The 1,153,433-nt window shown below is 44.4% G+C and overlaps 1 protein-coding gene and 1 pseudogene across 5 annotated transcripts; both read left to right on the top strand.

Annotated features, from left to right (window-relative positions):
- Positions 1-214,798: 214,798 nt before the first annotated feature.
- LOC146785765 (phospholipid scramblase 1-like) lies at positions 214,799-1,150,163 on the top strand. Of its 5 annotated transcripts, none has more exons than XM_085633613.1 (10): positions 214,799-214,838; positions 214,988-215,110; positions 277,989-278,033; positions 333,144-333,176; positions 420,023-420,165; positions 515,231-515,261; positions 665,726-665,886; positions 986,765-986,929; positions 1,092,756-1,092,899; positions 1,149,434-1,150,163. In XM_085633613.1, the coding sequence occupies exons 4-10, from the start codon at positions 333,164-333,166 to the stop codon at positions 1,149,488-1,149,490; spliced, it is 714 nt and encodes a 237-aa protein (XP_085489739.1). In that variant the 5' UTR covers positions 214,799-214,838; positions 214,988-215,110; positions 277,989-278,033; positions 333,144-333,163; the 3' UTR covers positions 1,149,491-1,150,163. The 5 variants fall into 5 exon arrangements, with proteins under 5 accessions (XP_085489739.1, XP_085489740.1, XP_085489741.1 ...); XM_085633614.1 differs by adding an exon at positions 331,299-331,354 and having other exon boundaries at positions 214,807-215,110; XM_085633615.1 differs by lacking the exon at positions 277,989-278,033 and adding an exon at positions 331,299-331,354 and having other exon boundaries at positions 214,807-215,110.
- Positions 842,020-842,887, top strand: LOC146785766 (sorcin pseudogene; annotated as a pseudogene).
- Positions 1,150,164-1,153,433: the final 3,270 nt, after the last annotated feature.

The following is a 1,153,433-nucleotide window of genomic DNA, read 5'->3' as shown; positions in this document are numbered from 1 at the left end:
GCCAAAACATTATCAGCTTGTAGTCCAACATACCTGCCAGTTGTTTTTGACACAAATCCAAAAACATCGGAACCAGGGGGGTGCTAATGGGAAGGTTTAGAATTGATCTTAAAAAGCAGTTTTCTATGGTAGTGAGAGAATTTGAATTCCCACTACCCCACAATTCAGCCCCATAAAGAGCCCCCCAAGGCTTTAATATTATAGATTTTCAATGCTGGAGCCACTTTCATGGGCACTGTGTTTTTATGAATTTTACTTATATGGGTGGTCTGCTGGATTAGTGACAGTTAAACTTTTCCGATATGGGGAGCCCAATATAGATTAGATGTTAAGCGGATGCCCAAAGTGTCAAAGGCAAATACTTGCTCTAGGGAGCTACTTCCTGCATACATAGATATTTTAGGTGATTTACTATTCCCTTTAAAAAAGATCACGTATTTAATTGTGTTCTTGTTTAATACCAGGCCAGGCTCCTTACAGAACCTAATAAAATCATTCAACAGTTGTAGGATGCCTTGGGGGATTTGGAGATTAATAGGGTGTCATCAGCAAAGAGTAGTCCTGGTACTCTTCTGTCACCTACTTACGGGACGTCACACCCATCCCTATCTAGATAGAAAATAGGGTGGGTGCTGGGAGGAATATCTGTCTCACTTCACGTTGGATAAGAAATTGCTCAGTGAGTTGGTTGTTTTCTCCCACCTAACTTGGGCAGTGTTTAGTGAATGCAATCGAATTAAAATTTCTATAAGATTACGAGGTAGGACCAACTCTGCCACCACTCTCCATAACTTAGCTCGTGGTACTAGGTCAAATGCAGTGCATAAGTCCACAAAGGCGACATATGGCTTACCCCCTTTAATACTAACCTCTTTCCAATAGATGCACAGAAAGTGAAAAACCAAGTCCAATGTGCTAATATTTGCACAAAAGCCTGCTTGAAAATCGCTCAGGATTTGGTACTCTGAGATCCAATCCTGAATCCTAGACAATATCTGCTTGCAAGTCAATTAGACTTATAGGTTAAAGCTGGCAGGGTTAGCTCTATTACCCTTCTTATAGCTAGGGATTATTTCCGCTATATTCCACAAAGGAGGAATGTTGATGCCTGATAAAATGGTGTTGGTTATCATATTGATATTTGGAGTACAGACAAATGAGTCCTCTATGTGCAGGTCATTTGGAATTCAGACAGGGCCGTGGGCTCTGGCCGAGATACTGGAGAGAAATGCTTCCAGAGTTTCTTCTAAAGAGAACACCAAGTCCTCCATAGCACCACACGAAACTTCCCCCCATGGTTCAGTAGAGCCCTTAACCTCTGTACTACTTAGTGCATAGAGACGCCCAAAGTAGGTCACCCACTCTTCTGGCTGGACAGTGAACTCTAATTTATTCTTTGTACCATTAAGCCAGTAGGCAGCTTGTTTCCAAAAATACTTTGAATCCTTAACTGTTAATGCCTGTCCTGATTATACCAAACTGCCTGGATTCTTGCTTTAGCTGTGTCTTTTCTGACTCAGGTTTCTGCTCCCTACATGGTTTACCCAACAGATCCCTAATCTCGTTTAAAAGGATTTCTTGCTGGGTGGTCAATTTCTCCACTACTTTGTCTTTGGGGAATTTGGACAACTCTTCCACCACCAAGCGAATTTTACCGTTAGCAGCTTCCCATAAATTATTTTACAAGAAATAAAAAAATACAAAAGAATCTAAAACAAATTGTAATTAAATAAAAAAGTATGTGAAAACATTATAAAAAAAAAATATATATATATATAATTGCTGATGTACTAGGGGAATAACATGAGAAACCCATTGGTATTTGGGAGGGAAGGAGTGGTGCAGGTGAACAATGCAAAACAAATGTATAATAAGATAAAACACTGTTCACACAGTACGTTTAGGATGAGAATTGAGCTACTAGGCCTCAAGCATATTATTAAACTGATATCAGGGATAAGGATAAAAAAAACACCATCTCCTCAGGGCAAACATAAGTAAATAGATGTGGAAGGCTGCATACTCCCCCGCAGCACCGAGGACCGCCACCTCCCTGGGGCTATTTACTAAAATTAGAAAAAGGGAAGCACTTTTGGCCTTCACCACCGCCTCACAGATGACCACCTCCCTGGGGCTAATGCAATGGGGGTTTTCACAGATGCCCCTGCCCTTGTTACCACCACCTTCCCAGGCTTTTCACTTTTGACAAGGGGGCACATCACAGACCCCATGGGCACCAGTGACCAACACATCCCTGGGGCCAAACTTCTTTTTTATTTTAGAAATAGAAGGGGCAGTGTGGCCCCCCTCCTGGGCCCTTCTTAGCCCTTGGGATCACCACCTCCCCAGGGAAAGCCTTTAATCAAGAAAATAGGGGGGCCATGCAGCCCACCTCCTGGATTCTTACATAGGCCTAGGGACCCCCACCCTTCAGGGCAGGCTCCTGCTATGACCCTGGGTACCCACCCTGGGACATAGCTGTTTTCAATGGCTTGGCAAAAACTTTACCACTCCCGCCAAAATATAGCAAACTGTGTTTCACTTTCAGCATTTTGCTCTCACTTGCTCAAAGAAGAGCACAATTGCTTTTATAGAGAGGGAGCTGCGTGTTAGTGGCTCCCTCTTTGTAAAAGCAATCCCTGCTCTTGCAGGTTTCAGGGAGCTGGCAGGGATTGCCAGGGCTTTGAGGCTCCCTCTGCGGTCCCCAAACATCCTAAGTGGGTGCCTTGAGTAGGGCAAGGGGACCCACACTAGAGGCCTATGCCCGAGAAGATGGGGTACTGGGACAGAAAATGGCAGAAGAGAGGGCTGCGTGGCCCCCCTTCCCCATTGTCTTAAAAAAAAAAGCTAAGTCTAGGCTCCGGGTGATGGTGTCCCTGGGACAAATTGGCCTGGGAGGGGACGTCCCTCTCCCTTTAATGTATTAGTATTTAATTTCTTTTAAAATACTGGGCCCAGGTGATGTAGTCCCCGTGGCTGAAATCCCCTATATAAAAAGGCCTGCCCAGGGTATGGGGTCCATGCGGCAAAAATTGGCCCAGGGAAGGAAGGCCACATGGCCCCCTTCCTGATAAAAATCAAAAATATAAAGTAAGTAGCCCAAGTCCCCGCTCCCTTTCTTCTTCACTTTGCAAACCTGCCTCTTGGTGCACTGGTGGTTGGAGCATGAAGACCCCTTAGAGCCAACAAGCCCCCTCAGTTTCTCCAGTAAGTCCAAAACAGTGAGATTGCTGAGAGGTCTTCGGAGGCCAGATCCCCTTTCTCCACCATTTTGCAAACGCGACTCCTGGCATAGTGCTGGCTGGGGGATGAAGTCCCCTTGAATCCTGAAGGTCCTTGGGACAACAAGCCCTTCTGTTACCTCCAGTAAGTCACACACAGCCTGATTGCTATGAGGACTTCAAAGGCCATGCCGACTTTCTCCACCACTCTGCAACAGCACATTCTGGTGCACTGCTGGTTGGGGGATGACATCCTCTTGGCTCCAAAGGGGCCTTGGGGCCAACAAGCCCTCTTCTTACCTCCAGTAAGTCCCACATTGTGGGATTGCTGAGAGGTTTTGAAGCCACTTCCCCTTTCTGCAGCACTCTACAAACATACCTCCTGGTGCACTGGTGATGAGGGGATGAAGTCCCTGTGGTCGGGAACCCTCGGCCGTTCGGTACTCCCTCCCCTCCTTGTTTTAAAGTAGTCCCAGACGGTGTAAGTTTTGCGTTCTTGTTTATTTACGGGTTCAAGAAATTAGTCAGTAGGTAGGCAATAGTGCATGACAACAACACAGGTGTGGGGTCCTCCACGTCAGAATCCTTGTCTCTCTCTTGCTCTGCTCCCAGCTCCGTTTCGTGGTAGGTGAGCGTGGACCCAAAATAAAACAAAGAGAACAATACTGGGTTTAGGCTTCTATAATTCGTAAGCAAATTATACAGGGGGGTGCAAGTGTACCGTCACCAGTCCCTAGTGTTTGTGCCTAACGTGTGGGGGAGAAACAAGTGGTGACCTTTAGTGCCGTCCCCTTAGTCGGGCCCACAGTCCCTGAACAAGCCCCGATTGCGCTGTTGGTACTTGCCTCCTTCCATGATCCTCCGGGGCCGTGGTGTTGGGAGACCAAGCCTCCTCCTCGTCGGGGAGTGCAGGGGTCCCGGGCGCAGTGCTCCTGGAGCTGTTTTCCCTCGTTGTCTCCCTGGTGCTTGGCTCTTGGCTGGCTCCTCCAGCGCTCAGCTCCTCTGCTTCTCCCTCCTTTCTCCTCGTGTTCGGGCTCCTCCGTTCCTCCTGTCCTGCTCCGGTCGCGTCCTCCTCCTGCTCCGATTCTCCTGGACACCCTTTTACCCGCGTCTCGAGACTTTTAACAGTCCCGTTCGCGCAGTCTCGTCCAGACGCTAGAGCGTCTACTCCGCTTCCGGTTTGCACTTCGGCGGCGGCCATCTTGCAATGGTCGGCGCCGCTTCCGGTTTGCGCTTCGGCGGCGGCCATCTTGGAATGGTCGGCTCCGCTTTAGAGGACCTCGTCACATTGCCCTCCCCTACGGAGTGGGCGTTCGGGCCACTCCACGACCGGGAACCTGGAAAGGTAGTCCACGTTGGTTTGAAGTTTTCCTGGAACGTGTATGGCCTCAAAGGTGAAGGGCTGCAATGCAAGGAACCATCGTAAGATTTTAGGATTAGTGTCTTTATGTAAAGAGAGCCAGGTAAGGGGGGCATGATCAGTAAGAACAAGAAAGGAACGTCCCAAGAGATAGTACTGCAGTGCCTCCATGGCCCCCTTGAGCGCTAGGCACTCTTTTTCTATTGTCGCATATCGAGTTTCTCTGGGAAATAGTTTCCTACTGAGATAGAGGACGGGGTATAGGTCTCCAAAGTAATCTGGCTGTGAAAGCACGGCCCGAGACCTTTTCCTGAGGCATCTGTTTGAAGGACAAAGGTTTTCTTGAAATCAGGACAGGCAAGGACTGTGGACGTGCATAAAATGCTTTTTAGTTTCTGGAAGCTATCTTCCTGGGGGCTAGCCAAAGCAGGTGTTTCCCTTTGTGCGTTTTTGTGAGCAGATCGGTGAGGGGACTGGCTATTTCTGAGAAACCTGGGATAAACCTTCTATAATACCCCACTAACCCAAGGAATAAACAAACGTCTTTCTTGCAAGAGGGTCTGGGTATTCTAGTAATAGCCTCTATCTTGCTGACTTGTGGTCTTATCTGTCCTTTACTGATGGTGTACCCTAGATATTCTATGCAGTTGGTTCCAAACGTGGTTTTTTTGGGATTGAGAGTGAGACCAGCTTGTTGTAAGGATTGTAGCACCGCTTCTAAATGTCTTAGGTGGGTATTCCAGTCTGGACTGTATACGATGATGTCGTCCAGATAGGCGACTGCAAATTGGAGATGTGGGGCCAGTATGGTGTCCATTAGTCGCTGAAAAGTAGCGGGGGCCCCATGCAGGCCGAAAGGCAGGACTTTAAAGTGATATAGGGCCATGGGTGTTGAGAAGGCTGTTTTTTCCTTGGCGGAAGAGGTGAGGGGAATCTGCCAGTAGCCTTTGGTTAAGTCTATAGTCGTCATTATTCTAGCGTCGCCCAGCCGTTCGATTAACTCGTCCACCCTGGGCATTGGGTAGGCATCAAATTTGTACACTGCGTTCACCTGACGAAAGTCTATTAAAAATCTGATGCTCCCATCAGGTTTTGGGACGAGAACGACCGGAGAAGACCGGGCGCTGTGGGAAGGTTCAATTATATCGGCTTCCAGCATCGCCTGTACCTCCTGATCGACCGCTATTCTTCTAGCTTCCGGGATGCGATACGGTTTTAACTTGATTGGTTGGGTGGTTTTTGTGATGATGTCGTGTTCTACCAGAGTGGTTCTCCCAGGATCCCCTGACAGGACTGTGGCATATTTTGCACATAATTCAAACATCTGTTGTTTTTGTTTGGGAGTTACGTGTGGTCCTACTCGAATTGGGGTATCTTCCTGCCCTCCCTGGGGAACGTAGGATACCTCTATGGGTTTGTTTACGGTAATGTGGCATATTGATGCGTCGGCATTTGGCACATCGTGAAGGGGTCCCTCCCAGGCTTTAAGCAGATTGACGTGGTATATCTGTCCTTCGTTCTTTTTATGTGGGACGTCTACTTGGTACGTAACAGGAATTACTTTTCTCAATATCTTGTAGGGTCCCTGCCAGGTGGCCAAGAGTTTCTTTTCAGAGCTGGGTAGAAGAATGAGTACCATGAATTCCCTAAGCTTTGATTGACGGCCGTATTGTCGTTTTTGCTTATTTTGAGCCTTCTCCATGTTTGCATGCACCTCCTCCCACAGGGAAGACAACGTGTCTTTTAGACTAGCTGAACACTGAAGTAGAGGTCTAACCTCGTCTTCCTCTTCTGTCCACTTTTCTATAGCCATGTCTAGGAGCGTTCGGGGTTGTCGCCCGAACAGGAGTTCAAAGGGCGAAAAACCTGTTGATGTTTGTTCGTGCGTCCTGATGGCGAATAGGACCAGGGGGAGTCGCCTGTCCCAATCCCTCCCTGCTTTGTCTATACTCTTTTTTAGGATGGTCTTAATCGTGCGGTTGTATCTTTCAACCAACCCATCTGTTTGTGGGTGGTAGACTGAGGTGCGTATTTGTTTTACCTTGAGGATGTCACATATTTGTCTCATTAACCGGGACATAATTGGGGTACCCTGGTCTGTTAGTAATTCCTGAGGGAATCCTACTCGCGAAAAAAACTTGACCATGGCATGTGCTATGGCTGAGGTGGTTGCTGAGGAAAGGGATATTGCTTCTGGGTATCTGGTAGCGTAGTCTACCAGAACAAGGATGTACTGGTGGCCCCGAGCAGAGGGGATTAAAGGGCCCACCAAGTCCATCCCTACTCTTTTGAAGGGGATGTCTATGATGTGGAGAGGTTGAAGAGGCGCTTTGGGAAGTTCTGGTGTGTTGACCAATTGACACCGGGGACAATGGGTGCAATACCTGGCTACTTCCTGATATATCCCTGGCCAATAGAATTTAGGCAACAAATACTTCAGGGTGTGCTCCTTACCATAATGTCGGCCTCAAGTCTGGCTATGGGCCAATGATAGTACCTGTTCCCTATAAGATCTTGGAACCAACAACTGTTCTTTTCTTTTGTCTCCCTCACTTGAAACCTTGTATAAAAGAACCTTTTTCACACAGAAAAAGGGGCCTACCTGTTCCGGTTGGTCTTCTTGCACCTGGTTCCAAGCATTGAGTAGCGTGGTATCATCCCTTTGGGCAGCCCAGAAGCTTAGTCCTGACTCCTGTGATGTGTCTGGGGAGGTAAAAATAGTCGTTGGTATGAGGGGTTCTGACCGTAAATACATAGCTCTTTCCCTTCTTTTTTCCTTGCGGGTTTTTGGTGTTTTTGGGAACGTTTCTTCTATCTCTTCGGTATAAAAAGCGGCACTATCTAACCAAAGGGCGGGGGGGTGACGTGGCATGGCCTGCAGATAGTCATGAAACCTAGGAAGGTCTGTTCCCAGCAGGACCGTCTCAGGGAGATGTGGCACAACCCCTACCTTCCATAGTTGGGACTCTCCTTCTATATCCAATAACACTTCTGCCAAGGGATACAGTTTTTTGTCCCCGTGGACACATGTTACCTGTACACATTCATCCTCTAGCAATTGGGAATCCCGTATCAGGGACCTATCCACTACTGTGTGATGGCACCCTGTGTCCAGAAAGGCTAAAACCGGCTTCCCGTTCACATAGATCTGCTTTCTATATCTTTCAGGGGTTTTTCCGGTCACCAACACCCTCCCTCCGGAATACCCCACTTCCATGGGCTCTTGTGGGGGAAGACGCAAGGGGCAGTTACGGGCTATGAGTCCCCATCTTGCACAGTGGAAACACTGTGGTCCCGTTAAGGGGGAATGTGGAAGGGGTGGTGGAGGTTGGGGTCAAGGAAAGGGGTGTGGTTTGTGTTCGACAGGGAGGGGCCTAGGCCTAGTGGGTGTTCGTGGGAATCCTTCCGGGGTTTTGTGAGATGAAGCTTTGAACTCTGGGGAGCGGTGGAATGCACAGGCTAGGTCTACTGCAAGGGTCACAGTCAAGTTAGGGTGTTGCCGGATCCATGCTCTGGTACTGAATGGTAAGGCCTCCAAGTACTGTTCGAGGTAGACTTTTTCAGTCAGTTCATCCACGGACGAGAGGGTAGGTTGTAACCAGTGGTTACCTAAGTCCCTTATCCTATAATATAATGCCCTGGGATTATCTCCCGCTATCCATTTTTCTTTTTGAAAGTGTGACCTATAATATTCCTGGTCGCACCCTAAGCATTGCAGGATGGCCTTTTTTATGTCTGTATAGCTCGTAACCCCTGCCGGATTGGCGACCTGATACGCTGCCTGTAATTCGCCTGATAGAAGGGACGCGATATATTGACCCCATCTTTCCAGGGGCCAGGTGGCTGTGGAGGCTACTCTTTCAAAATTAACGAAAAAATAATCCGGGTCGTCCCCTCGTTGAAATTTCTGAAGGACCGACCCAGGTACATTCGGGTGGACACGTGTACTAGATATAGCATCAGTCAGGCGAAGAACTGCAGTGTCCTGGACTGTTTGGTTGGACGTGAGGAGAGCCGCTTGATCCCTTAAGGCTGCCTGCAAAGCCTCCCTCTCTTTTTGAGCCTGCTTGGTTTGTTCCTCAAATACCAACTGTAAATGGCATTGCCCTTCAGCTAGCTGAGTGATAATAGCTTCCATGACGGGGCTCTGTCTCTTTCCAGACTCCTATCCCACTTCTGACACCACTGTGGTCGGAAACCCTCGGCCGTTCAGTACTCCCTCCCCTCCTTGTTGAAATTAGTCAGTAGGTTGTCAATAGTGCATGACAACAACACAGGTGTGGGGTCCTCCACGTCAGAATCCTTGTCTCTCTCTTGCTCTGTTCCCAGCTCCGTTTCGTGGTAGGTGAGTGTGGACCCAAAATAAAAGAAAGAGAACAGTATTGGGTTTAGGCTTCTATAATTCGGAAGCAAATTATACAGGCGGGGGCAAGTGTACCGTCACCAGTCCCTAGTGTTTGTGCCTAACGTGTGGGGGAGAAACAAGTGGTGACCTTTAGTGCTGTCCCCTTAGTCGGGCCCACAGTCCCTGAACAAGCCCCGATTGCGCTGTTGGTGCTTGCCTCCTTCCATGACTCTCCGGGGCCGTGGTGTTGGGAGACCAAGCCTCCTCCTCGTCGGGGAGTGCATGGGTCCCGGGGGCAGTGCTCCTGGAGCTGTTTTCCCTCGTTGTCTCCCTGGTGCTTGGCTCTTGGTTGGCTCCTCCAGCGCTCAGCTCCTCTGCTTCTCCCTCCTTTCTCCTCGTGTTCGGGCTCCTCCGTTCCTCCTGTCCTGCTCCGGTCGCTTTCTCCTCCTGCTCCGATTCTCCTGGACACCCTTTAACCCGCGTCTCGAGACTTTTAACAGTCCCGTTTGCGCGGTCTCGTCCAGACGCTAGAGCGTCTACTCCGCTTACGGTTTGCGCTTCGGCGGAGGCCATCTTGGAATGGTCGGCGCCACTTCCGGTTTGCGCTTCGGCGGCGGCCATCTTGGAATGGTCGGCGCCGCTTTCGAGGACCTCGTCACAGTCCCCTTGGCTGCTGAGGGTCCTTGGGGGCCATCTACCAGTCCTGTTACCTCCAGTAAGTTCCTGAGATTATGATTGGTGAGAGGACTTGGAGAGGCCATGCCTCCTTTCTCCACCACTCTGCAAACGTGCCTCCTAATGCAATACTGGTTGGGGGTAAAGTCTTCTTGGATGCCGAGGGACCTTGGGGGGTCAAGAAGCCCTCCAGTTACCTCCAGTAAGTCCCTTACAGCAGGATTCCTGAGATCTGTTCAGAGGACCCACTCCCTTTCTCCACTACTCTGCAAATGCGACTACCAGTTAAAGAAACCTATAAATCTACCTAAAAAAACGAAGACTGCAGGGACATTATAGTAAGCAAATAGAACTAAAAAAACCTTTGAAATTTATTGAAATAAACCAAGGTTACAGAGACATTATAGTTAATATATAGAATTAAAAAAATTCTTACACATTCACAGAAAAAAACCTAGGTTACAGGGACATTATAGTTAGGTTCAGATGTACCTTGTGCAAAACCAGTAAAAATCAGCATTTATAGTTACCTGAGTTAACTATAACGTATGCTCCCGAAAAGTACTGCTTATGACCTCACATAATACATCACTCATGCGCATGGTCAGTGACATCACTGATGACACCACTAATGACATCTCAAATGACATCACCGTGATCAAGGCAATGGCTGAAATGCATTGGTAAAGACTTACTTACTTTTTTTGGATTAAATTGCATTGACACTTCAAGTGTGTCCATGACATCCTTTACTAATGAGGATTTTTTTTGGGCTACATTGTGGCTTCTGGAGCCTGACGCAGACATCTGCGTACAGTGCCCCTGGACTTTCTTGGTTGGATATATAGATATATATGGGTTTGCTAAGAACTTTGGCCCCATTTGACATCTCTTCCCAAAACTTTCCAAAAAACTTTCATCTACCTCATCTTGTTCCTAGAAAGATTTGGGGTGATCCATCAAGAGGGGCTGAGAAAAAATGAAAGCTGCAAAATACAAAATCTCCATGCATTTTTTATAACTTCCTTAGACAAAGCTACAGCAAAAACTGCTGTATGGCATGCCACAAATTCGGCTGGAAGCTAGATCTTGTTTCACATATTGGGCTTTTTGTGATTTGAAATAAATCCGTTCAGTAGTTGTGGAGATATGAATTGTAAAAAGTATAAATATTTAGATGGTTGGGTTGCAAGAGTCTGACAAGTATCACGCGTGAGCACAAATTAAACAAATTCAGTCTTGCGAGAGTGAGAGCTCTGGTTTGCTGGCCGTTAGAATTTTAGAAAAGATAGAACTGCCATTACTGTTTTCTGAGAAAAATTTAGGTGTTGTGGAAATGTAAAAAAAACTGCTTAAGGGGCACCAAAAAAGCCTCCTGTACCCCTAGATTTTGAAAGGAGCCGAAAAGGTATAAGTACTGTGTTAAAGGAAAATCTATATTGTTTTAAAGATCAAATTTACGATCTTGCGGGATTATTGTGGGATCGTGATTAGTAAAAAGGAGTAGATAAGTTGTGAATAAGCTCCACTAGGAGGAATGGACATTGCGCACCTTATTACTAAGAGGAAGTGTATTACATATAAGTACTGTGATGAATAGAATGTTAATTCTTTTTTAAAAATGGTTACGTTCTGGCAAGAGGTTTGATTGATCTTAAAAAATGGGAAGGAATAGGTGATCCTTTAATACACTCAGTTATACACACTGTAGGAAGGAGTGCTATTGGAGATGGTGTTTATCCAAACCTTGTATTCACACCCATCAGGTTGGGAAGAGATCTGAGCAGAGAGTTAAGTCTCTCTCCACACCCTACTATTCACACCGATCATACAATAGAGGGTCCTCAGTGGAGAGGGCAGTCACTCTCCACACCCTGCCATGCACATCCATTGCCTGAGAAAAAGAGTCCTGAAAGTGGGCTAGTTGGACCCCAGGGACCCTCAGGATTCAAGGGGACTTAATCTCCCAATTTAAAATGCACCACGGGGCGCGTTTGCACAGTGGTGAAGGGTGGGGGCGGGGCCTGTGGTGACATGTGTGCAAACATACCCTGTGGCGCATTTAAGATTGGGGAATTAATTCCCTTTCAATCCTGAGGGCCCCTGGGGGCCAATTAGCCCACCAGGTGCTTCCAGTAAGTGCCACTGCACTGCGTTGCAGAGAGGTGGTCCAGGCCATGCCCCTTTTTATACTTCTCTGCAACGCAGCTCTGTGGCACTTACTGGAGGTACCTGGTGGGCTAGTTGGACCCTAGGGACCCTCAGGACTCAAGGACTTAATACCCCAACTTACAACACACCCGGGGCACGTTTGTAGAGTGGTGGAGAAAGGGGGCATGGCCTTTGTCTACCTCTCACGAATCCCATTGCGTGGGGCTTACTGGAGGTAGAAGGTGGGCTAGTTGGCCCCTAAAGGACCCCCAGCAGTGAAGGGGACTTCAATCCCGATCCAAGAGCGTGCCAGGGAGCGCGTTTGTAGAGTGGTGGGCAAAGTGGGCGTGGCCTGGTACGAGTACTTACCAGTGCTGCTGTGTGGGACTGACTGGAGGTAATAGTTTGGGAAGTTGGCCCCCAAGGATGTCCTTGCGGGCCAACTACCCCTCTTGTTACCTCCAGTAAGTCCCAAACAGTGGGATTACTAAAACGTGTTCGGAGGCCAGGCCCCCTTTCTCTACCACTCTGCAAATATGCCTTGTGGCAGACTACGGGATGGGGGATGAAGTCCAATTTAGTCCTGAGGGAGTTTGGGGGCCAAGAATCCCTCCTGGTACCTCCTGTAAGTCCTACACAGTGGAATTCCTCAGCATTGGTTGGACGATCAGCACCCTTTCTCCACCACTCTGCAAACATGACTACTAGTTAACGCCTTAACCACTTCAGCAATTCCGCTGTGGTGTGGGGCGTTCCATTGAGTGGGCGGGGCCGCGTCGGACAATGGACGTGCACAGCACTACGGACGTAGTGCTCGCGACGGCCATTGGCCAACAGAAGCAGCAAAGGTGTTAAAGTAGCATATTTCTGCACCTGTGACTTAGAGGTAGTTTTAATCCCCTTGCCCTAATTTGTACTAGGGCCTTACAGAGAAGGTCATGCTAATCACAGGGGTAACCCAACATAGTGTTCCGTAGTGTATGTAGGTGTTTTCACTGTATTCTAAGTGTCTTTTAGCATAGCACTGGCTCTAGGCCTGGTTAGTCAGAGTCAGTTACCACCAGTACCCATCTGAAAAAGTTGTGGGCACAGGATGATTTTGCAACAAGGCCTCTTTCTGCTCCTCTGTTGGTTCTGTCTGCACATCTAGCTTCTTCCTGCACGTTTCTTCTTCTTTGTGGACTTCTGTTGCTTCTTTCTGCATTTCTTTTGCTTCTTTCTGTGTGTTATTTCTTCTTTCTTCACATGTCCTACCTCTGTAGGCAAAATTAGAAACTAGCGTTTAAAAAAACCTTTGAAATTCACTTAAAAAACCATAGGTTTCAGGCACATTATAGCTAGAAATTAGCATTTAAAAAACCTTTGAAATTCACTGAAAACACCATAGGTTTCAGGCATGTTATAGTTAGAAATTAGCATTTAAAAAACCTTTGAAATTCACTGAAAAAACCATTGGTTTTAGGGAAAGTTATATTTAGTTGGACATTTCACTCGTACAAAATTAAAGAAATTCCCCCGTTATAGTTAGTTCAGCTAACTGTAACTCGTGCCCCCGCAATGCACTGCTGATGACGTCACATATTACATCACTCATGACATGGTCAGTGACATCACTGATGACATCACTGATGACATCTCAAATGACATCAATGATGACATCACTGATGACATCATCCATATGACAATTTGATGCATCTTCTCACACCCTAATATAACCTTTCATACACCCACTCTAAATTACAGACTGCTATTCTCAAAACCATAGATACTCCAACACCAATAACTACATACCCACTAACTGATTCTTAGGTTTACACATACATCCAGTCACTCACTCACTCACTCACCCGTACAGACACTCATACTTAGGGTCACTCAGTACAGGACTATCATAGGCACTCATACACCTATATAGACACTCACACACCACCACTCATCCATAGAGGTACTCACACACCTAGTCAGCCATGCAAATAATTAAACACACTGCCATATACTCACCTATACAGTTATACACACACCAGCTCAATTACTCATACAAATACTAGCACATTATTACGCTCTTATACAATCATTGATACAAGTACACACTCAACCATACAGCCACTCTCACAATCACACACTCACTTATAGCCATTTATATACTCTAACACACATATATACTACCTTTTACATATGTAGTTAATCACATATGTACCACTGAGATATACATTCACTTACTAACACACCCATACACACACTCACCCACCCATACAGTCCATCACAGATGCACTCTTCAAACCATGCACCCAGTGAATCACCCACTCACACATCTATGCACAGATTCACACACACCCCACCCACCCACCCAAACACTCAGGCACCCATACAGATACTCAGACAACCAATCAATAACTCATATAGACACTCATGTAGCTATTCACAAACCCATGCAGCCGCTTCCACACCAACATACAGACGGATACAGACATTCACACAGTTTAGTCACTAACCCATGCATTCAGTAAGATACGTTTAATCAGTGATGTCATTTGAGATGTCATCAGTGATGTCATCAGTGATGTCACTGACCATGTCATCAGTGGTGTAATATGTGATGTCATCAGCAGTTCATTGCGGGGGCGTGAGTTATAGTTAGCTGAACTAACTATAACAGGGGAATTTCTCTGGTTTTGTACGAGTGAAATGTCCAACTAACTATAACTGTCCCTAAAACCTATGGTTTTTTCAATGAATTTCTAAGGTTTTTTAAATGCTAATTTTCTAACTATAACATGCCTGACACCTATGGTTTTTTCAGTGAATCCATATATATATATGTATCTATATGATCCAGCGGTTCACCAACAAATACTCCACTACCATATACTCACCTGGGCCCATAAACTCACAGTGCGTAAAACCGCTGGTGTCAAGTTTGTACTTTTCACAATATTTAGGATTAGTTGTTTAATACCTATGTTCATCTCTAACTAACCCTTCACCGATCAAAAAAGTTATTTCCTCTGGTCAATGGACCATTAGTTGATAGTGATAAAAGCACAAAACTAACTTACTTATACTTTAAATGTGATAAAATAAACCACAGACTCAGGAAAGTTTTAGATCTTTAGCTAAATTAAGCACATGTGAACAATCTCAAAATTACAGTGCAGTCACCAACATTCATAGGAGAGAAAATTCAATTGATGAACACAGTGCAATTTGCCTCGGACTCACACAATAATAAATGCTCAGAAACGGAGAGGACAGAGAGAAAAGATCATTTGCAAATAACAAGAAATTATAATTACAAAGGATGATGTGGAAGACCAACCCCCATGGCCAAAGGGCTGGTAAGGGTCCCCTGGAATAGGACAGGAGACAAAGACTTCAGGACAGGAATCAGGATAGTTGACCTCTCTAGAATACCAATGGTTGTGCCGCACCCCTCTCTGACACACTCTTCCTCCTCGAGATTCTTCCACAATCTTCTGATCTAACCCAATTAAATTAGGATAGAAAGTTCTGCTTCAGGCTCTGCAATCATCTCCCTCCACCCAGCTCTGCGATTCTTCAGCTCTCCATCAGCATCACCAGCATCTCGGCTTCTCATCTACTCTCTCATTGTCTGACTAACTCACTAAAGCTATCTAAATTATACCTTTCATTCTGTATGTTCCACCCATTAATGTTTCATTATCGAGAAAGTACGAAATTTGATTGGTCAGACAAAGGGGGGTCTTCATCACACCATGCATACATGTCACAAGAATAAACCATTGTTCTTAACCCTACCCCTTACTTATTATTCATAAACTTTATTCCCATGTGTTAGATGTAACGATGTTGATACAATTATAACTTTAATTATGAAAAGATTTATTCATGGTTGAACTCTACATCATTCTGTTCCCACATTGTAGCACTCGATCTTGGCTTCCTTTCAACTGCTTTATCATGGCCTTCATGGTTCACCTCAGTGGGCATGCGCAGACTTCGTGTCACTCCGTTCATTCTGTTTAGCGCGAAAGGCCCAAATACACACTAATGATAAAGTCAGAAAAACAAATATTAATTTCTCAAATAAAGTGTTTGCACTGTATACCACCCACCTCTCCTCTATCCCATTTCATTTATTAATACTTTTCCCCGCATTCGCATTAGTAAATAGCGTGATTTTAATTCAGCTATGCAGGTGCCATGCATGTGAGCCTTCAAGACTCCATTTTTAAAGCTTCTGCTCATGCGCCAGAATTTCCCTCCAAGCATTAGTTCGTCATCCTACGTAGATGTAGTTGAAGCATGCGCATAACAGATCTCCCGTTTAAAGCGATATTAGTCCTTTTCAATGTTATCTGCGTTAGTACATGCATAGGCAAGCCTCACTAACCCGCGTGTTCATGTAATGCATAGTAATTTTCCCGAACCTTTATTAATAACTTGTTAATGAGTTAAACGAGTGGATTGCTTCCTAGCAAGTTTCTTTTCTACGACACCTTGCTCAATCAATCCCCTCTCTGATGGCGTTTTGAGCCATCACAAAATTACCCATCCCTTCCCAGATGCCACCCTCAGCAATTCTCAGTTTCCTCACCTCTGAATTTCACCAGTTACTTCTTTTCTTTCTAAGTCTTTCAACTTTTTGTATAACTTTCCTTTCATTTCTTCTAATTGAATTTCTTCATATTCCCTCTTTTGTTTCTTTCCTTTACCTTTCCTTTCTGCATGTATTCTTCCTTTTCCCTTGCTCCTGCAACACTTGCATTTGATCATTATTATCAATACTATTGTCATTATCACAACTACTGGTAATATTATTTGTCGTATAAAACTTTTCCCAAAATTAACAAACCATTTCCCTATTGATGTTATGCTCTTTGTTAGTCTCTCCCATACACTGTCAACCTCCAGTTTGGTCAAATCTTCAAGCAGTCTCATAATATTTTCAATATACCCTTTGATTTCCTTACTTTTGTCAGGTATGTAAGTGCAACAATGTTGAATTTTCAACATTCCACAGACTCCGCCCTCTTTTGCCAATAAGATATCAAGAGCAAGACGATTTTGTAAAACCATAGACCTGATTGCAACCATTTCTGTATTAATCATTAAGAATCCTCCAGGAGTATCATTCGAAAGACGATCAACAACTGTTGACAATTTGCAATTTGCAAATTTTGCGTGAATTTTTAATGACTCCAACTGAGGGTATCAATGCACCAAATATATCACCTACTATTTCAGTAAAACTAGCTCTTCTTCTCCGTGTTAGTCCATTAGATATTTCATTGATTCCATTGATTCTGTTCACAGGGTAGATCTTTGGAAATACTATTCTAAAATAACAACTACCATACCATTCTGCAGGTAACTGATAATAGGCGTTATTCCCGCACACATAGTACACTCCTGGAAATACAGGATCAGTTCTTCCTTTTAGTCCCCATCCCCCTATAATTAGAAAGTTGTGTTCACACTCACTGGAACCAATACATTTTTTATTATAATCAGTCTTCAACCTATGGAGGCAGTATTTTCCCTTCTTCACAAAGTCCAGGGACATTGCAGCATGAGTGTTGCCTTTTGCGTAAAATCCCTGTTTCTCATCCCATGGAGGTACATGGGATTTCTGTTCAGCTGCTTTCTTTGTTAAATCCTGTCTCCTTTCTTTTACTAAATTTAAAAACTCTTTTTCTTCTTCACGTAATACACATGTTAGATTATCCTTGTGTGCTTGTGCTATATCTATTGTGCTCATTGTTAAGAAAAATTCGCCCATGAACTGTGCATCTTTACTGCTAAGTGCTGGATTCATATTCTTTCGAATAGGTAGTTCTGAAAATACTACATCTAAGTTTGAGTAAAAATTCTGGAGCTTCTCGGTTACATAAAATAAACTTGATAGAATACTACATGATACACCATATGTTAAAGGTATAAGGTGGTAAGTTACCCCTTCTGATACTGATGAAGTTAATTTCATACAGACATAACACTCACTAATTTCCATTGTATTAACATACTGAAACAACAATTTAGTGAACACATTTAGAGATGAATCATTTTCTGATTGATTATGATGATAGTTTGTCTCATCTACATTTCCTAATTCTACTTTAGTTCCTCTAACTCTATCTATTTTCTCATTAGTAACTGTTTTATTTCTGTTACTTGTTACCATTAACAAAGGCACCACCACTGTTAAAAACAACCGCACTAATATTAATAGTAGAATACTACATAAGCAAAAACTTTAACATACTTGTTTTAAACTTCGTTTCTTTTGTTCAGTGACTTCAACTTCTGCCATTTTAATCTGAGAACATTTATTTTCTTTTTCGCTTTTCTTTATTCAATTTCTCTTTAAATACAGTCTTTTGTTTTAGGGTGGTCTTAATTTGTTTTAATCAATCTGTGCAATCTGAACTATCTCGGGTTCTTCCCGCAAATCTAAATTTTCAAACTCTTCTAGAATAACATAGATCCACTCAGGGGCCTTGTATTTCCTGTTTAGAATCCTCAGTCTTGGACTTCTTTGTGTGAGTTTTACTATTGGCTGTTTAGATTTAGTTTGACTTGAAACTTCATTTACTTGTTCTGGTTTCTTTTCTGACTTCCTTAAGTAGTAGCTTAATCTTTTCACTCCACCTGGCCAATTATCACCTTTTCTAACTCTTTTGACCTGAACTGTACTTTCACCTTCTTTGTCTTTTTCTAAAGTTCTTTTATTTTCATTTTGTCTAGGCACAATCTTTTCTTGTTCTTCTTCCCTTTTTAATTGTCTTTGCTCTTGATTTTCTGTATTTAGACCCTCTTCTATCTGCACCTGTTCAGGTCTTATTATAATTTGTTCTTCTTCTGCCTGAACTTGTTCTTCTACTTCTATCTGGTCCTGTTCAGGTCTCATTATGATCCGTTCTTCTTTTGACTGAACTTGTTCTTCTTCTTCTATCTGACCCTGCTCAGGTTTCCGAGTAGCTTTGTTCACTTCTACCTGAGTATGTTCTTCTTTCCCTTTCTTTTCCTTTCTATCTTCCTGTCTCTCAAATTTATTTCTTCTTCTTGTTTTGTTAACAACTTCAGGTATTTCAATCACTGGTATCCACCCTTCCTGACTTGTACTTGGCTGTTCATCATCTATATTTCTTTCAGAATCTATCACTCTACATTCCTCGACTTCACGACCTTCAGCTTCTGACATTTCAGCTTGTCGGTCAGTGGCTGCTCTTGTTGTTCAGGTGGGCTTGGAACTCTCCTGGTATGACTAGCATGAATCCAATTGGGTAAACCTGCACACTTCACTGCATTGGTAGTGACCAGTCTGACTTGACGTGGTTTATCCCACCTGGGTGCTAGGCACGATTTCCTTGCGTGTTTCTTCACTAACACCCAGTCTCCAGGATTCAAATCATGTGCCTGGTCTGGCTGCCTTGCAACTGCGTCTTCTCCAACCTGATGAGAGACAGAATGCACCAGATCAGCCAGTCCTTTGCAATAGTCCAATACCAGATCATCAGTTATATTCATCAATTTATTTCCAGGAATAAATGCTTGTCTCTTTCCCCTTACCATGAGTACTTCATGAGGACTCAATCCTGTTCTTCTGTCAGGAATGCTTCTGAGACCCATTAGTACAATAGGCAATGCATCTGCCCATTTTAGCATTGTGGATGCACACACCTTCCCTAATCTTGACTTGATTGTGCCGTTAAGCTGTTCAACTACCCCAGAAGCCTCTGGGTGATAAGCACAGTGCAGTTTTTGTTCAATGTTAAATGCAGCACAGATTAACCAAATTATCTCATTAGTAAAATGAGGTCCTCTATCTGATTCCAAAGTAACTGGAAAACCGAAACGTGGTATCAATTCTCTCAACGGTAATTTAGCAACTGTGAGACTGTCATTTCTTCTAGTGGGGTATGCCTCTATCCATCTTGAGAACAGGCACACTATGACAAGTACATAGTTCAATCCATTGCACGGAGGCAACTCAATGAAGACTAACTGCAGCCTGGTGAATGGTCCTTCTGCCTTTCCAATTTTTCCCCAACTAACCACTGTCTTTCTACCTGGATTTTGCTGCTGACAGATTAAGCATCTTTGGCAAAGGCTCTCTGCAACTACCCTAAACTTTGGATGATACCAATTTTGTCTGAGTAGTCTGATCATTGAGTCCCTGCCAATATATGTTGTCCCATGATATACTCTAAGGGTGGGCGTAGTTCGCGAAGTAGCACCTCGCAAAGCTACGCAAAGTGAAGTTCGCACTACGCAAGCTACGCGTAACACTTCGCGAACTGCGTAGTAACATGTTCGCACTGTGCAAGATGTTGTTTTCAATGATTGCACAGTGCGGACAAGCAACCGGCACTGTGCAATCATTGAAAATGGCATCTTGCACAGTGCGAGCTGTAGTTTTCTGCTGCTCGAGTAGATTTTTACTCGAGCGGCAGCTTTCTCAATGCGAACTGGTAGTTTCTCATCGCGAGCGGTCGCGAGCATACGCGACCCCTCGCAATGAGAAACCTGACCTCCTCGTGTTGGGAATCTCGCCGGGAGGTTTATTTTCCATGCTCGCGATCGCCAACTTGATGTTGCTGATCGCGAACAAGGAAAAAGTCTCGCCGGGATGTCATTTTGCTTGCTCGCGGTCGCCAACTTGACGTTGAGGACCACGAGCAAGCAAAAAATGACCGCAGCACTACGCAACACTACGCTACGCGTGTTCGCACTGTGCTACGTGCAGTTCGCGTAGTGCGAAGTAGCACGAACTTCGCAAACTACGCGAGCGTAGCGTAGTGCTTCGCCCAGGCTTAATATACTCTTGCCATTTGAGAGAGCAAGCAATCTGGCATGACAGGTCTGCCATCTGAGTACACACACACTTCATCTTCTGTCCTTTTTGTACAACCTGACTTTATCCATATTTACTTTTCCTTCTCCTCCACTTCTTCCTGCAACTGTCTTACCTCATCACATGTTTCTAGAACTGAGAAAAACATAAGTTGGCAGCTGGATGCATTTGTTTCCATTTTTCTGTTAATTGCCATTGTATTTCTTGCACAATATTGAGCTATTTGGTCTGCATACCAATTACCTACCGTTACACAGTCATTTCCTGACTGATGTGCAGCACATTTGACAACTGCTACTTCTTTTGGAATTTGTAATGCTTCCAACAACTCCTTTACATTTTTGCTGTTTTTAATAGGAGATCCTGAAGAAGTCAGAAATCCCCTCTGCATCCAGAGTTGGCCAAAATCATGCACAACCCCAAAACCATATTGACTATCCGTGAATATGATTATTCTCCAATTCCTCCCAATTTTTGCATGCCTTTGTCAAGGCCACCAATTTGGCTACTTGTGCAGATTTGACTCCCAGTAAACAGGATGATTCAATGACTCCTGATATTTTACATACAGCGTATGCAGCACTTAGCCCTCCTCCTTCTGTTCTTAGACATGATCCATCCACAAACAATACATGATCAGATTCCGTTAAGGGTGCTTTCTTTATGTCTGGGCGGGGCTTAGTGCACAATGTAGTCACATGCAAACAATCATGATCAATCTCGTCTTTCACTTCTTCACAACATGGATCTGGCAATAATGTGGCAGGATTCAATATTTTACACCTTATCACTGTTACGTTCTCTGCTCCCAAAATGATTCTCTCATAATTAGTCATCCAACTAGGAGTGAGGTGTTGTGTTCGCGTCCTAGTTAAAAGAATCTCAACTGAGTGTGGAACATATACTTTTACAGGATGTCCCATCAAAATTGAGTCACTTTGCTCCAGACTCATGCAGGTAGCAGCTACTGCTATTAAGAAGCCAGGTAAGGCTGAAGCCACTGGATCCAAGGTGGCAGAGAAATATGCCACTGGACGTCAGCTCAATCCATGTCTCTGTGTTAAAACTGAAAGTGCACAAATTTCTCTCTCACAACAAAACAGTGCAAATTCTTGTGAAATATCAGCCATGCCCAAGGCAGAGGCCTCACACAAACAATTTCGCAAATTACAAATACTTCCAAACATTTATCATTCCAATCAATTGGATCTTTTGCTCTTTTCCGAGTCAATTGCATCAATGGTTTCGCTAGCAGGGAGAAGCTATTATCCACTGCCTACAATAGCCAACCACTCCCAAAAACATTCTCATCTCCTTCTGTGTCTGAGGTAATTGCATTTGTTTGATTATTTTGATGCTTTCCGGGGTAACTTTTCTAACGCCTCTTTCTATTTTATGCCCTAAATATCTAACTTCTTGTTGACAAAACTGCATTTTCTCTGGTGACACCTTGTGTCCTCCTTCGGCCAAATGGTTCAGTAATGCAATTGTGTCAGTGACAGAATCTTCTTGAGTCTTTGATACCACCAATAGGTCATCAATGTACTGAACCAAAACGAATTTCCAGGGCATAATTAATGACTCTAGACACTTTTTCAAAATTTGATTGAAAATTGAGGGACTCTCTGTGTACCATTGAGGAACTCGGCACCACGCCAAAACACGATCTTCAAACCGGAAGGCGAAAAGATTCTGGCTGTCTGGATGTAAAGGAATGGAAAAGAATGCTTGGCACAAATCAATCACTTTATACCAACTTGCATTCCAGGGTATTTGATAGAGAATCACTGCTGGGTTTGGCACCACTAGGCAACAAGGCACAACAATTTTGTAAATTTCTGTAAATCCTGCACTATCCTGTACTTACCACTAGGCTTTTTGAGTCCCATAATTGGTGAATTACAAGGACTACCCATTATTTCTTTCAGAATTCCTTGTTTAATCATTTGGTCAATTACTGGAGCAACTCCTGCGTTTACTTCTGGACTCATTTTGTACTGCCGTGTGTTTGGATAAACTGCACCTTCTCTTACCACTATTTTTACTGGAACTGCATCTGCCATTAACCCTATATCTTTTCCTGAAAAATTGTTCTCAATTCTTCTGGTAATTCACTTTCAGTCAATAATGAAAACTTCTTATCCACTTCTGTACCTTCCTTAGCTAACATCATCTTGTAAACAACATCCTGATCAGGTGTTTGGAAAGCAACACCATCAGGCGTACAGTAGATTGTGCAATTCATTTTGCACAATAGATCCCTTCCTAACAGATTTACCGGACTTGAACCACAAACCGATGCATGTCTTTGAAATTTCCAATATGCACTTCTATTGGTTTTGTAACTGGGGTTCTAATTTGTTTGTTTGACACTCCTACAACTTGGATAGTTTCTCCTGAGAGCGGTAGGTTTGGGATGTCTGCTGTTCTCACAGTAGACCGGGTAGCACCAGTGCCCAATATCACTACCTTCCACTTTCCCGTCAATAAATGGACCTGTCCCTAACTACCGACAAGGATGCGCCCTCAGGCATTGTACACAGTCCGAATTATCTTCATCATTCTGCCAAAAATATTGTGAAACCACAGAGTTCTTATCACTTTCTCGGTGAAATCCGGTGTTCACACTGTACTTTTCAAGGTGCACATGATTTGGCATAGGAGCTTGTGGCAACTGATACTGTGGAGTAACTACCTGCTGCTGTTGTTGCAAATTCACAATCACTTCATTCTGCATCTGCGGATTTAAATTTTGATTTGCCCCATTATTATTCTGGACATTTTTACACTCGTTCTTCCAATGTCCATGCTTTCCGCACGCATGACAAGGACATTTCTTCCTTGCTTCCTCTCTACTCATTCGTCGTTTTCCTTTACCACCATTCAACAGCTGCTCACTCTGACTCTGTTCCTTTAGCTGATTATCAGATTGGGTAATTCATTTTGTTTCCTGTTGCTCTGCCAATTTCACCTGGGCTCACATCATTTTCTCTTTTAGCTTTCTATGTTTTGCCTCAATGTCGTTGTCACAATACTTCGCATATTTCAATATTTCGTCTATTGTCTTGCTCTGCCAGCACAACATGTGCTGTTGAATCATCTGACTAATCTCTGGTTTTAGACCATACACAAACTGATATACAAAATATCCCATATCCTTATCTCCAATGTTCTCAAATCCACTATACTGCTTAAACACCTGTAACAATCTTTCATAGTATGCATGTATAGATTCTTTTGGTTCCTGAGTTGTTCTATCTCTCTTTACCCAATCAGTCTCTTTAGGAGGGATTTTCCCTTTTAAGAAAGTAATCACCTGGTGATACTTCTTCATCACCTCCTCTGATGGCGCTCCTGTTTTGGAATCTCTCGCATATTCCTCACTTAGCCAATCAACTGTAATTTGACACTCCGTCCATAAGTCATTTGGTACCACAATATTAAATAAACCATCCAAATCCTTCAACAGAACCTTTGAAACTTTCACAAATCTTTCCACCTGTTTGTACCATTCAACGGGCTTTTCTCTTAACCTAGGGAAATCATTCGTAAATGAACAAAATATCCTGTCTGCTCCAAGGAACATGAAAATATCCACCACCAGGAACTTCTCTCATTGGACATATTCTCTCAACCTTATCTGATTCCCTCACCGGAAATGCGGATGACGCTTCTCTCACTTGTACTTCCTATTCTTTCTTGTCCACCTGACCCTCCATTTGTCAATGTCTCCCCATTTTCTCAAAATGTTCATCAACTCTTTTATCTGTAATCTTTTACCAGAAGCATTTACACTTTCTAAGTCCTTCTCAGTAAATTCCACTCAATATGGTTTTTGAAATAGTTTCGATCTCCTTATATCTATTCAATCTCTGAGGCAACGTCTGTTAATTTCTCATGAAATACTTTTGCTCTTCTGGTTATGCTCTTACATAAAAATAAAATCTCCACATAATTGTAAATGTTCAATCTTTCTGTGCTCTCATTTCCAGCTATAATTTTTCCAAATCTACTTTTAATCTGCTGATATCCAGAATCTTTGGTTGTGAGTTTAGTTTTTCTATTCCCTGTGCCCATCTCTCTAAATCCTCAGGAGTAACTGTTGTTGAACCTCCTGTTCTTGTAGGGACCATAGACCCCTTTTCTCTAAAAATTTTGGGTGAAACTCTCTTTGGAGTTTCGGCTAAAGGTTCCATCATTGGGAGATCCATTAATGAAATGACTGAATCACTCTCACTGGCCTGATCATCAGACATCACTACTTCTTTTCTGGAGTTATTCAAAGGAATTGTCACAGCTTGAGGTTTTGGGCAAATCTTTTTATCTCCATATAATGGGATTACAGGACCAATAGTCACTAGTACTGTCAAAGCTTCGGCATGTAAATTCAATTGGCTTATTTTCTGAACTAATTCTTCCCTAGTTCTATTTAAAGCTTCTTTCATATTATCTTGCAACACCCTATTAATTGACATATCATGTAAAATCTGTGGAACTAAGGGCGCTCCTATCACTGGTGCACTTGGGGTGACCCTACTAGGTTCTCCTTGGTACGGTAGAGGGTTTTTAATTAAAATATCCTCCAACAATTCATCATCTGATTCACCATATCCTGTTGTATTCATGTGTTTCGTTTTTTCCTTACACTTGCTCCCTGACTGCTCTTCAGCAATTAGCACTGGATATAAACCCTCTGTTACTACAGCTCTTCTCTAACACTTCAATTGATCTCCACGTGATTCATACAGATGTCTAGGCAAAAATGCTCTAAATCTCCGACCACTTCTGAATTTTTCTTGTTCATATGCCTCAATCTCCCATTCTTCTAAAGCTTCATACTGTGTCAATCTAGGATTTGGTTCAAACATTTTCATTCTATCTCTCAAATTCTGAAGTATCTTTACATTAAAAAAGTACTATGATTTGGAAAAGCTAAAACACCATCACTTTTTGTATACTCTACCCAATTCTCCAACCATACACAAGTGTGATATCCTCTTTCCATCATCATAAATGAAGCAGGCGTTTTAGGTGTTGGAATAGATATTCCCTCTCTAGTCATTAAAGGCTTGCTTTCTTAATTTTTAAATTTTCTTTATTACCATCATTTTTTTTCTTTCTCCAAACATTTCCGTCGGACGATATAATAAAAGAGTCTTCCGTATACCTTCAAACTCTATGACCTACGTCCCATCTGTTGTCAGCACGACTAAAATTGGTAATTTTGACAATTATGCATTGACGGTTGGCTATCAATTTAAAAAGTATTTTATTTAGGTTGAACAACAAAATTAGCTGTTAAGTAAACCGCCCACGGTGGCACAATTAGTCTACAGTGCGCACCAGGCCATTGATGCACGGTTGAATAATTATATTGTTAGCCCACTGAGGCAGAATTGTGAAATGTAACTAGAGGGTTTTCAGTTACACAGTACATTTTGAGATCAAAAATGCATGTTTACAAAATACACATTTTTGTTTTAAATGATCGTGCATGTAGACAGAAATTCTGTTTTGATTAACCTCGCCGATTTAATTTTGACAAAACCGTCACTGTGATCAATAACCAAGTATTTTCTAAGTCAGTGTGCTCAGCTATTTTTTTATGTTTATGTTTTTTTATGTTTATGATCACATGTACTGCACTACTATGTGTGTACCATTAAAACTGAAAGTGATGATGTCAAAACCTTACCCGTGAGAAAGGAGTGCTGTTAACTCTGAAATGCGTCGGGTTGCTGGTGTTGTCTTAATAAATACGCTTCATCATGATCATGACCGCGGTACTGGTGTTTTTCCGCTGCGCATTGGATGTTCACCGGAGGAATGTGGAACTTATATGTATGTGTATATCTCACACGAGAACTTCTGTCTGCCACTCGATCTGACAGAAACACCAGGCACGGACCGCAGGTACCTGCAAAGAATTTGCGATATACAACGCAATGTTGGTGGATAGAGCAGTGAATTTATTTAATAAATAGTCCACAAAAATAAAACAGGCGTCATGCCTGCCATGACGCGTTTCACTCGACACAGCGAGCTTCGTCACATGATGCGTCTCCTTTCCGGGAACTCATTTAAAAATCCAAAATGTGCACAATTGCCTGTAGATACAGGCTCACCCAGTTCATAAATATAAACAACAGACTGCGATGTACATCAGTAAGTTTTCTTTCTCTATAAATATTGTGCATATTCAAATGTGCTGATTATTTGATTGAAACCTTATTTTGTGCAAAATGTAGCATCAAAAAAATAAAATACAACACATCGACATATAACTAAACTCGTACTTGGGTCATTGCTATAATAAACAATGTATCTAACGTGACCCAGGGAGCAAGTGCATCCACTAGTTGAAACAGCAGTTAACAACTAAATGCTACAATTTTAGCAAAGGCACAATGAATATGAAGCTTACTGTGCAAAGTAGGCAAAATGTGATAACCTCTTAATAGATTTCTCATTACATCAAAGCACAGAATTGACAGAATTAGAACTTAAAATCAGTTCATAAAAGCATCATAAGCAAATATAATTAAACAATAAAATGTATTCATCGGTTGTTGAAGGCCGAAAGTAACTCACATCCACATGATGTACAAACAGTGAGACATAAATAGAGTAGTTAATCAAACATGAAATGCAAGTGCAAAAGTAATTACGACTCATCAAATCACCATCAACAATCACGGCTGCTTCACTCCATTCTGAGTTAAAAACAAATATCAACAACAATGCCTAAAAAAACAACATGTCAGTCTGTATTAGAAACATACTACGTAAAGTGCAAAGTGTAAACCTGAAAGTGCAAAATAGTGCCGTGCAACTTACAAATTCAATAGCAGCTTGAAAATAATATCTTTTAGGCCTAAAAGATCGTAAACAATTCACTGACTAAATATTAACTATATTAGCAAATAAATAAAATATTACAAAATTTAAAAACCAAAAAAACCACATTTTAAAAAGTACAAACATTAACAAATAATTTCAAATGTACAAAATAAACAATAATAAAAAATAGATTTAACCAATGTTAGGGAAAGTTTTGAAGGCTTTGAATATCAGCTATAATATTCCTTCTCCAGTCTGCGAAACATTAGAGAATGTGTTAAACATCGAAGGGGTTACATTTATCATTCCCACTCCAGTCTAAGCAACAGTAGGGAAAGCTTTCAACTTTGAAGGGGTTACATTTGCTATTCTAACTCCAATAAGCTCACATGTAGGGAAATGGTTGGGCTCTGGAAATGTAAAATGTACTATTCCAACTCCAAACAGTGCAAGAGTAGAGTGAATGTTGGACTTTGGGGTGTGGTTTTATTGACTATTCCTACTCCAAACCATGCAATAGTAGGAAAAGTGCTACACCTTAGAGGAGTTACAATTATTCCTAATCTAACAACGCAATAGTAGGGAAAACATAAGACTTTGGGCAGGTTAGATTTACTATTCAAACTCTAGTCAGTGCAACAGTAGGGAACCTGTTGGACTTTAAAGGAGTTACATTTATTATATACACTACAAACAGTACAATATCAGGGAAAATATTGAACCAGAAGGATTTTATTTACTATTCCCACTCCAAACAGCTCACCAGTAGGGAGAGTGTGGGACTTCAAATACAATAGATGTACTATTCCTACTCAAGTCTTTGCAATAACCGGAAAAGAGCTGGACAACAGCAGAGAGAGTATTAGATTTTGGTGGGGTTACATGTACTATTCCCACTCCATTCGACACAACAGTAGAGAATGTTTTGGACTTCTGAGGGTTTCCAATGTACTATTCCCACTTCAAAGAGCACAGTAGTAGGGAAAGTGTTGGACTTCGGAAGGGTTAGATTTACTTCTCCCACTCCACTCTGTGTAACAGTAGGGAAAGCGTAGGACTTTGGAGGGGTTACATTTACTATTCCCACTCCACTCTCAGCAACAGCAGGGAAAGCACTTCACTTCAAACACATTACGTATATGAATAACCCTATTGGCAAAAAAACAGAAACTGTGATCGTTCAAGGCCAAGTTCTCCAGAAACAAACATGTAAGACTCCTTTTACTAAGAATCTCAATACACACATACACCTTTATTCTGGTCACCCTCTATGCCACCAACAACCACCTAGAGAGATTCATCCTTTTTTTTTGGAACTCTTTTTATTTAGACAAAACAACAAAAGCACAGTGATACAATTAGTCAGTTGACAGCATTTAAGTACAATGGAGTTACATTACCTTTGTCGAATGGTACTGCTAATCTTTCTCCTTCTATTTCACTAACCCTCTTTACATAGTAGATCTTGTATCCCGTTCACCCATCTGCGAAGCTCTATTGTAGGTGACAGGCATCTGTGCGCATTCCATGCCACTCATTTTTTATCCCATTTTTAGGGACAACCTCTGTTTTTAAAAACATCCTTCTCTGCTATCATGGCCTATCCATGTCTCCCACCCACCCTTTTAATAGTGGTGGTTCCCCAACTCCCCATTTTTGTGTGATATTACGCTTCACCAGAGCCCACCCCGATGAGGCCCATGATTGTTCAGTTTGGGTTAAGTCAGTTGCCTCCCATAAATTTAGGAGGCAAAGTTTTGGGGTGTGATTCAACCTTTTCCCTCCTACGTTCTCCATTCATGCCGTGACTGCGTCCCAGTACTTTTGGATAATTGGGCATTCCCATATTGTGTGGAAGAAGGTACCCTTCCAAGCGCATCCTCGGTGGCACTGGGTAGCAGCTCACCTTCTCATCTTCACCAAACATTAGTGGAAAGATAAACTCGGTGTAGGGTCTTAAGTTGGACCAGTCTCAGTCTCATAGGAATGGCGATTTCTCTGGGGGAGGCCAGAGCATCCCACCAGTCATTGTCTTCCAGCACACCTACGTCCATCTCCCACTGTTGTCTAAGTCGTGTCAGTGGATCTGGTCGGTTCTTGATACATTTTTGGTATGTTAGGGAAATTACATTTTGGGCATGGGGTCTAATAGAAGTATGTCTTCGAGGGGGGATGCTTCAGGAATTGGGCCTTCCTCGGGTATCACTGCTTTGAGGGCATGGCTGATCTGTAGGTATCTAAAGGTTTCAGACTGTGCAAGTTGGTATTCTTTCTGGAGGTCAGTGAATGTGACCAGCCCTCTTTTATTCCACATATCCCTTATTATCATTATTATTATTATGGATTTTTATATAACATGAACTTGACCCTCTATCGGGTATCAGAGCGCTTTACATAGCACCAGTTGCGTTACATGAGGACACATTCATTTTTGTTAGGCATAGGGAGATTAAGTGATTTGCCCAGAATCACAGGATGTTCAGCATCCTTGCCAAGACTCGAACCCAGTTCCCCAGATTGGAGGTCGACCACCCGAGTCGTTAGGCCAACACTTCTCCCTTACAGGTGCAATGTCTATCAGGTCCCATTTGTCGAACCCGGGGCAGGTACTCAAACGGCCCAGCCACTCGGGCTCCCAGAGTGGGGTTGCTAGTGTAATTTTTTTGCCCCAGCCAAGTCTTCTATTGACTGCATGCCGGATTTCTACTGTTCGGGCCATGGGTTCCGTTAGACCTATTTTTTTGGGGTTGGTGTATAAAGCTCTCTGGTATCCTCACTGTCCCATCAGTCACAAATCCATACAGTTGCTTGGTTCGACCTGGGAACCATGTACCCAGCGGTTAATCACTATTAGCTGTGCTGCCCAGTAATAAAGCTTGTGGTCAGGCAGTGAGATCCCGCCATCGTACCATCCTGCCGTTAACTTCTGCATCGCAATACACGGTGCCCGTCCTTCCCATAGTAGAGTACGTATCGCACTGTCAATGTTTGAGAAATAGGAATCCGGTACCTTGAAAGGGGTATTTTGCAGCACATATAGGAAGCGGGGCAGCGCCAACATTTTAAAAAGTGCAGCCTGTCCCAACAAAGTCAGCGGGAGGCCCGCCAATGTTTGACATCTGTTCGCAGGCGTGTTAAAGGACCATGTAAGTTGGTTTCATAAAACTTTATAGGGTCTGTAGTTATGAATATCCCTAGGTAGCGGAATCATTCTGTTGCTACAGGAATATCGTAGCCTTTATTGAGTTTGGGTCTAGGGCCACGCACTGGGAATAATTGAGATTTAGACCAATTTATTATGTAGCCCGAGTGGTTACCGCAGAAGCGCAAAATATGAAGTATGCAGTGGATTTAGGATGTTGGGGATGCCATGTACAATAAAATGTCATCTGTATAGAGGAGCATCCTGTCCTCGTGATGGCATGTCCAATTTAATCCCTGTATTAAAGGGCCCCCTCTTACCCAAATCGCCTGGGGTTCCAACACCAGTGCAAAGATCAACGGTGAGAGTGGGAACCCTTGCCTGGTACCTTTACACAATTGAATCTGTCGTGATGTGTGACCGTTTATTCATACGATTTGTGCTATTGGGTCTGTGTATAAAAGCTTGATCCATTTTATGAATTTGGGTCCGAAACCCATTCGTTCTAACATGGCAAAAAAGTATGGCCACTCGATAGTGTCAAATGCCATTTTGGCATCTAATGACAACAGGGCTGCATCTTCTCTTAGTGTGGCTTTCCGTCCCAGGACACCATGTAAACGACACAGATTTAAAGCAGTGTCTCGGCTGGGCATGAAGCCCGATTGATATGGGTGCACCAATTTAGTGATCAATGGGATAAGCCTATTTTCTAATACTTTCGCAAGTATTGTGGCCTCAGCCGTGAAGAGGGAGATGGGCCTGCATGCCCCACAGTCGTTTATTGGACTGCCCTTCCTCTGAATTACCACTATTGTAGCTAAACAGATCTCAGCTGGCAATAGACCTTTTTCATAGCTCTCCAGGTACATTTGGTGGAGGGGGGGTATCACTTTGGTGTTAGCCAACTTAAGAAACTCAATTGGGAGCCTGTTTGGTCCCAGTGCTTTGCCTGACCTTATGTCCCGTATCGTTAGTTGTACCTCCTCTAGTTTGGGATATCCCTCCAGGGAATCACGCTCCTCGGGTGGGAGGCCAGTGACCTGAAGAGTGGCTAGAAGGTTTGGACTATCTGTGGATGTTGATGCTGTTACAGAGGTATAGATTGTTTCAAAGTGGGTAGCAAATGCCTCTGCTATTCCTTGCGGATTAAGAATGTCCTCCCCTATGGAACCCCTGAGCTTTTATACGCATCTACTCGCTTGCGCCCTTCTCCCAAGCCATGTCAGTAGTTGGCCTGTTCTTTCACCAGGTTCATATATCCTATGGTATATAGTCTTTTGTCTGGCTCTAGCTGTCTCTGTAAGTAGTAGTCTGTAATCAAGTCTCTTAGCTGCTATTGCTTGTTGGGCTGCATTATCAATTTAGCCTTATCTACTAAGATTCCCTCTCTAACTGCTCAATTCGCTTTGTTAGTTCTTTTTTTTGTGTCCCACCATTAGTGCCAATGCACGTCCTTTTATAATGGCACTGAATGCACCTCATAAGATCAAGGATGGCGCCACTGAGCCCACGTTTTCCTGAAAGTATAAATCTATGTTGTGTAACAATTCTGTATTGATATGTGGGATTTGTAATGTCCGTGGATTAATTGTGAGGGTAGTGCATCTGGCTTGAAGACCAACAGTCCTTCTAGTCATTGTTAGAGAGTGGTCCGAGATGCCTCTAGCCAAACATCGGGCTTCAGTGAAGTCAGGACCAGCATGTAGTAGATATGGGATTGGGTATTGTGGGCCCCAGAATGAAAGATAAATTGGCTAGTCGCAGGGTTAAGTTGTAGCCATTTATCGACCAGACCAAGGGCAGGGAAGAAGTCTGCTAGTTTGGACCTGGTGCCCGGGTCTCTGCGTGGGGGTCGCCTGTCTTGCATTCCATCTAGTGCCATGTTGAAGTCGCCCCCTATCACCAAATTGCTGATTGGAAGGTCTAGGATAAACGTACTAAGGTCCTGCAGTGTGGTTTGCTGCAATGCTGGGGGGCCATACACTGATATTACTGTTAAAGGTTTACCTTCCCAAGTTCCAGTAGCTGCAGCGAACCAGCCTTGGTCATCAGTCCATGTTTTACTGATCATGTAGGGGCAGCTCCTACAAAGAAGTATACCGCCCCCCTGGGAACTAGGAATAAACCCGGTATGTGTTACAAGTTGATAGCCCCATCTGTTTAATGCTTTACATGTGTTGCCAATTAGATGCATTTCTTGCACTAGGGCTACATCTGCTGCATGTCTTTTTATGTATTGAAGGACTATTCCTCTCTTTAGTTTATCTCCTAGTCAGTTTATGTTCCATGTAAGGAACTTCAGGTTCCTACCTACATTTCTCGCCATTGTTTCGGGTGTGTATTGTTGTTGGTGCATAGTGTGGTATGTGCCTGAGATTTCCTGTCTCCATTATATGGTGGATTTGTTTTAGTTTATATGACTTTCTTCCTTCTCTGCGTTCTGGCGCTTTGCGGGATTGCTGGTGGGTGCTCGATCCCAATTGTGCTTCGTATGACATGTTTCGCTGCTGTGCTAACATAAAACAATTATCTATACTACTTGCCCCTGTCAAACTCCATCCACCCCCCACCGTGCCTCCCTGCTTAACGGAGTCCAATTAAGGTGTGAATAGTTCCGGCTGTGCGTTTCTTGACTTTAATTTCCCCCTTACCCCTTTTTTTCTAGTTTCTTTTGGTCTCATGTATCGCACTTCAAGTGTACTTGTCAACATTTTCCCTCATTGGGGGAATCATAGTTTCAGCTGTACCACCGAACCTTTGGGGCGAATTCAGGATCCACCCGTGACTTGCTGATCCCCATCCACTTGTGTTGGATCTTGTCTTTTCTGTTGCATCACTCCTTGTCGGTCCTGACGGTCCGAGTTTCCTCTGGTTCCTACTCTCCACCATCCTTCCAGCCAGTCCAGTGCATCTTCTGGCTCCACAAAGAACCAGCTTCTACCCTCCGCCTCCACTCGCAATTTCACTGGAAACAGCATGGCATATTTAATAACCTGTGCCCTGAGAGCTTTTTTGGCCTCCTGGAAGGAGTGTCTGTGTTTCTGCACTTTGACGGTTAAATCTGGGAAAAACAAAATTGTGCTGTTCTCGTATTTGATAATTTTGACAACAACAAGGGAACCCAAGAGAAGTCGACCAGGGACCTTGGGAGACAATTGTTTCATTGTGTAACAAACCGGAAAAGCTTTGGCTGAGCACCCCGTTGTTCGTTTTCCCCCTTGTTTATGTACTCTACTGGCTAAGTAGGGCACAGGATTGTGTCCCATTTTATGTATTGTTTTGTATGATTATATCCTAAAACTACAAGTAAATATCAGACCTCTGTCCGGCTGGACAAGTCCACTAAATATAGCTACGATTGAGTCTATGTTCATTCCTTTGGTTTCCATTTCACTTTCTGGGGACCACTGTTGTTGAAAACAGTTCTCGTATTTGAAGCGGGTCGCACTTCGGCAGTTTGTAGGATAACGTCCCGGTCTCGAAAGTTGAACACCCTTGCCAGGATGGGTCGGGGCAGTGCCCCAGGCTTGGGTCTTCCCCCTGGTATGCAGTGAGCTAGTTTGATAGAGAAATAATTAGAGAGGTTCTTGGGTTTCAGGTGTTTAATCAATACCTCCTCGACAAACAGATCTGTTGCTGGTCCCTCCGCTCTCTCCGGTACCCCGTGAATACAGACGTTATTAAGTCGGGATCATCCCTCATAATCATCAAGTTGCATCGTTATTAGTTTGCTTTGACTTTGCAGCTCCAAAACTTGTTTCTTCAGTGTTGAAATGTCAGTGAGAAGTCCTTGTGTGCTGTCTTCCACCTCCTTCATTCTAGAGTCCATTTTCCTGAGATCAACCCTAAGCAGGGATATGTTGGTGGAGACGGAGTCTATGCACCCTTCTAGCAAGGTACAAATGCCGTTAATCGCCGCCATGACATCTTGGAGCATGAGGGAATCTTGCCCCTGTGGTTTCTGTTGGTTTTCTTGGTTTATACCACACTTGCTGACCCTTCCTCCTGCGACTTATGCCAGGAAAATGTATCTATTTATGGTTGCTGCGAGCCACGACCCCCTTTGATTGACGCCATTATTGAATTGGACCTCTAACTTGCTATGGCGTTACTCTCTGCCACCTACCGTGTAATGACCCACGTGGCCTGTCGGTTTTCCCCCCTGCCAAGTCCCGGTATTGGTCTGTAGGCATTGATAACTGTAGTACGGAGCCTGCCCTCCTATGGCTTGCTACCAGTTTATATGGAACTACTTCCGGGCTATGTAATATTAATGCAGTGAGCCATGACTATTAACTATTATTCTGATTGAATTCAATGTTTATTTAGCGTCTCAATTTGTCCCTGATCGGGTGCAGCTCGATTCGGTGTTCGTTCTTCCCCTTTATTTTGTCTGCGCTGTCCGAACCAAATCTTATCCTCTATCAGTTTTGTGCCATTGTTTAGAGGTTGGCAATATGCAGAGTGGTTGATATGTTAAGGTCCTGTTTGGCAACCATGCGAATGGGTTGTGGATGGTTACATGGGGTCATGCAGAATTGATACTCCTTTGATGTAGTTCTGGGCCTTAGGAAATGTGCCTCCCCTCGCGCAGTACTGGGGGCCAGCTTATTCACAGGCACCGAGTTGCAGTGCGAGTTTGTGCGTAGGGTTAAAGAACGGGATAGTCCTGTGTCCTCCACCACCGACCACTGGGTGGTCAGATATAGCAATTAAACGCAGTCCCGCTCTTCCAGGGGGTATTCACTGTGCCGTTTCACCTTTGGCTGTGGATGGCTATACAATTAGCTTGTGGGGATATTGCTCAAGTTGTATTCCTTTGTTTATTGATATGCCCCCCCACGGGTACATACAGGGGCTATTTAATACTGGCCTGTCACAGGATGGCTCCGATATGAAATCTGGGGCTATCTGATGTGTCTCACTGCAAATAACTTGGTGCGTCACGGTGCAGGCCTACTGCTGGCACTTTTGATCTTGAATGTGCACCTCCTCGGCGTTCTGTCTGCTGCCACCTAGCATCCCCGTGTAACCTCGGGTGGTCAGGAGGACGTTCTCTCCAGGTTGTCGTGTGCACGAGCACTTCTTCGCTGCCAACCTGGTCTCTGCCTCTCATGGACGGGGTGCCTGCTCACTCGATTCCACTGCCGCTCGTTGCGATAAGGCCGCAATCTTTCAAATCTTTGTTTTTGTTCCAGGGCTGCGCTTGGGCTAGAGGATCAGGTCTCCGGGCTCCTCTCACCTTCCCTTCATGTTATATGACTTTGTTAGCCAGATCTAGTACAGGATAGATATCGGGCGAAGACGATCAGGCCAGAGCTAGGCTACTGTGTGGCCATTGCTCCCGGCTTTTGGCCACGTCCCCGAGATTCATCCCTAATGCTCTCTGGCAGGTGGTAGCCACTCTTGTTGCCAACATACTGATAGGAGGTGACTTCAACCTAGTCCCAGACACACTAATAAATGGATCAGCACAAAGAGCAGGGCAAATTGGACCTTTTACAACAGTAGGCCTGTGCTGGGTACAGGAAATGAACCTGGCGGGTGTGTGGTGATTTTGTAACCTGGATTATACATTCTTCTCTGTCAAACATCAAACCTATGCCTGGACAAAATATTTCTTGACATCCTATTGTCTTTCAGTAGTCATTAACCTGGTAGAAATAGGCGCCAAACAACTTTCCCATCACTCCCGCATTTTGATCTCCTTGAGCACTCCAAGATTACTCGTATCCCACTGGACGTGGCACCTCAACCCCAAGCTTCTAAAGTATGAATATCTCTAAAAGAAGGTCAAAGAAGTGGTCCACAATTTCTTCTGCATGAATGACACACTCAATATGCCTGCTATTCGACCACCTGAAATTGTGTCCTTTGGGGCACTCTAGTAGGTATCTCTGCGAGAATAAATAATAGAAGGAAAGATACATGCATTACCATGGAAAGCTAAATAAAAGACTTAGAGGAGGCCCACAAGCAGTCAGGCTCCCATAAAAAGAGGAGACTATTAAAACTGACCACAAAACAGCTCAAGGCACTAAATATGGATAAAGCGGAGAACTCTCTACTCCCCACCAAGCAGAAGTACTATGCCCGAGTCCGCAAAGCTAGGAGACTACTCACCAATCAGCTGCATACCCAAACACACATAAGTAGAATAATAAAGTCCCAAAGGCCATTGGGACAGAACTCACATAAAGATCTAGAATTTCTTCTATGCTGACCTATATTCTGTAGAAACGTTAATCTCCACTGAAGCTACGGCCTAAAGTGCCTACCATATTTCTGCATGCAATGGATGTATTCATACTGAAGAAAGACCTCCAGGAGGGTGATTTACTCTCAACCATAGGTAGACTCCAGACAGGCAAGGCTCCAGGAAAAGACAGACTCTCTCCCAACTTTTACAAGCAATTCACTGCCCAACTAGCACCTATCCTTGTCTGCAACTCCTTTGAAGACGCAGGCACACTCTTTACTACTAGCTGAGTTGAATAAGGATAGTTCGACTTGCCAAAACCCTTAGGTGGCATATCAAGACTAATTAATAAAGCATTAGGAATTCCAGAAGAAACATGAACGCAGAAAAATTATCCTAGTCAGGTTTAAGGCTAAAAGAAAGGGTGTTATATGCTACAGATTCCATGTGACAGAAAGTAATCTTTGGAAGTGTGTAAGCAAATCAGTAATTTGCTATTGCCTCTAAACGTAACCATGTAATTCAGTAACACTTGATGATTCCACTAGCACCAAAGATGAGGCACAAAAAATAAGGTTTAGACTATTACATCTGAGAATTTCCAAATGTCGGTTTAGTTTGGAAAGCCTTATGTGCTCTTGGGTCTGTAGAACTGCCCTGGAAACCATTCTTCACTAGTTTTGCACATGCCTGTCCTAATGGCTGAATGATGAATTTTGGTCCTGTCCTTTTTTGCAAGTGGAGTACGTGCAACCAAAGAGGCAGTTGAACTGTATTCCATACCTCCTGAAATCCAGATGTATGTATGTATGTATGTATAACACACTTATAAAGCACTCCTGTCACCCAACGGGCATCCTGGCGCTGTGATCTAACAGATCCTGAAACACAGTCAATACTATATCAGCAAGCTACACTATCCTAGGGAACAGGTGAGTTTTTAGTTCTTTTTTAAAGGAGAGAAGGTCTCCTTAGCATCTGAGCGGCAATGGCAAATCATTCCACAAATTGGATGCCGTAAAGCCAAAGGAACGGCCACCCATACACTTTCTCCGGATCTTGGGGACAACTACCAAGTAGGCTGAAGCAGAGCGGAGAGATCTAGTAGGGATGCACCAAGAGAACGTCTCCTGTAGGGGCAATGGTCCCAAGCCATGAAGGGCCCGGAAGACCAAGCATAAAGCTTTAAACTCAACCCGCTGAGCAATGGGCAGCCAGTGCAAGTCTTTAAGTGCTGCGGATGACGAGTCAAGACGTCGGCGGGAAAGTGCTAATTTGGCAGCGAAGTTCTGTACCCGTTGTAGTTTGCCAAATGCAGTGACAGGTGCCCCCAGAAGCAGTGCATTGCAGTAATCGAGTCTGCTTAAGATGATACTGCGCACTACTTCTGGTCTGGCATGGGCGGGAAGCAAAGGGAGAATCTTCCGCAGGGTACGCATCAGCCCCATGCAGGTAGACACTGTTTTATCAATGAAACCATCCAGTTGAAGATTAGGTTCCATTGTCACACCCAGGTTTCAGACCGAGTCTGCCGCTGCTACCGTGCCCTGAAAGGAGGGGGGCCAGAAGTCCTGCGGTAGAGGGCGCGAGACACGGTCCGCTGAGCAATGCAACACCTCCGTCTTGGAGCTGTTGAATTGCAGCGAGTTGTTACTCAGCCATGTTGCCGTGGTGACCATACAATGGCGAAAGGTCTCCTGTGACACCGCATTCTCCCCCTCAAAAGAGAAGATGAGTTGGGTGTCATCAGCATAGTTGGTGACTGCAATGCCAAAAGATTTAATTAGCTTGACCAGGGGGCGGAGGTAGAGATTAAAAAGAATGGGGCTAATGGCCGATCCCTGGGGTACGCCCTGACCAACCCTTCTGATGGTAGACTTGAAGGGAGGCAGGGCAACCACCTGATGTCTATTGGCCAGGTATGAGACAAGCCAGTCCCGGGCCAGACCCATCACACCAGCCTCCTCCAATCTCCTGGTCAAGATGGCATGACTGACCGTATCGAAAGCTGCCGACATGTCAAGCAGCACTAAAAAGGCTGCTCATCCATAGTCGGCACGCGAACGAAGGTCACTCAAAACAGTCACCAAAGCTGATTCGGTTCCATGCGCTGGCCTGAACCCAAACTGCGCCGCATCCAGACAGTCATTGACTTCCAAAAAACTGGACAGGTGTTTCGTGACCAGTTTCTCCAAGATCTTAATCGGGAAAGGGAGTAATGAAATGGGTCTGTAATTAGCGGGGCATAAAGGGTCCAGTGATTCTTTCTTCAGCAGCGGAGAAACTACCGCAAGCTTCCAGCTGTCCGGGACCTGGGCGGAGCCAAGAGACTGGCAGCAGATTGCATGGAGAGGAGGGAACAGCTCTTCCCTAAACACTTTCCAGAGTTTGTGCGGAAGTACATCAAGGGGGGAGCCTGAAGACACACTATCCGCTAAAGTGCCAAATTCTGTAAAGGAGGGAAGATGAAAACTATCCAACCTTGCTTTCCCCACCTCCATCTCTGATGTAGATGAGAGAGCAGCCCCTGGTGTCATGGGACTCAAGTTACTCAAGATGGTCGCGATCTTATCTTCGAAGGCCTTGGCCAGCGAGTCGCATAGTAACTGAGAGGCTGGGATAGCTGTAGTAGCACAGGCCGGTTGTGACAACTCGTTGACGATTTTAAACTAAGCCTGAGCTTTATTTGAGGCTGACAATAAAGTCTCCTCTAGGAACCTCGCTTTTGCACACTTAATCTGTGACTTATAAACTGCCAGGTCCTGCTTAAAAAGGACTTTATCCGATGCCAGATAGTGTTTCCTCCATCTCCGCTCTGCACGTTTACACTGATGTTTAAGTTGGAGGAGCTCCCTCGAAAACCATGGCATGGCAGTTTTTGTTCTGTCTCGCGTTTTTCTTAGCGGGGCCAGATTGTCCAGAGAGGCCGTAATTCGCTGGATAAGGGAATTATAACTTTCATCCGCATTGTCTCCCAGCTGAAAAGCTTCAGAGAGCAGATTTGGTAGGGTTGCGCCTCTCAAGAGCCTTGACCATTGTCTCCCAGTCTTAGCAGTTCCCGTGCTACTGTTCTTAGAGTAGCCTACCGGGAGAGCTGCGGAGAAAAGAACTAGGGCGTGACCCGTCCAGCATTGCGGTAGGATGTTTCCAACCCTCACCTGACTAGAGTCCGCAAAGATCAAATCCAAAACATGTCCCCTCTGGTGAGTCTTAGAAAGAACCAACTGCTCCAGATTAATGTTACAACATGCCTGGGTAAGGTATGTGAAGGCTGAGTCTGTTGGCCCATCTGGCCACAGATTAAAGTCCCCCAGTACCATCAGCCTGGCATGCGAGTTTGATAGATCGTAGATCAAGTCAGTAAGGTCGGACACGGCAAACGTAACGCCAGCCGGGGGTCTATAACACAGGAGACCAGTGAATAGCACCCACCCTGTCCCTTCAGAGAAAAACCCATCAGTTCATACTCCGTGATTCTCTTAATTTCTAGCTGGGAAAATTCCAGCGATTCCCTATAAATCAACCCTACACCTCCTCCTCTAGCCCCAACACGAGGATTATGTCTAATCTTATATCCTGGGGGGCAGGCTTGCCCCAATTCTACTCCACTATCTGTCCTTGTCCATGTTTCCGTCATGAATAAGGCGTCTAACTCATGTTGTTCTATGAGTAGCGGTATCTCTGTGTGATGCCTGCACAAGGATCTCACATTTAGCAGACCACAGGCCAAGAAATTGTGGCTTTTAACAATAGTAGAGGGCTGGTGTTCTACGGAAACATCAGGTTTCAGGACAAGAAGATCTTCTTTCGTGTAGGTTAAGCGCATAAGGGAGACGGGGGCAGCAGTTCCAGCCGCCAGCGCGTCCTGTGCGTGAACGGGCGCAAACGGGCTTACCTCTGGCACACCTCCGGCGCGCCCGCTGCGCGCCAACGCTGCGCGCTGGGCCCTCCATTACTATTTATCACCGTAGAGCGCGGGTGACCGCCTATGCGATCGTCTAGCCCGCCAACCAAGATGGCGCCTAGTCACCGGCCCGTTTTCCCAACCACTCACCCAAGATGGCGGCTAACGCCGCGATGTAAGCCTCCCAGGTAGCCCTACTCACTAAATCCCACAAATGCGGGTGAGTTTCCAATTATTATAGCGCAGGTAAGACTCACTATTCACACCCCCCCCAAAATGCAGGCGCAACTGCGCAGGTTACAGCACGAGCGCAAACAGGAGCGAGAGCCGAGCTATGGCGAAATAAAATTAGGAATCAATTTAAAAAGCTGGCAAAAGCAGTGACACGCGTGCAGGTTCAAAAGATCTACCTGCCGGTGCAAAAGGATCGCCTTAAATGCAGGATGCGAGGGCAGAGCGCGGGAGACCGCCTATGCGATCGTCTAGCCTGCCAACCAAGATGGCGCCTAGTCACCGGCCCGTTTTCCCAACCACTCACCAAAGATGGCGGCTAACGCCGCGATGTAAGCCTCCCAGGTAGCCCTACTCACTAAATTCCACAAATGCTGGTGAGTTTCCAATTATTATAGTGCAGGTAAGACTCACTATTCACACCCCCCCAAAATGCAGGCGCAACTGCGCAGTTTACAGCACGAGCACAAACAGGAGCGAGAGCCAAGCTATGGCGAAATAAAATTAGGAATCAATTTAAAAAGCTGGCAAAAGCAGTGACACACGTGCAGGTTCAAAAGATGTGTGAAAGAAGAGACAAAAACACATTTGTGTAATAGTTAATTCTAAATTGGAGTTGAACAGAATAAGTAAATGAATATACACCCATTCTGAAATTGGCACTCACTGTATGAATAATAATATTCTATTATCAGTGCTACTGAGACCAGACTTCCTTATACAGATAATTTATTGATTAATTGTTTTAATTAGTTAACAAAATGTAACTGCATACTAATTGATGTTTAAAATTAGTGCTGACTTTTTCAAAATTTAAGTTTTACCTTTTAAACTGGTTAGATCAATGCGTAGCCTATGAGTAAATGTAAAATGACAAACTTTCTGTTAGGATTACTAGTTAAAATAGTTGAACTTATTTTATCCAGTGTTTGTAATAAGCTTTTATGTACACAAAGAAGAAATAACTTAACAATAGCAAGATGTTTTAGGCCAAAATGAAAGATGGAACATTATAATATTAAATAATAAAGTGTAAGGTATATTGAAGAGCGTTATAGATTTGCGAGATTTGCATGAATTGTAATTAGTTACTTTTAATAGCAAGTAAGTGCAGACCATTCCTGTGAGAAATCGGACATTAGTTGAGAGGAGTGGGTACCCACCTCAAATCATAACCTCAATTTTTACCAAGGTGAGCCTCTAAAGTCTCAGGTAGCTTTCACAGAGCCCTCAGGCTCACTTTAGAGGCAATGTGTAAAATATTTATGCACTAATCGAACACTATTAAAGTGAACACAGAACACACACAAAATCGGAAACCAATTTTGAAAATAGAGTGCATTTTAATCATTAAAATGTCCTACAACAACAAACATCCAATCAGTAGAACAGTTTAAGGTCAAAAATAGCACCTGAAAGTTTTAAGTTACGTGTAAACCAAAGTCAAATAGTTGTATGAGACTAGGACAAGTTTTAAGGTCGACCACAATGATTTGAACAGATTTCTCTTGGTCAACAAAGTTAACTTTGCACTTAGAAACATTTAAGTGAAGTCAAGACAAGTCAAGTCAAAAGTCTTCAGCGAGGCCAGGCAGTAGGTTGTAGTTGAGGAGGGTTTGATATCATCAAGTTGCCGGAGCATGGAGTGTCAATGAAACAATTGGTTTAGGTGGGAAAAACTCTTAGAAGGAAAAGTTCAAATTGACACCTCAGAAGCCCTCAATGTTAATTGGGTCCCCTTTGTCATTGGCTCTGGGGAAGCCTTCTATGATTGGACTTTGAAACAGTTCTGGATGTCAAATTCCTAAGCAAAGAAGGCTAGGCATCGTTAGATTTCATTTGATGGCAATTCCACTGAATCAGATTTGCTGCTGTGGAGAATAACATAGTAGGGTCTGTGGCAAACTCAATCTTAGTGGTGAGTACACCCTCTGCAGATTGGCTGGCAGGTTGGTCTTGGTCCCATGACTGTTCCCAAAACAGGAGTTGGAAACACATTTCTAAGTCCCAGGTTTTATGGTTAGGCAGGGGGAAGTACACTTTGACCACAGCAAAGTGTCAAATACCTTGGAGACAGCAGTAGGAGGGTCATGATTCATTACAGTAGAGACCAGCAGCCGGGTCCAGGGAAGGCCCAAAACCACACAAAATAGAACCGTTGTGAGGAAAATACTGTCCCTTAATTAATTCAAGTTCCAGATGGAATCATAATTCAAGTTCCAAAACACAAATCCAAATCTATCAAGTAGCGTGCTTAAAAACTTAAGACAATATTTATTTAATTCTTTTGACATCGAATATTTATAGTGGAATTTTGTTTTGCAACTGGTCTACTGGAAATACAGGAAAGAGGCCTCTTTAAGAGTGGTATGTCCCTGAGGTTTAAACAGGCAGTCGGCTTTATGAGCCTTGGAGTCACTGCTGGGGGTCCTGTGCAAAAGGGAAGGCGGTCCTGTCTTCTCAGGTATTCAGACAACAGGGCTGTCGTCTTCTGAATCTTCTAACCCAAAAAGGCAACAGTGGTACAGTAATCACACATCCCTATCTTTGAATATGGCTCATTACATCGCAATGTATTACATCGCGTGCTTTTACAACACGATCATTACAATGACCGCGTCGTTAGTACGTGATGCATTTACATTGCAAGTCATTACAGCAACTTGCACTAGGGGGCGCAGAATAGTATTAATTATTATTCCTACTCAGTTTGCGCAACAGTAGTGAAGGTGTTAGAGTTAATTTCCAACACCTCAGTGCCCCCTAGTGCAAGTTGTTGTAATGTAAATGCATTGCGCACTAACAACGCCGTCGTTGTAATGACCGCTTTGTAATAGTAGCTTGATGTATTGACAGCATTGTAAATGCTGTTTCCCATATCGTTAGAGCAGTGTAAGGTACATAAAAACAACAGCAGTGTTCTCTACGCTAAAACACACCTCTTGCCATGATGTGTGTATCTGGCCCAGAGAGACAAGTTCCCAGCCAATGCATGAACAAAACAAGGAATAGCAGAGCACCTCTCATTTTTATCTCATATTTAAATTCTGGCGGTCTGGGTTAATTGGTGCAAATTTTTATGTTAATTTTTAACATATATTTATATTGTGAAAGGAATGAAATACATGTAGACAAGCGCCATGGGATAGAAATAGTGAATATGCACTATTGTGTTCAGTTGCTTCATTTCCACAAAATGTCTCAAACTTTTTGTAATGCATTTGATCCTGCTGGCTTATATGAAGACTTGGAATCGTGCGTTTATGGCTTTACTTTCTCATACTGTACCTTTGGATTTGGCCTTGAAAAAGTCCCAAGCAGGGACGAAACACATGTCTGCTGAAACCATCTATGAAGCATCTATACCAACATCTCTGCAGTCACTGTTAAAAAATTGTAATTGCAGTTACAACACTGTGCCTCTTTGCAATATCAGAATCAAGTAAAACTATCATTCATCTCAACATTTGAAGCATTTCTGAAAAATATTTTGAGTTATTTTTTCATTCTATGCTCAGTGAAATTTGTTTTGTGCATTTGAAATATATGAATAATTTCACCAATTGACCTAGACCAACACAACTAATATAGGATATAAGTGACGAGTGCTCCATTATTCCTTGTTTTGTTGCCTTCTGAATCTTCCTCAGGTCCAGCTGTGTTCTAAAGACAGTACTGGGAATGTAACATTTATGGGCAGTGCCAGCCTGAGGGTGGGAGAAACTCCTGGCCACTTCCTAACCAATGAGGTAAATGTTCCAAGGTGTGACCCACCCACCTTTGCAGCACTTCCTGTAGGTTTTATTGTAAACTTATCTCAAGTTACTTTTTCTCCTTTTATCTGACATGGCAGAACCTTTCTACCCCTGATGAGAGCTCCCTGTGCCCAATCAAAAGCGTAGGTATGGACATGGGCAACCCTCTCTCTTCTGGTCATTCTAAAGCATTTCTGTGGCAGCTTCCGCTCCCACTGGGATTGACTAGGAGGACAATAAAGGGGGCAGACCCAGGTGTGAGATACTTCTGGCTTTGAAAGAAGAGGCTTCTATGAGTTAATCAAGGGGCTGAGTATATCCCCCAGGTCATCCGGCCAATGGAGGAACAATTCCTACCCACATCCAAGGCCGTTGTCCCTGTCCCAGGAGCAGTCACCACATCCCCATAAGGGAGCCATCAGGTGACAGGTGAAAGTTTAAATACTTACACAAAGGCCTTAGCGGTTGTAGGCTGAACAGTGCCTTTTGCCCAATAGTTAGACAGCATTGAACTTTACAATTCATTGTGATTTTGTCTATTAAAAAGTGCCTTTAATTATATGTTCTAGCTGATACCAGTCTGAATTTAGCTTTATAGCATGTTTTAACTTAATACAGCGTTTCCCTATGAAAGCAGCCAGCTTCGCCACATTGCAAGTGGCTTTTATGCGTTTTCATTCTGAGAACATGGGTGGCAGTAAACGTTTACATGTCATACTTTAAAATGTCAGGCACCCTGTTTGAGCATTAAGACCTACCTTATGGGTGACTTCAGTTAATGACTCAATTATATCTATATTCAGAAACAAAAGTATCCATAAAAGCACATTTTAAAATCACAGAAGATATTAAAACTGACATTTCATAGAAATCACAATAAAATTAGGAAAAATGTATGTCATTAGACTATGATATCACTATAAGACACTTCTAATGAGTGTCCATTGACAAGCATGTCTGGACGGCAATTTTAAGGTATGTACCCACATAAAAAATACTCTCATCGTCAGTGAGTTGGAGCAACTTACCATGTACTATTCTAAGATTCCTGATAGCAAGCTTCTTGATTAGGGCAAAGAAAATACCCTTAGTGTACTTAGAGTAAAAGCCACAGAAAAATAGGAAATGTAACAGAGATTGGCCTCAACTTCCATTAAACGGGCAGGGGGAAATATCCAGATTTATCTGAAATCCAAAGGGGAAACATAACAAATATTTAACGGGGCCTGCCCTAAAATCAAACAGTAAACCTCTCTCCCAGTGCCCTGTGGATTTTGTTAAATACCCTGTGATAGATTTGTTAATTCAAATATTCATGTAAGTCGCCACACTCACCTTTGAAGTATCAGCAGCTAATCTATCGGTCTCTAGGGATTTATCAATAACTGATTGTGAAATCTGAGCCAAACTATAACTTCCCTGTAACCTTTGTTTTATTTTCACTGAATTTGTAAGGTTTTTTAAAATCTATTTCTTAACTATAACTTCACTGTATATATATACATATATATATATATATATATATATATATATATATATATATATATATATATATATATATATATATATATATCCGAACCAAAACCTCCGTTCAAGGAGCCTCCGACCCTTCAGGGTGGCCTCTCAACAACGGGCACGGAGAGGCCCGCCAAATCACTTCATGTGGACAAAAAATAGAGGCCCGTTTCCAAAGTCAGCAACCTTTTAATCAAGGACACAGCAGCAACAATGCTTCCCATAGCCCTACATGTTTCGGCGCTCAGCCTTGTTCACGGGAGGAAGCAGTATGCAAAGTGCGTACGTGTAGGCAGTTTTTAAAAGGTTATTGGTCACATGACTGAAAAGCATATATCTCCCAAAATGCATCAGAAAAAATCGGGTGAGTACCAATGTCATTAAAAGTTCTCATTTTTTTTGGCATAGAATAAAGTGAATGCTTACTTCCACTTTCTGATGCATTTGATAATAATAACATCCAGATGGAACACAGTCACGGAGATTTACAATTACCAGCGTGATGCTCAGGTGAAATAACATCCCTGTTAAAAGTCCTTTCTCCGGAACGATCGGTGCAAGGAATCACCTCCACCAAATCCCTTCCATCACTGCAGTTTCATTTTTGCTCCATTAGCATTACCTCAGTAGGAGAAACGGCAATGCGTGGGTCATGCTCCTAATTTAAATCCGAACCAAAACCTCCGTTCAAGGAGCCTCCGACCCTTCAGGGTGGCCTCTCAACAACGGGCACGGAGAGGCCCGCCAAATCACTTCATGTGGACAAAAAATAGAGGCCCGTTTCCAGAGTCAGCAACCTTTTAATCAAGGACACAGCAGCAACAATGCTTCCCATAGCCCTACATGTTTCGGCGCTCAGCCTTGTTCACGGGAGGAAGCAGTATGCAAAGTGCGTACGTGTAGGCAGTTTTTAAAAGGTTATTGGTCACATGACTGAAAAGCATATATCTCCCAAAATGCATCAGAAAAAATCGGGTGAGTACCAATGTCATTAAAAGTTCTCATTTTTTTTGGCATAGAATAAAGTGAATGCTTACTTCCACTTTCTGATGCATTTGATAATAATAACATCCAGATGGAACACAGTCACGGAGATTTACAATTACCAGCGTGATGCTCAGGTGAAATAACATCCCTGTTAAAAGTCCTTTCTCCGGAACGATCGGTGCAAGGAATCACCTCCACCAAATCCCTTCCATCACTGCAGTTTCATTTTTGCTCCATTAGCATTACCTCAGTAGGAGAAACGGCAATGCGTGGGTCATGCTCCTAATTTAAATCCGAACCAAAACCTCCGTTCAAGGAGCCTCCGACCCTTCAGGGTGGCCTCTCAACAACGGGCACGGAGAGGCCCGCCAAATCACTTCATGTGGACAAAAAAAAAAAATATATATATATATATACATTACCTACTGGCGGTTGCCAGTAGGTAGTTATAGTTGGGACCAAGTTTCCATAGGAAGAGCATTTTTTGTTTTGCTTGTAACTTTGGCATTGTTTGATGAATCTTCATGAAATTTTTCAAACTAATTCTTTATTCATATCAGCTCCTATGTTAAATGTTTGGGGGTGATTCGTCAAGGGGGTCCGAGAGAAAAGGGGGGTCCCAAAACGTGTTTCCTCCATGTTAATTTCGATAGGAAACTTTATACAAGGCTACAGGTCGAACGGGTGATCTGAATTACCCCAATGTTGGCAGGGAGAAGGGTCTTGGTCTAGAGAGCACGCTGTTGTTTATTTGGTGTAAATCCGTTCAGTAGTTTTTGAGAAATATCTGATTTGCTGAGGCATTACGAGCACAAGCTTGCTGCTTATTGGTTGGGAGCGCTGCGAGCGGTTGCAACTAGGAAGTGTTGGCCACCATTTTGTGATTCTGTCGAAGCGAGTAAGGGGAAAAAAGGGCGAAAAAAGTAGAAAAGAGGAGGGTAGGAGCACTGTAACCTCTGTGGGGTGTTTAGGGTGTGCTATAGAGGGGGTGCAAAGCAAACTACTCATACCTACCAGTCTGAAAGTGCTGGGTACGGAAATTAAGTGAGGTATTGCGTAGAGTCTGAAGTTGCTAAGGTGAATGCTGCGGGAGTCGTGGATGAAAGTGTGAGCCTAAACTGTGTGTCTTATGGTGTGAAGTCATGTGCCCTGGCAGCTGCAGCAAACCTGTGGAAGTAGTGTCAGCATGTGTTTATACCTACTAGGACAAACTACTGACTCCTACTTGTTTGAAAGTCCTGGGGTACGGAAAATATGTGAGGTATTGTCTAGAATCTCATGGTGCTAAGCTGAGTTGCTGCCGGAGTCGGGGTTGAAAGTGTGAGTCCAAACTATGTGTCATATGCTGTGAAGTTATTTGCTCTGGTCGCTGTGCCACATCTGTCAAGTAGTGTCAGCATGTAGTTATACCTACTCGGAGGAACTTTTGTTTCGAACATTGGTAACTTGTGTATTGTGCTTAGGGGGTGTTATACAGGGAGTGCGAAGGTAAATTTGCACGTATCACATCAATACGGTATTTGCAAAGCGCAAACTACTCACCCCTATGGGTCTGAAGGCCCTCGAGGCCGGCGTGGAAATTATGTGAGCTATTAAGTGAGCTATTGCCCAGAGTCACATGGTGCTGAGCTGAGGTGTCCAAAGGTGTCCTTCATAAGCATTTCCAAACCTACCCCAGTCAATGTGCCTCGGTAATTTCCAGCACAATGCACAATCATGAGATCAGGGTGTGGAAGATGCTAAGAGGTTTTAACCAAAGTTAGCAATTGGTGCCACTTCAATCTTCTCTGTGCAAACCATTTAATGTCCACATTTTGTAAACATAGGTCTAAGTCAATACGTCTGTGTTCTGCATACCTCTTGCACCAGAAAATATAGCTATGTCCTACGATCCACACTAGCATTTTGAAGGTATGGCTAGAAGGTATGGAAAGATGTCTGTAGCTCATGCAGTTCCTTGGTAGAATAAGAGAAATGTTTAAAGATGGGGAACTACTTTTTTCTGCCATCCAAAATGATACGTGATTGGGAGATGAAAAGCATTATTTTTTAAAAGTAGGGTTTACATTCGTTTTGTGGAAAAGCATCTTTGTGATTAGTTAAGAAAAAGCAGTTTCAACGTGGAGTACATATCATAGGATAAAATTTGCTCAACTCAACCACACCTGCTACTTGCATTTGGAAGGCACTGTTCGAACTTAAAACAATTGTGAACTTTTAACCTGCACGTGCCGTTAAATGTTCGAGCAAATGTTGCAAAAAAATATTGTTAAGTTTAAAAAAATTGATGAACTTTTAACCTGCACGTGTTGTAGAATGTTCTAGAAAATGTGTTGATGGAATACGTTGCACTTCTGACTTCTATGTGTCGTTGAATATTAAAAAAACGGTTTATATGGAAAATTAAAAAGAAACCAATAGAGAGAAGTTTTGAAACCTAAAAGAATCAAGGAACTATTCTAATTTGTTCTTTACATGTATTTATCTGTGGAGCAACAAAATTATAGACACAACAGCACCAGGAAGAGGAAAGAAAAAAGAATTAAGAAGAGAAAAATGTAGTCTACGTAAAAAATTTGACCAGGCAAGGGCTGAAAATCTCGCCAAAATTAAGAAAGAATATACTTTATTAATCCGAAATGCAAAAAGGGCCCATAAAGAATCATGCTGGGGAAAATTATTGGAGGCAATGGAATCTAAGAATATTCATCACTTTTGGTTGTTAATAAAATCCGCTACAGAATCTTCTGTTGCCCCAATGAGTTGCATAGTGGAAGAGGGGATATGGGAAGATTATTTACAGGAATTATACCCCCAGGGGAGTGAAATCGAGGAGGAGAGACCAAGGGTTTGGAGTGGCCTAGCAGAGAACTTAAAATCGGATTGCTCAATAGTAAATGTTCTTAGTACAATAAGGATGTTGAATTTAACAAGAGCAGCAGGCCCAGACAGCCTCCCAGCTATGATAATAAATTCAAATCAGTCCTGGTGGGCAGAATTCTTCTCTAAGATATTTTTAGTAATCTTGGAATCAGGGAACATCCCCACAAATTGGAAGGGTGCAATAATCAGGCCAATTCATAAGAAAGGGGATGTATACGCACCTCAGAACTACAGACTTATTAGCCTGTTAGATATAGGACAAAAGATCATTGCAAAAATAATTTTAAGCAGATTAATAGATTGGGTTGAAGAGGGATCTATTGTGCCAGTTGAACAAGGAGGGTTTAAAGAAGGTCATTCCACAATAGATCACTGCTTTGCCCTGTGGGCAATGGCCAGGAAGTCGATTGAACAAAATGGTAAATTGTTCTGTTGCTTTGTTGATTTTCGGGCAGCTTTTGATTCTGTGGATCGTAATAGTCTCTGGGGAGTTCTGGAAAACTATGGCATTTCAGTTGGCATTTTGAATATTTTAAAGGAGTTACACATTTACAACTGGGCCCAGGTAATTAGAGATTCAAATGGGTCATTAACTCATAAAATACCTGTAAAGAATGGTCTTAGACAGGGGTGCGTTTTGGCACCCCTGCTTTTTTCTATTTTTCTGGCAGATCTCCCTGCAACGCTGGAAATAGAAAAAAGTGCGAGTCCGCGTATGAATAGAAATAAAGTGTCCTGTCTTTTTTACGCCGACGATCTCGTGATCCTTGACCAAACTGAAATGGGACTCCAAAGAAAATTAAATGTGTTTAAAAATGACTGTGATAAAAAGTTTTTAATTGTAAATATGGATAAAACAAAGGTCTTACAGTTTGGGAAAAGAGCTAAAGTAGGCCTTTGGTTTGACAGTACATTGAAGTGGGATACCCATTTGGAGGCACAAGTTGCAAAAGCCTCCTCGTCAGTGTGTGGCCTGAAAAAATGTAATTAAGAATATGGCGACATGTCTCATAGACCCTTGTAAAATGCATTTGAAGCCATGATCCCTCCGCAAGTTCTGTATGGAGCAGAAGTGCTCTATTTGAGTGGAAAAAGGAGTTGCAATCGTGTAGAAGGAAAGACTATAAAAATGCTGCTGTCTTTACCAAGTAGTGCTATGATCCAAGCAATTAGAATGGAGGTAGGGCTAATAGCCTGGAATGTAAAGAACCAAATGTCCTTATTAAGATTCTGGAATCGCCAGGAGTTAGGGGGTATGCAAAAGATCTCAACATGGTGTAGAGAGGAAATTATAACTAGTAGCCTAGGTTGGGCACGAGATGTAAGGAAAACCCTTCAGTCCGTAGCGGCACATTTAAAGTTGAGTCTCTCGCAGCCATCCATGGACACACTCTTCACAAAGAAAATACTTAGGGTTCAAGGCCTACAATTCTCTAGATCACAAGACCTTGATTATCTGAGGGTGAAAAAATCAGTTAATTGGGTAAGGAGTGCATGGGAAAGGGAGGACCGGTTCCCATATTTGGACTTTTTGCCCAATAAATGGTTAAGTCATGAAATTTCACGGGTTCGAGTGGGTATTAACCCTTGGAAGTCGGATGGAAAAACAAAAGCAGCATTGATCCAACTGGATGGTATTTGTAAATGTAGACTAGGGGTAAGAAATGATATTTTGCATATATTGCTTGATTGCACATTGATTTTAGCGATACGAAAAGTATTTTTACGACCAATATTTTTAAAATATAAGGTGAACTCACGTGCGCAAGCGGCTCATCGTTTTATGGATATGTCATCCCTAGATACTACAATTGCTTTAGGGAAGTTCCTGAAAGCAACACATGACTTTATAGAGGAGAAATTAAAAGAGGGATGATGATTTATAATTTTTTTTTAATGTCCTCCCAAAAGTGAGAATTTTATGGACGAGAATTTTAGGGATCTATATATTTTTTGTAAATTGTGATAAAATATATTGTGGTTTTTCTTTTTTAATGTTTTACTATGAGGATCTTAAGCTGTGTATGGTTTTAAAGACTATGGTCTAAATAAACATTGTTTATCTCTCTCTCTCAAGAGGAAGAAGCAGGGAGTGGGGGGACGGGGGAGATGTGCAGAATGGCACACATTCACAATTAAGTACAGCACAAGTATAGACAAACAATGGCCAAAATGAAACACACCAACAAGGAGCACAAGTCACACAACCCGCCAACATCACACCACTGAACGAGCATAGAAGTGAAAACCATGCTGCATTCATACAGTATGTGTAAAAAAGCCAATTGTTGGTGTTGAAAGATGTCTACGACCGCGGTCATCATGGATGAGAAGCCCAGCACGTGGCACATGGGAGAGTTCACTGTGTGTTATGTTGCCAAACAGCTGCTCCTCCCTCCCACGAGCCCCCACACTTTTGTATGGTGCGCTGTTGTATCTTGTGCACTCGTACAGCACACCATTGTAATGCCTATTCACGCATGTCCTGTTACATTCCAACTACACCATCACAGTGCCGTTTGGAGGTGGTGCATGCCACTTTACAACATCGACTGCTGCGCCCCTTATGGCAGGCCACACCAGAACACAGAGACACACTTACCGCACTTCCTGTACATGGACATGTCTTATACACCCCGTTACCCTTACCGGATAGGCACACCCCTGCGCTGACCTGTGTACCCCGGACCAGCACACGCCGGTTGTCAATGCAGGAGGATGTGTGAGTAGCTACATGTCCAGGCTCACTGTCAATGCTGAGGTGACAGCACACTGTGATGTTGCAGGGCTCATGCCTGTCATGCTAAGACAATGACCACAGGGACATACTTGCTCTGATGCGGGTTTGGGGGGCGTTGGCGGTCCTGCAGTTGTTGCGATGAGTCTTGTGGCCCTCATGGGTATCCCTGTATCATGCTCATTGACTCTATGGCACCTGTGGGTGTTCTGGTGTGGCTCTTGGCTGTGTTCCCTTTTTAACACCAGCAGAAAGCAGGTGTAAAATCCCTGGTGCTAACGTGGCTTATAACCGGAATTTGTTTCGCATTGCAGTTGGTGTGAAAGTTGTGATGTGATTTTTTTCGTGTGCAGAACAATATATGAACCGAGCAGTGTATCTCCTCAAGATCCAGCACCTGATGCACTATTCCCATTCAATATAAATACAATGAGATTTCTTAATTGATTTTGTGTGTACACTGTAAGTGCAGCCACTACCTCAGTGCAATTCAATACAGGATTTTAGTATTTAGAATAAATCGCAAAGGTGCACCTCGTGTCTTTTTGCACGGGAACGGCTAGTCTGCATTTCATTATCAGCACTTTAATGGAAGTAAAGTTGAGATAAATCTAACACACTATTAAGAAGTTGGTGCAAACTGCAGACATCTCCAGTATTCCCACGATAAGTGTCCCGAAATTTAACACCATGGTGGACTCCATCAAATAACAGTAATAAGAACAAGAAAGAGTCACACAGCAGTTAAGAGAACAACCAAAAACGTTATAATTTTTCTTCAAACTTTATTTTTTATAAACATATATATGTAAAGGATAAACTATTTTCAAACTCTATTTTTTAATTAACATATATATATGAACGATAAACTAATAAACAAAATTTATCAAAAAAAATACAAAACAACAAGGCGGAACACTCCTGTGGGGACCATGGATGTCGACGACAGCCTGGAAAATAAAGCACGAAAAAAAGAACGTGTATAATGGGCATATCAAAGGAGAGAGACACAGAGAAACAGAGAAGGAAAAAAAAGCCAGAGAGAAAAAGAGAGGGAAGGAAAGAAAGGGAGTGAGAAAGGGAGAAGGAAGAGAGAGAGTTAGAGGGATTGAAGGAAAAGAAGGAAGAGAGAGAGAGAGAGAGAGAGAGAGAGAGACAGACACTGCCGCCCCTGCGCATTCATGAGCAAATAATTACATGGTGCCACCAGATCTCAAAGATGTCGCAGAGTCCTGAGTCATCAATGGCAGAGACCACATCAGCTGCTGGGGCTGCTAAGCCTGTGGAACTCAAGTACGTGCCACGTGGTGGGAGGTGCCTGATGGCCATATGAGCTTCGGATGGCTCTAACACTGTGCATCTGAAGTCCGCACCAAGGGGGTGGTAGGCCCCTGATGGCTATACAGATCAGGGTGCGACTAACCTTCTGCACAACTTTTCAAAGACTCTTTATGGTTGAGACACATGGAGCGTCCACCATCTAGTCAGCACCGGCAATAAAGGATGTGACGTTGTCGATCTATTATATTTGCGTGGTCACATGGCCTGTGACGCATGTGCCGGATGGGTGTGGTGTGTTTGCAAACCTGTACTCAGGGAGTGGCCATGAGATATTGAGAACTAGACCACGGACCTGCACACCAACTGCGAGTACGCCTGCAACAGGTAGCTATGTGGGGCCAATGTCGGAACGTAATCGAAGTGGCGTGGCGTGGCATACGACGGAACAGGGCAGGGATAGCTACAACGAAGCGAACGGCTCGTAGTACTGCATCTGTGATTCAAGCGTACGGGCCGCAGCTGTCCCTCTGCGAGCCTGGGTGCGAACTGTTCATAACGCACACTACATAAGCATTGAAAAACCATTTTGTGATTCAGTCTGTCAGCTGGCATTTGTGCGAGGCATTTGTGAAAACATATCGGAGGTCTTTCTGTGATAGATACCCCTTTGACGCTGCCTCTGCCCACATCAGCAGGTAACGCACCCTCTTCCCACATTACCATCATACCCCTAACAACCTTCTTGGGCCTGGAGTTGTCCCTGTGCGGTTGTACAGAATCTTAGCCATGTATAGATTTACATATAAAAAAATTATTTATTTAAAAGAACAACAAATAAGACAGAAGGGAGTCTGGTGCTGTGGTCGCTGCCACAAAGTTGGGGTCACTGCCATTCAGGACTCAGGACACAGTTACAGCTGTGGGATCGGCTTGTGTTAAAGAGGGTTAGTGGGACTACGTGTTGCCGGCCTTGCATATCAAAATACGCCTCACTGATCGAAGGGAGTGTGGTGCTGTGCTTGGTGCCACGGACTTGGGGCCACTGCCATTCAGGACTAAGCTTGTGTTGGACAGTGTTAGTTGGCACCACATGTCCAAAATTCAAATTGCGAGGTCTGCTGCCCGCAGTGTAGCCTGCTGAGTGTTCGTTTGTACTTGAAAATGAATTTGGTGATTGTACTAAAGCTATAACTGCTATAAAAAATGTTCAAGAAGAAAGGCTACTAAAAGGATATTATGTAGATTTGAGGCCTGTAATAGTTACTTGCCTAGTGGACTCTGTCGTTAATGAATGAAGAAATAATTTTCATTGTGAGCCCTAGTGAGTGCAGTGTAGGCGTATGATGAAAAGATGAAATAAGTATAGAATACACTGACGAAGTGTTGTATTTTCTGAGTACAATCTTATTGTTAGAAATTAGCATTTAAAATTGGAATTGCGAGCTGTACTGCCTGCAGTGTAGACCGCTATTCCATGTTAGTTTGCATTTGAAGATTAATTTGGTCATTGTAGTAAAGCTATAACTGATATAAAAAAAAGGTTCTTGAAGCGAGGATACTAAAAGGATAATATGTAGGGTGTAGGACTGTCATAGTTACTTGCCTACTGGAGTCTGTAGTTGCATATGGGAATACCCCTCACTGATCAAAGGGAGTGTGTGGTGCTGTGGTCACTGCCACAGAATTGGAGTGACTGCTATTCAGGACTCAGGACACAGTTACACATGTGGGATCGGCTTGTGTTAACCCCTTCGCCACGGCAAGAATTCCGCCGCGGCGCTGGGGGGGTTTGGGGGCAGTTGCGGTGGCGCTGTGCTCGTGACGGAACCACTCCGTCATGAGCCACGGTTGAGCTGTGCTCATGACGGAGTGGTTTCGTCACGACTCCGCCCACTGCGCTAATCGCCTGCACAGGCGGGGAATTAGCGCCACGTGGGCGGAGCGGCCGCCAACGGCCGCAGCATGACGGAACCACTCCGTCATGAGCACAGCGCAACAATGGCTCATGACGGAGTGGTTCCGTCATGAGCGGGGAAGGGGTTAAAGAGGGTTAGTGGGACTACGTGTTGCCGGCCTTGCATATCAAAATATGCCTCACTGATCGAAGGGAGTGTGGTGCTGTGTTCGCTGTTACGACTTGGGGTGACTGCCATTCAGGACTCAGGACACAGTTACACATGTGGGATCGGCTTGTGTTGAACCGGGTTAGTTGGTACCACGTGTCGCCGGTCTTCCACAGTGTAGGCCGGAGGCAGCGGTGAGCAAAGGACCACAGGCAGGTGACATTGACTTGAGCTGCACAGATTGGGAGCATTTGGTCTTCTTAACCCATTATAGTCGCTTACACAATTTGCGTCACTACTAATCTTGAATTGTGAACCATGTAACCCCAGTGTAGGGTGGAGGCAGCGGTCAGGATGGGCGCACAGCCACGTGACGTTGAGTTGAGCTGCACAGTTAGTGGCACCTGGAGTACACAGCGTATGCGCACCCTGCGATTATACGTGGTCCCGGCAGGCCGCACTGAGAGCAATGTGTTTTGTCTAATGAATTCTGCCTTGAAGAGGCACGTGGCGATGACTTATGGTGCAGTGAGTTAGTAGCACCTGAAGCACACAGCGTGTGTACAGCCTGCAATCATGCGTGGTCCATGGTGGCCGCTGTGGGAGCAACGTGTCTTGCGAACTGGACTGCGACATCTGCAATCGTCACTGGATCTGAAAAGTGAGCCCTGCTGTCCGCAGTGCAGATCGAAGGCAGTAGTCGGTACAGACATAAGTCTGCGGTGCTGTGTCGCTGGGTTCACAGGGGGCCTGTGTCGAGGAGGCCCGTGGTTATGGCGGCAGGCACGTGCCAGGGTGAGGGCTGCCTCTTTGACAGACTTGTTGGTCTCCCCACAAGTGAACCACACCTAGGGCCTGGCCTATTTATTCATACTCCTACGCTGGAGTGGCGTACGTTGGAGCCGCCCACTCCGCTTCCAGGGGGGGACAACACAGCTACATATCTGAGATCTTCCCCACTGCCTGAGGTAACATGGTTGCATCCACTGTGCACTAGACTACAAGTATCAATAGTATATCTCCACATGGAGAGGTTTGTGCTTTGCATAGTGAGGGCAGTGCAGCGCATCAGCGTTACACTTGGCATTGTGTGCTTTATTGTTGATGGGTGACTTGCCTCCTTCATATATAGTTGCTTGCCACACCTCCCAACATTCAGCTATTGTGTGGCTGAGGGGCGTGACATTTTGGGAAGGTCCGTTGTCCTGTTTTGCGGTGCCTCAGTGGTTGTAGGGGTGGTGGTGCGGGGGGAGGTTCTGGTGGTGGTGGCGCTGGGTGTTGTGGCCTTGTTGTGTGTCGGAGCTGCATGAGCAGTAGCTCTATCACGTGTTGGTCTTTAGATGTGGCTGTGAGTTGGGTCCAATTCACGGAGTAGATAGTCAACCTCCTTACACCAGTTAAAGGTTGATGTTACTTTTGTTACTTCTAATTCTGCTTATCGCCTGCTTTCTGGATCGCATTGCAGATTTGGCTGGCCGTTGAAAATATGGGGAAGTAGTGTTTTCATGTTTTTTTTGCACGGGAACGCCCACTTGCATTTCATTAGCGTTAGTTGTGGCTCTAATTTGTGGCGATTTTGTTGGCGTAAGGTATCGATGGAAGAGTGGTGAGATTTGCAGTTTTCACCAAGTAGAGAATGGTTTGATAATTAAAAAAACACAGAAAAAAAGATAGGTTTAATGAACAGTATAATTAGAAATTAGCAGTTAAAAAACCTTAGAAATTCACAGAAAAAAACATAGGTTTTAGGCACGCTATAGTTAGAAATTAGCATTTAAAGAACTTTTGAAATTCACTGAAAAAACCATAGGTTTCAGGGATGTTATAGTTAGTTGGATATTTCACTCATAGAAAACCATAGAAATTCCCCTGTTATAGTTAGTTGAGCTAACCATAACTCGCTCCCCTGCAATGCACTGCTGATGACATCACATATTACCCCGAAACCGGTCCTAGGATGCTTGTTTCCAGTCCAGGGAGGACCTGTCCTGGCAGTTCAGGCTGGACTGTTCCCATGGTGGGGCACAGGTCAAGACAGATTTGCATATGGCTGGGTCCAAACTGGAATGGTAAGGTGAGCAAAAAAACGATGGATTTAGGCCCAGATCTCTGTACTGGGGTGAATGTATGACATTTATCTGCATTCTGTCCATCAATAGTTCTCTTTCCATTTGTCACCCCGAGTGGGACGGGTATGCTCAGACGTGAGTCCCGTGATATCCATTCCACTGGAATCAAGTTATCCTGGCTGAAGAGGGGTGAAACCCCGAAACCGGTCCTAGGATGCTTGTTTCCAGTCCAGGGAGGACCTGGCCCAGCAGTTCGGGCTGGACTGTTCCCATGGGGCACAGGGTCAAGACTGATTTGCATATGGCTGGTTCCAAACTGCAATGGCATGGTGAGCAAAAAAACTATGGCTTTAGTCCCAGATCTCTGTACTGCGGTAAATGTATGACATTGTTCTGCATTCTGTCAATCAATAGTTCTTTTTGCAGATGTCACCCCGAGTGGGACGGGTATGCTCAGACGTGAGTTCCGTGCTTTCCATGCCACTGAAATCAAGCTATCCTGGCTGAAGAGGGGTGAAACCCCAAAACCAGTCCTAGGATGCTTGTTTCCAGTCCAGGGAGGACCTGGACTGGCATTTCGGGCTGGACTGTTCCCATGGGGCACAGGGTCAAGACTGATTTGCATATGGCTGGGTCCAAACTGGAATGGCATGGCGAGCAAAAAAACAATGGATTTAGGCCCAGATCTCTGTACTGGGGTGAATGTCTGACATTGTTCTGCATTCTGTCCATCAATAGTTCTTTTTTGCATTTGTCACATATTACATCATTCATGACATGGTCAGTAACATCACTGATGACATCACTGTTGACATCTCAAATGACATCACTGATGCACCTCATCAGACCCTAATATAACACTTGATACACCCACTCTAAAATACAGACTATAATTTTCGAAACCATGAACACACCAATATCAGTTAGTACATATCCACTCACTAATTTGTAGGTCTACACACACATCCATTCATTCACCCATACACTCACTCACACATACAGTCAGCCATCAATACAGCATTATCATATCCAGTCACATATCTATACAGGCACTCACACACCGCTTCTCATTCATAGAGTTATTCACACACCTAGTCAGTAATGGAAATAATCAATCACACTTTAATTTACTCACCTGTACAGTTATACACATACCACGTCACTTATTTAAACATATACTAACACATACTTACACTCTAATACAAGCACACACTGATCCATACAGGCACTATCAGAATCACTCACTCTCACATATAGTCATTTATACAGTCCAACACTCATATATACTCCCTTTCACATATGGAGTTACTCACACATGTACCACTGAAGCATCCATTCACTCACCAAGACACTCATACACACACTCACCCAGCCATACAGACCTTCACAGATACAGACTTGAATACATATACCCAGTGAATTATCTACTCACACATCTATGCACAGAGTCATACCCCCCACCCACCCACACAGACACTCAGGCACCCATACAGGTACTCAGACAAGCAATCAATAGCTCATATAGATCCTCATTTAGTTGCTAACCAAACCATGGAACTGCTTACACACCAACTGACAACCTAAGCTGTGTGAATGTCTTTATCAGTCGCTAACACATGCATTAAGCTAGACACAATTAATCACTCACTTATACAGTCAGTCACACACCTACTTAATAATCTATCCTGACTCTTATACACTCATTCATTCTTCAATACACCTTGGCATATATATAATATAAAACATATTTACAATTTATCGAAACACACATTCACTGGATGATGTCATCAGTGATGCCATTTGAGATGTCGTCAGTGATGTCATCAGTGATGTCACTGACCATGTCATGAATGATGTAATATGTGATGTCATCAGCAGTGCATTGCGGGGGCGCGAGTTAAAATTAGCTCAACTAACTATAACAGGGGAATTTCTATGGTTTTCTATGAGTGAAATGTCCAACTAACTATAACATCCCTGAAACCTATGGTTTTTTCACTGAAAATATATATATGTATGTACGTATATATATATTTATGTATATATATATATATATAGAGAGAGAGAGAGAGAGAAAGAGAGAGAGAGAGAGAGAGAGAGAGAGAGATATTCACTGAAAAAAACATAGGTTACAGGGACGTTATAGTTAGTTGGATGTTTCACTCGAACAAAACCAGAGAAATTCGGCCGTTAGAGTTAGTTGAGGAATTAATTTCTCTTCAATCTTGAGGGGTCCCTGGGGGCCAACTAGCCCACCAGGTACCTCCAGTATGCGCCAGGGAGCAGCGTTGCAGACAGGTGTTCAGAGGCCACGCCCATTTTTACACCTCTCTGCAACACAGCTCTGTGGGGCTTACTGGAGGTACCTAGTGGGCTAGTTTGACCCTAGGGACCCTTAGGATTGAAGGGGACTTAATCTCTCAACTTAGAATGGTGACAGGGCGCGTTTACACAGTGGTGAAGCAAGGGGACGGGGCCTTACGTGATGTGTGCAAACACGCCCTGCGGCGTATTTTAAGTTAGGGAAAAATACCACTTCAAACCTGAGGGACCATGGGGGTCAAGTAGCCCACCAGGTGCTTCCAGGAAGTGCCACTGAGCTGCATTGCAGAGAGGTGGTGCAGGCCGTGCCCCTTTTGACATCTCTCTGCTACGCAGCTTTGTGGCGCTTACTGGATGTACTACGAATTCCGATTTACTCGACTGTTATCAGGAGAGACCTCAGTGCTGCATCTTTGAGCCCAGTACTGATCCTGAAAAGTAATTCTAACCATACTTACCAGTAACTTGAATTTCCTTCCATAGACTAACATTGACTGGTTTCACTTGGAAATTCTTCTAAGTGTGGAGTTTTGGAACTTTAAATATATTCACCTAAAATCATCAGAAGAACGAATTCCGATTTACTCACCTGTTATCAGGAGAGAACCCAGTGCTGCATCTTTTAGCCCAGCACTGACCCTGAAAAGTAATTCTAACCATACTTACCAGTAACTTGTATTTCCTTCCATATGAATCCATTGTCTGGTTTTCAGCAGAAAAGTTTCTAAGTGTCTATTTTCACAAACTAAAGATATTCCTTAAAAATCGCCTGTATAACTTAAACGCATTCTTTTAACTGTTTACAGGAGATGCACCAGTGCTGGATCAAGGATCCACCACTGAGTAAGAAAAAGTGACGATCACACTACTTACCTGCTAAGTGAATTTCCTTCCATAGGGTAACATTGATTGGTTTCACTTGAAAATTCTTCTAAGTGTGGAGTTTTGGAACTTTAAAATATTCCTATAAAATCAGCAGAACTACGAATTTTGATTTACTCACCTGTTATCAGGAGAGACCTCAGTGCTGCATCTTTTAGCCCAGCACTGACCCTGAAAAGTAATTCTAACCGTACTTACCAGTAACTTGCATTTCCTTCCATAGGAATCCATTGTCTGGTTTTCAGCAGAAAAGTTTCTAAGTGTCTATTTTCACAAACTAAAAATATTCCTTAAAAATTGCCTGTATGACTTAAACGCATTCTTTCAACTGTTTACAGGAGATGCACCAGTGCTGGATCCAGGATCCACCACTGAGTAAGAAAAAGTGACGATAACACTACTTACCTGCTAAGTGAATTTCCTGCCATAAGATAACATTGGTGTTCTATGTGAAAAAATTTCCGTGTCAACTTTTAAAATACAATAGTATTCCTTAAAAATCACTACTGTAACCAAAAAGCTTTTACTCAACTGTTTACAGGAGATGTCCAAGGACTGAATCTAGGATCCAGTCCTGTGGTTAGAAAAGTAATCCATAAAGTAACTAATTGCATTTAACTAGAAATTCACATTGAGCTCAATGGTGCATTGTGTTTGAAATTGTGTTGCCCATTGCAACAACTGTAACTACTGTACTTAAAAGTCAATTACCTTTTTGCAAAGTATTTAAACTAAAGTAATTCAGTCTGAGAAAGTATATTTTGTAATGTAATGTATAATGTAATTATAATGTAATTTAAAAAATAAAATATCTAAAAATAAATAGTTTAAAAAATGTAGTTAATCAGTATTAAAAAAATAACAATTAATACTTTTAAAAATTGTCATTTACAAAACCTTTGAAATTCACTGAATAAAACATAGGTTTGAGACATGTTATAGTTAGGAATTAGCATTTAAAAAACCTTTGAAATTCACTGAAAAAACCATAGGTTTCATGCCTAATATAGTTAGGAATTAGCATTTAAAAAACCTTAGAAATTCACCAAAAAAAACGTAGGTTTTAGAGGTGTTATAGTTAGCTGGACATTTAACTCGTACAAAACCATTGAAATTCCTCCGATATAGTTAGTTGTACTAACTACATCTCGCGCACCCGCAATCCACTGCTGGTGATGTCACATAATACATCATTCATGACATGGTCAGTGACATCAGAGATGACATCTCAAATGACATCACTGATGACATCACTGTATTTGCAGAGGGCTGCAGGGAGGGGGCGTGGCCTACAGCACGATGCCGGTCTTTTTTTTAATTATGTTTTTTTAGAAGGGGGCTGTGTTGCCTCCCTTCTTTTTCCTTTTTTTGGGCCCTGGGGACCCCATAAAAAAATCTAAATGGGAAGGGGGCTGCGTGGGCCCCCCTTCCATGGCCAATTCCGGCCCCAGGGACCCAATCCTCCGGGGCATGGCCACATATATTTTTTTCTTAAGCGGGGGGGTGCAGCGTGGCCTTCCTCCTGAGGCCTCTATTGGTCCCGGGGACCCCATCCCCCAGGGCCGGCCTTTATTTATTTTATTTTTACTTTTTTGGGGAGAGGGGCCTCCCGGGCCACTTTTAGCCCCGGGGACCAAATTTCCCGGGCCAGCCCTAACCGTTGGGGACCGTGGGGGAGCCCCAATGCCCCCACGGTCCCGCCGGCTCTCCGCCTCCTGCCGGAGCTGTCATTGCTTTTCCACACCGGGAGCTGCTGACATGCAGCTCCCCATATGAAAAAGCAATCTGCTTTGGATTTTGGAAGCGAGAGCAGTAAATCTGCTCTCGCTTCCAAAATCCAAACCAGAGTTTGCAATATCAGGGCGGGAGACACACCGCTCTCGCCCTGTCATTGCAAACCGCAGTGTCCTGGGGGTGGGCACCCCGGGACACTGCAGGAGCTGGCCCTGGGGAGTGGCGGTTCCCAGGGCCATCGAGGGCTCCAGGAGGGAGGCCATGCGACCCCCGAATTTACATGATTAGTGCCCCAGGGAGGTGGCGGTCCCCGGGAGGTGTGGGTGGGCTCGAGCCCATACTGGTCTGAAGACTCGGGGATTAAACCGTGAGCTCATTGCTGTAAAGTGATGTGCTCTGTGTACCATTTCAATGTAAGTCATAGTACCATGTTAGTATGTAATGATACTATAATGTAAGTATGTAATGTTAGAATGTAGGGCTGTCATGAGGGGAATCTTGGGGAGTTTGTACACAGTGCTGGAGAAGACGGTTGCCTTGCTGTCTGGTCCTGTTGGTGGCTGTTTAAGCTGTCTTCTTTTCCTGCAATAAATCTACTCATCGGATCCACTGCTGTCTTCCTCTTCACTACATAAATTTGGCGACGAGCAGGAGAAGGTAAAAAGAAGGCAGCACTCACCAAGATTTCGAGCTTGCTTGCGTTCTGTTGAAGACCCGTTTTCTTGGTGAAGCTGTTTCGACTCATCCCAGGGTCGTCGGCTGATCGAACTATGTGATCCTACCTCTAGTAGGATTTATATTTTTTTATTTTGGGCTTCCTCTGCCTCTTCACTACACTCTGGTTGCTGTACCACACATATGCAAGTAGTGTTAGTATGCGTTTAAACTAATTCTGTAGTTATGCATTAAACAAAGCATCATGGTCCCTTGGAGCGCCACCTCCCAGGCGCAGGTCATAAAATGTCCCAGGATGTGCAGCGCGGGACATTTATGTTTGCTATTAAAGGGCGGGAGCATTGCTTGTACCCTGTTATAGTAAATTCTTGTTTGCCTCGTTGAAGCGAGAGGAGGAAAACCTCATATCATTTCAATAAAGCAGAACCGGATGGTAAAAATTGAGAAAAAAAAAATGAAGCGGGGTTTCACCCATTCATTTAAATGACCCCACTGGTGGGTAATGTTCTGGGGCCAATCCTATTATTATATTGTGGGGTCTCTGCAGCACTGGGGATCTTAATCTCACAATGTAAATTAGGCTTGGGAGGGCACAGAAATGTTTCGCAGACTAGGGGATCGACACCTCCCCAGGTGTTGTTTACGAATTGTTCAGGGGGCTTCGAGGCCAACTCAAGACCGGGGATCGGCAACCTCCGGGGTTTTATTTAAATATGCAGGGTGGGCCTCGCCAGTCCTTGAAGCCTCGGTGGCTCTAGGCAGTGCCTTATTGGTTCTGAAATCACACGGGCAGTACTCATGGTGTTATAAAGTGATACACTCATAGAACTCTTGCCGTTGTACAATTACCCAGGCTTCATTTATGTAATAGTCTGTTGGTTTATATTTGGTAGGTGCACCGGAAAATTAAACAAAATTTCCCTTATAACCTACTATCAACCGCCGATTTTCACAATAAATAACAGACAAGTGTTGTCAGAAAAAGAAGACCCATACACTCAGTATGGTAAAAAAAAAACTTTTATTAACACAACACAAATAAATAGAAATGTGTAATGAAGTATGAATGAATGTAGGACATCAAGCAGAGATACTTCATGAAGAGTGTTTATTATCCACAGCTGCTGCAGAGCAACAGTCACCTCTGGAACCTCTGAGCTACAGGCTCACAGAATACATTCCACATTCCACAGACATGTCATCTTGATGGAATGAAAGCAAGATCAGAACACTATCTCTCTTGTTTACAATGAATGAATAAAATAAACAACAATAAAATGACACAGCTTCAATGCAATAAATCATAAACTTACAGTAGACACGTTAATACAAAATGCAAATGAAACAACATGACATTAATGCATCAAATCATGAACATACAATAAATGACTTAATGATGATACACATCAATTGCGATATCTTAAAGGTTTGACAATATTTCGTCTCTCACTCCTACGTACAGGTTCAGGATTAAAAGAACCCCTTGATTCTAACACATCAATATCAGAATGAGAAGATGGAGGAGAAACACAGGAGTGCAAGACCGGTTTGGATGGAAGGGGAGAATCATTAGGAACAACAACATGATTGTGCACCTTCACCACTCTTCCCTTATTCCACCATTCATTCTTGCTGGTCCTCACTGCATTCCTAGACACAACCTCAATCCTGACAGGAGGCCTGAATTTCGACATTCCCTTGGGAACGTGACTGGGATCCTTGATACGAATCCAGTCTCCAACCTGCAATTTGTCTTCTACAGGTTTAACTCTGTGTGTAAGGTCATAATGACCTTTCATTTTACTCTGAGAATTTTCAACCTTTGGCCTCACGACCTGGTCCATTTTTAACATATGATCATTCTTATGTTGACACTCTCTCAACCATGCAGGACATAGTCTAGAAGCAGGTGGTCGTCCTCTTAACATTTCAAATGGTGTAAAGCCTGAAACAGCATTTGGACAACATCTATGTGACCACAGCATTTACAAGTATCAAACTTATTCTGTATGGCCCATTGAATACACTCAACTAATTCTGCGATTCATTTTTTCCACAAGACCATTTGCCTGTGGGTGGTATAGCGCAACACACCTGTGTTTGATGGCATTGCAAGCAAGAAAACACTCCATTTCTTTTGACACAAATTGGACGCCATTGTCCGATACAATTTCTTTGGGAAACCCTTCTCTTAACCCCTTCGATGCTCATGACGGAGCGGTTCCGTCATGAGCATCGGTTGAGCTGTGCTCATGACAGAACCGCTCCATCATGAGCACAGCCCCTGGGGGAAGCGCTGGCGCTCCCCCCCTGGGGCATCGATCGTGCCCCCACAGAGGGGATGGCAGCGGAAGAGTTTCCGCTGCCACCCCCGAGCCCCCCCCCCATGCTTCCTGATGACGTCAGCGCGCACAGCGCGCGCCGGCGTCATCAGGAAGCGTTGGACGCGCTGGAATTCATTTCTTCCAGCGCGTCCAATGGGAAGGGTGAGTGTTTTGTTGCGGTGTGGCGGGGGGGGGCAGAATTCCAAGGCCTTGAGGCATCGGGGGAGAGGAAAGAGTGTTTCCTCTCCCCTGATGTCTCAATGCTGGGCATTCCTGTCCCACGATCGCGCACAGCGTCGCGATCGTGGAGCAGGGATGCCCCACTAGACCCCAGGGATGTCTATTTAGCCATTTGGGAAGCGACCCCTTGGGCAAGGGTCGCTTCCCTGGGGGATAATTCTTGCACAGACTTTTCTGCCCCCCCTGGGGGCAGATCGGTCCACTTTCGGTCCGTTTCTGCCCCCAGGGGGGGCAGAAAAGCCCACTAGACACCAGGGATGTCGTTATAGTGATATGGAAAGCGACCCCTTGGGCAAGGGTCGCTTCCCTTGGGGAATAATTTTTGCACAGACTTTTCTGCCCCCCCTGGGGGCAGATCGGTCCACTTTCGGTCCGTTTCTGCCCCCCACTAGACACCAGGGATGTCGTTTTTTTGATCTGGGAAGCGACCCCTTGGGCAAGGGTCGCTTCCCAGGGGGAAACATTTATGCTCAGACTTTTCTGCCCCCCCTGGGTGCAGATCGGTCCACTTTCAGTCCCTTTCTTCCCCCGGGGGGGGCAGAAAAGCCCACAAGACACCAGGGATGTAGTTTTATTGATTTGGAAAGCGACCCCTTGGGCAAGGGTCGCTTCCCTTGGGGAATCATTTATGCTCAGACTTTTCTGCCCCCCCTGGGGGCAGATCGGTCCACTTTCGGTCCCTTTCTGCCCCGGGGGGCAGAAAAGCCCACTAGACACCAGGGATGTCGTTTTGTTCATTTGGGAAACGACCCCTTGGGCAAGGGTCGCTTCCTTGGGGGCATAATTTTCTGGAAGACTTTTCTGCCCCCCCTGGGGGCAGATCGGTCGACTTTCGGTCCGTTTCTGGCCCCAGGAGGGGGCAGAAAAGCCCACTAGACACCAGGGAATTAGTGTAAATAAAAATGGAAGTGACCCCTTTGGCAAGTGTCGCTTCCAGGGGGCAATTTTTATAATATGTATTTGGCCCACCCGCCCCGGGACAGAGTAGCCTTTTTTTTCCTGCTGTTTTCTGCCCCACCTGGCACATAACCCGATTGACCATTTGGGTAGTAACATAGCATGTTGTAATGTTTATTGTTTTATTTTTTGTGAATTGCAATAGTAATGTTTTTTTTTTTCTTTTTTGTTCTAGGTGAAGGCTTTTGCTCTTTTCAGTTTGCCGTGTTGTTACTGGTGGTTCTGCTGTTTGTGTAGTTTGGTAAGAGACTCTTTTTTGTACAATGTAAATGTGTTTGATTTCTCTGCATGAATTTTTTTTGCAAATGGTGTAATAATAGCAGTATGTTTGTTTTTGGAGTGTCAAAAACTTTTTGCATTGGTGCTCGATGTGTATTTTGTTGTCTTGTGAGTAATTTGTTATTTTTTCTTCTTTCTAGTTTGATATCGTTGGTTTTTGCTGTGTCACTGCAGAGTTGGTTTCTGGTGAGTGCAGCTGTCTCTTGCAATTGGATTGTATAGTTTTTGAGTACATTGATCTTTGTGATAAAGGTACACATTTCTTTACTTACTTGGTTTGCACATTGTTGGTTGTTGTTGACTTGTTTGTGCAGTCTTCTATCTTAGTAAGTATAATGGCTAGCCGCAGGATTACTGCTCAGCAGATTGTTGGTTTGCTGTTTGAATATTCCTCTGACCATGGTTCAGAGACTGACTCTGCATCTGAGGGAGAGGAGGCAGGGGACGATTCTGGCAGTGAGTTGTCTCTCCATATGGAGTCATCGGATGATGAAGATACTCTTAGTGCGGATGAAGTGCCTGTGTTAGAGGAGGAGACTGATGTGCCGATAGTGCGGCAAGAGGCATCTGGGCTGCGGCCTGGGGCTGCACGGCTTCCCATTGGTGTAGTGCGGCAAGAGGCATCTGGGCTGCAGGCTGGGGCTGCAAGGCTTCCCTTTGAAAGTGATGACCTCTGGGTTGCCCCTGGCATGGTGCAGCCGGCATTGCCAGAGTTTACTGGTGTTCCAGGGTCAAGAGTGAATACTGAAAACTTTTTGCCGGTAAATTTTTTTCAGTTGTTTATGGACGATGTGTTTTTGGCAGAGATTGTTGAGCAGACTAATTTGTATGCCGAACAGTTTTTGAGGGACAACAGTGCCAGTCTTAAGCCACACTCTAGAGCTACCCGGTGGACTCCCACAAATGTTGAAGAGATGAAGAAGTTCTTGGGTTTAACTTTTTTGATGCGCTTGCTAAGGAAGCCATCAATGTCTTCATATTGGTCTAGCAGTCCCTTGATGGCAACGTCTAGTTTTTCCAGCAGTCATGAGTCGTGACAGGTATTTGCTTCTGCTTCGGATGATGCATTTTGTTGATAATGGTTTAGCGTTGCCACGAGATCACCCTGACTGTGACCGTCTTTTTAAGATTAGGCCTGTCCTTGATCACTTTGTTGATCGATTTTCTGAGATTTATGCCCCTGGGAAAGAAATTGCAGTGGATGAGTCTTTGGTGTTGTTCAAGGGCCGCTTGTTTTTTAGGCAATACATTCCTAGTAAGAGGGCACGCTATGGAATAAAGCTGTATATGCTGTGTGACAGTAGGACTGGATATGTCTCTAATTTCAGGGTGTACACCGGTAAGGAATCTAGGATTAACCTCCCTGGTTGTCCGTCCACTTTTGGGGTGACTGAGAAAATTGTTTGGGAACTTGGTAGAGGATTTTTTAACAAAGGCCACCATTTATATGTAGATAACTTCTACACTGGTGTGCGGTTGTTCAGGGAATTGGCCAAAGTGGACACTCTTGCTTGTGGCACAATCCGCTCTAACCGTAAAGGTTTCCCGAAAGAACTTGTTTGTCAAAAGCTTGTGCGGGGACAGTGCAGTGCGTTGCGTTGCCAGGAGCTTCTTGCTGTGAAGTTTTCAGACAGGAGAGATGTCTACATGCTGACTACCATCCATGATGAAAGCACTGCACCTGTGACTGTTTGGGGTCAGGTCGCTGAAGCGCGCAAACCTGTGTGCATTTTAGACTATAATAGGCACATGGGTGGTGTTGACAGAGTAGATCAGAGGTTGGAACCTTACACTGCTCTTCGTAAGGCTTACATTTGGTACAAGAAGTTGGCTATCCATCTTTTCCACTTGGCAAAGTTTAATGCTTTTGTTGTGTTCCAGGATTCTTGCCCTGAGTCAAAGATGACTTTTGCTAAGTTTCAGGAGTCTGTATTAGGCAGCCTTGTTGTAGTGGAACAGGCAAGTGTTCCTAGAGTTGGAGTGGTGGAGGATTTTGCTAGATTGAAAGAACGCCACTTTCCAGATCACATTCCTCCCACACCCGCAAAAGATTTTCCCAGTAGGAGATGTAGAGTCTGTTGGCGAAGAGGTTCGCGGAAGGAGAGTCGTATGTACTGCCCCGACTGTCCTTCTCATCCTGCACTGTGTCTCCCTGCTTGTTTTAGAGCATACCACACGCGAAAGAATTTTTGGGAGCATTCATGAGTCGTAAAGTGAACTGCCTGGTCTGTATTCTTTGGATAATTTGATTCTGTTTCAAGGTTGGTGTTAGTGCAATGTATTTGGTTGCTGATTTTCTGTTAGAAGATTTGTATCTATTTGCGATTTGTTTGTGTTTTTATTTTTTTCTAAAAAAATCCTAAATGTGATGGCGGTGTGTGTAGTCTTGCGCTTGGCTGTTGGTGTGTGTGGACTGGCACTTGGTTGGTGGTGTGCGTGGAATGGTGCTTGGCAGGCGGTGTGCGTGGTCTGGCGGTGTGCATGGACTGGCGGTGTGCGAGGACTGGTGCGTGGCTGGTGGTGTGCGTGGACTGGAGCTTGGCTGGCGGTGTGCGTGGACTGGAGCTTGGCTGGCGGTGTGCGTGGACTGGTGGTGTGTGGACTGGTGCTTGGCTGGTGGTGTGCGTGGACTGGAGCTTGGCTGGCAGTGTGCGTGGAATGGTGCTTGGCTGGCGGTGTGCGTGGACTGGTACTTGGCTGGCGGTGTGTGTGGACTGGTGGTGTGTGCGGACTGGTGCTTGGCTGGTGGTGTCCGTGGACTGGAGCTTGGCTGGCGGTGTGCGTGGATTGGCGATTGGCTGCCGGTGTGCCTGGACTGGCGATTGGCTGGCGGTGTGCCTGGACTGGCGATTGGCTGGTGGTGTGCCTGGACTGGCGCTTGGCTAGCGGTGTGCGTGGACTGGTGTTTGGCTAGTGGTGTGTGTGGACTGGTGCTCGGCTGGCTGTGTGTGAGTAGTGACTTTCTGCTGGTCACTACACACACTGCTAGCTGAGTGCCACTCCACGCAATCCATCAGCCTGTGTAGTTGCTGTGTCTGGATTGTGGGCATGTGAAAGTGATGGGCCCTTGAATGGCGCTGTGTGCTGGTGTGAGTTTTGTTATGTGATGGGCCCGCGGCTGGCGGTGTGAATGGTTTTGTATGTCTCACACGTATGAAAGGTGTATGAATGGCCTGTAAAGAGGTTGGTGCCTTGTCGTGGCTTTACAGCTCACGAGCTGTGAGTCAATGGTTCAGTTTCTCGCCCTTTCAATTATTACCAGTGCATTTCATTTCTGTGAAATCACTTGCTAATACAATTGTATCTACTGAACCATCACTCACCCTCGTGCCAAATCCAACCAGTATGTGTGTGTGCTTGCGGATTAGATGGCTGTGCAGTACTATTTGTCTTTCTGAAGCAGGGTGTAACTTGTCCCTTTTTGGTGAATTTTGTAATGTGTTGCTTTTGTGCCTGGTGGTGCGAATGGTCTTGTTTGTATCACATATGAAAGGTGTGTGAATGGCCTGTAAAGTGGTTGGTGCCTTGACGTGGCTTTACAGCTCACGAGCTGCGAGTCATTGGTTTGGTTTTTTGTGAATTTAATTATTGACAGTGCATTTCATTTTTGTGAAATCTCTTGTTAATAAAATTTAATACACTGAACCATGACTCACCCTCGTGCCAAATCCAACCAGTATGTGTGTGTGTTTGAGGAATAGATGGTTGTGCAGGAATCTTTGTCTTTAGTTTCTCTGCCAAGGTACACTTTCCATGCAAGAATAACCCACCAACTGTAGATATTGTCGAAAACCCATGGGAGTTCATGGTGATGTCTCTCTTGTGAATTCAAAAAGTTTTTTTATCCCCAATGTCCTGCAAACCTCAAAATGTCTGCCACATTTTCTTTGCAATATTATTCCAAAATTCTCCCGCTGTAGGAACAATAGTTAATCTGGTTTTGCAAGGGGGGTCACTTTGGTTTTTGGCCCGGTGCTCGGCGGCCATCTAGGGAAACCTACCAAACCCATACATTTCTGAAAACTAGACACCAGGCGGCTTCCAAGGAAGTATGGCTTGCGTGGATCCCCCAACGTTTCCTTACCCAGAATCCCCTGCAAACCTCAATTTTAGCTGAAAAAATCACTTTTTTCACACATTTTGGGGTGGGAAAGTTGTGGTATCACCGGGCTCACACAAATTTACCACCACCCAGCGTTCCCCCAGGTCTCCCAGTACAAATGGTGCCTCACTTGTGTGGGAGGCCCAAGTACCCGCGGCAGGCAAGGGCCCAAAACGTAGTGAGGCGACATCAAAATGGCCTATCGCAAAACCACCTGGTTTTGCAAGGGGGTCACTTTGGTTTTTGGCCCGGTGCTCGGTGGCCATCTAGGGAAACCTACCAAACCCACACATTTCTGAAAACTAGACACCCGGCGGCTTCCAGGGAGGTATGGCTTGCGTGGATCCCCCAATGTTTCCTTACCCAGAATCCCCTGCAAACCTCAATTTTAGCTGAAAAAATCACTTTTTTCACACATTTTGGGGTGGGAAAGTTGTGGCATCACCGGGCTCACACAAATTTACCACCACCCAGCATTCCCCCAGGTCTCCCGGTAAAAATGGTGCCTCACTTGTGTGGGAGGCCCAAGTACCCGCGGCAGGCAAGGGCCCAAAACGTAGTGAGGCGACAACAAAATGGCCTATCGCAAAACCACCTGGTTTTGCAAGGGGGGTCACTTAGGTTTTTGGCCCGGTGTTCAGCGGCCATCTAGGGAAACCTACCAAACCCACACATTTCTGAAAACTAGACACCCGGCGGCTTCCAGGGAGGTATGGCTTGCGTGGATCCCCCAACGTTTCCTTACCCAGAATCCCCTGCAAACCTCAATTTTTGCTGAAAAAATCACTTTTTTCACACATTTTGGGGTGGGAAAGTTGTGGCATCACCGAGCTCACACAAATTTACCACCACCCAGCATTCCCCCAGGTCTCCCGGTAAAAATGGTGCCTCACTTGTGTGGGAGGCCCAAGTACCCGCGGCAGGCAAGGGCCCAAAACGTAGTGAGGCGACATCAAAATGGCCTATCGCAAAACCACCTGGTTTTGCAAGGGGGGTCACTTTGGTTTTTGGCCCGGTGCTCGGCGGCCATCTAGGGAAACCTACCAAACCCACACATTTCTGAAAACTAGACACCCGGCGGCTTCCAGGGAGGAATGGCTTGCGTGGATCCCCCAACGTTTCCTTACCCAGAATCCCCTGCAAACCTCAATTTTAGCTGAAAAAATCCCTTTTTTCACACATTTTGGGGTGAGAAAGTTGTGGCATCACCGGGCTCACACAAATTTACCACCACCCAGTGTTCCCCCAGGTCTCCCGGTAAAAATGGTGCCTCACTTGTGTGGGAGGCCCAAGTACCCGCGGCAGGCAAGGGCCCAAAACGTAGTGAGGCGACATCAAAATGGCCTATCGCAAAACCACCTGGTTTTGCAAGGGGGGTCACTTAGGTTTTTGGCCCGGTGCTCGGCGGCCATCTAGGGAAACCTACCAAACCCACACATTTCTGAAAACTAAACACACGGCGGCTTCCAGGGAGGTATGGCTTGCGTGGATCCCCCAACGTTTCCTTACCCAGAATCCCCTGCAAACCTCAATTTTTGCTGACAAAATCACTTTTTTCACACATTTTGGGGTGGGAAAGTTGTGGCATCACCGGGCTCACACAAATTTACCACCACCCAGCGTTCCCCCAGGTCTCCCGGTAAAAATGGTGCCTCACTTGTGTGGGAGGCCCAAGTACCCGCGGCAGTCAAGGGCCCAAAACGTAGTGAGGCGACATCAAAATGGCCTAATGCAAAACCACCTAGTTTTGCACGGGGGTTCACTTTGGTTTTTGGCCCGGTGCTCGGCGGCCATCTAGGGAAACCTACCAAACCCATGCATTTCTGAAAACTAGACACCCGGCGGCTTCCAGGGAGGTATGGCTTGCGTGGATCCCCCAACGTTTCCTTACCTAGAATCCCCTGCAAACCTCAATTTTTGCTGAAATAATCACTTTTTTCACACATTTTGGGGTGGGAAAGTTGTGGCATCACCGGGCTCACACAAATTTACCACCAACCAGCGTTCCCCCAGGTCTCCCGGTAAAAATGGTGCCTCACTTGTGTGGGAGGCCCAAGTACCCGCGGCAGGCAAGGACCCAAAACGTAGTGATGCGACATTTGGGATAGGCAATGTTGATGTCGCCTCAGTAGGTTTTGGGCCCTTGCCTGCCGCGGGTACTTGGGCCTCCCACACAAGTGAGGTACCATTTTTACCGGGAGACCTGGGGGAACGCTGGGTGGTGGTAAATTTGTGTGAGCCCGGTGATGCCACTACTTTCCCACCCCAAATTGTGTGGAAAAAGTGATTTTCTCAGCAAAAATTGAGGTTTGCAGGGGATTCTGGGTAAGGAAACGTTGGGGGATCCACGTAAGCCATACCTCCTGGAAGCCGCCTGGTGTCTAGTTTTCAGAAATGCGTGGGTTTGGTAGGTTTCCCTAGATGGCCGCCGAGCACCGGGTCAAAAACCAAAGTGACCCCCCTTGCAAAACCAGGTGGTTTTGCGATAGGCCATTTTGATGTCGCCTCACTACGTTTTGGGCCCTTGGCAGCCGCGGGTACTTGGGCCTCCCACACAAGTGAGGCACCATTTTTACCGGGAGACCTGGGGCAACGCTGGGTGGTGGTAAATTTGTGTGAGCCCTGTGATGCCACAACTTTCCCACCCCAAAATGTGTGAAAAAAGTGATTTTTTCAGCAAAAATTGAGGTTTGCAGGGGATTCTTGGTAAGGAAACGTTGGGGGATCCACGCAAGCCATACCTCCCTGGAAGCCGCCGGGTGTCTAGTTTTCAGAAATGTCTGGGTTTGCTAGGTTTCCCTAGGTGCCGGCAGGGCTAGGGTTAAAAAACTACAGCTAGTCACTTTGCCAAAAAAGGGTCATTTTTCACTGCAAAATTGAGGTGTGACCACGTTGCGTTTTGCGCCGTTTCCTGTCTCGGGCACTAGGCCGACCCGCACAAGTGAGGTACCATTTTTCTCGTAGGACTTTGGTGAACGTGGGGTGGGTGGAAATTTGTGGATCCACACAGATTCCAGAACTTTCCATCCCAGAAATGTGGGGAAAATGTGTTTTCTTTGTCATTTTTTTACGTTTGCAAGGGATTCTGTGTAACAGACCATGGTGGGAGGCAGTCAAGTCACCCCATCCTGGATTCCCCTAGATGTCTAGTTTTCAAAAATGTATAGGTTTGCTAGGTTTCCCTAGGTGCCGGCAGGGCTAGGGATCAAAAACTACAGCTAGTCACTTTGCCAAAAAGGGGTCATTTTTCACTGCAAAATTGAGGTGTGACCACGTTGCGTTTTGCGCCGTTTCCTGTCATGGGCACTAGGCCGACCCACACAAGTGAGGTACCATTTTTCTCGTAGGACTTTGGGGAACGCGGGGTGGGTGGAAATTTGTGGATCCACGCAGATTCCAGAACTTTCCATCCCAGAAATGTGGGGAAAATGTGTTTTTTTTGTCATTTGTTTACGTTTGCAAGGGATTCTGGGTAACAGACCATGGTTGGAGGCAGTCAAGTCACCCCATCCTGGATTCCCCTGGGTGTCTAGTTTTCAAAAATGTATAGGTTTGCTAGGTTTCTCTAGGTGCCGGCAGGGCTAGGGTTCAAAAACTACAGCTAGTCACTTTGCCAAAAAAGGGTCATTTTTCACTGCAAAATTGAGGTGTGACCACGTTGCGTTTTGTGCCGTTTCCTGTCGCGGGCACTAGGCTGACCCGCACAAGTGAGGTACCATTTTTCTCGTAGGACTTTGGGGAACGCGGGGTGGGTGGAAATTTGTGGATCCACGCAGATTCCAGAACTTTCCATCACAGAAATGTGGGGAAAATGTGTTTTTTTGTCAATTTTTTACGTTTGCAAGGGATTCTGGATAACAGACCATGGTGGGAGGCAGTCAAGTCACCCCATCCTGGATTCCCCTGGGTGTCTAATTTTCAAAAATGTATAGATTTGCTAGGTTTCCCTAGGTGCCGGCAGGGCTAGGGTTCAAAAACTACAGCTAGTCACTTTGCCAAAAAGGGGTCATTTTTCACTGCAAAATTGAGGTGTGACCACGTTGCGTTTTGCGCCGTTTCCTGTCGCGGGCACTAGGCCGCCCCGCACAAGTGAGGTACCATTTTTCTCGTAGGACTTTGGGGAATGCAGACTGGGTGGAAATTTGTGGATCCACGCAGATTCCAGAACTTTCCATCCCAGAAATGTGGGGAAAATGTGTTTTTTTTGTCATTTTTTTACGTTTGCAAGGGATTCTGGGTAACAGACCATGGTGGGAGGCAGTCAAGTCACCCCATCCTGGATTCCCCTTGGTGTCTAGTTTTCAAAAATGTATAGGTTTGCTAGGTTTCCTTAGGTGCCGGCAGGGCTAGGGTTAAAAAACTACAGCTAGTCACTTTGCCAAAAAAGGGTCATTTTTCACTGCAAAATTGAGGTGTGACCACGATGCGTTTTGCGCCGTTTCCTGTCTCGGGCACAAGGCCGACCCGCACAAGTGAGGTACCATTTTTCTCGTAGGACTTTGGGGAACGTGGGGTGGGTGGAAATTTGTGGATCCACACAGTTTCCAGAACTTTCCATCCCAGAAATGTGGGGAAAATGTGTTTTTTTTGTCATTTTTTTACGTTTGCAAGGGATTCTGGGTAACAGACCATGGTGGGAGGCAGTCAAGTCACCACTTTCTGGATTCCCCTGGGTGTCTAGTTTTCAAAAATGTATAGGTTTGCTAGGTTTCCCTAGGTGCCGGCAGGGCTAGGGTTCAAAAACTAGAGCTAGTCGCTTTGCCAAACAAGAGTCATTTTTCACTGCAAAATTGAGGTGTGACCACGTTGCGTTTTGCGCCGTTTCCTGTCGCGGACGCTAGGCCGACCCGCACAAGTGAGGTACCATTTTTCTCGTAGGAATTTGGGGAACGCGGGGTGGGTGGAAATTTGTGGATCCACGCAGATTCCAGAACTTTCCATTCCAGAAATGTGGGGAAAATGTGGTTTTTTTGTCATTTTTTTACGTTTGCAAGGGATTCTGGGTAACAGACCATGGTGGGAGGCAGTCAAGTCACCCCATCCTGGATTCCCCTGGGTGTCTAGTTTTCAAAAATGTATAGGTTTGCTAGGTTTCCCTAGGTGCCGGCAGGGCTAGGGTTCAAAAACTACAGCTAGTCACTTTGCCAAAAAAGGGTCATTTTTTACTGCAAAATTGAGGTGTGACCACGTTGCATTTTTGCGCCGTTTCCTGTCGCGGGAACTAGGCCGACCCGCACAAGTGAGGTACCATTTTTCTCGTAGGACATTGGGGAACGCGGGGTGGGTGGAAATTAGTGGATCCACGCAGATTCCAGAACTTTCCATCACAGAAATGTGGGGAAAATGTGTTTTCTTTGTCATTTTTTTACGTTTGCAAGGGATTCTGTGTAACAGACCATGGTGGGAGGCAGTCAAGTCACCCCATCCTGGATTCCCCTAGATGTCTAGTTTTCAAAAATGTATAGGTTTGCTAGGTTTCCCTAGGTGCCGGCAGGGCTAGGGATCAAAAACTACAGCTAGTCACTTTGCCAAAAATGGGTCATTTTTCACTGCAAAATTGAGGTGTGACCACGTTGCGTTTTGCGCCGTTTCCTGTCATGGGCACTAGGCCGACCCACACAAGTGAGGTACCATTTTTCTCGTAGGACTTTGGGGAACGCGGGGTGGGTGGAAATTTGTGGATCCACGCAGATTCCAGAACTATCCATCCCAGAAATGTGGGGAAAATGTGTTTTTTTTGTCGTTTGTTTACGTTTGCAAGGGATTCTGGGTAACAGACCATGGTGGGAGGCAGTCAAGTCACCCCATCCTGGATTCCCCTGGGTGTCTAGTTTTCAAAAATGTATAGGTTTGCTAGGTTTCTCTAGGTGCCGGCAGGGCTAGGGTTCAAAAACTACAGCTAGTCACTTTGCCAAAAAAGGGTCATTTTTCACTGCAAAATTGAGGTGTGGCCACGTTGCGTTTTGCGCCGTTTCCTGTCGCGGGCACTAGGCTGACCCGCACAAGTGAGGTACCATTTTTCTCGTAGGACTTTGGGGAACGCGGGGTGGGTGGAAATTTGTTGATCCACGCAGATTCCAGAACTTTCCATCACAGAAATGTGGGGAAAATGTGTTTTTTTTGTCATTTTTTTACGTTTGCAAGGGATTCTGGGTAACAGACCATGGTGGGAGGCAGTCAAGTCACCCCATCCTGGATTCCCCTGGGTGTCTAATTTTCAAAAATGTATAGGTTTGCTAGGTTTCCCTAGGTGCCGGCAGGGCTAGGGTTCAAAAACTACTGCTAGTCACTTTGCCAAAAAGGGGTCATTTTTCACTGCAAAATTGAGGTGTGACCACGTTGCGTTTTGCGCCGTTTCCTGTCGCGGGCACTAGGCCGCCCCGCACAAGTGAGGTACCATTTTTCTCGTAGGACTTTGGGGAATGCAGGGTGGGTGGAAATTTGTGGATCCACGCAGATTCCAGAACTTTCCATCCCAGAAATGTGGGGAAAATGTGTTTTTTTTGTCATTTTTTTACGTTTGCAAGGGATTCTGGGTAACAGACCATGGTGGGAGGCAGTCAAGTCACCCCATCCTGGATTCCCCTGGGTGTCTAGTTTTCAAAAATGTATAGGTTTGCTAGGTTTCCTTAGGTGCCGGCAGGGCTAGGGTGAAAAAACTACAGCTAGTCACTTTGCCAAAAAAGGGTCCTTTTTCACTGCAAAATTGAGGTGTGACCACGTTGCGTTTTGCGCCGTTTCCTGTCTCGGGCACTAGGCCGACCCGCACAAGTGAGGTACCATTTTTCTCGTAGGACTTTGGGGAACGTGGGGTGGGTGGAAATTTGTGGATCCACACAGTTTCCAGAACTTTCCATCCCAGAAATGTGGGGAAAATGTGTTTTTTTTGTCATTTTTTTACGTTTGCAAGGGATTCTGTGTAACAGACCATGGTGGGAGGCAGTCAAGTCACCCCATCCTGGATTCCCCTGGGTGTCTAGTTTTCAAAAATGTATAGGTTTGCTAGGTTTCTCTAGGTGCCGGCAGGGCTAGGGTTAAAAAACTACAGCTAGTCACTTTGCCAAAAAAGGGTCCTTTTTCACTGCAAAATTGAGGTGTGACCACGTTGCGTTTTGCGCCGTTTCCTGTCTCGGGCACTAGGCCGACCCGCACAAGTGAGGTACCATTTTTCTCGTAGGACTTTGGGGAACGTGGGGTGGGTGGAAATTTGTGGATCCACACAGTTTCCAGAACTTTCCATCCCAGAAATGTGGGGAAAATGTGTTTTTTTTGTCATTTTTTTACGTTTGCAAGGGATTCTGTGTAACAGACCATGGTGGGAGGCAGTCAAGTCACCCCATCCTGGATTCCCCTAGATGTCTAGTTTTCAAAAATGTATAGGTTTGCTAGGTTTCCCTAGGTGCCGGCAGGGCTAGGGATCAAAAACTACAGCTAGTCACTTTGCCAAAAAGGGGTCATTTTTCACTGCAAAATTGAGGTGTGACCACGTTGCGTTTTGCGCCGTTTCCTGTCATGGGCACTAGGCCGACCCACACAAGTGAGGTACCATTTTTCTCGTAGGACTTTGGGGAACGTGGGGTGGGTGGAAATTTGTGGATCCACGCAGATTCCAGAACTTTCCATCCCAGAAATGTGGGGAAAATGTGTTTTTTTTGTCATTTGTTTACGTTTGCAAGGGATTCTGGGTAACAGACCATGGTGGGAGGCAGTCAAGTCACCCCATCCTGGATTCCCCTGGGTGTCTAGTTTTCAAAAATGTATAGGTTTGCTAGGTTTCTCTAGGTGCCGGCAGGGCTAGGGTTAAAAAACTACAGCTAGTCACTTTGCCAAAAAAGGGTCATTTTTCACTGCAAAATTGAGGTGTGACCACGTTGCGTTTTGCGCCGTTTCCTGTCGCGGGCACTAGGCTGACCCGCACAAGTGAGGTACCATTTTTCTCGTAGGACTTTGGGGAACGCGGGGTGGGTGGAAATTTGTGGATTCACGCAGATTCCAGAACTTTCCATCACAGAAATGTGGGGAAAATGTGTTTTTTTGTCATTTTTTTACGTTTGCAAGGGATTCTGGGTAACAGACCATGGTGGGAGGCAGTCAAGTCACCCCATCCTGGATTCCCCTGGGTGTCTAATTTTCAAAAATGTATAGGTTTGCTAGGTTTCCCTAGGTGCCGGCAGGGCTAGGGTTCAAAAACTACAGCTAGTCACTTTGCCAAAAAGGGGTCATTTTTCACTGCAAAATTGAGGTGTGACCACGTTGCGTTTTGCGCCGTTTCCTGTCGCGGGCACTAGGCCGCCCCGCACAAGTGAGGTACCATTTTTCTCGTAGGACTTTGGGGAATGCAGGGTGGGTGGAAATTTGTGGATCCACGCAGATTCCAGAACTTTCCATCCCAGAAATGTGGGGAAAATGTGTTTTTTTTGTCATTTTTTTACGTTTGCAAGGGATTCTGGGTAACAGACCATGGTGGGAGGCAGTCAAGTCACCCCATCCTGGATTCCCCTGGGTGTCTAGTTTTCAAAAATGTATAGGTTTGCTAGGTTTCCTTAGGTGCCGGCAGGGCTAGGGTTCAAAAACTACAGCTAGTCACTTTGCCAAAAAAGGGTCATTTTTCACTGCAAAATTGAGGTGTGACCACGTTGCGTTTTGCGCCGTTTCCTGTCGCGGGAACTAGGCCGACCCGCACAAGTGAGGTACCATTTTTCTCGTAGGACATTGGGGAACGCGGGGTGGGTGGAAATTAGTGGATCCACGCAGATTCCAGAACTTTCCATCACAGAAATGTGGGGAAAATGTGTTTTCTTTGTCATTTTTTTACGTTTGCAAGGGATTCTGTGTAACAGACCATGGTGGGAGGCAGTCAAGTCACCCCATCCTGGATTCCCCTAGATGTCTAGTTTTCAAAAATGTATAGGTTTGCTAGGTTTCCCTAGGTGCCGGCAGGGCTAGGGATCAAAAACTACAGCTAGTCACTTTGCCAAAAATGGGTCATTTTTCACTGCAAAATTGAGGTGTGACCACGTTGCGTTTTGCGCCGTTTCCTGTCATGGGCACTAGGCCGACCCACACAAGTGAGGTACCATTTTTCTCGTAGGACTTTGGGGAACGCGGGGTGGGTGGAAATTTGTGGATCCACGCAGATTCCAGAACTATCCATCCCAGAAATGTGGGGAAAATGTGTTTTTTTTGTCGTTTGTTTACGTTTGCAAGGGATTCTGGGTAACAGACCATGGTGGGAGGCAGTCAAGTCACCCCATCCTGGATTCCCCTGGGTGTCTAGTTTTCAAAAATGTATAGGTTTGCTAGGTTTCTCTAGGTGCCGGCAGGGCTAGGGTTCAAAAACTACAGCTAGTCACTTTGCCAAAAAAGGGTCATTTTTCACTGCAAAATTGAGGTGTGGCCACGTTGCGTTTTGCGCCGTTTCCTGTCGCGGGCACTAGGCTGACCCGCACAAGTGAGGTACCATTTTTCTCGTAGGACTTTGGGGAACGCGGGGTGGGTGGAAATTTGTTGATCCACGCAGATTCCAGAACTTTCCATCACAGAAATGTGGGGAAAATGTGTTTTTTTTGTCATTTTTTTACGTTTGCAAGGGATTCTGGGTAACAGACCATGGTGGGAGGCAGTCAAGTCACCCCATCCTGGATTCCCCTGGGTGTCTAATTTTCAAAAATGTATAGGTTTGCTAGGTTTCCCTAGGTGCCGGCAGGGCTAGGGTTCAAAAACTACTGCTAGTCACTTTGCCAAAAAGGGGTCATTTTTCACTGCAAAATTGAGGTGTGACCACGTTGCGTTTTGCGCCGTTTCCTGTCGCGGGCACTAGGCCGCCCCGCACAAGTGAGGTACCATTTTTCTCGTAGGACTTTGGGGAATGCAGGGTGGGTGGAAATTTATGGATCCACGCAGATTCCAGAACTTTCCATCCCAGAAATGTGGGGAAAATGTGTTTTTTTTGTCATTTTTTTACGTTTGCAAGGGATTCTGGGTAACAGACCATGGTGGGAGGCAGTCAAGTCACCCCATCCTGGATTCCCCTGGGTGTCTAGTTTTCAAAAATGTATAGGTTTGCTAGGTTTCCTTAGGTGCCGGCAGGGCTAGGGTGAAAAAACTACAGCTAGTCACTTTGCCAAAAAAGGGTCCTTTTTCACTGCAAAATTGAGGTGTGACCACGTTGCGTTTTGCGCCGTTTCCTGTCTCGGGCACTAGGCCGACCCGCACAAGTGAGGTACCATTTTTCTCGTAGGACTTTGGGGAACGTGGGGTGGGTGGAAATTTGTGGATCCACACAGTTTCCAGAACTTTCCATCCCAGAAATGTGGGGAAAATGTGTTTTTTTTGTCATTTTTTTACGTTTGCAAGGGATTCTGTGTAACAGACCATGGTGGGAGGCAGTCAAGTCACCCCATCCTGGATTCCCCTAGATGTCTAGTTTTCAAAAATGTATAGGTTTGCTAGGTTTCCCTAGGTGCCGGCAGGGCTAGGGATCAAAAACTACAGCTAGTCACTTTGCCAAAAAGGGGTCATTTTTCACTGCAAAATTGAGGTGTGACCACGTTGCGTTTTGCGCCGTTTCCTGTCATGGGCACTAGGCCGACCCACACAAGTGAGGTACCATTTTTCTCGTAGGACTTTGGGGAACGCGGGGTGGGTGGAAATTTGTGGATCCACGCAGATTCCAGAACTTTCCATCCCAGAAATGTGGGGAAAATGTGTTTTTTTTGTCATTTGTTTACGTTTGCAAGGGATTCTGGGTAACAGACCATGGTGGGAGGCAGTCAAGTCACCCCATCCTGGATTCCCCTGGGTGTCTAGTTTTCAAAAATGTATAGGTTTGCTAGGTTTCTCTAGGTGCCGGCAGGGCTAGGGTTAAAAAACTACAGCTAGTCACTTTGCCAAAAAAGGGTCATTTTTCACTGCAAAATTGAGGTGTGACCACGTTGCGTTTTGCGCCGTTTCCTGTCACGGGCACTAGGCTGACCCGCACAAGTGAGGTACCATTTTTCTCGTAGGACGTTGGGGAACGCGGGGTGGGTGGAAATTTGTGGATCCACGCAGATTCCAGAACTTTCCATCACAGAAATGTGGGGAAAATGTGTTTTTTTGTCATTTTTTTACGTTTGCAAGGGATTCTGGGTAACAGACCATGGTGGGAGGCAGTCAAGTCACCCCATCCTGGATTCCCCTGGGTGTCTAATTTTCAAAAATGTATAGGTTTGCTAGGTTTCCCTAGGTGCCGGCAGGGCTAGGGTTCAAAAACTACAGCTAGTCACTTTGCCAAAAAGGGGTCATTTTTCACTGCAAAATTGAGGTGTGACCACGTTGCGTTTTGCGCCGTTTCCTGTCGCGGGCACTAGGCCGCCCCGCACAAGTGAGGTACCATTTTTCTCGTAGGACTTTGGGGAATGCAGGGTGGGTGGAAATTTGTGGATCCACGCAGATTCCAGAACTTTCCATCCCAGAAATGTGGGGAAAATGTGTTTTTTTTGTCATTTTTTTACGTTTGCAAGGGATTCTGGGTAACAGACCATGGTGGGAGGCAGTCAAGTCACCCCATCCTGGATTCCCCTGGGTGTCTAGTTTTCAAAAATGTATAGGTTTGCTAGGTTTCCTTAGGTGCCGGCAGGGCTAGGGTTAAAAAACTACAGCTAGTCACTTTGCCAAAAAAGGGTCATTTTTCACTGCAAAATTGAGGTGTGACCACGTTGCGTTTTGCGCCGTTTCCTGTCTCGGGCACTAGGCCGACCCGCACAAGTGAGGTACCATTTTTCTCGTAGGACTTTGGGGAACGTGGGGTGGGTGGAAATTTGTGGATCCACACAGTTTCCAGAACTTTCCATCCCAGAAATGTGGGGAAAATGTGTTTTTTTTGTCATTTTTTTACGTTTGCAAGGGATTCTGGGTAACAGACCATGGTGGGAGGCAGTCAAGTCACCACTTTCTGGATTCCCCTGGGTGTCTAGTTTTCAAAAATGTATAGGTTTGCTAGGTTTCCCTAGGTGCCGGCAGGGCTAGGGTTCAAAAACTAGAGCTAGTCGCTTTGCCAAACAAGAGTCATTTTTCACTGCAAAATTGAGGTGTGACCACGTTGCGTTTTGCGCCGTTTCCTGTCGCGGGCGCTAGGCCGACCCGCACAAGTGAGGTACCATTTTTTTCGTAGGAATTTGGGGAACGCGGGGTGGGTGGAAATTTGTGGATCCACGCAGATTCCAGAACTTTCCATTCCAGAAATGTGGGGAAAATGTGTTTTTTTTGTCATTTTTTTACGTTTGCAAGGGATTATGGGTAACAGACCATGGTGGGAGGCAGTCAAGTCACCCCATCCTGGATTCCCCTGGGTGTCTAGTTTTCAAAAATGTATAGGTTTGCTAGGTTTCCCTAGGTGCCGGCAGGGCTAGGGTTCAAAAACTACAGCTAGTCACTTTGCCAAAAAAGGGTCATTATTCACTGCAAAATTGAGGTGTGACCACGTTGCGTTTTGCGCCGTTTCCTGTCGCGGGAATTAGGCCGACCCGCACAAGTGAGGTACCATTTTTCTCGTAGGACATTGGGGAACGCGGGGTGGGTGGAAATTAGTGGATCCACGCAGATTCCAGAACTTTCCATCACAGAAATGTGGGGAAAATGTGTTTTCTTTGTCATTTTTTACGTTTGCAAGGGATTCTGTGTAACAGACCATGGTGGGAGGCAGTCAAGTCACCCCATCCTGGATTCCCCTAGATGTCTAGTTTTCAAAAATGTATAGGTTTGCTAGGTTTCCCTAGGTGCCGGCAGGGCTAGGGATCAAAAACTACAGCTAGTCACTTTGCCAAAAATGGGTCATTTTTCACTGCAAAATTGAGGTGTGACCACGTTGCGTTTTGCGCCGTTTCCTGTCATGGGCACTAGGCCGACCCACACAAGTGAGGTACCATTTTTCTCGTAGGACTTTGGGGAACGCGGGGTGGGTGGAAATTTGTGGATCCACGCAGATTCCAGAACTTTCCATCCCAGAAATGTGGGGAAAATGTGTTTTTTTTGTCATTTGTTTACGTTTGCAAGGGATTCTGGGTAACAGACCATGGTGGGAGGCAGTCAAGTCACCCCATCCTGGATTCCCCTGGGTGTCTAGTTTTCAAAAATGTATAGGTTTGCTAGGTTTCTCTAGGTGCCGGCAGGGCTAGGGTTCAAAAACTACAGCTAGTCACTTTGCCAAAAAAGGGTCATTTTTCACTGCAAAATTGAGGTGTGGCCACGTTGCGTTTTGCGCCGTTTCCTGTCGCGGGCACTAGGCTGACCCGCACAAGTGAGGTACCATTTTTCTCGTAGGACTTTGGGGAACGCGGGGTGGGTGGAAATTTGTGGATCCACACAGATTCCAGAACTTTCCATCACAGAAATGTGGGGAAAATGTGTTTTTTTTGTCATTTTTTTACGTTTGCAAGGGATTCTGGGTAACAGACCATGGTGGGAGGCAGTCAAGTCACCCCATCCTGGATTCCCCTGGGTGTCTAATTTTCAAAAATGTATAGGTTTGCTAGGTTTCCCTAGGTGCCGGCAGGGCTAGGGTTCAAAAACTACAGCTAGTCACTTTGCCAAAAAGGGGTCATTTTTCACTGCAAAATTGAGGTGTGACCACGTTGCGTTTTGCGCCGTTTCCTGTCGCGGGCACTAGGCCGCCCCGCACAAGTGAGGTACCATTTTTCTCGTAGGACTTTGGAGAATGCAGGGTGGGTGGAAATTTGTGGATCCACGCAGATTCCAGAACTTTCCATCCCAGAAATGTGGGGAAAATGTGTTTTTTTGTCATTTTTTTACGTTTGCAAGGGATTCTGGGTAACAGACCATGGTGGGAGGCAGTCAAGTCACCCCATCCTGGATTCCCCTGGGTGTCTAGTTTTCAAAAATGTATAGGTTTGCTAGGTTTCCTTAGGTGCCGGCAGGGCTAGGATTAAAAAACTACAGCTAGTCACTTTGCCAAAAAAGGGTCCTTTTTCACTGCAAAATTGAGGTGTGACCACGTTGCGTTTTGCGCCGTTTCCTGTTGCGAGCACTAGGCCGACCCACACAAGTGAGGTACCATTTTTCTCGTAGAACTTTGGGGAACGCAGGGTGGGTGGATATTTGTGGATCCACGCAAATTCCAGAACTTTCCATCCCAGAAATGTGGGGAAAATGTGTTTTTTTTGTCATTTTTTTACGTTTGCAAGGGATTCTGGGTAACAGACCATGGTGGGAGGCAGTCAAGTCACCACTTTCTGGATTCCCCTGGGTGTCTAGTTTTCAAAAATGTATAGGTTTGCTAGGTTTCCCTAGGTGCCGGCAGGGCTAGGGTTCAAAAACTAGAGCTAGTCGCTTTGCCAAAAAAGAGTCATTTTTCACTGCAAAATTGAGGTGTGACCACGTTGCGTTTTGCGCCGTTTCCTGTCGCGGGCGCTAGGCCGACCCGCACAAGTGAGGTACCATTTTTCTCGTAGGAATTTGGGGAACGCGGGGTGGGTGGAAATTTGTGGATCCACGCAGATTCCAGAACTTTCCATTCCAGAAATGTGGGGAAAATGTGTTTTTTTTGTCATTTTTTTACGTTTGCAAGGGATTCTGGGTCACAGACCATGGTGGGAGGCAGTCAAGTCACCCCATCCTGGATTCCCCTGGGTGTCTAGTTTTCAAAAATGTATAGGTTTGCTAGGTTTCCCTAGGTGCCGGCAGGGCTAGGGTTCAAAAACTACAGCTAGTCACTTTGCCAAAAAAGGGTAATTTTTCACTGCAAAATTGAGGTGTGACCACGTTGCGTTTTGCGCCGTTTCCTGTCGCGGGAACTAGGCCGACCCGCACAAGTGAGGTACCATTTTTCTCGTAGGTCATTGGGGAACGCGGGGTGGGTGGAAATTAGTGGATCCACGCAGATTCCAGAACTTTCCATCACAGAAATGTGGGGAAAATGTGGTTTTTTTTTCATTTTTTTAAGTTTGCAAGGGATTCTGCGTAACAGACCATGGTGGGAGGCAGTCAAGTCATCCCATCCTGGATTCCCCTGGCTGTCTAGTTTTCAAAAATGTATAGGTTTGATAGGTTTCCCTAGGTGCCGGCAGGGCTAGGGTTAAAAAACTACAGCTAGTCACTTTGCCAAAAAGGGGTCATTTTTCACTGCAAAATTGAGGTGTGACCACGTTGCGTTTTGCGCCGTTTCCTGTCGCGGGCACTAGGCCGACCCACACAAGTGAGGTACCATTTTTCTCGTAGGACTTTGGGGAACGTGGGGTGGGTGGAAATTTGTGGATCCACACAGATTCCAGAACTTTCCATCCCAGAAATGTGGGGAAAATGTGTTTTTTTTGTCATTTTTTTACGTTTGCAAGGGATTCTGGGTAACAGACCATGGTGGGAGCAGTCAAGTCACCCCATCCTGGATTCCCCTGGGTATCTAGTTTTCAAAAATGTATAGGTTTGCTAGGTTTCCCTAGGTGCCGGCAGGGCTAGGGTTCAAAAACTACAGCTAGTCACTTTGCCAAAAAAGGCTCATTTTTCACTGCAAAATTGAGGTGTGACCACGTTGCGTTTTGCGCCGTTTACTGTCGCGGGCACTAGGCCGACCCGCACAAGTGAGGTACCATTTTTCTCGTAGGACTTTGGGGAACGCGGGGTGGGTGGAAATTTGTGGATCCACACAGATTCCAGAACATTCCATCCCAGAAATGTGGGGAAAATGTGTTTTTTTTGTCATTTTTTTACGTTTGCAAGGGATTCTGGGTGACAGACCATGGTGGGAGGCAGTCAAGTCACCCCATCCTGGATTCCCCTGGGTGTCTAGTTTTCACAAATGTATAGGTTTGCTAGGTTTCCCTAGGTGCCGGCAGGGCTAGGGTTCAAAAACTACAGCTAGTCACTTTGCCAAAAAGGGGTCATTTTTCACTGTAAAATTGAGGTGTGACCCCGTTGCGTTTTGTGCCGTTTCCTGTCGCGGGCACTAGGCCGACCCGCACAAGTGAGGTACCATTTTTCTCGTAGGACTTTGGGGAACGCGGGGTGGGTGGAAATTTGTGGATCCACGCAGATTCCAGAACTTTCCATCCCAGAAATGTGGGGAAAATGTGTTTTTTTGTCATTTTTTTACGTTTGCAACGGATTCTGGGTAACAGACCATGGTGGGAGGCAGTCAAGTCACCCCATCCTGGATTCCCCTGGGTGTCTAGTTTTTAAAAATGTATAGGTTTGCTAGGTTTCCCTAGGTGCCGGCAGGGCTAGGGTTCAAAAACTACAGCTAGTCACTTTGCCAAAAAGGGGTAATTTTTCACTGCAAAATTGAGGTGTGACCATGTTGCGTTTTGCACCGTTTCCTGTCGCGGGCACTAGGCCGACCCACACAAGTGAGGTACCATTTTTCTCGTAGGACTTTGGGGAACGTGGGGTGGGTGGAAATTTGTGGATCTATGCAGATTCCAGAACTTTCCATCACAGAAATGTGGGGAAAATGTGTTTCTTTTGTCATTTTTTTACGTTTGCAAGGGATTCTGGGTAACAGACCATGGTGGGAGCCAGTCAAGTCACCCCATCCTGGATTCCCCTGGGTGTCTAGTTTTCAAAAATGTATAGGTTTGCTAGGTTTCCCTAGGTCCTTGCAGGGCTAGGGTTCAAAAACTACAGCTAGTCACTTTGCCAAAAAGGGGTCATTTTTCACTGCAAAATTGAGGTGTGACCACGTTGCGTTTTGCGCCGTTTCCTGTCGCGGGCACTAGGCCGACCCGCACAAGTGAGGTACCATTTTTCTTGTAGGACTTTGGGGAACGCGAGGTGGGTGGAAATTTGTGGATCCACGCAGATTCCAGAACTTTCCATCCCAGAAATGTGGGGAAAATGTGTTTTTTTGTCATTTTTTTACGCTTGCAACGGATTCTGGGTAACAGACCATGGTGGGAGGCAGTCAAGTCACCCCATCCTGGATTCCCCTGGGTGTCTAGTTTTTAAAAATGTATAGGTTTGCTAGGTTTCCTGTTAGAAATGGGATTTCTGGTTGGCTGAGGCTTGCGCCAAAGCCAGGCAGAAACCACCACTCTAGTCAGGGCTGGGGAGTTACACGCCAAAGATAACCCCTGCTCACCCCCTTGGTAGCTTGGCACGAGCAGACAGGCTTATCTCTGAGGCGATGTGTAAAGCGTTTGCGCGCGCACCCAGCAACAACACCCAAGGCCCACCACAAAGGAAACTCCACACAAGGTATTCTATAAAAATAGCCTTTGTATTATACACAACACATTAGATAAAAACACACACTCTACAATGTGCCAACAGGCACGGGCAGAATTTACAAGGGATTATATATACAGGGGACAGGGCCACATGGACCACTGTCAGGAATTAGCACTCTTAGAACATAACACAAATTACCAAGTGTACATGTAGAACATAACCAGTATCTACTGGCGCAATAATGACCTCAGCGTCATCACACTAGCATCAGGTATAAAACCTATCCTGCATCCATCACAGGGGCATAAATCACATTATGCAATTCTCATTGGTCTAACTCATTAGACCTAACCACCTAGGTATAACTATACTAGGGGCGCACATCGCACAGGGAAGTACATTCTCCCTATCATCAACCTAAGCAGGTAAACCAACCTTCTAGGCAGAAATAACCACATTTAGAGGTATAAGACACAGGGTGCGCCAAACATACTATACACAGCACATTTCCTAGCACCAAAAGCATGAACACAGGGTGCGCAAAACATACTACACCGTACATTTCCTAGCACCACAATCACATCAGAGTCCAGGTTGCGCCAGAACCTAAACGTAGCAGCTGCCCACTACTTGCTGGGCAGCTGGGGACAAAGCAGGGCCTAAACGCTGCAGCTGGCACTAAGTGCTGCGCAGCTGGGGAAGGCAAATAGGAGGCATAAGGAAATGGAGCAAAAAGCTCCCAGCAAAGAGGTCTTCCAGGTATCCATGGCATCCAGGGGCTGGGCAGGGCCCAGGGAGGCAAGCCTTCCCCTGGGCCCCAGCAGCAGCACGCCCCTGGCAGATTCAAGTCAGAACAAGAACATTTTGTAAGGGGACACAGCCCCTTTTTATACACCAAATCCCTTTGTTCTGGGTTCAGGGTGAGGGGGAAAACCAGTCGCAGCTGGTTGGGGAGCACCCTTGATGTGCTCAGCCCCTCACTCTATTCACTGGCAGGGCTAGGGTCGTCAGTCGCACCACAGGGGGCGGAGCCAGCAGTGTGTGGGGAAAACCCTGCCCTATTCAGGTCCAAGGTGCACTCCTCCCCAGCCATCAGCATGCTAATCTCACACTCACCACTGGGGCAGACCCAACCAGACTCCTGGAGCCAGGCTCACCAGCCAGCTCCAGCCAATCACACGCCAGACGCACTGCACACAGAAGTGCCCACTTCTAGAAGTGGCACTTCCACACTAGGTACATGCACGCCGCACACATCATCGCGCAGCATTCACTCACACGAGTCCGCACATACCAAACTTGGGCCTGCACACCCCACGCATCAGGAACTACTAGGGACACATACATTCCCCATGCATTCCTATGGGAGGGCAGGCCTATCTCACCACATGCACTCAGAGCACGCACGCACTTTACCCTGGGACACAGGGAAAGTGCGCAGAAACCAAGAATCACCACACCAAGTCACCAATAAAAAGCAAAACGTTCAGGGGTGAACCTGCCAGAAGGGCCAAGTCCAACACAACCCCCTTCCAGCCAAAACGCAGGGCAGACGGATGTATGACGTTACAACGCATGCTATTACAACGCATACCTTTACATCGCATTTTTTACAACGCTAGTACTACTACAACGCATTACTTTACAACGAATTCTGTTACAACGCAAAACCTATTACAATACAGAAAAGAGCTGTTACAACGAAGTATATTACAACGCATACCATTACAACGCGATTTTTTTTTTTTTTTAAATTAAAAGTACAATAAAATCTGGCACGGGATGCAGGGAAATTAGGGGTTTTAGGGTGGGGAAGTGTATTAAAACGTGGAGAAGAACTGTACGTAAATCGACTAAAATGCAGTACCAAATTAATACTCGGGTATTAAAATTAATACTCGAGTATTAATATTAATACTCAAAATTCCCCATAAAAATCAGTTTTAAGACATTTGTAAGTTTTTAAATAATAAGGAAAAAATAAATTACAGTGCATACACATTTTTAACATGAATAGATCGCCAAGTAAGTAAACTAACGAAAACATAACACACATACACGTAGGCGCCATTTTACCCATCTCACTTGTAAAACTTGTCCTACCACAGTTTCTATGTAAACAATACCAAAAGACATGTTCCAAAATGGATGCCAAAACGGATCAAATGATTAAAAACAATATTTCTTTAAAAGCATTTTTAAATTATCATTTTCCACAGTAAAACAAAGCATTAAAAAAAACACAACGAACGCAGTTTTTAAAAAAATTAATAGTGACACAGAGTAAAACTTATAAATACAAGTGAGACACCATTTTGCACTCAGTTGATTATCAACTAGCAGAGAGAGCAGACGTAATAAGCTGACCCTCTGTCACCTGCACTGCGACCTCCTCAGAGAGAGCACGGAATTCACTCGAGAAAGCCTAACAACAGAGCAATTACTAGTAAGTTATTAATATATATCTAAACGTTATTTTTTTGAAAAATATATTTTCTAAAGCCACAAAAAATATTTTTTCAATTAAGAATAAAAACTGAAGAAATGAACTGTTTCCAATATATTATCAATAAAATAAAACACAAAATTAAAACAAGTAATTTATTTCCCTCAACCAGAAAATCGGAAGATTTTTACATTCCACAGCAGCTGAACCTATTTGGGCATCCCCACCACGTAAACGACTGACAAACTCAATTGTTAAGGTAAATGTTATTTATGTGTCATGGTTTTACTTGTAAAATTTATTTTTAAAAATTTCATAAAGACATGTATGCCAATGGTTTTTTTTTAATATACTCAATCTCACCGCATAATAATCTAAATATTACCATGATGCTGGAGTAACAATTTGTAATAAGACTTCAGTTAGTTAGCACATCAGCAAAAGCGTTACATATTACTTAGAGAAATATTTCTAATCTAAGTCCAAGAATGTACAGTATTTTACTAGTTTAGTAATAGTTTGAAAATTACCTCTAATATTTTTGTTGAAAAAAGCATTAAATATGTAGTATATTTTCCCTCACCAATTGTTACTCATACTCCTTTTTCTTATTCCAAATCGTTTTTTTTTTTTTTTTTTTTTTAACAACGTTGACAAAGGATCAATTATTTATCATTTTTTTTTCTCAAACAGTGACCATCTTTTCCCCAAAACCTTTTAACCTCCCGCAAGCATCAGGATAAAGGCACGATAACAAAAAACCTACTAGAAAAGGTATGTTATTTTTTCCATTTTTTTTAAACGATACATTACTCATTCTTCCTTTTGCAATAAATCCTCCAGTATCGTACCTAATTTGAAAACTAATTGATAGTTTTGAGAAACAATATTCAATTTCTTCTCTAGGACAAAGCACCATCAGTGATATTTTTGTGTAGGGTAGGGGTACATATCTCTATTTCTACTGCAGTAAGGTGCATTGATTAGGACAGTATCATGTAGTACTAGTTATATTGTATGTCTGTTTAATTTTAAAGATACTCAGGTACTACATTTCGAATCACCGTTAATTATCTTTTTATCCCCTTTTTTCCCCCACAGAAAAGAATTTTTTTCACAAAACTAAAATTTTGAGCCTACAAAGAAAAACATCTTCAGCGACCTCATCCACAAAAGCGAATTCTCCAAAACAAGGTATATTTTTACAGCACAGATTCTTTACCTCCTAAATATTTGACTAACTATCACATAGCTAATTTTCAAATAAATAATCAATGTAATTATGATTAAAATGTCCCTTTTTAGATTTATATTTCATGTCTAAAGGATGGTTTATCATTACGGAAATAATTATGTCCAGCAACTTCTATCACATGTGCAATTTTTGTGGAATAATTGTACAAAACACATTTCTCAACATCGTACTGTTTTCTAATTTTTTTCTTTTTCCACATTTCCAGACATTTATTTATCCATTCCCCAACAAATCACCTCAAAAGTGTCTACACAAGCCTACTTACCAATACCACTGAACAAGAGTCTGCCAGAAAACCAATTCGGAAAAAAAGGTAATTTAGACCAACATTGTAAGTTGCAACAATTTTTAAAATGTACGATGCTGTAGAGGTAACAATTTACTTTTCCAAAATCTGAAAGGTGCAGCAGTAGAATAATTGTTGAATAGTGTAGGGGTATTAATTTTCTATTCTAACTCCAGGAAGGTGCATCAGTAGGGAAAGTGTTGGATAGTGTAGGGGTATCAATTTACTATTCTAACTCCAGGAAGGTGCATCAGTAGGGAAAGTCTTGGATAGTGTAGGGGTATCAATTAACTATTCTAACTCCAGGAAGGTGCAGCATTATTGAAAGTGTTGGATAGTGTAGGGGTAACAATTTACTATTCTAACTCCAGAAAGGTGCATCAGTAGGGAAAGTGTTGGATAGTGTAGGGGTATCAATTTACTATTCTAACTCCAGGAAGGTACTGCAGTAGGGAAAGTGTTGGATAGTGTAGGGGTATCAATTTACTATTCTAACTCCTGGAAGGTGCTTCAGTAGGGAAAATATTGGATAGTGTAGGGGTATCAATTTACTATTCTCACTCCAGGAAGGTGCATCAGTAGAGAAAGTGTTGGATAGTGTAGGGGTATCAATTTACTATTCTAACTCCAGGAAGGTGCATCAGTAGGGAAAGTGTTGGATAGTGTAGGGGTATTAATTTTCTATTCTAACTCCAGGAAGGTGCAGCAGTAGAGAAAGTGTGGGATAGTGTAGGGGTATCAATTTACTATTCTAACTCCAGGAAGGTGCTTCAGTAGGGAAAGTGTTGGATAGTGTAGGGGTCTTAATTTTCTATTCTAACTCCAGGAAGGTGCAGCAGTAGAGAAAGTGTGGGATAGTGTAGGGGTATCAATTTTCTATTCTAACTCCAGGAAGGTGCAGCAGTAGAGAAAGTGTGGGATAGTGTAGGGGTATCAATTTACTATTCTAACTCCAGGAAGGTGCTTCAGTAGGAAAAGTGTTGGATAGTGTAGGGGTATCAATTTACTATTCTAACTCCAGGAAGGTGCATCAGTCGGGTAAGTATTGGATAGTGTAGGGGTAACAATTTACTATTCTAACTCCAGGAAGGTGCATCAGTAGGGTAAGTGTTGGATAGTGTAGGGGTATTAATTTACTATTCTTACTCCAGGAAGGTGCATCAGTAGGGAAAGTGTTGGATAGTGTAGGGGTATCAATTTACTATTCTAACTCCAGGAAGGTGCATCAGTAGGGTAAGTGTTGGATAGTGTAGGGGTATTAATTTACTATTCTTACTCCTGGAAGGTGCATCAGTAGGGAAAGTGTTGGATAGTGTAGGGGTATCAATTTACTATTCTTACTCCAGGAAGGTGCAGCAGCAGGGAAAGTGTTGGATAGTGTAGGGGTCTTAATTTTCTATTCTAACTCCAGGAAGGTGCAGCAGTAGAGAAAGTGTGGGATAGTGTAGGGGTATCAATTTACTATTCTTACTCCAGGAAGGTGCATCAGTAGGGAAAGTGTTGGATAGTGTAGGGGTCTTAATTTTCTAATCTAACTCCAGGAAGGTGCAGAAGTAGAGAAAGTGTGGGATAGTGTAGGGGTATCAATTTTCTATTCTAACTCCAGGAAGGTGCAGCAGTAGAGAAAGTGTGGGATAGTGTAGGGGTATCAATTTACTATTCTAACTCCAGGAAGGTGCTTCAGTAGGGAAAGTGTTGGATAGTGTAGGGGTATCAATTTACTATTCTAACTCCAGGAAGGTGCATCAGTCGGGTAAGTATTGGATAGTGTAGGGGTAACAATTTACTATTCTAACTCCAGGAAGGTGCATCAGTAGGGTAAGTGTTGGATAGTGTAGGGGTATTAATTTACTATTCTTACTCCAGGAAGGTGCATCAGTAGGGAAAGTGTTGGATAGTGTAGGGGTATCAATTTACTATTCTAACTCCAGGAAGGTGCATCAGTAGGGTAAGTGTTGGATAGTGTAGGGGTATTAATTTACTATTCTTACTCCTGGAAGGTGCATCAGTAGGGAAAGTGTTGGATAGTGTAGGGGTATCAATTTACTATTCTTACTCCAGGAAGGTGCATCAGTAGGGAAAGTGTTGGATAGTGTAGGGGTCTTAATTTTCTATTCTAACTCCAGGAAGGTGCAGCAGTAGAGAAAGTGTGGGATAGTGTAGGGGTATCAATTTACTATTCTTACTCCAGGAAGGTGCATCAGTAGGGAAAGTGTTGGATAGTGTAGGGGTCTTAATTTTCTATTCTAACTCCAGGAAGGTGCAGCAGTAGAGAAAGTGTGGGATAGTGTAGGGGTATCAATTTACTATTCTAACTCCAGGAAGGTGCTTCAGTAGGGAAAGTGTTGGATAGTGTAGGGGTATCAATTTACTATTCTAACTCCAGGAAGGTGCATCAGTCGGGTAAGTATTGGATAGTGTAGGGGTAACAATTTACTATTCTAACTCCAGGAAGGTGCATCAGTAGGGTAAGTGTTGGATAGTGTAGGGGTATTAATTTACTATTCTTACTCCAGGAAGGTGCAGCAGCAGGGAAAGTGTTGGATAGTGTAGGGGTATCAATTTGCTATTCTTACTCCATGTAGATGCATCAGTAGGCAAAAGAAAGGATTGAGTACATGTTATGTTTTGTATACATATATTTTAAAATATCAGGCTAAATTTTTTAACTTTTCTCCTTTTTCAGATAATGTCTAGCCTTGGAGCAGCAAACTTCATTAAATCCAGGAAGGGCAAAAATTTGTTAAACCATGGTGGATACATATATAGTAAGGAAAGAATAAGTTTAACTAGAAATCATTGGAGGTGCGTGCAATACTACACTACCCATTGCAGTGGCAGAGCGGTTACTGTTGATAATTTGGTTGTGAAAACCACAGAACATAACCACTCTGCCTCTGCAATGGATGTAGAAATCAGAGAGACAATAAATGAGATGAAAGCTATTGCAAGCACCTCCAATGATTCTACAGGATCCATTTTAAGGGAGGTTGCACAGCATGTCCCCAGTCATGTTGCTAGCAACATGCCTATAATACCCAATTTGAGAAGAATTATTCAGAGACAAAAGCAGGCAAGTAATATTCAATTGTCTACACCACATACATTTTCTGACATTAGAATTCCTCATGATCTTTCTATTTCTTTTTCTGATGAACCTTTCCTTCTGCATGACAATGAAAACCCTCAGAAACGAATTTTAATTTTTAGTACCCCCCGTAACCTTGCTAAGTTAGAAAGTAGTGAAATTTGGATGATGGATGGGACGTTTAAAAGTACACCCCATCCTTTCACTCAAATTTACACTATACATGCGAAAATTAACAATAGTGTAATTCCCTTAGTGTATAGTTTGCTACCTGATAAGACTTCTGCAACATACACTGAACTTTTATCAGTGATTAAAAGCAAAACATCTGCAAGTCCTCGAAAAATAATTATTGATTTCGAATTGAGCATGATCAATGTGATCACTAAAACGTACACGGATACCCAAATTCAGGGATGTTTCTTCCATTTTTCGCAGGCATTTTGGCGTAAACTACAGAAAACATCCCTAGTTGCAGAATATTCTAGGGATAGCAAATTACAGTTTGAACTAAAAAAATTAACTGCACTTTGTTTTGTTCCTCCCGATAGTGTGGACGAGTACTACACTGCAATTATAGAATCTGTTTATTATACGAGTAACGAGGAAAAATTGGCACCCATTCTAAATTATTTTGAGGACACATGGATTGGACACCTAAGCAGATCGGGTCGCAGGAGGAAGCCACGATTCCATGTGGAGTGGTGGAACTGCTACACGAGTTGTTTAGAGGGAGAGGCCAAAACAAACAATGCCATTGAGGGGTGGCATAACTCCTTCAATCATACAATTGGAAAACCACATCCTAACTTCTACTCATTTTTGGAAACTTTGAAGAAGGAGCAAAGTTTCCAAGAAATGAGATTAGCACAAACACTCGCAGGTAGTCTAAACCCACGAGTAACAGTCAAAACAAGGGAAATGTCTGAGAGACTATTGGCAATTCTACAACAGTTTTCGTTGTGTGTGGCTATAGACTACCTGGAAAATCTTTCTAACATTCTTTCTTTTTAAAACAATGAATTTGCTTACTTTCCTGCTTTGCCAAAAATTATACTAATTACAATAATTCAATTTGCATATAAAGTTTTTTTTAAAAAATTTTTTTACAAATTAACAAGTCGGGTTTTTTCCATTTTTTAAAACAAATCTTCATTTCATCCAAAATAAAAAGTGATGACAAATTTACTGTTCCATAGTATTTGAACCATTTATCATTATCGGTACGCCATTTTTCAAATTACCGAAAAAATCCAAATTAAATTCCGTCAAAACCAATCACCAAAACTCAATCCGATGTATAAAATACAAATAAAACCATATTCCTTAATGCACATTGCAGCTGAATCATCATTTGTATTTCAACGTTAGATATTCAAAATATAAAAGTACGCACAATTTTTGAACAAAGAAATGAAGATCGACAGTACATTTTTTTCTTCGAAAACAAACAATTCAACTGTCTGAACCGTAACTTTTAATTTAGAAAGAGTTACATACTTTTTTAAAATAACTAACTTACTTTTAATGACCCGACATAGGCCTGTATTAATGACATTAATGTGGACATGTTTTCCAACTTTTAAAACATCTATTAGTTTTCCAGCAACCTCCCCTTATTCTTTCCTTACTATATATCTATCCCTTTAAAAGGTTTAATCTATAATATCAACTGAAAATATTTCCTACCTGGACGCAGATCAGCTTCCTGCTGCTTCCTCCTCCGATGCTCTGCAAAATGGCGCATTACGTCGACGCACACGTCCTTACGTCATCGCGTGCTTCTCTATTTATGGCGGACTACTTTTTTACATTCAACTGTAAATAAATGTTAATATATGTTATTAAAATATTTTTATTTTGTTATAAAAATGAAACTTACTTTGAAAAATTAATGAAAAAATATGTTTATTTTTTTCATGTTTTTTAAATCAAATAAAATTGTGAAATAAATAATTGTTTGCTGTCATTATTTTTAATTAAGTTTTATAAACTCCAATATTGTAATTAAATAAAAGTAAAATTACTAAATATGTTCCTTACCTTGGCTCTATTGTCTTTTCCTTTCAAAACTTCCTCTTACTTCACTTTCTGTACCTTCTTTTCTTGTTCCGCGGGTTGCATATACTGAGGCTGCCAAAATAAATGAAGGACAAACACGCTCATAGACTTAAATGGAAAACCGTGGGAAATAAATTTAAACAGTAAGTTATAATTGTTATTTCTTATTTTAAAATTTTAATAATGTTAAATTGTTATATTTATTACTGTAAATATTTTTAAATGTTTGTGTTAATATTTGTAATATATTATTATTTTATTTATATATTAAATAATTCAAAAATTCAATTCCATTTCTATATAAAAGGACACTTTCGTATCAACATATAAATACTCTTGTCTTTTCATATGTGTTAAAAATACTCTAGTATTTAAAATTAGGTACTCAAACATTTTTCTTAAAATTTTAATATTATATACTCTTTAATGTTTTTTAAAACTTATTTTTTAGTAGATAAAACCAAACTAAAAATTCTAAAGTATTAATTTATCAGCAAACAAACCAAACTTTTCTACTAGTCACAATACTCAAGTATTAATTTTTTAATAAACTACTCACTTATTTCAAATCAATATTGCATTTTTTAAAATTATTTTAATACTCAAGTATTTAATTAACTGCTAACCAACCAAACATTTCTACCAGACAAAATACTCAAGTATTAATATTTTTATTAACTACTCACCTTTTTTAAATTAGAATTGCTATATTAAAAAAATAATAATACTCTAGTATTAATTTTACTGCTACCCAAGTAATAAACAAGATAAATATTTTGCAAAAAAAATGCGTTGTAATAGTATATGCGTTGTAAAAGTACTTACCATATAACATCTTGCGTTGTAAATGCATGCGTTGTAAATGCATGCGTTGTAAATGCATTTTCAAATAATGCGTTGTAAAGGTATATGCGTTGTAACAGTACTTACCATATAATGGAACGCGTTGTAAAAGCATGCGTTGTAAAAGATTTTGCGTTGTAAAAAATGCGTTGTAATAGCACAGCGTTGTAAAAGTTGCGTTGTAAAGGTATTTCCCCAGGGCAGACCAATCACCACCGTGATGGACTTCCCTGCTTGGGGCGATAGAACACGGACGCAGGCCCGCACTGCAGGGACACTCTCCGGTTCTACGCCCTTCTCAATCAACATGGTTCCATCTGAAAAAAACACAACCGAAAAGAACTCAGGCCCAACTAGGCTACCCCACTGGTACTACCTAGTTGTCCACGGCCAGGACCAGGCCCTAGGCCACCCAGATACCACTGGTCCTTGCCAAACCCAGAGTGGGGGGTAGTAACCCCTGGCATACAAGCCATTCTCCACTCTCCCTCTCAGTGTAGTTCCCAACTACCACTGATCCTTCAACCTAGGGTCCGCACCCTCAGGCTGACCAGAGGTCACGGGCAAGAATGCCCCACCCTACCTCTACTTCTGGGGTTCCGCACCCTCCCAGGGAAGCACCCACCAGAACACAACTCTCCCACCAGCTGGTCTACCACCTGGGATCCAAGGGGTCAGAGGCAAGGACTCCCTCCCTCTGCACCCCCTTCCACTGTAGAGCAGGGTCTCTTCACTTAAGATGAGCCCCACCTGCCCTCAGGACTACAGCCGCCCTTACGTCCAGATCCGGAAACACCGACTACTGGCTCCCCAACCGAGGGACGTACCCTTTGGTCAGATGCCTGGCGAACCAGGACTTAACGAGGGTGACCCATAACTAATGGGTCGTGTGACAGTCTTCCTGGCGCTGATCTCACGACCTCCTGTCCATCTGACAGTGCGTGCAGACCCCCCAGGACAGAAGTGGCGACACCACGGTCACTCAGTGGCGACACAGCCCTCCCGGCTGGTCCCTGACCTACTGGTTCCCACTGGGGAATCCCTCCCCCTCTCACCCCTCCCTCTGGACTTCTGCACCCTCCCAACTGGAGCGGTACCGCCAGACACCAGGACTACTGGAGCTCTGATTACAGACGCTCCACATCCTCTAGACACTGGGAGATCCTCCTCAAATGACCTATTGGTACAGCCTAGGCCCCCGACCTGATGTTCCCTAAAGAAACCATCCAGGCCCTGACACTGGGTTTCGGGCACCTGGAGACACGCAGTCCCACCCACTCCTTCTCCGCAGAGACAGGCCGTGAGCCCCTACACCGAGACCTAGCTGGGCTACTCTGAACCTCTTCCACCACGCTGGGCTGGAAGACACCTCAGCCACTACTTTTGGAATCACTCCCCAATGCAAGTTCCCTATCCCAGAGAACTCACACCCAATCAACCAGCAAGCTCCTTATTTCAGAGAACTCACACCAAAGTATTCAGCAAGCTCCTTCTTTCAGAGAACTCACACCATTCATCCACACTCACACACCCCCCAGACTAGTAAGACAGTTTCTACCGCCCCTGATTTCTCAACCTGACCACCACGTGACACAGGTACTATTACTCTGGGAACTGGGAATGGGACATTCACATTCATCCAGCGCATTACACATTCATCCCCAAACCCCTCCCAAGACTGGTAAGACAGTTTCTACCGCCCCTGATTTCTCAACCTGACCACCACGTGACACAGGTACCACTACCCCTGGAACTGGGAATGGGAATACATGCACTGGACACACATCTGCTGCCACCACTGGATCCCACCCTCTGGTGAATCCAGAAAACACAATGCACTAAGGGGGATGATCTACCCTCCCGAGCTAGGGACACCTAACTCACAGTGCACAAGAACACATTTCCAAAGAAATGACATTTAAAAGCAAACTTTAAAACAATAATCCCTATACCATGTGATTTATCTAAATGCAGAGTTTTGTAGTGCGGCCAGTTGCTGCTGCGGTACAGCGCAAACGCAAGTCCAAATCCCACCGCTGATCACCAATGTTAGAAATGGGATTTCTGGTTGGCTGAGGCTTGCGCCAAAGCCAGGCAGAAACCACCACTCTAGTCAGGGCTGGGGAGTTACACGCCAAAGATAACCCCTGCTCACCCCCTTGGTAGCTTGGCACGAGCAGACAGGCTTATCCCTGAGGCGATGTGTAAAGCGTTTGCGCGCGCACCCAGCAACAACACCCAAGGCCCACCACAAAGGAAACTCCACACAAGGTATTCTATAAAAATAGCCTTTGTATTATACACAACACATTAGATAAAAACACACACTCTACAATGTGCCAACAGGCACGGGCAGAATTTACAAGGGATTATATATACAGGGGACAGGGCCACATGGACCACTGTCAGGAATTAGCACTCTTAGAACATAACACAAATTACCAAGTGTACATGTAGAACATAACCAGTATCTACTGGCGCAATAATGACCTCAGCGTCATCACACTAGCATCAGGTATAAAACCTATCCTGCATCCATCACAGGGGCATAAATCACATTATGCAATTCTCATTGGTCTAACTCATTAGACCTAACCACCTAGGTATAACTATACTAGGGGCGCACATCGCACAGGGAAGTACATTCTCCCTACCATCAACCTAAGCAGGTAAAACAACCTTCTAGGCAGAAATAACCACATTTAGAGGTATAAGACACAGGGTGCGCCAAACATACTATACACAGCACATTTCCTAGCACCAAAAGCATGAACACAGGGTGCGCAAAACATACTACACCGTACATTTCCTAGCACCACAATCACATCAGAGTCCAGGTTGCACCAGAACCTAAACGTAGCAGCTGCCCACTACTTGCTGGGCAGCTGGGGACAAAGCAGGGCCTAAACGCTGCAGCTGGCACTAAGTGCTGCGCAGCTGGGGAAGGCAAATAGGAGGCATAAGGAAATGGAGCAAAAAGCTCCCAGCAAAGAGGTCTTCCAGGTATCCATGGCATCCAGGGGCTGGGCAGGGCCCAGGGAGGCAAGCCTTCCCCTGGGCCCCAGCAGCAGCACGCCCCTGGCAGATTCAAGTCAGAACAAGAACATTTTGTAAGGGGACACAGCCCCTTTTTATACACCAAATCCCTTTGTTCTGGGTTCAGGGTGAGGGGGAAAACCAGTCGCAGCTGGTTGGGGAGCACCCTTGATGTGCTCAGCCCCTCACTCTATTCACTGGCAGGGCTAGGGTCGTCAGTCGCACCACAGGGGGCGGAGCCAGCAGTGTGTGGGGAAAACCCTGCCCTATTCAGGTCCAAGGTGCACTCCTCCCCAGCCATCAGCATGCTAATCTCACACTCACCACTGGGGCAGACCCAACCAGACTCCTGGAGCCAGGCTCACCAGCCAGCTCCAGCCAATCACACGCCAGACGCACTGCACACAGAAGTGCCCACTTCTAGAAGTGGCACTTCCACACTAGGTACATGCACGCCGCACACATCATCGCGCAGCATTCACTCACACGAGTCCGCACATACCAAACTCGGGCCTGCACACCCCACGCATCAGGAACTACTAGGGACACATACATTCCCCATGCATTCCTATGGGAGGGCAGGCCTATCTCACCACATGCACTCAGAGCACGCACGCACTTTACCCTGGGACACAGGGAAAGTGCGCAGAAACCAAGAATCACCACACCAAGTCACCAATAAAAAGCAAAACGTTCAGGGGTGAACCTGCCAGAAGGGCCAAGTCCAACATTTCCCTAGGTGCCGGCAGGGCTAGGGTTCAAAAACTACAGCTAGTCACTTTGCCAAAAAGGGGTAATTTTTCACTGCAAAATTGAGGTGTGACCATGTTGCGTTTTGCACCGTTTCCTGTCGCGGGCACTAGGCCGACCCACACAAGTGAGGTACCATTTTTCTCGTAGGACTTTGGGGAACGTGGGGTGGGTGGAAATTTGTGGATCTATGCAGATTCCAGAACTTTCCATCACAGAAATGTGGGTAAAATGTGTTTCTTTTGTCATTTCTTTACGTTTGCAAGGGATTCTGGGTAACAGACCATGGTGGGAGCCAGTCAAGTCACCCCATCCTGGATTCCCCTGGGTGTCTAGTTTTCAAAAATGTATAGGTTTGCTAGGTTTCCCTAGGTTCTGGCAGGGCTAGGGTTCAAAAACTACAGCTAGTCACTTTGCCAAAAAGGGGTCATTTTTCACTGCAAAATTGAGGTGTGACCACGTTGCGTTTTGCGCCGTTTCCTGTCGCGGGCACTAGGCCGACCCGCACAAGTGAGGTACCATTTTTCTTGTAGGACTTTGGGGAACGCGAGGTGGGTGGAAATTTGTGGATCCACGCAGATTCCAGAACTTTCCATCCCAGAAATGTGGGGAAAATGTGGTTTTTTTGTCATTTTTTTACGTTTGCAAGGGATTCTGGGTAACAGACCATGGTGGGAGGCAGTCAAGTCACCCCATCCTGGATTCCCCTGGGTGTCTAGTTTTCAAAAATGTATAGGTTTTCTAGGTTTCCCTAGGTGCCGGCAAGGCTAGAGTTCAAAAACTACAGCTAGACTCTTCGCAAAAAAAGTGTACATTTTCAGTGTGAAAATGTGGTGTGTTCACCTTAGGTTTTGAGCCACTTCCTGTTGTGGGCACTATGCCTACCCACACAAGTGAGGTACCATGTTTATCGGGAGACTTAGGGTAGTTCAGGTTTGTAAAGCAACTGTTATTACCTATTGATTTTGGATGCATTTCTCCCTTCTAAATGAAAGACATTGTGTAAAAAAAAAATCATTTTGAAAAATGAACAATAATTGTCATGCAAGTATGAGTATTCCCAATTTCGAAAATGTGCAAATATGCACTGTTTCTAAACTCTGTAATTTGTTCCCATTTCAGAAATACATAGGTGTCTTTCATACCGATTTTTCCATGTATACATTTTTCCACAATAATTGCTATATACCCGGAACAAAAAAAAAAAACATTACAAAATGATGCTCAGTTTTTTACTCTGGGTTCGTTGGGCTCTTGGTGAACCTACAAGTCCTATATATCCCCGCAACCAGGAAGGTCCAGTGGATGTAACGGTACATTGCTTTCTAAGAGAAGTGATAATTAGAAGAAGTTACAGGTGAAAACGTTGACTCAAAAGGCTGCTTTTTTCAACTAATTTTTAATTTTTCCTATATTTAACTGGTAGTTTCTATAAAGAAACCTTGATGGATCTACACAAATGACCTCTTGCTGAATTCAGAATTTTATCTTCTTTTTAAAAATGTATAGCTTTCCAGGATCCATTATTGTTTTTGTACCCATTTCTACCATTAACTGGAAGGAGGTTGAAAGCACAAAAAATAGCAAAAATAGCGCATGTCCCAGAAAAATGCCAAAACTGTGTAAAAAATGTTGGTTTTCTGACAAAATTCTGTCATTCCCTAAAAGCTGGAGAAATTGTGATTTCAGCCCCATAAACCCTTTTTTGATACCATTTGCAGAGAAAAACCCAGAAGCTTTCATTTGCAGCCCGTTTTTCCCATTTTTCACAAAAAAAACAAAATTTTGCTGTATTTTGACTAATTTCTGGGAACCCTCTAGGAGAATCCACAAACCCTGGGTACCTTTAGAATCCCCAAGATGTTGGAAGAAAAGGACGCAAATTTGGCGTGGATACCTAATGTGGTCAAAACGTTACAGGGGCCTAAGCGCGCACTACCCCAAATAGCCCAAAAAAGGCTTAGCACAGGAGGGGAAAAGGCCTAGCAGCGAAGGGGTTAAAAACAGATTCTTCAAAAACCTGATTACACTGACAGTATTTGGGTCTTCTACGAACTCCACCTCCCACCACTTGCTGTAGTAATCTACAACCACAATGGCAAACCTTAATTTCCGTGGAAGAATGCTAAATGGACCAATAAAATCTATGGCAAGCTTGGACCAAACTGTATTTGCCTGTAAAGGGACTGCCTCCGTTTTCAGACTTTTGTCACTAGAGGCACATACAACACATCCCCGCACAATGGCCACAATGACAGAATCCATGCCGGGCCACCAGTAGCTATCCCTAATTTTCCTTTTTGTTATCGTTTGTCCCAGATGTCCCGCATGACCATAAAGGATAATGCTTTCCCTCAAGGAAACGGGCGGAACAAATTTATCTCCCCGTACAAGCATACCCTTTTCTTCAATCGACAACTCATCTGCAATTTTAAAGTATGGTTACAAGTTTTGTGGCAGATTTTTTTCTTTAGGCCATCCTCTCATGACATTCTCTCTGACACTATCCAATTCCAGATCCTTATAAGATTCATTCAACCATTCTTTTTCATTAAATGTGGTGTCATGACAAATATCTACACTAGCAATTAAACATTCTTCATCATTCTCCTCATAGTTTTCATTGTAATCTGTGAAACTTAACGGTGAATGAGAGAGATAATCTTCTCTTATGTTCTTACCACCTGGGATGTATTCAATGCTGAAATTATATTGCAAAAGTTTCGAGCTTAATCTTGCTATTCTGGGGGTGTGATCTTTTATATTGTTTCCACTTAGAATGCTAACTAAAGGCTTGTGATCAGTCTTAAGTACAAATTTTCTTCCCCAAATAAAACACTTAAACCTTTCAACAGCCCAGCAGCAACTCAACAGCTCATTTTCAATCACCGAGAAAATTTTCTCATTAGACCTTAAAGATCTTGAAGCAAACCCAACTGTTGCCTCATTTCTCCCTTTCATCTGAGAGATGGTAGCACCCAGACCATCATTGCTTACGTCAACAGTAATGATACACTCATGTGACGGGTCAAAAGGTGCAAGAACACCAGCTGAAACAATTTCTTCTTTCAACCCATTCCAGAGTAGAACTTTAACATAAGATAAAAGGCATGAGACCATAACAATCAGCCTCTTTTAAATGCAATGTAGAGCAGGATAAGATGCGAAGAGTCACAGTCCAAAACAGCAGAGAGTTCCATGAGATTATGAACAAACGAAGAGAAGGAGGACAATGGAAGAGCCAGAGTTCAAATCACCTGAGGTAAAGATTAGGATTGATTATCTGAAAAGGAAAGAGAAGTACAGTCCACATTCCACAGACATGTCATCTTGATGGAATGAAAGCAAGATCCCAACAAAATGTAACTTTATTCGAACAACAGTAAAAAATGAAATAAGTGGTTGGGACTTCTCCGGAAGCAGCGTACAAAACCTGCAAGACAAAAAAGAAACATAACTATGTGTGCCATGTCTAAGAGAAAAAGAAAGGTAGTGAGAATGAACGGAGGAAAGTGAGAATGGGACAGAGAGCGAGTGGGTGGAAGGGAGAAGGGGTGGGAGAGTGAAAAGAACAGAGGGAGGAGGAGACAGAGCGCCGGCCTACTGCACGCAGCCCTCACTGTTCACCTCCCGTCACCTGTGTGTCTGGGATGCTGGGGTTCGCGAGAAAGAGTGCGGTCCAGCAAGTCCTTAAAATGAAACAGATATGAATGAGGCCAGAGATTACATTATTATCTATGGCAACATTGCTTGCTGGCACCTGTGGACCCAGGCTGCTGCACCCCGGCCCCTTTCTCTGCTCTGTGCTCAATTGCAGCTCCTGCGCACTGAGGCTTGACTGCTCACCTGCCACAACCGGTGTGTCCAAGGACGTGCCAGTGCGAGCTCCAACTCACGGGGTGAGCACCCGCTCCGCCCATTTTGGCTCCACTGAACCAGTGTCTGAAAAGGGAGAAAAAATATGTTGGAAACGTCTTGAGGTAAATGAAGGTTTCTTTCAACGTTAATAGAGAGCACCAGTTGAGTGCATCCTTCCTTCTTGAAGTACGATCTTCGAACTGTTAGTGGTAATCATGGTTCAAAGAGGAGTTGGAGTGCACGAGAATACACAAGGTTAAATAATAATATGATATGCCAACTTTCACATACAAAGGAACAGAGCGCATGGTAGAAGCATAACGTGTGCATGTACACTTAGGAATCAGCTCACTACAGTGCCCCAAAAGCCAACGCCAAGTGTCTGTAGGGCAGCACTGCCTGCTGGCTCAGGCCTACAGTACGGTCCAGCAGGTTCTTAAAATGAGACAGAGATGTGACTGAATGAGGTAAGAGATCACATCGGTACGCAGGGTAAGATCGGTTGTTCGCACCCCACCCCTCCCGCAGCACTGCGCTCAACATGTGTCTGTAGGGCAGCGCTGCCCGCTGGCTCAGGCCTACAGTACGGTCCAGCAGGTCCTTAAAATGAGACAGACATGTGACTGAATGAGGTCAGAGAACACATGATTAAGCAGGGCAATATCGCTTGTTTGTATCTGCGCACCCAGGCTGATGCACCCCACCCCTCCTGCAGCATCGCACTCAATTGCAACCCCTGTGCACCCAGGCCCCACTGCTCACCTGCTGTCATTGTTGTGTGTCCAAACACGACAGGCAGCAGTGTTCACAATTCAGGTGCAGTGTTGATTGCGACGATGGTGTACGCCTTATGGATCCCGTTTTTTATTGCGCATTGTGATATGTGAGGTGGATGTGGCCATATCACCTGAGGCAGTGTAGAAGAACTGGGACATGTGGCGTTGTCGTTATCCTATATATACGTACACAAAGTGGGCTGGGCTTGCATACGCCAGGCGAGCTTAGGGGTGTGAATAATAGTTCCGGGGACCTGGGCGTTGTTCAGTTCCTGCCTGGCCAGGAAGTGTACTTATGTGTGTTTCTGTTGCAGTTTTGACGTCGCAGAATGCACAATTTACATTAATGTAGCATGTACCGGGAGGGCGGCAACTATCGCTAATGAGATGCTGTTCGAAAACATTGAATGTCCAACACCACATGTCGTTGTCAAGGTTGTGGATATGCGCAGACACTCATGTCAATGGTGTGCGGTATTATTGTGTTGCTATCGCACACATATGAATGTGCTCGGATGGAGGGAGGATCAGCAGTGAGGCTACGTCATAAATAATGGTAACGTTCATTATAGTTAAGCAATGCATGCCAAACGTGAATCTGAAAGTCTCCCATATGACATACTACTATACTGGTAAAGCCTGACAACAGAGAATACAGCAATACAAATGTACACATTACTATTTACTGTTTGTCACATGTGATCTAGGATGTGCACTCTGCCCGTGGCTGATGATACCCGTTTGGGCCAGCAATACCCGGACTGAAAGGCAGCACAATAATGTGCACACACACACCAGGGGCATCGTGTAACACACATTTGATTTTTGATGTAACGTTTGAGATGCATGGCCATCACACGTGGAAGGCTAATGTACAGACCATGAATATTGATCAAGATGATCGTTGCATGTTGTGTGTAGTAGAAGATATGTGTGCACAGCAAAAAAACTTTTCAAATAAGCTCTCTAAGCAGAAGGGGTGTGTCTCATCAAACGCTGTAGAGAGAATGACTAAAATGGGTGGGGTCCTCCAACTGTTACAATGGGAAATCTCATGAACTAATCAAATGCTTTTTTTTAAGGTCACATGGCAATCACGCATCGAGGGCGCAGGGAGGCCGCACCCAACAAGATTTTTAGAAAATATATTTATCTTAATTTTGTTACAGTTAGAAATATATAAATGTTTAAAATATTTTAGATTATCGCTTGCTCTCATATACAGTTTAAAGTTATTTAGATATAGTTTTGAGACATGAAAAAAAATGAGGTAATGGCGTACCCGGCGTGACACCATACGTCTATGACGTAACACAGAGCCTGGCATTGTGCACTCGTCGCATACGCAACGCGCAGCGCGCGCAACCCCATACGCACATGACATAATGCGTGGCTTGGTACTGCGTACCCTTCGGATACCTATGCAGCAGCTGGAGTGAACTCATACATATATGATGTTATGCGGGACGCAGTGCCACAAATCCGCCGGATAAGAAATGCGCATACTTTACGAGTTTAGCAATAGGGTGGATAGGATTTGTGTGGTGATGGAGCTTGGTACACTACCGGTATGGGAGTGCAGTTTTCTCAACAACAAAAAAAGATATACATATTTTTAGGGAAGATGTAAAACATTACTTAATTTTTAAAGTTAAAAAAATGAAGTATAATGTAGTTCCAAAATATTACAAAAAAATAGAAAAAATATAGGTTTTATAAACATTAAAATATGAAATTAACATTTAAAAAACCTTTGAAATGCACTGAAAAAGCCATAGGTTTTATAGACATTATAGTTAGGAATTAGCATTTAAAATACCTTTGAAATTCACTAAAAAACATAGGTTTCAGGGACGTTATAGTTAGTTGGACATTTGACTCATATAAAACCAGAGAAATTCGCCTGTTATAGTTAGTTGAGCTACCTATAACTCGTGCGCCCGCAATGCACTGCTGATGATGTCACATATTACATCACTCATGACATGGTCAGTGACATCACTGATGACATCACTGATGACATCTCAAATGACATCACTTATGACATCATCCACGTGATAATCTGATGCACATACTGATGCCCTAATATAAACTTTGATACATCCATTCCAAAATGCAGACTACAATTTTTGAAACTATACACACAACAATGCCATATACTACATACCACTCACTGTTTCGTAGGTCTACACACACATCCAGACACTTATACATGTAGTTACTCATCAATACAATAGTATAATATGCACTCATATATCTATACATGCAGTCACACTCCGCCGCTCATCCATAGAGTTAATCACACACCTAGTCAGTAATGCAAAGAATCAATCACATATCCATTTACTCATGTATACAGTTATACACACCAAGAATGTTATTTATAGACACACCATATCACTTATTTATAGAGATACTAATACATATTTACTGTCTTATACAATTACTGATACAAGCAGACACTCATTTATACACAAACTCTTCAAATAACTTACTCTCATGTATAGTCATTTTATATACTCCAACACTCACATATAGTGCCTTAAAACATATGTAGTTAGTCACACATATACCACTGAAACATTCATTCACTCACCAACACAGCCATACACATAGTAACTCATCCATACAGCCCTTCCCAGATGCGCTTTTGAATCCATACAACCAGTGAATCACCCACTCAGACATCTTGGCACAGAGTCATACACCCTCCCACCCACCCATACAGACACTCAGGGACACATACAGATACTCAGACAACAAATCAATAACCCATATAGATACTCATGTAGCTGTTCAGCAACCCATGCAGTTGCTTACACACCAACTGAGAGACTAATACGGACTTTCACACAGTGTAGTCACTAACCCATGCATTCAGTAAGACACGTTCAATCACTCACTTATACAGTCAGTCACGCACCTACTAAATAATCCCTTCAGGCACTTGTAAATGCATTCATTCTTCAATACACCTTGGCATAGATAAATATGAAAAATATTTAAACTTTACAGAAACACACATTCACTGGATGATGTCATCAGTGATGTCATTTGAGATGTCATCAGTGATGTCACTGACCATGTCATGAGTGATGTAATATGTGACATCATCAGCAGTGCATTGCGTGCGCACGTGTTATAGATAGCTCAACTAACTATAACAGGCGAATTTCTCTGGTTTTAAATGAGTCAACTGTCCAAATAACTATAACGTCCCTGAAACCTATGTTTTTTTAGTGAATTTCAAAGGTTTTTTAAATGCTAATTCCTAACTATAACATCTGTAAAACCTATGTTTTTTTCAGTGAATATATATATATATATATATCATGGTCCAGTTGAAGGCATTCGCCGAAACGCGTCGACCGTCCCTGTTGTTGTGCACTTGGTGAAACAGATGAAATAAACTACATTAACTGACCTTGGTGCCATGGATACTTTGGTGGGGGATGCTGCCGAGTTTTTTCTTCAAATATATATATATATATATATATATATATATATATATATATATATATATATATATATATATATATATGTTTTCAAAAAGTTACCCCGTAAGGTGGAGGCACACCCAGGATAGCACAGGTCCCCAAATGACAGCCTCTACAATCTGTTGCTGCTACGCGTTTCAAGCCATGAGCCCTTCCTTAGGCAGCTGTGTTGAGGATAAAATGGCAAAACGACCACCAGCTATACCCATCATTTATGTTTATTGCTCCTTGATTGCCATCACGGAATTCTGGGACTGGTAGTCCAAACAAACAATCATCCCGAAATCGGGTGCCATAATAGTTCCTTTTCAACAAAACAATCACCCTTTGAGGAATCAAAGTCGCATGGGGAACATACAATTTCAGCCAGGCACTCCCGTCTCGCAATGCCGCTCGGTGCTCCGGCGGCGGCGAGCCCACATTCAATCTGTGGTGGTGCCGTCCGTGACCAGGGGTCGGTCACTGGTATGTTTTCAAAAAGTTACCCCGTAAGGTGGAGGCACACCCAGGATAGCACAGGTCCCCAAATGACAGCCTCTACAATCTGTTGCTGCTACGCGTTTCAAGCCATGAGCCCTTCCTTAGGCAGCTGTGTTGAGGATAAAATGGCAAAACGACCACCAGCTATACCCATCATTTATGTTTATTGCTTGAAACGCGTAGCAGCAACAGATTGTAGAGGCTGTCATTTGGGGACCTGTGCTATCCTGGGTGTGCCTCCACCTTACGGGGTAACTTTTTGAAAACATATATATATATCACCAAGCACTCTTCTTTTCCGCGCTTCTGCTCAGCCACGACAAAAAGAGCACGGACCACAGGGTTCTTTTTGAAATACCGGTTGGTTTATTTCAGGATGGCTCACACCAACAAAACGTCAGCCCTTACGCGTTTCATCCCTTCATGGGGACTTGATCACATAACGTTGATCTACCAGTGGTATCTCGTTTTAAAGGGTTACACACTTTTTTTCTCAATTTTGTATAATTCATTGTGATTGGGCCGTATTGTTTCTCTCATGAATATTGTAAATATAATACTGCATACTTGCTGCAATAAACTGTGTTTTATACAATATATTTTATAACCATGAATTGGAAATTCTGTGATTTATATCATTCTGGAGAGATTTCAGCAGCACATAAAAATCGCATTCTGCTTGCTGATTATTAGTACACATTTTGCTGTATAAATACATTGGGTTGCATATTGGTAAGAGCAATGTTTTTGACCAATTATTGCTTCATGAATGATATTTGATGTGGGCATATATTGAATAAATAAATAAATAAATAGATCCATATATACACATATTTAGATAAATATATAAATATATACATATAGCCATAAATACAGACATAAATAGATAAATAAAGTCAGTATAAAACCCATATTCATATAATCATAAAATCACCATCAGTATACAAAAGAATAAAAATAACTGTACATTCCAGTATAAAGTATAGTGTTGTGTTGGGTAAAATTACCATCAACATATCAATATGAACACATCAACACATTACTAGGTATAAACCCTCATTGCTTTAATTAAAGAATGACAGGATAAATCCCTTCTTTATAGCTTGTCAATTAATTCCAGCTATCAACTCTTCTTATTTGTACCTCTCGGGTTACTTTATTATCCTTATTTTATTCTATTCATTATGTGCCCATTCATTGTTAAATCAATTGCTCTTTTGTTTCCTGTTCAACCCAATTAGTATCTATGTTGCCTTAAATCTTGGCCAATATGAGATAACTCCTCCAATGATGTTTATGTATAAAAAAAAGTGCTGGTGTAAAAACCTTAAAACCCATATACGAAAAAATATATATATCTATATGTCTATATGTGCAAATTGTGCTAAATTAAAATGATAGTTAAAAAAAGAGAGAATATATAGAGGGAATTAATTATAAACTGTATGTTTATTTCTGTTATCAGCGGTTTTTTAGATGCACTCATTTTTGTGTTTTTAACTTATGTCTAGCATATTATAGCTTTAATTAGATTGATTCAAAGGATCTGGTTGTCAGTAGGGGGAGATCATACAGACCCATTATAAGCCGTCGTACACTTCCTAACTCTTAGAGACTTGCATGGAGTTCCTCTGAACTATTCAGTCCATTGGGGTGCTTACTATCTAGATTTAGGATGTAATACATCTCCAACATTCTAAGGGATTTTTCCCTATCACCTCCTCTTTTATTTTTTGGGACCGAATCAATGAGGAAATAACTGAGATCTTTAGGGTTACCCTCATGCTTCTCCTGAAAGTGGCGTGCTACCGGGTATGCTTGGTCATCGTTCTTAATGGCACGTATGTGTTGGATCACCCGTTTATGCCCTGGTAAGATGGTAGTTCCAATGTATCTTAATTTACACGGGCACTCCAACACATATACCACATGATCCGTCTTGCAGTTCAAAACTTTGGTAATCTCATTGTTTGGTCCTCCAAACGGTGTAGAATAATTGGTAGTAGAGACCCCGTGTTGACAGGCTTTACACACCTTGCATTTGAAAAATCCCTGTCTTTGCGCCAGCCAAGATCCCTTGGTCGACATACCACATGGATCATTGTCTACTAACACATCCTTCATCGATACACCTCTCCTATTTGTTATAGCTGGGTGTTTGGGGACCATTTTTCCTATTATGGGATCCTTTTTGATGAGGTACCAGTTTTTATTGATAATTTTTCTCATTGCTCCCTCCAAACGATTATATTAAAAAATGAATCTAAAATTACCTGAAGTTTCGTCAGCAGCGACTTGTTTGGGTTTTTTGTCTATCAACATTCCCCTGTCAACCAGATTACATTTAGTCAAGGCTTTTTGTAGACATTTGTTACTGTAACCTCGTTCCTTAAATCTGCTAATACATTCCTGATGTGCTGTCTTTAGGGTTTCGCTATTGCTACAAATTCGTTTTATACGCAGTAGCTCACCATAAGGAATGCTTTGTATTAGGTGATTAGGGTGGGCACTACTGGCATGTAAAATTGAGTTCCCTGCCGTAGGTTTCCTATGTAGTTTAGTTTCCACATTTCCCTGATCTATATACACCTCAACATCCAAAAACACTACCTTAGTACTACTTATACTGGCAGTAAATTTTAGGTTTAGATCATTAACGTTGAGCGCATCAATGAATTCCCCTGCTTCCTTTTCCGTACCTCGCCACACCAGAAACAGGTCGTCAAAGAACCTCCACCAACATTTAACATTATTTTCAAATGTTTCCGTGTATTTGGTCATGAGAACAAGCTCCTCCCACCAGCCCATGTGTAAACATGCGTAGCTGGGAGAGAAGCTTACCCCCATCGCCACCCCACGCAGTTGTTGATACAACACATCCTGAAACATAAATATGTTGTTTGTTAGGCACAGTTCAACCATGTTAATTATCATCTTGTTATGCTCTGCATATGGGGGTCCTCTTCTTGCCAGGTAGTATTTCAAGGCACGTAGCCCGTCGTTGTGTTTGATTGATGTATAGAGTGAGGTTACATCTAAAGCAATTAAAAGATAATCGTCATGCCATTGGAGATTTTTTATTTTGGTTAAAAAGTCACCTGTATCCTTGATATACGAGGCCAGTTTCTGAACGTGATCTTGTAAAAAGAAATCCACATATTTGGAGGTTTTTTCAAATATGCTATTTTTGGCTGATATGATCGGCCTACCCGTGAATTTATTTTGTCCTTATGTACCTTTGGTATAAAGTATTGTATAGGGTTTGAAGTGTTTTGTGTCCACAGATATTTATACTTGTCCGTTGTTATTAGGCCCATTTCTCGCCAGGCCATTAGTTTGACTCGATATGTTGAATGTACTGTATTCCAAGTCATTTTGTTGTTTTTCCCATAACAAGATTTATCATCCAGCTGGTTCATTGCTTCCTTCAAATAATTTTCTCTTTTCCACAAGACATACATATATATATATATATATACCCTACCAAGCGATTTAACTATTCGAACACTCGTGTAGACCTGTATAAGCTTATTAGAAAACTTAAATTTAAAAAGTGGTATGCTCTTAAAAAAACCACCATAAGTACAGACCCTACGGTACTTACCAACGTGAACACACAACCTAATCTCACTGTGGGAGATGTAGAAGCTCTTCTTGTCATGCATGATCTCCATCAAGTCTCTGATTTATCCACTCTACCAGCTATGGAAGCATTCAATATTGATTTTCCTACAGATCTAGCAGCTTCCACAAGTTTTAAACCTCATTCCATTTTCTTTCCTGCTTTACCACATGACAACATTGACACTTTCATTAACATGGTTACCAAAGATCTATTGAAATTAAAACATGAGAGTTGGAAATGAGTATCATGTAACCAAAAACTCACAACAAAAGAAAAAGAAATTATCTATTCATTGGCGGAAGATAAACGTATTGTCATCTGTCCTGCCGATAAGGGTGGCAATATTGTTCTCCTCAGCAAGGAACTATATATCAGCGAAACCCTAAGACAATTGGAGGATCCAAAATTCTACCAAAAAATCAATAGTGACATTTATAATGAAAGTGTCCTAGAGATTTGGAACAGATTAAAGGAGTGGGAACACGATGGTATCATCTCATGGGAAGAATATTGTTATCTAAAAAGAGACTTCCCGAAGCTTCCTAGTTTTTTATCTTCGTCCTAAAGTCCACAAAGATCCCATCAGACCACCTGGGAGACCGATAGTCTCAACTATCGGTAGTGCATTAGAAAATGTATAAAAATATGTGGACCATTTTTTATGTGATTATGTCTCGTCATTACCATCACATGTTCGTGACACTAAAGATTTTCTGTCCAAAATTGAAGGCATACATTGGGAGGAGGACTATGTGTTGGTCACTCTTGACATCAATTCCCTTTATACAATAATAGATCACAATCAAGGTATAAAGGCATGTTTTCATTACTTTAAGAATAGACCTATAGGGTACTTAGAAATACCAACATGGTCATCGATATGATGAAACAATGTCTTACCATTTATTTATTTATTTATTTTTAGAGTTTTATATAGCGCGAACCAGACCTAGAGTAGGGTAACAGAGCGCTTTACATGGTGATCAGGGTACAGGTAACGCAATTAGTATCAACATAGCATACATAAAAATAAGATCAACAAATACAAAATAACAGCATATTATAACAGAGATCGTCAAGATCATTATAGTTACGTTAGAGAAAACAAGCTGGCATGGTGTTGTGCAGACTTTAGGGGAGGATTTTGCTCATCAAGAATGATTTTGCTTCCTTTTTGAAGAGGAGTCTCGAAGTGATTTTTCTGATGGATGGCGGAAGTGAGTTCTTGGCGCTGCACCTGAAAAGGCTCTGTTGGAGGTTTTAGTCTTGTTGAAGCGTGCGGGTTTCAGGAGAAGATTAACTGTACTCCTAGAGTGTCTGTTTCCTCCCGATAGAGTGAGTTTTTGGGCTAGGTATTGGGGGGTGTTGTGGTGTAACGCCTTGTGTGTGATGCAAGCCATCTTTAGTTGAATACGAGCATCATAGGGTAGCCAGTTGAGTGCCTTTAGGTGTGGTGATATGTGGTCAAATTTCCTAGATCCAGTTATGAGTCTAGCTGCGGTGTTAAGACAGGCTTTTAGCGAGGCGGTAGAGATTTTGGGAGGCCCTGAGAGGGTAGTGCAACCATATTCCAGCCTCGATATGACTAATGATTGAACTGCCGTTTTGAGGTCTGGATTATCGATGAATGGCTTCATTTTTCTGAGGTAGCTGAGGTGAAAGCGGGCATTTTTAGCCATCGAGTTGATGTGAGCTTGCATGTTAAGGTTCTTATCCAGTGTGATTCCAAGTGATATTGTGGAGTCCACCAACGTTGGTGTGCAGTTCAAAGCAGTGATCATTTTGGTCCACTCCTTTATTTCCTGGGAGTTATTGGGGGGAGAGATTTGTGAGTTTAGCTTAAGGAAGTTGGTTGTTAACCATTGGACGGTTTTTTCGAGAGCAAGATTCATTGTCATTATCTCTTCCATGGAGGTGATCTTAATGTAAAGTTGGGTGTCGTCCGCGTACATATGGTGGGAGATATTTGCCTGCTGAAGTAGGTCGGTAAGTGGTTCGACATATAAGTTGAATAGTGTGGGGGATAGGGTAGAGCATATTTAAATTTCAAACTAATCCACATTAACTGGATGATGTCATCAGTGATGTCATTTGAGATATCATCAGATATGTCACTGACCATGTCATGAATGATGCAATATGTGACATCATCAGCAGTGCATTGCGGGGGCGCGAGTTATAGTTAGCAGAACTAACTATAACGGAGGAATTTCTATGGTTTTGTACGAGTGAAATGGCCAGCTAACTATAACACCCCTGAAACCTATGGTTTTTTCTGTGAATTTCTAAGGTATTTTAAATGCTAATTTCTATCTATAAAGTCTCTGAAACCTATGGTTTTTTCAGTGAATTTCAAAGCATTTTTAAATGCTGATTTCTAACTTTAATGTCTCTGAAACCTATGTTTTTTTTCAGTGAATTTCAAAGGTTTTTTAAATGCTAATTTGTAAGTGTGATAGTAGTTATACCTATTTTTTTGTACTGATTTTCTACAGTTTTTAACTGTTTATTTATAAATACTTTATTCATTAAATAACATTATATATTTTTCTGAAAATTGCAACAACATTTTTTTTTTAAATTCAAACTGAAATATTGAATAATTTTCTTGTTTTCATTTTTTATTTTAATATATTTATATTATTTTCTTTTTTGAAAAAAATTTCAATTTTTTTCGGAGTCGCGCATTCAAAGCGTACACATCGCGGTGGGTGCGCGCATTCTAGCTGCCATTTTAGAAAAGTCGTGAAGGATCCGCGTATGGTGTGCGATGGCTGCGTGTTTTTCAGCAGTTACATCATATACATTTAATATTACGTGATGTGCGCGATTGGTATGCGACCAGTCCGCGACTCATGCTCCCGCGCATTCGAGACACATGCGCATTACGGTACGAGAAGCTTGCGCGGTTGCGTGTCCTGCGTGACGTCATATACGTGCTGGAGCGCGCTGGGTGCGCGATCCCAGCAAAAAAAAAGGAAGGTTCCAAAATGATATGTATGGGTTTTTAATATACATATTAGGGCAAGAGATTATCTAAGATATTCATAAAAATAATATATTTGTACTTATAATAAACGTATATTATTTTTAAATATATAGTTCGCGAAATCGGGTGCGTGCATCGTGAGTGCAGAGCTGCTGTAGAGCCAGAGAAACCAGGTCAGCAGAGCCGTTGTAGAGCCAGAGAACCAGGTCAGCAGAGCTGCTCTAGAGCCTAAGAAGCAGGTCAGCAGAGTTGCTCTAGAACCAGAGACCCAGGTCAGCAGAGCTGCTCTAGAGCCAGAGACCCAGGTCAGCAGGGCTGCTCTAGAGGCCGAGAACCAGGTCAGCAGAGCTGCTGTAGAGCCAGAGAAACCAGGTCAGCAGAGCTGCTTTAGAGGGAGAGACCCAGGGTAGCAGAACTGCTTTAGAACCAGAGAACCAGGTCAGCAGAGCTGCTTTAGAGCCAGAGAACCAGGTCAGCAGAGCTGCTTTAGAGTTAGAGAACCAGGTCAGCAGAGCTGCTTTAGAGCCAGAGAACCAGGTCAGCAGAGCTGCTCTAGAGCCAGAGAACCAGGTCAGCAGAGCTGCTTTGGAGCCATATAACCAGGTCAGCAGAGCTGCTCTAGAGACAGAGAACCAGGTCAGTAGAGCTGATTTAAAGGGAGAGAACCAGGTCAGCAGAGCTGCTTTAGAGCCAGAGAACCAGGTCATCAGAGCTGCTCTAGACCCAGAGAACCAGGTCAGCAGAGCTGCTTCAGAGCCATCGAACCGGGTCAGCAGAGCTGCTTTAGAGCCAGAGAACCAGGTCAGCAGAGCTGCTCTAGAGCCTAAGAAGCGGGTCCGCAGAGCTGCTCTAGAGTCAGAGAACCAGGTCAGCAGAGCTGCTGTAGAGCCAGAGAAACCAGGTCAGTAGAGCTGCTTTAGAGCCAGAGAACCAGGTCAGCAGAGCTGCTTTAGAGGGAGAGAACCAGGTCAGCAGAGCTGCTTTAGAGGAAGAGAACCAGGTCAGCAGAGCTGCTTTAGAGTTAGAGAACCAGGTCAGCAGGGCTGCTTTAGAGACAGAGAACCAGGTCAGCAGAGCTGCTCTAGAGCCAGAGAACCAGGTCAGCAGAGCTGCTTTGGAGCCATATAACCAGGTCAGCAGAGCTGCTCTAAAGGCAGAGAACCAGGTCAGTAGAGCTGATTTAAATGGAGAGAACCAGGTCAGCAGAGCTGCTTTAGAGCCAGAGAACCAGGTCAGCAGAGCCGCTCTAGACCCAGAGAACCAGGTCAGCAGAGCTGCTTTAGAGCCATAGAACCAGGTCAGCAGAGCTGCTTTAGAGCCAGAGAACCAGGTCAGCAGAGCTGCTCTAGAGCCTAAGAACCGGGCCAGCAGAGCTGCTCTAGAGCCAGAGAACCAGGTCAGCAGAGCTGCTGTAGAGCCAGAGAAACCAGGTCAGTAGAGCTGCTTTAGAGCGATAGAACCAGGTCAGCAGAGCTGCTTTAGAGGGTGAGAACCAGGTCAGCAGAGCTGCTCTAGAGTAGGCCTGGGCAAAAATTTCGTTCCGTTCGCGGAAATTGCGATATTTTGACATTTTTGCGTTCCGCGGAGAGCGCGAAAATGTCAAAAATTCCGGTTTCCGCAGCTTGGCGATAATTTGTTTCTTGCTCGCGCTGTAAAATGATACATTCTCGCGCGCGCGCGATCGCCTTACCTGAATCCCTGCGTTCGCCGACAAGTTTTCTTGATCCGGTCGCGTTCTCCATGAGATGTTGTATTGTTTTTAGCCATTTGCGCTGTCTCGCGACAGTTCGCGCCCGCAGTGACGTCATGCGTCGCGCGATCACGTCTTTCTTCTCGCGATCATGCACCGCGAGAACAACTCAAAACAAGATGGCCGCGCCCGCAAGCAGCCACATGGGTAAGTTGGCGACCCGCAACCATGCAGAAAATCGCGCGAACATGCCGGAAAAAAACTTCCGCATCTTCGCGATATTTCTGCTTGTTTGCGATAATTTTAAACATTCTCGCGATAATTTGCGAAGGTTAATTCCGCAAATTCCGCCCACCCCTACTCTAGAGCCTAAGAGCTAGGTCAGCAGAGCTGCTCTAGAGCCAGAGAACCAGGTCAGCAGAGCTGCTGTAGAGCCAGAGAAACCAGGTCAGCAGAGCTGCTTTAGAGGGAGAGAACCAGGTCAGCAGAGTTGCTTTAGAGCCAGAGAACCAGGCCAGCAGAGCTGCTTTAGAGCCGTATAACCAGGTCAGCAGAGCTGCTTAAAAGCCAGAGAACCAGGTCAGCAGAGCTGCTATAGAGCCGTAGACCCAAGTCAGCAGAGCTGCTTTAGAGCCAAAGAACCAGGTCAGCAATTCTGCTTTAGAGCCAGAGACCCAGGCCAGCAGACCTGCTCTAGAGCCTAAGAACCAGGTCAGCAGAGCTGCTCTAGAGCCATACAACCAGGTCAGCAGAGCTGCTTAAAAGCCAGAGAACCAGGTCAGCAGAGCTGCTATAGAGCCGTAGACCCAAGTCAGCAGAGCTGCTTTAGAGCCAAAGAACCAGGTCAGCAATTCTGCTTTAGAGCCAGAGAACCAGGCCAGCAGACCTGCTCTAGAGCCTAAGAACCAGGTCAGCAGAGCTGCTCTAGAGCCAGAGAACCAGGTCGGTAGAGCTGCTGTAGAGCCAGAGAAACCAGGTCAGTAGAGCTGCTTTAGAGGGAGAGAACCAGGTCAGCAGAGCTGCTCTAGAGGGAGAGAACCAGGTCAGCAGATCTGCTCTAGAGCCAGAGAACCATGTCAGCAGAACTGCATTAGAGCCATAGAACCGGGACAGCAGAGTTGCTTTAGAGCCAGAGAACCAGGTCAGCAGAGCTGTTGTAGAGCCATAGAACCAGATCAGCAGAGCTGCTTTGTAGCCTAAGAACTAGGTCAGCAGAGCTGCTCTAGAGCCAGAGAAACCAGGTCAGCAGAACTGCTTTAGAGGGAGAGAAACAGGTCAGCAGAGCTGCTTTAGAGCCAGAGAACCAGGTCAGCAGAGCTGCTCTAGCTTACACTGACTGACTGACGCTGACTGACTGACACTGACTGATTGACACTGACTGACACTGGTTGACCGACACTGACACTGACTGACACTGATTGACTGAAACTGACTGACTGACACTGACTGACACTGATTGACTGACACTGATTGATTGACACTGACTGACACTGATTGATTGACACTGACTGACACTGATTGACTGACACTGACTGACTACTCTCTACTACTCTACTACTCATTCTCTACTACTCACTCTCTACTACTCACTCTCTACTACTCTACTACTCTCTACTACTCACTCTGTACTACTCACTCTGTACTACTCTCTACTACTCACTCTCTACTACTCTCTCTCTACTACTCACTCTCTACTACTCTCTACTATTCACTCTCTACTACTCACTCTCTACAACTCTCTACTACTCACTCTATTACTCTCTACTACTCTCTACCACTCACTCTCTACTACTCCACTACTCACTCTCTACTACTCTCTCTCTCTACTACTCACTCTCTTCTACTCTCTACTATTCTCTCTCTGCTACTCTCTACTATTCACTCTCTACTACTCACTCTCTACTACTCTATACTACTCACTCTACTACTCTCTACTACTCTCTACCACTCACTCTCTACTACTCTACTACTCACTCTCTACTACTCTCTACTACTCTCTCTCTACTACTCACTCTACTACTCTCTACTACTCACTCTCTACTACTCAGTCTCTACTACTCACTCTCTACTACTCTACTACTACTTTCTCTACTACTTCCTCCTACTATTCTCTACTACTCACTTTACTACTCTCTACTACTCTCTACCGCTCACTCTCTACTACTCTACTACTCACTCTCTACTACTCTCTCTACTACTCACTCTACTACTCTCTACTACTCACTCTCTACTACTCTCTCTCTACTACTCTCTCTCCACTACTCACTCTCTACTACTCTCTACTGCTTACTCTCCACTACTCACTCTCTACTACTCACTCTCAACTACTCTCTACTACTCACTCTCCCTTACTCTATTACTCTCTCTTACTCTCTCTACTTCTTACTCTCTACTACTCTCTCTACTACTCACTCTCTACTACTCACTCTCTACTACTCGCTCTCTACTACTCTCTACTACTCACTCTCCACTACTCACTCTCTACTACTTGCTCTCTACTACTCTCTACTACTCACTCTCTTCTACTCACTCTCTACTACTCTATACTACTCACTCTACTACTCTCTACTACTCTCTACCACTCACTCTCTACTACTCTACTACTCACTCTCTACTACTCTCTACTACTCTCTCTCTACTACTCACTCTACTACTCTCTACTACTCACTCTCTACTACTCACTCTCTACTACTCGCTCTCTACTACTCTCTACTACTCACTCTCCACTACTCACTCTCTACTACTCGCTCTCTACTACTCTCTACTACTCACTCTCTACTACTCACTCTCTACTACTCTACTACTCTCTGCTACTCTCTCTACTACTCAGTCTCTACTACTCACTCTCTACTACTCTACTACTCTCTACTACTTTCTCTACTACTTCCTCCTACTATTCTCTACTACTCACTTTACTACTCTCTACTACTCTCTACCGCTCACTCTCTACTACTCTACTACTCACTCTCTACTACTCTCTCTACTACTCACTCTACTACTCTCTACTACTCACTCTCTACTACTCTCTCTCTACTACTCTCTCTCCACTACTCACTCTCTACTACTCTCTACTGCTTACTCTCCACTACTCACTCTCTACTACTCACTCTCAACTACTCTCTACTACTCACTCTCCCTTGCTCTATTACTCTCTCTTACTCTCTCTACTTCTTACTCTCTACTACTCTCTCTACTACTCACTCTCTACTACTCACTCTCTACTACTCGCTCTCTACTACTCTCTACTACTCACTCTCCACTACTCACTCTCTACTACTCGCTCTCTACTACTCTCTACTACTCACTCTCTACTACTCACTCTCTACTACTCTACTACTCTCTGCTACTCTCTCTACTACTCACTCTCTACTACTCAGTCTCTACTGCTCACTCTCTACTACTCTACTACTCTCTACTACTTTCTCTACTACTTCCTCCCTACTATTCTCTACTACTCACTTTACTACTCTCTACTTCTCTCTACCGCTCACTCTCTACTACTCTACTACTCTCTCTAATACTCACTCTCTACTACTCTCTCTCTACTACTCTCTCTCCACTACTCATTCTCTACTACTCTCTACTGCTCACTCTCCACTACTCACTCTCTACTACTCACTCTCAACTACTCTCTACTGCTCACTCTCTACTACTCACTACTACTCACTCTCTACTATTCTCTACTACTCTCTCTACTATTCTCTACTACTCACTCTCTACTACTCACTCTACTACTCACTCTACTACTCACTCTCTACTACTCACTCTCTACTACTCTCTACTACTCACTCTCTACTACTCTCTCTCTACTACTCTACTACTTACTCTCTATTCCTCTCTCTAATACTCTCTCACTGCAACTCACTCTCTACTACTCTCTACTACTCACTCTCTACTACTCACTCTCTACTACTCACTCTCTACTACTTTCTACTACTCACTCTCTACTACTCACCCTACTACTCACTATCTACTACTCTCTACTACTCACTCTCTAATACTCACTCTCTAATACTCTCTACCACTCTCTATCACTCACTCTACTACTCACTCTATACTAATCACTCTACTACACTCTACTACTCACTCTCTGCTACTCTCTCTACTACTTTCTACTACTCTCTACTACTCACTCTCTACTCTCTATTACTCACTCTCTACTCTCTATTACTCACTCTCTACCTCTCTACCTCTCTCTACCTCTCTCTCTACTACTCTCTATATCTCTACCTCTCTACCTCTCTACCTCTACCTCTACCTCTCTACCTCTACCTCTCTACCTCTACACCTCTACCTCTACACCTCTACCTCTCTACCTCTCTCTATCTCTCCCTACACACACACACATATGCACACACACATATATGCATATATATGCCTTTATATATATGTATGTGTGTATATATTTATACATTCATATATAAACATATATACAATCTGCATATCTATATAAATACAAATATAAATGCATGCATACATATACATATACATATATGCATACATATGCATGTTATGTACATGACAGTTTGAAAAACACTAATACAAGCAAAGCTAAAATGCCACCTAATTACAAACAGAATTGCTTTAACTTAAAGAAGGGCGAGGCCTATTGCATTTTCAATGCTTGTTTACTTTGGTTCCCTCAAGAAGGCATTCAGATGTGTCACACATTTGCCATAAATTCTGAATGGTAGCACTCTAGTTGCTCATTAGATCACTGTAGTAAAACTACTGCTCACCAGGGAAGTTATGAAAGAGAAGAGGATTTGAGAAGTCAAAATGTGCCCTAATTTTTCTTTCTGCAGCACTGATCATAATTTCTATGGCAAAATGAACCCCCTCATTTTGTTCCTTTGCAAATTAAATGTTTTAAGTGTTACCACTTTATTCCAATCAAGATGGCTTCAGATGTGCCATACTTTTGTCATAAGTAAGACTGTTAGCGCTCTAGTTGTTCTTTAGAACACTCTGGGACTTTCTGTCATTGGGCTATACTTGGGCTACATCTGGGTGATTTTTGTGCTACATTTGGGCTCTTTTGTCTCTGGTGGCCATCTTGGGAGACTTATTTGTTATGAAGTTTCCTATTTTCCTCATTTACTACAGTCTTCTCAGTAGGAAACACTTTCAGGTTTTTTACTTCGATTCCACCAAGAAGGCATTTTGATGTGTCACACATGTGCCATAAATTCGGAATGATAGCACTCTAGTTGCTTATTAGATCACTGTAGTAAAGCTACTGCTCACAAGGGAAGTCTGCTGCTGGTATTGAAAGTGCATGTTTCAGTCTGCATGTCAGTTTTTTTTTATGAAATAGAAGAGGATTTGAGAAGTCACTCAAAATGTGCCCTAATTTTTCTTTTTTCAGCACTAATCATAATTTCTATGGAAAAATGGACCCCTCATTGTGTTCCTTTTAAATTAAACTACTCACTCTCTACTACTCACTCGCGACTACTCTCTACTACTCACTCTCTACTACTCACTCTCTACTACTCTACTACTCTCTACTACTACTCTCTACTACTCACTCTCTACTACTCTCTACTACTCTCTACCACTCTCTCTCTACTACTCTTCTAGTCATTCTCTACTACTCTCTACTACTCTCTCTCTACTAGTCACTCTACTACTCTCCACTACTCACTCTCTACTACTCTCTGTCTACTACTCACTCTCTACTACTCAGTCTCTACTACTCACTCTCTACTACTCTACTACTCTCTACTACTCTACTACTCACTCTTTACTAATCTCTACTACTCATTCTACTACTCTCTACTACTCTCTACCACTCACTCTCTACTACTCTTCTACTCACTCTCTACTACTCTCTCTCTACTACTCACTCTCTACTACTCACTCTCTACTACTCACTCTACTACTCGCTCTCTGCTACTCTACTACTCGCTCTACTACTCACTCTCTACTACTCTCTACTACTCACTCGCTACTACACACTCTCTACTACTTGCTCTCTACTACTCGCTCTCTTCTACTCTCTACTACTCACTCCACTACTCACTCTCTACTACTCCCTACTACTCACTCTACTACTCACTCTCTGCTACTCTCTACTACTCACTCTCTACTACTCCACTACTCTCTACTACTCACTCTCTACTACTCACTCTCTACTACTCCCTACTACTCTCTCTCTACTACTCACTCTCTACTACTCACTCTCTACTACTCTCTACTACTCACTCTCTACTACTCTCTCTCTACTACTCTCTACTATTCACTCTCTACTACTCGCTCTACTACTCCCTACTACTCTCTACTACTCACTCTACTACTCACTCTCTACTACTCACCCTCTACTACTCTCTACTACTCACTCTCTACTACTCTCTCTCTACTACTCTCTACTACTCTCTCTACTACTCACTCTATACTACTCTCTACTACTCTCTCTCTGCTACTCACTCTCTACTACTCACTCTCTACTATTCTACTATTCTCCTACTCACACTCTACTTCTCTTTACTACTCTCTCTCTACTACTCACTCTCTACTACTCACTCTACTACTCTCTACTACTCACTCTCTGCTACTCTCTCTACTGCTCTCTACTACTCTCTACTACTCTCTACTACTCACTCTCTACTACTCTTCTACTCATTCTCTACTACTCTCTCTCTACTACTCGCTCTCTGCTACTCTACTACTCGCTCTACTACTCACTCTCTACTACTCTCTACTACTCACTCGCTACTACACACTCTCTACTACTTGCTCTCTACTACTCGCTCTCTTCTACTCTCTACTACTCACTCCACTACTCACTCTCTACTACTCCCTACTACTCACTCTACTACTCACTCTCTGCTACTCTCTACTACTCACTCTCTACTACTCCACTACTCTCTACTACTCACTCTCTACTACTCACTCTCTACTACTCCCTACTACTCTCTCTCTACTACTCACTCTCTACTACTCACTCTCTACTACTCTCTACTACTCACTCTCTACTACTCTCTCTCTACTACTCTCTACTACTCACTCTCTACTACTCGCTCTACTACTCCCTACTACTCTCTACTACTCACTCTACTACTCACTCTCTACTACTCACCCTCTACTACTCTCTACTACTCACTCTCTACTACTCTCTCTCTACTACTCTCTACTACTCTCTCTACTACTCACTCTATACTACTCTCTACTACTCTCTCTCTGCTACTCACTCTCTACTACTCACTCTCTACTATTCTACTATTCTCCTACTCACACTCTACTTCTCTCTACTACTCTCTCTCTACTACTCACTCTCTACTACTCACTCTACTACTCTCTACTACTCACTCTCTGCTACTCTCTCTACTACTCTCTACTACTCTCTACTACTCACTGTCTAATCTCTATTACTCATCCTCCACTCTCTACCTCTCTACCTCTCACTACCTCTCTATCTACTACTCTCTACCTCTCTACCTCTACCTCTCTACCTCTACACCTCTACCTCTCTACCTCTCTCTACCTCTCTCTACACGCTTACAAATGCACATATATATGCATATATATGCATATGCATTTATATATATTCACTGAAAAAAACATAGGTTTTAGGGGCGTTATAGTTAGCTGGACATTTCCCTCGTACAAAACCCTAGAAATTCCCCTGTTATAGTTAGTTCAGCAAACTATAACTCGCGCCCCCGCAATGCACTGCTGATGACGTCACATATTACATCACTCATGACATGGTCAGTGACATCACTGATGACATCACTGATGACATCTCAAATGACATCATTGATGACATCACTGATGACATCATCCATTGAGTATGTGTTTCTGAACAGTTTTATTATGTTTAATAAATATAGGGAAAGGCCTGTTGAAGAATAAGTGGGTGTACAAGTGTGTGAATGGATGATTTTCTAGGTGCGTAACTGACTCTATAAGTGAGTCATTAAATGTATCTTACTGCAGACTAGTGACTAAACTGTGTGAATGTCTGTATGTGTCTGTGTGTTGGTGTATAAGTGGCTGCATGGTTTTGTGAATAGCTATATGAGTGTCCATATGGGTTATTGATTGGTTGTCTGAGTATCTGTATGGGTGCCTGAGTGTTTGTGTGGGTAGGGTGTGTGTGACTCTGTGACTAGATGTGTGAGTGGGTGATTCAGTGGGTGCATGGTTTTAAGAGTGTATCTGTGATGGACTGTATGGTTGGGTAAGTGTATGTATTGGTGTTTTAGTGATTGAATGTATATCTCAGTTGTACATGTGTCAGTAACTACATATGTGAAACGCAGTGTATATGTGTGTAAGAGTATATAACTATTTATATGTGAGAGTGTGTGATTTTGGGAGTGGCTGTATGCGCCATAGTGCAAGGATATCTGTGTCATGTGCTGTTTGTTTTTTCTGCAGGAAGACACAGAATTTGTCAGTATTTTTATGAGTAAGTGAACTTGAGTGTGTTTAACTGTATAGGTGAGTAAATTGGACTGTGATTAATTATTTGCATGACTGACTAGATGTGTCAGTACCTCAATGGATGATTGGCGGTGTGTGAGGGTCTATATAGATGTATAAATGCACAGAGTGACTGTAAGTATGAGTGACTGTAGAGGTGAGTGAGTGGACATGACATGTATGTAGACCTAAAAGTCAATGAGTGGGTGAGCAGTTATTGCTATTGGAGTATCTATGGTTGTCAAAATGGCTGTCTGAAATTTTGAGTCGGTGTATCAAAGGTTATATTAGGGTGTGAGAAGATGAACTAATTTATCACATGGATGACGTCATCAGTGATGTCATCATTGATGTCATTTGAGATGTCATCAGTGATGTCATCAGTGATGTCACTAACCATGTCATGAGTGATGTAATATGTGACGTCATCAGCAGTGCATTGCGGGGGCGCGAGTTATAGTTAGCTGAACTAACTATAACAGGGGAATTTCTAGGGTTTTGTACGAGGGAAATGTCCAGCTAACTATAAAATGCCCCTGAAACCTATGGTTTTTTCAGTGAAATTCTAAGGTTTTTTAAATGCCAATTCCTAACTATAACGCCCCTGAAACCTTTGGTTTTTTCAGTGAATTTCAAAGGTTTTTTAAATGCCAATTCCTAAATCTAACGTGCATGAAACCTATGGTTTTTTCAGTGAATTTCAAAGGTTTTTTAAACGCTAATTCCTATCTATAACTTATCTCTGAAGATATCATGTTTAATGATTTTGATTGGATTTCTATATTTTTCAAATTCAGTGTGTCAATTTAACTAATTACATTTTTTTTAAAAACTTTTTTATCACAATTTTTAAAACTTTTTTTTCAATTAATTCTTCTAAAAATTAAATATTATTTGAACTTAATAGGTTTTTCAAACATATTTTTTTCAAAATATTTTTTTACCTATATGTGCAAAACTTTATTTTATATATTTGTTTTAATGTTTTTGGATCCACGCACCCTAAGCGCACCGTTCCCGATCCCTACGCGGTAGCATCCGCGCATGGTACGGGTTGGGTACGTGTTTAGTGCGCGATCGCAATGCGACAGGTACGCGCCTCCCAGCCTATACGCGACACGTTCGATGTACGTAACGCGACGTTTACGCGCTTCCGCGAAGCGTCATCTGCGTCTATGACACGGTAGGTGCGCGGATCCCACGAAATATTTAACATTTAAAAAAACACATATATATGTATTTCATGTGAATATTAATTGAAGACAAACTCTAAACTAGTCTTAAAACTAATATATTTTTACATCTAATCCTATAATGTTTTTTAATTCAATTTTCGCGGATGCGCGCTGGGTGCGTGCTGCGTAAGCGCACGGTGCGCGGAACCCATGTGACCTGCAAAAAAAGAGATTTGATTGGTTCATTACACTTCCTGTTCTAACTACTGAAAGACCCCAACCATTTCAATCATTCTTCTTTGAGCTTCTTTGGAGAACTATCTCTTTGGAGAGAAGAAGATTTTTTAGACTAAGTTTACTTTTAGCTCTAACTTTTTTCAACCAAAAATGGCTTCAGGGCAGCAGGCATCACCTGCATCACCTCATAGTTCTGAGGATGAATTTTTGGCGGAGGCACCACTGAAAAAAAGTTTTTCTTCAGTGGTGTGGAAATTTTTTACTTTTCCCGAGTGGCAGAATAAGACCAATGCCACCTTGGTCACGTGCAAGATTTGCAAAAGAGTCCTATCAAGAGGGGATCCTAACAAGAAATACTCTTGCGGCACAGCAAGTATGATGAAGCACATGAGGACCCTTCATCCAAATAATCTTGCACGAGAAGAGTGCCGACGGATGTGAAACACTCCTGCGCCATCCACCTCATCGCAGCCGAGCACATCAGGAGTGCATCCATCAGCCCAAACCTTGGACATCCGTCCTCAATTTCAGTTTTTAAAAGTGCCCTGCACTAAGTGCAATGCGACTTTGTGCTATGGTGAGCAGTCGATCGATCTGATCTGCCGCCGCCAAGAAAGTCACATTTACTAGTTTTTTTTTTGTTTTTTTTTATTGTTCCCTGAAGTTCATTGTTTGGTTTCGTCTTTTTTTTTTTTGCAGAGAAACCAAACAATTTTTAAAATTGTTTACAAAACCCCAAAAAAAATTTAAAAGAAGAAAGAAGAGAAAAAAAAGTTCTTGTAAGAACTAACTTTCCTGGTTTCTTTGTTAGTGTGTGAAAGTTTAGATGAATGTATGTGTAGTACGTAATTGACTGAATGAATGCATTAGTTGCGTATGGTGAATGTATTGGTGCAGAACTATGAGGAAGTGCTGCAGCATCACACAGTAACCTCTTTAACTGCAGTGTTCTGTAGTACTTCCGAAGCACAGGGATGCAACATATGTACATAAATATGTTGCTAATCTATGCTTCTCTCTGCACGGCTGCTTAAACTGCAGCCATGTGGTGACACAGGCACCCTTGCACCATAGTGCAAGGATATCTGTGTCATGTGCTGTTTGTTTTTCTGCAGGAAGATACACCTTCCTGCACAAAAACAATGTGAAAATGCATTTTTCTCCTTCAATGTATGCTGAACATTTCAGCATGCATTGAAGATATAAAAATGTGGCGAAATGAAAACAATTCTCCTTGTTGTGCTTTCCCACACCAATTTTAGAATGGTACAGCATTCACACACATATCGAGATTTATGATTTCTGATAAATCTAGACATGTGTCTTGTTCTATGAGTATTCAGTGCAATCATGCACATCAACACTTATAGAACAGCCTATCAACGCAAAGGGGTCTGCATGATGAGGTTGTATTTACATGGAGTATAAAAAGTGCACAGAGTGCCTTTTCCTCTCTTTCTAAATATGAAACAGTATCTTACACAATAACTCTCTTCCTGTCCATATCCATGCTATTGATGAACTTCTGGTCTTTAGGAAGGCCGTTAAAACCTTTGTTTTTCCCCTTGATTCCTAGAGCTATCATGGTCGTGTCCTTTGGTACTGCTTGTGTCCGGTTTCTTGTCCATTATTGCGCCGGGACGCCCCTTTGCTGGGGCAGCTGTGCGCTCTACAAATCCGGTTAACATAACATAACATAACTATGTTACAAAAAGTGACATATTTCAGTTTTTAAAATTCCTTGCGAATGATAAAAGTAAGCACAGAGTTTTGTCTGCAAAGATGTTCAAAGAAGAATGATTGAAATGATTGCAGTGCTTCAACAGCTAAAAAGGTGAAATATTATGAACCCCTCAAATCTCTTTTTTTGCAGGTCACATGATATCTGATTATGGTCAGATTTCAAAAATACATAAACAGAGTGTTTTTAGAAATGTGTTTCAACTTTGTAGCTTCTTGCAGGCCTCTTCATTCTGCATATTGAGACTTAGTTAAACTTACCTTCACAGTAATAGGAATAAAAAATGGTATTCATTTTTTGCTGTTTTTCATTCAAATATAAATTCTTAAAAATTGCTTATTTTAAAATTTGGATCTGTGAAAGAAAAGAAAAAAAAATTATAACATATAATAATACATTTTTTAGGTCAGGTGTGGGAGAGAAGGTAACCTGTCATCTAGCTTCCCTGTTAACAGGGGGGTCCGGCAGGATTGCGTCCTGGCACCAACCCTATTTTGTCTTTATGTAAACGGTGTCATCTCCCATTCGAACGCGGTCCCTAATAGAGACGCTCCAAAGCTCGCTGGTACAGGGATTTTGGCGATTATGTTCGCTGATGATACCCTGTTACTTGCTAAGTCCCCAATGGGTATCCAACGAGTTTTGGATGGTTTTGTCTCTTTTTGTCATGATCGGGGGTTGGAAATAAATACGGCTAAAACAAAGTTTATGATTTTTAATCCCCCGAAAACATCGCTTCCTAATCCGACAATTGACGGTGTTAGTTTGGAGAGAGTTCAGATGTTTGAGTATTTGGGACTGACCGTGAACGAGAATTTCGTTTGGACTCAACATCAGATTAAATCCCAACTAAAGTTAATGCAAAAAACCGGGGGGATCATTAAACTTTGGAATAAATCTCACATAAAACCTATTGTCCGCCACTTGAGATTTATAAAATGCAGGCCAGAGGGGCAGTAACTTATGGCGCTGAGTTGTGGGGACATAATTGTGCCCAAGAAATCGTGGCCATCGAAAATAAATTTCTTCGGCATTTACTATCCCTTCCTAGTAGTACTCCCCTTCTCCCTCTTAGGTTAGATCTAGGATCCATAAAGGAGGAATTAGGTTTAAAGCCCCTAACATTTTGGAGGCGTTTATGGGTAACACCTGAACTCATTGTTTACAGACAAGAACTTTTGGAATTATTAAAATATCCAATTATTCCAAAACTCCCTTGGTTAAAATACATTAAAGAAGAGTTTAATAGGTTGGGCTGCTCCCTTTTGTGGACAAAACCAGAGGAGGCTTGCAGAATTATATCTCGCAAAGACCTGGTCAGTAGGTATTACGAAAGGTATCAGTCTGTGTGGTTAATGACTGATAAACTGGGCTCAATGACAAGTTCATTTTTACTAATGAAAGATTATTATAAGCTTGAGACAGTGCTGAATGTTATTAATCCAACTGGTCTCAGGAAATTATTTCTCCAATGGAGATACAACTCCCTTCCAATCAGAGCTCTTACGAGCAGATGGCACCCTCCATCTATTGCAAATTGTCATGTCTGTACTGAGAAGCCAGAAAATGATGTACATGTAATGTTTTTCTGTCCTTTGTACATGAAGTCTAGGAAGAAGTGGATTCTTCCTCTATGTAAAAAATGGGGCTTTAGGAAACATTTGGATGCTTATCGAATACTAAAATCTGATTTATCTCCACTAACTGTTTTTGCATGTTAGTAAATTTTTAGCTGCAATGTGGATTATCAGAAGAAGATCTTTGGTATAATGAGATTATTCCCGATGTATACGATCCGCCTAATGTCAGATGACTTTCCTAGAGGACATTTTTTCAGGCAACATCGACAATATTTAATTTTATGGTTAATATCGCATTGATGATGCATTATTTTTGTATAATGGAAACTGTTAATGTTTTGTCTTATTATTATATGTTTTCTTTTGTGACTCTTTGAAATCAAAATAAAGAACAAAGAAAGAATACATTTTTTACAACACAACATAATTTCCACAAAGTGATTTGTTTGCCTTTTTTGCTGTGCTCAGAATATATTGAATTTCACTAGAAATAGTGATTTCAATGGTACTCATAACTTAACAGCGGGCAAAAAAAAAACAATCAGAAAGATTGTTAAAAAAAAAACAACATACTATTCTCAGTAAAATACCAGAAAATACAAATCATACATATATGAAATGCTTACAGATTACAAAATTTTATAACTTTAACTTATAAAAACCTTTCCTTGAGGCCAAATTGTATTCTTGCACTTCTTCTTTATGTAAATTGTCCAATGGTAGTCCTATTAAATTATAATAATAAATTCCTCAGAGAGTGAATTATCTTCCTAAAACTTTGGCTTTAAAAATATTAGGTAGGAATTTTGTAATTCCCTAGGCAAACGTTGTTTGAAAACCAACTGGGCATCATTACAAAGTGTCCAGCCTTTGTCACATTTTAGATAGGCAGTGTAATGTCCAGATGTGGTGGAAGGACCATCATGGAAAATTATTGCAATTGCTACAAAAGTCCTTCCTGATATTGATAGTTGTGCTGCTACAAATTGTTTTATTAAAGTATCCAATTTTCTTCCGTCAGCTGTACAACGTTGCATCATTAAAATGATGTATTTTCCATATTTTGTTAAGAATAATGTGGATAACATTTCTAATTTACATTGGCTACACTCCATGTTTTGAATTGCACCTTTCACTAATTTATTGAAAGACACTGATTTACAGTCTGGTAATGTCAAATACAGAAATCTCTCAGTGTGTACATTGGTGCTACATGTATACATGCAATGTTCACAATAATGTTCCCATTTGTAAGAAAGGCCAACAATATTTCATATTTCTACACCTTCATTTTCAAAAATTGTAAGCATAGACATTAAAAATTCCTGAGCATCTTGTTGGATATTTTGTGTAAATTATGTAGAACCAGAACACACATCCAAAAGATTACGAACATCTGAAACAGATTGTATTTTACTTCTATCTGTTATCAATTTTTCATAAACAGAATGCAACAGAGAACAAAATCTTTTTTCCTGATTCTGCATAATTTGTGCTTGCAAACCTTCCAGATAAAAAACAACATTGACCACTACATTAGCATAGCAGTTGACACCAGAACTATTTTCAAACTGTTAACCAACAATCTCTTCAACAGTGTCCAATTTCTTTTTACCTGCAATCACAACATTATCTTCTTTTCTTTTCTTGATACCTTCAGAACAGATATTCTCTAACCTTCTTTTTCGACCAACCATACGCTTTTCAAATACAGGATATTGACCTAAATTTGGAGCATACACCCTTCTTAACCTATTATACTCTTTTACACAGTTTGCATCTGCAGTAACCTTTGTCTCCTCAAAATCAATTAAAAACAAACCAGATAATGTTCTGACTCGTGACAAGATCCAATGTTCACCAATGCACTGTCTACACTTAATCCTTGAGATTTATGAATAGTCACTGCATATGCCAGAAAAAATGGAAATTGTTTCCTACGGACATATACATCTTTAACAAGCAAAAAATGAACTGAACAATGACTAATTTCTTTAACTTCATCAATCTGATCAAATTTAATTTTTAAAAATTCAATTCCTCCTTTTTTCTGATAATTCACAAAATCCACCACTTTGCTCATTGCACCATTAACTGAACCTTTCTCTACATCCAAATTACTCCTTAAAATTACCCGACAGTTTACACACACATAGTGTCTTTTCCAAACCAGCAGTTTTAGATATATTTTTTTCTAAACAATCTAGTTTTGCTCTCAATTTACCCGTCAAAATAATAGTGATTCCTTCATGTAGTATTTTATCGATGGCTTCCATTTTTACAATTTCTTCATTTTCCAATTTTAATAATTCTTCGTTGAATATTGAACACTCACGCAGTGTCGGCATTAAGCAAATCACTGACTTATTTTTAGCAATTTACAAGTACACTTTTGCAGCAACTGCATTTTCATTTGGAAAGACATTGCAAAGTAATCGACTCTCCAAAGCTTCTTTCCCTTTTTTTGAAAGAATTCCAATTCTTATATCTTGAAGAACACTTCTATATTCAGCATCATTTGCCTGTCGCATATTTGTTGTCAGTTCTTTGTATTCAAAATTACTCCAAATGTTCACATTACCAACACTGCCAAGAGACTTTCTGGTATCTTCATGGGCAAGTGTTTTAAATACCGGTTGTCCTTTTACCGGTGTCAGTTGCAGTAGATCTCCAAAAACTATGACGTGTTTTCCTCCAAATAACACGTCATACTCTGTTTTAAGAATTTGCTGCATTCTTAAATGCACAAAGGCAAGCATCACGTTTGAAACCATGCTCACCTCATCAATAATGAGAAGTTTCATTTTCTTCAGCACTCTTGAAACTTCACAACAAGCTTCTCCAGATAGCTTGTGGTATTCCAATTTGTTATCATGCTCTACTGGCAGCATTAGTAAATGATGTAAAGTAATTCTTTTAATGTTATGTGCTGCCAACCCAGTTGGAGCAGTGACAACACAAGACAAATGCGACTCAGTTGTTTTTTGCAGATAACTTGTAATTACTTTAATTAAGAAACTCTTTCCTGTTCCTGCTTGACCACTCACATACATTCGGATAGGTTGAAATGATGTACATGAGCACACTCTCTTTTCATGAAGTAATCCATGGTCAATCTGCTCTGTCACTTGCTGATATATTTGGTTCAGTTCAACATGTAGTTGCTCTTCCAAGTTTCCTAACTGTATTGCATCTTCTTGTGCTTGATACATTGCTGTTTCCACCTCATTCATTGCAATCGCTTCTTCATTTTCAACAATTGGTTGTCCTAGTGGATCTTGACTAGGCCTGGGCGAAAATTTCGTTCCGTTCGCGGAAATTGCAATAATTTGACATTTTCGCGTTCCACGGAGAGCGCGAAAATGTCAAAAATTCCGGTTTCCGCAGCTTGGCGATAATTTGTTTCTTGCTCGCGCTGTAAAATAATACATTCTCGCGCGCGCGCGATCGCCTTACCTGAATCCCTGCGTTCGCCGACAAGTTTTCTTGATCCGGTCGCGTTCTCCATGAGATGTTGTATTGTTTTTAGCCATTTGCGCTGTCTCGCGACAGTTCGCGCCCGCAGTGACGTCATGCGTCGCGCGATCACGTCTTTCTTCTCGCGATCATGCACCGCGAGACAACTCAAAACAAGATGGCCGCGCCCGCAAGCAACCACATGGGTAAGTTGGCGACCCGCAACCATGCAGAAAATCTCGCGAACATGCCGGAAAAAAAATTCCGCATCTTCGCGATATTTCCGCTTGTTTGCGATAATTTTAAACATTTTCGCGATAATTTGCGAAAGTTAATTTCGCAAATTCCGCCCACCCCTAATCTTGACTCAGTGCAGCAGAACTTTGACTGTCTTGAGAACTGTCTCTAGCAATCTCAGCTGCAATTGTAGCTTCTTGATCAATTTCATCATTCAACATTTACACATAATTTGCGAAAGCACTGCATTGTATGCTATCTTCACAAGCATTAAATGAATCTTCATAGCTGGGAAAATCTCCAAGTAATTCCAGTTCAGAACACCATGGTTTGAACATTTGCAAAAGGGCTAAATAGTAAAATTCCCTTTTATCAGCAATGGCGCAACTCAGTTTTCTGTGATTAATTAAATTTCCTTTCCTTTGTTTCACCAGACATCCTTCAGAACCAATCACTCCATATTTTCCATCGTTGATGTTCTCTGTAATATTCCGTTTAAAAGTGTAGTTTTGCAGCACTTCATAGAGACACATGTTCTCAAGATGATGACTTCTCTTTGGATAGTATGTGTCCAACATATTGGTTTTCAAAATATCTGTACTTTCAGGGTCATTTTCTGCTAAATATTCAATTTCTTGAACAGATTTCAGTACCCGATTTCGCATTCCTGCAAGACCTAGACTCACCCAAATGATTCTTCTACTTTTGGAATATAGACTTGCAGATGATAACCGATCTGAACATTCATATGCTCCAATTTCACGATGCGATAACATCTTCAAACTGAAACTGTATAATTTCTTACTTAGAGTCTTCTCGTGTGAAATCTCTTCCCACATTTCTTTCAATTCAGTCTTTTCTGATTTAGTAATGTAAGACGTTACATATCGAGCAACAGCAATGGAATTGTCCGCAACATACTGAATATCCATGTTAGCGTTCCACATGGATAAAATAACTGGATTGTAGTCATTTATGTATTTTGATTCTTCGCTTCTTATTAAGTTGTAGGTGTTTTTCGGAGACTTCCTTGTGATGGTATGTCGTACAGCTGACATAAAACTGTTCACTCTTCCTTTGCCTAATACAGGACGTGGAAATCCAAAACGACATTTGGTGTAGAACTTATCCTTTGACTTTTACTTTCGTCGACAGTATTTTCCACACCTATGGCTTTGAAATCGTAAGACTTGTTGTTTTAAGTTTTTCTCTTCTCTCAAAACAGTTTCATCTGAATCTATTCCAAATTTGGGGGCGTCCTTGACCCATAACAACATATGTATGTGAGGAGCACCTCTTGCTTGATACTCCTTTCTTCAAAAGAAATCCACAACTTCTCCAAGAGGAGGATTCTTTTTATTGCAGATGAAAGACATCATAGCTTCAAATCTATGATTGAAATATCTGCATACATTGACAGGATCCAAAGAGCACAATTCTCCAGGTGTCTTGTATTCAATATTTTTTATATTGGAATTTGCCTCTCGAAGAAATTCAAGTAAATCATCCCAAGCATACTCAGCACAGTTTAGTGTAACAAACCATGTAGGAGTTCCCAAGTTCCGTAGCATGCATTTCAGTTCTCCATGTCGACGGTACCAATATTCATTAGTCCCACGCTGACATGCCAACAGATTAATCAACTGAGATTCTAAATGATCATCTCTCTGATGCACTTTATCCATAAAATCCTTTGCAGTTACATTTTGAAGATGCATTCCAGTTTTTAAAATGTGATTTACTGCATATGAAAGTCCAGACAAGTCACTTTCAAACAGAAGATGAAACATATAAGGGATACATTGTCGAAATCTTGGATCTTTTGCATATAATCTTGTTGTCCGATATTCAGATGCAGGAATCTGCACAGGACGTTCATCATATCGTCCACCTTTTCCTGTTGGAAAAACTGCGGGACACAACGAGCTTCCAAGCTCTCTTCCCATACACTCATGGGACTTCCTGTTGCACTATGAACACTGTAATGTTCATAGATCTCTTCACATCTGGACATGTCAACTTTTTCAATTTGTCCACTTAATGTTTCACTATCTTCTGCTAAATCTATTTCTTCTTCTCCAACAAACACATTTCTATAGTACTCATTATTTTTTAACAGATACAATGATGCCTTTTGCACTTTTCTAACATCCACTTACTCTTGCCAGATTTTCTTATTCTCAGTAGGAACACCATTAACTAGAATGACTAGTGGCTCATTTTCTGCATGATCTACACCAATAGTTTCAACATTTTTCCTTAAATCTAATGGTAAATACACAACTCTTCCTTTCAATCCTCTTTGCAACTCTGATGGAGGTAATTTACTTGTTTTGGGCTCCATACGAACAATAGCCTGAAACGGATGAACACATTGTATCAGAATAGACTCATACGTATTTAAATCTATCAGCTCTGGAGGAATAGCAACCAACTCTAGATTATTATGAACAGCTCTAGCAGGCATTTTATTCTCATCTAATTTATTATAACAACATTTGCAAATACGCTGCTCACATCCCAAATCAAAACAATCCTCTACCAACAAATAAGTTGCAAATTCCATCCACTTATCATTATCTTCAATTTCACTTTTTAAATACAGATTGACACCCCTAGTCTGATTTTTATAGTGACTTCGCCGACAACAAATACAAGAAACATTTGGTCTTTCACCTGAAATTACCTTAAACCTTGTGATTTCATCCTCAGATTTTTCTGTAATTACAGGTTCTACATTGTCTTCAACATTTTGTTCTACTAATGTATCAGTTTCTTCACTCTCTTGCTGAGGCCCAAAGTAACAAAACTAAATATCCTCACAGACCTGCTTCACATCTGAAACTGACCCACGTAAAAGAGCACTGTTCAACTCACTTAACTTTAGTGCTGGACTTTTTGCATAATACAACCTTCTCACTAACTTCCGCATTTGAGTATGATGTACTGCCAGCATTCTGAAATGGTGAAAAACACTTTCACAAACTTTCCTAGAAAGACAAGCCAGAGAATGACCTTGCAAACCAGTATGTTTTCTCACTCTGCAAGGGTCTAGTCCTTGCAACAGCTTAATCTTTTGTTTTACACTTTTTTTAGTATAGACTCGTAAAAAACTACATAATTTTTCAATAGATTCCTGTCGTACACTACAAACACTACTGAAATCCCAAGTGTACACAGGGTTTTTAGCACGTCTCCCTAAAACTTCATCAGCTATCACTTCTTCTGCATTTCTTTCAACCATTTTCTCTTTCTCCATTGGACAACCATCACTAACCTCATAACCTCTACCACTGGTGTCAACTGCATACAATAATTTTTCACTTAGTGAATAACTCTCTTCATTAAAAAAAGGCTCTGAACTAGAACTGTGTTTCCATTCTCCCAAAAAAACATCACAACATTTTTTTTTATTAATAACTCTTTTCCTCCTACTTTTGGCCTTCATTACATATATTGGTTTATCTAGTGATCGAATTCTGTTTAACAGTAAAATAAACAGTTTCCTTTTTACTTCAAAAGCCTTTTCCACAATGCTTTCAATATGCTTCTTCTTTTTATAAAAAAAAGCTCTCTTTTTATATTTCTTCACATCTTTCAGTAAATTATGCACTACTCTCTTGTAAAAAATGTTTTTGCGTAATTCCTTATACTGATTTTGTCTTCTTTTACCATACTTTATCTGCTTTGACTGAACATTTGCTTTTTTACTTTTCCTCGTATTTTGATTTTTTTTCTTACTTAAAAAATTCTCTGAAGTTGCAGCATTCTCTACATTCTGTTTGCTCCTACAAACATTTTTAATAAATTGCTTCGTGATCTTACCAGAAGATTTTTTCCTTTTAGCCACATTATCTTGTTCATTAAATACTTGTGGTTGATGTTTCTTCAAATAATCCTCCTGTCTCTGTTCTTTTTCTTTTTTTTCTGGCATAATTTCTCGATTTTAACATTGAAAAACAGTATCTGCAAAAAAGAATCACAAATAAATGTATATTAATAACTTTCAAATTTACAGTATTCCATTACTGTACAAAAACACATTTTATATAAAAACTGACTAAGAAACTATAGCCCTGAACCACAAGTGTGACGATGATTAAAACACTACTTACATAGTGCATACTACTTTGAAGCAGTTCATGCCCTAAAGCCTACCTCACTAAAAGACTACATGCTAACTGACTGAATGATTACAGTACTAAAAGGAGACACACTGGGTGAGTAACAGGGTGTTTGCTAGAAGTGTATGAATACTAACTGGGGAATTGAAGGTACGAAAGACAACTGTGCAGCTGATTAGAGGACTGAATGCATACTGGATAGGCATTTAAAGCAGTCCATGTGCTAAGGCCTGGCTCACTGCATGAGTACTTGGGTACTGACTGAATGATTAGACTACAGCAAGGAGACTGCCTGGATGAATTTATAAGTGGTAGGCTTTTCGCACAGGGAATGGATTAGTACTTGGTACTGAATGGGTCACTAGAACAGTGCAAAGGGAGTGACAGGATGTTTGCTGGACTATATGGATACTGACTAGGGAATTGAAAGTGTAAAAGACAAGTGTCTAGGTGGTTAGAAGACTGCATGCATAGTGCATAGGGGTTTGAAGCAGTCCATGTGCTAAGGCCTGTCTCAGTGCATGAATACTTTAGACACTGACTGAATCATTAGAGTACTGGAAAGAGAGTGTCTTGGTAAATTTATAATTGTTTGGGTTTTGGCACAGTGAATGGATTACTAGATGGTGCTGAATGGGTCACTAGAAGACTGCAAAGGGAGTGACAGGGTGTTTCCTGGAAGTGTATGGATACTGACTAGGGAATTGAAGGTGTGAAAAACAACTGTGTAGGTGGTTAGAGAACTACATGCATACTGCATAGACATTTGAAGCAGTCTATTTGGTAATGAATGGTTCACAACATAAGTACTTAGAAACTGACTAAGTCATCAGACTACTTCTAGGACAGTGCCTGGGTAAAAATTTTAAATTTTCAGTTCTGGTGCAGTGAAGACAATACTACATGGTACTGCACTTTACTGTCAAAGCATGACTCATTTTATCAATGCATAAGCAAACACTGGCTTCTAATGCTACTAAAACTTGACAACATGACAGGTTATTAAAACACTTATCTGCCACCAAATACACAATGTTACCAAATGCTTCTCTCACAGTGGTTCCCAAATGCACACAAACTCACAGTGTGATTCTAGACAACAACCACTATCCCTAGGATTTTATCAAACCTCATTCACTACAGTGCAAGTGGTAAGGGAACTGCACACAATCTGCATATTTCAAGACTACACTTTACTGTCAATACCTGACTCATTTAATGAAAGCATAAGCCATAACTGTCTTCCAATGCTACTAAAACTTGAGAACATGACATGTTTTAAAACAGTTATCTGTCAGCAAATACATGATGTTTTCAAACGCCTCTCTCACAGTGGTTCCCAAATGCACACAGACTCACAGTGTGATTCTAGACAAGCACCACTATCCCTAGGAGTTTACCAAAACTCATTCACTACAGGGGAAGTGGTAAGGGAACTACACACAATCTACATATTTCACAACTCCACTTTACTGTCAATGCCTGACTCATTTACTGAAAGCATAAGCCATAACTGTCTTCTAATGCTACTAAAACTTGACAACATGACATGTTTTAAAACAGTTATCTGTCAGCAAATATACGATGTTACCAAATGCTTCTCTCACAGTGGTTTCCAAATGCATACAGACTCACAGTGTGATTCTAGACAAGCACCACTATCCCTAGGAGTTTACCAAAACTCATTCACCACAGTGGAAGTGGTAAGGGAACTGCACACAATCTACATATTTCACGACTGCACTTTAGTGTCAATGCCTGACTCATTTAATCAACGCATAAGCAAAGACTGGCTTCGAATGCTACTAAAACTTGACAACATGACAGGTTTTAAAACAGTTATCTGTCAGCAAATACACGATGTTACCAAACGCTTCTCTCACAGTGGTTCCCAAATGCACACAGACTCACAGTGTGATTCTAGACAAGCACCACTAGCCCTAGGAGTTTACCAAAACTCATTCATTACAGTGGAAGTGGTAAAGGAACTGCACACAATCTACACATTTCACGACTACACTTTACTGTCAATACCCAACTCATTTAATGAAAGCATAAGCCATAACTGTCTTCTAATGCTACTAAAACTTCACAACATGACATGTTTTAAAACAGTTATCTGTCAGGAAATACACGATGTTACCAAACGCTTCTCTCACAGTGGTTCCCAAATGTACACAGACTCACAGTGTGATTCTAGACAAGCACCACTATCCCTAGGAGTTTACCAAAACTCATTCACTACAGTGGAAGAGGTAAGGGAACTGCACACATTCTACATATTTCACGACTGCACTTTAATGTCAATGCCTGACTAATTTAATCAACGCATAAGCAAAGACTGGCTTCTAATGCTACTAAAACTAGACAACATGACAGGTTTTAAAACAGTTATCTGTCAGCAAATACACGATGTTACCAAACTCTTCGCTCACAGTGGTTCCCAAATGCACACAGACTCACAGTGTGATTCTAGACAAGCACCACTATCCCTAGGAGTTTAACAAAACTCATTCACTACAGTGGAAGTGGTAAGGGAACTGCACACAATCTACATATTTCACGACTGCACTTTAGTGTCAATGCCTGACTCATTTAATCAACGCATAAGCAATGACTGGCTTCTAATGCTACTAAAACTTGACAACATGACAGGATTTAAAATAGTTATCTGTCAGCAAATACACAATGTTACCATATGCTTCTCTCACATTGGTTCCCAAATGCACACAGACTCACAGTGTGATTCTAGACAACAACCACTATCCTTACAAGTTCACCAAACCTTATTTACTACTATGGAAGTGGTAAGGGAACTGCACACAATGTGCATATTTCAAAAGTGCACTTTTGTATCAAAGCCTGACTCATTTAATCAACGCATAAGCAAAGACTGGCTTCTAATGCTACTAAAACTTGACAACATGACAGGTTTTAAAAGAGTTATCTGTCAGAAAATACAAGATATTACTAAATGCTTCTCTCACAGTGGTTCCCAAATGCACACAGGCTCTCTGTGTGATTCTAGACAAACAACACTATCCCTTGCACTATACCAAAACACATTTCTTCATCTACAAGGAGTACTACATTTTACTGCAGAAACATAACTCATTTCACAAATTCATAAACAATGACTGGTTTCTAATTCTACCAAAATATAAAAACTGCATAGTTATCTGTCTACAAAAACACATGAAAAAAACAAATCCTTATCACAAAATGGTTTCTACATGCACACACACTGTCAATAAGATTGTAGAGAAAAAAAAGTACTCCCTACACTTTAGCAGAAGAAATACATTAGTCTGATTAAAATAAAAATAGTCTACATACATCCCCTCAAAATCAAATAACTCACCTTTCAAGATGTTTTGTAGATTAAGAAGTATAAAAGTCACACACCAGATATCATTCACACACCAGATTTTCTTATACATAATCTCTGCACTGTGCACCTGTCAGCAGAACCAAAGAATGGCAAAGTTTCCCTCTCATTTTCCACACATATACATGTAAACATCAAATCACATTCCTTACCGCATAGATTCAAAAGCAAACACACATTTCTATTGGTTAAACATTTCAACCCTTTCCAAATGACATAAACTTCAACCCTTCCCCCAATCTGCCTTCTGCCCGTTACCATTAGGCCTGGGCGAAAATTTCGTTCCGTTCGTGGAAATTGCAATAATTTGACATTTTTGCGTTCCGCGGAGAGCACGAAAATGTCAAAATTTCCGCTTTCCGCAGCTTGGCGATAATTTGTTTCTTGCTCGCGCTGTAATATAATACATTCTCGCGTGCGCGCGATCGTCTTACCTGAATCCCTGCCTTCGTCGACAAGTTTTCTTGATCCGGTCACGTTCTCCATGAGATGTTGGATTGTTTTTAGCCATTTGCGCTGTCTCGCGACAGTTCGCGCCCGCAGTGACATCATGCGTCGCGCGATCACGTCTTTCTTCTCGCGATCATGCACCGCGAGACAACTCAAAACAAGATGGCCGCGCCCGCGAGCAACCACATGGGTAAGTTGTCGACCCGCAACCATGCAGAAAATCTCGCGAACATGCGGGAAAAAAAATTCCGCATCTTTGCGATATTTCCGCTTGTTTGCGATAATTTTAAACATTTTCGCGATAATTTGCGAAAGTGGATTTTGCAAATTCCGCCCACCCCTAGTTACCATAGAAACAGGTCATGGAAGACTGTACTGAGCACACAGGTCACAAGTTCAGCACACACAATGTTGCTAATCAAAACAGCAAGTGTGCTTGACTACTCAACATATCAGCTTATCATATATAATGTTCCTTACAATCAGTTTTTGTTAACCAATAAGAATCATGCGTTTAAAAAACAGAAATATGCACCCTACCTTTCAGTGTAGAAGGTTGTTAAACAACCAATGATTTCTTGTCTTTTTTCAAAATTGCATCTTAGCCACCATTTTAGAAACATCTTACTCTCCAAACTGCCATTTCATTTACAGAGACCATCTGAGTGCATCCAGACCTCCTTACAAGATGCTTACAGTGTGGATTGTGGGACACAGCTACATTTTCTTTAGCCAAAGGTATGCAGTAAACAAAGGCATTCACAAAGACGTAGGTTTGCCAAATGTAGACATTAAATGGATTGGACAGAGAGGGTTAAAGTGGCACCAATTGATGCCATTGGTGAAATCCTTCATGCAAATCCCACACCCTGACCTCATAATAGTGCACTGTGGTGGCAATGACCTAGGCACTTTGACTGGGGTAGGTCTGGAAATGCTTATGAAGGACACCTTTGCAGAACTGATTTCACTTTTCCCCAAAACTGCCTTTGTGTATTCTAACATATGCCAAAGGCAGAAGTGGAACTGGTCCGATCATTTTTGTCCACAAATTGAGAAAGCTAGGAAACATGTGAATACATTTATTTCTGCTTTTCTCCGAGACTACAGAATGGGGTCCATTTACAATAACAACCTGCACTTTCACATGCAAGAGATGTATAGGAGAGATGGAGTACACTTTTCTGATGAAGGAAACAGAGTCTTCCTCAGCAACTTTAGACTCTGTATAGGTACTTACTTATAAGTACCAAAAACTCTCAATGAACACAACGGCTCTTTTTAGAGCCACTCAAGAACAAAACACTTAAGCTTAATCTTTATCTCCCAACAATTTCATTTTTTTCCCTTGGATCCGCGAACCCACTGCGAGAGGATCCCTGCATGCAACGCGATAGGATGCGCGCACCGTGTGCGCATTTTGGCTTTTTGTTTTTTTAAAAGGGGGGCCCCAGGGGGTCCTTCTGGGACCCCCTAAGCAACTCTAGAGGGTCAGAGTATTTCCACTCTGCCCCTTTATATGTTTTACACACTTATTCCCCTTGCTTCTTCAGCCTCGCTTCTACCGAGGCAGAAAATGGCCGCCAACAGCTCCTGGTTTAGAATGTAGAGAGACACTCGACAGCCAATTAGCATTCAGCGCGCGATTGGGAGGGTGCGCGCTCGGTTCGGGGAGGGTGAGCTTACGGTGCAGGTAGGGTCCGCGGATCCTCCCCGGCCATAGATAACACTAACTTTGTTACCCTAATTTTCTCAGGAACTACTGAACAGATTCACACCATTTATGCAAAAGGCACAAGTCTGAACTGAGGACTACCTCTTTGCCAAATTTGGTGTCATTCCGTTCAGCGGTTCGGGCTGTAGCTGTGACAACAGATCCTATGGGAAATTGCATGGGGAAAACGCGTTTTGGGACCCCCCTTTTTTCTCGGCCCCTGCTTGACGAATCACCACAAAACTTTCAGGGTAGGAGCGGAGCAGAGCTGGCCAACAGTTTGGAAAATTTCGCGAAGATTCGTCAATCGGCGCCAGACTTATTGGGAATAGAATTTTGCGGATTTCCTATGGAAAATAGGTCCTAACTATAACTATCTACTGGCGACCGCCAGTAGATAATGTATGTTTATATATATATAAATACATATATAAACATATATATAATCTGCATATCTATATAAATACAAATATAAATGCATGCATACATATACATATACATATATGCATGCACATGCATGTTATGTACACGAAAGTTTGAAAAACACTAATAAAAGCAAAGCTAAAAAGCTACCTAATTACAAACAGAATTGCTTTAACTTAAACGAGGGCGAGACCTATTGCATTTTCAATGCTTGTTTACTTTGTTTACATCAAGAAGGCGTTCAGATGTGTCACACATTTGCCATCAATTCTGAATGGTAGCACTCTAGTTGCTCATTCGATCACTGTAGCAAAGCTACTGCTCATCAGGGAAGTCAGCTGCTGGTATTCAAAGTGCATGTGTTAGTCTGCATGTAAGAATGTTTTTATGAAATAGAAGAGGATTTGAGAAGTCAAAATGTGCCCTACTTTTTCTTTCTAGAGCACTAATCATAATTTCTATGGCAAAATTAACCCCCTCGTTTTGTTCCTTTGCAATTTAAATGTTTTAAGTGTTACCACTTTATTCCAATCAAGATGGCTTCAGGTGTGCCATACTTTTGTCATAAGTAAGACTGTTAGCGCTCTAGTTGTTCTTTAGAACACTCTGGGACATTCTGTCACTGGGATATACTTGGGCTACATCTGGGTGATATTATGCTACATTTGGGCTCTTTTGTCTCTGGTGGCCATCTTGGGAGACTTATTTGTTATGAAGTTTCCTAATTTGCTCATTTACTACAGTCTCCTCAGTAGGCATACTTTCAGTTTTTTACTTTGATTCCATCAAAAAGGCATTCAGATGTGTCACACATTTGCCATAAATTCAGAATGTTAGCACTCGAGGTGCTCATTGGATCACTGTAGTAAAGCTACTGGTGCAGCGCCAAACATCACTCCAAACCTTTGCTTAAAAAAGCGAAAAGATGGTGCATTTCCAAACATACAGCACCACATGAATGTTCTTAACGCAGGTTTTCACTTTAGATACACATGCCATGACATGAATTGGTTACACAGGCAAGTACACTTCAGCTTCAGAAAAGCACAAGACTCCAATGGTAGTACCGTAATAGGATTTTACTAAAGATCCTCAACTCGAGCACTGTTCATAGGGTGGGGAAATGTTAGGAGCCTATACAAGATCACATATATACACAATTACATCACATATTTACAATTAGATGTACAAGCTACAGAGTAATGTCTGGATATCCCGTCAGAGATAGTTTGTGAAATATGTGACATCCAGGCAAACATGGAGTGTGGGAGAGGGCCGTTCACACAAGTCAAGTGCCATCACTGTTAATAGGAGCATGGCTGCAGGACAGATTGTGAGCCTTTTTGAAAGTATTTATGCTAATCGCTGCACCAGTTATGCATGTACAAGGCGCTGCACATTAATTATTTAGCAAAGACACACAATGAGCCCTGCAGCTGCGTACTATTAACAAAAGAACTGCAGAGTCTCAAACACGACGTGTGCTTTTAGAATCCTGAGTTGTTAAACAACCAAAAGGCTGAAGACCTTTTCCTTGCAGATTTTTTATGGTGCCTAAGATTACCCTAATATGACCCTTGTACATGTTTTAATATTGTTGTAAAAGATGATTGTAGTGTACTTTCATGGTTTTTATAAACTGAATAAAGTGAATATGACTGACTGAGAATCCTGAGTTTGCGCTTCTCGATACAAAGCACTCTAAAAACATACAGTCTGCTAGCATGAATGACATGGTATTCCTACACCTTGTAATCCCCATAGTTTTATGTAACATTTCCTGTACACTGATTTACACACGTATAAGCCTTCATCTCTGTGTAATATATGTGTGATGTAAAATGCTCTGACATCCTACACTGGTATGAGAAGCACTATAAAATAAATTAAATATATATGAGAGAGGGTCAATGGAGAGATGCGGGGCCCTCTTGGTGAGTGGCAGTGGATGAACTTGTGGAAAAGAGAGCTATGAGAGGAGGGCACCAAAAAAAGAATGTTGCACCGGGTGCCACCTGTAAAGCTGGTCATGTGCAGCTGTGTCAACCTCTCAAAGTTAATTTTTGTGAAAAGATAGAATCTTCTTGCTATAGACTAAAGCGTTTATCTTCAATTAGCAACTTCAACTATTGACAAATATTGCGGGAAACAGGGCTTAATTTGTAAACAATAAGTGTCTGGGTTCAAAACTCAGAAGATGTGCATTGTTTTCTGTCTGTGGCCCTGGATAAAAGTTTATTGAGGAAAAATATGTAATGGTCCCCAGAAATTAGTGTTGCTGAACATGGGTTTACTGGATTCCCTTGAATCACTAACAGGAGAGCAAAAATACACTCAAATTCAGAGCTTCCCTCGACAATGATCCTCGTTGTAGGAAAGATGACTAGTACAAAGCAATTGTGCCAGGGTGTGGTTCAATTTATAGCAGGACCTCACCCAAAGTCATAGCCGTCACACTGAGCCTTCTGCGGCGCCATTGTTTGGTCAGTAAAGAAAATTTCATTTATAAAGACTAGCCTTATATCAATTAGCTAGCCTCGTTCTTCCATGGGCAATCTACTCATTTGGGCTGTTTCTCAGTACAGCCACAAACCTTATCTTTTTATTTCTCCACTTTCTTCCTTCTTGTATCTCCACTTTCTTCCCATTTGCATCAAGCTTCTGAACTCCAGTGCCTTAATACATTTGCTGCAGAACCATTATTTTATTCTTTGTAGTTATAAGAGTATGCAAGTGTTACAGATTGACCCACTTTAAGCCCCAAATCTTGTTTTTCACTTCAACCCCCTTATCTCTCCATACTGCTCTGAATACTCCAATCATCATTGTGCACACTCATTTTATCAATTGTTTTTAGTGTTTCCAACACCTGCCACAATTGTCTAATTCTTTTTCAACTGGTTTTCATTGCTTTTCCTTTTTGAAAGATTTTGTTCTTGTTAATTGCCTCTCAATTTATCAATTCCATTGAACGCTACCATACAGTAGTTTAGTTTCACGGTGTGCAAAGATTGCCAATTACTTATAAAAGGTGAATTGTGTGAAATAATATTTTTAATGTATTTGCTTTTTTTTTGCTTGGGTATTTGGGCTGGATTTGCAAATACATTCTGAAATTTAAGGTAATAAGGATGCCTAAACCTGTCATGCATTCTCACTTTTCTGAGTATTCAAGAAAGTAAAAGAGGGTGGACCTGGGCAACCACATTCTTTGTAGTTTTCAAGGCGTAAGTGTCTCCTTTCTACAATAACATTTTTCACTAAAGCTAACATTTTCCACTAAATGAAAATCCAGTTTACGGTTAGTGAAAAGGATGATCCCCACTCTATTTTTGCACTACAGGGAGCATGTCCTTTTATGTGGTGAAACCCTTTCATCTGAATTTCAATATTGTTTTAGATGTTTGCATAAACATACAAGTGTTTTGTGTATATATTTTTGCATCTGTTTTGTGGTAGCATGGAAGTGCCTACATTATGAGGATGTCTAAAGCCATCACTAAGTGGCATATGTATCAAAAAAACGATTTTCGATTCCCAAAAAGTGATTTTTAGCGAATCGCATTTTGAGAATCGCAAATCGCGATGTAAATAAAAAGTCGCAAACATTTTGCGATTTCTAAAAAAATCGCAGAATTTACTGTGACTTCCGTTTTCGCGTTTTCTTAGTTGAGAAATTTGCAAATAAAAAAACGCAAATTTAGGGAATCTGCTATTCAGGTGCAGCTTGATGACATCACACCCAGGAAGTGGGAGTGATATGTTGCACCTGATTGCCTGAGGCAGAGTCAGAGGCTATGAGGAGAGGCAGAGGAGTGAGCACAGCATTACGGAGCAGCTACAATGGAGTCACAAGACAAACAGAAGGACAAGGAGGGTGCAGGGAGAAAGAGAAAACACAAGTTTAGCGAAAGGGAGCAGGAGGTGCTGATTGAGGAGATTATGTGCAGCAATGAACTTCTATTTGGCAAAAAGGCACTCCGTGTACCTGAGTCCAGAAAGAGGAAGATCTGGCTGGATATACAGGAGAAGGTCAATGCTGTCGGTGTGACCCAGCGCACGATCGAGGAGTTAAGGAAGCGATGGTATGATATGCGCCAAAGGTCCAAGGAGAAGGTGGCAGCCAGGCTGGCGGAGGCCAATAAGACTGGGGTGGAACATCAACTGCAACCGACTCAACACCCCATGAAGAGATGGTGGAGTCCACCCTCCTGCCCGAGAGCGTCAGTGGTGTGGCTGACAGAGACAGCTCCGAACCTGCAAACACCAGCCAAGGTAAGATTTATGGCAAATGCAGATGCACACATCACCATCCCATTCCCTAGTCAGGAATGCACCAAACACAAACTACACATGTCACTCCGTTCCACTTTTTCCAGCACACACAGCAATGCATCATGGGAGACGTAGTCAGATGCATAGCAGTGGGGCAATGAGACACAGCAATGTTAACGCAGTATGTGAATTCATGTAAAGGGAAAAAGCGATAGATAGCAGTTAGGCAATACAAATTGAGAAAACTTTATTGAGTGAGACATGCAGAAAATGTCACAAAATCAAAATTTCCCTTTCCATCCACAGCACAAGCTAGGACACAGGAAGACAGCGCAGGAGCCGAGGAGGCAGAACATATGGATGAGCAGGCAGGGCAGGGGGACTCCGACGATACCACAGAGACCACACCTGTCACGGAGGAGGCGCACCATTGTGCCACCACTGCCACCACTGGAGGTTGACACACAGGCCACAGGGGAGGATGATGCACAGGCATAGACAGGGCAGCATGTGACACAGGTGCCGGAACATATATAATGCACTACAGTGGCTCTGTCGGGGAGCGAAAATTACTTTGTTGGACAGACTCAATCAAGACAGGATAAAGGAAACTTATTTTGACTTAAAGAATCCAGTACTGATTTAAATAAACAATATCAATGTGCGCAACAAAAGTGAGAACAATTATCAGAAACGCACAGAGAGTTAAGAACTCAAAAAATGGTTGTACATGGGTTATTATTATTAAATTGACATGAATATGCATATGTTACTATGTTTAGGCTGTCCAAATACACCAAAATGCAATGGTGACAAGTGTTTTAAAGTGACATAAGTGCTCAGTGCAAGTGGAAAGGTGTATATATATATGAGAATATGTACAAATATAACTGGACCAAAATTAAATGTCGATGTTTTGACCCTACCAACGCATAACTGATGTGTCGTGGTTGGTCTTCTTCAGGACAGGAGGATAATAATCCATGTCTTGATTGAGTCCGTCCAACAAAGTAATTTTCGCTCCCCGACAGAGCCACTGTAGTGCATTATATATTTACCCAGGCTCTGAGGGACACTGGGTTACCCCATTGTGTTTACCTTAACAGGTGCCGGAAAAGCACACACCCCAACATAGGGAGCAAGAAGCAGTGAGATGCAGGCCAAGGACCAATACCAGCTTTTCCACAGATGAAGAGGCCACGGTGTTTGCTGGACTGGAGGGCAGCATGCTGCAGATAAAGCGCCTGCAACAGAAATCAATGAGATCCATTAACCGGCAGCTGTGCATAGTCAACAAAAGCCTACGCTACATGGAGGAGGGCATCATGGACATCGTAGGTGCCATTCGTGAACTGTGTGCAACATTAAAGAGGGACCAGGCAGCTAGGCGCAGGTTGAGCCAATGTTCCGACAGCCATCTGAACAGCTACACCAAGGCGGTGAACCGCCTGTGCACTGCCACTAACCAGCTGACACGTCGCACCATCAGCATACAAGTGGAGATGTCCCACTGCTGCAACGATGTTGCGAAAGGCCTGGTGCAGGTCACCACTGCTGTGGAGCAACTGCAGACAGCGAACACAGGTGGCACAGCACTCTGGGCTCAGGGGAGAGTGAGGAGGCATCCAGCAGGAGCAGCATCACCCCACCAGTGCCTGATCCAAGAAGGCGCAGTGGGAGACAGGGTGCAACACCTGTGGACTCAAGGGAGGGCAGTCAGCACCCAGAGCAGGCAGCAGCAGTCCATCCCAGGAGGAGATGAACTGGCAACACTGAGTCACGCAAATGGGTGAGGCAACCCATTCCTACAGGACTCCTGACTTGCATGAATACCTGCACTGTGAACTGAACATGTGCTACATACAGCGACACTTATTGAGTCAATCAGGCTGTGTGACAATATTTCATCCTGCTGTTAAGGGTTTGAATAAAAACAGACCTGCTACAAAATATCTTTTGAATCATGTCATTATTATTCACCTAGAAGTAGTTCTCTGTGATCTCAGCCCGTCTCTGCCGTCTGGCAGCTGCCCCAACTCCAACAGCTGGTCTGCCAGAGGGACCTGGGCCATCATCGTCCGAAGTATCAGTATCAGTCAGTTCTATTGAGATGCCTTTTTTCATAGCTATGTTGTGGAGCATTGCACAGGTAGTCACAATCTTGCAGCAGGTCTCAGGGCTGTATTGGAGTGCTCTGCCACTTTTATGCAGGCAGTGGAACCGGCTCTTCAGGATTTCAAAAGTCCGCTCAATTACACAGCGCGTAGATTTGTGTGCATGGTTGTATCTCCTCTCCCTTGCATTGCCAGGATTTAGGTACGGTGTCAGGATGAAGTCCTGCACTGCATATGCACTGTCACCTGCAGGAATGGAGACAAGAGGTGAGTCAATGTCCCACCCCACAAAGATGTACTGTATGTAGGGATGTTTGCCATGCATTTACCTAGCAGGTAGCCCTCACCAAACTCACCAGCATTGCGATGTCTGTATATCCCACTGTGTCTAAAGATGAAAGAGTCGTGAGTACTGCCTGGGTATTTAGCTACAATGTCATTGATGATATGTTTGGCATTGCAGATGACCTGTATTTTCAGGGAATGGTATGATTTACGGTTTCTGAATACATATTCATTGGTTGATGGGGGTGTGAGGGCCAAATGGGTCCCATCTATGCAGCCAATTACGTGGAGGAATCATGCAATCTGGTAGAAGTCCAGTTTTGTTTGCTGTAATGCCTGCTGTGTGCTGGGGAATTGTATGTGATGTTGTAGCCTCTGTACCATTGCATCTAGGAATGCATGGAAAAAGCGCGACAGGCCACTCTGGGAGACCCCACCTGCCACTGCTATCACCCCTTGAAAACTCCCTGAGGCCAGTAGGTGCAGTGAGCACAGGACCTGCACATGGGTAGGAATGGTTTGGGTCCTGCGTGTTGGGTGTTCCAGATAGGGTTTCAGCTCCTCTATCAGGTCTAAAATGGTCTTTGGGTCCAGCCTGTACTTCTCATGGATCTCCTCCTCAATCTGCTGGAACAGAGTGATGCGCACTCTGAAGATCCCTTCCTGTCGCCTCCTCCTCTGTGCTGCTGCCCGAATTCACAGCCTCCTGGCTATCACAGATAGCGCTGCCATTGTGGAAATCCCTGTTGCATTGTGGGCCTGTATATATAGCTTGCACCTGGTTACCACCTGCATTGACTTGGTGGTAAAATTGATGTGCAAAATTATGATTTTTCAGAATTTGCAATTTGCGACTTTTTCATACATTGCTTTGCGAATTCTCAAAGTGCGATTTCTCTATTTGCGATTTTTGCAGCCTGCGTATCGCAGACTACGAATTCACAGAGAAATTTGCAGACTTCGGGCCTCGCAAAATAAGAAATCGCAAAAGTTGCGATTTTTTATTTTACAATGTGAAAATGTGTTTTACATCGCGTTTGTCTATTTCGCGATCGCAAACACTGTTTTTTTGCAATTCGCAGTGTTTGCTATCGTGAAATAGTTTCATACATATACCCCTACATCTCACAAGTATAAAAACTCCTTTTCTCCCCATTTTCTTCATCATGCATCGTATGTGCATTTTCTGTTAATAATTCCTAATTAATCTAAATTCAGTAAACCAAGAAAAGACATTTATTAATGTTAATTCATTTTCCTAGGTACGTAATGCCACTTGTGATTAATGTTCCTGCTAGAGAGAGAGAGAGATCGAAGTTTTATCTAGTGGCAGTTTTGACTTACCATAAAGTAGCACAGAGGGCTAATATGCCTGCTCCAAAGAACAGATCTGTCTTTTATGTGAATAGCTGAGTGGATGAGTAAAGCCAGCCTTTACCAGCGCTTTAAAACAAATGAAATATAAGTGAGAAAGGGCCTATGAAAAGATATGGGGCACTTGTGCAGGGTGGTAGTGAGGGAATCCGTGAAGAAGGTCATAGGGGGAATTGATAATGGGAGGGAAGTGAAGATTGTCGCACCAGGCGCCAGCAGCGCTAAAGACAGCCCTGAATAAAGAGCATGGAAAATTGACACGTTTTGGATAACTTGTGGCAAAATCATGAGGTTAAGGTGGTATTCTTGAAGGTTTCATGTTCAAAAAAATATTACTTTCAATAAACATCACTCAGTTCTATGAAATAATCGTTTACACGTCATTGAAACACTTTAAAAATGATGAAAAATCCATGTTTTTCTATTTTCCAGTCTACCATTTTCCTGACATTTGTTACCCGAGTTACATCTTTTATGGCTTGGCTGGTGGTCTGGCTCTTAGAGCCAGCCCAGACCCAGGTTCAGCTCTCCCCTAAGAAATGTAGTCTCTTCTATGCCCTTGGATGCTGAGGCACCTGCCGCACCCCAACTTCCAACGCAAGTCGGATGTGAGGAACACACCCCGAAGACAAGGTTACCTCACTCCAAAACACGAAAGCTAGTGCTGTGAAGCAGATTCAACATATCACAGCTCACCTTCCTTGGAACCATTTCACTCGCCTAACAAACAAACATCTTCATTAGACTACGTGCATTTTACACAACATGATTCAGCATCATTAACTACTGGCAGTCCTGCCAAGTACCACACATCAGGTGTCAGGCTAATGCATTTCAGTATGGTGGTCCGCATCACCGCACTGAAAGGCATTAGTCACGCTTACAGAGCTCCCCGACGCTGTGGTGATGATCATAAGGAGCTCCAAGCAGCCTGGCACCTGGCACTTAATCTGCGTGCACTGCAGAGCTCTGCCTTGGGAACTTGTTGCTATAGCGACCACAGGCCATGGCAGTAGTGATAGTGGACTCATTTTAAATAGTCAACAAAAAAATGCCAGTACTGCACTTCAATTCAATAGTTTCTGCTAATTGAGTAACAATCCTCAATTCGGAAAGACCAATCTTTTAGTCTGGTTTCTTATGAACATTTCTTTTTTTATTTTGGATTTTATTCCTAAAGTTTTTTTCTATTTTTTGTTGGACCTTTTTTTAAAACAAAAATTATTTAACGACAAATAGAGACTTGAAAGGTATATACAAAAAACATCCAATATATACAAAGACATCAAAAAATGTCACAACTCACATATAATGTATATCACTTTACAAAATATTTAGTGGACACATTAAACATTCAAAGGACAACATTAAGTGCACTTAGAGACATGAACATACAAGACTAAACAAATTGACGACACATTAACAAATACAGCCTGTTCAGAAACAAGTGTAAACGCCCTGTGTTAAATAAAGTTTTTTGAGAACAGGTGCGGATACTAGTGATTATTACAAAATTTGTTTGTTCATATTTTCATATAATAGACCATCAGATAATTCAATTTTTAAGTTGTAATCCTGGGGAGATTGGTCTATTTGAGAGAACGGAGGTAAAGAGAACAGGGGTCGACGCGTTTCGAATCCCTTATGTAGCAGGGATTCTCATCAGGACCGTGAAGATTCAATCTACAGAAAAAATAATAAAAACATCCTGTCAGTCATACTCACAACACTCGACTTCAATCAATCACGCACACTCTCAGATCATACCTGTATTTATGATTCAGTGGTCGGTCTCCCAACAAAGTGTCTAATCGTGTAGCTGTAATGTTAAGAATTCAATGGGCATAATTAGTGTTGGTTAGCCAGTAAAAGGGAAACAATGATGACGTTCGTTAATCTGGGTACTTACATAGAGATGCGGTATGACCGCGTGGTCAGTTACTTATTGTCAGTTTCTTCAAACAATTGAGAAATGCAAGGATTTGTTGCGGTCAGTCTCTTTTCTGAAGAGGGTGGTCACCAACTGTCCATCTGTGCAATAAACTTCCACATCTAGAAAGGAAAGTCTTGTGGGTGATGACTGGATACTGAATTTGATGTCCATTGTGCGACTGTTGAGCCATCCATGAAAGTCAGTTAATTGTTCCATTGTGCCGGACCATGTGAAAAAAATGTCGTCAATGAAACGGACCCAGCCCCCTATCCATTGTAAGAAGGGGTTGTTATTGTGTACGTATCTGTCCTCATATACACTCATAAAGAGTATAGCCAGCTCCGGGGCAAAGGGACAGCCCATGGCTACTCCCTTTATTTGGAGAAAGAAGTCCTCATGGAATTTAAAGTAGTTTTTAGTTAAAGCCATTCTAGCCAATTCCAAAATAAAGTCCGTAGGAATTCTTGCTGGACGATCTCTTTTATCCAAGAAGATTTCCACCACTTCCAAGGCCTGATCTTGGGGAATTTGGGTATATAGTGAAACTATATCCATGCTTACTAGTAAATCCTGTCCTTCGGTAAATGGTAATTGTTGTAATTTACACAGAAAATCTGAGGTGTCTCTCAAGAAAGATTGTACTGTCAATGTGAAAGGTTTAAGGAAGAAGTCAATAAACTTGGAGATGGGTTCAAAAAGTGAATCGCACCCAGATATTATGGGGCGGCCTGGTGGTGTTTTGGCATTCTTATGTACCTTCGGAAGTACATAGAACAATGGTGTTCTGGAGGAGACTTGAGAAACTAATACCGGTAAGATTTCCTTAGCGCGCAGCCGAAAAGCTTCAACCCATCCGTGCACTTGGAATGCCGCCTGACGAAATCTGTCATTTAACACGAGCATAGACACACCATCGAATTACAGAACGCAGAAGTGCCTAAGTGAATTCTACATTCTTCCTAAATGAACGCTACCGAACGCCAAACCACTCCATTTATTGGCACACCCTCACCTAGAAATCAGGCTTGCTGCGTGCTAACAAACTTAAGAGCTCGATTACACCCGCCCCACTAAGCCGGTCATTTTAAATATGAGCATCTGCGTGCCCCCTTTTTTCGCCAAAGTAAATAGGACATTTCTTCTTTTCTTCATTACAGAATTGTTTGAAGAAACTGACAATAAGTAACTGACCACGCGGTCATACCGCATCTCTATGTAAGTACCCAGATTAACGAACGTCATCATTGTTTCCCTTTTACTGGCTAACCAACACTAATTATGCCCATTGAATTCTTAACATTACAGCTACACGATTAGACACTTTGTTGGGAGACCGACCACTGAATCATAAATACAGGTATGATCTGAGAGTGTGCGTGATTGATTGAAGTCGAGTGTTGTGAGTATGACTGACAGAATGTTTTTATTATTTTTTCTGTAGATTGAATCTTCACGGTCCTGATGAGAATCCCTGCTACATAAGGGATTCGAAACGCGTCGACCCCTGTTCTCTTTACCTCCGTTCTCTCAAATAGACCAATCTCCCCAGGATTACAACTTAAAAATTGAATTATCTGATGGTCTATTATATGAAAATATGAACAAACAAATTTTGTAATAATCACTAGTATCCGCACCTGTTCTCAAAAAACTTTATTTAACACAGGGCGTTTACACTTGTTTCTGAACAGGCTGTATTTGTTAATGTGTCGTCAATTTGTTTAGTCTTGTATGTTCATGTCTCTAAGTGCACTTAATGTTGTCCTTTGAATGTTTAATGTGTCCACTAAATATTTTGTAAAGTGATATACATTATATGAGAGTTGTGACATTTTTTGATGTCTTTGTATATATTGGATGTTTTTTGTATATACCTTTCAAGTCTCTATTTGTTGTTAAATAAGTTTTGTTTTAAAAAAAGGTCCAACAAAAAATAGAAAAAAACTTTAGGAATAAAATCCAAAATAAAAAAAGAAATGTTCATAAGAAACCAGACTAAAAGATTGGTCTTTCCGAATTGAGGATTGTTACTCAATTAGCAGAAACTATTGAATTGAAGTGCAGTACTGGCATTTTTTTGTTGACTCTTGTATTGGCGCAGCCTTACTGCGTTGGAGCCAGAACCCCTATTGTTGCCACTCATTTTAAATAGGGCACACTTTCCCACTCTCTTTCAGGCTGCCACGCCTGACCTCGCCTATCTAAGACACAGGTCACGGGGGCAGCATGTGGCGGGTCTGGCAGACATGTAGAGCCAACATAAGGGATTGTGTTGCTTTTGGGTATGCTGACATCATGATTAGGCCAGGGCGTGGCACCGGGGCTGTATAACCTGATTGTTTTAAATGTTCTGTGCCGCACCTGCTGCCCAAACAGGAGCCATGCAACACGCACAAGATGATGTGGCTGTCCTTAATAACTCAGCACAGCCAGGGGTTGATTGGTGGTTCAGTGCACAGTTTCTTCCTGTTGGCTGGTGGCGGTCGTTTGGCCAGGCAAAGTGCACTACTTCATGGAATTGCCAGTAACGCCGATCACCCTGAAAAAAGAGAGCTTGGGCTAACTTTAGCCACAGCTGCTGCCGGTCTGCTGCAGGCCTTCTGCCAAGCCCAGCCGGATGCACAACGTGGAGAGACGAGCAACGGAGTGGATTGATGCATTTCTAAGCAGAAGCACAGTGGCACGCACTCTGCAGAGTTGTCACAGCCAGCTCAATCACGCCTTGGCACAGTTCACTATTAATCTGATCTCTGCTGCATGTGCTTTAACCTGGAGGATGTATGACATTACAACGCATACATTTACATCGCGGTACACTACATCGCGGTTTTGACAACGCAAGTCGTTACAACGACTTGCGCTAGATGGCGCTCTAGGACAAGGAATAGGACTTAGGAGTAGTATAATTTACTATTCCAACTCCAGTCTACGTACAGTAGGGAAGGTGTTGGATAGTAAATTATACTATTCCTTGTCCTAGAGCGCCATCTAGTGCAAGTCGTTGTAACGACTTGCGTTGTAAAAACCGCGATGTAATGGCATCGCGATGTAATCCCCGCGTTGTAAACGATGTTTCCCAATCAATATCATTTTAAAATACTTATGTTGTAACCTGGTTCAGTTTAGCAAGGGTGATGGACCAGATGTTGCTTTCATGAAAGTGGCACCGGGGTTTTGAGTTTTTTTGGTGGTGGCTCGCTGAGATTACCACACATTGTCATTGATTAACTATTGTGGCTTAACAAACCATTTGTTTTATCTGTAAAGTGCACTCGGCTTAAACTTTATTAAACTATAGGCATGCTCCCAAAACAAGTATTTTGTTGGTTATGAAGATGCCAAATATATCTGCCAGCTGACCCTGTTAACAAAAGAAAGTATGTCAGTGATCTTCTGCAGGCACCTTAGGAACACTGGCCAATTTTCAGACCGTTTTCATACCACAACATGGGCTAGTTTATTAAATCTATCTTACTACATAGACATAACTGTTGTTCTCTATTCAGTTCTAGGTTCTCTAATATGCATCACTAAAAGTGCCACACATAAGACATTTATATGTCACACATAGGAAGACTGAGTATATGCTATGGCACACATAAGCAGTCTCAAACTTTGGCAGCTATGCATTAGGTCACTTCAATTTCCCCAGTTTATCTACACAAGAGGCATATTATGTTTCCGAAATGCCAGGGGTTAACTTGTTTCACTGTTAGAATGAATATTATGTATGTGTGTGAATGATGTGTGGTGATTTCCAGCTGCTTCAGAGTCCAAAGGCCAAGCTGTCAGTATACCATGAAATATGATACGGTGCTACTCAATATTAATGCAATTGCTGCAAATGTTTTGCGTCGTACCAGAGAGGAACATCATTCAGTACTGCTTGGCGCAGTGGTGAACAGTGGCATCTGTATTATAGCACAATGAGGTCCCAACCTGCTACAGAAAGCACTGTGAATATGCTATTCTAATAAATTTGCTTTGTTCTGGGGGTGCAATATTTATACCCATTGCCAGCCTTTGAAGTGTGGGAATTTCCTATGCTACACCCACATCTGTTTCTGGATAGTTCTTGCCCTAACCTACCAAGGCTCCAAGAAGTCTGGGGTGAAAAAACGTCAGTGCCAGCTTCCTTAGTTTGTGTGCTGGAGGCATCCCTTTCAAATGTAGGTGGGCAGTGAACAGCTTAGCTGTTCGTAGTCAGGTGACTCAGGACACTGGCAGCAGGCACGTAAGGGCATATTGCCAACAACCGGCGATAATTATCACTAAGCGCACTTAGCGCTAGGATAATTATCGTCGGCTAACGTGGATTTTTATCGCTGAGATAGCGTGCTATTAGCAAAGCTTATCTCAAAAGCGATAAAAATCCTAGTGCTAACTGCCTAACGTGAGATTATCACTGGAAACCCAGCGATAATCTCACGAAGTGTGGCGTTAGCTTGTTGATAGGACCTCACAAACTTAGCCATGATATCCACCTTCCATAGGATATCATGGCTAAGTCAGTCCGGAAGCAGGCGTAAGGAAAGTAGCGATAACAGGGGTTATCGCTATTTTTCCTGCCGCTATGCTTCATAGCGTGGGGCTTGATGATAGGAGAAATGTCGCTTAGCGACATTTCTCCAGTCATGTCAGGTCAGGAACACTCACTTTGCATCTCATTAGAGATGCAAAGCTGGGCGTTAAGAATTAGTGCGCTAATGCAAGGTTTCACGCGTTAGAGTGACCTTGCTAATTAGGCGATAAAAGTATCGCCACTTTTCAGCTGAAAACGGCCGCAAAAGCGGCAATAATTTTCTATCGCCGCCTTGTAGATATGCCCCCAAATTCTCTACCCTTCTGCTCTGCTCTAACGCTCTGACATTTACTGCCAGAGATGTCGGCTTTGGAACTGGGTAACCAGGTTCAAGTCTCAACATTGGCTCAACATTCTGTGATTCTGGGCAAATCACTTAACCTCCCCATGCCCACAAAAATGTGACCTTGTTTTTTTTATAACAGATTTTATTGAGATGTTATTGGTAGTACAGCATGGCCTGAATGGCCCATATAGAACATATCAACCGTAGCACAGTTTTGAGCAATAACAGTGTTTCAGAACTTCTAAAACACACAGGCACAGCCCGGATTCTACATCCCATACCTCTCAGAATATCAGTCAACTGCAGTGAAAGTGAAGACTACGAGCTTTTGTTGAGTCCATGACTATATTTCTGAATTTCCTACTCTGTGAGGGATACTAGGGGATGTGCATAAGGCAGGTCAATACCCCTATACTCTGCCCACCACTTCCAGATTTTATTGTGTTTCTTAGGGATACCCCATGCCTGAAATACTTCCAGTTCCATCCCAATACATCTGCCCATGGCTCACTACCACCCACCCACCGAGGGTGGGGAGACCCCCTTTCAGTGTTAAGCAATATCTCTCTTGGCATGAGTTGGACCCAAAAGCAAGAGGTTTTGTTTATGCTTGTTACCTCTGATCCCATTTGTGCTATGTCGGAGAACTAGTTTGGGTTCAAGGGGGAGCTTCCAGAAAACACTTGAGCTAGCCAAGAGATTATCCTATGCCAAAAAGGTAGGAGTGTGGTGCAACACCATACCGTGTGGAGGGAAAGTCCCCTCCTCCATGATGCCTCGGCGATATGTGGGGGAAGATATTACTCCCATGCGCCAGAGGCGGGGTCTTGTGGCGTATCCTTCGTGTAGGTATTTGAACTGGATTAAACGATACTGTGTTGCAATGGCAGCGCCTCTGGGACCTGCCAAGGCTACTGTCCAGCCATCGTCGTTTAGGTCTGTAAAATCACTCTCCCACGTCACCCCCAACACACCCAACGTGCTGTGACTAACCCTGGGTGTAGTGGGGCTATGTGGAGCATCACGTAGTGTGGCCAAATCTACGCACACTCGCACACTCCGCGTAGCCCCACTACGCGCCGCCCGCCTCCCTCCCGCCCTCTTTTAAAATCACTTAAAATGTTTAAAAGTAAGGAAAATGTCTTACCTGAGCTGCGGCGTCCCGGGGCTCCCTCTTCCTGCTTCATTGGCAACTTCTTCCTTACAAATGCGCATGCACATGACTATGTGTGACTAAAGTTTGGTATAGTTGTCTGATCTTGTGGACACCCATATCACCCGTTAACTCTGGTAAATCTGTCAGATCCTTAATATACGGCATCAGTGCATGTCTAAGTTGTAGGTACATATAGAACTAGCCACGGTGGAGCTGATATTCATCCCGAAGCTTTTTAAAGGATTTTAAAAGATTTGAGCTCCGCCCCCTTCATAATGTCTCCTAGTGTGGATAGTCCAATAAGGTCCCAAGCGCTGAATCCAGGCAGAACAGCAACCTGGCACACATAGATTCCATTCCACAGTGGGATCGCCTGAGTCAAACGAATGGGACCTTGTTTAATGTAAATATTGCTGATATAAAGCACTCCAATGCCTTAGGGTTGAGTTTTCCTTATAATAAAATTGCCTAAAAATGCACAAAGAGGTCAAAACAATTAAGGAGAAACTGTCACACGCATTTAGTGTCTGATTTTTACAAATTGAAACCAGAAAGCCTGAAAAAATCACGGCTTCCCTCCTTACATTTCGTGATCTTAGGCATATATTTTATTTCACAAGCACTTTCAGAAAAACAGTTGTACACAGTCCTACTGTGTTTGATTCAATTGAACGCAAAGTTGCTTGCTAGTGATATGGAATCAGACAGGGTTCACATAACAACAGTCTTGCTTCTTATTTTACTAAAGGCACGGTCACCAATGTAGGGTCGGGGCAGGAATGGTTCTAAAGCCATGGTTTTTAAACTCACTTTTAATAAGTACTTCTCAGTGCAGCGCTATCATGTGACCTATTAATGTCAAAACTTCCAAATATTAATGCAATCGTTTGCAAGGTCCAGCTCCTGCAGGGGCTCTAAGAGCCAAGGCAGACCCTTGGTTTGGCTGTCCATGTTAATTTGTTGTATAATCACGTCTGAGTTGAATAGGGAGGCAGAGAGGTGTCATGTGAAATATCACCACCAGGCACATGTCTACATTCAAATAAGGAAGGTTTTTGCATTATTTCCTTGTTTTTTCAATTGCTGTGATGCTTTCCTCTCCCTTTAAATTCTGTTTAACTCATGTTCATTTCACTCTATTTCCTTAAACTAATCTTTTAGTTTTCTTTAGCATTGTATTGTGTTGTACTGTAATTGCATTTATATAGCGCTTACTATCTCTAACGAGGTGTTGAAGAGATTTTTTGCTGAGTAGTACGCTACTCCGGAACCCATATAGGATTAGTGGTGAATTAGTATAGTGAAATATGAAATTAATTTGAGCTGTGGCTATGTTAGTCTGTTATTTGGTTTGTGAAGGATAGTAGAGTGATAGAAGAGGGAAAAGTTTTGCATTTATATAGCGCTTGCCACTATGATGAGGTGTTGAAGTGCTTTTAGGCGAGAAGCACACTACTCCGGAACCAAAACAGGATTACTAGTGAATTAGTCTGGGGAAATATGAAATTATTGTGAGCGGTGGACATGTTAGTTTGTTTTTTGTATTGAAAAGGATAGTAGAGGTACAGAAGAGGGAAGGATTTGCATTTATATTGTGCTTGCTACCCCTGATGAGGTGTTGAAGTGCTTTTTTGTAGGAAGCATGCTACACTGGAACCCAAACAGGATTAGTGTGCAATTAGTATAGGGAAAAATGAAATTAATTTGAGTGGTGGACATGTTAGTCTGTTATTTGGATTGAAAAGGAAGAGTGGAGATATAAAAGAGGGAAGGGTCTTCAAAGTTTTCGTTTTTTGGGGGGAGTTTATGGCAGCAGGAGGGGGGTTAGGATGAGTAATGGGGAGGTGGAGGGGGAAGAGTCAGAGGGAAGGGTTAATAAAGGCTTGTTTGGGAGATCTGAATAGTAAAAGAGGTATAAGATGATGCAAGGAGGGGGATAGAGAAGGGAAGAGTCTAGAAATGGTTATTTTGGGGATCATAGTGGTATGGGGATTGGGATGAATGACATATGTAGAGGATATATTGATAGAGGTATAGGGAGAGAAATAGGGTAGTGCATTGGAAAGAGTGGTAGAATGAGGTTTGAAATTAGTTAGAGAGTTGAGGTAGATGATATATTGAGAGCGGTATAGGATGAGAAATAGGGCAGTACATTGGAGTGAGTAGTAGAATGAGCATTAAGATGAGTCAGAGTGGAGGTAGAGGATATACTGCGAGAGATATAGGCTGAGATGTAGAGTAGTGCATTGGATATGCTGAATTAGAAGCAAAGTAATAAATAGAAAGATGCAGAAGTACATGGAGGGTATATATATGCATAAGGAAGGTAACATATGTATATTAAACTTGCATTTAATAAACTCAGACTTTCAAGTGTTGCTGTACTTTAATTTGATTTATTTGTTTTATTCTTTTGTAATTCCATAGTGAAGCAATTGTAGATAAATTGTTATGATAAAAAGATTTACTTATTTATGTAGTCACTTATATACATGTTAAACATTGTATAATGTAACTGTAAGAAATATGTAAATTTTTAAGCAGAACTAACAAATATCTATATCTTTAAAAACAAAATTATTATGCACACTTTTAGACCCGGGCTCCCTGGTTGGCTGAGGTAGGTACCTTAGGCCAAGTAGGGACCCGCATTCCAACGTCAGGGAAAGGAAGGTCATCTTCTTAGATAGCCCCGCTCACCCCCTCGGTAGCTTGGCACGAGCAGTCAGGCTTATCTTTAAGGCAAATGTGTAAAGTATTCGCAACCACGCTCACAATAACCCAATGATGACACCACAAATAGACTCCACATGAGTTGAATAAAAACGAATATAAACTTTATGTAAAAAGATATACGATAAGACCACAAGATATAAAAACCAACATATGAGGTTGTGTAATATTTCTAATGGCCGGTTGTTAGGTCAGCCAACCCTTGTAAGTTCTGTCAATGTCAATGAGCACTTCTAAACATTCTCCTGAACTCCTAATATCATGTCATACAGTTCGAAATGCTAGAATCAGGCACTTTTGCAATGTAAAAAATACTGCAATGTGTAACGTAGCAATCAGACACTCTGCAATGAAAAGAATGCCATGCGTAACGCAACAATCAGGCATTTTGCAAGGTAAAATATTGCAATGTGTAATACAAGCACCAGATATGTCGTTCTGCAAAAATGAGGCAATGCGTATACATTATTCAGGTAATTCGTTTTGCAGGAATAATGCAATGCGTAATACTCTAATCAGGTACTCCGTTATGCAGAAATAATGCAATGAGTAATACGTCAGTCAGGTACTCCTTTCTGCAGAAATGGAATACTACGTAGTACACTCAGGCCCCATTCACTGGGCCTTAGGCGGTCTCTCCGCCTCTCCTACTGACTTGCAGTCAGCCTCTCACAGTTGCCCCAACACAGTATGATGTAATCCCAAAGTGCAGCTTCACACTCTGACCCCTGTACCGCCACTCCCTTGGCAATATGGGCCGCGATGCGAGCCAAAGCAGAGGCTCGCGCTGCCAACACGATAGAGAGGCCGAGAGCGTCTCTCTCAGAGCCCACGCCCCGCCCCACCCCAGGAGTCGACACACGTTACCTGGGGGGGAGTGCAAACTCACTCTCCTCTTTTCGTCCAGCGGCTGGGCCTCCATTGCAGCGTTGTGAAACGGCAACGGCGGCTTAGGCCGGCAACTCAGCTCCTTCGGGACTGCCGGTCCTGGCTGCTTCAGTTACGAAGATCTCAGGCTGCCACAAAGCACACGCACACAGCGTTGCTGAGTCTTCCTTCACTCCTGGTGCACGATCACTGGGCACTCCACACACAGGTCTCAGGCTGCACAAAGATCACGTGCACAGCATAGCTGAGACTCACTTTACTCTGGTGCACACGATAACAAGGCAAATCCTCACAAAGGTCTCCTGAGGCACAACGCACCCGCACACAGCGATGATGAGACTCACTTGGATTCCGGTGCACACAATAACAAGGCAAATCCTCACGAAGGTCTCACGGTGTATAATGCACACGCACACAGCGTCGATGAGAGGCTGCACAAAGCACATACTCACCATGTCGCTGAGACTCACTTGGACTCCAGGCACCTACGATCACAGGGCAGTTCTTCCGAGGGACACAGCACACAGCAAAGTCCTTCAAGCAGGGGGACACAACACTCAGCAAAGTCCCTTAAGCCTTTCCTTCATTGAAACAGCAAACTGCAGGCCAGCCCCAGATCACACAGCAAGGGTCAGTCCTATCCTTCAGTCTCTTCAGTTGTTTCTTCCTTGGCAAAGGTCCTCATGACCACGAAGTAGCTCCAGTCTTCTTAACACTTGATCAAGCCATTCTCCAAAGTTCAGGGGCTTCAGCTCTCATAGTTATACCCCTCAATGGCTTTGAAGTTTTTGTGGTTCACGGGACACTGACCCCTGTTCAAACCAGTTCTGGGTGCCTCCCTGCCAGTGACACCTCTCTTCCTTTGATTAGTTGGGGTCTGATTTCTCAATCACTCAACTGGAGATAAGCCAATTACTTTATAGCAGCAACCCAGGCCTCTTCACCTCCCCCTACACTCCAGATGCAGGTCAGCCTGTTGCTGTCTCACCTCCTCCCCTGGGTCCAGATATTCCCCAGATCCTATCGCTTTCAAATCCAGACAGTCAATCCACAGCCAGACAGAGACACACAGAAATGTCAGAGCACAAAAACGCAGCAACTTCTAGAAGAGTGGCTTCTGAACACATAATGCAAAAACCACCTACATAAAAAGATGTGTTATTACATTGTGAGATCAGGCATACTAAACCTCACCTTTCAATCTTAAGCCTTGGGGAAGATAGGCTGGAAAACATATTATACAGCCTTCCAATACTGTCCAATGGGCAAGATGGCCTTTCAACAGTGAAAAGCGAAAATGGAGATTATTTCACTGCCAGGAGATGACACACACCTTAGTACATGTCCTACCTTTCACATGCACTGCACCCTGTCCAGGGGGTACCCTTCACCTACCATTGGGGTGGCTGGTGTGCATAGAAAGGTAAGGGTAAGGTCTGGCAAGTGAGTGCACTTGACAGAACAACATGGCACTTTAAAAAACTGCGTGCAGGCCCTGCAATGGCAGGCCTGAGTTCCCTTTTTAAGGCTACTTGTGTGGGTGGCACAAATAGTGCTGCAGGCCCACTAGTAGCATTTGCATTACCAGCCCTGGCACACATAGTGCCCTGTACTGGAGACTTTACTAGTAAGGCAAACATACCAATCATGGAAAACCAATTACTATTACTTTATACTAGGAACACTTGCACTTTGACACTAATCAGCAGTGGCAAAGTGTCCAAAGCATCTAAGTCAGTGAAAAAATAGCCGAGGTAGAGGCAAAAAGTCAGAGGTAATCATGCCAAGAAGTGCCAGGTCTAACACACACTTATACAAAGCAATACACATCTGTAGGTACACATCTATAGTCCAAATAAATGCTTACATACAGAGGGATTTGCTGTATATTTGTTTGAGTAAGGTGGCTGTATCTGGAAGAGCCAGTTCTTCAGTAGTATTCTAAAGATAGGGTGGTTATCCATGGATCTTATGTTCGGGGGTAAAGAGTTCTATTGTTTGGCTGAAGGATGTGCAACTCGTGTTTTTTTCCTTGTACTGTAGGATTTTGAGGCAAGGTGCCACTCTAGAGCGGAGGATCCTTTGTTCAATGTATTTTGTGATGTTATTCCTTATGAAGAGTGATCCTATCCCATGTATCGCTTTGTGGGAGACACATAGCAGCCTGAATGTGGGTCTTCTGGCAACCGGTAACCAATGTAGGGCTTTCAAGGCAGGGGAGATGTGGGCTTGCATCTTTAGATGTAAGAGCAGTGTGGCAGCAAAGTTCGGAATCAGTTGTAGTCTTTAAATCATTATTAAAGGTGATAGGGGGGCATGGCCTAACCGAGCACCAAGATGGTGGCTTGATTCAGAAGCTCCCGGGCGGCCGCTCTGATTTAGCTGCCCCATGATGCTGTTTTGCAGTAATCTTGTCCCCTGAAAGCTGCTGCCGCCATGGGATACATCAGAGCAGGGATTGAGCAAAGCAGAGCTCGTGAGGGTGCTCCTGATCCCCAAGTGCGCTGCCCCCATAGTGGCGACCTGACGCAGCCCTCGGGGGCCCCGCGACAATAGGAGTGCCGGGTGGGCCTGAGGGCGGGGCCACCGCTTTGGCAGTAACAGAGACCGCAGCTTTTTGGCCTATGAAGGAGGAGCGGCGGTGATGGTTGCGCCATGAAGAGCTTATTAGAACTGGAAGGGGTGAGTCTTGCTCATAATCCTGGGCTCCCCTAATGAAGTGAAATCCGCATACTGCACAAATGCGACAACAGCATAATGCCAGTGCAACTTAAATGGCCAGAGCTGCAAGGGGTAGCACCCGAACCATAAAGGCATGGCTTTCTTGCACTATACACTGCACGGCAAGGAGGATATTGGTGGGTGATGCTCCCACTAACTCTATGCACCCTGATATTCCTGCCCCAGAGTGAACTGAACTTGAAGCCAATCCTGGCTCCATTTGCCATTCGGATCGGATCACTGGTAATGCGACCATGTGGTGGGAGACCCGGGATTCCTAGTATCCCCCCCTGGGCATCATATTAAACGTATTGTGCTGCTGCAGCATCCTGCAACTGGGCAGTCATTGTTGGCCCTGCAACCATCCGTACATGCGCATTTTGGCCGCCTGCCTGTTCGTCATGGGGCATGGTGCCCCCAAGCAGCAACAGCTCTCCTTTGACACAACTAAGATCCCCTAGACAGGAAGAAGGAGATGACACCACATGGGGAGAATTGAACAAGAGCCAGGATCCCCCAGACCCCGAGCAGCCCGCACTGGAGGGCGCCGCCATAATGGCAGAGCTGCGGGCAGGCTTTAAGGCCTTTGACGCGCGTTTTTATGACCTGAGTGCACGCATTGACACCATTCATAACCGAGTGGAATAACACGAAACCCTAATAGATGCGGCAGAAAAGCGCATCTCAGAGGTGGAGGACACGCAAGCAGCAATGGCTAAACGCCTCGACCGCACGGAGCACTTCCCCAAAATGACGGTGGCGAAAGCAGAAGAGGTGAGGTTGCGCCGTAACAACCTCCTGATAGCAGGAGTGGCTGAGACGACCAACACAGGCCCTATGGAGCTCTGTGTTGAGAATTTACTAACCAAACTGTTTGGCAGAGACTGCTTTTCCACTACATTTGCTGTGGAAAGAGCTCACAGATACCTCGCTTCTAGATTGTCTCCCGGAGCTCCCCCATGCCTCATTATAGTGCAACTGCTTAACTACCGCAACCATGATGCCTCCTTGCGTAGAGCCTGAGGTGGGAGATCTACTATTTCAGGGTATGTCACTGTCCATTTACCCTGACTTCACCCTAGTTGTGCAATAGGCTAGGCGCAAGTTTCAGGACTTCAAACATTGTTTTGAGAAATGCCAATGTCCGCTATGCAATGCTGTAACCGCCACGCCTTCGCATAGAGGTTGACGGCAAAATCTCAATCTTTTACACTCCTGCAGAGGTGTCTGGATTCTGTAAGTGCCACAAATCAAATAGAGGTTCCTCTCCTGGAAAGTTACATACAATTATCCATAATGGTTTATGCGCATATTATGAACGCAATGTATGCCAGCTCTTCAAACATTTCAAAGACAATGTAGCAGTATCTCCCTTTCTATTTTCTAGCTGACTATTGTTTCAAACCCCCTTTGTGAGCAGTTATATGCATATTTGCAACCTATACCATTCATGTTCAGCAGTTCGCTCGGGACATTGCTGCCCCCCCAGGAGATCTCCTAATTCTTGTAATTCTTTGTTGTCTTTTCTTTTTTTTTGTAGAGATGGGTTGGGATTCACCGGATCCAAGTTGGGTGGTTATCCAATGTGGGAGGAGGGTTGTGGGGAGGGTAATTAAGTTGTGTAAGGTTCAATTTTTTTATATGTCACAGGTTGCTCGTATATTCACTGGCGTGCTATTCATATTTGTTCATTAAGACACATCGATCCTTACGCGTCTGCTTTTAACATGAGGGGCAATGTACAGGGGGTGGAGAGACTCGAACTTAAATGCATTACATGGAATGTGAGAGGCCTCTCAAATCCCCGTAAGGCCGACAGATACTGGCCTATCGAACATGACACAACATACATACTGCTCTGCCTTCAAGAGGTCCATTATGCCCCAAAGTCGAATAATCGATTTGCTGCTTCCTGGGGCAATAATAGATTCTTCTCAAATTACAGAACTTATTCCCATGGTGTGTTTGTGCTCATACACAAGACACTTCCCTTTGTATTCCAGTCTGTCATTACTGATCCTGAGGGGCAATATCTGTTGGAGACTGGAAGTATTGGTGCAAAACAAATACTTATTTTTAAGGTATATGCCCCCAATGTGGATACCCGAGGCTTTTTTAATCCTATATCCGCACACATTACTGCCTTACCAAGAGATTCTATAATAGTTGGCGGGGATTTCAACCTCACACTGCAACCGAATGCAGACACCACCGGTATAGGTCACGTCACAAAACCGTGTTCCACTTCGGCACTTGAAGCATTACTACGTGCACATTTATTAGCGGATGAATGGCACCACTTACATCCAGTAGACAGGGGATTCTCGTTTTATTTGGCACCACATGGCACCTGGCATTGCACCTTGTCTTGTATATATAAATGGTACATGACACCGGACCTTTTGGTTTCATTATAAGAGGCTGATCACCTACCTCGTACCCTGTCGGACCACTCGCCCTTATTGTTGTTGGTGCTCCTGCCAACTATTGCACGCCCTTTACAGGCCCTGGTGTTTTCCAACTGATGCCTTTTTGGATACTGTTTTTAGAAGAGAAATTCAGGATGCAATTGTAGAATATTTTCATACCAATACGGGTTCTGTATTCTGCTACGCCACCCTATGGGAGGCCTTCAAATTGTATATTAGGGGCTTTTGCATAACTAATCAAGCTGGGGTATTGCGCACACTTAGACGAGAACTCAATAAAACTGAGCCAGCATTGTGGGACCTAGATGCCTGGACCTTGGCTGGGGGGATCCCTTCCATTACATCAACAGGCGAGTCTCTTGAGTGATTTCCAGGATCTTGCATTGCACGAGACCGCCTATTTGAGGAAGTATGCGCGTGCTCGAGATTATGGGGAGGGTGAGAGGCCAGGGCGCACGTTGGCCTGTCTACTAACCCCTCAACACCATAATACATTAATTACCCGACTCCTGTCTGCGGACGACTTCTGGGCCACACACAATGCAGATATCCTCTCCACCTTCATATTATATTATACTCAATGATATGCCTCATGCTCTCAGCCGACTGGTACAGCCCTGACTATCTGAATGAAATAGTGATGGTTTGGCTGAAAAAGGGGCAACAGCCCTTCAAAGCTTCACCTATCGGTGCGGATGAAATTGAGAATGCCATTGACAAGCTGGACTGCTCCCGAGACCCTGGCGCGGATGGCCTTACTGGGATGTTTTATAAAACTTATAAAGCATTATTGATGCCACACCAGATGGAGGTCTATGCGGAGGCACTAGAGTTGAGTGAACTACCTACTACTATGAGAGAGGCAATAGTCACATTGCTTCTTCAACCGGGCAAACCACATGATAGGTATGCTTCCTACAGGCTGCTATCTTTATTGAATCAAGATTATAAAATATTGCAAAGGTCCTTGCAATATGGATATCACTCATAGTTGATCAGATAGTTTCTCCCCCCTAACGGGATTTATTCCAGGCCGCTGTACATCTGTAAATCTATGCACGCTGTTTGCCATCATAAACCAGATTAATCCCACTCTTCCCGCAGCTGTGGTACTAATTGAGCTGAAAAAGCGTTTGATTCTCTATAGTGGGAATTTCTCCAGGAAGCGCTCACCAAACTTGGCTTTCCACAGAGTTTGTTAGAAATGGGATTTCTGGTTGGCTGAGGCTTGCGCCAAAGCCAGGCAGAAACCAACACTCTAGTCAGGGCAAGGAAGTTACACGCCAAAGATAACCCCTGCTCACCCCCTTGGTAGCTTGGCACGAGCAGACAGGCTTATCCCTGAGGCGATGTGTAAAGCATTTGTGCGCGCACCCAGCAACAACACCCAAGGCCCACCACAAAGGAAACTCCACACAAGGTATTCTATAAAAATAGCCTTTGTATTATACACAACACATTAGATAAAAACACACACTCTACAATGTGCCAACAGGCACGGGCAGAATTTACAAGGGATTATATATACAGGGGACAGGGCCACATGGACCACTGTCAGGAATTAGCACTTAGAACATAGCACAAATCACCAATAGTAAACGTAGAACATAACACAAAGTAACTGTAGAGCACAACCAGTCTCTACTGGCGCAATAATGACCTCAGCGTCATCACACTAGCATCAGGTATAAAACCTATCCTGCATCTATCACAGGGGCATAAATCACATTATGCAATTCTCATTGGTCTAACTCATTAGACCTAACCACCTAGGTATAACTATACTAGGGGCGCACATCGCACAGGGAAGTACATTCTCCCTACCATCAACCTAAGCAGGTAAAACAACCTTCTAGGCAGAAATAACCACATTTAGAGGTATAAGACACAGGGTGCGCCAAACATACTATACACAGCACATTTCCTAGCACCAAAAGCATGAACACAGGGTGCGCAAAACATACTACACCGTACATTTCCTAGCACCAAAATCACATCAGAGTCCAGGTTGCGCCAGAACCTAAACGTAGCAGCTGCCCACTACTTGCTGGGCAGCTGGGGACAAGCACAGGGCCTAAACGCTGCAGCTGGCACTAAGTGCTGCGCAGCTGGGGAAGGCAAATAGCGGCAGGGGGCTCTCATTAGCCCTTCAAAACAAACTGCGCCAATCCTTGGAGCCCTCTAGGCTCTAGAACAAACTGTGCCAAACGTGGGAGCCATCTGGCTCTGGGAATCATGGCCCCTTGTGGTAAATATTTCGTTACCGGTACTATTTTTTATGCGGTAAAGTCTATCAAGAATAACTCAGTAAATATAAGAGGCAGAATCCGTGGTATTAGAGGTTTAAAAATGCTTTATTCCTATAAAAAGGAAGACAATTCGAATTTTGGGCCTTCTATTCCATCACCACGAAAGTTCAGGAAGGAAGGGAACATATATTATTGACAGATAGGCAGTTTTATAGAAAATACATTACAGTGAAACAGATGCAAGAGGCGTAACAGCTGATAAAAGGTGCATACGTAGCTAATAGGGGGCGTAATTCAAGAAACGTCATTAATCATGATGTCACAAGTGGGTGGATCCATAAAAGAATCCTGCAATGTCAGCAGAAATGTTTGGCAAAGATGCGCACGCAGCCGCATGACGTGTGATTGACGTGCAACTAGAGGGTGAAAGGGACTTGACATTTAGCTCTACATGTGGAGACAGAAGTCTGGGGTTATGTCAACCTAATTCCAAATCATATCTAATATCCTATGTTTAAAGAACTGTGTTATCCAAAAGGAAAGGTCTCTTAGGATAGAATCTTATTCTATACTGACTATACTGACTGTTAGTGCGTGTACAAGCGTCTAAGTGTCTACACTAGATGCGAGGGGGTAGGAATATTCCATGGTAACGGGGCTATGAATTACTTGCATGAGGACAGCGAGGCCTGGCCCCTTTGCATGGTAGCTGGAGGAATGTTTACCTAAACTACTAGACAGGAATGCATCGGATGGGGAGCGAAGGAGATAATCTCGAAGGTGAAATACAGTTTTTGGCAGGCGACAGGCTGGATCAGGCACCGTTAGCCGCGCAAAGAGTAAGACAAAGTTCATGGTCACAGATGCAGGCTCAGACTGGAGCTTTCAGAGGCAGAAGGCAGGAAAAGGCTTGATGACAGAATTCGGGCCTACTCGCCTGAATCTGTGAAATGTGGAAAGTGAACCACATAAAGTCGGTGGCCTTTCATACTTAGGAATGGAATATCTGACCCATTCATGGCGGATCTGAAAGAGGACATGTTGACGGTGGACGCACATATGTTTGCGTCTTCAGAACTGGAGCAGGAGGGAACATACATGTACTTATAGCATGCACATGGAGCCGTTGGGGTCTACGATAGGGGACATAACTGATCACAAAATTCATATTTCCTCATTCCCTCCTTGTCCCCTTCGGACCCTTAGGAGATATCGATCTTCATCAATCCATCGATCTGTTCATATAGCATCATTTGTTCTTCTTTCTTCTTCCGGGATCTCGAATGAAAACTTGGAGGTGGGATACACGAGGTGGCACACAGACCACAAATCGCTGGCCCACATTGTAGACATAAGCAGCAACTGAATAGTATGAGAAAGCCAATACCTAGGAAGGATAGGATTCTCCATCCCCAGGCTGACAACACGCCCCAGAACCAACCGGACCAAGTCCAGGTGCCTGGACTCTGGTGTATCTGGCTTATAATCTTATGAAGGCGGGTTATGGCTTTATATACAGACGGTGAATTTTCTGGTATGAAAATGCAACAACTTGATCCGATGACCCTACAAGCTCCGCCCCTATCGGCCAGGATGACGTCAAGGACAAGACGATTTTGAAGCACAACAATCCGCATAGCAGACTGCTCTTCTGTTAAATTGCCTAAGGCGGAAATAGTCTCATTCACTACTGCTTCAAGGGTTCTTGTTAATCTACGTATCAGCTTACTATTAGTGACTGTACCTATATAGGGAAAGAAACCTTTATTGAAATCTGTGTATTTTTCCCATGCTGTTTCAGTGTAATCGACAATTGGGAGATCTCTCTGCTGTCTATTGTGTACTAAATGGGTATTTCTATGATAATCAGGAGGAGCTAGGAAAACAGGTGGCAGAAGGAATGCTATGTAACAGGTACCATCCCAATCTAAAGGTAGACATATATATGCGGTCTGGCCACATATGAAGTAGGAATGATGGGAAGCTCTAAATGTAGACTTGCCTTGATCACTGAATTTTATTACAGTGGTGCATTTACTATGGCCCATGTGTATGGAACCATTCTTTCTTATACATAATTCCCCTTTTACTGGGAATACTGACATGGCGGGCAAGATTGGTGTAGCTTCAGATTCAACGTTCAGGATCATGAGGTTAAGTGTAAAGTTACCTAATCCATATACTTCATTTTCTAGATCAGTTCCTGTTCTTTTGGGAAGTCCCTCCTTGTTAGGGTAGCAGACTTTAAGTAAAACTAGGTTCAGGTTTCCCCATACCCTGTTGTCTTGATAAACTGCGGAATTTGAATCTAGGGTATTAATCAAACTAAACCATGCTCCACAGGAGCCATTGTGTGTGAACGGATAGGGAAAGAGGGGCAAAACTCCCTTATAGTTCTGATAGGGAGGGAGTCGGCCACATATCCAACAATTTGTGGCATTGCTCGTTTGATGGGAATGATGTAACATACTAATGAATGTGTTGTTGCGCAGCGCAAATCTATATGACAACTCATGCGGAGGAAATTCGCTAAAAGAATGTTCTGCAGTTATATTATAAGCACGTTTAAGAATAGGGTAATACATGTGCAATAGTATGCTAAAAATAATAATCAGAAGACTTAGAAAAAATAAAATTAATAAAGTTACTGTACAGTGACTACGAAGTGATTTACAATACGCATGCTTTTTCAGCTGCTTTCGCTGATTTCTTTCTCTATTCCGGTCTAGAGGATACATGTCAGAGACAAATTCAACCGATTCACCTTGGAGAGGACTTAAACAATCAAATTGTCTGACTTACTAGACCTCAACTTTAGTTTATAAATTTCAGAGTTCGATTGCTCAACCAAGGGGAGCTTTGAGTCTGTCTGTGAGGGAATACAGGGTTGAGTATCTACACCGGGTGGTAGTCCATAAAATTTCTTGATATGACTCGAGTGCAACCACCCTTTTCTTCCCTCGATTTTCACGGCTGTCCTTGTGGTGAGTAAAACCAACTTCGGTGACTTCCACCTAGGATCCAGTTGGGTCTTCCAGTCAAAATTCCTGACCAGCACCAGGTCACCAGGAACCACGTCATGGGGCTTCACCTCAGTATTGTCGGGAAAAGCTGCGGATACCTGTGAACGACAAGATTGTAGTGCAGACATCAAGGAAGCCAGGTAATCTGTCAGCATATTACAGTCAACGTCAGTGATTTTACGAGGTATAGGCGTCCCCCACATATTTGGTGGTCTACCGAAGATCACCTCATACGGGGATAGCCCTGTTCGAGAATGTGCTACCATTCTCATGTAAAAGAGCGCAACTGGTAAGGCTACTATCCAATCGACTCCTTTTTCTCTACATATTTTGGACAATCTAATTTTCAAAGTTTGATTATGGCGTTCTACGAGACCTGCTGCCTCGGGATGTCGGACACAGTGAAATTTCCATTGATAGCCTAATAGAAGGGAAACGTGTTTCATTAGTTCGGATGAGAACGGCTGGCCGTTATCTGAGTAGACAACACGTGGTAAACCGTACCGTGGGAAGAATTCTCGAACTAACTGTTTGGCAGTAGTCGGGGCAGTGTAATCTGAAACCGGGTATGCTTCTGTCCAACGGGAAAGAGCACAGACAACTACGAGAACATATTTGAATCCTCGACATCGTTCCATTTGGATATAATCCATCTGGAGGACTTCAAAAGCATGATTAGGAGGTTGAAATCCACCCTGCTCTACGGGGATGCTTTTACCTGGATTAAACTGACAACATATCATACAGGTACGAACCTTTTGTTTAGCTGCGGCTCGCAAGTGTTTGTTGAACCAAATGTGTTGAATGCTGTCTAGCATAGCTTTCTCTCCTAGGTGTGCTGGACTATGTATTGTGTTAATAATAACTTGGACCATAGAGTCGGGAAGAAACCATATAGATTTTTCCTTCGTCATCCATCCTTGATCTGTTTGGATCCCTCCTAATTCAGTCCATTTCTTTATTTCTTCTGGTGTAGCATGTGTCTGTATGTCAATTACATCAAGGGCGGGATCCTTAACTGTCATGCAATGTGTTAGTGTCGGAACTATTGTCTTTGTCGCGTCAATTGTGAGAGTCTGATTCTGAGCAGTCTGTTTAGCTGTTCTGTCAGCTAGGTCATTACCCTGAGAAATGATATCGGTAACTTTTGTATGGGCTTTGCATTTCATAATCGATATTGCAGTAGGTAGATGAATCGCATCTAATAGGGCTTGAATAAGGGGTCCGTGCTGGATGTGGGCACCGTGAGAAGTTAAATAACCTCTCTCCCGCCACAGTACGCCGAAGTCATGGACGACTCCGAAGGCATAACGTGAATCTGTGTATATGTTGACCTTTTTGTTTGTGGCTTGAATACAGGCTTGTGTCAGAGCGGTGAGCTCTGCTGCTTGAGCTGACAAAGTGTTAATACAATGTGTTTCAATGACTTCAGTGTCTGTTGTGACTGCGTAAGCGGCCACTAGCTCTCCTGTACTTGTTCTCATACATGACCCATCTACATACAATGTCAAGTCTGGATCTGACAAAGGGATGTCTGTCAAGTCTTGTCTGGGTTTCGTCGTGATAGTAATAACTTCAACACAATCATGTGCCAATGGATCTGTTCCGCTCACTGGTAACAGTGTGGCAGGATTTAACGTATTACAACGTCTGATTTCTATATGTGGCTGAAACAATGTTAATTCGTAACCGGTGAGTCTCGCTATAGTCAAGTGTTGTGTTTGTGTGCGGTTCAAGAGAACCTCTACTGCGTGGGGTACTTGTACTGTCAATTGATGTCCTAACACTATGGCATCGCTTTGTCTGATTGCTAAAGCTGTTGCTGCCACTGATTTCAGGCACGCAGGAAGAGCCTGAGCTACTGGATCTAATGTACTAGAGAAATAAGCACATGGTTTATGTGATCCTGCTTGTTCCTGAGTGAGTACTGACAAAGCAGTACCTTCGCGTTCTGTAACGAAGAGTGTAAACTGTTTACTGTAACATGGTGTTGCTAGGACAGGTGCTTGGCATAAAGCTTTCTTTAAGCTTTCAAAGGCGTGTGTATGTTCTCGAGTCCAAGGGAGGACAGTCGATGTGGCTGCCTCCTGTGTTGTCAACTGGATGAGTGGTTTTGCTAGAAATGCATATTGAGGGATCCACTGCCTACAGTATGAAGTGAGGCCTATAAAAGCCCGCACCTCCTTTTGTGTCTTGGGTGGTGGCATGTTAGCGATTAACTGGATGCGGTCGGGTGTAAGCTGCCTTCCCTCCTTGGACAGCGAGTGCCCAAGGTAAACAACTCGCTGGACACAGAATTGCAGCTTAGAAGGGGACACCTTGTGCCCCTTGTCAGCCAGAAATTTTAAAACCGTCAGTGACGCTTTTTCACATTCAAGTTCGCTTCGGGCGGTGATCAGCAGATCATCGACATATTGAAGCAAGGCAGTGTTAACTGGCATGTGGATACTGTCAAGTTCTCGTTTCAGTGCTTGGCTATAGATGCTGGGGCTTTCTGTAAATCCTTGAGGTGCGCGTGTGAATTTAAAACTTCGTCCATTTAAACTAAATCCGAATAAATATTGACTTTCCGGATCGATTGGGACACTAAAGAAAGCATTCTTGAGATCAATTACAGTGAAGAACGTTGCTTCTGAGTCAATAGCTGTGAGTAATGAAGAGATATCGGGAACCACAGGGTATTGTGGTACAATACATTTATTTAATTCGCGCAGATCAATAACTAATCGATATACTGGTGGAGCTTTTGGATCCGTTCTTTTAAGAATCGGAATAATCGGAGAATTACATACATTGGAGTCAGTTTCGACAACCACTCCTTGTGTAATGAGCTCGTCAATGATTTGCAGCAAAGCCACAACAGCATCGGGGGGTAACTTGTATTGTCGCATTCGTGGTAGTACTATTCCTGTTTTCAGTGTAACTCGATATGGTGTAATGTTCATGCAACCCACATCAGTGGGGCCTTGTGCCCATAAATGTGTAGGTAAATTCTGCAGTCGGTGATCCATGTCTCTGGACACGTAGTGACCTTTAAAGTCACGTAGAAATAGTCGTACTCCTTCCGGAGAACAACATATTATAGCTCCTAGAGCTTTCAATGTTTTTATGCCTAACAAGTTTTCTGGACATGATTTAGTAAGCAATAAATCTGTAGTACGTGTCAATGGACCAATCGTAAGTGGAAGAGGTTGTGTCACATCATTAATTATAGGTTTTCCTGAGAATCCAAGGGAAATATTCTGTGAGCCTGAGAGGGGTGCCCCTGGAACTTCACTACGTCTTATAGTTGTTCTGCTTGCCCCTGTATCAAGTAAAAACTTTCTGTCTTCCCCTAATAATTTGCTATGTACATAAGGTCCCTCTTGGTCTACAGGAACCTCAATAAGGGGTAAGCCAACTTCCCTCTCTAGGCTATCTCATGAGTATCGCTGATAATCGGGATAATCTGCTTGTGCATACTGATACATCTGTTGTGTCGTTGCTTGTGTTGCAGCAATAGGCTGCGCTTGTGGTGGTGCTATAGTCTGTTGTGGAGCTCCCTGTTGCGGAGCTAATTGTTGCGGAGCTAACCTAGGTTGTGCATGCTGAGGTATTTGTTGTTGATTCTGATCCTGTCTAGGTGGACGTGGTCTCTCATGTGTTCTACCTGTAGCAATATTATGTTTCAGGACTGGACAATCGTGTATATAATGACCTGGTTGTTTACAATAGTTGCATGTCCCTTTCGCAGGGCCTGCGGAATCACCCTTTTGATGACTATCGGCTGGAACTGACTGTGCAACAAGCATTTTCATTTTTGTATCTTTCATACGTCTTTGTTCGTGGTCTTGTTCTTCTCTAATTCTATTGTGATGATATTGTAACATCTGTAACATCTGTGATGGGGTATTACCTTGCCAGGTACTTTCGAATTTTAATACTCTATTCTTAACTTGTATCAGAGAATTTTCAACTAATTTTGTCACAAACAGATGTGGGTATGACTCACTACTGGCTTTTATGCCACTATTTATACCAAAACATTTTTCAAATCGGGAGTAGAAATCACTAGTATCTTCGTCTGGCTTTTGTTTACAGGCTGATATTGCACCCCAGTCTTCCTTTTTCGTAGTTAATAAACGTGGCAATACCTGTATTAGTAATCCTGCTAGTGCTGTAGTCTTTTCCCCAAGCCCTGCTCCTGCAGCTCGGGCCTTTTCTTCGTTTTCTAATGCTGTCCAATCTATCTTTTGGTCTCCCACCTCCCATTCCTTTTCTTTGAGTTTCTCAGAGGTAGTAGGACTTTTAATATTTTCATAATGTCGGGGTAGGTATACTCTCCCATGAGTAACATGTCTTTTATCTCACGGTGGAAACCTGCTGGGTCTTTGTCATGGCTGGGTACTACTTTCTTCATTTCTAATAATTCTAATTTAGTTATAGGTGTGTACACAAATACGCGTGTAAAATTATCACCGGCACCTCTAATTGGGTGTACTTCGCGTAACGGGTTCTGTCTATCTATGTGATACATTTTTCTTCCCATTATGGGAACTGGAACGTGTTCTGGGCATACGAAATTTAAATATTGGTTTCGGGATTCTAGTATTTCTTTAATCAAATCAGTACCTGACCCTTTCCATATGTTCGTGAGTAGTTCTGTCAATATGTCAGGTAAGGGTCCTGGATCGGAGTGTTGGCTTTTATATAATATAAGGAGGTGTTGAATCATGTATATACTAGCTAAACGTTGTTCATATGGATCTAGATTCAGAAACGTGTGTGCAAGTACATCGTCATTGTATTCGCTGGGACTGTCAGCCCATTGTACTGCTGACCTGGCTAATTCTTGTTCGTCCATGGAATCGAGCATGTGGTACCCCCTTCGATCTCGGAGTAATTTATCAGCGGCTTGGAATAAGTGTTCGGGGGATTTTGTATTTAACATAGGGTTTGGAAAATGTCTATTATATTCTGGACGTATTGGACGTACCGGATCATTAAAACCTCTGGTATTATTATGGGGTCTTCCTCTACCTACATAAGCTATCGTTTCTACTTGCTCTGACTCTTGCTCCTCCTCTTCTCTGTTTAGGTTAGCGTCGTCTACCTCTAATCTTTCTTCGTGTATTCGTTCTACTTCTTTGCGGATCTTTCGGTACATAGCGACTATACATAACTGTTTATCATGTCTCCCTTCTGATATATTCCGACCCCAAGTGACAAGTTTTTGCATTTCTTCCGGATTTACCCCAGGCCGGTCTTGATTTCTGATTACACAGTTTATGAGGAAACGTAACAGTTGTCCCTGTACCTCCGCTTTCTGGTACTCCATGGCTCTGCTAATACTTTCAGGACTTCGCCCTGACTGGACAAAGTGATACATATTTTCTAAATGTGTAGTCATTCCTGGTAGCTTCGTTAAATATATTGCAGCTCGTCGAATACGTAATGATGACAGCAGCATTTCGTCCCGTTTACCGGGCACAGGATCATATCTACAATCTACTAGAAGTTCCTTAAGCATGTCGGGAGTTGCTAGTTTGGGCGTACGTTGGAGGGCTAAATCTCTAAGAGTCTGTTTATTTCGCGGCGGAGTGGCAAACATGTCTGTCGTACCTCCTGTAGCACCGTCTGAGGTGCTAGGCACGAAAGGATTCGTTGGGCGTAGGATAGAGATTGTAGATGCGGGAAAAACTGTAGAAACGGACGGGTCTGTTGAAACTTGTGTAGGAGTTTGTAATTGCGGGGATACAGACGGATGCTCTTGGTGTTGAACACCATCGGCAAGCGGTGTGGGTGGTATGGCATTAGCATACTCGGGAGCTGCGTCATCTAAATAGGACGAAAGAAAAACGTCCTTTGCTGTTTTGGGATGTGATTTGGGATGTGCTTTTATCGGAAACAATGGAGGTGGCAAGTCTTTTGGTATTTCCGGAGTAGCCTTAGGTAACCCTTCGGCCAGAAGTGGATACTTACCATTCATAAGGGCGTTTCTTTGTCTATCTACTTGTTCTGATTTTACTCGGGTACCTTCCTCAAGTAATAGATTTTCTCGTGTTTTATTTGAATTCTCTCTACCTTTCTCTTCCTGTCTGTGTGCTTTTTCTGTACGTCTATATGATTCTTTACGCCATAATTCAATGGCATCTTTCTGTGACTGTCTGGCTTTCTTTTTCCATAATTCTTCTTCTACTCTCATGATGCAATCTGCATCCCAGGTCCCCGCTGCGGGCCATCTCTGACTCTCTGGTAATTCTTTGGTGTAGTCCACCCATAAATCAAGAAATAATACGGCATCTAGACCATGCTTATGATACATAAAGTATCCTGGAGTATCCCTAGGTGGAATGGGAACAGCTTCTTCGAGTACACCTTTTCTAGTTTTGATCTGTCTTAGTTTCGAAAAGAGCGGCATTTTTAGATCTTGTTTCTAGAACACACTTTATACAAGAAAACACAATAATGAACAGTCATTCACACCACAATATATAGAACGCATTAAAACATTTAACGCTTAACAGTTTTAACGAACAATGATAACTAATAGAAAACTAGTTACTGACATTATACTGACACTAGATAATACTTATTTATATGCGAAACATACTATATTACTATATATACTGCTAAACAGTACAGATACACTGCTGAAACAGTGCAGACCGGATTTGTGTACCCAAACCCGTCTTGACCGGCACAGACTATGTGCACGTAAAATGCCTCCCCGGTAATGGTACTCACCGGGTAGCTCGGAACGGAAGGCCTCGGAACAGAACTGAAACTGGACCGGACTGGACTCGACTCGACTGGACTCGACTGGACTCGGAACTTCGGAACCTGACGGGACTCTGTATACCTTGGATCTTGCTCTCTCAGCTAGGCTCTGGTCGGGATACTTCGCACTTCTCACCGCCTCGTCTGGGTGTTGATCGCAGCCTCAGTCGTCCCCGCTTGGCCGGAGGGAGATACAGGAAATCCTGCAGGTACGCGTTTTTGTCCGTTCAGCTGTGGCAGGAGACCGGGCCTGCAACGCACCGCCGGCGCGAGAGATGAGAAAGTGTCCCTGTTCGGGCGCCAATTTATGTGGTAAATATTTCGTTACCGGTACTATTTTTTATGCGGTAAAGTCTATCAAGAATAACTCAGTAAATATAAGAGGCAGAATCCGTGGTATTAGAGGTTTAAAAATGCTTTATTCCTATAAAAAGGAAGACAATTCGAATTGTGGGCCTTCTATTCCATCACCACGAAAGTTCAGGAAGGAAGGGAACATATATTATTGACAGATAGGCAGTTTTATAGAAAATACATTACAGTGAAACAGATGCAAGAGGCGTAACAGCTGATAAAAGGTGCATACGTAGCTAATAGGGGGCGTAATTCAAGAAACGTCATTAATCATGATGTCACAAGTGGGTGGATCCATAAAAGAATCCTGCAATGTCAGCAGAAATGTTTGGCAAAGATGCGCACGCAGCCGCATGACGTGTGATTGACGTGCAACTAGAGGGTGAAAGGGACTTGACATTTAGCTCTACATGTGGAGACAGAAGTCTGGGGTTATGTCAACCTAATTCCAAATCATATCTAATATCCTATGTTTAAAGAACTGTGTTATCCAAAAGGAAAGGTCTCTTAGGATAGAATCTTATTCTATACTGACTATACTGACTGTTAGTGCGTGTACAAGCGTCTAAGTGTCTACACTAGATGCGAGGGGGTAGGAATATTCCATGGTAACGGGGCTATGAATTACTTGCATGAGGACAGCGAGGCCTGGCCCCTTTGCATGGTAGCTGGAGGAATGTTTACCTAAACTACTAGACAGGAATGCATCGGATGGGGAGCGAAGGAGATAATCTCGAAGGTGAAATACAGTTTTTGGCAGGCGACAGGCTGGATCAGGCACCGTTAGCCGCGCAAAGAGTAAGACAAAGTTCATGGTCACAGATGCAGGCTCAGACTGGAGCTTTCAGAGGCAGAAGGCAGGAAAAGGCTTGATGACAGAATTCGGGCCTACTCGCCTGAATCTGTGAAATGTGGAAAGTGAACCACATAAAGTCGGTGGCCTTTCATACTTAGGAATGGAATATCTGACCCATTCATGGCGGATCTGAAAGAGGACATGTTGACGGTGGACGCACATATGTTTGCGTCTTCAGAACTGGAGCAGGAGGGAACATACATGTACTTATAGCATGCACATGGAGCCGTTGGGGTCTACGATAGGGGACATAACTGATCACAAAATTCATATTTCCTCACCCTGGAGCACACTGGCTCCTGAAAACAATAGGCCCCCATAGCGTTGGAGCGCAGGGGCGCCCTAAAACAAATATGTCCCCAACGTTGGAGTCCTCCTCGGGGACTCGAGAAACAAAATACCCCCGTTCGTTGGAGCCTTCACGGCTCTAAATACTCATGCCCCCTTTTCACCTGGGAGCCTCACGGGGCTCGGGAAACGACTTGCACCGGGGTGGGTCTTGGAAATACTTATGCCCCCATTGGGAGCGGCCCGCTATCAGATGGGGCCGCCCCAGAACTCTACAACCCGTGCCTTCACCGGCACTCCCAACACCGGCGGAGTCCCGCCCCAGCCCTGCTTCACTTACCGGGATTCAGGCAGGACTCCTCTTCGGGAGGCGGCGGCAGCACTTCTCATGCGGCGCGGGGCTTCCCTCGCAGATGGGAGCCCCGCGCTGTGCTCACAGTAAACCCGGGTCTCGGGCTTCCTCTCTTCGCCCGGTCCCTCTTCCGGGACAGGGACTTCTCTGGTGGAGCCTGCGAGGCTCCGGGGACAATGGTGGCACTTCCGCTTCCGTCCCGCGGCCCCGCCCACAACCAGGCGGGCCACGGACGGCAGCGGCGATTTTCAAAGGCGGCTCGGGCCGCGGCGGTGACTCCATCACGGCTCAGATGCGGGGTGGGCACCCGCAGATAAAGATGAAGCAAGGTGGGCTCTCGCTAGGAGCACAATCGCGGGGTGGGCACCCGCAATTTAGAAACAGGATGAAGCGGGGTGGGCTCTGTAAAGTCCTGGAGGCACAAAGAGATGGAGCAAAAAGCTCCCAGCAAAGAGGCCTTTAGAAAGTATGGGGCAATGGCAAAGAATGGTCCCAGAAGTCCTCCAGCGTCCAGGGCGTCCAGGGCATCCAAGGGCTGGGCAGGGCCCAGGGAGGCAAGCCTTCCCCTGAGCCCCAGCAGCAGCACGCCCCTGGCAGATTCAAGTACAGAACGAGAACATTTTGTAAGGGGACACAGCCCCTTTTTATACACCAAATCCCTTTGTTCTGGGTTCAGGGTGAGGGGGAAAACCAGTCGTAGCTGGATGGGGAGCACCCTTGATGTGCTCTGCCCCTCACTCTATTCACTGGCAGGGCTAGGGTCGTCAGTCGCACCACAGGGGGCGGAGCCAGCATTGTGTGGGGAAAACCCTGCCCTATTCAGGTCCAAGGTGCACTCCACCCCAGCCATCAGCATGCTAATCTCACACTCACCACTGGGGCAGACCCAACCAGACTCCTGGAGCCAGGCTCACCAGCCAGCTCCAGCCAATCACACGCCAGACACACTGCACACAGAAGTGCCCACTTCTAGAAGTGGCACTTCCACACTAGGTACATGCACGCCGCACACATCATCGCGCAGCATTCAATCACATGAGTCCGCACATACCAAACTCGGGCCTGCACACCCCACGCATCAGGAACTACTGGGGACACATTCATTCCCCATGCATTCCTATGGGAGGGCAGGCCTATCTCACCACATGCACTCAGAGCGCGCACGCACTTTACCCTGGGACACAGGGAAAGTGCGCAGAAACCAAAAATCACCACACCAAGTCACCAATAAAAAGCAAAAAGTTCAGGGGTGAACCTGCCAGAAGGGCCAAGTCCAACACAACCCCCTTCCAGCCAAAACGCAGGGCAGACCAATCACCACCGTGATGGTCTTCCCTGCTTGGGGCGATAGAACACGGACGCAGGCCCGCACTGCAGGGACACTCTCCGGTTCTACGCCATTCTCAATCAATATTGTTCCATCTGAAAAAAAAAACAACCGAAAAGAACTCAGGCCCAACTAGGCTACCCCACTGGTACTACCTAGTTGTCCACGGCCAGGACCAGGCCCTAGGCCACCCAGATACCACTGGTCCTTGCCAAACCCAGAGTGGGGGGTAGTAACCCCTGGCATACAAGCCATTCTCCACTCTCCCTCTCAGTGTAGTTCCCAACTACCACTGATCCTTCAACCTAGGGTCCGCACCCTCAGGCTGACCAGAGGTCACGGGCAAGAATGCCCCACCCTACCTCTACTTCTGGGGTTCCGCACCCTCCCAGGGAAGCACCCACCAGAACACAACTCTCCCACCAGTTCAGGACCTCTCTCCACCAACTGGTCTACCACCTGGGATCCAAGGGGTCAGAGGCGAGGACTCCCTCCCTCTGCACCCCCTTCCACTGTAGAGCAGGGTCTCTTCACTTAAGATGAGCCCCACCTGCCCTCAGGACTACAGCTGCCCTTACGTCCAGATCCGGAAACACCGACTACTGGCTCCCCAACCGAGGGACGTACCCTTTGGTCAGATGCCTGGCGAACCAGGACTTAACGAGGGTGACACATACCTAATGGGTCGTGTGACAGTCTGCCTGGCGCTGATCTCACGACCTCCTGTCCATCTGACAGTGCGTGCAGACCCCCCCGGACAGAAGTGGCGACACCACGGTCACTCAGTGGCGACACAGCCCTCCCGGCTGGTCCCTGACCTACTGGTTCCCACTGGGGAATCCCTCCCCCTCTCACCCCTCCCTCTGGACTTCCGCACCCTCCCAACTGGAGCGGTACCGCCAGACACCAGGACCACTGGAGCTCTGATTACAGACGCTCCACGTCCTCTAGACACTGGGAGATCCTCCTCAAATGACCTATTGGTACAGCCTAGGCCCCCGACCTGATGTTCCCTAAAGAAACCATCCAGGCCCTGACACTGGGTTTCGGGCACCTGGAGACACGCAGTCCCACCCACTCCTTCTCCGCAGAGACAGGACGTGAGCCCCTACACCGAGACCTAGCTGGGCTACTCTGAACCTCTTCCACCACGCTGGGCTGGAAGACACCTCAGCCACTACTTTTGGAATCACTCCCCAATGCAAGTTCCCTATCCCAGAGAACTCACACCCAATCAACCAGCAAGCTCCTTATTTCAGAGAACTCACACCATTCATCCACACTCACACCCCCCAGACTAGTAAGACAGTTTCTACCGCCCCTGATTTCTCAACCTGACCACCACGTGACACAGGTACTATTACTCTGGGAACTGGGAATGGGACATTCACATTCATCCAGCGCATTACACATTCATCCCCAAACCCCTCCCAAGACTGGTAAGACAGTTTCTACCGCCCCTGATTTCTCAACCTGACCACCATGTGACACAGGTACCACTACCCCTGGAACTGGGAATGGGAATACATGCACTGGACACACATCTGCTGCCACCACTGGATCCCACCCTCTGGTGAATCCAGAAAACACAATGCACTAAGGGGGGATGATCTACCCTCCCGAGCTAGGGACACCTAACTCACAGTGCACAAGAAACACATTTCCAAAGAAATGACAATTAAAAACAAACTTAAAACAATAATCCCTATACCATGTGATTTATCTAAATGCAGAGTTTTGTAGTGCGGCCAGTTGCCGCTGCGGTACAGCGCAAACGCAAGTCCAAATCCCACCGCTGATCACCAATGTTAGAAATGGGATTTCTGGTTGGCTGAGGCTTGCGCCAAAGCCAGGCAGAAACCACCACTCTAGTCAGGGCAAGGAAGTTACACGCCAAAGATAACCCCTGCTCACCCCCTTGGTAGCTTGGCACGAGCAGATAGGCTTATCCCTGAGGCGATGTGTAAAGCATTTGCGCGCGCACCCAGCAACAACACCCAAGGCCCACCACAAAGGAAACTCCACACAAGGTATTCTATAAAAATAGCCTTTGTATTATACACAACACATTAGATAAAAACACACACTCTACAATGTGCCAACAGGCACGGGCAGAATTTACAAGGGATTATATATACAGGGGACAGGGCCACATGGACCACTGTCAGGAATTAGCACTTAGAACATAGCACAAATCACCAATAGTAAACGTAGAACATAACACAAAGTAACTGTAGAGCACAACCAGTCTCTACTGGCGCAATAATGACCTCAGCGTCATCACACTAGCATCAGGTATAAAACCTATCCTGCATCTATCACAGGGGCATAAATCACATTATGCAATTCTCATTGGTCTAACTCATTAGACCTAACCACCTAGGTATAACTATACTAGGGGCGCACATCGCACAGGGAAGTACATTCTCCCTACCATCAACCTAAGCAGGTAAAACAACCTTCTAGGCAGAAATAACCACATTTAGAGGTATAAGACACAGGGTGCGCCAAACATACTATACACAGCACATTTCCTAGCACCAAAAGTATGAACACAGGGTGCGCAAAACATACTACACCGTACATTTCCTAGCACCAAAATCACATCAGAGTCCAGGTTGCGCCAGAACCTAAACGTAGCAGCTGCCCACTACTTGCTGGGCAGCTGGGGACAAGCACAGGGCCTAAACGCTGCAGCTGGCACTAAGTGCTGCGCAGCTGGGGAAGGCAAATAGCGGCAGGGGGCTCTCATTAGCCCTTCAAAACAAACTGCGCCAATCCTTGGAGCCCTCTAGGCTCTAGAACAAACTGTGCCAAACGTGGGAGCCATCTGGCTCTGGGAATCATGTCCCCTGGAGCACACTGGCTCCTGAAAACAATAGGCCCCCATAGCGTTGGAGCGCAGGGGCGCCCTAAAACAAATATGTCCCCAACGTTGGAGTCCTCCTCGGGGACTCGAGAAACAAAATACCCCCGTTCGTTGGAGCCTTCATGGCTCTAAATACTCATGCCCCCTTTTCACCTGGGAGCCTCACGGGGCTCGGGAAACGACTTGCACCGGGGTGGGTCTTGGAAATACTTATGCCCCCATTGGGAGCGGCCCGCTATCAGATGGGGCCGCCCCAGAACTCTACAACCCGTGCCTTCACCAGCACTCCCAACACTGGCGGAGTCCCGCCCCAGCCCTGCTTCACTTACCGGGCTTCAGGCAGGACTCCTCTTCGGGAGGCGGCGGCAGCACTTCTCATGCGGCGCGGGGCTTCCCTCGCAGATGGGAGCCCCGCGCTGTGCTCACAGTAAACCCGGGTCTCGGGCTTCCTCTCTTCGCCCGGTCCCTCTTCCGGGACCGGGACTTCTCTGGTGGAGCCTGCGAGGCTCCGGGGACAATGGTGGCACTTCCGCTTCCGTCCCGCGGCCCCGCCCACAACCAGGCGGGCCGCGGACGGCAGCGGCGATTTTCAAAGGCGGCTCGGGCCGCGGCGGTGACTCCATCACGGCTCAGATGCGGGGTGGGCACCCGCAGATAAAGATGAAGCGAGGTGGGCTCTCGCTAGGAGCACAATCGCGGGGTGGGCACCCGCAATTTAGAAACAGGATGAAGCGGGGTGGGCTCCCGCTCGACCAGGCAAATGCGGGGGAATCCCTACGCTGGGGATTCCCTCCCTCTACGGTGAGGTGCAGCCCGGTGTTGCGACGATCCAGCGCTTCCTCAAAGAAATAAAGCACCACAGCGCTCCCAGGGTGCTAAAAACGGCTGCCTGAAGTCTTTGTAAAGTCCTGGAGGCACAAAGAGATGGAGCAAAAAGCTCCCAGCAAAGAGGCCTTTAGAAAGTATGGGGCAATGGCAAAGAATGGTCCCAGAAGTCCTCCAGCGTCCAGGGCATCCAGGGGCTGGGCAGGGCCCAGGGAGGCAAGCCTTCCCCTGAGCCCCAGCAGCAGCACGCCCCTGGCAGATTCAAGTACAGAACGAGAACATTTTGTAAGGGGACACAGCCCCTTTTTATACACCAAATCCCTTTGTTCTGGGTTCAGGGTGAGGGGGAAAACCAGTCGCAGCTGGTTGGGGAGCACCCTTGATGTGCTCTGCCCCTCACTCTATTCACTGGCAGGGCTAGGGTCGTCAGTCGCACCACAGGGGGCGGAGCCAGCATTGTGTGGGGAAAACCCTGCCCTATTCAGGTCCAAGGTGCACTCCTCCCCAGCCATCAGCATGCTAATCTCACACTCACCACTGGGGCAGACCCAACCAGACTCCTGGTGCCAGGCTCACCAGCCAGCTCCAGCCAATCACACGCCAGACACACTGCACACAGAAGTGCCCACTTCTAGAAGTGGCACTTCCACACTAGGTACATGCACGCCGCACACATCATCGCGCAGCATTCAATCACACGAGTCCGCACATACCAAACTCGGGCCTGCACACCCCACGCATCAGGAACTACTGGGGACACATTCATTCCCCATGCATTCCTATGGGAGGGCAGGCCTATCTCACCACATGCACTCAGAGCGCGCACGCACTTTACCCTGGGACACAGGGAAAGTGCGCAGAAACCAAAAATCACCACACCAAGTCACCAATAAAAAGCAAAAAGTTCAGGGGTGAACCTGCCAGAAGGGCCAAGTCCAACAGAGTTTCTGCTCCTTAGACCCATTTATAGTACACGAACCCGGTTGCACAGCTTCAGGTCAATGGGGTATTATCGGATGAATTTTCCCTATCGTGCGGCACCAGGCAAGGATGTCCGCTCTCATTGATGTACCATAAAAATAAACTATAGGACTATACCTACCAATAGTCCCAATACCATTACCAAATAATCAGTCAGTTGGCAGTGAAGAAGGTTCAATCGTTTATTAAACAAAATACTCTATAGAGGAGCCTCTCCGAACCTCACCCATCAGGTGCGCCGAGAAGACTGTTGGCTCGTATTCAAACATGAGGTTATATACTTTTCGGTTCAACACATACAATCACTGTAAATTGAAAAACACCAGTTGGTCCTCGAACTCCAGGAAAGGACCATATATGGCACACATCAGACCAGTACAAAGGCTTGACTATCTATTACTGATGAGGTCAGGAGGGGCGACTCCCTTTCGTCTTGGTGCCTGGGAGTGTAGATACGGCACCTCCAGGAATGCGCTTATCGCCCCCCAAAGACAGATGCGACCTTGAGTCTTAGAACAGTCGAGTAACAGCCTACCTTCAGCTGCTACCAGTAACTCAGATAAACTGGGGCTTGACAACTGCACGTGATCAACACGTGATCACGGCCCGTGCTCGAGCATATTGTCAGAAAATGGCGACTGTATGGTTCTCGGCCTACTCTTTTAGCAATAGATATACAGGGAGGAAATAAACGAGTTTCCTTCAAGTAAAAGCATATATATCAAACAGGGAGTGTGTGTATAGATGCATCATGCTAACATAATATAGGCCGATACTCCTTATATACGGGAAATCGACTTTTTTATCCCTCAGAACGGCCCTTTTAGCATGACGTAGCTAAGTAAAACAGTTCAATCTTCAAATATTCCCTCATCAATCTGCATTAGGTCCTTGAGCTCCTGCTGAACTAGCTGAGCTTTTACCGCTTTTGGTGATGGACCAGACACAGAGGAAGTGAGTTTTGTTGCGCAATAAGAGCAACATGCAGGTCCACATTGTACACAAACACAACACGTGAATATGATACCGGCTATACATGCCAGTACCATCAAAATTTTCCATCACCAAGTGGACAGCAAACCCCAGAACCAACCAGAGAGAGACCACGTACCAGTTTCTACATGTATCTTGGAAGCTAAACAATGTAGCTTCTGTATAGCCAAATGAACGGAGGAGGTGGAGTCAGGAATATAAACAGCAAGAGCTGCCGATCACACTGCATGCTTCTCCTTGATCTGCCAAGATAACGTCCAAAACCATATGGTTTTGAAGCGAAACAAGTCTGGTCGCCTGTAGCTCTACTGTTATATTGGTCAGTATTCCTGCAGTAGTGTTAATTACCCCTTCAACTACTCTAGACATACGTCGTACTTCTTGGCTAGTAATTATAGGCCCCCAAAAGGGTAACACTCCCTTCATAATGTCAGTGAAATACTGCAGTGGAGTATCGGTCTAATCTATATCTGTGGTATCTATATCCCTTTTACTTCTCCTAATACGCATGATACGTTTATCTAGTTGGTGATCCTTTTGATAATTAGAAGGGGCAATATAGACTGGAGGGTACAGGAAGGACAGGAAGCAACGTCCAGTCCAACCTCGTGGCAGCCAAGTATAGGCACTTTCTCCACAGACAAAATATACATTAGGAGGGGTTAACAACGGAGGGCTGCTAAGGGTACGCAACTGATAAGTGTAATTACATCAGCTTTCTCCTACTGATATGTATCCTGCTCCTTGAACACAAAACGTAGAGGTGCTGTTTAATACAGGTACTGGAATAGCCCTATCTTCAGTAACATTACGGTCCTGAAAGTGTCGATAATATTGAGTGAAATTGAATTCAACAAAGTCCAAAATTTCATTTTTCAACCAAGTGGTATTTTCGTACGTTATATACATATTCATACAGGCATTCGGATCTAAGGTTCCCTCTCCATTATTCCCATCGGGGTTGAATCCTTGATGAACCTCAATATATGCTAAAATCATTTCATAATCTCTCTCTGAAAACCTTTGAGCGTCCACAGTGTAATACATATACATCATAGAAAGCAATTTGAACCAAGCCTCGCAACTTCTCATATGAGACAAAGGTAGGGATATAAATAAGTCGTGCTTGTGCATAACAGAGGGTAAAAGACCACAAACCCAACAATTTGTAGTATTGGTGGCACTGTGTGATTGATGAAGCATTTCAATGAATGCATTTTTCACATAGGTCTGACGATGCCTTTCATTATGAGGGGCTAAAGTATGAAACATGTGTTCCAGAGGAGGGGGAGTTGTTCCTAAAACAGTATGCATAGGGTGGCGAAATTCTAAATATATGAATACTCTCAGTAATATAATTAGCAATATTGCTATAGTAGCTATAAATGCAATTTTAACACGATTGGTCCAACTAGAAAAAACTAGGCCTGGGCAAAAATTTCGTTCCGTTCGCGGAAATTGCGATAATTTGACATTTTTGCGTTCCGCGGAGAGCGCGAAAATGTCAAAAATTCCGGTTTCCGCAGCTTGGCGATAATTTGTTTCTTGCTCGCGCTGTAAAATGATACATTCTCGCGCGCGCGCGATCGCCTTACCTGAATCCCTGCGTTCGCCGACAAGTTTTCTTGATCCGGTCGCGTTCTCCATGAGATGTTGTATTGTTTTTAGCCATTTGCGCTGTCTCGCGACAGTTCGCGCCCGCAGTGACGTCATGCGTCGCGCGATCACGTCTTTCTTCTCGCGATCATGCACCGCGAGAACAACTCAAAACAAGATGGCCGCGCCCGCAAGCAACCACATGGGTAAGTTGGCGACCCGCAACCATGCAGAAAATCTCGCGAACATGCCGGAAAAAAACTTCCGCATCTTTGCGATATTTCTGCTTGTTTGCGATAATTTTAAACATTCTCGCGATAATTTGCGAAGGTTAATTCCGCAAATTCCGCCCACCCCTAGAAAAAACAGGCATATATGTAGAAAAATAGCGTGGTACAAAAGGACGTTCCTCTTCAGGAACAAAACGAGCAAAGGGATACATGCTTACTAAAAGTCCAACAATGAACTAGGGCAATGCAGTCCAACCTGCCAGAGGGTGCTTCTTTCCTGTGTCCGTTTAGAGCCTCACAGGCAGGCTCCTATCGTTCATCACAGATAATACCAAAACAAACTTCTCACCTTGGAGTTATGTTCTCACACAACCCTTGAAGAAAACACAACCTGGGTCCCTTTTAACATGAAATTCAGTCTTTCTTTCTGCACAGAGCAAACAAATGTTCAAGTCTCTCAGCGCGTTCAGTCCAGTGTCTCGCTCAGTACACCAGAAGCGTATCTAACAGACATACATAGCACAGGTCTGTACCCTATCACTCAAGTCTCTCCCTATCTCCTACCATGTTCACCTGGTGTACTGTGCTGTTTTCTGGGCCACAGGTTGTATCAAGTATGGCCAGGCACTTCCTGATCAGAGAACAAAACAGAGGATGACGAATCCGGTGAAACAGAGTCCCTTCCGAGCCCGGTGCACCTTCTCCTTGACCTTCTCCAATTACCTGGGCATGGGAAAAAGGGATGAATCGAGGAACTCGCTCACTTTCCTGAGTCAGAACCCCGTCCTGGATTCGCTGATCATACGGAAGCGGGAGGGGTAGTTTTTTCAGATGTGACACATGAATCCAGTGTCGCTTGCCGTTCACTTTTACCGCCATCCGCGTGGCCAACAAGACTTGAAATGGTTCAGACCAACGAGGATCCAAACTGGATTTTCGCTGATAGTTACGGACCAGAACCCACTGTCCTGGTTCCAAGCAATGTCCAGGACCCTCCGGCAGGGGCTGTAAAACTACTGAGACCTGTTGATGAATGGAACGAAGATCTTTAGTCAAAGCATACAAATAGTCTGTCAGCATAGGATACTCTATATCACGAAACGTTCTGGGTCTCGGGACGCCCCAAACATTAGCAGGGTGCCCAAAAATTATCTCATACGGAGACGAACCAGAACGAGAATGTGGGGTAACTCGTATTGACCTTAATGCCAGCGGCAGAGCATCTGGCCACCTCAATCCAGTACTTTCTTGAATTTTGGCTAATTTGAGCTTTAATATCCCATTATACTTCTCGACCAACCCAGCGGACTGGGGGTGTCGAGCCGCATGGAACTTCTGTTTAATCTGTAGTCCATTACAAATATGTGTGATGAGTTCTGCATTAAAATGTCTTCCGTTGTCACTCCAGATCACACGAGGCAATCCGTAGCGAGGGAAATACTCCTTTACCAACGCTTTTGCTGTTGCCAAAGCAGTATTTTCTTTTGTCGGGTAGGCTTCCACCGATTTACTGAAAGCGCATACCATGACCAGGACATACTTCAGATTGTTAACGCGCTCCAGCTGGATATAATCCATTTGAAGCACCTCAAAAGGCAAAGATGGTGGTGCAAAGTTTCCACTCACAACAGGCTCCCTGCCCCCTGGATTATGTCGTAAGCAAACCATGCAATATTGTACCAAATGAGCAGCGGTCCTAGAAATATTGGGATTGTACCATACAGGATCTAATAATGCACAAATACCTTTCACCCCAATATGAGCTGAACCATGTGCCATTGTCACCACCGCATTCACTAATGCATTATTCAACTGCCACCGCTGCTTTTCTGTCAGATCAATCCAACATCCATCTGCATCTAATCTCCCAATTCGCTCTTTCCAGTGAGCCAGTTCAACAGGGGTAGCTTCTTTCTGTATTTCTCGTACACTCTCCATGGTATTATCAAAAATCTCTGTTTCAGCCACCCACCTAGCAGAGCTAGTCACAAACATTGAGGTTAATTTGGATTTCGCAGTTTCCTTAGCTACTTGATCGGCAAAGGCATTACCCTCCCCCACTGCATCAACCACTGCCTTGTGTGCACTACATTTGACTACAGCCACTATTTCTGGTAACGTCAATGCTGTCAGTAATCACAAAATCAGAGGACCATGCTGTATTCGCTGACCATGAGAAGTAAGAAAACCTCTTTCTGCCCAATGTCGGCCAAGTCTATGAGCCACGCCAAAGGCGTACTGGCTGTCGGTATAAACATTTACTCTCAGTCCTTCACTTAACTCACAGGCCCGAAACAATGATACTAATTCAGCCACCGGTGCTGACTGATAGGGTACTCGAGAAGCCTCAACTATAGTGTGAAGGGTAGTTATCGCATATGCAGCAGTTGTCATGCCATCTGGTAACTTGAAACAAGAGCCATCGATGTACAACTCCCCTTGAGGGTCAAATAGAGGAGTGTCAGTCAGGTCTACTCGTCCCTTCGTTTCTTCCTCAGTCCGAAATATACAATCATGAACATCATTGTTATTTTCATTCAAAGGGAGGGTTAGTAACATGGCAGGGTTCAGAGTGGCACATCGTTTAATCGTAATGTGTGGAGGAAACAAAGTCAATTTGTATCCGGTAAGACGCGCACTCGTATGGTGCTGGGTCTTTGTCTTGTTCAATAATGTATCCACAGCGTGCGGTACCATCACTGTGAGGTCAGTGTTCAGAACGAGCCCTTCCGACTGTCGAATAGCCACTACAACCGCAGCAGTAGCTCTTAAACAGCTAGGGAGTGCTCTGGCGACGTTATCCAACACCGCCGAGAAATAGGCACAAGGTCTCTGCCTACCACCAAATCCTTGAGTTAACACAGAAAGCGAGCAACCGTCCACCTCGTGTACGTAAAACACAAAAGGTTTTCGGTAGTCAGGAGTACCAAGAACAGGTGCAGAACAAAGCGCAGATTTCAAAGAGTAAAAGCATCTTGACAAGCATCAGTCCAGGGTAAAGGTTCATGCACATCTTTAGTGGTTAAGTACAGAAGAGGTTTAGTAAGAAGGGAAAAATTAGGGATCCATTGGCGACAGTAAGAAGTTATGCCGAGAAATGCACGAACATCACGCTGAGTATGAGGTACAGACATATTAAAAATGGTAGTCACATGCTCAGGGGTTAGTCTCCTCCTCTCCTTCGACAGTAGGTGACTGAGATAGGTCACCTCCTGTCGACAATATTGAAATTTAAGAAAGGGATACTTTATTGCCATTAGCAGCCAAATGAGACAATAATTGTACAGTGGCCTTCTTACAACCTTCCTCAGTATCAGAGGCCACTAGCAAATCGACGTATTGCAAAAGCACATTACCAGGGGGAAAGACCAAATCATCCAACAATGTTTTCAAAGCTTGACTATAAATACTAGGACTCTCTGTGTACCCCTGGGGAGCGCGGCAGAACCGGACGCTGCGACCAGACAATGAGAAGCCAAAAATATGGTGGCTATCAGTATGAATCCGTATGCTAAAGAAAGCATTTTTTAAATCAATCACAGAGAAATATTTAGCAGTAGGAGGAATCATAGTGAGAATAGTAGTGATGTCTGAAACCATAGGGAATTGGGGCACCACTATTTTATTAATTTCTCACAAATCAATCACAAAACGATAGGTATCAGCATAGTCAGGATCGCTTCCAACAGGGGCTATCTTTAAGATAGGCAAAATGGGGCTGTTGCACACATTAGCAGCTGTCTCTTCCACCACTCCCCTTTTTACCAAAATCTTGTATGATGGAGAGCAAAGCCTTCTCACCTGCTGGAGAAATTTTATACTGAGGTATACGAGGAAGCCGAGCATTTTGCTTCAAAGTAATAGAAACGGGCGGAATCTTTAATAATCCTACATCTGTGTCACCAGTGGCCCACAATGTTGCTGGATTAGCAGCAAACTCAGGAGTTAGGGGCTCATTTTTAGTGAAACACTGCAAAGTATGCTTCCCAAGGGAATTATTTGTCAAGTAAACACCATCAGGTGAACAATGAATCTTAGCATGTAATTTTTTTAACAAATCCAAGCCCAACACATTTTTGCCACAATGGGAAGTTAAAAGGAATGGGGAGTCTATCGTAACAGGACCAATTGTAAAAGGAATAGGTTTGGAGATGGGGCTCACCACTGGAATTCCCGAACATCCTACCGAAACATTATTGTGCCCGGACAGAGCAGCCCCTGGGACCAGGGAATGAGAAATAGAACTATTCATTGCACCCGTATCAACTAAAAACTTCTCAGATGTCCCCATCAAATGCGCCTCTACATAAGGTCCTTGCTGTTCAACGGGTACTGACACCTGGCCCTCACTCTGTCATGGCTATCCTATGTATAAGTATACCCTTCAGTTGCGTCCATTGCACACTCCTCATTATAATACTGCCTACCTCTTGGATTATCAAAATAATTATTTTCTTGTCCAACTTGCGTCGCCTCTTCTTGTCGCATGTCACTGCGATCCACACCTCCCCGACCTCTTCCTCTACTTCTCATAGCCCCGTTCTGGGCCAGCAACAACGGACACTGAGATCACCAATGCCCTTCCTCCTTACAAAAGGCACACTGATTTATTCCCAAAACGGCAGCCGGCCCTCTGCGTCGTCCAGTTCCCGCCCCCCTCGGGACGAACCCTCTACCGCCTCTCTCTCTGCCTCGTCCTTGAGCAACTTGTTGCATCAACACCCGTGTTTTAAGAGCCTTCGTTCTCTTTCCGTCTTATCCTTATTCTCATTTTCTCTATGTTCGTAATATTGGGCCATACTCAATATTACTGAGGGCGTGGAAGTGGTTCAGGTACTTTCAGCGGCTTGTAGCCGTGCAGAGACTTCTGGTAACAAATTGGTCACAAAACGATTAACAAATAATTGTATACCGCCTTCCAACGATAAATCCTGTCCACTAAAATCAATGAACATGCCCTCAAATCTAGTGAAAAAATCAGAAACACTTTCATCTTTCTTCTGTTTACATGCGGTCAATTTGTCCCAATCCACCTTACGAGGCGGAATTAAGGAATACATGTAAGTGATAATACGGCCAGGTAATGCCAATAATTCAGGTTTCGTCTTATTTCCAGGCTTACGATCCTTGTCCCAATTTTTTATCTGCTCCCATGTTCCGCCTAATTCTTGAGCATGGTCCTGATCATGTACCTGTCGCCATACGTCAACGGGAACTAACAATGCAAAAAATAGCTCTATGTCAGCTAAGGTCATGACAGCCGAAGAGGCCGCTTCTGTGAGTTCTTTATAATAAGCCGTGGGATTCTTACGGGGGTCGGGTAATTGTGATTTTAGCGAGAGGACTTCACTCCTCTTCCAGGGGGTGTAAACCCATTGCTCCTGCCCTCGGGCCTCTACACAAGGTCTAGTCACCACGCCCTGGTCATTCTTTAATTCCGGTATTTCAGGATGAAAGATAGGATGAACTTCTCGCATAGGATGCTGAGTGTCCCACGAGGGACACTTTTGATGCATCCGTTCTCGATAATTTAATAAAACCTCCACATTTCTATACACTTCATCTGGGCTAAGTTCAGACTTATGAGCCCTGTCCCGGATGTCATACATCACTTGGGGGGTCATCCCTCCTGGAAAATACTGTTCCCAGAGAGTAATAATACATGCAGCCATGTGTTTCAAGGCATGTTGCTGAATAACAGGCTCATAGTCTCGAAGCGTGTTCCATGTATCAGTTATAGTGTAAATAGGCTGTCGCATCCACTGGGATGACTGATTCTCAATCATCGGTTTCTCATTCTGTCCTACAGCCGAACGGGTAAACAACTTCCGTGCGTCGACATCCCCCAGAGCACGAAATGGAGTCAAAACAGCTGGAGATGGGATTGTGCTCGTAGAAAGGGAAGCCCACACAGGGGTGGGGGGGGAGACAAAACAGCTGTGGACATAACGGAAGACGGCAGTGTAACAGGCCATAAAGTAGCCGTCTCAGACACTGAGGGAGACAAAACAGAGGACGTTCCCGGAGAGGCATGGGAAGAGGAAACAACAGGGGCGGAAGCCGAAGGGGCCTGTACTAGAGTCGGGGGAACAACGGGATTTAAACACTGCGGAGCATAAGGTGGAGGTGGACGAGTATCCATAAAACCTCTATCTCACCTTCCGCTTCAGTCCTAGCCACATAGGTTTTATCCACTTGCATTCTAAATTGTTTGTCTGCACAATCAATCCCTTGTTCAGTGTGTGCTTTATCATAAGCTATAGCTTTCTGCGTAATCGTCTGATTTCCTTTCATCCTACATACTTTCTCCTCCCGCATACGTCTACGCTTTGCTTCCTTCTGCCACAGGCTTAGGGAGTCAAACATTGACTGTCGACTACGTTTAGAAAATAATCGATCCTGCAGAAAATTTATCTTTTTTTCATCAAAAGACCCGGTTAAGGGCCTTTGCAATTCCACATTAACTTTAGTATATTTATGCCATAGTGTATTAAACAAGAGAGGTGTAATACCATGCTTTACATACATATCATAACTTGGGCTGCCTTCAGGCGGGGCAGGTTGACTTTCAGCCAAACGCGTATCATTAGGGCGGCAACAACATCCAAAACAACTCAATTTGCTAAAACACGGCATGGTTATTGTCGTCACACGTTCCTCATTCGATCATAAAAATAAAGGTCCAAACATGGCCATGTTCAAACATTCGCAAAACATACAACCTCACACTCATTCAAACATAAACAAGACAATAATATATATATACATACAAAGATATTCAAAAGGACGCCTTTTCAAACAAAGAACAGAGCCCGTCGACTTCTGTTTGTGGAGAATCAATCAAATTCTGATTCCAAGACCGACAGATACCAAAACCAAGCAGTTCAAAGACTACCAAGAGACTGTTAGACAGGTATAACTACAGACCGACCTACAGACCATCCCGTAGCCTTCCTGGTTCACTCTTGGGACTATTCTGACTAAGACCGCTTCATTAGCACCGCTTCAGATGTGTTCCCAAGGCTACCCAGGTACAGCCACAGGCTTTTCTGAGAGCAGTCCGGCACCACACGTGCCACACCGGGCGTCCGATCGGCTTATCTATTATTCACAAAAGGTCCGTGGAGCATCTATACGTGCAGCCACCACAATGCTGCCCCGTCAGACCCCCAAGATTCTCCGTGGTACACTGACCATCAAATACTTACACAGTTAACTGCTTCAAAAGCACTGCTCGACACTGCATGCCAAGAACATCAAAACAATTCCACTCACCTGGTGCACACAGGTACAATTGCGTGTTCTCCACTGCCAACTCCTGAAGACCAACACGGTCAGCTCCTGGGTTACGCCTGTAGGACTCCGGTTAAGGGTCACTAGCAGCTGGGGATACTCTGATCGTGAGAGCGGAGTAAGTTCATACCAAAGATGGCTAATTTCAAAGGATCCTTTTTCCGTCCACCCGCTCGACCAGAATTACCCCTAGTCCTTACCACCCATTTACGGGGAGGACGACCCAGTCACGGAGTCCCGGCGGAGTCGCTAACTGATGTACCATAAAAATAAACTATAGGACTATACCTACCAATAGTCCCAATATCATTACCAAATAATCAGTCAGTTGGCAGTGAAGAAGGTTCAATTGTTTATTAAACAAAATACTCTATAGAGGAGCCTCTCCGAACCTCACCCATCAGGTGCGCCGAGAAGACTGTTGGCTCATAGTCAAACTTGAGGTTATATACTTTTCGGTTCAACACATACAATCACTGTAAATGGAAAAACACCAGTTGGTCCTCGAACTCCAGGAAAGGACCATATATGGCACACATCAGACCAGTACAAAGGCTTGACTATCTATTACTGATGAGGTCAGGAGGGGCGACTCCCTTTCGTCTTGGTGCCTGGGAGTGGAGACACGGGGCCTCCAGGAATGCGCTTATCACCCCCCAAAGCCAGATGCGACCTTGAGTCTTAGAACAGTCGAGTAACAGCCTACCTTCAGCTGCTACCAGTAACTCAGATAAACTGGGGCCTGACAACTGCACGTAATCAACACGTGATCACGGCCCGTACTCGAGCATATGGTCAGAAAATGGCGTCTGTATGGTTCTCGGCCTACTCTTTTAGCAATAGATATACAGGGAGGAAATAAACAAGTTTCCTTCAAGTAAAAACATATATATCAAACAGGGAGTGTGTGTATAGATGCATCATGCTAACATAATATAGGTCCGATACTCCTTATATACGGGAAATCTACTTTTTTATTCCTCACTCATTCCTATTTTTCTTAACAGCGATGGACCCGTTGGTGCCGCATCTACAAGAGCGTCACCTCCAACGCGGGATTGGTTACACCGGGGCCCCCTTCTGTCCTTATTATATGCGGACGACATTCTCTTATTTGTTAGTGAACCCTCCACAAACCTCTCCCCGATTATCCGCGAGGTGGTGCGGTTTGGGGTCTTCTCGGAGATGGTCATAAACTGGTCCAAGTCTGTCGTCTTTCCACTGATGGAGATCACCCTCCCCTTTGCACTGGATTTCCCTTTGTGCTGTTGCGATGATCCTCCCAGATATCTTGGGGTAGTCTTACACCAACCCAGCTGTCTTAATTACGGCATGGCCATAGTCCGGCTGGCGGGATAAATAGACCGCCGGATAGCGCTTGCATTATCTATCGCTGGTCGCATAGCGATCATAAAATAGTAGTACTGCCCCGTTTTCTGTATATGTTCCTGAATATCCCGATCCCACTCACGGTTACTTTGTTCAACACCCTCCATGGCATGTTGACGAGAATGATCTGGGCAGGGGGTCAGGCACAGGTGAAATGGCAAACACTCACTCAGCCGTTTGAGCGGGGTGGGTTCGGAGTTACCGATTTTTATTTATACTATCTAGTGGGGCAGACACACTATGCATATTTTTGGTATTGCAGTTTCTTAAACTGGAGTTTACCCAGGCTCGCCCTTCTCCCCTCTCCTCCATTCTCCTGCTTGGGCTCACTAGGACGCCTGCTGAAATCCACACTTTGCAAACGACTAGCTGGGCTTGGGGAAGCCTTTGTAAATATTTAGGGACTGAACATGTGTACTCTCCGCATTTGCCACTACTGGACAAGCCATGGCTGCCTCCTACTACCTAAAAACTGACACAGCGGGCTATTGCCTGCAACCACCTTCAGACTATGGGCGATATGTTTGATAACGGTCAAACACGCTCCATAGCATATTTGACGAGGGATCGAAATGTGAGTGTATTGGACCACTTCCTGATACACAGAACGAGCACCTCGTTGGCCACAGCATTACGTCCCCTGGCAGCAGAACCCCAAGAATTCATTCCCCTCACCAAAATAATTACAACACACGACAAGGCACACCTGGTCTCTAGATTGTACCATCTCGCGCAGACACTCAGACCGACGGTGGGCGGGTGGGCAAGGACAGCCTGGGAGGGAGATTTGCCACAGCCTTTGACAGAAAAAATGTGGACCTATTGTTACGAACAGACCCGATACGTATCAAATAATTATAAACATAAACTTCTGCATTATAAGTATTTACATAGAATGTATGTTACTACCATGTTGGTTGCCAAGATGAATCGCGCTAAGCCAGACAATTGCCAGAGGTGTGCGATGGATCATGCCGATTTAATCCATTTGGCGTGGAATTGCCCAGCTGTCTTGGCTTTCTGGGAGTCAGTCTTTGAACATCTCGGTTTAATGGTTGAGACCAACCTTACTTCCTCACCTTTACGGGCGCTGCTGGAATATGTTCTTCGTCTGTGGGTTTGCATAAGGCATTTTACTGCAATTGCGCTCCTGTTGGCTAAGCGACGGATCTCTTTGGAATGGGGTGGAATTTGCCCACCATTAGTGAATGCCTGGCTAAAGGATTTGATGTACTGTGACACTACCAGCGATGTCTACTCATCCTTGCTTCCTCTTATCGCCCGGCCCAAAAATATCTGGATACCGCTTCACTCCTGCTTGCTGCTCCATTCCGAACTCACTGATTGATGTGTCCTTCCACTATCAAACAATTGCGATGATGGCTGGCCAATTGTGATGTAATGTGTTCTACAATCCACTGTTATACGAACCTGCACTGTGATGTTTATTGGTTATTTTGCTCTCTTTGTTATTATTTCTTTGCTTCTTTTTTGTTTATATTCCATATTTGTCAGTGTAATCTGCAATGCTCATCTATATGTCGATTTGTAGATCAGTATTATTCTTTTTCTTTAAAAAGAAAAGGTTATCTGTGGTAGAGGCTATCAGCATAATCGAGTTTGAACAGAACAGGCAGGACCTTGTGTGGAAATCCCAGGTGGGAAAAGATCCATCGCAGAGTTTTGATATTAACAAAGCAGGATCTTGCTAGTTTGTCCACTTGGGTATTCATTGATAGCTTGAAATCCATGGTCATTCGGAGGTTTCTTACTTTGATACTTGATAGTTTGGTAGCAAACTTATCAGAACATTAAACCCACACTGATGCCAGTGTGGGATTTAATGAAAAATGCACACAGAGGACATCTTAGAGATCTTAGAGATGCCTCCTGAAAATCGACCGGCCCTTGTGTGGTTCCTTAATGGCTACCCACCATTTTCCACCACCAGATACGTTTCTGGACCCCTGGGTACAGAGCCTTCACTCTCTGGTACTGAAACAAAGGCCATCATGGGCAGAGGTGTCATGCCTCCTCTCCCAGGATGAGCTGGATCGACAAGAGAGGAAGCTTCAAAGCCTGCTGCCTTTGGACATTGTCCCTGCCTTTTGCTGCCCCCAGCAACTGTCTCCCACCAGTTCCGGCCCCCATTTTGGGTAGGAAATTCAAGCTAGAAAGAGAGAAGCGCCCACCTATGCCAACCCTGCCCCTCATGTGGGGGAGGCGAGGTGAAGCACACATCCCATCCCAGTGGAGGGTGGTATGATAGGGGGTGTACCTACCCAAGGAAGGGACCTATTGGTCCAGACCTGCACATTCCTTTAATGCCACTAAATCTAGTATTTAGGGGCAACCCTGGACCTTGCCTCCTCAGATTTGAGGAAGAAAGAAGAAGGACCGTAGAGCTGTGCTGATTCAGGAAGGAGAAGAGGACACCAACTGCCTTGGCCCCAGCCCTACCAGCCTGTCCCGTCTGCAACCTGTCAACAGCAAGAATCCTGGCTAGTCCAGCAGCCAGCAACCCCCACAGCCCAGAAGATCTGCCCTGCGACCTTCCCACAGACTCTGTCTTCCGTGAGCACAGGATTTGCTCAATCAAAGACTCACCTCCAGAATCCAGATTCCATTGCACCACTCTGCATCGGATGCCCATGACCCGAGTTCGAGTGTCCCGTCACCCCAAGGAGGGCTCCCCAGTGACCCTGACCTGGAATCTGGCAATCCTCAACCTCCCACAAGACTCTAGATGACGCCTGAAGGGTCTCCCAGCCGCGACAAGAGCTGGTAAGAAAAACCAATGCCAGAAGACACCCCTCCACCCAAATCCCCACGGCCTTGGGTGGCCCAACCTACTGTCTCCGGGTATCCCCCAAGATCCCATCTTACCTCTCCAGCCAGTGGTTGTCTTCAAACAGCTTCCCTGCCCGAGCCTGCATCACCTTTCAGTTAACCGATGTTCTCCATTGGAAAGCACAGAGTCCCTAATGTCCATTTTGCACCCTGCACCTGGCCGCCCGAGTGCCGCTGGTGGTGCAGCTGGGCTGGACATTGACTCCTGCAGTGCTGATCTTAACCCCAAGAGCTTGTCTCCCACAACCGAATGGCCTGCTTGTCAGCAGTCCCTAACCGAAGGTCGCCTTAGGCCCATTGGCTAACATTGGGCACCTGCACTCTACACCCGGCCGCCAGAGTGCCGTTGGTGGCACAAATTGAGTGCCAATCTAGACCTTGGTCCTAACCCCCAAAACTCACCTTTGTAGGTCATGTACTTATCTCCAAAACCACCAACACTTTTCCCATATAGGAACCCATGTAATGAGATATTGGGCCTAAAAAATATCTAAGTGTTGAACTGTGTTGTATGAAGAAAAGGAATTCCTGCAAAGTATATAAAGTCATACTTACCTTTTATGTAGGGATCTTAAGGTGTACACACTGTAATCCTGAAGTAACTAAAAAGTTATCTGAAAGTCCTAACTGTATGATACACACTGCATTTAAAAGTGATACAAACCTATAATAACTGTGATTTCTAGTACAACTGCATTTCCTTGAACATTATTGCATTTTAAGGTATATTTTACTCACCTGTGCCAAGTTCTGCTTGGTTCTAAAATAAAACATAAGTATATATTTTGTATATATACCTCATTCGTCTGGAATCTGTCTCTTAGTGTGTGCATTAGTCCTTGATTTAGTGAATACAATAAATGCTTAACACACTCTCTGGATAAGCATAACTGCTCACCCACACTACCACAAAGAGAGCTGTGGGTACCTACCTAATTCAGCCTCCTATACCTTTGGGGACTCCCTGGACTCTGTGCACACTATACCTTACTTTAGTATAGTATATACAGAGCCAGCTTCTTACACGCTTCCTGGATGGAATCCCATTTGGAGATCTGAAAGTATGGCATTATCTTCACTGAACTGGGACATCTGGGCAGATGCTGCTCTTTATATCAGTTTGTCCAGGAAAGGTCCATTTGTAATCAGTCTGTGGTTGTCAGGGTTCAGCGGGTTCAGGTTTATTTTTGGGCGTACAAATGACTTTTTTAGCTCTCCTGTAAATGTTCCTATAGTTAAGGAATTGTTGATGATTTTTCTTACTGGTGTGGCAGCAGAGATTGTTAGAAGAATACTCTTGAAGGTTTGTGGTGGACACAGGTCAGAAGCGCTGCCGGCAGGCCTACTTGCTTTGACCAGGTTGATAAATTAATCGGGTGAAATTTGCTGGAAGAAATGGAGAGGCTGGGTTAGAGTATTCTTGGGTTGTTTGTTTTGGAAAAGGTTCAGTGATGGTGCTTTTTTTGTTTTATATTAACCCTGGGCGTAGTTCGCGAAGTAGCACTTCGCGAAGCTACGCAAAGTGCAGTTCGCACTACGCGAGCTACGCGTAGCACTTCGCGAACTGCGTAGTACCTTGTTTGCACTGTGCCAGATTTAGTTTTCAATGATTGCACAGTGCGGACAAGCAACCGGCACTGTGCAATCATTGAAAATGGCATCTTGCACAGTGCGAGCTGTAGTTTTCTGCTGCTCGAGTAGATTTTTACTCGAGCGGCAGCTTTCTCAACGCGAACTGGTAGTTTTTCATCGCGAGCGGTCGCGAGCATACGCGACCACTCGCAATGAGAAACCTGACCTCCTCGCATTGGGAATCTCACCGGGAGGTTTATTTTCCATGCTCGCGATCGCCAACTTGATGTTGCTGATCGTGAACAAGGAAAAAGTCTCGCTGGGATGTCATTTTGCTTGCTCGCGGTCGCCAACTTGACGTTGAGGACCACGAGCAAGCAAAAAATTACCGAAGCACTACGCAACACTACGCTACGCGTGTTCGCACTGTGCTACGTGCAGTTCGCGTAGTGCGAAGTAGCGCGATCTTCGCAAACTACGCGAGCGTAGCGTAGTGCTTTGCCCAGGCTTATTTTATATATGATCAATGGTTCTGCTGTGGCAGTATAATGATTCAACAGTTTGTCTTTGAAATCTTGAGTAAGGGGATGAGCTCCTTCTCTGCAATTTGGTTTACGAAATTCAGTGAGACTTTTATAGAATTCTTTATTTAAACATTTAGCATTTTGAATTCAGTCTGAATAGTACCTTTTCTTAAATTTTTTGATAGCTGACTTGTATAATCTGTTAAATTTCTGTAGGCACAGTTTGTCTTGATTGGTGTTTGTTTTGAGCCAGGCATGTTGCAGCTTTCTAATTTGTTATTTTATCTCTTTTATCTCTGTATTTCTCCAAGGTGCTTGTTTTCTTTTGTTCTGTTGTTTAGATTTTAGTGGTATTAGGATATCAAAAGCTTCCTGTAGCCACTCATATCGTTTGTAACTGAATTTGCTGTATCTAGATCTGTACTGGATGTTAGCTGCGTTTCTAAGTGTTCCAAACTGAGTTTGTTCCACGGTCAGTAGGTGGATGCAAGTAAAGTGGTTTTAGGTGTGTTGCTTTGCGTTGTTTTATGTTGGAAATCAAGCAAATGTTGGTCTGATGATGTGAGTCAAAATTAACATTTAGGATGTGTCCGATAAGGTGTGTGGGTTTGTTGAAGATCTGATGCAGGTTTACTGCATCTAGGCCAATAAGGATCGTTTTTGGATGGGGGCATATTGAGTTTGTCAAACCAAATGTTGAGGTCACCCAGAATGCATAGGTTGGATACAGTGTTATCGTGTTTGAAACTGTGCCAGAAGTGTGTCAAGGAATGTTGCATTGCTAGGTAGAAGTCTGTAAAGAAGCTGGAAGCACCAGAAGGAAGATAGTGCAGGGTTGCATCTGGTGAAGAGGGCCTCAAAACATTGTATTGAGATGATTTTTACTGATATTTAATGTTTGCTTGAACACAACAGTTAGGCCACCTCCTCTTTTGCCTATATGATTTTGCGTGATAGTTTGATAGCCTATCATTATTATTATTATATATGTATTAAGGGCTTAAATGTTCAGTGGATGAGAGGCGTTTAAAAGAGAGTTGCTGGGTTGCTGTATATGTTTTAGGTGCTGGGGAAGAGCGAAAGCTTGTCATTGAAGTTTGTTCATGGTGTTTATCAATTGTGTAATCTGGAAGATGGGAGTGGGTGTATATTTGTAGTTTGTGAAGGAAAGTATTATGCGGTTGTGAGAAGTTGGCTTAGTATATGGTGCACACTTATGTAAGTGGGCACCCTGCACCAATCTAGACAACCCTTATGGGGATTTTAGTGGTCTTCGACAACCTTAGAAAGCTAAGTGGTAGCTGTGGAGAGCAGCCTTCAGGCTTAGTCCAGAAGGAGTGTAAAGCAGCTTGTTTTACCAGGGCATAATCTCATTGGCATAGATTAAGGGGAAAAGAACCACACAGTGTATTCATATAAATATGTATTTGTTATAAGAAATTCACTAACAAATACAGTTATCTCCTAGCCGGAGATATACACAATGCACACTATACTTTGCAATAGAAATAGGTAAGTAGCACCAATACACAGTGGTCACCAGGGTGAAACCAAATCATATACTAAAATAGTGATATGCGGACCACAACTCAAGTCAAGACTATACCCAGAAGACGTAGAAGTGCTGGGGACCCAAGGAACCACCCAAGGTAAGTAATGAGGAATCCCACAGTGGCCATGTCTATAGTGGGAACACGACCGCGGGCTCAATACATGTCAATGTGCCACTCATGGTTGCTGTTTTGAAGAAGTAGCCCTTCCCTGTGGACCCTGGAGAAACCATGTGGAAGACAGAAGGTTGGAGAGCCACCCCACCATGGATACCCAAGGAACCAGGTTACCTTCACCAGGGAAGCTGGGTGCATTGGTGTGAATTGGCGTCGGAAACCGCCGTCGAACTCAGTGGAGGACTTCAGGAAGATGCCGCTGCAGGAGAAGGTGAAAGTGTCTGGTGGAACCCAAAACTGGATTCAGGATGAGAAGTACCTGCAAGCAGAGAGGACAGAGTCTATGCCACATGGAAGCAACCAGGAGACCCGGAAGACGAATGCCCACCGAAGTTGAGTGCTGCAGGAAAACTGACGATGACTTAGAGCTGCAGCTGTGCTGACAATGCGATACAGTGGAAGGCCAGTAGCTGCGCATGAGCTGTCCCATGTCAGATGTCAAGACTTGAGGGGTCGGTGTTCATCTGGCGCACCAACAAGCCTTGGCACCTGCCAGCAACGTGGAGGGCAAAGAAGGTGCAGTGTCAGGACAACCAAGTTCTAGTTGACTCACCACAAGCAGGGGAGTCAGAGCAGGCCCCAAGCAATCAGAAGAGCCCACTGAAATCATAGAAGACCCTTATTAAGAAGCCCCACAGGCCGTAGGCACTGGAGTCGCAAGAGGACCTCAGACAGCTCACCATAGATGCAGGCCCACAGTGGAAGTGAGGTGATGAGGATGAAGTTCTTGGTCACAGGAGAGGCTTGAGGTGGGGGCTACTTTTAGCCCAAAGATCTTGATGAAAGGAAGCCCACAAGCCTTTGCAACAGCAAGTTGATGCAGTACACAGGGATTCAGTTCCTGCTGCTACGACGAGGGATACTGGCCTCAAACTTGGTGACAGGACAGGGAAGGCCTCAAGGGATGTGAAGAAATTTCACCTGTGTTGCTGAACCTTTCAGAGTCTGTGGGAGCCCAGGATTAGCAGACCGGTCAGCTTAGTTGCAGTGCCTGCAGATGCAGGGAAGTGACTCGTTCACTTCAAGGGAGATTCCTTCAGGTGTCTTGGATGCCCACAGGCCTTGGAAGGTTCCAGTATGGAGCACAGCCATGGATGCTGCAGCAGACGAGCAGGGCGACTTGATCAGGAGCAGCAGGAGTCTTCCCAGTTGCAGCCTTGCTGCCCAGAGCAAAGTCCAGCGAAGTTCAGAGTGCCCAGACGGTCGAAGAAGAAGTGGTGTCTTGAAATGAATCTTGTCCCATGACTAATCTATAGATCCACCCTCAGGTAAGCCCTTAAGTACCCTAAGGAAAGGGTTGGTGTGATTCAGGGTTCCCTCCCAGGGGAGAAGTCGGACAGTGGAGAGGATACACCCATGTCCTTTATCCAGTTTCGCATCAGAGCGGGAACCAATGGCTCCCTGAGCTGGTTTGAACTGGACTATGCAAGGAGGGCACCAAGTGTGCCCTTCAAGCAGACTGAGTGGCGCTGGCAAGTACTCCCACCCTACCCCAATACACTAAACCCTGTCTGGGAGGTGGTCACACCTCCAGTCTCAGTATGTAGATCTGCAAAAAGGTGGAGAAATGAGGAAATTGCTAGCATTCAAGCCCTACTATGGTATTTGAACTGGTATAATAAGAGAGGCCATTATCAGAGCTCCTATGGAATGAGATTGCTGCCATAATTTGTGTCCTTACTACATGGCACCAAAGGGACAAGTAGATGTTTTTACAGGACAAGTAGATTTATGAAGCAACCTGTCCCATCACCAGGTAGATATATTTTTAATTCCCACACCCGACAGCATCTACTGCATTAAAACCCTATCCTTGCAACCTAACATTATCTAATCTTCCCCAGCCTCTCTCACCAACCATTCACCTAAAACTACATAGCCGCTGTTAATGATGACACCTAACTGGTATCCACAAAATAATACAAAATGCACAGAACAATTTCAATATAGTGGAAGACATAAAACATCAATATCTTCAGGGAAGCCATAAATAATTATAAAGTCATAAGAGGCGTAAGAGACATTACCATCTTAAAACTTAGTTTGTGCTAAAAGAACAATATATGATTAAGAAACTTATTAAAAAGCAAAAAATTTGACAGCCGAACATTTCATTGGAGGGGTGGGGGGTTTAAACATTAATTGAAAAAGCTCCGAGGAAGATCACAAAAACAATTTCAGAAATAAAGGTCTTAGCGTTTTACAGTGGTGCAATCACACATGACCAATCGCCATAACACACATTTAACCACTGGATTAACCACTAACCTTGGGTTCCAGAGTAGGGTACGACTCACAGTAAAGTGCTTTAATGCCCCATCAGGGGTAATAAGCGCTAGATAAATGCAATTACAATACTTGTGTTTAATGAGACTATATAGACCTTACAAATAATTTGTATTCCATCACTTAAGTGACTGCCTTTCCAAAAGCTACCTCTGAAAGTTTGATTAACCTGTGGTGCAATCATTTATATATCAGGTCAATGCCCTCGTGCCAAGTGCTAAACCTGCAGCAATATCTGGCTTATCAGCAAACAGCGCTTTGCATCCTTAGCCAGGAAATCCCATGTTTATTAAGGAGAGAAGGAAAACTACAATTCCCAGAAGGCATGGTGTGGCTGGCCCAAAAGCATGGACTATCTGAAAGTGTCACACATAACATAAGTCAACTTTGCAGCACTGCAGAAACAAGTCAAGATCATCTCTGACAGGCAAGCAGACCTGGTGCAGAGTGCAATACATGTAATCATACTACTGCCCAGACTGAGGGATTATATGCCAGAATCGCTTGTAAAATACTAGTATGGGTGGTCAAGGGAATGGGTGTAGAATTCTTATCTCCCAACATACGTTCTCCCAACATACATGAGTACTCACTAACAAGGAGCATTACATATAGACTAAGCACACACAGACAATAAAAGTACACTCAATATACATTCTTGCTCCCAAAAATTTACTAACACAAACACTCTTTCTAAAAATAAAAACATGGAAAACATGTTTTCACTTTGTACCACTCATATACCAAACATTTCCACAGATTGTTTAAGTCTTTCACTAACAGTACCTCATCTAAATTCAGAGCGCTCACAAAACTGGTATAGTCTGGGTGCCAGGCTTTATTAGGTCGAGCTTCGATCGACCTGTTATGTCTCTTTTGTGGGGTCTGGGGAACCCACTGATTGCCATGGGTTACTATCTGTGGCATTCAGAAATGCTGGCTTCTTATTGGTGCATTTCTGTAAAAGTCCCTCCTTTTTGTGTTTAGCTCCCTTTCCGGCGAGTTCACTCAGAGAGCATTTTGGTCGGCCATCACAGAGTACAGCGTGTGACGGCCTCTCTTCCTTCCTCCCATCTGCATGTGATGGCCCCTCCTCCTTTTTCAGACAAAGGGGCAAAACAAGGAATTGTAAGGTTGTGCGAGTGCCGCAGACAGCTTCTTCTCCTGGGACACGTGAAACATTGGCGAGCGAGTCTTTCGCCTTCATCTCCTTAAGCAGCAACCCACTCCCAAAAAAAGGCTGGAATGCTGCTTGCATAGCTCGGACATGCCTGCAAGTTAGCCCCCAAACTGCCCAGACAAGCCTGCAGCTCCTGCTGCTTCCATCCGTTTTGTAGTCTCTGCCGCTTTACCTAGATTGTTTAAAATCTACATACACACAGAAACATAGACAGACAGTCACACACACAGATAACCTCACACATGCACGCGGACACACATGCAGACACAAACATGCAGTAGATCAAACCGTGCCCACTGTAACCATAGGGAAGCCGTTTGGAGGGGTGGCACTGCTGCCATGATGAGGACGGACATTGGACACTAGTGAGGTTCTCTGCACCCATTGTGCCCTTGTAGGGGCATCTGGTATCACTGCAGAGCCCAGGCAGGAGCGTTAGGGGTTGTTTTTTAAACACTGCTGGCCCTGTGTCCAGCGGCCAGTCAGTGCCAAGGTGCATATGCTGCAAGTGTCTGGCAAAATGCAGCCTCAGATAAACCACATTCTCCCCCTCCAGGACTGATTCCATATATTGCTCTTTGTTGCTGCTCCTTCACAACCTCTCCCAGTACCCAATTTAGAATTTGTTCTATGGAAAAATTCTCACATGTGGGATGAGGAAACTACAGTGCCAGCATACTGCACTTTGACACTGTTTATCCATTGTTTCCTACTACCTAAAAACAAGTAAGAGCTTTTAAATAAACCAACCATGTGCATTACGTGTAGCAAATCGCTATTTATGTTTTTACCTCTTCTCTTTCCCCAATACGTAGCCGTAAGTGCTCCCTTCACACCTCGCCTTAGCCTTCTGCCACATACCACTTTTATTGATCACATGTCCAAACTGTGTGACCCTGGCCAAATCGCCTATCATCCCTTTGTCCCCATCGTCTGACAAACATTGGACCCCGTGAGTGCTTGGATTAATCTCTATACCCGTGTTAAGCGGTACAATATGGAACTGGACTGTTACAGTGGCAGTTGCTGCTCGCATCACAAGCTACTGTTATTACTCTTGTAATAGTCAGTATATCAGACAAGTTTACATTAGTGGCCTTTTTATCCCCCAACAGTGGACCACCTCAGTGTCACAAACAAGGTTGGCATTAGTAAAGTAAAAAAGGATTTATCAATTTCTATTGCCTCTACATTGCTAATACAAAAGTCATAACTGTTAAAAACGTTTCCATTTCAATGCCACTAGCTCTAACTAAAAAAACGTTAGACCTATTGCATTGCAAATGCTTGTTTTAAACATCTGCCTTCTGAAGCACAAGACCACGCACACGGAACCTTAACATGGCCTGCACATGAAGCTAACGCACAGGGGTTGGACATTTCATCCGAGCTTGCTTTTAAGTGTAACTTCTCACACCTCTCGAGTGGAAGATTAGTATAGTAATTCGAAGGAAGAAAATGTCCACAATACAGAGAAAGCCTGTCCCCTAACCTGACCCCCTTTGTTCACGAGGTTATAAATAATAAATGTAAAATTATTTGCAAACCAATTTTTCAAACTTCTGAAACAGCTGAGTCCATAAACACTATTGAAAATAAAAAGATCGTGAACTATAGTCCTACCAAATATGAACACGTACACTAATATGTATAAGTAAATGATAATTTGAGAAGTAACAATATATGTTAAGAAATGATGTTCAAGCATTCGAGATCTCCGTGTATTTTTGTCCTTTGTTTCACATTTAGTTAACATCTAGAGGCTGTCCGCTCAACTAGTCAGAGGTCACGGCAGAATAAACAAAAGAAACAGTTAATTTCTTTACTGAAACCGTTTCTGAGAGTCTGTAAGCAGAGCAAGGGTTGTGTGCATTCCTTCAGCTGCTCGGCTCCGTGCGCTGCTGTGTCTGCCTACTACAGCCGAAGCTCGCTTCTCCTGAGGTGGGCGGGCCTTTCCTCGGGGCCGTCCCAGCTGTCCAATAGGCAAGACCTCCGGAGTCTGCCGAAGGCCAGGGGATATACGATCCCGAGGGTATACCAGATATTACACAACACCATCCTTGCGCCAAGGATCCCCTATGAAGGGTGTAATTGAGAGAATACTTGCTTAGCAGGATTGTTTAATTCATGTTTTTTTAATTTGAAAATACTATTATGTTCTAAACTTAGTTTCACTGCTAGGAGGAAGTGAAGCACGGTGGAATGTGACCAATCCGGATGCAGCAAAGATTCTTCTATGCTAACAACGTGAAACCTCTAAGGTGAACTTCAGCCATCAGATCGGACAAGAAAACCTCACACACAGTAAGTGTAATTTCCTTTCTTCACTCTTTTCATTTAATGTACAGTAATGTGGATAGCAGGAAAGAAATGCTATTTATTGTAACAAAAAAAAGTCCATCTTCTGTAGGAATCGCGTTGCTTGAGGCTCTGCTGGGGCCAAGAGGCTTCTTTCTTTGTAGAAGAGTGTCTGGGTCTCTTTTGAGAGTGCTGTTACAGTTCACATTTCAATATGAAAGTTTCTAAAACTCTTTACCTCCTCTTCAAGCTAATTTTGTGTAAACAAAATATACAAAGTGGATACACAAGCCAATCTCGGGGAAATGGAGGGACTTATAGAGACAATTGTAAGGAACTAGAAACAGTGGGGAAGATTTATCAACATTTTGCAGTCACAAAAAGTGGCGCAAACCCACGCTGTGTTGATAAACTATTTACTTTGCAGCACAAAATTGTTTTTTACCTGGAAATTAGACTTTAAAATAACACAAATAGTGCTTTGCATTGCTGTGTGTTGCTTTGCACTAAGGGGGCTTCCCATGGGTAGTATTCCCATGCTAACACCCAATATTTTTGACACAAAGCCCTGTCTACTAAACATGATACACACAACTGTGCACCAATACATACCCCCTCTTTGAGTCAGGTGCTAACAAAGAGGAATGTTTTAATTTCTTCATAACAGTTACAAATTTGTATGAATGCTGCTCGGTACAGCACAAGGTGGGAAAAAAAGTTTTAAAGTTTGTCTTGGAAAACTATTTTGTACTGGAAGGGTACCTTTTCACTAAAACAAAACCTATGCTAGACACCATGGAACCATATTTGCATTATGGTTCAAAGGTGTGTGTATGGCCGTAAACAGCATGTTTGTGAGCCAGCGTTTGGGGCGAGAGCAGCAGCGCCATATCTTTCTCCCTGTTATGCAAAGGTGATTTTTTTTTGTAAATGCACCTAAACGTCTTTGTGAGCATTTAAGGAGTTCTAAGCCACTTTAAACACACACTTTAACAGCTACATGAAAATAGTAAAAAATGTTTCTGATGTTTACTAAAAGTGTTTACCACACTGTAAATGTCTGATGCTCGTTTTTCTGTATTTACAGCTAATTTTTATTGTAACAGTATATTTGAGATCGATAGTGGTACCCAAACGTTGTAATAAATTGTGGGAGGAATCTCAGAATTTTCCATGGTGTTACGTATTTGTTTTTATTTACTAGATCATTAACTTGGTTTTACTGATAGTCAATACACCTTATAGAGTAGTGGAGAACAATATGTTGTTTCCAAAAATATACTTGCACAGACGTTAGGCTTTGCACCTTTTGATTTTAGGTGTAGTTTAAAATACTGATGTGCTTCCATTTGATCATGCGTCCACTTTTTACTTCTGAACTGCCTGAATGTAAAAGGGCTTCATCGACTCGTTATTTAACCCCTACAGAGGCAGGTTCAGACTTTCATGCACATATAATGACGATGTACCAGTAGCGGTCCGTGGAGGGAGTTCGGTGACACAGTGAGGCGGGGCAGGGGAGGGGCAGGGTGGCGAAATGTAAACACCGGAATATGGATGAACGGAGGTAAGTACACATTTAAATAAATAAAACCAATTCCTTTGCGCGTGCTGCATTGCAAAATGCGATGCAGCGCGCGCAACGAAATTCGTTTTATTTATTTAAATGTGTACTTACCTCCGTTCATCCATATTCCGGTGTTTACATTTCCGGACCCTGCCCCTCCCCCGCCCCGCTTCACTGCCCCACCGAACTCCCTCCACGACCGTTACTGCGATGTACTATTATTCTGGAAAGGAGATGTAAAATCAGCTGCCATTTTAGTAGAATGGGTAAACTCGAGGAACCCCTTTCTGAGGTTTACAGCATCCATGTTCAATAGTGCTTTATCTTTCCTGAATCTTAACATCAATGAGAAAAACGGACACCCCACAACCAGTGTGTTCAGTAAACCTATGGATAAAAATAGCCTGTTATCCTTCAAAAGCTTTTACCCTAAGACAATAAGACAGAACCTCCATTGTGGGCAATTTTTTGTTCATCTCCACAAAAACTGCTCATCAATACATAACTTCGATTCAGAGGCTGACATTTTGAATACATTTCTTAGGAACTGTGACTACCCCAACAGGGTGGTAAGACAAGCCCTCAAAGGAGCGAGAAATAATAATCACAATGCACTTTTGGACACCAACACAAGACCGCAAGAAGAGAAACGCATATGTGTCACAATATTTTGTACAGCATCCAACACCATCAAAAAAATCATAAACAAAAATTGGCAAATACTAAACTGAATACCAAAACTGTTTTTTTGTCCTAATAACTGGCAATATCAGGAATGTTTAGGTACATACAAGGCCACAGAATACAGACACTTCACTGGAACCTACATGTGGGAAATGCCCCCACTGATAGGCCATTTTGCATGTGCAACATGCAGTGTCTGCCATCTCAGTGGTACTACAAAATCTATAGACATGGGCTTGCAATATTCCTGGATTTTGAACACACAACATGCAATTCAGAAAATCTAATGTATATAATCACATGCCCATTACATCTTTTTTGATATGGGATTGACCACTAGGAAGGTCAAAATAAGCATAATTGGGGGCGTGGCCAAGCGAGCTGCAATGGCGGACATGTGCTAGAGAGCTCCGTCCGGCCCGACACCTATCCGCCGATTATCCTGGCTCCCTCGGACCACTGACGAGTCCTGGAGGGAGCGTAGCAGCACCAGAGCCTTGCGGTAGGCGCTGGGTGAACTACGCCAGCGCCCGGAGGGCAGAGGACCGGACGCTGACGGGTGCGAGTGAAGCGGCCTAGCGAGAGGCAGTGCAACCGGGGCCTCGAGTTTGGTGATCCCAGGGGCGGACGCGAGATGCGCGTCGGCCCCGGCGCCCTCAGAGCGGCGGACGTGACAGCGGGAGGTCTGGTGGCGGCGGCGATCCTCGGGGGGCAGATCGGCCTCTGGAGCGACCTAGAGCTTGGTTCGGCATACCGGTGAGGAGGCGAGGGGAAGGAGGGGCGCCCCGGCCTGCACGGAGCAGGGATCACAATCGGCCAGTGGGAGTTGGTCTGGCCTCGGCGGACCCGGGTGCCGGGGGCCCCCTTCCGGGACGGGAGTTCGCAGCTGCGGGGCTGAAGTCTCTGGAGGTACGAGTGCCCCCCATACGGCGTCCCCCCCTCTTTTCCCCCCCCATTGCGGGCCTAATTCTTCATCTGGGGGTTCGGCGGCTAGGTCGGGCCGCGGGTGCGGGGGCTGGGGTGTCCCTGTGAGAGCGGTCCGCAGGCTCTGGACGGCTGGAGTTGGGGCGGTGGGGCCGGCCGTCGGGCCTGGTGGTGCCTCGGCATCCGGGGTGAACGGGGCCGCAGAGGAGCCTAGCGGTGGCAGGTGACGACCCATAGGGGGAGCTTCGCGGCGGGCACGAGGTGGTGTATGGGCCGGGAGGAGCGACGGGCCCATAGCGGCAGGGCGGTGCGCCCGACAGCCTTGTGGCAGTTGCGGGCAGGGACATCTTAAGGATTTTGGGGGCCCTGGGCCAAACATATTTTGGGGGCCCGTGTTCAGAACAGCTTTGAATTTATGATCCAATTTGAGCCCCTGGTTCCCACACAGTTTCCGCTTCCTCAGCGAAGTTAGCGATCCTGTTTGCATCATAGGCATTAGCCTATATATTCCCGATCTAAATGGATGCGTGCAGCTGACAGCGGTAGGAATTAGTGTTTCCTGCCCTGCTCGCAGTTTTTTAAAATACTTTTTAAAATGTATATGTGTGGCTGAATTACTCTGTGCTTTTTAACAATTTCTCCTACCTACGAGCACTTGCACTTTACTTGATTCTGCTTGCCTACACCTCCTTAGCTACTACAATTCGCATCTAGTTTTTCCTCCAGTCCTGGTCCGCCGCGGCTGATTCGCCGATTGTGCGGAGGGCTGGGGCTACTATCTGGCTCCTCACTTCCGCCCACGCAGTTTCCGCTTCCTCAGCTCCGTTAGCGATGCAGTTTACATCATAGGCATTAGCCTATATATTCCTGATGCAAACGGATGCACGCAGCTGACAGCGGTAGGCTTTAGTGTTTTCTGCCCTGCTACTAGGTTTTTAATACTTTTTAAATTGTATATGTGTGGCTGAATTACTCTGTGCTTTTTAACAATTTTTCCTACCTATGCGCACTTGCACTTTACTTGATTCTACTTGCCTACACCTCCTCAGCTGCTTCGATTCACATCTCGCTTATCCTCCAGTCCTGGTCCGCCGCGGCTGAAATGCCGATTGTGCGGAGGGCTGTGGCTATTATAAGGCTCCTCACTTCCACCCACGTAGTTTCCACTTCCTCAGCTGCGTTAGCGATCCAGTTTGCATCATAGGCATTAGTCTATATATTCCTGGTGCAAAAGGATGCTCGCAGTGGGCGCGCCGCCGGCGCGTCGAAGGCGCACCAAAGGCAAGCCCGTCTGCGCCTGGAGGTGTCTGGCGCCGGCCATGCTGCCCAGTTCCCCTCCGGTGAGTTTCTTCCACTATATTACAATAGGGAAACACTGCTTAGCCTTAGGCGGCAAACATTATGTCAGTGTACAGCGGCTGATCCGAGCTTGGAGGTAGACTTTCGATGCAATAAGTGCAACTGGTCTCTCCTCCATCCCAGGAAACCCACACCCAAGATCCTCCCATGCAACAATAAGTGTAAAAACAATAAGAAAACAAAGGACTTAAAGGCCACCCTTTTAAATTGTCGCTCTATGCAAAAGCATGAACCACAAATTTATGGTCTACTTTTAGACGAACAGCCTGATCTTTTATTTCTCACTGAGACCTGGCTGTCTGAAGCCTCCAACCCTACTATCACCTCGGCCATCCCTACGGGTTATAAAAACCTTCAGGAGGGACTGACCGAGTGGGAAGAGGGCGGTGTCGCCATAATTTTAATCAATTACTAGACTGCTCTCCCATCCCAATGGAAAACATTGAGGGCGCAGAGTCCTTAGACTTCGACTGTACCTTCTTCCCCCATCATAGCATAGCTGGTTTTCTAATTTACAGACCACCCAGTGAAATTGGAAATGTTATTACTACGCTTAATACAGCCACCACCTCCCTGGCCTTAAAATACAACAACTGCCTTATTCTGGGAGATTTCAATATACATATGGACAATGGAAAAGACCCTCAACCAATTTCCTTGTTGGAGACGCTGCAGGCCTGCAACACGTTTCCATCTATTTCTTCGGCCACCCATGAGAAGGGCCATACCCTAGCCAAATCTTTCACAACTTTGACATATCAGTAAACCTACCTCTTCCCATTATCTGGTCTGACCACCTCCTATTAAAATTCGTCATTCCCAACTCTGCCACAGCCCCACGGGCTAAAGCAGGGAAGAGGGTCCCTAATTACAGGAAGTTCCATAAAATATCCATCCCGATGTTAGCAGACGCCCTCGGTCGTTCCTCACTGGAGCTGTCTGGCTGCCCCGACTCGGACGCCCTCTCAATAGATTCATGGCTCCGAACTAACATTGATGCACCTGTACCGGTTGTTTCCTGCTCCTTAAGGAGTTTGCCCCCACCAGCTCCATGGTTTAACGATTCCCTCAGATCTAGCAAAAGAAATTGTAGAAAAATGGAACGTAAATGACGTAAATCCTATCTACCTGTGGACAGGAAGGTGTATAAAGACAACTTAAAAGCTCATTAGATTCTCGTGAAGGCAGCCAAGAAAAACTTCTTTCAAACCAAGATAGAAAATGCCCAAAATAAGAGTAAGGTAATCTTTAGCATAGTTAATTCCTTTAACGCCCCGAAAGCTGGCACAAAGGAAGGGCCATGCACGCAAAAATGGTCTAAGCAAATAGCTTAATTCTTCCACAAAAAGATCCCGTGATCGAACAAGCCTTCACTAACATCTCAGAGGAAGAACTGACCTTCTACCTTAGTTCTAATAGCAAATTTCACCTCTTGGATCCTCCATCTTTACTAGCTTTCCCTGAGTTTCAGCTTGAAGAGTCACTGACCCTTCTCCAAAGCATTAAGTCTGGCTCTCCTACCGACCCATGTCCAGCGAATATCCCGAACCTATTAGCTTCCACCATAAACCCCACTGTAAACCAGCTCTTTAATGCTACCCTCTCCTCAGGCAACATGCCGAAATTATGGAAGAATGCTAAGATTCTTCCACTGATAAAAAAGGCTAACGCCAAACCGACGGACCCTGCCAACTACAGGCCAATCTCCCTTCTTCTGGCCCTCTCCAAAGTATTAGAGAAGCATGTAAACAAGGCCCTCCAAAAACACATTGAAGATGGAAAGCTCCTTCATGTGTCCCATTCCGGTTTTAGGGCTAACTACAGTACGGAGTCCGCTCTGCTGGAATTGACTCAATATCTCAAGGGTAAGCTAGACCAGGGAGGAAAGGCTGTTCAGATACTGTTCGATCTGTCGGCGGCTTTCAATACGGTCCCAATTGAGAGGCTCCTGGAGAGACTTGCTAACATCCAGGAGCCTTAACATGGATGTCATCCTTCTTGGCAAATGGATCTCAGGACATCTGGCTCCCCCTTTCTCATCCATGGTTCCAGCCATGAATGTAGGTGTCCCTCAGGGCTCCATTCTTTGTCTTACCCTTTTTAATCTATATCGATCCCCCCTTTGCATTTCTATTAGAGGAGGAGGGAGCTCCAAAATTGTTTCCTATGCTGATGACACTCAGCTGATTTTTACGTGTGAAAAAGGAACCAACTTTGATGGGGCAATGATTAGATCTTGCCTCACAAAAGGTTTTTAACTGGCTTAAGATCAATCAGCTAAAGTGCAATCCTGACAAAAGTTGTTTTCTTTGGTAATCCAGAAACTTCTGACTGAAGCTCTTGGTGGCCAAAAGATCTGCCATCCCCACCCGCGGAAATGGAGAAAGTCAAAAACTTAGGAATTGTCATAGAAAAGACAATCTCCATGCGCTTTCAAATCCAAAATCTAACTGGCGCTTGCTTTGGCATACTCCGGATGCTAAAAATATTCCTGCCACTGTTGCTGCTTAAGAGCAGAAAGATCGTGATGCAGGCTCTGGTGACATCATCAAAGCTTGACTATGTCAACAGCTTGTACCTTGGTCTTCCCAAATCCCTTATTCAGCGCCTACAAGTGGTACAAAACACGGCGGCCAGAGCCATCCTGAGACCTAAACCCAGATCTAGTATGACCCCTATTCTCAATTGGCTCCACATAAAAGAACGGATCAACTTCAAAGCGAGGACCATCTTCTTTAAAGCTTTCCACGGCTTAGGAGCTGTCTACCTAAATAAGCGCGTTAATCGCTATACAAGATCTTCCAATGCCAACCTAGCCCTCGTGCCTAAAAAATGCTGTGCCTGCACTGGGGGCAGATCCCTAAGCTTTCTAGGCGCAAAATTGTGGAATATAGCCTCCCTGAGTCTCTGAGACTAACCACAGACCTACTCTCTTTCAGGAAGAACTTAAAAACCTGGATTTTACTAACTGATGGGTCTTTTACGCATGTTTTCCTCCCGCTGTCACGCGCCAGGTCACACTAGTCTGAGTAGTTGCGCACTTTATTAAATACACTATTTCATTTCATTGGGTCCCTGACAGTGCAAAGGAACACTTGTTCAAATTCTAAGGGCCTTATTTATGAGGCCTTGCTTCACTTTTATGCCGCAAGTGCGTCACTTTTTGTGACGCACCGGCAGCGTAAAAAATGTGCCATGTTGCTCCATATTTGCAAAGTGACGCATCTAGGCTGATGCATCACTTTGAAACTCCTGCACCACATTACACCTGCACCAGGTATAATGTATGCAGGGTGGATGTTGCCCCGCAAAAATCTATGAGAACTCAGTGCGCCACTTCTAGGACGCCATTGCCTCAATATCTTACACCTGCCTCTCAGCAGGCGTAAGACTGACGCAGGCCCTTTCACATGGGGCTTGCCCCATGTGAAAGGACACATTGCTGGAGTTGCGTCTATTTTCAGACACACCCCAGCAATGCATCACTTTTGCGCCTACAGATACGTCAGAAATACTAACATATCTGTAACATGATGCGACATGATGCGTCATACAGTAAATATGACGCATCCATCATGTCGCAAGGAGGGTGCACTAAGAAGTGACGCATCCCTGTTTTCACACAGCCATGCATCACTTCTCATAAATAAGGCCCTAAATGTGATTACATCAAATATTCAGGGATAGTTATATGTGTTTTCAATATTGTAACACAGCAGCAGCTCAGCAATATTACTGCAAATAATCTTTGTAACGCCCTCCCATTTCTTATATGTAAGGCCTTGTTTTGATCTAAAAGAAACTTTATGTATATTGCATGAAACATAAACACAACATTTCTCTGCAAAATGGCTATACTAGACTCACAAATAAGGTACATAAAAAAAAAAATTAAAGGAAAAGAGTATTTAAAACAATCTGTTTAAGAAATATTTAAGGTCATTAGGGCAAAACTCTGGAGAATGGAGCTGACTCTGTCAGGGGGCCCCCTTAAAGGCTGGGGCCCTGGGCCAGACCCCACTGTGCCCATGCATTAAAACGTCTCTGGTTGCGGGGGCCCGGGTTTCAACAGTCATTGGGCTGGCCAGTGTGACGCCGTGGGCTTTGGCTTGGATCGCGCCTTTGGGGTCTGGTATCGGCGGCTGTGTCGAGTCGCGCCCCCCCTGTGGACCCGGGGCCCCGTCCGGCTCTGGTGCGGTTCCGAGGGTGTGCCGCGTGGGCTGGGCAGTGCTTTGGCCAACGGTGGGCCGGCTCCGGGAGATCTTTGGTGCGGGCGCCCCGGCCACATACCTCGATAGGCGCAGAAGGTCCACGGCAGTGCACCATGACGAGGGACAAGGGCGGTGGTGGCTCCATGAAACAGGGGCCGATCGATAAGTTCACAGGCCCGGGGGTGACGAGCGGGGCTGCCGGGGCCTCCCAGGGGGTGGTGCCGGACAATGTTGCACTGATGGTGGCGATTACCCAATCCCGGGACATGCTTGATGCTACAATCGGTGCAGTGGGCACGGATGTCATGCTACTGCGACAGGACCTCCGCAATGCAGTTTCTCGTATAACGGAGGCAGAAACCCGCATATCCGGGGTGGAAGACGATGTCGGGGTCCTCAAACAGAAGGTAGCAGGCTTGGAGAGTATTCAGAAAGGCCTGGCGCTCCGGGTCGGGGATGCGGAGGGACGGGCCCGGAGGAACAATCTGCGCTTTGTGGGCTTTCCGGAGGGGTGTGAGGATGGAGGGATGAAGCGATTCCTTACACAGTGGCTGGAGAGTTAGATCCTTGCTGAGGCGCTCTCTCGTTGCTTTGTCGTGGAGCGGGCCCATAGAGCGCTCCTGCAGAAGCCCCCGGTGGGTGCTCGTCCACGCCCAGTGATTGCTAGACTCTTGAACTATCTTGACCGCGACACGGTGCTGAAGCTGGCCCGCGCCAAGGAACCTTTGCTATATAACAATCACCGTATCATGGTATTTCCAGACTACACCCGACTGATTCAGCAACAACGCCAGTCGTTCATGGCTGCTAAGGCCAGGCTGAGAGAACTGAATCTTCCGTATGCTCTGCTTTTTCCTGCCCGCTTGCGAGTGGTTTTTAAGTCCCGCACGCACTTTTTTGATTCCCCGGAGAAGGTATTTAAGTGGACAGACGAAACTGTGAGGGTGCGGGTCCACTCCCCGCCTGGGCTGCATTCAGACTTGTCCCTAAGCGAGGGACCATCTAAGAACGCTAACGGCCGGCGCCCGAGTGGACATGGTCATTCGCGCTCCCGGAGGCGCTCCGCATCGTGGGGGGGCCTGGCTCGGGGAGAGGCGGCGGCCCGGTCTCCTCCTTTGGTCCCATGATGCGCGTCAGGAGTGGGTCACTGCGCCATCTCCTCCATCAGACTCTGTGACTATTGACTACAATGGGTCATGAGGGAGCTATTATTATGGGCTGTGTCCCTACCTGTTTAGGGTGGTGGGGGGTGGGTCTGGGTGACATGGGATGTTTATTGGGGATCCATTGGTGTGTGCGGTCCGCGCCTCCCTGTTGGGGGCCGGGTGCCGCACATGCAGCAACAGGTACTTCAGTGTTTTTGAGGTATGGGGTTGGGGGTTTGGGTTGGGGAAGGGGGTTTGTTGAGGGAATGAGTTGCGCTCACACGTTGTGCTCCTGTTGTCGTGTACACCCGCAACTGGGTCCAGGTATTTGTGTCCTATTTCAGCTGAGGGTCCCTTGGCGGTGGGGAACGTAGGGACTGGAGGGCCCGCGGGCTATCTCCGCATCGTGAGTTGGAATGTTCGGGGTGTGCTGGACAAAATTAAATGGGGGGCAGTGCTGCGCCAGGCCAAGAGGATGGGGGCAGACATTCTCCTCCTGCAGGAGACGCATTTGATGGGTTCCAAGGCCCTGTGTTTGCAGCGTTATGGTTTCCACCAGGTCTTCCATGCAGGGTTTACGCAGGGTTCCAGGGGGGTGGCGGTATTAATACATCGTCGAGTCCCTTATGTACATGTGAAACAGTGGTTAGATCCGAAGGGACGATACATACTTCTTCAGGGTAAGATTGGGGACGAACCTATTTTACTTGGCTGCGTCTACGCTCCCCCCCCACTTCAATGGTCCTTGGTGGAACGGTTGCTCTCTCTGTGGGCAGAGATGCCTGATGTGGCTGCGGTGGTGGGGGGCGACTGGAATGATGTCATGGATTTGGGGAAGGACAGGGATAGGGCTGGGGGTGGTGTGGGGGGTGCTCAATCCACCAAATTGTCTTCCATGGTACGGTGCCTTGATTGGGTGGACACGTGGCGACATGTTCATGGCGATCAGAGGGAATATACATACCTCTCTGCGGTCCATAAATCCTTTTCGCGTTTAGATTATGTCTTTGTACCCCGGGTAATGGCAACAAGGGTGACCTCTGCGGAGATCCTCCCTAGAGGGTTGTCGGATCACTCTCCGGTTTCTGTGGGGTTGCAGTTGGGCAGGGGGCGGCAGCCGTTTTGTTGGCGGTTGGCGGTGTGGAACTTGCAAAACCCGGAATATGAGCGCTGCATGAGGGAGGCTATTGCGGACTATCTTGTCGCTAATGCGGGGTCGGCTCCTAGTGCGGTCATTCTTTGGGAGGCCTTGAAGCCCACCCTCCGTGGGGTCGACATTGCCTGGTGTGCGGCGGCCCGTAGAAAGCGCCGGGAGGCATTGGTCCGGGCGGAGGCGGAGGTGGAGGGACTTGAGCGTCGGAGTAGGGGGATGGGGGCTGGCCCGGTGGTGCGACAGCTGCTGCTAGCGCGGCAGTCTTACGCCTCCCTATTGATGGATGAGGCCCGCCAGGTGTGGCTAGCGACGCGTAGTCGAATATATCAGTGGGGCGATAAGTCAAGCAAGATGCTGCATTGGCTCTGCCAGGGCGCATATGCTCCACAGGTCCTGCCGGGGTTGCTAGACGAGGAGGGGGTATCGATAATAGACCCATTGACAATCGCGGAGAGCTTCGCCACCTACTACGCTGCCCTATATGCCCCTAAGGAATGCCTCGACGAGGCAACGGTGGTCAGGTTCCTTGAGGACCTCCCGCCCAGGGCGGTGTCGGACGAGGCACGTCGGCAGCTGGATCTCCCACTCTCAGAGGAGGAATTGGGTAAAGCGCTGGGGGAACTTAACTCCGGGAAAGTGCCGGGTCCTAATGGGTTCCCCAGCGAGTTTCTTCGTCGCTATAATCTACAATTGGCATCGTACTATCGAGCTGCGGTGGAAGAGGCCAGGGAGACCGGTCGACTCCCACGGGACTGGCGTCATGCAGAGGTAGTGGTGTTCCAAAAGCCTGGTCGGCCTCTGGAGCGTCACGAGTCTTATCGCCCCATCTCGCTTCTGAACGTTGAGGCCAAGGTCCTGGCCAAGGCCCTGGCTAATCGCCTCCTGCCCTATATCTCGACCGTGGTTCATCCGGACCAGGCGGGATTCATGCCTCACAGGGCTACGCGGCATAACATACGGAGGGCGCATGTGGCTTTGGCGACGGTTCGGGGGGCGGGGGTGCCGGCGGCGCTGTTGCTAGCAGACATGGACAGGGCGTTTGATTCCTTAAGCTGGACCTACTTGTTTGCCCTACTTCGTCGGCTCAATCTTGGCCCTCGTTTCCTGTCCTATGTGACGCTCCTATACACTGATCTGACAGCGTCGGTCTGCGTGGCGGGGGCACTCTCCCCCAGCTTCCCTATTGGTCGTGGCACTAGACAGGGGTGCCCCCTGTCGCCCTATTTATTCGCCATCGCCATGGAGCCTTTGGCGGCGTGGGTACGTATAGATGCGCAGATGCAGGGATTTGAATGGGCCCCTGGATTATCTGACAGGATAGCCCTATATGCCGATGACGTCTTATTCTTCCTGACGGCGTTGGACAGGACGGGGCCACGTATACTGGAGATAATGCGGATCTTTGGGGAAACGTCCGGGCTGTACATGAACCCCCGTAAGTCTACCTTGTGTGTTCTGGGTGACCGGGGGGGGGGTGGGAGAGTGGGCGTCTGCGCCGCAAATAGCGGAAAGTAGATTTAAGTATCTGGGTGTCTTTCTATCAGAGGCACCGGAGACGTCGTGGGCACGGAATGTGGTGCCGGTCTGGGCGCGCGTTCGAGAGGATATTACGACTTGGTCCCCATGCCGCTGACAATCTACGGTAGATCGGCGATCTTTAAGATGGTGGCACTTCCTCGGCTATTGTACCAACTTCCGAACCACCCATATACGATCGCGCCCAGCTGGTTCTGTACGGTGAATTCGGTGCTCGGCCAGTTTCTGTGGGGACAGGGGGCGGTGCGTGTGGCGTTGTGTAAGTGCTTTCTATCCACTTACTTTGGTGGGCTGGCGACCTCCGACATGCTCTCGTATTATAAGGCATCACACCTACTGGTCCTTAATGAGTGGTGGTATGGCGACCGAGGGGACCTGGCATACGCTCTTGAGCGACACTTGATGGGGCGGCATTCTCTCCATACGATCCTTTATTCGCCGGCGCTGCGGGGCTCGCTGCCGCCGGTTTCCAGAGTAGTCTTTCAGATCTGGCGGCAGTCCTTAAAGAGAATAGGGTGGTGGAACACGTTAACGGGGGAAACGCCGCTATGGCATAATGGGCGGCTACCGGAGTTGGCGGCGCTACAGGGGTTTGGCGGCTGGGACGACATTGGTATCTCTACTTTGGGTGACGTGACGAGGAATAGATCCCTTAAATCGTTTCGGGACTTGCAGGAGGAATTTGATATGTCCCGGACGCAGTTCTTTCGATTCCTCCAGCTTCGCCATGCACTTGCTCCTAGCCTGGAGGGCCTGACAGACATTCCCGAATTTAGTCCGGTGGAGGCGAAAGTCTTCATGGGCGATCTCGCAACCAAAAAGATCTCGCGGATATATCAGTCTTTGGTCATCCATAGTGCGCCCTCCCTGGATAGGTTACGGACGGCGTGGGAAGACGATGTAGGCTCGTTGGAGGAAGAGGATTGGAGGGAGGCCCTAGCCGCCCCGCGGGGCGCGGCCATTGCGATGCGCCTCCGTCTTGTCCAGTTCAAATATCTACACCGGGTATATTTCACTCGGGTGCGCCTGTATAGAGCGGGCTTGATCGCCTCACCCGTGTGCCTCAGGTGTGGTGGGGCGGAGGGTTCCTTCCTGCATACGGTTTGGCACTGTTGGTCGTTGGATCGATTCTGGAGGGGTTTTTTTTTGTGTATGTCTGAGGTCCTGGGGTGGCAGCTCCAGCGTACGCCGCAGCTGGCGTTGCTTCACGTCATGGATGGCATTGGGGGTAATATCTATAAACGGCACCTCATGTTGCTTGGTCTTACCTTGGCGAAGCGAGACATTGCCAGGCAGTGGAAGGATGAGCGGGCCCCCTCGGTGTCCGCCTGGAAAAATGGTCTGGACTTCTGTATGGGCCTGGAACAACCTATTTTTGTGGCTCGGGCTGCCCACGCAAGCATTACAAGTTTTGGAAGCGGTAGGCGGATTATCGGGGCCTGTGGCTGGAGCCCCCTGCTGTGACTGACGATATTCCAGTGGGAGTAGGGTGGGACTAGAGTGATGGGGGCTGTTCTTTGGGGAGTCGGCTGCCATAGGGGTGCGGGGGCGGCCTGGGTGAGTAGGGTCACTACCAGGGTGGATAGGCCGTGGTCCTTACTCTCTTTCTGTGGTTACCGGGCACGGGTGGGTGAGCGATTGTCAGTGAGCGAAGCGCAACTTGGGTCGGGTGGTGGGAGAGGGGTGGAGATCCGAGACTATACTATAGATCAAAGAATGTAATTGCTTGGTTTGTTTTCGGTGTTCTGTTTTTCTTTCCCAAAAAAACACAAAATGAACATTGTCCTTTGCGTTGTATCTCCATGTAACTCTGTGCGGTAGTGGCTTCTGGGGTTACAGAGCCCTGCCTCTTATATGCAAATGACAAATAAAATCTGTTGTTAAAAAAAAAAAAAAGCATAATTGAGCACAAGAGCAATGTCAGGTGCAAGAAAACACTGACAAAACTGACAACCCATTTCTTGAACCAAAATCATACAATTTCCGATGGGATGTGCTGGATAAACCGGTTATACCTACTACCCGGAAAGACATTAAGAATTTTCTATTGAAGCAAGAATAGCGTCAAATATATAGACTAAGCAGTCATTTAAAGGGTCTCAGTAATGACAACCCATGGCCCCACTTAAACAATATCTAACTATATTGTGAATGATTCCCTGCATGCCAGTTACAATCTAGGCAATTGTGTGTTGACTGAGTCTCCATTTTCTCCACATACAAATTGAACAACTGCACAACAGAGGTTCATATAACTCAGGAAATCATGACATTCCACATATTACTATAAGAGTTGGTACTTTTTACCAATCTCTAGAGAGATTAATATATCTAAACACATTTTACATTGATATCTGCTGACACGGAGTAATGTCATATCAGGTTTTATGAACACATCTCCTGATACTTCACGAGGGTTTGATCATTGGAGAAAGATTGTGTCAAAAAGCAATTTACGCTGAGCTATCGTTTGTTATTATAATATTTTGTATTTAGGAGCTAGGTATTCAGTTCCAAATAATGATATGGTTAATGTTTTCGAGGTCATATCCTTATGAATTAGATCTTGGTTTTTTGAATGCTTTAATACTCAGCTGTGGGAGGAAGGGACCAATATAGTTAAAGTCTAGTCTCTCAATGCAGGACAACACTGAAAGATGAAGCAATGTTATGACCCCCGCCATCTTCTATGTGTCACTTCCGGATTTGCAAAATAAATAATAAACAAAATGTGGCTTTATCTCAAAGACCTAAATGCTCCAAAACAATGCCACTCACTAGCCAGAAACAGCTAGACTTACCTCCACCTACTCTGCACAGATACAGCAAGGACCAACAATATCCCACTAAAAAGGAAAAAGAAAAGAAAAGTACACATACGACAACGCAATACACATTGTTCACAAATCCAAGAGCACTCTAGAGAGATGAGTTTTTATCCATTATTTAAAGTATTTTGCAGACAGGATAACTCTTTCTTGCTAGTGAAAGAGTACTGACCCTTGTCCAAGGGGCCACTCCCCAACAACATTTAAAAAACCCTGGTTTCTTGTGGCTTCTGCCCCACTTGGGGACAGATGGGCCTAAAAACATATGGCCGATCTGTCCCCAAAGGGGGTAGAAATGGCCAAAATAATTGACCCCATGAAGGGGAGCGACCCTTGCCCTAGGGGCCGCTCCTCAGCAGCATTTAAAAACCCTGGTGTCTAGGGCTTCTGCCCCCTTGGGGACAGATGGGCTTAAAAACATATGGCTGATCTGCCCCCCAAAAGGGGCAGAAATGGCAACAATAATCACCCAATAGAGGGAAGCCACCCTTGCCCAATGGCCCACTTTAAAACAAACATCATAAATAAAATCCCTGGTGTCTAATGGCTTCTTCCCCTCTTGAGGGCAGATGGCCCTAAAAACATAAGGCCGATCTATCTGCGAGGGGGGCAGAACCGGCCAAAATAATGACCCCCCTAAAGGGGAGCAACGCTTGCCCAAGGGGCAGCTCCATAGCAACAACATTTAAAAACCCTGTTGTCTAGTGGCTTCTGCACCCTTGGGCCTAAAAACATAGCGACCCTTGCCCAAGCGGCCACTCCCCAACAACAACATAAACAACATAAATAAAATCCCTGGTGTCTAATGGCATCTGCCCCTCTTGGGGGCAGATGGCCCTAAAAACATAAGGCCAATCTTCCCACAAGGAGGGCAGAAATGGCCAAAATAATCAGCCCATAAAGGGAACCATCACTTGCCCATGGGACCACTCCCCAGTACCAACATTTTAAAAACCCTGCTGCCTAGTGGCTTCTGCCCCCTTGGGGACAGATGGGCCTAAAACCATATTGTTGATCTGCCCCCAAAGGAGGCAGAAATGGAAAAAATAATCACCCCATAAAGAAAAGCGACCCTTTTCCAAGGAGCCACTCCCCACCATCACAAAAAACCCTTGTGGCCTAGTGGCCCACACAAAATTCAAAATAATCAGCTGTTCTGCCCCCCAGCGGACAGAAACATCCAAAATAATTGCTCCCCAAAGGGGAGCGACCCTTGCTCAATGGACAGCTACCCACAAACATGAAACTGATAAAAAAAAAATCCCTGGTGGCCTAGTGGGGCAAACAAAATTTAAAATAATCAGCCGAACCACCCCGCAGGGGGACAGAAACGGCCAAAATAATTGTACCCCAAAGGGGAGAGATCCTTGCCCAAGGGGCCATTCCCCGCAAATATGAAACTGATTTTTAAAAAAAATCCCTGGTGTCTAATGGGCATTCCTGCGGCACGAGCGTGCAGCAGGAAAGATCCAAAGAGACATCGGAGGAAAGGAAAACCCTTTCCTTTCGTCTGATGCCTCTTTGTTAAACCCCCCACCCTTCTCAGGGAGAAACTTACCTTCTCCCTCCGATGCGCTGGAAGCATCTGGCTTGCAGCGCGTCCGCTTGCATCTAATGATGTCGGCGCCTGGTGAATGCTGACGTCATTAGATGACATGAACGGGAGTTCTGGGAGGTAGCGAAGAGCTTCTGCTGCCTTCCCTGGTGGGGGCCCATAGATGTGCGGCTGACGGGGGGAGCGCCAATGCTTCCCCCGTGGGTGGGTGCTAGGACATCCAGGAGCCGTCAGACACACATGCCCATGTGATGTTGGACGGCTCACGGGCATTTGACTCATGGAATTGGTTAAATTAAAAACTTATACAGCTCCTGGTTGTGTTTCTCAAAGGTACTGTAGAAAAAACACATTATATACACAGCTGATATTAAGGCCTATGAAGGTTTTTAAAAAAAGATACAATTTATAAAAAAAACACTTTTAAATCTTGTTTTTGAAATTGTTGAGACAAACAAACTATGATTTTTTTAGAAATAAATGCAAACAAATGTGCGTAGACTTTGCTTACATATATAATATTTCTTTAGATAACAAAGCTGACTGGAACCCAGAAACAGCATTGAAATACTGCTTCTTGTCACAGCAGGGCTGTCTCCATTTGGTGGCACCTCCGAAAACTTACAAAGAAGTGTAAACACTCTATAGTAAACTGTGTTTAACATCCTAAGGGGCTGGCTGCCATAAAATGCTTGACTGGAATAGTGGTGTAGCTAGAGTTTTGCCGCCCAGGGCGATCCCGGAGTTTGCCGCCCAGTGTGTGCAAGTAAGAGCAGGGGAGAGGGGGTGACAGACGACAACAAGGGACAATAAAACAAAATGTAAAGATACTCCAACCCTAGTGGACCATTAGCAATTTGAAAAATTTGGTTTGGCAAGAACAGTCCTGCCAAGTATCACGCATCAGGCGTTAGACTAACACATTTCCAGTGTGGTGGTCCGCATCACCGCACTGAAATATGAAGTCACGCATTATAGGGATAGCGCCTGGCCTGTCTGTTAACGGCAGGACTGCTATTCATTTCAAATTCCTAGTGATACTGGGCCGCAAAGCTGGTGGTGTGGCAACGTACCATAGCATGCGCGCTGCTTCTAGAAGGTGGCTTATGGGGGCTGACTGAGCAGCAGCTAACATTGTAACCATTCCCGACACCGGCCGCGGGAAGACTGACAGGCCGGATCGGGTGTTCTGCTGCCTCCGCGGTTTGCGAGCGGTGGCTACAATTCTTTGGAGGGAGGGCAGGGCATGCGGCAATAGTTTTAAAATTAATGTTGTGAAGCCCAGCAACACCACTGATGGACCCTGACGGTCCCAACTCCTGGCACGGACCGCGGCCAGTGTCCGCTGTTGTGTCCAGCACACCACTGTGCTCCAGCTGCTTGGTGAGAGGTCACTGTGTCTGAGAAGAGTGCGCAGGCTGGCACAGGACCGAAGGCCATGGAGCGCTTGCAGCAGGAGTTGTTGTTGCGACCACGAGGCGGCCCGTAACCGAATTGCTGCAGTGAGCCTCGCAAAGTAAGTGTGTGTCACAGTGCCCCCTGAAATGTGCATAATTTCTCTGCTATTTGGTTGGCAATGGTATTGGTTTTAAATTAGCAGTTGTGTAGCGCGGTCATGACCACCTGCCTACCTGTGCTCTGTAGCAGAAGTTCACACACAGTATGTGACAGAAGCCTGCCCGCAGCGTCTTTCAGCAGAGCAGCATTAGATAGCTCTCTGCTGTGGTGTGATCTGTGCGTCTGAGGTAAAGGGGAGGCGGCGGACCAGGGTATAATTATTATTGGGTGTCTGTGAGTCGAGGAGTAATGTTGAATTAATGCTGCTTGCTGTGAGTGACCTGCGTGCCTCAGCTGCCTAGTGCTCAGCTACTTATCCACGAGTCAGCTGTGTTGACTCTCACAATTTTAAAATTAGGAACCTTATATGTACTGCTTGTTGCAGGGCTTGGCAGGTAGCAGGGGCCACTTTCAGGGTAATCATGATTTTTACTAGTGTTGACGAGACTCATTTTAATAGACTACAGTGCCATGGCTGCTGGCTCACGTTGACTGCCTGTGAGGCTGAGGCTTGCCCAGTGCCTGTCTGCCTGTGGCGGTGTCCACGAGTCAGCTGACTATGTTACTTAATTTTTGGGGCAGCTGACAAGGTGTGTTGTTGAGGAGCATCAGCTATGGCTACAAGTGAAGGTAGTAGGAAGAAATGAGCGTAGAATTGTGCCTGTTACAGATTAAAAATTGGAGTCAATTGCTATGTTTTAGGTTGTTTATGTGCGATACTCCTTTTGTGCAGTGTTCCTATGACAGTGTGACATTTCAATACTTGAGTTGTGGCACTTTCACAGTTAATAGAATAATGCAGTTATGTACATGCAATGTAGTTTATTTAAGTAACAACTCACCTATATACAATGTTCTGCTCTAGAATGGATGTTGGAACACCTGTAATGTTTATGCAAGATTTACAATGAATAATGCATATGAACAGTGTCATCCAATCCTCACAATCACTACGTAAAGCCTGTGTCTGCCTTTTAACCTGCTTCATACATACATGAGCGTGCTAAGATGTAAAAGTTTTGGTGATCTAACACTACAGGCCCAGAGACCAAAATAGCTTGCAATAGGGGTGGAATACACTGCCTGTAACCAGTTCTATGCGTGCCCCTGCGCTCATCTCTGCTACCTCTGACTGGCTGTGTGGGAAAGAGAACAATTGGAGCACAGGGAGATAGTGCTTGACAGTCTGACTTCTGGTACCATGGTCAAACAAAGCATAACCTGATGCTTAGAGCCTGTCATCATGTTTAATTTCGCACGCAAGAAAGAATCACTCATAGTCGTTGAATGTCACTCATAATTGCATTGAAATTATGAAAATGCCACACATAAGCAATCTGAAACCTTGGCAGCTATGCAAGAACATTTTAGATCAACTGTGAGGAAATGGTGGGGACTGTTTGTATTTGCAAACATAGGAAAAAAGCAGTGTGCATTGAGGCATAATTAAACAGAAAAATGAAAGAAAAACAAAAGAAAAGGTTTATAGAAACCAACGCAAAATGTTTGTTGTTATGTATGCCTTCAAGTAGCTGGCTAAAGAGGTCTGGGGGATGAAACTTGAACTCCTTTGCAGACTGCGGCATATCAGGTGATTTGAAAGGTTAAATGGACTGAGGAGAGGTCACCTTGACTTAGATGTCTGCATTAGAAAGGACGCTTAAGGGAGTCGCGCGCACCGCGATCTAAAATGGCCACCTAGCAGCGGAGCGCCGTATTGTGCTGGACTTTAAGCGCAATTTCGTAGCGGTTCCACTGCTCGTTTTTATGCCACAATGCCAGAATATTGAATCGGAATTCTGCCGCTTTCCAGGAATGCCTTTTTCTGAGAGGGTTGATATTTTGCTGAAATTACTTTATTCAGGTAATGGTTTTTGAATTACTGACTGACGGCCGCCATTTTGTCTCCCCTCTATACTGGATTTCTTCTTGCATTTCTTGACATGACGTCCTCCATGCACTATTCTAGTTATCCCCTACAAATTTTTGCATTATCTCCCCGTGACTGTTGTTATTTGGAGGAAGTCTTTTATTTTCACAGTTTGGGGCATCTTTTTTGAGGTACTTTGTTGTATCTCCTGTTTGACGCCTCCATTTGTTCACACTTTCCTTACCACACTTCATGGGTAGGAGTAGACGCCTTTTGAATCATGCCAAAGCAGTGGAAGTGCATGACCCTAACCCTTTTAGAGCCAACGTCCCTACTTTCAACAGATTTTCTTGTTTATCTGGATTTTCGCCACAAGAGAACTCCTCCACCCTCACAGAAAGTCCCACCAACATGGCATCCAAAACGCCATTATAACCAACCACCGGCAAGAGACTTAAGCATGACCCTCCTTTGCCACCTAAGTCTTCTTCTCTGGTCTCATTGGACATGGTCTGGGAGGAGCTTTGCACACTTTGTCCTTTTATTGAGGAAACAAACTGTCGTTTACAATCGTTAGACGATAAATGGTCTTCCGTGGAGTCCTGTATCACTGTGGTGGAACATCATCTTACTGATGTACAAGCCTCATCTTCTAAAATATCCTCGTTGGAAAAGGAAATCTTACATCTGAGGAAAGCGACTGAAGATTTGGAAAATAGGAATCGCGGCAATAACCTGCGCATTTATGGCCTTCGTGAAGGCCTTGAAGGTGACAATCCTGTCAAGTATTTTGCATCTTTTCTAGCCCAGTTTCTGGGTCTCCCCACCACAACTAAACTCAACATACAACGAGCTCATAGACTGGGTCCTCGTCTTTCTTCCTCATCTGCACCTTCCAGCCCTCGTGGGATAATTATCTTATTTTTACAATTCACTGATCTTTTGTTGGTACTCAATGCCGCTAAAGCTAAAAAGAATCTTTCCTGGCACGGTACCAAAGTATTCATTTCCCAAGATGTTTCTTCAATGACTGCCAAACGACGAAAGGAGTTTTTGGATCTTAGGCGCAAGATACGGCCTGTTTCATCCCTGTCTCTTTAAAGTTACTTTTCTCAACAAAACGTACACCTTTGAGGATCCTGCTGACCTCCGTAGATTCATCCAGTCCCATTTGTCTTCATCAATGGAAACTTCCCCTTCCTCGTCTGGATCTTGACTTTTATACTGTTCTTTCTGCATTATTGTATTGCAGTTGTTAATCTAATTTTGCCTTTTAGCCCTCCTCCCTTCTCCTATTGTTACTACACATAATCTCATGTTTCCTTTACAGGTATATTGTTGACTTTATCATGTTCTTTTTTATTTTCTCCACTTCTATTTTTCCTATCTTCTTAGACACTTTGCTCTAACATTTGCTCCCCTTTTTGTTTCCCTTCTCTTATATCCTTCTTTATTTAAATTTACAGGTTCACCGTAGTGACTATTTTATTCATGTTCCATATCCCCGCTCCTGATCGAGTTCAGTATGTAGATGTTCCGGTGCGATGTGTTGCCCCACTCTTGGGTGTGCTGTTTCCGTTGTCCCTTGCCGCCTCTCATTTTTGTCTCTTGTTCCTTAAGGGACGTATTACCGTTGTTATTTTTACATTTACTGTCTTCTCTTATTCTTATTCTCTTTTCCCTTCCTTGCTATTCTTCCTATTGTTTCTACTCCTCTATATCCCTCATTGGTTGCACATTCTCCCTTTTTCTATTGGATTTTCAATTGGTTTTCCTATTTCTTTCCCCCTCTTCTTCTTTGTGTTTTTGGTGATGCATATTTGGTACTTTATGTTTCTTTAATGTCTTTAAATTCAGAGTTATCTGCTGGAATGTGAAAGGTTTTGTTAACCCGATTAAAAGACAGAAACTACTTTCTCATCTGGCCTCTTATAACCCAGATTTAGTTATTTTACAGGAAACCCATTTTACAGATGCTGAGTCGTTAAAATTAAAAAGAGGATGGGTGGGCTCAGTTTTATTCTCTCCTACCACTAATAAGAAGAATGGTGTTATAATATTATGCCATAAGAAATTGAATTGTAAGGTTACATCACAAGAAATTGATACAGAGGGTAGATGGATATTGGCTAAATTGTTAATCAATAATGTTTCTTTAACTGTTTTTAATATATATGGCCCTACACAGCCTGACTGTACTTTTTGGCCTTTAATTACATAGAAATGTGTACAGTTCAGAGATGATTTCTTTATACTAGGAGGTGATTGCAACCAAATAGTCGACCCCTTTCATGACCGCCAATCTCAAGTCCGTTTCATCTCCCACAAAACTCACAAACACTTTCTTAATACTATCTCTCAGACACACCTTGCTGATTCATGGAGGCTCTCCCATCCTGATACTTTAGACTTTTCTTTCTTTTCTCCTCCTCATAATTCTCTCTCCGATTTAGACTATATTTTCTTTCCCAAACTCTCTCTCAAAATCTGATATCCTCCACTATTGAACCTATTGTCATCTCTGATCATGCTCCAATTGTGACAGATCTCTACTTGCTCCCTCCACATCCTAAGTCCTCCCATTGGCGTTTTAATAATTCCCTTTTTCTGATCCTTATTTTTCTTCCTCTTTTAATTCGTTTTTGCCAAATAATTTTTTGATCTTAACTGTAACCCAGATACCTTCCCCCATATATTATGGGACTCCTTTAAAGCTACAGCGGGACGTTTTATTATAGATTTTGTATCAAAAAAGAAGAAACGTTTCCTTCAACAGCAAAAAACCTCCTTAGCACTTATTAAGAAGTTAGAATATAAATTTCACACTTCTTCCATGGTCACAATACCAAACGGACTTGATACAAGCTAAATTAGCATTTAATAAATCTACGACCGATCAAGCATCCTCAATACTTCTTTGTAATAGCGCTCGCTAATATGGTGTTCGTAATAAAGCAGGTAAACTTCTTGCGTACTCTAATTGAATCTATTTATTCTTCAGATGGCTCCCTCATTCACAAAGATCAGGATATTCTTAATGAATTTAAACTCTTCTATAAAGATCTTTATACTCCAGAATCTCCTCCCTCCCTACCCCGTATCCAAGCATACCTTAATAAGCTTCCAACTCCGTCTAACTCTCACCTTAATCTCTCTAACCTTGAATAAGATCTATCCCTAAATGAATTATCCACTGCCTTACATACTTTGAAGAAAGGTAAGACTCCTGGTCCAGCTGGATTCTCTGTTGCATTTTACCTCCACTTCTCCAACTTATTAGTCCCTAAACTCTGTAATCTTTTCCATTCATTTTTTCTAGGTAGTAAGACGGAAGGCACTTTTCAAGAAGCCACAATTTGCCTTATACATAAAGAAGGTCGAGACCCTATGTTTTGTAAAAACTACCACCCTATTTCGTTGGTTAATGGTTTTGTTAGAGTTAGATTAACTTCAGATAATTCTCATCTTTTCCTTAATGTCTTAAACAAAATTCTCTCCCTTTCTGATTCCCTAGTGGCCATTTCTGTCGAAGCCAAAAAAGCTTTTGACAGAGTGGATTGGTCCTTTTTATTTGAATCTTTGAAGTGGCATGGTTTTGGTCCCAAAATAATTGCTCTTATCTCGTTATTATACTCTGCCCCTAAAGCCTCAGTATTAGTTAATGGTCATATCTCATCTTATTTTCCTCTTCAGCATGGTGTCCGCCAAGGATGTCCCCTTTCTCCTATCCTCTTTGTCTTGGCTCTCAAACCCTTCCTTTCCTCAATTCGAAATAATGATTCCATCTCAGGTTTCTGTTATGGAGACCATCACTTGAAACTTTCCGCCTATGCAGATGATATTCTACTTTTTATCTCCGCACCTGACACTTCACTTCCCCCTTTATTACATGAATTCTCTTCCTTCTCCCTTGTATCTGGTTCTAAAATTAATTCAGACAAAACTGAAATTCTCCCCCTCACTAAATTCTGTCTACCCCACTCTTTTTCTTCCACTGGTTTCTCATGGAATAGCTCCAAAATCAAATATTTAGGCCTGTGGTTCTCCAGTTCTATTGCGACTTCCGTTAAACTAAATTTGTCTGCCATTATATCTCGAATTGACAAATTACTCTCCTCTTGGAACCCTCTTTTCCTCTCTTGGGGGGGGGGTCGGTTAGATTCAATTAAAATGATGATCACCCCTATTTTGATTTATGCTCTCTCCATGCTCCCCGTCCATATTCCCGCTTATTATTTTAAGCAAATTGATTCTTGTCTTTCTAAGTTTTTCTAGAAGAATAAAAAAGCTAGGATTTCTTTATCTTCTCTTCGTGCACCAAAATCTAATGGTGCTGTAAACTTCCCTGATTTTCGTCTATATCATAAGTCATTCTCCCTGCGACAGGCATCGAAGTGGCTCCTTCCCGAACTCTCCCCCTTCACTCCTCTCTGGTTGTCTATTGAACAGACTTTATCATGACCCTTCTCCCTCAAGGAAGTTATTTTTTTTTCGGCCAAAACTCCATTTACTTCTCTTCCCTTATTTAAACACACTTGCTCCCTTTTGAAACCCTTGATACACTCTAATCCCATATCTAGAGAATCTTTTTTAGAATCTCCAATATGGCATAATTCCCTTATTCTCATTAACAACAGAACCATTTTTTGGAAGACTTGGAGATTAAAGGGTATAATTTGGATTAAAGATCTATTTGACGGCTTATCTCCATGTTCTTTTCCCCAACTTCAAAACTTATTTCAATGCCCTCGATCCTTCTTACAGAAATTCACTACACTTATGGCAGCTTTTCTAGATGTTTATTATTCTCTCCCCTCTTCATCTCCTCCTGTAATTCAAAATTCTCTTCTTAAAATACTCCTTTCTTTATCCAAAGCTTCTCTTATCGATAAATATTTCTCCACTCCCAATTTAAAACGTGCAAAAAGCAAATTGGAACTTTCTTGGGAATCTGATTTGGGATGCGAATGGACCATTTCCTTTTGGGACAAACTCTCTCAAAATCTCTCGATCTGCTTCTCTTACTCAATCTATGTTTTTTCTTTATCATAAACTTTATCTCTCCCCTGTCTCTATTGCTAAATTTTCCCACTCCGTTGTCTCTAACTGTTGGACCTGTGGTTCTTCTAATGCTGATCTCATTCATCTTTTCTTTCTTTGCGTCTCGGTTTCTACTTTTTGGGAGAAAATCTGGTCCTACATCTCTCGCTTATTTCACCTCTCTATACCTTATTCTATTCCTCTTCTCTTCTCTGGAAGTCTCTCTGACTCCTTAGTTCTCCCCACTCACAACTATGGTCTCTTTGACCTTATGATTGCCCTGGCCTTCCAACACATTTCTTCCAACTGGAAACCCCTTACAAAAGTATCTGTCCAACACTGGTGGAATAGTCTTTGCTATTTTCATTGACTTGACACAGCTCACGCCTCCTCCTGTAAACCAATGCGTAATAGAGATCTGTTTTGGTTACCACTTACGACTTATCTAGAACATCTAGTTTTAACTGATAAATTCCATTTAAATTCTGAACATTTTAAACCTCCTTGAAATGTTTATCTTCTCTGTTTCTGCTTTTTTTAACTTTAGCTAGCTAATTGTTTTTATTAATTAAGATTTTCTTTACATTCCTGTGTAAATATGCATTATCTAATTATAACATTGTATAAGATTTTTCTCCCTTTATTTTTCCTCTCTTTTCCCCTCACCCCTTCCCTTCGTCCCCCCTTTTTTTTTAAACAGCTCTCCTTTTTACTCATATACTAGCCAATTCTTCTGTTACATTTCTATTTTATTATAGTTAATCTGTTGCTGGTCTTTGTATTTCTTGCCACTTTTCAAACACAAAAAAAAAGAAAGGACGCTTGAGGTGTGCGCCTTTAACGATTTGTTGGAGAAGGTGATGGAAGGAATCTTGCAGTACAATAGGATTGTTGGCATTCCAGGCATTAAATATATTAGATGATTTGTAGAGAGGTCACCCTGCAGATTAGTAATCTGCAGTGGAATTAACAGTAACCCTTGGCATTATTTTGTGAAATATTTACATCCACACCATAAAATGCTGTTCTGTTCCTAAGTACAGACACCAAAAATCTCCCAGCTTTCCACATTCCAAACTGCAAAGGATTAAATTGTAAAGTTTGAAAGTGCACAATAGGGGTTTGAGATCTGTAGTTAGCTCGGCAGGATACCGAAGGGCAGCCTGAAATAAATAAAACATGTGAGGTGGGCTGGGGAGAGGTCACTATAAATAAAACATCCTCTTTTCAAATTGTAAGAGTGGTGTCCAGGACAGGAAGCAATGACTCCGTTAATAACATTAAACAGAAAACCACTCACAAATGTGCACGCTGTTAGTGCAGAAAGCAGTGCTGCTTATTATAATTAAAATAACCTCGGAGTACAAATAAAACCTGGAGTGCTCTTAAGTGCCCATGTTATTTATTTTTTATTACAAAAGGGAGTGATTTAGGGCTTATTTTGAAATTTTGACTTTTAAATAAAACACGTATACTGGGCTTGGGAAAGGTCACCTTGTAGCTGTGCAGTAACCCTGTAACAACGCGTATTGTGAATGTTTGTAATTTGCTGGGGGGGGGCCAGGGAAAGAAGTATTACCTCCTCGTAAGTCTTCCTCGCCACATTAATAACGAATTGAGCTTCAGCTCCACACCAGAACCCTCCAAAGCAAAAGTTAGCCTCCCATGTCTCTCCTCCCTTCCCAACCTGACCGACCCCTATCACCCCTGACCTCTATAAAAGGAGGGCCGGCCTAACCCTTCAGCCTTTTTTTGGTTCTGCGTATGTTGACTCTCCAGTTGCGCTGTCAGGTAAGTGGTTCCTGCTGTGGCGGGAACATGGGTCCATGGTTGGTGGTCCTGCTCTAGCAGGCCCCGGGGATCTGCGACCTCTCCCCTTCCTTCCCCGGTGTCCTTCGATGCTGGTTAGGCTCCACTTTAGTGAGCCATGGATTTACAGGGGGGGCGGCCGGGGTGGTCTGGGGCTCTCCCTAACGGCCCTTTCTGACCCCCTACTGAGTAGACAATGGTTTTGGGGCTTCCAGGTGTTCTAGACATTGTCTGTGCCCAGACCTCCCGTCGGTACTCCTTGGATCTGGGATTTGTTTTTCTCTCAGCATGGGCACGCGGGCGGCTTTCCCCAAGTCTCCATTTCCTTCAGGCTGGGGGGGGGCGTCCCTGCGAGAGATGGGCAGTTGGCATGGGTTTGGGTGAGGGGGCCCGGCGGACCGTCCGAGGGTCCTCAGCTTTGCCCCCATTTTTCATGATTGCAGGCTGTTTTTCGGCACAGGCTGCTGCTGGACTCCTCATCCCTTTGGGTTCTCCGAGCTCCTAGGAGCTCAAGGGCTTACCTGCTTGATGCCGGGTCGTGTGCAGTTGCGGGCGCAGGTTTGTTCCTTCCCCAATATTCTCCCTGGCGGTTCTCAGCCCTCTCCTGTGGATATTTCATGTGTATCTTCTGCAGGAAGGGGTGCCGCTTGCGACCGCGTTGTTGGCCCTGCCTCCAAGGCTGAAGGGTTGGTGGGCTGGGCTCATCCGGCTTCCTGCGTGGCTGTTTCCCTTGGGTGCACCCGGTCCTGCAGGTTACTGGCGGGGTCCGGGTTTGTGGTTCAGTTGGTCTGTGGCTGGCTGTGACATACCCTGTTTCAGTATTGGGGGGCTGGGGGCCGGCGCAAGCCACTGCGGGGCTCTGCTTTTTTAATTCCGGCTCCTTGAATCTCGCCTGCTTTCTTGGTTTACAGCTGACATTGAAAGTGGGCGAGTACTGTTTGGGGCCCTCGTTTCGGCTCTTCTGCTGCTGTCGCATTTTGGTCTCTTACATGTCGTTGTTTTTGGGTTGTAGTGGCCCTTGGCTGTAAGGTCGGAACAACGTGGGTGAGTGTTTTTTCTTGTGTATATTTGCATATGGTTTACTTTATCTGGGGGGTTTTCTGTCACCTGTTGCTGCGGTAGGTCTGTGTTGGCCTCGCAGCTTTCATTGGTTGTTTCTTGCGATTATTTTTCTCCAATTTGGTGCAGTTTTCTCATTGATTCCCCCCATTATGGACTGGTGTTATCTGACCTGCTTCTTGGCACAGGGGCAGGTGGCAATATGCATTTTATGCTTTGTGTTTGTTGGACTTCTACGTCCTTCTTTTGTTGTTTCTGGTGGCTCAGTGGACTGGTGCTACCACTGCAAGGGCCCATCTTCGACCTCTTGGTCTCAAGTTCAATCCCGGCTGGGCATATCTGCCTTTTCTTCCACCTGAGGTCGATACACTGAGTACCATTACGTTGGGTGCCTATATCCATCTGTTATTCAACGCCGAGATGCCCTGGACGGGGCGTTTGACCTATTGATGGTACTCGCCTGGGTGCTTCTCCTTGGGTTTTTTCTGCTGCGAGTGTTGGACCATGGAGCTTTGGCTCATTGGTCGGTATTGTGCTTCTGGGGGCACATTCTTGCACGGGCCAAGGGTTTGTTTCCTGCCACTGCTTTCGAATTTTCCCAAGGTGGTTTGTGTTCATACGGTACGTTTCATTGTCCAGGGCTGCTGGGTTTTCCCGGTTCTCCTTCCCTGGGCGGGGCCCTGTGCTTCCTGTGTGGAATTTGCTTCTTCTTCCTCTTTGTCCCTGGTTTTGGGGTGCTGGGGCCTGCTGGCTCGGGTTTGCTCCCTGGAGGTGTTGACGTTGCTCAGGCTCGTTTCAACCTGCTCTTCTGTCCTTCTCACCTTTGGTCATGTTTCGGCCTGTGGCTTTTCCTCCATTATTGATCCTGTTCCCGTCGGGTCTTTATTGTTCAGCTGGGTCGGGCTTGGTTATTGGCTGTGTGGCCACCTGAGTGCTCGCTTTGGTGGCTCGCTTCCTCTTTGTGGTACATTACTGGGACAGTTTGCTTGGTCCCTGTGGGGGGCGGTCTCATTTCTCTGTGCTGCGTTCCCGTCCCTGATGGGTTCTCTGTACTTTCTTCTGCATGGTGGCCTATGGTGGGCATTTGCTTCCTTTCTGGTGGCTTGGCCTTGGGCCTGGTCCCTTTCGCTCTTCGGGCTCCATGGGCAGTCTTTTTGCTGTTGGCCAGTTGGGGTCCCTTGGTGGACGGGTCCCTTCGGGGTCGTTTCCTGCGACTTCCTGTGTCTGTTTTGCCTTGTGTCTGCCTGGGTTCTCCTTGGTGTCGCGCTCCGGGGGGTCCTTAGTGTGACTGGGGTCTGTGTTCAGCCTGTTTATATCCTTGCGGGTAGGGTTGTGGTGACCTTCGTTTTTTTGGTTGTTCGGTTGGCGTGCTGGGTTCCTTCTGCACCTCTTTCCATTCTTGCGGCTCCTGCCAGTCTTTTTTGATTGCGTCTGGTTCTGCTGCTCTGGTCCTCTGGTGGTTTCGGCTCTCTCGCGGTTGGTGGTCCACCATGCAGTGTTGCTGTTTTCAGTCGGACTGCGTCTCTTTTCTGCTGTGGCTTTTTGTTGGGTCGCTGTGGTGGGGATGCCCTCTGTTCCGCTGTCTGGGCTTTTGCTACCCTCTCGCTTTTGGCTGTCCGTTGGGCTGTCTTGGTGTGTTTGGACCGGCTTGCTGCTTTCTGTTCTGGGGCCTGTTTGTTGTTGCTTTGGCTCCGTGCGGTCTGGTTCTGTGCCGTCTCTGTCCTCCTTCAGACGTGGGTTCGGGCGGATTTTCTGGTGGCCCTACGTGTCTCCGGGCTCCCGGTTTCAGCCCTCCCGGTGTCTCTCTGTCCCAGGCTGGTTCTTCCTGCTCGTGGTTGCCTCTCTCTTTGGTCGTCCTTCCACTCGTCTGGTCTTTTGGGTTTGCCTGCTTCGTTGGCTTCCCCTCCAGGTCCGTTGGTCTCTTGTGAGTTTCCATGAATCCGCTTGGCTTTGGTATGTGCTCACTTTGTTATTCATGTGGCGAGGAAGACTTACGAGGAGGTAATGCCCTGGTTACTTACCGGTAATCTTCATTACTCCGAGTATAATCTTCCTTGCCACATGAGTTCCCATCCCTCCCTCCCTGTCTGGCTATCGCCTTCATGTTTCTGCTTGGTATTTTCAGGCTGAAGGGTTGGGCCGGCCCTCTTCTTATAGAGGTCAGGGGTGATAGGGGTCGGCCATGTTGGGAAGTGATGGGAGGCATGGGAGGCTAATTTTTGCTTTGGAGGGTTCTGGTGTGGAGCTGAAGCTCAATTTGTTATTCATGTGGCGAGGAAGACTATACCCGGTGTAATGAAGATTACTGCTAAGTAACCGGGGCATGAACTGGCAGTGGCGGCTCGCATAGGGCGTGCTGCGGGCAGTGAGGTGGGATGGGAGAGGGGCAGGGTGGGGGGGTAGTAACCTCGGACATACAATGGAATGGGGGTAAGTAATATTTGCGTTCCTCCGTTCCATCGTATGTCTGAGTTTACTACCCCAAACCTGCCCCTCCCCCACCCCACTGCCCGCAGCATGCCCTATGCGAGCTGTCACTGTGAACTGCCCTGCAGATTGCTGCTTATTAAGGCTTCAAATAGGTTAGATGGGCTGGGAAGAGGTAACCTTGCAGTTGCGCTTGAACTCTTTATCACTTCTTGGAATGTTTGCATAAAATATTTGAAACAACACAATAAAGGGTTTTTTGTTAGTAAGCATGGAGCAGGAAAAGCTCCTAACATTCCAAACTCTAACGTTGAAAGTAAAATCTAAAGTTTGAAAATGATGAATGCAGACCCGTGCTGTGTAGGTATCTTAGATGGACACTGAAGCGCTCTCAAAAAGAAATGTAACCTGTGAGGTCAACGGTGTGAGGTCACTTCGAATTGATTAAATTGGGCCCACCTCTGCAGCTATCTTGGATGGACACTGAAGTGCTCCTAAAAGATATTTAACATAATTTTGAGCATATTTCCAAATTTTTCCTTTTGAAAAAATGAAACACGTAAGATTCGCTTGGGAAAGGTCACCCTGTAGCCGTGCTCTGACCCTCTAAACAACACATATAGAGTATGCCTGTAACTTGCTGGGGGAGAGGGCCAGGGGTGCGGAGTTTCTGACAGGAAAGCGATGCCTCCTTTCACAAGCCATCAGCAAAAGAATAACGAGTGCGCACAATAACACATTAATGAAAGAACGTATAAAACCACATGTGGCAGGGTCAGCCCGCAGGGATGATCGAAACCAGTGGTCGAAGTGGGGGAAAAAAAGTAGGGGAACTGTGGGCGGAGAATCAGAGGGCGGGAATAACCCAAGGATTGGCTCAGTGGGCGGAGTCAGAGGTGTGGCCAGAATGCTGCATCATCCGCCGCAAAGTAAAAAAAAAAGGAACATGTTAAATATATTGGTGCCTGCCACATGGTGCAGTGATATGTTGTGGGGCATCATAGATGCCCCCCAGGACCCATGTCTGGGGGCCAGGGGTAAAGGGGCCTGCTACGGGCCCCCAATGTCCCTTTCGCCAGCATTTCCATGGCAGGTGAACCGCCATTGATAAGCTGGCGGGTAAGGGACATCGTAATCCCTGCTGCGGTGCATGGTAGGCACCACCAGCATTGTAGGAACCACGAGCCCCTCCACCACACCGGCGGGCTCAAGAAGCCCGTCGGGTGCATGGTGGTTGGTCTTTCCGAACACCAGGTAACCACCCGCCATTGTAATATGGCGTGCTGTGATGCAGTCACCAATGGCGGTGGGACCGCCACCGACGGGGTGACGTGGCGGTCCCACTGCCATTATAATCACTCTCTAAGTTTGGTGTGCATGCAAATCCTACATTGCCAACCCCTGGCAAGTTGCACTGCTAGTGATGGAAAAAGGCCAATGGAGGTACCAATGGGTGAGGTGGACTGGCCTCAAGGGTCTTGTGACCTCAGTGACAGATTCACTGTCGATCTAGGATGTGCTTCTTCATATGCCTGCCCGTAAGACTGGAAGTGAACTGCAGTATGGATTGTGGTGGACAGGTCCACCTGCGGGTGCTAAGACACCTGGGCTTCTAAGGTCTATCGGGCATTCTAAGGTGTAGCATTGGAATAAGTTCCGTCAGGAGTGTGGTATGGTGAACTGGTCATGAAGGTCTGAACATGGTTCTCCAGTTCCAAATTCAGCAGCTCTGGCCAGAGTGCCACATTCTCTCCCACGCTGAACACCATACTGCCCCACTGAGAGAAACTCGCACTGCCTTCAGCAAAACTCAATTGTGCTGCGACTAAATTCAAATTATGCACTAGACAACAGTAAAATGCTGCCTGAAAAAAAATGAATAACACCCTGGAAAAAGAAAACACTCATAGGGAATGCAAGAATAAGCAAAACATGTGAACTGTAATCAGAGAAAAACATGGTTACCTTAACGGTTTTAAACTCATTATTCAGATATCAGTAAGTGATTTTGCCTGAAAAGTTCAAGACATGGCTACAGGACCAGGAAGGGACCCCTTTCAATGTCCATTGCTTATATCCTTTCAAAATGTATGCAGTTTGGTTTAAAAAGACCACATCCCCAAACACAGAGCCGCATTTTATAAGCTAAAATAATTAAAAAGTTGAAAACGATCATATTAAACGTTTCCACTCTACCCATCAACCAGGTATTGCAGTCCCTTTAGGAATGGCGCACTTACCCAACCTGGGAAAACAATGTTGTTCAAAGAATGAAGATAAAAAGAAAGTAGCGCTTTCACTGGCAAACTCTGTAAAGTGCCGCTAATGTGTGTGGGTGTAAATAACAGTCTGGCCTGTCTGCTGTCCACTCTGTATTGCTTTATTTAGGTATTTAACTATTTTTTCTCTCCATTCCGAGGTTTTTCTTTTCAATAGAAAACGGTCAGAAAATGAGGACATTACAGCCAAATTGTTCAGCCTTTTTTGGATCAATTTCACAGGGGAACAAATAAAGAAAAGGAGAGGCAAGAGAGAGTACCTTAAGAGCTGCCTCTTGAAATCAGCACGTAAGCAGGAGCGAGACAGAGACAGAAAGAGATGGAGGGATAAAGAGAGGAGGGCAGCCGCCAGAGGCAGATCAGGAGTAGTGGACACGGTCCTTGGAATGAAGGAAAAGAGACAGCGTTTATTTTTTCTCCGCTCTCTCCCCTTCCCAGAACGGCTGAGCCTTCCTGCAGCATAACAAAAGGCAGAGGGCGGGTGGCCTCTGACTCCAGGCAGGTCAAGTGCAGGGCCATTAGGTAGCGCTTTCGAGTGCTAATGGCCCTGCGATAACAGAAGGGAGAGGGGAAATTCCTTTGTCCCCTCGTCCCCCCAACCCTTGTCCCCCGCGTTCCTACGCCCATGCTCGAACGCCGAGCTTTATAGGCGATGGTGATTCCTTGCGTCCCGGGACGCATTTTCAAAATAAAAAAGTAGGGGAATGGAATCGCTGGAATTGAAGAAGTAGGGGCACGCCGTGCCCTGCCGTTCCCCCTCACTTCGACCACTGATCGAAACCAATAAAAGGTGGGATTAGACATGCTGACTAAATTGAAGCATGCTTTGGTAAAAGGCATGAACAGGAACCAATGAAAATAAGAGGAGAGGCTTCAAGCCAGTGTACGTTAACCGGGAGTGTTCGGGGAGTGATGAGCAGTCACGCCTCTCAGGCTGCATGATGACAAAACAAGCAGGAATGTTTCACCCAGCTCACGCTCAGTCCAACCAGCATTTAGATCGACATGGTACCAGCAAGCAGAAAAACTGGGAACATATGTCCATATTCTATCTTTAGTGCAGTAGGGGCAGTGACACAGGGCTCGATATTCCAATTATGGCTATTTTTAATAACAAACTGAGGTAAGAGTGTCCCCTTTTCCTTTCTTGCATCAGGGTCAATGGCACCCATGCTTCAGTACAGAGAGTGAAGCCCCTTGCCACTTTTATCAACTAATATCTAGCACCAATCAGTAGTACGGACAATAATAATTCAGAGGACATGTCAGTGGAGTAACACATGCTTTGCAGTCTCTGCTGCACAGAGGAGGGGGAGTCCCTTCGGGGGAACCCACATTTACCCCATGAACAAGGAATATCTGTGAGATATGGGCAGTGGTTAATTTGTAAACAAATAAGTGCTGGGGCTCTCGTCAGGATGCAGCTTGCACCAGCCAGTTTCTCCTGTAATACTGCCTAAAACATATCCAACTACTAACCAGAATCTGCAGAGAGGATGTGGCCTAATAGCCAGCGCTGCCGACTTCAGAGCTGGGGAACCAGGCAATAGCGGCTCGTGGAGAGAGTGCCTGCAGGGCGGTGGGCGGGGGAGGGGGAGAGGCAGGGTGGAGGGGTAGTAAACTCCGGCTCACGGCCGACCGGAGTAATGTAGAGAACTACATAAATAAAACAAATGTCATTGCACGCACTAAAATGCATTGGCATTTCAGTGCGCGCAATGAAATTTGTTTTATTTATTTATTTACATTACTCCGGTCGGCCATGAGCCGGAGATTTCTACCCCCCACCCTGTCCCTCCACCGCCCCGCGGCACTCCCTCCACGAGCCGTTACTGGACCCAGGTTCCAGTCTCGGCATTGGCTAAACATGCTGTGATTCAGGGAAATAATTTAATCCCTGTGCCTACCAAAAATGAGTGTGAAACTACAGCTTCGGTGTTGGTGATTGAGTGCTGTGCTGAGCACCAGAAACCACCGGCTTAAAATAAGCAATGGATGGTAGGACTCAGGGGCCCGTCACCATATCCTGCAAAGGGGGAAGGGGTGAGCATCATTTTGCATTATGACCGTGGGACATATCTGCTGCAAATAGAGTGGTTAGGATTTTTTCTACTTGCTATTATTTAACAATGAACAGCGGTAATAATTTATAATAGCAATAGACCGAAGAGAAACCAGCTCAGTGTTCCTAGTTAAGAAATTCAAGTTCTTATATACCAATGCACTTCTCCATTGACACAAAAATGGGACAATCGTTTTATACACCAGGGGGCAGATTTACAATCCCCTTGCGCCTCATTTACGCCGCCGTTGCGTCACTTTTGTGACGCAGCGGCAGCGCAAATCCTGCGCCATGGTGCGGGGTACTTACAACGTGACGCATCTGGGAGATGCGTCACGTTGTAAAGCCTTGCGCCACATGTAGGCGTTCCTGCGCGGGGGGGGTGTTCCGGCGCAGAAACGCCTCCTAAAAGTGGCGGAGTGAAATCTATAAGATTTCACTCAGTCACTTTTAGGCTCATGCTCCGTCAAAACCCTGCACATGCCTGAAGCAGGCGTAAGGATTGACGCAGCATTAACTAGATAGGGCCCACCAGAGCTTTGCTGGAGCTGCGTCTTGCTTGCGACGCAACTCCAGCAATACGCCACTTTTACGGCACAGATGCGTCACGCATCTATGCCGTTTTTTGCCCCATGGTGCGCCGCATTCTAAATGAAGCGCATCCATGGTGGCGGAGCTGTGGCGCACAATAACTGGCGCATGATATGCAGGGATGCGCCAGTTATTGTAAATATGCCCCCAGACCTTTAAATACGTGCCACTGCCACAACAGACGGTTAAGACTGAATGTCACCTTTCTGTGTGTAATAACATACAGACTATTTTTAAAACTGCCTTAATGTTTAAATCACAGGGGATAATTATGATGGAATAGCTAAATAAAATATAAACGATTTTACGTTGTAACAAATTCTGTTGCAATTTGTTGCCTATACTGTAAGCAGTAGAAAAAGTGCTCACCAATCTCGTTCACTTTGTTACCGTAAAACAGTTCTAGGATACAGGCTGCGGGTGGCATGTCAAAAACACATGACCAATCCTGTTTTGCAACATTTTTTCACAACGAGTTAAACGTTCCGTACGGGAAAGAGTAACAGCAGCAGTCTAAAATTAATTTTTGCGTAATCTTTTTTACTACCCTATTACATTTTTGGAAGAATGCCAGGTAGCACTGCACTGCTTAAATTGTACAAGAATTACTGCCCGAAGCTCTGCTTGGAAACACCCCAGCTGCCGGCGGTATTACGTCAGCTCAAGAATACCAAGGCTACTTAGTCCGGAATCCACCTCATGCCTCCTATGATTAACTACCAGACAGGCCCTGCCACTTTTTCTCACTCTCAGGTTACTGGTTTCTCACTTTGTGACGGTTTCCATCTTTCTACTTCTTTCCCTTTGTTTTTTCCTCTCTTACTTTCAAGAAATGCCTGATGAGGAACAAAGAGGGGTGTTCCCCAAAAATGAGGGCCCCACTGTAAACCAGCGTCTCAAATTGAGCACTCACCCACCTTGGGGCAGGAGGAGGCTCATCCCACATAACCTGCCACTCATGCTCCAATATGGACGCCGGCATGCACTGTTAGGCACCGCGTCTTATCTGCTTATGTACTTATGTCCATTGCCGTCGGAAGAAAAGTATGGCAAACAAGGACGAGGCATGTTACCTGACATTTGCTGAAGGTTGCTACGGGCACTGGCACCACTCCTTGCTGTTTTTTTTTTCTCTAAAAGTGCTGTGCAAAAACCATGTTGGATCTGCTTTCTGACAATTCTATCTGTATGCAGTGCTTTAAATGGCCCGGCACTCACGGAGTACCAGCACTTTAAAATGTTCTCTCCTTGAGAATCAGATGTATAATAAGGGCAGCTGGGCAGGCTAAGAGGAAGAGAAACGAGTCTTTGCATGTGCATTACAAGCAGTGCTTGGAATGGGAAAATAGAAGTACAGGTACTCTGTACCAGAGTACCTGCTCATTTATGAGAAGTGCCGATACTCTCCAATAACAAGTATTACGTTTCTCCTGAGAAGTGCAGGTACTCTCCAATTAAAAGTATTACGTTTCTCTTGAGAAGTGCAGGTACTCTCCAATTAAAAGTATTACGTTTCTCTTGAGAAGTGCAGGTACTCTCCTCCTCAAAATAAAATAAAAAAGTGCTGGCACTCCGTACCGGACTGTACCGGCCCATTTAATGCACTGATTGCAAGTGCTGCCATCAATGAGGTTTTCAGAATGGGGTGTGTCTGTGCACCACTAAACAACAGCCCAGTAGTGCAGGTGTAGCCCGGTGCCGGTTCATCACAGTGCTTCTGCACTGAAGGAGCGCGGAAAACATGAGACCTGAAGCCGTTTCGCAGGGATGAAGGCCTGGAGAAAGACTCTAGTATGTTTTATAGTTTTTGTGTGTGAGTGACACCGTCTACATGTATGCTCAAGTGTGCACATATCATGAGATGGTCCCTTTCCAATTACAGTAAAGAGAAAAAGAACCACATAACACGAGGGCACATTTTGCAGAAAAGTACATGGGAGTATGTCCTTGTGGGAAGAAGAGAGAGAGGCACACAGGTCCGGATCTGGCGGGCGGGTTGAGGGGGCCAGGTCCACCCAAACATGAGCCCGGCCCACCCAAACATGAACCTTGGCCCTCGCAGCGACGCCAAGAAGGCCAACATAAAATGGGCACTGTAATTTAAAATGTTCCTCTGAACGTTATTTTTCTGCTTCTTCTAGAAGTTGAGTGTTTGGGCCTGGGCTCTTTCTCACAGGCACCCCCAATCACGCATCTCCTTTTAGAGAGGTGAGCTGCGTCTCCGCCCACACGTGCAGGTAGAATAGGGGCATGGGGAAGGGGACAAATCCATTCTTTGGCACCCGGTAACCTTTGCCTGCTGCATGGATATTTTCTTCTCTATTCAGCCCAGGAGAAAAGGTGTTTGTTTATCCTGATTTACCTTTCTTGAACCCTCCAGCGGCTTATCAGATCGGACTGTGAGACTGAGTTCCAATGGAGCAGGTAAGAGAATGTGTGGCTATTCCGTTTTTCCCCCCAAAAACCTGCAAAGGCCCAGCAAGATACATACTTCATGTATGCTTGGAGGATGTGTGGCTATTTGTTCATATTTTTAAAATCTGTGCGTGCCCAGCAAAACACATACTTGGTGTATGCCGTGCATATTTCATTGAAATCGTTTGTATCATTTTCAAGACTGGCTCTGCCACATAGTGCCAATATCGGCAACTGTTGTCACATAACACATAGTAAATACATAAATAAACCACACAACACTTTTTGTAAGTGGAGAAATATTGCTGCAGGTTTATTAGCATAACCAATATGCAAACATGGTGGGTTATCTTACGGGCGATCCGATCCCAGGGCAGGCCAACCCCTAGCAGCCTGCCCGTCTGATAAGCCTAAATTACACCATGGCAGTCGCCGATTGGTGCATACCAAACCTTGGGAGGGGCCACCCCTCCCATCCGTGGACCACCAGTCCACGTGCTTACTCACGCCCCCCCCCGAAAGCGGTGGGCGGAGCGTATGCTGGCAGCCCCCGGTTGCTCAGACCCACAACCGCCCGTAGGACTAAACGGGGCGCCGTAGTTCTTCCAGGGGACACTCTAGACATCCCTGGGTATCCTGGCTTAGCACCACGCTGTGCTGCTGCATGAAGTACCCCTTGGTATCTGCAGACTCTGGATCGCCCTGTAACTCCTCCTGCAACACAAAATAACATGTTAGAGAGCCTAACCCCCCTCCTTGTACCTCCGTCTACTGGGTAAGCGGAGGGGCGGGCAAGGCGAGACGAGAGGGACAAGAGGGCGAGGAAGGGGCGGGCACAGCCTAAATACCCTTGCCCCCTCCCCCACCGCCGGAAGTAACCATTCGCCTGACGTCTTCCCTGGCTGAGCCCAGGGACTAGACCGGCTGCCCCCAGTGCCTTCATGCAGCACTAAGGCGGCTGCACTGTTAGGGGGGCTGCTGCGCAACCCCCCCGGGGCAGACTTGCATAGTGCCAATATCGGCAACTGTTGTCACATAACACATAGTAAATACATAAATAAACCACACAACACTTTTTGTAAGTGGAGAAATATTGCTGCAGGTTTATTAGCATAACCAATATGCAAACATGGTGGGTTATCTTACGGGCGATCCGATCCCAGGGCAGGCCAACCCCTAGCAGCCTGCCCGTCTGATAAGCCTAAATTACACCATGGCAGTCGCCGATTGGTGCATACCAAACCTTGGGAGGGGCCACCCCTCCCATCCGTGGAACATCAGTCCACGTACTTACTCACGCCCCCCCCGAAAGAGGTGGGCGGAGCGTATGCTGGCAGCCCCCCGGTTGCTCAGACCCACAACCACCCGTAGGACTAAACGGGGTGCCGTAGTTCTTCCAGGGGACACTCTAGACATACCTGGGTATCCTGGCTTAGCACCACACTGTGCTGCTGCATGAAGTACCCCTTGGTATCTGCAGACTCTGGATCGCCCTGTAACTCCTCCACAGCCTTGGGAGTGGCCACTGTCACTACCAGGGCCCCCCACCAAGGTAGCCTTATTGCCTTACAACCTGCTGCAGCCAAAGCTTCCCCTCGGTCCAGAGGAAAGGATTCATGCCTAAACTAGAGAGGTGCACCCCATCTCCCTCCAGGCACCCTGTGGACTCGGCGTGTATAAGACCATGCCTGATGAAGCCAAAACCACTTATTGCCGGGCTTCTCCCAGGTCCAGCCAAAACAAGTCTTAACCAATACCGGACCAGAGGCCATCATGCCCCATCAGGACAGGTGCCCCCATCCATTCTAAACTCCCCATGGATTTATGACTGAATTAACCTGCCTAAAATTAGGCGATGGTCCAATGATACATTTGCCTGACTGAAGAACAAAACCTATTCCAAGCCACTCCTGCCAGGAAGTGCCAATACGAGTGTAGTTAAGAGTTGACAAGCCCGCTCTACCTCCTCTTTCGTCAGATAGCTGAGTCTAGCACTAGTCGGAGTATAACCATCACCTTCCGACAGTCACCACCCTAAGTGAAGCCTAGCCCTCCCAAACTTCTGCTAGCATACCAGGGAGCAGACAGGACAGCGTGACCCAGGGGGGGAACCAAAGCGTAAATACCTCTCTCTGTTGAATACTGGGAATGCCAATAGTTCTCCTGCTACTTAGTAGCCCAAAATGTTTCCCAGGAGTTTCCCCCAATCATATGGACCAAATCGCCCTTGTTGGAAGGCCACTTCCACAACCTGCATAGCTGCCAGCCAGTGCTGGAGGGCTGGAGAAGTTGCCCTTTACCGTTACTCCCATCAATGGTACCTGTTTCGTCTAACTCAAGGACGGGCTACTAAGTGGGCTTACCAGGCTCCGCCCTTGAACCAGAGGTCAGACCCAAGCCCCTCTAAGTTCTGCTGCTTCACCTGCCCGTTAACACGAATAACTGGAGCAACTGAACCACTTATCGCCGTGCTACATGTCCTTTTGGACAGGTGCACGGGCACCTGTCTAAGCATCCAAACGCAACCAGAAAGTCGGACCATACCCAGAACGGTAACCCCCAACTTGCCTCGAAGCGAAACAGACAATGCTACTGCCTCGACAAGGTATGTCCTGTGCCTATTCCGTGTCTGGCTGTAAGGGTTAGACATTGCCAGTCCCAGTCCCGGGTGAAAATAGGAGCTATACAGCTGCAGGTGCTAAAGATGGAACACGTGGCCTGGTGAAGCAGACTGTAATTCCCTTGCTACTGTTGTGCACAAACCCACAACCATTGGCTCTCCATGGTACAATACCTTCATGCTAATCATGGTTTCCTAGGAGGATGTTGAAAAGTCTATGTTCAAGAAGTCTAACCGTATCCTGAACAGTAACCCCCAACTGGCCCTAAAGCGAGACAAACCATGCCAAGGCACATAGGAGATTTTAATAACTAATAGCAGGTCTAACAGCGTCAACAGGCATCCTAAGCTTACAATAGGAGTGTTGGAGTAAGGGTATCCAGTGAAAATAAAGACGACCCTCCCATCTGACCAACCGAGGTGGGAACCACTCCTATACATTCTAGTACATATGGTCCCTGTTGACCTGTCACTGCCTGATGTACGTGACCTAGTTACATGGTCCCTTTGCATGGCGGCATGCCATTGAGACAAACATCCATTCCCCGATAAGTACCACTACCTGCCTACGCTACAATCTTGCCTGGCAATCCTCCATGCCCAGATATACCATGCGATGATTGCTCTACTCCGTCACTTGACCCGACCATACTTCGAAGTGTAATGCAGGACATGTGTCCTAGAGTACCTATTGTTTGGGTGCAAATATCAGTACCACAAATACCTGGTGTGTTCAATACTAATGACAGTACTAACAACTCAATCATCGTCTTAAAACCGCGTGTGACAAACAGGGAGATTAAAGGCAGGCTAACCCCAGTGTGACACAGAAAGACCCACCACGCGGCTGTGCTCCAAAAACCACCATCCCGCATATAACAGACCCGATGGAAAGACAACAAGAGCCTAACGCTCTACACCCGCGGATAACCCAGGAAACAACCAATAAGACTTGCGTAAATAACAACGGACATCCTTTCAGCGTCTGAAGGCCTAGCCCTTTCAGAAGTGACCTGGGGACCCAGGGCTAGGCACAGTGCAGGCCTCAGCACCTGTGGTGTGTGTGAATGTTGCCCACTTCAGTGTGAGCCAGGCCCCGCGATGCATACTGTCTTCATGATCGCTAAAGCACACGTAAACCCACCTAGCTGTTCCTTGCCGCTAGGTCATCCTACCCTAAGGAGCCCCAATGACGACCCGGGAACAACAAAACTCCTTCAACACTAAGCTTAACACATTGATTAGCATAGGTGCTGATGGCGGTGAGTACACCTTCCCCTTGATCCCGGACACAGCGGTGAAGAGACCCCAGAGAACCCGGCCAGTCTAAAAGACACCCAGAGCCAAGGGAGCCCTGCGCAAGCTTCAAGTGTTGTTTAAGAGTTAAAACTAATCTGCAGTGCTCCCCAGCTAGCTCAGGCAATGACTATGGCATGCAGACCGGCCACTGGCCCACCGCACATTTACTAGGTGTCCCGCTCACTGAAAACCTGACTGATCACCATTCATGGCGTAGATCTATGCACATTGAGAAAACAATTCATTCTAAGAGTATGTGAACGCAAAGGTGTTGGAACGTTAAACATGAGCTCCAGTTACATGACATACTGAGCACGTCATCGCATCCCTATATTTACCACACACGGGGCACTACCTATAACAAGCCCCTCTAATTGCTAATCAGTGCTGCTAATTGCATATAGTGAAATAATTCCCCATTATAGCTCAGTTGCATGGCCCAAGAGCTATTCAACCTCAGATTAAACTGCCTGCGAATACGAAAGCTGGGCTGGCCTCCCCACACCTGCAAACAGCCAATTCTGCCAACTCCAGGGAGAGCCCTTAATAAAAGGCGAGGATGGAGGAATTGCACAAGATACACAGCGGCCTCCTCAGAAGGAAGGTCCCCCCCAGCTCTTCCCTTTCCGTTAAGGAAGAGATCTACCTAAACAGAATCAATGGAAATAGAACCTATAACCTTGAAGTAAGAGTCTGACCTAACCATTAGGCCACAGTGACTCTGCCGAACTACCAGCACCGCCGAATCCTCACTCTCAACACCAATAACGATGCGATTCCAAGTCAACGTAACCTGTTGCGCTTTTACCTTATCATCCTATTCTTAACAACATAACCCATCTGGTGGAGCGGCACCTGGGGGAGGTAATGAAGCATGAGAAATGAGTGGCTGGAGGGGTAAGGAGCGCGCGAGAAATGGGCGGCAGGTTTGCTGAAGGTGACTGGAGGATGTACGAATATTGTATGTCTCCCACTATGTCATGCCTTCCCAATTGGCAATAAGTTCAAGAACTGCATCAACCAGGAGCTCTGCCCATGTGACTGCGCCCATACTCGAGACCCGGGCAGGAAGGACTGAGACCGCCCCAATCTCCTTGCCCTAACACCTACCCAGCTGTGTCCTAAAGACCTCACCATTCAGCACGAAAAGTGCTTAACTCGTATAAAACTCTGTCAGGACTGACACTAGGCGGCCCCTTATATTGCGCCATACATACTCCTGCCGTGCTGCCAAATCTGCACACCCTAACTACTGACCTTTACACTTGCGCAACTAAGTGCCCGGACTGGCGACAGTCGTGTGACAGTAAAGACTATTCCATACTTCCACCGCTAATAGAACGGCCTGGGCAGCAGGCAATAGCAATCTTAATGAGAATGAATTACTCAATGCATGCTGTAGTGGTACTCTCTAAAATTAGACCGACAGTGCTAACTGGTAGCCTGTCACAAGCGCCGGAGCTGAACAATAAGAGGCGGTGCCACGCACCAAGAACCACCCGCTCACGCTTAGCTTAGTGTGTCGAAGCCCTCCCTGACACACCCGTCTCCAACTTTGATCCAGTAATAACCAAGCTCGCTACCCCCGCACATTTCTGCCAGCACAGAAAGTCACCGAAAATACAATACTGCCGCCAAACGCCTATGGTGTCAAACCGAACTATTTTACGAAATTTTGGAGACACAGGCGGCTGCTGTAGAGATCTAGCTGTGTCAGTCCAGGCTAGGGCTATCAACTAACCGGCTGGCACAGGGGGGGTGCTCATACTGAAAAATGTGCGAGTAATTTCTTGTTACGGACCCCAAATATCAGAAAATAGGTATAGCGCATGCTGCAGATTTCGAATGACCAAGCCAGATCACTGGCGTCCACACTATGTAAAACAGTTTATCTTGTTAAAAAAGTAACTAGTGAGCTGGCGATTACCCTAATATGTCTGCAACACACCCTCATGCTAGACTATTTGGTACCGTTTATATTTTCCAATCACAATCCTCAGCAAGCGCAAAGGGCCCAAAGAGCAACACTAACAAGCCTTGCAGATTCCCCCGAGCGGATAGCGTAACATCGTGCCCCTCCAATGATCGATGAGGGGTAATCACATTGGAAATTGAAGGAGGGTACTATAAATAGAAGCTTGTGTCATTTGAGGAATATAAGCGGGCCCCTGCTGACACTTTCCATCGGTCTATTTTATCTGAATACTACAGCCCGACACTGCCTCAGATATACTTCACTGAGGATGCAACTTCAAGGGAGCTCATGTTTCAGGCTTGTATAGCGCAAACGCAGAGCGCTTTACATGGGCACCCGATACATTACACAGGATATATTCCTTTGAATAAACGAACGTCAAGCTCAAACATGTCATCTCAGGTTGAAAGGTCGGCTGCTCTAGCCTTACGCCGCCCTCGCCCACTAAACAAGCTACTGGTTAATTTGCCTGCTGCAAAGAACGTGTCCCAAGCAGACTACCGAGTGCGCCTGATGTAAATAGGTCAGCAGGTCACTGTTCCCCACAAGAGGCATCCCTTTGTTACTCCCCATTTGTAACTAAAGTCCTAATATTCAACAGTGAGCTATAAACGTTCATCCTAGACTGCATACACACCGCAAAGCATACACCATTAGAACATAGATTAATGTTGCAAAAAGGGTTAACGTGGCCAGAAATCGACTCCGAGCTTGTGCATCTCCACACCAAGCAACCCTAAACTATACTGCCCACCAGTAGGGACGACACGAGACTCCCACACTTCGAGTCCTCCGGCCCAGGCAACACCTCCTATACACTGATTCACATGCGCACTCAACACAATCATTTGCAAGGGCTCAAAGAAACCAACAATAGCGCCACACAATAGCCACAGAAAGGAGGTATACCACAAACCTCCTCCGCTGCCCCACCAAGCAGGCGTGCATACGGGGGCCATCAACAGCGCCTTTGGGAGAGGACGCGCCGGCATCCCTGCGATGGGCAACGCCGCCAGACCTGTGGGAAGGCACCACCAGCGCCGGGCCCGATGGCGCCACAGGCCCAACCACCGAAACACAATCCCACCGGCAGGGAACGTACCATTGCTGGGCGAACATCAAGCAGACCGGCGCGTGGATAGATACCCTACCTAGGTGAGAAAGTGGAATACAGGGCGCAAATGAAAAACATGACCAGGCAGCCAATGTCTCCACTCGCGGCCAACCCGCTGGCCGGAACACATCGAATCCCTCCCACCAGGGCCACCCCCCCCCCCAGTGCCACCTGCGGGTCCGAAAGCAGGGCCGAAACCCCATCGAGTGAGGGAGGCATACCCCTCAGCGCAGCTGGCCCGGCGGGTCTCTCTACTAACTTCAGCAAAGTCAAAACCTCAACTGTACAAAATGCTGATCTCTCTCCAAGGAAGTTTATCAGCGCTCTACATGCGCCCCGTGAAAATGGACCGGAGCAATGACGAATAATAATTTGCCCAGGACCACACTGGCTGTGAAGTGGCGAAGTCAGGGTAAGACTCGAGTCTCCTAGTTCCCCAGTCAACTATTATCAACGGGCCACATCTCCTGTCAGGATCCCCCCATTTCCTAATAGGCAAGTCCCCGTGAGCACCCGTGAAACGTTGCACAGGAATGGGCAATCTACTTCAGCACCGCATAGTTAATAATGCACAAGATCTGAACGCTGCACCTGCGCCCGTGAAAGCGTTACACAAGGTTGGAGCGCTAAACGAGGACATCGGGAAACATGGCACAGAATGAGAGCACACAACAAAAACACCGAATCTAGAAAATTAATGCAAGAACATATTCAAAGTAATTTCAGTGTCGCGCCTACACTGAGACTCGAACACGGGTCCCGCGAACCCGATGCGACCACCCTACTAGGTGACCACAAATCCATTCCGGACAGTCTGGCACGGGGGGTGCGTGCTTAAGCCCCGTCTCAAAAAATGTGGACACGCAAGTTGAGCCGCCGGCCCACATCCAGGCCCATCCCCCTTAGAGCGGGCCGGGCGGGACGAAGTGCTCGCCCAGGCCATAACTAGCTGGTCGGAACCCCGCACCCGAGGCAGATTGAAAGCATGACCGGGCTCCGGGTTCCCCATGAAACAGCTGGCAGGGAGGGAAGTGGTAATCTCCAACTCCCCGGGTATGGACTTGCCCTCAAGGCTCGAGAGATTATACGGCGGTGTGCCGAGCAGCTGTTGCCACGCGCCGCCTCTTACGCCAAGGGGACCCTAAATACCCACCTCGGAGTCGGCCGGTTAAGCTGACGCACCACCCGAGGTGTGCAGCTTGGCCCTTCAGTAGCGGCGTAGCTGATGACCGAGTGCTCGCCGCGAGTTAACAATTTCGCTGCACTGTCTGCCCCGACCCCCCCCGCACATGAAAGCGGGTGGACTCGGCCCATGCTGCGATAGGATCACCGCAGCCTTGGAGATGGGGGTGCAAACTAACCTCGATGTCCGCGACGTAGCAAACAGCGCGGGACTCCGGCGACCACAGGCGAGGCGGCGAGGACAAGGCGAGACGAGAGAGACAAGAGGGTGAGGAAGGGGCGGGCACAGCCTAAATACCCTTGCCCCCTCCCCCACCGCCGGAAGTAACCATTCGCCGGACGTCTTCCCTGGCTGAGCCCAGGGACTAGACCGGCTGCCCCCAGTGCCTTCATGCGGCACTAAGGCGGCCGCCCTGTTAGGGGGGCTGCTGCGCAACCCCCCCCAGGCAGCCTTACAAATGCAAGACAACAGTAAAAATGTGCAGATAACTCTGGTAATTAATTATTCTGCTGGAGAGCAATCTTTTGTCTGTTTGTAGTTTTGAAATGCAGATAAACTGTGGTTTATATGGATAGCTCAGTGGATTACTGCCTTTGTTACAGACATCCTTTTGTTACTTGCAGATCAGAGGTTACAGTCCTAACATAGGGCAGTGACCTATGAACTGTCATCAAAGAGCTGCATACAAACCTGAATGGTATAATTAGAACTTCCTTTTATGTGTGTTGCCATATAGTTAAGTTTGTTTGGGTAGATCTACATTTTAATCAGTAAAGTGAACCTCCCAACCACTGGGGTTACTTTAAATCCTGTGTCTGTTCTCCAGACCTAACCCTCTTAAAACTTCTGCCCACCAGTATGGATGACATGTGATTCCTGCACCTGGTAATCCTCATTGGCTTATGTGACATTCCCTATAGGCTGATTTACATACTTGTATGATTCATTATCTCTGCATAATGTGAGAAACCCTACACTAAGAGTAGCGCTATACAACAAAGGAAATGCATACGAGAGAAGGGCTATGGAGAGAGGAGGGGCACTGTTGCAGGTTGGCAGTGAGGGAATCTGAGGAGGAGGTCATGGGGGGGCTATGGAGAGATGAAGGGCACTGTTGGAGGGTGGCAGTGGGGGAATTTGAGGAGGGGGTCATGGGGTAGGGGCTATGGAGTGATGTGGGGCACTGTCGGAGGTTGTCAATGATGTAACCCGAGGAGGTGGTCATGGGGTGTAGGGGGGCTACGGAAAGATGAGGGTCACTGGTGGAGGGTGGTAGTGAGGGAGTCTGAGGAGGAGGTCGTGAGGAGGGGGGCTTTGGATAGATGAGGGGCACAGGTGGAGGGTGGCAGTGAGAGAGACTAAGGAGGAGGTCATGAGGGGAGAGGCTACGGAGAAATGAGGGGTGCTGTTGGAGGGTGGCAGTGAGGGCATCCGAGGAGGAGGTCATGGGGAAGGGGTTATGAAGGGATGAGGGGCACTGGTGGAAGGATGCAATGAGGAAATTCGAGGAGGTGGTCATGGGGTGTAAGAGGGGCTACCGAGAGATGAGGGGCACTGGTGAAGGGTGGGAGTCTGAGGAGGAGGTAATGGGGGAAAGGCTTTTGAGAGATGAGGGGCACTTGAGGAGGGTGGTAGTGTGGGAGTCTGAGGAGGAGGTCATGAGGGGGAAAGGCTACAGAGAAATGAAGGGCACTGTTGAAGGGTGGTAGTAAATGTATTTGCGGAGAAAGAGGTTAGTGGTGGGGCACCAATAAGGACTTTCGCACCAGCGCTAAAGCCGGCCCTGTCTTGGCCTTTCTATTTTTGTTTATTTAATTAGCAGTCGGGTCATTAGGGCCACTGTGGAACATATTTTAAAGTGTGTAAATTATATTTACCGTTATCTTCAATGTTTTAAGTTTCAAGGTGATTTTACTAATGTTTTTTACCGGGAATAATGAAAAAAAAGCCGGATGGTGGCTGATATGTGGCTGGGGCCCAAGGTCAGCTGTGAGATAAGGTGCACGAGAGATGAAAGGTAGAAAATGGATAATCAGGACAGGAAGGGAGTGTGCTGCAGAGTCTGGTGTCAGGTGGAGGTAGTAATGAAGAGAGATTTTCTCTGAAGGCTGACAACGAGGGAGGCTGAGTAGTGTTACTTGCCTGACAATCCCATCTCAGAAACCTCCTTTTCCCATCAAAGGGACCTTACATGGGATGCATTTAAAAAGAAAAATGAAATGTTTCTGTTCCATTTTTTAAGAGTAGGCAGTGGTCCGTGGCCCTCGCTGGGCAGCGTCCTAACCAATCACAGTGCTGCTTGCATTGGTGTAATTGGCTCAGGGGAGGGAGCCTGGCTGCCTGCTTCCTGTTGCTGTTTCAACTTAATGAATATTATTAAATTACCACCCCCCTTGACCTCCCTGCGTGACACCCACCCAACCCACCACTCCCTCCACCCCCCGCGAGTCATGCCAGCCGCGACTGCAGCCGTGGCTCACCCGAATGCACCCTTGGCTCACCCACATAAAAATTCCTGGAGCCGGGCCTGGAGGCACACTCTGCTTGCTCAAGTGTGTGTGTAATGTGGTGCTCTCCCTTCGTTGTCATTTTAGGAACATTTTCACTCCCCACGTGTTAAGATGTTCGGCAAATTTCTCTTATTGGTCGTTCCTTATTTTTTATTACTTCAGTAGTTCCAATACCCAGGATTACTGCTGGGAAGAAAACTCAGAGGTTTAGTGCACTGCTGTAGAAATCTGTGTTCAACCGGTAGTTGGTAGGTTAGAATCAGATTCATTATTGCCATTGAAATGCTTGTTGTAAGACAAAATGACAATAACAGCACTGCAAAGCTTAGGCAGTTGCAAAAAGGGCTATAATGAAAATGTATGAATGATTGATGTTTTAATACACTGTGGAGTAGTTTACAGCTAAGGAAACATTTTTCTCTGAATAAGAGAAACTTCGATCTATAAAATGCAAAACCAATGATTGTGAGAAAGTACAAAATGTCTCTCAGCCTTCCACTGCAGTCTGGAAGAGCAGTTTTCAACTGCGAGTTCGACTTTACAATTTAAACGAATGGCAAAGCCCCCACTTCCCTTAACAAAATATATATCTTCCCTAAGGGAGGCCCATTGAGCCCTAACGCAGGATTTTGTATTTTATTAACTGGGACACATACTTTAATATGTCCTAACAGTAAAATGTCGAAAATGCCATTTACTGTGAGAAAGCTAGTAGCCCAATTGGCTAATAGAGTGTTACAGACTGTTATCACCGTCCTGCTAACTTTTAAATGGGACTACTAAAATGAGTCATTCAGGGTATCAAATCATTCAATGCATCAAACCCAACTTGATGCCCAAGTCAAATTTAATGTCACTTTTAAGGTAAAGCAACTGTTAGAAAGTTGTCACTCTGTTGCCCAGTAAATCCTGTGACCTTTCGCAGTTGTGGCTACCTGACAGCCTTCTGTCTCCCTGGGGAGCAGAGTGAACCACTCCCCAGCCCTAGAAAAATAAAGGCCTGCTGCAGAGGGAGGTGTTACCTCCCCCTTGCAGGAAGTCACACAGGGTGTTCACCCACAAGGCAAGTTTCAAAGAAAAAGCTGCCTTTGATGGGCAAAAAGGAACCGCACTCAAAGAGGACTGTCCCTTTGTTCAGGTATATGGTCTGGCGGCGGTAACAGAGAGGATAAACCAGTTGCAAAACCATTGTTATTGTAAGCATGTAGCCCAATGGTAGCCACACCTCTAGACTTGGCTACCAAGCTCCTAACATCCAAAGAAGGGTTCAGACATCTTGAGAGGGAGCAGAATAGGGCAAACTGGTACTGGTAGATGCCACTCATTGCTGGAAACAACAAACACGGTATCCAGGGAAGTTATTCAATTTTAAGTCGCAATTAACCTTAGACCCATAATTCTAAAGTTTATAAGCTTTATTCAGCTTCATTCAATATTTTCAAAAGGACATTCAAAATCAATTAAACATGTCTTTTGAAAGGAATAACACATTAATAAATCATACAATACAACGTGACTTGAAGACATAATTTAACATAAATACATCTGCCAAAAGACATTTTTTTGTAAGAAAAAATGCAACATATAAATAATGACAAACAATAACTCCTATGTACAAACCTGATATTCGACCAGTCCTAAGTTTAAAGTGATACACTAGGCGGACACTAACTTCATTTTGAGCATGTGTGAACTGTCCTGCCTGTGAGAGAATGGGGATACAGATACCACTAAGGGGTGTTGTCAACACTACAGAGGGAGATGTTATTTATCCAATTCCCTCGTGGCACACCCTATCGATGCTCCCCCATGCTCAAAGTCAACGCGTTTCGAATCCCTTATGTGTTCAGGATAGGTTAAAGGATTCGACTAGGGAGAGCAATATCCTGACCCCATCTCAGTATGGTTCTAAAAAGGCAAGAGGACCACAAATCAGTGCCTCAATCTGAGCTTGACTATGGCCAAATACAAGATGGCGAAGTCTGAGCAGATCTACATGGCTTTTATGGATCTGTCGTCCGCCTTCGATTGTGTCACTCACTCCAAGTTATGGAAAATTATATAATACATGGGTTTTGAGGTGGCCATAATTCATTTTATTCGACAGATGTCTGCACAAGCGACCACCTGCATTCGATATGGCAGAGCTGGGGAGTGCTCAAGGCCTTTTTTTAATTAAATGGGGCATAAGACAGGGCTGCGTTCTCAACCCATTCCTATTTTCAATCTACACCAAAGATGTGTCCATTTTTACTGCAGTCCCCCTCCCAATACTGCTTTACGCAGATGATGCAGTGTTAATAGCAAGAACTGGGGTGGCACCGCAGAAACGTATTGAGGCTTACTCAAAAGTTTAGACAAGTCTGGAGCTTCATGTTAGCGAAGCAAAAAGCTTAATATTTTAGTGGCAGGGGCACCCCTTAGTAAACTGCCAGCATTTTACATGGAGACATGCAGGCTGGAAGTGGTGGATTCCTTTTTTTACCCGGGGGTTCTTTTCGATAGAAAGCACTCCTGGTTGGATATCGTGGATAACAGATTTCTTGTGGAAAAAATGTAATGGCCATTTTCAGTTTTATCAAGAAGCTCGGGTCGAAGCCTATTGATGCAATAAAAAGGGTATACTCTGCCAAAACCATTTCTACTGCGACTTATGAAGGAGAAATATGGGGGTTGGTAACAATAGATCCGTTTTAAAGAGTGGAGGTTGGTTTTTATAAAAGGCTGCTCACTGTTTCACACAGTTGTTCAAATTATAATTGCCATACTGAACTTTGTGCCCCATATCTTTCTTATGTTGTCCCGTTAGCACCCAAATTGATATGGCACTCGATCTGGAGGAGAGATACCTCATGTCCCCTCCACATCACACAGGTCGATGCATCGTACTTAGCATTTGTGACAAACCCCCAACACCGTTTCCTTTTAGTGATGTATCATATGAATTTGATTTCCCTGTTGATGGGCTTTCCAAACAAAATGCACTCATTAAATGATTTGCCAGCCTTCCCTCTAATGGAAGCTGGGCTCAGTCAGATTTACATATATTGTTCTTTTGCAGTTTTTATGATGTACAAAGGAAGATGTTCATTCACCCTCTTTTGTTCACTGCAATTTTAGGCAATGTCTCCCAGCCCATTATTTGATGAAAAAAAATGGAGTGCTCCATTTGAATGTTATACAACCGCCTTATTTCTCTGGTCCTCCCTGAATAGTGGGAGAGCTAATATAGAATGGGAAACCTGAGGATAGCAGTGGTGTGTTTTTATCAATTAATCCTGATGGCACTGTGCACTTTACACATCTTATGATGATGTCCTTTCCTATCACTTTTTTAATCCTTCTTAACCTAGGATTTTAAACATGGATTTTTATTCTTGTTTTTTATTAAGTAGTACATATCATATGTATACTTTTAATGCTTTTATTATCTTGTGTACTGTATATGCTTTGGAAACATTGCAAAATAAATAATTTTGACAGACTTAGTAAACCTTCAACACTTTGGGAAGGAAAGAATTTGCTTAGCACACCATTAAGTACTAGAATATTTCTCAAATGCCCTTTCAGAAACTTTTGCCTTTTTGCGAATGTAGGTGAATATTGGGCTGTATATTGTACCATTTGGCCCAAAGATCACTAGCTCGTAGCCATAAACCAAGCCCTGCCCCTATCTACCAGTCTCTTCCCACCATATTCAATTTAATGAGTACCTTCGTTCTTTCTTTCCATTTGCAGCATTGTATGTATAGCAGATACCTTCACAAAATGCAGGTATTGACCCTAGGTGAACTGCTTGCTACTAAATTCTCACTCTGTAATAAAACATCAACTCCAAATCAAAGATTCCATCATTCGGAATATCCCAGATATACTCTTCTTATCAGAGTCCGAGATCATTGCCCACAATGGTTTGGCAATTGATAACATGGTCACTTCTGGCTATTTGGTTATACACCCAGATAAAATCCAGGGTAGAGGAGTAGAAATTGGCAGTGATTTATAAACACTCATGTGTTATCAGCATGCATATGGTAACAAGGTTAACCCAGGGTGATACTGTATGTTCACAATTTAAGTAATGATTTCTTACTTTCTTCTAATTATACTTTGACCTGACTGTTGCGTTATTGCTGTCCCGACAGGCTTTAGTACTCCTCTTTGGGCTTTCAGTCTTTCATTACCAATAGTGTATGGAGGGTTAGAGGCATGATTTAAATTTCAGCAGAAGGCCCGTTTCTCCACCAGGGTGACAGAGTAAATTGCTCTGTTGCCCTGATGGTGATGCCATTGGTTAGATTTTTTAAATGACTGCCAAGCTAGTGGTACTTTCTAAAGCATTGCCAGGAACCATTGTCACGTATTGCAGGAAACAGTGGTCCCTGAAACCAAACGATAGAGCAAAAAATGAATATAGTCAAAATTGGAACTATATTATAGCCAATGTCCAGCCGGGCATGGCAACTTTAATAAGTAGAAATTCTTGACAGTAAACAAGGAAATGTAAGTAGAAATTCGGTGGGACACAAGCCTGTATCCTCTGACTTACATACCAAGTAGACAGAAAATGACAAAACACATTCAGGCAATTACAGTGATGTTTCTTTGAGAAATAATGAATAGCGAAACATCTGATATTCAGATTGCCACCTTCACACTATATTACATACAGCAATATTTAAGGTGTAGGGTGGGCAAAAGAGTCGACGGCGTTTCGATCCTTACGAGAAAGATACAGGATCATCATCAGGACTAATTTAGTTAAATTGCCCTTATTTTGAATGCCTGAGTAAACATTGGACATAAGGCAAACGTACAACCAACATAAATATGGAAAAAAAATGAAAATAATAAAGGGGAGGGAAGGGAAAAATGGAAAATAATAATCAATCAATTTGTAATTACGTAAAAACATTACATTTCGCATCAACAAGGTACTGCGTCAGATCAAGTGCTCGTTCAAGTGTGCATTGTTATGCAGAAGTGACATCGCAAGTAGTTGTTAGATGGCAACTAATGTCTAAACAGAAATACGGAAATAGACGATTTTAAGTTTACGTTAAAAAAGACATTATGACAACCGTGGTATACTAGTCACTACATGCGCGGTACGATGTGGACCCGTGAGACGCACGAGGACGTTAAGTGAAGAAGCGTGTGGAATCCGAAGAGTCAAAGGAGGGGTGGCGGGGAACGAGGGTGAAGAGGGGGTAAGTGGATGGGGGATTACCTCATGTAGCCATGGAGGCAACGGAAAAGATGCCGATTCACGAAAAGGTAACGTTGAGTTAAGGTTTACGGTAGGACAATGCCTGTGAAATAAATGAAAACCATAAGAAGGGCGAAGTATAGTAGTGAGAGCGTTGGGCGTGCCGTGAATGAAGGGCTTACCTACGCACAATTCTTCCGGGAGGAAGGACACGGATAGGTCTAAATGAAAGAGAGTGAAAGAAATTTGCGTTTACTATTCACTTTCTCACTGATTTCCTCTTCCTTTCCACTCGTCCTGCTATCCGCTGGCCACTTTCCTCTTTATTTAATTACCCTTCCAACATGGCGCCTTGGTTCCGCCGTCCTTTGCCTTTACATTCGCACGGCGCTGCTCCCTGGTCACATGATACACCATGTGACCGCCCACATGACCTGCTACACCATGTGATCACCCACATGACCTGAGACAGCTACATTAGGTAGCTTCACCTATCTGCCCCCACAGTTGATCCGGCATCGTCCGTACACACTGCATGGCCACGGAACCCATTTCTGCAAGTTGATTGAGGTAAGCCCTTCCACCTCGCACTCACGATCCAGATGTCCCGCTCCTCACACTTGGACCCTTATTTATTTCTTTCACTCTCTTTCATTTAGACCTATCCGTGTCCTTCCTCCCGGAAGAATTGTGCGTAGGTAAGCCCTTCATTCACGGCACGCCCAACGCTCTCACTACTATACTTCGCCCTTCTTATGGTTTTCATTTATTTCACAGGCATTGTCCTACCGTAAACCTTAACTCAACGTTACCTTTTCGTGAATCGGCATCTTTTCCGTTGCCTCCATGGCTACATGAGGTAATCCCCCATCCACTTACCCCCTCTTCACCCTCGTTCCCCGCCACCCCTCCTTTGACTCTTCGGATTCCACACGCTTCTTCACTTAACGTCCTCGTGCGTCTCACGGGTCCACATCGTACCGCGCATGTAGTGACTAGTATACCACGGTTGTCATAATGTCTTTTTTAACGTAAACTTAAAATCGTCTATTTCCGTATTTCTGTTTAGACATTAGTTGCCATCTAACAACTACTTGCGATGTCACTTCTGCATAACAATGCACACTTGAACGAGCACTTGATCTGACGCAGTACCTTGTTGATGCGAAATGTAATGTTTTTACGTAATTACAAATTGATTGATTATTATTTTCCATTTTTCCCTTCCCTCCCCTTTATTATTTTCATTTTTTTTCCATATTTATGTTGGTTGTACGTTTGCCTTATGTCCAATGTTTACTCAGGCATTCAAAATAAGGGCAATTTAACTAAATTAGTCCTGATGATGATCCTGTATCTTTCTCGTAAGGATCGAAACGCCGTCGACTCTTTTGCCCACCCTACACCTTAAATATTGCTGTATGTAATATAGTGTGAAGGTGGCAATCTGAATATCAGATGTTTCGCTATTCATTATTTCTCAAAGAAACATCACTGTAATTGCCTGAATGTGTTTTGTCATTTTCTGTCTACTTGGTATGTAAGTCAGAGGATACAGGCTTGTGTCCCACCGAATTTCTACTTACATTTCCTTGTTTACTGTCAAGAATTTCTACTTATTAAAGTTGCCATGCCCGGCTGGACATTGGCTATAATATAGTTCCAATTTTGACTATATTCATTTTTTGCTCTATCGTTTGGTTTCAGGGACCACTGTTTCCTGCAATACGTATCTACCCAAGGTCCCTGTCTAATTCCTTTGGGTGCCCTTGTTCCTCCTTTGATATAGTAAGCGCAATCGCTGGATTGCAAGGGCTTATGGTCCTATTCCCCTTCTTGTTTAGATAGTGGGTCACTTTCCTTCCCTACCGACTACCATATCCTTAACTGTCTCCCCTTTTTCCCTCGCATCACTTCGTGTCATGTCAGATCACGCACCTTTATACACCGATGAATACATTAAAAAGATTTTAGAAGGTCCTTCCCTCTTTTCTGACTCCGCCAATGCTCCTCAAGAAACAGGCTCCACATTACCAGAACAATTAGAGAAAACGAAAAAGAAAACAGTCAGGCTACAACTTATGATACGAATGCTCACTGAGTATTTAAAAGCTGATATTATCCCCGCAGGCCTCCAAGTCAGGAACATACCTGGAATTTTCACCGACATTCCCAAATATATCACAAATTTTAGCTACATTAGCACAACGTGCTCTAGGCACTGGATGGTCCTAGGTATCGACATAGCCACAGAGGAACTTAAAAAACTACTTGAAGAGATAACAGATATTGAACGACAAATAACAAGCAACGACACGATTCCTGACAGTAAGCAGCTGTTGGAACAAGTTCAAAAAACAGTGGAAGAATTCTATAGAATAGAACAGAATAAGAAATCTACCAAAGTAAAGAAAGATATTAAGAGCTATTCTACTGAACGTACTTATCCCTATCTCACCAAAGATTTCTACGTTAATCGATCCTATAATAACCAACGCAACAACCGCCCCTGGGGACGTTTCAACAGAGGACAAACTTTAGTTGGATTCTCTGACACTTCTGTAGAATCCTCTGATAGCTCAGACCCAGGCGAAGGGACTAGTAGTGCAAATAGAACACCAGTTAATCCACAACCTTCAACCTCTTTTTTAGGACGTGGCCAGCACGAGCCACCAAGGAGAGGGGGTCTGAAACGTGCCCATTGGCAAAACCAACCAGGCGAACGGCAAACCCGACGCAATTACTACCGCTGGTAGACCAATCTGAGCACACGGACACCACCTCCTCCCTCACCAATCTCTCACTCCCTATATTCAATCTCACTGAACACCACTTGGATGACTCAGAATTATCGATACTTAGCAAGGGTTTGTCATTCGTACCCATCACAAAAACTAATTTTCTCGACCTACAAACAGAAGTCTTGAGATTTTTTCGCAAACTGAGATTGCACAGCTATTTCTTGCTAAATCCTTTTTTACCAAAGGCACCCAATACTCCTTTGAGGCCTCCTTCCACTTTCTCCCCGTCGGCCAATATGGTCCCACCGGAGATTTCCACCTTTGAAAAATTGGTGTTAAATGACCTGACACAACTGGCCAAAGAACACCACTACATACCTTACAATATCTCATTGGCAGAAAAATCAGCACTTCAGACTCTTAAGAATAACAACACGATAGTCATCAAACCTGCTGATAAAGGGGGAGGGAGAGTACTCCAGGACACCATTACCTACAAAAACGAAATATTAAGACAGCTAGGGAATACAGATCACTACTGTAGACTACCCACTAACCCCACTAATGAACTCAAACAAATGATCCAACAAACCACCAAATCTGGCCTAGACGAAGGGTTCCTTTCTAAACTCGAATACCAGTTTTTGAATGCTAAGGCCCCTCGGATACCAGTTATTTACACCCTACCTAAAATCCACAAGGACACTGAACACCCCCCTGGACGCCCTATCGTCTCCGGTTGCGGCTCCATTCTAGAGCCATTAGGCTTGTATGTAGATTTTTTCATAAAGGAGTTCGTCCCATCTACACCATATTATGTCAGAGACAGCATGCAGATGATTACATTGGTAGAAAACCAGAGTTTTGATCCCTCTACAGATACACTCTGCACTCTTGATGTGGAGTCTCTTTACACTAACATCCCCCAACGAGAGGCTTTGCTCGTTATTGAAGAAACTTTAGAGACACGCATCAGACCACACGCAGTTCCAACGATTTTTATTTTACAACTTCTTGAGATCTGCCTGACCAGGAATTTCTTTTTGTTTGACGGGCATTACTATCAGCAGACTAAAGGAACATCGATGGGGGCAGTTTTTGCCCCGAATCTGGCGATCCTTTACATGAATGCTCTGGAGACGAACTGTATACTGGTCCCACTTAATCCTTTTTTCTCTGCCCTGTCACACTGGAAACGATACATAGACGATATTTTCCTTATTTGGCATGACACCCAGGCAATGCTCGAAAATTTCCTCCATTGGTTGAACAACAACTGTGGTGGTTTGAAATTTACACTCACACATAACAAAGTTTCCATTCCTTTTCTTGACCTTAATATAATTCACAGAGACGGGATTCTGGTGACTAGCCTGTTCAGAAAACCAACTGAGCGCAATACTCTGTTGAAATACAGCAGCAATCATCCCAGAGCCCTTAGAGACTCTCTTCCCTATTCTCAGTATCTCCGCATCAGACGCAATTGCACTCTTAAGGAAGATTATTTCAGGGAAGCCAAAGTACTAAGCAACAAACTGACCTCCAGAGGCTATCCCAAAAGACTGATCCGAAACTCCCTCAAAAGAGCCTGGTACTGTCCCAGGGACACTCTCTTGGAACCCAAAAACAGGAAATCAGAGAATCGCATAGTATGCGTTACAACTTTTTCCCTCTCCTCACACAAACTACGGAAAAGCATTCTAAAACATTGGAGTGTAGTCAATGCTGGAATACTGAACCTAGAGAAACCTCTCTTTGCCTTTAAGAAAAACAAAAACATCAAGGACCACTTGGTCAGAGCAGCTCTCCCCAGCACCACAAACACTGGTACCCTTCATGACCATTGGTCGTTACCCTCTTTGACTGGTCATAATAAATGTGGCAATTGCTCAGTATGTGGTTTTACCAATGACTGCAAGGAATTTGTATATGGTAATATACGTAAACCACTCACACAATTCAGTAATTGTAACACCTGTAATGTGATTTATGCTATCTTATGTCCCTGCGATATGATCTACATAGGTCAGACCACACAAAAAATTCGGGTACGAATCTGCCAACACAGAAGCAGATTAAGATGCAAAACTCCGAACGCTCCATTGGTTGAACATTTTGAGGCCAAGGGCCACTCTGAGAATGAAATACGCTGGACAGTAATCTCTGTAGTGAAGATCCCACCCAGGGGCGCCGATCTCGCCCAACTGCTAAACAAAGAGGAATTGAAATGGATTCTCAAAACAGGAAGCATACACAGTGGGCTGAATCGCCTTGAGGACTGGACCTCTTTACTATGAACTTTTTTGGATTCATTTTCACAAAATTTCTGAACAATGACTAATACCTACTCCAGGTCACAACCCCGTGGGTTCTACACCAGGCTCCGTGACTAACGGCAATCGTTACCCATCACTGGATGTCTGATGGTTATTGTACCACATGTTTCATTTATATGTATGTACATACTGTAAATTCTTTATAAATATACGATTTGCGTTTACTATTCACTTTCTCACTGATTTCCTCTTCCTTTCCACTCGTCCCGCTATCCGCTGGCCACTTTCCTCTTTATTTAATTACCCTTCCAACATGGCGCCTTGGTTCCGCCGTCCTTTGCCTTTACATTCGCACGGCGCTGCTCCCTGGTCACATGATACACCATGTGACCGCCCACATGACCTGCTACACCATGTGATCACCCACATGACCTGAGACAGCTACATTAGGTAGCTTCACCTATCTGCCCCCACAGTTGATCCGGCATCGTCCGTACACACTGCATGGCCACGGAACCCATTTCTGCAAGTTGATTGAGGTAAGCCCTTCCACCTCGCACTCACGATCCAGATGTCCCGCTCCTCACACTTGGACCCTTATTTATTTCTTTCACTCTCTTTCATTTAGACCTATCCGTGTCCTTCCTCCCGGAAGAATTGTGCGTAGGTAAGCCCTTCATTCACGGCACGCCCAACGCTCTCACTACTATACTTCGCCCTTCTTATGGTTTTCATTTATTTCACAGGCATTGTCCTACCGTAAACCTTAACTCAACGTTACCTTTTCGTGAATCGGCATCTTTTCCGTTGCCTCCATGGCTACATGAGGTAATCCCCCATCCACTTACCCCCTCTTCACCCTCGTTCCCCGCCACCCCTCCTTTGACTCTTCGGATTCCACACGCTTCTTCACTTAACGTCCTCGTGCGTCTCACGGGTCCACATCGTACCGCGCATGTAGTGACTAGTATACCACGGTTGTCATAATGTCTTTTTTAACGTAAACTTAAAATCGTCTATTTCCGTATTTCTGTTTAGACATTAGTTGCCATCTAACAACTACTTGCGATGTCACTTCTGCATAACAATGCACACTTGAACGAGCACTTGATCTGACGCAGTACCTTGTTGATGCGAAATGTAATGTTTTTACGTAATTACAAATTGATTGATTATTATTTTCCATTTTTCCCTTCCCTCCCCTTTATTATTTTCATTTTTTTTCCATATTTATGTTGGTTGTACGTTTGCCTTATGTCCAATGTTTACTCAGGCATTCAAAATAAGGGCAATTTAACTAAATTAGTCCTGATGATGATCCTGTATCTTTCTCGTAAGGATCGAAACGCCGTCGACTCTTTTGCCCACCCTACACCTTAAATATTGCTGTATGTAATATAGTGTGAAGGTGGCAATCTGAATATCAGATGTTTCGCTATTCATTATTTCTCAAAGAAACATCACTGTAATTGCCTGAATGTGTTTTGTCATTTTCTGTCTACTTGGTATGTAAGTCAGAGGATACAGGCTTGTGTCCCACCGAATTTCTACTTACATTTCCTTGTTTACTGTCAAGAATTTCTACTTATTAAAGTTGCCATGCCCGGCTGGACATTGGCTATAATATAGTTCCAATTTTGACTATATTCATTTTTTGCTCTATCGTTTGGTTTCAGGGACCACTGTTTCCTGCAATACGTATCTACCCAAGGTCCCTGTCTAATTCCTTTGGGTGCCCTTGTTCCTCCTTTGATATAGGAACCATTGTCACAGCCATCCCGGGCCTGGAATGCCCTCCCACTGTCCTTAAGAAAGAGTGAGAGCTTACTGTCGTTCAGAAAGGAGCTCAAAAAGTGGCTGTTCGGCCAATAAGTCTCCTCTATTTCGCCGGGGCTCTGCCGTAATGGGTCTGATAGCGCCGGGGCACTCTGCTTGAGTAGCTGAGCGCTCAAAAAAACACCAGCTAACATGACATAACATCCCTCTAAATGCCTTTCTCTGTTTGATGCACAGCTCCATCAACGTGACAGAGACTTACACCAAGGTGGTTTCTTTTTCATTTTAAAAAAGAAAATCTCAAAACAGGATTTTCTTTTTGAAAATAAAGATAATGCCCGTCACCATCGGAGTCATCGCCATGGGGGGGGGGGGGGGGGGTTGGTTCTTTACTGCATCCTACTGCCAGTTTTCCTGGCAGTGACCCACAGGAAAAAACTGCCATATATCTGTCCATTATAATTGGGTGGATGAACAGATAGACAATACTCTTACGGCACTTACTCCATCAGGCCATCAGTGAAGTTAGACTACAACAATGATGGAGCATTCCTCACTGTAGTCAAACATGTAGCTTACCCGCATTTTAATCGAGCGGATGAACCACTGTGATGGCGGGGAGTGAACTCCATCATCATTGCTACACAGCTCCCTCTCCACCAACAATTAAATTTGCCCCTTAGATCTTTTAAAGCAACACTGTTACCAGCAGAACATGATATTTTGAAGAATGTTTTTTTTACATTCATTAAAAATTGTGATATACATAACAATTAAAAGTTTTCTTCCGACATAACAGCTGTTTGCCTAACATTTTGCTTGCTACACTATATCTAAAGAACAAAGGGAGAATACTTTTTTGATGTCAAGACAGAAATAGAGAACTATGCATTAACAAATTGAAATGTTCACATTTTACATTCATACATGAAAAAAGTTCTTGCTATCCTAGTTTCACCTCCAATTCAGTGCTACCAATCAGGATGATGCCCAATTCTGAATTTGCAGACCTCCAAACAGAATTTCCTTTCTGGTATTTATCCATGCAAGGAAACAGTTGATTTTCTTCAAAATAGAGGAAGGTTAGAACATTTAACATTTCATTTTTTAGGTATTGGTCATCAATCATTTTACATCTTTCGTGGGCACACTTGTGTAGGTCCTTTTTATAAGAGCAATATTTCTGAAATACATTTGATTCATTTTGAACACTAAGTCAGATAACATCCTAATCCTTTCCATAAAATTCATAGAAAATCATGCTCTCCTTTTAACATAGCTTCTGAGCAAATATTCTATCAGAGGAGGGGAATGTAAGAGCATCTTAGAATCACAAGCAAGGACTTCCAGCAGAAATAATGAATGCAAACTAAACTCCATCTGCATTGCCTAAACCATGGATGAAAGAGAGGGGCTTAATAACTTTATTTCAAAGTGCACTTTCAAAAGACAGCCAAACTATATCTAATGACAAGATTTCAGACTCATGAAGAACTAGGGTTAACAGCTTGCTCTGAAGGAAGATGAACGAAGACAAAAATGAAGGAGAACGCAATATAGCGCAGTCATGGGGAGCCGCTGCGCCACCGACATTGAAGAAATGGCAAGAGGACATGGATTGGTGTATGGTGAGAGAGAAAACAGTCTATGTAGTGCGGGGGTGTCCTAAGAAATGGATAGCAATTTGGACTAAATGGAATGTTTATCGGGGGGGACTGTGTGCACCCCCATCTATCTCATCCCCTGATGACCACTGTATGGTGTAAACCTCACTGCATGTACTGTAAATGTAAAATCGATGACGAAAGTAATATACCGATGCCTATAAAGAACCGCTACTATGGTAATGCACGAAACACATATCTGTACCGCATGACCACTGTTTTAAGTTCAATAAACAGAATTATAAATAAATAAAAAAAAATGAAGGGGCAGCGAACACAATAACATCTTTGTAAGACAGCAATGCTCCAAAAGCATTGTTATTCACAAAATGTAGGGAGTGTGTCCACGACATTTGAGAGTGAAAATATAGACACCGATATCTTTAGGTGGCCACCATTTCAATGCGGAACCTAAATAGATGCTATCTTGTTTTTTTCTTTTGCAGATTTGATTGTATCAAAATAACTAACGTGCTGCAATTACATTTAAGGTGAGAAGCAATAATTCATTTTTTTTACAATTCATGTAATAAATATGTTCAGAAAGATTAACTAGTACTTGGGCAACTGAATTCACACAGTAAGAAACTGGGATCAAACAATGCTTTCTGTAAATAGATATAGATGTAAAGCCAAGGCGGTAAGCTTTTTCTTTTGGGGGACCAATTTCTGAAATTCTCTTCTAAGAATATTAGAGTAAAAGCCATTTCTTCAAATGTGAGGAAGCATCAAAGTCTTTCTATACTGCCTAGATGACCAGCACCACAAGACTTGTCTAGATATGTGCATCACATATAAATGTTCTCCTTCATTCAATTATTTTGTACAGTAAGAAGGAGAAAGAATGCACAGTAATTTTGTCCACTTTCTAAATGTAAAACAATTATGAGTATGGACTTCTGCATCTTAAAAAACATGACGCTAATATTTTTAAAATATGACATTGGTATTTTTACCATTTGGTTTTCCAACTTTTTTATCAAGATGCAAATATACAGTGGTGGCTGGCATGACTGCGGGTGGTGGGGTGGGGGTGGGCATGGGGATTGAAGGGGGCACGAGGTAGCACAATGTAAAACAACACTTAAAAAAAAAAATTACACACTTACCTTGCCGCCGGGTCCTGCCGCCATGTCGCTGCTCCTTGCTCCTGCTCTCTTTTTGGGACAGGAAGCCAGCAAGAACAGACAGGTTCCCCTGACCAATCACAACACTGCATTGCAGTGTTGTGATTGGTAAGCACCCAGGCTCCCGTGACCAATCACGATGCTGCAATGCAGCATTGTGATTGGTTTCGAGCATCCTGGTTCGACGCTTAACCAGGGAATGGGGCCTGTGCTTGTTCTCCACACAGGCTGTAAGGCAACCTGAATTGGGAATGGGGAAGGTGCGTATGACTGGTTTCGGTGGCCTGAGAGGGCCGACCAAACAGTCATTGTGCAATTAAGAGTGGGAAAACCACTCCTTCCCTGCTCTGTGAGCAGAGCAGCCCTGCCCACCCGCCCGCCTGCTAAGGAAGGAAACATAAAATGCTAATAACTCAAGTTATTATGATTTTATATTTCCTTTTCTTTACTCTGTTCAAATCAGTGAGGTGACGCTCCTCCACCATAGTGGAGGAGCCGCCACTGCAAATATTCTGTATGGAGATTACAAATAGCAGCTCTGTAAGGTTCATTCATTGAATAGTTTTAGAGTTGGAAGAAGATGGATTTAAAAAATGTCTATCATATTCGTCAATCATTCAACCAGTCTGTTTCCTTAGCAGAAGCCACTGTTGTATCGACTTAAGCTTCTGTCCACACTTTTTTCTAACCTGGCTTTGAAACTGCACTTTGAGCGGTGCACATTTTGGTGCAAATGAAAGAACAGGGGGCACTCACCTGGGTGGATCTTTAGTGCTGACTGAGGCTGATACAATAAATAATACATTTCAATAGTGTGAAGCAAATTAGGCCTCTCATAGGTGCCATCGAGTATTACATTTTCAAACTATGAAGGGTTATTTTTGGATTTGCAAGGCTATAAATTCAAATCATCAAATTATTTGCAATACAATGGCCAACACAACGATGCATTAGTCAAAGTATTTCAAAGCAGTTCAAAATCAACAATACAGAGACAAACTGTGATAAACTTGTCTCAAATAACTCAAAGCAGACTTAACTTCCTATGAAGGGAGGCTCTCCTTGGCTAAGGCCTTATGAGTCTGACGGTCCATGGACTGCCATTCTCACGGTGGCTGTCTCACAGCTGCCTTATCATGACTAGGGAAGTTGGGCCACCCCAGAACTACGCATCCGTTGCAACTACCAGGGAACTGCCATTCTCTGGCCATTGCGTGGCTGTCCTGAGGCCGCAATATGCTTAGCCAGACAGCCACAGTCCCAAAAAATCATATTACGAGTTTCCTCACGCCACAATTTTCATGGCGGTTCGACCCCCTAGTGCCTCACGCTATGTATATGCACACAGAGGGCACAGTATGTGCACCCCTGTGTGCATGCACAGCAGCACCTGCATGGCAGAGACTGCAGCAGTCCATACCATGCAGGTACTGCCTTTGACATTCTCATTGCAGTGCCTATTTCATAGGCACCACCCTAGACACGCCAAAGAATCTCCCGCCTGACCAGGAGAAAACTCCTGATCTGACGGGCAACTCCTACATGGGGTTGGCAGGCGGGAGGGGGACGGCCCCGCACGGCCAAACTCATAATAAGGCCCTAAGCTAGGAAAAGTCATAAAACTGGGGAGAAATCAAGATAATAGCGTCAGCATGGAAAGCCTTTGAAAGGCAGTAGGTATGAATTAAGCAGAGCTTCTTCTAGCAAGTGGGTAAGGCAGATTGCTACCAAGTAAGCACTGCATTAGTTTAAATCATTATTTTCCCACATTTCACTACACCTACACATGGTTCCAATGGAGGAGACCAGTCAGGTGAAGGCACATATTGATAAGACAAATGAATTGTTTTCTCAAGCTAAAACACAAATAAATCTCTCTTAGCTTCCTTCAAACTTCAGTTATCTGCAATATAAGAAGATGGATTGTTCCAAGATGTTCTCTCGCAGGTGCTTGGTACTGCATGCTTGAAGGATTGCTTAAAGTTAAACACTCATATGAGAAAAGAAATATGTGTTACATTATCCAAAGTCGTTGCACAGCTTTTCTCTTGAAAAAAAAAGAAGTTAAATGGCAAGAATAAAATATAGTAGACTACCCTCGGTTATTTTAAAATCCAGCCTCTGTAAACTACAGTCAAACACGGAAAATGCAGAGTAAATACATTTGCGTGTTACGTGTCAATATTGTTATTTGTGCAAAACATATAATTATGTCAAATTTCTTTCAATGTCCTCAGGTGAGGGAGAGAGTGATCCTTGGACTCCAAGGTTTGTTCAGGACATAAATAATACTATTTCAGGTTGTAAAACCAAAGCTCCTTTGTCTTCCGGGCACTTTGCCTCACTATTAAGGAGAGGAATGAGTAAGATGCACATACACACGTTGCCAAGATTACTTACAAGTATACCCCAAAGCCTTCTTGGGTTATACTTCCTTTTCACATTCCTTACAACCAACCCCTACCACCATTTGCAGGACAGTTCTTCTGGTTGTGGCTCAGACATATCTGGGAACAGGGCAATACCTTCAAAACCCCCAGGCGAGGCAACTGGGACTAGGACTTAATAATATTCAAAGGAAAGCTCCTGGCTCAAAGGGAAGCAGTTACCAATTAAAACAACCTCATTAGTAATGGTTGTGATCACTGTTCAGGAAAAACATAAGAGGTGACATAGTTTTTTTGCATTAAAATCTATATGATTGTTGAATTGGAGGCAAATAGTATAGGAACCCTGCTGCACAATATTTTCTTAATATTCAGTATGCAGGCAGAACTGTGATCAATCTGGTTATTTGGATTGATGACATTCCATTCATGTGTAGTTGACTTTGCCACCATCCCTAAAACATATGTCAATAATGTATATACATTTATTATCAGTTGAATTGGATGATTAGGCTCAAAGTCATATTGTAAACAAGGGAGGTTATTGGCTGTATCCCTTGTACAATTTTACAGAAGACAGTCACTAAGGCTTGAGTCTCACTAAAGAGCAATTAGTTTCCACTACACCCTAGAAAAATTGACGATGGCACAAAGTTGCCTTATTTAGACACACAGATGTGACAGACCATGCTCCATTAGGCTATGCCTTCTTTAAAAAATAAACTTTGAAAGGGCTTTCTTGTGAACCAGGTTCTTCAAAGTACGGGCTGATTTAGAAATTGGCAGATAGACAACTCTTGCCACAAATGCAATGGAACAGCCTGTTCACCAAATTGATAGTCTTCCCAACCTTATTTAAAGTTGGGCTGACAATCACTATTCCGGCAATGGGTACCCCATTGCATCCGTTGATGGAAGACTTCCTCCAATGGCCTGATGGAGTAGGCCCCATCGGAGCAAAGTCTTGAAAACATCGACCTCTGGTAGTAAGGAACAGGAGAAAAATAATAATGACCCCTGGAAGAAGTCTCCAAGGGTATGAGGGCTATTAGTGTTTTTATTTTTTTCAAAAACAAACTCCAATTTTGACAGTTTGTTTCTGAAAAACAAAATACGTTTGAAAAGTTTTACAGCCCGTTCTCATCCTTTAACTATGCTTTCTCTCAACTCTTTTATTCATTCACAGGAACTGCTGTAATAGTGGTTCCTGTCAATGTAGAGAGCTGTACAGAAGGCCGGCGAACAACACCAACTTTGATGGACGGGATGTGCTTCAGGACAACTTAACAAAGTACTCTGTCTCTCTGACGGACAAAAGTCCAACTGCCAAACTTTAAATCAACCCCTTAAGTGATGATTCTTAATGTTAAGCTGTTTCACCTCATTATTGCCTGAGTTGATTTTTTACTCTGTACATGTAATCACCTAGTCAAACAAGTCACATGCATATGACATTAACCTTGCACATTTTCATTCACTCAGGCACTACCCATGCACATATCCAATCACCCAGGCATTACCCTTGCTTTCCTCCATTCACTCAGGCACTACGCATGCGCTCAATTATTCACTCAGTCACTACCCTTGCAGTCATCCATTCACTGAGGCACTACCCATTTCCTCATCCAATCACCCAGGCACTACCCATGCACTCATCCATTCTCTCAGGCGTTATCCATACATTCATCCATTCACCAAGGCACTACCCATGCACACATTCAATCACTTAGGCACTACCCATACACTCATCCAGTGATGCAGGTACTACTCTTGCCCTCATCCATTCACTCGCACATGACGCATGCACTCATCCTTTCATCCAGGCACTACTCTTGCACTCATCCATTCACTCAGCCACTACCCATGCATTATGCAATCACCCACACAGCAACCATGCATATTTCCAATCACTCAGGCACTTCCCGTGCACTCATCCAATCACTCAGGGACTACCCTTGTACTCATCCAATCACCCAGGCACTATGCATGCACTCTCCCATTTACCAAAGCACTACCTACTCACACCCAATCGCCCAGGCAGCGCCCTTGCACTCATCTAATTTCCCAGGACCTACCCATGGGGCCATCCAATTAGTCAGGCACTAATTATGTGCTCATAGATTCACTCAGGCTGCACTGCTTCACTCATTGTAATATCCATGTACCAGTTACGCACTCATTCAATCATCCATACACCAGTCATACACTCAATCCAACATATATACATACTTTATCTTCTTTTGAAGTGTAAAAGGCTGTTCCAACAGGAACCTTTATTTAGTGCAATTGTAAAGTTTTAAATGTTTTTCCTATTTTTTATAATAACAAAAATGGCAACTGGGACAGGAGGAATTAAAAAAACATGCACAGAAAAATATGCAAAACATATAAAAGGGGAAATAAATCAGCATGTATGCTGTTTTGCAGCATTGCCAATTGCAGTAAGACACTGCTCACCAGCACTTATAACAAAACTACAGTCCTTGCAGTATGTGGCCATTCTTTAAAACTCTGGAGCCATATCTGTTGCAGTAGTCTGCACCTCTAAAGGGACTTTCTGGATGTGAATTGTTGCAGCTGCCCCTGATGTAGATGGTCTCCAGCTTCCCTCTGCTTGAATGCAGTTAGAGATGTTTTTTATGATAGATTTTTAGATGATATAACATGGACGCTGTTCCACATAAATATTTCTTTTTTGTCGATCTAGTGAGGGTCTTGTCGCAGATTGTGCATTGCACAAGTCTGGCACCAGTTTTTGATTCCCCTGATGGGATATTGAAAACATCCCATGCCACACTGGCTCTCTTTTGTGGAGGTTCCTCTTCTTCCCAGTCTTCAGTCCCCACCTCCTCCACATCCTGGTCCAGCAATTGTTCCTGCTGACCCCCATCTCCTTCCTCTGGTGCCATTTTGGATACAAAAAAGCATGGGATATTCGCTGTGACCATTATTTTTGCGGTTGCTGCGGTGAAGCAGTAATTCAAAATGCAAGTTTAAAGTAGTTTTCTTTAAAAATGGAAAGAAAGCAGAACTTTCAATACTATAATAGTGAACAGCTATACTGAAACTGGTTCACAGTACCTCTACATATCTGTTTCTGAGTTGGTGAAAAACACGCGGTATCCGCGATTACCGATGTCATCGACATTTGCACTGTCTTCGCCGAAACGGAAAATAGTGTTTCAAGATGATTATTCTTGAAACTCAGTAAAACAATATTAGCTTGAAAAGTGCACTAGTAAAGCTCTACTGTTTAACATACTGTAGAATATGTCTATATATATATATATGTTTTACACTTTGTACAAAACACGCACTCTTCACGACTACCGACGTCACCGGTAGTCGCAAATATACATTTATTTTGTAAATGTGGTTTTCTCCTAAATTGCTCACAGAAAAAAAAGTTAAAACAGTCAAATTAGCTTTATTCGACAATTAAGTAATCGCAGCCTGAATACAAAAAACCATACATGACCCATAAGTATTAATCATAAAAAAATCCCAGTTAAAATAATAAAATCATATTTAAAATGATTAAAAGCAGCTTAATTTCTATCATCAAACAGTTCTAAAACCATATAATAATCCTTCGTGGGTACTGGCCATTTTCAAGAAATTTCAATGCTATCAGACCTGGGCCTAGCTTTTACATTCTTATCTATTAGGAACATTTTTTAAATTCAATTGCAGCATAATAACAACAGTGATCAAGATGTACATTCATAAAACAGGTATATAATACTATGTTGCCGTAATTGCCTGAGATCTAATAGACCGTGCCCATCCTAGACATTTTGCTAAGGCTATAACAATAGATGCCTTAGTATCTGAACGCAATAATCTTAATGCTGTGGAATTTTGTCTGGTACCCAAAGAACGACAATTTGGGGACAGCCATATGCGACGTGGGGCTCTATATGCTGGACATACGAATAACATGTGGACCAAGGATTCGGAGTATACAAGACAAGTGGGACACAGAGTGTCATTTGACTTGTTCCATTTGGCCGAAAAAGTCCTTATTGGTAGGGAGCCAATTCTAAATTGCAAAAATAGAGTTTTCTCTTGTGAGGCTTAGTTATTATGTCCCAGTATGGTTCTAGCTTTTGTAGTGGCTTTACGTCCAGGAACTGCCCTCTTAGTGTTGAGGGGACGCTACTCCTAACAATGTTGTCACTCACCCAGCCCTATTATCTTTCCTTCAATAACATTTTTGAAGTAAATGGAATGCTTTCCGGGTTCTCCCATAGTGTTGCCATACCTATACTTAACAGAATCAATGTAACTACCTGCAGCCATTTGATTTTTTTTAATGATCTGACCTCATTAGATCTTTAAGGTCAGCAGCGTAAGAAGATAATTCCGGTGTAGACCAGATTCTCCATCAGTAAAGCAAAGGGCACAATCAGGCTATATCGGCCAGTGCCTTCCTACCTAGGTCATGAAGCAGTGGACGAACAGGGGTACTTTGCGGAAGATTGATTATCTTCCGAAAGAACCAATTTTCCGCTGTGGTTAGATTTTTGAGAGTGTTGAAGCCCCAAAGCTCCGCCCCATACAACACAGAATTAACAACTTTTGTGTTGTATATTTCCAAGACTGGGCTAACTGGTTTAGGTAAAGAAGCAGTAAACTCTGTTTGTAGAGTGCCTGACAGTTGTCGGAGATTCAGCTTGGCCATGTCTAACTGCTTATTCCATCCCATATCTCCCTGCATTATAACTCCCTGGTATGTGAAATCCTTAACCTGCTCTAGGGGACGTTTATTCAGGACCACGCTACCTCTAAATGTTTTATGTGGGTTGAAAGTCATGATCTTAGTTTTAGATACGTTGATTTCCAAGCCCCGTAGACGACAAAACTCTTCAAAGAGAGACAGGGCCTGTTGCAAACCGCTTGGTGTTTTAGCGATTAACAACGTATCATCTGCAAACATTAGGATGGGAATTTTCTCACCCGCTAGGACTGGGGCATCAGTGGGAGTGGGTGCCATAAATTTCGCAATCCCATTTATTATCAGTGAGAATAGGGTGGGAGCCATTACACAACCTTGTCTCACTCCTTTCATACTGGGAATGAATTTGTCACCTGGCCTTGTGTGCCCCACCTTATTCTAGCATAATTTCCCTCATGGAGTTTAATAATAAGAGATAATAACTCATTTGGCATCCCCAGATCTTTCAGTACTATCCATAACTCACTGCGGGAGACAAGGTCAAAGGCTGACCTAAGGTCAACAAAGGCAGCATATAGGCTGCCTTTGTCCAAGACCACTGTCTTCCACTAAAATAGTGTAATACGAAATATCTGGTTGATAGTACTTGTACGTGCCCTAAACCCAGCCTGGAGTGGTGACAATATACTCTGCTCCTCAAGCCGGACCTGAACCTTATTTAAAACAAGTCGCACCATGATCTTCTGAAGAGAGTCCATTAGACTAATCGGTCTATAATTTCCAGGCTGGGATTTGTCTCCTTTTTTAAAAACAGGGATTATCTCAGCCCCTTTCCATGATTTCGGAACTGGAGCACCCTTTGCAATCTCGTTTGTTAAAATCATTATATAGTGACTCCATTTACGTTTATCAAAGAGAAAAATATCGTCTGGGACCCCATCCGGCCTAGGAGCTTTACCTCTCAGAACAGCTTCCAGAGCAAGCCTTACATCAGTGTCATCAAAAGCCGAACCTTGATAATAAGATTAAGAGGGGACAGCCCTATCAAGGTCCACTACACCACAAGCATATTGGCATTCAAAGTGGCTAACCCACTGGTCCTGCCGTACATGGATTACTGGTTCTGGTGGCCGACCACCACTGCCCCATTTCACAGTATCCCAAAATAGTTTGGGATTTTTTGCTTTCACAGGCACTTTTAAGATCCAGCCATCTCTTCTCAACCCATAATTTTTGGCCTTCGCCTGTGTACCCTTATAGACTAACCTGGCCAAACGCACTTTATTAGGATCCCCTTCTTTTATTGCAGCCCCAAGGGAACTACGAGCCTTCTTACATTGTTCATTAAACCATTTACAAGTATCATTATTCGTATTACCAGGGTAATTACCCCTAGTCTTACATTGCTTGTAAAAGTAATTACAGAGCTGTGAAAAAAATTCTTCATGGTATCCTGTTACAGACTCAGATGTTGAGGAGTTGGCCAGGAGCGCTTCTAAAGTTATAATTGCATTATCAGTGTCAAAGGATATATTTTCTAGTACCTCCGGACACTCAAGTAGTTTTGCCATTTTAACCGCCTCATGTCATTTGAGGGGATCAAATCCAGAGTGATTAAATCACTATTTAGGGGATTAGCTACATTTTTGGACAATTGGGCAAAGACTGAACATAGTGGATTATGGTCGCTCTCTAGCCGCTCTCTTACCGCCATATCCCTTAGAGCAGACCATAACTGAAAATTATTCAGTAAATAATCTATACGATTTGCACTAAAACCATTATTAAATGTACAAGCGCCCTGTCTGTCAGATATGGATCTGCCATTTATCACCCTCAAACCTTTCCCCATACATAATGAATTTATTTGGATCGCCACATCCGTCCATTTTTAATAGGGGCTAGATCTAGTTTGGGAATTCCCCACTAGGCATCTTCTTCCTCAGCGAACTTAAATATCTCCTTTGTGAGTGGTTCAAATGTCACGTTAAAATCACCCGCAATTATTACATTCCTGCCCCTGGTATTCCCATCTACTACATTTTCGAGAGCCGCAATGACTTACGATTTTTTCCCATTCGTCCCCCTTGCATAAAAGTTATAAATGTCAACTGGCTCCTGTTTACCCCATTTCAACCTAATCGCTAAAATATCCTTGCTATGGGACTCTGGTTCCTCTTTGACAAAACCTATATCTTGTCGAACCCAAATTGTCAGACCTCCTGAAGGCCGACCTTTCCCCCAACTGTCTGCTGGTAGATAGAAATTTAAGTAACCTATGCGGTAGACGGGGTCTACCGTCAAGGTTTCCTAGAGTATGCTTACATCAAATTCATTCATAAATGTTTGCCAGTCGGGAGATGGAATCTTAGATTTTAACCCGGCTATGTTCCAGCATAACGAGGTTAGATCAGTTGGAGACTTATCACCTACCCTCTAGTCAATAGTAATATTCTGTATGCCCCCTCTAGGGATATCCTTATCTTCCGGCATATTTATATTTACCATTGTATTACCTATAGAAGAAACACTAATATTACATGGTGTCTTGCCATTAATAAAAGAGCAGGGGGGAATCGCTACTGGATGAGAGATCTACCTGGGCATCCAATATTTGATGAGGCTTATTTAGAAGTCAATCATTGACTTTCAGAGTGGAGGACCCAACTGGGAAAGAATTTTGATGCACAGATAATCCTCCAAGACTATCACTCGGTGGAGACCGTCTGAACTGAATGGAGGAGGGGTCTGGGGAAGAGGTGCGAAATTCCAAGGCAAGCATATTTTCAACAAGGTCTTATCCTTTTAATGTCAGCTCAATGCAATCTAGGGATGGTGCTCTAGAAGTGAGTCTATGTGCTCTAATTATATCCTCTCGGATGACAATCCGACACCCTCTAACATGGCGAATCCAATGTAATACCTTGTTAGGAAGGGAATCTGTACTTTCAAAACCTTTACTTTTGTTACATTTGGGCACATTAACCATATAGATTATGGAAGCCTGGGGCAGGTTAGGTCTAGATCTATTAGAACTTGACTGTAAAAGGTTCAATTGGGGATCTCCTGAACCTGACAAGGAGGGTTGCACATTATATGTTTATACGGTGTTCATATTTGAGCTGGTTGCTTTTAAACAATTTGACCGTACAAGGAAGGTTACTTCCTTTTCTAATGAGGTGTGACGATGGGGCTGACTAAAAGCCTTGCTATGGGCAATCTTAGTTACAGTGCTTACATTTTGATTTGATGGTTTGCCTGACTAGGCTGAGCTTGTTACCATGTCTTACATTTTTTACATTCCGGTTCAGTAGGGGCCTTATGTACTAGTTGCTTAACTATAGATGTTAATTCCATGATCACTGTTCACATGGTATTTATTTCTACCCTTAGTTCTAGGACAAGAGCGTGCGTTCCCTGTGAATCAGAAGTCAGGCTAGTACTTAAGTCTGTGGTGGCTTTAGGGGAGAAACTACGAAGCATGGAATGGCTAGTATGCAACAAAATGTCCTCCCCTTCTTCATTCAATGGGACAGCTAGTGAATCAGCTAGAGGGGAGAATCTATTTGTACATATTACATAGGCTTCCAACATTCAATAGTTTTTATTTAGGGTCTTATCGGGAGCAAGTCTACCATCCTTCTCCTCTGTTAGTCCACCTGCTTGAGTTAGTTGGGTTAAAGGACTTCCTCCAGCAGCCGGCTTGTGAAACATAGCAGGGATAGTTAACTGACGCCCTGGACTAGGATTAGCCAATTGTACGGGGCAATTTGGGGGTTCAGTAGTAGCTACCTGAGCCGTTGTATCACCCTCTAAAATACCCTTGCACTCGCTAATAAGTATGTCTATTCTATTCATAATGCAGTTGCTTCCTTGATGTTTCTGCTTGTGTGACTTTCAAGGCTTTTTTTTAATCTATTTTCCTTCCCAGCACTTCCCCCACCACCACCACCTCCTCCATTACCCTCCATTGTTTTCCTTTTCCCCATACACAAAACTATATTGGCAAGGACCTAAAATATACAGTCAATAATGATACGTTGAGTTCATAGGCCTACTTCCAAACACCTAAACAATCACAATGTTTTAACTTAGAGTACACTATTGGCCATGCAATTGAACTGACCTGTCGATGGGTAACCGATATGGAGTTATTCCAGGCCACAGTATGTCCACAAAATGTCAAACATTAGAGGGGTGGCCCTGCACTGCCTCTTTCTGGCGATGACGGGCAAGGACGGGCCTGCCCTTGGCCCGGCCACGCCCGCCCCGCGAAGTGGGAGTCGGGAATGCCTTTATGCGCCTCCAGGCATGCTGGAAAGTGATGGAGCCTCCAGGCGCAATGATCAGCAGGGCGGTCTGGGGGCTGAAGTCCCCCCTGCGGCGATGGTGTGAGCCAATAAAATATTGTTAAAACAATGTTTTACTAGATATTTAGACTTAAACTTTATTTAAAAACATTTTTTAAATGTCTTATTCAGTGCATGAAATATATGTACTGACCACAGATTCTCCACAGTAAATGCAACAATGTTGTACCTTACTCACAAAATTGTTAAAAATAAAACCAATTATCGATGCACTTCCTGATAAAGACATACAAAATCAAAACATGAGTGGTATATCATATAAAAATAATATACAATATCCAATTACAGAAAGAAAATACAAAAATCTTAGAAGTTCACTTAAAAAGATGGACGTTACAACTAAGAAATATTATTTTAAAAAGTTAGAAACTGAAGAAACAAAGGTTACAGGGACATTGTATGTAAGAATTAGAATTGACAAAACCTTAGAAATTCACTGAAATAACAAAGGTTACAGGTACGTCATAGTTAGAATGACATCTCACTCGCACAAAACCAGAGAAATTCAACAGTTATAGTTAGCTGAGCTAACTATAACTCACGCCCCCACAATGCACTGCTTTTGACCTCACAGATCACTCATAACATGGTCATATATATTACCTACTGGCGGTTGCCAGCAGATAGTTATAGATAGGACCAAAGTTTCCATAGTAAAATAGTTTTTTGTTTGCCAATACCTTTGACACCGCTTGATGAATCTCTACAAAATTTTCAGGTAAACGACCCCTTTTTGGTTCAGCTGCTGTGTTGAATGTTTAAGGGTGATCCGTCAAGCGGAGAAAAAAGAGGGGGTCTCAAAACACGTTTTCACCATGTTATGTCTATGGGGATTTTTTATTTTTTTAACACAAACTACAGCCCAAACTGCTGAACAGAATTACACCAAATTTGGCAGAACCACAGCTCCCCCTCTGCTTCACGGCCCGCCTTCTCACAGGAGCAGAAATATTAAATTTGTGGGGGAGCCACACAGCTGCCACAGAGACCACCACCTCCCCGGGGCACATACACAATAATCAAGGGGGTCCGCTGCAGACCCCCACCACTGGGCTCACCACCAAGGCTACAAGAAAGAAAGGAGAGAGGCTGGGCAGCCCCCCTCATGGAGCTGTAGATGGCCCTGGGGACCCACACCTCCCAGGGCTAGCTCCAGCATTATTCTGAGGTACCCACTCCCAGGACATTGCAATTTGATATGGCTTGGCGGGAGCACCACTCCTGCCAAGTCATAGCAAACGCTGATCTGCTTATAGTAAGCTTATAGTAAGCAAGAGCAGAAAATGATCTCTCTTACCAGTAGCGGAGCAGCATTGCTTTTGTACATAGGGTTCATTTATTTATTCAGTGAATTTCTAAGGTTTTTTAATTCTATTTCCTAAATATAACATCCCTGTAACGTTTGTTTTTTCTGTGAATATATATGTATATGTGAATATATATGTATATATGTATACATTTATATATATACACAGACACACACGCACACACACACACACATATATGCATATAGAAACAAAAGTACTTGGAAGAAAACGAGTCTCGCATACTCAGGAGGGAGTGAATAAAGAGTTTATTCACAGTGCTCTAGCCCATGGAACTCATTTCAGCCAACAACCTTGATCATACAAGGGGATCGCTGTGATACACACATATTTAATACCTGAAGAAGAACTCCATGTATTTGAAATACGTAAAAATAAATTACCTGCTGGAATTCAGTAAGGCACCAAAACATAGCCGGTGCCAGCCATCTTGGAATGTACGTAATATATATATATATATATATATTTATACTTATATACAAATACATACATTACCTAGGTAGATATAGTTAGGGCCTATTTTCCATAAAAAAATCATTTTTTGATTTGCCAATATCTTTGGCGCCGCTTGACAAATCTTTGCTAAATTTTCAAAACTAATGGCCCGCTCCAGTCAGCTCATGTCTTGAAAGTTTTCGAGGTGATTTGTCAGGCAGGGGCAAAGAAAAAAGGGGGGTCCCAAAACGCATTTTCCCCATGTTAATTTCCATAGGAAATATTGGAACAGACTACAGCCCGAACTGCTGAACAGAATTACACCAAATTTGGCAAAAAGGTAGGTCTTGGTCCAGAAAGCGACCTTTTTTTAAATGGTGTAAATCCGTTCAGTAATTACTGAGACATTCAAGAAATAAAAATATCGATATCTGAGCACCGAGGAGGGTTTGCTACCCTCCCGGGCACGAGCATCACTCTGATTGGCTGCCATCACTCCAAACCAGGAAGTGTTGGCAGCCATCTTGTGACTATAGTCACAAGAAAAAGGGTGAAAAAGATGAAAAACAAGAAAAGGGGGCAGGATAGAAACACCCTGACCCCCTAGGTCTGCTCACGAGGTCCAACAGGGACCCCAAGACTAAAAAAATGTTTTATTTTTTTTAAATCGGCAAAATTCGCACTGGGTGCACGAATCCTGCCGAGAAAATAAGAAAAAATGAAGCGCCGGCTCCCGTGCTTCATTTTAATGAGCCCCCGGGTGGGCCAGGTCCTGGGGGCAATGCCAATTAAATAGAGGTGGCCTGCAGGGGCCCCTGCAGCCCTGGGGACCTGCACCTCTCCAGGGCTATGCTACCTATATGTGGGGGCATGCAGCCACCCCACAGCCCTGGGAACCGCCACCTCCCCAGGGCTTCTTTAATTGGATGTGGGGGGGGGGCTCCCAGGCCCCACCAAGCCCTGGGGACTGCCAATTCCCCGGGGCTTTATTTGATTATGCGTGGGGGGCATGTGACCCCTGCAGCCCCGGGGACTGCCACCTACCCGGGGCTTAAATTAATGTCAATTATGGACCCCCTGCCTAGGGGCCCACCACCTCCCCGGGCCTTACAAATTGAGGGAGGTGACCCCCTCCTGGAGCCCTTGGTGGCCCTGGGGACTGCCATCCCCCGGGGCCGGCTCCTGCAATGGCAGGGTGGCTCTATGACTAGCCCACCGGGTACCTCCAGGAAGCGCCACACAGCTGGATTGCAGAGGTGGTCCGAGGCCACGCCCCTTTTTACACCACTCTGCAAACGCGCCTCATGGCGTATTGCTGGTGGGGAGATGAGGTCCTCTTGTGTCCTGAGAACCTCAGGACACAAGTGGACTTAATCCACAAGCAACAGTGTGCCAAGAGGCGCGTTTGCAGAGTGGTGTAAAAAGGGGCATGGCCTCAGACCACCTCCCTGCAATCCAGCTGTGTGGGGCATACTGAAGGTACCTGGTGGGCTAGTTGGCCCCCAGGAACCCTCAGTATTCAAGGGAACTTAATCCTCCAACTTAGAACATGCCAGGAGGCACGTTTGCTAAATGGTGGAGAATGGGGGCATGGCCTGTGTCCACCTCTCAGCAATTCCACTGTGTGGGGCTTACTGGAGGTAAGAGGTAGGCAGGTTGGCCCCTAAATGAGCCCCAGCATTGAAGGGGACTTCAATCCCCATCCAAGAGCGCACCAGGGAGTGCGTTTGCAGAGTGGTGGGCAAAGGGGGCATGGCCTGTTATGAGAACTTAGCAATCCTGCTGTGGGGTACTTACTGGAGGTAATAGAAGGGGTAGTTGGCCTGCAAGGATGTCCTTGGGGGCCAAGTACCCCGCTTGTTACCTCTGGTAAGTCTCACACAGTGGGATTGCTCAGAAGTGTTTGGAGGCCATGCCGCCCTTTCTCCACCACTCTGCAAACGCGCCTCCTGGTAGACTATGGGATGGGCGATGAAGTCCACTTTACTCCTGAGGGGGAGGGGAGTTGGCCTAATGGCTAGGGTGGTCGACCTTGAATCCAGAGAACTGGGCGTGAGTCTCGGCAATGACACTGAACATCCTGTGATTCTAGGCAAATCACTTAATCTCCCCGTGCCTAACAAACAAAAATTAATGTGTCCTCATGTAATGCAACTGGTGCTATGTAAAGCACTCTGATACCCAATTTGGCTCAAGTTCACACTATATAAAACTCTGTAAAAAAACAAAAAGCCCTCCTGGTACCTCCTGTAAGTCCTACACAGCGAAATTCCTGAGCGCTGGTCAGAGGCCCAGCACCCTTTCTCTACCACTCTGCAAACGTGACTACTACTTAAAGAAGTATCTTTCGGCACCTTTGACTTGAGTTTTAATCCCCCTGCCCTATTGTGTACCAGGACCTTACAGATGAGGCCATGTCAAATCACAGGGGTACCCCAATGTAAAGTGTTCCCTAGTGTATGTAGGTGTTTTTACTGTATTCTAAGTTTCTTTTAGCATAGCACTGGCTCAAGGCCTGGTTAAGCAGAGTCCGTCAACAGTACCAGTCAGTAAAATGTTGGGAGCACAGGATGACTTTGAAGCAAGGCCTCTTTCTGCACCTCTGTTGGTTCTTTCTGCATATCTCTTACTTTTTTCTGTACTTTTCTTCGTCTTTCTGGAATTCTGTTGCCTCTTTCTGCATTTCTCTTGCTTCTTTCTGCACGTTTCTTCCTCTTTCTTCACATGTCCGACCTCTGTATGCATAGTTAGAAATAAGCATTTAAAAAACCTTTGAAATTCACTGAAAAAACCATAGGTTTCAGGGACGTTACAGTTAGAAATTATCATTTAAAAAACCTTTGAAATTATTGAAAAAGTTGCTGCTAGCCCAGACCTTTTGCCACGCTTCTTGACTAAACTGCATATCAGACGGTGTGTACTGGATTCAGTAAACTCCATAGTTCATGCTTGGCACGTGCTGCTCAAGATGCAGGCTGGGGCTCAATTAAACTCGCCTCTTTTAAGGGTGGAGTGGTGCCGATGGTTCCCTCTAAGCTCCGAGCGGGGGCCTCTTAGCTCATTGCACAGCCTTAGTATACACAATCTGGGAGATCTGTTTAGAAATGGTAGGATGGGATCCTGGGAGGAGATGATAGCTGGTGTAACAAGTCCCTTTGCCCTGACACACTTTGATTTATTTAGGGCTCACCCTGCTCTGTGTGTGGTACTGGGCGATGAGCTCCTAGAGCCCCCAGAGCTCCTGGCCCTATCCATACTATTGTGCTCAAAGTCACCTGTTAAGCTAGTTTCTCACCTATATGCCTCGCCACAACTTACTAGGACCACGTCATACACCAAGGCATGGCTGGCATGCTAAAATGACATCGGGGTTCCGCTCCCAGATGCTATTTGATATTATTGCTGTGTGGCCACTCAGAAGGTTTCCCTGAATGGCCGCCACAAGTTGGCCCATTTTAAGTTATTACACAGGGTTCATTACACCCCACAATGACTATGTCGATATGGGCTAGGGACACTGACTGCTATGAGATGTGACATGCCAGGGGCCGGTTTTTTTCATGTAGCCTGCAGTGCCCCCCGGTGGAGGTATTCTGGAGAAATATTTTTCAGGCACTAAATTATATTGCTGGATTGTCTCTTGTCCCTGACCCCCTACTGGCGTTGTTGGGTTACACAAAACCTCTCCGGAAAAATGTTTGTAAATTGGTCACCATGGGGATGCTCCTAGCGAAACGTACACTTGCAATGCATTGGATGCGTGGCCGTGTACCAACAATTGCAGAGTGGGAAAAAGATATGATGTATTGTAATACCCAATTGGATGTTTATCACGAATTGCTTCCTCCCTGCAGTAGGCCGAAACGTTTTTGGGGTTTATTTGCACAATACCAGATGTCACGTCACGATACCAGTGAGGATCAAGGCTGAAGACTAAATGTCCTGGTCATATATCGGGTGGGAGGGGGGAAGAGTGTGCTGGTGGTTCAGTGGTTGGGCCACTCCTACCGTTAATAATGCTCACCAAATTGAGGCACTGTTAAATGCCGATAATGCCTCCCATCTATGTGGATTTTACTTTTTGTACATTTATCTACCACTGCCTGGCAGAATGTAATGTTGCCGCATATTGGGTCAGTCCTTTTTTGCCAGCGCTACAGTAGCTACCAATGTTTACAGCCAAATGTGATACTTGATTGTGTGATCTGTCTTATTTTATTTCTCTTTTTATGTATTTGTTTTTTGACTTAAAACTCAATAAAAACATTAAAAAAAAAAACTTTGATATTCACAGAAAAACCATAGGTTTCAGGGATGTTATAGTTAAGAAATTAGCATTTAAAAAAAACATAGAAATTCGGCAGTTATAGTTAGTTGAGCTAACTATAACTAGTGCCCCCGCAATGCACTGCTGATGATGCCACATATTACATCATTCATGACATGGTCAGTGACATCACCATGGGGCGCGTTTACACACTGGTGAAGGGAGGGGACGGGGCTTGAGGTGATGTGTGCAAACACGCCATGTGGTGCGTTCTAAGTTCAATCCTGAGGGACCCTGGTGGACCCTGGGGGCCAAGTAGCCCGCCAGGTGATTCCAGAAAGTGCCACTGCACTGCATTGCAGAGAGGTGGTGCAGGCCGTGCGCCTTTTTACATCTCTCTGCTACGAAGCTCTGTGGCGTTTACTGGATGTACCTAGTGGGCTAGTTGGACTCTACGGACCCTCAAGATTGAAGGGGAATTTTTTCCCCAACTTAAAATGTGCCACAGGGCGTGTTTGCACAGTGGTGAAGGGAGGGGATGGTGTATTAAAGTGGCTCTATATATACTGGACCAAAGTAAAATCAGCCGAACTACGAATTCCGATTTACTCACCTGTTATCAGGAGAGACCACAGTGCTGCATGTTTGAGCCCAGTACTGATCCTTAAAAGTAATTCTAACCGTACTTACCAGTAACTTCAATTTCCTTCCATAGGATATCATTGCCTGCTTTTTGCTGAAAAAGTTTCAAAGTGTCGATTTTTGAAACTTACAAATATTCCTCTAAAATCAGCCAAACTACGAATTCCAATTTACTCACCTGTTATCAGGAGAGACCTCAGTGCAGAATCTTTAATGCCAGTACTGATCCTGAAAAGTAATTCTAAGCGTACTTACCAGTAACTTGAATTTCCTTCCATAGGCTAACATTGACTGGTTTCACTTGGAAATTCTTCTAAGTGTGGAGTATTGGAACTTTAAAATATTCCTCTAAAATCAGACGAACTACGAACTCTGATTTACTCACATGTTTACGTTACGTTATCTTTATTCGGATATACATTATCCATAAAAGCACAAACATTACTCATAATCACATGCACAGTCCATCATCATTAAAAAATAGAGAGACTCCACATTAAAACTAATCAATTAAAAGTTACTAGGTTATCCATGACTTGATATCATCAGCAATGTTAAAGTGACAGTGTGCAAGTGCAAATATTTCACAAAAAAGCAGCTAAAAACGGGCAGATCCTTAAATCACAGAGAGGTTACAGTTAGCAGCAATAAGTGAAGGTGCAAGCGTGCATAGTACAAAATATAAATACAAACAGTACAAAATCCAGAAATGTGTATTGTTCAGCCTAATCCAGCAGTCATTAATTCATAGAAAGACGTGAACGGATGGCCATTTTCAAGAAAGTGCACACTCGGTATGTTATATCATCATCTTTAAGCTGGAGAATAATTTTGTACGCAGCCTTAAAATCCGTTGTGCCCTTAGCCCTGAAAAACTGTATCAATAACTGCATACTATATTTTTGGTAAAAAGAACAGAAGAACAAAAAGTGTAGCGTAGACTGTTTCCCTAAGTTATCACATGGGCAGACCAAGTTCTCAATATTAGGTTGGTAACCCATGGGGAAGCACAACAGATACTTTATTGAGCCCGATCTGAGACGAAAAAGAAGGCTTCGCTCCCAATGAGTAATATCTCTTAAGAGATAACTAATAGGAGAGCATAATGGGGGTCCACCCTCGCCTGTCATTAAAATATATTGTTTCACAGATACTTTGGCGGATTCCAGGGCATATCTCACATCCCCATAATGTTGATATAAAACTTTACGAATAATCTTTCCATCAATACCATCTAATTGTTCAGGGTTCTTAAATATATGCTCTAGATTGACCGCAGTCAAATTTGCCCGTACTTTAGCCAGCCAAGGAATGTCACCGCCCTTATCACATTTTAGACAATCTGCTAAAATCTCCCTTGTTAATAGGGCTGCTGGGTTTTTCCAAACCTTTAGCCAGAATAAAACAGGGCGTGACCTAATGTAATCTTCCAAGTATGGCATTCTTAACTCGTTATGGCATACAAGGGTGGACGATGAAATTGGTTTGCCCAAAAGCCTCCTACAGAATCTATTTTCTTCGGCCTGGACGCTTTTCAAGTTTGTGTGGCCCCAAATTTCAGCCCCATAGGTCATGATTGGTATACATTTTGTCCTATTGATTTTAAGTAGGGACAGTACCACCTCAAATCTTTTCGGTTGGGGGAGATTTATTACTGAATTTATGGCTCTTGAAAATTTAGACAATCCATAGGCCAAATGTGGTGTCCAGGACCCATTGTCAGAAAATGTTATACCCAAATAAGGGAAAGTGCGAGTGCATGTCAAAGAATCGGGACCCAGAGTAATAGTATTAATAAAACGTTTCTTAGGGCCACAACACATAAAAAAAGATTTTTTAAAATCTGTGCAAAGATCCAAATTATTCATAAAAGCTGCAAATCCCCTAACTAAAATTCTCAAGGCATTGGGTGTTCTGCCCATTAAAACAGCGTCATCTGCATATAGTAAGGCGGGCAGTTTGTTACCATTAATTATAGGGACATCAGTGGTTTGGTTAGATAGGGCGTTATGAAGTTCATTAATATATAAAATAAATAAAAGTGGGGCGGGAACGCACCCTTGTCTAACGCCTCTCCCAACCACTATGTCTCCAGACACTGCCCCGTCCATGGTTATCCTTACCTGGGCCCTTAGGTCCCTATGGAGATAAGATAAAAAGTGCACCAGATCTTTGTCTAACCCATAATCTAAAAGGCATTGCCAGAGCCTAGATCTATTAACAAAATCAAAAGCGGCCGAAAGGTCCATAAATGCCAGATAAAGAGGGCTCTGTCGGGCGATGGTGTATTTCCCTATGATTAAGTTAAGATTCAGACACTGTTCCACAGTGCCAAGATGACTACGGAACCCCAACTGACATTTATTTATTATATTTTCATCCTCTGCCCAAATTCTGATCTTGTTAAATAGAACTCTCCCCAATATTTTAAGGGTGTTATCAATTCGGCAAATAGGTCTACAGCAGCTTGGGTTTGAGCTATCTCCTTTTTTTAATGTGGACCATGTGTTTGGGATTTTTGCTATGGTTAAATTGTTAAAAATGTTGAGTAACAGAGGAGCCCAGAACTCTGGCCTTGATTTTATAAGATCAATAGGCAGCCCATCCGGGCCTGGGGCTTTATTTCCCGCACTTTGGAATATTGTCTCCTCGACCTCAATCAAGGAAATTTGAATTTGGGTAGGCATAAGATTTTCCAAAGTATTTTCGCATTGGGGCGGGGGGGCATATATTTTCGAGAAGTGAGCAACCCACACCTCACTAATTATATTACAGCTTAGGGGGGTAGATATATTCCCAAAAGCTCTCAGGGACTTAGTGGCAGACCAAAAATTATTTGTTTTGTTAAGTTTAGCAGCACCGGCCAAGTTTTTCCAGTACCCTTTTAAGACCACATCTCGCCTTAATTTTGTTACACTTTTATAATTGTGCCTTAAGGTTCTGATAGGAGTGGGATCTCTAGGGGAAACTGATAAGGCTGCTCTGAGATCCCTATTAGCCCTAGAGCAGGTATTATCAAACCACCTCGGATCAGATTTATGTGGGACTGTGGGTCTGGAAATCAATTCCTTAATACCTGCACATAATAAAATAAAAGCAGAAACTGCCTGGGTTAGGGTCGGCCAAGGTAAGACAAGTATCACAGAGAGATGGATAAGTTATTACCATCTTCTGGAAGACCTCCCTGCAGTCCATACCCTTCCATTTAACTCTTAAGTTATCGGTTGCGGGTTCTAGGTTTCCCGCTCCCAGTTCTCTTCTAATATTTGGTCGCGGGGCTACTCTTAGCGAGACCATAATAGGGTTATGATCTCCAAAGGTGGATGCTCTAACCTCTGCCTCAACTAAGTAGTCTTCTAAAGATGGAGATATGAAGACATAGTCTATAGTTGAGGCGCTTCCTAAGCCTCTGTAAGTAGGTAACGGATTATCATTAGTGGTTGCAGCTGCGATGTCCATCACATTTAAAAGACTGCTACTCGATAAATGGTCTAATAGCTCATAACCTCTCTTACATGGGTTAGATAGAATAGATTGGGAAGACCGCCCAATAGCTCCTTCTCCTATCTTTGCATTAAAATCGCCCCCCAGACATATCCCAGCCAATTTGTACTTTCCCAATAAATTGTCCAAGTCCTGGATAAAGTTAAAAAGATGAACAAAGTTAGCATTAGGTGTGCTTACGAAGTCATTATTATAAAAATTGATAAAGCAGATGGAAGCCCCTCGTGTATAGATCAGTACTTGGAAGTTAGCATTCTCGGTTGGAATTAGTTTTACTCTACCACCTGAGGCAATGCTAACCCATATTGATAGACCCCCTGAAGGTCTGCCATATTTAGGGTTAGGGGAAATAGTATTAAAACACTCATACCCTTCGAAATAAAGCTCTTTGGTTGCCCAAGTTTCTTGGAACATAAGGATGTCGAATGTGTTTATCATATTTGCGCAGTCTTCTATATTTAATTTTGAGGCCAGACCTGCCACATTCCAACTCAGCACCTTCAACATTGAGTCAGGGCAATCAATTAATTGAATCGTTTCCACCCCAGGACTGGTATTAGAAGTCTTCTTGGCTACCACATGGACCAGACCGATTTGACTTTTGGGTGGGAGTCAATCAAGATTGTCTAAATCGGAAATAGCTAAAAATCTATTAGCCGAGTGGTGGGACGGGCTGAGGAGTGGACACTGTATAGGTGACGGTTTATAAAAGAAACCAAGTGGTAATGCACAGATGTTTGTAGAAAAAGGGCATTTGGTCTCTTTTACTGCTAGTATAGATCCGACAGTCCTAGGCCGAGAAAAAGTTAATAACAATGAAATCACCCCTGATAGTTTTTGCTGCAGGTCCCACCCACCCTACCGTTTGTACCATTAAAATTTCATGTATATCAGACCTCCTATATCCTTTGTGTTTAGCCAACCAGTCCACACATTTATTCCGCAGTTGTTCCCAGGACTCTGATTTATTTTTCTCTACTGGTGGTACCCCTGCAAGGGTTATCACATATGGGCAGGATGCAGGGGGTAAATTTGAGACATCCTAATTAGATACTACATGCCCCCTCAAGCCAGTATCAGCTATACTCGTACTGACTATCGGACCCTCTTGGGAATCAACAGGGTTAACATTTTGAGTATTAGCAAATCGAGTATATGGCTTAGAGGCTAGGGGGTTTCTCGTTTTATTATTAGAATCAAGGGGGACAGGCAGCAACTTTACAATTTGTGGCACTTGACGAGCCGGTTGCGCATTCTGGGAAGGATTTTCCAAGGTGCTAACCTGTCGAGCTAGCTCATTGCATTCCCTACAAGATGATATTTCCTTAGTAGTTAGGGATTCCAGACGATCTAAACGCTTCCATAACTTATCAAAACTTTTGTCCACAAGCCCTTTAATACGATCAAACAATGTATCAACTATGATGTCGATAGCAGTATCCCCAAGTGTAAAGTTAGAAAAAGCAGTCTGCGTGGACTTCATCTGAATGGGATTATCTTGGATGTCCACGTCAACTAGATCAATAGAGTCACTACTGGGAGTTGAGTCTGCGGGGACCATGGGGCCCTTAATCCACGTATTTAACGTTGTACGTTGTGAGTTCAGGTGTGGGGGCTGTTTCTGTTTAGAACAGGCTGGTCTCACCACCTTCCTCTTCTTTCTCGCTCCACTTACTTCTGGGTTAGGGGTTGTGGCCAGATTGACTGTGGTTAGTGTCGATGAAATAGTTGGACTACACCCAGATTCAAAATTTACAGTCGATCCTATGGAGCCCAGTCCTTCCAACCCTAATGTATTCTCTCCAGTAGGGATGTGAAGGTTTGTTCAGTAATTCTGTGTATCAGTACCTCTGGGTTACTTATATAATTTTGTGCTTCACATTGGGGTTTAATGGGGCCCAAGGACAATCTTCTCTCCGTCAGCTCGATCTCAGTGCTGACCATATTCGCCACCCGCTCCAACATTGTGTCAATGGATGTAATTTTGTGTGCAGGGGTGGTAGCGTTACGTTTGCCCATGATGACAAAACCCCTACACATCCATAAAATACCAAATGAAAAACCTGCCACTCACCACTACAAAATACAGTTGAAGTTCTGGATCTGTCTTCGGTTGTTGGAGGGGTAGCCCAGCCCGGCCTCCCTCGGCCCCTGACGGCCACAGATGGCCCGCCCTTTGCCCGGGCTTCGCACGGCACGCGCGCTTCCCGCGAAGCGGGAGTCGTGCTGTTATTTATGCACCTCCGGGCACGACAGGCAGCAGAGCAGTATGGGAGGCGTAGTCCTCTCCCTCCATGTGCGGTGGCGGTAGTAGTGGCAGTTCCTCGGCGTTCCCGTGAAGCGGGAGCCGCGCTGTTACTTATGCGCCTCCGGGCACGACAGGCAAAAGAGCAGTATGGGAGGCGTAGTCCTCTCCCTCCGTGTGCAGTGGCGGCGGCGGCAGTAGCGTCAGTTCCTCGGCGGTTCCAGCGAAGCGGGAGCCGCGCTGGTATTTATGCACCTCCGGTCACGACAGGCAGCAGAGCAGTATGGGAGGCGTAGTCCTCTCCCTCCGTGTGCAGTGGCGGTGGCGGCAGTAGCGGCAGTTCCTCGGCGGTTCCCGTGAAGCGGGAGCCGCGCTGTTATTTATGCGCCTCCGGCACGACAGGCAGCAGAGCAGTATGGGAGGCGTAGTCCTCTCCCTCCATGTGCAGTGGCGGTGGCGGCAGTAGCGGCAGTTCCTTGGCGGTTCCCGCAAAGCGGGAGCCGCGCTGTTATTTATGCGCCTCCGGGCACGACAGGCAGCAGAGCAGTATGGGAGGTGTAGTCCTCTCCCTCCGTGTGCAGTGGCGGTGGCGGCAGTAGCGGCAGTTCCTCGGAGAACTCAGTGCTGCATCTTTTAGCCCAGCACTGACCCTGAAAAGTAATTCTAAGCGTACTTGCCAGTAACTTGTATTTCCTTCCATAGGAATCCATTGTGTGGTTTTCAGCAGAAAAGTTTCTAAGTGTGGAGTTTTGGAACTTACAAATATTCCTCTAAAATCAGCCGAACTACGAATTTCGATTTACTCACCCGTTATCAGGAGAGAACCCAGTGCTGCATCTTTTAGCCCAGCACTGACCCTGAATAGTAATTCTAAGCGTGCTTACCAGTAACTTGTATTTCCTTCCATAGGAATCCATTGTGTGGTTTTCAGCAGAAAAGTTTCTAAGTGTGGAGTTTGCGAACGTACAAATATTCCTCTAAAATCAGCCTAACTACGAATTCCGATTTACTCACCTGTTATCAGGAGAGACCTCAGTGCTGCATGTTTAAGCCCAGTACTGATCCTGAAAAGTAATTCTAACCGTACTTACCAGTAACTTGAATTTCCTTCCATAGGCTAACATTGACTGGTTTCACTTGGAAATTCTTCTAAGTGTGGAGTTTCGGAACTTACAAATATTCCTCTAAAATCTGCCGAACTACGAATTCCAATTTACTCACATGTTATCAGGACAGACCTCAGTGCTGCATCTTTGAGCCCAGTACTGATCTTGAAAAGTAATTCTAACCGCACTTACCAGTAACTTGAATTTCCTTCCATAGGATATCATTGCCTCCCACCCCTGCTCCTGTTTAATAGTACCCCCGTGAGTCATTGAGCTGGCGAGCTCGTAGATGAAGCAACCGCATGCCTGTGAGAGGTACCTGACCTGAGAAAGATGTTGGCAGCCTCCTCAGCAAACCCCAAATTTCAAAGACTGTAATCTCTACTGATGATGGTTAAAGAACCAGAAACACATGTCTAGAGATCTTCACTATCTGCGCCAACTGTGGCGGAACACTCGAACACTCTTGAAGCAAGCAAGTAACCAAAACTGGATTTACCACAATGCCAGGGGCGAACCTTGCTGGGAGGTGAAGCGGTGTGCTCCCACCCCTGTTCCTGTTTCATAGTACTCCTGTGAGTCATTGAGCTGACGAGCTCGTGGATGAAGCACCCGCATGCCTGTGAGAGGTACCTGACCTGAGAAAGATGTTGGCAGCCTAATCAGCAAACCCCAAATTTCAAAGACTGTAATCTCTACTAATGACGGATAAAGAACCAGAAACACGTGTCTAGAGATCAGCCTATCTGCGCCAACTGTGGCGAAACACTCGAACACTCTTGAAGCAAGCAAGTAACCGAAACTGCACTTACTACAATGCAGATGTCATGGTTATCTATAAAGCCTCCCCAGTCTGAGCAGGATAATTTATTTTTAAGTCCTGCCAGATTCCAAGATAAGATCTTCAGACTATCCCCTACTTTTCTGGACATTTCCTGCAAGTTAGTTGTGGGGGCGCGTGAGACTCCAAGGGGGTTGTTGCCCATCTGACCGACATCATGAGTCTTTGTCCAGAGATCTGGGGATGAAACTATCAGATCAGTTGATTGCTGCATCCCCAGGCACAGTGAGTGGGCCTTTAATATCATACCCTTCCTCGTACCATGTGCTCCAGTGTTCCTAAATGCATGTAGAGTCCGGCCCCTACTATCCTCCAATGGAACCTTAGCTGGATTATCTTTAAGCAAATCCCCCTGCCTTAATGGTAGGGTAGTATAGAAAATCTCATTGTTCCCTTTGTCAGAACATGTTAGTATTTGCGGTGGTTTGGTTTCTGCCTATCAGTGGGTGGTGATTCCTAAACCTATAACCACCACTCTCGTCGACTATTACATGTGGATCGCCCGCACAATCCCCATTGCCATTTATGGGAGTTAGTCAATCTACCAGATCAAGGGGGCTATATCTATTGCTTACAGGGATATTGAAGCATGATATGGTACCACTATCCCAGCCGCCTTGCTGTGGTTTCCCTGGGTGGGCCCTTTTTTCCCATTTTTTGTGTATCAGGCCCATCCTCTCTTCAAAGGTGCCCTGTGGATAGAAATGGTAAAGTGGTAGTGAATTTTATTACTTGTCATCAAAGTGGACCATCCTAGGATATGGTGGACCGTTTGTCTGTCCCTAAAGTTGATCAAAATGCAGTCCCCCTGGATGTCTTTCTGCCTCTGGCCTACCCAGCTGACCCTGCGCACATGGATAATTTCGCTGAGCACCCAGGGTGGAAGGGGTCTGTTGTTATTTAACCAATATGATACTTTGTTTCTTAATTCTGTGTATGTCTCCACCCGACTAGTCTGTAGGCTAGGAACTCCAGCTAACACCACCACAAACAGAGAGGAAGCTGGTGGCAGATCTATACATGGGAGACGGGATTCAATTGGGCAGGGAGAATGACCGTGTATGTTTTTGGCTCCCTCATTTGGGTGCTAGTTTCTTTTATTTTCTCCATAGCTTTTTTTAGTACCCATTCCGGGTAACCTCGCTCTCTAAATCTAGCTAGCATGGTTTCTTGCTCTTGAATGTATGCCTCATCCGTACTACAGTTCCTTCGTGCCCTCAGTAACTCCCCAAATGGAATACTCCACTTGAGTGTCTCCAGGTGAGCACTGAGGGCATGAAGCAAACTGTTTCCTGCAGTTTCCTTCCGATGTAAGCTTGATACCATAATACCATCTTGTATTGTGATAAGGGTATCGAGAAATTCAATTCTGACTTTGCTCATGTTGGATGTTAGCTATATATTTTAAATATTGTTATTCAATTTGCTGATAAAATTAGTTGCTTCACTTTCGTTCCCCTTCCATATAATGAAAAGGTCATTGATGTACCTCATCCACACTCTGACTTTGTCAAAGTCAGAGTCAAGAGCTTTCTCTTTGCGAAGTTCCTCCTCCCACTTCCCTGAAAAGAGGTTCGCAAAGCTAGGTGCGAAGCACGTACCCATCGCTCACCATTAAACATAAAGATATTATTGGTGAGGCATATCCTGATCATGTTTGCCAGTATATTTGTGTGTTCCAAATAACATATGTTTCTTTCCTTAAGAAAGTACATACAAGCTTCTATACCCTGGCTTTGATCAATGATGGTATACAATGAATTCACGTCCAGGGTAATCAAAATGAATTTGTCTTCCCATATGATATTTGCTGTTTTATTGAGGAAATCCTTGGTGTCTTTTATATGAGATGGTAATCGGACAACATATTCTCTAAGAAAATAGTCAACATATTTTGATAGGTTTTCATTGACATTCCCTAGTAATGAAACTATGGGATCTCCCTGGAGGTTTCTCAGAGTCTTTATGTATTTTAGGGAGTAAATACAATATAGGTAATTTCCGAAAATCCCTTTTAAAGAAACAGTATTCCTGCCAAGTGATAAGCCCTGCTTCCTGCCAGTTGGATAGTCTCTCCCATGTTGTAGTTATGCTACAATTATATTCAGTGGTAGTACATTTGCAATAAAAATTAGCATCATTCAGTTGTTTATGAGCTTCTTCAATGTACATTTGTTTATCCCACAGGACAATATTGCCTCCTTTATCAGAAGGTCTTATTACAATAACTTTGTCCTGTGCTAACGATAGGATAAATTCTCTTTGTTTTTTTGACAAATTCAATTTAGCATTGTTTTGAGTACATGTCATATGCTTATGTTTGATCAGTTCCTTTGTAACCACTTCATGGAATGTGTCGATTGAATCATGAGGGAGAGCTGGATAGAAGATGGACTTTGGTTTAAATCTAGTACATGCAGCTCTATTAGTAGTGATATAGCTTTGATCTTCCAACGGCATGTTTCCATCATTTTCCGAGACGGAGTCCCCTAGTACATACATAGCTTGTAATGTATTTGCATCACTTACAGTTAGATCTGGTTGAGATATATTTTCTGCATACAAAGTATTACTTTCTGGGGGTCTGTCATTCTTCAAAGTATAAATAACAGTACGAAACCCTGAGGTCTATCCGACGCTAAGAAAGTGTGGAAACCACTACATCAAATTAAAAAAAAAATTCAAAGAAAAAATTCAAAGAACAAATGCGGCACACAATCAATGTCTAAGCCCAATAGATGTATATTTGGGCATATCCCTTTATAGGACGAAATCCCTCACTCACCAAAGGTTACATGCTTCATCCTTTGGGATTCTCCTCCAGAGGAAAAACCTAGTTCCTCTGGGGGCCACAACCCCCTCTCTGAGAGGGAGGAGCTCAGGGATGTTTTATAATGTGATATCGGATGTTCTAAATCTACAAATGTAGAGCTCAAAGTATGAGTGAGGGCGCAGCGCAAAACAAGAAAAAATGTGAGGGAAAGTGAAATATAAAGCTAGCTCAGGAGCGTGAAAAAAGCTTTAATGGAGAACGTTCTTGGCCAGGATTAAAAATATGTACACCAACAGTCAACAGATAATTAGACCTTGGTGATGAAACAATTGGTCAACATGTTTTCTGCCATATAGCCTGTAAGTAAGCTCGGCATTCATCAGGACCTATACTACCTCCAGCATCAGGCTCAAAACGGCGCCGGCGTACCGACGGACAGAGCGGTGCTCCCCTCCTGAGCGGTTGCCAGGTTGAGGTGTGGTCATTTACCCAGTGTGTACGGGTTATTTGCATCAACCTATGGACACACGGCAAGAGTGTGTCCTCTATATCCGTTTTTGTGTTATCAATTAAACATTTCTGTAGGACAGAATGTCAACCCTAAGCATAGTGTAGTTTTTTCCATTTCAGTTAGAGATCTTTAGGAAAGGTAATGATGGTTCTATTTACCATTGTGATATCCATGGTTAATACATTTTCTTGTGACCTCCTCTTCTGGTTCCCACTGGCTCTTTGTTTTTTTCTCCTTTGTCTGTATTTGAGTCGTTTCTGTTTATAGCGCCCCTGCCTCTTCCTCTTCAGCGTCCCTATCCGCGGCCCCGACCTCTCTGGGGTGTGGTCAATGGTGCTTCTGTTTTTTGTCATCGTGTTCTCATTACCCGGAATTCATCTAAAAAAGACTCGGGTTTGGTTGTTATTTCTACCTCAGAGGAAGTACTGGCTGTGTGAACTGAGATATCTGTATCAGAATCACTGGTAGGTATTATTTCTGGCAGCTTTTCTGTGAGTCCAGATTTTTCTGGTCCTCCATCTTGGGTGCTTTGTTGTTTGTACAGGTGATCATATTTTTGACTGTAAGTTAAAATGCGACCACTCTCATAATCCGTACAGTCCCTATGTAATTTTCTTTGTTTGCGTAATTTATTATCTTCTTCATACTTCTTGAGTCTGCCTCTAAGATCATCCTTAATCTCTTGATGTTCTCCTGTTCGGTACTGCTCCTAAATTCTTCTTCAATTTCCTCTAGTTCTTTCATTATTCCTTCTCTATCCTCCCATGCATACTTAATAAGTATGCCCAGCATGTTCTTGGAACTTGATGCCGAGTTGGCTGCCCATTCTTCTAGCATGCGTGGATTGAGTGACTCATGCGATGAAGTAATATATATTCTTAATCCTTGCAGTACCATGCCTTTATCAACATAATCTTGAAGGGAGATCGCCTCCCACCATTTGGATGATTCTTGTTTTTTAAGTTTTTCATATCTCCTCATTTTGATGTTGAGGATATTTTGTTCAGGCTTGCTAGATACTATTCCCACAGGCGCCCCTTTCCCTGGAGCTCAAGCAAAAAGTGCCTGCGCCTCCCTTCGTCTTTTACTTTCATTCTCCATAATGTTCTCTCAGTTATTGAGTAGTAAATGCGTTGTGTGCACTTTCTAATATGCGCGTCTCAGTAAAGAACAAAGGGAATATATGCAGCGTTTTTTTCCGCTTTCCCTTGAAGATGTTAATAGTAGCGAGCGACCTCCCTGCCTAAGTGTAGGCAGATCCTGATGCCAGTTGTTAGATTGCATGCGTGTTGGAACTCGCGTGGAGTATAGACCAGTACACTTTCGATTATATGCGGCAATTGTCGCTATCAAGTAAGGTACTTCAGTGTTGGTCTTCCCGCTTCCCGCTTCAGCCTATTCACGGAAGAGTAAGTACCGAACTCCCCGGCATTGCCGCCCAGAGGGTGTCCGCCCAAGCACCGAGTGCGCGCACGCCCCCCTCCCAAGCAACGCCGTCAGGGGCCCGGCTCACCTCCGTCTACACAGGCTTGCGTCCTCCACGAGATTCACCTTCCAGGATCAGTTCCGCATTGATCTGTGGCCGGCATGCGATCCCTCCATCATGTAAACAAACAAAGTCAGGTCCTTCCGGGATCAGTCCCTTAGTCAGGTGGTGCGTTCACCGGCAAAACCCAAAGCCGCTTTTTACACCTCTCTGCAACACAGCTCTGTGGCGCTTACTGGAGGTACCTAGTCGGCTAGTTTGACCCTAGGGACCCTTAGGATTGAAGGGGACTTAATCTCTCAAATTAGAACGGTGACAGGGCATGTTTACACAGTGGTGAGGAGAGGGCAAGGGGCCTCACGTGATGTGTGCAAACACGCCCTGTGGCACGTTTTAAGTTAGGGAAAAAATTCCACTTCAAACCTGAGGGACCATGGGGGCCAAGTAGCCCACCAGGTGCTTCCAGGAAGCGCCACTGCGCTGTGTTGCAGAGAGGTGGTGCAGGCCGTGCCCCTTTTAACATCTCTCTACTACGCAGCTCTGTGGCGCTTACTGGATGTACTACGAATTCCGATTTACCCACCTGTTATCAGGAGAGACCTCAGTGCTGCATCTTTCAGCCCAGTACTGATCCTGAAAAGTAATTCTAACCATACTTACCAGTAACTTGAATTTCCTTCCATAGGCTAACATTGACAGGTTTCACTTGGAAATTCTTCTAAGTGTGGAGTTTTGGAACTTTAAAAAATTCCTATAAAATCAGCAGAACTACGAATTCCGATTTACTCACCTGTTATCAGGAGAGACCTCAGTGCTGCATCTTTTAGCCCAGCACTGACCTTGAAAAGTAATTCTAACCGTACTTACCAGTAACTTGTATTTCCTTCCATAGGAATCCAATGTCTGGTTTTCAGCAGAAAAGTTTCTAAGTGTCTATTTTCACAAACTAAAAATATTCCTTAAAAATCGCCTGTATGACTTAAATGCATTCTTATAACTGTTTACAGGTGATGCACCAGTGCTGGATCGAGGATCCACCACTGAGTAAGAAAAAGTGACGATCACACTACTTACCTGTTAAGTGAATTTCCTTCCATAGGGTAACATTGACTGGTTTTACTTGAAAATTCTTCTGAGTGTGGAGTTTTGGAACTTTAAAATAGTCCTATAAAATCAGCAGAACTACGAATTCCAATTTACTCACCTGTTATCAGGAGAGACCTCAGTGCTGCATCTTTTAGCCCAGCACTGACCCTGAAAAGTAATTCTAACCGTACTTCCCAGTAACTTGTATTTCCTTATATAAGAATCCATTGTCTGGTTTTCAGCAGAAAAGTTTCTAAGTGTCTATTTCACAAATTAAAAATATTCCTCAAAAATCGCCTGTATGCCTTAAATGCATTCTTTCAACTGTTTACAGGAGATGCATCAGTGCTGGATCCAGGATCCACCACTGAGTAAGAAAAAGTGACGATAACACTACTTACCTGCTAAGTGAATTTCCTGCCATAGGATAACATTGGTAATTTTATGTGAAAAAAGTTCTGTGTCATCTTTTAAAATACAATAATATTCCTTAAAAATCACTACTGTAACCAAAATGCTTTTACTCAACTGTTTACAGAAGATGTCCAAGGACTGAATCTAGGATCCAGTCCTGTGGTTAGAAAACTAATGAAGAAAGTAATTAATTGCATTTAACTAGAAATTCACATTGAGCTCAATGGTACATTGTGTTTGAAATTGTGTTGCCCATTGCAACAACTGTAACTACTGTACATAAAAGTCTATTGCCTATTTGCAAAGTATTTAAACTAAAGTAATTCATTCTGAGAAAGTATATTTTGTAATGTAATGTATAATGTAATTATAATGTAATTTAAAAAATAAAATATCTAAAACTAAATAGTTTAAAAAATGTAGTTAATCAGTATAAAAAAAAATATAACAATTAATACATTTAAAAATTGTAATTTACAAAACCTTTGGAATTCACTGAATAAAACATAGGTTTGAGACATGTTATAGTTAGGAATTAGCATTTAAAAAACCTTTGAAATTCACTGAAAAAAACAAAGGTTTCTGGCCTGATATAGTTAGGAATTAGCATTTAAAAAACCTTTGAAATTCATATATATATATGTATATATATATATATATATTCACTGAAAAAACCAAAGGTTTCAGGGGCGTTATAGTTAGGAATTGGCATTTAAAAACCTTAGAAATTCACTAAAAAAACCATAGGTATCAGGGGAGTTATAGTTAGCTGGACATTTCCCTTGTACAAAACCCTAGAAATTCCCCTGTTATGGTTAGTTCAGCTAACTATAACTCGCGCCCCCGCAATGCACTGCTGATGATGTCACATATTACATCACTCATGACATGGTCAGTGACATCACTGATGACATCACTGATGACATCTCAAATGACATCACTAATGACATTATCAACATTTTTTAATTTATTTATTTAATTAATTCTTTTAAAAATTAAAACATATTATTTGTTTTTATTGGGTTTTTCAAACATATTTTTTTATATTTTAAAAAATATTTCTTTAACTATATGTTCAAAACTTTATTTTATATATTTTATTTCAATGTTTTTGGATCCGCGCACGCTATGCGCACCGTTCTCAATCCCTACGTGTTAGCATCCACGCATGGTATGCGTTGGGTACGTGTTTAGTGCTCGATCGCAATGCGACCGTACGCGATTCCCAGCCTATACGCGACACGTCCAATGTACGTAACGCGACGTTTACGTGCTTCCGCGATGCGTCATCTGTGTCTATGATGCGGTAGGTGCGCAGATCCCGCGAAATATTTAACATTTAAAAAAACATATACATATGTATTTCATGTGAATATTAGTTGAAGACAAACTCTAAACTAGTCTTAAAACTAATATATTTTTACATCTAATCCTATATTTTTTTTTTATTCAATTTCGCGGATGCGCGCTGGGTGCGTGCTGCCTATGCGCAGGGTGCGTGGACCCCATGTGACCTGCAAAAAAAGAGAGATTTGATTGGTTCATTACACTTCCTCTTCTAACTATTGAAAGACCCCACCCAATTAAATTATTCTACTTTGACCTTCTTTGGAGGAGCATCTCTTTGCAGAGAAGAAGATTTTTTTAGACTAAGTTGACACTTAGCTCTAACTTTTTTCAACTAAAAATGGCTTCAGGGAAGCAGGCATCACCTGCATCTCCTCATACATCTGAGGATGAATTTTTGGAGGAGGCACCACGCAAAGAACGTTTTTCTTCAGTGGTGTGGAAATTTTTTATTTTTCCCGAGGGGCAGAATAAGACCAATGCCACCTTGGTCACATGCAAGATTTGCAAAAGAGTGCGGTTGCGAGGGGATCCTAACAAGAAATACTCGTGCGGCACGGCTAGTATGATGAAGCACATAAGGACCCTTCATCCAAAAAATCTTGCACGAGAAGAGTGCAAACAGATGAGAAACACTCCTGCTCCTGCGCCTTCCACCTCATCGCAGCTGAGCATTTCAAGAGTGCATCCATCAGCCCAAAATTTGGACATCCGTCCTCAATTTCACTATTTAAAAGTGCTCTGCACTAAGTGCAATGCGACTTTGTGCTATGGTGAGCAGTCGATCGATCTGATCTGCCGCCGGCAAGAAAGTCACATTTGCTAGTTTTTTTTTTTTATTGTTCCCTGAAGTTCATTGTTTGGTTCCTCCTGTTTTGTTTTTTGGGTTTTTTTTGCATAAAAAACAAAAAGAAATCAAAATTGTTCAGAAAACCCCCAAAAAAATATAAAAGAGAAAAAAGTTCTTGTAAGAACTAACTTTCCTGGTTTAAAAAAAGAGCTAAATTTCCTTGTTAGTGTGTGAAAGTTTAGATGAATGTATGTGTAGTTCATAATTGACTGAATGAATGCATTAGTAGCGTATGGTGAATGTATAAGTGCAGAACTATGAGGAAGTGCTGCAGCATCACACAGTAACCTCTTTAACTACAGTGTGCTGTAGTACTTCCAAAGCACAGGGATGCAACATATGTACATAAATATGTTGCAAATCTATGCTTCTCTTTGCACGGCTGCTTAAACTGCAGCCATGTGGTGACACAGGCACCCTTACAAGATAGTGCAAGGATATCTGTGTCATGTGCTGTTTGTTTTTGTGCAGGAAGACACACCTTCCTGCACAAAAACAATCAGTAAAGGCATTTTTCTCCTTCAATGTATGTTGAACATTGTAGCATGCATTGAAGATATAAAAATGTGGAGAAATGAAAACAATTCTCCTTGCTGTGCTTACCTACACCAATTTTAGTATGGTGCAGCATTCACACACATATCGAGATGTATGATTTCTGACAAGTCTAGACATGTGTCTTGATCTATGAGTATTCAGTGCAATCATGCACAACAACACTTATAGAACACCCTTTCAACGCAAAGTGGTGTGCATAATGAGATTGTATTTACATGGAGTATAAAAAGTGCACAGAGTGCCTTTTCCTCTCTTTGTAAATATGAAAGAGTGTCTTGCGCAATAAATATGTTACAAAAAGTGACATATTTCCAGTTTTAAAATTCTTTGCGAATGATAGAAGGTAAGCACAGAGTTTTGTCTGCAAAGATGTTCAAAGAAGAATGATTGAAATGATTGCGGTCCTTCAATAGCTACAATGGGAAATATTATGAACCCCTCAAATCTCTTTTTTTGCAGGTCACATGATATCGGATTATGGTCAGATTTTGAAACTACATAGGTATAAACAGAGTGCTTTTACAAAGGTCTTTCAACTTTGTAGCTTCTTGCAGACCTCCTCATTCTGCATATTGAGACTTAGTTAAACTTACCTTCACAGTAATAGCAATAAAAAATGGTATACATTTTTTTCAGATTCATATAAATTGCTTATTTTTAAATTTGGATCTGTGAAAGAAAAGAAAAAAAAATTATAACATGTAAATACACATTTTTAACAACACAGCATAATATCCACAAAGTAATTTGTTTGCCTTTTTTGCTGTTCTCAGAATATATTGAATTTCACTGAAAATAGTGATTTCAAGCGTATTCATCACTTAACGGCGGGCAAAAAAAAAACAATCAGAAAGATTGAAAAAAAAAAACAACATGCTATTCTCAGCAAAATACCTCAAGATACAAATCACAGATATATAAAATGCTTACGGCTAACAAAATTTTATAAGTTTAACTTACAAAAACTGTAAATGTTGTCGCTTTAAAATATTCACCAAATCTAAGGATGAATTTTTGGAGGAGCCACCACGCCCACAACGTTTTTCTTCAGTGCTGTGGAAATTTTTTACTTTTCCCAAGGGGCAAACAAAGATCAATGCCACCTTGGTCACGTGCAAGATTTGCAAAAGAGTTCTGTTGCAAGGGGATCCTAACAAGAAATACTCGTACGGCACGGCAAGTATGATGAAACACCTAAGGACCCTTCATCCAAACAATCTTGTACGATAAGAGTGCAAACGGATGAGAAACACTCCTGTTCTGTATCTGTAAAAAAGAATCACAAATAAATGTATATTAATAACTTTCAAATTTATACTATTCCATTACTGTACAAACACATTTTATGTAAAAACTGACTAAGAAACTATAGCCCTGAACCACAAGTGTGACAATGGTTAAAACACTACATGCATAGTGCATACTACTTTGAAGTAGTTCATGCCCTAAAGCTTATCTCACTAAAAGACTACATGCTAACTGACTGAATGATTACAGTACTATAAGGAGACACACCAGGTGAGTAACAGGGTGTTTGCTAGAAGTGTATGAATACTGACTGGGGAATTGAAGGTGTGAAAGACAACTGTGTAGGTGGTTAGAGGCCTGCATGCATAGTGAATAGGCATTTGAAGCAGTCTCTGTGCTAAGGCCTGACTCACTGCATGAGTACTTGGGAACTGATGGAATGATTAGAGTACAGAAAAGAGAGTACCTGGGTGAATTTATAAGTGGTTGGCTTTTGACACAGTGAATGGATTAGTACTTGGTACTGAATGGGTCACTAGAGGAGCGCAAAGGGAGTGACAGGATGTTTGCTGGACTGTATGGATACTGACTAGGGAATTGAGGATGTGAAAGACAAGTGTATAGTATGTTAGAAGACTGCATGTATACTGCATAGACATTTGAAGCAGTCTATGTGGTAATATATGGTTCACAACATGAGTACTTGGAAACTGACTAAATCATCAGACTACTGCTAGGACAGTGCCTGGATAAAACTTTTACATTTTCAGTTCTGGCACAGTGAAGAGAATAGTACATGGTACTGCACTTTAGTGTCAAACCCTGACTCATTTTACCAATGCATAAGCAAAGAATAGCTTCTAAAGCTACTAAAACTTGACAACATGACCGGTTTTAAAACAGTTATCTGTCAGCAAATACACGATGTTACCAAATGCTTCTATTACAATCCTTACCCAAATGTACACAGACTCACAGTGTGATTTTAGACAAGCAACACTGTCCTAGGAGTTTACCAAAACTCATTCACTAGTCTAGAAGAAATAAGGGTACTGCACACAATCTACATATTTAAGTACAGCACATTAGTGTCAAAGCATGACTCATTTTATTAATGCATAAGCAAAGACTGGCTTCTAAAGCTACTAAAACTTGACAACATGACCGGTTTTAAAACAGTTATCTGTCAGCAAATACACGATGTTACCAAATGCTTCTCTCACAGTGGTTCCCAAATGCACACAGACTCACAGTGTGATTCTAGACAACAACCACTATACCTAGGAGTTTACCAAAAATCATTCACTACTGTGGAAGTGGTAAGGGAACTGCACACAATCTACATATTTCAGGAATGCACTTTTGTGTCAAAGCCTAACTCATTTAATCAATGCATAAGCAAAGACTGGCTTCTAATGCTACTAAAACTTGACAACATGACAGGTTTTAAAAGAGTTATCTGTCAGAAAATACATGATGTTACCAAATGCTTCTCTCACCGTGGTTCCCAAATGCACACAGACTCACAGTGTGATTCTAGACAAGCACCACTATCCCTAGGAGTTTACCAAAACTCATTCACTACAGTGGAAGTGGTAAGGGAACTGCACACAATCTACATATTTCAGGACTGCACTTTTGTGTCAAAGCCTGACTCATTTAATCAAAGCATAAGCAAAAACTGCCTTCCAATGCTACTAAAACTTGACAACAAGACATGTTTTAAAACAGTTATCTGTCAGCAAATACACGATGTTAACAAATGCTTCTCTCACAGTGGTTCCCAAATGCACACATACTCACTGTGTGATTCTAGACAAACAACACTATCCCTTGCACTATACCAAAGCACATTTCTTCATCTAGAAGGAGTACTACATTTTAGTATAGAAACATAACTCATTTCACAGATTCATAAACAATGACTGGTTTCTAATTCTACCAAAATATAAAAATAGCACAGTTATCTGTCTGCAAACACATGAAAAACACAAATGCTTATCACATAATGGTTTCTACATGCACACACACTGTGAATAAGATTGTAGAGAAAAAAAGTACTCCCTACACTTTAGCAGGAGAAATACATTAGTCTGGTTAAAATCAAAATAGTCTACATACATCCCCTCACAATTAAATAACTCACCTTTCAAGTTATTTTGTAGATTAACAAGTATATCAGTCACACACCAGATTTTCTTTTACAGAATCTGCACTGTGCACCTCTCAGCAAAAACAAAGAATGGAAAAGTTTCTCTTTCATTTTCCACACATATACATATAATCATCAAATCACAATCCTTCACACATAAATTCAAAAGCAAGCACACATTTCTATTGGTTAAACATTTCAACCCTTTCCGAATGAAATACATTTCAACCCTTCCCCCAATCTGCCTTCTGCCTGTTACCATAGAAACAGGTCATGGAACACTGCACTGAGCACACAGGTCACAAATTCAGCACACAATGTTGCTAAACAAGACAGCAAGTGTGCTTGACTTTTCAACATATCAGCTTATCATATATAATGTTCCTTACAATCAGTTTTTGTTAACCAATAAGAATCATGCCTTTAAAAAACAGAAATATACACCCTACCTTTCAGTGTAGAAAGTTGTCATACAACCAATGATTTCTTGTCTTTTTTCAGTTTTTTTTTCCTTGGATCCGCGCATCCAACGCACCCTGCGCGCTTTTCGCCGTTTAAAAAAAAAAAAAAAAGAGGGCCCCAGGGGGTCCTTCCGGGACCCCCTAAGCACCTCTAGATGGTCAGAGTATTTCCACTCTGCCCCCTTTATATGTTTTACACACTTATTCCCCTTGCTTCTTCAGCCTCACTTCTACCGAGGCAGAAAATGGCCACCAACAGTTCCTGGTTTCGAATGTAGACAGACACTCAACAGCCCATTAGCATTCAGCGCGCGATCAGGAGGGTGCGCGCTCGGTTCGGGAAGGGTGCGCTTACGGTGCGGGTAGGGTCCGCGGATCCTCCCCGGCCATAGATATCACTAACTTTTCTACCCTAATTTTCTCAGGAACTACTGAACAGATTCACACCATTTATGCAAAAGGAACGAGTCTGAACTGAGGACTACCTCTTTGCCAAATTTGGTGTCATTCCGTTCAGCGGTTCGGGCTGTAGCTGAGACAACAGATCCTATGGGAAATTGCATGGGGAAAATGTGTTTTGGGTCCCCCCTTTTTTCTCGGCCCCCGCTTGACGGATCACCGCGAAACTTTCAGGGTAGGAGCAGAGCTGGCCAAAAGTTTGGAAAATTTCACGAGGATTCATCTACCGACGCCAACGTTATTCCAAATAGAATGTTGCGGATTTCCTATGGAAAATAGGTCCTAACTATCTACTGGCGACCGCCAGTAGATAATATATATATATATATATATATATTCACTGAAAAAACCATAGGTTTCATGCCTGATATGGTTAGGAATTAGCATTTAAAAAACCTTAGAAATTCATAGAAAAAAACATAGGTTTTAGGGGTGTTATAGTTAGCTGGACATTACACTCGTACAAAACCATTGAAATTCCTCCGATATAGTTAGTTGTACTAACTACATCTCGTGCGCCCGCAATCCACTGCTGATGATGTCACATGTTACATCATTCATGACATGGTCACCCCTAGAACCTATGTTTTTTTTTGTAAATGTATCAAAAGACCAGGCACACCTTTACGTGAATCACACGGAAAGCACACTCGGAAAGTAATTGAAGCTAAGTGCTTTATTGGTGCAGACCCCCTGCACTGACTAACGCGTTTCACCTTTCTGCTTTATCAATGTCAGTTTTTTGTGCTAAAACAAAAGTATTTAAAGTAGCAATACGTCACGTTATTACAAAACATCAAAGATGGACTTCTGCCACATTGTAAAACCATTTCATGGCGGCCATCTTTGAACGTGCTATTTACAATAAGTAATGTTCCCAAAGTGTAAAGTGCTAATGTGCAAGATTAAAAACTTTATAACAGTCGATTCACAATTGAAAGGGGAAAATAATTCATGTATATATATACACACACTCACCTGTAAGTGATATTGTTATTATAAAAACATTCTTGAATGTAGAACGTACAATAAAAACATAATTGTTTTTCATTGATATTTACACGCAGATTGCCATCACCTTAGAAGTCACATTGAAAATATACCATTTGGGAAACTTTTGCGCCTTAAGCGCAATTGTTCAACAACTCAAGACTTCTGGCAAGCTAAAGAGCAGGCACTGCAAAGATTTAAAGAAAGAGGATATACCAACACCGATCTAACTCAGGCAGAAGCCAAATTAGAGGAAATCAATAGAACAGACCTGCTAGTAGCTAAGGGACCGATTAAAACCACAAAGAATGGCCCCGTTAGGATGATAACCACCTATAATGAGAAATCTAGTAGCATTCTGCAGATCTTCAAAAAGAACTGGCACATCCTTCAAACTGATAACATCCTCAAAAATAGTCTTCCCACTCACCGATTAGTTACATATAAACTATGTCCATCGGTGGGAGATCATTTAATTCATAGCCATTACGACTCCACACCCAGGGTCAAAAACTGAATGAATATTGCGGGTTTTTTCCCTGTAAATGTTGCAAGGCCTGCAAACATAGCGATAAGGTAACAACTTTCCAAGGTAGACCAGAGGATCCTGCTCCAGGGGAAAAGGGCAAATTTACATATCCTCCCTATGTCACAGACTCGTCATCACACTTACTAATTCATACATACATTCATTGGGGGGGCCCTAACACCAACACTCATACGTCTCACCCGAGTCTGCACACAGGAGGAAAAGAAACTCTGGACATGTGGGGGTATCTTGTTACCTATCGGAAGTAATTCTTTTACATCATATACATTATATACATCAGTACTTATAGAATCCTAACTTTAACATCAAGGCACTCCACCACTTGGTTGATGGACCAATTAGTTGGACTGGTTGATGGTGATTTAGAACCAGCTAAAACACATTTAAAGCTTCGGAACCTTTCGCTTAACTTTCAATACCTTATTAAAGAATCACAAACTCGTTTCTTATTTATCAAAGTTTAGTTTATCTAATTAGGTCACTCTGTGTTGGCATATTCAGGATTACAGTTCAAATAATTTCTCTATTGAGCAATTTCCAATCTTTGATCTTTAACATAAATTGACATAACATTTATATTTACCTAAGTTTGGAAATTGCGACCACCTCCAGAAGAACCCGTCAACCCACAGCAATAATCAAAATCCCTTCAGATGGAATCATCCTTTTATAATCAAAGAAACCCAGGTAAATCCAGGAAATCTCGTTCAGCTCGACGCAGTCCCCACGATTCAGCCAATGGATCGGGCGATTGCACCAACGAACCTGCAACCCAGTAAAATCAACCCTCCACACCAACAACAACAGCAGCAGCAATAACAATCCCCTCTTCTAAATCCCTTCCTTTTATACTCTTTTTCTCCTTACTTTTAGGACAATGTACAACAATTTAGGGGTAGAAAGTGTTCTGATTGGCTAAACCCTCTGAAATTTGTAAGTCTCTTGAATGTTCCCAGGTTTGCCTGTTTCCATTAGACCGGGCATGACATTTCTCAATTGTATTCTTTTTGGTAATTTCACAGGCAAAATTTCCGAAGTAAAAACATGTAAGCTTTCTTGTACAGGTCTTTCATTGTCTCCACCATCGTTCACACTAGTCTTCATCTTGGCAGTCCTCCATGTTCCTATCCTTGACAAGGAACATTTCGGTTCTCGTCGAAGGTCACTTGGAGATCTCCAGAGCCATCCGAGTCTGCGCAGTAGACATCACGCTCACATGACGGTGGCCACTTCCGAACTCCATTTTAAGTACTGTGGCCTAGTAGGCCCGAATGCCAACTTAAGCAAAAACAAACATAACAGTAATTAATACATAGAAATGAAGATTCTAATATTTAAACCCGCAGTAATCCCAATATATATTAGTATTTTCCTAGCTTGTAGCAACATTTAAAGCAATAATAGTCACCATTCTGCAGCACTGGAAGCACAAATCATCACAAAAGCAACATGAATCATGCAATTCTCTATTTCAACACATCCTAAAGTTAGTTTGTGTTCCACAGTTAATCATTTATTAATTGCCATGCAATTAGCATTTTAGTCCCTCGTGTATCTCGTGTTTATTAAGGTGCAAATGTTGGTTAGTCATGCCATTTTACACAAAGGTTAATATTTAGAATGATTACGTAATTAAATTTCATGCAAAATAGAGGAGGTATACAAAATTTTGCTTTACCTGCTCCATCAATCTGAAACCTAGTAACAATAGTGGAGGGTTTCGCTGGAGTTGAGGAAGAAATGGCACTCAGGTGTGTGCGTCGTGGGTATCACTAGAAACTGGGTAAGTACGGTGCTAACAGGTCAGGGGAAACAAACCCAAAGAAACAGCCCCTGCAAATGTGTGGGTCGAGACCCGCACCAACAACTAGAAGTGAGGTTCTGTGCACACGTGTTAGGATAATGGTTTGGGTGTGCCCGATAAGAAATGGAACAGATATCAAATATTCCTTGTTTTCGAAATTATGAAGGTCGACATCAGGTGTATTATAAGCAAGGATTTCTTTATATGTGTAAATTCAGACCAATACAGAGTGAAAACAAACCAGCCGACACGTGTTTCGTCACAACGTGCTAAACTTGTGACTCTTCAGGGCTGTATGTTATGCGTGGCGATTCAGTAGGCGAAGAGCCAGTACTAAATCGGACCGGGTCACAGCACAGGTATTAGCAAAGGGGCAGAAGTCCCTTACACTGGAGAACACGCCGATCCCGTATACGAGATCCTTTTCACACAGACCATTTGAAGCCAAGACGTACCCGTCTGGTATTGGTTCCCCGCCCACTTGTTGGGACATTGGGAGGATGCCCCCATCCTTCCGCCCCTTTGCTAATACCCGTGCCGCGACCCGGTCCTTACTTTATGATAAACATCTTAGATACTATGAATAAATATTATGGACCAACAAGACAATAAATTCTTTTTATCTTAAATATTCTTTCTGCATTTAAGCAAATATTAAATTGACCTAATTTATATATTAGCAATGAGAACAAAGAACTGCTAAAAAACGGTGGTCAAGTGGGATAAAATCAACATTAGGCACTTTCAGCATGTTATTATAACTTTTATTGAAATTTGTGCAAAGTAAAATTGTTTATGCTGGCCAATATATTTTATAAATGTTTTGGTATCAAAGCTTTTTGTTCAAAACAACAAATATGCATTTAAGCTAAATATTATTGTTCAAAAGAATTTCAGTCATGTATTTTTTCTATGTCTATAATCATCTGCAAACCATTTACCTATCACTGAGCACTATGTCACTTTAAATAATGCAAATGATGATGACAATGTTACCATGTGATCAAGACTTTCAGGAGTTGAAACGCGTAATGGCGGTGGCATTGAGAAAATAAATATTTAAATCTTGCACCAACTTTGTGGTCCATGTCCGTGTGTGGTGAGAGGAAGCCGAGGACGCTGCGGATATCGTTATATAAAACAAAACAAACAAAAAAAAACATATATATATATATATTCACTTAAAAAAAACATAGGTTTCACACATGTTATAGTTAGGTGGATATTTCACTCGCAAAAAACCAATGAAATTCCCCTGTTATAGTTAGTTCAGATAACTATAACTCGCGCGACCGCAATCCACTGCTGATGACGTCACATATTACATCACTCATGACATGGTCAGTGGCATCACTCATAACATCACTGATGACATCATCCTTGTGATAGAGTGGCGGCCGCGCGAGTTATAGTTATCTGAACTAACTATAACGGGGAAATTTCATTGGTTTTTTGCGAGTGAAATATCCACCTAACTATAACATGTGTGAAACCTATGGTTTTTTAAGTGAATTTGCAAGGTTTTTTAAATGCTAATTCCTAACTAAAACGTGTGTGAAACCTATGGTTTTTTCAGTGAATTTGTACGTTTTTTGGGGGGGGGTTTTACCGTGCGCGCACGGTGCGGGCACCCCCGTGATTTAAAAAATAAAAATATAAAATGTTTTTTTCTGCCTTCGGGGTCCTTCAGGGACCCCCTGACAAAGGCTAGGGGGTCAGGAACTCTCTACCCTGCCCCCTTTTCACGTTCGCCACCTTCCTTTTTCACTCTCGCACTGAAAACAAACAAAATGGCGGCCGAAACTTCCTGATTTCGACCGATTCGAAAGTTGACTGACATGTAACAACCAATCAGAATTACGCTCGCGCACGTTAGGGTGCTCGCACGGTGCGCGCACGGTGCACAGCTATAGATATGTATGTGCTTTTAACTGCAATTTTCTCAGGAATTACTGAACAGATTGACTCCATATATGCAAAAGGCACATCCCTGAGCTGAGGACTACCTCTCTGCCAAATTTCAAGTAATTCTGTTCAGCCGTTCGGGCTGTACCTTGGACTAAAGGTCCTACGGAAAATTGCATGGGAAAACACATTTTGGGACCCCCCTTTTTTCTCAGCCCCCGCTTGACGAATCCCCCCGATACTTTCAGGGTAGGAGCGGAGCGGAGCGCCCCACCTATTTTGAAAATTTCGCGAGGATTCGTGAACCGGCGCCAAAGTTATTCCAAATAGAATGTTGCGGATTTCCTATGGAAACACGGTCCTAACTATAACTATCTTCTGGCGACCGCCAGAAGATAATATATTCATGAAAAAAACATAGGTTTCAGGGATGTTATAGTTGGAAATTAGCATTTCAAAAACCTTTGAAATTCACTGAAAAAAACATAGGTTTCAGGCACGTTATAGTTAGAAATTAGCATTTAAAAAACCTTAGAAATTCACTGAAAAAACCATAGATTTCAGGGATGTTATAGTTAGTTGGACATGTCACTTGTACAAAACCAGAGAAATTCCCCTGTTATAGTTAGTTCAGCTAATTATAACTCGCGCCCCCGCAATGCACTGCTGATGACGTCACATATTACATCACTCATGACATCATCCGTGTGACAATCTGATGCACATACTGATGCTCTAATATAAATTTTGATACACCCATTCTAAAATGCTGTCTACTATTTTTGAAACCATACACAGAAGAATGCCATATACTACATAGCACTCACTCTTTCCTAGGTCTACACACACATCCAGTCACTTATACATTTAGTTACTCATCAATAGAGGACTATAATATACACTCATACATCTATACATGCAGTCACACGCTGCCACTCATCCATAGAGTAACTCACACGCCTAGTCAGTAATGCAAAGAATGAATCACATACCCATTTAATCATGTATACAGTTATACACACCAACTTCATTATTTTTAGACATACCACATCACTTATTTATACAGATACTAACACATATTTACTGTCTTATCCAATCACTGATAGAAGCAAACACTTATTTATACATCCACTCTTGAAATAACTTAGTCTCACGTACACTCATTTATATACTCACACATAGTGGCTTAAAACATATGTAGTTAGTCACAGATATACCACTGAGACATTTATTCACTCACCAACACACCCATAGACACTCTAACTCACCCATACAGCCCTTTCCAGATGCACTTTTTAATCCATACAACCACGGAATTACCCACTCAGACATCTATGCACAGACTCATACACCCACCCACTCACACAGACACTCAGGGACCCATACATATACTCAGACAACAAATTAATAACCTATATAGACACTCATGTAGGTGTTCAGCAACCCATGCAGTTGCTTACACACCAATGGAGAGACTAATACAGACTTTTACACAGTTTAGTCACTAACCCATGCATTCCGTAAGACACGTTCAATCACTCACTTATACAGTCAGTCACACACATACAAAATAATTCCTTTAGGCACTTGTAAATGCATTCATTCTTCAGTACACCTTGGTATTTTATAGAAACATACATTCACTGGATGATGTCATGATTGATGTCATCAGTGATGTCATTTGAGATGTCATCAGTGATGTCATCAGTGATGTCACTGACCATGTCATGAGTGATGTAATATGTGACATCATCAGCAGTGCATTGCGGGACATCGAGTTATAGTTAGCTCAACTGACTCTAACAGGCAAATTTCTCTGGTTTTATATGAGTCAAATATTCAACTAACTATAACATCCCTGAAACCTATGGTTTTTTTAGTGAATTTCAATGGTTTTTAAAATGCTAGTTCCTATAACGTCAGTAAAACCTATGTTTTTTCAGTGAATATATATCCCAGGGGGGATGGAAGAGCAGATAGAAATCAATACGCAGAATTTATTCACAGCGCCTAAGGCTAAAACTGTCATTAATCTTGCAGACACAAATTTAACACAGGCCGAGAAGCAATTATTATCTTTAGGACTCTCATACTGTCCCGAGTCGAACTTTGATTATCCCACGACTCGGGCAGATATTTACAAATTTATCCACAAACTAAAATTGAAAAAGTTTCACGAGCTAAGGTCCCGATCATCTAAGGAAGAAATAGGTGGGACGATCAGTAGCAAAGAGGACACTCAGGAACTTTTGGTGGCAGACTTAGAGGCCCTACAAAGTTTGCAAGAATTGGCATATGAGGTGGATGCACACATAAGGGAGCCCGGCCTGAGCCCTATTTCAAGTGTTGTTATTAGTGGACAGCCGACAGGACCAGACATCAGCGCTAAACCAACTACTCCATTCAAGACAAAATCTAAATTCACTCCTATTATGCCACGAGATTCTATTGATGTTTTTAACGAACAGGTCGTGGCACAAATAAAAAAATTGAATTTAACTAATAATAAAGAAAAAAGGAAAATGACAAATCACGAAAGGAAGTACAATCAGCTACTAATGAAAAAGGAGAACAATGTAGTGATTAGAAACTCTGATAAGGGGGTAACATCGTGTTGTGGCCGCTAAAAGAGTATTTAGAGGAAGCTTACTCTCAATTAAACGATGCCCAATGTTATCGTAGGAGTTCCTTATTGAACTATAAAGCCGTGCAGAATCAATTCTTTTAAAAAATATTGGCCTGGAAGAGTATGGGCCTACTTAATATGGAGGAATATAAATACTTAAATACCGAACATCCTGTAACACCATCTATGTATTTTATTCCTAAGGTCCACAAAAACATTGAAAAACCTCCGGGCAGACCAATAATAGTGGCCAACAATGGGCTATTTGAGAACATGTCACGCTATGTTGATATTTTTTTCCTTCAAGAGCACGTTCAAAAACCTAATTCATTTGTACAGGACACCGGGGATTTTATTAGGAATATTGCTGACATACAGTGGCAGGAAGGGTGTCACTTATTGGCCCTGGATGTGTCCGCCCTTTATACGTGCATAAAAATCAGGATGGATTGAAAGCTGTTGAGTACTTTTTAGCAAATAGGCCACTCAAATACGCACAACATAACAAGATGTTGATTGACATGTTAATATTTTGATTAGAGAATAATATGTTTATGTTCAAAAACCAAATGTTCCAACAAATCCAGGGAGTTGCAATGGGGGCCAGCTTCTCCCCCAGCTATGCCTGTCTATTCATGGGCTGGTGGGAGGAGCTGGTCCTCAAAAGGAAATTTGAACAGACATATAAGAACAACGTTGTATGTTGGCTAAGATATATAGATGATTTGTTCATTGTATGACATGGAACGCAAAATGAGGCCCATGATTTTGTTGCACTGTTGAACAACAATGATGTGAACCTTCATTTCACTTTTAATATCAGTGACAACAGTATAGCCTTTTTAGATGTACAGGTTAACATAATTAATAACAAAATGACCACTTCTTTACATTGCAAAGAAACGGCAGGTAACACATTGCTGCATGCGTCGAGCGCACACCCTCCGCACCTAATACAAAGAAACCCCTACGACGAGATGCTTCATTTTCCTAGGATATGCAGTGAGGAACAGGATTTGAATATGAAACAGGAGGAGTGCAAACAGTGTTTTTTTAATAGGGGTTATACCAGTACCGCTATTGAAACCGCAATAGTTAAATCTAGACAGCGACCGAGACAGGAAATTCTACAGGATGACAAAAAATCCCATAAGACAGATGTGGTCAGGAGGGATAGAGTTGTAAAGCCTACTAGACTCATCCTCACTTATTCTAGACAGGAACAACAACTGAGAGCCATTATAAGAAGAAATTGGCCAATAGTACAGGATGATCCAGTGATCGGCGCTCTCCTACCTAAACAACCAGCTATAACCTATAGAAGAGCAGCCTCCATGGCCAATGCCTTAGTTAAGAAAAACCCTGAAGAACATGAAAAAATGGGATGGCTGGTAGCTAGAAAGGGATCTTTTAAATGCTCCAATTGCAAGGCATGTAAGTATGCCTCAAATTGAACTACATACCAGACCGCTTTTAGCGACAGGACCTTTGACATAAAACAACATCTGACATGTCGGACAGATTATGCTGTATATGTTTTACAATGCACCTGCACTTTGTTATACATAGGCAGCACCAAACTATCTGTCCACAAGCGCATATTACAGCATATTAGGGCCATCATTAACAATGATTCTAGTTATCCTGTGGCAAGACACTTTAAAACATATCATGATAACAGTCTGCAACATCTACAATACTTTGTAATTGATGCTGTACCCCTGCAAAGAAGAGGCGGGGATCGCAAACTAAAATTGAGGCCTCTTGAAACGCGTTATATTCTTGAGCTTGACACCAAACAACCAGGTGGTCTTAACACGAGTGAGGATTTATATACTTATCTTGAGTAGGTAGATGTTAGACCGCCCAGAGCTCAGTAATATATGCACTCCCACATATCTTCTTAGCTGCTAATTTTGTCACCATCTAATTTCATCTGCAATACATCTTAAAGATACAGTGTTTTAAACCTCATGTATTTGAGATGTTTAATGAATTTATATATGATTTATTTTAATGAAAATTTCATATTTAGATTGTTTTATGGTGAATTATAGGAATGAAACTGTATTTATTGATAATGTTGTATATTTATATATTTAATATTTATATACCAATCTTATTGATTTTATCGATATAATAGTGGGAAATATTCACCCCAAACAGTTAAACCTTCCCAAACAATCAATCTATGTTCAGATATTTTCCAATAGTCTTGCTGAGTATATACATGATAATATTGTTTTGACTTGTCTATGGAGACCAATCTAATACAACCAATGGTTATTATAATTAGGTCCGAGGCAAGAGAAATAGTTTTTTAAAAAACAGTTTAAAAAATATTTTTTCATATACTTTTTTTTATATATAAAAATCTTATCGCACATGCACTTTACACTTTAGCACCTGTTCTTTACTTCATTATTGTTCTTTGGTATATTTATTGAGATTTCTTTTTTATATATAGTGTCAAAATCCACACAATAGACATTGGTCCAATGTAGGATCTTTTCGCATTAATGCTGATATTTTGATAGGATCAAGCCTGGTGAAATCATATGTAAAAGGGTATATTGGTGTCTTATAGGACTACAAACAACTGGATTGTAATGTGCATTTAAGCAATTGATACACAGTTGGCAGATAGAAGGTTTTTGCTTATGTGATTAATATGCAATTAGGCAATTGATGTTTAGCTATAACCTTTTATTTTGAAAAGCAAATATTCATTTGTCTTTTTTATATATACCCATTTAATATATATTTATATATTAAATGTAAAGGCTTCTTGCACGATGTATATATACATTTATTTTTTCTATGTCTATTTTAACATGTGATCTGGCACTAGCACTTTAAAAATGGTGAGTCACTGGGTTAACGCTGTCATGTGATCAAGGAAGAAGAGCTGCTAAAACGCGTCATGGCGGAGTGTTTTCACTTGCAATAAAACAAGATAGGCACTCATTTGGGTCCACTCTCATTTTGTTTTCCGTAAAAATAAATGCAGAAGAGCGAGGATTCTTCATATATATATATATATATATATATATATATATATATATATATATATATATATATCATCGCACAAGGTTGCCCCCCTAGAAGATGCCACACAGGTCGGGGTTACTGCACAAAACATCCCAGGCAGCCTGAATTGCAGCATGTGGTAGGTATCCCATGAGCCATACGCGTTTCGAGCATCCTACCTGCTCTTGATCACTGGCAATACTGACACAAGACGGGCTGATTTAGGAACAATGCTTTATTGCTGTTTGGAGTCCCGCCCTGATGGGCGCAGGCATTATGGTCCTTGTAGTCTACAAATTAATGCCCCCAGACTCAGCGTTCCTCTCCCCCAGTGGAAACTCGCCAAGGTCAGTGAAAATGTCATACCCGGTTGGGTGAGAGTCCCGTTCACAGAGCTGCATTCACGCCAATATCTTCCTACGACTGAGGCCCCCTGCCTTCCAACGAGCGTCAGTGTATCCCGGCACTCAGGATCCGCTTTGCGAGCGGCGGGGCATCTTCGCGACCGGGCCGGCCGCATTAAATCATCGCACAAGGTTGCCCCCCTAGAAGATGCCACACAGGTCGGGGTTACTGCACAAAACATCCCAGGCAGCCTGAATTGCAGCATGTGGTAGGTATCCCATGAGCCATACGCGTTTCGAGCATCCTACCTGCTCTTGATCACTGGCAATACTGACACAAGACGGGCTGATTTAGGAACAATGCTTTATTGCTGTTTGGAGTCCCGCCCTGATGGGCGCAGGCATTATGGTCCTTGTAGTCTACAAATTAATGCCCCCAGACTCAGCGTTCCTCTCCCCCAGTGGAAACTCGCCAAGGTCAGTGAAAATGTCATACCCGGTTGGGTGAGAGTCCCGTTCACAGAGCTGCATTCACGCCAATATCTTCCTACGACTGAGGCCCCCTGCCTTCCAACGAGCGTCAGTGTATCCCGGCACTCAGGATCCGCTTTGCGAGCGGCGGGGCATCTTCGCGACTGGGCCGGCCACATTAAACCATCGCACAAGGTTGCCCCCCTAGAAGATGCAACACAGGTCGGGGTTACTGCACAAAACATCCCAGGCAGCCTGAATTGCAGCATGTGGTAGGTATCCCATCAGCCATACGCGTTTCGAGCATCCTACCTGCTCTTGATCACTGGCAATACTGACACAAGACGGGCTGATTTAGGAACAATGCTTTATTGCTGTTTGGAGTCCCGCCCTGATGGGCGCAGGCATTATGGTCCTTGTAGTCTACAAATTAATGCCCCCAGACTCAGCGTTCCTCTCCCCCAGTGGAAACTCGCCAAGGTCAGTGAAAATGTCATACCCGGTTGGGTGAGAGTCCCGTTCACAGAGCTGCATTCACGCCAATATCTTCCTACGACTGAGGCCCCCTGCCTTCCAACGAGCGTCAGTGTATCCCGGCACTCAGGATCCGCTTTGCGAGCGGCGGGGCATCTTCGCGACCGGGCCGGCCGCATTAAACCATCGCACAAGGTTGCCCCCCTAGAAGATGCCACACAGGTCGGGGTTACTGCACAAAACATCCCAGGCAGCCTGAATTGCAGCATGTGGTAGGTATCCCATGAGCCATACGCGTTTCGAGCATCCTACCTGCTCTTGATCACTGGCAATACTGACACAAGACGGGCTGATTTAGGAACAATGCTTTATTGCTGTTTGGAGTCCCGCCCTGATGGGCGCAGGCATTATGGTCCTTGTAGTCTACAAATGAATGCCCCCAGACTCAGCGTTCCTCTCCCCCAGTGGAAACTCGCCAAGGTCAGTGAAAATGTCATACCCGGTTGGGTGAGAGTCCCGTTCACAGAGCTGCATTCACGCCAATATCTTCCTACGACTGAGGCCCCCTGCCTTCCAACGAGCGTCAGTGTATCCCGGCACTCAGGATCCGCTTTGCGAGCGGCGGGGCATCTTCGCGACCGGGCCGGCCGCATTAAATCATCGCACAAGGTTGCCCCCCTAGAAGATGCCACACAGGTCGGGGTTACTGCACAAAACATCCCAGGCAGCCTGAATTGCAGCATGTGGTAGGTATCCCATGAGCCATACGCGTTTTGAGCATCCTACCTGCTCTTGATCACTGGCAATACTGGCACAAGACGGGCTGATTTAGGAACAATGCTTTTTTGCTGTTTGGAGTCCCGCCCTGATGGGCGCAGGCATTATGGTCCTTGTAGTCTACAAATGAATGCCCCCAGACTCAGCGTTCCTCTCCCCCAGTGGAAACTCGCCAAGGTCAGTGAAAATGTCATACCCGGTTGGGTGAGAGTCCCGTTCACAGAGCGTATATATGTTTGTGTGTGTGTGTGTGCATGTGTGTGTGTTGAGCCATTAGTTTACATTTGTAACCCATGAGCTCATTAGCTGTCGCTGTCACGGTTTAAGTGGTGGCCTAGCAGTGCAAATATTTTAAAGTATTTACTATAGCATTATCTGACAAGCAAATAATTATGTTTCTGTCTACAGTTTTGCACGGTGCTTGATTCTTCTATATGTTCCTAATATCCTGCATTCAATTTTTCACCTTGATTTAAAACATCCAATTGTCACCTCTCCTTTTTTCTTTCAAAGACCCTCTCCTGACTTTCTGTCCACTACATGCCTCCTCTCTTGGAGTACAGCCTACTGTAAGTAGTGCATGTTTGCCTTCATTTCTAGTATTGTATTTTTGCAAATTGCTCCCACCTCATCTCAAAAATCACAATCTGTCCTTTAAAAGGTTCATCCTGCAACCTAACAATGCATATTAACACCTACAATTTGCATGAGCTCACAGAAGCCGCCCCTTTCACAGATGACCCCATCCGACTCCTACTATTTTATTCTACTACAAAGTCGTTGAAGTAAATGCATAGAGTGGTCACTTTTGGAGCACAAAACTAATCCCAACAACACACTATAACAAATGGATTAACCACTAACCTTGGATTCTTGGAGTAGCGCCTAGTGTACAGCACTTCAGTGCTTCATTAGGAGTAGGAGGTGCTAGATAAAAAGTATATTGTAATATAACGGCTATTTCAGAATCTTTAATTTATCATCAGAGGCTCAAAAAATGCGCTTCAACTACATTGACTGTCCCACATCATATAGTTTATTTTGTAAAAAGGTCTAGATGAGGAAGAACCCTGCAGCACCACCAGCATCACAACATACATTATAAAATAAGAGGGGGAAAAAAGAGAGATTGAAGAAATGGACATAGCCAGCTTGGGTGCTGAATATGTGGTGCCTTAATGTAGTTGCTATACTTTTTTCAGGTGACGTGCAAGAGAAATTTGCTTTTAAAATTCTGGTTAGGTACACTTCTGTTATTGAAGCTTCCTGCTAGATGGTTTCCACTCAAGTTCAAATTGTGTTTATGCAACTGTGTTTTCTTTCCAGAAATGAGATGTGTTTTATTTTCCTCTGTCCCGTATAAAATAATTTAAGGGAATACTGTTGAGATACTTCTATTTACTATTGAATGTGTGAGCTCTGGAGTAGATACTTGATCTCCGTATGCAGGCTGAATTTCATGATGTACATTATTGTACTGCCAATTTTATTGTTACACTGTGGGCATAGAGAAATAGGAGACAGTGCATCTGGGTGCCTATATCATGAATTGTTAGGATTGTATGTGGAAAATTTGAAATTGCACTGGGAATTGATTCCCCCGCAATGTATCTACTGTTAGTCACAGTAAAGCCTTTCCATCTACCTTTTATGTTAAGTGTATGTATTTTTGATTTCCTTTTGCAATCCCACAAAGATATCAGCCCAGTTGCACATCTGTTTTCTCACATGGACACCCTGCAAATGAACAGAGACAGACACACTGGTCACCTCTGGGCTTTCTGCCACGGAGCAAAGGTTCTCAAAGTTCAGATGCTTTGCTTACTTGGGTTGTCTTGATGATCCCACACTGGACTTCAGGGATTGTGCTCAGTAGGTTACTTGTGTATAAACACTGTACGCATGGCATTACACTCACCATCTGACTAACCAAATATAAAACTAACATTGTTTCCCCTAAACCATATATTACTAATTGATTATATCTTCAAATTTCTCACTGTTGTATGCACTCCACAGTTTTTTCAACATGATATTTTAATGTAATTTGTTTTTAGAGCATAACGCAATCAAGTGGGTGCTTCATGGCACATGCCAGGCAGCAGAGTCTGCAGGCTAATAAATGATCGAAAATGACATACATAATTGTATGCTGCTCTTGTCAAACATCGTCTTCCAGACACTGCCTTGCTCAGTCTCTTCAAAAGCTTAATGGTTCTTTATTAATGAATTATATCCTTTCAATCTCTGACACTACAATGTATCCCTTCTAGAGCAGATTCTGAGGGTTAATTGTTTGAATTGCTTTTATGTATGTTATTAGCAAATCTATATATTGAGATGCTTTTAATTTTTCAGAGATAATACTGAACACATCAATGGATGCCCAAGGTATGTTGAATATTATTTGTACTGATTATTCTGCTCATGTCTAATTACAACTTCTAATGGACCATAAACACTATGGCCACATGTATCACAGTATTTTGCATTCACAAATGGTGCTAATCGCTAAATTCGCCCGTTTGCAAATGCAAAATGTTTTTTCTGAATGTATGAAAGGCTTTGGCATGCGCAATATAGGTGATCACAATTTAAATTGCGAATACAAATAGGGAACCGCTAATGCACAAGTAAGGAGCCTTTCCTGAATGCAAACTCTCCATTTAGGAAATGCTATTATCATGAACTTCAAGTTTATGGTACCCATGTGCAAAACTTGAAAAATGCACAAAGCTGCCTTTTTCAAAGCGCCATGGAGTGTACACATGCTATCTAGGGCATGTGTGTGCCTAACATGTGCACTTTTTGTTAGGGGTGCTTCAGGGGGCCTTAGGCACCTGGGCATCCTTTCCTTTGCATTACCTAATTTGCAATTACTCGCAATTTACCTAATTTTCACGTACTTGCAATTTAGGTTTTATGAAATTGCAATTAGGGAATCGCTGTTTCATGTCTGTTCTGTTACATCGCATTTTGTGATTACATGTGCCAAGCTCATGAAAAAATGTATTACAGGCCAGATGTTCGACCATTCCATTTTGCAGGTCGCGAATTGCGATGTTTTGTGACTCGCAATTTGTGACTTGCAAAACGGAATGTACAAATGTGTTTCAGACACAGTTAGGAACTTCCAACTGGGTTGCAAATGACCTACCTCATTAATATTCATAAGGCAGGTCGCAATTTGTGACCCATTGGGAATGGGCTACAATCCCAGGGATGGTGGTCTGTTGGAGGTAGCAGACCACCATCTCTGTGTTTGTTTTTTAAATAAAGCAATATTTCTTTTCAAATGCAGCCTGTTTTTCTTAAAGAAAAACAGGATGCTTTTAAAAGGAAAAAATGAAATGTATTTTTTAATTTTTTAAGGCCAGGCAGTGGTCCATGGGGGGCTGTATGGGTGGGTGAGTGTGTGTATGGCTGTGTTGGTGATTAAATGGATGTCTCATTACTACATGTGTGAGTAACTACATATGTGAAAGACAGTATATGTGAGTGTTGTAGTATGTAAATGACTATATGTGAGAGTGAGTGATTGTGAGAGTGGCTGTTTGGATGAGTGTGTACTTGTGTCAGTGATTGAATAAGAAAGTAAGTATGCGTTAGTATCTGTGTGAATAAGTGAGGTGGTGTGGGTATAACTGTATAGGTGAGTAAATGGCAGTGTGATTGATTCTTTGCATGACTGACTAGCTGTGTAACTCTATGGGTGAGTGGTGGAGTGTGAGTGTCTGTAAAGGTGTATGAGTGCATATGATAATGGCTGTATTGATGAGTGACTGTATGGGTGAGTGAGTGGATGTGTGTGTAGACCTAGGAATCAGTGAGTGGGTATGTAGTAATTGGTATTGGTGTGTCGATGGTTTCTAGAATGGTAGTCTGTATTTTAGAGTGGGGGTATCAAAGGTTATATTAGGGTGTGAGGAGGTGCATCAGATTATCACATGGATGATGTCACCAGTGATGTCATTTGAGATATCATCAGTGATGTCATCAATGATGTCACTGACCATGTCATGAGTAATATAATATGTGATGTCATATGTGATGTCATCAGCAGTGCATAGCTCAACTGACTATAACAGCTGAATTTCTCTGGTTTTGTACGAGTGAAATGTTCAACTACCTATAACGTCCCTGAAACCTGTGGTTTTTTCAGTGAATTTCTATGGTTTTTTAAGTGCTAATTTCTAACTATAACTTCCCTCAAACCTATGTTTTTTTCAGTGAATTTCTATGGTTTTTTAAATGCTAATTGCTAACTATAACGTTCCTGAAACCCATGTTTTTTTCAGTGAATTTCTAAGGTTTTTTAAATGCTAATTTCTAACTATGCCTACAGAGGTAGCACATGTGCAGAAAGAGGAAGACATGCACAGAAAGAAGCAAGAGAAATGTAGATAGAGGCAACAGACATCCAGAAAGAGGAAGAAAGGTGCAGAAAGAAGCAAGAGATATGCAGAAAGAACCAACAGAGTTGCAGCAAAGAGGCCTTGTTGCAAAGTCAACCTGTGCCCTGGACACCCCCTAGCTTTTTGTTGACTGGTGCTTGTGGTAACTGACTCTGACTGACCCTGGGCTCTGCCTGACCAGGCCCAGAGCCAGTGCTATGCTGAAAGACACTGTAAAAACACCTACATACACTAGGGTAAACTATGGGTTGGGGTACCCCTGTGATTGGAATGACTCCCCTGTAAGTCCCAAGTACATAAAAGGCAGGGGGGTTAAAAACTACCTCTAAGTCCCTAGCATATTATAGGCCATGGCAGTTTAGAGGCCAGCACTTGCATGTGTGCACTGCTGAGCCTGAGGTCAGTTTAAAAGTAACCCTGTGTGTGCAGAAAGAGGCAAGAGAGGTGTAGAAAGAGACAAGAGCAGTGCAGAAAGAACCACATGATGTGCAGAAAGAGGCAAGAGAGGTGCAGAAAGAGGCAGGAAAGGTACAGAAAGAGGGAACAGGGGTGTAGAAAGATGCAAGAGAGGTACAGAGAGGAAAGAGGGGTACAGAAAGAAGCAGGAGAAGTGCAGAAAGAGGCAAAAGAATTGCTGAAAGAAGCAACAGATATTAAAAAAGGGGAACAAAGGTGGAGAAAGTGGCGAGAGAAGTGCAGTAAGAACCAAACGTTGTGTAGAAAGAGGCAAAAGAGGTGCAGAAAGAGGGAACAGGTGTGTCGGAAGAGGGGTACAGAAAGTGGCAAGAGGGATGCAGAAATGTGCAACAGAGGTACAAAAAGAAGCAAGAGCAGTGTGGAAAGAACCAACAGGGGTGCAGAAAGAGGCAAGAGGGGTACAGAAATAGGCAAGAAAAGTGCAGAAAGAAACCATAGAGGTACAGAAAGAGGTAGGAGACGTACAGAAAGAGGCAGGAGGGGTGCAAAAAGAAGCAAGAGAAGTACAGAAAGAAGCAACAGAGGTGCTGAAAGAGGCAAGAAGGGTACAAAAAGAGGCAAGAGAAGTACAGAAAGAAGCAACAGAGGTACAGAAAGAGGCAAGAGAGGTGCAAAAACAGACAGGAAAGGTGCAGAAAGAGGGAACATGGGTACATAAAGATGCAAGAGAGGTACAGAAAGAGGAAAGAAGGGTGCAGAAAGAAGCAGGAGAAGTACAGAAAAAGGCAAACGAATTGCTGAAAGAAGCAACAGATGTTTAAAAAGGGGAACAGAGGTGGAGAAAGTGGAGAGAGTGATGCAGAATAAGCAAGAGAGGTACAGAAAGAAACAAAAGAAGAGCAGAAAGAAGAAACTGGGGTGCAGAAAGAAGCAAAAGGGGTGCAGAAAGACGGAAGAGGGGTGCAGAAAGAAGCACTAGAAAGAAGCAAGAGGGTTGCATAAAGAAACAAGAATAGTGCAGTAAGATGCAACAGAGGTACAGAAAGAGGGAAGAGGGGTGCAAAAAGATGGAAGAGGGGTGCAGAAAGAGACACAAGGGGTATACAAAGAAGCAAGAGAGGTGCAGAAAGAAGAAACAGAGGTGTAGAAAGAGGGTAGAGGGTGGAGAAAGAGACAAGAGAGGTGCAGAAAGAAGCAACAGAGGTGTAGAAAGAGGGTAGAGGGTGGAGAATGAGACAAGAGAGGTGCAGAAAGTAGCATCAGAGGTACAGAAAGAGGGAAGAGGGATGGAGAAAGAGGCAAGAGAAGTGCAGAAAGAAGCAACAGAGATGCAAAAAGGGAGAACAGAGGTGGATAAAGTGGCGAGAGGGGTGCAGAAAGAAGCAAGAGAGGTGCAGAAAGAAACAAAAGAAGAGCAGAAAGAAGGAACAGGGGTGCAGAAAGAGGCAAGAGGGGTGCAAAAAGACGGAAGAGGTGTGCTGAAAGAAGGACAAGTGGTGCAGAAAGAAGCAAGAGGCTTGCATAAATAAGCAAGAGTAGTGCATAAAGATGCAACAGAGGTGCAGAAAGAGGCACAAGTGGTACACAAAGAAGCAAGAGATGCACAAAGAAGCAACAGAGGTGTAGAAAGAGGGAAGAGGGGTGGAGAAAGACAAAACAGAGGTGCAGAATGAGGGAAGAGGGATGGAGAAAGAGGCAATAGGGGTGCAGAAAAAAGCAAGAGAAATACAGAAAGTAACAGAAGAAGTGTATAAAGAAGGAACAGAGGTGCAGAAAGAGGCAAGAGGATTGCAGAAAGAGAAGAGGGGTACAGAAAGAGGCACCAGGCGTACATAAATAAGTAAGAAAGGTACAGAAAGATGCAAGATACGTGCAGAAAGAAGCAACAGAGATGCAGAAAGAGGGAAGAAGGGTGGAGAAAGAGACAAGAGAAGTACAGAAAGAAACAACAGACATGCAGAAAGGGGGAAGAGGTATGGAATAAGAGGCAAGGGTGTGCAGAAAGAAGCAAGAGAGGTACAGAAGGAAACAAAAGAAGTGCAGAACAAAGGTGCAGAAAGAGGCAAAAGGGGTCCACAAAGAAGAAAGTGAGGTGTAAAAAGAGGCAACAGAGGTGCAGAAAGAGGCAAAAGAGGTACAGAAAGTAGAAGAGATGTGCAGAAAGAGGCCAGAGAAGTGCAGAAAGAGAAAGAAAGGTGCAGAAAGAAGTAACAGAAATGCAGAAAGAGGCAAGCGAGGCGCAGAAAGAAGCAAGAGTGGCTTGCACACCATTAGTACCAATTTAACGCCCACATTTAGCAATAAGTAATAGGTGACCATTTTAGGTTGACAAAGGATCTTCCACCACACTGTAACAATTGTTGCTGCATTTTTTGTACCATTTCTGACATTTGAGCTAGAAACAAGGCTTTTTTGTTCAAATCTGCAGATTAGGCAGCAGATGATGGATGATGTGGCTAATGTGGTAAATGTATAATTGTGTGAAAGTTGGTGCTGCCAAACAGTCGCATAATTCCAGTGGCCCTGCTCATACCTCTGATTAGGTCCGGAAGGGCTCCTCGGTGATTCTTTCTTTTTTTGTCTCATTGATTTCATAGTTTAGTTTCTATGGAGACTAAACCTGAGGTTACCACTCCGCAATACAGAGTACCATACCACATAATTTCTCTCCATAATACATAATCCCACTTTACATAATTCCTATGCACTTAATACCACATACTTTCTATCCACATAATTTCAGTGCACAACCTACCACATCATTACTAGGCCTGGGCGAAAATTTCGTTTCGTTCGCGGAAATTGCGATAATTTGACATTTTCGCGTTCCGCGGAAAGCGCGAAAATGTCAGAATTTCCGCATTTTGCAGCTTAGCGATAATTTGGTTCTTGCTCGCGCTGTAAAATAATACATTCTCGCGCGCGCGCGATCGCCTTACCTGAATCCCTGCGTTCGCCAACAAGTTTTCTTGATCCGGTCGCGTTCTCCATGAGATGTTGTATTGTTTTTAGCCATTTGCGCTGTCTCGCGAATAAATTACAAATGCTTCTTTAACTGATAGTCACATTTCCAGAGTGGTCGAAAAAGGAGGCTGGGCTCCAACCAGCTCAGGAATTCCGCTGTGTAGAACTTACAGAAGGTACCAGGAGGGCTTTTTGGCCCTCAAAGTCCCTCAGGAGTAAAGTGAACTTCATCCCCCAACCAGTACTGTGCCAGGAGGCATGTTTGCAGAGTGTTGGAGAAAGGGAGTGGTCTCCAAAGAACTCTTAGCAATCCCACTGTGTGGGACTTAGTGGAGGTAACAGATGGGGTAGATGGCCCCCAAGGATAACCTTGGGGGCCAACTACCCCTCATATGAACTCCAGTAAGTCCTACATAGCATGTAGGAAAGTAGTATCTGCTTCTCATGGTTACCCCCACTGTTTGCTGATCTCACACTGTTTTTGGCCTAGTCTGACTGAGATCCTGCTATCCATGACTCCAGTCTATCTGCTTTCTCCTGTAAATTGATATGCATGTACTTTAGGTACACTCCAGATTGGATTCTGGGGTACCCTTATAAGTCCCTAGTATATGGTACACCATGTACCCAGGATATCGGTACCCCAGAGGCCTCCCATGGCCTGCAGCATGTATTATGCAACCCCTGAGAGGCCATCCAAATTGAAATGACCATCCTGCTATAGCAGGCTGTGTAAGCTGGTGCTTGCACCACTTACGTAAGATATAGGTTCACTATATCTATTTAAATCACTACACTTAAATACCTATCAGTCAACCCTATGGCAGGCCTTAAAAATCCTGAAGGCAGGGTGCTGGGTTTTACATGAGAGGGTGCTCCTGTGTGAGCAGAGCCCCTCTGCAGCCTTCGGAGACCATTCTCCAGGGTTGTCTGTGATGCAGCCAGACATATATGTTTAAGTCCATTATAACCTCGCAGTAAATACTAACTTGAAAACGGCTGCTCAGAAACACGTCGTGTTTGATGTCAAACACCTTGGAATCATACCTCCATGCCAGTAACTGGCATGGGAGGTATGATTCCACCCTTCCAAAGGGACATATATGGGTCACCGGTCTTCCCGGTACCTACTTTCTCGACCTGGGCAGCACAAAATGGATGCTGACAGCCACAGACACAATTCTGCCCTCCTGCTGCTGAGCCAAGTTCGCGCAGTGGAAGGCATGACATTAGGCATCCTGTCGCAGGGAGGTGTAACCACCTCCCAGACAGGATTTAGTGTATTGGGGCTGGGTGGGTGCACTCTTAGAGTGCCAGAAAGTCTGCACTGGGGGCACATTTGGTGTCCCTGTGCATAGTCCAGCTCAAACCAGTTCTGGGAGCTATTTGCTCCTGCTCTGGTGCAAAACTGGACAAAGGACATGGGTGTAGCCACCCCTCTGTCCTGCCCCTCCCCTAGGAGGGTCCACAGAATCTTGCCAACCCCTTTCCATGGGTATAAAGGGGGTTACCTGGCTACAGGACTTTAAATTGTACGTGGACAAGATTCTGCAAAGAAGAACCCAAGTACTTTAACTGCCTGCACAATGCTGGACGACTGAAGAATCCCCCTTGGAGTAAAGGAGTTACTCCCCTGCAAAAGCAGGCACCTAAACGCATGTGACTGGTTTGCTTCTCCCAAGCTCCTGAAGACTCCAAAGATTTCAGCAACACAGGAAGTGGGTTTCTGAAGGTCCCTGAGGTTGATCTGTCCTCTCAGTGATTCTGAGACCAGTATCCCTTGTGGGTACCATGCAACCTGAACCCCTAAGCACCGGCTACATTTGCAGTTGGATATGCTTAGTAAAAATTCCTGAGCCTGTGCTTTGGACTCCGTGTAGTCCTGACCCCGAGCAGTATTTGTACTGAATATTTCTGGCCTCCACTCCACGAGTGTCCTGTGGGCTGGTACTTTGCTAACTTGCTTGAGGTTTCCTTGCGATCCCTGGTCCGTTGGCCTGTGGGTCCTGGTGAGGGTCACCTTGTTAATTCTTGGGCTTACCTGGTTGCTCTAGATGTGCCCTGACTCTCCATTGCTTGGAGAGTCCACTGGACCTCGCTGGTTCTCACTGTAACATGTTTCCTCTGACCTCATTGGTTGCAGTTGCCAAGGCTTGTTGGTTCTCCAGCCAGACATCCACCCCTCAGCTCTTGACATCCTTTGTGGGACAGCTCACCTTCAGACTTTGGTTGTCCTCGACGCCTCCTGGTCCCACGTGGCTACGGAGTCAAGCAACCCTTCTTCACTCTTGAAGCACTCGACATCATGGGCATTCGAATACTGAGCCTCTGGTCACCTGAAGTGACCCAGACTCTTCCCCCTCTGCTTTCAGATCTTTCTCACCTTGAATCCAGGCTTGGATTCCACCGGATGTTCTTCACCGTCCTGGCAGCAGGACTTCTTTGCAGCTCTCCATTGAAAATAATGAAGGTTTCCGACACCACTTGACCCCTATGCACCCGGCTCCTCTGGGATAGGTAACACAGATACTTCGGTGGCCACTGGTGAGTTGGCCTTAGAAACTCCAAAGTTCCAAAGGGTTTGTTCGAAGTCCTCTTAGAAGTGTCCTTAACTTGCAAATTTCCAACCGCGACTTTCCCATAGAGTTGTACGGAGCACGTGTCTGTGTTTCCTCACTGCACCCGTCCTCCGTGGGCTCCCTGTGTCACTCCTCTGGGTGGTTCCTTGGGGTCCCAACGATTCTACATGCTCTAGGCACTGTGTCTAGTTAAGTTGTTGTTTTTATACCATTTTTTTGGTATATGGTTCGGTCTCCCCCCGGAGCCTGCTGTGTATTTTGCTATTTATGAATGTTCTCTTGATTTAGTATTGGTTGCTTTGTGCCCTTGTGTTATATTAATAAATACATATTTTTATACTGTGTGGTTCTCCCTTCATTTAGTCATTTAGGCGGTGATATTCTGGTAAAACAAGCTGCTTTACATTCCTTCATGATTAAGTCTGAAGGCTGCTCTCCATATCTACCACTAGGATAGCTTTCAATAAGGTTATCTGTGACCTCAGACATCATAAGGGTCATGTGGCCTGGTACAAGGTGCCCACTTTAGTGGACAGCATATACCAACCCACCTTCTCACACAGCAGCATTGCTAAGTTCTGATAGCAGGCCACACCCTCTTTCCCCACCACCCTGCAAACGTGCTCCCTGGTGCGCTCTTGGATGGGGATTAAACTCCACTTCACTCCTGGGGGTCCTTAGGGGCCAACTAGCATACCTGATACCTCCAGTATGCCTCAGATAGTGGGATTGCTGCTAGGTGGACACAGGCCATTCCCCCTTTGTCCACCACTCTGCAAACGCGCCTCCTTGCATGCTCTTGGTTGGGGGATGAAGTCGTCTTGCCTCCTGAGGGTCCCTGGGAACCAACTAGCCCACCAGGTACCTCCAGTAAGCCCCACACAGCTGGATTGCTGAAAGTGGTCCGAGGCCATGCCCCCATTCTACACCACTCTGCACACAAGCTTCCTGGCACACTGCTGCTCGGGGATAAATTCCACTTGTGTCCTGAGGTCCTCAGGACACAAGAGGACCTCATCACCCCACCAGCAGTGCGCCAAGAGGTGCGTTCGCAGAGTGATGTAAAAAGGGGCATGGCCTCGGACCACCTCTCGGCAATCCTACTGAGTGGGGATTACTGGAGGTACCTGGTGGTCTAGTGGGCTCCTAAGGACCCTTAGGATTGAAGGGGCCTAAATCCCCCAATTGAGAACGTGCCAGGAGGTGCGTTTGCACAGTGGTGGAGGGAGGGGGTGGGGCCTCCGGCGAGATGCCGGCTTTTTTTTTATATTTGCTTTTTGGAAGGGGGTCTGTTTGCCCCCCCCTTCCTTAATTATTTTTGGTCCCCGGGGACCCCATCCCCCAGAGCCTGTGCATTTTATTTATTTTTAAACAGGAAGGGGGCCGAGTGGCCCCTTTCCCGAAACAGGAAGGGGGCCGAGTGGCCCATTTCCCGGGCTAATTCTGGCCTCAGAGACCCCATCCCCCGGGGACAGCCCTCAAGTTGGGGACCGCTGGGGGTGCCCCAATGCCCCCACGGTCCCAGATGGCTCCCCGTCTCTTGGGGGAGCTGGCACTGTTTTTGGAAAAGGGGAGCTGCTGACATGCAGATCCCCTTGTCCAAAAGCAATCTGCATTTCAAGAAGAAAAGCAGTGTTTGCTATGGGAGGGCGGAAGCACGCCATAGCATACGTTAATGTTCCTGGGGTGGGCACCCTTGGACATTGCAAGAGCTGGCCCTGGAGGGTGGCGGTCCCCAGGGCCATCGAGTGCTACCCTCCCATCATTTGCACAGCCATGGGGAGGTGGTGGTCCCCAGGGCCGGGGGTCCGCAACGGACCCTATATTTAAATAATTAGTGCCCCGGGGAGGTGGTGGTCCCTGGGGCAGTGTGGGGGGTCTCAAGCCCACCCACATCTTGTTTTTGGAAATACCCCTAGGAGGTGGCGGTCCCCGGAGCTGCAGGAGGAGTTATGTTATGTTATTTACATTTTTAAAGAGCAACGGTTACCCCAGGGTTTCCTGGTGCTGGTAGCTAACTCTTCTGAGATCAGGATTACGGGGAAATTGTCCGTGGGGGATTCTATAGGTTAAAAAGCCAGGTTGTCAGTTCTTTCCTGAATACAAGGAGGTTGGTGGAGTTCCTCAGATTCCAAGGGAGGTCCTCCCAGCCCTTGGCCGCGCATGTGATGAAACTTCTTCCCCCATGTAGCTTTCTTAGTGGGTGGTCCGCTCACTAGTTTGGCTCCTAGTGAGCGCAAAGTTCTTTTGGGAGTGTACTATTGAAGTCGGCATTTCAAATATTGCAGGACCAATGCCAGAGGTGGTGGTCTCTGGGGCTTGGGGGTTGCTGCCAGGCCCCCCTCCAAAAATAATTTAAAGCCCTGGGGAGGTGGCGGGCCCCGGGGCAGCGTGGTGGTGTAGGAGCCCCCCATGCATTTTTTTTAAAAAGCCCCGGGGAGGTAATGGTCCTGGGGTCTGCGTGCCCCCGTATATGTTTATGTAAGCCCCGGGGAGGTGGAGGTCACCGGGGCTGCAGGGGCCCCCACGGGGCCCCCAACAGAATTAGGTATCTCTCCCTGGACCTGACCCCCTGGGGGCTTATAGAGAATAAAGCGCGGGAGTCCGCGCTTCGTTTTAAAAAAATTTCAGCTGGATACGCGCACCCACCACAAATTTGGTCGATTTTTTAAAGAAAAATGCTTTTTTGGGCCCTGAGGGTCCTTGTGGGACCTCTGAGCTGGCCTAGAGGTGAGGGTGTTTCTAAGCTGCCACCTTTTCTTCATTTTTAACCTTTTTTTTGCCTTTTTCTTGTGACTCTACTGAGTCACAAGATGGCTGCCAACACTTCCTGGTTTGGAGTGTTGACAGCCAATCAGAATGAAGCTCGTGCTCGGGAGGGTTTGCGAATCCTCTTCGGTGCTCTGATATCAATATATTTTTTAATTTCTCAGCAACTACTGAACGGATTTACACATTTTAAAAAAAACATGCTTACTGACCAAGACCTACAGTTTTCCCAAATTTGGTGTATTTCCGTTCAGCAGTTCCGGCTGTAGCTTTGTCCAAAGTTCCCTTGGAAATTAACATGGGGAAAAAATGTTTCGGGGACCCCCCTTTTTTCTTGGCCAATGCTTGACGAATCCCCCTGAAACCTTAAAGACAGGAGCGAGCTGCCCTGAGTGAACTATTAGCTTGGAAAATTTTGAAAAGATTCGTCAAACAGCGCCACTGATACTCGCAAAAGAAAAAACGCTTTTTGAATCGAAACAAGGTCCTAACTATAAGTACCTGCTGGCAACCGCCAATAGGTAATATATATATATATATTACCTACTGGCGGTCGCCAGTAGGTAGTTATAGTTAGGACCCTGTTTCCATAGGAAAAGCGCAACATTCTATTTTGAATAACTTTAGCGCTGGACGACGAATCCTCGCGAAATTTTCAAAATAGGTGGGGCGCTACGCTCCGCTCCTACCCTGAAAGTCTCGGGGGGATTCGTCAAGTGGGGGCTGAGATAAAAGGGGGGTCCCAAAACGCGTTTTTCCCATGCATTTTTCCATAGGACCTTTAGACACAGCTACAGCCCGAACGGCTGAACAGAGTTCCTTGAAATTTGGCAGAGAGGTAGTCCTCAGGTCAAGGAAGTGCCTTTTGTAGGTCTGGTGTAAATCTGTTCAGTAGTTTCTGAGAAAATAGCCTTTAAATCAATATATATATCTGAGCCAGCTTACGGTGCGCTTACGGTGCGCTTACCGTACGCGTACGGTGACGTGCGCGAGCGCGATTCTGATTGGCTGATAGATCTTAGTAAACATTCGAATCGGTCGAAACCAGGAAGCGGCGGCCGCCATTTCGTGTGTTTCAGTCAGAAAAAAAAGGGAGATAACTTGAAAAGGGGGCAAGGAAGAGAGTTACAGACCCCCTAACATTTGAAAGGGGGTCAAAGAAGGACAGAAAAGTACAAAAAAAACATTTATTAATTTTTTTAAAAATCGCGGGGTACGCGTACGGTAAGCTCACGGTGAGCTTACCGTACGCGTACGGTGACGTGCGCGAGCGCGATTCTGATTGGTTGTCACATGACTGTAAACATTCGAATCGGACGAAATCAGGAAGTGTCGGCCGCCATTTTGTGTGTTTCACACAGAAATAAAAAGGGAGATATCTTGAAAAGGGGGCAAGGAAGAGAGTTACAGACCCCCTAACATTTGAAAGGGGGTCAAAGAAGGACAGAAAAGTACAAAAAAAACATTTATTAATTTTCGAAAAAATCGCGGGGTACGCGTACGGTAAGCTCACCGTACGCGTACGGTAGAAAAAAAAAATAAAAAATGAAATGAAATGCAGATTTAAGTGTTTAGATATTAGGGGGCTCTAAAAAGAGCCGTTGTGTTTATTAAGTGATTTTTTAGTGGTACCTACAAGTAAGTACCGATGCAGAGTCTAAGGTTCAAGAGGAAGACTCTGTTCCCTTCATCATTGAAGTGTACACCATCTCCTCTATAAATGTCTTGCATGTCGTAACGCAAGTTGTTGTGGTAAATGGAACCCATACCATAGTCACGGAGGAAAGCAGAAACAGATTTGTTGACGTGCTTCCTTGCTTTGTCAATCTGCGGACAAAAATGATTGGACCAGTTCCATTTTTGCCTTTGGCATATGTTAGAATACACAAAGGCAGTTTTAGGGAAAAGTGAAAACAGTTGTGCAAAGGTCTCCTTCATAAGCATTTCCAGACCTACCCCAGTCAAAGTGCCTAGGTCATTGCCGCCACAGTGCACTATTATGAGGTCAGGGTGTTGGATTTGCATGAAGGATTTCACCAATGGCATCAATTGGTGCCAATTTAACCCTCTCTGACCAATCCATTTAATGTCTACATTTGGCAAAGCAAGGTCTCTCACCATACCTGTTTTCTCTGCATACTTTTCACTCCAGAAGACATAGCTGTGTCCTACAATCCACACTGTGAACATCTTCAAAGGAGATCTGGATGCACTCAGGAGGTGTATTTCAGTAGAATGGGAAAAAGAAATGAAAGACAGTTTGGAAATGGAGGCATACATATTTTTTAAAAATAAAATGAACTCATTGGCTGTTTCATACCATTCTACACTAAAAACTAGCCTGTATGTGTAAATTTATAGAAGCATGTTTTGTATTGGTACAGAAAAATGTGTTACCAAAGAACAGTACTATGGATTTGCTGTTAGGTTTGAAAAGTCAAGCACTCCTGCTCTTTGGAAATGAAACATTGTTTGGTGAACTTTTGACCTAACTCTACACAGCAGTGTTTCAAGAGCTGTTGCTATGGTAGCAGGCAGAAGTCAAGTTGGGGGAAGGGTACTAGGCAGAAGTCAAGTTGGGGGAAGGGTACTTTTGGAAAAGGGTTGGTTTTCAACCAATAGAAATGTGTGATTACATTTGAAAAAAAGGGGGAAGCACTGAGATTTGAAACTTACATGTATATGTGTGGAAAAATAGAGGGAAACTTTGCCATTATCTGGTTCTGCTGAGAGGAGAGAGGTGTACAGAACAGAGATCCTGGCTCTGATAATCTGCTGTTTGAGTGCCACATTTCTTTCACAACTAACTAATTTTAAAGGTGAGTTAAGAGTTTGAGAGGGGATGTATATGGTAAATTAAGAAATGAATAATAGAATTGGAATTCCTTTTTTGGAAGTTGTGTTTATTATTTTGTGTTTTGGGAGAAATTTAAATGTGAGGAACATGTAAAATAATATGGACTATGTTTTTACGATAAATTAAGGTGTACTGGTATAAGGAATACTTTTAGGGTTTGAGGTTCCAATCAGTAATGCAAATACATTCAGCATCACTAAGGCTGGTTGCCCTTGCTGGAGTGTAGTCAGTCACCCAGGTTACACATATTGCTGGTCTCAGAAAGCTTTTTGGTATTGCTCTGGTGATTTTACATTTGCATTAGATGGAAAGGGGGAGCTATTTTTTTATGCAGAAGCAGACTCTTAGCACACAGCCAGCTGCTTATCCTGTGGAATCATGCACAGTATTCACAACCGAGTGGGGTTTGAGGTTGCAGTCAGTAATGCAAATACATTTAGCATCACTAAGGCTGGTTGCCCTTGCTGGAGTGTAGTCAGTCACCCAGGTTACACATGTTGGTGGTCTCAGAAAGCAGTTTGGACATGTGCTTTTTTAAGAATCTGAGAAGTGGATTCAAAATGTGTCAGACTGTAAAAGTACTTATCACTTGCCAAAAAAAAAGAGTAGTAAGTGTGCTTTTAAATTGGCAAAGAAATTTCGTATTCTGACTAATATGAAAACATGACTCTGTGTGGAAAGAGGAATTACAGGCAGAGATTTATTGCGTATTGCTCTGGTGATTTTACATTTGCATTAGATGGAAAGGGGGAGCTATTTTTTTATGCAGAAGCAGACTCTTAGCACACAGCCAGCTGCTTATCCTGTGGAATCATGCCAGTATTCACAACCGAGTGGGGTTTGAGGTTGCAGTCAGTAATGCAAATACATTTAGCATCACTAAGGCTGGTTGCCCTTGCTGGAGTGTAGTCAGTCACCCAGGTTACACATGTTGCTGGTCTCAGAAAGCTGTTTGGACATGTGCTTTTTTAAGAATCTGAAAAGTGGATTCAAAATGTGACAGACTGTAAAAGTACTTATCACTTGCCAAAAAAAAAGAGTAGTAAGTGTGCTTTTAAATTGGCAAAGAAATTTCGTTTTCTGACTAATATGAAAACATGACTCTGTGTGGAAAGAGGAATTACAGGCAGAGATTTATTGCGTATTGCTCTGGTGATTTTACATTTGCATTAGATGGAAAGGGGGAGCTATTTTTTTCTGCAGAAGCAGACTCTTAGCACACAGCCAGCTGCTTATCCTGTTGAATTATGCACAGTATTCACAACCGAGTGGGGTTTGAGGTTGCAGTCAGTAATGCAAATACATTTAGCATCACTAAGGCTGGTTGCCCTTGCTGGAGTGTAGTCAGTCACCCAGGTTACACATGTTGCTGGTCTCAGAAAGCTGTTTGGACATGTGCTTTTTTAAGAATCTGAAAAGTGGATTCAAAATGTGACAGACTGTAAAAGTACTTATCACTTGCCAAAAAAAAGAGTAGTAAGTGTGCTTTTAAATTGGCAAAGAAATTTCGTTTTCTGACTAATATGAAAACATGACTCTGTGTGGAAAGAGGAATTACAGGCAGAGATTTATTGCGTATTGCTCTGGTGATTTTACATTTGCATTAGATGGAAAGGGGGAGCTATTTTTTTCTGCAGAAGCAGACTCTTAGCACACAGCCAGCTGCTTATCCTGTGGAATTATGCACAGTATTCACAACCGAGTGGGGTTGGAGGTTGCAGTCAGTAATGCAAATACATTTAGCATCACTAAGGCTGGTTGCCCTTGCTGGAGTGTAGTCAGTCACCCAGGTTACACATGTTGCTGGTCTCAGAAAGCTGTTTGGACATGTGCTTTTTTAAGAATCTGAAAAGTGGATTCAAAATGTGACAGACTGTAAAAGTACTTATCACTTGCCAAAAAAAAGAGTAGTAAGTGTGCTTTTAAATTGGCAAAGAAATTTCGTTTTCTGACTAATATGAAAACATGACTCTGTGTGGAAAGAGGAATTACAGGCAGAGATTTATTGCGTATTGCTCTGGTGATTTTACATTTGCATTAGATGGAAAGGGGGAGCTATTTTTTTCTGCAGAAGCAGACTCTTAGCACTAGGGGTGGGCGGAATTTGCGGAATTAACCTTCGCAAATTATCGCGAGAATGTTTAAAATTATCGCAAACAAGCAGAAATATCGCGAAGATGCGGAAGTTTTTTTCCGGCATGTTCGCGCGATTTTCTGCATGGTTGCGGGTCGCCAACTTACCCATGTGGCTGCTTGCGGGCGCGGCCATCTTGTTTTGAGTTGTTCTCGCGGTGCATGATCGCGAGAAGAAAGACGTGATCGCGCGACGCATGACGTCACTGCGGGCGCGAACTGTCGCGAGACAGCGCAAATGGCTAAAAACAATACAACATCTCATGGAGAACGCGACCGGATCAAGAAAACTTGTCGGCGAACGCAGGGATTCAGGTAAGGCGATCGCGCGCGCGCGAGAATGTATCATTTTACAGCGCGAGCAAGAAACAAATTATCGCCAAGCTGCGGAAACCGGAATTTTTGACATTTTCGCGCTCTCCGCGGAACGCAAAAATGTCAAATTATCGCAATTTCCGCGAACGGAACGAAATTTTTGCCCAGGCCTACTTAGCACACAGCCAGCTGCTTATCCTGTGGAATTATGCACAGTATTCACAACCGAGTGGGGTTTGAGGTTGCAGTCAGTAATGCAACTACATTTAGCATCACTAAGGCTGGTTGCCCTTGCTGGAGTGTAGTCAGTCACCCAGGTTACACATGTTGCTGGTCTCAGAAAGCTGTTTGGACATGTGCTTTTTTAAGAATCTGAAAAGTGGATTCAAAATGTGACAGACTGTAAAAGTACTTATCACTTGCCAAAAAAAAGAGTAGTAAGTGTGCTTTCAAATTGGCAAAGAAATTTCGTTTTCTGCCTAATTTCAATCCATGACTCTGTGTGCACACAGGAATTGTTTTTAGATATTTAATTTGTGAAGGTGTTATTGTGATTTTTACTTGTAGGAAAGGGGTACTTAGTATTTTAAGATTTGAAAAGATCATAAAAAATGTAGTAATATATTTAAATAAAATTAAGGAATTTTTTTTTAGTTTTTTTCAGGTATTGCTGAAGAGCAGTGAACAAAATTTAAGATGCCTACAAAATCCAGACTAAGGAAAAACCACAAAAAAAAACTATATTTGAAGACAACTGGAGGATCTAAGTTAGTTGGAGATGCTCATGTTGGGAAAAAGAGAAAGTCTTCTGGTAAGCAGACAAAAGATTTTTTAAAGAACATCTTCAAAAAAAGGAAAAATGTACAAAATGTCTGTACTGGAAAGAATGTTTTAAATAGAAAAGAACAGGAAAAAATTGAGCATTTAGTTAATGCAAATGTACCTTCAGAAACAATAAAAATTAACTTAAACAGAAAAACAGCGTTTAAAGAGATACGTAGAAAAATGTTTCAGAGAAGAGTTATGTCCAATTTGATAAAGGATGTGAAGAAATATAAGTAAAAGGCTAAATTTTATGAGAGAAAAAAAGAAATTGAAGCCATTGCAGCTAAGGGATTAGAATTAAAAAGGAAACTATTCATTTTAATTTTGAATAGGATGCGTACATTAGATAAAATGGTCAATGTACTGAAATCACAAAGCAAAAGGAAAAGAGTAGTGAAAAGAACAAACTCTTGTAAAGTGTTTTTAGGAGAATGGATGCATAGGTCAAGTAGTGAACCTTTTTTTAATGAAGAGAGTTATTTTCAAAGTAATAGTTTGCTGCATGCAGTTGACACCAGAGGTCGTGCTTACGAAGTGAAAAATGGTTGCATGATGGAGAAGGAGAAAATGGTTCCAAGAGATGAAGTACAAGTGATGGCGGATGAGGCTATGGGGAGACGTCCTAAAGCCCCAGTGTACACTTGGAATTGTAGTAGTATTTGCACTGTGCGTCAGGAATCTATTGATAAATTTCGTGAGTTTCTAAGAGAATATAGTAAAAAAAGTGTGAAACAGAAGATTAAGGTGCTTCAAAGTCTAGATCCATGCAGAGTGAGAGAGAATACTGGTTTGCAGGGTCATTCTCTGGCTTGTCTATCTAGAAAAGTGTGTAAAAGTGTTTTTCATCATTTTAGGATGCTGGCTGTTCATCATACTGAAATGAGAAAGTTTGTGAGACGGTTGTATTTTGCTAAAAGTCCAGCAATAAAGTTAGATGAATTGAATAGGGCTCTGTTCCGTGGAACGGTATCAGATGTAGAGAAGGTTATTGATGAAATTCAGTTTTGTTATTTTGGTCCTGAACAAGACAGTGCAGAAAAGGACACAGTAAATGAGGAAGAAGTGGAAGAGAATGTAGAACCCTCTGTAAGTAAGACATTTAATGATCACATAACAAAATTTGCAATAATCTCTAATGAAAGACCAAATGTTACTTGTATTTGTTGCCGCAGAACTCATTATAGAAAACAAACCAGGTATGTTGATCTCTGCAGAAAAAGTGAAAATGAAGATAATTATAAGTGGAAGGATTTTGCCACATATATATTTCTTGAAAATTGTTTTGAATTGGGTGAAGATCAGCGTATTTGTAAATACTGTTACAACAAGTTAGAGGAAAATAGAATGCCGACCAGAGCTGTACATAATAATTTAGAATTGGATGTTATTCCTGCCGAACTTTCTGAATTAAATACATATGAGTCTATACTTATTCAATGTGTTCATCCATTCCAGACCATAGTACGTATGGAGCCCAAAACTGGTAAATTACCTCCTTCAGATTTACTGAGAGGTTTAAAAGGTAGAGTGGTGTATTTGCCCTTGGATTTGAAAAAAATATGGAAACTATTGATGCAGATACTTTGGAAACTGAACCATTAGTTATTCTGGTTAATGGTGTACCTACAAAGAATAAGAAGTTTTGGCAGGAGCTGGTAGATGTACGGAAAGTACAAAGAGCAAATTTGTATTTGAAAAGGAATAACAAATGGTATGAATCAATTTATATAGAAGAAGAAGAAGATTTACAAGAAGACACAGAAACACCAACTGGACAAATTGAAAAAGTGGACAAGTCAAAGGAAGAAGAAATTTATGAACATTTTAGCATACATCCTCTTCATTCAAAAGAAGTTATGGGAGACAATATTGATCTCTTTCAGATGAAGAAAGCAAAAGGAACTCCCGTGAGTGTATGGGAGGAGAGCTTGGAAGCTCGATGTTTTCCCCAGCTGTTTCCTACAGGAAAAGGAGGACGATACGATGAACGTCCAGAACAGATTCCAGCTTCTGAGTATCGGACTACAAGACTATATGCAGAAGATCCAAGATTTCGACAAAGTATTCCTTATTTATTCCATCTTTTATTTGAAAGCGACTTGTCTGCATTATCATATGCAGTAAATCACATTTTAAAAAGTGGAGTACATTTACAAAATGTGTCTGCTAAGGATTTTATGGAGAAAGTACAGCACCGAGATGATCATTTGGAAACACAACTGATCAATCTGATGGCTTGTCAGCGTGGGACAAATGAATATTGGTACCGACGCCATGGTGAATTAAAATGCATGTTACGAAATTTAGGAACACCAACATGGTTCCTTACCCTAAGCTGTGCTGAGTACGCTTGGGATGATTTACTGGATTTTCTACGAGAGGCAAACTCAAACATTAAAAACATCGAATACAAGACAGCTGGAGAACTGTGCTCATTGGATCCGGTTAATGTTTGCAGATATTTCAATCATAGATTTGAGGCTATGATGTCCTTCATCTGCAATAAAAAAAATCCACCTCTTGGAGAAGTAGAGGATTTCTTTTGGAGAAAAGAGTACCAGGCAAGAGGTGCTCCTCATATTCATATGCTGTTGTGGATCAAGGATGCCCCAAAGTTTGGAACAGATACTGATGAAGCAGTGTTATCTTTCATTGAAGAATATGCAACATGTGCTATACCAAAAAGCACAGAAGAGAAAAAGTTAAAGGAGCAAGTTTTACGTTTCCAAAGTCATCGGTGTGGAAAATACTGTCGACGGAAATACAAGAGCAAAGATAAATACTACATTAAATGTCGATTTGGATTTCCTAGACCTGTTCTTTCAAATGGAAGAGTAAACAGTTTTATGTCTTCTGTGAGACATAGTATTACAAGAAAATCACCTAAGAATACCTACAACCTTAAAAGAAAAGAAGAATCAAAAAATATAAATGACTACAACCCAGTCATTTTATCCATGTGGAATGCTAACATGGATATACAGTATGTAGCTGACAATTCCATTGCTGTTGCTCGATATGTAACGTCTTACATTACTAAATCAGAAAAAACTGAATTGAAAGAAATGTGGGAAGAGATTTCTCACGAGAAGACTGTCAGTAAGAAGCTGTACAGTTTCAGTTTAAAGATGTTATCGCATCGAGAAATTGGATCCTACGAATGTTCAGTTAGGTTATCTTCTGCAAGTCTCTACTCGAAATCAAGAAGAATAATTTGGGCAAGTTTAGGCCTTGCAGCAATGAGAAATCGGGTACTGAAATCTGTTGGAGAAATTGAATATTTGGCCGAGAATGACCCAGAAAGTACAGATATTTTGAAATCAAACATGTTGGACACATATTATCCCAAGAGAAGTCATCATCTGGAGAACATGTGTCTCTATGAAGTGCTGCAGAACTACATTTATTCATGGAAAGCTGCAGAAGACATCAACAATGGAAAATATAAAGTCATTGGTGAGGAAGGATGTTTGGTGAAGCAAACAAAAGGAAGTTTGATAAATCACAGGAAGCTGAGTTGCGACACTACTGACAAAAAGGAATTTTACTACTTGGCTCTTTTACAGCTATTTAAACCATGGCGTACAGAGGATGAACTACTGGGAGAATTTCAAAGCTATGAAGATTCATTTAATGCTTGCAAAGACAGCATACAATGCAGTACATTCACAACTTATGTGCAAATGTTAAATGAAGAAATTGAACAGGAAACTACAATTGCAGCTGAAGTAGCTAGAGACAGTTCTCAAGACAGCCAAAGTTCAGGAACACTCAGTCAAGATCCCCTAGGACAACCAATCGTTGAAAATGAAGCTGCAATAGCCATGAATGAAGTGGAAACGGCTATGAATCAAGCTCAAGAAGAATTTATAGACTTACCAAATTTGGAAAGAGAACTGAATGAAGAGCAGCAACAAATTTATGAAGAAATCAGAAACAAAATTGATCACGGATTACTACATGAAAAAAAAGAGTGCTCATGCACATCATTTCATCCAATCAGGATGTATGTAAGCGGACAAGCTGGAACTGGAAAAAGTTTCCTAATAAAAGTCATCAGAAGCTACCGACAGCAAAAAACGGATTCTACTTTGTCTTGTGTGGTTACTGCTCCAACTGGGTTAGCAGCATATAACATAAAAGGAATCACCTTACATCGTTTGCTAATGTTACCAGTGGAGAATGAGAACAAAATACAATACCACAAGCTAACTGGAGAAGCATGCTTGGAAGTTTCAAGAGTATTGAAGAAGATGCAAGTTCTCATTATTGATGAGGTGAGCATGGTATCAAACTTAATGCTTGCCTTTGTGCATTTAAGAATGCAGCAAACTCTAAGGACAGACTATGACGTGTTATTTGGTGGAAAACATGTCATAGTTTTTGGGGATCTTCTACAGCTTACTCCAGTTAAAGGACAACCAGTGTTTAATACTGTGACACATGAAGACACAAAGAAGTCATTGGGAAGCATCGGTAATGCAAATATTTGGTCCTTCTTTGAGTACAAGGAACTTACTACTAATATGAGACAAGCAAACGATGAAGAATATGGAAGTATTCTGAAAGATATCAGAATTGGACTACTCACTGAAGCTGGCACAAAAGCATTACAGAGTCGGTTGCTACATAATTTATTTCCAAAGGAAGAAATAGTTGCAGAGAAGATATACAAGAACATTGCAGAAAAGAAAAGTGTCATCTGCTTAATGCCAACTCTACGTGAATGCTCAATATTCAATGAGGAGCTTTTGAAATTGGAAAAGGAAGATATCAGGAAATTGGAAGCAGTGGACAAAATTCAGGATGGAAGAATTACTATCACATTAACAGGCAAACTGAAAAATAAATTGGATTCACTAGAGAAGAACATTTCCAAAACTGCTGGATTAGAAAAAAATCTATATGTTTGCATGAACTGTAGAGTATTTTTAAGGAGAAATTTGGATGTTGAAAAAGGCTTAGTAAATGGAGCTATGGGTAGAGTTGTGGGTTTTATTAATTTCCAGAAAAAAGATGGAATTGAATGTTTAAAAATAAAATTTGATCAGATAGAAGAAGTTATAGACATTTGTCGTTGTACAGTTCGTTTTATGCTTGTGAAAGACTTATATGTACAAAGGAAACAGTTTCTGTTTTCACTAGCATATGCTGTAACTATTCACAAGTCTCAAGGATTGACTGTAGATTGTGCATTTGTAAACATTGGTTCAACTGTGTTCAAAGAAGGTATGGCTTATGTAGCTTTGTCACGAGTGAAAACATTATCTGGTTTATTCATGATAGACTTTGATGATTCAAAAGTTAGTGTTGATGCAAATTGTGTAAAGGAGTACAATAGATTAAGAAGAACCTATGCTCCTCATTTAGGTCAGTATCCTGTGTTAGAGAAACGTGTAGTTTCTCGTAAATGGAGAAATGAGAGTATCTGTAATGAGGATGTAGAGAGGAGGAAAAAAAAGAGGAGTGATGTAATTGCAAGCAAAAAGAAAAAGGAAAATGAAGAAGAGGTTGTAGGATGTCATTTTGAAAATAGCTCTGGTGTCAACTGCTATGCTAATGTAGTGCTGAATGTTGCATTTTATCTGGAAAGTTTGCAAGAGCAGATAATAGTAAATCAGAGAAAAAGATTCTGTTCTGAGTTGAGTCTCCTTTTTCAAAAGCTGAGTAATGATAAAACTCAAATAGAAAGTGCTACTGAAATTAGAAAACTTTTAGATGTATGTTCAGGATGTACACAGTTTTCTCAAAATGTACAGCAAGACGCACAGGAATTCTTGTTGTATTTTCTTCAGGTACTGGAAGAAGAAGGTGTACACATTGAAAATTTGTTTGGTCTCTCTTATAAATGGGAACATAGTTGTGTAAACTGTTACAATACATGTGGCTCTAATGTTGATTCTGAAAGGTTTATTTATTTAACATTGCCAGAGAGTAAAACAGTCACTTTTGCTAAATTAGTTAAAGATGCTAATCATAGCATACAATGCAGTGAGTGTAAATCTGACATGTTTTCAACGTTAATTTTAAAGGAATACGGACAGTATGTAATTTTAATGATGCAACGATGTAGAGCTGATGGTTCAAAATTGGATACTTTAATAAAGAAATTTACAGGACAGCAATTATCAATTTCAGGAAAAACTTTTGTAACAGTTGCAATAATTTTCCATGATGGACCTACTGTAACTTCTGGTCATTACACAGTTTATCTAAAATGTAAAAAAGGCTGGACAATGTGTAATGATTGTCAATTGGTTTTTAAGCAACGTTTGCCGTTTGATTTAGCAAATTCCTATCTAATCTTCCTGAAACCTAAATTTTAGAGAGAATTGGCAACATCTGTACAAAACAATTTTACCATTTTATTGGATTACCATTGGAATTTACAATTTAAAAGATTTTTAAAATTACCATTTGGCCTAAAGGAAAGGTAACCAATTGTATTGTGGACTTATATAATTCTTAATTAATGTTTCGGAAATCAACATTTTAGAGAGAATCGGTAACATCTGTACAATTTAAATTTTTGTATTTTATTGGATTACCGTTGGAAATTTAATCAAAAAAGATTATTAAAATTACCATTTGGCCTAAAGGAAAGGTATCCAATTGTATTGTGGACTTTATTAAATCCTAATTAATTTTCCGGAAACCAAACTTTTAGAGAGAATCGGTAACATCTGTACAATTTAAATTTTGGAATTTTATTGGATTATCGTTGGAAATTTAATCAAAAAATAATTTCAAAAATTAACATTTGGCCTAAAGGAAAGGAAACTAGATGTATTGTGGATTTATTTGAGATATATTTTTTTTGATATTATGCTTCTGAAAGAAAATTGTCAGACGGTATTTTTTAGAAATAGTTTTTGTTATTAGATGATATTTTAAATGAATAATATTTTGCATTTCTATAATGTTATGTTTAACTGAGAATTGATTCTGGGCTTTTTTTAAACAATCTTTGAGATTGTTATTTTTTTTTGCCCGCTGTTAAGTGATGAATGCAATTGCTTTCACGATTTATAGTGAAATGCAATATATTCTGAAAACAGCAAAAAAAAGGCAAAAAATTGTTTTTGGAAAATATGTAAATATGTGTACTGTATTATAAAATGTTTTATTAAAAATTAATACTTTTTTCTTTTTTTTCAGATTGAGAAAGAAAATTTACGAAAACTTGAACCATTTTTATAGCAATTATAAATACATTTTAATTAATAAATAATTTTTTGAGTGGGTATGGTAAGTCAGAAATTTTATGGTCCCTTTTTTCCACTTCTCCACAATCACATTTTCAGTTTTTCATTGTAATCTTTCAAGGACCTTGTAATGTGATAATTGATTTTTAGTGTTTTTTAAAAAAAGAAAAAAAAAAAAATTACGCGTACGGTAAAAAAAAAATCAAAAAAAAGTTTAAAAAAATATAGAAAAAAAAGTTGAAAGGTAAGGTTGGCTCTTAAAAGAGCCGTTGTGTTCGTACAGGGACAGAGGAAAGAAAGAATGGGAATATTAGTCGGTAGGACAAATGTGCTGGTCTATTTTATTGTTAACTAGGGCAACACTGGTCTCCCTATGAACGATTAGACCATAACAAGTGGCGCACCGCATAGTAACCCTCGCAAACCGATGGTTAGTTTCCTGAGGACCAGAAAAAGGAGATGCTCCCCCCACAGATGAAGGGCTCAGCTGACCTGCCGAAGATGGACTCGGCCCTGCAGATGATGGACCAGGCTGAGCTGCTGTGGATGTGCTTGGTTGACTTACTGAAGGGTTACCACCAGTATGTCGAGCATATGTCCTACCGTGTACATCATGAAGGTGTCTCAACATAGTGTGATTCCCGAAGGAATACTTCTTGTTAGGATTCCCTCTTGAAAGTACACGGTCACACAGCTTACAAGTCACCAAAGCAGCATTTACCTTTTTCTTGCCCTCAGGAAAAGAAAAATACTCCCATATGAAAGAGCTCTTTTGTTTCCTCCTTCTCTGCCTCAAGGTAGTGCTGCTAGCCTCACTCTCTGAAGAGGTCTGCTGTTCTGCCATCGTATCACAAAGACAACTCAGCTACTTCTCCAAAGGGATCACAAGCAGAAATGAGGGGAATGGGTGTGCTGTAGGAGAGTTCTAGAACTGAAAGTAGTAAAAACCAATCAAAAGTTTTGTTTCTTGATCACATGACCCAACGTGCACGTACGTTACGCTTACGGTGCGCTTACGGAGCGCTTACGGTAAAAGTACGCATGCGCGTAAAAAAGACACGCGCACGCGCGCATGCGCAAAACAGGCACGCCCCTTCACTTCCGCGTAACATGCGCGTGCAGCGTACGCGTTACGCGCCGCGTGCGCGTGACGCACATCTACGCAAATTGCGTAACTGAACGCAAACAGCGTAGAAATCTAACGTACTAAAAGCAAGACGTACCCTTACCGTACGCGCACGTTAAAAAAATACTAATAAAAAAAAAAAAAGGGAAAAAAAGATTCACTATGTTATACTACTAAATCTTACCTGTTTAGTTTAAAAAAAGGTAAAAAAAATATATATTGTAGAATTTTTTAAATTTAACCATAGTCTTTAAAGAGGATATACATTTTTCAAAAAAATATGTAAAAAACATTGCAAAAAAAAAAAAAAAAAAAAAGGTAAAAAAAAGAATTAGCATTTAAAAAACCTTGCAAATTCACTGAAAAAACCATGGGTTTCACACATGTTATAGTTAGGAATTAGCATTTAAAAAACCTTAGAAATTCAATGAAAAAACCAAAGGTTTCACACATGTTATAGTTAGCTGGACATTTCACTTGTAAAAAACCAATGAAATTCCCCTGTTATAGTTAGTTCAGCTAACTATAACTCGCGCGCCCGCAATGCACTACTGATGACGTCACATATTACATCCCTCATGACATGGTCAGTGACATCACTCATGACATCACTGATGACATCTCAAATGACATCACTGATGACATCACTGATGACATCATCCAGTGAATGTGTGTTTTCCTGAAAATTAAATATGTTTTATATATGTATATCTCAAGGTCGATGGAAGAATAAATGGTTATAGAAGTGTCTAAATGGATGATTTGTTTTTGGAAAATTGATTGTGTAACTGACTGATTAAGTGTATCTTAGTGAATACATGGCTTAGTGAGTAATGTTTAAATATGTAAATATCTGTATCAGTTTCTCACTTTGTGTATAAGTGGCTGCATGGGTTGGTGAGTAGCTACATGGGTGTCTGTAAAGGTGTTAGTTGGTTTTTTGAGTATCAGTCTGAGTGTCTGCATGGTTCGGTGGGGGGTATTACGTAGTGCATAGGTGCATGAATGAGTGACTCACTGTTTGTATGTGTTGAAGACAGCATGTGTGCAGGACTCTATGGGTGGATGAGTGTGTGTACGGGTGTGTTAGTGAGTGAATGACTGTCTCAATAGTGTCTTTATGAGTAACTACATATGTTTTAAACTAGTATATGTGACTATTGGTGTATATAAGTGAGTATATGTGAGAGAGAGAGATTGAAAGAGTTCCTGTATGAATAAGTATGTGGTTCTATAAGTGATTGTTTAATAGTCTAAGTATGTGTAAGTTTCCGTAGAAGTAAGTGTGGTGGTGTGTGTATAACTGTATATGCAAGTAAATGTATGTTTGATTCTTTATTAGCATGAGTGACTATGTGTGTGAGTAACTCTATGGATGAGTGGCATTGTGTAACAGAATGTATAGGTGCATGAGTACATATGATGAGTGAGTACATGTATGAATGACTGTATAGGACTGTTGGTGAAGGAGTGGATGTGTATGTGGATCTTAGAATTACTGAAGAGGTTGTTGTAACTGGTATTGGTATGTCCATTGTTTTGAACATTTTAGTCTCTGTTTATGAATGTGTGTATCTAAGGATATATTAGGGTGAGAGGAGGTCTGCCACTCTATCACAAGGATGATGTCATCAGTGATGTCATTTGAGATGTCATCAGTGATGTCATGAGTGATGTCACTGACCATGTCATGAGTGATGTAATATGTGACGTCATCAGCAGTGCATTGCGGCCGCGCGAGTTATAGTTAGCTGAACTAACTATAACAGGGGAATTTCATTGGTTTTTTACGAGTGAAATGTCCAGCTAACTATAACATGTGTGAAACCTTTGGTTTTTTCATTGAATATATATATATATATATTTTTTTTTTCCACTGAAAAAACCAAAGGTTTCAGGGGCATTATAGTTAGGAATTGGCATTTAAAAAACCTTAGAAATTCACTAAAAAAAACATAGGTATCAGGGGCGTTATAGTTAGCTGGAAATTTCCCTCGTACAAAACCCTAGAAATTCCCCTGTTATAGTTAGTTCAGCTAACTATAACTCGCGCCCGGGGCGCTAGAGAGCGCGCACGCAGAATGGCCGCACTGCTGTGAGGCTCCTGCAGCCTGGAACTCAAATCCGTAATTTATCCTGTTTAAGCCGCTGCTCCCGCGACCGAAACTACCCGTAACTGTTGAGGGTGTTCTGCTGCTGCTTTGGTGAAAGTTTTGGCCCTGTACAACCAGCATCGGCGGAGTAGGCGGCGGCGGTAGCCGGAAGGGGAGCGTGGCGGTCGTGGGGCGGAGCGAGCCGCCCGGCGTGTGATCCACGCAAGTCCGAGGCTCACCACGAGGCAAGCAGGCCGTGCTGGGGACCCGCGCTGGCGGCACCTTGACGACTGTGCGGATGGCGGAGAGGTCGCTGAGAGAGGGAGAGGCGCGGCCGGACACTGCCTCCCTGCAGTGAGCCACGTTGCTGCGCGAGGATTATCGGGCTGGCTCGCACATCGGAGATCTGATACGTGCTCCCCCCCCTCCCCCTGCTGCCGGAGGAGGACGAGACGGGGACCGAGACTGCGCCCACCCGACGGCAGCTGTGTGGTGCCCGGGCCTGTGAGGGGGGCTCGGGGACTCACCGCCTCGGGGCCATCTGCTTAGACTCGACGAGAGCTGGGCTCCTCTCTTGTATGCCGGTGCCTGGCTGGCCTCTCTCCCGTGTGCCGGCCCGCTGTTTGGAGGTCCGAGGAGGGCGCCGCGCTACGGACGCCACGCTACGGACGCCGCGGCCCTGCACCCTGCGACCTGTGGGGCATCTCGCTTCATTTGCCTGCCACGGCATCTGTGGCTATCGGGGTTCCGGCGGCCGGTCTTCATCTGGGGGCTGTGGCGGTGGATGCCTCTTACCTGCCTTTTGCTCCCTGGTCGGAGGTGGCTGGTTCGGACCCGCCGGTGGCCTGGTACTCACCACTGAGGCCGCGCTGTGTGCTGTCCGGGACTTTTGGGCCCACCTGTGCCCTTGAGGATAGCAGAAGCCGGCGTACTGAGACTTGTGTCAGCACCCACGATGGGCAAGCAGGACAGCCGGCAGCCTAAGCTCACGTTTGACCCCCCGGCGACCAAGAAAGGGGTGCGGGGTGCGCAGGACACGGGAGGCACCCAGGGCTCGCCCGCGCCCGAGGCGGGTTCCTCTGCTCCGGCCTCGGACTTACAACACTTGATGCAAGAGATGAAGCAAGGTTTTGCTACAATTGTGGATAAAGTGGACCGGCTATCGTCCAGAATGGACGCCATCGCGCAGAAAATAGATATCCATGAAGAGCGGATTGCGGAAACTGAGCGGAGGATCTCCGATAACGATGATACCACAGCCTCCCACACCACGCAGCTTTCAAGAATGGACAATGTCTTGAGACTTATAGCAGCAAAGAATGAGGAGTTGGAGGCCCGTAGCCGCCGCAATAACATCCGCGTGGTAGGGATTCCGGAGTCCACCAATACGGGGCGCATGGAAGACTACGTGGAAAAGATCCTCCTGGCCGCCGTTGGCTCCGACGCTTTTTCCAAGCACTTTATCGTCGAGAGGGCACACCGCTCTCTGGGGCCGCGGCCGCAACCGGGAGCTCCTCCAAGACCCATCATTGCACGGCTATTAAATTATAGAGACCGGGACACAGCGCTGCGAGCGGCTCGCACGGCTCAGACACTCTCGTGTGACGGGGTCAACTTTACCGTGTACCCTGATTTCACGCCTATCGTGCAAGAACAGAGGCGTAAATTTCTCGATGTTAAAAAGAAACTGCGGGCCCGACAAATTGATTATGCACTACTCTACCCGGCGAAACTGAGAATTACCCACCAAGCACGGCAGCACTTCTTTACAAACCCGCAGCAGGTAGAGGAGTTTCTTAAGGCTCTGAAGAATGGGCGTACAGAGAGGTCTACTGTTGGCGAGGAAGATCGTGACGATGAACACTAGCTATGTGGATGTGTTTTGTTTTTATTTTTGCTAGATGGATCTGCGAACTCAGGACCTATTGTCATATTGCTTAATACAGATGCAAGCCTACGGGACATGCAAGCATGAAGACGATGTGACTGTTTGGAATTACATTGGTCGGATGTGGGACAGCGGCTGGTAACGTATTCCAGGCGCCACCTCCCCGCGCCTTCCCCCTGTTGTGAGAGGGGGTGGGCCTTTGGGGGTGGATATGGGCGCACTCTGGACGGACCCCATGGGGTGTACCCCATTGCTTACATTGACTGTGTTGCTCCTGTTGAGCTTTCGGTGGGGAGTTATGGGTGGGGGGAGGGGAGAGGATTCTGGCAAGTTGGGGCTGCTTCAGTGGGTTGGGGGTGGGGTAGGGATACGATTGGCGGCCCTGGTCTCTCCCGCTGCCCTCGCTTCTACTGGGGCAACTCTGCCCGGGCGGAGGGATTGGCACTGGCGGGGACCCCGGCTGCACACGCTGTTTGCGACTATGGCCTGCGGCAACGATCAGGTAGGGACGCTCATTGATGGGTCAGGGGTCGTGGGGTGTACGGGGCTATCTGTCCTATATTCAGGGGGTGAATGGGAGGGGGTTGGAGCGAGGCCCCCGGAGCTTACTAGCCCGGGCCGCCCTGATCTGCCCGCGACTGAGGTCTGTGGTAGGAGTTGGCATGCGCGGAATAATGAGGAATCTCTTATAGATAGCTGCTTGATGACTGGGACAGAACGATTGTGTGTGATGACCCTGGCCCGAACTTTAGGTCAACATGCTTGGGTATGGTGGTTATGCAGGGCGGCTGGCGCCGGGTGGAGCAGGGAGGTGCGCCTTCCAGTGCAGTGTGAGATTGACTTAGATACGTTGCCGGTGGGCCATGTTCTTCAGAAGATTACGGGAATTCTGTTGGAAATGTTCAAGATGTGGGGTGGGGGGATGGGAATGTTTGAATATGTTATTGCACTGTTGTACGCGACCAACATCAATGTGAGGTTTTTTTTGAAGATTATGGGTGTACTTGTTGGTGGCGGGATGGGGGACCCCCTCCTGGTGCCGGCCCCTCCCACACTTATTCACGTATGGCCTGGCGGAGGTAACTGCAGACATATGAGGCGCGGGTGGTGGCGCTGCTCTGATGCTGGGGTGACACTGCGGTCAAACATGTATATTTATGGCTGCGTGGGGGGCCCTCCCCTATCGCAGCACTATCTTACTCTTTTACTGTCCCCATGACACGAGTAGATTCGGCCTTAAATATCCTGACGTGGAATGTTAGGGGTCTGGGAGACCCGCGAAAGCGGAGGCAGATACTCTCCTATCTAGACCGCCGATGTCATACATATTGCCTTTCTCCAAGAGACCCACTTCAAAGTGCAAGCCAACCACCCCTTTGCTGGCAGATGGGCGGCATTTGCTGCCTTCTCCTCCTACTCTTCGTACTCTAGGGGTGTGGCGATATTGATAAAGAAGGGAACGCCCTTCAGTATGGAGGGCACTAAAAGTGACGCTCAGGGGCGATACTGTCTAATGTGGGGTAGGCTGGGACATGTGGCGGTTACCCTGGTCTGTTGTTACGGCCCCAACATAGATGACCCGCATTTCTTTACAGACCTCAATGCGGCAATTGTGGGCGTGGGCCCGAGACAGCTGATTTGGGGGGGGGACTTCAACACTACACTAGATCCGTCTAGGGACAGATCCCACCCGGCCCCGCACCATTACACTAAGGCGCGTGCGAACCTGTTGGATGTACTGGCTGATCATAACTTAATAGACACGTGGCGACACCTGCATGCGGACGCGCGTGAAGGTACACACTTCACGGCGCAAGCAAAACCATGGGCACGACTTGACTATGTTTTTATCTCACCTCATTTTCATGCAGCGCTTGAACATGCACACCATCTCCCACGCACGTTCTCTGATCATTCGCCGACCCGCGTCACATTGCGGGCGGAGGACCTAGGCCCCCCTGTGGCCTCTTGGCGCTTGCAGCCCATGATGCTGCTGGATACTGTATTTCAGGAGGAGCTACGGGAGGAATGTTTGGAGTTCTTTGAGCGCAATAAAGATTCCGTGTCCGAGGTCGGTACCATATGGGACGCTTTTAAAGTTACCACACGGATAGGGGTCAGGCGTTCTCAAAACCATATTAGCTCGCCTGCGTACTCTGGAGGGTGAACTTGGGGCGCTTGAGGTGTCGCTGGCCGACAACCCTGAGGATGCCACGCTCGCTCGTATCCGTGAAAAGATAGCGGAATATATGACTGAAGCCGATCGTGAAGTGAAATTTAGGGGTAAACACTGGGTAGCTCGCCGCTATGGCGAAGGCGAACGGCCAGGGAAAGCCCTGGCAGCGACGATGCGACTGACGCGCCCGCCAAATACTATAATGGAAATTGAAGGCAGGAACGGTGCAGTGTACAGAGACACCACGCTCATTCTTAACGCATTTGTTGAGCATTATCACCACTTATATACGTCGACCAGGGCTGGGGATCTGCACCTACAGGACTATTTGGGGGATGTCTCCTTGGGGTGGCTTAGTGATACACAAAGGGCGTTTTTAAGCTCCCCTTTTGAATTGGATGAGGTACGGGAGGCTATTATGCACATGCAATCGGGCAAGGCCACTGGCCTTGATGGGATCCCAATCGAATTTTACAAGACCTACATCGATTTTATGGCGCCGGTCCTCCGCGAAGTGTATGAAGATGCTCTGGAGGTGGGCCGTCTGCCCCCCTCGATGCGTATGGCCCTCATTACATCTCTCCTCAAGCCTGGTAAAGCAGCTGACCAATGTGATTCATATCGGCCCCTCTCACTGCTCAATTGCGACGTAAAAATACTTGCTAAACTGATTGCCACCCGCATTAACTTACTCCTCCCTAACTTAATCCTCCCCGACCAAGCGGGGTTCGTGCCCGGAAGAGCAACATCCCATAACCTACGTACTTTTTTCTCGATTCTGAATGCCGTGCATGACGATCTCCCGATGGCTGCCGTCTTCCTTGATGCCTCGAAAGCTTTCGACTCGCTTGAATGGGATTATGTATTTCGGGTTCTGGAATTGATGGGGTTTCCCCTCATCTTTATTTCTTGGATTAGGCTCTTGTACATATCCCCTAGGGCCCGAGTGCTGGTGAACGGGAAACTGTCTGAGGCGTTTCATATCACCAGGGGCACTAGGCAGGGTTGCCCCCTGTCGCCCCTGTTGTTCGCTATCGCCATGGAGCCGCTCGCGGCGCGGCTCAGACAGCATCATAAGGATAAGGCGATGCGGTGTTTCCAAAGACAGATATTGATCTCTATGTATGCGGACGACATCACTCTGTATATTCGCGATCCCTGTGTTAACCTTCATCCGATTCTTAGGGAGTTCATCAGGTTTGGCAGGCTCTCGGGAATTCAGATCAATTGGAGCAAGTCTCGGGTTTTCCCGCTTACGGCGTCTACTAGACGATTTACGCTGGAATACCCTCTAGCCTGGTGCGAGGGGGACTTCACCTATTTAGGTATACACATTGAGAAAAACAGGGAGGAACTGATGAGGGCCAATTATGGCACGAAGATGACCCGTATTACCGACTGCATCACTCGATGGATTACGCTCCCCCTTTCTATGGCAGGTCGGGTGTCGTTGGTTAAAATGGTAATCCTGCCGCAGCTGCTGTATCTCTTCCTGAACATCCCCTTTTACCCGGGCAGTTTCTTTTTCCGGACCCTTCGCTCGGAGCTTATTCGCTTAGTTTGGGGCGGGAAGTCTCCTCGACTCAAATGGGAAGTCCTCACTAGGCCGTTTGTGCAGGGCGGGTTTGGCGTCCCGGACTTTGAGCTGTACTTTCAAGCGGCGCAGGCGCATTACGCCTATTTCTGGATACAGCAGCCCCGATATATGCCCCAGCTTGCGGCCGAACACTGGTTGGCGCATCCGATCCCCATAGAAGGCGCATTGTACGCTCCAGTAACGGGGGCAGATGCACCCCCCACGACAGTGGCAAGTACAGTGACGGCCTGGAAGCGAATAACAGCTAAGCTGGGACTAAATATGGTATACGCGCCGCTCTTGCCGCTTGTCTACCACCCTGCCATGCCCCTGCTGCAGGAGACAGGGTTTCAGAAATTGGCCCATGCTATCCACGTTAAGACATGGGGAGACCTGTACCATGATGGCACGTTCCGTTCTATGGAGCACCTCTATGGAGGCATCCAGCCTTCTCCCCTTGAGGTCTTTCTGTATCTTCGGCTCCGGCAGGGGCTTAAGGCACTCACGCCCGATTTCCCGCGAGAGCCACCAGAGGTGACACCGTTACAGCGTGCCCTTCGTGACGAGACCCCTGCCAAGTTGGTCTCCAAGATTTATGGGTCGGTGCGATCATTGGTGGACGCGCCGCCTCTTGCTGCTCGGGAGAAGTGGGATCTGGAACTGCAGATCCCACTGACGGACAAACAGTGGGAGTTCTGCCTTCAACAAACGGAGCGTATTTCTTCTAGTAGCAGATTCAGAATGATACATTATAAATATATTCACAGGCTGTATTACACACCTGTCAAGTTGCACAAATACCAACTCCGGGAGGATGATAGGTGCGACCGGTGTCATGCTCCTGGGGCAGACTTCCTCCACTTGGCGTGGGCATGTGAGGCGGTGCAGCGTTATTGGCGTCAGATCTTTACAGCGGTATCCAAAATGATCAATTCGGAGATAGAGCCTTCCCCTGTCCTTGCACTCTTAGGGTATGTGGAGCCCATACAAGCCGCGCACCGCAAATTCATTGCACTGGCCTTCTTACTGGCTAAAAGACGAGTTGCATGTAAATGGGGCAGAGGCAGGGCCCCCAAATTTAAGGATTGGATGCGGGATATTGTTAATTGCCAAGAACAAATTAACACGTACTCTGAACTCTTACCACTCGCTTCAAGACCAACTGACATTTGGGCTCCACTGACTTGCTACTTGTTAGAAGGGGAGAATGCTGGGGGGGATGAGGCGATCCCATAGCAACATATAGGACTATCCCTTATGACATGCAGAGAGCCTGTGGTGAATGGTGTGCTCCAATGCTGACGCGAATGGCTGGTCGTTAAGTGCAGAGGCCCCTGGGCTCGCGGAGAGTGTCTTCCATTTGGCCGGTGCTGAGGCGTGAGGGATTAGAACTGCGGCTCCGCCAGGGGGGAGTCTGAGTTGCAGCGCAATGTACAATTATTATGGACTTAAAATGCGATACTGATTTATTGATATCTTCTGTTATTGATGATTGCTGTGCTGCTCCTTGTCACTTTTGTACTGCTTCCCGCTGCCATATGACCCCATTGATGTAACTTGCTTATGATGTATGGTCGCTCAAATTTCATAAATAAAGTTTAAAAAAAAAAAAAAAAAAAAAAAAAAAAACTATAACTCGCGCCCCCGCAATGCACTGCTGATGACGTCACATATTACATCACTCATGACATGGTCAGTGACATCACTGATTACATCACTCATGACATCTCAAATGACATCACTGATGACATCACTGATGACATCATCTAGTGAATGTGTGTTTTTCTGAAAAGTTTAAATATGTTTTATATATTTATAGTGAAAGGCCTATGGAAGAATGAGTGGGTGTATAACTGTGTGAATGGGTGATTTTCTATTTGCGCAACTGACTCTATAAGTGAGTCATTAAATGTATCTTACTGCAGACTAGTGACTAAACTGTGAATGTCTGTAAGTGTCTTAGTGTTGGTTTATAAGTGGCTGCATGGTTTTGTGAATAGCTATATGAGTGTCTATATGGGTTATTGATTGGTTGTCTGAGTATCTGTATGGGTGCCTGAGTGTTTGTGTGGGTAGGGTGTGTGATTCTGTGCATAGATGTCTGAGTGGGTGATTCAGTGGGTGCATGGTTTTAAGAGTGCATGTGTGATGGACTGTATGGTTGGGTGACTGTTTGTAAGGGTGTGTTAGTGATTGAATGTATATCTCAGTTGTACATGTGTCAGTAACTACATATGTGAAACACAGTGTATATGTGTGTAAGAGTATATAACTATTTATATGTGAGAGTGTGTGATTTTGGGAGTGGCTGTATGGATGAGTGTGTGCTTTTATCAGTAATTTTATAAGAGCGTCAGAATTTGTTAGTATTTTTATGAGTAAGTGAATTTGAGTGTATTTAACTGCACAGGTGAGTAAATTGGACTGTAATTAATTATTTGCATGACTGACTAGGTGTATCAGTACCTCAATGGATGATTGGCGGTGTGTGAGTGTCTATATAGGTGTATAAATGCATATGATTGTCCTGTACTGAGTGACTGTAAGTATGAGTGACTGTACAGGTGAGTGAGTGGAGGTGTATGTAGACCTAAGAGTCAATGAGTGGGTATGTAGTTATTGGTATTGGAGTATCTATGGTTTTCAAAATGGGCGTGTGAAATTTTGAGTCGGTGTATCAAAGGTTATATTAGGGTGTGGCAAGATGCACTAATTTATCACATGGATGCCGTCATCAGTGATGTCATCAGTGATGTCATTTGAGATGTCATCAGTGAGTGATGTCACTGACCATGTCATGAGTGATGTAATATGTGACGTCATCAGCAGTGCATTGCGGGGTCGCAAGTTATAGTTAGCTGAACTAACTATAACAGGGGAATTTCTAGTGTTTTGCACGAGGGAAATGTCCAGCTAACTATAACGCCCCTGATACCTATGTTTTTTTTAGTGAATTTCTAAGGTTTTTTAAATGCCAATTCCTAACTATAACGCCCATGAAACCTTTGATGTTTTTTAAGTGAATTTCAAAGGTTTTTTAAATGCCAATTCCTAACTATAACGTGCATGAAACCTATGGTTTTCTCAGTGAATTTCAAAGGTTTTTTAAATGCTAATTCCTATCTATAACTTATCTCTAAAGATATCATGTTTAATGATTTTCATTGGATTTCTATATTTTTTCAAATTCAGTGTGTCAATTTCATTACTTATGTTTTTTTAAAATTCTTTTTAATACCATTTTTTACATTTACTTATTTAATTAATTCTTTTAAAAATTAAAAAAATATTATTTGTTTTTATTGGGTTTTTCAAACATATTTTTCTTATATTTTTAAAAATATTTCTTTAACTATATGTTCAAAACTTTATTTTATATATATTTTTTCAATGTTTTTGGATCCGCGCACCCTATGCGCACCGTTCTCGATCCCTACGCGTTAGCATCCACACATGGTATGCATTGGGTACGTGTTTAGTGCGCGATCGCAATGCAACCGGTACACGGTTCCCAGCCTATACGCTACACGTTCGATGTACGTAACGCGACGTTTATGCGCTTCCGCGATGTGTCATCTGCATCTATGACGCGGTAGGTGCGCGGATCCCGCCAAATATTTAACATTTAAAAAAACATATATATATATGTATTTCATGTGAATATTAATTGAAGACAAACTCTAAACTAGTCTTAAAACTAATATATTTTTACATCTAATCCTATAATTTTTTTTAATTCAATTTCGCGGATGCACGCTGGGTGCGTGCTGCCTATGCGCAGGGTGCACGGATCCCATGTGACCTGCAAAAAAAGAGATTTGATTGGTTCATTACACTTCCTCTTCTAACTATTGAAAGACCCCACCCCATTCAATCATTCGTCTTTGACCTTCTTCGGAGGAGCATCTCTTTGCAGAGAAGAAGATTTTTTTAGACTAAGTTTACACATAGCTCTAACTTTTTTCAACTAAAAATGGCTTCAGGGCAGCAGGCATCACCTGCATCTCCTCATACATCTGAGGATGAATTTTTGGACGAGGCACCACACAAATAACGTTTTTCTTCAGTGGTGTGGAAATTTTTTACTTTTCCCGAGGGGCAGAATAAGACCAATGCCACCTTGGTCACATTCAAGATTTGCAAAAGAGTGCTGTCGCGAGGGGATCCTAACAAGAAATACTCGTGCGGCACGGCTAGTATGATGAAGCACCTGAGGACCCTTCAAACAAACAATCTTGCACGAGAAGAGTGCAAATGGATGAGAAACACTCCTGCTCCTGCGCCTTCCACCTCATCGCAGCCGAGCACTTTACGAGTGCATCCATCAGCCCAAAATTTGGACATCCGTCCTCAATTTCACTATTTAAAAGTGCTCTGCACTAAGTGCCTGATTTTTCCTATGGAGAGTGCGTCCTGAAGCTTTGGCATTGTGAAACTGTATAATATACACGGCAGCCATGCCGGGAGGACTGCACCACCGCAGAGAGTAATTGCGGGCCGGAGGCTCTGGATGTCAAGAGCTGTTCTCGGTCCATGAGGATGGCTTATTATCTTAACAACGTTTTTCTGCTTCTACTGGTAAGCCCACTAATGGCGAAATTATAAATATATTGAGAGTGGACATTGGCTGTTTATTACGAACTACGAGGCTGATGTAAGAACTGCTGTTCCCAGAATGCAATTTTTTGAAACTACAAGGCCTCACCTGAAGGCAATTAAAGGTATTTGTAATACTCAGCAGCAGTCTTTGCCTTTCATTTGATGTCGCTCTGCCTGTGACAAAGGACAGCTTATGTTTTAAACATGTAAGGCAATGTTATGAACCAGGAAGTTGCAGACTACGTTGTTGCCTGATTTTTCCTATGGAGAGTGCGTCCTGAAGCTTTGGCATTGTGAAATTGTATAATATACACGGCAGCCATGCCGTAATGACTGCACCACCGCAGAGAGTAATTGCGAGCCGGTGGCTCTGGATGTCAAGAGCTGTTCTCGGTCCATGAGGATGGCTTATTATTTTAACAACGTTTTTCTGCTTCTACTGGTAAGCCCACTAATGGCGAAATTATAAATATATTGAGAGTGGACATTGGCTGTTTATTACGAACTACGAGGCTGATGTAAGAACTGCTGTTCCCAGAATGCAATTTTTTGAAACTACAAGGCCTCACCTGAAGGCAATTAAAGGTATTTGTAATACTCAGCAGCAGTCTTTGCCTTTCATTTGATGTCGCTCTGCCTGTGACAAAGGACAGCTTATGTTTGAAACGCGTAAGGCAATGTTATGAACCAGGGAGTTGCAGACTACGTTGTTGCCTGATTTTTCCTATGGAGAGTGCGTCCTGCAGCTTTGGCATTGTGAAATTGTATAGTATATTGTTCCCTGAAGTTCATTGTTCGGTTCCTCCTGTTTTGTTTTTTTGGGGGTTTTTTGCGGAAAAAACAAAAAAAATTAAAATTGTTCAGAAAACCCCCCAAAAAATATAAAAGAAGAAAGAAGAAAAAAAAAGTTCTTGTAAGAACTAACTTTCCTGGTTTAAAAAAAGAGCTACATTTCTTTGTTAGTGTGTGAAAGTTTAGATGAATGTATGTTTAGTACGTAATTGACTGAATGAATGCATTAGTAGCGTTTGGTGAATGTATAAGTGCAGAACTATGAGGAAGTGCTGCAGCATCACACAGTAACCTCTTTAACTACAGTGTGCTGTAGTACTTCCGAAGCACAGGGATGCAACATATGTACATAAATATGTTGCAAATCTATGCTTCTCTCTGCATGGCTGCTTAAACTGCAGCCATGTGGTGACACAGGCACCCTTGCACCATGCACACAACACCAAAGAGCTCTTCAGCATCGTGAAAGAACTCTCCAACCCCAGCTCCAACACCAACGACATCCCGCCATCTCAAGACCTGTGCGACTCCCTGACCACCTTCTACCTCCTCAAGATCACCAACATCCACGACAGCTTCAACTCCGACCCCCACGCACCCACCACCAAATCCACCACCCCTGCGACTACCACTCGCACCAGTCGCCTGACCGTCTGGTCCAGCGTCAGCGACAAAGACACCATCAAAACCATGAACTCCATCCACTCTGGATCCCCATCGGACCCCTGCCCTCACCACGTCTTCAACAAAGCCAGCGCAACCATCGCGCCCCACCTCCGGAAAACAATCAACTGTTCCTTCGAGACAGCAACCTTCCCAGAAAGCTGGAAGCACGCCAAGATCAACGCCCTTTTGAAGAAGCCCAAGGCGGACCCCAAGGACCTCAAGAACTTCTGGCCCATCTCCCTGCTCCCTTTCCCGGCAAAAGTGACCGAGAAGATTGTCAACAAACAGCTGACCCGCTACCTCGAAGTTAACAACATCCTGGACCCTTCCCAATCCGGTTTTCGCAGCAACCACAGCACCGAGACCGCCCTCATCGCCACCACTGACGACATCCGGACCCTGATGGACAAAGGAGAAACAGCCGCCCTCATCCTCCCGGACCTATCAGCAGCCTTTGACACGGTCTGCCACCGCACCCTATCAGCACGCCTCCATGACGCCGGTATCCAAGAGAAGGCCCTGGCCTGGACCACATCCTTCCTCTCCGGCAGAACCCAGAGCGTCCGCCTCCCACCCTTCCGCTCCAAAACCACCGAGATCATCTGCAGCGACCCACAGAGATCCTCCCTCAGCCCGACGCTGTTCAATATCTACATGGCCCCCCTCACCCACGTCGCACGACAACACAACCTCAACATCATCTCCTACGCCGCCGACACCCAGCTGATCATATCCCTCACCGAAGATCCCTACACCGCCAAAGCTAACCTCCACTGAGGAATGAAGGCCGTAGCCGACTGGATGAAGGACAGTAGACTGAAGCTGAACTCAGACAAGACAGAGGTCCTCATTCTCGGACCCACCCCATCAGCCTGGGATGACTCTTGGTGGCCCACGTCACGAGGCACAGCCCCGGAACCCACGGACCACGCACGCAACCTGGGGGTCATCCTCGACTCCACTCTCTCTCTCCATGACCAGGCAAGTCAACGTTGTCTCCGCGTCCTGCTTCAACACCCTCCGTATGCTCCGCAGGATCTTCATATGGATCCCCCTCGACACGAGAAAAACCGTTACCCAGGCCCTCATCACCAACAGACTCGACTACGGGAACGCCCTCTACTCAGGAACTACAAACAAGCTCCTGAGACGACTCCAACGCATCCAGAACGCCTCGGCCCGACTCATCCTCGACGTCCCCCCCCGCAGCCACATCACACTCCACCTGAGAGGCCTGCACTGGCTCCCCGTCAACAAAAGGATCACCTTCAAGCTCCTGATCCACGCACACAAAGCACTGCACAACACCGGACCCACCTACCTCAACAACCGACTCAGCTTCCACACCCCCACCCGAAGCCTCCGCTCAGCCAACCTCGCCCTCGCCACAGTCCTTCGCATCCGAAAAACCACCGCCGGCGGCAGATCCTTCTCCTACCTCGCCGCCAAGACCTGGAACACTCTCCCCACCATCCTACGACAGACCCAGGACCTGCTGGCCTTCAGAAGACTCCTCAAGACCTGGCTCTACGACCAGTGGCATCCCCCCTCCCCAGCGCCTTGAGACCCTCTCGGGTATGTAGCGCGCTTTACAAATGCAGTGATTGATTGATTGATAGTGCAAGGATATCTGTGTCATGTGCTGTTTCTTTCTGTGCAGGAAGACACACCTTCCTGCACAAAAACAATCAGTAAAGGCATTTTTCTCCTTCAATGTATGCTGAGCATTGTAGCATGCATTGAAGATATAAAAATGTGGAGAAATGAAAACAATTCTCCTTGTTGTGCTTTCCTACACCAATTTTAGAATGGTGCAGCATTCACACACATATTGAGATTTATGATTTCTTACAAATCTAGACATGTGTCTTGTTCTATGAGTATTCAGTGCAATCATGCACAACAACACTTATAGAATACCCTTTCAACGCAAAGTGGTGTGCATAATGAGGTTGTATTTACATGGAGTATAAAAAGTGCACAGAGTGCCTTTTCCTCTCTTTGTAAATATGAAAGAGTGTCTTGCGCAATAACTATGTTACAAAAAGTGACATATTTCCAGTTTTAAAATTCCTTGCGAATGATAGAAGGTAAGCACAGATTTTTGTCTGCAAAGATGTTCAAAGAAGAATGATTGAAATGATTGCGGTCCTTCAATAGCTACAATGGGAAATATTATGAACCCCTCAAATCTCTTTTTTTGCAGGTCACATGATATCTGATTATGGTCAGATTTTGAAACTACATAGGTATAAACAGAGTGTTTTTACAAACGTGTTTCAACTTTGTAGCTTCTTGCAGACCTCCTTATTCTGCATATTGAGACTTAGTTAAACGTACCTTCACAGTAATAGCAATAAAAAATGGTATACATTTTTTTCAGATTTTCATTGCAATCTAAATTCATATAAATTGCTTATTTTTAAATTTGGATCTGTGAAAGAAAAGAAAAAAAAATTATAACATGTAATAATACATTTTTAACAACACAGCATAATTTCCACAAAGTAATTTGTTTGCCTTTTTTGCTGGTCTCAGAATATTTTGAATTTCACTAAAATTAGTGATTTCAATCGTACTCATCACTTAACAGCGGGCAAAAAACAAACAATCAGAAAGATTGTTAAAAAAAATAACAACATGCTATTCTCAGCAAAATACCACAAGATACAAATCACAGATATATAAAATGCTTACAGCTAACAAAATTTTATAAGTTTAACTTACAAAAACTGTAATGTAAATGTTGTCGCTTTAAAATATTCAACGAATCTAAGGATGAATTTTTGGAGGAGGCACCACGGCCACAACGTTTTTCTTCAGTGCTGTGGAAATGTTTTACTTTTCCCGAGGGGCAAACAAAGATCAATGCCACCTTGGTCATATGCAAGATTTGCAAAAGAGTTCTGTTGCGAGGGAATCCTAACAAGAAATACTCGTACGGCACGGCAAGTATGACGAAACACCTAAGGACCCTTAATCCAAACAATCTTGCACGAGAAGAGTGCAAACGGATGAGAAACACTCCTGTTCTGTATCTGTAAAAAAGAATCACAGATAAATGTATATTAAAACTTTCAAAATTTATACTATTCCATTACTGTACAAACACATTTTATATAAAAACTGACTAAGAAACTATAGCCCTGAACCACAAGTGTGACAATGGTTAAAACACTACATGCATAGTGCATGCTACTTTGAAGCAGTTCATGCCCTAAAGCCTACCTCACTAAAAGACTACATGCTAACTGACTGAATGATTACAGTACTATAAGGAGACACACTGGGTGAGTAACATGGTGTTTGTTAGAAGTGTATGAGCACTGACTGGGGAATTGAAGGTGTGAAAGACAACTGTGTAGGTGGTTAGAGGCCTGCATGCATAGTGAATAGGCATTTGAAGCAGTCTATGTGCTAAGGCCTGGCTCACCGCATGAGTACTTGGGAACTGACGGAATGATTAGAGTACAGCAAAGAGAGTGCCTGGGTGAATTTATAAGTGGTTGGCTTTTGACACAGTGAATGGATTAGTACTTGGTACTGAATGGGTCACTAGAGGAGTGCAAAGGGAGTGACAGGATGATTGCTGGACTGTATGGATACTGACTAGGGAATTGAAGATGTGAAAGACAAGTATATAGTATGTTGGAAGACTGCATGCATACTGCATAGACATTTGAAGCAGCCTATGTGGAAATGTATGGTTCACAAATTGAGTACTTGGAAACTGACTAAATCATCAGACTACTGCTAGGACAGTGCCTGGGTAAAACTTTTACATTTTCAGTTCTGGCACAGTGAAGAGAATAGAACATGGTACTGCACTTTAGTGTCAAACCCTGACTCATTTTATCAATGCATAAGCAAAGAATAGCTTCTAAAGCTACTAAAACTTGACAACATGTCCAGTTTTAAAACAGTTATCTGTCAGCAAATACACAATGTTACCAAATGCTTCTATCACAATCCTTACCCAAATGTACACAGACGCACAGTGTGATTTTAGACAAGCAACACTATCCTAGGAGTTTACCAAAACTCATTTACTAGTCTAGAAGAGATAAGGGTACTGCACACAATGTACATATTTAAGTACAGCACATTAGTGTCAAAGCATGACTCATTTTATTAATGCATAAGCAAAGACTGGCTTCTAGAGCTACTAAAACTTGACAACATGACCAGTTTTAAAACAGTTATCTGTCAGCAAATACACGATGTTACCAAATGCTTCTATCACAATCCTTACCCAAATGCACACAGACTCGCAGTGTGATTTTAGACAATCAACACTGTTAGACGGACCGGGAGGGTCGGCCGAGGACAATGGGAGAGGTCTCCGGGGAGAGCCGTCTCCAGCGATCGTACAGATAAATAACTTCCCCCCCCACAGACAGACACCACACAAGGAGAAGATTCAGCGTTCTTTATAGGCAATTTCTTACGGTACGGTGAAATGGTACAAGGAGGTCTGGACTCAGGGGTCCCCTCGATTCAAGTCTCTCAAGGTGGGGAAAGGGGGTAGCGGGACAGTCTGGTTACCAGTCTGGTAGTTGAGGTGGTATGGTGGTTAGCTCACAATCCTCGAGCTCGGTGTTCTAGCTGGGACGGGCCGCGGCAGCGCCAGCAGGTCCCGGTGAAGATGGTCGATACACGGTCCGCGGCAGCGCCAGCAGGTCCCGGTGAAGATGGTCGGTACACGGTCCGCGGCAGCGCCAGCAGGTCCCGGTGAAGATGGTCGGTACACGGTCCGCGGCAGCGCCAGCAGGTCCCGGTGAAGATGGTCGTTACAACGGGCCGCGGCAGCGCCAGCAGGTCCCGACGAGGATGGATGTTGCAGAAGGCCGCGGCAGCGCCAGCAGGCAGGACGATAGTTCACAAGGTAGGGCTACGGCAGCGCCAGTAGTCCGTCAAGGCTGAGTTCTCTCGGTGTCTCTCGACTCCAGGATACAACTGTCGTCCTGCTCTGGAGCTGCCCTAGTTATAGGTCTGGCGCCCTTTGATGTCCGGACCCTCACACTTGGAGGTCGGAGGGCCCGGGATGAAGGTGTCCAGACACCCAGCAGGGGGTGGAGCCAGTGCCTGGGGGAGCTGGAGGCGATCGGCACCTGGCGGGGGAGAGCCCTTGACGCTTCGTTCTCCCATTGACCTGCCAAGTGGTCCGCTCACCTCCTGGATGGATGGTGGTGCCGGGATGTCGGGGCCGGCCAGGCCCAGGGTTAGGGTCGGGTGGAGGCCACGCGGCCTCGTGGTGCAGGGCCCAAGATGGCGGCTTGAGCCGGCCGGGGGAGCCGGTGGTGGCTCGGTCCCGTGATACATGGAGGTCCGGGGGCAGGAGTTCCGTCGGGGGACGGGGTGCGGGTGATTCTTGTGGGTCACGCCTGGCGGGCCGGGGCTTGGGCCCTGTCGTGCGGGGAGGGAGCAAGCCCTTCGTGTGGCCTGTCCAACATGCGTCCCCCCCAGCTGAAGGCGGGGAGAGTCACCCATCTTCCTGGGGACTCTCCTCGTCGAGGCGGAAAAAGCGTGACAGGCCATCTGCGTTGGCGTGGTCTTGGCCCGGTCGATGTTCCACGGTGAAGTCCATTCCCTGCAGGGAGATGGACCAGCGCAAAAGTTTTGGGTTCTCCCCCCGCATCTGCATCAGCCACTGCAGGGGTCGATGGTCAGTTTGTACCCGGAAGTGGGTACCGAAGAGATAGGGCCGGAGCTTTTTAAGGGCCCACACCACTGCGAAGGCCTCCCTCTCGATTGTGCTCCAGCGCTGTTCTCGGGCCAGGAGACGTCTGCTGATGAAGGCCACCGGCTGGTCATGACCCTCGGGGTTCAGCTGGGAAAGAACCACTCCGATGCCGTGGTCGGAGGCGTCTGTCTGTACAATGAATTCCCGACTGTAATCGGGGGCCTGGAGCACAGGGGCAGTGCACAGGGCGGCCTTCAGCTTTTCGAAGGCCGCTTGACAGTCGGGGGTCCAGTTAATCCGCTTCGGCTGGTTTTTGGACGTGAGACCCGTGAGGGGCCCCACAATGCTGCCGTAGTCCCTCACGAACCGCCGGTAGTAGCCGGTGAGCCCCAAGAAGGCTCGGACCTCGGTCTGGGTGACGGTGGGCTGCCAGGACTGGATGGCAGTAATTTTAAGTTGCAGCGGGGCCACCAGCCCGCTTCCCACCTGGTGCCCGAGGTAGGTCACGGACCCTTGACCAATTTGGCATTTGCCGGCCTTAATCGTGAGGCCGGCCCGCTGGAGGGCCTGCAGGACCTCTTGGAGGTGGAGGAGGTGGTCGGACCAGTGGCGGCTGTACACAGCGATATCGTCCAGGTAGGCGGTGCTGAACTCTTCGAGCCCCGCCAAGACCTGGTTCACTAGACGTTGAAAAGTAGCGGGGGCATTCTTCATGCCAAAGGGCATGACCTTGAAGTGGTAGTGGCCATCGGGGGTAGAGAAGGCGGACCGTTCCTGAGCCCGGGGTGTGAGACCGATCTGCCAGTAGACCGCTGTTAGGTCGAAGATGCTGAGGTAGCGGGCGGCCCCAAACCGGTCGATCAATTCATCCGCTCGGGGGATAGGATGAGCGTCGGTCCGGGTGACAGCGTTCAAGCCCCGGTAGTCGACGCAGAATCTCAGTTCAGGTGTGGTGCCGGGGGCAGCGGCTTTGGGGACCAGTACAACCGGGCTGGCCCAGGGGCTGTCCGAGGGCTCGATGACCCCGATCGTGAGCATTTTGGCCACTTCCTCTTGGATGCAGGCCCGTACCCGATCTGGCACGCGGTAGGCCCGGTGTCGGATAGGGGGACTGTCCCCGGTGTCCACGTCGTGCAAGCACCAAGGGGTGATCCCGGGGGTGAGGGAGAACAGTGTAGTGAACCGCAGCAGGAGGTCCCGGCAGCCCTGGCGTTGCTCTGGGGTGAGGGCATCGGAGAGCCGGACCCCGTTCACGGAGCCGTCGTTCTCCTGAGTCTTCAGGAGATCCGGGAGGGGTTCGGAGTCTTCTTCCGCCCCACTGTCCGTAGCCATCAGGAGGCTGAGTTCTGAGCGCACAAAGTGTGGTTTGAGCCTGTTGGTGTGGAGGACCCGGAGGGGGTTCCGGGGGGTCCCCATGTCGATGAGGTAAGTGACGGGGCTTTTGCGCTCGACCACTTTGAAGGGCCCCGTCCACTTATCTTGTAAGGCACATGGTTCGGTGGGGGACATCACCCACACTTGTTGACCAGGTTCGAACTCGACGGAGGAGGCATTGTGATCGTACCATTTTTTCATGTCCTCCTGACTGGCCTCGAGGTTCGCCTTGGCCATCTCCCTGAAACGCCGGGTCTGATTGCGTAGGGCCAGGAGGTACTTGAAGACGTCTGGAGGGGTCTTTAGGGGGGCCATCTCCCAACCTTCTTTGACCAGGCTGAGGGGCCCTCGCACAGGGTGCCCGTACAGGAGTTCGAAAGGGCTAAAGCCGAGGGACTTCTGGGGAACTTCTCGATAGGCGAAGAGGAGGCACGGGAGTAGTACATCCCACTGGCGACGGAGGGGCTCTTCCAATCCCCCAATCATCCCCTTGAGGGTGCGGTTGAATCGCTCCACTAGTCCGTTCCCTTGGGGGTGATAGGGGGTCGTGAATCGGTAGGTGACCCCGCACTGTTGCCAGAGGGACTTCATATATTTGGAGATAAAGTTCGTGCCTCGGTCGCTGACGACTTCTCGGGGGAAGCCCACCCGGGAGAAGATCCCCATTAGGGCCCGGCCAACCACCGGAGCTGTTACAGTTCGCAGGGGCACCGCCTCGGGGTAGCGGGTGGCATGGTCCACCAGTACCAGGATGAACCTATGTCCTTGTGCCGTGCGGGGGTCCAGGGGCCCCACAATGTCTATTCCTACCCTCTCGAGCGGGGTGGTGACCACTGGGAAGGGTTGCAGAGGGGCTTTCAGCTTACGGCCGCTCTTCCCACTGGCCTGGCACGTGGGGCAGGACCGGCAGTGGTTAAGGACGTCGTTCCGCATCTTCGGCCAGAAAAAGTGAGTCACTAGGCGACTGTAGGTTTTGTCCTGGCCCAGGTGTCCCGCCAGGGGGACATCGTGGGCCAGAGTTAGTAGGAAGTCTCTGAAGCGGAGAGGTACCACCAGCACTCGACTGGCCCCTAGCTCTGCGATTCTTTGTTCGCTGTATAGCAGGTCGTTATCCCAATAGACCCAATGAGTTCCGGTGGAGTCCCCTGCGCTCTGGGCGCTGGCTTGCCGGCGGAGTCCCTCGAGAGAGGGGCAGGTCTTTTGCTCCTGGCGGAACTGTTCTTGGGTGGGCCCCCCTTCTTGATGCCACTGAGCCAGGCCGGGAAGGTCCGGGGGTTGCGCGACCCCTTCGGCCGTTGGTTCTGGGGGGTTGGCCTCGTCGTTGTCCTCTACTGGGGCAACCGGGGGCGGAGGTGCTGGCCATTCTGGTTCTTCTGATCGGGGGACGGCCCGGGCGGCCATGGACCGGGTGGTTACGCAGGCCCAGTCCGGGAGGCCCAGCAGCCCCAGGTGCTCTCTTCTTTCGACGGTGGCCCACAGGGAACTCTCAAGGTCATTCCCCAGGAGGCAGTCCACGGGGGCATCATCCCGGACCGTCACCTTCAACAGGCCGGAGACCCCTCCCCATTCGAAGGGGATGCAGGCCATCTGACACAGACTTTCGGCATTGTCGGCGGAGCGGACGGGGCAGAGAATGTTCGGAATGATCTGCTCGGGCTTCACCAGGTGACAGCGGACGGCCGTCACACTGGCGCCTGTGTCACGTAAGGCCTCGGCCCGACGTCCATTAATGGTCACCCACTGGCCATATTTCCGGGTGTTGGCGGGTAGGGGAGCCCGCGGGACCATGTCTTTTCCCCCCAGGCACGCTAGAACCATGGCGGCCGGTTCCCACTCCTGCTGGGCCGGCTCATATTCTTCCTGTTCCTCTGATAGTCGTTCTCCCCCCAGGGCGGTGGCAGCTACCTGGCGGGGCTTTGGTGTTTGGTTCTGCGGGCAGCTCGGGTCATTGGCGTAGTGGCCGACTCGCTGGCATCGGTGGCACGTGACGTTGGCTCGGAACCCCGGGCGCATCGGGGGGTTGCCCCGGCCGGCCGGGGGCGTGGTGCTGGCCACGGGTGTTGCCGGGATGGTGTCTCTCCCTCGCCCCTGGCCTCCTCCTCCTCCCCGGGGACGGTGCTGGCCTGGGTTGTTTCGGTTTTGCTCGTGTGGTCCTCTCCGGCCCACTCGGGTGCTTTCCCATCGGTCAGCTTCGGCGGCGAGTTGCCGGGGGTCAGTCAATTTACTGTCGAGGAGGTGCTGCCTGAGCTCGACGAAACAGTTGTTCGACAGGTGCTCCCATACCATAAGGTTAAAGAGTTGCTCGTAGGTCGTTACATGGCTCCCCTTGATCCAACCCTCGAAGGCTCGGCTGAAATAGTTGACGTACTCCACCCAAGTTGTACCCGGGATCCGGGTGCAGTCTCTGAACCTCTGGCGGTACATCTCGGGCGTGAGGCCGTAGCGGGTGAGGAGGGCAGCCTTCATGTGGTCGTAGGACGACATCTGGTGATCTGGGAGCTGCAATAGGGCATCGCGGCCTTCGTTGACGAACCTCCCCCATAGTCCGGCTCCCCAATCACTCCGGTCGATCCGGTGGGAGGTCATGGCGATCTCGTAGGCTTTGAACCACTGTTGTATGTCGTCTTCTCGAACATATTCTCGGACAACATCCTTGGGGATGTGGACTTTTTTCTCGGTTGCTCCCGGGGTGTGCGGTCGCTCAGGCACCCCCGGTTCTTTATTCTGTTTCCGAAGTTCTATTTCCGCCAGTTTGCGCTCGTGTTCGAGTGTTATTCTTTTTTCCTCGAGCTCTCTCTGTCTCTGTTTTTCTTCTCGTTCTTCTCGGAGCCGCAGATGTTCTAGATTTAGTTTCTGCTCGGCTAACTTTAGTTCCCCGTCCATCTTGAGTCGTGCCATTTCCAACTCATGTAATCTGGTTCTTTCTCTTTCTTGGATCTCCTCCTGCGAGAGGCCCGTTCCCCGCTCCTCGGGAGCCGTGGCGTTCCCCTCTGGTGCGACACTGTTTTGGTCGGGTGATCCGGTGACCCCAGTTTCTGCCCACGACTCAAGGGCGCGCTTCAAATCGTCTTTGGTACTTAGGCCGGTGGTAGCAATGCCTAGTTCCATGCAGAATTGTTTAAGTTCGCGGTGGCTATATTCTTCCAACTTATCCATTTGGAACTTGTCAGTGGAACCGCTATCTTTGGCTGACATCGTGGTTTTGTCGTGGGGTGAGCTACTCTCTGTACGATTACGCGTTGATTCGGATCGCGCCGCTGCCACCAATGTTAGACGGACCGGGAGGGTCGGCCGAGGACAATGGGAGAGGTCTCCGGGGAGAGCCGTCTCCAGCGATCGTACAGATAAATAACTTCCCCCCCCACAGACAGACACCACACAAGGAGAAGATTCAGCGTTCTTTATAGGCAATTTCTTACGGTACGGTGAAATGGTACAAGGAGGTCTGGACTCAGGGGTCCCCTCGATTCAAGTCTCTCAAGGTGGGGAAAGGGGGTAGCGGGACAGTCTGGTTACCAGTCTGGTAGTTGAGGTGGTATGGTGGTTAGCTCACAATCCTCGAGCTCGGTGTTCTAGCTGGGACGGGCTGCGGAAGCGCCAGCAGGTCCCGGTGAAGATGGTCGATACACGGTCCGCGGCAGCGCCAGCAGGTCCCGGTGAAGATGGTCGGTACACGGTCCGCGGCAGCGCCAGCAGGTCCCGGTGAAGATGGTCGGTACACGGTCCGCGGCAGCGCCAGCAGGTCCCGGTGAAGATGGTCGTTACAACGGGCCGCGGCAGCGCCAGCAGGTCCCGACGAGGATGGATGTTGCAGAAGGCCGCGGCAGCGCCAGCAGGCAGGACGATAGTTCACAAGGTAGGGCTACGGCAGCGCCAGTAGTCCGTCAAGGCTGAGTTCTCTCGGTGTCTCTCGACTCCAGGATACAACTGTCGTCCTGCTCTGGAGCTGCCCTAGTTATAGGTCTGGCGCCCTTTGATGTCCGGACCCTCGCACTTGGAGGTCGGAGGGCCCGGGATGAAGGTGTCCAGACACCCAGCAGGGGGTGGAGCCAGTGCCTGGGGGAGCTGGAGGCGATCGGCACCTGGCGGGGGAGAGCCCTTGACGCTTCGTTCTCCCATTGACCTGCCAAGTGGTCCGCTCACCTCCTGGATGGATGGTGGTGCCGGGATGTCGGGGCCGGCCAGGCCCAGGGTTAGGGTCGGGTGGAGGCCACGCGGCCTCGTGGTGCAGGGCCCAAGATGGCGGCTTGAGCCGGCCGGGGGAGCCGGTGGTGGCTCGGTCCCGTGATACATGGAGGTCCGGGGGCAGGAGTTCCGTCGGGGGACGGGGTGCGGGTGATTCTTGTGGGTCACGCCTGGCGGGCCGGGGCTTGGGCCCTGTCGTGCGGGGAGGGAGCAAGCCCTTCGTGTGGCCTGTCCAACAAACACTATCCTAGGAGTTTACCAAAACTCATTCACTAGTCTAGAAGAGGTAAGCGTACTGCACACAATCTACATACTTAAGTACAGCACATTAGTGTCAAAGCATGACTAATTTTATTAATGCATAAGCAAAGACTGGCTTCTAAAGCTACTAAAACTTGACAACATGACCGGTTTTAAAACAGTTATCTGTCAGCAAATACACAATGTTACCAAATGCTTCTCTCACAGTGGTTCCCAAATGCACACAGACTCACAGTATGATTCTAGACAACAACCACTATACCTAGGATTTCACCAAAAATCATTCACTACTGTGGAACTGATAAGGGAACTGCACACAATCTACATATTTCAGGACTGCACTTTTGTGTCAAAGCCTTACTCATTTAATTAAAGCATATGCAAAAACTGGCTTCTAATGCTACTAAAACTTGACAACAAGACAGGTTTTAAAACAGTTATCTGTCAGCAAATACACAATGTTACCAAATGCTTCTCTCACAGTGGTTCCCAAATGCACACAGACTCACAGTGTGATTCTAGACAACAACCACTATACCTAGGAGTTTACCAAAAATCATTGACTACTGTGGAAGTGGTAAGGGAACTGCACACAATCTACATATTTCAGGACTGCACTTTTGTGTCAAAGCCTAACTCATTTAGTCAACGCATAAGCAAAGACTGGCTTCTAATGCTGCTAAAACTTGACAACATGACAGGTTTTAAAAGAGTTATCTGTCAGAAAATACACGATGTTACCAAATGCTTCTCTCGCAGTGGTTCCCAAATGCACACAGACTCACAGTGTGATTCTAGACAAGAACCACTATCCCTAGGAGTTTACCAAAACTCATTCTCTACAGTGGAAGTGGTAAGGGAACTGCACACAATCTACATATTTCAGGACTGTACTTTTGTTTCAAAGCCTGACTCATTTAATCAAAGCATAAGCAAAAACTGCCTTCCAATGCTACTAAAACTTGACAACAAGACAGGTTTTAAAACAGTTATCTGTCAGCAAATACACGATGTTACCAAATACTTCTCTCACAGTGGTTCCCAAATGCACACAGACTCACAGTGTGATTCTAGACAAGCAACACTATCCCAAGCAGCTTACAAAAACTCATTCACTACTGTGCAAGGGGTAAGGAGACTACACACAATCTACATATTAAAGTACAGCACATTAGTGTCAAAGCATGACTCATTTGATCAATGCATAAGCAAAGACTGGCTTCTAATGCTACTAAAACTTGACAACATGACAGGTTTTAAAACAGTTATCTGTCAGCAAATACACGATGTTACCAAATGCTTCTCTCTCAGTGGTTCCCAAATGCACGCATACTCAGTGTGCGATTCTAGTACTACATTTTAGTATAGAAACATAACTCATTTCACAAATTCATAAACAATGACTGGTTTCTAATTCTACCAAAATATAAAAACAGCACAGTTATCTGCCTGCAAACACATGAAAAACACAAATGCTTATCACAGAATGGTTTCTACATGCACACACACTGTCAATAAGATTGTAGAGAAAAAAAGTACTCCCTACACTTTAGCAGGAGAAATACATTAGTCTGATTAAAATCAAAATAGTCTACATACATCCCCTCACAATTAAATAACTCACCTTTCAAGTTGTTTTGTAGATTAAGAAGTATATCAGTCACACACCAGATTTTCTTTTACAGAATCTCTGCACTGTGCACCTCTCAGCAAAAACAAAGAATGGAAAAGTTTCCCTTTCATTTTCCACACATATACATGTAAACATCAAATCACAATCCTTCGCACATAAGTTCAAAAGCAAACACACATTTCTATTGGTTAAACATTTCAACCCTTCCCCCAATCTGCCTTCTGCCTGTTACCATAGAAACAGGTCATGGAACACTGCACTGAGCACACAGGTCACAAGTTCAGCACACAATGTTGCTAAACAAGACAACAAGTGTGCTTGACTTTTCAACATATCAGCTTATCATATATAATGTTCCTTACAATCAGTTTTTGTTAACCAATAAGAATCATGCCTTTAAAAAACAGAAATATACATCCTACCTTTCAGTGTAGAAAGTTGTCATACAACCAATGATTTCTTGTCTTTTTAAAAAAAAAAATCCTTGGATCCACGCACCCAACGCGAGAGGATCTGTGCACCAAACGCGATAGGATGCGTACACCCTGCGCTCATTTCGCTGTAAAAGGGGGCCCCAGGGGGTCCTTCTGGGACCCCCTAAGTACCTCTAGAGGGTCAGAGTATTTCCACTCTGCCCCTTTTATATGTTTTACACACTTATTCCCCTTGCTTCTTCAGTCTCGCTTATACCAAGGCAGAAAATGGCCGCCAACAGTTCGTGGTTTCGAATGTAGGCAGACACTCGACAGCCAATTAGCATTCAGCGCACGATCGGGAGGGTGTGCGCTCAGTTTGGGGAGGGTGGGCTTACAGTGTGGGTAGGGTCCGCGGATCCTCCCCAGGCCATAGATATCACTAACTTTTTTACCCTAATTTTCTCAAGAACTACTGAACAGATTCACACCATTTATGCAAAAGGCACAAGTCTGAACTGAGGACTACCTCTTTGGCAAATTTGGTGTCATTCCATTCAGCGGTTCGGGCTGTAGCTGCAACAAAAGATGGGAAATTGCATGGGGAAAACGCGTTTTGGGACCCCCCTCTTTTCTCGGCCCCCACTTGACGGATCACTGCAAAACTTTCAGGGTAGGAGCGGAGCTGAGCTGGCCAAAAGTTTGGAAAATTTCGCGAGTATTAATCAACCAGCGCCAACGTTATTCCAAATAGAATGTTGCGGATTTCCTATGGAAAATATGTCCTAACTATAACTATCTACTGGTGACCGCCAGTAGATAATATATACATATATATATATATATATATATATATATATATATATATATATATATATATATATATATATATATAATTCAGTCTGGCCCAAGTTCGGAGGCTCCCGGGTGCTCTAAGGCGGTGCACGCGAGGCGCAGCAGGACCCGCTGCGAATAGAAGAATTCAGCTTTTCCCGTGGGGAAGTTTTTTCCTCATGCACTCCCGTGTAGCGAAATCAAAAAACCAACACCGGGTTTTGGATCGAATTACCGTTTGTTTATTTCAGCATCCAGCAAAACCTAACGCGTTTCGGTCTCTACGGAGACCTTGCTCACAGGTAATACGTTTGGCAAAATTTGTGCTTTTTAATTCAAAAGAAAAGGGGAAAAACCAATTGGGTTACATCACTTCCTGTAAGTTATACAGGCCTTATGGGACATGTAGTTTGTTAATTCAACGAATGGCGAAAACGTTGATTTTTATCTTTTTACACAGAAAAGAATACTTTCAAACTATGCAGTTTTTGCATTTAACTCAAGCATTTGTTGTCATCCTAGTTAACATAAAAAGTTAAATTCACAGACCCACAAAATTATATCAAAGCCCTCCAGTGGGCAAACCTATTTTGCATTGAAATTTTTTATCGTCAATTTAAATGCTAGTGCAAGAGTTCACCAGTATTTTTTTGAAATTGTTATCATACATTTCCATTGGTGTGTTATTTAAACGACTTAAATAAATATAATCAGGCCCTCTAGTGGGCGAACCATTCCACATCAAAATACCTATTTCAACGTTTCACTGTGCCCAATAAATGATTGTTCCAACATGTCCCAAATGAAGAAAATTGTGTGAGAAAAGTTGTAAGAATTTGTAAAGAGTGAGCAACAGTCACTATCTGATAGATATGTAAGTGCATCTTTAAAGGTGGCAGTGTAGTTCTTCATCTTGATTATGCCCGAACGGGCTCAAGGTCCGGAAATTCATAATATGTTTGGACTCTTTTTGTCTCATCACCAGTTCGCGATCTCCGCCTCTTCTGTTTGGTCCAATACTTTCAATTCCATAAAATTTTAGGGATTTCCAATCACCTTTGTGTTCCTTCTCCATGTGTCTAGCCATGGCATTGCTGCGATCAGAATTGATTGTCGCACGAACATGCTCCAAAATCCGTAGTTTGAGTTCTTTTTTGGTGCTTCCAATATATTTCTTTAGGCATGGGCATTCAAGGGCATACACAACAAACTGAGTTTTGCAATTAATTAATTGTTCAATTTTCCATGTTTTGTTGTTTGCCATCTGTAACTCCTTCGTTGTCTTCGCAATGCAACAAACTTTGCATCCTGAACATTTGTAGAATCCTTTAGGTCTACGCCATGCCTCGGGTTTTTTTGGTTCCTGAAAATGACTATGGATCAATTTATCCTTCAGGTTTTTTGCCCTTCGATAAGTCACATTTGGGTGGTCTCCTACAATTTGAGACACTGTAGGGTCCATGTGGAGAATGTGCCAGTTTTTTTTAAGAATCCTCGTGATTGCGTGGTTGGCCGTTGAATGAGTGGTAATGAAGCGTATTTTGTCTGATTCGTCCTTTGTTGATTGTTGTTTATTGAAGAAGAGCAAAGAGAAGCCAGAGCAAGGAATTCTTTTTTAGGCGATCTGAAACTGGCTTTCAACCAAAAGACTTGGGAAAAAACAATGGGTCCCCCCAGGTACACAAATCCAAGAGGAAGAGGGAGGGGAAGAGGACGGGGAAACACACCCCAAAACAAACAAGGAGAGGCAAGCGAAAATACGGCACAAGCTTCTGGCCCAGACCGCGTAGGTACCATGACACGCAACATGAGAAAAAAATGGAACGCATAAGCCCAGATGATGAAATTTCAGAAAGAAATCAAAACATGGCAAACATCGTAATAAATCAACATGACACATCTAATGATCAAGAATTACAAGTCATCAATTTATCTTCGAAACAATTAAGTGAATTGGAACTACAGGTTCTCAAACGGGGCATGAATTTCTGCCCCACCAGTGGCATCAATCTAGCTGAAACCAGAATTGACCTTTACAAGTTTATAAGAAAGATCAAACTTGCCAAACTATTTATTGACAAACCGGACATGGCTATTTACAGAAAAAACACCATCCTACCGACCCTCCAAACTCCCATAGAGGATGCGGAACACTTTGTAAATTTGATGGAACTAAGCCAAACGCCCCAAGAAGGAGGTGGACAAGTACAAACATATTGTGTACAGTTAGGAGCTGGAATTTCCAACATAAAACCAAAGTCCAGATTTTACCCACAACTCCCTCCTGGGAACAAAATTGATTTCTTTCAGGAATGTGTTGTAAAAGATCTTTACCAATTAAACATACCATTTACTAAGGATAATTTATCCAGACAAGAACGCCAGGCTCTTAACTCACTGCAAAAAGATGATACCATCGAAATCAAAATTGCTGATAAGGGTGGCAATGTTGTTGTTCTAGACAAGGAGGCATATATGCGGGAAGCTCATTCACAACTAGAAAACAAGGAATACTATGAAAAATTAAAAACCAACCCTCTACCAAAATTAAAAGAAGATTTAGATACAAAATTGGATTGGTGGTTCTCACAAAAACTATTGGACATTGATGAACACAAATATCTTCAAACAAAACACCCCAAAATGGCAACAATCTACTTTTTGCCGAAGATCCACAAACACGCCACTAGACCGCCAGGAAGACCAATAATTTCCGCCAAAGGGGCATTATTAGAACCTATTGCCAATTATATTGATGTGTTTCTATTACCCTATGTAAAGGGCCTAACATCTTACATAAAAGACACGGGTGACATGCTAAGAAGATTACAGGATACTCCATGGCAACCAACGTATAAACTGATCACAATGGATGTAATATCCCTATACTCCAACATTGAAAACAAAATTGGCATTGAAGCAGTGAAATCCTTTCTCAAGGACAGAAGCATACAGCTGACTGATCACAACAACATGCTGTTGGAGATGATCTCGATGTGCCTGGAGCAAAACATCTTCTTATTTGGAAATGAAATCTACCGGCAAGCAAAAGGTACCGCAATGGGCTTTTCTTTTAGCCCGTCGTACGCCTGCCTGACAATGGGACAATGGGAAAAAACATGGGCATGGAGATCGGAAAACGATCAAGCGGTCCAAAAAACCATAGCATGGCTAAGGTATATAGACGATTTATTGCTAATTTGGGAAGGAACAAATGAGGAATTTGAAAGGTATTTTGAAATTTTGAACAACTCCAATTTTGGTTTAAACTTTACCTATACAATCAGTGACTCTAGGGTTGTGTTTCTGGATACGGAGATTTTCGTTAAAGACAATGTATTGCATACTACACTACATCGCAAAAGCACCGCGACAAATGCGGTCCTACATGCTCAGAGTTTTCATCAACCCAGTCTTCTACAAAACATCCCGTATGGAGAATTTCTCCGTATCAAAAGAATTTGTTCAAACGAGAACGACTGGCAAGAACAAAAAGAACTATCCAAAAATAGATTTTTAAAACGAAAATACAACCCAGCTTGGATTCAAATTGCCTCTAATCGCTCTACAATGATTAACAGAACTGATTTATTGATGGATAAACAACAATCAACAAAGGACGAATCAGACAAAATACGCTTCATTACCACTCATTCAACGGCCAACCACGCAATCACGAGGATTCTTAAAAAAAACTGGCACATTCTCCACATGGACCCTACAGTGTCTCAAATTGTAGGAGACCACCCAAATGTGACTTATCGAAGGGCAAAAAACCTGAAGGATAAATTGATCCATAGTCATTTTCAGGAACCAAAAAAACCAGAGGCATGGCGTAGACCTAAAGGATTCTACAAATGTTCAGGATGCAAAGTTTGTTGCATTGCGAAGACAACGAAGGAGTTACAGATGGCAAACAACAAAACATGGAAAATTGAACAATTAATTAATTGCAAAACTCAGTTTGTTGTGTATGCCCTTGAATGCCCATGCCTAAAGAAATATATTGGAAGCACCAAAAAAGAACTCAAACTACGGATTTTGGAGCATGTTCGTGCGACAATCAATTCTGATCGCAGCAATGCCATGGCTAGACACATGGAGAAGGAACACAAAGGTGATTGGAAATCCCTAAAATTTTATGGAATTGAAAGTATTGGACCAAACAGAAGAGGCGGAGATCGCGAACTGGTGATGAGACAAAAAGAGTCCAAACATATTATGAATTTCCGGACCTTGAGCCCGTTCGGGCATAATCAAGATGAAGAACTACACTGCCACCTTTAAAGATGCACTTACATATCTATCAGATAGTGACTGTTGCTCACTCTTTACAAATTCTTGCAACTTTTCTCACACAATTTTCTTCATTTGGGACATGTTGGAACAATCATTTATTGGGCACAGTGAAACGTTGAAATAGGTATTTTGATGTGGAATGGTTCGCCCACTAGAGGGCCTGATTATATTTATTTAAGTCGTTTAAATAACACACCAATGGAAATGTATGATAACAATTTCAAAAAAATACTGGTGAACTCTTGCACTAGCATTTAAATTGACGATAAAAAATTTCAATGCAAAATAGGTTTGCCCACTGGAGGGCTTTGATATAATTTTGTGGGTCTGTGAATTTAACTTTTTATGTTAACTAGGATGACAACAAATGCTTGAGTTAAATGCAAAAACTGCATAGTTTGAAAGTATTCTTTTCTGTGTAAAAAGATAAAAATCAACGTTTTCGCCATTCGTTGAATTAACAAACTACATGTCCCATAAGGCCTGTATAACTTACAGGAAGTGATGTAACCCAATTGGTTTTTCCCCTTTTCTTTTGAATTAAAAAGCACAAATTTTGCCAAACGTATTACCTGTGAGCAAGGTCTTCGTAGAGACCGAAACGCGTTAGGTTTTGCTGGATGCTGAAATAAACAAACGGTAATTCGATCCAAAACCCGGTGTTGGTTTTTTGATTTCGCTACACGGGAGTGCATGAGGAAAAAACTTCCCCACGGGAAAAGCTGAATTCATATATATATATATATATATATATATATCCAAAAGAAAGCTGCACCACAATTGAGGCACCACACACGTGCGCGTTCAAACCTTGTTTATTCGGCAAGTTGTAGGGAAACCAGACTCGCCTCCACACAGCGCAGGTAACCAAACATGTTTCGGGCTCATTCGCCCTTGTTCACTGGTATCACAAGAGAGCCACAGCAGCAGCAAACTACAGAGACCAGAATGCCTTTGCAAGGTGCGCCCAATGGGCGGGACTATATTTAAATCGCCGCACAAACGGCGCGAGACTCGGCTGCTGTGAAAATGGGTCGGGCCTGGGGATCACCAACCCCCGGGGCAACTTGTCCGTGTGGGAGGGGGGCCACGCGGCCCCCCTCCTGGAGCCTTGAATAGACCCTGGGGACCGCCACCCCCTAGCAGTGTCCCGGGGTGCCCACCCCCGGGACACTGTAGTTTGCAATGACAGGGCGGGAGCCTTGCGGCTCCCGCCCTGTTATTGCAAACTGCTTTGCTTCATTGAAGCGAGAGCAGGGAAACCTGCTCTCGCTTCAATGAAGCAAAGCTGATTACTTTTCCACATGGGGAGCAGCATGTTAGCTGCTCCCCATGTGGAAAAGAAATGCCGGCTCCCACAGGACGCGGGGAGCCGGCTGGGACCGTGGGGGGATTGGGGACGCCCCCAAGGCCCCCAACAGAGGCCAGGCCAGAAGTGGCCAGAGGAGGAGGGCTACGCAGCCCCCCTCCATAAAAAAAAGGGCCATGCCCCGGGGGATGGGGTCCCCGGAGCAAATTATGGCCTCGGAAGGAGGGCCACACGGCCCCCTTCCCGATTTTATTTTTTTATAAACAAAAATTTGGGGCAGGGCCTGGGGGATGGGGTCCCAGGGACAAAAAATGGAAAAAGAAGGGGGGCTACACAGCCCCCTTCTAAAAAAAAATAAAAAAAAAAATAAGGCTGGGATCGGGCCGGAGGCCAAGCCCCCTCCTTACACCACTCTACAAACGCGCCCCCTGGCGCGTTTGCATAGGGGGAACTAATTCTTCTTGAGTACTGGGGGACCCTGGGGGCCAACTAGCCCACCAGGAACCTCCAGTATGCCCCAGAGGGCTGCGTTGCAGAGATGTGTAATGAGGCCACACCCCTTTTTACACATTAAGTCCCCTTGAATCCTGAGGTCCCCTAGGGGCCAACTAGCCCACCAGGTACCTCCAGGAAGCACCACGGAGCTGCATTGCAGAGTGTTGTAAAAAGGGGCGTGGCCTCTGAACACCGCTCTGCAACGCAGCTCCCTGGCGCATACTGGAGGTACCTGGTGGGCTAGCTGGCCCCCAGGGGAACGCAGGATTGAAAAGCAATTAATTCCCCAACTTAAATCGCGCCACAGGGCATGTATGCACACGTCATCTCAGGCCCCGCCCCCTTCCTTTACCATTGTACAAATATTCCTCTAAAATCAGCCCAACTACGAATTCCGATTTACTCACCTATTATCAGGAGAGAACCCAGGGCTGCATTTTTTAGACCAGCACTGACCCTGAAAAGTAATTCTAAGCATACTTACCAGTAACTTGTATTTCCTTCCATAGGAATCCATTGGGTGGTTTTCAGCAGAAAAGTTTCTAAGTGTCCATTTTTGAAACGTACAAATATTCCTCTAAATTCAGCCGAACTACGAATTCCAATTTACTCAACTGTTATCAGGAGAGAACCCAGGGCTGCATCTTTTAGCCCAGCACTGACCCTGAAAAATAATTCTAAGCGTACATACCAGTAACTTGTATTTCCTTCCATAGGAATCCATTGTGTGGTTTTTAACAGAAAAGTTTCAGTTTAGCCATTGACTGCAATGAGAACCAATGTGGGTGGCTATCATGCGTACGCATAGCACAGTTCATGACCGAGCCGTGAGTACGCTTAGCCGTTGACTGCAATGAGAACCGATGTGGGTGACTATCATGCGCACGCATTGCACAGTTCAGGACCGAGCCGTGCGTACACTTAGCCATTGACTGCAATGAGAACAGATGCAGGTGACTATCATGCATACGCATCGTGCAGGCATGGACTGAGCTTGTGTAGGAGAGTAGGATCTGCTTCACATGGGAACCCCCACTTTTTGCTGGTGCTTCAATGTTTTTCAACCTTAGTCTGGCTGTGGCCCTGCTAATCAGGACTACAGTCTAGCTGCTTCCTTTCTAAAATGGTTTCCATGTACCTTAGGTACATATCTAATTGGATTCTGGAGTGCCTTATAAACCCCTACCATATGGTATACTATGTACCTAGGGCATAGGTACCTCAGAGGCCTACCAGGGGCTGCAGCATGTATTATGCCACCCCTGGGAAGCACTCCAAAAAGGCACAACAGGTCTGCTACTGCAGCCTTGGTAAGGGTGTGCTTGCACCCCTTACTGTGGTATAGGCTACCTATATCCACACATATATACAGACACATAAAAACCTATAAGCCAGTCCTATGGCAGGCCTTGACAATCCTGAATGCAGAGTGCTTGGTTTTATGTGAGAGGGTGCCCAAGCATGAGCTGAGCCCCACTGCAGCTTTCGGAAATACTTCCTTATGGCTGTTCTGCCATACCATATACTCTTAAGTGCATTATAACCTCGCGGTAAATGCTAACTTTGGGATGGCTGCATCAAAACATGTTGTGTTTGATGTCAAACGCTTTGGAATACTACCCCCTCCCCCCACCAGTTCTGGCGGCAGGGGTATCATTCCACCCTTCTAGAGAGATAGACATGCTCACACTGGCTAAACCCGGTAGGACTTTCCTGGGCCCTGGCATCACAAAATGGATGCCTCTGCCACAGACAAGGGTCTGGCCTCCTGCTGCTGACCGAAACTCTGGCAGGGGAGTCCTGGACAATAGGTTTCCTGTCGAAGGGAGTTGTGACCACCTCCCCAGACAGGCAAATGTGTATTGGGGCTGGGCGGGAGCACTCTCTGGTTCTTTGAAGTCCTGCAGTGGGGGCAAGTTTCCTGTCCCTGTGCATAGCCCAGTTCAAACCGGTTGCAGGAGCTACCTGCCCCTGCTCTCGGGCGAAACTGGACAAAGGAAATGGGTGTAACCACCCTTCTTTCCAGGCCCACCCATAGGTGGGGCCTTAGAGTTAGTCCATCCCCTAAACTTACTATAAGTATAGGAATCCAGCCCCTAGGACTTTAGATTACCCTGGACGAAACTCTGCAACATATATCCTGGACCTTCGACATTCTATTTCAACTAGAAGACTGAAGAAATCTCCCTTGGGGTCAAGGAGTGACTCCCCTGCTTGTCAGGCACCAAAGAAGCAACTGACCAGTCAGCATCGCTGAAGCTCCCGCCGGACGCCGAAGTCTTTGCAACACCAGAGGTGGATTTCCAGACTTCCCTGAGGCTACCCTGAGTCCCCACCAAAGCTGAGGCCCATGGCTATCGTGGGTGACGTGAAACCGTGACCCCTGGACATCGAGAACTTTTGCAGCAACGCTAATTTCCTGGTCCCCCTCGAAGTTGTGATTTGGGCTGCGAGTAGCCCCAGCCTTGAGCACATCCTGCACCAAAGACTGTTGGCTTCCACTCCACGAGTGACCCGTGGGCCAGCTTCAAGTGCGACCGCTTGAGGCTCCTTCGCGATCACTAGCCCATTGGCTAGCAGGTCCCCATGCAGGCAACTCCTTTTCTGCTTGGGCTTTCTTGGTTGCGCCAGACGTGCCCTGGCTTACCTTCACTGGGTGAGTCCCTCAGACCTTGCTGATCTGCACCACAGTCCTTTCTCTGAATTCCAGTGACTTGCCGTTGACAAAGGTTGTTGGGTCCAATCTGGTCGCCGACACCGCAGCACTCAACAGACTTTGTGGGACAGCTCGAATCCAGCTCATGGACTTCGTCGACACCTCCTGGACCTCATGGCTGAAGAGTCAAGACACCCGTCAACTCACCTGAAGCACCCAACATCTGTGGGCATTGGTCCATCCTGCCCTTGGTCACTGGCTAGTGACCCAGACTCTGTCCCCTCTGCTTTCAGGTTCCTTACATCCTAGATCCAGGCTTGGATCTCTCCGGACACTTCTCTTCTTCACAGCAGCAGCAGTTCTTTGCAGGCTCCCATTGAAATCGACGACGCGACCCGACACCAAAAGACACCTATGCACCCGGCATCCCTGGGTGAGATAACTCGAGTACTCCGGTGCTCCCATGGGTACTAGCCCCAGAACTTCTTTAAGTCCAAAAGGGTTTGGTACTGACTCGATTAGAAGTGTCCCTAATCTTTACATTTCCAACCGCGACATTGCCCATAGAAGATAACGGGAACCCGCGGTTGTGTTTACACACTGCATACAGTCCCCGTGGGTCCCCTGTGTCACTTCCCTGGGTGGTTCCTTGGGGTCCCAGTGATTCTACAGGCTATAGGCCTAGTGTCTATTCCAGTCGTGGTTCTTATAGCAATTTTTTGGTATATGGTTTGGTACGCCCCTAGGGCCCAAACGTGTATTTGTGCTATTACTGATAATTGCTGACTTGTAAACTAAGTACTTCGAACTCCAGTCTCATAAAGAGACTAGAGGGATGTGTTTTATACTAAATACATATATTTTAAATATATACCTGGTGTGGTTGTCTTTTCATTTGATCATTCAAGAGATTATAGACTGGTAAATCAAGCTGCTTTACATTTCTTCAAGACTTAGCCTGAAGGCTGCTCTCCATAGCTACCACTAGGATAGCTTTCAATAAAGGTTGTCTTTCACCTATCAACATAAGGGGTTGTTTGGACTGATACAAGGTGCCCACTAGAACTAGTGGACAGCATATATCAGGCCACCTTCTGACATTGCTGTGCAGTGTGTGGGATTCCAGATTGCTATTGTTTTACCAGATAATCTCAATTGAATTGATCAACTGAAAACCACTAAAGGTACCTAAGGTACATATAATATCAAGTTTAGCTACAGTAAGTTCTACTGAACTTAGAGTTGTGTGTTAAGGGATAGCACACCCTTTCTACAACTCAAGAGAGTTTAGAAGGCCACACTAGTGTAGGTAGTGCAATACACCACACCACATTAGTAATGTCTAACCAGCCAGGAACTAGGCCTGGGCGAAAATTTCGTTCCGTTCGCGGAAATTGCGATAATTTGACATTTTCGCGTTCCGCGGAGGGCGCGAAAATGTCAAAAATTCCGGTTTCCGCAGCTTGGCGATAATTTGTTTCTTGCTCGCGCTATAAAATAATACATTCTCGCGCGCGCGCGATCGCCTTACCTGAATCCCTGCGTTCGCCGACAAGTTTTCTTGATCTGGTCGCGTTCTCCATGAGATGTTGTATTGTTTTTAGCCATTTGCGCTGTCTCGCGACAGTTCGCGCCCGCAGTGACGTCATGCGTCGCGCGATCACATCTTTCTTCTCGCGATCATGCACCGCGAGAAAACTCAAAACAAGATGGCCGCGCCCGCAAGCAACCACATGGGTAAGTTGGCGACCCGCAACCTTGCAGAAAATCTCGCGAACATGCCGGAAAAAAACTTCTGCATCTTCTCGATATTTCCGCTTGTTTGCGATAATTTTAAACATTTTCGCGATAATTTGCGAAAGTTAATTTCGCAAATTCCGCCCACCCCTACCAGGAACCAGTGGGTCCCTACCAGGAACCAGTGAGCTCCTTCCCTTAAATATGAGGATTTCTCCTTTGCTCAGCTTAGGGTCTTATGTTCCATTAGGAAGCTGAAGACAGGCAAAAGTCCATCCACCCAGCATCTCATAAAGATACTGAAACTGGATGATATCACAGGGCCTAGTGGGCCTGATGATGTAGACAGTGTGGGTGGGGCAGCACCTGTGGGTGGATCTAGGGGTGGAAACTCCCCTGACCCTACCTCTAACGCTGACCAGACTGGTGACAATGACCAGACTCTGGTGAACACAGACCTCCAGGATGAGGAGGATGACAATAATGCCACTTCCTTTATTCCTCCAGGTAGGCCTGACAACAGTGCTAGAAGGGATAGATCTCTGTCAAGGGGATCTATCCAGTCTAACTCCTCTATAAGAACCTCTGTTTCTTCTCAGAGAGGGAGGGAAACCTCCCAGGAGAGGAGAGAGAGACTGCTGAAGTATGAGCAAGACAGATTCAATCTCAGAAAGCAGCAGATGGCCTTAGATAGGGAAGCCCTGGATCTCTACAGAGCTAGTAAAAAGGAGGGACTAGAGTCCCTTGGTGGCAGCAATTTCCCTAGAGATAGGGATAAGTCTTATGACCATAGAAACCTAAGTAAGATAGTCCCTCCCTACCAGAGTGAGGATGACATCCACAAATGGATAACTGCCTTGGAGAGGGCCTGTAAAGTACAGAAGGTCCCTCAAGGTCAGTGGGCAGCAATCTTATGGCTCTCCTTTGAAGACAAAGGTAGAGACAAGCTCCTCACTGTAAGAGAAGAGGATGCTGATGACTACAAAGTCTTGAAAGGTGCACTGATAGATGGGTTTGGCCTAACCACTGAACAATACAGGTTGAAGTTCAGAGACACCCAAAAGGCACAAAATCAGAACTGGGTTGACTTTGTTGACCGTGCTGTTAATGCTCTGGAAGGTTGGTTATTGGGCATTAAAGTGTGTGACTTCAAAGGATTGTACAATCTGATAATGAGGGAGCGGATTCTTAATAACTGTCAAAATCAGCTGTTGCACCAGTACCTGGTAGACTCTGATCTGACCTCTACCCAAGATTTGGGAAAGAAGGCAGACAAATGGGTCACGACCAGGGTGAGGCAGAAGGTACAGAACCAAGGTGGTGACCCAAAGAAGCAAGATTCCAAAAACTCTGACAAGGGTGGGGACAAGGGTAAAGACCAGAAGTCTTCTCAAGGACCCCAAAAATCTTCTTCGGGTGGGGATTCATAGTCAGGAAAGGGTAAAGGCCAAAAGAAACCTTGGTGCAAAATCTGTAAACAGAAAACTCACTGGAATAGTGACAGCACCAAGGCCAAAGAAAATAATCCAGCTCCCACCAATGCCCCTAAGGCACCTGCTCCCCCTAGTGCAGTTACAATTGGTGGTGGGAATACACAGAATAAGGGTGTAGTAGGGTTGACCCTGGTTTCTGAGATGGACTCTGGCCTAGTCAGACTACCAACTCAGGCTGTGCTTTTCAGTGATTGGGTCATGGATATGTCCCCCTTTGTGAGTCCCAGTAACTTAGACAAATACAGAGAGCAGCCTTTAATTAATGGAGTAGAAGCTTGGGCATTCAGGGACACAGGAGCAAGTGTCACAATGGTGACAAAAGATCTTTTGGATCCTGGGCAGATTATACTTGGTGAAATGTACCAAGTGACCAATGTTGTTAACTCTCCTGGGGAGGGGTAACTGGCCTTAAGAAGGTTGTGGTAAGTGCAGACCTACCAGTACAGTGCTTGCTTGGCAATGGTCTAGAGACTTCAGCTTGGGCTGAAGTGGAGCTCAGGACTCATGCAGAAATGTTAGGGATCCCTGCACATGTCTTTGCTGTACCAGGTCACAGGCTAAAATGTCTAACACTGGACAGGCCCTGGATTCTGGAATAATGGACCAGGTGCATCACAAGAGAAGGAGCAGAAGGGTCAAGGCAGAGCCTTTCCATGTGTCTCAGGAAGCTGATCAGTCTCCTCAGGGAGATGATCATAAGCCTGAAGAAGGAACTGTTCCAGAGGAGCTTGAACCTGACCAGGTTGAGTTATTGGGGACAGGTGGCCCTTCCAGTTCTGATCTGAGCCAGGAGCAGAAAACCTGCCCCTCTCTTGAAATCCTCAGACAGCAAGCTGCTGATGAGGTTGCTGGGAATGCTAGTGGCACCCATAAAGTTTATTAGGATGATGGACTCCTTTACTCAGAGAGTAGAGACCCCAAGCCTGGTGCATCCAGGAGGATGGTTATACCTTTGGAGTTTAGGGGTTTCCTATTGACACTAGCTCATGATATTCCCCTAACAGGACGCTTACGCCAGAACAAGACTTGGGACAGAATTGTTCCTCACTTTCACTGGCCCCCACATGTCTGAAGACACAAAGGAGTTGTGTCACTCCTGTGTAACCTGCCAAGCCAGTGGCAAAGCAGGTGGCACTACAAAGGCCCCCCTGATACCACTACCTGTGGTGGGGGTGCCCTTTGAAAGGGTAGAGATTGACATTGTTGGTCCCATGGATCCCCAAACAGCATCTGGGCACAGATTTATACTGGTGGTAGTGGATCATGCCACCAGGTATCCAGAAGCAATTCCCTTAAGGACCACTACAGCACCTGTAGTGGCAAGAGCTCTCTTGAGTGTGTTCTCAAAAGTAGGCTTTCCTAAGGAGGTAGTATCTGACAGGGGTGCAAACTTCATGTCTAGTTACTTGACTGCTATGTGGAAGGAGTGTGGAGTGAACTACAAGTTCACCACACCCTATCACCCACAATGCAATGGTTTAGTTGAGAGATTCAACAAAACCTTAAAGGGCATGATCAAATGACTCCCAGAGAAGCTTAGGCGAAAATGGGACCTGCTCTTGCCCTGCCTTTTATTTGCATACAGGGAGGTGCCTTAAAAGGGGGTTGGCTACAGCCCATTTGAACTTTTGTTTGGTCACCCTATCAGGGGTCCATTGTGTTTGGTGAAGAAAGGATGGGAGTTACCTCTCAAGCCCCCAAAGTAAGACAAAGTGGACCATGTACTTGGTCTCCGCTCCAGGATGGCTGAGTAAATGAAAAAGGCAAACAAAAACGTTGAGGCTAGCCAGGAACTGCAAAAAGCCTGGCATGACCAAAAGGCCGTACTGACTGTTTATCAGCCAGGACAGAAAGTGTGGGTGTTGGAGCCTGTGGCCCCAGCAGCTCTCCAGGACAAGAGGAGTGGACCCCACACTATTGTTGAACAGAAGGGAGAGGTTACTTATTTAGTAGACCTAGGAACTCCCAGGAGTCCCCACAGGGTTCTCCATGTCAACAGGCTAAAGCCATATGTGGACAGGGCTGACATGGGCTTGCTCATGGCAACTGATGAGGGACAGAAGGAAGAGAGTGACCCACTCCCTGACCTCCTCTCACAGAACCCTGATGATGGGTCAGTTGATGGTGTAGCCTTGGCAGGCAGCCTCACTGCCCAGCAACAAGCTGATTGCAGACAGGTACCTAATCAGTTCAGACACATGTTCTCACTGACTCCAAGTCAGTCTACCTGGTGCACTCATGAAGTGGACACTGGGGACAGTCTGCCTATTAAAATAAGATTTATAGGCAACCTGACCATGTCAGGGACTGTATCAGGACAGAAGTCCAGAAAATGTTGGATTTAGGTGTTATTGAACCCTCAGATAGCCCTTGGGCTAGTCCAGTGGTCCTTGTGCCAAAACCTCACACCAGTGGTGGAAAAAGAGAGATGAGGTTTTGTGTGGACTACAGGGGTCTCAATGCAGTCACTAGGACTGATGCCCATCCAATACCAAGGGCAGAGGAGGTTATAGATACTTTGGCCTCAGCCAAGTACCTTAGCACATTTGACTTGACAGCTGGCTACTGGCAGATCAGACTAGCTGATGATGCAAAGCCAAAGACAGCATTTTCTACCTCTAGTAGGCACTATCAATTTGTGGTAATGCCCTTTGGTTTGAAGAATGCACCTGCCACGTTCCAAAGGTTTGTGAATACAGTTCTCACAGGTCTGGAAGCCTTTAGTGCAGCATATCTAGATGATATTGCTGTCTTTAGCTCCACCTGGGAGGATCACCTGGTCCATCTAAGGAATGTTTTGGAGGCCCTGCAAATAGCAGGCCTAACTATCAAGGCTACTAAGTGCCAGATAGGGCAGAGTCAGGTTGTGTACCTGGGCCATCTTGTAGGTGGAGGCCAGGTTCAACCATTGCAGAGCAAAATCCAGACCATAATGGACTCGGTTGCTCCAACTACCCAGCCTCAGGTGAGAGCCTTCTTAGGCCTGACTGGGTACTATAAGAGATTTGTCAAATGGTATGGATCAATAGTGACACCCTTGAATGACTTAACTTCTAAGAAAATGCCCAAAAAGGTTCAGTGGACAGCTAGCTGTCGAAAGGCATTTGATGACCTGAAGCAGGCCATGTGCTCTGCTCCCATTCTGCAGAGTCCTGACTACTCCAAGAAGTTCAGTGTTCGAACAGATGCATCTGAATTGGGGGTAGGGGCTGTACTGTCACAATTGAATGAAGAAGGTCAGGATCAGCCAGTAGCTTTCATAAGCAGAAGGCTGACCCCTAGAGAGAAACGTTGGGCAGCCATTGAGAGGGAGGCCTTTGCTGTGGTTTGGGTTCTGAAGAAGTTGAGGCCATACTTGTTCAGACAGACCATAAGCCCCTCTTATGGCTAAAACTAATGAAGGGTGAAAGCCCCAAACTGCTTAGGTGATCCATTTCCCTACAGGGGATATATGTATCCTATTCTGGTCGGTATCCATGTCATCCTTTGCAGATCACTGAGTGTGTCATGATTAACAATTTGTGAACATCTCTGTAAACATTTCATTTGCATGGTCACATCTGGCACACATGCACATATGATGTGTTTCCCATTGTCCAATTTTTCTATTTCCCTGACTGTGGGCGCATCTCCACTGGACCTGCAGGTGTGGGCATCATTGTTGTAGGAACAACAGGGTCCTCTGTGCAACTTGCTGGATATATGTATTGAGTATGTGCAGATGACTTAAGGGACACTCCCGTACCCAGGCTGTTGTGACCAGAGCCTTCATTGGGTGGTAACTGATGGCTGACTGACCAAGTGTTCTGCTGACATGACTGAGACCTGCTGGGTCTATGTTTAGCACAGCTGAGCTTCCACAGAAGTTGAGTCCCCTCAAGTAAGTGTGTTGTTCCGTGACATTGCCTGGGCCCATAGTGTTTGCTGTGTGAGCATGTGAGTGTGTGTCCACATCCCTTTTCCTACACAGGCAGTGTTCCCTTGATATGTTCCTGTTGTTGATGCTTGCTGAGTTGTACTGTGTTCATCCCACATCTTTGTCCTGGGCTACCAGATGTGTGGGTGCATGACACACTACTGTTAATTGGTGTTTCATCATTGGGATTTGTCAGTTCTGAGTGGTGATGATGTGGTCAGATGCAGATGGGACACAGTCAGGGGTCCCCAAGGCATTTCCTTGTTCACAATATCATGTAGTTGTCCCTAGGCGGTACCTTTCAGTGATTGAGACATGTGTATGTGTATGCGACTGCTCCCACTCGTCCGGTTCGGGCTGCAATGTCGGCAGGTGCCTTGTGGTTCTCCTTGGCTTCTGCATTGTCCTGGGACTGTGGCAGGGATTCCGAAGGTTATGGGAGCTTTGACGTCATGGCCATGTGCCGCATACTGTGCAGTATGTCTGTCATTCACCAGGGTTGTAGACTGTCCTTGTGTGATGAGTCTGTGTACCTTAGTTCCTCCCAACATTACTGTGTTTGTCATGGGTGCATGTGCAATGTCACCTGTCCATGTGGGCTTCACAGATGCACATTGGTGCAGTTCAGAGTGTGTGATGTTGAGGGTGGACAGATGTGAATGTTTGCATGGATGGGCCCCTAGCTCCTGTTTGTCCATGGATGACGGGCCATGCTGTGTGATTTGTGTTTGTGTAGGTGTGATGTACGTTTGTGGCACAGGACACATGTCTGGGTTTCACAGTTTGTACGACATCTACCTTTGTCATCACAGTGGACGTATCATGCATGCTTGTGTCATCCTCATGTATGGTCCTTGGGGTTAGTGCTGTTGTGTGTCAGTCTCTTGCTGTGTTAGTTGCTGTTCATTCCAGCTTGTGTCACATGTGTCTGTTGTGCTCCCTCTCATCTCACAATGCCTGATTGCCCACCAAAGGGGATCCAAGGATAGGTTACTTTTGTATGGCACTGTGTCCACATCTGTCTCACTGTGGTTCAGCCCCCCTCATGTGTTGTGTAGTTGCCTGGGGATAATGAGACACACACACACATGTTGTGTCAGATGTGCAGTGTGACGTTGCCTGTTTGTCTTTGTGCATCTGCACCAGTGCATTGGTATTGCTGTTGTGGGCCATTGTCTGGATGTTGTTTTTGTGATTTTCACTGCTGTCCCTGTGAGTCATATCACATTATTCTGCACATTCATCCTGATTGTTAGGTCCCATTGCTGCTATAGAATGGGAGTTTGTGACCTGACACCTACAGTCTACACAGGATGTTGTGATTTGTGTGTCTATTTTGGAGATGTGTGTATGCTTTGTGATGGTCACTTCAGCTTTTGTGTCATTGTACACTGTATGCAATGTCAGCCCCCATGGGTGGTGCTTGTCTGCACATGGCCAAGAGTATGTTAGGTTTTAACAGCACTGTTACCTCACCACATCTCTGTGGGTATGGGACACAACCACTACTTTGCCACAAAAGGGTTTCATGTGTTGGGACCAGGAATCATACACGCTGTTTGGCATTTGCAGCTTTGACCATGATGACACTTACCTTTTGGTCACTGTAATGAGGGGGCTTTTAGACCCCATCACCACAATGATCAACATTTGCTGCAGTTTGGAACCGCACACTTAACTTTTGTTCTACACAGTGAGAGGGTGTTAGTTTTACATTGACACAGTACTATTGTGATGCTTGCCTTGTGTAGGCCACACTCAGTTTTTGGTCGCACATGTGATGGTAGTTACATTGTATGTTCTAAGTCATATTCAATGTTTTGGACATTTGTCACAGAATACACACTGTTGTCATGATGTTAGGGGGATGTATTTTGCTGACATACCTAATGTTGGTGCATGATAGATGTGTGGCGCATCACCCATCCTATGGGTGGGGGTTGGCAGGAGTGCTGGGCAACATAGTCCCCATGGGTGGGGGTGGCAGTAGCGATCGGCAACATAAGCCCTTTGGGTAGGGGTGGCAGTAGTAATGGGCAACATAAGCCCTATGGGTGGGGGTGGCAGTAGTGATGGGCAACAGGTCCCCTATGGGTGGGGGTGGCAGTAGTGATGGGCAACATAGTCCCTATGGGTGGGGGTGGCAGGAGTGATGGGCAACATAGTCCCTATGGGTGGGGGTGGCAGTAGTGATGGGCAACAGGTCCCCTATGGGTGGGGGTGGCAGTAGTGATGGGCAACAGGTCCCCTATGGGTGGGGGTGGCAGGAGTGATAGGCAACATAGTCCCCATGGGTGGGCGTGGCATGAGTGATGGGCAACATAAGCCCTATAAGTGGGGGTGGAAGGAGTGATGGGCAACAGGTCCCCTATGGGTGGGGGTGGCAGTAGTGATAGGCAACAGGTCCCCTATGAGTGGGGGTGGAAGGAGTGATGGGCAACATAAGCCCTATGCTATGGGCGGGGGTGGAAGTAGTGATGGGAAACATGAGCCCTATGGGTGGGGGTGGCAGTAGTGATGGGCAACATGAGCCCTATGGGTGGGGGTGGCAGTAGCGATGGGCAACAGGTCCCCTATGGGTGGGGGTGGCAGGAGTGATGGGCAACATAAGCCCTATGCTATGGGTGGGGGTGGCAGTAGTGATGGGCAACATGAGCCCTATGGGTGGGGGTGGCCGTAGTGATGGGCAACATGAGCCCTATGGGTGGGGGTGGCAGTAGTGATGGGCAACAGGTCCCCTATGGGTGAGGGTGGCAGGAGTGATGGGCAACATAAGCCCTATGCTATGGGTGGGGGTGGCAGTAGTGATGGGCAACACGAGCCCTATGGGTGGGGGTGGCAGTAGTGATGGGCAACAGGTCCCCTATGGGTGGGGGTGGCAGGAGTGATGGGCAACATAGTCCCTATGGGTGGGGGTGGCAGTAGTGATGGGCAACAGGTCCCCTATGGGTGGGGGTGGCAGTAGTGATGGGCAACAGGTCCCCTATGGGTGGGGGTTCCAGGAGTGATGGGCAACATAGTCCCTATGGGTGGGAGTGGCAGGAGTGATGGGCAACAAAGTCCCTATCGGTGGGGGTGGCAGTAGTGATGGGCAACATACCCCCTATGAGTGGGGGTGATAGTGGTGATGGCCATGCAACCCCTATGGTGGCCTCTTGCTAGTGGCCAGGATATGGATCCCCTGGGTGTGTGTGACATTTGGCAGGTACGTGTTGTTTGTTTGTGTGGTGGGTGTCTGACTTACCGTCTGCGCCGTCCGTGTCTGTTCCTGATCCAGTCATAGATGTAAAGTACTGGTATGACCTGCGCGATGGGATTCATGATGTGCTCATCTCGTACACGCTGCTTATTGCTCTGTCTCGTACCCATTGCTAGCTGGTCCGTCTCGTAGCCGTGGATTGTGTTCTGGCACAAATCGTACCTGATATGCTTCTTTTCCAGATGCTGTGACGTGCTGTACGTAGAGACCTGTCCGGCGCGTATAATTTGTGCATCGTACTTGTCCGGCCGGAAACTGCTGTGGGTACTGCTTCCGGGCGACTCGGTTCGGCGTTCGGAGGTACGGTTCGGACGGAAAATGAAGCTTGAATCACAGCCTATGTGTCGGTCGGATTTGTGTCAGGTATGTGCATCGTACTTCATCGCCCGGACGGACCGACTCCGGGTACGAGTCGGTCGCAAGGTAAGGCTACGAACAGCTTTTGGAGAGCTGTCCGACCCGGATCGGAAAGTACCCCATAGTGGGTGTTTCACTAGACACTGGTGTCGGTTTTGCGACTTTAGCACACCCACATCTCAATTAAAAATGTCTTTATTTGATGTGGAGCCTTTGTTAATCCATTCTATCAACTATATAAGCTTCCCTTAAAATCAAGATTATTAACTCTGTGTACCTAATAAATACCCAACTGGAATTCTCTTATCTCAAAGCCTATACATTTTCTGTTTTGGTTGAGCAGTCTGTGACTGCTCAACCAAAATACACAGGAGAGTCAAGCATGGTTGGAGGCCCACCTTTGCGTCTCAGATCAATCAGAGTCTCTACCCAGACCCCTGATGAAAAGAGAACACATTAATTCTCACTCTGCTCAGTCTATTGAGACTGCGTTCTTCAGAATCTGTGTTTCATCAGATAACAATATTTTAGATGCATTGAAATATAGCAACCTAGTTAATAGAGGCACTAGGGGCCATATGTACAAATCATTTCTGGTTCTCAAACAACAATTGGACTATTTATAACAGCAAAAAAGCATTTTGTAATGTTCAAATGCCAAATTGCGATTTGGTAATGTGTTACCAAATCACAATATGGTTTACCAATTTGCTATTTGAAAGGGCCATGTTTAGGGCGTCCCTTCGAAATACCGAATCACAGTGGTATGCATTAATGATATGCGACCAAATTCCTGTCACAAAACATTAATATTTGAACACCTCCTCGAAGGAGATCGTAACCCATTTGCAAATTGTAAGGGACCCCTAAGGAACCCCTTCCCCTCTGGGAATGTATGAAAAATATTTTTAGGATCATGCAGTGGTCCTAAAGACTGCATTTAAAAAAACGTTTATTTAAAAGCAGTCACAGACATGGTGGTCTGCTGATCCCTGCAGGCCACCATCCCTGTGATCATAGCGTTTCCTACTGGGTCTCAAACTGCTATCTACATCATTAATATTCATGAGGTAGGTTGACTTGTGACCTCAATAGGATTCCATATTTTTAAATATATTTTTGGTGCCCTGACTGTTGGTAACTGCTGCCTCCACGCCTCCACGCTCAGTGTTTCCAGAGGAGGGCGGGACTGCGAGGACCAGCTTCCCAAGCGGCCGGAGCAACATCGCCGCAGCTGGGTCCTCTTCCCAGCCACTCCTCCTGATTGACGCAGCGACTCGCGGCCCCCGCTTTGCGGGAGCCGCTCGGAGTTAAAAACTCCCATTCCAGCAGTATCCTGTGTGCCCTGACTGTTGGTAACTACTGCCTCCACGCCTCCACGCTCAGTGTTTCCAGAGGAGGGCGGGACTGCGAGGACCAGCTTCCCAAGCGGCCGGAGCAACATCGCCGCAGCTGGGTCCTCTTCCCAGCCACTCCTCCTGATTGACGCAGCGACTCGCGGCCCCCGCTTCGCGGGTGCCGCTCAGAGTTAAAAACTCCCATTCCAGCAGTATCCTGTGTGCCCTGACTGTTGGTAACTGCTGCCTCCACGCCTCCATGCTCAGTGTTTCCAGAGGAGGGCGGGACTGCGAGGACCAGCTTCCCAAGCGGCCGGAGCAACATCGCCGCAGCTGGGTCCTCTTCCCAGCCACTCCTCCTGATTGACGCAGCGACTCGCGGCCCCCGCTTCGCGGGCGCCGCTCGGAGTTAAAAACTCCCATTCCAGCAGTATCCTGTGTGCCCTGACTGTTGGTAACTGCTGCCTCCACGCCTCCACGCTCAGTGTTTCCAGAGGAGGGCGGGACTGCGAGGACCAGCTTCCCAAGTGGCCGGAGCAACATCGCCGCAGCTGGGTCCTCTTCCCAGCCACTCCTCCTGATTGACGCAGCGACTCGCGGCCCCCGCTTTGCGGGCGCCGCTCGGAGTTAAAAACTCCCATTCCAGCAGTATCCTGTGTGCCCTGACTGTTGGTAACTACTGCCTCCACGCCTCCACGCTCAGTGTTTCCAGAGGAGGGCGGGACTGCGAGGACCAGCTTCCCAAGCGGCCGGAGCAACATCGCCGCAGCTGGGTCCTCTTCCCAGCCACTCCCCTTCGAGCTCTTCCCTGCATATTTACCGGCCACACCTACCGCGCTAGCGGAACGCGCGCGGAACAAAGCCCGGGGCGAAGACCGGGCAAAGAGCGGGCCGTTTGAGGCCGTTCGAGGACGGTCGAGAGCGGTTCTGGTTCCGGTCTGCAATCCTGTTACATCGTCCTTTCGCGTCACCTGACTTTCGTCCGAGGACAGTCCCGGGATAATGGCCATGAGAGAGACACGAAGCAAGACTTTGATGGCTGCTGGGAACTCTCAATGCACCCTGGACACTTATTTTTCCAAAGCTGGTTCACTTTTAATTGAGGACATTACTACACTGGAACGACGCATCGCCCAAGAAATCGAATGGGTAAGGAGATCATCGTTGGGCTCTCTAGCCGTAGTAACAACTCCGGACCAGAGACTTGATGACAGTCAACAAATTGCTGGGAGAGAGGGCTTATATGAAATGTCGGAATTAGGTAGACTGTCATGTCCCATTCTACCAGGCACTCCCAATATTGAATGCACTACTGTATCTCAGGCAGATTCCAGTATACTGTCCCTCCCTCCACTAAAGCCCCGTCAACCTAAGTCTGGCTCCAGCACTACTGCACATGGCAGGGAGGGAAATAGTTTAGGGCCCACGCTCTTAGATTCTAATGTGGTAGGGGCAAGGGAAGGAGCCATTCCTAAAAATAGCAAGAAGCCTCAGACGCCATGGGGGAAAAAACGTAAAAACACCAAACTACTAACTGCACCACAGATCGAGAAACTTGGGACAACTAACAAACGCCAAATCCCATCACAACCCAAAGGGTCCTTGCCACCTATCGTGTCATCACAGAAATCTGATAACACTGGCCAAATGTCTGGGGAGGAGGATATCACACTTTCTGACATTCACAATTTGATGAGGCGGTTGCTCAAACCATTGGAAGCACGCCTGGGGAAAATCGAAATCTCCTTAAATTGTATTGTAAAAGAATTGGCTAATTTAACATCTGCCTGTGTAAAAGATACCACAGCCCCAGTTATTGTCTCGAGTGGTGCAACGAACAAAATACCACCCCTGCTATAAACCTGAACCCCCCCACTATTCCCACTAAACCTTACATCTCCCCTCCCCAACTGAAATCACCTGCTACTGACCAGGCACCAAATAGAAGTCCAAAGGAGAATTTGCCTGTGTTTGGTATCAAGGGCCTGAAAAATACTAACAGCGGGAAACAAACGATCATTAATTTACCGCCTGAGGCCAGTCCATTCACAGTGATTCTAGCAGGCATCCCTGCCTTAAAAGAACCAACGTAAGAGTCAGTTGAATCGCTTAAAAACAAGGTTATCAATTGGCTGACAATCAATAGACCACTACCTGTTGGAATAAGTAGTCAGGTTCTGATGGTTAGAAGAGTTTCATGGCTCGGTGGCTTAAAGAAATCTATACAGGGAGATTGTGTCTTGGTCAATTTTAGGGACCCTAGGACAGTCTCCCATATATCCAATTGGCCCTTTCGTGACAGGGGAACTACAATTCAAGCTCTACCGTTATCCTTTTTCTACCCACCCCTAATCCAAGCACAGGGGGAGGGCGATTGGGAACTTGTACGCAGCAGAGGCTGCAGGCGGAGCTACGAGAAAAGGAGTATCCCCTATATGAATGATCTATCACACCTTGACTACTTCCCCACGCAGAATAGATTTGGGACTCTCGATTGGGTGGATTGACTGCCTTGGATAAGCAGTAAAGAGGAATTTGTTTCATTTCCTCCAAATAAGGAACCTAACCCTGCGAAGGATGAGACCAGGAATCTGGTAGATTATAACTCTGTACATTTGGATATCCCGTCACTCGAGCTGGTGATTCCCGTAGCCCCTGTTCTTGCTACGAGTACATCTCCAATGCACGAGTTGTGCAGCACTCCAGCTGTAGCTGAAACTAATGATAACATCAACCCCCCCGTCCTAAAAGTGCTATCGTGGAATGTAGCGGGCCTCACTAACAAGTTGCATTGCCCAGAATGGAATGCATTTGTCAGGAGTAAGGACATCTGTATGTTCCAGGAAACCTGGGCTTGCGATGAGCTGGTGTATTCAGGATACGCGTCCTTTTCCATGCAAGCGAGATGGGGAGGGAAAGGACGACCATCAGGCGGACTAGCAATATGGCTAGCAGCAGACTTGGGCTGCAGTGCTGTTGTACATCCACTCTCCATGGAGGATATCCTTGTGGTATTATTGGAATGGCCTAACTCTAATAGACTTATGCTGGTAAATGTCTATTCCCGTCCAGTAACTAACGGGCTGGAATCCCGTACTATAGAGGAACTCGCTCTAGTTTTAAGCAAAATCCCTGTAGATATTCCCTACTTAATTGGCGGTGACTTTAACTGTCAATATGAGCCCCTCTGTGGTCTACTAGACGGATTGGCCGAAGAGGAGGACGCGCTCTGGTCCATACCTCCTCTGGAGGCGTTTAAACCAAAAGCATGGACACCTCTTGCGGTCCAAATTACAACATTAACTTTAAAATTCGGCTTACGGGCCTGCAATGGCCGGAAAAAATCCGACATCCCATCAAAATATATATACAGTAGGGGTGGGAGGGAATCCAAAATGGATTATATTCTTGTTCCCTTAGTATCTTGGCATTCCATTAAAGACTTTAGGGTTTTGCCAGGTGTGGATAGCGATCAACGTGCTCTTGAAGCAGAATATATTCTTCCTGATTGCGCGGCCAGGAGGGATCAGACCTCGTCCCCTCGGACAGGTCTAACACTAGCTAATAATAGACGGAGAGTGAGATGGGAAAGACTACTTTTAAAACCAGACAAGCTTCCCAGCCTTTATGCCCGGGCGATTCCCATACTGATAAAGGCCCTGGAAATTATTGATCGAGATGATCACTTTGATAATCGGTTTGAGTGGGGAATACTTCATACAGACCTAACTCTGACACTATCTGACATCCTTTTCTCAAAACAGGATGGACCTATTAAACGCTCACTCAGTCCCAGATGGTATAATTCTGCATGCCGGAAGGCCAAATTGAACCTCCTGACTGCACTGAAAGAGGGCCTAGGGATTGAGGTCATCAGGGCTAGGCGTTCAGCCTACAAACGCATGATTGGCTTTGCACAAAAGGAATGGGAGCATAATAGGTGGGAGAAACTCAGAACCACATTAGCACGGGGAGACTCCCGCTTATTTTGGCGCCTTGTAAATTCAGGGATAGAAACATTACCTGACGCAATTGAGCCAAATATTTCACCTATTGTATGGCGAAATCATTTTAAATCTTTATATAGCACACCAAATATACTGGAATCGATCAATTTTAATATTGATGAAATCAAAGGGCACCCATTCACTTTAAAGGAGGTACATATGGCGATAGATAGACTAGCTCTCGGCAAGGCACCTGGCTTAGATGGCCTGCCTGGCGACTTATTTAAACATGAACCAGTCGTCTGGGCTCCATACCTGCTGAGCTTATTCAATTCCATTCTGGGCGGTATGGAGGTTCCAAAAACTTGGTTGGGAGCAGAGATTGTCCCAATATTTAAAAAGGGATCTCCTCTGCTCCCTTCCAATTACAGACCAATAAGTCTAATAGACGTCCCACAAAAGTTGTTTGGTAGATTGCTATTGAACCGTCTCCAAGCCTGGATTGAAGAGAGGGACATATTGAGCCCATATCAGGCCGGGTTTAGAGAGGGCGTCTCCACAATAGACCAGATTTTCCGATTTAATTATTTATATTGGAAAACTGTGACTATGGGCAGAGGCACGTTGTATACGGTCTTTGTCGACCTGCGAGCTGCATTCGACTTGGTGCCGCGCGCCAAACTATGGACAGTACTTAAAGACCTAGACGTTCCGGGTGACATCTTATCTATGCTAATGAGGCTTCACCAGGGCAATTACGCCAAAGTGAGATGTGGTAAGGGAGGTGCTCTGTCAGAGGCCTTTCCCGTTGACACGGGGGTCAGACAGGGCTGTGTGCTTGCGCCGACCCTGTTCTGTCTCTTTGTGAACGGTGTCATAGACTTCTTGACAGGGCTAAGTTATATTGATGCCCTGGTGTTGAATGGCAGGAGGGTACCCGCAATTATGTTTGCGGATGATACTCTCCTGCTTTCAAAATCACCGATGGGCCTCCAGAGAATCTTGGATGGATTTATTAATTTTTGCGAGCTTCGCGGTCTAGAAGTGAACGCATCCAAAACCAAGTTCATGACCTTTAACCCACCCCCTTCAACCCGCCCAAATCCCACGATTGGACATGAAAGACTAGATCGGGTTTCCACATTTGAATATCTAGGTGTCACCCTGAATCAATCTTTGACCTGGGACACGCACATTACTAGAGCAAATCTGAAACTTGCTAAACTTGCAGGTGGTATAACTAGGATGATATCTAGGTCCTCCTATAAGTAGGGGTGGGCGGAATTTGCGGAATTAACCTTCGCAAATTATCGCGAGAATGTTTAAAATTATCGCAAACAAGCAGAAATATCGCGAAGATGCGGAAGTTTTTTTCCGGCATGTTTGCGAGATTTTCTGCATGGTTGCGGGTCGCCAACTTACCCATGTGGTTGCTTGCGGGCGCGGCCATCTTGTTTTGAGTTGTTCTCGCGGTGCATGATCGCGAGAAGAAAGACGTGATCGCGCGACGCATGACGTCACTGCGGGCGCGAACTGTCGCGAGACAGCGCAAATGGCTAAAAACAATACAACATCTCATGGAGAACGCGACCGGATCAAGAAAACTTGTCGGCGAATGCAGGGATTCAGGTAAGGCGATCGCGCGCGCGCGAGAATGTATCATTTTACAGCGCGAGCAAGAAACAAATTATCGCCAAGCTGCGGAAACCGGAATTTTTGACATTTTCGCGCTCTCCGCGGAACGCAAAAATGTCAAATTATCGCAATTTCCGCGAACGGAACGACATTTTTGCCCAGGCCTACCTATAAGCCACTTGGCCCATCTCTTCATATCTATACAACTCAGGCTAGAGGGGCAGTAACTTATGGGGGTGAGATTTGGGGACATGTAGCATGTCAAAAGTTGCAGATAACCGAGAACAACTTCATTAGACAATTCACTGCTCTACCGTCAAGTACCCCGCTCCTCCCTCTGAGATTGGACCTCGGCCTGAGACCAATTACTGAAGAACTGGGACTCAAGCCCCTGATGTATTGGCGCAGAGTGTGGAGCTCTCCAGAGCTATCTAGTTACAGAGCAGAACTAGAAGAAATTTTGCGCCTCCCTAAGGTGCTGCAAATACCCTGGTTCAAATATATTAATAACACCTTTGGATTGATGGGGAAATCGGAGTTGTGGCTTGACCCGCGGAGTGCCTGCACAGCGATCTCTCGTAGATCGCTGGCTGAGGCATACCGCGAGTATAAGTTACAGGCAACAATCGAATCGCTTTGCCAAGACTCGTTGTCTGGACGCTTCATTGCTGTTAAAGACCATTACCATTTGGAACTGGTCCTTGACGATGTTGGCCCACCATTAACACGAAAATTGTATTTGCAGTGGCGCTATGGAACACTCCCTTTGAGGGCTTACACAGAGCACTGGCTTAAAACGCAGACTACATCTAATTGCCAGGTATGCCCTCTTATGCGAGAAGACGACTTACATATGACCTTTTTTTGTCCTGCATACAATAATCCACGAAAATATTGGCTTGTCCCACTTCTTAGGAATCTAGGCTTTAGGGAATATCGTCCCGCGTTTAGAATTTTAAAATCTGACCTGTCTGCCCCTATTGTATGTGCTGTAGCCAAATTTTTAACTGCAGCATGGTTTATTCGTAATCGCCTCATCTCTAGATAATAATACATTTTTAAATGTTTTAAGATTGTTTCATGAGCTTATTATTGTTCATGTTTTATTGTTTAATTGATTGTATTTCTTTGTATCTTTTATGGTCCATAGTGACCGAAATAAAGATTTGATGATGATGATGATGATTTTTAAAGATATTATTTTATACCTTAGGAATTTCGGTTTCCTACTTACAATTTGTTAAGAATCACAATTTGTAAATTGCAATTCCTCATTGGTGTACAGGATGCTCTTCGAATGAAAGACTCAAAATGGAAAAAAATATGGAGGAGAAACAAAGGGTCCATGGCTGATTACTTGAGAAGCAGATGTTAGAGGTTGATAAGGCAGCCGAACAATTAAAGATTCAGCACAGGAGACTATTCCAATGCCTCTTTCACAACCTTGTCACCCTCACATTCCCAAAGTTGGAACAGAGAACTATAAATGGATTTGCTGGTATGCCAGGCATCTCTTGAATTGGCATGTGAAATCCTAAGTTGAATGTTGAGAAGTTAGTATGTGCGGCAGGCAGAATGCTTCTCATTGGCAGTAAGGTGATAATGAATGTGATGTAATTATTCATTAAAAGATGTGATTATGAGTTAGGATCTTGCAAGAAAAGTTTGGAAAATCCTCTACCTAGCACCAATAGAAATTTCAAGACAACATAAAGAAACAGATTTGTAAAACCTGAATATAAGTGGAAGGTGAAGAGGAAAAACTCAACACAACAAACAATGAACTGGTAAATCTACGTCAAGTGTTGTTGGGTCAAAAGCTTGCAGATTTTATAACACAGGTTCAAGGCAGAGGGGTTAGCTACTGTTTGGTGAGAAGCAAATAGAATGAAGCAGGCACTACGTTTGTTACAATCGGGGCATCCACACTTTAACTTTAAACATCTTAAGCTAAACCGGGGGTGCCGCAATTGCTTCAAAAGTAAAGAAAGAGAAAAAAATGTTTTTGTCTATTGCTTTACTTTTGAAGCACTGGCATTACTGAAAGTTTGAGCTATTGGTGATGCATTATTATTAGCAACACCAATAGCTCAAACTTTCACTAATGCGAGACCTTTGCATTGCAAATGCTTGTTATAAATGCAGAAACATTTTTGTAGAAATTCTTTCAGTTATACATTCAAGAGATGTAATCAGCGCATGTGTTCACTGTACTAGGGCCTGATTTGGAGTTTGTTGGGCAGGATACTCCTTTGGAAATGTGACAGAGTACCCTATCTACCAAATACGAACCTTTAGATTTCTATTGATGTAGACACCTTTGGTTCTCTTAAGTGAAAGCTTACTCCAACAGGCAGATGGAGTTGGGGCCATCAGAGAAAGGTCATTACACTGCCCGCCAATGTAATGTATTTTTTCTATTTTCACCATAAGAAAAAAATGGGTGGTGAGGGACAGAAAAAAAAAGTAATGACCCCCACACCCTGGGAGAAAACTTCCATGGTGTGGTGTTTATTAGTTATTTGTTTTCCAGAAACAAACTCCTGCTTTGGAGGAAAGAAACCAGTGTCATGGTGTTTCCTTCCAATGTACAGAGACGACCACTGGGCGGCCATCTCTAATTTGGCCAATGATAGTTCATCAGGGTGTTTGAGATAATGTGCTCCACCACCATGATGAAAGGAGTAGCATCTGCCACACCATAAACCAGTCCCTTAGTGTAGGGTCAGAGTTATTGGTGAGGCTAGTGGTAAGTGTTAGGGATTTTAGACTGTTAAAGAGCAAGAGCAATGGAAGGACATCACAGGCAGACACTATTTCACAAGCTTTATCAATATGGTTGCCTTTTAGACCTTGTATATATAAACAAACAAATGCAATATTTCATTTTTATGTCTTAACTAGACAGTGCCTGCGCGGTCACTTCTAGACCTTTTGTTTTCTATCAGTGGGCTTAAAGACCGCCCATTGCTTACCAATGGTTGGCTTCATTGTCTCTCTCATTTGCTTGTGCCTTATTGGTCCGCTACCATAGGCTCCCTTCTTCTTCATGTGTGTGTCCCTCACCTGGGGCATGGAAGTATTACTTGTGTCAATCCACCACTCATTTTTTGAGGTGCTAATTTTTTCTTTGGGGTTAGGCACTATAGCATAGTGTGTCTTTTCCAAATGTCTCCCTATATACTTGTCCCTCCTCCCTCTCTGTCTGTTTGTCCCCAGCTACCATTCTACCTTTTTCTGTCTGTGTTGGCTTGCCTCTACCTGCCCTCTATCTCACCCTTCCTCTGATCATTGGCTGTGTTTGCTGGCCCCAACTCTCCCTTCCTCCCTTGTCCATGTTAGCTTGTCCCCTCCATCCTCCCTTGATTCTTTGGCTGTGTCGGCTTGCCCCTACCCTCCCTCCCTTCGCTCCTTTTCTGTCTTGGCCTGCCCCCACATTCCCTCCCTCTCACCGTTCACTGTCTATGTTGGCTTGGCCCCACTCTCCCACTCTGCGTTTGTGGTCTGTATTAGTTTGTCCCCAACTTCCCTCCTGCCATTTTTTGTCCTTGTTAGCTTGCCCCCCACTCCATTGCTTGTCCGTGTTGGTTTATCCCACCATCCCTTCCTTCCTTCCACAAATAATTACCCATTTTGGATTGTCCCCACCCACCGTCCATCCATCTGTTTGTTGTCAATATTGGCTTGCCACCAATCTCCCTCACTCCCTCTGTTTAGTGTTCTTGTTGGCTTGCCCACCCCTGGTGACCCTCCCTCTTTCCATTGTTCATGTTGCCAAGACCCTTCCCTCCCTCTGTTGCCCATGTTGACCTCCTCCCACCATTATGAAAAAAGTGCTATGATGCAGACATCACTGGCCTCATCATAGTTTTTTTCCCACATTCACTGCCCATTCTTCTGTTGCCTTATCTCCTCCCTCTGTGTTGCCTGCCATAGACAGCAATAAAAAGAAAAGTAAAATTACGCGTCCAGTGCTAGCTGCATAATAGTGCTTTTTTTATTACTTTCATCATGCTACCCAGTAGACGTGCTGCTCTACAACATGGCTTAAAACATTGACAAAGCCAATACCTCAAGTGGACAAGACCTACAGGTTTCTACAAAAACGTTTCTGCATTTATAACAAGCATTTGCAATGCAAAGGTCTCGCATTAGTGAAAGTTTGAGCTATTGGCGTTGCTAATAATAATGCATCACCAATAGCTTAAACTTTCAGTAATGCCAGTGCTTCAAAAGTAAATCAATAGACAAAAACATTTTTTTCTCTTTCTTTACTTTTGAAGCAATTGCGGCACCCGCGGTTTAGCTTAAGATGTTTAAAGTTAAAGTGCGGATGCCCCGATTGTAAGAAACGTAAAGAAACAGCTTCATGCCAATATCCTGAATACAACAAGTACTGCTATTAGGGTGCTTTAACCGGGACCCATCAACCCTCGTCATTGCACAAATTGATTGTTTGCTCTCCATAGACATTGGAAATTAGTTATAAAAACGCTATTCACCAACAATCATTCACTAGAGGGAGTTGAGGCCCTGCACAATCAATCTAGACAATTATGGAGCACCTCCTGGTTTGAGTTAGTGACCCCGTGTTAATGAAACACACTTCACACATGAGTGGCCTCCTGTCCCATGGGCCGTGACAGCATTACCAACCTCAAATTAAAGAACGCTTTATAAAACAAAAAAAGTGGTGCAAACTACAAGTTATCATTTGTCATTGCTATGACACCCTTCAGGGTGAACATATGCTTTACAAATATACGTTATGCTGTGTTACTTTTCCTTATGCTCACATGGATGCTGGATTCAGCAGTTATTTGGCATGGGGGTGTGGCAAAAAGTAATTGAAAACTAATCTGAATTAGGCTGAAGTAAATCTAAGCCTCATATTCGATATTTATTTGGAAATGGTGGCCACCTATGCTTGCTAGATCAGAGCAGAGTAATATAGAAGGGAATGACACGTTATAGCTGTTTGACGGGGGTGGGTCAACAGACCATATATAAGCAACACCTGTAGCTAGCCAGGAAATATATTCTGTATTGTGAGGCTTGTTGTTTGGCTCTTACCACGTGTAAAAGTCTATACATGACAGCTTGCGACCTGTGAGAGCTCAAAAGCTCGAAGTGTTTGAAGATGCCCCAAATGGTATGATGCGCCACAGGTGCACATGGCCAGTTTAAGGGAGCAGGGCGGGGACTCTTATCAGTGAGAAGGCACATTAACTGGTGCAATCATTAGGGTTGGCACATGACTAGTAGTTACCGATCTGTCTGATATTTTTATAACAAGAAAGGTCAAATAAAAATAAAAACGTGAAGATCATTAATATTGGGATTCCCCCCCTTTGAAATATAAGATAATAGCGACACATACAAAATGGAAATAAGCTAAAAGTATTTTAGAGCTATCTTAATTATTAATAATTGATGGTTATGATAGAGGGTATATTCCCATGTTAATAATGAATAGTGAAGAAACGCACAAGCTATTATTTATGTATTATTTTGTGGTTCTACCAGAAATGCCGGTATGTTTTTTTTTCTGAGGAAAGGGCCACCCCAAAGTCGGTTTCTCACCCGGTGTTGTGATATGCAAGATTGTGCTGGTGTGTCACCTGCCTGCAACTTCCTCTGAAATGTCTGGACATGACACAATCCGAACTCCACTCAATATACGACTGACTGCAGGGATGGCAGAGTTCACGTTCAGTAGCCATTTGCGCGGGCTGCCATCTCAATAAAAGTAGATATTAAAAAAAGCTTTTATGTCCTACTGACGGTGAAAGTGGCTGTCACAGAGCTACTACAAACATCAGGCTCTTAACTAAATAGCACCGCTGCTGACCGTGCTGAAAGTTCGACCAGTGTGGTCATTGGCGATAGAGTTATAATTAAGCATTTTTTTACATGAACCCGAGCACTTACTCAATTGTTTTTATGCAACGACAGCTCCCATGGAACAGCGGCCTGGGCATGCTTTTTTCTGCGCCTAACATTTTTGCTTACCTTTCACGCTATGCAGCACAAGCACGTTTGTTTATGTATAGCACAGCATTTTTTATTAGGCTCGTATGTTGTTGCCTTTAACATTATGCAGTGCTGCATGCTACTCCCCTGCCTATAGGATGAGCTGAGACGGGGAGATGAGCGAAGTGCGGGACAGATGGACTTCCTCTCAGTCGCATTCCCGACCCGTAGCATCGCCAACCTGATCATTTTCATGAGAAGAAACTTGGTTTTCAGTAAAATTTAAAAAAAAAACAGGAAATTAACACTGCTGTAGAGGGCCTCCAGCCAAACAGATTGAAGAGCCATATAACCTAGTAGTCAGGCACTTCAACAAACTGTGGTAAATAAACAAGCATTGTTAGTGCAGTGCTGCCCATATAAAGTGAGGGAAAGCAAAACAAGCGGCAGCGTCGGTGAAGCGCAGCAAATGCCCGATCCTAATTAACTTACGGGTGAGCCAGGGAATCCACGACAGGGAGGACTTTTGGCGCATGCATACCATACAAGGCAGCGCGCACATGTTAATGCGCACTATATTAAAAAGAAACATTTCCAATGCAATAGAACTCGCTTTTACGCTAGTTCTATTGCATTTTAAACAGGAGTGCAGGCGGGCAAAAGGCAGAAACGGGAGTGAGAGGGATGATGGCTTTGCGAAAAAAAATCACGGACTGTGTAAAGGGGTGGGGGGGACACAGGGAAAAAAATAATATTAAGTAAAGGGGCCAATAGCCTCGGATGGGTACATATTACGCCATGGACGTTAGGAGGAGGGACTAACAAGGTAAAACCCAATGAGAAGGCAGCATTTACGATGGAAGCCAAACAAAAAGATGGGCAGAGAGTGGGCGGAGCTTACGCGAAGCTTCCCCACTAAAGTATATACCATATGCCTCGCAAAGCGAATAGCGTGTTGCGCTGCAACGCTATGCGAGACCTAATAAAAAGGAATTATATCAACATTATTTTCATGTTTCATAACTATGTTCTCCTTCCCACACCAGGTCTTCCTGAGTTTATTGGATACAGTGTTGGGATTAATGCAGCAAACCCAATTCAAAATCAACCTGTCAGGCAGGAACCTCTCCGAAGCTATGGAGGTGAAAATGCCACCATAATGTACCCATTACTGGAAGAACTCAGCCAGGTAAAATTCAAATACCAAAGTCCTAGTTTAATTGTGACTTAACCATGCCTTATGTGTTACTCCCTCCTGAATTTCCAGAGTTCATGAAAAGCAGTTTCGGATTTGGACCCTTTGTCAAATATGTTGAATTGTCCGAGTTTGAAGGGGAATGTAAATAGAGCTTTGCTGCTCAACACAACAGAAAATTACATTTAATGCAGATTATCACAGAACGACCAACAATAGTATTAATGATCCCGACTGATATCTATCACATGTATTTTCCCCTCCTACACTTAATTGTATTGTGCAATTTTGGTGTCAGAGAAGGGTCCATTTGCAACTTCCTGAGTTTTCAACAGCACTAAAAAAATAGTGACTGAATGGTTACACTTTTATTTTGTTTGAATTTTTTGAATTTGGATGTTGTGTAGCAAGTGGAAACACAGAACAAAGATAAAATGAACAAATCAGCTTGACCCTTTTAGATGTTAAGCCATTTCTTTTGCACACTCATGAATGCAACATATATACAGGATGACCAATATTGTTTTTAAAGTGCCCTCCTTTAAATTGTCGAGTCTAAACTTACTGGTGAAGTGCATAATGCTCTGTGCACAGTCAAAATGATATGCAACAAAGATAGTGCTGCCTTTTGGAGAGTTGTTAGCTCCCCTCTTTTTAGCTATGATAATCTTTCTAACCAGGCTTTCACTATTACAGCACAAGCCTGGGTTGATCACTTTAAGGCCATCTATAGCTTTGAAGTTGAGGATGGGGAATTGAATGACACGAGGAGTAATCAACAAATTGTTTTTCAATTACCTGAGGTTATGGCAGCCCTTTCAAGACTACCATCAAACAAAGCACCCGGCCCGATGGGGTGCCTGGGAATCTTTTTAAAGCTGATATGGACTTGTGGGCCCCCTTGCTTATGTTGCATTTAAACTCACCATTCAGTGGACATATCCCTTTTAACGTGGTCTCAATCAATAATAGTCACTGTTTTTAAAAAGGGCAATAGGTCAGACCCCGCTTGTTTCAGGCCCATCTCTCTGATTGATTCAGAGGTGAAAATTATTGGTCATGATTTTACTGGATCTTCTCTTACATTGGGCCGAGGAAAGAGGCTTTTTATCCAACCAACAGTACAGGTTTAAGCCAGGTCAGGGTACCATTGAGCAATACCTGAACCTTTACTTACTGATTTGTACATTATTGACCAGATTCAACTTTCCCCCTTAAAACTTTGGCTATCAATTTGGACAAAGAAGGAGCTTGGTTTTAACAGATTAATATTGCAGGATTGTTTAAAACTGGATAAGCCCCTCCTGATTCCGTGGTTGTCCTACATCTCCCATAATATGACGTCTATAGGGAAGCCCTTATACTCTCATCCCAGCTGCTTACTAAGGTCTGATCATAAATGGGTCGAAGCAACATTCACGGAAAAGATTGAAGCGGTCCGGGAGGACTCTGCAATATTGAAACGTTCAGTCAGACATGATATTCCAGTAACAACTGTTAGTAATTTTGAACCTTATTTGACTTGGAACATGACTCCTCATCAGCAACGCTTATTGACTTATTTTAGACTGAATCTATTTCCGTGCTTAGCTTTTTTTAAAATCATTGCTGTTTTGAGGACTCAGAGCAGCCCCTTTGTGATTGTGACAACGTCTCGGTCAATGACATTCTACACATTGTTATGATTTGTTCAAACTATAATACCCAAAGATACAAGTTTTTGCGACCAATTTTAAAATCTATGAATTTTATGCAAGTTAGACTGGCCCTACTGTACTTTCAGTTAAATTTTATTTTTCTCTTGTATGTTATCTCTCGGGGTTTTTAAAGCTGTGATTATGTAAATGTCAATCTCTTGTTTTTAACTCACTTGTCTTTCATGATTTTAGACTTAATATCAAATAAGGATTATATGATGATGATATGCAGTGACTTTTGTATGTTACAAAAACCCCTTCAATTAGGACGCGATACGTGGGGTTTAAATTCAATATGATTCTCCACACAATTCTTAAAGGATACTTTTGTTTTAATATTTTGAAAGGGAGCACCCTAAGTTTTTCAGGTCCAGACACTCACCTGTAATTTGGTCTGGGTCTTCTACAGTCCAATATATTGCTTGTGTCCGAAAGCAACTGTGTCACAAAATATTGGATTATGGTTCAGGCAAGTGCCCTCCAAAAACTGTCACAATCGAAGGAGGAAAAATACAGAGATGTAAAAAACCTCCTTGCTGGATGAAAGGTTCAGGGGACTGAAGAAAATCAGGAACCATTCAAGAGAGGAATTCTTTGGGAGCGAGCAGTCAGGATCAGCAAGTGGAGGGAGCGAGGAAACAAATAAATAAAAATGGCTTTATTAGGACACACCCTTCAACCAGACGGAGGCATTTAAATAGGAAAAATAAATTATATCAAACACAACATACCAAGAAACATTATGGATTGAGAATTTCTGTGGTAACCAAGGGATGAATATCCATAATGGAAAGGGAAAAGAAAAGAGAATGTTAACCTGAAGTGGACGAAGTGCACAGTTGCTTTAAAAGACAGTGGCAAACCCTCATGCAGGTGATTGCAATTTTGCAGGTAAAAAGCAAAGCAGCAACAGCCAGGAGCCCAGGAGCACAAGGGTACAAAGGCCCAGGTGCCAGACTCTCCCAGCCCGCAGCTTTGGGCTATGTGCCATGTCCTCTGAGGCCAGGGAACCGAGTACTCTGCAAAGTACCTCAATTCTGAGGCTCTCAGACCACTGAGAAGCTGCATATGGAATAGAAGAAATGTTTGAGATGCCCTCAAATAGCAGTGAAAGGTAAGATAATTTCAAGAAGAATCCACCAAAAAAATAGAGGAACATGTGGGCCAAAACAAAGGAAGAGTTAAACACAACAGAAGCCCAACATAAAATTAGGCAGTAGCAAAATATATTGGGGAACATTTTTGACTTAAAGGGTAGCTAAGGATGCCAGACTTGAATTAAGCTGAGTGAGCCATGGCAAGATTAGGGTAAAATATTATGAAGAAAAAAAATGCCTGAAAAAAATCAGCAGCCAAGGGAAAGGCCCAAAAGTACCTATCAAAATTTATATGATGACACTGCCAAAGTGAATAGATTTTTGAAAATTCTAGCAACAGTTCTGCACATCATCCCTGTCAGAGTTTCAACCAATAAAATAATATAGAAGCCTACCACAAAAGAAAAAAATATAGCAGCAGCTAAAGCCTTGAAGCCCTTTCCTTAGACCTGTGGGTTTCCCTCTCTATTTTAAAGAACCTTGTGACCAAACCTGTTGGGCACTCTGGAATACCTATATCACTATTCTGCTGATAGGGTTGTAATATAAGAGACAATGATTAAGGCTACAATTATAGCAATCTCCAATCGGGATGGATAGAGAAAAGCTTGGATCTTATAGAATATTCTCCCCACTTAATGTAGAGCTAAAGATCTCTACGAAGATCCTCGCAAACAGATTGAACGCAGTCCTTCCTCAGCTAGTGCACCTGAGCTAATAAAGATTTATAGCAGGGCAAAAGTTAAGTGATACCACCAACAAGGTAGTGCATAGATAGACACAGCCCATAGTCTAAAAAGCGAGGTGATACTCTCGCTCGATGCCAAACAGGCTTATGATTTGGTGTCTTGGGGTTCCAGTAAGACCATGAAAGCCTTTTCAGTGGTAAAGAGAAATTATTCAAAAACGTTTTTACAAATATAACATCAAAGGAGATTGCCTGCCTAATTTAGATTATTTTAAGAATTATCTCACCTGATAGCGTAACCAAATGGTGATAGCTGTATAACGGAAAATGGGTCAAGTAATGAAGTAGTTCCCCTAGTACTTAGCAAAAGGAAAAGTCAGAAATAAGAAGCAGTCAAAACATTACAATATGAATTATTAAAGGAAGTTTTCCCTAACTTTCAAACAAAAAAACTAAAGAAGCTCTGTTATAACACAAAATAAAAAGAAATGTAAGAAAAATTCTAGGAAAGGTAAATGTCAAGGTACTTATAGAGCGCACTGTCACCAGACAGCCACCTTGTGGTGTCACCTTTGCGGTTTCCTGTCACTGATACTAATACCGCTGTGGAACCCCTCCTAGCTTTCCCTGTGAAGTGTCCACTCCTGGGCACCCCCAGGGTGAAGCCAGGCATCCTTAGCACTGTTGGGGCCAGTGTGGAGGCTAAGCAAGCTATTGCCCAGAGTTGCAGCGTGGGGCCCGTGATTAGAGTAGGCACCGAGGCGAGAATAGACAGGTCTGAGGAAATTGAGCCCGAGCCCCGCCGATGCAGGAATCAAACCCTGGTCCCTGGCCAGAACTCTGCTTCAGGGTCTGCCGCTCTAACCATTGAGCCACACTCCTCCACAGGTAGAAGAGTGGTAAGGTTTGGCCCATCATGTATAGCTTATGCTGAGGATCTTGTTTCTCTTGGCCAATAGAAAGTATAAGTAAACCAGGAAAAATACTCTAATTAAATAAAAGAGACATTGGATCCAACTGTTGTTGAATTCTCTTTAATTCATACTGGGATAAAAGAGACATTAGTAAAAAATTCCTGAGATAAATTCACAAGTGTTTAACCATTCATTAGATGTTTTCTAGTCATGCAAGAACAGACCAGTGAACAAATAGGGAAAACACATCTCCTGAGCATTCCATCAGAAGCATCCCCAATTAAACCGTGACAGCGACAGCTGATGAACTCATGGGTTGGAAATGTAAACTAATGGCTCAACATATATAAATATAAACAGTTTCCACAAGATGTTGAAACATTTCATTCTATTCACTGTCTTAATGCTCGTTATGACTTTTATCTGCTTCTGTCTATTGATCATTGCAGAACATATATTCTATACAAGGATCACGCTGGTTCAATAAACATTGAAAACGTCCCTCGGTGTATTCTTTGCATATTTTTCTGAGCAAGAGAGAGCACGAGTGTATGAGCAAAAGGTTTTAGATATGTTACCATGATTCCTAAGAGGTCAGGGTTATCACCTTTAGCAGTTGCCAAAACTCTTCACTCCCTGTCTAGGTTTAGGAGAGCTTCCTGTGGCACTGTGAGCTAGCTGGTCTAAGGGACAACATATCCTGCTGGGCTGCACATCATTAGTCTGATATCCCAAAATGTATGCCATCCACAACAGTTTTGCTCTCTCTGCGCACTGCCCAGAGTTCTGCAAAACTCCGTGAAGCAACGCAGAGTGGAGTTTTTTCTCTCGCAAGGCTCACTAATGTTAAGTTGGCAAGTGCAAGTGAGAAAAATAGTGCGCTAGATTTCCTATCGGTGAGATTTCTCAACGACGGCGGTCGCAGCAGGTCGCTACCGCTCGCATTGAGAAATCTGCCGCTCGTTTTGAGGAAGCTGCTGCTCAAGTAGAATATCTACTCGAGTGGGAGAGAAAGAAGCAGTGCCCTCTGGTGCAACACATAGTGATGCCAGCGCTGATTTGTCAGTGCGGGACAAGATCCCGGTGCTAAAAATCAGGGCATGCAGCGTGACGTACTCCACTCTGCCGCTCGCAGGAATCAGTGTTGCCCGGCTGACTTTTTTGGTCACCTCTCAGAGTTCGTAATACCAGAAGTCCCCAAACTCCGCCCATGCCTACAAAATATATGCAAAGCATCTGTTTCAATCCTTATATGTATTGGTTAGAAAAGAAGTGATATTACTGATGACCCAGCTGGGTTTCATGAAAGACTATTCTATTGTAGATGGGTGTTTTACCGTAAAATAATTGTTGAGGATTATATTCTTAAGAAACGGGTACCAATTTATGCAGTGCATATTGATTTATATATGGCATTCGACACCCTAAATCGTCACTGCCTATAGGAAAAAATGCTAAAACAACACATCTCACCAGCCTTATTGAAACATACGATGCAACTATATGATGGTGCATGGATGAGAATGTTAGTTTGGATTAATGGACCTCTGACTCAAAACATTTACACACCAAATTGGCTATAACAAGATTGTTGTTGACACCTCTCCCCTTTTCTATATATATTGCAAATACTGCTGAAGCATTAAGTCAAACCCATTTAACCCTTCAAAAACTGGTGGGGCGAACTCATCTCACCAATTTTTTATACATTTCCCGGGATTAAATAATCCCCTATGGGAGGTCAGTCCTTTGCGGCCCAAAACTATTGAACTCCCTATCGGGACATCTGATATTCTGCCTTTTATAGACCATCTTTTGCAGACAATTAAAGACCTGGACAATCTGAGTGAGCTGGTCCGGGATCACACTTGCCTGCTGGGAAACAGCAAGTGTATAGCTGTAGCGCTATATAAGCTTCCTATTCTAATCTGATGACAGAGTTTTATTGGACCTCACCCCAGTTGGCCTGCAATGGCAACTACATGCCACCACACACAATACTGTGAAAGAAATGGTTTAATTATTAATGTCTCAAAAAATAAATAGTGATGTCTTCAACCATACAGATCGGAAATCTAAGATGCACTGGTGGTTTAGGGGTGAGCAATTGCAAATTGTGACTGAATATGGGAAACGGCCACCACAACTCAGCCGTTTCCACTAATAACCGTAACCACGCATGCATTACAACGCATGCGTGGTTACCACGAATAGCCTTTACCATACATACCTTTACTACAAGATACGTAGTAAAGGCATGTGTGCTAAACTTAAAAGAAAAAAAAGGGGGGCTTGGGGGGTCTCCCCCCCCAAAAAAGCATGGGATGAAAAAACGGAAGAGGAAATAGATGGACAAAAAAAGGGGGTTTGGGGGGTCTTCCCCCCAACAACGTAAAGGCATGTGTGCTAAAGTTAAAAGGAAAAAAAGCATGGGATTAAAAACGGGTGCTTGGGGGGCCACCCCCAAAATAAAATTAAAAAAACTCACCTGTTTCAGTCGTTTAAAGAAAAAGATGTGGAGGCAATCGGCGTCATTAGAGGAAACGGAAGGACACTTCCGCTTCCTCTTAACGACGTGCAACGTCACCTCGGAAGATCAGGGAGAAGAGAGGTAAGGGGGAATGAGGGGGTGGTGTCGCGCAGGGGTAAATTTAAAGGGTACATTTTTAGGGTGATATCCTTTAACATGAAAATGCCATTAACATGCATATTTTAACAACGAAAATCGATGTGAAAGTATGCGTGTAAAAGGCATTTTCGTGGTAAAGGATCTGCGTGGTGATGGCATTCGCGTTGTAACACATGCATGGTAAAGGCATGCGTTGCAACATAATGCGTTGTAAAGTCATACAACCACTGAGTACATGTATTTAGGTCTGGTTTTTAGTGCAATTTAAATTTCAACTCACACATTGATCAACAGGAAGAGAGAGTAAATTCAGTCACTAGGACATTAGAGAAGATGGACTCTGCACTAGGTCACAGGTCAATTTAGTTTGTCCGGGAGGCCTGTAATGCAAAAATAACTAGTTTATACTTGTATGAATGTGAAATTCTTGCTTAACAATGCATAACATGAATGGAAAGAATAGAAACTAATATTTGGAAACAATTGCATGATTTACTGAGAGGTTCTGTTAATGCTAAGAGCTCGACTTAATGAATATCATTTTCAGATATCAACAGAGAGTATTGCATTTCTGGCATGGTACCTTGAAAGCGGCTGAGGGTTCACTGTGACAATTGATTAAACAGCATCTACAATTCAAAAAACAAACTTCATGGATGGATAACAAAAATAATATTGGCAGACCTGGATGATTATACAGTAGCAAAGGTGGATGAAGATTCTGCACAAAGCAGGAAGCAAGCAATAACAAATGGTGTAGATCAGAAGCCAAGATAAAGGATGTAGAAGATTGTGGTGAAATACCTCCACTTTCTTACTTTTTGTCATTAGAGTATACAGTTGCTCTACCAACGCACTTGAAAAATATAAAAGTGTGTACTGTAATAAGATGGATGCTGAAGCTTAGATTGGGCCAAGTTCCAGCTTTTATTAAGTGGAAGTTGTTGGTTGAAAATTACGTAATTATGAACGGAACACTAAATACATATCCCTTCTGCCAACTGAATACTCTATCACGTTCACATTTGATTATATTTTGCAAAATGTTTGGTCCAGTAAGGAAAAATATATTGCTTCCAGTTTATAAAAAACTGCAGATTGGCCAAGTAAAGGAACAGATGATCCTAGTGCAAAGATGCAACAACATAGAATTGGCATATTTTTTGATATTGTAATGGATTAATTGGCTGATTTAAAATAGTATGTTTATATTTATAGCCCTTTAGACTATAAAGTACAAAAGCTATGTAAAGGTCAGGGAAATTGATGCCTAAATTGAATATAAGGAATTGGCACTTGGCACTTTGCAAATTATCATAAATATGTATTTTACTATTATGCAATATTTTTAACTTTTTAATTAGTTAATATTGAGGGTTATATGCTTGAAAAATGATTGGAGGAGCTGACGTGCCAAAGAGTATGGAAAAGTTACAATATAATCATGTTTTTCAAAATTTCGTGGTGAACTTTATTTGACATTCTCTTTCTATTACTATTACATTAAATTCTGTTACTGTTGCTTTATATTTAAAATCATTTATAAACAATAGCATCTTGCACTTTACTCAAAATTAATATGATATAATTAGAGAATTCTAGCGGCATTCACAAGGAGCTATCGCCGAACCAACGTCACTTTATCGCAGCCAATTCATGATAAAAATACCTCCCCATTCACAAGCCAGTGTAAACAACCCACAGCACAAGTTTACCCACGATAGCAGCCGCAAAAAACATCGCCACAGTGCACCCCCGAAACTATCGCTAATGAAATGCAGAGTGGGCGTTCCCGTGCCAAAAACCGAGACAATATCACACCTCAACATTCTTAACGACCATACAGAACTGCGATAAAAACACAAAACAGGCGATAAGGCGCGTTAGCACCAGGAAATCTACACCTGCTCTGTCCTGGTGTAAAGTCGGACGGCAGCCTGCACCACAAAGAGAGACCAGCCCAGGGCCACATCGGAAAGGCAACAGATGCCATGGAGCCAACCATCATGCGGCCGGGACACCCAAGAGGGCCACAACACCCTCTGACACCACCCCAGGACCACAACACACACCCGGAACAACCCCCCAGAACAACCCCCGGACCACCACAGCGCAGACAAAGACAGCGGACCCCCAGGAAGCGTACCAGCTGCACAGACCCAACCTCTGACAATGTCACCGTCCACCTCAGGCTGAAAGGGACAACCACCCCACGCATCCCGACCATCATCGCCCAACAGGCCTACGGCATCAACATAGCGGACAACCAACATCCAACCCCACACCAAGCTGCTGGCTAGGTTGCACCTGTTGGCTCCTGGCACCCCCAACCAACACCCGCCAGAGTCAGATGAGTCTCACTGCCAGCCACATCCAAGTCCCTCACACCTTTCCTTGACATCACCATCACCCTGGTACCCCAGTCTCCATACGTCCAACACAATGCGCAGGTCACGCTGGAGACTAAGCAAGGATCATACGCTATAGCAGGATGCACGCATGTGTTGGGGGCAATCCACAGCACACATGTCCCACCTGTGCCCCCTGGTGACACAGCACACAATCACCGCAACAGAAAGCACACATCCCACCCCAATGTGCAGGCAACAACAGAACACCGTGGAACATCCAACAATGTCGCCTTGAAATACACAGCCAGTGTGCATGATTCCTCCATCCTCCGACAGTCCATCAGCAACCAGCGTTCCCAGGATGGCACCAAGGGAAATGCACAGCCCCTTGGCAAGTTCCAAATGAACACCCCACTCACCTCAACTCCACAATCATGCAAATCACAACTCTGGCAATGCACACATCACAAAATTACAATCAACATGCACAACAACATGCCCACCCACCAGACACGACAGAACAACTCACAATGGTTACCTGGCCAAGCCGTGACCATGAGCCATCAACGGCATGGCACCTCAGCCGCACAACAGCTGAATATGGGGAGAGGTGGTAAACAGACATGTGTGAAGGATGCAGTAGTACCATGATTGGAAAAGTACCCAATGCCAAGAGTGGGGGAGATGTGCTGGACAGACTGCAGTATGCAGCACACACCCATATCCATGGCAACATACACCTCTGGTATATGGAGTGTAGTGGACAGTAGACACAACCATGTCTCAACACAAAACTCTTTCAAGAACGGAGGGTCCAAGGGATATATTTAATGACCATTAACAGTATGAAATCCCCAAATCAACATATAATATACATAAATACTGTAGGTCTGTAGTTCTATATGACTCCAAACACTGCTGCATCAGAACAAGTAAAGAAAACCAAAGTGAATGAGTGTAACCTCAAGGTAAATTTATTCCGAAAGTGGTTGAGTTCCCATCACCCACCAAAGGTGGCTTGTTTCATCATCTGGGAACCCTGGACACTACCATGAGTACCAACCACTTAAGTGATTGTGGTGGTTACACAGTTGTCCCAGACGTGAGTATACTAACAATCTCTGTAATGATAGATACAGGTAAGTTGATGGTTGCAGTGCAAAAAATGATAAGTGAAGTGCTAATAAAAATGGTTAACAAGACACTAATAATTTTATTCTGGCGCTGCCTTGGTGCCACTTTAAAAACCAGTGCATAGACAGCTTTCACAAATAACTGTCAGATTGTTCGGTCAATCTGACAGTTATTTGTGAAAGCTTATCATTTTTGCACTGCAACCATCACCTTACCTGTATCTATCATTACAGAGATTGTTAGTATACTCACGTCTGGGACAACTGTGTAACCACCACAATCACTTAAGTGGTTGGTACTCATGGTACTGTCCAGGGTTCCCAGATGATGAAACAAGCCACCTTTGGTGGGTGATGGGAACACAACCTCTTTCTGAAGAATTTTACCTTGAGGTTACACTCATTCACTTTGGTTTTCTTTACTTGTTCTGATGCATCAGTGTTTGGAGTCATATAGAACTACAGACCTACAGTATTTATGTATATTATATGTTGACACAACCATGTCACCACAGCCAGTTGGGGACCTCATGGAAATCTTGCCTGTTACACCCCCCTAAGCGTGACCGGAGTGGGATGGCCCAGCATACGCCACGCCAGCGTAGGGGTGTGAATAAGTAGCATGTAGCCCTGGGTGTGGTCCTCTTCCGGAAAGCCCAATGTCTCTTCCAGGGCGGCGCCCCTCACCCCGCCATGAGGCTGACGTTGTCCTCTAGAGCAGAGTTGCCTTTGACGCTGTGCGCCTGCCGGACCACGAACCGGTCAGGCCCGCCCCTGCGCAGCCAGACCTCACTGATCATCTGCCGACACTGGCGTGTGTCAAGGAGGGCCCACCACGTTCCGGTTCAAGCTCCAGGTCCGAGTCCTGCGACCTTGGCAGCCTCCTCAGACCATCACGGCCTCCATGACACGGGCCGGCTTTAGTCCTTTATCGTGGATTTATTCTACTGCCGCCTCAGGCCTACTTCTCGACTCAGTAGGTCCCAAGTGTGAAACTGTGTCCTGAGTCATGAATGGCAGTGACCCCAAATCCGGGCCACCATCAAAAGCACCAGACTCCCTTCGATCAGTGAGGCATAGTTCCATATGGGCTTCCTGTGACACGTGGTGCCACAAACCCTGTTCAACGTCAGCCTGTGACACGTGGTGCCACTAACCCTGTTCAACGCCTGCCTGCGACACGAGGTGCCACTAACCCTGCTCAACGCCAGCCAGCGATACATGAATGAGGGACCAGGACTACCCTGCGGACCAGTAGGTCCCACATCCAGCACCTAGGTGCAAATCACGAATGGCAGAGTCCACACCACTGGTCGCACGAAGAGGAGTAAGAGATAGATGAGGCTCAGTCTGGATGAAACCGGGGTCACATACACGGAGGTGTCCCAACACATGGTGTCACTGCACTACGCAGGCTTGTTGTGAGGCCATCCAACCTATGCCAGCGACACTCGGTGAATGGGCCCTGCAGACCGCGGCCTACACCACAGTCAGGTAGGTCACACATTTGGAACTGAATCTTGATTACACCATCGCAGTGAACAAGTCACTATACTCACTTCGATGTGGTGCCATCAAGTCTGTGCATGGCATCACAACCACGCATGTCTGTGGCCCTACGCGGAATACTGCCCTCGGCCTATTCGGTGCACGAGTGGGTCACAGATTTGGAACTGAACATTGGTTATTCAAAAGGCAGAATACATGTCATCACACGCACGGAGAGGCATAAATGGATGACGCGTTGCAGTCCGGAGGGAACAAGATCATCGTTATGGAGGTGATCGAAGACTACTGACAACTGCCCTTGTGTCACTAACTCTGTGCCTCGCCAGCCAACAACACGTGACTGTGGGCCACTGCTGACCGCTGCCTCCGGCCTACACAGTGGTCCAGTAGGTCACAGACTCTTCATTTTGCAATGGCTGAATTCATATCAGCGTACCGGCATCATCGCAGACAGCATCCCTTCTCAGCCCCAGTGCCACTAAGTCTGTTCCCCAACAATCATGGACACTCTCTGGTCGAACTTTGGTGGCGTCTGAGTCTATGGACTAGGGGGCGGTTTTCATCCTCATATAGCTGATACCTAATTGGTGGTGGCAACGAGGCTGTCGCATTCCACTCCTCCATTTGCTGCTTCCGGATAAAATCAAACCTTTCAAAGTCATGCCCTGGAGGACACCTTCCATTGTACTTCGATACCCTCCGCAACATACACCTCGGATATTGATGGTGACCCGCTCAGGTCGCATGGCCCATCTGACTGCACTGCAAGTCACCGTCCCGTGGCTGGGTGCCTGTGATGGCCGCTGTGCATCCGGGGCCACTAAATCTGTGCTGGTAAGGTCCAGGACCCCTTCTTCTGAGATAATGGATGGCCCCTGAAGCGTTGGCCTTTGGGTCATCAACACCATTTCTCTGTGGCCCTGCGCTGTACGCAGCCTCTGGGCCCAACAGCATCCCACCAAGGCTCACACACCAAATCAAGTCCTGACCGGCCCGGACGTGGCATCACCGCAGGAGGCACACACCATCACCACAAGGACAACCTCCAACAGCCATCTGTCACAGTCGACACGGTGGTCCTGACAGACTTATGGAGTTGCTCATACCTGTTGTGGATGCCATCATCGGCCTGATACCCTGCTCAGCACTCCAGGTGCCAGTGACTTAGTGCACCACAAGCTGTTGTCCGTTACTGATTGAGTTTTGAGCTGTGGAGAGGTTGTGCAGCTATGTCACCTCAAACAGTGTGGGGGCCCTGAGATGTTGATGGGGAAGATGATGCAGGTATGATACACCCCACCGTATCTGCATCAGGTGTCTGTTGGAGAGACACAATTCGAGACTTTTTCTTCACATGGGCGTGCTCATCTCTAGAGTCCCATCCCCAGTGCACTGCAACTCACGAACACTTCTGTTTGCATGTTGGCTGTCCTCTTTCTCCGGCTCCCAACATGTTGCTCAGCAGTTGACTCTTTTATGCATGTGTTTTCCGTTTCCGTTGCACTGGTGTCTAATGTTCAAGTGGTTGCCAGCACCAGACATTCCGTGCAGAATGGCTTACACTCACCCCACACACATCCAGCACAGGCGTCACTGTACATGTGGCCCTGCCAGTAAAGGGGCCAGGCTCATGTGCCCGTAGCCAGTTTAACATGATATCTGTGTGTGTCCCTGTGGCCTTGTTGCATGCATGAGGGCCCTGGGCCCGACACCATTACATTGTGCTGTGTACATCGGATGCACACACGTCACCCCAGGCAGTGGGTTGGAGCTTGGACGTGTAGCTTTGTCGTCACCCACTCAATTCATAAGGGGAGTGGCCAGGGCCATCGTACGCAGAGCCAACATGGGTGTGTGACTGAAGTTTGAGCGCCCCTGCCCGTGGTTCTGTACTATGAATGTGCAACTGCATGTCTCTCTATGGCAGTGTGGGTCTCCTTAGTGGGGTGTTGGTGGCCCCTGAAGGGTGATGGACACCTACGTATGTGTCCTGGTTCGCATTCCATGGGTTCGGCCACCACCCACACCTGTTGGGCCACCTCCTTTTGGCATGTAGGAGCATGGCATTGGGGTGCGATGTGTGGGTGGGTGAAGTGTTGTGAGCCATCTGTGGTTGCGGGGGCTTCCTGCTGTGTGGTCTGTTGCAGGTTGGGTGTTCTCCCCTGAGAAGCTTGGCTGTCCGGGTCCTGATGGGGCGTTGTGTGGGATATCCATGTGCTGTCGATGGTGTGGTGGTCCTCTCCGGCATCTTCTGTGCTCTGCTGAGGGTGTTGTGTGCCCCTCTGTGATGTGAGGTTCGTATTGACTTTGCGTTGACATATATGTTGGCGCATTGTGCAGGTTTGCATGCAGACTGTATGGCAATGTACATTGTGACTGTTTGGGGGGTGCTGGATTCTTCTGCGGGACAGTGTACATTTGGTCTACATGACGGATGTGATGCTGTACGCGTTCATTTCCATTTCACAGTTTCCGGCTCCGTCAGATTAGTGTTTCTGTGTATGTGCGGAGCCAGTTGTGCAGTGTAGGCTATGCGCGTTGTTCCTCATTGTTGTCAATGTGGGTGCGCTGTTCGTGCTATGTGCGTGTGCTGCAGTGTGCTGCAGTGTGCGCTGGGGATCGGGCCCATGGTACCTGGGTGATTGTGGGTGTGCAGTGTGCTACACCTTGTTGTGCATGTATGTCATTGTGCCCTCTCCCCCCGTCCCGCCAGTCCCTGGTCGTTGCACTCCCTGTTGATGTTGTGTCAGGTCCTTTCGAGCTGTGTCCGTACTCCCTACTCCTTGCACCGTCTCCACAGTGATGACTGTGGCCTGGGTTTCCTTCAGCTCCTCTGGTGGCGCTGGATAGCCACCTCCTGTCGCCGTTGCTGGCTTCCTGTTGGCAGCGGGTTTGTGCCTGGTTTAGGTAGTCACGTCATGCCAGCACCTATTGGCCTCCTGTATTGGCCTCCTGGGCAATCCGACTGCAATCCGGGTGGTCTGCTTGTGGGTCAGTTGCTGGTAGTGTTCTGTCACCTCCATCACGCTGGTCTTGTTTTCCTGTGGTCTGCACCCTGTCTTTCTCTCCCTCTTCTCCTTGGCCTTCCCCGACCCCGTTGTTCCTTGCTGGGAGTCTGTGGGGATTGTGGGGTTCGAGTTGGCCCCTGCGCTGTGTCAGGGTGCATCCATGTTGCTACGCGCTTTGGATTGTTTTTGGTGTAGTTTTTTCTGTGGTTTTTATGGTGCATTGTTCCGCCAGACGCGTGGGATTTGCAGGCCTGTGGCTGGTTTTTGCTACTTTTTGTACCGCGGTTGACCTCATCGCATTTTTTTTGCGTTCGCGTTTCGCATTTATGCGGCATGGCGTTGATTTTCACGTGGAGATTTGGCGGGTTATCTGGTGACTATCGCATGCTACTGCCTTGTTGTGAATTCCACGTTGGCACGGGGTTATTTTCCCGCGATAGGCTGCGATATTGAAAGTTGCGTTATGCTACTCTTGTGGTAGTTATCACACGTTCTTGTGAATATACCCCCTAGTTTTACTGGTTCTTGTGTTGATTAGAAATATGGTAAATGTAAGATTGTAGAGGGATTTCAATGAGAAATTAATACGGTGTCTTGAAGCAACTTTATCACAGAGTCCTTTTGCTTATAAATGATAGATTATATATCATAAAGTATGTAGTGGGTGGGAAAATATTTTGAGGCCTATTATTAACACAATTTTAAAAATGGAATGGGTTAGTTTGCTTTTTTTATTTATCGTTTCAACACAATTTCGTTAATCTGAAATCAAATCATTTTGTAATGTTGTAATCTGTGTCCACATCTTTTTTAGATGAATAGCGTTGTTGATTCTCTTTTTTAACATTTATAATATTTTAATTGTGTGTGATGATTCTAATGTTTGTTTTGCCTATCCAGCAATACATCAAACAAATAAACCTGAACTAATTTGATCTGAACTCACCAGACAGCTGACCCTGCAAGTACCTAGCATGGCCACATAGATGCACTAAAAATGACACTGCTACACAAAGCTCTATTTTAATTCCAAGTCCCTCTAGAGAAGGTTTGCATGGGAGATGCAGAGAGCATTTACTTCCTTTACAGAAGGGGTAAGAATCAGAATTTTGGCTAGGGTAAGAGGAATAAAAAAGTGGTCTGACCATGGAACTGGCAAAGGAGTCCCTACCTTTATTTTAGGATCGTTGGAGAAAATTGCATTTAAGATGTGACCTTTTTCATGAGTGCCAGATCTCACGAGGGATCACTGACAAAATATCGAGAAGAAGAATATCGAATTGCCAAAATATCGAAGGAAAAATATAGAATGCCAAAATATCGAAGCCCTATCTCCAAACAGGTAATTACAAAAATATAGAATCCTAAATATCGTTGTAAAAAATATAGTTAGTCACAATATCGATTTATTTTTTAAATGTCTTCAAATTAATGTAAAATTAATGAAATAAAACATATAATTAACTGAAACATACTTAAAGATACTTAAATTACTTTAAAATTAATAAATAATTAATGTAAGTAAAAAAAATAATATTAATATATATATATTAACGTAATATTTATTAACAAAATGCAATATTTTTTGCGTAGGATAGCGGGCGGGTAAAATTTACTATTACCACTCCAGTAAGTGCAATAGTAGGGAAAACGTTGGATAGCGGGAGGGTAAAAACTAATATTCCCACTCCAGAGAGTGCAACAGTAGGGAAAGCGTTGGATAGCGGGAGGGTAAAAATTTGTATTCCCACTCCAGACAGTGTAATAATAGGGAAAGCATTGGATAGCGTAGGGGTAAAAATTAATATTCCCACTCCAAAGAGTGCAACAGTAGGGAAAGCGTTGGATAGAGTAGGGCTAAAAATTACTATTCCCACACCAGAGAGTGCAACAGTAGGGAAAGCGTTGGATAGCGTAGGGGTAAAAATTACTATTCCCACTTCAGAGAGTGCAACAGTAGAGAAAGCGTTGTATAGCGGGAGGGCAAAATGTACTATTCCCACTCCAGTGAGTGCAACAGTAGGAAAAACGTCAGATGGTGTAGGGGTAAAAATTACTATTCCCACTCCAAAGAGTGCAACAGTAGGGAAAGCGTTGGATAGCGTAGGGGTAAAAATTACTATTCCCACTCCAGAGAGTGCAACAGTAGGGAAAGCGTTGGATAGCGTAGGGGTAAAAATTACTATTCCCTCTCCAAAGAGTGCAACAGTAGGGAAAGCGTTGGGTAACGTAGGTGTAAAAATTACTATTCCCACTCCAGTGAGTGCAACTGTAGGGTAAGCGTTGGATAGCGTAGGGGTAAAAATTACTTTTCCCACTCCAGAGAGTGCAACAGTAGGGAAAGCGTTGGATAGCGGGAGGGTAAAAATTACTATTCCCACTCCAAAGAGTGCAACAGTAGGGAAAGCGTTGGATAGCGTAGGGGTAAAAATTACTATTCCCACTCCAAAGAGTGCAACAGTAGGGAAAGCGTTGGATAGCGTAGGGGTAAAAATTACTATTCCACTCCAGAGAGTGCAACAGTAGGGAAAGCGTTGGATAGCAGGAGGGTAAAATTTACTATTCCCACTCCAGTGAGTGCAACTCTAGGGTAAGCGTTGGATACCGTAGGGGTATAAATTATTATTCCCACTCCAGTAAGTGCAATAGTAGGGAAAGCGTTGGATAGCGTAGGGGTAAAAATTACTATTCCCACTCCAGTGAGTGCAATAGTAGGGAAAATAATAATTTAATATTTTATTAAAAATAAATAAATTATTAATACCAAATAAAAATATTAAAACTAATTACCAATCACACAATATTTAATAATGTATTTATTATAAATACCAATGTTTTTTATTATTAATAACCTATTGATAATTAATTACCAAACCAATTAATTTTCAATACCAAAAATTAATAAATAAAATTAATACCAATTAATAATTAGTTAAGAATAAATTAATTAGCAATATACAAAAATTATTTCTATAATTAATTATTTACAATTAAATTAATTCCCACCATATTCCCCTATAAACCCACAACCCGCTACAAATAATAAATTAATTCAGTTAACATAATTATCAATTAAACAATTAATACTAATTAATTACCAATTAAAACTAATTATTTACCAATTAATAATTAATCAACAACCAATTAATTTTCAATACCAATTAATAATTACCTAATAACAATTAAATTACTTCCCACCCTATTCCCCTATAAACCCACAACCCGCTACAGAAGAAAAACGCAAAATTAAATTAAAAATAATTAATCATTCCTAAAAATTATTATTTAATGTACTATAATTAAATTACTTCCCACCCTCATCCCCTATAAACCCACAACCCGCTACGGAATTAAATTACACAAAAATTAAATAACATAAAATTCATTACTTTAAAAATATTCAAACATACATTCCAAAATTTATATATACTTTTAACACATATACTAACACTTAAAACACTATAAAAAAATTCGATATTTTTAACAACTATACTATGACTGTCGATATTACTTACTTCTATATTATTTAAATCGATATTTTATTTCTTACCTGATTTTCGATATTCTTCACCACTATATTTTGGCAATTCGATATTCTGTCCATTCTATATTAAAAACTCGATATTCTGTCCTGTCAATATTTTGAATTCGATATTTTGGTGCCGATTACGATCCGGTAAAAAATATTCCCGTCCAACTCGTATTCGGTCTTTTTACCGTACGAATCGTACAAGTGCCGTACAAACTGGCAATCACAATTCGCATGGTAAAAAGCCCATACGAGTCGCATTGGGAATAATTCCCCACACGTCCTCGGGTCGGAAAAAGTGTCCGACACGTCCTCGGACGATTTACCGTACAAACGTGAAAAGCGAAGTCCGACCGTGCAAGTACGATCCGCCCCGGGCGTCCGATTGTACAACCGTATGGTTAAAAGACCGTCCGCACCGAACTCCTATAGCAAACAATGGAGACGTCCAAACAGGTGCCCGGTACGCGCCGAACCCCCCCCAGCCCCCGTATGTACGCACCGAACCCCCCACCCAGCCCCCATACGTTCGAGTCGACCCCCCAGCCCCCGTACGTTCGAGTCGACCCCCCCAGCCCCTGTACGTTCAAGTCGACCCCCCCAGCCCCCGTACGTTCGAGTCGACCCCCCCAGCCCCCGTACGTTCACGTCGACCCCCTGTGTATGTACACCCGAGTACGTGTCGAACTGTACGTGTCGTGCCCCCGTGTATGTACACCCGAGTACGTGTCAAACTGTACGTGTCGAACCCCCCGTGTATGTACACCCGAGTACGTGTCGAACTGTACGTGTCGAAGCCCCCCGTGTATGTACACCCGAGTACGTGTCGAACTGTATGTGTCGAACCCCCCCCGTGTATGTACACCCGTGTACGTTCGAGTCGTACCCCCACCCGTGTATGTACGGTGCGTACCCCAGTACGCACCGTACATACACGGGTGGGGGTACGACTCGAACGTACAAGGGTGTACATACACGGGGGGTTCGACACGTACAGTTCGACACGTACTCGGGTGTACATACACGGGGGGTACGACACATACAGTTCGACACGTACTCGGGTGTACATACACGGGGGGTCGACGCGAACGTACGGGGGCTGGGGGGGTAGACTCAAACGTACGGGGGCTGGGAGGGTCGACTCGAACGTACGGGGCTGGGGGGGGTCGACTCAAACGTACAGGGGCTGGGGGGGTCGACTCGAACATACGGGGGCTGGGGGGGTTCGGCGCATACATACGGGGCTGGGGGGGGTACGGCGCTTACCGGGCCACCTACTCTGGTCGTTTCGCGCCGTACTTCGCTTTCCGGCACTTTTTGGGTGCCGTGAAAATATTGCCGTCCGGACTGCTGTCGGTTCGAATCGTACTTCTTGGGTCGTGAAACGCTGCCTGGAAGCGTCCCGACGTCACGTCGCAGCATTCCCGGATCATATTCGTATGCATGTTTTCGTCGGTCGGTGTTTTTTACGATTCGTACGGAAATGGTGTTTCCGTGCGAATCGTAATTCCATGTTTGTAATGTTTTACAACCGGGTACGAGTCGGACGGAGAATACGCTCCGACCGACGGTTCGTACCCGTTTTTTACCGGATCGTAATCGACGCCTATGTCTGTTTACCCTCATGAGCTGTCTAAGTTGCATAGCTTCCATATCTTGAGTGAATCGATTGGTTGAAGCGTTACCAAGTTCATCTAGGTGGACAAGGGTGAGCCCATACAGTTGTATTAATCTTTATAAATGATGGCCACCCCCGTCCTATCTTTCCCACCCTATCTTGTGTTCTAATTGCATATCGCGGTGGGAGAGCTAGGCCTAGGTCAGGTGTGGAGCAGTCTTTCAACCAGGTCTCTGTTAAGAAGAGTATGTCTAGATCCTCCTCCTCAATTAGAAGCCTGATTTCTATCTTGTGTCCAAGGCGATATCTACTGTTTATAAGCCCCATTTTCCACTGAGCATTCTCTTCTGGTCTAGGTGAGTGTGCGTTTTTGTCTGTGGTGCCCTTACTTACAGTGGCGTTACAATGGCTGCAGATGGTCGTCTTGCCAAGTACTGCACTATATACATTTTTTACCGTCATGCGTACTTATGATTGCACCGTTTCACGTTTCACTGTTATGGGACACGCGGTAAATATCGCAATGTTACAACACTATTATTCAACCGCCCCACCAGCATGAACCTGTTTGTTAACGAACCGGTCACATTCACTTCAGCGACGTGCTATACATCAAGTCAATACTTATAAATTGTATTGGATGCTTTAAGGCCTTGAATCTTTGGTTATTTTTTTTCAGAGAAAGAAACCCCTGGCGTAGGGTTCCCACCCGAAATGCACTAGGATCATGGAAATGCCATGTACAATAAAGTTTCCATTATGAAATTGTTTTGATGAACTACAAGATGATAATCACATGTGATTTACAACATCCTGATTTAACATTGTGAAAGAATTGCTTTGAACTTCTTTGAACTCTATAGTTAGAGTCGTTGAACCCCTCAGAGTGTAAGGCGGCACACTTGGTAGGACTTACCTAGTGCTGCCTAATTACAATTGTCTTTCAGTTATCTAATCTACTGTCAGCAGATGACTTAGTCCTTATAAGTAGAACTTAAAGCCACAGTGCTTCTTAAGTGAAACCTATGACAACAGGGTTAAAGTGCTCTCCCTCAAGTCCAGGCTGGGTCTTTTACCACTACTAAAGCACTTCCCCTGTGGAGGAAAAAGCCTGGGCAAGATGTCTATTGATTATGCACGCAAGCTCCAGAGAACATTGTTCATGTCCTATGCCTTTGCCCTCCTGGTATGGGGGACCAATGAGAGCTTCTACACCAGAAGTGAAAAACCCATGGCATTAGGTCCTTTAGGGCGGAGATAATTGCCTGGTTTGATCCTACTGATATTAATCTGAACTGTGCTATGATCAAATTCTTACAGAGGTTTAAAATGATGACCAGGAGCAAGGCCCTTGCTGCTGTCTAAGAAACAGGGACTGCTGAAGAAGCTACTACAAGAGAAATCAGCAATAGCCCGCAACCATGCCTAAATAAAAAACCTTGTCTAATCACCAGTGGAAGGACAAAATTGTGCTTTACCTTCACCTTGACCGCGCTAATATATAATCAGTCGATGTGTTCAAGGTTTCTGTGCCTAATATTCAGTACTTGTTTTAAAGATCAATTTTTATAAATGGACACGTAGCAATTCAGTGCTCTTGCTACTTATTAAATGCTTGCATTTTTTAAAATTTCACATTAATAATGTACAGTAATGCAAATATTTTAAGTGAGTCTTAAGCGTTTTTAGAGGTACCATATTTATTCATGCAATAAAGGTTTGCTTACTTACTTTCAAGAAGAGGGGAGGGGAATGGCCCTCAGTTTCCCCGAACTGATATACATAAACAAAAAGTAGAGTGTCTCCCAAAAGAAGCAGTAACTATGCCCTGCTCCTTAATGTTCAAAAGTCACAGTACATGCATTTGTATACAACCCTCACCCATATGCTAATCATGTGGCATGCTTCATTATTGGATCCCCACCTAGTGAGGTACCAGGTGGACTCAACCTCGCAATGGGAGGGAGCACTTTGGCATTCTCAATAATGAGATCTTAGACAGAAAATATTAAAAATAACTCTGGGAAAATCTAACCCAATTCTCTATCTAGAGGGGCCCTCTGAACATTCTAAAACAAAAGATGACACAAAGAAGAATCTACTGAGCCTGCATGTCTATTTAAGGTCAATGTTTCATCTGTTTCACAAGTTGTACAGATTTCATCAGAACTTCTAAGACCCTTGTACTCCTAACCTATACTGAGCAGGACTTAAGCATCCAGATGCATTCCACTCATTTCATGCAAGATCAAGAGACAGTTTCCCAACCTTTCGATACAGGGTGAGTTGATTGAGAACTGGAGATTATCCAGTTTAAGGATTCTAAAAAAAAGAGTTCTGTCATCGCACTCCCCCTACCTCAATTATCATTCATAGGGCACACAAGCAACTTGGACCATGAGTGATGTAGTCTCAGTACGGACTTTGAGACACCCCAATTGGAGCCATGAAACTCTTTTTTCAGTAGCAGGTAATATACATTTGAATAAGAATTACGGACAAGGGTAGTAAGCTCAAAGCTTTATATAAGTAAGTATATGCAGGTTAAAAAATACATCACTAAGGCACTTTAGCCACAAAGCATATAAACCATAACTACAAGAAACTCAGTATAATTCTAAAAGTTATCCAGCATAGATTTGCCTTCTACCAGTGAGGAAAGGGGTTCTCATTTCTCATCAAAATCTATGCCCTTTTATAGGATTTTAAACAAAGACAGTCGTACATTCCACATGAGCGCAGGTTTCTCAGGGCATGCACCAATAGGAAACGGGCAACAAGAAACATTATACAACAGAATGCATTCAAGGGTCTTCTCATGAGAGCATTAGATTGAATGTGTAGACATTCTCACTGTTTTTTCTGTAGTCCAATAGATACATTGCATGCACATAGCTTGGGACAGTTGGAACATTCTTGGAACATTGCAAAGAGATCCCTAGAACATTTTTTCAGTTTGTTAGTGCGAGACTTACAATTCTGTACATCTGACAGGGTAAACAACAATAAATGCCATGTGATCTAGATTATATTAAAATAAGATGGAAGACATGGCAAATGTAACTCAAGTTATCATAAGCCAAAAACTGTGATGCATTTAAAAGAAAGAAAACCAGCTCTCACACCAGGAACACAGAAAAAAAAATACTTCAGTATTAGAATATGGGTAGTTTAAACAATGAAACCTGTGCAGTCTCCTACGCACTTTAAAATGACGAAGTCACTAACTTAAGAGATACCATCATCTTAAAGCCAGGGTAAGTGAGCTGGTGTGACTTAAAGTGCTTGTAATAGCTAGTGTTGAAAACATCATGCAGCCGTTCATTATCCAAGCGTATTCACACTGTGCACCACATATCCACACATAAAGAGGATAGTAAATGTATGAAAGTAAGCCGTTAGGCTCCTAGTGTTTTAGGTTGGGGATGTAAATGTAGTGCATTTATATATCGCTCCGCACACCCCCGAAAGGGTCTCTCAGGCGCTGTGCACATACCACTGTGGAACCCTTCCTGGCCTTTCCCTGTGAAGTGCCCACTCCTGGGCACCCCCAAGGTGAAGCCAGGCATCCTAGTGCTGTTAGGGCCGTTGTGGAGATTAAGCAAGCAATTGCCCAGAGTTGCAGAGTGGGACACATGATTAGAATAGGCACCGAGAAGAGAATTATCGGGTCCAGGGAAATTGAGCCCAAGACCCGCCGAGGCGGGAATTGAACCCTGGTCCGGGCCAGACCTCTGCATCAGGGTCTGCCGCTCTAACCATTGAGCCACACTTCTCCACCGTACATGGCACCAGGAATTATCCTGTCCTCATGGACCAAATGAGGGGGCCTGCTGGGATCAAAGGTCTCACACTGTCAAAACATGGGAGAGATAACCGTACATTACTACGAAAGAAGAATAAATATAACAACAAAGGATAAAGGGGTTAGGGGCATTACGTACTGCACCCATGCTCAGAGGGGACTTACCAACCTAGCTCTGTGGATCGCATCTCCTGAATCTGGTGAAGAGGCAACTCAAACTAGTCCTCAAATAGTGCAGTGTGTGCTCTGATTATCAATAAAATTGGAGTATTTTGAGAAAAATGGCTCCCTGCTGGCATAGATAACGGTGGCCCTCTTATAATAAGGTTAACTGCTAAATGTACTCATGTTTCTCTCCCTATTCCTTTGTCCAGGCATGGCATTAATTGCCACTGACCGATAAAATCCATTGCCCGATCCTTACAATCTTTATCCTAGGAGATGAAATCACTGATATGGACACAGAGAATGCAGAGGAGAAAGCCACAATTATACATGTAAACAAGAAGGTGCTTGTTGAGGCTAAACTGCTGTTTTCGCTGGAACGCCTTAATGAGTGGCGATGCAGTGGCCATCTTGAAATTCTCGGCGGACCTGCATAGGCACATGTCGGACTGGACCACAGTTGTAACTAATATGCCCTGAAATGTGGGAGCATAATGGCCATCTTGAAATTCTCAGGGGTTTGTCAAATACTGCTCAGTACAATATCGTTCATTTGTGGAAGTAACATGGAAGTCATTTAGAAGATTATCAATACATTCCTGCCATTTAAAATAGATGTAAATAGGCTAATGTGGGGAATTGGTCTCCAATATGTCCTCCTAGCAATCTGCATGTGTACACTGTGAATCATTACCTATCAGTATGTCATAATGTGAAATTTGGGTGGTTGATATAGTGACTCCTTACATAGACATGCAAACTTGGGTCCACGGATTGTCGTTGTTCAGCCCATGGATAGGTGTGACCAACCTGTATAACCACCATTGCTCTTCTGCTAGAAATAGTCTGTTTAAGTCAGTATTGTCTTGGTGAGGCTGTATGTGTTCTATAACAGTCCAATGAAAATCATTGGCAATGTGGTTTCCTAGGGGCCTGAAGGATCGCATCCCAATCTTAATATTGAAGATGCGGGTATTGATGGGTCTTTCGGTGAGCCCTGGTCTGGGTGGGGAAATCAGTGCTGATGCTCCCTCTCCACCAAGATAAAATTGGACAGTCTCTTGGGCTGGAAGGACTTGACAATCCACTTTTCTTAAAATAGTTTAATACTTGGGGAAGCTCTCTGCTCACTCTGGCTCCCCCACTCTACGGCTATGCAGATGTCATTTTTCCAGGCTCTCCCTTCAGCCTCCTCCATTTAGGCTTGTGTCGCTATATTGTCAGTGTCAACTTTTTCCATAATATTCCCAAGGACCTTCACTTCTCCATATAGGGTGGTAATGGACATCTCATTCTGAACCACCTTTTCACCCATTTTGTGCATGTTTTTGGTAGGCAAATTGACTTCCACATTGATAGTGTCAATCTTATTTTCCAGTGTGGGCTTTGTGTTGCAGACGTACAGGATAATGTTTTTAAGGGTGTATTCCAGGCCTCCTTATGACTGGATTACTCTAGCTTGTTCAAGTTCCCTGTCTGGACTCACCTCCTCCATGGCTCCCCATTGTCGTAGAAAGGCATACCTCTCCATCTTGCTCTGCTGCACAGTGTTGGCAGCCCTGTTACACCCCATGTTGTATGGCAAAGCACCTTGTGTGCATCCAAATTCCATATCAGGCCTTTTGTTGCTGAGTTGATATCAAGACCTGAAGTGGTTTGCATGTGTTGTGGCTTTTGGCTCCTCTGGAAGTACCAATCCCAAGCAGTCTTGTGTACCACCCCCACTAGCTCAGGGCCATTGCCGTGGATGGAGTGCAAACTGCAGACTGGCAGTGGTTATCCCTCCACTCCTGCCCTGCTAGACTAGATGAGATTGGAGTGACTAACCTTGCCTACTCTGCCATGTGTAAGTGGCAGCTTGAATTGTTCCCAAGGCAATGATCTCCCCTTGCTAAGCATACCTCACGGCTCAGGATAGCACATTATTAGGGCCACAGCTGAAAACCTCCTTCAATTCCAATGTGTTTTACAAGTGAAGGAGCACAGAAGGCAGTAAAGAATACTTTGAGTTACTTGTAGCAGATATGTAGGCAGCATGTCAGAGGAATTGAGTTATCAGAGTCAAAGCTCTTTCACATGACAGCCATCTTTTCTCCTCAAAAACAAATATCCAAAAACAATAAAGACATGAATTTATGTAAGCAAAAAAGGAAAGAGAGAAAAGAAAAAGAAAAGAGACCATAATAGAAAAACATACAAAATGTATTCAATAAAACGGCTCAGTGTGTTAAGCTGGTACATATAACATAAGAACATATACATAACCAGACAGGTGGCAGACAAGGAGATGATTACATGACAAAGGAGTTTACAAAATTTACATAAAACTCCAGTAGACAAAAAGTGTGTCCTCCAATAGTTGCGGCCACAATAGCGTCGACGGCGTTTCGACCTTTGGTGTTAATCCATGGTCATCTTCAGGACGTAAAATATACTGAGCATCCTAAATGGACAGTTTCTATCTTAAACAAATTAGATACCGCTGTCAGTTCACTTCAGCAACCACAGCTTCAAAAGCCAATTAAACTAATGGCGATTTCAAGACGTCACTTCAACAACAGCAGTTTGAAGAGCCAGTCAAAATGATAACAATTTCAAGGGGTCACAGAGCGATTAAATCTTCCTCAGCTTTTCCCCGTACTTCAATCAAAACTGCTGCTACGTGTCATTTGATTTGCCGTGTGGTGTTTGAGTCCCGCTTGGATTAAGTACGGGTTGGAGGACGATGGCTGCGGCGTATCCGCTGCCCCGTAGCCACAGGTGACCTGAGCCCCTCCCCCTGTTTTGGAGGCAGTCGTTTGTTCGGCGTCGGTGATGGCGGCCGCGTTCCTGTGTTTGCATCATTAGAGCTCGTCTGTTGCTCCTGTTGCTCCTGCTTCCTTCTTGCCGACTAAGGAGGACTAAGGAGGAAGGCGTTTTCAAGCGCAGCCGAGAATCAGAGTTTCCCCCCTACAGAAGCACTCAAGATAATCCGGGACTGTATCGGCACGAGAGCTGGATATGCGAGTAGCTGCTGAGGCACCGTGGGGGCTTTGTGCAGGCGGCTCTTTGTCAAAGTAAAGACCAAGTCGGTAAAATCACTGATAAAAAGCAACTGAATTCCTTCTTCCAATTTTCTAGATAGAAGATGAACTGGTCTGAATGCGAGGCTCAACCATTTACTACCTGAAAGGCCTGCCTAGGAACCTTGTCATTCATGTCACTATAAAATAAAATGAAATATTTTGGGGTTTACATTAATCACGGGCTCCACGACATGGTAGATGATAATATTACTCAGATGGTTGAAAGGAGGACACAAGATTTTCAAAGGTGTGAGCATTTTTACCTGTGTCTCTGGGTCAGAGTTGTAATCATTAAGATGATTAAAATACTTAAATGTAATTATTTCAGTTGCATGGGGCCACTTTCACTCCCCATAAACAGACTATGAGATATTGAGAAATAAATAATTTCCTTTGTTTGGGGCAGTGACAAACCCAAAATAAAAAGTTCCAAACTCTATGCTGCTACCTCAAAGGGAGGTCTATGCCTGTCCTGTGTGGAAAGCTACAGGTTGGCATAACAGCTTGCCCACTTCACTTAAATGATGAAAACACACATAGAGACACCACTGTAGGTTAGTATTGAGCTCCATACGCTACCAACAGGAGGCAGACTTGCACTTTATTATAGAAGTAGTCCTCACATAGCATAGCTCATCAACCGCTTCATTCTCACCTCCCAAATTGCACAACAGAGAGCTCATAAGTAGTTGAGAATCGCAGAGTAACTTATTTAGAAGGCACCTATGGTGCAATGCCGAAAGTATGAGGTATCAAATATGGGAGTTTGAATGTGTGGGAGAATGACCGCCATGTCGCCACCAGCTGCCAAACCCATGTGTACACCACCCACCGGATTATGACTTTTTTTGTCACTGCTTTGGCGTTTCCACAGCTGCACCACAATGGGAGTGTCAAGGGCAGTACCTGTACGGCTCAGACTGGTGCAGTCCATGCTGTGCAGATACTAGGGGCCATGCACACAGGGCCCTGCATGCACCTCGTGGCCCTGAGGCACCAAGGGGTCCTGTAGGGCCCCCTTTGTTTCCTCTCCACCATGGTTTTCATGGACTTGGAACCGCCATAAAAACCGTGGTGAAGAGGAAACTCGTAATATGCTTGACGGGACCACGGAGGTCCTGCCAAGCATCTTGCAGCCTCAAGACCGCTGCACCACCACCATGAGGCACTGCAATGAGGGCCTGACCATTCCAGTTGAAATAGGGCGGTTGGAAGACTCCCATGCCAAGAAGAGTTGGGCGGTCTGTGTACAGCCAGACTCATAATCAGGCCCATAGACATGCCTCCCTCCTTGATGGCACAAATGGCACTGCTGCATGACCTTTCAGCAGAAATTCTGGATCTCTCCTCCTAGTTGACAACAGCACTAGGCAAGGCTAAAATTGGTGTATTACCCCAGTGGAAAACAGACATAGTTCCAAAGTTCTGCATCTGGTTGAACATCTGTAATAAATGGAAACTTATAAAAAGCTGATTTATAAACTCACCAATAAAGTGACACTGTTTAAAGAAATATGGGTAAAATTCCTCAACAACAAGACTAAGGCCCAATTAATGGGCAGATTTTTGCCTTCACAAAGGGTCTTTAAGTTCTATCTCTACCCTCACACTCTCTGCTATTCGGGCATCTTTCCCTATGAAGGAAATAGCTATAGAGGGGTACAACTACTAAAAATACCTTGAGTACCAAAAATCTTGGGATGACAGATGATCAAGTAGGCTTGCTGGCATGTGCTCGTTAGGAAAACTATTATGCTAGATGTTATATATTTTTGTTTGTTGACAGTCCAACCTTCTATCATATAGACTATGATATGCCTACTGCGTTATGAGAAAAAATATTTGGTACAACATTGTACCTTATGTTGCATTGCAAAACTAATAAAGAATTTAAATTTAAAAAAAAGAGAAACATTCACAGGATTGTATTGAACTTTTTTGCCAAATAAATACACCTAATTCAGATGTGTTTCCCCTTTCTCCACATCTCCATGGAAGGAATGATTGCTGTTTCTGTGTGTGGTTATTCACAACATTTTTCTTGGCCCACTCCATCCCTGGTAAAGAGACTTACACCTATAATGTGCAGCAGCATATACATTTATATGAGGAGAATGCGAAAATATGACCATCATTAGTGGGATGTAGGGCAATGGGGTTTCTAAACAGGAAAAAATATCTTCCTTGCGGAAAGAAAAATACAAAGTGCAATTGCCCTTTTGTGAGAATATTTGCCTTCTCAAGTGAATAAATGGGAAATGTTTGTCAGATGCAGGTTTCCAGATATATTCCTGGGAACCTTTGTCTGTCTGCATAGTACCTTAAATGCATGGTTTACAGTAAAGTTTGATTTATAAGTAAGCATTTATAGAGGGTGCCTTTTGGCTAGAAGTGCAAACAAATTTGATCACTGACTTGTTAGATTACTAAAAGCCATTAGAAAATACATTCTGGGCTAAGAATCATCATTCTCTTAGTCAATCCTCTCCCTATAATGCAGGTTTTCATGTAATAATGCACAGCAAATCATAACAATGGTTATAAAAACAATGTAAAGTGCTAAACAGTGGTGCATCTGAAAGACCGGCTTAAAATTCTCAAAAAAGCTATATTATGTGCTGTACAGTTATAGCTTGACAAAAGATTCCATCTCAGTAGAACGCATATGTTGCAGTATTTGACAGATCATTGATGCTATGTTTACTAAATAAAGTATTAAGTAGTAGAATAGCTAAAGACATCATAAAATACTAACATATGGAGGTCATGAATGACAATCTTAAAAATAAATTAAAGAGTTTATTGAGAAGTAACACTAATAACTAAGAAATAAAAAACTCTTTCTTGACTGTACCCACATCACCAACTGCTAAAACAGTCTTAAAAAGGTTATCTTACATCAAAAGGTGCTGAACAATAAAAGTTATTTGTTGATTATAGAATCTTCAAAGGAAGCAGAGCAATGAACCATGTGATAAGCAAACTTGCAATTTTTTGAAGTCCTGTCATTACTTCATAAAAAGAAGAGAAATTAAAGAATTAAAAATCAAACTTTCAATTCTTTAAAGTACCTGATTTACTATTATAGGCAATTTACAGTATGCTGTGCATTTTAATCTTTATATAATTCTTTTACTGAAAGTTTAATAAGTTTCACTAGTCTACAAACCAGTTGTGTATTGTTGCCCAAGAAGCATGCAGCTATAAACTCACGGATAGAAGGGGGTCCCATACATATGAAACAAGGCCTCAAAAACTTTTCTGTGGAGCTCTAATAAATCGTACTTATACAAATGAGATGCGTCAGGGATTTTACATGATAGCCGCACTACAGTGCCTACATTACCCGCAGCTTTGCATTTACCAACCAGTTCGGATATCAGCTAATGGCACAAGGAAAAACTTTAACCTCATATATTTTGTTCTAATATCTTGTTTCAAATTCGTTGTCAAATGATCCTAAGTTAAAGTTGAGGTGAATTTTGGTGGAGGTAGTCTTCCTCAGGACAGATTGGCTAGCTCCTCAAAGTTCTTACTAAAGGAAATCCCATTTGATGCGTTTCTGGACATGATCTTAAAAGCTCAAATTATTTTTTCATTCTACAGGCAGTCCCAGCATGTGGAGATTTATGGGCAAAGTCAAAAATCCATTGAAGGATGTGTGGGGGCGGACAATAAGGAAAAGAAATTACGATGGGACAGAGTAGGGACGGCATTACTTGAATTGGAGATGCATTATCTGGAGGGTGGGAGGAGCGATAGTGAATTAGCACACCAAGTAGATATTCACAAACGTGAATTACAGGACATGGCAACAAATGCAGCCAAGTCGGCAGCCCTGGCCGAACAGAAGAGAACATATAACTTGGGGGACAAAGCTAATAAAATGATAGCATTGCTGGAAAAACGTGACCGCGATAGGAACTGTGTGGCGGAAATAGAGGACAGGGACGGTAATAGGCAGTTGGGGGGAGAGGCTATAGCTGCTAATTTCGCCGAATACTATGAACAGCTCTATGACTCGATCCCGACTAGGTCGGCCCAAGACTGTTGTGAACTCCTGGCGGAGATGCTTTTCCCACTGCTGGCGGATGACGATAGAGATTCTATTGACAAGGACCTCACGGAAGAAGAAATAGTGGGGGCAATACAGGATCTGCAGGGGGGAAGGCACGAGGGCCCAATGGTTTATCTGTGGAACTCTTCAAATGTACCGCCAGCATGGTGGCCCCATATCGCCCGGCCATGTTCAACGAGGCAAGGGATAATGGTTTGCTGCCTCTTGATCAGCAAATTGTGACAATAGTGGTGATCCCCAAAGTCGGTAAGCCGGCGGACCAGTGCGGCTCGTATTGACCGATATCGTTGCTCAACCCAGAAATTAAAATCCTGGCTAAAGTCTTAGTCAACAGACTTTTAGTGCCCATTCTGACCCTGATCCATCCAGTAATAAACTAAGGGGGTAACTGTTCCTAAATTGAAAAAACAGAAACAATAAACCAAAAATAAATCAAAACCAGGTAGGTGGAGGTGGCTCACACACAAAATTTTTAAGTGTGAGTGGAAAGGGAATAGCTCCTTTTTTCTGTGATGCCATCACACACCCTTGCGGGTGTCATGCTTCATCATAGGGCGATGCTCCTCGTGGGCGTGGTGCTGCAGTCCCTCACGGGCCCCGCTAGAGGGCTCTTTAGCGGAGATCTTTTAAGAGGAGTCACCGCAGTTGTGCATGGGTGTATGTGGGCTATGAAATAAAGTGAGTACGTTAAAATTACTGAATGGAACCCAGAACCTGATCCATCCAGACCAGTCGGGCGTTATGCCTCGCGGAAGTACCAGACTTAAGCTACATCGACTGTATGGGGTCATGCATCTGGTCAGGACCAATCCGGGTGTGGAGGCGGCCCTGCTGTCACTTGACGCACAGATGGCATTTGACAGTATATAATGGAACTATCTGTTTGAGGTCCTGAGGAGATTCGGCTTCGTACCACGGTTCCTCTCCTGGATTAAGCTGTTATATACCCAACCTATGGCAAGGGTCCGTGTTGACGGCGTGGTGTCTCGCTCCTTCACCTTGCGGAATGGCACGAGGCAGGGGTGCCCGCTTTCGCTGATTCAGTTCGCGCTCGTGCTCGAGCCTTTGGCGGCATGGGTCAGAGGGGATCCCATCATATCAGGCATATGGGGGGCGATCATTGGGAGGAAAGGATATCATTCTACGCGGATGACGTCCTCTTGTATGCAACAAGGCCGCGGTATACAATTAACCGGTTGCTCCAGATTCTTGGGTTGTTCCAGGGATACTCTGGGTATCGGATAAATTGGGATAAGTCCCTTTCATACATGCTTCCGGACAGCTCTCCACCAGACCTGGGTGCTGACTCCAAACTTCAGATTCAGACTACTTTTAAATACTTGGGCATTCAGATAAAAAAAAAACTATGAGGCATACATAGCAGGGAATCTAAAGCCACAGTTGGAACATTTGAAGAGCGACGTGGCGCACAGGAGGAAACCGCCGATCTCCTTAATGGGACGAGCAGTGCTCTTCAAGATGATGTCTCTAACTCAGATACTTTATGTCCTACAAAATACCCCCTGTCCAGTGTCAGGGAAATTCTTTAGGGACATAGACAGTGAGTTAAGAACGTTGTTGTGGGATGGGGGAGGGGCAAGGATAGTGCTTGCTAAACTACAGAAAGGGGTGTATGAGGGCGGTCAGGCCATCCTCGACCTCCAGAAGTACTATTGGGCATCGCAGCTCATGGTCATCTATGACTGGGTTTTCGCTGACAAGAATGATTCGGCATATAGAGTGGATCACTGGGCAATGAGGGCAGAAGGCTATATAGGCTTGCTCTGCAGAAAGGGAAGGCAGACGGGACTAGCCCCACACACTCAACTAGTATTGAGGGCATGGACAAAGGCCAATTGATTCCTGGGCTGAGCGGGACACCCGACCGAACAGACTCCCCTTTGAACCAGCGACGAGCTCCGAGAGGTGGATCAACTGCAGGGCTTCTCAAAATGGAAGATAATAGATATTTTACATTTGGGGGACATATGGCGGAGACAGGCAATGTTGACGTTTGCAGAACTACAGACCGAATTCCAATTAGCGCCCACGGAGCACTATCGATACCTGCAATTGAAACTCGCTTTAAGCCATCATCTTAAAGATGGGGATCAGTTCCCAGAATATAGTCCACTAGAGGACAGACTACTGCTGGGCCAGTTCCAGAGAAGGCACTGTCCTACACATCCAAAATTATTATAAACAATTCACCAGATCTATTATTTAAGATTCGGGAGGCGTGGGAATCGGATGTAGGCCTATTATAGGACGATGACTGGAGGGAGGAGGTGCAAAGCCCCAGGGAGGTGGTAATTAAGGCTCAATTCAGACTCGTCCAATTGTGGATATTATACAGGTCTTACTGCACCAGCACACTTATGTTTAGATTGGGGCGTATTTCTACTGAGGAGTGCCAGAGGGGGTGTACCCAGAAAGGAACATTCTTCCATATCCTGTGGGAGTGCCCAGTCATGCAGATATATTGGAAAAAGGTGGTCCGCATCATGTTAGAAGTTTTGGAACAGGAAATCCCTTTAGATCCCAGATGGCATGTACTGTGTGTGTCTGGAGAACTGACATGGTCCAAATACCCAAAAATCTGTCTGTAAGTGGCAGCTATGGTTACTAAAGAAACATTGCAGGCGCATGGGGGCGGCCTATCCGCCTAGGGACTCTCATTGGAAACGGGCTATGGACTGGTATTGTGCAGCGGAAAAACTATGTATGAGGGCAGGGAATGTCCCAAGAAACAGGAAAAAGTTTTGCAACAATGGGAAGATTACAGGGGATTGGGTGGGTATTGATCAGCTAGGCGGGATGGGCGCCGTGATTGGGTGATTCTGACTATTACTATCTGAGTGGGTCTTGATTAATAAAATGTATACTCAAATGATACTGTGTGCAACCCATTGTAAGCATATGACCATGTATGTTAAAGCTGACTACTGTTTAATATTGTAAGCATATGACCATGTATGTTAAAGCTGACTACTGTTTAATAAAAAGAAGGTTAACAAAAAAAATCCATTGAAGGTGTGTATTTTCCACTTATCACACAGCTCTTTCAAACTGACATTTTTTTAAGGACGCTTCCTCTGAGTTTTCATTCTTAGACAATATTTAGCAAAATCAACTATCTCAGCAAGATTTATCAGGCAGCAAGTGAAAGAGCTGCATGGGAGTCCAAAAACAAAGTAGACAGTAGCTGAGAGGATTTTTTCAAATGTGCTTATATAGTTTTGCCCCATATGTAGGGGAGCCGTAAGTGACTGCTGGAATTAATGTGACTTTTAATAATTTAAAATAGAATTTAGATTACCAACTACTAGTGGGCCACAGTTTTATAAATCAAATGTGTGCATATTTGTAACTGGTGATTAGCATTCATTACTATGCATTTCTCCTAGTGTAGTACTAGCAAACACCCACAATATGTGTGCCAAATGCCACTACCATGACAAACGGCTCCCTTATTGTAGCTGTGCATATTTTATTGTTTTGCATGAAACTTTAAAAACTAATTGGCAAAATAAAATGATTCCAAATCTACCTATATGCCCATAGTTTCAAAAGTGTTATACCAAGCCTCTGATAACCCTTGTGTTGTCATAAGTTGTGACATTACATTAATTTTGAGCATAGCTGCCACAGAAGAAGAAATAACATTGTATACCCTTGTGGCGTCAAAAGAAGAAAAATAGCTGAACTAAAAACAAAAACAATAAAGTATAATCAATTTGATCAAATATCAAAAGAGCTACTAAAGGCAGATAATTGTCTGTTTTAATTACCAACATTGACATGTTTGGTGCCATGCTATTGTAAGAGTGCAGTCATAATAAGATAAAAGTGATGCCATGATGCACCAGGGGTCCTTCTATCACACCTACAAAGATACACCCATGTTATCCAAAACATAGGACATAATTTTCAGTATGATGGTTTTACCTCTCTCTGTCACGGTGATGGGAACATTACATCCACCACCCTAAGAGACAGAGGGCTGCCTTACTTAGAGATCAATGACATCTCAGCAGTGATCTCCATGTGTTCACAGGAGCCGTGACTCATTTGAAGGCCCTCTGAAGTCTGTTTTGGAAAAACAAATAAAGAATAACATTGACACAATGGGAGTTTTCAGAGATTTTGTGTGGCGGGGTGGTGGGTTATTATGTTTTTTCTGCTCATAACCACCAGGTTTTCCCTGGTGGTGACAGACAGAAAAAGAACATTTCCCTGTCTGCCCTAAACAGGTTAGGAAGACTGATGTCCTTACTCTAATGGCCCAAATACATCAGGCTGTAGGAGTAATTGTAATTGTTCTGAAGGTAGTGCCAGTGGGGGCACTGCGGTTGGAAAACTGATGGTCTGCCTGACTTAGATTAGAGCTGAGGATTTGGTGGACAGGGTACTTTTTCATGTTTGTGAGGGAGTATACTGACCACCAAAATCATAGTCTTCATCGGCCTAAGTACAAACACATATGCAATTAAAACAGTCATATCCCCAGACACCTCTTTAAATGATCAGGCTCAAACTCAAATGTTCTGGTTACACCATAATAAGACCTGTCACAGTCCTAAACGTTCAAACGCATCAACAGCCGCAGATGTTCAAGCACATCCTCAAATGCACACGCACAGCCTGATCACAATTATCTTGCTCCTGGTTTATTTAACATCCTTATGGCAGATTTAGATGCAGAAGCACCTGGGCTCTCTTGCTGAGAGTCCGGTCTTGCCAAGTGGTGCCAAATTCAGTCCCTGGGCTCTTGGATTTGATTTCTGGTGCAACAAAGAACGAAATCCAAGCGTTGGTCAGAGCTGGCGCAGCACTGCCAAAACTCAAGCATCACTGCTGCATGCACCAGAGCGTGGTTCCTGCTTGACTCAACAACCAAAACTTTAAACGCAGGCCCCAACTTTTCATAGCAACACCTATGAAGAACTGCTGCTACATGAATTTTGAGCACTGCATCACCAAAGTCCACGACGCACTGCTCTGACTCAGACACAGAGACTGCTTTATCTCTGTGGAATTGACGCAGCACAACTTGGATTACAATGCATCATCCCAGGGTGCGGAATTCTTCCTTGACACAGCACTGCAGTAGGGAACCAAGACATCGTGTCTGCAACCGACGCAACACCTCCCCTGCAACAGTAAGGAACCAATGCAACATCTCCCGTGCCTAGCTGTAAGGAACCGATGCATCACCTCCCCTGTAGTAGTAAAGAACAAACACATCACCTGCTTTTCGGATTTCTCATCTCCCTGCACCTCGCACCGTCTTTGATTTTTGATGCATCTAAGGTACTTTGTCTTGATCAAACTCATCCATTGATTTCTATGAACTGAACTTTATTTAATCTTTAAAAATTCATATCTTGACTTGTGTATGTTGGATTCCATTGTTTTGGTCTTGTTTTATTCAGATAAACATTGGCTATTTTTTTTAAATGTGTGTGTAGTTCTATTGTAGTGTTTTCAATGTGTTACTGTGTGTGTGTGTAAAAATACTTCACACATTGCCTTTGGTATAAGCTTGACTACTCTGTGCCAAGCTAACAAGGGGGTAAACAGGGGTTATGTTAGGTATGCAACTTACTTACCCTGACAAGAGTGAGGGTCCCTACTTGGACAGGGTGCATACCACTACCAACTAGGGACCCCATTTTTAACACTATTTATTCACAACCAAATCATTGCTATTATTCATGGATCGGATACTTCCAATAAGCATTAGCAACACCTATCAGTCTGGCCATGTTTTAGGTATATTTTCATTGTTGTGTGACATGTCTGGATACAGTAACAGGGAACCCTTAGGCACTAAAATAATGGTCATTGCATTGACCTACATATGGGAAAGTGAAACTCGGAGGGTCACACATTTGACTGTAGAATATCACTCATACACCAATTGAAACCATAGAAATCTCACACAAGCAATTTGAAAACTTGGCAACTATGCTTGTTATAGCGCGGAGATGGGGTAAAATTTAAATACCATGGTTCATCTTTTTTCTTACCATCACTTAAAGGGTTAAGCCCTGTTCCATGCTGGCTTGGAATATACTCTTTTCAGGTGACTGACCTTTGCCACCGTGTCTTCGAATTTTGAGCTATGCATCATAAAAAGTCAATCACAAATAAACTTTCTAAGTTCTGGCAATGATGAGAGTTTGAATTAATTTTAAAAACTTTATTTTTCATTAAAAGATTAGTAAAATTATTTTCATTCTTTTTATTCAAGTTAGTTGTTCAGTTCAAGTAAGTTTACAGAAATGTCATGAAAAGCATTGTTAGATCAAGTGATCAAATAATGCATCAAGCTGTTCCATAAAGGAAAAATTGCCTTTTCTAAAGAACAGGACCAGAATTGGAGTTAGCAAATGTCATGAAGAGTTCAAGTTCAAAAGAAAAGAGTGAGATAAAGAGAGAATGAAGCACAACATTCAATCAAAGCTATACACTATAGCCAGACTTCTGACTGCAGGAGGAGTCACGCTACTGCCGTTTGCTTGTTCACCTGCTCACCTCGCTCACCTGCGGCTTGCTGTTAGCTGTTTGCTTTCTCCTGCCCTTCCCACTGCTCCACGGCTGCCGCCGCCGTCGCCGGGCTTCATCGGAGAAAAGCTCTGGCTTCTCCTGTCTGACTGCCTGCACTGCCTGCACAGCCGCTGCTCGCCCAGCCGGACCCGACCCGCCTCTCGCCTGATCCACCTCAGACTGTGCGCTCTTCCTCACGCGGGTGCCTCGGCGGATTACATCGGGCAGCACCACCGGACCGGGACTGCTGGGAGTGCTGGCAGGTGAGGGCAGTTGAGGGCGGCCAAGGGCCGAAGGCTGCGGAGGACAGCGGAGGACAGCAAAAGAGGTGCAAAAGGTGAGAGGCACAAGGGGGGAAAAGACTGTCAACATGATCTAGGGCCTCCGACGCTTGGCATCAATTCCTCATTGCTCCTGCTGCTTTGCCTTGTTTCTCCCTGGCTGGGACCGGATTGACTGGTCTGGTTGGCTGGGCCTGGTTTGAAGAGACAAGCCCAAGGGGGTGATCTGTGCAAGCTTGTCCTGTGCTGTGCTGTGCTCAGTCCCTCGCATGTGTCCTCTGTGAGAACTGTGCTGCGCTGAGTCGCCGCCAACAGCTGTGCCAGACAGAGCCAAAACATAGCTAAAAGAATCAGAGGCATCGAGGTCTGAGGCGTTGAAGCAGAGAAACACGGAAGCACCCGAGCTTTGAGGAATTGAGGTATCGACAGCAAATACAGCTAATATAGAGGAAACACAGAGGAGGGGGGCCAACTAGAGCCCTTCAACGCCTGCCTTGCCCTGCTGGACCTATACAATCTCCCACCTAATGGTTAGATGGTCTTGGTGGTCTCTGCCGCATTGAGGGTAGCAGTGGAACTCGGCGAAAGCTCCTTACCTGTGCGGTATCTTAAAAACACTATACTATATTCTCAAAACTTCCACGCCACTTGAAGTAACAGCAACAGCAACAGCAATAAGCAACATTAATAAGCAACAGCAACAAGGACCTACAAAGACCAAGGACTTTGGATCAAGGTTCAAGGACCAAGGGCCAAGGATTAAGGGCCAAGGACTAAGGATTTAGGACTAAGGAACGGTCTAGGGCAGGGAAGCAAGGGCACTAATACTAAGCACAAAGCTTAAAACAAGAAGCACACTCACCTTGGAGCACAGAGAGATTCTTGTAGCTCCAAGAAGCATCTTCTTGATAATATTCCTTTAATACCGCAAAGCTTTGCTTAATACACATTCAAACTCACAAAGAAGAGCAGCAAAAAAATGAGGTCAGGGAGAGAAAGACGATCACTCTCTACTGTCATCTCGAATAGGAAAAAAAGAGCAAAATTCTGGGCGAGTCTGGTAAAGGTTTAACCCTGGTGGGAACTCTAACCCCTAATTCCCCTCTGGCACACAATACATTGGTGGCAATCAAAGGAGTAACACCAGGAAAGATTTCCAATACCAGCTTTCAGCCCAAAATATATACGAAATTTTCATTTTTAAAGGACGCCGGGGGCATACTAAACAGCAACAACTTTGAATCAAAAGGGCTTCCATCACCACTGCACCCAGTGGTCATTCCCCAGACAGACATAGCACCACCACCACTACCAATACCATCACCACCATCACCTGCTTGGTCGAACGAAGCTCAACATCTAAAGCAAGCCAAGGACAGATCAGCAAGAGACACAGAGCACTATAACAGTGCTGCAGCCCAAGAGCAGCTAGCACAAGAACTTGAAGAAGATAAAAGGGCTGAACAGCGACAGGAGGAAAGAAATGAGGACCTGGCCACAAGTACTGACACTGGGGGTGGTCCTGAAGGCATGAAAGTATGGAGCCCACGGGCAACCATGCCAACCCTATCACCCATTAGTGATCATGGTGACGAACAGGAAGGTGATCACCTAAAAATCAAATCCCCCAGCAATCAGGATGAGTGGAACATTCCACTAGAGCCAAAAATCCTGATTGCTCCTAACCCAAACCTAAACTCAAACTTAGGCCTGACCTCATTACAGCTAGAGGACCTACAGAATCTGCATAGTCAAAAGGTTACCAAAAAGGGCGATCACCATCCATCCACCCGCTCTACGCAAAAATCGTTTCAAATAAACAATGAAACAGTAGAGCATCAGTCGGGGTACACGGAGGAAGGAAAACTGAGAAAAATGTTTAACCCCACTGGGTCACCAACAGAGGGGGCTCACCGACCAAATACACACGAAGAACAGACTAACACCCTGGAGAACAACCCTGACTCAGGAAGCCACAAAGACGATAAAAACGAAGCGCCAGATCTCTCTGCTGAGGAATGGGCAAAATCGGTAGCCTCTTACCTACCAGACGTACCTCAGACTGAACCAATCATAACCCGGATAGACTCCCCAACTGAGGAACACTCAACTAGCCCAAATGATTTATGGGAATCTCTCCTCAATACTATGCAGCTCTCACTTAAAGCCATGCAATATCACTCAGATAAAATGAACATTCAGCTATCTCTCCTAAACTTCCTGGTGGTCCATGTCTCAAACATCAACAAAAGATTGACAGAAATGAGCAATCTCATCAAGAGAGTACAAGATGACACCCAAATTGCACACTCAAGCGGCTCCTGCCCTACCATTATAGACAAACTTGAAACTTTACCGATCCTTATGGGGGAGCTCCTTGGTGACCTAAAGGAGATAAAAAGAGCTGCAGCCCCAACAAATACCACAACCGATGCTGACATTATGGAGAGACATAACCGAGCGATATCATCACATCAAGAACTACCGCGAGGAGCCACGAGCTTCTTGCACAAAATGCAAATTAATTGGAGGGAGGCTAAACCTGACACACATGGAGAAAAGGGAGCTGAACAGTACCAAGGGAAAAGTCCACATACCGTTCATGAAGCTGGGCGGGGAATAGATCCCTCCCATATTGAGCGAATAAACTCCCAACACCAACAAATAACGCTGGGGCAAAAAGGCACCGTTGACTACACTACACCAGGGCAAGCCCACGGCACTGAGATGACAGAAAAAACAAGGTCCGGGCAGAAAAACCACCAGAAGCAAAAAGGAAAAGGGAGAAATAAGTTAATTACCACCAAAAACGCTCCCATTAAATCGTATTTTCTGGCACCAGCCAGAACCCAAAGAGGAGACCAATATTCGCATAACCCAAACAGGGCTCTGGCATCCCCAAAGTTCACCGAAGGAAATGGTTCGAAAGAGAAGATTACACTGGATACATGCACAGAGGAAGTGTCGCCAATTCCGACAACGATCTCCTCAGCTACTCAGACAGACCAGTTGCGCCACAAGAATGCAATGAGCTTCAATCCAAGCATTACGACGGGTAATCAGCCCACTGTTAGTAGTAGATCCTCTGTACCACTTAACACAGCAAACGCCGCCTTTAGGCCGACGTCCGATGAATCAGCACAATCGGCCCTGACAAATCCTGGGATCACCAAGGAGCCGCAAGATGTAGGGTCTGGCCACAGGTACCCACTACAGGATGAGTCAAAGATAATTTTGTTTATTCTGGATTATAAATCAAAAGGGAGAGGGGATATCCTAAACAGAGGAAACATCCTGTGACTACTAACCAGCATCAGCAATTTAACGGGAGCAGCCTCAAGCGACTTGGAGTCTGTAGAATTTGTCTGCCAAACACAATTGGCACATCAAGAATTAACTAAAACAACCTGGGCATCACTTGTCGTAGCAGAAAGAATAATGAGGGAAGAAAAACAACTCAATGCCTGGGGGATCAGATTGAAACATCAGAAAGTAATAGGTTACCCAGAACCTCTGCTACATGAGCTGCAGCCATATGCCGACCATAAGTCTGAGAATATGGGCGCCACGAGACAAGCTTACTCAGTGCTTAAGGATACTTGCAGCGCAAAAACAAACACTTGGAACCTTAGGTTAATAGGCGACAACAATACGATAGACAACAGCTGGTCCTGGATATCACGAACCATTAACTCCCGACCAAGAAACACCTGACAGGGCAGAAAAGAAGCTAACAATATGCATCAATTAAGGCTCTGCTCATGGAATGTTAATGGACTCAGGTCCAAAGCCACGGATAAAGACATTCTACTTTACTTTCAAGAATTCGACCTCATCTTACTGCAAGAGACCTGGTTGTTTGAGCCTCTTCATATCCAAGGGTACAAGTCTTATCACCCCCCGGCCTGCAAGGAATCTAAGTTTGGTCACCCAAAGGGCGGTCTTGTAATCTTCACTTCCATTAAAACAATATCTACTGCCAGGGAACTACCTAAGACGACAACAACAACTAACGGCATACAAGCAATTAAGCTGGAACTAACAGGTCTCGCAGATAACCAGCAGCTAATACTCGTCAATACTTACCTTCACCCAAGGAACAAAAAAACCAGCGCCAAACTGCTGGTCTCTGTCTTATAAAGACTACTTGAGGAAGTAGCTACCCCAAACCTCTTAGTATCAGGAGATTTCAACATGCTTCTAACAGGGCCCAATGAAAGAGAAGAAATCGTTGAAGAGCAGTCCTCGGTCTGGGGGATCCCTCATCAGGAAGCAAGCAAGTGGGGCAAGCCAACTAGCACAGCCAAAAAGCTCCTCAGGGACCTGGAAAATTTGAGTTTAATTGCACTGCACGGGCGTTTTCAGGGAGATCGCCCGCCGGCAGCTACATACTACAGTGCCCTTTCAAACACAACATTTGACTATACCTTCACATCATACTCCCTCTTCAGTAAAATAGTCAACTTTAGGATAGGAAGCTCAGATTACAGTGACCACCTCCCCCAAAAGATTACTCTGGATGCTTATGGCACCGCATCAACTGAGCAACCAGTCTGCTTAAGCACAGAGTATACAATAAACCAGGGGCGGCTGGTGACATTTGAAAGTGGTGAGGTGTATAATGCTTGGCATACTGCACTGTTGCGAGTGAGCATAGCGAGTGAGCCCAAACCCCCATAAGTGGGGTTCGGGGGGTTCAACCCACGAGAATTTTTTTTAAAAAGAGAAGAAAAATTGTGCATTTTTAAGCAAATTTGAGAAAGCAGGAAGGTTAAGAAAGCAATTGTGTCGTATAACACAGGTAGCTGCTTATTCAGTATAACCACAGAGCTTCATAACAGACTTCGAGATACAATGCATTTCTGAGTACCTCACTCACAGATGATTTTTATTTAACAAACAACTAAACTGGTCGCAAAGTAGCAGCATTCAACATTGTTTACTTTTTGTAAATGAAATCAGCACGTCTCTCTTTAAGTCAATAACTTTAATGTTAAGGTCTGGGATTTTTTTAACTAGCTTGCTCTCTACACAGAGCATTGCCAAAGCATGGTGTTCCTCAGGAATGTCTTAATCCTCTTTAAGGCTGAAAAACATTGTTCAGACTCGGATGTTGTCATAGGAGTGGTAATGACAATTTTTCGTAAAGTCACTGTCTCTGTAAGTGACTTTTCCATATGAAGTTTATGTATTAAAGCCAGCAAAGTCAAGGCACTTGTGGACTTCCGGTACACAGTCATTGCGTACAGTACAATCAACTCAGTTCTCAGCTCCTCTTTTTTGAGCACAGGATAAGCTTCCACAGCCTCATTCAGAGCACGCTCTGGGAAGGATTTATCATATTTTGCAAACTCTTCACTTTGCAATAATGTGGCACTCACCAAATGTTTTGTGAAAGAAAAACTTTATTGTGCCTGCACAATTACAATGTCACATATCTCCTTTGCAATTCGGACCACAGTGGTGATGTTTTTCCTGCAGTTTGAAAAAGTAGAATGCTCTGGCAGTTTGCTGTCTAAATTGTCAACCTCATCTCTCACTTTGCTTATGCTTTATACAACCATAGTGGTACATACTTGCACTTTGACAGTAACTATCTCTCGTGCTTGTAACTGATGGTATAACAGGTCGACAGCAAACATTATATCATGAAATAAAAACAGTAAGAATTGAAACTCTCTGTCTCGTAGTGTTCTAGCAAAGCCACGGGCTTCAGTCTGACTTTTGTAATCAAACTCATCATTGTCTTCTATGGTGGCAAAACATTTCTCGAGGTCCTCCCTCTGTTCATAGATTAGGTTGACTGTACGGATGTTAAAGTTCCAACGAGTTGAGGATCCCCTTGGAATGCTTTTGTCCACAATCTCATGAAGTGCTTCCCTTCATTTGGGGGAACGTGAGAAGAGTGCTGCCATGCCTCCTACATCCTGACGGATGGCGGCCGCTGCACGGTGAGGAGAGCGACCCGTGACCTTGCCTGGTAGGTTGCTCCCCCCGCTGCAGCTCCACCTGCTCCCTGAGTGTCTCTGTGCCTTTTTGCTCCTCTGTGCCCCGCTGCCCACTTGCCTTCTGTGTCCCGTTCTTGTGTGCCTTTTGCTCCTCTGTGCCCCGCTGCCCACTTGCCTTCTTTGCCCCGTTCTTGTGTGCCTTTTGCTCCTCTGTGCCCCGCTGCCCACTTGCATTCTGTGCCCCGTTCTTGTGTGCCTTTTTGCTCCTCTGTGCCCCGCTGCCCACTTTGCTTTCTGTGCCCCGTCCTTGTTTGCCTTTTGCTCCTCTGTGCCCCGCTGCCCACTTGCCTTCTGTGCCCCCTGTTGTGCCTGCTCGCGCCGCTCCCGTTCCTGCCGCTGCATCCCCTGCGGCCCTGCCCCCCCCACACCCATTCACTGCCCCCTGCCACCCGCCTCCCGCCTCCCAGCTGCTCCTCACTCCCACCTCCCCGTAAAATGGCGGCCGCTGCGCTTCCGCGCCGCTGGCGCGCTGAAGGCACGCCTAAGGCAAGCCCGTCTGCACCCATCTGCGCCTGGACCGCGCCCAGCACCAGAACCCCTGGCCCCCGCACCAGCCATGAAGACCGCCTCCGATACGACGCCAGCACCCTCATCGCTCTCAACCCAGGACGTACCCCCACCTGCTGCATGGCCACCCCGTAGCGCACCAACAGTCCCTTCGCCTGCCAGAACTGCAGCTTCTCCTGCATCGAAGATGCAGAGACACCCGCCACGACAAAACACAACCAGCTCCGATGCATCCTGATCAACACCCGCTCCGCGCGCAAACACGCAGTCGAGCTCTGGGACCTACTCGACACCGTATCTCCAGATGTCGCCTTCCTGACCGAGACCTGGATGAACGAAGCCTCCTCTCCAGACATCGCCATAGCCATCCCGACGGATACAAGATCCCCCGCAGAGACCACACCAACGGAGTCGGCGGAGGAATCGCCATTGTCCACAAGAAGACAATCAGGGTCTCAACAAACACCGATGACACTCTCAGCACCGCCGAACACATGCACTTCCAGATCCACACGGACCCCAAGACCACCCTAAGAGGCACCCTGGTCTACAGACCACCCGGACCCCGACCACAATTCGCCATCGCCGACTTCATCAGCACGCACGCACTGACCTCCACCGACTACATTCTCCTCGGAGACCTGAACTTCCATCTGGAGAACAACAACGACAGCAACTCCTCCACCCTGATAGACAGCCTCGCCAACCTCGGACTGGAACAGCTCGTCACGACGCCAACCTACATCGCCGGACAAACGCTCGATGCCATCTTCTCCTCAAGCCCACACGTCTCCTTCAGCCACTTCTCAGAACCCACCTGGGCGACCACCACTGCATCCACTTCACCTTCTGGAAACCCGTCACACATCACTGCACCCTACAGATCCCCCGTCGCTGCTGGGACAAAATCACCGAAGTACAACTACAGACAAACCTCGCACTCAACCCACCAACCAACCCCTCCAACCCCGACAATGGTGCGCACACCCTCAGACGATGGATGGATGACTGCGCCAACACCTTAGCCCCGCTGAAAAAACAAACCCTCAAAGACACCAGCAAGAGAGCCAACTGGTTCACCCAGGAACTCCTAGCGTCAAAGCGCACCTGCCGGAAGTTGGAGAACATATGGCACAGCGAGAAGTCGCCGGGCAGCCGCGCAGCCCACAAAGATGCCATCCGCAAGCACCACCACTTTATCAGGACCGCCAAGAGGACCTCCTTCAAAGACCGCCTCGACTACAATGCACACAACAGCAAGGAGCTCTTCAACGCCATGAAGGAATTCTCCAAACCGAGCTCCAACGCCAACGACATCCCGCCGTCGCAAGCCCTGTGCGATTCCCTTGCCACCTTCTTCCATCGCAAGATCGCTGACATCCACGATAGCTTCAACCCCCTGATGGCCCTAACAGGCCCCAACATGCCAGAACCACCACACCCCACCGACTACGACCCCCTGACAACCTGGGCCAACGTAAGCATCGAAGACACAATCAAGACCATGGGCACAATCCACTCCGGCTCACCGTCTGACCCTTTTCCACACCCCATCTTCCACAAAGCCGGCAGCTCCATCACACCCCACCTACGCAACATCATCAACCTCTCCTTCGAGACCATGACCTTCCCTGAAAGCTGGAAATACGCCGAGATCAACGCCCTACTGAAGAAACCCAAGGTGGACCCAAGCGAACTGAAAAACTTCCGGCCCATCTCCCTGCTTCCGTTTCCAGCTAAGGTCATCGAGAAGATAGTCAACATTCAGCTCACCCGCTGCCTCGCAGACAACAGCATCCTGGACCCCTCCCAGTCAGGATTCCGCAGCAACCACAGCACCGAGACCGCCCTCATCGCCGCCACTGACGACATCAGGATCCTACTGGACAACGGCGAAACGGCGGCCCTCATCCTTCTGGACCTCTCTGCCGCCTTTGACACCGTCTGCCACCACACACTACGCACACGACTCCACGACGCAGGGATCCAAGACAAGGCCCTGGACTGGACCTCCTCCTTCCTCTCTGGCAGAACCCAAAAAGTCTGCCTCCCCCATTCCGATCCGAAGCCTCCGAGATCATCTGCGGTGTCCCGCAGGGATCCTTCCTCAGCCCGACACTGTTCAACATCTACATGGCGCCTCTCGCACGCATCGCCCGACATCACAACCTCAACATAATCTCCTACTCCAACGACACACAAATGATCCTCTCCCTCACCAAGGACCCCTCACCGCCAAATCCAACCTCCACCAGGGAATGAAGGCCTTCGCCGACTGGATGGAGGATAGCCGCCTTAAGCTGAACACAGACAAGATGGAGATCCTCCTCCTCGGGCCCAACCCCTCAGCATGGGATGACTCCTGGTGGCCCGCATCGCTGGGGACACCCTCCGCACCCACCAACCACGCACGCAACCTGGGAGTCATCCTCGACTCAAAACTCACCATGACCAAACAAGTCAACGCTGTCTCCTCCACCTGCTTCAACACCCTCCGTATGCTCCGCAAGATCTACAGATGGATCCCGACAGACACAAGTAAAACAGTCACCCAGGCCCTAGTCAGCAGCAGACTCGACTACGGAAGCACCCTCTACGCCGGAGCCCCCACCAAGCTCATCAACAGACTGCAAAGAATCCAGAATGCCTCTGCACGCCTGATCCTCGACGTCCCGTGCCGCACCCACATCACCCCCCACCTGAGGAACCTGCACTGGCTCCCTGTTGACAAAAGAATCTCTTTCAAGTTCCTGATCCACGCACACAAGTCACTCCACAAGACCGGCCCAGCCTATATCAACAGTCGACTCTCCTTCTACGTACCCAACAGGAAACTCCGCTCCGCAGACCTCTCCCTGGCTACTGTCCCACGCATCCGTAGAACCACAGCCGGAGGCAAATCCTTCTCCCACCGCGCCGCCAAGACCTGGAACACCCTCCCCCTCATCCTACGACAAACCGAAGACCTTCTAACCTTCAGGAGACAACTCAAGACCTGGATGGTTGACCAGTAGCAACAGCACCCCCCCACCCTAAGCGCCTTGATACCCTTGCGGGTATGTAGTGCGCTTTACAAATTATTTGATTGATTGATTGATTGAAAGAAAATTCGTGTCTCGGTGATCTTTGATGCTGCTTGTTGCATAATAAGATTAAGTTGGTGGGCGTAACAGTGCACATAATGAGCAGTAGGGTACACATCTCGAATTCTTTTCTGTACTCCACTAAGGCTTCCACTCATTATGGACGCACCATCATAGCTTTGTGCGATAAGTTTTTGTTTTTGAGGCAGCTCTGGAAAAATTAAGTTCAGTTGACACAGTATAGCTGCAGTAATTGTTTCTGCACTAGAGTCTCTTAAATGTGTGAAACCATAGAACCTCTCCACAACTTCTCTGTCATTGTCAAGGTACCGAAACACTAATACGGACTGTGCTTTAGTGGCCACATCAGTGGTGTCATCAGCCTGAATAGCCACAAAGTCCGTGATTTGCAACTCTTGCACAATATGGGTTGTCATAATTTCAAGCATACACTCAAGGAGTTCATTTTGTATCGTTTTAGTGGTGCCCTTAAAGACTGTAGCACTTGCTAAATGTGCTTCCACTTCCTTGTCTATGCTTGCTATTAAATCCACCAGGCCTCTGAATAGCCCAGGTTTTGAGGAACTTTCTGATTCATCATGGCCTCGCAATGCCAGTTCGAAAGCACCACAGAAACAAATGCAATCAATTATTTTGGATAGAATCTGTCTGTTCCTATAAACGGCTTCATTGTGTTTCTGTATTGTTTTGCGATATGCATCGTTTATCTGCTGCTCAATCGGTGCGTCTTCCCCCAACATTCCCAGTCTTGTCAGGTTTTTCATATGCTTTCTTGTGTGAGCATGCTTCTTTATTTTTTCCGACAAATGCTTCAAGTCTGTTACTCCTTGATTTGTCCAAGAAAACTCACCACCAAACAGCAAGCAGAGGAAGCAGAACAGAGAATTTCTTAAAGGGCACCCTGTAAGCCAATCAGTTTTTGTGTACCAGGCGTTTGAGAATATACGTGTGGACATTTTTCCTCTGTCCTGGGAAGTTTTCTGTAGGTTTATGTCAGGCTGATGAGGTCCTAATTGCTTTAAATGTAGTTTCTCTTGAAGTGGCCGTGCCTGGAATGACCTTGTAATCAGCTCTTGTACTGTATTCATGATGCCGATGCTGGCCTTGCCAATATATATTAAAGAAACCTGTCAATAATCAAAGTACAACGTATAAGGTGCGGTGCAATAGTATCACATTTCAGTATGAATACATATATCTTGTGCAGTATCGCAATAAATCTCCAACAGCTCCCCTTTGCACAACATGACAGCTAAAAATACAGCATTACTGCCTGCTGCCTTTCTGTGCCATAGTGGTTGCTGGAGGCACTGAAGCAGACACTGCTTGAGGGCCTTGAACAAGGCAAGGGATAGATAGTGCCTTTAACAACCGTTAGTGCCCAAAGCACAGGGCTGAAGCTATTAGTAAATTCCATCCACTGAGAGGGTACAATGTTCAGAATGTGCACCCACCTCAACCACCATGTAGAGTGACCACATCCATAGCCCTAACTCCTATGTAAAAAATATAGCATGTTTCCTTACCTTTAACACTGGTGTTTGCTGGGTCGTAGCCGGGGTGAAAGAGCAGCAAAGGAGGTTGGGGCCTCTTGTTCTTCACTGAAAAATTGCCCCAAAATTTGGTAATGTTTCAGGTTGTCAGGCTTTACCAGGTGCAGAAAATAAAAAGATAACAATTTATTTTTGAAACACTAGGGTAATCAAACAAAGACTGGGGGGGGGAAACAGAACACTCCAATTTTTGCCTTACAGTTTGCATGCAGCTCTTAGATGACAGTTAATAGCTCACTGTTGTATGTTAGGATTTTAACTTACAAACTGCAAGTAACAAAAGGATCTCTCTGACAAAAGCAGTGACTCACTGACCTATTTACATCATGTGCATTTTGTGATCTGCATCAGGTACATGTTCTTTGCAGCAGGCACATTAACCTTCTGCGCTACCTTTCCATGAGTCAAAACTTCCACTAGACAAAACGCTGATCTCTCTCTAGAGAGAACATTAACCATCAGCGTTATCATAACATTTTTATTGTCTCTCGTCAGGAGGCCGCTTGCTAAAGCGCTTTGAGAAAAAGTGCCGAATAAGGGCCATCATAACCTAATGGAACGCTTGAGTGTGCAAGGATGACAAGCTGAGTGGACATTACTTAATGCCTTGAGTTACCCCGGGTTGTTTCCGGCCAATAACTTAAGTTGAGGAAGTGCTTCGGAACTTCCCTGTGCTTACACAGCAGGTTGTAACTTGCACAACATGTTTTGTGAGTACTGGTGACAGGGCAGTGAGGGCACGGAACAGAGCTGCATGTATTTGAAATGTTACGATTATGCTGAGCTCTTCCATTAATTGGCCTATGTCATCTGGGTTTTAACTTTTTATGCTGCTCATTACCCTGGTGGTGCCTACAATCGAAAGCGAGAAGCCAGATAGAATGGCCCCACTTTGAACCAGGTCGTAATCAAAGTTGCAAAATTTCCCTTTGTGGAAATTAAGCGGAATGTGAAAAAATGTTATGCCAAATTGCACTTTATTAAGAGAAATTACAGTGTAAGCATTTTGGATTCGTTTTTAAAACAAAATGCGCATTCATGTTCGATGCGTTCACTTTCTTCTTGTGCTCCCCTAATAATATTTGTACCCTGAAAAAGTGTCAATTAGAGAATGTGGCTTAATGGTGCAATCACAGGCATTTTGTGTAGCAGGGGTAATGCGGAATATCGGAAATTACACAAGATTATGCCACTGTAAATAACATTTCACATAAGTCTAATTATTTGGTCCCTGTTAATAATCTTATCAGTGTCAAACAATACACCAATTTTATTTTTATATCAAACATCAAAATGGAGTAGGAGGGAGGTGTGGCCTAGCGGCCAGATATAGGAACTTTGGAACTGTGAAAAAAGGCACAAGCACCGGACTTGGCTCAACATCCTGTGATTCTGGGCAATTCACTTAATCTCCCCACCAGGTGTAAAAATGGGTATCATATCTCTCTTTGATGTAAATCCCTGTTGTTTTCCTTTCTACTAAATAACTTCAACTCCCCCCAAACTAAATCTTGTCCTTTTCAAGAAAAACAAATGTTTTGACCAGAAATATCTTCTTTCATTTTCAATACATCTCTCTGGTTTACAAGCATTAGCTTGCCATTTTTATCAAGCACTCACACGTTTCTGAAATACATTTTTTAGCTCAGATCTAGGTATTTGGTAAAACACTCCTCATGCCAAACGACCAAGTGAATTATGCAAAAAACATTCTGGACTAAGAATATGTACATTGATAAATTATCATCCATTCCACGTGCAAAATAAAGCGGTCCTTCATATGGTTAGATCTTGCTGGGGCTTCTCAGAACAGTGTGGACAGTGCTGACATGAGGCAAGAACTGAGTACAGGAGAAAATACCAGAGTTTATTTCACTGTTTGTGAGTTGTTCCATATGAGAACAGAAATCCTCCAGTATTACCACAAAAAGTGCATCTATTAGTTAAACATGCCACTATACAGCAATGCATGCAATTGAAAATGACAGCACAGTGATAAGTGCCATACATATGATACTTAACACCTATGGACCTACTCAGAGATCCAACACTAACTTGTAAGTAGCGGCACACTATGGTCACTCTTCACTTCGGCTGCTTATGGGTCATCATCTTTCACCACTGCCTTTTTGCTTGCTATGGTTGTAATACAAATATCCACTCTTTTTATATAGCACTTCTGCTGCTTCTAAGTGCTGTTAACAACAGGTGCAACTGTGATGCAACTTCATACATCTAAACTGTGCATCCTCAAGATTATTGAGGCCTGTGTTTGTCTTGCTGGTATTGGAACATGTGATGTCCATATTACTGCACATCAAAGTACAGCGTTTAGGCCACAGAGCCATCCTGTCAGCACAGTTGAATATTCTTAAAGGGATTCCTCTAGTAAGACCATTTGTGACCCACTAAGTCAGGGGTCTCCAACCTTTTCTGTAGTGAGAGCTACTTCTGCTCAAGGAAAGTCTTCCCGAACTACTTTACACCTGTAAAATAGTGACTACACTATGACCACCCGAAGCAAGATTTTCAGTAGTTACCACCCAAGTATACCAAGTGCGGTTACCAGCAGAAATGCTGGGAAAAAATTCTTCAATATTAAATGCCTCCCCTTGACTTATGAAGTAACATTCAAATCTTGACATGCCTAGTGGCACAAAGGACATAAGCACAGCAGTACGTCTCCCCAGCTCAGCTTGAATTATCATTCACCAGTTTCTGAAAATGCTCATTTTTCTATCTAATACTACTTTCCACTGTGGGCAAAAAAACTCAATTTTCCAGCAGAACCCCCATTTCTGAAAACTAAAACTGCCTTTAAAATATCAGTTTTCAGTTTCTGAGAAATGCACGGTCTCAAAACATCAGCTTGTCATTATCATCATGTACAACCATGTACAAATACCTCATATGGACAGACTACTTTGAATTTCCAGGCATTACAGTCATATTCCATGGATGCTCACCATTGGTATAGGAAACTATGGTCCTAGACTTCTTTTAAGCGACAATTCAGTTATGAAAAACATTCATTAGTCAAAGGGCATCCGGTACATATAGAATTAGCATTGTATCATTAATGTACCACCATTTTCTTTACAATGCAAACAAGTATATCCTCAAAAGGCACAAAATATCGCTCCAATAGTGACTGTTTATTGTTTAGTTACTTTTATAACAGATCACCATACTCAATGCTCCAAATAGAGAAAGAGGTTGCTCCAAGGGGAGTGTGAAAAAGGAAACTGCTCGTGAGGTAGGACAGATATAAAGGAGGGGAATCCAAAAGACAAATTCAATAACCAATCAATTACACAATCTGGTATCCTTAGTAAAACTGGTCGTGGTTCATAGTGGCCCCAGTTTTACAGATAGGCCTGTCCCTTATGGATTTACAAGTATTCATTTCATGATTTTCTGATGACGCACAGAGAACATTCATCTGTGAAAAGGCAGGGCTGGGATGAAATCAGGTACAGGCCCACTGGGGGAGAGTGTTGACGTTTCGACCCTGGTGCAATGAGGGTAATTTATATCCTCTGAAAGCGGGTCTTCCTCAGGAAGTTTCAGGAAGCAATAGTGTTTATTATGGGCACACACATAAATGTTGATGAATCTCTTAATTTTCTCTGGTCTGGATCATACCCTGTTCTCTTCAGGTCTTGAGCTGATCATGTATCTAACTGACACATTTTCACTCTGACTCCTGCAGTTCCGCACTTTGGTGGGTCAGCACTGATTACAGCTCAGGCTACTGTTGCCATACTTTTTTGATGGTGCACTGTTCACACACATGTTGTGACTGATAAAGGAGGGACTGCAACATGGTCACTTTCCTTGTGGCTTAATTATATTGATATTGGATACAGACTGTCATGTAGCAGGTCCTATAAGATGGCACAGTGTGTGCTTGAGTGTTAGTATGAGTTACTGTGATAAGTTTGGCTGGCTGTCACTCTTAGGGTCTTGAGATGATCAGTGCTGCCTTCTTTAATAGGCACCTACTCTGAAATTGATACTGGGCTTGACTTCACCTCAGAGAGCTACTTTGAAGGTAGTGGCGAGCTACCAGTAGCTCCCGAGCTACTCGTTGGAGACCCCTGCACTAAGTTGTTGTGGTTTTCAGGGGGATAGTAATTTGCCAAAATGAAGACATCCACTTTTCTGTGCTAAGCAGCAAAATAATTGGTCAGTCCTGGCACAATGTGGTTGACCTGGCTAGATCCTTAAAAGAGTTGGTCAAACAAGGATATACTTGTTGATACTAATGCTAAGTACTGCACAGTTTACAGATTGTTGATTTTTAGGTCGAGCCTAGAGCAGCGCATGCGCTGCTGCTCGACTTTTAGTAAGGGGCTTTTCAAAATGCTACACTGTGGCCTAGAGCTTGCGTGCATGTGCGCAGGCACGCGCTTATGAGCAGTGGCGCCATATGGCTTTCCTCTCTCGTCATGGGTCATCAGCTTTCAAGATATAGAGCTTTCTTTCACATTCCTGAAGTCAATAGCTTTCTTGTTGCTCTTTGTTACTACAACTGTCCACAAGGTGGTGGTGTTCCCACATTGTATATGGAAGCTACTTAATATTGACAACATAGAAGTTAATACGGCATAGTGTTGCTTCCTGGCCAGTATTGTATCGACACGGCCGGTGTTTGTATGTCACGACCGTTTAAAAAAAACAAGCATTGGCATAGCCAATAGGTCTCGCTTTTGGGACCTTATAAATATTTAGTTATGCAACTGTTGCATGGCTAAACACTTATAAGGTCCCAAAGGCGAGACCTATTGGCTATGCCAATGCTTGTTTAAATACAGCCACAAGCCATGCCAGATCTCCCAGCTGCTCGAGTAGATTTTTACTCGAGCTTCAGCTTTCTCAACGCGAACTGGTATTTTCTCATCGCGAGTGGTCGCGAGCATACGTGACCACTCGCAATGAGAAAACTGACCTCCTCGCGTTGGGAATCTCGCCGGGAGGTTTATTTTCCATGCTCGCGATCGCCAACTTGAAGTTGCTGATCGCGAACAAGGAAAAAGTCTCGCCGGGATGTCATTTTGCTTGCTCGCGGTCGCCAACTTGACGTTGAGGACCGCGAGCAAGCAAAAAATGACCGCAGCACTACGCAACACTACGCTACGCATGTTCGCACTGTGCTACGTGCAGTTCGCGTAGTGCGAAGTAGCGCGAACTTCACAAACTATGCGAGCGTAGCGTAGTGCTTTGCCCAGGCTTAGTAAGAATGTGATAGATGTGTCATAGAAGATTGAACTGGATTTGCTTTGCAATGCGAAAGTCGCTCTGCAATGACTTAATCCAATGGGACTCAGCAATGAATTGTAAAAGCAACGCGTTGGCTGTCTGAGACCGAAACTGACTCAGCCCTTCCCAGTGGGAATTTATTCAGACTAATAGGTTGCGAGCTCCAATGCAGGCGCATAAACTCTTCACCTAAAACTGCCAGCCCAGCAAAAGCAATGTCTGGGCATCTCGTGAGACAGTGAGAGTGCCGTGCGAAGTGTTGTGTCACCTTGAAAGCGAGTTGCTAAAGTAAGTGTGAACTCCATACCCGCAGACTGGAAGCATGAGGTGGCAAATGGTATGAACCCAATAGAGACATGGCGAGGATGACTGGCTGAAAGGTGCCCTGGGGGCACCTGCACCGCGTTCAGTCTGAGCACTTGAACTCCTGACCCGCAGGCTGGCAGGCCCCGGCTGGCACAGGATTAATCTACGCGGCTGCCCAGTTGCCACATGTGACGTCATGCAGCTGCCTGCACCTCTGCCGTCCAGCACCAAAGGATTCTTGCCGCACGAATGCCCTGTGTCCCTGGGAGGTGGAGCTCTAAGCGATAAACTTCCGTGCTGTGTATGCATTTAAAATCACCCCAGCAGATCCCCAGTGCCTGACCTCAGAGTCAGAGCTCACGGGCCGCTCCTTGGTTTCCACGCTCTAGGAGACACTACCTGCACCGTCACGGTCGCGACCCCTCTGTTCTCGGACCCACTAGGCCGCGACTCTCCCTGGAGTCGTCCCTGGACCCTGCCTTGCTAATCAGAGCCAATCTGGTGCATGGGATGCTGCATTGGGCCTTCGGGAGCATGTCGACAATCGGACGATGGGACGGTCACGGTCACTGCAGTGCCACTGCCTGGACGTCAGCAGCAGTGCCCCTGAGGGCTGCTGCTGCAGTCTGCAGATCTCGCGACTGAGTCACGAGACAGGGGTCTCACTGGGCCTTGCTTATTGGAGGCTAGGCCTGAGCGGGTGCCGCCAGCCACAGGTGGCACAGCCAGGCAAGTGCATCGAGGACCGGTACACGGATGACTGGCACTGTGCCAGGTCTGGACTACTCCTCCGACCTCCCGGTGTAGGAGTGGTCTCAGTCTCCATCCTTGGGGGAGCGGGGGTGGCGGGTGGGGGGTTTCACAGGGTTTGCCTGGACACGTGTAAGGCAATGACTGAACAAGATAGAGAGGGGGTACCCGGCCGGCAGACTTGTGCCTGCCTCTTTCTCACTTCTTTTTACCCTGTTGCACGCCCTTGATCTCTCTGCATGCTTCACGGAGGAGGCCTCTGCTGCAAGTCTGCATAAAATAACTTACTCTAGAACAACACAACACAAATAAATTAGAAGAAAATGTGGTCGCCAGCCCGACTCCAGAAGACGTGTGGGACAGTAGTACGTGTACGATACGAGGCGAGCCACCAGTACAGTACACCTGCCAGCACGAGGTCTAGTGTGTGCGGTGAGGCGAGGGAGAGCCTGCGACGTCACCATGACAGCCAGAGCTAGCGTCCCGAAATGGCCATTCACTACTGCATGGCTTCACATGAAGCCACAGTGATTGGCCATACAAAGTGTGGCTGCGGCAGTGCCACCACCCACGCGCGGCACCCAATAATGGATTGCCTGCCCTTCTGCGCGGTGTCTCAGCCAATCCTGGCGCTGCAGGCAGCGCCAGGATTGGCTAAGGGCACAGTTACTCTCCACCCATTATGAGACCCGGGGGCTGCTGTATGAAGCAGCACCCTTGGGTCCCTCGCCAGTTGCTCACTAAGGGGAAGGTAGTGTGCGTGCATGTTCGGGCTGGTCATAAAAATGACCAGCCCAAAAATGCAAATGCGCGCAGTGCACTACTGCTGCAGTTGAGTCTGTGTCACTCAAGCTGCTGCAGCCCAGCCCCACCCCCTTCAGTGCAGTCCGAGTCGGTCGTGCCCTGGTATTCAGCGAGTCGTGCGTCACGTTTGCATTTGCAACTTCAAGGCAATGGCAATTACATTTTGTTAGCGTGATGGACGGTTGCCTTAGTGGAGCAATGCCCCAACGCCCCAATAGACGCACCATGCCTGTAATAAACCTGAGAAGAATCAAATGTAAAATCTCTAACTTGGAGAACTTCCTTCTTGAGGCAAAGACTCTCTGGGAGGACAAAAAGAAGGATAACACAAATGTAATTGCATCATGGGGCAAATTCACTGAAACTCTTGGCATATTACATACAAATGAAGAAGGGAGGGACCCAACCAGAGCGGTTGCGGCCCGACACAGGCCCCACTCTCCACTGCTGAGTACGCAAAACCATCTTCTGAGAGGATCACAATTAAAGGAATTAAAACAACTAAAGAAAGGAGTTAACAAAACAACACAAGTGCTTCACCGGGCAGGGCCAGACGCTAACCTTTTAGCTAAGCTCAGATTACTAAAAAACAGCAAGAAAAAACTCATCTGGGAATCTCGCTGTGAAAGAACAAAAAAAGCATGGGCCAAAATCCTTTACGATGCAAAAGCAAAAAGCAGAGCTAGGTTTTGGCATACACTGAAGAGACTACAGAACCCAAGGGCACTTGGAACAAACTCTCACATTACAGAACAGGACTGGTCTAAATACCTTTGGGATCATTTCAGCAGCGACCACTCAACTAACACACAAGAACCCCTGGAGAACAGCAGGGCCGTCCCAGTCCTGTGTATGCAAGAAGATAAGCCCAAACGGGCATTTAAATCAAAAGTAATCAAGAGCAGAATTGCAAAGGGCAGAACCAAGAGTGCACCTGGCCCGAACGGTATACCACCGATCCTATATAAACAAGACCTGGACTACTGGGCATCTGAACTCCTACCACTTTACTTGCATATCATGGAAACAGAGATAATACCAGAATCGTGGAAAGGGTCCATCATCTCTCCGATACATAAGAAAGGCAGAAAAAACATCGCAGAAAACTATAGACTGGTTGCACTACTAGATAATGATGCTAAATATTACGCAGGGCTGCTGCTGGAAGAAATTACAGAATGGGCATCGGAAACGGCATCTATTCATATTAATCAATCAGGCTTTCAGAAAAATATGGGCACATCGACAAACATACTGGCATTATCGCTCCAAATAGACGATACCAAATTCACCAAAAGACAGTTATACTTGTGCTTTATAGATTACTCTGCAGCCTCCAACAGTATTGATAGGAATAAACTCTGAGCAAAACTCTCCAAAATGAAAATTAGGAGCAAACTTCTGAACCAGCTGATTCTTCTACATAGTGATACCTGGATCCAAATCAAGCTAGGGGCTCGAGAACGTATATTACGGAGAATCCCAACAACTAAGGGTCTGAAGCAGGGGTGCGTGCTGGCGCCTATCCTGTTCAACCTGTTCTTGGCAGACCTCTCGCCAGAACTGAATAAGTGCAGCCATCATGCCCCAAACTTCGGCGGTTCCCCCTATAGAACTTACTATACGCAGTTGACCTGGTTCTGATCAGCCGCACTCCAATTGGCTTACAATACCTGCTAAATACCACAAGCAACTTCTCCAACAGAAATGGCCTACGAATAAACCTGAGCAAATCTAAAGTGATGGTTATTACCTGGAAAAATAAATCACACCACTTTCAATGGGTTTTGGAAGGGAAGAAACTCGATATTGTCAGTGAATTAAAAAATTTGGGCATAATTTTGGACACTAAAGGCACGTTCCTCCAGCAAAAAGCATCTATAAAAGGCAAAGGAACCCTGCTGGCAGTTGCACTAAAAAACATTAAACAAAAAATAAGTGGCCCAAGTTTTACCCCCTTGTTACAGGTAATCCGCGCAAAACTCCTCCCAACCATCACTTACGGAAGCGAGTGCCTCAGAGGGAGAGACGCTGACACCCTAGACAGGACAGTAACAAAGGCAATGAGATATATTTTTAACCTCCCAGTCTATACATCACCAGCTCATATCAGGTTAGAGTTTGGCATTTCAAAACAACAATTCGCACGAAAGGGAGCCTACCTGAAATGCTGGCATAAAATCAAAGGAGCAGCACCAGGCTCACTAAATGAATTATTATGGAACGAACTTAATCGAAAAAAGACTGTGCAGCTCTGATTTATTTAAAAGAGTCCTTTGCCAGCTTGGCCTTAGAAGCTCACTGGGACACAATTGGGGTCCATATAACCTTTAAGGAACTTGTCAACAAAACAGTAAAAATCATATCCAATCTCGAAGACAAAGCCTCCCTGTCTGAAAGAGCACGTGGATGGTTCGTCATCCAGAGCTACCAAAACTGCTCCTCACAAACCTATCTAGGGACTGGATTTACCAGGACCAAAAAAGAAACATTTCTGAACTTCAGGATGGGCGTTCTACCGATACTGCCGCATTTACCGCCTTGGAAATGGCCACAGTCTAAAACATCATGCAGACGGTGTGCCGAGGCTAAGGAAGATATTCTACACATTGTCTGCACATGCAAATGCTTAGACAGGGAAAGAAGATCCATACTAAAGCCCGACTTGAACAGACTACGCATTAGAACTTGCAGACAGGCAGTTAAGGCCTGCTTTGATGGAGAGGATATCCGGCTGGCCTGCTGTCTAGTTCGCTTCCTCGATGTTGCGGGAAAGAAGCTAAAGGCAACAGAAAAGGAATATAACATTGAATCAAAGGACAGCAACTTATAACCTCCTGTGCATTTTTACACATATTTTAAAAGTAGTTTTAACTGAAAAGTGCTAACTGATTGTTTTAATATCTCAACCTGACGGTATTAAGTGCAAAGTCCTTCGCCTATTGCAAATTTGAACTGAAGCAAATTATGCACAAGTAAAAATAAACAACGCAATCAGAGGCTGTGATTATAGAAACTCGGATCTGTTACAAGAGACTTAATTCTATTGATCTGGAACAAATAAGAACATTTTTTTTTACAGATGGCCTCAGCATCTCACATGAATGAAATAATGATGTGACAATACTGTCTGTTTTATTTAGCTATGCATTAATTGCTTGCTTTATTTCATCATGCCCCTTTTTTCATGCAATGGTTTTTATTAACTAAGCATATAATAAATATTTACTTACTTATAGCCAGAGCCAGTGGAATGATCTGCGAGCACAGCGCTTACCACATAATTATGATTTTCACACATTTGCCACATAATTCATAATCTGTTGCATAATTTGAATACTTCACCCAAAATGCAATCAAAGCAGCAGAACTTCCCATAATGACTAGTTCATGAAACTCAAGAGTCTCAGCAATTAGGCAAATACACATACAGTTGCAGTAGCAAGCTGTCTTTTAAATCAAGCATCTATGGTAATATTTTGAGATGAGCAGCATCAGTGGTAGCCACATCCATCAATCGAGGACAGGGGAATGAAATAGGTGAAAAAAAGTGTGGGATGGCTGATAGCCGATGGCCAAATGCTCATGGCTAAATGGCATGTGATTGAACAACTCTTGAAACCTGCACTAATATAAAAATCAAAAAGAAAGTTGCAAATGTGTAGCAGGCGACTCCTCTTTGCATCCAAGTAGTCTGCAGCATTCCTCTGAGAGCTAGTTCAGCTCTTCCTTCCCCACAAAATAAAATGGAGCTTGCAGAGGCTTATCATGAAGGTTGCTACAGATGATGTACATATGAGTCTTTTCGATTCATAAACCTCCTTTCCCACCAGTAGCAATCACATTCTAACCTTCTAACATATTACATTTTATTGCATTAACAATGAACTATGCAAAAGAAGAAACATCAGCTTGCAATATATTGTTTAGCAATGCATTATATTAATACAAAAAAAAATAATGTGTTGCATTGCTAAACAATATGTTGTTCACATAATTCTATTCAGAGCATTATGTGTGCTGTATGAGATATAGGAAGTCTTGTTATCACAATAAAGTGTTTCTTTAGCAAAGCATTACATATTTGTTTAATAAGAACATTCTGCAAATTTTGCAAATATTTCTAAACGTGTCAGGTCAAGCTTCATACTCTATTATGCAGATTTCATCATGTCGAGTTTGTTTCTAGTTGAAAAAAAACTTTGCCTAAACATTTCTAAAACTCCGTTGCAATGAGTATGTCTGCTTAGTGCATTTTGCACCCTTAAACTGCATGCTGTTCCATTTTAAATTGTAAGTTAAACATTGCACATATAGTTGTCATTTAATAAATTCACATTTTAATGAATTCTCACTTGAGCTAATCAGTAACTTTCACAGCATCCATACATTATTTAATGGGTGTACTAAGTATAAAGTTCAGTCAGGGTTTAATTGTTACTTATTTCTTTAGTGAAGTCATACCAAAGTATCACGCATTCTGTAGTATAAAGTAAAAAACTGACTCCGAGGGCGTAATCAGTAACTACACTCTATGATCCTCCCTTTCCCCCCTCCCTTTGTGGACCCACTGTTATTCACCTCTTGTAGCCAGTAGGACGTATAATGGAGGAGCAGCAGTGGTAAGACATTCTCTAAATCAAATCTTTATTCGGTTTAAAAACTATAAAAGTAGACGTATAATTCCATAATATAAATCAATTCTACATTTTGAACTGGACTAACAGGTTAATGACAAAGTGACGTCATCTTTAGTGTTTTGAAGTAATTTAATAATTACTGTTATGCCTATTTTTCTATTTAACTACGATTGAAATGTGTACAGTGTGTCTTCTTGAGGTACTATCAAGGACAAATGTCCCTTGAGGTTAATTAATGTTAGGTGGCTTAAGTGTGTCTCTTTTGCTAGCCATGTTATTTTAGTGAAATGGTGGTCAAATGATGCAGTGTTTATTAAGTTCACTCCAAAACACTTCAAAGTGCACTACAACTAAGAGTGGTTCAGGGGAGACAGTAGGCTGGCCAGTGAGATGAAAGTTCATCATTTCAATATGAGATTTCAATTATAAGCTGCTTAACAGAGTGGTTAATATAGTGAGTCATCAGTTATTTTCAGAGCTGTAGAAGTGTAGGCTCTTCTTTGGTGAAATGTGGGCTAGAGTGCCATACAAGAGACACATCAACTGATGCCCTGTGACCAAGGATTAAGAGAGGTGACTGATATACAATCATGAGTGGGAAGCCTAAAAAAACCGTTCACTGGAGAAAGGAGAGCAAGTGACAATTGGTCAGTGAGATAACCAATGCACAAGGTGGATGAAAGCATGGGCTGTAGCACAGCACAGATGAGAAAATACACCAAGTCATATGGTGAAAGAGAGATGCAACAAAGAGATCTGATGAAAAAAATAAGGGATTTTCCAATGGACAAAACAAGGGATCTAGGGGCACATGCATCAACATAGACAATAGCGATTCTTTAACCCCTTCGCTGCTAGGCCTTTTCCCCTCCTGTGCTAAGCCCTTTTTGGGCTATTTGAGGTAGTGCGCGCTTAGGCCCCTGTAACTTTTTGACCACATTAGGTATCCACGCCAAATTTGCGTCCTTTTCTTCCAACATCTTGGGGATTCTAAAGGTACCCAGGGTTTGTGGATTCTCCTAGAGGGTTCCCAGAAATTAGTCAAAATACAGCAATTTTTTTTTTTTTTTGTGAAAAATGTGAAAAACGGGCTGCAAATGAAAGCTTCTGGGTTTTTCTCTGCAAATGGTATCAAAAAAGGGTTTGTGGTGCTGAAATCACAATTTCTCCAGCTTTTAGGGAATGACAGACTTTTGTTAGAAAACCAACATTTTTTACACAGTTTTGGCATTTTTCTGGGACATACCCTATTTTTGCTATTTTTTGTGCTTTCAACCTCCTTCCAGTTAACGGTAGAAAAGGGTAACAAAACAATAATGGATCCTGGAAAGCTATACATTTTTGAAAAGTAGACAAAATTCTGAATTCAGCAAGGGGTCATTTGCGTAGATCCATCAAGGATTCTTTATAGAAATTTACAGGCAAATATAGGAAAAATTAAAAATTTGTTGAAAAAAGCAGCCTCTTGAGTCAACGTTTTTACCTGTAACTTCTTCGAATTATGACATCTCTTTGAAAGCAATGTACCGTTACATCCGGTAGACCTTCCTGGTTGTGGGGACATATAGGACTTGTAGGTTCATCAAGAGCCCAACGAACCCAGAGTAGAAAAATGAGCAGCATTTTGTAATGTTTTTTTTTTTTGGTCCGGGTATATAGCAATTATTGTGGGAAAATGTATACTTGGAAAAATCGGTATGAAAGTCACCTATGTATTTCTGAAATGGGAACAAATTACAGAGTTCAGAAACAGTGCATATTTGCACATTTTCGAAATTGGGAATACTCATATTTGCATGACAATTATTGGTCATTTTTCAAAATGACTTTTTTTTTTACACAATGTCTTTCATTTGGAAGGGAGAAATGCATCAAAAATCAATAGGTAATAACAGTTGCTTTACAAATTTGAACTACCCTAAGTCTCCCGAGAAAAATGGTACCTCACTTGTGTGGGTAGGCATAGTGCCCACGACAGGAAGTGGCTCAAAACCTAAGGTGAACACACCACATTTTCACACTGAAAATTTACACTTTTTTTGCAAAGAGTCTAGCTGTAGTTTTTGAACCCTAGCCCTGCCAGCACCTAGGGAAACCTAGCAAACCTATACATTTTTGAAAACTAGACACCCAGGGGAATCCAGGATGGGGTGACTTGACTGCCTCCCACCATGGTCTGTTACCCAGAATCCCTTGCAAACGTAAAAAATTGACAAAAAAAACACATTTTCCCCACATTTCTGTGATGGAAAGTTCTGGAATCTGCGTGGATCCACAAATTTCCACCCACCCCGCGTTCCCCAAAGTCCTACGAGAAAAATGGTACCTCACTTGTGCGGGTCGGCCTAGTGCCCGCGGCAGGAAACGGCGCAAAACGCAACGTGGTTTTGCAGTGAAAAATGACCCTTTTTTTGGCAAAGTGACTAGCTGTAGATTTTGTACCCTAGCCCTGCCGGCACCTAGGGAAACCTAGCAAACCTATACATTTCTGAAAACTAGACACCCAGGGGAATCCAGGATGGGGTGACTTGACTGCCTCCCACCATGGTCTGTTACCCAGAATCCCTTGCAAACGTAAAAAATTGACAAAAAAAACACATTTTCCCCACATTTCTGTGATGGAAAGTTCTGGAATCTGCGTGGATCCACAAATTTCCACCCACCCCGCGTTCCCCAAAGTCCTACGAGAAAAATGGTACCTCACTTGTGCGGGTCGGCCTAGTGCCCGCGACAGGAAACGGCGCAAAACGCAACGTGGTTTTGGAGTGAAAAATGACCCTTTTTTTGGCAAAGTGACTAGCTGTAGATTTTGTACCCTAGCCCTGCCGGCACCTAGGGAAACCTAGCAAACCTATACATTTCTGAAAACTAGACACCCAGGGGAATCCAGGATGGGGTGACTTGACTGCCTCCCACCATGGTCTGTTACCCAGAATCCCTTGCAAACGTAAAAAATTGACAAAAAAAACACATTTTCCCCACATTTCTGTGATGGAAAGTTCTGGAATCTGCGTGGATCCACAAATTTCCACCCACCCCGCGTTCCGCAAAGTCCTACGAGAAAAATGGTACCTCACTTGTGCGGGTCGGCCTAGTGCCCGCGACAGGAAACGGCGCAAAACGCAACGTGGTTTTGGAGTGAAAAATGACCCTTTTTTTGGCAAAGTGACTAGCTGTAGATTTTGTACCCTAGCCCTGCCGGCAACTAGGGAAACCTAGCAAACCTATACATTTTTGAAAACTAGACAGCCAGGGGAATCCAGGATGGGGTGACTTGACTGCCTCCCACCATGGTCTGTTACCCAGAATCCTTTGTAAACGTAAAAAATTGACAAAAAAAACACATTTTCCCCACATTTCTGTGATGGAAAGTTCTGGAACCTGCGTGGATCCACAAATTTCCACCCACCCCGCGATCCCCAAAGTCCTACGAGAAAAATGGTACCTCACTTGTGCGGGTCGGCCTAGTGCCCGCGACAGGAAACGGCGCAAAACGCAACGTGGTTTTGGAGTGAAAAATGACCCTTTTTTTGGCAAAGTGACTAGCTGTAGATTTTGTACCCTAGCCCTGCCGGCACCTAGGGAAACCTAGCAAACCTATACATTTCTGAAAACTAGACACCCAGGGGAATCCAGGATGGGGTGACTTGACTGCCTCCCACCATGGTCTGTTACCCAGAATCCCTAGCAAACGTAAAAAATTGACAAAAAAAACACATTTTCCCCACATTTCTGTGATGGAAAGTTCTGGAATCTGCGTGGATCCACAAATTTCCACCCACCCCGCGTTCCCCAAAGTCCTACGAGAAAAATGGTACCTCACTTGTGCGGGTCGGCCTAGTGCCCGCGACAGGAAACGGCGCAAAACGCAACGTGGTTTTGGAGTGAAAAATGACCCTTTTTTTGGCAAAGTGACTAGCTGTAGATTTTGTACCCTAGCCCTGCCGGCACCTAGGGAAACCTAGCAAACCTATACATTTTTGAAAACTAGACACCCAGGGGAATCCAGGATGGGGTGACTTGACTGCCTCCCACCATGGTCTGTTACCCAGAATCCCTTGCAAACGTAAAAAATTGACAAAAAAAACACATTTTCCCCACATTTCTGTGATGGAAAGTTCTGGAATCTGCGTGGATCCACAAATTTCCACCCACCCCGCGTTCCCCAAAGTCCTACGAGAAAAATGGTACCTCACTTGTGCGGGTCGGCCTAGTGCCCGCGACAGGAAACGGCGCAAAACGCAACGTGGTTTTGGAGTGAAAAATGACCCTTTTTTTGGCAAAGTGACTAGCTGTAGATTTTGTACCCTAGCCCTGCCGGCACCTAGGGAAACCTAGCAAACCTATACATTTCTGAAAACTAGACACCCAGGGGAATCCAGGATGGGGTGACTTGACTGCCTCCCACCATGGTCTGTTACCCAGAATCCCTTGCAAACGTAAAAAATTGACAAAAAAAACACATTTTCCCCACATTTCTGTGATGGAAAGTTCTGGAATCTGCGTGGATCCACAAATTTCCACCCACCCCGCGTTCCCCAAAGTCCTACAAGAAAAATGGTACCTCACTTGTGCGGGTTGGCCTAGTGCCCGCGACAGGAAATGGCGCAAAACGCAACGTGGTTTTGGAGTGAAAAATGACCCTTTTTTTGGCAAAGTGACTAGCTGTAGATTTTGTACCCTAGCCCTGCCGGCACCTAGGGAAACCTAGCAAACCTATACATTTTTGAAAACTAGACACCCAGGGGAATCCAGGATGGGGTGACTTGACTGCCTCCCACCATGGTCTGTTACCCAGAATCCCTCGCAAACGTAAAAAATTGACAAAAAAACACATTTTCCCCACATTTCTGTGATGGAAAGTTCTGGAATCTGCGTGGATCCACAAATTTCCACCCACCCCGCGTTCCCCAAAGTCCTACGAGAAAAATGGTACCTCACTTGTGCGGGTCGGCCTAGTGCCCGCGACAGGAAACGGCGCAAAACGCAACGTGGTTTTGGAGTGAAAAATGACCCTTTTTTTGGCAAAGTGACTAGCTGTAGATTTTGTACCCTAGCCCTGCCGGCACCTAGGGAAACCTAGCAAACCTATACATTTCTGAAAACTAGACACCCAGGAGAATCCAGGATGGGGTGACTTGACTGCCTCCCACCATGGTCTGTTACCCAGAATCCCTTGCAAACGTAAAAAATTGACAAAAAAAACACATTTTCCCCACATTTCTGTGATGGAAAGTTCTGGAATCTGCGTGGATCCACAAATTTCCACCCACCCCGCGTTCCCCAAAGTCCTACGAGAAAAATGGTACCTCACTTGTGCGGGTCGGCCTAGTGCCAGCGACAGGAAACGGCGCAAAACGCAACGTGGTTTTGGAGTGAAAAATGACCCTTTTTTTGGCAAAGTGACTAGCTGTAGATTTTGTACCCTAGCCCTGCCGGCACCTAGGGAAACCTAGCAAACCTATACATTTTTGAAAACTAGACACCCAGGGGAATCCAGGATGGGGTGACTTGACTGCCTCCCACCATGGTCTGTTACCCAGAATCCCTTGCAAACGTAAAAAATTGACAAAAAAAACACATTTTCCCCACATTTCTGTGATGGAAAGTTCTGGAATCTGCGTGGATCCACAAATTTCCACCCACCCCGCGTTCCCCAAAGTCCTACGAGAAAAATGGTACCTCACTTGTGCGGGTCGGCCTAGTGCCCGCGACAGGAAACGGCGCAAAACGCAACGTGGTTTTGGAGTGAAAAATGACCCTTTTTTTGGCAAAGTGACTAGCTGTAGATTTTGTACCCTAGCCCTGCCGGCACCTAGGGAAACCTAGCAAACCTATACATTTCTGAAAACTAGACACCCAGGGGAATCCAGGATGGGGTGACTTGACTGCCTCCCACCATGGTCTGTTACCCAGAATCCCTTGCAAACGTAAAAAATTGACAAAAAAAACACATTTTCCCCACATTTCTGTGATGGAAAGTTCAGGAATCTGCGTGGATCCACAAATTTCCACCCACCCCGCGTTCCCCAAAGTCCTACGAGAAAAATGGTACCTCACTTGTGCGGGTCGGCCTAGTGCCCGCGACAGGAAACGGCGCAAAACGCAACGTGGTTTTGGAGTGAAAAATGACCCTTTTTTTGGCAAAGTGACTAGCTGTAGATTTTGTACCCTAGCCCTGCCGGCACCTAGGGAAACCTAGCAAACCTATACATTTTTGAAAACTAGACACCCAGGGGAATCCAGGATGGGGTGACTTGACTGCCTCCCACCATGGTCTGTTACCCAGAATCCCTTGCAAACGTAAAAAATTGACAAAAAAAACACATTTTCCCCACATTTCTGTGATGGAAAGTTCTGGAATCTGCGTGGATCCACAAATTTCCACCCACCCCGCGTTCCCCAAAGTCCTACGAGAAAAATGGTACCTCACTTGTGCAGGTCGGCCTAGTGCCCGCGACAGGAAACGGCGCAAAACGCAACGTGGTTTTGGAGTGAAAAATGACCCTTTTTTTGGCAAAGTGACTAGCTGTAGATTTTGTACCCTAGCCCTGCCGGCACCTAGGGAAACCTAGCAAACCTATACATTTCTGAAAACTAGACACCCGGCGGTTTCCAGGGAGGTATGGCTTGCGTGGATCCCCCAACGTTTCCTTACCCAGAATCCCCTGCAAACCTCAATTTTTGCTCAAAAAATCACTTTTTTCACACATTTTGGGGTGGGAAAGTAGTGGCATCACCGGGCTCACACAAATTTACCACCACCCAGCGTTCCCCCAGGTCTCCCGGTAAAAATGGTGCCTCACTTGTGTGGGAGGCCCAAGTACCCGCGGCAGGCAAGGGCCCCAAACGTAGTGAGGCGACCTCAAGATGGCCTATCGCCAAACCACCTGGTTTTGCAAGGGGGGTCACTTTGGTTTTTGGCCCGGTGCGCGGCGGCCATCTAGGGAAACCTACCAAACCCAGGCATTTTTGAAAACTAGACACCCGGCGGCTTCCAGGGAGGTATGGCTTGCGTGGATCCCCCAACGTTTCCTTACCCAGAATCCCCTGCAAACCTCAAATTTTGCCCAAAAAATCACTTTTTTCACACATTTTGGGGTGGGAAAGTAGTGGCATCACCGGGCTCACACAAATTTACCACCACCCAGCGTTCCCCCAGGTCTCCCGGTAAAAATGGTGCCTCACTTGTGTGGGAGGCCCAAGTACCCGCGGCAGGCAAGGGCCCCAAACGTAGTGAGGCGACCTCAAGATGGCCTATCGCCAAACCACCTGGTTTTGCAAGGGGGGTCACTTTGGTTTTTGGCCCAGTGCGCGGCGGCCATCTAGGGAAACCTACCAAACCCAGGCATTTTTGAAAACTAGACACCCGGCGGCTTCCAGGGAGGTATGGCTTGCGTGGATCCCCCAACGTTTCCTTACCCAGAATCCCCTGCAAACCTCAAATTGTGCCCAAAAAATCACTTTTTTCACACATTTTGGGGTGGGAAAGTAGTGGCATCACCGGGCTCACACAAATTTACCACCACCCAGCGTTCCCCCAGGTCTCCCGGTAAAAATGGTGCCTCACTTGTGTGGGAGGCCCAAGTACCCGCGGCAGGCAAGGGCCCCAAACGTAGTGAGGCGACCTCAAGATGGCCTATCGCCAAACCACCTGGTTTTGCAAGGGGGTCACTTTGGTTTTTGGCCCGGTGCGCGGCGGCCATCTAGGGAAACCTACCAAACCCAGGCATTTTTGAAAACTAGACACCCGGCGGCTTCCAGGGAGGTATGGCTTGCGTGGATCCCCCAACGTTTCCTTACCCAGAATCCCCTGCAAACCTCAATTCTTGCTCAAAAAATCACTTTTTTCACACATTTTGGGGTGGGAAAGTAGTGGCATCACCGGGCTCACACAAATTTACCACCACCCAGCGTTCCCCCAGGTCTCCCGGTAAAAAGGGTGCCTCACTTGTGTGGGAGGCCCAAGTACCCGCGGCAGGCAAGGACAACAAACGTAGTGAGGCAACATCAACATTGCCTATCCCAAATGTCGCCTCACTACGTTTGTTGTCCTTGCCTGCCGCGGGTACTTGGGCCTCCCACACAAGTGAGGCACCATTTTTAACGGGAGACCTGGGGGAACGCTGGGTGGTGGTAAATTTGTGTGAGCCCGGTGATGCCACTACTTTCCCACCCCAAAATGTGTGAAAAAAGTGATTTTTTGGGCAAAATTTGAGGTTTGCAGGGGATTCTGGGTAAGGAAACGTTGGGGGATCCACGCAAGCCATACCTCCCTGGAAGCCGCCGGGTGTCTAGTTTTCAAAAATGCCTGGGTTTGGTAGGTTTCCCTAGATGGCCGCCGCGCACCGGGCCAAAAACCAAAGTGACCCCCCTTGCAAAACCAGGTGGTTTGGCGATAGGCCATCTTGAGGTCGCCTCACTACGTTTGGGGCCCTTGCCTGCCGCGGGTACTTGGGCCTCCCACACAAGTGAGGCACCATTTTTACCGGGAGACCTGGGGGAACGCTGGGTGGTGGTAAATTTGTGTGAGCCCGGTGATGCCACTACTTTCCCACCGCAAAATGTGTGAAAAAAGTGATTTTTTGAGCAAAAATTGAGGTTTGCAGGGGATTCTGGGTAAGGAAACGTTGGGGGATCCACGCAAGCCATACCTCCCTGGAAGCCGCCGGGTGTCTAGTTTTCAAAAATGCCTGGGTTTGGTAGGTTTCCCTAGATGGCCGCCGCGCACCGGGCCAAAAACCAAAGTGACCCCCCTTGCAAAACCAGGTGGTTTGGCGATAGGCCATCTTGAGGTCGCCTCACTACGTTTGGGGCCCTTGCCTGCCGCGGGTACTTGGGCCTCCCACACAAGTGAGGCACCATTTTTACCGGGAGACCTGGGGGAACGCTGGGTGGTGGTAAATTTGTGTGAGCCCGGTGATGCCACTACTTTCCCACCCCAAAATGTGTGAAAAAAGTGATTTTTTGAGCAAAAATTGAGGTTTGCAGGGGATTCTGGGTAAGGAAACGTTGGGGGATCCACGCAAGCCATACCTCCCTGGAAGCCGCCGGGTGTCTAGTTTTCAAAAATGCCTGGGTTTGGTAGGTTTCCCTAGATGGCCGCCGCGCACCGGGCCAAAAACCAAAGTGACCCCCCTTGCAAAACCAGGTGGTTTGGCGATAGGCCATCTTGAGGTCGCCTCACTACGTTTGGGGCCCTTGCCTGCCGCGGGTACTTGGGCCTCCCACACAAGTGAGGCACAATTTTTACCGGGAGACCTGGGGGAACGCTGGGTGGTGGTAAATTTGTGTGAGCCCGGTGATGCCACTACTTTCCCACCCCAAAATGTGTGAAAAAAGTGATTTTTTGGGCAAAATTTGAGGTTTGCAGGGGATTCTGGGTAAGGAAACGTTGGGGGATCCACGCAAGCCATACCTCCCTGGAAGCCGCCGGGTGTCTAGTTTTCAAAAATGCCTGGGTTTGGTAGGTTTCCCTAGATGGCCGCCGCGCACCGGGCCAAAAACCAAAGTGACCCCCCTTGCAAAACCAGGTGGTTTGGCGATAGGCCATCTTGAGGTCGCCTCACTACGTTTGGGGCCCTTGCCTGCCGCGGGTACTTGGGCCTCCCACACAAGTGAGGCACCATTTTTACCGGGAGACCTGGGGGAACGCTGGGTGGTGGTAAATTTGTGTGAGCCCGGTGATGCCACTACTTTCCCACCCCAAAATGTGTGAAAAAAGTGATTTTGTGAGCAAAAATTTGAGGTTTGCAGGGGATTCTGGGTAAGGAAACGTTGGGGGATCCACGCAAGCCATACCTCCCTGGAAGCCGCCGGGTGTCTAGTTTTCAAAAATGCCTGGGTTTGGTAGGTTTCCCTAGATGGCCGCCGCGCACCGGGCCAAAAACCAAAGTGGCCCCCCTTGCAAAACCAGGTGGTTTGGCGATAGGCCATCTTGAGGTCGCCTCACTACGTTTGGGGCCCTTGCCTGCCGCGGGTACTTGGGCCTCCCACACAAGTGAGGCACCATTTTTACCGGGAGACCTGGGGGAACGCTGGGTGGTGGTAAATTTGTGTGAGCCCGGTGATGCCACTACTTTCCCACCCCAAAATGTGTGAAAAAAGTGATTTTTTGAGCAAAAATGGAGGTTTGCAGGGGATTCTGGGTAAGGAAACGTTGGGGGATCCACGCAAGCCATACCTCCCTGGAAGCCGCCGGGTGTCTAGTTTTCAAAAATGCCTGGGTTTGGTAGGTTTCCCTAGATGGCCGCCGCGCACCGGGCCAAAAACCAAAGTGACCCCCCTTGCAAAACCAGGTGGTTTGGCGATAGGCCATCTTGAGGTCGCCTCACTACGTTTGGGGCCCTTGCCTGCCGCGGGTACTTGGGCCTCCCACACAAGTGAGGCACCATTTTTACCGGGAGACCTGGGGGAACGCTGGGTGGTGGTAAATTTGTGTGAGCCCGGTGATGCCACTACTTTCCCACCCCAAAATGTGTGAAAAAAGTGATTTTTTGGGCAAAAATTGAGGTTTGCAGGGGATTCTAGGTAAGGAAACGTTGGGGGATCCACGCAAGCCATACCTCCCTGGAAGCCGCCGGGTGTCTAGTTTTCAGAAATGCGTGGGTTGGAAAGGTTTCCCTAGATTGCCGCCGAGCCCTGGGCAAAAAACCAAAGTAACCCCCCTTGCAAAACCAGATTACCTATTGTTACTACAGCGTGAGAATTTAGGAATAATACTGCAAAGAAAATGTGGCAGACAATTTGAGGTTTACAGGACAATGGGGATAAAAAATATTTTTCAAATCACTAGAGAGACATCACCATGAACTCCCAAAGGTTTTCGACAATATCTACAGTTGGTGGGTTATTCTTACATGGAAAGTGTACCTTGGCAGAGAAACAAAAAACAAAGATTCCTGCACAACCATCTATTCCTCAAACACACACACATACTGGTTGGATTTGGCACGAGGGCAAGTCATGGTTCAGTGTATTAAATTTTATTAACAAGAGATTTCACAAAAATGAAATGCACTGTCAATAATTAAATTCACAAAAAACCAAACCAATGACTTGCAGCTCGTGAGCTGTAAAGCCACGTCAAGGCACCAACCGCTTTACAGGCCATTCACACACCTTTCATACGTGATACAAACAAGACCATTCGCACCACCAGGTACAAAAGCAACACAGTACAAAAATCACCAAAAAGGGACAAGGTACACCCTGCTTCAGAAAGACAAATATTACTGCACAGTCATCTAACCCGCAAGCACACACACATACTGGTTGGATTTGGCACGAGGGTGAGTGATGGTTCAGTAGATAAAATTGTATTACCAAGTGTTGGACTTGGCCCTTCTGGCAGGTTCACCCCTGGACTTTTTGGCTTTGTATTGGTGACTTGGTATGGTGATTGTTTGGTCTCTGCGCACTTTCCCTGTGTCCCAGGGTAAAGTGCGTGCGTGCTCGTGGTGAGATAGGCCTGCCCTCCCATAGGAATGCATGGGGAATGTATGTGTCCCTAGTAGTTCCTGATGCGTGGGGTGTGCAGGCCCGAGTTTGGTATGTGCGGACTCGTGGGAGTGAATGCTGCGCGATGATGTGTGCGGCGTGCCTGTACCTAGTGTGGAAGTGCCACTTCTAGAAGTGGGCACTTCTGTGTGCAGTGTGTCTGTCGCGTGATTGGCTGGTCGTGTCATGTGACGGGCTAGGGATTCCCAAGTGTCAGGATGAGTCACCCAGTGGTGAATGGGGAGATCAGCAGCTAGATGGGTGGGAGGAGTCCACCTGGGTCCTGAATAGGACAGGGTTTTCCAAACACAATGCTGGCCCCGCCCCCTGTGGTGCGACTGACGACCCTAGCCCTGCCAGTGAATAGAGTGAGGGGCTGAGCACATCAAGGGTGCTCCCCAACCAGCTGCGACTGGTTTTCCCCCTCACCCTGAACCCAGAACAAAGGGTTTGTCTGTATAAAAATGGGGCTGTGTCCCCACAGAAACTGTTCTCTGCCAGGATCTTACCTGAGGGGGGCTGCTGCTGCTGCTGCTGGACCAGAGGACCGCCACTTGGATTACCTCCCTGCCTGGAGGCCCAGTGAGCTGGCTCTGGGTCCAGCCTTGCCCCCCACCCCTGCCCTGCTGCATGCAGGGAAGAACTTTGCTGGACTTTGTGGTAATTTGCCCCAAAGCGCTGGGAGCGCTTTATTGTGTCCCTCAAGCGCCTGGAAGCGCTTTTAATTGCCGTTTAGCGCCAGGAGCGCTCTATTGCTGGACCTGTGGCTCTAAGCGCCTGGGAGCGCTGGACTGGCCTTCAGCGCTGCAAGCGCTTTCCTTTTTGACCGTAGCGCTAGGAGCGCTTTGATTCTGTTAGCCGGTGCCCACCCGGCGTGTGCCCCGCTTGTGCCGATTCCAGAGTCCTCTGGCAGGTGCCCACCCTGCCAGGGACATTGCAGTAACTGATAACGGGAGCCTACCCCGTATTGCAACCACCGAAGAAGGATCACCGCAGCGGCCCGGTCCGTCCCCGGAAGTCAGGCGACCTCCGTCGGGACGTGGGCGGGACTTCAAAGCAGGAAGCGACGGGAGCCTACCCCGCGCTCCTGCACTGGGCGGAAGACGGGAACCAGGGAGTCTGCGAGTAAGCGGGGCTCCCGTGTGCCAGGAGAGCCCCACAGCCACAGAGGAGGTGGGAGAGCTGCGTGTTCCCTTGCAGCTGTCCCCATCGCCTGACCGGAGCAGCCCGTCGGAGCAGCCCATCGAAGTCCTGGTGAGTGGGGGCTGAAGGGGGAGCCGGGTTAGCCTCCCCAAGCACTGTAAGAGCCTGCGAGGCTCACGAGTCCCCCGAGCGGGACTCCAACGTCGGGGTGATCTCGGTTAGAAGGTCCCCAGAGAGGGGGCCCCCACCTACCTGTGCAAACGCTACGGGGGCATTTCTGAGTCAGTAGAGCGGCCCCGGAAGGCAGCGGGCCGCTCCAACGTCGCCCCCACCTTTACCCTAGAGCTCCGTGTAGCTCCAACGAAGAGGCACATTGCTTTGAGAGCCTGCGAGGCTCGCGAGTCACCCGAGCGGGACTCCAACGACGGCGCATGGTTGGTTTAGAGCCCACGAGGCTCCAACATTGCCCCAGGGCATATTCGTAGTTCAGAGCCACGGAGGCTCTAGGGGGCATTTCTAGTTGTTTGAGCCCAGCGAGGCTCCCAGGGGCCAGTCCTTTGTGTTGAGCCCAGAGGGGCTCAGGGGACAGTCAGTTGGACAGAGCCTGCCAGGCTCCAGTGTTGGCCCCATCCTTGTCCTACAGCTGCCCAGCACTTAGTGGGCAGCTGCAACGTTTAGGTTGTGGCCTCTGTGTGTTGGCTGGCGCAGCTTGCGCAGCCTTGCCCTAACATTTGGACGCAGGGCGTCCTTGCCCCTACTAGGCCAGTTGGCCCAGGGACTGCCACAGATAGTGGCTAATGTGAGTTTTTGCGCCATTGTACCTTTCCTGCACCTCTGAATGTGTTTATGCGTCATGTGCTTTGCTTTACACCTCTGAATGTTATACATCATGTGTTTATGTGCTTAGACCCCTACAGGTATTGTGATACTTAGGTGGTTGTTTTTTTCTCCTAGTACAGGTGGTGCTAGTGAGGTCCTGATTCCCTGCGCAGTATTTTTCCTAAGGTGGTTAGGGTTGCGTAGGTGGTACTTACCTGATACCAGTAGTCACGAGTTGTGTGCTACATTTGCTATTTTATACTACAGTATTATTCCTATGTTCCAAAAGTGCTAATTCCTGACAGAGGTCCATGTGGCCCTGTCCCCTGTACATATAATCCCTTGTAAATTCTGCCCGTGCCTGTCGGCACATTGTAGAGTGGGTGTTTTTATCTAATGTGTTGTGTATAATACAAAGGCTATTTTTATAGAATACCTTGTGTGGAGTTTCCTTTGTGGTGGGCCTTGGGTGTTGTTGCTGGGTGCGCGCGCAAACGCTTTACACATCGCCTCAGGGATAAGCCTGTCTGCTCGTGCCAAGCTACCAAGGGGGTGAGCAGGGGTTATCTTTGGCGTGTAACTCCCCAGCCCTGACTAGAGTGGTGGTTTCTGCCTGACTTTGGCGCAAGCCTTAGCCAACCAGAAATCCCATTTCTAACATTGGTGATCAGCGGTGGGATTTGGACTTGCGTTTGCGCTGTACCGCAGCGGCAACTGGCCGCACTACAAAACTCTGCATTTAGATAAATCACATGGTATAGGGATTATTGTTCTAAGTTTGTTTTTAATTGTCATTTCTTTGGAAATGTGGTTTTGTGCACTGTGAGTTAGGTGTCCCTAGCTCGGGAGGGTAGATCATCCCCCTTAGTGCATTGTGTTTCTGGATTCACCAGAGGGTGGGATCCAGTGGTGGCAGCGTAATAGTGTCCTGTACATTTGTCCCCCGCCCTGCGCCCAGAGTTGGTACCTGTGTCACGTGGTGGTCAGGTTGAGGAATCAGGGGTGGTAGAAACTGCCTTACCAGTCCGAGGGGAGGGTTGTGTGTGTGGATGAATGGTGTGTGGCACTAGGCAAGTGAGTGTGAGTTCTCTGGGTTAGAGAGCTTGCTGAATCTTTTTGTGAATTGTGTGCTCCTGTGTGAAACTCAGACCCCTAGGTTCCCTGTATAATTGTTACCATAACGTCCGCCAGAATGGAGCCTGCTTGTGATCCCTATGAGCTAGCTTGGCGCCAGAGGCAGGAGTTAGAAAGGTACTGTACAGAGGAAGAGTCAGAAGAGGAGGTAGAGGATGACAATACCTGGACGCCAGTAGAGAGTGAGGACCCCATAGGTAGGGCGTCCCTTGCTGGGTCCAGCGTAGGAGGCAGCGCCTCATCCCTTTCCCTGTCCCCAGAGGAGTGGGAAGATAGGAGGAAAGAAAGGGAGCACCAGCTGGCGTTAGAGAAGCTCAGGTTAGAGCATGCTCAGGCTATGGCGCAGCTGGAGGCCAGGAAGCAACAGCGAGAGACTGAGTGGGTCTTGGCGCGGGAGAGGGTAGAGGAGGCTGAGAGGGCCTCCACCAGAGGCAAAGTAGCTCTGGAGGGTAGACTATCCCCTGCGCGCAGTTTTAATTTTCTGGGCTCCCCAGGGAGGGTTGAGTCCAGTGGTAGTAGCGATGTAGATTCCAGTGTAGGAAATCCCAGTCCCAGTTCCCCCAGTCTGGTACCTGTTCCCCAGGAGGAGGAGTTAAGGTTGAAATTCAGGGGCAGTAGGAAACTGTCTCACCAGACTTGGGAGGAGTTTGTGGATGGATGTGAGGATGCAATGTTTGATTGGATTTCCACAGCAAGTGATTTTGATATACTGTGTAATCTGGTTCTCAAAGAGCACCTGCTCAGTTGTTGTGTGCCGGGGCTGCGCCAACACCTGTTGGGGTGTGGATTGTCTGAGCCCCTTGAGCTTGCGGAGGAAGCAGAGCGCTGGGAAAGGGCTAGAGGTTCTCTAGAGTCATTAGGGAGTGACTCCAACAATAGTGGGTCAGGTATCTTCCAGCCCAGCGTGGTGGAAGAGGCTCAGTGTAGCCCAGCTAGGTCCCAGGATAGCGAGGAGGGTGTAGGGGCTCACGGCCTGGCTCAGTGGAGCAGGAGTGAGAGGGTGACCGAGGGTCCCCTGACGTACGAAACCCTGCCTCAGGACTTGGATGGTTCCATGGGGGAACACCAAGTTGGGGACCTAGGCTGTCCTGTTAGCCCATTTGAGGGAGATCTCCTGGTGAGTAGAGGACCTGGAGCACCTGTAACCAGGGCTCCTGTGGTTCTAGAGTCTGGCAGTACCGCTCCGGTAGGGAGGGTACAGGAGTCCAGTGTGAGGAGTGATTGGGGGATGAGTTTCCCAGTGGAAGAGCCTGTGGGTCAGGGACTACCCAGTTGGGCTAGGATCCCGTGTAGTGACCAGGGTGGCACCACTTCTGTTCTGGGGGATCTCCGCGCACTGTCAGGTGGACAGGGGACGGGAGATCAGCGCCAGACAGACAGTCGCTTGACGTATGTGTCCTTTGATAGCCTCAGGGGGATGGAGTGGAAATCCCCAGAAGTCCTGGAGTGCCAGGCAATTATTCCACCAAAGGTTCTAGGCCGGAGGTTGGGAGGCCAGGTTCAGGATCAGCCTGACCTGACGGGTGGGACGTCTGTAATCAGCGTCCCGACCAGTTCTTCTTCCAGAGGTACCGCCCCAGTTGGTAGGGAGCAGGGTTCTGGAAGGGGGTGCAGAGGGTGGGAGAGCCCACCTCTGCCCCCGGTACAACCTGAGGGGTTAAACCCTGGGTTGGAAGGGCGTTCTAGGTGTACCCCTCGCCAGAGGAGGAGGAACCCTAGGAGAAGAGGTAGGGGGAGGAGAGCCTTCCCTGAGACTCCTGGTCCGCCTGAGGGTGTAGACCCTAGGCTGGAGAACCAGTGGCAGTCTAGTCCTGTCTTTCAGAGAGGAAGAGTGGAGAATGGCCGCTATGTGCCAGGGGTTACTACCCCCCACTCTGTGGTTAGGCAAAGACCAGTGGCACCTGGGTGGCCTAGGGCCTGGTCTTGGCCGCGGACAGCTTGGGAGTACCAGTGGGGTAGCCCAGTTGGTCCAGACAGTGGTGTTAAAAAGAATTCCATGGGTTCACCGTGGCGTAGAACCGGAGGGTGTCCATGCAGTTGCGGGCCCGCGTCCGTGTTCTATCGCCCCAAGCAGGGAAGTCCATCACGGTGGTGATTGGTCTGCCCTGCGTTTTGGCTGGAAGGGGGTTGTGTTGGACTTGGCCCTTCTGGCAGGTTCACCCCTGGACTTTTTGGCTTTGTATTGGTGACTTGGTATGGTGATTGTTTGGTCTCTGCGCACTTTCCCTGTGTCCCAGGGTAAAGTGCGTGCGTGCTCGTGGTGAGATAGGCCTGCCCTCCCATAGGAATGCATGGGGAATGTATGTGTCCCTAGTAGTTCCTGATGCGTGGGGTGTGCAGGCCCGAGTTTGGTATGTGCGGACTCGTGGGAGTGAATGCTGCGCGATGATGTGTGCGGCGTGCCTGTACCTAGTGTGGAAGTGCCACTTCTAGAAGTGGGCACTTCTGTGTGCAGTGTGTCTGTCGCGTGATTGGCTGGTCGTGTCATGTGACGGGCTAGGGATTCCCAAGTGTCAGGATGAGTCACCCAGTGGTGAATGGGGAGATCAGCAGCTAGATGGGTGGGAGGAGTCCACCTGGGTCCTGAATAGGACAGGGTTTTCCAAACACAATGCTGGCCCCGCCCCCTGTGGTGCGACTGACGACCCTAGCCCTGCCAGTGAATAGAGTGAGGGGCTGAGCACATCAAGGGTGCTCCCCAACCAGCTGCGACTGGTTTTCCCCCTCACCCTGAACCCAGAACAAAGGGTTTGTCTGTATAAAAATGGGGCTGTGTCCCCACAGAAACTGTTCTCTGCCAGGATCTTACCTGAGGGGGGCTGCTGCTGCTGCTGCTGGACCAGAGGACCGCCACTTGGATTACCTCCCTGCCTGGAGGCCCAGTGAGCTGGCTCTGGGTCCAGCCTTGCCCCCCACCCCTGCCCTGCTGCATGCAGGGAAGAACTTTGCTGGACTTTGTGGTAATTTGCCCCAAAGCGCTGGGAGCGCTTTATTGTGTCCCTCAAGCGCCTGGAAGCGCTTTTAATTGCCGTTTAGCGCCAGGAGCGCTCTATTGCTGGACCTGTGGCTCTAAGCGCCTGGGAGCGCTGGACTGGCCTTCAGCGCTGCAAGCGCTTTCCTTTTTGACCGTAGCGCTAGGAGCGCTTTGATTCTGTTAGCCGGTGCCCACCCGGCGTGTGCCCCGCTTGTGCCGATTCCAGAGTCCTCTGGCAGGTGCCCACCCTGCCAGGGACATTGCAGTAACTGATAACGGGAGCCTACCCCGTATTGCAACCACCGAAGAAGGATCACCGCAGCGGCCCGGTCCGTCCCCGGAAGTCAGGCGACCTCCGTCGGGACGTGGGCGGGACTTCAAAGCAGGAAGCGACGGGAGCCTACCCCGCGCTCCTGCACTGGGCGGAAGACGGGAACCAGGGAGTCTGCGAGTAAGCGGGGCTCCCGTGTGCCAGGAGAGCCCCACAGCCACAGAGGAGGTGGGAGAGCTGCGTGTTCCCTTGCAGCTGTCCCCATCGCCTGACCGGAGCAGCCCGTCGGAGCAGCCCATCGAAGTCCTGGTGAGTGGGGGCTGAAGGGGGAGCCGGGTTAGCCTCCCCAAGCACTGTAAGAGCCTGCGAGGCTCACGAGTCCCCCGAGCGGGACTCCAACGTCGGGGTGATCTCGGTTAGAAGGTCCCCAGAGAGGGGGCCCCCACCTACCTGTGCAAACGCTACGGGGGCATTTCTGAGTCAGTAGAGCGGCCCCGGAAGGCAGCGGGCCGCTCCAACGTCGCCCCCACCTTTACCCTAGAGCTCCGTGTAGCTCCAACGAAGAGGCACATTGCTTTGAGAGCCTGCGAGGCTCGCGAGTCACCCGAGCGGGACTCCAACGACGGCGCATGGTTGGTTTAGAGCCCACGAGGCTCCAACATTGCCCCAGGGCATATTCGTAGTTCAGAGCCACGGAGGCTCTAGGGGGCATTTCTAGTTGTTTGAGCCCAGCGAGGCTCCCAGGGGCCAGTCCTTTGTGTTGAGCCCAGAGGGGCTCAGGGGACAGTCAGTTGGACAGAGCCTGCCAGGCTCCAGTGTTGGCCCCATCCTTGTCCTACAGCTGCCCAGCACTTAGTGGGCAGCTGCAACGTTTAGGTTGTGGCCTCTGTGTGTTGGCTGGCGCAGCTTGCGCAGCCTTGCCCTAACATTTGGACGCAGGGCGTCCTTGCCCCTACTAGGCCAGTTGGCCCAGGGACTGCCACAGATAGTGGCTAATGTGAGTTTTTGCGCCATTGTACCTTTCCTGCACCTCTGAATGTGTTTATGCGTCATGTGCTTTGCTTTACACCTCTGAATGTTATACATCATGTGTTTATGTGCTTAGACCCCTACAGGTATTGTGATACTTAGGTGGTTGTTTTTTTCTCCTAGTACAGGTGGTGCTAGTGAGGTCCTGATTCCCTGCGCAGTATTTTTCCTAAGGTGGTTAGGGTTGCGTAGGTGGTACTTACCTGATACCAGTAGTCACGAGTTGTGTGCTACATTTGCTATTTTATACTACAGTATTATTCCTATGTTCCAAAAGTGCTAATTCCTGACAGAGGTCCATGTGGCCCTGTCCCCTGTACATATAATCCCTTGTAAATTCTGCCCGTGCCTGTCGGCACATTGTAGAGTGGGTGTTTTTATCTAATGTGTTGTGTATAATACAAAGGCTATTTTTATAGAATACCTTGTGTGGAGTTTCCTTTGTGGTGGGCCTTGGGTGTTGTTGCTGGGTGCGCGCGCAAACGCTTTACACATCGCCTCAGGGATAAGCCTGTCTGCTCGTGCCAAGCTACCAAGGGGGTGAGCAGGGGTTATCTTTGGCGTGTAACTCCCCAGCCCTGACTAGAGTGGTGGTTTCTGCCTGACTTTGGCGCAAGCCTTAGCCAACCAGAAATCCCATTTCTAACACCAAGTGATTTCACAAAACATGAAATGCACTGGTAATAATTGAAAGGGCAAGAAACTGAACCATTGACTCACAGCTCGTGAGCTGTAAAGCCACGACAAGGCACCAACCTCTTTACAGGCCATTCATACACCTTTCATACGTGTGAGACATACAAAACCATTCACACCGCCAGCCGCGGGCCCATCACATAACAAAACTCACACCAGCACACAGCGCCATTCAAGGGCCCATCACTTTCACACGCCCACAATCCAGACACAGCAACTACACAGGCTGAAGGATTGCGTGGAGTGGCACTCAGCTAGCAGTGTGTGTAGTGACCAGCAGAAAGTCACTACTCACACACAGCCAGCCAAGCACCAGTCGACACACACCGCTAGCCAAACGCCAGTCCACGCACACCGCTAGCCAAGCGCCAGTCCAGGCACACCGCCATCCAATCGCCAGTCCAGGCACACCGGCAGCCAATCGCCAATCCACCTACACCGCCAGCCAAGCTCCAGTCCACGGACACCACCAGACAAGCACCATTCCACGCACACCGCCAGCCAAGCTCCAGTCCACACACACCACCAGACAAGCTCCAGTCCACGGACACCACCAGCCAAGCTCCAGTCCACGGACACCACCAGCCAAACACCAGTCCGCACACACCACCAGTCCACACACACTGCCAGCCAAGTACCAGTCCACGCACAGCGCCAGCCAAGCACCATTCCACGCACACCACCAGCCAAGCACCATTCCACGCACACCGCCAGCCAAGCACCATTCCACGCACACCACCAGCCACGCACCAGTCCACGCACACCGCCAGCCAAGCACCATTCCACGCACACCACCAGCCACGCACCAGTCCACGCACACCGCCAGTCCATGCACACCGCCAGTCCACGCACACCGTCAGCCAAGCACCATTCCACGCACACCACCAACCAAGTGCCAGTCCACACACACCAACAGCCAAGCGCAAGCCTACACACACCGCCATCACATTTTGGATTTTTTTAGAAAAAAATAAAAACACAAACAAATTGCAAATAGATACAAATCTTCTAACAGAAAATCAGCAACTAAATACATTGCACTAACACCAACATTGAAACAGAATCAAATTATCCAAAGAATACAGACCAGGCAGTTCACTTTACCACTCAAGAATCCTCCCAAAAATTCTTTCGCGTGTGGTACGCTCTAAAACAAGCAGAGAGACACAGTGCAGGATGAGAGGGACAATCGGGGCAGTACATACGACTCTCCTTCCGCAAACCTCTTCGCCAACAGACTCTACATCTCCTACTGGGAAAATCTTTTGCGGGTGTGGGAGGAATGTGATCTGGAAAGTGGCGTTCTTTCAATCTAGCAACATCCTCCACCAGTCCAACTCTAGGAACACTTGCCTGTTCCACTACAACAAGGCTGCCTATTACAGACTCCTGAAACTTAGCAAAAGTCATCTTTGACTCAGGGCAAGAATCCTGGAACACAACAAAAGCATTAAACATTGCCAAGTGGAAAAGATGGATAGCCAACTTCTTGTACCAAATGTAAGCCTTACGAAGAGCAGTGTAAGGTTCCAACCTCTGATCTACTCTGTCAACACCACCCATGTACCTATTATAGTCTAAAACACATACAGGTTTGCGCGCTTCAGCGACCTGACCCCAAACAGTCACAGGTGCAGTGCTTTCATCATGGATGGAAGTCAGCATGTAGACATCTCTCCTGTCTGTAAACTTCACAGCAAGAAGCTCCTGGCAACGCAACGCACTGCACTGTCCCCGCACAAGCTTTTGACAAACAAGTTCTTTCGGAAAACCTTTACGGTTACAGCGGACTGTGCCACAAGCAAAAGTGTCCACTTTGGCCAATTCCCTGAACAACCGTACACCAGTGTAGAAGTTATCTACATATAAATGGTGGCCTTTGTTAAAAAATCCTCTTCCAAGTTCCCAAACAATTTTCTCAGTCACTCCAAAAGTGGACGGACAACCAGGGAGGTTAAACCTAGATTCCTTACCGGTGTACACCCTGAAATTAGAGACATATCCAGTCCTACTGTCACACAGCATATACAGCTTTATTCCATAGCGTGCCCTCTTACTAGGAATGTATTGCCTAAAAACCAAGCGGCCCTTGAACAACACCAAAGACTCATCCACTGCAATTTCTCTACCAGGGGCATAAATCTCAGAAAATCGATCAACAAAGTGATCAAGGACAGGCCTAATCTTAAAAAGACGGTCACAATCAGGGTGATCTCGTGGCAACGCTAAACCATTATCTACAAAGTGCATCATCCGAAGCAGAAGCAAATACCTGTCACGACTCATGACTGCCGGAAAAATAGACGTTGCCATCAAGGGACTGCTAGACCAATATGAAGCCAATGATGGCTTCCTTAGCAAGCCCATCAAAAAAGTTAAACCCAAGAACTTCTTCATCTCTTCAACATTTGTGGGAGTCCACCGGGTAGCTCTAGAGTGTGGCTTAAGACTGGCACTGTTGTCCCTCAAAAACTGTTCGGCATACAAATTAGTCTGCTCAACAATCTCTGCCAAAAACACATCGTCCATAAACAACTGAAAAAAATTTACAGGCAAAAAGTTCTCGGTATTCACTCTAGACCCTGGAACACCAGTAAACTCAGGAAATTCCGGCTGCACCATGCCAGGGGCAACCCAGAGGTCATCACTTTCAACGGGAAGACTTGCAGCCCCAGCCTGCAGCCCAGATGTCTCTTGCCGCACTACACCAACGGAAAGGCTTGCAGCCCCAGCCTGCAGCCCAGATGCCTCTTGCCGCACTACACCAACGGGAAGCCTTGCAGTCCCAGCCTGCAGCCCAGATGTCTCTTGCCGCACTACACCAACGGGAAGCCTTGCAGCCGCAGGCTGCAGCCCAGATGCCTCTTGCCGCACTATCGGCACATCAGTCTCCTCCTCTAACACAGGCACTTCATCCGCACTAAGAGTATCTTCATCATCCGATGACCCCATACGGAGAGAAAACTCACTGCCAGAATCGTCCCCTGCCCCCTCTCCCTCAGAAGCAGAGTCAGTCTCTGACCCAATATCAGAGGAAGACTCAAACAGCAAACCAACAACCTGCTGAGCAGTCATCCTGCGGCTAGCCATTATACCTACTAAGATGGAAGACTGCACAAACAAGTCAACAACAACCAACAATGTGCAAACCAAGTAAGTAAAGAAATGTGTACCTTATATCAATAAGATCAATGTACTCAAAAACTATACAATCCAAAATCAAAAGAGACAGCTACACTCACCAGAAACAAACTCTGCAGTGACACAGCAAAGACCAACGATATCAAACTAGAAAGAAGAAAAAAAAACAAATTACTCACAAGACAACAAAATACACATCGTGCACCAATGCAAAAAGTTTTTGAAACTCAAAAACCAAACATACTGCTATTATTACACCATTTGCAAAAAAAAACAGGCAGAGAAATCAAACACATTTGCATTGTACAAAAAAACAGTCTCTTACCAAACTACACAAACAGCACAACCACCAGAACCAAAACGTCACCGTGAACAGAAGAAAAGCCTTCACCTAGAACAAAAAAGTAAACAAAAAAAACATTACAATTGGAAATCACAAAAAATATAACAATAAACATTATAACATGCCATGTCACTACCCAAATGGTCAATCGGTTTGTGTGCCAGGTCAGGCAGAAAACAGCAGGAAAAAAAAGGCTATTCAGTCCCGGGGCAGGTGAGCCAAATACATATAACAAATTGCACCCTGGAAGCGAGGGGTCACTTCTATTTCTAATTGAACTAATTCCCTGGTGTCTAGTGGGCTTTTCTGCCTCCAATGGGAGCAGAAACGGCAAAAAAATAAAACCGATCTGCCCACAGAGGGGGCAGAAAAGTCTTCAAAACATTTAGGGGCCCAAGGAAGCGACCCTTGCCCAAGGGGTCGCTTCCTACAATAATATTTATATCCCTGGTGTCTAGTGGGCTTTTCTGCCCCCCCCCAAGGAGCAGAAACGGACAGAAAGACGACCAATCTGCCCCCAGGGGGGGCAGAAAAGTATTCTAAATAATTAGGCCGCAAAGGAAGCGACCCTTGCCCAAGGGGTCGCTTCCTACATAAAGAAAAAGACATCCCTGGTGTCTAGTGGGCGTTTCTGCCCCCCCTGGGGGCAGAAACGCGCAGAAAGCGGACCGATCTGCCCCCAGGGGGGGCAGAAAAGACTTCAAATTATTTGGCCCCCCAAGGAAGCGACCCTTGCCTAAGGGGTCGCTTCCTACATAGCATAAACGACATCCCTGGTGTCTAGTGGGCTTTTCTGCCCCCCCTGGGGGCAGAAACGCGCAGAAAGCGGACCGATCTGCCCCCAGGGGGGGCAGAAAAGACTTCCACAAATTTTGCCCCCAAGGAAGCGACCCTTGCCCAAGGGGTCGCTTCCTACATAGTAAAAACGACATCCCTGGTGTCTAGTGGGCTTTTCTGCCCCCCCTGGGGGCAGAAACGCGCAGAAAGCGGACCGATCTGCCCCCAGGGGGGGCAGAAAAGACTTCCACAAATTTTGCCCCCAAGGAAGCGACCCTTGCCCAAGGGGTCGCTTCCTACATAGTAAAAACGACATCCCTGGTGTCTAGTGGGCTTTTCTGCCCCCCCTGGGGGCAGAAACGCGCAGAAAGTGGGCCGATCTGCCCCCAGGGGGGGCAGAAAAGACTTTGCCAATTTTTCATCCCCAAGGAAGCGACCCTTGCCTAAGGGGTCGCTTCCCAAACTCAAAATACAAAATCCCTGGTGTCTAGTGGGGCATCCCTACTCCACGATCGCGACGCTGTGCGCGATCGTGGAGCAGGAATGCCCTGTTTTGAGACATCGGGGGAGAGGAAATACTCTTTCCTCTCCCCCGATGCCTCAATACTACAGATTTCACCGCCGCGGCCCCCACCAGACGACAAACACCTACCTCTGCTCCCCTTGGACGCGCTGGAAGAAATGGATTCCAGCGCGTCCAACGCTTCCTGATGACGCCGGCGCGCGCTGTGCGCGCTGACGTCATCAGAAAGCGTGGGGGGGCTCGGGGGGGGTCGGGGGTGGCAGCGGAAGCTCTTCCGCTGCCACCCCCGTAAAGGGGGGCAAGATCGAGGCACAAGGGGGGGAGCGCCAGCGCTTCCCCCGGGGGCTGTCCTCATGACGGAACGGTTCCGTCATGAGCACAGCCCAACCGATGCTCATGACGGAACCGTTCCGTCATGAGCATCGAAGGGGTTAATTGCGATTATTAAGGAATCGGAATTAAAGAATCGCTATTGCCAATGCATGTAGGAAAAATATGGCAATTCATACAAATTCCTTAATTGCGACTCACAAATTGCGAATCGCAATTAAAGAATTGATTCCCATTCATTCCTATGGGCCAAGAGGCCCATTGGAATGAATGGTAATTGCATGCGCAATTTGCGAGTACCCAATAGCTACTCGCAAATTGCGCATGTAAATTCAAGGGTGCAAGGGTTCCAAAAGGATACCCAGTTGCACCCCTAAAGTTACAATTTAACCACATGTTGTGCACACACATGCCCCAAGGGCATGTGTGTGTGTAACATGTGACTTTGAAAAATGCACTTTAGTGCATTTTTCAAACAAATCGCAAATTCCAATCAACATTAGATTGGTGGTAATTTGCTATTCATAATAGCAAAATCTCAAAATTCTATTAGTATAATGCATTGCATTTAAGGAATCGCAATTTGTGATTCCTTAAATGCAAAAGCAATTTAAGCAATTGCAAATTTAGCGATTCCTTAAATTGCAATTTTTGCATTTGGGATGATGCATCCCAAATGCAAAAATACCGGTCGCAATCTGCGAATCTGCCTGTTTGCAACCGGTTCTTCGGTTGATGCATGGGGCCCTTGGATACAAGATAGATACTACTGATCAAGGTGCTTGGCCAATACCCAAGAGAGGACTTGGCCTAACGGCTATGGCGCTCGTCCTCGGACTTGGGGAACTGGGTTTGAGTCTCGGTAATGACGCTAAGCATCCTGTGATTCTGGGCAAATCACTTAATCTCCCTGTGCCTAATAAAAAATTACGTGTGTCCTCATGTAACGTAACTGGTGCTATGTAAAGCGCTCTGATACCTGATTGGATTCGGGTCAAGTTTGCGCTATATAAAACTCTGCAAAAAAAAAAAAAAGAGTTAAGAGGGACATAGCACCGAAAAAAGAGATGGAGTGCATATAAATATAGGTAAATGTGATGAGGCAAAAGACAAATTAGAGAGGGTAGTAAGGCCCAAGCTGAATGTGAGAGAGAAGAAGTAGAAGAAAGGTTTCAGAGGAGAATGAGGCAAAATATTCATGTGAGAGGAGAATGAGCTGCACAGGAGATTCAAACCAGGTGAAAGCAGCATGAGATAGGGGAGTGAGGTACAAAAAGGGAAAAGGGCAAATATTCAAGGCAGATGAGAGGAGGTTGGGACACATAAGAGATTTAGCAGATGTAACAGGGTACAAATACACAACATGGATGAGTGAGAAGAGGCCCCAAGATTTATGAGAAATTGGGAGACACAGCAACTGTATGAGAGAGAAGACAAGGTACAAGCTGGATCGGAGAAGGGTAGCAAACTGCAAATCCGATGAGAGGGTTGATCAAGGCATCTAATGGATGAGTGAGGGGGCAATACACAAAATGGATGAGAGAAGTAAACATGTCTGATCATAGAGAAGAGAATATTGAAATGATGTAGGGAACCAGTACACATGATTTTTTCCAATCTGTTTTATTGAGCAATTTGCCCCATGAGAACATGATAAAACTTGGAACGTTAACATCAAGGGCACAAGATTTTTGGGAGAGGAGACCATATATTAAGAATTGTAAAAAAAAAATCAAAAGAGCAGGCCTTTTCCATCTATGCACCCATGATCTGGAACAACAGCCACAAATCCATCAGGAACACCTCAATGCTGCTCCAAATTAGTAAAGAGTTGCAGACTCACAGTTTTAAAGGACACTACATCATAATACATTAATTGTCAACAACCAAGCTTCCTCTCTTGTTACTTTATGCTAGTGTTTGATTATTTATAATGCACCACTCACTTTTGGCTTGGCTCACACTATAGATATACCATATAAATGCATGCATAAGAAAGGGGTGTTAGGTGACCAGGGCATATGATCGGTAAAAACATGGACTGTGCAAGAACAACTTGATGGATGAGGGTGCTGAATGAGGCACTAGCCAGATGGACGAAATTAGGGTAAAAGCTGGATGGAAGATGAGACTGAGGCATACCAACCTTGTATGAGAGGAATACAGTGGATGGGAGATGAATGCAAGGGAAAATCCTGGTGAGAGATGTGAGCAAAAAACAATACCAACAGACGTAAGAACTATAGCACAAGGTAGGTGAGAGAGCATTGGTGTGCACGATGCTTATGACAAGAGACAAAGAAACAATATGTGTCTGCAACATAATGAAAACAAAAGACGAATGACCACTGGATTGGGACGTATGATAAATAATAAAAGAAAAGAAAAACATAATAGGATTGACATGAAGCAAGACACAACATGGATGAAGAAGGAAACATGTCAGATTGGATACGACAATAACAAAGCCTCAGGATAGATGAGAGAGGGATTAGAGCACACTGCAGATCTGAGAGAGAAAAGGCTGATATGACATAAATGAAATAGTTCAGCAAAGCAAATTATTGATGACAGAGTAAAGTAAGGCAGATGTGTGGGCAGCATAACGAGCACCTTATGGAATTTCCCGATTCCTCTCTGGCCCACCAGGATCAACGAGGAATTGCACTCAATCATGCATGTTTTTACCAAACGTAAAATATAATTGTAGGTATGTTTCCAAAGTCCCAAAACTTCCTTTCCAAACAAAGCTGGAGATAGGGTCTATGAAGTGTCCAAAATATTGAAGCTAATGTATAGGTTTAAGCAAGAAACCCTATACACATGCATTCTTGCATTTCTTTCCTTATTTCTGGAGATACATAAAAACACATATTCAGCCTCTTGTTACCCAGATGTGCTCCTGTGTATGGCTGGACAGAAAATGACCATATTTTACAAAGTTTACTCTAAATGTTCAGTTGGGTTTCCTCCCATTACAGTTTGTCCGATAGAGGACTGCCACCCATTGACAGATTCCTTAAGGTGGCAGATGTTGAAGATATATTTTTTCTCTCTCTCCCATAGTGCAGGAGACATATACATGACTTCAACTTCGCCTAATTCGATCCATGTACAGTATCCATGTACAGCACCCAGTCAAAAGCTCATGGCTCTTTGAACCTACTGAAAGCCCATGCATGTCTGTTACCTGCATACTCCCGAATCTTAGTGGGGTACATGTGTTCATCAACATTTTTCCAAGACCTACTCGTACACAAAATATTAATGTTCTGTTTTATCTCCTTGCCTGCTTGGCTTGTCAATATAAAGGAGGTCAACCAACCACTGAATATTCCGTTATGGTACTAAGCTGTTGCAAGATTTATAGTATTAATAACTTTTCCTATGGCTTAGGTTTTGACATTTGCAGCCATGGGACACATATATTAAGCTGCATTTTGGCTTCAGTTGGTTCTGAAATGATGCATTCACTGAATCCTTGAATTCCTTGAATTTGTCTTTATTGTTTGATTACTTAAAATCATGACAATTAAAACGAGTACTTCCTGTATACAAAAGAGTTAAAAAGCTGATCTTTGATACAAAATAATTTAAAAAGGAAGCAGTGATCTTACTAAAATGTTCATTGGGGCAAGGTGTCCTTGGTGGTTAAATGTTCATAATTGTCCGCAATCATGGTTTATCTGGTGTAAAACGTAGGCTAACTAGAGCAATATCATCGTTATGGAGGGCAAAGAGAAGACGGCTGAACATTAACATTCTAAAAGGGAGAGTGAAGGAAAGTAAAATAATAGAAACAAAAGCAGCATTGGAGGATCAGCTCAGAGTGTTGTGTTACAGGTCTTGTGGTCAGCGCCGGGACACTCCTGGGAGTAGCCGTGCGCTTAACAAATACCCAGTAACATAACATAACATAACAGTGTTCAAGGGTTCGTTAGAGGCTCAGGTGACATCATGAATGTGCAGGTTGAGGCAGGAATGCTTGCAGACCTGTCATTCCGAGATATTTGGCCGTTCCTGTGGTAAATTTGGTGAACTGGATGTTGAGCATCGTGTTTTCTGGCTTCATAGCAGCTACGATGGCTTGTCGGCACAATCAAACTCCGTGTTTGTTCCAATCGCCCTGCAACAGGATCTTTCTGTCGTTAAGCAGTGCAGAACATACACAGACCACATGCTCAATTGATTCCGAGCAGTAGCCGCACCCACTGCACTTGGTGTTAGCTATTAACCGGAGCCATTATGGTAAGTGTCTTAAGAAGGGCCATTCACACATCTTCAGTGCCATACATTTTTTCTTCCATGAAAGTGTATAAGTGCTTGATAGATAGGGTGCCTCTGCCCCTGGTTTGAATTCAGAGATAACTGTCCAGGCGTGTTTTCTTTTGGAAAATTGTACCCTATCTGAGTGAAAGGACCAGAGTCGAACACTTCTTTTGATAAAATATTTTAGGGCCTGCTGGGGTGCGTTTATTCTCCAGTATTCTACTACATCAAGTGGTTTCAGAGAATGTTTAAGGTGGCGTTGGTGTTTTCGGCCGATTTGGCTGGTTGATAATTCTTGCCACAGCCTGGCCTCCAGACTACCTTCCCGGGCATTTCACAGTCGTAACACAGCTTGATGAATGTGCCGACCCCAACGCCTCGATGATCTAATAGCCCAAACTCAAGCCTTACCTGGCTAGCGATGAAGATCTAAGCAGGTGCCATACTTGCTTGAAGACTCTGGTTGTTATTTTGTTCAGTATGTTAAAGTTGGTCCCCAGCATAATATCATGATCATGTAATAGATGATTTGTGATCTTCGTTTTCATTATGTTAGGAGCAGGGTTAGGCTTGGGCCGAATTGCTGTCTCGCGAGCCTCATTAGTGCAGCCTCCAGTGACAGGGCTTTTGCCCTAACCACTTCTTTCTGTTTTGAAAAAGTTTCCTTAGAATCCATGAAATCTATAGGGGCAGATTTATGAGGCCCGTTGCGCCATCGGAACGTCACTTTTTGTGACGTTCCGTGGCGCAGAAGCCTGCGTGATATTTATCAGGCAGCACTGAGCCACTTTTTTTGGCTTAATGCTGCCTCATAAATAACAGTCCCTTTAACGCAGTGTTCTGCGTTAAAGGGGCGTGCAATGGGTGTTGCTGGGGGCGTTCCCAGCAACATCCATGGCCTTTTGACACTGCCCCAGATTTACGAGAAATCGTAAATCTGAGGCAGCGCCAAAAGCTTCCGCCTCCCCAGGGGAGGCGTAAGGGAGGCGCAACGGGGAGAAATATCTTTATTTCTCCTCGTTTTTCCTTTTTCTATGTGTGCTGCATTCTGCAGCACCCATACAAAGAGGAAAAACCTCTTGTGATTATTTTTGTACAGAAAGGTTTCCCTTCCTGTACAAAAATATTCATCTCCGCAACGCAGGCACCCTTGCACCATGGAGCAGATGTGTCTGCGTTGGCGCAGGCAGCCCATTGTGCGCCAGCGCAGGGGAAAAGGACAGGAATACGCCACATTTCATAGATACGGCGCATCCCTGCCCTTTTCTTTTGCCGTAGGGAAGCGCAGCAGGAAGGCCTGCTGCGCTTCCCTACGGCAAAACCTCATAAATCTGCCCCATAGTATTTATAGGATGACACTGCTTCCATGTTTTTGCCATGAAAAAGCCATACACTGAGTACAGCTTAATGCACGAGGACTAACTGCACCTCAAACCAGTTGATGACCCCTCCATGCCGCATACTGCTGCACTCAAGTGATGCATAGGACTCAGCACATGATGGTGCTGATAAGTTTTGCTCTCAGCACAACTGATGAAATATGACACCTGCTTTACAGTGTCATGAAAATAATAATGCAAATAAGACACAGCAAGCTACTCTGGATAACTAATTGGGAAATGGGGAATGTCTCCCCCAGCATTAAAGCCCTTAGTTTTAAAGGAATAAGGATTTTTGTTTACTATTTCCTTTTATTTTAGAGGTTTTAATCCACTTAAAATTTCCAGCGATTACATCACAGTTTCTTGTAAATTACATGGGCCCTCCTTGCGAGTTGAGAAGTGAGGTATTCCCAGGGGACTCCCAGCAATTACGAGTGGGCCGATGATACTGCTCTTGAAATGAGAGCGTCCAACTTGTTTAACCTTGGTGTGAATCTGCACCTCATAAAAGCACAAATGCAGATGGACAGGGGCAGTGGGCAGAGGATAGTCCTGTCCCCACCCCCCCTCCATCACGACAGGGGAAGGAGACTATTCTCCCTACTGAGTCCTGCCACCTACCACCACTAAAAGATCATGCTCACTCCCACCCAACACCCCAAACCCATACTGGCATTGTCAGATGTTCACCACCCAAATGGTAAATCTCTGCATTAAAGTCCCTGAAGAATCAGCCGTGAAGCACGCAGTGGACTGGGGGCCTCTTTTACAATGAATTGGTGTAGGGCAGCACTGCTAGTCTTTTTGCTGTGCTGTCCGATGCCAATTTGAAAGGGCAGGAATGCACTGTATTTATAAGATACTGTGAATTCCTGTCCTTACTGCCTGCACACAATTTAGTGCTTAGTGCCAAAGCAGGCAGCCTTGCACCATGGTACAACGGTGTCTGCGTTGTTGGCAGGATTGTTTTTGTACGGGAAGGTACACCTTCCTGTGCAAAAATAATCCATGGAGTCTTTTTCCTCTTTCTATATGTGCTGCAGAATGCAGTACACATGGAAAGAGGGAAAAAACGAGGTGAAATAAAGATATTTACCTTGTTACGCCTCCCCAGGAAAGGCGCACAGTTTTGACACATTCCCAGGTTTACAGATTCTTGAAAATCTGGGAATATCTCAAAACCCATGGGTAGTCTGTGGAAAAACCCACTGCTACGCAGTGTAAGGCAACTCAGTGACTTGTGCTTCGTTGCCTTACATCATATCTATGAGGTAATGAAAAGCCACGCAAAGTGGCTTTGTGTGGCCTTGCAGATATGGGTCTGCACTCTGTGCCTCTGGAGTGTCATAAAAAGTGACGCACCAGTAGTGCAAGGGGCTTGAAAATAAGCCCCTGGATTTGGTAGGTTATATCACCATTCCAGTCAACCTCACATGTAACTAGGGCTGGCTTTAGCACTGGTGGTGCCCGGTGCAATAAGGTTTTTTGCCCCATGACCTCCACCTCGGATTCCTCCACTGCCACCCAACAAAAGTGCCCCTCATCTCTCCATAGCCCCTCTGTCACATACATTTAATTTGTTTTAAGATGCTGGTAAAGGCTGGTAAAGGCTGGTTTCATTAATCCACTCAGCTATCCCCAAAAAATTCAGATCTATTCTTTGCAGTAGGCATATTAACCCTCTGCGCTACTTTATGGCGAGTCAAAGCTGTGTGTATACAAAAAGGCTATGGGGAAACTTCCCAGTACCTGAAGGGTTGAGAGGATCCTATGTCAGAGTATGACCTCCCAGACATTAATCTGCAAAAAATACTTCAATGAACCAGCATGTGGTCATTAGAACAGATGTCTAACTGTAAAAAAGGGGGCAAGCATCTAGTGTAAGGATACACCTAACTCAACCTGAACGGGAGGAATGAAAACACTTTTTGTTTAATTACCCTCACACACCCTAGTGGTGTCATGCTTCATCATCGGGTCACCCCGTCGCTTACAAGTTGGGGTGGGCTCAACCACAGTGTTGGGAGCTCTTATGATAAGTGAAGACCAGGGGGATTAAAGATTACAAAACCTCAGGCAGACCCCTGGTTTGCCTTTATTCTTGGGTCTGTTATGGTTGTTAAAAAATCTTTTAAAACGGGTCACTAGGAGTTTTATGGTCCTATTACCCTAGTGCCAACATGTTTCGGTCCTGGGTTGGCCGTGTAGGTCCTGGACTTTCTTCAGGGCAAAGGTTATCCCCCCTGGGAGTATAGAGATGGGAGTCCCTATCCTGTCAGTAGAGCGAGGGCAGAGTAGCTACTCCTCATGTGAATGTAACAGATAATTTATCCGTTACGTGTGATCCTCCATCCTCGTTGGGGAGGCAATATGCTTCGCATCAGGGGCGTAGCACAGGCCCCCACATCCCCTGCAGTGCGGGGGGGCCCGAGTTGCAGGGGGCCCCCTCAGCACTGTACTCACACCGGAGAGCTCCGGATTAAATCCAGAGCGGGGCCCCTCTGTGTACCTTGCAGGGGGGCCCCTTCAACTTTCATTACGCCACTGCTTCGCATAGGACCAGTAGGCTAATTTGGGTGGTCTAAGTTTAAGGTCCCACCCAGCCTCTCAAACCTATTTGGTCCCGGTCCACAAACCGAGGACCGGGACCAGGACTGAAACATGTTGGCACTAGGGTCATAGGACCATAACACTCCGAGTGATCCATTTTTAAAGATTTTTTAACAACTTGTAGGCATCGGGGTGACCAGATGATGAAGCATGACACTGCTAAGTGTTTTCCTTCCTCCCGTTCAGGTTGAGTTAGGTGTATCCTTACACTAGATACTTCCCCCCTTTTTTTTACAGTTAGATATCTGTTCTACTGGCCACATGCTGGTTCATTGGAGTATTTTTTGTAGATTAGAGTCAAAGCTGCCACTAGACAAAACTCAATTTCTCTTTCTCCAGCAGGAATATTAATCACAAGAGTTATCTTGACATTTTTATTTCTGCCTGAAAGCTGGATGCACAAGGAACTCTGCAGCAGGTGCCTTTAAATCGTATGTTATTGCTCAACACAGCGCGCCCCCTTAGGTCAATGCCCCCCTCCAGGTATACGCCCAGTGCGGCCACACCAGTCGCACTGCCCTAAACCCGGCCCTGCATGTCACCTTAATAATTCATTGAATCAATAAATCTGGCCCCAGTTTATACCTTTTGAGTTAATAGGGAGCTGGCAATGAGAACCATAATGTTCTTGGCATTGAACCTTCTCTTTGGCGGCAGAAGCATGTTTGTTAGAGACTCATGCCGTTTAGAGAGTGATGCTTTGATTAAAGTCCTAGAATTTATTACAGTCTGAGAAATAAAAACGATCGTTGAAAAATGTTCTGAAAGGAAAAACATATTTCCTATTATATTTCAGCATGTTAGCAGGTAGTGCCATGGTGTGCCAAATTAGTTTGTGTAGAAATCCCTGACACGAGGGCGTGCAAACATCACCATAGGAGGAAATAAAACTGCCTGAAACAGGGAGAGAATCACATGGGTCAAATTAATAATTGAATGCTGGGACATCGGTGCATGTTTCATAGAAAGTTACACAAAATGAAGACAGCAACTGCATATAAAATGTTATCACAATCATGTTATGGTCACCTATACTGTACATGTTTTTTGCTGTCTCTCACTACAGATGGAGTCTATATTAATAAAGCAAGACAAAGGTAAGCACAACATTATATTTCCAATGAGTTCTTCAGAAACAAATTGTCTGGTATTTTATTTTAAAGTGTATGTGTTTCTCAGGACAAATATGGTGCTGTGATCTCTGAATTGCTCTCATGACTTCCGGTGGGCAGAACAGATGCTCTTTAGAGAAAGTTAAATATAAGATTGTTTTTCACAGTTTACTATTTTGTTTAATGAATGATGTAATTTGTGCAGGGGAGTCTAGGGTCAGATTAAATAAACCTCTGAAGTGGGGTTGATTTTTCTGTGAGGTGCTGTATAGCACCGCATAGCATTCTGTAGTGGTGCGTTATTTGGGTCAATTTCATTTTGTGGATGTCAGTGCTGTTGTGTGGCAGCAAAAATCACTGCTAATATATATTCCCAGTTGTCATTAGATTATTTCACAAGTCCACTTCTGAGATAGACATCTAATTTCTTACAATGCTACTATCGAATGTTACCTCAAAGGACATCAATTATTCAAAATCAGTTTCATTCTACTTAAGAAGCAGAATTATTCGATATCAGCTTATGAAGGCGTTAAGATCAGCTAATCATGCCCTGATCACGTCACATTGCATTTATTGAGTGAAAGTAGGGGACACTCTTTTAACCATCTTGCAGTGATGAACTGCAACATTCTCCCACCTGATTTGTGACTTATCCCCAAACTTCTCCAATTTAGGAAGACTCTTAAAACCTGGCTCTTCCAGTTATAACAAGTAATGTGTTCATGTGAAGCTAGCACAGCTCTCATTGGGGGTAAGTATCATATCAGGTAGCCAATGTCTAAGAGTACATATTTTTGCTGTGGGTAATGCCATGGCAATCAATCTTTGCCAGTGTGAAGAGGTGTTATCTATGTCTGAAGTGGTCTAGAGAAGAACTTGTTTGCAAATGGGCAGAACATGCAGTCAGTGGTAGAGGTCAATGTACCCCATACTTCTTGGCAGTAATATATGAGACTGCCACAGGACTAAAGTATGTATACCACATCAGACCTCAGGCATTGCATCTCCAAGAGCCTTTTGCATTCTATAGTATGGCAAACACCCACTAACATCTCTGAAAGGTATTGAAGAAAGCAAATTTAAGTATGGCCTCCTTCAATTCTTTTGCTTGTCCACCTAATAAATATATCCATTCTGCTTTATTTCAATTGAGTGATAGTAGTTGCTAATACTACTTTGTTACTCTGTACACAGGTGTTGTGCAAAGTTCACAAATCATTGTATTGTATATCCCCAACATCATTCTTTTGTTCTTGCTATATTACATTATGTAGGAGTGCACTAGAGAAACTAATTTCATGAAGATATGAGGGCAAAGTTCTTCCTTAATGCAATGTGTCAACTGCCTAAATCCCTTCTCTGAGTTAGCAGAAAATGTAATTCAGTGTGAAATTCATTAAATGTGTTCAGTAGCCCATCCAGAAACTGTCCATCCATTGTGTTGATCCCATGTGAAGACCAACGGTGGCAGTTAAAAGTAATGCCCCTAATTATGAAACCTGAAATATTGCACTGAGATGCTATGGTGTGAATATATTTACAAACGTTCAATCTCCAGTGCACTGAGGTCCTGGGGTGTATCATTTCTCAGATCCTCAAAGAGAGAGACACACATTTCAAGGGGGATTGTCACAGTAAACTAAACCACTATGCCTGCCAAATTCTGAGCGCTCAATTAGCGCTCAATTATCATCCACATTGGAGGATCTTGATATTCAGAAGCCAAGTATGTCCATTGAGTGCTAGGAGATACAGTCCCATGTTTTGTAGTGGAGGTTCTCCTCGGATTTTGGTAGCATGTAGCCTAGCTGATCTGACCCTGGGTGTTTTGCCTGCCCATATTCAAGGATCCCGGAAGCATGTTCAGTATATAGTAAGATGTAGGCACCACCACTATTTAAACAAGACAAACTCTACCCTATAAGGGCAGCTCATGGTGGACCATCTAGAAAAGTCATTGACTGATTTAGTAATGATGCGTAATAGATTGTCAGATGTCATTCCCACTAATCCTCAGTTTCTCAGTGTGGGCAAGTACTTTTGTTTTTACTGTTGCAAAAGGCTCACTGATCTTGTGGAATCTTTGAATAAAGGTGGAATACCACCCATATCACACATAATATTATATCCTGAATGGGACGAGAAGGGGCCAATCAGAGTCATAAAGTTATACATTGATGTCCTGTTTTTTAAAAAAGGTGACAGGAAATCATCTGCTTAGAGCGTGCATTTAGAGTATCTGGGAGCAGTGCCTGCACCTTTTATAGTTTCAGTCTGGTGCATCACAGTGGATTGTATTATTAAAGCAACGAGGAAGGATTTAGACACAAAACCTCTATTGTCAATTTGGGCTGTGGGATTTGTGCACAGTAAATTCACAATAGTAATAAATCAGAGCCAATCGCTGCCACCTCAATCGTTCTGATGAATAAACTGCCCTCTCAATATGATTAGATATGTTAACTTAAATCCTGAACTTACTTTTTTGGTATTCACAGAATGCACTTACTACTTTTGGTATTCACAGAATGCACTTACTACTTTTGGTATTCACAGAATGGATTTACGACTACTAACTTTACGTCCGCACTCGAGCCGGAGCTTCCGGCCCGGAGGCGGAGCTTCCGGCCCGGAGGCGGAGCTTCCAGCCCCGAGGCGGAGCTTCCAGCTGGAGGTGGGGATTCCGGCCGGTGGCGGAGATTTAGCCATGGCCCAAATCTCCACCTCCAGGCCGGAAGCTCCGCCTCCGGGCCGGAAGCCCCGCCTCCGGGCCGGAATTTCCGGCCCGAGTGCGGACGTAAAGTTAGTAGTCGTAAATCCATTCTGTGAATACCAAAAGTAGTAAGTGCATTCTGTGAATACCAAAAGTAGTAAGTGCATTGTGTGAATACCAAAAGTAGTAAGTTTAGGATTTTGTCTTAAGTTAATTTTGTGAATCGGGCCCTAGTGCTTGGACTGCTCTTTTTAGGTCGGCAGTGTCAAGGAAGGGTTTCAGTTTCCTGAGGTAGCTCAAGTGGAATCTGGCTGAATTGGCCATCGAGTTGATGTAGTCTTGCATGTTCAAATTGCAGTCAAGGGTTATTCCCAGTGATTTTGCTAAGTCCACGAGAGTCAGTGGGCAGTCTAAGGCTGTGATAGCCTTGATCCATATCTGCATCTCGGGATTGGTTTTTGGAGGGGAAATTTTGGAGAAATTCTGTTTTCTTAGTGTTGAGTTTAAGTTGATTGGAGGTGAGCCAATGGACGGTTGATTTCAGGGCCTCATTCAGGGAGAGAATCTCCTCGAGAGAAGAGGCTTAGATGTAGAGCTGAGAGTCGTCAGCATACATATGGTAGGAGATATTCGCAGTGCGTAGCACTTCGGCAAGTGGTTCAAGGTAAAGGTTGAAGAGGGCGGGGGACAGGGTTGATCCTTGAGGGACTCTGACCTTGACCGGAGAGGGAGCAGATAGGTTGCCGTTGACCATTCTAGTACAGGGCCATCCAAACCCATCCTGTGTTTGAGATGTTCGATTAGTTTTTCGTGGTTGACTGTGTCAAAGGCCGAGGATAGATCTAGGAGGATTAGAAGGCATGTTTTCCCTTGGTCTAGGGCTTGGAGGACATCGTCGACGATGTGGAGCATGGTCGTTTCAGTACTGTGCCCGGGTCTGAATCCAGATTGGAAGTCATCGAGAAAGTGGAAGTTGTTGATGTGCTGACTTAGTTGCTGTTGTACACACTTCTCCAACACTTTGGCTAAGAGGGGGATGTTGGAGATAGGTCTGAAGTTGTCTGGGATGGCTGGATCCAGCAACAGCTTTTTCAAAATGGAGACGACTTGGCCGGCTTTCAGAGAGTCAGGAATGGAACCCTGCTGGAGCAATTATTGCAGTCCAGCTAGGAATAATGGATTGGATGACGGCCACTAGGCAGTTGGAGGGGAGCGGGTCGTTGAAATGGTTATTCGGGTTTAGGGATGATAGGATTTTAGAGACGGAGTCTTCATCATAGAGGTTGAAGTCAGTCCAGAGTGCTTGATTTTCAGGTGAAGTCTGTGGGGGCATCGCAGGAGGAGGGGGCAGGCCAGGAAGATTCTTTCGGATTGCGGACGCATCTCCTCTCATTGTTGAGGGATTCAGTGAACCAGGGGTTCCTGTCTTTGGATTGGGTTCTTTTTAGCTTTAGTGGGGCTAGGTCATCCATAATGTTCGAGATAGTTGCAGAGTAGTGATTATTTAGGTCATTCACTGTTGAGAAATGAGAGGGGGGGGAGATCAGATTTTGCAGCGAGCCTTCAGTTCATTGTGGTCCAGGTTCCTAGTGTCTCTAATCCAGCTTTTAGGAATCACTGGTTGCGGTGCCCTTATCTTGTGGGTGCCAGGTAGTAGGAATGCAATGGCATGGTGGTCAGACCAGTCGCAGGGATCTATGGAGATAAGCTTGACTGTTGATTCCTTAGAGATGATCCAGTCGAGGATGGCCCCTTTCGAGTGTGTTGGGAGTGAACAGGCTTGGTTCAGGGCTTGATCGGTCAGGAGGTCTTTGATGGCATTGACATGAGGGTCCTTGGGGTCATTCCAATGCAGGTTGAAATCACCCAATAAGATATCTTTAGAATTAGAGGAGAACTTAGCAGTAATGAGTTCCATGAGATGGTCAGTGAAGGAGTCGTTCGTGCCAGGGGGATGATAAGTGATGTGTAAATTGCACAATAGGGTGAAGTTGCAACAAATGGAGAGTGCGAGGTATTCGCAAGAGTCAGTGAAATCCGCCAGAAGTTCTGTGACACTGAGGTTCGAACGGTAGATGCAGACGATGCCTCCTCCTTTCTTGCTAGAGTGCCTGTCCAGCCTGGCAATGTTATAGCCGGGAGGGACTAAGAGGGCCAGGCAAGGTGATGAAGAATCGTTGAGCCATGATTCTGTTAGAATTGCTAAGTCAAAGTTTTTGTTCAGGATAAGTGCAGCAATGTCAACAACGTGCTTAAACGCCGATCTGCAGTTGATTAAGAGGCCAGACAGAGAGGAATCAGGGGGAGTGTCAGGAGTCAGGGTGGACAAGTGTACAGGCGCTAGGTTGCTCTTGACCACACTTCTGCTGCGGAGGGTGGCCGATCTGTTGGCGTTGATAGAGACCGTGCGGATGGCATGTCGGCTCTCATGTCTAGAGGGCAAAGAGTAATTGGGCAGAGTTGTAGTCACCTCTTCAGTGAGGTCTGGCGGACTTGGGGTGGCATGTGTGGAGTTATAGGAGAGGGCGAGAGCTAGGGTTTCTTCCTCCGAGAGGTGGCATGGTTGCTTGCGGGTGGCGGTAGTGGGTGCTTGGGGATCTCTGTGGTGTGGAGTGGGGTGCAAGAGCAACCTCCATGATGACACTGAGCAAGCAGCAGATCTTACTAAATCCTACAGCCCAGCATATAATATGCACAATCCCGCCTCAAAAACCCAGGTTATCACAGGATTAGGAAGAAACCTCACACCAATATCAATGACCAGACTATCAGCACACCTCATCAATATCCCACTGACCTCCTCCCCCGAAAATCTGATTAACCTTAGAGAGACCAAATACATGCTCATAAACTGCAGATTGGCAACCAGACATTCAACAGAAAAGCAGAAACAATCTATAATCACAACAGTGATGTTGCATTCATTACAGAAACATGGCTAAATGATTACTCCTATCGATCATAGACATGCTAGTTCCACCAGGAGTCTCGATCATCAGGAAAGACAGGAAGCACCACAGCAGTGGAGGCATCCCCATTATCCATAAAAACAGCATCAACATGAGCGAAACAGATACTTTCTCCTACAATAATTCAAACATTTCAGCTCTACGATAAAAGGCAACATAACAATGAACTGTTACCTCCTCTACCACCCACCGGGTAACACACTATACTTTGTCAAATGCCTAGCAGATTTGATTGCACTCTGCTCATACTTACATTCCCACAACATCATCCTAGGTGACCTCACCCTTCAATGGAATGATTAAAGCAAAACCTTATTTCAATCACTCAATGACCTTTTACTCAGTAACTGCCTCTCCCAGCATTACACAGGTAGCACCCATGTTAAAGACGTAACCCGGGACTCCATCATAGCTCAGGAAGATATACTAACCATTAACAACATCCTCCCTGTCGACTTGTCGGATCACGACCTCATCTTATTTCACATCAACAAGCCAGCTCCCCTCCCAACTCATACGTAAAAAAGGCCTACAATTAAAGAGAAATATCTTACAAGTTCCACCACAAGATCGGTAATGAAATTCTTTTGTCTCAACTACCCCCCTCATCAGACAACCTCTCAATACCTGAACTCACCACCCACTACAACTCAACAATGTCTTCCATCCTGGAGCAAGTAGCACCTCTAAAACTGAAAAAGGTGAGGAACACTCCCTTGAGATCCTGGTTCAACAAAGACCTCAACAGTGAAAGAAGACAGCTCAGAGCAGCTAAAAGACTGTGGCCAACAAATTCACCCACAGACCACCTATACTAGCACTGGCGAGAATGCAGAAGCTACAAAAACACAAAATGAATGAAAAAGCCTTCCATATTCTGCAAAGCTCTAGCTAAGGTTAAAAACTGCCCAAAAGAGTTCTTTAACATCATCAATCAACAAACCTCCAAACCAGCCATAAAAATCCTCATATAACCAAAGAATGATCTGAAAAATGTGTTTCCTTCTTCAGTGATAAAGTCACGAAGAAAGAGCTCCCCCTCAATTGCAACATGCCCCAGCGGGGACCCCTCTCCCAGAGGTACATGCAATAATCCCCCTTCTCACTCCACGCCCTCCTCAGCAATGATCCACCCTCAGGACTACATCAAGAGCATTCAGCTCCGGGGTCCCACACAAACCAGAGAAGCTGGAATATTTTCAATCCACTTCCAGAGGAAGACATAACTTCTCTATTGGATACGTCCAGACCCTCCTCCCACTTTGAGGACCCACTTCCAGCCTCCCTGGCAAAAAAACTCAACCATGCCCTGACACCCCTCTGGATTAAGATAATAAACTGCTCTCTGAAAACTGGAGTGATGCCAGACTGTCTCAAACTCGGTCAAGTCACACCAAGAATCAAAAAACCAGGAGCAGATCCGAAGGACCTCAATAATTTCAGACCAGTTTCCAATCCTCTCTTCCTAGCTGAAAATGTAGAGAGATGCGTTCTCACACAGCTTGACCAACACATCAAAAACAAATATCTCCTGGACCTCCACCTATCGAGCAGCAGAAAAGGATGCAGTATGGACACAGCCATTCGGAAAACAATAGATGACTTACACAAGTCCCTGGATACAGACAAATGCTTCCTACTCATTTTCCTTGACCTATTGGCGGCCTTTGACACAGTTGACCACAAGCTCTTTTTGGATTCCCCCAAAAAAAGAATTGGTGTGAATGGTGTGTTTCTACGCTGGTTTGCATCCTTTCTAAATATTGAGCTAAAAAAATAAAAATACATAATCAGACCTCAGATATGACAGCGATTGCCTGGGGGGTCCCCAAAAGCTCTGCCCTCTCACCCAGACTATTTAATATGTACATTGAACCTCTCACAGCCATCCTCAACCAAGCTAAAATCCCCTTCCATTTAAAAATATATGACACACAGATCTACATGGAAATTCAAGACAAGACAGAAATTCTACTCATATCAAATACAGAGAAGCCCACCCAGATGCTAGAATGGATAAACTCCATTGACGATCTCAGCTGCTCTCTCTGACTAGCTGACTCTGTCAAATCTCTAGGTAACACTCTGTACTACAAACTGACCATGAAAGATTATATTAAGTACAATGCGATGGGCGCCTTCTACAACCTGAAACGTCTGAACAAAATCAGACTCTACCTACCGCAAAAAGATCTCATATCTGCCACTCAAGCGCTGGTGCTGTCGAAATTAGACTATGGGAATGCCACCCTCACAGGCTCTGCCAAATCCCACCTTGTGCCCATCAGAACCACTCTCAACGCAGCAGCCCGAATGGTCACAGGAATAAAAATAAATGATGCATCTCCTAAGCCCTGAAAGATCTGAGATGGCTCTCGATTGAAGCTCGCAGCAGCTTTAAAACAGCCTGTCTTACCCACGAAGCCCTACATACTGGTAAACCAACCTACCTAGCCTCTAAGCTCAAAAGGGTAGGGCAGTCAAGAAACCGCAGAAGCTTGAAAACCATGTTTCTCCTCCCACCCAAAGCCTACACAGAAACAACTCTGGCTTGCTATTTTTCAAGCAAAGCCCCTAAAATCTGGAACTCCATAACAGTACCTAACAGGACCAACCCCTCCTTCTCATGCTTCAAATGACAGTTAATCAACTGGCATCTCAACTAGTGGATCAGTAACCACCCAACAAGACAACATCTCCACCTTCAGCTCTCCTTAGACCTCTCTCGGCAACTTCTCCTCTCCTCTACTCAACCACTGATTTGATTTGATCTGACCTACCTGAGTTGGTTTATCTAGTTACCTTGATGTTAAACGTTTACTGAGTTGCTGTCTTGTTACCTTGATGTAAACATTTACTGATGTAAAGCACTCTGATAGCCTCGGGTCTTGCTAGCGCTATGTAAAACTTTTAAAATTAAATAAATAAAAAAAAAATGGAGCAGTACACAGCGCCACTTGAGCGTCGCAAAAAGTGGCAATCCGGTGGTGCAGGGGCCTTGTAAATGAGGCACATGACATTTAACAGGAACAGTGCAATTTGGAGACTGAACTCTGTTATATTGAAAGCCTTGATATTTTCTAAAGTCAACATGTTTAACATGGATGTGTTTGTTTGTTACTACTTACTAAGGACTAAATGATTAATGTCTTATGTGCAGTGTTAGTGATGTGCAAGTTTGCTATTACCCGGTACCGAGCACTGGTAATGACCAAAAATCTTGACATTTTTTGATAAATGAATATTAGTTCTTTGCCTTGCACCAGGCAATGATTAATAGTGTAATCTATCAAACTGAAAGCTTTGATATTGAAAGCTTTGATGTTCTGGAAAGCCAGCTTGGGTTAACACAGATATGTTTACTAAAACTTACTAAGGACTAAATGATGCATAACTAATGCGTAAGCTTAGTGGTGTGTCCATTTTCTATTACCCAGATATAGAGCACTAGGATGCTAAAAATAAACTGGCAATTTCTTGACAAATGAATATTAGCGCTTTGCCTTGCACTCAGCAGTGCTTAATAGAGTCACTTCTATTCAATTTACAATCAGAGGTGTAGATTTTATTCTCTCCTATTGCCAATTATTTTGTTTTGTTAATCTCCCTCTACCTATTGAAATATTGGAACACCTTTCCTTCATCAGCCTGCAATGAAGTTTTGACAAAATAAAGGTATCTACTCTTTATGCGTTTACTTTCCAATTCTCCCAAATTGTGTATTTATTTCAGTGGTACTGATTATAGTGACCCATTCAAAGGGCTTTCATTTTATGAAATACAATGATACAAAAAGTGTGTGTTTCTGATTGACCCCTATTACAATGCACAAATCAAAATCCTCCAATTCTTGCACTACCACATGTGCAGTTAGTTATTGATCTATGGCAAAAGAGCAGTGCTCATAATCCAAGAACAAATAATAATTGGATTATTGATCAAGCATTCATTTGCCATAGCCCAGATGTACACCAGCACTCTGTGACCCTAACCTCTTGTGACCGCTATACCTTCCCTAAAAACACAGCATAAACCGAAAAGGACTCTGTACAATAATGCAAGAAAAACAAGAAGCAATCGTTTTTCAGACACAAATGACAATCGTTAGTTGTAAATCCTAATAAGTCTTTCTTGGTTTATGCTGTTTTTTTAGGAAAGATATACCAGCTACAGGCAACCCTTTTCGGTAGGAACTAACGACTTTATTACTAACGATCGTCATTTTGTGCCTGAAAAACAATTGCTTCTTGTTTTTCTTGCATCATTGTAATGAGCCGTTTTCGGTTTATGCTGTGTATTTAGGGAAGGTATATCAGTCGCAAGTGGTTTCAAGGTATGTGATTAACAGTATGCTGCAGTCTTTGTGAGACTCTTCCCGGTGTAGTTTGGTCTGAGGTCTCATTGGTTGTCTTCCTACCCACTGTGATTGGAATAAAGGCAACACTCTTGGTTTAAAAGAGAATTTGTGACTTTTCTTTAAGAGTATGTAGTGACGTTAAAACCTTATTAGCTTTGGGAATCCTGTCCGCAATTAGTTTTGAGGTCGTAACAATAGGGGTGTTGTAGTAATCAGGGTGTCCCGGATTCTCTATAATTTGCATGCCACAGGAGTGGTGGAGAAATCCCTGAACATTAGTCGACAAGACACAACAAGGGTGACTTGTAGACAACTTTGCAATGTTGGAACACAGTTATGGTTGGTGATGAATCACATAATCATGCAATGTTATGAGATGTCGATCCACGAATGTACATGAAATATGTTTTTTGTATTCTTTGTAGATGTGCCCCTGACGAAGGGACTTAGGTCCTGAAATGCATTGGACCTATGTGTACCACAACTAATTACACAAATAATGTTGTTGCTACGAAAAATATGTATTGAACATACAGCACATATCTGGTGATAAGTGCATAATCTGTAAATGTTGGACTTGGCCCTTTTTGGCTAAAGTTCCTTAAACTTTTTTACTTTCCCCCAGACCTTTTTTCTGACATGGTGTTGCCAACTTAGATGCTTTGGGTACTTTGCAACTGCTGATCAGTGTCAAATTGCAAGTGCTCCGTGTATAAAGTGTAATGGTAATTGGTTGTCCATGATTGGTATGTTTGCCTTACTAGTAAAGTCACTAGTAAAGTGCACTATGTGTGCCAGGGCTGGTAATGCAAATGCTACTAGTGGGCCTGCAGAGCTGATGGTGCCACCCACACAAGAAGCCTTAAAGAGGGAACTCAGACCTGTCATTGCAGTGCCTGCACACAGTTTGTTAAACTGCCATGTTGTTCTGACAAGTGCACCCACTTCCCAGACTGTACCCTTCCCTTTTTATGCACATCAGACACCTCTATGGTAGGTCCAAGGTACCCCCTGGGCAGGGTGCAGTGCATGTGAATGGTAGGACATGTACTATGGTGTGAATCATGTCCTGACAGTGAAATAATCTCCATTTCGCTTTTCACTGTTGAAAGGCCATCTTGCCCATAGGACAGAATGGGGAGGCTGTGTAATATGTTTCCAGCCTATCTTTCCAAAGGCTTAAGATGAAGAGGTGACGTTTAGTATTCCTGAACACTCAATGTAATGACACATCTTTTTATGAAGATGGTTTTTGCATTGTATATTTAGAAACCACTCTTTTAGAAGTGGATGGTTTTTTGTGCTCTAACATTTGTGTGTCTCTGCCTGGTTGTGGATTGACTGTCTGGATTTGAAAGGGATAGGATCTGGGGAATGTCTTGACCCAGGGGAGGAGGTGAGACAGCAACAGGCTGACCTGCATCTGGAGTGTAGGGGGAGGAGTAGCCCCTAGAGGTGAAGAGGCCTGGGTTGCTGCCATAAAACAATGGTCCCATCTCCTGCTGAGTGATTGAGAATCCAGACCCCCGCCAATCAAAGGAGGAAGGTGTCACGGGCAGGGAGGCACCCAGAACTGGTTTGAACAGGGGTCAGAGCCCCCCTGAACACAAAGACTTCAAAGACATTTAGGGGTATAACTATGAGAGCTGAAGCCCCTGAACGTTGGAGAAATGGATTGATCAATTTTGAACAAGACTGAAGCTACATCGTGGTCAAGAGGAACCTTTGCCAAGGAAGAAACACTGAAGAGACTGAAAGAAAGGGCTGACCCTTGCTGTGTGTTCTTGGGCTGGCCTGCAGTTTGCTGTTTTAACCAAGGAGAGGCTAAAGGGACTTTGCTGTGTGCTGTGTCCAGAAGTAACTTATCCCCAAGGGCCCGAAGTGAGATGGCTCCCTGTTGCGGAAACTCAGGAACACAAAAGTTTCCAGGAGTGTCTCAGCGACACTGTGTGCATGTGCTTTTTGCAGCATGAGACACTCGTAAGAAGTGCTCTCTGATCGTGGGCACCTGGAGTCCAAGCAAGTCTCAGCGACGCTATGTGCGTGTGCTTTTTGCAGCCTGAGCCCTTCGTGAGGATTGTCCTGTTATCGTGTGCACTGGAGTCCAAGTGAGTCCCAGCGATGCTGTGTTCGTGTGCTTTGTGCAGCCTGAAAGCTTTGTAAGGATCGCCTTGTTAACGTGCACATCCGGAGTCCAAGTGAGTCTCAGCGATGCTGTGTGCGTGTGCTTTGTGCAGCCTGAGACCTTCGTGAGGATTGCCTTGTTAACGTGCACACCCGGAGTTCAAGTGAGTCTCAGTGACGCTGTGTGCATGTGTTTTGTGCAGCCTGAGACCTTCGTGAGGATTGCCTTGTTATCGTGTACCCAGAGTTTAAGTGAGTCTCAGTGACGCTGTGTGGATGTGCTTCGTGCAGCCTGAGACCTTCGTGAGGAGTGCCCGGTGATCGTTCACCCGAAGCTCAAGTGAGACTCAGTGATGCTGTGTGTGTGTGCCCTGTGGCACACTGAGATCTTCATATCATCAGTGGCCCGGACTGGCAGCCCCAGAGGAGCTGAGCCGCCGGCCTGAGCCTGCCATTGCTAGAGCGGGACCGCAAATAAACCTCATTGAGGGAGGGTCCGAGTGCCACTGCCCGGAATTCACAAAGATTGCAACAGAGACCGAAGTCAGAGAGGAGACCGAGGTTGCACCCCCCAGGTAACGTGTGTCGATGCCTGGGGCGGGGTGCAGGCTCGGGGGGAACGCTCTCAGCCTCTCTCATCCCTGCAGTGCGAGGCTCTGCTTCGGCTCGTATCGCAGCCCATGCTTGCTAAAGGAGTGGCATTACCGGGGCCGGAGTGCGGATCTGTACTCTTTGTTTACACCATACCCATGTGGGGGAAACTGTTGACAGAGGCTGACTACAAGTCAGCATGAGTGGCGGAGAAACCGCCGAAGGCACCGTGATCGGTGTTGGGGTGTATTACGCATTGCATTGGTTCTGCAAAACAAACTACCTGATTTTCGTATTACACATTTCATTGGTTTTGCATAACAAACTACCTGATTGTCGTATGACACATTGCATTGTTTCTGCTTAACGAACTACCTGAGTGTTGTATTACACATTGCATTGTTTCTGCATAACGAACTACCTGATTGTCGTATTACGCAATGCATTGGTTCTGCATAACGAACTACCTTATTGTTGTATTACGCATTGCATTGTCCTGCATAGCGAACTACCTGATTAGTGTATTACTCATTGCATTATTTCTGCTTAACGGAGTACTCGATTGTTGCATTAGGAATTGCATTATTTTTTACATTGCAAAGTGCCTGATTCTATCGTTAGGAACTGCATTATTTTTACATTGTAAAGTGCCTGATTCTAGCATTACGAACTGAATAGCATTGCAGTAGGACTGTAGTGGAACGTTTATTTATTTATTTATTTATTTATGGGCTTGTAACGCGCCGGCATCACACCCGAAGGTGTATCTCCGCGCGGTGCTGTGAAGAAACAGGTAGGGCAGCGCTCCAACTAGAACAGGGTTGTCTTTAGGCATTTCCTGAAAGCTAGATGGCTCGGGCAATCTCTGAGGGAAAGGGGAAGACTGTTCCACAGACGCGGGCCCATAATGGAAAGGGCGCGACCTCCCTGCCTGGTCTTGTTATGTCTAGGAACCTGTAGTAATAGCTGATTGCTGGACCTAAGAATGCGGGAAGGGCGGTGGTATACAAATTTCTCGGCCAAGTAGTGTGGACCGAGGTTGTGAAGACTCTTGTGCACCACACAGCAAATCTTGAATTCCACCCGTTTCCGGATGGGAAGCCAATGGAGGGCCTTGAAGAGGGGCAAGGATGGAGTTCTAGCGGGGGCATTGGTCACCAGGCGGGCCGCAGTGTTCTGAACCACCTGAAGTTTATTAAGCACTCCTTCATTGGCTGCTAAGAATAGACCATTGCAATAGTCCAGGCGGCTCAAAACGAGGGCCTGGACCAAGGTCTTTCTTGTATAGTCTGGTAGAAGGGGGAACACCTTCTGAAGGAGGCTAATGATGTGGAAGCAGGATCCCGCCGTGGTGCTGGCATGATGGGCAAGGGTGAGATCATGATCTAGACGGACCCCCAGGTTTTTCACCACCTGTTTAGGGGAAGGGGCCTGACCCAGACTGGAGGGCCACCAGTCAGGGGTCCACAGGATTTTTGCCTCTCCGAATAGCATGACCTCAGACTTTCCCACATTACACTGGAGAAAGTTCTGGGCCATCCAGCTGGCGATCGCAGTCATGCCGTTGGAGAAAGCTTGTCTTATCTCCGGGGTAAAGTTTTTAAAAGTGAACAGCAGCTGCGTATCGTCAGCGTAAGAGATGGGCATAAACCCGAAAGACCTCATAATGTTAGCCAAAGAGGAGACATATACGTTAAACAACGTAGGGCTGAGACAGGAGCCCTGCGGGACTCCTCTGGTGATGCTGGCCGAGGGGGAGCTGAAGGAGCCCATATTCACCTTCTGGGTACGTTCGGAGAGAAAGCTGGTGAACCACGCCAAGGCGGATCCATCAATACCAATCTCCTTTAATCTGGTAAGGAGAATGGCGTGGGATATGGTGTCGAATGCTGCGGACAAGTCCAGCAGCACCAACACCACTGACATCCCTCTGTCCAGGGACAAGCGTATAGCATCCGTGACGGAAAGAAGAGCCGTCTCGGTGCTATACCTAGGCCTGAACCCCGACTGAGAGTGGTCCAGACTGCCGGTCTGCTCAATGAAGCTGGAAAGGTGGTGATTCACATGCTTCTCCATCAATTTGCTGATGAACGGCAAGAGGGAGATTGGCCTCAGATTAGTCATATCTGACCAGGGGATGGAGGAGTTTTTCCTGATAGGCTTGACCATGGCCTCTTTCCACTCCCGGGGGACCAGTCCCTCGGAGAGGGAGCGATTGATCACCGTCTGAATGGAGGGACTGAGGACACTCCCAATGAGGTGCATGACACGGGCAGGTACAGGGTCCACTGGGCTGCCTGATTTAATAGTCCCGATCAGGGAGTTGACTTGGTCCAAGCTAATCTCGGGGATAGAGGACAGCGCAGCGGAAACAGCGCCGACTATTCCGGGCTGGGGGCTAGAAGAGGGGACCATTTCCTCAATAGGTGGGCTTGCTTGGGAGATGTTTCGATAAATGGAATCAATTTTATTGGCAAAAAACCCAGCGGTATCCTCACACAGTTTTTGGGTCAGCATTTCTGGACTGTCACAGGCGACGGGCTTGGTAAATGTGCAGAGAACCTGGTACAGTAGTTTAGAGTCATTGCCAGCCTCAGACAGTTGGGAGACAATGTGGGATTTACGGGCAGCTCTGATGTTTTTATGATAGAGTCTCATGGCTGAGCCATAGCGGTCTTTATCGGTCATACTGCGTGAGATTCTCCAGGATTTCTCCAACTTCCTGCAGGCCTTTTTCTCCGCACGCAGTAGGTCCGAGTACCATGGTTCCTGCCTGCGGTCAGAACACCGGTTACAGCGTCTTAGAGGGGCAATTAAGTTGACCGCCGTGATCAAGGCATCATTGTATTTAGACAGAGCCGAACTGGTGGAGTCAGAGGGGAGAAAGTCGGGAGGTACGAAAGTAGTTTTGAAAGTGTCAGCGGACACCTTGTACCACTGCCTGCGCCATAACGGGAGGGGAGCAGGTTGGGAGCGTTCTTTGATGAGGGTGGGGAGGGAGAAGTTAATTACAAAGTGATCGGTCCATTCCACCTGCGTTGGAGGATAACAAGTCAGGGAGTGCGAGTTGGACAGGATTAAGTCGAGGGTGTGACCGGCCCGATGGGTCGGACCTTGGTTGCACTGTTTAAGACCTAGGGCAGATAGATCAGCCAGCAGGTTGCGCGCTTCTGCATTGTCAACCAGTTCACTGTGGACATTGAAGTCTCCAAGGAGTACAAAATTAGTCCCTACGCTGATATGAGGAGCTAGTGTCTCCAGAAGGAGGGTCGAAGCCTCGCCACAAGGGCCAGGGGGACGGTACACCAGTGCTCCCTTCCAGCAAGCTTGTGAAAAGGAACCAATTTTGAAAACCAGGATTTCAATGTCCCTAGTACAGCATTGGTCGAGAAAGGTGACAGTGAGAGTGTCTTTATAAATTACAGTGACCCCGCCGCCGGTTTTGACAGGGCGGTCGAGCCTAAGAATCTTGTACCCCAAAGGGATCCCCAAGGTGATGGCAGGGACCAGATGGGGTTTGAGCCAGGTCTCCGTACAGAAGCAGAAATCAGGGCGGGTCGAGTGGATTAGGTCCCAAACCTCCGAGTGATGCTTCGGGAGGGATCTTATATTACATAGTATGCTGTTGCCCCTAGGGGACCTGGGGCTCGAGTCCTCAGGGGTCAATGTGCCTGAAAGGGGAGGGCATGGGTATGACTGGTAGCGGCAATGCCTACATGAGAACGGGCCCCCTGGACATAAGCCAGGGTCCTGAGCGCAACCTTTCGGCGGCGGGTGCCACAAATTACGTAGGTCATTGGAGGAGTACCTGAGTCTGTCAGAACCGCTAGCGAGAGGTGCCGCGGTAACAGGGGTCATGGCCCCTGGCCCCGTGCGGTCACAGACGGGCACAGACGGGCTCCTCTCTGGCTCGTCTCAGGCGCGACTAAGGCGCCCCCTGCGCGCAATCGCTGCGCGCTTGGGCGACGAGAAGGCTTAAATGCCCTGTCTGATGCAATCAGCTAGAGCGCTAGCAGCGCGATAGTCTGGGTGGGGTCACTGGCTCTTCCTGTCCCGCCCTCCGCTCAATCGGCACTGGTTGCCGTGTCGGACCGGGGCGGGGCAGGGGAAGAATCGAGCACTAGCCCTCTGAGAGTCAGGAAGTCAGCACATTCTCACAATATTAGCAGTAAGTATCACAAAAGGTTTTTAAAATGTCGTAATCACAAATTAAAAGCTAAACTGTGCAGGAGCACACAAACAGGTACCGGCTAGTGGGGAGCGCAAAGCGCTGTTGCAATCACAGCAGATAGTAAAGCGGGTCGGGGAGACTCTGCCACCGTCCTCCCTTCCGCAAGCTCCCGCTGCTCCTCGCCGCCTTAAATGCCCTGCCTGATGCAATCAGCTAGAGCGCTAGCAGCGCGATAGTCTGGGTGGGGTCACTGGCTCTTCCTGTCCCGCCCTCCGCTCAATCGGCACTGGTTGCCGTGTCGGACCGGGGCGGGGCAGGGGAAGAATCGAGCACTAGCCCTCTGAGAGTCAGGAAGTCAGCACATTCTCACAATATTAGCAGTAAGTATCACAAAAGGTTTTTAAAATGTCGTAATCACAAATTAAAAGCTAAACTGTGCAGGAGCACACAAACAGGTACCGGCTAGTGGGGAGCGCAAAGCGCTGTTGCAATCACAGCAGATAGTAAAGCGGGTCGGGGAGACTCTGCCACCGTCCTCCCTTCCGCAAGCTCCCGCTGCTCCTCGCCGCATTAAATGCCCTGCCTGATGCAATCAGCTAGAGCGCTAGCTAGCTAGAAGTACTCATTAATATCGCCAGAACTTACAAGGGTCAGGAGGAATAATACAAATACGCATATGCTGGATTTATATTGTATGGTCTTATCTTATATCTTTTTATACAAATGTATACTTGTTTTTATGAAACTCGTGTGGAGTCCATTTGTGGTGTCATCATTGGGTTGCTGTGAGCGTGGTTGTAAGTACTTTATACAGTTGCCTTGAAGAGAAGCCTGGCTGCTCGTGCCAAGCTACCAAGGGGGTGAACGGGGGCTGTCTGAGAACATGTCCTTCCTTTCCCTGACGTGGAAACGAGGGTCCCTATTTGGCCTAAGGTACCTACCTCAATCAATCAATCAATCAATAAGAACATTTGTAAAGCGCACTACTCACCCGTGAGGGTCTCAAGGTGCTGGGGGGGGCGGGAAACTGCTACTGCTCGAAAAGGCAGGTCTTGAGTAGCCTCCTGAAGGTTAATAGGTCCTGGGTCTGCCATAGGAGGATGGGGAGGGAGTTCCAGGTCTTGGCGGCGGGGTGGGAGAATGATCTGCCGCCGGTGGTTGCTCTACTGATGCGGGGGACGGTGGCGAGGGCGAGGTCGGCGGAGCGGAGCTGGCGGTTCGGGGTGTAGAAGTTGAGTCATCTGTTCAGGTATGCTGGTCCGGTGTTGTGGAGTGCCTTGTGTGCGTGAGTGAGGAGCTTGAAGGTGATCCTCTTGTTGACGAGAAGCCAGTGCAGGTCTCTCAGGTGGGGTGTGATGTGGCTGTGGTGAGGGATGTCGAGTATCAGGCGTGCAGAGGCATTCTGTATGCGTTGTAGTCGTTTCAGGAGTTTGGCTGAGGTTCCTGCATTGAGGGCGTTTCCGTAGTCCAGCCTGCTGCTGAAGAGGGCCTGGGTGACCGTTTTTCTTGTTTCGGTGGGGATCCACCTGTAGATCTTGCGGAGCATGCGGAGGGTGTTGAAGCAGGAGGACGAGACATCATTGACTTGCTTGGCCATGGAGAATGTTGAGTCGAGGGTAAACCCGAGGTTGCGTGTGTGGTCGGTGGGTGTCGTTGCTGCTCCTTGTGCGGTCGGCCACCAGGAGTCGTCCCAGGCTGAGCGGGTGGAGCCGAGGATGAGGACCTCCATCTTGTCCGAGTTCAGCTTCAGACGGCTGTTCTTAATCCACTCGGCGGCGACTTTCATTCCTTCGTGGAGGTTGGTTTTGGCGGTGAGGGGGTCCTTGGTGAGGGAGAGGATCAGCTGGGTGTCATCGGAGTACGAGATGATGTTGAGGTCTTGCAGTCGGGTGACCCGGGCGAGCGGTGCCATGTAGACGTTGAACAATGTTGCGCTGAGGGATGATCCTTGGGGTACGCTGCAGATGATCTCGGAGGCTTCGGAACGGAAAGGGGGGAGGCAGACGCTCTGGGTTCTGCCGGAGAGGAAGCCGGTGGTCCATTCCAGAGCCTTGTCTCAGATCCCTGCGTTGTGGAGGCGTGTGCGTAGGGTGCGGTGGCAGACAGTGTCGAAGGTGGCTGATAGGTCCAGGAGGATTAGGACCTCGGTTTCGCCATTGTCCAGCAGGACCCTGATGTCATCGGTGGCGGCGAGGAGGGCAGTTTCGGTACTGTGGTTGCTACGGATCCCGGACTGGAACGGGTCCAGGATGTTGTTCTCCTCGAGGTAGCGGGTCAGCTGTCTGTTGACTGTCTTCTCGATGACCTTCGTCGGGAACGGGAGCAGGGAGATGGGCCGGAGGTTCCTCGGATCTGCCTTGGGTTTCTTGAGTAAGGCGTTGATCTCGGCATGCTTACAGCTCTCCGGATAGGTCACGGTCTCGAAGGAGATGTTGATGGCCTTGCGGAGATGGGGTGCGATGGTGGCGCTAGCTTTGTTGAAGATGTGGTGTGGGCATGGGTCTGACGGGGAGCCGCAGTGGATGATATTCATGATTTTGACGGTATCGTCGTCGTTTATATTGGTCCAGGTGAGCAGGGGATCGATGCGGTGGTGGCCACTGGGGTCTGAGGTGTCGGTGGCTGTCGAGGCGGTCAGGTTGTTGAAGCTGTCGTGGATGTCTGCGATCTTGCGATGGAAGAAGGTGGCAATGGAGTCGCACATGTCTTGCGATGGTGGGATGTTGTTGGTGTTGGAGCTGGGGTTGGAGAGTTCCTTCATGATATTGAAGAGCTCTTTGCTGTTGTGTGCGTTGTTGTCGAGGCGGTCCTCAGCCAACCAGGGATCCCGGGTATAACAGTAAAGAATTGAGAAAAAATGTACATTAAAAAAGAGATATCAAAAGAATGACTTTATATATGTTTTAAAATTGCTTGTATATCATGTCTATGTTGTGCACACCTTTGTCCAAAAAGCCAGTTGGCTTCTGGCCCCACATGCAATTATCACTGTGTTGGGCAAATGCAAGAAAAGGTGTAGCACATGGATTAAAATCTTGGGCTGAAAGCAGAGTACGTATTCTAAGTTAGGAGTGCATGATCTACCTACAAAATCTTAGATGATAGGTCTTGTTAGACCTAATGTGTCATTGGTTGAAAGGAGTGGGGGAATTTTTCACAGAAGTGATGGCTGCATATTCACACCCTTTGTCAAAGTGAGTTGTCATCAACGGAAATCCCAAGGTTCCTTGCTTTTGATGAAGTGTTAATGTGGAGGAGGTTCCCAAATAGTTAAAAGATAGAGAAATAGGCTTGTTGGTACCAGTGGCTACAATGTTGGTCTTGAGGTCATACATATTTTTTGTAATTCTTTTTATTGTAAAGATGAAAAATGACAGTTTGATGCCAACAAAAAGTCTGCTTCTCATTTCATGGCACAATGTAACATCAAGCCACATCCATAAGCTTCCAAATCTTTTATAGCTCCTCACTTCCCAGATATAACAATACCATGTAGCTACCAGCAGATATACGTTCATGTCATTTCAAAGGGATTAACTTGATCAACGGGTCTACATAACATCCCCCTGTACTCATTCCACATTCTCCAGCTTTTGGTCCATTTATTTTGGCAGCTTCTGCCCTTGTAGATGACCCTCTTGGCTTGCATACACCAATCCATATCCATTGTCCATTCCTGAAGCGTCGGAGGGGATGATGCCCTCCACTTCTTGGCTATATTATATTTTGCCACCACAATGCCCAATGTCACCCAGAGACGATTTGGAACACTGAGGTCTGTTTCATCTCAAACATTCAAAAGGCACCACTTTGCCGACAATGTCATTGCAACCTCACACACCTCCTTCACACAGGTCAAGACTGCCCCCGATATTTCTAAAGTTCTGGCCACTCCCACAGCATATGTGCCTTCATAGCCACACCCATGGGGGAAGTGCACTGGGATGGCCTTACGAATCTTAAAAATGCTCATGCATTTATAATAAACCCTGTGCAAGATCTTCAGCTGCACCAGTCAGAAACAGGAACGCATAGCTACCTACCATGGGGATGCAATCACCTCCTGCCAGTACTCATCCTCCAAAGCACCCACGTCGCCCACCCACTGCTCTCAAAGTCAAAACAGGCGGACAGGGAAGTTATTAAGGAGCTTACAAGGTTAATGAAATGGCTTTTTCTCCATATACTCATCCATTATTCTATCCTTCAGCAGGGAGGACTCAGGGAGTTTCTTCCCTCTTGGTAGTGCCTTGCGCAAGGCGTGACTGATCTGGAGGTAGCGGCACATCTCTGTGTGTGCCAATTGGTAATTCTTCTGCAAGTCAACAAAATATATTTTCTCCTCATGTCCCACAAGCCCCCACATTTGAGATGCCCAATAGGCCCCACTTATCGAAGCCCTGTTGCGTCGCCCGTGTGCCCAATTTCGCTGTGTCCCAAAGCAAGGTAGCTTGAGTGATTTTACCTCACTATCTCAGTGTAGGGGTGGGCGGAATTTGCGGAATTAACCTCCGCAAATTATCGCGAGAATGCAGAAAATCTCCGCAAACACGCCGGAAATATCGCGAAGATGCGGAAGTTTTTTGCCGCCTGTTCGCGGTATTTTTTGCGTGTTCGCGGGTCGCCAACTTACCCATGCGGTCGCTCACGGGCGCGGCCATCTTGTTTTCACTTGTCCCGCCCTCTGGCGTTGTTTACTTCCTGTTCCGGGTCGCGCAATGCATGTTCGCGGTCGATATTTCCTGTTCGCGATCGCTTTTACTTGATCGCGTTGCTTTTTGCTTGCTCAGGGAGAAAATATCGCGCGAACTTGCGCACGTGGTCGCAACGGGCGCGGCCATCTTGTTTTCCACTCAATTGCATGGTTCTGGGGCCTGATTTTCAATCCTCCCTAAATCTTTTCAATCCTTTGTTTATAGCCACTTTTTTCGGATCTTTATTACTTATTATTTCTCTAACTATTTTCCTGCCTCTATATTTTTGGTTTTTGTGTACCTTTTTTTTTGTTTTTTAGCTACTTTTTCTCTTTGTATTGCCTGCTATTTATTTCCTTTACTCCTTTATTTATTTTACCTTTTCTTTCCCGCCCCGTCCCCAGAACCATGTCCAAGGGCAGGGCTGTTCGCCGGCGCAGCCAGAGCCGCGACCGCCTTCCTTGCGGAAGGCGGCGCCCACAAGGGGTGCATGCACGGGCCTTATTTGGGGAGGCGGAGTTGGCTGCACTAATTTTCTTTGTGCAGCGCCACCTCCCCTCAACCCTGGCAGCAGGTGGCAGGCCTGGGTCCGGGTACGGCCTCCGGGAGCGTCGGCAGCGGTGGGGGAAGGTGCGCCGGGCAGTGTCTCGCATCTCTGGGGTCCGGCGCACCCAGGCACAGCTGACGCACCGGTGGTCCGACATCCTGGACCGTGAGCAGGACCTGCTGGACCTGCTAGGAGTGGAGGTCCCGGGGCTTGGTGAGTACCTATTTAATTATTACAACTTTGTGTCTGTTCTTCTGCTCTATGTTATATATTGCGAATATCTTTTTTTCCTTCCAACCAGATAGAATGTTGCTGCTTGCAATACATTCCAGGTTAATAATGTTTAAAAGTCTTCTGTGATTATGACACAGGTGCTCTTCTGCGCTACTACTAATCTTACTTGTTTGCAGCTTTGCGTTTGCGCTTGCTTAGCGTGATTCTTTACGAGTTTATTTTAGAGAAATTAAGTTACGTAATGCTACAGTGACTCATGTCCACTCCTTACTTTGTCCTGTCACTAATAGATAGGGGCGGATTGATACATAGGTTTAGGTACTTTTGTATGAGCTTCTAATTGGTTAGTGGTATGCGTGATGCCCCCTCACTCAGTTACGTGACGTGCTGCTAGTACGCCAGTCTTTAGAACCTTTCTAGTTTGTTCAATGAGTGGAGGTAGGCTTTGCAGTTACTTAGCAGTAGCAGATGAGCATCAATCAAACCAAAATTGTGTATATACAAAAAATGTAGTCATGTTAATGTGTCCTCCATGATTGGATCATACACATTGTTGAGGAATACAGTCGAAATGCATACTTAATGTACAATTGGCATGCCTGGAATAGGTGGGCTAGGTTGGGTGGTAGGTTGTACTAATACTTAGGCTTACTTGTAACTTAGTTTTCTGGAATCAGAATGGAAGAATGGATTACTGTTGATAAATAGTAACTTAAGTAGTCGAACTGCGAATCCCCCGATATTACATGTTGACCAGATGAGATCGGTCAATGTAGTTATTGCAATTGTTTACATAAGTGTTTTTTGACCGTTGTTGAAAAAAATTGTATTTGCTTAAGTTGACACCATCCATCAATGTTTGTCTTTCTTATATCTTTCCTGTTCATCAGCACCCAGGGGCAGACGGGCAGGGACTGGGCAGTCGGCGGGACAGGAACACCACGAGGAGGACACCGCTGAGGGCTCCTCTGCTGGCCCCAGTAAGTCTTCTTGTTTTTAATAATATTTCTTATTCCATAACTTTTACTGCCCCATTTCTCCCGAACTATAGTGTGTTTCCAAATGCTATTTTTTTACCACCAATTATCCTTCGATCTGTACGGTTTCAAAAAGCTTATCCCTGCCTCCGCTATGATGACTGAGTACTACTACATACTATCAGTCTGTCTGTCTGTACTGTAGTAGCTAGTCTTGCCCAGTGCCACTCTTTGTGAAAGGTTGTAATATAAAACTCATATTCACCAGTAGCTCGTACAATCCGTTGGGTCGTTGTCTTGTACTACTTTTTACTCTTGTTGATGTTTAGGCTTTGAAAATTCACAGCAACAGCCCTACCAGATTTCTTAATATTTTGATATGATACCCTATAGGACATACAACTGTTGTAGGGATCTTGCACATACATTTGCACCAGAAAATAGGATGTTGGTGATGGTAGGTTGGACCTTCCTTGCACACCTCAATCAGAAATTCCGCACCCACCACAATTCCACTGCTTGACTATAGTACTGTCTTGTCATACCTATTAGGTCTCGGAACCCTCCCCCCAAGACAACCAACAAGTAGACAACCCAGAACATTAACACACCCAACCTCTGTCGTGGAAGCAATTCACATGCACACCCTTACTTTAATTTGCTCAATCGTGTAAGTTAGTCCACTCCACACCAAATACCACAAAGTCTATGTAAGTTTAAAATTTTTATTTCAATTTGAGAAGGTCTGTACACTGTTATCTTAGCAGCACCAACCGGCAAATCAATAACATTAAAACAAAATACATTGTTACACTAATACAGTTGGGAATTAAATCATGATAACTGAAGTGGTGGAAGGCAGCACCACCATCCCATAGCAATTTAGTTTATATACATTTATAAATGAAGATGTGAGTGAAGGGACCCCTCACCTCAGAAGAACCTAGTACTGGTAGTTGGTGCATCGTTCAGAAGCTCTGGTTCATAGAAGCGAATCTTGCGTCTGTAATGCGAAAAAAGGAAATGGTGTGCGTTAGTATATTGCAACTTGCAAGCATTTCTCAGCCGTGCCAAAAAGTGTAGCATCTATGGATAAGCAATATGGACTAACAGTAACAGTAGTACACCAGTTCTTCCTAAAAAAGTGGCTTGTTAATGTTTGTTGACCGCCTGTACGCAGCGCGTAGACTAGACAGTAGCAGTGTGAGGCAGGTCATGTGGGCTCAAAGGTGTCTTAAGAAGCTGCAAGGTAAAGGTAACGTCACATGTGCATGGCTAGGGCTAATCAAGCAAATGCTACAATGATCATATAACTTAGTGTCTACTCTACTACTACCTGATTTGTACTAGTGATTTATGTTAGTATTAACTCATTTTTCAACCTTGCTACTGATCAATAGGGGGGAGGTGTATATGTTGCCTAATAAATGTGTAATGTTTTCTAGGCGCACTACCGACCACCATTGCTGGGGCCAGCGAAGGCGACGCAGAGGGCGAGGATGAAGCAGTTGCAGATAGCAACGGAGGGGGAGTGGCAGCACCAGTGGCAGGCGGTGGTAAGTTAGATTCATAATCTTTAACTATTGTTGAACTTGACAGCACACTCACTGCAAAGGTGTACTGTATGTATATGTATACTGTAAAGTTGTGAATTAGGGCCCCATTAGGATGGTGGGCGTATTGCCCCCGCCGGGCTGGCTGGAATTCACTGCCGTCACAGCAGGGGCAAACCTCCCGCCATCCCTGTAGAAAATATTCAGACATGTCTAGGCGGAAAAGGGTTCAATATGGCGGTGGTGTCTCTCTCACCACACCGGCAGCCATATAATCTGCATTTTGGAATGCCTTTGCGTGGCGGCATTACCGTCCGCCACGGAAAGGCATGCACACATTGCAGAGTATGCTTGGGGGCCCCCATGGAGGGTACCTACCGATGCTATGGTACCCCCCGACTTTCAAAGCAAAACGTGACAGGCTCCGTGCGAGGCCCGTCATGTTGTGCTTGGAAAAGCAGCACAACATTTTAGCATTGCTTTCAGCAAAGCCAACCAGAATTTAAATGTAAAATAACAGGGTGCGCCCGCCACTGTGCCGGGCGCATCATCCTAATTAATTGTCCCCACGGGACCCCCACCCTTTTTAGCAGTCGGATGGCGGGCGGACAAAGTCCGCCCGCTATCCGATGTCGTAAGTAAGTATGAGTTCTTGGGGACGTTTGAAGAGTGAACTAGAAGACTAGAATTCCCTTTAATTGGTATAGGACTAGGAGCCAGAGTATTGAGTAACCAATGGCCTCATCTATCTGATTTCAACTCCGCTTTGAAAGTTTTATGGAGAAGAGCACCTGGTGCACTGTTCAACTAAAAAGTGTAAGACAGGTGGAAGGAAGAAGGACGGGCGACATTTAAAATGTTATGTACTACTGTGCTTTATTTTATAGTGCTACTCTACCATGCCACTATGTGTATAAATAATTACCTTGTCCTACTGTTTTATTAAGACTATATTTTACAATTGTCTTGTTTTTTTCTTTTTGATACACAGCTACTCCGAAAATCAACCGGAAGGAGTTGGCCGCCAAGGCACGGCGCCGGAAGCTGGAGGCAATCCAGCAGGAATACCGGCGGCTGGTGGTCCTAGCCGAGGAGGAGGAGGAGAGTGCAGCAGCAATTGAAGCCTCCTCCAGTGCCCCGGGCCCCAGCCACCGCCCTCCAGCGGTACGGCGCCACCGTCTGGCGGCTGCCCGCCGCCACCGTGCCATCTCCGGTGCCCCCCCCCACTGTGGTTGCAACTGCCGCGGCCTTAGACGCCGCGTCGCCCATTTAGAGGACCAGATTCGTGTCCTCCTCCAGTCCCGCCCCACCAGTTAGTCCCTGTCACTGCCCCTTTTTTAATTCCTGTTTGTTTCCTCACTCGTTTGGGCGTTCTCTATTTCTATGGACAGTCGTTGGGGTTAGGGAGGGGGGTGGGTCAGCTTTTGTGGGTTTAGTTTATTTGTTAGGGTCAATTAAATATATTTTTCTATGTTACATGCAATGTTGTTAATGTTTTGTAGGTGGGGTAACTGTTTTACATCACACTGTTTCTTTGCTGGTGCATGGCCGCCCATAGCGTGTGTTTGATTTCAATAATTTGCTGACTGTATAAGACACAAACAGATAGATGCGACACACCTCACTCATTGACTGGTCCTACTATGCATTCTTTGGAGTGGTGTTTGAAACTGACATCATTGACAACATGTCCATTATTGATTCTGCCTCCCCCAAACTTCTCTCTTACCGGTGCTTGATGTTTATGTCCAACTGTGGCACAGCACTGGCTGCATGGTGAAGATGGTTTCCTTTTTCATACATGCCATGATTGGGGTGGTGGTGGTAGTATAGTAGTAGTATACACTGGCAGGGTAGCAGCATTTCCAAAAAAAGAAAAGGAGATAGTCAATCGCCTTTGAGAGACTGTTAGAGGAGTAGTTGAATGAAGTACATCACAGAATTTACCGAGCAACAATTATATGCTCAAATATTTGACAAAAAAAATGAATGCTGGATATTATGAGGATAGCCTACTAGACAGAGTTACAAACTATAGTTTTGTCGACTTGGCTATGCCTACAGTCTAACAGTTAGTGCTGTATATGAGGAATGACAACAAACAAATCAAATCAATGCCGGCAATTCATGCTGAGGTATATGTTCCTTTGTTAAATAAAATAACCTGTGAAATATCCTACTCATGGGTGGGCAAGCAGAAGAAGATCATCGCTCTGCATTGAAATTGAAGTAGTGTTGCTTTCACCACATCCGCCCCAGCAAGTGTGTGATTAAGTATTGGTGTACATTTAATTTAGTTACACCTCGACAATAAGTCACACAGCCCGGGGGAAGAGGGTTAGGGTCCGTTGATTGGATGGGAAGGGGGATTTTGGGAAAGGTTTGACATAGAAAAACAGTATGCATACATAGACAAACAAACGACAATCATTGAAGACTACCATACCATATCCATTCCATATGTTAAGGTATAAAAAAGGAAATGCATGCATGATGAGACCCGGATTACATACACTTCTATTTCTTGTTCTGTTCCGGCCTTAAAACTTTAACAGATAGCAAATAGAAATTTTAAATATTGGTAGTGAAGAATCGTAAACACAGAGCAAACGTAATGATGATTGATAATAACAACTCCAAGAACACACTGTTGTAAAGAATGTATACAAGATATTAATCAAATTATTTAAAAGAAGTGAAAAGTGGATACTGTTACTGTCTTATCCTGGTCAAAAATGTGGACTGGTTTTTTGCATCTCGGCATTCCTCTTGCTCCTCTCGTCCATCAATCTTGGGTGTGTCGCCTCACCACTCGCCACTGCCCGGCTGGAATAAAAAGGTGATTGATTGGTAAGGTAATTAATATGCATTGTAATGTTTTACAAAGTTTTGGACAAGGCCCGGCCTGTAATTTTAGATTGAAAACCAAAGGGGATATTCAGAAAGAAAGTGAAAACAAATGCACAAGTGATGGTGTAGTGCAACAAGAACACTTTCCGAGGTGGCATGTATGCATATGCATCATCTCTACTGTAGTCTGTTTCCAGCATAGACCTTCAACAGTAACAGGAGAGATCAGGCCCACAGTGCTTACCATTAGCACATCCTACGTTAACACTTTAGAGTCCTTTTTTTTTTTCTCTCAAAGAGTTGGACAAACGCAAAGCACATTATCCATTCCAGACATAGCATTTTACAGTTAAAGTTAGTAAAATCAATGCACTGCAGTCATCCCACCGCTACACTCTATTCAACTTCTACACAGACATTTGGGTGTGCTGTGGTTGTGGTTCACGTGTTTACCTTTAGGCTTTTCCGTTTTATGCCACTCATGAAACATCCTCCTGACTTCATCATCAGCTCTGATACTTCTACTGACTGAAGATCGGCCTGCAGTACAAGTGTAATTTTTAGAACACAACAAGAGTAGAAATATAAATATTACTGACTTGAGTCATTCTTTATTGTGTACAGAAAGATAGATTAACACTAGTACACTTTGACATCATTCACTTTGTGCACAACAAACAACGCAAACACAAAGATCAATAGCTCAGAGTCAGGTGTACAATGCATGCCATTAATTATCATCATTTATTACCTGTTACTTCTCATCTTAAGTTAACGGGCCGTCTCTTTCGCCATCATCATGACGGACGGTGCTGTTTAAGTCACAGTCATTTGCATTGCGCAGCAGATTGAGTGAGTCCCCTTCCTGTATTGAATTAAAAGCAATGTATCACCAAGATGCAGGAGAAGTACACATTTCTTGTTTGCCAGAAGAGGAAAATTAGTAATTACTAGTGTGTTCTGTAGAAAGTTGATTAGTGGCAGTGCACAATTACATCAATTCATGCGAAACACACCACAAAATCTACATCATTCAGTCTGCTATTCTGCGGCCAATGCATGGCATCAATCATTACCTGTTGCATCTCATCTCGTTAACGCTGCAGGCCGTCTCTTTCGCCATCATCATGATGGACGGTGCTGTTAAGTCACAGTCATTTGCATTGCGCAGCAGATTGAGTGAGTCCCCTTCCTGTATTGAATTAAAAGCAATGTATCACCAAGATGCAGGAGAGAAGTACACATTTCTTGTTTGCCAGAAGAGGAAAATTAGTAATTACTAGTGTGTTCTGTAGAAAGTTGATTAGTGGCAGTGCACAATTACATCAATTCATTCATGCGCAACACACACAACAAAATCTACATCACTCAGTCTGCTTTTCTGCGGACAATGCATGGCATCAATCATTACCTGTTGCATCTTATTTTCAGTTAATGGCCAGTCTCTCTCGGCTCTGAAGGAGGATAGCTATAGAAGTCATCAGATTCATGGTCCACTTGTTTTGGAAGGACGAGGAAAGTTTGAATTTGTTGTTACCATCATCCAATCATCATTCATGAGGGAAATGGAATTGACCAGGAGATGCAGTATGATCGAGCGGAGGAGCTGGATTCTGAGGACTGTAGTGTCAAATGGCAGACACCTGAAACTTGTATCTTAAATTAGAAGATTAGAAGACGGTGATAATGCATTGGTTGCGATTCACAAGTTTATAACCGGAACAACAGACACAAACAAAGGGGGAAAAAAGGGAGGAAGACAGTAAGTGCGAGCCTAATTGTCAGGGAAGTATAGCTCGTCCTCAAACTCTGGGGGATCGTCCAGTAGTAGGTAATCATCTGACACAATACTTCCGTCACCTGAGCCGCTGTCCTCATCTTCCTCTGTTGATTCATGCATTGTGTAATTCGGTGGTATGAAGTGCTGATTCATTTTGATCATTGTTAACCTCTCCACGTTTTTGGGAGATAGACTGGTCCTTCTCAAGGTTACAATGGAACCAGCAGCACTGAAAACACGTTCGGAAGAGACACTTGCGACAGGGCAAGCCAGATAGCTTATTGCCAGCCTGCTGAGCTGTGGCCATTCAGACCTTTTCCTATACCAATACTGCACTGGGTTTTGATCAACGTACACCTCTGTTGGGTCGTCCAGATAGGCCTGGACCATCCGCTCAATGTTCAGGGTTGCTGCTGGTAAGCTTTTGTGCTGTTTTTTCTGTGCATCAGCACTGTGCTTACGGCCCATCTTTACATACCAATCTGATAATGATTGTACTCGGCTGAATGATCCAGTTATTGTTTTTGTAGTCGATGGTGATGGTGAGTGTTGCGATTGTGAGCCAACCGCACTGCCCTCAGCCGACGAAGTTGCACTTGATTCTGCATGGCCTGCTTCAGTATCAGTACTTGTTGTGGGTTGATGTGGCGGGCTTTTAATTAGCAGCCCTTCGTTTTCAAACTTGATGGCTGCTTCAGCTATACAACTTTTGTAGCGGGCAACATCAGTGTCGGAAAAAGAAAGGAATAGTCCTAATTTTGCACGTGGATCCAGAATTGTGGCACAAATGTAATGGTCTTGTGACAAAATTTTATTTTGTATCCTTACATTTTCTGATAAGCGCCTGGATAAGCTCTCCACCAAGTCATGGGCTTGCCTTCTGTCCTCTACACCTTTGTAGGATTCAGACACATTATTCAGCTCATGCTCTAGCATTTGCAACAATGGGATCGCTTGGCCCATTGTACAGTCCTCCTTGCTGACTTCACGTGTGAAGACCTCAAAAGGAGACAGCATCTCAGTCAGGCATTGAATTAGGGTCCATTGCTCCCTCTGAAGGGTCATGCCTTTAACACTAGCATCACTGCTTCTGTACCAGACATAATCATTGAGTGACCTGTGCTGTTCGTACAGACGATCAAGCATGTAATACGTTGAGTTCCAACGTGTTGCCACCTCCTGGATGAGTGCCTTGACTGGCACCCTACGCTCACGTTGGAGGATCCTCAGCTGCTTCCGAGCTTTAAAAGAATGGCTGAAATGAGTGCATATTCTTCGGCAGATGGACAGTAAATTGCTTACTATGGGTTCTTTTTTCAGAAAGTCTTGCACTATAATGTTTATGCAGTGTGCCAAACACGGAACCCTGAAATAGGAACCAAGTTCCATGGCCTTAAGTACATTACTGCCATTGTCTGTGGCAACAAAACCAATACCAAGCCCTCTGGGCTGCAGCCATTCCAAAACCTTGGTGCGAAACTCTTCTAAAATGTTTTCAGCCGTATGAGATTTCTCCATGGCGAACATGGCTACAGTTGCATGTTTCCGAGTACCTTCAAAAATCGCAGCTGTGTCAACAACACCTCGTGCAGATAGTTGATCTTTAACCCCCACAAAAGAGATCCAGTGTGCAGTGATACACATGTAATCTGTGGCTTGGCAACTGGTCCACATGTCTGTTGTCAGGTGGATATTGTGCACAGCACTCTTCTGCAAAGCTTGTCCAACCAATTCCAGCACATCATGATGTAGTGCCGGAACAGCAATTCTTGCGAAATAGGACCGGCTTGGAACTTTCCATTTCGGGCAGATGGCAGACACAAATTCAAGGAAACCCACCCCTTCCACAAATGAAAAAGGAAGAAGGTCCAGCGCTAACATTTTAGCCAGCTTCGCATTGTACAATCGTGCCGTTGGGTGGTTGCGTTGGAACTGCCCCTCCAACCTAAACATGCTGTCAATGGTAGGCTGGCTTACTTTCCTTAGTGGTGCCATTAACCCACTAAGGCTCAACGACACAGATTGTCTCATTGAGGTACTCGCCGCCGGTCGCCTTGGTGTCTCACCCACACTCTGAGTATGGCTCTTACTGCGGTGCCACTCTGATGTTACTGAGGAGGATGTGGGCGTTACCACTGCAGTGACTGCACTACTGGAGACAGGGCTAGAAATGCCTCCCTGTTCTTCACCTGCCACCACAATAATATCGCTCCCTGATTCCTGACCAACTTCAAAGGGTTTAGTTTTCCTACTTTCTTTTAACTTAAGTAGGTGATCCTCCCACACAATAGTGTGGTGTATTCTGAGATGACTTGCTTGTCCTCCGGTACCATAGTTTGTACCAAGCTTACCACGCCGAACACCTTGCCGACAAATTGCGCATATAGCAATGTTCTCCTCCTTGGCGCTAACAGAAAAGAAGTCCCAAACTGGGGAGGAGAACTTTCTGGCACTGCTGGATGTGCCACTTTCAACACCAGATGAACTTGAGGGGGTCCTTGAAAATATGTGACCCTGTCCACCTACACTGTGACTTTTACTACCACTTCCTACTGAGGTGGTTGAGCTGGATGTAGGTCCCTGCCGGGCCTTGGAAAATATGGCAGCTGGAGGTAGTGGTGGTGTAACCTGTGTTGGTGAGATCCGTGCTGCATCCCACTCAGTAGCAGCCTTTCTGGATAGGGTTAGAATGTCGGTCTCCAATCCCTTTGGGGCGGGAGTAATGTGCGTGATGACTGGCTCGTCTTCATCAACATCATCACCCCCCTCTTCTACATCTACCTCCATAACTCTAAGTTTTTCTGGGACCTTCCTTTTCAGAAGCAATGTCTTGTGGCGTACTTCACTCTCAGACCGAGCTGGTGGGACCCAAGTGTCATCACGATCATCAGAAGCGGGGCTTGAAGAAGAAGATGATGGACTAAGCCTCCTTTTCCTTGCTGGTGGTCTGGAAGACAATAGATGTTCTGAAACAGTGGTTTGACTTCGCTCCGCTTTGTCTGCAGGAAGCTCGATTTCCTGAAATGCCCCTACGTCAGGAGCAACAACTACTATGGTGGGCTGTTGTGGCGGCTGCTGCTGTTCTGGTTGCGGCGGCTGCTGCTGCTGTTCTGCTTGCGGCGGCTGCTGCTGCTGGTCTGGTTGCGGCGGCTGCTGCTGTTCTGGTTGCGGCGGCTGCTGCTGCTGTTCTGGTTGCGCCGGCTGCTGCTGCTGTTCTGGTTGCGCCGGCTGCTGCTGCTGTTCTGGTTGCGCCGGCTGCTGCTGCTGTTCTGGTTGCGCCGGCTGCTGCTGCTGTTCTGGTTGCGCCGGCTGCTGCTGCTGTTCTGGTTGCGCCGGCTGCTGCTGCTGTTCTTGTTGCGGCGGCTGCACACTGATCTGCTGAGTTTGCGCCTGCGTTGAACTTGATTGTGTACTACTTTGCGGTAATGACATTTCTTCAACATCGCTGCCCGTTAGTAGACTGGCTACCTCTGCGACAGTAAAGCCCTTGGGCCTAGGTTGGTGGGGTTGCTGGACCGCTGTGCTGCTCCCAGCTTGGTTCCCGGACAACGCTTTGGTGCCAAAAAAAACCTTGGCCGGCACACCACCAGTCGTGGTTAATGGCACTTCCTTTTTCTGTTCCTTCTTCTCACCAGCAACTTTCTTGGTACTGGACCTGGTACCTTTCTTTGGGGCCATCTTATTCCGACGTCAGGCAGGAGGCAGATGCACAACAAGTTCTGGTCACACGTGGGCGTGATGCGCAGCAGGACTTCTGTCTGGCTGGCAGTACAACGGGTAGCCAGGTGATGCCGATGACACCTCCTACTCTGTCTTTTGTGCACCTAAAAGCAAAGAAGACAGGAGAAGAACATCAGTGAAATGTTGCATTTGTTTTTGTGGTTCAGTTACTTAGTACTGTACTAGTGCAAACAAAAGATAGTCTAGCCATTTATGATTTTTTTTTAACTAGAGCTATGTTATACTACTAGTACTGTGTACAGCCACACTACACTCTCAGGAAGGTGATGTCTAAAAATTCAACAGATCACATAGAAAACACTTGATCAATAAAGCTGTGGCTACCTGCTCTGGTAGCAGTGGATGAAAGCAGGCCTGCTGGCAGACAAGGCCAGGCAAGCTTGCAGGCCTAGGCCTCAAAATGGCCACCAGCCACATGGCGAGCCCCAACAACATCAGCAAGGCCACCCCAAAATACACACTTCCCCAACTCAATCCAATGCCATCCATGCCCAAAATGATGTCTAAAATCAACAGAACACACAGAAAACAGTAGATTACTAAAGCTGTGGCTACCTGCTCTGGTAGCAGTGGATGAAAGCAGGCCTGCTGGCAGACAAGGCCAGGCAAGCTTGCAGGCCTAGGCCTCAAAATGGCCACCAGCCACATGGCGAGCCCCAACAACATCAGCAAGGCCACCCCAAAATACACACTTCCCCAACTCAATCCAATGCCATCCATGCCCAAAATGATGTCTAAAATCAACAGAACACACAGAAAACAGTAGATTACTAAAGCTGTGGCTACCTGCTCTGGTAGCAGTGGATGAAAGCAGGCCTGCTGGCAGACAAGGCCAGGCAAGCTTGCAGGCCTAGGCCTCAAAATGGCCACCAGCCACATGGCGAGCCCCAACAACATCAGCAAGGCCACCCCAAAATACACACTTCCCCAACTCAATCCAATGCCATCCATGCCCAAAATGATGTCTAAAATCAACAGAACACACAGAAAACAGTAGATTACTAAAGCTGTGGCTACCTGCTCTGGTAGCAGTGGATGAAAGCAGGCCTGCTGGCAGACAAGGCCAGGCAAGCTTGCAGGCCTAGGCCTCAAAATGGCCACCAGCCACATGGCGAGCCCCAACAACATCAGCAAGGCCACCCCAAAATACACACTTCCCCAACTCAATCCAATGCCATCCATGCCCAAAATGATGTCTAAAATCAACAGAACACACAGAAAACAGTAGATTACTAAAGCTGTGGCTACCTGCTCTGGTAGCAGTGGATGAAAGCAGGCCTGCTGGCAGACAAGGCCAGGCAAGCTTGCAGGCCTAGGCCTCAAAATGGCCACCAGCCACATGGCGAGCCCCAACAACATCAGCAAGGCCACCCCAAAATACACACTTCCCCAACTCAATCCAATGCCATCCATGCCCAAAATGATGTCTAAAATCAACAGAACACACAGAAAACAGTAGGTTACTAAAGCTGTGGCTACCTGCTCTGGTAGCAGTGGATGAAAGCAGGCCTGCTGGCAGACAAGGCCAGGCAAGCTTGCAGGCCTAGGCCTCAAAATGGCCACCAGCCACATGGCGAGCCCCAACAACATCAGCAAGGCCACCCCAAAATACACACTTCCCCAACTCAATCCAATGCCATCCATGCCCAAAATGATGTCTAAAATCAACAGAACACACAGAAAACAGTAGATTACTAAAGCTGTGGCTACCTGCTCTGGTAGCAGTGGATGAAAGCAGGCCTGCTGGCAGACAAGGCCAGGCAAGCTTGCAGGCCTAGGCCTCAAAATGGCCACCAGCCACATGGCGAGCCCCAACAACATCAGCAAGGCCACCCCAAAATACACACTTCCCCAACTCAATCCAATGCCATCCATGCCCAAAATGATGTCTAAAATCAACAGAACACACAGAAAACAGTAGATTACTAAAGCTGTGGCTACCTGCTCTGGTAGCAGTGGATGAAAGCAGGCCTGCTGGCAGACAAGGCCAGGCAAGCTTGCAGGCCTAGGCCTCAAAATGGCCACCAGCCACATGGCGAGCCCCAACAACATCAGCAAGGCCACCCCAAAATACACACTTCCCCAACTCAATCCAATGCCATCCATGCCCAAAATGATGTCTAAAATCAACAGAACACACAGAAAACAGTAGATTACTAAAGCTGTGGCTACCTGCTCTGGTAGCAGTGGATGAAAGCAGGCCTGCTGGCAGACAAGGCCAGGCAAGCTTGCAGGCCTAGGCCTCAAAATGGCCACCAGCCACATGGCGAGCCCCAACAACATCAGCAAGGCCACCCCAAAATACACACTTCCCCAACTCAATCCAATGCCATCCATGCCCAAAATGATGTCTAAAATCAACAGAACACACAGAAAACAGTAGATTACTAAAGCTGTGGCTACCTGCTCTGGTAGCAGTGGATGAAAGCAGGCCTGTTGGCAGACAAGGCCAGGCAAGCTTGCAGGCCTAGGCCTCAAAATGGCCACCAGCCACATGGAGAGCCCCAACAACATCAGCAAGGCCACCCCAAAATACACACTTCCCCAACTCAATCCAATGGCATCCATGCCCAAAATGATGTCTAAATTCAACAGAGCACACAGAAAACAGTAGATTACTAAAGCTGTGGCTACCTGCTCTGGTAGCAGTGGATGAAAGCAGGCCTGCTGGCAGACAAGGCCAGGCAAGCTTGCAGGCCTAGGCCTCAAAATGGCCACCAGCCACATGTCCAGGCCCAACAACATCAGCAAGGCCACCCCAAAAAACACACTTCCCCAACTCAATCCAATGCCATCCATGCCCTAAATGTGATTGAAAATGAAATATATTCAAAAAACAAAAGGAACAGTTGCTTCATCATGCACACACACACCCATGAGGCCATGCCCATGGCTAGCTCGGGCCTACTACTACAACCCACAAAATTAAAATAAATTAAAAAAAAAAAAAAGGAATGATGATAATTAATTATCAAAAATAAATTGTAGTTACACAACAACTGCAATGCCCACAATCAAACACAACAACCACTTACTTGTAAAATATCCTATTCCAAAAATCCTGAAATCCAATTGCAATGATGCAGCAGACAAAAAGAGAGATCTTTCCAGCTCCAAATCCAAAGGCAGAATGAGCAGGAGATGGACAAAGCACTGGGAGGAGCCTGCTGGACAGGAACAGGAAGTTGGAGAATCTGTGTCACTTCCTCCCTCTCTCCACTTTGTAAAAAAAAAATGACTCCTGGAGTCCTTGCACAAAAAAGGAAAGCCAAATGTGAATGTAAGGAGTTCTTTTCATCCAAAATCAGTATTTGCAGATGGTTTCATGCTGCTAGAGCCGATATTCCTCTCCAAATTGTAAATTTTACGTTGTTGAGTTCTCCAGCTTCACATTACTTCCGCCGGCGTGTCGAAAACGATATGATCGCGTTCTCTTCTTTGTCCCTGTCGCGTTGGATATGACGTGTTCGCGGTCTCTTTCTCCTGTTCGCGTTCGATTTCATGTGCCCGCGTCCTCATTCTCTGGCTCGCGATGTAGAATGACATGTTCGAGATCTCAATCTTCTCATACTCGCGCGGTGCATGATCGCGAGAAGAAAGACCTGATCGCGCGACAAATGACGTGATCGCGTGAAAAATGACTTGAATGCGGCCGCGAACTCTCGCGAGACAGCGCAAAATGGCTACCAAAATCCAACATCTCGTGGAGAACGCGACCGGGTCAAGAAAACTTGTCGGAGAACGCAGGGATTCAGGTAAGGCGATCGCGCGCGCGCGAGAATGTATTGTTTTACAGCGCGAGCAAGAAAAAAATTATCGCTAAGCTGCGGAATGCGGAAATTTTGACATTTTCGCGCTTTCCGCGGAACGCGAGAATGCCAAAATATCGCAACTTCCGCGAACGGAACGGAATTTTGGCCCAGGCCTATCTCAGTGCCCCCAATGTTGTGTGCCAGATTTGAATCATAACGGAAGTCTAAAGTTGGAAAGAATATAAAGCTCTTCCTGCCATATATCGCCGTGAGATGGCCCCCTGGATGCATATTGCGTCAGTCCTGTCAATAAGTGGGCTCATCCTGTGGGAGGTGAACCCAGTGACTCACTGCCATAAGTTGGGCTAATGAATAGTATTTTTGTAGAGATGGAAGTGCTATTTCCTGTCATACCAGCTCATCGTCAACAGACCACCTCAAACCCCTTACTAACAGATCCCCCTTTATCCAGACCGCCAGTGGTACCAGTACTAGGACAAAAATCAAAGGGGAGAGGGGGTAACCTTGTTGAGTGCCCCGTCCCAAGGAGAAAATAGCTGACACTCCTCCGTTCACCGTCGCCTGGGCTAGCGGGTCCACATAGAGAAGTCGAACCAGAGCATGAAAGTGTGATCCAAATCTCAATTTTTCTAGAACTGCATAAATGAAGGGCCACTCCACTGTATCAAAGGCCATTCAAATTGTCCAATGACACCACAACGGCCTCCTCAGGGATGCTATCAGCACAGCCCAAGACCCCAGGCAGTCGCTGCAAGTTAAGTCCTGTGTTGCATCCTGACATAAAACCTGTGCATTCAGCAGTGAGATCGGCCTATAGGAAGCACATTCATCAGGTGGTTTACCCTCCTTATGAATAACCACAATGTTGGCCAACATGTGCTCCTCCGGAAACTTACTGGCATCCTTACATTCCAGAAACATCCGCAAGAGATTGGGAGCAATTATATCAGTAGTAAGCTGGTAGAGTTCAAAAGGAAGGCTGTTGGGGCACCCAGCCTTTCCACACATTCAATGCTCAAATAGCTAGCTTGATCTCATCTTCTGTGAGTTCTTGGTCAAGAAGGTCTAGCTGTGTCTGTGAAACCTATGGCATTTGGAATTCTGACAACAATTCTTGTGCCTGCTTGATCGTTGTCTCTGATGTCAAGGAGTACAGCTAACTGCATGTAGTAGGCAGAAAATGCTTTGGCTATGCCCTGTCTTTTCCAAACGTGCAATCCTTTATTGTGCTTTATCTCAAATACCTATTGAGACGCCATCTCTCTCCTATCCAGCCATGCCAAGTATTTACCCGCCTTGTCACCGACCTCATAATGGCGCTGCTGTGTTGAGCAGTAATTGGCTCTGGCTGACTCAATTGCAACGTCTCTATACTCTTTTGATTCAGGTGATGCTGAAGCGTATCATTACCAGTGGATGCCAGCTGGGCTTTAAGATCTTGGATCTCCCGTTCCAGAGTCTCCAACCTGGCCCTCTTTTGTTTTTTGTGACCCACTATGAGAGAGATCTCATGCCCCCTAATTATCATTTTTTATGTTTCCCACAACACAGTGCCAAGTACACTGTGCCTTAATTTTCAGTGAAGTAATGATTGGTGGCCTCCTTAATGCCCATATGAATACGGGGCACCCTGAGATACCAGGGATTGATTACAGCCATGTGTAGTGGGCCTGGCCTCACAAGTCCATATATTGCACACACCTGGGCTTGATCCGAAGTGCACCTCACTGAAATGTGAGAGATTATAGGCTAGTGCCAATATATAACCTATACGAGACAAAGTACCATGGGCTCAGGAGTGAAATGTATATTGATGGTTCAAAAGGTTGAGGACTCTCAATATATCTATGAGACCCATTGTGGCTAGGAAGTTAGGAAGAGGTCTGCTAGAGGAGTCCCGTCCACATGAGAGCAAACGGTCAGTGCTGTCGCAGAGGGTCATGTTGCAGTCACCTCCTAGCAACAGTTCTCCCTGGAGAGTTCTGGAGGTCATTCATGAACAAGAAGTTCTGCTTCATTTAGTGAATACATAGTCTAAACAGGAAGTCATCTTGCTTGGGTTCTCAGGACCATTGGCCGAGTCAAAATGGATCTGTGTGATGTCAGTGTACATGATGCACTACAAATAGTACAATTCAAGGAGCTGTACCTGAAGTACACATAGATATTGAAAAGAAAACATGAGAGGTATGTTGCCGAACACCACATAACATTAGGTATGCCAATCCTTACCCTCTAGCTGAGGTTAGTGACAAATGATTGGCTCCATCTCCGCAATGGTCTTGAAATGCCTGCCCAGCATTCAAGTCTTCCCAACAGGATTGATTTGTCGACAGTGGTGTGTAACAAGACAGAATCAGTGAAACTCCAGAAACAAACCTGGGGAAGTTAGCTTATCTCCATAAACTCTTGGAATTGTTGCATCATCTCCCATTCCATTATTTTGCTAAGAAACAAGATGACATTTCTGAATTTGCAATTTTCTTTTCAGAAGGCTGGTGATAATGATGAGTTTAGCATAGTACCGGAATATTGCATTTTACACATTTTGGTACAAAAAAAGCAAACATATTGAGTACCAAAATTACATGAAGTTATTCCTAACACCCATATCTGTACCTTGACAATATTTTTGTCTTCAATGTATATAGATGTCATTATCTAACAGAAGGATTGCCCAACATGAAGACGCCACAAAAAGGAGAGTTGACTGCGTAATTTAATGCGGACTGCAATGATAACAGCTTCGCTCTCTGATCATGTCCATACTGCTAAAAGCATTTCAGACATGCCTATGTCCTTGTTTACTGGCAAACAACGTAGCAACAGCAGCCATTGTGGAACTCTACATTTAAATCAACCAAGTCCCGCCCTGTGGGCGTGTGCAACATTACCTCCTGGTACTTGTGGTTTCCACTAATTTACTCCCAAGTGGGTGCCGTCGTGCTTGTAATTTAAAAAGATTCTTGCCCCAGTAGGTTGAAAAGAAGTGGGCGACTGCTTATTATCTTGCCATATTATGTCCCGCAAGAAATTGGACTCTCCCTTCTCTTAGCGGCTTGTAATTCAAGCGCCGCAGAGCCGCTCCTCAGCAGCGGGCGTCTTCGCGCTGGACCAGCCACCACATTAAATCAACCAAGTCCCGCCCTGTGGGCGTGTGCAACATTGCCTCCTGATTCTTGTGATTTCCACAAGTTTAAAAAAGCTTCATTTAAAGCGCACAGGAAGATGGTGGGGGTTGTTTTAGTCATGGGTTTGATACACAATGTTTTTCAATGTTTTTCAATTTGTGTATGAAGTACAGTTTACAAAAAGTGTTTATATACTAAAGATCAAGATGCATGCCCTAATGTTTTGAATATTAACAGTGATTTTAAATTATTTGTAGCTACCTCTGACGAAGGGCAAACGAGCCCGTAGTGGATTGGGTTACAATGAATTTAGCTGCTCAGGAGGATGAACTGTTCAAACCCACTTGCTGCAGAAAAAGCCCTGGATAGGCATATCTGAAGCTATTGAAACTACTGGGGAAATGTGCAGCCTTTTATATGAATTGAGAAATGTGATGAAATGAAATAAACCAAATGGATATACATTGATTAAATAAGGATTAAAATGGGCTATTTAACTGAAAACGAAGTCTGTTGAATACTTCTTGGAATTGGCTGTGCGAGAGGCGGATGGAGTGTAAGGTCGCTCCTAATATTTTGAATCTGATGCATCGTAGGACATACTGCCTGCTGGCTCCTGCTGACAACAGGAGGATTTTGAAGCTTTGGGAAGCCGACTACTAGTAGTTTGGTGAGTCCATGTGCTTGGCTGCTTCCATTTGGGCTACTACAGATCAGTGACCTGGCGGGGCATTTGGATCAGGTCTGCTTTGGCCTGCAGCTGCTGCTAAGGGGAGAAATATTGTGGGGCCCCGTACCAGCCTGGCATCTGCTGAGAGGGGATGGCTTGGAACAGCCATCCACTCTCTATGCCTGCTTTGCTGGCGAGCACTGCACACTGCAATTCTGAGGTGAGAGTGGGTGAACTATGCACCTGGGAGGCAAGGGGGGCTGCTTTGGGGGAATTACAACTGGCATTATCTTTGAGTCCCCCTTGACAGTGCACCAGCCTCGTGAGAGCACAGGGGAGCACTGAGGGCAGTCAACATGCCTGCCTACTGATATTGATGCTTGTAGGCATAGGTGCCCCCTACCCCCATCTCTTCCTGGCTGATGTGGCCTGCTCGTGCCCTCCAACTGGCTCCTACTCAACTTTGAGGTGAGGCGGACCGTGAGAGAACTCTAAGAGATTGCAATGTCCCTTGGCCGTCCAATGACATTCTTCTGGGTGGTGGTCTGCTTACAAGGGCACAGCAAAGGGGGCGGACATCCCCACCTCTACATCAGATGCCCCACACTGTCATAAGCAAGAGGTCACCCTGCCTGCAACTCCTGGACCCCTGGAATGTGAGCTCTGCAGACAGAGACCCCGAACATACTACCCTCTCCTCAGACGGAATGCCATGGGGAAGCTGGAGGCTCACCACTACAAGCTGGAGTTCAAAGGAAAGTGAAAAATGACATACAGACCACAACAAGAATCCTGCTGCCTTCTTGGAGGTGTCTCAAACCACAAAAGTGTAAGATCTAGATATCAAGGAGATGCTAGTGGGCATAAAGAATAGTCTTCATTCCATCAACACCAAAATAGACCTATTAATCAGCCACATCAACCACATTAAGGAGAGGGTACACAAAAATGATGACCCCCTCGATCACCCGGAGACCCCACCTCTGACGTGGAGGGCACACAAACCACTTGCGGTGAGCCCCTCCTTCACACGAACAAAATCCTCAAAGTAATAAAACAGAAAAATGAAGACCTGGAAGCAAGCTCCATGCTCAATAATCTCTGCATCCTCAGTATACCAGAATCCACTGCAAATGGCAAGATGAAAGACTATGTGGAACACACTTTCGGCGGTCTTAATCGTTGAGAGAGTCCATTGCTCACTTGGCCTCCACCCTCAGGAGCGCTGGCAAGACCAATCATCACAAAAGTGCTCAACTATAGAGACCACGACATAGTGCTGAGGCTCACGTGAGAGTGCTGCACTGTCCAATATCAGGGTAGTGACCTCTTCTTTTACCCCAACTTCACACTCAGAGTTCAGGTGGCCTGATATGAGTTTCTTCCTGCAAAACACCTGCTCCAGAAATTTGACATACCTTAAACATTACTACAGCCAGCCAAACTATGAATTTAGCAATTGGTAAACCTCATCATTTTACTGATCCCAAGGCAGTTCTGAAGTTTTCCTGCCACTTACCCAACTCTAGGGCTAGCCTCCAAGCTGGGCTCACCTTCCAGGATGACAGACATCTGAGCAAGGATGGTTGAGAGGCCCCCACTCGCAGATGCGCACTGACGCTGTTCCACTGCAGACGCGTTACTCCCTGCTACAGCTCTTTAAGTTTCCTCATTGCCAGCTATAGGGGTTAAAGCTCACTCTCACTGAATCCACCCACACATGTCTTGACTTGATGTTCTTCTGTTATTCAACACATATGACATTCCTGCACCATCCCCCTTGGGGAGCTCTCATGCTTGTTATCAGTCACGCACTCATTATTAACTGTATGGATGGCACCTACATTATGTCTGAGCATGGAATGCGGTCCAGGATTGGCTACTAGTTGTTCATCCACAATGCCCTTACCTGGTCCACGGCGCATCTGCCCGGCAGAGTCCATTTGTGCCTCTTCTGTCTATTTGGGCCTTTTTTAACTATCTGTGCTTCATTTGTCTCTTTGTGCCTCTCTAGTCCATTTGTTCCTCTTTTGTTGAATTGTGCTTTTTTGTGCCTCTCATCTGTTTGTGCCTGTTTTCTGCTTCCACTGTTTTGTTTTTTGGTCCTGTTCCCACAGCTGGTTCCCCACGGCCCCTCGCCCCCTTTGTGCCCCTGCTCCTACCGCCCAGCTGCTCTCCCTCCCCCTGACCCCTACTTAATGGCGGCCGCTTTGCATCTGCAAAGCAGGCGTGTTGCCGGCACGACGAAAGTGCCACAAAGGCAAGCCTGTCTGCGTCCATACATGACCCGACCACGAACAGCACCAGGAACCCTGGTCCTCCGACCATCCTCCGCTATGACTCAGCAACACTCCACGCACTCAACCCTGGAAGAAACATCTGCCAGCTGTGGACGCCAAACACCACAGAAGGCCAGTTCTCCTGCCAACACTGCCGCTGCACCTTCATCAATATCTGGGCCCCCACCACTTCCTCCATCACACCAGACACCAGCAAGCCCAAACCCCTGAGCTGCATCATCCTCAACGTGTGCTCCCTACACTGACAGGCAGTAGAAATCTGGGACCTCCTAAACACCCTATCGCCCACAACGTTGCCTTCCTCACAGAGACCTGGACTAATGCCAGCTCCGCACCCAACATTGCAACCACCATCCCCGATGGGTACAGGATCCAGAGGAAGGCCCGCCTGGACCACCCTGGAAATGGACTCGCCATTGTATACAAAAACTCCCTCTGACTCACTACAGCCAGCACAAGCGTCTCCTCGTCCCCCATGGAACACCTCCATATCTAAATCCACATCAACCCAGAACGACTCTACACAGCACCCTTGCATACAGACCTCCCAGACCACACACCACATTTACCACCACCATCACAGACCTCATCACGCCTGATGCCCTCGCATCCACAGTCTACGCACTTCTCGGAGACCTACATTTCTACCTTGGCAACTCCAAGCACCCCAACTCCACCGCCCTCCTGGACAACCCTGCCAACATCGGACTGAAACAGCTTGTTACCACCCCACCCACAAGGCAGGACACACCCTCGACCCTATCTTCCTAGGAGAAAACAACATCCACTTCGGCCACGCCACGCAACCCCTCTGGACAGACCATCACTGCATCCACTTCTCCACAAAACCCACCACACACAAGCCTACACCATGCCCTCCATGCAGGAGCTGGAGCTAGATCAGTGAAGAACAACTCAGCTCCACCCTCAACCGTGCCCCTCCACCCACCATGACCGACACCAACTCAGCAGCCAATGAACTCCACAGATTGATCACCGACTGCGCAAACCAACTCGCTCCTCTTCAGAATTCCGACGGACAATGTACCACAAAAGCCATCTGGTTCACCACTGACCTCCGAGAATCCAAGCACACGTGCCGATGACTCAAGAAAGCTTGGAGGAATAGCAAAACCTCAGAAGCATGCATCGCATGCAAGACCACCTTGACAGAACACCACCATCTCATCAGAACCACGAAGAAAAACTTCATCCAGGAAAGAATCCTCTCAAACTCCTGCAACTCTAAGGAACTCTACAACATCATACAGGAATTCACCAAACTCCCCAGCGAAACCGCCAACGTCCCTCCCTCCCAGGACCTCTGCAACAAACTTGACTCCTACTTCCATCACTAGATCAGGACTCTCTACGACCACTTCGAAGAACAGAACCAAGGCACAGACATCACACCTTCCACTGGCAATGCAACCCAGCCTACCATCACCGCCTGGACCCCTGTCACCAGAGAAGACACTGCTAAAACCATGAGGAGCATGCATTCAGGAGCCCCCACTGACCCCTGCCTGCCGCACATCTTCCACAGAGCTGCCTCTGCTATAGCTCCCAAACTACAACGCACCCTTGAAACTGGAACATTCTGCGACAACTGGAAACGTCCAGAAATCAAGCCCCTCCTCAAGAAGCCCTCCGCAGACCCAACAGGCCTCAAGAACTAGAGACGTATCTCTCTCCTACCTTTGGCAGCCAAAGTCACCGAGAAGATCGTCAACAACCAGCTCACAAACTTCATAAAACTCAACTCGATCCTTGACACTTCCCAAACCGGACATCTGCAGCAGACGTAGCACAGAGACTGCCCTCCTAGCCATCACAGACGACATCTGTTCCCTCCTCGACCAAGGCTACAGAGCTGCCCTACCACTAGACCTTTCAGCAGCCTTCAACACCATCTCCAACTGCACACTGATCGCCAGACTCCACGACGCCAGCATACAAGGAACTGCCTTAGACTGGATCCACTTCTTCCACACTGGCCGAACTCAAAGAATCAGACTCCTGCCCTTTCTCTCCAAACCCTCAGAGATCAGCTGAAGAGTACCCTAATGATCCTCATTCAGCCCCAAACTCTTCAACATCTACATGGTCCCCCTTGCTGCCATAATCAGAAAACACGGACTTAGCATAGTATCCTACACCAACAAATACCCAGCTCATCCTCTCTCTCACCAAGGAACCTGACATCGCCAGACCCAGTTTCATGGTAGGAATGAAAGATATTGCATTCTGGATGAGCAGCAGCTGCCTGAAGCTCAACTCGGCGAAAAACTGAAGTCCTCGTCCTTGGACCTATCCGCTCCTCATGGGACAACACCTGGTGGTCCACTGCCCTTGACAACCCTCCCACACCTACAGACCAAGCCCACAACCTCGTCATCATACTTGACTCCTCCCTCACCATAAAAAGATTGGTCAATGCTGTACATTCCACGTGCTTGAACATCCTCTGCATCCTCCACAAGACCTTCAAATGGATCCCCTCCAAATCTGAAAGACCGTCACCCACAAACTCATAACCAGCAGACTGGACTACGGGAAATCCCTCTACCCTGGAGTCAACAAATCTCTACTCCTCGAACTCCAGAGCAGCCAGACTTGTCCTCAGCATTCCACGACAAGACCACATCACCCAGCACCTACGAGACCTCCACTGGCTTCCCGTTGAAAAGAGAGTGACTTTCAAGCTGCTCACTCACTCCTACAAATCCCTCCATACACCGTACACCAAAACCTCGACAAAAAATTCTCCTTCTACGCACCCAAGAGAAACATCTGCTCCGCCGACCTTGCCAGGCCAAAATCCCATGCATCCGCTGAGCAAGAGGGAAGAAGAGGATTCTCCTACATCGCGGCCAAGACCTGGAACAAACTCCCCCTCAGCATTAGACGATACTCACATTACAAGCATTCAGGAAGAGCCTCAAGATCTGGCTCTTTGGATGAGATGGACCTGCACAAACCCCCCTGTGCCTTTAGACCCTCACGGTTGAGTAGTCTGCTTCACAAATACCTGATTGATTGATTGATTGATTGACTGATCAACTCTTTCTGCCCATCTCCCATTCCTATTGAAGCTAACCACCACACTGGCCACTCCAGGATCATGCAGTGGCGTGGTGAATGTTTGCATTCTTCAGCATTCCTTTCTGTTATATTCACAAGTTAGGCCCATGTAGCAAAGCAGCTTATTTTGTACATTTTCCTCACAAATAACATTTGCAGCTGTGACCCTTCACACATATTTGCATGCACAACAATATTGGATTGGTTTCTCTGAAACTAAACTTGTTTTCACATCAAGCTTGCACATTATCACAATGCCTTGAACATGTACAAGGTCACGTTTCGCACTATATACAAATGTCATCACTTTTTTCATACTCAGGGCAACAGGCCTATCTACATATCCATAACATCACTAATCTATACACACATCACAAGGCTGCTTTCTATCATAAGTATGAGCATCCCGATAGATTGGCAGAAGAAGCACTTACGCAGACATTGAGGTCCTTGCATGCTTAGAAATCACTACGCAGCAGTCTGACACCTTGTGAGGAGTGTCCAGTTTGTGACTGAGACAGGGTCCTTCACTCTATCTAATCAAGTGATGGGGTTGGTTCATCCCTTGGGGGGATTCTTGGCTTTACATCTTCACATACTCTAGAGACACTCAGAGTAGGGTCTGCGTCGTAGAAGTATGCTGGATTACTGCCTTGTGTGATTGTTTTGCACCATGCTAGAACTATATTTACTATTTACACTTTTGGTGCTTGTAATCACGCTTATCTGCTTCTGTCTACTAATCATTGCAGCAAACGTATTTTATGCAAGAATAACATTGGTTCAAAAAATATTATTGAAAACGTCCCACTGTGTAGTCTCTGTATATTTCTCTGGGAATAAGTGAGCATGAGTGATTGTGCAAAAGGTTCTGTACTGATTCCACAAACCCTGAGGGGTCCAGGTTGTCATGTTCAGTGGTTGCCAGAAACCATTTGCTCCCGGTAGGTTAGTAGGGCTTAAGGTGGCACTGTGAGCTAGCTGGTCTATAGATCAACATATCATGCGGAGGTATCCGAAATCAGCCTAGACGCCAAGATCTTAGTTTATCTTGTCCAAACAATGCAAAGATCCTATGGATTGGTTGTTGCTTTTGCTTTTGTCGCCCTAAGTGCCCAATGCAAGCTGTTGAAACTTACAGTTCCTGGCTGTAAAGCAGCCCTTTTCTCCTTATCACTCATTAGCTTTCATTCGGTAGTGGGTCTTCTCATCTATCAGCCTCCTGGACATGCCGGGTCCTTTACAACTGGTTTGGTGGATTTACTCCCCGCTTATGCTATCGGCTATTTGAAGTTTGTAGTCCTGGGTGATCTTAACTTAGATTTTTAAGACACAAGTTGTCTCACAGCATCGTACCTAGTGAAGGACCTGGAGTCACTGGAAACTTAAACAGCTGGTACAACTTCCCACTCACATTGGAGACCATACCCTTGACCCCGTTTTTTGAAACTGTGCATCTGTAAAAGCCACCTCCTTGATCGCTTTTGTCTGGTATGACCATTTCATTCAACCTTTCCAGATTACAGATACTTCCACTTTACTAGTCTCCACTAATAGTTCAGTTTCTTAACAAAAAAACACATAAATGATCCTTGGTTAGTTCAGCTGCTTTCACAGCCAAACTGGTTCTTAACTCCCCTTTACTGAACACATGTCTGCAGATTGCCAATAAACAAATCTTTTCCTTGTTAACTAGAGCTCTGGATACTTTAGCTCCTCTGAAGCCATGTAACAGCACACGTCGCAATCCAACTGCAGAATGGTTTACTGAGGAACTTCTTGGCTTAAAACAGGTGTGCAAAAGGTTAGAGCGCCTTTGGAGAAGGGATTATGAGTTAGATGATAAAAATATATACCTGGAGGCACAAACAACTATTATAATAATATTAAGAGAACACGCACCAAATTCTACAATCATAAGATCGAATCCTTTTAGAGCTCACCGAGGGAGATCTTTCATATTGTTAAAAGCCTTACCTCTCTTGAGTGTGTTGTAGTCACCACGCCTCCCTCTACAGAATATTGCAATTTAGTGGCTCGCTATTTCTCTAAAAAGATAGATACTATCTATGCTTCCTTCCCTGAATCAAGCAGGAATTTTAAATTCACTTCGCCATAGAATACTCTCCCCTCTGAGTGTTTTTCCAACCTCAAAGCTTCAAATGTTCCGGAGACTTATAGACTTCTCTTGAAATTGAAATTTGGCTCTCCTTTTGATCCTATCTCACCGACCATGCTGTTTCGTGGAGAGGATGCTATTGCCCCTGTGCTCTGTAGTTTAATGAACCTTTCCTTTGCCTCTGGCCGAGACCCTTTGAACTGGAAACATGCAAAGGTAGTTCCTTTACTAAAGAACCCTTCACTAGACCCTACTCTCCCGGAAAATCTGAGACCAATCTCATTACTTCCACTTTTTCACTAAAATGGCTGAAAAGTATTTCAACTTCCAGCTAACAAAGTTTATTGAAGAAAATAATCTTCTTCATGAGACCCAATCAGGGGTTAGATCTATGTTCAGCACTGAATCTGCTCTTCTTCTAGCCTCTGGATCCCTTGAATTATCTGCTGATGAGGGCCAGACTGCAGCCCTGATTTTGTTAGATTTGAGAGCTGCATTCGATACTGTGTCCTATGGCCTCCCACTTTACTAACTTTGAAGCCTTGGGCTGAGGGGCTGCAAACTTGACTGGATTACAGACATCCTCTATGAGCGTACCTTCCAGGTCTTCCAGCATTGTGAGATTCATCGCTTGCAGCAAGGAGTGCCTCAGGGTTCCATGTTGATCCTGCCCTATTTAATGCCTACATGTGCTCCTTGGTGGATGTAGTTGAGTGTCACGGGGGTGAAGATGGTATCTTATGCTGATGATACTCAACTGATTATCACCCTGACACAGGATGAAGGTGATGCTGCGTCCAAGTTTAAATTGTGCCTGGTGGACCTGGCAAAATGGATGGACGCTAGCTGTCTCAGACTAAACGCTGGAAAGACTGAGGTCCTTGTGGTTGGCAAGCAACCATCTATCAGGTCCCCTTTATGGTGGCCTTCTGAATTGGGGTTGGTAGCTGCTCCTAAACTGAAGATAAAAAATCTTGGGGTGTGGTTGACTTGGCACTGTCCTTCAATTACCAGATCTCTACTTTGTCTGGCTCCTGATTTGGCATCTTGAAGATGCTTTTTAAAATTTCAGAGCTTTTGCCACTTTTGACTAAGAAAACAGTTATCCAGGCACTTGTAGTGTTTCGCCTGGACTACTGTAATGTTCTTTATCATGGAGTCTTTAAAGGCAGAATAAGAATGTTGCAGAGGGTGCAGAATGCTGTGGTCTGTATGCTTCTGAATATTACTAGGCATTCTTCTTAGGGCCCTGTCCTTGCTAAGCTTCATTGTCTTCCTATTCAGGCCAGAGTGGTCTTTTATGCTTTTGTCACAGAATCATAAATTTGAAAGGTCATCGATTTCTGTTTCCCCTGATCAAACTTTATCTGCCAAATTGCTGTCTTGGATCTTCTGGAACAGCTAAGCTTATGATACACAAAATGCATAGAGATCATTTGTGTGGCAGCTCTTTCAGTCGTCTTGCAACAAAGATGTGGATCCTCTTCCCTTTAGACCTTAGAAAGCAACATTCAGAAACTCTGTTTCGTGAAAATGTAAAAACCTGGTTCTTCAGTTAATCAATCGTAATCTAACTGCTATGGCTGGCTATCTGAACAGATTGAACTGATTGCTATTAGGAGAAAACCTAGCGAGGGGACACTCTGTATTAGAGTCACTACGCACTTCACAAATTTTGAACATAACATAAAATAAGTGGGAAGGGTATACCCAGATGTGAGGTCCGTGCTCACTTCACCACTGGATTCAATCTAGCCTGGCTGATGAGGGGTGATGCCCTGAAAGTGGTCCCAGGATGCTTGTTTCTGGTCTTTAGAGGACCTGGCTTGGCAGTTCCGGCTGGACTGTTCCCATGTGGAGCAGGGTCAAGACTGAATGGTGATGATTAACTACTTTGCCACCAACAAAGGCTCAGTGGAATCCCTGGCGACACTGTGCGATGCTTTTAAAGTTATAATCTGCGGTGTCTGCATAGTGAAACAACGGGTATATTCAAAGCCCAATTTACTTCCCTAGAGGGGGAGATACGAGCCCACGTGCTTCACCTGTACCCAACACACAATCCAAAGGCCATCTCATCCATCAGGGAGAAATTCTAGGCCTAGGATGAGGAGTCTCAGTGAGAAAACCACTACCTCCATCGGGAAGCGGCTGAGTGGCACTGTGGCGAGGGCGATCATCCTGGGAAGACACTGATGACTCTGCTCCAAAAACCCTATTCCTCCGCCTATGTGGTAAAGCTTGTTGAAGACCAGCAGGTGAGCCATGTGAACTCCGAAGCCCTACTGCAGGCCAAGACATCTTACTAATCTCAGCCATACATCACAGCAATATTGCCTAATGCAGAGACTCTTGCCTCCTACCTTGATACAATATGGCTTCTATGGTTAGACCCTGACCACCGCTTATATCTGGACACCCCTTTCACAGTAGAGAAGGTAACTCAGGTGATACAAAGCTTCCTGAGCGATAAGACACAGGGACTTGACACTCTCACTACTTCCTTTTACAAGGAGTATGCTGCAAACCTCGACCCCCAACTCTTGGCTGCGTATGAGGATTCTCTGACAGGCACCATACTCCTGCTGTCACTCCACGAGGAGATCATTGTAACAATATTAAATCCTGATAAACACACCAATTCCTGCAATTCATATCAACCATTGTCCATGATTAACATTGATAAACTATTAGCTTAACTCCTGGCCAACAGCCTCTTCACCCGGCTACCAGGTATCATCCAAGCCGGGATTCATGCTGGGCTGCTCCACGGCACACAAACTCCACACAATGTTTGCCCTCATCCATGCCATAGACCCTCAGCTATACACAGTAGCTTTCCTCACAATGCCACCAAGGCCTTCGACTCCCTGGAATGACAGAACTTATTCCATCGCCTCCCATGGCTCAGGTTCAGCCCTCGGTTACTGTGACTGATCCACCTACTGTGTACATCTCTGAACGGGCATCTCTGCCTCACTGGCATAAAATCCGCCCAATTTTATGCCACCTACGAGACCAGGCAGGGATGCCCCCTACCCCAGGTTCTATTTACCTTGGTGATGGAGCCACTGGCTGCCAAGTTGTGGCAGCACCATGACAACACTATTACTTTGAAGTTAACTGTCAGTTGATACATAAACTACTCTTATCATACAGTGGTCTTTTACAGATGGAGGTGCCCTTTTCTTTTAGGAACTACTCATTATCATTCATTAGCTAAGTGATTTTTGTCCCTACTTAGTTTTAGATTATAGTATTATGTAAGATAATATTAGGTAAGGTATGTGTAAGGGTTATATAAAAAATTTACAAACAAATATATATATATAGTTTAAATTTTAATAATAATAACAGAAATAATATTAGATAGTGTATATTGAAAGGACAATGTCAGAAGAAAAGGATATAATACCCCATATGGAGGTGAGTGATGAAATGTTTAAACAACACTGTGAAGAGTGTTTGAAGAGCTCTATTAAGGAAGCGGGAGGGACCGGTATGGCTAAACACAAGAGAAATATTTCTTAAGAGGCGGATTATTTCTCTGTTCCTGAGGAAGACATACCTACAAAAAGGGGTGTAAGGGCCCAAAAAAAGACAAGGCATCTGACCAGGAAAGGAATAGCCCCAGTCCTCTATGAGAGGTAGTATTAGAGTTACAAAAGATTGTGGTGTCCATAGTGGCACAAAAAGGAATAGTGTCCACAGCGGCACAAGAGATAATCAGGATTCCTTCAGCCTGGATGAAAATTATGATGTCAATGACAATATGGGGTTCGATAAGTTTATTTTCGATCCTGATGGAGAGTTAGAAGCTTTCAAAAGTATTGATAACTTACAGTGCCACTCAACCTCTAAACCAGTTAAAGATCCTTTAGGAGAGGATATGTTTGGCTCAAATTCCATAATACATCCGTGCAGTTCAGAATGGTGGCCCTTGTCACATGTGGCTAAATTTATTAAACAGTGTGGGAGAAAATTCCTGGAGAGACAGTATTTTAATCTGATGCGAGCTGAATGTCCCACACCATATATTCATAATAAGTTGTGTCATCCCCCCTGACTGGACACTGAACTGATTACCTTCCTGTTCAAATCAGTAAAGACACAAAAAAAGCAATGATTGATGTCTAAAACAATGCCAAGATAGATTAATAGATATCTCAGGCCATCTGGCATGCTTCTTAGATATGGAAGAGGAGACTCATTTAAAAGACACAGAGATAGATATCGAGATTTTGAGGTGTTGGAGCTGAAAAGCAATTTGTGTGCTGAGTAATGCCAACACAGGTGCGATAACTGAGAGGAAAATGGCCATCCCAAGGAGAATGAACCCAAAACTTGCCTTATTGGCCAATAAGGAGCAGTAGGAGATCTCAATGGACTGCTTTTTGGTCACAACTTTATTAAGTCATTAGGGAAGTAAGTGTCCCCATTCACAGCCTTGAATAAGGCTCAATTTAATATGAGGCATGTTTTTGGGGCACAACATTTTGGAAAGGATGACAGGATGGTAAGACTCTCTGATTCAGGATAGATTTTTGGGAAGTTCTCAGCCAAATTTCTTGATCAAAAGAAAATATTTTCGACAAAGAGTGGATGGATTTAGTGGATTTAGAGGTTGTTCAAATGTAAATAATAGAGAAACCAGAGTCATAAGACGGATTTGTAAGCGCAAACTTGGTCAAAAAGAAAGACAATGCTTGGCCCCAGTAGCAAATCTGAGGGACATAAACAAGTATTTGGTTTACAGGCACTTCAAGGATGGAGGGAATCCATCTTTTACAAGCCATTTTGCAAGAAAGGATTGGCTAGTAAAACTAGATTTGAAGGATGCGTATTTCACAATTCCTATGGAGGTAAATTCCCAGAAATATCCCTGAATCAGATGGAGAGGTGTATTGTACCAGTTTTGTTGTCTCCCTTTCGGGTAATGTTCGACTCCCCGGTGTTTCACCAAGGTCTTATGGCTGATGGTGGATTTAGAGGTTGTTCAAATGTAAATAATAGAGAAACCAGAGTCATAAGACGGATTTGTAAGTGCAATCTTGGTAAAAAAGAAAGACAATGCTTGGCCCCAGTAGTAAATCTACGGGACATAAACAAGTATTTGGTTTACAGGCACTTCAAGAAATGAGGAAATCCATCTTTTACAAGCCATTTTGCAAGAAAGGATTGGCTAGTAAAACTAGATTTGAAGGATGCGTATTTCCCTGAATCAGATGGAGACGTGTATTGTACCAGTTTTGTTGTCTCCCTTTCAGGTAATGTTCAGCTCCCCGGTGTTTCACCAAGGTCTTACAGCTGATGGTGATTTAGAGGTTGTTAAAATGTAAATAATAGAGAAACCAGAGTCAGAAGATGGATTTGTAAGTGCAAACTTGGTAAAAAAGAAAGACAATGCTTGGCCCCAGTAGAAAATCTGAGGGACATAAACAAGTATTTGGTTTACAGGCACTTCAAGGATGGGGGGAATCCATCTTTTACAAGACATTTTGCAAGAAAGGATTGGCTAGTAAAACTAGATTTGAATGATGCGTATTTCACGATACCCATGGAGGTAAATTCCCAGAAATATCCCTGAATCAGATGGAGAGGTGTATTGTACCAGTTTTGTTGTCTCCCTTTCGGGTAATGTTCGGCTCACCGGTGTTTCACCAAGGTCTTACAGCTGATGGTGGCTTGTTGAGAGATCGAGGTGTTCATTTAATCATTTATTTTGGTGATATTTTTTTAATGGGTCAGGAGAGAGCAGAGCTACTGGAGCGTTTACAGATTTCAAGGAATCTTCTTGAAGATCTAGGTTTCATTTGAATTTAGAGAAATCTGTGCTAATGCCAAGTCAGACTTTAGAAGTCTTAAGGAAAGAAATAAGGTATATCTTAGGAAAGGAAGTGGTAACACTTAGGGGCTTAGCACGGACGATTGGTCTTCTATCTGTATCTATCCAGGCAATTTCTCCTTGCATTACAAGGCTCTTAAGAAGATAAAAGCACTAGGTCTAAGGAACGAGTTATGGTATGCACACTGATGATGCTTTCCCAGGAGGCACAGACAAGTTTGGAGTGGTAGCTAAACAGCCTAGAGATATGGAATGCTAGAGTTTACCTTGGAAACAGATGACAGCATTTTGGGTTAGGGAGCTCACTTGAACAACCTAGAAACAGGAGGGAGATAGGTGAAGGAAGAGAGGATTTTACACTTGAATTGTTTGGAGTTAATGTCAGGACTGAACAGCTTAAGAAGCTTCAAGAACGACCTAGAGAACAGCATAGTCTAAATCCATATGGACAATGTTTCAGTGGTTTCTTATACCAATCGCTTGGGAGGTTCAAGGTCAAAGTAGATAGCAGATTTAGCGAAAGAAATATGGTATTTCTGCTGGGAATACAAGATTATTTTGAAGGCAGGTCACATTCCAGGCATACAGAATCAGAAGGCAGACTGCAATTCATGATATCTCAAGGATTTCAGCGATTGGCAAGTGAACCCAGTAATTTTCAGGAGAGTACAAACTAAATGTAGATCTATTTCCAAGCAGACTCAAATGTCAAGTGGCAAGGTATTTCAGTTGGCGACCAGACCCAGGGGCCACATCTGTGGATGCCTTTGTACAGGATTGGCTAACAGAGAAGAATGATATTTTCCTACCATTTGCAATGATTCAGAGAATGTTGTGGAAGGTCCAGAGGGAAAAGGGCAGGACTTTCCTAGTGACCCCATTTTGGACTTCACAAGTTTGGGCCCAAGGGGTAATGGAGCTTGCTGTAGAGGAACCTTGTTTCATACCAGTACATCAGGGTTTACTGGTGAGCCCAGAAAGAGAGGAACATAAGTGGTTAGCAGAAGAAATGTTAAACCTTCTTGTTTGGAGGATCTCAGGGGTTCTAGAGAATACTCAGATCTTTCAGGAAAGGCCAAAGATTTACTGGATGAGTCATGGACACCAGACACTAGAAAGATATACAATTTTTTTGTGTGTAAATGGAGTAATTGGTGCTTGCAAAGGAATCTGGACCGCATGCAGGCTCCTGTGAAAGATTAGGCAAATTATTTAGCCACACTATTTCAATCAGGCCTACCTTTCAGGGCCATCAATTGTCACAGGTCAGGTGTGTCAGCTGGTCATGTTTTGGTAAGTGACAATGCTATTGGATAAGATCCTCCAATATGGAGAATGATGAAAGAATTAGGCTTAAGAGACCACCTAAGGCTCGTTATGTTTCTTAATAGGACATACATTGGTGTTTGAACTATTTGGCTAGGAAATGATTAATTATCTTTCACAAAAACAGATATCCCAGAAGATAGCAACCCTTCTATGCTTAATATATTTCAAATGGTATTGGATATTAAGGCTGTAGAGACTTGTAACAGATTTAACTCACCAGATGGTGTACATATTCATATTTGGAATAGAACAAAGATGATGGGCTTCATTAGGATGTCGTCAGACTCCCAACGACAGGCCATCGGTGGCGGTCTGCCCGACATCCAGTCTATCGGTCCAACTGCTGGATCAAGATACCGGAGGTCGAAGCGATCCGGGCAGGGGGAAAGACCACCAACTCCTACAGGCTCAAGGAGCCCATCAGGGTAGCTGTCATAGCCTAATCCCTAAAATGGAGGCGGTGCCTGCGGAGGTACCGCCGTGGGGATTACAATGTCCTTTTCCTTCAACTTTAACATGGTGATCCCAATGCCATGGAAAGGCAGCCGAACGGGAATTTGGGGACCCCTGGCAGGGCTTCCATCCCCCATAGGCTGCATTTTCCAGGCTGCAGCACAAGCCACAACAGTAAACTGCATGTTTCCAACTGCCTTGACCGCGGTTGGATCGTAATATGGTGGGTGGAGCTGCCAACTACATGTTGGGCGGTCTCCTTCCAGCCGAGATGGCAGTCAGATGCTCGTCTGACCGCCATCATAATGACGGTCATTGTCTGAAAATGTTTTCTATCCTTCATTTCAGGATTGTCCAAACTATGCGTGGTAAGTTGCATGAAAGTATATGAACAAAGAATGCTAGAACAGACCCAGATGTGAAGTTCAATTGTTACTATCCTATGTGAAACCATATAAAGTGGCATCTACCGCTACAATATCTAGGTGGGTTACACCAATAGTAATTGAGGCAGGTATAGATGTATCAAAATTTGGTGCACATTCAGCTAGAGGAGCAATAACTAGCAAAGTGTTTTTGCTGGTGGAACCCTTTCCGGAATCATGAATACAGCAGATTCATCAAATGCAAGTACCTTGGCAAATGAATAATTAACACCAGTGAAGCATGTGAGCAGCATAGTTATGAAAAGCTTTAAACATGTATAATGATAGACTCTGGTCTTGTAATGAATTTACGATTCTCCAATTAACCTGCAGAGAAAATCTTGTTTTTATTAAAGACAACAGAGACTATCATTATCCCATCCGTCGCACCCAATGTATGTATGTACAAAGGTAAAATGTTATGTTTTTAAAAAGATATTTATAATTTTAGTAGCGAAAAAGAGGAAGTTGAGATTATTTTTTTCTTGTAGCAAAACAATGTAACTTTGATACTACACCTTTTCAAGTGGATATGATTAATTCATCTTTAATCCTAGTCAAATGGAGAGGGTATTATTGACTTTTTTCCATTCTGTAGGAAGCAACCCGCAATTGGATCTCTCCCGTTGAAGGAAAAATGGAAAAGCTGGACATGTTCCACGTTACTAAGATGTTTGAGATGTTTCAAGTTTATTACCAAGTTTTCTTTGTGCAGCAGCCTAAAGAGGAATATAGCTGTGTTATGATTCCAGAATGGAATGTTTTACTTTGTGATGTGTTTACGTTCTTTAAAGGACTGCATGTGGGGCAGTAATAAAGTTTTGTGCATAATTATAGCCTCTGTTGACTTTAATGAAGTCAAGATTCTCCCTGCATGTCAATTGGAGAATCGCCATTCTCCTTATCATATAATATCCATAAGGTCCAGCCCACTTGTGCAACCACAATACCCAATTAAACAGGATGCTAAAGCACCTTTTAGAGAAATACTCTCACAATTACAATACCAGGGTGTAATTGAGGCCTGTATTTCTCAAATGAATAACCCTCTTTTTTCAGTGGTGAGACTGGACCACTCATACTGTATATTCTTAGGTTACAGACATTTGAATATTCATACATTGACTTTTGCAGTACAGAATACACATAGTACAGCACTTATCAATAATAAAGTCTATAAACTTTATAGAAATACCTTAGATATTTCCAGTGTACTTTCTTTTGCTAACATATAGCACCTGAAACCACCTTCTCAGTGCTAGGCTCTCAAAATTACTTTTGTCGACTCCCATGGAGTATAAAATCAGCCTGGGACTGTTTGCTGCCAGCATTGAGTCAATGCTACATGATATTGACTCAGACGTGTTATCCTATATAGATGATATCTACCTCACGGACGATGAGCTGAATACACATTTAGCCGAGTGGATTTCACAATATTGGAATTTGCTGAAAGTTAAATATTAAGAAATCTAATATAGCACATCTAAGGTGCCGATTCCGATCCGTTAAAAATATTCCCCGTACGAATCGTATCCAGATTTTTTTACGTACGAATCGTACAAGTCCCGTACAAACTGGCAAGTATGATTCGTATGTTAAAAAATCCATACAAATCGCATTGGGAAAATTCCCCGACATGTCCTCGGGTCGGAAACAGTGTCCGACACGTCCCCGGACAGTTTTACGTACGATTCGGTAAACTGAAGTCCGAGCGCGCAAGTACGATCCGTCCTGTCTGTTCAAATGCACAACCGTATGGAAAAAACACCGTCCGGAGCGAACTCCCATGGCAACCATGGAGACGTCCAAACATGTGCCGCATACGTGCCGAACACCCCCCCAGCCCCTCCCCCACGTACGCGCCATACCCCAGCACCCCCCATGTCCGCGCCGTACCCCCACCTCACCCCCGTAGGTACGGAGCGTACCCCCACCCTGTAGGTTCGAGCGTACCCCCACCCCACCCCCCGTAGGTACAGAGCGTACCACCACCCCCGTAGGTATGGAGCGTACCCCCACTCCACCCCCGTAGGTAAGGAGCATACCACCACCCCGTAGGTACGGAGCGTACCCCCACCCCACCCCCGTAGGTACGGAGCGTACCACCACCCCTGTAGGTATGGAGCGCACCCCCACCCCACCCCCGTAGGCACGGAGCGTACCACCACCCCCGTAGGTACGGAGCGTACCCCACCCCACCTCTGTAGGTACGGAGCGTACCCCCACCCCCATATGTACGGTGCGGACCACCAGTGCGTAGCGCTGGGGGTCCGCAGCGTACCTACAGGGGTGGGGGTACGCTCCATACATATGGGGTGGGGGTACGCACCGTCCATAGGGGGGGTGGGGGTATGCACCGTCCATAGGGGGGAGGGGGTACGCACCGTCCACATGGGGGTGCTGGGGGTACAGCGCGTACATACGGGGGGGCCGGGTGTACAGCGCATACATACGGGGGCTGGGGGTACTGCGCGTACATACAGGGGGCAGGGGGGTATGTGCTGGGGACGGTGCCTACATACGGGGGCTGGGGGTACGCACCGTCCATACGGAGGTGGGGGTACGCACCGTCCATATGGGGGTGGGGGTACACACTGTACCCCCAGCACCCGTATGTACGCGCTGTACCCCCAGCCCCCCTATGTACGTGCCGTACCCTTGGTTCACATATGTACGCCATGTACCCCCAGGCCCCTACACCCTGCCCGTGCCTGTACGCACCCTACCCGTGCCTGTACGCACCCTACCCCAGACCCCTACCCCAGCACCCTCACCCAGCCTTGCGCATGTACGGGTCGTACCGCCATTGTTGGGGTGCCGTAGGGGTAGGCGTGGTACGACCCGTACCCACGGCCTAATGGCATGGGTACGGTACGTACCCCTAAGGCACCCCAACAATGGGGGTACAACCCATACCCACGTTCAAAAAGGCATGGGTACGAGCCGTACCCCTACGGCACCCCAACAATGGCGTTACGGCCTGTACCCAGGCCTTTGGGACGTGGGTACGGGCCATACCCACATTGTTGGGGTACCGTAGGGGTACGGCCTGTACCCATGCCGTTGGGACATGGGTACGGGTCGTACCCCCATTGTTGGGGTGCCGTAGGGGTATGGCTCGTACCCATGCCTTTTCGGACGTGGGTACAGGTCGTACCCCCATTGTTGGGGTGCCATAGGGGTACGTACCGTAACAATGCCTTTGGGACGTGGGTACGGGCCATACCGCCATTGTTGGGGTGCTGTAGGGGTAGGCGTGGTACGACCCGTACCCACGGCCTAATGGCATGGGTACGGTGCGTACCCCTACGTAACCACAACAATGGGGATACGGCCCGTACCCACATCCCAAAGGCCTGGGTACGGGCCGTAACGCCATTGTTGGGGTGACGTTGGGGTGGGCGTGGTACGACCCGTACCCACGCTCTTAAGGCGTGGGTACGGTGCGTACCACAATTGTTGTGTTGCCGGTTCACGTCCATGTCGACTTCCGTTGTGGCGGACGCAGGCCTTGGTGGACACACCCCCACCCCCGAAGTGACCAGGCCCTGGGGGTCAGGTATGTACAGGGCATGTATGATTTATAACTTGGATGAGGGTTATGTTTCCTGCCCCTGCCCCCCCCTTTGCCCCTGGGTGTTGTTCTGACCATCTGCGGCGTCTGCGTCGGTTCCTGTACACCAGGTGGACTGCTGTGAGGGCCGGGATGACACGTAGGTTGTGGTCCATGGCTGTCCATCGCGTACAGGTGCTCCTTCTGCGCGTCGTCCTGATTTCCCGGCAGTTTTTGGCTGCCGTAAAATATTGTCCGTGCGGAGTGACGTGGGCACGAATCGTGCTTGCTGGTTCGTGAAACGCTGTCTGACTCCGTCCGGACGTCACGTCCGCGGTGTCCCGGATCAGATTTGTGGGTATATTTTGGCCGGTCAGTGTTTTTTACGATTCGTACGGAAATGGTGTTTCTGTACGAATCGTACTTGCGGGTTTGTAAGGTGTTTTTCCCGGGTACGGGTCGGATGGAGAAAACGCTCCGTCCGACGATTCGTACCCGGTTTTTCCAGGATCGGAATCGACACCCAAGTGTCCAATTTCTGGGAAACAAACTTACAAATGAGGGAAAAAACCTTGCAACGCACTCCCTAGAGAAGTGTGCTCTGCTGCAACCACCAAATTCTCTAAGGAAACTGCAATCCTCATTAGGATATCTTAATTCTGGCAAAATTCACATTCCTGATTATGTGCAACACATCCTGAACAGCTACAGACGTAGACTTTGTCTTTGACCCACCTTTACAAACATAAGAATTTCTCCAATATGAGCATTTATATCCCGTGGCCAGCAATATCTTACTTCTTGCGCGGTATAAATATATTTTTTATGCTGATGGTTCAGCCAAGTCTTTGTCTTTGACCAATCTTTACAAGCACAACCATTTCTCCAATATGAGCATGTATATCCCATGCCCAGCAATATTTTTTATTTCTAGAGCAGTATAAATATATTGTTAATACTGATGATTCAGCCCAGCTTGCTATGGGCACCAAGCACCAATATTCAGCGGCGTGTGCCTCTGTTCATGGTATGATGTTGGATTGTAAATCCAACCACAAAAAACTTGCAGACATTCCCTAGGAGACTGCACTGGGCAGTTGGCTGAACTGAAAGCATTAGTACTTGCACTTAAATATATGTATCATGAATTCTCCACACTTATAGTGTGCGATTTGGTAAACAGACATAATATAGAATTTAATATAGAATTTAATATAGAATTTAATATAGAATGGACAGAATATCGAATTGCCAAAATATAGTGGTGAAGAATATCGAAAATCAGGTAAGAAATATCGATTTAAATGATATAGAAGTGATTAATATTGACAGTCATAATATAGTTGTTTCAAAAATATCGAAATTTTTTATAGTGTTTTAAGTGTTAGTATATGTGTTAAAAGTATGTATTAATTTTGGAATGTATGTTTGAATATTTTTAAAGTAATGAATTTTATGTTATTTAATTTTTGTGTAATTTAATTCCGTAGAGGGTTGTGGGTTTATAGGGGATTAGGGTGGGAAGTAGTTTAATTATAGTACATTAAATAATAATTTTTAGGAATTATTAATTATTTTTAATGTAATTTTGCGTTTTACTTCTGTAGCGGGATGTGGGTTTATAGGGGAATAGAGTGGGAAGTAATTTAATTGTTATTAGGTAATTATTAATTGGTATTGAAAATTAATTGGTTGTTGATTAATTAATAATTGGTAAATAATTTGTATTAATTGGTAATTAAATTGTATTAATTGTTTAATTGATAATTATGTTAATTGTATTAATTTATTATTTGTAGCGGGTTGTGGGTTTATAGGGGAATATGGTGGGAATTAATTTAATTGTAAATATTTAATTATTGAAATAATTGTTGTGTATTGCTAATTAATGTATTAATAATTAATTATTAATTAGTATTAATTTTATTTATTAATTTTTGGTATTGAAAATTAATTGGTCGTTAATTGATTATTAATAGGTAATTATTAAAAATTGGTATTTATAATTAATTAATTAATTAGTATTGTGTGATTGGTAATTAATGTTAATACTTTTTTGGTATTAATAATTTATTGATTTTTAATAAAATATTAAATTATTATTTTCCCTACTATTGCACTCACTGGAGTGGGAATAGTAATTTTTACCCCTACTCTATCCAACGCTTTCCCTACTATTGCACTCACTGGAGTGGGAATAATAATTTTTACCCCTACGCTATCCAACGCTTTCCCTACTGTTGCACTCTTTGGAGTGGGAATAGTAATTTTTACCCCTATGCTATCCAACGCTTTCCCTACAGTTGCACTCACTGGAGTGGGAATAGTAAATTTTACCCTCCCGCTATCCAACGCTTTCCCTACTGTTGCACTCTCTGGAGTGGGAATAGTAATTTTTACCCCTACGCTATCCAACGCTTTCCCTACTGTTGCACACTTTGGAGTGGGAATAGTAATTTTTACCCCTATGCCATCTGACGTTTTCCCTACTGTTGCACTCACTGGAGTGGGAATAGTAAATTCTGCCCTCCCGCTATCCAACGCTTTCCCTACTGTTGCACTCTCTGGAGTGGGAATAGTAATTTTTACCTCTATGCTATCCAACGCTTTCCCTACTGTTGCACTCTCTGGAGTGGGAATAGTAATTTTTACCCCTACGCTATCCAACGCTTTCCCTACTGTTGCACTCTCTGGAGTGGGAAGAGTAATTTTTAGCCCTACTCTATCCAATGCTTTCCCTACTGTTGCACTCTTTGGAGTGGGAATAGTAATTTTTACCCCTACGCTATCCACCGCTTTCCCTACTGTTGCACTCATTGGAGTGGGAATAGTGAATTTTGCCCTCCCGCTATCCAACACTTTCCCTACTGTTGCACTCTCTGGAGTGGGAATAGTAATTTTTACCCCTACGCTATCCAATGCTTTCCCTATTATTGCACTCTCTGGAGTGGGAATAGTAATTTTTACCCTCCCGCTATCCAACGCTTTTCCTACTGTTGCACTCTCTGGAGTGGGAATAGTAATTTTTACCCTCCCGCTATCCAACGCTTTCCCTATTATTGCACTTACTGGAGTGGTAATAGTAAATTTTACTCGCCCGCTATCCTACACAAAAAAAATTGAATATTTTTAATTAATATTACGTTTATATATGTATTTTTTTTTTACTTACATTAATTATTTATTCATTTTAAAGTTATTTAAGTATTTTTAAGTATGTTTCACTTAATTATATGTATTATTTCATTCATTTTACATTACTTTTAAGACATTTAAAAAATTCGATATTTTGACTAACTATATTTTTTACAACGTTATTTTGGATTCTATATTTTTGTACTTACCTGTTTGGAGATAGGGCTTCGATATTTTGGCATTCTATATGTTTTCCTCGATATTTTTGTAGGTCGATATTCTCCTTCTCGATATTTTGTCAGTTATCCGTGCGATTTGTATTATTGTTTACAGTCTTTTAATGAAAAATATATTATTGGTGGCAGAATGGCTTCAGAGAATCTGAAGGAAATACTTTGAAGCATAAATTGCTTTGGATGAAGGTGGTGTACCTTAAAGATAGGTTGCCACCGGCTCATGCAATGCATACATTGAACCTTCAGCATGTTGCAACACATGCTGTTGGAAATTCTTTGGCAGAAAAGGCTGCTAAATCTGCAGTTTTGACGGCAACAGTTGCTGCAATTACTCATTCTCATGCAAAGGTAGATGATGATATAATGACTGCTGTTAAAGCTACAGGTGACGGCACCCCTTTGCCTAAGGGCTTTCCAGCTGAAAATACATGCTATTTAAGCGATCAAAATGGTCCCTTTGATACAATTCCAGGAGTTGGTGATTGTGTGACTCCCAACCAAGAAAGCAGGCTAGCCTTAGTGATAGCTGCACATGAAGGTATTGCTTCTGCACACGCTGGTGCGGCAGCACAACTTCATAATTTATTTATTTTTTTAAGCAAATTTTGTTAGTTATTTCAAGTGATGACATATCTGGTGCACACAATAATATTACAAAAGTATGGGCTGAATAAGCCAGCAATTATGGTATTACACTCACATTCAATGATACATTCACATTAGGGTGCCGATCACGATCCTGTAAAAACCGGGTAAGAGCCGTCGGACGGAGCATATTCTCCGTCCGACGCGTACCCGGTCGTAACAATATACAAACATGGAAGTACGATTTGCACGGAAATACTATTTCCGTACGAATCGTACAAAACCCCGACCGACGAAAATAAACATACAAATGTGATCCGGGAAAGCGCCGACGTGACGTCGGGACGCACGCAGCCTGCCTTTCACGAACCAGGAAGTACGATTCGCACCGACGTCATCCCGCACGGACAATATATTCCGACAGCCAAAAACTGCCGGGAAATCAGGACGACGCGAACAAGGAGTACCTGCAAGCGACGGACAGACATGGACCCGAACCTACGTGTCATCCCGGCCCTCATAGCAGTCGACCCCCTCTACAGGTTACGACGCAGACGCCGCAGAAGGTCAGAACAACAAAGGGAGGGGGGAAGGGGGGGGGCAGGAGCAGGGGCAGGCCACAAAACCCCCACCAAAGTCACACAGCACACATTCCCTGGACATACCTGACTCCCAGGCCCTGGTCACTACGAGGGGGTGGGGACGTGTCCAGCAAAGCCAGCGTCCGCCACAACGGAAGTGCTTGACGACGCGAACCGGCAACACAACAATACAGGTACGTCCCGTACCCACGCCTTAAGAGCGTGGGTATGAGTCGTACCACGCCCAGACCGACGTCACCCCAACAATGGCGGGACGGCTGTACCCACGTGGCAAAGGCCTGGGTACGGCCCGCACAAGCATTCCATAGCGTGGGTACGGACCGTACCCCCACCCCCGTATGCATGGAGCGTACCCCCCACCCCAACAGTGTAAGTACGACCCGTACCCTCACCCGCGTACGTATGGAGCGTACCCCCCACCCCAACAGTGTTAGTACGACCCGTACCCTCACCCGCGTACGTATGGAGCGTACCCCCCACCCCAACAGTGTAAGTACGACCCGTAACCCCACCCGCGTACGTATGGAGCATACCCCCCACCCCAACAGTGTAAGTACGACCCGTAACCCCACCCGCGTACGTATGGAGCGTACCCCCACCCCAACAGTGTAAGTACGACCCGTACCCTCACCCGCGTACGTATGGAGCGTACCACCCACCCCAACAGTGTAAGTACGACCCGTACCCCCACCCGCGTATGTATGGAGCGTACCCCCCACCCCAACAGTGTAAGTACGACCCGTACCCCCACCCGCGTACGTATGGAGCATACCCCCCACCCTAACAGTGTAAGTACGACTCGTACCCCCACCCGCGTACGTATGGAGCGTCCCCCCCACCCCAACAGTGTAAGTACGACCCGTACCCCCACCCGCGTACGTATGGAGCGTACCCCCACCCCAACAGTGTAAGTAAGACCCGTACCCTCACCCGTGTACGTATGGAGAGTACCCCCCACCCCAACAGTGTTAGTACGACCCGTACCCTCACCCGCGTATGTATGGAGCGTACCCCCCACCCCAACAGTGTAAGTACGACCCGTAACCCCACCCGCGTACGTATGGAGCGTACCCCCCACCCCAACAGTGTAAGTACGACCCGTACCCTCACCCGCGTACGTATGGAGCGTACCACCCACCCCAACAGTGTAAGTACGACCCGTACCCCCACCCGCATACGTATGGAGCGTACCCCCCACCCCAACAGTGTAAGTACGACCCGTACCCCCACCCGCGTACGTATGGAGCATACCCCCCACCCCAACAGTGTAAGTACGACTCGTACCCCCACCCGTGTACGTATGGAGCGTCCCCCCCACCCCAACAGTGTAAGTACGACCCGTACCCCCACCCGCGTACGTATGGAGCGTACCCCCCACCCCAACAGTGTAAGTACGACCCGTACCCTCACCCGCGTACGTATGGAGCGTACCCCCCACCCCAACAGTGTAAGTACGACCCGTACCCCCACCCCCGTACGTATGGAGCGTACCCCCCACCCCAACAGTGTAAGTACGACCCGTAGCCCCACCCACGTACGTATGGAGCGTACCCCCCACCCCAACAGTGTAAGTACGACCCATACCCTCACCCGCGTATGCATGGAGCATACCCCCCATGCCAACAGTGTACGTACGGACCGTACCCCCACCTCGTATGCATGGAGCGAACCCACACCCGTGTATGTTCTAAGCGTACATATCCTGATATAGGAGGGTTGGGTGCAGAGTCCTCCCAGCAGTGCCCAGACACAGGAGGGGTGTGTGCAGAGTCCTCCCAGCAGTGCCCAGATGCAAGAGGGGTGGGTGCAGAGTCCTCCCAGCAGTGCCCAGACACAGGAGGGGTGTGTGCAGAGTCCTCCCAGCAGTGCCCAGACACAGGAGGTGTGTGTGCAGAGTCCTCCCAGCAGTGCCCAGACGCAGGAGGGGTGGGTGCCTAACACTCCCAGCAGTGCCCAGTCACAGGAGAGGTGTGTGCAGAGTCCTCCCAGCAGTGCCCAGCCACAGGAGGGGTGTGTGCAGAGTCCTCACAGCAGTGCCCAGACACAGGAGGGGTGTGTGCAGAGTTCTCCCAGCAGTGCCCAGACGCAGGAGGGGTGGGTGCCTAACACTCCCAGCAGTGCCCAGTCACAAGAGGGGTGTGTGCAGAGTCCTCCCAGCAGTGCCCAGACACAGGAGGGGTTTGTGCAGAGTCCTCCCAGCAGTGCCCAGACACAGGAGGGGTTTGTGCAGAGTCCTCCCAGCAGTGCCCAGACACAGGAGGGGTGGGTACAGAGTCCTCCCAGCAGTGCCCAGTCACAGGAGGGGTGTGTGCAGAGTCCTCCCAGCAGTGCCCAGACGCAGGAGGGGTGGGTGCCTAACACTCCCAGCAGTGCCCAGTCACAGGAGGGGTGTGTGCAGAGTCCTCCCAGCAGTGCCCAGACACAGGAGGGGTGTGTGCAGAGTCCTCCCAGCAGTGCCCAGACACAGGAGGGCTGGGTGCCTAACACTCACAGCAGTGCCCCTGCAAAGAAAAGGGTGGAGTACCCACAGATCCAATGCCCACAAATGTCAGTCAGGTGCACAACGATCCTGCAGTACATGTACCACATGTGTGCGAGGCTGGGAGTATACACATGCATAGCGCCAAAAAGAAAACATGTACACATGAAGTCATGACAACAGTTCTACATACACAAGTACAGTGACCACCAAGGACGCCACGAATGATGCAGGTGGAGACATCGCTCAGCATGCATGGCCCAAGTCTAACGAGTCCGTCACACACCCAGCCAATGTAGACACAGCTCAGCACCACATATTGGAAAGACCCTGCAGGGAAGATGTCAGGTTACACAGAGGAAGGAACACACCTTGGGAGGATGTCACCATGCAGTAACTGCTTACATGAACAAAGTAATGTAGCCAACAGCTTGTGATGGCACACAGATACCAGGATCCACCCTATGACCAGCACAAGACTACAATTCCCACACACCCAACACATTATCACCACCCAAAATAATGGGGCAGGTCGACCAACAGCAGTACCAGACAGACAGTAGTGTACTAAGGAAAAATAAATTGCTTTATTCAGCATCCAAAAATCAGTTTGTCCCTTGAAAGTTCAAAATGTACAATGCCCATAGGGCAATCCAAAGTTCAAATCCAGGTGGGGGACACAGTGGGACGCGTGTCCCCTAGCTTGCCTGCACAGTCAGACTCCTTCGTCTTCCAGAGCGGGGAGGGCATCATGTGGGGGGGAAGGACCAGGCACTGCAGGGACATGAGGGCGAAGGGTAGGCGTCGTGGGTGCAGGGATGTAGGACTCCACCACAGGGGGTGGGGCAGGGCCAAAGGCGGAGGCCAGGATGTCGCTGCACACCGTAGCAAGGTCCTCCACCGACTCCCCTGCACCCGAAGGAACCACAGGCCCCAAGGAGGGGGGGGGCAGAGGGATGGGTCGCAGCACCACTGGGGGAGGGTGTGGACAGGGGGGGACTCAACCACCCTGACCGGGCACTCCCTTGACCACTTGCGGGGTGGTGTCACATTGGGGCTCAGGGACAGAGCGGCAATGAAGGAGTCTTTGCCGGATATGTGGCCAGGAGAGCTAAGGGGAGGGGATTTGGAGGGAGTGGATTTGGTGGAATGCGGACTCCCACTCTGGCTGCGTGTCTTACGTTTGCCCCCCGACCCGGAGGAGGTGTGCGTATGACCTTCCCTGCTGGTGTGGTGCCTGTGTCTGTTGTGGTGGGTGCATGCTGACGTCTGGGTGTACGTGGGACAGGCATGGGAGTGGGAAGTGTGGATGGGTCAGGGGTAGGGGGTTGGACGTAGCGCTGCAGGAGACCCACTGCTGCAGTCAGTGTCGAGTCAATGGACCTCAGCAAGTTGCATTGGTCAGCCTGCGATGAGAAAATGCCCTCCAAGTATGCCTCCATGTTGTTCAGCACTTGGCTGTGGCCATGGAGGACATTAAGCATCGCAACCTGCAACTGCCACTGGATGTCCACAGACTCGGCATTGGCGACAGCAGTGGAGACAGGGGCAGGGGGTGCGGTGCCTGGCAGGAAGGAGACATGTGGTGACCGGGCACGCTGGGAAGGGACACGAGCAAGTGGGAGGCGGCTGATGGCAATGGAGGGGGCGGGGAGAGATGTTGTGCCGCTGTCAGCTGCTGGTGCAGCCTCCGCCCACTCGGAGAGATCATCCTCGGACCCGTCAGCTTCATATTCTGTCGTGCCAGTGGACAGGTCCTCGGCCTCACTCTCCTCCGCCTCAGTTCCACTCGATGTGCCAGCCACGATGTCAACGCTGGCACTGGTGCTCGGTCCCTCCGCTCCGTCTGTGCTCATGTTTCCCTCCGTGTCCCCCGACGATGCTGTGGGCAAGGTGAAGAGACAGCAATTAATCATACACCTGTATACATATGTCACATGAGTCCAATCTACATAGGTTACAGTGCATAGCCTGAAAAGAAAGATCAGTAACATCTACAAAACAAGGTACAGATGTAGGGCATGCAACACACAGTTGGTTGACCCACCATGCCACTGAAAAACCATGGAGAGCATGACACTATAGCAAATGACATGAAATGGAGTTTGACAGAGGAGCCAGGCCCTGGGGACAATCCAGCACTGCATCTGCACCACACAGCGTTGCCGAAAATAGGGATGAGCAGGGACCATATCCATGAACTTGAGGCACATGCTGCATAGGTAATACTGAAAACATGCCCACCATGACTGGCTCACTGCACCTTGAGTGTATGTCCAGACAAACATCACACACTGGCCAGACCTAGCAAGGAGACATCAGGTTTTGACATGTAGGCTTTGCCCGCACCAACCACCCCCTACATGAGACAATTTGTTGAGACACAGGAAGCACTTACATCTCTTAGTCTGGGTGAAATACACATGGGCTGCATAAATGCAAGATTGGACACCAAATACCCAAGGTGCGCCTGTCCAAATAATCATGTACAAATGGTCATCATCAGATGATTGTAACAAGACACACAGGCACTGGCCACCGTGAGTATGAACAAGGAAAATCAGGTCAGGCTGTACAGTGGACACTTGTACTACATATTACGTCAATATACATGGTGCCAGGGGACAATGGCACAGAGCACAACCTATGCTGTAGACACTGAGAGTGTCCACATTTTGTGATGACACACATGACACCTAGGAAAATATGCCCCAGGGGACAGTAGTGGCCACACAACTCCATGGTCCTGAATGGGAATGACTGCAACACACGCCACCATCCCTGCACTATGCGTATCGCACACTCATGCACATCATGTCACAGGCCACAACATAGGACATGCGTGCTGTAAGGCATGACACTTGAGAGACTAACTCCCATGTCTGGACTCAGCATCCGTGCCAACTGACATGGAACCCACAAGTACTGAACTGGACAGGGCACAGGCAAGGTCCCAAAACCTGTTACACACCACCCCCACACATGATGCTACAGGCATAGTTCACATGCAGAAAGTGCCAGCCTACATAACCTTGTGAAGGAGTGACTACACACAGACCAGGGAACACATTGCAAGGAGGAGAAGGGAGGCAGGAGAGCACCGCTATACTGTGGGTAACAGGATCTGCACAGCACCTTTAAACCCTGGCAGTGTATCCATGCAACTGTGCACTTACAAATGCTGGTGAAACACAACAAACACACATGTACCTACCCCCTTCCTGCTGCTGCTTCTCCTGTAAGCGCCTGTCCAAGTCTGGAAATACCACCGCCATCACACTGTGGTAAATAAAATTCTTTACCGGGACTTAATTTGATACGGAAACATAATAAATATAGCTCAGTAAAATGAGAGGCAGAATCCGTGGTATTAGAGGTTCGGAATGGGCTTTATTCCAATGAACGATTATAATCGGTTGCTCCAAGTTCCATCACCACGGAGGTTCAGGAAGTGAAGTACATACTTTATTGACAAGAAATGACTTTTATAGTACATACATTACAATGAAGCGAATGCAGTAGGCGTAACAATTGATAAGGAAAATGACGATTCATATGCGTAACCGAAAATGGGTGTAATAAGGAGTAAAAAGGAACATAATTGGTTATGATGTCATATATAGGTGGATCTATAAGATAATACTTGGCATAGATGCGCGCGCAGCAGCATGACGTGTGATTGACGTGCAACTAGGGGGTGAAGGGGACTTGACATTTAGCTCTACATGTGGAGACGAAAAGTCTGGGGGGTCAAATCAACCTAATCCCAAATCATATCTAACATCCTATGTTTAAAGAACTGTGTTATCCAAAAGAAGGACTCTCGGACAGAATCTATTCTATACTGACCGTGCGTGCGTGTACAAGCGTCTAAGTGTCTACACTAAATGCGAGGGGGTAGGAATATTCCATGGTAACAGGACTATGAATTACTTGCATAAAGACAGAGAAGCTGAGCCATTGCTCGGTAGCTGGAAGAATGTTTATTTAAACTACTAGACAGGAATGCATCGGCTGAGGGGTGAAGCAGATAACTCGAAGGTGAAATACAGTTCTTGGCAGAGAATAGGCTGATGTCAGGCTTCGTGAGCCGCACAGAGGATGAGACAAAGTTCATGGTCACAGATGCAGGCTCAGACTGGAGCTTTCAGAGGCAGAAGGCAAGAAGAGTTCGATGACAGAATCAGGGCCTACTTGCCTGGACTGTAAAATGGCATAAGTGAACCATATAAAGCCGGTGGCTTTTCATACTTAAGAATGGAATATCCGGCCTATTCATGGCGGATCTGACAGAGGACATGTTAACGGTGGACGCACATGTGTTTGCGTCTTCATAACTGGAACTGGAGGGAACATACATGTACTTGTAACATGCACATAGAACCGTTGGGGTCCAAGATAGGGGACATAACTGACCAGAAAAATCCATATTTCCACATTCCCTCCTTGTCCCCTACTTGCCCGTTAAGAGATATCAATCTTCATCAATCCATTGATCTGTTCATATAACATCATTTGTTCTTCTTTCTTCTTCCGTGACGAATGAGATCTTGGTAGTGGAATACACGATGTGGCACACAGACCACAGATCGCTGGTCCACATTGTAGACATAGACAGCAACTGAATAGTATGAGAAGGCCAATACCTAGGAAAGATAGGACCTTCCATCCAAGGGTAGATATTATACTCCAAAACCAACCGGACCAAGTCCAGGTGCCTGGGTTCTGGTGTATCTGGCTTACAATCTTATGAAGGCGAGTTATAGCTTTATATACAGATGGCGAATTTTCTGGTATGAAAATGCAACAGCTTGATCCGATGACCCTACAAGCTCCGCCCCTATCAGCCAGGATGACGTCAAGGACAAGACGATTTTGAAGCACAACAATCCGCATAGCAGACTGCTCTTCTGTTAAATTGCCTAAAGCGGAAATAGTTTCATTCACTACTGCTTCAAGGGTTCTAGTTAATCTACGTATCAGCTTACTATTAGTAACAGTACCTATATAGGGAAAGATGCCTTTATTGAAATCTGTGTATTTTTCCCATGCTGTTTCAGTGTAATCGACAATTGGGAGATCTCTCCGCTCTCTATTGTGTACTAAATGAATATTTCTATAATAATCAGGAGGAGCTAGGAAAACAGGTGGCAAAAGGAATGCAATGTAGCAGGTACCATCCCAATCTAGAGGTAGACGCATATATGCAGTCTGACCACATATAAAGTAGGAGTGGCGACAAGCTCTAAATGAAGATTTGCCTTGATCACTGAATTCTACTATAGTAGTGCATTTACTATGGCCCATATGTATGGAACCAACTTTTCTTACACACAATTCACCTTTCGCTGGGAATACTGACATGGTTGGTAAAACTAGTTCAACTTCGGATTCGACATTTAGAACCATGAGATTAGGAGTAAAGTTACCTAATCCATATACTTCATTTTCTAGATCAGTTCCTGTTCCTTTGGGGCGACCCTCCTTGTCAGGGTAACAGACTTTGAATAAAACTAGGTTCAGATTTCCCCATACCCACTGGTCTTGGTAAACGGCTGTATCTGAGTCTATGGAATTGATTAAACTGAACCATGCTCCACAGGAGCCATTATGTGTAAACGGATGTGGAAAGAAAGGCAGGACTCCTTCATAGTTCTGATAGGGAGGGAGTCGGCCACACACCCAACAATTAGTTGCATTACTAGTCTGATGGGAATGATGTAACATACTAATGAAAGTGTTATTGCGCAGCGCAAGTCTATAAGACAATTCATGCGGGGGTAAGTCACTAAAAGAATGTTCAGCAGTAACATTGTAAACATTTCTGGCAATAGGGTAATATATGTGCAACAATATACTTGCAGTAATTATTAAAAGACTTAAGAAAAACAAGATTAATAATGTCACTATGCAATGGCTACGCAGTGATTTACAATACGCCTGTCGTTTCATCATTTTTCGCGACTGTCCACGATTCAGGTCTAGACGATACATGTCGGAGACAGATTCAACCGCTTCACCTAGGAGAGGACTTAAACAATCAAATCGTCCGATGGCCTAGGCCTTAATTTTAGTTTATATAGTTCTTTACTGTCGACCTCAGCCAGAGGTAGTTTTGAGTCAATTGGTGAGGACACACGAGGTGGGCTGTTTACATCTGAAGGAAGTCCATGAAATTTCTTGATATGACTTGAATGAATCCATCCTTTCCTGCCTTCAATCTTCACGGCTGTCCTTGTGGTCAGCAAGACCAACTTGGGTGTCTTCCACCTGGGCTCCAGCTGAGTCTTTCGGTCGAAATTCCTCACAAGGACGAGGTCCCCCGGAATTACGTCATGGGGTTTCACCTCAGTGTTGTCGGGAAAGGCTGCAGCTACCTGTGAACGACAAGATTGTAGTGCAGACATCAAGGAAGCCAAGTAATCTGTCAGCATATTACAGTCAATATCAGTTATTTTGCGTGGTATAGGCGTCCCCCACATATTTGGTGGTCTGCCGAAGATCACCTCATACGGGGATAGCCCTGTTCGAGAGTGTGCTACCATTCTTGTGAAAAAGAGTGCAACTGGTAGTGCTACTACCCAGTCGACACCTTTCTCCCTGCATATTTTGGACAATCTTATTTTCAGAGTCTGATTATGTCTTTCTACGAGACCTGCTGCTTCGGGGTGTCGGACACAGTGGAATTTCCACTGATAACCTAACAAAAGTGAAACATGTTTCATTAATTCGGATGAGAACGGCTGGCCGTTATCTGAGTGAACAACACGTGGTAAACCGTATCGTGGGAAGAATTCTCGAACCAACTGTTTGGCAGTAGTCGGGGCAGTGTAATCTGAAACCGGGTATGCCTCCGTCCAGCGGGACAGAGCGCAGACAACTACGAGAACATATTTGAATCCTCGACATCGTTCCATCTGGATATAATCCATCTGGAGGACTTCAAAAGGGTGATTAGGAGGATGAAATCCACCTTGTTCTACGGGAACACTTTTTCCTGGGTTGAACTGGCAACAGATCATACAGGTACGGACCTTTTGTTTGGCTGCTGCTCGTAAATGTTTATTGAACCAAATGTGTTGAATGCTATCTAGCATAGCTTTTTCTCCTAGATGTGCTGGACTATGTATAGTGTTAATTATAACTTGGACCATTGAATCAGGAAGGAACCACACAGACTTTTCCTTCATCATCCATCCTTGGTCCGTTTGGATCCCTCCTAATTCAGTCCATTTCTTTATTTCGTCTGGTGTAGCATGTGTCTGTATGTCAATTACGTCAAGGGTAGGATCTTTAACTGTCATACAATGTGTCGGCATCGGGACTATTGTCTTTGTCATGTCGGATGTTTGGGTTTGAGCAGTCTGTTTAGCTGTTCTGTCGGCTAGATCATTGCCTTGAGAAATGATATCAGTAACCTTCGTATGAGCCTTACATTTCATAATTGATATTGCAGTAGGTAGATGTATTGCATCTAATAAGGCATGAATGAGGGGTCCGTGCTGAATGTGGGCACCGTGGGAAGTTAAATAACCTCTCTCTCGCCACAGCACGCCGAAGTCATGTACAACTCCGAATGCATAACGTGAATCAGTGTATATGTTGACTTTTTTATTTGTGGCTTGAAGACAGGCTTGTGTCAGAGCAATAAGCTCTGCGGCTTGAGCTGACAAAGTATTTATACGATTAGTTTCAATGACTTCAGTATCTGTTGTGACTGCGTAAGCAGCCACCAACTCTCCTGTATTTGTTCTCATACATGAACCATCTACATACAATGTCAGGTCTGGGTCTGACAATGGGACATCGGTTAAGTCTTGTCTAGGTTTCGTCGTTATTGTAATAACTTCAATACAGTCATGGGCTAGTGGGTCTGTTCCGGTTACTGGCAAAAGTGTGGCAGGATTCAATGTGTTACAGCGTCTGATTTCTATATGTGGCTGAAACAATGTAAGTTCGTACCCTGTAAGCCTTGCTATGGTCAAGTGTTGTGTTTGCGTTCTATTTACAAGAACCTCTACTGCATGTGGTACTTGAACTGTCAATGGATGTCCTAACACTATGGCATCGCTTTGTCTGATTGCTAAAGCTGTCGCTGCCACTGATTTTAGGCATGCAGGCAAAGCCTGAGCTACGGGATCTAATGTACTAGAAAAATAAGCACATGGTTTGTGTGCTCCTGCTTGTTCCTGTGTGAGTACTGACAAGGCAGTACCTTCGCGTTCTGTAACAAAAAGTGTAAACTGTTTTCTGTAACATGGCGTTGCTAAAACAGGTGCTTGACATAAAGCTTTCTTTAGGCTTTCAAACGCTTGTGTATGTTCCTGAGTCCAAGGGAGAACAGTCGATGTGGCTGCCTCCTGTGTTGTCAACTGAATGAGCGATTTTGCTAGAAATGCATATTGAGGGATCCACTGTCTACAGTATGAAGTGAGGCCTATGAAAGCCCGCACCTCCTTTTGTGTCTTGGGTATTGGCATGTTAGCTATTAACTGAATGCGGTCGGGTGTAAGCTGCCTTCCCTCCTTGTATGTTCCTGAGTTTCTCATAAATGCCAGCAGGCATCAATACCTTTAATATTGTCATAATGTCGGGATAGGTATACTCTCCCATGAGTAACATGTCTTTAATTTCTCGGTGAAAACCCGCTGGATCTTTGTCATGACTGGGTACCACTTTCTTCATTTCTAACAATTCTATTTTTGATATGGGCGTGTATACAAATACGCGTTTAAACTCATTGTCCTCGCCCTTTATTGGGTGCACTTCTCGTAAGGGATTCTGTCTATCCATGTAATACGTGGTTCTTTCCTTGATGGGCAGTGAAACATGTTCTGAACATACAAAAAGAATGTATTGCTTTCTTGATTCTAGTATTTCTTTAATTAATTTAGTACCTGAACCTCTCCATCTATTCATGAGTAATTCAGTCAATATATCAGGTAAGGGACCAGGGTCCGAATGCTGACTCTGATATAGTATAATGAGTTGTTGAATCATATAAAGCCCAGCTAAACGCTGTTCATCTGGGGTGAGATTCAAAAATGTGCGTGCTACTGTATCATCACTATATTTTCCGGGACTGTCCACCCAATGGACAGCTGCCCTAGCTAAATCTTGTTCATCCATAGAATCGAGGAAATGATAACCCCTTCGTTCTCGGAGTAGTTTGTCGGCGGCTTGGAACGAATGCTCGTTAGACCTGATGTTAATTATAGGTATTCAGAAATTCCTGTTATTATCTGGACATATTGGACGTATCGGGTCAATAGGACATCTATTACTATTACAAGATCTTCCTCTACCTACATAGGCTATGGTGTCTGACTGTCCTGTGGGCAGTCCTGATGCTTCTTCCTCGCTTTGTTCGAACTGGTCTACCGCTAATCTTTCTTCGTGTAGGCGTTCTATTTCTTTACGGATCTTTCGGCACATGGCTATTATACAATTCTGCTTATCATGTCTACCTTCTGATATATTCTGGCTCCATCGGGTAAGAATTTGCATTGCTTCCGGGTCTACCCTCGGTCGATCTTCATTTCTGATCACACAATTTATGAGGAAACGTAACAGTTCCCCCTGTATCTCCACTTTCTGGTATTCCATAGCTCTGTTAATACATTCTGGATCTCGCCCTGTTTGGACAAAATGGTATATTTTATCTAGATGCGCCGTCATTCCTGGTAACTTCCCTAAATACACTGCGGCTCGTCTAATACGCAATGATGCTAGGGTCATTTCGTCCTCTTTGCCGGGCACAGGGTCATATCTGCAATCTATAAGAAGTTCCTTAAGCGTACGGGCATTTATGAGTTTGGGTGTACGTGAATGTGCTGACTCTTGAAAAGTAAGTTTATTTATTCTGGGTGGCGTAGAAAAAATGTTACTAGCACCTCCCGTAGCCCCATCTGGGGTGTCGGGTGTGAAAGGATTCGTTGAACGTGACACAGCAACTATAGGTGTGGACACAGCTATAGAAGCAGCTGTGGGAACAGATGTAGAAACAGATGTGCTTGCCGGAACTTGTGACACGATCTGTTGCTGTAGGGATACGGGTACTGGGTCTTGGCGTTGAACCTCCCTGGTATGCGGTCTATGTGGGGCGGAATTAGCATACTCGGGAGCTGCGTCATCTAAATATGAGGAAAGAAAAACATCTTCTGCGGTTCTAGGATGCCCTTTAGGATGTACCTTTATTGGGAATAATGGGGTTGGCAAGTCTTTCGGTATCTCTGGAGTAGCCTTAGGTAATCCTTCGGCCAGAAGGGGATACATACCATTCATAAGGGCATTTCTTTGTCTGTCTACTTGTTCTGATTTCACTCGTGCACCTTCTTTAATTAATAGATTTTCTCGGACTTCATTAGAATTCTCTTTACTCTTTTCTTCCTGTCTACGTGCTTTTTCTGTTCGTCTATGTGATTCTTTACGCCATAATTCAATGGCGTCTTTCTGTGATTGTCTAGCTTTCTTTTTCCATAACTCTTCCTCGACTTTCATGATGCACTCTGCATCCCAGGTTCCCGCTGTGGGCCACCTCTGACTTTCTGGTAATTCCTTGGTGTAGTCTACCCATAAATCAAGAAATAATATAGCGTCTAAGCCATGTTTATGATACATGAAGTACCCTGGAGTGTCCCTAGGAGGAATAGGAACGGCTTCTTCGAGTACCCCTTTTCTTGTAGTGATCTGTCTTAGTTTCGAAAAGAGCGGCATATTGAGAACTGATCTGATACTTAATCTTGAACACACTTAGTACAAAAGCACAATAATGAACAACCATTCATACCACAATATGCAGGACGTTTAACACATTAGACATTAAACATTTAAACATTTTTTAACCTTTAAAATAACCAACAATGATGATCGTCTGCATAACTAATCACCAAGCATAATTCTTTGACAATAACTAGATACTTCGGAATACTTGATATACTGCTAAACAGTACATATACACTGCTAAAACAGTGCAGACCGGATTTGTGTACCCAAACCCGTCTTGACCGGCACAACCTATGTGCACGTCAGAAATGCCTCCCCAGTAATGGTACTCACCGGGTAGCTTCGGAAACGGAAGGCCTCGGAAACTGGACTTGGACCGGACTGGACTCGACTCGACTCGTCGGAAAACTGGACTCGACTTCGAACTGGTGGGCCTCTGTATACCTCGGATCTTGCTCTCTCAGCTAGGCTCTGGTCGGGATACTTCGCACTTCTCACCGCCTCGTCTGGGTGTTGATCGCAGCCTCAGTCGCCCCCGCTTGACCGGAGGGAGATACAGGAAATCCTGCTGGTACGCGTTATTGTCCGTCCAGCTGTGGCAGGAGACCGGGCCTGCAACTCACCGCCGGCGCGTGAGATGAGAAAGTGTCCCTATTCGGGCGCCATTCATGTGGTAAATAAAATTCTTTACCGGGACTTAATTTGATACGGAAACATAATAAATATAGCTCAGTAAAATGAGAGGCAGAATCCGTGGTATTAGAGGTTCGGAATGGGCTTTATTCCAATGAACGATTATAATCGGTTGCTCCAAGTTCCATCACCACGGAGGTTCAGGAAGTGAAGTACATACTTTATTGACAAGAAATGACTTTTATAGTACATACATTACAATGAAGCGAATGCAGTAGGCGTAACAATTGATAAGGAAAATGACGATTCATATGCGTAACCGAAAATGGGTGTAATAAGGAGTAAAAAGGAACATAATTGGTTATGATGTCATATATAGGTGGATCTATAAGATAATACTTGGCATAGATGCGCGCGCAGCAGCATGACGTGTGATTGACGTGCAACTAGGGGTGAAGGGGACTTGACATTTAGCTCTACATGTGGAGACGAAAAGTCTGGGGGGTCAAATCAACCTAATCCCAAATCATATCTAACATCCTATGTTTAAAGAACTGTGTTATCCAAAAGAAGGACTCTCGGACAGAATCTATTCTATACTGACCGTGCGTGCGTGTACAAGCGTCTAAGTGTCTACACTAAATGCGAGGGGGTAGGAATATTCCATGGTAACAGGACTATGAATTACTTGCATAAAGACAGAGAAGCTGAGCCATTGCTCGGTAGCTGGAAGAATGTTTATTTAAACTACTAGACAGGAATGCATCGGCTGAGGGGTGAAGCAGATAACTCGAAGGTGAAATACAGTTCTTGGCAGAGAATAGGCTGATGTCAGGCTTCGTGAGCCGCACAGAGGATGAGACAAAGTTCATGGTCACAGATGCAGGCTCAGACTGGAGCTTTCAGAGGCAGAAGGCAAGAAGAGTTCGATGACAGAATCAGGGCCTACTTGCCTGGACTGTAAAATGGCATAAGTGAACCATATAAAGCCGGTGGCTTTTCATACTTAAGAATGGAATATCCGGCCTATTCATGGCGGATCTGACAGAGGACATGTTAACGGTGGACGCACATGTGTTTGCGTCTTCATAACTGGAACTGGAGGGAACATACATGTACTTGTAACATGCACATAGAACCGTTGGGGTCCAAGATAGGGGACATAACTGACCAGAAAAATCCATATTTCCACAACACGCTTGTGGATGTGGGTCAGACGGCGGCGCCCGCGGTTCTTATGGGTCTCAGGTGAGTCCCCCAGCAGGACCCGTGTGATCCTCCGCGTCCAGCACCGGATATCCTGCCAGCGTTTCCTCACCTGGGCCTGGCGCCGCTTGCGACCGTCCGTCCTCCTCACGGCACTGACGGCGTTCATCCAGATCTGCTTCTTGGCAGAGGCGCCTACCTGTGAGGATGAACAAGTGACACTACATCAATACACCTGGCACATGTCACAGAGACACATATTAGAACAAATTTGCTGTTTACAACAAGGCATAGTATGCATCCAACGCATTGCACCTTTGTCATAGGGACATGATCCTCTGGGGAAGGGCAAAAGCAGTACGTGCCATTGAAAGTACACAGGTGGAATGAGGGCAACGACACAATCAATGATCCAGGCTCACACTGTGCATCACAAGCTACACCAGGATAATGTGCAGCACCTCTAAGCAGTCACATGCCACAGGCCACTGACGCTACCTCAGCAGAGTACACAGACACACACAGGCACAGGACATTCACCTGCCATTGCCAAATGCAGCTACAAACCTCACTCTGCACATGTGCCACTAGACGGGGGGGCTCACAGGTGTGGGGCTGGCTCTGCACGTCAGACACACAGCACTGCTCCCTGCTCACATCACATGGGCAGGGTATATCCATCCCTCATGCAGCCCGGGTGCCACACTCCACATATGCACCCACCCACATGACAGGGGACTTACACAGACACCGATGTCCAGGGTACGAACACATCATGTGGACACTCTCAGCACAGGTACACAGAACTAACACAGATCTGTGGGTACAGTCACCTGTCACACTGGGCTGACCACATAATCACATGAGGACTGTAGAGGCTGCATTCCCAGGAGGACAAGACAGGCAGAATGTGGCATGCACCATGCAGTGATTGTCACAGTAAACACAATGCAAGTGAGGACGGCAGACATGCACCACAGCATGCTCTGGCTGGAAGACATCAGGCATTCCCCCCCTGGGACCCCCCCACAGTACATAGCATGTGTGTCACACCTGGACACAATGCCAGAAGTCAGAGTCACAAACAAGGGACACAGTCTGTGCTAGTAGACTCTGCACTCACCTGATACCCTAGTCGCCCATACAGCAGGGGGTACTGTGGGAGGATCACATCCAGCAATGCCAGGTTCTCCTCCAGGGTGAAAGGCTGTGACCTCTCCACAGACCTTGACATGGTTCCAGGGAATCAGTAGCAGCAGCTGGGTCGTAGAATCCAAAGATGTGCAGGCAAGTGCTCCCTCATGGGACCTGGCTGCCTTATATCTGCCTTGCTGGCCTGTTTCATGCACAGGAGTACAGAGTGATTGGTCACTCACATTTGCATCCTATGTTTCCTCCAATCCCTTCAAACCTAGCACAGTCAGTGTGTTCTGATTGTGTTTTTTTCTTGAGCATGATGTCAACTCCAGAACCACATTGCAACAAACTGACTTCTGCTGTGCACCTGCTGAAAAAAATTCAAACTTTAAACTTGGTCTCCATGACAACCAGCATGCATGTAGGCCTTTATACTTGTCCCTCATGTGTCCCCTATGTAATTTGGAGTTTCACACACATGTACGGTGCGTACCGGGGCCCTAGGGCACCCCAAAAGCATAGCAACGGCCCGTACAGGCGTGTGTACGGTCCGTATCACTATGGGTGTGCTCGCGTATGCGTACCCATAGTGATAGTGAGTGTACAGGCGTGTGTACGGTCCGTATCACTATGGGTGTGCTAGCGTATGCGTACCCATAGTGATAGTGAGCGTACAGGCGTGTGTACAGTCCGTATCACTATGGGTGTGCTCGCGTATGCGTACCCATAGTGATAGTAAGCGTACAGGCGTGTGTATGGTCCGTATCACTATGGGTGTGCTCGCGCATGCGTACCCATAGTGATAGTGAGCGTACACACGCCTGTACGTTCACTATCAATATGGGTACGCATACGCGAGCACACCCATAGTGATACGGACCGTACACACGCCTGTACGCTCACTATCACTATGGGTACGCATATGCGAGCACACCCATAGTGATACGGACCGTACACACGCCTGTACGCTCACTATCACTATCGGTACGCATACGCGAGCACACCCATAGTGATAGGGAACGTACACAGGCCCTCTGAGCGAATGTACGGTGCCTTTCACACATCACAGTGGTGACAGGCAGCACACAGGAAGGAATAGAGCTGACGTACTTGTCCATGGATGGACATCAAGGCATTGTCTGGGCATTACTACATGTGTGGGGCACAGGTGTGAAAGTCTGTGATGTGGCACATGACTCCTGAGTCGAGGAGGCAACAGATGTATGATGAGATGTGTACAGATGTTATGTGTGACGGTGCAATGTGTGCCAGCCATGCCCTTAACTCCCTTGACATGTGTGCATGTCGTACTGCACACTTGGGATGAGCGTCACTGGCATGGCTAGTCAACAACACACGCAAGTGTCCCCTGATGCCCGCTACAGGGGTTACCACACCAGACATGTCACTACCCACGGTGCACAATGTGTCTATGTCATGTATGTGTGGTGTGTTCCCATTAGCTTGATGTTGGTGCTCCCTCAAAAGCATCAGCTGTTGCAGCGACCAACATGTGTCTGTGTGTAGATGGACATGGCACACTGTTACGCACACCAGGCCACATGTGGTATCGGATGTGAGGTGCGTATGTATGCATGGGACACGGAGTAGCAGAACAAGGACATGTCTGCATCCTCTCAATGTATGTGTGGTGAGTCATTACATGTACACCTTATTGGCAAGGTGTGTGGGCTGTCCTAGTGTAATGTCATGTGACCTGTGGCTCTAGTGTTCCGCTACCTGTCTCTGAAATCGACATCATACTTCTGCTGATGTGTTGATGTCTGTCACTCCTGTGTTGCGTCTGGCTGTTCACTTACACTGGGACACAGCTAATCCCATGCCATGGGATGTGGAGGTTCACAATCTCCGTGTGTAGCTGGGTCTTGGTAGGAGTGTCACCTGGCAGCCATACGTGTCCAGGGCATGTGGCACATACCTGACTCCGTATGTAGCATATGTGTATTGACAGATTAACATGTGCTCAGTACAAATAAATTGTTGTTGTAGTGCACTCCCTCTTCCTTGTCACTTCCAAATTACTGCAGAGCGCCGCCTCTTCCCCGACCAATTCCGGACTTGGCTGACATGCGGGAAAATGACTGTATCCGGTGCTACCGCTTCCCCCAACCGTTGATTGAGGAGTTGACGGCAAGGCTGGCACCACGCCTGCAACCGCTGCACAGGTATCCTACGGCACTGACACCCAAGCTGGTAATGGCAGCCCTACATTTTCTTGCCACGGGTACCTTTCAATATACCATAGCTCATGTTGGTGGCATGTCCCAGAGCATGTTCAGCCGTGTGCTGCATGATTTCTTAGAGGCCATGTTGCTTCACCTGGATGAGTTCATCCATTTCCCCACTCCTGAGCTGTTGACTGGGGTCAAGCGTGGATTCTATGCCCTGGGAGGGATGCCCCATGTCATTGGGTCCATATATGGGACACATGTGGCTTTGGTACCACCACAGGCACAGGAGGTAGCGTACAGGAATCGCAAACACTACCACTCCATCAATGCCCTTGTGGTGTGTCTGTCCAACATGGTGATTTCACATGTCTGTGCTCGTTTTCCAGGATCAGCACACGATGCCTACATCATGAGGCGTAGCAGGGTGCCTGAAATGATGACGCAGCTGCGCAACGAACGAGCATGTGTTGTTGGTGGGTACACTCTGTCTGTCCTGTATTTTGCATAGACTTCCAGCACGACCGCTTCTCCTGTCCTACTCATGTCCATGTGGTTTCCATGTAGGGGACGCTGGCTATCCCAACATGCCATGGCTGATCACACCTCTCCGCAACCCCATCACGCCGGCCGAGCTCCGCTACAACACCGCCCATGGCCGGACAAGGCGAGTGATTGAGAGGACATTTGGCCTCCTGAAGAGCCGATTCAGATGCCTCCACAAGACCGGCGGCGCCCTCCCATATGCCCCGGCGAAGGTCTGCAAAATCTTCATGGTCTGCTGCATGCTGCACAACATGGAAGTTGAGAAAGCTGTGCCACTCATCCTGGATCAAGATGATCAGGACCATCCACCCGTGGAGGACGAAGGGCTTGGCAATGGGGCTAGTGATGTGGAGGATGTGGTTCCGCAAGAGGACATCCGGAGTCGGCTCATACGTGACTTCTTTGCTTGGAACTTGGAACTCTCTTCCCTTGTCTTTGAGGGCTATCTGTGATCCGCACTTGTTTCGTAAATCCCTGAAGACATTACTATTTTGATAGATATCTGTAGTTTGGCCGCCTTATCTGTTGTTAGCGCCGGGACACTTCCGAGTAGCTGTGCGCTCAATAAATTAAAAATAACATAACATAACATAACATAGTGGTGAGTACCAGTGTCTGTGTGTGCATGCATTGGTCCCCGTGTGGCATGTGTTGCGATGTGTGTGTCCATCTGCATGTATGCCACGTGAGTCAGAGATGTGTGTGGATGTGTCACTGGAGTGATGGTGCCAGTGATGAGTGTATTTCCCCAGTCATAATTGTGACCTAGCATGTTGTCATCCTTACATGTGTCGAGTACATGCACATGCAAGTGGCTGTGCTTTTGTGGCTGACTTCTTGTGTGTATCTCATCCCCAGGTACTTGCGCATGCCATCTGCTGGTTGCATTGTTGTGGCACTGCTATTCCTCATGGACACGTGTGAGAAGTTGGCCTGGCATATGCTGGTCACTAGTTCTAGTGGCCACCTTGCACCAGTCCAATTCGACTCTTGGTAGATAGGTTTAAAGACAACCTTTTAAAAGAAAGCTATCCTAGTGGTAGCTGTGGAGAGCAGCCTTCAGGCTAAGTCTCTGAGGAATGTAAAGCAGCTTGTTTTACCTTATAATCTCTTGAATTACCAAATGAAAAGACACCACACAGGTATATATATGAAATATATATGTATTTATTACTAAATATACTCTACTAATCTCTTTATGAGATTAGTCCCAGGTAAACATTCAAAAGATCAACATTTCTCAATAAATTAAGCACATAAATCACTGTAGCCCTAGGGGCGTACCAGACCATATACTAAATAAATGGTATAACAAATTCGACAAGCAAAATGCAGAGGCCTAGGGCCTTGGGAATCGCTGGGGCTTCACTGCTGTAGTGTTTTCAGGTAAGTAACCAGCCCACAGGAGGCGCGTGCAGTGTCTAAACACGCACGCGAGTTTCTCATAGACTTCAATGCAAAAATGTCGCGATTTGTATTTTAAAGTTCTAGGGCACTTCTGAGTGGACAACAAGCACACAACTTACAGGGTAAGTATTTCGATAGCCAATGCACACTTGGGCACCGTAATGCCAGAGTTACCTCACCCAGGGAGTCCGGGTGCACAGGTGTCCTTTGGGGTCGGGTCGCGATGCTGATTTCAATGGGAATCGAGGTGTTCTTGCTGCTTGTGTCGTCGAGAGAGGTGTGCGTTCGGTTCCAACGATGGATTGGAGTTGCAGGCGACCTAGAAATTGAGGGGACAGAGTTCAAGGTCACTTGCCAGTGACCGGTGGCCTTCAGGATAGATGACCACAACTGTCGCGTCGCTTTCGTCGCTGATGGTGTTTTGTCTCTTCGCCCACGTCGTCCAGGAGAGATCGATTACGGTCAGCAACTGGAGTTGGAGGGTCCCACAACGTCTGCAGCTGTTGGCGGTGTCGGCACTCGGATTGGAGCCAACAAACCTTGGCAACTGCAAGTCTCGTGTAGAGTGAAGAATGTGGATGGCTCAGACCAGCAAGGTCCGAGGGACTTACCCAGCGAGGGGAAGTGAGGGTAGGCCCAGAGCAACCAGGCCAGCCCTTGGAATAGTTGAGGATGTCTTCAGGAGGGCTACTAGCCAACGGGCAAGCAACCGCAAAGACGCCTTTGCAGGAAAACTTCAGTAACAGCCCACGGTCACTTGGGACGGGGTAGGCCGCTGATCTTTGGTTCAGTACCTTCTCGGGACTTGGACATTAAGTGGTCCAAAGCACAGGTTTGTAGTTTGTCGTTCAGGGCTTGCACTCGAAATCAGTGCACGGTTCCCTGGTATTGTCGTTCCCTCGTCACTCGTGGGGTCCAGACGCCACAGCTTCGCTGAGGACTCAAAATGGCCGTAGAGAGGTCAGGAAATCGACTTCAGGGGACGCAGGGACTTCGGGCTCCGGCGGGAGCAGTAAAGTTTGAAACCGTTGTTCAGTCCTTAAGGTGCCTGCAAAGCAGGGGAGCCACTCCTTGGCTCCAAGGGAGATCCTTCGGTCTTCTAAAGGTAGTAGAACGTTGAAGGGACCGGATTCTTCTTCGTAGAGCGTCGTCCAGGTGTAATCTGAATTGCATTGGCAATATTTGGTATCTTATACTGTAAAGATGGGAGGGACTAGCTCTATGGCCACTCCTCTAGGAGGGCCAGGGTAGGGGGTGGTTACACCCACTTCCCTTTGTCCAGTTTCACGCCAGGACAGGGGCAGAGGCCCCTGAACCGGTTTGAGCTGGCATATGCACAGAGGAGCCTACTGCTCCCCCCGTGCAGGACTTCAAAGGCACTCTAAGAGTGCACCCACCCAGCTCCAATACACGAAATCCTGTCTGGAAGGTTGTGACACCTCCCTGTGACAGGAAACCCTTTGTTGAGCTCCCTCCACTGCGAGTTTCGGTCAGCAGCAGGAGGGCAGCCCGGTGTCTGTGCTGGTGGCATCCATTTTGTGATGCCAGGGCTTTAGAAGATTTCTACCGTTTGGTACAGTGGGTACATGTCGTCCCCTCTAGTAGGGTGGGATCATACTCCCACACCAGTTACTGGTGGGGGGTATGATTCCAAAACGTTTGACACCAAACACAACATGTTTTGATGCAGTCATTCCAAAGTTAGCATTAACCGGGAGGTTATAATGCACTTAAGAGTATATGGTTTAACCGCATCCACAAACAGCAGCAGAGAATAGACTCTGCCAGCTGCAGAGGGGTCCTGCTCAGGCAGAAGCACCCCCTCACATAGTAAACCACGCACCCTGCCCTTGGGATTGATAGGGCCTACCATAGGGGTGACTGATAGGTTCATATGTGTGTGTATGGTGAGATATAGAAACCTATACCTCAGTGAGGAGTGCTAACACTACCTCACACAGGCTGCAGTAGCAGGCCTGTGGTGTCAGATTGAGAATGCTTCCCAGGGGTGGCATAATACATGCTGCAGCCCCTGGTAGGCCTGTGAAGTACCAATGCCCTAGGTACCTAAGGTACCATATACTAGGGGCTCACAAGGTACCACAGTATCCAATCACTAGTGCATCTAATATGCACACCAATCATTTTTAGGGAGTAAGCAGATAGGCTGGGGTCCTGAATAGCAGGATCTCAGCCAGACTAGTCAAAAACCACTCAAACACCAGGAAAAAAGTGGGGGCAACCATATAGTCAGATTCCACCTTCCTACATAACCCCCCCCCCCCCCAAACGAAAGGAGATAAGGCTAACCTTGTCCAGATAAGCCTTTATTTCCTGAGTGGCCATATAAGGAAGAACCTGCACTAGCATGGTTGTTCCCTGTCTCATGGTCCACTTGGGAAATTCTACCCCAAGGGGTTCTAGAGTTTCTCCAAAGTCTAGGGAAATTACCTGTATTGGTTTTTGGGTCAGAGGTGGGCTGGTGGGGTGTCTGAGTCTGGAAGTGAGGCCTTATTTGGGTTGGTCTCAACCTCCTCAGATCACTGGCCACTATGGAAGCCTTTCTGCCCATGACTGTGTCATATCTGGCCCTAAGGGTCAACCTCTGGCTGCCTACAGCTGGGGGTTGGATCCCTTTGGTTGGAATAGTGGAGGGCACTGGAAGGTTTGGGGCAACTAGGCCCCAGGTTTCCCTGTGCTCAACAACATCCATTTGAGGGGTGCCTATACCTAGGGGTAAGGGGGATCCCTCAGGTTGTAGAGGAATTTTCACCTGGCTAGAACTACTCTGCTGGGTGTCCCTAATCTGCTGATGAGGGGGTTCCTCTGGGCAGGGGCCAATTAAGGGTCCACTGACCTCCCTGACCTCTGCAGCCCTGGGCTGACTGAGGCAGGGTAGAGAGGGGCAGGATACCTGCTCCAGACTGGGTACCACCTTGGAAGGATCCCCTGCCATCAGAGAGGTGACCAGGCCAGGCCTGTCCACTTCTGGGGCAGTTACTTCACAAGGGGCAGGATCAGTTCCCTTAGAAACTTGACCCTCACCCTTGGTCTGGTGAGGGAGGACTGTTCCTCTCCCCCTATGCTCTCTGTTTGGGTAGAGTGATCCATAGTTTCAGGCTTCACACCCCTTACTTTCTCCTGGGGTGGAGGTGAGGCCCTCAGGGTCTCATCCACTCTCTCAGGGATGCCTAACATTCTTAAATGGGCAATGCGGTCTACCTCAGCCCAGGCTGAGATCTCTAGATCATTCCCCAGTAAACAATCTACAGGCAAGGTTGGGGACACTGCCACTCTCTTGGGGCCAGTGACCCCTCCCCAGCTGAGATTTACTACTGCCATGGGATGGTCTGTCCTAATTCCATCAATGTTGGTCACCTGGTAGCTAAACTCAGGTAAAAGCTGTTCTAGGGGCACTAGTTTCCTTGTCACCATGGTGACACTAGCCCCTGTGTCCCTGTAGGCCACAGCCTTCTGACCATTGATCATAGGCTCTTGTCTGTACCTGCCCAAGATATTGGGACTCATGGTAAAGTTGGCAAACCCCATGCCACCATCACAGACTAGAGTTGCTGGTGTAGGGGACCTGGTTAGGCCAGAGTCCACCTGTGTTCCCCAAGAAAACCCAACTAAGTTTTTGGGTGCACTCCCACCACCTGGGGGATTACTACTGGTAGTAACAGGAGGTGTTGGAGCTGCTTTGGGGGGAACATTCTCTTTATTGCCATTCTTTGGACAGCTGGAGTCAGTTTTCCAGTGTCCAGGTTGCTTGCACACATGGCAATATGGTTTCTTATTGGAAGAGGAAGGATTTTGGGACCCACCCCCAGAACTTGGTTTTTGGGGCCCTTCAGAGGACTTTTCTGTTTTGTCATCCCCACCTTTCTCTTTGGGCTTAGTGGAATCTTTCTTCTGGTCACCACCTTGGTTCTTGGGCCTATCCCTGGTTCGGACCCATTTGTCTGCCTTCTTTCCCAATTCTTGGGGAGAGGTCAGATCCGAGTCCACCAGGTACTGGTGTAAGAGTTGGTTTTGACAATTATTAAGGATCTGCTCTCTCATAATCAAATTATACAATCCCTTAAAGTCAGTGACTCTACTGCCAACAATCCAACCCTCCAGAGCCTTGGTAGCACAATCTACAAAGTCCACCCAATCCTGAGTCTGTGCTTTCTGGGTATCCCTGAACTTCAACCTGTACTGTTCAGTGGTTAAGCCAAACCCATCTATCAAAGCACTCTTCAGGGATTCATAGTCATTAGCATCCTCTTCTCTAACAGTGAGGAGCTTGTCTCTACCTTTATCTGAAAAGGAGAGCCACAAGATTGCTGCCCACTGTTTCTGGGGGACCTGTTGAACTTTACAGGCCCTCTCCATAGCAGTTATCCATTTGTGGATATCATCCCCACTCTGGTAGGGAGGAACAACCTTGGACAGGTTCCTATGGTCAGGAGTATAATCTCTGTTTCTAGGGACACTGTTGCTGCCACCAGGGGCATCTAACCCCTCCTTCTTTGAAGCTCTTTGGAGCTCGAAGGCTTCCCTATCTAAGGCCAGTTGCTTGGCTCTGAGAGCAAGCCTAGCTTCCTCATACTGTAGCAACTTGTACCTTCTCTCAGAAGAGGTCTCCCTGGGAAAGTTGGAGTTCTTCTGTGGGACAGATTCTCTTCCAGAGTGGTATGAATGGTCAGATTCCCTTGAGAGGGACCTAGGCCTCTCTCCCACTCTGTCAGTTCTCTTAGGGAGAATTCCTCTGTTCCTTTCAGACTCTTCTGAGTCTGGCCCTTCAATCACAGACTCCAGGTCATCTTGATTTTCATCATCAGACCCAGAGACTATGTTTGACCCACCCCCTGATCCAGACCCACTTGCTCCTAGAGCTTGTTTCAGGTCATCTGCTACTAGCAGATCTATCAGGTGCTGTGATGAGGGACTCCTGCCCACCCTCAGTCCTCTTTCAAAGCATAAGGCCTTCAGGTCAGTGTAGGCCAGGTCTTTGTACTGAGCTGGGATGGACCCACTGGCTCCATCCTGGTGAGGCATACTAGTGTTGTGCAGTGTTGTACTACCTACACTAGTTGTGGCCTACTAAACCTAGCTTGAGCTGTAGCAAGGGTGTGCTTATCCCTTTACACACAGCTCTAAGTTCAGTAGAACTTATTGATACTAGCTTGACTTTATATGTACCTTGAGTACCTTAAGTGGTTTTCAGTTAGTAATTCAAACTGAGATTTTCTGGTAAAACAATGGCAAGCTGTAATCCCACACGCTGCCCACCAATGTGAGAAGTTGGCCTGGCATATGCTGGTCACTAGTTCTAGTGGCCACCTTGCACCAGTCCAATTCGACTCTTGGTAGATAGGTTTAAAGACAACCTTTTAAAAGAAAGCTATCCTAGTGGTAGCTGTGGAGAGCAGCCTTCAGGCTAAGTCTCTGAGGAATGTAAAGCAGCTTGTTTTACCTTATAATCTCTTGAATTACCAAATGAAAAGACACCACACAGGTATATATATGAAATATATATGTATTTATTACTAAATATACTCTACTAATCTCTTTATGAGATTAGTCCCAGGTAAACATTCAAAAGATCAACATTTCTCAATAAATTAAGCACATAAATCACTGTAGCCCTAGGGGCGTACCAGACCATATACTAAGTAAATGGTATAACAAATTCGACAAGCAAAATGCAGAGGCCTAGGGCCTTGGGAATCGCTGGGGCTTCACTGCTGTAGTGTTTTCAGGTAAGTAACCAGCCCACAGGAGGCGCGTGCAGTGTCTAAACACGCACGCGAGTTTCTCATAGACTTCAATGCAAAAATGTCACGATTTGTATTTTAAAGTTCTAGGGCACTTCTGAGTGGACAACAAGCACACAACTTACAGGGTAAGTATTTCGATAGCCAATGCACACTTGGGCACTGTAATGCCAGAGTTACCTCACCCAGGGAGTCCGGGTGCACAGGTGTCCTTTGGGGTCGGGTCGCGATGCTGATTTCAATGGGAATCGAGGTGTTCTTGCTGCTTGTGTCGTCGAGAGAGGTGTCCGTTCGGTTCCAATGATGGATTGGAGTTGCAGGAGACCTAGAAATTGAGGGGACAGAGTTCAGGGTCACTTGCCAGTGACCGGTGGCCTTCAGGATAGATGACCACAACTGTCGCGTCGCTTTTGTCGCTGATGGTGTTTTGTCTCTTCGCCCACGTCGTCCAGGAGGGATCGATGATGGTCAGCAGCTGGAGTTGGAGGGTCCCACGACGTCTGCAGCTGTTGGCGGTGTCGGCACTCGGATTGGAGCCAACAAACCTTGGCAACTGCAAGTCTCGTGTAGAGTGAAGAATGTGGATGGCTCAGACCAGCAAGGTCTGAGGGACTTACCCAGCAAGGGTAAGTGAGGGTAGGCTCAGAGCAACCAGGCTAGCCCTTGGAATAGTTGAGGATGTCTTCAGGAGGGCTACTAGCCAACAGGCAAGTAACTGCAAAGACGCCTTTGCAGGAAAACTTCAGCAACAGCCCACGGTCACTCCGGATGGGGTAGGCAGCTGATCTTTGGTTCAGTACCTGCTCGGGACTTGGACATTAAGTGGTCCAAAGCACAGGTTTGTAGTTTGTCGTTCAGGGCTTGCACTTGAAATCAGTGCACGGTTCCCTGGTATTGTCGTTCCTCGTCACTCGTGGGGTCCAGACGCCACAGCTTCGCTGGGGACTCAAAATGGCCGTAGAGAGGTCAGGAAATTGACTTCAGGGGACGCAGGGACTTCGGGCTCCGGCGGGAGCGGTAAAGTTTGCAACCAATGTTCAGTCCTTAAGGTGCCTGCAAAGCAGGGGAGCCACTCCTTGGCTCCAAGGGAGATCCTTCGGTCTTCTAAAGGTAGTAGAATGTTTAAGGGACCGGATTCTTCTTCGTAGAGCGTCGTCCAGGTGTAATCTGAATTGCATTGGCAATATTTGGTATCTTATACTGTAAAGATGGGAGGGACTAGCTCTATGGCCACTCCTCTAGGAGGGCCAGGGTAGGGGGTGGTTACACCCACTTCCCTTTGTCCAGTTTCGCGCCAGGACAGGGGCAGAGGCCCCTGAACCGGTTTGAGCTGGCATATGCACAGAGGAGCCTACTGCTCCCCCCGTGCAGGACTTCAAAGGCACTCTAAGAGTGCACCCACCCAGCTCCAATACACTAAATCCTGCCTGGAAGGTTGTGACACCTCCCTGTGACAGGAAACCCTTTGTTGAGCTCCCTCCACTGCGAGTTTCGGTCAGCAGCAGGAGGGCAGCCCGGTGTCTGTGCTGGTGGCATCCATTTTGTGATGCCAGGGCTTTAGAAGATTTCTACCGTTTGGTACAGTGGGTACATGTCGTCCCCTCTAGTAGGGTGGGATCATACTCCCACACCAGTTACTGGTGTGGGGGTATGATTCCAAAACGTTTGACACCAAACACGACATGTTTTGATGCAGTCATTCCAAAGTTAGCATTAACCGGGAGGTTATAATGCACTTAAGAGTATATGGTTTAACCGCATCCACAAACAGCAGCAGAGAATAGACTCTGCCAGCTGCAGAGGGGTCCTGCTCAGGCAGAAGCACCCCCTCACATAGTAAACCACGCACCCTGCCCTTGGGATTGATAGGGCCTACCATAGGGGTGACTGATAGGTTCATATGTGTGTGTATGGTGAGATATAGAAACCTATACCTCAGTGAGGAGTGCTAACACTACCTCACACAGGCTGCAGTAGCAGGCCTGTGGTGTCAGATTGAGAATGCTTCCCAGGGGTGGCATAATACATGCTGCAGCCCCTGGTAGGCCTGTGAAGTACCAATGCCCTAGGTACCTAAGGTACCATATACTAGGGGCTCACAAGGTACCACAGTATCCAATCACTAGTGCATCTAATATGCACACCAATCATTTTTAGGGAGTAAGCAGATAGGCTGGAGTCCTGAATAGCAGGATCCCAGCCAGACTAGTCAAAAACCACTCAAACACCAGGAAAAAAGTGGGGGCAACCATATAGTCAGATTCCACCTTCCTACAACACGTCATCGTGTGCTGACTCAGCGTTACACGCACGGACAAGTTTGGAAGTCTCCTTAGGGTAAGGGATGCATCAGGGGTGTATTGGGTGTGGCTATTGTTTCTGATGTGTGCACACTGCCCCTGTCGATGTTTGGTTCCTCTGAAGACATGTCGCATCACCATGGGACACATGACATGTAGCTGGGTACACCTGAATAGATGGTCAGACTTGTTGACAGTCATCTGTGATGGGATGGTGGATTGTGATGATGGCATCAATGTGTGTGACACTGCCCTCGGACACATACGGTTTGCATTGGCTTGACATGGTGTGGGACTTCCACATCAGAGGATCAATGGTGTATGGCAGCCTCTCCGTGAGCAGCAGGGGGTGTTTAGCTGTTGGCCGGCACTTGTGTGCCAGTTCCATGGCTATCACGCATTTGTGCAGCAGAAGGGGGGTTCCAGTGTTGGACCCACATGTTACTCCACATGACCTGTTTATGTGTACTCCGATTTGCCTCTGCATTCCGGAATACATGAATAATAAATGTGTCCCTCTGCCTCCAAGGTGCCTATTCTCAGTCAATGCTGGTGTGTTGCCACGGTGCATACAGCATGTCTGGCATGGTTTTCCGTGATAGTGGCTATGTGTCTATGTGTCGAGTAGCAAGATGCAAGCAGTTTGTGTGGGATTAGACTGTGTATTGTGCATGATGTCCATGACTGTGTGGGTATTGTGACATGTGCCATCCCCATGCATCCAACGTTGGCCAGGCCACCATTCTCTGCATCCACCTGACTCAAGCTTGAAGGACATGGTTCTGCCACCTGTCCACACGTACCTGGGTGCCCCCCAGGACACTCCACATGATCCCTGACCTCTACGCATGGCTGTCGCTGTACTCAATATGTCTGTCGGCTTGGTTGTGCGGCCACCCCCTCAGCTGGTTGGGCCCATCACGGGTGTATATGGTGCCCCATGTCTGTCTTGCCTAATACATTGTGACCCATGTGTGTCCTGTGCCAGACTCAGGCCCCAGGGTATGGATGGTTGGAGTCATATGAGAACTCTGGCATGGTTAGACTTAACAAGACACATGTAAGGTAATAATGCAAAATGAAGGCATCATCTCTTTATCGTGTAACTTTTATTTTTGTTGGGGTACGGGGGGGGGATGACATGAGGGGCTTTCCGGGTGTGTGGAAGCCAAAGTTCACTAGGGGAGTTGGTGTCCTTGCCATTGGAAATCCTCAGAGTCCATGCCACAGTCTTTGTCAACATTGGTCAGACAGTGACCAGCAAGTCCATGTGGCAGAGAATGTATTTTGCTGATGAGCTGCTGTTGGTACAGTGGGCCAGGTGCCAGGCCAGGTGTCCTGGGAGATGGTGCTGTTGCGCCGACCCTCACGGTCTTTTCTGTGGACGACCCGCCCTCCTGCGGGAACCCTCAGAAGCAGGCCGTGACGATGTTTGGGATGCTCCTTTGGATGTCTCCTCCTCCTCCTGATCCCTCCCTGTGGGTGGTGATGTTCTACGCCTGGCGGCACAGGGAGGGTTGCCCATGTTGTCGGCTATCCGACGGAGTGTACTGTGAATTCCCCTGAACACCGTCACAAGCTCAGCCTGTCTGTCCTCCATCCGCCCTTGGTGTCGCAGTAGACAGGCATGTTGCTCCGCATGTTGCTGGGCCTGCTGGGTCTTGATCTCCTCGAGGATGGACACAACCTGGGCCATGCCCGTGGTGTCCTGCCGGTATGTGTCCAGGATGTTTCTGGCATGGGCATATACCGGTTCCGCAGCCAACTGGTCAGGCTCGCGCCTCCGCCGTCCGCCACTCCCACCACCCCTGCCCACTTGCACCTGGCCTGCCCTTGTGGGCACATCGGGTCTCCGGGACCCCTGAGGGGTGGCATTAGCGTTGTCGCCTGCCTCCTCCTGGGTGCCCGGTACACCGTGTCCCTCCTGGTGAGCCTGGCTGCATTGTGGTGGTGGGCAGGGATCCTGGGTGTCTCCTGGGATGTGGCAGGAGTGGGGGTGGTGGTTGGCCCAGTTGTACCTGACGCAGGTGCTGCAGGTGGTTGGACACCAGAGGGGCCAGGTTGGTCGGGGTCATCCACAGAGTGGTGAGAGTCGTCGCTGCCGGTGGGATCGGCATCCCGCAGAGGATGTTGGGGGGTGATCCACGAAGTTGACCTGTGTGTGAGAGAGACAATGTTATTTATGTTCCATGCAACATCCATGTTTCATTCGTTTCAAAGTTGGCACATTTCCTCTGGGAATTTGGATATGTCTTGCATTCCATTCACAGTGCACTTGTGCATGGGTATGTCCCTTGGCCACAGCTTTTGAGACTTTACCTATGTGTGGCACAGTCTTACTTGCTTTGTCAATTGTGACTGCAGTCAGCAGTGGAGTGAGCAGGTGTGGCGAGCCATGCATTGGCGCCTTCCGTGTTGCACTGTACGTGGGCACATGGATTTGTTCCACACACTTATATAATGCAGGTAGCTGGCATTGTGCTCGTGCACAGGTTGACACATGGCCCTGTGTTTGGCCATGGAGAAGAGAGGGGGATTGAGGCACTGGCCACCCTTGTCTACATGCACGCAGTCCACCTGCTGACGGGCAGACATTCCCACACCCCACAAGGCTGAATTGGTCTCCCTGTGTGTCCCTTTCTCACCCCCTCTCTGTCCCCCTCTCCCTCCCTCCCTCCCTGTGTCAGCCTCCTCCCCGTGTCCATCTCCCTGTGTCTCCCTCCCTCTCTCTCCCCCTCTCCCTCCCTTTGTGTGTCACCCTCTGTCACCTCAGCCCAGCTTCCTAGGCACACACTTTTAGAAGATCTTTGAATGGCCCTTGGCTTGTTGATGTGAGTTTGTTTCTGATCTCCAGGCACCCATTGGGTGTAGTGTGTGTGTCTGCGCTGCTGCTGTGGTGGTGTGTGCTGCCACTCTTTCACAGTGTTGGTTGTTCATTAGCTGCTGTCATGTGCAAAAAGTGCCTTCACCCCCATGTCTTAATGCAAGGCGTCCACCATTTGCTGGCAAGTCTTTCCTGTGTGGGGACACACTGTTTGTCTGGCTGTGACCTAGGCCATATGGGCAGAGGGCATTGTTGTCTGCTTCTGAGTTGCACTATGTGATTTTTGGGGCCCACCCTCCCGCCATCCGGCTTACCGTGTCTTGTGTTGGTGTTTTCTGTGGCCTGTGACTTGGCATTGTCCAGCTGGGTGCATGGGGCATGGTGGCGCTAGTGGCATGTGCGTGATCATGGAGTGTGGTTGAGTCATGCGATAGCTTGGGGTGGTTGCGTGACTGATTGTGAGTTTGGTTGTGGATGACGTTCCCTCCATGTGAGGTGAGTTGTTTGTGTACTCACCCGGGTCTCGGAGTCCTTCTAATCCGTCCACTGCCACCACCGGCAGTATGACCATCACCCTCTCCTCCCAGGGATGGTATTGTACGGGTCTGCGGGGCGGCCCTCCCCCTGTGATGTTGGCCTGGTTGTGGTCGTCGGTCATTTTGGCTCGGACCCTCCTCCGCAGATCGTACCACCTGGCTTGGCATTCATGCCTGGTCCTTCTGGTGGACGCAACAGCATTGACAGCATCGACAATCCTCTGCCACATGGCTGTTTTTTCGGAAATGCTGGTCTGTTTGACCAATGTTCCAAAGAGGTGTGGCTCGACTCTGAGGATTTCTTCGACAAGGACCTCCAACTCTCGGCTAGTGAACTTTGGATTCTTGTTAGTGGGCATGGTGAGGGGTGTGGGTGTGGATGGTTGTGGGGGGTGTGGGTGTGGATGGTTGTGGGTGTGTGGGTGTGGTTGTGCAGGTGTGTGTGAATGTGATGAGGGGGTGTTTGTGAACGTGGGGGTGTGAAGGTGTGCAAGTGTAAGGTGTAGTAAAGGTTCAAGTATGGTGCTGTAGGTTGTCTGTGGGGTCTGGCAGCAGTGAATCTGTTGCAAAGGCTCATGGTTTGTGTGTGTGGGCCCTTTTTATTGGTCCATTGGTGGGTGTGGCTGTGTTTGAACTTTGGGTGGGTGTGTTATAAGGAGTGGTTGTGTTTTGGGCCTCTGTTTGGGATTTTGGCAGTTGCAGGTCAGTGAATGTGTTGTATTTGTGCTTGTTGGACATGTTTTGTGGCTTTGTGCCATTCGAATAGTGTATTCTTGTGTTGTTGTGCTTTGTCCTGGTTGTGTACGTGCGTTTTTAGCGTGTGTACGGTGTGTACTTCGGCAATTTTGTTGTACAGTGCTGTCCTTGTGTCTGGCTTGGTACCACTCGTACATGCGCGATGTTGGGTGAAGGTGCTGGTGTTGGGGCCTGGGGTGCGCTCCGTACTTAGAATGTTGGGGTGGGGGTATGCTCCATACATACGCGGGTGAGGGTACGGGTTGTACATACACGGTTGGGGTGGTCGTACGGTCTGTACATACACGGTTGGGGTGGGGGTACGCTCCATACATACGCGGGTGAGGGTACGGGTCGTACATACACGGTTGGGGTGGGGGTACGCTCCATGCATACGCGGGTGAGGGTACGGGTCGTACATACACTGTTGGGGTGGGGGTACGCTCCATGCATACGCGGGTGACGGTACGGGTCGTACATACACGGTTGGGGTGGGGGTACGGTCCGTACATACACGGTTCGGGTGGGGGTACGCTCCATACATACGCGGGTGAGGGTACGGGTCGTACATACACGGTTGGGGTGGGGGTACGCTCCATGCATACGCGGGTGAGGGTACGGGCCGTACATACACTGTTGGCATGGGGGGTACGCTCCATGCATACGCGGGTGAGGGTATGGGTCGTACATACACTGTTGGGGTGGGGGTACGCTCCATGCATACGCGGGTGAGGGTACGGGTCGTACATACACGGTTAGGGTGGGGGTACGGTCCGTACATACACGGTTGGGGTGGGGGTACGCTCCATACATACGCGGGTGAGGGTACGGGTCGTACATACACTGTTGGGGTCGGGGTACACTCCATGCATATGCGGGTGAGGTTACGGGTCGTACATACACGGTTGGGGTGGGGGTACGGTCCGTACATACACGGTTGGGGTGGGGGTACACTCCATGCATACGCGGGTGAGGGTACGGGTCGTACATACACTGTTGGGGTGGGGGTACGCTCCATGCATACGCGGGTGAGGGTACAGGTCGTACATACACGGTTGGGGTGGGGGTATGGTCCGTACATACACGGTTGGGGTGGGGGTACGCTCCATACATACGCGGGTGAGGGTACGGGTCGTACATCCACGGTTGGGGTGGGGGTACGGTCCGTACATACACGGTTGGGGTGGGGGTACGCTCCATACATACGCGGGTGAGGGTACGGTCCGTACATACACGGTTGGGGTGGGGGTATGCTCCATACATACGCGGGTGAGGGTACGGGTCGTACATACACGGTTGGGGTGGGGGTATGCTCCATGCATACGCGGGTGAGGGTACGGGTCATACATACAGTGTTGGGGTGGGGGTACGCTCCATGCATACGTGGGTGAGGGTACGGGTCGTACATACACTGTTGGCATGGGGGTATGCTCCATGCATACGCGGGTGAGGGTACGGGTCGTACATACACTGTTGGGGTGGGGGTACGCTCCATGCATATGCAGGTGAGGGTACGGGTCGTACATACACGGTTGGGGTGGGGGTACGGTCCGTACATACACGGTTGGGGTGGGGGTACACTCCTTACATACGCGGGTGAGGGTACGGGTCATACATCCACGGTTGGGGTGGGGGTACGGTCCGTACATACACGGTTGGGGTGGGGGTACGCTCCATACATACGCCGGTGAGGGTACGGTCCGTACATACACGGTTGGGGTGGGGGTACGCTCCATACATACGCGGTTGGGGGTACGTCTCGTACATACACGGGTGTACATACACGGGTGGGGATTTGACTCATACATAGGGGGCTGGGGGGAGTGTTGGGCGCGTATGCGGGCACATGTCTCCATGGTTGCTATGTGAGTTCGGTGCGGACGGTGTTTTTTCCATCCGGTTGTATCGTCGGACGCACGGGATGGATCGTACTAGCGCGGTCGGACTTCACTTTTCACATTTGTATGGTAAATCGTCCGAGGATGTGTCGGACACATTTTCCGACCTGAGGACGTGTGGGGAATAATTCCCAATGCGATTCGTATGGTCTTTTTCCCATGCGAATCGTAGTTGGCAGTTTGTACGGCACTTGTACGATTCGTACGGTAAAAAGACCGGATACGAGTCGTACGGGGATTTTTTTTACAGTATCGTAATTGGCACCTAGGTCTCACAAAATACATAGCTGAGTATAGCATATCAGCAGTTAAAGTTTCTACCTTGGACCTGTCTGCTCATTGCTTAGAAGACTCAATCTGAAAGAAATCACAAAAACAGCAAGGTAACAAAGCTTCTCCGCCCCCCGCTCCCCCTGCTCCCCCTCCCCGCTGACGGACGTGGATCAGACGCTGACAGACCGCTACCTTCTAGGATATCATTACGGTTGCATGAGATGTAGACTGTAGTGAGGTAGTTGGGTATCTGGGGTAGAGACTAGCGGGGTTCCCTATGCAACTTATGGTGGTTCAGAGTATTCTAACCCTCATTCCTTTCGGGAATTTAGTGTATTTAATGTTTTGAAGGATTCCAGTAATGTGTACCAGCTGATAGCTATGGGCCTCTTCCTCTGAAAATGGCTTCGCTTTCCGCTAATCCCCATCTTTCACACTCTTCCTTTCTGGGCTGTATCTTGGGGGCTATTGATGATTTCCTCCTCCTAGTGATGCATCTCTTCATCAGGATTAAAGCTCAGTCTGAGAAATTAGCCTGAACTTCTTGTTCCTTCCATTGCGGGTAGACGTCCAGTATACATGTTCTGCTGATAGTCAGCCCAACTCCCCCACCACCTCTCCCAGGGTTGATATGACCTCACCCCAGTAACTGCACAAGCGGTTGCAGGACCATATCATGTGGATTAAGTCTGCATCCTGCTCTGAACATCTAGGGCAGGCTGCCATGATGCTGGGATAGATTGAGTGTAACTTGTGTGGTGTTAGGTATGGACGTTGAGTTATCATATATTGTATACATTTAAAACATCTGTTAGGAGTTACTCGTTTGGAGTATTCCAGTATTGTTTTCCGTTCTTCATCTGAGAGTGATCTATTAATGTCTTGTTCCCACTTTCGGCATACCTGAATCAAGGAGGATGATTGGTGCACGCAAATCCCTTGATAAAACCAGCAGATTATGTGTTTCCCCTTTTCCATAATATATATTAGGTGAACTAGCTGGTTTGTGGCAGGTTCTGACTCCTGAGGTGCCCAATGCTGTTTAACATAGCGTACGATGTTGGCATGTTTTAGAAATAGTTCTCCTGTGATACCCTGATTATTTATGAAGTCTGTATTTGTCAATAACACCACGTCCCTGAACAGTTCACCCATTGCAGATACTCCCACTTGTATCCATGGAGAGAGTGCCTGGTTTGTAAGAGTCCCCATAGAGGTTGAAATACCTGAGAGTGGTATGTTGGGAGCATAAGCTAGAGTATTTGCTGTGTATTTTCATGCCTGCTTCGAGTAAGTGAGTGCATTACTTAGCAACATTGAAGCTGAAGATGGGACAGTGCCACCTGGCCACAGCAGGGTGTGTAATTCGCCCTGACCAATCATCTGATTTGTGTAGGTTATTTCTTGCAAATTACAACCTGCTAACCTATGTGAGAGCCACTGCAATTTGCCTGCTATGCAGTAAGAGTAAAAATCAGGTGCCCTGTCCCTTTGGCATCCGACGGGAGTTGTAACTTTGCCAGACTAATACGTCAGCGGCTTGTGTGCCATATTAAGTCAGTCAGTAATCTGTTCAGTGTTTTGAAGATGGTTCTGGGTATCACCACTGGCAGGTTGGTGTAGAAATAAAGATGCTGCAGGAGCATCACCATTTTAGATATCGCCAGTCGACCAGCGATCGAAAGGGTTAGGGATGTCCAGAAGGTTATCTGAGTACGCAAGAAGCCTATTGATTTTTGTAAATTCCCTTCGATGAGGTACTGTGGGTTTCTGTATATTTGTATCCCTAGATACTGAAATGTAGTAGGGGCAACTGTTATGTTTCAATCTCCAAAGAGGATAGTTTGCATATTGATCTCGTTCCCAAAGGGGAACAAATGTGATTTCTAGTAATTATTGGCGAAACCTGTGATACATTCAAACTAGGTAAAGATTTGTGCTACTGTGTGAAAATTGTCCTGCAGGTTTATGGAGTACAATATAATATCCTTTGTATAAAGGGATATTGCGTGCATCGTATGATTAATTGTAATACCCCAGCTATTAGATACAACATGCAATCTATGGGCAAGAGGTTCAAGTGCAAGCTCAAATAGCATGGGCAAAAGGAGACAACCCTGCTCCGTACCTCTTTGTATTTGATATACTTGTGATATGTGACCCAGTGCGTACACCAGCTGTTTGGGAATGGTATAGTATTTGGATTCATTGTATAAATTCAGGGGGAATCCCAAATCTCTGTAGGGCAGTTAACATATATTCCCAGCTCAAAGTTTCAAAGGCTTGGCAGATGTCGAGTGAAATACACCCCACTTCGGGCATCTCTGCAGTGCAGGTGAACATAATGTTACACAGTCTGCGTACATTGAGGGATGTGTTCCATGCTGGTATAAATCCGGACTGGTCAGTATGTATTCATTTTGGTAAAAGGGGTTGTAGACAGCTAGATAACATTTTACTGAGTATTTTGTATTCAATTACAAAAGCTGGTGATACGCAGAACGATTAGTGTGATCCCCACCGGGTTTAGGCAGTGAGGTTATTAAGCCTGTTCTGTGGTGGGGGGTAAGGATCTAGTTTTGTATGCCTCTTAGTAGAGTTCTTAAGTTGGGGGGCTAACTGTTGGGCATAAGTGTTGTATAGTGGTAAGCAGTCTATGCCGGGAGTTTTATTTTTGGGAAGATCTTTGATTGCTATACATATTTCAGCCAATGTTATTGGAGCAGCTAGTACCTTCTGTGCTTCTATTGATGAGGTAGGCTAACTGAGGCCAAGAAAGTATTATATTTCTGCAGGTTTACTTTTAGTGGGGCAGTGTACAGTGTTTTGTAGTGGTTGTAAAAGACCTTTTTTATTTAATCTTGGTTTCGTTGCGTGGGTCTGTTGTGGTGTAGTTATTTCTACTATCAGCGTGGAGGGGCCATTTCAAATGAGACAAGCTGATAATGTACCTGGTCTGTCTGCTTTTGTATGAACGTTTTGCATATATGTTTGATAATCTATAACTCGCGATTGCTATAGAAGTTCTGCATATTTTATGCGAGCTTCTTGAAGATCGGTTTTGGCAACTGGGTTTTGGACTGCTTCATGTTCAAGTCTGCCTAAAGTGTCTTCCACCTGTTTTAATTCCCTGATGACGTTTTAGTGAATGCCCGTGACTAAGCTGATTGCAGTTCCACGTACTACCACTTTGAAAGCATCCCACTACATCCCTGCCAAGGAGGCCTTAACAGCATTTTCAGTGAAATAATTGTAATGGTGGATATCATAGTGTCCTGGAATACCCCAACTTCAAGGAGGTGAAGGTCTAGCTTCCATGTGGGAACTTTGATGGGGACACGTCCCCAGGAGATGGTGGCCTCTAAAGCACTGTGGTCCGATATTGTTGTACCGATGTATGTCATGTGGGTGATTTGCGTTAGGAGTGATGGACTGCAAAATATGTGATCTATCTGAGTATGTAACTCATGTGTGGACAAATAGTAAGAGTATTGTAGCATACCCTCATTATGGCTATGCCAGTTTTCCCTCAGGGACCACCCTTGCGCCCAGTTCTTTAATGATTTTGCTTGGCATACCGAGGCAACTCCAGGGAAAGGAGTTTGTGAGATTGGTCCAAGGCACTCTCTAAAACTGCGTTGTAGTTGCCCGATAGTATCCAGGGGAACAGGGTCCAGTCTGCAAGCACCATTACCAACTGGGCGTAAAATGCTTCCTGGTATGAATCAGGGACAGATAGGCTCCCTATCACTACTGGACTACCATTGAGAGTACAGCGCACCGAAAAATACCTGCCCTCTTTATCGATATGCTTCTCATGTGCAATAAATGGGATTCATGATCTTATTCATATCGCAGCACCTCATGCAAACACTGGGTGTGATGTAGCGTATTAGGGGAGAAAATGTGGCCTAACGGCTAGGGCAGTCATCCTCTGAGCAAGGGAACTGGGTTTGAGTCTCTGCAGAGGCACTCAATATTCTGTGATTATGAGAAAATCACTTAATCTCCTAGTGCCCATCAAAAAGCAAAAAATGAATGCATCTGTATGCAACATAACTGGTGCTAATATAAAGCGCTCTGATACCTCTGGGTCTAGATAGCTCTATATAAAACTCCACAAAAAAAAACTGTCCCCTTCACTTACTCTGCAATTTAGTGGCCTCTGCTGTGGTTAGGTGGGTCTCTTACAGTAGCACTATATGTGCTTGCCATCTAGCTAACTGTGCATGAACTCTGTGTCTTTTGTGTGGTGAGTCCATTTCCCGTCTATTCCAGGTAATGTAATTATACTGTGTTGTTGACTCCATGTTTGATTCTCTTGGATAATGTTGGGATTACGTCTCTGTGTCATTCGATTCTAAGTGGAAGAATTCTAGCACCTGTCAGCATTCCCATTTGCAACCCAATACTAGGTCCAACAGTGGAACGTCATTCAACCAAACGCTTTGTACAACTCTAACCAAGTGGTTGCAGAAAATGCAGCTGCAAAAGGGGGTCATAGTGCCGTAATAGTGAATAGGAACTTCCAGGGGGTCCAGGTAGGTCTCCTTTAAGGGGTGTGACTTCCCACCCCAGAACCCAGCCTGCCCTCCACAATGGCATTAAAGAATAACGTCTGTGGACATCGAGCAGTTGCCCCTCTGTAATATATTTTTATACAGCCTCTAGTCTGTGTGGGTTTCCTTGGATGGAAGCTGCATGCAAAGGTTCAGAATTACCCTGCATATAAAGGGAACCAAAGGTGATCAGCAGTGAGCAGCGCATTTGGTAGTCTATAGTGGACTTTTCACCTCTTTCTTGCGTGGCCTTAGGACCATGAGGCGCCAACATGCCTCTTGTGCAAAAAGAACTATTGATGGACAGAATGCAGAACAATGTCATACATTCACCCCAGTACAGAGATCTGGGCCTAAATCCATCGTTTTTTTGTTCACCATGCCATTCCAGTTCGGACCCAGCCATATGCAAATCAGTCTTGACCCCGTGCCCAATGGGAGCAGTCCAGCCCGAACTGCCAGGCCAGGTCGTCCCTGGACTGGAAATAAGCATCCTAGGACCGGTTTCGGGGTTTCATCCCTCTTCAGCCAGGATAGCTTGATTCCAGTGGCATGGAGAGCACGGGACTCACGTCTGAGCATACCCGTCCCAATCGGGTTGACCAATGCAAAAAGAACTATTGATGGACAGAATGCAGAACAATGTCATATAGTCACCCCAGTACAGAGATCTGGGCCTAAATCCATCGTTGTTTTGCTCACCATGCCATTCCAGTTTGGACCCAGCCATATGCAAATCAGTCTTGACCCCTTGCCCAATGGGAACAGTCCAGCCCGAACTGCCAGGCCAGGTCCTCCCTGGACAGGAAATAGGCATCCTAGGACCGGTTTCGGGGTTTCACCCCTCTTCAGCCAGGATAGCTTGATTCCAGTGGCATGGAGAGCACGGGACTCATGTCTGAGCATATCCGTCCCACTCGGTGTGACAAATGCAAAAATAACTATTGATGGACAGAATGCAGAACAATGTCATACATTCACCACAGAACAGAGTTCTGGGCCTAAATCCATCGTTTTTTTGCTCACCATGCCATTCCAGTTTGCACTAAGCCATATGCAAATCAGTCTTGAATCCGTGCCCAATGGGAACAGTCCAGCCCGAACGCCAGGTCAGGTCCTCCCTGGACTGGAAACAAGCATCCTAGGACCGGTTTCGGGGTTTCACCCCTCTTCAGCCAGGATAGCTGGATTCCAGTGGCATGGAGAGCACGGAACTCACGTCTGAGCATACCCGTCCCAGTGGGGGTGACAAATTAAAAAGAACTATTGATGGACAGAATGCAGAACAATGTCATACATTCACCCCAGTACAGAGATCTGGGCCTAAATCAATCGTTTTTTTGCTCACCATGCCATTCCAGTTTGGACCCAATCATATGCAATTCAGTCTTGACCCCGTGCCCAATGTGAACAGTCCAGCCCGAACTGCCAGGCCAGGTCCTCCCTGGACTGGAAACAAGCATCCTAGGACCGGTTTCGGGGTGTCACCCTTCTTCAGTCAGGATAGCTTGATTCCAGTGGCATGGAGAGCACGGGACTCACGTCTGAGCATACCCGTCCCACTCGGGGTGACAAATGCAAAAATAAATATTTATGGTCATTTGTCACCCCAAGTGGGATGGGAATGCTCAGATGTGAGTCCTGTGCTCTCCATGCCTCTGGAATCAAGCAATCCTGGCTGAAGAGGGTAGAAGATATCCGTATGTGTTAGTGAGTGTCCTTTAATAAATACATATTTTTATAAATACATTGTGTGGTTCTTTTTCACTTAATCGATACCTATAAGATTAGGTTCTGGTAAAACAAGCTGCTTTACATTCCTTCTGGACTAAGCCTGAAGGCACCTCTCCACAGCTGCCACTTAGAGAGCTTTCTGAGGTTGTCTAAGACCGCTAAAATCACCATAAGAGTTGTCTGGATTATTGCAAGATGTCCACATACCTAAGTGTACATCATCTACTAAGCCAGCCTCTCACAGATGGTGAGATTTTAGTGGCACCGCTTTTTAATACAAAAGTTAATTTGCCGCCTGTGGCGTCATGGATTGGAAGACTGGTTGGATGTTGTCCAATTCCAATTGGACCGTGTCACCAGTGGAGGATTCATCATCTGTGATTGTTCTTGTGGCTGCAGATAGTAAAGCCGATCGTTGCCCCTCCTGCATTTGCGCAGGTGTGGGTACTATAGGTCTCCGTGATTTCGTGCGTGGGTTCTGCAGTTGGCGTCTTCTGGTCTTGGGTTCCAAATGTTGCCTGAGGGCCGCATCAATGGGCAACTAGGGAAAGGTGTGCTCGATCCATACCCAGGACTCAGCTGAAGTGTCGAAAAAGTTGCTTTTATGGTCATGGATGATTTAAGCGTAGCTGGATGGAGGAGGGCATATTTCAGATTCAGTGATTGAACGTGTTATTTAAATGCCATGATATGATGCACGCTTCTTCTGGACCTGTAGAGTGAAGTCTGGGAGTAAGGTAATCTGTATGTTATTGCGTTTGATGGGTGCTTTTTCTCACGCCACATGTAGGATCTGATCACGGTCTCTGTTGTTGAGAATTCAAGTGACAATAGGGCGTGGCGGAGGTGTTCTTCTCCTGGTAGGGACTCTGTGAGCTCTCTCTACGCAAAAATTTTGGATAATCCACCCAGTGGCGTTATTGTTTGCAGCCAAGATTCTATTAACAGTGTTGTATTTTGGCTTTCACTGTTCCCTGGTAGGCCTATTATTCGAATGTTGTTGCGGCGTGCACACCCTTTCATCCTTTCTTGCAGTATCACGACTTTTTTCTGAAGGTGTTCCTCTATTCCAGAGTGTTTTTTTCGCCATGGGACTAGGTCTTGTAATGTTGCTGTGCTGTCCATGAGTTTATTGTGGTCTGACCTGATTAGGTTGACCTCGGTGGCAAGCGAGCCAAGCTGCTGTTCCATTATCGTGCGAGATTCCGTTATTTCTTGCGGGATAAAATCCAATTTGTCTGGCTGTGAACTGCTTGCTGTGGAGGTCACCATATCTGTTAATGCTCTGGCAGGGAGACAATTAATGTCAGTATGTTTCTTTCCTTTGGTCCGTCCCAGTGTTCTGCAGTTTCACTTTCCTGGGAGTGATGAAAAGCTGAGGTGTGTTCCCTTCAATATAATAGGAGTGTTTCAATGATAGCCTCTTTGGAAGTTGGTGGTCTGCCTGCCACAGATTTCAGTCTTGTCAATGAGTTTGCCCTTGTGGTTTACAGTCTCGGGCATTAAATGTGCAGGGGTATACGTTCTTTCGGGGAGCTCGGACCAGGATAATGCGTAGGCAGTAGTTCGCTGACTTCGATCTATGAAAAGGTACCATGGATCGAGGTATTCTTGGCGCGGGAAGTTTTATTTGTGTGGAGTAGGGGTTGACTCTACTGTTGATGAAGGGCAGGGGAAGGCTTCAGTGGTGTGTAGGGGCTTGGTAGAGCCTGTATCACAGCCTGTTGTAACCTAGCTCCCTTTGGTGCAGGTCTATGGGGAGTTTTGCTTGAGCCCCATAGGTTCTGTAGGCGAATTGTGCTTGTGCAAGGGACCCAAGTTCCTGGCGCGTGACGGTTGGATCCAGAACCTTCATAATAGTCTTTTTAAGCACTCAGATCTTCAATTGGACAGCTGAGTTCCCCACAGCAGAAAATGTGGCCTCCAGGTTGTATTGCAAGCATTTCACAAGGCTCAGGCATGCAGTTTTGAATATGAGCTATTGCTCTGGTGGGAACTGTGCTCCGGGTCTGGCTCCCCAGATGGCAGTCGCCTCCTCACCCTGCCGGGACTGCCTAATTATTTTTCTCCTCTCCACTGTGGGCCAGAAATCGATTACTCACCGGTGTGGCTGCGTGCCCGAGCAGAGGCAGGGTAGTCCGCACACAGGAACGCTGTCACAGGTCGAGGCCTCCTGATGCTCTTCCTCGGTGTGGTGAGATACCGACACGGCACATGTAGGCTCACCCCTGACAACATGGGTACAGAGATCGATGTCTGGATGACGCCAGATGGAAGCGCCAATTGTGTTATTGGTAGGCCCCACCTTTCGTCAGAGTGTTCAGGCCCATTCAGCACTGTCTTGGTCCCCCCTTCTGCCAATTCAGAGCCTGGTCTCAGGCTAGGTACATCAGCTTATTAGGCAGCATTATTGACTCCTGGCTTGCACGGCAGCCAGGATGGAAGTCGGGTTCAATTATACAGCGCTCTGGCTGTCAATTACCCCTGCATGTGGTGGGGTCCGCCATTTTACCAGGGCCGTATATCAGCCGCTTTCTTCTGATTTTGGCATTCTGCTCTGAGGGCTTAGGCCGATGACTCGTATATTGGGCCAATGTAAAGAGGATACTCGGCCCCAGGTCACAAGCCACTCGTCTATGCTACCGCCATCTTCGGCGGTTAGCCATGCCCCCCCGCAGCACAACTTAATGATTACAACAATGTTATTGGTGGCACAGCTTACACAACAGCCCTTTGTTGGGACATTTGTGAAAAAAATAAAAGGTTCCACCATGGCTCTCCCACCACAGGCACACCTGTTGATTTTCAGCAAACCTTTTGACTGCATTTATTTGGACCATGCTGGTCTTCTTAGTTCGGATAGTGCGCTTAAATATATCCTACTTGCAGTTAATTGTTACTCAAGGTTCCTCTGGTTGTGGCCACAGTGTTCAACTGATTATCGTATTGTTAATACAAGTCTTGCAAGTCTTTATCAGAACATATACATGCACTCCATTCCACTCCAACCATGGCCCTGCTTTCACCTCGATTCTATGGCTTCCCTAAGTGTAGAAGCACATAACTCCTCCCCTACCATCCTGAGGGGCATTCAGTAGTTGAGAGGATGAAGCATGATTTAAAGCAATCCTTAACAGCTAGAGTATTAGATTCAGGACGTAGCTGGATCTATCACTTATATGGAGTGGAAAGAGCACTTAATAATCTACCTAAAAGGTGGCTGGAACCCATATAAATCATCAGGATTTGCAACACTTCTGTGACATTCAAGCTAACAAACAGTTGAAGACATTTGCCACTACTGTAATCAAGGATAGCAAGTGCTTTCCAGCTGGATTCCCCAAGGTGGGGATCTTGTTTGTAAAACGATTACAGTGAAGAAGGAATTTGGCCCATCATGCTGTGCACCAGTGCCAGTCCTTGTCGTTCAAGGTACACGAATCGTGATATTGTAATTTCTTGCTGGTTGTACAGACAATCGTTTTGTTTCTATTGATCAAGTAAAATTACATCATGTGACTAATTCTAAACTGTAGGCCACAAGGACTCCTTACTAGTTCCTTAACTCCTCTCACCACCTCACAGGAATATCCTCTTCAGTTTGTGAGCAACATCAAAGCTGTTTCTCCCCTGCTTGGAGAGTGGCAGTAAATGAACTTCAATTAATTCCTGATGCTGCTAAAAATGCCAGCCAAATGACAGAAGTGAGTACTATACTTGCTAGTGCCTCTTCTTTCGATGTATTTACCAGCTCCCTTTTCTCACCTATGGCTCCTGTTTTTTTAACAAACTGCTTCTGGTTATTTTGGACTACTATAAGTTTTTTTATCTGAGTCTTCTGACACTTCAAACATTTTAGACACTACACCTACATGTGCCCACATTTTTCTTTCATGGCTGAAATACACTTATCTGGTCCCACTTTGGATATATGTTCCTTGGCTTTCTATTTCTTTCGATTGGATATGCAACTGTTTTTTTCTTGCTAATAAATTGACACTATCTTTCAGAATGCTCTTCCACAGAACTGGTGGATGAGGTATTAATGCCTCATTTGTAGGCCTGGGCTAAATTTTCGTTCCGCTCGTGGAAATTGCGATAATTTGACATTTGACATGTAAAAATTTCCGCATTCTGCAGCTTAGCGATAATTTGTTTCTTGCTCGCTCTGTAAAATAATACATTCTCGCGCGCGCGCGATCGCCTTACCTGAATCCCCGCATTCGTCCGACAAGTTTTCCCGATCCGGTCGCGTTCTCCACGAGATGTTGGATTGTTTGTAGCCATTTGCGCTGTCTCGCGACAGTTCGCGCCCGCAGTAATGTCATTGGTCGCGCGATCACGTCTTTCTTCTCGCGATCATGCACCGCGAGAAGAGTGAAAACAAGATGGCCGCGCCCGCGAGCAACCGCATGGGTAAGTTGGCGAGCCGCGACCACGCAGAAAATACCGCGAACGGGCGAGAAAAAAACTTCCGCATCTTCGCGATATTTCCGCGTGTTTGCGGAGATTTTTAACATTTTCGCGATAATTTGCAAAACTCACTTTCGCAAATTCCGCCCACCCCTACTCATTTGTCCTCACATAAATTGAGAGGAGACCTTACCCTTGTAAACATTTTAGCCATCCTAGTAACTGATGGAATATTTTGGGATAAGGTCCCCTGTGATATTTTCAGTCCTACAGAAATTCTACAGATTTTCTATCTATTTAAGTTGTCTATGGATGGTGTTATGTTACCCGGGTTACATTCTCATTACTGCGATTTTGGCACTATTAATTCCATGCTCTCAGAGCAAGAATAATATACAGTTTTTGAAAGTGAAGACTTGTATCTATATTCTGCTAATTAGGGTGAAATGTTTTTATCATCATCCCATTCATCATTATTTACAATGAACCAGTGTTCAAAGCACACTTTTTAATTACACACAATGGGAACATTGTCCAATTCCCTCAAAATTGAGTTCAATGGCAATGATTCATTAGACTCCAAATCCTTTTATTTTAAACTTGTCCCACACCCCCAAAAGAAATACATGCTGACGCACATCAAGCTAATATATACAGATTTGTTTGTTACACTATTATCCTTAAAATGCCATGAAGATTGGAAAGACACCATTGCATTCAAATCAATTTGAGGTACCAAACTTTGGCAGAATCAGGGAACAGACACAATATTTAGGGAGTGCTTGATTCCAACACAAATGATTTTTCTAAATGACTCAGCTCAAAAGACTACATGTCCAAGACTTGCTTAAATTAAACAAAGACAAGAATTCACCTAATATTCCTTCCATTGCCCGATTTGACACTTGGCAGCATTAAACAAATGACAGCGAAGAATAGCTCAACAGTATGGTGTAAAATAATACATTCAGCTCAAAACTTTCAGGTTCAAAAGGGTAGTTATTGTGGCCAGTGACAACAAGTGGTTGTTATGCTCATTTTCGAATCCTGCACAGGGGTTTAATGCAAACAGATGGGCCCTTGTTATTCCCAATCTCAATACTCAAGGATAGTCACCACCTATCAAGTAGGAAAATTGTGCTAACAATGGCTAAAACATTCCACAGTGTCTGTAGTATCACAGTGTCACAGTGTCTGCAGTAAAACAACATCTCTCCCTCCTGTTGGATGACATAATTCTTTCAGACTTCTTTTTGGGTCTAAGTGATTGCACTATAAAAGATTCTTTTATGCAACTTACAAGGAAATTTGGAAATTGTCACAGATGTAAGCAGCTGTACTCGTTTGAGGCAAATTGATCAACATAATTTGGCTAAAATGCTTGCTGTTGTTGATAATAGCAGTGATACATTATTTTCTCACATTTACAGCTTGAATAACACTGTGTGGTCTGTCATTGGTATTATGCAACATGATTTGTCTTTATTATACCATGGGCAGAGTCAATTTAGCTCTATTATGCAATTTAGTTGGACACTTCAGGGATTAAAATCTGGCTGAGTGCCATGGTGTTATTTAAACTCTACTCAAATACTCTTACCTTTTAACCTGCCATGTAAACATCTTGTTTGAAATATTTTCCTATAGGCAGATATGGGGCCCTAGGAGGGAATTATAACCATGAGTTGTGTTCACTTTCTTTTAATTACCAATATGAAAGGGAAGACAGAGAGGGATTCCTTACTGGAAATTAATGTGATTCTTCTAATGGCCACTCACTAGTTTGTAAACACATTACAATTAATGTAGCATATAATACCAATTTGGCTTGTTTTTTAAAGGGAATACCAGCCCCTTCAATTCTCCCCCTCATTACTGGTTTTCCAATGGAAGTTATTTGATTTTAAGTGATCACCAATGCTGTGGGATGAGGGCTGGTATCTCATATGTCCTGTCTACTTCACTGATAGTGACTTGCTGGGATAACATCCTTTTTCTTCCAACGCATGAGGTTTCTGATATTTCTTTGTGGCCTTCAATTCCAACTTTGTAGGCTAATTTCAACAACCTAAGCAGACTCGAAGCCTTATTGTTTCAAAAAGATGGGGCAGCACGATCTGCCTGAGAAACCTTTGAATAACAGTTTGTAAGGACATCCAGCAAAATGCAGTCACTTTTAGGCACTGACCTCCCACTACATTTTGGTGAGCTTGTTTATCACATTTTTAACGATTCTAATAATGCCGTTATAGCATACTTTTTAAGCGATTGGCACTGTCTTAGTCAATACCTTTCACAAAATCTTTGGAGTAATACCAGCCTTTAAATATGCTCTAATTTGGACTGTTTTTGGGGCTATTTCCTTGGTGTTTTTCCTCATTAGCGTCATTTTGGTCCTATTTTTCCTGCTCTGCCATGGATGTTCTGTTTCGAAGCCCACTGGTAATGGAATTACCACCAGTCCAGCGGTGCTGTGAAATCATGATATGATTCTTTGGAGCCCCTCTGTTCCAGGACTGAAAACAGACTGGCCATTGTCATTCAGACCCACCTGGTTTACCGGCACGCAACCCTTGTTTGATTTCCTATGGTGTCCCTTCAAGTGGGCACTCAATGTTTGTCTTGCAATTCAATGGATTGTTCCTATGGACATGGACCAATTGCTGAGTCCAACAATTACTGATTTTTGGAGTTGTGTCATGAACTTGCAGTTGACTCAAGACACCTAGTATGAGCTACTCCCTTCTTGGGAGATGTGTGCTTTGGCCTCTGGATTTCCAAACTTTGTCTCATATAACACGGATGCAGGACAAGAGAATACTTCCTAAACATCAGCCAGTAAGGAGGATCATATCTGTTGTGTGGAGCATTTGAATGAGGCTATTGCTGAATCAGTGTCTGTGGAACCCAAATCCATTCTGAATTCAATAAACATTAATATTGAAGAAAAAATCTTTAGTGGCCCTGATTTGAGCTAATTCGAGCACTTTTCAAAATGTTTGGCTCCATTTATTGCTATTCCTATATTTTGTGACTATTCAATATAACTGCTCTGCATTGAATTTGCTTGGCTTGGGATTTTTTATATTTTGTTAGTGGCTGATTTGCTCTCATGACCAAGGAGTGGGTTGTACTGATTTCCCTTCAAGGCCCACTTTGGTTTTTTGTCCCCATGCTCTCCTTAGACAAATATAATGCATTTGTTTTTGGACATTGTTCCAGGAATATGCTGTGCAAGTTATATGTTATTCAGGGACTCTTCTGAATATCTGCACATTGCGTACAAGGATGCTTGGAATACATAACAACACAGTGTGCTGTTTTCTCTGCTCATTTAGTTACAGTTCCAAACGTATTACACATAGCATAGTCACACAGCTGCATCCAACACAGTAGTTCTTATCATATAATCTGTGTCGCATCCCTTTAGGGGCATAGAGGAGAATTCAGGCAGAGAGGACTGTTCTGGAACAACAGCAGTGCCTGACATGCAGCCCTGCATAAAATAAGTTTACACTCATGATGTGGAACACCTACCTACATACACCAGGTATGGGGTCTGAGGCCAAATCTAGAGACCATGTATATATCTGTGTGCTCACACAGTAAGGGTAGACATAGCCAGATAGATAATTTGCCATGGTTGGGATGTTCATCTTATACACCCTGTTAGTAATGCTAATTACTTTGTTTAGTTGCATCTGCCTAATGATCGTAGCACATTTGATTCCTAATCGAGTACGATTGATTCAAAAATGTATTGTACTCTTTCTTTGTGTCTTTTTTATGTTCATTATGGGCAAGAAAGAGTGAGTGAGTAACAAAAAGGGAGGATCTGTTTCCACGTTTCCTTTGGGGACAAGAGGGTCATGTTCGAGGTTGCCAAAATCACATGGAACTCTGGGAATGTTAGCAGTTCAGGTGAGACAATGTGAGCTAGCTAGGATTTGGGCCAACATGTACTGACGTTGTAGAGAGACTCAGTCCCTACATTCTGACGTCCTGTTATCCTAATACACAGTTCTGCTTTACCAACAGGATACTTGCAACAGAGACTAACAAAGGTTCCCCAGAAGGGACATTTCTGCACTTCACTAGGGACTGCCCGCGTGTCACCAGTGCTTGGATGGAATTTTGTGATGCCCTAATAGATGCGTAAATGATAAATACGTAATAGATATTAATAATAATAATAATACAGATGCTTGTAGAGCGCGAACAGCTACCTCTCAAGGAGGTGTCCCGGCGCTAAGAGAGTGCATTCATCTGGGAGGAAGCTAGGTGAGATGGTGTAAGTTTATTGCACAAAAAGCCAGGTCTTTAAGAGCTTCTTAAAACTTGCTTCTGTTGAGGCAGACTGAATAGCCAGAGGCAGGGCGTTCCAAAGTTTTGCCGTGCAGGCTGAGAAAGATCTGCCCCCAAGTCTGGCCTTCCTAACTCGTGGAATGGTTATCTGAAGCCGAGAATTAGAGCGTAGATGTCTCTCCTGATGGTAACGGGGGAGTCTGAGTTTTAAGTAAGTAGGGCAAGTACCTTTCAGAGCTCTAAACGCCAAGGTAAGAGCTTTGAATTTTACTCGGCTTGCTATTGGAAGCCAGTGCAGTTCGTGCAGGTGCGGAGAGATATGATGTCTGAAAGGAATTGGTTTTATTAATCTCGCAGCCACATTCTGCACGATCTGTAAGCGCTGCACCAAATATTTGGGCAGGCCAAGGTAAAGGACATTTGCATAGTCCAGTCTGGACGTGATCGTTGCATGTACCACCGTCTTGCGACATTCAGCAGGTAGGAGAGTCAGAAATTTTCGGAGGGTTTTGAGTTTGTAAAAACATCCAGTAGTAACCTGCTGAACGTGCGAAGAGAAAGAGAGATTCACGTCCCATCTTACTCCCAGGTTCTTCGCATTGGTACCAGGGGCTGGGGCAGGACCCATTTCGGAGGGCCACCATAGGTCTGAAGGAGGATGCGTATTTTTCCCAAAAAATAGAACCTCTGTTTTGGATGCATTCAACTTAAGTTTGTTGGTATTCATCCACTTGGCCACGTCTTGAAGGCAGCCCCTTATTTGTCTAAAAGCTGCCTCTGATACCTCAACATAGGGAAAAACTAGTTGTGTGTCGTCGGCATATGAGATTGCCTTGACCCCCCATTTGGCAATCAGGGTGAAAAGAGGGGCTAGATAGACATTAAAAAGGAGCGGGCTGAGTGCCGACCCCTGGGGGACGCCACACCACAGGCGTTTTGGTTTGGTGGAGAAGGCACCCAGTGCGACTTTCTGAGAGCGATCTGTTAGATAGGATTGAAGCCAAAGCAGTGCCTTGTCCTCCAAGCCCGTGTCCTGCATCCTTGCCATTAGTCTTGCGTGGTCCACCGTATCGAAAGCGGCCGAAAGATCCAGGAGCACCAGCATAGCTGATGCCCCTGTGTTTAAAGCCCATCTAATCGATTCGGCAACCTCAATGAGGGCCGTTTCGGTGCTAAATCCAGTCCTGAAACCTGATTGTGTTTCGTGTAGGGTTCCGTTTTTCCCGATAAAACTGTTCAGTTGACGCTGAATCAGTTTTTCGAGCATTTTTCCCGGAGCGGCCAGCAGGGAGATGGGACGGAGGTTGCTCAAGTCGTCGGAGGCACCACTAGGCTTCTTCTTTAGGGGGAGAAGTGTGGCATGTTTCCAGCAATCTGGGAACGTGCCAGTTACAATGGATGTGTTCCATATATGAAGGAGTGGATCTACAATCGCATCCGACATAATTTTCCAAAGTTTGGTGGGCAGGGATCGTCCGGGGCTCCTGATTTGCATTTATTTAATTCGTTCAGCGCCTCATCGCGGGAGATAAGACGGAATTGTGTTAGGGGGAGGGGGGGTAAGCCTTTTATTTCTGTGTCTGCCATTGCTGTATGCACCGGGGTAGAGAAGGACTCATAAACCTGAGCGATTTTTTAATCAAAAAAATCTGAGATGTCCTCACAGAGTCTCTCTGATGGGGTAATCTCAGTCTCGATGGCCCTCGGTTTGAGGAAGGATTGAACAATCTTAAATACTTCCTTACTAGATTGTTCGGCTTGTTGAATAGAGGTCGCATAAAATGATTTTTTAGCTTTTTTTATGGATCGATATAGACCTCGGAGGGCTTTTTTGTAGCGAGTTTTAGCTGCTACGCAATAATTTGTCCTCCAGAGGCGCTCCAGCTTTTTGCAATTGCTTTTTATTGCCATCAGCTCAGTGGAGAACCAGGGGGCGGTAGGAGATTCTCTTCGAGATGTAGCAATTTTGGCAGGAGCAATGGATTCCACTGTGCTACCTATCCAGTGGTTCAGCATCATTGCATCAGCGTTAACGTCTGAAGTCAGTTGGGGGGGCGGCTGCCAGCGCCGGGCATAGGGTATCCTCAGATATTTTATCCCATTTCCTACGCATGTACAAGCGTTTGCCTGATTTCTGAGAGTAGGATGGGAGGGAGATGGAGAAGGGAATTAGGAAATGATCCGTCCATACTAATGGTAGTGGTGGGAGAGTTGTAGAATCCCGTATGTTGGAGAAAATGAGGTCTAGCATGTGGCCAGCCCGGTGCGTTGGTCCTGAGGTAATCTGGGTAAGATTGGCAGCTTGCAACGTTGCAATGAGTTGAGTGGTCTGGGGGCAGTCAGGCCTATCAGCATGGACATTGAAGTCGCCCACTGCAATAAAGTGTGGGTGAGCTAGGGAGCTTAGGGTAATTCAATCCAGAAGTTCATCAGTGCGTGAGGAGGGGCAATCCGGGGGTCTATAGATAATCAAGCCAGCTAGAGATAGCTGGGGGTTAATTTGAAAGCAGAAGTGAAGCCCTTCTATGCCTGGGATGGTGGTAGGAGCCGAGGACGTTAGAGTGAGTGTGTCCTTGAAAATAATTGCCACTCCGCCGCCTCTTCTGTCATCCTCTCTATTTGAAAAACTTAATTTATATCCCGGAGGTGTTGCCATAGGGATCGAAGCCATGTCATCTATGTTTAGCCAGGTTTCTGTAAGGAACAAGGCATCCCATTTAGACTCCATAATAAGTAGGCTAATGTCGTTTGCATGCTTGGGGAGAGATCTACAGTTCAACAGTGCTGATCTGAACAGAATGGGGGGGGGATTTGTAACAGTCGGGCGAAATGATGTTTTAGCGCATGTCTTTGATAGAGGCGGGGCGATGTCCAGTAAATTGCCGCACCTCCGACAGGAGGATGGTAGATCCGACTGGGCCAGGTCGAGTCTAGTCGCCTGACAAGGTTTCGCCGTGTCCAGCGCCAATAGGTCCTCACGGGTCATGACTATCCTTTTGGTGTGGGGCATTATACCGGCAGCGTGGCTGGCGCTGTGCGCAGTCGGGTCGCGGACGGGCGCAGACGGGCTTGCCTTAGGCGCGCCTTTGGCGCGCAATCGGCGCGCCCGCTGCGCTCGTCCGCTGCGCTCCCGGAAGATACACATTTTATATATTGTGGAGGGGGCGTGGCCTAAGGTTGGTGGGCGTGGCAGCAGTGATTCCCCATCGATGGCGTCAGCTGAGGAGTGCACTGGGCGAGTGGTGAGTGGGATCCTTAGTTCGTTAAAAAAGCACAGTATCACACGAAATGCAGGTTAAAAGTTTTAAAATCACACCAAGATTTAGACCATTTCTCCCGGCTTTCCGCCTCAGGAGATGAGCAGTACTCTGTTCGCGCTAGCAAGTCAGCGCGCCCAAATACTGGGTGGAGGGGGCGCGGCCCATGGTTGGTGGGCGTGGCCGCAGCAATTCCCCACCGATGGCGTCAGCCGAGGAGTGCACTGGGCGAGTGGTGAGTAGGATCCTTAGTTCGTTAAAAAAGCACAGTATCACACGAAATGCAGGTTAAAAGTTTTAAAATCACACCAAGATTTAGACCATTTCTCCCGGCTTTCCGCCTCAGGAGATGAGCAGTACTCTGTTCGCGCTAGCAAGTCAGCGCGCCTAAATACTGGGTGGAGGGGGCGTGGCCTAAGGTTGGTGGGCGTGGCCGCAGTAATTCCCCACCGATGGCGTCAGCCGAGGAGTGCACTGGGCGAGTGGTGAGTAGGATCCTTAGTTCGTTAAAAAAGCACAGTATCACACGAAATGCAGGTTAAAAGTTTTAAAATCACACCAAGATTTAGACCATTTCTCCCGGCTTTCCGCCTCAGAAGATGAGCAGCACTCTGTTCGCGCCAGCAAGTCAGCGCGCCCAAATACTGGGTGGAGGGGGCGTGGCCCAAGGTTGGTGGGCGTGGCCGCAGCAATTCCCCACCGATGGCGTCAGCCGAGGAGTGCACTGGGCGAGTGGTGAGTAGGATCCTTAGTTCGTTAAAAAAGCACAGTATCACCCGAAATGCAGGTTAAAAGTTTTAAAATCACACCAAGATTTAGACCATTTCTCCCGGCTTTCCGCCTCAGGAGATGAGCAGTACTCTGTTCGCGCCAGCAAGTCAGCGCGCCCAAATACTGGGTGGAGGGGGCGTGGCCCAAGGTTGGTGGGCGTGGCCGCAGCAATTCCCCACCGATGGCGTCAGCCGAGGAGTGCACTGGGCGAGTGGTGAGTAGGATCCTTAGTTCGTTAAAAAAGCACAGTATCACCCGAAATGCAGGTTATAAGTTTTAAAATCACACCAAGATTTAGACCATTTCTCCCGGCTTTCCGCCTCAGGAGATGAGCAGTATTGACAATTTCTTTTATTTTAATAGGTGCCTCGTGGATATGCATGGCAAAGCATACTTCTTTGGCTCTTTTTATAGCTATGGGAAAGCCTGTCCTATATCTATTGTAACTCGTTTTGTTCTATTTCGATTGTGACTTTTGCAATTGGTATTTCAGGCTCTGGTTAGCATGTTTCAACTCAGTAAGATGCTGGTTCAACTACTTGCTGGAGCTTTGCAGCCCACTTTGAGCTTTTTAGGTTTGACTGGGCTAGTATGGGTTGAGAGGTGGCTTAAAAATATGAACACTGGAAGCATTGGTTATATTGCCTGGCTTCCATAGTTCTGCTCAGTTATGATTTGTTTGATTTTGCCAAGTTGTAAATGTACTCCCTTATGTTTCCTCCTACTATTGAAGGTAATGTATGGCGTTATGGCTTTCTTAATCTGCAAATGAGACAGTGAGTATTCATAGGATTCTGAAACAGTTTCAGGTTTTCAAGAGTACTACTGGACACTTGTGTGAATTCCATGTACTCCTCTGTAAACTATTTCCACACTGGAAGACATACATGATGCATATATATGTATATATATATAATATATATATATATATATTCAATGAAAAAACCAAAGGTTTCACACATGTTATAGTTAGCTGGACATTTCACTCGTAAAAAACCAATGAAATTTCCCCGTTATAGTTAGTTCAGCTAACTATAACTCGCGCGCCCGCAATGCACTACTGATGACGTCACATATTACATCACTCATGACATGGTCACTGACATCACTCATGACATCACTGATGACATCTCAAATGACATCACTGATGACATCACTGATGACATCATCCTTGTGATTGTGTGTTTTTCTGAAAATTAAATATGTTTTATATTTATATATATCTCAAGGTCAATGGAAGAATAAATTGGAATATAAGTGTCTAAATGGATGCTTTTTTTTGAAAAATTTTTAGTGTAACTGACTGATTAAGTGTATCATAGTGAATACATGGCTTACTAAGTAATCTTTAAATATGAAAATATCTGTATCAGTTTCTTACTTTGTGTATAAGTGGCTGCATGGGTTGGTGAGTAGCTACATGAGTGTCTATATAGGTTATTAGTTGGTTTTTTGTCAGTATGAGTGTCTGAGTGTCCGTTTGGTTCGGTGGGGGGTATTACGTAGTGCATAGGTGCATGAATGAGTGACTCACTGTTTGTATGTGTTGAAGACAGCATGTGTGCAGGACTGTATGGGTGGATGAGTGTGTGCATGGGTGTGTTAGTGAGTGAATGACTGTCTCAATAGTGTCTCCATGAGTAACTATATATGTTTTATACTAGTATATGTGACTATTGGTGTATATAAGTGAGTATATGTGAGAGTGAGAGATTGAAAGAGTTCCTGTATGAATAAGTATGTGTTTCTATAAGTGATTGTTTAAAAGACTAAGTATGTGTAAGTTTCTGTAGAAGTAGGTGTGGTGGTGTGTGTATAACTGTATATGCAAGTAAATGGATGTTTGATTCTTTATTAGCATGAGTGACTATGTGTGTGAGTAACTCTATGGATGAATACATATGATGAGTGAGTACATGTATGAGTGACTGTAGAGGACTGTTGGTGAATGAGTGGATGTGTATGTGGTTCTTAGAATTACTGAATAGGTTGTTGTAACTGATATTGATATGTTCATTATTTTGAACATTTTAGTTTCTATTTTTGAATGTGTGTATTAAAGGTTATATTAGGGGAAGAAGAGGTCTGCTACTCTTTCACAAGGATGATGTCATCAGTGATGTCATCAGTGATGTCATTTGAGATGTCATCAGTGATGTCATGAGTGATGTCAGTGACCATGTCATGAGTGATGTAATATGTGACGTCATCAGTAGTGCATTGCGGGCGCGCGAGTTATAGTTAGCTGAACTAACTATAACGGGGAAATTTCATTGGTTTTTTACGAGTGAAATGTCCAGCTAACTATAACATGTGTGAAACCTTTGGTTTTTTCATTGAATTTCTAAGGTTTTTTAAATGCTAATTCCTAACTATAACGTGTGTGAAACCTATGGTTTTTTCAGTGAATTTGCAAGGTTTTTTAAATGCTAATCCCTAACTATAACATGTGTGAAACCTATGGTTTTTTCAGTGAATTTGCAAGGTTTTTAAAATGCTAATTTCTAACTATAACGTGTGTGAAACCCATGGTTTTTTCAGTGAATTTGTACGGTTTTTTAAATGCAAATTTTTTTTTGTCATTTTTTGTAAGCCTTTGTATAAAATAATATATGTACTATATCCTGCATTATGGAAAGTTTTTTTTTTTTTATGCATTTTTTTCCGTGCGCGTACGGTTAGCTGACGCTACGCGCTCCATACGTCATAAGTACGGTGCGCGTACGTAATAGGATACGCGTACGGTAAGCTGACGCTACGCGCTCTGGACGTCATTAGTACAGCGCGCCTACGTGATACGTGCGTGACGTACGCGTACACCCGGAAGCAACGTCGCGATTACGCAGGGGCGTGTAATGCGCATGCGCGATACGTGATACGTGCGTGGCGTACGCGTACACCCGGAAGCAACGTCGCGGTTACGCAGGGGCGTGTAATGCGCTTGCGCGAGTGTGACGTACGCGCTTCGTAAGCGCACCGTAAGCGTCACGTGCGCGCACGGTATGTCATGTGACTTACAAAGAACACTTTTTATTGGTTGAAATTACTTTCACTTCCAGAAACTTCCCACACCACATCCATTCCCCTCATTACTGCTTGAAAGAACACTTTTCATTGGTTGAAACTACTTTCAGTTCCAGATTCTTCCCACACCACACCCATTCCCCTCATTTCTGCTTGTGATTCTCTAGGAGCAGGAGCTGGATTGACATTGGGATACAATGGCAGAACAGCAGACCTCTTCTGAGAGTGAGGCCAGCAGCACCACCATGATCCAGAGAAGGAGGAAACAAAAGACTTCTTTTGTATGGGAGTATTTTTCTTTTCCAGAGGGGGAGAAAAAGGTGAATGCTCAATTGGTCACTTGCATACTTTGTGGTCGTGTTTTATCAAGAGGAAATCCAAGGAAGAAATATTCCTTTGGAAATCACTCTATGAAGAGACACCTCCAGGACAGACACCCAAGGACCTTTGCTCGACATGCTGGAGAAAACTCTTCAGTAAGTCACCAGAGCCCAGCCTCAGATGCTCAGCCGAGTACATCATCGGCAGCTCAGCTGAGCCCTTCCTCTGATGTGGGAGCATCACCTTCTTCTTTTCCTGTGGACACCAACCCTCGATTTGGGAGGGTTGAAATGAGGTGTACAAGATGTGGTGGTCTTATTGTTTTTGGGGAGATCAGTCTTCCCCTTATTAACAATAAGATAGACCAGCATGTTTGTAGACGCTCATAATACTCCCATTCTTTCTTTCCTCCATCCCTGTATGAACCCAACGGCTCTTATAAGAGCCAACCTTACCTCTCAACTTTTTTTTATTTTTTCTTTGAAACTTTTTTTTTTTTTTTTTACCGTACGCGCACGGTAAGCGTATTTTTTTTTATTTTTTTAAAAACACTAAAAATCAATTACCACATCTCAAGATCCTTGAGAAATTAATAACTAATTTTTAAAAATCTTTTTGAGATAAAGTGGACCAGACCACAAAGTATCCAAGTGACCAATTGAGCATTCACCTTTTTCTCCCCCTCTGGAAAAGAAAAATACTCCCATACAAAAGAAGTCTTTTGTTTCCTCCTTCTCTGGATCATGGTGGTGCTGCTGGCCTCACTCTCAGAAGAGGTCTGCTGTTCTGCCATTGTATCCCAATGTCAATGTCCACACATATACATGTTAATTTCAAATCTCAGTGCTTCCCCCTTTTTTTCAAATGTAATCACACATTTCTATTGGTTGAAAACCAACCCTTTTCCAAAAGTACCCTTCCCCCAACTTGACTTCTGCCTAGTACCCTTCCCCCAACTTGACTTCTGCCTGCTACCATAGCAACAGCTCATGGAACACTGCTGTGTGGAGTTAGGTCAGAAGTTCACCAAACAATGTTTCAATTCCACAGAGCAAGAGTGCTTGACTTTTCAAACCTAACAGCAAATCCATAGTACTGTTCTTTAGTAACACATTTTTTCTGTACCAATACAAAACATGCTTCTATTAATTTACACATGCAGCCTAGTTTTTATTCTAGAATGGTATGAAACAGCCAATCAGTTCTTTTTTTTTATGAAAAAAATATGTATGCCTCCATTTCCAAACTGTCTTTCATTTCTTTTTACCATTCTACTGAATTACACCTCCTGAGTGCATCCAGTTCTCCTTGGAAGATGTTCACAGTGTGGATTGTAGGGCACAGCTATGTTTTCTGGAGTGAAAAGTTTGCAGAGAAAACAGGTATGGTGAGAGACCTTGCTTTGCCAAATGTAGACATTAAATGGATTGGTCAGAGAGGGTTAAAGTGGCACCAATTGATGCCATTGGTGAAATCCTTCATGCAAATCCAACACCCTGACCTCATAATAGTGCACTGTGGTGGCAATGACCTAGGCACTTTGACTGGGGTAGGTCTGGAAATGCTTATGAAGGACACATTTGCACAACTGTTTTCACTTTTCCCTAAAACTGCCTTTGTGTTTTCTAACATATGCCAAAGGCAAAAATGGAACTGGTCCAATCATTTCTGTCCGCAGATTGACAAAGCAAGAAAGCACGTCAACAAATCTGTTTCTGCTTTCCTCCGTGACTATGGTATGGGTTCCATTTACCACAACAACTTGCGTTACGACATGCAAGACATTTATAGAGGAGATGGTGTGCACTTCAATGATGAAGGGAACAGAGTCTTCCTTCTGAACCTTAGACTCTGCATCGGTACTTACTTGTAGGTACCACTAAAAAATCACTTCATAAACACAACGGCTCTTTTTAGAGCCCCCTAATATCTAAACTCTTAAATCTGAATTTTCTTTCTTTTTTTTTTTTTTTTTTTTACCGTACGCGTACGGTAAGCTTACCGTAAGCTTACCGTACGCGTACCCCGCGATTTTTTTTAAAAATAATAAATGTTTTCTTTGAACTTTTCTGTCCTTCTTTGACCCCCTTACAAATGTTAGGGGGTCTGTAACTCTCCTCCTTGCCCCCTTTTCAAGATATCACTCTTTTTTTTCTGAGTGAAACACACGAAATGGCGGCCGCCGCTTCCTGGTTTCGACCGATTCGAATGTTTACTAAGATCTAACAGCCAATCAGAATCGCGCTCGCGCACGCCACCGTACGCGTACGGTAAGCGCACCGTAAGCGCACGGTAAGCTGCCACAGATATATATATTGATTTAAAGGCTATTTTCTCAGATTCTACTGAACAGATTTACACCAAACCTACAAAAGACACTTCCTTGACCTGGGGACTACCTCTCTGCCAAATTTCATTAAATTCTGTTCAGCCGTTCGGGCTGTAGCCCTGTCTAAAGGTCCTATGGAAAAATGCATGGGAAAAACGCGTTTTGGGACCCCCCTTTTATCTCAGCCCCCGCTTGACGAATCCCCCCGAGACTTTCAGGGTAGGAGCGGAGCGTAGCGCCCCACCTATTTTGAAAAATTCGCGAGGATTCGTCGACCGGCGCCAAAGTTATTCAAAATAGAATGTTGCGGATTTCCTATGGAAACATGGTCCTAACTATAACTACCTACTGGCGACCGCCAGTAGGTAATATATATATATATATATATATATATATATATATCTATATATATATATATATATATATATATATATATATTTATATATATATATATATATTCACTGAAAAAACCATGGGTTTCACACACGTTATAGTTAGGAATTAGCATTTAAAAAACCTTAGAAATTCAATGAAAAAACCAAAGGTTTCACACATGTTATAGTTAGCTGGACATTTCACTCTTAAAAAACCAATGAAATTCCCCCGTTATAGTTAGTTCAGCTAACTATAACTCGCGCGCCCGCAATGCACTACTGATGACGTCACATATTACATCACTCATGACATGGTCACTGACATCACTCATGACATCACTGATGACATCTCAAATGACATCACTGATGACATCACTGATGACATCATCCTTGTGATAGAGTGGCAGACCTCCTCTTCCCCTAATATAACCTTTGATACACACATTCAAAAATAGAAACTAAAATTTTCAAAACAATGGACATACCAATATCAGTTACAACAACCTATTCAGTAATTCTAAGAACCACATACACATCCACTCATTCACCAACAGTCCTATACAGTCACTCATACATGCACTCACTCATCATTTGTACTCATACACCTATACATCCTGTTACACAATGCCACTCATCCATAGAGTTACTTATACACACTCACTCATGCTAATAAAGAAACAAACATACATTTATTAGCTTATACAGTTATACACACACCACCACACTTACTTCTACGGAAACTTACACATACTTAGTCTTATAATCAATCATTTATAGAAACACATACTTATTTATACAGGAACTCTTTCAATCTCTCACTCTCACATATACTCACTTATATACACCAATAGTCACATATACTAGTTTAATAGATATGTAGTTACTCATAAAGACACTATTGAGACAGTCATTCACTCACTAACACACCCATACACACACTCATCCACCCATACAGTCCTGCACACATGCTGTCTTCAACACATACAAACAGGGAGTCACTCATTCATGCACCTATGCACTACGTAATACCCCCCACCGAACCATGCAGACACTCAGACTGATACTCAAAAAACAACTAATAACCCATATTTAGTCACCCATGTAGCTGCTCACCAACCCATGCAGCCACTTATACACACAGTGAGAGACTGATACAGATATTTACATATTTAAACATTACTCACTGAGCCATGTATTCACTATGATACACTTAATCAGTCAGTTACACAATCAATTTTTCAAAAACAAATCATCCATTTAGACACTTATATACCCATTTATTCTTCCATCGACCTTGAGATATACATATATAAAACATATTTAATTTTCAGAAAAACACACATTCACTGGATGATGTCATCAGTGATGTCATCAGTGATGTCATTTGAGATGTCATCAGTGATGTCATGAGTGATGTCAGTGACCATGTCATGAGTGATGTAATATGTGACATCATCAGTAGTGCATTGCGGGCGCGCGAGTTATAGTTAGCTGTACTAACTATAACGGGGGAATTTCATTGGTTTTTTACGAGTGAAATGTCCAGCTAACTATAACATGTGTGAAACCTTTGGTTTTTTCATTGAATTTCTAAGGTTTTTTAAATGCTAATTCCTAACTATAACGTGCCTGAAACCCATGGTTTTTTCAGTGAATTTGCAAGGTTTTTTAAATGCTAATTCCTAACTATAACGTGTGTGAAACCCATGGTTTTTTCAGTGAATTTGCAAGGTTTTTTAAATGCTAATTCTTATTTTTTTTATTTTTTTTTATTTTCAATTTTTTTAACATATTTTTATTTTAATTTTCTATCCTTTTTTAAAGACTATGGTTAAATTTAAAAAAAATCTACAATATATATATTTTTTTTACCATTTTTTTAAACTAAACAGGTAAGATTTATTAGTATAACATAGTGATTTTTTTTTCCCCTTTTTTTTTTTAATTATTTTTTTTAACGTGCGCGTACGGTAAGCGCACGTCTTGCTTTTATAACGTTAGATTTCTACGCTGTTTGCGTTCATTTACGCAATTTGCGTAGACGTACGTCACGCGCGCGCAGTGCATAACGCGTACGCGCTTGTTACGCGGAAGTGAAGGGGCGTGCCTGTTTTGCGCATGCGCGCGTGCGCGTGTCTTTTTTACGCGCATGCGTACTTTTACCGTAAGCGCTCCGTAAGCGTAACGTACTCGCACGGTGGGTCATGTGATCATGAAACACAACTTTTGATTGGTTGAAACTACTTTCAGTTCTAGAACTCTCCTACACCACACCCATTCCCCTCATTTCTGCTTGTGATCCCTTAGGAGAAGGAGCTGAGTTGTCTTTGTGATACGATGGCAGAACAGCAGAACTCTTCTGAGAGTGAGGCTAGCAGCACTACCTTGAGGCAGAGAAGGAGGAAACAAAAGAGCTCTTTCATATGGGAGTATTTTTCTTTTCCAGAGGGCAAGAAAAAGGTAAATGCACCCTTAGTGACTTGTAAGCTTTGTGGCCGTGTACTTTCAAGAGGGAATCCCAACAAGAAGTATTCCTTCGGGAATCACACCATGTTGAGACACCTTCAAGATGTACACGGTAGGACATTTGCTCAACATACTGAAGGTAACCCTTCAGTAAGTCAACCAAGCACATCCACAGCAGCTCAGCCTGGTCCATCATCTGCAGGGCGGACTCCATCTTCGGCAGGTCAGCTGAGCCCTTCATCTGTGGGGGGAGCATCTCCTTTTTCTCGTCCTCTGGAAATCAACCATCGGTTTTCGAGGGTTTTAGTTCGGTGCGCCACTTGTCATGATCTAATTTGTCATAGGGAGACCAGTGTTGCCCTAGTGAACAATTTAATAGATCACCACATTTGTCGTAACGACTAATATTCCCACTCTTTCTTTCCTCTGTCCCTGCATGAACACAACGGCTCTTTTAAGAGCCAACCTTACCTTTCAACTTTTTTTTATATATTTTTTTAAACTTTTTTTATTTTTTTTTTACCGTACGCGTACTGTACGCTTAATTTGTTTTAAAAAACACTAAAAATCAATTATCACATTACAAGGTCCTTGAGAGAATACAATGAAAAACTGAAAATGTGATTGTGGAGAAGTGGAAAAAAGGGACTATGACATTTTTGACTTACCATACCCACTCAAAAAATTATTTATTAATTTAAATTTAATTTTAATTGCTTTAAAAATGGTTCAAGTTTTCGAAAATGTTCTATCTCAATCTGAAAAAAAAGAAAAAAGTATTAATATTTAATAAAACATTTTATAATACAGTACACATATTTACATATTTTCCCAAAAAATGTTTTGCCTTTTTTTTGCTGTTTTCAGAATATATTGCATTTCACTATAAATTGTGAAAGCAATTGCATTCATCTCAAAGATTGTTTTAAAAAAGCCCAGAATCTCTTTTTGCTTAAACATAACATTATAGAAATGCATAATATTCTTAAAAAATATCATCTAATATCAATACTTATTTCTTTAAAATACCGTCTGACAATTTTGTTTCAAAAGTATAATCACAAAAATATTATGTCTCAAATAACTCCACAATACATCTGGTTCCATTTCCTTTAGGCCAAATAGTAATTTTAAAATTCTTTTTTGATTAAATTTCCAATGTTAATCCAATAAAATTCCAAAATTTAAATTGTACAGATCTCACCGATTCTCTGTAACATTTTGGTTTCCGAAAGATTAATTAATAATTAAATAAGTCCACAATACAATTGTTTACCTTTCCTCATGGCCAAATAGTAATTTTAAAAATCTTTTTTGAATAAATTTCCAATGGCAATCCAATAACATTCCAAAATTTAAATTGTGCAGATGTTACCGATTTTGTCTAAATTTTTGGTTTTCCAAAGTTTCATTAAAAATTTAAAAAGTCCACATTACAATTGGTTACCTTTCCATTAGACACTATGTCAAATAAACAAGACCCCCTTGGGTATCTTATATAGCATACATCCGTTCATTCACATTCACTCACAAGAGCCAGGTATTAGCACCAATAGGAGTCCGGAAAGGTAATATATATAGAATAATCAGTGTATTTATTATTTATGTCATAAAAACATTAAAAACATTAAAAACAATTTATCACAAATTCCATGAGGGAGACAAAAAGATTTTAAGGGAAGTACATAAGCAGCGATATCTTATAGTATAAATCTCTCACAGACACTCAAAAATGCATAGCTCATAACAGACAAGTTCATAAATGCATATTTAATAAGCATGTCAAGTTTCTCTTTCAATTGAATCCAGAGATATTGCCTGTGCCTTTGTGAACCTGATACTTTCTTGGTGTTCAGAATCGCTGTGTGAGTCCTTCCCAAAAAGTCTGTACAAAAAAGCGACGCGTTTCGGTGGTATCTTATGATTCCCCACCTTCTTCAGGCTAGCACAAATGCTTGTAACACAACTCCCACAAAGACTATATCTAGAAGATCAAAATAAAACACATTTTTTTATATATATACATATCAAATACTTGTACATCATGATTATAGCATTTCTTAGTTTAAATTGCATGTTTATACGATACTAATAATGTCCTATGAAAGGGTAACAGAAACCCTAACTACAATGAGCAGACACCATCATTGAAAAACACGATAATTCTAAATACCACATTCTCGTCCTCCAAATTGATGCCATACACATGCACTCTTAGACAATCCCAAAGCTCCATATATACACTTGTATCATGCATGCAAGTCTCATACATCTATTGTTGATCAATTAAGTCAGAGCTACCCACCTATTTGAGGGTGTGCCGGAGACTTCAAATTGTCACTCCTTCATCAGTAACAGCTTTCAACCACAGAGTATATCGTACTATTTTACTTTCTGTGATGGGGGGCAGTCTCCTCCCTAGAAAAATGTATTAAAATACATTTGTATTATCTCATCATATAGAACTGTGTGTAGGGACCAATCATGCCCTCCTTAAACTTAGTACCTTGTGAGATCCTTAAAGATGGCACCTGTATATCACTCGATAAAAAGTTGTAAAACGTGCCGTGCCGAAACAATTGCACTATAAAGATAGAAAGGGAGCCCTAGTTAATTTCTGAATAACATGAACTAGGGTGGAACTGAAAAAAGCACCTTTTCTGAATTTCAAACGAAAAGTACCTGAATGCTAAGGTCCAAATTTTGTAACCCACAGAGGCTATGGGACTCCTTATGACACCAGCTTGGGTCCAAGAGAAACGCCGTATTTGATTAATGGTCCACTTGGAATGCCGGTTGTCTGTAGGGAAAATAGTATGCGCTCAATTGATTACCGAGAAGTCCGAGCTAAATATGTTGGTCTAAACGCTCTAACAGTGTTGTTTATCAAACCCCAATCATATAGAGGGCAAGCCCGCTCCCCGTTATAGAGGGAAATGTTTCTAATACATGAGGAGAGTTAGGCTCATGTTAGGTCTCCATTAAAGAGCCAAACGAATATTGCTTAACTACGCTGTAAATATCCCGCGCCTAATTGTGCGACGAACCGAGTGGTTCAGCAGACTTACCGGGACTGAAAAGCCTCACGACCTGCCTCTAATCTCCGTCTGATGCTTCGATAGCACAAGCCTCAAACGCTCTAACAGTGTTGTTTATCAAACCCCAATCATATAGAGGGCGAGCCCGCTCCCCGTTATAGAGGGAAATATTTCTAATACATGAGGAGGGTTTAGGCTCATGTTAAGACTCCATTAAAGAGCCAAACGAATATTACTTAACTATGCTGTAAATATCCCGCGCCTAATTGTGCGACGAGCCGAGTTGTTCAGCAGACTTACCGGGACTAAAAAGCCTCACGACCTGCCTCTAATCTCTGTCTGATGCTTCGATAGCACAAGCCTCATACTGGAACTGTTTATAAAGCCGTAATCAGTTCCACTGGTGAATAGGGTCATGGAAATTGAAACAGGACTAATCCCTTTCAAATTGGCCGCCATCTTGGAGTGGGTACGATGGAAACAGCCATCATGTTAAAAGAAAAGCGGACTCGTAATTGCGCAAAGCGACGCCATTTAAGAGTGGTTAAGTTTATATGGCGAGAACTATAGTAGCAACGATCGCGATCATCGTCCCAATAGATATATAGTTATTCAGTTTTGTGTTATATGTGGATTTCTTAAAACACTGAGAGGACCTAATATTAGTCATATTTATGAAGCCATCATTTATGTTACTAACGAATCACTACATAACATTAAGACATCAACTAATTTATCTTCTCATTGATCGCCATTGTAGAATCGGTATCATTGCTACAAGTCTTATATTCAAAGGAGAACAAGCTCATTCTTGAGTCTACTGCACTACAGACAACCCGGAGTGGGTGACATGTGAAATCACTTAATAACCACTCCTAGTGTATGATTTAACTAAATGAGGTATGTTATGCCTAATAGGTCATTGCAAAACACCTAATTTGAACAGTAAAGTCTAAAAGCTTATATTAATGCATGTATCAACACTCCCAACCACAAACTATTACGTGTGAGAGCCTACAGTGTCATACGATCTAGGGGAATAGTATAGGGGAGAGCTCATAATATCTAGTGGTAGTTGTATGAATACAGACCCACATAGATGAATCATGCGTGAGACACAGGATATGTATAAGCCATATTTCTCTTTTGAGATATTTATATTAAGAGTTTTTCCCATTCCTCGCGTGAATTCAAACCCTGTCTGATCGTGTTAAAAATGCAAATATACCATTGTTCTCTTGCCTTTCTCTTCTCATCCATATTACCCCCTCTTTTATTGAGGGTAATTTTTTCTAAGATGAACCATGCGAGGTCATTTTCATGGTGTCCCTGTTCCAAGAAATGTGCAACTAGGGGGGCATTGGTCTTTTTAGTCTTAATAGCTGATCTATGCTCAAGGAGGCGAATTCGTAATTCTCGGCTTGTTTCACCAATTTAGGCTTGTCCGCACGGACATTTCAGAAAATAGATGATGTTCTTGCTACGGCAATTATTCAGAGTGTGTGTCACAATCGTTCTGCCATTATGTTGTATCTCTTTGGCCACGATGCACTGGACACACACTGAGCAGTTACCACATCTTACATTGCCCGTTGGTTTAGAGTTATCAATGGTTTTCTGTTTCTGATTTCTCTCCTCTCTGTACGTGTGGACCAATTGATTGCGTAAGTTGGTATTACTTTTGTACGCAAAGATCGGTCTCTCTAGCATCACAGTCTCCTCATTATTTAATATGTTCCAATGTCTGTTGATAACATTTTTGATCTTGTTACTAATTCCATAAAACTGACTCACAAAAACTATCTTGGTCATCTTCTCCTCTTTCTTTTTAGATTCCTCAAACATGGCCTCTCTGTTATAGAAGCGCGCTCTTTTGAATGAATGAGATATCAGTTTTCTGGGATAGCCTCTGTCACCTAATTTCTTTTTAAGGACCTGTGAGTGTTTATAGAAGTAGTCATCTAACTCTGTACAGTTTCTCCTTAGCCGGAGAAACTGGCTAAAGGGAATGTTGTCCTTCTGGGATCTAGGGTGGAAACTGGAGTAGTGAAGAAGAGTGTTTTTATCCATAGGTTTAGTATATAGTTCTACTTCCAGTCTGCCACCCCTTGCTCCAATCGTGATGTCCAAATAGTCCACACTAACCTTACTGTAATGTCCTGTGAACTTTAAGTTTGTGTCGCCTAGGTTCAACCAACTGAGGAACTCTTCTAACTGTTCAGTGGGACCAGTCCAAATAAAGAACACATCATCGATGAAACGATGCCATTCGCTGATGTTTTCATAAAAGGGTGCCAACTGATTGTAAATATGGTGATTTTCAAAATGTCCCACATATAGACATGCTAGACTGGGCGCACAGGTTGCGCCCATGCTGGTCCCCTTCTTCTGGCGAAAGAGTTGATCTCTGAATAAAAAAATATTATTTTTCAATACTAGGTTGGTGCATTCAATAATGAACTCCTTGTTTACTCCCTCAAGTGCTGTGTTACTGAGAATCTCCTCAATAACCTGGACAGTGGAGTGTTGAGGTATGTTCGTGTAAAGAGCCTCAATGTCAAGGGTGACAAGACATTGAGTATCCTCACAGAACATTTTGTTTTCAACCAAACTTATAATGTGGGTGGTATCTTTAACATAGGATTTTAGCTGGCTAACCATGGGCTTCAGGAAGAAGTCAATATATTTGCTGAAGGGTTCTAAAATAGAGCCCAAACAGCTGACAATGGGTCGCATGGGGGGATTCTGGGGGTCCTTATGAATCTTCGGAAGACCGTATATGGCCGGAATTTTGGGATTGGTGTTGTGAAGGAACTTATATTCTTCTTCACAAATCCAGTTTTCTTCTCTCGCTGCGTTTAAGAGATCACTACATTTCTTGGAGAGAGCACTAATCTCCTTTTCATGAATTCTTTCATAATGTTCCGCAACGTTAAGTAAGCTTAACATTCTATTATCATAATCATGTGTATCAAACACCACGACCCCACCCCCTTTATCAGCGGGTTTGATCGTGATAGAATGATCTTCCTTAAGGGTACTAATAGCTATTCGATGAGCCCTGTCTAGGTTATGTGTTTGGGTGAATTCATTTTTTAAGATGTTTTGAACCTCAATCTCAACAACTTTCTCAAAGGTTTCTATATTGTGCCCCACTGAACCTAAGGGGGGCGTAAATGTGGATTTAGGTTTAAAGCCTGTGATGTTGTTGGACTCCCTAATGGGTTTGTCTTCAAAGAACCTCCTTAACCTAATTTTCCTGAAGAATGATCGTAAGTCCCTCTCCAGTTGAAATCTATTAGTTGTGGGTGTGGGGACGAAACTGAACCCCCTACTTAATATATCCATTTCATTATTGTTAAGTGCTCTACTAGATAGGTTAATTATGGGCATTTTGTCTAACGCCAGTATCTCTGGTGTCTGGTTTGCATATACTCCTGTTGAGGTTGGTTCCGAACTTGTTGACCCCCTACTTGATTCCCATTGTACCTGCCTCTTCTGTTTCGTTGTTCTAAAAAAGTACCCTGTTGTTCAATGGGCCCTCGTGTGCTTTCTTCCCTATGTGTATATTCCTCATCGCTGCTTGATCCAGTGGTATCTGAGAATGTTATTTGTTTTCTATTGTTCCGTGTGTATCTAGGTCTTCTAGAGTAATTTCTATCCCATCCTGGTTCAATTTTCTGATCATAGTAATTTTCTTTAAGGAATGGGTATGCAAGTTCCTGACTGAATCTATTTATATCTTTTTTCAGTTTGTTGGTCTTTTTGGTGGTAAGATAGTCTCTATACCCATCTACATCCTTATTGATCTCCTCCAATTTGGATTTAGCGTCACCAAGCGCTGTTTTTTCAGACAACTCCTGTTCTAATTTATCAATCGCTTCTCTTTCTATTATGATTATTTCTTGGGCAGTTTCTATAATGAGAAGCATCCAATCACGGCTGCAGCGGTTGGATATTTGGGTCCAAGTTTCTAAAAATGTTTTGTTCTCAATGAATAACCCCGGTTCATTGCGTATCTGGAGGCCAATCGGTATAACACCAGATTTGACATATTCAATTAAAAATTCCGCATGGGCTTCTGTTCTCACCATCTTCTTTTTTAGATTGAGTAAGGTGCCCCATTTTTAACCATTACCCGTAACCACTGTGATTTTGTTGCTCTTATTGCTATTGATAATTCTATTGTATTGGTCCTCGCTAAACCCAAAGGTTTTAAATGGATCCATTTGTCAAGGCTAGCTAAAAGCCGAAAAACACAAAAGTGTATCGGAATTTACTGTGCAAGGGACAGAGTCCCTAACTCTCCAGTCACGCGGACTGTGCTTAAATGTCAAAAATAAAAGAGAGGGGTCCCACTACACCAAGGGGAACAAGACACCAAATCAAGACACTATGTCAAATAAACAAGACCCCCTTGGGTATCTTATATAGCATACATCCGTTCATTCACATTCACTCACAAGAGCCAGGTATTAGCACCAATAGGAGTCCGGAAAGGTAATATATATAGAATAATCAGTGTATTTATTATTTATGTCATAAAAACATTAAAAACATTAAAAACAATTTATCACAAATTCCATGAGGGAGACAAAAAGATTTTAAGGGAAGTACATAAGCAGCGATATCTTATAGTATAAATCTCTCACAGACACTCAAAAATGCATAGCTCATAACAGACAAGTTCATAAATGCATATTTAATAAGCATGTCAAGTTTCTCTTTCAATTGAATCCAGAGATATTGCCTGTGCCTTTGTGAACCTGATACTTTCTTGGTGTTCAGAATCGTTGTGTGAGTCCTTCCCAAAAAGTCTGTGCAAAAAAGCGACGCGTTTCGGTGGTATCTTATGATTCCCCACCTTCTTCAGGCTAGCACAAATGCTTGTAACACAACTCCCACAAAGACTATATCTAGAAGATCAAAATAAAACACATTTTTTTATATATATACATATCAAATACTTGTACATCATGATTATAGCATTTCTTAGTTTAAATTGCATGTTTATACGATACTAATAATGTCCTATGAAAGGGTAACAGAAACCCTAACTACAATGAGCAGACACCATCATTGAAAAACACGATAATTCTAAATACCACATTCTCGTCCTCCAAATTGATGCCATGCACATGCACTCTTAGACAATCCCAAAGCTCCATATATACACTTGTATCATGCATGCAAGTCTCATACATCTATTGTTGATCAATTAAGTCAGAGCTACCCACCTATTTGAGGGTGTGCCGGAGACTTCAAATTGTCACTCCTTCATCAGTAACAGCTTTCAACCACAGAGTATATCGTACTATTTTACTTTCTGTGATGGGGGGCAGTCTCCTCCCTAGAAAAATGTATTAAAATACATTTGTATTATCTCATCATATAGAACTGTGTGTAGGGACCAATCATGCCCTCCTTAAACTTAGTACCTTGTGAGATCCTTAAAGATGGCACCTGTATATCACTCGATAAAAAGTTGTAAAACGTGCCGTGCCGCAACAGTTGCACTATAAAGATAGAAAGGGAGCCCTAGTTAATTTCTGAATAACATGAACTAGGGTGGAACTGAAAAAAGCACCTTTTCTGAATTTCAAACGAAAAGTACCTGAATGCTAAGGTCCAAATTTTGTAACCCACAGAGGCTATGGGACTCCTTATGACACCAGCTTGGGTCCAAGAGAAACGCCGTATTTGATTAATGGTCCACTTGGAATGCCGGTTGTCTGTAGGGAAAATAGTATGCGCTCAATTGATTACCGAGAAGTCCGAGCTAAATATGTTGGTCTAAACGCTCTAACAGTGTTGTTTATCAAACCCCAATCATATAGAGGGCAAGCCCGCTCCCCGTTATAGAGGGAAATGTTTCTAATACATGAGGAGAGTTAGGCTCATGTTAGGTCTCCATTAAAGAGCCAAACGAATATTGCTTAACTACGCTGTAAATATCCCGCGCCTAATTGTGCGACGAACCGAGTGGTTCAGCAGACTTACCGGGACTGAAAAGCCTCACCTTTCCATTAGGCCAAATGATAATTTGTAAAATCATTTTTTTTTTTAATTCCAATGGTAATCCAATAAAATGGTAAAATTGTTTTGTACAGATCTTGCCAAGTCTCTCTAAAATTTTGGTTTCAGGAAGATTAGATAGGAATTTGCTAAATCAAAAGGCAAACGTTGCTTGAAAATCAATTTTGAATCATTACACAGTGTCCAGCCTTTTTCACATTTAAGATAAACTGTGTAATGTCCAGAAGTAAAAGTAGGTCCTTCATGGAAAATTATTGCAACTGTTACAAAAGTTTTTCCTGAAATTGATAATTGCTGTCCTGTAAACTTCTTTATTAAAGTATCTAATTTTGAACCATCAGCTTTACATCGTTGCATCATTAAAATTATATATTGTCCGTATTCCTTTAAAATTAACGTTGAAAACATTTCAGATTTACACTCACCGCATTCCATGCTATGATTAGCATCTTTAACTAATTTAGCAAAAGTGACTGTTTTACTTTCTGGCAATGTTAAATAAATAAACCTTTCAGAATCAACATTAGAGCCACATATATTGTAACAGTTTTCACAACTATGTTCCCATTTATAAGAGAGACCAAACAAATTTTCAATGGGAACCCCTTCTTCTTCCAGTACCTGAAGAAAAAACATCAAGAATTCCTGTGCGTCTTGCTGTACATTTTGAGAAAACTGTGTTCGTCCTGAACATACATCTAAAAGTTTTCTAATTTCAGTAGCACTTTCTATTTGAGTTTTATCATTACTCAGCTTTTGAAAAAGGAGACTCAACTCAGAACAGAATCTTTTTCCCTGATTTACTATTATCTGCTCTTGCACACTTTCCAGATACAATGCAACATTCAGCACTACATTAGCGTAGCAGTTGACACCAGAGCTATTTTCAAAATGACATCCTACAACCTTTTCTTCATTTTCCTTTTTCTTTTTGCTTGCAATTACATCACTCCTCTTTTTTTTCCTCCTCTCTACATCTTCATTACAGATATTCTCATTTCTCCTTTTACGAGAAACTACACGTTTCTCCAACACAGGATACTGACCTAAATGAGGAGCATAGGTTCTTCTTAATCTATTATACTCCTTTACACAATTTGTATCAGCACTAACTTTTGAGTCATCAAAGTCTATCATGAATAAACCAGATAATGTTTTCACTCGTGACAAAGCTACATAAGCCATACCTTCTTTGAACACAGTTGAACCAATGTTCACAAAAGCACAATCTACAGTCAATCCTTGAGACTTGTGAATAGTTACAGCATATGCTAGAGAAAACGGAAACTGCTTCCTACGTACATATAAGTCTTTCACTAGCATGAAACGAACTGAACAACGACAAATATCTTTAACTTCTTCTATCTGATCAAATTTGATTTTTAAACATTCAATTCCATCTTTTTATCTGATAATTAATAAAACCCACAACTCTTCCCATAGCTCCATTAACTAAACCTTTTTCAACATCCAAATTTCTCCTTAAAAATACTCTACAGTTCATGCAAACATATAGATTTTTTTCTAATCCAGCTGTTTTGGAAATGTTCTTCTCTAGTGAATCCAATTTATTTTTCAGTGTGCCTGTTAATGTGATAGTAATTCTTCCATCCTCAATTTTGTCCACTGCTTCCAATTTCCTGATATCTTCCTTTTCCAATTTTAAAAGCTCCTCATTGAATATTGAGCATTCACGTAGAGTTGGCATTAAGCAGATGACACTTTTCTTTTCTGCAATGTTCTTGTATATCTTCTCTGCAACTATTTCTTCCTTTGGAAATAAATTATGTAGCAGCCGACTCTGTAATGCTTTTTTGCCAACTTCTGTGAGTAGTCCAATCCTGATATCTTTCAGAATACTTCCATATTCTTCATCGTTTGCTTGCCTCATATTAGTAGTAAGTTCCTTGTACTCAAAGAAGGACCAAATATTTGCATTACCGATGCTTCCCAATGACTTCTTTGTGTCTTCATGTGTCACAGTATTAAACACTGGTTGTCCTTTAACTGGAGTAAGTTGTAGAAGATCCCCAAAAACTATGACAGGTTTTCCACCAAATAACACGTCATAGTCTGTCCTTAGAATTTGCTGCATTCTTAAATGCACAAAGGCAAGCATTAAGTTTGATACCATGCTCACCTCATCAATAATGAGAACTTGCATCTTCTTCAATACTCTTGAAACTTCCAAGCATGCTTCTCCAGTTAGCTTGTTGTATTGTATTTTGTTCTCATGCTCCACTGGTAACATTAGCAAACGATGTAAGGTGATTCCTTTTATGTTATATGCTGCTAACCCAGTTGGAGCAGTAACCACACAAGACAAAGTAGAATCCGTTTTTTGCTGTAGGTAGCTTCTGATGACTTTTATTAGGAAACTTTTTCCAGTTCCAGCTTGTCAGCTTACATACATCCTGATTGGATGAAATGATGTGCATGAGTACTCTTTTTTTTCATGTAGAAATCCGTGATCAATTTTGTTTCTGATCTCTTCATAAATTTGTTGCTGCTCTTTGTTCAGTTGTCTTTCCAAATTTGGTAAGTCTATAAATTCTTCTTGAGCTTGATTCATAGCCGTTTCCACTTCATTCATGGCTATTGATGCTTCATTTTCAACGATTGGTTGTCCTAGGGGATCTTGACTGAGTGTTCCTGAACTTTGGCTGTCCTGAGAACTGTCTCTAGCTACTTCTGCTGCAATTGTAGTTTCCTGTTCAATTTCTTCATTTAACATTTGCAGATAAGTTGTGAATGTACTGCATTGTATGCTGTCTTTGCAAGCATTAAATGAATCTTCATAGCTTTGAAATTCTCCCAGTAGTTCATCCTCTGAACGCCATGGTTTAAACAGCTGTAAAAGAGCCAAGTAGTAAAATTCCTTTTTGTCAGTAGTGTCGCAACTCAGCTTCCGGTGATTTATCAAACTTCCTTTTGTTTGCTTCACCAAACATCCTTCCTCACCAATGACTTTATATTTTCCATTTTTGATGTCTTCTGCGGCTTTCCGTGAATAAATGTAGTTCTGCAGCACTTCATAGAGACACATGTTCTCCAGATGTTGACTTCTCTTGGGATAATATGTGTCCAACATGTTTGATTTCAAAATATCTATACTTTCTGGGTCATTCTCGGCCAAATATTCAATTTCTCCAACAGATTTCAGTACCCGATTTCTCATTGCTGCAAGGCCTAAACTTGCCCAAATTCTTCTTCTTGATTTCGAGTAGAGACTTGCAGAAGATAACCTATCTGAACATTCGTAGGATCCAATTTCTCGATGCGATAACATCTTTAAACTGAAACTGTACAGCTTCTTACTGACAGTCTTCTCGTGAGAAATCTCTTCCCACATTTCTTTCAATTCAGTTTTTTCAGATTTAGTAATGTAAGACGTTACATATCGAGCAACAGCAATGGAATTGTCAGCTACATACTGTATATCCATGTTAGCATTCCACATGGATAAAATGACTGGGTTGTAGTCATTTATATTTTTTGATTCTTCTTTTCTTTTTATGTTGTAGGTATTCTTAGGTGATTTTCTTGTGATAGTATGTCTCACAGATGACATAAAACTGTTTACTCTTCCATTTGAAAGAACAGGTCTAGGAAATCCAAATCGACATTTAGTGTAGTATTTATCTTTGCTCTTGTATTTCCGTCGACAGTATTTTCCACACCGATGACTTTGGAAACGTAAAACTTGCTCCTTTAACTTTTTCTCTTCTGTGCTTTTTGGTATAGCACATGTTGCATATTCTTCAATGTAAGATAACACTGCTTCATCAGTATCTGTTCCAAACTTTGGGGCATCCTTGATCCACAACAGCATATGAATATGAGGAGCACCTCTTGCCTGGTACTCTTTTCTCCAAAAGAAATCCACTACTTCTCCTAGAGGTGGATTTTTTTTATTGCAGATGAAGGACATCATAGCCTCAAATCTATGATTGAAATATCTGCAAACATTAACCGGATCCAATGAGCACAGTTCTCCTGCTGTCTTGTATTCAATGTTTTTAATGTTTGAATTTGCCTCTCGTAGAAAATCCAGTAAATCATCCCAAGCGTACTCTGCACAGCTTAGGGTTAGAAACCATGTAGGAGTTCCTAAATTCCGTAACATGCATTTTAATTCACCATGGCGTCGTTACCAATATTCATTTGTCCCACGCTGACAAGCCATCAGATTGATCAGTTGTGTTTCCAAATGATCATCTCGGTGCTGCACTTTCTTCATAAAATCCTTAGCAGACACATTTTGTAAATGTACTCCACTTTTTAAAATGTGATTTACTGCATATGATAATGCAGACAAGTCGCTTTCAAATAAAAGATGGAACAAATAAGGAATACTTTGTCGAAATCTGGGATCTTCAGCATATAGTCTTGTAGTCCGATACTCAGAAGCTGGAATCTGTTCTGGATGTTCATCGTATCGTCCTCCTTTTCCTTTAGGAAACAGCTGGGAAAAACCTCGAGCTTCCAAGCTCTCCTCCCATACACTCACAGGAGTTCCTTTTGCTTTCTTCATCTGAAACAGATCAATATTGTCTCCCATAACTTCTTTTGAATGAAGAGGATGTATGCTAAAATGTTCATAAATTTCTTCTTCCTTTGACTTGTCCACTTTTTCAATTTGTCCAGTTGGTGTTTCTGTGTCTTCTTGTAAATCTTCTTCTTCTTCTTCTATATAAATTGATTCATACCATTTGTTATTCCTTTTCAAATACAAATTTGCTCTTTGTACTTTCCGTACATCTACCAGCTCCTGCCAAATCTTCTTATTCTTTGTAGGTACACCATTAACCAGAATAACTAATGGTTCAGTTTCCAAAGTATCTGCATCAATAGTTTCCATATTTTTTTTCAAATCCAAGGGCAAATACACCACTCTACCTTTTAAACCTCTCAGTAAATCTGAAGGAGGTAATTTACCAGTTTCGGGCTCCATACGTACTATGGTCTGGAACGGATGAACACATTGAATAAGTATAGACTCATATGTATTTAATTCAGAAAGTTCAGCAGGAATAGCATCCAATTCTAAATTATTATGTACAGCTCTGGTCGGCATTCTATTTTCCTCTAACTTGTTGTAACCCAATTCAAAACAATTTTCAAGAAATATATATGTGGCAAAATCCTTCCACTTATAATTATCTTCATTTTCACTCTTTCTGTAGAGATCAACATTCCTAGTTTGTTTTCTATAATGAGTTCTGCGGCAACAAATACAAGTAATATTTGGTCTTTCATTAGAGGTTATTGCAAATTTTGTTATGTGATCATTAAATGTCTTACTTACAGAGGGTTCTACATTCTCTTCCACTTCTTCCTCATTTACTGTGTCCTTTTCTGCACTGTCTTGTTCAGGACCAAAGTAACAAAACTGAATTTCATCAATAACATTCTCTACATCTGATACCGATCCACGGAACAGAGCCCTATTCAATTCATCTAACTTTATTGCTGGACTTTTAGCAAAATACAACCGTCTCACAAACTTTGTCATTTCAGTATGATGAACAGCCAGCATCCTAAAATGATGGAAAACACTATTACACACTTTTCTAGATAGACAAGCCAGAGAATGACCCTGCAAACCAGTATTCTCTCTCACTCTGCATGGATCTAGACTTTGAAGCACCTTAATCTTCTGTTTTACACTTATTTTACTATATTCTCTTAGAAACTCACGAAATGTATCAATAGATTCCTGACGCACAGTGCAAATACTACTACAATTCCAAGTGTACACTGGGGCTTTAGGACGTCTCCCCATAGCCTCATCCGCCATCACTTGTACCTCATCTCTTGGAACCATTATCTCCTTCTCCATTATGCAACCATTTTTCACTTCATAAGCACGACCTCTGGTGTCAACTGCATGCAGCAAACTATTACTTTGAAAATAACTCTCTTCATTAAAAAAAGGTTCACTACTTGAACTATGCATCCATTTTCCTAAAAACACTTTACAAAAGTTTGTTCTGTTCACTACTCTTTTCCTTTTGCTTTGTGATTTCAGTACATTAACCATTTTATCTAATGTACGCATCCTATTCAAAATTAAAATGAATAGTTTCCTTTTTAATTCTAATGCCTTTGTTGCAATGGCTTCAATTTCTTTTTTTCTCTTGTAATATTTTGCCTTTTTCTTATATTTCTTCACATCCTTTATCAAATTGGACATAACTCTTCTCTGAAACATTTTTCTACGTATCTCTTTAAACGCTGTTTTTCTGTTTAAGTTAATCTTTATTGTTGCAGAAGGTATATTTGCATTAACTAAATTCTCAATTTTTTCCTGTTTTTTTCTATTGAAAACATTCTTTCCAGTACAGACATTTTGTAAATTTTTCCTTTTTTTGAAGATGTTCTTTAAAAAATCTTTTGTCTGCTTACCAGAAGATTTTCTCTTTTTCCCAACATGAGCATCTCCAACTAACTTAGGTCCTCCAGTTGTCTTCAAATATAGGTTTTTTTTGTGGTCTTTCTTTAGTCTGGATTTTGTAGGCATCTTAAATTTTGTTCACTGCTCTTCAGCAATACCTGAAAAAAACTAAAAAAAAAATCCTTTATTTTATTTAAATATATTACTACATTTTTTATGATCTTTTGAAATCTTAAAATACTATAAACCCCTTTCCTATAAATGAAAATCACAATAACACCTTCACAAATTAAATATCTAAAAACAATTCCTGTGTGCACACAGAGTCATGCTTTGAAATTAGGCAGAAAACGAAATTTCTTTGCCAATTGCAAAGCATACTTTCTACTACTTTTTTGGCAAGTGATAAGTACTTTTACAGTCTGACACATTTTGAATCCACTTTTCAGATTCTGAAAACAGCACATGTCCAAACAGCTTTTTCAGACCAGCAACATGTGTAACCTGGGTGACTGACTACACTCCAGCAAGGGCAACCAGCCTTAGTGATGCTGAATGTATTTGCATTACTGATTGAAACCTCAAACCCCACTCGGTTGTGAATACTGTGCATGTTTCCACAGGATAAACAGCTGGTGTGTGCTAAGAGTTTGCTTCTGCACAAAAAAAATAGGTCCCCCTTTCCATCTAATGCAAATGTAAAATCACCAGAGCAATACGCAATAAATCTCTGCCTGTAATTCCTCTTTGCACACAGAGTCATGTTTACATATTAGTCAGAATTCGCAATTTCTTTGCCAATTTGAAAGCACACTTACTACTCTTTTTTTTGGCAAGTGATAAACACTTTTACAGTCTGACACATTATGAATCCACTTTTTAGATTCTTAAAAAAGCACATGTCCAAACAACATTTTCAGACCAGCAACATGTGTAACCTGGATGACTGACTACACTCCAGCAAGGGCAACCAGCCTTAGTGATGCTGAATGTATTTGCATTACTGACTGCAACCTCAAACCCCACTCGGTTGTGAATACTGTGCTTGATTCCACAGGATAAGCAGCTGGTTGTGTGCTAAGAGTCTGCTTCTGCATAAAAAAATAACACCCCCTTTCCATCTAATGCAAATGTAAAATCACCAGAGCAATACCAAACAGCTTTCTCTGACCAGCAACATGTGTAACCTGGGTGACTGACTACACTCCAGCAAGGGCAACCAGCGTTAGTGATGCTGAATATATTTGCATTACTAAGTGCAACCTCAAACCCCACTCGGTTGTGAATACTGTGCATCATTCCACAGGATAAGCAGCTGGGTGTGTGCTAAGAGTCTGCTTCTGCATAAAAAAATAGCTCCCCCTTTCCATCTATTGCAAATGTAAAATCACCAGAGCAATACCAAACACCTTTCTGAGACCAGCAACATGTGTAACCTGGGTGACTGACTACACTCCAGCAAGGGCAACCAGCCTTACTGATGCTGAATGTATTTGCATTACTGACTGAAACCTCAAACCCCACTCGGTTGTCATTACTATGCATGATTCCACAGGATAAGCAGCTGGCTGTGTGCTAAGAGTCTGCTTCTGCACAAAAAAATGGCTCCCCCTTTACATCTAATGCAAAGGTAAATTCACCAGAGCAATACGCAATAAATCTCTGCCTGTAATTCCTATTTGCACACAGAGTCATGTTTTCAAATTAGTCACAAAACGAAATTTCTTTGCCAATTTGAAAGCACACTTACTACTCTTTTTTTTGGCAAGTGATAAACACTTTTACAGACTGACACATTTTGAATCCACTTTTCAGATTCTTAAAAAAGCACATGTCCAAACTGCTTTTTCAGACCAGCACCATGTGTAACCTGGGTGACTGACTACACTCCAGCAAGGTCAACCAGCCTTAGTGATGCTGAATGTATTTGCATTACTGACTGAAACCTCAAACCCCACTCGGTTGTGAATACTGTGCATGATTCCACAGGATAAGCAGCTGGGTGTGTGCTAAGAGTCTGCTTCTGCACAAAAAAATGGCTCCCCCTTTCCATCTAATGCAAATGTAAAATCACCAGAGCAATACGCAATAAATGTCTGCCTGTAATTCCTATTTACACACAGAGTCATGTTTTCACATTAGTCACAAAACGAAATTTCTTTGCCAATTTGAAAGCACACTTACTACTCTTTTTTTTGGCAAGTGATAAGTACTTTTACAGACTGACACATTATGAATCCACTTTTCACATTCTGATAAAAGCACATGTCCAAACTGCTTTTTCAGACCAGCACCATGTGTAACCTGGGTGACTGACTACACTCCAGCAAGGGCAACCAGCCTTAGTGATGCTGAATGTATTTGCATTACTGACTGAAACCTCAAACCCCACTCGGTTGTGAATACTGTGCATGATTCCACAGGATAAGCAGCTGGGTGTGTGCTAAGAGTCTGCTTCTGCACAAAAAATGGCTCCCCCTTTCCATCTAATGCAAATGTAAAATCACCAGAGCAATACGCAGTAAATCTCTGCCTGTAATTCCTATTTACACACAGAGTCATGTTTTCACATTAGTCACAAAACGAAATTTCTTTGCCAATTTGAAAGCACACTTACTACTCTTTTTTTTGGCAAGTGATAAACACTTTTACAGACTGACACATTATGAATCCACTTTTCAGATTCTGATAAAAGCACATGTCCAAACTGCTTTTTCAGACCAGCACCATGTGTAACCTGGGTGACTGACTACACTCCAGCAAGGGCAACCAGCCTTAGTGATGCTGAATGTATTTGCATTACTGACTGCAACCTCAAACCCCACTCGGTTGTGAATACTGTGCTAGATTACACAGGATAAGCAGCTGGTTGTGTGCTAAGAGTCTGCTTCTGCATAAAAAAATAACACCCCCTTTCCATCTAATGCAAATGTAAAATCACCAGAGCAATACCAAACAGCTTTGTCTGACCAGCAACATGTGTAACCTGGGTGATTGACTACACTCCAGCAAGGGCAACCAGCCTTAGTGATGCTGAATATATTTGCATTACTAAGTGCAACCTCAAACCCCACTCGGTTGTGAATACTGTGCATGATTCCACAGGATAAGCAGCTGGGTGTGTGCTAAGAGTCTGCTTCTGCATAAAAAAATAGCTCCCCCTTTCCATCTATTGCAAATGTAAAATCACCAGAGCAATACCAAACACCTTTCTGAGACCAGCAACATGTGTAACCTGGGTGACTGACTACACTCCAGCAAGGGCAACCAGCCTTACTGATGCTGAATGTATTTGCATTACTGACTGAAACCTCAAACCCCACTCGGTTGTCATTACTATGCATGATTCCACAGGATAAGCAGCTGGCTGTGTGCTAAGAGTCTGCTTCTGCATAAAAAAATACCTCCCCCTTTCCATCTAATGCAAATGTAAAATCACCAGAGCAATACGCAATAAATCTCTGCCTGTAATTCCTATTTGCACACAGAGTCATGTTTTCATATTAGTCACAAAACGAAATGTCTTTGCCAATTTGAAAGCACACTTACTACTCTTTTTTTTGGCAAGTGATAAACACTTTTACAGACTGACACATTATGAATCCACTTTTCAGATTCTGAAAAAAGCACATGTCCAAACTGCTTTTTGAGACCAGCAACATGTGTAACCTGGGTGACTGAGTACACTCCAGCAAGGGCAACCAGCCTTAGTGAAGCAGAATGTATTTGAATTACTGACTGCAACCTCAAACCCCACTCGGTTGTGAATACTGTGCATGATTCCACAGGATAAGCAGCTGGCTGTGTGCTAAGAGTCTGCTTCTGCAGAAAAAAATACCTACCCCTTTCCATCTAATGCAAATGTAAAATCACCAGAGCAATACCAAACAGCTTTCTGAGACCAGCAATATGTGAAACCTGGGTGACTGACTACACTCCAGCAAGGGCAACCAGCCTTACTGATGCTGAATGTATTTGCATTACTGAGTGCAACCTCAAACCCTTAAAGTATTCCTTATTTTTACCAGTACACCTTAATTTATCGTGAAAACATAGTCCATAATATTTTACATGTTCCTCACATTTTAATTTCTCCCAAAACAGAAAATGATAAACACAACTTCAACAAAAGGAATTCCAATTCTATTATTCATTTCTTAATTTACCATATACTTCCCCTCTCAAACTCTAAACTCACCTTTAAAATTAGTTAGTTGCGAAAGAAATGTGGCACTCAAACAGCAGATTATCAGAGCCAGGATCTCTGTTCTGTACACCTCTCTCCTCTCAGCAGAACCAGATAATGGCAAACTTTCCCTCTCTTTTTCCACACATATACATGTTAATTTCAAATCTCAGTGCTTCCCCCTTTTTTTCAAATGTAATCACACATTTCTATTGGTTGAAAACCAACCCTTTTCCAAAAGTACCCTTCCCCCAACTTGACTTCTGCCTAGTACCCTTCCCCCAACTTGACTTCTGCCTGCTACCATAGCAACAGCTCATGGAACACTGCTGTGTGGAGTTAGGTCAGAAGTTCGCCACACAATGTTTCATTTCCAAAGAGCAGGAGTGCTTGACTTTTCAAACCTAACAGCAAATCCATAGTACTGTTCTTTGGTAACACATTTTTCAGTACCAATACAAAACATGCTTCTATAAATTTACACATACAGCCTAGTTTTTATTCTAGAATGGTATGAAACAGCCAATCAGTTCTTTTTTTTATAAAAAAAAATATGTATGCCTCCATTTCCAAATTGTCTTTCATTTCTTTTTACCATTCTACTGAATTACACCTCCTGAGTGCATCCAGTTCTCCTTTGAAAATGTTCACAGTGTGGATTGTAGGGCACAGCTATGTCTTCTGGAGTGAAAAGTATGCAGAGAAAACAGATGTGGTGAGAGACCTTGCTTTGCCAAATGTAGACATTAAATGGATTGGTCAGAGAGGGTTAAAGTGGTACCAATTGATGCCATTGCTGAAATCCTTCATGCAAATCCAACACCCTGACCTCATAATAGTGCACTGTGGTGGCAATGACCTAGGCACTTTGACTGGGGTAGGTCTGGAAATGCTTATGAAGGAGACCTTTGCACAACTGTTTTCACTTTTCCCTAAAACTGCCTTTGTGTTTTCTAACATATGCCAAAGGCAAAAATGGAACTGGTCCAATCATTTTTGTCCACAGATTGACAAAGCAAGAAAGCACGTCAACAAATCTGTTTCTGCTTTCCTCCGTGACTATGGTATGGGTTCCATTTACCACAACAACTTGCGTTACGACATGCAAGACATTTATAGAGGAGATGGTGTACACTTCACTGATGAAGGGAACAGAGTCTTCCTCTTGAACCTTAGACTCTGCATCGGTACTTACTTGTAGGTACCACTAAAAAAACACTTAATAAACACAACGGCTCTTTTTAGAGCCCCCTAATATCTAAACACTTAAATCTGCATTTCATTTCTTTTTTTATTTTTTTTTACCGTACGCGTACGGTGAGCTTACCGTACGCGTACCCCGCGATTTTTTTTTAAAATCAATAAATGTTTTTTTTTTACTTTTCTGTCCTTCTTTGACCCCCTTACAAATGTTAGGGGGTCTGTAACTCTCTTCCTTGCCCCCTTTTCAAGTTATCACCCTTTTTTTTCTGAGTGAAATACACAAAATGGCGGCCGCCGCTTCCTGGTTTCGACCGATTCGAATGTTTACTAAGATCTAAGAGCCAATCAGAATTGCGCTCGCGCACGTCACCGTACGCGTACGGTAAGCGCACCGTAAGCGCACCGTAAGCTGGCTCAGATATATATTGATTTAAAGGCTATTTTCTCAGAATATACTGAACAGATTTACACCAAACCTACAAAAGGCACTTCCTTGACCTGAGGACTACCTCTCTGCCAAATTTCAAGGAACTCTGTTCAGCCGTTCGGGCTGTAGCTGTGTCTAAAGGTCCTATGGAAAAATGCATGGGAAAAACGCGTTTTGGGACCCCCCTTTTATCTCAGCCCCCGCTTGACGAATCTCCCCGAGACTTTCAGGGTAGGAGCGGAGCGTAGCGCCCCACCTATTTTGAAAAATTCGCGAGGATTCGTCGACCGGCGCCAAAGTTATTCCAAATAGAATGTTGCGGATTTCCTATGGTAAGAGGGTCCTAACTATAACTACCTACTGGCGACCGCCAGTAGGTAATATATATATATGGCTGTTAGATCTTAGTAAACATTCGAATCGGTCGAAACCAGGAAGCGGCGGCCGTCATTTTCTCTCTCGCACTCAGAGTGTGGATTAAGAAACAAAGGACAAAAACATGTAAAGGAGCTGTTTAGCCAGCTCCAAAGCACCTAGCCATGTTGAGGGAGTCCCCAAAGATCCCCCAAGGCCAAAAACTGAATTTTAATTTTTTCGCTAATTTCGCCGATTACGCGTACGGTAAAAAATGATTGAAAAAAAAAAATTATCCACACCCTCCCCACCCCGTGTGCAAATGGTGTCCGAAGGGCACCATTTGGGCATGGCTTATCAACGTTTAAAAAAAAAAAAAATATATAACCTTTCACAACGAAGCGCATCATATGTCCTCCATGTGCGCACGGTGCGCGAAGCGCATCGTGCGTACATGGCCCATCTAGCGTAACGTGGGCACGCGGTGCACGTAGCGCACCGCGTGCCCACCGTGCGTGCACGGCACTAACTGCGTAAAGTGGGCGCGCGGTGCGCGAAGCGCACCGCGTGCTCACTGTGCGCGCACGGTGCGCGAAGCGCACCGTACGTGCACGGAATGAACTGCGTTAAGTGGGCGCGCACGCCACGAATGGCGTAAAGTAACTTAGCATTTAAAAAAACGTACAAATTCACTGAAAAAACCATAGGTTTCACACACGTTATAGTTAGGAATTAGCATTTAAAAAACCTTGCAAATTCACTGAAAAAACCATAGGTTTCACACATGTTATAGTTAGCGGAAATTTTACTGATAAAAAACCAATGAAATTCCCCCGTTATAGTTAGTGCAGGAAACTATAACTCACGCGACCGCAATCTTCTGCTGATGACATATGTGTCTTTATGAAAAAAAAATATTTGTAATATATGTATAGCTAAAAATTTATGGAAGAAGACATGGGCAAATAAGTGTCTAAATACAGTATTAGCATCAGCAGAGGATTGCGGTCGCGTGAGTTATAGTTTCCTGCACTAACTATAACGGGGGAATTTCATTGGTTTTTTATCAGTAAAATTTCCGCTAACTATAACATGTGTGAAACCTATGGTTTTTTCAGTGAATATACATATACATATACATATACATATCTATATACACACACATGCTTAAAATGAACACCTTTGAGCAATTGCACTTCTTACCTTTTTTGTCTGTCTACCTCGCCATTGAAAACATTTTCCCCATGGAGAAATCTCTTTCCCTCAGACTCCTATTTATTTTGGGACTGTTTATCAGATGAGGAGGAGTCGTAGAGCATTTGTGATACCCACAAACGTGCAAGTACATTCCAGCTTTGGAGTGCCAGTGCCTACCTCATGCCCCTAAGAAAAATGTTTCTCTCAAGAAAGAGTATGTTTGATTACATGTTTTTATAGATTTATGGTACATGCACATTTCATGAACCACAAACAAAGATTTAAACATGTACATAAACATTTAATTAGTGGCTATATCTCTCACACAAATTTCTACCTGAATAGGGCAAATACGTTTTGACAGCTTATTTGTTTTGATTAAAGAGATGGCAATGGCCTTATATACATTAAAAATGTTTGTCATGAACTACTTTGTAATGTGCTGTAATGGTTTAGGGAAATAGCCTTTACAACGTAAGCATTACAACGCATGCCATTACAACGCATCTTGTTACAATGCGAAAGGCTTGTTGCAGGGTTTAGAAGGTGTTGGAGTTAACTCCAACACCTTCCCTACTGGTTGCACACACTGGAGTTAGAATAGTAAATTATACTGTTCCAACTTCCAGCGCACCCCCAACAGCAAGTCAGGGAAAGGTATGCATTGTGATGGCATGCGTTGTAATGGCATGCATTGTAACGTCATACATTCTAATGGTTTAGTGTGCAATTCCCCATTAGTGATACTGCTTTGTTATAGGCTTCTCATTATACTCATTCAAAAATCAATGAAATAAAGGTTTAGGACTCAAAATACAGTTGTTGTGCTGGAGTCTGAAGTATTTGCTCTTTTTTTTTTAGCTACTGAAGAACAATCCAGCACATATAAGTTAATTAACTCTCGCGGGGAACAAGTTTACTATACATCAAATAATTGCATATATAACAAAAGGGACACTAAAGTGATGCAGTTGCCCACCTATGAGCGCTTCTCTTCCTGCTGTCCTTGTTCCTATAAAAATGTAAGTATATTTTCAATTTTAGTAGTTCTATCCATTTGTCCCCAAACATTTTAGAACCTCGACACACTTCACTTGTTAGAAAGTCACACATTTTCAATCCACCTAGCTTTAATGATCCTAAGATTGGCAATTGTTTAATGTAAATAAAGCATTGTGTGGTACAGCACTGCCATTTACAGAGAGACCATTTTGTATTGAAATGAACACAAAATTAACATAGACATACAGTTTAACTGATAAAGCTATATTGAACACAAATGATAATCTGTGATAATCAGGCTTCAGTGAATATTTATCATTTACGCATCCCCAAGTAAAAGTATCTTGATTTGTTTTGATCTTATTAAAAATCTTTGTTTCAATCATACATCAGATTTACAAATTGTGCTTCATGTTTGCTTTCTGAACTTCTGAATGTATACAGTTCTTGTAAAGGTACTTATTTCTTGTGTGTTATAAAGAATGACGCCTTACAGCCATTCCTTTCACTTGCTCTGTATCCCTGCAAGATTCGCACATAACTCACTTTCCTCTTCTTACTCTAACTGCAAAGTGAGATGAGTTTGTAAACACCAATTGCCATGCAAAAAAAACATAAGCATCAATTTATCGGAAGCCATAGCCTGATATTTGAACTCTGTCACTGAAGTGCAGCAAATGTGCCAAGATAAATACAGAATTTAAAAGCATCTTTATTTATTGCTTGGATATTCACAGCCCACAAAAAATCATTTTGTGACCCATTACTTGGGAACACTGGTCTAGACTGATATAAAAGTAGGCATGTGCAAAATTGTGTAGTTATTTTCCCACAGAAATTGATTAACTTTATATTAGAATTGCATAAATAGCATGAAATGTGATTTGCTGGTATCTTGTTACAATTGTTTTGGCAAGGGCATTCCCTGTGTTAAAAGGTAATGCGAATTACCCACACAAGGCGATTTCTCCTTGTACCATTTGATAAATTTTATATGCTCACATCCCATGATGCGTTTATAAAGAAATGGGTCTGGACCTGATTTAGGAGAATGTATGTTGGGTATTTTTATCCTAGATCAAAAATGAAAATCCTAATTCCCGATTTTATTTGTGGTCATATTTCTCAAAAACACACATGGAGACCTTTTTCTTTGTTTCTAATGAATTACTTTTACTAAAAAGTGTTTGCAGTTTTTTAATTCAGGCTTTGTTATTTATTTTCACAGTAAAATCTCTTAAGGCTTAGAGTTATGACTTTATATACCTTCATTACATTAATGCGGGCCAATAATAGCAAAAAACAACAACCTTGTACACATTAGTGCATAATCAATAATAAAATAACAATACATTTCTAATCAATAACACAAGTGCTGACAGAACACTTTTCACAAGCAAAGTTCCAAGTATCTTTCCTCCTCAAGTCCAGTTAGTTAAACCATTAAATTAATTAATCCCAACATATCCTTTTTTACTTCAAATTATTGAGTAACACTGAAAATAAAATTGTTTCCTTGTGTGTGTGGACAGCCATGCAAAGCCAAAACAAATGACAGTGTTAATCAACACATTTGAAGCAGAAAGTATATGTTGGGATTAATGCATTTAATTGATTGATTAATATGTCCTAAGCCTTGAGGGTGTGCACTGAAGTAGATGTGTGCTTTTGGACTGCAGCTTGCTTCACGTGTGTGCAAGAGGCTCATTGGAAATTATTGATATGCAACTGCAGCCTCATGGCTCATTTCCATATGCACATTAACTACAATGAAATAAAATAGAATGTTGCCTTTTTCCAACAATGTGGGTCAATATTTCCATGCCCCTTACTGCTGTCTGCCTAACAAAGATTTGTTTTCTATCGGATATGAAGGACACATCAAAGAATTTACATTTAGTTTTATTTACACTTTGCAGACACTTTTCACATTTTTACTGTGTTAGACTAATGCCAGTTGTAACATCCCTTGTTGATATATGGCAGCTGGTCACATTTTGATAATCACATTGTATTTACCTTTAGATCTCACAACATTTTACCGCCTGATATCTTTATGTTATAGCTTAAATGGAAAGTGTTAGCATTGTACTTCAAAGATAAAACTTTCCCCCAGGAGTGTGCTTTTGTTGGTTTGCTGTAAATCCAGTTGGTAGTTTTTGAAAAAAAGAGTTTATAGAGGTGCTTGAGTTAGGCATGAAGAAGTTACATTTTAGACATATCTTGACAGTTGAAAAGCTTTATTTTTAATTTGGCCATTACTTTAGCACTGTTTATTAAATTTCAATGACATTTAGGAAATGCTTTGCTTGTTTAGCTTACTTTTTGTGCAGCGGACGCACACAGTGGGTGTGCCAATGGTGCGCCAAAGGCGCGCCTAAGGCAAGCCTGTCTGCGCCCGATCGGGTCCAGGGGCCAGGACTCCTGGTCAAAGGCTGGTCTATTCCATGGAGGAACTTCGAAACTTGGGTGGTATGCTTCACATGGCTGTCATGCCTTCAGCATTAGAAGAGAAGCTTCGGATGGCAAACCTGCTAGTTGGTAAGGGGGGGCTATAGAGTAGATGCAGCCAGGTTCAGAGAGAGAATGGTGCGGGGTCTGATGATTCTGCTTGACTTAGGGCCGCACTGCTGAATACCCGATCACTCCAGAAGCATAACCTGGAAATTTTTACGCTGCTCCAAGATAAAGAACTAGATATTCTTGCACTCACAGAAGCATGGTTAGAGGATGCCTCAGGTCCTGATATAGTTGCCTCCCTTCCCCTGGATTATGATGTCCTGACATATAATCGACAGGGCAGGAAAAGAGGGGGGTTAGTGGTATTTTGCCGTAGGTCCCTGCCCACCGAGAGGATAATAACAGAGAGCTTAGATGGAGCGGAGGGTCTGGGGATAAAAATAGGGCTAAAATCTTCTTGCCTGATTGTAGTGGTGGTATATCATCCACCTCGGTCAACCCCTCTGTTTAATGATCTGCTCTCTGGAGTGGTCAGTGATATTTGTTCTAGCCATCAACAGATTCTAGTGATGGGGGACTTTAATTATCAATGGGACAAGGCTCCTAGAAAACCAGTGACCAGCAGGTTAGAAGAGGCAATGACCATGCAAGGACTGAAACAAATTGTGGAGATCCTCACCCACGAGAAGGGCCACATTCTAGACCTCATCTAGACTACACTGCCCGATGTACAATTAACAGAGTGCAGACCTTATAGCTGATCAGATCACCATCTGACCAGTTTTGGGATTCCTGTGCCCAGTCCATTGAAATATCTACCCTCATTGTGGAGTGTGGTACGGAGCTGGCACAAAATAGAGGAAGCCAGTCTGAGGGTGGCACTGGTTGAGATGCTGCACCCCGGGAGACAGTCTGGGGACCCAGATCTGGAGTACGAGAAGCTTGCAAGCCAATTGATGGAAGCTATTGATAAGGTGGCCCCCGCACAGAGGGAAAGGGAAATGAATAGAGTGAAGGGAGCCCCATGGTATACAGAGGAACTACGAGGGATAAAACAGGCCCTACGCCAGTGTGAAAGGCAATGGTGGAAATCATACGACCCAAAGGCCCGGGAGGAATATAAAGCAAAACTAGCCCTCTATAAAATCTCAATCATTGCAAAGAAATCCAATCAATAAGAGCGGCAGATCAAGAAGGCCAAGGACACTCAGAAGGAGACCTTCGAGGTGCTGAGGGAATTGAGTCAAAAGAAAGAATACAGGGCGGTTGTCAAGCTAGCTGATTGCAATAAGATACAGGACTTCTTTCTGGCAAAAGTCAAGGATATCCTAATAGAAATAGGTAACACCTGCACAAGCTCATGCCCTCTTTCAGTGGTGGATCGACCAGGCTTCTAGGGAGGTTATGTCTCAGTCTTTCCAACATTAGACCTAGACTGCCTAGTGCACATTATGGCCAAAGTGAAATCATGGTCTCCAGAGGACCCCTGACCTCCCAGCGTGTTCAAAATGATCTTCGTTGTGATGGGGCCAGAGATGTTGTCCTTAATAAATCTGTCTCTGGTAACGGGGAAAGTTCCTCTCAATTTTAAGGAAACCATGGTGACTCAGCCACTGAAGAAAGCAGGGGCAGATGTCAAAAACTTGAAAAACTACCGTCCCATATCCAGACTTCCCTTTCTGGCTAAGGTATTTGAGCAACACATGCTTAGAACACTTTCATTTTTTTGGGAGAAACATCACCTGCTCTATGCACGGCAAGCGGGCTTCAGGGCCCACAACAGTACAGACCTGGTGATGCTCTCAGTGCTGGATGAGCTGAAGCTTGCAGCCGACAAGAAGAACTCATCGGAATTGATCCTTTTGGATCTTTCATCTGCGTTCGACGCCATGAACCATGCCCAGTTGCTGACCCATGTTCAGGCGCTGGGAATTACTTGTGTCGTATACCAGTGGATTGCCTTTTTTCTGAAGGATCGGCCGCAAACGGTCCAACTAGGGGATTGTGTGTCCAAGAAAGGCGCTCTGCAGTGTGGGGTCCCACAGGGCTCGACGTTGTCTCCCCTGCTTTTTTACATCTATTTGCATATCGTGGAAGCGCTGGCAAAATTAGAATGTCTGGTGTTCAACTACGCCGACGATATGTAACTAATCTTGTGAATCAACAGCTCTACACAGGCACAGGCTAACTTACAGAATATCCTCCGGTTCACTATGAAATGGATGACCACCAATTTACTGAAAGTGATTTCGGACAAGACAGAGGTGTTAGCTATTACCACGGGGGCAATTCCTTCTGGCTACAAGAGCTAGACACTACTACGACACCGATGCCAGTTTTGAAGAACCTGGGCATCAGGTGGCATGACAAGCTAACACTGACCAATCAGGTGACCGCTGTGGTGGGGAACTGTGGCAGCCTTATGAGGCAACTCCGGAAACTTGTACCACTCCTTTCTTTCTCCACCATGAACACCGTAGTGTCAGCACTAATTGTGTCATGAATGGACTTCGGTAACATGCTTTACATAGGGCTACCTGACAAACTATCAGGGAAGCTTCCGGTGGTTATGAACAATGCAGCGAGATTGACCTTAAATCTTCCTAGAAGAGCACATGTGACACCACTGCCGCAACAACTACATTGGCTTCCAATCAAGCAGAGGGCTAGGTTTAAGGGCCTGTGTATTGCACATAAAGCCCTGCACAGAACAGCACCTGATTACATCAAGAAACGGCTGAAGAGTTATGTGCCAGGACAATGTCTCCGTTCATCTGAGGTAAGTTTGTTGACCTGTCCTCAGTTTGATAAAGCCACCTTGGGGGGTCGAGCTTTTTCCTTGATGATACCTCAGCTTTGGAACAAGCTACTGCAGAGCTTGCACCGGGAAGTTTACCTCCTCCCCTTCAGGAGGAAACTAAAGACTTTTTTGTTTATTCAGGCTTTTGGTTAAGCCTCACCTAGATCGACCAAGCATTGGGTTGTGTAACTCTGGTATGGATTTATGTTTCTCACAAGCGCTTAGAGACCATTGGTGATTTGGCGCTATATAAATGGCAATAACATAACATAACTTACCCAAGCAATAAATGCTAATATATACAAAGGAACTCCAGATGGGTATCCTCGAGGAATTAGCGTCAACATTTTTTCAGTAAAAGTCGACGGCATTTTAGCCTGTTGGAGTGTTTAGGGCATCATCAGGACCAGGTTACTCTTACTTCTATAGCAGTGGCAACATTTCGCGACAGAAGTCCCAGTCGTGGTAAAGGAGGGTCCCTGAACAATCCAGTCTAATGCGGGACACCTCGGTGGGAGCTCCCTGGAGGGATGTTGTCAAATAGATAGGCAAACTTGGGCAGGACACACATCTTAACTAAGTTAATCTGCCCGTACTGCGTGAGGTTCTGCCAGCTCTTTAGCAACTTATCCACTTTTTTAAAGACTTTCATTAAATTCACTTTAGGGAGCTCTTCTTGCTTTTGTAATATTGTTACACCTAGGTATCTTATTTCTTTTGACAATCTAACATCATGGGCATCTTGGGTCCGGGCCATAACTTCAGTCTTGCTGCTGTTGATCTCATATCCAGACATCTTTCCGAATGTCTGCACTTCAGAAAATAAATCCAGAAGGGCTTGATTGACATCAGAGGTGAACAAAATCAGATCATCAGATTACAGAGCCAGCTTCCTGGAGAAACCGCCCACAGTGAAGGGGGCTATTTCCTTATTCTGCCTTACACATTGAGCCAAAGGCTCAATGTTTAGGTAAAAGAGGATAGGAGATAGGGGGCACCCTTGTCTCGTCCTTCTCCCTATTTGCAGGGAGGCCATGAGGTTGCCATTCACCAGTATTTCAGCTTGGGTGCCCTATAGATTTTTTTTGGGAACTCTCTAAATGTCTCGCCAAAGCCGAAAGCCTTCAAAGTCCCGCTCAAATATTTCCAGTTCAACCGATCACAGCCCTTTGCTGCATCAAGGGTAATTATTGATAAAGTAGCCCTTGATTCTTGATCCTCATCGATACTTACTATACCATTTCAACATTGTGTTGATATAGAAACTCTTAACATCTTTGAAGCAAATACTACTCGTACATTGCATCATTGCCAGAATATGCTCTAGATTAAACTGATTCTTGCTCACTCATGATACCTGACGCACTACCCTGTAATACCTTGACAGGGAAAACCTACTTTTGAAAGTATTAGGGTAAAAAAGATAACCTGCCTCCTTCTCTTGAAAGATTGAAACCTACTTGTTCTTATCACAATACAGTACATTAAAGATGCAACTAGAATAAGAGCTTTATACCATACATGGTACCTCATATGCTTGAACCATACTGTAACAGTAAGTCTAAAAATATCAAATTGTCATCTGACTGAAAATACATCTTTAACACATCGCCTGAACACAGGTGTACATGCCATGTCTATTCCTGGATGTCAAACTGAAATTATAAAACAGCAGACTACAGGAAGGAACTGGTTTCTCACACTGAAGAATGACTTACTGCACTGACCCAGAATCATTTTTATATAATTATTTAATTCTGTTTTCTGTTTGTGCATTTTAGTACTTAAAAAAATATTTTTACTACCTCAATTGAATCTCCATATGGAATGACCTCTAGAAAAGTGTTCTGTTCTTAGAATAAATGGCGGACATATGCAAATACTTTAATACTCAGCAGCCCATTTACAAGCTAGAGCTTCATATTGCATCAATGTGTAGTTCAACTGGACCTACCAAAAGTCAAAGGTCTACTCACTCTTGCCGAACTTTTGGCACTCTACAGCATCATGAGTATGCATGTACACATCAGTCACACATTACTAGGGCAGATCATTCAGTTGCAGAAGACAGGAAGACCAAATCTCTTTAGATTTTCAAACTGTGCTGATAGAGTGATAAACCAAGCCAACCTCCAGCCTATTTTTAATAACCTGATCAGGGGTTGTGTTGATGGCTTTGTTACACACAGGCTTATAAACAAGGAAAGCTTTTGCCAGTCATTGAGCTGGGACACATCCCTGATGGAAGAATCTTGACTAGATTTAGGTTTCACCACTTTTTTTTGATAATTCATTGCACTTCTAATCCTCATGTTAACACAAAAATGCACATCTGCAAGGCTTGCCCACACTAGTTTTATCTTTACCTAGGGTGTTAGCTTTACAAGCAAAGATATACCTGCTTGACATCTTTTGCCAAGTGCAGTCCAATACGTCTCTGATGCGTGACTCATGGAACACCTCTCCATAACTCTACAAGTACCCAAATGTCAGTACAGTTTAGATTGCAATGATGCCTAACCCCTCTCTCCACTCTGAGCAGTTTGTTGTGTAGCATGCTGTCTTACTGTGCAATAAGCCTATCATTTTCTGCTGAATACTTGGAATGTCCGCTAAGCGCCCTAAACAGATATAACAGTGTGTAGCATTCCCTCAAAGAACTAGAATGCTAGATAGAATTCCAAGATACCTTACAAACTTTTAAAGGAGGGCATTATACAGTGGAAGGTAGATGACTTTGGATTTATAGGGAGCATATCCCACATTTATGTGCTTAAAAATGCAATTAGAGAGAGGGAATCCAACTTGATGTATGAATTATATTTTGCGAGTGCATAACACTTTGTGCAAGCATATTGAAACATTGATAAAAAGAGAGTTTTAACCAATAAACACATCGATTTGAAGATAATCGCAATGCATATGTGTGATTCAGGTTATGGACATGTACACAGTAGACAGATCTTGTTCATTTATTGCGTAGAGTCGTTCATTGAAAACATAGCTCTGAATGGATCCTATTCCCGTCTTTAACTTGAAACAATTTAGGAAGCAGTGGCTAATACAAAATGATGGGGCTAATACAAAATGAAGGGCCCTCCTTGCAGAATGCCATAAAGGTTGCTTATGACCTCCATATCCCATATATATTCATTTGTCTTGTCATGAATGGCCACCATATGGAGGTCTAGGGTCCCCCTGAAGCGGCGTTGTGGGCCCTCTGCACCGCTGAGGCTGCACATGGCTGCTTTAAGTTCCTGTCAGGAAGCCCCTTTAGCAAGCACAAACTATTCTTAAAGACGTCATAGCAATCTCCTTATAGAATATGGGCCTGATTCACAAAGGTTAATGTATACTTTTGTGTAAGTTTTTTGTTTTTGTTTTCACAAACTCAGAGATAATAGTAAGTTTATGACTGTGGAGGCTCCGCAGTTGGGCGGAGAACTTTGCACTTAAAAGATATGCATTCTCTATATTTTTATGTGTAGAGATCTCTGCCCAGACCGTTTGAGTCTCCACAGTCTTAAACTTAATATTAACTTGCAGTTTGTGAATACAAATGAAAAATAAACTTACACAAGTAAGTATGTTTACCATTGTGACCCAGGTCCTTAATGTTCTGAACTAGTCTACAGTAGTTCTCTCTGATGCATCAACCCCACAATATCTAAACCTTTAGCTGCTGTGTATATATTATGCCGGGCTTGGTGATTGGAGGAGTGCATGGGTAGTGACAAGGAGATGGCTGGACTGCATCAGTAGTGCTCAGGGGATTGTAGCAGTGCATGTGTTAGTGCCTGGGTCATTGCATGAGTACATGGGTAGTGACTGGATGATTAGAGTACTGCAAGGAGAGTGCATGGTGAATTTATAAGTGCTTGTGTTTTGGCGCAGTAATTAGATAAGGACATGGAACTGGCTGGGTGATTGGAGGAGTGCATGGGTAGTGACAAGAAGATGGCTGGACTGCATCAGTAGTGCTCAGGGTATTGTAGCAGTGCATGTGTTAGTGCCTGGGTCATTGCATGAGCACACGGGTAGTGACTGGATGATTAGAGTACTGCAAGGAGAGTGCATGGTGAATTTATAAGTGCTTGTGTTTTGGCGCAGTAATTAGATAAGGACATTGAACTGGCTGGGTGATTGGAGGAGTGCATGGGTAGTGACAAGGAGATGGCTGGACTGCATAAGGAGATTGTAGCAGTGCATGTGTTAGAGCCTGGGTCATTGAATGAGTACATGGGTAGTGACTGAATGATTACACGAGTGCGAGGACAGTGTATGGTGAATTTATAAGTGCTTGGGTTAGTGACTACTACAGACATTCACACAGTTTAGTTTGTCTGTTGGTGTGTAAGCGGTTGCATGGGTTGATGAGTAGCTAAATGAGGATCTATGTGGGTTATTGATTGGTTGTCTAAGTATCAATATAGATGCCTAAGTGTCTGTGTGGGTGGATGGGGGTGTAACTCTGTGCATAGATGTGTAAGTGGGTGATTCACGGTATATGGGTTCAAGAGTGCATCTGTGAAGGGCTGTATGGGTGGGTAAGTGTGTGTATGGGTGTGTTGGTGAGTGAATAGATGCCTCAGTGGTAAATGTGTGAGTAAATGCATATGTAAAAGGAAGTATATGTGAGTTGGAGTATATAAATGACTATATGTGAGAGTGAGTGATTGTGAAAGTGGCTGTATGGATGAGTGTGTGCTTGTATTAGTTATTGTATGAGAGTGTAAGTATGTGTTATTATATGTTTGAATAAGTGAGGTGCTGTGTGTATAACTGTATAGGTGAGTAAATGGTAGTGTGATTGATTCTTTGCATGACTGACTAGGTGTGTGAGTAAGTCTATCGATGAGTGGTGGTGTGTGAGTGTCTGTATAGATATGTGAGTGCAGTATTGATGGTTGACTGCATGTATGAGTGACTGTATGGGTGAATAAGTGGATGTGTGTGTAGACTTAGGAATTAGTGAATGGGTATGTACTACTTGGTATTGGTGTGTCTATGGTTTTGAAAATGGTAGTCTGTATTTTAGAGTGGGTGTATCAAAGTTTATAGTAGGATATGAGGAGGTGCATCAGCTTATCATGTGGATGATGTCATCAGTGATGTCACTGACCATGTCATGAATGATGTAATATGTGACGTCATGAGCAGTGCTTTGCAGGGGCTGAACTAACTATACTATCAGAATTACTCTGGTTTTCTACGAGTGAAATGTCCAACTAAGTATAACATCCATGAAACCTATGATTTTTTTCAGTGAATTTCCAAGGTTTTTTAAATGCTAATTTCTAACTATAACGTGCCTGAAACCTATGGTTTTTTCAGTGAATTTCTAAGGTTTTTTAAATACTAATTTCTAACTATAACGTGCCTGAAACCTATGGTTGTTTCAGTGCATTCCTAAGGTTTTTGAAATGCTAATTTCTAACTATAACGTGCTTAAAACCTATAGTTTTTCCAATATATATATTTATGCCGGCTCCTGCAGCGTCCTGGGGTGCCCATCCCCAGGACACTGCTGTTTGATATGGCAGGGTGGGAGCCTCGCGGCTCCCGCCCTGCCATAGCAAACTGCTTTGGTTTTTGGAAGAGAGAGCAGGAAACCTGCTCTCTCTTCCAAAAACCAAAGCCGATTGCTTGCCAGCTCCCACAGGAGGCGGGGAGCCAGCAGGACCGTGGGGGGATTGGGGACCCCCCACGGTCCCCAATGGAGAGGGCTAGCCCCGGGGGATGGGGTCCCCGGGGCTATTAGTGGCCCGGGAGGGGGGCCACGCGGCCCCCCTCCTCAAAAATTAAAACAATTAAATTTTTTTTTTTTTTTTTAAAACAAAGGCCGGCCCGGGGGGATAGGGTCCCTGGGGCCATAAATGGCCTGAGGAGGGGGGCAAGGCAGCCCCCTCCAAATAAATAAAGAAAAGATATGGCCATGCCCCGGGGGAAGGGATCCCCGGGCTGATTATGGCCTCAGGAGGGGGGCCACGGCCCCATTCCAATTTATTTAAAAATATTTAAAAAATTGGGGTCCTAGCCGTTCTAGGGCAACTAGTTTTCTAGTCTTTTCATGTATGCTTTAGTTCAATTAGACTCTAGCCTTATTATATAGGTATTGGTGTGTTTTTCCTATTTTATCTTATCTTCTGGAGTGGTTGCTGCGGGGGAGCTCTCCGGCCCCACATCAGTAGGGACCCATGGTCCTTTTGCCTCATTTAAAGGGAGAGGGAGGGATTAGGGGGCGGGTGGGGAGGGTGGGTGTGGGGGTAGGAGACTGGCTGGGATGGGGATAAAATTGCTCGATTTTGACACAGCTGATACGAGTACGGTAAATTTTGCACAGCTGGAAATGGATATGTGTTTTCTTTTTGTGTGTTATATCTGCTATTTGAATTTGTATTTCAAGGGGACTGCTGTTCGTAATAAGTCACTAAATAAAGAAAGCCAAAAACTTATCTCTGGGCAAGACAATATGGAGAGAGATAATATTAGTAAATAATGGCTAGATCTCATATCTGTATAGCTTCTATTAATATATGTGGCCTTAATGATAAAAACAAAAGAAGAAAGCTTCAAGAAGACCTTAAATTCCTTGATATAGATTTGGTATGTTTGCAAGAGACGCACATAGCTAGTAAAGACAGTAACTTACTAGATACTCTGGGGTTTAAAATACTGGTCCATACCACTCAGGACTGTAGGACAAAGGGTGTTGCTGTACTATGTAGAAACAACGATATTAGATGCGATAGAAAGTCCTCTGATAAACTGGGAAGATGGACCTTAATGACGATCAAATGTGGATCGGGAGTGTTTACTCTAGCCTCAATATATTCCTCGGTATTAGATGATCCTACAGTTCTGATATATATATCAACGGAGCTTCCGTCCTGGCCAGCACCATATGTCCTATGTGGAGATCTAAATATAAACGGAGCCAAAAATGTAGGCAGTACTGTAACTGCAGAGCGCAAACCGCAAACACGCAAGGCACTAAATGATTTGATATCTGATTTGGGACTTATTGATGTTTGGCCTAAACTAAGGGGCCTGGATCCAGGATTTACGTATTATTCAGCACCTCATCAAAAATTTGCCAGGCTAGATTATTTTTTAGTCTCCCCATTATTATTAAAGGAAGCTAAAATCGAACTGTACCCTAGGGTTTTATCAGATCATAACCCTTTGGTGTTTCAATTTCCTTTAGAAGGTATGGTAAATATTCCTAAAAAATGGACATTTGAAAGGGCTATCCTTCTAGATAAAGACTATAGAAAACACATTAGAAGTAGGATAGGGGAATTTTTTTGTATAAATAGGGGCACCGCATCTCCAGGGGTAGTCTGGGATACATTTAAAGCTTGGACACGAGGCGAAACTCTTAGCTTTGGAGCGCTTAAAAGGAAGAAGCATACTTTGCAAGTTAAGGGACATTATCAGAAGCTTTCACAGTTGGAAACAGAATTAATGGCAAAAGTGAGAGATAAAACTGAACTAACTGGAATCTTGGACTCAATTTTAGTGACTAAATTAGCTCTAAGCGATCTGTACCTAAACAAGCTAGCTGGTACATATTTAGCCAGAAAGCAAGAATGCTATGAATATAGTGAAACTGTCGGGCGAATACTCGCAGTTAAGACAAGGCAACAAATATCTTCTCGGCACATAGCCCGAATTAAAAATATGAATGGCGTCATAATTTCGGATGAGAAACAAAATTAGAGACTCTTTTAAAGATTATTATAGGGCATTGTATACAGCAGATATATTACTTGATGAAGGATTTGATTCTCTTTTTTTACCCAAAGCAAAACTGACAGATGAGGAGGCAGCTTACCTCGATTTAGAAATTTCGTATGAGGAACTTCAGAAGGCTTTATTTGATTTACCGTCGTCTAAAGCTACTGGTATGGATGCTATACCATTAGAATTTTATAAAACTTTTTTTCAGGAGATAGGAAGGGAGCTTTTAGCCCTCTTTAATACTGTTAAGGGCGGAGATATCCCACCGCTGTCTTGGGGGCTGGCAAATATTGTAATATTCTTAAAGAAGGAGAAAGATCCGCTAAATATGATTTTTGCCTCACGCCTTATCGGAGCTATGCAGCAATTGGTTTCCCGATGGCAGCATGGATTTATTCGGGGAAGGGGAACAGAGGATCATGTAAGGAGGCTTATCACATTATTGGATGCCTCCAATGTTTTAAAACTTCCTTTAGCGGCTGCCTTTTTAGATGCAGAAAAGGCGTTTGACCGTGTCTCCTGGAACTATTTGTAGAAATGCCTGGAAGCGAATAATTTAGGAGGAGGCTTTATTAGGGCAATCCAGGCTCTTTACCATAAACCTCTAGCTCAGGTCCAGATCATGGGATGCCTTTCTGATCCCTTTTCTATAGAAAGAGGGACTAGGCAAGGCTGCCCATCGTCCCCTTTGTTATATGCTTTATATATGGACCCTTTCCTTAGACTTTTGGAGGCTTCTGAGAATATATCGCCCTTCATCTTGAATGACACTACTACGAAAATGTTGGCATATGCAGATGATGTCGCTATTGTTACCTCGGAAATATCTAACACACTGGTTGAAGTTGAAAAGTTGGTAGAAAAATTCGGCAGAATCTCTGGGTATAAGCTTAATAGGGGAAAAACTCAGATTTTAGTAAATAAATATATGCCCTCTATGGATGAAAGAATAGTTGAGGAGGCGGTATATCTTGGAATCAGAGTCAAGGCACAAACCAAGGAAATAGTTGATGTTAACCTCACCCCTATTATCTCTAAAATTAAGAAGGATATGGTTCGATGGGATAATTTGAAATTATCTAATATAGGGAGATGTAATCTGATAAAAATGATTGTCCTTCCGAAATTATTATACATTTTTCGTACAATACCCTTAGAAATTTCTAAACTTTATATGCTATTTCTTGAAGGGGTTCCAGATGATATTGAGAAATACTCGACAAAATGGCAGGAAAGGCTTGAGATTACAGATCCAGGTTTTGAAAGAGCTGTTGTTTTGGCCAATAATATATTATCTACTGCAAACCTCAGGGCGCAATGCTATAAGACATTTTTTGATCTCTATATTACCCCTTCCAAAATCGCTAAATGGGGGGGTTTGGAGGGTATCCACTGTTTTAGATGTAACTTTTTGGGGGCAGACTTGGTGCATATTTTTTCTACATGTCCGGTTTTGGATAAACTAAGACAGGAAGTTACTTTGTTTCTCCGATATGTTTTGAATAGAAACCTGCTGTTAACTCCCCAACTTATGCTACTTGGAGTATCCACACCTGTTGATAACTGTAAGGAGTTTTTATTTATTGCTATGTCAATACTTAGACTATGTATTGCCTCCTCGTGGCTAGATCCGCTACTCCCCACTTTTGGACAATGGAAAATGCGTATGCTCCATATATTTAATCTGGAGAAGGCCCTTTTCGCTCGGAAGGCGAAAAGAAGAAGAATTAAGGGACTTAAGATTTGGAGACCACTTAATGACTGGATTAATGAACTTATTTAACAAAGATATATAATTTATTATTATTATTATTATTTTTTTTTGTTGCTTTTTCTTTTTTTGGACAGGCGGACTATAAAAATGCGCTTATCGGAGTGTTAATGTATATTGTGGATATGCCAAACATTGTATCTCCCCAGTCTGTAGTTATTCACAAGCATAAATAATAAAAAAAAACAGGAAAAAAGGGGGGCCACACAGACCCTTTCTTAAAAAAATAAAATAAATAGAAGACCGGCATCGCGCCGGAGGCCTCGCCCCCTCCCTGCAGAACTCTGCAAACACGCCCCCTGGTGCATTTGCAGATGGGGAACTAATTATAGTTAGAAATTAGCATTTAAAAAAACTTTGAGGGCCAAATTTATTTTTTTCAACAAAAAAAATTAGGGTGCAGGCCCTGGGGTATGGGGTCCCCAGGCCCAGTAAATTAGAAAAAGAAGGGGGGCCACACAGCCCTTCTTCTTAAAAAAATAAAATAAATAAAAGACCGGCATCGCGCCGGAGGCCACGCCCACTCCTTGCAGCACTCCTTGCAGCACTCTGAAAACGCACCCCCTGGCCAGTTGTAAGTTGGGGAATTAATTCCCCTTCAATACTGAGGGTCCCTGAGGGCCAACTAGCCCAACATGTATCTCCAGTATGCGCCAGGGAGCTGCGTTGCAGACAGGTGTTCTGAGGCCATGCCCCTTTTTACACCTCTATGCAACGCAGCTCTATGGCGCTTACTGGAGGTACCTAGTGGGCTAGTTTGACCCTAGGGACCCTTAGGATTCAAAGGGACTTAATCTCTCAACTTAGAAAGGCCACAGGGCGCATTTACACAGTGGTGAAGGGAGGGGACGGGGCATGAGGTGACGTGTGCAAACACGCTCTGTGGCGCGTTTTAAGTTGGAGAAATAATTCCCTTTCAAACCTGAGGGACCCTGGGGGCCAACTAGCCCACCAGGTGCTTCCAGTAAGCGCCACTGCTCTGCGTTGCAGAGAGGTGGTGCAGGCCGTGCCCCTTTTTACACCTCTCTGCAATGGCGCTTACTGGACGTACCTAGTGGGCTATTTTGCCCCTAGGGATCCTCAGGATTCAAGGGGACTTAATCTCCCAACTTAAAAAACGGCCACAGGGCGTGTTTACACAGTGGGGAAGGGAGGGGATGGGGCCTGAGGTGACGTGTGCAAACACGCCCTATGGCGCGTTTTAAATTGGGGAAATAATTCCCCTTCAATCCTGAGGGCCCCTGGGGGCTAACTAGCCCACCAGGTGCTTCCAGTAAGCGCCACTGACCTGCGTTGCTGAGAGGTGGTCCAGGCCGTGCCACTTTTTACACCTCTCTGCAACGCAGCTCTGTGGCGCTTACTGAGGTACCTAGTGGGCTAGTTGGACCCTAGGGACCCTCAGGATTCAAATGAACTTAATCTTCCAACTAAAAACGGCCACAGGGCGTGTTTACACAGTGGTGAAGGGAGGGGACGGGGCCTGAGTTAACGTGTGCAAACAAGCCCTGTGGCGCGTTTTAAGTTGGGGAAATAATTCCCCTTCAATCCTGAGGGACCCTGGGGGCCAACTAGCCCACCAGGTGCTTCCAGTAAGCGCCACTGCGCTGCGTTGCAGAGAGGTGGTCTAGGCCGTGCGCCTTTTTACATCTTTCTGCAATGCAGCTCTGTGGAGCTTACTGGAGGTACCTAGTGGTCTAGTTGGACCCTAGGGACCCTCAGGATTCAAGGGGACTTAATCTCCCAACTTAAAACGGCCACAGGGCGTGTTTACACAGTGGGGAAGTGAGGGGACGGGGCCTGAGGTGACGTGTGCAAACACGCCCTGTGGCGCGTTTTAAGAGGTAGTTTTAATCCCCTGCCCTATTATATACTAGGGGCTTACAGAGGAGGTCATGCGGATCACAGGGGGATCCCAACGCATAGTGTTCCCTAGTGTATGTAGGTGTTTTCATTGTATTCTGAGTGTCTTTTAACATAGCACTGGCTCTAGGACTGGTTAGTCAGACTCAGTTACCACCAGTATCCGTCTGAAAAAGTTGAGGGTACAGCATGTTTTTGCAACAAGGCTTCTTTCTGCTCTTCTGTTTGTTCTTTCTGCTCGTTATACTTCTTCCTGCACTTTTCTTCGTCTTTGAGGACTTCTGTTGCTTTTTTCTGCATTTCTTTTTTTTCTTTCTGTGCGTTTTTTCATCTTTCTTCACATGTCCTATCTCTGTAGGCATAGTTAGAAATTAGCATTTAAAAAACCTTTGAAATTCACTGAAAAAACCATAGGTTTCAGGCACGTTATAGTTAGAAATTAGCATTTAAAAAACCTTAGAAATTTACTGAAAAAACCATAGGTTTCAGGGGCGTTATAGTTAGCTGGACTTTTCACTCGTACAAAACCATTGAAATTCCCCCGTTATAGTTAGTTCAGCTAACTATAACTCGTGCGCCCGCAACGCACTGCTGATGACGTCACATATTACATCACTCATGACATGGTCAGTGACATCACTCATGACATCACTCATGACATCTTAAAATGACATCACTGATGACATCATCCTTGTGATAGAGTGGCAGACCTCCTCTCCCCCTAATATAACCTTTGATACACAGATTTAAAAATAGAAACAAAAATGTTCAAAACAATGGACATACCAATATCAGTTACAACAACTGATTCAGTAATTCTAAGATCCACATACACATCCACTCATTCACCAACAGTCCTATACAGTCACTCACACATGTACTCTGACAGGTTCCCCACAAGTTACCTGTTACCAGTGGAGATATCTCACAGAGACGGCAGGAGCTAACACCCCCACGCCCACCCTATCCCACTCTGGCTGTTTTACAAACTAGGACAAGGATGGGAGCTGGGATGGTAGCCAGTGAGATAGGTGAGGAATCACGAGGAATGGTGAACGCCCCTCTGTGTTGGTGGAAGGGGAACCCCAACTGTAGAGGAAGACAAGCAAATGGTTACTACCGCAGATCAGACCGGGACCATTTATACCATGCACACATGTGGAACGACACTCACCTCTGTGACTCCTCCAGAGAGTAAGCCAGCAGACTGCTGTTGCTGCTTTGGTAAGCGCTCCTGCGCTATAGGATTAAACGAAAATAAGGACTTCCCCACTTGTCGCACTGGTGACGGTTGAGGAATAGAAGCACGTCCGTGCTATGTCAATAAAGGAAAGTAGGGAGGTACCAATCCGCACCCCGCTGACCAAGAGTTCCGGATCAACAATGATGCACCTGGTCTGGAGTGCTGTCTGAAGGTGTGAATATCGCCGTGATCAATGGCAAGGTGCTGCCATGCGGTTTCAAAGCTGGCAAGCGCTTCAGTGCGAGTACAAAGGTAGTAAGGCGCTTCAGGCGCGAGTCCCCTTCTGGCAAGGCGCTTCAGCGCAGTAGGACGCTTCAGGGGCGAGGCAAAGGTAGCAGGCAATACAGCGCACCTGCATGGGTTGCGGGCGCTTCAGCATAGTAGGACGCTTCAGGGGCGAGTCAAAGGTAGCAGGCAATACAGCGCACCTGCATGGGTTACGGGCGCTTCAGCGCGGCGACGAAACTCCCATGGGACTGCAGCGTCGTGGACCTGCTGAGTAGTAGCCGTGAAGACGGCGCACGGCAAGGTTTTCTCCCTGGGTGCCGGGTTTCACTCGAAACGTAGTCTCGAAGGCAGCGAAGGCAAGGTCTTTAACCCGAAGCGCCGGCTGGGGGAAAGGCCGCCGCTGATAAGCGGATTCCCCCGGAAGCGCTGGTGACGTCCATCGCACTCCGGATCGACTAGACCGCTCAACCCGGAAGTGAGGATGTCGCTCCACACGCAAATGTTTGTGGAACACTAGACAAGAGAGCCGTGAAACCTGACATACTCACTCATCATATGTACTCATACACCTATACATCCTGTTACACAACACCACTCATCCATAGAATTACTCACACACATAGTCACTCATGCTAATAAAGATTCAAACATCCATTTACTTGCATATACAGTTATACACACACCACCATACTTACTCCTACAGAAACTTACACATACTTAGTCTTTTAAACAATCACTTATAGAAACACATACTTATTCATACAGGAACTCTTTCAATCTCTCACTCTCACATATACTCACTTATATACACCAGTAGTCACATATACTAGTTTAAAACATATGTAGTTACTCATAAAGACACTATTGAGACAGTCATTCACTCACTAACACACCCATGCACACACTCATCCACCCATACAGTTCTGCACACAAGCTGTCTTCAACACATACAAACAGTGAGTCACTCATTCATGCACCTATGCACTACGTAATACCCCCCACCGAACCATACAGACACTCAGACACTCATACTGATACTCAAAAAAACAACTAATAACCTATATAGACACTCATGTAGCTACTCACCAACCCATGCAGCCACTTATACACAAAGTGAGAGACTGATACAGATATTTACATATATAAACATTACTCACTAAGCCATGTATTCACTGAGATACACTTAATCAGTCTGTTATACAATTAATTTTTCAAAAACAAATCATCCATTTAGACACTTATATACCCATTTATTCTTCCATCGACCTTGAGATATACATATATAAAACATATGTAGTTTTCAGAAAAACACACATTCACTGGATGATGTCATCAGTGATGTCATGAGTGATGTCACTGACCATGTCATGAGTGATGTAATATGTGACGTCATCAGCAGTGCATTGCGGGCGCGCGAGTTATAGTTAGCTGAACTAACTATAACGGGGGAATTTCAATGGTTTTGTACGAGTGAAAAGTCCAGCTAACTATAACGCCCCTGAAGCCTATGGTTTTTTCAGTATATATATATATATATATATATATATATATATATATATATATATATATATATATATATATATATATATATATATATATATATATATATATTTTTTTTTTTTTTTTTTTCACTGAAAAAACCATAGGTTTCACACGTTATACTTAGGAAATAGCATTAAAAAAACCTTACAAATTCACTGAAAAAACCATAGGTTTCACACATGTTATAGTTTGCTGGACATTTTACTCGTAAAAAACCAATGAAATTCCCCTGTTATAGTTAGTTCTGCTAAATATATCTCGCGCGCCCGCAATCCACTGCTGATGACGTCACATATTACATCACTCATGACATGGTCAGTGACATCACTCATGACATCACTGATGACATCACTGATGACATCACTGATGACATCATCCCTTGAGTATTTGTTTCTGTACAATTTTAATATGTTTAATATATATAGGGAAAAGCCTGTTGAAGAATGAGTGGGTGTACAAGTGTGTAAATGGATGATATTCTGTGGTGCATAACTGACTCTATAAGTGAGTCATTAAATGTATCTTACTGCAGACTAGTGACTAAACTGTGTAAATGTTTGTATGTGTCTGTATGTTGGTGTATAAGTGGTTGCATGGTTTTGTAAATACCTATATAAGTGTGTATATGAGTTATTGATTGCTTGTCTCAGTATCTGTATGGGTTCCTGAGTGTTTGTGTGGGTAGGGTGTGAGTGGCTGTTTCTATGGGTGCATGGTTTTAAGAGTGCATCTGTGATGGACTGTATGGTTGAGTGAGTGTATGTATGGGTGTGTTAGGGATTGAATGTATATCTCAGTGGTACATTTGTGACTAACTACATATGTGAAAGGCAGTATATATGCGTGTAAGAGTATATAAGTGGGTAGATGTGAGAGTGTGTGATTGTGAAAGTGACTGTATGGATGAGTGTGTGCTTGTATGAATGATTCTATAAGAGGGTAAGAATGTGGTACTATTTTTATGACTAAGTGAACTTGAGTGTGTATAACCGCATAGCTGAGTAAATGGGAGTGTGATTATTTGCATGACTGACTAGGTGTGAGATTACCTCTATAGATGATTGGTGGTGTGTGAGTGTCTATATAGGTGTATAAATGCATAAGATAGTTTTGTATGGAGTGACTGTAAGTATGAGTGACTGTACAGCTGAATGATTGGAGGTGTATGTAGACCTAAGAGTTAATAAGTGGGTATGTAGTTATTGGTATTGCAGTATGTATAGTTTTGACAATTGAACTCTTAAATTTTGAGTTGGTGTATCAAAAGTTATATTAGGGTGTGAGAAGATGTGCTAATTTTTCACATGGATGACATCATCAGTGATGTCATCAGTGATGTCATTTGAGATGTCATCAGTGATGTCATCAGTGATGTCACTGACCATGTCATGAGTGATGTAATATGTGACGTCATCAGCAGTGGATTGCGGGCGCGCGAGTTATAGTTAGCTGAACTAACTATAACGGGGGAATTTCATTGGTTTTTTATGAGTAAAATGTCCAGCTAACTATAACATGTGGAAAATCTTTGGTTTTTTCAGTGAATTTGTAAGGTTTTTTAAATGCTATTTCCTAACTATAACGTGTGTGAAACCTATGGTTTTTTCAGTGAATTTGCAAGGTTTTTTAAATGCTAATTCCTAACTATAACGTGTGTGAAACCTATGGTTTTTTCAGTGAATTTCAAAGGTTTTTTAAATGCTAATTTTAGAATTTTTTAATATATTTTTTAAATATTTCTTTTACAAAAATGTCCCTATATATACATTTATAAATTATCTGTATCCTTTAATTTTGTGTGGGTCATTTTTTTTTTTACTTTGAATTTGGATAAAGTTGAACAGCATAGTTAATATCTTCTATTAACTTATGTCCACTTTATTTCTTTTTTTTTTTTCTATACATTTTTAGGGTGCGCGCACTGAGTGCGAACCTAGTACGTTTGCGTACGTTTTTCATGTATGCAGGCGTACGTTATCTACGTACGCATACATACGTTTTAGTGCGCGCTCGCAGCGCGCACCTAGTATGCATGCGTACGTTTTTTGAGTACACATGCATACGTTATATATACGTACGCATATGTACGTTTTAGTACGCGCTCGCAGCGCGCACACAGTACGCATGCGTACGTACGCATGCGTGCGTCGCACGTGCTCCACGTGCTACACTCGCGTATACGCGTAGAGTACGCGCGCTGACGTTCACGCATGCGCGCGTGCTGCGTATGCGCGCTACGTACGCGCATAATACTTATGCACATGCGTGCATACGTGTTCGCGCATGCGTAATTGCACGGTGCGTGCTCTGAGCTTGCTCCGTGCGCGCACCTCGGGTTATGTGATTAATAAAACAACACTTTTCATTGGTTTTCATCACTTTCAGTTTCAGATTGTTTCAATACCACACCCAATCCCCTCATGGCAAGTCATGTGATCAAGAAACATCACTTTTCATTGGTTCAAAGTACTTTCAGTTCCAGATTCTTCCAAAACTACACCCACTCCCCTCATTATTAGTTCTGATTCCCTTGGAGAAGGAGCTACTCTGTTTTTGTGAGACAATGGCAGAGCACCAGCCACCTTCTGAGAGTGAGCAGGACACTCTTGAGAGACAGAGGCAGAGGAAGCAGAAAGACTCCTTTATATGGCAGTTTTTCACTTTTCCTGAGGGACAAAAGAAGGTGAATGCACCAAAGGTCACCTGCATACTTTGTCACCGCATCTTGTCACGTGGGAATGCTAATAAGAAGTACTCTTTTAGTATTCACACTATGATGAGGCACGTTGAGAAAATGCATCCTATGACTTTTCGTCAAGCTTCTGGAGCAAACCCTCCACCTGCTCAGGCGACGACATCTGCAGCATCTCAGCCGAGCACATCTTCGGCAGCTCAGCCGAGCACTTCTTCTGCGATGGTGCCTTCACCTTCTTACACACCTCTGGATATTCGTCCTTGTTTTGGGAGGATGAGTACACGTTGCATGGATTGTGCTACTCTTATTACTATGGGTGAGAGCAGTGTTGATCTCATTCAGAGAAAATTTGCGGAGCACCCTTGCACTAGGCCATAGTTTTGTTATTTTTTTTTTCCGTTTTTCTCTTCCTCTGTCCCTACATTAACTCAAGGGCTCTTTTTAGAGCCACCTAAAATCTAAACACAAAAACTTGTTTTTTGAATCTATTTGTCAAATTTTTTTTGGGGGGTGCGCGCACCCTGCGCGCACCCAATGACGTTTTAAAAAAAAAAAATCCTTTTAGTAAACCTTCAGGGACTCCCTGACAAAGAGAGGGGAGTGGCAAAGTAAATAAAAAAGAGATGGTGTACATTTCACAGATGAAGGGAAGAGAGTTTTCCTATTAAATTTTAAACTCTGCATCAGTACTTACGTATAGGTACCCTAAACCTATCAAAAAAGATAATAGCTCATTGTAGTGCTGCGTTTGAATTGGCTGTATTTACAAGGAGAGGAAAAGAGACACAGAGTGGCTTATCCTCTCCTTGTAAATATGGAGGAGCACCCTGCGCCACTAGTACGTCAAGAAAAGTGACGTAGTGGTGGCGCAGGTGGCTTGTAAATCTGCCCCAGAGATGTTAAGGAAATTAAGGGTAAAACAGACAAACAGAGAGTGACAGATACAGAGACAGAAAGCAAACAACCGAGAAGGAGTAAGGCAGTTAAAAAGACTAAGACATATGGATACAGAGAAAGAAACATGGATGAAAAATTAGTGATGGAGGTAGTAAAGGTAGGGGAGTAGTAGAGAAGGAGTGAGGGAGTTACAAAAGAGTAGTAAAGCAGGAAGAGAGAGTGAGAAGAGAAATGAGAAAAGCAGAGTAAGGAGAGGTGAAGAAAAGGAAGCATGAAACGAAAGCAGTGACACATACAGATATGTTAAACTTACCTGACCATCAAAGTAACTTATTTAGAAATAAATGTTTTTTTTTATTTGCAAGGAAACTGAATTACATTTTCTAAATTTTCTTTCTAGTTCTGAAAAAAAGTATTAATATTCAACAATACATTGTATTAAACAGTACATGTTTTTTTAATATTTAGCAAAGCAATTTTTTGCCCTTTTTTTGCTGTTTTCAGAATGTTTTGATTTTCACTGAAAATAGTGAAATCAATTGTATTCATCATTTAACAGCGGGCAAAAAAAAAAAAACAATCTGAAAGATTGTTTAAAAAAGCCCCAAATGTTTCCTCACTAAAACATACCTTAATAGAAATGTCAAAAATACCTTTTAAGTACATTAACAATTTTCAAGAAATAACATCTGTAAACCTTGTTGCAAAAGAACATTTTCCAAAATAATATCTGTCAAAGAAGTCCACAATTGTTTGTTTTACCTTTCCTTGAGGCCAAATGGTAAGTTTAAAATCCTTTTTGAGTGAAATATCCAATTTTAATCCTTTTAAATTTAAATAATGCTTTCTTCCGATGCTGATTTTAGTATTTAAAATTTGGGTTTCAGAAAAATTAAGTAACAATTGGGTAAATCATAAGGCAAACGTTGCTTGAAAATCAATTGAGAATCATTACACAGTGTCCATCCTTTTTCACATTTAAGATAAACTGTGTAATGACCAGAAGTTATAGAAGGACCGTCATGAAAAATTATTGCAACTGCTACAAAAGTTTTTCCAGATATAGATAATTGATTACCAACAAACTTCTTTAGTAAAGTTTCCAATTTTGTTCCATCAGCTCTACAACGTTGTACCATTAAAATTACATACTGTCCATATTTCCTTAAAAATAACGTTGACAACATTTCAGATTTACATTTAGAACATTCCATGTTGTGATTAGCATCTTTAACTAATTTACTAAAAGTCACTGTTTTACTTTCTGGTAATGGTAAATATATGAACCTTTCAGAATCAACATTACTACTGCTTGTGTTCATACAGTTATCACAACAATGTTCCCATTTATAAGAGACACCAAATACATTTTCTACTTCTACTCCTTCATCTTCCAGTACCATCAGGATATACATCAAGAATTCCTGTGCATCTTGCTGGACATTTTGTGTAAACTGTGTACATCCAGAACATACATCTAAAAGATTTCTAACATCAGAAGCACTTTCTATTTTATTTTTATCATTACTCAGCTTCTCATAAAGGAGACTCAGCAAAGAACAGAATCTTTTTTCATGATTTAGTATTATCTGCGCTTGCAAACTTTCAAGATAAAATACAACATTCAGCACTACATTTGCGTAGCAGTTGACACCAGAGCTATTTTCAAAACGACAACCAACAACCTCTTCCACACTGTCCTTTTTCTTTTTGCTTGCAGTCACATCACTGTCTTTTTGTTTTCTCTTCTGTACATCCTCATTACAGATATTCTCAAATCTCCTTTTCCGACAAACAACACGTTTTTCAAACACAGGATACTGACCTAAATGAGGAGCATAGGTTCTTCTTAATCTATTATACTCCTTTACACAGTTTGCATCAGCACTTACTTTTGAGTCATCAAAGTCTATCATAAATATACCAGATAATTTTTTCACGCGTGACAAAGCAACATATGCCATACCTTCTTTGAACACAGTAGATCCAATGTTTACAAAAGCACTATCAACAGTTAATCCTTGAGACTTGTGAATAGTTACAGCATATGCTAGAGAAATCGGAAACTGCTTCCTATGTACATATAAGTCTTTCACTAGCAAAAAACAAACTGAACAACGACTAATGACTTTAACCTCTTCAATCTGATCAAATTTTATTTTTAAGAAATCAATTCCATCTTTTTTCTGGTACTTTACAAAACCCACAACTTTATCCATAGCTCCATTCACTAAACCTTTTTCTACATCCAAATTACGTCTTAAAATTACTCTACAGTTCATACACACATAAAGATTCTTTTCCAAACCAGCTGTTTTTGAAATGTTTTTCTCCAGAGAATCCAATTTAGTAGCCAAATTGCCTGTCAATATAATAGTTATTCATTCATGTGGAATTTTATCCACAGCTTCCAGTTTTATGATCTCTTCATTTTCCAATTTCAAAGTTCTTGATTGAATACAGAGCATTCATGTAGTGTTGGCATTAAGCAGATTACAGTATTTTTTTCAGCAATTTTCTTGTATATTTTCTCTGGAACTATTTCTTCTGTTGTAAACAAATTAGTCAGCAATCGACTCTGTAATACTTTTCTGCCATGTTCTGTGAGTAGTCCAATTCTTATATCTTTCAGAATACTTGCATAGTCCTCATCATTGGCTTGCCTCATATTGGTAATGAGTTCCTTATACTCAAAATATGTCCAAATATTTACATTGCCTATACTTCCTAACGACTTTTTCGTGTCTTCATGTGTAAGTGTATGGAATACCGGCTGTCCTTTAACTGGAGTAAGTTGCAAAAGATCCCCAAAAACTATGACGTGTTTTCCTCCAAATAACACGTCATACTCTGTCTTCAGAATTTGCTGCATTCTTAAATGCACAAAGGCAAGCATTACGTTTGATACCATGCTTACCTCATCAATAATGAGTACTTTCAATTTCTTCAATACTCTTGAAACTTCCAAGCATGTTTCTCCTGCTAGTTTGTGGTACTGTATTTTGTTCTCATGCGCTACTGCTAACATTAGCAAATGATGTAAGGTAACTCCTTTTATGTTATACGCTGCTAACCCAGTTGGAGCAGTAACAACACAAGACAAAATGGAATCCATTTTCTTCTGTAGGTAGCTTCTAATTACATTAATTAAGAAACTTTTTCCAGTTCCTGCTTGTCCACTTACATATATTCTCATTGGTTCAAAAGATGTGCATGAGCACTCTTTATTTTCATGTAGTAATCCGTGATCAATTTTTTTCCTGACTTCTCCATAAATTTGTTTTTGTTCTTCATTCAGTTGCTGCTCCAAATATGTTAAGTCTACTAAATCTTCCTGAGCTTGATTCATAGCTGTTTCCACTTCATTCATGGCTATTGCTGCTTCATTTTCTACGATTGGTTGTCCTAGAGGATCTTGACTGAATGTCCCAGAACTTTGACTGTCTTGAGAACTGTCTCTAGCTACTTCAGCTGCAATTGTTGCTTCTTGTTCAATTTCTTCATTTAACATTTGAACATAAGTTTTGAAAGTACTGCATTCTATGCTGTCTTTGCTAGCATTGAAGGAATCTTCATAACTCTGGAATTCTCCAAGTAGCTCGTCCTCTGAACGCCATGGTTTAAACAGCTGCAAAAGTGCCAAGTAGTAAAATTCCTTTTTGTCAGGAGTGTCGCAACTCAGCTTCCGGTGATTTATCAAACTTCCTTTTGTTTGCTTCACCAAACATCCTTCCTCACCACTGACTTTATATTTTCCATTGTTGGTATCTTCTGTGGCATTCCGGTTAAAAATGAAGTTCTGCAGCACTTCATAAAGACACATGTCCTCAAGGTGATGACTTCTTTGTGGGTAATATGTATCCAACATGTTTGTTCTTAAAATGTCTGTACTTTCTGGTTCGAACTCTGCTAAATATTCAATTTCTCGAATAGATTTCAGTACCCGATTTCGCATTCCTGCAAGGCCTAAACTTACCCAAATTATTCTTCTGGATTTGGAGTACAGACTTGCAGATGATAACCTATCTGAGCATTCGTAGGATCCAATTTCTCGATGCAATAACATCTTTAAACTGAAACTGTATAGCCTCTTACTGACAGTCTTCTCGTGAGAAATCTCTTCCCACATTTCCTTCAATTCCGTTTTCTCAGATTGAGTGATGTAAGATGTGACATACCGAGCAACAGCAATAGAATTGTCAGCCACATACTGTATATCCATGTTAGCATTCCACATGGATAAAATGACTGGGTTGTAGTCATTTATATATTTTGACTCTTCTTTTCTTCTTAGGTTGTAGGTACTCTTAGGCGATTTTCTTGTAATAGTATGTCGCACAGCTGACATAAAACTGTTTACTCTTCCTTTTGAAAGAACCGGTCGTGGAAATCCAAATTGACATTTTGTGTAGAATTTATCTTTACTCTTGTACTTTCGTCGACAGTATTTTCCACACCGATGACTTTGGAAACGTAAAACTTTCTCTTTTAAGTTTTTCTCTTCTGTGCTTTTAGGTATAGCACATGTTGCATATCCTTCAATGAAAGATAAAACTGCTTCATCAGCATCTGTTCCAAATTTTGGGGCATCCTTGATCCACAACAGCATATGAATATGAGGAGCACCACTTGCTTGGTACTCTTTTCTCCAAAAGAAATCCACAACTTCTCCAAGAGGTGGATTTTTTTTATTGCAGATGAAGGACATCATAGCCTCAAATATACGATTAAAATATCTGCAAACATTAACCGGATCCAATGAGCACAATTCTCCTGCTGTCTTGTATTGTATGTTTTTAATGTTTGAATTTGCCTCTCGCAGAAAATCCAGTAAATCATCACAAGCGTATTCAGCACAGCTCAGGGTAAGGAACCATGTAGGAGTTCCTAAATTCCGTAACATACACTTCAATTCTCCATGGCGTCGGTACCAATATTCATTAGCTCCACGCTGACAAGCCATCAAATTGATCAATTGAGATTCCAAATGATCATCTCGCTGTTGCACTTTGTTGAGAAAGTCCTTTGCTGACACATTATGTAGATGTACTCCAGTTTTCAAAATGTGATTTACTGCATAAGATAGTGCAGACAAGTCACTTTCAAATAAAAGATGGAACAAATAAGGAATACTTTGACGAAATCTGGGTTCTTCTGCATATAATCTTGTAGTCCGATACTCCGAAGCAGGAATCTGTACTGGACGTTCATCATATCGTCCACCTTCTCCTGTAGGAAACAGTTGGGGAAAACAACGAGCTTCCAAGCTCTCCTCCCATACACTCACAGGAGTTCCTTTTGCTTTCTTCATCTGAAACAGATCAATAGCGTTTCCCATAACTTCTTTAGAATGAAGAGGATGTATGCTGAAATATTCATAAATTTCTTCTTGTTTTGATTTATCCACTTTTTCAATTTGCCCAGTTGGTATTCCTGTGTCTTCTAGTATTTCTTCTTCATCTTCATCCATATAAATGGCTTCATACCATTTATTATTTTTTTTAAAATACAAATTTTCTCTTTGTACTTTTCGTACATCCACCAGCTCCTGCCAAATTTTCTTATTCTTTGTAGGTACACCATTAACCAGAATAACTAATGGTTCAGTTCCCAAAGTATCTGCATCAATTGTTTCCATATTTTTTTTCAAATCCAATGGCAAATAGACAACTCTTCCTTTTAAACCTCTTTGTAAATCCGAAGGAGGTAATTTACCTGTTTTTGGCTCCATATGCACTATGGTCTGAAACGGATGGACACATTGAATGAGTATAGACTCATACGTATTTAAATCAGAAAGTTCTGGAGGAATATCAACCAATTCTAATTTATTATGTACAGCTCTTGCTGGCATTCTATTTTCTTCTAACTTGTTATAACAGTATTTACAAATACGCTGATCTTCATCCAATTCAAAACAATTTTCCAGAAATATATATGCTGCAAAATCTTTCCACTTATAATTATCTTCATTTTCACTTTTTTTATACAGATCAACATTCCTTGTTTGAATTTTATAATGGCTTCTCCGGCAACAAATACAAGTAATATTTGGTCTTTCATTAGAGATGATAGTAAATTTTGTCATTTCATCTTCAACATTTTTACTAACAGTAAGTTCTACATTCTCTTCCACATTTTCATCAATAACTGTGTCATTTTCTGCACTTTCTTGTTCTGGACCAAAGTAACAAAACTGAATCTCATCAGTAACCTTCACTACATCTGATACAGATCCACGGAACAGAGCATTATTCAACTCATTTAACTTTAGTGCTGGACTTTTAGCAAAATACAATGTTCTCACAAACAGCCAGCATCCTAAAATGGTGAAAACACTTTGACACACTTTCCTAGATAGACAAGCCAGAGAATGTCCTTGCAAACCATTATTCTCTCTCACTCTGCATGGATCTAGTCTTTGAAGCACCTTAATTTTCTGTTTAACACTCTTTTTACTATATTCTCTTAGAAAGTCGCATAATTTATCAATAGATTCCTGACGCACAGTACAAATACTACTACAATTCCAAGTGTACACTGGGGCTTTAGGACGTCTCCCCATAACCTCATCAGCCATCACTTCTTCCTCATTTCTTGGAACCATTTTCTCCTTTTCCATTACACAACCATCCTTAACTTCATATGCTCTACCATTGGTGTCAACTGCATGCAACAAACTATTACTTTGAAGATAACTCTCTTCATTAAAAAATGGTTCAGTACTTGAACTATGCTTCCATTCTCCTAAGAACACTTTACAAAAGTTTTTTTTTTGTGACTTCTCTTTTCCTTTTGCTTTGTGACTTCATTGCATTGACTAATTTATCTAATCTACGCATCCTGTTCAAAATTAAAATGAATATTTATTTTTTTTATTTCTAATGCCTTGGTAACAATATTTTCTATTAATTTCCTTTTCTTATAAAATTTGGTTTTTTTCTTATACTTTTTCACATCCTTTAGCAAATTTAACATCACTCTTCTCTGAAACATTTTTCGACAAATGTTTTTAAAATCTATTTTCCGTGTTAAGTCACTCTTTCTTACTTCTGAGTCTACATTAGCATTTTGTTTTTGCTGTCGACTCTGTTGTTGTTTTTTTACTTGAAACACTGTTTGAATTTATCTTTCGATAATTTTTTTTTTTTGAAGATATTTTTTAATAATTCTTTAGTCTGATTACCAGAAGACTTTTTCTGTTTTCCAACACAAGCTTCTCCTCCTATTTATTTTTTACCAGTTGTCTTCAAATATAGTTGTTGTTTCTTTTCTTTTCTCTGTCTTGACTTTATAGGCATCTTTAAATTTTTCCACTGTTGCTTAGCAATACCTGCAAAAAACTAAAAAAAAATACCTTTATTTTAATTCATTACATGTGTTACAGGGTGAGTGATTAGAGTAGAGCAAAGGAAATTTGCCTTGGTGACGTTGAATGTGTTTGCATTATACACTGCTATCTGAAACACAACACAGAGCTGACTATTATGCATGGGAGTGTAGGAGAAGCTGCTGCATGTGTGCAAAGAGTGTGTTTCTGGAGACTGTGTATTGTCAGTTGCAAGAGAGATCTGCATGGAGACTTTTACGAATGCATGAAGACTGCAGATATGTGTGTAAGAGTACATGTTTGGTAAAGGTTAATTGGAGTTTTGTACATGTAGGAACTACCTCACCTATTACAAGATTGAAAGGAAAATCTACCCTGTTGATTTGAAATGTGTTACCATTTGCCTCTCATTTTTTTATAGTGATTTCTGCTGAGTACTAACCAACACATTTGAAAAAAACAAGCTGTCCCTTTCCTGAAAGTGCCAATTTTCAGAACAACAGCCACACAAATAAAATCTCTGACAACAATTCCTGTGTCCACACAGACTCATGCTGTGATTCTAGGCAGAAAACGATATTTCCTTTGGCAATTTGAAAGCACATTTAGTACTGTGGATGGAGCAAGTGATAATTACTGAGACAGCCTCACACATTTCCCTTATATTTTAGAGAGGCAAAAAAGAGCACATGTCCTAACAGCTACTTGAGACCATCAGCATGTGTTACGGGGTGAGTGATTAGAGTAGAGCAAAGGAAATGAGCCTTGGTGACGTTGAATGTGTTTGCATTATACACTGCTATCTGAAACACAACACAGAGCTGAGTATTATGCATGGGAGTGTAGGAGAAGCTGCTGCATGTGTGCAAAGAGTGTGTTTCTGGAGACTGTGTATTGTCAGTTGCAAGAGAGATCTGCATGGAGACTTTTACAAGTGCATGAAGACTGCAGATATGTGTGTAAGAGTACATGTTTGGTAAAGGTTAATTGGAGTTTTGTACATGTAGGAACTACCTCACCCATTACAAGATTGAAAGGAAAATCTACCCTGTTGATTTGAAATGTGTTACCATGTGCCTCTCATTTTTTGATAGTGATTTCTGCTGAGTACTAACCAAAACACATTTGAACAAAACAAGCTGGCCCTTTCCTGAAAGTGCACATTTTACAGAACAACAGCAACACAAATAAAATCTCTGACAACAATTCCTGTGTCCACACAGACTCATGCTGTGATTCTAGGCAAAAAACGATATTTCCTTTGGCAATATGAAAGCACATTTAGTACTGTGGATGGAGCAAGTGATAATTACTGAGACAGCCTCACACATTTCCCTTATATTTTAGAGAGGCAAAAAAGAGCACATGTCCTAACAGCTACTTGAGACCATCAGCATGTGTTACAGGGTGAGTGATTAGAGTAGAGCAAAGGAAATGAGCCTTGGTGACGTTGAATGTGTTTGCATTATACACTGCTATCTGAAACACAACACAGAGCTGAGTATTATGCATGGGAGTGTAGGAGAAGCTGCTGCATGTGTGCAAAGAGTGTGTTTCTGGAGACTGTGTATTGTCAGTTGCAAGAGAGGTCTGCATGGAGACTTTTTCAACTGCATGAAGACTGCAGATATGTGTGTAAGAGTACATGTTTGGTAAAGGTTAATTGGAGTTTTGAACATGTAGGAACTACCTCACCCATTGCAGGAGTGGAAGGAAAATCTACCCTGTGGTTTTCAAATGTGTTAGCATTTGCCTCTCATTTGTGAGATAGTGATTTCTGCTGAGTGCTAACCATCACAGTTGAAGAAAACAAGCTGCCCTTTTCCTGCGAGTGCAAGTTTTACAGAACAACAGCAACACAAATTAAATCTCTGTCAACAATTCCTGTGTGAATGTTGTCTCATGGTGTGATTCTAGGCAGAAAACAGTATTCCTGGGTCATACCAGTACACCTTAACTTATGGTGAAGACATACTCCATAATATCTTTCAAGTTCAAGGCACTTAAATATCTTCCTTAACATAAAATGTAAAACACAACTTTTAAATTGGTAGGAAAATGTACCATGCTATTTTCAAATGTGTTTGCATTTGCCTCTCATTTTTGAGATAGTGATTTCTGCTGAGTGCTAACCAACACAGTTGAAGAAAAGAAACTGCCCTTTTTAAAAGTGCAAGTTTTACAAAACAACAGCAACACAAATTAAATCTCCGACAACAATTCCTGTGTGCACACAGACTCATGGTGTGATTCTAACCACAAAGCGATATTTTGTTTGGCAATTTGAAAGCACATTTAGTACTGTGGTGGAGTAAGTGATAATTACTGTGACAGCCTGACACTTTTTTCTTATATTTTAGACCAGCAGAAAAGAGCACATGTCCTAACAGCTCCTTGACACTATGACCATGTGTTACAAAAAACAAGCTGCCCCTTTCCTGCGAGTGCAAGGGTAATAGAGCAAGACCAACACGAATTAAATCTCTGATAACAATTCCTGTGTGCACACTGTCTCATGGTGTGATTCTAGGCAGAAAACAGTGTTCCTGGGTGATACCAGTACACCTTAACTTATAGTGAAGACATACTCGTTAATATCTAACATGTTCAAGGCACTTAAATATCTTCCTTAACATAAAATGTAAAACACAACTTTTAAAGTGGTAGGAAAATGTACCATGCTATTTTCAAATGTGTTTGCATTTGCCTCTCATTTGTTAGTAACTGCCCAGACAAAATGGCGGCCGACACTTCCTGATTTCGACCGATTCAAATGTTTACTGACATCTAACAACCAATCAGAATTACGCTCGCGCACGGCAGGGTGCGCGCACAGGGCTTGCACAGTGCGCGCACCCTGCGCGCGTATAGATATTGATATGCTTTTAAATGCTATTTTCTCAGGAAATACTGAACAGATTTACACCTGTAGCTGCGACTAAAGGTCCTATGGAAAAATGCATGGGGAAAACGTGTTTTGGGACCCCCCTTTTTTCTCGGCCCCCACTTGACGAATCACCCCGAGACTTTTAGGGTAGGAGCTGAGCGGAGCACCCCATTAGTTTTGAAAATTTTGCGAGGATTTGTCAACCGGCGCCAAAGTTATTCAAAATAGAATTCTGAGATTTCCTATGGAAACACGGTCCTAACTATAACTATCTACTGGCGACAGCCAGTAGATTATATATATATATATATATATATATATATATATATATATATATATATATATATATATATATATATATATATATATATATATATTACCTACTGGCGGTCGCCAGTAGGTAGTTATAGTTAGGACCACGTTTCCATAGGAAAACCTCAACATTCTATTTTGAATAACTTTGGCACCGGTTGACGAATCCTCGCGAATTTCTCAAAATAGGTGGGGCGCTACGCTCCGCTCCTACCCTGAAAGTCTCGGGGGGATCCGTCAAGCGGGGGCTGAGATAAAAGGGGGGTCCCAAAACGCGTTTTTCCCATGCATTTTTCCATAGGACCTTTAGAACGAGCTACAGCCTGACCGGCTGAACAGAATTACTCAAAATTTGGCAGAGAGGTAGTCCCTAGGTCAAGGAAGTGCCTTTTGTAGGTTTGGTGTAAATCTGTTCAGTAGATTCTGAGAAAATAGCCTTTAAATCAATATATATATCTGAGCCCGCTTACGGTACGCTTACCGTACGCTTACGGTAAGCGTACGGTGGCGTGCGCGAGCGCGATTCTGATTGGCTCTTAGATCTTAGTAAACATTCGAATCGGCCGAAACCAGGAAGCGGCGGCCGCCATTTTCTGTGTTTCACTCTGAAAAAAAAAGAGAGAAAACAAGAAAAGGGGGCAAGGAGGAGAGTTACAGACCCCCTAACATTTGTAAGGGGGTCAAAGAAGGACAGAAAAGTACAAAAAAACCATTTATTGATTTTTAAAAAAATCACGGGGTACGCGTACGGTAAGCTTACGGTAAGCGTACGGTTAAAAAAAATAAAAATGAATAAATGAAATGACGAATTAAGAGTTTAGAAATTAGGGAGCTCTAAAAAGAGCTGTTGTGTTTATGAAGTCATTTTTTTAGTGGTACCTACAAGTAAGTACCGATGCAGAGTCTAAGGTTCAAGAGGAAGACTCTGTTCCCTTCATCATTGAAGTGCACACCATCTCCTCTATAAATGTCTTGCATGTCATAACGCAAGTTGTTGTGGTAAATGGCACCCATACCATAGTCACGGAGGAAAGCAGAAACAGATTTGTTGACGTGCTTTCTTGCTTTGTCAATCTGCGGACAGAAATGATTGGACCAGTTCCATTTTTGCCTTTGGCATATGTTGGAAAACACAAAGGCAGTTTTAGGGAAAAGTGTAAACAGTTGTGCAAAGGTGTCCTTCATAAGCATTTCCAGACCTACCCCAGTCAAAGTGCCTAGGTCATTGCCACCACAGTGCACTATTATGAGGTCAGGGTGTTGGATTTGAATGAAGGATTTCACCAATGGCATCAATTGGTGCCACTTTAACCCTCTCTGACCAATCCATTTAATGTCTACATTTGGCAAAGCAAGGTCTCTCACCATACCTGTTTTCTCTGCAAACTTTTCACTCCAGAAGACATAGCTGTGCCCTACAATCCACACTGTGAACATCTTCAAAGGAGAACTGGATGCACTCAGGAGGTGTCTTTCAGTAGAATGGCAATATGAAAAGAAAGACAGTTTGGAAATGGAGGCATACATATTTTTAACAAAACAAAAAGAACTGATTGGCTGTTTCATACCATTCTAGAAAAAAAACTAGGCTGTATGTGTAAATTAATAGAAGCATGTTTTGTATTGGTACAAAAAAATGTGTAACCAAAGAACAGTACTATGGATTTGCTGTAAGGTTTGAAAAGTCAAGCACTCTTGCTCTGTGGAATTGAAACATTGTGTGGCGAACTTCTGACCTAACTCCACACAGCAGTGTTCCATGAGCTGTTGCTATGGTAGCAGGCAGAAGTCAAGTTGGGGGAAGGGTACTAGGCAGAAGTCAAGTTGGGGGAAGGGTACTTTTGGAAAAGGGTTGGTTTTCAACCAATAGAAATGTGTGATTACATTTGAAAAAAAGGGGGAAGCACTGAGATTTGAAACTTACAAGTATATGTGTGGAAAAAAAGAGGGAAAGTTTGCCATTATCTGGTTCTGCTGAGAGGAGAGAGGTGAACACAACAGAGATCCTGGCTCTGATAATCTGCTGTTTGAGTGTCACATTTCTTTCACAACTAACTAATTTTAAAGGTGAGTTTACAGTTTGAGAGGGGATGTATGTGGTAACTTAAGAAATGAATAATAGAAATGGGAATTGTTTTTGTTGTAGTTACACATGGTGGTTTCATAATGTGTCAGTCTGTAAAAGTGATTTACACTTGCCCCGAAAAAAAAAAGAGCAGTAAGTGTGCTTTCAAATTGGCAAAGAAATTTCGTTTTGGGACTAATGTGAAAACATGACTCTGTGTGCATAGAGGAATTATAGGCAGAGATTTATTGCGTCTTGCTCTGGTGATTTCACAGTTGCATTAGATGGAAAGGGGGAGCGAATTTTTGGGGGAAGAAGCAGAGTCTTAGCACACACCCATGTGCTTGCCATGTATAGTCATGCACAGTATTTACAAGTGAGTGGGGTTTTCAGGTTTCAGTCTGTAATGCAAATACATTCAGCATCACTAAGGCTGGTTGCCCTTGCTGGAGTGTAGGCAGTCACCGAGAATACACATGGTGGTGGTCTGAAAAAACAGCTTGGACATGTGCATTGAAATAAATAAAAAAAAAAGGTTTCAAAATGTGTCAGTCTGTAAAAGTGATTTCCAATTGTAAAAAGTGATTTTCACTTGCCCCGAAAAAAAAAAGAGCAGTAAGTGTGCTTTCAAATTGGCAAAGAAATTTCGTTTTGTGACTAATGTGAAAACATGACTCTGTGTGCATAGAGGAATAATAGGCAGAGATTTATTGCGTCTTGCTCTGGTGATTTCACAGTTGCATTAGATGGAAAGGGGGAGCGAATTTTTGGGGGAAGAAGCAGAGTCTTAGCACACACCCATGTGCTTGCCATGTATAGTCATGCACAGTATTTTCAAGCGAGTGGGGTTTTCAGGTTTCAGTCTGTAATGCAAATAAATTCAGCATCACTAAGGCTGGTTGCCCTTGCTGGAGTGTAGGCAGTCAACGAGAATACACATGGTGGTGGTCTGAAAAAACAGTTTGGACATGTGCATTTAAATAAATTAAAAAAATAGGTTTCATAATGTGTCAGTCTGTAAAAGTGATTTTCACTTGGCCCGGAAAAAAAAAGAGCAGTAAGTGTGCTTTCAAATTGGCAAAGAAATTTCGTTTTGGGACTAATGTGAAAACATGACTCTGTGTGCAGAGAGGAATTATAGGCAGAGATTTATTGCGTCTTTCTCTGGTGATTTCACAGTTGCATTAGATGGAAAGGGGGAGCGAATTTTTGGGGGAAGAAGCAGAGTCTTAGCACACACCCATGTGCTTGCCATGTATAGTCATGCACAGAATTTACAAGCGAGTGGGGTTTTCAGGTTTCAGTCTGTAATGCAAATACATTCAGCATCACTAAGGCTGGTTGCCCTTGCTGGAGTGTAGGCAGTCACCGAGAATACACATGGTGGTGGTCTGAAAAAACAGCTTGGACATGTGCATTTAAATAAATCAAAAAAAGTGGTTTCATAATGTGTCAGTCTGTAAAAGTGATTTCCAATTGTAAAAAGTGATTTTCACTTGCGCCGAAAAAAAAAAGAGCAGTAAGTGTGCTTTCAAATTGGAAAAGAAATTTCGTTTTGGGACTAATGTGAAAACATGACTCTGTGTGCATAGAGGAATTATAGGCAGAGATTTATTGCGTCTTGCTCTGGTGATTTCACAGTTGCATTAGATGGAAAGGGGGAGCGAATTTTTGGGGGAAGAAGCAGAGTCTTAGCACACACCCATGTGCTTGCCATGTATAGTCATGCACAGTATTTACAAGCGAGTGGGGTTTTCAGGTTTCAGTCTGTAATGCAAATACATTCAGCATCACTAAGGCTGGTTGCATTAGATGGAAAGGGGGAGCGAATTTTTGGGGGAAGAAGCAGAGTCTTAGCACACACCCATGTGTTTGCCATGTATAGTCATGCACAGTATTTACAAGCGAGTGGGGTTTTCAGGTTTCAGTCTGTAATGCAAATACATTCAGCATCACTAAGGCTGGTTGCCCTTGCTGGAGTGTAGGCAGTCACCGAGAATACACATGGTGGTGGTCTGAAAAAACAGTTTGGACATGTGCATTTAAATAAATTAAAAAAAAAGGTTTCATAATGTGTCAGTCTGTAAAAGTGATTTTCACTTGGCCCGGAAAAAAAAAAGAGCAGTAAGTGTGCTTTCAAATTGGCAAAGAAATTTCGTTTTGGGACTAATGTGAAAACATGACTCTGTGTGCAGAGAGGAATTATAGGCAGAGATTTATTGCGTCTTGCTCTGGTGATTTCACAGTTGCATTAGATGGAAAGGGGGAGCGAATTTTTGGGGGAAGAAGCAGAGTCTTAGCACACACCCATGTGCTTGCCATGTATAGTCATGCACAGTATTTACAAGCGAGTGGGGTTTTCAGGTTTCAGTCTGTAATGCAAATACATTCAGCATCACTAAGGCTGGTTGCCCTTGCTGGAGTGTAGGCAGTCACCGAGAATACACATGGTGGTGGTCTGAAAAAACAGCTTGGACATGTGCATTGAAATAAATCAAAAAAAAAGGTTTCATAATGTGTCAGTCTGTAAAAGTGATTTCCAATTGTAAAAAGTGATTTTCACTTGCCCCGAAAAAAAAAAGAGCAGTAAGTGTGCTTTCAAATTGGCAAAGAAATTTCGTTTTGTGACTAATGTGAAAACATGACTCTGTGTGCATAGAGGAATTATAGGCAGAGATTTATTGCGTCTTGCTCTGGTGATTTCACAGTTGCATTAGATGGAAAGGGGGAGCGAATTTTTGGGGGAAGAAGCAGAGTCTTAGCACACACCCATGTGCTTGCCATGTATAGTCATGCACAGTATTTACAAGCGAGTGGGGTTTTCAGGTTTCAGTCTGTAATGCAAATACATTCAGCATCACTAAGGCTGGTTGCCCTTGCTGGAGTGTAGGCAGTCACCGAGAATACACATGGTGGTGGTCTGAAAAAACAGCTTGGACATGTGCATTGAAATAAATAAAAAAAAAAGGTTTCAAAATGTGTCAGTCTGTAAAAGTGATTTCCAATTGTAAAAAGTGATTTTCACTTGCCCCGAAAAAAAAAAGAGCAGTAAGTGTGCTTTCAAATTGGCAAAGAAATTTCGTTTTGTGACTAATGTGAAAACATGACTCTGTGTGCATAGAGGAATAATAGGCAGAGATTTATTGCGTCTTGCTCTGGTGATTTCACAGTTGCATTAGATGGAAAGGGGGAGCGAATTTTTGGGGGAAGAAGCAGAGTCTTAGCACACACCCATGTGCTTGCCATGTATAGTCATGCACAGTATTTTCAAGCGAGTGGGGTTTTCAGGTTTCAGTCTGTAATGCAAATAAATTCAGCATCACTAAGGCTGGTTGCCCTTGCTGGAGTGTAGGCAGTCAACGAGAATACACATGGTGGTGGTCTGAAAAAACAGTTTGGACATGTGCATTTAAATAAATTAAAAAAATAGGTTTCATAATGTGTCAGTCTGTAAAAGTGATTTTCACTTGGCCCGGAAAAAAAAAGAGCAGTAAGTGTGCTTTCAAATTGGCAAAGAAATTTCGTTTTGGGACTAATGTGAAAACATGACTCTGTGTGCAGAGAGGAATTATAGGCAGAGATTTATTGCGTCTTTCTCTGGTGATTTCACAGTTGCATTAGATGGAAAGGGGGAGCGAATTTTTGGGGGAAGAAGCAGAGTCTTAGCACACACCCATGTGCTTGCCATGTATAGTCATGCACAGTATTTACAAGCGAGTGGGGTTTTCAGGTTTCAGTCTGTAATGCAAATACATTCAGCATCACTAAGGCTGGTTGCCCTTGCTGGAGTGTAGGCAGTCACCGAGAATACACATGGTGGTGGTCTGAAAAAACAGCTTGGACATGTGCATTTAAATAAATCAAAAAAAGTGGTTTCATAATGTGTCAGTCTGTAAAAGTGATTTCCAATTGTAAAAAGTGATTTTCACTTGCGCCGAAAAAAAAAAGAGCAGTAAGTGTGCTTTCAAATTGGAAAAGAAATTTCGTTTTGGGACTAATGTGAAAACATGACTCTGTGTGCATAGAGGAATTATAGGCAGAGATTTATTGCGTCTTGCTCTGGTGATTTCACAGTTGCATTAGATGGAAAGGGGGAGCGAATTTTTGGGGGAAGAAGCAGAGTCTTAGCACACACCCATGTGCTTGCCATGTATAGTCATGCACAGTATTTACAAGCGAGTGGGGTTTTCAGGTTTCAGTCTGTAATGCAAATACATTCAGCATCACTAAGGCTGGTTGCATTAGATGGAAAGGGGGAGCGAATTTTTGGGGGAAGAAGCAGAGTCTTAGCACACACCCATGTGTTTGCCATGTATAGTCATGCACAGTATTTACAAGCGAGTGGGGTTTTCAGGTTTCAGTCTGTAATGCAAATACATTCAGCATCACTAAGGCTGGTTGCCCTTGCTGGAGTGTAGGCAGTCACCGAGAATACACATGGTGGTGGTCTGAAAAAACAGTTTGGACATGTGCATTTAAATAAATTAAAAAAAAAGGTTTCATAATGTGTCAGTCTGTAAAAGTGATTTTCACTTGGCCCGGAAAAAAAAAAGAGCAGTAAGTGTGCTTTCAAATTGGCAAAGAAATTTCGTTTTGGGACTAATGTGAAAACATGACTCTGTGTGCAGAGAGGAATTATAGGCAGAGATTTATTGCGTCTTGCTCTGGTGATTTCACAGTTGCATTAGATGGAAAGGGGGAGCGAATTTTTGGGGGAAGAAGCAGAGTCTTAGCACACACCCATGTGCTTGCCATGTATAGTCATGCACAGTATTTACAAGCGAGTGGGGTTTTCAGGTTTCAGTCTGTAATGCAAATACATTCAGCATCACTAAGGCTGGTTGCCCTTGCTGGAGTGTAGGCAGTCACCGAGAATACACATGGTGGTGGTCTGAAAAAACAGCTTGGACATGTGCATTGAAATAAATAAAAAAAAAAGGTTTCATAATGTGTCAGTCTGTAAAAGTGATTTCCAATTGTAAAAAGTGATTTTCACTTGCCCCGAAAAAAAAAAGAGCAGTAAGTGTGCTTTCAAATTGGCAAAGAAATTTCGTTTTGTGACTAATGTGAAAACATGACTCTGTGTGCATAGAGGAATTATAGGCAGAGATTTATTGCGTCTTGCTCTGGTGATTTCACAGTTGCATTAGATGGAAAGGGGGAGCGAATTTTTGGGGGAAGAAGCAGAGTCTTAGCACACACCCATGTGCTTGCCATGTATAGTCATGCACAGTATTTACAAGCGAGTGGGGTTTTCAGGTTTCAGTCTGTAATGCAAATACATTCAGCTTCACTAAGGCTGGTTGCCCTTGCTGGAGTGTAGCACTCTGGACATGGGCTTTTTAAAAAATCGGAAAAGTGGTTTCATAATGTGACAGTTTGTAAAAGTGATTTTCACTTGCCCAAAAAAAAGAGCAGTTTGTGTGCATTCAAATTGGCAAAGAAATTTCGTTTTGTGACTATTGTGAAAAGAAATGTAGTAATATATTTAAATACAATAAAGGATTTTTTTTTAGTTTTTTTCAGGTATTGCTGAAGAACAGTGAACAAAATTTAAGATGCCTACAAAATCTAGAGTTCAAAAAACGCTAAAAAAAAAACTATATTTGAAGACAACTGGAGGACCAAAGTTAGTAGAAGATGCTCATGTTGGGAAAAAGAAAAAATCTTCTGGTAAGCAGAAAAAACAATTTCTTAAAAAAATATTCAAAACAAAGAAAAATGTACAAAATGTCTGTCCTGGAAAGAATGTAACAAAACGAAGAGAACAGCAAAAAATTGAGAATTTAGTTAATGCAAATATACCTTCTGCAACTGAAAAGTTTTACATAAACAGAAAAACAGCGTTTAAAGAGATACGTAGAAAAATGTTTCAGAGAAGAGTTATGTCCAATTTGATAAAGGATGTGAAGAAATATAAGCAAAAGGCTAAATTTTATAAGAGAAAAAAAGAAATTGAAGCCATTGCAGCAAAAGCATTAGAATTAAAAAGGAAACTATTCATTTTAATTTTGAATAGGATGCGTACATTAGATAAAATGGTTAATGTACTGAAATCACAAAGCAAAAGCAAAAGAGTAGTGAACAGAACAAACTTTTGTAAAGTGTTTTTAGGAAAGTGGATGCATAGTTCAAGTAGTGAACCTTTTTTTAATGAAGAGAGCTATTTTCAAAGTAATAGTTTGCTGCATGCAGTTGACACCAGAGGTCGTTCATACGAAGTAAAAAATGGTTGCATAATGGAGAAGGAGATAATGGTTCCAAGAGATGAGGTACAAGTGATGGCAGATGAGGCAATGGGGAGACGTCCTAAAGCCCCAGTGTACACTTGGAATTGTAGTAGTATTTGCACTGTGCGTCAGGAATCTATTGACAGATTTCGAGAGTTTCTAAGAGAATATAGCAAAAAAAGTGTAAAACAGAAGATTAAGGTGCTTCAAAGTCTGGATCCATGCAGAGTGAGAGAGAATACTGGTTTGCAGGGTCATTCTCTGGCTTGTCTATCTTGAAAAGTGTGCAATAGTGTTTTCCATCATTTTAGGATGCTGGCTGTTCATCATACTGAAATGAGAAAGTTTGTGAGACGGTTGTATTTTGCCAAAAGTCCAGCAATAAAGTTAAATGAATTGAATAGGGCTCTGTTCCGAGGAACGGTATCAGATGTAGAGAAGGTTGTTGATGAAATTCAGTTTTGTTACTTTGGTCCTGAACAAAACAGTGCAGAGAAGGACACAGTAAATGAGGAAGAAGTGGAAGAGAATGTAGAACCTTCTGTAAGTAAGACATTTAATGATCACATAACAAAATTTGCAATAGTCTCTAATGAAAGACCAAATGTTACTTGTATTTGGTGCCGCAGAACTCATTATAGAAAACAAACTAGGAATGTTGATCTCTACAGAAAGAGTGAAAATGAAGATAATTATAAGTGGAAGGATTTTGCCACATATATATTTCTTGAAAATTGTTTTGAATTGGGTGAAGATCAGCGTATTTGTAAATACTGTTACAACAAGTTAGAGGAAAATAGAATGCCGACCAGAGCTGTACATAATAATTTAGAATTGGATGCTATTCCTGCTGAACTTTCTGAATTAAATACATATGAGTCTATACTCATTCAATGTGTTCATCCGTTCCAGACCATAGTACGTATGGAGCCAAAAACTGGTAAATTACCTCCTTCAGATTTACTGAGAGGTTTAAAAGGTAGAGTGGTGTATTTGCCCTTGGATTTGAAAAAAAAAATGGAAACTATTGATGCGGATACTTTGGAAAGTGAACCATTAATTATTCTGGTTAAGATTCCAGCTTCAGAGTATCGGACTACAAGACTATATGCTGAAGATCCCAGATTTCGACAAAGTATTCCTTATTTGTTCCATCTTTTATTTGAAAGCGACTTGTCTGCACTGTCTTATGCAGTAAATCACATTTTAAAAAGTGGAGTACATTTACAAAATGTGTCTGCTAAGGATTTTATGGAGAAAGTGCAGCACCGAGATGATCATTTGGAAACACAACTGATCAATCTGATGGCTTGTCAGCGTGGGACAAATGAATATTGGTACCGACGCCATGGTGAACTAAAATGCATGTTACGCAATTTAGGAACACCAACATGGTTCCTTACCCTAAGCTGTGCCGAGTACGCTTGGGATGATTTACTGGATTTTCTACGAGAGGCCAATTCAAACATTAAAAACATTGAATACAAGACAGCAGGAGAACTGTGCTCATTGGATCCGGTTAATGTTTGCAGATATTTCAATCATAGATTTGAGGCTATGATGTCCTTCATCTGCAATAAAAAAAATCCACCCCTTGGAGAAGTAGTGGATTTCTTTTGGAGAAAAGAGTACCAGGCAAGAGGTGCTCCTCATATTCATATGCTGTTGTGGATCAAGGATGCCCCAAAGTTTGGAACAGATACTGATGAAGCAGTGTTATCTTACATTGAAGAATATGCAACATGTGGTATACCAAAAAGCACAGAAGAGAACAAGTTAAAGGAGCAAGTTTTACGTTTCCAAAGTCATCGGTGTGGAAAATACTGTCGACGGAAATACAAGAGCAAAGAAAAATACTACTCTAAATGTCGATTTGGATTTCCTAGACCTGTTCTTTCAAATGGAAGAGTAAACAGTTTTATGTCAGCTGTGAGACATACTATCACAAGAAAATCACCTAAGAATACCTACAACCTTAAAAGAAAAGAAGAATCAAAAAACATAAATGACTACAACCCAGTCATTTTATCCATGTGGAACGCTAACATGGATATACAGTATGTAGCTGACAATTCCATTGCTGTTGCACGATATGTAACGTCTTACATTACGAAATCAGAAAAAACAGAATTGAAGGAAATGTGGGAAGAGATTTCTCACGAGAAGACTGTCAGTAAGAAGCTGTACAGTTTCAGTTTGAAGATGTTATCGCATCGAGAAATTGGATCCTACGAATGTTCAGATAGGTTATCTTCTGCAAGTCTCTACTCGAAGTCAAGAAGAATAATTTGGGCAAGTTTAGGCCTTGCAGCAATGAGAAATCGGGTACTGAAATCTGTTGGAGAAATTGAATATTTGGCCGAGAATGACCCAGAAAGTACAGATATATTGAAAACAAACATGTTGGACACATATTATCCCAAGAGAAGTCATCATCTGGAGAACATGTGTCTCTATGAAGTGTTGCAGAACTACATTTATTCACGGAAAGCTGCAGAAGACATTAATAATGGAAAATATAAAGTTGTTGGTGAAGAAGGATGTTTGGTGAAGCAAACCAAAGGAAGTTTGATAAATCACCGGAAGCTGAGTTGCGACACTACCGACAAGAAAGAATTTTACTACTTGGCTCTTTTACAGTTGTTTAAACCATGGCGTACAGAGGATGAACTACTGGGAGAATTTCAAAGCTATGAGGATTCATTTAATGCTTGCAAAGACAGCATACAATGCAATACATTCACAACTTATCTGCAAATGTTAAATGAAGAAATTGAACAGGAAACTACAATTGCAGCAGAAATAGCTAGAGACAGTTCTCAGGACAGCCAAAGTTCAGGAACACACAGTCAAGATCCCCTAGGACAACCAATCGTTGAAAATGAAGCATCAATAGCCATGAATGAAGTGGAAACGGCTATGAATCAAGCTCAAGAAGAATTTATAGACTTAGAAAATTTGGAAAGACAACTGAATCAAGAGCAGCAACAAATTTATGAAGAGATCAAAAACAAAATTGATCACGGATTTCTACATGTAAAAAAAGAGTGCTCATGCACATCATTTCATCCAATCAGGATGTATGTAAGCGGACAAGCTGGCACTGGAAAAAGTTTCCTAATTAAAGTCATCAGAAGCTACCTAAAGCAAAAAACGGATTCTACTTTGTCTTGTGTGGTTACTGCTCCAACTGGGTTAGCAGCATATAACATAAAAGGAATCACCTTACATCGTTTGCTAATGTTACCAGTGGAGCATGAGAACAAAATACAATTTAACAAGCTAACTGGAGAAGCATCCTTGGAAGTTTCACGAGTATTGAAGAAGATGCAAGTTCTCATTATTGATGAGGTGAGCATGGTATCAAACTTAATGCTTGCCTTTGTGCATTTAAGAATGCAGCAAATTTTGAAGACAGACTATGACGTGTTATTTGGTGGAAAACACGTCATAGTTTTTGGAGATCTTTTGCAACTTACTCCAGTTAAAGGACAACCAGTGTTTAATACTGTGACACATGAAGACACGAAGAAGTCATTGGGAAGCATCGGAAATACAAATATTTGGTCCTTCTTTGAGTACAAGGAACTTACAACTAATATGAGGCAAGCAAACGATGAAGAATATGGAAGTATTCTGAAAGATATCAGAATTGGACTACTCACAGAAGTTGGCAAAAAAGCATTACAGAGTCGGCTGCTACATAATTTATTTCCAAAGGAAGAAATAGTTGCAGAGAAAATATACAAGAATATTGCAGAAAACAAAAGTGTCATCTGCTTAATGCCAACTCTACGTGAATGCTCAATATTCAATGAGGAGCTTTTGAAATTGGAAAAGGAAATCAGGAAATTGGAAGCAGTGGACAAAATTGAGGATGGAAGAACTACTGTCACAGTAACAGGCAAACTGAAAAATAAATTGGACTCACTAGAGAAGAACATCTCCAAAACAGCTGGATTAGAAAAAAATCTATATGTTTGCATGAACTGTAGAGTGTTTTTAAGGAGAAATTTGGATGTTGAGAAAGGTTTAGTTAATGGAGCGATGGGAAGAGTTGTGGGTTTTATTAATTATCAGAAAAAAGAAGGAATTGAATGTTTAAAAATAAAATTTGATCAGATAGATGAAGTTAAAGATATTTGTCGTTGTACAGTTCGTTTTATGCTTGTGAAAGACTTATATGTACGTAGGAAGCAGTTTCCGTTTTCTCTAGCATATGCTGTAACTATTCACAAGTCTCAAGGATTGACAGTAGATTGTGCATTTGTGAACATTGGTTCAACTGTGTTCAAAGAAGGTATGGCATATGTTGCTTTGTCACGAGTCAAAACATTATCAGGTTTATTCATGATAGACTTTGAAGAATCAAAAGTTAGTGCTGATACAAATTGTGTAAAGGAGTATAATAGATTAAGAAGAAGCTATGCTCCTCATTTAGGTCAGTATCCTGTGTTGGAGAAACGTGTAGTTTCTCGTAAAAGGAAAAATGAGAATATCTGTAGTGAAGATGTAGAGAAGAGGAAAAAAAAGAGGAGTGATGTAATTGCAAGCAAAAAGAAAAAGGAAAATGAAGAACAGGTTGTAGGATGTCATTTTGAAAATAGCTCTGGTGTCAACTGCTACGCAAATGTAGTGCTGAATGTTGCATTTTATCTGGAAAGTTTGCAAGAGCAGATAATAGTAAATCAGGGAAAAAGATTCTGTTCAGAGCTGAGTCTCCTTTTTCAAAAGCTGAGTAAAGATAAAACTCAAATAGAAAGTGCTACTGACATTAGAAAACTTTTAGATGTATGTTCAGGACGAACACAGTTTTCTCAAAATGAACAGCAAGATGCACATGAATTTTTGATGTATTTTCTTCAGGTAGTGGAAGAAGAAGGAGTTCCCATTGACATTTTTTTTGGTCTCTCTTATAAATGGGAACATAGTTGTGATAATTGTTATAATATAAGTGGCTCTATTGTTGATAATGAAAGGTTTATTTATTTGACATTGCCAGAGAGTAAAACAGTCACTTTTGCAAAATTAGTTAAAGATGCTAATCATAGCATGAAATGTGGTGAGTGTAATTCTGACATGTTGTCAACATTAATTTTAAAGGAATACGGACAGTATGTAATTTTAATGATGCAACGATGTAGTGCTGATGGTTCAAAATTGGATACTTTAATAAAGAAGTTTACAGGACAGCAATTATCAATTTCAGGAAAAACTTTTGTAACTGTTGCAATAATTTTCCATGATGGACCTACTGTTACTTCTGGACATTACACAGTTTATCTTAAATGTGAAAAAGGCTGGACACTGTGTAATGATTCTCAATTGATTTTCAAACAACGTTTGCCTTTTGATTTAGCAAATTCATATCTAATCTTCCTGAAACCTAAATTTTAGAGAGACTTGGCAAGATCTGGACAAAACAATTTTACCATTTTACTGGATTACCATTGCAATTTTGTAAAAAAAATTTTTTTTAAATTATCATTTGGCCTAATGGAAAGATAACCAATTGTAATGTGGACTTTTTTAATTTTTAATGAAATTTTGAAAAACCAATAATTTTGAGATTATCGGTAACTTCTGCACATTTTATATTTTGGAATGTTATTGGACTGCCATTGGAAATTTTTTCAAAAATGATTTAAAAAATTACTATTTGGCCATGTGGAAAAGTAACCAATTCTATTGTGGACTAAATAAATTAATCAAAAAATTTTCATGAACCAAAATGTTACAGAGAATCTGTGAGATCTGGACAAATTAAACTTTAGAATTTTATTGGATTACCGTTGGTAATTTAATCCAAACAAAAATTTAAAATTACTATTTGGCCTAAAGGAAATGAAATCAGATGTTTTTTGGAGTTATTTGAGATATAATATTGTGATTATACTTCTGAAACAAACATATCAGACGGTATTTTAAAGGAATAAGTATTGGTATTAGATGATATTTTTTTACAATATTATGCATTTCTATAATGTTAAGTTTAAGTAAAAAAAGAATCAGGGCTTTTTTAATACAATCTTTGTGATTGGTATTTTTTTTTGCCCGCTGTAAAATGATGAATGCAATTGCTTTCACAATTTATAGTGAAATGCAATATATTCTGAAAACAGCAAAAATAAGGCAAAAATATTTTTTGGAAAAAAATGTAAATATGTGTACTGTATTATAAAAAGTTTTTAAAATATTCATACTTTTCCCTTTTTTTCCAGATAGATATAGAAAATTTACGAAAACTACAAACATTTTTAAAACTATTTTTAAAAAAAAGAAATGAATAAATATTTTTTCAGTGAGTATGGTAAGTCAATAATAATAATTGTAGTCTCTCAAGGTCAATGTAATGTCATAAATGATTTTTAGTGTTTTTTTAAAAAAAAAAAAAAAAAAAAGTACGCGCACCGTACGCGTACGGTAAAAAAAAAAAAAAATTTTTTTTAAAAAACATATGTAAAAAAAAGATGAAAGATAAGGTTGGCTCTTAAAAGAACCGTTGTGTTCATGCAGGGACAGAGGAAAGAAAGATTGGGAATATTAGACGGTACGACAAGTGTGCTGATCTATTTTACTGTTCACCAGGGAAACACTGGTCTCCCTATAAGTAATTAGATCGTGACAAGTGGCGCACCGTACTTCAACCCTCGCAAACCGAGGGTTAATTTCCAGAGGGCCAGCAAAAGAAGATTCTCCCCCCACAGATGAAGGGCTCACCTGACCTGCAGAAGAAGGAGTCAGCCCTGCAGATGATGGTCCAGGCTGAGCTGCTGTGGATGTACTGGCTCGTCTTTCTGAAGAGTTACCTCCAAAAAGATGACCATGTGTCCTTCTGTGTACATCCTGGAGGTGTCTCTTCATGGTGTGATTCCCAAAGGAATACTTCCTGTTAGGATTACCTCTAGAAAGTACACGCTGACACAGCCTGCAAGTAACTAAGGGTGCATTCACCTTTTGCTGGCCTTCAGGAAAAGTAAAATAATCCCAAACATAAGAAGGCTTTTGTTTCCTCGCTCTCTGCCTCAAGACAGTGCTGCTGGTGCTAGCCTCACTCTCAGAAGGGCTCTGCTGTTCTGCCATCGTATCCCAAAGACAAACCAGCTCCTTCTCCCAAGGGATCACAAGCAGAAATGAGGGGAATGGGTGTGGTGTAGGAGAGTTCTAGAACTGAAAGTAGTTTCAACCAATCAAAAGTTGTGTTTCATGATCACATGACCTACCGTATGCTTACGGTACGCTTACGGTACGCTTACGGCAAAAAGTACGCATGCGCGTAAAAAAGACACGCGCTTACGCGCATGCGCATAACAGTCACTCCCCGACACTTCCGCGTAACGTGCGCGCGTGGCATAAGCGCGCACGCGTCCCACGCGCAGTACGCGCGGCTACGCAAAGTTCGTAACTATACGCAAGCAGCGTAGAAAGATTACGGACGTTGCGTAAACCGTACGCTTACCATGAGCTTACGGTACGCGTACTAAAAAAAAAAAAAAAAAAAAAAAAAACTGGAAATAAATTTTACATGTTTATTTTAAAAAATATATAAAAAAAACATATTAAAGAATTTAAAAAATTTAAGCATAGTCTTTATAAAAGGTAAGAAAATAAAATTAAAAATATGTTAGAAAAAATTGAAGAATAAAAAAAAAATTAGCATTTTAAAAACCTTGCAAATTCACTGAAAAAACCATGGGTTTCAAACACGTAATAGTTAGGAATTAGCATTTAAAAAACCGTACAAATTCACTGAAAAAACCATGGGTTTCACACACGTTATAGTTAGGAATTAGCATTTAAAAAACCTTAGAAATTCAGTGAAAAAACCATAGGTTTCACACATGTTATAGTTAGCTGGACATTTTACTCGTAAAAAACCAATGAAATTGCCCCGTTATAGTTAGTTCAGCTAACTATAACTCGCGCGCCCGCAATGCACTGCTGATGACGTCACATATTACATCACTCATGACATGGTCAGTGACATCACTCATGACATCACTGATGACATCTCAAATGACATCACTGATGACATCACTGATGACATCATCCTTGTGATAGAGTGGCAGACCTCCTCTCACCCTAATATAACCTTTGACACACACATTCAAAAATAGAAATTAAAATTTTCAAAACAATGGACATACCAATACCAGTTACAACAACCTATCCAGTAATTGTAAGATCCACATCCACATCCACTCATTCACCAACAGTCCTATACAGTCACTCATACATGTACTCACTCATCATATGTACTCATACACCTATACATCCTGTTACACAATGCCACTCATCCATAGAGTTACTCACACACATAGTCACTCATGCTAATAAAGAATCAAACATACATTTACTTGCATATACAGTTATACACACACCACCATACTTACTTCTACGGAAACTTACACATACTTAGTCTTTTAAACAATCACTTATAGAAACACATACTTATTCATACAGGAACTCTTTCAATCTCTCACTCTCACATATACTCACATATATACACCAATAGTCACATATACTAGTTTAAAACATATGTAGTTACTCATAAAGACACTATTGAGACAGTCATTCACTCACTAACACACCCATACACACACTCATCCACCCATACAGTCCTGCACACATGCTGTGTTCAACCCATACAAACAGTGAGTCACTCATTCATGCACCTATGCACTACGTAATACCCCCCACCGAACCATGCAGACACTCAGACTGATACTCAAAAAACCAACTAATAACCTATATAGACACCCATGTAGCTACTCACCAACCCATGCAGCCACTTATACACAAAGTGAGAGACTGATACAGATATTTACATATTTAAACATTACTCACTAAGCCATGTATTCACTATGATACACTAAATCAGTCAGTTACACAATCAATTTTTCATAAACAAATCATCCATTTAGACACTTATATACCCATTTATTCTTCCATCGACCTTGAGTTATACATATATAAAACATATTTAATTTTCAGAAAAACACACATTCACTGGATGATGTCATCAGTGATGTCATCAGTGATGTCATTTGAGATGTCATCAGTGATGTCATGAGTGATGTCACTGACCATGTCATGAGTGATGTAATATGTGACGTCATCAGCAGTGCATTGCGGGCGCGCGAGTTATAGTTAGCTGAACTAACTATAACGGGGCAATTTCATTGGTTTTTTACGAGTAAAATGTCCAGCTAACTATAACATGTGTGAAACCTATGGTTTTTTCACTGAATTTCTAAGGTTTTTTAAATGCTAATTCCTAACTATAACGTGTGTGAAACCCATGGTTTTTTCAGTGAATATATATATGTATGCAGTCCAAATACCCACTCACTCCTAAGAACGGGTCCGACACCATCCGGTAGAGACCGAGGGGTTTATTCAGGATATTTTGTCAGCTCGGGAATCTGTGGTTGAATGTATTTCAGCATGAGTGCTTTCTTCAGTGCTGGTTACAGAGGCAGGACCTCACACCTGGGGGCAGTTATGAATCTAGCTGACGCCCCTCCCATTGGAGCCTCGTCACAACCCCTCCTTTGCCTCACAGCTGTGTTTTACCCTTCGATGACACTCCAGACTGCTGCATGCTGGTAACTGAAGTCCGATGCAAAAACAACAGAATGCAGAACAATGTCATACATTCACCCCAGTACAGAGATCTGGGCCTAAATCCATCGTTTTTTTGCTCACCATGCCATTCCAGTTTGAACCAAGCCATATGCAAATCAGTCTTGACCCTGTGCCTCATGGGAACAGTCCAGCCCGAACTGCAAAGCCAGGTCCTCCCTGGACTGGAAACAAGCATCCTAGGACCAGTTTCGGGGTTTCACCCCTCTTCAGCCAGGATAGCTTGATTCCAGTGGCATGGAGAGCACGGAAATCACATCTGAGCATACCCATCCCACTCGGGGTGACAAATGCAAAAACAACAGTTGATGGACAGAATGCAGAACAATGTCATACATTCACCCCAGTACAGAGATCTAGGCCAAAATCCATCGTTTGAAGTCCAGCGTAGAGTCCCCTTGGCTAAGAAGGTAATCCACAACACTGAGTGGTGTCCCAACAGCGTGGTTTTTGGCTCCCACTCCCCCGCAGCTGTCTGAATAGATGTAGATGCTGATACCACCTGTCTCTACCTCGCAGTTAATATCCCTCCCCTCTCCCAGAGCAGTGATGTGACACCATGTGTTGATGAATCTGCATGGGGGGGCAATGCATTTGTAGTTTCATACACAGTCCAAAGTTTGCCGGCTCCCTCGTTGCTGCCTGTTCGAGTGGGGGTGCCCATATGCCAGTGCCTGCAATACTGGTGCTGTGTGTATAATTGTATAGTTGAGTAAATGGGAGTGTGATTGATTCTTTGCATGACTGACTAGGTGTGTGAGTAAGTCTATGGATGAGTGGTGGTGTGTGAGTGTCTGTATAGATATGTGAGTGCATATGATAGTGCCGTATTGATGATTGACTGCATGTGTGAGTGGCTGTATGGGTGAATGAGTGGATGTGTGTGTAGACCTAGAAATTAGTGAGTGGGAATGCACTAACTGGTATTGGTGTGTCTATGGGTTCGAAAATGGTAGTCTGTATTTTAGAGTGGGTGTATCAAAGGTTATATTAGGGTATGAGGAGGTGCATCAGCTTATCACATGGATGATGTCATCAGTGATGTCATCAGTGATGTCATGTGAGATGTCATCAGTGATGTTTTTTCAGTGAATTTCTAAGGTTTTTTAAATGCTAATTTCTAACTATAACGTGTCTGAAACCTATGTTTTTTTCAGTATATCTACATATATATATAGATATATATATATATTATTTTTTTTTTGCAGAGAACTTTGGGTGGTTCTCAAGCTTAGGTGGAAAGCAGCTCCAGTATTGAGCAATCTCAACACCAGCAACACTCTAAATTTGCTCACCTCCAAATATATATATATATCTTAATCACACACATTTATTCACGCAAACACAAATCTATTTTTTATTAACTTTTTTAACAAACATACTTTTGTCTACGTCTCCTACCCAGCAATAATAAGCAAAAAGATAAAAGAGTATCATCCACTACGATCCCAAATGTCCTGCCTCTCAATCTTGTCAGAATCTCGCCTCCTATAAGGACTCTTCTAGATTTAGTCCTACTGAGTTACTTTCCAGACAACTGTCACTTATCAGGCGGGATTGTACAGAGCACCGTATGATCCTTGGGACACGTTATTTTTCCAAATTTCGTTTTCAGATAATTCAGTGGAAGCCCATTTGGCCTCATATTTCTCTGGGCTTTTCTCTATAGACATGGCGAGTTCTTCCATACCAAACACTACCCAAATCCTACATAACCAGTCCATTATTTCCAGAACCCCCTTACCCTATATTGTCTTTGTGCAGCGAGACAAGCAAAAGTGGGGCATTACTATCTGTTTCCCTCAATCAAATTTAAGAGGAAAGGTTTGTGAGTGTGGACGCCAGAGGATTGTGCATTTTGGGAATATCATGATGGAGGTCCCAAAGATCGTATCAAATAGCGTTCAGCTCCTTCAAACAGTAGCTATTCGGGATAAGTTATTGCCATATTAGGTAGGTCAAGCTGCCTTTCTCCCCATAGCCTCTCTGGCATTGTACTAATCAAATTTCATGCAATTTCATTGGTGTGTAGTACCAGTATAGGGTTATTCTGGACATTTTTCCCGTTCTCTTATTCACCTGACTTTGAAAAGTGCATACACCTTACTTGAGAATTTGCAACCTAACTCGTTCTCCCACTTTCCTGCCTTGGGGTCTTCTTATTGGCTTCAGTGTGTACCAATAAATTGTATATTTCGGAAAGAAGCTTCCTGTGACTTTTTCCGGTTAAGAACAGTGTTTCCAATATGGTGATTTGTCTGCTGGCGATGGGCTTAATCATGGGTTGCAGAACCCAGTGACGCAACTGATAGTAACATCTGTCACCCTGCTAAGGGCTGTATTCTTTCTGGGGGAATCAAATGATTTAACATCATGCCCCTCAGCCAGGTCCCACAATCTAACAGAGCATTTAATAGTCCATTTTTTATAAGTGTTCCCTTTTTCCGCAGGTGTAAAATTTAGGTTGTTTTTCAATTATGTAAATGGTGAGGGGAATGTAATGACCACTTGCTTGAGAACCATCTTGTCACATACTCCCAGAATAGCTCTAGTTACTGGATAAAAAATGTCATTCTCCACCCATTCAAACAATGGTATTTTCCGTATGTTCCTACCCACTATAACCTGATCATTGTCACACTACTATTTCCCCAGATTCAGTCTTTCCAATTCCACTAGGAATTAACGTTGAGTTGCCTGATAGCATCTAGTAAGACATGTATGACCTAGATCTTTCTTAAACTTGACTTCTTCCCTGCCCATATAAAGTCCTCAGTGTGTCTTTAGAACTGTTGCAGTAAGTGCATGGGTATAATCAGCAGCAGTGCCTGAAACAGAAACAAGATTTTGTTGCGCACAACCATTTTTACTGCTGCTGTTCTCCCAATACAAGACTGGCCGCCCATTTCCTAGGCCTGTATGTCTAGGTTTATGCTCTCAAGCAGCAGTCATAATTCATGGGAACTAGCTTATCAAACAAGGAGCAATCTCGAAACCTAGATATCTAGCCTTTTCAATAACCCACTGAAAAGGTAAGCCAACTTTCATTGTCTGATACCCTGCCATATTTCTCCTTTTCCTCCATTTGGAAAGGGGTGGGTGAGAGAGGATTCCTTGCTATCACTAGAAAACGGTTTGGATTAAAGCCATCCTTGTATTTGCCACCATGGATTTAAACTTCCTTTATGTCCTTCAGTTGTCAAATCCATTCAGCCAAGGGATCCGTGGCAAGAGGCAAGAACAGCCGAGAGAAGAGACACCTATGACTCGATCCTCTACATGTACTTAAGAGATGTGAAAAGCATCTGTTAACCTTGATCATAGCCGCAGGGTTCTTGTTGCCAGCCATGATCCACCTCTTAAACTGGGAACCTATTCCAATTACAAATTCCCTGATAAATCATTCAAGCCTCCTCTCCACATCCTACAATAGCAATAGGTATCCTAGACCACATATTGCATAGAAATCTGGATTGGTCTAGATCTACAAGACCTGGCACTGCTGGACCTCGTGCAGCTGCTAAGACATTTGTGAACATCTCTGCTTCCATGTTGAGCAAAGAAACGAGGCTGCATGAGCCACACAATGTGGGATTAGTCCCAGGTTTAGGGATTACCACTGTTTTGGGCCTCTCTAACAAAGGCAGCCTCATCTGCCCAGTTTCTGCGACAGAGATAAATAACTTCAGAAACAAGCATTTGCAATGCAATCGGTCTCGCCTTTGGGACCTTGTAAGTATTTCGCGATGCAGTACGTTATCACACAAAACGTAGCAGTATGGTTTAAAAAGACCACATCCCTGCATACAAAGCCGTGGTACACATAATATAAATTAAAATCAGCTGATAAGGATCACATCAAACGTTTCCATTCTATGCATCAAAAAATCTGTACTTTGTGTGGCACTCTTAATTTAACTGTCAATCCTGATGTAGATGAAAATTATTTTTCAAATGTAACTAAATTTTGGGTGATGGTGGGTATCTCCCTCTGACTGGAGGGCATAGAATTATAATTAAACTGCGCTGTTTGAACAATGAACAATGTCCCTGAATTTTGGATAAGCAAAATGTATTTACTAAAGTCTACGATCTGTAATCCCTTGGATCATTGAGCCTTTATTGTTAATCTTTTCAGAATGAGCCCCTGAAGAAGGGCTTGGACCCAAAATGTATCGGGAATATGGGAACACTTAAAAAAGATTGTGAAAAAGTCTTAAAAATGAAAATTGGTGTGTATGAAGACTATCCTTATATGTGATGCAACATTGTGGAAACCGTTCCTTAAACAAGAATTTACCGAATACAATCATTTTCATCATTAGGTTTATTACAAGCGATTTGCACTAGACGGAGTGCAATGTGGGGACGTTGTTCATTGTTCAAACAGCGCACAGTTTAATTATCATTCTATGCATCAACCAGGTACTGTAGTATGTCCAGGAATGGTGCCCTTCCCCAACCAGTGGAAATAAATGTTATTCAAAGAATTACGAGAAAATGAAAGTAGCGCTTAACTGGCAAAGTCGGTAAAGTGGCGCTCTGGCAAAGTCTGTAAAGTGATGCTAATGTGTGTAATTGTGAATAAATCTAATTTGGCCACTTTGCAACCATTTTGCCTAGCTTTATTTAGTTTTTCTTTTCTTCGTATTTTGTTCCTTTTTTCGCCGTCGTCCCAAGGCTACATTTGGGAATGTATAAATAACTCTGTTGAGCACAATCCTTCATTAAACAATGCATTAATTACTTCATTTTGACACGGACAACACTACATGGCAAGTGCTTTGGGAGATTTCCTGTTGGCTGTGGAGTTACACCTGTAATGATTTTTTTTACACAAACCCAACCAGGAAACAATATTTGTTTTCCTTTCACTGCACCCAACCCCACAAAGAGATGAGCAAAATACAGAGCAGTGGAGAGATTTCCAATGAAGATTCTGTCACAAATACATGACTAGCTTTCCTCTTGAGGGACAGGAGAGGTTCCAGACCAAAATGCATATATGAATTACACCTGCAGTAAAGCCTTGTTGATGTCCAGAAGACACGGTGCATCTAAGGAGCACAAGGATATGCTTGGACGGGCAGGGACATGATATGCTATCAATAAAGCGTACCTGCTTCTGGGGTATTGCGGACTTGACGCAATAGCAAAGACTGCAGCCAGGATACTGGAGTTCAGGGATAATAACGAGATGGGGAGGAGGGGCAAGATTGGCGAGAAAGACGAGGCAGAGAGATAGAAACGATCAAAAAGAGAGGAGAAAAAAGTAAAGGAGGAAGGAAAGGGTTAGCACGTGAATGGAGGGGCTGGGGAATTGGTGGAGGGTAAAAGAGAAGAGAGTAAGAATAGAGAGTTTAGATATTAATGAAAAGCTTAGAGAGGGGATATTAAGGACACAGATCGGTTAACGGTAGCTGGTGAAGTAAAGTGGTCAAGGAAGGCTGGGGGGAGGATAACCAAAGTGTGAATGGAGTGGGAGGGAAAATGAAATTGAGAAGAAAAGAGGAAAGAAAAAAGGAGGGGGTAAAGATCACAGGGATGTAGAGGTGAGCCTGAGCCTGAAGATAACCATATACAATTTGGGAACGTTATGTCATATGTGTGGGGGGGGGTTAGGGAGGGATGGGTTAGTTTTTTAAGATGTATTAGTGGAGAGCAGTTGTTATTATTGTAATGGTTTGAGACAACCTACTTACTACATACTTGTCCCCAATAAAGCATCACTCACCAGTGGCATTTATTGTGTACCATTTCGCACCAAGGGGGAATGAGGAGCAGAAAAGGACAACAGGGAGAGAGCAGGGTGGGAGTGCATGGACGGAAGGGAGAGAGCAGGGAGGGAGTGCATAGACGGAAGGGAGAGAGCAGCGAGGGAGTGCATAGACGGAAGGGAGAGAGCAGGGAGGGAGTGCATAGACGGAAGGGAGAGAGCAGGGAGGGAGTGCATGGATGGAAGGGAGAGAGCAGGGAGGGAGTGCATAGACAGAAGGGAGAGAGCAGGGAGGGAGTGCATAGACAGAAGGGAGAGAGCAGGGAGGGAGTGCATAGACAGAAGGGAGAGAGCAGGGAGGGAGTGCATAGATGGAAGGGAGAGAGCAGGGAGGAAGTGTATGGATGGAAGGGAGAGAGCAGGGAGGGAGTGCATGGATGGAAAGGAGAATTCAAAGGAGATAAAGAGTGCAATAAGACAGGGTGTGTTTGGTGAATGTAAGGAGGAAAAAATGTGGAAAATGAGAAATATGCAGAAGAATGGATAGAAGAGGCTGTCCGGCAAGGGTGAGGCTTATTATTTTCCACAAATTGTAAGAGTATTTGTTCTATGAGAGCTTACTGCTGTTGCCGTGGGGAGGATTGAAGTTAACATTAGACCATATCCATAAAAAAAAATAACAAATGGCCTGAGGCCGGCCTGACACTTAGCAACAGTACTAAGTCACTAGGGGCAAAGCTATAGACACTGAGGGGTAATGAGTGACAAAAGGTGGGACCTCATTGCCAGCCGTCTCTGCCCCAAATCATGTATTTCCTGTATGTCTGTTCATAGAAAGGGTTTGTGTTCATCCCTGCGAGAAGCAGCTCCATGCTGTATCCTGCCAGCTCTTCCATCACCCGCCTCCTCCCCACCCCCTCGGCCCCCCAGGGGCCTCTGTTTCATATTTAGGACACATCCACTCAAAGCAAGTCTGGGCTGCACACCACAAAAGAAACTCGCACAACAGGTGAAAGCATTATCACCCCCTCACAGCTTTGAGAAAGTCGGAGAGGGTTGTCCAGTTACCCCACCACAGCCTTCCTTTAAGGGTAGTAGAAGTGCTTTGAAGTGATAATGCACAATTACGAGTGCAATCTCGAAAATGAGTATTTCAGTGTCAAGTGGGGAGGCCCTCAAATAAAACAGAAGAGTAGAGGGGAAAAATAATAAATCGGAGTTCATATGGGCTCAAGTGCATGCGAAATCCGTACACTCAAGCATTTCAGAAAAGCACTCCAAACCTGGCTATTGGAATGAACAGATCACCATGAATGAATGAATGAATGAAATGGCTTTTATATAGCGCATGGCTACCCGGAACTAACCCAGCACTGAACAGTAGCTAGAAGCACAACACCCTTGGTGAGGAGCCAGGTCTTTAGCTGTTTTCGGAAGGAAAGATGTTTGGGCTTCCTACGAAGGTCCAATGGGAGAGCGTTTCAAAGCCTGGCAGCGTTGTAAGAAAACAACCGGCCGCCACCTCTGGCCTTCTTAATCCTGGGAACAACTGCTAAGTGGAGTTCATTGGAGCGGAGTTTTCTGTTTGACCTGTAAGGGTGTTGGAAGGGGCGATCCCAGGGGGGTTACAGAACACGTTCCTGACCACCCCGTGACCCACCTCTCCCAGAACCAGGCCGAGCACCGGCGGGGAGGCCCTTCCCGGAAGGGGTCTCGTACTTTAGGATCGCACTCGCTGAGCTGGCACTACTTGACAAAGGGACACCACACTGTAGGTTTCAGTAGACGGAGATCTTTATCTAAGATTCTTTGGATATTTATGATCCGCAAGGTAGTCTTTGGTCAATACAACAAGCCTGGTAAATCCTTGACAAAGGGGGTTGGGGTAGCGGGACAGTTCTAGGTTCAGAGTCAATGCCGAGTATCCTTCGCACAGCTCTCAATCCTCGAGCCGGGGGACATGGTACAGTCTTGGGTCCAGCCGGACCAGTGTATTTCTCGAGCCGCGACAACGTCCGCAGGGCTCCGGTAGGAAGGAACTGTCGATCGGGAGATCTTCGGGGAGCCGCGATTCACTCGGCAGGCTCAGCCGGTCTTACAGTTGGGGGGAGCCGCGAGTCTCTCAGCAGGGCTCCGATGGTCTTAGGGTCAGGGGGAGCCACGAGTCTCTCAGCAGGCCCCGGTGTTCGTAGTGTTCTCGGGAGCCGCGACGACATCAGCAGGGCTCAGATGGTTTCCAAGGATCAGGTAGCGTCCTTCTTTCCAGTTTCGTCGAGCCGCGACCAGGTCCGCAGGGCTCTCTTAGTTCCAGGTCTTCTCTGCCCCAGTCCCCTCAGCACCCCCTGTTATACGCCTTATTCTCTTTGAAGTCCAGCGTCCACACAGAGAGGGGTCTTGGCTTCTGGGGGCGGTGTTGGGATTTCCTGCTGCTCGGCTCTTTGATCCTTTCAAGTTGGCCCGGGAGGGACTCCAGACACCCAGCATGCGGGGAGCCAGCTCCCTGGGGGCCCGGAGGGGGATCGAAACCCTCTCTTGAGAGGAGGTCAGAGGTGTGACAGAGACTACTCCTCCCTGTCTTGCTTGGGGGGGTTCCCTCTCCCTTGGCCGGGCATGGCGCGTTTAGGGTCTAGGTTTCGCTGGGGTCCCGGGCCGGCCATCGGGACATCGGGATATGGTGGCCAGGGGTCTTCGGTGGCTACGGGGTGGGGAGGCCAGGCGGCTATAACCAGGGACCAGGGGTGGTGTATGGGTTGGGTTGGGGTGCTGATGGTCATGGAGGACCACGCCACGAGGCCGGGCCCCACACGCGTCCCCCCCGGCTAAAAGTCGGGGAGAACTACCCATCCTCTTGGGGGTTCTCCTCGCTGAGGCGGAAGAATCGGGATAGGCCATCAGCGTTGGCGTGGTCAGTACCTGGGCGATGCTCTACGGTGAAGTCCATCCCCTGGAGGGAGATCGACCATCGCAGCAGTTTGGGGTTTTCTCCTCTCATGTGCATCAGCCACCGTAAGGGTCGATGATCTGTTTGGACTCGGAAGTGGGTTCCGAACAAGTAAGGCCGTAGTTTCTTTAGTGCCCAGACTACTGCGAAGGCCTCTCTTTCAATGGTGCTCCACCGTCGTTCCCGGGGTAGTAGCCTTCGGCTGATGAAGGCTACGGGCTGGTCTAAGCCCTTCTCGTTGAATTGTGATAGGACGGCCCCGATACCGTGCTCCGAAGCGTCTGTCTGGACTACAAACTCCTTGGAGTAATCGGGGGCTTGGAGCATGGGGACAGTACACATCGCGGTTTTTAGGGTGTCGAACGCCTCCTGGCAAGGGGGTGTCCATTGTACTCTCTTCGGCTTTTTCTTGCAGGTTAGTTTTGTGAGGGGGACTACTATGCTGCCATAGTTTTGAATGAATCTTCGGTAGTAGCCGGTGAGGCCTAAGAAGGCCCGGACTTCTGTCTGTATCGCAGGGGGTTCCCAGGCCAAGATGGCGTCGATCTTGGGCTGGAGGGGGGCGACCTGCCGCTCCCGACCTGGTGTCCCAGGTAAACCACCGACCCTTGTCCAATTTGGCATTTGCTGGCTTTGACGGTTAGGCCTGCTTGGCGCAGGGCCATCAGTACCTGTCGGAGGTGCTGGAGGTGTTCGGTCCATTGGGAGCTGAACACCGCAATGTCGTCTAGGTACGCGGCGCTGAACTCTTCCAGCCCGGCCAGGACCCTGTTGACCAGCCGTTGGAAGGTGGCCGAGGCATTTTTCATTCCAAAGGGCATGACTCGGAAGCGATAGTGCCCATCTGGGGTGGAGAAGGCGGACCGCTCCTTGGCTCCCTCGGTGAGCGCAATTTGCCGGTATCTGCAGGTCAAGTCGAAGGTGCTGAGGTAGTGAGCAGCCCCCAGGCGGTCATTGAGCTCGTCTGCGTGGGGAATAGGGTGAGCGTCGGCTCGGGTGACCGCGTTGAGCACCCAGTAGTCCACACAGAACCTTAGTTCGGGGGCGACCCCAGGGGCCGCTGCTTTCGGAACCAGTACCACGGGGCTAGCCCATGGACTGTCGGAGGGTTCGACCACCCCTAGGGCTAGCATCTTGGCTACCTCGGCCTGGATGCAGGTCCGGACCCTGTCAGGGACGCGGTAGGTTCTGTGCCGTACTGGCGGGCTGTCTCCGGTAACCACGTCATGGACACACCAGTCGGTGACCCTGGGGGTGAGGGAGAAGAGGTCTGCGAATTGCCCCAATAGCTGGCGGCAATCGTCGTATTGTTGGGGGGTGAGGGAGGAGGAAAGTCTCACTCCTTCTATAGAGCCATCTTTTTCCTTTGCGCACAGGAGGTCCGGGAGGGGCTCGGTGTCCTCCTCGGCCCCATCGTCGGTGGCCAGGAGCAAACTCAACTCCGTCCTCACGAAGTGAGGTTTGAGGCGGTTCACATGGAGGACCCGGAGGGGGTTCCGAGGGGACTGGACGTCAACTAAATAAGTGACTTGACTCTTTCGCTCTACGACCTTGAAGGGTCCAGTCCATTTGTCTTGGAGCGCGCAGGGTTTCACCGGGGCCATCACCCAGACCTGTTGGCCTGGCTGGAACTTGACCAGAGTGGCATTCTGGTCATACCAGCGCTTCATCTCCTCCTGGCTAGTCTCGAGATTTGCTTCGGCGTGCTTTCGGAATTTCCGAGTCTGGTTGCAGAGCGCCAGGATGTATCGGAATACATCTTGGGGGGGCCCTCGGGGGGCGGTCTCGAATGGGCTGAACCCCAGGGATTTTTGGGGAACTTCCCGGTAGGCGAACAGGAGGCAGGGGAGGAGGATGTCCCACTTGCGACGGAGGGGCTCTTCGAGGCCCATGATCATCCCCTTCAGGGTCGGGATAAACCGTTCCACTAGACCATTGCCTTGGGGATGGTACGGGGTGGTGAATTTGTACGATACCCCGCATTGCTGCCATAAGGACTTCATGTACTTCGAGATAAAGTTAGTGCGCGATCACTCACGACCTCGCGAGGGAACCCCACGCGGGAGAATATCCCCAACAAGTCCCGTCCCACCACGGGGGCCATCACAGTTCGGAGGGGGATGGCCTCGGGGTAGCGGGTGGCATGGTCCACCAGTACGAGGATGAACCGGTGGCCCTGGGCGGTCCTTGGGTCCAGAGGTCCCACGATGTCTATCCCCACCCGCTCGAAGGGGGTACTAACGACGGGGAAGGGTTGTAGTGGCGCCTTGCGCTTTCCGCCACTTTTTCCGCTGGCCTGGCACGTGGGACATGACTTACAGTGGGCCTCGACATTAGCTCGCATCTTGGGCCAATAGAAGTGGGTGACTAAGCGATGATAGGTTTTGTCTTGGCCCAAGTGTCCCGCCAGGGGTACATCGTGGGCTAGGCCCAGGAGGAAGTCTCGGAAGCGCAGGGGTACAACCAGTACCTGGGCCGATCCTAGCTCGGCAGACTTCTGCTCACTGTACAGGAGGTCGTTTTCCCAATACACGCAATGGGTTCCGGACCTGTCGCCCACCGCCTGGGCTTCGGCCTGCTGCCGGAGTCCGATGAGGAAAGGGCAGGCGGCTTGTTCTCTGCAGAACTCCTCCTGGGAGGGCCCACCCCGAAGCGCCATTGCGCCAACTCGGGCAGGTCACCTATCTCCGTCATTTGCTCGGGGTTCCTATATATTGGTCCGTTGTCGGGGACGGGTTCCCCTTCTGGGGGGAGGTCATCGGGCTCGGGTAGCCTGTCCCGTCCCTCGGGGATGGCGACTGGGTTCAGGGCTGGGGCCTCTCCTCCCTCGAGGGGAGGCGATCGGGCTGACATGGACCGTGTGGTGGCGCACACCCATTCGGGTAGGCCCATCATTCCTAGGTGGGCCCTTCGTTCCACCTGTCCCCACAGGGAGCTCTCGAGATCGTTGCCCAGGAGGCAGTCCACTGGCTGGGAGGTTCGGACGGCCACTCTCAATTTACCGGTTACTCCCCCCCATTCGAAGGGTACCAGGGCCATCCTGCAGAGGCTCTCGGAATTGTCCGAGGATATAACCAGACAGAAGATGTCGGGTAGTATCTGGTCTTCGTCTACCAGGTGGCAGTGGACCGCTGTAACACTCGGTGCCCGTTGACCGTCACATGCTGTCGGTATTTCTTGGTGTTGGCGGGTAAGGAAGTTCTGGGAACCATTACTCGGTCTCCTAGGGAGATTAGGGCCATGGCTGCAGGCTCCCACTCCTCGGTGTCCTCCATCTCCTCCCCTAGGGCCACGGTGGCCATCTGTCGGGCTGGGGGAGCGGTCGCTGCGGCCCGTTGGTACCTGAGACATTGGGGGTCACTGGCGTTGTGACCAGTCTGTTGGCATCGGTAACAGGTGATCTTGTCTCGGGGTCCCTGTCTCCCCTGGGGCCCCATGCTGGCTGGAGGTGGTGCTGGAAAGTGCGGGGGTTGGTTTCTGGGGGGACTATGCTGGGGGCCTGCCTGGAATTCCCTCTGTCTTCCCTGGTTCCCCCCACCCCTCTGGCAGGGAGGTCCCTGACTGTGGCGGCCGTAGTCTCCCACGGGGCCCCGGGGGCCCGCCCGGGTGTTCACCCAGTGGTCAGCTTCAACAGCCAGTTTCCACGGATCTGTGAGCTTGCTGTCGAGGAGATGCTGGCGTAACTCTACAAAGCAATTTGCGTACAAGTGTTCCCATGCGATCAGGTCGAACAGCTCCTCAAAGGTGGAGACCTTGCTGCCCTTGATCCACCCGTCTAAGGCCCGGCTGTAAAAGTTCACGTACTCCACCCACGTAGTACCGGGTATCTTTTTGCAGTCTCGGAACCGTTGCCAGTACATCTCGGGGGTGAGTCCATATCTCACTAATAGGGCCTCTTTCATGTGGCTGTAAGAATTTAGCACAGTGGAGGGCAGGTCCAGCAGGGTGTCTCTCCCCTCGCTCAGGAACTGGCCCCACAAGCCAGCCCCCCAATACTTCTGTGGGACTTGGTGGGAGGTCATGGCAACCTCGTAGGCCTTAAACCATTGCTGGATGTCATCGTTCTTGTAATATTCTTTCACCACATCCTTGGGGATGTGGACCTTTGGTTCCACCGGGGGAGAGGTCTCTTGATTCCCCGGGGGTCTGGATTCCTCACTCCTGGCCTTGAGCTCGATCTCTTTTAGGCTGCGCTCATGTTCCAGTTGAAGTTTTTTTTGTTCGTGTTCTCGCTGGAGTTTCTTCTCTTCAAGTTCCCCTTGTAGGCGTAACTGTTCTACAGCTAACTTTTTATCGGCCAATTTTAGCTCTCCCTCTATCTTTAGCTTGGCCAGTTCTAGTTCGTGGCTGCGGTTCCTTTCCCGGTCCGCTAGTTCTTCCAGGGATAGGCCACCCTCTGGGGCGTTGCTTCTTACCGGGGTGCTTCGGAGCTCGTTCGGCGGCTCCATCCGTCAACCGTCTCCTTCAGTTTGGGGAAGGGAATCTCCGGACTCTACCCCGGCCTTCAATGCTTTCTGGAAATCTTTTTTGGTGCTTAATCCGGTGGTAGCGATTCCAAGGTCTTTGCAAAACTGTTTTAATTCTCGGTGCGTATACTCTTCCAACCGGTCCTCTCGGAACGTAGAACTCGCGTTGGTTCCTGTGGTACTCATGGCGGTTCCTTCTTCCATCTTTGTTCGGTAGTGCGTCAGCCATTTACTGTATGATCTCTAGGTGTCGGCTCGGATCCCGTCGCCTGCCACCCAATGTTGGAAGGGGCGATCCCAGGGGGGTTACAGAACACGTTCCTGACCACCCTGTGACCCACCTCTCCCAGAACCAGGCCGAGCACCGGCGGGGAGGCCCTTCCCGGAAGGGGTCTCGTACTTTAGGATCGCACTCGCTGAGCTGGCACTACTTGACAAAGGGACACCACACTGTAGGTTTCAGTAGACGGAGATCTTTATCTAAGATTCTTTGGATCTTTATGATCCGCAAGGTAGTCTTTGGTCAATACAACAAGCCTGGTAATTCCTTGACAAAGGGGGTTGGGGTAGCGGGACAGTTCTAGGTTCAGAGTCAATGCCGAGTAACCTTCGCACAGCTCTCAATCCTCGAGCCGGGGGACACGGTACAGTCTTGGGTCCAGCCGGACCAGTGTATTTCTCGAGCCGCGACCACGTCCGCAGGGTTCCAGTAGGAAGGAACTGTCGATCGGGAGATCTTCGGGGAGCCGCGATTCACTCGGCAGGCTCAGAGGGTCTTAGAGTTGGGGGGAGCCGCAAGTCTCTCAGCAGGGCTCCGATGGTCTTAGGGTCGGGGGGAGCTGCGAGTCTCTCAGCAGGCCCCGGTGTTCGTAGTGTTCTGGGGAGCCGCGACGACGTCAGCAGGGCTCAGATGGTTTCCAAGGATCAGGTAGCGTCCTTCTTTCCAGTTTTGTCGAGCCGCGACCAAGTCCGCAGGGCTCTCTTAGTTCCAGGTCTTCCCTTCCCCAGTCCCCTCAGCACCCCCTGTTATACGCCTTATTCTCTTTGAAGTCTGGCGGGGTCTTGGCTTCTGGGGGCAGTGTTGGGATTTCCTGCCGCTCGGCTCTTTGATCCTTTCAAGTTGGCCCGGGAGGGCCTCCAGACACCCAGCATGCGGGGAGCCAGCTCTCTGGGGGCCCGGAGGGTGATCGAAACCCTCTAATGATAGGAGGTCAGAGGTGTGACAGAGACTACTCCTCCCTGTCTTGCTTGGGGGGTTCCCTCTCCCTCGGCCGGGCATGGCGCGTTTAGGGTCTAGGTTTCGCTGGGGCCCCGGGCCGGGCATTGGGACATCGGGACATGGTGGCCAGGGGTCTTCGGTGGCTACGGGGTGGGGAGGCCGGACGGCTATAACCAGGGACCAGGGGTGGAGTATGGGTTGGGTTGGGGTGCTAATGGTCATGGAGGCCCACGCCACGAGGCCGGGCCCCACAAAGGGCAGTTCATGGCTCTATTAATGGAAGGTCTGCTCCCTTCCAGAGACTTATGGGTGACGCAGAGAGCCTTAAAGTTAATGCTCTCCTGCGCCGGGAGCCAGTGGAGGGAGCGTAACGCAGGCCTTGCAGAGCAGCAATTTAGGGTCCCTGTCAGTGCATGATTTTGTACAACTTGCAGTTTAGCTACCACTGATTTCGGCGCCCCTAAATAGAGGACATTGCCATAGTCTCTCCTCGGGAGGATTAAAGCTTGGATCATAACTTTTTGCTTGGAATGGTAGCAAGGGGAGGACTCTGCGGATCGTTCTAAGTAGGCCATAACATGAGACTGCCGTCTTCCTAGCCTGTACTTTGAAAGTGAGGTCCTGATCTAGCCAGACTCCCAACTTTTTATCTCAGTTTTTGGGGCTGGCACCGGGCCCATACTCGGCGGCCACATTGCACCTGCTTTAAAATTTAGGTGGTTGCCGAGAATCATAAGCTCAGTTGTTTCGCCAATGAGCTTTAGGTGAGACAGGCTCATCCATGAAGCAGGTTGCAAACACTAACGCCTTGAGACCCTTGCGGGTGATTTACCACACTCTATATGATTGATTGGCTTCAGTATGCCACTGTTGATCTGTCAATTTACACTTCAAAATGTGGGGGATATTGTCCAAAGCCTCCCCTTCCCCCAAATCTAAAATCTGGAGTGGAATAAATCTGTGAATGCCTAAATCAGGTTGGTTTTGCAGTTGTCAGTCTCTCTTCTGGGCACATTTCAGTGTCGCGGCCAGGGTGCAGAGGACCCTGCAAGAGCAAACGGAAAGGGTGCCCTGGCCTCTGGGTTGCCTAGTAAGACACCCATCATTGGAATACAGTGGGCCCATCACCGATCTGAACCCCTTTGCTGTGGCGCTCCACCTGCTGCACTATTGGCAACCACTCCCGTACATTTCTTCCTGCAGAAGGGACAGATTTTTATAGATAAACTACTGGTGTTTATATTCAACCTTATCTATGTTTGCGGTTTATTTTCATCGCCTACTGAGTTCTCTACTTGAACGTGATTGTGTACCTCGAGTGTTACTTTTGCATGAATAGTAGAAGTTTGTAATCCTTCCACTGTTCGCAGCAATGATTTTATTATGTGCTCGGATCTGCTATCGCTCCTGGTGTGTCCCCGGCTCTGGCATCAGCACCAATCATGTTTATTTGGTCAACATGAAGAGGTATTTTTACCATAACAGCATCTCTGCCCGGCATTCTGCTGGAGCTTGGGTTGTCCTTTCTTACTTCTGCTGCAGCTTCAAGCCTTTATGTCTGCCAGGCCCCAGCAGCTGTAGTCAGGTGTGCCAAGGCGCCTGAGGCTCCCTTTCTGTGCAGTGAGGCAGCTGTGGACGGGTGTGCGCCCTTGCCTCACACAGAGCCTGGATCGCTGCTACAATGAGCATGCATGAGTGCAGAATGTTTAAGTATCTTCATTCCAGAGTCAACTTAAAACCTATTGTTCAATAAATTTTCGGAAAATACCAGACATCGATACATTTTGAAAGGTGAAAGGTGCTAAAACATGCCATGCCGCACAGACTGCAATTATAAGTGTCTGTGCCCATGTAAGAGCTCGCGCTACCTACCAGATGGAAGACAGACAGCTGCAGGAAGAAGCTGACCGGGACAGACTCCATGGCTCTCTTGACAGTTGCCCACAAAGCCCTCGGCTAGTGCCGCGGACTGTTCCTCGCGCTCGCACCAGGATGACCTGATGCACATCTCAATTTATCAGCAGCAGCTGCTGTGAGTCACACGAGCGAGTCACGTTGTTCCAAAAAGTATAATTAAATACAAACAAGCATTGGCAATGCAATAGGACTCACAGAGACCTATTGCATTGCAAATAGCAATGCGTGCAGGCGACTAGGCACGAGGGGGGGGCGGCCAGAAGGCATCAGACTGCGGGAGGGGGGTCACGGGAAGAAAGTAGTCTGTGCTGTGAAGGGGCCTGTAGCCGTTGAAGGACGCAAACGACTGACATGGCTGTTATGGGGAGGGACTAACATGCTTAAAACCAATTGTAAGGCAGAATTTAGAACCTAAGCCAATGAAGAAGATGGGCCGGAGTGTGGGCGGAGCTTCCACAAAGCTTCCACACTATAGTGTATACTGCATGCCTCGCAAAGCGATGGCAGCGCATTCGTGCTGCAACTCTAGGCGAGACCTAAAAAAGGTGGCGAGAAATCAACAGAGCATTCTGTATAACATAGGAGTAAACCCATCCAGGCCTGTGCTTTACTGGACTGGAGTTGTGCTGTTGCTGAAAATCTCTACTTGCATGGGCAAATCTAGCTCTGTAATTGGTCAGATAATAGTGTCTGTAGATGTGAGGAGTCTAGATATTTTGTAATTTTCTCCCTGAGCGGATGTGCGGCCTCATACTAGTCATAATACAGACTAAACTCCTGTGCAAAGGCAGGGTCTTTTGATTTCAGTCCAATCTTTTATTCCAGTTAATGTGTCACCAGTGTAGCTCAGTGTTTACAGATCAATAATCTACTCACTTTTTTCCTTTTATATAGCAATTTTGTTTAGTCCACGAAAATGAATATTCTGCCTTACCTACGTCTGCTGCTTTTACCTGTGACTTAATCAGTTCTTTCAACTGCCTTTCCAGGCGCTCTTCCATGTATAAGCAAATCGTATGTTTTATCTATGCTATCACTGTGCCATTGTATAGGAGATTCTTGTTTAATCTCTTTCTCCTATCGGTGAAGACAGTCTTAGTCGTTGAAAAGGTCAAGACGATAGGTGTATGATCTCATAGAACAATGTGCCCGATCTCAGAGTGTTCCACAATGAGTATCAATGCATCACATATTAAAACGTAGTTTGATCTAGAATAGGATATGTGTGCCCCTGATAAGTAATGTTAATCAATGTCATCCTTGTGTTTCCGCTGCATCTGCCATTTGACTCTCTTAGAGGCACTGGATGGTCCTAATGTTTGTGTGCAGGGCTAGGCATGCCACTCTTTAGATAGGGCCCTCTCTGTCACAACACATCGTCCCCTTGATATTGCTCCACCCTGACCTTCGATGATGTCTACTAGCCAGCCACCCTTCGTGCATCACTATGTGTGCACCCATTTTCTTCATTGCTGGCCCCGGTTGTAAGGCCCACTGTTGCAATGTATTTTCTGGTTCTCCAGTTTTGCAGCCGCACTGCAGGTGTCAATAGCTCCTCTCCACCAGAGACTCAATCAATTCTGCCCCTTTAGTGTCTTAGGGAAGCAGAGCTCATCCGTTTTTTTAAGGGGCTTGGAGGAGCTCAGGAGAAACATGGATACTACATTCCCTTACGAGGCCATGCCAGCATATCACTATTGTAAATCTCTAAACAGACTTCAGTAACACAAATACATAACTCAGATTAGTTCCCTACCAAGTTGTGTTCACATCAGTTTTTCTTGGGACATTCATCACATAAGTAGTTCTGACACTTGGCAGCATTAATCGGACCAAGGGAACTATATGTTTTCAAAACTGAACATTTTACCTACTAATTTGAGTGTACAAGAACACATTTTGCTAAAGGCAAATGGTATACATTTCACATGAATTGGGAGTTGCATTTGCTGTAGCTATCAACCAAGAGGTGTCATCACAATTTGTATTTGCTCGTTTGCAAGGACTTGTACACATACAATTTGAGAGCATCACAAAGAATGGTAGCACAAAGCAAGGAAAGTAGCCCCGAACTTTCTGCACCTTTTTCACGTTTACGTTACTGCATGCTGTGCATTAGCTTGTCTTTTATTTATATATATTTTTTTTACAATCTGAAAAACAAAAAACATAGTTCCACACCAGAGGGGCTTGGTGTATACCAAAGCTGGAATTTAATGGTCCAAGGAATGTGAGACTTCCTGATGTGAAAAATAATGACTTGGATTTTATGCAGCGTCACTCAGTCTTTTCTTCTTTGTGTAAGAAAACCCATTGGTTTCACTTGCTTTCGGTTAAGCTTTGTATTTTACAGTCAGTTTGGGGATGGCTACCTATTGTTGTTGGGTTATTCGAATAATGTGAACTGCATTGAACTGGGTGGAATAAAAACAGATTGCAGTCCTTTTACCCCCTTTGTTCTTTTCTTTTCCAAACTACCTCCCTTATGCATCCCCTTTACACTGCATTTGCCTTTTTTCCTTTTCCTTCTACTCAGTACTGGACCACTTGCCACGAGCCCTTACTTACCCTATCTGGATCTATATTCCTCTGTTTCTGCCACATCCTTTATCACCTGTGCACCTTTTCACTCAGCCCCACTCATTACACCTTCCGCCCTGCTTTTCCTCGAGCCCTAGTCCATGCTTTCTTACTCTGTCCTCCCTTTCTCACTTTGTCTATTCTTGTGAATCTCTGCAATGCTTCTGCTGTAAAGCGCTCCGATACCCTAGGGTCAGGCCAGCGCTATATAAAACTTCTTAAATAAATAAATACATTAAATAAATACATTTGGCAGTAACTCTCCACTTTACCCTTTTTTATTTCAGAAATAAAGGACTTTGAGGTGTTTCTCTTTAGAGGATAGTAATGCTCACTAATTCTTTGTTTTAATTTTTGTGAACCTCCCCCAAAAATGCCTTTTCCTTTTTTTTTTAAGCAGAATGAGGAGGACAATGAGAAATTGTTCTATTTTTTCTATTCCTGCTTTAGTGTTTTCCGGCTCCCTCCCCCCTCCTTTTAACAAAATATACTTTTTTTTTTTTTTTTTTTGAAAAACCTTTATTGACATTTCGATCATTGACAAGTATGGGCCTACAACCCCCCAGGGCCGGCCGCTAAGCAATCAGAGCAATAAGGTCAAATATAAGCACATGCGGCACCTCGGTAGCAAAATCTTCATACTAAGATAGGTCGGCCCGGGAGCCGCGCAGGTAGGACACCAGGAGAAAAGGGGTTTTTCATTTTATAATGAAACAAAACAGTAGGATCAGGTGCCAAACCATTTCCCAACAGCGATAAAGGGCAGGCCGCATGATAGACGTTAGCAATAAACAGCAATCAATTGAATCTATGGCGCAAACACAGGAAATGATGGGGAAGAATATCAAAAACAGTTGCGCCTGCAGGCCCCCATACCTAACGCCCAGAGAACCCCCGGAAACTGTGGCACACACGGAGAGGCAACGGTTCACAGCAAAAGAGGCGTACCACGCTGATCCCAGAAAAGAAACAAAAAGAAACGGAGAAGAAAAAGGAGGCCATGGAAAAAGAGAGGAAGACTGAGAAAGAAAAGAGTCCCCCCCCAACCCCCCACCCTGCACCTCTGCAAATGAGTATGGCCCCTCCCCCCAGCAGTGTGCCTGTCGCCCTGGAACTAGACCCGAAATATAGAAGAAGCAGGGAAAAAGGAATAAGAAAGAACCCCACCAGGCGGGGGGGTGGAGAAAATATAATAGACTGGAGGAGGGCCTTCAGAACATACCCCCGGCTTCTCCCTCCCGCACCGTAAGGTATCCCAGCAGCAAACAATAAGTAGCACCAAATCGACCATAACAAAAGGGGGAATGGGGAGCATTGCGCACCGAATATGCTAGTAGCTATGTCCTGGGAGTACACAACCATGAGTCCGCCCGTCTACCAGGTGACCACCCCGAGGGATCGGCCTCATCCCTGACCACTCCTGGCGATGCTGCCCATGCCTACCCCCCGACCCAGCGCCATGTCCGATGTTCCATGGTGAAGGGATGTCCCAAAACAACCGGGAAGCGACGCACACAGGTGGGGTGGAGGTCTCAGAACGCCAACACAGTCCGCATCTCGGAGGGACGTCTTTCCCAGTGCTGCCCCAGGATCTGTACTGCACACAAGGTCCGGGAAGGCTGAGTCATCCAAAGTAGACAGACACTGCTGGTAAAGTCTCTGGGTCACCGGAGGTCGTACACGGGACGGGGCCACCACCTTCCACTCGGAACCACTACCTCCGGAACAGATCAAACCCTCAGTCAGCCGATCATACGGTAGCATACTGTCTGGAGTGTCCGGCTGCGCACTAATCGCAGGGATGGCCGCGACATTATCCTTCTGTGTGCAGTGTAGGAAGTCCCTGTGCGACTGTGGACTAGCATGCCGCCATTGTCCCAACGCTGATGCCACACCGTCGATCTTACTCCCCAAGACCTCGATGCCACGAGCCAAGGAGAAATGAAGGGCACCAAGGGCCTCGAGGAGGTCGCCGTACCCCAGCACTGCTCCCCGCGGTCGCTCTGCCACACTCCCAAAAGTCACACACTCCCAATCCTGCTGCGACCCGGTGGACAGGATAGTAGGCTGCATCGCAACAAGATGGCCGCCGGGGGAGGCCCGGCTCGTATGGGGGCCGGGGCCCAGGGACAAGCACCTCGGGGTCCACGTCGCTGGAGACAGGGGTCCGGGGGCAGGTACAAATTCAGCCGTTAGGCAACAGTCGTCTCCACCAAGGACCAGCGGCCGCGAAAATCTGGGAGCAGTCTGCAAGGATCAGGGCGAGCTAGGGGCGGTGTCCGGGCAGCTAACCGTCAAAGGCAGGGGCAAACACCGAAGAGTCTGAGAACTGCACCCCCGGGCATGCCCTCGATCCACTACGCTTCAGCAACGGGAGCGGCCGTGGCGAAATGCAGGCCGGGGGCAGCACCGCTCCGGTGGACCGACTCCACCCAGTCACCACAGGCCGTTGTTGTTAAACTGCCACCCGGCCAAGGCGTCCACTCGAGGTCCCGGCTCCGGGGCCGCACGGGCCGCAAAGTTCATCCGCAAATATCTCAGGCGGTACAGTAGCCAGAAACCCCGGAGTCACACGATCGGTTGCCACTCTCCTTCACAAACACGATCCCATGGCGCAAGCTGAGGATCTAGTACAGGATATCCGTGCGGGATGCGGAGGTTCACGGAGCCGGGAATCTACGCAGCCGTCTCGGTCGCCATCTTGGCTCCTCCTCCAAAATATACTTTTTAATGAGGTTATGTAGTGATGAATTTATTACCATTATCAAATCACAGTAAACCATCACAACATACAACGTGCTATAATCCTACAGAGTATGTACCACAGAAATTCTTTCAAAACTATATATTTATTATTACCAAAATGTTCATGGTTAAGATAGGAGCTAGTACTTGACAAAAGAAAGTGACAAAATTAAATAAATAATATTATCACAGTAATGACATTTTGAAAAATACTTTTCAGCACTTTTTAAACACAAGTTTGGGCAGACACACAACAAAACAATATTTGGTTTCTTGTGTTATAAATCTTTCAGAAAGCACCATAGACTCATCCAAAAAAATTAACATTGCAAAAATATTTTGCCAATAGTAACTAGGGTCCTAAGTCGTAATATTTAGGTGGGCTGAGTCCTATGGTCTTTCTTAAAATTTCCATAAGCATGGCAACACAGCACAGCACAGAGAGGCTCCTAAATGACATCTCCATTATCAGGAGTTTTACTGTATTGGCTTAAGTGAGTGGGCCATGGCCACAAACTCAACAAATCATACAAGAGTTGAGAGCTGATAAAAAAGAAGAGTTTCCGCTTAGCATCCATCACCCAACAGGAGAAGATTGTGGTCCAAGCAAGTTTCAGGGCAGTGGTACATTTTTTGGACCGAGAGCCGAGAACCCAGGCCCCCTGTGTCCTGTAACACATATCATCAAGATCATTGCGGATTCATCTTGAATTACCACTGTTTATTTGGCACAGGTGGTGTTCCCACTCAGCTCCCAAACCTGATGAGGAAATTTAGTGAGTTGTGATTATGATCTATCAGCCAAAGAAATTGTTTTTTTCTGATAAAAGGCTTACTTAAGTTTAACACAAGACCTCCTGAGTTGAATCTTAACATTTTCCCCACTGCCACACTCACTGGAAGACTCTGTGAATCTCCACTGAACAAACAGCTTATTCGATCAGCCATGATCAGCCCACCAATAATTAAATCTTGGAAAATAAACAGTCTACATTGCACACAATGCTAGTATAATCCCCTTTTCTGCACAATTTCAAGCCATGCAGTTAAATGCTTACTGTTCGAAAAGCATTGTAAGAATCATCACATGCCACAATGTTGCTGCCATTTTTCCTCCCTTACAAAATACACTTTAAGCAAACAATGCACTTCTACCATGAAGGCGAAGAGCCTGTCAGAGCCAAGCCTATGAATGCCTTTTTGTAAACTGTGCCAGCAGTGCAAGTGATTCTGCTTGCTGTTGCTCATCGGAGATCAAGTTGATGCATACCCTAAGAGGAACGCCGAGATACCGCTTCATACCTGATAACACAAATCAGTCTGTCCAGAACTTGGGGGCATATCAACAACAACCGGCGATAATTATCGCTTAGCGCACTTAGCGCCAGGATAATTATCGCCGGCTAGCGCCGATTTTTATCGCTGAGATAGCGTGCTATTAGCAACGCTTATCTCATCAGCGATAAAAATCCTGGCGCTAACTGGCGAACGTGAGATTATCGCTGGAAACCCAGCGATAATCTCACGTTAGCTAGTTGATAAGGACTCACAAACGTAGCCATGATATCCTCCTTCCATAGGAGATCATGGCTAAGTCAGTCCTGAAGCAGGTGTTAGGAAAGTACCGATAACAGGGGTTATCGCTACTTTCCCTGACGCTATGCTTCATAGCGTTAGGCTTGCTGATAGGAGAAATGTCGCTTCTCCTGTCATGCCAGGTCGAGAACGCCCACTTTGCATCTCATTAGAGATGCAAAGCTGGGCGTTAGGAATCCTGACGCTAAAGCAAGGTTTCACGCGTTAGCGTGACCTTGCTGATTAGGCGATAAAATTATCGCCGCTTTTCGGCCGAAAACGGCCGCTTTTCGACCGAAAACGGCCGCAAAAGTGGCGATAATTTTTAATCGCCTGCTTGTTGATATGCCCCATAATAAGTAAGTGCAGTGATGCGAACCTCTGAGAATGAAAACACTGGGATATGACGCCTTCCGACTATCAAAAGAGGCCAACTATCATTAGTGTGATTTCAGGTCATGTTTATGTAGCAGCACATTCCTGGACTGTGCATACTGGGGTGATCACTTTCAAATTTGCCTGTCATCTACGGAAACCCCACAGACAATATCCAGCTCGTTCTCCGTAATCATGACAGAAATCAAAAACCTTCTTGCGCGCGCGCCAAAGAAATCTGCCCCTTCCCCCCACGGTTGGTTTGACAGAGACTGCTCTAAAGCCTTGCGCGTGTTGAAAGCAGCTCTGAAATCCAACCCTAGAAACCGTCATGAGATCCAGATCGCTAGACATAACTACCGTACCAAACGCCAGGCAAGGAAAAAACAGCTGAAATTGTCAGCCTGGGCAGCCCTGGTGGAAGCCTCCGAAAAGAAAGATAACACCGCCTTCTGGAGGGCAGTCAATGCCCCCTTTTTCCGATTTTCCAAGCCTTCGACCCTGGACTCAGCCATCACCCCCGAAACCTGGGTCACTCATTTCAGCTCTCTATACAATCCTACTAACTTGGTCATTCTACCTTCTGAAACTGATTCTGTATCCATTTCCCCTCCTGATTCAACTACCCCCTTTTCTTTTCCCCTAAATATTGTTTTTGACCATGATGAAGTACTAATGGCTTTAAATGACAGCCCCTCCGGGAAAGCCCCAGGCCCTGACTGCGTCCCTATAGACGTTTTTAAGTCACACCCTGACTTATGGGCCCCACTGCTCACTAACGCTTTGAACTCTCTGAATTCCACTGCTTTCATTTCCACCTGGCCATCGGCTGTTGTCGTCCCGATTTTTAAAAAAGGAGCGAGGGATAATCCCGCCAATTACCGCCCTATCTCACTTTTAGACTCCCTCATGAAGGTAGCCGGGCGAATTATTTTAAATAGATTACACGATTGGCTAAGCACTCAAGATATTATTTCCGAAATGCAATATGGTTTTAGGCAAGGCAAAGGTACCATTGAACAGGGTCTTAATCTGTCCCTTATTATAGCCAAATATACTCAGGCAAAAAAAGGTAACCTCTACATAACCTTTGTTGACCTCAGCTCAGCATTTGACTGTGTTGATCATGGGCAGTTATGGGACTCCCTCACAGAAATTGGCTTAGACCCTACCATTATATTATTCATTAAAGAGCTGTACAGGGATGCATCGGCCCGCGTGAGATATGGCATCAACGGGGAATGCTCCGACAGTTTCGCTATTAGGCGAGGTGTAAGACAGGGTTGTATATTAGCCCCTTTACTTTTCACCCTTTATATCAACTCTGTCAGTCACCACCTGTCTAGAACTTACCACGATTACCCAACAATTAATGGTAAATCGATCCCCATCTTGCTTTATGCCGATGACGCGGCAATAATGTCCCAGACTCCCATGGGGCTTCAGAGGGCTGTTTCTGAATTTTCTGACTTTATGTCAAAGAGAGGCCTAAAAGTTAACACCTCCAAAACCCATAGTATGTCCTGTGGCCCAGGGATTGGGAAAAAGCCATGTACTATCTTTTTGAATGGCAACAAATTATCCAATGTCGATAGCTTCCCTTACCTGGGCATTACTTTTAATAAGAGGGGCACCTGGAGAGCTGCGGCCCAAGCCAGAGGCTCAGCGATGACTAAAGCAATAGGTGCACTGACAAACTTTTCAAAAAAATTAGGGGGTCGCCCATTACGCCCCTTACTCCAGATCTATCGGGCGAAGTGCACCTCAACCGGCACCTATGGGTCAGGGATCTGGGGGATTGAATCTGTCGAACATCTTCAGCGCCTCGAGAATGCTTTTCTACGTTATCTCTTGGCTGTTCCCCCCGGCACCTCTACCCATATGGTGCATACAGAACTGGGCCTCACATACATTGCAGACACAATTAACTCCTCTCCCCTCATCCTATGGCATAAAATTTGGATCAACGAAGATACATCATTTAACAGGGAAATCATAGTAGACTGTCTAAAACTGACAGAGGTCAGGAACATTAAATGGCTGAACTATGTAAAAGGGTTATCCACTGACATCGGGCATCCGGAATTTTTTGCTGATCCATCAACCTTATCTCACATATCCAAAGCCGAGCTTAAGCGACTTGTTTCAAATCATCTGCACCGTAAACGCTGGCTCTTAGAATCACAGAAGTCCACCACTGTTGATTACCAAAATTCGATCACTGTGACTGGCATACAGCAATACTTATTACTAGAACCATCTCCATTCATTCGTATGCTCCTGACCCGTCTTCGCACTAACACGTTCTTCAGACTCCTTACTTTCCCTAATCCAAATTGCTGGGACACTGACCTACAAAAATGCCCCTGTGATGACCTCTCGCCCCAATCCAACATCCATTGCATCCTTTTCTGCAGATTTTATCACCTGCCAAGGACTACTTTTTTAAAACCACTGCTGAGATCTTGGGGTATACGCACATGCAAACTGGCATACTGCAAATTAAAATCTTTGGAAACCCCTTTAGTCCTGGCAGCTATGTCATCTTACCTGAAAATGACGATGAGACTGAGGTCTTCAATGCAACCCTAACCTGTTTTAAATTTTGTTGCTTAGCTGTACCTATCTTTTTAACTTTTGTGATTTTACTTACATTATTGACTGCATGTAATTTTAGCTGTTTTAAGGATTTTTATTCATGTGTACTTTTTTGATATTGTATTTACATATCGAATAAAGCTCAATATCTATCTATCTATCTATCTATCTATCTATCTATCTATCTATCTATCTATCTATCTATCTATCTATCTATCTATCTATCTATCTATCTATCTATCTATCTATCTATCTATCTATCTATCTACTGGGGTACACAGAAGACACAGAATGGGAACCCCCCTTGGATGCTCCAGGCTGATAGTATGCTTGTGGGGGTCTACTTCTTAGTTTAATTATAGCAAAGCAACACAAATTAAAGATGTAATGCAAACTGGATCACTGTTTTCTGTCCTCCAACTGGAGACCCCTCTCACTTAATTAGTCAGCATGCAATCACTGCAAGTGTTTGGCCACCTCGATTGTCCACTAGAGTCACAAACGTGGGCCTGTCACGAATGGGTTATACGGATTACAATGTAATTGGAAAGAACTCTTAAAGGGTAATGTACATGACCAAAGATTTAAGCTGCAACAACGAAGTCCATAAGAAAATATATATTTCGGCTCATTTAGAACTTCTACAAGGATTGGTTGGCTTCAGTGACAGCAAATTAACATTATTCATTATTTTCTAAACCGGATGCCAGGAACATTATGCCAGAATAGGAGAAGGGTTTTTAAAATTGCATTAAGCGATCTATCAGCAAAGGCTCTCCTTTTAAACCTGTTAGAAATATAGTCAGCAGTGCCAATGAACTACTGCTTCTTGGGGCCTGCCAGTTAAAACAACACTGTGCTCTTTCCCTGAAGAAACTCTGTTACACTCGTCTCTGTAGGGTTTTTGAGGAAGGGAGTAAAAACAGCACAAGCTCTGCTGTTATGAAAAACAGAAACAATCGCTAGACTTACATCAACTGGAGGACAGAGTGAGACGCCCAGCTCCGACTGCAGTTTGACCAGGGCAGCTCAGCCCCGCCGGCAGAGGCGAGAGCAGAGCGGCCTGCCCGCATGAGAAGAGATTCAGGCTGGGAGCATGCACGCACGCACGTAGCTGGTTCCTGGCTGCCACATCTCTACTTCACAATTGCGATGAGCTGCAAGACAGCCCACGGAGTCTAAGGCACCGCGCTGCAAACTCCCTCTAATTAAAACATCAAGCACCCTTTGAACTGTGAAGGTAGACCAAAAAATCCATGTAGTCCAGTGTATCCCTGGGCTCTCAAACACATAACGTCACTCTGAAGTCTTAAGCTAATGATTGCCTTCCTCCATCTGTTCTGCTGCCAGATTAAAAACAAAAACCTGTACATTATCACTTATCTAAGTCCAGCTGCATAAAGGAACACAATAAGCACAGCTCAGCTCAGCACAGCATGCATTTTTGCAGAAGAACACAAATTCTGCACAATCAAAACATGTACTCCGGCTACCAACATATGTGCGGAGCCAAAACCCCTCTCCTGGTAGTGATGCTTAAAGCCCTCTTTTTTCAACTGATCACATAATGTCTAGCAACAGCTCTGCTGAAGTGTCAGACCTAAAAACGGTTTAAGTTGTTTTAAGTAGGGTGTATAAGATGGTCAATTTCCTTGTGACTTAGATTTAGAGTGGATACAGATGTCATGAAGCAGACCACATAAGCCAACACAGTTTGTCTGAGTGTAATTAGAATCAGAATCAGAAAAAACTTTACTCGATTGTGAGGAAACAATCATGAAAGTATACATAAAAACACGGAATACATTTGAATCATAAAACATTAGGTTAAAAAATACATAATGGCCAAAGATTTGCAAGAAAATACATTATAAAATCATCCTTTTCCTGGTAGAAATCACTTTTTTCAAATATAGGGTAAGTATTGCAACACAAAGATGGTTATCCAGGCGTTGGACATCATACAATGCACAACGACATTGACGATGTCCAATCATCCTTAAAAACGGCAGTAATATAGTTCGCCTTTCATGTATATAAAATTTACAAAACAATGCAACATGCATAGTACTTTGGGGAGAAATTTCATCACAAGGGCATGGGGACAAATCATGAGACCAATCGTTGATTGTGGGAAAACTAACCAATCTGTGGAAAATGTTAAATCTAAAACGACACAATAAAAATCTATTATAATTGCCCGTGACATAAGTCAAGTAGGGTTGAATATTAAGAGAAGTTAAAATTAATTCATGTTGAAAAACAGTTGGTTTTAAAACCTCCACAGCACATCTTAAGGATTCTAAATGTATGAGGCATTCTTTTTTAAGATCCTTCCTGGAAATAGCTGAGATAGTAAGTGGATTTAAAAAGTAATCCAGTTTGCCTATATCAGATAGAAAATTTCGTACATAACTCAGCCATGGTATCCTCATTTGTCCGTCTAACTTTAAAACATCTGACAATATATCTCTATTAAGCTTAGGTTCTTCTTTTGACCATACCCTGTGCCATAATAATACGGGTTCTAGCTTAATAAGGTCAGATATAAAAGAAAGTCCCAAGTCTGTATGACAGTTATAATTAGAGGAACTATTAGGGACCGCGAGGATAAACTTCAGGAAGGTGTTCTCAACTACCTGGAGCGGGATCGGATCCACAGACCCCCATATCCCGCTACCATATATGGCGCCGGATACACATTTAGCTTTATAAATTTTAATTAACTCTGCAGGAGGACGGGTGCCTAATTTCCCTGAGAAGGACCTAAGGGCAGCGGTCGAACAAATCATCGCCTGTTTTTTTGCAACCAATGCCTCACTCCAAGAGTCCTTCTGAGTGAATAAAATACCAAGGTAAGAGAATTGTTGCGTAAAAACCAACAGTTGACCTTCAATAAATATAGGCTTCTTTGATTTTACATTTCTGCCACAGTGCATGATAAACGTTTTTGCTATATTTACTTTTAAGCGCAATTCTTTCATGAATAGGGCAAAACTACCGACCACGCGCTGTAGTCACAATTGAATACGGGACATCAATACAGCATCGTCCGCATACATTAGTAGCGGAATCGGGCGGCCAGCGGCGTAAGGGGGATCGAATTTATTGTTGCACAAGGCCTTCTCCAATCCATTTATATACAAGTTAAAAAGGAAGGGGGCCAGGACACAACCTTGCCTAACCCCACTCCTAATTGGGATTTTACCAGTGCGTTCCCCGTTTTGGCCGTAACGTACAGACGCTGAAGCCTCACTATAAAAACATTTAAGAAAATAAATAATATTGTCTTCAACCCCAAATTGTTCCAGTAGTAACCACAGTTTGGAATGAATCACACAATCAAAGGCAGCTGAAAGATCAACAAAAGCCACAAACAGATTCTCCCTCCTAGCCCGAGTGTATTTTCCAGTCAACATCAAAAAGTTTAAGCCCTGTTCCACAGTTCCCAGTCCAGTATGGAAACCATATTGTAGGTCAGAAAGGATAGAGTTGTCATCAGCCCATTGAAGTAGTCGGTCCAGAATTATTCGTCCAGCTATTTTTGTGAATGAATCTAAAAGGGAAATAGGTCTATAACAGGCCGGATTGTGTTGATCCCCTTTTTTATATATAGGGACAATTATGGACTCCACCCAAGTAGGCAAGAAAGTAGATGCACAACAAGCATTTAGCACCTGAACCAAAAGGGGAGCCCAAAGTGGCATAACTGCCTTAAATACATCTATAGATACACCGTCTGGACCAGGGGCCTTCCCGCCCTTGCTTGCATGAATCGCCTTTTCAACCTCGGGAAGAGAGAACTGCATATTTCTCAGGGATGGATAATCAGAGGGATTACAAGAGATGGAGTACGTTTTATCCCCCTCATACACTTTTGAAAAGTGATCCATCCATTCATCCTCAGAGATTGCTATTTCAAGGGTGGGACATGACTCTTCTCTAAATAGGGGGTTTCTAATGATCTTCCAAAAGCTTGCACTATCGTTGCATAGCGACGCCTGGTGCAACGCCTCCCAAGATTCCTTTCTTATCTCCTCTTTCCTCTCTTTAACAGCAAGTTTATACTGTGTCCTAGATTTGCGTACATCATCTAAACACCTGGGTTGTTTATGTAGTGCCTTCTTTAAAAGAGAGTACGCTTTGGTGCACCTAGAATTAAACCAGCCGCCCCTCTGTACTTTATTAAGTCTACGATGTCTCGTTAAGGAAGATCTAATCTCATTACAAATTGACAGAAAGGATACTAATATATTATCTGGAGCAGCATCCTCTGTTAGGCATGTTGAGAAATCAAGAGCACAATTAGCGAATACCTTTTTAAACATACTAATTTGATCCACCTTATCCCATTTGAGTGTATAGCCATTGGTAGAACCAATGGCAATGTTTTCCCATAGTATATCTTTATCTATGCCATTTTTTGGGGCAAACCTCTTTGGAATTAAAATGGAAAAGCAGAGTGGAAAATGATCGCTTAGTGCGATGTCAGATACCTCAAAGGTGACAATAGCACAGGCATGCCTATTTGTAATGAATGCGAAATCAATCATAGAAGTACTACCTCGCCCGTTAAAAGTTGGGGGAAGAGGAAGTGGTATTGGGCAAACCTCGTTTATAAAACCCAAATCAAATTGACCAATGAGTTCATTCAAATGATCTCACAAAGTAGAATGATTAAAATGAGACAAACTCAGGCCGTCATCATCTCTACCTATGAGTGTAATTATAACGTGCTACCATTGGTTAGGTTAGCTTTCACTCTGAGGGTTTAGAGATGAGCAGTGCTGCCTTCTTTAATATGCATAGACTCTATAAGATTGGCTTGGCTTGTCTTCGCCTCGCAGAACTACTTTGAGGGTCCTGGTGAGCTACCAGTAGCTCCCGAGCTACTCGTTGGAGACCCCTGTTTTTAGATCAAATCAAGAAAAGTAAAATGCAAAAACTTGCTATGGTTGTAATGATCTAAGGCCAAGTTGCGCTTACCTCCTTCTCTGCGGTCAGTGCCAGCCTCTGTAGGGCGGTGCTGCTGGGCTCTCTCTGGCGGGTGGCACTCGCATTCTCATTTACCTGTGAGCTGGTAAAGTTGTTTTAGCCACAGTGTAATGAGAAGGTACATACACTGTGGCACCGGTACATACAATCAAAGATGTTGCAGCTCAATGCTGGGGCATGCTGGTGGCTTGAAGAGGTGGACAGCTCCACCACAGAGCAATATGGCTCTTCACAGCATGCCCCAATGCACTGATTCCAGGTCAACACACCCCCTCAGGTGGCAAGAAACATGGCCCTGGCAGCTGCAGAGTATTTGGTGCAGATGATATAGTCCTGTAGGATGGTAAAGAGGCCCTTATGCTATTCTCACCCAGCGGCTGTTGCCCTTCTTCCTGAATGTTTTGCAAATTGTTCAGGCTTTGCTCGCCCTCCTGGCATCTCTGCAAGTTGTTTTTGGTGCCCACCTCTCTGCTGTGCATAGACTAACCTACGTGCCTTCACTTGCACATGATGGACTGCCTTTGCATTATTTGGGATCTTTGGCTGTTCCTACAAGTGGTGCACCCTTTGCACCTCGGCTATCTCCAGAAGCTCACCCTGCAGGTGGTGCAAATCCAAAGCCTCCTCCAGGCTCTGCAGCTCTCTGAGCTAACATTCTCCCTGCTGCTGTTGATGGAAGTCCAGACAGAACAACTCCAATAGTTCCTCCACGCCTGACACCTGCGCCCAGAGCTAGGAGAGCTGGCTGCCTCGTCCTCAGAGGCCCTGCCCTGCATTCGTCGGGTCCCCAGTATCAGCAGATTAGAAACAGAAGGAGCGCCGGCTGGTGACTGCCAGGCTCAGACCTCTGGCCCCTTCATGGTGCAGTCTTTGCTCCTAGATGCACCTGTATGATGAGCCGCTACTCGAAAACTGGAACTTTCACTAGCTGTGCCACACCTGGTGCTGGTAGTATTTCTGACCCAAGTATTTTGGTCCGCCAAATTTCATTCCAGTCCCGAAGCAGAGAAACCCCTAACTGCACTGGTTGGATCTTTCTCTCTCTTTACTGTGTGTGGCTCTGTCTTTAATGACCCGGAAATAGAACAAGGTCAAAGTAAAAGGAAATACTGTTGTCTAAAACCTGAGCTTAGCAACGTCTTCAACCTTACTGTGTTATGTAATCAAATGGGCAAAGAGCATGCATGACACAGGGTCGGAACAGTAAATTAACATTAGGTAAAAAAACACGTGGTAGCCTGTCATAAGCCCCGGTGCTAGCAATTAAGTGCCGGTGCTCAGCACCGGCTCAAATTAAGCACTGTGCGAGCCGCAGTCAATGAGCTGACTCGTATAAAGCCTTTGCATCTTTCGAAATTCACTTGTCCAGAGTGGGTGCCATTTTAGGGGCAGGTGCCGCTCGTTCCTCTCTCCCGTTTCAGGCTTTATTGGTGGACTATAATTCACTGGCGAGAAAACTGGGAGACAGTTTCCTCCTCTGCACTCCCCGATTCCCTCAGAGGGCTCCTGTAATGCCTCGTTGGGTGCGCTGCGTGATGCTCCCTGCCACGTTGCGGTATGAAATGGTGGCCAGAGGTCCTACCCACGTCTCCTCTCCAGCACTCATCTGATCGCTGACATCTGGCTAATGCATTTGGTCGTCCGAGGGGCTTTCAACCTTCCGCTCAGTGTCCCCCATGTTCGAGCCCTAGAATTCTGCTCTCTACCCGCTGCCCAGCAACGCCATCAGTCACCAGGGGGTTTCCGGCAGGTCTCTTCTCAGTGATCAGTGATCCCTCGCCATATATATATATGTATATATGTATATATATATATGTATAATACCGACTGGCAGTCACCAGTAGGTAGTTAAAGTTATCACCATGTTTCCATAGGATAAACGTTTTTTGACTTGTAGAAATCTTTGGCTCTGGTTGACAAGTCTTCATGAAATTTTGTAAGAAAAAACTGTGCCGGTGATTCTAGCTCTGCATGGAAAGTTTCAGGATGAACTGTGAAGTGGTGGATTTGGGGGTGTGTGAGTGGGTGTGTGAGTGGCTGTAAGAGTTAATTAGTGAGTGTGTGAATAGCAGTGTATATAAGTGAGTAGCTGTGTAGTATACATGCCTGTAAAGGTGAATAAGTGGCTGTGTGAGAAGCTGTATGGGTGACTGTGTAGCTGTGTAAGTGACTGTATGGGTGAGTGAGTGGTTGTGTGAGTAACTGTATGGCTGAGTGTGTGGTTGTGTGAGTGGCTGTATGAGTCTGTGACTGGGTATGTGAGTGGCTCTGCAGATCAGTGACTGGCTGTGTAAATACTTGTTTGGGTCTGTGAATGGGTATGTGAGTGGTGCTGTGGCTGTATGAGAGGTTATATAGGGTGTGAGTGTGTGTGAATGGTTCTGTGAATAATGTCAATAGTGATGTCATCAGTGATGTCATTTGAGATGTCATGAGTAATGTCACTGCTCATGTCATGAGTGATGTAATATGTGATGTCAAAGCAGTGCTTTGTAGGGGTGCAAGTTAAAGCTAGCTCATGTAATTATAACCTCTGAATTTCTATGATTTTGCATACATGAAATCTGAGCCTATCCATATCGTCCCTATAGCCTCTGTTTTTTCATTGAATTGCTACATTATTTTGTTCTCTTTCCTAACTATAATGTCCCTGTAACATTTGGTTTGTTCAGTGAATTTAGACGTTTTTAATATTATTTCCTAACAATAACATCCCTATAACCTTTGGTTTTTAGTGAATTTTGAAGGTTTTTTAATTTTATTTCCTAACTGTAACCTGTAGATTGTGAGTGTGGGTATTTGAACAGCTGTATGGGTCATATTCTGGGAGTGGGAGTCACTGTATGGGTCTTTTATTCAATGTGTGAGTGGTTTTGTGGGTATATGAGTGGTTGTATGCGTTGGCGACCTTGTGGGCATTTTGTAAATGTGATTGCTTCTCATGAGTCTTCATCTAGACATCTGTGATAGCATGAATTTTCTTTTAGAGAAGAGGATGGGACTACAATGAGGCAAATCTACACAAATCAAGGGTACTTACTCTTAGCCCTGGCCTGCCTTTGCTAACATAACACCCTGGGCAAAATGAAATTTGGCTGTCTTGTTGCTCCTCATCTCCTCTCCTCTTATGCCAAGGTTTTCACTCTAACCTATTCAAGCATGCAAAAGGAGTTACTGTTTTATTCAGTGCTTAACTTGTAAAATAGGAAAGCAATAAAACATAAAATATATTGACGGCCAAAGTTTTTCTTAGGTCCAGAAAGCCTGCAATTATTGGCCCTGCAGGTGAATGAATTTTGTTGTCAGGCACAGTTTAACGATGCACCACTGGCCTGTACATACTGTAACTGTGAGACAGTGCCAAGCATTTCAAAAAGCAGCCTTCCTGGTAGGGGACCTACAACCTAAAGCACTGTCTGCTGTGTGGTCTAGTACACTGGGTTTGATGACCCATTCTGCAGGCTCAGCCTGGCAGCAACTTGATATTACCACAGGTAAGTCCAGCACAGCGGATCACTTGAGAAGCGCTGTAGTGGGGGTTGGGTCAGGCCGGGGTAAATGGGAGTTAGAGACATACTTGGAAGGTCAGAATATTTGTATTCCTGTCACTATGTATGTTTGTTTTCACCTGCAGGTAACTGCATATAATTTAAGGGTCCACATAACACTTAAAATGTTAGATAAATGCAAGATGAAGTAATTGACAGAAAACATATTTGTTTGAGTTATGAAACCTTTTTGATTAATCCAAGCACTGCAGGTGTCTGTGAGTGTAATCAGATAGTAAAGGAATAGAATTCTAATTAGCAGAGAAGGGGATGGGGAAGTGTATATTTATAGTGGTATGAGGTGCCAACCCACGAATGAAAGCACAGTGAAAAGGCAACTCATTATTTTCATACAGTATTAGAGGTAATTCAAATTGTGACACATTTTGCTGTTGCATGTCACTCATAAGTACACTGAAACAATTGAATGTTACATATTAGCAATATAATACTGGTAGCTCTGCAAGTTCAGTGGGCGGAGCTTGCCAAAGCTAAATATTGGTTTTCCTCTTAACTGTATGATTTTTTAAAAAATGTTCCCATTGAAAAAAATTGCATTACCATTTTTGAATGCATATACATCCAAAGTACATTTTTTTCATGGAATACCATCTCTGGCCACCCTCACCCCCCAACCCCCTCAGCCCTACACATATTAACAGATTGCCAAAAAAGTCCACCACATTGGGCATGCATTCTTAGTTGCGTTCATCATATAGACAAAGATTGACAAACAGTGTGCAGACAAAATAAAGTGCTAAGTGCAAAGTGCAAACTGCTAGTACAGCTCGGGTAAACCCGGGAATACACTTTAAACATGTATGTTCTCCCTGGTGGCCCTTTGCAAAATTTCTAGATGAGTTCATACATACTAGTAACATTCCTCTAATAACCTATACCTGACAAAATGTATATAAAGTCTCAAGTGCAAAGTGCAATGGTGCTTATCAAGCTAAAATTCTGCAAGGAGTGCAGATTGAGCTTGAAAGTTCCCATTCATAAATCCCATATATTAGAATATGAGTTCAAACACTCTTAGGAGCATCCTTCGAATAAGCAAAAATAGACAAAAAGAGTTCATGAGCACAACATATATAGTACAGGTAACTTGTTCAACATATATCCGCCCGGGCTTACTCTTTATCCTTTGAGTTTAATTCCCCCTATGTTGCAAAGTGGTGTGACATACCCAGTTGGTCAACCGGTCCCAAATAACCAATCCCTTTTTGCTGGCACAAATTCCTTTCTTAGCATATATTGCTTTTTTCATGTTATGACTCGAAAGTAATCGGGCCAACCACTGCTGAAAGGAAGGGGGATTGGAATCCAACCATGCCGAGGCAATACACAGCCTGAGTATAGCCATAGTGACAAAGATCAGAGCCCCCCGCCTTCCTTCTAATGGTATCCCCTACTCCCAATAACATCATAGAGGGGGTTAGAGATACATTCCAGGACAAGATTTCCTTAAAAAAGCCCGACATATCTTCCAACAAAGGTCTAAGCCTGCCACATTTTGCAAACAAATGCACTGAATCAGCCCCATATTCTGAACAGTATGTAGCATAAGGTCGTGGTAGCGTACTATTTTAAATAAAGAGAATTAATAGTAACAAAACACACAACATTAATTTATCTGGTATAAATCCAAATATTTTAATTTAGAAAAAAGGGGAAGAAATCCCAATTGCAGTTGTGTTCAAAGCATTAACATTCAAAGACAATACTGTTATTCAATGTAATTTAAGTATAATATGCTGCAGTGCTCTCAGTGTGGAAGAGGAAAAAATAAGGGAGGTAGGGGTTCAGTGGTAACGTGAGGAGAAGGGACAGAGCAAACGTATTAGTGACATAAGTGCATCAACATTTCCTGGTATGGTTCTTTTCCAGCCTCAACGAGGTCAATTGTTCCGGAAGGTACACATATCTCAAATGGACAATAAATTGTTCTAAAATAATGTCGCTGGAGTTTGTGTGATATGCGTTGTCGACGTTTCGAGCCCTGTGGGCAGGACTGGTTGTTGTCCTTGCAGTGGGGTCTTCTTCAGGACTGGGAGGGGCACTTTGAGAAGATGGGAGACCTCCGCTGTGTGGGTATGGAATGTGGGCTTGATGAAGCTCTAGTGTCCTAGGTATGCAGCATGAATGTCTTGCAAACGAGGGAGCAAATCACAAGAATTCTTGGTTGAAAAGGCTCTGAACTTCCCGGGCTTATTCTGAGCAGCGAGGGCACATAGTGTCTTTACCATCCCCCCATTTAGCGATTTTACTCGTGGTGTAATATAGGAAAAAACAAGTTTTATAAAACCGGGCTTGGAGATTTGCAGAAAGTTAATTAGTTTGTGCATATAGGAGGGCTTGCTGGAAAGCTTTATCACTGATTCCCAATTTCATCTGCCATTTCCCGGAGGTCTTACTGAGGTCATCTGACATCAGGCTGTTAAGAATATTATAAATAGTCCCTATTCATGGCAAATTACTGTCAGCCATTTTCTCCATAAGTTCACATTTACCAAATCTAGAGGGCCCTACCCCATCATGCTGTAAAAAATTCCTAATTTATAAATATTTAAAGAACTTCTTAAGGCTAACGCCGAAATTTATTCTTAAATCCCCAAAAGCTATAACCCCATCAGGGGAAAAAAAAACTCCTAGTTTATTTATCCGAGCCTTAAACCAGGTTGCCAAATAATGGTCCCCAAATATCTCTGGCAGGTTCTTATTATTTCTAGTTGGAGTATAGTAGTTCAATCTGCCAATGGCAAGTAGTTTATGAACAGCAGAAAAAGCTTATAGGTTCCCATAAGGGTCTTGAACCACACTCTTTTAAAATAACCCAATTCTAGTTGCTGCCACAAGTAGCCCCAAGCTTCTGGACCAACCAAAAGTTCGAACGGAGAAGGAAACTCTGATATTTGATCATAGGAGCGGTCTTGTAACAGTACGGGGCAGTGTTGCAAAATAGTTGCCCAGTAGTACAACTTTAAATTAGGGAGCACCTGTCCACCTCTATCCTTTGGAGTGATAAAAACGTTATCGATCTTCTAGTCTGAGAATAGGCCCACAGAAATTGTGCAGAGATTATCAAATTTTGTTAGTATTAAGTTCAAAAATTCTAAAGGAATGGCTCTAAAAAAGTATAACATTTTCAGAAAAACAATCATTTTTAAAATATTACATCTACCAACTAGAGAGAGGTGCAACTTATTCAGCCTGTGCAATGACCTCTTTGTCTCGGTGGCTAGAGGGACTAGATTTTCTTCCATGATCAAATCAATATTAGATAAAATGTTCACCCCGAGATATCGAGCCTTATTTACAACCCTAGTTTCAGCCAATTAAATTTTCTTCTTCAAAATAATCAGTGTTTTTTCTTTATTTAGAGCATAACCAGAGACCTCACCAAATCCTTAAGCCTCTAATTCAATCGCCTCAATTGACCATGCCGGATCAGAAGTTACAAGCGTTATATCATCGTCATAAGCCATAATTTTAGTATCATACCCATGCCTCTGTATTGGGCGGATACACTGGATTATTTCTAGCTTCTTGATAAACGGTTCGATATACATTGCGAAGAGCAAAGCAGAGCAAGGCCACCCTTGATGAGCCCCCTGTGATATTAGAAATTGCTCCATCAACACCCCATTTATCAAGAAACGAGCCATAGGTTTAATGTATAGTGCGTTTATAGCCTGAATAAATCCAGGCCCAATCCCCATTTTCTGCATAATGGTCCAAAGGAAAAGCCAGAAGACCCGATGAAAGTCCTTTTTGGCATCAAGCAGAATCAGCGCCATCGGGTCTCCTGTCACTTGCGTTGCATAAAACAGCGTGATGGACCTCCTTTTATGGTCAGTATTACTTTTAGGTATGAACCTGTGCTGCCATTTAGAAACCAGTCTGTTGAATACTTGGGAGAGGCTATTTAGAGTCCCCATTAATTAAAGTAATTGGGAGATGCAAGCCCAATTCCTGGAGGGGTTTATCTTTTTCAGGGAAGATGATAATTTTTGCAGATGACCGAGACTGAGGAGTAACAGTGTCATTAAAAATTTGCTCTAACATAGTTTTAAAAATCTTTTTAATTTTATTGATATAGACCTTATAAAATTCGACCGGTATAAGGTCCAAACCAGCGGCTTTCCCATCCGGCAGACTGGTCAGTGCAGTGACAATCTCCTTCCAAGAGAAGGGCCTTCTAAGAGTTCACGGTCCTCCTCACTCAGTCTGGTCATCAAAGAAAATAGGGTCAAGATTACCACCCCGGCCATTGGCTCTCTGATCGACTGTATCCTGTTAGTAGCAATTTGTTGTCCAGTTCTCATGGCTAGAAGACGACCAATTTGTTTAAACTCATAAGCCTTTTCCCTGGAGGCGGCCCACTTGGAGGCGACTTTCTCAGCCAAGATTTCCCCAATTGATGCTTTAGTAGTCGCGACCTCCAACTGTGCTGAATTCACTTCTTTGTTTTGCTGGACTGCCCAAATAAGCTTTTCTACCGACCTCGCCAATTTCTTTTGAAGCTCTTGTAGCAAATATTTGTCTTCTTTGCTCTTCCATAATGAGAACAGAAGCATTTTACCCCGTATGCATGCCTTTAGGGTGTCCCACACCACCCCTATTTGTACAGAGCCAGTATTTCTTCCCAAACACTCCAAAATCCACCCTTTCATGTGGTCACAGTATTCCTTATTATATAGTAAGGCTCTCTCAAATCTCTAGGCAGAAGCCCTCTTGCTGAGGTCTATCTTCTTAATCCCTAAAAACAAAGGGTTATGATCCGACATAAACTGGGGGACAAGCTCAAAATTAACATCCTGGATCATAGAAGCAGATACTAAAAAATAATCTAATTGGGCATGCGACTGATGTGGTGCAGAATAGTAAGTATAGCCATAAATGATTGGTCTCAAGCTAGACCATACGTCAACAAGCCAATGTACATGACATAGGACTCGAAGAGCCTGCAAAACTTTGAGTTTCTGAACAGTATACACATGATAGCCATCCATAACCCAGTCAAAAGGTAAATTAATATTCAGGTCTCCACAAATTATGATAGGTGGAGGCCAGAGTGCCAGCTTGCTTGTGATCAAGTCAAAAACCCCTGGGTCATCTGCGGTGCTACCATAAACTGAGCATAAAGTGAACAAAGACATGGTTAAAGGTCTACATTCAGATGGAAACCATCTCCCATGGGGGTCCACCTTTGTTTGGATAGATTGAAGTGAATTACTTCTGGCTAAAATTGCTACCCCTCAGATATGTGCACTCTGTCCCCTCATCAAGGTATATCCCAACGTATTTAAAAGACCCTGCTGTGCCACTTCAATGAGCGTCTCTTGCAGACAGACTACATTTGCTCCCAACAGTTGCAGTCCCTGTAAAACTTTCTGCCTTTTCCTCAGATCATTTAATCCGCAGACATTAAGGTTGACAATCCTAAGATTCTCTATATTTTGCATTGTTCCATATTTGGGTTGCTCCCTACCACACAGAGAATATTATGCACAAAACTTTCTCTTGTCGCCAACAATAAACAACATAACCAAAAAAAGAAGAGAAAAAAGCACTTCTACTTAGGCTTAACCACTTCATTGTGTGGTCCCCTCCTCCATGCCCCCTCACCAAACCCCTCCACATTTCTCCCACACACCCTCCAAAAACTGAGCAATCAGGACTCGTCTAAATGATGTACGCCTAACTAGTGACCCTGCCACCCAACCCTACCATGTTGATCAAAGAAAACATTCAATCATTTGACCAAGCAAGGCCGGTTTCATATTGGCCTCGATTTTTCCCCACCCCCACTTTTTTTAGGATAAAAAGCCTGCAACACCAGAAATAAAGTCAGCTAGGGAGGTTGACATTGCCCAGTTTTGACTTAATTTTGTTGAGATATTCCTGAGCCTTGATTTCAGAAGTAAAACAGCGAGCTGGGCCATTTAGATTACCTTTAAACTTTGCCGGATTCATTAAATAGACTTGGGCTCCAATCTGTTGAAAAGGGACAAACATTTAGCAAAGGCACCACCTGCACTCGACTGCTGCATGAGAGAAGTTCGGTTTAACAAAAAACTATACCCCTTCAAATAATTTTTTTGAGTTCCAGTGAGCTTGTTCATGAAACAACTGTCTTAGTAAAAAGTTTCCAAAATAGACTAATATGACTCTAGGTTTCTCCTCTTCATTTGATGGATATTTCTTAATCTTGAAAGGAAATCGATCTGCCCGTTGTATCTCCTTATCCCAATTCCAGTTTGGGTGGTCGGGTAATACACTTTCAAGACATTCACCATGAACTGTAGCTGGTCAGCCCCTTCACCCCTTCAGAAATCCCCAAGAATCGGAGATTATTCCAGCGCTGCCTGTTCTCCTGATCCCCCAACTTCTGCATGACTTCAGTCATACAAGCTCCCTGGGTAATGCTTTGCATTTTTAAGGTGCTGACGTCTACTTCAAGACTCTCAGTGCGATTTTCGATCATGGTGACACATTCAGCTATGTCTGAGCAAGTTTTGTTCAGCTTCCTGATCCCCCCTGAAGTTTCTTGGCTGCTCCTTTTGCCTGGCTATTGTCACTTTGCACTTCTTCTTGAAACTGTTTAATTGAGTGAAAAATGGTAGACAGAGAGGGTTCTTCCTTGTCCATTCTTGGCTTGCTTCTGTCCTGGCTAGGTTCTCTAAGTGACTCATCTTCATTGGGAAAAGTAAGCTGTGTGTCAGAATGGTCTCATTTTAAATGACTATGGCTCCTGCTCTGTTTCCCCTTTCGCTTGTTCTGGGCTGACTTCCTACGCTGCATGGTGCCTGCCTCATTCGTGGTGCAGCTACCGTTCGAATCTGAAAGTGCATCATCGTTTGAATACAGATTCCCATCAGGGGAAGAGTCAGATCCGTCTGTTATTGAAAATAATTTTTCTCCTGCTAACTCAGGGGAGGGGGCTGCTCGTTGTTGCAACCCCACAAGGGTAGTCCCACTTTCACATATTGGGGTAAAAGGGGTATCTTCTTCCCACCCACCTCTTTCAGAGATCCCTCTGCTGCGCTTGTTTGAACCATTCTTCTTCTGTGAGGGGAACGGCTTGGCAATTTAATCTTTCGCCATGAGGGGAACGGCTTGGCTGTCTATTCTTCCGCCGTGAGGGGAACGGCTTCTATCAATCTTTGCCTACCATCGCCTACATTTCCCAGCAACCCTCAATCAGGCGCGAGGAGTAAGCGTCATTTATGCGCCCATAGACCTCTGAAAAGCGCCGCTGCACTCCCGCAGCGCGGGACGCGCTTGGTTGAACCATTCTTTTGCTGTGAGGGGAACGGTTTGGCAGTTTAATCTTCCGCCGTGAGGGGAACGGCTTGGCTGTCTATTCTTCCGCCGTGAGGGGAACGGCTTCTATCAATCTTTGCCTACCATCGCCTACATTTCCCAGCAGCCCTCAATCAGGCGCGAGGAGTAAGCGTCATTTATGCACCCATAGACCTCTGAAAAGCGCCGCTGCACTCCCGCAGCGCGGGAAGCGCGCGGGCAGCGCCCGGGCAAAGCCCGAGCCAAGGGCGGGCCCGTCATTGCCTGTCATTGCCAGGAAGAGGCAGGGCAGGGCCACCCCCCTTTTCCAAGTTGAAATGAGGGTTTCCCATCAAGGCCATATTCCATCTGGATAAGGTACTGTGTTAAAATTACATCAGGATATGGGGCTGGCGAACTGAATGTATTGTTTGTTCGGCCATCTGGCGCAGGAACTTGTTACCTTGAGCTTGTGTTCACTTAGTCACTGTTGTTGGGCATTGGTGACACTCCTTGTAGCAGGCTATTGTCTGGGGACTGCATTTTCCTTGTTTGACTATGGGGAAATGGAAAACTATGGAGAGCATAGAGGCGGGCAGAAATATTAATGGTGGTGTTTGCAAGGGAAAAAAGGCTAAGAGAAACAAGAAGCACGCAGCTGGAAATTGTGTCATTGATAGAATTGACACTCTTATCACTGAGTGCGAGGACATCCTGGCCTCAGAACCCTTACTTCCTCGTAGTAATGGCCTCTCTCCCCCTACACATGCTAGCCCGCCTTGCCCAGTAATCATTCCTGCGATGTTTCAGAAAGTCTCTAGAAAGGGAGATTCTGTCAATGGCAGTATAACACCACCTGTTATAACTAAAGGGCCACACGATGAGGCTATCAAAAACCTAGGTTCTTTCATTAGTACGGTAGAATGTGTTTCCTATCCAACAGTTACTTGTTCAAACAGGTTCACTGTGTTAGCTATTCCTGATACAAACTCAACTATAGACAAACAATTAATAAGTGCAGTACACACACGACCACTGGTGAAAAGTAGTCTAGAACTGCAGGATATCTATATGACCATTAATTCATTTAAGGGGGAAATAACAACTATGAGGCAGATGATTGAAGATCGCACTGTATTGGTTAAAACCCTATTACCCCTGGCTACACTCCCTCCACAGCAATTAGGTAACCTGGTTCATTTTAAGGGAATAAAGGATTCAGTGGATAGGATACCTCCTACTAACACTACACTTCCTATTAACCTAGTCCCTATAAGTCAGAATCCTAATAATATTAGAAATCACACTGTACCAAAATGCCATTCTGCCCTAAAGGGTATCACATTGAGAGAAAGCCCTAATATATCTCTGTCTAGATTACAACGAGAGCAAGTAATATCTAGTGGTATACCCTTGGGCAGAAATTCTGTTGTTAACTTACACCAGCAGATTCGTTATTCATCCTCTGCCCTGCACCTACCAGGTCAAATGATTCACATGACTAACGTCCCCAAACTTAACCCCAATGCTGCTTGCGAAAGTCCTGACTCCTTAACAAACAAAGTGACACATTGGATTCGACACACAAGGGGTTGTCGTTCATTGAAACGAGAGGATATCATTCGCACTCGCAGATGCTCATCCCCATTGCAAACACATGATTATATAGAACTTACACTTTGTTCCATTGAGTTGGCTGAAAATCTCCTTGCCTTAGAATTCAGAACTTGCTCCCCATCTGCTTCATCCATACAATTTAGGAGCATTCGCTCGCAGAATAGGGTGGGGACGATTGGCACTCCGGAGCAAGGGACATCTTTGGAAGCAGTTGACTGACTAGAGCCCACCTGTTCATCTAATATGCCTCCAAATTCCACTACTTGTGGCTCTAAGGATAACTCACAAATCCTCTAATCAAATCTAGAGGCATTAGATATTACACAAAACTCCATATTAAGTCCAGACACACAAGAGAATGCATTGGATAATGATGGGAATGGGGGTTTAAGTGCTGACACTGAGGCTGACCAGGGCATACATGAGACTGGGCCAGGCAAACCTCGAGCTTGTCCTGAAGTGTCTGGTTCTCAGGCACAGTTGAACCTGCTCCAATCGATAAATGATATACCGATTTTGACTTCCACGTCCAGTAAACTTAGGATTATTTTGTGGAACGTCGCAGGCTTACAAAATAAACTCGTACTCCCTCATTTTAATGAATTTACTGAGGGATTTGATGTATGTATCTTTCAAGAGACCTGGAGCCTGGCGCCATTACATAAAATAAGATATGCGTGTTATTGTATTCCAGCTACTACTGTGGGGAGAGGGCGGCCCTCGGGAGGTTTGATTGCCTGGGTAAATATTGCCCTAGGTTATCGTGTTCTCATGCATCCTTTTTTAAGTTATGATATCATGAGACTGACTATTAGCGGACACCTTAGATTTGTTTAACGTCTATAGCAGAGGCACTAAGGGGGGCAATCAATCACCCACCATCAAGCTTTTAGAACAGTCAATTTCCAGCTGTTCGCCAGGTAATCGTATTATGGTTGCCGGCGACTTAAATTGCACTTTTGAGCCTTTGAACTCAGATGATTTGCTGGAGCATGATAGGGCTGATGGTAAATGGATAGTCCCTCATCTTAACTTATCCCCCATCAAAAAATTGACAAGCTTAGCTATCCAACTCAATGTGCTGACCACAGAGTTTGATCTTAGGGCAACCCATGGAAGAACTTCCTCGGACATACAGGGGGCATATACTTTTAATAGAGCTGGCTGTTCTTTGCGAATTGATTATATTTTACTGGATGTAAATTTGTGGGATGAGAAGACCGATATGTTTGTAGGTACCACGACTGACAGTGACCACAATCCTTTGTGGATGACCATGACAAACCCATGGCCTGTTTTAAATCCCATGATTAGTAAGGCAGCAACTTGTATTATGAATACCATCCCCTCCAATTGTAAGAGGCATCTTAAGTGGGAAAAGGTCTCTTTGCATGAAGAAAATTTGCTGGCCATTCGCAATGTTTTGTCTGAGAAGACAGCGGAACTCTGTGTTATGACCACGGATAAATCTAAGGGTGATATGATCCCTAAAGCTCACGCCAATACTGTGGAGACATTAAGCTCGTATTTCCAGGCTCCACGCAAGGATGGGATTTTGTGTGCTCGCAAACAAAGGAAAAAATAATGGTACACTTCAGATTGTAAGCTTAACCCCTTCAGTGCCCATGACGAGATGGTCTCATCATGGAGCGCGGTTGCGCTGTGCCCATGACGAGACTATCTCGTCATGAACCCCGCCCGCTAATGCAACGCCCGGCACAGGGCGGGGCACTGAAGAGGTTAAAAGACAATCTCTGATCCTAGCAGTTAGAACTAAAAATTGTTCTAGTGTTAAAATGGCTAGAAAAGACTACAAGGTAGCTTTACATAAAGCGAAGACTGAGTGGGATGAGCGACACTGTTCAGAGCTGAAAGACGCTAGTCAAGAAAAGAACAAGAATCTCTTTTGGTCTTTAGTGATTTGTGGAACCAACAGGGACTTAAATATTGTACCCAATCATATCAATGGATATGATTGGCTTAATCATTTTACAAAGTTATATTCCTCTATTGAGGACGGATGTCTGGAGGAGCTATGCGGCACCCCAGACATTCCTCCTTTGGGGAATCACAGAGACCCCTTCTCGCGGGTTGAAATAGAGTCTGCGATTTTAAAATTAGTCCCTGCTAAGGCCCCTGGACCGGATGGTCTGCCAGGAGATTTATTTTTGTTTGACTATAGTGGGTGGTCGAGTTATTTTTATTTGTTGTTTAATGCCATTGTTGCAGGATGCCCAGTACCAGACTCCTGGAAAGGCGCAGAAGTAGTTCCCATCTACAAAAAAGGTGATAGGGAAGACCCTTCAAATTGTAGGCCCATAAGCTTGACTGATGTAATGCAAAAGGTGCTTGGTATGATTCTCCTGCAGAGAATACAATCATGGTGTGATGATGAACATATTCTCTCACAATATCAGGCGGGGTTTAGGGCTAACACTGGGAGGATCGATAAGGTTTTTAGACTAATGCTCATATACTGGAAAGTGGTTTTAATCGGGAAAGGCAGCCTTTATATGGCATTCATTGATTTAAAAACAATTTTTAATCTGGTACCGAGGGCCAATTTGTGGCGGATTTTAAATGATATGGGCATTCCTCTGCTAATTCTTAATTTGCTAATCTGTCTTCATGAGGGTAATTATGCTCAGGTGAGATGGGGCACCCAGGGTCAGCTAACGAAGTGGATTTCTGTCGACAAGGGAGTGCGCCAGGGTTGCATAAGGGCTCCCACCCTGTTCTCCTTGTATGTGAACGGGGTGGTGAACTTTCTACAGGAGGACCCAGGGGATGCGCCTATTTTAGTGGGTGTCAAAGTGCCAACGCTCCTATTTGCTGACGACACCCTGTTGGTGTCCAAGACTCCAGTTGGACTTCAAAAATTGTTGTTCAGATATCAATCCTTTTGTGATGCACGGGGCCTAGTGATTAATACCACGAAGACCAAGCTTATGGTTTTTAACCCCCCGAATTCCTTTAGGAATAATTTTACATTAAATGGTACCCCTTTGGAAAGAGTTGGGAACTTTGAATACCTCGGCATACGCCTCTCAGACAAAATGCTCTGGAGGCTCCATATATCCAAAATGCTTCTGAATCATAAACGCGTGACTGGTGCACTAAGCAAAGAACATGGCTTCTCGTACAGTAGGCCAGTTGCCCCTGTGCTCGCAGTTTATGAAGCAAAGGCAGTTAGTTCAGCCACGTATGGAGCCGAGCTATGGGGGTTCGAAAAACGTGGACGAAATAAGGAGGTCTGAGCACAAATTTTTGAGGGAATTGGTGACGCTTCCCCGCAACACCACTTTAACACCGCTAATGTATGACATGGGTAGGTGTCCGTTTAGAGCAATTGCCAGGTTACGACCATTGCTCTTTTGGGCTCGCCTTCGGCGCACTGAAGAGCTTACCAACTATGCTGCAGCTCTAATGGAGGTAATGAATTTGGATGTAAACTATAAGGTCAATTGGCTATTGTATGTAAAAAAATTTATGATGCAACTTGGTCTTAGAGATGCATGGGACAGTCAGGTTCCCCCTAGTAAAGCGGAACTCAAGAGATACTATTGGGATTGGATTGACAGGCAAGAACTTTGAAAGCCAATGTTGGGCAGATTGACAGAGGAGTTCTTGTAGACACTAGAAGCTTGGAGCGCTATTTAGATGTGATCCAGGTCCCACGAGATAGGACTCTACACATCCAGTTTAGATACGGCACGTTCCCTGTTAACATTCGAAAGGCAAAGTGGCGTAAAGCCGAGGACACAACAGAGAGCAGCCCGTGCTGTGGAGCTCTGGTGGAGTGTGTTGCCCATGTCCTGTTTGCCTGCCCTGCTTACAATAAAGCTAGGAGCAAATGGTTAAAACCAATATATAGTGGCATGGGCACTCGCGATCACGGGTCTGCTATGCGTATTTTAAAATCGGATCACAGTGTCCTATTTTCTTGCGGAGTGGCCACATTTCTAGGCCAAGCTTGGCAAATTAGGATTAGAGCCCAACGAGGTGTGACCTTACTATAGATATTTATGACCCATCCTGGAATGTTTTACAATTTCTGAACACTGTTAATTATATAGATAGCACTAGCACTTTATACATTGTTTACTGCGATGGATTATGCCACCCTATGTATATAGTGTCCCAGATTAAGTCTTTTATAAAATTGGTTTTATGTCTTTTTAATCATATATGCTGCTTTTAACTTTGTCAAGATTTTTTTGCACCCATCTGTACTGTATTGCAAGATTTTATCAAATATTGTTTTACTGTAAACATGTTATTTGAAGCTCTTATGATACATGCTGTCGAATAAAGCTATTTGAAATAGGAAATAGATCCCTCTGCCAAATCCAGGTTATTATCCCTGTCAGGCACAGTCACACTAGCTTTAGGGGCCTCCTTTATCTGGGGCACCGTAACCTCCACAGACAGATCCATCTGCCTTTCCAGACCGTGGCTCAATGGTGGCTCCAGGCCATGAGCTGGGTGGGTACGTATCAGTAATAAGTCGGGCCTCAGCCACCAACCATAGAGGTTCAATAGCTATACCAATGGCCACCCCAGCAGCGTGAGAATCATCCACTTTGCTCCCCTTGGAGCTGGCAATACAAGAAGGGGGTAACAAATTTGCAATAGAAAGTTGGGAACTTCCCCATTCTGTGTGTGTACAGTCCCCACAGTCCTGCACTGTTTTGCCTTTTTATCGCCTCCTCCAGCGTCCCTTTTACCTCTAGCTGGTATCTCCTGAGAACCAGCTTCATTAGATGAGTCTGCTGGAGCCATGGGAGCCGCACCAACAATACCTTTAGTCTGCGGGGGGGGGTTGTGTCTTAGTACCCTTTGCCCCTCTCGCTGCCATAGCGCTCCTTTGTGGTGCCCTCGCAGTAATCATTAGCCCAGATTCCAGGGTCACAAGGCAGTGGAAAAGGAATGCTGCGGCAGCAGCCACCAAACAATCCAGTGAGATCGAGCTGCCGCATCCAGGTTCAGGGCCGTGAATAGAATGCTGGCATCCTCCCAGCGCGAGGTGCAGCAGCTCTCAAAGCAGAATCCAGATTTCAGGCCACATAGCTGATCAACAGAGCAACACGGTGGTTGTGGTGAACAGCACGGTGAATGTCTCATGCGCCATTTTGCTCCCTGTATGATATGTATAATTGAGTATTTTTTATTATTTTTTTTGCGCGACGCGGCTCTGTATTGACCTGTGCCATCCTATATTTCCAGTGCCGTAGGAGAGTCGTAACCCCGGTGCATTTTTGGGTAGTACTTAAAAACATATAGTGACACTTAAAAGGTATTGTTTAAGGTAAGTGGTTTACTAATAGCATAATGAAAGCATTATATTTATAGGGAATAAATATTTTAAATCTTGTTTAAATACATTTCGGGATTTGCGATGATGTCGCGAATTCATCATGACATCATTGCGACTCCCTAGTGACACAAGAACAAAAAGATTTGAATGGCTGAAACACCTTTCAATCGTTAATATAGGAAGGTCCCTCACATTTGCTGCATTCTATCTGTGAATTTTCAGACTTCTCCATCCCTACTGATAATTTTGTTTTGACTTTGGAGGGTTTAAAAAAAAAATGTTTAAATGCCATCTGCTCCCAACAATAGCCAGTCGACCACAAAACCTTTTCATCAGAGGAGGTATCTAGACCAAAGAAGAAGAGCATTTTGTGGCACTTTTTTAGGATCCCTCAAGGGAAAAAAGTAGATGACAAGAAGGTGAAATCCAATCTTTACCAAAAGACCATTTTAAGAGGGACTGACAACAAGTACTCTTGTGGTACTTCAAGCATTTTGAAGCACCTGAAAGCTAATCATAACAAACGCCTTACTTGTGCTATAAAAGTGAATGAGAAGATCCAGCAAGCAACACCTGAAGCAAATAATGCGTATCCAGACACCTTTTCAGCTCCTGAAGAGTTTTCTGAAGTACTAGCAAAAGTTCTGAAGTTTGCAAAGCTGAGGCAATATTGCTTAAAATGTGAGAAAACTTTGACTATGTTTTACAGTTTAAAAAATGAAATGCCAAAATTATTTGACAATTCAAATAAAGAAAGAATATGTGTTAGGAAAACAAAAAAACTGTTCTTGTTAGAACCACATATTCTGGTTTAAAAAGAAAAATAATATGGCATATGTATGTTTGTTGCAGTGTAAATATGTTTTGTTATATCTGTTGGTGTGTCTGTTTGGGTGAGTGAGTAGGTCTGTGAGTTTTACATAGGTGAGTGAGAATGTGTGTGAATCACTGTGTGGGTGACTGAGTGGGCATGGGGGTATATGAGTGGTTGTATGAGTGAGTGGGAGGGTGCATCAGTGGCAGTATAGGTGAGTGAGCAAGTTTATGAGTGGTGTATTGGTGAGTGAGTATGTGTACCAGTGTCAATATGGGTAAGTGAGTTCTCGAAAAGCATCCCGGCACTCACAATGTCACAAATTTCATTGAATACAGTAATTTGTCAGTATGACCCAATGAGATAACAGATGAGAAGATATTCCTCACAACACAGGAAACAAAGCAAATGTAATCATGTATTCCATTGGTAATTTATTCATATATTAACAGCATGTTATATTTGCTATAAAAGGACAAGGACTAAGACATATAAATCATGTTACACAAAATTATAAAAGCTTTTTTCCAGAATGTGATGACGGTCAAGCCTTGTTTTCAAAAACACACGAAAGACAGCCAATGCGCATTTCGTCATCACCGTGACTTTATCAAGGCTCTGTATTGTCTCGATAATATGGAGAAGCGTGACAATTTAAGACCTGTAATCCATCTACTTGTGAATTCAGAATTCAAAATTTATAAATAGCAGTGTATCATTAATCTCTGGTCTCCGTTACCGCCAATGATAGAAGTTTTTTATATCCAATGGTGTTCCCATCCATGTATTTGGTGAGAGAAATCGGCCTCCTAATAATTTCACACAAACAATAATCGTGGCATCAGGGGTACTTTGATAGGTCCCTTATTTTGATGCCATTACATGCGTCAGTATGTTGTCCCGTATCTGCCAAGCAGAGTTATGGGTCAGTGAGTGGTTGTGAGATTAGCTATATGTGTGAGTAAGTAGGTAAGTGATTGGCTGAATGGGTGTGTAAGTAGCTGTGTGAGTGACTGTATGGGCAAGTGAATTGGCATGTCAGTGGCTGTATGGGTGAGTGAGTATGTGTGCCAATGGCAGTATGGGTCTGTGAGTAATTGTGCGATTAGCTATATGCGTGAGTGAGGAGGTATGTGAGTGGCTGAATAGGTGTATAAGTGGCTGTGTGAGTGGCTGTATCAGTGAATGAGTAGGTATGTCTGTGGCTGTATGGGTGAGAGATTGGTTGTGTCAGTGACTGTATTGGTGAGTGAGTACATATGTTAGTAGCTGTATAAGTGAGTGAATGGGTGTGTCAATGACTGTATGGGTGAGTGAGAGGGTTCATAAGTGGCTGCATGTGTAAATAAGTGAGTGTGTGAGTAGCTGTATTGGTAAGTGAGAGGTTGTATTAGTGACTGTATAGGTCATCTCGTAGTGTTAAGTAAAGAGTTAAGTAAAGAAACTGCTCTGACTCTACTTGAGTACTTGACATGAGTAACTCAGTCCAAATAAGTCATCAATACTCTAGAAGTCATCTTCTTCTATAACTCCAAGGATGAGCATTATATTATCCTGTGCATCTTGTTGAGTATGCTGAGTAAATTGCACTGATCTATTGGACATATCTGCTAGATTTTTAATGCCTGAAGCACAATATATTACAGTCCTATCACTATGTAAACATTGCAGCAAGCCACACCTCGCAGAACATAATCTCTTCTGTTGTTTCTGTTCAATTTCATTTACAAATGTGGTAAGTGAAAAGGTACATTGAGAATAACATTTGCATACCAGTTGACACCAGAAGGGTTTGACAACAGGTAACCTAGAATCTCTCTTTGTCACAACTTATATCAGCACTTACTTTGCTGTCATCAATTTCAACCTGAAAAACACGGACAATGTTCTAACTCAAGATGTTGCTACACATGACATACCTTGTTTAAACACAGTACTTCTACTATTAAAAAAGCTGCATCTACACTTAAACCTTGAGATTTATGGATAGTCACAGCATATGCTGGGGAAACTGCCGCCAAAGATACAAGTCTTTTACAAGAAAAAACATACAATACACCTACCATTCTGCTTTCTGCCATCAAGCTGATCAAATTGTATTCCAACTCAGTCCTATTTGGAAAGTTAATATAATCAACCACTTTACCCATAGCATCATTTACTAATCTTTTGTCAGCATTTACATTTCTAAGCAAAATTCTCTACGATTCTTGCAAATACTTAAACATTTCTCTAACTCTGCAGTTCTGGTTATAGATTTTTCTAATGCATCCATATTTGCTTGTAGTTTTTCATTTAAAAGTGCTGTCACACGCTGGTGTTCCATTTTGTCTATTGCTGTAAGTTTCAAAATTTCTTCTCTCTCCAATTTTAGTATTCTTTGTTAAAACTGTCACTCACACTCTTGAAGTGTAGGCATTAGGCAGACAATTGATTTTTCTTCTTGAACATTAGATCTGCTGCTGCCGTAGTTGTATGGAACAGTTTCTTAACAAGTCAATTTTCTAATTGATGTTTTCCTTCGTTGGTAAGAACTCCTACACTAAGGTCCTTGAGAATATTTCCGTATTCGATGTCAGGTGCTTGACGCATATTCCTAAGTAGTTCCTTGTATTAGAAGTTTAGCCAAATGTGTATGTTTCCAAAATTTCCTAACGAATTCCGAGTTACATCATGGAGAAGTGTCTTGAACACAGGCTGTCCTTTCATGGAGATAAGCTGTAGTAGGTCATCGGAGACAATTAAGTGCTTTCCTCAAAACAGCATGTCATACTCTATTTTTAAAATCTGATGCATTCTCAAGTGTACAAAGGTAAGTATTAAGTTTAAGACCATACTCACCCCATCAATGATTAACCTCTTCCATGCACATGACGGCCGGGAGCCGTCACGTGTCACGGTGGGCGTGTGCGCACGACGGCTCCCAGCCATCCGAATCCCCGCCCACTAATAAAAACGCCCTCACAGCGCTGGAATTCCGCGTGCATGGAAAGGGTTAAAAGTTTCAGTGTCTTCAGTGCTCTTGAGACTTCATGACAAGCTTCACTGGATAACTTTTGGTACTCTAGTTTGTGGTCATATTCTATAGATAGCATAAATAGCCGATGTATAGTAATTTCTATAATATTGTGTGCAGCTCATCCAGTGGTGCTATTACTACACACAACGCATTTAAGACTGTAGTCCTCTCTAGGTAAGTGATGCGAATGTCAATTAAAAATCTTTTCCCAGTGCCAGCTTGACCACTGATGTATAATAGTATTTACTTAAATAATTAACATTTAGATTTATTATTTTTGTGGAGGTATCCATGCTCTATTTTCTCCTTTACCTCCATATATATTTCTCTCTCCTCGTCACTCAGTTGTCCACCGATCTGCTCCAAATAAACACTTTCTTGTCTTACTTGTTGCATTTTAGTCTCCACCTCATTAATGGCTATAGCAACTTCATTTTCACTGATTGGTTGTCCAAGATCATCTTGACTTAGAGGTCCTGAACTTTGGCTGATTTGTGAACTATCCATTGCTTCATCAGCAGCAATTGTTTCCTTATGTTCAGTCTCATCATTTAACAATTTGATATATTTGGGAAAGACTGAACACTGAATGCTGCCTTTCACAGCATTGAAAGAGAGTTCATGGCAGTCAAAATGTCCGAATAACTCCAATTCAGAACACAAAGGTGGCAACAGTTGCAATGTGTCAAATAGAAAAAGTCTCTTTTATCAGGAGTTTGGCAATGTTGTTTTCTGTGGTTTAGCAAACTTCATTTGGTATATCAAACCACAGAACTGTCACAACCAACTACTTCATATTTCCCTTCATCTACATTTTCTGTTACATTGTTTCCATAGCTATAGTGTTGAAGTATCTCATAAAGACACAAACACTTTCAAGGTGTCTACTCCTTCTTAGATAGTAAGTATCCAACATATTTGTTTTCACAATATCTGTACCTTCCTGTTCAAACTCTGCTATGTACTGAGTTTCCAAGAAAGATTTCAAGACTCTGTTTCATGGTCTTGCAAGGTCTAGACTTACCCAAACAATTCCCCATAAGTTTGAGAACAAACTAGCTGGGCTCAACCAGTCACAACATTCTTAGGAGCCTATCTCCCTATGTGAAAGCATTTTCAAGCTGAAGCTATACAATTTCTTGGTTGGATGTTTTTCTGGAGAAATTTCCACACACATCTCCTTCATCATTGTCCTCTCTGATTTTGTGATGTACTAAGTGACATAACGAGAAACAGCAATGGATTTGTATGCAGCAAATTGCATAGCCATATTTGCATTCCACATTTTTGGAAACACAGGATTATAGTCATTAATATACTCGGAAGCCTCTGTCCTTCTGACGTTTAAGTGTTTTTTAGTGATTTTCATGTCAGAGTATGCATGACTGCAGACAAAAAGCTGTTCACTTTTCCTTTGGAAATGACAGGTCTTAGAAATCCAAAACGACACCTTGTGTAAAATTGTGCTTTACACCTGTATTTTCAATGGCATGTACTCATCACATCTATGTATTTGAAAGTACAGAACTTGTTGTCTCAAGCATTTATCATCATTGTCTTTTGGGGCACATTTCACATACTGCTCCATGAAAGAGCATAAAAAGTAATTACAGTCTGGTCCATAATATCATGCATCTTTTATCCATAACAGCATGAGAATATGAGGAGCACCTCTTGCTTGGTACTGGCAAAAGAAATGAGTAACTTCACCAAGATGAGGATTTCTGTTGTTGCCAATGTAAGTCAGCATGGCTTGAAATCTGTGATTAAAATACCTACAAACATTAGCAAGATTCAAAGAGCACCGTTCTCCTGCTCTCCTCATATTGATATCCTTAATGTTTGAGTTTACTTCTCTCAAAAACTCAAGTAAGCCATCCCAGGCATACTCTGCCGACCTGCGTGTCACAAACCATGTGAGTGCCCCTATGTTTTGCAACATACATTTTAGCTTTCAATGAGGACGATGTCAATACTAATTGGTTCTACGTTGGCATGAACTTTGTTGACAAATTTCTTTGCAGAGAGATTTTACAGATTAACTCCTGTCTTCAGAACGTGGTTTACATCATGATAGTCAAGACAAGTCTCTCTCAAATAATAGATCAACTATGTACAGAATACACTGTTGAAATCTGCAACTTCTAAATATAGTATGGTTTACCTGTACTCAGCTGCTGGTAATTTTACAGGGTATTCATCATATCGCCCACTAGCTCCAGTGGGAAACAGGTGTGGAAAACAGCGATCCTCTAAACTTTTCTCCCACACACTCATTGGAGCTCCTTTTGCTTGTTTTATTTGAAAGAGGTCAATAGCATTGCTAATAACTTATTTGAATTGTAGTGGATGGATAATATAGTGTTCATATATTTCTTCTGATTTGGATGTATCCACTTTTTCAATCTGTCCAATTGTTGGTAATGTTTCATTCTCCATAGAACTTACATCTCCGAGAACATCGACATTTTTATAATAAATATTATGTAGTTTGAGGTATAATGCAGCTTTTGTTTACTTTATTAATATCAACTAAAACTTGCATGATTTTTTTGTTCTTGACAGTCACACCATTTACTAGAATGATAAGGATAAGTGATTCATCAATATCTCTCTCAATACCTACAGTTTCAATATTCCCTGTAAAATCCCAAAGGGAAGTAGACAACTCTTTCTTTAAGGTCCTTCTGCCACTCAGTTGCTGGTAGCTTCCCTGTCTTTGGTTCCATATGAACTATTGTCTGAAAGGGGTGCATATATTGTATGAAAATTGATTCATAAATATTTAATGCTTAAAGTACTTCTGGAATAGATACTAATCCTAACTTGTAATTGTGAGAAGTTGGCCTGGTATATGCTGTCCATTAATTAAAGTGGGCACCTTGCACCAGTCCAAACGACCCTTATGATGTATGAAGTCAAAAGATAAGCGTTAGAAAGCTATCCTAGTGGTAGCTGTGGAGAGCAGCCTTCAGGCTTAATATTGAAGGAATGAAAAGCAGTTTGTTTTACCAGAATATCATCTTTAGTATTAACTAAATGAAAGGAGAACCACACAGTAGTTATAAAAATATGTATTTATTTATATAACACTTTCTAGTATCCTCTACACGAGGATACAGCACAAAGCACACAATACCGTTGCAAAGAAACAATCGCAAGTAGCACAATACACAGTGCTCTCCGGGGGGGAGACAAAACCATATACTAAAATAGTGGTATAAGAACCACGGTTCATATCAAGACAATGTCTAGGAGGTGTAGAATTTCTAGAACCCCAAGGAACCACCACAGGTGAGTAGGTAGGGACCCAACAGAGGACAAGTACAGTGTGAGATCACAACTGCGTGCTCCGTACAACTCTATGGGAGAGTCACGGTTGAAAATGTAAAGATTAAGTACCCTTCCCAGTGGATTACGAGGAAACCCTTTGGAACTTAAGAGGTTAAAGAGCCACCCCACCCTTTAATACCGCAGTACCAGAGTTACTTATCCCAGGTAAGCCTGGTGCATAGGTCTGAAGTGGTGTCGGAAACCATTGTCATTTTGAAAGGGAGACTTCAAGGAAATGCCACTGCTGGAAGAAAGAAGAATATCTGGTGGAACCCATGAGTGGATTCTTGAAGGAAGGAACCTGAAAGCAGAGGGGACAGAGTCTGGGTCATTCAGGAGTGACCAGGGGCTCGGGAGACAAATGCCAACCGATGTTGGGTGCTTCAGGTGCGATGAGGGGATCTTGACTCTTCAACTGCAGGGACCAGGAGACATCTACACTGACCAGGAGCTAGATACGAGCTGTCCCATGAAGTATGTTGAGTGCTGAGGGGTCGGTGTCTGGTGGGAGCACCAACAAGCCTTGACAGAGGCAACCTACAAAGATGGTCAAGATTGGTTACAGTCTGGCCCAGCTATGACCAGGAGACCCACCATGCAAGGGGAGTCAGGGCAGGCCTAGAGCAACCAGGGGAGACCAAGAAAAGCAGTGGTGACCCTCAAGAGGACCCACAGGCTGGAGGCACAGTAGTTGCGAGGGGACCGCAGGCAGTGTCACAAAACCTCATCTTGCAGAGCACAGAGTGTGAAGAGGCCAAAGTGCTTAGTAGGAAATGTTCGCAGAGATAGGGGCTATCGACAGCACAATGCACAAAGTTATGGAATGCCAACAAGCATATGCAATTACAAATGAACGCGGTGCACAGGGGTTCAGGTTATGCAGTCCCCACAAAGGATACTTGCCTTAAATGTGGTGAGAGGGCAGCTAAACCTCAAGGAACATAGGAACCCACCTCCTGTGTTGCTGGTTGTTTCTGGGTCTGCAGGAGCTCAGGATCAGCCAACCAGTCAGATGTGTTACAATGCCTGCGAATGCAGGGGAGTGAACCCTTTACCCCAAGGGACACACTTCTGTAGTTTTTCATGCTCCACAGGGTGCTGCACGGAACCTGCATGGTGCAACGGGCACAGACAAGGCTTTGGAAGGAGAGGGAGATGAAGTTGGGCCCAGTTGAAGTCCAGCAAAGTCCAGTGTGTCCAGACGGTCAAAGGTCAGTGGTTTCTGGTTCAGAATCTTGTCCACGTCAAAGCTAGAGTCTTGTAGTCAGGTAATCGATGTTGTACCCACGGGAGAGGGGTGGACAGATTCAGGGGTCCCTCCTATGGGTCGGGTCTGGACAGTGGGGAGGATATTCCAATGTCCTTTTTCCAGTTACGCACCAGAGCAGGAGCCAACGGCTCCCATAACTGGTTTGAGCTGGACTATGCACAAGGACACCAAATATGCCCCTCGTGCAGACTTTCTGGTACTAAGACAGTGCACCTACCCAGCCCCAATACAATACATCCTGTCTGGGAAATGGTCACACCTCCCTGTGACAGGATGCCTATTTTGCTGCCTTCCCCTGCTTAAGCTTGGCTCAGCAGCAGGATGGTAGAAATGTGTCTCTGGTTGGCAGCAACCATTTTGTGCTGTCCGGGTCGAGAAGGCTGGTACCGGGAAGACCGGGGACCCAACGGTGCTTGCTTCAGAAGAGTGGAATCATACCTCCCACACCAGTTACTGGCATGGAGGTATGATTCCAAAGTGTTTGATACCCAACACTACATGTTTTGATACAGCTGTTTTCAAGATAGCATTTTGCGCAAACATATAATTCACCTCTACCTATATGTCTGGCTGTGTCACAGACAACCCTGGAGAATGGTCTTTGAAGGCAGCAGAGGGGCTCTGCTAATGCAGGGGCACCCTCTCATGTAAAATCCAGCACTCTGCCTTCAGGATTGATAAGGCCTGCTATAGGGGTTTTAAGTGTAGTGACCTATAGATATAGTAAACCTATATTTTTCATAAGTGCTGCAAGCACCAGCCTGTAGTTCCATTTTGCATGGCCTCTCATGGGTGGCACAATATGTGCTGCAGCCCATGGGAGGCCTCTGCAGTACCTATGCCCTGGGTACATGTGTACCATATACTAGGGACTTATAAGGACACCCCAGTATCCAGTCTGGAGTGTACCTAGTATATGTTTACAGTTTAGAAGGAGAAAGCAGATACGCAAGGGTCCTGATTAGCAGAATCCCAGCCACACTAGTCAAAAACAGTGAGTGCAATCAGCAAAAAGTGGGGGCAACAATAAGAAGCAGATCCAACTTTCCTGCACAAAGCCCCACACATAAGGAGATGAAACTAACCTTGCCCAGTTGAGGCATTTTCTAAGTGGAAATATCTGGAGAGTCCATCTGTATTGGCATGGTTATTCCCAGGTCTATGTTCCACTGTATAGTCCATCCCCTGTAGAGAAATGGACCACCTCAAAAGTTTGGGGGTTTCACCCTTCATTTGTTTTAGCCATAAGAGGGGCTTATGGTCTGTCTTAACAATGAAGTGAGTGCCAAACAAGTATGGCCTCAGCTTCTTCTGAGCCCAAACCACAGCAAAGGCTTCCCTTTCAATGGCTGACCAACGTTTCTCTTTTGGGGTCAACCTTCTGCTAATAAAATCTACTGGTTGATCCTGACCCTATGCATTAAGTTGTGACAACACAGCCCCTACCCTGAACTCAGATGCATCTGTTTGGACAATGAATTGTTTGGAATAGTCAGAATGGGAGCAGTGCACATTGCCTGCTTGAGGTCATCAAATATCTTCTGACAGCTAACTGTCCACTGAACTTTCTTGGGCATTTATTTTGATGTTAGATCATTCAAGGGAGTCACTATGGACCCATGGTCCTTGAAAAATCTTCTCTAGTACCCAGTCAGGCCCAAGAAAGCTCTGACCTGAGTCTGGGTAGTTGGAGCAACCCAGTCCAAGATGGTCTGGATTTTGCTTTTCAATAGTTGAACCTGGCCTCCACCCTCAAGGTGGCCCAGGTACACAACCTTACTCTGACCTATCTGGCACTTAGCAGCCCAACTTTTCCCGAGCCTAATACTCTAGCTGTCCCAATTTTTTCTCTCCACAACCAAATTTCCTTCTGGATGGTACGGAGAGGAGTAGCGCAATGCTACACCCAATCCTCGTATGGCCTCCTTGTAAGCCCTAGAGCTAAACGCAGGGCCCTGGTCAGAATGTAATGTGCCAATTGTGTATGTCCGTAAAAAGACTCTCAAATCTTTTATAACAGTTTGAGCGTCATCCAAGAATTAGGGTCACACCCATCCATGCAACCATGATATATCTGTATGACCCATCCCTTTGTAAGGGGCAGCAGTGGTCCAAGTAAACACACGCTAGTGGTTTATCTGATATTAATAAGGGTGTCTGTGCAGGACGTGTCACGGTGGGACCCTTCATCTGCTGGCAGATGTCGCAATTCAAGACATATTCTTTAGTCTGCTTTGTTAAACCTGGCCACAAATAGTGTTGTTTCAATAAAGGAATAGTTGCAGTAACTCCTGCGTGTGCAGAACCTTTCCCTTCATGTGCTGCTAGAATTAAACCTAACCTACGATCCATGTTTGGAATTACTCTATCCCCCAACCCAGGAATCGGAGCAAATGGAATGTTATTGGCATCTAACTTGTAGGAGTACTTGAGTGGAAACCTTTTTGGTACTGCTGTGCTGTTTTAGAATGAAGCAATGACAGCCACCATAATCTCACCTTCTATTCTCTTTTTTGAATAAGTGATTGCAGCTCCCTTTGCGGCTTCATCAGCTAATGAATTCCCTTCAACATGAACGCCATCACGCTGGTGACTCAGTGTATGTAGCACGTGAGCTCTCGGTAGTTCGTTTTTCAACTCCACTACCTGTTCCCATAGCATTTTGTGCTTAATTGTAGCACCTTTTGCATCTTTAAACTCGTTCTGAATCCAGTGCTACAAATATTCATTATATGACTGTACACAGAAAAAAAGAATCACACACAATTAGTGTGGTGAATTCTCGATCCGTATTTACCAGTGCCAGTATCAAGGCTTTTAACTCTGCCAGCTGTACCATGCAGTTTCCTAGAGACTGCGTTTTTGTGCATTTGGGTGGAACTTTCCATCCTGCACACGACCTTTAATGATTGTGCAATCCACGCTGTATTGTTGCTTACTTCCTATGGCTGGCTGAGCAGATCCGTCAGTGTAAATTATATATTCATACTGATCTAGCGGCATTATTTCATTTGGTTGAGGATATTCTTGTTCCTATTGCAGAAATGCTTGTGTTTTTAGAATTGGGTTGTACCTGTATTCTACAGCTGTTGCAGTGAGAGAGTTAGTCCATTGTATCCAATGTAAGGCTTTTGCGTTGGGAACGCTCGCTTTTGTTGCAGCCTCTAAGGCTCGAACCGGAGTCACTACTATTATTCTTTTCCCCTGAGCAAAGTGTTATTTCTCTCACTACAGCAGTCTGTACTGTTGTTGAAATCTTTTCTGTAGATGCAAAAGCGCATCTCAGCATTTGTGTACAAATGTGATTTGTATGCAATTGGTACTGTTTAACCTTCATTATGTTAGGTTGGTGTACCCTGATTGACCCGCAACTATATGGATCACCAGGTTGCGTACGTTTATGCGTGTCTGTAAATGTTTGGAAGCTATAATGTCAGCTTGTAGGGAACAAAGGATATATGTGTGTTCTTGTTTCCAATGTCAAACTGAATAGTCAGGTTTTATTAAATCGTAGAAAGGTTTTACTCTTTCCGCGTAATCCAAAATGTATGTTCTACCAAAATTTAGGAATCCCAGTATTGATTGTAAATTTTTCAATATGTTTGGAGGTCAGAGTAGCGCACATTTTTCTAAAAAATTTGCTGCCAGGCTTTTCCCTTCACTCGAAAGCTCATATCCCAAAAACAGGACACTGAGGTGGGCAATTTTTTATTTTTTAAAGTTGAATTTGTAGCCCTCAGATGCAAATCCCATAATGATGGTATTCACTCTGTTCAAGTGTTCCTTTAGGTCATCGTCTGTTAGATAAATATCATCCACATAGGACAATGCCCCTTCATCCAAATTTTGAAGAAACTCAGTTACTCTAGCTGAAAACAACCCCAGGCTACTCTTTTACCCCTGTGGGAGTCGACAAAATTGATGCTTAGACCCTATCGCTGAGAATGCAGTTAGATACCTGCTTTCAGATGCTATATTTTGGCAGAAAAATCCATTTGAGATATCAAGTGTTATTAATTAATGCGGCACTGCGTGCATTTTGCACTGCAAATGTCTTTATGCAAGTGTTTAAATATCTGTAGTCTAAAACTAGACAATATGAATTATTGGATTTCATAACAGGAAACAAAGGATTATTCATTGATGAGGTGCAAGTTTCGAGCACCCCTTGGTATTCAAGTTGATCTAAGATCTCCCTGATCTGTTTTTTGGCTTCTTGCTTTATTGGGTACTGCCTCTGTGCATTTGGTGTATTTTTTAACCCCTTCAGCGCTGCGCGGATTCCCCCGCGGTGCTGAAGGGTTTGAGCGCGGGCGGGGCCATGACGGAACGGTTCCGTCATGAGCACAGCTCAACCGATGCTCATGACGGAACCGTTCCATCATGAGCATGGAAGGGGTTAAAGGAATTATGTGGTGGATTGAATCCTCATCCCATCCAACATGTTTTTTATATAATGCCGGGGCTAGGGCTACTGCGCACTCCTGTGCATACGTGTGTTTCAAATATTGTGGAACTGAGAAAGCTAGTAAAATTATTTTTTCCCCTCTGGGGCAATCCATAACGAATGCAGGTGGCCAATCTTGTTCAGCTAATAGGATGTCATAACCAGACGTCAGGTTCTCCCGAAAGAGACCTTTAACTTTCCTGGGCTTGTCCCCCTCCATTTGGAGTGTTATTTCATATAACCTATGTGGGACGTAAACCCTGGTATCAGGTGTTTCTACCGTGATATGGTCATTCAAGTCACCATAAATTCCATCAGGTTTTGGCGAGCTATCGTTACTTCTGCTGCACTGTCTAGCATCGTCAGAGCCAATTCCCCATTCAGTAGTTGTGTCCTCAGAATTCTGAGCATGTCTGATCTTTAGATCTGCAACCTTCTTCTTTTTGAACTGTGGCTTTTGCTTTGGTTTATCTTCTTTTTTGGAGGTATAATCATGAGCGTGCTGCTTGTCTCTGGACCATGTATGCTCTTCTTGTCTGTCTGATTGTCCTTCCCTCTCAGAGTTTTTCGATGAACCCTGAAAGGAACGAGTGGTACGTGTATTAGTACCCTGATACCTGTCAGGTTTCCTAATATTATCCCTATTCCTAAGGTTATACCTCTTTTCGGAGAGCTCCTGTGGAGGAGATCTAACTCTGGATTAAGATCTGTTTCCATTGAAGTTTTGTTATTTTTTTTATTTTCCCATTTCTTTTCAGTGGGAGCTGTTGTGTGCTTGGAAGTGTCCTTTTTAGGACTGCCCATTTGTTGTGGTTTTGATGCTTTCCCACCCAAGCTGATACCTGGGCGTAATTACTAGGGGTGGGCGGAATTTGCGAAAGCGACTTTCGCAAATTATCGCGAAAATGTTAAAAATCTCCGCAAACAAGCGGAAATATCGCGAAGATGCGGAAGTTTTTTTCCGGCATGTTCGCGAGATTTTCTGCATGGTTGCGGGTCGCCAACTTACCCATGTGGTTGCTTGCGGGCGCGGCCATCTTGTTTTCAGTTGTCTCGCGGTGCATGATCGCGAGAAAAAAGACGTGATCGCGCGACGCATGACGTCACTGCAGACACGAACTGTCGCGAGACAGCGCAAATGGCTAAAACAATACAACATCTCATGGAGAACGCGACCGGATCGGGAAAACTTGTCGGCGAATGCGGGGATTCAGGTAAGGCGATCGCGCGCGCGCGAGAATGTATTATTTTACAGCGCGAGCAAGAACCAAATTATCGCAAAGCTGCGGAATGCGGAAATTTTGACATTTCCGCGCTCTCCGCGGAACGCGGAAATGCCAAATTATCGCAAATTCCGCAAACGGAACGGAAATTTTGCCCAGGCCTAGTAATTACCTAGTAATTTCATCCCTAACTTCAGAGCAGGCTCTGCTCCTTACTCGTTTTGTATTTGTCTTAAGACATCTGGTATTACAGCTTGTGACAGGATACCATGTGTTCTGGTGTAGATAGCAGCAAAGACTGAACCCCAAGTGGAACAATCCTCTATTTGCGGTGCTATCCCCAATGGCAAGCAGATTGTTAGGATTCTGTTTTTTTCATAAGGGCTAGAATTCGGGAATACTGCCTCTTGCTGTGATATTTTCTGAGCGACCCAGAATGGCATATACTCACTCTTTGTGGACATTTGACCCATTACAGCGTGTAACGTTTGTGGTGTGATTGTAGATGATGTACTCTGAGCTGTAGTTCCATATATTGTAACCACTGCTGGTTGGACTGTAAGAGTCCTCATGACGAATTGCGTCACGTTTCTGTAAATATCTATCAATTCTTTGTGTTGTATGAGTAAGTCTCCTGGTGACATTGTTTCAATGTCAGGATGGGGTGTGTAGGCTGCTAATATTGGCCTTGTTGCTCCATTTCCTCTGAGTTTCTTGTATGTCAGAGGACGCCTTTAAACCAGTATAAGTGTCTTGGTACATGAGTAGAACTTCTTCTAGTTCTTGCATTAGCTGCTGGGAATGTAACCCATGAATAAAATACATATTTCGAAATGATTTGTGTACCTCAATCACAAAAACTACCACGCCACCCCTAGGTGTACAACCATGCAAGTGCAGTTTCAGGGTGACTGCATTTCTTATATTTTGTACAATGAGTATTGCACTTTCACATTCCTCCTTGTCTGAGAGGGGCAGTTGTTGCTTCGGCGGGTCTAATTCTATGTCCTGATTAGTCATTGTGTTTAGAACATGGAATATCTTTTCAAGGGAACTAAGGTAAGGTGTTTTGCACACTTTTTAGGAACCTAATGTCCTTAAAGCTTGACCAACAGCCAAGAAATAGGATTTTTTTGCCTACTCAGCTGAGGCGGAGTTTGTGCCCACCCACTCCAGACATCCCTGGTGTTTTGTGATTTGGGGTCTCTGAGAATAGGACAACTGAACTACTCAGATTATACTATTAAATTAGTTCCCAAACAACGTTGACAGGCCCATGTCATGTAGTTCCTATATATCTGTACAGGTTCTGCGCGTTTAGACAACATAGACTATGAGATTGGTGCCAGACTGATTCTAAACACCCCTATCAGTTATGTTTGACTGTATACCAGCTAGCTCACAGTACCACTAGAAACCGCTCTTACCAAAGAGAGAATAGTTTTTGGCAACTATCGAACATGACAACATGTACATGACAACCCTGATCCCTCAGAATCATGGAAACAATATACTACCTTCAGCTCAGTGACTCGTGCTTACTTAGTCTGTCTCAGAGAGATACACAGAATAAACAGGCTGGGGGTTTTCTATAAGAATTAATTGAACAGTTGTTATTCTAGTGTAGAATAGATGAGCTGCAACAACCATTAGACAGTAGCAGAGATATATGATTAGAAGTACTAAATCCTTGAGGGATGTTAGACCACTGCTAGCTGGAGTGTCTGCATGCAGGAACCTCGGCGTCTCTTGTCAGTGTGTCAACCGGGAAGTCTCAGTCTCCTCTTTCTTCCTAAACAAGATGTGTTGTATATATACCCATAGGTCTCCCCAGTCCCCAGGGGTCCTACCTTCCTGTGTTACTGTGTCGGCCTAAAGGATATACAGAGATATTATACAGGAGATGGTAGTCCTGCTGTGCTTCCAAGAAACCTCATGCATAATGTATGAGAATCGAACTAGGGAAAAACCCGCATTTCTGAATTCAGTGATGTATCTAGGTAAAAGGTCAGTCCCTGCAAACTGTTATGTATGTAATGGAGGGAGAAATATAGGTGAAAGGTTGCGTTGTTACCTGGGCCTATATTAGGGTACCTATATGGAATATAACACTCTTAGCATCTCAATGGGTTTATATATGTGAATGAAAGTTTCTGTATGGATTGCTTACTACCTGTATTAGTGAGTGTATGGGCATGTAACTGGGTGTGCAAGTCACTCTGATACTGCTGTAGATGTAAGTGCTGTGTGGGTGTGTGGGTGAATGGGTAAGTATGTTTGTCACTGTCTCACTGGGTGTGTTAGTGGGTCTGTGAGTGACTCTATCCTTTTTAACAGAGCTATGTTGGTTGCAGTGTGGAGGGTAGACTGGATGTATAACTAAGCATATGGGTCTGTAAGTGAGCATGTAACTCACTGGAACTTTAAAGTACATGTTTTACCTTTTAAGCACATACTACCATGCCCTATGACCTACATACTACCTTAGGATCATTCAGTGTACCAACATCTACTACAAACAAACTTTTCGGTGTCTTAATACCAACTGATTGTCTTGGTATGTAACTAGATTTCTTAGTGACTGCTTCGTTGTCCCAATTGATATATAACTGACTTTATAGAATGCATATATCAGTTACTGTACAAATGGGTGACTGTTTGCATCAATAGTGGACTTCATATGTAACTGAGTTAATCAGTGCCTATTTGGGTATGTGATAGAATATGTAACTAATATTCATACTTTCTTTCATGTAACATGCACTCATAACTCATAACTCTATAATGCACACACACCCATACACACACTCACACACACACACACACACACACACACACATATATATAGAGTTATGAGTGCATGTTACGTGACAGTAAGTATGAATATTAGTTTTTATTGGTGTGTTAGTGGCTTTATGGGTGAGTTGATGGGAGCATGAGTGGTGTGTGGATGAGTGACTGGGTGTGTGAGTGGGTGTATGGGTGCATAAATGGGTGTGTGAGTGGCTTTATGGATGAGTAAGTGGGTGTGTGAGTGGCTGTAAATGGTGAATGAGAGGGTACATGATTGGATATATGGGTGAGTCGGTGGGTGCATGAGTCTCTGTGTAGGTGAGTGGGTCTGTGAGCAGTTGTTTGGGTTAGTGAGTGAATGAGTGTATCAGTGACTATATGAGACACTGAGTATATGTGTCAGCAGAAGTATGGGTGACAGACTGGGTTAGTAGCTGTATGGGTGAGTGACTGGCTATGTAAGAAACTGTATGAGTGAGTGAGTGGGTGTGTGAATAGCTATATGGGTGATTGATTGATGTGTCAGTGTTTACATGGGAGAGCGAATGGGTATGTTGCTGATTGTATAGCTGACTGAGTGGGTGTATGAGTGGATCTATGGGTAGGTCAGTGGCTGTGTTTGTACCTGTATGGCTGAGTGATTGGGTGTATCAGTGGTTATATGGGAGAGGAAATGAGTGTACTAGTGATTGCATGGGTGACTGAGTGGGTGACCGTGTGGCTGTATGGGTGAGGTGTGGTTGTAGCTCTATGGGTGAGTGATTTGGTCTGTCAGTGCTTACATGTAAGAGTGACTGGGTGTGTTAGTGATTGTATGGGTGACTGAGTGGGTATATGAGTGGCTTTATGGATGAGTGAGTTCATGTGTTAGCTGTATGAGTGAGTGAGTGAATGAGTATATGAGTAGCTATATTGCTAAGTGAGTGCACGTAGTAGTAGCTGTATTTGTAAGTGAGTTTGTGTATTACTGACTGTGTGGGTGAGTATGTGAGCTGTTATATGTATGAGTGACTGGTTGTAAAGGGGTTGTATCCGTGTGTGTCTGGATGTCTTCGTGGCTGTATGAGACTCTCCCTGTGTGTCGACCTTGCCAATGTTGAACTACACTGAAAGAAGTAATTATGAAATTACTTTACTCCAATAGATGGTGTCATTCATCCGTCTAAAAAAAAAATAACATCAAAATAAGTTTAATATTACTTCTAACAAAACTTTACAATTAAGTTTTAGTTTCTGCAATGCATAAGTTCATATTATAAACAAAACAGTAGACTTTTTTATCCTCTGATAGTATTTTACATTATACTAAAGCTTTTCATTTTACCTTTTTTACTGTTCTCTGATTTTGTACTTATACACCGTAAATAATGTACTGTATAAATGTTCATTCTTGAACAGCGGGGGGAAAGCAGTCACAAAGACTGTAGAAAAGTACCCTAGGTCACAATTCCACAACTGCCTTTTTCTTCATCAACATTCATTTTAATGATCTTTTTAAATCATTTCAAAATAAAATGGCTTCTGGTTGCAGTGAGAATCAGAAGCCACCCGCTGTTGAACACAGTTCTTCGAAGGTGGAATTCCTGCCAAAGCAGCAAACAATTGGATGGAAATGTTTCACCACCCCCTCTGGGGAAAATTAAGTGGTAGCAAAGTATGTCAAGTGCTTTTTATGTGACTGGACCCTCTCCAGGGGTATGTCTAAGAAATATTCATGTGGCACAATGAGTATGTTGAAACATCTAAAGGACTACCACTCCAAGCACTGTTGGCAAAGAAAAAGAACAAATATAAGTTAGTATTACATTTACAAGATTTCTGAAGCCAAAAAGTACTCCATGCATATACTGTAATACTATATCACATTGTAAAAAAACATTTAATTTTCCTTCTTTATCTGCTCTCAGCTTTCATACTTGTACACATAAACAATGCACTGTATAAAGATTCATCCTTCAACAGTTGGGAATAAACAATCATATAGATTGTAGAGAAAAACTGCAAATAAGTGACACTATGCATTGTACTCACTACACTTATTTAATTGATTGTTTTACCTATAGTTACAGAGCTAATCTCAACAAACATATCTTAAAAATAACTCAATTAATATTAAAAGTGGTACAATAGTACTAATAGATATAAAGCACACTTGAATTTCAAGGATCCTTTTGAAAACATCACCCCTGGTAGACTGAACAATGTCTTAAACACTGATGATCCATGTAGAAGAAATACTGTGCACTACTTTTTTACCAGTAATCTTGCTTAAAACTTTAGTTGAAGAAACAAAAGACAAGAATTTGGTAGTTTGAAAGGCAGTTTTCATTTGAATTTAAGGTTAGTATCATTGAGTTCCGTCCATCCAGTTTCACTCCTTAAATAGACAGTGTTGTGTTCAGTTGTTGTATTATGTTCTTCGTGAAAGATGATAGTCAAAGTAGTATAAGTTCTTCCAACAATTGATATTTGTCCAGCTTTGAAGTTTGTAATTGATGTTTCCAATTTAGATCCACCTGCTCTGCATCTTTGTAGCATTGATAAAAGGTATTTTTCACTTTTTCATATATGCAGTGTAGACATAACATCTGATCTTTAATTTGTGCAGGTCATATTTCGGGTAGCCTTTTTTATCAATCTGTCAAAAGACATTGTTTTTTTAAACAAATGTTTATTATTGATTGTACCAATGACATACTCAGTATTAAATAGTAAAGACAAAATCGAATGTCAACTTGCATATAAAACATGCAAACAACCTGTGGCCATTTTATACAATGGTGCTTACATTTCCAACTAGCTCAGATGGAGAGTGCAATACAAGTTCATATACGTTGGGCAGTTGTAGTGCATCAGTCTGATGAAGCAGAGCCAGTCAGTGTGTTGTGCTCTTTCATACGTAGATATTGCAGCAGGGGTACCCAAATTTTTGGGCCTGGAGGTAGCCGTGAGCTCCTCAGCATACAGCGTTAAGGTGTCACGACAATATACCATGTCTTTTAACCATAGCTCGGAAGTAGGGCTACGATTGCTGTCCCATACCATTGCCACCCTCCTTTTGGCTAGTAGTAACGCAATTTTCACGAGTCTACCCAGATTGCCCTTTAGAAATGGCACAAAGTGTAACAGGCCTACTTGAGGAGTGCTATGAAGCTGTAAGGTAGTCATTTCTTGCAAAGTGTTGTTGACCCCTTCCCAGTATGCCCGCACTTTTCCACATTCCCACGCCAAGTGCTAAAAGTCTGCACCTGCGCGTCCACATCGTTTACTGTTGTCATGTTCTCTTAAGCGATATTTAAATAGCCTATGTGGTGTGTGGTACATTTGATGTAGATACTTGAAATGTATGATGCATAGGTATCCATTAGGTGTGAGTGAATTTGTTAATTGGCCACAATAGTTCCAGTCTTGTTGCGTTAGCTGCGGATCTAGTTTCAAGTTCCATTGTTCCATGGCCCTATTGTGTGGTAGCAGTGTTTTGTCTCTCGCAACCCTATGTATCTTAGTTATCATTTTATGTCTCGTGGGGCTAATGAGTAAAGCATGCAAGGAACTTAATGTGGGGGGTTCAGGTGGGAATGTGGGATAATGTGTTTGCAATGCTTTTTTCAGCCAGAGTGAAGATGAATATTGGTGTTTGATTTTGCACATAACTAAGATCTTCTGCCGTTAAAAAGGTTCCGTTAGGGAAGACGTCCTGCATTTTTTCAATCCCTGCTAGTGCCAGTAAGCCCAGAGCACCCAGTTCATATGTGACCGAGGCAGCTGCGTGATGCAACAGGGGTAAAAGTGGGGAGTATAGAGGCAGTTTTGTTGCTCTACGGACCAGTGCTTGCCAAGGCACAATCGTGGAGTCAATTGAATTAATTTCTATCTTGGGCGTACCTCTCTGTGTGTGGTCAATATGGAACATAGAGGAATAGGATGAACATCTCTGACCTCTACGGCCACATGTGGGATAAAGTCGTGTGCATTATACCAATAGTACACGTATTGAGCTTGAGCGCATAGATAGTATAAGTATATGTCCGGTACATTGAACCCTCCGCCTTTATAATCCAACATAAGCGTCGTCAAGCTCACTCGGCCCTGTTTGCCTCCCCAGATCAGCCTGACTAATAATGAACGGACCGTTTTCAAAAAGGCAGTGGACAACTGTATTGGAATATTTCTAAAGAGATGAAGGAACTTGGGTAGAACTACCATTTTTATTAGTGCCATGCGGTCGGCCAAGGACAGTGGTAACCATATCCATGTATCTACTTGCCTTTCTAAAAGAGTGCAGGCTGTTCCATAATTCTCACAAATAATTATCTCAGGGTCACGATGAACCCACACCCCAAGGTACCCAACTGGCTCCACCGACCACACCAGAGGGAATTCAAGCTCATGTGGAGAAGTGACTTCAGTGAGCGGCACCACCACTGATTTTGACCAATTGATGGTAAGACCAGAAAACCTTCCAAATCATATATATTCCCTCAGTATTGAGCTCATGAAGACATTCGGTTCTCTGAGAAACAGCAGCATGTCATCTGCGTAAAGTGATATGCTCACTGGACAGTGAGCAAAACGCAGCGTTGCCTTTCTGTGCCATTGTCTGAAAATCCAGGCAAGTGGTTCCAGCGTGATCTCAAATAGTAGCGGTGATAGGGGACAGCCCTGACCAGTTCCTCTACTGATCTGTATAGGGTCTGAGGTGATGCCTTCCACACGTATCCTTGCAACGGGGTCGGTGTACAGTAATTGTATCCAGTTAATAAAAATGAGAGTGAACCCCATACGATGGAGTATGTATAAAAGATATCCCTATTCTATGGAGTCAAAGGCTTTGGCCACATCATGCATCACGGTCGCCGCCTTTAACTTCGGATCAAGAATGTGATACATGGCCAAAATGGAGTGCAAATTATGTGAGGTAGGTCACTCAGAATAAATCCAGATTGATCCGACAAGGCAAGCTTGGGCATTAATGGCTGTAGTCTAGCCGCTAATATTTTAGCGAGTATCTTCGCGTCAATGTTTATTAGTGAAAGTGGGTGATACGTGGTGCAGCAAGTGGATGGTTTATCTTTTTTGAGCAATGTGATTATGAGAGCCTCCCTTGGATTTGGTGGTAAGGTGCCCACCTCATAATCCTCGGCATAGAGATCAAGTAAATAAGGCAACAATTCTTCTGCATATTCTTTGCAAAACTTGCCAGTGAGGCCATCAGGTCCCGGGCTTTTTTGTTGGGAAGAGCTTTTGTAGCCTGTTGAATGTCTGCCACGGATATAGGTCGGCTTAAATAATCTTGGTGTCCCTCCGATAACCACGCCAGGGTGACAACTGACATGTACTCGTCCATTTCGTCTGTAGGGGCCCCAGTTTGCGTTGTGTACATGGCCGCATAAGTTGTTCTAAATTCTGAGACTATATCATGTGTGGTGTAATAGTCCACACCCGAAGTGTCCGTTATTTTTGTGTTTACCTGTCTATCTTCCCTTGTCTTTATTTTCATAGCTAAGGTTTCACCCGGGTGTCCTCCCTCCCCGTATGCTCACGCAACATGTCTCCGTGAACGGTAGCGAATCTCTTTGTCTGCCAATTCGTTATATTCTAATAGTGACTCCTTAATCTGCGCAAGAAGAGAGATGCTGGGTGAGGTCTCGTATTGTCTTTCGAGATTGGAAAGGGTGTTCTCAACATTAGATAATTGACCTCTAATGTCCTTCAGTATCCCCACGGTTGTGCTAATGCACTGACCCGAATCAGAACGCCTCCCAAAGAGTTGCAGCGATATCTACCGAAGCCTTGTTATGGGCGAAATACTGGTTGATGCCCTCACGGATAGTGTGCGTGTATAATGGGTCTATAAACACCTCAGAGTGGAAGCGCAAGGTGAATTGCAGACTCACGGACTGTGGAATTCGCAGTGTAAGTTTGACTGGATTGTGGTCAGAGAGCGTTCTGGGTAAACTCACAACCTCCGAAACCCAGGTCGTTGCGTAGTCACCAGTAGTCTAGGCGGGAACAACCACCATGTGCGGTGGAGATGTGTGTGCCCTCTAGTTTGTCTGAATTGTGGAGACGCCCTACATCTGTTAGACATAACTCTGACATCCCACCATTGATGACTTTGTCCGCTTTCGGCAATTGTCCCCCCGTCCCACTTGACTTGTTCTTGCTGGGGTCCAGGTGTGTATTAAAGTCACCCCCCCCCAGATTGTTGTCGCATCTGGCCAGGTGCGCAATATGGCTAATATCTCTTCATGAATTCAGGGTCTTTCGAGTTGGGGCCATACACATTCAGCAGGGTGCCTAGTTCCCCTGCTAATTTGCCATGAGTTATGGCATATCGATCTACAGCATCTACGCAGCTTTTGATTATGGTGAAAAAAAGGGTTTTTTTGACAAGCGTGAGTACACCACTGGCACAAGATGAATATGAAGAGGCTAGTCTATAATTGGCACAGTGTGATCCTATGCTCCCTTCATTAGAACGTGTAAGGTGTGTTCCTTGTATAAAGGCGATTTTTATCTCATGACGATCCAAATATGCCAGCACTTGACATATTTTTTTAGCGAATTGAGCCCCCTCACATTCCAGGTCAAACATGAAACCTTTTCACTGTCTGTGTATGACATATTTAAGGCAATAACAGCATATATAATGACGTTGTTATTTATGCAATCTTGCCCATCACGCAATACCAAATCTGATTAAAATTTAGCCACATGAAACAACCCTTAGAGCCCCCCTCCCCCACACCCCCACCCACTTCAGCATCCCCAACCTGCTAAAGCCCTCCCGAACCCCCCAAAACAATGCCCAAAGGTACAACATATCTGGAAAACAGTTGTGGGGATTACCCATTGGGGAGCGCTGTGGCACCAGTATCCTCCTAGATTGAACAGGAGGTGGACGGAGAGCATTATGGACATTGTTCCCGCTCAATCACCCATAACAATAATCAACATGCATGTCAGGACTTTCTCAAGAATAAAATCAAATCTTATCTGCATAGTCAGAGTGCAGGTCAGCAGATCAGAGGGCCGCTACAATTGGAGTGAAGTCTGTATCACCAGTGCTCAGTTCGGGCATAGAGAATAACCAAGCCTCTATACCAGATGCTATGTCCCAATCAGATTTGATCCGGTTGTCATTCCAGGCCTTGTTACAAGGACCCATCCATATCGTCCTTTGACGGCCTGGAGGCCTCACGGTTTTTGCACTAGATGGTCTTCACGTAGTCCAGCGCCGATTTTGGGGTGGTGAAAATCTTTGATTTGCCATCGATGTCTATGCGAAATTTCGCGGGATAAAGCATTGCGTATGGGATGTTTTTGGCAATAAGAAGTTTTTTGGCTGGTTGATATTCCTTCCTCGCTGCCTGCACTGTCATGTAAAATCCGGGTACAAGGCCAGAGAGTTCCCGTCATGAGTTATATAACCTTTCTCCCTAGCCAAGCATAAGATGGTATCCCGGTCTCTGTAATTCAGCAGCTGCGCAGTGATGGGGCGCAGAGGAGCACCCAGAGGAGGATTTGCAGCCAGCGAGCAGTGTGCTCTTTCCACTATCAGCATCCGTGATAAATTCTCCGCTCCAAAGATTGTCTGCAGCAAGGACTTCACGTATGTTTTGAGTAGGGGTGGGCGGAATTTGCGTAACCGCGTTACGCAAATCTCCGCGAAACGGTAAAAAAATCTCCGCGAACACGCAGAAATTCCGCGAACACGCGGAATTGCTTGTTCGCGATGCTTTTTTCCTGTTCGCAATTGCTGTTTGCGTGCTCGAGGAGAAATCGCGGAAAGCAGACTTTTGAGCAATTTCGCGTTCTCCGCGGAACGCGAAATTACGCAAATTCCGCAAATTCCGCAAATTCCGCGAGCGGAACGGAATTTGCCGCCCAGGCCTAGTTTTGAGACGGCAAGTGTTGGTGGATTCCGGCAATCCAGCAAAGCGAATGTTGTTACGCCTATATCTAGCCCACAAATCCTTGCTCTTGGCCTGTATCACGGCACGCACCTTCTCCATGGCGAGGGTTTTTTCGGCTGTTTGTTGTAGTCCATCCTCGGCATCAGATATGTGGGTTTCCGCTTTTCCCAGGCGCACTGCGCGCTTGTCTAATTTTGTGGACATGTGATCCATTCTTAGGTTAAGACTGTCTATCTTGCCATTGATAGAGTGCAGACTGTTCTGTACAGCGAGAAGTGTCTTTTCAATTGCAGCTAGGGTGTCTGAACGAGTGTCAACTTCTGAATCCGAAGAAGCTTGTTGTCGTGCTTTGCTAGATTTGCGTGGCTCGAATGTCAAGCGGGGCTGATTCCACTCAGTTTTTCCCATCTTCATGCTTGTCCACTGTAAGTTACTGAGAGGCAGGAAAAATGTTGCGGAACAAGTAACAGTCCAGATGCTCACCGGGACCGTGCTCCGTACCAGTTGCAAAAGGTCCAATTATAGAGCAGCCTCAGACACATTACAGTCTCAGCGCTCTGATGGTAGGTCCATCTCAGTGCCCAGCATAAAAAGTATTTCGTGGAGTTTCACAGTTAGCCGCTGCGTAGCGCCGGTAGGTCTTTAGTTTTCACAGGCCCTATGAGCAGTTCCGGTTATCACTGCGGCACGACTGGGATCCGAAAGAGGTGGGTTGTGTTAGTAGCGGCCTCGCCCAGCTCTGATTCGATCTCGCCTGCCAAGAGCTGCTCCGTGGCTCACCTGAATGAGCCCCAGCACTGCTGTGTTCACTGAAGGGGCCGTAGTCCTAGCGTGAGTCAATGAGGCGCTCTATTCACGATGCGATTGGGACAAGGCCCTTAAAGCTGATCCAGAAGCTGCCAACTGCGACCACCAGGCCCAGTTTGCGCCGGTCTGCCAAGTAGTTCACACCACATTTCTCACTGGACTCATTGAACCGTTAAACAGCACGCGTTGCACTTCATCACCAGGATGACAAATTGTATAGCACCAAATTCATTGCATGCAAGTTGCTGGGCCGGCAGACACCTCTTACGTAGGCCACTATTGTAATAATGCCGTTCTGTGGTTGCAGTCCGGGTGACCATTATAATGCAGTCTCCCTGCTGGGCCGCGCTACATCCAGGAACACAGCCGGCGCCTCGGCTACCTTTGGCAGCACGCGCAAAGGAATTCTCTCCCAATGAGTGCGCCCTCCAAAGCCTGTGCCGATATTAACACTCTCCAGCCACATCCACCGGTGGGGTCCTTCAGCACGGAGGCGCGTCCATTGCGTTACATTAGCTGCTTAACTCACCGGGGTCGTGCATACCAAGTCTCACCCAGCGGTGATCGCCGTTCAGATCGAGCCTCGTGTGGTGGTACCAGGATCCTTCACCGAGCTCTGACGCAGGACACAACAGCTCCCCGTAGCTACCATCTTGAAACCACAGGCCCGAGTCGTGAGTTTTCGTTTCTTTCCCTGTTTCAGGCGGCCACCGCCAATACCTGCAGATCTTCAGCTGCCAGGGGCAGTCGAGCCTCGTGGTTTGTGGGCGATAGATAAAGCAGGAACAGCAAGATTTTTAGTGATTATAGGCTCCGTCTGGCAGAGCTGCGCTTTCACGCAGCCATCTCGCTATGCGCCCTTGAGCGTCCCCGTCAAAAGACATAGTTTTGGAAACTGTTAGTGTAAGTACAGAGTTTGTTCCGAATTGATTTGAGTGGCAGACATAAAAGAACAATCTTCACACTAATGGTTCCTTGTGTAACTCAGTCCAAATAAGTCATCAATACTTATTTCTTCTTCTTCTAAAACTCCCAAGATGGCCATTACAAATTCCTGTTCATCATGTACACTGCTGTGACTAAATACTACTGATCCACTACATATATCCACTAGATCTCGAATGCCTGAAGCACATTGTTACAGTCCTATCACTATGTAACATGATCTCGTCTGCAGTTTCTGTTCATTTTCATTTATAAAATGTTGTAAATTAAAGAGTACATTGAGAGCAACATTTGCATAGCTGTTGACACCAGAAGGGTTTGACAACTGGTAACCTAATATATCTCCCTCATTCTCCAGTTTATACTTCTAAACACCTTTTTCCTTGTCCGTGTTTTCCTTCTTTTCAGCAACATCCATAGATTGTTTTGTAAGCTTTTGCTTTAGACAGATTATCATTTTTTCATAAATGGGATACTGTCCTAAATGAGGAGCATATACACTTCTTAACTGATTGTTCTCTTTACCACAACTTGCATCAGCACTAACTTTGCTATCATCAAAACAAACCAAAAAAAAGGCGGATAATATTCTTACTCAAGACAATGCCACATATGACTTACCGTCTTTAAATACAGTATATTAATAAAAGATGTGTCTACACTTAAACCTTAAGATTTACAGATAGTTACAGCACATGCTAGAGACACTAAGAACTGCTACTGCCAGACACACAAGTCTTTTACAAGTAAAAAACGTACAATGCATCTACCAATCTGCTGCACGCCATGAATCTGATCGATATGTATGGCTAAGTATTCAACCCATCCCTATTTAGAAAGCTAATGAATTCAATTACTTTACACACAGAACCATTTACTAATTCTTCCTCCAAATTTACATTGCGCCACAACATTACTCTACAGTTTTTGCATATGCGTAATCACTTTTCTAATCCTGCAGTCCTTGAAATAGATGTATGCAATGAATCCAATTTTGCTTGTAGTTTTCCACTTTGTCAATTTCTAAAGGTTCTTCTTTCTCAAGTTTCAGCAATTGTTTGTTAAGACTGGAGCACTCCGGATGTGTAGACATTAAGCAGACTATGTATTTCCCTTCTTCAATGAAATAGCTGTGCTGCTGTGTTGTTAGAGGAAAATAGTTTCATGATAAGTTGACTTTCTAAAGAATGTTTCCCCTCCTTTGTCAGAATTCCTACTCTAATATCTTTCAGAATATTTCCCTAATCCATGTCAGATGCTTGCTGCATATTCTTAACTAGTTCCTTGTATTGAAAGTTTAACCAAATGTTTACGTTCCAATACTTCCTAAGGAATGCTGAGTTTGATTGCGGAGATGTATATTGAACACAGGCTGCCCTTTGACAGGGGTAAGTTGTAGTAAATCTCCAATGACAATAAGTGCTTTCCTCCAAACAACACATCATACTCTTTTTTTAAAAAACCTGTTTCATTCTCAAGTGTATGAAGGCAAGCATTACGTTTGAGGCAATGCTCACCTCATCACTGATTAAAAGCCAGTTTCTACAGTAATCTTGAGACTTAATGACAAGCTTCACCAGATAACCTTTGATACTCCAGTTTATTATCATGTTCAACAGGTAGCATAAGTAGTCGATGTAAAGAAATGTCTTTAATGTTATGTGCCGCTAATCCAGTTGGTACTGTTACTATACATGGCAAATTTGATTCTCTAGCCCACTGTAGGTAAGCAGTGAGACCTTTAATCAAAAAGATTTCCCATTGCCAGCATTGACCCCTGATGTACACTAGTATTGGTTTAAATGAAGAGCATTCGCAATATTTCTTTTAGTAGTGGAATCCATGCTCTATTTTCTCTTTAACCTCCATATAAATTTCATTCTATTCCTCGTTCAGTTGTCCAGCTAATTATTCCAAATCAAGACTTTCCTGTCTCACATGGCTAGTGCAGCTTTTTTTTCAATAATTGTTTGTCCATAAGGATCTTGACTCAATGTTCCTGAATTTTGGTTGCTTTGTGAACTCTCGTTAGATATCTTAGTAGCAATTGTTTTTCCTGTTCAATTTCATCATTTAAACTTTTCAAATAGTTTGGAAACACTGAATGGTGTCTTTCACAACATTGGAAGAATCTTCATAGCAGTCATAGTCTCCTACTAATTCCAATACAGAATACCAAGGTTTGAACAGTTAAACAAGTGCCAAATAGAAAAACACTCTTTTGTCTGGAGTTTGGCAACTAAGTTTTCTGTGGTTAATTAGAAATCCTTTTGTATGTTGGACCAAACAAACGTCACAACAAACTGCTCCATATGTTCCTTCATGTATGTTTTCTGTAACATTGGTTCTGTATCTGTTGTGTTGAAGTATTTCATAAAGGCACATATTTTCTAGATTTGGACTCCTTCTTGGATAGTACTTGTCCAACATTTTTTGATTTCACACCTTCTGAACTTTCCAGGTCAAACTCTGCTAGGTACTCACTTTCTGGGAAAAATTTCAACACTCTATTTCTCGTGCTTGCTAGGCATAGACTTACCCAAACAATTCCCCTTTACTTAGAGTACAAACTGGCTGAGCTCAATCTATTGCACTATCTCTCTATGAGAAAGCATTTTCAAGCTGAAGCTGTACAATTTCTTTGATAGAGACTTTTCAGCAGAAATCACCACCCACATCTCATTTGTCTCTGCCTTTTCTGATTTTGTAATATACGAAGTGACATAATTGGCAACAGCAATGGAGTTGTCTGCAACACATTTTATATCCATAGTAGCATTCCACATTTTGAGAATCACGGGTTATAGTCATTAATATACGTGGAGGCCACTGTTCTTCTCTGGTTGTATGTGTATTTCAGTGGTTTTCATGTCGGTGTATGCCTGACTACAGATAAATAGCTGTCCAGTCTTCCTTTGGAAATGACAGGTCATGGAAATCCAAAATGACATCTTGTTTCCTTTACATCTACATTTTCGAAGACAGTATTTGCCTCATCTATGTGTTTGAAAGCGCAAAACTTTGTGTCGGACACCTTTTTCACCACTGTCTTCCGGGATGGCCGAGAAGAGGATATGTTTTGTTGCAGATGAAAGACAGCATGGTTTGAAACCTGTGTTTAAAATATCTACATACATTAGCAGGATCCAGAGATCAAAGTTCTCCTGCTGCCTTCACATTGATATCCTTAATGTTTGAGTTTTCTTCTCTCAAAAATTGAAGCAAGTCATCCCACGTGAACTCTGCACAACTCAGTGTCATGAACAAAGTAGGTGCACCTAGGTTTCTCAACATACATTTCAGTTCTCCATGACGATAATACCAATACTCATTGGTGCCACATTGTCAGGCCATCAAGTTAATCAAGTTGTATTTCAACTTCTCATCCTTCCTATGAACTTTGTCAACAAATTCCTTTGCAGGCAGATTTTGTTGGTAAACTCCTGTCTTTAGTATGTGGTTTACAGCATATTATAGTCCACAAAAGTCACCCTCAAACAGAAGATGAAAAATGTATGGAACATACTGGCAAAATCTAGGATTTTCTTCATAGGATCTGGTTAACTTGTATTCAGCCATGGCTATTTGTATGGGGCGGTCATCATCACGGCCACCTGCTCCATTTAGAACAATACCAAAAATTAGAGTACAATAAAAACTATGAAACAGTTCAAACATAGTGAAGAGGGAGCAGGGCTTTCAATTCATTAGTTACAGATAGTGCTTGTATCTCTTAATGGCACATTGATAAAACAGGGTCAAACAATAAGAAGTAAACTGATCAGCCAGCTGTTTTAAAAGATAAAGGGCCGTTCTACATTGCCTCAGCCCATATGTATGCAGGATTGGACAAACAAATCTCTACCTCTCCTCACTATAACATTTACAAAAGAATAACAAGTGATGATCACATTGAATTGATGTGGAATCACATGGGCAAAGGGACAAGGGGTTAATGAGTATGAATTGGCAGGATAGCTAAGCATTAGGGGTATGTAATTCATTCAAAACCTCATTAACAGGAAACCTATGGTGAGAGTCAAAAAACATAAGTAGTTTAGGCCAGGTGAGTTTGTTTTGGGGTCTAAATGATATTTGTCTCACCCTTGGTTTGGAACAATTTTTTTTTTTTTCAATTCTAGCCTAGAGATGGTGGTACAAGACATTGGATCGTCAGATAACTTAGGGAAGCCAATAGTATTATGCTTGTCTTAACAAATTGCAACATTTTATTCTATGCCACCCAAAAAGCTTTACGCAATCCAGTATGATTTCCTGTGTTAACTTCAAAGTTTCCCTCCTCCATACTGAATGCCACAGAAGAGGGGGGAAGCATAAATCTGGTCCGAAATAATAGGGACCTCCCTTTCAGTATGGCAATTGTAGGAGGAGCAGGAATTGGGAGCCCCTATCAAGCATTTCCAAAATGTGTTCTCTATTGATTGGAGACTAGATACAGTTCCTACTTCCCATACTGCTGCTCCATATGTTGGCACTGAAATAGTTTTTGCTTCGTATATCTTTTTTATAGTTCCTATCAGTTTAGACCCCAATTTCCCAATCAAGCTAAAGATTGCCCCTATGCTTCTTTCCATCATAAAGCCTCTATTAGCCACCATGTTGTGCCATGTATTTTTTAATCGAAGAGCACCCCCAAGTAGCAGAAAGATTCCACTACTTCCAATTTCCTCCCTTCTATATTCCAACTAGGAGGGTTTCTCAGTCTAGCTCCTGCCACAAGCACAAATCATTTGGTTTCATTAACTTTCAGATCTAGATTATTGATCAATTTTACATAAGTGTTTATGAGCATCTCTAACTCATTGCCAGTCCGAGCCAGCAATACTGCATCATCTGCTTAAAGGAGAAGTGGCACTGGAGCAGAATGTATGTGGGGAACATCGCTGGTGGACCCCACCAATGCAGCTTTTACACCATTAGTGTAGAGGGAGAGTAAAAAGGGCATGAGTACGTACCCCTGCCTGACACCACGGGTGAAGGGGAAGGGTCCTGAGCACTCCCCCTCCCACTTGATGGTAATTTTCCATCCATAACATATGTTACATCCTAAATAACATCAACATTTTAATAATAAATATTATTTTGTACGAGGTATAATGTGGAATGTTTTCTATGTACTGCTCTAGCTGGCATATGTTATCCTCTAACTTATCATAGCAATACTTACATGTAATTTGCCCTATGGACAAATCAAACCATTCCTCTACAAATAATTATACAGCAAATTCTTGCCACTTATTTACGTTATCCTGTTCAGAATTTTGATAATACAACTACATTTCAAGTTTGGCTTTTGTAGGGAATGCATCAATAAATACAAACACAGTTAGCTTTCTCTGAAGAAACTGTGTTAAACTTTGCAATCTCTAATGTAAAGTTTTAGTACTAATACCTGTGACCTGTTCCTCTGCACCTGCACATACCAACTCCTCCTTTTCCCTAGACACTTGTTCAGGGCCGGTGAATTGAAACTAAACATCTTCACAAACTTTTTCTACCTATGCTACTACACCATAGAAAAGAGCTCAATTCAGTTGTCCTAAACATAGGGCAGGGGTTTTCACATAGTAAAGTCTTCTAACTAAATTTAACATTTTAGAGTGGTGAACAGCTATCATTCTGAAATGATGAAAGGTTCTTCGACACTGTTAGACCTGGCATCTTTTGGTGTGTTTTCCCTGTCTTTTTACCTTCCAACCTCCTATTTCTGATGGTATGCTGGACTTCGCTTTTGTTGGTTTAGTGTCTGTGCTCTTTTTCACTGCTATTCAGCGCTAAAATGCAAATGATCCTACTATAAATTGTGTTACGAATGGGTTTCCATGATTGGTATATTTGATTTACTAGCAAGACCCTAGTACAGTGCACTGTGTGTGCCCAGAGCCTATAAATCAAATGCTACCAGTGGGCCTGCAGCACTGATTGTGCCACAAGTAGCCTTTCAAAGGTGTCTCAGACCTGCCACTGCAGTATCTGTGCTCAGTTTTTACTGCTATGCCAACCTGGCAAGTGCACCCTGTTGCCGGGTCCTAAACTTCCCTTTTCTTACATGTAAGTCACCCTTTAAGGTAGGCTCAAGGTCGCCCCATGGACAGGGTACAGTGTATGTGAAAGATAGGACATGTTGTAGTGTGTTTTAGATGTCCTGATAGTGAAATACTGTGCATTGTGTTTTTCACTATTGAAAAGTTGTCTCTCACATAGGTTAACATGAGAGCTGACTTGTAACAACTTACAAGTGTAACTTTCGATTGGGACAAGATAGAGGATTAGAGTTTAGGCTCTTTGAACTCAGATTTTAATAATACATCTTTTAGTAAAGGTATTTTTTAAATTGTGTGTTTGAAAATACCACTTTTAGAAAGTGGACATTTTCTTACTTAGCCATCCTGTCAGCCTCTGTCTGTTTGTGTATTCAGCGTCTGTTTTTGGAGTTACAGGGGCTGGGATATACATTCATTCTAGATAATCCTAAGGGGGGGTTGAGGTATGTCCTGCCAGGCTGAACAGGCCTTTCTGCATTTAGAGTGGTAGGACGAGTTTTTACTAGCACCTGAATAGGCTGTGTCTGCTCTGCACAAGACTTTCTCCACCTCCTGGTATGAAACTGGACTAGAGAGGACAGAACTGCTTTCTACTGAACTCAGAGACATTCTGACTAAAACAGCAAAGGAAAAAGTAGTATACAGATTGGGGCCCTGACCCAGGACTTTAGAACTCTTTTGGACTATGGACCCTGCTAAGAAGAAGAGCTAAAGAAGCTGTTAGGAGAAACTACCACTTTGTTGTGTGCTTTGCTCTGTTGGCCTACAGTAGCTGCTTCTGTCTTAGGCAAGGAAAGGACTGGACTGGACTTTTTAAAACTCATTTTTCTGAGTTTCTCAAAGGGCTTCTGGTAGAGCTTGCCCCCTGTTCAATAAGTTTCAGTAATTACAGAAGAAAAAGCAACTTGGCGCTACCAACGACTCAGTTGCCTGCTCCATAACCTGTTGGCACTGCATAGAGCAACGCAGCCCTGGTCTCACCGATGCCCAATGCTCCCACCAAGCTGCTGCTTGCACAGTGACCTGAAGGCACCACACTTTCCACCTCCTCACTTAACATCACTGCCCTGATATCCCCGATGACGACACTCCACGCTGACATTGATGCCACTGCCCGAACTGTGGCCTGGGGGCACTGCTCGTCAGTTACTCAACACTCCGCCAATTCCCCCACCCTAGCTTTGGCCCATCGACACCACTACCATTGACTTCAGATCTTCAGCCGATCACAGCACTTCAGCATTGATGACACTTCTGCCTGCACTGTGACTTGTCAGCAACGCAATGAGCACTGCCCCGCTTTTCACCATTGCCCTGGTCTCACTGAAACAGCGGGATGCCATCACCAAGCCGCTGCCTGCACCATGACCTAAGGGCACCGCACGCTGCATTGCTCAATTTTGCACCACAGCCCGACACCTGCCGATGCTCCTTACTTCAACCTCACAGAGGTCGATATGCAACACGTGTGACTTCAAGGTAGGCCTGGGCAGTAAATTCCGTTCCGCTCGCGGAATTTTGGTAATTCCGCATGCCATGGAGAACGCAGAATTGTCAAAAATTCCGTGATCCACGACTTCGCAGAATTTTTTGCTTGTTCGCGCTTTCAAAATGCATGTTCGCGAAATATTTCCCCCCGAGCACGCAAACAGGGTATGTGAACAGGGAAAAAGCATCGAAAACGGGCGGAACAAGCAATTCCACGTGTTCGTGGAACTTTGTGTGCTCGCTGAGATTTTTTACTGTTTCACAGAGCTTTGCGTAGCGCAACTACGCAAATTACACCCACCCCTGCTTCAAGGGCCAGACAACTCCTGCACCGATCACCAAAACCGACGCCTGTCAGCTCGGCATCTTTGAATCTCATTGCAAGGTCCACGACGCCCTGCATTTCCAAGGTACTGGTTGCCCGCGATGCCACTGTCAGCCTGAACTGTTGGAATTGTCGGTTCACGAACCCGTGATAGCCCTGGACTAAGCTATTGATTTCAAGGAACTGTATTTTAAGTTTATGTTTTGCAATACTCGTATTTTGATTACTGTATGCTGGATTTTTATAGAGAAATATTGACGATTTTTCTAAAACTGGTGTGGTGTCCTTTTGTAGTATTTTCACTGTATAACTGTGTGTTATGTATAAATGCTTTACACATTGCCTCTGAGATAAGCCAGGCAACTTTTGCCAGGCTACCAAGGGGTGAGCAGGGGTTATTTTAGAAGTGTAATCTCCTTCCCCTGACATAAAATAAGGGTCCCTATTTGGACAAGGTGCATATCTCTGTCAACTAGAGATCCCCATTTCTAACTGGCACATTTTCTTTAATGGACACGCTGGGAATGTCTCTGTATATTAGTGTACTTCCTCACTTTTCATGGATGTAATCCTTGCAAAATCCAATTTTTCTGTTTCAGACTTTTGCATGAAAACTGGCGTAGGGAAGCTCTACATATATCCATTGATTTCTGTTGAACAGTGCACATACTTCTATGGTTCCATTTGTATACTGGGGCCTGATTGCACCTTCTCTGTACCTCTTCAGCTATCACTTCTTCAGCATTCCTAGGAACCATCTCTTCTTTTATAATGGGAGTACCATCGTTCCCCTCATAACATTAACTAAGTGTTTCAACTGCATGCACTAATTTGTTCTCTTGAAAGTAGCTTTCTTCATTTAAGAATGGCTCAGTGATGGAAGCCTGCTTCAATTCGCCACTGAAAATTATACAATTTACTTCTATTAAAAAGTCTTTTTTGGGCTTCTTCTCTTCATAGACAACACTGTTTAATCTAGTGTTCTGATTCTGCTCAGAATCAAAATAAATAGCTTCCTCTTCAGGGCAAACACCTTATCAACTTCAGCCTCAACACGCTCTTTTTGTTTGATTGCTTCTCTTCTCCTTTTACTCTGCTTCATAGAGTTTGAATTACCCTACTTCAAAAACATTCTGACTCTTATTTACTCAATTAGCTTTGTATTCTTGTTAACTGTCTTCTTTCTTATACAATTTATTACTCCTAATGTCATTGACTTTTTAACGTTTCTTAGCTGGTGTGAAACCTCACTTTTTATTTACATGCTTTTGCTCACTTTGCAATTACTTCTTAGTTTTCTTTACAGCAGTTCTTTTCTCCGTAATCACATTGTTCACATTCTGCCCATTTTGTATCTCTGTTGTAAGCAAATAGTATCCTTTCCTCTGTTTCTATCTTCTTTCTGTTTTTCCGGCATTATAAAATTCGGCTTTTATATACAAGTAGATGTCTGAAATCAAAACCAAAATCAAAATATTTAGCTTTTCATTATATACTGTTCATATATATGTCATAAGCATTTATGTTCTAAAACAAACTATGTTATAGGCACTCCAAGTCTCTTACTTTTCATACTTAAATAAGAGTGAGTCTGCCTTGTCACCGTATGCATCAGTGTGTGACTGAGTATATCACAGTGTGGATTAAATGTTCCTTGTGTGTCAGTGTACACATTAGTGTATGTGTGGCTTTTTCACTATATGCATCAGAATATACCTGGGTGTGTCAGTGTATGCATGTGCATGCCTGGATGTGTCAGTGTATGCCTGAGTGTCGTAGTGTATGGGTCAGTGTGTGACAGGGTGTGCTAGTGTATGCATAAGTGTGTGCCTGAGCTTTTCAGTGTATGCACAAGTGTGTGTCTGGGTGTGTCAGTGTATGCATCAGTGTGTGATTGAGTGTCTTAATGTATGGGTCAGTATATGACTGGGTGTATTATTGTGTGAATCAATGTGTGCCTCGGTGCGTCAGTGTATACATTAGTGAATGTGTGGCCATGTCTTAATATGCAGCAGAGTGTATCTGAGTGTGTTAATATATACATGAGTGTGTGCCTGGGTGTGTCAGTGTTAAGCCCAGGTATAAATATCCACTCTGTTTGGGGAGTTTTCAGAATTTGGCAACTCCACATTCTGCAAAGAACGCAAAGTTACCGTTAAACTCTGCACTCCACAACGGAGTAGAAGTTTTTTTGGTTAGCGCCCTCTAAATGTCCATTTGCGTGCGCAGGAGCAGTTTGCTGGGTACTCTCAATTGCGCCCGAGATTTTCTGGGGCGTTCACAGACACCACGAGAATTGTTACCGTAAGATTTTGTGTTCGCCGACATGTCATTTGGGTATGCCAGTGACTACCGGCAGATGTTTTCATCTGTACGCAATCTCGAACATGCAGGATCTACAGTGGCTGCAATCTGGTGAAGATTCTCTCTTCAAGAAGCATCACAATCTTCCCGAACTAATGATTTGGAGTTAAAAGCATCCTTGAATTGACAGTATGCTGTGGCTTTTTTTGTGCAAGGAGTCTTTATTTGTTATTTCAATTTTTTTTCAACTAGAAGGAAGTGCCCCCGAGTCTCCAACTTCCTGATCCTGTCCAGCAGGCTCCTCCCAGTGCTTTGTCCATATCCTGGTAACTTTTCATGTGGATTTGGAGCTGGAAAGATCACTTTTTGTGTGTGCTACATATCCCATGGGATTTAAGAATTTTGTATTTGGAATTTCACAGGTAAGTTGAAAAACTGGTGTTGGTTGTTTGATTGGGGCCATGCACCTGAAAGTATTTGTATTTTTAATGGCTTTCCATAATGTATTGTGGTGGGTGGCCTGTTGTTTCAGTAGGGGCCTAGTGATTTTTTTGCATTTCAATTTTCTTCTTTTGTAAAGGAAAAATGTTGCACACTTTACTAAATGTTCACAATTTTTTATATACAATTGCAATATTGATTTAATTCACTATGTGGCCCAGTCTGCCATTTCCCCTTACAGCCAGTAGGCCCAGTGCTAGTCATGGGTGCATGAGACAACTTTTTCTGTGGTGTCTGTTGAATTTGAAACAGCATTTAGGCCATGGACGGATTTGAATTGAAATACAAAATGTGTTTTTTTGTGGTATTTCACTTTTTTTCCCCTTCAAACGGACTTGATGGGGTAATGTCTTTGAAGGATGGGTGTTGTAAACATTTTGTTTTTAGGCCTGTTAATTATTTTTTGGGGCAATGCTGAATTAATGCTGTGTTCTCTTTTTTACAATGCCTCCTTTGTATGGCCAGTGTGTGTGTGTTTGCCATAGGCCACTATAAGGAAGTGGGTTTCTGTTGCAGTAACCCCCCCACTTTGTGCCTGATAACTGATGCCCTTTTCCTTGGTGTGCCCTGGGCTCCTGCCAATCAGGTGCCCAGGGCCTGTGTTCCTTCCCTAAAAACTGCCTAATAGCCAAAACCCAATTGGCATCTGTGGTCACATGTCAGCCCCTGGTAAATGGTACCCTAGGTACCCAGGGCCTTGTGAGCAGAGAATGCCCCTAAGGGCAGCAGCACTTATTGTGCCACCCTTAGAGGCCCTGTTCCCTGACACACACACACTGCCTTTGCAGGCTGAGTGTCTTGGTGCAGAACAAAACAAAGAGTCAACATGGCACACATCCCTGTGTGCCATTCCCACAACACACACTGCCCTGGCATACCTCAGTCACCCCTCTAGCTGGGTGCCCTATGCCAGTGGTATGGACACAGGTGCATGAGCCCTGTGCCCCTACAGTACCCAGGTCCATTCCTGAGCACTGTAAGTGCAGTGCTGCCATTAAGAGTATATGGTGCTGGAAGGTCATCAACACAAACTCCACAGCACCATGATGGCTACACTGAAGACTGAGAAGCTTGGTATCAAACTTCTCAGCACAGTAAACCCGCACTGATGCCAGTGTGGGATTTACTGTAAGATGTACGACAGTGGGTGACTTAGATTTGCCCCTGAACCTAACCTACAATCCATGTCTTGTCTGAGGGGCTGCCTAGGCTGCCACACAGCAGACATGTTGCTGGACCCCTGGGTAGAGAGCCATCCGCTCTCCTGGGCCTGCAACAATGCACATCCTGGGCGAAGTGCTAGGTCTCCTCCCCCAGGATGGGCAGGGGAAGCATCAAAGACATGCTGCCTTTGTGAGCTTCTCCAGGCCACTTGCTGTACTCAGCAACTGGCCCCCACCGGTTCTGACACCCTCTCTGGCGGGAAGATCGTCGGGAAAAGCTGAGTGAGGAAAGGGGGTGTGCCAGCCTCTGCCAACCCCACCCCTCAGGTGGGGGAAGGCGAAGTGAAGCACATCTCCAGGCTTTTGCCATCTTGAAGATGGGAAGCCCTGCCCAATCAGGACTAGGCTACTGCTCCCCTCCCACAGGAGAGTGGCAGGATAGGGGGTGCACCCACCCCAGGGAAGGGACCCATTGGTCCCTGCCCTTTACCTACCTGTAACGCCCCTAAATTTAGTATTTAGGGACACCCTGAACCTTCCTTCCTCAGATCCAGATTCCGAAACAAGAAAGAAGAACAAGGAACAAGAAGACCTGCCGTGCAGCTGCTAACAAGAGGAAGACACCAACTGTCGACCCTCGAACCTGCTCCTGCTAAACCCCAGCATCTCCAGTGGTCAGCAACCTTAAAAACCCCAGAGGACCTGTCTGCCTTGTGACTCTAAGTACCTGGGACTCCCACGAGCAGTGGTGCTGCTCAAAGCAAGTAACTGACCCCTGGCATCAGCCAGGAACCTCTAACCCTGCACACTTTGCACCCGCCAAGCCTGGCCTGTGCCGGAGTGAACAAAGACCATGAGGACGTCCCCCCGGCGACTGTGACCCCAAATCCAGCACCCAAGGACCCACCTCGATGCTCCTGACGATGCATTCAGCCTCAGAACCAGGGACCCCTCCAACTGCGACCAGCAGAGGGTAAGATTTCCTGACACCAAAAGGCACCCCTGCACCCAGCGCTCTGCGGCCCCCTGTGCCCAACTCCTGGGTGCCTACCTATCCTCCAACTACCCAACTTACCTCTCAAAGTGGTGGTCGCACCTGAAGAATCTTCGTCCCCGAGCTTGCAGCCTTTGTTCGTTCTTGAGCTTCTCCAATGAAATCCAATGAGCGCCCGACAGCTCAAAAGCACCCTGCACCCAGCCGCCCGAGTGCCCCTGGCAGTGCAACCTCTACTCTAATCTACTTAACAATTTGCCCTGAGCAAGTGATCAGGAGCCCAGCTCCCACAGCCGCGTGGCCTGCTAGCCAGCAGGCACCAACCAAAGGCCCCCTCCCTCCCATAGGATAACATTGGGCCTAACTCCCTCTGCACCCGGCTGCCCCTGTGCTGCTGAGGGTGTAACAACTGTACTTTCCTGACCCTGGAAGACCCCTGAGTCTATGCCCAGAACCTTAACTTTGCCAGTCGAGTACTTACACAAAAGCCGATAACTCACTTTTCTTCCATAGGGTAACAGTAACTGGTTCCACTTGGAAATTCTTCTAAGTGTCGAGTTTTGAAACTTTAAAATATTCATCTAAAATCAGCCGAATTACGAAAACGAATTTACTCACCTGTTATCAAGAAAGATCCCAGTGCTGGATCTTGGTGCCCAGCACAGAACTCTGAAAAGTAATTACAACCGTACTTACCTATAACTTGATTTTCCTTCTACAGGATAACGTTGCCTGGTTTTCACCAGAAATTCTTCTAAGTGTCGATTTTGCAAACCTACAAATATTCGTTAAAAATCGCCTGTATAACAAAAACACATTCTTTCAACTGTTTACAGGAGATGCCCCAGTGATGGATCCAGGATCCAACACTGAGTTAGAAAAAGAAACCATAACCCCACTTACCTACTAGGTGAATTTCCTCCCGTAGGATAACATTGGTGATTCTATTGGAAAAAGTTACTGTCAACTTTTAAAATACAATAATGTTCCTTAAAAATCACAACTGTAACCAAAACGTTTTTACTCAACTGTTTACAGGAGATGTCCCAGGACTGAATCTAGGATCCAGTCCTGTGGTAAGAAAAGTAATCCAGAAAGTAATCCATTGCATTTAACTAGAAATTCCCTTTGAGCTCAATGTTATATTGTGTTTGAAATTATGTTGCCTATTGCAATAACTGTATCTACTGCATTCAAAAGTCTATTGCACATTGAAAGTATTTATCTACAGCATCTCATTCTGAGAAAGTATATTTTGATACCTATGGTTGGTTCTAAAATAAAACAATTATATATTTTTATACGAAACCATTGGCCTAGCGTTCAGTTCTTGAGTGTGTGAGACCATTTGCTGACTGAGTGTGTACAACAAATGCTTTACACTGTCCTCTGATACTGCCTTACTGCTCGACCAAGCTACCACTTTAGAGAGTAAGGTTATGTCTAACTTTAGCCTCTGCCAAACCTCTGGGAACTGTGGACTCAGTGCACACTGTAACTAATTGGGAACAGTATATACAGAGCCACTTTCTTACAGCTACCATTTGCCCTTGTTCCGCATGCCATGTGCCAACTGGCCAGGGGTCATTTTGTATAGTCAGTGGACTGTCCATAGGCCTGCTTGTGGTTGTCGGAATTGCCGGTCACACGCTCTTCACGGCGCGCTGCCAACTACGGGCACTGACAGTTTAGGAACTACTAAGATGGGTGGCTCCCGCATCGACGCATGCGCGGGAACCAGCCAGGGGCATAAAGACGCTACGATCACGGATGCTGACGTTTCGTGTTCCAGCATCGGAATCGAGCTCAGCTGTTCCGGATAACTCACCTTCATTTCTGGGCCGTAGTCTTCTGCGTCGTTTTCTCTTGTGTTGGCGGCATTTTCTACGGCGTTATCTCGATCGTGGTCTGCTACTCGCCTCTTTCGAATCCAGTCTTCGTTCCTGGCACATCACGGTTGGTTCCTGCAATAAAAACAGAGAATAACAAAGCTAATTTACTGCTATATTTTACACAGAGCTTTGTTCGCTGAATTCTTTGAGCCTCATTTGTTTGAGAAGCATACTTATCTGATATAGAGTCCTGCGTTGTGGAGATTGGCTCTTTCACTTGAAGTTATTTTTTATTTCCTTCCTGAAAATTAAGGACATATTTGTTAGTTTTCACATTAAGGAGGAGGTTTTCCTGGATTCATTATTAACAAGGCAGCCTGAACATCAGTTATATATGGTAGGTGGGTTACTGTATTACTCTTACTGCCATACTTTTGCATACTTTATTCTTCCACAGGATTCTCACCCTACTGTCTTTTCTTTAGATACTTATGACTTCTCTTTTACCCCAGTGGACATAGTATTTGGAAGAAGGGAGTTATTCAGGTAGTTACAGTTGCCAATAGATAGCTAGCATAACTGAGACTACTTACAGAGACAACTCATACTTACCTCTCCCTCAATTATTCTTTCTAACAGATTTCGCTGTTGACTGACCAATCCTGATTCTTACTGGGGTACAACATGGGACCTTTTCTATTCCTTGTTTTCTTTCCCTTCTTCCCCAAGTTGCTATTGATACTTTGACATGGTTGGGTGAGATATGCACATTGGGGAAGTAGTGGACCTTTCTCCATTTTGCAACGTTCTTGCAGAACTGTAAGTAAGAATGTTACTTGCTAACCTTGACAGTGGTCTTTGTTTTACAGGCCTCTTGCCTCTTGTTGTGACCATGTGGATGGTGGCCATTTTGTGTATCCAGCCAGTGTGCTTTTGCCATATGCCTGCATGTTTTCTTTGTTGTGGCCATGCCTTCTTGCTGACTATTATTGCTATGACCATGTGGCTGGCGACTATTTTGCGTAGGCAGCCAGTGTGCTTTTTGCCCTTGGTCCTGCATGTGTTCTTTGTTTTCTAGGCCCCCTGCTTCTTGTTGTGACCATGTGGCTGGCGGCCATTTTGCATAGGCATTCAGTGTGCATTTGTCATAGCCTTGCATTTGTTATTTGTTTGTGGCCATGCTTCCTTGCTGGTTGTTATTGTTGTTATGCATGTAATTTTTCTTATTTTGTACAGGTAAAATGGTGCACAGTTTAGTACATTTACTCTATTTTTTCCAATACATGTGCAATATTATTTTAGTTCAATTCACTATGTGGCCTAGTCTGCCAATGGGCCTTCCAGCCAGTAGGCCCAGTACTAGTAATCGATGCTTGAAACAACTGTTTCAGTGTTGTCTGCTGGATGAAACAGTTTTTTAGGCCACAGATGGATTTGGATTGAAATTCAAAGTTTGTTTTTTTCTGTGGTATTTCACTTTTTTTCTTGCACACAGTGTATAGGTAATGCCTTTGGGGGATGTATGTTGGAGTAAACACTTTTAGCCCTGTTAATTATAATTTCTTGAATTGTTTTCTATGTTTGACCATGCCTTAAGAAGAAAAAACTAACACTTTTAATTATTTAGTTATAGCACCACAGAAGACATCACACAAATAAGATTAGTAAATAGAAGAGAAGCATTGGTCACTACAGACAGGGTAGGTACACAGAAAAGGAATTCATAATAACGTAGAACAAGAGGGTTAGAGACAGAAGGAAATAACTAATGTAAAAATTTCTTTTTCAGTTTAAATTCCCCTCTCCAGCCCACAAGAAGATAGAAAGAAGATAGAAGGGCGTCAACACTGAAGAAAGAAGAAGACGTAAAGTTACTGTCTCTTCTCTGTCCCATCCCCTTTCCCCCCTAGGATTTCCTTAGTGTACTCGCTTATTTTTCAAAGGAGCGTGGCGCAGGGAAAGCTAGGAGAGGCATTGGGAACTTAACGACATTCTGCTCCCATGCGTGAGGGAAGAGCTCTAGATCTTGTCAGAGTGAAGTGCCCACGTTTTAATTTCGCACCTGAGCAGAATGGCGGAAGGTTTGGATTTAAAGAAGTTAGGAGAAATCCTTGAAGGAATCCAAAGGGAGTTGATTTCAGTTAGAGAGGAGAATAGGGAGCTGAGAAAAGAAACTACAGATTTGACCTTAAAAATGAGTAGTCTTGTGTCTGGCCCAAGTTTAAGATATTCGGCATATCCTGAAGGGAGTCCTAGTGATGCACCAGTTTCCCAACCTAAGGTATAAGTGCGTGTGTTTTGGCACAGAGACTAGATAAGGACATGGTTCTGTCAGAATGATTACAAGAGTGAACAGAGAGTGACAGTGTGATTGGGGCAGTGCATGAGTACCACGTAGATTATTACAGGAGTGAATCAGTAGTCTACATGGGGTTAGGGGCCTGCATAGATTGTGCACATTTGACTATAGCACTGCGTGTCTTAATGCCTGAGGCATTCTACAAGTGCGTGAACAGTGACTGGATATTTAGAGTGCTGGTAGTTGACAGCAGGGTGAGTTTATAACTGCTTGTGTTTCGGCACAGAGATTAGATAAGGACATGGTTCTGTTAGGATAATTGCAAGAGTGGACAGAGAGTTACAGTGTGATTGGGGCACTGCATGACTACTATCTGGATTTTTGCAGGAGTGAATCAGTAGTCTGCTGGGGGTTAGGGGCTTGCATAGATTGTGCACATTTGACTGTAGCACTGCGTGTGTTAGTGCCTGAGATATTGTACAAGTGCATGGACAGTAACTGGGTAGGTAGAGTGCTGGTAGTTGACAGCAGGGTGAGTTTATAAGTGCTTGTGTTTCTGCACAGTGATTAGATAAAGTCATGGTTCTGTCACGATGATAGGAGGAGTGGACAGAGAGTGACACTCTGATTCCTGATCTGCATGGCTAATTCCTGGATTTTTGCAGGAGTGAATCAATAGTCTGCAGGGGGTTACGGGCCTGCATGTATTATGCACATTTGACTTTAGCACTGCGTGTGTTAATGCCTGAGTCATTGTACAAGTGCATGGACAGTGACTGGCTAGATAGAGTGCTGGTACTTGAGAGCAGAGTGATTTTATAAGTGCTTGTGTTTCGGCACAGAGATTAGATAAGGACATGGTTCTATCAGAATTATTGCAAGAGTGGACAGAGACACACAGTGTGATTGGGGCACTGCATGAGTACTACCTAGATTATCACAGAGTGAATCAGTAGTCTATAGTTGTTAGGGGCCTGCATAGATTGTGCACATTTGACTGTAGCACTATATCTCTTAACGCCTGACTCAATGATTCTACAAGTGCATGGACAGTGACTGGCTAGCTAGAGTGCTGGTACTTGAGAGCAGGGTGATTTTATAAGTGCTTGTGTTTCGGCACAGAGATTAGATAAGGACATGGTTCTGTCAGGATGATTGCAAGAGTGGACAGAGTGACAGTGTGATTGGAGTACTGCATGAGTACTACCTAGATTATTACAGGAGTGAATCAGTAGTCTACAAGGGGTTAGGGGCCTGCATAGATTGTGCAGATTTGACTGTAGCACTGCGTGTGTTAATGCCTGAGTCATTGTACAAGTGCATGGACAGTGACTGGCTAGATAGAGTGCTGGTGCTTGAGAGCAGAGTGATTTTATAAGTGCTTGTGTTTCGGCACAGAGATTAGATAAGAACATGGTTTTGTCAGGATGATTGCAAGAGTGGACAGAGTGACAGTGTGATTGGAGTACTGCATGAGTACTACCTAGATTATTACAGGAGTGAATCAGTAGTCTACAAGGGGTTAGGGGCCTGCATAGATTGTGCAGATTTGACTGTAGCACTGTATCTCTTAATGTCAGAGTCATTCTACAAGTGCATACACAGTGACTTGGTAGATAGAGTGCTGGTAGTTGAGAGCAGAGTGAGTTTATAAGTGCTTGTATTTCGGCTCAGAGATTAGATAAGGACATAGTTCTGTGAGGATGATTGCAAGAGTGGACAGAGAGTGACAATGTGATTGGGGCACTGCATGAGTACTATCTGGATTATTCCAGGACTGAATCAGTACTCTACAGGGGGTTAGGGGACTGCATAGATTGTGCACATTTTACTGTAGCACTGCATGTGTTAATGTGATTGGGGCACTGCATGAGTACTATCTGGATTATTCCAGGACTGAATCAGTACTCTACAGGGGGTTAGGGGACTGCATAGATTGTGCACATTTTACTGTAGCACTGCATGTGTCATTTTACAAGTGCATAGACAGTGACTGGGTAGATAGAGTGCTGGTAGTTAAGAACAGGGTGAGTTTATAAGTTGTTGTGTTTCAGCACAGAGATTCAATAAGGACATGCTTCTGTGAGGATGATTGCAAGAGTGGACAGAGAGTGACAGTGTGATTGGGGCATTGCATAAATACTGTCTGGATTATTGCAGGAGAGAATTAGTAGTCTGCAGGGGGTTAGGGGCCTGCATATATTATACACATTTGACTGTAGCACGGTGTCTCTTCATGCCTGAGTCATTCTACAAGTGCATGGACAGTGACTGGGTAGGTAGAGTGCTGGTAGTTGACAGCAGGGTGAGTTTATAAGTGCTTGTGTTTTGGCACAGAGACGAGACAAGGACATGGTTCTGTCAGAATGATTACAAGAGTGAACATAGAGTGACAGTATGATGGGGCAGTGCATGAGTACTACGTAGATAATTACAGGAGTGAATCAGTGGTCTACATGGGGTTAGGGGCCTGCATAGATTGTGCACATTTGACTATAGCACTGCGTGTCTTAATGCCTGAGGCATTCTACAAGTGCATGAACCATGACTGGATAGTTAGAGTGCTGGTAGTTGACAGCAGGGTGAGTTTATAACTGCTTTTGTTTCAGCACAGAGATTAGATAAGGACATGGTTCTGTTCGAATAATTGCAAGAGTGGACAGAGAGTGATAGTGTGATTGGGGCACTGCATGGCTACTATCTGGATTATTGCAGGAGTGAATCAGTTGTCTGCTGGGGGTTAAGAGCTTGCATAGATTGTGCACATTTGACTGTAGCACTGCGTGTGTTAGTGCCTGAGTTATTTTACAAGTGCATGGACAGTAACTGGGTAGGTAGTGTGCTGTTAGTTGACAGCAGGGTGAGTTTATAAGTACTTGTGTTTCTGCATAGTCATTGGATAAAGTCATGGTTTTGTCACGATGATAGGAGGAGTGGACAGAGAGTGACACTCTGATAGCTGATCTGCATGGGTAATCCTTGGATTTTTGCAAGAGTGATTCAATAGTTTGCAGGTGGTTATGGGCCTGCATAGATTGTGCACATTTGACTTTAGCACTGCGTGTGTTAATGCCTGAGTCATTGTACAAGTACACGGACAGTGACTGGGTAGGTAGAGTGCTGGTAGTTGACAGCAGGGTGAGTTTATAAGTGCTTGTGTTTCAGCACAGAGATTAAATAAGTACATGGTTCTATCAGAATGATTGCAAGAGTGGACAGAGACAGACTGTGTGATTGGGGCACTGCATGAGTACTGCATAGATTATCACAGAAGTGAATCAGTAGTCTATAGTGGGTTAGGGGCCTGCATAGATTGTGCACATTTGACTGTAGCACTATATCTCTTAATGCCTGACTCAATGATTCTACAAGTGCATGGACAGTGACTGGCTATATAGAGTGCTGGTACTTGAGAGGGGCATGATTTTATAAGTGCTTGTATTTCGGCACAAAGATTGGATAAGGACATGTTTCTGTCAGGATAATTGCAAGAGTGGATAGAGAGTGACAGTGTGATTGGGGCGCTTCATGAGTGCTACTTAGATAATTGCAGGAGTGAATCAGTAGTCTATAGGGGGTTAGGGGCCTGCATAGATTGTACACATTTGACTGTCGCACAGTGTCTCTTCATGCCTGAATCATTGTACAAGTGCATAGATAGTGACAGAGTAGGTAGAGTGCTGGTAGTTGACAGCAGGGTGAGTTTATAAGTGCTTATGTTTTGGCACAGAGATTAGATAAGGACATGGTTCTCTCAGGATGATTGCAATAGTGGACAGAGAGTGACAGTGTGATTGGGGCACTGCATGAGTACTATCTGGATTATTGCAGGAGTGAATCAGTAGTTTGCACGGGGTTACGGGCCTGAATAGATTGTGCACATTTGACTGTAGCACTCCGTGTCTTAATGTCTGAGTCATTGTAGAAGGGCATGGACAGTGACTGGGTAGATAGAGTGCTGGTAGTTGACAGCAGGGTGTGTTTATAAGTGCTTGTGTTTCAGCACAGAGATTAGATAAGGACATGGTTCTGTCAGGATGATTGCAAGAGTGGACAGAGTGACAGTGTGATTGGGGCACTGCATGAGGACTACCTATTATTACAGGAGTGAATCAGTAGTCTAGAAGGGGTTAGGGGCCTGCATAGATTGTGCCCATTTGACTGTCGCACGGTGTCTCTTCATGCCTGAGTCACTGTACAAGTGCATAGATAGTGACTGAGTAGGTAGAGTTCTGGTAGTTGACAGCAGAGTGAGTTTATAAGTGCTTGTGTTTCGGCACAGAGATTAGATAAGGGCATGGTTCTGTCAGGGTGATTGCAAGAGTGGACAGAGAGTGACAGTGTGTTGGAGGCACTGCATGAGTACTATCTGGAGTATTGCAGGACTGAATCAGTAGACTACAGGGGGTTATGGGCCTGCATAGATTGTGCACATTTGACTGTAGCACTGTATCTCTTAATGCCAGAGTCATTCTACAAGTGCATACACAGTGACTGGGTAGATAGATTGCTGGTAGTTGAGAGCAGAGTGAGTTTATAAGTGCTTGTGTTTCGGCACAGAGATTATATAAGGACATGGTTCCGTGAGGATGATTGCAATAGTGGACAGAGAGTGACAGTGTGATTGGGGCATTGCATAAGTACAATCTGGATCATGGCAGGAGTGAATCAGCAGTCTACAGGGGGTTAGGGGCCTGCATCTATTGTGCACATTTGACTGTAGCACAGTGTCTTTTTATTCCTGAGTGATTGTACAAGTGCATGGACAGTGACTGGGTAGGTAGACTGCTGGTAGATGAAAGCAGGGTGAGTTGATAAGTGCTTCTGTTTTGGCACAAGGATCTGTCAGGATGATAGTAGGAGTGGGCCGATTACTAAACTGCTTGGCTTATTCTTAGTTTTTTGCAGAAGTGAATTAGTAGAATGCAGGGGATTATGGGACTGTATAGATAGTGCACATTTACCTACATACTTACTACGAAATTAGACATTATAGAACCACAAAAACACTTCTCATGCACTTATAAAATCACATATTCACTACCTTTGCACTCCTGTAATCTATCAGGTAACTCTCATTAATTCAGTAAATATAGCTACGACTATCTAAAAGTTATCTAAACAAACACATTACTCATGACATACTATTCTCTTTAAGGAGACAACTGCTACAAATCAGAAAGAGTAAAATGTAGTGGTTTTCTTTTGAAATACATATTGCCAATTCAATCTAGAAATATGCAACATCATCAAACTGTACCTCTCAACAGACTAAATTAAGAAGAGTAATCAACAACAACTTTTTTATAAGGATTTCTAAAACCACACAAACTGTACAAACTAATTGCAGAGTTCCTTATATGATCATCTTGCAAACAGCACAGTTGTACCTCATTTTGCCAAACTAGCCATACTAATGCCATTTTATTAAACGGTACCTTTTTTACTGAGAAAAAATATGCATGCCTAATAAACTGCACTTTATATAAACTTTTTTGAAAATACACATTCTTTATCCATATTAAACCAATTATTAATAAATAAGAAGCATCATTCAACTATACCTTTCAAGACACTTAATAATATAAATATTGGGAGCACTGGAGGCAGACTGCCCCTGCATAGGGAAGAGAAGTATACCAGTCCTCCTTTATGCAGATGATGCAGTCCTCCTGGCCCGTACAGGAAGGAGTCTGCAGGCACTTATTAATGGGTTTGTTAGGTTCATGGCGGCCTTAGACCTAGTGCCCAACTTATCCAAATCATACATCATGGAAGTGGGCAAAAAGCCAGCCAAGAACTATAGTTTCTCTATAGGAACCCACACACTGGAAAAAGTAAAAACTTTTAATTATCTGGGGACTGTTTTTGACCAAGATCTTAATTTTAAGCCCTCAGTAAACCTCAAATGTAGCCAACATCCCAGCGCTGCGGGGTCCCTTATGAATTATGCGACGAGATTGGGTCGCTGGTCTCCGCATGAAATTGTCCAACTATATAGCTCGGTATGTTGCCCTAAGATACTATATGGGAGTGAGGTCTGGGATTTCTCAGATATGGGGAACATTCAACGTGAAGAAGATACATTTTTAAAATGGCTTTTACAAGTGCCAACATGCATTTCCTCGTTTATTGCACACGAGGAGTTGGGTATAGATTATCTCATCGACAAGGCTGCCTCTAACCCAATCCTTGGTTGGGTAAAAATTTGGACCAACCCCGAGGCAAGCTTGAGTAGATCGATTTTAGAGGATTGCCTGAAAGGGGACAAATGGTCTCGAATACCATGGCTGAAATATGTAAGGGACGTACTGACCAGTCTGGGCCAAGAAAACCTATTTAACGAACCAAGCACGTTGGCCAGAAGAGACAAGGGCATTATAAAGAAAGATTGCAGGCAGCATTGGGCTAAGACTAGAGAGGCAACAGAAGGGATTAAAAGCACAGTAAGGTCATACCAGCTTATTAAAGTCCACCCGGGCATGGAATACTACCTTGCCAATATGTATAATAGACATGATAGATTCCTAATGTCCAGATTCAGATTGGACTTGTTGCACCATATCCTGTCTGTTCCAGCTGGTTTTGTACATGACGTGAGTTTAAAAGGATGTTGCGGCTGCGATCTTAGATCTCCGCAAGATACCCTCCATTTTGTCTTAATTTGTCCCTTCTTTGCCTACCCACGATCACTGTTTTTAAAAACAATCCTCAAACGTGCAAATATAGAACAGGCTAAAGTGGCCCTTTTATTCCTTAAGCTTGCAACCGACCCTTTTACATTATTCAGCATGGTGCACTTTCTGCGTCTGGCAGTTAAACTGAGAAAGACAAGGGTAGAGGATTAATTAGGTTCCCCAATTACAAGTAGTAGAAACGAAAAAACTGAAATCCAGAAACGAATGGAGCTCCTTTGTCTAGGTTTTTTCGCTTAATTGATGACATCGATGGCTAGTTTTTAATATGCCTGTTTTATCATGAATTTGAATTATTTATTGATGTATGAAATACTATGTATTAGCTGAAGGCCCAACTGTATAATATGTATCTTTTATGGCTATTTTTTAATATCCGAATAAAGATTATTTGAAATTGAAATTGAATATAAATATTCGTGCACATACTATTTTTTAAGCACAGTTCAAATGCAATAGAAATTATCCCACTATATATCTGTACATTTAATAAATTAATTTAACTAGCAAAGTTTCATAAAAATGTCAAATTTATATTACATAAATCTCTTAAAAATATAACTCACCTTTTAAATAAATCTGTTGAATGAAAAATCTCACATACTCAATCAGGATTTTCTTTTTCACACAGAGAATGTAAATGAGCACACTCTCCAATATAAAACCAGTAATGGCAAACTTTCCCTCTAATTTTCCGTACATATGCACATAACCCACAAATGACATTGCTTCCCAGTGTTTTTCAAATTGAAAAACGATTTTCCATTGGTTACAGAGAATAATACGTTTCAACTGACATCTTCACCCCTTATCCTTAATATCAGTTTCCATAGCAACAGGTCATGCAACATTCAACTTAGCTGCCAGGTCACAAGTTCACCATACAATGTTGCAAATGACAACAGCAGGAGTGGTTGGCTTTGCAAAGCATGCCCTTATCCTTTCTGCTGTACCTTTCAAACATTTCAAAATAACCAATAAGAAAAATGCTTTCTAAACAAAGTAAAATGCACCCTATATTATTAGAGTGTAGAGTGTTCTTAAACAGCCAATCAAATCTCCACTTTCTTAAAAACAGCATCTTGTCTACCATGTTAGATGGATTTCATTCTACCACCTGCCTACCTCAGGTACAGACATCTTCTGATTACCTACAGAGATCCCTTAAAGGTGCTTTCAGTGTGGATTGTTGCACACAGCTATGTTTTCTGGTGCAAAAGGTATGCTGAAAGCAGAGATATTGACAAAGACCTAGCTTTACAAAATGCAGATATTAAATGGATTGGAAAGAGAGGATTGAAGTCGCACCAATTGATGCCATTGGTTAAATCCTTTATGCACTTCCAACCACCTGATCTCATGATTGTGCACTGTGGCGGCAATGACCTAGGCACATTGACTGGAGTAGGTCTGGAAATGCTAATGAAGGACACCTTTGCAGAATTGATATTACTTTTCCCCCAAACTGCTTTGTCTACTCTAACATATGCCAAAGACAGAAATGGAAGTGGTCCAATCAATTTTGTCCACATATTGAGAAAGCTAGAAAAAATTTCAATAAAGCTGTTTCTGCTTATCTCAGAGACCATAGTATGGGGTCCATATACAACAACAATCTGCGTTTTAATATGGATGGTATATAATACAGGAGAGATGGTGTACATTTCACAGATGAGGGAAACAGAGTCTTTCTTGACAACTTCAGACTCTGCATCGGCACTTACATGTAGCTACAAAAACCTCCCAATAAACACAAGGGCTCTTTTTAGAGCCACCCATGATGCTAACATATAATATTGCTTTTTAAGGAAAAAAATCTTAATTTTTTGTATTAGGAGTCGCGCACCCAGCGTGATTCGGAGTTGCGCACCCCTCGCGTGCACTCCAGGGGACTGCACTGGGAGTCGAGCACCCCTAGCGTGCACACCAGGGGGCTGCGCTGGGAGTCATGCGCCCCTCGCATGCACACCAGGGGGCTGCACTGGGAGTCATGCACCCCTTGCGTGCACACCAGGGGGCCGCGCTGGGAGTCGCGCACCCCTCGTGTGCACACCAGGGGGCCATGCTGGGAGTCACGCACACCTCGTGTGCACACCAAAGGGCCGCGCTGGGAGTCACCCACACCCCGCATGCACACCAGGAGACCGCGCTGAGTGCCGCGCTAGAGTCGCGACTTAAAATTTTTCGATTAAAAAAAAAAGGCTCCTACCAGTAATTTAAATTTGCCCCGGGGACCCCATACCCCAGGGCCGCTGCACTTTATAGGGGACCGTTGGGGGAGCCCCAATGTCCCACAGTCCCGCCGGCTCCCGCGTCCTGCGAGAGCCAGCATTGCTTTTCCACATGGGGAGCTGCTAACATGCAGCTCCCCGTGTGGAAAAGCAATTCTGCTTTGGATTTTGGAAGAGAGAGCAGGTTTTCCTGCTCTCTCTTCCAAAATCTAAACCAGAGTTTACTACGGTAGGGCAGGAGACGTGCTCCCTCCCTACCATAGCAAACACCAGTATCCCAGGGGTGGGCACCCCGGGACACTGCAGGAGCTGGCCCTGAGGGGTGGCGGTCCCCAGGGCCATCGAAGACACCAGCAGGTGGGCCCCACGGCCCCCTCACATCTTTTCCAAAGCCCCAGGTAGGTGGTGGTCCCTGGGGCTTGGGGGTCCAAAATGGACCCCCGCAATTTAACAGTTAGTGCCCCGGGGAGGTGGTGTTCTCCGGGTCATGTGGGGGGCTGGAGCCCCCTCACACAATTTTTTTTTATTTAAAAAAATAGAGCCCCGGGGATGTGGTGGTCCCCGGGACTGCGGGGGCCCCCACAGGCCCCTGCGTTACATTATACATACCCCCCCGGGACCTGGCCCAACCGGGGATTAAAAATAACAAGCAAGGAGCTCTTGTTTCTTTTTTAAAAAAAAGATTTCGCCCGGATCCGCTCACCCAGTGCGCATTCCGCTCTGCTTTAAAGAATGGCACTTTTTTGGCCCTGGGAGTCCTTGTCGGAACCCTTGGGCAGGCCTAGGGGGTCAGGGTGTTTCTACCCTGCCCTCTTTTCTTCTTTGTCACCTTGGTTTCCCTGTTTTCCTCTGACTCGGTTCTACAGAGTCACAAGATGGCTGCCAACACTTCCTGGTTTGGAGTGTTGACAGCCAATTAGAATAAAGCTTGTGGTCGGGAGGGTGTGCGAATCCACTGTACGGGTCCACGGATCCTCCGCGCCTCTAAATATCGAAACTTTTACTACTGAACGGATTTACACCATTTTTAATATGGTCGCTTACTGAGCCAAGCAGTACCTTTTTGTCAAATTTGGGGTAAATCCGTTCAGTAGTTTTGGCTGTAGCCTTGCATAAAATTTCCTATGGGAAATTGATTTTTTTATTCTTATTTTTTGAATTTCTCAGGAACTACTGAACGGATTCACACAATTTAAGGTCTCTTTCTGAACCAAGGGCTACATTTTTGCCAAATCTGGGGTAATTCCATTCAGCAGTTTGGGCTGTAGGCGTGTCTAAAGTTTCCTAAGGGAAACAAAATGGAGAAAGCGCGTTTTGGGACCCCCCTTTTTCATCGTTCCCCGCTTGGCTAATCACCCCAAAACTTTTAGGATAGGAGCTGACCCGAGCGGGCCATAAGTTTTGAAAATTTTGTGATGATTCGTCAACCGGCACCAACGTTATTGGGAAAAGAAAAAACACTTTTTGAATAGAAACAAGGTCCTAACTATAACTACCTACTGGCGACCGCCAGTATATATATGTATGGTCCACGTTTGTTTGAGAACACACACCACCTCCAGAACAGAGGGCGCGTCGGCGTTGCAGACCTCCCAAACACAGTCCGAATAAATTCTACAGACTTCCAAACGGGAAAGTCGACGCCGTGTCTTTACGAAAAATTCTTTAATGCCAGCTGGTAATGTTAGACGCATTTCGTCTGCCAAGCAGGCTTTCTCACTAACAATTCAATAAAGTTTTTCGCCATTTTCAACTGTGAATGTAATCGTGTCACATGCGTCTAACATTACCAGCTGACATTAAAGAATTTTTTGTAAAGACTTGGGAGGTCTGCAACACCGATGTGCCCTCTGTTCTGGAGGTGGTGGGTGTTCTCAAACAAACGTGGACTGTGTGTACAGACCACCGCCCCCCCCCCATCTGATGATTCAGGAGAGCGGGACCGCAACCTGGAAAGTGATGAGAGGCTGCCTGAAAGCACAACGACGCACCCCGCTGAGTTGGAGGACCCGAGGAGTGCACTGGAACTGCTGAGGTAAGTGCTTGCTTACATGGATCAGGGAAGAGGGAAAGCCAGGGGACAAACAATCAAACCACAATCATTTTGAAACTGTAGACACTGGTGGTTCTTTACGTGTAGAGCTTTCTACGAGTAAATTTGGTGTAAATCATGTCAGCTGCTGAAGTCAGGGAGCGGGAGGAAGCAGCACTGCCGATATTTAATGACAGCGCGCCGGCAAATAAAAGAGCAGTTACGGCAGGCATCAGTACCAAAGCGGCGGATGTAACAGTTCGACTCAAGAGATTGAAAAAATTAAAGTGTTCTGAACTGTCTAAATGGTGGGAAGCTAAATCTCTGCAACGGTATTTGGAGGTAAAAAGGATCCCAAGAGGACTCCGAATACTAGTAGCTCCCACCTACGAGGATCCAAATCCCAATATGCTCAGGGAATGGGCAGACAACAACCGGGAATCCTCCAATAGAATGCTGGCAATTCTCATCAAATATGCAGGAATCGATCGCGTGAAGATTCTGGAAGACATTTACCAGATTATGGACATGTTGGGCAATGAGGCTGATCAGGAGGTGTTAGAAATGGGGATCTCTAGTTGGTAAAGGCTGGCCACTGTCCAAGTAGGGACCCTTCTTCCTAAGTCAGAGTAAGAGGGCTACACCCTTTGATAACCCCTGCTCAACCCTGTGGTACCGTAGCACGAGCAGTTAGGCTTATCTCAGAGGCAATGTGTGAAGCATTTATGACCATACACAGTAACACAGTGAGGAACACTACAAAGGGACACCACACAAGTAGTTATAAAAAATAAGTATCTTTATATAAAGACTTAACACAAGACCAATAACTGTAAAAGCCACAATACTGTAAAATAGGATTACTCTTAAAATGCTGCAAAAATAGTTGCAACCCTTTTACTTACAAAGTACCTGGATTCTGTAGCAAAACCAACAAAATGTCGCAAAGAAGCTGTAGCGATGATTTTCTGTACGCGAGGCCGGCGATGCGTTGAATCCTTGCCGCGAGGGAGGATGATGCGCCGATCTGCTGAAGTGTGCGGAGATGATGCAACAAACTTCTGCACGCTAGGCCGTTGATGCGATGACTCCTTGCCGCGAGGGAGGAGACGATGCAACGATCCTGTTGTGTGTGCGATCCGGTTGCGATTCGAAGAAATGGTTATCCGCGAGGGAGTGACGATCCTGATGCGATGCGATGAAAATGGCGGACGCCCAGTGTCCGCGCTACAATGTCGTGAAGTGATGATCTCGATGCGACGATCACTGGTTAGCGAGCGCTTGGAAGCCCGCAAACATACGATGCGATAATCTTTGGGTTTAGCAAGCACTTGTCAGCCCGCAAACGTGCGATGCGATGATTTTTGGTGACGAGCACTCAGCGGCAGCAGCGCAATGATTTTCTGGGCGCTCTCAGCCGTGGCGGCTCGCAAACGGGCGTTAGCGACGATTTCAGCACTCTCTTCTCTGTAGTAGAACTAGAGGCCCTGGAACTCACAGGAGCCTCACCTGCAGATAGAAATTCTCGCTGGGAGGAAACAGGAGGCTGATGGTGAAGTCTGATGTGCCTGAGACTTCAACAGGAGGCTAGCTCTCTTCTAGCCCTTTGGTGATTGCTTTAGCAAGATAAAATAAAAGTTCTCTCAAAAGTCCTTTTTCCTCTTCTTCCAAGTTCAATGATAACCACTGCAGGCTAATCCCAGAAACAGCACACAAGCACAAGGATAGTCACCTCCTGCAGATTCCTTCAGTTACCCGGTCAGAGGTTCGTCTTGTTGTCCAGGAGCAATACAAATTCTAGGGGTTTCAGCACAGATATTTATACCCCAAAAGTCTTTGTTCTCAAAAGCTACAAGTCACTGAACCCAGCCAGATCCAGTGCTGCTCAGTCCTGGAGCACTTTGTTTACCAGGCTGCACCCTTCCTTTCAGAAAGAGGGGGTCTGCCATCAGACGCACAGTAGGAGGTGGAGCCAGCATTCACCTTGCCAGGCACAGCCCTATTCAGGTCAAGGAGCTATCCCTTCCCATACTCCAAATGCAGATCTCTCTATTCAACCCAGGTCTGACTTAGCCTGCCCTGTCCCTCCAAAACCATTCAGCCAATACACATAACAGCAGAGCACACTGGAAGACTTAGGCAAGAAAATACCTACTTTCTAAAAGTGGTATTTTCAAACACAGAATATAAAAATAAACATTACTAAAAGATATATTTTAATATGCTGAGCTCAGGCATACTAAATTCGTTTTTCTACCATGTTCCTTGGGTCAGTTAGGACTATAGAATGTAATAGTCAAACTGCCCATTTTGGCCTCTGGAGAACAGGTAGCCTTACAGTAGTGAACAACAAAATAGGGTGTAATTCACTACCAGGACATGCCACACATACCAAGGCATGTCCTACCTTACACATACAATGCATCCTACCATAGGGGTGACTTATATGATGCCAAGGAAAGTTTCAGGGGCTGGGAAGTGTGGGCACTTCACAGCCAAGATGGCAGTTGGCAGTTCTGGACTGCACACAGACTCTGCAGTGGTGGGTCTGAGGTACACTTTACAAGCTGCTTCTGTGGATGGCGCAAACCAGCGCTGCAGGCCCACCAGCAGCATTTGGTTTACCAGCCCTGGGCACACGCAGGCCACGCTACTAGGGACTAACAGGTAAACCAAATAAGCCAATCATGGATATACCAATTCACATGTCATATATACAAAGAGAGAGTATATGCACTTTAGCACTGATCAGCAGTGGTAAAGTGCCCAGAATCATAAAACCAAAATAAACAGGTCAGAAAAAATACAGGAGGAAGGCAAAAAGTTTAGGGATGACCCTGCAAAAAGGGCCATTTCCAACAAGAGGCTATTACCAAATTCATGGCAGAGATGAAAGAACGACTGATGAAATTAGAAACATCTATTAAGGAGAAAAAGGCACAGAAATTCCAGCGTGATAAGATCAACTATGATCGAGGCCAAATATTTACATTTGCCAAAAAAGTTTGAAAATCTCATAAGGCAATGGATGAATGCTGTAGGCAAAATGGGGCAACAACAGCAATCAGAGCAAAGTAGTGTACAAAGTTCTGAGCTTGATATTGATCTGGAAGAGGGGACAAGTAATCCAAGGGGAGCACCAATACCATAAGTTATTGATGAATTTGATTTTTTAAGGGAAGAAAGATGTTTCAATCTCTGCCCTCGGCCTCCAGTAGACACCAGACCACCAAGAGCAAGAGGCAGAGGAGGAAGAGGCGCAAAACTGTGCAACCGTCGGCGAGAAGCCCAAGCCCAAATCCAGCCAATATATGGTAACAATGAAGCTGCAATTTTTAACCTCACAGATATTAAGCTGTCTGACAAAGAGAAAAGCATTTTGAAACTAGGACTCTCATAGTGTTCTAAAATCGACATGGACTATGTCAAGATGAGAGTGGATATTTTCAAGTTCGTCAGGACTTTGAAGTTAAAACATTTCACATAAATGACCAGACAAGCCAGCCCAAGACACAGCACAGGGTGAACAAAGTAATTTGGCAGTGGATGATATGAACTTAATGTTGGCGATGAGGGAACTGCAAGACGATCTGAGTGGAGGCATCAATATAACACAAGGTCTGCCCAGTACGATTGACAGCGCGGTAGATTTGACGCACGCTGAAGGCATCAGTATCAGCTGCGATGCACTCACACAGTTCAAACCCACTTCCAAATTCACCCCTATGACAGCTAGGGCCTTTGTGGATGTGTTTACTGATTTGGTGGTGAATGAAGTTAAAAATCTCTGTAAAACAATAAACGTAAAGAAAAAACCTTTCTCACAACAGGCTAAAGACTACTATACTCTGGTTGAAAAACTAGCTTCTAATGAAAACTGTATTGTTCATAATGCTGATAAAGGTGGCAATGTGGTTCCCTGGGGCAGGCAACAATATCTTGCTGAAGCATATAAACAGCTTAACAATAGAGTTATCTATGTAAGGGTAAAGGAAGATGTAATGATTAAGAGTCACCACACATACAATGATTCACTTCTGAATTGGTAAAGGCAAGGACTAATCAGTAATGAAGAAATGTCCTTTTTGAAAATCAGTAATCCCACTATTTCTGTACTATACCTGATTCCAAAAATTCATGAAGATATAGAGAATCCTCCTGGGCGTCCTATTATCTCGGCCATCGGTAGTGCCCTAGAGAATACTTCAAAGTATGTCGATTCATTTCTTTGTCCATTGGTCAGTAAACTTCCATTGTTTATCCAAGATACTGGGGATTTTTTACGTAAGGTTTAGGATGTGCCATGGGAGACAGACTTTTTATTGATGACCATTGATGCCACAACTTTCTATATGAGCATTTGACATAAGGATGGTTTGAAAGACATAAAATACTATCTAGGCAGCCGTCCTGTGAAACTATGCCGCCACACACAAATGCTGTTAACCATGATTACTATTTGCCTTGAGAATAATTTTTTCTTGTTTAATGGAGAACTGTTCCATCAAGTGTGCGGGACATCGATGGGCTCCTGCTTCGCCCCCAGCTATGCTAATTTGCATATGGGCTGGTGCGAGAAGCGGGTGGTCCAGTTGCTGTGGCACAGGGAATGGCAGGATAACGTTATGCATTGGAGCCGTTATATCGACAATTAATTTATCGTGTGGAAAGGCACTGAAAAAAGTGCTAATGACTTTGTAAAAAAGCTTTAGACTAATGATTTGAATTTGAAACCCACGAGCACCATCAGTTCGACTGAGGTAAACTTTCTTGATTTAACAGTGTTTGTACAAAATGGCAAACTAGAGGCCAAACTCTATTGTAAGCCCACGGATGGAAACACATTGCTCAACGCAACTAGTTTTCACCCTAACAACTTGTTAAGAAGCATGCCCTATGGGGAATGTCTTCGGCCCATGAGGAACTGTAGCAATAGCAAAGATCTGGAGTAGGCCTGGGCGGTAAATTCCATTCCGCTTGCGGAATTTGTGGAATTTGGGTGAGTTGCCCAAAATTCTGCATTCCGCAGCTTTGTGGAATTTTTTGCTTGTTCGCATTCTCAAAATGTATGTTTGCAAGATATTTCCCCCTGAGCACGCAAACAGCGTTCGTGAACAGGAAAAAGCATCGCGAACAAGCAATTCCACGTGTTTGCGGAATTTCTGCATGCTCGCAGAGATTTTTTACCGTTTCGCAGAGATTTGCGTAGCGCGACTACGCAAATTCCGTCCACCCCTAATATGGAGGCAGAACTTCTATGCCTAAGAAAATGATTTGCTTCAAGAGGATACTCACAGAAATGCATAAATGAAGCAATCTGGAAGGCCCGAAAAAAATCTAGGGAAGAAATACTCTTTAGCACCAGCAAAAAGAAAGACATAGCAACTAAAGAGAGTGATAATTAATGTAGAATGATTACAACCTACAATAACCAGCAGGGTGGGCTAAGGAACATCCTACAAAACACTGGCATATTATTCACAATGATCCCAACTTGCGCAAATTTGTCCACCGTAGGCCGCAGATTACCTTCAGAAGGGCCAGGTCCCTTAAGCAAACACTTGTTAGTAACATGCTACCCACTATGTTGTGTAAAACATCGACTACAACATGGCTAAGTAGAAAGGACGGTTTTATAAAATGCACAAAGTGAAAAGCTTGCACTCATGGGAAGAACACTTCTAGCTATGCTCCTGGTCTATTTAACTACGAGCAAAAGATCAAAGAACAATTTTCCTGTAAGACGGATTTCGCTGTCTACGTACTCCAGTGCCCTTGTGGCCTGAGGTACGTGCATAGCACTATTCTCCCAGTCCATAAACGTGTTTTGCAACATTTGATAGCTATTAAAATGGGGATAAAACTTACCCCGTAGCCAGATATTTTGAGCAACACCATGGTAAGGATGTCAAGGGCCTCTCGTATTTTGTAATTTAAGAGGTGGTGATCGTGAAAAGAAACTGAGAAGGCTTGAATCAAACTACATTATCAAGCTCAATACCAAGATTCCCAAGGGACTCAATATGGAGAAAAATTTCAATACACATTGTAACTGAGGTCTATAATGCTGCTTTCCTACTTCCCCTTTCCTGTTTATTTTTAACTATTTAAATTACAGCACGTGCACTTTATAGGCAGACAGTTTCTTTATGAATTAAGAACATTGAACTAATTGTTTCTAATAATAATGTGAACATACAAGTTGAATATAAGGTTTCATCTGACAATATTGGGTAAGCCCACATGGGCAGGATTGGCTTTGATCTATTGTGTTTATCGGCTTTTAAGGTTTTTCTACATAATAATTTGTAGGATGTCACTATTTATTTATTCATCATTGATGGAGTTTCAAATTGATATGTTTTTGAACAAGCAGGTGACAACTCAATCATGACGCTAAAAATGAGGTAGCCCACGGGGCAGGACTCTATTTTCAATTGTGTGCCTTTGGTCCTTGTTTATTGAACTGTGACCATAAAACTGCACCTGTTTGAGGTTTTAATTATATTTGTGACATCTTAAGATTGACTTTTTATCTTTATCGTCGCATAATACTATTTACATGATTACCCACCAATTATTGAATGGATTACAAATATATGTACTAGTATGCTTTCGCATTAATGAGAAAACTACAAGTCTGTCTTCGTGCTCTTTTAGTTTGTGTATATATATATATATATGTATATATATATATATATATGTATATATATATATATATATATATATATATATATATATATATATATATATATATATATATATATATATATATGCACAGAAACCTCCAGCGAAGCAGAAGGAAGGGGCCACATGGGGTTTTCACAAGAGAAAGCCTTTAATTTGAAAAGCGGATTTGGGCATAATGCATTTCGACAGAATCGTCTTCCTCAGATGCCACCGCCACACTGAAAACAGCCCCACGCCTCAGTTTTTGAATCAGTCTGCAGTCCTCTTAATTGGAAGGCCACACCTCCCCTGTCATGTGCTCGTTCATCTGCTGCATTACGGTAAGTCCTACAGCTCCCAGCATGCATCTTCTCTGGGCCGATGGTATGAGGGGAAACTTGAAGAAATAAAATCCATGTGGAAATGATGTGCTGCAGAACAGGGCGCGCTGTCTTTTGTGTTAATAATTTTCTCCGGCCTCCTCGAGTCCCCACAAACGTTCCAGCCTCCGTGGCACAGCTCAATCGGGTAATGGGCTGACTTCAATGAACCCAGCCACCTTGTGAAATCACAAGCTGTCTAGTGACAGTGTCCCTTGCTTGGCCAGTGCTTAAAGAGGTGGGCTGGAGCAATCCGATACCTCGGCGAAAAAACAAACTGCTTGCGCAGACACCAGTGAAACCTCCAGCCAACTTTGCAGAACGGTGCCCCTTAACGCGTCTCTGGTTGACGCGAAAATATGCACAGAAACCTCCAGCGAAGCAGAAGGAAGGGGCCACATGGGGTTTTCACAAGAGAAAGCCTTTAATTTGAAAAGCGGATTAGGGCATAATGCATTTCGACAGAATCGTCTTCCTCAGATGCCGCCGCCACACTGAAAACAGCCCCACGCCTCAGTTTTTGAATCAGTCTGCAGTCCTCTTAATTGGAAGGCCACACCTCCCCTGTCATGTGCTCGTTCACCTGCTGCATTACGGTAAGTCCTACAGCTCCCAGCATGCATCTTCTCTGGGCCGATGGTACGAGGGGAAACTTGAAGAAATAAAATCCATGTGGAAATGATGTGCTGCAGAACAGGGCGCGCTGTCTTTTGTGTTAATAATTTCCTCCGGCCTCCTCGAGTCCCCACAAACGTTCCAGACTCTGTGGCACAGCTCAATCGGGTAATGGGCTGACTTCAATGAACCCAGCCACCTTGTGAAATCACAAGCTGTCTAGTGACAGTGTCCCTTGCTTGGCCAGTGCTTAAAGAGGTGGGCTGGAGCAATCCGATACCTCGGCGAAAAAACAAACTGCTTGCGCAGACACCAGTGAAACCTCCAGCCAACTTTGCAGAACGGTGCCCCTTAACGCGTCTCTGGTTGACGCGAAAATATGCACAGAAACCTCCAGCGAAGCAGAAGGAAGGGGCCACATGGGGTTTTCACAAGAGAAAGCCTTTAATTTGAAAAGCGGATTTGGGCATAATGCATTTCGACAGAATCGTCTTCCTCAGATGCCGCCGCCACACTGAAAACAGCCCCACGCCTCAGTTTTTGAATCAGTCTGCAGTCCTCTTAATTGGAAGGCCACACCTCCCCTGTCATGTGCTCGTTCACCTGCTGCATTACGGTAAGTCCTACAGCTCCCAGCATGCATCTTCTCTGGGCCGATGGTACGAGGGGAAACTTGAAGAAATAAAATCCATGTGGAAATGATGTGCTGCAGAACAGGGCGTGCTGTCTTTTGTGTTAATAATTTCCTCCGGCCTCCTCGAGTCCCCACAAACGTTCCAGCCTCCGTGGCACAGCTCAATCGGGTAATGGGCTGACTTCAATGAACCCAGCCACCTTGTGAAATCACAAGCTGTCTAGTGACAGTGTCCCTTGCCTGGCCAGTGCCTAAAGAGGTGGGCTGGAGCAATCCGATACCTCGGCGAAAAAACAAACTGCTTGCGCAGACACCAGTGAAACCTCCAGCCAACTTTGCAGAACGGTGCCCCTTAACGCGTCTCTGGTTGACGCGAAAATATGCACAGAAACCTCCAGCGAAGCAGAAGGAAGGGGCCACATGGGGTTTTCACAAGAGAAAGCCTTTAATTTGAAAAGCGGATTAGGGCATAATGCATTTTGACAGAATCATCTTCCTCAGATGCCGCCGCCACACTGAAAACAGCCCCATGCCTCAGTTTTTGAATCAGTCTGCAGTCCTCTCAATTGGAAGGCCACACCTCCCCTGTCATGTGCTCGTTCACCTGCTGCAATACGGTAAGTCCTACAGCTCCCAGCATGCATCTTCTCTGGGCCGATGGTACGAGGGGAAACTTGAAGAAATAAAATCCATGTGGAAATGATGTGCTGCAGAACAGGGCGCGCTGTCTTTTGTGTTAATAATTTCCTCCGGCCTCCTCGAGTCCCCACAAACGTTCCAGCCTCCGTGGCACAGCTCAATCGGGTAATGGGCTGACTTTAATGAACCCAGCCACCTTGTGAAATCACAAGCTGTCTAGTGACAGTGTCCCTTGCTTGGCCAGTGCTTAAAGAGGTGGGCTGGAGCAATCCGATACCTCGGCGAAAAAACAAACTGCTTGCGCAGACACCAGTGAAACCTCCAGCCAACTTTGCAGAACGTACTCCAGTGCCCTTGTGGCCTGAGGTACGTGCGTAGCACTATTCTCCCAGTCCATAAACGTGTTTTGAAACATTTGATAGCTATTAAAATGGGGATAAAACTTACCCCGTAGCCAGACATTTTGAGCAACACCATGGTAAGGATGTCAAGGGCCTCTCGTATTTTGTAATTTAAGAGGTGGTGATCGTGAAAAGAAACTGAGAAGGCTTGAATCAAACTACATTATCAAGCTCAATACCAAGATTCCCAAGGGACTCAATATGGAGAAAAATTTCAATACACATTGTAACTGAGGTCTATAATGCTGCTTTCCTACTTCCCCTTTCCTGTTTATTTTTAACTATTTAAATTACAGCACGTGCACTTTATAGGCAGACAGTTTCTTTATGAATTAAGAACATTGAACTAATTGTTTCTAATAATAATGTGAACATACAAGTTGAATATAAGGTTTCATCTGACAATATTGGGTAAGCCCACTTGGGCAGGATTGGCTTTGTTCTATTGTGTTTATCGGCTTTTAAGGTTTTTCTACATAATAATTTGTAGGATGTCACTATTTATTTATTCATCATTGATGGAGTTTCAAATCGATATGTTTTTGAACAAGCAGGTGACAACTCAATCATGACGCTAAAAATGAGGTAGCCCACGGGGCAGGACTCTATTTTCAATTGTGTGCCTTTGGTCCTTGTTTATTGAACTGTGACCATAAAACTGCAACTGTTTGAGGTTTTAATTATATTTGTGACATCGTAAGATTGACTTTTTATCTTTATTGTCGCATAATACTATTTACATGATTACCCACCAATTATTGAATGGATTACAAATATATGTACTAGTATGCTTTCGCATTTATGAGAAAACTACAAGTCTGTCTTCGCGCTCTTTTAGTTTGTGTATATATATATATATATATATATATATATATATATATATATATATATATATGCACAGAAACCTCCAGCGAAGCAGAAGGAAGGGGCCACATGGGGTTTTCACAAGAGAAAGCCTTTAATTTGAAAAGCGGATTAGGGCATAATGCATTATGCCATATTTGAATTATTTTAGATCGCTTTGCTACAAAGTAGTCCCAACAGCGAGAATCACTTTAACCCATAAAAACAAATCCACAGTAGAGACGCAGTATGGATAAACGTGAGGCCAAAAGACTGGAACAGATATCGACCATGTTTGACAAAGGCACTGTGCAGCAGGATTCCACAAAAAACCGAATATACCAGACAAAACTGATATAAAAAGCAAAATAAGATTATGGGAAAGGCTCAGCAAAAAGGAAATAAACAAATTTTGGGAACTGGTAACTTTGCAGAAATATTTAGAAGTGGGAAGAGTCCCCAGAGGATTGAGAATTATGCTGATGCCTAACCATCAAGACTCTACAAATGATCTGTTACAAGAGTGGGGAGAACATACTCTTAATTCATCTCTCGGATTAATCAAAATACTGGTCAAACACATTGAGATTGCCCTTAATAAAATCAAAGACCAACTAAAAGAAGTGGAAAAAGATCTAGAGAGTGCAAAACTCAACCCGGAAATGCAAAAATTCAAGGATGACTTAAAACCCAAATAAACAAACATGAGGATGTGGTCCGTCAAAGAAAACACAACAAATTTATCCGTGATGCAAATGATTACGCTCAGGGGAGAATATTCACGTTTGCACGGAAATTTGATCCTTTTAAACAGCAAGGAATGGCAGCCTCAGCGGGAACATCTAGCAGTTTCTCATCCCTAGCCTCTACAGATTTAAGCACAGAGGAGCAGGAGCTAACAACAGAAGGGGCGAGGTCAACTTTTTTAGGGGACATGCGCCTAGTTCTGCAACAACGACAGTGGGAACAAAACCAAATGCCCCAAAGACAAAACAGAGGAAGGGGAAGGGGGGAAAACCTGGTACCAAAGAAGACGCAACGAAGGGGAAGAAGAACCCAGCACCTCAAGCGAAAGGATTGGTACAAAGACAAGAAGTATGAGGCAACGAACGGATCAATAAGCAATGAACTTCAAGTGGTCAACCTCTCAAACAGGGAACTATCAGAACCGGAAATCTCACTCTTAAAAAGAGGAATACATTTTTGTCCAGTCAAACAAATGGACCTAGCACAAACTAGAGTTGATCTCTATCTGTATGTCCGCAAAATAAAATTAGCAAAACACTTTCTAGAAAACCCGAAAAAACCGAGGATTGGCCATATGGCGGAAACCCCCACGTCAACCTTATTGGCAAAAGAGGCTGATGACTATCTCACACTACTTAACCTAAATGCGGAGGAAGGGGGGGAGATACCCCTGCAGTCAACAATCCCACAATTAGGGGCCAGTCTCAGCAACAAACGCTCAAAATCCAAATTTTACCCCCAGCTGCCACCGGGCAACAAAATTGATGTATTTCAGGAGGCAGTTATCCATGATTTATATAAAATCAATAAAGTGAACCACAAGGAGAATTTGACAAAAGCGGAAAAGGAGGCTTTGGATAAATTAGCCAATGATAAGGAAATCGAAATTAAGATGGCGGACAAAGGGGGCAACGTGGTCATATGGGACCGTCAACTGTACATCACTGAGGCACAACGCCAGTTGCAAAATGAAAGATATTATGAGAAATTAAGTACAAACCCCACCATGTCATATCAGTTGGAAATGGAAAACAATCTAAATATGTGGACAGCAAAACACTTGATAGATGAAGAAGAACGAAAATATCTATCTGTGGATTTCCCTAAACTTGCGACAATGTATTTTCTCCCGAAAATACACAAAGACTGTAAGACACCACCAGGCAGACCAATATTTTGTCAGCGAAAGGGTCCCTTTTTGAACCCATGGCCAATTACATCGACCATTTTTTAATCCCACATGTAGTGAAATTAGAATCTTACATCCGAGATACTACTGATCTCCTAAATAATCTGCGTGATGTGACCTGGCAAAACAATTTTTTGTTAATAACAATGGACGTAATTGCTTTGTACACGAACATCGATAATGATTTAGGGTTGAAAGCCATCAAATTCTTCCTACAAGAAAGAAATATTCATTTTAAAGACCATAACAATATGTTATGTGATATGATTCTGTCCTGCCTCACTTGCAACATCTTTCTCTTTGGAGATGACCTCTATCGTCAAAAGAATGGGGCGGCTATGGGTTTTTCTTTTAGCCCAAGCTATGCTTGCCTAGTAATGGGCTGGTGGGAGCGAGAGGTGGCCTGGAACAAACAACATGAACGACACACAAACAAAATTATCAAATGGGCAAGATTTATTGATGATCTATTGATAATTTGGAACGGAAATGAGAAGGAATTCAGTGAATATTTTGAAATTCTCAATAACAGTGTCGCGAGTTTGAAATTCACATATGAAACTAATAAGAATAAGATCAACTTCTTGGATGCCACAATATATGTGAAAAATGGCCGTTTGGAATCAACATTGTTCCGCAAAAGTACAGCAACAAACGCCACCCTTGAAGCAACGAGCTTCCACCAACCCTCCCTAGTGTCAAGCATACCATACGGAGAATTTCTCCGACTTCGTAGACTGTGCAGTGAGGAAGAGGAATGGAAGAAACAAAGTGCAGGCACAATCAACAGATTCCTTAAGAGAAAATACAATAAAAACACTGTGAAACAGTGTTGGAACAGAGCTAATCAGAAAACCCGGGAAGAGTGTTTGACACAAACTAAAGAGTCAGAGACCAAGGATGAACCAATAAGATTAATCTTGGATTACACTTTGGAATCTAAAGAAATCGTGAATGTGATTAAAAAAAATTGGAAAATACTACAACTGGATGGGACTGTGGGAAAAATAATGGGACCTCACCCTGTAATAACTTACAGAAGAGCTCCAAACCTAAAAGACAGATTGGTGCACAGTCATTTTAAATCGAACAAAGCACAAACAACATGGCTAAAGAAGACTGGCTTCATTAAGTGTCAAAATTGTAAGGTGTGCCAAATTGCTAAACCCTCAAGTGAGATCACAATGGCAAACAAAAAAACTTGGAAAATCAAACAATTAATATCGTGTAAGAGCCAATACACGGTTTACATCATTGAATGTCCCTGCAAATTAAAATATGTGGGAAGTACCATTTGTGAGCTAAAGAAAAGAATTTTGGAACACACGAGGGCCACCAAAAACAAGGACAAAAATAACGCGGGAGCAAGGCACATGGAGACACACCACAACAGCAATTGGAAGTCCTTAAAGTTTTACGGAATTGAAACTGTACCAATCAATACACGAGGAGGAAATCGGGAGAGATTATTGAGGCAAAAGGAATCACGACATATTATTAACTTTAGAAGCATGACACCGTTTGGTCTGAACCAGTCGGAAGAACTATATATACATCTTTAGACAGTAACACAAATATATTGACTTTTTTCATTAACACGGCTACATATTTGAACAATATGGTTACACTGTGTAAATAAGTTCTGTAATTCACTATGAATATGATCTTCTAAATTTATAGCACTGTCTTCAAGATGTAGGCCCACCAGAGGACACACTGCAATGTCAACCCACTAGAGGGTATTCATTTATAATGTGGTTTTGAAATTGACAATACAGCAATGTCGACCCACTAGAGGGTTCTTTTTTACGATGCAATGTTGAAATTGACAACACTTGGTTTTGGTTTTAAACCATGAAATTTGTTTCATTTTTGATCCTTAATGGCATTGCATTCAGCTTTATTTGTGACATTTAGCCTTTCGTTAAAAAATCCATATGAACACATAAGCAAACATGAGTTAATGAATGGGACTACATCTCCCAGAAACCCGGGGAACTCTAAACCGCCCCGCACATGACAGGAAAGGAAGGTGTGTCAATTTCCTGTTTTTTTGTTTAAAACTTGATTTGAAAGCAGTAAATTAACCGTGAGCAAGTCAGCGGACGCTGACGAAACGCGTTGGTTTTTGCATCTCGGAACCTGTGGATTTGTGAATAAAAATTAAGGATTATTACAACTCGCTGGAGTGCGACCCTATCTTTTCTTTTTAAACGGAGAAAAATTGTTGGCATATATATGTATATATATATATATATATATATATATATATGCATATATATATATATATATATATATATATATTACCTACTGGCGGTCGCCAGTAGGTAGTTATAGTTAGGACCCTGTTTCCATAGGAAAACCGCAACATTCTATTTGGAATAACTTTGGCGCCGGTCGACGAATCCTCGCGAAATTTTCAAAACTAATGGGGCGCTACGCTCCGCTCCTACCCTGAAAGTCTCGGGGGGATTCGTCAAGCGGGGGCTGAGATAAAAGGGGGGTCCCAAAACGCGTTTTTCCCATGCATTTTTCCATAGGACCTTTAGACACAGCTACAGCCCGAACGGCTGAACAGAGTTACTTGAAATTTGGCAGAGAGGTAGTCTACAGTTCAAGGAAGTGCCTTTTGTAGGTCTGGTGTAAATCTGTTCAGTAGTTCCTGAGAAAATAGCATTTAAATCAATATATATATCTGTGGCAGCTTACGGTGCGCTTACCGTGCGCTTACGGTAAGCTTACCGTACGCGTATGGTGCCGTGCGCGAGCGCGATTCTGATTGGCTGTTAGATCTTAGTAAACATTCGAATCGGTCGAAACCAGGAAGCGGCGGCCGCCATTTTCTCTCTCGCACTCTGAGGGGGGGAGGAAAAACAAAGGGTGAAAACATGTAAAGGGGCAGGTTAGTCAGCTCCCAACCACCTAGCCTTGTTCAAGGTGTCCCAAAAGAACCCCCAAGGCCAAAAATTCAATTTTAATTTTTTTTGAAAAAACGCCGATTACGCTTACCGTACGCGTACGGTAAAAATTAATAAACAAAAAAACAGTGTCCACACTTGCCCGTATGGCACCTATTGTGCATGGCATAGCAGTAAATGGAACATTTATTCGATTACCTTTCACAACGAAGCGCATAATATGTCCTCCGTGAGCGGACGGTGCGCGAAGCGCATCGTGCGTACATGGCCCATCCACCGCGTGCCCACCGTGCGTGCACGGCACTAACTGCGTAAAGTGGGCGCACGGTGCGCGAAGCGCACCGCGTGCTCACTGTGCGCGCACGGTGCGCGAAGCGTGCCCACCGTGCGTGCACGGCACTAACTGCGTAAAGTGGGCGCACGGTGCGCGAAGCGTGCCCACCGTGCGTGCACGGCACTAACTGCGTAAAGTGGGCGCGCGGTGCGCGAAGCGCACCGCGTGCTCACTGTGCGCGCACGGTGCGCGAAGCGCACCGTGCGCGCACGGAACGAAATGCGTTAAGTGGGCGCGCACGCCACGAACGGCGTAAAGTAACTTAGCATTTAAAAAAATGTACAAATTCACTGAAAAAACCATAGGTTTCACACACGTTATAGTTAGGAATTAGCATTTAAAAAACCTTGCAAATTCACTGAAAAAACCATAGGTTTCACACATGTTATAGTTAGCTGGACATTTTACTCATAAAAAACCAAGGAAATTCCCCCGTTATAGTTAGTGCAGGCAACTATAACTCACGCGACCGCAATCCTCTGCTGATGACATATGTGTCTTTATGAAAAAAAAATATTTGTAATATATGTATAGCTAAAATTTAATGGAAGAAGACATGGGCAAATAAGTGTCTAAATACAGTATTAGCATCAGCAGAGGATTGCGGTTGCGTGAGTTATAGTTGCCTGCACTAACTATAACGGGGGAATTTCATTGTTTTTTTATGAGTAAAATGTCCAGCTAACTATAACATGTGTGAAACCTATGGTTTGTTCATATATATATATATAGATCTATAGTTAGACTTGGGGGTCTCTAGTCGGCACAGGTATGCACTTGTGACAAATAGGGACCCTCTCCTCTAGTCAGGGTAAAAGGGTACACTCCTAAAGTAACCCCTGCTCACCCCCTTGGTAGCTTGGCACAAGCAGTCAGGCTTATCTCAGAGGCAGTGTGTAAAGCATTTGTGAATACATAAAGTAATCAAGTGACAACACTACAGATGGACACCACACAAGTTTTATATCAAAAATAAGTATTCTATATATAGATTTACCGCAAGACCATAAATGACAAACATCCACAATACTGTTACTTAAAAATTGTAGTAGTTAGCTTAAGTCTCTTTAGTTCTTAAATGCGACACTTTAAGTCAATGTACCTTTAGATGCGACACGCTGGGTAATGGAAGTGTTGCAATGATGTTGATGCGATGAACGTTTGGTGCAAAGAAATAAAGATGTGAAGATCTTCCTGGTTCTGCTCGCATCTCCGATGGTGCGAGAAGACTTGACTCGATGCGTCAGCTGCAGCGGCGGCACCCTTCTTCAGTGACGGCTTTGGCGGCGACACTCTTCTCCGACGTTGGAAGACGCTTCCACTCGATGCGATAACTGCAGCAGTTCCGACAGCAGCATGCTTCTCCGTGGATGCGAGGTGCTTTTCTTGATGCGGTGCAATGCGACAGCTACAGCGGCGTCATCCAAGATGCGACGGCAACTGCTGCGACGGCGACACGCTTCTTCCACGATGTGAGACTCTTCTCTTGATGCGGTGTAATGCGTCAGCTATGATGGCTGCGACGGCGACACGCTTCTTCGGTGTTGCGGGGCGCTTCTCGTGATGCGGTACAATGCATCAGCTACAGCGGCGACACCCTTGTTCAGTGATGTGATGGCAGCGGCTGCAACAGCAACGCGCTTCTTCTCCGTGAGTCGCTCTTCCAGCTCCTTGCGACACGCAGTCCCTCAGAAGGCCCCAAAACAGCAGCAGGCACTTCCAAAGAACTCTGGGGAGCTGGTGGTTGAAGTCTGTTGTCCCTGAGACTTCTGCAGAAGGGAAGTTCTTTTCCAAGCTCTTAGAGATCCTTCACAAGTTGAGCAAAAGTACACACAAAGTTACTTTCTCCTCTATCTTTTTTGCCGATTCTCCATAATTTGCTCTTGCAAATCTTCAAGATAAAAAACAACATTGACCACTACATTAGCATAGCAGTTGACACCAGAACTATTTTCAAACTGATAACCAACAATCTCTTCAAGAGCGTCCAATATCTTTTTACCTGCAATCACAACATTATCTTGTTCTTGTCTTTTCTTGATACCTTCAGAACAGATATTCTCTAACCTTCTTTTTCGACCAACCACATGCTTTTCAAATACAGGATATTGACCTAAATTTGGAGCATACACCCTTCTTAACCTATTATACTCTTTTACACAGTTTGCATCTGAAGTAACCTTTGTCTCATCAAAATCAATCAAAAACAAACCAGATAATGTTTTGACTCGCGATAAAGCTACATATGCCATACCCTCTTTAAATACAGCAGATTCAATGTTCACCAATGCACTGTCTACACTTAATCCTTGAGATTTATGAATAGTCACTGCATATGCCAGAGAAAATGGAAATTGTTTCCTACGGACATATAAATCTTTAACAAGCACAAAACGAACTGAACAACGACCAATTTCTTTAACTTCATCAATCTGATCAAATTTAATTTTTAAAAATTAAATTCCTTCTTTTTTCTGATAATTCACAAAATCCACCACTTTGCCCATTGCACCATTAACTAAACCTTTCTCTACATCCAAATCCCGCCTTAAAATTACCCGACAGTTTACACACACATACAGTGAGGCAGATTTATGTTCCCTGCAAATCAGCATGGATGCGCCAGGGAAGATGCGTCACGCAAGTTTGCCCTTGCGCCACCACAGATGCGCCGCATTTACAATGCGGTGCATCGTGGCGCAAGGACAAGCAGATACTTGACGCATCTGCCGGCGTAAGGTTGGCGCAGTGCTGAAGTTGAGTCGCAAGCACGACGCAACTCCAGCATTGTTCCAACCTACCCTATCCCTAACATGGTGCATCAAGCCTTTCGCCTGCTTCAAGCAGGCGCAGGGTTTTGACGCATCAGCGTTGGGAAAGTGACTCAGTGACATCTTATAGATGTCACTGAGTCACTTTTCAGGGACGTTCCTGCGACGGAACACCCCCCCCCGAGTAGAAACGCCCACATGAAACCTGACGCAGGTTTCATGTGGCACAGGGCTTTACACCGTGACACATCTCCAGAGATGCGTCACGATGTAAATGGGGCGCAACATGGCGCAGGGTTTACGCTGCCGCTGCGTCACAAAAGTGACACAACGGCGGCGTAAAAGGGGCGCAAGTCCCTCATAAATCTGCCCCAGTGTCTTTTCCAAACCAGCAGTTTTAGATATTTTTTTTTCTAAACAATCTAGTTTTGATCTCAACTTACCCGTTAAAATAATAGTGATTCCTTCATGTAGTATTTTATCGATGGCTTCCATTTTGACAATTTCTTCATTTTCCAATTTTAATAATTCTTCGTTGAACATTGAACACTCACGCAGTGTTGGCATTAAGCAAATCACTGACTTATTTTTAGCAATTTCCACGTACACTTTTGCAGCAACTACATTTTCATTTGTCAAGACATTGCAAAGTAATCGACTCTCCAAAGCTTCTTTCCCTTTTTTTGAAAGAATTCCAATTCTTATATCTTGAAGAATACTTCCATATTCAGCATCATTTGCCTGTTGCATATTTTTTGTCAGTTCTTTGTATTCAAAATTACTCCAAATGTTCACATTACCAACACTGGCAAGAGACTTTCTAGTATCTTCATGGGCAAGTGTTTTAAATACTGGTTGTCCTTTTACCGGTGCCAGTTGCAGTAGATCCCCAAAAACTATTATGTGTTTTCCTCCAAATAACACGTCATACTCTATTTTAAGAATTTGCTGCATTCTTAAATGCACAAAGGCAAGCATCAAGTTTGAAACCATGCTCACCTCATCAATAATGAGAAGTTTCATTTTCTTCAGCACTCTTGAAACTTCACAACAAGCTTCTCCAGATAGATTGTGGTATTCCAATTTGTTCTCATGCTCTACTGGCAGCATTAGTAAACGATGTAAAGTAATTCCTTTAATGTTATGTGCTGCCAACCCAGTTGGAGCAGTGACAACACAATACAAATGTGACTCAGTTGTTTTTTGCAGATAACTTGTAATTACTTTAATTAAGAAACTCTTTCCTGTTCCAGCTTCACCACTCACATACATTCGGATAGGTTGAAATGATGTACATGAGCAGTCTTTCTTTTCATGAAGTAATCCATGGTCAATCTGCTCTTTCACTTGCTGATATATTTGTTTCTGTTCAACATTTAGTTGCTCTTCCAAGTTTCCTAACTGTATTGCATCTTCTTGTGCTTGATACATTGCTGTTTCCACCTCATTCATGGCAATCGCTGCTTCATTTTCAACAATTGTTTGTCCAAGTGGATCTTGACTCAGTGCAGCAGAACTTTGACTATCTTGAGAACTGTCTCTAGCAATCTCAGCTGCAATTGTAGCTTCTTGATCAATTTCATCATTCAACATTTTCACATAATTTGTGAAAGCACTGCATTGTATGCTATCTTTACAAGCATTAAATGAATCTTCATAGCTGGGAAAATCTCCAAGTAATTCCAGTTCAGAATGCCATGGTTTGAACATTTGCAAAAGGACTAAATAGTAAAATTCCCTTTTGTCAGCAGTGTCGCAACTCAGTTTTCTGTGATTAATTAAATTTCCTTTCCTTTGTTTCACCAGACATCCTTCAGAACCAATCACTCCATATTTTCCATCGTTGATGTTCTCTGTAATATTCTATTTAAAAGTGTAGTTTTGCAACACTTCATAGAGACACATGTTCTCAAGATGATGACTTCTCTTTGGATAGTATGTGTCCAACATATTGGTTTTCAAAATATCTGTACTTTCAGGGTCATTTTCTGCTAAATATTCAATTTCTTGAACAGAGTTCAGTACCCGATTTCGCATTCCTGCAAGACCTAGACTCACCCAAATGATTCTTCTACTTTTGGAATATAGACTTGCAGATGATAAACCATCTGAACATTCATATGCTCCAATTTCACGATGCGATAACATTTTCAAACTGAAACTGTATAATTTCTTACTTAGACTCTTCTCGTGAGAAATCTCTTCCCACATTTCTTTCAATTCAGTCTTTTCTGATTTAGTAATGTAAGACGTTACATATCGAGAAACAGCAATAGAATTGTCCGCAACATACTGAATATCCATGTTAGCGTTCCACATGGATAAAATAACTGGGTTGTAGTCATTTATGTATTTCGATTCTTCACTCCTTCTTAAGTTGTAGGTGTTTTTCGGAGACTTTCTTGTGATGGTATGTTGTACAGCTGACATGAAACTGTTCACTCTTCCTTTGGCTAATATAGGACGTGGAAATCCAAAACTACATTTGGTATAGAACTTATCCTTTGACTTGTGCTTTCGTCTACAGTATTTTCCACATCTATGGCTTTGAAATCGTAAGACTTGTTCTTTTAAGTTTTTGTCTTCTCTGCTATTTGGTACAGCACATGTAGCATAATCTTTAATGAAAGACAAAACACTTTCATCTGAATCTGTTCCAAATTTGGGGGCATCATTGACCCATAGCAACATATGTATGTGAGGAGCACCTCTTGCTTGATACTCCTTTCGCCAAAAGAAATCCACAACTTCTCCAAGAGGAGCATTCTTTTTATTGCAGATGAAAGACATCATAGTTTCAAATCTATGATTGAAGTATCTGCATACATTGACAGGATCCAAAGAGCACAATTCTCCAGGTGTCTTGTATTCAATATTATTTATATTGGAATTTGCCTCTCGAAGAGTGCCTTCCTTACTAGTCGTCACTCTACAGTTGCTGTACTTTTAACTCCCCGACCCGCTCCTCAACCATTACTCAGCATGGCCTATCCCGGCGGAGGTTACTACCAACAGCAGCAGGCACCCCAGCAGTATGGTGGTGCTCCGGGAGGACCTGCATACGGTCAACCTCAAGATCCCATGTATCAATATTTTGCTGCTGTCTCTGGTCAGGATGGACAAATAGATGCGGATGAGCTGCAAAGGTGCCTGACTCAGTCCGGCATTTCTGGTTCCTACAAACCCTTTAATTTGGAGACGTGCAGACTCATGATCTCAATGCTGGATAGAGATATGTCTGGCAAAATGGGCTTTAATGAATTTAAGGAACTTTGGGTGGCATTAAATGTTTGGAGGCAGAATTTCATGGCATTTGATGCCGACAGAAGTGGAACAGTAGACTTTCCGGAGCTTCAGAGAGCCCTTGAAAGCATGAGATTTAGATTGAGTCCTCAAGCATTTAATGCAATTGCAAAAAGATACAGTAACAATGGAAGGATTACATTTGATGATTACGTTGCCTGCTTTGTCAAACTCCGATCTCTCACTGAAACTTTTCGAAGACGTTATCAAGCCCAACAAGGAGTAGTGAATTTTTCATATGATGATTTCATACTGTGTGTTATGAGTATCTAACGTCGGACGATGGTGTGGATGAGCATGCATCACATTCCAGATTACGTCTAGATTCTAGGAAATTATTTCCAAATTGTGAAAACTTGCTGCTTCACGTTAGGCATTTTATCAAGATTTCAGTGCTACGTGTACAATATATTCCTTAAATTTTATAAAATAAATATCAAATGGGGTTTTCATATGTAAATTCCTAATGTCCCTTGTCATGTGACCTTCATTCCTTGGGTCGATATTCTTTCATAATTACCTCAAGTTTATTTTTCATATTTTGTAGTTATTACTCCTTGTGTAGCGTGTTCTGTATTTTTGTAACCCATTGAGCCATATTTTCACATATTAAAGCCTCTCGAAGCCTCTCGAAGAAATTCAAGTAAATCATCCCAAGCATACTCAGCACAGCTTAGTGTAACAAACCACGTAGGAGTTCCCAAGTTCCGTAGCATGCATTTCAGTTCTCCATGTCGACTGTACCAATATTCATTAGTCCCACGCTGACATGCCATCAGATTAATCAACTGAGATTCTAAATGATCATCTCTCTGATGCACTTTATCCATAAAATCCTTTGCAGTTAAATTTTGCAGATGCATTCCAGTTTTTAAAATGTGATTTACTGCATATGAAAGTCCAGACAAGTCACTTTCAAACAGAAGATGAAACATATAAGGGATACATTGTCGAAATCTTGGATCTTCTGCATATAATCTTGTTGTCCGATATTCAGATGCAGGAATCTGCACAGGACGTTCATCATATCGTCCACCTTTTCCTGTTGGAAACAACTGCGAGTAACAACGAGCTTCCAAACTCTCTTCCCATACACTCATGGGACTTCCTGTTGCTTTTTTCATTTGAAACAACTCAATTGTATTCCCCATCACCTCTTTGGAATGAAGTGGATGTACACTGTAATGTTCATGGATCTCTTCACATCTGGACATGTCCACTTTTTCAATTTGTCCACTTAATGTTTCACTATCTTCTGCGAAATATATTTCTTCTTCCCCAACAAACACATTTCTATAGTACTCATTATTTTTTATCAGATGCAATGATGCCTTTTGCACTTTTCTAACATCCACTAACTCTTGCCAGATTTTCTTATTCTTAGTAGAAACACCATGGCTCATTTTCTGCATGATCTACACCAATAGTTTCAACATTTTTTGCTTAAATCTAATGGTAAATACACAACTCTTCCTTTCAATCCTCTTTGCAACTCTGATGGAGGTAATTTACTTGTTTTGGGCTCCATACGAACAATAGCCTGAAATGGGTGAATACATTGTATCAGAATAGACTCATACGTATTTAAATCTATCAGCTCTGGAGGAATAGCAACCAACTCTAGATTATTATGAACAGCTCTAGCAGGCATTTTATTCTCATCTAATTTATTATAACAATATTTGCAAATACGCTGCTCACATCCCAAATCAAAACAATCCTCTACCAACAAATAAGTTGCAAATTCCATCCACTTATCATTATCTCCTATTTCACTTTTTAAATACAGATTTACACCCCTAGTCTGATTTTTATAGTGACTTCGCCGACAACAAATACAAGAAACATTTGGTCTTTCACCTGAAATTACCTTAAACTTTGTCATTTCATCCTCATATTTTTCTGTAATTACCGGTTCTACACTGTCTTCAACATTTTGTTCTACTAATGTGTCAGTTTCTTCACTCTCTTGCTGAGGCCCAAAGTAACAAAACTCAATATCCTCACAGACCTGCTTCACATCTGAAACTGACCCACGCAAAAGAGCACTGTTCAACTCACTTAACTTTAGTGCTGGACTTTTTGCATAATACAACCTTCTCACTAACTTCCGCATTTGAGTATGATGTACTGCCAGCATTCTGAAATGGTGAAAAACACTTTCACAAACTTTCCTAGAAAGACAAGCCAGAGAATGACCTTGCAAACCAGTATGTTTTCTCACTCTGCAAGGGTCTAGTCCTGGCAACAGCTTAATATTTTGTTTTACACTTTTTTTAGTATAGACTCGGAAAAAACTACATAATTTTTCAATAGATTCCTGTCGTACACTACAAACACTACTGCAATACCAAGTGTACACAGGGTTTTTAGCACGTCTCCCTAAAACTTCATCAGCTATCACTTCTTCTGCATTTCTTTCAACCATTTTCTCTTTCTCCATTGGACAACCATCACTAACCTCATAACCTCTACAACTGGTGTCAACTGCATACAATAATTTTTCACTTAGCGAATAACTCTCTTCATTAAAACTAGAACTGTGTTTCCATTCTCCCAAAAAAAATCACAACATTTTTTTTTATTAATAACTCTTTTCCTCCTACTTTTGTCCTTCATTACATATATTGATTTATCTAGTGGTCGAATTCTGTTTAACACTAAAATAAACAGTTTCCTTTTTACTTCAATAGCCTTTTCCACAATGCTTTCAATATGCTTCTTCTTTTTATAAAATGAAGCTCTCTTTTTATATTTCTTTACATCTTTCAGCAAATTATGCACTACTCTCTTGTAAAATATTTTTTAGCGTAATTCCTTATACTGATTTTGTCTTCTTTTACCATACTTTATCTCCTTTGACTGAACATTTGCTTTTTTACTTTTCCTCTTATTATGATTTTTTTTCTTACTCAAAAAATTATTTGAAGTTGCAGCATTCTCTACATTCTGTTTGCTCCTACAAACATTTTTAATAAATTGCTTCGTGATCTTACCAGAAGATTTTTTCCTTTTAGCCACATTATCTTTTTCATTCAATACTTGTGGTTGATGTTTCTTCAAATAATCTTCCTGTCTCTGTTCTTTTCTTTTTCTTGTTTTTTCTGGCATACTTTCTCGATTTTAACGTTGAAAAACAGTATCTGCAAAAAAGAGTCACAAATAAATGTATATTAATAACTTTCAAATTTACAATATTCCATTACTGTACAAACACATTTTATATAAAAACAGACTAAAAAACTATAGCCCTGAACCACAAGTGTGACGATGATTAAAACACTACATACATAATGCATACTACTTTGAAGCAGTTCATGCCCTAAAGCCTACCTCACTAAAAGACTTCATGCTAACTAACTGAATGTTTACAGTACTAAAAAGAGACACACTGGGTGAGTAACAGGGTGTTTGCTAGAAGTGTATGAATACTAACTGGGGAATTGAAGCTGCGAAAGACAACTGTGTAGCTGATTAGAGAACTGATTGCATACTGGATAGGCATTTAAAGCAGTCCATGTGCTAAGGCCTGGCTCACTGCATGAGTACTTGGGTACTGACTGAATGATTAGACTACAGCAAGGATAGTGCCTGGGTGAATTTATAAGTGGTAGGCTTTTGGCGCAGGGAATGGATTAGTACTTGGTACTGAATGGCTCACTAGAAGAGTGCAAAGGAAGTGACAGGATGTTTGCTGGACTGTATGGATACTCACTAGGGAATTGAAACTGTGAAAGACAAGTGACTAGGTGGTTAGAAGACTGCATGCACAGTGCATAGGGGTTTGAAGAAGTCCATGTGCTAAGGTCTAGCTCAGTGCATGAATACTTAGGCAGTGACTGAATCATTAGAGTACTGGAAAGAGAGTGTCTTGGTGAATTTATAAGTGTTTGGGTTTTGGCACAGTGAATGGATTAGTACATGGTCCTGAATGGGTCACTAGAGGACTGCAAAGCAAGTGATAGGGTGTTTCCTGGAAGTGTATGGAAACTGTCTAGAAAATTGAAGGTGAGAAAAACAACTGTGTAGGTGGTTAGAGAACTACATGCATACTGCATGGACATTTGAAGCAGTCTATTTGGTAATGAATGGTTCACAACATAAGTATTTAGAAACTGACTGGGTAAAAATATTAAATTTTCAGTTCTGGGGCAGTAAAGACAATACTACATGGTACTGTCAAAGCATGACTCATTTTATCAATGCATAAGCAAAGACTGGCTTCTAATGCTACTAAAACTTAACAACATGACAGGTTTCAAAACAGTTTTCTGTCAGCAAATGCACAATGTTACCAAATGCTTCTCTCACAGTTGTTCCCAAATGTACACATACTCACAGTGTGATTCTAGACAAGCACCACTATCCCTAGGAGTTTACTAAAACTCATTCACTACAGTGAAAGTGGTAAGGGAACTGCACACAATCTACATATTTCACGACTACAATTACAATTTAGTGTCAATTCTTGACTCATTTAATCAACACATAAGCAAAGACTGGCTTCTAATGCTACTAAAACTTGACAACATGACAGTTTCAAAACAGTTTTCTGTCAGCAAATGCACGATGTTACCAAACGTTTCTCTGATAGTGGTTCCCAAATGCACACAGACTCACAGTGTGATTCTAGACAAGTACCACTATCCCTAGGAGTTTACCAAAACTCATTCACTACAGAGGAAGAGGTAAGGGAACTGCACACAATCTACATATTTCACGACTACACTTTAGTGCCAATGCCTGATGCATTTAATCAACATATAAGCAAAGACTGGCTTCTAATACTACTAAAACTTGACAACATGACAGGTTTCAAAACAGTAATCTGTCAGCAAATGCACGATGTTACCAAACACTTCTCTGACAGTGGTTCCCAAATGCACACAGACTCACAGTGTGATTCTAGACAAGCACCACTATCCCTAGGAGTTTACCAAAACTCATTCACTACAGTGGAAGTGATAAGGGAACTGCACACAATCTACATATTTCACGACTACACTTTAGTGTCAATGCCTGACTCATTTAATCAACACATAAGCAAAGACTGGCTTCTAATGCTACTAAAACTTGACAACATGACAGGTTTCAAAACAGTTTTCTGTCAGCAAATACACGATGTTACCAAATGCTTCTCTCACAATCCTTACCCAAATGCACACAGACTCACAGTGTGATTTTAGACAAGCAACACTATCCTAGCACTTTACCAAAACTCATTCACTACTGTGGAAAGGGTAAGGGGACTGCACACAATCTACATATTTAAGTACAGCACATCAGTGTCAAGGGATGACTCATTTAATCAACATATAAGCAAAGACTGGCTTCTAATGCTACTAAAACTTGACAACATGACAGTTTCAAAACAGTTTTCTGTCAGCAAATGCACAATGTTTCCAAACGTTTCTCTGATAGTGGTTCCCAAATGCACACAGACTCACAGTGTGATTCTAGACAAACACCACTATCCCTAGGAGTTTACCAAAACTCATTCAGTACAGTGGAAGAGGTAAGGGAACTGCACACAATCTACATATTTCACGACTACACTTTAGTGCCAATGCCTGACACATTTAATCAACATATAAGCAAAGACTGGCTTCTAATACTACTAAAACTTGACAACATGACAGGTTTCAAAACAGTTATCTGTCAGCAAATGCACGATGTTACCAAACACTACTCTGACAGTGGTTCCCAAATGCACACAAACTCACAGTGTGATTCTAGACAAGCACCACAATCCCTAGGAGTTTACCAAAACTCATTCACTACAGTGGAAGAGGTAAGGGAACTGCACACAATCTACATATTTCTCGACTACACTTTAGTGTCAATGCCTGACTCATTTAATCAACACATAAGCAAAGACTGGCTTCTAATACTACTAAAACTTGACAACATGACAGGTTTCAAAACAGTTTTCTATCAGCAAATGCACGATGTTACCAAACGCTTCTCTGACAGTGGTTCCCAAATGCACACAGACTCACAGTGTGATTCTAGACAAGCACCACTATCCCTAGGAGTTTACCAAAACTCATTCACTACAGTGGAAGTGATAAGAGAACTGCACACAATCTACATATTTCACGACTACACTTTAGTGTCAATGCCTGACTCATTTAATCAACACATAAGCAAAGACTGGCTTCTAATGCTACTAAAACTTGACAACATGACAGGTTTCAAAACAGTTTTCTGTCAGCAAATACACAATGTTACCAAATGCTTCTCTCACAATCCTTACCCAAATGCACACAGACTCACAGTGTGATTTTAGACAAGCAACACTATCCTAGCACTTTACCAAAACTCATTCACTACTGTGGAAAGGGTAAGGGGACTGCACACAATCTACATATTTAAGTACAGCACATCAGTGTCAAGGGATGACTCATTTAATCAACATATAAGCAAAGACTGGCTTCTAATGCTACTAAAACTTCACAACATGACAGATTTCAAAACAGTTTTCTGTCAGCAAAAGCACGATGTTATCAAACGCTTCTCTGACAGTGGTTCCCAAATGCACAAAGACTCACAGTGTGATTTTAGACAAGCACCACTATCCCTAGGAGTTTACCAAAACTCATTCACTACAGTGGAAGAGGTAAGGGAACTGCACACAATCTACATATTTCACGACTGCACTTTAGTGTCAATGCCTGACTCATTTAATCAAAGCATAAGTAAAAACTGCCTTCTAATGCTACTAAAACTTGACAACATGACAAGTTTTAAAACAGTTTTCTGTCAGCAAATACACGATGTTACCAAATGCTTCTTTCACAGTGTTTCCCAAATGCACTAAGACTCACAGTGTGATTCTAGACAAGCACCAGTATTCCTATGAGTTTACCGTAACTCATTCACTACACTGGAAGTGATAAGGGAACTGCACACAATCTACATATTTCACGACTACACTTTAGTGTCAATGCCTGACTCATTTAATCAACACATAAGCAAAAACTGGCTTGTAATACTACTAAAACTTGACAACATGACAGGTTTAAAATCAGTTATCTGTCAGCAAATGCACGATGTTACCAAACGCTTCTCTGACAGTGGTTCCCAAATGCACACAGACTCACAGTGTGATTCTAGACAAGCACCACTATCCCTAGGAGTTTACCAAAACTCATTCACTACAGTGAAAGTGATAAAGGAACTGCACACAATCTACATATTTCACGACTACACTTTAGTGCCAATGCCTGACTCATTTAATCAACACATAAGCAAAGACTGACTTCTAATGCTTCTAAAACTTGACAACATGACAGGTTTCCAAACAGTTTTCTATCAGCAAATGCACGATGTTACCAAACGCTTCTCTGTCAGTGGTTCCCAAATGCACACAGACTCACAGTGTGATTCTAGACAAGCACCAGTATTCCTAGGAGTTTACCAAAACTCATTCACTACACTGGAAATGGTAAGGGAACTGCACACAATCTACATATTTCACGACTACACTTTACTGTCAATACCTAACTCATTTAATGAAAGCATAAGCCATAACTGTCTTCTAATGCTACTAAAACTTGACAACATGACAAGTTTCCAAACAGTTATCTGTCAGCAAATGCACGATGTTACCAAACGCTTCTCCACAGTGGTTCCCAAATGCACACAGGCTCTCTGTGTGATTTTAGACAAACAACACTATCCCTTGCACTATACCAAAACAGATTTCTTCATCCACAAGGAGTACTACATTTTGCTACAGAAACATAGCTCATTTCATAAATTCATAAACAATAAGTGGTTTCTAAATCTACCAAAATATAAGAACTGCATTGTTATCTGTCTACAAACACATGAAAAAACACAAATCCTTATCACAAAATGGTTTCTACATGCACACACACTGTCAATAAGATTGTAGAGAAAAAAAAATACTCCCTACACTTTAGCAGAAAAAATACATTAGTCAGATTAAAATAAAAATTGTCTACATACATCCCCTCACAATTAAAAAACTCACCTTTCAAGATGTTTTGTAGATTAAGAAGTATATCAGTCACACACCAGATATCAGTCACACACCAGATTTTCTTATACAGAATCTCTACACTGTGCACCTGTCAGCAAAACCAAAGAATGGCAAAGTTCCCCTCTCATTTTCCACACATATACATGTAAACATCAAATCACACTCCTTCCCACATAAATTCAAAAGCCAACACACATTTCTATTAGTTAAACATTTCAACCCTTTCCAAATTACATAAACTTCAACCCTTCACCCAATCTGCCTTCTGCCCGTTACCATAGAAACAGGTCATGGAACACTGTACTGAGCACAAGTTCAGCACACACAATGTTGCTAATCAAAACAGCAAGTGTGCTTGACTTCTCAACATATCAGCTTATCATATATAATGTTCCTTACAATCTGTTTTTGTTAACCAATAATAATCAAGCGTTTAAAAACACAGAAATATGCACCCTACCTTTCAGTGTAGAAGGTTGTCAAACAACCAACGATTTCTTCTCTTTTTTCAAAATTGCATCTTAGCCACCATTTTAGAAACATCTTACTTTCCAAACTGCCATTTCATTTACAGAGACCATCTGAGTGCAACCAGACCTCCTTTCAAGATGCTTACAGTGTGGATTGTGGGACACAGCTACATTTTCTGGAGCGAAGGTATGCAGAAAACAAAGGCATTCACAAAGACCTAGGTTTGCCAAATGTAGACATTAAATGGATTGGACAGAGAGGGTTAAAGTGGCACCAATTGATGCCATTGGTGAAATCCTTCATGCAAATCCAACACCCTGACCTCATAATAGTGCACTGTGGTGGCAATGACCTAGGACCTTTGACTGGGGTAGGTCTGGAAATGCTTATGAAGGACACCTTTGCACAACTGATTTCACTTTTCCCTAAAACTGCCTTTATGTATTCTAACATATGCCAAAGGCAGAAATGGAACTGGTCCGATCATTTTTGTCGACAGATTGAGAAAGCTAGGAAACATGAGAATAAATATGTTTCGGCTTTTCTCCGAGACTACAGAATGGGGTCCATTTACAATAACAATCTGCGCTTTCATATGCAAGAGATGTATAGAAGAGATGGAGTACACTTTACTGATGAACGAAACTGAGTCTTCCTCAACAACATTAGACTCTGTATAGGTAGTTACTTATAAGTACCAAAAACTCTCAATGAACACAACGGCTCTTTTTAGAGCCACTCAAGAACAAAACACTTAAGCTTATTCTTTATCTCCCAACACTTTCATTTTTTTTTCCTTGAATCCGCGAACCCACCGCAAGAGAATCTGTGCATCCAACGCGACAGGATGCGCGCACTGTGCGCGTATTTCGCCGCTTTTAAAAAAAAAAACAAAGGGGGGGCCCCAGGGGGTCGTTCTGGGACCCCTTAGCACCTCTAGAGGGTCAGAGTATTTCCACTCTGCCCCTTTAAATGTTTTACGCACTTATTCCTCTTGCTTCACCAGCCTCGCTTCTACCGAGGCAGAAAATGGCCGCCAACAGTTCCTGGTTTCGAATATAGACAGACGCTCGAAAGCCAATTAGCATTCAGCACGCGATCGGGAGGGTGCGCGCTCCGTTCGGGGAGGGTTCGCCCACGGTGCGGGTAGGGTCCGCGGATCCTCCACGACCATTGATATCACTAACTTTTTTACCCTAATTTTCTCAGGAACTTCTGAACAGATTCACACCAAATATGCAAAAGGCACGAGTCCGAACTGAGGACTACCTCTTTGCCAAATTTGGTGTCATTCCGTTCAGCGGTTTGGGCTGTAGCTGCGACAACAGATCCTATGGGAAATTGCATGGGGAAAACGCGTTTTGGGACCCCCTTTTTTCTCGGCCCCCGCTTGACGAATAGGGGTGGGCGGAATTTGCAAAATTAACTTTCGCAAATTATCGCGAAAATGTTTAAAATTATCGCAAACAAGCGGAAATATCGCGAAGATGCAGAAGTTTTTTTCCCGCATGTTCGCGAGATTTTCTGCATGGTTGCGGGTCGCCAACTTACCCATGTGGTTGCTTGCGGGCGCGGCCATCTTGTTTTGAGTTGTCTCGCGGTGCATGATCGCGAGAAGAAAGACGTGATCGCGCGACGCATGACGTCACTGCGGGCGCGAACTGTCGCGAGACAGCGCAAATGGCTAAAAACAATACAACATCTCATGGAGAACGCGACCGGATCAAGAAAACTTGTCAGCGAACGCAGGGATTCAGGTAAGGCGATCGCGCGCGCGCGAGAATGTATTATTTTACAGCGCGAGCAAGAAACAAATTATCGCCAAGCTGCGGAAACCGGAAATTTTGACATTTTTGCGCTCTCCGCGGAACGCGAAAATGTCAAATTATCGCAATTTCCGCGAACGGAACGAAATTTTCGCCCAGGCCTATTGACGAATCACCACGAAACTTTCAGGGTAGGAGCGGAGCTGGCCAAAAGTTTGGAGAATTTTGCGAAGGTTCGTCAATAGGCGCCAAAGAAATTCCCAATAGAATGTTGCGGATTTCCTATGGAAAATAGGTCCTAACTATAACTATCTACTGGCGACCGCCAGTAGATAATCTATTACCTACTAGCGGTCGCCAGTAGGTAGTTATAGTTAGGACCTAGTTTGCATAGGAAAAGCATTTTTTGTTTTCCTAATAACTTTGGCGCCGTTTGACAAATCTTTGTGAAATTATCAAAACTAGTGGCTTGCTCCGGTCAGCTCCTGTCTTAAAAGTTTCGGGGTGATTCGTCAAGCGGGGGTCGAGAAAAAACGGGGGTCCCAAAATGTGTTTTCCCCATGTTATTTTCCATAGGAAACATTAGACAAAGCTACAGCCCCAACTGTTGAACGGAATGACACCAAATTTGGCAAAAAGGTAGCCCTTGGTTCAGAAAGAGACCTTTTTTTGAAATTGTGTAAATCCGTTCAGTTGTTTTTGAGAAATTAAAAAAATAAAAACTTTATATATCTGGGCGGGACCTAACCACACAAGTATGAGCTTTGCTCTGATTGGCTGCCAACACTTCAAACAGGAAGTGTTGGCAGCCATCTTGTGCTCGGACAGAGGGAGAAAGAAAAGATGAGGAAAAAGATAAAACAAGCATTTGCAATGCATCGGTCTCGCCTTTGGGACCTTATATGTTAGCGGACTTTTGTTCTATTTCTTTTTTTACATATGTTTTCTTCATTAGAATGAGAAACTACGACTAGATGCCGAAGTGCCAGAGGCTGGCTGGTATCTTCCGTGTATTACGTGCATGCTGCTGCTGTGAACTGTTTGCGCGTTTGTGCATGTATGAGACAGAGTTCCTTGATAATGTCTGTAGTGGACTCTGTGGAGTGCGGGTCAGTCCCGGGAACTCGCTGGTTCTGTGCAGTGCAGCAGTGCTTGTTCTGTGCATCAAGCTACAGGATACTTCCGCTGCCCTGTTACTTATCACCCCACCTCAGAGACCTCCAGCAGAATCCTGCAGCAGGGACAGGACCACGCGCACACCAGTGATAGATGCGACGCAGACAGTGCACTCCACAACCGTTCAGGGAAACAGAAAACAGATTAGGGCCTCATTATTCACTGATGTGGAAAACCAGGGGTTACAGTGTCACTGCGGGGAGATTTCTTTCACCGCTGGCTAAAGAGGGATGGAAGCTCTGGTTTAGAGCGAGATAAGACAGTCCGAATGCTCTGAGTCCGCCATACGTGCTGGCGATGTAAAGCAGGGTCCCCGCACGCTCACCCCATCACACCCTGACCCGAGATGCACTGCTATCTCTCGGACTCCCATAAAGCTAGCGGTATATACTCTACCTTGTTTTTAATACCTCTTTATTGTTTATCTATTTTTTTGCACTTTTGTATAGCGCATACTTGACACAATGGAATTAGAGCTCTTTACAAGAGCAGCAGGGTATATTACACATGTTACTTAATATACGCTCTGAAAAAGTTTCTTTTGTAAATGCACCTTATTTACAGAGCTTAGAAACGAAACAGGTGCGGGATGAAGTGCTACCAATATAAACGCGTCATCAGATATAATGTGGGTTTGCGTGAAAGCAGTGATAACAAAAGATAACAAAATATAATTTGTATGTTTCACAAAAAACCGCAAAAGACCCATGACACTCTGCACGCATCCATCTCCTGATAGACACAGTGCGCGTGAACTGCTCAGTGAAGGTGCTTTTTACTCCAATTTGCGGACTGCTAACGAGGGTAGAGGTGGGGGCTAGGTGGCAAGAGATGCTACACTCCGCGTAATTTCTTGTTGCCATCAAAACTTAAAGGGTCTGATTCCATAACTGGGGTGAAGCAATGGGGACCGCAGGGGTCTGAGGTTAGACCGAAAGTGACTTTAATAGAAATCACTCGCTGCCCGGGTGTCTCATTCCATCAGGACTGTGTCTGCTGACGGCGGTGAGGGGGAGGGGTCAGTCTTTGCTGGGGGTGGCCTTGACAAGACGGGCTGTCTCACCGCCGCCTCAGCCCCCAGTGGCTTGCGATGATCCGTGTTCGCCCCCCTCGGAGACTCTGTTGAGGCAGGAGGGGGTCTGTGAGGATCATGGCAGAGGGGTGGGATAGAAGATGACTGGCTTTGGATATGTGTTATGTTATTAAGCTACCATACATGCGATATTAGACATATTTCTGTCGCTTTACTCTTCTGCCGCTAGTATGGCCTCACAGCGCTTCATAGTACAGCTACTTCTTGATTTAGAGGATTCTCACACAGAGTAGTCCAGGTTAGGGCTCCAATCAGCACGGAGTGAAACATTATGAAAAACGTGAAATACGCCCATTAATAAAACAATTTCACTCTTGGAATTTTCGCTCCAGAACCTTTCCTATGAGATAGTGAAACATCACGAAAGGACACAAATCACCAGGTATAGATGAAAACGTGTGGATTTTCTAAGACGTTGAAATAACAACAAGCATTTGCAATGCAATAGGTCTCGCAGTTACCCGAGTTTAAGCTAGTGGCATTGTAAATTAAAATGCCTTTTATTTATGTTTTTAAAACAAAAACAAAAATAAAAGGCACTGTTATTTGCAATGTCAATAGCTCAAACTCGCATAAATGCGAGACCTATTGCATTGCAAATGCTTGTTACTTCAGGTGTTGGGAGATTAAGTGATTTGCCCAGAATCACAGGATGGTTTCCCACTTTCAAGTCAGCAGGTTTGGCTGTAACGCACCTCCTTTTTAGTTCAATAAAAGCTTAATAAAGGTTGCTTCACAGCGTGGCCTATGCAAATGCACACTCCCTCCAGGAAGGCTTCTCTTACTTCACAATCTCCTGATCCCTCCATAGCTTCAGGGCAAAGGCCTTGCATGGGAGGGGTCAAGAAAAAGGACACAGCTGCTGCTGCTCCAAGGGGGGCAAAGATGTAGATGGCCCATAGTCAGAGAATCCCGGACCACCAGCAGGGCCCTTGTATACTGCCATCTTCCCTGACCCACCATTGCCTGAATGTGATGGCCTGGCAGGGGAGGGGTCAGGGGCAAGACGCTGCTTCTGGGTTTAGCCGTCCCCATGGGGGCCGAGGTAAGAATGTCCCAACAAATGAAGCAAAACCTGGCACCCAAGAAGGCCAATGATGACACTTACCAGTTACCACCCTCGCCCGCCCACCAGAGCCTGAAGTGCTATGGCCTGGCAGGGCAGGAAAGAAGCAGGGGCCCGGAAAAAATATGACCCACATACCACCCTTAGGCACTAGCTCTTTGGCCAATGCCTAATTGCCAGCCTTCCCAATCCGACCCTGGTGGTGACAAAGAGATGCTTTTATTGGTTCCCAGGCTGGTGGGAATATGTCCTTGTCAGTTAGGTGCACCCTTGTCCATAGCCTTCAGCTTCTGCAGCTCATGGCAGTTTGATAAATCACAAGAGGTAGGGTGTGTCTGGTCTCCGGGGCTAGGAAGAGAACTTCATGCTTGGGAAGGAGCCCTCAGAGGCACCTAGTTGTTGGGATAACAGCATCTGTAATGCCCATGGCTCAGCCACAAAAAAGCAAACTGATGTCAGAGCACAGCTTGTCAAGCTCTGATTTAATGGATTGTATGCTTGGGCAAAATGGTAGACCACAGCTTAAATCCAAACAAAAGTATACCGGATTGCGTTGAGGAAGCCTTGGCCGCCACAAGGTCGTGTCCGACTTTCCTGATCTGTGGCATTTTAAAAACTGCTTTTTGCTCCACCCGCAACCATGTGTCATCTTGCTAACAACTCAAACAAGCAAATGGACACTTTGTGGACATTATAGTATAAGACAGTGGATTAACACTCACACAATTGAATCGCTATTGTTTCAAGTACTGCAATATCATAACTGATAATTAATTACATTCATTTTTTATAACATATACTTATAAGTCAAACATTGATTTATTAACATAGGATTTTGGATTTATTCTGCATTGATTGCTAGAGTGAGGTCTAATTTTGCTTCACCTCCCTCTTACAGATTCACTCAACTATTTTTGTCACCTAAGTGTTCAAGCTAGTCCTTTGGGAACAACTGTTTAGGTTGCCACTCCAGAAACAGAAACCAGTGATCCGAGGGCAGAGGCCCTGCAGATGGCACACAAGTTGGGGGAACCCAGTCGTGTGCACTGGTGGGCCAGCGAAGTGACAAGCACCACTACCCACAAAAAAGGTAATGAGGGCACTGAATAGCACAGGATCTTGTCTTTGTATCTGGCAGGAACAATAAGGTTAAAATGCCCTAGTTCCAAAATGTAGAATGAATGCTACAACGGTCTTCAAGAGGACCTGCGATGGATGCCGCTTCTACCTCCCGTACCCAGGAGGCAGCACATGGGTCAAGCAGCAGAGGTAAATGACCTCCTGTAGATAGTGAAGCACGGTACGGTCATACTGCGGTAGGACGTACACTTGTTGCCCTCTCATGGCACTGCTCCACACTTTGGGGAGGATGCTTTCCATTAGCTGTGTTTTCTGATGACATGTCGAGCCAGCCCCGTCCAACAACAGAACTCCTTTAAATCCAAACAGACTCTTCCACTCTCTCACTGGAAGTGAAACCAGGCCACTCAGACACTTTCAAAATACAACAGCCGGGAATGCACTTTTCAGGTAAAAAAAAACACATTCCTTCCTCCTAATTTATTAAATAAACGACTCACTGAAGAACAGGGGCCAGCTTTGATTGGTAAACAGCTGTTACAAAAACTTTTTTACTTCGCGATACCATTACAACGCATGCATTACCACGCATGCGTTGTACATCGCAAAGTCATTAGTATGCATTTTTTTAGAATGCATGGTCATTTACCACGCATGCCTTTACAATGAATTTTGTGTAAAGGTATGTACAGTAAATGACCATGCGTTCTAAAACAATGTAGACGATCCATGTCGTTGTAAGGAAAAAGAGGCTGCTCTGTTTCCTCACAACGACGTGCACCGCCCTGCCCTCAGAGACGACGTGAAGCAGGAAGCAGGAGGAGAGAGGAACCACGAGGAGAAAGAGGTAATGGGGATTGGGCATGCGGTGGGGCTACTTTTCTAGGGTTTCGGGTAGTGTTTTGGTGTTTGGGTAGTGTAGGGGGTCATGCTGGGGGTAGTGTTTTAGGGTTTAGGGTAGTGCAGTGGTGTTTAGTAGTGTAGGGGTCATGCTGGGGGTAGTGTTTTAGGGTTTAGGGTAGTGCAGTGGTGTTTGTGTAGTATAGGGGGTCGTGCTAGGGGTAGTGTTTTAGGGTTTAGGATAGTGCAGTGGTGTTTGGGTAGTGCAGGGGGTCGTGCTGGGGGTAGTGTTTTAGGGCTTAGGGTAGTGCCATGGTGTTTGTGTAGTGTAGGGGATCATGCTGGGGATAGTGTTTTAGGGTTTAGGGTAGTGCAGTGGTGTTTGGGTAGTGTAGGGGGTCATGTTGGGGTTACTTTTCTAGGATTTAGGGTAGTGCAGTGGTGTTTGGGTAGTGTAGGGGGTTGTGCTGGGGGTAGTGTTTTAGGGTTTAGGGTAGTGCAGTGGTGTTTGTGTAGTGTAGGGTGTCGTCCTGGGGGTAGTGTTATAGGTTGTGCTGGGGTAGATTTAGGGTTGTGCAGTGGTGTTTGTGTAGTGTAGGGGGTCGTGCTGGGGGTACTGTTTTAGGGTTTAGGGTAGTGCAGTGGTATTTGTGTAGTGTAGGGGGTCATGCTGGTAGTAGTGTTTTAGGGTTTAGGGTAGTGCAGTGGTGTTTGGGTAGTATAGGGGGTTGTGTTTTAGGGTTTAGGGTAATGCAGTGGTGTTTGGGTAGTGTAGGGGGTCATGCTGGGGGTAGTGTTTTAGCGTTTAGGGTAGTGCAGTGGTGTTTGTGTAGTGTAGGGTGTCGTCCTGGGGGTAGTGTTATAGGTTGTGCTGGGGTAGATTTAGGGTAGTGCAGTGGTGTTTGTGTAGTGTAGGGGTCGTGCTGGGGGTACTGTTTTAGGGTTTAGCGACCACTCGCAATGAGAAACCTGACCTTCTCGCGTTGGGAATCTCGCCGGGAGGTTTATTTTCCATGCTCGCCCTCGCCAACTTGATGTTGCTGATCGCGAACAAGGAAAAAGTCTCGCCGGGATGTCATTTTGCTTGCTCGCGGTTGCCAACTTGACGTTGAGGACTGCGAGCATGCAAAAAATGACCGCAGCACTACGCAACACTATGCTACGCGTGTTCGCACTGTGCTACGTGCAATTCACGTAGTGCAAAGTAGCGCGAACTTCGCAAACTATGCGAGCGTAGCGTAGTGCTTTGCCCAGGCTTACACTAATACATTCACTGTTACAATCCCCAGAGCAGTACCCATGCACTCCAGCATTCCCCTTGTCACTCTGTGAGTACTCTTCTAATCACCCTTTCAGCACTGTATACTTATCCAATCAGTGTGCCAATACCCAAGCACTTATAAATTCACCATGTAGTATCTTTGCAGCAGTCTAATCATCCAGTCACTAACCATGTGTTTATGCAATGACCCAGGCACTAACAGATGTAGTGCTACAATCCCCTGAAGACTACCTATGCAGACAAGTAATCTGCCTGTCACTACCTATGCACTCCTCCAATCACCCAGCCAGCACAATGTACTTATTCAATAACTCCGCCAAAACCCAAGCACTTAGAAATTCACCATGTACTCTCCTTACAGTACTGTAATCATCCAGTCACTACCCTTGTACTGATGCAATGGCCCAGGCACTAACACGTGCACTGCTACATGCCCCTGAGCACTTCCCATGCAGATCTCTAACCTCCTGCACACTACTGATTCACTCCTCCAATTACCTAGGTATACTACCTATGCACTCCAGAAATCCCTCTGTCACTACCCATGCACTCCTCCAATCACCCAGTCAGCACTATGTACTTATCCAATCACTCCACCAAAACCCAAGCAGTTATAAAATCACCATGCACTGTCCTTGCAGCACTCTAATCATCCAATCACTACCCATGTAGTCATACAATAACTCAGTCACTAACACATGCACTGCTGCAATCCCTTGAGGACTACCTATGCAGTCCAGTAATATCCCTGGTACTACCTATGCAGCCTTCCAGTCACCCAGCCAGTCCTATGTACTTATCCAATCACTGCCCCAAAATCCAAACACTTATAGATTCACCATGCACTCTTCTCGCAGTACTCTATTCATCCAGTCAATATCCATGTAGTCATGCAATGATCCAGGCACTAACACATGCACTGCTTTAATCCCTGTGTACTACCCATGCAGTCCTCTAACCACCTACACACTTCTCATTCGCTCCTTCAATGCCCCTGGTAGTACCTATGCAGTCCAGCAACCAACCTGTCACTTCCCACGCACTCCTCCAGTCGCTTAGCCACTACTATGTACTATTCCAAACACTCTGCCAATACCCAAGCACTTATAAATTCACTCAGGCACTCTCCTTGCAGTATTCAAATGTTTCATTCAGCAGCTATGTACTCATGCAATGATCCAGGCACTAACTGATTGCTGCTACAATCCCCTATGCACTACCTATACAGTCCTCTAACCACTTACACACCTCTTATTTGCTCCTTCAATACCCCAGGTAGTACCCATGCAGTCCCGCAGTCACACTGTCACTCCCCGTGCACTCCTCCAGTCACCCAGCCACTACCATGTACTAATCCAAACAACTATAACACCTATAGTGGTCAAAGACTAACAGGGTGTTGCTGGAGTGCATAGGTAGCCCACAGGGGATTTTAGCACTAAATCTGTTAGTGCCTGGGTCATTCGAGAAGTACATGATTAGTGGCTGGATGATTAGAGTACTGCAAAGAGAGTATATGGTGAATTTATAAATGCTAGGGTATTGGAGCAGTGATTGGATAAGTACACGGTGCTGAGAAGGTGATTGGAAGAGTGCTCACTGAATGACAGGGGGAATACTGGAGTGCATGGGTACTGCTCTGACGATTGTAGCAGTGAATGTATTATTGTCTAGGCCATTGCATGAAGAGTGCACAGGAAGTGGCGGGGGATTGCTGGACGGCATGGGTAGTGCTCTTGGTATTGTAGCACTGCATGAGTTAGTGCCTGGGTCATTGCATGAGTACAATGGTAGTAACTGGATTATAAGAGTGCTGCAAGGAGAGTGCATGCTAAATGTTTAAGTACACATGTACTCATGCAGTGTCCCAGGCACTAATACATTCACTGCTACAGTCGCCAGAGAAGTACCTATGCACTCCAGCATTCCCCCTGTCACTGCGTGAGCACTCTTCCATTCACCTTGTCAGCACCGTGTACTTATCCAATCACTACTCCAAGACACTAGAACTTATAATTCACCATGTAGTATCTTTGTAGCACTCTAATCATCCAGTCACTAACCATGTGTTTATGCAATGACCTAGGCACTAACAAATGTAGTGCTACAATCCCCTGAGGACTACCTATGCAGTCCAGTAATCTGCCTGTCACTACCTATGCACTCCTCCATTCCCCAGCCAGCACCATATACTTATCTAATCGCTCTGCCAAAACCCCAGCACTTATAACTTCACCATGCAGTCTACTTGCAGCACTCTAATCATCCAGTCACTACGTATGTACTCATGCAATGGCCCAGGCATTAACTCATGGCAAATACAGAGGAGGTCATGCTTATCACAGGGGTACCCCAACGCATAGTGTTCCCTAATGTATGTAGATGTTTTTAGTGTATTCTAAGTGTCTTTTAGCATACCACTGGCTCTAGACCTGGTTAGTCAGAGTCAGTTACTACCAGTACCCATCAGCAAAAAGTTGGGGGCACAGGATGACTTTGTGCTCCTCTTTTCGTTCTTTCTGCACATCTCTTGCTTCTTCTTGCACTTTTCTTTGGCTTTCCGGACTTCTGTTGCCTCTTTCTGCAATTGTCTTGCTTCTCTCTGTGCTTTTCTTCCTCTTTCTTCACATGTCCTACCTTTATAGGCATAGTTAGAAATTAGCATTTTAAAAACCTTTGAAATTCACTGAAAAAACAATAGGTTTCAGGGACGTTAAAGTTAGAAATTAGCATTTAAAAAACCTTTAAAATTCACTTAGAAAACCATAGGTTTCAGGGATGTTATAGTTAGAAATTAGCATTTAAAAAACCTTGAAAATTCACTGAAAAAACACAGGTTTCAGGGTTGTTATAGTTAGTTGGACATTTCACTCGAACAAAACCAGAGAAATTCAGCCGTTATAGTTAGTTCAGCTTTCTGTAATTCACGCCCATGCAATGCATTGCTGATGACGTCACATATTACATCATTCATGACATGGTCAGTGACATCACTGATGACATCACTGATAACATCTCAAATGACATCACTGATGACATCACTGATGACATCATCCATGTGATAGTCTGATGCACCTCCTCATACCCTAATATAACATTTGATTCACCCACTCTAAAATACAGATTACCATTTTTGAAACCATAGACACACCAATACCAGTTAGTACATACCCACTCACTAATTCCTAGGTCTACACACACATCCACTCATTCACCCATACAGTCACTCATTCATGAAGTCAACCATCAATACGGCATTATCATATGCACTCACATATCTATACAGACACGAACACACCGCCACTCATCCATAGAGTTACTCACACACCTAGTCATTCATGCAAAAAATCAATCACACGCCCATTTATTCACCTATATAGTTACACAGACACCACCTCACGTATTCAAACATATACTAACACATGCTTGCACTCTTATAATCACTCACTCTCACATATAGTCATTTATACACTCCAACACTCACATATAATGCCTTTCACATATGCATTTACTCACACATGTACCACTGAGGCATCCCTTCACTCACCAACACACCCATACGCACACTCAGCCACCCATACAGCCCTTCACAGATGCACTCTTGAACCCATACACCCAGTGAATCATCCACTCAAACATCTATGTACAGAGTCACACCCCACCACCCACCCACTCAGACACTCAGGCACCCATATAGATACTCAGACTGTGGTAAATATTTCATTACAGGTACTATTTTTTATGCGGTAAAGTCTATTAAGAATAACTCAGTAAATATAAGAGGCAGAATCCGTGGTATTAGAGGTTTTTAAAAGGCTTTATTCCTATACAAAGGAATACAATTCGAATTGTAGGCTTTCTATTCCATCACCACGAAAGTTCAGGAAGGAAGGGCATACATTATTGACAGATAAGCAGTTTTATAGAAAATGAATTACAGTGAAACAGATGCAAGAGGCGTAACAGCTGATAGTACAGATAAAAGGTGCATACGTAACTAATAGAGGCAGTCATATGGGCGTAATTTAATAAACGTCATTATACATGATGTCACAAGTGGGTGGATCCATAAAAGAATCCTGCAATGTCAGCAGAAATATTTGGCAGAGATGCGCGCGCAGCCGCATGACGTGTGATTGACGTGCAACTAGAGGGTGAAGGGGACTTGACATTTAGCTCTACATGTGGAGACAGAAGTCTGGGGGTTATGTCAACCTAATCCCAAATCATATCTAATATCCTATGTTTGAAGAACTGTGTTATCCAAAAGGGAAGGTCTCTAGGATAGAATCTATTCTATACTGACTGTTAGTGCGTGTACAAGCGTCTAAGTGTCTACATGAGATGCGAAGGGGTAGGAATATTCCATGGTAACGGGGGCTATGAATTACTTGCATGAGGACAGCGAGGCCTGGCCCTTTGCACGGTAGCTGGAGGAATGTTTACCTAAACTACTAGACAGGAATGCATCGGATGAAGAGCGGAGTAGATAATCTTGAAGGTGAAATACAGTTTTTGGCAGGCAATATGCTGGATCAGGCACCGTTAGCCGCGCAGGGAGTAGGACAAAGTTCATGGATACAGATGCAGGCTCAGACTGGAGCTTTCAGAGGCAGAAGGCAGGAAAAAGGCTTGATGACAGAATTCAGGGCCTACTCGCCTGAATCTGTAAAATGTGGAAAGTGAACCACATAAAGTCGGTGGCCTTTCATACTTAGGAATGGAATATCTGACCCATTCATGGCGGATCTGAAAGAGGACATGTTGACGGTGGACGCACATATATTTGCGTCTTCAAAACTGGAACTGGAGGGAACATACATGTACTTATAGCATGCACATGGAGCCGTTGGGGTCTACGATAGGGGACATAACTGATCACAAAATTCATATTTCCTCATTCCCTCCTTGTCCCCTACGGACCCTCAGGAGATATCGATCTTCATCAATCCATCGATCTGTTCATAAAACATCATTTGTTCTTCTTTCTTCTTCCGGGATCTTGAACGAAAACTTGGATGTGGGATACACGATGTGGCACACAGACCACAAATCGCTGGCCCACATTGTAGACATAAGCAGCAACTGAATAGTATGAGAAAGCCAATACCTAGGAAGGACAGTATTCTCCATCCCCAGGCTGACAACACGCCCCAGAACCAACCGGACCAAGTCCAGGTGCCTGGACTCTGGTGTATCTGGCTTATAATCTTATGAAGGCGGGTTATGGCTTTATATACTGATGGCGAATTTTCTGGTATGAAAATGCAGCAACTTGATCCGATGACCCTACAAGCTCCGCCCCTATCGGCCAGGATGACGTCAAGGACAAGACGATTTTGAAGCACAACAATCCGCATAGCAGACTGCTCTTCTGTTAAATTGCCTAAGGCGGAAATAGTCTCGTTCACTACTGCTTCAAGGGTTCTAGTTAATCTACGTATCAGCTTACTATTAGTGACTGTACCTATATAGGGAAAGAAACCTTTATTGAAATCTGTGTATTTTTCCCATGCTGTTTCAGTGTAATCGACAATTGGGAGATCTCTCTGTTGTCTATTGTGTACTAAATGGGTATTTCTATGATAATCAGGAGGAGCTAGGAAAACAGGTGGCAGAAGGAATGCTATGTAACAGGTACCATCCCAATCTAAAGGTAGACATATATATGCGGTCTGGCCACATATGAAGTAGGAATGATGGGAAGCTCTAAATGTAGACTTGCCTTGATCACTGAATTTTATTACAGTGGTGCATTTACTATGGCCCATGTGTATGGAATAGGGGTGGGCGGAATTTGCGGAATTAACCTTCGCAAATTATCGCGAGAATGTTTAAAATTATCGCAAACAAGCAGAAATATCGCAAAGATGCGGAAGTTTTTTTCCGGCATGTTCGCGAGATTTTCTGCATGGTTGCGGGTCGCCAACTTACCCATGTGGTTGCTTGCGGGCGCGGCCATCTTGTTTTGAGTTGTTCTCGCGGTGCATGATCGCGAGAAGAAAGACGTGATCGCGCGACGCATGACGTCACTGCGGGCGCGAACTGTCGCGAGACAGCGCAAATGGCTAAAAACAATACAACATCTCATGGAGAACGCGACCGGATCAAGAAAACTTGTCGGCGAACGCAGGGATTCAGGTAAGGCGATCGCGCGCGCGCGAGAATGTATCATTTTACAGCGCGAGCAAGAAACAAATTATCGCCAAGCTGCGGAAACCGGAATTTTTGACATTTTCGCGCTCTCCGCGGAACGCAAAAATGTCAAATTATCGCAATTTCCGCGAACGGAACGAAATTTTTGCCCAGGCCTAGTATGGAACCATTCTTTCTCACACATAATTCCCCTTTTACTGGGAATACTGACATGGCGGGCAAGATTGGTGTAGCTTCAGATTCAACGTTCAGGATCATGAGGTTAAGTGTAAAATTACCTAATCCATATACTTCATTTTCTAGATCAGTTCCTGTTCTTTTGGGGAGTCCCTCCTTGTTAGGGTAGCAGACTTTAAGCAAAACTAGGTCCAGGTTTCCCCACACCCAGTTGTCTTGGTAAACTGCGGAATTTGAATCTAGGGAATTAATCAAACTAAACCATGCTCCACAGGAGCCATTGTGTGTGAACGGATAGGGAAAGAGGGGCAAAACTCCCTTGTAGTTCTGATAGGGAGGGAGTCGGCCACATATCCAACAATTTGTGGCATTGCTGGTCTGATGGGAATGATGTAACATACTAATGAATGTGTTGTTGCGCAGCGCAAATCTATAAGACAACTCATGCGGAGGTAATTCGCTAAAAGAATGTTCTGCAGTTACATTGTAAGCATGCTTAAGAATAGGGTAATACATATGCAATAGTACGCTGAAAACGATGATCAAAAGACTTAGAAAAAACAAAATTAATAATGTTACTGTGCAGTGACTACGAAGTGATTTACAATACGCATGCTTTTTCAGCTGCATCTGTTGATTTCTTTCTCTATTCCGGTCTAGAGGATACATGTCAGAGACAAATTCAACCGATTCACCTTGGAGAGGACTTAAACAATCAAATTGTCTGACTTGCTAGACCTCAATTTTAGTTTGTAAAGTTCTGGTTTTGAATGCTCAACCAAGGGGAGCTTTGAGTCTGTCTGTGAGGGAATACAAGGTTGAGTATTCACACTGGATGGTAGTCCATAAAATTTCTTGATATGACTCGAGTGCAACCACCCTTTGCGTCCCTCGATCTTTACGGCTGTCCTTGTAGTGAGTAGAACCAACTTAGGCGACTTCCACCTAGCCTCCAGTTGGGTCTTCCGGTCGAAATTCCTGACCAAAACCAGGTCACCAGGAACCACGTCATGGGGCTTCCCCTCAGTATTATCGGGAAAAGCTGCGGCTACCTGTGAACGACAAGATTGTAGTGCAGACATCAAGGAAGCCAGGTAATCTGTCAGCATATTACAGTCAACATCAGTGATTTTGCGAGGTATAGGCGTCCCCCACATATTTGGTGGTCTACCGAAGATCACCTCGTACGGGGATAGCCCAGTTCGAGAATGTGCTACCATTCTCATGTAAAAGAGCGCAACTGGTAAGGCTACTATCCAATCGACACCTTTCTCCCTACATATTTTGGACAATCTAATTTTCAGGGTTTGATTATGGCGTTCCACGAGACCTGCTGACTCGGGATGTCGGACACAGTGAAATTTCCATTGGTAGCCTAACAAAAGGGAAACGTGTTTCATTAGTTCGGATGAGAACGGCTGGCCGTTATCTGAGTAGACAACACGTGGTAAACCGTACCGTGGGAAGAATTCTCGAACTAACTGTTTGGCAGTAGTCGGGGCAGTGTAATCTGAAACCGGGTAGGCTTCCGTCCAACGGGAAAGAGCACAGACAACTACGAGAACATATTTGAATCCTCGACATTGTTCCATCTGGATATAATCCATCTGGAGGACTTCAAAAGCATGATCGGGAGGTTGAAATCCACCCTGCTCTACGGGGACGCTTTTACCTGGATTAAACTGACAACATATCATACAGGTACGAACTTTTTGTTTAGCTGCTGCTCGTAAGTGTTTGTTGAACCAAATGTGTTGAATGCTGTCTAGCATAGCTTTTTCTCCTAGGTGCGCTGGACTATGTATTGTGTTAATGATAACTTGAACCATGGAGTCGGGAAGAAACCATATAGATTTTTCCTTCGTCATCCATCCTTGATCCGTTTGGATCCCTCCTAATTCAGTCCATTTCTTTATTTCTTCTGGTGTAGCATGTGTCTGTATGTCAATTACATCAAGGGCGGGATCCTTAACTGTCATGCAATGTGTTAGTGTCGGAACTATTGTCTTTGTCATGTCAGTTGTGAGAGTCTGATTCTGAGCAGTCTGTTTAGCTGTTCTGTCAGCTAGGTCATTTCCCTGAGAAATGATATCGGTAACTTTTGTATGGGCTTTGCATTTCATAATCGATATTGCAGTGGGTAGATGAATCGCGTCCAATAGGGTTTGAATGAGGGGTCCGTGTTGGATGTGGGCACCGTGAGAAGTTAAATAACCTCTCTCTCGCCACAGTACGCCGAAGTCATGGACGACTCCGAATGCATAACGTGAATCTGTGTATATGTTGACTTTCTTATTTGTGGCTTGAATACAGGCTTGTGTCAGAGCAATGAGCTCTGCTGCTTGAGCTGACAAAGTGTTAATACGATTTGTTTCAATGACTGTTGTGACTGCGTAAGCGGCCACTAATTCTCCTGTACTTGTTCTCATACATGACCCATCTACATACAATGTTAAGTCTGGATCTGACAAAGGGATGTCTGTCAAGTCTTGTCTGGGTTTCGTCGTGATAGTAATAACTTCGACACAATCATGTGCCAATGGATCTGTTTCGCCCACTGGTAACAGTGTGGCAGGGTTTAACGTATTACAACGTCTGATTTCTATGTGTGGCTGAAATAATGTCAATTCGTAACCGGTAAGTCTCGCTATAGTCAAGTGTTGTGTTTGTGTGCGGTTCAAAAGAACCTCTACTGCATGTGGTACTTGTACTATCAATTGGTGTCCTAACACTATGGCATCGCTTTGTCTGATTGCTAAAGCTGTTGCTGCCACCGATTTCAGGCACGCAGGAAGAGCCTGAGCTACTGGATCTAATGTACTAGAGAAATAAGCACATGGTTTGTGTGATCCTGCTTGTTCCTGAGTGAGTACTGACAAGGCAGTACCTTCGCGTTCTGTAATAAAGAGTGTAAACTGTTTACTGTAACATGGTGTTGCTAAGACAGGTGCTTGGCATAAAGCTTTCTTTAAGCTTTCAAAGGCGTGTGTATGTTCTTGAGTCCAAGGGAGGACAGTCGATGTGGCTGCCTCCTGTGTTGTCAACTGGATGAGTGGTTTTGCTAGAAATGCATATTGAGGGATCCACTGCCTACAGTATGAAGTGAGGCCTATAAAAGCCCGCACCTCCTTTTGTGTCTTGGGTGCTGACATGTTAGCAATTAACTGGATGCGGTCGGGTGTAAGCTGCCTTCCCTCCTTGGACAGCGAGTGCCCAAGGTAAACAACTCGCTGGACACAGAATTGCAGCTTAGAAGGGGACACCTTGTGCTCCTTGTCGGCCAGAAATTTTAGAACCGTCAATGACGCTGTTTCACATTCAGGTTCGCTTCGGGCGGTGATCAGCAGATCATCGACATATTGAAGCAAGGCAGTGTTAACTGGCATATGTATACTGTCAAGTTCTCGTTTCAGTGCTTGGCTATAGATGCTGGGGCTTTCTGTAAATCCTTGAGGTGCGCGTGTGAATTTAAAACTTCGTCCATTTAAACTGAATCCGAACAGATATTGACTTTCCGGATCGATTGGGACACTAAAGAAAGCATTCTTGAGATCAATTACAGTGAAGAACGTTGCTTCTGAGTCAATAGCTGTGAGTAATGAGGAGATATCTGGGACCACAGGGTATTGTGGTACAATACATTTATTTAATTCGCGCAGATCAATAACTAATCGATATACTGGTGGTGCTTTTGGATCCGTTCTTTTAAGAATCGGAATTATCGGGGAATTACATACATTGGAGTCGGTTTCGACAACCACTCCTTGTGCAATGAGCTCGTCAATGATTTGCAGCAAAGCCACAACAGCATCTGGTGGTAACTTGTATTGTCGCATTTGTGGTAGTACTACTCCTGTTTTTAGTGTAACTCGATATGGTGTAATATTCATGCAACCAACATCAGTGGGGCCTTGTGCCCATAAATGTGTAGGTAATTTCTGCAGTCGGTGATCCATGTCTCTGGACACGTAGTGACCTTTGAAGTCACGTAGAAATAGTCGTACTCCTTCCGGAGAACAACATATTATAGCTCCTAGAGCTTTCAATGTTTTTATACCTAACAAGTTTTCTGGACATGATTTAGTAAGCAATAAATCTGTAGTACGTGTCAATGGACCAATCGTAAGTGGAAGAGGTTGTGTTACGTCATTAATTATGGGTTTTCATGAGAATCCAAGGGAAATATTCTGTGAGCCTGAGAGGGGTGCCCCTGGAACTTCACTGCGTCTTATAGTTGTTCTGCTTGCCCCTGTATCAAGTAAAAACTTTCTGTCTTCCTCTAATAATTCACTATGTACATAAGGTCCCTCTTGGTCTACAGGAACCTCAATAAGGGGTAAGCCAACTTCCCTCTCTAGGCTATTTCATGTATATCGTTGATAATCGGGATAATCTGCTTGTGCATACTGATACATCTGTTGTGTTGTTGCTTGTGTTGCAGCAATAGGCTGCGCTTGTGGTGGTGCTACGGTCTGTTGTGGAGCTCCCTGTTGCGGAGCTAGTTGTTGCGGAGCTAGCCTAGATTGTGCGTGCTGAGGGATTTGTTGTTGATTCTGATCCTGTCTAGGTGGACGTGGTCTCTCCTGGGTTCTACCTGTAGCAATATTATGTTTCAGGACTGGACAATCGTGTATATAATGACCTAGTTGTTTACAATAGTTGCATGTCCCTTTCGTAGGACCTGCGGAATCACCCTTTTGATGACCATCAGCTGGAACTGACTGAGCAACAAGCATTTTCATTTTTGTATCTTTCATACGTCTTTGTTCGTGTTCTTGTTCTTCTCTAATTCTATTGTGATGATATTGTAACATCTGTAACATCTGTGATGGGGTATTACCTTGCCAGGTACTTTCGAATTTCAATACTCTATTCTTGACTTGTAGCAGAGAATTTTCAACTAATTTTGTCACAAACAGATGTGGATATGACTCACTACTGGCTTTTATACCACTATTTATACCAAAACATTTTTCAAATCGGGAATAGAAATCACTAGTGTCTTCATCTGGCTTTTGTTTACAGGCTGATATTGCACCCCAGTCTTCCTTTTTCGTAGTTAATAAACGTGGCAGTACCTGTACTAGTAGTCCTGCTAGTGCTGTAGTCTTTTCCCCAAGTCCTGCTCCTGCAGCTCGGGCCCTTTCTTCGTTTTCTAATGCTGTCCAATCTATCTTTTGGTCTCCCACCTCCCATTCCTTTTCTTTAAGTTTCTCATAAACACCGGCGGGTAATAGGACTTTTAATATTTTCATAATGTCGGGGTAGGTATACTCTCCCATGAGTAACATGTCTTTTATTTCACGGTGGAAACCTGCTGGGTCCTTGTCATGACTGGGTACTACTTTCTTCATTTCTAATAATTCCAGTTTAGTTATAGGCGTGTACACAAACACGCGTGTAAAGTTATTACCGTCACCTCTGATTGGGTGTACTTCGCGTAACGGGTTCTGTCTATCTATGTGATACATTTTTCTTCCCATGATGGGAACTGGAACGTGTTCTGGGCATACGAAATTTAAATATTGGTTTCGGAATTCTAGAATCTCCCTAATCAAATCAGTACCTGACCCTCTCCATATATTCGTGAGTAGTTCTGTCAATATGTCAGGTAAGGGTCCTGGATCGGAGTGTTGGCTTTTATATAATATAAGGAGGTGTTGAATCATGTATATACTAGCTAAACGCTGTTCGTAGGGGTCAAGGTTCAGAAACGTGTGTGCAAGTACATCATCATTGTAGTCGCTGGGACTGTCAGCCCATTGTACTGCTGACCTGGCTAATTCTTGTTCGTCCATGGAATCGAGCATATGATACCCCCTTCGATCTCGGAGTAATTTATCAACGGCTTGGAATAGGTGTTCAGGGGATCTTGTATTTAACATAGGATTTGGAAAATGCCTATTATATTCTGGACGTATTGGACGTATCGGGTCATTAAAACCTCTATTATTATTATGGGGTCTTCCTCTACCTACATAAGCTATCGTTTCTACTTGTTCTGATTCTTGCTCCTCCTCCTCTTCTGATTCTACTCTGTCTGTTTCTCGTCTTTCTTTATGTATTCGTTCTACCTCCTTGCGGATCTTCCGACACATGGCGATTATACACGCCTGTCTATCATGTTTCTCTTCTGATATGTTCTGACCCCATTTGACAAGTCTTTGCATGGTATCATGATCTGCCCCGGGCCTGTCTTGATTCCTAATTACACAATTTATAAAAAAACGTAGTAGTTGTCTTTGGACATCCACTTTCTGGTATTCCATAGCTTCGTTAATACTTTCTGGACCTCGCCCTGTTTGGACAAAGCGATATATTTCGTCTAGGTGTTCACCCATTCCTGGTATCGTCATTAAATATAATGTAGCTCGTCTTATACGTAGTGATGATATGAGCAATTTGTCCTGTCTACCTGGTACTGGGTCGTATCTACAATCCACAAGCTGTTCTTTAAACATGTCGGATGTCGCTAATTGGGGTGTACGTTGGAGTGCTAAATCTCTAAGGGTCTGTTTATTTCGCGGCGGGGTGGCAAACATGTCTGTCGTACCTCCTGTAGCACCATCTGAGGTGCTAGGCACGAAAGGATTCGTTGGGCGTAGGATAGAAATTGTGGATGCGGGAAAAACTGTAGAAACGGACGGACCTGTGGGAACTTGTGTAGGAGTTTGTAGTTGCGGGGATACAGACGGATGCTCTTGGTGTTGAACATCATCGGCAAGCGGTATGTGTGGTATGGCATTAGCATACTCGGGAGCTACGTCATCTAAATAGGAGGAAAGGAAAACGTCCTTTGCTGTTTTGGGATGTGTTTTGGGATGTGCTTTTATCAGGAGTAATGGAGGAGTTAAGTCTTTTGGTATTTCCGGGGAAGCCTTAGGTAACCCTTCGGCTAGAAGAGGATACATACCATTCATAAGAGTGTTTCTTTGTCTATCTACTTGTTCTGAGTTTACTCGGGTACCTTCCTCAAGTAATAGATTTTCTCGGGTTTTATTTGGATTCTCTCTACCTTTCTCTTCCTGTCTGAGTGCTTTTTCTGTACGTCTGTATGATTCTTTACGCCATAATTCAATGGCATCTTTCTGTGACTGTCTGGCTTTCTTTTTCCATAATTCTTCTTCTACTCTCATGATGCAATCTGCATCCCAGGTCCCTGCTGCGGGCCATCTCTGATTTTCTTGCAAATCCTTGGTGTAGTCCACCCATAAATCAAGAAATAATACGGCATCTAGGCCATGTTTATGATACATAAAGTACCCTGGAGTGTCCCTAGGTGGGATGGGAACAGCTTCTTCGAGTACACCTTTTCTGGTTTTGATCTGTCTTAGTTTCGAAAAGAGCGGCATTTTTAGATCTTATTACTAGAACACACTTTATAAAATGAACACAATAATGAACAGTCATTCACACCACAATGTATAGAACGTATTAAAAACATTTAACATTTAACAGTTTTAACGAACAATGATAACTAATAGGAAACTAGTTACTGACATAATACTGACACTAGATAATACTTATTTATATACAAGACATACTATATATACTGCTAAACAGTACAGATACACTGCTGAAACAGTGCAGACCGGATTTGTGTACCCAAACCCGTCTTGACCGGCACAGACTATGTGCACGTAAAATGCCTCCCCGGTAATGGTACTCACCGGGTAGCTCGGAACGGAAGGCCTCGGAACGGAACTGAAACTGGACCGGACTGGACTCGACTCGACTGGACTCGGAACTTCGGAACCTGGTGGGCCTCTGTATACCTCGGATCTTGCTCTCTCAGCTAGGCTCTGGTCGGGATACTTCCCACTTCTCACCGCCTCGTCTGGGTGTTGATCGCAGCCTCAGTTGCCCCCGCTTGGCCGGAGGGAGATACAGGAAATCCTGCGGGTACGCGTTTTTGTCCGTTCAGCTGTAGCAGGAGACCGGGCCTGCAACGCACCGCCGGCGCGTGAGATGAGAAAGTGTCCCTGTTCGGGCGCCAATTTATGTGGTAAATATTTCATTACCGGTACTATTTTTTATGCGGTAAAGTCTATTAAGAATAACTCAGTAAATATAAGAGGCAGAATCCGTGGTATTAGAGGTTTTTAAAAGGCTTTATTTCTATACAAAGGAATACAATTCGAATTGTAGGCTTTCTATTCCATCACCACGAAAGTTCAGGAAGGAAGGGCATACATTATTGACAGATAAGCAGTTTTATAGAAAATGAATTACAGTGAAACAGATGCAAGAGGCGTAACAGCTGATAGTACAGATAAAAGGTGCATACGTAACTAATAGAGGCAGTCATATGGGCGTAATTTAATAAACGTCATTATACATGATGTCACAAGTGGGTGGATCCATAAAAGAATCCTGCAATGTCAGCAGAAATATTTGGCAGAGATGCGCGCGCAGCCGCATGACGTGTGATTGACGTGCAACTAGAGGGTGAAGGGGACTTGACATTTAGCTCTACATGTGGAGACAGAAGTCTGGGGGTTATGTCAACCTAATCCCAAATCATATCTAATATCCTATGTTTGAAGAACTGTGTTATCCAAAAGGGAAGGTCTCTAGGATAGAATCTATTCTATACTGACTGTTAGTGCGTGTACAAGCGTCTAAGTGTCTACATGAGATGCGAAGGGGTAGGAATATTCCATGGTAACGGGGGCTATGAATTACTTGCATGAGGACAGCGAGGCCTGGCCCTTTGCACGGTAGCTGGAGGAATGTTTACCTAAACTACTAGACAGGAATGCATCGGATGAAGAGCGGAGTAGATAATCTTGAAGGTGAAATACAGTTTTTGGCAGGCAATATGCTGGATCAGGCACCGTTAGCCGCGCAGGGAGTAGGACAAAGTTCATGGATACAGATGCAGGCTCAGACTGGAGCTTTCAGAGGCAGAAGGCAGGAAAAAGGCTTGATGACAGAATTCAGGGCCTACTCGCCTGAATCTGTAAAATGTGGAAAGTGAACCACATAAAGTCGGTGGCCTTTCATACTTAGGAATGGAATATCTGACCCATTCATGGCGGATCTGAAAGAGGACATGTTGACGGTGGACGCACATATATTTGCGTCTTCAAAACTGGAACTGGAGGGAACATACATGTACTTATAGCATGCACATGGAGCCGTTGGGGTCTACGATAGGGGACATAACTGATCACAAAATTCATATTTCCTCAAGACAACCAATCAATAACCCATATAGATCCTCATTTAGCTACTCACCAACCCATGCAACCGCTTACACACCAACTGCCAAACTAAACTGTGTGAATGTCTGTATCAGTCACTAACCCTTGCATTCAGTAAGACACATTTAATCTCTCACTTATACAGTCAGTCACGCATCTACTAAATCATCCATCCAGACACTTATACACCCACTCATTCTTCAATACACCTTGGCATATATATAAAACATATTTAATCTTTATAGAAACACACAGTCACTGGATGATGTCATCAGTTATGTAATCAGTGATGTCATTTGAGATGTCATCAGTGATGTCATCAGTGATGTCACTGACCATGTCATGATTGATGTAATATGTGATATAATCAGCAGTGCATTGTGGGGGCGCGAGTTATAGTTAGCTAAGCTAACTATAATGGCGAATTTCTCTGGTTTTGTACGACTAACTATAACATCCCTGAAACCTGTGTTTTTTTCAGTGAATATATACATATATATATTTTTGTTAAATGTTCTTGTTTGTTTTTTTGTTCATACAATTTTCCACTACAACTGACATCAATCGACCTCATGTCTGCTATAGGTGCACAAGAGCATTAATTGTCTAGGGATTATTCCTTCCATTTTCATTTGTCAGTTGCACCTCCTGAGTGCCACATCACACGTGAGTGACGTTGCATGACATACATAATGCAAATAGTTTCATCTGTATGTTGTTGTTTTTGCTCTCTCTTATCCTTCTTGAGTGTTCGGCCAGTCACCATGAAAGTTTATGTTGGTGTGGTTTTCCATTTGACGAATAGAGACACTGTATTGTTAATTATTTATAATAAGAGTAACCAGTGACCACACAAAATTATATTGTGTTTGTCAGTACTGCCAGAAAGAAGGCCTGTGCACGGCATGATGCTTGAGCGACCCACACATCACAGACATCTCTTCAACTTGTGAAGCTAAGTTCCACTGCTAACTGACAGCTTCAAAATGGCCCATAAGAAAGGTGCCATGAAGAAAGTGGCCAGTGAGAAGACGAAGGAGCTTACCACTAGCACCACTGGTTTGTTGCCCCAGATCATTTTTGGGAAAAAAACTGTGCCTGCCACGCAGGCCTCTTGAGAGCAAGCTGGGTGCATCACTTCTGTATCAGTGGATCCATCCCAATCTAGGCCCAAGCCCATGTCTGTCACAGAGGCAGCAGGTCTAATCACAGCAACACCAATGAGTAGTGATGTTGAAATTGGCTCATCGCAAAGTAGTACCCAATAGTTGCAGAGAACTCAGAGAAGTTGACAACAACAACAGCCACAATCACCAATAGTAGTTCCTCCTGAAGTAGGAACAGTATAAGAGATTGAGCTTCATGCTGAGGAAGTAGAGCTGCTCTTTTGGAAGATCTATTGTCTTCCAATCTCCAGCAAGAAAAAGGAGGGTTAGTGGTGCATCATCCTCTTCTTCAAGCCCACCTTCTGATGATCTAGACACCACTTGGATCCCACCTCAGTCTGAGAATGAAGCATGCCACAAGACGAGCCTAGGGAAAAGGAAGGTTTCAGAAAGCCTTAGAGTTATGGAGGAAGATGTAGAAGAGGATGATAACGATGAGCTAGTTATCATGAATGTTAGCCCAGCCCCATGGAGGACCAACGTTACCCCAGCCCAACTTCCCAACCACTGCCAGTTGCCATATTTGCAAAGTCCCAGCAGTGACCTACATCCACAACCACCTCAGTAGAAGTAGGTACTGCAGAGAGTCAAAGGTCAAAATGCCCATCTACTGCCAGTTCATATGAAATTGGCAGTGGAACCAGTCTCAGAAGGTTGAGCTCCCCAGTTTGGAATTCCTTGGGTTAGCCAGAAGGAGTTGAACATTGCCATGTGCTCCCTTTGTTAGTCGGTGTAAGCTTAGTACAAACTATGGAACCAGGGGCCAAACAACCAGGTTGAGAGAGACCATATGGTTCATTGGGGGGTGCAACTTAGGAGCAAAAAACTGCAAGTGTTGTTGGTGAAGGGGGTTAAAGCCGGCAGAGCAGGAAATCCGAATCAGATCTGATCATGGTGGAAGGTGAAGAAGAGGAAGACATCTTTGTTATGCAAAGCAGCCGTCTCCACAAGAGTGCAGTTGTATTACCCACATCAGCAACATGGCAATGGCACAAGACTCAGGTCAAGACACAAAGGCAACAGAGGACAGTGACTGCCCCACTGAAAAGCACATTGAGCCTACCAACTCCTACTCTCAAGAAGTCACCTGCATCAGTAGCATCAGGAAAGACAAAAATTCAGGCTACTATTCCTGCAATGTTTAGGCTGGTATGAATTCAACCACCCAGCGGCACGTTTGTACAATGCAAACCTGGCTAAAATGGTAGCTCTGAACCTCCTCCTCCATTTTACTTTTTTGGAAGTGGTGGGTTTTACTTGAATTTGTGGCAGCCATCTGCCCAAAATGGAAGGCTCCCACTTGGTCCTATTTCACCAGAGTTGCTGTTCCAGCGCGACATCACGATGTGCTGGGATTGCCTGGACAAGCTTAGCAACGGAGTGCTGTTCACAGTATCCAACTAACAACAGACATGTGGACTAGTTGCAAAGCAACTGATTACATGTGCATCACTGCACACTGTATGTCTATTGTGTGGGCTAGAGAAAAAATATCTAAAGGTGTTGGCACTGCTGAGAATTTTAATGCTGGTCAGAAGCATGCGACAGTAGCCATGTTCGCCATGGAGAAAGCCAATACAGTTGCAAACATTTTAACGAGGTCTTTGAATGGCTGCGACCAAGAGGGCTTAAGATTGGATTTGTTGCCACAGACAATGGCAGTAATATAGTTAAGTATTTCAGAAAACGGGAGAGGGACCCCAATGACAAAGGAGAGGGGCACCAGAAAAGACCTCAGTCAGGAAAAAACCTCCTTGTCAACAAACCATTCAAACCTATGCACCTTTCATACCAAGGGGATGAGGATGGACAGCAGCAGCATAAAACACAGGTAAGAAGAAATAAATCAGACAAGTTTATTGGACACAATAAAAACAATGTACACAATCAAAAAAGTTAATAGTGCAACAGAAAACAATTTCATTGTATCAGTATATGAGTATTAAAAAAACCATTTAGTACAATCAAAGTTTAAAAGACAACCTATACAGCGCTATCCTTTGGTCCATTAAGACCCGGATTTGATCAAATACCAGGGTGTTTGCAACCAAAGAATCTTCAAAGAAAATACAAATAAGTTAAAGTTCAGAACTGTTGGCAGGATCCTTAAGGACATTGCCTACTAAAGGATTCATGATTTTAACTGTTGGGACTGTACTATACTATTCCTGAAGAAGGTGCTGGCTGTGAATCTTGGCCCACCGAAACGCGTCGATGCTTTTATAAAGGAAACCACTCAAAATCTAGTAATATTGGTCTGTGTGACATATAATTGAAAAGGACACTGATTTGGGTCACAATTAATGCAACTTTTTGATTTGGTGTTTTCCTTATGTTAATAGGATTACAAGTATAATATATTCCTCGTATGCTGTTCCCAATTTTAATGTTGTGTTTTTCATTACTGTATAGGTTGTCTTTTAAACTTTGATTGTACTAAACGTTTTTTTTAATACTCATATACTGATACAATGAAATTGTTTTCTGTTGCACTATTAACTTTTTTGATTGTGTACATTGTTTTTATTGTGTCCAATAAACTTGTCTGATTTATTTCTTCTTACCTGTGTTTTATGCTGCTGCTGTCCATCCTCATCCCCTTGGTATGAAAGGTGCATAGGTTTGAATGGTTTGTTGACAAGGAGGTTTTTTCCTGACTGAAGTAATATAGTTAAGTCCATGGCCAATGGTGGCTATTTCAAGGTCCTGTATTTGGCGCACTGCATCAACATCATTGTACATTGCTTTCTCTAAAAAGAAAACCAAGTAAGCAACTTATTGTCCACCTGCAGAAGAATCTGCACTCATTTCAGCCATTCACTTAAAGCCCGGAAATAGCTGAGGGTCATTCAATATGGTAGTAGAATGCCAGTTAAAGCACTCATACAGGAGGTGCCAACACGTTGGAACTCCACTTACTACATGCTTGAATGCCTGTTTGAGCAATACAGACCTCTAAATTGATATGTCATGCAAAGAGGGAATGTAACTATGGAAGGCACTATCATTTAGATGGACCAATGGGGTCCAGTCAAATGCCTGTCAGAGATGCTGTTTCCCTTTGAGGTGTTCACACGGGAAATCATCAAAGAGGGCAGTACCATGAGCCAAGCTATCTTGTTGTTGCACATTCTTCAAGAACAGCTAAAGGAGGTGTCTTCAATGTACACAGGTGTGGAGGGAAAAAAAGATGCGTATGCCTTGGTGGAGAGCTTAATCCTTCGCTTGTCTGCTAATACAAACACTACATCTGTGCCACAATTCTTGATCCTCAGTACAAACCATTACTATCCACTTTCATTCCTTTTTCAGGTGGAGATACTAAACATGGATATCTGAGCAAGGCAGTGAGCTAGAAAAAGAACGCCAGGGAATTAGAGGCCCGCTCCTCCAGGGCACAAGTGCTACAGGGCAGCCTTCAAGTTCAAAGCCTGTGGGCAGTGCTGTTGGCTCACAGCAGCCAAAGCCAACAACAGCAACATCATCAACAGCAAGACCAGGAGCATCAGCCCCAAAATCTGCAACTGGATAGTACTGACTGAAACAGTTTGAGGTAAAATATAGACACTAGGAATATAGAAAATAAGTAAATATGATAATGCAGGGATAACAAGAATTTAGAAATGGATAAATCAATAAGAATTTCGGAAAATAATATAATTAGGAATTGGGCAAAAATAAATAATTCAAACTAAGGAGCGGGAACATTTAAGGAAATATATATTAATATTAACAACAGGAGGACTTACTGGGGCCAGCAAAGTCATTAGATGTGGAGCATTCTTCATATTGCCCCTGGATGCTGATGTAAGATATAAAGAGACAAAATGTTATTGGTGGTAAATAAATATCTCTCCAAAAAGATTTTTTGACAGGAAACAGCAATTGGAATAACATTGAACTTTCCTAAATTTGATCAACTAGTATTAGAGTAGTATCATGGACTGCCCTATCTATTTATTCCACATTTCCTAAACCCACCTAGCCTATTCTGGCTATTCCAAAGACTTAGCAATTACTAATAAATTGGAACGAATGATGTTTGCTTCTACGTTCCAATCTCATTTGCAATCATTCTCAGCCCCTTTTGATGGACCAGTTCACTAAGGGCCATAAGTATCAAGCCTTTTTCCCGTTTGGATATGGGCAGATTCTCAGAATCGGCCCGTTTGCGAATTGGAAAAAGCCTTTTGGGATGTATCATCCTAAAAGGCCATCGCAAAATAGAGAATTGCAAAATTTCCGATTCTCTATTTTGCAAATGCAATTAAGGAATTGCAAATTGTGATTCCTTAAATGCAATTCTGGAAGCCCCAGAAATGTGCTATTTGGCCTTAAGGAATTGCAAATTACCACCAACTTCATGTTGGTGGTAATTTGTGCTTTTCTTAAAAAAGCACTTTTTTGATTTTTTAAAAGTGTCATATGTCGCACATACATGCCCTTAGGGCATGTATGTGCGCAAAATGTGCACACATGCATATTTCTGGGGTGCAACAGGGTGTCCTTTATGCACCCTTGCAACCTTGAAATTGCATTCTCAATTTGCGATTCTCTAATTGGTAATCGCAAATTGAGAATGTCTTCCCAATCATTCCTATGGGTCCCCTAGCCCATAGGAATGAATGGGAAGGTATTCCTTATTTGTGAATCTCAATTTGCGATTCGCAAATAAGGAATATGTAGGATTCGCAAAATTTTTAGCAAATCCTACATACATTGCATTTTGCGATTCTCTAATTGCGATTCGCTAAAAATCGCAATTTGAGAATCGCTAAACTCTTTTTTGATACATATGAATGAATGAATGGGAAGGTATTCCTTTTTGCGAATCTCAATTTGCGATTCGCAAACAAGTAATATGTAGGATTCGCAAAATTTTTAGCAATTTGAGAATCGCTAAACTCTTTTTTGATGCATATTGCCCTAAGTCTGCAGTTTATCTTTAAATGCATAGGTGGACGCATGCATACACCAGATTGGTTGGTTGCTTGTCACTGTAAGAGCTACAAAAAAGGTTCTAAGAAGTGAGGTGAGAGGATGCACACCGCTAAACTACTAATACTAATTACCACTATCTTAGTGACAGGACAAAGGAGTCTCTATTACTCAGGTTCTTATGTAATCAGCCCAAGCAAGCGCAAACAAGTACAATTAGGTAGTTCCGAACACCTGTCTAGAATAACGATCACATAATATAAGATTTGTAAATGTAACATACTTGCGTGCGAGCAGCATGTTTGCTATTTGGGAAAAATATTGGCAATAACACAGAACACACAAGTAATAATTAGCTACTCACCAAGCCCGGCAACCTCAACCCCTAGCAAGTCCAGCAGGTCCTCCTCTCGGTCCAGGATGTTGGACCACCAGTTGTGGAGGGGAGCTGGCGCTGGACAAATAAAACAGTGCTGTCACCTCCACCTCAGAAAACAAGGCCCAGGGCTACACCCCTTCAGGGCTCCGCCTTACGCAAGGAAGGTGGCTCCCTGTTGCTGCCCTTTTTTGGGGCCCCCTTCTCTACCATGATGCTGAGGGGGAATAAAGAAAATGCCGAATGTATAAAAAAAAAAGGAATAAGGGGGAAGGAAGTAAAAAAAATTAGGGAGGAAGTAAATAGAAAAAATAAATTACAAAATCATCAAAAACACTCAAAAAAATAGAAAAAAATGCACACTTAGAAAGGCACTTAGAAAGGCAAAGGGTAAGATAATAACTAAAAAAGAAGGAAGCAAGGATTGAAAAGATTTAAGAAGGATCAAAATGTAGGCCCCAACAGAGTGAGAAACAAGATGGCCTCGCTCATGGTGACCGTGTGGTGCAGTTTGCATGATACTTCCACCCGAACGCGCCATCCCTGTTGCTGCATGGCAGAAACGTCACGCAAACAGGTGGCTATGCAGAGTTCCACATAGTGCTGATACGCAAACTCCACCCACCCTTAGTCAGTGTATGCATCAGTATATGTCTGTGTGTGTGAGTGTATGCATCAGTATCTACATGGGTGTGTTAGTGTATGCATATGTGCCTTCATGGATCTGTTACTGTATATATCAGTGTGTCACTGTATATGTTTTTGTTCACATGTGTGTGTTGTTGAATGTGTTAGTGTATGCATCAGTGTGTGCCTGGGAGTGCTACCATATGCTTCAGTGTGTCTGCGTATGTGACGGTATGCATCAGTGTATGTCTACCTATGGAGTACATTTGAGGCAACGTACATGTAAAAAATGAGAGTTTAAGGCTTAGGAAGGAGTTTTAAATGCCTTATCTACTTGGTAGTAAAACTGCACATACAGGCTATGCAGTAACAGCTCCAAAACCTTTAAAGGGCTACTTGTCTGTATACGTGACTTAGAGTATCAGTACTTGAGTATATACCTGAATAGGTGCATCTGTAACCGTCTAGATGTGTCACTGGATGTGTAGGTGTGTCTTCTTTTGTGCGTTTTATTGTTTTGAAGTCACAGTTGGTCACAAATACAATCATCACAATATACAGATCAGAGCAAAAAAGAAAAAAGGAAACAAAAAAATACGAAAAAATAATAAAACAAAGCAAAAAGGCAAGAAAACGAATATCTAGAACTGGAGAGAAAAATAGACTAGCAAGTGGAAAGAGAAATAGTACATCATTAATCATAGTTAACGCTATGGAAATCCCTGCAAAAGTTAGTCCAGATCTTGTCAAACTGTTTCAAAGAGGACGGTCCTATAACTTTAGCCAAGGCTAACTCGGACTAATAGATCTGGTAAATGAGGGCACAGAGACCCATCACCTTCCAATACAGAGCCGGGCAATAACAAGCATGATTATGGCTAAACGCTGACTACCTCCTTCATACTCGTATTTGACACCCAATATGTACTCTTTAGTATTTAATAGGACCTTATGACCCAAGCTTGAAGACATAAACCTAATCATCCCAGCCCACAAGTCCTGTAGAGCAGGACAGAGTGCAAATATATGTACAAGATCAGCAGCTGGGACTTTGTTCTTGGGGCATCTAGTCTTATCAGAGACAGTATTCATTGCCATCTAGATATTTTATCCGGAGTGTAGAACAAAAAGCAGATAGTTCACAGTTGTTGTAGCTTTAAATTAACAGAATGTACAGAACGATTCAATATTTCCAAGGCCCTCTGGATCTCTGAGACTAAGATCTCAGGCGAAAGCAGCCAGCTTCACTTAGCTGCCAGTAATGCAGTGTTGTCCATAACAAAATGAGAAAGACCTTGATAGGCCATACTGATCAAAGGCTTTCTGCCTGATTTATATTAATATGACACAAGCTTTGGGTCTTCCATGTCAATCGTATATTCACATCCCGGCCGTATATAGTCTCTCACTTGTAAATACTTAAAAAGAAGTGGCTTGGGTTGGGAGCCCATACCGTGCCAAGGCCCTGCAGGTTGAATCCTGAAAATCCATGGGAAAAGCAGGATTGTCCAAAAAGTGGTATTGCTTTGTTTAGAAAGGCAACTGATTATTTCAAACATATTTCCTTGCAAATATGAGTAACATCCTTTATCACTTTGAAACATACCCTTTAATAGTAATTTGGATCACCAAACCTATAAACATTGCCTAAACCGGCCCCCCTAGAGCTAACTGATAACCAAAGGATGATGGATGTGGATCAGCCAGAATAAATAGGCTGCGCATGCGACCAGTATAAGTGGCCTAGAAGTATTACTTAAAGACCGGGAGTAAACCCCCCCCCCCCCTTGTAGTGGAATTTCATTAAGCAAATGGCTTGCCTGCATGCCTATAACCCCATATAAAACTTCAAATGGAGCCCTAAATATTAGATTTGGGACTTCACAGTGGAATTGCCCTGAACAAATAAAGAAATTTGTGAAGAATATTTACTGACCCAAAAATAGTAAGTGGTAACTTATTCCAAGATTTAATTTTGGAAATAACTGCAGATAACAAAGGTTCATAGTTTAGTTTAACAAAGTTCGAAGCCTCAGAGCACAGTTTGATGCCAATATAGATTGCTGTTACCCCTGGAGTAGGAGAATCAGGCTTAAAGTTCAAGAGAACCTGAGTTTTAGATGAAATTAACTTTGTACCCAGAAAACTTGCCAAACCTGGCTGCTTAATTGCCAGCCTGTCCGATCGGTACTAATGGGTTAGAAGAGAAAACCACCGCATTGTCCACATCGCAGGCAGTTTGAGTTGTTGACCACTAAACATCCAGGGTTGGATACCCACATTCCTGAGGAATGACTGTGTTCAAGGCAAACAGGAGGGGAGAAAGCGGGCACCCCCGTTGAGGGCCTCAACATGTATGAAATAGATTTGAGTAGCTCCTAGCAAAGGCTACCCTGGCCTATGGGGTCTTATATAGTACCTGGGTCAGTTTAATAAATCTTTCATCTAAACTGAAGGCTAGCATCATGACCTACACACAGTCCCATTCCGCCTTGTCAAAGGCCTTCTCTGCTCCTATTAGGATCATACCTATGTTGATATTAAGTTTCACAGCAACATCGAAAGCTGCAATTGCTGTATTAGTATGGCTAGTGGTGTCCATTTTGGGGACAAATTCATGTTGTTGTGGAAAAACCAAGGTTGAAATTACAGGGGCAAGATTCATAGCCATGATTTTTGCAAACCATTTTGCATCCGTATTAATCAGAGAAATGGGACGTATGATCCCATGTCCTCTGCAGATTTACCGTTTGTTAAAAATGGGGGTCTCTAGTTGGCAATGGTTTGCACCTTGTGCAAGTAGGGACGCTTCCTCCTAAAATAACCCCTGCTCACCCCCTTGGTAGCTTGGCACAAGCAGTTAGGCTTATCTTAGAAGAAGTGTGTAAAGCATTTGCACATAATCAACAGTAATACAGGGTAAGCACTGCAAAAAGGACACCACACCAGTTCAGAAAAATAGCCAATATTTTTATATACTTAAGACAAGACCAAAGATGATAAACATCCACAATACAGTACTTATAAATATTCAGTTATCAAAATAACCTTGAAGTACAGTTCCCTGAAGTCAATAGCTCTGTCCGGGCTTTGGCTGACTGCGGCATCGCTGGTCAGCTGCGGTGTTGGGAAGACCTTCAAAACAGTACCTTTAGAAATGCAGGGTGTCAGTGACCTCTTGTTGAGCTTCCGAAACCACGGCATCCGCAAGCTTCTGTTCCGGAGGTTGGTGCAGGAGTCGTCGGGCCCTTGAAGTCACACGCGTTGCAGATCAAACTCCTCGCAGTTGAAGTCAGGAGCGCTGGCGTCGGCAGACTTCAGTTGCTGCAGTGCAGTGTGCGATGCCCTCAGGTCACGTTGCAAGCAGCGGCACGGTGGCGGTGTCAGATGGCGTCATCGGTGAGACCAGGGTCGCAGTGCGAAGTGATGTGGTACTCGTCGCGGTGCTGGCAGGTCATGGTGCAAGCAGCGCCATCGTTGTTGCTGAAGAGCTGCATCGGCTGATGAACTGGAGTCGATGGTGCCGGCAGGCCAAGGTTGTGGTGCGGGATGAGGATGGTGTGTCATGTAACTTTACGAGCGGTGCCCTCAAACCACGGTGCAAGCAGTGGCGTCAATTTTGGCATAGAGCAGCAGCGTAGGGGATACCAAGGTGGCGTCGTGAAGTGAGGCGGTACGAAGTGCGTTGCCCACAGGTCGCGGTGCAAGCAGCGGTTCGGTGGCATCACCAGATGGCGTCGGTGGTGAGACCAGGGTTGCGGTGTGGTGTTGCGGCAGTGCCTTCAGGACAAGAAGTCAGCAGCGGTGTCGCACATGGCGTTGGGTTGCTTTTTCTTCTGTTGCAGCACAAAACACACAGCCCCCGATGCTGATGGCAATAGAACCTGAAGTCTTTGCTGTTCCTGCTACTTCTTGAACAGGGGGCATGCTCTACCTCAAGCCCCTAGAGGTACTCAAATAAAGAATTTGTAGAAAGTTCAGTCCAGTCCTTTCACTGCCCAAGACAGAAGCAACCACTGCAGGCCAACACAGCAAAGCACTCAGCAAAGTGGTAGTTCCTCCTCACAGCTTCTCCAGCTCTTCTTCTTGGCAGTCTTCTTGGTCCAAAAGAGTTCTAAAGTTTAGGGGTTTGAGACCCACTTTTTATAGCCCAAAATCCTTTGTCCTCGAAGGCAGAGAGTGTCTGTGCACAGCCAGAACCAGTTCTGCCCCTTTTTGGTGCAGTACCCACATGGCCAACACAGTGGTGTGGCACAGTCCACCCCCGGGTTGTGACTCCTGTCCCCCTCCCAGGGGCAACTCTGTCCACCAGGACAGCAAGCCACAGTGGCCACTGACAGCTGTCAGTGATGAGAACCAGGCCCCAGGCCTTTCATGGTTCTCCAATCTCTGTGGCATCAGAGAGTAGGGGGTAGTAGCCCCAGGTGCCAGGCACCCTTTGTCCACTCTCCCTCCTGTCAGGTATGGGATGACATCCTGACACTGACCCACCAGCCCAGGGTCTTTATCCTGAGGCTGGATATGGGAATGGGGGGAACTCTCCCACACCCGGTCCTCCTTCCTGGGGTTCTGCACCCTCCCAACTGGAGTAGTACCCCCTTCTAGAATTGTGAAGGCACCTGAGGCAGGTGTCCTGCACAATTTTCCCACCAGTTTAGGGGTGCTATCCTGCAACTGGTACACCAGCCCAGGGTCTGCATCCTGAGGCTGGACACAGGACTGGGATGTGCTCTCCCACACCCAATCCTCCTCCAAGGGTTTCTACACCCTCCCACCTGGAACAGGTGCCCCCAGAAGACAAACTGGTATGAGCACTGTTAGCAGTTGCCCCTTCTCCTAGGTCAGGGGGGACTCCCTGAACCTCATCCTCCAACCAAGGGTCTGTAACCTTAGGCTGGACCTGTGCCTGGAAACCAAGGACTTCCGGGGGAGTACACCAGCTCCCCTAAAGGGAAACACACTCCCCTGGAGTTGTGTAAGAGTCTGCCTGGTACTTGTCTCCCACCTCCTGTCCACCTGACAAAGCCTGAAGACCCCCCAGCCCAGAAGTTGCCTCACCAGGGTCAGTCCTGGGGTGCTCTAACCTCAGAGCTGGCAACCCCTGACCCACTGGTCCTTCCACTGGGGATTGCTTCCTCCCTCACCCTTTTCTCTGGACTTATACACCCTTCCAACTGGAGTGGTGCTTCCAGACACCGGAACCGGTGGGATGCTCGTTACAGGAGTCCCTCCTAGTTCCCCAAACACTAGGGGATCCCCCTCAATGGATGGCCTTCTAGTGCAGCCTAGGTTTCCCACCTGGTGTTCTCTCATGGAACCACCCAGGATCTGGGACCGGGTTTTGGGCATCTCGGGCCACAGCCCCTTCCCACTCCTTCCTCGCAGAGACAGGACGTGAGTCCCTACACCCCTCCCATGACACCGGGACCTATCTAGGCTACCACAAACCTTTCCCACCACCTTTGGTTGGGAAATACCTGAGCCACTTCCTTCAGGATCACCCCCAGATGCTTCTTTAGACCCTCCTGAATCCACCAAAAGGTCTGCCTCCAGTGAAAGCTCCCTGGGGTCAGAGAACTCACACTCCACAGGGTGTTGGCATATTTCTGGAAAAAGAGACTTAAAATATGCTCTCCAGCAATTAAATCACACAGCCAAACGCAGGTGTTAACCAAACTACCCGTCACCCAACCATCCTGTGCCTCAGAAAATTACCCCACATCATTCTCACAAGACTGATAAGAAAGTGTCTGACTGTTTTTGTCCCTCGCCCCATACTCTTCTGGCAGGTCTCCATACTCACTTACCAGGGCTTCTACCATGGGGGAACCGCTCTTCCTGCACCACTCATCTAAGGTCAGTAGAGTGTCCCTCCCACCACCAGGAATATGATCCCCTGTGTCCGGTCCCCAATGCACCTCAGGGACAATGCGCTCCACTGAAGTAACCTCACAATCCTGAACCCCCTTGTTTATGTCAAACCCCTGCTTGAAGCAGGGCACCAAGTCTGTATGTGGGTGTACCTCATCCTCAGTACTGGACCTAACACTTTTGCTGCCACCATTGGGCTGGACCTAGCCCGCCTGGCTTCCCAGTCCAGCTCTCTTACTTTAAGCTTGTAAGCTAAAATCATTTCCCTTTCCATCAGCTCCATTTGTTTTTTCTCCTGCTCCAAGTTGAGCCTTCTGGCTCTCCTCCTAATCTCCAGCTTCTCTGGAAATAGACATGGAGAGGGACTACTGCTGCCTGACCCAGAGGGTACTTCCCCTCCCCTTTTTGGAAGCCATATTAAAGATCGCTTAGTATTGACTTCTAATCCGCCCATAGCTGTAACCTATCTAGCAGGACTCGCCCCACGATCTTCATTGTAGAGTCCAGCAAAGAAATTGGGCGGCAACAGGCTGGGTTTGCCCTGTCGCCTTTTTTAAAGATAAGCACTATTATGGAATCGAACCAGGTCGGTAGGAAGCCTTGTGAGCATCATGCATCGAAAACCTGCGTTAATAGTGGGCCCTAGGAATTCGACGTTAAATTTAAAAAGGTCTACTGGGATCCCAACAGGCCACGTGGCCTGCCCCCCTGGCTTGAATTGATGGCAGAATGTACCTCACTGAGGGTAAAATGTAAAGGAAAGTATCTAGAAATTAAAGGATGGTCAATTTCTACCTCAGTTGCCAAATTATCCTATTCTACTTGGATCGAATTTCCGTATAGGCTTGAATAATGTGCGATCCATTCGTGCTCAGTTATTGTTATTTCTATTGTGGCTTTATCAATTTATGCCAAGAAAGGTGCATTAACAGCCTTCCAAAAGGCGGATGAGTCGTGGTTAACTGATACATCGTGTAAGGCCTGCCAAGCATCCTCTTTTAAAGCAGTCTTTCTTGCCTTTAATGCCCTCTTGTATTCGTATCTTGCCTTTCTAATATTTTCTTGATCTTTCACATTGGCCTGGAGTGCATTTTAAAGATTGGTATGGGCCTTCGTGCACTTATTGTCGAACCACCCTTGTTTAGTATTTCTGTTCTTTCTTCCTTTTACGTGTAAGGTATCGCTGACAAAGTTAGAAATGGCTAAAAAATGTATTTCAATTTCTTGATGTGATGAATACTCATTTAAGCAAATTGAAAGCTCTTTAGTGCATCCTTTCACAACTTTCCCCATGAAAGACCCTGGGTCCACTTTTGCCCATTTATGAGCGTAACCATATTGTCTAGTCAGGTTAATGTTTTCCGCAGAATATGTAGAGTTACTACCGGTCTTTTTTAAATTATTATGCACCTTCATTTCCATGCTAATAGGAAAATGATCGCTTAATGCAATCTTGTATGTCCTAAAATCCTTGATGTGGGTGGAATGTTTACATGAAATTAAAATGAAATCTATTATTGTGAAAGTGCCTCGCCCATTAAAAGTCGGACAAAAGGGGACCATAGGGGACCATGAGTTATTAGCAAAGCCCATATCAAGTTCAAACATGGTGTCATTTAGGAGTTCTCCTTGCCTTGTGTGGGAGAAATGGGGGATGCTTGGGCACTTTTCATAACCTATGCCACAGATCCCTTTGCCAGCATGTTGGCATATATAAGAATTAAAATCCCCCCCCAGATAACACAAACTTCTTTGGATTGGCAAGCTTGTAAATTGTGCAATTCCCCACTAAGACGTCTCATGGTTCCCTCAAACAGTTCAGGTGCCACATTATTATAAAAATTAATTAACACAATACAGCAATCTTTATCAATGTGCATACTAATAATCTGGTAGTACTGACTATTCTGACACATTTAGAACTATCTTTCCTATGTTCAGAAGGTTTGAGACATAAGTACATAATCCGCCTTTGGCTCTACCAAATAGTGATGGGACTGCTGGGGTGTGGAAAGTTTTATAGCTTGTGATATGAATCGGCTTTACTGCCCAGTTCTCCTGCAGGCTAAAAATTTTGAACTTCTTAATAAAATCCAACCACAAGGTATTCGTAGCTTTTAGAGTTTAATCCTGCCACGTTCCAAAACAGGAACTAGCTGTTGTTATCCCTACCTATGCACTGATTTTTCCCCCTTCCTTCAGCCCATGTCGATGAATATTGAGCAGATTGTATAGTGAAGGTGACATAGACAAGGCCATCGTATTCAATGCTATGCCAATAACTGCCTCCACGTCCGTTGTCCCATCCTCATTATGATGATAAGTCTTGTCGTTAGTGGACAAAGGCAACCTATGCCCCACACTAAGGGTTGACTCCTCTATACCTAACGAGTCGCGCTGCCCTAAGGCTATCGTTCGCTGTCAATCCACTACCTCAAGATTAGGTAATGCATCAAAACGATTGTGTGAAGGAACATTCGACCATTGCCTGTGATGCGTCACTAGTGGTACTCCATTAGTGGGTCTAGTATCGAGTGATGGCCTATAAAAATAACCTAATGGAACTATATTAGTACCGTGCCCTAAATTAGGTTGGCTTGCCATTCTGCTCAAGATCAGTTCCTACAAGGAGGGGGTTCTAAAAGTCAACACCACACAGTCGCCTGGCAAGCTTTTCCGTCCCCTGCCCACCCAGCTCACTCTCCTAGCCATCTTAAACTCAATAAATAACCTCTCTGTAAGGCCAGTCCTTTCCCTGAGCCAGTGCAATGACTTGTTCCTAAGTATCTCCCATGATTCATCTACCTCTTGTTGTAAAGTAGGGACATTAGTTAGAACCACCACATATGGGGTCGCCGCTGGTGGTAGGTCCAAGTGTGTTAAGTTACTCTCCACCATGTTTTCTTTCCCATGCGTTACAACATTAGGGGTCTTAGAGATAGCTGGGACGGTAGGGATGGTGGATGAGGGTGGTATAAGTTTTATGTTAGTGGTAGGTCGGACAGAGTTATTAGATACAGTTGGTAATTGATCACAGCTGCCAATGACAGGCTGGGTATTAAGGCGCCATTGGTTGTTTAAAATATCATCCTGAATGCCAGATTGCGCTATGATTATCCCATTACGGGGTAACTGTATGTTGCCTAGGCACTGTGACAGCATCTCCTCCATAGAACCAATTCTGTGTGTCAGGTTATTTAAGCTTTCCCTAAGGAAGATATCAAGGGCATCTACTCTGGTTTTTAGCTTTATCTCTTTGCACTCTCTGTCAATTTTTCCCCTTTCACTTAGTGCTGCTTTAATGGTAGTTTAATCTTTTTGTTCGTCTTTTTATGGATTTTAAGCGGTGACTCCCTATCTGTTAAGTTCACTTCCCCTATGACGTGTTGTAATACCTGGGTTCCTAGCCCGCTTGGAAGGCGGTTGTGTATCGATCTCAAGGTCACTGCCTGATATATTATCAGATGTATTTATAATACACCCGTTCTCAACTTGTATACGCCTTGGAGCCGCGATGGGTAGAACGGCTCCCTCGCTTAATGTTTGTGCTATAGCTGTTTCTCCCCCAAGCCTATATGTCCTGGTTTCATTGCCTCTTCTACAGTAGTTATCTGACTCTCTATGGCACCCACTGCTCCTGTTAAATAACTAAGCAGGGTCTGACATGGCTGATTCCCTAGTTGGGGCTGCTTCTTATTTGATGCGCTCAATGTTTTTCTCTTCCCCATGGTTGTGGTTACCCAGGTAACTAGCGGTATCGGCCTTCGGTGGAATTTCCTTTCAATTGTCAGATATGTTTAATAGCTATATGTGACAAATTATATGAGTAGCAGTGAATAATGGGCTTAATAAATTGCAACGTCACATAGAATGGCAAAGCTCCCTGCCAGTTCTGGTGATACACGCTAAGGTCAAAGACACAGTACCTTTTGCGGGTCAAATATTAGGGCCGTGGCCCAGTCCAGTCTCTTCCGGTCTGTGACGGGCAAGGAAGGGCCCGCCCTTTGCCCGGGCTTCGCCTGGGTGCGCCCGTGCGCGTCCCGCAAAGCGGGAGTCGCAAGGGAATTTATGCACCTCTGGGCGCGCAGGGTGATGTCCAGGCGCAGCAGGCAGCAGAGCAGTCTGGGGGCTGAAGTCCCCCCTGTGAAGCAGGCGAGTTGCCGGTGGTGTGGTATGCAGGTTCTGCGACGCGTGAGCCGCAAGGGAATTTATGCGCTTCCGGGCACGCAGGGCGATGTCGGCGCCTCCAGGTGCAGCAGGCAGCAGAGCAGTCTGGGGGCTAAAGTCGCCCCCGTGAAGCAGGCAAGGTGCCGGTGGTGCGGTATGCGGGTCCGCGAAGCTGGAGCCATGAGGGAATTTATGCACCTCCGGGCGTGCTGGGTGATGTCAGCGCCTCCAGGCGCAGAGGGCAGCAGAGCAGTCTGGGGGCTGAAGTCCCCCCCGTGAAGCAGGTGAGTTGCTGGTGGTGCGTTATGCGGGTCCCGCGAAGCGGGAGCCGCAAGGGAATTTATGCCACTCCAGGCACGCAGGGTGATGTTGGCACCTCCAGGCGCAGCAGGCAGCAGAGCAGTCTGGGGGCTGAAGTCCCCCCGTGAAGCAGGCGAGTTGCCGGTGGTGCGGTATGCGGGTCCCGCGAAGCAGGAGCCGCAAGGCAATTTATGCGCCTCCGGGCACAAAGGCTGATGGTGCCTCCAGGCACAGCAGGCAGCAGAGCAGTCTGGGGGCTGAAGTCCCACCCGTGAAGCAGGCAAGTTATCGGTGGTGCGGTATGCAGGTCCCCATTATTTGCATAAAGCAACTACTTTTCAATGTGTTTTCAATTACACACGATGGAAACATTGCCCCCTCCCACCAATAGGGAGTTCTAAGACCATGTTGAATAAATTTACATATTTTACGAGTTTTGACAACTCAAACCCTGAATCTTACTATTTTAAATTATATTCTAAATCAAATACGAAAGTTATGCTTAAATTGGCAGTGGGTGGCTATGATCATTGGAAAAATACAGTTGATTTAAAATCAGTTTAGGGTTCCAAAACCTGGCAGGTACAGGGCACAGAAGCTTTGTATCGTGCATGTCTAATACCAACACAAATACTGTTCTTGAACAATTCTATCTATCAGACTACGTGTCTGGGTGTAGCTACGTCTAAACAACTGAAGACTCCTGCTTTTCCTTCCCTTGCAGAATATCCAGACTGGAATGTTACTACCAATTACACATTTGAGGAGCTGCAGTCTCTATTTACAAACGCGACATTTAATATCGCTAATATTGACTCTATGGGGTGGTTTGTTTGGCAGACCAGTGCAAATGCATGCCAAATGCGTTTCCAAAACGGGGTCCAGGTTACACACAGGACAGGCCTGATCCACGATTTTTGACTACACATTCTGTTACAACGTTTTCTGTTTGTAAATTATGTCAAACTTGGTTACAACACTCTACCTTGTCGTCTGTTACGCAGCATTTGTCAATCTTATCGAATGGTGTGGATTTATCAGATTTCATAAAAGGCTCGATTGGCCCTAGGCCTAAACGATGGATATATGCTGTTTACAATGAAATTTGGAAATTGTCTCAAATTGAAGCTGCTTCACGTTTAAGGGCTATAGACCAAACTAATCTTGAAAAAGTTCTTGCTGAAGTAGATAACAGTATAATACCTTTTCTTCCAGGATATACACATTGGACAATATTGTTTCTTCTGTTTTGATATGGTACAGGATGATGTATCTGTGTTATATCATGGTCAGAACCAATCGCGCTCTATTATGCAGTTAGCATGGACCTTTCAGACGCATAAAATGGGTCGCGTGCCATGGGACTATGTAAACACGTCCTCTTTGTTTTTACCTTTTAATTTGACTGAAAGGCAGCAGTCTATGTCCATGAAAGATGCCACTTATACCCTTTCACAAATAGAAAAATGAGACCCTTTACCATTCTCAGTAGCGGAAACAAACTCTGCTGTTTGGCTCGTTCATGGGGTTATAACACTGCCGTTCTCCTTATTTAAATTTACATCATCCATATAGCATTTTCCCCTAGGTCACTTTGAACTGTTAGGTAACTCGTTCCTTCATGAAGTTTGGTCACTCCCCTAAAAGTTTAGATGTTTGCATGATGACACAGAGGTGTATTTGACTGGTGAATCTTGCGATTCTTCCATTGGACACTCCCTTGTGTGCAAAAATATGCAATTGCACGGCGCCTGTAATTTAGAAGCACCTAATTTAGCGTGCATTTTAAAAGGAAAGCCTGTCCTCTGGATTAAACCAACATTCACATTGCTGTCTAACGGCAGTTATTTACTTCTGAATAATGAAAAATGCTGCGGCATGTTAATAGTCATCACGTACATTGGGACTGTGTTACAACATGTGGTTTGCTGCAAAAATGTGCTGTTTCCTCCACCCCGTGGTAATCCCAATATCTGAATTTGGCCTTCCATTCTGACCTTGAAGGCAGAGTTCAACAAACTGAGCCAAAAAGGAGCTTTATTGTCCCAGAAAGAAGTTTCTCTCACTTCTGCTCATGAGACCTATGTCCTGCAGGTGGCTAATACACAAACATGAGTTCAAGCACTTTTAAACACTGACCTCCAACAACATTTTGGTTAGCTAATTCATTCTATCTTCAATGCTTCACACACAACGGGGCTGGCTCATTTTTTTAAAACTGTTGGCTCTTGCCTTGTAACATCTTTTCAAACTATTTTTGGTATGATCCCGGCTTTCATTCATTCTATTTTTTCCAGTGTCTTTGGCTGGTTTGCACTAATACTGGCCTTAGCTGCCGGGGTCTTCCTGTTGATTTGCCTGCTCAGAAATGGCTGCCCCTCTTGTGGTCGTACACAACCCGGCCCGGCTACAGCTGCTTCGTAGCCGCATGCTTCAGTGCTACGGTACCTTGCCACTGGCCACTCTAAGCGTGGCTTATAATCTGTCTTTCCGATTTCCATGGCACACTTGCGTGCAACCAGTTTTCTCCTGCTTGGAATGTCCTTTTCAATGGGCTTTGGATCTCTGCCTCACAGCATCTCCTGACCCGGACTTTGCCTTACTGATGAGCCCGCTAGTGTCTCATGAGCAGGACTGTTCCGGTATGTGTTTGATGGCATGTGCTGCTGCGCTAGGAGTGCTAGCTCAGTGGGATATTGGTGCAGCAGCATGTGATTTCCTGCAACGGAGTTACATCGAGTACCACGCAAGTTGCCCACCGATGGTCCTGGAAGCACCCATCATTAATGAGCATGTTTGCTCCTTTGAATTACTTAACTGGATGGCGTCTACATTTTCAGACGATGACAATGATTTCCTGGTGGAAGCTGTCGCCACTTTTTGCGCTTACACACTGATAGATTGATAAGACCAGGCCACCCAAACATTTTTTAATAATGTTTTTCCTTTTCGTTGTTATTATTTTTTTATTCACTACCAAAGGGATATTTTTATAACGAAAATACCTTTGCTATATTTCTCATCATATTGACATTTATCACTTCCAGGTCGCATAAGCTCTTGTTGCTCAGACTTTTTGAACTTTTGACTGTTCTACTTCGATCCTTGTGCGTAGAACTGCCCAAGGGGAGGGTGTCATGTGGGTTTAGGGGTGCCAGCGGACATTGCTAAGTTAGCATTAGTTTGTGCATTGCATCACCACCATCTTGCCACTTATGCACACGACACTACATGCCTTGGTTCCCATAAACACTTTTGTTTGTGCTGCTTCACATGGGAAATGTCTGCCTTTCACTATTTCTGTTGTGCTCTGAGTTCTCGTCTGTACATCGTGTTCAAGGCCAGAAAACAACTCCACTGGTTAATCGGCTTTGGTTCGTCCCACACACATATAGACATAACATGGAACACAGCTGCGCTTCTGACTTTCTGGGTGCTTTTAATATTGCACGGGATGCAAGTTAGACACACTTGGAGAAAACCTTTCCAGAGGAAGAGCTGTGCTTTTCCGGGGATGTGAATCCTATCATCTAAGACTTGAGGTAGGGGGCTCCGCTGTCCAAGCCCAGAGGTCTTCCACTGATATAATTTACATAGCTTGTAGCACAGGGAGGGTGGTAAGGCGCTAAAAGGCTTCATCCACTGTCATTATAATATGCTATCCCCGTTCGTATTATATGGAATTGCAACCATGCTGATTATATTGTTTTTATACATTTCTTTGCTAATGTTAGCACGTGTACTGCATTACAGAGCATGTTAGTTGAAACAAACATTTTACACTATACAGTGTCTCTGGTTACTCAAATTGTAAACAGGTATGAGCATCTAAGCGAAAGAGTGGCTTGTTCCCATGAATTCTGAGAGACCCTGAGTCAGATGTTCTAATCTAGAACATATGCTGGCCATCTCTAATGGTGATGCCACATATCCTGTGGCAAGACATTTCAGCATCAAGCACAACAGCAATAGAGATCTTTTAACCTATTTTTGTATGGCTCATGTCCCATCCAACCCAAGGGGAGGAGATAGAACTAAAAAATTATGAAAACTTGTGTCTCGGTACTTAATAGATGTACAAACTAAGACCTCACATGACATGAACAGCAGCAAATAGTTGGCAGTTCATTTGGGTTAACATGTCATGTACTGTAATATTTATGATGTATCAATGTATAAATGCCATAGGCCTGGGCGTAGTTCGCGAAGTAGCACTTCGCGAAGCTACGCAAAGTGAAGTTCGCACTACGCGAGCTACGCGTAGCACTTCGCGAACTGCGTAGTACCTTGTTCGCACTGTGCCAGATGTCGTTTTCAATGATTGCACAGTGCGGACAAGCAACCGGCACTGTGCAATCATTGAAAATGGCATCTTGCACAGTGAGAGCTGTAGTTTTCTGCTGCTCGAGTAGATTTTTACTCGAGCTTCAGCTTTCTCAACGCGAACTGGTAGTTTCTCATCGCGAGTGGTCGCGAGCATACGCGACCAATCGCAATGAGAAACCTGACCTCCTCGCATTGGGAATCTCGCCGGGAGATTTATTTTCCATGCTCGCGATCGCCAACTTGAAGTTGCTGATCGCGAACAAGGAAAAAGTCTCGCCGGGATGTCATTTTGCTTGCTCGCGGTCGCCAACTTGACGTTGAGGACCGCGAGCAAGCAAAATATGACCGCAGCACTACGCAACACTACGCTACGCGTGTTCGCACTGTGCTACGTGCAGTTCGCGTAGTGCGAAGTAGCGCGAACTTCGCAAACTACGCGAGCGTAGCGTAGTGCTTTGCCCAGGCTTAAATGCCATCAGAACACAGGATAAGCTATGAATACCATATTTTCCATTCTCCTGCTCTCCACGCTTTATTACTCTTCATTTTCAATTATCTTTTATATTCTTATTTTGTTTACTTTTCATTTTAATTTTTTCTTTCATTATTATTGAGTAAGAGACTGACGAATTCATAATAATCACCTCATTGCCATATATATGTAAATTATTATTGCATTACTCCTTGTTTCTACTTTATAATTAAATAAATGTCAGAAGACAAAAATGCCATGAATGCCTGCCATCTAAGCCCATTGTGGGTATAATTCGAAATGTCTTCTATAGGAGCAGAATTTGTGCATTTATTGCTATGAAAATCAATGCCCATACATGGCGACATCAATGGAAAATCGTTATATATATGCATGATAGCAGTAATAATTGTATGAGATATAAGGTTATAATTGTGTGATACCGGCATTTAACCATGCTAAGATGGTGCTGCCTTCTGATTGTTGACAACAAGGAGATTTGACATGTTGTCTGTTTTCAATCACAATTAATTTGCATGTATAATTGTGAACAGTTTCCAGCGCGCCCATGACACCAAAGAAAGCGACTGCCGAAACACGTTTGTTTTTGCATGAGTAATTAATATCTTTTGAAACTCGCCCCCGCGAGTACCTCTTATTCAGGGCAGGACTTTCCCTGATTTTGCAAAGCTGAAATATATATATATATATATATATATATATATAGATATATATTCCAACCAAACCCGACTTCTTTAAAAATCAGACACCGACACTGGAGATGCTTTCAGCCATCCAGCTTGGGTATTTATTCTTTTTCGCTACGCGTTTCGGCACAACTGCCTTGCTCACACAGTTTAACGCGAACAAATCAATTACATTTAAACCTAAGTCACAGAGTCACATGATCAATTCCTGAATGAACATGGAAAACAGACTACTACTTATTTCATGTAATGCCGATTCAAGACACAATAGTTTGTTTCTTGGCATAGTGCCTAGCTCTCTCTTATCATGATTTGCTTTAATTCACGAAAATCAAATACATTTGATTATAAAAAAGCCCACAATATTTCATATATTTACTATTAATCAAAGCATTCTTTTAAAGAGAGTAGAGAGAGCGACATTATTTGAAACACAAGTGCATTAAAAAATTGGTTCAGCAGTACAAAGCTCGTATAATCCAATGTTCATAATCATTGCAAAGTCATTATAGAGTCTCCTTGGGCGAGTGACCCTATCCCAAATTCAATTTGTTCATCTTTCATTGTTTCGGTCGGGCAAATCGCAATGACTATTTCATGTCAATCCACTGTTGGGACCTTGACATCCAAACCAAAGGAAAAAGAAAGACACATAGTGATATCTTTGTAGGACACATACTTCATAATACAGATTAATTTCATTTTAATAGATGTTATAAAAATAATAAAGTGCTAGTGCTTTGCTCAGTGCAAATATATATATATATATATATATATATATATATATATATATATATATATATATCCAACAGCAAGGTTACCCCATTTAGAAGAGCCAGCTTGCAGGTAGGTGAAATCTTCGTTTATTATGCAGTTTGTCAGCTCAGTGGAGGGAAACAAAGTCCAAAAGCAATGATGAGCCTGACGCGTTTCATGCTTCTCGAGCATTTCTTCAGAGGCTTATGTGAACATTTCACGGAGCACTGATTAATTAAATCTTGAACACCTGCCCCAGTGGGCGTTGGCTCTCCCAGAGCCTGCTGGTGTTTGTAGTTTCGTTCGTTTTGCTTCAGTGAGCTGCTCTCTTGAAATGTGAATATTCAAAAATAAAACCACTGTGGGTCTGGAAATCGTTCCTCTGACTCTGGGCTGCATATTTTAAAAGCTGCACCACGACCTTCCTGCCCTTGACACTGCTTGCCAGGTGACTGCAGCTCGGTCCACTTATATGTGGCAGGGCTCTTCCCCGACCGGGATCAGGCCGTAAAACAAATCCAACAACAAGGTTACCCCATTTAGAAGAGCCAGCTTGCAGGTAGGTGAAATCTTTGTTTATTATGCAGTTTGTCAGCTCAGTGGAGGGAAACAAAGTCCAAAAGCAATGATGAGCCTGACGCGTTTCATGCTTCTCGAGCATTTCTTCAGAGGCTTATGTGAACATTTCACGGAGCACTGATTAATTAAATCTTGAACACCTGCCCCAGTGGGCGTTGGCTCTCCCAGAGCCTGCTGGTGTTTGTAGTTTCGTTTGTTTTGCTTCAGTGAGCTGCTCTCTTGAAATGTGAATATTCAAAAATAAAACCACTGTGGGTCTGGAAATCGTTCCTCTGACTCTGGGCTGCATATTTTAAAAGCTGCACCACGACCTTCCTGCCCTTGACACTGCTTGCCAGGTGACTGCAGCTCGGTCCACTTATATGTGGCAGGGCTCTTCCCCGACCGGGATCAGGCCGTAAAACAAATCCAACAACAAGGTTACCCCATTTAGAAGAGCCAGCTTGCAGGTAGGTGAAATCTTCGTTTATTATGCAGTTTGTCAGCTCAGTGGAGGGAAACAAAGTCCAAAAGCAATGATGAGCCTGACGCGTTTCATGCTTCTCGAGCATTTCTTCAGAGGCTTATGTGAACATTTCACGGAGCACTGATTAATTAAATCTTGAACACCTGCCCCAGTGGGCGTTGGCTCTCCCAGAGCCTGCTGGTGTTTGTAGTTTCGTTCGTTTTGCTTCAGTGAGCTGCTCTCTTGAAATGTGAATATTCAAAAATAAAACCACTGTGGGTCTGGAAATCGTTCCTCTGACTCTGGGCTGCATATTTTAAAAGCTGCACCACGACCTTCCTGCCCTTGACACTGCTTGCCAGGTGACTGCAGCTCGGTCCACTTATATGTGGCAGGGCTCTTCCCCAACCGGGATCAGGCCGTAAAACAAATCCAACAACAAGGTTACCCCATTTAGAAGAGCCAGCTTGCAGGTAGGTGAAATCTTCGTTTATTATGCAGTTTGTCAGCTCAGTGGAGGGAAACAAAGTCCAAAAGCAATGATGAGCCTGACGCGTTTCATGCTTCTCGAGCATTTCTTCAGAGGCTTATGTGAACATTTCACGGAGCACTGATTAATTAAATCTTGAACACCTGCCCCAGTGGGCGTTGGCTCTCCCAGAGCCTGCTGGTGTTTGTAGTTTCGTTCGTTTTGCTTCAGTGAGCTGCTCTCTTGAAATGTGAATATTCAAAAATAAAACCACTGTGGGTCTGGAAATCGTTCCTCTGACTCTGGGCTGCATATTTTAAAAGCTGCACCACGACCTTCCTGCCCTTGACACTGCTTGCCAGGTGACTGCAGCTCGGTCCACTTATATGTGGCAGGGCTCTTCCCCGACCGGGATCAGGCCGTAAAACAAATCCAACAACAAGGTTACCCCATTTAGAAGAGCCAGCTTGCAGGTAGGTGAAATCTTCGTTTATTATGCCGTTTGTCAGCTCAGTGGAGGGAAACAAAGTCCAAAAGCAATGATGAGCCTGACGCGTTTCATGCTTCTCGAGCATTTCTTCAGAGGCTTGTGTGAACATTTCACGGAGCACTGATTAATTAAATCTTGAACACCTGCCCCAGTGGGCGTTGGCTCTCCCAGAGCCCACTGGTGTTTGTAGTTTTGTTCGTTTTGCTTCAGTGAGCTGCTCTCTTGAAATGTGAATATTCAAAAATAAAACCACTGTGGGTCTGGAAATCGTTCCTCTGACTCTGGGCTGCATATTTTAAAAGCTGCACCACGACCTTCCTGCCCTTGACACTGCTTGCCAGGTGACTGCAGCTCGGTCCACTTATATGTGGCAGGGCTCTTCCCCGACCGGGATCAGGCCGTAAAACAAATCCAACAACAAGGTTACCCCATTTAGAAGAGCCAGCTTGCAGGTAGGTGAAATCTTTGTTTATTATGCAGTTTGTCAGCTCAGTGGAGGGAAACAAAGTCCAAAAGCAATGATGAGCCTGACGCGTTTCATGCTTCTCGAGCATTTCTTCAGAGGCTTATGTGAACATTTCACGGAGCACTGATTAATTAAATCTTGAACACCTGCCCCAGTGGGCGTTGGCTCTCCCAGAGCCTGCTGGTGTTTGTAGTTTCGTTCGTTTTGCTTCAGTGAGCTGCTCTCTTGAAATGTGAATATTCAAAAATAAAACCACTGTGGGTCTGGAAATCGTTCCTCTGACTCTGGGCTGCATATTTTAAAAGCTGCACCACGACCTTCCTGCCCTTGACACTGCTTGCCAGGTGACTGCAGCTCGGTCCACTTATATGTGGCAGGGCTCTTCCCCGACCGGGATCAGGCCGTAAAACAAATCCAACAACAAGGTTACCCCATTTAGAAGAGCCAGCTTGCAGGTAGGTGAAATCTTTGTTTATTATGCAGTTTGTCAGCTCAGTGGAGGGAAATGCTCGAGAAGCATGAAACGCGCCAGGCTCATCATTGCTTTTGGACTTTGTTTCCCTCCACTGGACCGAGCTGCAGTCACCTGGCAAGCAGTGTCAAGGGCAGGAAGGTCGTGGTGCAGCTTTTAAAATATGCAGCCCAGAGTCAGAGGAACGATTTCCAGACCCACAGTGGTTTTATTTTTGAATATTCACATTTCAAGAGAGCAGCTCACTGAAGCAAAACGAACGAAACTACAAACACCAGCAGGCTCTGGGAGAGCCAACGCCCACTGGGGCAGGTGTTCAAGATTTAATTAATCAGTGCTCCGTGAAATGTTCACATAAGCCTCTGAAGAAATGCTCGAGAAGCATGAAACGCGTCAGGCTCATCATTGCTTTTGGACTTTGTTTCCCTCCACTGAGCTGACAAACTGCATAATAAACGAAGATTTCACCTACCTGCAAGCTGGCTCTTCTAAATGGGGTAACCTTGTTGTTGGATTTGTTTTACGGCCTGATCCCGGTTGGGGAAGAGCCCTGCCACATTTAAGTGGACCGAGCTGCAGTCACCTGGCAAGCAGTGTCAAGGGCAGGAAGGTCGTGGTGCAGCTTTTAAAATATGCAGCCCAGAGTCAGAGGAACGATTTCCAGACCCACAGTGGTTTTATTTTTGAATATTCACATTTCAAGACAGCAGCTCACTGAAGCAAAACGAACGAAACTACAAACACCAGCAGGCTCTGGGAGAGCCAACGCCCACTGGGGCAGGTGTTCAAGATTTAATTAATCAGTGCTCCGTGAAATGTTCACATAAGCCTCTGAAGAAATGCTCGAGAAGCATGAAACGCGTCAGGCTCATCATTGCTTTTGGACTTTGTTTCCCTCCACTGAGCTGACAAACTGCATAATAAACGAAGATTTCACCTACCTGCAAGCTGGCTCTTCTAAATGGGGTAACCTTGTTGTTGGATTTGTTTTACGGCCTGATCCCAGTCGGGGAAGAGCCCTGCCACATATAAGTGGACCGAGCTGCAGTCACCTGGCAAGCAGTGTCAAGGGCAGGAAGGTCGTGGTGCAGCTTTTAAAATATGCAGCCCAGAGTCAGAGGAACGATTTCCAGACCCACAGTGGTTTTATTTTTGAATATTCACATTTCAAGAGAGCAGCTCACTGAAGCAAAACGAACGAAACTACAAACACCAGCAGGCTCTGGGAGACCCAACGCCCACTGGGGCAGGTGTTCAAGATTTAAATTAATCAGTGCTCCGTGAAATGTTCACATAAGCCTCTGAAGAAATACTCGAGAAGCATGAAACGCGTCAGGCTCATCATTGCTTTTGGACTTTGTTTCTGTCCACTGAGCTGACAAACTGCATAATAAACGAAGATTTCACCTACCTGCAAGCTGGCTCTTCTAAATGGGGTAACCTTGTTGTTGGATTTGTTTTACGGCCTGATCCCGGTCGGGGAAGAGCCCTGCCACATATAAGTGGACCGAGCTGCAGTCACCTGGCAAGCAGTGTCAAGGGCAGGAAGGTCGTGGTGCAGCTTTTAAAATATGCAGCCCAGAGTCAGAGGAACGATTTCCAGACCCACAGTGGTTTTATTTTTGAATATTCACATTTCAAGAGAGCAGCTCACTGAAGCAAAACGAACGAAACTACAAACACCAGCAGGCTCTGGGAGAGCCAACGCCCACTGGGGCAGGTGTTCAAAATTTAATTAACCAGTGCTCCGTGAAATGTTCACATAAGCCTCTGAAGAAATGCTCGAGAAGCATGAAACGCGTCAGGCTCATCATTGCTTTTGGACTTTGTTTCCCTCCACTGAGCTGACAAACTGCATAATAAACGAAGATTTCACCTACCTGCAAGCTGGCTCTTCTAAATGGGGTAACCTTGTTGTTGGATATATATATATATATATATATATATATATATATATATATATATATATATATACACACACACCCATACACATTTATTACCTACAGGCTGTCGCCAGTAGGTATTTATAGTTAGGAACTAGTTTCCATAGGTAAAGCGTTTTTTCTTTTGCCAATATCTTTGGCGCCGTTTGACGAATCTTGGCAAAATTTTCAAAGCAAGTGGACCGCTCCAGTCTTGAAAGTTTTGGTATGCTTCCTCAAGCAGGGGCCGAGAAAAAAGGGGTGTCCCAAAACGTGTTTTCTCCATGTTAATTTTCATCGGAAGCTTTTATTGCAACTGCAGCCCTAACTGCTGAACAGAATTACACCAAATTTGTCAGAGAGGTAGCTCTTTGTCCAGAGTGAACTCTTTGCTTTATATGGTGAAAATCTGTTCAGTAGTTTCTGAGAAATTCAAAAATAAAAAAATATTAGTATCTGGTGACAACGGTGGATCCGCGAACCCTCCTGAGCATGAGCTGACTTCTGAATGGCTACCAACACTTCAAACCAGAAAGTATTGGCAGCCGTCTTGTGACTCGGTTGAACCGAGACACAAGAAAAAAGGTTAAAAATGATGAAAAAGGGGCAGGGTAGAAACACCCTGAACCCTAGGCCTGCTCAGGGGGTCCCACAGGGACCTCCAGGGCCCCCAAAAACTTTTTTTGGGGCGGGAATCGTAAACCCTATGCGAATCCAGCCAAGAAAAAATAAAGTAGGGTGTCCCGTACTTTGTTTTAATAAGCCCCCGGGTGGGCCAGGTCCCGGGGGCAATGTGGACAATATATGCAGGTGCCGTGCAGGGCCCTGCAACCCCAGGGACAGCCACCCCGGGGCTTTTTTATTATAAAAAGTGTGGGTGGTCCTGCCCCTTACATTGCCCCCCGAGCACCACCTCCCAAGGGCATTCCATAGTACTGGGTGGTGGCCACAAGGACCCCCCGCAGCCCCAGGGACCGCCACTTACCCAGGACTAGCCTATAAAAATTATATGTGGGGCGCTGGGTGAGTATCTGTATGGATGTATGAGTGCATATATCAGTGGCTGTACTGATGAGTGACTGCAAGTATGAGTGACTATATGGGTTAGTGAGTGGATGTGTGTGCAGCCCTATAAGTCAGTGAGTGGGTATGTACTTACTAACATTGGTGTGTCTATTGTTTCGAGAATGGTAGCCTGTATTTTAGAGTGCATGTATCAAAGGTTATATTAGGGTGTGAGGAGGTGCATCAGATATTAAGTGGATGATGTATTCAGTGATGTCATTTGAGATGTCATCAGTGATATCACTGACCATGTCATGAGTGATGTAAAATGTGACGTAATCAGCAGTGCATTGTGGGGGCACAAGTTATAGTTATTCCAGCTAACTATAACTGCTGAATTTCTTGGCTTTTGTACAAGTGAAATGTCAGCTAAACTATAACTTCCCTGAAACCTGTGTTTTTTTCAGTGAATATATATATACATACAATCATGCATGTATACATACATACACACATACTCACATTTATATTTCCTACTGGTGACTGCCAGTAGGTTAGGAAATATGTGTGTGTGCTGTTGTTGTGTGTATGTGTTTATATACCAGCTGAAACCTGGGATTTGCCAGCTGACACCAGGGCCTTTCGGACTCCAGAGCCCATCAAACATCACATGGGATTTCATCCCCCAACAACATCAGCGCCAGGAGGCTCAGCTGTGGAGTGAGGTTGCAGAGAGAATGATGCCAACCACAAGCTGGAAAGCTCTCCCTGCCTTCTTTCAGAGCTGGAATTACCAGCTGACACCAAGGCATTTAGGGCCCCAAGGCCCTCAATCATCACAGTGACCTGCATCTCCCAACAAGGAGGCAAGGCTGTGGAGGGAGGTTGCAGAGGGGAAGGGCCAGCCATGCGCTGAAAAGCACTCCCTGTCCTCTCATAGCGCTGGACTTACCAGCTGACACCAGAGCATTTCAGGCACCAGTGCTCTCAAACATCACAGGGGATTTCATCCCCCAACACAAGCAGCGCCAGGAGGCTCAGCTGCGGAGTGAAGTTGCTGAGGGGACGGGGCCAACCACATACTGAAAAGTGCTCCCTGCCCTCTTAGAGCATGGGATGCTCCCTAGCAAAGCGTGGGCCAAGGGCTGGCCTGTACTGTACCTTTGGACAACAGGAGCAGACAGGGCAGGGCCAGACTCTTTATCATTAGCAGCTGGCCTTTGGTAAGACACCCACAACTCTCTTTCAATGATCTTTTTTAAGTTTTACATTATGTGACCTATGAAACGGTGCACAGTGAGAGGTTGATGTAAAGGGGACTCGCTCTGAAACATCCCTGCAGCACTCAAGGCTTGAGTTTTTGATTCCCAATATGACAGTTGGGTGATTTTGAGTGTAATTGTTCTACCTGGTAGCTAGAGGTGACCAAGGTGATTGGGAGCCTCATTATCCTGTAAACTGGGTGTTATTCTTATGAATATTGTTTCCTGGGTCTTGCATTCTGAATGTGACATTGGGACTCTGGGTCATTGCTTTTTCAAACTGCGATCTAGAGATCTGGGGCCACCATGCTGCAAGTATCAGTTAGAGCTCCAACCACCCCTTTCTGCTGCTATATGACATTTTCCTTGTGAGTGAGGTGCTATATGATTGCTATTTTTTAGGTGCATTTGAAACACTTTGGTGAAGTTACAGTCTTTTATTTTTGCCTTGTTCCTCTGTTGCAATATATTAGGTAACCTGTAGCTGGCATCTCTGGCCTAACAAAGGGTGGAAACTAAAAAAAGGGGAAGCGCAAAGCTATTCATGCCCTACCTGGCAAGAAAGTTCCCTTGAAAGCCCCAGCTGACAAGCCCCAGATCTTGACTATCCTCGAGGACATTGACTCTCTGATTGAGGAGGTTGAGACACTTTTGGGAGGGAGTAAGGTGGCTAATTGTGGAATAACGGCCCCTATGTTCCCAAGACAAAACATTCAGCCTTGTTCTGCCACCCTACCTACTACTTCATCAGTGGATGCTGTGGGCTTACCTGAGGGTGGGATGGTAGCCCTGATTTCCATCAGTTGAAACCCTAGTCACCGCCTGTCATGCAACTGTCAAACTGGCTACCCCAGTAGAGTGCACAAATTGGTTTGCTGCTTTAGCAGCCCTACCAGATATTCCAGGGGAGGGTGGTGCTGTGTCATCTAATGAGGATAAGCAAAATTCCCACTCTGTGAGTCTTGAGGTCTCAGCTTTGAGCAACTCTGCTCTGGATTTGGTTAATGTTCTTGCATTAGTCAACCATCTCCAGGCGCCAAGGTCACTGACTTAGGATCTCAAGTAGTCTTGTTGACAGCTGAATTGTGTAAACTGAAACCTACTATACTCACCACCCATATTGTGCCGAAAACAAATATTTACCTCCAATCGTATACATTCTTTATTTAGGAAATGAATGAGTGGAAAGATAATAGCAGTGTAAGGCCCCAAACTGCCTCAGGATCTCACCACTGTCCCAACAGAGATCTACATCTTGGTAGAGCCCCCTTTTGCTCCGTTGCATTTGATACCTAAGGGAAGAGTGAACAACTTACTCCCCCATCAGAGATTGCCCTCAGGCAGCTCCTGGGTAAACTAGTCAGTGTGGCAAAGGCACGCAGAGCCACTGCAAAGAAACACAGGGGTTGTTTATATGACTAGGTTGCCCCAGCATGCCATAGGAAAATATGAGTATGAAGATTATTTGATTAATAAGTGCATACATTACATTAGGTCTATGCACAGTTGCCATTTGATCATTAGATCAGATATTGTACATGATAAGTGGGCCCAAGATCTTTCAGCAAACTGTGGGGCTTTGGATTACTTTTGTCTGGAATTTGCTTCCAAATCCCTGGTACAAGGCCTAGTAGGCTTGGAGCTACGTAGAGAAGCCCCATCCTATTCTAATATTCGGTTCAAAGTAAATCCACCCTCTGACCATGGCATATATCCATCAATCGTCTTGACAACTTTCAGCATCTACCTTTGCCCCGGGCACATCAATGGTGGGCTTACTAAACAACACATCTGCTTTGGACTTACTAAGAGAGGTTGAACACACAGATGCTCCTAAAACCTTACAGGTGCCCACCGATACTTGTAGGCCTTTGGCTACCTCCCTCCCTCAAGCTATTGCTATATCTGAGTGTCTCAACACCTCTTTCCAAATTCCTGTTGTACACGAAAGCCCTGTGGACTCTCTCTCCACGGGCCCTTATTCACTCAGTTTACTATCCTGGAATGTTGCATGCCTCAGATCTAAATTAAATTATCCAGCCTAGGGCTCTTTTATCGATCAATTCAATATATGCCGTTTCCAGGAGACATGGAGTGTTGACCCAATCTACAAATCTGGCTTTTTTAACTATTTTGTTCCCCCTCATTGTTCCAGGAAAGGAAGACCCTTTGGTGGCCTGCTTCCATGGGTTGGCACCTCTTTGAATGTTGACTAATTCCTCTGACTATTTCCTCCCAGGATTTTCAGGAATTCACGATCACAGGGGTTAACTCTTGTACAATAACTTTGGCGCCGGTTGACGAATCTTTGCGAAATTTTCAAAACTAGTTGCCCGCCCCAGGTCAGCTCTTGTCTTGAAAGTTTTGGGGGGATTCGTCAAGCGGGCGCCGAGAAAAAAGGAACTCCCAAAACGCGTTTTCCCCATGTAATTTTCCGTAGGAAACTTTAGACAATGCTACAGCCCAAACTGCTGAACGCAATTACACCAAATTTGGCAAAAAGGTAGCCCTTGGTTCAGAAAGAGTCCTTTTTTTCCCTGAGAAATTTGAAAAAGAAAAAGGTTTTGATATCTAGGGAAGCGGTGGATTAGCGAACCCTCCCGAGCACGAGCTTCATTCTCATTGGCTGCCAACACTCCAAACTGGGAACTGTTGGCAGCCATTTTGTGACATTTTGCGCTCCCGCCCTGTCATAGCAAACACTGCTTTGAATTTTGGAAGCGAGAGCAGGTCTACTGCTCTCGCTTCCAAAATTAATCCTCTCTGTTCAATCAATTTAATGTCTACATTTTGCAAAGCTAGGTCTTTGTCAATACCTCTGTGTTCAGCATACCTTTTGCACCAGAAAACATAGCTGTGCCCAACAATCCACACTGGAGAGCACCTTGAAGTGATGACTGTAGGCAATGAAAAGATGTCTGTAGCTGAGGTAGCCAGTTGCTAAGATGAGAGATATCTAAAATGGTGGACAAGATTCTGTTTTGAAGAAAGTAGAGATTTGATTGGCTGTTTCAGAACATTGTACATTCAAAAATAGGGTATGGCCTAGGGGATGGGGTACTCGGGGCAAATGTAAATTAATAAAATTGGACTATTTAAAAAAAGAAATTGGAGTCGTGACCCTAGCGCGGCCCCTAGTGTGAATGCGATGGGTGCAGGGTGCTCAACGCGGCCCCCCTAGCATGAACGCAATGGGGGCACAGTGCTCAGTGCAGCCCCCTAGTGTGAACGCGATGGGTGTGCGGCGTTCATTTTACTTTGCTTAAAACAAGTTTCTTATTGGTTAGTAAAAAATGTTTGACAGGTACAGCAGAGAGGATAAAGTCATGTTTTGCAACGCCAACCACATCTGCTGTTCTCATTTGCAACATTGTGTGGTGAACGTGTGACCTGTGAGTTAAGTTGAATAATGCATGACCTGTTGCTATGGAAACTGACATTAAGCAGAAGGAGTGAAGAAGTCAGTTGATAAGGGTTATTATCTGTGACCAAAGGAATTGTGTTTTACAATTTGAAAAACTCTGGAAAGCAATGTCATTTGTTGCTTATGTGTATTTGTATGGAAAAAGGGAGGGAAACCTTGACATTACTGGTTTTGCCCTGCTGAGTCCGGTGATTTATATTGACTGTGTGTAAAAGAAAATCCTGTCAGAGTGTGTGAGATTTCTCATTTCACAGATTTATTTGCGAGGTGAGTTATATATTTTTTATGTTTATTTAAAAATGATTTGGCATTATTCTAAAACTGTGTTGTTTGAAAAATATTAATAAATGTAGAGATGTATATTGGAATTAGATGCTCATATAAGGTGTAGTTTATTAGGCATCATGTTTTCTTCTCTCTGCAAAGGTATAGTTTAATGATACTGCATAATTATAGATACTTTGGTAAAGATGCGGCATAACTGTGGTGTTTGAAAGATGATCATATAAGGTGTTATTAATTAAGTTTCTGTTTGTACAGAAGGTAAAGTAAGATTATGGCATATAATTAAAGATAGAATGGTGAAATAAGGTGCTGTTAATTAGGTTTCTGTTTGTAGTTTAAGCAAAGGTATAGTTGAATGATACCACATAATTTTAGATGGAAAGCTGAAGATATATGTGGTTTTAAAAAAGATAGTTAAATGTGTTGTTAATTGCTCTTCTTTCTCAAGTCTGTTGTGAGGTATAGTTTAATGATGTCGTATATTTGTAGATTGAATGGTCAAGATGTAACTCAAAAATAAGCCACCATATATTACCCTTTGTGGCATGTTGGACTTATCTACTTAACTAGATAGTATGTAATGAGTTATCTATGTGTTCAGATACTATTTATACAGTTGCATGTATGCTTAGTGTACTCATGGAATGATCCAGGCACTTGCTCATGCATTTCTACAATCCCTTGAGCACTACATGTACAGTTCAGTAATCTCCCCGTTGCTTCCTAAGCACTCCTCTAATAACCTAGTCAGTGTCATGTCCTTATCTAATCACTGCGCCAAAGCCCAAGCACTTATAAATTCACCATGCAGTCAACTTGCAGCACTCTAAGTATCTAGTCACTATCCATGAACTTGTGCAATGACCCAGGCACTAACACATGCAATGCTACAATCCTTTGAGTGCTACCTATACAGTTTAGTAATCACCCTGTTACCACCTATGCACTCCTCCAGTTACCCAGCCAGTCCCCTGTCCTTATCCAATCATGCTGCCAAAACTCAAGCACTTATAAATTCACCATGCACTCGTCTTGCAGCACTCTAAGTATTCAATCACTATTTATGACTCATGCAATGACCCAGGCACTAACACATGCGATGATAAAATCACATGTGCACAATCTGTGCAGTTCTCTAAACACCTTCACACTACTGATTCACTCCTCCAATTACCCAGGTAGTACCCATGCATTACAGCAATCACACTGTCACTCCCCGTGCACTCCTCCAATTACCCAGCCAGTACCATGTGCTAATCCAATCACTCCGCCAATACCCAAGCACTTAAATATTCACCATGTACTCTCCTTGCAGCACTTCAAGTATCCAGTCACTATCCATGTACTCATGCAATGACCCAGGCACTAACACATGAAGTGCTACAATCACATGTGCACTATTCATGCTGTCCTCTAACCACCTACACACTATTGATTCACTCCTCCAATTACCCAGGTAGTACCCATGCAGTCCAGCAATCGCACAGTGACTTCCTGTGCACTCCTTCAATCACCTACACAGTCCCATGTCCTTATCTAATTATTCTGTCAAAACCCAAGCACTTATAAATTCATCATGCACTCTCCTTGTAGTACTCTAATCATCCAGTCAGTACCCAAGTACTTATGCAATAACCCAGGTACAGACATATGCACTTCTGTAACCACCTGTACACTTCTCATACAGTTCAGTAATCTCCCTGTTACTACCTATGTAGTCCTCCAATCACCCAGCCAGTCTCATGTCAGCATCCAATCACTCTACCAAAACCCAAGCACTTATAAATTCACCATGCACTCTCCTTGCAGCACTCTAAGTATCCAGACACTATCCATGTACTCATGCAATTACCCAGGCACTAACACATGCAGTACTACAATCACATGTGCACTATCCATCCAGTCCTCTAACCACCTACACACTACTGATTCACTCCTCCAATTACCCAGGTTGTACCCATGCTGTCCAACAATCAAATTGTCACTCCCCGTGCAGTCCTCCAATCGCCCACACAGTCCCATGTCCTTATTTAATAATTCCGCCAAAACCCAAGCACTTATAAATTCACCATCCTCTTTTCTTGCAGTACTTTAATCATCCAGTCACTACCCATGTACTTATGCAATGACCCAGGTACTAATACATGCACTATTAAAATCCTCTATCCACTGCCCATGCAGTCCTCTAAACAAGTAAACACTACATTCACACCTACAATTATCCAGTTAGTATCTGTGTACTGCAGTAAATGCATTGTGATTTCAAAACAAAGCGTTTAAATGGTTTTTATGTAGAACGTGTTTGTTTAGTAATAGATTAGTATATTTTATTGATTTATATTAATATTACATTTTTTTAATAGATATTCTTCATCATCATTAAAAAAGACTTACCATGACTAAAAAAAAACAGTAAAGAGGAAACAACAAAAGGACTATTATTTGAAGGAAAGACAACAGCAAGAATTAGATGAACTGCAACATGTAGGAAAAAAGAAAACGCCTTGCGGTAAGAGAGCAAAATAATTTATTCAAAGACTTTCAAAGACTAGAAACAGTTTGCACAGTGTAGAAAGTAGAAAGAATACCTCAACAACAAAGAAGAATGAAAAGAAAAAAGGAGAAATTAATGGGAAATCTTGTTTTCAAAAAACAATCTATGGTAAAAGGAGAAAGAACCAATTTGATGAAATAAGGAAAAGAATGTTTCACAATAGAGTAGTGGTTAATTTATTAAAAGATGGCAAGAAATATAAAAAAAGATCAGAATTTTATAAAAAAAAAGAAACAGATTGAAACTATTGTTGAGAAGGCTTTTGAATTAAAAAGGAAATTATTAAGTTTAGTTTTAAACAGAATTCGATCATTAGATAAGCCAATACATTTTATGATATCCAAAAGTAAAAAGAATAGGCTAATCAATAGAACTAACGTTTGTGATTTTTTTTGGGTGAATGGAAGCACAGTTCAAGTTCAGAGCCTTTTTTTAATGAAGTGAGCTATTTTCAAACCAATACATTAGTGCACGCAGTTGATACCAGTGGTCGTGCTTATGAAGTGAAGAACGGTTGTCCAATTGAAAAAGAAAAGATGGTTCCTAGAAATGTAGAAGAAGTGATAGCTGATGAGGTTCTAGAGAGACGTACTAAAGCCCCAGTGTGTACTTGTGATTGTAGTAGTATTTGTAGTATATGACAGGAGTCTATTGATATTTTACGAAATTTCTTACGACAGTATAGTAAAAAAGTGTTAAACAAAAGATTAAGATTCTGCAAGGACTAGATCCTTGCAAAGTGAGAAAAAATACTGGTTTGCAAGGTCATTCTCTGACTTGTCTTTCTAGAAAAGTGTGTCGAAGTGTTTTTCATCATTTCAGAATGTTAGCAGTACATCACTCTCAAATGCGGAAATTTGTCAGAAGATTGTATTACACTAAACATCCAGCAATAATTTTAAGTGACTTAAACAGTGGTCTTTTGCATGGGTCAGTATCAGATGTAAAAAAAGTTTGTGATGAAATAGAGTTTCGTTACTTTGGTCCTGAACAAGAGTGCAGACAAAGTGAGACATTGATAGAAGTAGGTGTTCAAGAAGACGTGGAACATAGTAGTACTGAGACGTTTGAAGAAGAAATTACGAAGTTTAAGGTAATATGTTGTGAAAGACCAAATTATGTTTGTATTTGTTGTCAACGAACTCACAATAAAAATCAGACTAGGAATGTTGATCTGCATTTAAAAAGTGAAAAAGAAAACAATGATAAGTGGAAGGAATTTGCAACCTATTTGTTGGTAGAAGATTGCTTTGATTTGGGTAGTGATTAACATATTTGTAAATTTTGTTATACCAAATTAGAAGACAACAAAAGGCCAGCTAGAGTTGTACATAATAACCTAGAGTCTGTAGCTATTCCTCCAGAACTGGTAGATTTAAACACGTATGAGTCTATTCTGATTCAATCTGTGCACCAATTTCAGGCTATTATTCGTATGGAGCCTAATATAGGTAAGTTGCCTCCCACAGATTTACAGAGAGGATTAAAAGGAAGAGTTGTATATTTATCTTTAGATTTAAAGAAAAATATTGAAACTGTTGGTGTAGAGAAAGAGGAAACTGAACCGGTAGTTATTCTAGTTAATGGTGTTCCTACAAAGAGTCGGAAAATCTGTCAATAATTTGTAGATGTCAGCAAAGTGCAAAAGGCAATGCTACATCTCATAAAAAAACAATGATTACCATAAAAATGTGTATGTGGAGGAAGAAGAAATAGTTTTAGGAGATGATAGCGAGATGTCAAGTGGCCAAATTGAAAAAGTGAACATGTCCAAAATTGAAGAAATTTATTAACATTATAGTGTACATCATTTACATTCCAAAGAAGAGATGGGAAATACTATTGAATTATTCCAAATGAAGAAAACGAAGGGGACTCCCATGAGTGTTTGGGAAAAAAGTTTGGAAGCTCGTTGTTTTCCACAGCTCTTCCCCACTGGAAAAGGTGGACAATATGACGAACAACCAATACAGATTCCCGCATCAGAATGTCGGACAACAAGATTGTACTCAGAAGATCTAAGATTTCGACAATGTATCCCACATACATTTCATCTTTTGTTTGAAAGTGACTTGTCTGGACTTTCATATGCAGTCAACCACATATTAAAAACATGAGTTCCTCTTCAAAATGTTTCTGCAAAGGAACTTATGGACAAAGTACATGAGAGAGATGATCATTTAGAATCTCAATTGATTCATTTGATGGCTTGTCAGCGTGGTACAAATGAGTATTGGTATCATCGTCATGGAGTACTTAAATGCATGTTAAGGAATTTAGGAACTCCTACATGGTTTGTTACGCTAAGCTGTGCTGAATACGCATGGGACGATTTACTTGAATTTCTTTGAGTAGCAAATTCAAATATTAAAAACATTAAATTCAAGACACCTGGAGAACTGTGTTCCTTGAATCCTGTAAATGTGTGCAGATATTTTAATCATAGGTTTCAAGCTATGATGTCTTTTATCTGCAATAAAAAACAATCCTACTCTTGGAGAAGCTATTGATTTCTTTTGGAGAAAGTCGCTCCTCATATGCATATGATTTTATGGATCAAGGATGCACCCAAATTTGGAACTGATTCGGATGAGCCTGTTTTATCTTTTATTGAAGACTATGTTACATTTGCTATAACAAAAACAACAGAAGAAAACACCTTAAGGCAACAAGGGTTAGGGTTTCAAACTCATCGATGTGGCAAATACTGTGGACGGAAATACAAGTCAAAGGAAAAGTTTTATACCAAATGCAGTTTTGGATTTCCATGTCCAGTAATATCCAAAGGAAGAGTGAACAGTTTCATGTCAGCAGTGAGACATACCATCACTCGAAAATCTCCCCAAAATACTTACAATTTAAAAAGAAGTGAGCAATCAAAGTATATTAATGATTATAATCCAGTTATTTTGTCGAAGTGGAATGCTAATATGGATATTCAGTATGTTGCGGATAATTCCATTGCTTTTGCTCGGTATGTAATGTCATACATAACTGAATCAGAAAAGACGGAGTTGAAAGAAACGTGGGAAGAAATTTCCCACGAGAAGAGTCTTAGTAAGAAATTGTGCAGCTTTAGTTTGAAGATGCTGTTCTATCAAGAGATTAAATCCTACGAATGTTCGGATCGGTTTTTCTCTGCAAGTTTATATTCAACGTCAAGAGGAGTAATTTGGGTTAGTCTAGGTCTTGCTGCAACACGAAATCGAGTACTTAAATCTATACCAGAAATCAAATATTTAGCATTAAATGAACCAGAAAGCACTGATATTGTTAAAACAAACATGTTGGATACGTACTATCCAAATAGAAGTGCTCATCTTGAAAACATATGACTTTATGAGGTGCTGCAATATTACAGTTTTAGGAGAAATATTACAGAGAACATAAATGAAGAAAAATATGCAGTGATTGGTTCAGAAGGATGTTTGGTGAAACATAGTAAAGGAAATCTGATTAATCATAGGAAACTGAGTTGCGATACTCCTGATAAAAGAGAATTTTACTATTTAGCACTTCTGGACCTCTTCAAGCCTTGGCGTACGGAACTGGAGTTACTTGGAGATTTTCAGTGCTATGAAGATTCTTTTAATGCATGTAAAGATAGCATTGAATGCACAGTTTTTCCAAATTATCTCAAAATGTTGAATGAAGAAATTGATCAAGAAGCTACTATTGCAGCTGAGATTGCTAGAGACAGTTCTCAAGATAGTCAAAGTTCTGCTCCACTGAGTCAAGATCCACTAGGACAACCAATTCTTGAAAATGAAGCAGCAATCGCCATGAGTGAAGTGGAAACAGCAATGCATCAAGCTCAACATGATATTATGGACTTAAGGAACTTGGAAGAACAACTAAATATTGAACAGGAAGAAATATATCAGCAAGTGAGACAACAGATCGACCATGGTTTTCTTCATGAAAAAAAGAATGCACATGCACATCTTTTAAACCTATTCAAATGTATATCAGTGGTCAAGCTGGTACAGGAAAAGTTTCTTAATTAAAGTTTTAGCCGGTTATCTACAGAAAACCACTGAATCACATTTATCTTGTGTTTTAACCACTCCAACTGGGTTAGCAGCACACAACATTAAAGGAATTACATTACATTGCTTACTAATGGTACCTGTTGAACATGAAAACATATTGGAATATCACAAGCTATCTGGAAAAGCTTGTTATGAAGTTTCAAGAGTACTAAAGAAAATGAAACTTCTGATTATTGATGAGGTGAGAATGGTCTCAAACTCAATGCTTACCTTTTTGCATTTAAGAATGCAGCAAATTTTTAAAACAGAATACGATGTCTTATTTGGAGGAAAACATGTGATAGTTTTTGGCAAGCTACTGCAACTTACTCCTGTAAAAGGGCAACCAGTATTTAAAACACTTGTGCATGAAGACACCAGAAAGTTTTTGGGAGGTTTGGGAAATGTGAACATTTGGTCATATTTTGAATACAAAGAACTTATTAAAAATATGCCACAGGCAAGTGATGAAGACTTGTGTTGTAATCTAGGAAGTTTATAATGCATCTACTCTCTGTTGCTGTCCTTGCCTTGCTGCTCAGTCTGTGTGATGTCATTCGGAATGTTGAGTGGGTTTGAGTGGAAGCAAAGATCAGTTGGAGAGATGGGCTGAGCAGCAGGGAGGCTGCTCCTGGTGGGGCATTGTTGGATATTAATCAAGGCCTAATCTGAACTTGTTGTGGATCCTATCTAAGAAATAAAGCTAAGATCTTGGACCACATCTATGGACTACCTAGCTTTCTTTAATTGCAACACTGGCGACGAGTTAGAAGAACCTGCGTGCTGATTGGACTTTTAAAAGTGAAGGAATTAATTCTTAAGAACCTGCGTGCTGTTTGGACTATTGAAACTGAGGAATTCAATTTTTCAGTAAGTTAATCATCTGGATTTGTAGGAACCTGGCACCCCTAATGCCCCACCAGTGACCCTGTCAACGGTCGCCCACGACATGATTGTGCCAGTTTCTGTTTGCCTGTCTAAGTTTTGTTCCTGCGTTTTTTGGCTTGCTGTGATGTACCTTGCTCTCTCAAAAGTATGCTGTGGAAGACTGACTCTCCTGACTAGTTGTGAAATCAATTTAGAGATGCAGATGATGGCGGAAACTTTGGAAGCTGTTATTACCGTGGTGTAGTGTTGAGGAGCTCTGCTACTTTCTTTTATGATCTGCCTCGACGTACATCGCATGTAATGGATCTATAAGCTGTTGGTTGTGAGGCACAGCGCAAGTCCCGGTGCTCGAGTCACATGCAAGGTTTGGAAAGTGACTCAGCTGTTGGTTTGCTGTTCTACAGTGTATCAAGTGAACCGGGGGGTGCCTGAACGGAGGAGTGTTGGGATTACACGGTATTTTGATCCCAATTTCAAACGTTTTTATTCATTGGGAAATGTGCTGGGACTGGATTTTGCTGCGGCGTTGCCTAACCGAAGCCTTCATTTTAAATTTCAAAAGAGACAAGACACGCGCTTACCTGGGAGCGGCTTTGGAAGGCATGCATGTTTCTCGTCACTCATGGAATCTTCTCTGTGACGTACTCTTCCTTTCGTCCACTGTGATGCTTGCTGGCACTTTGAAGCACGTTGCGGCTGTGAGCCACCCGGCGCGGCGTGTCATGGCGTGCCGCCATTTTGAGATTGGCTGTGTCTTCCGTAGTTAATTTCGCCAACCACGTTCTATGCGTCTGCACCCATGAGCTTGGTAGCGCCGGAGTGCGCGTTGGCATTCTTCTTTAGCGACAACATTGGAGGAACGTATTTTGTGACTCAATCGGGGTAGCGCAAGGAAAATAATTACAATTCTCGAGCTGTTGGATGGTGACCCTCGGGTGAGAAGTCGCTCACCGGTCATTTTGACTGTTTTGTTAAACTTCTCATTTGTGAAGTCTGTGTTTTAGATTTAATGTCTTGATGCCATACTTATTCTTCTATAATGTGTCTCATGCCTATGAAGCTTTACTATGTTGTGTTAAAGGTATTCAAAGTGATGAGTGTATGCTATTATATGTATGTCATCAGTAGTATAAGGCGCAAGACCTGCAAGTGTGTGCGGTAAAGGGATTACGTAGGTAGTATCCTAAGTCCTCCAGTTTATGCTGAAGAAGGGGTGTTGTTATCTCCCATGTTCTGCAAGTGTTTACTGCACAATTGTGCGTGCGTATTGTATTTGAGTATGTGAGGGGGGGAAGAGTGTAGTGTCCTTGTTTTGTATCTGTATAAATTGCGGGAGAGAGAGAGTGTAGTGTCCCTGGTCTTGTTAGTGTACGTCTTTTATTAAGTTTGCCTCATGAGAGGTGTTTGGTCTGTGCATTAAGGGTGTGCACGTAAGAAGACTTCTTCTTTTGAAGCTTCTCAGACTTTTCTGTCTGGTTTTACCCTTGAATTGGTGGTTACCTCGTGTGAGGTCTCGGTCTGTGCATTACGGGTGAGCACATCAGAAGTCTTATTTTGAGGCTTCTCAGACTTTCCTGTCTGGTTTTACCCTTCATTTGGTTGGTTGCCTCGTGTGAGGTCTCGGTCTGTGCATTACGGGTGAGCACATCAGAAGTCTCCTTATTTTGAGGCTTCTCTGACTTTCCTGTCTGGTTACCCTTCATTTGGTTGGTTGCCTCGTGTGAGGTGTTGGTCTGTGCGTTAAGGGTGCGCACATTAGAAGACCCTTGTCAAGGCTTCTCAGACTTTACTCTCTGGTTTTACCTTTGGGTTTGTGGTACCTCGTGTGAGGTGTTGGTTTGCGTGTTATTAGTATGCACGTTAGAAGACTCCTAATGTGAGCCTTCTCAGACGTATGTCTGGTTGTACCCTTAATAGGTTACTTGGTGTGAATGGTTGGTCTGTGCGTCATGGGAGCGCACGCGTAGGAATTGTTTATCTTTGTATCATCTTGATTTGTTTGTCAGCAATGTTAATCTTTTCAAGTTTTTACTTGAAGATCATTTGTTTTTGGGATGTGTGTTTTTCTATCTTCGCACAGTTTATTTATTTGGCCTTGTTGCATAATGTACCTTGTTTTTGCATTTTTACTATCTTCACAATTTGCTCTAGGTACATTGTTTTTGCATGTTCATATTTTTACTAATTTGATGAGGGGGGGATGTGTTGTAATCTAGGAAGTTTATAATGCATCTACTCTCTGTTGCTGTCCTTGCCTTGCTGCTCAGTCTGTGTGATGTCATTCGGAATGTTGAGTGGGTTTGAGTGGAAGCAAAGATCAGTTGGAGAGATGGGCTGAGCAGCAGGGAGGCTGCTCCTGGTGGGGCATTGTTGGATATTAATCAAGGCCTAATCTGAACTTGTTGTGGATCCTATCTAAGAAATAAAGCTAAGATCTTGGACCACATCTATGGACTACCTAGCTTTCTTTAATTGCAACACCTATATAAGCATTCTTCAAGAAATAAGAATCGGTGTATTGACAGAGCATGGTAAGGAAGCTTTTCAAAATCGGCTACTTACAAACTTGTTTCCAAATGAAAAGTTTGCTCCGGAAATAATATACAAAAAAATCGGAGAAAATAAATCTATAATCTGCCTAATGCCAACACTGCAAGAGTGTTCTACATTCAATTAAGAACTTTTAAAGCTGTAAAACAACAATGAATAAAAATGGAAGCCATTGATAAAATAGAGCACAAAGGAATTACTAATATTTTGACAGAGGAATTAAAAACAAAATTGAATTCATTGGAAAAATCTATATCTAAGACTGCTGGTTTAGAAAAGAATTTATATGTATGTGAAAACTGTCTGGTAATTTTACGGCGTAATTTGGATGTGGAAAAAGGTTTAGTAAATGAAGCAATGGGAAAAGTTGTCGATTTTGTTAATTATCAAAATAAAGATAAAATTGAATTTTTAAAGATTACATTTGATCAGATTGAAGAAGTAAAACATATTGTACGTTGTTTTGTTCGTTTTTTGCTTGTTAAAGATTTGTATGTTCGTAGAAAACAGTTATCTCTTTCTTTAGCATATGTAGTGACCATTCATAAATCTCAAGGTTTAAGTCTAGACAGTGCGTTAGTAAACATTGGAAATACCGTGTTTAAAGAGGGAATGGCATATGTTGCATTGTCCCGAGTCAGAACTTTATCTGGATTGTATTTGATTGATTTTGAAGAGCGGAAGATTAGGGCACATGCAAATTGTGTAAGAGAGTATAATTGGCTAAGAGAACTGTATGCTCACAATTTAGGTCAATATCCTGTACATGAAAACCGTGTAGTAGGTCGAGAACGAAGTTATGAGAATCTCTGTAGTGAAGTTAGACAGAAGAAAAAAATCAAGATAATGTTGATATTCCAAACAAAAAGAAAAAGGACACTGTTGAAGAGAGTGTAGGATATCAGTTAAAAAATAGTTCAGGTATCAACTGCTATGCTAGTGTAGTGGTGAACGTCGTATTTGTTCTAGAAAATCTTCAACAGCAAATTACAGAGAATCGTGAAAAAAGGGTTTGTTCCTTGTTGCATTCAATTATTGAAAAATTTTGAACTGAGAAACCTAAAATCCAAAATGTTTCTGGCATTCGGAATCCTCTGGATATATGTTCTGGTATTTCACAATTTACATAGAATGTACAAGATGCTCAGGAATTTCTTATGCTTCTGCTTCCAGTATTGGAGGTTGAAGGAATACAAATTGAAAATCTGTATGGACTTTGTTATAGATGGGAACATGAATGTGAAAATTGTACATTTACTTCTACCACTAACATAGACACTGAAAGATTCATATATTTGACAATACCAGATTAAAAAACAGTGTCTTTTAACAAATTAATTAAATCAGCTAATCAAAATATGGAGTGTAGTCACTGATAATCAGAAATGTTATCAACATTATTTATATAAAGACTTGGACAATATATTATTTTAATGATACAACGTTGTAGAGCAGATGGAAGAAAATTGGAAACTTTAATTAAAAAAATTGTAGCAAGTCAGCTATCAATATCAGGAAGAACTTTCATAGCAGTAGCAATTATTTTCCACAATGGACCTTCTACAACATCTGGACACTACACTGTCTATTTAAAGTGCAATAAAGGATGGGCACATTGTAATGATGCCCATTTGGTTTTCAAATATCGGTTGCCTAATGAATTACCAAATTCATACCTAATATTTTTAATGCCAAAGTTCTGAGAACATCATTTGGCCTACTGGGACGATGACAATATGAATTAATTACATTATTTTGGATAATTTAAATACAAAAGATTTCAGGAATATCATTCGGCCTAGTGGGAAGATATCGATATGAATTAAGAAGTGTAATTTGGATATTCTCACTGCAAATGTTTTAAACAACATAATTTAGACTATAGGGAAGATATCAAGAATTGCTGATTCAATTACTGTTTCTGTTCTTTGATATTGTATTTACAAAATTGTCTTAGAAAGAAGTATTTCATATATTTGATATTTGTATTATCTGTAATGTTATTGAGGATGTTTATTTTAGGAAATGTGAACGCATAGTTGACTTTGTTGTAAATATTTTGGACACATATTTGTTTTTTTTTAACAAACTCATTGACTGTATTTTTTTGCCTGCTGTTATAGGATGAACAATATTGAAATCACTATCTGTGGTGAAATTCAATAGATTCTGAAAACAGCAAAAAAGGCAAACTGAATATCTAATATAATGGTAAAATTATGTTATGTAGTTTAAACTATAATATTATATGTTATAACTGTATTTTTTCTTCTCTTTTACAGATCAAAATTCTAAAGTTTGAAAGTTTTTAAAATTTAAATTATAAAAAACAACTGTAAAAATTGTTAAAAAGAATTTCATATCTACTATCGTAAAGGTTAGATTAAGTAAACCAAACACTATCCATGCACTACTACATTCACCACTGCACTTTCCATACAGTTCTCTTACTACCTAGACACTGCTCATTCACATCTTAAATTCCCTAGGTATTGTGAGAAGTTGGCCTGGTACATGCTGTACGTTAATTATAGTGGGCATCCTGTACCAGTCCAAACAACCCCTTATTGATGATAGGTTAAAGGCAACCTTTATTGAAAGCTATCCTAGTGGTAGCTATGGAGAGAAGCCTTCAGGCTAAGTCTTGAAGGAATGTAAAGCAGCTTGTTTTACCAGTCTATAATCTCCTGAATGGCTAAATGAAAGACAACCACACCAGGTATATATATAAAACATATGTATTTATTTCTAAACACACCCTCCTCGTCTCTTTATAAGGCTAGAGGTCAAAACACATAAGTTACACTTCATATAGTACAGTAAAATAGCACAAATACACATCAGGCCCTAGGGGCGAGCCAAACTATATACCAAAATAGTGGTATAAGAGCCACAACTTAACTAGACACAAGGCCTAGAGCCTATAGAATCGCTGGGACCCCAAGTGAGAACCCAAGGTAGTGACACAGGGGACCCATGGGGCCCTTGTGCAGTGTGAGAACACAGCCGCAAGCTCCCGTTAGCTTCTATGGGAAAAGTCGCGGTTTAGGGACACTTAGAAATGAGTCAGGACAAAACCCTTTGGGACTTAGGAAGTTCTAGGGTCAACACCCATGGGAGCACCAGAGTGCTTGTGTTACCTCACCCAGGGAAGCCGGGTGCCTAGGTGTCAAACGGTGTCGGTCGCATTGTCGTTTTCAATGGGAGCCAACGAAGAAGTGCTGCTGCCGGGAAGATGCAAAGTGTCCGAAGAGATCCAAGCCTGGAGCAAAGTTGAGAAGAACCTGAAAGCAGAGGGGACAGAGTCTGGGTCACTAGCCAGTGACCAGGAGCACGATAGGTGAATGCCCACCGAAGTCAGGTGATTTCAGGTGAAGAAGGTGAAGCTTGACTCTACAGCCACGAGGACCAGGAGGTGTCGAGGATGACCAGGAGCTGGATTCGAGCTGTCCCACAAAGGATGTTGAGTGCTGCAGCATTGGTGCCTGGATTGGACACAACAAGCCTTGGCAACAGCAACCCATTTAAAAAGGAGAAAGATGCTTTGGTGCAGACCAGCAAGGTCTGAGGGACAAACCACATGGTGGGGAGTCAGGGCACATCTGGAGCAACTAGGGAAGCCCAAGGAAAATCAAATTTGCCTTCTCAGGGACCCACCAGTTGATGGACCAGGGATCGCAAAGGAGCCTCGAGCAGAAATGCAAGAAGCGGGCTCACGGAACACTTATGGAGTGTAGGCCCACAATCTTTGGTGCAGGTGGTGCTCAGGCGTGGGCTAAAAGTAACCCAAAGCACGACTTCAAGAAACGTCGGGAAGTCAATGCACTAGCAAATGTGCACAGTGACCAGGAGTTCCAGTTGCACGTTACTCACAAGGGTTGCAGGTCTCAGCTCAACTGGGGACTTGGGTCGGCCTGTGAGAAGTCTAGAAATCCTCTTCCTGGGCTGCAAATACTTTGGAGTCTGGCCGGAGCTTCGGAGATGCAGACCAGCAAAAGGCTTCTTGGTGCCTGCCAAGCAGGGGAGTCACTCCTTGACCCCAAGGGAGATTTCTTCAGTCCTCTAGTCTTGAGTAGAGAGTCGAAGTTCCAGGATTCAGCTTCAGAGATTTGTCCAGGGATATCTAAAGTCCTGTTGCCAGGGGTTCCTTACTTATACCTAAGGAAGGGGTTGGACTAGCTCTAGGGACCCACCTATGGGAGGGTTTGGAAAGAGGGATGTCTACACCCATTTCTTTTGTGCAGTTTTGTGCCAGAGCAGGGGCTGGAAGCCCCTGAACAGGTTTGAGCTGGACTATGCACAGGGACACCAAATGTGCCCCCAGTGCAGGACTTCAAAGCACTCTGAGAGTGCTCCTACCCAGCCCCAATACACATCAGCCTGTCTGGGAGGTGGTTACACCTCCGTGTGACAGGAAACCTATTGTCCAGGCCTCCCCTGCCGGAGATTCGTTCAGCAGCAGGAGTCCAGACCTGTGTCTGTGGCTGCAGCATCCATTCTGTGATGCCAGGGCTCTTTTAAGTTGGTACCGGGTATACCAGTGCTGTCATGTCTCTCCCTCTAGAAGGGTGAGATCATATTCTCACATCAGGAATTGATGTGGGGGTATGATTCAAGGTGTTTGACACCAAACACGACATGCTTCCGTGCAGCCATTCCAAAGTTAGCATTAACTGTTTTACTTATACCTATACCTCAGTAATGGGTGCATGCACCACCTTACCCAGGCTGCAGTAGCAGACCTGTGGTGTCTTTTTGGAGGGCTTTCCAGGGGTGGCATAATACATGCTTCAGCCCCTGGTAGGCCTCTGGGGTATCTATGCCCTGGGTACATAGCATACCATATACTAGTGACTCACAAGGGTACCCCAGAATCCAATCTGGAGCGTACCTAAAGTACATGGAATCAATTTAGAGAGGAAGCAGTTAGGCTGGGGCCCTGAATAGCAGGACCCCAGCCAGACTAAAGTCGAAAAACAGTGAAACATAAGCAAAAAGTGGCGGTAACCATGTGAAGCAGATTCTACTCTCCTACACAACCCCCCAAACGCAAGGACATTAAACTAACCTTGACCAGTTGAGTCTTCATGTTCCAAGTGGAAATATCTGGAGAGTCCATCTGCATTGGCAGGTCTATGTTCCACTGTATAGTCCATCCCCTGTAGGAAAAGGGACCACCTGAGAAGTAAGGGGTGTTCACCCTTCATCTGTTTTAGCCATAAGAGGGGCTAATGATCTGTCTGATCAATGAAGTGAGTGCCAAGCAAGTATGGCCTCAATTTCTTCAGAGCCTAAAGCACAGCAAATGCCTCCCTCTCAATGACTGACCAACATTTCTCTCTGGGGGTCAACCTTTTGCTTATGAAAGCTACTGGTTGATCCTGACCTTCATCATTCAACTGTGACAGTACAGCCCCTACCCCCAACTCAGATGCATCTGTTTGGACAGTGAAGTTTTTGGAGTAATCAGGACTTTGCAGAATGGGAGCAGTGCACATGGCCTGCTTCAGGTCATCAAATGCCTTTTGACAGCTAACTGTCCACTGAACCTTTTTGAGCATTTTCTTAGGGGTTAAGTTATTCAGGGGATGTCACTACGGATCCATACCCCTTGACAAATCTTCTGTATTACCCAGTCAGGCCTAAGAAGGCTCTCACCTGAGTCTAGGTAGTGGGAGCAACTCAGTCCATTATGGTCTGGATTTTGCTCAGCAATGGTTGAACATGGCCTCCACCTACAAGGTGGCACAGGTACACAACCTGACTCTGCCCTATCTGGCACTTAGTAGCCTTGATAGTTAGACCTGATTTTTGTAGGGCCTCCAAAACATTCCTCAGGTGGACAAGGTGATCCTCCCAGGTGGAGCCAAAGACAGCAATATCATCTAGATATGCTGCACTATAGTCTTCCAGGCCTATAAGGACTTGATTCACCAACCTTTGGAGGTTGTATTCTTCAAACCAAAGGACATTACCACAAATTGATAGTGCCTACTAGGGGTAGAAAATGCTGTCTTTGGCTTTGCATCATCAGCTAGTCTGATCTGCCAGCTGTCAAGTCAAATGTGCTTAGAAACTTGGCTGAGGCCAAAGTGTCTATTAGCTCATCTGCCCTTGGAAAGGGATGGGCATCATTCCCAGTGACTGCATTGAGACCCCAGTAGTCCACAGAAAACCTCATCTCTCTCTTGTCATCTTTGGTGTGAGGTTTAGGTACCAGGACTACTGGACTAGCCCAAGGGCTACCTGAGGGTTCAATGCTTCCTAAATCCAACATCTTTTGGACCTCTGTCCTTATATATTCCCTGACATGATCAGGTTGCCTGTAGATCTTATTCTTCACAGGCAGACTGTCCCCTGTGTCCACTTCATGAGTGCACCAGGTGTTCTGACTTGGAGTCAGAGAAAACATATGTCTAAACTGGCTGAGAAGTTTTCTGCAGTCTGTTTGTTGCTGGACAACGAGGCTGCCTGCCAAGGCTACACTATTTACTGATCCATCATCAGGGTTCTGAGAGTGCAGGTCAGGGAGTGGGTCACTTTCTTCCTCCTGTCCCTCATTTGTAGCCATGAGCAAGCCCATGTCTGCCCTGTCAACATATGGTTTAAGTCTGTTGACATGAAGTACCCCTTGTGGACTCCTATGGGTTCCAAGCTCTACCAAGTAGGTGAACCCCCCTTTTTGTTCAATAATTGTATGGGGACCACTCCATTTGTCCTGGAGGGCTGCTGGGGCCACATGCTCCAACACCCACACTTTCTGCCCTGGTTGATAAACAGTCAGCACAGCCTTTTGGTCATACCAGGCCTTTTGCAATTCCTGACTAGCTTCAAGGTTTTTAGTTGCATTTTTTATGTATCCAGCCATCCTGGAGTGGGGACCAAGTACATAGTCCACTATGTCCTGTTTAGGGGATTTGAGAGCTAACTCCCATCCCTCCTTCACCAAACACAAAGGATCCCTAACAGGATGGCCAAACCAACGTTCAAAAGGGCTGTAACCAACCCCCTTTTGTGGCGTCTCCCTGTAGGCAAACAAAAGGCAGGACAAAAGGATGTCCCATCTGCGCCTAAGCTTTTCTGGGAGACCTTTGATCATGCCCTTTAAGGTTTTATTGAATCTTTCAACTAAACCATTGCATTGTGGGTGATAAGGTGTGGTGAATTTGTAATTCACTCCACACTCCTTCCACATTGCAGTTAAGTAACTTGACATGAAGTTTACATCCCTGTCAGATACTACCTCCTTAGGAAAACCCACTCTTGAGAATACACCCATGAGGGCTCTTGCCACCACAGGTACTGTAGTGGTCCTAAGTGGAATGGCCTCTGGGTACCTAGTGGCATGGTTCACCACTACCGGGATAAAGCTGTGCCCAGATGCAGTTTGAGGATTCATGGGAACAACAATGTCAATCCCTACCCTCTCAAAGGGAACCCCCACCACAGGTAGTGGTATCAGGGGGGCCTTTCTGGTTCCACCTGCCTTGCCACTTGCTTGGCAGGTCACACAGGAGCGACAAAACTCCTTTGTGTCTTCAGACATGTGGGGCCAGTGAAAGTGAGGGACAATTCTGTCTACCAAGTCTTGTTCTGGCCCAGGTGTCCTGCTAAAGGAATATAATGGGCTAGTGTCAATAAGAAGACCCTAAACTTCAGAGGTATAACCAACCTCCTGGAAGCACCAGGCTTGGGGTCTCTACACTCTGAGTAAAGGAGTCCATCCTCCCAATACATTTTATGGGTGCCACTAGCATTCCCAGCAGCCTCATCAGTAGCTTGTTTTCTGAGGGGTTCAAGAAAGGGGCATATGTTCTGCTCCTGGCTCTGATCAGCCCTGGAAGGGCCCCCTGTCCCCAAGAACTCAACCTAGTCAGGTTCAAGCTCCTCTGGGACAGTTCCTTCTTCAGGTTCAAGATCATCTCCCTTAGGAGACTGATCTGTATTTTGAGTCAGTGGGGAAGGCACTTCCTTAACCCTACTGCTCCTCCTCTTGGGAGGCACCTGGTCCATTCTTCCAGAATCCAGGGCCTGTCCAGTGTTAGACATTTTGGCCTGTGACCTAGTCACAGCAAAGACATGAGCAGGTATCCCTAGCATTTCTGCATGTGTCCTGAGCTCCACTTCAGCCCAAGCTGAAGTTTTCAGATCATTGCCAAGCAAGAATTCAACTGGTAGGTCTGCACTTACCACAACCTTCTTAAGGCCAGTTGCCCCTCCCCAGGAGAAGTTAACAACTGCCAGAGAATGGTCTGTTCTGACATTGCTAACATTGGTCACTTGGTACATTTCACCAAGTATAATCTGCCCCGGATCCACAAGATCTTTTGTTACCATTGTGACACTTGCTCCTGTGTCCCTGAATGCCAAAGCCTCTTTTACATTTATCAAAGGCTGCTGTCTGTATTTGCCCAAGTTACTGGGACTCACAAAGGAGGACATATCCATGACTACATCACAGATCAGGACAGCCTGAGTTGGAACTCTAACTAGGCTAGAGTCCATCTCAGAACCCAGGGTTAACCCTATTACACCCATATTCTGAACATTACCACCACCAATTGTAGCTGTACTAGGGGGAAAAGTTGCCTTCGGGGCATTGGTGGCTGGAGTTGAGTCTTTGGACGTGGTGCAATCACCTGTCCAGTGAGTCTTCTGCTTACAGATTTTGCACCATGGTTTCTTTTGGCCTTTACCTTTATTAGATTGGGATTCCCCCCAAGAAGAAGACTTTTGGGGACCTTGTGAAGACTTCTGGTCTTTACCCTTCTCCCCACCCTTGTCAGAGTTTCTAGGATCTTGCTTCTTCTGGTCACCACCTTGGTTCTGAACCTTCTGCCTCACCCTGGTCCTGACCCACTTGGCTGCCTTCTTTCCCAATTCTTGGGGGAGGTCAGATCTGAGTCTATCAGGTACTGGTGCAAAAGCTGATTTTGACACTTATTAAGGATATGCTCCCTCATAATTAAATTGTACAATCTACAAAGTTGACCCAGTCTTGCTTCTGTGCCTCTTGGGTATCTCTGAACTTTAACTTGTAATGTTCAGTGGTTAGGCCAAACCCTTCAATCAATACACTTTTCAGACTGGTATAATCATGTGCCTCCTCCTCTCTAACAGTGAGGAGCTTATATCTACCTTTGTCTGCAAAGGAGAGCCATGATATTGCTGCCCACTGCTCTTGGGGGACCCTTTGAACTTTACAGGCCCTTTCCAGTGCAGTTCTCCACTTGTGGATATCATCCCCACTCTGGTAGGGAGGGACAATCACATTCAGGTTTCTATGGTCATGAGACCTCCCCCATCTCTGGGGAAGTTGCTGCCTCCATGGGACTCTAGTCCCATCTTTTTTCTAGTTCTGTAGAGCTCTAGGGCCTCCTTATCTAGGGCGACCTGCTGCTGTCTGATTTTGAGCTGTGCTTCATCATACTTCAGCAGTCTCTCCCTCCTCTCCTGGGAGGTTTCCCTCCTATGAGAAGATTTAGAGGTCCCTATAGATGAACCAGAATGGTTAGACTCCACTGAGGGAGATCTAGACCTTCTAGGCCCACCACCAATTCTTCCTGAAGGTACAAAGAGGGGGCCATTGTGGCCCTCCCCCTCATCTTCCAGGGGAGCTGGATTTTCCAGGTCAAGATCATTGTCATCTTCCTGGTCAGCCTTAGAGGTCAGGTCATGGGGGATTTCACCCCTAGGCCCTTCCTCATGTGCTGTCCCACCCACTCTGCCTATCCCTTCAGACCCTATAGGTCTTCTGAGATCATCCAGCCTGAGTACCTTTATGAGATGCTTGGTGGTTGGACTTTTGCCTGTCCTCAGTCTCCTAGTACTGCATAATGCTCCCAATTCCAAGAATGGGAGGTTATCATACTTGGAGACTAGAAGCCAATTGGCTTCTGGCAGAGACTGACTGGTTCCTGGCCTTGAAGACATCACTAGTGAGGTGTGGTGTATTGCACTACCTACTCTAGTGTGGCCTACTAAACTCTCTTGAGTTGTAGAAAGGGTGTGCTAAGCCCTTAACACACAACTCTAAGTTTAGTAGAACTTACTGTATTCTAAAGCTTGTATTATATGTACCTAGGGCACCTTTATTGGTTTTCAGTTAGTCACTCAATTGAGATTATCTGGTAAAACAATATCAAGCTGGAATCCCACACGCTGCACACCAATGTGAGAAGTTTGCCTGGTTTATGCTGTCCACTAATTATAGTGGGAACCCTGTACCATTCTAAACAACCCCTTATTGATGATAGGTTAAAGACAACCATTATTGAAAGCTATCCTAGTGGTAGCTATGGAGAGCAGTCTTCAGGCTAAGTCTTGAAGGAATGTAAAGCAGCTTGTTTTACCAGTCTATAATCTCCTGAATGGCTAAATGAAAGAAAACCACACCAGGTATATATATAAAATATACATATTTATTTCTAAACACACCCTCCTAGTTTCTTTATGAGGCTAGAGGTCAAAACACATAAGTTACACATCAAATAGTACAGTAAAATAAAAAATACACGTCAGACCCTAGGGGCGAGCCAAACCATATACTAAAATAGTGGTATAAGAACCACGACTTAACTAGACACAAAGCCTAGAGCCTGTAGAATCAATGGGACCCCAAGGAACCACCCAAGGTAGTGACACAGGGGACCCACGGGGCCCATGTGCATTGTGAGAACACAGCCGCGAGCTCGCGTTAGCTTCTATGGGAAAAGTTGCGGTTAGATTTTTAAAGATTAGGGACACTTAGAAATTAGTCAGGACCAAACCCTTTGGGACTTAGGAAATTCTAGGGTCAACACCCATGGGAGCACCAGAGTACTCATGTTACCTCACCCAGGGAAGCCGGGTGCCTAGGTGTCAAATGGTGTCGGGTCGCGTCGTCGTTTTCAATGGGAGCCAGCGAAGAAGTGCTGCTGCCGGGTAGATGCGAAGTGTCCGAAGAGATCCAAGCCTGGATCGAAGTCAAGAAGAACCTGAAAGCAGAGGGGACAGAGTCTGGGTCACTAGCCAGTGACCAGGAGCACGATAGGCGAATGCCCACCGAAGTCAGGTAATTTCAGGTGAAAAAGGTGAAGCTTGACTCTACAGCCATGGGGACTAGGAGGTGTCGAGGATGACCAGGAGTTGGATTCAAGCTGTCCCACAAAGGATGTCGAGTGCTGCAGCATTGTTTCCCGGGTTGGACACAACAAGCCTTGGCAACAGCAACCCATGCAGAAAGGAGAAAGATGCTTCGATGCAGACCAGCAAGGTTTGAGGGACTCACCACATGGTGGGGAGTCAGGGCACATCTGGAGCAACTATGGAAGCCCAAGGAAAATGAAAGTTGCCTTCTCAGGGACCCACTAGTTGATGGACCAGGGATCGCGAAGGAGCCTTGAGCGGAAATGTAAGAAGCAGGCTCACAGAACACTCGTGAGTGTAGGCCCACAATCTTTGGTGCAGATGGTGCACGGTGCTTGGGCGACAAGTAACCCAAAGCACGATTTTGAGAAACGTCGTGAAATCAATGCACTAGCAAATGTGCACGGTGACCAGGAGCTCCGGTTCCACGTTACTCACGAGGGCTGTGGATCTCAGCTTTGCTGGGGACTCGGGTTGGCCTGTGAGAAGTCTGGAAATCCTCTTCCTGGGCTGCAAATACTTCAGAGTCCGGCGGGAGCTTCAGAGATGCAGACTGGCAAAAGGCTTCATTGGTGCCTGCCAAGCCGGGGAGTCACTATTTGACCCCAAGGAAGATTTCTTCAGTCCTCTAGTCTTGAGTAGAGCATTGAAGTTCCAGGATTCAGCTTCAGAGTTTCGTTCAGGGATATCTAAAGTCCTGTTGCCAGGGGTTCCTTACTTATACCTAAGGAAGGGGTTGGACTAGCTCTAGGGACCCACCTATGGGAGAGTTTAGAAAGAGGGGTGGCTACACCCATTTCCTTTGTCCAATTTCACGCCAGAGCAGGGGCTGGAAGCCCCTGAACCGGTTTGAGCTGGACTACTCACAGGGATACCAAATGTGCCCCCAGTGCAGGACTTCAAAGCACTCTGAGAGTGCTCCCAACCAGCCCCAATACACATCAGCCTGTCTGGGAGGTGGTTACACCTCCCTGTGACCAGAAACCTATTGTCCAGGCCTTCCCCGCCGGAGTTTCGGTCAGCAGCAGGAGGCCAGACCCATGTCTGTGGCTGCAGCATCCATTTTGTGATGCCAGGGCTCTGTTAAGTTTGAACCGTGTGTACCGGTGCTGTTATGTCTCTCCCTCTAGAAGGGAGGGATCATATTCTCACATCAGGAATTGATGTGGGGGTATGATTCCAAGGTGTTTGACACCAAATACGATATGTTTCCGTGCAGCCAGTCCAAAGTTAGCATTAACCGTTTTAGTTATAATGCACTTAAGAGTATATGGTTAGGCTGCACCACTGGCAACCCTTGAGAAGAGATTCTGAAGGCTGCAGAGGGGCTCAGCTCATGCCTGGGTACCCTCCCACATATAACCAAGCCCCCTGCCTTCTGGATTGATAAGGCCTGCCATAGGGGTGACTGATTGGTTTCTATGTGCAGTGATAGGTGAGGTATAGTGAACCTATACCTCAGTAATGGGTGCATGCACCACCTTACCCAGGCTGGAGTAGCAGACCTGTGGTGTCTTTTTGGAGGGCTTTCCAGGGGTGGCATAATACATGCTTCAGCCCCTGGTAGGCCTCTGGGGTACCTATGCCCTGGATACATAGTATACCATATACTAGGGACTCACAAGGGTACCCCAGAATACAATCTGGAGTGTACCTAAAGTACATGGAATCAATTTAGAGAGGAAGCAGCTAGGCTGGGGCCCTGAATAGCAGGGACCCAGCCAGACTAAAGTCAAAAAATAGTGAAACACCAGCAAAAAGTGGGGGTAACCATGTGAAGCAGATCCTACTCTCCTACGGGTATTACCCATGCAGTCCGGCAATCACCCTGTCACTCCTGATGCACTCCTCGAGTCACCCAGCAATTACCATGTACGAATGCAATCCCACTGCCAATACCCAAGCACTTATAAATTCACTCAGGCACTCTCTTTGCAGTACTCTAATCATCCAGTCAGTACCCGTGTACTCATGCAATGACCCAGTCACTAACACATGCACTGCTGCAATCCTTTGAAGACTACCTATGCAGTCCAGTAATCCCCCTGGTACTACCTATACAGTCGTCCAATCACCCAGGCAGTCCTATGTTCTTAACCAATCACTGCGCAAAAACCCAAGCACTTATAAATTCACCATGCACTCTCCTTGCAGCACTCTAAGTATCCAGTCACTGTCCATGTACTCATGCAATGACCCAGGCACTAACATATGCAGTGCTACAATCAAATGTGTACTATCCATGCAGTCCTCTAACCACCTACACACTACTAATTCACTCCTCCAATTACCCTGGTAGTACCCATGCAGTCCAGAAATCACACTGTCACTCCCCGCGCACTCCTCCAATCACACAGACAGTCCCATGTCCTTATCTAATTATTCTGCAAAAACCCAAGCGCTTATAAATTCATCATGCACTCTCCTTGCAGTTCTCTAATCATCCAGTCAGTACCCATGTACTCGTGCAATTACCTAGGCACTAACTCATGCACTTCTACAATCCTTTGAGTGCTACCTATACAGTTTAGTAATCTCTCTCTTACTTCCTATGCACTCCTCCAATTACCCAGCCACTCCCATGTCCTTATCCAATCACTCTGACAAAACCCAAGCACTTATAAATTCACCATGTACTCTCCTTGCAGCACTTTAAGTATCCAGTCACTATCTATGTACTCATGCAATGACCCAGGCACTAACAAATGCAATGCTACAATTGCATGTGCACTATAAATGCAGTTGTCTAACCACCTACACACTACTGATTCACTCCTCCAATTACCGAGGTAGTACCCATGCAGTCCAGAAATCACACTGTCACTCCCCGTGCACTCCTCAAATCACCCAGCCAGTAGCATGTACTAATCCAATCACTCCGCCAATACCCAAGCAGTTATAAATTCACTCTCCTTGCAGTACTTTAATCATCCAGTCAGTACCCATGTACTTATGCAATTACCCAGGCACTAACTCATGCACTTCTACAATCCTTTTAGTGCTACCTATACAGTTTAGTAATCTCCCTGTTTCTATCTATGCACTCCTCCAATCACCCAGTCGGTCTCATGTCCTTATCTAATCACTCTATGCACTCTACTTGCAGTACTCTAATCATCCAGTCCCTACCCATATGCTCATGCAATGATGCAGGCACTAATTTGTGCACTGCTACAATCACCTGTGCACTTCCCATGCAGACCTCTAACCAACTACACACTACTGATTCACTCCTCCAATAACCCAGGTAGCACCCATGCACTCCAGCAATCCCCTGTCAATTCCCATGCACTCCTTCAATTACCCAGCCAGCACCATGTACTTAACCAATCACTTCGCCAAAACCCAAGCACTTATAAATTCACCATGCAGTCTGCTTGCAGGTCTGTAATCATCCAGTCACTACCCATGTACTCATGCAATGACCAAACCACTAACTCGTGCACTTCCCATGCAGACCTCAAACCACATGCACACTACTGATTCACTCCTCCAATGACACAAGTAGTACTCATGCAGTGCAGCAATCTCTCTGTCACTTCCTATGCACTCCTCAAATCACCCATCCAGCACAATATACTTATCCAATCACTCCACCAATCCCAAGCACTTATAAATTCACCATGTACTATCCTTGCAGCACTGTAATTAACCAGTCACTACCCATGTACTCATGCAATGACCCACGCACTAACCCTTGCACTGCTACAATCACTGATCAACATCCCATGCAGACCTCTAACCACCTACACACTACTGATTCACACCTTCAATTACCCAGGTAGTACTTATGCAGTGCAGCAACCACCCTGTCACTCCCCATGCACTCCTCCTATCATCCATCCAGTACCATGTCCTCATACAATTGTTCCGCCAATACCCAAGCACTTATAAATTCACCATACAGTCTCTTTGCAGTATACTAATCATCCAGTCAGTACCCATGTACTCATGCAATGACCCAGGCAGTAACACATGCACAGTTACAATCACATGTGCGCTACCCATGCAGTCCTCTAACCACCTAGACACTGCTAATTTACACTCTCCAGTCACTCAACCACTCCTTATATACTAATGCAATTACCCAGGCATTATCCATCCACTCATGCAATAACCCAAGGATTACAAATACACTTGTGCCATCAAGCAGTCAGTACTTATGCACTCTTACAATCACCATGCACTACCCATGCACTCTTTAAATCAATCATGCTCTAAACATATACTCCAGCAATCATCCAGACATTAGCATGCAGTTATTTCTCTTTTTAACCAGATAAGGTAGTTCTGAAAAGAACTCTCTTGTTTTGGTCTTTTTTGTTTTTACATTTTTTTGGTGTTTTTTTGAACTGTTTTGTACATTTCTTTGCTGTTTTTGGAAAACTGAAAAAAGCAACAGGCTAAAGTCTTAACTTTTGGAATTGTAAAATCATCCAAATTTTTTTTTAGCAGCGATGGTTCCTTGCTGCAGAACAAACAGCATCCAAAGACTATTCACCACAACATAGTATGGCGTTGCATTTTATGCAGTGCTTTTTTAAGTGTGCGAACCTAGAGCGTATGTCCCACCCTCGAAATGATGTATTTGACGCTCCTGAAGTGCTGCGACCAGCTCACCGGGTTACCTTGCTGCATATTCTGTTCAGCACGTCGCATCTGCTCTCGTGCTAAATGTCTTGGATGTATTGTCTGGAGGTGCTTGTACATGCTTGATGCTCCACAAGAGTATTTTTTGTCGCTTCCTCTAGACAAAATCCTTGGACAGAGACTGCAGCTGACCTTCCTTGCATTCACTTTCTTTTCACCATCTGGGATGGTAAATAACTTCCAGACGATGGATCGTGGTCTCTTTTTAGGAAGTGGTTCTTCAATCTCTTCTTCATCAGAAGTATGTTGTTGCTCAGGATTGGAAGAATCAATTTCTAAAAATCTCCTAGAAACACCAATAAAATTTACAGACTAGCTGCAAAAACACAACAGGTGTCTCTCCAATGAAGCTGAAGACAGAATGATAAAAATGGGTGGGGTCCTTGAACTGTTAGAATGGAAAACCTTATGAACCAATGAAATGCTTTCTTTTAAAATCACATGGGAGTTGCACACCCGGTGCGCAACCAGCACGCACCTCACGTGACTTCACGAAAATATATTTAACAATGATATAGGTTTATTACATGTAGAAATATCAGATTTTTTAAATAGATTAGATAATCTCTTGTTCTCATATACACATTAAAGTTATATACATATAGTTTTAAAACATAAAACAATTTGTGGAAGTTGCGCACCCGGCGTGACTGCATACGTATATGATGTTACGCAGGGCCCGGCACCGCACACCCGTCGCATTCCAAACGTACACACGATACCACCACATATGTATATGACGTTATGTGGGGCCCGGCACGGCGCACCCGTCACATAACATACACGTACACGACACGATCCCATACGTATATGACATTATGTGGGGCCGGGCACCACACACCCATCGTACACCAAACGCGCATACTTCACCACTTTTGCAATATGGCGGCTTAAATCCGCTCGCCTACCGACTCCACCTTTTCCTCAAAATAAAAATAATATATATATATTTTAGAAGACACAAGATATTACATAATTAAAAAAAAATAATAATAATAATTAAAGGACATGAAAGTTCCAAAATATCAATAAAAAAAATCAATTTACAGAAAAAAGATAAGTATTATAAATATTATAATCTAAAATTAGCATTTAAAAAACTTTGAAATTCACAGAAAAAACGATAGATTACAGGGATGTTAGAAATTAGTATTTAAAAAAACATGGAAATTCACTGAAAAAACCATACGTTTCAGGCACGTTATAGTTAGAAATTAGCATTTAAAAAACCTTAGAAATTCACTGAAAAAAACATTGGTTTCAGGGACGTTATAGTTAGTTGGACATTTCACTCGTACAAAACCAGAGAAATTCTGCCGTGATAGTTAGTTCAGCTAACTATAACTCGCGCCCCCGCAATGCACTGCTGATGATGTCACATATTACATCATTCATGACATGGTCAGTGACATCACAGATGACATCACTGATGACATCACTGATGACATCATCCACATGAAAATCTGATGCACCACCTCACACTCTAATATAACCTTTGATACACCCATTGTAAAATACAGACTACCATTTTCAAAACCATCGACACACCAATACCAGTTGCTACATACGCACTCACTGATTCCTAGTGATGTACCATGAAAATAAAGTAAAGGACTATACCTACCAATCGTCCCAATACCATTACCAAATAATCAGTCATGTGGCAATGAAGAAAGTTCAATTGTTTATTCAACACAAAATACTCTATAGAGGAGCCTCTCCGAACCTCACCCATCAGGTGCGCCGAGAAGACTGTTGGCTCGTATTCAAACATGAGGTTATATACTTTTCGGTTCAATACAAATAATCACTGTAAATGGAAAAACACCAGTTGGCCCTGGAGCTCCAGGAAAGGACCATATATGGCACACATCAGATCAGTACAAAGGCCTGACTATCTATTACTGATGAGGTCAGGAGGGGTGACTCCCTTTCGTCTTGGAGCCTAGGAGTGTAGACACGGCGCCTCCAGGAATGCGCTCATCACCCCCAAAGCCAGATGCAACCTTGAGTCTTTAGACCAGAGAAGTGTACAGCCTACCTCCAGCTGCTACCAGTAACTCAAATGAGCTGGGGCCTGACAACTGCGAGTGATCAACGCGTGATCACGGCCTGCTCGAGCAAATGCAAAGAAGATGGCGTCTGTATAGTTCTAGGCCTACTCTTTCAATAATAGCTATACAGGGAGGAAATAAACGAGTTTCCTCCAAGCAAAAGCATGAATATCAACCAGGAAATGCATGTATAGATGCATCATGCTAACATAATATAGGTCCAATACTCCTTATATACGGAAAATCTACCTTTTATTCCTCAGAACGGCCCTTTTAGCATGATGTAGCTAACTAAAACAGATCAATCTTCAAATATTCCCTCATCAATCTGCATTAGGTCTTTGAGCTCCTGCTGAACTAACTGAGCTTTTACAGCTGTTGGGGATGGACCAGACACAGAGGAACTGAGTTTTGTCGCACAATAAAGAGCAACATGCAGGTCCACATTGTACACAAACGCAACACGTGAATATAATACCGGCTATGCATGCCAGCACCATCAAAATTTTCCATCCCCAAGTGGACAGCAAACCCCAGAACCAACCAGAGAGAGACCACGTACCAGTTTCGACATGTATCTCGGAAGCTAAACGATGTAGCTTCTGTATAGCCAAATGAACGGATGGGGCGGAGTCAGGAATATAAACACAGCAAGAGCTGCCGATCAAACGGCATGCTCCTCCTCGATCTGCCAAGATAACGTCCAAAACCATACGGTTTTGAAGCGAAACAAGTCTGGTCGCGTGTAGCTCTACTGTTATATTGGTCAGTATTCCTGCAGTAGTGTTAATTACTCCTTCAACTACTCTAGACAAACGTCGTACTTCTTGGCTAGTAATCACAGGCCCCCAAAAGGGTAACACTCCCTTCATAATGTCGGTGAAATACTGCAGAGGAGTATCGGTCTGATCTATTTCAGTGGAATCTATTACTCTTTTATTTCTTCTGATAAACACGCTACGTTTATCTAGTCGGTGATCCTTGTGATGATTACAAGGGGCAATATAGACTGGAGGGTACAGGAAGGACAGTTAACAACGTCCAGCCCAACCTCGAGGAAGCCAATTATAGGCACTTCCTCCACAGACTAAATATACATTAGGAGGGGTTAACAACGGAGGGCTGCTAAAAGTACGCAATCGATAAGTGTAATTACATTGGCTTTCTCCTACGGGTATGTACCCTGCTCCTTGAACACAAAACATAGAGGTACTGTTTAACACAGGCACTGGAATAGCCCTATCTTCAGTAACATTATGATCCTGAAAGTGTCGAAAATATTGAGTGATATTGAATTCTACAAAGTCCAAAACTTCATTTTTCAACCAAGTGGCATTTTCGTGTGTTATATACATATTCATACAGGCATTCGGATCTAAGGTTTCCTCTCCATTATTCCCATCGGGGTTGAATCCTTGATGAACCTCAATATATGCTAAAATCATTTCATAATCTTTCTCTGAAAACCTTTTAGCGTCCACAGTGTAATGCATATACATCATAGAAAGCAATTTGAGCCAAGCCTCACAACTTCCCAGATGAGACAAAGGTAGGGATATAAATGAGTCATGCTTGTGCATAACAGATGGTAAAACACCGCAAACCCAACAATTTGTAGTATTGGTGGCACTGTGTGCTTGATGAAGCATTTCAATGAATGCATTTTTCGCATAGTTCTGACGATGTCTTTCCTTATGAGGGGCTCAAGTATGAAACACATGTTACAGAGGTGGGGTAGTTGTTCTTAAAACAGTATGCATAGGATGGCAAAATTCTAAATATATGAATACTCCCATCAATATAATTAGCAATATTGCTATAGTGGCTATGAATGCGATTTTAACACGATTGGTCGAGCTAGAAAAAACAGGCATATATGCAGGAAAATAGCGTGGTACAATAGGAAGTTCCTCTTCAGGAACAAAACGAGCAAAGGGATACATGCTAACTAAAAGTCCAATACTAAACTAGGTTAATGCAGTCCAACCTGCCAGAGGGTACTTCTTACCTGTGTCCGTTCACAGGCAGGCTCCTATCGTTCATCACAAATAATGCCAAAACAAACTTCTCACGTTGGAATTATGTTATCACACAACCCGTGAAGAAAACGCAACCTGGGCCCCCTTTGAAAATGGATTTCAGTCTTTCCTTCTGAAAAGAGCAGAAAAATGTTCAAGGCTCTCAACGCGTTCAGTCCAGTGTCTCGCTCAGTACACCAGAAGCGTATCTAACAGACATTCATAGCACAGGTCTGTACCCTATCACTCAAGTCTTTCCCTATCTCCTACCATGTTCACCTGGTGTACCATGCTGTCTTCTGGGCCGCAGCTTGTATCTGGTATGGCCAGGCACTTCCCGATCAGAGAACAAAACAGAGGATGACGAATCCGGTGAAACAGGGGTACTGCGAGCCTCTGGGTTAGCTATAGGAGCAACAGAATCTGGGGCGATCACTTGTGCTGATGACAGAGTTCTTCCAAGCCCGGTGCACCTTCTCCTTGCCCTTCTCCAATTACCTGGGCATCAGAAAAAGAGATGAATCGAGGAACTCACTCACTTTCCTGAGTCAGAACCCCTTCCTGGATTCGCTGATCATATGGAAACGGGAGGGGTAATCTTTTCAGATGGGACACATGAATCCAGTGTCGCTTGCCGTTTACTTTTACTGTCGTCCGTGTGGCCAATGGTTCAGACCAAAGAGGATCTAGACTGGATTTCCGCTGATAATTACGGACCAGAACCCACTGTCCTGGTTCCAAGCGATGTCCAGGACCCTCCGGCAGGGGCTGCAAAACTGCCAAGACCTGTTGATGAATGGAACGAAGATCTTTAGTCAAAGCATACAAAAAGTCTGTCAGCATAGGATACTCTATATCACAAAACGTTCTGGGTCTCAGGACACCCCAAACATTAGCAGGGCGCCCAAAAAGGACCTCATATGGAGACAAACCAGAATGAGAATGTGGGGTAACTCGTATTGACATTAATGCCAGCGGCAGAGCGTCTGGCCACTTTAATCCAGTACTTTCTTGAATCTTAGCTAATTTAAGCTTTAATATTCCGTTATACTTCTCGACCAACCCAGCAGACTGGGGGTGCCGAGCCGCATGGAATTTCTGTTTAATCTGTAACCTGTTACATATATGTGTGATGAGTTCTGCATTAAAATGTCTTCCGTTGTCACTCCAGATCACACAAGGCAATCCATAGCGAGGAAAATATTCCTTTACCAACTCCTTTGCCGTTGCCAAAGCAGTATTTTCTTTTGTCGGGTAGGCTTCCACCCATTTACTGAAGGCGCATACCACGACTAGGATATACTTAAAATTGTTAACACGCTCCAGCTGGATATAATCCATTTGAAGCACCTCAAAAGACAAAGATGGTGGTGCAAAGTTTCCACTCAAAACGGGCTCCCTGCCCCCTGGATTATGTCATAAACAAACCATACAATATTGTACCAAATGAACAGCGGTCCTAGAAATATTGGGATTGTACCATACAGGATCTAATAATGCACAAATACCTTTCACCCCAATATGAGCTGAACCATGTGCCATCGTCACCACCACTTTTACTAATGCATTAGGCAACAGCCACCGCTGCTTTTCTGTAATATCAACCCAACACCCTTCTGCATCCAATCTCCCAATTCGCTCTTTCCAATGAGCCAGTTCAATAGGGGTAGCCTCTTTCTGTATTTCTCGGACACTCTCCATGGTATTATCAAACATCTCCGTTTCAGCTACCTACCTAGCAGAGCTAGTCACAAACATTGAGGTTAATTTGGATTTTGCAGTTTCCTTAGCTACCGGATCAGCAAAAGCGTTACCTTCCCCCACTGCATCAACCACTGCCTTGTGTGCACTACGTTTGACTACAGCCACTATTTCTGGTAACGTCAATGCTGTCAGTAATCGCAAAATCAAGGAACCATGCTGTATTCGCTGACCATGAGAAGTAAGAAAACCTCTTTCTGCCCAGAGTCGGCCAAAACTATGAGCCACACCGAAGGCTGTCGGTGTAAATATTTACTCTCAGTCCTTCACTTAACTCACAGGCCCGAAACAATGCCACCAATTCAGCTGCATGTGCTGACTGATAGGGTACTCGAGAAGCCTCAACTATAGTGTAAAGAGTAGTTATTGCATGTGCAGCAATTGTCGTGCCATCTGGTAACTTGAAACAAGAGCCATCGACGTACAACTCCCCTTGAGGGTCGGATTGAGGAGTGTCAGTCAGGTCTACTCGTCGTTTCTTCCTCAGTCCGAAATATACAATCATGAACATCATTGTTCTTTTCATTCGAAGGGAGGGGTAGTAACGTGACAGGGTTCAGAGTGGCACCTCGTTTTATCGTGATGTGTGGAGCAAACAAAGTCAATTCGTATCCGTTAAGACGCGCACTCGTAAGGTTCTGGGTCTTTGTTTTGTTCAATAATGTATCCAAAGCATGCGGTACCATCACTGTGAGGTTAGTGTCAATCAGAACGAGCCCTTCCGACTGTCGAATAGCCACTGCAACCGCAGCAGTAGCTCTTAAACAGCTAGGAAGTGCTCTGGCGACGTTATCCAATACCGCCGAGAAATAAGCACCAGGTCTCTGCTTACCACCAAATCCTTGTGTTAACACAGAAAGCGAGCAACCGTCCACCTCGTGTACGTAAAGCACAAAAGGTTTTCGGTAGTCAGGAGTACCAAGAACAGGTGCAGAACAAAGCGCAGATTTTAAAGAGTCAAAAGCATCTTGACAAGCATCAGTCCAGGGTAAAGGTTCATGCACATCTTTAGTGGTTAAGTACAGAAGAGGTTTAGTAAGAAGGGAAAAATTAGGAATCCATTGGCGACAGTAAGAAGTCACACGCTCAGGGGTTAGTCTCCTACTCTCCTTCGACAGTAGATGACCGAGATAGGTCACCTCCTGTCGACAATATTGAAATTTAGAAAGGGATGCTTTATTGCCATTAGCAGCCAAATGAGACAATAATTGTACAGTGGCCTTCTTACAACCTTCCTCGGTATCAAAGGCCACTAACAAATCATCTACATATTGCAAAAGCACAATTCCAGGGGGCAAGACCAAATCATCCAACAATATTTTCAAAGCTTGACTATAAATACTAGGATCTGGGAAGCGCTGCAGAACTGGAAGCTATGACCAGATAATGAGAAGCCAAAAATATGGCGGCTATCAGGATGAATCGGAATGCTAAAGAAAGCATTTTTTAAATCAATCACAGAACAATATTTAGCAGTAGGAGGAATCATTGTGAGAATAGTAGTGATGTCTGAAACCACAGGGTATTGGGGCACCACTATTTTATTAATTTCTCACAAATCAATCACAAAACGATAGGTATCAGCATAGTCAGGATCGCTTCCAACAGGGGCTCTCTTTAAGATAGGCAAAATAGGGCTGTTGCACACATTAGCAGCTGTCTCTTCCACCACACCCCGTTTTACCAAATCTTGTATGATGGAGAGCAAAGCCTTCTCGCCAGCCGGAGAAATTTTGTACTGAGGTATACGAGGAAGCCGAGCATTTTTCTTCAAAGTAATAGAAACGGACGGAATATTTAATAATCCTACGTCTGTGTCACCAGTGGCCCACAATGTCGCTGGAATAGCAGCAAACTCAGGAGGGAGGGGTTTGTTTTTAGTGAAACACTGCAAAGTATGCTTCCCAGGGGAATTAATAGTCAAGTAAACACCATCAGGCGAGCAATAAATCTTAGCATGTAATTTTTTCAACAAATCCAAGCCCAACAAATTTACGCCACAATGGCAAGTCAAAAGAAACGGGGAGTCTATCATAACAAGACCAATCGTAAAAGGAATAGGTTTAGAGAAGGGGCTCACCACCGGAATTCCCAAGAATCCTACAGAAACATTAATGCGCCTGGACAGAGCAGCCCCTGGGACCAGGGAACGAGAAATAGAACTATTCATTGCACCCGTATCAACTAAAAACTTTTCAGATGTCCCCATCAAATGCGCCTCTACATAAGGTCCTTGCTGATCAACTGGTACTGACACCGGGCCCTCTCTCTGTCCATGGCTATCCTATGTATAAGCATACCCTTCGGTCGCGTCCGTTCCACACTCCTCATTACAATACTGCCTACCTCTTGGATTCTCAAAATAATTATTTTCTTGTCCAACTTGCATCGCCTCTTCTCGTCGCATATTACTGCGACCCACACTTCCCCGACCTCCTCCTCTACCTCTCATAGCCCCGTTCTGGGCCAACAACAACGGACACTGAAACCGCCAATGCCCTTCCTCCTTACAATAAGCACACTGATTGATTCCCAAAAAAACAGCTGGTCCTCTGCCTTGTCCAGTTCCCGCCCCCCTCGGGACAAACCCTCTACCGCCTGTCTCTCTGCCTCGTCCTCGAACGACTTGTTGCAACAACACCCGTGTTTTAAGATCCTTAGTTTTCTTTGCCATCTTATCCTTACTCTCATTTTCCCTATGTTCGTAATATTGGGCCATTCTCAGTATTATCGAGGAAGTGGAAGTGGTCCAGGTACTTTCAGTGGCTTGTAGCCGTGCAGAGACTTCTGGTAACAAATTGGTCACAAAACGTTAACAAATAATCGTATACCGCCTTCCAAACGATAAATCCTGTCCACTAAAATCAATGAATACACCCTCAAATCTAGTGAAACACTTTCATCTTTGTTCTGTTTACATGCAGTCAATTTGTCCCAATCCACCTTACGAGGCTGAATTAAGGAATGCATGTAAGTGATAATACGGCCAGGTAATGCCAATAATTCAGGTTTCGGCTTATCTCCAGGCTTACGATCCTTGTCCCAGTCTTTTATCTGATCCCAGGTTCCACCTAATTCTTGAGCATGGTCCTGATCATGCACCTGATGCAATACGTCAACGGTAACTAACAGTGCAAAAAATAGCTCCATGTCAGCTAAGGTCATGAGAGCCGAAGAGGCCGCTTCCGTGAGTTCTTTGTAATAAGCCGTGGGATTATTACGGGGGTCGGGTAATTGTGATTTTAACAAGAGGACTTCACCCCTCTTCCAGGGGGTGTAAACCCATTGCTCCTGCACTCGGGCCTCTACATGAGGTCTAGTCACCGCGCCCTAGTCATTCTTTAGTTCCGGTATTTCAGGATGAAAGATGGGATGAACTTCTCGCATAGGGTGCTGAGAGTCCCACGAGGGACACTTTTGATGCATTCGTTCTCGATAATTTAATAAATCCTCCACATTCCTAAACACTTCCTCTGGGCTAAGTTCAGACTTATGAGCCCTGTTCCGGATGTCATACATCACTTGGGGGGGCCAACCCTCCCGGAAAACACTGTTCCCAAAGAGTAATAATACATGCAGCCATATGCTTCAAGGCATGTTGCTGCATAACAGGCTCATAGTCTCGAAGCGTATTCCATATATCAGTTATAGTGTAAATAGACTGTTGCATCCACTGGGATGACTGATTCTCTATCATCTGTTTCTCAGTCGGTCCTACAGCTGAACGAGTAAACAACTTCCGTGCGTTGAAATCCCCCGGAGCACGAAATGGAGTCGAAACAGCTGGAGATGGAGTCGTGCTCGCAGAAAGGGAAGCCCACGCAGGGGTGGGGAGAGACAAAACAGCTGTGGACATAACGGAAGATGGTTCTATAACAGGCCATAAAGTAGCCGTCTCGGACACTGAGGGAGACAAAACAGAAGATGTTCCCGGAGAGGCAAGGGAAGAGGAAACAACAGGGGCGGAAGCTGAAGGAACCTGTACTAGAGTCAGGGAAACAACGGGATATATACGCTGCGGAGCATAAGGTGGAGGTGGACGAGTATCCAATAAATCCTCTATCTCATCTACCGCTTCAGTCCTAACCACATAAGTCTCATCCACTTGTAATCTAAATTGTCTGTCTGCACAATCAATTACTTGTTCAGTTTGTGCTTTATCATAAGCTATAGCTTTCTGCATAATCGTCTGATTTCCTTTCATCCTACATACTTTCTCCTCCCGCATACGTCTATGCTTTGCTTCCTTCTGCCACATGCTTAGGGAGTCAAACATTGACTGTCGACTACGTTTAGAAAGTAATCGATCCTGCAGAAAATGTATCTTTTTCTCATCAAAAGACCCGGTTAAGGGCCATTGCAATTCCACATTATCGTTAGTGTATTTATGCCATAGTGTATTAAACAAGAGAGGTGTAATACCATGCTTTACATACATATTATAACTTGGGCTGCCCTCAGACGGAGCAGGTTGACTCTCAGCCAAGCGCGTATCATTAGGGCGACAGCAACATCCAAAACAACTCAATTTGCTAAAACGCGGCATGGTTGTTGTCATCACGTGTTCCTCATTCGATCATAAAAATAAACTTCCAAACATGGCCATGTTCAAACATTCGCAAAACATACAACCTCACGCTCATTCAAACATGCACAAGGCAATAATATATATACAAACAAAATATTCAAAAATTACTTCTTTTCAAACAAAGGACAGAGCCCGTCGACTCCTGTTCGCGGAGAATCAATCAAATTCAGATTCCAAGACCAACAGATACCAAAACCAAGCAGTCCAAAGACTACCAAGAGACCGTCAGACAGGTATAACCACAGACCGACCTACAGACCATCCCGCAGCCTTCCTGGTTCACTCTTTGGACTATTCTGACTAAGCCCGCTTCATTAGCGCCGCTTCAGATGTGTTCCCAAGGCTACCCAGGTACAGCCACAGGCCTTTCCGAGAGCAGTCCGGCCGGGCGCGCACCACACGTGCCACACCGGGCGTCCGATCGGTGTCTCTATTATTCACAAAAGGTCCGTGGAGCATCTATACGTGCAGCCACCAAAATGCTGCCCCGTCAGATCCCCAAGATTCTCCGTGGTACACTGACCACCAAATACTTACATAGTTAACTGCTTCAAAAGCACTGCTCAACAGTGCATGCCAAGAACATCAAAACAATTCCACTCACCTGGTGCACACAGGTACAATGATGTGTTCTCCAATGCCAACTCCTGAAGACCAACACGGTCTGCTCCTGGGTTACACCCGTAGGACTCCGGTGAAGGGTCACTAGCAGCTGGGGATACTCTGATCGTGAGAGCGGAGTAAGTTCATACCAAAAATGGCTTATTTTTAAAGGATCCTTTTTCCGTCCAACCGTTCGACCAGAATTACCCCTTGTCCTTACCACCCGCTTATGGGAGGACGACCCAGTCACGGAGTCCCGGTGGAGTCGCCAACTGATGTACCATAAAAATAAACTAAAGGACTATACCTACCAATATTCCCAATACCATTACCAAATAATCAGTCAGTTGGCAGTGAAGAAAGTTCAATCCTTTATTCAACACAAAATACTCTATAGAGGAGCCTCGCTGAACCTCACCCATCAGGTGCGCCGAGAAGACTGTTGGCTCGTATTCAAACATGAGGTTATATACTTTTCGGTTCAATACAAATAATCACTGCAAATGGAAAAACACCAGTTTGTCCTGGAGCTCCAGGAAAGGACCATATGGCACACATCAGATCAGTACAAAGGCTTGACTATCTTTTACTGATGAGGTCAGGAGGGGTGACTCCCTTTCGCCTTGGTGCCTGGGAGTGTAGACACGGCGCCTCCAGGAATGCGCTTATCACCCCCAAAGCCAGATGCGACCTTGAGTCTTTAGAACAGAGAAGTGAACAGTCTACCTCCAGCTGCTACCAGTAACTCAAATGAGCTGGGGCCTGACAACTGCACGTGATCAAGGCGTGATCACGGCCTGCTCGAGCAAATGCAAAGAAGATGGCGTCTGTATAGTTCTCGGCCTACTCTTTCAATAATAGCTATACAGGGAGGAAATAAACGAGTTTCCTCCAAGCAAAAGCATGAATATCAAACAGGAATTGCATGTATAGATGCATCATGCTAACATAATATAGGTCCAATACTCCTTATATACGGGAAATCTACCTTTTATCCCTCACTAGGTCTACACACACATTCACTCATTCACCCACACAGTCACTCACACATGTAGTCACTGATCAATACAGCAATATTATTTGCACTCACACACCTATACAAACACTCACACACCACCACTCATCCATAGAGTTACTCACACATCTAGTCACTCATGCAAACAATCAATCACACTCCCATTTACTCACCTATACAGTTATATACAAACCACCTCACTTATTCATACAGATACTAACGCATACTTACTCTCTTATATAATCACAAATATAATTACACACTCATCCATACAGCATAATCACTGACTCTCACATACACTGCCTTTTATGTATGTATTTACTCGGACATGTACCACTGACACATACATTCACTCACCAACACACCCATACACACACTCACCCACCCATACAGCTGTTTCCACATGTACTCTTGAACCCATACACCCAGTGAATCAACCACTCACACATCTATGCACAGAGTCACACACCTCCCACACACCAACAATCACACTCAGTTTCCCATACAAATATTCAGGCAACCAACCAATAACCCATATGGACACTCATGTAGCTACTGACCAATCCATGCAGCAGTTTACACAACAACAGACAGACTGATACAGACATTCACACAATGCATTCACTAACCCATTCATTCAGTAAGACACATTTAATCACTCACTTATACAGTCAGTCATGAACCTACTAAATCCACCATCCAGACACTTATACACCCACTCATTCTTCAATACACCTTGGCATATCTATAAAACATATTTAAACTTTAAAGAAACATACAGTCACTGGATGATGTCATCAGTGATGTCATTTGAGATGTCATCAGTGATGTCATCAGTGATGTCACTGACCATGTCATGAATGATGTAATATGTGACATCATCAGCAGTGCATTGCGGGGGTACGAGTTATAGTTAGCTGAACTAACTATAACAACGGAATTTCTCTGGTTTTGTATGAGTGAAATGTCCAACTAACTATAACTTCCCTGAAACCAATGGTTTCTTCAGTGAATTTCTAAGGTTTTTTAAATGCTAATTTTTAACTATATAGTACCTGAAACCTATGTTTTTTTCAGTGAATATGTATATATATATTCAATGAAAAAACCAAAGGTTTCACACATGTTATAGTTAGCTGGACATTTCACTCGTAAAAAACCAATGAAATTCCCCCGTTATAGTTAGTTCAGCTAACTATAACTCGCGCGCCCGCAATGTACTACTGATGACGTCACATATTACATCACTCATGACATGGTCAGTGACATCACTCATGACATCACTGATGACATCTCAAATGACATCACTGATGACATCATCCAGTGAATGTGTGTTTTTCTGAAAATTAAATATGTTTTATATCTGTATATCTCAAGGTCGATGGAAGAATCAATGGGTATATAAGTGTCTAAGTGGATGATTTGTTTTTGAAAAATTGATTGTATTTCTGACTGATTAAGTGTATCTTATTGAATACATGGCTTACTGAGTAATGTTTAAATATGTAAATATCTGAATCAGTCTCTCACTTTGTGTATAAGTGGCTGCATGGGTTGGTGAGTAGCTACATGAGTGTCTATAGAGGTTATTAGTTGGTTTTTTGAGTATCACTATGAGTGTCTGAGTGTCTGTATGGTTCGGTGGGGGGTATTATGTAGTGCATAGGTGCATGAATGAGTGACTCACTCTTTGTATGTGTTGAAGACAGCATGTGTGCAGGACTGTATGGGTGGATGACTGTATGCATGGATGTGTTAGTGAGTGAATGACTGTCTCAATAGTGTCTTTATGAGTAACTACATATGTTTTAAACTAGTATATGTGACTATTGGTGTATATAAGTGAGTATATGTGAGAGTGAGAGATTGAAAGAGTTCCTGTATGAATAAGAATGTGTTTCTATAAGTGATTGTTAAAAAGACTAAGTATGTGTAAGTTTCTGTTAAAGTAAGTGTGCTGGTGTGTGTATAACTGTATATGCAAGTAAATTGATGTTTGTTTCTTTATTAGCATGAGTGACTATGTGTGTGAGTACCTCTATGGATGAGTGGCATTGTGTAACAGGATGTATACGTGTATGAGTACATATGATGAGTGAGTACATGTATGAGTGACTGTATAGGACTGTTGGTGGATGAGTGGATGTGTATGTTGATCTTAGAAATACTGAATAGGTTGTTGTTACTGTTATTGGTATGTCCATTGTTTTGATAATTTTAGTATCTATTTTTAAATGTGTGTATCAAAGGTTATATTAGGGTGAGAGGAGGTCTACCACTCTGTCACAAGGATGATGTCATCAGTGATGTCATTTGAGATGTCATCAGTGATGTCATGAGTGATGTCACTGACCATGTCATGAGTGATGTAATATGTGACGTCATCAGTAGTACATTGCGGGCGCGCGAGTTATAGTTAGCTGAACTAACTATAACGGGGGAATTTCATTGGTTTTTTACGAGTGAAATGTCCAGCTAACTATAACATGTGTGAAACCTTTGGTTTTTTCATTGAATTTCTAAGGTTTTTTAAATGCTAATTCCTAACTATAACGTGTGTGAAACCCATGGTTTTTTCAGTGAATTTGCAAGGTTTTTTAAATGCTAATTCCTAACTATAACGTGTGTTTAACCCATGGTTTTTTCAGTGAATTTGCAAGGTTTTTGAAATGCTAATTTTTTTTTCTTTCTTTTTTTTTTTTTTACATATTTTTATTTTAATTTTCTATCCTTTTTTAAAGACTATGGTTACATTTTTAAAATTCTATAATATGTTTTTTTTAATATATTTTATAAAATAAACATGTAAAATGTATTAGCAATACATTTTTTCCTTTTTTTAAATTTTTTTTTTAGTACGCGTACCGTAAGCTTACGGTAAGCGTACGGTTTATGCAACGTCTGTAATTTTTTTACGCTGTTTGCGTATAGTTGCGCAATTTGCGTAGCCGCGCGTACTCCGCGTGGGACGCGTACGCGTGTACGCTACACGCGCACGTTACGCGGAAGTGTCGGGTAGTGACTGTTATGCGCATGCGCGCAAGCGCGTGTCTTTTTTACGCGCATGCGTACTTTGGCCGTAAGCGCACCGTAAGCGTACCGTAAGCGTACGGTAGGTCATGTGATCATGAAACACAACTTTTGATTGGATGAAACTACTTTCAGTTCTAGAACTCTCCTACACCACACCCATTCCCCTCATTTCTGCTTGTGATCCCTTAGGAGAAGGAGCTGGGTTGTCTTTGTGATACGATGGCAGAACAGCAGAGCCCTTCTGAGAGTGAGGCTAGCACTAGCAGCACTACCTTGAGGCAGAGAGCGAGGAAACAAAAGACCTCTTATGTATGGGATTATTTTACTTTTCCTGAAGGCCAGCTAAAGGTAAATGCACCCTTAGTGACTTGCAAGCTGTGTCAGCGTGTACTTTCAAGAGGTAATCCTGACAGGAAGTATTCCTTTGGGAATCATACCATGATGAGGCACCTCAAGGATGTACACAAAAGGACACATGCTCGACTTTTTGGAGGTAACCCTTCAGAAAGTCAACCAAGCACATCCACAGCAGCTCAGCCTGGACCATCATCTGCAGGGCTGAGTCCTTCTTCTGCAGGTCAGGTGAGCCCTTCATCTGTGGGGGGAGCATCTCCTTTTGCTGGCCCTCAGGAAATTAACCCTCGATTTCTGAGGGTTGATATTCGATGCGCCTCTTGTCATGATCTAATTTGTCATAGGGAGACCAGTGTTTCCCTAGTGAACAACAAAATAGATCAGCACACTTGTCGCAGAGACTAATATTCCCACTCTTTCTTTCCTCTGTCCCTGCATGAACACAACGGCTCTTTTAAGAGCCAACCTTATCTTTCATCTTTTTTTTATATATGTTTTTAAAAACTTTTTTTTCTTTTTTTTTACCGTACGCGTACGGTGCGCGTAATTATTATTTTTTTTTTTAAAAAACACTAAAAATCAATTATCACATTACAAGGTCCTTGAGAGACTACAATTATTATTATTGACTTACCATACCCACTCAAAAAAATATTTATTCATTTGTTTTTAAAAAAAATTGCTTTAAAAATGGTTCTAGTTTTCGAACATTTTCTATATCAATCTGAAAAAAAAGAAAAAAGTATTAATATTTTTAAAACATTGTATAATACAGTACACATATTTACATATTTATCAAAAAATATTTTTGCCTTATTTTTGCTGTTTTCAGAATATATTGCATTTCACTATAAATTGTGAAAGCAATTGCATTCATCATTTTACAGCGGGCAAAAAAAAATAACAATCTCAAAGATTGTATTAAAAAAGCCCAGAATCTCTTTTTACTTAAACTTAACATTATAGAAATGCATAATATTCTAAAAAAATATCATCTAATACCAATACTTATTTCTTTAAAATACCGTCTGATATGTTTGTTTCAGAAGTATAATCACAATATTATATCTCAAATAACTCCACATTACATCTGGTTCCATTTCCTTTAGGCCAAATAGTAATTTTAAAATTCTTTTTTGATTAAATTTCCAATGGTAATCCAATAAAATTCTAAAGTTTTATTTGTACAGATCTCACCGATTCTCTGTAACATATTGGTTCCCGAAAGATTTATTAATAATTTATTAAGTCCACAATAGAATTGGTTACCTTTCCACATGGCCAAATAGTAATTTAAAAAATCTTTTTTGAATAAATTTCCAATGGCACTCCAATAACATTCCAAAATTTAAATTGTGCAGATGTTACCGATTTTCTCTAAATTTTTGGTTTTCCAAAGTTTCATTAAAAATTAAAAAAAGTCCACATTACAATTGGTTATCTTTCCATTAGGCCAAATGATAATTTATAAAATCTTTATTTTTGAAAATTCCAATGGTAATCCAATCAAATGGTAAAATTGTTTTGTCCAGATCTTGCCAAGTCTCTCTAAAATTTAGGTTTCAGGAAGATTAGATAGGAATTTGCTAAATCAAAAGGCAAACGTTGCTTAAAAACCAATTGGGAATCATTACACAGTGTCCAGCCTTTTTCACATTTAAGATAAACTGTGTAATGTCCAGAAGTAACAGTAGGTCCTTCATGGAAAATTATTGCAACAGTTACAAAAGTTTTTCCTGAAATTGATAATTGCTGTCCTGTAAACTTCTTTATTAAAGTATCCAATTTTGAACCATCAGCTCTACATCGTTGCATCATTAAAATTACATACTGTCCGTATTCCTTTAAAATTAATGTTGAAAACATGTCAGATTGACACTCACTGCATTGCATGCTATGATTAGCATCTTTAACTAATTTAGCAAAAGTGACTGTTTTAGTCTCTGGCAATGTCAAAAAAATAAACCTTTCATTATCAACATTAGAGCCACATATATTATAACAGTTTTCACAACTATGTTCCCATTTATAAGAGAGACCAAATAAATTATCAATTGCAACTTCTTCTTCTTCCAGTACCTGAAGAAAAAACATCAAAAATTCGTGTGCATCTTGCTGTTCATTTTGAGAAAACTGTGTTCGTCCTGAACATACATCTAAAAGTTTTCTAATTTCAGTAGCACTTTCTATTTGAGTTTTATCATTACTCAGCTTTTGAAAAAGGAGACTCAGCTCTGAACAGAATCTTTTTCCCTGATTTACTATTATCTGCTCTTGCAAACTTTCCAGATAAAATGCAACATTCAGCACTACATTTGCGTAGCAGTTGACACCAGAGCTATTTTCAAAATGACATCCTACAACCTGTTCTTCTTTTTCCTTACTCTTTTTGCTTGCAATTACATCACTCCTCTTTTTTTTCCTCTTCTGTACATCTTCATCACAGATATTCTCATTTCTCCTTTTACGAGAAACTACACGTTTCTCCAACACAGGATACTGACCTAAATGAGGAGCATAGCTTCTTCTTAATCTACTATACTCCTTTACACAATTTGTATCAGCACTAACTTTTGAGTCATCAAAGTCTATCATGAATAAACCTGATAATGTTTTCACTCGTGACAAAGCAACATATGCCATACCTTCTTTGAACACAGTTGAAACAATGTTCACAAATGCACAATCTACAGTCAATCCTTGAGACTTGTGAATAGTTACAGCATATGCTAGCGAAAACGGAAACTGCTTCCTACGTACATATAAGTCTTTCACAAGCATGAAACGAACTGAACAACGACAAATGTCTTTAACTTCTTCTATCTGATCAAATTTTATTTTTAAACATTCAATTCCATCTTTTTTCTGATAATTAATAAAACCCACAACTCTTCCCATAGCTCCATTAACTAAACCTTTTTCAACATCCAAATTTCTCCTTAAAAATACTCTACAGTTCATGCAAACATATAGATTTTTTTCTAATCCAGCTGTTTTGGAAATGTTCTTCTCTAGTGAATCCAATTTATTTTTCAGTGTGCCTGTTACTGTGACAGTAATTCTTCCATCCTCTATTTTGTCCACTGCTTCTAATTTCCTGATCTCTTCCTTTTCCAATTTCAAAAGCTCCTCATTGAATATTGAGCATTCACGTAGAGTTGGCATTAAGCAGATGATACTTTTCTTTTCTGCAATGTTCTTGTATATCTTCTCTGCAACTATTTCTTCCTTTGGAAATAAATTATGTAGCAGCCGAATCTGTAATGCTTTTTTGCCAACTTCTGTGAGTAGTCCAATTCTGATATCTTTCAGAATACTTCCATATTCTTCATCGCTTGCTTGCCTCATATTAGTAGTAAGTTCCTTGTACTCAAAGAAGGACCAAATATTTGTATTTCCAATGCTTCCCAATGACTTCTTTGTGTCTTCATGTGTCACAGTATTAAACACTGGTTGTCCTTTAACTGGAGTAAGTTGCAAAAGATCTCCAAAAACTATGACGTGTTTTCCACCAAATAACATGTCATAGTCTGTCTTCAGAATTTGCTGCATTCTTAAATGCACAAAGGCAAGCATTAAGTTTGAAACCATGCTCACCTCATCAATAATGAGAACTTGCATCTTCTTCAAGACTCTTGAAACTTCCAAGGATGCTTCTCCAGTTAGCTTGTTGTATTGTATTTTGTTCTCATGCTCCACTGGTAACATTAGCAAACGATGTAAAGTGATTCCTTTTATGTTATATGCTGCTAACCCAGTTGGAGCAGTAACCACACAAGACAAAGTAGAATCCGTTTTTTGCTGTAGGTAGCTTCTGATGACTTTAATTAGGAAACTTTTTCCAGTTCCAGCTTGTCCGCTTACATACATCCTGATTGGATGAAATGATGTGCATGAGCACTCTTTTTTTTCATGTAGAAATCCGTGATCAATTTTGTTTCTGATCTCTTCATAAATTTGTTGCTGCTCTTCGTTCAGTTGTCTTTCCAAATTTTGTAAGTCTATAAATTCTTCTTGAGCTTGATTCATAGCCGTTTCCACTTCATTCACTGCTATTGATGCTTCATTTTCAACGATTGGTTGTCCTAGGGGATCTTGACTGAGTGTTTCTGAACTTTGGCTGTCCTGAGAACTGTCTCTAGCTATTTCTGCTGCAATTGTAGTTTCCTGTTCAATTTCTTCATTTAACATTTGCAGATAACTTGAGAATGTACTGCATTGTATGCTGTCTTTGCAAGCATTAAAAGAATCTTCATAGCTTTGAAATTCTCCCAGTAGTTCATCCTCTGTACGCCATGGTTTAAACAACTGTAAAAGAGCCAAGTAGTAAAATTCCTTCTTGTCAGTAGTGTCGCAACTCAGCTTCCTGTGATTTATCAAACTTCCTTTTGTTTGCTTCACCAAACATCCTTCCTCACCAATGACTTTATATTTTCCATTGTTGATGTCTTCTGCGGCTTTCCGTGAATAAATGTAGTTCTGCAGCACTTCATAGAGACACATGTTCTCCAGATGTTGACTTCTCTTGGGATAATATGTGTCCAACATGTTTGATTTCAAAATATCTGTACTTTCTGGGTCATTCTCGGCCAAATATTCAATTTCTCCAACAGATTTTAGTACCCGATTTCTCATTGCTGCAAGGCCTAAACTTGCCCAAATTATTCTTCTTGACTTCGAGTAGAGACTTGCAGAAGATAACCTATCTGAACATTCGTAGGATCCAATTTCTCGATGCGATAACATCTTCAAACTGAAACTGTACAGCTTCTTACTGACAGTCTTCTCGTGAGAAATCTCTTCCCACATTTCCTTCAATTCTGTTTTTTCTGATTTTGTAATGTAAGATGTTACATATCGAGCAACAGCAATGGAATTGTCAGCTACATACTGTATATCCATGTTAGCGTTCCACATGGATAAAATGACTGGGTTGTAGTCATTTATATTTTTTGATTCTTCTTTTCTTTTAAGGTTGTAGGTATTCTTAGGTGATTTTCTTGTGATAGTATGTCTCACAGCTGACATAAAACTGTTTACTCTTCCATTTGAAAGAACAGGTCTAGGAAATCCAAATCAACATTTAGTGTAGTATTTATCTTTGCTCTTGTATTTCCGTCGACAGTATTTTCCACACCGATGACTTTGGAAACGTAAAACTTGCTCCTTTAACTTTTTCTCTTCTGTGCTTTTTGGTATAGCACATGTTGCATATTCTTCAATGTAAGATAACACTGCTTCATCAGTATCTGTTCCAAACTTTGGGGCATCCTTGATCCACAACAGCATATGAATATGAGGAGCACCTCTTGCCTGGTACTCTTTTCTCCAAAAGAAATCTACTACTTCTCCAAGAGGTGGATTTTTTTTATTGCAGATGAAGGACATCATAGCCTCAAATCTATGATTGAAATATCTGCAAACATTAACCGGATCCAATGAGCACAGTTCTCCTGCTGTCTTGTATTCGATGTTTTTAATGTTTGAATTTGCCTCTCGTAGAAAATCCAGTAAATCATCCCAAGCGTACTCCGCACAGCTTAGGGTAACGAACCATGTTGGTGTTCCTAAATTCCGTAACATGCATTTTAATTCACCATGGCGTCGGTACCAATATGCATTTGTCCCACGCTGACAAGCCATCAGATTGATCAGTTGTGTTTCCAAATGATCATCTCGGTGCTGCACTTTCTCCATAAAATCCTTAGCAGACATATTTTGTAAATGTACTCCACTTTTTAAAATGTGATTTACTGCATAAGACAGTGCAGACAAGTCGCTTTCAAATAAAAGATGGAACAAATAAGGAATACTTTGTCGAAATCTGGGATCTTCAGCATATAGTCTTGTAGTCCGATACTCAGAAGCTGGAATCTGTTCCGGACGTTCGTCGTATCGTCCTCCTTTTCCTTTAGGAAACAGCTGGGGAAAACATCGAGCTTCCAAGCTCTCCTCCCATACACTCACGGGACTTCCTTTTGCTTTCTTCATCTGAAAGAGATCAATATTGTCTCCCATAACTTCTTTTGAATGAAGAGGATGTATGCTAAAATGTTCATAAATTTCTTCTTCCTTTGACTTGTCCACTTTTTCAATTTGTCCAGTTGGTGTTTCTGTGTCTTCTTGTAAATCTTCTTCTTCTTCTTCTTCTATATAAATTGATTCATACCATTTGTTATTCCTTTTCAAATACAAATTTGCTCTTTGTACTTTCCGTACATCTACCAGCTCCTGCCAAATCTTCTTATTCTTTGTAGGTACACCATTAACCAGAATAATTAATGGTTCAGTTTCCAAAGTATCCGCATCAATAGTTTCCATATTTTTTTTCAAATCCAAGGGCAAATACACCACTCTACCTTTTAAACCTCTCAGTAAATCAGACGGAGGTAATTTACCAGTTTTGGGCTCCATACGTACTATGGTCTGGAACGGATGAACACATTGAATGAGTATAGACTCATATGTATTTAATTCAGAAAGTTCAGCAGGAATAGCATCCAATTCTAAATTATTATGTACTGCTCTGGTCGGCATTCTATTTTCCTCTAACTTGTTGTAACAGTATTTACAAATACGCTGTACTTCACCCAATTCAAAACAATTTTCAAGAAATATATATGTGGCAAAATCCTTCCACTTATAATTATCTTCATTTTCACTCTTTCTGTAGAGATCAACATACCTGGTTTGTTTTCTATAATGAGTTCTGCGGCAACAAATACAAGTAATATTTGGTCTTTCATTAGAGATTATTGCAAATTTTGTTATGTGATCATTAAATGTCTTACTTACAGAGGGTTCTACATTCTCTTCCACTTCTTCCTCATTTACTGTGTCCTTCTCTGCACTGTTTTGTTCAGGACCAAAGTAACAAAACTGAATTTCATCAACAACCTTCTCTACATCTGATACCGTTCCACGGAACAGAGCCCTATTCAATTCATCTAACTTTATTGCTGGACTTTTAGCAAAATACAACCGTCTCACAAACTTTCTCATTTCAGTATGATGAACAGCCAACATCCTAAAATGATGGAAAACACTATTACACACTTTCCTAGATAGACAAGCCAGAGAATGACCCTGCAAACCAGTATTCTCTCTCACTCTGCACGGATCTAGACTTTGAAGCACCTTAATCTTCTGTTTTATACTTTTTTTACTAAATTCTCTTAGAAACTCACAAAATTTGTCAATAGATTCCTGACGCACAGTGCAAATACTACTACAATTCCAAGTGTACACTGGGGCTTTAGGACGTCTCCCCATAGCCTCATCCGCCATCACTTGTACCTCATCTCTTGGAACCATTATCTCCTTCTCCATTATGCAATCATTTTTTACTTCGTAAGCACGACCTCTGGTGTCAACTGCATGCAGCAAACTATTACTTTGAAAATAGCTCTCTTCATTAAAAAAAGGTTCACTACTTGAACTATGCATCCACTTTCCTAAAAACACTTTACAAAAGTTTGTTCTGTTCACTACTCTTTTCCTTTTGCTATGTGATTTCAGTACATTAACCATTTTGTCTAATGTACGCATCCTATTCAAAATTAAAATGAATAGTTTCCTTTTTAATTCTAATGCCTTTGCTGCAATGGCTTCAATTTCTTTTTTTCTTTTATAAAACTTACTCTTTTGCTTATATTTCTTCACATCCTTTATCAAATTGGACATAACTCTTCTCTGAAACATTTTTCTACGTATCTCTTTAAACGCTGTTTTTCTATTTATGTAAATCTTTTCAGTTGCAGAAGGTATATTTGCATTAACTAAATTCTCAATTTTTTCCTGTCCTTTTCGATTGAAATCATTCTTTCCAGTACAGACATTTTGTACATTTTTCCTTTTTTTGAATATATTTTTTAGAAATTGTTTTTTCTGCTTACCAGAAGATTTTTTCTTTTTCCCAACATGAGCATCTTCTACTAACTTTGGTCCTCCAGTTGTCTTCAAATATAGGTTTTTTTTGTGAGTTTTTTGAACTCTGGATTTTGTAGGCATCTTAAATTTTGTTCACTGCTCTTCAGCAATACCTGAAAAAAACTAAAAAAAAATTCCTTTTTTTTATTTAAGTATATTACTACATTTCTTTTCACATTAGTCACAAAACGAAATTTCTTTGCCAATTTGAATGCACACTTACTGCTCTTTTTTTTTGGCAAGTGATAATCACTTTTACAGACTGACACATTATGAATCCACTTGTCAGATTTTTTTAAATGCACATGTCCAAACTGCTTTTTCAGACCACCACCATGTGTATCCTGGGTGACTGCCTACACTCCAGCAAGGGCAACCAGCCTTAGTGATGCTGAATGTCTTTGCATTACAGACTGAAACCTCAAAACCCACTCGCTTGTAAATACTGTGCATGATTATACATGGAAAGGAGCTGGGTGTGTGCTAAGAGTCTGCTTCTGCACCAAAAAATCGCTCCCCATTTTTCCTACTAATGCAACTGTGAAATCACCAGAGCAAAACGCAATAAATCTCTGCCTGTAATTCCTATTTGCACACAGAGTCATGTTTTCACATTAGTCACAAAACGAAATTTCTTTGCCAATTTGAATGCACACTTACTGCTCTTTTTTTTTGGCAAGTGATAATCACTTTTACAGACTGACACATTATGAATCCACTTGTCAGATTTTTTTAAATGCACATGTCCAAACTGCTTTTTCAGACCACCACCATGTGTATCCTGGGTGACTGCCTACACTCCAGCAAGGGCAACCAGCCTTAGTGATGCTGAATGTCTTTGCATTACAGACTGAAACCTCAAAACCCACTCGCTTGTAAATACTGTGCATGATTATACATGGAAAGGAGCTGGGTGTGTGCTAAGAGTCTGCTTCTGCACCAAAAAATCGCTCCCCCTTTTTCCTACTAATGCAACTGTGAAATCACCAGAGCAAACCGCAATAAATCTCTGCCTGTAATTCCTATTTGCACACAGAGTCATGTTTTCACATTAGTCACAAAACGAAATTTCTTTGCCAATTTGAATGCACACTTACTGCTCTTTTTTTTTGGCAAGTGATAATCACTTTTACAGACTGACACATTATGAATCCACTTTTCAGATTTTTTTAAAAAGCCCATGTCCAGACTGCTTTTTCAGACCACCACCATGTGTATCCTGGGTGACTGCCTACACTCCAGCAAGGGCAACCAGCCTTAGTGATGCTGAATGTCTTTGCATTACAGACTGAAACCTCAAAACCCACTCGCTTGTAAATACTGTGCATGATTATACATGGAAAGGAGCTGGGTGTGTGCTAAGAGTCTGCTTCTGCACCAAAAAATCGCTCCCCCTTTTTCCTACTAATGCAACTGTGAAATCACCAGAGCAAAACACAATAAATCTCTGCCTGTAATTCCTATTTGCACACAGAGTCATGTTTTCACATTAGTCACAAAACGAAATTTCTTTGCCAATTTGAATGCACACTTACTGCTCTTTTTTTTTGGCAAGTGATAATCACCTTTACAGACTGACACATTATGAATCCACTTTTCAGATTTTTAAAAAAGCCCATGTCCAGACTGCTTTTTCAGACCACCACCATGTGTATCCTGGGTGACTGCCTACACTCCAGCAAGGGCAACCAGCCTTTGTGATGCTGAATGTCTTTGCATTACAGACTGAAACCTCAAAACCCACTCGCTTGTAAATACTGTGCATGATTATACATGGAAAGGAGCTGGGTGTGTGCTAAGAGTCTGCTTCTGCACCAACAAATCGCTCCCCCTTTTTCCTACTAATGCAACTGTGAAATCACCAGAGCAAAACGCAATAAATCTCTGCCTGTAATTCCTATTTGCACACAGAGTCATGTTTTCACATTAGTCACAAAACGAAATTTCTTTGCCAATTTGAATGCACACTTACTGCTCTTTTTTTTTGGCAAGTGATAATCACTTTTACAGACTGACACATTATGAATCCACTTTTCAGATTTTTAAAAAAGCCCATGTCCAGACTGCTTTTTCAGACCACCACCATGTGTATCCTGGGTGACTGCCTACACTCCAGCAAGGGCAACCAGCCTTAGTGATGCTGAATGTCTTTGCATTACAGACTGAAACCTCAAAACCCACTCGCTTGTAAATACTGTGCATGATTATACATGGAAAGGAGCTGGGTGTGTGCTAAGAGTCTGCTTCTGCACCAAAAAATCGCTCCCCCTTTTTCCTACTAATGCAACTGTGAAATCACCAGAGCAAAACGCAATAAATCTCTGCCTGTAATTCCTATTTGCACACAGAGTCATGTTTTCACATTAGTCACAAAACGAAATTTCTTTGCCAATTTGAATGCACACTTACTGCTCTTTTTTTTTGGCAAGTGATAATCACTTTTACAGACTGACACATTATGAATCCACTTTTCAGATTTTTTTAAAAAGCCCATGTCCAGACTGCTTTTTCAGACCACCACCATGTGTATCCTGGGTGACTGCCTACACTCCAGCAAGGGCAACCAGCCTTAGTGATGCTGAATGTCTTTGCATTACAGACTGAAACCTCAAAACCCACTCGCTTGTAAATACTGTGCATGATTATACATGGAAAGGAGCTGGGTGTGTGCTAAGAGTCTGCTTCTGCACCAAAAAATCGCTCCCCCTTTTTCCTACTAATGCAACTGTGAAATCACCAGAGCAAAACGCAATAAATCTCTGCCTGTAATTCCTATTTGCACACAGAGTCATGTTTTCACATTAGTCACAAAACGAAATTTCTTTGCCAATTTGAATGCACACTTACTGCTCTTTTTTTTTGGCAAGTGATAATCACTTTTACAGACTGACACATTATGAATCCACTTTTCAGATTTTTTTAAAAAGCCCATGTCCAGACTGCTTTTTCAGACCACCACCATGTGTATCCTGGGTGACTGCCTACACTCCAGCAAGGGCAACCAGCCTTAGTGATGCTGAATGTCTTTGCATTACAGACTGAAACCTCAAAACCCACTCGCTTGTAAATACTGTGCATGATTATACATGGAAAGGAGCTGGGTGTGTGCTAAGAGTCTGCTTCTGCACCAAAAAATCGCTCCCCCTTTTTCCTACTAATGCAAATATAAAATTACCAGAGTTGTACACAATAAATCTCTGCCTATATTTCCCAACATGTGTAACCTGGGTGACTGCCTACATTCCACCAAGGGCAACCAGCCTTAGTGATGCTGAATGTATTTGCATTACTGAGTCCAACCTCAAACCCTTAAACTATTCATTTTTTATACCAATACACCTTAATTTATCGTGAAAACATAGTCCATATTATTTTACATGTTCCTCACATTTAAATTTCTCCCAAAACAGAAAATAATAAACACAACTTCAACAAAAAGAATTTCATTTCTATTTTTCATTTCTTAATTTACCATATACATCCCCTCTCAAACTCTAACCTCACCTTTTAAATTAGTTAGTTGTGAAAGAAATGTGGCACTCAAACAGCAGATTATCAGAGCCAGGATCTCTGTTCTCTACACCTCTCTCCTCTCAGCAGAACCAGATAATGGCAAACTTTCCCTCTATTTTTCCACACATATACATGTAAGTTTCAAATCTCAGTGCTTCCCCCTTTTTTTCAAATGTAATCACACATTTCTATTGGTTGAAAACCAACCCTTTTCCAAAAGTACCCTGCCCCCAACTTGACTTCTGCCTAGTACCGTTCCCCAAACTTGACTTCTGCCTGCTACCATAGCAACAGCTCATGGAACACTGCTGTGTGGAGTTAGGTCAGAAGTTCGCCACACAATGTTTCAATTCCACAGAGCAAGAGTGCTTGACTTTTCAAACCTAACAGCAAATCCATAGTACTGTTCTTTGGTAACACATTTTTTTGTACCAATACAAAACATGCTTCTATTAATTTACACATACAGCCTAGTTTTTATTCTAGAATGGTATGAAACAGCCAATCAGTTCTTTTTGTTTTGAAAAAAATATGTATGCCTCCATTTCCAAACTGTCTTTCTTTTCATATTGCCATTCTACTGAAAGACACCTCCTGAGTGCATCCAGTTCTCCTTTGAAGATGTTCACAGTGTGGATTGTAGGGCACAGCTATGTCTTCTGGAGTGAAAAGTTTGCAGAGAAAACAGGTATGGTGAGAGACCTTGCTTTGCCAAATGTAGACATTAAATGGATTGGTCAGAGAGGGTTAAAGTGGCACCAATTGATGCCATTGGTGAAATCCTTCATGCAAATCCAATACCCTGACCTCATAATAGTGCACTGTGGTGGCAATGACCTAGGCACTTTGACTGGGGTAGGTCTGGAAATGCTTATGAAGGACACCTTTGCACAACTGTTTTCACTTTTCCCTAAAACTGCCTTTGTGTTTTCTAACATATGCCAAAGGCAAAAATGGAACTGGTCCAATCATTTCTGTCCGCAGATTGACAAAGCAAGAAAGCACGTCAACAAATCTGTTTCTGCTTTCCTCCGTGACTATGGTATGGGTTCCATTTACCACAACAACTTGCGTTACGACATGCAAGACATTTATAGAGGAGATGGTGTGCACTTCAATGATGAAGGGAACAGAGTCTTCCTCTTGAACCTTAGACTCTGCATCGGTACTTACTTGTAGGTACCACAAAAATATCACTTAATAAACACAATGGCTCTTTTTAGAGCCCCCTAATATCTAAACACTTAAATCTGAATTTCATTATTTATTTTTTTTTTTTTTTACCGTACGCTTACCGTAAGCTTACCGTACGCGCACCCCGTGATTTTTTTTAAAATCAATAAATGTTTCCTTTGTACTTTTCTGTCCTTCTTTGACCCCCTTACAAATGTTAGGGGGTCTGTAACTCTCTCCCTTGCCCCCTTTTCAAGATATCACTCTTTTTTACCTGAGTGAAATACACAAAATGGCGGCCGCCGCTTCCTAGTTTCGGCCGATTCGAATGTTTACTAAAATCTAACAGCCAATCAGAATCGCGCTCGCGCACGCCACCGTACGCGTACGGTAAGCTTACGGTAAGCGTACCGTAAGCTGGCTCAGATATATATATTGATTTAAAGGCTATTTTCTCAGAATCTACTGAACAGATTTACACCAAACCTACAAAAGGCACTTCCTTGACCTGGGGACTACCTCTCTGCCAAATTTCTAGTAATTCTGTTCAGCCGTTCGGGCTGTAGCCCTGTCTAAAGGTCCTATGGAAAAATGCATGGGAAAAACGCGTTTTGGGACCCCCCTTTTATCTCAGCCCCCGCTTGACGAATCCCCCCGAGACTTTCAGGGTAGGAGCGGAGCATAGCGCCCCACCTATTTTGAGAAATTCGCGAGGATTCGTCGACCGGCGCCAAAGTTATTCCAAATAGAATGTTGCGACCGCCAGTAGGTAATATATATATATATATATATATATATATATATATATATATATATTCACTGAAAAAACCATAGGTTTCACACAAGTTATAGTTAGCTGTACATTTCACTCGTAAAAAACCAATGAAATTCCCCCGTTATAGTTAGTGCAGGCAACTATAACTCACGCGACCGCAATCCTCTGCTGATGCTAATACTGTATTTAGACACTTATTTGCCCATGTCTTCTTCCATTAAATTTTAGCTATACATATATTACAAATATTTTTTTTTCATAAAGACACATATGTCATCAGCAGAGGATTGCGGTCGCGTGAGTTATAGTTGCCTGCACTAACTATAACGGGGGAATTTCATTGGTTTTTTACGAGTGAAATGTACAGCTAACTATAACTTGTGTGAAACCTATGGTTTTTTCAGTGAATTTGCAAGGTTTTTAAATGCTAATTCCTAACTATAACGTGTGTGAAACCTATGGTTTTTTCAGTGAATTTGTACGTTTTTTTAAATGCTAAGTTACTTTACGCCATTCGTGGCGTGCGCACCCAGTTAACGCAGTTCGTTCCGTGCGCGCATGGTGCGCTTCGCGCACCGTGCGCGCACAGTGAGCACACGGTGCGCTTTGCGCACCGCGCGCCCACTTTACGCAGTTAGTGCCGTGCACGCATGGTGGTCACGCGGTGCGCTGCGCGCACCGCGTGCCCACGTTACGCGGGATGGGCCATGTACGCACGATGCGCTTCGCGCACCGTGCGCACATGGGGGACATATTATGTGCTTCGTTGTGAAAGGTATTCATTTTTAGTTTCCTTGGAATATATAAGCCATGCACAAATGGTGCCCTTCGGGCACCATTTGCACATGGGGTGGGGAAAGTGTGGATAATTTTTTTTTTTTTAATAATTTTACCCGTACGCGTTCGGTAAGCGTAATCGGCGATTTTTCGAAAAAAATTTAAATTGGTTTTTTGGCCTTGGGGGTTTTTGGGGGACACCTATATCGATGCTGGGTGGTTAAGAACTACATATACTACCCCTTTATATGTTTTTTGACTTTGTTTATGCTGCCCCCCTCAGAGTGCGAGAAAGAAAATGGCGGCCGCCGCTTCCTGGTTTCGACCGATTCGAATGTTTACTTAGATCGAACAGCCAATCAGAATCGCGCTCGCGCACGTCACCGTACGCGTACGGTAAGCGCACCGTAAGCGCACCGTAAGCTGGCTCAGATATATATATTGATTTAAAGGCTATTTTCTCAGAATCTACTGAACAGATTTACACCAAACCTACAAAAGGCACTTCCTTGACCTGTAGACTACCTCTCTGCCAAATTTCAAGGAACTCTGTTCAGCCGTTCGGGCTGTAGCTGTGTCTAAAGGTCCTATGGAAAAATGCATGGGAAAAACGCGTTTTGAGACCCCCCTTTTATCTCAGCCCCCACTTGACGAATCCCCCCGAGACTTTCAGGGTAGGAGCGGAGCGCAGCGCCCCACCTATTTTGAACATTTCGCGAGGATTCGTCGACCGGCGCCAAAGTTATTCAAAATAGAATGTTGCGGTTTTCCTATGGAAACAGGGTCCTAACTATAACTACCTACTGGCGACCGCCAGTAGGTAATATATATATATATATGCAGTTATAATAGAGTGGGTGGGAGCAACTCAAACTATTGAACACTTGGCGACAAACAGGAAAGGATTTGACAGCCAGGAAAATGTCATTAATGCTGGTTACTTCATTACAACATTTGAACCTTTTGTTAATGACAATAACACCCTCTTTGAAATTGAAGATGAGGCTCCGTGTTATACCATCACTAACTGCCCCTCCAGTAAAGCGCTGGACAGATGCAGCTTACCAACTATAAACTCTCACCTTAACACCAGGGCTACGGGTGTGTAATGGTTGCACCCCTACTGATGCTACTGCTCTTTATACATTTACCTCCCTGGCAGCCTCAGTAGGATTGACTATGTACTGATTGCCCTTCCCCTCTGGAATTCCAATGTTGCTATGAGAGTTCTCACTATGACGAATTGTGATCATAACGCCCTCCATTGCACACTAAACAATTTATTCAGGCACATTGCAGGTATTCCTTTTTCGCATATGGTTCACTTTGTACCAACCAACAATGGGAGTAAAGTGAAATGGCCCATAGTTGCGAAAAATTCTAACCTTTTATTTAAAATCAATAGGGCCCTTTCTCATGCTGTTACAGACCTTGCCAGTACTGTCTGTTCATGCCAAGCAAATTATGATGCTTTTGCCATGGTACACAAAAACTTGTATAAATCCTTAAGTGCCTGCTTCATTTGCCAGCATTTTACCAAGCATAAAACATCCAAACCTAAGTTCACGGTTTAATAGCGATTGCAGCAAAGCAAAATTCAAATTGAGAGAGGCCCTCCAGATTGGTGAGGCTTCTGATATCAGAAGCTGTAGGAAGTTGTATAGATTGGCACAGCTCAAGGCTCAGCAAGACTGGGTTATGAAGACGTGGGATGATATATATGAGGCCACCATTCAAAGAATACTAGGAGCTTCTGGCAGCTCGTAGCCCATAAGGGACATAGCCCCTCAGCACGATTAGCTGATATCATCCACCCTGACGTATGGCATAAGCATATTTTAGACCTTCACTCAGCATTCCCCATCACTTAGTTAGATATCCCTGATGATAGGGCCCTTCCTGGTCTGGATGCTTCAGAAACTGCAGTCCAATATTCCTTGCAAACTAACTATCTAATTTAAATATACCCTCTGGGCTATAAAGGCCGCGGATGCAGGTAAAGCCACTAGACACATGATGTGGTCCCTGGAGACTTATTCCTTTCTGATCCTAACAAGGGGGCGGCATACATAAATTGCCTAAGCACTTTACTGCAGCAGCAGAAACCGGGGGACAGCCAGAGGCACACGGAGACTCCATCCCCCAGTACACTTTGCGGCAGGAGCCATGAAGGCGCCTTCAAATCCCGTCAGGGCTCCAGCGTTGCGGGAGCCCTTTACAGCATCAGCAGAAAATGGGGGACAGCCAGAGGCACATGGGTACTCCATCCCCAGTGCACTTCGTGGCAGGAGCCACTCACGCCGTGTTACATGCCAGGAGGCACCTTCAAATCCCCTCAAGGCTCCCAGTGGTGTGGGATGCGTGAGCATGCCCGCGTCCGGGCAAAGCCCGAGCCAAGGGCAGGCCTGTCTACGCCCGTCAGAGCCCGAAAGTGGCTGGGCTGGGCCCGGTCATTTGGTTCTTGGATACGGTTATCAGACTGACTTCACTATTTGCTATACAACTAGGGGCAGCGGATACAAACCTTTCTACATAAGTAAGTTTGATTTTCCTTTCTACTACACCTCTATTTGGAATGGAAGCTAAATTGAAATCAAGGGGGGGGAAGCAGTCACTCCAAAAACATTGTTAAATTCTACACTTGACTGCTTCCTCCTATGGGCAGCTAAGGCCATCGATAAGGAGATTCAGGTTGCAGAGCGACGTTTGTCAGTGGAAGGGGGTTCAGCTGGCCCTAATGCGGTGGTTACTGTTCAAGTTCATCCTACAAGTGACTCCAGTCAGACAAATCATGTACTCACTAGAAGTCCACCGGTCTCATCCACCGCCCACTGCCCTCTCCCATCACCCACGGCAATTCCTGTGCATGAAATCCCAGTCAAAAAGAAAACAAAGGTAAAACATTTGAGCCTCTACGGGCTATATGAACTAGATCCAGGAAAAAAAAACAGGACTTAGCCCCGGAAGCTGTAGCAGACACACTGCTTAGTCCACCTGTCACGACTGACTCGAATATTAACTCGCCTCTTCACTATGAGGGTCTATTCTCACAAACCATTGCAACACTAATATCATGCATCGAAAATACTATTGTCAAAAACTTTCTACCAATCCTGGGTAAACTTGAAAAATTGGAGTCAAGCGTGGAAATAATTCATAAATCGGTGTTGATATATTATCTGGGGCTAAGGCAACTACGAAAATATATGAAGGGGCTGATTCTCATGGAGACTTAAATTCTGGTGAGGGGCCCTCTAGTAGAAATGCAGATTTACAAACTTTACAAACTATTCTAAATACCGGAACATAATAGGAACGCCACTAGGGCAGTACCTCAAAAACAGACAGATATCCCGGCTACAGATATGAGGGGTGTCACAAATAAGGAGACCTCATTAATCCCCAAATCTAACATGTATGTTGATTGCAGAACTCCCAAACATCCTACTGTAGCCAGGGATAGACTAGGTTTGCCACCAGATGTTACTCCTTCTGTGGTTATTTTGGCTAACGTTCCACCAATAGAGTCCCCCCTGCATGAAACATGGGAGTCACTAAGGAATAAATCTCTTAACTGGCTAAATTCTAAAGTGGGGTTGAAGGCACACTTTTTGCAGATTTTAAAATGGCTAGACGGGTAGGTTGGATTGGTAGAGACTCCAAAGTGTTTGTGGGTGATTGTATAGTTCTCTCATTTAAACCTCAGAGACTGGTTAATGATATACTGGGCAGGTTCAAGTCCCTGCATTTAAACGAAGAGCAAATTACGGTCCTCCCGCTTGGATCCTTCTACAAACCCCCTATACAATGTAGTAGTCAACTGAATGTATTGACCCCACTTTGTTCCCCAACATTGGGCACACTGAACCATTTAGTCCAAACTGTTGGGGCAAATTATACAAATTCCCCTTCCATTCTCTTTCCCCACTTCTAATAGATTTGACACCCTCTCAAATCTTGCTGGGGTAGACTGACTAAAGAATAATCCATCTAAGGCCACTCCAATGCAGAGACCTGGCACCCCATTTTTGATACGAACTTACAGTTAGATCCCTGCCCTGACAATGTAATGCCCTTGTCACCTTCTGTGCAAACTATAACAGGCCCTACTAGTATTCCGGCAAAAACATAATGTCTCTATAGTCTGCCTACAAGAAACATGGGTTATAGATCCTTGTCATCTAAATGGCTTTAAACCCTATAACTTGCTGGCTATTCTATCCAGGCACGGTAGAAATAGTGGCGGTCTCTGTACGTATGTATCGAACAAACAATCTTCCCTTTCTGTAAAACTTAGCGCCAGTAGTTATTTTTATCAAATTGTTAGCATCGTTCTTTCGGGACGGCTCATGGTGTGTTTAGTAAATTTTTATAATAATGTTTGCAGCTCTGATATATTGGCCATACTATCCTCCCTTGAAAATGACCTGGACACCATTCTCCTGCAGGGGGCTGGGGAGGAAGTAATACTCTTAAGTGGGGGATTTTCATATCCAAGTATGTAATTTTTCTTCAAAATCGTTGTGTGGTTTGTCTTCACCAACAAATGGGGATGCCACCCACTTTGTACACTCAGAGTGTGGTAGGAAGCTCACCAAGCACATTTTTAAATATGATCTAGGCTTTTGTAATGAGCTTGGCTAGTTTGTACCCTGTATCTTTAATGGCACCATGGGTAAAAGTGTTATAGACTTCTTACTCTTCCCAATTTGTTATTCAACTTACATTGGCAATTTCACCCTACATGATTGTGTCCTAAGTGATCATTACCCCAGAGCCTTGCGCTAAACCTAGGACTAGTAAATGAGCAGAGGGTTCTTTCCCGTACCTTTGCCGTGGAGAAGATTGAGCTCTCCTGAACCAACAGATTTGCATTACACTGGTCAATGGTTAACCCAACTGACTTTTTAGGGAATCTAATTCAGAAACATAAAAGTGCCTTTAATGTTTGCCTGGATATTTTAAAGGAGGCTTCCGCTATTACGGAATCCTTCAGACAAATAACGAATGCCATTAAGGCAGGGTTGTTATCATGGCAGAAGGCAGGTTCAGAAAAAAGAAAGGGATGGTTTCATCAAGTATTTAGTAAGACCCACAAAAAACGTATCGGAGAATTGAAGAAAAAGCCTAGAAACACTGAGGAGATTCGGTATTGGAGGAGGGAATATAGGCTCACTTTAAAAAATCGCAAGAAAACAATAAAAGAGGAAATGTGGGAGAAATTGCACGAGGCTAGCTGAAGTAATGATACCACTGCATTTTGGCATGTGGTTAATTCCCCATTCCTCAGTAATACTGACATACCCAAAATTGGGATTGCTGTGACTGAGGAAGAGTGGGTAAGACACTTCTCTGCTCTCTATTCGTCTAATGGAACTAGTGTAAATTATCATCCAGTGTTAAGTACAGACGTTGCCCCACAGATGCTTGCCCCCGTACCTTATTGGGTCGCTCTAAACTTCACTTTGGAAAATGTTTCCCTTGCTATTAGATCTAGTAGGGGAAACAAAGCCCCTGGGCCAGATAGCGTCCCAATCGATTTATTTAAGGCAAATTCTGATCTTTGGGCTCCCCTCCATACTAATGTCTTTAGATCTTACCAATGTACGGGGTTTCCTTCGACCTGGGCAGAGTCTCAAATTGTACCTATATTTAAAAAAGGTGAACAAATGTGTCCATCGCACTACAGACCGATCTCCCTACTTGACTCATTAGTAAAGGTGGTGGGTCAGATACTTTTAGACAGGTTACAAAGCTGGGGAGACAGCAATAACATGGTCTCCAACCTACAATGTGGATTCCACCAGGGTATTGGCACTACAGAGCAAGCTATTAACTTGAACTTGCTACTGGGCAAATGGGCATGCATTAAAGAGAGCAATTTGTACACAGTATTCGTTGACTTATCGTCATCTTTGACTGCATTATTAATGCGAAACTGTGGTCAGTGATGAGTTCAATGGGTATCGATTCTACAATTATTGATCTCCTAAGACATCTATACTCGAATAGCTATGCAATGATATGGTTCGGTATCAAAGGAGATTGTACTGGCCCATTTAGAATAGAAAAAGGGGTTTGACAGGGGTCCGTACTCACCCCTTTTCTATTCAATCTTTATCAGAATCAGAATCAGAACAAAGCTTTATTTCGATATAACAATCATAAACAGCACAGATAAAATACAAGACATTTTCATCAGAGAATTTAAATGCAATATCCAGATAAAAAAATGTTTCTCTAAAATATATCTCATATTTAAAATTGGATAAGAGTTAATGAAAAATACATGTATTCAGTCCTGAAAAACAATACTCTTTCTCTGGTGGAGAGTTTTTTTAAGAAACATGGATATCCTTCAAGCAACGTGTTCATTTTCTAAAAACTGGAGTTTAACCCCTTCGCTGCTGCGGACATTCCGCTGCAGTGCTGGGGGGGGCAGGGGGGCAGCGCGGTGGGCCTGTGCTCATGACGGAGCCGCTCCGTCATGAGCCACGGTTGAGCTGTGCTCATGACGGAACGGTTCCGTCATGACTCCGCCCATTTGCGTTGTCCCCCCGCACAGGCGGGGAAACAGCGCCGCATAGGCGGAGCGGCCGCCAACGGTCGTGTCATGACGGAACCGTTCCGTCATGAGCACACGGCAACCGTGGCTCATGACGGAACGGTTCCGTCATGAGCGGGGAAGGGGTTAATAAAAGCAGGGTGGCATTGTCTCAGTCCCCATTTCCGTAAAATTGAATTCACGTCTTTCTTATCTCAATATAGCATTTACAAAATAAAACAGTGTGCGATTGAGGCGACGAGTTATCACATGGACATGGTTGTAGCTTGCTTGCCCAATCACACAATTATTAGTGTGCTCACAACAATATGTAAAGGGGAGTGACCATAATTCATGAATGAAGCTGCTTCCAAGAGGTTCATATCTACTCACAAAAAAATGTTTCATGCAAGTGGTAAACTGAAATGTTGAGATAGGCAGGGAAATAATATTGTTTATTAATCACACTGCCGAAGGTGTTTCAGAAATATTGAATGGAAGTTGTTCTAATTTTTCTGAATGTAGCATTGTGTATGTTACGTCCTTCATGGCCATCAGTTGTTGTTTGCATGTTAATTAAAAGGCAAAATCTGTGCAATTAAAATAATGCCAATGAGCGCACCCATTTTTGAGTGATTGAAGCGTCCAGCTAAACACCATAATAGATCTGAGCTGAGTCTGCCCATGAAACAACGTTGACATGTCACTGTGCACAATATCAATAACAAAGAACACAATGTTGTTTAAATTGTAAATACGAGATGACAGCATATTAATACTATTATCAACAACAGCAAGCACTTATTCCAAATTAGCTTTCTCAATTTGTTTCAAGCATTCAACAGCTTCCATCTGGAATAATTTCCAAATTTCATTATAAGTCGCATATATAAATCTTTTAGAACGTGGGGATTTAGGACCTAAAAGAAAATCTAACAAATGTATGTCTTCAGTCAGTAGAGAAAGATGTTGTTTCACTGCTGATAGTGTCTAATGTTCCAAACATTGTTGACATAACTTTCCCACTGAATAGGTGGTAGCAATATTAGAATGTTGTGATTGGGAGTATCGGGGACCCGGTCTGTTTGATTTGAATCTAGGTGTGAAATTGAAAAATCGAGCATGACAATCATTTGTGTCAACTGGCCACAACAACCACCCACCAGGACTTAAAAATGAGGAATTAAATGTACCAGTTTGCAAATTATTGAATTTTTCTTCTGTATAATTTGTAAGATTTTGCCAGTTATCATTTGCTTCTTTAACCCCTTCAGCGCGGCGCGGATTACCGCCCTGTGCTGAAGGTTCGTTGCGCGGGCGGGGCCGTGACGGAGCGGTTCCGTCATCCCCACAGCGTGACCGATGCGCATGACGGAACCGCTCCGTCATGCGCATCGAAAGGGTTAATCTTTTTCAATCCCAGGCAGGTAGACTGCTGGATCGTTTTATTCAAGAAAATCATTTGTGTGGGAATTAAACAGGCTCAAAATATGGTTTCTGTGCCCCGAACCTGCCAGGACTTTGTTCCCCAAATCAACTTCAAATCAATTGTCTTCTTCCAGTAATCATAACCCTTAGGGTGTAACTGGCTGACAAACGAAGACGTATATATAAGCTTAGTCTGAATGAGTGAAGTGGGAATTAATTTGAAATAAAATGACATGGTGTCCGAGGTGTCATATACTGTAAAATATGTAAATTTGTCCTTTTGTTTTTTGGGGAGGGAGTTGGACCATGTTCCCACTGTGTGTAATTAAAATAAGGGTGGTGACTACTGGCTCTGTGCAGAAAACGATGCCCATATTGATGATAACAGATCCTATCGGCATAGTTAGCATAATTAAGATAAAAGTCCTCTGATTCAAAAACTGTATAATACTGTAATTCAGAAAGAATGAAATTTACAGTGTCAACATCCCAATCATCCGAATGTAACCTAGATACTATTACATCACCCATAGAAACTTTGAACTCATATGGTATCTGCAGGATCGCCATAGAACCAAATATATTGAAAATAACTTTATCCCAAACTATTCCATCAGTCACTGGAACGGCTGTGACTCTGGAGTAGGGCTTGAAAAATCCAATTCAGAAGGATTTGACAATGGTGGATCTGTATAAATGACATTTGTTGTGGAAGATGTAATAGTAGAAACAGGTACCATGTTTTATAGGTTGTCAGAGGAGGTGTCAGCCTCCCACCTAGCTGGGGAGTGTCAGCATTGGTGGTGCTCTTGGGCTGTAATGAAAAGTCTTGCAAAAGGGTATGCACACTCCGCAGCATACTATAAAGTAACAGCCACTTGATGTGGTTTGACATGTTCAATAGAGATGAAGTGTTGGTCTTTGTATCAAGACGCAGTGGCTAATGCACAGTTCAAGTACCTTGTAGGCCAAGGACTGGAACAGGAGCACAGTACGTAGGGCCTAATTCCTTTTCGACTGCCATCTTTTCTCAAACCAGATCTCCAACTTTTGAAAGCCAGCCAGAGACTGGAATTTGTTCCTCAGCATTTGAAGATAGATATGCAGGCAATTGTTTGTGATCCTGAGTATGATGGAACTTTTGTAGGTCCTTTAAGGCAGCACAATGGCCATCTTCATCAAAGGCTGTGGCAGCTGACGCAACTTCTAGGACGTCAAGGTGTGAAATGTACATCTAGATGCCAAAAAGTACATGGTATGGGGTCTGCCCACCCACAGATCTTTTAGGAAGTGTATTAGGTGATTTTTGGGACCCCATAGAGATGGTTGAACCAACCATGCCTTGTACCTAAAACCCTAGCCATTAATGGCTGCTTAAAGTCACCGTTCATTCTCTTCACAATTAAATGACACTCTGGTCTATACGAGAAGAATAATGCACTTGTACGCCCATGGACATCAGCAAATCACAGTACACTTCAGATGCGAAAGCCAGACCCTTGTCTGAATGGAATGCACAACAGGCATGGATACGGATAAAGACCTCCAAGTCTTTAATATTGGTTCTGTCATCAGCCGAGCGCTGCGGTCAAACCCAGAGAAATCTTGACCAGAAATCAACTGCAACCAAGATATGTCTGAAGGCAGTATCTGCAATCAGTGGACCGCAGTGATCCAAAAACATACAGCCAAACATTTTTAGAAATGTATAGATGTGTTTGCGCTGGACAAGACACTCTAGTGAAAATACCGGAGCACGTCAGTCAGAGAGGAAACGAGCCACTAGATGGACTTTTCACTGTAGAAGCACGCTTACTCCGCACGCCTTCCGAGGGAGCCCATTGAGGCCCTGACAAAGTTATAGGTACAACTGACCCTTAACAAAACAGCGCATAACCTGATGCCCTAAAAAGAGGGGTAAGTGCAATGACTTACCTGCGCAGGTCACACAGTAGTGATTTGCACACCCGGTCCTGAAGAAAGCCCTCCGACCCGATTGGGCACCCCATGGGCTGAAACATATCGACCGCCTGACCACTCACCTATTTACATAGTTGCCATAGAACAGTAGCCCTTCTATTTAAGCACCGAAACTTCTTTTTAACCTTGCCCCACCGCTGACAGAATAAATCCAAACCATGGTACTGGAGGCAAATCTAAGTTCACCTACCCTCAATCTCACTATTCCTGATCACTACTGCGAATAACCAGTTGGTCTCCCTCCTGGTGGAGGTAAGCACAAATAAGACCCAATGATGATGCTGCTCACGTAATAGACCAAGCGGATAATAAAGATATACTGCTACAACAAGCATTACGTGTATGAGGGTTTTTTAGACTAGAAAACCTTTAGTCCCTGGCAAAAACAGGACAAGTGATCCATTCTCCCTTGATTATTCTAAGGCAAAGGATAAACATGTTCATACTGCAAAAATTCCTGTATTTGCAAAGTAGAGTCAAAGATGAAGTCAACTTCCATCGTTGTCAAGGACATAGCCCATTGTATCCATCGGGTATGGAGGGCCCTAGCATTAGGAATATTAGCTTTGGTATAGCCTCTATGGCTGGCACAGGAAAAACAACAATAATGCACTTTCCTTGCACAAGTCATCAGCTCAGCAGTCCGTATCTTTTCAGTAGAAGCAAAAGGCATATCTGCAGTGGAATATAAATATGATTTATATGCAGTGGGCATCGTTTCACCCTCATTAATAGATACATATGTAAATCCAATTGTACCTGGTATGACACGAATGACTAAGTTCTTGGTATTGATGCATGTATGCAAGTGCCATGTTTCATGCAAATCAGATTGTAAATATCGGAGAGCCTCTGTCTGATCAGCTGTCCAGCAAGGAGGAGAAAAATCAGGACGTATCAAAGCATGAAGAGGTTTGATACATTGTGCATAGTCAGGTATGTAGGTCCTACCAAAATTCAAAAATCTTAGGGGGGTTTGTAACATTTTCTAAGTGTATTTGGAGTCTGTAACTGTGCACACTTCTTCAGAAAATGAGGGGCAAGCCTCTTTTCCTCATGTGTATGTTCATATCCTAAGAGCAGGACACTTAGAAAGGCGATATTAGATTTTTCCAAAGTTGAACTTTTGACTAAGTTCAGCAAATACCAAAATTATGCAATCTACTCTCGCTAAACGAGAATTCAATTCATTATCCATAAAGTAGATAACATCTACATAGGACAGAGCGTCAGAGTCGAAGTCATTAATAATGAACACAATTCATACTGTAAATACTCCTGGACAATTCTTATAGCCCATAGGAAATTGTATATGGCGCGTCTGAAAACCTAAGGCGCTAACCACAGACCAGTCATGGCTCCCATGAGCCAAATTGGGACTGAAAAAAAAATTGGATATATCCATGGTGGTCTTGAATTTTTTACAGATAACATTATTAATGAGTGCCGTACTGTGTGTTTTTTGTACTGCAAACGTGCGTGTATGAATGTTCAAGTATCTATAAATTAACACTATACAATATGAATGATCTGATTTCAGAAAAGGAAAAAGAGGATTGTTCCTTTGCGACACACAGTTCAATTGCTCCCTGGTACACTAGTTGGGTAAGAATGTCTTTAACCGGTGCTTTAGCATCCCATTTAATAGGACACTGTGGTTGTACCTGAGGTGTGGATTGTAATGGAATAACATGAAAAGGGGAATACCTCTCCTAACCAGTATGATTATGATGAAGTGCAGGGTCCAATGCAAGGGCTCCTTCAAATGCATTTACATGTTTTACCTCATCAGTGCCGAGATGCGAAAAGGAAGGTAAAATGACGTCCTGACCCTGGTGGGATGCAAGCACAAAAGTTGGGGGCCAATCGGCCTCTGCCAAGAGAAGGTCATAAGACGTAGTTAAATTGTACCAGAAGATTGCTTTAATGGTACGTTTAATATAACCTTCAATTTAAATATCTAAAAGATGTAGGGGCACCTGCATCATTGTATTTTGCGGTCACAAAGGAGCAGATTTTAAGAATCTGCCCCTTTGCGACCGCAATTTTTGCATTTGGGATGGATCATCCCAAATGCAAAAGTTGCTATTTAAGTAATTCCAAAATTTTGCGATTACTAGAATTGCAATTGTATTTACAGAATCGCAAATTGCGATTCCCTAAATGCAATGCAACAAAAGAAATATAGTGATTTTGCTTTTAAGAAACACAAATTAACATCAACTTAAAGTTGATGGTAATTTGCGAAAACTAGAAAAATGCACAAAAGTGCACTTTCTCAAAGTTCTATGTTCCACACAAACATGCCATTGGGACATGTGTGTGTGCAACATGTTTTTGAATTGCACTTTCAGGGGTGCATCAGGGTGTCCTTTTGGCACCCTTGAAATTGCATGCGCAATTTGCGAATACCTATTTGGTACTCGCAATTTGTGCATGCAATTTCCATTGGTTCCTATGGGCCTCTAGGCCCATAGGAATAAATGGGAAGCAATTCCTTATTTGCGATTCGCAATTTGCGAGTCACAGATAAGGAATGTGTAGGAATCGCAATTTGTTTTGCGATTCCTACATGCGTGGCATTTTACGATTCCCAAATAGCGAATCGGTAAAATTCGCTATTTGGGAATCGCAAAATGCATGCTTGATACATATGCCCCGTAATCTGTCTGGAGGGACTATGAGGGTATCTGCGGTTTCAACTGTAACAAATGTTTCAGTTGCTTTCATTATCGAATTGGCAGAGAGTCCGGCATCTTATGGTCACTTCTGCCACACTGTCGAGGAGAGCCATCACCCAACTTCTCTTCAGGTAGAGGGTTCTCCCCATCTGCAGCATATTTAGCACTTAAATCTGCAACTTTCTTCTTCTGAAAAGGGGGCTTATATGAAGGAGGTCTGTCCTCCTTCTCAATCTTCACGTCAGATGCGCGTTATGTCTCCTTTTTTGGTTTCACATACTGCTCTTGACAGCCTTCTCTGTCGTACTGCTGGTCAGATGATTCCTAAAAGGAACGAGGAGAACGTGTATCAGGGACCTGATACCCGTCTGGAGTCCTAATAGTAGTATGATCACAAAAACCTTATTGTCTTTCAGAGGACTCCAGGGGTGGGGTACCTCCACGTTGCCTACCTTTCTGTTTTTCATCCTTGTCAGAGCTAGGCTTGCCAGGTGGTGGTACTGACACTCTGGTCCCCAAACTAAGGACGTATACACATTAGCAATAATAACTGGCAAATGAAGTTCACGTTCAGCAACTGCCACTGTGACAAGTCATTAGCATATAGCCAAAGATGCTGCTTCACCTTTAACATTAGAAATAATCATTTCAGAGACAACGGGAACATTACCCATACGTTTTTTATCCCCAGATCGAGTGCAGGACCTGCCCCATACTCATTCTGTAGTTGTTTGAGGATGTGCGGTAGAATGGCCATCAATGGAGTGCCATGACAAAGAGTATAAACTGCGGCAAAAATAGTCCCCCAGGTGTTGCAGTCAGCTATAGTGGGAACCAAGCAAGTGGGTAAGCCCATAGATAAAATCCTTTGCCTGTCCTGTGAACCCATAAGGTGAAACACAGCTTTGAGTTGATCGATTTTTGGGGCAATCCGAAATGGTATTTCTTCACAATTAGTGGGTCTTTTTCCCATAACTGAATGAATAATTACAGGACTGATAACAGGTGCTGCAGGCAACTTGGCTTGTGCTTTCAGGCCAACTGTAGCTGCACCAGCTAATAACATACACAAAATAAATTGCATAATATGTCTTTATAAGACTACGAGTACATTGCACAATCCACCAGTTTGTACGAGATTAAGTGCACCGAGATCAGTGTAGAGTGTGTAACCAGCTAATACTAGCCATATAGCCCCTTCACTGTTGAGAGGACTCATTTGAACAGGTGTAGGAACATGGGGAGGGCGCCATTAAACCAGGTCTGGTATTCCCAAGCCGTAAGAGGAATTTCAATAAGTGCATAAGGTCTATATGCAGCAGGTGCTTGGACAATTGAGTATTCATGAAAAGTGTTAGATTTAGCTTCCAGAGCCAGGAAGGTGACTCAAGAGTAAAACAAACTCAAAACAGAATACTGCAATCACTTATGCTACAAAAATGACAGAAGCGCCCGCATTATGAACTCCATGTTGTGCTAAAAGTGCATATACTGCCGGCCGGCAGTTGGCCACAATATCGATAAGTTACGCCATAAGTAATTTACAACAGATTCAAAGTATAGCACAAAATGGATAGAAACCTTTTAATATTCAAGCTTGAAAAACCAACTGAACTATATGGTCCGTCAAAACTGTGAAGGATGAGTCCCTAACACCATGGATGACTCTGATAAAAGGTGTGATGGTTTTGTGGACAAGCATAAGCACAACTCAGGGTGCCCGCTAATAAGTATCAGACCAAAACATTGGAGGCGCCATGTTGCAGGGCTTCTGCTTGGGAACAGAATTCTGCTTGGGACCATAGAACATTGGCAGGTAGGGACTGAGCCACCATACCACCTCAGTATCTAGGTCCAACTAGCTATAGTGCCCCACTTGCCCTCTTAACCTTACCAGAGAGACAAGTCAGTTGGCATCTCAGAACACAACCCTCTCAATGCTCCCAAGGATCGTGGTGACGGAACATTCCCTTTCACTCTCTCACTCGTCCACAATAGGATAAACCAGAAACACGAAGATAGTTTATAAAATGTATTTAAACTACTGAAGTAGTCTTTGCGCCACAATAAGAAAACAAATGCATATAAAAAATATTGCTAGCATGGATAACAAACCATATACCATAAAAAGCTCTGTCATGTTTTAAGACATATTAGCATTTAACCCCCTTCCTAATAAAGCTAGATGAATATATATCAAAGATCTCTTGGATTATTGGTGGACCCCATACCTTAGCATACATCGATGGACTTTCTGCATCTCAGCCGATGCATGAATCTTAATTCAGTACCTTTGTTCTCAGTTTGTCTGTTTTAAAACTCCTGTACTCAGCTATATGACAAGAGGTGTGTTTATAAACAGCAGCTGCACTCTCATATTATGTCTAACCATGGGCAGAGAACTCCGCTCCACTGGCGGAGTGTGCGTATTTTTGCATACTCCGCGTTCCGCTGAGAACGCACAGTTTATGCAAAACTCAGACTCCGCAGCGGAGCGGAGTTCTGCCTTGGGCCCTCCCCGCCTTCACCCCCTCAATAAATATTTTTAAAATAAAAATAAAAATTAAGGTAAAGAACACACTTACCTTTATCGTGGCATCTCCAGGCTGCCCTCTTCATCCTCGCCGTGGTCTCTTGTGCAGAATCCCCTACGACAGACGTACATCATGGTAAGACTGCACTTGTGTGTACAGTCCTATCCATGAAGTACATCTGACACAGGGGTTTCGGTTAGCACTGCAGAAGAGACCACGGCAAGGAGGAGGGCAGCCCGGAGATGCCACAATAAAGGTAAATGTGTTTTTTACCTTCATTTTTGTTTTAGAAATATTTATTGAGGGGGTGGAGGCACGGAGTGGAGCTCTAGGATGTTTTTGCCCAACTCCGTGGAGCTCCACGTAGAGCAACTACGCCAGCTCTGCCCAGGCCTGATTATGTCTTTGTACTACTGCCTGACCAGAGAGAAAAACAAGGGGTATTGTTATTTGACCTTGTCTAAGGTGCTCAGACTAAATCTCAGGAAAGAACAGAACACAAAAACATATGCAGTTACAAATTGTACCTGCAATTGTACAAATTGTGGCTCAAAGCAAATGTGTTTATACAGTAATAAATGCAAAAAAAATGCAGCCTACAATGTGCACAATTAGACTAACATAGGGAAACTACAATGGGCCATGAGTGAAACACATTACAACTGAAGGGGCCTTTAAGATCTTTAATTGGGTGGGGCTGAGGGAGGTATCCTGAGTTAATTTGATAGAGAGAGGTTTTGGCTATGGGTGGGCAGAACTTGTGGAGTTTCACTCTGCAGATTTTCTCTGACTTACATGAAAACGCAGCGAGATTCCACCGACTTCAGTGAGTAAACAGAATTGGTACATCACGCTGATTTTTAGTTGCCGGAGCTTGTTCCACACTCTAAAATCTGTGCAAACAGCAACATGTGGTGCATTAGAGGCCACTGCTTCTTTGCTGCCTCTCGAGTAGATTTACAACTTGAGCTTCAGCTTTCTCACCATCACCACCCACCAGCATTGAGAAACTCTTGCCAGGTGCCATCCCAATGGCTAAAATTTGTGCTAGGTGTCGCCAATACTCACCCGCGCTTACCAACTTACCATTGGTAAGCTGTGGGTGAGAAAAACTTTGTCACTCATTGGTTGGTGGAGTTTTGCCAGAAATCTGTGTTACTAGTATAATGCAGAATGGGCCACACACTGAGCACTTCACTGGTGTGTATGGAGTTTATCGCCCACCAGCATTTTTGGTTCAGATGAAAAAGGGGCCATCCAAACTTATTGGCCAAGATTTTCTAAAAAAGACACTATCCAATCTAAAGCCAGTCTACCAATACCAATATGTTTAAGGCACTGTAAGCAGAGCACATGTTGCACAGTATCAAGTGACGTTGAAGGGTCTAATAAAATCAATGCTACTCACCCCCCTGATCCAGGGTTTGTTTAATGTTTTCTGATACTTCTAGCAGTGCAGTCTCAGTGCTATAACTAGGACAAAATCCTGATTGACTCATACGAAGTACATTATTGGCCTACAGGTAGTCTGACAGCCGTCTATTTATCAGTTTCTCAAGGAACTGGGAAATCACCCAAGAAGTGAAATACGTCGATAATTGCAAAGGACAGCTGGGTCTGCTGAAGACTTCTTTAAAAGAGAAATATGTTTAGCTTGCTTCCAAATGAAAGGTACTGTGGCAGTTATAGAGCAGTTTAAGAGCATATTCACAATTGGATTACCACCTCTATCACTATAGTTAGGAGGAAGGTTGGACATGGTCCACTGGCGATCCTGACCCCATTCACAGGATAATAGATTCCAAGTTCTTCAAAGAGAGAGAGTTAGAAACATTCAGAGAGCATTGCACATGGTCCGAGCTGGAATCTATATGTTCTTCACACTTATCCAACATAGGGGAATTGATCCAACTGGCCTGAATCTTATGGATTTTATCCCTAAAGTTTTTTTAACGTTTATCAAACAACATCTGAGAAAGACAGTGTAGGGATCTCGCTTCTAGTGGCCTATGGCGCGGCACAGAAACCAGGCGGGGTCAGGAAGTTGCTACTCATAGACCCTTTTATTACGTCTCACAGAAGTAGGGAGGTATCATCTAACAAGGGTTGTAGTCAAAGGAAACAAAAGTAAAGGATTGTAGTCTCCACGGAAAGCAACAGTTCACCGCCTGGGATTTGAAGGGGAATAAGCGTCCCCAGAACTCCTTCCTTTTCTTTGTAGTGGTTTTTGGTCTTCCTCTTTCTGTCTGCAAAGGGGGTGCTCTTTCTCTCGGGAAGGTCCAAGAACCGGTGAAGCCAAAAAGAAAGAAAAGAGAGGTACGTCTGGGTTAGACTCTCTGGTCGCAATATAGGGGTTTTGTGCCACCTTCACCGGTCGTTCGTGTGGGAAAAAGGGAGGGGAAACCGAGGGTAGGAAGGGGAGTGATGGTGAGGGAGTGGGGCTTTGTGCTACCGTCTCCGTGTGATTTAACTTCTGGCTCCCCAGCAGCCCCACCAAAAAGACCCCCGCAGTGGCACTTGCCTGAGGCCACGACCCGTGAAGCGGGCCGCGGCGGTTGGACCCGGGGCGTCCTCTCCTCTTTCTAGGCCGCCGGGCTTGGATGCAGTGCACTCTCTCTCTTTGCTGGGGCCGCGTCCTCCGTAGCTCTCTCCGTGGTCGCCTGCCGTCTCGGCCCTCTCTCTCCTCCTGGTTTCGTCCTCGCCGCCTCCGTCTCTCCTTCCGCGCTCGCTGTCCTCCTCCCTCCTGGTCGCCTGTACTTTCGCCGTCTTCTCTCCTCCGCCGGGCTCCTCCTCCACGCTGCTGCTGCCCGTCTTCCTGGTTCCGCTCTCCCCTATTTCAGGTTCCTGCCTGCCATCACCACGCCTCCCACGCACCACTAGACCGCGGGCCGTTTCCGGTCTGTGTAGTCCATCGTTTGTCGGGCTGCCACACTTCCGGTTTGTCGCGTCCTCCGGCTCCTTACAGACAGTAAGTGATAAAACACCTTTCACTATTTTAAAAACCTCTCATGGTCCATTTGAGGCTATAGAGATTTTTTCCTCTTGTAAAAAATGTTTTTTCTGCCTTTATAGCTGTATGATAGCTTCTTAAGGCAACTCTGTAAGCTTATTTAACCCATTTTCCATAGGCTTCTCTAGACCTCTCTGGCTGTAGTAGATCGTATGGAAATAATTAAATTGGAACAGTCATAAATTTGACGGAATGGCCAAGACCTGAGCTGCCAGCCTAGAATTCTGCTTTTCATAATCCTCCATCTTCCCAATATCTTCCTCCCAGGCCACCCACACTCCATGTAGGGTATCAGGGGCATTTAGCATGAGAGATTGATATAGTTTTGAAATACCCTTTCTGCCTGGGTCACCTTCACCTCAAGTGTGTTGAATTTGAGCAGTGCCCTAGCTCATGCTGTTACATGTCCAAAGAAAGGGCAGGCAGAGAAATGTTAAGAATTTGGATGTGTGGAGTTGAAATTCTTCACTTAGTTTTTCAAAAGATAGAATGTGATCTAAATCCTCTAAATTTTCACCATTGAAAAATACCGATCATGTCCCACTGTCGGAATCTCAATAACTGTGCTGTAGGTTTTAACCAAGTCACCATCCACATAGGGTTTTGTGTTGTAAGTTTGCCCAGTCAATTGACTTGTGCGAGTGCCATCAGCCAATGCAAAAGGGGGAGTCTGGTGACCTGAGAGAGCAAGTGCGAATAGGATCCTCCATACAGTACTCATGGAGTCCCCAGTTTCTCGAAGGACAATACCTCTATGCACAACAAGGAGTTGTGCCAGGCTCCAAACAGCCAGTCACCAATCAGAATCATTTGTGTTACCCAATAGTAATCTGAGGTTTGGAAAACCTAGGCCACCCATGTGGACTTGTAACACACAATTGGTGAAGGAGATTCTTGGAATCTTGCCCACCCTTAGGAGCCATGATAACAGTGCTTGTAAGTATCAAAGGAATGTTTGGTCAATAATTAACAGGTAATTCTGGAGTATATTAAGAAAATGGAGGAGTACTATCATTTCAAAAGGTGCCACCCTACCTAATAAATTGAAAGCAAGTGAAGCCAAGTTTTCCAGAACCCTCTGGGTATGCCACCGGTTATGTACAAGTCTCAGGCTATGTGTGAGACACATGAGATGCATATCCTTAGGCAGCAGAATGGGCCTTTCACACTCCAGTACCTGGCTTCCAGTGGACATTGGGAGGGGAGCTGTACCAGACAGTGGTACATATGTAGACTTCTCCCAGTTAACGATCAACCCCCAAACCTACTCATAGATGCATAAAATATGTGATAGGTGTGATAGCGAACTCTGTGGGTATTGTCAGTGTTAGACCTGGCATCATTGGTGTGGGTTTCACCAGTATTTTTGGCTTTGTCGCCTGTTATTTTGTGTGTTGGACTTCGTTTTTGCTGGTCTAGATGCTTTGGTCACTTTGCCACTGCTGTTCAGTGCCAGAGTGCAAGTGCTCCCTGTAAATTGTTGTTATGGATTGGTGAGTTCATTATTGGCATATTTTATTTACTAGTCAGTCCCTAGTACAGTGCACTGTGTGTGCCCAGGGCCTGTAAACCAAATGCTGTTAGTGGACCTGCAGCACTGATTGTGCCTCCCACATAAGCAGCCTGTAAAGGTAACTTAGACCTGCCACTTCAGTGTCTGTGCGCAGTTTGGTACTGTCACATCCACTTGGCAAGTGCAGCCACTTGCCAGGCCCTAACCTTCCTTTTTCTTACATGTGCGTCACCCCTAAATTAGGCCCAATGTACCCCTGTTGGCAGAGTGCAGTGTATGTGACAGGTAGGATATGCCTTGATGTGTGTGGCATGTCCTGATAGTGAAATACTACCAATTTCGTATTTCATCTATTGAAAGGCTTACTTAAAATACCTTATAAATATAACTTACCATTGGAACAGGATAGGAAAGTAAAGTTTAGCATGCCTGAACTCAGAATATGTACCCACTCACACACCCATGCAACCACTTAGACACCAACTGACAGATAGATGCAGACATTCACACAAGCAGTCACTCACCCATACATTCAATGAGACACCTAATCACCCACTTATACAGTTAGTCACCCACCCACTAAATCATCAACTCAGGCCCTCATACACCTACTGATTCACCAATAAACCTTGGTATATATATTTAACACTCATAAACTAAAAAAAAACACTAAGTCACTGGATGATGTCATCAGTGATGTCATTTGAGATGTCATCAGAAATGTCATTAGTAATGTTGCTGACCATGTCATGAGTGATGTAATATGTGAGTTCTTAAGCAGTGCACTGCGGGGGCGTGAGTTATAGTTAGCTCAGCTAAACAGCCACTCAGACACCCACTCACACACAGATGCACACAGTCACATAGCCACTCACATAACATAAGTTAGAAGTAGTATCACTCACTAGTAGTACACAGTATATACTTTAACTTATGCAATAGCTTAGTAAATATGTTTAATAATCATAAACTCTTAGAAAATAATTACACACACTGGATGATGTCATCAGTGATTTAGTCAGAGATGTAATTTGAGATGTCATGAGTGATGTCACTGACCATGTCATGAGTGATAAAATATGTGAGGTCATAAGCAATGCATTGCGGGGTAGTGAGTTATGGTTAACTACTGAATTTCAGTGGTTTTATATGAGTGAAACCTGAGCCTAACTATAACGTCTCTATAACCTTTGTTTTTTTCAGTGAATTTCTAAGTTTTTTTATTCCATCTCCTAACTATAACGTTCCGGTAACCATTGTTTTTTTCCCAGTGAATATATATATATACATATATCTATATATATATTGATTTCAAGCACTTTATTGCACAGTGAGACATGTGGCAGATCGCTTATTTCCACAGTTTGCATTGCGTTTCAGCTCTTCTCCTGAGTCTTGAGCACTGGTTTTGTCTTAGCCTCTGTCTTTGAAATGACCACGTATTATTGAAAGACTATTTGATTTGTTGTGACATGGTCTTCAGGTCATATTCTCATCAGAAAATGCACATTTAAAAGTCATTAAAACATTAATTATTGTTCTCAAACTGCATGCATAAATCTGCCATTTCACCTCAAAACTGGGGAGAGTAGAATCTGGGCCTGGGTTTTACTTGCAACAAGTCAGTGACCTCCTCTCACTCTCCTCAGCAAGTCCCTACAGAGCCAGATAGGGGCGTTAAGGTGGCCGCATCACAGGGTGGACACTCCAAGACTCAGGGCAGGAAACAGGCTCCCAAAGTAGTAATCTACCTGTTGTGGCACATACAGACTATGTAGGGTGGCACAGTAGCTGCACAGTCAGGGGGAAGCAGGTAGAGAAATAAATGGTACTGGTGCATGAATGCTGCAGACCTTGTTAACATGTGTGGGCTGTCCCAGTTGAGCCACAGATACAGTCTAGATTTTTTTCAAATAGTGAAAGTGAATTATGAGTCCAGTTTAGCATTGAGGCAAGCAATATGCTGGTTCCAATACATTAATTTCTTAATGGTTAACAACATGTGTTTTTTAATTTCTGCAGTAGTTGCAATTGACGTTAAAGCTCATGCACATCATGGTGATATTGTTTCTGCTGTTACATAATCTGTGTTTGGGTCTCCGTGGACAGAACTTGAATAGAAGTGACAGCACAATTTTATGACCTGACACATGTGTGATGATTTGAAGAGTCCCAGTAGGGAGGAATACATTCCAGCGCCTACCACCGGAAACCACCGGCTCTTATTAAGTACTGTGTAGGATTGCAAAACAGGACAGTGGAATGTTATTTTCAATGGTTCTGAAGGATTATATATTCAAACATATATATTGTTTTTAAAATATAGGTGCTCACATGTTGTGCTTGTTCACTATAAGCATAAATATGTGTTAGATTGTGAAGACCTATGCCATTTTCAAATGCTTTCTATTTTTTACTTAAAGATGCAAGTGTGGTATTCTGAACTATGCGCCATACGAGGATCAGGACTTGGGCATATTTTTCAAAGCTGGAGTCCCTTTTTGCCTACATTCATGGTTCAAAATGCAGCTTTGGAGAATCTCATGAAAATCATAGGCACCTGCGCTATTGGAGAGGCTGTATTCAAGGTATGTCATCAAACAATGTTTATTTTTAACTTCAAAGCACTACACCATTTATTGAATGATTACTGTACAGCTGCAACAAGTGATTCCCAGTTAACGCTACTGTTTGACTATTTGCAGTGTGTTCAAGTAGATTGTTTTTGCAGGTTAGGTCTTTACAAATATCACTTAAATCATTGCACTGTTTTAAATAATAAAGAAATGTAAGGGTGGGCGGAATTTGCGTTGTCGCGCTCTGCAAAGATCCGCAAAGCTCCGCAAAGCTCCGCAAAATGGTAAGAAATCTCCGCGAGCATGCGGAGTTCCGCGAATATGTGGAACTGCTTGTTCCGCCCGTTCGCGGTGCTTTTTTCTTGTTCGTGAACGCTGTTTGCGTGCTCGGGGGGAAATATCTCGCGAACATGCATTTTGAAAGAGCGAACAAGCAAACAATTCCACGGATTGCGGAATGTTCTCCGCGGAACACGAAATTACCCAAATTACGCAAATTCCGTGAGCGGAACGGAATTTACCACCCAGGCCTACAGAATTCTCTAATTGATCAGCAATAGTATTGTGCAAACATTGACAAAGTATAGTCATAAAACCACCTATTTTAGGTTGTAATCAGAACTCCTACTGGTAGATTCTCACTTACCATCAGCATAAAAAGGTATGGCAATGGAATAAACTTTGGGGCAAATTCCCAAAGCCTTTTCCTAGCATCATGCAGAGTTAGGTAATCTTTTAGAGTTTATGGGAGCAGGAGCATTACCATACTTCAGATGCGCTCTGCTCTAGGTCTGGGCATGAAAATCTGCTCCGTTCGCGGAGTTTGCAGAGTTGTTCCCACTCTGCGCTCCAAGTAGCATGCAGAGTTCCAAAAAACTCAGCTCGTGCTCACCAATGTTAAGTTTGCGAGCGAGGAAAATCTTACTCCAGACCACCTCCCGGCCGGATTTCTCAATGCGGGCGGTCACAGATGGCCGCTATCACTTGCATTGAGAAGCCTTTTGTTCATGTTAAGGAAGCTGCCACTCGAGTAGAGCATCTACTTGAATGGCAGAACGAAGCAGCACCCTCTTGTGCTGTGCATGGTGTCATTTGCACTGATTTTCTAGTAAGGGACAAACATCCAGTGCTAAAAATCAGCGCAAACAGCATGACCCAACACATTCCGCTCGCGGAACTCTGCACAGCAGAATTTTTGGGTCATTTTGACCATGTAGCTGAACTCCACGAACTCCACCCAGGCCTACTACGCTCCCACCAAACTTGTGGTTCCTGCACTCCATTTAGAGTTGCGAGAAGTGTCATATTTATATCGGTGGAACCTCTGCTAGCTCTTTTTATTGTAAACCTTGGCCATGCCAAAAATGCACATGGAGTCCGTTTTTTTTTTCTCCAGAGAAAACACCTGCTTTAGGAGGTTTCTTTTCTTACCACACCAAAAACTTTATATCCAGACTGATAGTTGCTGAGAAGATTGTTAGTTCTGAATGCTCTTGGAGTAATCACAACCCCTTTCTTTCCATTATTTTTTCTGATGAAGGGGAGATTGGAAAAGGGTCCGCACATGTTTCTTTTTTTGAAATATTGATGTTGGCCGGTTTGAGCGGACCAATAATTATTTCTGCATGAAGAAAGACATTATTCATATTAGTGGATCTCATTGCAAGGGAGGAGAAGAACTGCTTGAGACAAATGGCCGAACAGGGGTGTATTTAGATTTTTTTACAAAATGGGATTATAAAATAAAGAGGTGGAATGAGAGGATAAAGAGGCAGCTCCAGAGTTCTGATGATGATATTGTTAACTTGAATAACTGTGTTGTTTAGATATTTTGAGAGTGCTTTTTCTTCCTTCCTTTTTTTCCTGTTCTGGTAGATAATGGGGATTTGTGGATTTCCTTTTTTTGGGGGGGGCTCATTTATGCATTTGGTTGGGCAAGAATGTTTGTGCCAGATGTACGAAATTCCAATTTTGCATTTTCTAAATAATGAATCATAAGAAATCGCTATTTATGAAATGCAAAATTGTATGTACAAAAATTAAGATTTCCTAATAGCAATTCCTAGAGAGTCAGAGTTGCTGTTAGGAAATCTCTAGGAAATGCAGTAGCAATCCTACTTATGGGCCAAATAGGAATGGTTTTGCATTTCCTAAATTGTGATTTCCTAATATATATTGCAAATTTGAAAATGCAAAACAAAGGGTGCCTATAGGCCTGAGGCCCCCTTGGTATACCCCCAAATAAGTGGTACACATGTAATGCGCACACATGCCATAGGGGCATGTGTGCGCCTTATGGCGCTTTCTAAAGGTATTTTGGAGTGCTTTTTTTAAATTGCACATGGTTACCATCGACTTTGAGGCAATGGTAATAGCATTTCCTACATATCCATTTTGTATTTAGGAAACGCTTTGTACATGTAGTTAAAAATCGCAAATAGAAAATCCCTATTTGCGATTTCCCAATGAGGATATCACAAAATGCGAGTTGTATTCGGGCTGGTTGCTGGTGAGCCATGATTGGAAATTACATTGTGTGATTCCCTATCAGGCTTTGTATATAAGGAAAGGCTATTTGCATTTCTTAAATGCTCAAAAATGCATTTCTGTCAGTTGAGAAATGAACATTTCTTTCATACATCTGGCCCTTTTTTCTCATAATTGGTGCTTAATAACATCTATGTCGCTTATAATGGGTTTGCCCTCATCAAACACAGTCTTGTGCCATTATCTCCCCAGGTTTCTCTGCGCATCCTTCAACTTAGCTAGTCCCCACTGAACCATCTGTTAGTAACATTGCAGCATACGGAGGGGTTTTCTGCATTCAGCTCAGGCTGTGGTTATCTAAGGTGGATGATAGGTTCTTTTAGAGCTTGTCAAGCAGTGATTTGGGGTCAGTACCAGAGGGATGGTAGTCTTTGACGATGATATACGTATTTTCAAATGTTATTTGTAGATATAACGCAAACTAGAACCGACGGCATTATAGCTCTTTACAACAATGTTTAGAAAACATGGAGAAAGGGTGCTGGGCCTCCGACCAGCGCTCAGGAATTCTGCTACGTAGGACTTACAGGAGGTACCAGGTGGGCCCCCAAACTCCCTCAGGAGTAAATTGGACTTCATCCCCCATCCCGTAGTCTGCCAGGAGGCACGTTTGCAGAGTGGTGGAGAAAGGGGGGCATGGCTTTTGAAGACATCTTAGCAATCCCACTATGTGGGACTTACTGGAGGTAACAAGAGGGGTAGTTGGCCCCCAAGGATGTCCTTGGGGGCCAACTACCCCTCCTATTACCTCCAGTAAGTCCCATACAGCAGCATTTGTTAGTACTCATAGCAGGCCATGCCCCCTTTGCCCATCAGTCTGCAAACACACTCCCCAGCGATCTCTTGGATCGGGAGTGAAGTCCCCTTCGCTGCTGGGAGTCCTTAGGGGCCAACTAGCCTACCTGATACCCCCGGTAAGCCCCACACAGTGGGATTGCTAAGAGGTGGACAAAGGCCACGCCCCATTTCTGCACCGCTCTGCAAACGCGCCTCCTGGCACGCTCTTGGTTGGGGGATGAAGTCCCCTTGCCTCCTGAGGGTCCATGGGAGCCAACTAGCCCTCCTGTTATCGCTAGGAAGCCCCACACAGCTGGATTGCTGAGAATGGTCTGAGGCCACGCCCTCTTTTTACACCAGTCTGCAAACGCGCCTCCTGGAGCACTCCTGCTCGGAGGATGAAGTCCACTTTAGTCCTCATCACCCCACCAGCAGTGCCCCAAGAGGTGCGTTTGTAGAGTGGTGTGAAAAGGGCCGTGTCCTCAGACCACCTCTCAGCAATCCCACTGTGTGTGGCTTACTAGAGATACCTGGTGGGCTTGTTGGCCCCTAAGAACCCTTAAGATCCTAGGGGACTTAAACCCCCAACCCAGAATGCACCAGGAGGTGCATTTGCAGAGTGGTGGAGGGAGTGGGCGGGGCCTCCAGCGAGATGCCGGCTTCCTTGTTATTTTTCTTATTTTAGAAGGGGGATGTGTGGCCCCTTTCTCTTATTTTTTTAGGGCCCTCGGGACCCCATCACCCAGGGCCTGACACATTTAAAAGAAATAAAAAAAACAGGAAGAGGGCTGCACGGCCCACCTTCCTTGGCCGATTTCAGCCCCGGGAACCCCATCCCCTAGGGAATGGCCACATAATTTTTCTTTATTTCAATGAAGGGGGCCGCGCAGCCCCCCTCCTGAGGCCTTTATAAGCCCCTGGTACCCCATCCCCCGGGGCATTGCCCCATTTTTTTAAATTAAATATTCTGGACGGGGCTGCGTGGCCACCTTCCCTGGGCTACTAATGGCCCCAGTGACCCCATCCCCGGGGCCAGCCTTTATTTTGAATTTTAGAGGGAGGCCACGTGGCCCCCCTCCTCAGGCCAATTATGGCCCTGGGGACCCCTTCCCTAGGGCCAGCCTACATTTAAAAAAAAATAATTAAATTAAAGGGGAGGGGAGCCGAGTGGCCCCGCTCCCCTGGGCCACTTCTGGCCCCGGGGCAGCCGCGGCACGTGGAGGGAGTTCTGTGGGGCGGTAAGGCGGGGCGGGGGAGGGGCAGGGTGGGGGGTTCTAAAAACCGGAATATGGATAATTGCAGGTAAGTAAACAATTAAATAAATAAAACAAATTTCGTAGCGTGCGCTGCATCGTTTTTGTATTCTTACAGGAGAAGGAGTTAATACCTTGTTATGAAGAAACGTAAAAGAGCAAATATAGAGGGTGTCAAATATGAAATACAAGCTATGTGCTTTGTTATATGGAATTTGCCCACTTGGGCCAAATTGGACAATATGAGACTAACTCATGCTTAGACATAGAGCATATCGAGTTATTGTGAATTATCATGGCCCACTGGGGCAGAATTGGAGTATTAACTCTTTCATATTTATGCACAAGAGATATTGATAATCTTGATATCTTGGGGCACACCAATATGAATTGCTCCTCTATGTTTAAAATGTGGAAAATGATATTTAGCAAGAGTTATTTCCACTTGATTTATTTTGTATTCATTTATTCCACTCTAACACTATGTTACCATTTATAAATTCACCACTCCAAAATGGATGCAGTTTTTGCCTCACATTTAAGCTAACGATGTAGTCCTTTGTTATTGTTCACACTGTTTGCATTATGTTTTATGGGTAATAACAAATGTCAAACCGACCTGTGAGAAAGGAACGTCTGTTCCAAAATGCGTTTGGCTTTGTTTGCCACATGAACTGGATTGAATAAACCACATTGAAATTGGACTTTGGACTCGGCACAATATTTTACCCACTGTGAGAAGGATTGTTGTTTGTTGTTTGTTTATATATACATTCAGTGAAAAAACCATAGGTTTCACACATGTTATAGTTAGCTGGATATTTTACTGATAAAAAACCAATGAAATTCCCCCGTTATAGTTAGTGCAGGCAACTATAACTCACGCGACCGCAATCCTCTGCTGATGCTAATACTGTATTTAGACAATTATTTGCCCATGTCTTCTTCCATTAAATTTTAGCTATACATATATTACAAATATTTTTTTTTCATAAAGACACATATGTCATCAGCAGAGGATTGCGGTCGTGTGAGTTATAGTTGCCTGCACTAACTATAACGGGGGAATTTCATTGGTTTTTTATCAGTAAAATGTCCAGCTAACTATAACATGTGTGAAACCTATGGTTTTTTCACTGAATTTGCAAGGTTTTTTAAATGCTAATTCCTAACTATAACATGTGTGAAACCTATGGTTTTTTCAGTGAATTTGTACGGTTTTTTAAATGCTAAGTTACTTTACGCCATTCGTGGCGTGCGCGCCCACTTAACGCAGTTCGTTCCGTGCGCGCACGGTGCGCTTCGCGCACCGTGCACGCACAGTGAGCACGCGGTGCGCTTCGCGCACCGCGCGCCCACTTTACGCAGTTAGTGCCGTGGATGGGCCATGTACGCACGATGCGCTTCGCGCACCGTGCGCACATGGAGGAGATATTATGCACTTCGTTGTGAAAGATAAGCTTTTACATTTTTTGCAATACTATATATTCCGTGCACAAATGGTGCCCTGCGGGCACAATTTGCACACGGGGTGGGGAAATTGTGGATAATTTTTTTTTTGAATTTTTTTTTACCGTACGCGTACGGTAAGCGTAATCGGCGATTTTTCATAAAAAAATAAAAATGAATTTTTGGCCTTGGGGGTTCTTTGGGGACACATTCATCAAGGCTAGGTGGTTAGGAGCTGGCTAAACAGTCCCTTTACATGTTTTTGGCCTTTGTTTTTCATCCCTCCCTCAGAGTGCGAGAGAGAAAATGGCGGCCGCCGCTTCCTGGTTTCGAACGATTCGAATGTTTACTAAGATCTAACAGCCAATCAGAATCGCGCTCGCGCACGTCACCGTACGCGTACGGTAAGCTTACCGTAAGCGCACGGTAAGCGCACCGTAAGCTGCCACAGATGTATATATTGATTTAAATGCTATTTTCTCAGGAACTACTGAACAGATTTAGACCAAACCTACAAAAGGCACTTCCTTGACCTGAGAACTACCTCTCTGCCAAATTTCAAGTAACTCTGTTCAGCCGTTCGGGCTGTAGCTGTGTCTAAAGGTCCTATGGAAAAATGCATGGGAAAAACGCGTTTTGGGACCCCCCTTTTATCTCAGCCCCTGCTTGACGAATCCCCCCGAGACTTTTAGGGTAGGAGCGGAGCGTAGCGCCCCACCTATTTTGAAAATTTCGCGAGGATTCGTCGACCGGCGCCAAAGTTATTCCAAATAGAATGTTGCGGATTTCCTATGGAAACAGGGTCCTAACTATAACTATCTACTGGCGACCGCCAGTAGATAATATATATATATATATATATATATATATATATATATATATATATATATATATATGTTATCAGCAATGTCCAAAAAAACGAGGTCGCACTCTGTAGCAGATTTCTCCAAGCAAGAGCTTTTAATTATGCACGCGTGAAACTGGCAGTTACGTCTGGATTCTTCATAGCGCCTGACGCGTTTCGAGCCACACGGCTCTTGTTCACAGGCATTGAAGAGAAGTCGCAGCACCAGCCTCTAAAACACCACATTAGCTGCATGTTCAAATTTATCAAGCCCCTTCCGTGAGGCCTCTCAGGTGAGTGTAATTCCACTTGGCATGCTGGAACATGTAGTGCAATAGTGCTACTTTTTCGCCCTCCAGTGGGTGTGCTCGATTTCCTTCCCTTCAAAGTTAATTTTGTTTTAATAAAGCCCTCCAGTGGGCCTCCAGGTGTGCTTTACCAGTTCCTGTTCTGCCACAGCTGCCTCGGGGACGTGAAAAGTTCGATGCCCCTGCAGCTCCAATGCAATTTTTCATGGCGGTGCGTGCCTCACCGTGGGACAGCCGTATTTATGTTATCAACAATGTCCAAAAAAAAAAGGTCGCACTCTGTAGCAGATTTCTCCAAGCAAGAGCTTTTAATTATGCACGCGTGAAACTGGCAGGTACGTCTGGATTCTTCATAGCGCCTGACGCGTTTCGAGCCACACGGCTCTTGTTCACAGGCATTGAAGAGAAGTCGCAGCACCAGCCTCTAAAACACCACATTAGCTGCATGTTCATAATATAATATCTGACGTCATCAGCAGAGGATTGCGGTCGCGTGAGTTATAGTTGCCTGCAGTAACTATAACGGGGGAATTTCATTGGTTTTTTACGAGTGAAATGTCCAGCTAACTATAACATGTGTGAAACCTATGGTTTTTTAAGTGAATTTGCAAGGTTTTTTAAATGCTAATTCGTAACTATAACGTGTGTGGAACCTATGGTTTTTTCAGTGAATATATATATACATATATTTAAAAAAAACATAGGTTTCAGGGCTGTTATAGTTAGCTGGACATTTCACTCGTACAAAACCATTGAGATTCTGCTAACTATAACTCGCGTGCCCGCAATCCACTGCTGATGATGTCACATATTATATCATTCATGACATGGTCAGTGACATCACTGATGACATCACTGATGACATCTCAAATGACATCACTGATGACATCATCCAGTGAATGTGGTTTGGTTCGTCATTTAATATGTATTATATATATAGCAATCTGCTTTGAAAAATGAGTGGATATATAAATATCTTAATGGAGGATTTAGTAGCAGTATGATTGACTGTTTACTTGACTAATTTATAGTGTCTCACTAAATATATTGGATAGTGACTAAACTGTGTGAATATCTGTATCACTTTGTCAGTTGTGTAAACTGCTGCACCAGTTGGTTACTAGCTACGTGAAAGTCTATATTAGTTATTGATTAGTTAACTGAGTATTTGTATGGGAGAGTGAATGTGTGTGTGGTTCGGTGGCGGGTGTGTGACTTCCCAAAGATGTGTGAATAGTTGATTCAGTAGATATATGAGGTTAAGACTGCATGTTATAACAGTTTTTTGGGTGAGTGAATATCTTTATGGGTGTGGTGATGAGCAAATATATTTCTCAATGATACATGTCCAACAAAGTAGAAATATAAAAGGCAGTGTATGTGACAGTTTTATATAAATAAGTATACATAAGACTCAGTGATTCTATGAGTGACTGTATGGATAACTGTATACTTGTAATAGTGATTTTATAACACACTAAGGTGCCGATTCCGATCCCGTAAAACCCGGGTACGAATGGTCGTACGGAGCGTATTCTCCGTCCAACTCGTACCCGGGAAAACCACCTTATAAACCCGCAAGTACCACGCATACCCCTACGTCACCACTACAATGGTGGTACGGGCCATACCCATGCTCTGAGGGCGTGTGTACGGTCCGTACCACTATTGTTGGGGTGACGTAGGGGTACGGCCCATACCCACGCCCTCAGAGCGTGTGTACGGGCCGTACCCCTACATCACCACAAGTATGGTGGTACGGCCCGTACATACGCTCTGAAGGCGTGGGTATGGGCCGTACCCCTACGTCACCCCAACAATAGTGGTACGGGCCGTACACACGCCCTCAGAGCGTGGGTACGGCCTGTACCACCATAGTTGTGGTGAAATAGGGGTACGGACCGTACACACGCTCTTGGAGCGTGGGTACGGACCGCATCACGCGTGCCCCTAGGGCACCAGTACATCAGTGATACAAGGCGTACACATGCCATGAATGTTGTCATAGGGCCTGGTGCAGCATCTAACCAGTATATTGGGGGGGGTGTATGCCCAGGAGAGCAGTGTACTGCACCAAGGGTGCAGGCGGGTTTGTGGGTGTCTGCCTAGGATTCACATCAGTGGACAGAGACATATGAGGGGTGGGTGCCTATCACTCCCAGCAGTGCCCAGACATATGAGGGGTGGGTGCCTATCACTCCCAGCAGTGCCCAGACATATGAGGGGTGGGTGCCTATCACTCCCAGCAGTGCCCAGACATATGAAGGGTGGGTGCCTATCATTCCCAGCAGTGGACAGAGACATGGGGGTGGGTGCAGAGGAGTACCTGCAGTGGACAGAGACATATGAGGGGTGGGTGCATATCACCCCAAGCAGTGCCCAGACATATGAGGGGTGGGTGCCTATCACTCCTAGCAGTGCCCAGACATATGAGGGGTGGGTGCCTATCACTCCCAGCAGTGCCCAGACATATGAGGGGTGGGTGCCTATCACTCCCAGCAGTGGACAGAGACATGGGGATGGGTGCAGAGGAATACCAGCAGTGGACAGAGACATGGGGGTGTGTACATCATCCTCAGATGACCACAACTCCATGGGTGTATGAACGCATCCACAATGTGTGACTATGTTGAGAGTGCCATAACAACACATCACTGACAGCAGTGTCCCACTCCCATGAGGATGTATGTCCTTCCCCCACTGCATGACACACCACATGTGTGTGTGATGACAAATGACACATGCATACCCACCCCTGGTGGATGCAGCACAATACACACACTGAGATCATGCCACAAGACTGTATATTCATGTTAAATCCTACTAAACTAAGAGAGCCAAAGGGAACAAACACTATCACACACATTCCAGGACTGATAGGAATGTACAGGTGCTGGGACAGCCACCAAGTTGTTGTCTCCCATGGAAGGAATAGGGTGGAGTTCCCACAGATACAATGCCCATAATTGTGAGTCAGGTGCCCAAATACCCTGCAGAACAAGTAACATATGTGTGCTATGCTGGGAGTACACACATGCATAGTGCGTAAAAGGGACAATTTCTACATGAAGGCATGGCAACATACTCTATACACAAGTAAAGTGACTACAAAGGATGGCACAGATGATGCAGGCGGAGACATTGATGAGCAGGCATGGCCATAGTTGAAGGGATCCGTCACCCACAAAGGAAATGTAGACACAGGTCAGCACAACAATTGTGCAACTCCCTGCAGGGAAGATGTCAGGTGCCACAGAGGAAGGAACACTACTTGGGACAATGTCTCCAAACACAAAGAGCATACACGACCAAAGATTCTTTTCAGAGAACTTGTGATGGCACGCAGATACCAGGGTCCACCCCATGAGCAGCAGACTACAACATTTCCCAGACACCTAACATATGATCATGGAGCATCAGCACCAACATCAATACCTGAAAACCAATTGTGGTCAAAGGAAAAACAAAATGCTTTATTCAGCATTAAATTAAAAGGTATAAAAGGACAATATTTACAAAGGCCATAGGCCAGTCCAGGTGTGAAGTCCTGGGGGGGACACATGTCCACGCCTCTCCCCGAGCTTGCCTGCACATACTAAACCTCTGGTTCAGCGACTGGGGGGGCATCATGTGGGGAAGGACCAGGCACCGCAGGGACAGGAGGGGGAAGGGTAGGGGTTGTGGGTGCAGGGACGGACGACTCCACCACAGGGGGTGGGGCAGCGCCAAAGGTGGAAGTTAGCATGGCGCTGCACACGTCCGCAAGCTCGGCCAGTGTCTCCCCTGCACCCGAAGGAACCACAGGCCCCAAGGGGGGGGCGGAGGGATGGGTTGCAGCGCTACTGGGGGAGGTGGTGGACAGGGGGGGACTCAACTCCCCTACCCGTGGAGTGACTTGTCCGTTTGCGTGATGGTGAACCAGTGGGGCTGAGGCCCAGCACAGCCAAGTATGTCTCCTTCTCAGACTGTGGGGCAGGGGAGCCGAGGGGAGTGACATTGGAGGGCCTGAGGTGTGAGGCATGCGGACTTGGACTGTGGCTGCGTGTCTGCCTGTGTGCCCTAGACCCAGTGGGTGTGCCTTCTTCCCCCAGAGTGTGCGTGACAGGAGGTGTGCGCTTGCCCTTCCCTATTGGTGTGCTGCCTGTGTCTGGTGGGGTGCGTGGCTGGGAATTTCTGTGTGTGCTTGGGACAGGCATGGGAGTGGGAAGTGTGGATGATGCAGGGGTAGGGGGGGACGAAGCGCTGCAGGAGACTCACTGCTGCCGTCAGTGACGAGTCCATGGACCTCAGTAACATCCGTTGGTCAGACATCGCTGATGACATGCCCTCCATGTACGACACCATCTGTGTCAGCAGTCTGGTGTGGCCATGGAGGACAGTCAGGATCGATGTCTGCCCAACCTGCAACTGCCGCTGAATCTCCACAGACTCGGCAGTGAGGGCAGCAGGGGAGACAGGGGCAGGGGGTGCGGTGTCTGGCACGAAGGAGACACGTTGTTATCCCTACACGGACAGAAGGGACCCGAGCAAGTGGAAGGGTGGTGATGGGAATGGAGGGGGCGGTGACAGTTGTAGTGCTGCTGCCAGCTGTTGGAGCAGCCTCCGCCCCCTCAGGGAGCTCAGCCTCGGACCCGTCAGCGCCGTAGTCGGTGTTGGTACTAGACAGGTCCTCCGCCTGACTCCCCTCGCCCTCCGTGCCACTTGATTCCGCCGACTCCCCAGCAGTGGTGGCACTGGTGCTCGATCCCTCCTCCTGGTCCGTGCAGATGTCTCCCTCGGTGTCCCCCGATGATGCTGTGTGCAAGGTGAAGAGACATGAAATAATCAGTCACCTGTGTACATCTGACACATGAGTCCAAACAAAATCGGTCACAGTGCATATCAGGAAATGCATCATAAGTAACATCTAGAATACTCCGCACATATGTAAGCCATGCACTCCCCAGTTGGTTCACCCACCATGCCCCCTGAAAAAATGAACATCAGGACACAACAGCAAATAACTCGATATCCAATTATACTGAGAAGCTAGTGTCTGTGAACAGTGGAGCACAGCCAGACTATGAAGGCATGCCACCTCTTGTTCACTGTGATAGAAACATTATTGGTGCACCCAAGGCCAAATAACAGACGCCAATGCTGAAGGTGTCCCCACACTCAGAGACCTGTGACTACTTTGTAAACCCTAAAGAAATACATTGTGATCCCTTGGGAATCACAACACTTTACAAAATCGACATGTTTGGAATGTGTGAATGTGCCACTTTTGGAACAGAACACACATGTGCCTGGATAACAGAAGTCACACAAGGCGGTGCACAAAAAACTACTTTTACACAGTCATTGTATGAGCTGCCATCCTAATGCAAACAAGCCACTGTTAAGAAGAAATGTGGTATCAGGAAATACATATACATGGTGCCACGGTGGTCTGGATGACTTGACACCAGTAAGTTGGTATCAGCAACAACCGAGGAATAACCCTGATGCCACCACACTGTGGGAACATGTATATGTATAATCTCGAATCAATTTTATTACAGAACTGTGCCTTTGTTTTAAATGTGCCAGCGTGTCCCCTAAAAGTGTAAAGGTGGTTTCTTGTGCACTTACTTGGGAGACATCTGTCATGCAGGGACATTATTGTCCTTCACAACAAAAAATCAAAGTCAAGCATATAAACTATTGGGACATGTTGACAAGTGTAGTCAGTGCCAAGGTACAAGACATCTTGACTAACAACTAGAATCATGCCACCTGTCACATGGCCATCCGTACCATGATGACACAGTTGGCAACACATCTGACCCACTACCTGTCATGTGGAGTGGCACACATGTCCAGACACAGGACAATGCATTAGCTAATGGCCCTGCAATTGTGTCGGAATAAGGAGCACCTGCACTAAGGAGACACAGATGTCAGCACACACAGACCAAACTACATAGCATCTGGAGCACACACCGGTGCCAAAAATGGATGAGCAGGAAACATGCCTTTCAACTTTTGCCACATGCTGCAATGAACAAATATTACACCCTGCACAACATGCCTGGGTCACTGCACGTTGAGTGTCTGTCCAGACAATTATCACACACAGGTCAGACCTGGCAAGGAGACATAAGGTTTGGACATGTAGGCCTTGCCTGCACAAAACCCCCCTGCCTGAGACAATGTGATTGATACAGAGCAAGTAGTTACACCTCTTAATCTGGGATTAATAAAATGTGCATCAAGAACTCCTAAATGTACTCAACATCACCTCATGAGGCTGACCACACATATTTGTGACAAACAACCATCAACAGATAGTTGTACATAGACACACAGGCACTGGCCAGTGTGAGGATGCACAAGCCTAATGGGGTCACCATGGACTGTGGACACATGTAGCACACTTTACGTAAATACAAATGAGGCCATGGAACAATGCCACAGAGGCCAACCTGTGCTGAATGGGCACAGTGTTTGATGCCACACATGATTGCTGGGAAAAGGTGTCTCAGGGGACTGTAGTGGGCACACTGCTCCATGGTCCTGGAATGATCTGACTGTAACAGGAGCAACCGTCCCGGCACTATGCATATCTCCCACTCATGCACATCATGTCTGAGGCCACTACATCGGTCATGCATGCTGCAAGTCTGTTTATTTGAAACCTCACACTCCTATGTTGAGAATCAGGACAGTGGCAACAATTATGGATCCCCAAATGAGTGAACAGGACAGGGCACAGGCAAGGTACCAACACATGTCACAGACCACCCCCACCCATGATGCTGAAAGCAGTGTGCACCTTGATTAACTTGCAGCCTAGATGACCATGTGCAATAGCGATTACATACAGACCAGGGAACACATATCAAGGAGGGGAAGGGAGGAAGAACAGCACCGGTTGACTTGGGGGAACAGGATATGCACTGCACATATACACCCTGGCAGTGTATCCAGGCGACTGAGCACTTCCAAAAGCTGGTGACACACAACAAACACACATGTACCTACCCCCTTCCTGCTGCTGTCTCTCCTGTAACCGCCTATCCATCTCAGGGAAGACCACTGCCAGGACACGCTTCATTTGGTGGGTCAGGCGCCGGCGCCCGCCGTGGGGGCGTGGTGGTGAGTCCCCCAGCAGGACCCGGGCGATCCTCCTGGTCCAGCACCGGATGTCCTGCCAGCGTTCCCTCACATGGGGCAGGCGCCGACTGCGACCCTCCACCGTATTCACGGCCCTGACGGCCCTCTTCCAAATTCTCCTCTTCTCGTAGGCGGTTTCGTGTGAGGATGACAAAGTAAGACTACATCCCTACACCTGCTCCATGTCACAGAGACACGCATTTCAACATCTTTGATTTGTTGAACAGGGCAAAGTATGCTGCCAACTAATAGCACCTTTGTCATAGGGACGTTCGCCTCTGTGTAAGCGCCAATGCACTACATGGCATTGAAAGTACACAGGTAGCATGAGGGGTTCGACACACTCCCTGATCATGGCACGCACTGTGCATCACAAGCAACACAAGGCTGATGGACAGCACCTCCAAGCAGTCACATGCCCCAGGCCACTGACGCAACCTCAGCAGAGTACACAGACACACACAGGCACAGATCATTCACCTTCCATTGGCAACAGTGGATACAAACCTCACTCTGCACATGTGCCACTTGCCTGGGGGGTGTCACAGACGTGGGGCTAGCCCAGCAAGTCAGACACACAGCACAGCTTACTTCTCACATCAGATGGGTAGAGCAGTTGCCTTCTCCATGCAGCTGTGGTGCAACACTCCACATAGACACTCACCCACATGACAAGGCACATTCACACACATCAATGTCCAGGGGGCGTACACATCATTTGGACACTCTCACCACAGCTCCACTCAACTCACACACATCTGTGGGTACAGTCACCTGTCACACCGGGGGGGGGCACTGATTCACCTCAGGACTATAGAACAAGAATGCCCAAGAGGATTAGCCACGCTGAATGTGCCATCCACCATGCAGTGAATGTCACAGTAAGCACAATGCAAGTGAGGAGTGCATACATGAACCACATCATGCTCTGCATGAGAGACATAAGCCATACCCCCCCTGGGACCCACTCTAAACAACATTGCATGTCTGTCTCACCTGGACACAATGCCAGAAGTGACAGTCACAAAAAAGGGGCACAGTCAAAGGTAGTGGAGTCAGCACTCACCTGCTCCCCTGGTCTACCATACAGGGTGGGGTACTGTGGGAGGATGACGTCCAGCAACGCCTCATTCTCTTCCTGTGTGAATGGCTGGGCCCTCTCCACAGACCTTGACATGGTGCCAGAGGAAGACAAGACAGCAGCAGTGGTGTCGACTGACATGTTGTGCAGGCAAGTGCCCTCTCATGGGTTCTGATTGACTTATATTTGCCTTGCTGGCCTATTTCATTTACAGGAGTACAGAGTGATTGGTCAGACTCATTTGCATCATACGTTTCCTCCAATCCATTTAAACATACACCAGTAACAGCATTAGCATCTTTCAAATTTGCAGCAGCATGTCAAGTCAACAACCACTTTGCAACAATGTATAATGTGGCCAACTGCATTTTCCAGCCCACATGATGGAAAACTTTGATCTTGAAACTCGGTATCCATGACAACCAGTATGCATTTAGGCCCTAATAATTGTCCCTTATGTGTCCCCATTGTAATTTTCAAATCCCCACACAGGTACGGTGCTTTTCACACGTACCCCTAGGGCACCACTACTATAGTGATACGGCCCGTACATGCGCATGTACGGGATGTATCCCTATAGTAGTGTTGCCGTAGGTGTATGCCATAGTGATACGGCCCGTACACGCGTGTGTAAGGGTCGTATCCCTATAGTAGTGTTGCCGTAGGTGTACGCCATAGTCATACGGCCCGTACACGCGTGTGTAGGGGTCGTATCCCTATAGTAGTTTTGCCGTAGGTGTACGCCATAGTGATACGACCCGTACACGCGTGTGTACGGGTCGTATCCCTATAGTAGTGTTGCCGTAGGTGTACACCATAGTCATATGGCCCGTACACGCGTGTGTAGGGGTCGTATCCCTAAAGTAGTGTTGCCGTCGGTGTACGCCATAGTGATATGACCCGTACACGTGTGTGTAGGGGTCTTATCCCTATAGTAGTGTTGCCGTAGGTGTACGCCATAGTGATACGGCCCGTACACGCGTGTGTATGGGTCGTATCCCTATAGTAGTGTGGCCGTAGGTGTACGCCATAGTGATACGACCCGTACATGCGCATGTACTGGTCGTATCCCTATAGTAGTGTTGCCGTAGGTGTACGCCATAGTCATACGGCCCGTACACGCATGTGTAGGGGTTGTATCCCTATAGAAGTGTTGCCGTAGGTGTACGCCATAGTGATACGACCCGTACACGCGCGTGTACGGGTCGTATCCCTATAGTAGTGTTGCCGTAGGTGTACGCCATAGTCATACAGCCCGTACACACGTGTGTAGGGGTCGTATCCCTATAGTAGTGTTGCCGTAGGTGTACGCCATAGTCATACGGCCCGTACACGCATGTGTAGGGGCCGTATCCCTATAGTAGTGTTGCTGTAGGTGTACGCCATAGTGATACGACCCGTACACACGCGTGTATGGGTTGTATCCCTATAGTAGTGTTGCCGTAGGTGTACGCCATAGTCATACGGCCCGTACACGTGTGTGTAGGGGTCGTATCCCTATAGTAGTGTTGCCGTAGGTGTACGCCATAGTGATACGACCCGTACATGCGCGTGTACAGGTCGTATCCCTATAGTAGTGTTGCCGTAGGTGTACGCCATAGTTATACGGCCCGTACACATGTGTGTAGGGGTTGTATCCCTGTAGTAGTGTTGGCGTAGGTGTACGCCATAGTGATACGGCCCGTACACGTGCGTGTACGGGTCGTATCCCTATAGTAGTGTTGCCGTAGGTGTACGCCATAGTCATACGGCCCGTACATGCGTGTGTAGGGGTCATATCCCTAAAGTAGTGTTGGCGTAGGTGTACGCCATAGTGATATGACCCGTACATGTGCGTGTATGGGTTGTATCCCTATATTAGTGTTGGCGTAGGTGTACGCCATAGTGATACAACCCGTACACACGCGTGTACGGGCCGTATCACTATGGCGTACACCTACGCCATCACTACTATGGGGATAGGACCAGTGTGTACACGTACGTGTACGACCAGTGTGTACACCTAGGTGTACACACTGGTCGTTCACGTACGTGTACTACCGTAGTACACGTACGTGTACACATTGCTCATACACGTACGTGTGTACGGTCCGTCCACACACGCGTACTCCTACCCAAACCCAATATAGTGGTACGACCGTACATACGCCCTCAGAGCATGTGTACGTTGCGTTTCACAACTTACACTGGTGATAGGAGGCGCACACGAAAGGAATGGAGGTGTCTGACTCGCACAAGGCTGTACATCAAGTCATTGTCAGTGCAGTCCTTCATGTGCAGGGCCTAGGTGTGTCAGGCAGTGATCTGGCACATGTCTCCTCATGTTTTAGCACAATAGATGTGTGGTGACCTGTGTACACATGTCATGTGTGATGGGGCACTATGTTGCGTACTTCCCCTTCACACTTTGCACTTGTCTGCATGTAGTACAAACATGTCAAGCACTGCATCACTGGTATGGCACAGTCCCCAACACCCGCAACTGTCCCCTGATGCCAGGTACACGGATAATTACAACTGACATCTAACTACCAGCGTGCCACGATGTGACTATGTCATGTGTGTGTCATGTGTTCCCATGATCTTGCTGTTGGTGTTCCGTCAACTGCATCTGCTGTTGCTGCATCCAACATGTGTCTGTGTGTAGATGGGCATGGCACACAATTACGCACACCATGCCACATGTGGAATCCCACGTAACGTGTGTCTGTATGCATCGAACATGGTATTTCGACCTGAGGACATATCTGCGTTGTCTCAATGTCTGTGTTATCAGTTTTGACATGTACCCCTTCATGGCAATGTGTGTGATCTGTACTTTTTAAATGACATGTGATGTGTGCGTCTAGCTTGCCGAAAGCTGTCTGAATGAGATAACATCCTTCGAATGCAGATATGTGGATGTATGTCACTCCTGTAATGTGTCTGGCTGTTCACTTACACTGGCCCACAGCTAGTTTCATGGCATGTCATGTAGACCTTGACAATCAACGTTTGTAGCTGGCTCTTCGTAGGAGTATCACCTGGCTGGCATATGTGTCCTGGGTGTATTTCACAGACCAGACTCTGTATTTAGCAGATGTGTATTAGCTGTTGAACATGTGCTCAGTTCATTGACATTGGTGTTGTAATGTACTCAATCTTCGTTATTCCTTCCAAATTTCAGCAGGGCACCGCCTCTCCCCCGACCAATGCCAGACTTGGGTGCCATGAGGGAACGTGACTGCATACGCCGTTACAGATTCACCCAACAGTTAATTGAGGACCTGGCAAACAGGCTGGCACCACACCTCCAACCGCGACACAGTTATCCAACTGCGCTGACCCCCAAGATGAAGGTGATGGCAGCCCTACATTTTTTTGCCACCGGTACATTTCAATTCACCATAGCTGATGTGGGTGGCATGTCCCAGACCATATTCAGCCGTGTCCTGCATGATGTTTTAGAAGCCATGTTGGAGCACCTGGATGAATTCATCCATTTTCCAACTCCTGAGCAGTTGACAGGTATCAAGGGTGAGTTCTATGCCCTGGGAGGGATGCCCCATGTAATTGGGTCCATTGTTGGGACACATGTGGCTTTGGTACCACCACAGGCACAGGAGGTAGCCTATCGAACCGAAAACATTATCACTCCATTAATGCCCTTGTGGTGTGTCTACCTAACATGCTGATTTCCCATGTCTGTGCACGTTTTCCAGGGTCAGCAGCAAACGATGCCTACATCATGAGGCGTAGCAGGGTGCCAGAAATGATGCTGCGGCTGCACAATGAACGAGCATGTCTTGTTGGTAGGTATACTCTGTTTGTCCTGTATTTAGCGGTATCTTTGTATGTTACGGCATCTCCTGACCCACTTCTTTACATGATGTTTCCATGTAGAGGACTCTGGCTATCCCAACATGCCATGGCTGATGACGCCTTTCCGCAACCCCAGAACAGCTGCAGATCACCGTTACAACAACGCCCATGGGCAGACCAGGCGAGTGATTGAGAGGACGTTTGGCCTCCTGAAGAGCCAATTCTGGTGCCTCCACAAGGCAGGCGGGTCCCTCCCATATGCACCGGTAAAGATCTGCAAAATCTTCCTCGTGTGCTGCATGCTGCACAACATGGCAGTGGAGAAAGCTGTGCCACTCATCCTGGATCCGGATGAGCAGGAACATCCACCCGTGGAGGATGAAGGCCTTGGTCATGAGGCAAGTGAGAAGGAGGAGGAGGAGGAGGACATCCGGAGTCAGCTCATACGCAACTTCTTCTCATAATGGTGAGTCCCTGGGTCTAAGTGTGCACGCTTGGAGCCTTGTGTGGCATGTGTTGCAATGTGTGTGTCCAGCTGACTGTATGCTAAGTGACTTAGAGGTGTGTTCTGATGTGTCACTCGAGTGATGATGTCATTCCACACATTTTAGCTGACACACTCAATTTTCAACTAGCATGTTGTCAACCTTATTCATGTAGAGTACATGACCATGCATGCGGATGACTATCTTTTTCCTGACTTGTTGTGTGTCTGTCCTCCCCAGGTTCTTGCGGCTGTCATCTGCTCATGTCATCATTGCCCTCCTGCTATTCCTCATGAGTATTGCAACGTGTGCTGAATCAGCGTTACATGCACGGACATGGTGAATAGTCTCCTTTGGGTAAGGATTGCAGCAAGGCATTTTGGGTGTGGTAGTTGTTTGTAAGGTGTGGGCACTGCTCCTGTGCAGGTTTTGTTACTATGCATACATGTCGACTCACCATGGGGCACATGACATGTAGCATGACTCACATGAATTGATAGTCACACTTCGTGACAGTCATCTATAATGGGATTGTGGATTGTGATGAAGGCCTCAATGTGTGTAAAACTTCCCTCTGAAACATACGGGATGCTACGGGTGGACCTAGTGTGGGACATCCCCATGAGAGGCTCAATGGGGAATTGCATCCTCTCCGTGTGCAGCAGGGGGTGTTTGGCTCACCCCCTTCACTTGTGTGCCAGTTCAATGGATTTACAGCATCTGTGGTGCGAAGGGGGTGTCCAGTGTAGGTCCCACATGTTCATCCAAAAGACCTGTGAGTCTGTTCATATTGATGCATTTCCATAGGTGTGAGCCTGAGTAATAAAGGTGTTCCTCACCCTCCAAGGTGCATCATCTCTGTCAATGCAGGTCTCTTGCCACTGTGCATGCGGCATCTCTGGCATAGTTGTCAAAGATTGTGCATATGAGTCTATGTGTAGATTAGCAACATGCATGCTGTTCTTCATGTATTTGATTCTCTATTGTGCATGAAGTCCATGGCTGTGTATGTGTTTTGGCATGTTGGTCCCCACAACGGGCCGTCAACACCTGCTGAGGGTGTGTTTCCTGTGCGCAGCTCGGCCTTCAGTTTCCTTATCCAGTGTCAGTCATCTTTGGTGATTGTGCATTCATTGTCTATGGGTGTGCCATGGAAAACCGGACACTCCTTCCTTTACATACACCTGTTGCAGTTGTCCTTTCTGACATCCTTGTCTTTGTGTGCAACTTGCGGCATAGTTTCCAGGACATGCTGCCTGCTGTTGCAGCACCTGCAGCAAGGGCACACGAAGTTTCCGGATTTGGCAACACACACACATCAAAGATGCTCCTCCCTTCCTCCCTCAACCCATTCATTTGGCTGTCATCAGCTTGTCTGTGCCACGGTTGCGGCCACGCGGTGCCAAAGGCTGGACCGTCTGCACATGCAATGTGCACATTGCACGACCCTCAGGTCCTTGCCTCACCCACATCACACTACAGTCTGATGTTGCAGCCACCCTTAAAGCAATGTCCATCCACAAATCTACCGCCTGCTCTCAGGCATACACTAAGCACACACACAACACCTTTGCATGATGAGTGTGCAACTCCAACTGCCTACACAGCGCTGCCACGCCTTCCAGGCCCTGTCACACCAACCAGGTCATGTCCCTCCTACTCCCCACCGGCTCTGTACCCCAGCAAGGCCATGGGAGTGGGACTCAAGGCTTCTGCATGTAGTATGGTGTCGTCATCAGGCACATGGCACAGGTATCATCTCTCAGCGTGTCAATCTACAATGTGCCCAGGACCCCCCTCTCCACCATCACATGCTCACAGCACCTCATCATCAGCTTGTATGCCATTGACAGCCAGGCGCTCTCACCCTCACCAAGGACGCAGACATTACCAGTTCTAATATTCGAGAATGCATGAGATCCATTGATGAATGGCTGAACATCAGCCACCTGAGGCTGGACTTGTACAGGACTGAGGTCAACATCTGAGGATTTTCCCTTTACAGCTGGGTCAACTGCTTGTGTCCCACCCGCAAGAGCCCTGCACAAGCACCCAGTGTCCACGCACACAAGATGGTGTGCATCATGGATTGCTTGCTCACATTTGCCATGCTAATCACCAGCATCTGTGCCTCAGCCTGCAACACCCTCTGCATTATGCACATGATCCCCAGATAGATCCACTCCAAGGAAAGACGGACCATCACCCAGGTCCACGACAACATCCGTGTCAAATACTGCCCTGCCCTCTATGGAGCAAGCACATCCAAAATCCCGGGAAACTTGTCCACATCCAGGGTGCATCTGCACACCTCAGCTTCAACATCCGGCGCACCAGCCACATCACCGTCCAGCAGAGATAACTGCAATGGATCACTGTCTGCTGCAGGATGACCTTCACACTACACACCCACACTCAGGAGGCAGGCCACAACCCCGAACCCAAACCAACCTTGTACCACTGTCATTCGAGACCCCGTTGGGCCATCTCCGTGCATAAAACCTTGCCCTGGACAACATTCTTCACATCCACCTTACTCCAGCATGCAGGACATAGTCCTCCCACCTGGCCACACATTCCTGGGACTCCCTCCCCGGGAACCTCCACATGAGCCATGACCTCTGCACCTTAATGATACTCTTCCAAATAGGTCTGTCCGCACAGTATTGCAAGCCCCCCCTCAGCAGCTTGAGGACATCACAGATGAGTATTGTGCTCCATGTCTGCATTGAATGATACATTGTGACCCATGTGTGTCCTGTACCAAACTCAGATCCCAGGGTATGGATGGGTGGAGTTAGTTTAGCACTCATGCATAGTTTGACATTTACACACACATATGTTGTGGACTAATGCAAAATGACAGCAACATCTCATGAAAAAATAAAGATTTTTATTTAGGGTGGGGTACGTGTTTTGGTAGATAAACTAAGGTGCTCTGCCGGGTGCATAGAATCCAAAGTTCACAGGGGGAGATGGGATCCTTTGCTTTGGAAGTCATCAGAGTCCAGACCACAGTGTTGGTCATCATTGGTCAGACTGTGACCAGCAAGTCCATGTGGCAGAGAATGTCATTGGATGAGGTGCTGCTGTTGCGCCAGAGGGCCAGGTGCCAGGCCAGGTGACCTGGGAGATGTGGATGGTCCTCTGACTCTCACGGTCTTTTCCGTGGACAACCCACCTTCCTGGGGGGACCCTCAGATGCAGGCCTTGACGATGCTGGTGATGCTCCGTCGGACGAATCCTCCTCCTCCTCCCTCCCTGTGGCTGGTGGTGGTGGCACAGGGAGGGTTGCCCATGTTGTCGGCGATCCGACGGAGTGAATGGCTCATGTCCGTTTGCACCGCCAGGAGCTCAGCCAGTCTTGCCTCCATCCGTCCTTGGTGTTGTTGTTGACTGGCATGTTGCTTGGCCTGCAGGTTCCTCATCTCACCGAGGGTCCCCTTCATCTCTATGAGGCTCACCACTACCTGGCTGATGCCCCTGGTGTCACGCTGGTATGTGTCCAGGATGTGGCATATGTGTGACATACCGGTTCCCTCAGCTGGCTGGTCAGGTTCGTGCCTCCGCCTGCCTCCACTCCCACCACCCCTGCCCACACGAGCCTGGCCTGCCGTTGTGGGCACATCGGGTTTACGGGACCCCTGAGGGATGGCATTTGCGGGGTTATCTGCCTCCTCCTGGGTGCCCGGAGAACCTTGTCCCTCCTGGTCAGACTGGCTCTGTTGTTCAGTGTGAGCAGGGCTCCTGGGTGTCTCCTGGGATGTGGCAGGAATGGGGCTGGGGGTTGGCACAGATGTACCTGACGCAGGTGCTGCAGGGGCTTGGGCAACAGCGGGGCCAGGTTGGTCGGGGTCATCCACGGAGTGGTGAGAGTCGTCGCTGCCAGTGGGATCATCTTCACGCTGAGCCTGGGACTGTGATTGTTCCCCCCATTGTTGGGGGGAGGTCCATGACGTTGCCCTGTGTGTGAGAGAGAGACAATGTTAATGCTGTTTCATGCCACACCCATGTTTCATACATATTCAAGTTGTCACAGTTCCTCCAGGTAGTTGGATGTGCCTAGCATTCCTCTCAATGTACACTTGGGGATGGGTATGTTGCGGGGGAGAGATTGATATGTTCTCCTGAGTGTTTGACCAGTAGAATTTTGGCTAGGATGCTTATTTGGCTATGGATTGGTCTTGTTGTGTCACATGTCCATTGTGAGAGTGGGTAAATCCGTTGCCTGCCCCGGGGGTGTGTGCTTGTGTAAGGGGGGGGTGTGACCGGGCCTGCTGTTGGGTGTAGTTTGATTTGTCATTGGGTCTCCCAGGTGATGTGTCTGTCCCCTCATGGTGCATGCTGGCATGACAGTGAGTGTGAGTTCCTGTACTAGATATCTGAGCTTGGGGACTTGGTGTTTGAGTGTACAGTGGTCACAGGAGGGCCTTGTGCTGCATACAGCAGGGCAAAGTGTCAGCTACCTTGTCAGTACTTTGCCAGTCCCTGTGCATGGTGCATGGGTATGTACCTAGGCCATATGGGCTGAGGGCATTGGTGTCTGCTTCTGAGTTGTACAATGTGTTGTGTGAGCCCCACCCTCCCAGCATCCCGGACATCCAGTCTTGGGTTTGTGGTTGGTGTGGCCTGGGACATGACATTGCCTTTATCTGTGAATGGGGCATGGAGACGTTAGTGGCATGAGTGTGGTTGTGTGCGGTGAGGGCTTGGGGGAAGTTGCGTGCATTTGGTGTATTTGTGGTGTGGATGCCATTCCCCCCATGTTACGTGAGTTGTTTGTGTACTCACCAGGCTCTGCGACTCCTTCGACTCCGTGTACTCCCACCGGCGGAAGCAGGGCAATCACCTTCTTCTCCCAGGGATGGTAATGTACCGGTCTGCGGTGCAGCCCACCTCCAGTGATGTTACTCTGGGCGTATTCCTCGTTCATTTTCCTCTTGACTGCCCTCCGCAGATCGTACCACCTGGCTTGGCATTCATGCCTGGTCCTTCGGATGGGCGTAACAGCATTCACCTTATCGACGATCCTCTGTCACAGGCTAGTTTTTTGGGCTATGCTGGTCTGTCTGATCAATGTTCCAAACAGCTGTGGCTCGACTCTGATGACTTCGTTGACAAGGAGGTCCAGCTCCGCCCTTGTGAACTTTGGATTCTTGTCTGTGGGCATGGTGTGGGGTGTGGGTGTGGATGGTTGTGGGTGTGTGGGTGTGAATGTGATGGTGTGTGTGGGAATGTGAAGAGGGGGTGTTTGTGAAGGAGGTTGTGTGAAGGTGTGTAAGTTAAGGTGTAGTTAAGGTGTAAGTAAGGTGCAGTTGTTTGTCTGTGGGGTCTGGCAGCAGTGGGTCTGTTGCAAAGGCTCATGGGTTGTGTGTGTGGGCCCTTTTTATTGGTCCATTTGTGGGTGTGGCTGGCTTTGAAATTTTGGTGGGTGTGTTATAAGAGGTGGTTGTGATTTTGGGCCTCTGTTTGGATGTGGCAGGTCAGTCATTGAGATGTATTTTGTCATGTAGACGTGTTTTGTGGTGTTGTGCGAGTCGAATTGACCCTCCTTGTGCTGTTTTACAATGTCCTGGTTCTGTACGAGTCTTTTTCGCGTAGGTGAGGTCTGTACATATGCAATGCTGGGTGAGGGTGCTGGGGTACGGTGTTGTGGTGCGGCGCATACAGGTGCGGGGCTGGGGTACGTGCCTGGGGTACGGCACGTACAGGTGCGGGGCTGGGGTACGGGCCTGGGGTGCGGCGCGTACATGCACGGGGCTGGGGTACGGGCCTGGGGTGTGGCGCGTACATGCACGGGGTTGGGTTACGGCCCTGGGGTGCGGCACATACATGCACGGGGCTGGGGTATGGCATGTACAGGTACGGGGCTGGGGTACGGGCCTGGGGTGCGGTGCGTACATGCACTGGGCTGGGGTACAGGCCTGGGGTGCGGCGCATACAGGTACGGGGCTGGGGTACGGGCCTGGGGTGCGGTGTGTACAGGTACGGGTCTGGGGTATGGGCCTGGGGTGCGGCGCGTACAGGCACTATGGGCCTGGGGTACGGTGCGTACAGGTACGGGGCTGGGGTACGCGCCTGGCGTGTGGCACGTACAGGTGCGGGGCTGGGGTACGGGCCTGGGCTATGGTGCGTACAGGTACGGGGCTGGGGTACGGGCCTGGGGTGCGGCACGTACAGGCACTACAGGCCTGGGGTACGGTGCGTACAGGTACGGGGCTGGGGTACGCAATTGGGGTGTGGCGCGTACAGGTGCAGGGCTGGGGTACGGGCCTGGGGTACGGTGCGTACAGTCACGGGGCTGGGGTACGGGCCTGGGGTGCGGCGCGTACAGGCACTACGGGCCTGGGGTATGGTGCGTACAGGTACGGGGCTGGGGTACTGTGTGGACAGGGGGGGTACGGTGCTGACATACGGGGGTACGGTCCTGACATATTCGGGGGTAGGGGGGCTGTACGACTCGTATCCGGGCACAAGTTTACCCGTGTACATGTGTGCTACTGCGTTCGCTCCGTACGGGGCCTTTTACATGCGGTTGTGTATTCGGACGGGCGGTACGGATCGTACTTGCGCACTCGGACTTCTGTTTTACGATTTGCACGTAAAAATGTCCGGCTCCCTCTCGTACACTTTTCCCGACGCTATTCGGACGTAAAACTATCCGGCTCCCTCTCGCAACCTTTTCCCGACGCTATTCGTATGTATTTTTCACATACGAATCGTACTTCGCCGTTTGTACGGTACTTGTACGATTCGTACGTGAAAATATACGGATATGAGTCGTATGCAAATTCATTTTACCGGATCGGAATCGGCATCTAAGTATGAGTTACTATCTATATGAATAAATGAAGTGGTGTTTGTATAAGTGTGTAGCTGAGTAAATGTAAGTATGATCAATTGTTTGCATAAGTGAGTAGGACGACTGCATACGTGAATAGGATGTATGCTGGTGTGTAATGTTGATGTAGCTGTATAAGTATATTTAAATAGTGTTCTATTGATCTTTGTCAGCATGTATGAGTGAATCCATAGGTAAGTGATTAGATGTGTGTGCAGATCTAGGAATAACTGAGTGGGTTTTTAGAAACTTATATTGGTCTGTCAATGGTTTCAAATATGGTACTCCATATTTTATAATGAGTGATGAAAGGTTATACTAGTGTATGATGAGGTGTACCTGATTGTCACGTGGATGATGTCATCAGTGATGTCATCAGTGGTGTCATTTGAGATGTCATCAGTGATGTCAATGACCATGTCATGAATGATGTAATATGTGACATCATCAGCAGTGGATTGCGGGCGCGCTTGTTATAGTTAGCTCAACTAACTATAACATGGGAATTTCTATGGTTTTCTATGAGTGAAATCTCCAACTAACTATAACGTCCCTGAAACCTATGTTTTTTTCAGTGAATTTCAAAGGTTTTTTTAAATGCTAATTCCTAACTATAACATGTCTGAAACCTATGGTTTTTTAAGTGAATATGTATATATGTCTTTCTGGTCCCTGGCGGTTTTCCTCTCTGATGTCCCGAGGCTCCTGACGTGACTCCTCTGAACGTTTGGAGTCGATTTCCTGGAACTACACTAAGGATGTATAGCGCCGCCTGGCCATGAAAGCCCAACACCTGTTGATTGTTCGTTTAGCCCTTTCTGCGTTTTGCAAGGCGGTTGTGTCTCCTCTCGCCTGCAGTTTCTCTGTTGTGCTATGGTGGCGGTGAGTTTTTTTCCCTACCCCCTGCCATCTGGCGAAAGCTGCATGTCTCCCTTGACTTGCTGGCGAGCTGTAGTCTGGGGTGCCTGCTTGAGATCAGCGGCTGCCTCCGGGTGTACAGAGCCCTAGAACCTAATTGACCCTCTCAGCACGACATGCTTCTCTTCATTCCAGTGGGCTTTTGGCTAGTGGGTGCCATGGTTTGTCTGGCAGTCTGCCTTTGGAATGTTGTGGCCTGCCTCCACCTGGCAGTTATTCAGTGCCTCACTCCTGCTTACTGTTATTAACCCCCTCACCACTCATTTGCTTGATGCAAGAGGGGGTTGACTCTGCTGTGCCCAATGGGTAATTGCTTCTGTAGCCAGACTCATTTTTATTGTTTTGCCTGAGATTTTTGCTATTGTCAGATCGCGCTCGTCCATTTTGGGGGAGTTTCTATCTACTCCCTCCACATAAAGTTTCTTCCTCAAGATGGCAGCCGAGTAGTGTATTGAAAATCCACATAGGACTTGCATCCATTTCCTGTCATAAAAATTATCGAAGGACTTTTTACACCTTGCCAGTGCTATAAAATGAAAGATAAGTCCTCTCATTGGGACTGTTAAAATCAAACATAGGACTAGCTCTTTTTCTATCTTATAGAAAATAAAGTAGAACTTTTAAACTATGGACCAGGGTACTAAAGAAAGGTAGGACCTCTCTCTTGGATTAACTTTAGTAGCAGTCATCTTTGAACGGTGCTTGTTCATGGTCTAGTTAGACAATATACAGTGCACCGGATGCATTGAATCAAAAGGTTTGATGCACAGTTACGCTCTGGTGACATCTCAGTCATCGTACCAAGATTCCTTCACAGTCATTAAAGTTGGCTGCTATCCCCACCATGGCATTAACTTACACTAGCTCATATGACAACCTGGCACAGGTTGGGCTTAATGCTTTTAAGATTGTCTATCCCCTAATCTTTCTAAGAAAGCGGCCAAGATCTTCAAACAGAATCTACTCAAACGATTCCCTGAAACACTCAACTCTGATGCCTAGTTCTGCACGTGGTTATCAACCTAATTTTCTTCACTACTAGAAGAACCCAGTGGAGAAGAGTCTTAACATCAAAGCTACAATCCAAACCAATGAGGAAAACACCTCATGGTTTCCTACTAACCATAATTCCCTCACCAGACTTCAATGCTGATCTTGCCATATCCGTTTACAACAATGGAAACATCCTTACACAAGCATAAGACCAAAACCTTGATCAGTTTAACAGAATCTTTACAAGGATTACAAATGCACTGGATAATATAGTCCCAGCTAGCCCACCTAAACAAAGTCTCCATGCAGTTGTGAAACTTCATGTATCATCCTCCTCCTTCTCCACCTCCTCTGTCTGTCCCTCACTCCCCTGGATCTGGTGTGACTAGTCCGTGGCACCGGCGGTAAATTCAATACCAACAAACCTAGTTCTTGTGTATCAACTCAAGTCTGTCCAAATACCAAAATGAGGGTTTTGTCTTCTCCCTCTGCACTCATTTGTCTGAAAGGCAATGCTCAATTTGCTATAGCTTCCAACAACAATAGTCTGATGAACCTTAGCTCTACTACCCACCATTCTGTTACTTCTCTTTCTCTCCAATAGAGACCACACTCTTCCACCGTCCTCTCCGGCCCATCGGTGTATACTGCCCCTCAACCTAAGGTACTTAAAGAGGAAGCAAATCTGCCAACTCGCCTGACCCCTCACCCTGTCTCACACTTCAGTACTCCATCCTCCAACCCTCAACATCCCGTCTCCCCCCTCTACTTACCTCCTCAACTATGAGAAAATCACTTTGCCCTGTATCACTCCCCTCCTCGGAGTATCTCATCTACTAGCTACCCCTAAACCTGATGGCCACAATGCCAACCCTCCCTCTATGGAGGATAAGATGGCTGTCCTCAAGCAGGATCCCATTCCCTCACCCAATACTTACCTTCTCATCTATGAGGAACCCACTTTGCCTTCCAACACCCCTATCCCCAAGGGGTCTCATCTACTATCCACTCCTAACCTGTCACCCACAATGTGAACCTGCCATCCATTGAGGATAAGTTAGCTGACCTCAAGCATGATCTCTAACTTTTTAAAGATAGCCTGCAGAACCTCTAACACTTCACTTTGAAGATGGCGAAGTTTTGCAAGCTCTATCCTACCCTTGAAACCAATCAACCCAGAACTCCTGCAATGGATAAACACTGCAGGAGAAACATTTCTTCTTCTGAAAACCTGCGCAATCCACGCTGGAAAACATGGCCCCTTCTTAATCACTACTCCAGGCCCCGTAGGTCTACTCACCATCTGTTTGATGATGACACTCTCTCCCTACTTCTATCTTACAAAGACTCCTGCAATGTCTCTTCACCCTCAACATGTAACATCCAAACTATTCCCTCCAACCCGTTTAGAGAATCCAGTATTAACCTGAGATCTGTGAACAAGGATAACCTACTACTTGTCACCACTTCACTTCACACCAAGTGAAGGTGCAGCTACTAATTCACACATCAAATCGATGCTTCTCAACTGCATGTCAGTAGTGAAACATGCAGCGGATATTTCTGACCTCATCCTTGTGCAAGAACCGGACCTCCTGATAATAACTGAAACCTGGCTTAATGACACCTCCTCTCCAATTCTGAACATCTTAGTCCCTACCGAATATGACATTATAAGGCTTGATAGACCTGTTAAAGTTGGAAGGGGCATTGCTTGCATCTATCGCTTCTTTCTCACTTTGAGACATGTACAAACTTTTATGATGTCCAGTGAGCACCTAGGCAGTGAAATCTGGAACAAGGTCAAGATAGTTTGTCTGCGCCACATAATATATCATCCCCCAGGGGACAATATTCTCTTCATTGAACAAATAATGGAGTCCATACCCTCAAACTCTGACCAACACCCCAACCATATATTTCTTGGGGATTTCAACTTACACTGGAATGACAAAAACAATCCCTTATTAAGCTCCTCAAAGGCTTTCCTCTCTTACCTAAACTTTACCCAGGCCTGCAATGGACCTACCCACAACAAGGGCTCCAACCTTGATTTAACCATAGCTAAAGATGACATCATACATCTTGATAACATATCACCTTATCATTGGTCGGATCATCCGCAAATCTCTTTTCACATTCTAGAAAATGTACTCGTCAAACAAGGTCAACCTAACAAGACCAAACAGTGATCTCGCAATCTGAGAGACATCAATATAAATGACCTAACTTCCATTAGTAAAAATCTACTTCCTCTCTCCCTTAACCCGTTCCGTGCTCGCGTCGGCCAACGGCCGTCACAAGCACTACCTCGCTGGTGCTGCGCTCGTCCATTGGCCAAAGTGGCCCGGCCCTCTCATTAATTCTCCTGCACTGCGGGAGAATTTGCGCCGCGGTTAAGCGGTTAACATGACAGACCCAGATAACCTTACTGATCATTACATCCACACCATGACAAATATTTTTGACACAATTGTACTGAAGCAACTCAGTAGGATGCTGATCAGACAACCCAAGCCCTGGTTCAATTGCTCCTAAACGAGGAATGATGCAAATTAAGGCTTACTAAGAGATTATGGAGAAGCTCACCTTCCATTACAAACCTCAAAAGTTGAGGATGACTAGAAGCTCATATAACAAACATATCCATAGTGCGAAAACCAAACATCTTAGGGCACAGCTTTACAACGCCAAAAACAGACCCAAAAATCTTTTTGAAATCATCAAACAACAAGCTAACCACTCAACTAACCAACTCTCTGCACCCAAGATCTCTTGCCCCAGTGGGGAGGTTTTCTCAGCGCACTTCTTTGAAAAGGCAAGAAAAATTTAGCTTGAACTGGAACTCGCATCAACTAATGTGCAACATCAGATCCTACCTACTCCATCATCCTGGCTAACTGCAGCGAGCACCCCTACTTCCTACTCCATAGATTATACTACAAAAAAACAATGCATCACAGAACTCCTTTTTACTACCAAACATTGCCGAGCTGCTCAATTTTATGACTTCATTAAAAACTTACAAACACTTCAATGAACCACTACCTGCCAAGTTCTTCAAAGATCTCAATTCTGCCATTCTCCCACTCTGATCATTGATTATCCATGAATCCCTCTTGCAGGGTAGGATTCCTGATTCCTGCTCATTTCTGCAACAGCAAATCCTTTTCAGCGGGATGCTGTAGAGAAGGTGTCTGGCCTCGTGGAGACCTATTCAGTTACAGCTTTCAGCCTTGAGCTCAAAGAAGTAACTAATTCCGAACATAGAAATATTTACTGCGCGAAGGTGCAACACGTATCCAGTCAGAGACTGTCCTTCTTGAGCCCAAATTCTGATATTACCCCACTTGGAGATTTCCAGCCAAATGTCAACAGCTTCACCTGGACCTTGTCTAATGGCTATCTGGCCTCATGGAGACCTTTACAGCTACAGCTTACTGCCTTGCACAGTTGAGAATTTTTGACGTCCATTTCAGAGACTAAGCCAGAAGGTAAAAGTTCAGATAGACAAACCTGCTTTCTGTATCCCTATATTGCTCCTAGATCCCGCTCAAGCACAACCAGATGCTGCAGGTGCCACAATGCTTTCTGGTGCTATTTTTATATTTAAACTTCAAAAGTTCATATCTCTGATTCTCCCTATTTGATTTTTGTTGTTTTGGTATTATTTTGTTCATTAAACCTTTCTCGAGTTGTATAAATTAGAGTGGGATTTTTATTGTGTTGTGTTTTTGACATTTTAACTGTTTTGCTGTCTATTCTGTGCAATAGATATGAAGAAGTTGAGCTCAGGCATAAATTACTGAAAAATTTACCTGACCACACAAGATAGTGCCATTATTGCTTGTGGTGGACTCTCATCCACCCCATCTAATAATCCAGTTTCTCACACATTCATTAACCTGAGTTTCCTAGAGGTCCTCATACCCAACCATAATCTAGTAATATGCAAAAGTACATCTAGTGGTGATTATTTGTTTTAGAATAGCCATCTCTACTGCATTGTCCTTCATCAGGGGTGCTTTTATTTTGGGGGAGAAATATGAGTGTCATTAAAGTTATTGAAACTAAGAAATACTCTTCTCAGCGGTTCCACCATTAGGTATTAGTGTGTTATTGTGTTTAGATTTTGCACTGCAGGTATACCACCTTCTGTGTATTTTCCCAGTCCACACTTTTATAATAATCTTCTGAGAGAAACAGAGTTGAGTTCATCTGGAAATAAGGTCTTATTACGATGGCTGTCTTTTATTTTCACATTTTATTTGTAGGCCTCATTCACCTATTTTTCTCTGCACCTCCGGCATCATGAAACCAAAAAAAAACCTATTACTCTAAGGTTCTAACTCGGGGGAGCTTATCAGAAGGTGCAGAGACAAAATATTGAATAAAAAATATCGATTTACAGAAATATCAAGTTAAAAATATTGTGGGTCAGATATATCGACAGACAAAACCTTGTGGTCAAGAATATCGAATATAGGTAAATAATATCGATATTAAAAATATCGAAGTGTAAAATATCGTTTGCAAAAATACAGTTGTTAAAATGATCAATTTTTTATCAATGTTGTGTATTTTAGTAAATATTTTGTATGTATGTGATGCATGTTTTTGTATAAGATTTGTTTGTATTTTTAATATATGTGTTATATTTTTTGCAGTTATTAATAAATTTGTATTTGATATTTGCGTTTTTAGTTCTGTAGAGGGTTGTGGGTATAAAGGGGAATATGATGGGAAGTAATTTAAGTATATACAATTAATTGATTATTTTTAGTAGTTATCAATATTTTTTTCTTTGAATTTTGTGTTTTTAGTTGTGTAGCGGGTTGTGGGTTTATAGGGGAATAGGGTGGGAAGTAATTTAGTTTTTATTTATTATTATTTGTTTAATTGTGATGTTATAGTGTTAAATGGGTAAAGTAATTTATTATTAATTAATTATTAATTGGTTGTTAATTAATTTCAATTAGTTAATTGATAATTAATTATGGTAATTGTGTAACTAAATTTAGCTGTGTGTTGTGGTGCTTATATGTGTAAAGGGTGAGAAGTAATTTATTTGTAATTGATAAATTAAAAATGTGTTGTTAATTAACTTTTATGTATTAATTCGTAATTAATTATGGTCATTGTATAATTAAATTTAGGTGTGTGTTGTGGTGTTTATAGGAGTAAAGGGTGGTAAGTATTTTGTGTTTAATTAATTATCATATATCTGTTAACTAATGTTAAATATTTTATATTTATTTTGAGTAATTGTTTATTTTGTGTGTGTTGTTTTTATATATGTAAGGGGTAAAATGTGGGTATTAAATACATTTCTAAATATTTAATTATTAGTTGCTAATAGTAATAATTTTTCTTTTAAAAATAATATTTTTAATTGAGTTTTATTATTTTTCAGTTTAATTTAGGTGCATGTTGTGGATATTATAGTGTTAAAGTATGTGTACTCAATGAATGTTTATTATTTTTGTTTATTAATTAGATTTGTTAAATTAATTATTAGTTATGTTAATTATGGAAATAAATGTAAATGTTGAAGTGGTTATTGGTGTGTTGTTATAGGGTAGGAAATAAAATAAATACATTTATTTTTTATTCATTTTTTAATTTATTAATATTTGCTACTTTTAAATAATTATTGACCATAAATGTATTAATTTATGTTATATATTATTTGCAAGTGTTTGTTATACGTAATTAATATTATAATATGTGTTCTTTTTGGTATATTTAATATATTTAATTTTATATTTTCCAAATATTGTTTATTTATTTTCATGAATGTTAAAATGTTGTAATATTTTTTTTTCAATTCTTTAAGTGTTATTAGTAATTTTTGTTTCTCTGCTAGCCAACACTTTCCATAATGTTGTGAATACTGGACTGGGAATAGCAATTTTTAACTCTCTGGCATTCAGCACTTTCCTTACTGTTGCATTCAATGGAGTGGAAATAGTAATTTTTACCCCTCCGCTATCCAGCACTTTCCCTACTGTTGCACTCACTGGACTGGGAATAGCAATTTTTACCCCTCCACTATCCAAAACTTTCCCTACTGTTGCACTCACTGGAGTGGGAATAGTAATTTTTGCCCCTCTGCTATCCAAAACTTTCCATACTGTTGCACTCACTGGAGTGGGAATAGTAATTTTCACCCCTCCGCTATTCAACATTTTCCCTACTGTTGCACTAACTGGAGTTGGAATATTAAATTTAATTCCTCCGCTATCCAACACTTACTCTACTTTTGCACTCACTGGAGTGGGAATAGTAATTTTACCCCTCCACTATCCAACACTTTCCCTACTGTTGCACTCTTTGGAGTGGGAAGAGTAATTTTTGCTCTCCGCTATGCAGCACTTTCCATACTGTTGCACTCATTGGATTGGGAATAGTAATTTTTACCCATCCGCTATCCAAATTTTTCCCTACTGTTCCACTCACTGGAGTTGGAATATCCAAAACTTACCCTAATTTTGCACTCTATGGAGTGGGAATATTAATTTTTCCCGTCTGTGATCCAACACTTTCCCTATTGTTGCTATCACTGGAGTGGGAATAGTAATTTTCACCCCTCCGCTATCCAACACTTTCCCTACTGTTGCACTTTTTTGGAGTGGGAATAAAAAAAATGTTCCCTCTGCTATCAAACACTTTCCCTATTGTTGCTATCACTGGAGTGGGAATAGTAATTTTCACCCCTCCGCTATCCAACACTTTCCCTACTGTTGCACTCACTGGAGTTGGAAGAGTAAATTTAATTATTCCGCTATTTAACACATTCCCTACTGTTGCACTTATTGTATTGAGAAATGTAATTTTAATTGTTATAAAATAGTTTAATTTTTTTATTTATTATATAATGTTTATGTTTAATTTTAAAATATTGATATATATATTTATTTTTATATAATTTTACAGTTAAAAATGAAATAAAAATAATAGTTAATAAATTATTTTTAAGTAAATATATGTATATGTATATGTATAAATTTGTATGTTTGTGTGTTTATATTTTTTTAATTAGGTTTATGTTTTATTTACTTAAAATGTATATTAAATATAATTTATTTTGTTAAAATTAATTTTAAAATGTAATATATTTACTATATAATATTTTATGTTATATATACTTTTAAATCAATATTTTTTACATATATGGTTTTTTACCTCAATATTTTTGATTCAATATTTTTGTACTTACCTGTTGAGGTATTGAAGTAGAAATGTTTGCAGTCGACATTTTCTTTTCAATATTTAGAACATCAATGTTTGTTAAATCGATATTCTATCAGTGAACTTTATCAGAATACCTCCCTGAAAGAGAAAGCACATTAAAGAACCATTTTCATGCAGAACCCTGGTTTAAGGTGTAGTGTAAGCATGCAACATAAGTATATTACAGTGCCGATGGTGCCCTTTCCAACCATGCGACAAATGGTGCCCAAAATCTTGGCCTTCTATCAGAACTCAGGGAGTTTTCCATGCTCCAAATTTTATTCACAGAGTTCAACCAGTGAACCAAAGTGGGAGCACCCCTTGACACCCACTTCCTGGCATATCTCCCTCCTAGCCAGCAGAGTAAAATAAAACAGCAACATAGCATTATTTATTGCTGAGATTCATCGGGGATCGATCTTACCAAAAATAATTAAACCACAGCTCCCTTCATTTGAGACTGAAGATTTTGACCGATTACATTACATACTTTCTCCCAAAATCCCTGTGTCTCTGAGCAATCCATAAATAGGAGAACATTGTCAGCTCTTTCCAGACCACACTTCTTGCAGCTTACCGAACTTGACTTTCGCAGTTTTTACAATGTGTCAGGGGACCACGACGCCCTGTGTAGAGACAAGAGGCAGATCCTCCTAAGATATGCAAATTTAACTGTGATGTAAAGGAAATGCATAGATACTTGCCATAAATACTGGGACGGCAGCTGTGGCAAGCATCTACACTATATCTCCTCCAGGAGGTTAAAAGTACCACCCTTCTTATCCATATTAAGCCAGTACCAACAAGAGACTTCCCTCTTGATGTATTTTCCTAGACAAAGGCGATCTTCCAGTAGTGCCAAGTTACTGTAGTAAACAGCCTTTTGACAGTATCTTCATCATAGAGTTGTGTCTCATTGTCCATAAGAATGTATGGGATACCTTCCCTCTTAAAAACTTCACTTAAAACGTTAATAGTAGATTACGTAGTGATGTTTTTCATGAACACAACCTCCACCCACCTTGACACAGCGTCTACCAAGACTGCCACAAAGTTCTCACTCTCTTGCAAGCCAATGAATGGACCGATAACATCTAAACAGACTTTCTGCTAAGCCCCCTCCTCTCCATTGACGTGTTGAAACTGAACAGTTCTGTCCAATCCTACATGCAATCTTTTTTCTGACTCTTTACAACTACTGCAATTCTCCACCCAGTCCTTCAGTTTCCTGTCCATACCTGGCCACCAAAACCTTTCTCTCACTCTCTTGCCAGTTAAGGTCTGTACCAGGTGCCCCTCAAGGGCCAAACCAACCACTCTATTCCTAATGGATTCTGGTGGTACAAACCTCTTACCCTTCAACAATACCCAGTTACCCTAGCTGGATAGTTCATCCTGCAACTTGGCAAATCGTCTCAGACCAAACAGTGCTTTCCTTTGAAACACCGTCCCTCACCATTTTCATAACACCTGAAATAGTATTGTCATTGTGCATACCTTCTACCCAATCCTCTCTGGTGTTGGCCTTCCCTAAATCCTCAGTAATGTGGTCAAGACTGTCTACAACTTCTTCAGTTACCAACTCTTGATATGTCTTCTTAATGTCAGGTTGTCTTGTTAGGCAATCAGCTACACAGTTTCTCCATTCTGGTACATTGTTCTACCTTGCATGTGGAGTCTTGTATCCTTGCAGACAGATGTGCTAGTCTGCCTGAACAATTCTTTTTCCCATCAGGACCCAAAACCTTGATAAGAGTCTTATGATCCTTTGCCTAAAGTGAAAACAACATCCCATAAGAAGACAAAAAAAGACTAGTGGCCCATGCAGCCACTAGTGCTTTACATCCAATGACTGAGTAATTTCTCTAAGCATCAGCCAACAACCACAATGCAAAGGCCGTAAGTTCTCTCACGCCCAGCATGTATCTGCGCTAAAACTGCACCAATGCCCACAGCACTGGCATCAACAATCAAAAGCGTATGTAATCCAGGAGTGAACGGTGCTAAGATATCAGCCTGTGCAATATTCTCCTTTATAGGACTAAAAGCCTTATGTTGCTCTTTACCCCCATGTAAATTTCTTGCCCTTCCTCAATAACTCTCTTAAGGGCTCCACCTTGTGAGCAAAATATAGAACAAATTGGGCATAGTACTCAACCATCCCTTTGAAACATCTCCTATGAAACATCTTAATTGATCGCTGCCATCAAGCACTTTGACATTGACAATGGCACTAACCAGATCGTGTTTGAGTTGGATCCCTTCTCTTGTGATGTGGTATCCTGAATAATCAACCTCCTCAACAGCAAAAATACACTGGTCATTTTGCAAAGTTAACCCCGCCTCACACAAGCGAGATAATACTTGTTGTAAAATTGTATTATGAGCTCTCTCATTCTGCCCATATATCACAATGTTGTCCTGAAAAAACAGCACTTGATCGATACCCTGTAGGATCTCAGTAATAATTTATTGAAATGCACTGGCTGCCGAGCACAGCCCAAAAGGAAGTCTGTTGAATTGGAATGTGCCTTCCGTTGGTATAAAATACATGTATTTATTCAAATTAGGATGCAGCCAAATCTGATTTAACACACTGAGTAGTTCCAGCTTTGAAAACACCTTCCCCCAGATAACTTTACCATAATCTCATTGATGTTGGGAATCAAAAAGCTGTCCATAATGACACTCTTGTTTAAACTTTTAAGTCCACACAAAAACGTAATGAGCCATGCTGTTTCTTAGTGATAACCACTGGAGATAATCACTCTATCGCCTCCACGGTTTCAATAACCTTGTCCTCCAGCATTTGTTTGGTTATGTCTTTTACCTGTGCTCTGGCTGCTATTGGAATTCTTCTAGAAACATGTTTGATAGGCACTGAGTTCTTTTTAAGTCTGATTTCATGCAAAAACCCAGTGGCTTCCCCCAACCTAGGGCCCGATTCTGATCCCGGTCGGAATTCGGTCCAACCGACAAGGACCGGGACTGGAGTCCGACCGACACATACACGCGCCGTACGACCATCCGAGTATGATGCAATTTGAGTGAATTACAAAGGGCTCGCACGGAGCACAATCCGCACGACCGAAACGTATGGAAAATTGTGATTCGGCCGCAAACTGACCGGGAACCATTCAGAACGACATGGAACGGGAATGGGTCCAACCGACACGTACACGCGCTGTACATCCGGCCAAGTACAATGCAATGCGTGTGAAATGCTAACGACTTGCACGGAGCACATTCTGCAAGACCGAAACATATGGGACATACTGACTACCACGTGAAAGAGCCCGTCGCGACCAACACGTACACGAACGCTGCAACATAGCATACTGTAAGTGTGACAGACTCGGATTAGCCCGCAAGTGCCGCTGCAAACGTCCGTCCCGGACAACTGAACATGTCCGTCATGCTCACCAAAATGACATAGAAACAAACTGAAAAAGAGCAAACAAGCATTGTCAAAGTCAATAAATGAACAAAAAAATTATAGAACAAAGACATACCCACAACTCCACCTACATAAAGGGCCAACATGCCTACCAGGATCCTTTGCAAATTCCACACATATGACTGCAGAGAACACCACCACCCTGCACTCAGAAACACACTCACAACTCACCCACCACACAACCTCCACACCATTTGCACCTCTCAAAAACACACTCACAAACACCCAGATAAACTGACACCCACTCACCCTTACTTTCACCTTCACACACACAACAATCTCCACAACCACCCATCACCATGCCCCCAAAGAAGAATCCAAAGTTCACAGGTACTGAGTTGGAAGTCTTGGTTGATGAAATCCTCAGAGTAGAGCCACATTTATTTGGCACATTGGTCCAACAGACCCCCATGTCACAGAAACCAAAGATGTGGGAGAGGATTGTCGACAAGGTGAACGCACAAGCAATTGCATGCGCACAATGGAGGATATCAAGAACAGGTACTACGATGTGCGACGGAGGGTCAAGAAGCTGATTGCCAAAGACCATGCCCTGAGCCAGCGGTCTGCAGTGGCCCTCCTGCAAAAGCAACGCACTTCACTTCCTGGGAGGAGAAGGTGCGGGTCATCCTTCCACCAGAGGGTATCCATGGAATAACAGGAATACCAGAGCCTGGTGAGTACATCACCGACTAGCCAATATTGTGAGGCAATACACACACAGACATCACTGTCTAGGGGACAATGAAACCAATCACTGTTAGCAAAGCCATAGCAACCAAAACCTAATTATCCTGCAATGTGTATGCCACTTAGATAAACACAATACCTGCAATCTTTGAGTAATATGGAACTATGTCATAACATGTACAAACATACTAACAAATACAGCAAGGCATTGGCCCAAAACACCGACAAACACTGTCAGCCACTTTGTCAGCACTATTTCACCCACTCACAGGGAAGCAGAGTCAAAACAAAGGAAGGCTGGGTATGCTGGGAAGGTGGGTGTAGCCAAAAGCATGATGGGAGCCGTAGTCACAGCCAACAGTCCTCCTCCCACATGGCCCATCAAGCCCACCCTGAACCATGCTCACCTCACAGGGAGTGGAAAGAGACTGACAAGATGACTGACACTGGGCTCTGCTGTGGGGAACACTAGGCCCTGGTGGGGGTTGTGCTCCAACAAACAACAGGACACCTCTGCCTGACATCCTGAATGTCAACTGTGACTCCCTGCAATGGAAGCATACTTCATGGTGGGCCATCTGGCTTGGGGAGGTAGGAGGAGTGCTAGCTCTAACTACATCTACCAGCAGGCCCTGACACACACACACCTCCCACCAACACCAAACACACCTGGGAATATGCTCTCCAAGAGAGTGAGTCGAAACCCACTTCCAAGATGTCTGTCACTGGGCTCTGCTGTGGGGAGCACAAGGCCTTGCTGGGAACTGTGCACAAACAAACACCAGGCCACCACTGTCAGCCATCCTGCCAGCACTGTTACACTACCTCACAGGGAAGCTGATTCACAGGAAGGAAGGTTGGGTACGCTAGGAAGGTGGGCGTAGACAAAAGAATGATAGGATTTGCAGTCACAGCTAACAGTCCCCCTCCCACATGGCCCATCAAGCCCACCCTGAACCATGCTCACCTCACAGGGAGTGGAAAGAGACTGACAAGATGGATGACACTGGGCTCTGCTGTGGGGAGCACTAGGTCCGGGTGGGAGTACTGCTCAAACAAACAACAGGACACCACTGTCAGCCATCTTGCCAGCACTCTTACTCCACCTCACAGGGAAGCTGAGTCACAGGAAGGAAGTCTTGCTATTCTGGGAAGGTGGGTGTAGCCAATAGCATGATGGGAGTCGTAGTCACAGCCAACAGTCCTCCTCCCACATGGCCCATCAAGCCCACCCTGAACCATGCTCACCTCACAGGGAGTGGAAAGAGACTGACAATATGGATTACACTAGGCCCTGCTGTGGGGAGCACTAGGCACTGGTTGGAGTACTGGTCAAACAAACAGCAGGACATCACTGTCAGCCATCTTGCCAGCACTGTTACACCACCTCACAGGGAAGCTGAGTTACAGGAAGGAAGTCTTGCTATTCTGGGAAGGTGGGTGTAGCCAATAGCATGATGGGATTCGTAGTCACAGCCAACAGACCTCCTCCCACATGGCCCATCAAGCCCACCCTGAATCATGCTCACCTCACAGGAAGTGGAAAGAGACTGACAAGATGACTGACACTCGGCTCTGCTGTGGGAAGCACTAGTCCCTGGTGGGAGTACTGCTCAAACAAGCAACAGGACACCATTGTCAGCCATCTTGCCAGCACTGTTACACCACCTCACAGGGAAGCTGAGTCACAGGAAGGAAGTATTTATATTCGGTGAAGGTGGGTGTAGCCAATAGCATGATGGGATTTGTAGTCACAGCCAACATTCCTCCTCCCACATGGACCATCAAGCCCACCCTGAACCATGCTCACCTCACAGGGAATGGAAAGAGACTGACAAGATGGCTGACACTGGGCTCTGCAGTAGGGAGCACTAGGCCCTGGTGAGGGTTGTGTCCTAACAAACAACAGGACACCACTGCCTGACACCCTGAACATCAACTTTGACTCCCTGCAATGGAGGCATGATTTGGGGGGATTAACTGGGCTCTGTGGGTCAAGGATGACCTGCAATGACTCAAAATACTATCAAATCCAGCTCGACACACACCTCCTCAGCCAGAACAAATAGCACCCTTGAGACTAGTCACCCTGAAAGTAAATGCCCTGGCAAGATGGCTGACACATGGGCCTGATGTATAAACTGGCTGCAAGTCACACCTAGGCACTGGCCCCCGCAAACAGGATCACACCCACAGCCATTGTAACTGTATATTTCCACTCACTGTCTGGGGAAGCAGTGTCCCAGGGGTGCCCCCTGGCTGTGAAGGTGTGTGGGTTACATGATAATTGGGGAGATGCAGACATAGCACATATTCAAACACACACACAAAGCTACATATACATCATTGACAGGGGACAAATGACAGTGAATGAAATGTCCACAGCAAGATAGCTGACACTGTTGCATGGTGTTATGTACACAAGGTGCTGTTATGAGCTGCATTCCACTCCTACATCATGCAGCATTGTCAGCATCCTGGACACAACACTCTCCTCACCGTCATTAACACTTGCAACACAAGGAGTAACCTGGAGTGGGTAGGAGGAGGAATACAACTTACAGCAGCATAACTCAAACACACAAACCGCTGGCCCTCACTGTCATGATCATTGAAAATTAAGAGAGCTGCCTTTGTTAACTACTCTTTCCATGGAGGACATTGACAAAGCTCGGCAGCAACATCATTTCCTACGGTAACTCCATCACGTGTGCAATGAGATGTAAACAAGCAACACATACATCAATGTGGTGGCTCACAAGAGATCTCAGACATACCGGACTGTGACCATGTTGTTCAACATGCACAAAGCCAGCACACATGCCCCAATCTTGCAACACATCGTAAGAGGAAGTGCACGTATGTCCTTGTTAAAGCACAAATGATGAAAAGGAAAACACACCTGTGTCAGGCACAGATTAGCACTTGAGCAGCAATGGCCATGTACAGTACTTGAATCAGTACATGAGCTGACCACGCACACAGCTTCAACTGACCATCAAAACGCTTCAGGTTGCCATGACAATGTGCTTAACCAATATAGACCTCTGTCTGTGACAATGGAGGACAATGCAATGTACATACACTCATCATGAAGTACAGTAGCAACTGTAATTTGTGTGATCTGTTGATGTGTGCTGAACCCCAACATACATTTTGTGCCTCTTCCACCCACAGGGGATGCTGGGGACACTGCAGGGACCGAAGACGGATCCCAGTACCAGACTGACCCTGAGCTCTCTGGTGTGGATGTCTCTCAGTCCTCTTCGGACGACGATGAACGGCCTGGCATCTCCGGTGTGGCTCCGCGCCCAGCCCCAGCAGCTGTAACATCAGCACCCCCTGCCACCACTCCTGCCACATCTGCAAACACACCAATTACCTCTTCCGACATGGACAGACCAAGGCAACAGAACACTGATGGCACAGCTACACAGGGCACCCTGTAGGTGACGTCCAACACCACCAGTGCCAACACAGAAGGGGGCCCAGTGTCGTATGTGCCTGCCACTGCAGGTCCTGCCCATGTTGGCAGGGGTGGTGTGAGGGTGGGCAGGCTGAGGCCACAGCTTTCAGATGTGGCTGGACTGCAGGATGATCCACAGTTGGGACACATCATAGATGCCTACCAGGAAAGTACCGGAGGCTTTGGCCAGGTAGTGGGGATCCTCAGGGACATAAAACAACAGCAGGCTGCCCATCATGCCAGATTGGACTCCCACATGTCCTGAATGGAGTCCAAAATTGACAAAATTGATGAATTTGTGGCGGTGCATAGAGACATACTGACATGCCTCCGCAAGATAGCTGACAACATGACCACACCTCCCTGTGTGCCCACTACATCTGTTGCCACCACATCTGCAACTGCCACAGGAAGTGATGAGGACTCTGGTGGAGAATCCCCGCCAATGCAGCACCCTGCATCTGATGTTCTCCTGAAAAGAAGAAGAGGGGTCATCAGAAGAATGACAAGTGAGAGGCAGATGGCCATGCATACCCCCAGGAAGTCAATACCTGTTCCAGACATCCTCCATTGTGCGCACAGTGTTCACCTTGTTGAGTGTCGCTATACTCCCACACATGTGATGGAGGGTCTAAGTTGGACCAATGTTTCGAATGACTGTGGACTTACTCTTGAAATTTCATCTACCAACACTACCAATTCCTTTGTGAACGTTGGCTTCCTATCGCACTGTACAGCACTTTCATTTATGTATACCATTCAAACACATGCATGTCAATAAATTCACAGTCACACAAAAATGTCTTCTGTTGTGACTTAAACTTGGTTTGTGTCATAGAGATGATGACCTGCTAAAAGAATACTGTGCATGAAAACAACTACAGCAATGTAAACACCGTTGTTTGAGTCATGGTGATGTGACACATATGAGGGAGACACACCACTTCGTCAACACAACACATACCTACCATGGACATCTAACTTATTGCCTACACTTTTGTGAACTTAAAATATAGTGGAATGCACATTCACAATACATATCCTGAGTCAGTGGCAATCAGCCCACAGGTACAGTATGCAAATGATTGTCAAATGTATGGACACAGACAAAGCACAGTCCACAGTGACGCACAGGTTTATTACACAATCACTACATATGAACTCCACAACAGATGGAAGGTAACCTCACGTGACAGTGAGCACAAAGTAACCAAGTGGTAAACAATGAATTCCAAGGGTGTGTGGCATATAATCGGTTTAACAACGACAAGTTGCACTCTGTAACAGGACAGAGTGCAACAGGAATCCTTGTTTTGGGGGTCACACGTGAACAAACAACAGCCAAAGGACTCTGTGAAGGACAGACATACAACACTATTAATATCACAAAATAACAGCATACATCTCCAATACACATGCCAAACACAAATCTTGAGATACGTGAACACTACCTAGTAATCATGTCAACACTGTTTGCGAGTACATACTAACTTAAAGGACACATCACTGCAAGCATCCTGGCAAGTAGCACACAGCCACACATATGCAGCAACATTGCACCACCTACACAGATCAGGCCATGACAAAACGTTGACAACACATCACTGTATTCTCACAATCATGTGAAAAAGTTGTTGATGAGCTTTGTCCAAACATCCCCCTCACCCCCATCATCAATGGCAACATGACCCAGAGCAAGATCCTCCACGGCTGGCGGCTGGCCGTCATCATCATCCTGGATGAGAGCCAACTACTCCCTCACTGCTAGGTTGTGTAGCATGCAACAAGCAATTATGATTTTGCACACCTCCTCAGGGGCATATGGGAGGGCCCCTCCTTTCCTGTCCAGGCAGCGGAATCTGCTTTTCAGTAGACCAAATGTCTGCTCTATCACTCACCTGGTCCACCCATGTGCCTCAATATAACGTATCACCGCTGGTGTCACAGGGTTCCTAAAGGGTATCAGCAATGACGATATGTTTGGGTATCCGGAGTCACCTACATACAAACAAACAAACATTTTATAGGTCTGAAAAGAGGTTTAAAGAAATTTCTTAACAAAAACACATAAGGTAAACAGATATTATACACCGACAAACCATGCACGCTGGTTCTACAGCTGTGACATCATTTTTGGGATCGGACTGGTCCGCATGATGTAAGCGTTGTGTGCTGAACCAGGGAAACGTTCACACACATGTGATATTGTCATGTCCAGCAGACATACCACCAGGGCATTAATGGAGTGAAAATGTTTTCTGTTCCGGTATGTCTGCTCATGTGCTTGTGGTGGTACCAAAGCCACATGTGTTCCATCTATGGAGCCTATGACATGTGGCATCCTTTCCAGTGCATAAAAGTCACTCTTTATGTCAGTGAATTGTCCTGGGTTTGGGAATTGGATGTACCGGTCCAGGAAATGCAACATCGCATCCAGAACATTGCGAAGCACATGACTGAACATGGTCTGTGACATACCACCAGCAGAAGCCACAGTGTACTGGAAGGTACCGGTGGCAAAGAAGTGTAGGGCTGTCATCACCTTCACCTTTGGGGTCAGCGCTGATGGATATGTCCGGCCAGGTTGTACATGTGGGGCCAAATGCTCCGCCAACACCTCAATTAGTGGTCTGTTGAAGCGGTACCGTTGGATGCAGTCATGTTCAGCCATGGTTGCAATGTCTGGGAACGGTCTATGGACAGCTGGTCTCCTGCAGTACATAGGTGAGTAAAGAAATATTGTCAGTTCCCCTACATATGTGGCAATGACCATGATAAAAATCACATGCTACATCATAGCAAGACACAATTACTTGATGTGTGTGCTGTTGGGCATGGACACATATGTCAGCTATGTGCCCCTCACCTGACATCTCAGCTCAACATGGTTACACAACAAGTGCAATGCTGCGCTGTGAACAATCTATGGGGTCTGTCACAGTACATCTGCAAAAATGTCACATACCAAACACACACCTCAGTGACTAGTAAGGATAGATGTGTTCCATGACAGGTGCTTTTTCAGTCACACACACGGATCTTGTAGTGCCACAAGGACACTGTCACGATGTAGCGTCTGATGTACACATACCAACACACCCATGAAACCCACATGATGTGCCACCAGATATGTTCGCAGGGCATACATGGATGTCTATTACCCACAGACACAACAGCAACTCACATGGCCAAATCGCATGGATGTTGTAAACGATTTACATCTACCACATGCAATCAGAGACATGCGTGCAGCACAATAAGCACATACTCTGGATTAACCACCCAATGGTAGCTCTGGGACACCCTGTGACACAGTCCATTTCACCTATGAGTCAGGGTGTATGTAACATGTCATCACACAATGTGCACCTTGAACTGTGCACAGGCCTCGGGGTTTGAAATGCAAAGTTGTCACTCACAGTAGTGATGTGCCTCACACACAATGGTTTTTGTCCCCATTAAACATGGCACATCCTGGGAGTGTGTGCCACTAAGTTCCCCCTCCAATATGACATCCGGAGCCATATACCCACACATGTTATGAAGCCTTTCAATGTTCTTCTATATACTGTGTGACAGGCTGTATGTTTGTTATAGAGCACCGGAGTCCCTGCCAAGATATTGTATGTGGCATCCTTTGGCGATTGACTGTAATGTTGACAGACGCTTGAGAGATTTCAAGGGACGTGTCGTACATTTACGGGCCGAGCCGGATGCATGCATTGGCACTTGACTGCAATGGAGACGGATGCGTGTGAGTTTTCAAAAGACGCATCGTACATTTACAGCCCGAGCCGGGCTCAAGCATTTGCTCTTGACTGCAATGAAGATGGATGCGTGTGAGTTTTCAAAAGATGCATCGTACATTTACGGGCCGAGCCGGGCACACGCATTTGCTCTTGACTGTCATGGAGACGGACGCGATTTTGATACTTGTACAAATTGTGTTCTGAAAAATCTGTTGGCACCCAACAACAATGTATCAAAGTCAATGGTGTCATGATGGGGAATATTTGAATGATGCCGAAGGCGTGTACGAAGCGTGCAATGCAATGGATTGGCCAATTTCACAAAAAGCAAACGCCTCAAACCTATTGCTTTAGACGCCTGGGACAGATACTGCCTCTGCAGCACAGATATAAGGCTGTCTGTTCCCCAGAGACTTCACTTGCCTGCACTACATGCTACAGGACTACATCTACCACAACCATTGCTGCTGTCATCGTCTGGCTACTGCAATGGCACGTACTGTGGAGAGGGCCCCAGCACTCACGAGGAGGAGAACCAGGCCCTGCTGGACAGCATCCTGCCACTGTACATCAAGCTGTATGGGAAACCAGGGGAGCAGGTGAGTGTGCAGTTCACTGCCTTTCTAATTGTGCATGTTGTCTGACTAGCACTACTAGCATTGTGTTCACCAAGGGCAAGCATGCTTACTGAGTAATCATAAGTCTCCAAGTGTGTAGAAACATGTAATGTACAGGTGCAGTTTCTAAGAAATAGCATTTTGTATTTGCTTTGGATTAACATGCACTGTTATCGTGTTGTCAATTCTGGCTTGCACACAGGAAAACCGCCCACGTCCATAGTTGCACTCCCTGTTTCCATCATATGCCCTTCAGCAAATGACATGTATGTCCAACTGTGTGATGAACAGACATGTTGCAAGTGTGGCAATGGTGTCTAACTTTATCATCCATGCAGGTTGATGCCCCTCAGAAGCAAGAGATTTGGCAGACCATCGTCGGGCAGTAAGATCTGTGGGGGTCTTCAAACGTCGCATCCGCCACTGTCAGAAGAGGTGGCAGGGCCCTTGTGTCTGGAATAGGAGGATAGCCAGAGTCCAGTTGAATCTGCTGCCTCCACGCAGACGGGGCGGACGAGGGACACTGACCCCCCGCATGCTCCGGATACTGATGGTGGTCTTTCCTGACCTGGATGGGCATTTGAAGAACAGACAGCAGCAAGGAGGGGGTAAGTTCATACCTTTTTGGTGAACTATGTCTCACATGCAATTTGCACCCCTTCAGCCTGGTAACACTCCCACAGTTCATCTGTCTGCTGAGACAAGAGTCATGTGGCTAAATTTAGTGATGCCCCATTCTCATCTGATACCAGGTGTTTCCCTGTTGGTCTGTGACTTGTGTCACTTGGGTTGTGTGTTCTTGCTGTTGCCAAGGTTGATGATGGGAACAGCATCTGCTATAGGTGCATTGATTTGGGCTTCATGAGTGGGGCTATTGTCTGACGTGTGTCAGCACATTAACATAAATCTGACCTGTACTCTGTGTGGGCCATACATAAATGTTCTAATTGGTGACCTGGGTCACCATAGGTGTCTGAGGTATTTAGCAAACACCCATGCAGCATGTAAGACCAATGTTGTGGCCTCAGAGGGATGAAATTCATGTGTGTAACTAATGCATAGCCACCTGCCAAGTATTCCTGGTAATCCCATGTTGCAGGACAGGTATGGCAACTTCAGCCATCCGAGACACTCTGTCCTCCTAATCCTGGGTGTCATCCAACATCATGACCATTGTGAAATGTGCAATCAGGTGTCTGGCTCTGTGTCATTGTGGACTAGCATAGCTTTTTGGACTTCAAGAGTGGTCAAATGTTCATAATGGACTGGCATCTGATTTGTGTCTGTTGAATATGCACATAGGGTAAAACATATGTGTGTAATCACTGGACTGTGGCTAATGGTGGATTCCACATTAATGCGCAAGCAGATTTACTTTGTTCTCGTCAGCCTGTGATGTGTTCATGTATACTGATTTGTGTTATCACACACTCAAATGTCTCATTTGGATAACATGTGATCATCCGATTCTTTCAAATGTGGGTAGCATGGGAAGTCCATGTGTACTTGACCACTACAGAACTTGCATTCCCCGCAAAAACATGAGTGTGACACCGTGCAGACTGTTGTTTTTTATACACTGCCCTGTGACAGGAGCCAGTAAGTACTCATTGGCCAGACAGGCCTGTGGCATGGTGTACCACATGCCAATCTGGGGCCTGCAGTGTTGTCAGTTGTCCTGCATGAACTCCATTGTAGCATTGACTATAAAGACATGAGGCCATCATGGTGTCTGGGGATAGAAGCATATCCATCATATCAACAATAACTACAGCCAGCCCATTTACTGACACAAGTACTGAGTCACTGGCAGGAGAAGGGATATGTGTGTAATGACACATTACACTCACAATCCTTGCAGATAAGAAAACTGGCAATGTGGTGCATGTGTGCACATATCATTAGTGACATCATAGATGCACAAGACAGATGGGTCCATTGCCAGGATGGATACGAGGAGCATGGTTGACTGGCAGACTGACAAGTGCCTGGTTCACATATGTAAAAACAACAGTTGATGGACAGAATGCAGAACAATGTCATGCATTCACCCCAGTACAGAGATCTGGGCCTAAATCCATCGTTTTTGGTCACCATGCCATTCCAGTTTGAACCCAGCCATATGCAAATCAGTCTTGACTCTGTGCCTCATGGGAACATTCCAGCCCAAACTGCCAAGCCAGGTCCTCCCTGGACTGGAAACAAGCATCCTAGGACCGGTTTCGGGGTTTCACCCCTCTTCAGCAAGGATAGCTTGATTCTAGTGGCATGGAGAGAACAGGACCCACATCTGGGCATACCTGTCCGACGCGGGGTGACAAATGCAAAAACAACAGTTGATGGACAGAATGCAGAACAATGTCATGCATTCACCCCAGTACAGAGATTTGGACCTAAATTCATTGTTTGTTTGCTCACCATGCCATTCCAGTTTGAACCCAGCCATATGCAAATCAGTCTTGACGCTGTGCCTCATGGGAACAGTCAAGCCCGAACTGCCAAGCCAGGTCCTCCCTGGACTGGAAACAAGCATCCTAGGAACGGTTTCGGGGTTTCACCCCTCTTCAGCCAGGATAACTTGTTTCCAGTGGCATGGAGAGCACGGGACCCAGGTCTGGGCATTCCCGTCCCACTCGGGGTGACAAATGTAAAAACAACAGTTGATGGACAGAATGCAGAACAATGTCATGCATTCACCCATTCACCCCAGTACAGAGATCTGGGCCTAAATCCATTGTTTTTTTGCTCACCATGCCATTCCAGTTTGAACCCAGCCATATGCAAATCAGTCTTGACCGTGTGCCTCATGGGAACACCCAGCCCGTACTGCCAAGTCAGGTCCTCCGTGGACTGGAAACAAGCATCCTAGGACCGGTTTCAGGGTTTCACCCCTCTTCAACCAGGATAGCTTGATTCCAGTGGCATGGAGAGCACGGGACCCACGTCTGGGCATACCCATCCCACTCGGGGTGACAAATGCAAAAACAATAGTTGATGGACAGAATGCAGAACAATGTCATGCATTCACCCCAGTACAGAGATCTAGGCCTAAATCCATCGTTTTTTGCTTGACTCGGGGTGACAAATGCAAAAATCAACAGTTGATGGACAGAACATATGTGTCATTCATTTAAGCAAATATTTTTTGATAATGCCAGGGCTTGTTCTGTGATGTGCTGCAATTACAGTCATGTGTCAAGTCAGTAAAGGTGACTAATGTGATTCTGTTCTTCCTCCTTGTTTACAGCATCCTCTACGGCTACTGGAGGAGACAGCTCCACGGATCAAGTGAGGTGCAGAGCCAGACTGGGTCTGCTGTGGATGAGGCAGAGGGACCCAGTGGCACGGAGGGTGAGGGTAGCCACACTGAGGGACACTCAGCAACACCCACCTCAGCTGAGGAACACTCCAGCTCCAGTGAGGACTCACTTGTGGAGGCGGGTGTTACAGGACCACAGGCCACAACTAGCAGGTCTATCCCCGCCACCACCACCTTCTCCGCCCTCCCAGCTGCTCCCATCCCAGATATCCGTGGAGCCTCCCGTGTTAGGGAGCATGTCTCCTTCAGTCCAGGAACTGCATCCCCTGCCTCTGTCTCCCCTGCTGCCCTTAGTGTGGAGTCTGTGGACTTGCTGAAGTGACCCATGTGGGGCAGACATCGATGCTGAGTGCCCTCCATGCTCACACCAGTCTATTGACACAATTGGTGTCATTCATGGAGGACATCTCAGCAAACATGTCTGCCCGACAGTGGATCAATCAGTCCATGGCCTCCTCACTGACGGCAGCAGTGTCCCTCCTTCAACAATCCCTCACCCCTCCTGCCTCTGCCCCATCCACAATCCCCACTACCCTACTGGACCAGCGTACACTCACACAGGCACCTGCATGCACAACAACAGACACAAGCAGCACACGGCAATGTCAGTCCAAGGCAAAACACACAAGCATGCACACTCAGGGTACTGATGGCACACACATGGGGGATAGGGTACAGACACACAGACAGGCATTCCCAACCACTCCGTAGCCCTCAGATACCTCTCCCTCCAAAACCCCTTCCCTTGACTCACCTGCAACCCCCTTCCCAGAAGCTCTTCCTTTGTGAGCTTGGCCTCTTCCCCACTGATCCATCAGGTCCAACTCACAAGGGGAAAAGGAAGTCACCAAATAGAGAGTGTAGACCCCCCCACATGCATACCCTCCCCTAGGAGCAGGAACACTGAGGCCCACACCCGCAAATCCCCCAGGACCAGGAAGAGCAAGACACCACCACAATCCTGCACTCCCACCACACAGTCTCTGTCCTCCAGCTCCCAGGCCACCACTCCTAGGGTTTCCATGCCACACCCTGCCCCAGGTTCACCCACACACAGGTACAACATACCCAAAATGATTAGGCCCTCTCCCCCTTCCACATGCACTTCCACCCCAACCTCACACCCTTAGCCTGTTCCTACGACTGCTGTGGAGACCGTGTCCCTCATCTGACCTACACACTTCATCTGAGTCCCAAACAACACCTTTGGACATTGGCACTGCAGTGGAGACCCCGTCCACTCCGTCTGACTTGGGCACTGCAGTGGTGACGGCGCCCACTGTATCAGACACATCCACTGCAGTTGCCACTGACACTCCTACACCCACCACACCTCCTCTGCCCAATACTGCTATCCCCTGATCCTCTCCCTGATGTGCGTGGCTTGCCACTATGTATGCCCCTCCAAGGGGAGATGTACCCTGGCTGTAGCAGTGCAGACAAGCAATGTGTGACAAGTAGTCATATGTCACACAAAACAGACAATTGCAATGGACTGGCCATTGGCCTTTATATTGATCATGGTATCAATATGTTTATTTTTGTAAGCTGAATAAAGCTAATTTTTGTCTTTTCTAGTTTTGCATTTAATGTACGTGATGTTGCTGATGAGTGTCATTAAGTTGCTGTTGCTATTGTGTTTGTTGAAAATAAGTGATTTGGTCACTTCTTACATTGTCTAATTGGACATTGGGGGCATTGTCAGCCTCCATGTGCGATGCTTCTCTGCACATGGCAGAGGGGTTTTAGATGACACAAAAATCTTTCACTAAACAGATCTATGTTTGTTTGCAACACAACCACTACTTTGCAACTACATTGCTTGTGGTGTTAGGACCAGGAATCATACATGCTGGTTTGCAGAGGCTGGTATTTTTAAGTCCACACTCACCTTTTGGTCACTGTGGTGAGGTGGGGTTTAACCCCACTACCACAATGTTCCTGATATGCTGGAGTTTTGGACCCCACACTCACCTTTTGGTCACTGTAGTGAGGGGGGTTAAACCCCATTACTACAATGTAGCACATTTGCTGGGGTTTTGAACCCCGCATTCACCTTTTGGTCACAACTGTGATGGGAGTTAAAGTATGTGTTCCCTTTCAGTGTCACTGTTGCAGGCAGTTTCCACATAATGCACAATCTTGCCATGATGGTAGGGGGGTGTGTTTGGCCTACAACCCCTATGGATGGGAATGCTAGTGGTGTTAGCCATCCCCCCTATGAGTAGGGACTACTGGTAGTGATGGTAACCCCCCCCCTCCCAATGAATAGGGACTGCTGGTAGTGATAGCCATCCAGACCCCTATCGGCTAGACAATGCTGGTAGTGGTAGCCATCTACCCCTATGGTTGGGGACTACTGGTAGCGATAGCCATTCCCCCTATGAGTAGGGACTGCTGGTAGTGATAGCCATCAAGTCCTAATGGGCTGGACAATGCTGGCAGTGGTGGCCATCAGCCCCTATGGGTGAGGACTACTGGTAGTGATAGCCATCCCCCACCCTATGAGTAGGGACTACTGGTAGTGATGGAACCCCCCCCTATGAGTAGGGACCGCTGGTAGTGATAGCCACCCAGCCCCCTATGGGCTAGACAATGCTGGTAGTGGTAGCCAACCACCCCCTATGGGTGGGGACTACTAGTAGCGATAGCCATCCCCCACCCATTGAGTAGGGACTACTGGTAGTGATGGTAACCCCGCCTATGAGTAGGGAGTGCTCGTAGTGATAGCCATCCAGCCCCCTATGGGCTAGACGATGCTGGTGGTAGTAGCCATCCACCCCCTACGGGTGGGGACTACTGGTAGTGATAGCCATCCCCCCTATGAGTAGGGACTGCTGGTAGTGATAGCCATCAAGTCCCCTATGGGCTACACAATGCTGGTAGTGGTGGCCATCCAGCCCCTATGGTGGGGACTACTGGCAGTGATAGCCATCAAGCCCCATATGTGCTAGACAATGCTGGTAGTGGTTGCCATCCAGCCCCTATGGGAGGGGACTACTGGTAGTGATAGCCATCCCCTACCCTATGAGTAGGGACTATTGGTAGTGATAGCCATCAAGCCCCCTATGGGCTGGACAATGCTGGTAGTGGTGGCCATCTAGCCTCTACGGGTGGGTACTAATGGTAGTGATAGCTATCCACCACCCTATGAGTAGGGACTACTGGTAGTGATGGTAACACCCCCCTATGAGTAGGGACTGCTGGTAGTGATAGCCATCAAGCCCCCTATGGGCTGGACAATGTGGGTAGTGGTGGCCATCCAACCCCTATGGGTTGGGCAATGCTGGTGGAGAGGGATATCCACCCCCTATGTGTGTGTTGCATTTCGCTGGTTTGTGACGTTTGTGTGGTGGATGTCTGACATACCGTCTGCGACGTACGCTTCGGTTCCTGTTGTTGATCCGGTCATAGATGTACAGTACAGGGATGACCTGTGTGATCGCTTTCATGGTTGGTTCTTCTTGTAGGCGTTGATCGTTGGTTCGTCTAGTAGGCGTAGATCGTGTAGCGGCGCGAATCGTACGTGAAATACTGCTCTTCCGGATGCTGTGACGTGCTGGAGGTGGCGACCTGTTCGGCGCATAGGACATACGCATCGTACTTGGCCAGCCGGAAACTGCTGTGGAAATGCTTCTGGGCGACTTTGTTCAGTATTTACGGATCCGGCTTGTATGGGAAATGTAGCTGGAATCGGAGCGTACATGTCGCTCGGGATTTGGACACATTTGCACATCATACTTCATCTTTTGGACAGACCGGCTCCCGGAAATGAGTCGGTCAGCAGGTAACGCTGTGGAGAGCTCTGAGAGGGCTGCCCGAACGAGATTGGAATCGACCCCCTAGTGTCAAAAACTTTAGCATATAGTCACGTTATGTTTTGTACTCCACTCTAATCTACAATCTTCCCTTGTTGCTCTGCCCTTGGGTCCACCCTAATTTTGAGATTGTATTGGTGAACCTATCCTAAAATGGCAGGACCTTCTGGAGCAACATAAACCTTTCCTTTGGTTTGTCCTTCAGCGAACTTAGGGCCCAATTAGGATGCCGGACGGAAAAGCCTACCGACCGCCATGGCATCGGTAAAAATAACCCTGCATGACCTGCGGCATTTCCATCGGTCAAATTACGATGCAATGTACATAAAATCAGACCGCTGTAGACGGATGTTGGAAACGACCATCCACCACGGTTGGAAAAGCTGCAAATCCGACCACGGTGGACAGGGAAAACTGTTCAACGGCTTGAAAAGGCCGCTCCCGCCACGGCATGACCGCGGCTAATTACGATGAGAATGTGGAACTGGTGGACCGAGCACTGCGTCTGACTGCCGTGCACGCACATAGGCCAAATGAATGGCAGACGCAACCAACTTCACAACAATGCCCGAAATGTGCTTGTACTCCCTGCCTCACTCAATCAGAACACACATGCCACAAGATACACTCCAACTTGCTCTTGGTATGGAAAGCCATACGCAGCATGGAAGAGGCATCTGGAGGTCATCACTTATGTGGACACACCCACATACCACAGTATCAAACCAACCCCTTCCTGGACTAGCAACCTTTGCAGACCACAAGCCGAGACAGAGAGACAGGACACCACTGACTCACATTGCACAACATCATACCCACCCATCTCCACACAGCAACACTCTCACCCACACACATCAAATATCGCCACAACCACCTTGCACTCTGCACCCCTCATCCATTTGCACCATGCACAGCAAGAAAAAGCACAAAATCACTGACTCAAGAGTTGAAAGTGATGGTAGACGAGAGAATCATGGGAGAACCACATTTGTCCGGGCACCTGGTCCAACACACCCCACTTGCGCGCAAGAATCAGAAGTGGGCAAGGATCCACAGCAAAGTCAAGGCTGCAAGGACCCCCCTATGCAGTGTGTGTGACATCAGGATGCTTTGGCTTCACCCCAAGGCCTGGCTCAAGTATCGGGCCCAGAGGAACCATGCGGCGGCACAAATAACTGGTGGTGGCCCTCCCATTACACCACTAACCTTCATCGAATGGGAGGAGAAGGTCCTGCCATAATGCATCTAGAGAGTCTCACATGAATCGAGGGGGGACTGGAGGCTGGTAAGTACCTACAAAATGATCACATCACACTACAATGCACTGTTGTGCACAACCAGTGAGCTCCAATCGCCCACCCACATCAAACTTATGTAAAAATGCACACTTTGAACATGAATGGATCACAAGGACAGCATTTCCTTAATCAGCTAAACCTCACAGGTAGGTGGTCAACTCATGCACCCTGACCTCCCTCCCAAACAGCATGGCTCACCCTTCCCAACCCACAGCCATGTGGCAGCTAACACAAAGTGCCAAAAGTGCCTCACAACAGGTAGCTAGCCATCTTACTGGGGAATGGTCATTGAAACCTGACAACAAGACCAAAATTCCCACAAGGCCCTCTGTCTCCCCTCACAAACAGCATGGAGCCAAATGACCCCCACATCCCGCACTCAGTAGCCAACTCTGGAAACCACCATATGTTTTTAGGCCATGCACATACAGCTAATACCATTGAGAGGCCACATGATTCCCAGTGTCACTGATGAAATCACATGCAACTGCAAAGCAAAATACAAGAACTCGACCACAAAAAGCCAGTGTGCAAGTCCCCTTACCTCAAAGCAGAAAGACTCGGGGTAACACAACACATGCATGAAAATTCTGTCAGCCCTTACAAACCACAGGAAATAAGCACAAAAAGCACAACACAAATCATGAAGTCGCGGCATAGTAGTCAGATATACATAGAAAATTCCCAAATGTCCAAGCATTAACTGAATTGGACGAGCAACAAGTTAGCACCAGATGACATGTCCTCGGAAATACAATACCTGTACATATGAAATTGGCCCTTTAGCCATGTCACATCGCTAACGAGCAATGTAGGTACCCAGGGCTTTAAGTGGGATGAAAAAACTGGGGGGTCTCTCAAAGGGGCTTGGCCAATGTAATAAGGTGCGTGGCCTAAAAAACTTTTGCCAAAAATCTGTGCTTAGCATATTGGGCTACCCGAATTTTTCTGTCACTGCCTTTGCACCCAGATATATGATACAATAATTAATATGATACCCACTACAATTCAAGACTACTGGCTTTGTCAATGTTTGTCAGTTGCATAAGATAAAGAAGCAGCAACTTTGGCTTGCATCTACCATTGGAAAAGCTTCCTCTTAATGCCATAGTCACACGACAACAATGTTGCTGCTCATGAGTCTCCAAAGGAGTGAATTCCAGAGACAAAATGAATCCTTAAAGGATTTCACTTCCCCACAACACTCATCTGGCATGACGTCATGCCATAACTTCTGCACCAGTGAGAAGTGAGGAGTGTGACCATGCGCACATCGATGTGCCTGCTGTCAATGCATATCAGCAAAAAGAACGGACCGCCTGTGGCAGGGCACAAAACACAGCCCAATAGAGACCCGTACTGAGGCCACCTTAAATAAATGACGGTGCCCAGCACCAGTGACACCCAGCCCACTGAAAGCCCTGTATGTACCTCAAAATCATGTGCGACTGATGACAAACTGACATGAATGCCTAGTAATGCCAAGGTAAAAGTCAGGTCATCTCAAATTAAATGTGCCAAACATGAACATCAAAGTTGTTCTGTGTGCAGAAAATGCTGACAATATGACCTCACTCCTAAAGGTGACTCACTAGCAACAGCAGGCCCTCCCAGAAAGATGAACCCTCAGATGCAGAGTCCCTGGTCTTTTCAAGTGAGGAGGACTGACATGGCTCCTCCGGCTTACCCAGGACAGCCCATGCTCAGGCCCTCACTGACCCCCCCATCACAACCACGACTAACACAGCTGCACCACCAACGCAGACCCCTGCAGCGATGACCTGTGTGGCAGCCACCTCCACCCTCACCACTGCTGCCTCCAACACTGTCCCTGTGCCACCTATTGCGAATAACACCAGGCACACCGGGGATGCTCAGGACAGTGTGCAGCGGCGGTGCCAGGCAATGCCACGTGTCCGTGGCTTCAAGGCAGGTGGGAGGCCAACTGGGGGACAGTCACAGGAAGACAATGAGACAGAGGCCCTGGACACCGTGCAAACTGTCCTAGGTGCATACCAGCAGAACCAGGGACAGATGGGCCAGGTCCTTGAATTACTACGGGAACAGAGCCTGCTGCAGAGGTCCATGGATACTCGCTTGGGACAAATTGCTGAGTACATGAGCCAGCTTGTGGGTGCCCTGAGGGACATGCCTGCTGCTCTAATAGCTGCCACCCTTGCCAACCGGATGATAGTCACACCACCTCAGCAGCGGTCACAGGGAGGGGTGAGTCACACCACAGCAAATCCTCAGATACCTCTGAGCCTGCAGCAGGTTCCCCCCCTGGAAAACAGCAGAGGGGGTGTCCAAAAAGACCCCTGGACGATCACGTGGCACAGCACCGTGCTGTACCACTTCTCAGAGCAACCGCTAATGTCACCACTGTACCACCGAACATTGTAAATCAGAACCCACATTGCCACTAGGAGGGGAGTGGTCTGTTGTACTTTGGAACTCTACCATTGTGTGCTCTACACTAACGATCCATGTACCATTACTTTCAAATTCACCTCTCACCTGTCACACATTGTCCAAGTAACACAACTCACAACACTATGCCTTTGTGTCAGGAGCATTTACATCACAGTAAGTAGCATGTCAACTCACATTACAATTTATCCGAATATGTAAAAGCGAAAATCCAATGAGAGAGTGGAGGAAGCTGAAAAGACACAAGGAAATACCAGTAAATTGACAGATTACGGAATAACCACAAAACCACACCACTAGGCAACACTACATTATGCCTTCCAGAGAACACCGGCCAACACCATCAACATGGACAGTTGGGGGACTGGAGCACACGACTACGCCTCCCAACACAGTTTACCCTTTAGCATCCTGGTAAATGTAGTTCAGTTGCAATGTTTACTTGTGTCATTGTTGTCGTGTGTCATCAAGGTGGGTGCAGATCAGTGCTGTGATTCTCTAGACACATGTGTGTCGCGTCATTATCCTACATCAGTAGAGGTAAGATACATTGTGGTCGGTGTCTGCTGAGGAAGCTGCCACAATCCAATCGAGTCTCTGTAACTCTCCCTGCCCAAATCAGGTGAGACACTTCAGTCCCATGAAAATTAAGCATCATGACTGAACTGCATTTACAAAAATGCTAAGGGATTGACTGTGCAGTGAGGTGAAGCAGTGTGCTCCCACCCCCCTAATAACATCAACATGGAGATGACGGAAGTTGTCACAGATCACATAGCGCAGAACAATGACTTTCTTAGCAGTGTGCCCACAAGAGCCAGCATCACACCACATCCTATCACATTGTCGCATTCACACACTCAAGTACTGTTACACAGGGCTTTTCATGTGAGATGTGAGATTTATGCATGTTTAGCCACATGAACACCAGTCCCTGGCAACATACCCATGCTAAATCTATTTTCCAAACGTACTTAGCTTCTCATGCATGAGCACAACTGCTGCATGCACAGGCCAGGAATCACGTATATAGAAACTGTTGCACAACGTGTTTTTTTGTGCGAATGTTCTGCTAACTCCCCCATATGTGATTGTGGATAGTCATTTGTGGCCTCACATTCTCACAACAAAAGCATACTTCAATAAGTGTGCATGCACAATGGGCCTCTGTTTAGACAAGTAGTCGCTTCCACATCAGCCCAGAGACCTTCGAATTCCAGGTGTCTTGACCGTCCCGCACATTTTAGTCACTGCTGAACACGCCACTCCCAATTTCTTCTCGGTGAACTGACACACAAATTATTGATAGCATCTGATACTGAAGGCCGTTGCACACTTTTTTTCAGACTTGTGGGCGCTGGCCTTGTCCCTCCCTTTCATGCTTTTCTGGGAGTACCACCGGGCGTCATTCCTCAAAATTCCATACTGCATTTAGCGGTTGGCGATCACTACTTGGGCTGTACAGCTGAGTGCTGGTTCTGAGATTGCTCTCACGCCATGTCTGACCATCCTGTGGGACAGGCCGAGCTCGGTCAGTTGCAACTGTACCGTGACCACATGCAGCTTCTCTTTAAATGTGTCCCATTAGTTGTGCAGCGCATAGGTTATAGGCTAACGTTCCACTATGCCTATTTCACCTGCGTGCAACCTGTCTTTTCCTGCAGATGATGTCTGTTTAAGTGGGCCATGGATGTCTGCCTTTCAAACAAATACCTTGCTTACCTGGATCATGAGCTGTGGGTGACTTATTTGTTGGTACACGATGAGACACGTTTATGGGATGCCTTTCAATGTGTCAAACAGGCTGAAATCTGCGCCTGTGCGTTTGCGCAATGGCTCCTGTGCCATGTCTACATCGAACCTATCCCAGGTTGCAATGGGATGCTCCTTTCAACCTCTTGGTGCAAGGAGCACATTTGTTCCTTCATACTGCTGGATTGGATGGCAGTCCTTTTCGCTGAAGATTATTTGGATAGTCTTTTGGAACTGATTACCTTCGAAGCTGCCTGTGCCTTCTTGGATTCGTAACTACTTAACAGCAACAGGAACTGTTGGTGACTAATTCAATTTCCGCTTACCTTTCTTCAGGCCTCCTGACAAGAATTGTCATCCAGCTCTCTGACTTTAGACCTGTCTGCATTGGCTTTGACTATGCTGAGCTCTGCCGTCTGTTTCGCTTGGTACCACAGACCTGAGCAAGTGGAGGCTTTCATCTGCCCGTTGTAGATATTGTCGTCTGCCATGAGTCCGGCTTCCATTATGCAGCTGTAGCGCATGAATATTACATGGCATTGTTGTTTTGCAAGTATCCAGGGCTCGAGTTGGGGGTACACGCAGGTATACAGCGTCCCCCCTTCTTTTCACAGGGTGGACGCCGTCCCCCCTGCCAACAAGTTGGTCCTCACAGAAATATGCTGAACTTGTCCCGGTGTACTTTCCACACACCGGGACACGTTCAGCAGCACCTGCATGTTGACTGCTTTCCATTCCCAGCAGCAATGTGCAGGCAGTTAGGGAGCCTTTTTTCACCTCCAGCTGGGCTGAAGTCAAGGGGCCATCGGGCCTCCTTTTGTTTGTATATACCGACTGGGGGCCACCTTGAACCTTACATTTAAATGTAGATGCCATAGAGGGAAACATAGGCACACAGCTTGCCTTCTCTTCACATGTATTTAAGAGAGGAAGGCTTTTAGCTTTGTTCTGTCCCTTTATATCAATGCCGACACTGTAAGACTGACAGATGGGTTAGTCTGTCCCAGTATTTGCACAAATCATTTTAATCGCACTATTTTACTTCTTTCATAGCGCTACGTTGTGATGTTGTGAGGTAATTTGCATTTTGTCTTATTTGGTCAGTCCCACTACTTCTTATTATAGGACTTGTGCCCTGAAAGTACCTTAGTATGTGTCTGTCACATAATAAGTGTCCGCAGAGCTTGTTCTCTGCACGGTCCAGGAGTACTGTCTGAACATTCTGTCCTTGGTCGGAGAACATTGTCCCTTGTCATTCTGGCCTGGTCTGGCCCTAGCACCCGACTCAATAAAGTCTCACAGCTTCAAGAGGACACGGATCCCCTTTAGATGACATAGGAAGGCGGGCTAGATGCCCCACACTTGGAGAGTGATCCACCCAGTGATGGGAGCAACACAGCAGATGTGATGTAAATTTTACCATATATAGGCTGAGTATTGGTGTCTGCTGACAAAGCCTATAGACCAGGGACATCTGATACAACTCCTTCCTGCAAGGTGTGGGCGGATATGCTTGTGGGTCTACGTCCAAAAGGATTATTGATGCGACATCTTGCTTCATGCTAAATGGATATGTCACTGTGGTTACTGGTAAGGTATTCATGCATTATCAACCTGTTGTGGCACGTATGTTGCATGCTTTGACACTGTAGTAAAAACTTCACATTTGAAACCGTTTCTTGTCTTCAACTTATCTACTTGTGTGCAGGCGCTTGCATGCCTCTGAGTGAGTAGGAGAGCTAGTGAGGCAGTTTAGCAATTGTGTCCTATGCGTAACGGTGCTTCAGGGTGCTCAGTCCCTGCATGCCCAAGTTCTCTAATCCTGCGCATAGTCCAGTATGTGTACAAAATCTCAGGAACAATTGTCAAAGTTTGTGACACAAAAGCAAGGCACACAGCCATGGTCTCTCATTGTTAACTTACACTCAACGGAAGTAGTTGACGATGAACTGTTGATGCTGGTCAAGGCCTTCTTCCTCACCACTGTCATCGTCACTGGTCATGTGTAGGTTGTGAGTGGGGGGATGATGCTGTTCCACCAGATGTAGCAGTCATGTGCCAACCCCAGGATACTTTGCACACACGAGTGAGATGATCTGCTCCGCCTGTCATACCACTTGCACCTTGATGGAGTGGTAGTGTTTGCGGGTCCAATGGATGGGTTCACTTGCCTGTGGTGGAATAAGGCCAATGTGGGTACCATCAATGGCTCCCATCGACACTTGGGATGCCTCCCAGGCAGGCCCGGCTCCAGGAATTTTTATTTGGGTGGGCCAAAAATGCATTTGAGTGGGCCACTGCGGGCCCGATTTGTCACTTATATCTCTAGCCAGGCCTGCTTCAGGGCCCTCCTTTATCTCTCCTCAATTTTACAAGGGCCAGTGAAACTCATTCTTTTCTTCCAAAATCTCTTTCTAGATGTTATCACTCTCAAAAAGGTTTTTTTTCCATAAAAGGTCCTTCTGATGGGAGGAGGAGGTTTCCTGAGGTGGGAGTATTAGGCAAGTGACCCTTTCATGCTCTCACTCATGCCCTCCTCCTCGGTTTCCCTCACTGGCACCCTCCTCCAGCACCTCTCATCTCTCCGTAGCTCCTCCCCTTATTGACCACCGCCTTGGATTCCCTCACTGCCACCCTCCTCCAGTGCCCCTCATCTCTCCATAGCCCCTCCCCTTATTGACCTCCTCCTCGGATTCCCATACTGCCACAATCGTCCAGTGCCCCTCATCTCTCCATAGCCACTCTCTCATGGGCATTTCATTTGTTGTATAGCGCTACTGATATCAGTGTACGGAGTGACAGTACTTTACATCACGCACATCTTATGCAGAGACAATCAATCATGCAAGTATGTAAGTAAATCAATCTACAGGGAATGTCACGAAAGCCAATAAGGATTACAAGGTGTGGGAATCATATGTCATCCATACTGGTGGGCAGGATATTTTAAGGGCGTTTGGTCTGGAGAAGCACTAACACTGGATTTAATACACACCCCAGTGGTTAGGGGTTGGCTTTGGTGATAAAGGTGTATATCTGCCCCAACAAACTCTTTATGGCAACATTCGAATGATGAAAGACTGGGGAATTTATGACTATGTTACAACCCAGAAATAAAGCTAAGTTCTGACTATTAAATCAGGTTATAATGCAGCTCTTTGATGACAGTTCCTAGGTCACTGTCTTATGATAGGATTGTACCTTCTGAACTGCAAGTTACACAAGTATCTCTGTGACAAAGGCAGTAACCCACTGAGCTAGCCATATCAAAAGCAGTTTATCTGCATTTTAAAACTATCAACAGACAAAGTATTGGCAGGATCAATCATCACCAGTTATCTGGACATTTTAATTGTTGGCTTACATCCGTGGCAGAGCCTTAATTAAGATACAAAATGTTTAAATGAAGTATACAGGAAGTATGTGTCTTGCTGGACCTTCTCTGATGATTTTATGAAGAACAAATAGCCAGACATTGCCTCACCTGCTCAGTTCCTACTCACTGCCCAATCTGATAAGCAGCTGCATTGGCCAAGTAAGGTGTATCGGAGAAATAAACTTTGTTTCTCCCTGTGGAATTGAAAAGGAGATATCCACACAGCAGAATGTTTAAGGTTACTCGGTGCAGAAGAGAGGATTTGTCGCCTTCGCCATGCCCATATTTAAGCTGCACGAGTAGGTGGGGACACTGCCCAACTTCCTGAAAGGAGATGTGTGATTGAGGGTGCCTGTGAGAGAGGGCTCTGACCCACATCCACAACTCCCAGACAGGAAGATAATCAACGTTCGGAGGAACGTTTCACATGAATGTGGCCATTTACTACTCCATTTACTACTGGCCTTTGTGCCAAGGCCACGGATCTCATTTGGGGGAACCTGGCCCACCCGGCCCACCCGCTAGAACCGGGCATGCTCCCAGGTCATCGAACTCCCCCTTCACATCTGCCAATTCATCCCTCCTAGGGAAGTGGACATGTCTGTCCTTGTAAAGCATCAATGCTGACAGGACGTCATGCACCACAATGCTGAACATGGGCTGTGACATCCCACCGACACTGACAACAGTGTACTGGAAAGACCCAGTAGCGGAGAAATACAGTGCAGCAATAACCTTCACTGTAGCAGACAATGCAGCCAGATATTTTCTTTTGGGCTGCACATGGGGCTCCAACTGGGCACATAGGTTCTGTAGTGTGTGGCGATCCAAAAGGATGATTTCGATGTCCTCCATCATCGCCAGGTCGGGGATAGGTCGTAGGATGGGTGGTCTCCTCCTACGTATGTCAGGATACACGAGCATGACCTGAGTTATAGATGAGATGTGGTGAACAGCTTACCCAGAGACTCACACAACCATAACATTGAGAGGACTCATGGTCACATGAAATGCACAAGTGACCTGCATTCATAAACTGTTTTTCTTCACTCACTCGCCAGACTGACACTACAACATCCAAAGAAGTCGATGTGTATGGCATGTAGTACACTTCTACATCAAGGATGAGCTGTCTGTGGTTAGATGACACAGCACTTGTGTTTCCCAGTATCAGTGCTGAGTTGCATGTAGCTGCTGTCACTGCACGGCCGCAAACTTTAGTCCCCCTATTCACAATAACATTACAGTATGATGGCAGTGAGTGTCATCTTGACAACGCAACATGGATGTACAGCACGGGAGACAGACACATGTGGACATCATGGGGTCAGTCCTGTGTGAGTGTGTGAGGATTTAGAGTCACAGACATTGCAATGTTCAACTGAATGAGGCACAAATACACATTGATTGTGTATACATGCCCACATGGCTGCCAATGTCTTATGATGTCGGTCAGAGCTATGTTTGTTTTTTGTACGTGTGCACTCCTATGACAGGTGTAAGAACATTTACAGGCGATAGCAGCTGGGCACACTGCACACCACACCAGTACGTGTGTTGGGAGTGCTAGGGATTACAAGTATGTCTAATGTGCAGACAATGGACACCTCTGATTGTCTGCCTACATCACTGGCCCTTCACAAGACGACCCCTGGCCAAGATTTGCCAGTCAGATGTCAAGGGATATTCAAGCGATGTTCACAGGTTGGTTGTTTCATTACACAACATTGGTACAGTGCGAGGGGCCTTTGTTCTTTTTGACTCCTCCCTCATTTAAGTCCATGCTGGCCACGAGGCATGACTGTGTATGTAATTTCACTCTCCTTTCCTTGGACATACAATGTGTGTGAAGACTTGACTCAAAGGTCACACTCTCTCATACCTTCACAGTGTAGTGACCAGTTGGTCACTGTTCTAGTTGTTCTGATGTACCAGCCACTCCCAGAGGGCTGGCTTACCCCCACCCCACAGCCACCCAGCACAGGCGTCACTGGACATGTGACCCTGCCAACAAACGGGCCGGACGCATGTGCCCTGGGCCAGTTCTCCTATACATGTACGGTGTCTGTGTGGTCACTTTATATGTCTTTGGGCCTCGTGCACCACAACATTACACATGGGGTGCACCAATCACTTTAGGCAAATGAGTTGTGATGTGTAATGTAATTCGCAGGGCACCAATGCAAATGCAGTATGTGTTTGCATGCGCGGTAGCTGGCATACATAGCGATAACACACATTGGCCTCAATTGAATGATAGAGGATTGTGGTCGGAGTTTCCATGCCGCCGCAATGTGAATGAGCCATCAGCCAATGGGAGCTTTCGGCGGCGTACACATTTTGATATTGCGGTGTGCGCGCTCTGCCACTGCGGGGCTCGTCATTGGCCCGAATTGCATTCAGGGGCACCGAGGGTCACTCATGGGGTTTGGGTGGGCCTCGCACTTTACATTTGGCAGGTTGCCACATTCGTCGTGGTGCCGCCACACTTACTGGGAGTTGTAGTTGTTCAGGGGTTGCATGCGTGGAGATGTTTGGTATGTACCTCTGCTGTTGAGCACGACGGCATCTTCTCTGCCTGAGGTGAAGCAAGTAGTGCAGTGGGAAGGCCTGTAGCGCAGGATCCATAGCTGCTATGGTGGTTTAGATGGATTCTGTATCGGCTCTTCCTCTCTGTTGTTGTGTTTCTGTCATCAGCAACGTGGTGGTTTTTAGGAGGTGGTAGGAATGGCTGTTTGCAACATCGTAATCTGGTTGGTGATCAGAACGTGTTTCCGCACGCCGTTCCAGCTCTATTGGCTAAGTCTGCCACCCTTGCGTACGCAAAAAACGTGCAGAGCCTGACAGACAGCGGCAGACGGTAAATGGCTTCTGTAGGATCATTGTAATTTGGTGGTCGCAATGACCGCACCTGGAGCGGGAAAATTAATGTGTTCCACCACCAGCACGGATGGACTTCTGTCTGTCATCGTAATGAGCCCATTAATCGCCGCTTCCGTGTACCCCAAAACACCAATATTCGCTCCCTGGTAGCCATTCAAAATTACATCAGACGGAAATAATGTTACATCCTTCCACACTAAATCATACAAACATTTAGGGACAATAGTGCACAACGACCCAGTGTCCACCATTAAGGATACAACTTTTCCATTATTGTCAAAGTCAGCTTTGGGAAAAATCCTGTTTTTGCCCATGTAAGAGGGACATTCTTCCTCTTTGACCACCAAGACCCCGACATCAGTCTCCTCCTCCTCCACCACAGCTACCTTTTTCCCAGCAGCCTTGCACATGTGAGCATAGTTCCCTTTCTTACCACACTTATGACATTCCTTCCCTTGTGTAAAAAAATGTTTTGAGTCCGCCAAGTGAAAAGTACTTCCATACCTATGGTAAAAACGAGTGGACTCTCTCTGTGAAGCAGACGCCATGCCCTTACCTGTCTTTGGTCTGTTACTGTTAATGCTCCCCATATTATTTTCACTGCGCACCACATTCACTCCCTCAGAATCACTTTGTAAAGTCACTTCTTCCAGCCCTTTTTCCTGTTGAATGGACTTAATCTCCCTCATGCACTTTTCTGATTGCTCTACACATTTTGCAATATCAATAGCTTCTTTTAAGGTGGGATTGCTGGCAGCCCATATACTCTCTTGTGCCTTCTTACTGTAACATTGGACTATTAGTTGATCCCTTATCATTTCCTCTTGCATCCGACCAAATTGACATTTCATCGATAACCCCCTTAGCCTCGACACAAATTTGTGAACTGATTCCTTCACCCTTTGTGGTTGTGTATAAAATTTGTATCTGCACATAACAATATTCTCTTGCTTTGCGAATCTAGTGCGTAACCTGACCAGAGCATCCTTGTATACATCATCCACTTCCTTCCCTGTAGCTGGAAGGTATTTATAAATATGTTGCCCCTATTTACCTAACACACCTAACAACAAAGCTTTTTTCTTCACTGCTGGAAACCTAGTACCATCGAACGCAACCAGATAATTTTCGAAGGAATTCCTCCAGTCCTCCCATTCTATGGCTGGTTCCCCAGCTGACATTAGGGAGGGGTGCTGGAGCTGTGATGGTGTTTGCAATATACATGGTGACAGTTCAGACTGGACTGTTCCCATAAAGAGCAGGGTCAAGATTGATTTGCATATAGCGAGGTCCAAACTAGGGTGGTTTGGTGAGCAAAGAACGATGGATTAAACCCAGGTCTTTGTGACTGGGGGTGACAACAATTTGAATTGGTCTTACAATAGTAAAGCTAGAGCATAACCAGAATATACAGTCATATTTAAAATTTATGAAGAGGCAGATGGGTCTTTGTGACATATGGAGGCGGTGATCAGGGAGTCAACGAAGTTATACGTTGCATAACAAAAAACATGTCCAATTTCAAGAATAGAATTTTCTTGGTAGATAGAGTCATTTGTGAGAATTATGTATGGCTTGTATTGTGCTTCAAAGCTCATATGGATTGTACATGTGTATTAGTTAATTCATTTGTTGCATGACTACTCAAAGCCCTTCTCACCATCAATAAAAATTGCCACATGGATTGTTTAGAACCCCAGGCATGCCAATTGCTATCATCAATTCAGGAGGGTCAATATGGAGCTCTTGAGTTGAATCCAATACCGCATCATAATATGCCTCACCAGAATTAGAAGACAGAAAAACAGTTTGATTTCTAAGTTACTCAAAATCAAATTTGCATCACTAATTATCAAGGTAATGCAGTTTTCCCTGAAGACTACACGTTTGATATAAATTGACAGATTTCATTTATGTCACTTTATACACCTGTACAGCCTTGATCATAAGGTGATCAGAACATTCTTATCACTGCCCAAACCTTATTTTTAGCTGGATCAAAAGTATCTGGTGTGATGATTTTATTGTACCTGAGAATTAGTATGTGCATTAAAATCCTCTTCCCCCTGAAAAATGTCGGTATGCCAAATATGCTGAAATTTACTTTCTTCTGCTACTTTACACCTCAGGCAAGTGCTATCATTTTGGTATTTCACTTGATACTGTTTAGGTGGGTAAGATACAGTGGATCAATGGTATAATATTTCTGAAATTATACAATAGTCTTCCCTGTTGTTCCCTCAGTAGTAATGAATGAGTTAGAGATGAGGAACTTTCGGTACACCACCATCTGTGCATTTCCCCAATCTGATCTTTCGGAAAATGTTCTGGGAGGTCTATTAGAAATCCTGTTCGCTTCACGAATGCTAAACGATCTTCTAATTTACTTTATCAAAGCTCATCTCAGTATCCATCAAAATGGATTCAATAGATTCTTTAGAATGTCAGCCATGTGTACCACCCTTATTTATTCAACAGTGCAGTTAATGATCTATTTATTTGGCACAACTATTGTTGCTGCTTCCCTATTTCTGCTGGAAAACCAGTCAAAGTGACCCTCTGTATTGCCCATCATATTCTGGTTTGAGGCAGAAGTAGGTATGGGCCCCGTTCTTTAGTTGGGAATTATACAACAACTTGGATTGTAAAAATATTCAGCTAGTGTGTAAATTACTTAAAAATATTATTTATTTAATCTGCTGGATCAGATGCTTTATTAATTTGTTTTCTTTTCAAAGTTCCCAAAACATCTGTTTTTGTCAGTTTAGCACTTTATAGAGACACAAGCTTTTTAATTGCCAGAGATTGAACCCACCTATGTATTTTTTATTCTCATTTTTGTACCCTTTCCTGTATTATGTGTTGGTATTGTGCTGTGGGTTTTGTGCATATATGCACCTAAGTATTATTCAAGATGTTTTGCATTTTCATCCGTAACATTGGTGATCTTGGCTTGTTCCCCTTAAGCCTGGTTCAAAAATGTCTCCCTCTTTCCCATTGTATCATGCCATTCATATTCTCTTTGATGCCTTTATTTTCCATACATGTTTCTCTAATGCTACAGACTTAAGGCTCCTGTGCTTTTTTAGATTTTTGGACGCTTAGAATCTGGTATCATTAATCTAGAAGGTTAATCTTTCATACTTTTATGCTATTGTTTCGTAACATTGTGATTTCATTTTATACTTGTTGCACACACCCTTTCTGCATGAGTTACATATATCCTATGATGTCACTGGACTAGGATACTTCTTATTAGTTTCCATGAGCTTAAGTATGTGTTGGATATTTTTATGAGCTGTTCATGGGTTAGCAATCAGTTCTCAGTTGTTAATTTAGGCCTTACCTGACTTCTCCACCAGCCTGAAATCTTGAGGCCAACTTTTGAAAACTTTGACAAGGTCCTAATACCTATCAATGATTGACGAATGCTGATGAGTTCTTTTGAAAGTGAAAGGTAGTGCACGCAAGAGCATACCTTATGGAAAGGTGAAAAAAGGTATACACACTTTTTATTAGATATTGATGATGCTAAATACCAGGCACCAATGAGTTTCAGATTGGCTCTGTATTTTGTTAGATAACTTTTATTTACCTAATCTAAGATGTATCAAATGAAAGTACTTTCCTAAAACCTAAGGCCCATTGAACGTTGCTAATTTCTCACTGCATTTCTAACTAAGGTTTTGTGGACACTTTTTCATCTAGATGCAAGCATAACATCCCAACATAGTGATTTGCTGAAATCTTAGTTCATCCTAAACCATCGCAATAATTTGGTGTACTTTGGCATTTTAATTTTTACAAATGAGTATCATAAATTCCCTCGTTCTAGTAGTTCAAGGTATAGATATGTCTATTCAAATTGATTGTAATACGTTTTAAGCTTTATTTACAAGAAGATGAGTTTCTGCCAGAATAGGCATGTCTTCATTACTTTCCTCAACTATCCTAACAATGTTTCCTGTGTGTATATAAATTTGGGGTGTGAGAAATTCATATTATTTGCTTTCATGTAATTATGCAACTTTTTGTAAAAATTAATCATAATTCCACAAAATGCGCCTCTGTCACTTTGTGCAATATTTTAGCGTGAAATACATCCTCACGTCAATTTTTGAAGAGAGAATGACTCAATTAAAGAACTGTGAACAACAGCACTCATGTTCTGTTATACACGTGAACTCACCATAATTCTTTAGTGTCAAGGGTGCAATTTACTGTACGTTTTCACTGCTAAAGGTTCATAAGTAGTCAAAATGGCATGATGGCATCATTTCAGGACACCAAATTCCTGACATTACGGAAGTTACACTGCGAAATTTAAATTTCACCCAGGCCTAATTTAAACCATTAACATTCCATACCTGCTCTTTTAATTGCTCCCTCTTAAAACATTAAAAATGTATTAAAACACAACTTATACCCATGTTTGTTACAAAAACGATGCTGAATATCCCATCTTCCAAAATATAATTCCCATTATATCCTACAGCATTTAAATTTCAGCAGACAGTCTAGCCGTCACCATGAAGACGAATGACAGAGTAACCCATTCGCCAACATCGAAATCAGGCCCTAAATAAAAATAAAGGTGTTAGTAAGGGTTGGCGATTTTAATTCAATTTAAGGTATCATTCAATAAATACCATTTAAAACATTAATTAATTTAAAGTAGTTAATTTAATAAAAAGTTAATTTTAGGAGATACTGTGTTGTGTATTTTTCTATAAGTAGTCCTAGGTTATTAATATTATGTTTTAAATATTAGTTAACATTTTTTTTTTTTACATTAAAATATCATCATTTTTTTCCACACAAGGAGGTCGATAGTTACTATCACTAGTTTTGCACTCATAAATTCATTAGTAGGAGTCACTAAGGGGTCTATTAGGATGGTGGGCGGATCACCTCCGCCGGGCCGGCGGTAGCCACTGCTGGCCAGGCGGGGGCGATCCGCCTGCCATCCTGCCATGATTGACCCCTGGCCACATTAGGAACACTGGGGGTCCGCGGCGGACGGGAAGACCGTCTGCCGCTTTTCCGCCGTCGACCGGGTGGAAAACTGCCACAATATGGTGGCGGTGTCTGCAAGACACCGCCATCCATATCACGAAGCCTGCGGAGACTTGCCTTAATGCCGCCATGAAAAGGCATGCAGTTTCTGCTGAGTGTTGGGGGAGGTGAAAGGTGCACATGGGGGCTACATTGGCATGGACAAGGTGGGAGGCACCGCGCGGTGCCTGTCACCTTGTGCATGCCAATGCACAACGTGCATCCACAGCATTGTGGTGGGCGGTGCTGTGAGCCGGCCGTCCTGCATACCGTTATGGTGGCGGGTGGACATCGTAATAGACCCCTTAGCATTCATGTGAGGCAGTGAAGACTCTTTAGTCTACATCAAGGTGTAACTGCGAACTTACCTTTGCCAATTTGGCCCCTTTATTTTCGAATGTTTTTGACCAGTGGCTTGGGAATTGACAGGCTTCACCAGGAAAATAAAACCCTCAGCGTTGTGTCTGCAGGTTTGATTTAGGATATTAGAAAATTTTATTTTTGTTGGATTGTAGCTGTAGTCCACAGAAAGTTCTCTAGTTTCACCGGGGTGTTCTTATCTAGTGGGAGTTTTTATTTCATGATGTATATTTTGTGTGATATATATTTGTGTAGGATCTATTTTGTCTAGTGGTGGAAAATAGTTCTCAATAAGTTAATTATGGGTCATTTTAACCTTGAATTCCTTCCCTTCTGGGCCCAAGTTATGCAGATGTTACCTTTATTTCTGAGAGTTTGCATACAATTGCAGATATCTCTCACATGTGAAACCAGGTGTGTTGTGCAGCTGGGGTAAGAGGATCTGGGTTAACAGTACGTGAACATGTTCTCCCGTGTGTGCACACAAGTGTGGGCTGACCATAGCGATCTACTGTCCATTTCTGCCAGGTATCTGAACACAGGTGGCTTGTTGTATGTGGGACCCTACAGGGATTGTTGTTAACATGTTGTAGGCCTTAAATTGTGAGTGGTCAAATAGTGTAGTGTATGTCCTTAGTGTTTAACTGAAAACAGTGTGCTTACTGTATTGTACATTACAGACAAAATCTGCACCAAAGTACAGTTCCACCATAGTTAAGCCTACAGACTGACATGGTGCACTGATCATATGGTGAACATGGATCCTGAGTGCAGATTCAATGCCACATTTGCCATACCTGCTGAGTCATATGTTTTTGACTCTGCTCCTAAATAGACTCATTGCTTTTGTTACCAGCTCTGGGCAATGTTAATTACTCTCCTGCCGAGTTGAAAGATCAAAAGCCTGACCCAATAATATGGCCATTTGCCAGTACTTGGACATCTTTCTGGGAAACGAAAGGGTGGGTATGGAATCCGAATGTGGTAATTACTATTTACACCGGATTTTGCAGGAGCCTGAAGAAGACTGGGCCCCTGTCTGGGGCTCTGTAGCAGTCTGGGCTTAGTCTGGATGGGCCTATGTGGTATTCACCTCTCCATGGCCAGTGGTGCTGGCTCGCTTGCACCCTTAAATGAACATTAGAGGGATTGGCTTGCTAGGGAACCTAGGGAGAAGGGTTCCACTGGACCTTCTGAAGATTGGATCAACAGAGGAGTAGTCCTCATCGGAGGACCACCTGGACTTCTGCTATTACATAGATGCTCTTCAGGTTGCCAAGGAGGCTATGGGACCTGAAGGGTGCAGGCATGGAGGGTATTTTGCCTTGAGGGCTGTGGAAAGGGCAACTGGAGGGGACCACAGGCTAAGGAAAATGCCACATGCTAGACAGAGGGCAGGTCCTGAGTATGCAGCTAAAGTACAGCAAAGGAAGTTTCCCAAAGGATAGAAAACTTTAGAGGCCAGGGAGCCTGATGACAAAGGAGCAAAACAGCACCAGAACTGGTACAATCGTCCCTACAGGGCCAGAGAATGCCAAAAATGTAACTTGGGTCCCTTATGGGTACCAGCCAGGAACAGGTGTACATAGTGCTTTGCCATTTCAGCTTCTGAACTCTCAAGGGAGGATACAGACACCACACAGAAACGTGGCTGGAGGAGCATATGTGTGCATCTCTTGTTTCCTTTAATTGTAGTGTCACCACAGGCCTTCAACTCCTTGGAGACACCGGCCAACTGACAAGGGAAACAAAACTCTAACAGGGCACCTCCATGCTCTGGTGCTGTCTGCTCCCAGGGACAACCAAAACCCCATGAACCATGTTTGGTTCTTCCCACCCCAAATGCCTGAATACAGGATCCCTTCCATGTGAAGAAAACAAATGTAACTGTCTCTCACACTGGTCCTGAGGAGCAGGCTATGTGCAAGGGAGCAAGCAAGGACCACAGGGGTTACAGCAGCTCCACAATGTCAATTGAGCATTGGCCGCATTGTGAAGCAAACGTGCCTGAGAGTGCACCTTTCAGAACAAAAAAGAAGCCTTGGCTGTAGTGTGAAACTACATTCCAAAAAATGCACACAAAAGGAAACAGCCTTGGGGCAAGGGATCACCCTATAAGTACCAGCAGGCTGAGTAAAGAGGTGACCCAGGAGTCTTATATTTGGCTGGCAGTGCCCAAACACAGCAGTTGCACCACCAGGAGAGTCTTGCAAGCACATTAGGTCCTAATGGTCCTAGGTATAGTCCAGCACTCACTGGAAACCCAGTATAGGTTTTTAGAATGTCACTCTAAGTCTCCGAGTGACCGAATTGATGACCCAGGTGAGGCTTGACAGTCTTTTAAGCACTCATAGAATAAAGGGACTTATATTGTGCTTTTTCCAAAATGCTCTGGAGTGCAGAGGCCATAGTTCATGGGTCTAGAAAAACACATGAACAAAGTTGATTCAAAATTGCTATTCTCACCAAAACTAACAAGGAATCATGAAATGTATTAATGAGGGCAATGAAAAGCTTTATTAACAATCACAAAGTTGAAAGTGAAACATTAAGGGCCCTAACGAGTGTTGTAGTAAGATGGTACCATTCTTAATAATTTTAATGGGGTTTACCATGAAATAAACCTTCTTGTATTATTGTGTTGATACACTGACAAAGCCAGTAAGCATGCCTTTTGAAAACGATATCTCATTGTATTGTGTCTAGTCCATGTGGGGTATATTGTAGGATAAAAGCTTAGGGCTCGCAAGGTGTGCAAGCAGTAAGGAACACACTCTGGATCTGTGGTAAAATAGAACAGAACTTGAATGGATGTCTGTAACCCCTTTGGAGACCTGAAGGGGTGGGCCTGTTCATAATTGCACTGAAGATGAATACCTGGACTCTAGGGGTCAGTTGGCTGACTTCCTTTTTGGATGCAGGTACCTTAAATGCTATAAGAAGCTTATGCCAATTTTCCTGGAGTGACCAGCTGACTAGTTACAGCTGGACCTTAATGGTGGCCCTGCCCGAGTGTGTCAATTTGTCAATGAGGTCCTGGGAGCGTTTAGATAGGCTAAGAGGAACTGCCCTAAAAATTCTGAAAAACTGAAACTTAGAAACTTTTAGGGCTTCCAGGATCTCCGGAGCATTAGCAGGACCTCACTTTAAAGGTGTCTGATTGCGTCAGGACATCATCAGATACAGCTTCAGTTTTTTCTTGCTGGAGGAATTTAAACTCCAATAAAAAGACTAAGTCCAAAAACAGAAATTTTGCCTGGGTGAAAGTGTGAGATATATATCTCCCTTCCTATAATACTTTCATGGCAATGTAATTTCAATTTTTATGTGCCAGAACCTATGGCTTCAGCAGAACCTCATCCCCCGACTAATAAGATTCAAGAAGACTTCATCAGATTCAGATTTCAACCTTGTTAGACTTGAGAATTTCGACTTCCATAAAACAGGACTAAGTCAAAAGGTGTAAAGTTTGACTAGGCCAACTTGCTTGGTTTATCCAATCCCTGCTCCATCACAGTCACTCTGAAATTGCACCTAGGTTCATTCAACCACAAACATAAATTTCTGATTGGTCGTTTACTTTTTCATGATGCTGTTTGCATTAAAAGTTTAAAATTCATAACTAGGTTGTAGTAGTTTCAGGTCATTTTTTATTACATTTTTTGTAATTTTAGTAATTGGTTGTGAAATTAATATTTTTTTGTTGTGTTTTGACTCTTTGACTGTTTAAGTGACGCTATAAACTTTAACCATTTTCCCAAATTGAGCCTTTCTGTTCTGTGTCATAACTACCAGTGACTGAGTCCAAGTTAAAAAAATATTGAAACTGTGTGTTGGACCTTCCAGGCTTTTGGGACTTAATATTTAGTTAGGATTTATATTCTCCCTAAGCAGTACCTCATTTTCTTGCAATAATCATCAAATTCCAAAATCTTGAAAATTGGCAACCCAAATGTATTTTTTTATATGATATTTTAAATAAATTAAATGATAATTATATGTTATATTAATTATTTGAATTAACAAATAAAGTACTTCTCAATCAATCCCTAAATAAATGCATCAAATAATAACAAAGGCTCACTCCACAATCCTTCAAATTAAACAAACCACACTTTTACTAAAGTAATTCATAAATAAATAATATTCCATATAAAAACCTACATCAAAACGTATAAAGGTATAAAACAAAAATTGGTTAAAAATATTTGACACAAATATAATATTAAACACTTTTAATAGAATATTGTGAACAATTGGGTCATTGGTTGTGGGGGTGAATTGTAGCAGTACCCAAAATCCTTGTCAGGGTGAAGTCACAAGCAAACCCCAAATTAAGCTGTTCTCAACCCTCTGGTAGATTGACATAGAACAGTTAGGCTTAATTTATAGACAATGTGTGAAGTATTTGTGCAACAATTCAAACAGTAAAAATAAAAACACTACACAAAAAAGATCCAAGACCAACTTAGAAAAATAGAGTAGACTTTAATATATAAAACAAGACGAAAACAACAACAGTCTAATCAGTAGAACTGGAGAAATGCAGGTTTAAATATTTAGGGAAAGATACCACCAAAAAGCACAGAGTGCCAATTGTGGATTTTTGGTCATGCTAGACCGGGACAAAGTCACTCGATTCTATTGTTTTCTTTTAGGCTCCTTGTCGTTTGGTCAACGCATTTCAGCCTAATTATTCAAGGCCTCTTTAGGACGGTGCATGGATACGTTCACTCTAAAAACAAAACATATTAAAACCAAATGATCACGAGATCTTAATGATCCATTGCTGAGACATTAAAAGATAAATAAAATAATTATTGCAAGGTAGAATATCACCAGTGCGCAGGGACAACAAGCAGTCATTCACTTCGTAGATATAATCCACTGTACGGGGGGGAAAGAGGGTGCCCATGATGCAGTGAATTAATACTTAGTGGCTCATTAGTGCTCATAAGGAAACATAGTGGTCCCAGACTTGCTGCCACCACCTGCGCATGCCACCATTATACCACAGTGAACCATACAGAAAACAATGTGGAATGGTCAGTGTTATTTGTAGCAAAACAGGGCCAAAGAGGAGAGTGGACAGCCATGAATCTGATCATAGAAGAGGCAAGCTTGAAAAAAAAAATGTAAGACCGCATCAATAGTTTTAAATGATGCTGGTGAAATGCGGGCTCTAATTTCACATGTCTTCACCAGGAATTGTTCAGCACTTGCACAGAGTTTAGTTTAAAAAAGCAAATACTTCCTTTGACACCATTATATGTCAGATGACATAATCGATCTACGCACCAAGCTCTGTCTCCCAGTTCTCAGACCTTCAACACGCACTTGCTGAGACACTCCCTCCCCTGCAATGCATCCCTGCATCAGCCACACCAACAGTACTATAGTTGTAATCAGCCATACTTCTATAAGTATAGCAAATCAAATTTCTAGGTATCCGAGTGTGTCTATCAGCTGAAACATAGTGGTTTCTTTCATTAGTCAATTACTAAGGACATACATATAGGCCTTTAACATACGGCTGTGTGTACATAACCTGCCTTTGCCAGGCAACAGTTCACACAGAAAATAGGCGTTTTGGTCTTTTAACTTTTTTACAGTCTCTTTAATTTTGTTCTGTTGATAATTCATTATTTTTTCATATATACTTTTCTAGCACACTGAACTATGTACAGATACTAGCTTTTTATCACGCAGTAATAGCCCCCCAGCATGGCGGTTACCCTGCACACCCCAGTATTAACACACGCACCACACGCCATTTTTGTAATGTACAGCAACCTTTTGCAACTCTTTCTAAGATGGCAGCCACATTTCCATGCAAGTGTGTCTATGCCCATTTCAGCCTGCACACACGTGCTTGACTTTAAATGCGGACAGCAATTATGGCCAGTTTTCAGACCTACAGAGCGAACGAGGTACTGGTGATGAAGTCTGACAGTTTCTAACCAGTTACAAGAGCTAATTGAGTGTTTCCCTTAGCCCAGGTGCAACTTCCACAGCTTCTAAATTTGTGCATAAATGTTTTGGTGCAGTGTTCAGTTTAACCCCTTCACTGCCAGGCCTTCCCCCGTGCCACGCCCTTTTTTTTGGCTATTTGGGGTAGTTTTTGCTTAGGCGTCCATACCTTTTATTCCACATAAGGTATCGATGTCAAATTTGCATCCTTTTCTTCCAACATCCTGAGGATTCTAAAGATACCCAGGGCCCGTGGATTTCCTTTGAGAGGACCGAGAAAGTAAGCAAAATGCATCTAAAGTTTGGGCTTTTGGGGAAAAATGGGAAAAAAGTGCTGCAGAAGACAAGATTTGTTTTTTTTCCCCTGCAAATCGTATCAGCGAAAGGTTTGTGGTGCTAAAATCACCGTTGTCTAAGCTTTTAGTAATAGGCAGACATGTGTCAGAAAATCAAAACTTTCTACACAGTTTTGGCATTTTAATGGGACATAGCCTATTTTTCCTATTTTTGTGCTTACAAAATCCTTCTAGTTAGTGGTAGAAATGGGTGTGAAACTACTAATGGATCCTGGAAAGCTATACATTTCTGAAAAGAAGATAACATTCTGAATTCAGCAAGGGGTTATTTGTGTAGATTCTTCAAGTTTTTCTATAGAAAAACAGTTGAAATAAAAAATATTGAAATTGAGTTGAAAAAATCAGCCAATTGTAACTACATTTTCACCTGTAACTTCTTCTAACTATGCTAGATTTTTTAGAGCAATAAGCCACTATGTCCGCATGTCCCTTCTGATTGTGGGAATATAACGGGCTTGTAGGTTAACCAAGAACCCGAGGTACCCAGAGCCAATAACTGAGCTGCCCCTTGCAATGGCTTTTCATTGTGTACCCAGTATACAACAATTCATTTGGTAAAGTATAAAGAGTGAAAAATAGTTATCAAGGAAATCTATGCATTTCCAAAATGGGAACAAGATGTGGAGTTTAGAAGCAGGGGCTATTTGCACATCTCTGAATTTGTGGGTAGCCATACTAGCATGTGAATTAGGGGGCATTTTTCAAAATATCTTACATTTTGAAAGCAGAAATGCATAGAAAGCCAACTGATAATAGCACTTGTTCTACTATTCTGTGTTCTTCTCATTCTCCTGATAATAATGGTACCTCACTTTTGTGTGTAGGCCTAGTACCCGCGACTGGAAATGGGTCAAAACGTAACATGGACACATCACATTTTTCCACTGAAAACTGACGCTTTTTTGCAATGTGACTAGCTGTGGATTTTGAACCCCAGGTCAGCCAGCATCTGGAGCAACCTAGCAAAACCACATTTTCCTCACAATTCTGTGATGGGAAGTTCTGGAGTCTGCGGGGAGCCACAAACTTCCACAAACCCAGCATTCCCCCAAGCCTCCTGATAAAAATGGTACCTCACTTGTGTGGGTAGGCATAGTGACCATGACAGGAAACAGCCCAAAATACAACATGAACACATCACATATTTCCACAGAAAACTGACCCTTCTTTTGCAATGTGCCTAGCTCAGGATTTTCGGTCCTAGCTCAGCTGGCACCTAGAGAAACCTAGCAAATCTGTACATTTTTTTAAACTTGGCACTGTTTCTTTTTGGCTGCGTCTCTAAGTCCCCAGGCATATCGAGTTTCCGGTTCCAGTACTGAGTCAATGCGAAGATCAGCGCAAGACCGTCCTGTACCACACTGCACCGTACCGCAGCTCCACCGGAGGCCTTCAGCATTAGTTTCCCACATCCATGGAGGTGGCCTGGTGAGGAGACCAGGTGCGGCTTGTGGGGGTTCATTTCTCTGCTCTGCTTGGCCCTGCTCTTCCTTCTGCTGTGACACTAGCGGCGGTGGTGGTGATGGTGGTCCAGCAGTAGAGCCGGGACCAGCATCAGCAGTGGCATTGGCAGCAGCATTGGCATCAGCAGTGGCATTGGTGTGGTGCACAGATAGCGGGACCGGTACAACTGTAACCCCCAGCTATCCCTGAGTTAGGAAGTCTCCTCTCCAGTTCTCCCACCCATCTGCAGCCTAGCACTTTTTTTTCACCTGCTACGCAGAATACTGCACTGGCCACGGACACCGGATACAAGACACGAGACACAGATGGTGGGACCGGCGACTTTCGAGGTCAGTCGCCCTCAGATATCCGTGCACTAGGAGGCACTCATGGCAGGTCTCCTCAAGCACTTATTTGTACCTTCTTCCACCTGCGGGATGAAAGACAGACAGCGGAATCAGTAGCTTCTTGTGGGGCTCCAACCACCAGCTTGCCCTGCGCCGTGAGACGTAAAAAGCAGTTTTTCCACCCCTTCGGCCAGCATTTATTAGAGCTTCTACCCTCTTGTTGCGAGGACAGGGCTCAGGTCTGTCTCGCATTCATCTTCAACCGGGGCCGGATGATGTTTGTGTGATCCCATGCTCTGCGCCCTGTGGCCTGCCTGGTGGGGTGTGGCAAAAAATGTGAGATCACAGAGGAGCTGGAGGGTGCATGAGGCTAGGGGACCTCTTGTCTTTCTGTCCCGCCTGCTCGACTCCTTTGGGTGAGTGTAACAGGCAGGTGGCCGTGGTAAAGCTAGTGAAGTGGCTCCTTTATGGCTGCGCAGAGATAACCGACGTTAGGTTGGTGCGGTTTGCGCATTGGGGTGGTCCGTCCCCACTCCTGTATTCTTTCCCTTTCTGCTCATATCTGTTGCAAGTTCTTCACACTCCTAAGCCCTTTGTGAGTCTCTGCTACACTTTATGAAGAGGCTAAATTTATTGTTGGAGAAGGATTGTGCTGCAGAGTGAGGGATAGAGGGAATCAGTAGCATCTGTGGCACCTGCGGAAGAGTAGTAAGGTGTATCTCTTAAATGCTCAAGGTTGAAAATGCCCTGTAGGTGCCTGTGATCCGATCATTTCATTGACCCCTTCAGTGTTAGTTGGATATACAATCAGCGACATCAATTCCCCAAAACTGCTAAAAACTTTAAGGTGGAAGAAGCCCCAAGCCCACCTGTCCCTTTTGAAATCCTGCCTCACTGTATTGTCCTTGTTTTCTAAGAGAAAGAGAAGTAAAGCGGAAAGTAAAAAGGAATTGGGGATTCCTCCAGGTGCAGTAAATGAAGGTGAGCTGGACATAGTTATCGTCCTTTCTCAGGATTAGTCCCACATCAGCTTAAGTTCATCACACATAATCTAGCGGAACCTATTCTTCCAACTCAGCTTACTGACCAATGCCCTTCAGCTGAAGCAGTTGAACAAATGGAAATAGATATGGTGGATGCTAAGGTTAATCCAGAAACAAACAGCAAGGGCACTAAGTTGCTGTCTGAGCCTGTGGCTATGCTGGAGTCTATGGACCTTATTTATGAGGCCGTGCGGCACTTTTTTGCCGCCGTTGCGTCACTTTTTGTGATGCTGCAGCGATGTAAATAATGCGCCACATTGTGCCCTATTTACAAAGTGAAACATCTGAGCAGATGCGTCACTTTGTAAAGCCCTTCGCTACATTATACCTGGTCAGGTATAATGCATGCAGGGTGGGCTTTCACCTGCAATAAAGGCTCGTAGAAGGGGTGCAGTGAAATCTATGAGATTTCACTGCGCCACTTCTAGGACGCCACTGCATCAAATCTTACGCTTGCCTCACAGCAGGTGTAAGACTGACACAGGCCCTTTCCCATTGCTCTTGCCCCATGTGAAAGGACACATTGCTGCTGTTGTGTCTGTTTTCAGACACATCTCAGCAATTAGTCACTTTTGCGCCTACAGATATGTCAGAAATACAGACGTACCTGTAACTCTTTCCGACATGGAGCGCCATACAGTAAATACAGTGCATCCATCGTGTCGCAAGGAGGGCGCAGTGATAACTGTTGCATCGCTGTTTTGTCGAAGCGATGCAACAGTTTTCATAGATGAGGCCACATGAGTCCGGTGGCTATAACTGGCCTCTTTAAATGTTGTGAAGTCAGTACTTGGAATGTCTTCTCCTCAAGAGCTCCCTCGGATGTTTCAGAATGAGCATTGTGGCTATGAATGCAGTTTTGATCCTGGGGAGTGACACAATATATGCTTAAAAGGTTCAGCATACAGGCCCTGATGCAAGTAACAAAGATAGGAGTATGCAGTTCCTAAGGGGGCTGACAATGACCTTGGAGTTAGTGCAAATAAATGGCTACCAAGAGGAAGGATGGGGAATCCTTCCTTTTGGAATTAGGGCCCTCACACACCCAGCCCGCTGGGTGTCATGCTTCATCATTGGTCATGCTCCTCGTCGGGTCGGTGCTGCAATACCCTCAGTGGGGGCTCTTTGGCGGAGATCTTTTATTTAATGCCGTATGGTCCGGTGTGTGTAAGGGGCCCTAAAGTGTAGAAGTGCAGTGATGTGGTTTCTAAGGGACCAAGTGAATTAAAACAGGGAAATGGGAGGCTCAGGGCAACTAATTTTAATAATCCTGTCTCCCACCCTGATTAAAAAGAGTGATGGTGACTAACTATAGTGATGTTACAGGCGGTTGCGCTATAGTTTATGCGGGCAACTTGTTTCTTGCCCTAGTTGTCCAGGACAGAATCAGACGGCAATTCTTCAGGACCTAATTAAGAGTTAGAATCTACACGGAATGACTGGTAATGGGGTGTAGTAACCTAGATATTACCAGTGTAGTAGCACAAGTGGCGTGTGGTGTCCGTGGGTGCAGTAGCCAATCTAGAATGAAAAACAAATATAAAAACAATCATTTGCAACATGACTTTTCTGTAAGGATTGCGTAAAACCAAAGCATGTCCGCAACCCCTTTGTGCGTTACCATTGCACATATCATAAGCATCATGTGGGATTTAGAGCATTACATATGCAATAGTACACTATATGTATAGCGCGTGTGGTACACATGTAATCATTAAAAGGTACTCAGGCAGCAGTACAGTAAAAACATAGTCACAGTCGGTTGAGATGTCAAAAACTCACCTAAAATCTAATCAAGACTGGCCTCATCAGATAGCGGCATGGAGTGGACACGTTGATTCAACGTGTGTCCTAGAGAAATGTGCCAAGGAAAGGTTAAAAGGGTCGTAGGTGGATTGAAGGTAGACCCAGCATTTGGATGTTGCAAGTGCGGGAGCCCACAATCGGGGTCAACTAATTACGCAGTACATCACTGTGGAGTATGTGGACCAATGTCTCGATGTTGGCATGACAGCGCCAGGCAGTGGTCTGCATGAGTGTCGACCCCAAGAGATCAAACACTCAGCCCAGACCCCGATCCCCACACCGTCACTACCAGTAAGTGAGTTACGAGACGCCTGGAGTACGTTTCCTCCAGGTAGCGTACTGCTGGTCCCTAAAACGTAGGGTACCAAGCTGAAGACCGTGAGGTGTTCGCTGCTGAACACATCATGCGTTGGTGGGTCTTACCTGTTGTGGCGGTATCAATAGGTATCAGGAGGCAGTCAATACTTACATCGGCTCACGCCCACTCGACGGAGGACCTACCCTGCAGTGCCGGTTCTGGGAAGGTAACTGCATGCCCGGTTCCAGCTGCAGATATCCCTACAGAAACGGCTCGTCAGTTAGAATTGCCGCCTGATCCTATCACCGACAACTAGGGCAAGAAACATGTTGACCGCTTAACTATAGCGCAACCGCCTATAACATCACTATAGACAGTCGCCATCACTCTTTTTAATCAGGGTGGGAGACAGGATTATTAAAATTAGTTGCCCTGCTCCTACCATTTGCCTGTTTTAATTCACTTGGCCGTTTAGAAACCACATCACTGCACTTCTACACTTTAGGGCCCCTTACACACACCTCACCATACGGCAAGGAATAAAAGATCTCCGCCAAAGAGGCCCCACTGAGGGTGCCCGTCGGGTATCGCAACGCTGACCCGACGAGGAGCATGCCCAATGATGAAGCATGGCACCCAGCCGGCTGGGTGTGTGAGGGCCTTAATTCCGAAAGGAAGGATTCCCCATCCTCCCTCTTGGTAGCCATTTATTTGCACTAACTCCAAGGTCATTGTCAGCCCCCTCAGGAACTGCATACTCCTTTCTTTGTTACTTGATTTAGAGGATTTCTCATTGCCTGACATTGTTATACATATGAAAATAAATTGAGTTATGGGGGATAATTTACAATTGTTGGTTGCCCAAGAACTGGCATTGAGACTGTCATCGGACCGTCCTGGCAGTTGCCCTCTCATGCCAGCTAGGTACAACAGTACTCCTTCAAGTGTATCTCTTTCACGCTCACTGGGATTATCGGAAGTCGATGTATCCCCTAAAAAAGGGGCCCAAGCCTTAAGGCAATTAACTTACGAGGGTGTTAACAGGAATAGGGGCGGGAGGGTAAATTCTGATGTTTTTTATTCTTTAGAGAGGATTCGCACATCAATTTTAACCTAGTTAGTGAAATACAATTCAAATTCTGACCATGTGTTGGATGCACTTTCCACAATTTTAATGGGGGTGCAGTACCGTACCTCTACTGGTTCTTGTTTAGGAAAGGAAGAAACGGGTATCAAATTGAAGACTCAGGAAACTCAAACCAACATATTGGCATTATCTGGGGTGATGGAGATGGGAGTCCAAGTGGGAATTTACGATGACCTGAGGGTTTTCTCAACTGGGCTGTCTGAAGATATTCGTGAGCTTGATAATATGTTCAGATCCGTCCCCCAAAATCAGGCATCCGGGGATCATCACCCTGTTGTTTAAGGGGAATATTCAAGTGTATCTGTACTCAAGAATTCTTCGGCGATTTTTCGTATTTTTAGAAAAGGGGTGTAAGCACCTCAGTAATAAGACGCCCAGGCAGAAGTGGTGTTCGTTGGGATCTTTAAATGGTCAGTCTGAAGTTTACAGAAACTTATTTGGGTAAATGGCAGACTAGGGTTGTTTTAATAAGCTATGTATGGTCCTTTCTTTATCCGGGGGGGGGGGGGGGGGAATAATGTCTGCATGCTTTTAGAGTTCTCTCTCCTTTTGTGGCGCTGGTATCTTTGTCTGTTTCTCCTCTATTTCCAGTCGTCCCGCGAGGTCAAGGAAGGAGAATAGGAGCAATGACCCTCAAAGTAAAAAAAAAATAAAGAAACTCAATAAAGCTGTCCTGCTTTTCATTAACCCCTTCCATGCTCATGACGGAACGGTTCCGTCATGAGCCACGGTTGAGCTGTGCTCATGACGGAACCGTTCCGTCATCGGCCCGCCCGCGCACGAACCCTTCAGCACCGCGGCGGAATTCGCCCAGCGCTGAAGGGGTTAAATACCGTCACCATCACCCGGGGATGTGAGTTTAGGGTCAACACGTGCAAAGAAAGGGATGTGCTGTTCCCCTTTAGAGACAGACAGTTGTAAACGCTCAGTGTCCCAGCCTCCACCACCCTGTAGTGAGATATTTCACAAAGGGTACTTGCCTTCGGCCACGGCCCTCCTGGATCATGGCAGTAGGTGTCTTGCTGCCCTCCTCCTCCTCCTCGGGTCGTCAGACCTGTACGTGGTGCCTCTAGGCGGTAGGGTCAAGCTTCCTTCTCCTGGTTTATCTTCGCGCTGCAAGTTGGGTCGGATCTCCTGATCCTGCAGGGCCTTCTCTCCTGCTTCTTTGTTCTCCATGACGGCGTCCTCCTCTACTTTCTCATTGTCGGTGTCCTCCTTCATTCCTTCGGCGTCAGTGTCCTCTTCTCCTCCATTGGGGCCCCCCAAGGCTTCACTTCTGCCCTTTTGATGTCCCGGCGTCCCAACCACTAGACCGTTAACCTCCCCTTCTGGGAGACTGGTCACGAGCGCCATCTTGGAAATCCCGCTCGGGCGCGATGCTGGATTACAAAGGGTCACATGTATGTCTCGCAATATCGGCCCATAAAATGACCCTCCCATTGTTAAACAGTCTATGGACAAATTAGATGATTCTCCCCCTGGGGAGGGCGCCTCTCACTCAGACTGCAATGGTTAAAAGTACGGAAGAAGAAGAAGAAAATCATTCGGCGCATTACAAAACATAAGCCAAAAAATTGAGGTTTTCTAAATGCCCCCGAGGAACCAGACCTAATCATTCTGCCTCAAAATGGAAATGAGTCCAAGTCTGTTAAATCTCATGTTGTTCAGGAGTTGGAGTGCCTGGAAGTAAACCCTCTCCCTTCCTCTCTTATGATAGAAATTCCTGCATAAGGCGGACAAGGGCAAGAGGAAGGGTACAAGGGTATGGGTATGCAAACTATAACAAGTGAGGTTAATTCGGCACTGGATTGGAGAATGTTAAAGCAAGGATAGACTTGGTTGATTTGGAGGGTATAGCAGTAAAAGTAAGTGAAGTTCTGCCATAAATAGGGCGGACCATGGAAAGATTTCCCCAAACCCACACTTGTATGGATTCTCTCCCTGTAGGGATTGATCCTAAATAAGGGAGATTTTATGAAGGGGGGCTGGTTTTCCCAATCAGGAAGGGTCTATGATGGGGGCAGGTTTTACTTCTCCATCAAAACAAGTTTCAGAATCAGGGGCTGAGCAAAGGTAGAGCAGTAGGGTATTTGCAGGACCTGGGTCAGGGCAAATATCTAATACTCTGTTCTTTGTTTCCTTGTCCGATAGGGAATTGGGTCAATTTAATAGAGGTTTTCTTCTGCAGTTATTATCTGATATTGAATATCTGAGATTGGTAACAACTAGAGATATTGAGAGAGTATTCCTAGACCCTCAAAGTGGACTCCCGAATTCCAGAGTAACGTTTAGCTCCAGGATAAATGCAATGCTAATCCTGCTCAATTTTGATCATTTTAGAAAAAATCGGATTGATGTTCTCCCTTTCGAAAAGCCAGTTATTGCTCAGATGGACTCCCATAGGAAAGACTGTTGGGCTGTAAATCTGAAAGATATTAAAATCTTGGTTGGCAGTATTACAGGGAAAAGAGTGATTAACAGTGCGGGATATTATGACCAATGGGTCAACAAATCCAGAGGGGAAGACAAGTTGGCCCACTGGAGTTGGGTGGCTGGTTCACTGAATGCTTCTAAAGAAAGCATAAAACTCTCTATGCTGCAGAGATAGCCTGGGAAAAATCCTGTCCTGAAACATGGCAGGTTTAGGTCACCCCAGCTCTAAACTAAGTTCATTAATGATATTTGATCCAAATATATTTTGCCTACAGGAAACATGGAGTTGTGCAGATGTTAATTTTGAGAACTTTTTTGTTTTCTGTGCAGCAAAATCTTCAGTAAAAGGTCATGCAAGTGGAGGTCTAGCTATTCTACTTAGCAGCAGTGTAAATTGGAATCCTTTGTTTTATGTCCATCTGTCAAATCTCTGCATGTGCATAAAATTCTCTTTGGGTAATGTTATTGGAGGTCAGAACTCAACCTTTTTACTGGTAAACGCATATATCCCCCCTGGGAGGGAGTCTTACTCTCTTGTTGAATCCATTTTCTCTTTTGGGCATAAAATTAGTTCTTCAGAAGAATGAACATTGATAATTATGGTGGGAGATCTTAACGCTAAAATCTCAATTTGTTCCTCTTTGGATTTTGGTAACTGGGAGTTGGAAGTCGTATGGACCATCCTTGAAACATCTTTGCCCGGTCACATTGAATCAGATAGGCGATGGTTGAGTTTTTTGGATTGTCTGATAACTAATGATCTCATTATTGTAAATGGGAGATTTCTAGATGACTCCCCAGCTGACCTTACTTTTCATTCCCCCCAGGGGAAGTCACTAATTGATTACATCATTGTATCTTACCAATTATTTGGAGCATGTGCCCCGTTTAAGGCATTAAGGAAGAATTTGAGTGACCACAGCATTTTATCAGTGGACATCAATTTGCATCTCCAGATCATTGAGCCCTGGAATCCTAGAGATGATCGTATTGTGTATAATAAAAATGAATAGGCGTACCTTTTGGATTAATACAAATTGGAAAGGCCTGGGGGGGCTTGTTAAAAATGCAGGCTCTGTTCCCGTACAGGAAAATCCCATTGTTTGGTTTGAGAAGAATTTGGCTTTATTTAGATCATGTGGAAGTAAGAAACAAGCTAATGGTACTAATCACTCTGTGGCCACCTCCCGGGAGGTAAAAAAGTTAAATTGGGAGCTGAAGTCCCTAATAAGGGACCAATTAAAGCAGTCATTATGGATTAGGCAAAAGGGAAAACAATAGACTGAAGCGGGTAAGAACGAGATTGAAGGCATCCGATCGTAGAGGAACAGAGGATCTGAATTGTATTAAACTGATAGAGGTCGCACATTCTGGTGGCTCATGTAAATATTGGGCTCTAATAGCCGAATACTGTGACTTTAGAATTAAGACTGACGCCATTTCGATATCTGATGATGAATGGATCTAATATATCTCACAGTTATATGCATTGAATTCCAGGGCCGGGTTTAACCTGGAGTCAATTACCGAGTCTGCCTTGGGTGATGTTTATGGCCCCCCTTCCTGTAAGGAGATAGAGGTCCAGATGTACAACCATATTTGCGGTCGCAAACAGGAAATCAGCCCTTTTGCAACCGCAAAATTGGTCTGGCCCATGTACAAACCCTATTTTGCAAGTCGCAAAATGGCACAATTTGTGACTCGCAAATTGGTAGGGTCATACATCTGGCCCAGAGTGCTTTATTAAAGGAGCAGGGTATTCTGGGGCGATGGGCCCGGACGATCTACCAATAGCCATTATCAAACAAGAAAGCTTTGCATGAGCTCTATTTCTCTATCCAGTGTTTCTTTACTGCTATGTACACAGGACTATTCCATCCTCTGGGAAAGGAAGCAGAGTGGTAACATTATATAAAAAGGGTTACAAAACTTCTCCTGCCAGTTTTAGCCAGATCGCATTATTAGATGCGATCGGAAAACTGTTTGCTAAGAGTATACTTCTTCACCTTCAGGATTGGGCCTTTGGTAAAGATCTTATACCTGATCTTGTACCTGCATAGCAAGCTTGTTTTTGTAAGCATAATGGTGCCTTAGAAACTGTTAGAGGCTACTTCCCAGGGAACAGAGGTGGAGTGCAATTGAAAGGGAAGCTTTTGCTGTGGTCTGGGCTCTGAAGAAGCTGAGGCCCTACTTGTTTGGGACTCACTTCCGGGTTCAGACAGACCACAGGCCCCTCAGATGGTTAATGCAGATGAGGGGTGAGAACCCACAACTGTTGAGGTGGTCCATCTCCCTACAGGGAATGGACTTTACGGTGGAACACCATCCCGGTACAGAACACGCCAACGCTGATGGTCTGTCCAGGTTTTTCCGCCTGAGCGATGAGAACTCCCAAGAGGGTGGATAGTTCTCCCCACTTTCAGCTGGAGGGGACACGTGTTAGACCTGACATCTTTGGCGTGGTTTCCCCTGACTTTTTTGCCTCTACCTCCTGTATTTTTTACGCTGTGCTGTATTTCGTTTTTGCTGGTTTAGATGCTTTGGGCACTTTGCCACTGCTGATCGGTGTCAAAGTGCAAGTGCTCCCTAGGTAAATTGTTATATTGATTGGTTATCCATGATTGGTATATTTGTTTCACCTGTTAGCCCTTAGTAAAGTGCACTGAGTGTGCCAGGGTTGGTGATTCAAATGCTACTGGTGGGCCTGAAGTTACTGATTGTGCCACCCATAGGAGTAGCCCTAAAATGGTGTCACAGGCCTGCCACCGCAGTGCCTGGGTGCAGTTGCCAACTGCCATGCTGACCTGACCAGTGTCCACACTGGCCAGGCCTAACCCTTCCCTTTCTGTACACATTGGAGACCCCTATGGAAGGCCCTAGGTACCCCCCCCCCCCCCAGGCAGGGTGCAGTGTATGTGAAAGGTAGAGCATGTACTGGTGTAGGTGACATGCTTTGGTAGTGAATTACAGCCATTTTCGTTTTTCACTATTGAAAGGCCATCTTGCCCATAGGCTATAATGGGGAATGCTGAGTATAATGTTTACCTGCATATCTTCCCATAGGAGTAAGATAGAAAATTAAAGTTTAGTATGCCTGAACTCAGAATGATAAAATATATCTTTTAGTAAAGTTGCTTTTAACATTCTGTGTTTGAAAATACCACTTTTAGAAAGTAGGTATTTTCTTGTCTAACCATTCAAACCTACCTCTGCTAGGTTGTGTATTTCTTGTCTGGAGTTTGAGTGACAGGGGCTGGGGAATTCCCGGAGACAGGTTGAGTCAGCACATGGCTGAATAGAGAGATCTCCATGTAGATGGGTGGGAGGAGTTGCACCTGGGACCTGGATAGGACAGTGCCTGACCCCCACAGTGCTGGCTCCACCCCCTGTGGTGCGTCTAATGTCTCTGCCCTGCACTGTGAAAGGAGAGAAGGAATCATGTCAACAAAGTGCTCCAGGGCAGTGCTTTCCCTCCACAATGCTGGCTCCACCTCCTGTGGGGCGTCTGATGTTTTTGCCCTGCACTGTAAAAGGAAAGAAGGAGTCATGTAAACAGAGTGCTCCAGAACTGGTTTGGACTGGGCAAAGGCCCCTCTGGCCTCAGAGGGCAAAGGATTTTGGGGTATAAATATTGGGACCCTGATCCCAAGAATTTAGATCATCCTGGAATCAAGAAGGAACCTCTGCCAAGGAGAAAGCTGGACGACTGAAGAAGGACTGACCTCTTGTAAGGCTGACCTGCAGTTGCTTTGCTGCCAAAGAGAGGGGAAGGACTTTGCTGTGTGCTGTGTCCCCTTGCTTGAAGGAATCTCCAAGGGCCTGAGTAGAGCTGGCCTCCTGTTAAGAAGTCCCAGGAACAGAAGGACTTCACCCCAGCTTCCCCCTGAACTCTGCTGTGTGAGTTCTGCCCTTCCTAGAGTGCTTGATCCAATTGTGGGGCCTCTGGAAGTTGTGGCTGCTGTTGGGAAGCTGACCAAGAGAAAAGAAGAAAAGGTTTGCAACTTTTTCACGCACCGCCGGCTTAGAGAGAAAATTTCCTTCGCCGCAAAGATCGTCGCAGCGCCTATCGCCGCTGCAACGTCACCGCCGCGTTCATCTTCGGAGTGCATCGCCTCCGGAGCGGGAACATTCCCGTCGCTGCGAGTATTGTCGCAGAGCCTGCCGCCGCTGAGTGAGATCGTCGCACCGCTCCTTAGCGGGTTGCATTTCGTCGCTGCGAACTTCGTCGCAGAGCCATCGAAGATCGGCGCACCGCTTGTTAGCGTTCCGTATTTCGCCGCATCGTGCCTTTGCGAGTAAATTTCTACTGGAGAAGCTCTGCCTTGGAATCCATACAAGTATCGCCTCACTCCCCATACAGACCGGATTCGTCGCACACGCCTGCTGCGTGCAGAGGGGTGGTCGCATCGCCTCCCCAGGGTCTCAGGACTGACGCTGTTGCTTGTTTTTCGACGCCTGAGTGCCGCTAGGAACTTTTATCACATCACCAGGTACTGTTGGCTAAAATCGACGCTAATGTGGAGTATTTTGTCGCTAAGCTAAAAACTCTTTTGAAACCATATTCTTGAACTGTGTATGTTGGATTTTTGTTGTTTTGGTCTTGTGTAGTTTATATAAAAGTACTTTATTTATCTACACTGGTGTGGAGTCCATTTGTGGTGTTTTCACTGTGTTACTGTGAGTGTTGGTACAAATTCTTTACACATTGCCTTTGATAAGCATGTCTGCTCGTGCAAAGCTACCAAGGGGGTGAGCAGGGGTTATCTAAAGAGTGTATCCCCCTTACCCTGACTAGAAGTAAGGGTCCCTATTTGGACAGTGGTACCTACCCCTGCCAACTAGAGACCCCCAGATCTAACAGATACCATCACCGCCTTATAAACTTTGATTGATAAAATATCCAATAGGCAAGGGTATGGCTGTGTATGCTTCCTTTATAGATTTCTCCACAGTGTTTGACCAGGTTCACCGGGGGTCGCTGTGGAGGAAATTGGCCTCAATGAGGATTCCCCGCACATCTGCTTAGATTGGTTATTGCACTACATTCCTCAACTTGGACACAGGTCCTGATGGGAGGGAACCAGGGCCTGTCGAGTAAAGTGGAAACTCATAATGGTTTGAATCAAGGATGCTTACTAGCACCTCTCATTTTTTCTCTTTATATCAATGAATTGCCTAGTAGGGTGAGGTACTGCAAATGGGACCCACCGAAGTTAGGTACAATGAAACTCAGCTGTCTACTTTATGCGGATGATGCCATCCTGTCAGATTTAACCCTGATAGTTTACAAAGGCATCTTAATAAGCTAGGCCATATTGCTGATGCATATTTTTTTAAAACAAATATCTCCAAAAGTAATATAATGGTTTTTAGGTCTCAGAGATGCAGGGTTAGGAAAAATATGTACTGGTTTTTGGGAAAAGATAAGCTAGATGCAGTAAACTTTTCAAGTTAGTGCTCTAGCAGTGATCACATTGGCCAGTGCGGAAGTAAGGCTATATCTCAGGCCTCCGAAATTGGCAGGTTATATGAATGCTGTGGGCACAGACATTTTGCACATGTTTTATCAGTTCACAAAACTAAAATCCCACCTTCACTGAGTTACGCTTGCAAATCAGTGGATGAACAGCAGCTGGATGTTTTTTAAAAGGGGGAAGAGCGCATTTGGCGCCAATTCTGTAAACAGAATCGTGCAGCCCCTCCAGCGGCCCTCTTTCTCAAATTTGGGCTCCTTTCGACCTATGTGTTGGCTATGGCAGCAAGCCTAAGGTGGGGTAATGCCTTATTGAATAGTGATCTGAGTTCTATATGGGCTTTGCTAAAACAGGACATTTTTTCTTGCCTGAAGGGAAAAAGTGTTCTTTATAGAAATTTTGAGAAAGCCTTAGACCGGTTTGAAATTGGCAAAGTGGAGCATGCCCTCTTCCGAATCAGTTCTTGAAAACTCTAATCAAAAAACAAACTACGAAGTCAGTCGCAAAAGAGATACTGTTGTGTGTTTAAGGCATTTAAGGAATGACACAGTAGTGAAGAGTAGTATGTGTAAACAACCTCAACCTTATGTCGCTTGGAATCTTCCCCATGGAGTGCATAGAACTATCCTGTTACTAAGGCTGAATTTGCTCCCGTTGCGAATTATAATAGGAGCATGGGAGGGATTAGCTAGGGAGGATAGACTGTGTGACCTGTGTGGATACTGGGTGCATGATTTAAATCATGTGTTATTTGTCTGTCCCTTACTACAGCCATTACAATATGGATTTTTAAGACAAGTGTTTTTAAAGTATAACACCACTAGGAGGTGGAGGCCCAGAATTGTATTCTGGCCCCTCCCTCTGAATCAGCATGTTTTAACATTTTCTGCTTTTTTAAACTATTTTAAAATATTTTTTAGAAAGGATTATTATATTGTGTTTCGCACTGGTATGTTGACTATGGCCCTTTTTGGGTAACACAATTTTGCACATTATAAGTAGAATCTCAGGGCACTTTGAATTGTACTGCTGAAGCTGCTAAAGTATTTCAATAGTTTAAAGCCACTTGCACTGACCTTGCACTGTACTGTAATTGACTTACGGAATTGTCTCCATATACACTGTCTGTCACACTTGCACTTTATATGTTGTGGACTTTTATCATACGTGGAGTATGTTTTTTTTATCATTGCTGCTATGAATTTTGGACTGTATAATGATATTTCTAATTGTTAGCTTCCAGAACTTATTTTACTCTGCTATTATGAACTGTGTGATTTGTTGCTTTGGAGCTTTTATTGTATATCTTATGTGGAACTCCTTGGAGCTCCAAATCATAATAAAAATGTAATTGAATTAAAAAACTAGACACTCAGGGGAATCCAGGATGAGGTGACTTGTGTGGCTCTCACCAGGTTCTGTTACACAGAATCCCTTGCAAACCTCAAACTTTGTAAAGAAAAACAAATTTCCTCACATTTCTGTGGTGGAAAATTCTGGAATCTGCAGGAAGCCACAAACTTCCACCCACCCAGCATTCCCCCAAGTCTCCCAAAAAAAGTGGTACCTCTCTTGTGTGGGTAGGACTTGTCTCCGCGATAGGAAATGGGTCAAAACACAACATGGACACATCACATTTGCCCACAGCAAACTGACTATTTTTTTGCAATGTACCAAGCTGTGGGATTTGGGGCCTAGCTCAGCCGGCACCTAGGGAAACCAAGCAAACCAGTACATTTTTTTTAAACTAGACACTCCAGGATGGGGTGACTCTTGTGGATCTCAACAGGTTCTGTGACCCAGAATCCCTTGCAAACTTCAAACCTTGTAAAAAAAAACACATTTTCCTGACATTCCTGTAATGAAAAGTTCTGGAATCCATGTAGAGCCACAAACCTCCACCCACCCAGCATACCCCCCAGTCTCCCGATACACATAGTACCTCACTTGTGTAGGTAGGCCTAGTGCCCATGACAGAAAACGGCCCAAAACGCAACGTGGACATACTTTTTCCAATGAAAACTGACCATTTTTTCGGAATGTGCTTACCTTTGGATTTTGGAACCTAGCTCAGTCGGCACACAGGGAAACCTAGCAAACCTATACATTTTTTTAAACTAACCACCCAAGGGAATCCAGGATGGGGTGACTTGTGAGGCTCTCAATTGGTTCTGTTACACAGAGTCCCTTGCAAACCTCAAACTTTGTCAAAAAAACTCATTTTCCTCACATTTCTGTGATGGAAAGTTCTGTAATCTGTGGGGAGCCACAAAATTCCAACTACCCAGCATTCTGACAAGTCTCCCAATAACAACGGTACCTTACTTGTGTGGGTAGACCTAGTGCCTGTGACTGGAAATGCACAAAAATGTAGTGTGGAGAAATACCGATCACAAAAAAACATGGTTTTGCGAGAGTCACCTGTGCTTTTGGTCCCGGGCTTGGCAGCCATCTAGGGAAAACTACCAAACCCAGACAATTCTGAAAACTAAACACCTGGGGGAGTCTAACGAGGTGTTGCTTGTATGTATTCCCCAATGTTTTCTTACCCAGAATCCCCTACAAACCTCAAATTATCCATCACAAAACTACCTGGATTTGAAAGGGGGTTTGGAAGGGGGTCCCTGCGCTTTGGGTCCCGGGCTTGGCATCCATCTAGGTAAACCAACCAAATCCAGACATTTCTGAAAAATAGGCACCTGGGGGGGTCAAAGGAGATGTGGCTTGCATGAATCCACAAACGTTTTCTTTCCCAGAATCCCCTGCAAACCTCAATTTTGCTTAAAAGAATGACATTTTCCTCACATTTCTGTGTGGGAAGTTGTGGGATCACTGGGCTGACATAAATTTTCTACCACCCAGCGTTCCCCCAGGTCTCCTGATAAAAATGGTACCTCACTTGTATTGGTGGGCTACATGCCTGTGAAAGGGAGGGGCCCAAAACATATTGTAGAGACATCAAAATTATTTATCACAAAACGACCTGGTTTTAAAAGGGGGGCACCTGCATTTTTGTTCCAGGGCTCGAAGGCCATCTAGGGAAATTTACCAGACCCAGACCCCAGGAGGATTCCAGGAAGGTATGACTTGCATGGATCCCCTAACGTTTTCTTACCCAGAATACCCTGCAAACCTCACACTTTGCACACAAAAAAAATCACGTTTTCCTCACATTTCTGTTTGGGATCAACATGCCACACACAAATTTCCTACTACCCAGCATTCCCCTTGGTCTCCCCATAAAAATGATACCTCACCTGTGTGGGTGCCCAGAGCAGAGTCATCGTAACAACTTATGTTTTTAGGTTCTTTGCTTTGGACCCCACACAAGTGAGTTATCATTTTTATCAGGAGACTGAAGGGAACGCTGGGTGGTGGGAAATTTGTGCTGGCATGATGATCCCACAACTTTTCCACACAGAATGTGAGGAAAGTGTGACTTTTTGGTTAAATTGAAGGTTTGCTGGGGATCCTTGTACACCGCCAGCCAAATGCCATCAAGGCACATCGCCAGCTAAGCAACAGTCAACGCACACTGCCAGCCATGCCACAGTTCACACACACTGAAAGATGTGCTATCCATATAGACCGTTAGCCAAGTGACAGTCCACGCACACTGCCAGCCAAGCGCTAGTCCACACACACTAGCAGCTAAACCCAAGTCCACACACACTGCCAGCAAAATGCAGGTTCACACACAGCCAGCCAAATGCCAGTCCACACATGGATCGTAATTACACTGAAAAAAAAATGCCTCAGGCAGCTGAAGAAGCTCTTAACAAGCTCCGGAGGTGGAAAAAAGGACTTCTCTCTGCTGTTCGCTGTGACATGGTAAGCAAGGGACCCAGGTCTGCGCATACCCTTCCCAGTGGGAAGGGTATGCTCTGACGTTGGTCCTGTGCTCACTGCACCACTGGATTCAAGCTAGCCTGGCTGATGAGGGGTGTGTAATAATGCACTTTCAGCCAGAGATAGTTGTAGGTTCATCAAGTTTATTGCAAGTAAAAGATCCCATCCACCAGAAGCTCCTGTAAGCATGAAAGGCTGGCTTCAACTGCTGCCTCTTTCTCACATCATTCCATCCCATACAACAATAAACATTCCTTTTCTCCAGGCAATGCAAGGAACATTCTACGATGCCACACATCCCCTTCCCTTACAAAGAAAGTGTATGAATTACACCAGGAGTGCAAACCTATATAACAACATAACAATGTTCAAAAACCTATTTAACAAAATCTTTTAGAAACATGGGAGGCTTGGAAACTCTAGAGGATTTGCGAATGCCTTGGGGGGCTCTGCTTACATCATCACAACCGGACAATTGTTGACCAGTCAATATATCTTTCCTTACCACCACCACCCTGTTCAGATTCCAAATGCAGTGGTCAGCAGTTTTTATAGCATTACTGAACACTTTTATTACTTGAATGGGTTTTAAAAATCTTTCTCCAGATCTCTTTTTGATTGGGTTCTTTATGAGAACCCAATCCCCCACTTTTATAGCAGTCCTCTTCACAGATTTCCTCAAATCAAAATTCTCTTTCCTAGATTCAATTTTTTCTGATTCTTTCAACTTCCAATTAGACTTATCATTTTTAGTCAGTAACTCAGGTTGCATATTGTTTACCCACGGGGGAGCTACCAGAGTATTGGGGCATCTGGCCCTGAATAATGCAAAAGGGCTACTGTTCGTGACAGAGTGGGGCGACACCCTGTAAGCCTCAACCTTATCCCAAATTTGATTACGCCAATCAAGACCACTTGACCTTGCCATGTTAATAGTTTCTTTTAGCACACGGTTGAACCTCTCAACCATGCCATTGGTTTCTGGATGATACAATGACGATTTTTTGTGTTTGATACCATGTTTTGCAAAAAATGTCTGCATTTTTCTGGATACAAATTGCACCCTATTATCAGTTAAAATATTAGAAGGTATTCCTTCTCTAGAGAAAATTTTCTTTAAGAAGACTATCACATGTTTGGTTTCAACCCCTCTTGAAATTCCTATTTCAGGCCACCTTGAGAAAAAATCAATTAACACAAAAACATACCAGTCAGTACCAGATGACTGTATGGGGCCCAACATATCTAAACCCACTTCTTTCCAAGAGGCATCAGGTCTTTCCCTTATCACCATGGGTTGTGTCTTGGGTTTTGCTACCCTCTCACTCAGGGCACACTCCACACATTCTCTTATTTTCCTTTCAACCTGTATATCCATCCCTGGCCACCAATAATTGAGGCAAAGTCTCTCTTTTGTCTTAGAAATACCCTAATGTGTACCGTGTGCAAGTGATATGAGATCTACTCTAATGTTAATTGGAGGGATGAGCCTCAAACCCCTGAAAAGTAAACCATCACGTTCCGATAATTGGTCTCTGACATGCCATACTTCTCCAATTCTACGTCATCTCTATGGTTTTTTTTCCACCCGCTGTTAATGGCTTCTAAGACCTTTAATAATACTTGATCTTGTAGAGCTGCTTTTTTCCACCTGTCTTTATCAATAGTGTAATCTTCCACCAGACAAACCATTTCGTCGTCTCGTTCACACTCATCGTCAAAGTTGACGTCAGCTTTTACAACCAGTCTGGACAAAGCATCAGCTACCTTGTTTTCCACCCCAGGTAGATACTTTACATCAAAATTGTAATCTTGGAGCCCGACAACCCATCTTGTGATTCTACCTGAAACAGCGTCAATCCCCTTATTCTTGAAAATTTCAATCAAAGGTTTATGATCAGACCTGACTTCAAAAGTGGCACCCCACAAGAAATGTTTTAACTTGTTTATCGCCCAATATACAGCTAAAGCTTCTCTCTCTATTACGGAGTAACGAAACTCAGCATCTCGCAAACTCCTGGATAAGAAAAGAATGACTTGCTCATGGGACTGATCCTTTTGTACTAGAACTGCTCCTAGTCCTTTCAAACTTGCATCTGTGATCAAAATTTACTTTTTCTTGGGGTCAAAACTACAAAGTTTGGGAGCAGATTTTAACTTTTCTTTAAGGTTACAAAATTCTTGCTCACATTCAGCATCCCACAAGAATTCGCAACGTTTGCGCAGTTAAGCCCTCATGTGCACACAACATGAAGCGAAACCATTTATAAACTTATTATAATATTCGGCCATACCTAGGAAACTCATATGTTCTTCTCTACTTGTGGGTGCAGCTAGATTCTGTATGGCAGTAATCAAACTCTCCTTTGGTAATACCCCCCCTTGAGAGAAGGTGTTCCCTCAATATTCAATTGAGCTTTTCCTGAACTTACACTTTTCAATCTTAACTGTGAGGTTACAGTCTTGTATAGCCTGTCATCGTGTTCTTTTATGTCACTTCCAAAAATCAATATATCATATTGATAAATCTTTACACCTGTTAAACCCTTTAAAACCTTCTCCAGAGCCCTTTGAAAAACGGAGGCTGCTGATACCAGCACAAAAGGAAGTCTAGCAAACCTGAACGTGCCAAAGGGAGTGACAAACGCCGTTAGATCTTTAGAATCATCATCTAATCTAATCTGGTGGTATGCTGACCGTAAGTCAATGGTACTGAAAACCTTTGCACCTTTTAAGAACATCAACTTGTCATTTATCTTTGGTAGAGGGTATCGGTCAGTGACTACATTCTTATTTAATTCGCGAAGGTCCACACACAAACAAAGGGACCCATCAACTTTCTTGGCTGCGACGACCGACGCAACCCATTGAGTTGCCTCTACATCCTCAATTACTCCTTCCTCCTTGAGTCGCTCCAATTCTACTTTGACCAGATCTCTGACTGCAACAGGTACATTTCTAACTTTACAGCAAACGGGTTTGGCATTGTCGATCATTCTAATATGATGAAGATACCCTTTGAGTCAACCCAATTTATTTGAAAACACATTGGGAAATCTGTTCCTCAAAACATCTGAAAACTCTTTGTTAGTAGAGTCTTGAACAACAGATACCGACTTAGACACAAAATTATCTTTTAAAATAATGGGGGGCGACGAATTTTGGTCTAACATGACCCCCAAGTCCTTCTGGTGGAACCAACTGAGAATGCTGTCTCCCTTTTGTGAGATGTATATTATTGCACTGGCTAATCTTTCTTTGTAGTCAATTAAACCCCAGAAGTACCCAACCAGTTTGATTGGTTCACCCCCATAGGCCACAGGTTTTATGTCAGGATGAAAAACCTTTACCTCTACACATAATATGTTTGTTATAAAAATCTCTGGAAATAATGGTTATTTTCGCACCCGAATCAAAAAGAATCTTAGTAGGCTTTCCTTCAACTAGGATTTCATCAATAGGGCAATTTTTCCCTTCTCCAATTTGTACTACCTGTACTTGAATTTGCCCACAATCAACTCCATCTTGGCATTGATAATCATCATCAACATCATAATATATTTCACTTACTTTCCCCTTGTAATTTTTCCCTTTACACATAGCAGAGAAATGACCTTTCTTTTTACATTTGCTACATGTGACCTTCCACCCTGGACATTGCCTGTCATTTGCAAAGTGACCACTTTTCCCACAACGAAAACATTTCACATTAGACACATTAAATCTCTTGGGAGCTTCTTTTGAAATTTCGTTTTTCTGGGTTTCTTTATGATCAACAGTTCCTCTAGGGGTAGTCTTGACAGCTTGCACAGAGCTTTTGTCCTTACTTTCCCCATTTTTCTTTATGACATCTACGCATTTTAAAGAATGTTCTATCCTCTTGGCAATTACAATAACTTCTTCCAAATTCGGTTAGTCTTTTTGCCACAATTCCTCTCTGACGCATTCAATGCTGCAACCCAACATGAATTGATCCTTTATTCTTTCGTCGAGAGTCGCAGCAAATTTACATGAGGAATCCAATTTCCTGAGAGAGGTGATGTAGTTCTCAACACTCTCATCTTCCAATTGGGACCTTCTGCCAAAGTGGTACCTCACTAAAATGGTACGAACTTTGGGTAAATAGTGTTTATCTAACTTGGCAATGCATATTTAGTACTCATTGAAGTTACGATCAACCAGTTCAGGAAGATGGTCGAAGACTTTTTGGCCTTCTGAGCCTAGGCAATGCAATAACAAAGCAGTCTTCCTCTCTGCACTTAGAGACGCACCGCACACTCTTGAGTACCTCTCAAAAACTTTCTGCCATTTTTGCCACTTTATGGGAGGATCCCCCGGTAATGACAGAAAGAAAGGAGGTGCAGTAACGTTTTGCATTGTGATATTTTTAACGTGAACACTTTTTCCCAAATAAAGCTGTATCTTATCAAAAATGAAAATGTGAGAAAAACTGAGAATTCAACAATTACTCCCCTTTTTTTTTAAATAAACACTAAACTGGTTACCACGAGGCTGAAATTCAAAGAAATGGTTTGCCTCCTTTCCTTTTTTTTTTAAAAACAATTAGTAACAACCGTGTGCACAAATATTGCTGTAGAGTCTCCTTTTACCTTGAAGTTTTGTAGCAAAGTGTGTGTATCACTGAGGGGATACACTTTAAATCATTTACACATGCCAGTTAAATGTACCTCTCACCCATTATATCCGCCGATCAGGAGCTGCCGATGTCCACCTTTGTTGCCAAGCAATGCCAAACACGTGTAGAAATATACGTGAAAGACGCGGCGCGTACAGAAGCAACTCTCTTGTTTATTACGGTTCCCTTGACAACTGGCGCAGTGCGTAAGGCGTGCTGGTGACACAACGCGCTACTGCGTGTAGTCTCTCTTGAACGCGAGAGCAGAATGGCGCGTAGCCAGGAGGATCACTGACGGCATTCGAAACGGTGAGAGGCGCTGATTTGAAAAATGCTATCTTGTTTCCTTTTTACGATGAGCCAAATCGTTGCAGTTGAATCAATATGCCTTTAAACTCTCTTTGACTCAGACTAAATAAACTCCCAAACGTAGGATTTTCAAATTAGCTGCTGCAAGCATAATTGAAGAGGAACAAAGCAACGCTTCCGCTCAGATGTTGCACGCACAACGAAACACAATGCAACGCTTGCGATCAGATGTTGCCCGCAGTGTATAGGTTCTCCAAGTCACTTTAATCCGGGCTATAACACACAAACGCTGAGTTTAAGATGCAATCACTTCGTTTCATACGAGCCAAAAAGCCGGATAATCCATTGCTTATTTCTTTTCAAATTGGTAACATGAAGCAACACTGCAAAGCCCATAGCGTCTATTGAAAGCGTCGAGTGAGGTTTAAAATTGTGCCGTACCTTTAGTCCAGTGTGATCAAAGAGTTATTTTTCCTCAATGTTGATCCATTTTAAAACGAAGTAGTGTTGGGATCTTGTATAATGTAATAAATCCTTAATGTGGAACCATCCTGCGTCGCCAAGTGTAATAATGCACTTTCAGCCAGAGATAGTTGTAGGTTCATCAGGTTTATTGCAAGTAAAAGATCCCATCCACCAGAAGCTCTTGTAAGCATGAAAGGCTGGCTTCAACTGCTGCCTCTTTCTCACATCATTCCATCCCATACAACAATAAACATTCCTTTTCTCCAGGCAACGCAAGGAACATTCTACGATGCCACAGGGTGATACCCCAAAACTGGTCCCAGGATGCTTGTTTGCCCCCTAGGGAGGACCTGGCTTGGCAGTTTAGACTGAACGTTTCCGATGAGGAGTAGGGTCAAGACTGATTTGCATATGGCTGGGTCCAAGCTGGGGTGGCGTGGTGAGAAAAGAACTATGGATTAAACCCAGATCTTTGTGACTGGGGGTGAATGTTTGCATTGTTCAGCATTCCGTCCATCATTTGTTCCTTTTGCTTTTGGTGCCCCAAGTGGGAATGGTATGCCCAGAGGTGGGTCCCATGCTTAGTGCGCCACTGGATTCCAGCTAGCCAGGCTGAGGAGGAGTGATGCCCTGAAACTGGTCCCTGGATGCTTGTTTCTGGTCCAGGGAGGAGATGGCTTGGCAGTTTGGGCTGGACTGTTCCCATGAGGATCAGGGTCAAGATTGATTTGCAAATGGCTGGCTCCAACCTGGGGTGGCATGGTGGGGAAAAGAATGATGGATAAAACCCAGATATTTGTGACTGGGGGTGAATGTTTGCATTGTTCAGCATTCCGTCCATAATTTTTTATTTTGCTTTTAATTTTTTAAAAGTGGCAAATTCTAAATTTTTATTTAAAACCGAACTTTACCATTAGGGAGGATTTTTAATTAGAGTTCCAAAGACACCGAACAAGAATTGGGTAGCTGTTCCCATTTGGAAATTTCAGCTTGAATGTAAAAAGGAAACTCCAATGTTATCCTATGAGAGAGGTTGGCCTTGCATTAGTGAAAATAGAGTTTAAGAGTATTTCACATCCAGGACATTTAAAACTTAAAGGTACGTGTTCAACATTTTTAATTTACTGCACCTGCCTTTGAGCTGTCCAGGGCCAACCCTAGAGGTGTCTTATACATAAAAGAGGAAGTCTTGGGCATTGCAAAAGCTTTATTTTGCCAAGTTGAAATGGCATTTTAAAACATCACACACAGGCTGCAACGGCTAAACTTAGATATGTTTAAAGGGATAATTAAGTGGGTGTCACAATCAGTGTTACAGGCTCACTACTAGCAATTAATTTACAGTCCCTGGGTACACATAGTACCACTTAATTAGGGACCTACAGGTAAATTGCATATGCCAATTGGGGATAAGCCAATGTTACCATATTTTAAAGAGTGAGAACAGACACTTCAGCACTAGATGGAACTGGTAAAATGCAGAGTCCAAAGGCTAGCAAAAACAAGATCAGCAAAAATCGGAGGGGTTAAGGCAAAAGGTTTGGGGGAAAACCATGCTCTGGCTGACAGGTCTGAAAAATAGGTAAAGCTAGGAAATAAAATGTATCAAAAAACATGCCTGCAAATTAATATTTGTTAAAGAAAATTATAGAAGATGCCTCAACATTTTACGGTATTATATATAGAAAATGTATATGATTTACACAAGAAGAAAACATATACTTAGCTTTGATATTATGCCTTATGATATTTCTGCAGTCGTTATATTTTGAACATAATATTATGGTCAAATTATATTTTGGTATTGATATTAAGGTACCATACCTTCCTGGAAAGGATGTAGACTAGATGCAAGTGTAATCCGTTTTTGTGAGGTGTGCCTTTTAATTAAGTCACAGCATGCCATTGCAGAAGGATCTAAAAACCTGTCTTTTTACCAATTGTATCAAGGAGCCTTTTACCGCAGTATGTCCTGCATTGAACCCCAACAGTATCCAAACAACACTAAGGTAGCTGTAGGGCTTTACAAGTACATTTCTGTGAATCCTGCATTAATTAACTGCATGAAGGGGTTGTGTTGTAGAACACTGACCACTTGATGGTTATATCTAGTATAACGGGGTAACCGAGTGCCCCTCAGAACCTGGGTGTACAAGAATGTGGAAAGTGTTGGCTCTGTTGGGTACAGAATTGATTCAAGGTTTACTGAATAATAACAATTAGAAAACAGTACTCAAACTTTTCAGTAATAATCAATGAAAATGTAAGAGAAGAAAGGACAAATAACACACCAAAGAAATTGAGTACATCTGAAGTTGTATTGAGGGATCATTCCATATGTTCTTTTTGCATTTTATGGTGTCAAGATAACCTTAGAAGGCTGTCACAGTTCAAGAACATATGAGTTGTTCAAACGGCGCAAGTAATATGGTGAAAAAAGTGCAAGAAAGTGCTAAGTGTGAACGAGATATATACATTGCTGCACAGATGGTTAAACACTGGTCATTCAAAGAACATCCATCCCTAGGTACATAAATCTCCACGCCGCTTGGGATTTCCATTTCCATTTTACGTGGGGCGGAGAGAGTAGGGTCAGGATAATGACAAGCACGTCGATGATGACCCAGATAGGTGCGTGATTGACTGGTAGGCACAGCGGGTCTTCCTTAGGACAAAGCGAACCAAGGGACAGCCCGATTTGAAGAAGGAAAGAAAGGAGGTATTCAGGGTATGATCCACCATAGGTTGGATTCAAAGAAATGACTGTAGTGAGGTTCATGATGGAAATGAATCACATCAATGGGGCAGCACAGTTCTATAGCTCTTTGGCACTGCTTTGTTCATCAAGAACCTCACTACAGAACATATTGAATTATCCCTCAATACAACTTCAGATTTACTCAGTTTCTGATGGTTATGGCAGTTAACAACTTACTTACTTACTAATGCATGTCAGTGATTTTGTTTCTTTGTTTATACTGCATGATGCTTGTTTTATTTAATTCGACCTAAGCGTTAGTTACTTTGATTTCTTTTTTTCCCATGTAGCTAGCTTATGCTCTCATTGTAGGCCTCGCCCTCAGGCAGAATATAGGCAAAGCACTGCAGCCTTTATGGCTTTTGGGAAGCGTTGGTGCACTCCGCTCACCTACCACTTTCAAATGTTACCAGCTGCTCCTGCTAATTCAAAATTTAAAATTTCGTTCTTGATTATTGTTTCTAGACCGAGGGGCCTATTCAAGAAAGCCATTTTGGCGTAGGGTAAAGTAATGTTTGAACACTGGAATGTTAAGAGCTCCACTGAAGACAATACAGTGGCTCAGGGCTAAGAATGGCTGAATAAGCCTTCTGCTCCAACATTCGAATGATTGGCTGTCTGTTTCTCCCATTTTTAATTTAAAACAATCTACTCTAAGTGAACGACATGTCCTAATAGCATTATAGCCCTTCTGTCACTGGCTATATCTCTTGTTAAAGGCCCTCGCTCTCATTATAGACCTTTGCCTGTGGTTCAGGCCTATAACTTGGGTTGAGGGTCTCTAACAGTGTAGTAGCCAACAGTGGGCTGTAAGGTATGTTACTTTAGGTACTCCAAAATGCAATTCACAAATCTCAGGCTGGAAATATCTGCTTCCTGCTCCTCTATCTCTTCTGTACAAAATCTTCGCTCCCTGGCAGAGACCTCTACAGAGGCAAATATGGGCTCTAGTAGTTTTAGTGGTTAATTTTACTAATAAAGTAATTTGAGGGGGCTTGGGCTTTTAAATCTACTTCTAGGCGGAAATCTCTGCAAGGTAATGACTAATGCTATCCATTATGAGAGTTACACCTAGGTGTAGAGCTACAGGGGCAGAGAAATGTACGTTTGAATTTCGGACGCAGAAATATCAAATATCTTCCTTACAGAAAAAAATGCACCTTCCATACCTCCATTCGTTCTTTATAAACATGTTTTCTATATATCGCAAACTTCGAGTAATCCTCGTGATTTATTTGTCTGCTTTTCAAACTACCAATCACATTATTTGTAACACCTCTGAGAAGTGGAAGGGGTTTGCGTTCAGGTAGGTAAATAAATGAGAACTTTTTTTCAATAAATATTTGGTTCTCTCCATCGTTTTAATTCAGACAATGGAGGCTATGCAACACAGGGTTTCCTACCTGTAAATAATAAGTGCCTCGACTGCACTGTAATTGGTGCTGGATGGTTTGAAAGTGTTATTGCAAATATAATCATTAGCATGTCCTCTATATGTTAATGATTTGCAATCTTTAAGTTGTTTTTTAAGAACAAACATTATTTGAACTCAATGGGTTTCTTGCAGGTAATATCGTTGGACACTCATCGTGAATGTGGCCGCATTACAAGCCTTGTTTTGAACGGTCTGGAAGCACTGATAGAAATCAATTTTCCTCTGGACCTTGCTGTTGATAGAAAAGCTCTTTTGATTGCAGCCGGCTTGCTCATAGTAAGTTACTGGTGCTTTCCTGGTATTGCATGTGCAGTGACTAATGTACTGGGTAAATGTATATGGGTACAGTCATACAGACTATGCTAGAATAAAGCTAAACCAATGGAAACATGTTGTGCATTTTGATTGATATGGTTTCTCAAAAATTCAACATAAGTGACAAATATTGAACACTGTATATATGGTATTGACGACCTCAAAACGAGTGACCGACTGACGTGTTCGGAATTTATGTCATGCAATACATTATCGCCTATTACAAGTTTTGCCCATGAAATGGGGCATAACATGTAGATTTTTGTGTTTACAGCTCTAACATTTGCATGTCCATGTATCTTCATCTTCAGAATTACTTTATTCGGTCGGTCCTTGATTGGACCATAAAAGCATACACACTCATACATGCATAAAATAATTAAAATCAACGGTAGTGACTCCAATAAATTTTTCAGGCACATGAATACATATCTAAAACATTATGCAATGATCGCAGTATATATTCAAATCATAAGAATGCAATTTCTCTGATTGCATAGTGCCACATGACAGTATTGCTGACTGCAAAAATAAGCTTACACAGAGGCCGGACAGTTAGTTACTGGGGGCCTTATTTATGAGAAGTGTTTCATCGCTGCGACAAAGCAGCGATGCAACACTTCTCAGTGTGCCCTCCTTGAGACACCATAGATGAGCAGTATTTAAAGTACAGCGCATCATGTTGCAAGGAGTTATAGTTGCGTCAGTATTACTCACATATCTGTATGCACAAAAGTGGTGCGTTGCTGGGGCATGTCTGAAAACAGACGCAACTCTAGCAATGTGTCCTTTCACATGGGGCCAACGCCATGTGAAAAGGCCTGAGTCACCCTTACGCCTGCCCTGAGTATATTCACACTATGTATATTCTACTGTATAAGTAGAAATAACTGGTATTCAGGTGTATTGCTGAATCACCTTTCTTCCCAATCTGTGTCTCTTTGTGCATTGTCTTCCTTAGACCTTTATATTGTATGAAAAACTTACAATAATGTTCTTACAACAGCTTTAAACCTTTCTTCACTGCAAGAATTGTTGGTGAAAAGTCAAATATTTAGTCACTTTTGCCGACTGTCTTTAACACTTAGGCTTACAATATACTTGTTAGATGTGGAGATAAGTGTGTGAAATATTTCCCATAAAGTGGTTGAACTGAAAGATTCTGGGGCTTATTCACAAAAATAATGATAAATGTGCAGGTGGAGTTGTATAACTCTACCTGAGTATGATTTTATGATTATTTTCAATTCAGGCATTTTCAGTAGGACGCTTGTAAAGCTGCACCAATTGCAAGTTTCCAGGGGGATTACTAGACATGCCATGTGACTATTCAAAATCTTCTACGCTCTTCAATGGAGGTCTACATTGTGGAACATATTTTTCTTGTGAATAAATCCCTACCTGTACATGCCCACCCAAATCTGGAAAAGATTCACTTTTCTTTACATCCTGAAAGAGAGGTTACTCCAGCCCTTAATTTGCCGGGTGAAAATGGGATAGAAAAGTGATTGGGAATACTCACAAACCTAGATATTTTGGACATTCTCATACTTCTCAGACAAACTATCACTTGAGTGTGATGTACAAATGCAGACATACTCACACCCATAACAGAGAACACTGCCTTAGCAAATCCGTTTACTTCTAGGAGGAAGCCCTTTCCTGGCATTTGTAGAACATTTAAACCTATAATCACTATCAAATTTACTTTTGCAATTAGGTCCATTTGTCCTTTTTTAAATTTATTTTATTTAATTGAATATATTCAGATTACAGAAACAAAGCTTTAAGAATGCATAAATAAGAAAAATATTTACTGCAGAATATCAATCAATAAGTATCAAGATCAAAGTTAATTTTAAATAACCAAATAAGTAAAAGAAAAGTTCAATATTGAAAGTTCAATATTCCATAATATACAATCCTAACAATGCACAACCTACCCCACCCCAACACACCAAGATTTATAAACTGACTAATATCTATCTATCTATCTATCTATCTATCTATCTATCTATCTATCTATCTATCTATCTATCTATCTATCTATCTATCTATCTATCTATCTATCTATCTATCTATCTATCTATCTATCTATCTATCTATCTACAGAAAGAGGACGCTGAAACTCTACTTGGAGCACAGGTGCTTTATTTGACATCAAGTGGCGCGTTTTGGCTGCCAATGAGCCTCAATCATAGGTAGGCACACCCAAAATGAAGAGACCAGTAGTTGTTACTCTAACCATGTGATTTTCGTAGTCCCGATGTCCTTCGGTGCCCAGAATGCACCATTTTGGAATGCTAATGTCAAAAATGGACTGCAGTGCACGTTGTTGTTTTTCCAATGTATCTAGCACTTCAGCCACCAATGTAAGTATCTGCGTTGTACAGCGCTTCATTTTATAGTGTTGCACATCGCCGCCAAAGGTCCCAATGTCCTTTAGCAACAGCGCCCTAAGTCGGTAAGAGGCAAACATCACCTCACATCTCCCTTTCTTGCCACCACAAAGATTATTTAACTCAGGGTAAATCCCTTTCTTTTTCAATGTGGGGGCCAACGGGTTGGGCTCAACAGGCTGCGCTCGCAGTAATAACTTCAATTCTCCAATTAAGTGAGCTCCAGAGTAGACCCAGCAGGGCAGTTTCAGCAAGACAGGCATGGAGAATCCTGTTACTAAAACATTAACAGAAAAAGGACGCTGAAACTCTACTTGGAGCAGAGGTGCTTTATTGATGAACATAAAGGGGGCGGTGACTCCTGACGCGTTTCGGCTCCTAATGAGCCTTAATCATAAGTAGGCACACCTAATACGAAGAGACCAGCAGTTGTTACTGCAACCATATAATTTTCGTAGTCCTGAGGTCCTTCGATGAACAGAATGCACCATGCTGGAGTTTTAATGTCCAAAATGGACTGCAGTGCACGTTGTTGTTTTTCCAATGTTTTTAGCACTGCAGCCACCTATGTAAGTATCAGCATTACACAGCGCTTCATATTATAGTGTTGCACATCGCCGCCAAAGTTCGCAATGTCCTTGAGCACCAATGCCCCAAGTCGGTAAGAGGCAAACATCACCTCACTTCTCCCTTTCTTGCCGCCCGATGATTTTTTAACTCAGGGTAAATCCTTTTCTTTTTCAATGTCGGGGCCAGCAAGTCTGGCTCTCCAGGCTGCACTCGCAGTAATCACTCCCATTCCCCATTTAAGTGAGCCCAAGACTCTGCAGGGCTGTTTCAGCAAGACAGGCACGGAGAATCCTGTTACTTAAACATCAACAGAAAAAGGACGTTGAAACTCTACTTGGAGCACAGGTGCTTTATTTAACATCAAGGGGCGGCGACACCTGATGCATTTTGGCTACCAATGAGCCTTAATCATAGGTAGGCACACCCAGTATGAAGAGACCAGCAGTTGTTACTGCAACCACATGATTTTCATAGTCCCAAGGTCCTTTGATGCCCTGAATGCACCGTGCCGGAATGTTAATGTCCAAAATGGATTGCAGTGCTGTAGTGTAGTTCCTATATCCCTGATAGGCTCTGCGAATTGGAATAATATACACTATAGATTTGACATAGGACTGAGGTCAGTATGTCTCTATCGAGTACATTAAACTTAATTGCTTGTGTGTGCCAGCTAACTCAGAGGTCACTAGAAACTTCTCGACTAAACAAGAAGGTATTAGTTTCTGACAACTGCATAAACATGACATCTTTGTTTCCCTTAGAGTCGGAACAATATCAGAACCGTGGAAACAATAGATAACAGTTTCACTCAGTCAATTGTGCATGGTTCGTTTCTACAGAGTTGCATAGAAATAGAGAGACGGGCGTTTCAATAAAAAGGGTTTATTGAACAGTCTTATCTCTTGTGCAAGAGATATGAACTGCTACAATCGTAAGACAGGCTGAGAAGTACAATATGTACAGAGTTAGCAGTAAGATAAAATAATACTGCAATAGCATGGTTTGTAGCTATGACATATATTAGTTAAAATACATACATAAATAACACAGGCTAAAATGTGAATACTCATCTGATGCTTCTAAATTGTTCTACCCCAGTGTACCTAACCTAAGTCTAGTACGAGGTAAGAAGTAGGTGCTGTTTTCTAAAGTATAGCTAGCTATAGTTTAGTTTTGCCAAGAGTTGCCAAACGTTTCTCTAAGTTCTAGTCTGCTCCATACCTTGGAATGTGCAAAGTTAGAATCTCTTTCCTGGACTCGATATCTAACACCCAGCAAGGGGAGTCAAAAACACTGGAGCTGGATTCTCTGCGAGGAGGATGACAGCGTCCGGTCAGTGCATCAGGTTGGAACTCGATCTCCTTCCGAACTTGCCGTGGCGAACTGCAAGTAGGCAGTCGAGCTGGACCATACCGGAACCGTGGTTTGCCAGGGCAAGTGCAGGTATATTTATACCTTGAAGGTGTTTAGGAATGCCTGTATTGATGTAAATGTTAGGCATCGGAACGTCACGAATGAACCCCTAAGGAATAGATGTTCATGCATAATAATGAGTTCTTGGAGAAATCAATATCCAAGCAAGGGAAATTCCTAAAGGCTTAAGAGTCTGGTTTTCCAAGAACTCGTTGTGACGTGGATTGACAGATGTAGGAGACCATGCCTGTATTTGGTTAGCATGGACAATGCCCAAATAAGGGCTGGATTTTCTATGCCTAAATAAGGGCAATATGAATTGTACCTATATAAGGGCATAAATCGGGAAACCTATATACAGAATCTAAATCTACACAAAACACCACTCCAGTTTCGTATGAACGACATTACTGAATCCCAAACATAGTAAACATATCTAAAAGAGAGTATCGCATGATTAGCTAAAACATATATGAAAACATGTGTCCTAAAAATGCATTACAAAACCATTGCTATGCATAAGGTGCTGTACATATTAAAAGCAATATTTAATTCTAAGCATATGTGTGTATTGGAAATGCTAAAAAGAATGAACCAGAAATATATACACATCATGAAATGGCTTGTTAATACAGAAGAAAAAGGGTCGAAACCATTTTGTATCAGGTTAACACAAATCAATTGTTGATGTGACAAGGTGGCATAATGTCCCTGGAAGTTTTTCAAATAATTCTGTTCTCTATGAATAGTCCTACTATAAGCAGATTACTGTGCCAAAAAATGAAAAAAATACAAATTTGGAAAAAAAAATGAATCATAGGAAACAAGTTCCAAAGCTAGCCCCTTGTCTGAAAAGAATGAAGGCCAAATTCAGAGTCTCATCGGAACACTGTGTGCCTGAATCAAAAGTCAATGTGTGGTCCTGTAGAAAACATGAAATCTTCTAATCCTGTAGACAGAAAGTCGTCTACCGTTGTAGGTGAAAGTTGGATTACCTCGTTTAGAAGATTAACTGCACATAGATGTGAACTATCGCCTTCAGCATTGGTTGCATCAGCAATGTTCGAATCGGATGTTACATGGGTGCCTGATGTTTCTTCTCGTACCTCAGCAGTAGCAATTTGCATCTGTGAGATCTCAATGAATGCCGCAATCAGGATTGGTAGCCGCTGGGGACAACACAGAACATGGGCCGTAAACGTGTCCAGCAGAGTATCGATATCCGTAGGCATGACTCATGGGAGTGTTAGACAGATGTCTAGCACATACTCTTCACCGCAGAGCAGGCAGCATAGAACAGGTAAAATGTAATCTTGCCAGATTGGTCTGAATGACACAAACCATGTGGTGTTTAATTCTCGTAGACGAGGTAAACCCAAAATTTGGACGATACGCTAATGGCACTTCATCTCCACTAGAGCTCTCTCCATGGTGAATTGGGTGTCGATGGCGAGTTGGCTTGCCATATCGTAACAGTAGGAGCAAAAATAGGATCCCTGCAACGAGTGCTAAAAGGAGCGGCAGTCCGCCAAACACAGAGTGCACGAAATTTGGAAAAATTCTGAGGACTGCTTGAAAAGGTGCTGACAGTGTATAATACCGCTCGTATCAGACATATTTAAGATGCGACCGAACATTTCTGAGAAATGTACAGGGCAGTTTGTTTACAAAAGGGTATGTCTCTCCGCAGAAGTCCTTGCGAGTTGGAGATCATAGGTTTCTCTGGCCGAGGTCAGTGGCACTGTTTTTTGTAAAAGAATAGCTTTCATTCTGCTTAGAGTATCAATTCGTATAGAAGAGATGTTCAGTGAAGGCCATAAAGGCGACTCCCTGACTGTGTCTATTTGTGGAAACAAAACTTGCATACAGCAAGTGACCCTGGATGTAACCGTAACTAGATATGGAATACCTGGCAACATGCCACAGCAGCTGTGATCATTCAACATAATGTAACTCCCGTTAGAAAGTTGGCCAAAAATTCTATTAATCACTGCAGCCGGTGAACCTTGCAGGTGAAAGGATAAGTTTGTAGTGGAACCATCACAGGCCCCGTGTTAGTTAAAATACCCTGACAAAGGAGAGAACCTCTTAGTGTGTGTTCACAGTTTTCAACGCTAAGAAACACTTCACGTTCCCCACTCTAACATCTAGGTGTGTAAGGTAAATCCCAGGATGTCTTGATGTATCCTTCACCCAACCTTTCATATTTGCCAACTGCTATATATTTTAGGTAATACTGAAAATGGAAAGTTGTAACAGGCATAGTAATTTTACCATGTATGAGCCATTCATTAGCTGGTTTTTCTGCCACTGTGAATGGTAATTTTTCCAGTTTTTCAATGCTCAGCACAGTGTAGTCTGCTCCCCTTTGTGCCGGTTTGATCTGTTTATCAGTGAGATAGAATTCTGAAAACAGTGACATAGTGTTGATTAAACGCCATGGCACATAGCCTGCACGCAAGTTTTGTAGCGTGCAGCCCAATAGCATGATAGAACGTAGCTGAGACTGACCATGTTGCAACATGACCAAGTCTTGTTCCATGATGTCTATGACAGAAGATACAATGCTGTCCAATGAATATATCCTGGACGACAGAGTCGTTAACCCATTGTCTACTACAGAGGGAGTTTTCTCTAAATTAATACAATCAATTTCTCGTATTGGTTCTGCAGTCTCTGCTTGAGTAACCTTCCATGCTTCATTATAAGCAGCGTAGATACCGGCATATATGAAACGTTTTTAACGCGGTGTTCTTGGTCCTAGCAAGAATTCCCCAAGGTCTGCGCCTTCTTGAAGTAAAGTTAAGTGTTGTTTTACATCCTTCAGTGTAGCTTTCTGTAGCCAATAAAGGCAAAGTTTCCCTACACTGTATGTTGTTACTACCCCTGGATGCTGTCTTTGAACATAGCGTGGGTCTGGCCTATTGATAGTGAAACCCTGTGTTTTGTTCAGGAATTGATCTTGACAGTTGTTTGCGTCTGTGGGCCAGAGCAACCATTTTTTCCATTCTGGATCTGATCTGTTGTGATACAAAATATTATGTACGTCGACCTCTCCCCGTGTGGTGCTATTGCTTGCAGGTATAGGTATGGTCGGTGTGTTCATGTCTTTGATCTTGGCTAACCCAAGGCATGACGTTTGTTGGACAGTGTCATTCAAAAACATATTTTGCTCAGGGATAATACAGGCTTTAAACAAAGCTTCTACCCCCTGTACTTGCCAATCTTTTGTACCCCAGACAGATTTTGTCTCAATGTTGTCTTTCCAAAAGTCGAAACCCTGTCTAGACAGTTGGGCAATAAAGGCTGCAGAATAAATCTGTTTCGTATTGGTTAACATATTTTTTGTTCCTGTCTTGTTCACATTTTTAAAGTAAAACGATTCTGGATTTGACAAATTGCAGCCTGAAAAATATGGAAACTTCATTGCAAAAGTTTTCGAACTACCCTTTGGAGGTGTAGGACAATGTTCCCATTGGTTATACATAAATACATTTCTAGGTGTTGCAGATTTTAAGTTTTTTCCCCAGTGATGGTTGGCTTCAGGAGCACGTTGCTTTGTTTCGTTCTTAGTTCATTTAAGTCCTGTAAAACAGCCAAACGATCTTTGATATCAAATTTCTTATTTTTCATCACTGTGCCTTCCATATGAAGGTCCGGTACCAACATTCTAGTTCCAAATAGAACTTCATATGGAGTGACACCGCCTAGAGAACTTCTTGGCAAGTTGTTTAGTGTGCGCTGGACCCCATAAAGGTGTTTGACCCACCCATCACCCGAACCTAATACCCTAGCTGTTATAGACTGCTTTATGTCCCGGTTTTTTCTTTCCACAACAGAATTTCCCTCAGGGTGGAATGAAGAAGAATACCGCAATGCTACGCCCAAACTGGCCATGGCTTCTTTGTAAGCTCGAGAGCTAAATGCAGGACCCTGGTCAGAATGTAGTGTGCCAATTGCGTATGTGCCGATAAAGACTGGCAAATGTTTTATAACAGTTCGAGCGTCAGCCGAGCACTGAGGTCACATCCATAGGAACCTAGATTTAGTGTTTGTGGGATTGCATTTGTCCTAGAGGACGCCTGCACGTAGATAGTCTAATACTGTCTAATAATGGTGTCTGAACTGGGCTGGCTTTGTTGTAGTCAGGTGTAGGAAGGTGGATATCTGACTATGGTTACCCCCAAATTTTTGCCTAGTGTCTAGCTGGTTTTTCGACTTAGTTGGCCTGAGATCCTGCCATTCAGGATCTCAGCCTGGCTGTTCTCTCTTTAAAATGGACTCCATGTACCCTAGGTACATACCCAATTGGTTAGATCACCCTGTGAGCCCCTGTACCAGTGTACACTAGGTACCCAGGGCATTGGAGTATCTAAGGCCTACCAGGGGCTGAAGCATGTATTGTGCCACCCCTGGCCTGGCCTAACAAATTTGACACAACTGGCTGATCACTCAGCTGGGGTAAGTTGGTGTAACCACCTCTTACTTAGGTGTAGTATACCTATACCTAACCTTAAATGGGACACATGTTAACCTATAAGTCACTCCTATGGCAGGCCTTAACAATCCTGAAGGCAGAGTGCTTGGTTCCATGTGAGATGGTGCTCTGGCATGAGCTGAGCCTGTCTGCAGTGGTCGGAACCACTTCCTTCTACTGTTTCCAGATATCGTCATACCATATACTCTTCAGTGCATTATGAACCTCGCGGTTAAATGCTATCTTTGGTTTGGCTTTATCAAAACATGTCGAGTAAGGTGTCATACGAATTGGAATACTAACCCCTCGCCAATTCTGGCGACGGGGTTAGCATTCCACCCTTCTAGAGGGACACGACATGTACAGTACCTGAAACCCGGGTAAAATCAGACATAGCCTCAGCTCCACAAAATGGATGCTGCCACCACAGACACAAGTCTGCCCTCCTGCTGCTGGGAGTCCTTCCAGCTTGGGAGGTGTGGACAAAGGGTTTCCTGCCAGGGGAGGTGCGTGCACCACCCCAGACAGGATTTTGTGTATTGGTCAGGTAGGGCTTGAAAGAAACCAGACATGCCTGAGGCTCACAAGGAGCCTCGGTGCATATGCCAGTTCAAACCGGTCCTGGGGCACACCAGCCCTGGACCTGGGGCGAGCTGGACAAAGGATTGGAGGTGTAACCACCCCCCTTCCTGGTCCCACCCTTAGGGAGGGACCTAGCAGGTAGTCCAGCCCCTAGAATCCGCTTAAAGGTAGGAGCTGTGTCTTAAGACTTCAGACATCCTGGAATCAACTTGAAACTAAGGAGAAAACGGGAACTTCGACATTCTGCTGCACAGAAGACTGAAGGAAATCTCCCCTGTGGTAAGGGAGTGACCACCTTGCTAACGCAAGCACCATCCAGCGAATCAACGTCTGCTTTGCCGCCACCTCCCGCCGGAGCCCGAGCCCAGAGACTGACAAGACCTGGACCTCCAGACCTCTCACCGCCCGATCCACAGTCCCTGAAAAGAGGAGACCCGTGGAGGCAATGAGACACGTGGAGCCAGCCATCTTGAAACGACCACGACAAGCTGCAAGTGCAACAACCGAGGCTCCCTCCAAGTTGTGCTTTGGGATCTGAGAAGCCCAACCCTCGAGCAGCATCTGCACCAAAGGTGAGCCCTCCAGCATCTCCACGATCTGCGTGGGGCCCTTCTGCATTTTGCCACTCGACACGCCTAACTGGTTGCTGGCCCGCTGGCTAGTGGCCATCTTGGCAACGAACTTCAAGAAATACACCGCTGGCCTGGTTGCTCCAGACTGGCCCTTGCTCCCCTCCAAAGGAGCAATCCCTCTGACCTTGCTGGTCAGAACCATCAGCTTATTTCGTTTTCCACAACAATTGCTTTTGCCAAGGCTTGTTTGCTTCGATCAAGTCGCCGACACCGCCGACAGCGAGAGCCTGCATGGGACAGCTCGTGAACCGACTCCTGGACGTCGTCAACCTTCAGGGACCACGTGGCTGCAGAGACAAGCTACACCTTTCTTCCTGTTTGCACACGACATCGCCTGGTACCCACCTGGTGCCACGCTGGTCACTGGCTAGTGACTGTGAACACTGTCCCCTCTGCTTACAGGTCTTCTACAACTCCGATCCACTCTTGGATCCACCGCATCTCTTCCGGACCGACCGCCTGCAGCATCTTTGTCCACAGGCTCCACTGAACAGATAGAAGAAACCTGACGCACTTCGAGGCCTATGCACCCGCTTCCTGTGGGTGAGGTAAAGCTGGCACTCCGGTGCCCAAGTGTAGAGAATCATCTCTAGTGTCTGTGTTTCCAATCTTGAGTTCATAGTCCATCCGGAAGATCCTTTTTGCAGTAACTTTGTACTTTTTACGCACCCATTGAAAACCTATGGGAGCACGCGTGTGACTATTTGCTCTGCACACGCACCCCGTGGACCTCCTGGTCACTAACTGAAGTTAGCTCCTTGTAGGCCCAGCGATTCTAGAGGCCCTAGGCCTTTTCCCTTTTCTTTTCGTGGTACTTATACCACTATTTTAGTATATGGTTTGAGCGGCCACCAGGGCCTATCCATATAAAGTGCAACTTCTGTGTATTCTACTGTAATCTTGTTTGACGATTTGTGCTCCTGTGCTCATAAAGAGACTAGGGGTTACTTTGAGAAATAAATACATATATATTTTGAATATATATCTGTGTGGTGTCTTTTCATTGGTATAAAAGGGGGTTACATTTGGTAAAACAGCTGGCTTAACACGCTTCATGAGTTTAGCCTCAAAGACTGCTTAGCCTACGCTACCACTAGGGCAGCTAGTCCGAAAAGGTTGACTTACAACCACACCATAAGGGTTGCTTGGCATGGTACAAGGTGGTCACTTTAACTAGTGAACATCATATACCAGGCCAACTTCTCACATCAGGTATCAGGTGGCGTTCTGTACTGCGATCTCTATTGCAGTCTATGCAGTTATTGATGAAGATATGAATCAGTGTAGTCATTCCTGGTCACCAGTACATCTCTTTTAGTTCTAAACTTGTTTTAGAGATCCCCTGATGTGTCAGACCCTCTCCCAGATGTGCTTCGTAAATCAAAGCTGCTCTTTGTTCCATGTTTGGTATTGCCCTATCCCCCACTCCAGGGATTTGAGCAAACGGAACGCTGTTCGCATCAATTATATATGAGTATTTGAGTGGAAATTTTTTATTTTAGGTAACACTGCACCGCTGCCTTTGCTCGAAGCATTGACAGCCAGCATTATTTCACTGTCTATTTTTGTTTTTGAACAAGTGATTGCAGCTACGGAAGCCGTTTTCACAGCCCCTTTTGCGGCTTCATCAGCCAATGAATTCCCTTCAATGTGAACGCCATCATGTTGATGACTCAGCGTGTGTATCACGTGGGTGTTTTGTAGTCCGTTTCGCAACTAAACTACTTGTTCCCAAAGCGTTTTATGCTTGATTGTGCCACCTTTTGCATCTTTGAACCCATTTTGAAGCCAATTCTGTAAATATTCATTGTAAGATCGAACACAGTAAAAAGAATTGCACACTATGAGTGTGGGGAATTCGCGATCAGTGTTTTCTTGAATGCTTGTAGTTCAGCTCACTGAGCTATACAATCTCCTAGAGATTGCGTTTTTGTGACCATTGGTCTGAATTTGCCATCGCGCATACGACCTTTAACGATCGCGCATGCTCCACTATAAGCTTGTTTACTCCCCGTAGCGGGTTGTGCAGATCCGTCAGAATAAATTATAAATTCATACTGATCAAGAGGGAGAATTTCAGTAGACAGAGGACATTCGTGTTCTTATTGCAGGAATGCTTGTGTTTTCAAAAACATATTCAACATCAGTTGCAGCAAGAGAATTAACCCATTGTATCCATCTTCGATGTAAAGCTTTTACATTCGGAATGCTAGCTTTAGTAACTGCCTCTAAGGCTGGTACAGGAGTCATGACCATAATGTGTTTCCCCTTTGCTAGGGCTCTTTCTTTTGCTACAGCGGTCTGAACTGCTGTCAGAATCTTTTCCGTAGAAGTGAATTTCATTTCTGCTTGTGTATACAAGTGTGATTTGTATGCAATTGGTACTTTTTCACCTTCGTTAAAAGTTAAGTAGAAGAATCCGCATTGACCCGGAATGATTCGGATCACTAAGTTGCGTGTGTTTACGCGTGTTTGCAAGTGTTTTGTTGCTAACATGTCTGTTTGAAGTGAACGCAGCCAAGTTGTGGCTTTGAAATCAGGTGTGATTAATTTGTAGAGAGGTTTAACCCTCTCTGTGTAGTTTACAATGTAAGTTCTTCCAAAATACAGGAATCCTAGAATTGACTGTAAGTTTTTGGAGGTTGGAGCAGCGCACACTTTTCTAAAAAGTTGGCTGCCAGGCTTTTGCCTTTACTTGAAAGTTCATATCCTAGGAAAAGGACGTTGAGATGGGCAATTCTGGACTTTTTAAAATTTAATTTGTAACCCTCAGTGACGAAGCCCAATATAATGGTGTTCACCCTGTTCAAGTGTCTGTCCAGGTCATCGTCTGTCAGATATATATCATCGCGTGTAACAAGAGGGAGAGAGAGGACTAGTTAGCTAGTCCGAGTCTCCGAGGGTTTATATGTGATTAAACAAAGAGGACTAGCTTAAGCTGACCAAAGTGTTACAGTACTCAAATTAGTTCTGTCACGGGCACCTTGTTGGTGTATTCATGAAGCCCTCACCCACCAACCTAGTTGGTGGCATGCTTCATCATCGGGCCCACCCAGTGACACCTAGTATGTCCCGGGTGTGCTACGACGCCTGATTACAGCGGAGCTGGTATATTGCTGAGAGTGCAGTGAGGTTGGGTGAGTTGTGATTTAAAACGGCTTGGTGGTGGTCCCAGTACCCGAGGGTAAATTAAATTTTAATAACTGAGCCGTCACCAGCGGTTAAAAGTAAGGCTACAGGACGCGTGAGGGTGGCGAGTTACTGCCCCCTGCATCCTTCAGATGGTCGACATGTTTCAGCCAGTGCCTTAGAGTATTCTGGCTTTCCTCAGGACCGTTTTTTTAAAAAAGGTGTGGTGAAATAAAACAGACTTAGTGTTGTGGTACAGACTATGTGATACACTCACTAAGGCGTTTTTCTATATGTGAGAGGGGGATTCCCTTCTCATACATACGCTTTGGGTTATTAGCCAAGGCTTCCTGGAGGGAAGCGGTAAGGGGATGACCAGTCTTTCTGGTCAGTGCCTGCCTTGTACCTGTTGTCCCGCCGTCGTCCTCCTCATTCGACAAAATTGACACTGGGTCCCCATTATTGAGAAAGCGGTCAAATATCTACTTTCAGGTGCAATATTTTGACAAACGAAACCATTTGAAATGTCTAATGTGGTTTTGTACTTTTTACGCACAATGTTATTCATTAATGCTGTACTGTGTGCATTTTGCACTGCAAATGTTTTACAACAAGAGTTTAGGTGTATGTAGTCCAAAACTAGACGATATGTATTGTCTGGTTTGGAGACAGGAAACAAAGGATTGTTCATTGATGAGGTGCATGTTTCAATCAGCCCCTTGTATTCAAGTTGATCTAAGATCTCCCTGACTTGTTTTTTAGCTTCTTGCTTAACTGGGTACTGCCTTTGTGCAGTTGGTTGATTTTTTAACTGGATTTTGTGGTGAGGTGAGTCCTCATCCCATCCTACATGATTCTTATATAATGCTGGGGCTTGGGCCACTGCCCATTTCCTGGCATAAGTATATTTTAAAAGTACTGGAACATGGTTAGAGAGGGCTGGCATAATGATGTCTTTGCCATGTGGGCACTCCCTGTCAAATTCTGGTGGCCAGTCTCGTTCTGCTAGAAGTATATCATAACCCTTTGAAAGTCGCTCCCAAAAGAGTGCTTTCACTTTTCTTGGTATGTCTCCCTCCATCCGGATTGTTATTTCATATAACCTATGGGGAGAGCTGACCCTGGTGTCTGCAGTTTCAACTTGAATGTCCTCATTCAAGTCCACTGTCTCCAGAAGCCCCTTCAGGTTCTTGCGAGCTACTGTAACTTCTGCTGCACTGTCCAACATTTTCTGAGCCCATTCTCCGTTCTTGAGTTGTGTTCTCAGGATCCTCGGCATGTCTTATCTTCAGACCTGCTACTTTCTTCTTGGAGAATTGAGATTTTTGTTTGTTTTTCTGAACGTGTTGACCGTCTTTGGACTTCACGCGTTCTTCTTTGTTCTCTGACCGTCGTCTTCTTTCGGATGTCTGTGATGATATCTGAAAGGTATTAGAAGAACGTGTATCAGTATCTTGATACCTGTCAGGTTTTCTCAAATTATCCCCATTCCTGAGGTTATATCTCCTTTCAGAGGGCTCCTTTTGAGGAGACCTACCTCGGGATTGAGAATCTTTCTCTTTGAAATGCTGTTTGCTATTTTCCCACTTCTTTTTAGAAGTGGTAGGAGTGTTTTTAGAAAAGACCTTATCAGGACTTTCAGACAGTTGTGTTTTAGCTGTATATTTCTATTAGCTTTTGTATGTTATTAAGTAATTCCTCGTCTGACATTGATTCAATGTCAGGGTCAGGTGTGTAGCTGACTAAAATCGGCCTAGTTGCTCCTGGTCTACCTAGTGGACCGAGCCTGGTAATGTGATTGTAATGGTTTAGGGCGCCTTTAAACCAGAGTTAATGCTCCTGGTAAGTGAGTGGAATTTCAATATCCTCGAAAGGAATATATTCCTCAGGTGGATCATCTTCTTTGTAGAAGTGAAACTTTTTAGTTACTGGATTTGATTCTGGGAATACTATCCATGAATAGAGTACCTCTGTCTGGTGAGATTCATGTGCCTCTATCACAAAAACTGCTCTACCACCTCTTGGTGTTAGGCCATGTTTTATAGGTTTTAGAGTGATGGCTCTTCTTAAATTTGGAGGGATGATTATAGCATCCTCGTCGGTTTCTTGAAAACCTGTACGATTAAAAGCTACTGCGACTTGGTCGGCTAGAGCCCCACCGGTCACGGTGTTCGTGTCGCTATCGGACATGTTGAAATGAAAAATGCAGAGCAAGTTTCAAGGAACAAAGATAAGGTGCACAATATTTTGGAACACTGTATCCTTCAACGTTGAACAAACCAAACAGCTAATACATAGGATTTTTGTCCTACTCAGCTATGGCGGATATTATCCCTACCCACTCCAGATGCCTTATGGGGTATTATGAGTAAAGGGTCTCTGAGAAAAGCACGACTGAGTTACTTCAGTATCTAGCATTAAATTAGTGCCTTACCAAACCGTTGGGCGCCATGTAGTGTAGTTCCTTTATCCCTGATAGGCTCTGTGCATTGGAATAATATGCACTATTTATTTGACATAGGACTGAGGTCAGTATGTCTCTATCGAGTAAATTAAACTTAATTACATGTGTGTGCCAGCTAACTCAGAGGTCACTAGAAACTTCTCGAATAAACAAGAAGGGATTTGTTTCTGACAACCGCATAAACATGACAACTTTCTTTCCCTTAGAGTCGGAACAATCTCAGAACCGTGGAAACAATAGATAACAGTTTCACTCAGTCAATCGTGCATGCTTCGTTTCTACAGAGTTGCATAGAAAAGAAAGGGTTTATTGAACAGTCGTATTTCTCATGCAAGAGATATGAACTGCTACAATCATAAGACAGGCTGCCAAGTACAATATGTACAGAGTTAGCAGTAAGATAAAATAATACTGCAATAGCATGGTTTGTAGCTATGACATATATTAATTAAAATACATACATAAATAACACAGGCTAAAATGTGTATACTCATCTGATGCTTCTAAATTGTTCTACCCCAGTGTACCTAACCTAAGTGTAGTACGAGGTAAGAAGTATGTGCTTTTTTCTGAAGTATAGCTAGCTATAGTTTAGTTTTGCCAAGAGTTGCCAAAAGTTTCTCTAAGTTCTAGTCTGCTCCATACCTTAGAATGTGCAAGGTCGGAATCTCTTTCTGGGACTCGATATCTAACACCCCGCAAGGGGAGTCAGAAACACTGGAGCTGGATTCTCTGTGAGGAGGATGACAGCGTCTGGTCAGTGCATCAGGCTGGAACTCGATCTCCTTCCGAATATGCCGTGGCAAACCGCAAGTAGGCAGTCGAGCTGGACCGTACCAGAACCGTGGTTTGCCAGGGCAAGTGCAGGTATATTTATACCTTGAAGGTGTTTAGGAATGCCTGTATTGACATAAAAGTCGGGCATCGGAACGTCATGAATGAACCCCTAAGGAATAGATGTTCATGCGCGATAATGAGTTCTTGGAGAAATCAATATCCAAGCAAGGGAAATTCCTAAAGGATTAAGAGTCTGGTTTTCCAAGAACTTGTTGTGACGTGGATTGACCGATGCAGGAGACCATGCCTGTATTTGGTTAGCATGGACAATGTCTAAATAAAGGCTGTATTTTCTATGCCTAAATAAGGGCAATATGAATTGTACCTATATAAGGGCATAAATCGGGAAACCTATATACGGAATCTAAATCTACACACAACAGTGCATGTTGTTATTCCAATGTATCTATCACTGCAGCCAATGATGTAAGTATCAGCATTGCACAATACTTCATTTTATAGTGTTGTACATCGCCGCCAAAGTTTCCAATGTCCTTTAACACCAGTGCCCCAAGTCGGTAAGAGGCAAACATCACCTCTCATCTCCCTTTCTTGCCACCACGATGATTATTTAACTCAGGGTAAATCCTTTTCTTTTTCAATGTGGGGGCCAGTGGGTCGGGCTCACTAGGCTGTGCTCGCAGTAATCACTCAAATTCTCCAATTAAGCAAGCCCCAGACCCTGCAGGGTGGTTTCAGCAAGACAGGCACAGAGATTCCTGTTACTTAAACATCAACAGAAAATGGACGCTGAACCTCTACTTGGAGCACAGGTGCTTTATTTAACATCAAGGGGGCGGTGACACCTGACACGTTTCGGCTCCCAATGAGCCTTAATCCTACTTAGGCACACCCAATGTGAAGAGATCAGCAGCTGTTACTGTAACCAAGTTATTTTAGTAGTCCCGAGGTCCTTCCATTCCCAGAATGCACCATGCCAGAATGTTAATGTCCAAAATGGACTGCAGTGCATGTTGTTGTTTTTCCAGTGTGTCTTGCACTGCAGCCACCAATGTAAGTATCAGCATTGCACAGCACTTCATGTTATAGTGTTGCACATCACCGCCAAAGTTCTCAATGTCCTTTAGCACCAGAGCCCTAAGTAGGTAAGTGTCAAACATCATTTCACTTCTCCCTTTTTTGCCGCCACGATGATTATTTAACTCAGGTTAAATCCTTTTCTTTTTCAATGTGGGGGCCAATGGGTGGGGCTCACCAGGCCGCGCTCGCAGTAATCACTCAAATTCTCTGATTAAGCGAGCCCCAAACCCTACAGGGAGATTTCAGCAAGACAGGCACAGAGAATCCTGTTACTTAAACATCAACAGAAAAAGGTCCCTGAAACTCTACTTGGAGCACAGTTGCTTTATTTAACATCAAGGGGGCAGGGACACCTGACGCGTTTTGGCTCTCAATGAGCCTTAATCATAGGTGGGCACACCCAATACAAAGAGACCAGCAGTTGTTATTGCAACCATGTGATTTTCATAGTCCCGAGGTCCTTCGATCCCCAGAATGCAGCATGCCAGAATGTTAATGTCCAAAATGGACTGTAGTGCACGTTGTTGTTTTTCCAATTTATCTAGCACTGCAGCCATTGAGGTAAGTATCAGCATTGCACAGCACTTCATTTTCTAGTGTTGCACATCGCCGCCAAAGTTCTCAATGTCCTTTAGCACCAGTGCTGCAAGTTGGTAGGAGGCAAACATCACTTTACAGCTCCCTTTTTTGCCACAACAATGAATATTTAACTCAGGGGAAATCCTTTTCTTTATCAATGTGAGGGCCAGCTGGTCGGGCTCACCAGGTTGCACACGCAGTATTCACTCCAATTCTGCGATTAAGCGAGCCCCTGACCCTGCAAGGCGGTTTAAGCAAGACAGGCACAAAGAATCCTGTTACTTAAACATCAAGAAAAAGGACGCTGAAACTCTACTTGGAGCAAAGGTGCGTTATTTATCATCAAGGGGCGGCGACACCTGATGCATTTCGGCTCCCAATGAGCCTTAATCATAGGTAGGCACACCCAATACAAAGAGAACAACTGTTGTTACTGCAAACACGTAATTTTTGTAGTCTTGCAGTCCTTCGATGTCCAGAAAGCACCATGCCGGAATTTTAATGTCCAAAATGGACTGCAGTACACGTTGTATTTCCAGTGCATCTAGCACTGCAACCTCCAATGTCAGTATCAGCATTGCACAGCACTTAATTTTATAGTGTTGCACATCGCCGCCAAAGTTCTCAATGTCCTTTAGCACCAACGCCCCAAGTTGGTAAGAGGCAAACATCACCTCACATCTCCCTTTTTTACCGCCACGATGAAAATTTAACTCAGGGTAAATCCTTTTCTTTTTAAGTCTTGCCTGAGCCAGCGCTTTAGCGCTGCTCTTGCGAGAGCTTTTGTAAACGGGGGATTTGGAAGTGCAAACTAGTGCTTTCAGGCCGCCAACTAAAGTGCATGTGCGCCGGGCGCGCGCACCATTTGGCAGCCTGCGTGATCATTTCGCGGCCGCTTTGATGTTCTCAGTGAGCCGCGCGGCTACTGAGAACATCAAAGCGGGCGCGAAAGTGCACACCATTTGCCAGCCTGCGTGCCTCTCTCCCCTTAGAGGGCGCGACGTGGCCTACCCCCTCCCTTATCCCACTTCCTGCTTGTTTTTGCTGCTTTACATAGCACGAGCGCTTGGAACACTGGAGCGAGTTACAGGAGCACCGGATAACATTACACAGGTTCATATTTTTCTGTCACGTACATTACTCGTTTTGCTGGAATCAAAGGTTACTGCGCCAACGCCCAACTCGAACTTGGTTCTGCACTTCCAAAGTCGGCAGCTCCTCTTCGCTGTGTTGTAAATTGAAACAACGATGTGATTAAGCATTTACTAAAGACATTAATTCCCCTTTAGTAGAGCATGTTTTTTCCGTTATGTTGACCGAAGTTTGGACTCCATTTTGTATTGTCATGCTTCCACGTGTTCCCCACGAGAGGAGTCCAACCTCTGTGTTAGTTGCTCTTGTAATCTGCCTAGTAACAGTCTATAAATAGCTCCTTTGTCCATCTGGCACATGCCCAGACTTGACCACATCTGTTATCAGTTAGCCTTGCTTGACCATGTTTTCGCGGGCTCAAGGAGTGTGTTAGCTCCGCCCACATATTGATTCAGTATCGAAAATGACCATAAATGGTAATGTTCTTCGGCCTCATGTTGTATCCACCCACTTATGAGCCCCTCTGTTGTGTATAAAAGGGGACCGTGTACGCAAGTTCTTTGTGCTACTCTATGCAATACTGAAGAGTGTTGTGTGGATTGTAGGACCACCCTTAAGGGTTAATAAATGCTGTCTTTGTACTTTGCAGTTTCCGTGCCAACTTCCTTATAGATTCCATTACAGGAGAGCGAACCCTTGTGTCCTGCGGGCCTAGCTGGGGCCTGTATTCATCAATTGGCGCCCGTCACGTGGGGCTCATCGGCGACTCGGATGCTCGAAGGACTGGTCGCGACGAAGGTGAGGAACTTGGCCGGGGACGTGATCACTGCCAGCGGCGTTTTAGCCCTGGCATCCCGAGGTTTTTCTTCCTTCCCTTCCGAGCTGACCGTCCGGGTGGCGCCGGTCCTCGACTGAGACCTCTTCTGTCGGTCCTGCCGTGAAAGCCGTTTGGGCGATTGTGGAGCTTGGCAGTTGGAATCTGGACTCTTGATTGGTAAGAACCGGTGTACGGTACTTGCTCCGAGTTTTTGAAGCCTGGTCCGGCTATTTGAGTTTGATTTGTGATGACTAGTCATATTTTGTATTTGTCTTTGTGAAAATATATGCGTTGCAACACATATAGGCAGGTAATGTGGAGAGATTTCTCCGGAGCTGTGTAACTTTGAACGGCGCAACGATTAAGTGCCATTTTTCTATAATATTGCATATTTTGCATTATTTCTGAGCATGCCTGCTTTCAGCGCACTCCATAAGTGGTGTTGCTGTTTCGGAAACCGGTTGAACCTCGAGGAATCTGCTCCAGCTCCCCCAGAGGGGACTCCTAATAGGGATATGTATGTGAAGCATGGTCTTTCTTCCATAATGTACAGCACTGTATGGAAGAAATATACAAAAAAAGATCCTGAGTTACGATGGCCTTTGTATGGATCGTTTGATATACGTAAGATTGAGTATGTGGAACAGTGTATGTGCAAGCGGCGTGCTCGTCAGGATATGTTTGAGTGTGTGCGGTTGTGGGTGAAGGAGGTGCGTGAGCGAGAGAAGCGGGAGAAAGCGCTGTTTGATAAAGAACAACGGAAGAATGATCATGTGCGAGCACAGGAAGCGAGGCGTCGGGAGGACAAAGAACAAACGGAGAGACAAGAGAAAGAGCGTAGGCTGCAAGTCTCGGGTCAATATGCTGTTCGGCAGCCACTCTATCCTGTCCTTAATAATCTTGATGATGATTTTTATTTACTAGATCGCTCTCCGCCCCCTTATGTTGGCGCATCTGCTCCGAGGCCACAAGATTCCGTCCCGGGTACGGGTAAGGTAGATACGCGGTCCATGTTATCGGCTGAGCATATGGCTGAGCTTCGGCAAATTTCCTTCCGTGCACTTAAGGGTAAGGTGTCCGTGGATGAATTGTTCCATACTTGGGGTCGTGGCAGGATAGAGAGAGATTGTATTTTTTGAACCATTTCGCTGAGGAAGTGATTGCTGCTTTTCGGAAATATTCTAGTGTCTTTGAGCCTGAAGAAGTGACATCGGATGCTAAAGCATTGCATGATGGTGTTTTTTCTCCCTTTAAGGCTCCTGATACGGCTCGGCGGCTATTCGCCTTGCGGGACGCGGTGCTGGGCCATAGAGAAAAAGCGCGCCAACGAGCAGGGGAGGAGACGCAGTCGGATTCGTGTACCGCAGAAGGCCACTCATCCACCTCTCAATCAGATAAGAGCGATCTAGTGCATGCTAAGCCAATGCGCGAGGCGGCGCCTTTGTATGTTCCTCCTAAAGGAGCGGGGACTAGCTCGGACATTACCTCCGCCGATGCTAAGGGATATTTTGTGTATAATTGGGTTTATACTCCGTGGCATAGAGCTGATGTGATGGCATTAAAGAATGCGCTGCCTGACCCCCGCAAGAATCCAGCGGCCTTCTACGAAGAAGTCGAGGGGGCCTTGAATTCTTGCGTTATGACTTTAGCAGATATAGACCTGTTCTTTGGCCTTATTTTACCACCGGATATGTGGCGATCTGTCCGAAAGGTAGATGATGTAGTTGCCTTTAAGGCTCGGTGGTCTGACCTTGAGGATGAGGATAGGGAGCGGAAGCCCGCGCAGAAACCGCCCCAGAGTATTTTAGATCTCCCTGCTGCTATTGTGGCTAAGTTGAAGACAATTATCCCCCCTAAAAAGATTGACTGGAATATGTTAGCTGCATGTAAACAGAAAGCTGACGAGTCAGTTGCGGACTTCTTTACGCGCTTTGAGGAGACGTTTCATGATTTTAGTGGCCAGTCACTTACTGACGATACGGGCCGCCACCTTTTTGCGGATAAATATGTGGCTAATCTGCTGCCGGCAGTTGCGGCCCGTTTAAAAGCGAGTGAAAGTTCTTGGTCCTCCGCTACACCGACGGCCCTCCTGACTATCGCCCAGTATTATGAGCGTCAGGAGCAAGAAGCAAAGGGCCAGGAGGAAAAGAAATCGAAAGATTTGAAAACAAAGGTGATGTTGGCACAAGTCTATGGCCCGCCCCGGCGGGGTAGTAATAGAGGTAGGGGAGGATCTTATGGTCCTCCCTCGGGCCGATCTGACTTAAATAGGAACCAATGTGCGTATTGTAAGCAATCGGGTCATTGGGCTAGGGACTGCCCGGTGTTGCATGCATCGCGTCAGGGGCATACCCATGGTGGCCCGCGAGGTAGAGGGGGTTTCTCGAACTTTCGAGGGAATTCTAACGAACAGGCTCGTTTTGACTCTGCTGGGCAGCACCGAGACAGATCAAATGTTTTTGATCGCCAGCATCAGTACCAAGCGTCGGGGATTGACCGGTCGGGGTACCATGACTCTCAGCATGCATAGGAATGCGTTGGATGGGGGTTAGAATCAGTTGAGGTGCCGGTCGATCAGAAGGGTCCTTATGTATCGGCTGAGGTTTTGGGCTCTACTGATCAGTTCCTAGTGGATACAGGAGCGACACGTAGTGCACTGTCTAAGCAATTGGTTCCGGGGGCTCCCCCATCGGGCTTAATGGTCACATCGGTAGGGTTTGACGGTACACTCTCCCGAAGCCCTCTTTCGCAGCCCCTCATGTTTAAAGTTGACTCTTTTTCTGCACCCTGTCCGTTCCTGCTTGCCCCGTACACACCGGACAACATTATGGGCCTTGATATGTTAAAGCATTTTAGGGCTACGATCCGCTGCTCCCCTGCTGGTGTACGGGTGATATTGAATGATAATTACCTCCGATCAGAACGGATGTGTACGATGTCAGAGGATGCGCTGTTAGCTACCCTCCCTCGTGCTTTGTGGGCAACTTCGGATACTGACGTGGGACAAATGGTGATTCCACCGGTCCACATTAGCGTCCAGGAGGGGGCGGTGTTACCACGCCTTCCTCAATACCGTATTTCCCAGGAAGGTGAGGAGGCTCTCATACAGATAGTGCAGGATTTGATGGCGGTAGGGGTAGTGGAGGAAGTCCCCTACAACATTTGTAACAGTCCGATTCTTCCCATACTGAAAAAGGATACGGATGCCAGAGTTTATCGGTTTATAATTGATTTGAGAGAAGTGAACAAGATCGTGATACCTCAGTACCCAGTGGTTTCCGATATCACGACGTTGCTTACTTTGGTACCACCTACGGCGACTATGTTCTCCGTGATCGATTTGAAGAATGCCTTCTTTTCCATTCCCATTCACCCTGATAGCCGATATCTTTTTGGGTTTACATTGAATAATAGATCTTATCGTTTTTGTAGGATTCCCCAGGGCTACACAGAAAGCCCTAGCATTTATAGTCAGGCTTTGAAAAGACAATTGGATTCTTTTGTTCTGCTCGAGGGTGTCGCCCTCATTCAATATGTCGATGACATCTTGCTGGCGGCTGACACCCTGGAGTTGTGTGAAAAAAGTACGTTATCCTTACTTTCCTTTTTAGCATCCCACAATCATAAGGTATCTAGGAAGAAATTGCAATTCTGTAGACCAAAGGTGACTTATTTGGGTCACCTTTTGTCTAAGGAGGGACGTGCACTCACACCGGATCGTATCCAAGTAATTCTGGATACACCGAGACCGTCCACACAGAAGGATGTGCGTGCATTTCTGGGTCTTGTTTCTTTTTGTAGACAGTGGATATTGGGGTTTTCGCACATAGCTAAGCCATTATTAGCCCTCTTGACAAAGGACACGCCTATCCCAATCCCTTGGTCAGATGAGTGTGATACTGCTTTTCAGCAACTACGACAGGCCCTTTGTTCAGCACCAGTGTTAGGGACCCCTGATTATGCAAAACCCTTTTCGTTGTATGTGCATGAGAAAGATGGATGTGCATTGTCAGTTTTAGTGCAGATGCACGGCGATAAGCAGCGCCCTTGTGCATATTTTTCGGCTGTACTTGATCCTGTCGCCCGAGCATTACCGGGGTGTTTTCGCTCGGTTGCGGCGACAGCTGTGTCAATACGCCAAAGTGAGGGAATTGTGTTATCTCATATCCCCATGCTGTCGATGCCCTGCTCAATCAAACGAAGACGCAGCATTTGACCAGCGCCCGTTTAACGGGATATGAGTTGACGCTTTTGGCTCCTCATATTACGTTAAAAAGGTGCGTAACGTTAAACCCGGCAATATTGTTGCCATACCCCGAAACCCAGCCTGAGGCGCGGAAAGCGCATGATTGTATTCTCGTGACTGAGGAACAAACAAAGGGTCGTATTGATCTCCAGGATACGCCCTTTCCAGATGTAGATGGAGAACTGTGGGTGGACGGATCATGTCTGAAGCTACCAGATGGTACGACTTCAGCAGCGTATGCGATTACCACATTGCAAACGATAGTGGAGACAGCACGCATACCACAGAAATCAGCTCAAGCAGCGGAACTGATAGCATTAACACGAGCATGTGAGCTCAGTACAGGACTATGTGTGAATGTTTATACAGATAGCCGCTATGCCTTCGGAGTAGCGCATGACTTCGGCCTACTCTGGAAGGAGAGAGGGTTTTTGACGTCACATGGAGTACAGATAATGCATGGAGAGTTAGTTCATAATCTTTTAACCGCATTGACATACCCAAAGAAAATTGCCATCGTTAAGTGTAGCGCCCATAGGAAAGTGGTTGATAAAGTTGGAGAAGGGAATGCGTTGGCAGATCGAGTAGCACGGGAGACTGCGATGCAGCCCGGTACTACTGCCGTGTATGTAGTAAAGTCACAGGTGGAAAGATGGCATGATGCGAAGGAGGAAGTGCGAGAAATGCAAAGGACCGCTTCTGACAAAGAGCGGGAACAATGGGCTAGTGAGGGAGAATTGGATGATGAGGGTTGCTGGAGAAATAAGCAGATGGATAGATGGAAATTACCCACGGCTTTTGTACAGCCTATGGTTCAGATGGCACATGGGCTAGCACATGTTGGAGCTTCCGCAATTGTGAAATTGCTTACCCAAGTCTGGGAGCATCCAGAGATTGCTAGCACAGCGAAGAGGGTGGTGCAGACCTGTATGATCTGCCTGAGGTATAACCCAGGAAAGGGTACTCGAACTCCAGCAGGAGGATTTGTGACACCTACTGCGCCCTTCGAGGTTTTGCAGATGGATTACATCCAGCTTGAGCGCTGTAACAATCTGAAGTATGTTCTAGTAGTGGTCTGCGCTTTCAGCAAATGGGTTGAAGCGTACCCTACGAAAGACAATACTGCAATGACTACTGCGAAGTTGCTGCTGAAAGAGTTCTTCCCTCGATATGGCGTCTGTAGACTTCTGTGGAGTGATAACGGCCCTCACTTTGTAGCGGATGTTATAAAGTATGTCTTGAAGGGCCTAGGCATCACTCAGAAGTTCCACGCCGTGTTTCACCCTCAGTCTGCAGGCCTAGTTGAGAAGTATAATGGTACACTGAAGCTTAAGATCGCTAAAATTCAAGCTTCAACGTCTTTGACTTGGCCAGACGCTCTGCCACTGGCGTTATTGTCAATTAGATCGGTACCACACTCTCGAACTGGCCTTACACCTTATGAAATTGTCTTCGGACGCCCAATGAATATTTGGGGTCCACCAAAACCTAAGGCTATGTATGATGTACCTTGTGTAATGATGAGCGATTATCTGGCACAGTTAACGGATAACTTGGTTTCTATTCATCAACAGGTCCGAGAGGCGCTCCCTGATCGGTCTACCGGTGAAGGACATGGTCTCCGGCCTGGGTACCACGTGATGGTGAAAGTTTTCGACAGGACGAACAGCTTGGAACCGAGATGGGTGGGTCCTGAGCAGGTCCTCCTCGCAACGAGGACGGCTGTGCGAGTCTCCAACAGAAAGAATTGGATCCATTCCCTGCACTGTAGGAAGGTGCCGCCCGGATTGGTGGAACCTGCCGTGCTGACCGATCAACGAGAAATCTTGGCTGCAGAGACAGGCCGTGCTGCGGAGCCAAACGCCACTGAGGAGCTCTTTCCGGACCATGCGACCCCTGGAGGAAGGCGATATCATCTTCGACCAAGGAAGTGAGTTTTCCAGTACCGGGACATACTGTCAGAACGGCCCTTGGGTTAGTGAAACGGAGAGCCGATGAGGCAAGGGGGGGGGATCAGCCCTGCATTAGTGTAGCGACACCCGTCTTGGCCCGCTGGTGAAGAAATCAACCGCTGCCCAAGGGGAAGAGTTCTGACAGACTTTAGTTTCAGGAAGATATTGGGTTTTATTTTTACCTTGACATGGAGAAAAAGAAAATCCTTTGTGCATTAGGGTTCATGTTGACAGTAGCCATTGTTGGGATAACCACATGGTTCGTGGAGGATGTAACACCCGCTCGGAAGATTCTTGTGTTGACAACTCCGGTGCCTGAGGAGCACTACTTTTATACATTACCGTATCAAGAGTTGAAGCATCGACAGTCTTACTTGAATAACACTTTCATCCAGATGCTGCATCATACCCACGTTGCTACGAATGCTACGAACTGTTGGATATGTGGGATGATGCCAGCTCATCAGAAGAAAGGAGGAACGCCATTTATACCACTTCCTTTCTCTCATAATGGCTCTTGTAGAGCATGGTATACTTTGCTTTTTGCTACTCGGAAACCAACAGTGGGACGATTGCTCTTCAGACTCAATAAAGAATGCCATCAAGACAAAAATGGGTATCCACAAGCGAATGGGACAATTTGGGAGTGGGAAGAGTACCGACCAGACAATGAATCCATTCCTTACATCTTCACGAACACAAGAGACACTGTGGGGAAGGATAAATTTGTGATTCAAGTAGCACAAGCTCAAGCGGACCTATGTGTCCAGAGTGTGGGTTTCATTCCTGTTGGTGTTAGTGATTGTATTACTGTTCTGAATATTGATGGGTTGAACAATAGTACCTTCTTAGCCTCCCATAATACGTACTTTGTGTGTGGAAATAAAGGTTATTACCGTCTGCCGGCTGGGTGGTCTGGGGTATGCTATGTATCATTTCTATTACCTCCTGTATTCCTAGCTCCCGCGTCTTATCATAAGGATCTGAAATTATTGAATAATGTGACTGTAAATAGGTATAAACGTACTTTATCACTTGACGATGTAGATCAGACTGATACCAGTCTGCAGCAGTATATTGATTTTAACTTAGGACTGTTTTTCTTTGTTGGAGCTGCCCTGAACAGTAGGAAGATCCGAAGATTAACAAGAGTGGTAGAAGCTGTAACAAATCAGACTGCTGCTGCACTTGGGAATCTTACGGAGGAATTGCAAATTACTAGAATTGTTGCATTGCAGAATCGTATGGTATTAGACGTTATGTTAGCTGACAGAGGAGGAGCATGTAAAATTATTGGAAGTAGCTGTTGTGTGTTCATCCCTGATCATACGCCATCAGTTTATAATGCCATCAATAAACTGCATAAAATTGCAGCTGAGATCCATACAGAAAACGGCACTTGGTCCTTTTCTGGATGGTTTTGGGCGTTAATTACTGCCTGGGGATGGAAGGTTCTAACTGGTCTCTGCATTATTGTAGCGGTTCTGTTTTCATGCTGTATCTGCGTTCAATGTGGTCCTTTACTCTGCTCATTATGTGTATCATTTTGTATCCCTGATAAGAAAACTATTGCCAATGTTGCTCACCAGAAACGTCTAGCTAAAGAAGTTGAAGAAATGATGACAATTGACATATATGATGATTATCCTAACAAACCGGATGTCTTCAGTAAATGCTGAAAGGGTCGTCTGTTGTAAATTGAAACAACGATGTGATTAAGCATTTACTAAAGACATTAATTCCCCTTTAGTAGAGCATGTTTTTTCCGTTATGTTGACCGAAGTTTGGACTCCATTTTGTATTGTCATGCTTCCACGTGTTCCCCACGAGAGGAGTCCAACCTCTGTGTTAGTTGCTCTTGTAATCTGCCTAGTAACAGTCTATAAATAGCTCCTTTGTCCATCTGGCACATGCCCAGACTTGACCACATCTGTTATCAGTTAGCCTTGCTTGACCATGTTTTCGCGGGCTCAAGGAGTGTGTTAGCTCCGCCCACATATTGATTCAGTATCGAAAATGACCATAAATGGTAATGTTCTTCGGCCTCATGTTGTATCCACCCACTTATGAGCCCCTCTGTTGTGTATAAAAGGGGACCGTGTACGCAAGTTCTTTGTGCTACTCTATGCAATACTGAAGAGTGTTGTGTGGATTGTAGGACCACCCTTAAGGGTTAATAAATGCTGTCTTTGTACTTTGCAGTTTCCGTGCCAACTTCCTTATAGATTCCATTACAGGAGAGCGAACCCTTGTGTCCTGCGGGCCTAGCTGGGGCCTGTATTCATCAGCTGGGCCCACACACAGCAAAACCGGTCCATATTCACTTGTCACCAATTCTGATTAGATCAAATGTACGGCGTACAGCATGGAACAGCAAGCATACCTAATTCTGACGCTCGTAGGGGCACAGCGACTACACCGTGTGAACCTCCCAAGTGGCAGCCACCTCTGTCACCACCACGGGATAGTATGACCTCATCTAGTCACCAAGACGCACTCAGGTCAAGTCACCACAGAATAAGTGCTTGACACCAGAAGTATCAATCAAGTGTATCTGTTTAGCAGCCTCTGCCGACAAAGAAGCCACAATCTGAAGGCTGGTCCCCTCTCGGGTAAATGCAGTGACATTCCTCTTCATACCGACCTCCTTTTGTGGGGACGAGGTGTTCAAGTTACAGAACTCCTTCCACCATCAGACAAGCATTGGCATAGCCAACAGGTCTCGCCTTTGGGACCTTGTGTTTAGCCATGCAACAGTTGTTGTTGCACCAAAGAAATTGTGCTGCATAAATAAATACTTATTAGGTCCCAAAAGCGAGACCTATTGGCTATGCCAGTGCTTGTTCAATGTGGGGGCTAGCGGGTCGGGCTCACCAGGCTGTGCTCGCAGTAATCACTCAAATTCTCAGATTAAGCAAGCCCCAGACCCTGCAGGGCAATTTCAGCAAAACAGGCAAGGACAATCCTCTTACTTAAACATCAATAGAAAAAGGATGCTGAAACTCTACTTGGAGCACAGGTGCTTTATTTAACGACAAGGGGGCGACGACACCCGACGCGTTTTGGCTCCCAAAGAGCCTTGATCATAGGTAGGCACATCCAATACGAAGAGACCAGCAGTTGTTACTGCAACCAAGTGATTTTCGTAGTCCCGAGGTCCTTCCATGCCCAGAATACACCATGCTGGAATGTTAATGTCCAAAATGGACTGCAGTGCATGTTGTTGTTTTTCCAGTGTGTCTAGCACTGCAGCCACCGATGCAAGTATCAGGATTGCACAGCACTTCATTTTATAGTGTTGCACATCTCTGCCAAAGTTCCCAATGTCTTTTAGCACCAGCACCCCAAGTCGGTAAGAGGAAAACATCACCTCACATCTCCCTTTTTTGCCGCCACTATGAATATTTAACTCAGGGTAAATCCTTTTCTTTTTCGATGTGGTGACCAGCGGGTCAGACTCACCAGGCTGCACTCTCACAGGCAGATTTACCAGCCCCTTGCGCCCTTTTTGTGTCACTTTTCCCGTGTTAAAAGTGACGTAAAAGTGGCGCAAGGGGCTTACAAATAAGCCCCTCAGTAATCACTCCAATTCTCCAATTAAGTGAGACCCTGAACCTGCCGGGCAGTTTAGCAAGACAGGCACGGAGAATCGTGTTACTTAACCATAAACAGAAAAAGGACGCTGAAACTCTACTTGGAGCAAAGGTGCTTTATTTAACATCAAGGGTGTGGCGACAGTTGATGCGTTTCGGCTCCCGATGAGCCTTAATCATGGGTGGCCACACCCAATACGAAGAGACCAGCAGTTGTTACTGCAACCATGTGATTTTCGTAGTCCCGAGGTCCTTCGATACCCAGGATACACCATGCCGGTATGTTGATGTCCAAAATGCAGCCACCAATGTAAGTTTCAGCATTGCATAGCCCTTCATTTTATAGTGTTGCACATCGCCGCCAAACTTCCCAATATCCTTTAGCACCAGCACCCCAAGTCGGTAAGAGGCAAACATCACCTCACATCTCCCTTTTTTGCCACCACGATGATTATTTAACTCAGGGTAAATCCCTTTCTTTTTCAATGTGGGGCCAGCGGGTTGGGCTCACCAGGCTGCGTGCGCAGTAATCTCCCCAATTCTCCGATTGAGCGAGCCCCAGACTCTGCAGGCCGGTTTCAGCAAGACAGGCATGGAGAATCGTGTTACTTAATCATCAACAGAAAAAGGACGCTGAAACTCTACTTGGAGCATAGGTGCTTTATTCAACATCAAGGGGGTGGCACCACTGATGCGTTTCGGCTACCAATGAGCCTTAATCAGAGTTAGGTACACCCAATGCGAAGAGAGCAGCAGATGTTACTGCAACCACATGATGTCCGTAGTCCTGAGGTCCTTCAATGCCCAGAATGCACCATGCTGGAATGTTAATGTCCAAAATGGACTGCAGTTCATGTTGTTGTTTTTCCAATGTAACTAGCACTACAGCCGCCAATGTAAGTATCAGACCTTAATGGAAAGAGACTATTATTGGTCCATATAAGCATTAACATATACGCCCACACCTTTAATAAGATGCACCCTTCCTCCTGGACTCAGGAGGCCTAAATTAGGAGTGATTGGCATAAATTAAGAATAGTGCTTTTACCTTGCCACACATGGTGAGGACAAAGTTTAGTTCGAGCAGTTTGCACCGCTCATGGAGTCTGTACTGGCAGAACTGCTGTTATCTGTTTACCTGGGTCACCTAGGGTGGCACAATCAGTGCTTTAGGTTCTGGTGACCACTTTAACTCCAATGCCCTAGGTAACACTAGTACCACTTACCAGGGCCTTATAAGGGGGTGAAATTCCTTGCCAATAGGGTTTACCAATTCACATACATTATATTTTAGGGAGAGAGCACTGTCATTGGGATCTGGTTTACAGGCTCCAGTGCACTTTCAGAGTCATTGCCATCATCATTGGAGAAAAGAGTGTGAGGTGACCATACAAACAGGGCACTCTATTTCATGACCCCAAACCCAGAAGAAAGTGGAAGAGCCTGGAAAGTCATCTGCATTGTCATAGTCAAACCCAGGTCTGTGTGTCACTGGAAATTCCATACCCTGTAAGGAGATAGACCATTTAAACAATTTGGGGTTCTCTTCTCTCACCTGCTTCAGCCACCTGAGAGGCCTGTGGTTGGTCTGAAGTAAGGTCTTAAGTTCTTTAGGGACCAAATCACAGCAAATGCTTCACTCTCAATGGTACTCCAACTCTGCTCTCTAGGGAGGAGTCACCTGCTAATAAAGGCAAATGGTTGATGCTGGCCATCATCATCATTTGTTTGTGACAACACTGCCCCATTTCCATGATCAGAAGCATCTGTTTTAACAATAATCTTTTGCCATAGTCTTGTGCTTTTAGAACAGGTGCTGAGCCCATAGTCTTGTAAAGGATGTCAGAGGCCTTTGGCATGCTGTGGTCCAGATCCTTCTTAGACTGCATTTAAGAGGTGACCTCAGTGAGAGAGAGGCCACAATGGTTCCATACCCCTTCACAAAACCTCCTATAGTACCCACTTAAGACAAGGAAAGGCCTGATTTGAGTCTGGGTTTTGGGAGCCTCTGAATCCAGGATGGTCTGGATTTTAAGCTGGAGAGGTTGTGCTTAGGCTCCACCTACAAGGTGGCCGAAGAAAACAACTGAACTCTCCCCAATCTTGCACTTACTGGTCTTGATAGTTACACCTGCCTGTTGCAGGGCCTGTAGTACTTTCCTCAGGTGGACGAGGTCATCCTCCCTGGTTAAACTAAATACAGCAAGATCATCCAGATATGCTACACTAAAGTCATCCAGCCTGGGAAAACTAAATTCGCCAACCTTTGGAAAGTGGCATAATGTAAAGGGGTGCAGAGTGGAGTAGAATGCAGTGGCATGAAGTGGTGTATATTGGAGTGGTGCAGAGTAGAGTGCAGTGACCTGGAGTGGGGCAGGGTAGAGTGGAGTTGTCACATAGTTCTTACAAAACCTATACAGGATCTGCGCGTTTGGACAGTGTACACTGAAGGATCGGTGTCAGACTGAATCTAAACACCATCACCGGGTATGTTGGTCTCTGTACCACCTAGCTCAAAGTGCCACTAGAAAAGCCTCATAACTAGGAGAGAATAGTTCTTGGCAACCATCGAACATGACAACCCTGATCCCTCAGGACCGTGGAAATAGTGTACCACTTTTTGCTCAGTCACTCGTGCTCACTTAGTCTCTGAGAGATACACAGAATAAACGATAGGGGCGTTTTCAATAAGCATTTATTGAAGTCGTTATTCTAGTGTAAAATAGATGAGCTGCAATAACCATTATACAATAGCAGATATAAATGATTATAGGCACTAAGAAAGTAAAAGGATGGTAGATCTCTACCATCGTGGTAAAACAGTGAATACAGGCAAGTATATAAAATACGTGGCAGTAATGAATGTGTACTCCTACGATGCTACCCTAGCGAGATGTACCTAAGTGTACCTAGCATGTATGTAGGTGTTAAGCCAAGAATCCCTCTAGGACATGGTCAACCCCGTTACCTGAAGTATGAGACTGTGGGGCCTCGTCCTGGCCTCAAGTTGGACACCCGGCAAGGGATGTTAGACCTCTGCAAGCTGGAGTGTCTGCATGCAGGAACCTCAGCGTCCCACGTCAGTGTGTCTGCAGGGAAGTCCTGATCTCCTCTCTCTCTCTTAGCAAGATGTGATGTATATATACCCATAGGTCTCCCCGGGGTTTCTACCTGGCTGGGTTACTTTGTCGGACTTAGGATGAAGTCGGGAATGAACTCTGTACATAGATATTATACAGATGTTAGTCCTGCTGTGATTCCAAGAATCCTCTTGCTTAATGTTTGAGGCTTTGTCAGGGAAAAACCCGCGTTCTGTGTGCAGTGTCGTATCTAGGTAAAAGGACAGTCCCTAAGAACAATTATGTATGTAATATAGGGAAGAATACAGGTGAAAGGTTATGATGCTACCTGAGCCTATATTAGGATATCTATATGGAATATAACAGAGTATGAATGGAATGGTAGCACACTTCCATTACAGACAACACATTTTCAATTGAAATTGCCATTACATTTGCACAGAGATACAGTTTTAGTAATAAAACTATGGAGTGCACAAACAATATTATGTGGAAATGCCATCACCTAGTGTATTGATTTGTTGTGATCATATTAAAGTATTTGATTCCAAAACACTTCAGAATTAACAAAAATGTGCTTCATTTGTCCGTTGCTAATTCTGCAATATTCAGAAATACTTTCAAAGTTTATTTAAATGTTGTGTGCTAGAAAAAAGCCTTTCTTACATCCAGTATTGAGCAAGATTATCCCATAAATCCTCTCATTTTGAAGTCAGAAAAAGAAAAGTAATCACCAAGCTCCCTCAGAAGACAGAGCCTGACATTTGACCTCTGTCTTTGAATGCAGAGCAAATGTGACAAGAGAAGAACAAGATTTGCAGGCATGATTACAGAAAGGAACACTCATGGAAGAATACAAGGGGAGTTGGTGTGAAAAGGCTTTGCTCCTTGGGAGATAAAAACTCACCCAGGACAGCCTAAAATGAATAAGGCCAAGAAGCAGAAAGTCAGAAAATGTGAGTTACAAACCACAAAGCCAATGGTAAGCAACAGGCGGATTGCATTTGCAAGTCAGCTTTCCGAATGCCCTCTAGCTGTCTTTAAAGTGTCAACCTAAACTGAAAGACATGGATTGAGGAAACCGGGACTCTATGGTATCTATATAAAACAAGCACTTGCAAAGACAAGTAGGCCTGGACTTTTGGCTGCCAATAAAGACCAGTTGCATTTTCTTCTCCTGGACGCCTTGAAATCGTGCTGCAACTCTATGCATGTAGGTATGAGCTAATTAAGGTCTCCACACTTTTATACAGCCTAATGGGTAGGAACGATACATAGTTTCCACCTTTTCACATCAAAGCACTACATCTCGGAACATCTGACTTTAACCCAAGGTCCTGGAGACAAGGTCCCTCGGTAGGCATCCCATTTCAGCCACAAGAGAGTACGTTAGGTACGGTTGAATAAATAGGGACAGCTTACTTTTGGAATCTTCTAAATAGTTAAGGATGTGCGTTGGGTTGCAGAATTGGATTAAGGGTGGTGTGCTATTTCCAGGATCATATATACCACTACCTGTTAAGTTTGTATATACAGACGGGCGTTTCCGCCAACTATATGTTGCCTGGCTACGGTTTGACTGACATTGGATCCTTCGCTTCTACAACCTTACTTACCTGTTAGCCTTGAAAAAATCACTGCGTGATGAAACAATTGTTGCTGTTACCCATTGTTGGACACACTGAAGATTAGTTGTTGCATAATGAATGTACTGAAGATAACAGATTCCTTCTTCCTTCTATAAATCAAATGATTGACTCATCAATACGTATTCCCACTTTATAGACCTTTAATATTTATGGATTTCATACAGATTGCTATGGTATCTTTTCTTGGATTTGCACTTGATTTTAACCTGTGATGGTAAGTATGAGCGCAAATAAATTATTTCTACTGGCAAAAAAAACTGAAAAAATACAATAACACTTATGTGGATGCACATCGTGACACTATGAAATCCTAGCATGATGGAGTACGCATGTATCACAATGCAAGGATGCCCATATGGCAGAACACAACCACATTTTAATTTTTTATTTTTTATGTATGATTCCAAGCAGTAAACATCGATCTTGGAGTGGTACACTACTGAAAAAAAAACCTTGCGTGTCAGCACATTTTAGAGTCACTTTTTAAAAAAAGACTACGATGAGAAGAGCAGGCAAGCGATGGAGAACCGGGGAGGTGCAATGCATGTTTGCAGCAAAGGAGCAGAGGAGGAGCTTAAAGTGGGAAGAGAAAAAAAGCACACAAACAAATCCATGCTGCGAGGGGTAGGGGAAGCATCAGACAAGATTGAGGCGCAGAGGGGGAAACAGGGATTTTGCAGAGTAATGGGCTTGCCATGCTCCCACTGTAAGCATTGGTATTGTCCACAGTTAGATTAGAGCATAAAGAGAGGGGTCCCACAGCCAACGACACAGAACATCTCAATAGACTCTAGGGTGCCGATTCCGATCCGTTAAAACCCGGGTACAAATGGTCGTACTGAGCGTTTTCTCCGTCCGACTCGTACCCGGGAAAAACACCTTACAAACTCGCAAGTACGATTCGCACAGAAATACCATTTCAGTACGAGTCGTAAAAAACACCGACCGGCAAAAAAAGACTTACAAATCTGATTCTGATAGGTGCATACGCGATGTCCGGACGGAGTCAGGCAGCGTTTTACGGACCAGCAAGTACGATTCGTGCCTTCGTCACTCCGCACGTAGCATTTTTTACGGGAGCCAAAAACTGCCAGGAAATTGAGGACAACGCGAACAAGGAGCACCGGTACGCGACGGACAGCGATGGACCCCAACCTACGCGTCATCCCGGCCCTCATAGCCGACCACCTCGGGTTCAGAAACCGATGCAGACGCCGCAGACGGTCAGAACAACCCCCAGGGGCAAAGGGGGGGGAGTGCAAGGGGAAGGAAACATATCCCACACCCTACAAAATACAAATACAACCTGCACATTAATTACCTCCATGGTCTGGTCACTTCGGGGGGCGTGTCCACCAATCCCACGTCCCGCCTCAACGGAAGTGGACGTGGATGCGTACCCGTCACCACCATAATGGTGGTATGGGACGTACCCACGCCCCTCAGAGCGTGGGTACGGTCCGTACCACCATTGTAGTGGTGATGTAGGGGTACGCGTGTACGGCCCGTACCCACGCCCCCAGAGCGTGGGTACGGTCCATACACGCGTACCCCTACATCACCACTACAATGGTGGTACGGACTGTACCCACGCCCCCAGAGCGTGGGTACGGGCCGTACACGCGTACCCCTACATCACCACTACAATGGTGGTAAGGCCCGTACCCACGCCCCCAGAGCGTGGATATGGTCCGTACACGCGTACCCCTACATCACCACTACAATGGTGGTACAGACCGTACAAGCGTACCCCTATATCACCACTACAATGGTGGTACGGACCGTACACATGCCCCCCAGAGTGTGGGTACGGACCGTACACGCGTACCCCTACATCACCACTACAATGGTGGTACGGACCGTACACACGCCCCCCCAGAGTGTGGGTACGGTCCGTACCACCATTGTAGTGGTGATGTAGGGGTAAGCGTGTACGGACCGTACCCATGCCCCCAGAGCGTGGGTACGGTCCGTACCACCATTGTAGTGGTGATGTAGGGGTAAGCGTGTACGGACCGTACCCACGTCACCAGAGCGTGGGTACGGGCCGTACCACGCGTACCCCTACACCCCTATTACATGATGGATACAAGGCATACACACGCCACGGATGCAGGTGTATGGCTTGGTGCAGCACATCAGCTGTAAATTGGGGGTGGTGTATGGCCAGGACAGCAGTGTACCACAGCAAGGGCGCAAGTGGGTGGGTGGGTGCAGAGGACTCCCAGCAGTGCCCAGACATATGAGGGGTGGGTGCCTATCACTCCCAGCAGTGCCCAGACCTATGAGGGGTGGGTGCAGAGGACTCCCAGCAGTGCCCTGACATATGAGGGGTGGGTGCCTATGACTCCCAGCAGTGCCCAGACATATGAGGGGTGGGTGCCTATGACTCCCAGCAGTGCCCAGACATATGAGGGGTGGGTGCAGAGGACTCCCAGCAGTGCCCAGACATATGAGGGGTGGGTGCCTATGACTCCCAGCAGTGCCCAGACATATGAGGGGTGGGTGCCTATCACTCCCAGCAGATGAGGGGTGGGTGCCTATCACTCCCAGCAGTGCCCAGACATATGAGGGGTGGGTGCCTATGACTCCCAGCAGTGGACAGAGCCATGGGGGTGGGTGCCTATCACTCCCAGCAGTGCCCAGACATATGAGGGGTGGGTGCCTATCACTCCCAGCAGTGCCCAGACATATATGGGGTGGGTGCAGAGGACCCCCAGCAGTGCCCAGACATATGAGGGGTGGGTGCCTATGACTCCCTGCAGTGCCCAGACATATGAGGGGTGGGTGCCTATCACTCCCAGCAGTGCCCAGACATATGAGAGGTGGGTGCCTATGACTCCCAGCAGTGCCCAGACATATGAGGGGTGGGTGCAGAGGACTCCCAGCAGTGCCCAGACATATGAGGGGTGGGTGCCTATGACTCCCAGCAGTGCCCAGACATATGAGGGGTGGGTGCCTATCACTCCCAGCAGTGCTCAGACATATGAGGGGTGGGTGCAGAGGACTCCCAGCAGTGCCCAGACATATGAGGGGTGGGTGCCTATGACTCCCAGCAGTGGACAGAGCCATGGGGGTGGGTGCCTATCACTCCCAGCAGTGCCCAGACATATGAGGGGTGGGTGCCTATCACTCCCAGCAGTGCCCAGACATATGAGGGGTGGGTGCCTATCACTCCCAGCAGTGCCCTGACATATGAGGGGTGGGTGCAGAGGACTCCCAGCAGTGCCCAGACATATGAGGGGTGGGTGCCTATGACTCCCAGCAGTGCCCAGACATATGAGGGGTGGGTGCCCATCACTCCCAGCAGTGCCCAGACAAATGAGGGGTGGGTGCCCATCACTCCCAGCAGTGCCCAGACATATGAGGGGTGGGTGCCCATCACTCCCAGCAGTGCCCAGACATATGAGGGGTGGGTGCCCATCACTCCCAGCAGTGCCCAGACATATGAGGGGTGGGTGCCTATCACTCCAAGCAGTGCCCAGACATATGAGGGGTGGGTGCCCATCACTCCCAGCAGTGCCCAGACATATGAGGGGTTGGTGCCCATCACTCCCAGCAGTGCCCAGACATATGAGGGGTGGTTGTAGAGGACCCCCAGCAGTGGACAGACACATGGGGGTGTGTGCAGAGGACCCCAAGCAGTGGACAGAGACATGGGGGTGTGTACATCACCCTCCGATGAACAAAACTCCATGGGTGCATGAAGGCATCCACAATGTGCGACAATGTTGAGAGTGCCATGACAACACATCACTGACAGCAGTGTCCCACTCCCATGAGGATGGACGTCCTTCCCCCACTGCATGACACACCACATGTGGGTGTGATGACAAATTACACATGCATACCCACCCCTGGCGGAGGCAGCACAATACACACACTGAGATCATGCAACAAGACTGCATCCTCATGTCAAACACCATTAAACTAAGAGAGCCTAAGGGAACACACACTGTCACCCACATTCCAGGAATGATAGGAATGTACAGGTGCCGGGGCAGCCAACAAGTCGTAGCCTCCCATGGAAGTAAAAGGGTGGAGTACACACAGATACAATGCCCACAATTGTCAGGCAGGTGCCCAAATACCCTGCAGAACACGTAACACATGTGTGTGAGGCAGGGAGTACACACATGCATAGTGCGGAAAAGGGAAAATGTCCACATGAAGTCATGTCAATATACTTCATACACAAGTACAGTGTCCACCAAGGATGCCACAAACCATGCAGGTGGAGACATTGCAGAGCATGCATGGCCAAAGTCGAAGGGATGTGTCACACACCGAGGAAATGTTGACACAGCTCAGCACAACAATTGGGAAACACCCTGCAGGGAAGATGTCAGGTGCCACAAAGGAAGGAACACACCTTGGGACAATGTCACCATGCAGTAAGAGCTAACATGACCTACGAATATATGCAGACACCTTGTGACGGCATGCAGATACCAGGGTCCACCCCATGAGCAGCACACTACAACATGTCCCAGACACCCAACACATTATCACCACCCCAACTCAGGGAGCAGCAGCACCAACAGCAATACCAGAAAAGCAATAGTGTGCAAACGAAAAACAAAAAACCACATTCAGCATCTTGAAGAAAAGTAGCCACAGTACACCATTCAACAAGCCCATAGGCCACGCCAGATGCGAAGTCCTGGGAGGGACACGTTGGGACGCGTCTCCCCTAGCTTGCCTGCACAGTTCACTGTACCATATCATCCACAGAAGGGGGGGCATCATGTGGGGGGGAAGAACCAGGCACCGCAGGGACAGGAGGGGCACGGGTAGGTGTCGTGGGTGCAGGGATGGACGACTCCACCCCAGGGGGTGGGGCAGCGCCAAAGGAGGAGGGCAGTATGGTGCTGCACACGGCCGCAAGCTCTTCCAGTGTCTCCCCTGCACCCGAAGGCACCACAGGCCCCAAGGAGGGGGGGGGGGCGGAGGGATGGGTCGCAGCGCAACTGGGGGAGGGTGTGGACAGGGGGGGGACTCAACTACCCTGCCCGGGGAATCCCTCAAACGCTTGCGGGGTGGTGTCACACTGGGGCTGAGGGACGGACTGGCCATGAAGGACTCTCTGTCTGACTGTTGGGCAAGAGAGCCAAGGGGAGTGGTATTGGAGGTAGTGGGTCGTGAGGACTGTGGACTCCTACTGTGACAGCGTGGCTGCTGTTTGCCCCCCGACCCAGTGCCTGTGCCTTCTCCCCCATGTGTGTGCGTGACAGGAGGTGTGCGCTTGGCCTTCCCTGGTTGTGTGCTGCCTGTGTCCGGTGGGGTGCGTGCATGGGGACGTCTGGGTGTGCATGGGACAGGCATGGGAGTGGGAAGTGCAGATGGTGCCGGGGTGGGGGGAGACGGAGCGCTGCAGGAGACCCACTGCTGCCGCCAGTGACGAGTCCATGGACCTCAGCAACATCCGTTGGTCAGACATCGTTGATGACATGCACTCCATGCACGACACCATCCGTGTCCGCAGTCTGGTGTGGCCATGGAGGACACGCAGCAGCGATGTCTGACCACCCAGCAACTGGCGCTGAATGTCCACAGACTCTGCATTGACGGCAGCAGGGGAGACAGGGGCAGGGGGTGCAGTGCCTGGCACGAAGGAGACATGTGTGGTGTACCCCAAACTCCCTTCAGAACCCAGAACCCCTTATCCGACTAGCTAAGTGTCCCATTCGTTAGCCGAGGTTGAGCTCGGCGGTCCCAATGTATAGACAACCCAGAACAAGCGACGTACAACAGAATAGACTCAGACAAGGTAAAGTTGAAAGAGTTCATTCAATGAACCTTGCGTCCTAAGATGCAGTACTGTGGCTAACATAAGCAGACAAATGGTTAAGTTCAGAAGCATCAGCATTGTTGCAATATCATTGACAATGAAAGGAGCAATCATAAGAACATGACAGTGGAAACAGCAACCTTCCTGTCGCCAGTAAACCAATAGTAGTATCATTCGACTAATAGAAGGTCTCTAAGCTTGAAGGGGGGACCCCCCACGGTACAGATCAGCTCAGTGGAATCACAACACAGGATCATCTAGTCCCATCTCCTGCGAAAGTCCTCCATCACAATGCAACTAATACGTGCTGCACTGCAATATGGCAAGCACTCGTCTATCAGGTATCTGCAGCTGCGTGCATGTAATGGCTAAATAGTGGGACGATCAACCTGCACACAACAACATGCACCGTCTAGTCACCCAAACTGTTTGTGTACACAATGTACAGTACAAGCTCGCTGCTCACTGTGAAGGATGTCAAACAACAGACAGTCCTCATGTTAAGCAAACTCGAGTAGGCATTTCAAAAGTAATAACACGCAACTACAGTGTCATATGCAAAAGCAGCAAAATTGGCAAGATGGCTTACTAACAACTAACGCGGTGGTGCCAACTTAGCATTGTACATAGGGAGATAGGAATCATCACTACACCCCCCCTTGTTCGTACCACTAACCACTAGGGGCGCAAATTCGAGAACGCAGAGTTCAAGTTTGATAGAACAGAACCAAGGGCATGAACTGGAAGTCCATAGAAGGGAAGCGAAAAAGTGAGAAAAGAAATGTCAATTATGAACGATGTTGAAGGGAAATTAACCATGTAAAAGGGGAAAAAATATAACATCGATGGATGCACCATGAAATGAGCAGGGCTAAAGTCAATCCATCAAGGTATAAGCACAATAAGTTGCAACAGCTTCCAAGAGGAAATCATTTGAACGTTCCGCAAAATTATCTGCCATCCAGTTCAGCAAGGGGAAAGAACACACGTGTTTCTCAACAATCGGGGCATCCAGCACCATTTGTGGACAACAGGTGGGGACATCAAGATAACTTCTGGATACGAATTCATTTGCAGCCATTCCGATGTCCCAATTGCCTAGGACTCCATGTGCAGCAGCACAGGCCATGATCCTGATGCCAGAACAGTCCAACTCATGAGCCACTAAGGGGCTCATCAGTCGATCATAATCCGGGTCAGTAGACACCGAGTTAGACAGGCACAAATCCAGAGCCCATTCGAATGGACAATCTAGGCAATGAAAGACAGGTTGCACGCAGGTAAAGAAGGGAAACCGGAAGGACAATCCATAGGCACTGCTTAAGGTCGCCAGCGGCAGAGTGCCATAGAATTCAAGCATCTGTTTCCAAAGATGTAGCAGCCGGTGCATGCTGTCTTGTAACGCAAGTTGTGAAGCCACAGCATAGTACGCAGATCAATTATGGCACCCCAGCTACGAGGGCGAGAAGCAAAGGGACACCTCCGAAGATGCTTGTAAAAATCGAATGATGAAATGCGAGGATCACACCAAACAGAGTCTGGAAGGAGGTCACGAGGCCGGAGCCCACAATTTAGAAAAAAACAGCCAGGCTACTTGTTGACGAGGCATGAAAGATAGTCTGAATCCGAGTCCCAAATATATAGTGGGAGATCAGTGTTAAAAAGCGCTTGCACCTCTGTGCGTGTGTGAGGTACGTGAAGGACAAATGTTTCTCGGGATGAAGTCAACACGACTTGTTTTTGAGACAATAGAGCCATTATTCTGCTCATCTAGTTGAACTCTGCTTTCAAGGTTGGAATGGAAGGCCAGATGGATACATCGAGCCGGCCATGCGGGGTGGGAAAAGGACGTAATGACGGAAAACCACTCGTAGTGATACAGTCACGATGTGAGGAATTCCCGGAAGCATCCCACAGCAAGCTTCATCATTGAATAGCACATAATTACCGTTAGCAAGCAGCGTATAAGACGGGGTCATAACTGGCACACGAATCCCTTTCAGAATACAAGCTAAATCATGAGCGTGCATGTGACAAGCACCATGCAATTGAATGTGCCTACACACCACAGAATGATCCGGAGTGGAAGTGCACCCTTCACCTCTTAAATACACCTCCTTGCCGTCTCTCACGCACCTGTTGTCGCCTAGCACGGACACAAGGGACCCGAGCAAGTGGGAGGGCTGTGATGGGAATGGAGGGTGCGGTGAGAGATGGAGTGCTGCTTTCAGCTCTGGGAGCAGCCTCCGCCCCCTCTGGGAGCACAGCCTCTGACCCGTCAGCGTCATAGTCGGTGTTGGGTCTGACTCCCCTCGGCCTCCATGCCACTTGCTGCGCCAGACTCCCCAGCACTAGTGGCCCCGGTGCTGGATCCCTCCCCCACGTCCGTGCCAGTGTCTCCCCCGGTTTCCCCCGACGATGCTGTGGTCAAGGTGAAGAGACAGGAAATGATCAGACACCTGTATACATATGACACATGAGTCCAAACTACATAGGACACAGCGCATAGCATGAACAGCAACATGAGTGACATCTACAATACTACAAACATATGTAGGCCCTGCACCACACAGTTGGTTTACCCACCATGCCACTGGGAAACAATGGGGAGCATGATACAACAGCAAATTACTTGATATCAATAGATACAGAGGAGCTACTCTCTGGGGACAGTCGAGCACTGCATCACTGGCATGGCACAGTCACCTACAACCGCAACTGTCCCCTTATGCCAGGGACACGGATAATGACACCTGACATGTGACTACCGGTGTTGCACGATGTGACTATGTCATGTGTGTGTCATGTGTTCCCATGAGCTTGCTGTAGTTGTTCCGTGACATGCATCTGCAGTTGCTACATCCAACATGTGTGTGCGTGTCGATAGGCATGGCACAATATTACGCACACCAGGCCACATGTGGAATCAGACGTAACGGGTGTATGTATGCATCGCACATGGACTTGCGAGACAAGGACATATCTGCGTAGTCTCAATGTATGTGTGATCATTCCTGACATGCACCCCTTCATGGCAAGGTGTGTGGACTGTCCTATTTCAAGGACATGTGACCTGTGCCTCTAGTGTCCCGCAACCGGTCTGTATGATAAAACATCCTTCTTATGCACATATGTGGATGTCTGTCAATCCTGTAATGCGTCTGCCTGTTCACTTACACTGGCCCACAGCTAGTTCCATGGCATGTCATGTTGACCTTGAGCACCCACGTGTGTAGCTGACTGTTGGTAGGGGTGTTACCTGGCTGGCATACGTGTCCTGGATGCATTGCACAGTGCAGACTCTGTATGTAGCATATGTGTATTAGCTGTTGAACATGTGCTCAGTTCATTGACCGTGGTGTAGTGCTGTACTCAATCTTCGTTATTCCTTCCAAATTTCTGCAGGGCACCGCCTCTCCCCCGACCAATGCCAGACTTGGCTGCCATGAGGGAACGTGACTGTATACGCCGCTACCGCTTATCCCAACCGTTGATTGACAACTTGACCACAAGGCTGGAGCCACACCTCCAACCGCTACACAGGTATCCTACTGCACTGACAGCCAATATGAAGGTGATAGCAGCCCTACATTTCTTTGCCACGGGTACGTTTCAATTGACCATAGCTGATGTAGGTGGCATGTCCCAAACCATGTTCAGCCATGTCCTGCATGATGTGTTAGAGGCCATGTTGTGACACCTGGATGAATTCATAACTTTTCAAACTCGTGAGCAGTTGACAGGTGCCAAGGGTGTGTTCTATGCCCTGGGAGGGATGCCCCATGTTATTGGGGCCATTGATGGGACACATGTGGCTTTGGTACCACCACACGCACAGGAGGTAGCCTTCCGTAACCGCAAGCATTACCACTCCATCAATGCCCTTGTGGTATGTCTTGCTAACATGATGATATCCCATGTCTGTGCCCGTTTTCCAGGATCAGCACATGATGCCTACATCATGAGGCGTAGCAGGGTGCCTGAAATTATGCTGCAGCTGCGCAACAAACGTGCATGTCTTGTTGGTGGGTATACTCTGTTAGTCCTGTATTTAGCGGTTTCTTAATATCTTACTGCTTCTCCTGACCCACTTCTGTCCATAATGTTTCCATGTAGGGGACACTGGCTATCCCAACATGCCATGGCTGATGACGCCTCTCCGCAACCCCAAAACAGCCGCAGAACACCAGTACGACGACACCCATGGGCAGAAGAGGCGCGTGATTGAGAGGACGTTTGGACTCCTGAAGAGCAGATTCCGGTGCCTCCACAAGACCGGCGGCGCCCTCCCATATGCCCCGGTGAAGGTCTGCAAAATCTTCCTTGTGTGCTGCATGCTGCACAACATGGCAGTGGAGAAGGCCGTGCCACTCATCCTGGATCCGGATGAGCAAGATCATCCACCCGTGGAGGATGAAGGGCTTGGGCACGGGGCAAGTGAGGATGAGGATGAGGATGAGGATGAGGATGAGGATGAGGATGAGGACATCCGGAGTCAGCTTATCCGCAACTTCTTCTCATGATGGTGGGTCCCTGTGTCTGAGTGTGCAAGCTTAGAGCCTTGTGTGGCATGTGTTGCAATGTGTGTGTCGAGCTGACTGTGTGCCAAGTGACATGGAGGTGTGTTCTGATGTGTCATTCAAGTGATAATGTCATTCCCCAAATTTTTGCGGGAACACAAAATTCATTATTACCATGGTGACAACATCAATCCTGTAGTGTGCATGTACATGTCTGCGGATTACTGGCTCTTCGCTGACTTGTTGTGTGTCTGTCCTCCCCAAGTTCCTGCGGCTGTCGTCTGCTCATGTCATCTTTGCACTCCTGCTATTCCTCATGAGTATTGCAACGTGTGCTGGATCAGAGTTACATGCACAGACATGGTGAAAAGTCATTTTGGGTAAGGAGTGCAGCAAGGCGTTTTGTGGGTGGTACGTGTTTGTGATATGTGGGGACTGCTCCTGTGCATGTTGTGTTACCATGCATACATGTCGACTCACCATGGGCCACGTGACGTGTTGCATGGCTCCCATGAATTGATAGTCACCCTTCCTGACAGTCATCTGTCATGGATTGTGGATTCTGATGAAGGCATCAATGTGTGTATAACGTCCCTCAGGAACATACGGGATGCTCATGGTGGACATGGTGTGGGACATCCCCATATGAGGCTCAATGGGGAATTGTGGACTCTCCGTGTGCAGCAAGGGGTGTGAGGCTCAACCCCTTCACTTGTGTGCCAGCTCAGTAGGATTTACCACATCTGTGTGTTGCAGGGGGTGTCCAGTGTAGGTCACACATGGTCAGCCGAATGACCTGTGATTCTGTTCCAATGGATGCAATTCCATTAGTGTGAGGATGAGTAATACAGGTGTTCGTCACACTCCAAGGTGCCTCATCTCTTTCAATGCAGGTCTCTTGCCACTTGGCATGCGGCATCTCTGGCATACTTGCTGCAGATAATGCATAGGAGTCCATGTGTAGTTTAGTGACATGCATGCAGTTGATCATGGATTAGGCTCCCTATTGGGCATGAAGTACATGGTCGTGTATGTTTTTTAGCAAGGTCGACCACACAATGGGCCATCACCAGCTGCTGAGGGTGTGTCTCCTGTGCGCAGGTCGCCCTTCAGTTTCCTGATCCGGTGTAATGGCTCTTTGGTGATTGTGCATGCATTGTCTCTGGGTGTGCCGTGTGACACCGGACACTCATTACTTTACACACGCGCCTGTTGCAGTTGTCCTTCTGACATCCTAGTCTTTGTGTGCGAAATGGGGCATTTGGCAGGGAGATGGCGCCTGCTGCTGCGGGCCCTGCACAAGCACCCAGTAGCCACCCACACAAGATGGTGTGCATTATGTTTGTCTCGCTCACATATGCCATGCTAGTCCACTGCATCTGTACCTCATGCTGCAACACCCTCTGCATTATGCACATGATCCACAGATAGATCCACTCCAAGTTACGACAGACCATCCCCCAGGTCCATGACAACATCCATCTCATATACTGCCCTGCCCTCTACGGAGCAAGTACATACAAACTCCAAGGAAACTGGTCCACTTTTAGGGGGCATCTGCACACCTCAGCTTCTACACCCTGCACCCCAGCCATCTCACCGTCCACCATAGATAGCTGCAATGGATCACTGTCTGCTGCAGGATGTCCTCCACACTCCCCACCCACACTCAGGAGGCAGTCCACAAACCCGACCCCACACCAACCTTGTACGTCTGTCATCCTAGATCCCGTTGGTCCATCTCCGTTCATCCAACCTTGCCCTGGCCACCGTTCTTCACATCCACCGTACTCCAGCATACAGGACATTGTTCTCCCACCTGGCCACACATACCTGGGACTCCCTCCCCGGGTACCTCCACATGCGCCATGACCTCTACGCCTTGATGATGATCTCCCAAATAGGTCTGTCCGCACAGTTTAGCAAGCACCCCCTCAGCAGCCAGAGGCCATCACAGGTGAGTGTTGTGCTCCATGCCTACATTGAATGATACCTTGTGACCCATGTGTGTCCTGTACCAGACTCTGTTCCCAGGGTATGGATGGCTGGAGTTGGTTCAACACTCAGGCATAGTTAGACATTTCCACACACATATGTCGTAGAATAATGCAAAATGACAGCAACATCTCATGTGCAGAACAATATGATTTTATTTTTGGTGGGGTGAGTCTTTTGGTAGATGTGCTAAGGTGCTCTACCGGGGAAATTGAATCCAAAGTTCACTGGGGGAGATGGCATCCTTGGCAGTGGAAGTCATCAGAGTCCAGACCACAGTGTTGGTCATCATTGGTCAGACTGTGACCAGCAAGTCCATGTGGCAGAGAATGTCATTGGGTGAGGTGCTGCTGTTGCGCCAGAGGTCCAGGTGCCAGGCCAGGTGACCTGGGAGATGGGGATGGTCCGCTGACTCTCACGGTCTTTTCCGTGGACGACCCACCTTCCTCCGGGGACCCTCAGATGCAGGCCTTGACGATGCTGGGGACGCTCCGTCAGATAAATCCTCCTCCTCCTCCCTCCCTGTGTCTGGTGCTGGTCTACGCCTGGTGGCACAGGGAGGGTTTGCCAGACTTTGGGCGATCTGACGGAGTGATTGGCTCACGTCCCTGTGCACCGCCAGGAGCTCAGCCAGTCTTGCCTCCATCCGTCCTTGGTGTTGTTGATGACTGGCATGATGCTCGACCTGCAGGTTCTTTATCCCATCGAGGGTCCCCTGCATCCCGGAAAGTCTGGACACGACCTGGTCCATGCCTCTGGTGTCACGCCGGTATGAGTCCAGGATGTTGTGTATGTGTGACATACCGGGGTCCTGAGCTGGCTGGTCAGGTTCGCATCTCCGCCTGCCTCCACTCCCACCACCCCTGCCCACATGAGCCTGGCCTGCCGTTGTGGGCACATCGGGTCTACGGGACCTCTGAGGGATGGCATTTGCAGGGTTGTCTGCCTCCTCCTGGGTGCCCGCAGAACCTTGTCCCTCCTGGTCAGACTGGCTGTGTTGTTTAGTGCAAGCAGGGATCCTGGGTGTGTCCTGGGATGTGGCGGGAATGGGGGTGGTGGTTGGCACAAATGTACCTGACGCAGGTGCTGCAGGTGCTTGAACACCAGAGGGGCCAGGTTGGTTGGGGTCATCCACGGAGTGGTGAGAGTCGTCGCTGCCGGTGGGATCGTCTTCACGCGGTGCCTGGGACTGTGATTCTTCCCCCCCCCCCCAGTGTTGGGGGGAGATCATCGACGTTGCCCTGTGTGTGAGAGAGACAATGTTAATGCTGTTTCATGCCACATCCATGTTTCATTCAAGTTGACACAGTTCCCCCAGGTAGTTGGATGTCCCTAGCATTCCTTTCAGTGTCCACTTGGGGATGGGTATGTTGCGGGGGACAGATTGGGATGTTCTCCTGAGTGTGTGACCTGTAGATAGTTGGCTCTGATGCTTACTTGGCTCTGGTTTGGTCTTGTTGTGTCACATGTCCATTTTGGGAGTGTGTGTATCCGTTGCCTGCCCCGGGGGTGTGTGCTTGAGTTAGGGGGGGGGGGTGTGACCGGGCATGCTGTTGTGGCTAGTGTGAGTTGTAATTGGGTCTCCCAGCTGATGTGTGTGTCCCCTCATGGTGCATGCTGGAATGACAGTGTGTGTGAGTTCGTGTGCTAGATACCTGTGCTTGTGGAGTTGGTGTTTGAGTGTACAGTGGTCCCAGGAGGGCCTTGTGCTGCATACAGCAGGGCCCAGTGTCAGCTACCTTCTTAGTAGTTTGCCAGTCCCTGTGCATTGTGCATGGGTATGTACCTATGCCATATGGGCTGAGGACATTGTTGTCTGCGTCTCATTTTCACAATGTGTTGTGTGGGGCCCACCCTCCCAGCCTCCCGGACATCCAGTCTTGTGTTTGTGGTTGTTGTAGCCTTGGACATGGCCTTGCCTTGATTTGTGAAGGGTGAATGGTGACGTTAGTGGCATGGGCGTGGTTTTGAGTGTGGTTGTGTGTGGTGAGTGCTTGGGGGTAGGTGCGTGCATTTGTTGTGGTTGGGGTGTGGATGCCATTCCCCCCATGTTACGTGAGTTGTTTGTGTACTCACCAGGCTCTGCGACTCCGTCCACTCCGTGGTCTCCCATTGGCGGTAGCATGGCCATCACCTTCTCCTCCCAGGGATGGTAGTGTACGGGTCTGCGGGGCGGCCCACCTCCAGTGATGTTGGTCTGGGCATATTCTTCATTCATCTTCCTCTTGACCGCCCTGCGCAGATCGTACCACCTGGCTTGGCATTCATGCCTGGTCCTTCGGATGGGCGCAACAGCATTCACCTTATCGACGATCCTCTGCCACATGGCGGATTTTTCAGATATGCCGGTCTGTCTGACCAATGTTCCAAACAGCTGTGGCTCGACTCTGATAACTTCGTTGACAAGGATGTCCAGCTCCGCCGTTGTGAACTTTGGATTCTTGTCTGTGGGCATGGTGTGGGGTGTGGGTGTGGGTGTGGATGGTTGTGGGTGTGTGGTTGTGAAAGTGAGTGTGTGTGTGTGAATGTGAAGGGGGATGTTTGTGGAGGTGGTTGTGTGAAGGTGTGAGTGAAGGTGTAGCGAAGGTATGAGTTATGTGGGGTGGTTTGTGTGTGGGCTCTGTCCGCAGTAGGTCTTTTGCAAAGGCTCATGGGTTGTGTGTGTGGGCCCTTTTTTTTGGTCTATTTTTGGGTGTGGCTGTGTTTGAATTTTGGTGGGTGTGTTATCAGAGGTGGTTGTGTTTGGGGCCTCTGTTGGGCTGTTTGGATGTGGCAGGTCAGTCGTTGACATGTATTTTGTCGTGTAGACGTGTTTTGTGTTGTTGTGCGAGTCGATTTGACCCTCCTTGTGCTGTTTTACAGTGTCCTGGTTCTGTATGTGTCTTTTTCGCGTAGGTACGATCTGTACATACGCGATGCTGGGTGAGGGTGCTGGGGTACGGTGTTGGTGTGCGGCGCGTACATGCGGTGCTGGGGTACGGTGCATACATGCGGTGGGGGGGCTGGGGGTACAGTGCGTACATGCGGTGCTGGGGTACGGTGCGTAAATGCGGTGGGGGGGCTGGGGGTACAGTGCGTACATGCGGTGCTGGGGTACGGTGCGTAAATGCGGTGGGGGGCTGGGGGTACAGTGCGTACATGCGGTGCTGGGGTACGGTGCGTAAATGCGGTGGGGGGGCTGGGGGTACAGTGCGTACATGCGGTGCTGGGGTACGGTGCGTAAATGCGGTGGTGGGCTGGGGGTACAGTGCGTACATGCGGTGCTGGGGTACGGTGCATAAATGCGGTGGGGGGCTGGGGGTACAGTGCGTACATGCGGTGCTGGGGTACGGTGCAAAAATGCGGTGGTGGGCTGGGGGTACAGTGCGTACATTCGGTGCTGGGGTACGGTGCGTAAATGTGGTGGTGGGCTGGGGGTACAGTGCATACATGCGGTGCTGGGGTACGGTGCGTACATGCGGTGGGGGGCTGGGGGTACAGTGCATACATGCGGTGCTGGGGTACGGTGCGTACATGTGGCCCTGGGGAACGGTGCGTACATGCGGTGGTACGGCACGTACATGAGGGGGTTCTGCGCGTACATTGGGGGGTATGGTGCGTACAGTTGCGGTCCTGGGGTGCAGTGCGGACAGGGTGGTGTACGGTGCTGACATATTTGGGGGTGGGGGGGCTGTACGGCTCGTACACGGGCATGAGTTTACCCGTGTACATGCGTGCTACTACGTTGGCTCCGTACGGGCCTTTTTACGTGCGATTGTGTATTTGGACGGTCGGTCGGGATCGTACTTGCGCGCTCGGACTTCTGTTTTACGATTTGTACGTGAGACTGTCCGGCTCACTTTCGTACACTTTTCCCGACGATATTCGGACATGAAAACTTTCCGACGCACTCTCGTAGACTTTTCCCGACGCTATTCGTAGTTATTTTTCACGGACGAATCGTACTTGCCCGTTTGAACGGTGCTTCTACGACTTGTATGTAAAAAAATACGGATACGGGTCGTACGCAAATTATTTTTAACGGATCGGAATCGGCACCTTAATGTATTAACTATTGTTTATTTATTGATATTTGTTTAATTGAGATGTTATAGTGTTAAATGTGTAAAGTAATTTATTATTAATTATTTAATAATTGGTTGTTAATTAATTTAAATTAATTAATTTGTCATTAACTTTGGTAATAGTTTAATTAATTTTGTGTGTGTTGTGGTGTTTATAGGAGTTAAGGATGGGAAGTAAATTGTGTTTGATTAATTAATATTTAATTGTTAATTAATGTTAATTATTTGATATTTATTTTGGGTTAATGTTTTATTGTTTTTGTGTTTTACTTTTAAAGAGGTAAAGGGTGGTTATTAAATAAAATGTTGTTATTTAATTATTATTTGTTAATAGCAATAGTTTTACTTTTAAAAATAATCTAAGAGTTTCTTTTATTATTTTAGTGTTTAATTTAGGCGTGTGCTGTGGATATTAGTGTTAAAGCTTGTGTACTCAATTAATGTTTATTTGTTTATTAATAAGAATTTTATTTATTTATTATTAATTATGTTAATAATGGAAATAAATGTAATTAAATACGTTGAAGTGTTTTTTTATTGGTGTGGTGGCATAGGGTATGTAATAAAATAAATACATTTATGTGTTAAAGAATGTTTTGGTTTGTTAATATTTGCTACTTTTAAATAGTTGTTGTTTATAAATGTATTTATTCATTTATTTCATTTATTTGTAGTTTTTTCGTATATGTAATTAATATTATTTGTGTTCTTTTTATATGTTTAAAATATTTAATTTTATATTTTTTACATTTTGTATTTTTTAATTTTTATGTTTTACATTTTGTAATATTTTGTTTTCAACTGTTTAAGCGATTTTTGTTTTTCTGCTATCCAACACTTTCGTTACTGTTGCACTCTTTGGAGTGGGAATAGTAATTTTTACCCCTCCGCTATCCAACATTTTCTCTACTATTACACTCACTGGAGTGGTAATAGTAAATGTTGCCCCTTTGCTATCCAACACTTTCCCTACTGCTGCAATTATTGGAGCGGGAATAGTAATTTTTACCCCTCCCCTATCCAACATTTTCCCTACTGTTGCACTGACTGGAGTTGAAATAGTAAATGTTATTCCTCCCTATCTAACACTTACCCTACTTTTGCACTTACTGGAGTGGGAATAGAAATTTGTATCTATCCGCTATCCAACACTTTCCTTACTGTTGCACTCATTGGAGTGGAAATAGTAATTATTTCCCCTCCGCTATCCAATACTTTCCCTACTTTTGTACTCACTGGAGTGGGAATAGTAATTTTTACCCCTCCACTATCCAACACTTTCCCTACTGTTGCACTCTTTGGAGTGTGAATAGTAATTTTCCCCTCCACTATCCTTCGCTTTCCCTACTGTTGCACTCTTTGGAGTGGGAATAATAATGTTTTCCCTCCGCTATTCAACAGTCACTTTCCCTACTTTGCACTCTTTTGAGTGGGAATAGTATTTTTTACCCCTCCACTAACTGACCTGAAACAGAACAAAAGGTAAAAGAACAACAAACTTTACAAGGCCTATGGGGCGTAACAGCTCCATTCAAGTCCTGCTGCAACCAGCACTCAAGTGCACCAGTCGCTGCAGAGAGGTCATTTTCCAAAGGTGTGAATCGAGGGAGGGGTGACCAGCAACAGAGTGCCACCATCAGGTCCAGAGAGGGATGTCCTATCACAGGACAGTTGAATCAATACATCCATGGTGAAATCTACAGCCTACAGACTCCCAAAGCCATCGAGAGCCTGAACCATGGTTTGAGGTTGTCTCTGCGCAAGTGAGCCTGGTAGTCATAGACCATCATCGCCAGGGAGAGCAGTGCAGCCAGTGCGTATCCTCCAGACTGGGTACATGCCCTCTGTAGAAGGCCCAGTGGAAGGTTCCATGAGCACATTGCACTGAAGCCCAGCAGGAAGAACCAAGGGCACGGGTCTCTGCAACCAGTCAAATTACGTGCAACATCCCCCTTCAGTGCAGTCGCAGAAGAAGTGCAGAGTTACAAAGACCTGTGGTCAAGAAGGCCTGGGGTGGCATCCCGTCCAATTCGCAGAGGCAATGAATGATGTAGTTTTTTGTGTCCAGGGACGTCGCCATTCTATGAGCCCTGTCTGTACAGCAGGGTGGCAACAGGGACCAGATGAGGCACAAGGATTCTCTAGGGGAGAGACGGGGAGGTGATGATGTGCCCTCAGGCGGGTCAGCCAGCAGTCCAAGAAGTTGCTCGGCTTCAGTCAACAAGTGGATAGATCATCTTTTGCTCTCCAAAGTGAACATGATGACAAAGGGATGTCTCCATTGGTATCGAATATTGAGTTCTCACAGTTTATCTGTGATTGGGCAAAATTACCTGCTGCGACGTAGGGTGACCGGGAGAGGTTCTGAAATAGTTGAACAGTGTAGCCGCAGAATATTAGTTCAGCTTTGCACTGTGCCTCTTTTAGAATAGCTTCCTTTTCAATGTAAAAATTAACTTGCATCAGAATGTCCGGAATAGATTCCGAGCATCCCCAGGGAGGGGCCATGTGGTGTGCTCAATCCAAATATGGAGAGGAAGCATTGTCATCTCCACCATTCGTGTGCAGGAACTCCGCTGTAAAACCCATAATATTGCTACCCTCTGCCCCCTTCAGCACCCCCTGATGCTCCTATTTTCAAGATCCTCCTACATCTTGCCAGAGCGTTTTCTGATCTTCGAAGTGAGCATCTACTGTGCGCTCCAAGTCATCCAATCGGCCCTCTAGATCTGTGACCTCACGACAGATATCTTTCAGGCAAGTCTTGAAATCCATCTTGAGGGATCCAATTTCGCTGTGAATTTCCTGTAGAAATGGGTCTATATAAGCTTGAGAGATGGGCACTGGTGTTTCACTCTCTTCAAATGCAGAAGTCAGGGAAGCGGCGGTGTCTTCGTCTTGGGCAGATGTCTTATTCCAGAGTGAAGTAACTGTATTGTCTCTCACAGACCCCATAGGAGTGTCCCTCCCCGACTTGCCACGCAGCATAACCACCGCTTACAGTGCAGAGAGGGGTGCAGGCAATCAAGTGAGACCTGCCTAGGCCTCTGACTGGGGGGGTCAAAAGAGGAACAGGGACCCAGAAGACCCTGCAAGTTGCCCGGGGCTCAGCATTTCCCAGGAAGGTGACAGAGAGTCAGTAATGGAAGGTAGCGGAGTGCTGTCCCTGTGGTGAGTAGGCCATACTCCAACAGTGGGGCCCCACCATAGTGCAGAGGAATCCCAGAGGTCCAGTAAGGGCAGTCTTCCAGGGCGCAGATACCAGGGTCCCCTCTCCCCCCAGGGCTCCAGATTTCAAGAGTGCTCTTCAGAACCAGGGCAGGCAGGGTCCAGCAGCAGGATGAGGGCCATACAGAGAGTCTAGAAACAATGGGAGTCAGCACTATCATCACCGGTTGTTGGGCAGGTATCTAAATATGTATTCAATCATCCCTTGTCACCAGTCACAGGCCAGCAACAGTCCAGGCTGTAGGGCAGGGAGACTGCCCCTTACTAGGCTGGTGGCAGCCAAAGATAAGGAGACCACCTATCTGCGGCTCAAGCACTGCCCCCGAAGGCCTCAAACAAATACGGCAGAAGGCACCAGACCATTTCTCAGGGGGCCCCAGGTGGCGAGCGGCAGGAATGCACGCTATCTATTGTCCCCCCACAGCTGACTCACCAGCAAAGGCCCAGGTCGTCATCAGCATCACCGAGCCGGGCTGACTCCCAGCTCCACACATCCAGATATCTCCTCACGGGTCCTCTTGGCAGCAGGCGGCGAGGGGCGCAGTCAGGGAGCCCTAACAGACTAAGGCACAGCCCAGTGCAGCCCAAACTGAGTAGGGGCCTTCCACCATCGCTGCAGGCAGCACAACATCTCAGTGTTCCACAGCAGGCTCCTCAGCCCCCAAGATGGCGACCCTCCGAGGCTGGCATCCCCAGTGCAGGAATGGAGTGGAGTCACAGCTCGTCAAGCATGGGGAAGCCAGTGCACTATCTCAATTGCGCCACCCTGTCCAGGGTTCGAGGGTTTCACTGTTGCCCAGGAAGAGCGGGTCAGCTCGGCCAGGTCGGGACCATCATGCAGATGGCCCCAACCCGAGGCAGTGGCTCTCGGACAATGTTTCCGGGGTCGTCAGCACTGTCCCGGCAGCAGGAGCGGGGTCAGGCAGGATATTCAGGGTCCAGGCTGCTTTGGACAGGTTCCGGTGCTGATAACACCTTTCGAAAGGCCTCGGGAGCCTCGAGTTGCAGAGAAGCATGTCCCACTCCATGCACCCCCAGGCCACGTACCCCAAGATAAGATTTTTTAAAGTAAAAAATAGCTCCAAAAAGCATTAAGTGCCATCCTCGGTCATCTGATTGTGCAAGACAGGGACAAGAGAAAGTTTTAAGCCAAACGCAAATGGCTATGGGCTCGCAATCACACTTTATACTTTGGTAACATGATGTACCATAGCATAAATCCGGAAAGAGGCCTCTTGAAGCTTATTGTGTCCCTTTATCTAGAACAGTAGGTACGGCTATCACTGCTGAGCATCTTGGATACAAGAGAAGCAAGTCCAGCCTTCTCAGGTGTTAGTATTTTGTTTTAGTCACTTACGAGCATCATTGGTACGCTATTTTTTTTATTGCAAACTTTGTATCAGTTTTAATGAACTATATACAATAAAGTTTACTTACTTACTTACAGTCTTCTCAGGTCTTCAGACAGCAGGGTAGTCCTCGTATGTATCTTCCTCAGGTCTATAAGCGTTCCAGAAACTGTATTCAGTATGCCACATTTGTGCCCAATTTCAAGGACAACACCTCCTTATACCCAAGCCTATTTGTCTCTGTCCTGGGAGCTTTCCACATTGCACCACAGAAGAGCCATTAACTACCAGGTGACAGTAGGAATACCTACAGAAAAGCCTTAGTACCTTTTGCACTAATCTGGCAACTTACTAAAATTGCCCTTTTTCAAATAGTTAGACGCCATCCAATTTTACCCTTAAGTTGGAGTGTGTCTGATTATTAAAAAGAGTCCTTAAGTTATTTTTGCTAGCTTCTACCATCCTGAATTTAGCATTATATGGTGTTATAATTTATTTGATGTTTCCCTATGGAATCAACTGGCCTTGCCATTGTCAAAATAGCTTTTAGGATTTTTTGACAGTGAGGACATGTGTAACGTTATACTTTTACCTACTTTCAAATATAATGCGTTTTTTGAAAGTTAATATGTATTTTTAGCAAATAGCAAATGTGTTGAGTATTTTTCCTGTTAACAGAATATGTATATAATTAATGTCTTGTCCTTTTCCAAATGCACATAATAGTTAACGATATTGATTCAAATTTCTATTTCTCTTTTTTGTTAAACAGCAGTATTTCTTCTAGAAAATCAAGATCTCAGAATATTGAAGGATTTTCTGGTTTATGAATAGATTGTGTTCTCATATTGCCCTCTCATCACTCAGTTGCTCTGTCCATATAAACTAGTGGCATCAAAACATGAATAGATCATTTCTACAATTGCATAGCACAATTATGACAAATGTACAGAAGCCCTTCTAATATTGCAATGTTTTTATCATTTTTTCTTGTAGAGTCAAATATATTATGAATACCATGTACCTGTAGTTGATGATGCAGGTTGGGAGTAATGATAGAAGACATGACCGTGGAGACAAAGGAGCCTTTGGTGAAAGAAAGAGAAATTAAAAGCATTTATATGAAAAAAATATCTCTAACCTATTACTCTGTTTCACACCTGTTTTGTGCAAGGTGTATACGTTTAAGAGATTGTTCCATTAAGGCTAGGTTTACAAAGAAAATTAGAAGTCACTACTAATTAAATTGTTGTTTCTAATTAGAGGTGCACATGAATTGTGTAATTTTTAAAAACAATAATTCACAAATTTCTGGAAATAAATTGGATTACATTTTGTGAAATACCCTTTGAGTTTTCTCAAGTGAAATTTGAACATAAGGAAATGCCTCTCAGTCACTACAACACATTTTCAGCTAAAACCAGTCTTTCATGAGAAATTGTCTGCTCTTGAACTAGTCCCCAGTACTAAACATTTACAAAATTACATACTTGTGCAATTTCCAGTAATTAAAAATGCATGAATCATGTATATTGCTATGTAAATTATGTGTGTGCAAACTAAATTTGCTCTACCCTACTCATAATATTCGCCCTACCTACACTCCAATGTAATGCACCTCATGGACGTAATCTTTGATTTTATTTGATGTATTTTTTAAACAGTTGTAGTCTGTTCTAAAATGAAATTGATTGGCAAATGTTCATTGTTACAAATGTTACAACAGACTTAAATAATAAAAATGTTTTGAAGAAATAGTCTCCTTTCATACTGTGAACATCCGTAGTGGTAACATGTATTCAATGTACCCTCTAAATTGCACACCGTAATTTACTTAAACAAATTAATTTAGGAAATTAGCTACTAGTACACAAAGACTGGCTTGCGTCAGCCAAACACCAGGATGGTAAGTTAATCCAAGGTTCCACATGCACAATGAAATTTAAATCCAATAACACACTAACACACATCCCTAAATAGCAAAGGCTAGCAGTTCACAACTCACCTTGACCAAAATATAGTATTGTACGTTATTAAATTATCAACCACTACATCCCTGTCTCTGCATAATTTTTAGTACACATACTTCTATACTGTTACTACACATTTATTATGTAAATTATCACTGTTGATAACCACTGCCTTAATATTATTAGTCTAAATATGAGAAAAGTAATCTAAAAAAGATGAGAAAAAATATGACAGCATCACAGATAAGAGCACTGTGAAAAAAATATGTTAAATAAACACTCCTATAAAATAAATGAAAATATTTTTGACATAATTTAGTTGGTCAAAACTAAAAATATTTAAATTTACCATTCAATGTAAGATACCATTCCATCATTAAAATTTCATGACTGAGAATATCAATCAGCTAATTGTACACAGCAGCTGAAACAGCTCCCCTCACAAGACACTCATGACCTTCAGAGGTCAAAGAGAGATAAGACATTTGTATTACTGTAATGCAACTATTTAAAACACATGGGTGCCGATTCCGACTCGCTAAAAAAAATTACCGTACGACTCGTATCCGTATTTTTTTATGTACAAATCGTACAAGTGCAGTCCCACCGGTCACGTACGATTCGTACGTGAAAAATACATACGAATCGCTTCGGGAAAAGTCTACGAGACGTCCCCGGACAGTTTTACATACAAATCGTAAAACTGAAGTCCGAGCGTGCAAGTACGATCCGTACTGCCACTCCGAAAACACAAGCGCATGGAAAAGGCGCCGTATGGAGCGAACGCCGTACCACTCGTATCCGGGTAAACTTGTGCCCCGGATACGAGTCGTACAGCCCCCCCTCCCCCATTTGTCAGCACCGTACCCCCCCATGTCCGCACTCTACCACAGCCCCGTACGTGTACGCACCGTACACCACCACCGTACCCCAGCCCCGTACATGTACGCACCGTACCCCACCACCGTACCCCAGCCCCGTACTTGGACGCACCGTACCCCAGCGCCGTACCCCAGCTCCGTACATGTACGCACCGTACCCCACCACCGTACCCCAGCCCCTTACTTGTACGCACCGGACCCTAGCGCCGTACCCCAGGCCCGGACTTGGACGCACCGTACCCCAGCACCGTACCCCAGCCCCGTACATGTACGCATCGTACCCCAACACCGTACCCCAGCACCGTACTTGTACGCACCATACCCCAACACCGTACCCCAGCCCCGTACTTGGATGCACCGTACCCCACCACCGTAACCCAGCATCGCGTTTGTACGAACCGTACAACAACATTGCATATGTGAGCACTGTACAACAACATCGCGTATGTACGCACCTCACATACGCTAAAACAACTCGTACAGAACCAGGACACTGTAAAGCAGCACAAGGAAGGTCAATTCGACTCGCACAACACCACAAAACACGTCTACAGTACCAAAAACATCTAAAAGACTGACCTGGCACATCCAAACAGGCAAACAGATGCCCAAACTCACAACCACCTCTTATAACACACCCACCAAAATTTCAAACCCAGCCACACCCACAAATGGACCAATAAAAAGGGCCCTCACACACAAACCATGAGCCTTTGTAACAGACTCACTGATGCTACAGACCACACACAAACAACTGCACCCATACACCTTAACATATACACCTTCACACAAGCTCCTTCACACATACCCCCTCTTCACATTCAGACCCACTACTTCACAATCACACCCACACACCCACAACCATCCACACCCACACCCCCCACCATGCCCACAGACAAGAATCCAAATGTTGGAAGGCGGACCCCGAGGAGTCGGCGAGACCACCAAGGGGGGGCCCTCACACTGTACGAAGTAGCCGAGCGCTGCCGAGAAGTCTCCTGAGAGATCCTTCTCCTATCACGTACTAGCACAGTAACACCACCACACCGGACTCAAGGAGGTTGTCTCAAGACAAGCAATTCTTTATCAGCAATAAAAAGGTTACGAGGTCAATATTTACAAAAGTCTCAGTGTCTCTTTGGAAGGGTAGGGGTAGCGGGACAGTCTTTGGCAGGAGTGCGGTACGAGGGTACCTGGGGCCCAGTTCTTATCCTCAAGCTGGAGGACCTCCGGATCTCGGAGGGGTCGAGCCGCGACGGCGTCAGCAGGGCTCTGGCGTACAGTTCGTGGAGAGCCGCGATCCAATCAGCAGGGCTCTCAAGATGGTTTCTGCTCAGCTCGAGCCGCGACGTCGTCAGCAGGGCTCCGAGGGAGGTTTCAGCGAGGTTGGGCCGCGACAGCGTCAGCAGGGTTCCGATGTTCCAGCTGGCTTCAAAGTGTTCACAAGAAGGAGCCGCGACGCAGTCAGCAGGGCTCGTGATGGTTCCGACAAGAGTTCTTCTCCGTAGGGTCAGCCGCGATTCAATCAGCAGGGCTCTCGACTCCGGGATACAACTGCCGATCTGTGGCGGGGTCGCCCCAGATATAGGTCTGGAGCCCTTTGATGTCCGGACCCAGGCGCCCGGGCAGAGAGGCCGGGTGGAGGTGGCCAGACGCCCAGCAGGAGAGGCGCCAGGCCCAAGGGAGTTGCAGGGCGATCACACCTCGAGAGGGGAGGACAGTTGGGGGTCCCATCGATACTGTCCTCCGCCGGGGGCGATGAATGGTTCCTGCGGCACCCCCTGGCCAGTTTGTGGTGCCTCGATGTCGGGGCTTCGCTGGGGTCGAGGCCGGGTTGAGCGGGGTCGCGCTGGCTGGTGCACAGAGTCACGTGGGTGCCAACAAGATGGCGGAGCCACGAGGGGTAGGCGACCTCGTGCAGCTCAGGATGAAGGGCCTCGGTGCAGTTCAGAAGGGTGGCCCGTGAAGGCCGGGGCGGGGAACAGGCACAATCCACGGGGGTAAGGACCATGCCATGAGGCCGGGTCCAACACCAAAGTTCACAAGGGAGGAGCTGGACATCCTTATCAACGAAGTCATCAGAGTCGAGCCACAGCTCTTTGGAACATTGGTCAGACAGACCAGCATAGACGAAAAAACACGCCT

Source organism: Triturus cristatus, chromosome 11, assembly GCF_964204655.1.
Source record: "Triturus cristatus chromosome 11, aTriCri1.1, whole genome shotgun sequence".
Taxonomy (NCBI): domain Eukaryota; kingdom Metazoa; phylum Chordata; class Amphibia; order Caudata; family Salamandridae; genus Triturus; species Triturus cristatus.
Note: the sequence above shows the minus strand (reverse complement) of the source record. Positions and strands in the feature narration are given on the sequence as shown.

Coding starts and splice junctions, on each gene's coding strand:
- LOC146785765 (XM_085633613.1), top strand. Junction 420,166..515,230: donor TACTGGAAGAACTCAGCCAG/GTAAAATTCAAA, acceptor CTCTCACTACAG/ATGGAGTCTATATTAATAAA. Junction 515,262..665,725: donor ATTAATAAAGCAAGACAAAG/GTAAGCACAACA, acceptor TTTTTTTTTTAG/CTACTGAAGAACAATCCAGC.